General features: G+C 39.6%; 5 protein-coding genes and 1 pseudogene across 9 annotated transcripts; 2 read left to right on the top strand and 4 right to left on the bottom strand.

Moving 5' to 3' along the window:
* Positions 1–122,170: 122,170 nt before the first annotated feature.
* Positions 122,171–123,369, top strand: LOC309965988 (vacuolar protein sorting-associated protein 37A-like; annotated as a pseudogene). The gene has a single exon. The product of its transcript is annotated as a vacuolar protein sorting-associated protein 37A-like (transcript).
* A 69,048-nt stretch (positions 123,370–192,417) lies between these two features.
* Positions 192,418–198,911, bottom strand: LSMEM1 (leucine rich single-pass membrane protein 1; the record flags this gene model as incomplete). The annotated part of the gene is made up of 3 exons (XM_082846043.1): positions 192,418–192,548; positions 196,306–196,434; positions 198,785–198,911. 3 exons carry the CDS (start codon positions 198,909–198,911, stop codon positions 192,418–192,420), a joined length of 387 nt encoding a protein of 128 aa, XP_082702169.1.
* An 8,197-nt stretch (positions 198,912–207,108) lies between these two features.
* On the bottom strand, positions 207,109–232,468 carry IFRD1 (interferon related developmental regulator 1). The gene is made up of 12 exons (XM_082846157.1): positions 232,367–232,468; positions 227,692–227,796; positions 227,464–227,548; positions 226,579–226,703; positions 224,428–224,585; positions 221,281–221,331; positions 221,020–221,198; positions 220,822–220,930; positions 211,105–211,239; positions 210,477–210,605; positions 209,931–210,026; positions 207,109–207,868 (listed from the first exon to the last, which is right to left on the bottom strand). The coding sequence occupies exons 1-12, from the start codon at positions 232,455–232,457 to the stop codon at positions 207,779–207,781; spliced, it is 1,353 nt and encodes a 450-aa protein (XP_082702283.1). The 5' UTR covers positions 232,458–232,468; the 3' UTR covers positions 207,109–207,778.
* Positions 232,469–232,500: 32 nt separating this feature from the next.
* LOC309966190 (uncharacterized protein) lies at positions 232,501–232,684 on the bottom strand (the record flags this gene model as incomplete). Its single annotated transcript, XM_082846159.1, has 1 exon — positions 232,501–232,684. Exon 1 carries the CDS (start codon positions 232,654–232,656, stop codon positions 232,501–232,503), a length of 156 nt encoding a protein of 51 aa, XP_082702285.1. The 5' UTR covers positions 232,657–232,684.
* Positions 232,685–310,645: 77,961 nt separating this feature from the next.
* Positions 310,646–430,588, bottom strand: ZNF277 (zinc finger protein 277). 3 transcript variants are annotated; one of them, XR_014326436.1, is made up of 13 exons: positions 430,490–430,587; positions 369,429–369,630; positions 361,666–361,754; positions 361,321–361,403; positions 340,786–340,877; positions 336,404–336,514; positions 334,258–334,390; positions 321,487–321,554; positions 319,178–319,274; positions 317,538–317,580; positions 316,362–316,536; positions 314,059–315,591; positions 310,646–310,677 (listed from the first exon to the last, which is right to left on the bottom strand). XR_014326436.1 is itself a non-coding variant. In XM_082846156.1 (12 exons), exons 2-12 carry the CDS (start codon positions 369,485–369,487, stop codon positions 315,405–315,407), a joined length of 1,137 nt encoding a protein of 378 aa, XP_082702282.1. In that variant the 5' UTR covers positions 369,488–369,626; positions 430,490–430,588; the 3' UTR covers positions 313,453–315,404. The 3 variants fall into 3 exon arrangements, 2 of the variants coding, with proteins under 2 accessions (XP_082702282.1, XP_082702281.1); XM_082846156.1 differs by lacking the exon at positions 310,646–310,677 and having other exon boundaries at positions 313,453–315,591; positions 369,429–369,626; positions 430,490–430,588; XM_082846155.1 differs by lacking the exon at positions 310,646–310,677 and having other exon boundaries at positions 313,453–315,591.
* A 291-nt stretch (positions 430,589–430,879) lies between these two features.
* On the top strand, positions 430,880–912,875 carry DOCK4 (dedicator of cytokinesis 4). Of its 2 annotated transcripts, none has more exons than XM_082846152.1 (52): positions 430,880–431,211; positions 637,926–638,009; positions 640,568–640,608; positions 642,604–642,659; positions 646,602–646,698; positions 652,447–652,595; positions 660,815–660,899; positions 667,947–668,098; positions 690,424–690,505; positions 691,048–691,108; positions 695,080–695,212; positions 699,021–699,109; positions 732,169–732,294; positions 741,338–741,462; positions 742,260–742,422; positions 748,507–748,613; positions 770,745–770,901; positions 776,192–776,289; positions 776,398–776,481; positions 776,658–776,758; positions 778,841–778,922; positions 779,969–780,139; positions 790,478–790,670; positions 804,830–804,957; positions 807,234–807,368; positions 819,331–819,429; positions 830,686–830,780; positions 841,308–841,383; positions 843,293–843,393; positions 844,141–844,199; positions 851,956–852,104; positions 853,797–853,882; positions 858,932–859,027; positions 859,913–859,973; positions 864,098–864,191; positions 871,922–872,070; positions 874,343–874,429; positions 876,240–876,344; positions 881,555–881,696; positions 883,068–883,234; positions 885,952–886,038; positions 894,394–894,570; positions 895,302–895,385; positions 898,395–898,514; positions 898,877–898,998; positions 899,327–899,447; positions 900,436–900,517; positions 900,666–900,775; positions 902,682–902,754; positions 904,497–904,562; positions 907,335–907,396; positions 910,631–912,875. In XM_082846152.1, exons 1-52 carry the CDS (start codon positions 431,175–431,177, stop codon positions 911,063–911,065), a joined length of 5,841 nt encoding a protein of 1,946 aa, XP_082702278.1. In that variant the 5' UTR covers positions 430,880–431,174; the 3' UTR covers positions 911,066–912,875. The 2 variants fall into 2 exon arrangements, with proteins under 2 accessions (XP_082702278.1, XP_082702277.1); XM_082846151.1 differs by having other exon boundaries at positions 904,497–904,610.
* The last annotated feature ends 348 nt before the right edge of the window (positions 912,876–913,223 follow it).

The following is a 913,223-nucleotide window of genomic DNA, read 5'->3' as shown; positions in this document are numbered from 1 at the left end:
CAGCATCACTACTCTTGCACTTTGGGGACATTATTAAGTAAAATAAAGGTTACTTGAACACAAGCACTAAAATATCATGACAGGCCATCTGGTAACCAAGATGATGCTAAGTGACTAATGGGCAGGACATGCTGGACAAAGGGATGATTCATGTCCCGTGCAGGATGGCGCAGGTTGGTGAGAGAGAACGGTATGCAATTTAAAACTTATGAATTGTTTACTTCTGGAATTTTCCATTTAATATTTTTGGACTGTGGTTGACCGTGGGTAACTGAAATTGTAGAAAGCAAAACTGTGGCTAAGCGGGGTTGACTGTATTTTTAAAAATATGTTACATTGGGTACTAAGCGGGAATTCTGTACATAAATCAAATATTTCTAAGGCACTAGAAGAGCCACTATTCAAAAAACTTCTTTAAGCACATAATTGCTTTTTCAGGACTACCCCTAAGAAAGTAAATTTCCCTTCTGCCACCACATTCCCCTAGCAGCTGTGCCAGTTTGCCTGTGTCAGCCTATTTGAGAACTGGTTCCAGCCTGTGTTGGAAGGGAGTTTGTGGCAAGAGTTGACATGGCCAATAACCTTGGCTAATATATGTCTCAGTTGTGAAAATCATTGATTGACGTTTTCCATTATCAGTCATTCTTACCTTTCCTGAAATGGTCAAATGCCAGTTCTCTGTCTCCTGGCCCACCCTTCATTTTTCCCTAGGCCTACTCAAAGTTTGTCCTCATGACCCTCAGCCAGTGTTTGTCCTGGCTCCTCTCAACGCTTCCTGGAATATCAGAACAGGCTGGTCACTGGATTCTGTGTCTGGACCGTTCTGACCCCCTCTCAAATCTACAGTCTTTACTTAGGCCCTTTGACCGTTTTTCTGGTTCTGCCATCCTGTAGGCCTGTCTGTTGCTGGCTGCACCTTAGTATAAAAGATGATTGAGGAAATTGCTGTGGACCCACAGGTTTCTATATCTTTGAAGACAATTATGAGTCCTCCTGAATTCTTTTCTTGCCTTCTGCTCTGTATCCTCCTCCCCCTGCCTGAGCGTTTCGTAAGAAATGGAAGGAATGATGAGCATGCTAGTAGGTAGATGGGTATAAATCATTGTGGCCCATTTCAAAACTGTTTTCTCTCCTTCCCTCCTTCCCTACAATACAACCTGCAGCAAAAACGCTGGGTTAGCTTCCTTCTGGTCTCCCATGATGGAGCTGGGAGGGGCCCAAGCCTATACAGAGTTGATTGACCAAGGTTGTTTTTTTTTTTTGTTTTTTTTTTTTGCGGTACGCGGGCCTCTCACTGTTGTGGCCCCTCCCGTTGCGGAGCAACAGACTCCGGACGCGCAGGCTCAGGGGTCATAGCTCACGGGCACAGCCGCTCCGCGGCATGTGGGATCTTCCCGGACCGGGGCACGAACCCGTGTCCCCTGCATCGGCAGGCGGACTCTCAACCACTGCGCCACCAGGGAAGCCCCAAGGTTTTTCATCTTGGTTCTTCAGAAGAAATCAAGAAGAAAATCCAGCCTTTGTGGCAAGGTCCCCCAGCATGCCCACCAATGGAAACACCTAGGAGTACAGCACATGAACCCTGTTTCCTGCCTCACTGTAGACACAAACCAGGACAAGTTAGAGCCACAGACCTACTTCCAATAAGAGCTCTACTCAGTTCAAGGAGATGGTCCAAAGTTAAGGATTATTGGTGCTTGTGAATTCACACAGGCCTATGGCTGTTGAGCCAAGTCTCAAGAAGCAAGTGGAGGTCTTTCCTATTCTTCCATTGCCCCTTAGCTTCCAGCATTGCTAGAGCCCACTCAACTAGAGAGGACTTACCAGTAATTTTCTAAAGTGAGCCAACCATTGGAACAACATTCAGCAATAAATAGGAATGAATTCCTGACACACATAACATGGATGAACCTCAAAATAATCATGCCTAGTGGAAGCCAGACAAGACAAGAGCACAAACTTACTATGTGATTCCACTTACATAAAATTCCAGATAATGCAAACTAATCTATAGTGACAGGAAATAGATCAGTGGTATCAAGAGGATGGGGAGGGAGCCCACAAGAAGGAAAGGGAGAAAAGGATCACAACGTGGCAGGAGGAAACTTTTGGGGGTGATGGATATATTCATTATCCTGACTTTAGTGCTGGTTTCATGAGTATACACATGTGTCAAAACTTACAAAACTGCCCATTTAAAATATGTTCTATTTATTGTAGGTTAATTATATCTCAATAAAGAAGTGTAATTTAAGAAGTGTATATCCACCTCCAACTATTAATATGGTAAATTATATTACTGAATTTCCTAAAGTTAAACCAACCCTGCATTCATGGGAATATATCTCATGTGGTCATGATGTATTAGTTTCTTAATGTGGTATTGGATTCTGTTTGCCAATATGTTTTTGCATTCTCAATCTTTTTATTTTGTCTTTTATTTCTTTAGGTAGTTATTTATTGCCAATATTGGAAAATCCCATTATCTGAATTCCATATTATCTAAATCTATCATTTGTTGTGTTTGCAGACTTTCAAACAAGAGTTTGTTAATTTTTCACTGGGAATTTTTATTTGTTTTAATCTAATATGTTGGAATTCTCAAGGCCTCATGGAGGAGATGCTGTCTCTAGGATTTGTATTTGTATATGGCAGGTACTAGGAATACTTCCAGTCTGGAACTATTTTATTTTTCAGTTTGGGATTTTCCTGTTTGTCAGTAGTATAAATTCAATGAATAGTATAAATTTAAACCCCCAAATCACAAATGGATAAGGTTAAAAATTCTCAGAAGGGATGATATTGTTGTTTTGTTATTAGTGTTTTTTATCCAGTGCTGCAGCCCAGATAAATTTCCTATTACCTGCCCTTTGCTGGCTGTCAGATTTGTCTTCTTACACATTATTTCATTGGTGTCACAGCCCCTTCAAAAGGGTCCTGACTTTATATTCGCATCTCAGGCTCTGTTCCCCTGTTTCGCATGGAAACAAAGCTTACCCCTTCATTTCTTTAGCAATTTTAAGCCCCAAAGCTTTAGATTCCAGGTATTAGCATGTGTTCCATGATAGGGCAGGCTTTTATTTACTTATAACCTTGATTTCAGCTCACAGTTTTTTCTTTTGGTTCTTGGGAATTTACGTTCTCGCAAACTCAGTCATTTTTTAAAATATATTCGTTGTTCAGGATCTATCTGTACTTCAGCAGGATAGCTTTTCAGAATATCTGACCCATAATACTGCCCCAAATGGAGCCCCACTATGAGACCTCTCTTTTCATTAAATTGGACTTCTGTGTAACATATAATCTGGTCTGAAAGCAATCAGTAGGTGAGTACAAGTCTCATTCACATTTCCTAGGCTATGCCCTTGGGCTTTTTAACATCCTAAGAATCTTTAGGGTTTTATGAATCATCTTTCCCGGATTTTCTAAACTGTTGATTGTCGCCAGTGGGGACAGCAGACACAAATAACAAATGCTTATGGTGCTCTATAGCATGTTACCAAGAATGAGGGTTGTGAATTTCTCAGTTCGATGATTCTCTTCTCTTAGCTTAGACAGCCACTGGTCATTAGGCTTTGCATGCTTTACTAACTACTCACTCACTGCATCATGACCAGTGACCACAATCACTACGCCACTAAAACAATTAACTATCTCAGAAGACAACTGAAGTCCAGCTGGCTTTCTCACAGAGCAAATTAACTTTGCTTTAGCATGAGTTCAGTGAAACCTGAAATACTTCTACGAGGTTGAACCACGTAAACTAAGTCGTCCTGTAACAATGATTGCAGATCATGTGTGAGAAGCAGCCTAAAGGGTTCACACGTCAATCAAAGTTTGCATTTCCCACCTGGGATGGAAAACCCAAGCCAGAAAGAAGGCAAAGAAGAGCACTGGTGCTCGGGTTATTGGGCTATTACCAGGTACCAATATTAAGAGCCACACCTGTCCTGCTTTTTTTTTTTTTAGCCATTCTCAATTACATTTAATGGGAATTAAATGGAAATCCCCACACAATTACCATTTCTTGTGTTGTTTCCAGGCTAGATCTCACCAAAGGTGGAAGATTCCCACCTTGAAAAGAGGGGACTAAAACCTAGTAGAGTGGGCATGGGGCTCAGTCAGCCTTGCCTTCGTGCTCAATGACCTTGCCATTGCCTGGTCTCTCTGGTTGTTTCTGACCTGCTCTCTTGCTCCTTCCTGACCTCTTCATCTAGTGGTTCTCAAATTGTTGTCTGCATCAAGATCACAGAGGAACTTCCTAAAAATATTTTTTTTTTAAAAATTTCTGATTCCACTTTAAAACTAGTGAGTCCTGAGGATATATCCAGAGAAAACCATAATTCAAAGAGAGACATGCACCCCAATGTTCATTGCAGCTCTATTTATAATAGCCAAGACATGGAAGCAACCGAAATGTCCATCGACAGATGAATGGATAAAGAAGATGTGGCGTGTGTGTACACACACACACACACACACACACACTGGAATATTACTCAACCATAAAAAAGAATGAAATAATGACATTTGCAGCAACATGGATGGACCTGGAGATCATCATACTAAGTAAGCCAGACAAAGACAAATATCATATGACATCGCTTATATGTGGAACCTAGAAAAATAATACAAATGAACTTATTTACAGAACATAAAGCGACTCACAGACATAGCAAACTTATGTTTACTAAAGGGGAAAGGGGAGTGGGGGAGGGAAAAATTAGGAGGTTGGGATTAACATACACATTACTATATATAAACTAGACAACCAACAAAGACCTACTGTATAGCACAGGGAACTACACTCAATATTTTGTAACAACCTAAAAGGGAAAAGAATCTGAAAAGGAATATATATATATGTGTATATATATATATGTACATATACACACACACACATATATATATATATAACTGAATCACTGTGCTGTACTCCTGAAACTAACACCATATTGTAAATCAACTATACTTCAATAAAATACAAAATAAAATAAAATGAAAAAACAAAAATCTAGTGAGTGAGAAACTGTGAGTGGGGCTGGGAGTGCTTAGCAAGTTTGTCAGTTGACGACACAGATTGTCCCAGCACTACACATGGAGAAACGCTCTAAGGTCCCTGTTTCTGACTGACTGGGGAGTTACTCTGGCTCTTGGCCCTCTGATATTTGCTCACCTTGTTCACCTGACCTCCTGTGTATGTCTATCTGAACTGATCTATTTGGCCCTGCCCTCTGTTCCCCCTGCACTCTTCATCCAAGTGGGCTGTAGCTTCTTGCTTCAGCTGCTCTGTGACTGAGGCCTGCCTTTTGCATGCGGTGTGGTGTTACGACCCCAGCAGATCACATCTGGGGGAACTGAGGAGTCCAGCTGCTGACGAAAAACCATGTGTGACTTTTCAGGCCTGACTATAGGCAATTACAAAGGCTTTGCTTGGTAGGCCTTACGGGGGATTGGTGTTCTCCCTATGTCACACTTGGTGCACAGCCAAGGCATTACAGTCTCTGAAGGGCATTTCAGTCAAGAACTGGAGCCCATCTGGCCAAAGCACATTTCAGCCAAGGCATTCCTCAGGTGCCTCTATGGGGGAGGACTTTGAAGATACCTTTTTCAGACTCTGACTCAATACCCTGTACTTTTCCACTCCTATCCCTCATTTCCTCCCTGCCTCATGCATGACCAGCACAGTCCCCTATGGGAGAAAATGGAATGGGGGCAGTTGACACCTTTTCCGGGTTTAGACTCTTGCTTCTACCATAGCAGTAAGTGATTAAAGGGTCCACTGTTAATTCTTTTCGGGCCTGTGCTTTAACCAGCTACTCCAACACCTGTCAGCTCAGCTCTTTCTCAAGCTTAGCTAAGCTCCTGACACCAAGAGATCCTGAGCCAAAACCAGTTAGTTTCAGAAACTGTGTGAGATAATAAATATTTGCTATTTTAAGCTGCTAACTGGGGTCATTTGTTATACAGCATTCGATAGCCGATACTAATACTTTTCACTTATCTTATGTACATCTGGACTTTCAACCATTTCAAAGTGTTTTCACATCTATTACCTCACATCTTCCTAAATAGCTTACATTTACAGAAAACTTACTTTGTGCCAGGCACCGTATTAAGTACTTAGCAGGCAATATCTGAGCAAATTGCCACAACTACTCTGAGATGGGTCCTTTTATTGTCTCTGCTTTATAAGTAAGGAGATCAAGGCACTAGGTGTTCAATAATTTGCCCCAAATTACACAAATAGTAAGTGAAGTCATGATTCAAACCTTTGATGCTACCACTAAAATAAAATAAAGCCCAGAGAAGTGATGCTATTTGTGTAAGGCCATACAGCTGGCTTGTCCTGGAGGCAAAACCAGGAATCTCCTGATTCCCCATCCAGGAGTCTGGGATCACCAGGGGTTGTGAAGAGACTTAGAAAACAGTTTTAGCTGCTAGCTGGGCAGAGAGATTTGCTCAGAGGGCAGGTGGTAGGAAATGCACTCGGGTGGCAAAGTCTTATGCACCTGCATCTTCACCTATAGCTGGAACAATAATCTGACTGGATGTAGAATCCTTGCCTTCTGATGAAGTGGATCAAGGCTTCTCCTCACTTCCCAACAACACCAGACAAAAGTCCCTTCAGCATGACATGAAAGATAGTGAAGAATAAGGTACACAAAATAAAAATACAGATGGGATTATTCAAGGACATTATCTCCATGGAAATATGCACCCCAGGGGTGGATGGAGCAACTGCAGAGGAATAGGATTTTAGGGGGATGATTTTCTGGAATTAAGAGTTCACTAATTTAGGCTTACTAAATTGGAATTCATGATAATTCTGGGAAGCACTGAGCTAAAGCTACACACTGTGGTATAACAAGAAGCTGTATTTATCTGTGTATTTATTGGATACTATTGGAAAAGGAATGCTTAAACTATTTGCGATAACAAAATCTTCAAACTTTCGAACTCTTTGAAGCACTTGAAATGCTATGTGGAATAAACCTGACAGGGTTCTAAGGGGAGTTGTCATTAGTACCTGGGGAGTTTGGAGAAAATTCAGATTTCTAGGCTTTCTCTCAGATACTGATTCTGTAGGCTTTTCGTGGGCCTGGGAGTTAATGTCTTAAAGAAACACCAGGTGTTTCAGATGCAACTGATTCATGCATAGTTGTTGGGGGATCTCTGGTAATTACACAACCATGCATCTTATCCATTTATTTATTATTATCTTAGTTATTAACAGATACCTTAAGGACTTCTAGTCCTGTAATAATTGAAATCTAGGAATGCTTTCAAAAATGCCCTGTGAGATATTGGCTCGGTGCTTTGTGACAGCCTGGAGGGGTGGGATAGGGAGGGTGGGAGGGAGGGAGACGCAAGAGGGAAGACATATGGGAACATACGTATATGTATAACTGATTCACTTTGTTATAAAGCAGAAACTAACACACCATTGTAAAGCAATTATACCCCAATAAAGATGTTAAAAAAAAAATGCCCTGTGAAATTTGCAATTACTAGTTGTTCACACTGGAACTTTGTCAATTTATCACCACTGCAGTTATACCAAATTAGTAAAATTTCATTTGCAACTGGCATTCTCCCGCTCCCCACAGGACTTGTAACTATGACAATGTACCTGGTACCTGAAGACTAGGCCCCAGTCCAGGCTCTCACAACAGTCCTTAATCAGTAGAATTTAAGAAACAAATGACCACCACTGTACCTTAGGTCTGGATGTCCTGGAAATTGTCCTCGTACCAAGTTCCTGCCTGAGCCCCAATTCCAATAGCAGCATCCTTGTACCCACGTCCCAGCATAGGGGTCTTTCCAGATTCCTTTATCAATTTCATCAGCGACTTCTTTGCGTTCTGAACCCAAGGGCTGAAACTCCACCAATGAGCTGGCAATGGGTCTTTTAAGCTTTCTGGCTTGACCTCTGACCCTCACACGCTACGAGATTGCGCCGATGGTCCAGCTGCCTTCACTGATTACCTTCTATCATCCATTTAAGGAACTTCCTTAATCACCTCCCAGCTTCTGCTGGATGACAATTCACTACGGCCCTCCTCCAATCCAGTTCAAGTTCTGATATTGGTTGTGTTTCTTACAGCCTTGGAAAACACCCAAATAGAGTGTTTTTTTGAAATAATACCTACGGCATACTTAAGATATATTAAATCTCTTTGGTTGTAATCACTTAAAAAAAAAACCTCTGAATTAATTTAAGAAATAAAATAAACTACCAAAATAAAACCCTCACATTTTTGAATATAACCAAAAAAAAGCAGACTCACAGATATAGACAACAAACTAGTGGTTACCAGTGGGAAAAGGGAAGGGGGGAGGGGCAATAGAGGGGCTAGGGGGTTAAGAGGTGCAAACTACTATGTATAAAATAAGCTACAAGGATGTATTGTGCAACACAGGAAATATAGCCAATATTTTATAATAACTATACATGGACTATAGCCTTTAAAAATTGTGAATCACTGTATTGTATACTCGTAACATATAATATTGTACATCAACTATACTTCAATAAAAAAGAAAACCTCACATTTTTAACAGAATTTAAATTTTCTGGTTTTTCGGGTGATTTCTTTGTATTTTATTCAAGTTCATGAATAATGGATCACATTTCTTGTAAGATGTCTCATTACGTTTGCAGCATACAAATATACAGTTTCTGAAAATGGCCTCCTGTCAAATACATATGATTTCTATTTGTCTGCTGTTAATGTAATTGACTAAACACTAGATTCCACTGATTGTGCTTTCCCTTGTGAGCCACTTACTTTATAGGCATAAGCAGCTGTGTTTATGCTTCTGTCATTTGGGTTTCATTATGAAGTTTTCAGCACAGGATTCAAAAGCAATAGTCAGTCTAAGCACCCAGGCACCAACGGGCAGTTCTTTACCAATTAAAGCAGTATGCCATCAACACTTGTGTATGTCATGTAGAAGGATACACAGATGCACATAAAACCACTGCAAGCACAATGATTGTGAATTTGAACAGGAAGAAAAACACTGTTAACTCTTCAGGAAGGAACTGATCAACAAAGACCTGAATTTAACCAAGACCATAAATGCTTCCTCTCCTGCCCCTCCCTCAACTGAGAAGTATGAAGAATTTTGTTTTTTAACATAGGCGTGTGGTATAAGTATTCAGAAAGGTGGAGTTAAGAGAGGCAGGCAGACAGAGGGGAAAGGGAGAAAGCAGCCACCACGCAGATGAGGAGAAAATCCATGCAGAGAAATGGCAGGTAAAGGAGCCAAGGGAGGGACACTGAGGGGAACCGACAAAGGTACAGGAGAAACATTGTGGCAAAGAAGCTCCGTAGTCACCAAGGAGGTGTCTGTTAGCCAAACTTCTGTGACACGTGATTACTGTTATTTATTTCGACAACCTTTTGAAGAATAATAGAGGAAGGGCTGGTTTGAAACCTGGTCTGCCTTCCACCATTAGCGTAACCTACACCAGTTCCACAGCCTCTGCAGGATTCAGTTTCCCCATTTGTAAATAATGGGTAGCAGGTGGCCAGGTTTGGGTGAGGATTAAACGAGATAACAAAGTAGTATTGGTTAAGAAGCTAGGCCTTGTGATCAGCTGCATAGTTTAAATCCCAGCTTCTAGCTGGGGGACCTTGAGCAAGTAACTCACCTGTGGGGCTTAGTTCCTTATCTTTAAAACATGGATAATAAAAATAATGCCTACGTCCATGTGGCTGTTATGAGGATTGACTGGAAAATCACGTGTAAAACATGACGAACAGGTTAGAACAGTGCCTGGCATTTTGTTAGCACTCAATAAACACTGACGCTTAGGAATAAAAGCAGGTGTGAAGAGTATGGTATCGATGAGGATGTCTCCGTCTTGGGAGGGCAGACACCATTTTGCTTTTTTTTTTTTAAATACATCTTTATTGGAGGATAATTGCTTCACAATACTGTGTTAGTTTCTATTATACAACAAAGTGAATCAGCCATATGCATACATATATCCCCATATAACAAATGGTGTACGCTAACGCATATATATGCTTCTTTTTTTTTTTTTGCGGTACGCGGGCCTCTCACTGTTGTGGCCTCTCCCGCTGCGGCACAGGCTCCGGACGCGCAGGCTCAGCGGCCATGGCTCACGGGCCCAGCCGCTCCGCGGCATGTGGGATCCTCGCGGACCGGGGCACGAACCCGTGTCCCCCGCATCGGCAGGCGGACTCCCAACCATTGCGCCACCAGGGAAGCCCTACGCTTCTTTTTTTACTCCTAGTATCCTGCTGGCACATCGCGAGCGTTTACCGAGCATGTATTATGCTATCAGAAATGTTAGAAAGCTTTTCTTTTCACACTGATGTTTTGCACTCTTACGTTAACAACACTTACCTTTGCCTTGTGTATTGTTGATTAGATGATTATCCAGGTTTTCAACTGTTCTTTTCTTTGGAAAATGCTATTTAATTGCACAAGAAATCTTCTCTTGGTTTAAAAAAAGAATGATGCCTAAAACCCAGTTCTAAGTTCCAACTCTAATCCTGGTTCTTCCCCCCCAAACAACCATTTTATTGACTTTGGTGAATATCCTTTCACACGTTGTATTTTACATACACGTATGAACTTAATGTGTGTACCTTTCTTATTCAGGATCCCCCCAGAGGAACAGAACATTCTAATGTCCATGGGATCAATAGTAATGGCCCCTCTTTCATTTCTGATAGTAGTAATTTGGTCTTGTCTTTTTTCTTGGTTACCTGGCTAGAGGTTTATCAATTTTTTTTTTATCTTTTCAAAGAACCAGCTTTGATTTAGTTAATTTTCTCTATTAATTTATTTTCAATTTCATTGATTTATGCTCTAATTTTTGTCATCTATTTTTTTCTTCTTGCTTTAGGATTATGTTACTCTTCTTTGTCTAGTTTCTTAAGGTGGAAACTTAGATTACTGATTATAGATCTTTCTTGTCTAATATATGCATTCAATTCTATAAAATTCCCTCTAAGCACTACTTTTGCTGCATTTCACAATTTTGACAAGTTCTGTTTTCATTTTTATTCTCCTCAAAGAATTTTTAAATTTCTCTTGAGCCTTCTATAACCCAAATTTTATTTAGAAGTCTGTTGTTTAATCTCCAAATATTTGGGGATTTTCTGGCTCTCTTTCTGCAATTGATTCTTACTTTAATTGCATTGTGGTCTAAGAGCCTACTTGGCATGATTTCTATACTTTCAGCTTTGCTGAGGTGTGTTTTATTTTTATTAATTACCAGAATGTAGTCTATCTTGGTGAATGTTCCATGTGAGCTTGAGAAGAACGTGTATGCTGCTGTTGTTGGATGAAGCATTCGATAAATGTCAATTAGATCCAGTTGATTGACATTACTGTTCAGTTTAACGACATCCTTATTGATATTCTGCCTGTTGGAACTGTCAATTACTGATAGAGGGGTGTCGAAGTCTCCAACTATAACAGTAGATTTATCTATTTTTCCTTGCAGTTCTATCAACTTTTGCCTCATGTATTTTGACACTCTGTTGTTAGGCAAGTAGACATTAAGGATTTTTATGTTTTCTTGAAGAATTGATACCTTATCCTTATATAATGCCCTTCTTTATCCCTGATAATTTTCCTTGCTCTGAAGTCTGCTTTGTCCGAGATTAATATAGCTACTCCAGCTTTCTTTTGATTGCTGTTAACTGTGGTATATCTTATTTCATTCCTTTACTTTAAATTATCGGCATCTTTTTATTTAAAGTGGTTTCTTGTAGACATACAGTGGATCTTATTTTTGTATCCACTCTGATGGTTTCTGTATTTTAATTGGTTTATTTAGCCCATTCACATTTAAAGTGATTATTGATATTGTTGGATTAATATTGGCCATATTTGTATCTGTTTTCTATTCATTGCCGTAATTGTTGTTGCTGTTATTTGTTGCTGTTGTTCTTCCTCTTCCTCTTTCTCTGCCTCTTCTTTTTATTTACTCTTTTTCTGCCTTCTCTGATTTCTGCTTTTAATTGCATATCAATAGTCTTTCTTAAAATGTTTTTAGTTGTTGTCCTAGAGTTTACAAGATACATTTACAACCAATACAAGTCCACTTTCAAATAACACTGTACAGCTTCATGAGTAGTATGGGTACCTTCTAACAGAATATTCCTAATCCCTCCTGTCCCCTGTAACATCGCTGTCATTTACTTCACTTATCCATACGCTACAATCACCAAATACATTGTTGCTATTATTATTTTGAACAAATTTTTATCTGCAGGATTAGTGAAAAAAAAGAAAACAATTTTATTTTACCTACATTTATTCTTTCTCTGACACACATCCTTTTTTTATGAAGATCTAAATTGCTGACCCATATTATTTTTCTTCCTTCTCAAGAGTTTCTTTTAACATTTCTTGCAAGGCAAGTCTACTGGCAATAAATACCCTCAATTTTTGTTTGCCTGAGAAGGTGGTAATTTCTCCTTCACTTTTGAAAGATAATTTCACTACATACAGACTTTTAGGCTGGTGGTTTTCAGCCTTACTAGGGTAGCTCTAGAATAGACTTTCTCTAACAGCATAGGCCTTGGTCTTAAGGCCTGGCCTTTGTGATGCCTCATCTGGATGCCTGTCATTCGTCAACATTCTTTCTGGGCTGGAACTCCAATGTCTCCCAGATTCTTTGTTTCAATCTCTACCTCACAGCAAATGCTCTCGGGTGAGCCTGTGTCATCTTACCCAGAACTTCTGTGCCCTCCCTGACTCTGCTCCCTCTTCAATTCCTACCCTGCACATTCCGGTGACTATATCTACCCCAATTCTTATTCTTCTAACTGGGACTTCCATGCTCTGCTCAGACTTTAGCTCACTGAGCCACAATTAAGTGTCTCCAGGCAGAGAGCTGGAATGATTATGGGATATTACCTGATGAGTTTTCTTTTCAGGGATCACAATCTTGTGCTGTCCCTTGTCCAATACCTGAAAACAATGGCCTCATATATTTTACACAGTTATATGGTTTTTTATAACATAAACGCTAATCTAGTGCCAATTACTCTGTAATAGTCAGAAGCAGAAATGCTTCTTATTCGTTACTGTTTTCCCATTATCTGGCACAGTTCTTGGCATATAGAGGCAATCAGGAAGAAATCGACACATGAAATGATACGTAAATCAGTGAATTCAGGGAAGGGAGAAAATAGAGGAAAGGGAGAAAGAATGAATTTGAGAGAGTTTGGGAGGAGTGACGATATCAGTGTACTCAAGCAAATGAAACCTTTTAGTATGGAATCTGACTCAAACTCAGAACATTTAGGAGCTAGGCTTAATATCTCTGGGGGGAAAACTTACTCAGTAATGGCTCAGGTATTCTCAATTTGTCAATATAATACTTTCTGAAAAGCCTGAGCCAAGATTTCTGGTTTGAAATTCACCTTACATATCATATAATTAATAAACTAGTTCCAAGATAAATCAAGGCATATATGTATTTTATAATATTCTGATTTATAGTAATTGTTAGATTTCAATGTTCTACTCATGTGTATTTTTGAATGTTGACAACTGACAGGATAGTGCCAGATTTTGAAATCTTTTTTTTGTTTTTTGCGGTACGTGGGCCTCTCACTGTTGTGGCCTCTCCCCTTGCGGAGCACAGGCTCCGGACGCGCAGGCTCAGCGGCCATGGCTCACGGGCCCAGCCACTCCACGGCATGTGGGATCTTCCCGGACCGGGGCACGAACCCGTGTCCCCTGCATCGGCAGGCGGACTCTCCACCACTGCGCCACCAGGGAAGCCCTTGAAATCTTTTAAGTTTTGAGGAAATCGATCTGTTTTTAAGGATTTTTAAAACTTTGCTCCCTACTTCAGACATATTTTTCTGGGCATTATAATCAATCAATTAATTATGTCATTAAGATACATTATTATTACTATGTGATGAAGTAATCAATTTGCTTTTTAGAGATAAATTTTAGAAGAATAATTTAACCAGTCTTTTATTTTTGTTCATCCTTTTATTTTTTTAAAGCATATTTAGATGAGCTTATATAAAAATAAGACAATACTTTTTTTCTAAACCATTTTCTTCAAGCTATTTATTTCTATAACATCAGGTAGTTATATGTTTTCAAGGTAAAATCTCTAGACGCTGCAGTTAATTTAAATAAAAGCCATTTCATTCTTTTTGGGTCTAATTTTATTTCTCAATTAATAAGCTCTGATTTATCTCTTACATTGAAAATACTGTCTTGCTAATATTTTCTGAAAATGAAATGAATATATATCACAGAAAATTTTTAAATATGATATTATTATAGAAAAGGCAGAAGATCTTTTCTTAAATGTAAGCCTAATCCAGTGAACTATTTAAGGGTGATAAGAATATTTTATAATGAAGAAAATAAGATAAAGAAAACAAGAAAGAAAGAGATTTGCAGATAAGGAATTAGGATTGAAGGGTAAGCACCTGACCTGACTTTAAAAGTCTCCAGCTACTCGCCTATTATAAAACCTTGTGGCCCAGGTAGTGGGAGAATTTAAGTCAAAAAATTTTTTTGTCTTGAATAATATTTTATTTTCAAGTAAAGATTGAAGGAGACAGGGAAAGTTATCTTTGGGTAGTCTTGAAGGAAACAACAAAAATTATTCGTTTATAGAAACTGGACTTCAGGGAAAAATTATGTGAAGAAGAATAGCCTGAAGAAGAGACAGTTGAATAGGAAGGTCCAACATTCTTCAAAGGTATGTACCTGTGTTAGAAAAGATCCTAAGTGCAGAGATAGAGGAAACAGATGAGAAAGGCCTGACCTAGAGACCAGATGTTCCCTAAACCTCATAGCACAGGTAAACCTACTGATATTGACACTGTCTTGCTTGATAATATTTCAAAAGTACAATTAAAAAGATGTTCGCTTAAAGGAGCTGAAATAGTGGGTAGACTGAGACAAAACAAAGAAAAACTAAGATAGAAGCTCAGTTCATGTGTCAGACACATTTAAATCATTCCAGCTTAATTTTTGTAACCAAAAATACCAAATACCAGTATCATAAAATACAATATTGTTAATATCATGGTTGCTGTAATATAAATTGCCAAGTAGAAGTACCAGCTGAACTTGACTGTTTTCCAAGGAAGATATTGTTGCAGAAAAAGCACATGAATGGCTCTCTTTTGGCACACTACATACATGGTGGCCTTTAATTTCTCCTCTTCCTGCTTCTCATTCTTTTCTCCTTTGCTTAGTATCGCTCTTCTGAGTCTCCAAAAGGAAACAACTTGAAAGAGAAAGGCATTTATTTTTATTGCCTTATGGAAGTCTGTTGCAGCTTATAGTCTATTTTAAAACATAATTCAATCAAAATATTACATCTTTTTTATCTGCGTGGAGAACTTATAGTGATTTCTATTCTTTATTCTTCCTTGGGTTTTTCCAAGTTTTCTACAATGATCATACACTACCTCTACAATCATAAGCAAATAAATTTAAAGGAACTTACGGATTTATTTCTCTCATTCCAGTTAGGCACTTTATGATTCTATTGTCTCTTTGATACTCTGATCACACCTCTTTTAAAAATCTGGAATTAGTTAAAAAAATTATTTAGGGAATTCTAAATAAATTGTTTGGCTTAAAGACATTATAATTGAGCACATTTGGTAAATTGAGGATCAAACACAGCAATCTCTCCCAGGTTGAGGGGGAGGGGAGGACGATGAGGGGAAACTTTTATACTACAGAGTGATACTTGTAAAGATCTTCCCAAAATTTAAGAATTCTAAAAATAAAATGGATAGTGAAATAGAAAACCATTTAGAAAAATTCTGAGTAGAGCTGAAATGAACTAAGGCTAATCAGTAGTTTTGTAATTGCAAGACAGAATGCCTTATGCCCTGAGAAAACCATAATTCAAAAAGAGTCATGTACCATAATGTTCACTGCAGCTCTATTTACAATAGCCAGGACATGGAAGCAACCTAAGTGTCCATCGACAGATGAATGGATAAAGAAGATGTGGCACATATATACAATGGAATATTACCCAGCCATAAAAAGAAACGAAATTGAGTTATTTGTAGTGAGGTGGATAGACCTAGAGTCTGTCATACAGAGTGAAGTCAGTCAGAAATAGAAAAACAAATATTGTATGTTAATACATATATATAGAATCTAAAAAAAAAAAAAATGTCATGAAGAACCTAGGGGCAAGACGGGAATAAAGACGCAGACCTACTAGAGAATGGACTTGAGGACAGGGGGAGGGGAAGGGTAAGCTGGGACAAAGTAAGAGAGTGGTAGTGTATATATGGACATATATACACTACCAAATGTAAAATAGATAGCTAATAGGAAGCAGTTGCATAGTACAGGGAGATCAGCTCGGTGCTTTGTGACCAGCTAGAAGGGTGGGATAGGGAGGGTGGGAGGGAGCGAAACACAAGAGGGAAGAGATATGGCGATGTATGTATATGTATAACTGATTCACTTTGTTATAAAGCAGAAACTAACACACCATTATAAAGCAATTATACTCCAATAAAAATGTTAAAAATTAATTAAAAATTTTAAAAAAGACGGAATGTCTGATGAGATTGTAAGAGTTTACATAAGGTGTTAGCCTCCAAGAAATTAAGAAAATCAGTTATATTCTGATACATTAATACAAGGTGGAGGAAAAAGCTAAGTTGAAATGATTTTAAAGTTTTCAGGTTTTATTGTTACTCCTATAAAGAACAAAGCAATAAGATTATATCTGTATCGAGAGAGATCATAGTTCTTGGTATACATATCACATATAGTGAATTGTTTCCATGTTCATTCTGTTTTCAATCAGAATATTTTTTATTATTCTTTTACCTGAAAAAATAGTGGATAATTTTGTCATTGGTGAGTCATGAAAGCCTTATTATTAGATACAGAAGATGGTCCTGGAGTTCTTTGTGTTGTCTTTGAAAACTTGCATCATTATAAATTTTCTATATCATATCATTTTTATACTTCAGTATTTGTTAGCAGTGTTCAATTTCAAACTGTGAATTTTTTTCTTTAGTAATGATTATTCAGTATGTGTTTTGTTGAAATGCTAAACAACCATCTGACATAAATTTGTTTTCTAAGAAATAATAATTTCCATAATATTTTAACATACCACTATAAGCAGAATCTTTTAAAAATTGGGTAGCAAATGTAAATGCAAATAAACACTTATTGTTAATGATTTTACTGCTACACTTCAGATTAGCCCTGCTTATTAATTCAGTAAGATAGCGAGCTGCCCCTTTCAACAAAAGTACTTTACTTACATCACTGAACTATCACTAAATACAGAAATGCCTACGTTATAAAATAACTTATATTCAGACCAGTACTTTCTAACCAAGGAGATTTTTTACAGATCTCATTAACTATAAGGTGTACATGCACTAATTTACTAAAATTTGACCTAATAATGACATACACAGAGATAGAATTGCTGTTACTCTCTCACTAGACACTTGACTCACCAATGCCTAGAAAGCTGTGCAAATACAGACTTCTCCAACTCAGCTATCAGACCTAGAGAGATTTAAGAATGTTTAAAGGAAATGCAGGATTAATACACTGGAATTGTCAGTGGTTAAAAGCTCCTGTTTCACCTACATTTTGTATTAAATAGGCTTCGATTGGAAATTTGAATATGTTATCTAAATTCCAGACAAATAACATTTGGGATTAAGAAATATGGGAGTCTTTAGGGCTTTCACAAATATTCCTGTTTTCTCTACTTCTGGGTAAAAGGCAATAATGCACTTCCTTGTCCCCTTGAACCTCAGGTGTGGTCAAATGACTTGCTCTGGCCAATCAAATGAGAATGGAAGTGATCAAGGTCATTTGTTGATATTATGGTCTTCATCTATCTTATTACTTTCTCTTATTGGGCAGGAAAAGGAATGCCATTTATTGGGTCCTCTTAAACACTGCAGTAAGAACTGCTTAGTGTCTTAATTTTTCTCCATTTTCTTTAATAATGAAAAAATTTAAGGCTTTAAATTTTCCTCTGAGTTTTCACTGGGTCTCTAGTTATGAAGTGTAATGAAATGTTCTTCTTTTCAGTGCTTTCTAAAAGTTCATAAATTTTCTTTTGATTTCCTTTTTGATATAAATAAGGTTTATAAGAATAGATTACTTTAGGGCTTCGCTGGTGGTGCAGTGGTTAAGAATCCACCTGTCAATGTAGGGGACACGGGTTTGAGCCCTGGTCTGGGAAGATCCCACATGTCGCGGAGCAACAAAGCCCGTGAGCCACAACTACTGAAGCCTGCGCACCTAGAGCCTGTGCTCCACAGCAGGAGAAGCCACCACAATGAGAAGCCCACGCACCGCAACGAAGAGTAGCCCCCGCTCCCCGCAACTAGAGAAAAGCCCATGCACAGCAACAAAGATCCAAGGCAGCCAAAAATAAATAAATAAAATAAAATAGATTAAAAAAGAAAAAGATAGATTATTTCCAAGAATTATGATATTTTCAGTCACTCTTTTTAACATACTTTTAGTTTTATTGGATCATGACAAAAGAGTGTGACCTGTAAATATCTACTGCTTCAAATTTATTAAGGTTTCCTTTTTAGTTGATAACACAATCAATTTTTATAAATATTTCAGAAATACATGATAAAAAGCTTATTTTCTAGTAAAGGGCTAGAAAATATGTATACACACATACACACATTATCCATCACATTGTTTTTAAATTATGTGATTCAGTTCTCTAAGTTGTGCTCATTCTGTCCTATCATGTATTAAAGTTTTCCACTATAACTATTTTTTAAAAAGCTCTCTTTGTATATCTGCCAGTTTTTGCTTATATATTTATCTGTTATATTGTTTGATTCATACAGAATTATGACTGTGTATTTTCTGTAGACTGTATCTTTTTCATTATGAAATTACCTCCATGTCTTTAGTAATTTTACTCTAAATTCTACATTATCTCATATTAACATTGTCATGTCTACATTTTTTTAAATGTATCTAATATATCTTTTTCTAGTGCCATATTTTCAACATTTCTTTAGTATTTTAACTGTATTTCTTATAGAGAGTTCACAACTAGGTTTACTTTTTTACTCAACTGGATATACTCTGCCCTTCAATAGGAGTTAGTTCATTCATATTTAGTGTAATGACATTAATTTTACTCTTCCATCATGTATGTTACCTATTACTTTTTTTACATTGTTGTTTTATATTTCTTTTTTCTTATTTTTTATTGGACTCATCAAGTTGTACTTCATTCAATTTTTCCCTTTATTAATTTGAATATTAAAGTTTTTAAAAATTCTTTTAATATTATTTTCCCCTTCTCTGGTCTCATAAAATGCATATACTTCTCTACTACCATTTGAAAACAAGATGCCACAACAACTGTTTTTTTCCCTACTTCTCTTCTCTTCAATGAAGTGAGACTTTTAAATAATTTTATTTTCAATTACACCACTGATTTCTTCTACATTAGACTTTTAACTGAGAGGAATAAACATTGCAGCTGATCTCTAAGCTGAAATTTTCTGAGTCATGAATCCTTATCCTTCGTGACCTGGGAGGTAGGGCAAATGCTGAGAAGGGAGGCGGGGAGAGGCTTCCAGTTAAGTTATCATTTATGTCTGGAACACTGAGGCAGTTTTCATGTACTTATCAGGCACTTGTGGGAAGCACTGCCTCCTCTGAGAGACCAAGGGCTGAGGCTGTGCTGGAGAAAACAGTTACAGGAGAATGATGGAAGGCATCATACCTCTCAGAAATGAAGGGATGGAACACATTTTGGCAAGGGAAAAAAATGGCTTTCTTTAGCAAGTTCCTATAGAACTGAGTTTTAAAGTTAATTTTCTTTCCAATATCCATTTTTGCTTCTGCTTGAATTCAAAGAAATTCAATTGTAAAGTAAAATAATAATAACATATATGTTATCCCTTCTTTCCTCTTCCACTTTCCCTATGAATGAGTGCTTTTACTTTCCCATCCCTACCCTTCTGTACTCTTCACTAACTCTTGAGTTTTGCTAAGGTAGTTTAATACATTTAAGTTTAAAAACTTTTATTAGAATTTACATTATTTTACATTCCTTCTGTTTCTAGGGGTTTTGCTTAGCATTTACTTTACAATGCTCTTTCTTATCCATTTGGATTTCAATTGCATAAGCAATGTTGATTTAATGTATAAACCTTCATTTCTTATCACTGTCCTCTCATGTCTTTGATTCCCCATCTTAGGCTTCTGTTGTGTTCTGTGACATTTATTTTTTGTTTTCATTCGTCTTTTCTTGAGAATTATCCTCTCTGAACACTAGCATATCTTCAAATATCTTTAGTTTGTTCTGACAGGTGGATAATTTCTTGACTGTACATAGGAGTTTCACATTGAAATTCTTTTCTCTCAATAGTCCTCAGATACTGTTCCATTGATTTTTAGGTTCTGGTGTTGCAAATGAGAAGTTCAAACCCAGTATTACAGGCCTTTTTTTCCCCTTTATGGTTGGCTTGTTCTTTTTGACAGAAAGCTTTCAATATTTTCAACTTATCTTTAGAATTCAGAAACTTCCTAGGATATATCTAAGTATATGTCTCTCCTCATGAATATGACCAGGTACTTGGTGAACATTTCAATATAAAAGTTCAGATTTTTCTTTACTCAGGGACACTTTCTTCCTCTCTTGCTTTCCTTACAGCCTTATCCCTATGTATGGATTTCTCTCTCAGCTGGAACTGCTTTTGTTTCCATGTTTAGCTTCCTAGATATATATCGTCCAATTCTCTTATCTTTTCTCTAATGATTTGTATCTCATTATATTTCTTGCTTTGTGCTTTGAGATATGTTATGGGTTGAACTGTGTCCTCTAAAAAGAAACGTTGACATCTTAACCTCCAGTCCCTCTGAATGTGGCTTTATTTGGGAACGGGGTCTTTGCAGATGTAAATAAGTTATGATGAGGTGGACCCTAAATCTAATGACTGATATCCTTATTGAAAGAGAGAAATTTGGAGATATAGAGACACAAAGGTAAGAAAGCCATGTATTGATGGAGGCAGAGACTGGAGGGATGCAAGTCAAGGAATGCCAAAGACAGCTAGCAACCACCAGAAACTAGGAAGAGGCAAGGAAGGATTCTTCCCGAGGGCCTTCAGAGATAACATGATCCTGCCAACACCTTGATTTCAGACTTCTAGCCTCCAGAATAACAGAATAAATTTCTGTTGTTATAAGTCCCCAATTCATTGGTTATAGCAGCTCTAGGAAACTAATACAAGATAGTTCTTCCACTAAATGTTTCAGGTCACTAATTTTAGTCTACTTCATTTTATTTACTGAATCATTAAAAAAATATGTTTTGATTACTGTTTTTAAATTTTAAATGGACTCCACTAGAATCTCCCTAATTCACTTTGATATTTTATAATTCAAGTTGTTTTTCTTTAATTAATTAACAATTAATTAACTTATGGCTGCCTTGGGTTTTTGTTGCTGCACACGGGCTTTCTCTAGTTGCGGTGAGCAGGGGCTACTCTTTGTTGTGGTGCACGGGCTCTAGGCTTCAGTAGTTGTGGCACACAAGCTCCATAGTTGTGGCTCGTGGGCTCTAGAGCACAGGCTCAGTAGTTGTGTTGCATGGGCTTAGTTGCTCTGCAGCATGTGGGATCTTTCAGGACCAGGGCTCGAACCCATGTCCCCTGCATTGGCAGGCAGATTCTTAACCACTGCACCACCAGGGAAGTCCATAACTCAAGTTTTTAATCTGTCTTATCTAACAGCTGTCTTTCACTAAGCATTTGATTTTATAGTGTGACTAATTTTCATTTCTGGGTGGTAGGTTCCCTTCAGTGGTATTTTTCTTAATTGACTGACTGGAGCTCAGGTCTGATTCTGGGGTACCCTAAGTTGGCGGCAATCCTGTGGGTGGTGGCAGGCAAAGTGATCTCTACCCCTGTAGCGGCTGCTGTTGATGGAGTAAAGGAAGAAGCCAATTTCCTGCTAAGGTATTTGGTGAAAGTCTCTCGGCAACTTCGTCTTCCTGTATCCGACCCCCAGCATCAGGGGCAAGGCAGGTTTGGCTCACCCATTCAGCAACTTCTTGGACTTTGGGGAATCAGGACAGTAGGTCATGTTCATGCTGGACTAATGTTTATCTCTCCAGGGAGGTCCATAGCTTTCTGAGGCCAAGCTCTTCCCAGGGTCCTCTGCTTTTTGGTCCTTTACCTGGGAGTTTGTTCTGCTCTCCAGGTGTTTTCTCAATCAAGTGGAAGAAAACTCCACACTAGTTCTCCCTCCTGTACCCCAGCAGCATTACTGCTGTACCCACAGTATTTCAGCTGCATATATCTAAATTTTGAAGTATAATGAAAAGAGTCCAATGGATATATGTATGTTTAACAATAAATAACTTGCTACATCTGACATTCTAGAGCAGTTACCAGCTAAAACTTTCAACATGGAGCAAGTATAGGGAAACTGGTTGCAAAGTATTACAATATGGAACATCTAACTAGAGTAGATAGGAAAATGTAAGAGTATTTATGTAAGCACTTGTTTGGTAAACTTGATAAAATGCTAGTCCCTCTGTTTTATAAATAAACTTTGCCTCTGCTTTAACATGGAAGAATTTTAATTCTACATAAATTAGGTAGCCTCTTTAGAAAAATGCAATTTGAAAATAATCTCATGATTTTAGTAACTGTGGTCTTTATGACCTTGATATACGCTTTCCTAGAAAATAGTTTTCTAAAATATTTGTGTAAGTCATTTAAATATCTAGCACTCATGGGTGAGTTGATAGCCTAACACCCAGTGTAAATAGTTGGATTTTTTCCCATAAACTCTGATTTCCTTTCAAAAATAAATTTTCATCTTTAGTTGGATCAAGATGGCAAGTTTCCCTATGCCTTCCAACCTCCGGGAAAGAAAGAAAAAAATGTATTTCTGAACAGAATAAATTATTAACAGCACTAGATAATAATAAAGGGATCAAAAATTCTGAGAAATACTTGAAAAATAGAAAGTAGACAAGATCAGATTTCTGAGGTAAATATAGGAAATGATAGCCCAAAGCAAGACGCAGAGAAGACTGCTATGGCCATGGGGTTAGTTTCAGGGAAGCTGCAAGTTCAGAGTCAAAGGACCCAAGGAATGTAAGGAGCTCATTGGGCACATTTTAGGGTGGCCAAGTGGGCAGCTGCAGTTGGAACCCTGCCCCCTCGCTCGCTTGCACTTGCTGAGCAGAGTGTGTCTTCTGGCTGTGGGACTCTATTTTGGTTTTTTTGTTGTTTTTGTTTTTTGATGGAGGGTGGAGGGGAAACTAGCTGGTGAGTGATATCTTCCTACAGGCCAAAATGGGAACTATCCCCTCTGGTATCAGCAAGGCAAGGTAGTGCCCCGGTTTTACTGTTTTCGCACTAGCTTTATGGCTTACCATCCCTCCAGGAAATAGCTACCCAGGAGATAAATTATGGCACGCCCTCTTCAGCATTACGTCTTGTCCTTCTCCTACAATTACCAGAAGCAGGCTAATAGGTCACCAGATTGAAAGATGAGAGGAGGTTGCACTTATTCACATTTCTCGTGATTCTATATGAAATTGTTTTGGCTAAACTAATATGCTTGGCCTCCTCTATGCCAAATTACCCACACACTTTTTCCATGACTTAGTCTCTTGATGTCACATCTATCCAAGAATTAAGAATTCCTATTTGTTTCTTGTTAACAGTATCCCTACGAAGCTTTTAAAACAGAACAGAGAGATATCAATATCAGTGCAAACTGAATTCAGTGCAGCATAAAGATGTTAAGAATCATGCTGCGTTAAATAGTAGAGAGTTAACAATAGTTGGTTTTTGTCTCCTTTTAAACAAGCTTGCTTGGAGGACATACCGATCTAGATTTTCCCCAGTGTCTATAACTGCATCCAAAGGGGGATATCAGTTCTGTCTATCTATTACCCTCTCTCTATATATATGGAGGACAATGTTCTATTTCTACAAAGAGGGAAACTAATCCGAGTGAGGCATTTCAGGAGATTTAGGACTCACCAGTTAAGAAAATGCTTAAACATCTCTGGAGACACAGATCTTCACTAGAGTCTTGTCTGACGGAGAGGTTTTGCTCTCTTCTAGGGTAATTGGCAACCACCAAAGTGAATTAGTCATGCATGTCAAACAATTGATAGTATACTCAGTGGGGAGCCCTAAAGATCATACTGTAATCTTATCAATCTCAACTGGAATGAGTCCATTGACCAGAGGACAAATTTTATTTAAGACAAACTTTCTTTTCAGTTTAACTAATCCTAATTCTTGCCCTTGCCATTTGGTAAATTCCTTTTTCTGATTCAAGAGTTTTTAAGATAATCACAAAAATGATAAATGTACATAATCCCCCCCCAACCATATCAATGTGTTGGTCCACTGCAATTCTCTAGATGATTTCCCTATCTTGTTTCCATTCCTTATCAATGATCTTTTGAAAAATAAAAATGTAGTCTGAGGAGAGTAAGGAGACTAAATGGGGAAAAGTAGGAACCTTAAGAATTAGTAGTACGAAGGAGGAAACAAAAAGTACTATGACTAGATTTTGCATGTTAGAGAAAAGCGATGCCCTGCAGGCTTGATAATCATCTGGTAAATGTGAAAGAAATCTAATGGTAATTTGGTAAGTTAAAAAAACAACAACGCTGCATTAAATGGTCTTTTACTCGTTGGCTCTCCAAAATCCATTTTTACTTCTCACAATACATCAATTTCCTTTTAGTGTTTTTTCCACATTGAATCAGCCTTTATTAAATGTGCCCTGTTTGCTCTGATGACTTCTCCAGAGAGAGCTGCGCTGACTTCAGGGAGGGTACTTATTCAGCCTGCAGGGACAATTCTGTGCTCTCCAGTAGAGTGGTACCTGAGGCTATGATTATTTATGCTCCTGCAGTTGTGGCCCTTGCTGTAGGGAGCCATATTCCAATGTCTGCAGGATGCAAAGGACTTTCACAACAGGGTACTTGTGTTAGTTTGCCAAGGCTGCCATTAAAAAGTACCACAGACTGGGTGGCTTAAACAGTAGAAGTTTATTTATTTCTCACAGTTCTGGAGACTAGAAGTCCAAAGTCAGGGTTTCCGCAGGGTTGGTTTCCTCTGAAGCCCTCGCTCCTTGGCTTGTAAATGACTGTCTTCTCCACATGCCCTCACATGGTCTTCCCTCTGTGTTTCTGCATCCCCAACCTTCTCTTCTTAATAAGGACACCACTCATATTGGATTAGAACCTACACATATGATCTCATTTTACTTTAATTACCTCTTAAAGATTCTATCTCCAAACACAGTCACATTCTGAGGTACTGGGGTCACGAATTTCAGGGGATGGGAAAGACACAATTCAGCTCATAACAGTAGTCTTCTCCTCTCTAGTAGAGGGTGTTCAAATGGTGAGATCTGCTCCATGCTTCAAAATTTACCAGAGTGAGAGTCAAGCAGATCATTTATCAGAGGGTGAAAAGTTTTAGAAGAGCATAGAAATCTGCAGAAACTGAAATTTGCCTCAGCATGAGCACCAAAGCAAGATGGCTTGAATAAAGGGCTGTGAGGTAGTTTTTTTGTTTTTGTTTTTGTTTTTGTTTTTTTTTGCGGTACGCAGGCCTCTCACTGTTGCAGCCTCTCCTGTTGTGGAGCACAGGCTCCGGACACCCAGGCTCAGCGGCCATGGCTCACGGGCCCAGCCGCTCCGCGGCATGTGGCATCTTCCCGGACCATGGCAGGAACTCGTGTCCCCTGCATCGGCAGGCGGACTCTCAACACTGTGCCACCAGGGAAGCCCCCTGTGAGGCAGTTTTTTAAGTTCAACATTTGGACACATACTAACTCCTCACTTCTTTGTCCTTCAGGTTGGTATTAATTACAAGGTTAGGAGTAGAGAACAGGGTTAGCAGAAAAAAGGACTATTTACTGTTCTTCACGTCCCAACCTTACCCTCACTTTCCTCGTCTCTTGGGAGGTGAAGTCTACTCCATGTGGGCTCCCTCAGCTTCCCTTGCTCTCCACTCCAAGCTCTTTGTTCCTTCATCCATCCTGTGTCACTTCCCTCCTCACTCAGAGGGTACAGGCCCTTCTATCTTCCCAAGGCCAACTCCTCTACATGTGTCTTTGCTTCCGTGGTCAATCAGAACCTCCAAGACCTTTCTCCTTCAGTGACTTTTTCCTATCTCCACTGTCTCTCCCTTTCCAGGGAGAGGCCATAATTCTCTCCTTCTCCACAGGTTATTTCTCCTGAGTTCACCAGAGTTCCAGTATTCTAAAAGCAAAACAAAACACAATTCCCTCTAATTGTGTGCTATCTCTCCTCTTTACTGCCAAAGATCTCAGAATAACTGTACACTTGAATTCATTGGTCAGTCGTCTTCCTTAGTCCTGGTTCAGAGAGGGGCACAACTGACAACATCTCCTGAAGCACTTCCCTCCCTTGGTTTGTTCTGGCCCTGCCTGTCCTCGCTCTCCCCACAGCCCAGCTCTTGACCCAGTCCTCTTCTTGTCCTGTGTCCTCTCAGGAGGTGATCTCATCTGCTCCTATGGCTGCAATATAAACCTCAGTTCAAATATTTACCAGATCAATATGATTCGCCTTGACCTAAGCTCCTGACCCACACTGTCAACTGTTCCCAGAGGAGTTCCATCTGGATGGTCAACAGGCACTTCCAACACAACATGAGCAACACCAAATTGGTCATTTTACCCTAATACCCCCCTCATTTTTATTTTTAACAAGTAAACTGCAATTAAAAAAAAAAGCCAAGAGAGAAATGTAAGGGAAATCTATAGATTAAGAGACATATCAACTGTGTGGATCATATGTTGAACCTGATTCAAAAAAGCTGGAAAAAGATATGGTACAATCAGGGAAATTTGTAATATCATGAACTTACTGCTAAAGTTTATGTGTGATAATGGTATTGAAGTTATGTTTTAGAACAGTCCTTATCTTTTTGAGATGCACACTAAAATATTTATGGATGAAATTATGTGATGTGTGAGATTTTTCTTTGAAATCCTCTATCAGGAAAGGGACTGGGGGTTATAGATGAAATAAGATAAAACATGAGTTGAAGCTGGTGATGGTTACACAAGGGGTCATGCACATAATTATCTTTACTTTGGTGTTTGTTTAAAATTCTTCATCACAAAAAGGTTTTAAAAAATTAAAGATTAAAAATGAAATTAAGTTTTAAAAATCTACACCTCCTTCTCATGTCTCTAATTTTCCTGACAAACCCTTCTTCCTTCATCTTTGTCATTTTGCTATCCTTCACCTCCCCACGACCTCAAACATATAGGAAATGTACTGAGCCCTGCTTGTTTTTCCTCCAAAGCATACTTGGTTTTCTTCCTCCTCTCTCTTTTTTTTTAATCACCTGGGTGGACAGGTTCTCTTTTTTCTTTCATTTGTAATAACTTCCTGTCTCCCCAACCCTGATTTTCCTAAGAGCAGAGTTTACTCTACCAAGAATAAATATTATTTTAACCAGAATAAAATAATATTCTAATTCCACTTGTATTCCCAGACCATTCCCTAGAACAGACTTATTCTGAGAAAACAATAATCTCTGAGAGGGTTTCCTATCCAGAATGAAGCACAAAAGGATTTCTGACCTTGTAATTGGTGGGAGTGAGATTGGGAAGGAAGGTCAGGACTTGATTTTCCATTTGCATTCCAAACTTGAGTTACACTTTTCTAATAATTGTTCAATAGGCAGAGATAGCTGAGTGTACTAGTTAAGAACCAGACAGCCTCCCAGCTCCAGGGGTTTGGTTCCCTACTAAGTAAAGTAAGAAAATAATTGTGCTTATGCCATAGGATCATTATGAGGATTAAATGAGATAATATGTCTAAAATGCTTAAAATAGACCCCGGCACATAGTAAGTGCTATATAAAGTTGGTAAAATACAACTCCTCTGGTGAGTTAGCAAATCCTTCTGTTTTGTTTTTTAATTAATTTTTATTGGAGTATAATTGCTTTACAATGGTGTGTTAGTTTCTGCTGTATAGCAAAGTGAATCAGTCACATGTATACATATGTCCACTGTTTTTTTCGATTTTCTTCCCATTTAGGTCACCACACAGCATGGAGTAGCGTTCCCTGTGCTGTACAGTAGGTTCTCATTAGTTATCTAGTTTATACACAGTAGTGTATGTATGTCAGTCCCAATCTCCCAATCCATCCCACCCCTCCCCCGCAGCAAGTCCTTCTGTTAATAGAAACTGCCATACCTCATAGAGTTTCCAGATTATATTCTCTAATTTTAATGAAACTAACCTTCACAAAATGAATAAACATCTTTAAAAGATGTCTGCAAAGGAAATGAGGAATAAAGACAGACTTAATAATGTAAGTACAGGCAAACAGTAAGAAAATGGCAAACCTGATTCTTCTATTCCTAATGTAAGCCCTTCATAGACACATTGCAATGTAGAAACAACAATGATGAAATTAGATCTGACAGGAAGTCAGCCAAAGAAGAAGCAGAAGAAGAAGAAGAAAGAAGTAACCAAGAATACTATTTGAAATATGAGTATATATATCCACAATTGTTAGGAATGAGCCCCTAGTTTCTGAAACACACAGAGCTCCTGTTTTGTGAGTCAACAAATGAAAGATGCATCAGAAAAGATATAGTCTCCATAGTAACTTCTTAGGTTGAAAAAATGTTTTGTGGGAAAACTGTGTTAGTTGGAGCTGCAACTTTAACTGGAACAATTTTCAAAAGATTATTCAAGGTCAATATTACAGGAAAAGTATTAAAGTCAGGAGTGAACAAAACACATAGCAATGTAATTAATTATATAAAGACAGGACATTGAAATATAGTATATTCCTAATATTTTATAAAAAGATGAGCAGCTGATAGTGAATTTTAAATTTCAAGCAGATGTTGACTGGCTATCTGGATTTAAAGACGGTGGATATTTCTCTTTTCCAGAGACAAGTGTGATGACTGGTGGCAGTTTGATAGTATGCTATCCATCAAATGTTTTCAAACACATGAACACACCTAATCCATCCTTTAAAAGTTAAAAAGAGAGAGAATGCACCAGATTTTTGAAGGAAAGTCTTTCAAAATAAATTGTACTACAGAAACAGTACTATGAAAACACATATTTGAAAATGTTCCCATTGCTATGCAATGTTTGGGGCAAAACCAATGTAATTTATCACTCTGGTACATTTTTATGTCTGAACACTTTAAAAACTTGGAAACAATTTTATTATTTGTTTTAAAATCTTTCAAATGAAGAGTTTCATTGGGCTCGAACCTCTTTTCAAAAAAATATTAAACTGCAAAACCATCCAACTTAGTTTGCAAAAACAAGTGATAGGCATGATGGGAGATGGAAATTTACTAGTCATGTTTCAACAAGTCTTTGCTTCATTGCTGAATAGGATTAAGAGTGATTTAGTAAGTACATCCAGCCACGTACTTCATCCATTCAGATCTAGAGTTCTTTGTTAGGTATTTTCCCAGCTAAGGCACCATTAAAACCAAGCATCAAAATAAACTGTATCAGGGCTTCCCTGGTGGCGCAGTGGTTGAGAGTCCGCCTGCCGATGCAGGGGACACGGGTTCGTGCCCGGTCCGGGAGGATCCCACATGCCGCGGAGTGGCTGGCCCGTGAGCCGTGGCCGCTGGGCCTGCGCGTCCGGAGCCTGCGCTCCGCAACGGGAGAGGCCACAGCGGTGAGAGGCCCACGCACCTCAAAAAAAAATAAAATAAAATAAAATAAATAAACTGTATCAGAGCTAGGACTTTAAAAACAAAGAAGCATTTCAATCACATTACTCTCACTAAAAATATTAGTATAATTTAATCACTTATAATATAATAACCTATTTTTTAAAAGAGCAATATGATACTTTGTACCACAAATACAAAGTACCTTTTAGAAAGTTTATTTGAAATAATTTTATCATTCAAAAATTTATATAGTAAATTATAAATATTTATAATATAAATAATGTATTAGTAAAACATGTGTGTATGTATATACATGTACATATACACATGTGTGTAGGTGTGAGTGTGTGTGATTTCCAATTAATTAAAATCAAATTCTACTTCCAGCAAGATATTGTAAGGAGTTCCACAGACCCACTTCCATTTTACCAGTGAAATTAGTGAAAATTATTTTTAAAAAAACAACCCACCATTTAAAGTCATGGGAAATGATCTGAAGGATATACAGCAAATAAAGAGTTCAAAATCTACTAAAACTTAGTAACAACAGAGGCTGTGGTATTTGAACCAGCATTTACTTCCTTGCTACTCCCTCCCAGCTCAGTGAGACAAAACTCCTCTCCAGACTGGTTCAGACAATTACACAGGGCTCCATCTCCCCACAGGTCCCAGCTAGAGAGCTGTCATCCAAGAGATGCACAATGTCAACATTTCTCATCCTGCCCCCAGCTACCTGGTGCTGAGGTTAAGTTCTGGGTGAATGTAGCTGAGAATTGGGGGCTGTCTTCTATCCATCACCCGCTGGTGTGATGCAGGCTCTACCTTGGGTACGGAATACTAAGAATGCTGGGGCCTTTGCCATGACTCATTTGTAGTCTGTAAATCAGAGGTTCCAAGCCAGGAGAGGCAAGCTGAGAAGACCTGAAGCTACTGGTCACCCCCTCCACCAAGTGCTCAGCTCCTGGAATGAATGTATCACTCAGAGAGAAAAGCAAACTTGTCCCCACTCTGAGACTTTACTCAGAGTAAGAAGCAGGCCATAAAATAGACAGCTCCAAATCTTGTCCTAAACTAACTGACTCCATTTGTAACAGACTGTAGAGAAGCTAAAGTCTAAGCATCCTCTCAAAAGCAGTGAAGGTTTGGTGAAAGAAAACTGGGAAGAAATTGATAGATTCATTGGAGATAAAACTAAACTGTACATCAACTAGTTTGTCAGAGAGAGCAGACAGTTGGGAAGAGACATCTGGGAGGAGCCCTCCTGGGCCCAGTAAAAATCTCAAGCACCCACATCTGGAGCACCCCTTCAAAGAAGCCTGAATTTGATTGGATCAGAGGATGGTACAATCTATGCCCAGGGCATGTTGAAAACAATAGAGCAGTCAGCCAGCAACTAGTACTGAAAATTAACAGATAGGTGTAGTCAGGAAGAAGACAAACTAAGAAAACCCTGGCAAAACCCAGGGTGATTGTGGCCTACCCAAGCCTGCGCCCCTAACCCCCTACCTCCCATCCCCCCTGGAGCAACATCAGAGACTTCATATGGCAGGGAGGAAATAGATTTCACTAAAAAAATGCAGCCAGCGACTCAACAAAGAAACAGCAATAACAAACCCTGGTATGGGATAAGAGGGACCAGCACCCGGAGTTGCTACAATATATTTTCTAAAATGTCCAGTTTCTAACAACAGCAAAAAAATTATGAGACACAGAAAGGAATAGGAAAGTATGATCAATATCTTAAAAATGCATGCAACAGTAACTACCTGTGAAAATAACCAGATCACTGGAATTAACAAAGACTTCAAAGTAGTCATTATAAATATGTTCAAAAACTAAAGGAAATCATGATTAAAGAAGTAAATAAAGGTATGATAATGTTGCATCAAATATAAAATATCAATAGATTAAAAATTATTTTTTAAAATGAAGATTCTGGAGTTAAAAAATGAAATGAAAAATTCACTACATACAAGAAAAGAAAACTTCAGACCAATATCTCTATGAGTGTAGACAAAATTCTTCAACAAAATATTAGCAAATCCAAAAAGGTTTAAAAAGAATTATACTCCAGGACCAAGTGGGATTTATCCCAGGTATGCAAGGCTGATTCAACATTTGAAAATCAATTAATGTAATCCATCACATCAACAGACTAAAAAAAAAAATCACATGATCAAATCAATAGATGCAGAAAAAGCATTTGACAAAATCCAACACCCATTCATGATTTTTAAAAAAAGCAAAACAAAACAAACAAACAAAAAAACACCTCTAGGTAAACCAGGGATAGAGGGGAACTTTCTCAACTTGATAAAAACGTACAACTAAAATCACACTTAAGGGTGAGAAATTACAACATTTCACACTAAGATTGGGTACAAGGCAAAGATATCTCCTTTTATCACACCTTTTTATCATCACACTGATAGTCCTTGCTAATTCAATAAGGCAAAAAAGGAAATAAAGTGTATACAGATTTGGAAGGAAGACATAACTGTCTGTTCATAGATGACATGATTGTCTATGTAGAAAATCCTGAAGAATTGCCATAAAAAGCTCCTAGAATCAATAAGGAATTATTGCAACGTTACAGGATACAAGGTTATTACACAAAAGTCAATGCCTTTCATATACACCAATGAAGAAATTGAATTTGAAATTAAAAACACAGTATGATTTACATTAGCACCCCTAAAAATGAAATCCTTAGTATGAATCTAACAAGATATATTCAAGAGCTATATGAGAAAAACTGCAAAACTGTGATGAATGAAATCAAATAAAACTAAATAAATGGAGAGATAAATGTTCATGGATAGGGAGACTCAAAATTGTCAAGTTGTCACTTCTTCAGAACTTGATCTATATATTCCATGCAATCCCAGTCAAAATCACAGCAAGTTATTTTGTGAATATTGACAAACTCATTTTAAAATTTACGTGGAGGGGCAAAAGACCCAGAAGAACCAACACAGTATTGAAGGAGAAGAGCAAAGTTGGAGTACTAATGCTATCCAACTTCAAGACTGCTATGAAACTGCCTTGATTTTCATCCTCTTCAACTGAGTGAATTTTATATTCACTGTAATCTTGAAAACTAGACAGTGGGGGAAGAAAAGATCATCTAATCATTCCCAGGGGGCCCAGATTAGAAACTTTCTTCCCTTTCTCAAGTTCTTCCTTTTCTCTCTCTCTCTCTTTCTTTCTTTGATTTATTATCATTCGTAACCTTACACTTCCAATCACTGTGTTACTTTCTAATACGTAGGTTGTAGCTAAGGAACATAAAACTGGTTAAGAAAAAGTGAAAAAATCAACCTACCAAATTATAAATTTACTTGTTTATAAATTAGTTTCACTGGATTTTCAAAACTGAACTGACACTAAACATCATCACCCATATGCACAGCTGGGACCCAAACTTGTCTTTTTTTTTTTTCCTGCAGAGATTTCTGGTAGCTTTGCTTCTGGTTGGAAATACACATTCCCTTCTTCATTTAGTCATCATTGGTTTTAATAGCTTGAAAATCAACATTTATCTAATTAACATTTACCCCCAGCTTTAAGCATGCATACCTAGATCTGAATACATTCTGCTAGAAGATGTAGTATGTCTTTCTGATAATTTTACCACTGTGATAGTGTAAGGGATGTCCAGAGACCACCAGAATCTAGAAGAAAGACAATTTTAGTAAGCCAAACGTAACTGTTTTCCTTACTTGCCTCAATTTTCTTTACCGTTTTGGCTATTTTACATGTAATATGAACTCCATACATTTTTAACACAAAAAGATTAAATGCTACTCACAATAGGAAAAAAGAAAAACATTAAAACTGGAAGAAATTGTTATCTTCTCCAAACAGATAGGTGTAGTCAGGAAGAAGACAAACTAAGAAAACCCAAACTAAGAAAACTAAGAAAACCTTATAGCAATAAGAAGGCAAATCACATTGATATACATGGGAGTGGGGGGCCATTCAGGTTATGATTCATGTTATATTTGGTTCCAATACATTCACATTTATTTGGCACGAGCATACCTATGGCTCTTTTCTGTGGCTTTACTGAAGTGTATTCGCTTTTCTGGTATCATTATCCTTTTCTATCTTAAAAAAATTTTTTTTCTCTAGCCCTTTTGGACAAATTTAGAACAGAATGTGTTCTAACTATGGTGAGTCAGGAGTGTAATCAGTGTAAAATGGGTTATCAGAATAATTTTTTTTAATGTTACAATAATCTCTTCAGTGTATTGTGATATCTTTACGAAAATGTTTAATGAGACTTTATAGTTAAATGACCCATGGTGGGGAAAAATGCAACAACAACGACAAAAATTTGATAGTATATGAATTAGACTCAAGCTTTTCTGGGCTTCCAAAAAACTAATGGGAACTCCTGAATTATGAATTTCTTCCCTAGGCAAATCAAGCTCTAACTTTAGGAATTTCTGTAAGAAAATTACAACCTTGCATTATTTTCAGTCTGAAGTCAAAATATTCTTCTGAATTTTGGCTTAAAAACTTAAATAATTTTCCTAAAGTCACCAGACACCAGATACCAATCTCAGGGATGTTGCACAAATTTAATGTAGACACATTTTAAGTTCTCCAAGAGTGGCAAAGATGCAAATGGGCATACAGTTAATTGAAACAGAGTCTCCAACTGTTCTAGAGATTTGGGAAAAAAGAAAAAGAAAACAGTCTATGAGATGTGGCCATCAAATATACAAACGTTAGGTATTCAGGCCCTACATGTGTTCTCTCTCATCCCATGTGTTTGAATCATTTATAGTTGCTTGCTCTGACACGCAGTTCATAGTTCTAATAGTGACTCAAGGGAAATAAAACCATTTGATGATGGTCTAAAATCATTATTATGAGTTCTCATACTTTTTTTAAAGCAGGAAAACTTTATTTTCAAACAAAATTATACATGGAATTCCCAGGGTAGAGTGTTGATTTTTAAAAATAAGAGCTTAGAGTGTAGATTTTTTTAAAAAATAAGAGCTTACTTCATAAAACACAAGCAAGCAAGATAGATTCTCTAAATTAGGGGTTACCCACCAAGGCCTCAGGGCCAGATCTGGTTTATCACCTGTTTTTAATACAGCCCACAGGATAAGAATGGTTTTTACATTTTAAAGCTGTTGAAAAGTATCAAAAGAAGAAGAATATTGCATGACACATGAAAAGTATATGAGATTCAGATTTCAGTGTCCATAAATAAAGTTTTATTGAAACACAGCCATGGTTATTTGTTTACCTATTGTGTATGGCTGCTTTCACATTACAACACAGACTTGAGTACTTGTGACAAAGACATTATCATCCACAAGACAAAAATCTTTACCATCTGGCCCTTATAGAAAAAGTTTGCCAACCTCTGCTGTAAATGAGAACATTGTAGCTCACTTCCTAAAAACAGGTTTTGCAACAATTTACTTGCCTCTTACATGTGAGTATGTTACCTACTCTGCCCGTTGTAGATACCCCTGGGAACTGTTCATCACATCTACTTGAGGGCCAGTTTTGTCATTGGTAAATTGGGTAGGTGACTGCCCAGCTCTGTGCTTCACCCTGTGAAGAATCTCAAGGAAGTTAAGTTGTAACTTCTGCCCTCGAGGAGCTTAAAATCTAGCTCAGAAGAAAACAATATTCTGTTCTGCACTGAATCAAAGGAGAAACAGCTCATTTCTGTGATTTCTATGAGGAAACCCTCATACTAGGCCTGTGTGTAAAGAGCCAGTCAAAGTGAAGTTTGGGGAAAATGAGGAGGGAGTTTCCATCACCGCAAAGAAAAGAATTTCAAATTGAATATCAGACCTCCCTGTTCGTAAAACATTCCACCTGTTGCTTAAGCCGCCCCTTTGCTGTCCTCTGCTCTTTCCATTCTTAGTTCTGCCCATCTGTAATGCAGAGGCATCAGGTATTCCTTTTCTGCCTTAGCTGCTGCTGACCCATGCCCACAAGGTCCCATCTTTCACTCCAAGCAACTTATCAAAGTTTAGTTTTTATGTTTCCTAAACAAAGATGATTCTCTTCCTAAGAGAAACTCTGATACCACCTGTTAAGATAATACTACTTAAAAAAAAGGCATTTCAACTGAGCAGGGGAAGGAGGAAGGAAAGCATTTTTGGTGAGAGAAAATTTGGAGACAGGTACAGGGTGGTAGGAAACAAGCTAAACAAGAGTGGAGTTTGAATAATAGAGGTTAGATGGAAATAAGAGACAAGCAAGCAAGATATGGCCAAAGGGCTTGGCAAAGGTAAAACTTAGCAAACGAATGGAGAATCATTGTAAGTTTTTGAGCATATGTGTAGCATAATGAAATTCGCACTTACTGAATGTGGGTATTGAGGCTAGATTCAGGGGGACACACTTAAGGCCAAGTGGTCAGATAGCAGGATGTTGTAATAACCCAGGTGGAATATGGTAAGGGTCTGGACTTCAGTAGGAGCAATGGGGATGGAGGGGGGAAAATGGCTATAAGGATTTTCTAGAGAAAAAACTGATATGACATAGCTTTAGGGAATGAGGGAGGTGGGGGAGAGAGGAGTATAAGATTTGACCCTGGATGACCTGAAGACTCGTGAAGACATTATCAAATATATTATTACCTTAAAAATAAATGTATAATTTATATCTTTCCTACTTTGATAAAAAGAAACCAGTCTTCTTATAGAAAAGGCACGTACATAGGGAAATAAAATTAAGACAGACTCTAAATTAACAGAAAAAAAGGAAACAGGATGATGTAATCTTCTGCCTGAGTACTAAATTTAGCTCTGAACTTCCTTGCAGCTGAGGCAGGTGGCTTCACAGCTGTAACTATCTATACTATTTTCTCCAGAGACTATCACTTGCCTGGCAGTAAATTCTGGAAAAAAATCACAGTGATCTTTACTGAGTAACGTAATAGATACACCCTCAGTAGTGGTTCCTTAAAAAGATGCAAAAAAATGCTCTTCATGTGGCCAAAGCATTGATCACCACTTAAGAAAACCTGTGGGCATGGTGTTATCATAGTTCTATGAAGGCTTTTCTAAATGAAATGAGGCCGGTGTGGATCAAGTAGGATGATAAATGAGCCTGTTCAGGACTAGGGCGCGGAGCTGGACTAAGGTGGAGCTGCAAGCCGTAGCGTATCCCTCCTTGCACCAGAGATACCCAACCCACGTTCTAGAGAAAAAGGAGATGCTAAGACTTGACTCAAGAGTCAAGGAACAAGAGGACAAGGTGAAAGTGAAGCTAGCAGGTCACAATTCTTCAAGAACCTCTGGGCATTTCTCCATCTTCTCTGGAATCTTACTGACAGAGAACAACTAGTCCATTACTTTCACAGAATCCTCACAAAGTGAACCCAAACCACCTTTCATTTCAATGGGAAGTTATCACACATGGCCCCTTCCCAACCTGTTCCTTGGCATGGTGTGGGAGGTGAAGGAATGCTGAGGGAGTGAGCTTGGCGGCATTCATATGCTCCACCTGGAGATAGCGGGAAAGAAGCATGAGCCATGTGAAATCTTAAGAAGAGGGTATTTAATAGTTACAACTTTCCTCCCTTATAGTTGTTACCATTAAAAATTTTAAAACACTTCCCTTCAAAAATTTCAGAAAAACATATAGTAAATCCTAGGCTGAACACAAAATGCGTGCCCTCAAATCACCCTGTCCTACTTAACACACTGTAATTGCTTGTTCTCTTGTCTGTCTTTCCAGCTGAATGATAAGTTTCAGAGGTCAAGACCTTGTCATCTCATTCATCACTGCATCCCTGGCGCCTATCATTGTGTTCAATAAATACTTGTTGAATAACGTAGAATGAAAGTCTTGCCACATTTTTCTCCTTTAGCTATCTCTACTGTTCTTGATCCTGACCTAATTTCTTCCTAAGTAAAGGGACTGTCTCTCATTCTGACTCAAGAGTCCTGAAGCTGGGTATTTGGAGTCATAATTATTAACTGCATAGAATTTTGTCCTATTATTTTTGCATTAACAGTAAGGGTATATATCAAATATTCTTTTGTCTTCAATCCCCTCTATTTCCTTCTCTGTAGTTCCTCCCAAAGTCACCAAAAAATCCTGTGTTTCGTGGAAATCCCTGTTACCTCTTTGCTAACCTTGTAAAGAAAATTAATGGCATGGCATTTATTGGATGTTTACCATATGCCAGCCTTTGTTCTAAATCCTTCATTTACAAATAAGGAAAAAGAGGCACAGAATAATTTTTAAAGGCGCCCAAGATTCAGGGCTATACACGTGCAGATTGTGCATTGCACAACTCCAGGGCGTGCCATTAGACACCCTACACTGCTATATGCAGTTTCTCTGCCAAGGTGATAGAGCGAGTAGTCAGTGTAGCTATGATTCCACCCCAGGCGCTCTGGCTCCAGCCCCTACCCTTAACCATTATACTAATCTAGGACTTTTTCCTTTTACATAATTCCTGTCCCCATGGGCTTATTCCTAGGAATGTTGGCAATACCAACCCCTCCAAGCTCACTCTTGGTAAGTCCCTGATTCCATCAAGGTCAATTCTTTTATATTATTCAGGGACTATTCATTATCATGCATATTGATTTTATACTCTAGTTAAACAGACCTTCAAGTAACTAGAACGGTAACTGGTAGGTCACAGGTAGAAGTTGAGGAAAGCAGAGAGAATTATTCTTTAACCTAAACCAGAACTCTGTCAGGTAAATTAGTTCCTTTCCTCATACATTTATAAAATAATTTTTTTTATTATGCTAGCAGGATGCTTGAGGTCTCCTTTATGTTTTTAACAATAAATATACATTTATATTGCACTTGTACTTGGCAGGGAAATGTTTTTATTGATATTTAAAACAAACAAAAACAACAAACTGACTTCAGCTGCTTCTGCCTTCAGATAAAGGGAGAGGAGCTAGAAGGGGAAGATGGACCCTCCACATAGAAACTAGCAGCTGAGCTAAGGAAGCAAAGCCTCAAAGTTGAATCCTATTAAAACTTAAAATCACCACATAAATGTTCTTCTAAGGGTGGAGACACTGGTAGGTGGTCTTGCATTCAGCAAAGTAGTTTCGATCATTGGAATAAATCGAGGTTTGTAAACCATCGCACTACTGGCATTTGGGACTGGATAATTCCTTTTGAGGAGGTGTGCTGTCCTGCGCATTACAGGACGTTTAGCAGCATCCCTGGCCTCTACCATGAGATGCATTTCGCACTCTCCCCCCAGCTGTGACAATCAAAGATGTCTCCAGATGTCACCAAATGTACCTCGGGGGGCAAAATTGACCCAAGTTCAAAACCACTAGGATAGACAAAGGGAGGCTCAGACGTGGATACAGACCAGAGTTAGACTGTTCCAGGCCAGTAGTTCTAAATGCGTGGCCCTTCGACGTGCAGAACCAACATCACCTGGGAACTTGTTAGAAATGCAGAATCTCAGGCCCCACTCCAGACATATTAATCAGAATCTGTATTTTAAAACGATCTCCAGGGGATCCAGGTGCACATTAAAATTGAGGACTGCTTTAGTCTATGCGAGGAAAGGAAGGCACTTCTGGAGAGAGTGGCATGGACATATATACACTACCAAATGTAAAATAGATAGCTAGTGGGAAGCAGCCACGTAGCACAGAGAGATCAGCTCCGTGCTTTGTGACCACCGAGAGGGGTGGGATAGGGAGGGTGAGAGGAAGACGCAAGAGGGAGGAGACATGGGGATATATGTATATGTATAGCTGATTGACTTTGTTATACAGCAGAAACTAACACAACATTGTAAAGCAATTATACTCCAATAAAGATGTTAAAAAAAGAAAATGAAGGCTCTTTGGAAACGCTTTAGGTATTAAGGGATTCTAGACAGCTGAGAGAAGGGGAGACTGACAAGGGTCTGGAGAAAGGGGGAGGAGGAGAGCAATATGGTGTCGGGCAAAAATTTTCTAAGGCAGATGGTTAAAGACCTCCAGAAAAATAATGCTTCATTTTCAATTAAATTGTTTGCTGTGCTGTGAAACAATCCCTTGCCCCTCACATCCTATGTCCTCTATGTATCCAAACCTGCACTACTACTCTGCTATAGGCAAGAGCCCTGCATTTGTATTGAAGAAAAGCTGGCTGCTCTGTATTTGTGTTGGTCTGGGGCAGACAGAAGAAGCCAGTTGCAGGAGGCAAGACAGAGGAGAGCAAGACCTCAAAGGAAGCAGGAACTTAAAGCAAGAGAAACACAGGCCCCCAAATCTTCAGCAATGTGGGAAGGGGCGGGGTTGCTGGTTCCATGCATGGAATGGGGATGATAGTAATTTTCACGTTAAAGGAAGAAAACCCCATAAAGCAGGAGAGCGGGGCTGGGGACAGGCATCTGTAAATTTGCATTCAACTCTATGTTCTATGGCTTGTGTGTCAAACTTGGTTACTTACGGTTTCTAAGGAGATGTGTATTTCCAGAAATAAATCTTTTTCTGAGATTCCTCATTTCAATTAATTTGTATTTATAACTAAAATCTCCATATAATGCAAATCTTCATGTGGATATTTTAGTAACGATCTTTCTATTAACCTCAAAATAAACAAGGGAAGAAGCAGAGCAAGTGACTGACATGTGACAGCCCACGCAATTGAATGGGTGCTGCACATGGATAACGAGATTATATTTGGCATATTAGCTCTAAATAGATTGAAAAAAATCTATTGGAGCAAACTTTAGCATATCAATCAAAAATTCTAAAACATGTATCAACTCAATTAAGACTAATTGTATTAATTAATTTGAACAATACACACAAACACACCAGGAATCAATTGTTTCAAACAGTGGCAAGTTAAAATTTATGTTGAAGAAATGTTTGTTTTTTAAACAATCTGCTAGATTTCCATTTTTAGAAAACAGTTTGGCAGTCTCTTAAAAAGCTAAACATACATTTACCACATGATCCAGCTATCCCACTCCTAAGACAACTGAAAGAATATAGCTATACCAAGACTTGTACATAAATGTTCATTGCAGCTTTACTTGCAAGAACCCAAAGTTAAAAAATCAAATGTCCCTCAACAGGTGAATGATAACCAAATCATAAACTGTCTGTCTAATGGAATACAACTCAGCAATAAAAAGAAAATAACTATGTATACACATTAACAGCATGGACAAATCTTAAATTATTTACACTGGGCTTCCCTGGTGGCGCAGTGGTTAAGAATCCGCCTGCCAATGCAGGGGGCATGGGTTCGAGCCCTGGTCCGGGAAGATCCTACATGCCGTGAAGAAACTAAGCCTGTGCGACACAGCTGCTGAGCCTGTGCTCTGGAGCACGTGAGCCACTACTACTGAGCCCAGGCGCCTAGAGCCAACGCTTTGCAACCGGAGAAGCCCACGCCCCGCAACAAATAGTGGCCCCTGCTCACCACAACTAGAGAAAGCCCGTGCCCAGCAACGAAGACCCAATGCAGCCAAAAATAAATTAATTAATTAAAAAATTATGCTAAGTGAAAGAACCCAGACCAAAAGCGTACATATTGTATTATTCTATTTATATAAAACTCTAGAAAATGCAAACTATGTAATGACAGAAAGATCCATGGTTGCCTGGTGGGGGGGCGTGGGAAGTGAATTACAAAGGGGCACTGAGAAAAGTTTCAGGGTGATGGATATGTTCATTATCTTGGTTGTGCTGATGGTTTCACAAGAGCACACGTATGTCAAAACTCATCAAAGTGTACATGTAAATATAAGCTATTATATGTCAATTAACCCTCAATAAAGCTGTTAGGAAACATGAGGCCAAAAACTGTTTTTAAATGATGATCAGCCAAAAATTAATCACAAAAGGAATGAGTGCTAAGTACATTTAACATTTTTCAAGCAAAAATGAGCCACACTTTCCTACTACATAGGAATCGTTCCAATTAATCTTCAGCAGCCGTGGAGCTCGTTGTACTCTTCTTTAGCACAGTCCAATGCTCAGCATGTAGGCCACTGTAATTTTGCATGTTAAACTGCTCTCTTTGTGTCTCTCATATTAATTAAACCTGTTATTCATGTTGCGACTGATATTTGGTCCACATAAACTTTTTATTGAAATAGGCCTTGGGACAGAAGTCGATCTCTATGGTTGTGAGAAAAGGGTTACCTACCCTTATTGAAATATATCATTTTGTTTACGTAAAGAGCCGGTCGAAGGCATGCTGCACTCATTGCACGCTCATTTGTCCAATGAGATAAATCTGTGAGAATGCTTTGTAAATTATAAAATACTAGAGAGCTGGAAACGGTTACTGCTGCTGCTCCTGCTGCTAATTAACTGGGATGGTGACTGGTGCTTATTAATTCATTTAGTCAATATAATTAGCTAATTTAGAAGACTCGAATTCCAAAGTGAGCTGATGCATTAATAATAAAGTTCACATGAAGCTGACATACGAGTAAATGAGCTAGGTGCTCCACAGGCACACTCCCAAAATGGGTGTGATCAGCATTGCCTTTTCCTTCTCTAAAAGAATTATTATATTTATACACAGGTGTGTGGCGAGGGACAGGGGTGGACTGTGTACCTATGGCAGCCCCGGGGATTATTAAGATCGTAAAGACATGAGAAAGGTTAGGTACAGGCTAGGCATTTTTCATGTCAAATAAAACTCTGGTCAATGAGTGTCATAAACGATTAACATGAGGTCAAATAAACATCTCAAATAACAACCACTCTTTTACTTTTCTGCATGTTAGAGAGTATCATTTTGAAGCAAAGGTATCTCACAATCTCCTGTTTTACAGAAGCCTCTGCAGCTTCTTTTTCTACCGCCTACATTTGACCTTCCCTGTTTCGTTCCCAACCTCCTTTCTTTAATTCCCTCTGGTCTGCTGGGCTCTTGTAGGAAAAACTCACAAGTATAGTTTCTCTGCCTCGTTGTCTCTCTAGGCTTTTTCTTTCCTGCAGGGATAATCTGTGTCAATCAAATCCTTACCCAACTCCTTCTTTCACATAAATTTTTTCAGAGCAATGTCACAATGGTAAGTTTTGCTGAAATCTGTAGCTTTCCTTGCTCATTTTGAGCACATCATATACATAGAGATCTTTGCATGCTTATTTATTTGCACATTCCAAAGGGTTTGAAATGAAAACATAGTTTCCTACTTCTCAACTGAAGCCTTTAAAAACCTGGAATTATCTTTGACTCAGGCCTCTCTCTTATTTCTGAGCCTGCAAAGGGTCTGGGATTATCACTCTTGGGCCTGATTTCCCTTCTCAGTGCACCATATAATGGATTTTTAAAAACACAACCACAAGAGTACTGATTTAATTAGTAGAAGCCTATAGACTCAAATTTGTAAACAATGTAATATGATGATAGAAATATTGGTTTGCATTTCGAATCATGTGGATATTTGTGTGGAGCAAAGAGTAAATGACTGGATCATCTGGTAGTAACTGGTAAGAGCCACAGTACCCCATTAGCCTCATAAAAAGAAGATTCCTCTCCCATGAACTTGTTTGGATTAGCAAGGTCTCTCTGGCCAAGCATGGACACTGCCTTCTCTACTGGGACCTGATGACAGAAGGAACTATACCCAGGGTCCCAGGGGACCGGCAGGATGCTGAGGCCTGACTCTATTAGAGCAGACTGAATACCACTCAGCTGGAGAGATTGCACCTTTTACTGGAAACCCTCCCACCCGTAGGAGAAAGGATCAAAACTTATATTTTTAATGTAACATATATGATATGACTGCTCTTTGCTGCAAGGCACAGCCAAAGATAAAACATCCAAAGTGACAGTCCATGTCCACCATCAATACAATCCATAAGCCAATCCAAGTCTATCTGATTTTCCTTCAAAATCTTTATTTCATTAATTTGCATTACTGGTATCCAGCCCAGGCCTGGGTTTTTTCACGTGCAGACTGCATAGCTGACATATCTTGAAGGCCTGAGATGGGACAGATACTTTATATGCATTATTATTGTTATTATTAATTATTATTAATACTCACGTTTACATTATAACTCAATAGTAAAGCTTTTACAAATGAAGAATGGTAGAAAGCTATTGCTTTTGTCTGCCTGACACCCCTTTCTTCCCCTCACAGTTTTTTTGGGCATTATCTCCCACCTCCCCAGTGGTGCCAATGACAGTGCACTTATCCCTCCTCCCAGGCATGTTTAGGTCAACCATGGAACCATAATGATGGTCCAGGGATGAGCTAATGACAATTATACAACAGCAAAAATGATAGCTTTGTGCTGGCAACTATTCCAAATATTTTAAGGCATTTAATTCTCACAACAACCTTATGACTTAGGTCCCAGTACTTTTCCCATTTATCAGATAAGGAGACAGAAGCACAGAGAGAACTTGCCTAAGGTCGTAAGCTAGTCTTTTCTCAAAACTTAAGAACCATAGCTATGGAAAGAGTCCTTTTCTCTTGGTGAAGGAGCTAAGAAGAGCTACAGTTACCAGTAGCCACATCCCTTACTTCACAGTGAAATCTGCTCACACCCCTTCCCCAGAGAGGAAGAGAGAATCCGGGCAGTTTTAAATCTCTAGTTTCATTTCTTGAGTCCCCCCCAGTTGCCTTGGTTTGTGTTTCCCAAAGCTTTGTTGTTCAACTTTCCCTCAGATTTGGGAGTCAGTCCAGTTTACTGTCCAACACTTTTTTTTTTTTTTTTTCCAACACAGATTGAAGTGAGATTCAGTCACTTGCCAGCAAAAGATTACTGATTAACACAAGGAGAAGGAGGTTTAGAGAGGCTGGGTGGTAGAGCTGGGAGTACAGCCAGGCTTTTCTGATTTGAAAGCCCCTGTGCAGTCCACATGATCGATCCTCAGCTGGCCTGCCCTTCACAGAATCTCACCACTGTAGTTCCTTCCACGCACAACTGCACAGTTAGCATTTCTTAAACAATGCTTTCATCACTCTTCAATTTCTCTAACAGCTTTCCACATTTCCTGATGCATCAAATCCACAACCGTCTGCCTAGTTTTTGATGTTTTCCAAATCAGACGTCACTTAAATTTGGACTTTCCCCACCATCCACCACCCTTCAAGAACCCAGCCCAAACCAGGTGGTTCACACTTCTGTGATTTCTTTACTCAAGTTCTTTCAAATGACTAAAATTAAATTCACTCAAGACTGAGTTCAAGTCTTGCCCCTTTCTGGGAATCCTGACTATTTTAATCATTATTAGTTTATTTAACCAAGAGCGTTGGAACTATTTTGTCTGATAGAAAGTTAGCTTAGCAAGGCAGGTGGGACCAGTAAGTATATTTATCTTCATATCTATATATACTTTTATTCCATCTGTTAGATATTTCATGAAAGTATTACTAATTGGAAGTGTAAAATAGAAGTTGTAAAAAAAAAAAAAAGAAAAGAAAAAGAAACCAAATTGTAGAACTGATTCCATTTTAAGTAAAAGTGAAGTTGATTTCCCTTAATACTTTTATCTTTCAGGTAAATGGCTCATGTTTTATTTTCTGTTCAGTGATATATACACCAGAATTAAGATAAAAATCCAACTGAATGGAAAATAAACAAGGACTATGAGTTTTCTCCAAACACATATATCTGAGTTGAGATGTATTGCCTTTCCTGAAAGTTCAAAGCCCTTCCTCTGTATGAGGTATGCGGCTCCCCGTTGATGATCTTCAGTGAAGCTGGACTTGCATTCCTGACATGTCCAAGCAACTCACTCTTTAACACACTCAGGAATATTGTAATCCAATTAAGTGGAAAATCACAAAGCCCACAGCTGCCAGGATGAGCCACCTGGCAGGCCACCTGGCAGGATGCTCCTAAAAATGCTATTTATATCTTCCTTCTTCTGAACCTTGGAGTATATTATTTTTTAAGTAAAAACTGCTTGAGCCCTTGACTTAGAGCCATTTATATCGAACTTAAGATCCTCCACTTTTCGTAAATAATGTTCCTACAAGCCTTGTTTGGTTTGTTCTTTAATTCCCACAACGCCTGGAAGTGATTTTTAAAAGGTAAATCAATAAAATATTTAGACAATATAGGAAATATTCTCATGCCTTCGGGATGAGAGACTGACTTCTTTAACAAAATATAAAAAGTGCTAACAATAAAGGAAAAATTGATATGACTTTATTGAAATTAAAAATGTATGTTCATCAAAAGACACAGTTAAGACAGTAAAAGGCAAGCCACAGACTAGGAGGAGATATGTGTACACATATAACCACAAATCAATAAGAAAAAGACAAACAACCCATTTTTTAAAAATGAGCATGAGCCTTGAACCACTGCTGCACAAAAGAGGAAATCCAAGTAAAGAACAGACTTGTGAAAAGTGACACATTTCACTAGTAATAAAGGAAATGCAAATTAAAAACGCAATGAGATATAACTAATCACCTACCAAAACAGTTAAAAGACTCAAAATACGGTTTTTATAGAACCCTATAGCTCTGGTGGAGACATAAATTGTTACCACAATTTTAAGAAACTTTTTGGTATTGTCAACGACAGTTGAGAATATTCATGCTATGACACAGCAGTCTACTCCTAAATATATAACTCAATAGACTATGTGCACAAAAGTGTTCATGGAAGCATTATTCATAATAGCCAAAACCTGATCAAAGGCCAAATGTCCCACAGCAGTAAAATGGGTAAATTATATTCTATAAAGGAATACTCTATAGAAAGGTAAATAAATAGCTACACCTAATCACATAGGAGAATTTCAAAAATACAGTGTGGAGTAAAAGAAGCAGGGGTGGGGGGAAGCTGTATGGTTGTATTTACATAAATTTCAAAAATCAGACAAAACTAAACCATAAAGGTAAAGGTTAGTGGTTACCTTTAGAAGAGAGAATTCACTGAGTTATATAGTTATGATCTGTGCATTTTTCAATGTCTTATGTTAAACTTGTTTAAAATGTATTAAAAATTATTGGCACTGGCAATTAGAAAAATCACTGGATTTCTCAGAACATTTTCAATAGAGTAATTTGGCTAAAAGACAGATTTAAAATTTTTATATAAGATGAAAGTAAGAAAGAAATGGAGGCTGTTGATAGATAAATGTTGAAAAGATTGAAGCCACTCAGATAGGCTGGGACCCGGGGCCCTTTACTGGAGTGCTTGTACCTGGACAGATGTCTCCTAGAGCAACAGAACACAAGGAACTATAAGGGACTAAAAATAACCACATATTGTACATGTGCAGTTGGGGCAAACTACGAACAATAAGATACAAAAAGGCCCAAACCTACTGCCACCTCTGAGGTGCCGGCAGCAAAAGCAGGGTACTGCACAGGATCCCTGCACACAGCACCACCAATGAGGTGGGCAGACCAACTAAGCCACCCCTCCAGCCCAACCCACCTATCCGCCCCTACCCGTCCTCCATTTAAGGAACCAGCACACGTTCCTCAGGGAGCGAGCAAGGACACCTCTTACTTGTTTTCTCTCCCCTTTGCTGCAGCAGGAGTCTCAATAAGTGAGTTTTAATCAATGCACATAATGTTTATCTCAAGTCCCAGTAAAAATTTAACTTCAGTATTCTCATTCTATTTTTCACATCCTGAGTAGGATGACTCAGAAAAACCTATTGTAATTAAAAACTTAATATAAATATAGGAAATATACTCTACTTATAAAAGTTAATACAGAGGCAAATGGAACAAAATAAATTTTCATTAAAGAAAGCAATTAATAAGAACTTTGTTGTCTGTGTTCATAAGTCTGACTTCCTCATTACAATTAGCTATTCAGTCTTCCATTTTGGAATTTGCTTACTTTCTTTTTATATAACACAAAAGCCATTATCATTTAATTAAAACTATTCCATTAAATAGCTGACCTTTCACTTCAGAAGACTTGGTGCTAAATTTGATTCAAATTCCAAGTTAAAAGCACTCTCAGCTAAAGGCAGAGGTATGTTTGTGAGTCTCAGATTCAGGGAGCTGGCTTTAAACCAGCTCTCTGTGCATTAAGGTTCTTTGCCTGAGTCAACGATTCATATTTTGCACATCTTTGGGAATGGTACCCCTTGGGAGTGATTACTGCAACTCTGAGTCACAAATTTGAGAGTGTTAAATTCCATGGTCACTCTTGAGGGGAAAAAACGGAGCTGGAGGAATCAGATTCCCTGACTTCAGACTATAGTACAAAGCTACAGTAATCAAGACAATATGGTAATGGCACAAAAACAGAAATATAGATCAATGGAACAGGATAGAAATCCCTGAGATAAACCCACGCACCTAAGGTCAACTAATCTATGACAAAGGGAGAAAAGGCAAAGGAGAAAAGTGGTGCTGGGAAAACTGGACAGCTACATGTAAAAGAATGAAATTAGAACACTCCCTAACAACATACACAAAAATAAACTCAAACTGGATTAGAGAGCTAAATGTAGACTGGACACTATAAAACTCTTAGAGGAAAACATAGGAAGGACACTCTTTGACATAAATCACAGCAAGATCTTTTTTGATCCACCTCCTAGAGTAATGGAAATAAAAACAAAAATAAACAAAAAACAAAAAAAGTTCCATAGTCACAGAGCTATCCAAAAAATATTTTGAAATGTTGACTAAATGTTGAATTCCGCCAAATCATAATTTATGAAGGTATTCTCCAAATGAAAGTCAAGGTTAAATGCATTTTGAAAATTTACCAAAAATGTAAACTTAATAAATAACAAACTTTTTTGATGGCTACAGGTTAAGATTATGTCAAAGGGCATGATCATTTTCGTAGCTATTAATACACATTGCCAGGTTACCTTCCCAAAACAGGAGTAACAGGTTTTTTTCTGTGTGCTAGATTCTGTTTTACTTGGATTTTTTTTTCTGGGGGTGAGTCTTTTTTTTTTTCTTTTTTTTGCGGTATGCGGGCCTCTCTGTTGTGGCCTCTCCCGTTGCGGAGCGCAGGCTCCGGACACGCAGGCTCAGCGGCCATGGCTCACGGGCCCAGCTGCTCCGCGGCATGTGGGATCCTCCCGGACCGGGGCACGAACCCGCGTCCCCTGCATCGGCAGGCGGACTCTCAACCACTGCGCCACCAGGGAAGCCCTGCGGGTGAGTCTTTTAAATTACATTTTTAGTGCTAAGATGAGGCCACTGCCACAATACATTAATGTATTAATCTTTCAAATACATGAAGCAAAATGGTCTCTTTCTTTTTTTATTGGCCTGTTGCTTGCAATCAACAACCTCTAACTGATACACCTTCCCACATGTAGAACACTTCCAAATGGTTTACCTGCCATTCTACCTGGACCTGAAACCTCAAAGCAGTAAAGGTGAATTAAGGTAAGACCCAAGACAGAGAAGGGTGAGCAAGTAAATATTTGGTTGTGGGATTCTATTTTTCTTGTCCTACTTGCACATTTTTCCTGAGACCCAGATATGGGACTGAAAGAAATCTGTGTAGGGCAGGCTTCTGCAGGTTTGCATTTCTGCAAAGACCTACAGGACCTGATAAAGGTATAGGCAGCATTCTATGCAATTTCCTCTCCTCACAGGATTACAGGTAGACCCAGAATGTTTGCCCTAGTAACCTGCGGATGACCTCGGATTACACTACTCTTCCTCTCTCAAGGAAAACATTGAGGGCTGCCACACACAAATAGGACATGCTTTGAATCTCTCTCTAGTGTTACCAGAAGAAGACAGATAATGATAAAGTAATGGTTTTACAGGTTCCTGTTTTCTAATTCCATTAGATTCCAGATCAAATATCTAAAAACCTGGGTGCAGAGTATGGTTCCGAGCAGGCTACTGAGAACAAAAAAGACGACCAGTTTAAAGATGAACGAGTACTTTGTTTCTCAAAGAAAATGAAATTAGCAGTTTTTTGGAAAATGGAATGAAATAGAAATGGAATGGAAAAATGCTTATTTTAAAAACAACAATGCAGAATTTAAATTTTCTATTGCAAAAATCTTGACAAGACATTGGAAATACCAACTTGAAATGATAATGATTTAAGATAAACATAGTGTTTTCCTGGTATAGTAAATAAAATGTCATTGTTAACTTTCTTCCATGGAACAGCTGTATAGGTAAAACGCATTTTAACAATTTCAGACTATACCATTTATGCCTACACCTTACCAAGTATACCTAGCAATTTGCATACAGTATTCACTTTCAAAGAGCAAGGGGAAAATAAACTAGTAATTCAGCGGAAGACACAGCTGTTAAATTCAATGAATTGAATAGCTGGTGTGAATATTTGACTTTTAAGTGCATACAAAAGGGACATTAAAAGATTCCTAACCACACAACAATAGATACTCACGTTGCCAAATATTATTTTTCTCACTGAAGCCCAGAAATTCTATGCAAAACTTTCATTTGAATTTCAGCCAAAATTTCAAAAGCATTTTACTTTTAAAAAACAATCACAAATCTGTTCCTCCAATCTGTAAGTGAATAAAACATAAAGACTTCTCTGAACTTTCATCTCTATTATCAATAATCCCTGAATCCTGCAGAATGTATCTAATTTGAAATTTTTTCACCCAATCCATCAAAGCAGGTTGCAGATGTATATAATTTGTATTTACTTTTTTTTTCTCTCACTCAACCATAAACCCTCTGAGGGCAAAGATTATTTTAGTCATGATTGTACTCAAGGCCAGACACAGAGCGGGCAGGCAGGGCACATCTCTCTTTAGTCGATACACACACAATTGTTCACACTGAGAAAAAAAATATTACACAGTTGAGGAAGAGCCTTTGCTACACCTTATGCAGAGGAACTGTATATAAGTATTTACTATTTAGCATACAGTGTTCATCTGAATCAGGCCAAGTGCCTAAAATGGAATTCACCCCTTGCAATTCTCAGTGCTTGGCTGAGATTTGAGGGTGTCCAGAGGCAGCCTTTGGTGAGAAGGAGGATGGGCAGGAGAGACCATGGATTGGCAAGAGGGACTGTTCACCTGGATGAGGAGCTGTAGGTGGTAATGGAAACATCCACACCCTGATGCTTTTAGTCTAGTAGGTCCACGTCACTCACTGAATATAGTTCCCAGAGACTTGTAGGATAACTGATTCATCCTGTCACTTTCAATATATCCCCAAAGCTATTGTGTAAGACTCATTCATTATTCAAAATTAGTCTGGTACTGGACAGAGAGTGGAGTATAAAGCTCTCAGGGAGCTTGTATTTTGGTAACTGGTAGTTTGGTGCAGAATTGAAGAAGCCCATCCCCCAAACCAGATGAAAAACAGCAACAAAAATAACAAATAACAATCAGCATTGCCAACAGGAAAGAGTCCAAAACTCAAACTTCACATTTTGAGAAATACTAAAACCAGAGCAATTTGGAACTAAGTGAAAAAAGTACCAGAAATCAACACACCTCTTGGGAAAACAGTACAGTGCACTGAAGAAGGAAGACAAAATTCTGAAAAAAAAAAAAAAAAAAAAAGGGCTTCCCTGGTGGTGCAGTGGTTGAGAGTCCGCCTGCCGATGCAGGGGACACGGGTTCGTGCCCCAGTCCGGGAGGATCCCACATGCCGCGGAGTGGCTGGGCCCGTGAGCCATGGCCGCTGAGCCTGCGTGTCCGGAGCCTGTGCTCCGCAACGGGAGAGGCCACAACAGCGAGAGGCCCACGTACCGAACAAAACAAAACAAAACAACAAAAAATATATATATATAAACTCTACTTTGAGGGATGAGACTGGGGCATGTGGCTATCTGTGAAAAAACAAAGTACACCCCGAGAAGAATTCTTCCTTATGATCAGCAGACAGTGACTTGGTGTGGGCTGAAAGAATCACACAGATTCTGCTCTTTAAAACTTTCTAGCGGGGTTTCCCTGGTGGCGCAGTGGTTGAGAGTCCGCCTGCCGATGCAGGGGACACGGGTTCGTGCCCCGGTCTGGGAGGATCCCACGTGCCGCGGAGTGGCTGGGCCCGTGAGCCACGGTCGCTGAGCCTGTGTGTCCGGAGCCTGTGCTCCGCGGTGGGAGAGGCCACGGCAGTGAGAGGCCCACGTACCGCAAAAACAAAACAAAACAAAACAAAACAACTTTCTAGCAGGAGAAGACAAACAAAGAGGGTATAAGAAAAAGAATTTTCAGGATAATGTTCTTGACAGTATACATAAGCTTGACCAGATGGAGAGGAGAAAAATGAGAGTAAGGCAAAGCCTGAAGCCACTGGAGGCTTGTGCATCAGATCAGAATGAGAGCCCTTCTGGGGAAGACACAGACCTCAAGTCATGGGGTGGCCTTTGTGTGGGTTTGGAACATAATTTCAAGAGAAAAGAACATGGCAGATCTGATACAGCTGCTCAGGCAGGCCTGAGTCCCCTTCCCTCCCCAGGCTCTCAGGCCTTGGTGTTGACGCATGTTTATACTAACAGACTGAAAAAAAATTAAGCTGATTTCATTATAACAATGAATTTTTTAAAAGTAACTTAAATTCTTCTCATCTGTTACACTACTTACTTGTCATAGAAATCAGCCATTTTAGGACTGTTGAAGTCTGTAACATCTAAGACATGCTTATTAGTTGGGCATATTTTACAAACCTATTAAAGAAAAAAATGGCATCTCAACTGCATTAATGTGAATTGCTAATGCTTCATTAATGATGCTTAAATGCAGTGATCACTGAGTGAACAAAAGTGTGAGAAATTTTTAATCTCAAAAGTCATTACTGTTTTAAGTCATCTGTTTGTTTATGGCGACTAATTGTATACTTATTATTACACAAAGTCTATTTCTGTGGTGCAAAAAGCTGTTTTCCAATTACAAGGAATCTAATAAATGGATCTGAATAGTTTGATGGTAATGTAAGCATCTAGTGATTCATTTTTTTACACATCGCATTGCTTCACTGCAGTAAGAAACATCATTGTTCAGTAATACATGAAGAAACTTTTTAGACCCATGATTATTAACTTTTTCAGAAAACAGCAGGCTGAGTTTTTCTACTTATAACTCAATAAAACCAAAATAAGCTGCTGTATTTACTTAATTGGAGCAAGGATTCCAGCAGCCTGGGTTTATGATTGGATGGCTTAAATAACTCTCCATTCCATGGCATTGTCAGAGGGTATTTATTCATTTATCTATTACTTCTGAGCACATGAAACTTGCATAAGGAAGATTTTCTCTTGTTTTTCCACATTTTCTCTTCTGGAGATTGAGGAAAACATTGTGGCTGGTTTTCTATAACCCTCAGTTTTGGCAATTATTAAATCTTTAAGTTAAGGTCAGAGCTGATTCTCCAAGTATTCATTAATTGAAACTCATTAATTGAAATTGAAATTGCTTCATGTTTGGTAGCTTCTTATTCAGTATATCATTGGGGTGTGTGTACGTGTGTAAACAGAGCATTTTAAAAAGACTCATCTGAAAATTGGAGCATTGCTTAGACTTTGAAGTTTCAAATACTATGAAGTCATAGAAAAGAAGAGGTCAATGTATATGTATTAATATGGAAAGATGTACTGTTAAGAAAGCAAGTTGCAAAATAATATTGTGGTATCTTCCTATTTGGATTTGAGTATCTTTAAAGAATATGAATCCTCTAGGAAAAAACTACCTGCTTACACCTCCTGGAAGGATATACCTGAAACTGCTACTGACAAGAGAACTGGAAATCAGAAGAAGAAAGAAGATTCACCTCTCATTATACATTCCAGACTCCCAATCTCTCTGTTTCTTCCTACCTCTCTGTCTGCCCCTTGTCAGTTTCCTTTGCTTGTTCCTCCTACTGTACTCACATTCTGCATGTCGGCAAGCCTCAGAACCTATCCTAAGCTCCCCTCTCTTCTCCATTCTCCAATAATGACCTCATTTAGGATGATGGCTTTCAATATCCTCAAAAACTGACAACTCTCCAGTCAAAATTTCTATTCCTTACACCTTCCTGGAAATTTTGAATCATATAGCAAATTGGCCACTTAATATAACTGCATGGTTATCTCAAATTTAATTTGACAAAAACAAAACTCTTGTTTTTATCTCTGAATCCTTTTCAGCTAAATACATTAAACCATTATTCCTCCAGGTAATTAAGTCACAGTCCAGGAATTATCCTTCATCCCTCTTTTGTCCTTACACTGAATATTCAATTTATCAAGGAGTCTTCCAGTGTTATTTCTGAAACATCCCTTACCCATCCATTTTCCTGCATCTCTTTGACTACAGTCCACAATTAAACAACTATCATATCTCACACGAACTTCTTATAGGACTACTCCCTGCTTCTGCTCTTGTTTCCCCATAACCCATTTCTCCCATGGTAGCCAGAAGGATCCAAGTTTTTTTCCCCTCCTCCTTAATTTATGCCAATGGCTTCCCATTGTTCCTAGAACAAATCTGTACTTTTTGTGTGTGTGTGTGGCTTCTCCCGTTGCGGAGCACAGGCTCCAGACGCGCAGGCTCAGCGGCCATGGCTCACGGGCCCAGTCACTCCGCGGCATGTGGGATCTTCCCAGACCGGGGCACGAGCCCGTGTCCCCTGCATCGGCAGGCGGACTCTCAACCACTGCGCCACCAGGGAAGCCCCAAATCTGTACTTCTTACACTGGCTAGAAAGCCCAACTAGAGCTAGGCCCTGCCTACCTCTGTGACCTCATCTCAGATTGCTCCACCCCTTTTCCACTAAGTTCCATCCACATTGGGTTTTTTTTGGTTCCTCAACTAGACCAAGTATGCTCCCACTCTTGTACCTTTCTACTAGCTGTTCCTTCTGTTCAAGTCTTCTCCTTAACCCTCAAATGGCTTATTTTTTCCTGTAACAGAGACTGATACTCAGAAGTGGAGTGCTGCCATTATAAAAGCCTAAAATGTGGTACTGGCTTAGCAGTGTGATGGCAGGAATAAAGCACACAGACACTGCAAGCTAAAAATCTTGTGACTTGTTATGCTACAGCAAAACTTTTGGTAACAGTGTCTCCCATGATAATCTGGATGGCAAATCATATGCCTACATGCCTACTGCTTTAGGGGAAGCCGCTAAACAAAAAGCCAGAATGTCACCATGCACCTGCAGCTTCTTGCCACTTTTTGGCAAGTTATTACGAGAGAGAGAAAAAGAGAGAGTTATATGAGATCAGGCAAGAACTGGCCAGTTTGCAAGAGGTAAAGGGCTACAATATCTAGAAATCTGGGGCTTGACAAGGTTGGAAAAGTTTAACTATGTGTGCACTCCCAGACAGCAGGAGATAAGATTGTTTTTACTTAAAGCCTTTTCCAAAAACCTTACATGAATCCAAATAGGGGAATAAAGCAGTGATTTTCAACTGGGAGGAAGTTTTGCCCCCCACAGGGAACACTTAGCAATGTCTAGTGACACTTCTGGCTCTGACAACTGAGATAGAGGGTGATACTGGCATCTACTAAGTAGAGGCCAGGAATGCTGCTGAACACCTTTCAATGCACAGAAAAGCCCTACACAACAAAGACTTCACTGAAACCTCCATAAAACTCCTAGAAGGAAACACAGGAAAAAGTTCTTTGACATTGGTCTTGGCAATGATTTTATAAATATGACACCCAAAACACAAGCAACAAAGCAAAAGTAAACAAGTGGGACTCCATCAAACTAAAAAGCTTTTGCACACCAAAAGACACAATCACCAAAATGAGGTAACCTCAGGATGGGAGACAATATTTGCAAATGACATATCTGATATGGGGTTAATATCCAAAATATATAAGGAATTCATACAGCACAACTGCAGAGAAACAATAAATAAGACAAAAGCAAAAAAACAACTCAATTCAAATAGTGGGCAAAGGATATGAATAGACATTGTTCCAAAGAAGATATTCAAACAACAGGTCCATGAAAAGGTACTCAACATCACTAATCATTAGGGAAATGCAAATCAAAACCACAATGAGATGATTACTCACACCTGTTAGAATGGCTATTCTCAAAAAGATAAGAAATAACAAGTGTTGGTGAGGATGTGGAGGAAAGGGAACCCTTGTGCACTGTTGGTGGGAATGTAAATTGGTGCAGCCACTATGGAGAACAGTGTGGAGGGTCCTCAAAAAATTAAAAATAGAACTACCATATGATCCAGCAATCTTGTATCTGGGTATTTATCTGAAGGAAACAGAACACGAACTCAAAAGGATATCTGCACCCCCATGTTCACTGCAGCGTTATTTACAATAGGCAAGACATGGAAACAACCTAAGTGTCCATTGATGGATGAATGGATATGCATACACACATTATATACTGGAATATTATTCAGCCATAAAAGAAGGCTTTAAAAAAAAAATCAAAACAAGTAAAAAAGAAACAGGCAGGTTAGAGTATCATAGTTTAAAGAGCCCCAGCCCATGAGTTCAGAAATCTGGATTTCGTCCCATGAGTTCCATTAACTAATAGGGTTGTACTAATTGTGCAGCCATGCAGGTTGTGCACTGGAAACTCGGGAGCACCATTCACATGCTCCAAACTTAGATCATGTGAATCGTGCCCCTCAAGGTTGCTGTCATTCACAACCTGGTGGCCCTGGAGCCCACATAACTTTAACCAATCAGTTCCCTGGATTTACTTTCTTCATCTGCAAAGTGAGACAAGTGCAACAGATATCGTTCAGGCTTCTCAAGTTATAGACTTACAACCATCTTCTCCATGTATTTTCATTCACTACATTCCTTAGCTCTGCCTATGTTTTCAGAAAACTGCATATGCCATTTGGTGATAAATTGTTAATAATGTTAATGCAACATTTTATCAATCTATTTCACAGAAAGTGAAGTTTTTAGAGGCACATTCTATGAAAATGATGTATGGTAGTAAATCACTATAGTATAGTGTTACTGATTATAATAGTTTTTAACTTAAGTGTTCCTAAATTTCATTGGGATTTCATTGTGCATCCCAAGGTGCACAGTTTTCACTGACTTAAAAACTAGTCAAGGAGATACATAGTGGTACAGACATACATAAAAATAGGGAGAGGTAATTGCAGTATCTAACAACTAGCAAGCAGAGATTACAAAGGAAAGAATCATAGGAATAGTACACTATTATTAGTCATTTATTTACATTAAAATTTATCAAACCTACTGGGTTAAGAATGTCCAAAGAAATAGCTTTATTAGGGGCTTCCCTGGTGGCGCAGTGGTTGAGAGTCTGCCTGCCAATGCAGGGGACACGGGTTCGAGCCCTGGTCTGGGAAGATCCCACGTGCCACGGAGCAACTGGGCCCGTGAGCCACAAATACTGAGCTCTGTGCGTCTGGAGCCTGTGCTCTGCAGCAAGAGAGGCCGCGACAGTGAGAGGCCCGCGCAACGCGATGAAGAGTAGCGCCCGCTTGCCACAACTAGAGAAAGCCCTCGCACAGAAACGAAGACCCAACACAGCCAAAAATAAATAAATGAATAAATAAATTTATAAAAAAAAAAAAGAAATAGCTTTATTAGCATCCTTTATTGCTTCTCTCATCTGTCCTAAATCAATGTAGAGAAGGTGGAAAGTAAGTATATTTTTCCATAGTCTCTCTTTACATTTCATTGCCAAGGATAAACTGGATAATAAATGCATATAATATTCTGATATTCATTTATATGACATGTACATAGACAGTTTCAATTTACTGAAAAGTACTGCAGGACATACTGAAATTCTTACAGATTTATAAAGTGAGAAAAGGTTTTTTAAAATAAAAATGAACCACTGAAGTAATCTAAATACAGTTGATGGAAGTAAAGGGCCTATCACCTCAAATCAGACCAGCAGGGTTGGCTTTGGACATAGCTTGAATTGGAGATGAAGATAAGCAATGTAAAAGAGCTAGAGAAGAAAATAGAAGATTAATCTGAGAGGAAAACTGGTTTTAATAATTCTTTACTTCTTTGGATAGAAGCCTACTAAAATGCTTCAGAAAGATTTGACAAATTTTGATGAGATGAAATATAATTGTTTCCCCCTCAAACTTAATATTTTAACCATTTTTATAGACTGGGGATGAAAGTAGAGATTATCAGGGGCTTTTGCCTCCTATGCTAATGTATTAGTTATCTATTGCTGAGTAAAAAATTACTACAATACAAAGACCCAGGCCAGGGCTGAGCTCTGGTCTGGTGGTTCAACTGGGGAAGGATCCATTTCCCCACTCATGTGATTGCTGTAAGCATTTGCTTCCTTGCGGTTATAGGATTCATAGAGGCTGACTTGTTTAAAACTACAAGTGGAGAAAGAGAGAAAGTCAGCTAGCAAGACAGATTCTAGTATAACATAACAATCAGTAGAGTGGGATTCCATCACATTTGCTATATTCTACTGGTTAGAATCAAGCTAGTCACAGGTCTTGTAAGAGGAGGTAATTACACCAGGAAACAGGTCATAGGGGCCGCCTTAGAGTCTGCCATAGACCATGCTCTGGCATCAATAATTCACATCTCTTCCACATGCAAAATACATTTTTCTCTTCTTAAGATTCCCAAGAGTCTCACTGCATTATAGCATCAGCTCAAAGTCTAAACTCTCATCATCTAAATTAGGAATTAGGTCCAGGTGCAGATTAGGCTCTTAGGTATAATCTGTTAAGTACAACTCCTGAGAAACAATTACTCTCCATATTCAGACCTGTGAAACTAAAGTTACCTGTCCAAACAGAGCCAACATGCAATGGTGGGATAGGTGTAGGAAAACTGCTATAGACATCCTAATTCATAAAGGGGCAAAATCAAAGGTCAAAAACCATTACTAGTCTACAGGAGTTTAGAAATCAATCCAGCCAGACAAAAGTTAGGAGTTCCTTTATTAATTTTCAAAGGCTGGAAATAATCCTCCATGTCTCTCAGCCTAGTCTTCTGCAATCTTGGTTCTGCCCTTCAAATCATCTTTCCTTTTTCATAAATGGTAGCATAGGTTTACAGCCAGGTAGTTTTATCAGCCTACTTCCTGACAGAAGAATGTTGGGAGTCCAACAACCTCCTTTCATTTTGTTCTCTCTCTGCCCCTTTCCACCCAGGCTGGAAGTGTTTCTGCTGAAACAATTTTCTCAAAAATTTTGTGGGTCTCTCATGGATTTCAATGGGGGTTCATTCTATTAGACAAAAGCCATACTCACAGATCTTTTCAAGATAATCTTTTTTCTATCTTTGGCTCCTATTGAGATAGTTGAAGAACAACAAGCTGCTGGAAACAATTTGCTTACTTCCTGCTATTATACAACAAGAATTCCCCTTCCCCCATTTTCCAATAACAGGCTCACTTCCTTTTGAGTCTTCCAAGAGTCCTTAAAGTCCAGATATCTACTAACAACTTGTTTGAAGGAATTTACGCCTTTTCTATTATAATTCAAAATCTCTCTAGACTACCCAGTGCCTGGCTTCAAAGCCATTCCCACATTTTTAGGTGTTTGTTATAGCAGCATCCCATTTCCAAATACTAAAATCTGTATTTGTTTGCTATTGCGTGCCAAATCACTACAAATTTAGTAGCTTAAAACAACATACATTTATTATCTCACAGTTTCTGTGGGTCAGTAGTGTGGACATGACTTAGGTGGATCATCTGCTTAGAGTCTCACAGGTTGTTATCAAGGTGGTGACCACAACTGCATTCTTATCTCAAATATAGAGGGGTTTGCTTCCCTGCTCGTGCAGTTCTTGGCAGCATTCAGCTCCTTTTGGCTACAGAATTCATGGCACTTATTTCTTCAAAACCATCAAAGTAAAAGGGGGAGCGAGTCCACTAGCAAGATGGAGTAGTGTAGAATGTAATATTATCATAAGACATCTCATCACCTATGCCATACTCCACTGGTTAGAATCATATCACAAGTTCTGCTTACATTTAAGGGGAGAGGATTCCATGTGAACACCAGGAGGCAGGGATCAGAGGGGCCACCTTGGATCTTTCACTCTTTCCCCAAATTCTCTAATCCTCTTCTCCTTAACTGCTCTCTCACATTCTATTTTCCTATTGAATGAGAGTATTAGAAATTCCTCAAACATAATACACACCTTCACATTTCTGAACCTTTGTACATTCTGTTTCTTCTAACTGGAATGTCTTCAGTCCACTTCTAGCCAGCGATGCATGCATGTCTTGGTTAAGTTCCTTAACATTCAAGAGTAGAAGTCAACTCTGCCCTTAACTCAGCTGCCTGTCAAAATCTTTGGTTCTACTCTCCCTACACAGGTTCTGTCTACCTCAAGTTCTTAGCAGAAAAAAAATAACTTGGTCCCATCTGCTCCAAGAGAGTATCTATGGGAGGCTATAGGAAAGATAATACAGGATCTATGTTTCTCTAATTATATTCAATTTTATTCTTGACTCAGTCAGTATCTTTGATTCGTGGTTCTTGACCTCCAGTGCAGCCCCACCACATTCCTAGTCTGGTCCCCTCCTCCCTAGCTTTAGAACACTTGTCAGAGCTCTGCTTCCAGCTGTAATCTGGGCCACGTCTGTGGACACTCCCCACTCCCAGCTTTTCCCCTCCCAAAGTTTCCCACAATGAAAACCAGAGTCATCTCTTTGGAGCATCACATTAACTTTATCTGCACTCTACACTATAGGATTTATTAAATCATTCATTCACTCAACTAATGCAACCTCTGTTAGCTGCTTGATATCCAGTGATGGTCTCTGTGCTGAGTGACTGACAATCTAGTGAGGGGGACAGATGTAAGCAGATTATGGCCGTGTGTTTGTAATGTGCTATCAAAAATATGCAAGCAAAGGCATGCAATCATGCAAAGGCCTCCTGGTTTGAGGAAATTAAAACAACTTGCTGTGTCGGAATTAAATGTGAAATGCATAAGGGAGCGTTGGAAAAAACACAGCTAGAAGAGGTAAAGGTGGGTGACGAATTCCCAGGCTTTAATTTTCAAATTAAAAGAAATATGGACCTTTTTTGGCAGCCAGTAAAGAGCCATCAAAGATTTTTAATATAAAAGTAGAAATTTTGAAATAGTGTTTGAGGAAGACAACTCTGGTAGAAGCCTATCAAAAAGTTAATACAATAGTCCAGGTATAGAAATAAACAGGGAATCAACTCAAGAATCATTTTAGAGGTTTAGTTGACAGAAGTTGACAGTTTTTGGATGAAAGAGAGGGAAGCCTTGGAATATCTCTGAAGTGTTTCTCTTAGGTAAATTCCTGAAAGATGGAGCCATGAATCAAGATAGGGAACACAGGAAGAGATGCAGACTTGAGGAGAAGTCTCAGGAATGTGGAATCTTGTATGAAATTGGATACAGCATTATTGTTTGAGCTCAAGCTATTTGCACCCTTCTCTGCTCAATCCACAGAAGCAGACTTCTCTCCAAGTCAGGTTTTGGGAAATCTAGGAGGTGAAGGATAAAAACAAAGGGATCTTCATTCATCTTCCAAGGGATGAAAGGCTTGGATTTAAGTACATCTCTCCTGGCCTACAAAACATGGTTTTCCTAAGTGGTACCTCCCTCAAAAATAGTAGTTCTGTATTTGAACCTCTGTTTTTAAGTTCTGTATTTGAACCTCTGGGTTTATCCTGTGCATATGAAGATGCTGTCTCAATGCACTTTTAAGATGCAGTGCTTTAATCAAGCTGATTGTAACTTATCAATATATAAAAACATCTTAGTATAGGAAGCACTTGACATTTCAAAATAGTGGCTTTTTGTTAACTACTGCTTATATACAGTGAGTGTAAGGTCTCCAGTGGAAACTTAATTTCATAGAGGAAACAGGTTTGTTAGGTTGAAAATATATCAGCCCAATCCAGAGAGAAACAATGCATTTTACCACATACTGCATGAGAATATGCCATTCTTGAAAATACTGGTGTGTGGAAGAAAGTTTCATATTTACAGCCAACATTATAGCCATACTGGAAATAAATGAAGAATTTTATTAATAATCTTTGAATTAACATTTTATTATTAAAGCATTATAACAATAGTGAAGAATATTTGAAAAATCGATGGGGAAATATATAATCCCACTATCCTTAAATAAGTTACAAACAATTTTTTATGTTTCCTTTCCGTCTTCTCTACATAATTGTTTATAGCTATCATAATAGCCTGCATTCTACTTCCTATACTTATTTTTCACTTAAGATATTAAGGGTATCTCTACATTGCTATGTTACGTTCACGATCATTTCTTCTAATTGCACAGTCTTCTAACAAGTAGGTCCACCCTAATTTACCTAGTACGATATTATTGTGAGATATATTTCTTCTAATTTTTTTGCTGTTATCGATAACACTGCAATGAACATCTTCCTCAACAAGGTTTTTCCCTTATTTTAGTTTACTCTTACAGAATAAATTCAATAAATTGACTTGCTGGATAAAATACTACAAATCTTGGACTTCCCTGGTGGCGCAGTGGTTAAGAATCGGCCTGCCCATGCAGGGGACACAGGTTCGAGCCCTGGTCCAGGAAGATACCGCAGAGCAACTAAGCCCATGTGCCACAACTACTGAGCCTGTACTCTAGAGCCCGTGGGCCACAGCTACTGAGCCCATGCGACTAGAGCCCATGCTCTGCAACAAGAGAAGCCACTGCAATGAGAAGCCCGCGCACCACCACGAAGAGTAGTCCCCACTCGCTGCCTCTAGAGAAAAGACCACACGCAGCAACGAAGACACAATGCAGCCAAAAATAAATAAATAAATAAATAAATAAATAAATTTTAAAAATAAATAAAGGTCAGAGGCTTGAGAATGGGCTATCCTGTATATTAAAAATAATAATAATACTACAAATCTTTTCATGGCTCTTGGTTCCTGTTACCACATTGCTTTTCATGAGGGTTGTATCATTTGTCTTCCCACTTGCAAGGTATAAAAATACCATTTTCATTGTCTCTTCTCAACCATTTCCTTCAACTAATCTGAGTAGAAAAATAACTTGTTCTGCCTTTTAATATTATTCTATGATTAGTAGCAACCACAAACATTTTTACTGGTTCCTAAATAGTTCTACTTCTTTTTGGATAAAATTTTGTGTTTGCCAATTATATTGGGGTACAACTTTTTGCTTCCAACTGAACGTACTTTTCATGTCATCTTTAGCTCTGATTACATACACTAAAATACTTTTGTCATTTCTTTGGTGACACAGTTTTTCAGAGCAATTTAGTGGTCAGCTAGAATTACCAAATATAAAAATCCCTCGCAACAAATCTAACAATAATTTTATACTGTAATGGATCAGCACAATTGGTTCTTTGTTTTATTTAATTAATTAATTTATTTATTTTACATCCTTATTGGAGTATAACTGCTTTACAATTAGTGTGTTAGTTTCTGCTTTATAACAAAGTGAATCAGTTATACATATACATATGTTCCCATATCTCTTCCCTCTTGCGTCTCCCTCCCTCCCACCCTACCTATCCCACCCCTCTAGGTGGTCACAAAGCACCAAGCTGATCTCCCTGTGCTATGCGGCTGCTTCCCACTAGCTATCTACCTTACGTTTGGTAGTGTATATATGTCCATGCCTCTCTCTCAGTTTGTCACAGCTTACCCTTCTCCCTCCCCATATCCTCAAGTCCATTCTCTAGTAGGTCTGTGTCTTTATTCCTGTCTTACCCCTAGGTTCTTCATGACATTTTTTATTTTCTTAAATTCCATATATATGTGTTAGCATACGGTATTTGTCTTTTTCTTTCTGACTTACTTCACTCTGTATGACAGACTCTAGGTCTATCCACCTCGTTACAAATAGCTCAATTTTATTTCTTTTTATGGCTGAGTAATATTCCATTGTATATATGTGCCACATCTTCTTTATCCATTCATCTGATGATGGACACTTAGGTTGTTTCCATCTCCGGGCTATTGTAAATAGAGCTGCAATGAACATTGTGGTGCATGACTCTTTTTGAATTATGGTTTTCTCTGGGTATATGCCCAGTAGTGGGATTGCTAGGTCACATGGTAGCTCTATTTTTTAGTTTTTTAAGGAACCTCCATACTGTTCTTCATAGTGGCTGTACCAATTCACATTCCCAGCAGCAGTGCAAGAGTGTTCCCTTTTCTCCACAACCTCTCCAGCATTTATTGTTTCTAGATTTTTTTGATGATGGCCATTCTGACTGCTGAGAGATGATATCTCATTGTAGTTTTGATTTGCATTTCTCTAATGATGTTGAGCATTCTTTCATGTGTTTGTTGGCACTCTGTATATCTTCTTTGGAGAAATGTCTATTTAGGTCTTCTACCCATTTTTGGATTGGGTTGTTTGCTTTTTTGTTATTGAGCTGCATGAGCTGCTTATAAATTTTGGAGATTAATCCTTTGTCAGTTGTTCAATTGCAAATATTTTCTCCCATTCTGAGGGTTGTCTTTTGGTCTTGTTTATGGTTTCCTTTGCTGTGCAAAAGCTTTGAAGTTTCATTAGGTCCCATTTGTTTATTTTTATTTTTATTTCCATTTCTCTAGGAGGTGGGTCAAAAAGGATCTTGCTGTGATATATGTCATAGAGTGTTCTGCCTATGTTTTCCTCTAAGAGTTTGATAGTTTCTAGCCTTACATTTAGGTCTTTAATCCATTTTGAGCTTATTTTTGTGTATGGTGTTAGGGAGTGATCTAATCTCATACTCTTACATGTACCTGATTAGAAGAATCAACATTGTGAAAATGACTCTACTACCCAAAGCAATCTACAGATTCAGTGCAATCCCTATCAAACTACCACTGGCATTTTTCACAGAACTAGAACAAAAAATTTCACAATTTGTATGGAAACACAAAAGACCCCGAATAGCCAAAGCAATCTTGAGAACGAAAAACGGAGCTGGAGGAATCAGGCTCCCTGACTTCAGACTATACTACAAAGCTACAGTAATCAAGACAGTATGGTACTAGCACAAAAACAGAAAGATAGATCAGTGGAACAGGATAGAAAGCCCAGAGATAAACCCACGCACACATGGTAACCTTATCTTTGATAAAGGAGGCAGGAATGTACAGTGGAGAAAGGAGAGCCTCTTCAATAGGAGATCCCTACACAGTACAGCTCCAAACCCTCACTAGTCTAGGAGTTTAGTGGTTTGAAATGGCAGACACATTCTCTTGTAGTACAAAGTAGCTTACACTTCCCTCTTGAAAGTATGACAACACATTTCCTATAGGTTCCTGGATACTGTGAAAGTTTTTGTCCGTCAGTTTACATTCCTAACCATGTAAGAGCAAATCTCCTGGCTTGTGAGTAAACAGATACATTAACAGCCAGAAGGACAGGCAGCAGAGGTAGAAAAATAACAGGGCTGATTCCAGCAGCTGTCTTCTACCATGATGTGCTGAACTACACAAAATTACACAGAAATTCATTCTTAAAATCTCAACCACTGTTATTTTCAATATTTTCCAATGCTGTAAGTTATGTGCCACAATTTTAAAGTCTTTAAATATATATCCGTTTCCAGAAAAAGTATGTATTTCATTCTGACACTACTGATTCTAAATATGTTGTTATGTCTAAAAGAGGCACTGAGGCAGTCAAAGCATTGAACCAAACAAACCAGACACAGCTCAGTGTTCTGATTCAACAATAAAGTTTTTTTTTGTAATATCTTTCTTTGGTCTAGGGACTCCCTCTGTTATGTGACATTGATGCAAGTCGAGATACAGTCCACCCTCTGAAACTGCAGGTTCCACATCCACAGATCTACACTGTATTTACAGCTATTTACATAGTATTTACATTGTATTAGGTAATATAAGTAATCTAGAGAAGATTTGAAATATATGGAAAGATGTGAATAGGTTATATGCAAATACTATGCCATTTTATTTAAGGGGCGGATTTGAGCATCTAAGGATTTTGGTACTGGCTGCGGAACCAACCCCTGTAGAAACCAAGGAAGGACTGAATATGTAAGTCAGAAGAGAGCCTAAGGCTTTTAGCTGACGCTACTGATTGTTCCAAAGCCACATGGAGACACATCAGAAAGAGGAGGGACCTGGATCTGGCTCAGATCTCCAGGCTCATCTTAGGGAGCTTCTCAGATGGGAGTCACTCAACCACTCTGTACTTCAATTTCCCCACCAATAAGATGAAATGAACCAGGACACACTCCTGAGGGCCTTCTCAATGCTAATATTCTGTGGTTTTCCGACTTTGCTGGTGCCTAAGTTCTGGGCAAGATTTCTGGGGCTTGACCCAGAAACACTCGGAGAAGCAATAATTCACTCTTTCTGTTGCCAAAAACAAATAATAAAATACCAGAAATGAGACAAAATACAACTTAAAAATGAGTAAGACAAAATAAAGTGTAGTTATATCTAATGCTACTTATACTTAGTATTTATAAGTTCATGGAGGTCACCAAATCTGTTTTTTCTCATTCATCACTCTCCTCCATTTCTTTGAAAGACTTAACCCTTTTTTATTCCTTGCTCATCTTTTAAGAAAGTCTCTACTGGGTGGGGTCTTAGCCCTACTATCATTCTCTTCCCCCTTTATGACTGCTTCTCTCTGACTTTTCTTCCCCTTCTCCCATCTTAACCCTGTATTTACCATAAAGGTCAGCTCTTTCTCCTTTGCTCTTCTGTCTGTATATTTACTTGCTTGGAAAAATCATACTTTCTCATCTGTTAACCTAATGTCTGAGTGACAGCTTAGCTTTTTGAGGTATCATGAAAGGCAACCATGACCTCTGAAAAATGTCCCTTATCACTGTGAGGAATAGAAAGCCAGGTTGCAAGGAATTCTAAATCTGACTGGCAATTCAACAAACAGGGTTTTTTCAATAATGATCAGGCCCAAGATGGTTTTGGTAATATGGTCCAAAATACTTTTTATTTAAGCATAACAGTTGCCATTTTTATTGTTTTATAATATTTCCATCAGATATCATTGCCAATACATACTTGGAATAATATTTATGGAAACCAATTATTTACAAAGCATGTTGAATTGCACTGATTGAAACTACAGCTTCAGCACAGTTAAAAAAAAAAAACTTCGAAATACATGCTATCTAATAAATTTAGATGGGTTTGTTATTCTTTCCTAAAAAATGAGACCAACAAAATTTATGGTATTTAATAAAAGTGAGGAATTCAAAACCTCGAATAATTTTTAGTAATTAATGGGCTAGAAGATGATTTATTAAAAATGTCTAAACCCAATTTAATGGTGGTAGGACTGGAAGAGACTTATTGAGGAAAATGCCTTGGGGCTAATTTCTGCTTTGTTCCAATGAGCTTTTGACAACCAATCATGGCTCATAAGCACGAAAACCTCATCTCTTGCTACTGAGCTCAGAATAAGTGGCTGGCTTTCTGAGGAGGATGAGTACCACTAAGATTCTAAGAGAAGAGCTGGTTGGCAAAACGAAGGGTATCATCACAGAAGATACTCAGATACAGCCCTCGAAGTGCACATTCAACCACTTGGCATAGCTTTAATTCTACCTCTTCAGTATTTTTAAGAGGAAGAAAATAAGTAAACTGGAAGAGTTATTCCAGCCTGAATATATGAATAAATGAAAATCATCTGGAGCCCACCAGCCAAAAAAAACAGTGAGTGCTTGTAAAATCAACAACCTTAGTTGTTTCAGTCTCCACAGAAAAGACAACAGGATTGGATGAGACTTCTTTTCACACTCAGGTTTCAAGTCATGGTGATGAGCATGTTTCCAGAGACTGCCATGAAACAAGTTTTCATCACATGTTTCCTTCCCCCAATCTAAGGAATTGGGTTTTGAAGTATCACAATGAATTAAGAATCTTTTTACACAATGATTTCTTGCCTAAAATTCATACCATCTGGTTCCTAATTCTTCCCATTCTCAGTCAGAGAAACAGTATGCAAAGAACTCCACATTTGCCTCTGTGATCCCCACATTAAAATTTACATGTATTTTATTTTATTTTTTGTGTCTCTCACATATATATACATATTTTTATACAGCAGATTCTTATTAGTCATCTATTTCATACACATCAGTGTACGCATGTCAATGCCAATCTCCCAGTACATCACACCACCACCACCCCGCTGCTTTCCGCCCTTGGCGTCCATAGGTTTGTTCTCTACATCTGTGTCTCAATTTCTGCCCTGCAAAGCTGGTTCATCTGTACCACTTTTCTAGGTTCCACGTATATGCATTAATATACGATATTTGTTTTCCTCTTTCTGACTTACTTCACTCTATATGACAGTCTCTAGATCCATCCACATCTCAACAAATGACCCAAATTCGTTCCTTTTTACTGCTGAGTAATATTCCATTGTATATATGTATCACATGTTATTTGTCCATTCGTCTGTTGATGGGCATTTAGGTTGCTTCCATGACCTGGCTATTGTAAATAGTGCTGCAATGAACATTGTGGTGTGTATGTCTTTTTGATTTATGGTTTTCTCTGGGTATATGCCCAGTAGTGGGACTGCTGGATCATATGGCAATTCTAGTTTAAGTTTTTTAAGGAACCTCCATACTGTTCTCTATAGTGGCTATATCAATTTACATTCCCACAAACAGTGCCAGAGGGTTCCCTTTTCTCCACAGCCTCTCCAGCATTTGTTGTTTGTAGATTTTCTGACGATGCCCATTCTAACTGGTGTGAGGTGATACTTGATTGTGGTTTTGATTTGATTTCTCTAATAATTAGTGATGGTGAGTAGCTTTTCATGTGCTTCTTGGCCATCTGTATGTCTTCTTTGGAGAAATGTCTATTTAGGTCTTCTGCCCATTTTTTGATTGTGTTGTTTATTTCTTTAATATTGAGCTGCATGAGCTGTTTATATATTTTGGAGATTAATCCTTTGTCTGTTGCTTCATTTGCAAATATTTTCTCCCATTCTGAGGGTTGTCTTTTTGTCTTGTTTATAGTTTCCTTTGCCGTGCAAAAGCTTTGAAGTTTCATTAGGTCCCATTTGTTTACGTTTGTTTTTATTTCCATTACTCTAGGAGGTGGATCAAAAAAGATCTTGCTGTGATTTTTGTCAAAGAGTGTTCTTCCTATGTTTTCCTCTAAGAGTTTTATACTGTCTGGTCTTACAATTAGGTCTCTAATCCAGTTTGAGTTTATTTTTGTGTATGGTGTTAGAGAGTGTTCTAATTTCATTCTTCTACATGTAGCTGTCCTGTTTTCCCAACACCACTTGTTGAAGAGACTGTCTTTTCTCCATTGTATATCCTTGCCTCCTTTGTCATAGATAAGTTGCCCGTAGGTGCGTGCGTTTATATCTGGGTTTTCTATCTTGTTCCATTGATCTATATTTCTGTTTCTGTGCCAGTACCATATTGTCTTGATTACTATAGCTCTGTAATATAGTCTGAAGTTAGGGAGTCTGATTCCTCCAGCTCTGTTTTTTCCCTCAAGACTGCTTTGGCTATTCAGTGTCTTTTGTGTCTCCATACAAAACTGAAGATTTTTTGTTCTTGTTCTGTAAAAAATGCCATTGGTAATTTGATAGGGATTGCATTGAGTCTGTAGATTGCTTTGGGTAGTATAGTCATTTTCACAATATTGATTCTTCCAATCCAAGAACATGGCATATCTCTCCATCTGTTGGTATCATCTTTAATTTCTTTCATCAGTGTCTTATCGTTTTTTGCATAAAGGTCTTTTGTCTCCCTAGGTAGGTTTATTCCTAGGTATTTTATTCTTTTTGTTGCAATAGTAAATGTGTGTGTTTCCTTAATTTCTCTTTCAGATTCTTCATTATTAGTGTATAGGAATGCAAGAGATTTCTGTGCATTAATTTTGTATCCTGCAAGTTTGCCAAATTCATTGATTAGCTCCAGTAGTTTTCTGGTTGCATCATTAGGATCCTCTATGTATAGTATCATGTCATCTGCAAACAGTGACAGTTTTACTTCTTCTTTTCCAATCTGTATTCCTTTTATCTCTTTTTCTTCTCTGATTGCTGTGGTTAGGACTTCCAAAGCTATGCTGAATAATAGTGGTGAGAGTGGACATCCTTGTCTTGTCCTGATCTTAGAGGAAATGCTTTCAGTTTTTCACCATTGAGAATGATGTTTGCTGTGGGTTTGTCATATATGATCTTTATTATGTTGAAGTAGGTTCCCTCTATGCCCACTTTCTGGAGAGTTTTTGTCATAAATCGGTGTTAAATTGTGTCAAAAGCTTTTTCTGCATCTATTGAGATGATCATATGGTTTTGCTTCTTCAATTTGTTAATATGGTGTATTTGCAATATATTTGCATATATTGAAGAATCCTTGCATCTCTGGGATAAATCCCACTTGATCATGGTGTATGATCCTTTTAATGTGTAGTTGGATTCTGTTTGCTAGCATTTTGTTGAGGATTTTTACATCTATATTCATGAGTTATATTGGTCTGTAATTTTCTTTTTTTGTAGTATCTTTGCATGGTTTTGGTATCAGGGTGATTGTGGCCTCATGGAATGAGTTTGGGAGTTTTTCTTCCTCTGCAATTTTTTGGAAGAGTTTGAGAAGGATGGGTGTTAGCTCTTCTCTAAATGTGTGATAGAATTCACCTATGAAGCCATCTGGTCCTGGATTTTGTTTGTTGAAAGATTTTTAATCACAGCTTCAATTTCATTACTTGTGATTGGTCTGTTCATATTATCTATTTCTTCCTTGTTCAGTCTTGGAAGTTTATACTTTTCTAAGAATTTGTCCATTTCTTCGAGGTTGTCCATTTTATTGGCATAGAGTTGCTTGTAGTAGTCTCTTAGGATGCTTTGTATTTCTGTGGTGTCTGTTGTGACTTCTCCTTTTTCATTTCTAATTTTATTGATTTGAGTCCTCGTCCTCTTTTTTTTGATGAGTCTGGCTAATGGTTTATCAATTTTGTTTATCTTCTCAAAGAACCAGCTTTTAATTTTATTGATCTTTGTTACTGTTCTCTTTGTTTCTATTTCATTTATTTCTGCTCTGATCTTTATGATTTTTTTCCTTCTGCTGACTTTGGGTTTTGTTTGTTCTTCTTTCTCCAGTTCCTTTAGGTGTAAGGATAGATTGTTTATTTGAGATTTTTCTTGCTTCTTGAGGTAGGCTTGTATAGCTATAAACTTCCCTCTTAGAACTGCTTTTGCTGCATCCCATAGGTTTTGGATCGTCGTGTTTTCATTTTCATTTCTCTCCAGGTATTTTTTGATTTCCTCTTTGATTTCTTTGGTGATCTCCTGGTTATGTAGTAACGTATTGTTTAGCCTCCATGTGTTTGTGTTTTTTATGTTTTTTTCCCTGTAATTGATTTCTAATCTCATAGCATTGTGGTCAGAAAGATGCTTGATATGATTTCAATTTTCTTAAATTTACTGAGGTTTGATTTGTGACCCAAGATGTGATCTATCCTGGAGAATGTTCAGTGCTCACTTGAGAAGAAAGTGTAATCTGATGTTTTTGGATGGAATGTCTTATATCAATTAAATCTATCTGGTCTATTGTGTCATTTAAAGGTTCTGTTTCCTTATTGATTTTCTGTTTGGATGATCTGTCCATTGGTGTAAGTGAGGTGTTAAAGTCCCCCACTATCACTGTGTTACTGTCGATTTCCACTTTTATAGCTGTTAGCTGTTGCCTTATGTATTGAGGTGCTCCTATGTTGGATTCATATATATTTATAATTATTATATCTTCTTCTTGGATTGATCCCTTGATCATTATGTAGTGTCCTTCCTTGTCTCTTGTAACATTCTTTATTTTAAAGTCTATTTTATCTGATATGAGTATTGCTACTCCAGCTTTCTTTTGATTTCCATTTGCATGGAATATATTTTTCCATCCCCTCACTTTCAGCCTGTATGTGTCCCTAGGTCTGAAGTGGGTCTCTTGTAGACAGCATATATATGGATCTTGTTTTTGTATACATTCAGCGAGCCTGTGTCTTTTGGTTGGAGCATTTAATCCATTCACATTTAAGGTAATTATCGCTATGTATGTTCCTATGACCATTTTCTTAATTGTTTTGGGTTTGTTTTTGTAGGTCCTTTTCTTCTCTTGTGTTTCCCACTTAGAGAAGTTCCTTTAGCAGTTGTTGTAGAGCTGGTTTGGTGGTGCTGAATTCTCTTAGCTTTTGCTTGTCTGTAAAGCTTTTGATTTCTCCATCAAATCTGAATGAGATCCTTGCTGGGTAGAGTAATCTTGCTTGTAGGTTCTTTCCTTTCATCACTCTAAGTATATCATGCCACTCCCTTCTGGCCTGTAGAGTTTCTGCTGAGAAAGCAGCTGATAACGTTATGGGAGTTGCCTTGTATATTGTTTGTCATTTTTCCCTTGTTGCTTTCAATAATTTTTCTTTGTCTTTAATTTTTGCCAATTTGATCACTATGTTTCTCGGTGTGTTTCTTCTTGGGTTTATCCTGTATCGAACTCTCTGTGCTTCCTGGACTTGGGTGGCTATTTCCTTTCCCATGTTAGGGAAGTTTTCGACTATAATCTCTTCAAATATTTTCTCAGGTCCTTTCTCTCTCTCTTCTCCTTCTGGGACCCCTATAATGTGAATGTTATTGCATTTAATGTTGCCCCAGAGGCCTCTTAGGTTGTCTTCATTTCTTTTCATTCTTTTTTCTTTATTCCGCAGCAGTGAATTCCACCACTCTGTCTTCCAGGTCACTTATCCATTCTTCTGCCTCAGTTATTCTGCTATTGATTCCTTCTAGTGTAGTTTTCATTTCTGTTATTGTATTGTTCATCTCTGTTTGTTTGTTCTTTAATTCTTCTAGATTTTTGTTAAACATTTCTTGCATCTTCTCGATCTTTGCCTCTATTCTTTTTCCGAGGTCCTGGATCATCTTCACTATCATTATTCTGAATTCTTTTTCTGGACAATTGCCTATCTCCACTTCATTTAGTTATTTTTCCTGGGTTTATCTTGTTCCTTCATCTGGTACATAGCCCTCTGCCTTTTCATCTTGTCTATCTTTCTGTGAATGTGGTTTTTGTTCCACAGGCTTATAGTTCTTCTTGCTTCTGCTGTCTGAAATTTACATGTATTTTAAATTCAGGTTCATATTTAAAAGGCTTTTCTCAAGGTTTAAAAGAATGAAATTCATTAATAAGATGTTAGTTATTCTTCATTCTCCAGCTTCACTGACCATTGAAATTGCTTGGGGAGCTTTAAAAAATGTACAACCTAGGTCACACCCCCAGAGATTCTGATGTATAGCCAGGGCATCTGAACATTTACAAGCTCCCCAGGTGAGTCTAATGTTTAGCCCTTGTTGAGAAGCACTGCTCTGGAGGATTGGTGCTCTTAACAATACAAAGTTTATATGTTTATCAGCGTCATTAGGTTCACACTCTTTGAGCAGAGTGGATAGATTTGGTTTTTCTGTCTTCTACTTTGATTTCTATTTTGTTCTATTCTTTGCAAAGGTGAGTCCAACAGAATGATGCTGCATAAATATCCTTTAAGGATGCCGAATAATGGCACTGATCCAGTCTCACTAGTTTTTCTGAATCACAAAGAAACCCTACTTTGTATCCACGACTGGGTACTTCTTAGGATAATAATAATAAACAACACTTAATAATGAAAATCATAATACATAGTTTGCACTTTTCATTCTAGAAATTCAACTCTATTTTCAAGTATGATCTCATTACCGCCCAAAATAATACTCTTTGGCAAGAAAGTTAAAAATCATCAGTAAGGCTAAAGGAATGTCAGGGTTGTATATCTGGTATATTTCCACTTGGTTTAGAATGTCCAGTAGTTCAGTGTAATATTCAACAACCTAAAATTGGAAGGGAAAAAATTTAATAAATTGTCTAGCTTGGTCATATTAATTTCTAGAGTTTGATTGTCACCCTTATAATTACCATGACAGAGCCTTATTTTAAGAGCAATAAGAAGTTTTGGCTTCACCATTGAATCTTAATATGACTAGATCAGGGTTCCAAATGATATATTTCTGATATTAATATACATGATTATTTTTCTTAAAAGAGATTGCAGTCTCTTGTAATGCATTACATTTTGAGATATTATAGACTAAAAGTACTTTTTCTGTTTTAAAAGTGGTTCCTACTCTGTATAATACCTTCAGATCCTATTGCTGTCTCCAGCTTCCTACTGCTCCACTTAAAAGGTCAACACGTCTCCTTGTGTAGAAATGAAAGGACCCCCAACTTTTACTTACTCAAGCTAGTTGGCTTTGCCTCCTATGAACTTGTTCCAGCAGTTATGGAACAAGTATATAACTTGTATACCTTCAAGTTATACACTTGAAGCAACAGTTGCTTCCAGTTGCTTTCTTGGGAGAATGAGTTAAAGCTTCTGCTTGGATTGGAATCCTGGCAACACTCCTTACAACCTGCAGGTTCTATAACCTCTCAGGTGCCTCAGTTTCTTTATCAGTACACAAGTGATAAATACTAGCACTTCACACAGGTAATTGAGTAAGTACTGTAAGTGTTAATTATCATCATTGTGCCCGGTTGTCTTTTCCATTGCTTTTCAGTTTTACTGTTTGCTTGTTTGTTTGTTTGGGGGGGTGGGGGGGTGGAGGTGAGGAACGGTGCTATTTGCAACTCCATCTAGCTTACAACACAGCTATGGTAGGAGTAGCCATCCATCCTTTCTAATTTATTGGCCTCGCTGACTCAGGGACTGTGATTTCGGTGTGCCCTGGCTTGCCAAAGCAAAAGTAAGGTCCATGGGAATTTCTGGCACTCATTTCCCAGAGAATGTAGGTGACACTACGTGTACACTCAGTCTACACACCAGTAAACACATGAGTCTGTGCATATAAAATTCAGCCTCTTCCCCCTAAGAAATAGCTAAGTAATAGGATCCCTCTCCCTCTCCCCCTCTCCCCTGCAAACACACACACCCCTTTTTTGGTGGGATACTGAAGAATAAATCTGAGAGTAAGCCTGAGGCTGGGAGGCCAATTGGAAAACTAGTGCAGTCATCTCTGGGAATTCAGGGAGATAGGGGTGCGGCTGCAGAGTTAAGTAGAGAAACAAAAAATGATGCATTTATAGCAGCAAGAAGCTGAACAGTACATTTTACCTGTTTTTAATGCACTGGTGCTTCTAAAGTACACAGGACATTGGGAACAGGGCTATAATCTCCACGATCCACAGGGCAGAGAGGGCTTTATGGGAACTGCAACAGCCGAGCCCCGCCCAGCCTTAGCCCCTTGCAGCACCTGGGGGCCCTGCCTTCCCACCGCAGCCCCGCGGGTCCCGCACGGTTACCTTCGTCCAGGAGCGCTTGCGTTCCCTAACCAGGGCCCTGCGAAGCGCCACGGAGGCCGCGTGCTGCAGCTGGGACTGCCTCGCCCAACGCTCCGAGACCTACGACCTGCTAGACAGGGACATCTGACCCCGTAGGGCTGGGCCTGAGGGTCGGCGACAGGCGAGAAGACTGAAGATGGGCATGGAAGGGAGTTGTCGTTACATCCCCCTCCTGGGCACCTTCATCAGCATCACAAAGGGACCCTGGGGACCTGGCTCACCTAGGGAGGGGCAGACCCTGAGAAGGGACAGCGCCCCTCTAGGAGGCCACCTAGACCCCAAAGGCAGGGCCTGCGGGGGGCCACCCTGAATTCTTTAAACAAAAACTCTTTCCTCTAAGCACATCTGGACCAACATTTCCATTAATTAGCCTACTGCTGCCCCCTGTTCTATTAATAATGAGACAAATCATTGTTGTTACCTTGCTAATTTTTCCTTTGCTACTCCCTCATATTCCAGAGCTAGTGTCTGGGAACTCCTCCTCCCAGCCTCCCTGCGGGGCCTCCAGGTGCAGCGCGTCAGTGAAAGGCTTCTTCCTACATTGCTTCCCCCTCACCCGCCCCGCACCCCTTACCGCCCCGCGCTGGTTGAGGACCACAGCCTCGCCCAGACCTTTGGGAACTTCTTTGAATGTCTCCTTTGTTTCCAGCCTGAACCCCGACTGATACGCATATTTGCCTGAAATTCTTCACTGTCGTTATACAGTCTAAAATTCACCTACAAGCACTAAGCTTTCTATTTAAAATACAGACGGTCTTTTTTACCCAAATCGGATACGTTCAATCACGTTTTTTTCTAAAAGGCTAAGAGAGCGGTTTCAGAGGGAAGCTGGTGTAGCGCAATCAGTGAACTTTGGTGGATAAGGTACTGGGGGCAGATAGCCCTGTTCAGCACGCCAAGCAGGGGATTATATTTGCTATGGATAGCATGGACCTCATAGGCACCAGAGGCCATGGAAAGGAATCCCAGGCTAAAAGAATCACTTTCCTACTTTACCAGGTCCCGGTGGTGTTTGGGTATTTGGCATAAAAAGTCAGGAAAAGGAATCACAGGTTATGATACAAACACTAACATGATAATTACAATCAAAGATTTTGAGCCAAAATAATCATTAAAAAGTAACGTAAGACTTTACCAAAATCTGCAAACAGGGAGGGAAAACTTCATAATCTACAGTAAAATTTAGTAACGTCTGTTCCCACCTGCCCTTTCTGTATCTCATACACACACTATAGATGCCCCTTCAGATCCTCTCTCTAGAACCTCACACTCCCCCCAAACTTTTCACCCCCACTCAGAGAGACCAGGGATTCTTTTGTTTTCTTAATCTTTGAAAATATTTGATCTGTTGGAACTAAAGAAGAAATGTTGGCTCTCATTATAATTCCTTGACAAACTTTTATCTAAACTGTCAGTAAATATGTCACTTTAGACAAAAAGAGAAAGGATGAGTGACTTTTTTTTAATAAAACATGGGAGTTGATTGTCCTGTCTCCCTAATTTTCTATTTCTTCATGACTACTTGCTTTGCATGTTTTCTGAGATGCAAGACACATATTCCAACCTCCTTATTAGCATAAGAGCAGCTTTCTTTTCCATCTGAAGGATCACACAGTGTTTGATTTTTACACTCCAGAAAGCTAGAGATGACATGAGCATCTTCAGTTCCTAAAAATAAGGAGATATATAAACACATAAGCGAAAACAGGAGACTACATTTATTTGCAGATATTTCACAAAGCTCTAGCAGAGACTGAAAATATAAAGACTTGTGGAATTATCAGTGACAGTGGCCCATGGGAACAAATAGTTTTTAATCAAATTTTTAAAAATACATTCTAGAAAGAACTGACAGAGACTACAGGTCTCCTGACTTGGTGTAGAAGACTGATCACCCTCCCTTTGGACTGAATAAGCCCAGCATTACGGGACGATCCTAGGAGAAAGGTCATACTAGATATTCTAGAAGATCACACCTTGCTGGATGTCTTGCCATTCCAGGCAGGTGAGGACAACAGGGTCAGAAAGCATCGGTGCAGTGTCTCAGGAGTTACCACTCCATTCCTAATTGAAATCCACATCAAGGAGTTCCTCTCTCCTCCACGTTCAGCTGCCTCACCCAGGGATCATTTTGGAGCACAATATCATCACTGCTCCAAATTACTTTTTACTAAGCTAATTTTCCTCTGCTGGAATCTTCTTCCTAATTATTTAGCTTGAAAAAACTTACTGTATGCAATTTGTAAAATTCCTTATATGTACAGGACCAGGAAAAATAGAAAAATATATAGAGAAAGAGCAAGGTGAAGGGGAGAAGAGTAGGAAGGAGGGGGATAAAGAAAAAGAGAATGATGGTTTGCTGTGTTGCCTTTATCTTCCACTAGTACAAAGTGCTTGTCATCACCATGCCCAGAATACAACATGCATGAGAGAAAGAGAGAGGAGAGAGGGAGAATTACCCTTGAAGTAGTCATCTATTCACATAACCTCAACTATCATACTCTTAGGAAGGTCCCACAATGTTTATCTTCAGCGACAAGCTTTCTCCTAGTTCCATATCTCCACTTGTCTGTCTACTAGATTATTTCCACTTGGATGTCTTACTGTCACTTCAAAGTAACCATTTCTAAAATCATTTTAACTGGCTTCATCCCCAAACCAGCTCCCTTTCCCTGCATTTGCATTTCTATTAATGGCACCAAAACTTCCTCAAACACTCAGCCTAATCCCCAGTGCCAATGCTAACTCTCCCTCCCTCTTCTCACCTTTGTACCATCAAGGTTTTTTTGTTTTTTTGGCTTAAAGATTTTTTTTTTTGATGTGGACCATTTTTACATGGTCCATTGAATTTGTTACAGTATTGCTTCTGTTTTATGTTTTGGTTTTTTGGCCACGAGGCATGTGGGATCGAACCCACACCCCCTGCATTGAAAGGCGAAGTCTTAGCCACTGGACCGCCAGGGAAGTCCCCTGTACCATCAATGTTTTGATCCTCCTGATATTATCTCTCTCCTCCATCCCTTGCTTCCCATTCTCAACCCTATCAAGCCTTATCACTTCATGGGCACCTGAAGTTCTAAAGATAAACAATAACTTCACAGTTCTTTTTTGAGCTTATCCTGATTGAGGATATTCTGAACTGAAAGGAAAAATTACTAAAGGGGACAAATTAATGGAGAAGTAAAAATTGTAATAATGATAATAATAACAGTTAATATTTCTTGAACACTATTTGTCAAGTACTTCTTAAAGGTCCTTTACATAGATTAACACATTTAAGAGTCACAATTAAAAGTCTGTGAAATGGACACTATTTGTACCTTCCTTATAATAGGCAGAGAAACAAAGCAGTGACAGTGAAATTTGCATGGTGTACTGGAAGTCAGAGGACCTGGACTCAAGGTCTCAAAATCATTCTTTTTAAAATTTCCCCTTGGAAACAATCTTAAGATTCTACCTCATAGCTGAGATAAGAAATTTGGTATGAAAAAGAAAGGGAATCTTAGAATTCTCCAAATTCTATTCAATTCTCAAGGGGTTATCTGTAAAGAAACAACGATTCAGTCATTCAAAACATTCATTGAGCATCTATCAAGTACCACTGGAGATGGATGGTTGTTGCGTCATTTCATATAGACTTCTCGTTTATGTCAGCTCTTCCCTTATTACTGCTAAAGTCTTACCTGCAGCAGATAACAGACCAGAGGAAAGAAGAGCTAAGAAAAGGTAATGAATCTTCATAGTAAGGCAGCTCATAGACAACTAAGTGTCTCAAAAAACTAAACCAATAGAAATGGAGATGATTCTAGAATCAGTCTTCCCGTACTTAGAGACTTTCAAGCTTGAGCAGGACCTTACATGTCTTGGTCTCTCTCAGGTTTGCGGGGAAGCCAACTCCCCACCACCTCTGTGTACTTCCTATTTGTTTAGATCATATTATGACATGGGTAAGCCCTTATTACATCTTTAGAACACTTCTTGCTCATCTGCATCCCTCCACACTGCCTCGGTGACCCACCATCAGGGCTTAGCTGTGGGGCCTCTTATCACTTAGCCGATCTCTATTCTGATGGACCCCTTCAAGGTGGCACCACCTTTCTGGACACCTATTCCACTCCCTCCACACAGGAGCAGTGCTTTCCCTTAGTCTACACGTCTCCTTTCCTAGTCTGGATGTTATGTTCACAAAGGTCAATGTTGCCTTGAATAGTCCCAAGGCTGAATCTTCATAGACCTTAACTTCCTCTCCTCCTAAATCCAACAAACATTGTTGAAGATTGTCATGGGGTTATGCTAATGTTTCATTTTCACTTGCTTTCCACCAGGCCCTGGTAGTGGTTTTCCTCTTAAGCATGACACCCATGAGAAAAGGGATTGTATCTTCTGTGACCCCGTGCCTACACGGTATCCTACCACAGTAATGCTCATAGAAAATTTGTTGAACTGTTGAATTGACCTCCCCACTTTTTTTGTTACTCTTTTGAGTCCTCTCACCTCAATGAGACGTTCATATCAGAACTAAGACCAGTCCCTCCCTTTTTCACACAGATTACTTAAAATCTTTCCCTTACTTCTTTCTTTCCTGAAAATATTGAGCCGTCACTTGTGTATTTCTTCATCTCACCTTCTATCCATTAGAATATCTCTTTTTACCTACACCCTTTCTTTTGTTTCAGATAAGATATCACTGCCTCCTTCAAAATCTGTCATCTTCCAAGGTTCTCTGTCCCATCTTTTTCTACCATTTCCCTCAATCTTAAACTTCAAAATCCTTTACCCATTAGGTAGACTACAGATGCTTACAGATTGATATCATCTTGGGTCACAATTGCTTTAAACATTCCTGACAATAAATGAGGAATTTAAAGTTGGGCATAGTTAATGCAACCCTTAGCACAACATTAGAGTCTGTCTGACACAAGGAATTAATGATGAATCCTTCAAATAAGTTATGATTATATATATTTGTCTCATATATCCTTCAAAAAAAGAATTTAAGGCAGCTTATTGAATATACACATGAGGTGAAAAATGAGCAGATTATAAAATTGGGTTGTATATCACAGAAATTCCTCTGAGAATTTAATACATTGTAGGCTTTCCACCTTGAAGAAAAAAAAAAGAAATGCATCCATGCACATACCCATAAAAGTCCATATACAATGTAAGAAGTTTTCACAGGCTCCCCCTACCTCGACCCAATGCCTTAAGAGTACATGATCCCAGGTGGATTTCTGCTGTAGAAGAAATCAGATAAAGGACGAAATAAGAAATCTAAGAGATCAAAAATTTGGGTGATGCTGGGGAGTCAGAACCCAGGCCAATAAGCTGGACAGCTAGGGATCATGAAACAGAACACTCAAAAAGACTGAAGGTCAAGGCATGACCATCATTTTGCCCCCAGGATACACATTCACGCAACCCACTGTCACAGTGGAAAAATAACCCTAAAGGCCAAGGAATCACAAAGCTCTTCCACCTCCTCACCCCTGCCTTCTCCAAATAAACTGTACAATAGCCACAGGGCAACAATCTCAAACCCTCCTTAATAGTTAGAGATCCTTACTATCCTATTCAAAATCCCCTGGTACTTCCTAAGGCATCAGCCAATTCCAGGGCAGGACCATTCTGAGGCCTTGAAGGCAGGATAAATAGACTGGGGTGAAAAGTGTTTTGGAAGTTCAATAACAAAGACTAATGGTGGTTGGTGGGGAAGGTGGTAGTGCAGGGGTTAGAGCACAGATTCTAGAGCCATACTACTTGGATTTGAACCTTGAGTTCTCCATGTGACCTTGGGCAAGTCACTAACCTCTGCATGCTTCAGTTTCTTCGTCCCTAAAATGGGATTAATTAAGAGGGCATCCTGTGTTATTTGAATCTGTTTGGTTCCTGAATTAAGATAGAAAGGCAAACTCTAGCATCTATCTCATGGGGTTGTGATGTGCAGTAAACAGGTTAATACACACTTGATGTTATTTACACCTGGAACATATTAAGTGCTATGGAAGTGTTTGCTGTTATTCTTGGGCACTGTATTTTGCCCACTAGATGAGATATCAGCCCTCCAACATGTATCGGTCCTCCAGTGTCTGTCTGGTGCCAGGGTATGGGAAGAGCTCACACTGTGCACATTCCCAGCTGGCTGTCTTACTACTATTAACTGGGTTATGCTCATTGGGTCTGTCTCTGGAAGACCACTAAAGAAGACAGAGAACACATTTAGCCTTTAAGCAGAAGACAAATGACAGTTTCCAGATCTTTAATAGAGAAGCAAAGCAGTAAAAAGCCTCCAGTCTAGAAAGAAGAGCTTAAAAAAACCCAAAAAACTCCTGCTATACCCAAACAAATGAATGGCTCAGACAGGAAATCCCTTTGTTGGCAGGACCTATATCTATTCAATTCACCAGTGTATACCCAGAAGATAGCACAGGGGCTGCCTGACACAGAGGAAACACTCAACACATCAATGACTTAAGTCTCAGCAGTTTACTTCAATACTATGATTTAAGTCACAAAGAAGTGAGTAGGAACTTCAGGCTATCTTCCTGAGTTCTCCCAAGTCTAGCTCTGCTGCCAAGAGAAGGCAGTAAAGTGAAACCCACCTCTCTGCTCTCCTCACCCACTGGCATCTCCTCTGAGGAACACTTATGAATGGCAGAGATTCTCTTCAAATACTCTGATCCCTTCCCTTGGAGCCTAACTTTTTCTTTTAAGTTTTGTTTTCAAATTTAAAATATATTTTGATAATACATTTCAAAACGCTATAGCTCATTCTTTTTTTTTTTAATGGGTTAAACTTTGTATTTATTTTAAATAACTTGGAGTGGGGAAGAAGGGAAAAAGACAGGTGCCAAAATCTGTTCAGTGCGTTATAGCTCATTCTTATTCTCCGTGTGTCAACCATTTTTTCTTAGTCTTCCAACATTAGCAACATATAGTTAGTACTTTTTCTTTGGCTCTATAATAACATGCCTAAAGTTAAAAAACAGATAATCTATTCTTAATAATTTGTATATATTTCTTGATTCCTAAATGCCTAGGGACAGAAGTTGTTTTGAAATCTTAAAATAGATATATATAAATATGCATGTGTGTACATATATATAAATATATATATAATACATATATATATTTTTTGATGTATAGACATTGCAGAATTTTTTAATGAAAGGTTTGATGCCATGATACAGACAAACCATCCAGCTTAGGTCAACCCTATAGAACAAGGCTTCTGTGAAACAATATAAGCCACCAATTTCAGGTGTTTTATTTTAGTTTCAAATCCTTAAATCAGATGACCCACATACATACATTTTTAAATTGAGGTTTCTGACCTAAGTAAAAATCCATCAAAAAGCAATTTTTATACTAAAGAGGAAATAGAAATATTCTGTATTAAATTTAGAACAGGGAACATCAAGCCATTCTATATTTTACCTCTGTACTATATTCAGGTTAGAGTGTAACAGATGAGAGAGAGAGAGGGGGAAAAAAAGGAAAATCTAAGAAAGTAGGTAGATGAAAATTCAGTATTCATCACATCCTGAAAGGACAAAAGTTGAGTGGATTCACCAGTATTACTTGAAGTCATCCCTACCTAACCTCAGAAACTCCAACCATTTTGAAATTATTTTTGTTTTTCTAATTTTAAACTGGAAATAAACAGGCTTTACAAAATTTGTAACCATTGAGTGAAAAATAAACTTTAATACCATTGATTACATTATCTAAGTGGTTTCCATTTGGATTCCACAAAAAAATTTCTGAATCTTTTGACAAAGAAACAGCAAAAGAAATTCATCAATTTCCAAGCATGATGCCAACTGAAGTTCTGCCTGCACTCTTATAGCAATGTCTGAACTCTAATATCCTTTTCTACAGTCATTCTTCTGCTCCTTTTAGTATTATTCCAGATAAAACATTTTTCCCCTCAAACTCATCAACATGGTACTGTAAATAAATTGTGACTCATTCATCAAAGGAAGCTATAGAGTAGCCAAAATTTATAAACTGGAGCTACATTTATTTTGATAGATAAATCTTAAACAAAATGTGTTTAGCAAAAGCAATTTGCAAAAGGATACATACAGTATGATCCAATTATATAAAGCTTAAAAACTTTATATAAACTCTATGTTGCTTGTGGGCACGTATAAATGTAATAAATAGAAAAGCGTGATAGATACCTTAGGATAGTAGTTTTCTCTTGTGAAGGATATATAAGGGACTTGCTGACTGAAATATTTTATTCCTTAAAAAAACTATCTGAAACAAATTTGGCAAGATATTAAGATTTATCTAAGTTGTATGAGGAATATAGACATATCCTTCTCTAAACTTTTCTATTTGCTTGATATAATTTATAATTTTAAGGAAAAAATAAAGTAAATAAGTTAATTTCTCAGGTCAGATAGCTAGAAAAACAATAATAAAATATCTTCAGAGAAAGAAGAAAAAGGAATTCATAAAGTTAAATTAAAAAGAATGCAATAGAAAACATGAAGGAGTAAAATTGATCAATAAAATCAAACATAGCACTTTGAAAAGTCCCATAAAATAGATAACAGTTTTGAATCTTTTGTTTAGAATAAATGAGAAAAAATAAACACCATTCATAATGAGAAAAGAGATATGTCTACAAATACAGAGGAGATTGTTTATACTATAAAAGGATACTGATTTTCTAATACCAATTAATTTTAAAATATAGATGAAATTATTTTCTCCTAAAAATATAGATTATCAAACTAAACCAGAGAGAAGAAAAAAGTGTGACTATAGCAATAACTGTAAAAATAATTGCAAGAGTTGTCAAAGCTCTATCCTAAAAATAGGCTTCACTCCCAAGTGGTTTTATAAGTTTTACTAAATCTATAAAAGGCAGGTAATTACTATGTTATATAAACTCTTTCAGAGCATAGAAAGCATGAAAATCTTCCCATATCATTCTATAAGAACAGCTTACCTTTATATCAAAAATAAATAAGGATAAATAAATAAGGCTCAAAAATAGAAAGCTATAAATAATCTCATTTATCTCATTTTAAAACACTGATGTAACAATCCTAAATAAAATATTATCTAACAGAATCCAACAGTTTTTTTTTTAAGTAATATGTCAGAACTATCAGGGACATTAGTCATTCTTCTGGGTTACCTGGTATCTGACAACCTGTCCTTTGTTTAGGGAATTCCCAATCTCCTATCAAAGAGGCTTCCCATGCCACATATTTTCTTTCCCAGCTTCCCTCAAAGCTAAAGCAAGAAGTACATGACCTAAGCTTTGCTCATCAGATAGCACCACTCCAGACTTTGAGTTGAAAGCAACTGACATGAAGAAGCAGAGACTGCTCAGAATCCATCTGTTGGGCAGTAGAGGCTACATCCAAGCACAAGGATGGTGGGGACAAAGGAAGTATCTGCTGACCAGCTTAAGTGATAAAAATTGTGGTATCTGTGCTCTGCAGTTTCTGCAGTGTATCTTTGCTGGACCACTTCTATGAAATAATGTGAGGCTTTGTTCTGGACCATGTAGCCTGATTCTTTTGACTTCTCAGAGATTCCAGGAGCTCTCTGATTATTTTCTATAAATTGCTTTTCTGCTTAACTTAGCATGACTTGGTTTTGTTGCTTGCAAATAAAAACATGGACTAATTTTTTGACAAAGTAGAGTTTATATCAGTAATGCAAGGATAATTTAACATTAATATATCTATATGATTCACTACACAAACAGATTGAAAAAAGAAAAGCCATCAATTTTATAGCCCAAGACTGATGACGTTCAATATCTCTTACTGACTAAAAATAATACAAAATAAAATCTTATCAAGCTAGGAATAGTTGGAAATTTTCTTAATTCATAAAGGATATCTACCAGAAACAGAGAACAAATGTCATACCAAATTTTCTTAATTCATAAAGGATATCTACCAGAAACAGAGAACAAATATCATACCAAAGTGGAACACATTGGAAGTAATTCCACTTGAAGTCATGAACAGGACAAAGATGTCCACTCTTACCAGGACTATTCAGCCATGTACCTGAGATCCTGCCCAATGCAATTAGATAATTAGATAAATGAGATAAATAATAGAAAAGGATCAAATTTTCATTATTTACAAAGAAATACAGTTGCTTACCTAGAAAATCAAGAGAAACCAACTGAAAAATTGTTAGTTTTTAAGGAGGTTTAGTAACATAGGCAGATATAAGATAAGTGTATAAAAACATCTATAACATTGTGATATACTAATAATAATCCATTATTTTAATATAGTAAAAAAAACCCTACCATTTATAATAGCCAAAGAAATATAAAATATATAGGAAGACACCTATCAAAAATGCTCAAAAAGTACATGAAGTACACAAAACTCAACTGAAGGACATAAAATTATATTTTAATAAATTCAGAGGCCCACATTGTTCTTGAATGGTTTTCTCCAAGGGAATTATTATTAATTTAATTAATATAATTTTATTCAAAATCCCAACAGGATTTTTGTTGAGTATGTAACTTAACAAGCTGATTCTAAAGTTCACCTGCAAGAAAAAATACTCAACTGTATCAAAAAATGTTCGAAAATAAAAAGAATAAGAGAGGAGCTGCCCTAACATGCATTCAAATATGCTATGGAGCCCCAATAATAAAAACAGAGTGGAATTGGCATTGAGATATACAAACACAGATCAATAAACCAGACTAGAAAGTCCAGAAATTGCTCTTCAGATGCTCCATGGTATTCCATGGTATTCCATTTCCATAATGGAATACTTGATGAGGTTGATGTTTAATATCTGTGTGGAAATGATGAACTTTCCTAAATATAATAACTGGCTATACCTTAAAGTAGCAGAGAATTCAATCTCTTCTCCCTACCAAACATAAAATTAAATATCTAAGCACAAAAGAATTTGAAAACGAAGAAAGTTTCAAAATCTTGGTAAGGGAAAGGTCCCGCTAAGCAAGACACAAAACCCAGAAACGATAAAGAAAAAGTCTAATAAATTGGACAACACCAAAACATAAACTTTTATATGGTACAAGGTGCAAAGTTGGTTTTTTTTGTAGTACGCGGGCCTCTCACTCTTGTGGCCTCTCCTGTTGCAGAGCACAGGCTCCGGACGCGCAGGCTCAGCGGTCATGGCTCACGGGCCCAGCCGCTCCACAGCATGTGGGATCTTCCCGGACTGGGGCACAAACTCGTGTCCCCTGCATCGGCAGGCGGACTCTCAACCACTGCGCCACCAGGGAAGCCCAAGGTACAAAGTTTTTAAAAGGGGAGAGTGAGGACAGAGTATCATTATCTCACACTTGGCAGACAATTAGTGAAAAGATTGTTGATATGATGATTTTGTGTGTATTTATATTTTTACGTTAGGAGTTTAAATAAGCTCAATGCAGCTGTCTGCCAAACTAGAAACAGTATCCGTAAGTATAAGAGCTATGTCCTCTACTTCTCTTGTATGGTCCAGAGTTTACTAAGATATAAGAGTTTAAATGCCTGATGAATAAACACACCTTTATAACCACAGCCCTGCAGTTTCAAATGGATGCACAACATCATTAAATAACATCGTTATTAAACTTGTTTATGTTTAGAAGCAAAAGGCTGATGACACCACCTTCCTTGAGGAGAGATGAGGCTTATTCATCTTTTTCAGTGGCAGAATCCTTCTAACACATAGAATTTAGTAAGTTTTTTTATAGTCCAGAGAGTTTCTTCCATAATACACACCTCTCCCCATGTTGCTATACGCTTGGTGTTGCTCATCTTCCATTTCCTCAAGTGAAAAGGAGGAAAATGAGTTTCTTTATAAATATTTTGATAGTGATTTTAAAATACAGAAGACTGATGGGAAGAGCACCAAAATTGAATTAAATCATAAGATTTACCAAGACGAAAAACTTCCATTCAGATTTAAATGATTTTAGGGGTTCTGGAATCTGCTGTACGTAGGAAATCAGTTCAGTTATCAGACTAGAAAATAAATGTGAAAAAATTCTTATCAAAATCTTATTATATTTCCTTAAATGTACTTTTAAAAGTTATACCTGGGGCAAACTGCCATTTTGTATCTCCAATGTCTTTCAAAATCAATCTATCACAAAGGACAGACTGAAAAAATTTAGGAAAGAGGCATTGATAAAGGAAATGTTAAATAAGCCAAGTTAACCATTATATGGTATTTTAAAGTAAATATATAATGGAAAGAAAGAGGAGAACTAGATGGAAGGGAAAGTGAAAAAAAGAAAGAATTGCTGTTTCTGTATGGGGGAAAAAATTAGGTATAGGAATTCAAGTGGAGAAGGATGACCCAGGCAGGTCTGGGAGAACATTTTGCTAGCAAGACACCTTCCACAGAATGCGAATTCTATGAATGTTAAAGAGGAAGAAGCCAGGGAGAAGGAGATGGAAGATGAGAGAACTGTCACTGAGAGGAAAATATCCTACACTGAAGTATTTGTATCCACTGTTGTTAGCTGTAGTTAAAATACCAAGGTCAGAAAAACCAAAGCTTAGAATAAAAATGATTGAGATCTGTTAAAAGCTAGAGGGCAACTTACTTAAGTATACCTAGATGTTTATCTTTCTTTAAACCTTGATATTTCATGGAAGTTGTCAAGAGAAAGCAGAGTGCCACTGAACTAAGGACAAGGCAGATATGGGTTACAGGGTTGATTCTGTCTCTTATTAGTTCTGTCTCCTTGGATAAGCCATGAAAACTCTCTCATTTCCAAATGCTGCCATTGACAGTTTGTTTCTCATTGGATGGTTCAGAGTATATAAATCTAAAATCTAAAATTATATGATTCCAAGTTTATGGATTTGTTATTTTAATGGAGATAGATATATAATTCTGTGAGTACACATATACAGGAATGATATTTTAAATATTTCAACTAATGCAACATCAATTAACCATGACAGAAGCTGGTTGCACACAACCACTATGGTCATACCAATATATGCCTCCTGGATATCAGCTTTGTAAGGAAAATAAGATATAAATAGATAGGTAATAGATAGATGGATAAATAGATTGAGTGATTTTAGTGTAAAGACGGCTACCCATATTTTCAGTGAACCCAATCTATATTCACACCATAAAAATGCAATCCGTGTGCTACTGTTCACCTGATGTAACGTTTCTGCACTGTAGACTGGTGAGTAGGAGAAAATACAAAACTTCCAGGAAGGAAGAAAGGAATAAAAGGAGGAAGAAGAGAGGAAGGGAGGGAGAAGTAACTGCATTTTAGGATTGTGATTCCTACATGTAGCAGAGGTTCTGGTTAGACTATAGCCAGAACTTGGAATTGCTTGGCAAGTAAATACTTATTTTCATCCCCTGATTTACATAGGAGTGAAGGAGCCTCTTGGGGGAAAAAATTTCAAACCACAAGTCAAATTCAGCTGTACAGAGTTCAAAGACTCATCATTATCATTGTCAAGTCACTCATCTGATGAACCAGAGCCAGAAGCAGGGAAGTTAAGAGAATCCAGGTGAGTCCCTGAGAGAGAATTCACCCCTAGAGAAGGAAGAGTCTGGCATGGGGCACAGAAGAAAGGAGAGGTTCTGATGCAGTCAGCAGTTGGGTGCAGCTTTAAGGCATTTGTCTTGGAGGTAAGAACATGGCCCCTGGACCCTCCTGATAGCAGCTTCTGAACTGCCTGTGGCATCACCTCCTGTGTGACCTTGGCAACTCCTCAGCATCTCTAGACTTCAGTGTCTTTATCTGTGAAACAGGGAGGATGATGGTAGTAGTTCCTGTACCGTCCTTCATAGGGTCTCTGTGAGGATAGATGGAGGTATTGCACGTAAAGCCCTTAGAGAGAACTTAACACGTATTAACTGTTGTTACCCTGGAAGCTCAGGTGTGTTTGGAAGAGAAAACAGTTTTCTGAGTGCAACCTGAAAAACTAACAATGATAACAGCAATAACAGCAACAGCTATGACAACAGCCTCACTAGATTTTGTATCATTTAGGGAACCTGCTCGGGGTGCCCCACCTCCACTCCATCCAGTCCTGTCTGTCCTCATAGGAAAGCATTTTTCTTTTCCCATCCAAGAGAGTAGCTTGGGCTTGGGGTTGGAGAATTTGGAGCTTCCCTCACTGTGGATGAGAATATGAAGCCTTTGATTTGAAAGGTGAGACGCCCCCAGAGCTGGATTGTCTGAGGGAAAAGAGCTCCTAGCATTGAAGCAGGTAGAAACAACCTACCCAAGAGAGACAGAGAGCACTAAGGGAGCCGAAAGGGACACTTGTTCCCCATTCCCATCAACACGTCAACATTTCCAATTAAAAAGAACAAACTGTTAGGAGAGAAGAACATCTTTATAGTGATTTAAAGCTGCTACCTATCACCTTTTAGAACAGGTTGAAGAACTGGCTTGGGGTTGATGCCAGGGTTGAAGAAATAAGAACCACCTGCAGAACAATTGAGGCTGTCTGGCACTGTCCAGAGTCCAAGTCCAAGTCCAAGTCCAGGGTGGATTAAGTCTAGAAGTTAGAAGATGGAACTAGGGTCAAGGTCATGTAGAATCAGGTGCCAGATCATCATCCAGAAACCACACAGGAGGTAGCTGACCACCTAGGTGCACCTGGCCTGCTGGCTCCCCAAAGGGGAGCCAATAAAAGACCAGCCCTCTAAGAAGGGTCCATCTCATGACATAGGGCTTAGTTTGCCCTGGAGGATTGGGAAGAGGAAAGGAGCTTGCAGGAGGTCACTTTTAAAAGATTAGAGAAATAAATTGCTTAAATTATTAGTTCAGAGGTTGATTATTTTAAGGTTTTTTTCAATGTCATGCATTGATATAAAAAATAATGCTAATTATAGCCAAAGCCACTGCTTTAAATTATTAAAAATGTCATAAGCAAGTTCTCAAAATTAATTAGTCAACTAGAAACATGTGCATGCTTTTATCAAGTTATGTATGCAGTTTGGGGTGAGGATGTGGGACCATAAGATATATAATCATGAAAACATTTTTGTATGAAAGGATTCACTTTTGTTTTTGAAATGTAAAAATAGCATCTTTATTATTTCTAGTCCACTCTGCATCCTTATGTGATAATGAGTTTTCATATAAAAACAGTTACCATGGTGGCCCCTCCCTTCTCTGTAGATGAAACATGAGTATTAATGTTTCAGATCCATTGTTTTCAACTCTGTTCCTTCTATGTGTCTTCCCCATTAATATTACAACATTAAGGTGATCCACAACACACTTAAACTCTTTGCTCTGACTATCAAAATGACTGAGCCACCCTGTCCTATAAATAATAAGGTTCCAACATTTACAGATTACTCCTGTTAACTAAAAAGTGGTTAAAGTGAAAATTACCCAGTCCTGGCAGACGTTGATGTGACCTAAGGTCTGCGTTTTTTCTTGGGATTTATAACCTTGATAGTTAATTTTGTGGGCCCCTTTTAAAGCCTGTAATTTAGCGCAAATTGACATTTAAGCACCTTTTCAAAACTCTTGTATAAAAATGTTAAAACAGCCTGGGTTTTTTTTCCTATTAACATCGCCTATTATTTATTATTGTAGTCAGAGAATTGAATCATCAATTTTCCCCTTTCAACATTTTCTTAGGAATTGGAGGCAGTGGAGAAGATAGAACATCCTCAGTCAGTTTTATTTCCTTTTTCATAAAGAAAAAAATAAGCTACTTAGATTAACATTTAAAATTTGTGTACAGCAAGACACTACAAAATGAAGATAAACCACCAACTGAGAGTTATGATGCATTAACAATAAAGGGTTGCCTACCATAAAAAAGACAAGAGATAATAAGTGTTGGTGAGGATGTGGAGAAAAGGGAACACTTGTGCACTGTTTGTGGGAATGGAAATTGGTGCAGCCACTATGGAGAACAGTATGGAGGTTGCAAACAAAAGTTCTTAAAAAACTATCATATGATCCAGCAATCCCACTCTGGGTATTTATCTGAAGGAATCAAAACACTAATTCAAAAAGATATCTGCACCCCCATATTCATAACAGCATTATTTACAGTAGCCAAGACATGGAAACAACCTAAGTGTCCATTGATGGATGAATGGATAAAGAAAATATGATATATATGTGATATATACACATATACATATACAATAGAATACTATTCAGCCATAAAAAAGATTGTGACAACATGGATGGACCTTGAGGCCATTGAGCTAAGTGAGATAAGTCAGAGAAAGACAAATACTGTATGATCTCACTTATATATGGAATCTAAAAAAAAAGATCAGATTTGTGGTTACCAGAGGCAGGGGGAGGGGGATGAGGGAATTGGATGAAGGTGGTCAAGAGATACAAACTGCCAGTTATGAAATAAATAAGTACCGAATGTAACGTACAACATGATGACTACAGTTGACACTTCTATACGGTATATTTGAAAGTTGCCAAGAGAATAAATTCAATAGTTCTCAATGCAAGGAAAAAAAATATTTTTCTTTCTCCTTTTTTATATCTACATGAGGTGATGGATGTTAATTAAATTTACTGTGGCAACCATTTCACAATATATATGTCAAGTCATTATGCCATACATCTTAAACTCATACAGTGTTGTATGTCAATTATATCTCAATAAAACTGAAACAATAACAAAGGGTTAGTCCAGAATATATATATTTGTAGAACTACAAATATTTAGAAAAAAATAAACAATCCAACAGGAAAATAGGAAGGAATAGATGGTAGCAATTTTAAAAAGAGAGAGAAGGGTCATATAAAAAGATGCTCACCTACTAGTCATTAAAGAAAGTCAAATTAACACAATGAAATGCCATTTTATGGTCATTATGACTGGCAAAAACTTAAAAGTCTGAGAGAGGAAGGTGGTGGTTTGAACTGGTCTCTGTGCTCTCATATTCACTGGCCCTCACCTCAATCTAACTGCCATACCACTTTCCAGCCAAATGGCTCCTGGGCTTTGAGGGTGTGGGCAGGCTGCAGCTCTGGCCAGTCCTGAAAGAGAGAGATGAACCCAAGGAACAGCTGGGGACCAGTAGTGAAAAGGCTTAGGAGGAAGAGCAGACCAGGCTGAGTATTCTAGAGAAAGTTTGGCAAGTGGAGATCCTTGGCCCCCTGGGTGAAGGCTGCTGTTCCCTCTGTCCCCTGAGGAACTACAGAGGAGCCAGGTAATCTTCCCTGTCCTGAAAGATGGGAGAATGACACTCTTTGCTAGCATTTTGCTTCTTTTAGGAAGACTGTATTTTATTTTTCTTGAACTCCAAGAACACAGAGTTTAGTTAACTTGAAGGGATGCACGTTTATTACAAAAGGCCACACAGGAACACCACAGAAGGACTCAGTTTCAACAGCATAGAACTCAATCTCCTTAGAAAGAAAAGAATAAGGTCTGGTTGATGAAGAGTGGGGAAGTAGGAAGGAACTTGCTATGCATCATTCCCCCTCTCTGTCGTCATGTACAAAACATCATCAAGGCTGCAACATCAGTCTTTTCATTATAAGGTGAGGTCCTTACTTCCCCATCAGCATCATTATGATGATCTCTCTTCTTGAAATCTTGAAATTGCTTGGGTGAAAAATATATCCACAAATTTGGGATAAGGCCAGGCTATTACTTGTTTAATATATCAAGCTGAGAAAGATGAGTTAGTTCTTGAAGGAAACAGCTTTAAACTTGTATTGAAGCTGCTTCCATTTTAAAAACATGCTAGTTAAAAACAAGGGTATCAGAAAGGTTTTGGATGGTATCTGTCTCTGATAAAGGAACAGTTCAGTGGGCAGATGAACAATATCTGGGAGTTGCCGAGCTACAGAAACAATGAAATGCTGAACGACACTCACTACCTGTTTGTGATATTTAAAGAGCACAACTGAAATCATCTATTGAAAAACAGCTGGGAGGGTAAAACAAAGGCATTTTGAGATATTTAAAATTTAAAATCTTTTCTAAGTAATTTTTGCATCAAAGGAGAAATCACATCTAAAATTACTGATAAAATGAACATCAGTGAGTGTACAGCACTTCTCCTGTATGGCATGCAGCCAAAGCAATAATCAGCAGAAATGTACATTCTTAAGTACATTTACTAGAAAACAAGAAAGACAGAAAATAAATGCATTATACTTTTAACTCTCAAGGATAGAAAAAGAACCAAACCAAACAAAAAAATTAGGAAGGAATTTAAAAAGATAAAAACAGAAATAAATTAAATAGAAAATAACCCCCAAAGGCAGATTAGATTAATTAAAATAAAGTTAGTTCTTGAAAAGCCCAGTAAAATTCATAAGCCTCTGGTAATTCTGATGACAGAGAGGAAGAGAGAAATAAGAACAGAAATAAGAATTAAAACATAGCCAAAGATAAAGATAATAATTGCAAAATCAAAAGAGAATTTTATCTAATACACCAATAAATTTTAGAGGAAAGAATTGTTCAGGACATATAGACTACTAGAATAATATCAGAAAAGATGTAAAGGCATTGGTCCCAGACTGTTTTATGGGTGAGTTCTACAAAACCTTGAAATAATGGATTGTTTTTTCATGTTTTATTTAAATTGTTTCAGTGCATAGAATAAATATAAAATTCCTTTTTTTGTTCTATAAAGCTAGTTTAACACTAAATTGAGCAAAAATTGCCCAAAATAGCCTTCACATAAAATTATAAAAGTAAAGATCTTTTAAAAAATTATAAATCAAAACTATTAGCATATTACAAGAAGAATATATCATGACCAGGTAGGACTTTTTGTAAGAATAAAAGTGTGGTTAAATGGTTAAACAATGGGATATGTATTAATTCCTTGTATACATAGAAAAACAGAGAAATTCTATATGATCTTGCAATAGATGTTGAAAAAAGGAGTTAAAAAACCCCAATCCTACTCCTGAAATAAATTTAGTAATCTAGGAATAGGATGAGAATTGGATGCTCTGTAAGAAATTAATGTGAATTTTGTTCCCACTCCTTTAGACTGGTTAGCTAGGAATAAAAGAAATTGTTACCCCTTCCCAACAGGACAACCAAGCTATGGTCTATGTTCTCCCTAACCCTAGCATGGATGGAGCTTTTGTGTTTCCAGGCTAGTGAATGAGAAGTTAGCACTCAGTACTGGCTGCCCTAGATATAATCAATCAGTCTCTGGGATTAGAAGATCTGGTTTCCCACCAGCCACCCCCACACCGGGGTATTTAAACTAAACTATCCAAGAGAAGGGCTTTGACCTGGTGGAATTTGAAAGGAATAACAGCTCGGCTGAGAACTCAAGCGAGGAAAACACTTGCAGTTTTCAGAGAGGTAGTGACTTGAAGGGTGTGGAATGACCTGAGCCAACTGGTATGTCGCTCTGGTTCGGATTTGGCAGGTATCCTATTGCTGGAGGAATAAATGTAGACACTGAGCCAGCAGGGCTGAGACCCCAGATGCCTGTTGAGGTCCTTTGTGCTCTGCAGCATACCGTGCATGCTCATGTGTGCTTGTGTATGCATGTGTGTCCTTTGGGTATGCATGTGTGCATACACATTTATGTGTATGTACACAGCTGTGTGTGATATTCTGGATTTCGCTTATCAGTTATCACAGTGAATATATAATACTTGCAAAAATATTTTAAAACTATGAGAACAGGAGAATTTTGTCAGATGGCCAAATATAAGAGCAACATGTCAATGTGAATTGCTTTTCTGCATGCCAGCATTAACAAATCTGCAAAGTAATGGGGAAAATATTCACTCACACTGGCAACAAAACTTATAAAACATCTTGAAATAAACATCACAAGAAATGTGTTAAACCTATGAGTAAAAAATCATAAAACTTTATTGAAGGAAATGTATAAACACTTGATTAAGTGAAATGACATACTATGTTTCTGGATATACTGTTTTTCTAGTTGTGTAAGTAGGGTAAATTATTTAACCTTTCTGTGTCTTCTCTCCCTTGTTGGTAAGATGGAAATGAAAACAGTATCTAGTTCACTGGGTTGTTATGAGAATTAAATGAATTAATTTATGTAAACTATAATATAATCATTATCATTATTAATAAAAAATATGTCCATTCTCAAATTCTATAATTTCAATGCAGTTCTAAATAAAATCCCAAAAAGACTTTTATGAAGCTTGAAAAAGATAATTCTTATTCATCTACATATATATAAATGTTAAAATTATCTATGGACATTATGAAAACTTATGAATATGATGGGTAAGTTGCCATGCTGGATTTCAAAGTACACGTTGGAGAACTTCAGTAATTAAAACACTGTAGTATTTCTTAAAATAATAGACAAGTCTTTCAAGGAATAAATAATAGAATAAAATAAAGGACATAAATGGACTCCTATATCTGTATAGTGGGATATGACGTAAGATAAATGTAACATTTGAAATCCACGGGAAATAATCGATTATTCAAAGAATTTTGTTGGAACTAATAACTATCCATTATATCTTTACCCAACACCAAACACAAAAATAATTCCAGATGTAGTCCCAATTTAAATGAAAAACCACAACTACAAAAGTATTAGAAGAAAATATGAGAATGAGTGTCCAACTTTAAGGAGGCATTGCCAAGTATATTAATCAGGGTTCAGTTGAACATAACAGAAATTATTCTATCTGGCTTAAGTAGAAAAAAAATTAAATACAGAGAACCTAAAGCTTTGAAAATTATTAGAAGGGATTTGTGGAGCAAGAGCTAAGTAGAACTTTCAAAAAGATTTCTAGAACATCACTGCAGATCTGGCCCACCAAAATTGTCAATAACTAACTCTGCTGTGATCAGAAAACTCCATGATCAGAAAGTGGGTGAATCGGCTAACTTTAAGACAACTCCATGGATAAAGAAGATGTGGTACATATATACAATGGAATATTACTCAGCCGTTAAAAGAATGAAATAATGCCATTTGCAGCAACATGGATGGACCTAGAGATTATCATACTAGTAGTGAAGTAAGTCAGAGAAAGACAAATATCATATGATATCAGTTAAGTCTAAAAAAATGATTAAAATGAACTTATTTACAAAACAGAAACAAACTCACAGACTTAGAGAACAAACTTATGGTTACCAGGGGGGAAGGGTAGGTGGGAGGGATAGATTGGGAGGTTGGGATTGACATGTACACACTGCTATATTTAAAATAGACTGCCAAAAAAGATCTACTGTATAGCACAGGGAACTCTGCTCAATACTCTGTAATAACCTAAATGGGAAAAGAATTTGAAAAAAAATTGATACATGTATATGTATAACTGAATCACTTTGCTATGCACCTGAAATTAATACAACATTGTTAATCAACTATACTCCAATATAAAATAAAAATTTTTTAAAAAGGACCACTCCACCTCAGCCTTTCCCATACAAGCTAACTGAACCCATCACCCCATCCACCTTGTTTCTTGATATTCATGAAAGTAAAAACGAGGAATTGGGGTTTCTACTACTGTTGTCTCTGAAAACCAAGTGCCCCTTCCACCATGCCCACCTGTGGAACCAGCTAGAATAGCACAGGCGTGGATCCACCTCACTTCCAACTTCTAAATCTTGGGGAGAAGGTTCTTGTCTGCTAGGAATTACTAGCTCACATGTAGAATTCAAGCTTTGATGGATTTTATAAAATATAGTCTTTTACATTCTAGCCTTTCTACTTTCTAGCCTTTAGCATGAAAGGCATGCTACAAGGGGGCTGGAATTTCACCAAGGGGGTTTATTTACAATTCATTTCACAATAAGATAGATAGAAAACTCAGAAACCATAAGGGAAAAGATTGATAAATGAACTACATAAAATTTTAAATTTTGATATAGCAATAGAAGCCATACACAAAATACAATAAACAACAAAAACAAGCAAAACACAGAGGGAGAATATTTATAATATAGAGAGCAGATGAACATCAATGCTCATAATATATTATATAATGATCTCTGCATCACTAAGAAAAACAATACAGTAGAAAATGAACAAAGCATCAGAGCAAGCAATGAAGAAAAAAAGAAATATACATGAAAAATAAACAAAGAAAATATTCTTAACCCAACTAGTGAAGAGTAAAATTCATATTAGAGCAAGGTAATGTGATTTTTATCAATCATATTATAAAAAAAAATTTTTTAACTGGTAATATACACAGTTGATGGAAGTATAAATCAGTGTTGCCTTTTTGGAGGGCCATTTGATAACATCTGACAGAAATTTAAATGCACATGCCAGTTAACTGAACATTTTCACTTCTAAGAATCAGACTTACAGAAATCTGTTTATGAAGCATGATTTGTGATTGTGAAAAATATAGACAACTTAAATGCTTTCAAGAAGAAAAAGTGTTAAATAACTTAGGTATGGCCATTACACAAAATAACAAGTGATCAGTTTTTAATATCTACATGTAGTCATAGTATCCTAAAAATAGACAAAAATTTTCTGGGGCAGGGACAGATTACTACTTACAATAACCACAGTGTCTCCCCCTTGTCCCAATTCATCCCCTTTTTGGGATGATAGAATGAGACCCTGACAGATGTCATCCCACATATGTGGTGAGGAACCCCATAAACATGAATCTGGAACAGCTGCTCACCCTGCTTCTCTCCTGAGAAAGAAAGAAACCTTTGTTCCTTAAAATAAGCAAACTCTACTTGGGAACAAAAGGGAAGGGATGCTAGGCTCTTTCCCTTTGGAATATAAATAAATGTCTCCAGAGGGATGATAGGACAAATATCTCTAAGTTTACAACCTTGGAATGTTTCCACAGTTTGGAGGAGATAAGTTTATTACTCTTTGGATGAGAGCAGATGGCTGCAGGTCTAAAACCCTCGAATGTGAGGAGCAAATGGATCTGGGAAAATGGAGACATTCTGTAGCTTGTCAGTTTCCTTTGCGTAGGAATTCAAACTATGCAGAAACATGAGAATATTCTCATCCTGACAGTAAGCAGATGAATAAAATGTAAATTTATGATATTGGCACCCAGAGTAATGAAAATATAGAATATTAAGTGAAAAGTCAAGTGAGAGAACAATGTATAAATAGGATCTCATCCATGTGAAACTGGTAAACCAAATCATTAACATGATATATTCAGGGAGAAAGGAGACAAAAAAGGGACTTCTGTTTTAACTATATATATTTGTTATTGAATTTGAGTGTGGAACCAGCGGTGACTTTTAAAATATCATCCTTTCTGTATTTTTCAGATTTCCTACAATAAACATATATTAGTTTTATAATAAATGTCACCATTTTAATAGTCGAATCCAGTTCATTCATCACCAGTTCACTCATCTTTATACTTCAAAACAGCCACAAGATTAATCAGCTGTATCTGTTATTGAGTTTATTATTTAGTCCAAAAGGGAAATGGTATACTATTATTGATAGAATGTGGTTCTCCTTTTCTGCTGTTGATCAATGTTTGCCTCACAATAACTTTTAAAAATCCCATTCATTTAGCAACATTTATTTATCTATTACATACTTGGCATTATAATTGGCCCTGATGTTACAAAAAATTACAGTTGGTCCTTCCTTGAACAGTTCACAATCTACTGAAAGGTAAAAGACCTGTGGTAGAATATACTGTAGTTCCCTGTGAGGGACTTCCCTGGCGGTCCAGTGGTTAAGACTCCATGCTTCCCAGGTTCAGTCCCTGGTTGGGGAACTAAGATCTCACATGCTGTGTGGCATGGTCAAAACAAACAAACAAAAAAGCAAAGTCATTTAATATATTGTAGTTCCCTGTGATAAACAGCAGCGTGTGAACTAAGTGCGGTGTGTGGACCTTGCAAGGGAGGCTCCCTTTTGCCTGAGAGAAATGGGGAAGGGTTCATGAAAAGGTGACATTTGAAATAGCTCCTGAGGAAATTATATCACAAGCAGCTGAAGGGAATTGTGATACCAGGTAATTTGATCTTTATCAACCCACTAAAGAGTACTGACACACCTTAAGCTCAGTTTGCAATTTAATTTTTAAGCCAAATGATAACACAAATTTCCAACATGTCAGAGAAACTTAGTCCATGAGTAGACAGAGAAGTACATTTGATTGAGCTCTGTGGGGTCTCTAGAACTGGTATTATAACAAGTTGGGAGAGTTGTCTAGGTGAATACAATTCTTAACTCTTAAAAAGTAAGTCATGTGAAATAGATGTTCTTGACAAAATTAAGGTAGGGAATAATTTAGGGATTAAGTTTTGAGACTTAAGGTCCTTTGGTTCAAAGTGAAAAGCTCTGGTTCCTGCAACATCCACTCTTCATTATTGCAACAGAGACTCAAATGAGGGGAGTCAGATGAGAGTGAAGGTTAGGCCAGTAGACCCCAAAATGTGGTCCTCAGATTAGAAGCATCAGCATCACCTCAGAACTGACAAGAAATGCAAATTCTCAATGCCCACTCCAGACCTCCTAAATCAGAAACTCCAGAAATGGGGTCCAGCAATCTGTGTTTTAACAGGCTCTTTGGGTGATTCTGATGAACATTGTACACTCAAGTTTGAGACCCACCATGCTGAAGTAAGCTCTCAGTCATTGACGTACAGCCAGGTATTGGCTTTAATCTAACCAGCTATCTTTATTTATGTATGGAGGAGGTAAAATAAGGTAGGAGGTAATTTAGGCAAGGAGGAAGCATGGCAGAAAGAATTTAAGAAAGAAACATTTTACTTTTTTTCTAAAATACATGTATGTAAATAATGATTAATAGAGGGTGCTTCAGTAAAAATACTCTTTTTGTTTTACAGAAAGCCCTACAAGTGGTGGGGTGGAGATTTCAGTCTCTATTGTTCTTGGGCTTCAGAGCATCAATGGAAGATGCACCAGGACCAGTCTTAACAATGATAAAGCTGGCGATCTTTGATTCGTCATGTGACTAAAAGTCCACTATCAAAGACTCATTTTTTCCCCTTAAGCATTTCCCCCTAAGCACTTCCCTGAGTATATACTCTTAAAATTTTGAATCCTGTCTGGAGGAATAACATTTTAAATTGTGACCAGTCTGATTCAATCATGAATTCATTAATCATAACCTTTTCTTCTGAAATGAGAGGTCCAGGAAGTGTGCACAGTAAGGCCCTGGTCCATTGGGGAGGGGAATGATTCAGATAAGGGAGGTGGGGTCATTAGTCATTGGAAGTAAATTTCCACTTTTTTACCCACAATAGACTTAGATTCTTCAGAGTCTAATTCCAGCCTAACTTCAGATAAGCCCTCCACCCCTTCAATGCCTCAAATTCTCAGCTGTCAAGTCTCACAAGTTTAGGGTCTTAAAAATGCTTGGCGGTCTTTGAGTGTTAAATATTCCACATCGGTGTATGGGGGATGATCATTCTGACTGACTTCACTCATTACTCCTATTATTAGCACCAGTCTAAAGACCATCTAGAGTCTTTGACGACATCAGGGAAGTCATTTGGCCCCCAAATATCATCTCCTGGTGACAGCTTATTTTACCACAGTGAATGAATGGCTGAATAAATCATAACCAACTGTTAATGGATGCTCAGAGCCTTGACTTACTTTTGTGGAGACAACTGTGGCGAGGAGACAAGTATTATTTTTCAGTAACCTGCACACTCATATTGCTTATTTTATATATTTTGCTTTCTTCAATATTCCTACAAGATGAGGAGCAAGAATTCCTTATACTTTAGTATAGAACTGAGCTAAGTGGCTAATTAATAACTTTGACAGGGACTTTAAACCACTTCCCCTGCCACCTAATGAAGAATAAGATGTCTCAGGATTTTCTTTCTATTCCTGGCAGCAGAGTTGCTGAAGAGATAAACAATCAGAGCTGCTAACATAAATCACTCTCGAGGAGATACACGGCGTGACCTTTGGGGAAACCAGTTACACTTGTATAACACCGAAACCCGAGGAGCTCAAAACTCTTGGGGAAGGTTATTGTGCATACACACTTTTATGTATTTAACCTCGCCTCCTTAAGAAAGGAAATAGACAGAAAGCGTTAAGAATATACTTTCCTGGACCTACATAACGCAACAGGGAGAGATCAAAGAAAGCCTCAATCTTCTGACATCCTAGTTCTGCCCGTTCTTCAGCTTCTCCCTTTACAAGCAGAGTTTTCTTGGTGGCAAGGATGCTCTTGGGCAATAATTCTTTTTTTTCTTAATTTTTAAAATTGAAGTATATTTGATTTACAATATTATGCCAGTCTCTGCTGTACAGCAAAGTGACTTAGTTATACACATATATACATTCTTTTTTTATATTCTTTTCCATTATGGTTTATCACAGGATATTCAATTTAATTCCCTGTGCTATACATTAGGACCCTGTTGCTTATCCATTCTAAATATAATAGTTTGCATCTACCAAGCCCAAACTCCCATTCTATCCCTCTCCCTCCCCCGCCACCCCTTGGCAACCACAAGTCTGTTCTCTATGTCTATGAGTCTGTTTCTGTTTTGTAGATAAGTTCATTTGCGTCTTGGGCAATAATTCTTGATTCTCCATCCCCACCCCATACACACAAATCCTGCTCTTCCAATGATGACACAACTAGCCACCTGTTGCTCAAGCCTAAACCCTAGGAATCACCCTGGATTCATCTCTTCCCCTGTGCCCCCCTCGCAGTCAATCACATCAACCAAGTCCTACCTCTAGTTTGCACATGTCAAACCCAAGCACTTCTCACCACCTCCACTGACACTCTCTCTGTCCCACCAACAACATCCCTCACTTGAACCCACTTCCCTTGCCCCCCACAGTCCACTCATGACACAAGAGTCTAAATCATCTCAACTATAAATCAGATTTATGACTACCTTGCTTCAAACCCTCCCACAACTTCTGAGTATAATTAGAATAGATTTCGAATTCCTATCATGGTCCATAAGGCCCTGACTAGCTCTTCATCCTCCCCGTGTTCTCCTTGTCCCTTCAGTTAGGACACACCAACTTCACTGGTCCTCTGGGGTTTTTGTTCCCTCAAACACATCCAGCTGGCTGGTGGGAAGCAGCTGCATAGCACAGGGAGATCAGCTCGGTGTTTTGTGACCACCTAGAGAGGTGGGATAGGGAGGGTGGGAGGGAAACGCAAGAGGGAGGGGATAGGGGGATATGTGTATACCTATGGCTGATTCACTTTGTTATACAGCAGAAGCTAATGCACCATTGTAGAGCAGTTATACTCCAATAAAGATGTTGAAAAAAAAAAACCACACCCAGCTTATTAACTTCTAAGAGTCCTGTCCTGGAAATCTCATCATCCAGATCTTTGCACAACAGGCACCATCATATCATTCAGGTCTCAGCACACGTTACCACCTCAGCACACATGTCGTACACATGTTACCACCTCAGAAGGGAATTTTCTGAAATGCTTGCCCACTCCCTGGCCTGTCATTTTATTTCTTGACTCATTTAAATTTTCTTTGGATCACTTACCATTTATGACATTTTCTTACTTATTAAATATTTGTTTCTCTGTACTAGACAATAAGCTCCATGAGAGCAGGAACCTCTGTCTCACCATTGAACTCCTAGAGCCCAGAGCAATGCCAAGCACAGAATTAATGAATAAACTCTTCTGACTAAACCTACTCTATAAAAGTTTCAATCATATATGTAACACTAATAACAGTAAATTCAACATATGTTTTTATGTGTCTATCAAGTGTCAGGCACTATTCTAGGCATTTCAGTGAGGTTGGCTTGCACTCATCTACTAAAGTTGAATAGAACATGATTTTGATCATAATGATATGCAGTTAATTGCCACCTGAAGAAAAGCCCCATTCAAGGTGCACAGGCTGTGCCACTCACTCCTGACATGGGTATTGCTAATGGGGCTCCCAAGGCACCACTAAAAAGCACAATCTTATCATCACTTCCGGAAAAACAAATCACAGAGCACCTTCCCTGAGGATGGTGGCAGAGAAGTGCCTCTACAGGCATGCAAGAGTAAGGAGACAGGGTACAAGTCCCAGGTCTGTTATTTACAACATCTGTAATTTTGGCCAAGTTACTTTATCCCTCTGTGCCCCAGTTATACATCTGTTAGAGATAACAACATTAATAACGTCCCTTCCTACCTCAGAGAGTTATAACCATCAATGAAATATTGCAGCTAAGAACACTCTGCATCCTGAATACATATGAGGCTTAGGACTATAACCATGCACCTGCTCACCTACACAGAAAGGATGACAACCAAATATTAAATGATTTATGAATTATAATTGCCACTTATAATCAATTAGGTCATGTTCAATGCAACTGATTCCTCACTGGAAGAGTAGTTGAATCTTTCCAAACATGTTAGTAATAGATTTCCCCAGCACAGCCTCATTTCTGGAATCTCTTTCTTGATCTGTCCTTATACATGAGTCCCCTACCTAAGAAGGAGTCCCAAGCGTTCAGGATGTTCCTCATCAGTAGCAATGTCTCCTTCCTAAAGAGAAACTGAGCTCAGAACACAGACTAACCTTCAGTTATGACAGCTATGGCATGCTTAGTGAACCAAAATTCCCCAAATTGTTCCTTCCTGAAGCTAAATTTTAACCACTGATGGTGATACCAGTCAGAGAGAATAACTGACACACTGAATCCCTAGTGTGAGTGTAACATGTAGATGGCCCGGGAGAGTCCACCCTGGTGGAACAGTCTATGTGGATAATTCTCAGGCCTCTCTGGACGCAGTGTAGATACTCATAATCAATGAACTTCTCAACTGGCCTAGTTTTTCCAGCTACAGATTTGATAAAGGGGAGAGAAGACAGTGCCATCTTAAAACTCTAACTTTGTGACTTCTTGACAAATGTCCCTAGACAAAACCCAAACTATATTTTCTAATGCTTCCTCTTGACTATCTTCCCTTGGAGGCTAAATCTGCTGTTGTTCTGTCTTTCTAGTTCAAAGTCATTTGTATTTCATCCATTATTAGGTATCTATTTCATTTGACAATTTCTTGAGGCTCCTTTTTAATTATTTAAATAATTCAGGAATATAAACTAAATAAGCTTGTGTGAACATCCAGCTTAAAAAGACTTTTAACAGTTTTCTCAGATGGGCAAGTTTAAGAATTAGATCATAAAGGAGCCAGAAATGTGTGAGGAGGATAAGAATCTGTAAAGGAAAAAATGAAAGGTAGTTCCAGTTTAAGTATCCATTATATCTGCTTGAGAATATAATCTAGATGTTAGGACTCACCCTTCTTCCTATCTTACATGCATAAGTCCATCCTCTGTAATCTCACTCCTTCTAAACCTTGCAGGGGTCCAGCTGTAAGACTGACTTCTAAATGACCAGAGTGTGTAAGATTCTTGGTGAAAGAAGAGGGTAACTTCAGAATCAAGGATAGTGGTTCCTGGTGCTGATTGCTGCCCCATTATGGCTCTGCAGGTGGTTTCAGGGCTTGTCCCTGAATTCTGGGTCTGCATCTAATCCAGAGCCTGTGTTGGGTGACTGCTGACCTAAACATTTGTACAGAGTCCCAATTCCTATGGGATCCAGAATTAAATACAAAACTGTATGTGTGGTTTTGTATGTGTGTGTGTTTTTTTTTTTTTTAGAAAGGGAGATGATAGGTTTTATTAGAAGTGAAGATCCACTGATCTCCATTATCTGTGTTCTCCTGGTTTCTGCACTCTTTCCAGTTTCATTCATTGCCTTGCTTCAAGCTCAAGCTTCAGGATGTGCCCAGATATAGAAGCACAACCTCACTCTGGCCAGTTTGGACAGCTCATCTCATCCCAGCCCTTAGCTATGCTTAGCCATCCTCCCCTTGGCACTTTGCTGGTCTTATCCTTCTGCTGATTCTCCCCTCTTCTTTGCACACCTTGCTATAGTTTTGTTCTTGGTCCCAAGGTCAATATGCAAATCCATAGTTCAACCATACGTGCTAATCTTTGACCCAGTTCTTATGATTCTACTCATTGTAAAAACTATTTTCTCTCACAGACTTTAAGTACATATCGTAAACAGATCCCCTTTACTTGTCACTCAATGCTACTGAAGAAAAAAAAATGTATATGTTTAGTAACAACTTTGACACAATGTGCTAGCTGGCCTGTGGAAGTGGTCAGGAAAAGGACTTCTCACGAAATGTTACTTGTTTTAAACATAATATAATCCAATCAGAATGGGAATTTTGTATTAGCTATCTTGGTCCATAAATGAATTCTCGATACTGGGCAACAGACTTAGGAAAGAATGAGTCCTCATGCCTGGCAGGTAACTACTGGGAAATTTCTAGGAGATTTCAGCATTGAAGTGAGCATTTAGATGACCTGAAAGTCCTGCCTGTAGAGATGAAATATTTCGTTCAAAATTCAAGAGGAAGTATACCTTTAAATTTGGTAAAAGATCTTACATTCTTGTACCCTAATTTCTGGCTTACATATAATATACAAATGATATTATATACTGTCACAACTAGTATTTTTCCCAAAGACAGCAGCCTATTATCAGCCAATTAAAATCGAATAATATAGGTTGCATATAGATTATATATATTTATAAACTATAATAATTGTTTTATCATTTAAATGCCATCCCTGTTTGTTTTAGCCAGAATTCCAAGATGGATTTCCAAAATTCCTGTCCCCTAGTTATTCAACTGAACACTAATGTAGGTACTGCTGTAATGGAATTTTTAAGTTGTAAAGTCCCAAATCAATTGACTCTAAGATATAGAGGATATATAGGTAGGCTTGACCTGATCACATGAATCCTTTAAAAGCAGGATTTTTTCTAGCTGGTAGCAGAGGGTGAAGCCAGAGAGATTTGAAGCATGAAAGAAATTTTGATGCACCATTCCTGGCCTTGAAAATGGAGAGGGTGCCGTGCAAGGACTAGATAGTTGCCTCTAAGAGCTAAGAAGACCCCCAGCCAACAGCCAGCATAGTGATCCCACAGCTGCGGGGAACTGAATTCTGCCAACAACCTGAGTGAGAGTGGCAGTAGATTCCTCCCCAGAGCCTCCAGATAAAAATGCCCCTCTCCCACAAGGCCACTGCCTTGATTTCCGCCTTGTAGAGACCCTAAGTGGAGAACTCAGCCAAGCCCCTGCCAGACTTTTGATCTATGGGACTCTGAGCTAATAAATGAGTGGTAAGCCACTAACTTTGTGGAAATTTGTTACATAGAAGTAGGTAATAATCCACTATCCTTCCATAATCTTATATGTCAGGCTTCTTTTATATCTAACATTTTCGTGCAGCTTTGTACAACATTCAAAATCTGATTCACATGAAGAAACAGCAAAGCCCCCAGGTGAGCATCAGGAATGGTCTGTTGACTATTCTGAAGATCATCTGTTAAGTTACAATGAGCTATAATAAGAAAATGACTCACTTGGCTTCAGTAACAAGCCTAAATAGAAGAATCAGCAGAACCATCTAACTAAATGACTCTAACAATCATTTTCAAGACTGGGATGCATATTAGGAAGTTTTAGCAGAGGTCTCGGCTGAAGTTAAATGCTTAATTTTAGAATAACCAATTTTCCAATAAAAGCAAGTGATTGTGAAAACAAAGAGGCAGAACTATACTGGATGATTCCATGGAAACACACAAGTAGATTCCTACCTACAGACATGCAAAAGTAGGTTTTAACATTCTGCTACCCAGCATATCTCAACACTGCTCAGCTGTGCTTACCTTTCCCCAACTTTCTGCCTTCCTCTCCACAGAATAAATATAATCGGAGGATGAGGAAGTTGGTGATCCGCAGGGACCACAGAGACGGTGCATTAATGAGAACTGCACCGGGAAATCAGTACTGCGCTGTCTCCACTCAGAGTCCAGAAGTAGCTCAGCGTGATTCTTCGATTAAAAATTAATCAAGTGAATAAGGCCCTGCAATACAAAACAGCAAACGAAAGTTAAACATCTCCCCAGGGAAAAGCCGACAAGTCATAAAAAATTAAAACGTAAAACTGAATATTTACAAATATCATTTACAAACTTAAGATTGTTAATGACTCATGCCCATGGCAAGATCACAAGTCCTCAGGGAGCTTCAAGACTTTTCAGGGATCAAGCAAAGCTTCTCTTGCTAGAGTGTGCACCAGAACCACCACCTGGGGGTTCGCGGTGGCAGATGCTGAAACACAGACTCTCAGAACACACCCCCCGTGGTGCTGACTCAGAAGGTCTGAGAAGCAGAAGGCCTGGCTTCAGTAATTAAGATAAGTAACCTGAAGGGATTCTGATGGGCATCTAACCTGGACGGCACTGGCAGAGCCAGTTTCCTCACCATTGTCTCACAAGTCTGGAGTCCTCACAATGCAACAGGCTGGCTATTGTTCTGCTGCTTATTTGGGACCTACACTGTATTTGTAAATTATTCAGGCACTTTGCAATTTTCTTTCACCTTTACAAATGAGATCATCCTAAGCAGAACTAACTTGAGAATAAATATCAGTGAGTAAAGTTTTTCCCATTGCTATTTCCTTCATTCATTTATTAATTCAACAGATAATGAGAAGCTATTATATGCCAAACACTGGAAAAGGTCCTGGAGATTTAATGACAAATGAGTAAGAAATAGCCCCTATTCTCAGGGTGTTCACAGCATAATGTCATTAGTAAGCAAATACAATATAATATGGTGAGTGGCGGGAGGTGAAAAATAACAAGGAGCAGAAAGAGTGTTCCTGGCAGTAGGAACAGCATGTACAAAACAGAGTTAAGAGGGAGGCTTAGTATGGTGGGGTGGAGTGTGTCTGTCTGAGGGTGTGTGTCTGGTGTGTGCATGTGCACTATGGGTGTTAGAGGGAATAACAAAAGATGAGATTGAAGAGAAAGTAGGGGCCAAATTACTCCTCCTTCAAGGTAACCTCATCTTGGCAAAGCCATCTTGGTTAACTCAACAAGAGCCATTATCCAATGGACCCTATTCACATGAAGACAAAGCTACTATGGCTGCATAAGATGTGTTTTTAAGACTCAGAATCTTCTAACAGCTTAACACTTCCTGATACAGCAGTTCCTGTGTAAATTTAAGATGTATGACTTTTTTTCCTTTTTCCCATTTGCGTGACGGTTTCAGGAGAGGTTGGTACAGTGGATAGTGATCTGTAAAGACAAGTATTGTGTACTTTGGCATGCTACCAATATTGTCATGCGTCTAACTCACAGTATTCATAGACTTCATAAGTCATGGTTCAACTGTCTACCCAAGGCAATGATGTCTTCTAAGTTTTACATATTCTTTTGGGAGGGAAGCATCAGGTAGAACCTCAATTCCCTTTGAGTGGCTTGTCCCAAATTTAGGAAGCCAAGCTCATCCAGTTCAAGATACAACTTTTCTGAACTGGAATGAAGATCTGAGCTATAGTTCTAGAAATAAATGACTTGGGTGGAAAAAATGTAGGTGAGATAATCCAGTATGTACAATAGAAAGAAAAGAAAGTGTGAGAGTAGAAGAAACATTTGTCAAGAAGGAAGTAATTGGTGACATTCAAAGGAAGGAGTGATGCTATCTGGGCCAATAAAAGTTAATTGACTCCAAATGAATTGATATAGGCCATAGATATCAGCCTAGCCTGTGAGCTGGATGTATTTACTTGCTCTTCCAGAGCAAATTCACTCTTGATGCTTCTCTTCCCTACTTTGTGTTCCAGAGGCTGATGTACATGAAGTGCACCAATGCGCTGTGTTGTCTTCTGGCCTCCATTTGGGTCCAGCCAATGGGAGACACTAGTAGATCAAAGTGAGCGAGAGGAGAGTGAGACTAGGTATCTGTTCTCTTGACCATGGTTGGACTCTTTCCCTCTACTAAAGACCACAACACCGTCAAAAAGACTCCTACAGCTGCTTTCTCTCTCTGGGTTCGGGTAACTTCTCCCCTGTCTTGTTGCTTCAGGCCTAGGGAGGTGATATTTCCCTACTATTGCTAGTTCTGTTGTGCTGCATCATTCCCTGCTGGTTTACTTTGACCTTGCCTACTTTCCATGCATCTTTGTAAACAGTCCTTTCATTAAGCCCTCCTCTATTTCTTGGTTTAAGCAAGTCATTTATTTTTTGTCTGCATCCTGACTGATAGAAGCTGCCACGGACTGCATGCTTCTTCCACTGACTACAGAGAGTTAGCCTGTCTGTTAAAACAGTAACTGTTGTTGTTAACAGATACATAGAAATTACAGTTCACTAAGTGTGTTTACATGTGTTATCTCTTTTTTCACTCTTTATTCATGGCTAATAAAACTCAGACCTCACCGGCTCTACTGGAGTAATAATTATACATAATGAATTTAAATGTGGATATTTACTACCAAATCCAAGTCTAAACCATATTCTTAAGAATTCCAGAACCCAAATGTTGTATAGTCTTTTAAAGCTGAATAAATTGGAGCCTTATTATATAAATTGTCTCTATTTCCTTCATCTGGGTTCCAAGTTCTTCAAATTAGCTAATACTTATTTTTCAAGATTTCATTTCTATTGGAAAATTTATAAGAGCAAATTGTCAGAAAAGGCAGCATTATGAATCAGAAATTAATCGTCAGCTGGTAGATATCTAAGACCATATTTTACAATGATAACTGAATCAATTAAGAACAGAAGTCTGACAAACCAGTTGTTTACTGCCATAGAGATAGATAAATGACCATATTAACTGTTTCCCCTCTTTTCAACCACTTATTTTTTCTTTATATGGACACAACCCAAATCTCTTTACTATATCAGTAAGCAAAACCTACAGAATCATTTAAAAATGCAAAATTTTGTAATTCTAATGAGAGAAGGGCAAAGAGTAAGTATATCTATAGTAAATTTGATAACCTTCATGGGATATTCAATTCCCAAAATAAGTAACTCCACAATGAGTATACACAAAATGGAGAAAAGAAATATGCAAAATGTTACCTAATATTTGAGCAGATAATCTGTGCCTTTATAGTAAAGATATTGTTGTTGAAGTTCTTATGGTAAAATCCAGGGAGTTTGGTGGTCTTCCCTCTAAAGTAAGAGAAGGTGGATGGGACAAAGTTAGAACTCAACTTAGATTACTTTTAGCAAAGTTGGACTTTCCCCCTGGACCCCCAAACCCTATACCCAGAAAGCCAAAAAGCCTGAATCATTGGATATCAAAACATGAGATTTCTAATTTACAATAACCAAGACATAGAAACAACCTAAATGTCTATCAACAGATGAATGGATAAAGAAGATGTGGAATGTACATACAATGGAATACTACTCAGCCATGAGAAAAGAATGAAATAATGCCATCTGCAGCAACATGGATGGACCTGGAGATTATCATACTAAGTGAAGTAAGTCAGAAAGAGAAAGACAAATACCATATGATATCACTTAAATGTGGAATCTAAAATACGACACAAATGAACTTATCTATGTAACAGAAACAGACTCACAGACATAAAGAACAGACTTGTGGTTCTGAGGCAGAGGAATGGGGTGTGGGAGGGATGGAGTGGGAGTTTGGGTTTAGTAGATGCAAACTATCATGTACAGAATGGATAAACAACAAAGTCCTACTGTATAGCACAGGGAACTATATTCAATATCCTGTGATAAACCATAATGGAAAAGAATATGAAAAAGAATGTATATATATGTACAACTGAATCATTTTGCTGTACAGTAGAAATTAATACAACATTGTAAGTCAACTACACTTCAATAAAATTAATTTTTTTAAAAAGTGAGGTTTCTAAAATCCATGTTTACTTCTGATATATGTGTATCAAATATAAAATAATCCCCCCAGCTGAAAAATTGCACACAAGACCCTATCTCCTTTCAGGAGAGAAACCATCATCATTTGAAGGTATATTCCAGATGTAAAAGAATGAAATCTATGACCTGAATATATGACTTAGAATACTCAGAACCTCAACTTGAGTGGCTTGCCCCAAATTTAGCAAGCCAAACTTAGATTGTTCAAGATAAAGCATTTCTAACCAAGCTTATCCAGTTTGAGATAAAGCTATTCTAAACCAGAATGATTTGAGCTACAGTTCTAGAAGGAAATAATTTGAGGGTGGAGAGAAGAGCTGAAGGAAATCATACAATATATACACACAATGTGTACAATAGAAAGAAGAGAAGGTATGAAAGTAAAAGAAACATTTGATTTTTCAATAAGGAGGTAACTGGTGACATTCAAGGATGCAACTTAGAAGGGGGATAGTCATGTACCAAACTGTCACAATGAGAGGACAGAAAGGAAATGAAGGTAGTAATCACAGTCCACAAAAAGAAGAAATAAATGGTTGAAAAAGGGAAAACAATTGCTATAGTAGTTGATCTATCTACATAACACTATAAGCTGGTTTGGCAGATTTTTATTCTTAATTGATTTGTCATTATAAAATATGGTCTTAGATATATCTACCTGCTCATGATTAATTTCCAATCATTCAGAAAGTTTGCTTGTGAAAAGGAAAAACCTGTCCTAGTACTTCTCTGTACCCCTAGGACTTAGCAGCTAATGCCTGGTAAATGGATGCCCAGACCTTGTTCTCAAGTCAATCACTAATTCAACCAGTGATAGAAAGGGCTCAAGACCAAGGGAAGGTTTCTTCATGTTAGAAGAGAGCTGTGTATTTTTGAAGGTAAAGAAGATGAAGTCAATGGAGGGAAGAAACTGATCATGTTAAAAGAAAGAACTTGATTAAAGAGAGACATGGAAAAAATTCTCAGTGGTGAAGGTCAAAGATGGTACAAGAGCCTTCCTCAGTGTTTCTAGGAATTGTTTCCTTGCTTACTATCCTCACTTCCATCAATCTTCCTTTCCCCACAACTTCCTGGTCATTCCTTTTCATTTCTCCTTTTCATCTTCTCTTTGCTTCACCTTACTTCTCTCTCTCCCAACCAGCTGTAATATAGAAGTAAAATAAAAATGATAATGTTCACTTTTGTAAAATTATATTGTTTTATGACTGTTCTTAAGCTAAAAGTAGGTGAATTGAATGTTTTATATTTATCTCTTTTTTTTTTGTATGTAGCTCTAGAATAAATAGCTTTCCTTTAGATAAAAGACAATATAAGAAAAACCTCACCTTAGACTCTTGGAAAAAGAATTTGATTTTTGGTAGAAAGGGGGTAGTTTGTGACAGGAAGCATTATGATATAGTTTAAAACATGGTCTCCAGCGTTAAGCAGAGCAAAGTTGAAATCACAAATCCACCACTTACTGGCTGGGGGATTTGGGCAAATTTCCTCATCTATGAAGTGGTGCTGTTATCTTCCTCTATAAGAGTGGTTCTATAGTCGTAAATGCAGGAATGGTTTTAGCCTAGTACCCAGCACACAGTAAACACTCAGTAATGGTAGCCATTGCCATTATTAGCTGCTTTACATGTCCTAAACTCTCTGAAGAGATGAATTAAGCCAAGAAAATATTCTTCTAGACATTTAGATTTCTATGGCCCCAGTTTGTACTGGTAAATTTACCAATACCATAATTCTCATTATCCTTCTCTAAGGTCAAAAACAAGAAGAAAAGAGAAAAATGAACTCAAATCCCATCTCCTGCTAAAATGCACAGAATTAACTATGGATTGCAGCCAACTGCCTGAAGCTGTAGCAGTGCTGAAAAAGCAAAAGGTACTTGTGTTGATTTGACAGTTCAAGAGACAAATAAGCATATCAATTTTAATTTAGCTTCCCAAGTTCACAAGCTGTCAGTCAAGATCACTGTTAGGCCAATTATCTGGTATTAAATATTGTTATGATTTCTGATATCAAATTTATAGTAAAATACTGTCTTAAGAGTGACATTTCAGTGGAAAATTCCCAGTACTTTCCCTCTGCAATCTGGGCTGGTAAGGTTTAATTAAAACAGCCAAATTACAAACTGCCTCAGAAGGTTTTGTAACAAAATCGCTGGCTGGCCTTTAGTGATAATGGTGTTACAGATCACTGTTTTCTGTCACATGGGCTTGCTTAGATAGGAAAGGATTGGTCATCGATTAGAATAGAAGCCAAGACTTTTTATTGCTGTCATTTCTGCTGCTTTTACTGACAATGAAAGTAGGAGATTTAAAGTTTCAGTTGTTCTCATAAATATGCCCAATCATGGAAAAGCAAAGGGAAGGACTGATACTTTAAAGTTCAGGTATCTGAAAATCTATTGAAGCCTAAATAATATAAAATCTTAAGGACTTCGAATTCTGTTCCAAACACTAACAGAAAAACACAGTGTGGTCTGGGCTCAGGCAAGTCATTGTTGAGCCATCCTGCCCCTGTTTGCCTCTGCAGCTTACTCCCAAGTGCTTACAGAAGAGGAAGAGGCCAGCCGGTGCTTCAGGACTGTTGGGTGAGGACGTAAATAGGACATCAAGGGACTTCCCTGGCGGTCCAGTGGTTGGGACTGTGCACTTCCACTGCAAGGGGCTTGGGTTTGGTCCCTAGTCAGGGAACTGGGATCCTGCATGCTGTGCAGTGCAGACGAATAAACTAAATTAAATTAAATTAACTACTGGTTCTCAAACATTAAAAAAAAAAAAGAATGTATATTGAATTTAAAAAATATCAAGCTTCTTGCTTCAGCAACAGCTTGGTCCCCTGTGAATGCTCTGGAACTTTAGAGCCAGAAAAGCCTATCTAAGGATACTACGTATTATTCCTCTCATCCTAGTGAAGTTAGCTTGCAATCTTGCTAATTAATATCTATTCTTCAGCACCTTTCTTTACTGTTCTTCACACACCTCTGTGTAAGTCTTTCAAGGTTTCCGTCCACTTTTTCCAACTTTTTCATACAGTTCTCTTCTTTCCTAACCTGCCCAGACTAGCTGCCTAGACATCAACAACATAGTCCAACTCCACCCTTCGTCATTTCTCTAGCCATAATGCTAACATCTCACTATAGCTCTGAAATTATATATATTTATAAATTACATGAAGAAGCAATCTCCAATTCAGGTCAAAGTGTGAAAAATAAGCAAAACAAATCACATTTCTTTGTATTATAGTGAATAGATTTAATGTAACTCCTTTGGAAATATAATATCTAAAAGCTTCTACTCCCATTATTACCACTCAGGAATGTCTAACATGGCATTATATCCTTCTATTTACTCTTTATCAGGACCTCCACTCTTTCAAATCTTTAGAATTAAAATGTGAAAGAAAAATATATTGACAGAATATATTATCACTCTCCTTGTTTTAAAAAATATATAAACAAAGCAGTGAGAATTGTCATATTGGTCTATAAAGAGAAATTTTAGTCCAAGAATCTTAAGTACTAGTGTCAAAACTTTCACCCAGTGTCTAGTAAGAGTCACTCAATTATTCAAGCAATACATGTGAAAAGATTTTTGATTGACAGTGGACACTAAATTACTATAAAACTTTCACCCATTAGTAAAATAGTTGCCCTTTTGGAGTTTCATCACCAAACCTATACGTATTTTACTTTCTCCTGTAGTCATAAACAGGTCACAGAGACAGCTCTGGAACTATACTGCCTGGGTTTGAACTTGTCAGTTCCTATTAACTGTGTGACTATAGGCAAGTTTCTCAACTTCTCTGACCCTCAGATTCCTCATCAGTAAAATGACGATGGATAATAATAACACCAACAATATAGAGCATTTGTGGAGATTAAATGAGTTAATATGTGTAATGTAGTAGAACTCTGCCAGGCACTAACTAAGCACTCCATCAGGACTAGCCTGATACTCTAGGATGTGAGTGTCATAAGGGTAGGAACTTGGGCTCCACTGTGTCCGTATCTGCAGTCCTGGGACAGTGCCCAGCACAAAGTAAGTGCTCAATAAATATTTGCTAAATGAATAAACCAGAACATTCAACTGTAAAAATAGGTTACAAAATCATTTTCCTTCATCATTTTTCATTTGTTCACTTAATATTTATTAAACACCTATTGTGTACATTTCCCCAATACATTTCTGTTAATGAAATCCATACAAACAAGGAAAGAAAGTAATGGGAATATGGACTCTACCAACACCAGGTAATATGACTAATTATAAATTCTGCCAGCATCTATTAATTCTGTAAGAAAACTTGGTGTTTAAGCAATTTCTTATGGCTCCAAGTTGTAGACCTAATTAACTCAAATTTTTAAAAAATGTATTGAAGTTTTTCATTCCCAGTAACTACAACCTAAATGCATTTCCCCTCTATTCGTCCTTGAAGTACAATTGAAATAGTTAATTCTATCTTTCATAAGATTTTCCCCCAGTTTTGGTGAGAAATAATTGACGTACATCACTGTATAAACTTAAGGTATACAGCAGGATGGTTTGATTTACATATATTCTGAAATGATTACAATAGATTCAGTTAACATCTATCTTCTCATATACATAAAATAAAAAGAAAAGAAAGAAGGAAAGAAAAAAGGAAAAAATTTTCTCTTTGTGATGAGAATTAGGATTTACTCCCTTAATAACATTCCTATATATCATACAGCAGTGTTAGCCATAGTCATCATGTTGTATTGGATATATCACATCCTTAGTACTTATTTATCTTATAACCGGAAGTTTGTACCTTTTGACCACTTCCTTCCTCCAATTTTTCCTCCCCCAATTCTTTACCTCTGGTAACCACAAGTCTGACTCTTTTTCTATAAGTTTGGTTTTTATTTTGTTTTGCTTTGCTTTGTTTTCTTTTTAGATTCCACATATAATTGAGATAATACAGTATTTGGCTTTCTCTGTCTGACATATTTAGCATAACTCCTTCAAGGTCCATCCAAGTTGATGAGAATGTTAGGATTTCCTCATTTTTTATGGCTAAGTAATATTCCATTGTATATATATATATCATAATTTTTCATACATTCATCTGTTGTTGGGCACTGAGGTTGTTTTCATATCTTGGCTATTGTAACTAATGCTGCTATGAACACAAGGTTGCAAATATCTTTTTGAGTTAATGTTTTTGTTTCCTTTGGACATATTCCTAGAAATGAAATTGCTGGATCATATGATAGCTTTGTTTTTAATTTTTCGAAGAACCTCCATACTCTTTTTCCTAGTGGCTGCATTAATTTACATTCCCACCAACAGTTCACAAGGGTTCCCTTTTCTCCACATCCTTGTCAGCATTTGTTATCTCTTGTCTTTTTGATAATGGCCATTCTAACAGGTATAAGGTAATCTCTTATTGTGGTTTTAATTCGCATTTTCCCAATGACTAGTGATGTTGAGCATCTTTTCATGTACCTATTATATATCTTATTTGAAGAAACGTCTATTCATGTCCTTTGTCCATTTTTAAATTTGGTTATTTGTCTTTTTGCTGTTGAAACATATCACAAGATTTTTTAGATATAGAAAATCTGGTTGGTGCACCATGATTTACTTCACTATTTGGTATTTCTTCATCCATATGTAAATAAGTAAAAATTGTTATAGTATTTGCTGCTCATGTACAGTTGGCTTACAGAATGCACACCAGTCAGAAAGCCCTTAATCCTATATACCAAGTTAATTTAAATATGTATTTTTAACTATATACAGTTTGAGCCACAGAAAAAACTTAGAATACGTCTCTCCAAACTGACAATGTCTTCTAAACATCAAAAATGTGTGGAGGAAACTTGCATAAGCCTCTTAGATAGCCTCATCCACCAAAGGCCAGACAGCAGAAGCAAGAAGAGCTACAATCCCGCAGCCTGTGAAACAAAAACCACATTCACAGAAAGATAGACAAGATTAAAAGGCAGAGGGCTATGTACCAGATGAAGGAACAAGGTAAAACCACAGAAAAACAATTACATGAACTGGAGATAGGCAACCTTCCAGAAAAAGAATTCAGAATAATGATAGTGAAGATGATCAACGACCTTGGAAAAAGAATGGAGGCAAAGGTCAAGAGGATGAAAGAAATCTTTAACAAAGACCCAGAAGAATTAAAGAACAAACAAACAGAGATGAACAATACAATAACTGAAATGAAAACTACACTAGAAAGAATCAATAACAGAATAACTGAGGCAGAAAAACAGATAAGTGACCTGGAAGACAGAATGGAGGAATTCACCGCTGCAGAACAAAATAAAGAAAAAAGAATGGAAAGAAATGAAGACAGCCTAAGAGACCTCTGGGACAACATTAAACACAACAACATTCTCATTATAGGGGTCCCAGAAGGAGAAGAGAGAGAGAAAGGACCTGAGAAAATATGTGAAGACATTATAGTCAAAAACTTCCCTAACATAGGAAAGGAAATAGTCACCCAAGTCCAAGAAGCGCAGAGTCCCATACAGGACAAACACAAGGAGAAACACATCGAGACACATAGTAATCAAATTGGCAAAAATTAAAGACAAAGAAAAATTATTGAAAGCAGCAAGGGAAAAATAACAAATAACATACAAGGGAACTCCCATAAGGTTAACAGATGATTTCTCAGCAGAAACTCTACAAGCCAGAAGGGAGTTGCACGATATACTTAAAGTGATGAAAGGGAAGAACCTACAACCAAGATTACTCTACCCAGCAAGGATCTCATTCAGATTCAATGGAGAAACCAAAAGCTTTACAGACAAGCAAAAGCTAAGACAATTAAGCACCACGAAACCAGCTCCACACAAATGCTAAAGGAACTTCTCTAAGTGGGAAACACAAGAGAAGAAAAGGACCTACAAAAACAAACCCAAAACAATTAAGAAAATGGTCATAGGAACATACATATCAATAATTAGCTTAAACGTGAATGGATTAAATGCTCCAACCTAAAAACATAGGATAGCTGAATGGATACAAAAACAAGACCTATATATATGCTGTCTACAAGAGACACACTTCAGACCTAGGGACACATACAGACTGAAAGTGAGAGGATGGAAAAATATATTCCATGCAAATGGAAATCAAAAGAAAGCTGGAGTAGCAATACTCATATCAGATAAAATAGACTTTAAAATAAAGAATGTTTCAAGAGAAAAGGAAGGACAATACATAATGATCAGGGGATTAATCCAAGAAGAAGATATAGCAATTATAAATATATATGCACCCAACATAGGAGCACCTCAATACATAAGGCAACTGCTAACAGCTATAAAAGTGGAAGTCGACAGTAACACAATAATAGTGGGGGACGTTAACACCTCACTTACACCAATGGACAGATCATCCAAACAGAAAATTAATAAGGAAACAGAAGCTTTAAATGACACAATAGACTAGACAGATTTAATGGATATTTAGAGGACATTCCATCCCGAAACAGAAGATTACACTTTCTTCTCAAGTGCACATGGAACATTCTCCAGGATAGATCACATCTTGGGTCACAAATCAAACCTCAGTAAATTTAAGAAAATTGAAATCATATCAAGCATCTTTTCTGACCACAATGCTATGAGATTAGAAATCAATTACAGGGAAAAAAACATAAAAAACACAACCATGTGGAGGCTAAACAATACGTTACTAAATAACCAGGAGATCACCAAAGAAATCAAAGAGGAAATCAAAAAATACCTGGAGAGAAATGACAATGAAAACACGACGATCCAAAACCTATGGGATACAGCAAAAGCAGTTTTAAGAGGAAAGTTTATAGTTATACAAGCCTACCTCAAGAAGCAAGAAAAATCTCAAATAAACAATCTATCCTTACACCTAAAGGAACTGGAGAAAGAAGAACAAACAAAACCCAAAGTCAGCAGAAGGAAAAAAATCATAAAGATCAGAGCAGAAATAAATGAAATAGAAACAAAGAAAACAATAGCAAAGATCAGTAAAAGTAAACGCTGGTTCTTTGGCAAGATAAACAAAATTGATCAACCATTAGCCAGACTCATCAAGAAAAAGAGGGAGAAGACTCAAATCAATAAAATTAGAAATGAAAAAGGGGAAGTTACAACAGACACGGCAGAAATACAAAGCATTCTAAGATATTACTACAAGCACCTGTATGCCAATAAAATGGACAACCTGGAAGAAATGGACAAATTCTTAGAAAGGCATAACTTCCAAAGACTGAACCAGGAAGAAATAGATAATATGAATAGACCAATCACAAGCAATGAAATTGAAACTGATTTAAAATCTTCCAACAAACAAAAGTCCAGGACCAGATGGCTTCACAGATGAATTCTATCAAACATTTAAGAAGAGCTACCACCCATCCTTCTCAAACTCTTCCAAAAAACTGCAGAGGAAGGAACACTTCCAAACTCATTCTATGAGGTCACCATCACCCTGATACCAAAACCAGACAAGGATGTCACAAAGAAAGAAAATTACAGACCAATATCACTGATGAATACAGATACAAAAATCCTCAACAAAATACTAGCAAACAGAATCCAACAACACATTAAAAGGATCATACACCATGCCAAGTGGGATTTTTCCCAGAGATGCACGGATTCTTCAATATATACAAATCAATCACTGTGATACACTATATTTAAAAATTGAAGAATAAAAACCATATGATCGGGCTTCCCTGGTGGCGCAGTGGTTGGGAGTCCGCCTGCTGATGCAGGGGACGTGGGTTTGTGCCCCAGTCCGGGAGGATCCCACATGCCGCAGAGCAACTGGGCCCGTGAGCCATGGCCGCTGAGCCTGCGTGTCCGGAGCCTGTGATCCGCAATGGGAGAGGCCACAACAGTGAGAGGCCCGCATAACGCAAAAAAAAAAAAAAAAAAAAAAAAAATGATCATCTCAATAGATGCAGAAAAAGCTTTTGACAAAATTCAACACCCATTTATGATAAAAACTCTCCAGAAAGTGGGCATAGAGGGAACTTACCTCAACATAATAAAGGCAATATATGACAAACCCACAGCAAACATCATTCTCAATGGTGAAAAACTGAAAGTATTTCCTCTAAGATCAGGACAAGACAAGGATGTCCACTCTTGTCACTATTATTCAGCATGGTTTTGGAAGTCCTAGCCACAGCAATCAGAGAAGAAAAAGAAACAAAACAAATACAAATTGGAAAAGAAGAAGTAAAACTGTCACTGTTTGCAGATGACATGATACTATACATAGAGAAGCCTACAGATGCCACCAGAAAACTACTAGAGCTAATCAATGAATTTGGTAAACTTGCAGGATACAAAATTAATGCACAGAAATCTCTTGCATTCCTATACACTAATGAAGAAAAATCTGAAAGAGAAATTAAGGAAACACATGTACCACTGCAACCAAAAGAATATAATACCTAGGAATAAACCTACCTAGGGAGACAAAAGACCTGTATGCAGAAACCTATAAGACACTGGTGAAAGAAATTAAAGCTGATACCAACAGATGGAGAGATATACCATGTTCTTGGATAGGAAGAATCAATATTGTGAAAATGACTATACTTCCCAAAGCAATCTACAGATTCAATGCAATCCCTATCAAATTACCAATGGCATTTTTTATGGAACTAGGACAAAAAATCTTAAAATTTGTATGGAGACACAAAACACCCCAAATAACCAAAGCATTCTTGAGGGAAAAAAACGGAGCTGGAGGAATCAGACTCCCTAACTTCAGACTATACTATAAAGCTACAGTAATCAAGACAATATGATACTGGCACAAAAACAGAAACATAGATCAATGGAACAAGATAGGAAGCCCAGAGATAAACCCATACTCCTATGGTCAACTAATCTATGACAAAGGAGGCAAGGATATACAATGGAGAAAAGAGAGTCTCTTCAATAAGTGGTGCTGGTAAAAGTGGACAGCTACATGTAAAAGAATGAAATTAGAACACTCCCTAACACCATACACAAAAATAAACTCAAAATGGATTAGAGACTTAAATATAACACCGGACACTATAAAACTCTTAGAGGAAAACATAGGAAGAACACTCTTTGACATAAATCACAGCAAGATCTTTTTTGATCCGCCTCCTAGAGTAATGGAAATAAAAACAAAAATAAACAAATGGGACCTAACGAAACTTCAAAGCTTTTGCACGACAAAGGAAACCATAAACAAGACCAAAAGACAACCCTCAGAATGGGAGAAAATATTTGCAAATGAAGCAACGGACAAAGGATTAATCTCCAAAATTTACAAGCAGCTCATGCAGCTCAATATTAAGAAACAAACAACCCAATCAAGAAATGGGCAGAAGACCTAAACAGACATTTCTCCAAAGAAGACATACAGATGGCCAAGAAGTACATGAAAAGCTGCTCACCATCACTAATTATTAGAGAAATGCAAATCAAAACCACAATGAGGTATTACCTCATACCATTTAGAATGGGCATCATCAGAAAATCTACAAATAATAAATGCTGGAGAGGCTGTGGAGAAAAGGGAACCCTCTTGCACTGTTGGTGGGAATGTAAATTGATACAGCCACTATGGAGAATAGTATGGAGGTTCCTGAAAAAACTAAAAATAGAATTACTATATGATCCAACAATCCCACTACTGGGCATATACCCAGAGAAAAACATATTTAACAGGACACATACATCCCAATGTTCATTGCAGCACTGTTTGCAATAGCCAGGTCATGGAAGCAACCTAAATACCCAATGACAGATGAATGGATAAAGGTGTGAAACATATATACAATGGAATATTACTCAGCCATAAAAAGGAACTAAATTGGGTCATTTGTTGAGACATGGATGGATCTAGAGACTGTCATACGGAGTGAAGTAAGCCAGAAAGAGAAAAACAAATATTGTATATTAACGCATATATGTGGAACCTAGAAAAATAGTACAGATGAACTGGTTTGCAGAGCAGAAATTGAAACACAGATGTAGAGAACAAACGTATGGACACCAAGTGGGGAAAGTGGCGGGGGGATGGGGTGGTGGTGGGATGAATTGGGAGATTGGGATTGACATGTATACACTGATGTGTATAAAATTGATGACTAATAAGAACCTTCTGTATTAAAAAAAAAAGTGTGAATAATTTGTTATATTTTACTCACTCATTATAGAAAATATTCCTTGAGCACTCACAATGAACCAGGCCCTGTTACATATAGGGAATAAAAGACGATCTAGCTCATATTATAGACAGCGTTTTATATTTGTATTCCAAATTTTATTATTTTAGCTTCTAAGATTATACAATTTGATTTACCTTCATTGTCCTAAGAACAGTAAAATAAAACCTTATCTGAAAACTTCAGTTTATCGGCTGGTTGGGCCGTCAGGGCCGTGAAGGTAGGACTGCCAGTCCCAGGCGGCGAGTTCCCTGTCTCCAGCTGTCCCCAGTCAGAGCATGGCCCCCTGAGCTAGGACCCCCGGCTGGCTTGCTTAGAGAAGACGCGGCTCCCCAGCACTTGAGCTGGGGCCTCCCTGCCCTCTCCCCCCTGTCCCTGCCCGCTCCCCCTCTGTCAGTGGAGAACCGCCGCGCTGAGCAGCTGGGAGAAGCAGGCCAGAGCCTTCTAGGGCCTCGGGCCCGGGCACCCGTGGAGGATGAGCTGGCTGTTTCCCTGACCAACAGCACATCCTCCCCTGTGGCGGGACCCCGCGGTAGTCTCCCCAGCCTCCAACAGCAGAAGTGGCACCTGATCGAGTCCCTCTGGGACGCACACCCCAGTGTAGCTGAAATACAGAAAGATGTGGAATACAGGTTGCCATTCACTGTAAACACCCTGACAATTAGTATTAATATATTGCTTCCTCCACAATTTCCTCAGGAAAAACCAGTGATCAGTGTTTATCCACCAATACGACATCACTTAGTGGATAAACAAGGAGTGTATGTTACCTCTTCATTAGGAAACAATTTTAACAATGCGCTCAGACCTTGGGAAAATTATTCAGAGTCTATTGGATGAGTTTTGGAAGAATCCTCCAATTTCAGTTCCTGCTTCAACAGCATTCCCATACCTGCACAGTAATCCAGGTGGGATTCCTCCTTATGCTTCTCAGGGTTTTCCATTTCTTCCTCCATATTCCCCACAAGAAGCTACCAGGACCGTCAGTTCTTTATCTGTTGCTGACACTGTTTCCTCTTCAACGACAAGCTATACAACAGCCAAACCCGCTCTGCTGCTCCTTCATTTGGTGTCCTTTCAAATCTGCCATTGCCGATTCCCACAACAGACAATTCAGCACCGATAAGCCAAAATGCCTTTGGTTACAAGATGCCTGATATCCCTGATGCATTTCCAGAACTCTCAGAACTAAGTGTATCACAACTTACAGATATGAATGAACAAGAGGAGGTATTATTAAAACAGTTTCTGACTTTGCCTCAACTAAAACAAATTATTACTGACAAGGATGACTTAGTAAAAAGTACTGAGGAACTAGCAAGAAAAAATCTCCTTTTGGAGCCCAGCTTGCAAGCCAAAAGGCAAACTGTTTTAGATGAGTATGAATTACTTACACAAAAGAAATCAACTTTTGAAAAGAAGATGCAAAGGCAACACGAACTTAGCAAGAGCTGTAGTGAGAGTGCCCAATAGGCAAAATTGAAAGTAGCTGCACATGAAGGTGAGGAGGAATCTGATAATACTGCAGAAGATTTCTTGGAGGGAAAAACTGATATAGATGATTTTCTCAGTAGCTTCATGGAAAAGAAAACAATTTGCCACTGTAGAAGAGCCAAGGGAGAGAAACTTCAACAAGTGATAGCAATGCACAGCCAATTTCGTGCTCCACTGTAGATTTTCCTGAAAACATGAACTGCCAAGAGAGGAATGGGACACAAAACTAAGCACATTTATGTTTACGATTTGAAAATTGGCATTTCATCACAGCGGCTGAATTCATAGATAAACTATATAGATTGTATACAGAACTGAGACTAATTTTGTACAGATTAGAATGATTGCTATGATCTTTGCTTTGAGAAATTTTCCTGCACTATTTGCACTAAAAATGTTTATTTATTGTTGATAAATCCTATCATATTTAAGTTCCACTGCTGTTCATCTCTTACTATTGATTAAATACCTATGCATGTAATTTTAGCTGGTTTCAATATTTTATAAAATTACTTCATTTAAATTTGTAATTTTAATTTGAAATTGCCTCATTGCTTTATCAAGAATGGTTTATATTTTTTCCTCTCAACGTTTTTTGAAAAATTACCATTTCAACTGTAGAAAAACTCTTATTCTTCCTGTTTCTTTCTGGATGATAAAACTTTCAAAAATAATTTGTTTTTAAATATCCACAGTGTCAGGAAACAGCAAACCTGCCAATGTGCCATCTCAAGGAAGTAACTTTTAATACATACAATAAATCAAAAGAATAAACCAGCTGTTTTTACAAACAAAACAAAAAAACCAATTTATCCAACCATCTACAAATCGTTTCAAAGCATTTGAAATTATCACAAGCCAAAGGAAACTATTAGTTTCATTAACTCACAAGCCTGAATATCTGTGTCAAAATAGTCTTTTACAATAGAATTATTCTCTATTTTTATATTCATGGATTTGAGAGAAAAGAAAATATTGATTAACTTTAATAAATATACACTAACTGGAGGGCGCATGTGGGGCTTATAGCGTGAGGACCTATAGTCACATTGTTGACTGGCAGGGTAGTGAAGTAGGGCTGTGGTTCTTAGAAAATGTTTATGAGTTCTTTAGTAAATAAATAACCATTTGTCATTAACATATTCATCGGTACTATTCAAAAACTCTGTGGTTTTCCAAATGCTTTTGAAAATAGCTTATTGGATTAAAGGACTTCATTCAAATAAGCTGTTCATTTCCTTTGTTTATATGATTAATATTCATATCAAACACATTTTTCTTAATGCAAAGACATAAAAATTCTGACTACAGGTCAGAATTATCATCGATTACAATGAAATCTGTTAATGAGGTATTTGTTTTTGTGCAGAGTACTATTCAAACCATTAATGTATATCCCAAGTAGTTCATGGAGGCTTTTTTCTTATGCAATCAAGCATATTCATAGGGACAACATGCCGTTGTCTGTTAACCATGTCTCTTTATTAACTCATTGATTTATGAAGTGCAGTACATTGAAAAGGCTCTCTTAGGAATTATGGGAAATTACTAAGCTTCCTCTGCATAGTATTTCTCATTATACTCCAACAAGAGTTCACAGAGAACTCGATTATGTAAACTAAAGATTAACATTTGTGTCCAAGTGATGACAAAAAGCTTGGTAAATCCAGTCTGAATTTCAATTAATTCAGAGAAAAAGAAACTCATCCAATGTTTGATTGATCATGTAGACCAGAGGTTGGTAATCTTTTGGAGGTTCAAAGACTGCTTTGAGAATTTAGTGAAAGTTATGGATTCTCCCTCCCGAAAATCTGGACCAGGTGAAGAACTTATGGTGGAGAAGAAGAAACAGTTATTTTTCACTTATCAACCGGTGATATTGTATGTTATTAGACAGTCTCCTACTGCCAATGCCTTATCATTTTCTGAGCTCTAACGGTTTCTACCAGTATATTTATTAAACAAGTTCTACTGAACCACAAGTTCATAATTATAACTTGAAAATAAGTTCATGCCCCAGAGGTTTGCTTTACTCCTACTCTTACCTAAAAGCCTCCACAATTCAGCATAGAAAGTACAGAAAGGTAAGATTCCTAAGATATCTTACCACTGAGATAAGTATTGAGACCCTTTGGCCCTCTCGGGGTAGAGACTTCACATCTACGATTCTATCCCTGCCCTTTTAGAAGTCCACACTCTTCCACTGTCGTCAATTTCCCCCACTCTGCCCAATACATCCCTGAATCTGACCCAGCACACCACCCTACCTTCCCTTCCAAATGTTGCTCTTGAATTCTCTAAAATTCCTCATTGGTAAACGCTGTATCTTCAATGTCTTCGCTGAACATTCCCTTCTCTTTGCCTTAAATGAAACCAGGTTACCTCCTAATGGCATTGCTTTTTCTGTAATCTTCTCAAGTAGAGGTGATATTTTCCCCCTCTCACATTGCACATACAAAAGGGTTAGAAGGTAGATTATCCTCCATGCTTTCCATTGCAACATGAAATCATTTCCCCCTTCCTTCTGTGAATTTGAAGCTCATGCCAGCCCACTATACTAGCTGCTCTACCTCCCCAATGCTATCATATTCTTATCTCCTAGTTACCCCACTCCTTCTTTGACAGGATTAGATCCTAGATCCTAGACCAGAGTCTTCCTTATCACTCCGACTTCTGTCATCATTCTTAGTGATGATGACATCCATACAGATGACCCATCATACACCTCAGTGTCTCAATTTCTCAACCCACTCAATTCCAGAGACTTTTTCTTCCACAGCACCTCAGCCAGCCATTCCCATAATCTGTTTCAAACATCCCATTTCTAGCTCCCAGCTTCTATTTCTTTGAGCTCACTTATTCTATTAACAACCTCCTCCACTGCTACAATTTTCAATGACCCTTCTATCTATTGCTAACATACCCTTGTTCTGTCTTCAGCTATCTATTTTGGTAATCATCAAGACTATCACTCCCTTTATGCTTTCACCTTTGAGTGTACAATCCTAACAAAACCCTGGTTGAACCTGAATAGCCTCTTTTCCTGTATCTTGGTGATGCTAGAGCACCACTTAAATTCATGAATACATATCTCAAATGGGCATGCAACACATCCTGGAAAGTCTACAGTGTTTCCCTAGCAAGCTCACTTTCCCACTCTCTAAGACAATTATTTCATACCCCTTCCCTCTCAAAAAACCTCCTACACCCCCTTCCCTTTTCATTTTCAGTTGATGACCTTGACTCTTGACTTTTTGAGGAAACAGATATTATTAGATGGGAACACCCTCACATTCTCACCTCCATATGTGAAACCTACCTGTGTCAATACCTGTTTCTCCATCCTTCCTCCTGTTACCTCCTGTGGAAGCTGTGTCTCTCTGCCTTCAAAGACTCATCTTTCCTTTGGACTCCAGTTCCCGTCACATCACTCTTTCAAGTTAGACAGGCTGCCCTCTCACAGATCTCACAGACTGGTGAGGACAACTATAGGCTGGTGAATCCTAAATGCCAGAAGAAGCAATGCTCTGTCTAAACCACAATCCAAACCCTACTACCCTCCCCAAAGGATCTTGTCTGGCCCTAATTATGGAGCCACTCCAAGACACAATCCATGTGTATCAGCCATGTGGCAAATCTGGAACCCTTGCCATAATTACTTTGTTTTTCCCCATCCCTGGCTAGGTACCCATTCTGTATAGAAATGGACAAGGGAGCCCAGTGTCTCCTGTGACTTGGGGGCTAAGGCACCAATCTTTCCTCCTTGGAAGGCTACATAAATATTTTGACTAACCTTTACAATTTTTTATTCTCATTTTGTTGGGCGACGATCTGTCCATGTACTTTCTAAAGTCTTTCAATACTTGTTAGACTCAGGAACTTTAGAGTGAGCAAGGAGATTAGAGACTATTCAATTAATTCCCCTTTTAAAGCCTCAGCAAAGCAAAGTGACTTGGCTAAAGTCACACTTTTGATACTAGTGAACACAGTATTAGAATCATGTTCTTTAAGACAGAAGTTATTTCTACCGTGCTACTTGTGATTGTGAGCTCCTTGGAGTAATAATACCCTAGAAGTATTATTATGTAAGCATCTGACCAAAAGAATATGAAACAGATTTATGGATTCACGTAGTGGATTCCATACGGATACCCAAAAGAGATCCATAATTACAGACTGGAAACCACTCACCCGTGTGTAAAATTAACAATATTCCAGGAGTGGACCGGCTCATTAACTACATTGTATATTACTTCTCCTGAACAGTAAGCTCTTTCATGGCCTTATTGTGAAAGGAAACCCAATTCTAAAGAACTCTGGCCTTAGAAGCTGCCTCCATTAGACAGCTGACATATCTGGAGATAGTTACCTTCGGTCTCCTTTTTGTTTTTATGAAAACCCAGGAAAAAAAAAAAAAACCCAGGGAATTGTAAAACAATTAATCTTATTTTATAATTCATCATCAGCGACCAATTCAACAACCACATACTGAGTACCTGCTACTGTCAGAAAATGTGCCAGACACTGGGTTTACAGAGACAGCTGTGATGTAGCTCCAGCTCCTGGGAACCCATGATTCTGCACAGAGGCCCTCATAAAACATTGGTGTAGTGCAGCCACCCAAGAGGGCTAGCACAAGTGATTTGCTATTAATAACAAAGTACTGAAGTTGGTGAAATATTTACTTTAAAAGATTAGAATGGATTTGGTTATCCTTATAATAACTTTGTACTCATTTACTGGCATCATGGTACACATTCTTGAGTAGGAATAGAAGGGATAGAGTTACGATTCATCTGGATAAATCCATGGAGGTGTGCCAGCAAATGAAAATCACTATCATGTGTTAAAGTAGAAAAAATTGTTGACAAGCTCTAGCCTAGATCTAGTGGGAGAGGGAAACAGGCAGACAGACAATGATTACAGAATAGTCCATTAGATGCAGTCATAAGCACTTGGTGTAAACATAGGATGCTGTGGGCAGGCAGAGAAAGAGAGGGGTCACACAATTGCCAAAGCAATCCTGAGGAAAACAAAAAAGCAGGAGGCATAACCCTCCCAGATTTCAGACAATACTACAAAGCTACAGTAATCAAAAGTGTGTGGTATTGACACAAAAACAGACATCTGGATCAATGGAACAGAATAGAGAGCTCGGAAATAAACGTACACACCTATGGCCAATTAATCTTTGACAAAGGAGGCAAGAATATACAACAGGAAGAAGACAGTCTCTTCAGCAAGGGGTGTTGGGAAAGTTGGACAGCTGCATGTAAATCAATGAAGTTAGAACACACTCTTACACCATACACAAAACTAAACTCAAAATAACTTAGAGACTTAAATATAAGACATGACACCATAAAACTCCTGGAAAAGAACATAGGAAAAACATTCTCTGACATAAATTGTACCAATGTTTTCTTAGGTCATTCTCCCAAGGCAATAGAAATAAAAGCAAAAATAAACAAATGGGACCTAATTAAACTTACAAGCTTTTGCACAGCAAAGGAAACCATAAACAATATGAAAAGACAACCTATAGAATGGGAGAAAATATTTGTAAATGATGCAACTGACAAGGGCTTAATTTCCAAAATATACAAACAGCTCATACAACTCAACAGCAAAAAAACAAACAACCCAATCAAAAAATGAGAACTAAGAACTAAATAGACATTTCTCCAAAGAAGACATACAGATGGCCAACAGGCACATACAAAGATGCTCAACACTCCTAATTATTAGAGAAATGCAAATCAAAACTACAATGAAGTATTACCTCACACCAGTCAGAATGGCCATCATTAAAAAGTTTACAAATAATAAATGCTGGAGAGGGTGCAGAGAAAAAGGAACCTTCCTACACTGTTAATGGTAATGTACAGCCACTATGGAAAACTGTATGGAGGTTCGTCAAAAAACTAAAAATAGAATTGCCATATGATCCAGCAATCCCACTGCAGGGCACATATCCAGACAAAACTATAACTCAAAAAGATACATGTACCCCTATGTTCATAGCAGCACTATTCACAATAGCCAAGACATGGAAACAACCTACATGTCCACTGACAGATGAATGGATAAAGAAGATGCGGTACATATATACAATGGAATATTACTCAGCCATAAAAAAGAACGAAGTAATGCCATTTGCAGCAACGTGGATGGAACTAGAGATTTTCATACTAAGTGAAGTAAGTCAGAAAGAGACAAATACCGTATGATATCACTTACATGTGGAATCTAAAATATGACAGAAATGAACTTATCTATGAAACAGAAACAGATTTGCAGACATAGAGAACAGACTTGTGGTTCCCAAGGGGGAGGAGGAGGAGGGATGGAGTGGGAATTTGGGGTTAGCAAATGCACACTGTTATATATAGGATGGATAAACAGCAAGGTCCTAATGTATAGCACAGGGAAATATATTCAATATCCTGTGATAAACCATAATGGAAAAGAACATACAAAAAGAATGTATATATAAGTATCACTGAAACACTTTGCTGTATAGCAGAAATTAACACAACATTTTAAATCAACTATACTTCAATTTTTAAAAAGATTCTAAAAGGGTATTATTTTTTTTTAAAAGACAGAAAGGGTCAGAGAAAACTGTGCTGATAGGAGAGGGTGCGGTTAGGATTAGAGGAAACTGTGCCAAGCCACAGCTAACATGGGATAACCCTGACTAAGAACACAGAACCAGGACCTGGGTTGGGACAGCTTGGGAAGTGCTCAGGTTATGGACCTTGGTCCCATCAGTCTTAAATCAAAGCAGAGTTGATAGCTGAACTGGAGAGGCCTGGCAAAGTTCACAGTCCAGTACAAGTTCTGCAGTCAACTTCCAGAGGTATATGTTCAACAGACACAAGCCAGGGTGTACGGCATAGGCAAACGCTTGCTAGCATGGGTCAGAGTTCAGATTCAGATTCAGCATTTGGACAGATAATCTGGAAGGAGGCCCTCTGCAATCATCAGAACACATAGGACCACAGAGCAGCAGGGGCAGGGTGTGAGGTAAACCAAGATAGAACTGCCTGATCTTTCTTCTTAAGCTTCAATTTCAGTATGTGGCAGGGATGAGCCAGCAGATGTCAAACAGAGTCAAGCAGTGAAAAGATGCAGAAGAAAAACACAGTGGCAATATCTTTGCCAATGAAAAGCTCACAGTCTAAGTAGGGAGAAAGAAACACATGAGCAAACAAGCTCCAGAGATGCTGTGATAGAAGTTTGTAGAATGGACCACAAAAGCCAGAGTGGTCAATCAGCCTGGGAAAGTTGGGTAAACGTTTTAAAATGGAGGTGACCAGTGAATAAACCTGGAAGATAAGTAGGTGTTTCCCTGGCAGAACTCAGAAAGAAGGGGCAATTGGGAAAGACATTCTGAGCAAAGGAAACAGCATGAACGAGAGTTAACTGGACCCATGGAGCAGTCTGGAACATCCAGGGACAGTATGGGGATGAAACACTGAGTCAGGACTGATTGCATTATTGTGGAGCCCAGTGATGGTGTACTGGTAAGCATGCGGCCATGAAGCCAGCCCTGCACAGAATGCAGCATGGGCGAGATGAGATTGGGCTTTACTATGTAGATCACTAAAGGTTTTAAAATTTTCATTTATTCTAACAACTTTACTGAGATACAATTCACATATCATATGATTCACCCATTTAAATGTACAATTCATTGGTTTTTAGTATATTCACAAATGTGTGCAACTATCACCACAATTTTAGAATATTTTCATTACCTCAAAAAGAAACCCCACAACTTTTAGCTATCAATCCCCATACCCTATGCCCTCTGCTAGCCCTAAGAAACCACTAATCTACTTTTTGTCTCTATAGACTTACCTGTTCTAGACATTTCATAGGAATGGAATCATATAATATGTGGTCTTTTGTGACTGGCTTTTTTCACTTAGCATAATATTTTCAGAGTTCATCTGTATTGTAATATGTGGCAAGTATTTCATAACCTTCTATGCCTAAATAATATTCTATTGTATGGATTTACCATATTTTATTTATCCATTCATCCTTTGATGGACATTTGGGTTGTTTCTACCTTTTGGCTATTATGAATAATGCTGCCACAGGCATTTATGTACAAGTTTCTTTGTGGACATAAGTTTTCATTTCTGTTGAGTGTATACCCTGGAGTGAGATTGCTGGGTCATACGGTAACTCATATTTAATCACTCAAGTAACTGCCAGACTACTTTCCAAAGTGGATGCACCATTTAACAATCCTACGAGTGGTGTATGAGTTCCAACTTATCCACATCCTTGTCAACACTTGCTATTATTGGTCTTTTTTATTCTAGCCATCCTACTGGGTATCAAGGAGTACCGGTAAAGGTTTTTAAAAAGGGAAGAAATAAAAATTTTAGTTTTAGGAGGATGACACTGACATCAAGATGTGAAAAGAATTAAATAGAAGTGGGACTAGAGACAAAGTATTCTAACAAAGGATGAACCTCTCTCTGTCACTGGCTGCTTAGAAAAGGTAAGAAGTTAAAATGGCACTATTGCTCCAACTACTTTCTCTATATCAGAGTCTTTACTTCACATTGTTTCTTCTAAGAATTTTTCATCATAATTTTAACAACTGTTGCAGAAAAAATGGGGGACCACTTTTTGAGAATGTGCCCTAAGGGAGCCTCCGCTTCCCAGCTACCATCAATCCCAACTTTCCCGTCTGTCCTTCTAGTGTTCACCCACCCTCAGTGATGCTTCTGAACACAACTAGAGACAGTCCAGTTTAAAATGTATTAGCAAGAGTTGACAACTGATTGACTCTGGAAAGTCGAAAGAGAGAAGAATATTCCTCTTCTTCTAGTAACTTCCTGGTTTCTAGCAAGGGTGACTGGGTAAAGTAGTAGTTCTTGTCACTAAGATGCAAAAATTAGACCAGGAGAGGGAGTTAAGCAAAGAGGAAGCATTTGGATTGAAGCACACTGACACTGAGGTGTCTAGGGGATAGCAAGGGGAGTGGCTTTGCAGGTAGCTGGATAGAAGTCCTGGAGGTAGTAGTTCAGTTGTCTGTTTCAAATATTTAAACTACATAGACACACAGAAGCTCAGTATTTGCTATTTTAAATGCCTAGAATGAGGCTTCCAGCTTGTCCTTTGCTATAGGAAATGGATTTTGAAATTAGGAAATTTTGGGACTTGCCTGGTGGCTCAGTGGTTAAGACTCCACATTCCCAATGCAGGGGGCCTGGGTTTGATCTCTCGTCAGAAAACTAGATCTCACATGCATGCTGCAACTAAGAGTTTGCATGCTGCAACTAAGGAGTCGGTGAGCCGCAACTAAGGAGTCGGTGGGCCACAACTAAGGAGCCCTTGAGCCGCAACTAAGGAGCTGGCAAGCCACAACTAAGAAGCCAGTGAGCCACAACTAAGGAGCCTGCCTGCCGCAACTAAGACCCAGCGCAACCAAATAAATAAATATTTTTACAAGAAGATATTAGGAAATTTTCCCAGGTACTCAGTCAAAAGAAATTTTGGGGGGAGGGTTTAGTTAAAAAACAATAGCTATGCATTTTCCCAGTTGTCTTCTGTTCTTTGCTGGTGGTATATGTTTCAAAATCCATAACTAATCACAGACTTCCCCCAGTACCTGAATTCATTCATTCACTCAGTCAATCATTCACCAGAAGTTTACTGACTGTCAGGTTCTGTTCAGGTGCTCAAGATGCAATTTGTTGAACAAAACCTACACAGCTTCTTCCTCTCCATGGAATCATCTCCACGTTTTTTCTCACTCAAAAGCTATTCATTTTTCTGGGAAAGGCAATCATCTAGCATCTTGGAGTTGAACTAGAGAGGAATATTTTATTTCATGTACCAAATAATTTTTTAATAACTGCTTAAACCATCTTAGAAAAACATTTAAATTGTTGGCAGTTCTCTTAGGATATTAAACTTTATGAATAGCATTGAAAAATGATTACAAAATTGTTTAAATCTCCAAAGGATTTTTCTAAAGCAAAATAAGAATAAAAAATTGAAAATCTGGTTTAAAAATGGAAATTCAGAATAAATATTAACACAAGACTGCAAAGCACTGCAGCACTGCTTGACCCTGGCTCAAAAAACAAACAAACAATCAAAAAGGTGGGAGGCAACATTAAGCTTTGCAAGACTTTTATTTAATGGTGCAATTTCAGTGATAAAATTGACTAAAACCCTAGACTAGCCCATTAACACCTTTTCAATCAAAGAGTAATTTTTATTGAAGTGTAACTTACATACAACAAAACTCATTGATTCTGAGTGTACGATTTCATGAGTTTTGATAAATATATACAGCAGTGTACCATTCAACACAATGAAGATTGAAGATATAGAGCAGCGCTATCCAATAGAATTTTTGGTGCTGGTGAAAATGTTCTGTAACTGCCCAATATTGTAGCCATTGACCACATTGGCTATTAGGCACTTGAAATGTGTCTTGGGGACTGAGGAACTGAATTATTAACTTTAATTTTAATTCAGTTAAATCTTAATTTAAGCAGCTACATGTGATACGGGACTACCATATTAGTGCATAGCATTTCCATCACCCCAAAAAGTTCTTGTTGCTATCATCTTGCATCATTACTCCAGTGCCCTCTACTGAGCCTAGCATCACACTAACTGGCAAAGAAATGTTTACCAGCTGCAGCTCCATTATTACAAACCCTGGACTAGAAGAGTGGGTTTGGAGCTGAGAGAAAATAGATGACTCATCAAATACATGTATTTTTAAATGTAATGGATTTCAATTTATCGATTTTTTTCTTCATGCTTTTTCTGTTCTGCCTTAGAAGTCTTTGACTAATAAATGGTCATAAATATTTCCTTCTATGTTTTCTTTTAGACGTTTATAGTTTTAGCTCTTACCTTTAGGACTATCATCTAACCTGCATCGAAAATTTTATATGTTTTGAGGTTAGGGTGGACTTTACTATTTTCACATATGGATATTCAACAGCTTTAGCACTTGTTGAAAAAACATCTTTTCTTTCCATTATTGAATTACATTAGCACATTTGTCAAAAATCACTTGAATGCATGTATAGGTCTATTTCTGGGCTGTCTGATTTATTTGTCTATCCCTACACCAATTAGACTATCTTGATTACAGTAACTTTTATAGTTAATCTTGAAATCAGGTAGAATGAGTTCTCCAACTTTGTTCTTTTTTCTCACTCAAAAGCTATCCAATTTTGCTCACTCAAAATTGTTTGCTTATTCTAGGTAGTTTATACTTTCATATAAATTTTAGAATCAGTTGTCTATTTATATTTTTCAATGCCCACTGAGATATTTGATTGGGGTTTTATTAAATCTATAGGTCAGTTTTAGAATAATTAACATCTTAATTATGCTACATCTTCCAATCCATGAACATGGCCTTTCTTTCCATTTATTTAAATTTTATAGAAAAGGGAAATCTCCAACACTGTTGGTGGGAATGTAAGTTGGTGCAGCCACTATGGAAAACAGTATGGAGGTTCCTCAAAAAACTAAAAATAGAATTGCTATATGATCCAGCAATCCCACTCCTGGGTATATATCCAGACACAACTATAACTCAAAAAAATACATGTACTCCTATGATCATAGCAGCACTATTCACAATAACCAAGACATGGAAACAACCTAAATGTCTACTGACAGATGAATAAAGAAGATGTGGTATATATATACAATGGAATACTACTCAGCCATAAAGAAGAATGAAATAATGCCATTTGCAGCAACATGGATGCAACTAGAGATTATCATACTAAGTGAAGTCAGAAAGAGAAAGACAAATACCATATGACAGGGCTTCCCTGGTGGCGCAGTGGTGGGGAATCCACCTGCCAATTCAGGGGATACAGGTTCAAGCCCTGGTCTGGGAAGATCCCACATGCTTCGGAGCAACTAAGCCCATGCACCACAACTACTGTACTGAGCCTGAACTCTACAGCCCACAAGCCACAACTACTGAAGCCTGAGCATCTAGAGCCCATGCTCCACAACAAGAGAAGCCACTGCAATGAGAAGCACACACACCGCAACAAAGAGTAGCCCTCACTCACAACTAGAGAAAGCCCACGCACAACAACGAAGACCCAACTCAGCCAAAAATAAATAAATAAATTTTTTAAAATACCATATGATATCTCTTATATGTGGAATCTAAAATATGGCACAAATGAACCTATCTACAAAACAGAAACAGACTCAAAAGACATAAAGAACAGACTTGTGGTTGTCAAGCGGGAGGTGGAGAGGGAAAGGGATGGACTGGGAGTTGGTAGATGCAAGCTATTACATTTCGAATAGATAAACAAGGTCCTAATGTATAGCACAGGGAACTGTATTCAATAGCCTGTGAGAAAACATAATGGAAAAGAATATAAAAAAGAATTTATGTGTGTATAACTGAGTCTCTTTGCTGTACAGCAGAGATTGGCACAGCACTGTAAATCAGCTATACTTCAGAAATAAATAAATAAATGTATGTTATAAAATCTCTCTTAGCAGTGTTTTGTAGTTTTCCTCAGTTGCTATTCTGGGTTTTAGACAAACACACACTTCTTACCCCTTTAAACACTCCTCTGACTTTCATCTGCTTTGGATAATTTCCATAATCTTTAAATAATTTTTAACTATTTAACAAGATTTTATAATTATCTGTTCAGAATTTATGGGACCACTTCATGTCTCCATTATTACTAAAAACAAATTCCTGAAAGTTTTTAAGTAATAATTAACAAATCTAGAGCAAAAATTAGAGATCCTTTCTGCTCTAAGTTCTATCAACTTTTTCACGGTTCAAACTGTTGAATATTATCTATTCATGTGCTTGCACTAAGATAACATCTTAGTTTTAGTCAGCTACAATCTGAAATGGGAAGAACACTATAAACACAGCAAACAATTTCTACCAAGTTTCTTATATTTGTGAATTACACAGATCAGAACAGACTCACTGATCAGGAAGCCCAAATAATGCAGTCATCCTCTTGAACCACTAGATAATAAAACACAGAAATATTCTCGGGGAGGTAAGGTAGTGAGGAGAGAGGGGCAGTCTAGGTAAATATTTTGAAATACTATGCAATGTGTTTTATTTCTCACTTCCAGTATTTCCTCTTGCCCTACTGTAATTCCTCCCCCGTCACCTCTTCATTCAGAGAGCAGCAGCAAGAACAAAAAATGTCTTATATTCACTGCCTTCAAGTTTGTGCAGTTACAGCAGAAATGAAGCTGGAAAGAAATGAGTTAGTACTCAGCTTTTGAAGTAGAAATTAGACTTGACTGCTTGGGCAAGACAATATCCTTATTAACTATTTCATTTATATTAGAAAATATTTGACTAGGTAATACGTGTTCATAGTACAACATTCATAAAGCACAAGAGTCTACAGTGCGAAAAGCCTCCTTGACTCCTTATCCCCCAGGAAGTTCCCTCTCATGTTTGCTTCTATAACTTTGATAGTTTTATTTTTACATTAAAATCTTTGACTCATCTGAAAGGTATTCATTTCCAGATTTACTGAGATATTATTGACACATACTTGTAGATTTAAGGTTTACAATGTGATGACTGGATACAAGTACATATTGTTAGATGATTCCCACAATAATGTTAATTAAAACACCTGTCACCTCAAATAACCTGTGTGTGCGTGTGTGTAGTGATAATATTTAAGATCTACTGTCCTAACAACTTTCAAGTATGTAACACAGTATTGTTAATTATAGTCACCATGGTATACATGAGATCCCCAAAACTTACATTCTACAGCTGGAAATTTGTACCCTTTGACCAACGTCCCCTTTCTCCCACTCATCCAAACCCAACCCCTGGCAATGACCATTTTACTTTCTATTTTTATGAGTTTGGCTTTTTTAAATACCACATATAAGTGATATCATATAGTATTTGTCTTTCTCTGTCTGACTTATTTCACTCAGTATAATGCCCTCAAGATCCATCCACGTCATCACAAAAAAGGAGGGTTTCCTTCTTTCAATGGGCTGAATATTATTCCATTGTGTGTGTGTGTGTGTGTGTGTATTGCATTTTCTTTATCCATTCATTCATCATTAGATGCTTAGGTTGCTTTCATGTCTTGAATGTTGTAAACAATTCTGTAATAAACACGGGAGTAGAGATATCTATTCAAGATAGTAGTTTCATTTCCTTCGAATATATACCCAGAAGTGGGATTGATGGATCATATGGTAGTTTTATTTTTAATTTTTTGAGGAACCTCCATATTGTTTTCCATAGTGGCTGCACCAATTTACATTCCCACCAATAGTGTACAAGGGTCCCCTTTTTTCCACATCCTCACCAACACTTGTTATCTCTTGTCTTTTTATGATACCCATTCTAACAGGTGTGAAGTAATATTTCATTGTGGTTTTAACTTGCATTTCCCTGATAATTAGTGATGTTGAACATCTTTTTGTGTATTGTTTGACCATTTGTATGTCTTCTTTGGAAAAGCATCTATTTATTCTGCCCATTTTTAACTGGATTTTTTGGTGCTATTGAATTGTATGAGTCCTTTATATATTTTGGATATTAACTCCTTATCAGATAGATGGTTTGTAAATATTTTCCCTCATTCCACAGGTTGCCTTTTCATTTTGTTGATTGATTCTTTTGCTGTACAAAAGCTTTATAATTTGTAGTCCCACTTGTTTGTTTTTGCTTTTGTTGCTTGCGTTTTGGTGTCGTATCCAAAAAATCATTGCTAAGATCAATGTGAGGGAGAATTTTCCCTATGTTTTCTTGCAATAGTTTTATAGTTCTGGGGCTTAAATTTAGATCATTAATCCATTTTGAGCTCATTTTCGTGAGTGGTGTAGTTTCATTCTTTTGCATGTGAATATCCAGTTTTCCCAACACCACCTATTAAAGAGACTCCTTTCTCCACTGGGTATTCTAGGATCCCTTGTCAAATATTAGTTGACCACATATGTGGGAGTTTATTTCTGAGCTCTTGGTTCTGTTCCATTGATCTATGTGTCTGTTTTTATGTCAATACCAATCAGTTTTGATTAGTATAGCTTTGTAATAAAGTTTGAAATCAGGAATAGTAATACATCCAGCTTTGTTCTTTCTCAGGATAACTGGTTATTTGGGGTCTTTTTTAGTTCCAAAAAAACTTTAGGTTTTCTTTTTTTTTATTTCTGTGAAAAATGCCAGTGGAATTTTGATAGGGGTTGCACCAAATCTAAAGATGGCTTTGGATACAAACATTTTAACAATATTAATTCTTCCAATCTGTGAACACAGATTATCTTCCCATTTATTTGTGTCTTCTTCAATTTCTTTAATCAATGTCTTATAATTTTCAGTGTATAGATCTTTTACCTCCTTGGTTAAATTTATTCCTAAGTATTTTATTATCTTTGATGCTATTGTAAATGGGATTTTAAAAAATTTCCTTTTCTGATAATCCATTGTTTGTGTATAGAAACAGTTGGTTTTTGTTTGTTGACTTTGTATCCTGCAACTTTACTGAATTCATTTATTAGTTCTAACAGTTTTTTTGATAGAGTCTTTAGGATTTTCTATGTATAAGATTATATCATCTGCAATCAGATATAATTTTACTTTTTCCTTTCTAATTTGGATGAATTTATTACTTTTTCTTCCTAATTTCTCTGGCTAGGAATTCCAGTACTATGTTGAATGAGGGTGGGGAGAGTGGGCATCCTTGTCTTGTTGCTGATATTAGCAGGAAACCTCCAACTTTTCATTGCTTTTTCTTTGTTTTTTAAATTTTTATTAGAGTATAATTGATTTACAATGTTGTTAGTTTCCAGTATACCAAAGTGAATCAGTTATACATATACAGATATCCATCCTTTTTTAGGTTCTTTTCCCATGCTTTCATTGCTGAATATGATGTTAGGCTTTGGTTTGTAATAAAGCAATTCAGACTATGTATACGTCTTTTTCACTGTGTTATATCATTGCTTATTTTTGTGTAGTTTTTGCTTTTATGTGATGACAAAACTGAAATTTTAACTTGGAAAAAAATACTTGGGAGGAGAGATTTGAGAAGATGGCGGAAGAGTAAGATGCGGAGATCACCTTCCTCCCCACAGATACATCAGAAATACATCTACACGTGGAACTGCTCCTATAGAACACCCACTGAACGCTGGCAGAAGACCTCAGACCGCCCAAAAGGCAAGAAACTCCCCACGTACCTGGGTAGGACAAAAGAAAAAAAGAAAAAAGAGAGACAAAAGAATAGGGATGGGACCTGCACCAGTGGGAGGGAGCTGTGAAGGAGGAAAGGTTTCCACACACTAGGAAGCCCCTTAGCAGGGGGAGACTGTGGGTGGCAGAGGGGGGAAGCTTCGGAGCCATGGAGGAGAGCGCAGCAACAGGGTTGCGGAGGGCAAAGCGGGGAGATTCCTGCACAGAGGATCGGTGCCGACCAGCACTCACCAGCCCGAGAGGCTTGTCTGCTCACCCGCTGGGGCAGGCGGGGGCTGGGAGCTGAGGCTCGGGCTTCGGTCGGATCGCAGGGAGAGGACTGGGGTTGGCGGCGTGAATACAACCTGAAGGGGGCTAGTGCACCACGGCTAGCCAGGACAGAGTCCGGGAAAAAGTCTGCACCTGTCGAAGAGGCAAGAGACTTTTTCTTGCCTCATTGTTTCCTGGTGCGCGAGGAGAGAGGATTAAGAGCGCCGCTTAATGAAGCTCCAGAGACAGGCGCGAGCAGCGGCTAACAGCGCGGGCCCCAGAGACAGGCATGAGATGCTAAGGCTGCTGCTGCCGCCACCAAGAAGCCTGTGTGCGAGCACAGGTCACTCTCCACACCTCCCCTCACGGGAGCCTGTGCAGCCCACCACTGCCAGGGTCCCGGGATCCAGGGACAACTTCCCCGGGAGAACACACGGCGCGCCTCAGGCTGGTGCAACATCATGTTGGCCTCGGCCCACACTCTGTACCCCTCCCTCCCCCAGGCCTGAGTGAGCCAGAGCCCCTGAATCAGCGTCTCCTTTAACCCCGTCCTGTCCGAGTGAAGAACAGACACCCTCAGGTGACCTACATGCAGAGGCGGGTCCAAATCCAAAGCTGAACCCCGGGAGCTGTGAGAACAAAGGAGAAAGGGAAATTTCTCCCAGCAGCCTCAGAAACAGTGGATTAAAGCTGCACAATCAACTTGATGTACCCTGCATCTGTGGAATACCTGAATAGACAACGAATCATCCTAAACTGAGGAGGTGGACTTTGGGAGCAAGATATATTATTTTCCCCCTTTTTGTGAGTGTGTATGTATATGCTTCTGTGTAAGATTTTTGTCTGTATAGCTTTGCTTTCACCATTTATCCTAGGGTTCTGTCCATCCATTTTCTTTCTTTTTTTTACATTAAAAATTTTTTTCTTAATAATTATTTTTTATTTTAATTAATTTATTTTATTTTATCTTACTTTATTTTACTTTATCCTGTTTCTTTGTTTCTATTTTTTCTCCCTTTTATTCTGAGCCGTGTGGATGAAAGGCTCATGGTGCTCCAGCCAGGAGTCAGAGCTGTGCCTCTAAGGTGGGAGAGCCAACTTCAGGACACTGGTCCACAAGAGACCTCCCAGTTCCACCATAATATCAAATGGTGAAAATCTCCCAGAGATCTCCATCTCAACACCAAGACCCAGCTTCACTCAATGACCAGCAAGCTACAGTGCTGGACATCCTATGCCAAACAACTAGCAAGACAGGAACACAGCCCCATCCATTAGCAGAAGGGCTGCCTAAAATCATAATAAGGCCACAGACACCCCAAAACACACCAGCAGATGTGGACCTGCCCACCAGAAAAACAAGATCCAGCCTCATCCACTAGAACACAGGCACTAGTCCCCTCCACCAGGAAGCCTACACAACCCACTGAAACAAACTTAGCCTCTGGGGACAGACACCAAAAACAACAGGAACTAAGAACCTGCAGCCTGCGAAGAAGGAGACCCCAAACACATTAAGATAAGCAAAATGAGAAGATAGAAAAACACACAGCAGATGAAGGAGCAAGGTAAAAACCCACCACACCTAACAAATGAAGAGGAAATAGGCAGTCTACCTGAAAAAGAATTCAGAATAATGATAGTAAAGATGATCCAAAATCTTGGAAATAGAACAGAGAAAATGCAAGAAACATTTAAAAAGGACCTAGAAGAACTAAAGATGAAAAAAACAACTATGAACAACACAATAAATGAAATTTAAAATACTCTAGAAAGGATCAATAGCAGAATAACCAAGGCAGAAGAACGGATAAGTGACCTGGAAGATAAAAGAGTGGAAATAACTACTGCAGAGCAGAATAAAAAAAAAAAAGAATCAAAAGAACTGAGGACAGTCTCAGAGACCTGTGGGACAATATTAACCACACTAACATTCGAAGTATAGGGGTCCCTGAAGAAGAAGAGAAAAAGAAAGGGACTGAGAAAGTATTTGAAGAGATTATAGTTAAAAACTTCCCTAATATGGGAAAGGAAATAGTTAATCAAGTCCAGGAAGCACAGAGAGTCCCATACAGGATAAATCCAAAGAGAAACATGCCAAGACACCTATTAATCAAACGGTCAAAAATTAAATACAAAGAAAACATATTAAAAGCAGCAAGGGAAAAACAACAAATAACACACAAGGGAATCCCCATAAGGTTAACAGCTGATCTTTCAGCAGAAACTCTGCAAGCCAGAAGGGACTGGCAGGACATATTTAAAGTGATGAAGGAGAAAAACCTGCAACCAAGATTACTCTACCCAGCAAGGATCTCATTCAGATTTGATGGAGAAATTAAAACCTTTACAGACAAGCAAAAGCTGAGAGAGTTCAGCACCACCAAACCAGCTTTACAACAAATGCTAAAGGAACTTCTCCAGGCAAGAAACACAAGAGAAGGAAAAGACCTACAATAACAACCCCAAAATAATTAAGAAAATGGGAATAGGAACATACATATCAATAATTACCTTAAATGTAAATGGATTAAATGCTCCCACCAAAAGACACAGACTGGCTGAATGGATACAAAAACAAGACCTGTATATATGCTATCTACAAGAGACCCACTTCAGACCTAGGGACACATACAGACTGAAAGTGAGGGGATGGAAAAAGATATTCCACGCAAATGGAAATCAAAAGAAAGGTGCAGTAGCAATTCTCATATCAGACAAAATAGACTTTAATAAAGAATGTTACAAGAGACAAGGAAGGACACTACATAATGATCAAGGGATTGATCCAAGAAGAAGATATAACAATTGTAAATATTTATGCACCCAACATAGGAGCACCTCAATACATAAGGCAAATACTAACAGCCATAAAAGGGAAAATCGACAGTAACACAATCATAGTAGGGGACTTTAACACCCCACTTTCACCAATGGACAGATCATCCAAAATGAAAATAAATAAGGAAATACAACCTTTAAATGATATATTAAACACGATGGATTTAATTGACATTTATAGGACATTCCATCCAAAAGCAACAGAATACACATTTTTCTCAAGTGCTCATGGAACATTCTCCAGGATAGATAATATCTTGGGGCACAAATCAAGCCTTGGTAAATTTAAGAAAATTGAAATCGTATCAAGTATCTTTCCTGACCACAACGCTATGAAACTAGATATTAATTACAGGAAAAGATCTCTAAAAAATACAAACACGTGGAGGCTAAACAATACAGTACTTAATAACCAAATGATCACTGAAGAAATCAAAGAGGAAATCAAAAAATACCTAGAGACAAATGACAATGGAGACACAACAACCCAAAACCTATGGGATGCAGCAAAAGCAGTTCTAAGAGGGAAGTTTATAGCAATACAATCCTACCTTAAGAAACAGGAAACATCTCAAATAAAAACCTAATCTTGCACCTAAAGCAATTAAAGAAAGAAGAACAAAAAAAACCCAAAGTTAGCAGAAGGAAAGAAATCATAAAGATCAGATCAGAAATAAATGGAAAAGAAATGAAGGAAACAATAGCAAAGATCAATAAAACTAAAAGGTGGTTCTTTGAGAAGATAAACAAAATTGATAAACCATTAGCCAGACTCATCAAGAAAAAAAGGGAGAAGACTCAAATCAATAGAATTAGAAATGAAAAAGGAGAAGTAACAACTGACACTGCAGAAATACAAAGGATCATGAGAGATTACTACAAGCAACTCTGCCAATAAAATGGACAACCTGGAAGAAATGGACAAATTCTTAGAAATACACAACGTGCAGAGACTGAACCAGGAAGAAATAGAAAATATGAACAGACCAGTCACAAGCACTGAAATTGAAACTGTGATTAAAAATTTTCCTAACAAACAAAAGCCCAGAACCAGATGGCTTCACAGGCGAATTCTATCAAACATTTAGAGAAGAGCTAACACCTATGCTTCTCAAACTCTTCCAAAATATAGCAGAGGGAGGAACACTTCCAAACTCCTTCTATGAGGCCACCATCACCCTGATACCAAAACCAGACAAAAATGTCACAAAGAAAGAAAACTACAGGTCAATATCACTGATGAACATAGATGCAAAAATCCTCAGCAAAATACTACCAAACAGAACCCAACAACACATTAAAATGATCATGCACCATGATCAAGTGGAGTTTATTCCAGGAATGCAAGGATTCTTCAATATACGCAAATCAATCAATGTGATACACCATATTAACAACTTGAAGGAGAAAAACCATATGATCATCTCAATAGATGCAGAGAAAGCTTTCGACAAAATACAACACCCATTTATGATAAAAACCCTGCAGAAAGTAGGCATAGAGGGAACTTTCCTCAACATAATAAAGGCCATATATGAGAAACCCACAGCCAACATCGTCCTCAATGGTGAAAAACTGGAATCATTTCCACTAAGATCAGGAACAAAACAAGGTTGCCCAGTCTCACCACTATTATTTAACATAGTTTTGGAAGTTTTAGCCACAGCAATCAGAGAAGAAAAAGAAAAAAAAGGAATCCAAATCAGAAAAGAAGAAGTAAAGCTGTCACTCTTTGCAGATGACATGATACTATACATAGAGAATCCCAAAGATGCTACCAGAAAACTACTAGAGCTAATCAATGAATTTGGTAAAGTAGCAGGATAAAAAATTAATGCACAGAAATCTCTGGCATTCCTATACACTAATGATGAAAAATCTGAAAGTGAAATTAAGAATACACTCCCATTTACCATTGCAACAAAAAGAATAAAACATCTAGGAATAAACCTACCGAAGGAGACAAAAGACCTGCATGCAGAAAATTATAAGACACTGATGAAAGAAATTAAAGACGATACAAATAGATGGAAAGATATACCATGTTCCTGAATTGGAAGAATCAACATTGTGAAAATGACTCTACTACCCAAAGCAATCTACAGATTCAATGGAATCCCTATCATTTTTCACAGAACTAGAACAAAAAATTTCACTATTGGTTGGAAACACAAAAGACCCCGAATAGCCAAAGCAATCTTCAGAACGAAAAATGGAGCTGGAGGAATCAGGCTCCCTGGCTTCAGACTATACTACAAAGCTACAGTAATCAAAACAGTATGGTACTGGCACAAAAACAGAAATATAGATCAATGGAACAGGATAGAAAGCCCAGAGATAACCCCATTCACATATGGTCACCTTATCTTTGATAAAGGAGGCAAGAGTATACAGTGGAGAAAAGACAGCCTTTTCAATAAGTGGCACTGGGAAAACTGGACAGGTACATGTAAAAGTATGAAATTAGAACACTCCCTAACACCATGCACAAAAATAAACTCAAAATGGATTAAAGACCTAAATGTAAGGCCAGAAACTATCAAACTCTTAGAGGAAAACATAGACAGAACACTCTATGACATAAATCACAGCAAGATCCTTTTTGACCCATCTCCTAGAGAAATGGAAATAAAAACAAAAATAAACAAATGGGACCTAATGAAACTTAAAAGCTTTTGCACAGCAAAGGAAACCATATACAAGACCAAAAGACAACCCTCAGAATGGAGAAAAGATTTGCAAATGAAGCAACTGACAAAGGATTAATCTCCAAAATTTATAAGTAGCTCATGCAGCTCAATAACAAAAAAACAAACAACCCAATCCAAAAATGGGCCGAAGACCTAAATAGACATTTCTCCAAAGAAGATATATAGATTGCCAGCAAACACATGAAAGAATGCTCAACATCATTAACCATTAGAGAAATGCAAATCAATGCTACAATGAGATATCATCTCACACCAGTCAGAGTGGCCATCATCAAAAAATCTAGAAACAATAAATGCTGGAGATGGTGTGGAGAAAAGGGTACCCTCTTGCACTGTTGGTGGTTATGTAAATTGATACAGCCACTATGGAGAACAGTATGGAGGTTCCCTAAAACACTACAAATAGAACTACCATATGACCCAGCAATCCCACTACTGGGCATATACCCTGAGAAAACCATAATTCGAAAAGAGTCATGTACCAAAATGTCCACTGCAGCTCTATTTACAATAGCCAGGACATGGAAGCAAACTAAGTATCCATCAACAGATGAATGGATAAAGAAGATGTGGCACATGTATACAATGGAATATTACTCAACCATAAAATGAAACAAAATTGAGTTATTTGTAGTGAGGTGGATGGACCTAGAGTCTGTCATACAGAGTGAAGTCAGAAAGAGAAAAACAAACACCGTATGCTAACACATATATATGGAATCTAAGAAAAGAAAAAAAAAAGTCATGAAGAACCTAGGAGTAAGATGGGAATAAAGACACAGACCTACTAGAGAATGGACTTGAGGATATGGGGAGGGGGAAAGGTAAGCTCTGACAAAGTGAGAGAGTGGCATGGACATATATACACTTCCAAACATAAAATAGATAGCTAGTGGGAAGCAGCCACGTAGCACAGGGAGATTAGCTCAGTGGTTTGTTACCACCTGGGGGGGGGGGATAGGAAGGGTGGGAGGGAGGGAGACGCAAGAGGGAAGAGATATGAGAACATATGTGTATGTATAACTGATTCACTTTGTTATAAAACAGAAACTGACACACCATTGTAAAGCAATTATACTCCAATAAAGATGTTAAAAAAAAATACTTGGGAATTCCCTGGTGGTCCAGTGGTTAGGACTCGGATACTTTCACTGACATGGGCGTGCGTTCAAACCCTGGTCAGGGAACTAAGATCCCATAAGCCACTCACTGCAGCCAAAAAAAGCAACTTTCATAAAATTGGCTAAAACATCCCTTAGAATTAGTGTCCTTTAATCAGTATTTATAGAATGCCTACTAAAAAACAGGCAACACATTAGGTATTGGGGAAATGGAGAGGCTTATTTTGATAAAAACTTTAACTCAAAATTCATTCTATGACAGACTATATCTGGAAACACAGGAAATTGTTAACAGGTTTACCTCTGGGGAGGAGACTTAATTTTTATAGTATACCCTTTTTCACTTTTTGAATTTTGTATTCTATGTATTATTTACTCAAAAAGATTGGTTTCTAAAATCCTATGCATTCCATACATCCTCTAGAAAATAATTCGTAACATGTAATTTGTTTTTTATATCTCATTAAAAGTCATTCCACATTGTAGCAAGTTAACAAATTCTGACAAACTTTTCTGTTTGTTCATCTTAATTTTTTTCTAAAAAAAGAAATTTTACCTCTATTTTCCAACCACCATACAGTAGTTTATTGTTTGTTACTGAGGATATTATGACCCTGAACATATTCTTAATTAACCACGATAGCTCCATGGGGAGGATTCTAGTATGTAGCATTCATCTCTACTTGAAAATAAAACTATCTGTGCTTAGCACCAGCTCTTCTGAAGCTCTCCCATGGTTCTCCACCGACTCCTCCTTCCCATGGTAATGTATCATCTCAATCCCTGTGTCAATGGAGATTATGAGATGATTTTTCATCTATTCCCTTGCCCACAGCACTCATCTCCATCAATGAGACATGTAGCTGGGAGGAACTCAGCAAGGTGCTGAGAAAAGCTGAAATGAACCCTCTGTGAATACTAAATACAGTGAGACTAAACTCTGAAAGGACAGCTGATTAGCTACTGTTTCAGTTGCTTAAAATGCATTAAAATGTTTATCACGCTGGGGTTGTAGAAGAAAAGAGAAGATGGGTAAAGTATTACGTGAGACATTGCTTTGAGGGTGTATAAAGGAGTAGTCTAACACAGAGGGGTATAAGCCAAAGGCTTACTTGGTTTGTGGTCAGTCTCAGAAAGCGGTTCAGATCGTGCTGCAGTGTGGAAAGGGTTGAACAAGGACAAGATGGAGCAGAGAGACCATTTAGAGGACTGGATTAAGGCAGTAAGAGTTGGATAGAAAGGACAGGTCAAATATGTCACACATTAAGAAGAAAGGTCTAAAATATAATAGCCAGGTAGAGTCAGTAAGACCAGAGAACTGATTGGCAGTTAAAGTAGAGCGATTAAGAGCAGGACTCTAGATCCAGTGAATTATGGCTCTGTATTATTAATAATTCTGGCTTAGTAAGACTAACAGAAATAACAACTATTAGTATTATTAGGTATATTGCATAGAAACAGAGATAGGGATGACTTCCAGGTTTCTGGATTACGTGACTTTTAAGTAGACATGCCTTTCACTGGGCTGGAAATACAGAAGGAAAAACAGGCTTGGGTGAGAGGAAGGGAAGATAAAAAAGATGCTGAGTTAGAGGTACTTGGGAAAAACGCATATGTTGCATATGTGAAAACTAGTCAGGAGAGGGGTTGCGGTCTAGAAACATAGATTTGTGAGTGGCCACACATAATTGGTAGTTGATGCCATCAGTGTAAATGAGAATGAGAGAACCAAGAGAAACATACAGCGTGTAGAAAAGGGAGACAGGTGGTGGGAAGGAAGACGAGAGAGCTTGCAGGGAAACCAGGATGATATAGTGACACAGGAGAAAAAGGGAAGCATTTGAGAGAGAAAGGCCTGATCAGGTGTTCCTTCCTCATCAGATCTACCCAAGAGAAGTTTTGTCTAGAAATGAACAAAGTTTGAGTCTTCTCTAGGACCTCAGGCCCAAGTATCCAAGAGCAGCCCCTGGGGTGCAGGCTTCCTGGAAGCCTCCATGACAGCAATGGCCCAGGACAGAAAATTCTCCTCTTTCCTCATATCTCAGGTCAGCCAGAAGGCCCGTGGTTTCCTTGAAGCAGAAAGAAGAGTTTATCCCACTGTTCAGCAGCTGGCCAACGGCAGCTTCAGTTCAGTGGGAAAACTCTTAAAAAGCATGGAATCATGGAAGGTTGACAAAACCACCTGCCTATCAACAAATAAGTTAGAGATTACAGCTTTGTTGGAAATATAAAGTTGGCATCCTCAAATTCCTCTATGTTATAGTAGTAGAACAATGCCTTATTTGCATGAGTGAATTTTCTAGATAAAGTTTACTACTTTAGGAACTAAACCTTTAATTTTAGCCATCGTTTTGTCACTAAAATTTCCCTACCTTCCCAATACACAGTACACTAGACATAATATAATCTTGCTTGCAAACTCAGGATCATTGTTATGATCACTATTTATTATGGTAAAAGATATAAAGGATGAGAGGTAACATTTATTGTGCACTTACTATGTACCTAATGCATAACACTTAACTTCCTCAATGATCCTATACACTAGGCACCATCTCCATTCTACAGATAGAGACACTGAGGTTTGGAAAGATTAACTTGTTCAAAATCAAACATATCTTTAGTTAGAATTTATATGTAGTATCTGATTCCAAAGCCTTCCTAGTTCCCTTCCTGCGCTTTCCCCTCCAACTTTTGAAAATTGTTTTTTATAGCTATTTCTTGATGGGGGTTCCCTCAGGGACTGTTTACCCCATAACGAAACAGGCCAGGTTACTGAGCTTTTACAGGATGATTTAACCTCTGTCCTCCCCTGATACCAATGATCACTTTTCAATATATCAGCTTCAGCAGTAATCCTTCCCTTCTCCTAATATCTTTTTTCTGAAACCTAAGCAACTTGCCAGGGAAAACCAAATTACCAATTTTATTAAATGAGTAACATAATTTAACACAATATTTAAGAATGTCTTCACATCTCTCTTGTGAATATTATTTTCATGCCTTCTTAGAGACTCGTTCTTACTGTCAGGTTTATGACTATACTCAAGAAAGTTAAAGTTAACCAAAGTCTAAATGTTAGATAAATTACTCTCAGTTTGCCCAACAAGCCTTCCCCCCAGTCACCTGCCCATATTTGGGCCAAACTGATTGGTTCAGAGGAGGACAGCCACACAAGTCAAGCAATCAGAACCTTTCTTGGGGACTTCTCCGGCTGGAGCTATCAGGTAAGAGATGCTCTCATCACTGAAGCTATTACAAGACGAGTTCAGAGCTTTCCACTAGTCTTTGGAGATAGCCCACTGCTGTAGTAGAGAATGATTGCCACTCACAGAGAGGGCAGAGACAAGAGATGAAGAAAAAGAGGATCCAGACAGCCTTACCTCTGGATTCAATTACTCCTAGCTCTGCAACTTCCATGACCTTATAAACTTATAAATCTTTCTCCTCTTTATTTTTCTTCAGCTAGTTGTATTTCTGTCACCCATCACTAATAGACTTTTGGCCAATAAATGTAGGCATTAATCAAGAACAGTAGTTCTCAATTGTGGCTGCATATTAGAAGCATCAGGGGAGTTTTTAAGAGTCCCAAAGCCCAGGCTGCATCGCAAACCTATTAGACCAGAGTCTCTAGGGTTGGAACCAGGCATCGGTATTTTTATAAAGCTCCCAGAACAGCCCAATGTGCATCCAGGATAAGAATCACTGCTCTGGAACAACTTTAACTCTAAGTAGTCTATCAAAAACCAGCAGCAAAGGATACGTCTTTGGCAACATTCCCTCACTGAAGTAAAAACCAGAAAAATTGCCACTGTTCCCTGTACTATTCAAGGTATACTGAAAGTCATAATTGGTTCAAGAACACTAAAAAATGTTGTATGAAGTTTCAAAATAGGATGTGCAGAGATGAAGTTGTCATCTTGCAGAGAATATATGATTGCCCACATAGATATCCAACAGACCCTATAGACAAAATATTAGCATTAGGAAAGTGGTTGGATACAAATTCCACACATGTACAAAATGTTACTTCTCTCCAAAATGTATGTGCAATCAGTGCAAATCCAACAGGACTTCTCACAGAATGTGATCAGCTCACGCTAATACTCACCTAGAAAAATAAAGGATCAAGAAAAGATAAAATAGTTTTAGAAGATAACAAGTTGGAGACTTGCCTTACCAGATATAAATTCTCCCATCTTCTTCTAAATTTTTACTTAAACACACACACACAGATACACACACACACACACGTATACAGACTCACACTCCAGAGATGAAAGCCATTACAAATACAGTTAAAAAAAAAAAAAACAACAACAACAATAGGGAGGAACCAAGATAGCAGAGTAGAAGGATGTGCTCTCACTCCCTCCTGTGAGAACACCAGAATCACAACTAGCTGCTGGACAATCATCAACGGGAGACGCTGGAACTCACCAAAAAAGATACCCCACATCCAAAGACAAAGGAGAAACCACAATGAGATGGTAGGAGGGGCGCAATCACAGTAAAATCAAATCCCATAACTGCTGGGTGGGTGGCTCACAGACTGGAGAACACTTATACCACAGAAGTCCACCCACTGGAGTGAAGGTTCTGAGCCCCACATCAGGCTTCCCTACCTGCGGTTCTGGCAACAGGAGGAGGAATTCCTAGAGAATCAGACTTTGAAGCCTAGTGGGATTTGATTGTAGGACTTCAACAGGACTGGGGGAAACAGAGACTCCACTCTTGGAGGGCACACACAAAGGAGTGTGCACATCGGGACCCAGGGGAAGGAGCAGTGACCCCAGGGGAGACTGAACCACACCTATCTGCTAGTGATGGAGGGTCTCCTGCAGAGGCGGGGGTAGCTGTGGCTCACAGCGGGGACAAGGACACTGGCAGCAGAAGTTCTGGGAAGTACTCCTTGGCGTGAGCCCTCCCAGAGTCTGCCATTAACCCCATCAAAGAGCCCAGGTAGGCTCCAGTGTTGGGTTCCCTCAGGCCAAACAACCAACAGGGAGGGAACCCAGCCCCATCCATCAGCAGGCAAGTGGATTAAACTTTTACTGAGCTTTGCCCACCAGAGCAACAGTCAGCTCTACCCACCACCAGTCCCTCCTACCAGGAAACTTGCACAAGCCTCTTAGATAGCCTCATCCACCAGAGGGCAGACGACAGAAGCAAGAAGAACAACAATCCTGCAACCTGTGGAACAAAAACCACATTCACAGAAAGGTAGACAACGTGAAAAGGCAGAGGGCTATGTACCAGATGAAGGAACAAGATAAAAACCCAGAAAAACAACTAAATGAAGTGGAGATAGGCAACCTTCCAGAAAAAGAATTCAGAATAATGATAGTGAAGATGATCCAGGACCTCGGAAAAAGAAAGGAGGCAAAGATCGAGAAGATGTAAGGAATGTTTAACAAAGACCTAGAAGAATTAAAGAATAAAAAAACAGAGATGAACAATACAATAACTGAAATGAAAACTACACTAGAAGGAATCAATAGCAGAATAACTGAGGCAGAACAACGGATAAGTGACCAGAAAGACAGAATGGTGGAATTCACTGCTGCGGAACAGAATAAAGAAAAAAGAATGAAAAGAAATGAAGACAGCCTAAGAGACCTCTAGGACAACATTAAACGCTACAACATTTGCATTATAGGGGTCCCAGAAGGAGAAGAGAGAGAGAAAGGACAAGAGAAAATATATGAAGAGATTATAGCCGAAAACTTCCCTAATATGGGAAAGGAAACAGCCACCCAAGTCCAGGAAGCACAGCAAGTCCCATACAGGATAAACCCAAGGAGAAACACACCAAGACACATAGTAATCAAACTGGTAAAAATTAAAGACAAAGAAAAATTATTGAAAGCAGCAAGGGAAAAATAACAAATAACATACAAGGGAACACCCATAAGGTTAACAGATGATTTCTCAGCAGAAACTCTACAAGACAGAAGGGAATGGCATGATATACTTAAAGTGATGAAAGGGAAGAACCTACAACCAAGATTACTCTACCCGGCAAGGATCTCATTCAGATTCAATGGAGAAATCAAAAGCTTTACAGACAAGCTAAAGTTAAGAGAATTCAGCACCACCAAACCAGCTCTACAACAAATGCTAAAGGAACTTCTCTAAGTGGGAAACACAAGAGAAGAAAAGGACCTACAAAAACAAACCCAAAACAATTAAGAAAATGGTCATAGGACCACACATATCGATAATTACCTTAAACGTGAATTGATTAAATGCTCCAACCAAAAGATACAGGCTCGCTGAATGGATACAAAAACAAGACCTGTATATATGCTGTCTACAAGAGACCCACCTCAGACCTAGTGATACATACAGACTGAAAGTGAGGGGATGGAAAAAGATATTCCATGCAAATGGAAATCAAAAGAAAGCTGGAGTAGCAATACTCATATCAGATAAAATAGACTTTAAAATAAAGAATGTTACAAGAGAAAAGGAAGGACACTACATAATGATCAGGGGATCAATCCAAGAAGAAGATATAACAATTATAAATATATATGCACCCAACATAGGAGCACCTCAATACATAAGGCAACTGCTAACAGCTATAAAAGAGGAAATCGACAGTAACACAATAATAGTGGGGGACGTTAACACCTCACTTACACCAATGGACAGATCATCCAAACAGAAAATCAATAAGGAAACAGAACCTTTAAATGACACAATAGATCTGATAGATTTAATTGATATTTAGAGGACATTCCATCCAGAAACAGCAGGTTACACTTTCTTCTTAAGTGTGCATGGAACATTCTCCAGGATAGATCACATCCTGGGTCACAAATCAAGCCTCATTAAATTTAAGCAAATTGAAATCATATCAAGCATCTCTTCTGACCACAACGCTATGAGATTAGAAATGAATTACAGGGAAAAAAAACATAAAAAACACAAACACATGGAGGCTAAACAATACGTTACTAAATAACCAGGAGATCACTGAAGAAATCAAAGAGGAAATCAAAAAGTATCTAGAGGGCTTCCCTGGTGGCGCAGTGGTTGAGACTCCACCTGCCAATGCAGGGGACACGGGTTTGTGCCCCGGTCCAGGAAGATCCCACATGCCGCAGAGCGGCTCGGCCCGTGAGCCATGGCCGCTGAGCCTGCACGTCCAGAGCCTGTGCTCCGCAACGGGAGAGGCCACAACAGTGAGAGGCCTGCGTACCGCAAAAAAAAAAAAACCTAGACACAAATGAAAATGACATCACGACGATCAAAAACCTACGAGATGCAGCAAGAGCGTTCTAAGAGGGAAGTTTATAGCTATACAAGCCTACCTCAAGAAACAAGAAAAATCTCAAATAAACTATCTAACGTTACACCTAAAGGAACTAGATAAAGAAGAACAAACAAAACCCAGAGTTAGCAGAGGAAGGAAATCATAAAGATCAGAGCAGGAATAAATGAAATAGAAACAAAGAAAACAATAGCAAACATCAATAAAACTAAAAGCTGGTTCTTTGAGAAGATAAACAACTTGATAAACCATTAGCCAGACTCATCAAGAAAAAGAGGGAGAGGACTGAAATCAATAAAATGAGAAATGGAAAAGCAGAAGTGACAATAGACACTGCAGAAATACAAAGCATCCTAAGAGACTACTACAAGCAACTCTATGCCAATAAAATGGACAACCTGGAAGAAATGGACAAATTCTTAGAAAGGTATAACCTTCCAAGACAGAACAATGAAGAAATAGAAAATATGAACAGACCAACCACAAGTAATGAAATTGAAACTGTGATTAAAAATCTACCAACAAACAAAAGTCCAGGATTAGACGTCTTCACAGGTGAATTCTATCAAACATTTAGGGAAGAGCAAACACCAATCCTTCTCAAACTCTTCCAAAAAATTGCGGAGGAAGGTACACTCCCAAACTCATTGTATGAGGCCACCAACATGCTGATACCAAAACCAAAGATACTACAAAAAAAGAAAATTACAGACCAATATCACTGATGAATATATATGCAAAAATCCTCAGCAAAATACTAGTAAACAGAATCCAACAACACTTTAAAAGGATCATACACCATGATCAATTGGGATTTATCCCAGGGACACAAGGATTCTTCAATATACGTAAATCAATCAATGTGATGCACCATATTAACAAATTGAAGAATAAAAACCATATGATCATCTCAATAGATGCAGAAGACCCTTTTTACAAAATTCAACACCGATTTATGATAAAAACTCTCCAGAAAGTGGGCATAGAGGCCATATAGAGGGCATAGAGGCCATATACAACAAACCCACAGCAAATATCGTCCTCAATGGTGAAAACCTGAAAGCATTTCCTCTAAGATCAGGAACGAGACAAGGATATCCACTTTCACCACTATTATTCAACATAGTTTTGGAAGTCCTAGCTATGGCAATCAGAGAAGAAAAAGAAATTAAAGGAATACAAATTGGAAAAGAAAAAGTAAAACTGTTACTGCTTGCAGATGACATGATACTATACATAGAGAATCGTACAGATGCCACCAGAAAACTACTAGAGCTAATCAATGAATTTGGTAAACTTGCAGGGTACAAAATTAATGCACAGAAATCTCTTGCATTCCTATACGCTAATGATGAAAAATCTGAAAGAGAAATTAAGGAAACACTCACATTTACCACTGCAACAAAAAGAATAAAATACCTAGGAATAAACCTACCAAGGAAGAAAAGGCCTGTATGCAGAAAACTATAAGACACTGATGAAAGAAGTTAAAGATGATACCAACAGATGGAGAGATATACCATGTTCTTGGATTGGAAGAATCAATATTGTGAAAATGACTATACTACCCAAAGCAACCTACAGATTCAATGCAATCCCTATCAAATTACCAGTGGCATTTTTTACGGAACTAGGACAAAAAATCTTAAAATTTGTATGGAGGCACAGAAGACCCCAAATAGCCAAAGCAGTCTTGAGGGAAAAAAACGGAGCTGGAGGAATCAGACTCCCTAACTTCAGACTATACTATAAAGCTACAGTAATCAAGACAATATGGTACTGGCACAAAAACAGAAATATAGATCAATGGAACAGGATAGAAAGCCCAGAGATAAACCCACACACCTGTGGTCACCTAATCTATGACAAAGGAGGCAAGGATATACAATGGAGAAAAGAGAGTCTCTTCAATAAGTGGTGCTGGTAAAAGTGGACAGCTACATGTAAAAGAATGAAATTAGAACACTCCCTAACACCATACACAAAAATAAACTCAAAATGGATTAGAGACCTAAATCTAAGACCGGACACTATAAAACTCTTAGAGGAAAACATAGGAAGGACACTCTTTGACATAAATCACAGCAAGATCTTTTTTGATCCACCTCCTAGAGTAATGGAAATAAAAACAAAAATAAACAAATCGCACCTAATGAAACTTCAAAGGTTTTGCACAGAAAAGGAAACCATAAACAGGACAAAAAGACAACCCTCAGAATGGGAGAAAATATTTGCAAATGAATCAATGGACAAAGGATTAATCTCCAAAATATATAAACAGCTCATGCAGCTCAGTATTATAAAAACAAACAACCTAATCAAAAAATGGGCAGAAGACCTAAATAGACATTTCTCCAAAGAAGACATACAGATGGCCAAGAAACACATGAAAAGCTGCTCACCATCACTAATTATTAGAGAAATGCAAATCAAAACCACAATGAGGTATCAACTCACTCCAGTTAGAGTGGGCATCATCAGAAAATCTACAAACAACAAATGCCTGAGAGGCTGTGGAGAAAAGGGAACCCTCTTGCACTGTTGGTGGGAATGTAAATTGATACAGCCACTATGGAGAACAGTATAGAGGTTCCTTAAAAAACTAAAAATAGAATTACCATTTGCTCCAGCAATCCCACTACTGGGCATATACCCAGAGAAAACTGTAATTCAGAAAGACACATGCACCCCAATGTTCATTGCAGCACTGTTTACAATAGCCAGGTCATGGAAGCAACCTAAATGCCCATCGACATATGAATGGATAAAGAAGAGGTGGTACATATATACAATGGAATATTACTCAGCCATAAAAAGGAACGAAATTGGGTCATTTGTTGAGACATGGATAGACCTAGAGACTGTCATACAGAGTGAAGTAAGTCAGAAAGAGAAAAACAAATATTGTATATTAACACATATATGTGGAACCTAGAAAAATGGTACAGATGAACCAGTTTGCAGGGCAGAAATTGAGACACAGATGGAGAGAAGAAACGTATGGACACCAAGGGGGGAAAGCCACGGGGGGTGGGGGGATGGTGTGATGAATTGGGCGACTGGGATTGACATGTATACACTGATGTGTATACAATTGATTACTAATAAGAACCTGCTGTAGAAAAAATAAAATATAATTCAAAAATTAAGAAATAAATAAATAAGAAAAAATAAAATAAAACACTGTAATCATGAGTTCCTCTCTGGTCTTTCAAGAAGACTGTAAAAGAGTCATTTTTCTCTTTTTTACACATACCAGCCCACCATCAATTTAAGTGACTACCCTAAAACCACAAGGAGGGTGCTAGAGGGTTACCACTATAACCCAGTCCCATAAAGCTTGAAAATTGGTATAAGACAAAATTCAGTCTTGGATCTGGTACCATAGATTGTGATTCTCAAAAGAAATCACTCCACTATATGTTAATGAATCCATAATTCTTTGACACAACTCCCAAAGTCTGTATTACGGTAAGGCTTCAGAGTATTTGACAATTCATTAATTCTACAATGTTCAGTACTGTATTAAATAAAAATTTAGTTTCTCTTCAGACATGAAAGAGAGTGGACACTCTCTTGTGAAGATATCCATCCACATATGAGTTGCCAGGGTATTTTTGAAAGAGAGCAGAAAAGGAAAAAAATATAAAACAAAGGGTGCAGTAGTAAAAAAAAATTTTTTTGTTTCAATTGGGTTTGACATCCAGGCAAACATTTGAGGCTGAAATTTTGCTTAAGACCCCTCAAAAAGAGCCTGCTGCCACTTCTGCTTAATCTTAAAGCAAGAACCTCTTCAATGCCAAATCAACTAAACAGCCTGATTTTAAAATGAGCAGAAGATCCAAGTAGACATTTTAAAAGATATACAGGTGGCCAACAGGCACATGAAAAGATGCTCAACATCACTAATTATTAGGGAAATGCAAATCAAAACCACAGTGAGATATCACCTCACACCTTTTCGAGTGGCTATCATCAAAAAAGACAAGAAATAACAAATGTTGGAGAGGATGTGGAGAAAAACCTTGTGCACTGTTGGTGGGACTGTAAATTGGTGCAGCCACTATGGAAAACAGTATGGAGATTCCTCAAAAAGTTAAGAACAGAACTACCATATGACCCAGCTATTCCACTTCTTAGTATTTATCCAAAGAACACAAAAACACCAATTCACGAAGATATATGCACCCCTATGTTCACTGCAGCATTATTTACAATTGCTGATATAGGAAAGCAACCTAAGTGTCCATCAACAGATGAATGGATAAAGAAGATGTGGCATACACACACACACACGCATACACACACACACACACACACACACACACACACAAAATGGAATACTACCCAGCCATAAAAAGAACAAAATTTTGCCATCTGCAGTAACATGAATGGACTTGGAGGGCATTATGCTAAGTGAAATAAGTCAGACAGAGAAAGACAAAAATACTGTACGATATCACTTATATTTGGAATCTGAAAAATACAACAGACTAGTGAATATAACAAAAAAGAAGCAGATTCACAGATAGAGAGAACAAACTAGTAGTTACCAATGGGGAGGGGCAGGGGAGGGGCAATATAGGGCGGCTAGGGGATCAAGAGGTACAAACTATCAGGTATAAAATAAGTTACAAGGATATATTATACAACATGGGGAATACAACCAATATTTTATAATAACTATAAATGGAGTATAACCTTTAAAGTTGCAAATCACTATCTTGTACCCCTGTAATATATAATATAGTACAGCAACTGTACTTCAATTAAAAAAAAAGGACCTGGAATAGGGAGCAGGGAAGTCATCAGAACTCTCTATCCCTCCTTTCTGATTCTTTGTATCTGCTTTGTTGCTCCCTCTCAGGGCAGATGCATTCTCTCTATTTTCTAGCCCACATAGAGGGGTATGTGGGCCACCCCACAGATAAACTCAGGTTCACGTGGGTAATAGATTACATCATTCGCTTTGATTCTTCTCACCACCCACCACTCACCCCTTGGGCCTCATATCCATGCAATGTGCCTATGACTACAGTTCTACCAGAGGAAAGCGTATTTGTATCTACATCTTAATGTTGGGTTCAACACTTGACTTGTCAGGCAAACAGAATGAGGCAGATGTGAAAGCACGCCAGTTCCAAACCCAGGCTCGTAAGGCCTGCCTCACTTCCGCGTGTACATTTGTGCTCTGCCATTGCCCTGTGTCCTAGTCCTTTCAGGCTGCTGTAACAAAATACCATAAACTAGACGGCTTATAAACAAGACAAATTTATTTCTCACAGTTCTGGAGGCTGGGAAGTCACTCACAGAGACTAAGTCTCTGTGTCCGAGTCCCACCCTCACTTTCTGAGGAGAGAGACTACAGTAGACCCAGTGTGGGTCAAGGGTCGACCCTTATGGCTAGAGGAGATGGTCAAGACTCTTAGTATCAACCTGGCTCCTGGGGGCCACCCTACGGATCAGGAGACTGTTCCCAAATGAAAGCAGCGGTGGGGTGGTCATTGTGAGCTGAGCAGGTACCCCAGAGGAGTCTACTTCTACTTGATGTACAAAGTGCTTCCGGCAGAGAGAACTGCCTGAAGGTAAAAACCGTTTGCTGCGAGAAAAACTGTTTCCTACAAGAAAGCTCTGAATTTCAGAGACAACTTAACTTGGAAGAAAGAAAAGAAGAAAAAGAAAAACCACCACGATCTTTAAAAAGGGAGGATAGAGAGCAAGAAGAGATGTTTAAATGCTATTAACAGGATTTGGGTAGAATGTGATCAATGGTTCACTAGGAAATCAAGTGTGAAATAGAAGGGGCAGCAAGTAATTTCAGCACTCAGTTTTCTGTGAGTCCGGAAACATCGCCGCTCCTGGCCACTCATGCAATTGGCTATCAGGCACGGATCTGCACCTGACAGGGGATGAAGAGTTGTCTCCTAATAAAGAAAATGGTCCAAGGTAGGAAAAAGAAGTTGACATAATCAGAACCATTTCAAATTTAATGAGTACACAGGTGATGTTAGTTCTTTAGTTGAATGGTGAGTTTTAAATCAGAGTTATTACACTGTAAAAAAAGAAATTTATTCAAATTAGCTTCACGGTAACAGGAAAAACTGACAACGTTCTAAGTTGTTTTTGCCTTAAACAGAGGATTCTATTTCCTCTAATCACTCTTTGAAGAGATATGATGAGAATTTTTAGATTTTTGAACATTCAAATGAAGACAAATTTTCATAAAAATGCACATTTGCGGGATTCCCTGGTGGCACAGTGGTTGAGAGTCCGCCTGCCGATGCAGGGGACACGGGTTCGTGCCCCGGTCCGGGAAGATCCCACATGCTGCGGAGCGGCTAGGCCCGTGAGCCATGGCTGCTGGGCCTGCGCGTCCAGAGCTTGTGCTCCGCAGCGGGAGAGGCCACAGCAGTGAGACGCCTGCGTAGCACAAAAAAAAAAAAAAAAAAAAAAAAAATGCACATTTGCAACTAATATTTAAATAACTGATTTCCAAACCATTTCTCAAAATACTAACATGAGGATAGAGATTACATTTTTCCTTTATGTCACTTCTAGAGAAGAAAAGACTGATTATGTTTTTACCTACTTATATAAAGAGAAGCAAACAACCATATATACATATTTTTGAAATACCATGCTTATTACAGACTGCTGAAATTTAAACTGAATAACATCATAAAATAAATCATAGTCAAATGGACTCGAAATAGTTCTTAAAATAACTGATATAATTCTGAAAGCAATGCACAGTACTTGCCAAGAAGCAATACTTTCTGAAGGATTCTATTTGGAAACAATTCATTAATAATGGTCACTAATGATAATGAAGGTATTTGGTAGGTACATGGTGTCCCACCAATTATTTGCCAGACAAGCAAGAAAATTTTTTTTTTTTTTTTTGCGGTACGCGTGTGGTCAGGAATCAGCTCTTTGGTTTAATGCTCCCCACACCTTCCCCTCCCTCCCAGAGATTAAGAATCTCCCTTTTTTTTAGATATACAGTAGAAGGTGTTTCTATCGCCTTCTACAGTAGAAAACTATGTGTTTTTTTTAATTGTTGGAAAAAGTCTCAAGTGAAAATCAGATCTCTTCAATGACATGAATGATTTGGGATTAAACTGGCATAGGGTCACGACAAATGAATCTCTAAATTATTTATTGGGGACCGTGATAGGAAGAGGAACAACTGAGCACAGACATGGTTTCCCTTTAAATGTATGTTTTACATCTACTTAGGTGCTGTTTTAACTTTGAAAAAAATCCACAGCACATTTAATTCACAACTCCTTCATTCTTTGTTCATTGATCTTTTAAATGGTTTTATTTATTTATTTTTTTTTGCGGTACGCGGGCCTCTCACTGTTGTGGCCTCTCCCGTTGCGGAGCACAGGCACCGGACGTGCAGGCTCCGGGCGCAGACTCAGCGGCCATGGCTCACGGGCCCAGCCACTCCACGGCATGTGGGATCCTCCCGGACCGGAGCATGAACCCCCCGTCCCCTGCATCGGCAGGCGGACTCTCAACCACTGCGCCACCAGGGAAGCCCCCCTCATTGATCTTTTAAATTACAGAGCCCGAATTGCGCCAAGTTGCCTAGGTGGGATTATGCTACGTGACAAGCTGCTAATCAGTGAGAAACTGAAAAGAGCCTCCATCTGTCCACCCAGCTTCCTGCTGAGCAATCAAGGCAGCGAAGCTGTGCACAAAGCCCCGCTCCGCCTGCAGGACTCCTGGCAGCCTCTGCAGCCCGCGTGCGCCCCCGGCACTGCGGGAAGGGCGATTCCTCTAGAAGCAGCGCACCTGAGGCGTGGACAGGGCGAGGCGGGTGGAGATGCCCTTCCACGGCGCTCTCCTCGAAGCTCAGGTTGCAGTTTGGCTCTTTCCCTCGATGTAAATAAAGCCAGTAAAATCTGAAGAACCTGTGCTCAGAGGCCTAATGGGCTTTAGAGTTCCAACATGGCTGGAAGGACAAAATCTACTTCTCTGACTTTCATACACTGTTCTTGAAGGTAACCAAGAACAATTCAGGACAGTCCAAAAGGAAGGGGGCAAGAAGTTGAGCCTACTCCTGATTTTATTTATGGTGTGATGCAAATAAAATGGAGATAAGTAGGCATATAATTTATATATAACACACATGCACAGAGATGTGAACATTTATGTCCATGTTGGGGGGCAGGTAAGCAAGAGGTTGGGCTCACCCCAGGAAGAAAACAAGAAAGGCCAGTGTGGGACAGACCCCCATGGTTCTATATGTATGAGGAATCAGAACCCACTTTTTAAAAGTCTTCCTAAAGAAAGGAGAATAACGTCATACAAACTTGATCCAAGGACACCAGGTAGGGGTAGGAAGGGAGAGGAGATTTAGGGACAGCTGTTTGCCTGAGTCCCAGAAAAAGAGCCTGAATTGCAAGAAAGGAAAAACAGAAGGTCTATTCCACTAAATTTCCAGTTAGATGGAGAACATAAAAAACAATATGGAGGAGTTCAGTACCCTTTCATATCCCTTGTCAGAGGAATGTGGATGGAGCTTGTTAGAGCAGAGGGATAGAGCAGGCTGGTCACAAAGTGGGACTCATCTCTCCCTGGGACAGAGAAGTAGGAGAGAATAACATGCGTCTGGGCTCCTCTCTGGGTGACAGGCGAGATCGCCACAGCCAAGGCAGGAAGAGTGGGCACGTTGGCAGAGAGGACCGGCTCCTGAGCACACGCAAAGCATTTCAGCATCTCCCTGAACCAGCTGGAAAGGTCTGGGAACCATTTGAGTTTCCATAATTATAGATGGGAGCAGAGCTACAGAAATGCCTTTCTATCCTCTCTTGCATTATGACCCCATTATAACCTCCAGGATGGCATGGCCCAGGGAAATAGGAATCATCACATTTTTAAAAAAAGAATGTGATGGTGTAATCAAAGATCGCTCATATCTTGGACTAGCATATGGCATATGGATGAATAAAAGGAGATATACGTATGTTTATGAACCATAGTACACGTATGTATTATGGCTGTTTTCATGTATATCTAAGTGTATACACATACACACTTTTATACATGCCTTTTTTTTTTGGCAGAAATGACAGATCTTGCTGATGAATTTGATGATAGTCCAGGCGGTGGATGGTGATGCCATTTACTGAGAAGAGGAAATCAGGAGGAGTCAGATTGGGTCAGTAGGGAGCTGTAAACATGAGTTCAGCTCAGGATGTGTTCTGTCTGAGATGAAAATGCCGCGTAGGCTGTGGTACACTCTGTAGAGTTCAGAGGAGAGACTGGGTGGAGGTGTCAAATTGGGTGTCCATCCACAGTTAAAGCCACGGCCTTAGATGAGCCCTCCTGTGAGGAGAGGACAGATAGAAAAGAAAAGCCTCTCAGAACTGAGCCCCAGGGAACACCATTTCTGTGACTAGATAGAGGAAGTGGAAGAATGGAAAACTAAGCTTTATATTTAACTCAGCGGAATTTCATAGAATTGTGTTTTTCCAACTCTAGTCCGCGGGATACTCAGTGGGAAGTGGGTTTTAATGAACAAATCAGTGTGTGATGTGCCGCATACATAGTTCTCCCTGGGAGCTTCAGAGTAATATTTGTAGATGAAAGATTCAGAGATGTCCTACAATGAAAAACTTGGTTTAATTTTATTGAAAAGAGCATTTCCTAAGCCAGAGGTCCTTGAAGTGTGGCTCCAGCCCAGCAGCAGGAGCATCACCTGAGAACTTAGAAATGGCAATTGCTGTCCCACCCAAGACCCGTAGAATCCAAGGTTTGGGGATAGGACCCCGAAGTCTGTGTCATCACAAGCCCTCCAAGGTGACTCTGATGAGTGGTTTGAGATTCACTGTCCTAAACATTGCCCCTTTTTCTACTTTTGGCAAATAATAGCATTTTCCAAAGTGATTTATTTGGAAAATACTGTTATTCAAACTCTAGCTTTTAGATTCTTAGTTTAACAAACCTTCATGTGAGGACTCACTACTGAGGATTAAATCCAGTATCTCACCATTCACTTGTTTGTTGTTAAATCAACATGCCACGAAATATTTCTATCAATAAAGGCTTTACTTGCCAAGAAGCAACAATTGATTATAAGCTAGTCTGTGATACATTTAAAAATATTTTTTCACATTAAAAAAAAAAGTGATCCCTTGTGCCTCGCTAAACAGGTCAAATGATCTAGACCTACACTATCCAACAAGGTAGCCGATAGCCACCTGTAGCTATTTACATTTAAACTGATTAAATAAATTGGTTAACATAAATAAAAATTCAGTTCCTCAGTCACATTAGCCACCTTTCAAGTGCTATCCATGTGAGGCCAGATGGCCGGTGCAGATATAGAACATTTGTTGAACAGCACTAATTTGGACAAGGACTAATTCCTTCCTTTTCTTTGTTATCAATGAAGGCCTCACAGTCAACAGTTCAGAGAGGAGAGCAACTGTGATGTGTGACCACGAGCCTCACTTCTCCAGACAATATCCGTCTTGATATGGAAAGGACAGTGACGAGCACAGGTAAGAAAAGCAGGGGTCTAGAACTTTAAGCTCGAATGTCTCCCTCATTTTTTCCACATAGTCTTAGAAGTGGCCCACTCCAAGTCTATGAAAATTCTCCTTCTGCTGCCCAGGAAACCCTCTCCCTCTAGCCCTTCACGACCTTGTTCACCCGTCACCCCTTCACCTCTACCGCTGCCATGGTATAAATTCTGGCCATCATTGCCATTCTCGCCAAGACACTCTGGCCCCTCAGTACCTTTGAAACTCCTGTCTTTGCTGGGCATGCCCAGTAAATTAACCCACGCTTTCTCAAAGTAGATGCCTTCCCCTCGCCGGCCTCCTTTGCAGGCTCCAGAGAGGTATGTGACCTACACTCCACCAGTCAGGTGCATTGATGGAGATTTCAATGTGGGAGAAAGCCACACAATTAGAAGGCAACACCTGGGCACTGCATGACAACCTGCTGGCAAGGATGCAGGAGGGTGTCAAGAGAGACCATCAGCTTACAGAGGCAGCAGTGGGGATGGTCTGGAGGCAGTGCCCACACTCAGTGTCAGGACCAGAATGGTAGGAAGACCTCCACCGGAACAATGAACTGCCATGGCTTGCATCTTCCTCCTGGCTATAAAAAAATCCAAGTCCCGTTCTCCAGCTTCTTGGAAATCCTGTGAGCTACCTCATATCTTTTAATAAATTCCTTTTCAGCTCAAATTAGCAAGAGTGGATTCCGAGTAGCATCTGAAGCAGAAATTCCTACCAAGTAGGAAAGAATTCTCTCCATAGCATTTACCCACGCACGTTAATTATGTGGCTTATGTCAGACTCTGCCAGGGAATGGGGATGCAAACACTGACAGGACGTTCTCAAGGGCCTTAAAATTCAGGGAAAGAGACAAATCAGCAAACCAAGAAGAACTTTGAAAATATCGTAGATGGCCATGACAGAAATACAAATGCAGCATCATGGGGGCCCAGCAGATAGGCGGAAGGAGGGCAAGTTCAGAAAATCTTCAAGGAGATGGCTCTTGAGCTGCGCTGTAAAATATAAACAGATGGTCGACATGCAGGCGGGCAACAGGACAAAGGCAACAGCATTAGTGAGACAAGGAGGCGACCATGGTCTTCCTCGTTCTGGGAGGACAGTCGAAGCCTGGGGTTGGGGGTAGAAGGAGGAGTCTGGGCAGCAAGAGAAAAGTCGAGATATCAAATCAGCACGCTGTACACTTTCAACTTACACAGTGTCATGTGTCAATTACATCTCAGTAAAGCTGGGTGATTTTTTTTTTTTTTTTTTTTTCGGTACGCGGGCCTCTCACTGTTGTGGCCTCTCCCATTGTGGAGCACAGGCTCCGGACGCGCAGGCTCAGCGGCCATGGCTCATGGGTCCAGCCGCTCTGCGGCACGTGGGATCTTCCCGGAGCGGGGCACGAACCCGTGTCCCCTACATCGGCAGATGGACTCTCAACCACTGCGCCACCAGGAAAGCCCTGGGTGATATTTTTAAAAGGCTGGAGAAACCCTAACAATAATATCAACTGAGTGCTTATCATGTGCACTACATAGCTTACACTGCTTTAAATCATTCACTCCTCACACAACCTCAGGTGGTAGATGACTCCATTACCCTTATTTTGCAGACAAAAAAAAAAGCCCGAAGGAGGCAGGAATGTACAGTGGAGAAAGGACAGTCTCTTCAATAAGTGGTGCTGGGAAAACTGGACAGGTACATGTAAAAGTATGAGATTAGATCAATCCCTAACACCATACACAAAAATAAGCTCAAAATGGATTAAAGACCTAAATGTAAGGCCAGAAACTATCAAACTCTTAGAGGAAAACATAGGCAGAACACTCTATGACATATATCACAGCAAGATCCTTTCTGACCCACCTCCTAGAGAAATGGAAATAAAAACAAAAATAAACAAATGGGACCTAATGAAGTTTCAAAGCTTTTGCACAGCAAAGGAAACCATAAAAAAGACCAAAAGACAACCCTCAGAATGGAGAAAATATTTGCAAATGAAGCAACTGACAAAGGATTAATCTCCAAAATTTACAAGCAGCTCATGCAGCTCAATAACAAAACAACAAACAACCCAATCCAAAAATGGGCAGAAGACCTAAACAGACATTTCTCCAAAGAAGATATACAGACTGCCAACAAACACATGAAAGGATGCTCAACTTCATTAATCATTAGAGAAATGCAAATCAAATAGATAGCTAGTGGGAAGCAGCCCCATAGCACAGGGAGATCAGCTCGGTGCTTTGTGACCACCTAGACGGGTGGGATAGGGAGGGTGGGAGGGAGGGAGACGCAAGAGGGAAGAGATATGGGGACATATGTATATGTATAACTGATTCACTTTGTTATAAAGCAGAAAATAACACACCATTGTAAAGCAATTATACTCCAATAAATATGTAAAAATAAATAAATAATAATTTTTAAAATTATGAATCCCTCCAAAAAGTTTAAGTCATATCTAAAAATTTCAAAATAAGGACATAATTTTTGCATGTTATAATAAAGGATATCATTTCTGGTAAAAAAAACAAAAAACAAAAAACAACCTGAGGCAGAGAATCAGTTACATGCCCAAGGTCACACACACCTAGGGAGCAGCAGAGAGGGGGTTTTACCCCCTGACCCAGCTCGAGTCCACACTCTTAAGCACTGTTCCTATAGTCAGGCGAGCGCCAGTTCAGAGTGGACTTTACATCCCATCCTAAGGAGCTTGGACTGGACTCTCCAGCAGCACTGAAAGACTTCAAGCAGATGAGCAGAATGATCAGACTTATGTTTTAGCACAAACGTAAAGTGTTTCCAGAATGGAGGGCAGAACCAGTGTGGGTAACGCAGCGAGAAGACAACTCCACTCTCCACCACACACCCACACGCACCCTCCTCCTGGGGCCTGCCACAGAAGCCAGGATGACAAAAAAGGGCAGCTTTGGGGGATGTGATTCAAAACCAAGGCAGAAATACCAACTTTTAGCCGAATGGCTCAAAACAGACCTATGTTGGAACCATAGCTCTCAATGTAGCAGCTTTGTGACCCCAGACAAATTACTTAACCTCTTTGAGCTTCAGTTTTTCTATAGAAGCAGAGGATAGAATGAAAATCCCTCTTCCAAAACTCAGAGTGGAGTCAGATGTGTTTCCAGAATTCAGATTTTCTAGATTATAGGACAGAAACGCATTGCCCTTATCATATGTTACCTACGCAAACAGCGAGGTCTGACACAGTCCTGTATAATCAAATGCATCAATATTTCTGCAGCAAAACATATGAATATTCCCACTGAGTGGGGTAAGTCAAAACTATAAATAGCCTCACATAAGTTCAAGTCAGATTTTCCTGTCAAAAGATTTCAGGTCAGTTTTACATTCAAATGAGTTAAGAAAAACTCTCAAAGCTTTGGGGATTTCAGAATTACAGATGAGGGATTATGCCCCTCTTATAATAATATTATTTGTTTCGGAGTTGTTTTAAGACTTAAATGAGGTGCTGCATACAAAGCACTTGGAATCTGACAGTCCCCTGCCTGACAACAAACATGACCCAGTATCCCACTTACAGAGCCCAAGCTTCAACTCTGCTATCTCAAAGAGCTCCCGAAGCGGGGGACGTCCTCAATCACCCCTTTAATCGTGAAGTCTAATCTTTACAGTCTCTGAGCCCTACCACCAATCCTAATGCCCACCACCATTGTTCTTGGAAGCCCTAGCAAGTCTGTGCAAACAGTCTCCAAATTCCTAAGGTGGGTCTTGGTGAACAGCCCTGCCCTCACCCCCATGCATAGACCTGTCTGCAGGGCCATCGTGGGAGGTGTGAAGCTGGGGTGAATCACACCATGGGAGACCTTCTCCTGCATCCAGAGTGTTTTTAAAAGCAAAATGTTGTAAAAATCAGCAAAAGTGAGCATGAAGTGTAAAAGATGGGGCAAAAATACTAGGAAAACCACATAAAACCTCAGCGAGACAATGGTCAGCAAGGAAACATTTATTGACTGTATACCATGGACCAGGCATGGCGCACCTTGTCCACCTGCCCTACCCTAAGACAGCACAGTATCTTCCTCCTATCTTCTCCGGTCCTCCATTCTGCTCCGTTGCCTCAATCAGAGTTCTGCTAAATCATCATCACCATCACCATCATCATGCTTCCATGATACAGTGCTTTAAAATCTACTTAGGATTCTTACATACGTCACCTTGTTTCTGCCTCACAGCCACATGGGGTTGCTATCATTAAATCTATTTCACAGGCGAGGAAACTGAAGCTGTGGGAATTCTGGTGGTTGGTACCTATGTCTTATCCTTCTTTTCTACGGTCATGATCTCCTCACTCAGCCAGACTTCTCACAGCTGGTAATTTCCATAAAATGCTGGTGGTTTTGGTGGGCAGAAGCCATAGAGGAAAAAAAGTCAAGTGATGCAGACAAAGACCTCTCACACCCACAAATCAAGCCATTTTGTGTGTCTGCCTGGGGATCAAGGGACCTCCTGGACAGGAGATCAGGCCTCACCTGAAGAATGACAGCAGGCTACCTGTCAGCAAAGAACAGGAGAGATGCTAAGTATTGCCATTTCCATGGTTATTACAAAGAACAGTGGTTCCCGAACTTGGACTGAGCATCAGCCTAACCCTGGGAGATTTTTTAAATCCAGATTTCCAGGCCCCATCCCCAGAGACTGTGAGACCATGGATGTGAGGTGAAGGCCGGGAATCTGCACTTTGTTAAGCTCCCCGGATGACTCTCACATAGGCAGTTTTGGGAACCAATGACCTAGAAAATCAGGAAACACAGATTACAGAAAAAATCACTTTAAACCTACCAAATTCTAATTTCTGGCAACTATGAACTCTGTGGCCACACGGGAGACAGAAAGAAAATGACCTTGGAATATTAATACATGCAGCTGTAATAACTATTCACGTTGGATAACTTGTGGAGAAATGACACAGAGGCTTTGTGAGGGAAGGACAAAATTGTAAAATGCAAAGCCTAAAACTGGGCGGAATGACAAAGGAATATTGGGCATCTAGAAGATGCTCTCCATCAGCTTTGTGTGAGGACTTGTTGCCTGTTCCTCTCCTCTCCTCTCCCCTCTAGCTCCCCACTGCCGTCCCCCTGTTCTCCCCAGGTGGAAGCTGCCTTGGGTTGCAGGATGATGCTTCAGAAATCAAACAGAAACCTAAAAATTACTTCTCTGGTTAGCATCTGTGTGGCAATATGTTTACTGCCTCTATTCAGCCCTGAGCAATTGGCAGTAAAGCCAAAAAGAGGGCAAGAGCTCTATTCATCTAATTGCTTCAGCAGAAGAAAAATGTGTTAATTAACTGACCTTAATAATTCATATATATCCAAACCAAGGGATCATTACATTGCACACAAGGGCTGGCATCTGAAGAAAGGATCACTGAAATGATCTCAGGGACAGCCTCATTTTGGAGAGGTGATCTATTTTTGTTTTCTCAAGAACAAATCTACCACCTTCAAAATGATTGAAGAACCTCTCTGCAAATTACGGGTTGGCTATAATACCTTGATTCCCCCAATTTCCTCAGACCCTCTGAGGGAAGTGAAATATTTTTAGAATCACAACAGCCTAACACACTAATTGGATTTCATTATGCTGGCTGCTGATTGGAACATTCTACAGGAAAGGGGAATGTGACCGTGTGTCCTCTGCAGACTTCCAAATCAGAAAGACGAGGGATAACAAAAAGGCTGGCTTTTCTGGGGAGTAACAGAATCATTCAAATCATTCAAATCATTCAAATTTGATAGTTTCCTATCAAATACGCTGCTGCATAGAAACCAGCCAGGAAATTAGATCAACAGGCCTCCACTCTTAAAGTCAGTCCAAGAAAGAGAAAGGATGCTTATAATTTCATTCTCAAAGACAGTGGGACCCCCAAGCAGGTATGCTGTTTACATGTGCCTTCCTGGGGTCTTAGCAGGTGGAGGAGGAGACCCATTTTAAGGCCACAGAGAGAAAGAGGGAAATGGATCATGGGGCACTTGCAATTGGGATGAAGTCATTTTCCAAAAGCATTTATTAAACAATTACACAGGCATCACAGACACACAAGCACACAGATGGAGGCTGGGAGTCTATTTGCAGATGACAAACAGGAATGGTGAACAGAGAATAGCAGGAGGTCCTCCAGAAGGTCAGCAAGACATGATGGTGATGACAAAGATGCAGCTAGCAGTGATGGCAGGGGAAGAACATTTGTCCCTGGCAGAGACTCCAGTCTATCCAGCCAAGGCCATGGCCACAGCGTGCATGCCACAGCTGAGCCCCAGAGCCAGCAGCAGAGCCAGAGGGACACCTGCTTCTTCAGCAAAGGGGACCTTGCCAGGGGTCCAGTCAGAGGTGGGAATACGCCGAGAGGACTGCCTAGACGCTGGACCCCTGTCTGTGGGGTTGAATTGTCTCCCCAAAATTAGTATGTGGAAGTCCTAATCCCCAGTGCATCAGAACGTGACCTTATTTGGAAACACGAGTGTTGCAGATGTAATTAGTTAAGATGAAGTCATCCTGGAGGAGGGTGGGTCCCTAATCCCGTGTGATTGATGTCTATCAAAGAACACCATGTGACGAGACAAACACATGTATCAGAAGGATGCCTTATGAGGGTCTGAGTTATACTGCTCCAGCCAGGGAACGACCAGAACCTAGGCGAGAGGCCTGGAGCAGATCCTTCCCTAGCAGCTTCAGAGGGAGTATGGTCCTGCTGACACCTTGATTTCAGAGTTCTGGTCTCTAGAACTGTGAAAAACTAAATTTCTGTTGTTCTAAGTCACCCAGTTTGTGGCCCTTTGTGATGGCAGCCCTGGGAAATATACACTGGGCCAACGAAGATCTGAGTGGGTGGAGGAAGGCCCCATCCCCTGGCACTGGAATCCAGCCACCATGCTCCAAAACCCAGCCTGTGATCTTACACAATTGGCGAGCTCTTCAAGCCTGTTCCTCCATCCATAACATAGGGCTGCTTAGATAGTGCCTTTCCAGAGGGTTGCTATGAGGAGTAAATGAGATAATCCTGATCACATGGTTAGCCCCGTGCCTGGCACAAAGTAAACATTGGATAAATGTGAGTTAGCTCCTGTTAAGGGGCCACAGAATCAAATTACCAAATTACGGTGGCAGTGGACATCCGTCTGCAATCTCTTCCATCCTAGATTTTACTTTGTACACCCCATAAATTGTGGTGTGTGTTTTCTACCATGACAGCTAAAATTATTTATCTGAATGGCTGACCCACAAACGTCACAACTCTCCTCAAATCCTTTTCTCCATATGGCCGCTTCACTAAATCACTCCTGGCTGGCAACTCTGCCATCGGCCCCTCTTTCTGCACCTTCCCCTCTCTGTGCATCTCCATCCATCTCCACCCATCTCCATCCACAGCCTTCCCTCCCAGGAAGATGCCTTTTCCTCCTTGCCCTTTCTGTTGGCTTCACCCGCCTCCAGCTATAAATCTTCCTTGCTCTCTAGCTGCTCTGCCTGGAGCCCTCTCCCATCGTGGGTCCGCCCCTCCTTTCTTTAAGCCCCCTCTCATCCTACCTTCTCCTCAAAAACCCATCCACATCCAATTACAGTGAATGGAAATAGGAGGCAGGTTACCACTCAAACCTAAACCGTGTCAACTACCTTCTAACTCTGAATCACCCACAGCTGATAAAAATAATCCTTTAAAAAACAGAATGAATCGGATTAATCCAGTGTCTCCTCACTGCACCAGGAGGAGCTCTGTCTCCAAACCCTGCACAGAAACAGTGTGTGCAAGACAAGGGAGGTCTGTGTGGGTGACAGTTCATGAGACAAAGCTGCTGGGACGTGGCCTGGGCCCCTCACCTTCTCTGCCCTGCACCAGTGTCTACTAGACACTCCCAGGGGAAAGGCAGAGACAGCACCCAATAATTCATCTGCAAACCCACAGAAGGAAAGCCGAGTCACACAGGCGGTGCCTCCCGCCCTTCACTTCACTCTTATCTCCAGGAGTCAACCTTTGGGCATTTCCCCCACCTATTTTAGAAGCAACATCCAAGATATGGGTTGAATCTACTGCCACAGCGCACAGGTCTGTAGAGAGAGAAGCTGTTCAACTCTTTACCCAACATCTTGCTATCCATCAGCAACAGTAGCTGGTTCTTCCTTTTGCCCGCCGGCGACTCTATTTCTTTGGGGGAACAATTCCTCTTCTGTTGCGTATGAATCTCATGACAGTCAAGCAGTGGAGTCACTCCACTGACCCGTCAATGAAAGATCTGGTCCCATGTGATTCCATTCACTAAGAATACAGCTGTCAGTTTCTCTCAAACAAAAAAGACTCAAGGAAAGCAGCCCACGGGACACCTTGTTATACAAGGGGAGGCAGAAGGATGCATGAGGGGAAGGGTTGTCACCCCATATGCCAGATAGAGCTGCGTCTCTGTTCTAGGCCTTGTGACACAGATACACATTTACCAGTCTGGCCCCTGCCATGTTGAGACCTATTAATTAAATTTATGTACAGGTAATTCTGGGAGAAGGGTTGAGGGCATGTGGGGAGGCGGCACTTGGCAGGGCACAGCGAGGATGTTAACAGTGGCCAGGTACCTGGAGAGTGTGTGAGAGACACTGGCTTTGGGGGACCCCTCCTCAGTAGGTCCCTTCCTGCCAACTTCAGACTCTACCAAGCGTATGGGAAGTTCTGAGAAACAGCACATAGAGGGAGTCATCTCCTTTCCACACTCTGAGAGGCATGTAGCCAGCACATCCCTGCAAGGAGGGAAGACAGTCAACAGCAGGGAGATTCGCAGCCTTTCAGAATGAAAGATTCGGTGCATTGTTTCCTCCGCGCCCTGCAAGGAAAGGGGAGGAGAAGTTCCCCTGTCTCCTGCCTCAGCCCAGCCTGTTACCTCCCTAGGAACTTGGGTATGTTTGTTTTCCAAGCTCCAGGAACATCTGCTTGGGGCTTTGCAGAGTCCCGTTTAAATCCCTGGCTTTGGCTTTGACTTAATTTATGGTTTTGCTGCCACCATCAGGAAGGCTCTGGGCAAAAGCAATGGCAATTCAATGACTCTGTAGACGAGAGGGTCCAGGGGTCTTGGGAAATCTTGCTTGGTTGGGGGAAACAGAAAGCAGAAGCACACCCAGGGAAGGCATTTTAGCTCTGTTCATCCCCAAAGCATCTTTACAAAGAGAAATTAAAGGCAAATTTAAACTTGAGTTAAGTAAGGGCTATTGTAAACACGAAGCGTTATGGGTCTGCTAGGAAAACGAACATTTGGAAGTTACGGAGAGAAGCCAGATCTGTACACCCTGTGCTCTGCATAAAGACTGAATTATCTGGCAGATACCACTGATATTGAAGAAGCTGTAAATTGAAATGGGTGGGGGTGGGGGGGAATAGCTGAAGAGAAATAAACCTCAAAGCTGTTACTGATGTTATTGATTAGAAAACCATTCACATCAATATGGTAGATAAAACTTTCTTACAGCACATCAGAATGGCCCAAACAGAGTGACAGGTTTGTCACTGGAGGCATTTATCAAGAGTAATTCCCCCCACAGTGCCTGGTAGGAGGACTACTCAGAGGACATTTTCCTAATCTGAGACTTGTGGGTGGGGTAAGAGGTGGTTCCTGGTGCTCCAGAAGCTACTCCATTCACTGTCTCTCTTCAGGGCCTTGACACCAGCTGCCCTTCCCACCTGAGCCGCTGGCCTCCACCTCCCACGCTACTGAGACAGGGCTGCCACCTCCACCACCACTGCCATTCTGAAGTCAGTTAACATTCTTGGATACTGGACCGTGTCAAACGCAAAAGCTGAATTCAGGAATATACTCCTTTCCTCCTGTCCTCGTCTCATAACCAGGTCCATTTCTTAGCTCTGCTTCTGACAATAGCACGTGAGTTCTCTCAGTCACCAGACTGAAACCATCAAGTGACTTTTTACTTTCTCTCCACTAACCCTACCCATAAACCCATTGCGTGGTAAAGAACTAACCTCACCCTAACAGAGGTCTGGCCTTTGCCCTTGGCTCCTGGAAGGTGATCTCTAGGCCCTTGACATGTCCTTCCTGATGAGGGTGCCTTCATTTAGCTGGAGGCCTTGGGCTACATCAGATGAGGTGATGTGTGATTTATGAGGCACTGGATAGTAACTGAGTTGGGAAGGATTTTCCAAAGATGGACACAATGATATCTTTTACCCCACACGCTCTTTGGAACCCTGAGTGGACCACATAAGGGATCCAGCTATTCTAAGGCTGTCATGTTGTGGGGAAGCACACATGTGGGTGTTTCAGGTGATAGCCTCTGCCCAGGTGCCAGACATGTGAGTGAAAACACCAAGGATTCAGCCCTCAGCCATTGAGTTGCCCCCAGCCATTTGAGTCTTCCTGGCTGAGGTCCCACACATTGTGGAACAGAGAAGAACTGATCCCACTGAGCCCTTCCCAAATTTCTGACCAACAAATTCTGAGTGTAATAAAATGGTTGTATTATGCCACTAAGTTTTGGTCCAATTTGTTACCCAGCACTAGGAACTCATACACTTTCCTGGCCACCCAGGTATGAATTAGACTCCCATTCTCTGGACTCCCATGGCAACTTGTGCCTTTCCCATCCTAACTTTTCATACTGAATTATCACTGTCAACTCATTCATCTTTATCCCATGCTAGATATTATCTGTGAAGTCAGAGACCACATTACACATCTATGTCTCCTCAGCATTCTGCAGTGTCTGGCAAAAAAAAGGCAATCAATAATAATTTTCCAACAAATATCCCATAACAGAATGCCCCAAGAGCACCAGACGACCTCCCCAAAACATCACACAACAGGAAAAAAAGTCCAGAACATGCACTCAGTGAGTCAGATGTATCATTTTACTGTATGAAGGGAAGCACCTCAAGTCAGTGTGAGGGTTAACAAGAGCCTAAGCCCAATTCCACTACAGAAATAGCTTTCAATTTGTGAATTTTTCATGAAAGGAAAGCAAGCTCTGCCCTGGAAGAAAAACCCAGAGAGCAGAAAAGCCAAAACTTCGAGGCTATGGCTCTGGATGGCAAATTATACTGTGAGTTTAGACCAATGTCTAGCCAGCCTTTATCTAAGGCCCAAAATTATTAGTCATAGAGCCTGCCCCAAATATATTGAGGTGAGAGCTGAAACCTGTTTTCAACAGAGTCTTCTATGGTGCTCAAAAGATCCAGGGAAGAGGGCCAGGGTGTCACCAGGGGAACGATGAAAGGATAAGGAAAATTAAAGGAGTTTAGCTAAGGAGATAAGATTCTATTCAGAGAAATTAGGTGGAAATATAAACACTTCAATTCCTTGGCCAAGTAAAAAACTTTAAAAATAGGGAATATTATCTTATTTCTTCATTAGAAATAAGGAATAATGGATTAAAAACATGTTTTGTGGGATGTACAGTAATTACTGCTATCAACACAATAACATTTAAGTAAATCAGACAAAGGAGGTTGATTTAGAATGATTTCCTTAACAAGAAACTAGATGTTCAATAAAAACTATTTTGATAGTAAAGAATTTTATCTTTTGAGATTTTTCTCTCTCCAGTTGTCTGAGTTTTCATTCTCAGAAGTACTAATATTAAAAAGATGTTGTTAATAAAATAATCAATTCTGGCAAATGCTAGAGTGACATACTTGCTAAAAGACACTCAACAATCAGAGAGGACTGAAGTCTTGCAAAGATTCAAGATGGTTCTTTAAAAAGTTAAAAGAATCAAATTTTTTTGAATATGTAAAACACGCATGATATAAAATTCAACAGGTGTAATAAATCATAATGAAAAAGAATATGAAAAAGATTACATATAACTGAACCGCTTTGCTGTAGACCAGAAACTGACACAACATTGTAAATGAACTATACTTCAATTTAAAAAAAAATTCAATCAGTATTAAAGAGCATAAACTACAAACTAAGTCTCCCTCCAAGAGTATTCTTTAAAGTCACAGTTTTATTCTGAAATTTTAGAATCTTTGAATTGCATTATTTTGGGCCTACTTCAAGAAGAGCATTAGGAGTAATTTTCTGTGTTTGTATCAAGAAAATAAAAAAATCTATTCGATCAATGTGTAGTGTCATTATTACAGTCACTTTCCTTCTTGATTCAACTCTTTCTAATTTTAAGTTACTTTCCCTCCTCCCAACATTTTGAGACTTAGGACCATGGCCTACCACCTAGTAGAAAAACTCTCCATTCTTTACTCTAAATCCTTTTTAGAATTTAGAATGCATTAGCTGTTAGCCATTAGCTGCACATGCAAGTTTTAAAGGAATGCTAAAAACACCTTTAATCAAAGAAGGATTGTGTAAATTTTGGCCTCAGAGACTTCAGCAATGTTACCACCTCTTAGGTGGGCAGTAGTTACTGGGAACTGCAGAGATCTACTTCCATTGTTAGGACTTTTTTCCATTTTTGTGTTTTGTGTTGACAACACAAGTGGGTGACATCAGGCATGGTTTTAACCTCTTGCGCATGTTAAGCATAAATTCACATCCACATCTGTCTCTGGGAGTCAATCAAACTGAGAGAAAAGACAAAATCTTCTCCTTCAAGTCTGTGAAGCAGGGTCCCATTTTTTCAATAGATTTTGAGGTTACACGCTTACAATGAGTAAACAATTCTGTTTATTCATAGATATGAATTTTCCGATGCTTTGTTTAGCTTGGCTACTCCATCACAGGCAATAGTGTTGAAGGCACAAAACTTGCCACAGAAATTATGGACCAATGATCTGATTAAGGTAACAGAGAAGAGAAAGAGAGGAGAAGAGGAGGAAACTGATTAATTTTCCTGGGAGACCTCAGTCTATTTCAACACTAAATCAGCATGAGTTGACATTGAAAGAAACACAAGGTCGGGCTTCCCTGGTGCCGCAGTGGTTGGGAGTCCGCCTGCCAATGCAGGGAACAAGGGTTCATGCCCCGGCCCGGGAAGATCCCACATGCCGCAGAGCGGCTGGGCCCGTGAGCCATGGCCGCTGATCCTGCGCATCCGGAGCCTGTGCTCTGCAACTGGAGAGGCCACAGCAGTGAGAGGCCCGCGTACCGCAAAAAAAAAAAAGAAAGAAAGAAACACAAGGTCTTTGCACTTCTCCACATTTCCTTCCATCTTCCAGAATTTTAGGTTTAGTTCATGCCATCACTGGCCCCAGCCCAAGATGACTCCAGACAAGGTAGAAGAAAAAGACACCTGTCAATAGGGACATAGGAATAATACTTCTGGTATTCCAACATCCTGCCTGGTATGTGTTATGCCTTGTCTGCTTATCTGCTGGAATCTCCAGGTGCTTACACATCACCTGGCATTTGATTCATTCACCTTGGGATTCCTACACCATGAAATAGTGTCCTGTTTCCCCGTTCATCTTTTACTTTCACATTTTACACTCTAAAAGTCATCTACCTCCATTCCTTACACCATGTATGAATGCCCTGTTATCTTAAATGTGTCTTCCCTTTCTTCCTGCCTCCTCTGTTGAGGAAAATGCTGGCTGCCTCCTGTCAACAGATTCCCTCCCTGCCTTTTAAAATGGAGCTTTAGGGCTTCCCTGGTGGCGCAGTGGTTGAGAGTCCGCCTGCCGATGCAGGGGGCGCGGGTTCGTGCCCCGGTCCGGGAGGATCCCACATGCCGCGGAGCAGCTGGGCCCGTGGGCCGTGGCCGCTGAGCCTGCGCGTCCGGGGCCTGTGCTCCGCAATGGGAGAGGCCACAGCAGTGAGGCCCGCGTACCACAAAAAAAAAAAAAAAAAAAAAAATGGAGCTTTAATCTCTTCTGGATTATATTGTCTTAATGAGGAGATGAGATCACAAGTATCCTCTTCCACTCCCATCTTCTGAAGTCCATGTCACAGCACACCTGCAGTCACCAACAGCAATGTCTACCTACATTCAGCGTTTATGTGCTTGCTTCTGGCAAATCTGAGCCCAAACTAATGTTCTCTCTCCCTTCTCACTCTCTGCCATAAAATATGGTCACCAAGTATCCTTGATGTTCTCTCCTTGGCATTCCTATTTCTCAATAGATTTTTAGGATTGATTTAGATCGAGATATTTCTAGGACACTTTCAATGAAAGGATAGGATATAAGGCAATTAAAGGCTCAACCTTTAGGTGTATGTCCAGCTCATAATAAAACTCTTTCTCTGAGAACTACCCCCCCAAAGCCATGCTTGTATAGTATGACCCCACACCTCAATTCAGCCACAGGTGAATGGACCAGAAACAGTCAGTCACTTGGTAAAAGCTGAGCCACAGATTCTCCTAGAAATTTGGAATGGGGTCAAAGAGAGCCAGATGGTTTCTGAAGCTAAGGACATATAAACTCAGAAGCTGTTGAGAAGTTATTCCACAGTAAAGCCAAGACTGGTCTGCAGAGACAGAAGAATGAAGCAGAGACAGAAGAACCACATATTCCCACAGGAAACAGACTGATGAGAAGCTTGTGTTCCATCAGTCTTCCTTGTCTCTAGAACCTCTCAATTCTTTCTGGTAAGGATTTTCTTTAATGTCTTGTAGTGTGGATCTATTGGTGCTGAATACTTTCAGCTTTTGTATGTCTGAACGATGCTACTTCTTTTTTTTGTTTGTTTGTTTTTTTGTGGTACGTGGGTCTCTCACTGTTGTGGCCTCTCACGTTGCGGAGCACAGGCTCCGGACGCGCAGGCTCAGCGGCCATGGCTCACGGGCCCAGCTGCTCCGCGGCATGTGGGATCTTCCCGGACCGAGGCACGAACCCGCGTCCCCTGCATCGGCAGGCGGACTCTCAACCACTGCGCCACCAGGGAAGCCCTACTTCTTTGTTTTTAAAAGTCATTTTTTCTGGGTTCAGAGGTTTTGTGTTTTGTTTTAAATTTTGGTACTTTAAAGATGTTGTTTCACTCTCACTGTCTTTTTTTAAAAATTTTTTATTGGGGTATAGTTGATTTGCAATGTATTAGTTTCAGGTGTACAGCAAAGTGAATCTGTTATACATATATCCACTCTTTTTTACTTTTATTTTTTTAACATCTTTATTGGAGTATAATTGCTTTACAATGGTGTTAGTTTCTGCTTTATAACAAAGTGAATCAGCTATGCATATACATATATCCCCATATCTCCTCCCCCTTGCATCTCCCTCCCACCCTCCTTATCCCACCTCTCTAGGTGGACACAAAGTACCGAGTTGATCTCCCTGTGCTATGCGGCTCCATTCCTTTTTAGATTCTTTTCCCATATAGGTCATTACAGAGTATTGAGTAGAGTCCCCTATGCTATACAGTAGGTCCTTAGTAGTTATCTATTTTATATATAGTAGTGTGGATGTGTCAATCCCAATCTTCCAATTTATCCCTCCCTTCGCTTATATTTTTCCCAATGAGAAATCTACTGCCATCTTTATCTTTGTTCCTCTGCATTTAACTTGTCTTTTTTTCTCTGATTGCTTTCAAGATTTTCTCTTTATTACTGGCTGAGAAAATTTATTATAATATGCTTTCTTCATCTAGCTTGTGCTTGAGTTTTGTCAAGCTTCTTGGATCCGCGGAGTTTTACTTTCCATCAAATGTCTGGCCTTTATTCCTTCATATATTTCTTCTCTCCTCTCCTTTGAAGACTCCAGCTACACAAATATTAGACTGCTGTAGTTGTCCTGCAGCTCACTGATGGTTTATTTCCTTTTGTTAATTCTCTTTTCTCTGCATGTTTCATTTTAAATAGTTTCTATTGCTATGTCTTCAAATTCACTGATAATTTCTTCGGCAGTGTCTAATGTGTTGTTAATACCACATACTGTGTTTTCATCTCACACACATAGTTTTTATCTCTATATGCTTTAATTTAGGTCCTTTTAATACTTTTATTGTCTCTAGCTTTTTAAACATATGCAATACAGTTCAAGGCAGTACATTGGGACAATTGTAGCCTCACCTTGTTTGTTTCCAGTCTCTAGAAATAACAGTTGCTCAATGCCTGATGCCAATTGTCTTGAAATCATAGCTGCATATATTTTCAGGTGGCGGGGGAGGGGGGAATCCAGTCCTAGTTACTCAGTCTTGATCAGAAGCAGAAGTACCAGCTCCCATTTCCTAAGGCTTGTTGTCAATTTTTTCTTGGATTTCTTCATATTAACCAATGTCCTTCAAAGAAATTCCATTTTTTGCCTAAGCAAAATATCTGATACATTGAACAAGTAGAATTCATGTGCTTTTTAAATGAATTTTTAAAATAAAAATATGCAAAACTATCCTTTTTTCTCCTGTACCTTTAAATCTCTTCATGGGAAGGTAACTATTCTTCTCCTGATCTTGGGGGGAAAGATGCAGACCAGACAGTCTGCATGGGAATACTCAACATAAGCATCCTTCCATGTATACCTAACTTCCTAAAAAGGGGCAAAAGAGAGCTGATTGCAGGGGACATTTTATATCCCTGGTATAAGTCATAGTTTGGCAGGGGATGTCAGGAAGTCAAAAGTCAAAATAAAATAGAATATATAAACAAGTAACTACAAAGAAGAATACAAGTAATATCATAGACTACAGATCCATGATGTGTTTTTAATTTCTGATCACTCAGATGAGCTACGGAGAACCACTGGATTCACCCATAAAGTATCCTTGAGAGTCAGAGGCAGAATTCTAAGCTAAATATATCTCTGATCTAACCCTTTCTTAGAAAGGGTGGCCTTTCTTAAATTAGGACAACAATAAAGACCAAAAAATAAGTTGATACAGAGCCAAAGACCATAGAGAAATAGACACAAAAATCATTCAAATTTAACTAAAGGTGAGTGCTAACAAAAACAATTGGAAGTGAAACTTTATGTAGGAAACTGATACTGAATAGATATAGGAAAAGCTGAAAAGAGGAGATGCCAAGTATATTGTGAGAGAGGAGCCAATTATGAGAAAAGAGTGTGGATATAATTTGGGTCATAACAATGGTTAGGAATTGGTGAGCCATCAACTGATAAGCTGGGTCTCCTGAGATAAGGCAGCCTAGCACTGCCTACACATCCACTTTATTTGCTGAAGACCAAGTGAAAATAGGAAGGAATCCAAAGAAAACTAAAAGTGACCAGAGAAGGGTAGATATTTTAAAACAATCTAAATGAATTAAAGATGGAAAATCTGGTTTAAAGACAGCAAAGACAAAGAAGGAAAGATGCACAGATGAAATCTAATAATAAAAACAGTACACAAATTCTTAATAGAAAGGATGAGAGCAGAACAAGGGCATGAGGACAAAAGAATTAAACCTGCAAAACCCATAATACAAGGACTTTGAGGGTTTGGGGCAAGAAAACAAACAAAGAGTGTGAATCATAGGGAACACAGCCTAGCTTTATGAAGGAGAGAGGACTTGCTGGCTGGGTATTTCTTTTTCTAAACTTCATGGGTCAGGAATTGAGCTGAACACAGTAGAAAATGCCAGGAACACACCAACTTTCTTATCTGCCAACACTGTTACAGCCTCTAAACCTGGGCAGTTTCATGGGTGGTCACCTCATACATTTGCACAGGACCCTGGGCTCGGTTTAATGCTCTACTGTTGCCATCTTGAAATTCTTAGTAATCTACAAACAAGGGGCCTGCATTTCCAATTTGCACCAGACCCCATAAATTATATAGTTGATCCTTCAATACACTCAGATTGTAAATAACTTCACCACTATTAGCAAAAGGTCTTTTTTTCCCCACCTCTGAAATAACAGACAAATCTGGAGAGAGACTAAAGCAAGAACAAGGACAATCCATTCACCTCCATTCTCTGCAAGATCCCCTTCCTGTCTTCCCTGTTGACTGAGCTTCCCCCAGTCATCCTGCCCCAGGACAGCAGACACAGGTTTAAAGAGGATGTGCCTTAACAGCAAAAGCTGCCTGGTCAGAGTCCACTAAGCAATGAGTTCCTCCAGAGAGGTCACTACATGTTAACAAAGTCCTTCTTGGGTCAACTGACATCTCTAATCTTTCCATATTAAATCACCTTTCTTCTTGCAGAATGAATGTGATGAGTAAAGAGCTATACTATTAAATAGGAGAGTGGCCCTTCAAGGCCTAGGAGAATTATAGATTTCTTATCCCAAAACATTATGAATAAGCAGAAAATTGTAGGTCAGATACATGTACATAAAAACATTCCTAATAGCTACAATTTCTTTATTCTTTTATTTAAAAAGTCTCCTGTTGCCAGACACCGTCAGGCACTGAGGATTCAAGGGTGAATAAGATAGACACGGTTTCACATTAAGGCAGGAGTTGCTGGTGTCATAGTTCCAATACCTGGAAGGATCAATCTGCAGGAGAATAAAAAAAATTAAAAAGAATAAAACCGACACACGGAAGAAGAGGACCGAGAGGGGAGTGGGATGGTCCTGATGGCTTTTGAGTTCCTAGTCTCAATTGTCCCTGAGACCCAGGTTCTGTGAGCCAATAATGTCCCTTTTTTGCCTTAACTGGTTAAAGAAAAAAAAGACATGGTTTCTACTGCCATGGTGGCTAGAGTCCAGGGTAAAACTATGAGCCAAGACCTGTGCTAAGTACTTTAAGAACATGTCATCTCCCTTCAAACACACCATGGGGTTGATGATTCTCATTCTCACCTGTATAGAGGAGAGAACTAAGGTGGAGAGAGGTTAAGTTTCCTTCCCAAGGCCATGCAACTATCAGGAAGTAGACCTAAGATACTAATCCAGTATGCCCGACTCTTAAGTCTTTCTGGTGCCTGAAAATATTAGGGTAGGTCTCCTTGAGGTGATAAATCCAAAAATGTTTTAGAGACTATGTCTGAGAAGCCTCGATATCTGAAGAAGAGGTTTTGAGACAGAGGGATTAGAAAAGGTCCCCCAGACAGAAGGGACTCTATGAACGAAGGCATTGCAGTGGAAACGACATGCTGTAAGGACACACAAAGCAGGATTTGGGAACTATTAAAGATTTTTCACCAGGGAGAATATGGATTTATATTTTTAGAAAGATTATTCTAATGACTTTGCAGAGTGAAGACTTGAAAGAAATAAACATTGAGTCTGAGAGGCCAGTTAGGAGGATACTGTGATCATTCGGACAAAGGGCAATGATGACCTTAAGTTGGGCACAGGTCGGAGGGATAGGGAGGAAAGGATGGATTTGAGAAATGATTTAGAAAGTCAAATAAAAAATCCTTGATGACTAACCACAAATGGTAAGTAAGAAAAAGAGAGAAGTCAAAGGTGATCCCCCAGGTTTCTGGCTTGGGTAATTGGGCAGTTGGTGATGCCCCCAACTAAGCAAAGAGATACAAGAAGAGGAGAAATTTTCATGAGGAAAGGCAATCTGTTTTGTGTTGGACATGTTGAGTTTATCTAGGTCCAGATACTGAGCAGGCAATTTCTTCTATATCTGAAGCACAGTGGAAAGATCTGGATTGAAGAAATAGATGTAGAAGTCATCTATAAATAAAAATGGCATTTGAAACCATAAAATGAACTAACCCAGAAATAGTGTGTAGAGAGAGAAGAGCAGGAACAGCAACATTGAAGAGGCAGGTAGAGCAAGAGGGGCCCTAGGAGGAAATAGAATAGAAACCCTAGAAGCATCCAAGGAAAACCAGAAGAGTGCTGACCCAGAGGTCAAGGGTCTAAGGAATTTCATGAAGGCAATGATCAACAATGGCAAATGCAACATAAAGATCCATTAACAAGTTTGAAAAATGGTCATTGGATCTGGCAATGAGGTCATCAGTTATAACCTTAGCAAGGACAGTTTCAGTAGACAGGTGGGGGTGAATGTCACATCTCTGAGGAATGGATGGGAAGTTAAACAGTAAGAGACAATGAGTGCAGCCTACCATTTTTGAGAAGTCTAGACAAGGAAAGTAAGAAAAAAAGATAGTGGCCATTGGGGGTAATTGGAGAAGGATTTACAAGGATAGGAGAGACTTAAATGGGTATCTATAGGAAAAGGAGCTAGTGGAAAGGGACAGACTGACTAAATAGAACATGGTCCCTGATAAGGAAAAGAGATTGGGATCAAGGATAGGAGGCAGTTCACCTTGATCTGATTCTTGAGGAAAAGCCATGGCTGGGGTGAAGTTGTAGGTAAGTCTGCAGAGAGAGAAGGTAGCCATCCAGAGGAACCCTTCTGGCGGCATCAATATTCTCTCTGAAGGTAGAATAATCAACCATCCCAGCTTGCCAGGGAATGAAGACTTTCCCAGGATAGATGGCCAGCCTATTGTCAGCTCAGGAAGATGCCTTCCCTACCCTGAACTGTTCCAGATCTTATTCTCTGGATCACAAAATTGGGAACTTAACCATGCCTTATTTCTTGTTTTGCCTCTGTCTGGTGATCTTGTCTCCCCACTTAGGGGTAAGCTCCATGAGGGCAGCATGTCTGCATGGTGAAAAGACATTGGAAATTAATAAATTCCTATTGCTTATGGGAAGATACTTCCCAACAGGGGCCTGACAATAAGTTACCTTCTGTGGACCTTCCTAAAAGTAGGATCAGAGAGGCCCCTTCCAGGGAATTTTTCCAGATTCTAAAGAACTATCAGCCCTTCACTAGAGCCAGCAGAAAACCTCTCCCTCACCTCAAACCCTGCTCTCACCTTCTTTATGTGAACAAGGGAAGTAATAGCCACTCTCATTAATCAAGAGCTTACCAAGCACCAGGTGTTTTGCAGCAACACTGTGAGGCAGGTATTATTCCCATTTTACAGATGAGGTGACCAAGGCTCAGAAAAGGTAAGTAACTTAGCCAGGGTCACACAGCTTGTGAGCAACAGAGCCAGATTCAAAGGCAGGTCCTTCGACTCCAAAGCCCATGGTCTTCACCACCATCAAGGTGGCCTCCTAGCCTGGTGGCCATTTCTCCCACATGTAGCCCCCAGCCGTCCTATGTCTGATGCAACCATTCACTCTCCCTCCAGCATCACACACTATATTTTAACTCCTGCCTTCTTTCTTCCTTTCAAATTGACCTCCTTTCTCTGAAATAACCAACTGCCACCAGGTGTCTCTCCTCTTATTAGTGAGCAGCACTTGGCTCTATTGCAAGTCAGAGGCAATGTAGGCAGCATGGAAACCCGTCCTAGATTAATTACACAAATTCCCATTACTGAGCCATCACTATAGCCCGAGGATGCCCAGATGAGAACATCATGCAAAGGGTACAACACAGGTACACAATGACAAGGCAAAATCTGAGAGGTTCACATGAAGTTCTAGGCTCAAAGGATTGCATTGTGTCCATTGGGGAAAAAATTATGAATGATTCCTTTGTGACTTCTACAAGTAATATGGAAAGAACCTGGGTTTTCTCTCATCTGTACTAAATGAAGGTTAAACATAGGTCAGGGAATGTACCTCAAAGGCTACCTAATGTCTTTTCCATCATTGTGTTTTCTGAGCCTGTAAGAAACTGTTTGAGCCCCTGAATAGATTTATAGTAATTCAGAAGCTGACCCCAACTCATCAATATTAAAGAAATTTGCTAAATTTGGGGGAGGGAGAAGGACGTGGGTAGAATTCTAATTTAGTCTATTTGTGGCAATATTTAAAACCACTTTGGGACATGGAACATTAGACATTTTTAGCATTTGAGAGGCCATAATTAGATTATTAATTGGTTTTTCAATTGTTTGACCTGCCCCATTTGTTCATCAGGCAATAAATGCTCTGTGGCAGCAGTATTCCACATTCAGGAAGGATATTCCTCATGGAATAAGCTGTTACAATCTATTTCTTTGAGGATTCATGCATGAAGAATGAATCATGTTTCATAATTTGAAAGGGGATGTGAGAGTCAGAGGAGGCCAAGAAACAACGAGAAATTAGGATCATGACTTCCTTTCTACAGCCCATTCGTTCTTCACGTACATGACGCGGGACAGAGCTCATCTGCCTTTATCCGGGAAGACTTAAAACGCCACAGCTTGACAGGTGGGATCTGTACTTCACTCCAGGGCTGCTTTCTCTGCCCTTATTTACCCTCACATCCTACTTCTCACATTCCTGGTCTAAAAGCAAATGTCTACAGAAAAATCCCTACGTATTTTATTGGCAAGACCAGCCTTGAAGGCAAAAAAAGAGAGAAAGAAGAAATGAAACAAAATTAAGAGTTTCTTTGATTTCTTTTTGACCAATAACGTGCCTTCCTCTAGGGGCAGTCTGATTTCTCTTAGGTGGTGAGAAATTCAGGGGTAACACAAGTTGTATCCAAATGAACTCTTGCAAAGACAGAAAATGCACCTAAATTGAAGACAGGTTTCTAATCCTTGCAGTCTGAAGAGTTGCACCTGGCCTAGTCCCTGTTTCAACTGTTGATTTTGCTCCTCAGGTGCTGAGGATTGAACTAATTATTTGCCTCACTTCATGGCCCAAAACTGTCATTGGTTTCAGGTGATTATTGAATATTTGGGTATTGATTTTTTTTTATCCCAGCAACTCTGAGTCATTTATAACTGTTATATCAAAGAGGAGGGCGACCATTCCCAGACATGATTCTCAATGTCCAGGGAATGTCAAAATTCTGTCAAAGGACCTATAAAATGTCTTCAGATGAAAATATCCAAGACAGGAGGTTCGCATTCCAAATGACCAGGAGGCAGATCCTGACAACTGGGGCCAGGGCAGGGGGGACTCTCAGGTGCCACCAGGCCACTCACAGGTAGGACACTGAACAGCATTAATTTTCTTAAAAACAAAACAAAACGGAAATCTGAATCATTTGTGTCTTGAGATCAAGATTGATCACAATTTTTCCAACATGTGAAAAGACAAACTGCTGGGCAGGCTACCAGCCTGGCCAGGCCTGCGTGTCTCACATTCCCAGGAAGCCCCTAGGTCATGGCGCCACAAAGCTCCTATGGCAATAATTCTTCTCTGCTCTCCTGGGGCAGGAAGTGGAGCAGACCCCTCTGTCTGGCTTCTCCCTGGGTTCCTCGCCCTTCAGCATTCCCAGGTTCTCACTGACACCTTCTGCTCTCAGAACGGCCCTCAACCAGCTCTTCAGTCAAATTGAACAGCCCCCTAAACTGGATCCTCAACCAAGCACAGATGAGAAGGGGGAGGAAAGAAAACAGACAGGTGAGGGAGGAAGTGGAGGGTTCTTCTGAAGACTTTTATGGTTCCTTTGACAAGAGATTAATAGTGTTCCCTGAGGATTAAAAATAACATCCACAATTGGGCCCCCTCTTTAACATACAATTTATGAGCCACTTATAAACAGCACAGAGCCTGAAAGACTTTCTGTCAACTTCACTGTTCTCACCAGCAGCAACACCCTCCCACTATACAGACGAAACTCCCAAAAGTCAGGGAGGTTAAGAAACAGAGTCAAGGGACTTCCCTGGTGGCGCAGTGGTAGAGAATCCGCCCACCAATGCAGGGGACACGGGTTCGAGCCCTGGTCCGGGAAGATCCCACATGCCGCGGAGCAACTAAGCCTGTGCGACACAACTACTGAGCCTGCGCTCTAGAGCCCGCGAGCCACAACTACCAAGCCCGCGCGCCTAGAGCCCCTGCTCCGCAACAGAGAAGCCACCGCAAGGAGAAGCCCATGAGCCACAACTACTGAGCCCGCACACCATAACTACTGAAGCTCCGCAACAAGAGAAGCCACCACAATGAGAAGCCTGTGCACCTCAAGAAAGAGTAGTCCCGGCTCACGGCAACCAGAGAAAGCCAGCATGCAGCAATGAAGACCCATTGCAGCCAAAAACAAAGAAATTTTTTTAAAAAGAAAGAGGCGAGGGGTGAGGGCCTCACTGTAACTTGTGCGCAGAACCAGAATCCAAACACAAGTTTACTCCGAATACATCATTTGTCCAGCCACTCAACCAAACTGAGCATCAGACTCATCACAGCAGCTTTTTAAGATCATGAATTCTCAATCCCACCCGCCCTGCCTGCTAAGTCGGAATATCTGAGAATAGGATCCAAGAACCTGGGTCTTTCTAAGCCTCCCAGCTGACCCTTGGACAGCACATTGGGGAGCTGCTTTCTCCTGTTCACTATTACAGGTCATTACTGGCTTCTTACGTGTCTTATTTGCACGACCAACTAGCCTCCTCTTGAATCCTCTGTACCATCAGCCCACACAGGCAGGCACCACATATACGCTCAACACCTGCTTGTTACAGGGAATTAAGTTTGTTCTAAATTGCTTGTCATTGTTTTTTTTTAATCCTTTTCATCATCGTGAAAAGCAGAATTATATTTCAGTAAGGTTTTGCCTATAAAAAAATTTACTGAGAAGTTTTTATCTTTACCAAATGAGAATAAGTACACACATGGGTTCCAATAAGAATATGTTTAATTTCCTCTTTTTTAAAAAAAATACACTTCCTGATTCTGTGGAAAGATAGCTCATAGTCCTAATGCTTTTTCACAGCTTCTTCTGAGCAAACTCATTCACACAGGGGATAGATTACCAGTCTTTTCTTATGATGTTTCTTTTGGCCATCCTCTACTGAATTTAAATGGGGTCATTATTTTAAGCGGGAATAAAATTATTTTATACACCATGACTCAGAGAGACCTTGTTTCCATTAAAATTCTCTTTCTAAGCAATAAAAATGGATTATAACACAATGGTTTGTGCAATATTTCCCAAGACACCTCAGTCCAAATGTCACGCACACCAAAATTTTTCTCTTTTCCACCACAGACTGCTGTTAGAAAAAAAAAAGAAAGCAATTGTGTTTTTCTTTTTTTTCCGGCCCCCCGGCATGTGGGATCCTAGTTCCCTGACCAGGGATCAAACCCGCCCCCACTGCATTGGAAGTGCAGAGTCTTAACCACCGGCCAGCCAGGGAAGCCCCTCAACTGTGTTATTTTTAACCCTCCTGGTTTTCTTGTTCTTACCTAAGAGCCTTGCTTTGGAGATTGGTGTCCACTGGCAGAGTCCTGGCCAGATGACCCTGGTCTTTGCAGGAGAGAGAAGTACCCCGTATTCCCTAATCTGTGGCCGGCAGCCACACTGGGAAGCTGAAGCCTCCTCCTTCCGGGTTGTTCCACACCCCAATGGCCTCCAGGTGTCACAGCAGAGTGTGGTGGGCGGGCCTGGGGCCGGCTCACCTGCAGGTGGTTGCCAATCAAAACAATTTGAGGAGCTGTAGGAAGGCTCTCCCAGGGTCATCGTGGTGGACTGAAAAGTGCATGGCATTGTTCCTGGGGTCAGAAGACGCGGATAATCCTTCTATCACGGCAACACCAGGAAGGGCATGCAGACAGAGCCCATTGCCAGAAAAAAATCACCTCTCTCTGAGCCTCTTGTGAACATGTACAAAGTCCAAAGAAAGAAGCAAAACTTTCTTTTCTTTCCCTGTCAGGACATGTCTCAGTTCAGCAGTCCCTTCTTTCTTTTTCTACTCCTTTGCCTCACATTACTGTCCCGGCTCCCTCCTGCCACTGCGCGTTGTGCTTTGGTCCAGGACAGACCTCAGAGAAGCAAATGTGGATTGATATGTTCTTCAGACTAGATCGTTTGGAAAACCACAAACCCTCCTGCTTACATTGATCAGCTCTTGTAAATTAGCTTAACACGTTGTTTTGCCAAAAGCTCTTACCCCACCATCCCTGGTCGGATCAGATCAGGATGCTATGGTCTTAAGTGCAGCAGAAAAACATTTGGCCCTAAGTCCCCATCAGTAGATGTTAAATTTAGTGGGTTATTTCCCTTATACAACACCTACTACTTTTAACATTAATAATTACAATAACTAACCTTTATTGAGTACTTTGTTTCTGACACAGTGTAAGTCATTTATCAACTCTTTTAAGCCTTACAACAATACTAAAAAACATTTTATAATGATCTAATTTTACTGATAAAGGAGGAAAGAGGTTAATTTCCCCAAAGCCACAGTAAATGGTGGCACCAGGATTCGAACCAGACAGTTGGGTTCCCCAGCCCATGTCTCAATCACCATATTTGACTGCAGTGAGACTACATGTAACCAAAGGGTATGAAGGTTCAGCTATGCAAGATGAACAAATTCTCAAGACCTAATGTCCAGAATGGTGACGATAGTTTAACTATACTGTATTGTACACTTGAAATTTACTGAGTATAGATCTTAGATCTTTCCATACACACAACACACACACATTCATACAAATAGTAACTATGTAGAGGTGATGAATATGTTAATTAGCTTAATTATGGTGATCATTTAACAATGTATGCATAGATCAAAACATTGTTATACACCTTAAATATATACAGTTTTTATGTCAATTATATCTCAAAGCTGTTTTTTAAGAAAAAGGAAAGAAAAAAATGGATGATTTTATTAAACAAAAATTCTCCAAATGTTAACATTTACCATAGTGGCTTTATACACACATAAATTTTTTTTGAATTTTATTTTATTTTTTATACAGTAGGTTCTTATTAGTTATCTATTCACACACACACTTTTATTTTTCTGAACCATTTTGGAATTGAAGACATGATGTCCCTTTATCCTTAAATGCTTCCATGTGTGTTTCCTAAAACCAAGAACTGTCTCATGATAACCATGATACTATTAGTAAAATCAGGCAATTAACATTGATATAATACTATTATCTAGTCTACAGACCCTATTCAGATTATTCCAGTTGTTCCAATAATAGCTTTAATAACAAATTTAAATCCCTGTGTTAAAAAAAAAAGACTACATGTAGCCAGCCAATATTTTAAAACAGGATCAATAGAAGTTGCGAATCTGTGAACCCAAATACCAGGAGCTGTAATGCCTGGAGTTCCCCAGGCTGTGTATGTGACCATGGCTCCATCGATGCCATACAGGCAGGACAGTGCAGATCCAACAAGATGGATGCAAAAAGATGGATGAACTGATTTATCAGACACTACACTACTTCATGTTATAAAAATCATAAATTCCTTGGAATAAAGATCATTTATTACTGAGCACAAAATATCCACTGTGTAGGGGAGAGAAAAAAAAAGGCATAACAAGACCAAACGGGTTCAAAGAAAGAAATGGGTATTTTTAAAAAGAGTTGTTGCGTCAGCTCATCTGTAGTTTGTAAAACAAAGTTATAGCAAATCCTGATAAATTATTTTGCCACACCCCATCAACAGGTCAATAAGAATTTTCCAACAAATACAAATCAGATTTTTTAAATATTCTGCATGATATCAATTTTTAAAAATTAAGTATGCAGTACAAATGTTTTTGAGTGCAAAAATGGATAGGTGAAATGTCTTGTGTGTATTTCATTAACTATTTAGTGTTATAAAATGTGTGTTTATGTATGTGTCTAACTTTAGAATAAACCCAGATGTTTCTGATGCACCCAAAACGATAGAATTGCAATAGACTTCACACAACAGACTTACACAATATATTTATATTAAATACAAGATTTTCTAAGACTCATGCTTTTAAAGCTGATTCATATCACAATATATCCAATTTCATAAATTCTGTGCCTTACCTTTTGTGCTAAAACAAGGCAGGTTCCAAATATTCCAAATATATGGTTTCCCACTGTAGTTTAATAAAGGCTACAAACCTATCAGATTTCCTCACAATTAATCAGCAGCGTACTGAAGGATTTTTTTCTCATTAGAAACAAAGTCAAAAAGCTTATATATCTACACATAACTATACATCTCCTTTGTTCCTCACTTGAATGTAAGCTTCTCTGGAGTATGGTGGCTTGTACAAAGCAGCAGCTCAATAAACATTGGTTGAATAAATAGGGCTTTCTCTTTTGACCCCACCCTACCATAGGCACATAACTACTATTAGCAAGTACCAGTAGGCAACTAGCTTGGAGGCCGCCCACACCCCTGTCCCTGGAGAAATGAGTCAAAGTGTAATCACCTGAGCAGAATCTATTTTATTGCAAAGAGTCATCACCTGATTCCCTTCAACACTAATAATTCAGTGAATTCCTTAGGCTTTCGAGGGAGTTCATAAAGTTACACGAGGTGCCATGAAATTTACTGGCCACAGTGAACTTATTCTGGTGCCAAAGAAGCTGTACATACAGAGCCAAATTCCCATTCTTGTTTTCTGTTGGTTCTCTTCCACGCTAGCCACCTTCAACCCCATGAAAGCTGAAGGACCCTACCACAAAATCAGCCCCCTTCTGGCGGCTGTCCCCAGCCCCCCTTGCCTTGGAGCTGCTCCCATCCCTGTAGTGGAAAGTTGGCCTTTTGTTGCCTACAGATATGCCCTTGGTCGGTTCTTAACCCTGTACCCTCCCAGGACAGCGAGAAGCTCAGGTGTTAGCAGTTGCTCTTGGAAGATCATTCCTTTAGTTCTGTTCAGAGTCCAGTTGGTTGAGTCGCTTTACAATGATGCTGTTGATTTTCTTAAGATCATCTATGTCCCTTCCCTCAGCTGCTAGTCTTCTTGACACATCTTCCATCTTGTTGCCAGTTTGAACTTTAAAATGAAAAACAGACAGTGTTACACTGGTTTCCAGTGTGTTCCATCAGGACTCATCAGAGCCCCATTGGGGTGCTCGGCTGGAGAGCTGAGGGGCCCTCTTGGCAAATCCCCTGCTCCAGTATCCCACGCAGCCCAGAAGCCCAGAAGAGAAATTGATGAAGACTGAAGTTACCTATCAAGTGAATTATTTTTACGACTTCTTGGTGAAAGACTTGACTACCTTTTGCAGACTCCACACAGATTTTCGCTAAGAAAGACTTTGCTGTGAGCAAACAAAGGAAACCACCAGCGTCTGATTATCCCCACAGAAGTGACTGTTACGTTGTCTCATTTTGAGACCCGTTCTCAGAAAAGGTTTTTCACTCCACATGTGGGAGGTGGGATATTTTGGGTTCCAGACTACTTTGATATACACAGCTCTCCTGGCTCTAAATGACCAGCCCATAATGAATGTATAATAATTCCCCTCAGACCACCCTGAGAGCAGAGAGTCCATATTTCCAAAATAAATAGAACCCCTGGTTACTGAGTAGGTCAGGGAATGGAATACTCTGAGGTCTGCTTATGAGTTAAAATGTCCAAGAAAAGCAGCACAAAATCAGTATCTAACATGTGAGCACCTTATCATTTCCATTGCAGGCAAGTTTTTTCCGAGATATCTTTCAGGAACTAATGATGGTGGTAACTTGCTACTGGGTTTAGCCAAAAACTAACGTGGGAAAGTGTTAGAGCCTCACCTTCCAGGCTTGGGACAAACTGTTGCCCAGAAGCTGCCTTTCCCCCATATCTGAAAAATTATGTTGGATGAATCATGGTCCAAGACATGACAGAAAGGTTTTAATTGAGCTTTGATGCAGAGCCAGGCAGAGATACCACTTACTTCTGGAGAAAAGTGTGAAACAGATAAATCCATAGCATGGGACATACTTCCCCTCTTTGGAACCTTCTACGTTAGTCAAACACAGAAGGAAGTAGCAGCCATATTGGACTAAGGCTGTTCCACAATACAGTGGTTCCAAGTTAAATTCCAAAAGAGAAAAAGGTTTCTATATGCAAAAACATTAGAGAAAAATCATGCCTGCCCTGCCTTTTGGAAATTCACAAGAAGTAAAATAAAATACCTTAAGTATTACTAACCCAGCAATTCTCAAACTCATTTGACCAGAGAACCCTTTTTTAAATTAAGGCAATACTTAATCACATCCCACATATCTACATTGCTTGGCCACTGGAAACTGCTACAGAGGCAGGTAGGCACCCATGGTAACCTATCCTTGCTGTCCGTTATTCCTCTTTAGGACAGAGATTGTGACAAAAACACAAGGTCCAACAGTTTATTCAAGGTAATCAGTATAAAATAGCCTTATTTCTCTTGCATAAAAATGTCAGGGTTATAAAGAATATAAGTTCTTACACTTCAGTTAAAATGACACAAATTTGCACTGAACCCCACTGACAGCAAAAAGGTTTCCTTGTTAAAGATGAGCACAGGCCAAGTTCATTTATAGCTGCCTGTGCCAACTCTGGTCTTAGGTTGGGTTAAGGTTTATCTGAAAACCACAGGAAGCCTTTATTATTACTTCAACACAGGCAGTGGAGGGCCAGTGAGGTCTGCAGGCAGAGAGCTCAGGGTATGAATCCCAGTTCTGCTTCTGACTAGCTGGAAAAATGTGGAGAGTTAAACTCTCTGGGCCTTAGTCTTTCATCAGTAAAATAGAAATATTAGACACGACCTTGAAGGGTAGAGTAAGGACTTAAGATAATGAATTTAATGTGTCTGGCAAAGAGTAATTGTCCAATAAAAAGACACTCTTCTTTATTCACATTTTCTTTTTTTTTTCTAAGATTTTTTTGATGTGGACCATTTTTTTTTTAAAGTCTTTATTGAATTTGTTACAATATTGCTTCTGTTTATGTTTTGGTTTTTTGGTGGCAAGACATGTGGGATCTTAGCTCCCCGGGATCAAACCCACACGCCCTGCATTGGAAGGCAAAGTCTTAACCACTGGACCGCCAGGGAAGAAGTCCCTTCTTTCTGTTTCTTGATATGACTTTGCCCTCAATATAAAACACTAGAAGCAAACATAAAATAAATCTTATTCATACAACGGGGTGTAATATGGTGATAAAGTGAATAGTCTTTGATGTCAGGCAGGGGTGTCTCTGAGCCCTGATTAGGCACCATTGTCTGTTGGCCTTGGGCATATTAATTAATCTCTCTAAGCTTCAGTTTCAGCATTGATAAAACCAAAATAACAATAGGTCCTACACCATAGAGTTGTTATGAGGTGGTGAGCAAACAGACATAAATGCTTAGCACAGTGCCTGGGACAGAGTGGGCACCCAATACGTAACATTTTTAATTATCATTGCCCTAAATCTTACTACCTATTTTCCCACAAAAAAAGAGCAGTCCCTTTGGGGTGCTTCCAAGTCGGTAGGCATACCTAAAATTTCTCAATAGTTTAACTTAGTCATTTCCCGGGCAGGTGAGGCAGGATGATATTCGGAGCATCAAATTATGTGGTATAACATTTCAGAAGAGTAATCCGTGTGCTCTTTCCTGCAGGTTCAGGGCCAACGCTCCTCCAAAGAATAATCACATGCAAGGGCACCACTATTGTAAGGAGAGTTCACACTGTAGCTTCTAAGTGCAAAAGGGCATCAGCAGGGTGACAAAGAAGCAATTAAACATCACCGCTTCGCGCCAGCTCTGAAACCTATACCAGGAAAAGACCTTTAAGCTGGAAGGGAGACGAAGTTTTGGGGAGGAAAAGGGGTTAGAAGCTGTAAGTAAGAGTCATGCCCTCTGCCCACTTCCCATCACCACCACTGCTACCTCCACTGATCCTGAATGAATCTGAAATAGAGGCATTTCAGAGCCATGGGATCCACCGCTCATTTAGGAGTTCCGAAGGCTACAAGGCCTGCAGGGCAGAAGAAATGACAGTGTGGTGGATCCAGGCAAAAGCGTATAAAGCGTAACTCCTTCTCTCAGGCTCCGTCCACTCTTAAGAGGGGTGGGAGGGAACTGAAGTAACCCCAGATGGTGGTCTGCAGGGGACAGCTCAGGGAGGGTGCTGGTGGGCTTTCCTGAAAGGGCAACGTGCCTCAGGATGGACAGCACCCCTCCCCGACCTGAGGCAGAGAGGAGAGTGGCACCGAGACCTCGGGGATCTCTTGGCTAAGGGGCTGTGTGGGAAAGCCTGGGTCACCACTCAAGGGCGGACACGCAGGGCCCAGGCCAAGGGCAGGCAGGACGCCAGCCTGGGCGGTGTCAGACAGGAGCAGTCTCCTCCCATCCCAGCACTGCCTCTGGGCCCTGGCACAAGCCCAGTTAGTGCTTCTAATGGATTTCAGGGAAGCCAGGGAAACCTGGAAAAGGGGGTGAACCTGACTGTGACTGAAAATTATAGACCTGAGTTCATGGAGAACCCATGTGTTGGATGAAGAAAACCCCGAGTTAGCTAGAATAAGCTGCCTACCATTGGCAGCTAGGGCCTCCAGATGAGAAATTAAAGCATTATAGAAATATTTAATGTCCATGTTTGCGAACTCCTGGCACTGAGGGCTTATGTGTGCCCCAGCGACCCGGCCCAGAGCAGCAGGTACCCTAGGCATTCACGCCCCCTCAGCCTTCAGCGGCAGCACTGACTGCCAGGAAGCACTGCCTCGTTCCCGGAGCAAAGCTAAACAACCAGCTACAAAGTAAGTGCACAGCAGTGATGAAAAGTGTGTCGATGGTACTCACCTATCAGAAATATCACAAAGGAAACCAGTGCCAGGCTGACAATCAGCACGATGATCAGCCCCACCAAAAACAGACTGTGGTTTCCATTTCCTGAGTTAGTGTCGACGTCCGGGATTTTCTCCTCTAGAGCTAATGTGAAACAAACAACAAAGACAAAAACTCCTCAGCATTAAAAGAGAGAGAGAGAGAGAGAGAGATGCAAGGGATATGCCCATTTTCCCTCTGACCACTCTGGAAAGAGACTTATGTTTGAGGAATGTCTTTGGATCGGGTGCTCTTTGAGAGTTTTTCACCTTCTTCTGTATCAGTATCCAAAGAACAAGTCAGGTCAAGCTATCTCCTCAGCCCCTATTTGGAAAATTCTCTGAAGATCGTGTTAACACTGATGTAGCCAGACTTGGATTTTTCTTTTGCTTGGGGGAGGGTGGTGGTGGGTGGCGGGCAGGGAATAAAGAAGTTAAGGGTTCAGAGTGCTGGAGGCTCTATTGCCCTCTTCCCAAAGTGAGCCAAGGATAAAACACAGCTGGCTGTGGGTCACTTACTCTGGGTGAAAGGCTGAACACTCTGAGATATCTCCCAGAAAACTTTATTTCCTATAAAAATAACCAGTTATGGGCTTCCCTGGTGGCGCAGCGGTTGAGGGTCCGCCTGCCGATGCAGGGGATGCGGGTTCGTGCCCCGGTCCGGGAAGATCCCACATGCCGCAGAGCAGCTGGGCCCGTGAGCCGTGGCCGCTGAGCCTGCGCGTCCGGAGCCTGTGCTCCACAACGGGAGAGGCCACAACAGTGAGAGGCCCGCATACCACAAAAAAAAAATAAATAAATTTTAAAAAAATTAAAAAAATAACCAGTTATGCTTATATCCATTTAAACAACAACATCAAAATGACCCTGATGTGATTTGGTTTCTCAAAGCTGTTTCCAGGATGGACACGCTCTGGAAGCAAGGTTCTCTTAAATGTTTTACCGCTGAACTGAAATGCAACCATGCTTATAAAACAGCTTGGTTCGCCCAAACCATGAATTGTCTTCATTTGGTCACTGTTTTGTAAGGCCTATTTGCCTAATAACACCCAAATTAAATTGAAAAAGAAATACAGAAACTTGCGGTAATGGAGATCCTTGAATTGCCTTCTGTAATCCCCCCTACTTTGTATCAGTCCCACACCCTCTGCTACTTGATTATGGAGAGGTGGGGGCTTAGGTCCTGTGCTTTATAGGGACATCCTATGTCACACCCTCCAGAGCTTTTCCTTCCTAATCATAGCCACGGCATAAGCTGGCACCCAAACACCTGCATTTATTGAGACTGACTGCAGTAAAAACAGGTGAAAACCTGAACAAATTAAAATGAAGAGAAAAATAAGAATTCAAAAAGGATTTAGGGGGCTTCCCTGGTGGCGCAGTGGTTAAGAATCCGCCTGCCAATGCAGGGGACACGGGTTCGAGCCCTGGTCCGGGAAGATCCCACATGCCATGGAGCAACTAAGCCCATGCACCACAACTACTGAGCCTGCGCTCTAGAGCCCGTGAGCCACAACTACTGAGCCTGCATGCCACAACTACTGAAGCCCGCGCACCTAGAGCCCATGATCCCCAACAAGAGAAGCCACTGCAAGGAGAAGCCCATGCACTGCAATGAAGAGTCCCCACTCGCCGCAACTAGAGAAAGCCCACGTGCAGCAACGAAGACCCAATGCAGACAAAAAATAATAATAAATAAAAATAAATAAAATTAAAATAAAAAGGATTTAGAAGGGGAATAATGGACATAAAATTGGGACAGTAAGAGTTTCAAGTGCATGTGAAACAAACAGCAAGTGGGTATTTATCACCTGTGTTGGAATGTCAGCGTTTAAGCTAGAAAAGATGGGGCTCAGAATAACCTGACAGAACTCATTTATAATATTTAGGGGACAAGATACACATGTAGTATTTAGTATTCAGCAGCTTTTTATTTTGTGTTCCCCCTCCTCTTTCTAATGCTTTAATTGAGCCAATCTGTAATCTAAAAAAATGAAGCTGACTTTTTTGCCCAACAAAATCTTAATGATTTTTTTTAAAACTAGATAAACGTGTGGAACAATCCGCTACGAAGTAAGACCTCTCTAGGAAAGTGGGCACCCTCGGTGACCTGGCTGTGGTCACTAGAAGGCACAAAAGTGGCCAAGAGGGATGAGTAAGCCTCATCTCAGCAGCCTCCACCGCTTTCCAGGGAGAGAAACTCCACAGGGAACTTCTTAGAAGTTTTAAAGACAAGAGTTCAAATCTTGCTTAACAGCCAAGAAAGCCCACAAGCCTGGCAAGTATTCAGAGAACAAAAGCAAAAATTGCCTAATACTAAACAGCATCTCTAACGCGGAGGCTTCCTAATGCCCACCCTGCCCCCAGCCCACGACCACAGGTCCAGCTCAGCATTCGCTATTTTTAGGTGGCCAAGAAGCCCGGACGGGCGGCCAAGCCTGGGAAGGCACACATACGGAACAGATGCTGCGATCCGGCAGGACAGAGGTTTAGTTTGTTTAAGTCATTTATGGAATCCACAACATAAAGCTTTCTATCTTCAGGAATGCCGCCAGAGCCGGTGTCCTGGGAAGAAGGATTCATTGTCCCTGGAAGAAAACACTGCTGTTAAACACGAGAGGCGGGGCTGGGGAGCCGGCCTTCAGATGGATCACAGCCCACAGGAAGTTGGGCTGACATGTGAAGACCCACCCACACATACTACTGCCAAATGAAGGGCTAGAAAAGTTTAGCTGTTCCTTTTGGGGACAATATTGAAACTCTTCTTTTTGCTTTGCTTGCCTGGAAGCTCAGAGTCAAGTGTGTGTCCCAATTTTAACGCTTTAATACCCTGCTTATCTGCACTTGCTCTTTCTTCCTGCTCAGATTTCTCAATTCTGTCTATATTTACCCTGGGCCTCTTTTAATTTTTTGTGTTTTTTTTTTTTTTTTTTTTTTTTTTGCAGTATGTGGGTCTCTCACTGTTGTGGCCTCTCCCGTTGCGGAGCACAGGCTCCAGACGCGCAGGCCCAGCGGCCATGGCTCACGGGCCCAGCCTCTCCACGGCATGTGGGATCTTCCCGGACCCGGGCACGAACCCGCATCCCCTGCATCGGCAGGTGGGCTCTCAACCACTGCACCACCAGGGAAGCCCTGTAATTGATTTTTGAATGTTTCTCTTTATTACGCTGTTCGTATTCTGGCGAGACTTCTCAAATCCCTTGTGCAAGAAGACATGTATAAACACATAAAAAGATAAAATTAAGCTAGGCAGCCTGTGGCCATAAAAATTCTGAGAAGAAGAAAATGTTACTGTGAACCATTCTAATCGATGAGGCTTTAATACAAAACTATACTTTTTATATTCTCCCTCAATATGGTATAGGAGTCCCCACCTTAAAGGTATCCTTTCGTCATTACAGACTGGCTCTGAGACCTCAAGACAAAAATCTTAGCAAACTGAGTACGGAGATGAATACTGCAGCTGTTGGAGGCTAAACTTCAGGACCTCTCAGGTCTCTTCCTTCTGTGTTTCCTTAGAGTGCGGTCACTTACGTAATAAGTAATTCGAAAATTGTGGTTTACATTGAAGATAATATCCTCTAATGATAGCACAAGTTCAAGCTACACTGAAAAATCTGAATGGATTAAAAAGTTCTATTTTAAGATGTCTCTCTAGCACAGAGAACCTGTGACCTTTTAATTATGTGAAAAGAAGGTTCTAGGAAGACAAATTCTGATTGCTATCAAAGCTTTCTTCTTCACAGTTATCCCTTTTCATAAAATGAGTCTAATAATGGATGTGGGATTTTTTGATCGGGAAAGGACTTTAGACATGCTCTCATCTAGCCCCCATCCTTTCCACAAATGAGAAAATTGACGCTCAGAAGGTAAATGCCCAAGATCATACATTAGCTAGTTGCTGGGCTGGAAGCAGGCCTCACGCTTCAGAGTTCACTGCCCCTTCCCTTGTGTTACCTTTCTTCTCCAAACCCTTCCCGAATCCTTTGTCAAGACTCAGCTCAAACCTCACCTCCATTAAGAATCAACCCGTCTTTTCCTTGTGCCCTTGCTGGATACTGTACATTCTTCTATCAGAACATCTGTTCTATTTTATCGCATTTATTTGCCTACATCTTTGATTTCCCCAATTGACTGAACACTCCATAGGGTAATCTCCAATCCTATTCTTCAAATGCCCAGTGCCAAGTTTAGAAGCCAGTGATTCATGTTAAGTTGGAACACCTAAAATATTTTATTTAGGATTTAAATCTCACTATTTCCAAAAGAATTTGAGGCAGTTAATAATAAGTACACTAACATAAAACTGAGGTTAAGAATCCTCGTGTCATATCTATCTGGACTTTAGTAAAAGCAATGCAGAAAACTTCACGTCTGCCTATATGTGGCAACACACTATTGACTTCCTCTTAACATTTTAAAATTTTCCTTTAATGCCCAGCTACAGAATGAAGGCAAATATGATTAGAGTCAGGAAAAACCAAATTCAGGAAAAAAAAGATGAACACCTATAGAAGATCTGAAAAAAAAAAAGTATCAGCCATTTACTAAACAGATTAAACTGCACACTAAAATATTAAGACCGAACAATTTCCCAGTAATAACTAAAAACCTACTAGTACTTGTAAAAAAAAAAAAAAGTTCCCCCAGAACCCTAGCTAAGAAAAACAGTGAGCTCGAAAAGCCATGAACTAGTTAAATTTTTTTTCAAAGTAAAAATCTAGAAGGGTGTTTCAGTTATGCTGAAATTTTAATTAACAAGAACACCTAACTCCCTGAATATTTTAGGTAAGATACTACCGAAGCACTTTAGATATAGATATTACTGAATTCCAAATGTACTTCATGGATCATTCCTAAGGGAATGACTTTAAGTGACAAAAAAAAAAGTAACAGCATATAGAACCGAAGGGCCTTAGAGATCAATCAAATCTCATCCTTTTACAGATAAAACCAAAAGTGTTGACTGATGCATGGTCACAGATTCCTATTGTTTTAAAAATGTTTTATATTTCATCCTCTCTTTATATATTATCCCAAACACTAATATCTGATGAGGCATAAAGGTTGTGTCCCATCATAGGATCATCGTTCCAGACACAGCATCTATTTTAGGCTTGGTGGCTGACACATGGTTCATTTTTGGATCTCTGACTTGACATTCTTGAGCCTTAGCTTCCCCTCTAGGGATGTAATTACTATTGCTTAAATCTCATACTGAGGCTTGAATCAGTGTTTACAAAGTAGAGGACTAGCTAGAAAATCATAGCTACAAAAACTGACTTAAGAGCTGCACGACTAATAAAATCTCCAAACTACTGGCCTTGCTGCTAACTCAAAAGGTGGTTCAATGCGACATCAAACCCAGAAGCACTAACATAACAACTTAGAGTGAACTCTGAAGTGCTCTGAATGGAAATCTCTTCATTTGAGTAAAGTCACAATGTAAATAGATGCTATTTCAATGCATTTTTAATTAAATGCAACATGCAAATGAAAAATAAAGAGCCACTAGAAAAAACTGAGTTGAGTGTGGTTCACGGATGCCAAGAGCCTGCAAATGACCCTGTGAGTAAATGGATACAGGATCACATGGCCCTCAAGCCAGGACCCATAGGTGTTTGACACCCAGTTGTTGCTATCTTTGCATCTCCACATGAGAGCATCTGGGAACCACCAGCAGTGCTGGAGCAGCCAGAGTGTTACTAAATTCTGCATTGCACTAACTTGACCCTCCTTGACTGCGGTGTGCAAATTTGCTCATTAAGATTGACCAACCAAAGTAGCATCCTTTTCATGGAACCCTTTCTAATACCTTGAACTGAAACATGTAAGTAATTTTCTTTTCCTCCAGTTTAGATCAATGCTAACAGCTGATTCTTTTTGTCATTTAAGAATTCTTTGACTACCTACTAATAAATATTCTGACCAATATCATCGTCTATGAAAATTTGCTTTGCTCTTTACTTTTTACCATGGGTGCTTGGTATCAAACCAGAGAAATAACTCAAACCAGCACTGCTTGCCACAAAATAAAAATTGTTATAATAGGATTTAATTCAAAGTTAATAGGAAGCTTTATTGAGCAAGTCATGGTAATTTGTTCTATAATTCCAGTTCAGAGTCAGTGCCTCTTCACATCCAGGAAGTAATTTTTAAAATCAAGTCTAAATCATCTGTATCAAAAGTTAAAAAAGCACAGAGTAGGGCTTCCCTGCTGGTGCAGTGGTTAAGAATCCGCCTGCCAATGCAGGGGACACGGGTTCGAGCCCTGGTCCTGGAAGATCCTACATGCCACGGAGCAACTAAGCCTGTGGGCCACAACTACTGAGCTTGCGCTCTAGAGCCTGCAAGCCACAACTACTGAGCCTGCGTGCCGCAACTACTGAAGCCCGTGTGCCTAGAGCCCGTGCTCCACAACGAGAAGCCACCGCAATAAGGAGCCTGTACACTGCAATGAACAGTAGCCCCCACTCACCACAACCAGAGAAAAGCCCGCGCACAGCAACGAAGACCCAATGCAGCCAAAGATAAAATAAATTTAAAAATTAAAAAAAAAAAAAAGCACAGAGCACATGCAACAAAAAACATCCCAGCCTCATGAATCATAATTCAGTCTCAGTAGAGTAATAGCATGCAAATTACTTACAAAAATGTGAGCTTTGACTGCTAGGTTACCAGGAAAAACAAATTATTCAGAAGCAACTATAATGACTTTCTAGAAATTCTGTAGCTCTTTCTTTGCCTCCCTTCAGCACACAGTGCTCCTATAAGGCCCATAAACCCCAGCATGAAACTGCTGGTCTATATTTAGTGTTAACTTAGCCAAGCAGTGTAAGATTCCAAATAGTGACTTTTTTTCACAGTGCCTAAGGTTTTTAGTAAATATAGTACTGGGACTATGCTTTAAAAAGAAAAAAACCACCATGCCTTGATTTAAATGGTAACTGATGAGGTTCTGATTGGACTGAGATTTATGTCCTTATTTGGCAGATGTGTAAACTGACACAGTTCCTGCACTTCTGCCAGGAGGTGCTCTCACATATAAATATCGGGTAGCAGGCTGGAGCTGCCACTCTGACAACTAACTTGCACAGGACTCCAGTCAACAGGAAAAGAATAAGGCTGACCGTCTAACCAGGATGAGGGCAGATCAGAGGATGCCTAGGGCTTGCAGTAGCTACAGAAGCGGACTGTGCGTGGGAGATTGCATGGCTACAGACCCAGTGCCCCCACTGCCGGCAGTGGAGGCGCTTTATCTCATCAACTTTCTTTCCTTTTCAAAGGCTTTATTCTGTGAGTTTTTAATGCATCCTCCTTTCTCAGGAATGTCAGCCTCTGACGTGGTTCCCTCTCACACACGCCAAGGACCATCTGCCCTCTGGGGTACATAAAAGCAGCACAGCGAGGAGTAGACTATACCACAAGCCTACCCCCCTGACTATCTGAGCAGGATACTGAGGGTTAAGTGGTAAACGGATATATAACCCTTTATAATCCTACCCTCCATTGCCATTGCTAGACAGACAGTAATTCATCCTTGAGACATATTGCATGTCAATTAGAAAATGTTTGCTCCACAAAATTCCTTTTACGTCTGTATTCAGTATGGACCTCACTCTCCTTTTGGGGGAAAAGAGTGTCATCTTTCAAAGCTTCATCTATACCTGAGGACCAGTTCATGAAGAAAGACAATGTAACTAGTAACTTTTTCTTAGAAGCATATATTAAAATCTATACCAAATTTCTTGGAAAATGAGAATGTTAGCTATTATTTTAATTATCATATTCAGCTTTAATCTCCCAACTACCTCATCTGTTTTAAACCATCTATTCTTTGAAAAAATAATAGGATGGCCTCATTTTGAACATTGACTGTTTTTCTCTCTCCTGTAAACCTAACCCTTGAAGTATCAGTCACCTCCACTCCGCCTCAAAGGTGAGGAAAATGGAGACTAAGCAACTCCTCCTGCCAAAGTCTGAATTCAACCCTATTTTACACCAGTGAGGGGGATGAGATTTTTTATGGCTTATGAGCCGTTAGACTTCTGGAGAACCAGTGAAGAACAAAACAAGACAACCTACCTCATTTTATCTACTCTGTATCTGAAAGGCCACAACCAGAAGTTTTGAGTCACAAAAAGAAAATAGGTATTCTCACATGAACTGTTCAACCTGGGGATATTTTCAAGTATTTCTTGCTTTTTCTTTCAAATATTATATCTCATTCCCAGGAAATTAAAACATGCTACCAAAGACTTGAGTCAAAGATACCAGTTGGTTCAAAATTAATGACTGAACCTCGAAGAACTTACTAGGCAGGGACCATTTTAAATTCCTTTAAGCCAGAAAGATTAACCAAGAATCAAGGAATGAATTGGTCTCTCATGTACCATTTTACTGCCCTGAAGAAAACTCAAGCATTCTTTCACATTGAATCCCCAGTTATCCTGTCTAGCAACTACCCATCAATTTGACAAAAAAAGGCACCCGTCTATATAAATTTAATATACAAATTAACACTTGTTTATATCTTCTTCCTCCTAAAATCCCAGTAAAAAGGCAGAATAAAAATTATAAAACCACAAGTATAAAAATAGGAGGAAACAACATTGAGCAAGATTTCAACAAATGTATCAAACATGGGAAGGAGAGAGTGGTTGGTACCTGCCTTAGCAGACCTCCAGAGGACCATCACTGCTGAGTGAGGTGACAGACCCTGCAGAATTCAGGCAGGCTCAGGAACTGGAGGCAAAAGTGAAGTATGGAGCTAAACACAGGCAGGTAATTTCACGTTAGCTGAAAATATAATGCAATAAGAAGACTGGAAAACCATGTTACAGAAATCTCCCAAGAAAAAGAAATAAGGCCAGACACTCAACCCAGCAGCTCTAGCATCTCATGGGAGTTCCAGATCAAAGAAAAGTGTATGTGTGTGTGAAGGGGGAGGGGAGGTCAAGAACTTAGTATTTTCCAGACTGCCAGAGTCCACCAAAGCACAGTACCACCCGCTTTTAGAACGGTACAGATTCAAAGAACAAAAGAAAAAGAAACAAATCAGAAATTAAAATCCCATCAGATATCATAGCAACACTTTAATACTTTTTTTTTTTTTTTTTTTGGTACTTGGGCCTCTCCGGCTGCGGAGCACAGGCTCCGGACGCGCAGGCTCAGCGGCCATGGCTCACGGGCCCAGCCACTCCGCGGCATGTGGGATCTTCCCAGACCGGGGCACGAACCCGTGTCCCCTGCATCGGCAGGCGGACTCCCAACCACTGCGCCACCAGGGAAGCCCATAGCAACACTTTAATTAGAATAGAGCAATGCCTTCAAAATCCTGAATTTGGTTTTCTACCTAGAATTTTATATATCAAGCCAAAGTATCTGTCAGACATTTAAAGTCTCATTTCCAGAAGTTACTGAAGGAAGTGTTCCACTTTAACAGGAAAGTAACCTAATAACGAACACAGGGGGTCCAGGAGATGTGTAATCCAACTCGCGAGAGGAAAACAAATCCCAGGATGATGAAGTCTCAGGAAACAGCTGTATACTAAGATGAGAGAGAAGTTAGTCTAGACTGAAACAAGTACTCTGTTCGGCTTCGACCATGTGGAAGGTAGATTAAAGAAGAATTTTACAAATTTACTTGGGACTATTTTGGAAAAGTTAGCGATATGTGTGTAAAACCAAGACAAGATGTCCTATGAGAATGGAAATGTAAGCATAGTAAACCATCTAGTTCGGAAATGAATAGAAATATGGTCACTATAATGCAAACGATGCTAATTTAACCAAAAAAAAAACAAACAAAAAACCAAAACAAAATGGGAGAAGGGAAAAGTAAAAAGGCAGAAATATTCACCTATCGAAAAAAGAAATAGCTGTGTAAGCATACTACTTAGAAAAAAAAACTATAAAGGCTGAAATGAAATGCCTCCTGAGAAATGGGAAAGGATGGCACAGGGAGCTAACTTCCTTATAAGCCTTGAAATACTATTATACTATGTGTGTGTGTGTGTATATATATATATATATATATATATATATATATATATATATATATATCACTTTAATAAAAATAAAAATTCATTAATATTTTAAAATATACATATATGAAATTGAAATTTTAGAAAAAAAATATTATTTGCAATCTCTTCTCCATGGTTCTAACCTACTTGGAATATAAAGAGGTGACAACACACAATGCCAGGTTCGAGATTCCAAGTCTGTTTTCCATTGCACTGTTTCTGAGGGATGGAACTCATAGTCCCAGAAGCAATAGTGGTTGCACAGGCCAGCCAATGATTTTCAATGAAGAGGGCACATCAGACCTTCCAGAAGAGGTTGAACATGTGGCAGAGAGATGCTAGTTTAGAAAAAATACCTCTATGTTGGTCCTTATCTACATGCTTCCCCACCCCTCATCACTATTTTCTGCATTAATATAAAGAAATAAATCTATGAATTCTAAACTGCAGGTATTACTTGTGCAATGTAATTTTAATATAAAGTTTAATAATAACAAAACCCTAATACATTGTCAAAATGCTCACAACTTCCCATAAAGTAAAAAAATCACCCCATGGGCAACCAAGCAGCACTAGTCTTAATAGCTGGAAGGCCAATGATATATTGCTATAGTTTTTCATTTATTTTCATGTTTCCAAATATACAAAGCAAGTTCTGTTTCACTCTCTCCCTACCCCATTTCATCACTTTGAACTCTGAACTTCAAACCCATAAATGTTCCTCTATTAAAAAAGAAGCACTTTTAGTGTGAAAAGATCTTTATTTCAAAATAAAGGGCACAAGGTCTTACACAGCAGATAAAATTAGTGTTACTGCCCTCAGAGGTCAAGGCTAGCAAATTTTCTGGCATATACAAATTCATTATGAATAACAGATGGACTGAATGGCCTGTAAGTGCAGCTGTAAGGTCTCATGGTATAATTCCCTTTGTTGATCCCAGTAACAAAATTATTAGGTTCCATTTAAAATTGAAAATAATAGCAGCTTTTCCAGAAGATCTAGCTCCCAAAATTGTATCCAGAACTCATCTGTCTAAGATCTTAAGTTAAATACCTTGTATATCTATATCATTATAATCAATATTTCTGACAACCACAACGTAAGAAATTTAACCTCAGCTAATAGTTTTTCTCATCATGAAATCAAGTGAAATACTATATTTTTGCTCTCTTCATAAATAGAAAATGACCACACACTACAAACACTTTATTAATGTTTACTGATTATATATACAGAGAATATTCAATAACCAGAACTCACCAGTTGCAATACTACACATTAAATTATAATATAACCCCTACTACAAAAGCTATCTGTTGACCCAAGATAAAAAACTGTCTCTAGAGTTTAAATACATTAGAAATTTTTTTTTTTTTTTAAAAAAAAGGGAAATTAGAAAGTGGTCTTCAAATGCTAAAAGCCTAGAAGAATTCTCCAACATCTGCTCTCTTATCTCGACATTTGCTTCGGGCTTTTGTTCGAGCTTTGAAGGCGGCAGAATTATATAAATGCTGAAATGAAGAAAAGGAAAATACAGGTGAGCCACTAAGGCTTCAGATATTCTTATAAAGTTAAAAAAAAAAGATAAATAAAAAAATCACAAAGGAAAGAAATGAACTAATTTGACTCTAGAAATATTTTAAATGTTTATAAGACAGACACAAAGAATGAGGGGGAAAATTAACACATTATAGTTCATGGCTATTCTATATGAAAAAAAATAGCCAAACATGTAAAATACCAAGAAAATTCCAGCCAAAAAAATTTTTTAAAGTATATAAACATTTATTCTGATCAAGGAAAAGACAAATCATGAATTAATGTGAACAAAATACTCAACTTTGCTGTTAATTAAAATAATAAGGGAAACTATCATAAGGTTTCATTCAAACTAACAAATTTTTAAAATTATAAAACCCAATGCTGTCAAATATGTGTGTAATAGCTACATGCTTTCATTCACCACTGAAAATAATTAAAAATGATAGAATTATTTTGGAAGGTAATTTGGCAATGCATATCAAAAAATCATAATCAACGGGCTTCCCTGGTGGCGCCGTGGTTGAGAGTCCGCCTGCCGATGCAGGGGACACGGGTTCGTGCCCCGGTCCGGGAAGATCCCACATGCCGCGGAGCAGCTGGGCCCGTGAGCCATGGCCGCTGAGCCCGTGCGTCCGGAGCCTGTGCTCCGCAACAGGAGAGGCCACAGCAGTGAGAGGCCCGCGTACCGCAAAAAAAAAAAAAAAAAAAAAAATCATAATCAAGCCCTGTAGTCCCATGCAAGGATTTCTTCCAAGAAATAATTCAAAAGAGAAATTATGTAATTCAAAACAGTTTTAAAATACCCAACAATTATATGGCCATCAAAATGATCAAATGTAAAGATTCTTTACAATATACAATTAAACAATTCAGACCCACTAGGATGGCTATAATTTAAAACAAAAATAAAACCAAAAAAGTGTTGGTAGGGATGTCAAAATTTGAACCCTTATACTGCTAGTGGGAATGCAAAATGCACCACAGTCACTGTAGAAAACAGTTTGGTGGTTCCTTAAAAAGTTAAACACAGAATTACCACGTGACCAAGCAACTCCACTCCTAGGCATACAACTAAAAGAATCAAAAACAGGTGCTCTAACAAAAACTTGTACATATATGTTCATAGCAGCACGATTTAAAAGGGGCAAAAAGTGGAAACAAGCCAAATGTCCACCAACTGACGAACAGATAAACATGTGGCATATCCACACAATGAAGGATTATTTGGCCACAAAAAGGACTGAAGTAATGACACGCTACAACATGGATGAACCTTGGCAACATTATGCTAAATGAAAAAACCAGTCACAAAAGGTCACATTATATGATTCTATGTATATGAAATATCCAGAATAGGTAAATCCATAGATAGAATGCACATTAGTGACTGTCAGCAGCTGGGGGGAGAAGAGGGGAAGGGAATGGAGAATGAATACTTAATGGACATAACGTTCCTTCTGAGGTGGTGAAAATGTTTGGAAACTAGATAGTGGTGACAGTTGTGCAACACTGTAAGTGTACTAAATGCCACTAAATTGTACAGTGTAGAATAGTTTTTTATGTTATGTGAATTTTACCTTAGTAAAAAAAATTAAAATATAAGGGTTTTTGAAATGTTAAATAAAAATATTAACCACTATTTAATGTTACAAACTCTCTGAGCACATTTGTTTCCTCATTTGTAAAATGAATCTGGTACTTACTAAGTTTAGCCTCAGTTATCTGATACGAAAGAAGCACTGTGTAAATATTTATCCTTAACTATATAAACTTCATAAGCAAAAGGAAACAAAAGATAAAAATAGCTTCTATGTTAATAGGATTATGGATAAAAATTTTTCATCATAACCCTCCATACTCTAAATGCAGTGAAGTTTCTATACTTTTAGTCCAGCTACTCTGTGTCTGAAACATCATAAGAACTAAAATCTCACAGACATAGCTAAATACCTATCACCTGGCAGAATCAAAGCTTTGGCTCCACTTTTCTTCTGTGCATTTAGTTCTATTGAAAACAAAAACCAAACCTACCCTTTCAAAACGAGAAATCTTCATTGTTTTAAGTGTTGCAGCATCAAGCATCACTGGGGGTCCAAGTTCAAAAACATTGCGAAGGAATTCATTTGACTTAAATAAAAGAGAAATGCAGTAAGTCTCAGTATTAAATATCAGCTTTTTTTTAACTACATAAAGTGAAATCTGGTTAACAGAAGTTATGTAGAGCTTATAAATATGAATGTAAGTCACTTATTTTCTTTCTGTTTCTCGTAAGACCAAATGGTTTTCCAATGCCTTGCATTCAAGAAAGCTATGTCAAACTATCTGCTTCCCTACAAAGATATCAAGTGTTCCAACAGCTATATAGATGCTCCACTAGGCTTACACAATACAAAAACAAAAAGAAGAGTTTCATGTTTATTAAATTTAACTTTTAAAAATAAACTTGCTATTTTGCATATCATATGCTGAAAACATTCTGTATATTCAAACTAACTTCAAAAGCCAGTTAAGTAAGGTAGATTTAAAACTCCTCCCTAATTTAAAAGCAAACATACAGAAAGGATGTCACCCACTCACCTGCAAGTGGTACTGCATCCCTGATCCAAGAACCTCCTTAAAGGTGTCATATGTATGTTTTTTGACCCAGCAATCAATATACATGCGTTCAGGACCAAATTTAACAGTTTCTGTTGGAAAATCCCGTTCCTGGCCAATAGAAGAACAACAATTGTAAGAGGAACCAAAATGATCTAAAGAGATCCTACATAAACACAATTTCTAAATAGACATGTATATGCTGAAATGAATAATGTGGTTTAAACCGATACCTCCATCCCTGAAATATGAATAGACTAGCAAGTGGAAGTACTATCCCACATATAAGGGTGTAGAATTTGCCTAGTTGTGGTAGACTTAAAGACACAACTAAGTTTGGATAAATATTAATGGCAAAACCACCTTGTTGTGAATGTTTTTAAATTTCAAAAGCACTCAACAAACTTGGTGAAAAGTCAGGTATTTGTACTGGTCTAGGATTGGCAGGGGCGGAGGGAGGGGAGGTTACAGGACAAGTCAGAAAGACAAGATATCCTCACAAGCCAGTGGTGAAATTGGGGGAAGCAGAAGTCTAGGAAAGGTAGGGAAGATAAATGGGGTTTACAGACCAACCATCAAGGAGTATCTATTACAGCATTAAGTGGCCTACCTCTACCGCCCTAAGGATGTCTCTGAACACCGACCGCTGCTTTCTCTTGTCCACTTTGGCCCGGTGCTTAGTTCCATCGGTAGCCAAAGCCCTAAGCATCTGAGTCAAAGACTCCATGTCTTCGTAAAAAAAGTCCTGGTCAGAAAAAAAAATTTGGTTTTGTTTGTAGTTTGTTGTTTCTTTCCCCCCACCCTCTTCTAGAATTAACAAAAAACAGTCCACCTTGGAAATATCCAACAGGGTTACACAGAGCAACGCAAATCTTGGAGCTATTTAGAGATCTTCGCACAGATACACACATAAACACTTATTGTCATGCAAAAATTTAATCCAGAAATGTTGCCTACAAGATGATACACTACCACAAAACAATGAACATTCCTCTTCCAAGTATAACCAGATGCATTCAACCAATGCTTACTGTGTTCCTACTGTATTCAAGACATTACCGGGATTTCCAAGTTCAGTGATAGTCAGATACACATAAACCAATAGTTCAGTGATAGTCAGTGATAGTTCAGATACACAAGTTCAGTGATAGTCAGATACACATAAACCAATACAGCTTCTACTCCCTGGCTCCCTAGTCCCCAAAGCACATATTCCCAGAATTCCAAATATTCTTATTCCAAAAGGTAAAGCTATCAGTAATGCTTTTTAAAGCACCTAATTTCTAATTTATTGGCCATATTTCAAATAAGCAACCGAGTATTTACATCAGGTGCACAACTCAAGTGATTAAATTATTTAAGAAAGGAAGATATTTTAATCCCTTTTGGAGGGAAGCCACAAAATGTATTACTATTTGCTATGACCTTAAGTTGACTATGGGCTTCCTTTTTACAGTTTAAGTGGCTATACTTTGAAAGTCTCTTTATTTTGGGTGTTTTTACTCCCTGATTAAATTTTACAACCACATTAAACTAAAAGATTATTCCAAGTTCTTTAGCTGACCAAAACTAGAGCAGACACGCATGGAAGCCAGAAGGTGACCCATCTCCAGTTCTAGTTATTAATGCCTATTTAAGATTTTTTGCATTGGTGGTAACAATCACTTAACTTATTCTATTAAAACAAGCAGCTCAGACTTCCCTGGTGGCGCAGTGGGTAAGAATCCGCCTGCCAATGCAGGGGACACGGGTTCGATCCCTGGTCCAGGAAGATCCCTCATGCCATGGAGCAACTAAGCCCATGCGCCACAACTACTGAGCCTGCGCTCTAGAGCCCGAGAGCCATAACTACTGAGCGTGCACACCACAACTACTGAAGCCCACACACCCTAGAGCCCGTGTGCTCTAGGGCCCGCATGCCACAACTACTGAGCCCATATGCTGCACCTACTAAAGCCCGTGCACCTACAGTTCATGCTCCTCAACAAGAGAAGCCACCGCAATGAGAAGCCCACGCACCACAACGAAGAGGAGCCCCCGCTCGCCGAAACTAGAGAAAGCCCACATGCAGCAACAAAGACCCAGCGCAGCCAAAGATAAAAACATAAAATAAGCAGCTCTTATTCTAGGCATTCTTCACACTGTATACATAATTGTTCAATCTCAAAAAATATAAATATAATTTCTTTTAACGTCTAAAATGAAAAAAATTATTACATTCATGGAAAATAAGCTTGAAATTAACACATTCTTTTTTTTTTTAATTTATTTATTTATTTTTGGCTGCGTTGGGTCTTCGTTGCTGTGCGCAGGCTTTCTCTAGTTGTGGCGAGCAGGGGCTACTCTTTGTTGCAGTGCCCGGGCTTCTCGTTGCGGTGGCTTCTCTTGTTGTGGAGCACAGGCTCTAGGTGCACAGGCTCAGTAGTTGTGGCTCACGGGCTTAGTTGCTCCACGGCATGTGGGATCTTCCCGGACCATGGCTCGAACCCATGTCCCCTGCATTGGCAGGCAGATTCTTAACCATTATGACCAGGGAAGCCCCAGATATTCTTAATTTAAAGTATTTCCTCATTGTCAGTATTTTAGAGATTGTATATTCTTAACTGTTCTAACAAATGTTTTCTTCAAATGTTCTGATTCAACTTCCTATGTCTGAGTTAGCTGGAAATAACACCTGTCAAGAAGATTTTCATCTAGAAAAGCAGGTACCAAAGCTGATAATCTGTATATTTAAATTCCAATAAATTTGATTCCATCATAAAAAAACGGGAATCATTTTACTGCTAGAAACAAATACATTTCAAGGACTGGAAGTTCTCTACTCATTTCATTGACTACTTGTTCTTTTGTATTATTCTCAAAAATAAAATTTATGGAAGATTTTAAAAATATATATATGGGAGAATACACCAAAAATTAACAAGACTTTATGCATTACCTTAATTTGTTCTAAGAACTGGGAACTACTGCTAGTGGTCTCAACAATCTTACCTCCCAGCATACATCTGGCCATGTCTAAAGACATTTTTGGTTATCATCATCTGCCAGGAGGTGCTACTGGCCTCTAATGAGTAGAAGCTAGGGAAGCTGCTAAACATCCTGAAATGTACAAGACAGCGCCCCCTCCAACAACAAAAATTATCCAGCCCAAGGTATCAACAGTGCTGAAGTTGAGAAACTCCATGGTAAATAATCTTAGCAATCAATAAAACTCAATCTAGTTTACAGAGTCTGAACCATTGAGTTGAATATAGTACTTGTGAAAATAAATATTAAGTACTGTAGGGAAATGTCTCCATAAAGTGCCTGTGCTTTAAAAAGAAAGAAAACATAATATATAACAAAAATAGTCCATAAACAGCATCCAAAAGCCAATTTACTGAAGTTTGGGATAACTGCATAGTAAAACTTCACACTCAGGAACAAATGAAAAATGGGCTCCTAGAGGGACAAATACCTAACTCTTAACAATAATGAAAAGAAAATTGCATAGTCATTGCCACACAACGGGGTCAAAAGTCCTAGATCAGAACCTCAAGCCTACTACTCACTACACCAAGTTTTAAAAATTACAAATCTGTTTCATCACCTGTAAAATGAAAATATCCACCCTCCCATCACATGATAGTTTTAAGGATTAAATAAGACAGGAAATATAAATTTGCCCAATAAATTATGAAGCATGAACTATTACATCAGTATTCTAGATTTAGAGGAATTTACATAGAATTGGACTTTTAAAAAATCAGTGTAGTAATTACAGCTATATGAGGAAGTTTATTGTCATACAAAACAGGTTTTGCAGTCAGAACATCTATGTTTGAATCACAAACATCCATTACTTAGACATATATAACCTTGGGCATAATTACATTAGCAATCTGTGTCTCAGGTCCTCTGATATAAAAAGGGGATAGTTAATACAACCCACATCTCACAGGTTTATTTAAGGCCTAAGTAAAATATATTTATATATTCTAAAAATATATAAAACACAGTATATAAACATCCATTATGCTACAGCTCTTTTATGATATAGCCTGTTTCAGTATAACAATATAAATGCTTCAAACAGGTCAGCTAAAGATAATTATTTCATACTAAAATGACTATAAGTTAAATGGTTTCAAAGGCTGAGTGGCATTAGAATGAAATGAAACCACAGAAAACTTTTAGAAGAGTTTAAATACACAGGATGAGATGCTTAAGGTCACAAAAATCACCCCCCAAACTACTATTTCTATACAGAAGTTACTGGAGCACTGACTGTAAACAAAATGAAATAAGCTGGATCTTGCACAGCTGTCCTATGTGTTAAAAAATAATCCTAACAGGGAAGCCTAACATTAAAACAGAATTTGATGTCTCCCCACTTCACTGCAAAGTGATGACTACTATTTCTAGAATGGTTTTATCTGACTCTACACAACTACAAAGACTTTTATTCTTTTCATTCCCTGCTAATTGAGGCAGAATGTCTCCATCAGGGTATGGAGACATTTTTACATGAGTCAGTTATCCTATAAACAAAGGCAAGAAATGAGAAGCACGTGGGGTTGTCCTTTCTGGAAATATAAAATCTAAGTGATTTAAGGCCTGGGGAGTGTGTTGTGAGTCTTCAAATTTTCTTTTCTTTGTTTCTGCTCTGTCTCTGTGTCCTGAAGCACTTCCCCTGTCAGCTTAGGTGGGGGATAGAGCAGGGAAAATTAGGGAAGGTTTGACTATACTATATTTTGATATATTTCCCTGAATCAGCATATCACATGGACCTCAGACCTATAATTCCACTCACTAAATAGTCCTTGTCTTAGTTTAAGTTACCCTAGAGAGCTCCTAAAAGGCCACTACTAGAGTACTAGTAAGAGGGAGGTAATACATGATTCAGTTAATAGTGCAGGAACTGCTACCACTTACACTGTACTTGCCATGTGTTCCCAAGAACCATATTAGGTAGTGACTATTACTATCTCCATTGTAAAGATATGGATACTGAGGCACAGAGAAGTTGCCCAACATCATCAGGTAATAAGGGTGGAAGACAAAATTTGAACCCAGGCACCGCAGCTCCTAAGTATACTCTTTACCTGCTTGGTTACATGGCAGACACACAAAGTAAACTAAGGGAGCTCTCACAAACGAAGGATTACTAATTCTTCATATCAACTTTGAACAAATAGCTATTATTAATATTTCACCAACTCATTCTTTAAAACCCAACCTAAAAGCCAGCTCTTCAGAGAGATTTTTACTAAGTCCCCCAGGCTGATTTCATCACATAGTTAGATTTCCAGGTTAATAATAACACAAAATAATTAATGTTAGCAAAAGGCTCTGATTAATTTGATGCCACACTTGTGCTACAAAAACCTAATTTAAATCAACCTACGGTTTAACTAATTTTTTTGAACACCTTGTAACCACACTAACCCACCAGCAGATACTCCCCTCCTTTCAAAAAACTTAACAAAAATAGCAAAAACTGCTCATTTTGGCAGCACATACACTAAAATTGGAACAATACAGAGAAGATTAGCATGGCCCCTGCACAAGGATGACATGCAAATTCGTGAAGCATTCTATATTTTAAATCATAAAGATCAGATCAGAAACAAATGAAGGAAACGATAGCAAAGATAAATAAAACTAAAAGCTGGTTCTTTGAGAAGATAAACAAAATTGATAAACCATTAGCCAGACTCAACAAGAAAAAAAGGGAGAAGACTCAAATCAATAGAATTAGAAATGAAAAAGGAGAGGTAACAACTGACACTGCAGAAATACAAAGGATCATGAGAGATTACTACAAGCAACTACATGCCAATATAATGGACAACCTGGAAGAAATGGACAAATTCTTAGAAAATCACAACCTTCCAAGACTGAACCAGGAAGAAATAGAAAATATAAAACAGACCAATCACAAGCACTGAAGTTGAGACTGTGATGAAAAATCTTCCAACAAACGAAAGCTCAGAACCCGATGGCTTCAAAGGCGAAATCTATAAAACATTTAGAGAAGAGCTAACACCTATGCTTCTCAAACTCTTCCAAAATAAAGCAGAGGGAGGAACACTCCCAAACTCATTCTATGAGGCCACCATCACCCTGATACCAAAACCAGACAAGGATGTCACAAAGAAAGAAAACTACAGGCCAATATCACTGATGAACATGGATGCAAAAATCCTCAACAAAATACTAGCAAACAGAATCCAACAGCACATTAAAAGGATCATACACTATGATCAAGTGGGGTTTATCCCAGGAGTGCAAGGATTCTTCAATATACGCAAATCAATCAATGTGATACACCGTATTAACAACCTGAAGGAGAAAAACCATATGTTCATCTCAATAGATGCAGAGAAAGCTTTCAACAAAATTCAACACCCATTTATGATAAAAATCCTCCATAAAATAGGCACAGAGGGAACTTTCCTCAACATAATAAAGGCCATATATGACAAACCCACAGCCAGTATCATCCTCAATGGTGAAAAACCGAAACCATTTCCACTAAGATCAGGAACAAAACAAGGTTGCCCACTCTCACCACTATTATTCAACATAGTTTTGGAAGTTTTAGCCACAGCAATCAGAGAAGAAAAAGAAATAAAGGAAATAAAATCCAAATCGGAAAAGAAGAAATAAAGCTGTCACTGTTTGCAGATGACATGACACTATACACAGAGAATCCTAAAGATGCTACCAGAAAACTACTAGAGCTAATCAATGAATTTGCTAAAGTAGCAGGATATAAAATTAATGCACAAGAAATGCAAGAAATCTCTTGCATTCCTATACACTAATGATGAAAAATCTGAAAGTAAAATTAAGAAAACACTCCCATTTACCATTGCAACAAAAAGAATAAAATATCTAGGAATAAACCTACCTAAGGAGACAAAAGACCTGTATGCAGAAAATAATAAGACACTGTTCAAAGAAATTAAAGGTGATACAAATAGATGGAGAGATACACCATGTTCTTGGATTGGAAGAATCAACATTGTGAAAATGACTATACTTCCCAAAGAAATCTACAGATTCAGTGCAATCCCTATCAAACTACCAATGGCATTTTTCACAGAACTAGAACAAAAAATTTCACAATTTGTATAGAAACACAAAAGACCTTGAGAAAGAAAAACGGAGCTGGAGGAATCAGGCTCCCTGACTTCAGACTATACTACTAAGCTACAGTAAACAAGACAGTATGGTACTGGCACAAAACAGAAATATAGATCAATGGAACAGGATAGAAAGCCCAGAGATAAACCCACACACATATGGTCACCTTATCTTTGATAAAGAAGCCAAGACTATACAAAGGAGAAAAGACAGCCTCTTCAATAAGTGGTGCTGGGAAAACTGGACAGCTACATGTAAAAGAATGAATTTAGAACACTCCCTAACACCATACACAGAAATAAACTCAAAATGGATTAAAGACCTACATGTAAGTCCAGATACCATCAAACTCTTAGAGGAAAACATAGGCAGAACACTCTATGACATACATCACAGCAAGATCCTTTTTGACCTACCTCTTAGAGAAATGGAAATAGAAACAAAAATAAACAAATGGGACCTAATGAAACTTCAAAGCTTTTGCACAGCAAAGGAAACCATAAACAAGACCAAAAGACAACCCTCAGAATGGAGAAAATATTTGCAAATGAAGCAACTGACAAAGGATTAATCTCCAAAACATACAAGCAACTCATGCAGCTCAATGTCAAGAAAACAAACAACCCAATCCAAAAATGGGCAGAAGACCTAAATAGACATTTCTCCAAAGAAGATATACAGATTGCCAACAAACACATGAAAGAATGCTCAGCACCATTAATCATTAGAGAAATTCAAATCAAAGCTACAATGAGATATCGTCTCACACCGGTCTGAATGCCCATCATCAAAAAATCTACAAACAATAAATGCTGGAGAGGCTGTGAAGAAAAGGGAACCCTCTTGCACTGTTGGTGGGAATGTAAATTGATACAGCCGCTATGGAGAACAGTATGGAGGTTCCTTTAAAAACTAAAAATAGAACTACCATACGACCCTGTAATCCCACTACTAGGCATATACCCAGAGAAAACCATAATTCAAAAAGACACATGCACCCCAATGTTCACTGCAGCACTGTTTACAACAGCCAGGTCATGGAAGCAACCTAAGTGTCCATCAACAGATGAATGGATAAAGAAGATGTGGTACATATACACAATGGAATATTATTCAGCCATAAAAAGGAACGAAACGGAGTTATTTGTAGTGAGGTGGATGGACCTAGAGACTGTCATAGAGTGAAGTAAGTCAGAAAGAGGAAAACAAATACCATATGCTAACACATATATATGGAATCTAAAAAAAAAGAAGAAAAAAAAAAGAAAATGGTCCGAAGAACCTAGGGGCAAGACAGGAGTAAAGATGCAGACCTACTAGAGAATGGACTTGAGGGTACAGGGAGGGGGAAGGGTAAGCTGGGACAAAGTGACAGAGTGGCATGGACATATATACACTACCAAACATAAAATAGACAGCTAGTGGGAAGCAGCCGCATAGCACAGGGAGATCAGCTCGGTGCTTTGTGACCACCTAGAGGGGTGGAATAGGGAGGGTGGGAGGGAGGGAGACACAAGAGGGAAGAGATATGGGGACATATGTATATGTATAACTGATTCACTTCGTTATAAAGCAGAAACTGATACAACACTGTAAAGCAATTATACTCTAATAAAGATGTTAGAAAAAAAATCACAATGAGGAATCACCTCAAACCTATTAGGATAGCTATCATCATAAAGACAAGAAATAACAAATACTGGTGAGGATGTGGAGAAAAGGGAACACTTGTGCACTGTTAGTGGGAATGTAAACTGGTGCAGGTACTTTGGAAAATAGTATGGATGTTCCTCAAAAAATTCAAAATAAAATTCCTAGTGCAAAAAAAAAAAAAAAAAAAGCAAACAAAACACTAGGTTGTTTTATAACCCAGTTCATTTTTGTCTTTGACAAGGACTTCAGTCAAATTAAATACACCTGGATGAGTTCTCCTGGCTATCACATATTATTTATTAACTCAGATAACGTAAGATATGCAGGTAATAATATATTTACATTTATGCAAATTTAAACAAATCAACACATATACTTTAAACTGCATCATTAGTTCACTTTTAAGATGCATTTCAAAGGAAAAAGAAAAGAATTTACCATTTCTAGTCAGTAGAGGAATACAAGATTAAAAATGGGGACATCTGGCTTCGTGCCTTGAGGTTAAGGAGCCATTAAGTAGCTCAATAAAATTAAATGGATTGCTAAACTTCAGTCTTCTAATTTCTCACATAAGGAGACTCATTACCTACTGACAGCATTAATAACTTACTTTTACCTTCTACCTGCTCTCTTTCAAAGTAAGGAGGGATGTGGGGGGCAACGAAACACAGGCCTAGAATGGAATGTGAATAAGCAAGGCAACCCAGAACACGTATTAATCTTATTTAGAATTATCCACTGTTAAATAACTTCTTTAATTGCAGACAAAGTTTCATTCCAGAAATAGTCTTTCTCCTTAAATTAAGAAGCAGCTAGTAAGTAACCCAAGATTCACAATAGAGGTCACAAACCAGGGTGACCAAATGTCCCATACAGCCTAAGACAAAGGGTTTCCTAGAACACAGGACTTTTCAGTGCTAAACTTGGAATACCATCAGGATGGTGGATCACCTATTGGTCACCTATCACAAACTCAAATACCTTCAAAAGCCAAACTGTGGTTTAAAAAAAAAAAACAACTATGAGTCGACAGTGGTAGAGAACTGCAAAGCACATGTCCCAGACTAATGGGCTATGTTTATTTCCATCTTTGGCTTAAAAGTTAAACATAACAGTACTAAACTCATCTGACTTAATCCCAAACCTATGTTGACCTAATATTTCATCCATTTGTCCAACATTTATTATAAAGCATCCATGCATGAATTACCTTAATGTGTCTGATGTCTGAGAAATCCAAGCAGATCCAAAAGATTATACGGGACAACTCTCTCCATGAGTAATAAGAGTGTACCTAAACTTCAGTTCTGTAGGCAGCAACAATCAAATATAATGAACTACACTTAAATATTGCTCTACCAACCCCTATTGGTTTATGCTCTTAAAAGTATTACATCACCAGTGCCAAGAAGCAGAACGATCGATCACTAGGTTCTCAGTGGGCCATGCTCTAAAGTTATCATCCACTTCTTAATTGTGAGGATTATGATGGAATAATGGTCCTTGTGATGCAAGCTTTTTGTCTCACCTATCAGATACTTACACTCTCTATTCCTCTGGCCAATTCAAACAGAAGTGCCAGAGATTCACCAGCAGCTATTCTCATGTTTACATCATCAGAAGAGAGGAGGCTTGGAAGTTTATGGAAATGCCTAGAAAATAGTCAGTCATTATTATGTGAACACAACCGATTATGTCAATAAATGTTGATTTTATAAAGTAAGAAACTAAAAATACATACACCTCAAGCTTTTTCTTCACTTCATTGATTGGGCATATGGTCAGTAATAATGTCCACACGAGAAGCGAGCTGATATGAAGCGCTGTAGTAGGGGTGCTGCAGACAACATTAGTGTCGTTCTCTTTGAGATAGGACTTGGTGAAGATATTTTCCAAACACTGCAGAGTTGAATACAGCTCCTAATGCATAAGAACAGGAAATAAGATACCACCTTAAATGAGAAATGTGCAAACAACTGGATTCAAAAGGTTGTCTACTTACAGTAATGTCATCTGTGGCAATAAAACAGCAAACAGCAAAGCAAGTTGCACACTAAAAAAAGCAAAACAAAAACAGACATTAATGTTTGCCATTTTCTTATTAATTCTACATCTTCCTGCTTTTATAATTCAATGTGAAAAATTTCTCAACCACATGACTACATTAGGTCCCAAGTACAGTATTAAAAAGAAAGAAAGAATATAAGGTCAAAAGTTAAGGGAAGTGGATTTTGGCTAAAAGCCACTAAGGTCTGCTACTAAACTCAGAGTATGACTTTAGGAAAGTTACTCCATTTCTCTCAGATTTTCCTTCATTAATCTAGCAGATCATTTCAAACTCCAACTCAAAGACAGAGATGAAGTGTGGACATTTGAGATAAAGAAACCTACTCTATTAAAAACCTTTAAAACACAAATCTCAAAAAATTTAAATAGCTGTCCTCAAACTTCCGACTTAAAGAAGGATCTCATTAACTCAGATTTTACTTATTTTGGAATATGTTGAAAAGAGGTTGGGAATCCTATAATTGTTTATTTTGGGGGGGGATGCTAAACGAGTGAGTACACAGTCCAAGATTACCAAGGTAATCTTTTTTTTTTTTTCTTTTTACAAGGGCCTCTCACTGTTGTGGCCTCTCTCACTGCGGAGCATAGGCTCCGGACGCGCAGGCTCAGCGGCCATGGCTCATGGGCCCAGCGGCTCCGCAGCATGTGGGATCTTCCCGGACCGGGGCACGAACCTGTGTCCCCTGCATCGGCAAGTGGACTCTCAACAGCTGCACCACCAGGGAAGCTCCCAAGGTAATCTTACTTAATAAAACAGAATCAGAATATCTATATACAATCTACCTGCAACATAAATAGGAGCCATGAATTCTCAGAACACTGCTCTAACAAATTAATCATATAAAAACAGAATCTGAGGGCTTCCCTGGTGGCGCAGTGGTTGAGAGTACGTCTGCCAATGCAGGGGACACGGGTTCGTGCCCCGGTCCGGTAGGGTCCCACATGCCGCAGAGCGGCTGGGCCCATGAGCCATGGCCGCTGAGCCTGCGCGTCCAGAGCCTGTGCTCCGCAGCGGGAGGGGCCACAACAGTGAGAGGCCCGCATACCGCAAAAAAAAAAAAAAAAAAACAATTTGAAATTCGTAAGGCTTTATTATTCTTCATTTCCCTTTTCCCCGTATGTTATTACTAAAATTCCCTCATGTTGTTCCAAGTACCATTAAAGCTTAAAGCTTAAGTCTTTAAAGTCATCATTCATATGCCCAGGTTTCAGCTAGTTCTGTTCCAGTAATATGAGGACACTTGTAATATTAATCTGCTTGGTGTCACTGTTTTATTTTCATTAGTTTATCCTGGTAAAAATTGGACATTGTTAAAATTCAAAAGTAGCCTATGTATTATTCTTAGTAAAGAAAAATTTCAATCTATCATCCCTTCTCCTAAGTAAGCAGCAGAAGCAAGGCCACATCTCTCCTTCTGATTACTAAGAGAAATGGCAGATTAAAAATTAGGACTGCCTACATTTAATAAAGATTCCTTCTGCTAATATGCAGAAGAATGCTAGTTTATTTTTTATTTTAATTCACAGAAAGAGTGAGAAGGATTAATAAAGGGCCTTTAGATGACCACAACAAACTCACATGCAACCAAAATTAAGTGATCACCTCAAATATCTAATCAATAGTGTTTTCTGTCAAACATTTCAAATACCCCTATACTCCTGCACAATTTAAAAGTTGCATGAAACTACACAAAAAGGAAGAACAGAAAAGCAAAGAGCAAAAGCGTGATTAAATATTTTAGGATTGCTAACTATTGGGGGGCAGAGATTCCTATAATGTCACCAAACTCCTATTCCTTTGCCTCTGGGAGAAAGAGCTAGACTATTCCCAGCAGCCATACAGTTGGTAAACCAAGGAACTCTTGGCAGAAGCGATGTGTCTCTGTCCTCTAGCTTTCCCCATCTAGCTACCATACTTGCCATCTGAAAGGACCTAGAGGTAGGGCAGAGATGCAGGATGGATGCCTAGGGACCCTGCTGACTTGACTGGGCAGTGATATGAACAAGAAGTAAACTTTTATTAAGTCACTAAGACTTCAGGGTTTATCTGATACAAAGATTAATGTCATGTACCGTAAGTAATACTAAAGAGGAAGCTAATTTGAATAATCAGTATGAAAAAGCTTTAAACTTAAAATGGTTCTCTTGTTAGGAAAACAGCTTAAGATTCAAATCCACTAAAATTAAATTTTTAAGATCTATTAAGACTCTTAAGATTCTTAAGATCCATAACATTCAAATCTTAAAATTCATTAAGATTCAAATCCACTTTCTAAATCCACTACAACCACCTCATGTTTCTGTGAATAAAGCAAAACATGTTCATGTGATCATTTAAATCACTTACTAGCACACCAAAAACCAACAACCAAAAACAAAACCCCCAGTCTTAAGTGTTGCAAGTGGTATGTATCAATTAGAGAATGAAAGCTTTTCCAAACCCCAAAACCAGATGAATATTTCACAAGTCAGAGTTTCAGAGTTTCCTACATCTACCAAATCCACCTGTGTAACTACAGCATTCAGCTCTCTCATAAGGACTTTTAGGCCACAACAGCCAGAATTTTTTTAAGAAAACCACTCCATTACATTTCTTAGAATAAAAAATAACCACACAATAAACATTGTCAGGACCATTTCTTTAAGCTCCAATAAAAACTAGATCATCCTAAATAACTCAACACAGCACTGTATTTCATATCAGCAAATGATGTTCAATTTCAAAGATGTAGAAATCTTCTCTATACGGGATGCTCTATTGAGTCTCAGAAAATTTAAGAGGGCAATTGTCATATTGAGCCTGCTCACTAAAATTAAAGACAAATGGGGGTGGTGGTGGGATGACTTGGGAGATTGGGATTGACATATACACACAAATATGGATAAAATAGAGAACTTATGAGAACCTGCTGTATAAATAAATAAAATAAATAAAATTCAAAAAACAAAGGGACAAATGAGAATAAAATGTTAATAAAAAACCTGCTATATTTTTTAAAGATGCTATTTTCCTAGATCATTCATCACAAGGTCTGGCTGTCATGCCTAGATAGATCTATAAATTTAAAAATCCTATACTTACAGTTTGTCTAGCCTGGATACTAGCTGTTCCATCACAAATTATTTTCTTCAGGATTGGTCCAAGAGTCTTTAAAACCTCTTCACTTTCAATTCCAGGGCCCAACTGAATACAGAGAACAGATGCTAATGCTGCAGCTGCACGCTGCTCATCACCTTTACCTATAAAAGAAGCCACAATGCAACTATGACAAATCATTTTCAACAGACTTATTAAGGCAGCAATCTCCCAAATTTGTTCAATTTCAAAATAGCATCTACCAATTATGAAACTTGTAATATGCTCAAGGCTTTGACATGAGCGATAAATCTAGACCTCACTCAAATCCTAGATCTACCACGTATTAGCCAAATGATCTTCAACCAATTACTCTTATTCTCAAAACATTTCCTCATCTGTGAAATGGAGATTAACACCAATTTTAAGGGATTACTGTAACAGTTCAGCCAGATAATGCATTTCAAGCTGATCTGACCTTCCAAATCCTTCATGTACTTATAGAATAGTGCTCAAGTAGCCCTTGAATTAATCTGACAAGCATTTCAGATGTACACAGCCCATGAGGTAAACTAAACTGTCAGGGCTTCCTCCACCAGTGTTTTTTTAATTTTTTTTTTAATAAATAAGGGATTCAAAATAAGGGATTCTTGGAAATTTCCTAGTGGTCCAGTGGTTAGGACTCCGAGCTCTCATTGCCGAGGGCTCAGGTTCCATCCCTGGTCGGGGAACAAAAAATCCCACAAGCTGCATGGTACGGCCAAAAACTAAAAATATTTAAAAAATAAGGGATTCTTTAAAACTATAGAAAATACGTTAATATAAAGGTAAATGTAAGTTAACTCTTGAGAACTGTATACACCAAAGGATTTGGGCAAATTTTGAACTTAAGTTATTGTCTGATAAATTAAATATTTATGCAGGTTGTAAGAAATTTTTAAAGGTCACCTAGTCCAATTACCTTGTGGATACAGTTTCAATGTTAACACTTTTAACAAAGCCATTGTAATATCTCAAAAAAGTTGGCTCTGTTATCAACTATACCAGTAACAAGGTATATAACTTTAGACCAGTCTCCTGTTTCCTAGGTCTTTCTTTTTCCTATACAATGAGAGGTGGATTAGATCAAAGGTTTCCAAACACCATTCTTGACAAAGCTTCCACCTGAAGCAAAATGAGAATAAGAACATAAAGCTAAGCACATTCAATTTAAAGGAACATGTGTGCTTCCTACACTTTTGGTACTAGAAATATTTTGTTGATAAAGTGATAATGATAGTTGAAGCTAATTATTTTCATAATGTTCTTACTTGGCAAAATAATTAAGCTGGCAGCCCCAAATCTTTTTAAATCTGGCAGCTCCTAAAATTGAAAGTTTGATAATACTAGACTTAATCTTTAAGGTCTCTCTTCATTCTTAAAAGTTCTATGATCATAAAAGTTCTACAATCATAATATGAATTCCAGAATCTCCATTACAAAGTTCTAGAATTCAAATATTCCAAGGGATATCCTGAAATGATGTCATTGACAGGTATGATTGATGTTTTAAATAAGAAAATGAGGTAGATAATTGATACTTTTTTAATTTTAGAAAAATGAAGTAGGATGGCTTATAAATAATACTTTTTGTTGACATCTGACACATGGTTTCAAGCCTTTTTTATATACAAAAGAATGGCAGGACTTCCCTGGTGGCGCAGTGGTTGAGAGTCCGCCTGCCGATGCCGGGGACGCGGGTTCGTGCCCCGGTCTGGGAAGATCCCACATGCAGCGGAGCGGCTGGGCCCGTGAGCCATGGCCGCTGAGCCTGCGCGTCCGGAGCCTGTGCTCCGCAAGGGGAGAGGCCACAACAGTGAGAGGCCTGCGTACCGCAAAAAAAAAAAAAAAAAAAAAAAAAATGGCAAACACCTCTTCTGATACAACTAAAGTTGATAATCCACCCCAATCCTTCCTAGTTTCAAACTGTTTATTACATAAACAAAACAAAGCTAACAAGTTTGATTTTGAGTTCTAACAAGCCTGGCATATTCCCTGCCAATTACAAAGTTATAAGAGTGAGCCAGACTTCTAAGTGCTATTAACAAATATTACTGCACAGAAGGTAGCAAATTCCTTTTCAGTTCTGTGACTGTGACTCAAAAATATGGACATTACCTTTTTTCAGGCAGCGTTCAATGCTATCAGTTAAAGTCATTCTTCTTTCCAGAATAAATTCATAAAGCATCTTTGAAGCCAGTATATTTTTAATACCTTCAAGAGCTGCCTGCCTTGTCTTCGCACTATTTAAAACAAAATGTAAGAGAAAGAATATCCAATTGGAGTATACCATTGGTCAATGAGACTTTTAAAAACTTAGCTTACTTCCCTCTCAACTTTTTCTATTTATAGATTTAAAATCTAATTTTCATCAAGCTCTCACAGTTCTTCAACAATAATTTAATTTTCATCTACAACTCACCTTATTATACAAAAGATTTTAAGCTACTCTATATCATGTTTTCTGTTTATTAGTTCAATAACCACAATGTTAAATGACCACATAGAATTTTATACTTTCAATGTATAAGACATGTTCTCCTACATTACATATTCAAGTAAACTCAGACTTTTTTTAACACTACAGAAGTCTAGAGTTCTTGTTTGAATCTTCTGGGCTTTTTAATTCCATTTGTTTTAAGTTGGTTCTAGAGTTACTGTTAAGTAAGAAAACAATTTAGCTTTGATACTTTTCGAAGTTTAGTTATACTTTCTAGTTGAAGATTAACTTTTAATTCAACAAATCCACTTCAATTATCAAATACAGTTCAGTCCCCTATGCTGAACAACGACTAATCTTAGGCTATTAATCTAAATTCTAGTAGCATGTTCCTATCTACTGATACATTAAAAGTCCAAAGGAATAAGAAACACTAAAATATACAAAGTAAACAAATCGAGCTTTAGAAAAACATAATGTTAAATGAAAGGACTGCACATATTTTAAATAAAAAGTGGCTGACAGAAATCACCCAGAAGAAAAGAGTTTCCAGTAATTCCTACCTCTTATCTAGGGTCAGGTCAATGAATCCCTTCAACTTATACTCTAAGTCTTCTTGAGTTCCTTCCTCATCGAGGACTTCTGGTCCTAAGGAATAATAAAAACCAACCACTGTAATTTAAATAGAAAAAAGCAGATAGGGAGCGGTAATAGTATACTTAGCTACAAGAATTCCTCCACCTAAATCATCCTTTTATCTAACGTTGCAAATCTTAACTGAAAACTCATACCATCTTCAGCAAAACTGGAAGGATCACTGTAACCACTGCAATGGCTCATTGTTTCAATCGATGCATCCTCATCACTAAAAGGTTGAACATTTCGATGCTGGCCACCTAATAGGTAAAAGAGGGTGAAAGTAAATGATTTTGTTGTCATATATGCAAATACTTAACTTGGGATTTTAAAATTTACTTACAAAAAATCCAGTAATAAAAACCCAAACTTATTTATGAGATGATTTTTTACAAAAGAATACACTTAAATTCCTAACATAAGTCAATTCACCTAATGTGTATTTCAGAGCACCAACTGTTTACAATATACATCAACTTCAGAAATATATCAATCATCTAACATGCAGCACCCATTTTTGGTGATACAAAAAGTATTACAGATGAAAAAACTACTTCAAATCATGAAGACAATGAAAACTGACCATCATAAGAATAAGACGAATATATGTTCCAATGAGAATAACTGGGCTTAGCAAACATTAGCTGGTGAATGGGTTAGTTTTTAGGTTACACATGTCTTATGTGAAGGGGAATTTAAGAAGTTAAGGGATGGTAGTTTTAAAGACAACTTGAATTGAGAGCGTCAACAAAGGCTTAAAAATGAAGTTTTGGATGGGGATGTTGACAAGTGGATCCAAAATGGCATAGAAAGTAATGATAGGAATTGGATGAAGTAATTGATCACTAAAGAACTACAGTGCTGATGAGATGTGTATGAAATTATAAAGAGCTCTGATGGGCTATTTGGGTGATGCCCAGTGCAGTGAACTACAGGATTTTTGTTCCTGAGTCATGCAAGTCAGAAGAGCTGAGAAGACGTGTGAACTAGCGTGTGAATCACTTGAGAGGCAGGGCTTCTTAAGTGAGGACCCCTTAAATGGTCCTCAAGCACTGCACAGAGGTCCTCCTTTCTCTTGGCCAGTACTCTATGACGGACTTCACAGGGCCACATCCACTGGAGATAGAAAGCATCAATTTGAGAGTCTTTACAGAATTGCCTCATTTTTGCAAGTAAAGAACTATGGGCAAGCTGCAAGCTGATCAAGACTGTCGACACGGTGTGTTTAAAACTGGGACTTTGCTTCGAAGATTTTGAATTATTTAGGTGAGCAATGTTTAAGATTTGACTTTTTTCACATGCCGATTTCAAAAGTGACTACAGTATTTTAAAACCCCACTTTACTGTGGTGATTAGTGACTAATTTGGATGATGACTTTCCTACTACGATGGGTGCACACGTGAACATTTGTACCTAGTCACAAGTGCTGACACTCCTGTCGCTTCCTTGGGAAAATTGACAGTACCCTTTTAAAATCTGTGTGAGTATTTTCCAGCAATAAAGAGCCAAGATTTAAGAAAAAAAAAAAAAAAAGTTTTGGTATTTGATGTAGCATAAAAAGATAGATAAAAGCCCGACAGATAAATTACCTTTAAAAGAAAGGTTCTAACAAATCCAACAGTTTTAAAATATCAGCCCTATTACTAAAAAATTAAAATCTTTTTTTTTAAGCTAGAATCTTTCTCTCACCTTCATTAACTTAAGGAGTAAATGTACATTCCTGGTCACTGTCATTTCTAGTCATTTTTGTTTTGTGGGAATTTCATATTAATAAAAAGATTACCTAGTCATCAATTACATTGAGCACTGAGTTAAAATAAGTCCCAAATTCTGCCCCAAAAGTGACTTGAGTCATCTGATTTACCTCTGAGCTCGAATCAAAAATTGTACCTAAAATTGTATCCTTAGGTACAATGATACAATACAAACCTAAGATTGTATCACTTAGGTCTCTGTATTCAAGAAATCTGTAGCATTTACTATATCATAAGATAAGCTTTTCAAACATTCTCTAAATTTAATTAAGCCTGTTGCTGTTTATTTTTAAATGGGGGTTGTCTTTTTTTTTAAATCACAACAGAGGTGAGACTTTAGCAGATTTTTAAATCAACACAGGAAGCAAGTGGCCTTCAAACCTGCCGGCTATCTCAAAGAGATTAAAATGTGCCAATCAAAGTAGTGAAGCATAAAGAATAAGCAATGAAACCAAGATCCCAAAACTTCTTAATCATAGTGCTTAGGACAGGAAAGACCTATGCCATCATACTCTATTTCTGGATCTATCTTCATGTGTTTTCATGATTCGAAGTCGTGGCAACAGTTGAGTCATCTACTTAACTTTTACTAACATTTATTCACAAATCAATTTACGTTTTTTATTTTTCATATTCAGCCTATTTTTAAACTATCAAGAAGAGTTTCCTATCCAGGTCTTACACAGCTCCCTTCTCTAAGTTTCAATGATTTCCCAAGGCTCAAGGGAAAAAGAGATTAAAAAAAAAAAAACGAGGAAAAAAATCCTGTATGAATGTCTGATATCTAGGTCATACTCACCCACCTTGTGATCCCAAGTACCATTAATGAGGTGGCACTTAGACACATAAAGTCCTTATTTCTTAGAGGGCTTATGTATTAACAAAGTTTTGTTCTTTCCTAAAAATGCTCTCTTCAAATTAAGTGTCACGAAAAATAAGCACACTTGAACAAAAGGTCAATTTTATTAGTTTCCTAGACCTGTCCACTAACTTAAAAAGCAGAGAATTTAAATGGGAAACCCAAAGTGATAGAGAAGTTGGTTATCTTTCGGCTGTACATGGGAAGATCTCATTTGAATCCCATTTCTTCTAGATGTCACTTAAAAATACCAGTAAGATAAGATTTTTAAGTACAAGTTTGTGACAATTTTCCACCTCTTCTACTCAACTATTATTTATTCATTTATTGACTTAAGTAATATTCATAAAGAACCAAACGAAACTTTTCAAAAAGTAAAGCTCACCCCCCAGGCCCAATTAGAGGCAAGCACAGTTAAGAAGTTCTAGTGTAAACTTCCAAAGATAGTCAAAGCATGTATAGTTTTATAAACTAATCAAATAATTCTTTACCTGATGATGAAAGTTCGCAAATGAACCTCATGGTAAAATCTGAAAGGCAATCCCCCACTGCCTCCTGATATTATTCTCTAAGTACCAGGAAGGAAGGAGGCTGGACAGGAAGCTCCAGAAGGGAATAAAGGTTTGTTTGTGATTCAAGGAAGCCATTAGTAACATCATTACCATTTTCAAAATGACTTTAGCTTGCTGTATCTCCATAATTTGTTCCATCAACAAAAGGTAAACTTAAAGAAGAATAAAATTAATACGGACCTTCTAGAGAGAATTTAAATGTTTACTTCAGATGAGGAAAGCTGAAGCAGAAAGGTAGAGAGGTATGTATCCTCAATTCACACAGAGCAACTAGATGCCACAACAAACTATGTATTTTATATCTTGATCAAGAATGAATTTCATGAACACCGAGAGCATTCAATCAAAATAAAGAGCGATATAAAGAAAAGGGAAAAAACTACATTTATAATAATTCATTCTTGTCAATTATTAAACATTTAATACATGATCACAAAGTTTTCGTGCTGCTATAAATCCTATAGGAAAGCTTTTAAAATACCAGCTTCCAATCATCTTTAACAAGAAAACTGGCCTATTTACTTGCTAAAGAACAAAGGCATATTCTGAGGGTCAAAGTGGCAACTGTGCTGACAAGTATATATGGCTGGTAGTAGTTCCGATGTGATAACATCTGAGGATATTCCAACATTTAATTTGAAAGTTTCAACAAAGCAATTATTAAACGTGCTGATTTTACCCGGTTTAACACTAGCTTTCAGTATGCTGTGTCTCATAGGGCTTTCTGCTTTAAGTCCTTTTTTCTTAGCCGTATGGTTAGGAGTAAAGAATCATTAATTCAGTTAAGCACCTACCCATCCAGGAAAAGCTTTAACTTTGCAAAGAGGAGACAGAAAACCCTAAACTTTTGGCCAATTGCAGTCTGAGCTCCTCACCATTCCCGCCTATCCCGGGCTCCCATCAGAGAACCTATAGAATTCGGCACAAAAGAGAACGTGGTTTCTGCCCCGAGGAGCAGGAGGTCGCCTCGACTGGTCACAGGAGAGCTGGGGGCTCGGGATTTGTTCGGGTGCCAAATAGGGACAGGAGTAGACCCTACTCTGGGACAGTGGCCCCCAGCCTCCGACGCCTCCGCCAGGCCAGGTGGACACGCGGGATGCGAAAGAAGGCAGCAGAACGGGATACCACGTGGGCACCTCTGCGTCACCCCGGCCCCACCACGTAAGGCCCAGGCCGCGTGACGCAAGAGCCAGTCCAAACCCGCCGGACGTTTGGCATTCCCGAGAACTCCATGTTGAAGCCGGGTGGTCAAAGGTGACCAGTGACAGCATGGACGCAACTCCGAGCCCGGCCCCACTCTCCGTCAAGGAGAGCTCTAGAGAGCCAGCACCTGCCTCTGAGAACAGTTCCTCTCCTGCCAGCTCCCGGTCACCCCCGATGCCAACCCCTTCCCAGACCCAAGGACCCATTCGCCCCTCCCAGACTCCACGACCCGGGCCCGAGTTCGACTCGCATGCCAGATCCAAATCGCGCGAGGTACGGCCACCGGGGCACGCTGGGAAGTGTAGTTCGCCGGCCACAGCAGGTGCCCCGCCGACGCAAACGTCTAGAGGAAAAGAACTACACCTCCCACGGTACCCAAGGTTAAAAGACTTGCCAGCCTGGCCGGCAACTGGGACGCTGGCGGCGGGGATACTCTCGTACCTGCTGTCGCCGCCGTCGCTGCAGCTGCCGCTGAGCTGCCGCCACTACTGCCACCGCGATGGGGAGTGTTCCGCTTCTTATTCTTCGGCATCGTGGGACGCCCGGTGCCGCCTAAACTCGGAGCTTAGCGAAGATCAGCCGATGGAGCTGCACTTTTTACTCGTGCGTCTGTGCGGCGGGCGGCTGAGAGGTGAGTTTTCGACTAACAGAGGCGAGAAGCGGCGCGGGTAAGAGTGGGCGGTGGCGGCAGCAGAAATCCCCGTGAAGAGCTGTAATCGGAAACGATACATGTTTCTCTCTAGCGCTGGAGCTAAGGCGGGGCGGGCGAGGCCACGACGCCTTAAGTAGCAAGACCGCCGCCTGTCGTCACCATACGTGGGCGGGACTCGAACTCTCACTAGCCAATCCCTATAGACCTCCCCACCAGAGGCGGACTTAGGGCGGCCGAAGGATGCTGACTACCGATCCCATGCCACAAGTCTTCCAGCGGCGGCCCGGAGCCGGTCTTCGTTGCCGTCTTGAATTCTGGGAAATGTAGTCAGCCCTGGGGAGCCGGCTCCCAGCTCCTCCCAACGGGCTTTTCTACGCGCTTCCTTTGTTTCTCGAGACCCTTCCCCTGACGCCCCGTGGCCCCGCCTTGGAATTGACGGAGGTGGTAGCCAGTGAGGAGCATGCCGAATGACGACAGCCCGCTTCCAACTGGGATTGCTTCCAACTGGGAGCTACGCAATCCGCATTGCTGGTCTGTCTCCAGAAGCTCGTGTTCTTCTCCTTAACCTTTACCCTACTTGCCTGTGGGCTCTGCCCAGGCTCAGCCATACCCCTCCTTAGGTATGTTTCCATGGTTTTAGTTGTTGAATTAGTTTAGCGATCATCAATATTTATTATTGAATTGTGGTTCAAAACATAGGAGCACCTCAATACATAAGGCAAATGCTAACAGCCATAAAAGGGGAAATCGACAGTAACACAATAATAGTAGAGGACTTTAACACCCCACTTTCACCAATGGACAGATCATCCAAAATGAAAATAAATAAGGGAACACAAGCTTTAAATGACACATTAAACAAGATGGATTTAATTGACATTTATAGGACATTCCATCCAAAAACAACAGAATACACATTTTTCTCAAGTGCTCATGGAACATTCTCCAGGATAGGTCATATCTTGTGTCACAAATCAAGCCTTGGTAGATTTAAGAAATTTGAAATCATATCAAGTATCTTTTCCTACCACAATGCTATGAGACTAGATATCAATTACAGGGAAAAAAACTGTAAAAAATACAAACACATGGAGGCTAAACAATACACTACTAAATAACCAAGAGATGACTGAAGAAATCAAAGAGGAAATCAAAAAATACCTAGAAACAAATGACAATGAAAACACAACGACCCAAAACCTATGTGATGCAGCAAAAGCTATTCTAAGAGGGAAGTTTATAGCAATACAATCCTACCTCAAGAAACAAGAAAAATCTCAAATTAATTGTGGTTCAAGGCTATGTGCCGCCCCCCCTTGAAAAAGATGTGCTTTAATCTACTTAGTCATGTAGTTCCTGTATTTCTCCTGCTCTAGACTAGAAAGATCTGGCGATTCAGATTTCTATACAAGAATGTGTCCTTTGTCAATTCTTCCTGCCAGTTAGGAGGTCAATCTGAGATAAGGATTGGGTTTTGGGAATTTAACAGCTGGTAAAACAAACATGAGCTATGAATACCAATACTCTCAGTGTTTTTTATTTTCCAAGGTGCGCCTAAGATCTCTGTCTTCCTTGTTACATTTGTCATGTATTTAGGACCTGTTTTTAAGTTCATGTATTATGCTTATGACAGACAAATTCACTGACTCACCTCAATGTAGGTGACTCATCTCCCACTCCACCTCCCTCCTGAGTCCTCTTATTTTCTTTTCAATGGCAAGTAGCACATTTTCACCTGAATGTTCCATATGCACCTCAGTCCAGCATCTCTAATACTGTTTCCCTCTTCCTGTCTTCCCTTTGTGTGTTCACAGTACTACTGTCCTCCCATATGTCCAAATTCAAGAACTCAAAGTCATACCTGGTTTCCCTAAAAACAATCAGTTTTACCATAAAACACCTAAATTCATGTCCTCTTCTCCGATCACACATGACCTCAGTTGGTGCCTGAGCATTTTAAGGGATCTTGCCAGTCATTTCACCATATTTAATGCATAATAATATTGCCAGATTTATTCATATATCCCCTATTTTACTAATTCACATGGTTTAGTAGTTGCTCAAAAACATTCCTTGGTTCCCATTACCAATATATCCAATGCCAACCTTCTTCCCCTGGCCTGGACTCCCTCTTCAGCCCTTCTTTCACTGCTTCCTGGTACATGCCCTGTGCTTCAGCCACATTGCACTGCTCCTCGCTTCCAGTACACAGCTCTGCTGTCCTGCCTCCATTTTATCATTCACGTTGTCCAGTGCTCTGTAATGTCCTTCCTCCCAGGTTCACCTTGGAAAATTTTATCCATCTTTCAAGATCTAGCTCAAATTCAACCTCCTTCCTTCCTAAAGCCTCCAACCAAAATTGTTTCTTTTTCCTCACAACTCTTAAAACTCTTTGTAATGCTCTAATGGCACTTATTACACCCGCACAGGCCACACAGCCTATTCAAGGATGCTGTTCAAAGGGCATTATTTCAGCGTTGCTTTTACTTTGTTTAATCCTGAAGCTGCAAGTAAACCAGATAAGGATGCCGGTTGGTGGACACAGCTCCCACTGATGCCCTTATATTATCCCTTCAGATGACTGTACGTCTGAAGCCCAGTGGCCTTGGCCCACACTGAGTGAGATGACCCCAGACTGGAGGATCATAGAATTATACCTTTCATAACCCCAGGCTCTTGGTCATCCAGAAACAACTCATACTACAAGTAAGGCAATAATTTTGCTACCCTGTGAGCCACATCACCCAGGCTTAATGTCCAGGTTTCAGGCCTTGTAACTTGTGCTTTGCCTACATTTGGGGCATGCTCCTTTTATCTACATCCATTCACATCCACTTGGAGGTTTTTATTGGGAAGGCCTAGCTATGACCTACCACATCATGTACATACTTGCTTTACATTTGTTTGTAAACACATCTGTCATCTCATGAAACTGTCAACTCCCCCAAAACAAGAACCCTGTTTGCATCATCGCTTTCCCTCATGGCATGTAAAGAAGTGTTATCTTTGTAATTATAGGGGGTCAGTATATGTTAAATGAATGTTCCAGAAATACTTGTTGACTAGATTTTTCTGGGTCAAGAAAAGGCAGCAACATTACATACATGGAGTGTTACTTTTAGTATAATGAACTCTGAGAGATATTTTTGATAAAATCATCTTACTGTCTTTATGTCCATAGTTTAGTTCCAGATCAGTAAAAGTACCAGAAAGATTTAGCCATAGATGTCATAAAACAGTGGTCCTTAACTTAACATATTGGTTTTGCAATATATTTGAAGAAATTAGAAGACTCCAAACAACATCAAATAAGCACAGAATAACTACAATTAACCAGGAGGGAAGAGGAACAGGACAAAGTGATTTTCTCCTAGCCAGACTTTGCCTCTGCAGGGACTTCTGCTTATATCTCATTGGCTACACTTTTGTCAAATACGATTCCTAGTCACAAGGGAGTCTAGAAGAAAAGTATTTTTAATTAAGTTCATTGATAATCAAATCTGAGGTTCTGTCGAAGAGAATGAAGATCACGCCTATACAACAGGCAGCTAGCAGTGTCTCCCTCAGGTACTACGAGGCAAAGGTCTCCCTTGAAATGCTCTAATAAATATCACATATTTGTTACCAACTTGATGTTATGTGCTCCCTCATACCTCTTACTCATAGGAAGATGTATCCTCCTCCTATAAACACAACCTAATCCAGTTTAACATTCCACCTAACAGATATCAACATCATGGTAAGTATATTCAGATGTTGCAAAAATTACACTAATCTGAATTTGTGGACTTGAGAAGAGTTCTAATCTCTCATGGGGTATATATATTGAGGATTTTGGTTCAAGAACAAGTAACACAAGACTTGGTATTCAAACCTCCCTTGAAGACATGAACATGAAAGGATTTCTTTGACTTAGTCATGGCTTCCTTGGGATTCTTTGCATAGATTTAAGCAGAAATAAATGCCTCCCAGATTCTCCATTTTTTTTTTTTTTTTTTTTTCGGTACGCGGGCCTCTCACTGTTGCGGCCTCTCCCATTGCGGAGCACAGGCTCCGGACGCGCAGGCTCAGCGGCCATGGCTCACGGGCCCAGCCGCTCCGCTGCATGTGGGATCTTCCCAGACCGGGGCACGAACCCATGTCCCCTGCATCAGCAGGCGGACTCTCAACCACTGCGCCACCAGGGAAGCCCCAGATTCTCCATTTAAGACTTGTCATCATCCGGTTCCTACCTGTCTCTCTCGACTCACCTCTTATCGCCTAACAACAAGGCCCTTCCTTCCTGCGATACTGGATGTCTCGAAGGTCTGTGAGGTCACCATGCTCACACAGGTTTGGGACCTGCCCACCTCTCCTTCTCGTCTCAGGAGCCTCTTCTCACCCATGCCAATTCAAACACACCTCAAGCATCTTCTTTGCCAACTCAAAATACAGAGTTCATTCCCCCTTAAGACTTTTGTAACAGCTCCTCTCCCCACCTGATAAGATCATCAGCTGAGTTTTCTACAGTTGCCATTTAAATCTCAGCCTAAATGACAGCTCCCTAGCAATGCCTGTCCCACCCTCCACTCTCATATACCCCCTCACCCAACCTACCACCACCCTGCCTGCGTTATAATCCCAAAGCACATCTCACTACCTAATATTTTTCTAGTTCAATTATCATCGTCTCTCTGCCCTACCAGAATGTTAAGATTATGAGAAAGGAGGTTTTGTTTGTTTTATTTACTGCTCTTTCTTCAAGTTCAGTGTTGGAAGTTGGTAGCTATTCAATTTGTGTTTACTGAATGAAAAAATGGATAAATGATTGAATGTCACTGCTCTGCCTGAAACATTGTCCACAATCTCCCCCCTCATCCTTTAAGTCAGGGTTCCCCAACCCCCGGGCTGAGGACCGATATTGGTCTGCGCCTGTTAGGAACCAGGCCACACAGCAGGAGGCGAGCAGCGGCGAGTGAGCGCAGCTTCATCTGCTGCTTCCCATCGCTCGCATGACGGCCTGACCTATTCCCCCACCACCACCCGTCTGTGGAAAAACTGTCTTCCACGAAACCAGTCCCTGAAGCCAAAAAGGCTGGGGACCGCTGCTTTAAGTCACAGATTCTGATTATGCCATCCCTCACCCCATCTCATTTAAGTGTCTCTCTTCTGTGTGCCTATAGTATCTTCCCTAGAATAGCATTAATTATATGTATTATAACCCTTAATTACTTGTCTGTGTCCCATCAGTCACAAAGTGGGCAAAGTTCAAATTTATTATCCCTGAAACAGATGCCGGGGCTTTACAAGCACACGTAGCACGTTTCTGCAAATTAGAAAGAGAGCCAGGGCACCCAGCTTGACGAGTGCTAGTGGGCTGGAATGCACCCCCCTCACTTCAGCAGAGAGCAACCTGTGCACCTGTACATGGTGGCCCTGGTAGACACTAACTGTTCAATTCAATGAGGGAGTGAATCTCCTCTATATCTTAGTTTCTTAAAGGCAAAGAAACTAAGGTGAGGGAATGAATGAGACAACAATTATCAAAAGCCTGCTCTGTCGCTGGTACTATTCTAGGGTATTTTTTTAAATTTTTTATTTATTTACTTATTGGCTGTGTTGGGTCTTCGTTGCTGCGCGTGGGCTTTCTTTAGTTGTAGAGAGTGGGGGCTACTCTTTAATGCGGTGCGCAGGCTTCTCATTGTGGTGGCTTCGCTTGTTGTGGAGCACGGGCTTTAGAGTGCAGGCTCAGTAGTTGTGGCACACAGGCTTAGTTGCTCAGCGGCATGTGGGATCTTCCCAGACCAGGGCTTGAACCTGTGTCCCCTGCATTGGCAGGCGGATTCTTAACCACTGTGCCACCAGGGAAGCCCTAGGGTATTTTTTTCAAAACCACTTTATTGAGGTATGATTGAAATATAAAAAGCTGTACATGTTTAATGTATACAATTTGATGAATTTGGATATAAGTATATACCCATGAAACCATCAGCAAATCAATACCGTAAACATATCCATCATCCCCAAAAGTTTCCTCTCACCCTTGTGTGTGTGCGCGCACACGTGTGTACTTGTGTGTTAAGAACATTTCATTCTAGGTTCTTTTCACACATCTCATGTACTTCTTACAACACCCCATGAAGGAAGGATTAGTCATTCCATTTTGTGGATGAAGAAATGGGCTCAGAGAAGTTTTGCAACTTTCCCAAGGTCATACCATTGGTAAACAGTGAGCCTGTGATTAAAACCCAGGCCCTTCTGATTTCAAGGTTGTCCCTGGCTGGCCTTGGCTACACGGGAACCTGACTGCGTGTTCCCAGGAGTCACGGGTTATGTATGAAGTCCTGCTAGGACAGGCCCATCTGGGCAAAATCTTGCCTTGTTCCTTTTTTTCAGTGTCTCTCAGCCCCTAGTGTTGTTGACTGCCTGATGACTAGCAGATTTAGAATTTTCTGATATTTCTAAGGCTGTAGCAGAATTGTATTATCAAATAGCAATGTTAATCAAATAATTTTTTAAAAATGGATTATCACTTGTTATGTTTTTGGTTACATTGCTTTCTTAACATTTGCAAGTTTTGTTTTATTGTCAGGAATGGTGATAATGCAACATGCTAAATTTGAGGTCCCTGTTTCTTTTAAGAAAGGATACAGTGGCAAATTTAGTTAGAACTCTTAAGCCTTAAAATATATTTTGTTTGCCTTTTTTCTTATTTAGGAGATATTTCTTTGTGGTGTTCAGTTTTGAAATTGCATACACTTTATCTAATGAAATTTCTGACAAATAAAAGACAATAAGGGTAAGTTCAATTATCTTTTTCTAAAAAGAGAATGTTGCTTATCTCACAAAGCTATGGTATTATCCCCAATACAGTATACGGCTGTGTTAGAAAAGTAATGTGAGCCGTAACTACCATTATATGCACAACCAGGCAGTAATAGTTATGACTTCCTGTGTTGAAAGAGCTTTTCATGGCAACAGCACACGTATGAATTATCTTTTCTTTCAAGCTAAAGATACCGTTGGACTTTTTTCATTTGGATATCCTCTGACACTTCATACCAAACATAATCAAAATCAACTTGTTCTCTACCGATCCCTCTATCCTTATACAACCAGTTCTCCTTCCCTGCTTTCTCTGTTTGTGTTGGCACCAATCTCCTGGCCAAACAATCAGGGAATCTCAAAGTTGAAAATACTTGAGAGCTAATCTACCTCAATCTCCTGCCTCATCTAGAAACACTTGGACAACATGACTAGGATCCAGATCTGTAACTCAGTCTTCTAGGGTTCAAATCATGGCCACACAACTTGCAATGGATTCTTAAGCAAGTCACTTCGCCTCTCCGTGCCTCGGTTTCAATGAGGATAATAATAGAAACTGTTTTGGGGGATGGAGTGAGGAATACGTGAAATAATACATGTAGAGCACTTAACCCAGTGCCCAGCACATAGCAAGTGCTCAATAAATGTTAGCCTTTATTATGAGCAAGCAGATATTTATCCATCTTTTCTTAAACTCTGCCAGTGCTAGGAATCACCCAACTTTTCAAGGCAGTTCATTCCAATATTGAAAAGTTACCATTTTTAGGAAAGTCTCATATTCCTTCAACAAACATTCAGCAAGAGTCTGCTATGTACCAAATACTGTGCTAGAACCTGAGGACAAAGAGATGAGTGAGAACAAGGTATCTGGCCTCAAGAAGTCCCCAGTCTAGCAAGAAAGCTCAGCACCAGGTGGCTTGTGGCTGTCCTGCCCTGTCAGCCCACCTGGGTCCCCCAGGGACATGACCAAGAAGATCCTTCATCTACTCCTAAGCAACCAGTCCACCTCCCCAGGGAATTTAGTCCTCTGTACTAGAGCAAATCACCTTGCCCCTGTGAACCTCCATTTCCTTATCTGTAAATGGGAGTAAATAATTCCAGCCAACCACATCACTGGACTGTTGTAAAATAAAAGGAGATCATCATGTGGTCTTTGGAACCTGTCAGGTACTCTATAACGATGAGATACTCCTTGTGTTAAGAAAGAAATGACTCTTCTAATGATGGGAAGGGAAGATCTTTTGGCTGGGCGTTGATAGAGGCAGTGAGAAGAGGAACTGTACCAAGCTTCCAAATCAGGCTCACCTACAAATACAAGACTGGACTGAGTCAACAAGGTATCAAGCACTGCTCCTGAAAATCTCACTGGTGTTCACATATGTTGTTGGAAGGTCACCACATTTAAGATCCAAACAGACCAGAGTCAAAATGCCTTATCAGGACTTCCTTGGTGGTCCAGTGGTTAAGATTCTGCTTCCACTGCAGGGGGCGCAGTTTTGATCTCTGGTGGGGGAACTTGGCCAAAAAAAAGCCTTTCTAGTTGGGTCACCTTGAGACTTCCTTGAGTTGGGTGATGCTTCATTTAAGCCAGTTTCCTCATTTGTAAATCAGATTCTCTTGCCTGGGAATTCGGAATTAGAACTGAGGGACACTGAGGGTCTGAGAGACACTGAGAGACATGAGAAGTGATGTCAAGGAATAAAAAGTGGCTCTTATCTGCCCACCACAGACATGATAAAACAAGAAAGTATTTGCAGGAAGAAAAGAACAAAATAGGACTATAGTGAGAAGCAGAGACAAGAGACAGAACAGCCCGGCTTCCAGTGGTCCTCCACTTCCAGGCAGCAGAACTTCCAAACACTCAACTGAATTCCTGCCTTCGGGTTCCAGGAGACACCCCTGAACTGTTATTAAAACGAACTCTTTCTTTATGCTTAAGCTAGGTCCAGTTGATTTCTATTTCTTGCAAGCCAGAGTAACTGATAATTCTTCTTAGTGCTCCCCCTGTTTTATTGAGTCTAGTATCTCTGGAAAACCCAGGAAACTGTCCAAGTAGTTGCAAATGGGACTTGCAAAGCCTATCTTTTAGTCTCCAATGAAACGCAGTAGGAAGTAGGAACAGATTCTGCAACACTTTGGAGGCATGTTAGCATTTTTCCTAATTATGGAGAATGAGAGAACTGCCAAATTTCATCCATCATCAGTGATATTAATGTGAACCAACCCGGCCAAAAGAATTCTGAGAAGGTATTTTAGAAAACTTAAGCCAAACTACGACTTCTCTGGTGGTCTAGTGGCCAAGACACTGCGCTTCCCCTGAAGGGGGCTTGGGCTGGATCCCTGATCAGGGAACTAAGATCCAGCATGTCGTACGGTGTGGCCGGAAAAAAAAAAAAAAAAACTTAAGCCAAACTAAAGTGACCATACCAGGTTTATCACACTGAAACAGTTATATTAAATAGTTCTAAAATTATCATTTTTATTATTTTACTAAAAATAAGAGAAAACTGGCCATTGAACACATAGTTAAAGACTAAAAACTTTATTAGTAAGAAACATTTAATGAAAAATGTTTTTTCATTCCATTCAAGAAAGGCTTTTGGGCTTCCCTGGTGGCGCAGTGGTTGAGAGTCAGCCTGCCGATGCAGGGGACACAGGTTCGTGACCCGGTCCGGGAAGATCCCACATGCCGCGGAGCGGCTGGGCCCGTGAGCCATGGCCGCTGAGCCTGCACGTCCGGAGCCTATGCTCTGCAACGGGAGAGGCTACAACAGTGAGAGGCCCGGGTACCACAAATAAAAAAAAAAAAAAAGAAAGAAAGGCTTTTGTAGTTCATTTGTAACAGACACCATTGGTTGCCTACCCCAAAACTGTCCAGCCCTCCTTCTTCATTCACAAAACCCCAGTTTTGTCCGGATTTCCGACCTGCTATGAGTAGTCAGTCACTGGCTTTTACTTATATTTATTGCCCTACAGACTCCACAGATTCAACAAATTAAAAATGTACATATCTACTCTACCCCTACCCCACACCTACCTGTTTCTCCTTTGGTATTATGTTTATTTATTTATTTTATTTTTGGCTGTGTTGGGTCTTCATTTCTGTGCGAGGGCTTTCTCTAGTTGTGGCAAGCGGGGGGCCACTCTTCATCGCAGTGCGCGGGCCTCTCACTATCGCGGCTTCTCTTGTTGCGGAGCGCAGGCTCAGTAGTTGTGGCTCACGGGCCCAGCCGCTCCGTGGCATGTGGGAACTTCCCAGACCAGGGCTCGAACCCATGTCCCCTGCATTAGCAGGCAGATTCTCAACCACTGCGCCACCAGGGAAGCCCTCCTTTGGTATTATGAATCATGGTTAACGGCTCTACTATCCACCTTTATATCCAAGTCAGAAACCTAACCTCATCCAGCACAATAAACCATTTCACATCTAAAATATCTCTGGATTCTATCCTCTCCCCTCATTCCCACTGATACTACCAACTGTTACCTAGCCTCCTAACTCACATTCCCACTTCTGGTCTTGCCCAGCTCCAAGCTGACAGAGTGATCTTCCATAAGACAAATCCCATGACTATCTCCATGAAGACTTTCCAAACCCTACCTCTGTTTCTGCAGAATGGATAATGTGGCCCCTAGTGCTCTTAGAAATCAGACAGATTTCTGTCATGGGGAAACAACATAGTCCTTATTGGTAAAAGTATATTTTCTGGAGTCAGACCACTAGGATTTGAACCTGGCTCCACCACTTACCAGAGGCAAGGTATCAAATTTCTGTGCTTCAGTTTCCTCTTCTATAAAATGGCACTAATCAATAGTGTTTTTTAGGGTTATTGGGAGAATTAAATAAGACAATGCATTTTAGCACTCAGCACTATGCATGTATGTCTGGCACACAGTAAATACTCAATAAATATAATAATAATGATACTATTTCAGAAAATCTATGACTTCCATTGCACGAACTTGTTTATCGTTTTCTTTAGTAGGCTTTGAGTTTCTCATATCTAATTCATCCTTGTAGCTCAGCACCTAGCACTGGTCTGAAAATTGCTTTTTGATTGAATGACCATGTTACTGCCTGGCTCATAACACTTCATTGGCTCCTGATTGCCTGTAGTATAACATCCACACTCTTTAGCATGGTTTGCAAAACCTCTGAAATCTGGCTCCTCCCCATCTAATCTGCCTCCTCCCCATCTAATCTGCCTCATCTTCTACACTCCAGCTAAACAAGATCACTTGCAGTTCCCCAAACATACATTTCCTTCGATCGCATCGAATGTCTTTCCAGGCCCTTTCCCCAAACCTGGTGAACTTCTTTTGGTATTCAAGACCCAAATCAAGTATCTTCTCTTTAAAGTCTTTCCTGACCTTCTTACAGATAACCAGCAAGTCTAAAAACACAGGCAAATCCATAATAAATTGTTTATTGGTATTATATTACAATACAGGATGAAATAAGGTATCTTCATTTCCAGACTTCATGGCCACCCTGTAGCTAAAGCTGATCCCTCCCTTCTTCATGCTCCCACATCACTCTTTGCCTCTTTTGCGAAGCAAGGGTGACTCAAGACTCAGCACACAGAGGCTCTGCCTTATTCATCTTTGTATCCCAACCACCCATCTCCATGACTGACACAGATGAGGCACTCACCAGATATTTTTGAATGAATAAAATGTCAATACATATTTATGGATCCTCTATGTATAAGGCAAGGAAAACAGCCACCCACTGAATCATTGATAGTGAATATCCCCAGCACAAATCCCCCCCTGCAATCACTTTCATCCCTGCTGCTCTAGGTGGTGAAGCAAAATGCTTGGCAAGTGCCCTGGTGATCTCATACTGCATTTCTTGCATTCATGATGTCATTCATGAATGTCATTCATCATTAAAACATGTCTTCTTTGAACAAATATTCCCCTTTTTTTTTTTTTTCTGGTGCGCGGGCCTCTCACTGCCGTGGCCTCTCCCGTTGTGGAGCGCAGGCTCCGGACGCGCAGGCTCAGCGGCCATGGCTCACGGGCCCAGCCGCTCCACGGCATGTGGGATCTTCCCGGACCGGGGCACGAACCCGTGTGCCCTGCATCGGCAGGCGGACTCTCAACCACTGCGCCACCAGGGAAGCCCCTCCCCCTTTTTTTTTTACAAAGGAAAAATTTAAGGGAATAGTGTCTACTTTAATCAGTCACCATTATTTGATACCTTCAAAAAGAAAAACATTGATAGAGAGTAAAATAAATAAAACATTTCAATATTAATGACATATTCAAGTATGAATGTTCATATTAATAAGAGTCAGTTAAAACTTTATAAAGAGCTATTCTCTAAATTGACCAGATAAGTATATTGCTGTTAAGGTCAGCTTTAATTTATACTCACTGATGCAGCCCACGTATGTGGCTGCAGTCAGATCACGGAGCATTTTCAACTAGTAAACTAGTTAGTGGTCCCCCACCCCATCCACCTGCAGCAGATTTCATCTGGCTCATGATAAAAATCCCAAGCCAGTCTCTTCTCAGCAAACTCTCCAATGAAACATTTCTTAAAGATGACATGTGACAAGGAAAAGAAACACTTAACATGACAGTTTCATGACATAGCCTGTGATGTGGAAGACGGCCTCTGGCTAGTGACGATAACCACACTGCCAGAGGCGTGTTTTACAGTCGCACACTGGCTGGTCCAATAAGGGAGCCATGCTTTAATAATGACTCATTGTCCAGGAAAACTTCCCGTTCTATGAGAATGAGCCCTGGAGTAGCTCGTGATTTCGTGGTCACTGTGACAACTCTGAACCTTTCAGAGGCACTCTGAATCTGTGGATCTGACCTTGAGGGAGCGTTGTAGTGGGGGGTAATGGCACCATCACTCATTGAAATCTAAAGGAAAATTATTGTCATCTGATAAAGCATTATTCTGTTCACCATTAACCCAACCTATAAAAGGCACCCTGCAAAGTGAGCCACAATAAATAGGTATTCATGGCACACTAGCACCCAAAACCCGGAGTGCTGAGTTGCCATTTCAACCCTCCCAGAGGAAGCTGTTCAATGACACAGGGTGATTCAAAAAGAATTAAACACTTCCAAAATGGACTACTCAGTACCCAGTAAACAGACGTCATGTGGGTGACCTTTTAAGTGTCTAGCCATAGGGAAAGTATTAGGTTTTGACCACATGTTTATATTTGTTATAAACAAATACTACAAACACATAAATACATTATATTGTCAATTCTTTTTTGAATCATTCTGTACCATAATATAGGTATGCTAATCTGAGGTCCAAAATGGGATTTAGATGGTCTGTGAAATGCCTGAAATTATATGCAAAAATACTGTGTAGTTGAGACTTAAAGTTATAATATTTCATTCTATCCCACATTACAGTTTGGTTTTATGTAATAACATGGATTCAATAAAATTTTTCATTAACAGATTCTACAATGTTGTTAGTCATTACTTAATTACTGAGTTAATCTTAAATTTAATTTAGAATTTAATAAACTCCTACAGTATTTTAAAGTCTACAGTAGACATATAAAAAAACTGTCATATTTAACACCACACTTCAACCATGGCTGCTACAGCACCATTACTATTGCTCTTGCTGTGGGACCCAGGGTCACTGCAAACCCATAAACAATCTTTTCTAACTCCTACAAAATTTAAAAAGGCACCAAGATGTCCTTCCTTTTGGGAGGGAGGCAGTCTTGCAATGGGGAGCATTGTTTGGCATGGGAAATGCAGACTGGATTTCAGCCCCCTCTCACCCCCTCAGCTGGGTTCTTTTGTATAGTACACAAATTGTACAACTGTACACAGCAGTCCCGCTGGGACCCCAATGAAAGTGAAAATATATTATGACTCTTTTCTACTTTCTCTACTTAAAATACCTTGAACATAGACCAAGACATACTCTTACTAAAAACAAAACACAAAAAAACTGTATTTAATTGATTTTAAGATGCGTATTTTTTAGCAATTTAATATCTCTGAAATTGAAATGTTTCTTACAGTTTTATACCCAGTCAGCCACTCAATAAATTTTATATAATGAATATACTTACTAAACCAAAAAAAAAGGAAGTGAAATAATTCTAACTTCTATTTATTATGTTTTCACTCAGAATAACAGATTATTTCCTGCTTGAAAAATGATACCCTGAAGATTTATCACATAGAGCACTTCCCCTCTCCTCTGTTTTCAAGTACTCCTTAGACTAAAATAATCCCTCCTCAACCCCAAAGCACTTTGTTTATACTCTTCTTGGGGCCTTATTCCTTTCTGCTTTGTACTGTAATTGTCTTTTACCTTCTCTTGCCTGTTGTCCTGTAAGCTCCAGCAGGGCAGGGCCTGTGGACCATGGTCTTCTCTGCTACATGGGGCAGCAGCACAGTCAAGTGGAAGCAGAATGGGCTCTGGAGCCGGGCCACCCTGCATCCAGATCACGGCCCCGCTGTCTACCAGCTACAAGATCATGAGTAGGTTACTCAGCCTCTCCAAGTCCCATTTCCTCATTTGTAAAATGGAGATAATAACACCGAACATATGAGATTGGTCTGAAGGTTTGAAAACGAGTGAGGCTGTGCAGGACTGGCACTTAGGGTCCTTGTAACTAACTATCACTGTTTTGGAGGCAGCATGAGTTTTGTAATCAGATAGATTCGAATCTCAGCTTGGTCACTCAGTGTGTCCCCTAACTACAAGTCATTTCTCTAAGCCTCAGCTTCTAAGCCTTGTGAATGTTAGATTTTGTCTGTCTCATTGACTGATGTGTCCTTACCATCTAACAGCGAACCTAGCAGTTGATGAACGGACCAACGAATGAATGAAAAATGACGGTAATTCCTTACAGCACTATTGCAAGAATTACAAAGAATGTATATATAAAATGCCAGTCATGGTTACTGTGCCCGGTACATAGTAAGCCACACTGATTTTTGATTGTCAAAACAAATAGATGTGAAAAAATAGGATTAAAAATTCTATGAGCACCCACGCCCATGTATTTATCACATACTCTTACTAAAAAAGAGAAAATTTTATTGAATCCATGTTATTACATAAAACCAAACTGTAATTACAGGAAGAGGCGATAAGAGGACATGGCTACGTGGCTAGCCAGTGACTAGTGCCTTCTGCTATTAAATTGTGCTCACACCCCCAATGCAACACTGATACAGGCAGCAAGAATCATTCGTTTAGTAACTATTTATGGAGCACTAAGGATGTGGAGAACACCAAGGTGGATAAAATATTTAGGAATAAATACGTCTATATCAGGGACAGAACATGGACGTGCTTGCTTTCCAAGAATCTGAGATCACAGATGACTGGAATTTCCATGTAAAAAGAGATTCCAACAAGAGCATAATGAACAGACAGAATACCTGTCCTTTCTCTCTTTATTTCAAATACTACTTTCATAACTGTGACCTTTCTTCTCCCACCTATTTAGGCAAACGGAGGTAGCCCCTATGCCTTTTGTCACAAATACAGATAGCATAGAAACACAGATTATGGAGGTCAGGACAAGGGAGTTTCCTACTGCCCTGGATACTACCCTCCCATTAGTACAAGATGGGACTACGTAGATATGAGGACTGGGTGGAAGGTGGGTAAATCAAAGCTGGGAGTCTAAAGATAAATGATTACACTTCATCTGTAACCTGGCTCCTAGGTGATCTCACCTAAAACATTCCAAATTGATGCATGTCATTCTTGTCCTCCAAGATAGGAAAGCAGACTCCATAAACCATATTGGAGTACTACTGATCGAAGAGGAGGGAAAAGTCCAAGGCTGAGTTAACAATTTGAATTTTACATATCTCTATATTGAGATTCTTAATGCAAAACATATAATAGGACATAGAGTTAAAACAACGTTTTATGTCTTCATATAATCATTTCTAGGCAAAAAGATCTAAGCAGTAACCTTGAAGCCTAGACTTAAGCTTCCTCAGCTCCCTTTGTGCTCTCCAAGCCTTTAATGATGTGAGCAGATGTCTGGCCACTGCAGGGAACACAGGACACTAGGAACAGCAGCAACACTGCTTGAAAGATAATGAGCAGAAAACTTCCTAGGACCAACGATGCGAGAAGGAAAGAAGGGAGGGCAGAGAGAAGGTGGGAGGAAGAGGAGAAGAAAGATGAGAGAAGAGAGAGGGAGAAAGGAAAGAAATAATAAATAAACCTAACAAGTTCCATCCATCTCAAGGATTAATTATGTAAAACATTGAGCTGAAGGAGGTCTGAGAAATAGCCCTTCCACTCCCACTGGCCTTTGGGGGTTGTCTTATCAATTAGCTGAGAAACATGATGCTGACCTATATGAAACAGGATGCTGGGGGAATCCTTGATTTCAGACAGCAGGCTACATGAGTGCCCAAGGCCACTTCTGGGGGGTAGCAAGCTGCAAACAGGTGATGTGAGTCTTTGATATCCTCCTTGCTCCCTTTATGTAAAATACCTTCTAGTTTTCTCCTCCTGCTTGGGCAGCCCCCATTGGAAGAGACAGAAGTGGCATGAAAGGCAGCTAGGAGTGAGTGTGTGTGTGGATGGGAGGTGGGAAATAGCCCCAATCCTGGACATGGGCTCAGCAGTGTTTATCCTGGGCAGGCCAGATGTCAAAGACCTCTCTAGTCTTCCAAGGGCAACAAGGATTAGAGCTCATGTCATGTGTGACAAAAAGGAACTTTATCTTTCACCAGGTTCTCCTTCCAGGCTCCTCTGAGAATCCTTGAGGGCTGTTCACCCTCTCCCACCTCTGCACCAGCTGCTGTCTGTCCCCCGGGAGTGGCAGGGAGCGAGTCCCAGCTCTCAGCAGGTCACCTCTCCCATCTCATGACCACCTTCCCAGGCTGCTGCCAGGCTTCCTTTTTTGCTTTGCTTCAGCCACCCACGCATACCCGTCCCTGAACCCTTCAAAGCTGCAGAGATCAGAAGGCTCGGGCTAACAGAAGAGAATTACAACATAGAAAACAGTATTTTCCCCAAAGAGAATTGGGCTCCCAAATCCTCTTCCTTCCCCAGGTTGCATCTGTTCTATGTCACTTAGAATCATAAGTTTTACTTTCCTTGGTTCATAATTCCTTTTGCAGAATTACAGTGGGCAGACCCAAATCCCCTTGTCCCAGGGAAGGCCTTGGGCCTCTGCAGGTGCTGTCAGCCTCACCACACCTTTGATTTGTATCTGCTAACATATAAGAGGGAGATGGAGAGACTGAAGGAGTACAAAGACGCTGAGAAGGAGGAGGTGAGAAAGATCTGGTATGAAACATCAGCACTGTGTTCTAGGGCTCAGAACTATCTCCTAATAGTAACATTATAGCTTTATTTTACTTATAGAACAACATTTCTCCATAATAAGTTATCTCCTTATAAAAAAAACTGAAGGACTGTCAGTGGAAATTTTAACCAAGCTGCAATTTTTGTAACATGAGGCCATACAGTATGTTCTTTTTAGGTAGATGCTAGGCCCGCCTTATCCCTGAAGGAAAAAGAACACGGTGAGACTGCCTTGTTTACCGAGATTGCTAAGATAATAAATCGATATTATGAGTCCCATTTTGGTGTGTCTGAGTGAGAATCTATTGAAGCAGAAGGGACATTATGGGGAAAAAGCTTAGGAAGTGAATTAGATTTTTTGTACCCGGAGTAGGAGCTATTCAGATAGAAAAATCCTACTCATCAGGCAGCAATGCAACGAACACTGAAGACAACTCTTCTTTCAGATGAGAGGATGGTCCAGGACAGCTCTGTGACTGCAGATGACTGCATGTCATATTCCAGATATCAGAACTATTGAATAACTAATGTTCAAGGGTTTATAGCCCAGAGTGAACATTCTAGAGTACAAACTGCCTTTGACTCAACATTATCAAAAACCAGAATGTTAAAGTGTCATCACATGTTGGATGTCCACCAGGGCCACACTATATAGTGATGTTTGCTTATGCCAGAGGCTTTCTGTGGGTATGAGACATTCTCGACACCAGTCACCACTGAAAGGCCAAGTCAGAGATTAGACACATATTTCAGGTAGAAAAGCCACAACTGGTATAAAACTAAAGCAAGAAGACTGGTAGTAAACAAAGTTCAACAGAGTACAGTTGGCCCTTGAACAACGGCATTTAACTGCGTGGGTCCACTTATATGCAGATATTTTTCAATAGTAAATACCACACGGTTGGTGGTTGGTTGAATCTGCAGATGCTGAGGAACTGAGGATACGGAGAACTGACTATAAGTTATACACGGATTAACCTCCGTGTTGTTCAAAGATCAACTGTAATTGCAACTAAAGCAGCTCTACTAGTAGATAGGTCTTGAAGGGCCAAAGACCCTTTGGTAGACAGGGATGTCTGAAACTATAAACACTTGTTGGAGAGCATTTCAGTAAAAGGCAACCTCAAGGTAAAAGTGTCAGGTTGGCAAAAAGTCATTGACACTGTGACAATAGCTTTTGAGGAGAAGAATGACACGACATCAACGGTTTTCTTTGGAGGATTAATCTAGTGGTAATCAGCACTGAAGTTAATACCAGCTTAAAGAGGGTCTGGGCCCTCTTTAAGAAAACGAATACAGACTTAAGAATACAAAATTGCTAGGGCCAGTCCCAGAGACCTTGAACGGGCCCATGCCTGCAAGGAGGCCTGAAGGTTAAGCTCCCTTACCTTCACAATAAGCTACCTCAGGGGTGACAGCTAAAGCCACTAACGCTGTCACCCCCATCTATCCAGCACCCACACTAGAAACGTGGGAGTCATCTTTGATCCTTCCTGTTATTTTCTCTTCAGTCACCAAGCCATGGCCATTTTATTTCTTGAATGTTTCTCAGATTCATTTCCTTCTTAATTTTTCCTGCCAATACCTTGGATCTAGCCATCACCACCTCTTACTTACTCCACTGCAAATAGCCTGCTAACCAGTACCCTGTTTCCACTTTTGTTTACCTCCCAGAAATCTATCCTTCACCCAACCACCCAGAATACAACATCTATCTAAAAGGTAGATCTACAATTTCACAGTTCTGCTGAGTACCCTTCAGTAAGGCCTCCTCAGAAGAAAGCCCAAGCCTCCTTAGCATGACAAGCAAAGCCTCCATGACCTGCATCTCTCCACCTGCAGCAAAACTTCTCACAGTATCAGCACCTTGTGGCCTATAGTTCCTTGCAAACACCTTGAAAGTTTTCATTTCCAAGCTTTTGGTTCCTTGCTGACCTCTTAGCTTGGAATCATCTCCCTTTCTCCTCATCCCTCCTTCTTTCTTTACCTTTCTTTACCAGGCTCACCTTCTCCTGGAGGCCTTCATCAATACCCAGCCCTCCACACCAACAAGCCAGTCAGGTGCCCTCTGTAATCTCACATGAGAGCTCCATCAGGTACTCAGCACACTATGTTCAAAGGATTTGTTTATAATCTGCCTTTCCTTCTCCTCTCCAGCTGGTGATCTTCTTGGGGGGAGGAGACATGTCTAGTTAATTTTTAGCAGAATGTAGGTCCCTGGCACTTAGCAGAATGTAGGGCCTCAGTACATTTTTTGAAATGAATGAACTAATTAATGACTAAATCAATCACTATATGAGCTATTCTCTGTGACAGAGTACAGAGAGACAAGAGAGTAGAGAACTTAATGCTGGGCTGTGCCCAAGATTGTAGGTGGAAGAAAGAAAGGAAGGCAATTAGGCATAGGCTTGTGGGAATAATCAATCAGAAAAGGAGGAGGATCAATAGGAATTTTTGGGTCATCTTCTTTCTACTTATCATTCAGTTTCTACAGTGAATGCATATTACTTTTTTTTTTTTTTTTTTGCGGTATGCGGTCCTCTCACTGCTGTGGCCTCTCCCGTTGTGGAGCACAGGCTCCGGACGCACAGGCTCAGTGGCCATGGCTCACGGGCCCAGCCGCTCTGCGGCATGTGGGATCCTCCCGGACCAGGGCACGAACCTGTGTCCCCTGCATCGGCAGGTGGACTCTCAACCACTGCGCCACCAGGGAAGCCCTGCATATTACTTTTTAAATAAGAGAAAGGAGTTTATTAGAGTACAGGCTAAGCTGCTTAACAAAAAAAGACCCCCAAATAGAATGATTAAAATACAGTATACGTTTATTTCTCTCTCATGTAGAGATCCAGAGGTGATCTGTCACAGGCTGGTGGAGCAGTACTGCTGCCCTCAACATGCCAACCCCGCCAACTTGACCACCAACTTCCAAGGCTGCTTTTCCAAGGAAGAGTGAGAACAAAACAGGAAAGACAGCACAGTTAGCTCTCAGAGAAGCAGGAATTTGCTCCCAGCTGATGGCCAAATACTCACATCCAGCTGCAAAAAAAGACTGAGAATTGTAGTCTCTGGTTGGGCACCCATATGCCCAGCTAAAACTCGGGAGAGTTTTATTCATTAAAAGGAAGAACAGGAAAGGAATACCAGGGACAACTAGCGTTCTGATGTAATGTTCTGTTCTGTTTGTTTTCTGTAAAAGAGAGAGAAAAAGAGTATTTTAGTAAAGTATTGTAGTAGAAACAGAAGGAGAAGCCAGATTTCAAGGGATTAAGAGTTTTAGGTAGTGGAAAAATGAAGATAAAAAGTGCAGATCAGGGTTTCCCTGGTGGCGCAGTGGTTGAGAGTCCGCCTGCCGATGCAGGGGACACGGGTTCGTGCCCCGGTCTGGGAAGATCCCACGTGCCGCAGAGCGGCTGGGCCCGTGAGCCATGGCCGCTGAGCCTGCGCGTCCGGAGCCTGTGCTCCGCAACGGGAGAGGCCACAACAGTGAGAGACCCGCGTACCGCAAAGGAAAAAAAAAAAGTGCAGATCATTTATTCAAGTTTAACAGTAAATGGAAGAAGAGAAATAGAGTGATGACTTAGAAAGAATGAGAGTCAAACCAGGTTTTGTTTTTGTTTTGTTTTTCTTGAAGGAGGAATACCTGTGCTTGTTTGAAGATGTCAGTGGAAAGAAAGATCAAAAATGCTGGAGAATGCCTAAAACTTGTGATTTAAGCCTTGGTAAATCAGAAATCTGCTCCTGAAATTGAAGGAAGGATGACAGGACAGTACAGAGTACCTTGATATTGAAGTGGGGAGGAAGGTGGATTGGGAAGTTGACACTTCTCACCAGCTCTCCAGGGTCTCCTGCTCTAGAGCCCCAAGCTCCAAAGTTTCCCGTCCCTAATCCTACCCAAACACACCTCCCCCCACCGTATTACCTGTGACCCATTCCTCCTCATTTTCTACTTTGCAAAGTCAATGAATCAGCTAGACAAGAGTATCAACAAAGGCTTCAAGGGACACTCTGCCTCCTGTTTACTTCTTGAATTCATTTATTTATACATTCTTAATTTCATACATAAATATCACCTTCTACATCCCTAGGGATACGAGGCAACAAGACAAAATCCTTGCCTTCATGGAGTTTAAATTTGAGGACAACATGTACATTTCAACAATAACCTTCTGAAGACAATGCTCAGCCTCACCCAGTTACTTTAGGAGTGAAAGTTCAGGGAGGGTATGAGATGGGGCAACAGTATGACAGATGTCTCTCCAGTCACACTGAATACACACCAGTCCCTTGGGAGCCGGAAGAATACAGATCTAGGTAATAAATCCATGGAATGCATACATAGAAAACAGAGATAACAAAACCTGGCCATCTTGAAGACACGTTAACAAGGTAACCTAACCTCTAGGTAGGACCTTACGTGGCCATAAAGGGCCAATGGTTTTCCCACCTTGATTTTCTGCCACAGCATATGCTTCCCTCCCTCTCTTCTTCTCATCACATTCCTGCCCCACTGTTTGCTTTTCATTTTCTCCATGCTCTCCTGCCTATGATCACCTTCTGATTTGTGTTTCAGCTCGATAAACCATTTCTAATCTCTGCCAAGCAGTAGAGGGTACAGGTGAAGAACACAGACTCTTAAGTGAAAAGGCTTGAGTTAGATTCTCAGTCCTTCAGCAATTAACATCTCTCAGCCTCAGCTCACTCATCTGCAAATGGAGATAACAATACCTACCTCGTGGCCTGCTTCTGAGAGTTAAAGGGGATGTTCCTGTAAAGTCTTCACAAAACGTCAGCACCTGATGATCACAAATAAAGGTTACTTATTATTATGTGACAATGCGACCAGATAAAGCAGCAGATGTCAGCCCAAAGCCTGACCAGTTCAGCCTATTGGCTGAAGTTTTAAAAAAAAAGTAATAAAAGAGCATTAACTACCAGGATGAATTACACATCCCTTCCGGAATAGCCTTCTACTATGCAGACCTAGAATGAACCAGGGGCCAGAAGAACAGTCCGGTTTTAACAGCAGTCAGCCTTGCTAGGGCCTCTGGGGTTGGCCTTAATAATAGTAATAGGAAATGCTGAGTCATTCTGTCCCTGGAGTGGGGTGGGGACTGAAATCCTCTGTGGCAGGCCTCCCAGCAGAAACTTCCAGGGCCTGCTCGTCCACTCTGATCTCCTGACCCACTTGCAGCTGACCTCTTCTTTGTCTCAGCCCTATTTATGCTCTCATCTCTCACCCACTGATCCAACTGGTTATTTTCCTTCCGTAGGCACAAGCCTCCCAACCTCAGTCCTTGAGCCACAGCCAAACGGGCAGGTGCTCTTATCTGGGAATTTCCACCTGCTAATTAGGGGAGGCCCTGAGCAGAGAAGGGTGCTAACTTTCTTCCTGGGGACATTGCTCAGGTTCTTCCTTTAAAAGAGTTAAATGAGAGGAAGGAGGAAGCAAATTTAAAAACCTGCTCATGGTGGAAATGGATGAAAGCGAAGGAAAGGGGAAAAGTTCAATGTGTTTTGCAGAAGACAGATGAGTGCCACTACTTTATTAATTTCCTAATTCTATCTGTGCAGTCTGAGGGTGCTGACAGACTTATAAAGGTGGCTTGCCATCTCCTGTTAAAAATTCGCCCCATAGGGCTTCCCTGGGGGCGCAGTGGTTGAGAGTCCGCCTGCCGATGCAGGGGACACAGGTTCGTGCCCCGGTCCGGGAAGATCCCACATGCTGCGAAGCGGCTGGGCCCGTGAGCCATGGCCACTGGGCCTGCGCGTCCGGAGCCTGTGCTCCGCAACGGGAGAGGCCACAACAGTGAGAGGCCCGCGTACTGAGAAAAAAACAAAAATTCTCCCCATAATAAATATCAATTTTGGTAACTCACTGACCCTTGCTTTATGTGGTAGGCCTGTGAGATGAATGGTTGGTTTTGGTTTTCAGGCTGCAAAGCTCTGCGACAGACTGCAAATGCCCAGAGTTAGAGGGCTGGTCAGCACTCTATAAAAGAAGCCACACGGGAAATGAATTTCAGCATCTTCACTTACCGGAGAACTGTACTGGCAAAAATGCTTGCCCTTTGAGGTCCTGAGTGTACGGCTGCCAGCCCCATGTCCCCTTCTAGGCCCTCACTTCCTATTTCCTCGCTTGTGAAATGCGGGGTGGTCAGAAGTGTCACGCACGAGGTCTGTGCGGCCACCAATGCCTCCTTTCTCCCCAGTGCTCCTCTTGCAACCCTGACCACAGCCCCTGCAAGTGACAGCAGTGGGGAGTGGCTGGCAGGTCTGAAGAGCAGCAGCCACCAACTCTGCCACTTCCTTCCCTCTCGGGTTCCAATCTCTGATGACTGTCCACTGCCCCCCGCCCCCACCTGGCTGTGATATCTTTCTCCGTGCTGATCACCAAGGGTGGCTGCAGTGTGGCTGAGTGCTTCCCACCTGGCTGCTCCATGCATGACCCTCCGAAAGGGCCACCGAAGAGGACGCCTTCCCTGCAGAGAGAGGGTGCCGCTCTCGACAGGAGACGTGCACCCCACTCTGCTCTGTGCCTCACAGAGGCCACTCTGTCGGCCAACGCTTTAAAAGACTCGCCATCGGCTCACTAAGTCCTAAAAGTTCCAACTTCAACGTTTCTGCCAAAGATCAAGTCCTCAGTTTTCATTCTTATTCACATTTGTTTGCAGGCTGCTTTTTTTTCGGGCCCTGGGTCTGTGTGTTCATATTAATTCTTTTGGTGGTACATGAAATGAACCGACACGAATTCTCTTATTTAGTTTGATTTTTTTTTTTTTGGATTGCTTGTGGATGTTAGTTCTCTGACCAGGGATCGAACCCAGGCCCTCGGCAGTAAAAGCACAGAGGCCTAACCACTGGACTGCCAGGGAATTCCCTTATTTAGTTTGATTTTTGTTGTGAATTATTACTGAGAAATGGGACAGAATCACGGAATGAGAAATAATTTTTAACTGTTAAGGATTATACAAATTATCATTTTTACTCACATTTTCTGATTATAAAACTACTATATAATTATTTTACAAGATATGACAAGCCCAGGAAAGTTTAAATCACCAAGATAAAAGGCACAATAATCTCAACACGCCACAGTAATAACTGTCCACAGTTTGATATATTTCCTTCCAATCTCTTTTTCCTACAATTTTTAGTGGGAATAGGAGGCCTGTTTTTATTAAAAGTACTCTTCAGCCAGGAACGGGCGCTGTGCTAGGAGACTGACATATATATTTGCTTGCATTTCCAGCAACTTGGAAAGATAGGGGTTGCTGAAATTGTGGAAACTGAGCCCCAGGAAGATGAATTAGTTCAAAGCCACATGTCTTACTCCCAGAGCAAAATTTTCTAAAAAGTAGACTCCACACTGAAGCCTTTTAGTCGGTTTTATGGAGAGAATGAAATGATGAGAGAGGAATGTGGGAAGATTGATGCTATTCTTTTTTTCTTTTTTTAAAATTTTTTGGCTGCTCCACGTGGCATGTGGGATCTTAGCTCCCCGACCAGGGATAAAACCCACACCCCCCCGCATTGGAAGCACAGAGTCTTAACCACTGGACCACCAGGTTAATGCTATTCTTAGTGAGACTGCACAGTCAGATCTATCCAGTTTATTATGAAATCCAACCTACTGAAAGAAATTTCTTCAGCTGTATATAGTCATTTTAAAAAGATTTATTTCTTTTTGAATCCAAAACATCACTCTTGTCACTGTAAGCTGACTAGAAAGAAGTGGAGAGATACCTCTGAAATAGCAAAGCAGCTCAGCTGGAAGTTTGTACACTAAAGGAGAAAGGAGAGTAAATCTTCAGCAGTTTGGGCCACAGTCAACACAGCACGGGCCTGGGCAATGTCTTGGCTGCCAGGGACTGCCAGCTGCAGATAAAGTCACGGCAGTGGGGTCCCAGGCTATTGGCCAGACATGAATAATGACAGTGAGGACAGAAATGTAGTTGGAGTTCTGCTAAAAACATCTGGGCTCAGATAAAAATATATATTTAGTAATTCCTGTGCTAGCCCATTACCAGCTTTGGGGCATTAAATAAAGTACAAACAAGACATGGCTTCCTTCATATGCAGCAGCATGGATGGAGCTAGAGATTATCTTATTAAGTGAAGTGAGTCAGAGAAAGACAAATATAATATGGTACCACTTATATGTGGAACCTAAAAAAATGATTTAAATGAACTTACTTACAAAACAGAAATAGACTCACAGACATAGAAAACAAACTTATGGTTACCTGAGGGGATAGCTGGGTTGCGGGCAGGGGCTGGGATAAATTAGGAGTTTGGGATTGACACATATACACTACTATATATAAACTAGATGCACAATAAGAACCTACTCCATAGCGCAGGAGACTATATTCAATATCTTATAATATCCTATAATGGAAAAGAATCTGTAAAAGAATATCTACCTATCTATATAAAACTGAATCACTTTGCTGCACACATGAAACTAACACAGCATTGTAAATTAACTATACTTCAATTTTTTTAAAGTTTTTATTTTTTGGTTTTTTTAAAAATTGGAATATAGCTGATTTACAATGCTGTGTTAGTTTCAGGTGTACAGCAAAGTGAATCAGTTATATATATACATGTATCTACTCTTTTTTAGATTCTTTTCCCATTTAGGCCATTACAGAGTATTGAGTAGAGTTCCCTGTGCTATACAGTAAGTCCTTATTATACTTCAATTTTTTAAAAAAGGATTTAAAAAAAAAGAAGAAGAAATGGCTTCCTTGCCCACAGGAGTTTCATTCATTCAACAAATATTTATTGAGCACTTACTATATGCAAAACACAGTATATGCTGTTTGGATACATCAGTGAACAAAACAAATATAGATCCCTGCCCTGTGGAGCTGACTGTTCAGTAGGAAAAGATAGACAACAGACAGTAAACATAATTGAGGCAAGTTGTGCAAATTCACAGCTTTCCATGGTTTGGGGATGAAGAGCAAGACTTACTGGGGAAGCTCACAAGTGGAAGGTCAACAAAAAGACGCTCATGGTCCCTCAATCTGTCATTCACATGAAATTAATTTGTTTTCAATGTTAGGGTTTGCTTTTCCTCTTTCATTTTACTTTATTATTATTTTTAAGGTTAGGAAGACTTGCCATTGTTCAATATATTTAGAGAAGTGTCACCTCCACCTCTGTCTTCTCAGGCCCTTTTTCCTGCCCCTTCTAGGAAACCATTTTTACTAACTTTTGGCTCAACATTCCAAGACTTTAATGTGGGGCAAAAATAAGCAAACATTCTTATTTCTCCCCCTTTCTTACATAAAAGATAGTGTTCTCTACCTACCTTTTATCTATCTATCTAATCTGTGGTTCTGAGTCTTGCTTTTAGGGAGCATTTCTTCTCACTCCTTTTCTTTTTTAACAGCTGCTCTGTTTTTTATGTAACAAGGCCCCTACTGATGGATATTTGGATTGTTGATAATCTTTAGCTACTATAAATAATGTCAGAATGACTAACTCCTTGCACATAGTCATGAATTTATCGAGATTCCTAAAAGTAGAACTGCTAAGTCAACAGGCAAATGCATGTGTAGCTTTATTAGTTAATTCTAAATTACTCTCTCTAGAGGCTGGACCATTTTGCACTCCCAACAATTAGGACAGCACCTGTTTCTCCACAGCCTCACTCACAGTGGGTACTATCAAACTTTTTGAGTTTTTCCAATCAGATAGGTAAGCATTCATATTTTAAAATACTTATTAATTCAATTTTCTCTTAATATAAGCAAGACTGAGTAGCTCTTTACTATGTAAAGGCCATTTTCTTTTCTTTTTTTTTCTTCTTTGAAGAGCCTGTTCATATCTTTAGTCCACTGTGCCTCTTTTTCAGGGCTTTCCTGAGTATTCTTGCTTGGAATCAACTTTTCTGATTCCAGAAAAAAAAAAAAAAGGCCACTTTTAACACAATCACAATAAATGTATGTATTAGCTTGGGGAGAACTGGTGTCTTCCTGACGCTGTGCTGTCTAATCCAAGAACATGGCATGTCTCCCTATTTGTTCAACTCTTATTTTCGTGTTCACCAGAGTGCTCTGAAATTTTCCTCCTAGCTGTTTTGCACATTTCTTTGTACTCATCTGGCAAAACCACAACAGGATGCAGCTGAACGGAACGTGGCTGACTGGTCTTACTTTACATTTATTACCACAAACCTCAAGTGTTGCCTTCATGCTCCTAGGCAGTCATACTGTCCTCCAGTCTCCGGCTCTCCCAGACAGCTATTCATACCCTCTCCTCTCTCCTCCCCCATCCTCATTCAGCTGATTGACTTGTTTTCTACCTCACCGAGAAAACAACACAAAACAAAAACTCGGAAGAAATCAGAAGAGAACTTCTGTGGCTTTTCCATAGGATAATAATGCCAGCCTCCCCAATTCAAATCTATCCACCCACCCTCCCTCTGGGGAAAAAAAAAAGGTAAGATTAATAAAAAGAGAGAGAGAGAGAAGCTTGCACCTTCGGAATAACTAGGAGACAGAATAATGCGGATTGCAATTTAGATGTAAATGGGAAAGTAGAAATCCAGAGCAGCAATCACTCAGAGTTTCCCCAGAACATCAGACTTGTGAGAATTAACATGGAAGAGAGGAGAGAGCAGCATGTTCTCAGGGACAGCAGAACCTAAATAACATCAACATTCCCCACCAGCAGGAGAGTGGGGGGATCAGATCTAAGACTGTGAGCTGGTTCCCTCTCCTTCTCTGGGCTCATCAGGGAAGCGCTGACCTTATCCAAGTGTGTGCGCTCCATCTTGACTACTGCAAGTAGACTGGAGGATGCCTGGTCATGGCAGGGTCACAGCAAGAACGAGGGCTCCCTCATCACTCCATGAGAGTGTAGGGGATGTGTGAGGGCTTAGTTTCCATGGCCGAGGCCTCTTTTAAATTCAGCTGAGGGGGTTGAAGTCCTAGAGAATTGACAGTCACACTGGGAAAACAAGACAAACACCAAGCAATTAATAACCAAGACAAAATGATACAGCTTATATTTACACACTGATATATCTGTTAAATCATTCAGTAGAGACAATTCAGGAATAGTACAGTATATAATTAGGTGCTAATTATAGGATGCAGGGGTAAATACAAAAGATGCTTGAGAATGGACAGATGTCCTGAGCTGGTCATGGATATCTTGATGAGAAGTGGTGGCCTCAAGCTAGATTTTTATCTCTGGCATAAAGACTGTTAAGGAGGCTTTTGTCAAATGGACCTAAAAATGAACAAGATGGAGGGTGTACATTGGTGACCATAACGTAGCTGATGGACACGTTTCCAAAGAAGGTCTCAATTTAGCCAGCAGAGGGCAAGAGAACACAGAAACCATTCCAGGATTTATGATCTTAGAAATGTTTGGAATTGAAGGACTGTATAGGTGTCTTTGCAAAAGCAAACAACAAAAACAATCACAAATGCGGCTCTTTTGAAACAAATATATTTTAAAACTGCATGTCTAAAGCAGAGACTTATTACTGTTGATGCTGCAACAAATTCTCACTCTTTTATAAAAAGTCAGACTTTCTTTAAATGATGCATGCATTTCTTTATAAATCCTTAACTGCTTGACAAAAATATGAGACTATGTCTGAATATATGGCCTAATATTTTAAGAAACACTTTCTTTTGAAGATCCCATAAAAATGATACAGTCTCTAAAAACTTTAATAAGCCTATGTAGCAGTGATTACTTTGATAAGTCTCAGAAATAGATTTCTCTGAAGAACATGATGCTATTGTAAATATAGCATGTTTGTTAAAATGGGCTAACAAATGTCAAAACGTTAAATGGGTATTTATTAAAAACAAACATGTGTAATCTATCAGGTAAGTAATAGTGGAGGTGGGAGGAGTGAGAGGAAGAGCTCCCCTTTCCAGTGGATAGAGGGTAAGAGCAGGCTTAGACCTCAGGAAAATCCTGAGGCCACTGGCCACGTGTCTGCTCTCTCCAGGGTCCATCAGCTCTCCTCGTGTTGCAAAAACTGTACTTAGTATTCAAATGGAGCTTCAAGCCCACAGATTCCAGACCCAGTTAGAGAAATTGCAGCAAAGTTCCTCCAGGTGTTTAAAATGTGCCATCCACTTAATTTGGGGATAGTAGGAGAGTATAAAATCCCCTGGGTTGGATGTCTAGAAACCAGGGTTCTGGCTCTAAGGTGGAGATTATCTGGGTAAACCACTGAACCTCTCTGGTCCATAGTATTTTTCATCTACAAAAGAAAGGTGTGAGGCCAGGTGACCTCAAAGATCCCAACTAACTCACAGAGCCTAAGATTCTGTTCATTTTGTCCCCATCTTACACTTCCCCATCTCAGTTAACACTTGAGCTAATAAGAGTGTAAGATGCTAGTCTCTGCACAAGCAAATATGTAATTCAAGAAAGGACTCTTGAAGACCCTGAGAAAATTAATCTCTACCAACAGAATTTCAGACCTGAAAGTAGGATATAAGGAAATTCATTTTATTTTATTTTATATGCTGGGTGGAGGATTTTGGTGCCTTTCAAACCGTGTTTTTAGAGGCCAGCTTCAGCTTGGATATACAGGTTGCTTTTACACATCCCTGAATCTTACTGAACTGTAATCCTTAGGGCTCTTAGGTCTCTGAGCAATCAAAGTAGCAACTAAGAGAATGAATAGAAGGTAGGACAGCCAGTTCTAGTATTCCTGTAGGCTGCAGTGTGAGGACGCATTATCTCCTACCCAGACATTAGACCATCCGCAGTGGCTACAATGTATTCGGCTCTAATTAACAGAATAGTCAACCACAGAAGCTTAAACCATAAGGAACAAGAAATTCAGAGCTAGCTCTTCCAGGGTGGTCAGCAGCTCAGTGGTTTCATCCAGAGAATTAACACCTGATGTTCACCAGATGTCTGCCAGGTTCGAGGCAGCCCAGTCTCACATACCAGCTTTATAAACAGGGAGGGATGAGTGGGCAAATTAACTTTCTTCTCCTGCATGCATCTCTTGTTCTTATCAGGAAGGAAAATCTCTCCCTCCATCCCACCCCCTGACTTCCTCTTATATTTCATTGGCCAGAACGAGATCACAGTTATTTTTCACAGTTCTAGAGGCTGGGAAGTCCAAGATCAAGGTACCAAATGAATGCAAAATCCTCAACAAAATACTAGCAAACCAAATTCAACAGCATTATATAAGGATCATACACCATGATCAAGTGGGATTTATCACTAGGATGCAATGATGAGTCAACGATCACAAATCAATAAACGTGATATACCACATTAACAGAATAAAGGAGAAAAATCATGTGATCATCTCAATCAATGCAGAAAAAGCCTTTTTTTTTTTAGATTTTTATTTTGTATTGGAGTATAGTTGATTTACAGTGTTGTGTGAAAGCATCTGTTTTACAAAGGCACTAATCCCATTCATGAGGGCTGTGCCTTCATATCCTAATTATCTCCCAGTGACCCTCTTCCAAATACCATCACATTGGGGATTGGGGCTTCAACATATGAATCTGCAGGGAAACAAACATTCAGCGCCCACCAAAGGAGTTTTAACATATTTTGTTTTCCGCTCTATTGCTTAGCTTATTGGGTTTCTCTTGCACTTCGGCTGAAAGTAGTCTCTGTGTTGAATAAGCAGCCAGATTATTCCCAGGGAAGTGATTGGGAAAATTTCCTCGGGAAGACTTTCTTGGCAGACAAACAAAATGCATCCTGTATGTTTCTGCAGCGGCCCGACAGAGAGCAGCACTGCACTGCTCACTCCCTCCTGGGGACGGAACTGCACCAATTGTCAAATTAATTTCTTTCTTGAAACGCACAACACAGTTCATTCTGAGCTTCTATCTATTCAAGAGTTTAGAGCTAGCACCTTAGACAAAGGGACTTTAATTGCATGCTGATAAAATGTCAAAACTATTGTGCATAAGGTAACTGCATTTAAAAAAAAAAAAAAAGCCTTCAGGATTACAAGAGAGATTTGCCCCTGTGAGTGAAATCTCATTTATAACTCATCAAAAAGTCTTCAACCTAGGAGCAAATTCTCCACTGTAAGCCATTAGACTGTATCTTTCTATCTTTCAAATTGCACAGTAATACAGTACACTAAAATGAGTAGTCGGCAAATTTGGTTAACCTATTTTTAACTGTGAAGGCCTTAATGATGAATAAGGGTCATTGTTTGGGAAAGTTGCTTATTTCACAGAACACAGCTGGTGTGCCTCATGTTAAACCATGAGGAGTATACCAGAAGGTCACCTTCTCTAACCATCTTTCTTTAAAAAGAAACACCCAAAGACAAGGCCATGGCTTGACTTTCAAGGTTATCCAATGAGATAAAGAGGTGCTCTAGGTTAAGTCAGAGATACTCAACCAAAGCATGGTACCACCACTGGTACCCAGACAATTGCTAACACTTAAAATACAGAATCATCTCCCCAAAGGGAAGTTTTTGTTTCTATTGGGGTAAGACACTTTCTTTGAGGGAGATATTAATGAGAGGCAAGATATAAAAGGTCTAACGTGTTTGTCACTATCCTTGGTATTTAAGCGATAAGGCAAAAATGTGTATATATACATATACATACATACATAAAAGTAGATATTTCTATTTGAGGTGATAAAATGCCCTTCAGTCACCTAGCTTACTTTTCAGTCGAACTGACCCTTCTTAATTTCAACAAAAGAGTTCATATACATCTCAGTTCTAAAAAACCTATTCAACAAGTCTGAAGTTACAAAACAAACACAAATACCGCAGCATTCTCATTATCAAATCACAAGCCTTTTAGCTGCTGGAGTTCTTTCACTTGCAGTTTGTAGCTCTTGAAAACCTCTAATTCCTCTGTTACACTCTCCAGGGTACACAGACATTGCCTCATTAGTTTGGTTAATGGTGATTGCAAATGAACCCCTAGGTCACATAAGTATGCTCACCACTGCTTTAAAGAAACCCTGTGGCATGTCCTTGTATAGCTAATGACACTGCCTACTCACAAGTGTGTGCTCCTAAGCTTGTCAGGAGTTGTAGCTAAGCAACTAGAAGCTAAGTTGTAACTGCCAATGCAAGATAAATGTTCAAATAAACTTCTTTATTGAAGTTTAGCATACTTGCAGAAAATTACAAAAATATTGAGTACAGGTCAATGAAAAATTACTATTACAGGACTTCCCTGGAGGTCCAGTGGTTAAGACTCCGTGCTTCCCATGCAAGGGGCAAAGGTTCAACCCCTGGTCAGGGAACTAAGATCCCACATGCCGTATGGAATGGCCAGAAAAAAAAAAAATTACTATCGGGAGGAGGGATAAATTAGCAGTTTGGGATTAACATATACACACTACTATATCTAAAATAGATAACCAACAAGGACCTACTGTATAGCACAGGGAACTATACTCAATATTATGTAATAACCTATAAGGGAAAAGAATCTGAGAAAGAATATATATATATACACGAATCACTTTGCTATACACCTGAAATTAACACAGCATTGTAAATCAACTATACTTCAATAAAAAAATTTTTAAAAGAGTTCCCCAGCAACTAACAAAAAAAAGAATTACTCTCAAGGAAATTGATCAGAGAGAACTTTTGTGAAGGAGCTGGCAGCCTACAGTGAAATGCTTTACAGGAGGAGAGAGGGACTGCCATGAGACCGAAGTAAGACTGATTGACACTCGTCCCCCAGAGACTGAAGAATATGGCAACTGGTACTTGATTCTCACCTGCGGGGATGTAAGGTGAGGGACTGGCTAGAGCTGCTAGAGCAAGAAAAGAGACATGCAGTGGAAGCAACACTCCCACCAACGGTAGGCAAGGGTGCTTGTTTCCCACGGGCCAACTTGACATCACAGAGGGCCACCATGCTGTAATCATCTTCCTAAGACCCCAAAGGAACATCAGTTGGGATGAGGATGTCAACAAAAAATTAATCAATAGTCAATCTAAAAAAGAAATGGAAAATTTTATTCGAACTGACCTGAGGATTATAACCTAGAAGGTGGTCTCTCAGAGAGCTCGGAGAACTGCTCTGAAGAGGTAAGAGGGGAGGTTGGTATAAATGTGACTTTGGTGAAGGGGGTACATGCAACCAAGCATATATCTCGGTAGAAGGTCACTGCTACTCAGAAGGAACAAACATCTTAGTTGATGTCTTAGTGCTTTTCTAAGTACAGGAAGATGCAAGAATCCAGATTCATGAAAAATTTCTCCTGAAAATATCTCACTGCCTGAGGGCCAGTTCTGTCAGTTTTCCTAGAACACAAAGTGTTTGAATTCTTGGGCAGGATTTTGGGTGACATGGAGAAGACTTTTAATTCAAGAGAGTGGCTAATGGTAGGTGACATCAAGTTCTCCCTGGAACTTCAAAGCAGGAAGATGAAAATGACAGCTTGGATACCTTAACCATCCTAAGAGTAGACAAAAGTATTTATTGAGTATAGTCTAGTCTAGGATTTCTCCACAAGATTCCTGAGCAGAAATAATCTACCTCACTGGTTATCATTTATCTACCTGGCCCTGTCACAACACACCTGGAGTCAAGGATTTCATTCCAGGGGCCTCACCTTTAGAGGCAAGTGGGCTCAAAGTAATATAAGAATTGTAAACAGGAGAGGAAGAAGATTCCAAGCCCTGATGCATGAGCAAGTGGAAGAAACCTGGGATGTCGAGCCTGTAAGAGACTTAAGGGATGCATTTTGAGAGCTGTGGCCTGTCTCACAGTGGCAGTCATATGTGTGCTTCCAGATGGCACGCCAGCCACTATGAGTGTTAGAGAATGGAGAGTTTTGTCTTAAGAACCTTTGTGTCAAATTGACCCCAAGTTATCTTTTAGGAGAGATGGTTATCCTTAGACCTAACGCGCGAGGCCATTCCCTTCTGGTGAGCTCCTCTCCCTTGAAATGTCCAGTGTCAAGGAGGGAATAATTCTTCAGACATGGAACTAGAATTCAAAGGTGGGATGAGAAGCAGACAAGGATGGAATTACATATCTTAGGTTTTGTTCTCCTAGGTCTGCATCTCAAGAAAGAAAAGCATTCAGAATTGACTCCTGGGGAAGAATGGGAAGGATTCTGGCTTCTAATCCATAGTGAGGTTGGCCAGAATGGAAGAAAGAAATCTTAGCAAATCTAAGCAGGTCAAATAGATTTTGATTTACTGACTTCAAGTTACTTTCAAGGCCCCCGAATTCCCATATGCCCTGTTGATATTACCAATTCGGAATTCCAAAGGAATATAGGGGTTTCTGGTCCCATGGCTCCTTGGTCTTTGGGGGTGAACGGTGGATAGTAGCAGAGCAGAGGCCCTGGAGTGTCAGAGAGAACCGTATGTTCTTCTCATCTGCCACTCAACCAACTTCAAGATGTCGCTACTGAGACCTGTGGGAAACAATTCTGAATTATAAGAACGCAAGACCAAAACTCTTTGGCAAGTAATATCTTAAATCTCATCTAAGAACTCCTGCCTCCCACTTCTTGTCCTTGTTTTTCATAGCATCTGTAGCATATTACAAGAACAGGCATGAAAAATAAACTACTTTTATGCCCTTTAGAAGAATCATTTCAAAACCTGTGTGGCAGATTGATGGCAGTGGTTTTATTTATTTATTTATTTATTTACGGTACGCGGGCCTCTCACCGCTGCGGCCTCTCCCATTGCGGAGCACAGGCTCCGGACGCGCAGGCTCAGCGGCCATGGCTCACAGGCCCAGCCTCTCCGCGGCATGTGGGATCCTCCCGGACCGGGGCACGAACCCGCGTCCCCTGCATCGGCAGGTGGACTCTCAACCACTGCGCCACCAGGGAAGCCCCGATGGCAGTGATTTTAAACGGACGATCCACCCTCATCCACCTCGTCTTTTGCTGCAACGGTGACCCACTGCTATTATCACAGGATCCTTGAGCTGTTTTATTTTAGTAATTTGTAGTGGTAATGAGTTTAAACTGATCCACTCAACACTCTCCTAATGAACACATATTGCAAGGCAGCCAGCTAAGCTTAGAAGTATAATCAATCCACGGAGGGGAGCAAATACCCACGGATAAAGAAACAATCATTATAAAGAATATTTATTGAATGGCTGGTATGTGCCAGGTGCCGTTCTACTATTTTATTCACGTGTATAATCTCATTTCATCATCACAGTAGTCTAAGGAGATAAGAGCTATCATTATCCCTCCTTGCTAGGGATGAGGAACCCAAGGTACAGAGAGGTCAAGTGACTATTTCAAAGCCAAACAGCTTGTAAGGGCTGCCATCTGGACGCTGCCCAGCCAGGCCTGTTATTTTGTATTCATTTGCACAGTAATATAATAATTCAGTGCTCCCAGTAACAGCACTTTCTGGACACAACCAATCTGCTCCAATATATGCAATTCTAAAATTTCCCCAAATACCTACATCTTCTGCCAAGCATTCAGCCTTTTGAAAACAGAGGAACAGAGCCAGGCGAGTCTGACTTAATGAAAATCTTGAGAATGAATTCAAGGTTTCTCATTAATATTTCTGAGCATGCACTGATCTGTTTGACATCTTAAAATGACACTTGAAAGTATATGTTAAGAGCGAGTCCATTATGCTATTTTTCTCTTTAAGATAAATGAAAAGTCCAGATATGTCAGTTGTGTGCTGTCATTAAGTTCACTATTCAATTTCCTCTGAAGACATATGTTTTTCCTGCCTTATAACACCCACTCTTCATTGCTAGTTTCAATGTTGGCAACATTTACACCAAATACCACCAGTCTCATTGCTCTACCCACCCCTGAGATTTTATTCCTCCCAATTTGCCCCTCCCTCTGTCCATTTGACCCAGCTTGGGCCAGAAGAAGGGGTTTGGGCACATTTTAAATGAATTGGGACAAGTTATAGTTAAGAATCAGATTTCTGAAACAACAAAGTGGGCCTAAAAAAACAGGCCGATAGGGTCATATTGCTGCACTTAGGGCAGAGAGGTCTAGCTCTGAGAGAAATGGAAACTCGGCAGGCTTTAATGTCTGTAGGACCAAGGGCCCAAGTAAAACTAAAAATTATTCTTTATTGGGCTGGTCAAGATTTTCTCCAAGCTGTATTTCAGTCTGAGACTTTTCCTACCCAAACGTCCTTCCTTTCCTGTCTCCTTTCATCGGTGTTAGACCTACTTTGTGGTCTGAAGGCTTTTCCTGCCCACTCTTCTCTCTCTTCCCTGTATCTTTCACAGGCATCTCCCCAAACAACTCTCTTGCTCTTCTGACTCTGTCTTGGCATTTGCTTCCTGGAAAACTCAAACTGGCACAATATTATCCATTTAGTCAACAGTGCAAAGCACTGGTATTGCATTTTACTCATGTTACATCTAGGCCTACATACAAACAAATTTTAAAATAATACGAATTAATATTGCAAACTATTCCTCGGCCACCACATGCGATTGCTGTGAATGCTGCGCTCTGGAACCACAGATTGGAACATGAGGAGAAGCAAGAACATGAACACGCGGCATTACTGGAAAATGATGTTTCATTGTGCGAGAATCTATTGCATTCAAGTTATCTGAGAGGACGCATTCAACAGTTAATTTGTCTTCTCTTTACTACACATTTCTGCCACTCAAATCCTCATGCCAAAGCAGCATCCATCTCTAACGTCTGCTGTGGTAAAACACAGACCTTCAGGGCACTCAGCTACTAGCACCTGTTGTTTAAAAGCAATTTTGGCAAAAGTTGTGGATAAGTGTTTCCCTGGGTTCTGAACAGTATTAGTCCCGAGAGTAGATGTGTAATGCTGCACGTTGTACTACGCCAGAGCTGAGCTCTGGATCCCAGTGACAGGATAGGGTGTGTTTTTAACAAACGTATGTTTTCTGTACCTGTGAAATACAGATGTCGAAAGCACAGGGCTCAGGACAGAAAAACCATCTTGCCTGGATCTAAGGATGGTCCTGATCCTTAAAAATGGCATCCAAAGGACGAAAAGAGGGAAGCAGCCACAGCAGCTCCTGAGCACAAGGGGAGAGCCTGGTAGTCAAAAGTTTCCAGCTGCACCTGCTCCTTAGCTTGCTCCAGGCTGTGGGAAAGCCAGGATAACAGGTACTTGGCAAAAATGTTTGCTGAGGCAATACTTGTGGAATCAATGAGCCCAGCCAGTGCAACAGTCTCCTTGACATGGTATCTTCTTCCATGCTCTTCTTAACACTTTTCCACTCTGTCAAAAACCTCCTACACACCCTCTTCCTATGTGAACTCCTTGCTATTTAAGACATAGAAAAGCAACTACACCCTAATACTTAGCACTAGCTGTATATTTGAAAGGCAGACTAATCAGAGTTCAATTAGACCTAAAATGAAGATTATTCTATACTCTAAAAGTTCTTAAAAGTAAAATTCTATATTTATTTTGGTTTCATCATAAACATTCCACTACAAGCCAAGATGGAATAACGGGGACCATATTTATTCTCTCACCTTAAACAGCTAGAAAAATGGACAAAATATATGAAACAACTATTTTCACACATTGGAGAAAAGGCAGAGCAGATCTACCATCTCTGAAAGAAAGGAAATAAACAAGGTCAGCCCTATAATTGTACCAGTTTACTGCCTGGAGGTAGTTTCCAGGCTGCAGTACAAAAGCAGGGAACCCAAACAGACCACAGAAGTCTTGCTGAGTTGAAAGACAGATATTGGCTAAGGCAAGTAGAATTTTCAAGATGAATTACCAGAAAGGAGGGAGCTCCTGAGAAAGAGAGAGCTCTGGAGATCTGCAGAGAAACACCCTCAAGTATTTGGCTGAGCTCTACTGTTTGCTGTGTGAAAGAAAACTACCCAAGGCCAGGAAAAGACCCACTGAAAAAGCGAAGGCATAACAATTCCCAGAAATCACACAGGGCTGGGAATGGTTTGTGTTGCACAAGCCTGAGTGGAAAGGTTTTTAATACGTGGGGCATTATGAAGAATTATCAAAAGTGTGCCACCTTAGTGGGAGGGCTAAATTATTTCCTGACTGAAGGCAGCTCAGGACTTGCCCTGACAAAACTTAAAGGCAAAAGTTGAAAGGATCCAACTGACTCCAAGTAACTTAACTGTGTGCCGAAACAAAATCCAACACAATTTAAAGGAATACAACAAAACCAAACATTCAGAGATGTAAAATTCACAGTGTCCAACATCTAACCATAAATCACCATGCATGCAAAGAGGCAGGAAATATTATCTATAACCAAGAGAAATTTTGATTAAAAAAACATAGAACCAGAAATGAAAAACATGATGGAATTAGCAAGGATGTTGAAACAGTTATTATAAATATGGTCTATATTCAAGAAGGTAGAGGAAAACAGGACCATTATGAGGAGAGAAATGGGAGGTTTTTAAAAGACCTAAATGGTGCTTTTAGAGATGAACAATACAATGTCTGGATAGAAGATATACTAAATGAGATTAATAACAGGTATGATGCTGCAGAAGAAAAGATAACTGAACTTGAAGAAATAGCAGTAAAACTATCCATGGTAGGCAGAATTCTAAGATGTCCCCCCAAGATTTTGTGCCCTGGGTGTACACCCCCAACATAATCCACAAGACTATGAATATGATAGATTCCACCCTGGTGATTGTTATATCCGAGGACACTGATGATGTTAAGAAAGAGGGATTATCCAGGTAGGCCTGAGCTGAGCACCACAGCCCTTTGAAAGCACAGAGCTTCTCTGGGTGATCACAGAGAAGAAGTCAGGGATCAAAATCAGGAGAAGTATTCAAAGTACTGCTGCTGACTTGATAATGGAGAAACCCACGTGGAAAGGAAAGTGGGCAGCCTCCATTTGCAAAGACCAGCAACGTGCTGAGAAGCAGCAAGGAAATGGGGACCTCAATTCTATAACCCCAAGAAAATGAACCAGTCAACAACCAGTGAATCTGGAAGAGGATGCTGAGCCTCAGGTGAGAACCTCATCCCCAGTCAACCCCCTTTGATTTCAGCCTTGTGAGATTTTAAGGAGAGAATCCAAACATACTGTGCCAGACTTCTGACCTACAGAACTGTGAGTTAATGAATGGGTGTTATTTTAAGTCTCAAACTTTGTGGTAATTTGTTACACAGCAATAGAAAACTTACCCATGAAGCAGAAAGAAAAAAGACTAACATACATGTGTACACACACACAGCATCAGTGACTAAGCAATATCAAGGATTGTAATACCTGTGTAGTTGGAATCCCAGAAGAAAGGGGGAGGGGAGATAGTTGAAGATATAATGGCTGAAAATTTTCCAAATTTGATGAAAACTATAAATCCACAGATCCAAACATCTCAACAAACTCCAAGCAGAACATACATTAAAAAAAAAAAATAAAGCCAAATTATGAAACATATGTACAGAGAACAAAGATAAGAATGAGAGCAAACTTTTCATCAGAAACTATGCTGGCTAGAAGAGACTGGTACAATATCTTTAAAACATTGAAAGAAAAAATTGTTGTGCTAGAATGCTTTACTCAAAGAAAATATCAGATAAATAAAAACTGAGAAAATTCATGCCAGAGGACCTGCACTATAAGAAATATTAAATGAAGCTCTTCAGGCAAAGAAAATGATATTGGTTGGTTTTATCATAATGTATCTTCTGCTAATTGATAGAAGTGCCTAGAGATTAAAGTCATGAACACACAAACACACATCTGTCTTATGTTTAGGAAGAATATATGACATTTAGCCCAGTCATACCAAATATACAATAAGCCAAATTCTTACCAAGTAAAATGTACTTTCTGTTCATTAATTTTAAAAAAAATGAGAGGAGTAGAAATTAGTTCATTATTTAATTTACTGAAGGAGAATTTACTAGATGAACTGTAATGAACCTATAAAAAATACTATGTAGATTTTACAGGCTCAGTACCTCCATAAAACTTTAGCTGACATTAAGCACGTTCTAGGAAATTATCAGCAGATACCTAACTTCACAGAGCCTCATTTCAATAACAAATATTCAACATTAGCTACTATGTAAAAGCAAAATAATTTTTAAAAATGAAGGCCATCTGCCAAACTATTATTTCAAAATTATAAAACTCCAATGCCATTGCTGTAGGAAGCCTCTATGAAAATCCCTAACGATTCCCACTATCTAATATTCATGCCCTTGTGTACTCCCTCCAGTCCTGTGGACTGGACTTATTGGCTCATTTCTAATGAATGAAATATGGCAGAAGTGATAACATGTTACTTTGGGGATTAAATTATAAAAGACTAGCTTCTGGTTCTCTCTCTCACTGGCCCCATGAAAAGCCAGTTGCCATGTCATGAGGCAGCCCCATGGAAAGGCCCTAATGGCAAGTGATTGAGGCCTGTCAATGACCGTGTGAGTGAGCTTTAGGGTGGACCCCAGCACTGCCACCAGCTGAGCTGTTAGATGAGATCACAACCCCAGCTGATAGCTTGATTGCAAACTCCTGATAGACATGCAGCCAGAGGCACCCAACTATGCTGTGCTCGAATTCCTGACCCGCAGGAATACTTTTAAGTCTCTAAGGATTGGGGTGATTTGTTACACAGCAGAGGATAACTAATACAGCTATTATTCAGCAGTTTCAGTATCTTATTCATAAAGAAATCCTGAAGATACTTTCTACATAATATATGAGGCAATCATTCTACTTGCTACTTTGTGTATGATGGTATTTTCATGGATTGGTAAACAAGTCAGCATGTGGCAAGCTATCACATGGAGACTCAAAATCTGTAATAATTTGGCACCACGATCTATTCAACTATTGTCACCAATGAGCAATGTGGTAAGAGGACAGAATTTACCAGGAACCAAAGTAACTCTGGCATTATCCAACTCTTGTTACTGTTTTATAACCTTAGAGAATTATTAGGTTCTTTTAAAAGTGTTCCAGAGAGATATCTTTAATTGCTGATGCTAGGTTCAAATTAAACAACTTTCTACCCACACAAATGGGTAGAATTCATGATGACTCACTAATTCTCCCACTGAACAGAGCTGCACACAACCTTTTGGCCATCTGGCTAAGATAGATCTTTGGGAGTAATAACCTAGGACTCTCTAGGACCTAATATTACATCAGACTAATACATATAACTCCTGCTGGCTAAACAGTAACATCTGGGCTGGAGCCATGACACAAAGAAGATGATGATTAAAATAACACTGGTGGAGCAGTCTAAAGTTGCTAATATTATTTGTCATTCACAGTTTCATTTGTTTCTCACCAAAAATCTTACATACTAGATACCATTTTTATTATAAGCCCCTTTCACCATGCTACATTCTTTGTCATGTATCTAAGACAAGGTTTGATAACTCTAGAATTCAAAGACAATTTGCCACAAACAGAGTAGTTGTTGATCCCTTAGGCCATGAAATGCCTGCATAAGAAGTAAATAGATCCATCATAATGAGAAAAATCCTGATACCCTACCCACTTCCCAACCTACCTTTGGCTGGACTTTGAAATTGTTTCTATTCCACATCGACTTAAGTTTTTTTTTTTTTTTTCTTTTGGTTGCTTTACGCTGACTTAATGAGCCAAATTCTTTGAGCCAACGACTACCTTCCCTACCAGCCCCCAAAACAAAATTGACCGTATTTGCTATGGGAAAAGGCAGTCCAAAGACATGGTAATGAGTGCCTACTGTGGGATTTTCATCTCCTACAGAAATTTATGGCCCCATTCACCACAGCATCATATGCCTCCTAGAAAAAGAAGCAATGGGTAGTTTATTCCTGTCTAGAAATTGATGTGTAGCCAGGGGTAACATGTGCACATTCACATCTGCCTAAAGCAGGGTGTAAAATGTGCCCATGCATCAAAGATCCCCTAGAATTTTTTAATCATGGAAAGTCAGAACTAGCTGCAGGAGGCAGGCTTTTGCAGCCAGGCTGCACTTTGCTGAAATATGTGCCTTGACCTGTCACTCTTCCATCTCCCAGACTGGATGTTCTCTATAGGCCCTTTTGACTCTAATGTTGTAAGATCTGTGGAGTTGAGCTGAGTTGGTTTAAGAAATCTTCCTAAGCTGTGCTAGCCGTGTGTTGGATCCTTGACGTCATCTAATATTTTTCATGGGTGATTTGGATTAGAAGACACAGTACATCATGGAAGGATATTACAGCATAGCTATGACTGGTAAAGAGTCATCAAAAGTTGGAAAAATTTTTGAATGAAAAAGAAAACAAGTTACACAATAACATGTTTGGCAAAGACCACTAGTGGTGTCCCAATTTCCATTCTCCCCTATTTCCTTTATATTAGAACTCCTGGTTTTATGCTGGGCACACTGCCATCTGAAGCAAAGATATTCCTCAATAGCTCACCAGTAGATATGGTCATATATCTCAGTTCTGGCCAATGAGATATAAGTATCGATATAACTGTTATGTGCAACATCTGAAAAATGTCCTGCTGGCTGGAATGCAGACAAGATGACTGGAGCACAAGTAGCCATCCTGAACCATGAAGTGGAACTTGTATGCTGAGGATGGTGGAACCACAAGATAAAGGGACCTTAATCCTTAAACCATGAGTGCTATCTATACCAGCCCTGAACTATCTCCAAACTTCATTTACGTGATAGAGAAATAAACTGCTACCTTGTTTATGTTACTACCATTTTTGATTTTCTGTCACTTACAGCAGAAATAATCTTGCTGAAAAAGCAGAAATATGTGTATCCCATTTTAATAAACGCATGTAGGTGTGTATGCATGTATGTGTGGATGTATGTGTGGATGTGTGTGTGTGTGTGTTGTATCCAGCCACCCAGCATCCATTCTCCCATTTTAATATCATTCTGATTTCCCTTTAGTGAACTGTCCCTCTCTTGCTGTGTGATGCTATGGTGGATGGTCAAGACTAGATGCCTAGCCTCTCTTTAAATGACCCAAGGGGGTCCCAGAGGCTCTGTTCAGTGAGGCTTCTTCTCACTGCCCTGTTTCAGTGGGAGGCAAGGCAGAGATTCTTGAAGCTCTATCCTAAACACTCTCCACGCTGTTCCCCCACAAAGGAGTTTAATCTCCACATCTGCTTCTGCTACATCTACAAACAGGTGATTCACAAAATACATCTCCAGCCTGAACCTGTCCTTTGAATTCTGCATGGATGTATCAGTCAGGACTCTGGCAGAAATGAATAATACCCTCAGATTGGTGCAACTTGAATGGGTGGACAGACTATAGGGAAGTTGTCAGAGGTAGCACAGTATTCTGAAAGAAGCAAGGGCACAGCCAGACCCTGGAGAGAGAGGGCTTGGTGGAGAAGGCTGTCCGACAAGAGCTGTGATCTTTGGTTCAGGGTTGCAGCCAGCCCACAGCAACTCTGCAGGGAAGAAGCCAGGAAAATAAAGACCCACTTCACTCCTTTTCCTCCTCTGATCTCCTGCCATTGCTCTCCCTTGAACCGACCCAATCTGAAGCCAAAAGCAAAGGGAGTTGGCTGCTGCAGGTCAGCCTCCCAGGACAGCAGGCAGGGTAGAGAGGAGGCTGGAAATGCAGATAGAAAAGCTGCAGCACAACCTATGTATCCGGTTGCCTACTTCACATCTTTTCATGTATCAGGGCACCTCAAATTCAGCATGCACCAAACCAAACCATTCATCTAACCCCTCCCAAGATTTAGCCAGCCTGGTCCTCTTTCATGTTCCTAATCTTAGGAAATGGCACCATTAGCAATGTATTTATGGAAGCCGGAAGCGTGGAGATCATTCCTGGTCCCTTTTTTTCCCTCTCCACCCATAGTCAGTCTATCATCAAGTCCAATCAGTTTTTTTTCTCTTTTCTTTTTTTTTGCGCACTTTGCAGGGTCTTAGTTCCCCAACCAGGGATCGAACCCAGGCCCCCGCAGTGAAAGCACCAAGTCCTAACCACTGGACCACCAGGGAATTTCCCACAACTAGTTTTATACAACTTAAATTCAGCAAAAGAAAACAAAACAAAAACCACTCTCTCCTGGTACTTTGATTTTTGAGGGGAGATGGGCAAGCAAGGAAGGCAGGCCAGGCCAGGACCTCTAGATCTCTGTCCATTATAAGCCCTGTTCTTCAGCTTCTCTTCAATCTCAGGAGACACCTATATTCTTCTGGTAGAGTCTCTTTTTGCTTAATCTATCGAGAGGTGGTTTCTGCTACTTGAACAAGAGGCTTAAGGAATAAAGCAAAATGTTTAATTCGGAAACTAAGTGAAAAAGTACTTGCTCCTCAGACATGTCACCACTCTTCAGAACTCACAAGGTGTCTGAAACTATTCTCTATTTCTAAATATATCCGCCAAAGGGAAGCAATAAAAGAGAATTTTGTTAATTAAAATATGTAAAGTAGAGCTATGTATAATTCAATCATAGCACGGGTTCATATGTGAACAATAGGCATCTCTTGGAAGAGGGATTAGAGGTGATTTGTATTTTCCTCTCTGGATCTTTGATCCCCATGTTTTTTATTCTGAGTACCTATTATTTTTGTAATTGGGTTTTACAAAGCAAGTAAGTGTTACCTTAAAAATAAACTAAATAAATTATAGTGTATTGATGCTGGAAAAAAATAGTAAGAAAGCTTGATACTGCATACCAAGGCAAATAGCAAGAAACAGCTATTATAGAACTGTATTAAAAAACAAAACTAGGGGCTTCCCTGGTGGCGCAGTGGTTGAGAGTCCGCCTGCCGATGCACGGGACACGGGTTCGTGCCCCAGTCCGGGAAGATCCCACATGCCGCGGAGTGGCTGGGCCCGTGAGCCATGGCCGCTGAGCCTGTGCATCCGGAGCCTGTGCATACGGAGCCTGTGCTCCGCAACGGGAGAGGCCACAACAGTGAGAGGCCCGCGTACTGGAAAAAACAAAAACAAACAAACAAAACTAGGGGCTGGGTCTGAGGCAAAAGACAAGAGAAGGGTTCCTTTAATGACAGAGAGCTATCAGCAAAAGTGACTTTTTCACCAGGTTTCTAACTACTCAAGAAAATGGTTATATTTCTTCTACATATTTAAGAGTTGTTTCTGATATTATCAACAAGTAAGAAAAAAAGTGTTTTCTTTTTCCAAATTAGGCTGTGGAAATGCATTTTTTTTGTTTTTGTTCTTTTTTTTTTTTTTTTGTGATACACGGGCCTCTCACTGTTGTGGCCTCTCCCGTTACGGAGCACAGGCTCCGGACGCGCAGGCTCAGCGGCCATGGCTCACGGGCCCAGCCGCTCCGCGGCACGTGGGATCTTCCCGGACCGGGCACGAACCCGTGTCCCCTGCATCGGCAGGTGGACTCTAAACCACTGCGCCACCAGGGAAGCCCTGGAAATTCATTTTTAACCAGCCTAAAAGAGGTTAATCACACTTCGGATGCTTCCTTAGAGCATAAGATGGCAACATCCCCGGGTTGAGCCTCCAGAGGGAATTGATGGGTTACTCCTACAGCTGAGGAGACAAGCTATCAAATGCAGACAGTGATCCATGGCAAAATCTCAGTAGAAGACTTCTCTGCAGTGAGCTAATCGAGTAATAACAACTTTGTAGTAACAGTTACACAGCAACAGCCATGCAACTTTCTAGAAACTACCTATTAAACCTCAGGGTATTACATGTATTTCATGTTTCCTTACCCAAATGAGCAGTTTCACTAACGGGTTTTAATTGATAAGGTAGAACATTTGCCTCATACAAGGATGAAATCTGTGAAAAAAAATTAAATATGTGTGTGCATGCATGTGTGTGTGTGTGTGTGTACATACATATATTACTATAGAATTTGGCACTTTTATCATCCACACTGAAATGTCTAGGCAGAGAGCCAAAAACCTCAGAGTATGCTTTCTTGTGGCCCAAATAAATAATAATAATGTATAATTTAAAAGAGTTCATTATACTGGATTATAATTAGTAATATCTAAGCATGAGATTATGATGTTGCACATTTCATGCACTGTTCAATCAACTAATTATAGTTTTGGTTATGTTTTCTGCAACAATAAAAGAAAAATATCACATGTACTAGTGGATTATACCAACAGGCATAACAATGTTAAGAAGCAATGAATGCTTGAGTGTGAATCCATAAAGAAAATTTATATATGCTGTAGCCTAAGAAAATTTTAGAAAATATTGCATCAATACGTATTTGAATGGACTCATAATAACAGGCAAACAAATACTAGCAAAGAACCAAACATTCCCCTTACTTGATAAAACAAACGATACAATGCCAGTTAGCAAAAAACTTTGCAAGAGAGAGAGAGAGACAGAGAATCAGGAGAGAAAGAATAAGAGAGAACAGAGAGAGCCTGAAAGATAAAATTCCAGGTATCAGTTCCTGGAACAAAATGATCTTTAAAATGTTCTCTTTTCCAGATGTGCCATGGCACCCAGGTGGAGAAGAGCAGGGGAAGCGTGGGAGAGGAGAGAAAGGAGAAAAGAAGGGAAGGCAGGCAGCATGAAGACAGCAGGCGCACAGGTGGGAGAGGTGTGATGAGGAGCAGAGGAAGGAACACAGGGTCCACATTTGCTGACAGTGAGGCAATGTTAGCTGTCACGGAGATGGAGGGATATGAACACAGGTGTCGGAGAGCCAAACCTCTAGCCCACCTTATAACTCTGGAGGGTTCTATAGCCCAGGAAAATTATGATTTTGACTCATAAAGAAAAAGTTAAAATGTTACCCAAAGAAATGAGTTGTTTTCATTTTATTGTATCATGAGGTGACACTATCTTTGGGAACATTCTGCCAGACATGCCCCACCACTTGTAGCATTTGTGTTCCATGCAGGGTCTGCTTTTAGTTAAAATTTTAAGCTGTTTTACATATAAGCATACACCGGCTACTATTGGTAGGATACAAAATGTCCATTTTATAATCAGCCCTTGGAATATTCCAAGACAGATTAGTATATAAGGGAAGAAGGCAAAGAAATTCCAAGGTCCAGTGCTGGGCAAACCCAGCAGAGTGAAAGGGGATCTCAGACAAACTGACCAATCGGACACTGGCCCCTGTCCCTGGTAAAGAAGCAGAGGATGGAGGACAGAAAGAAAGCCCCTGGGAGAGGAAGGTGTGTGGGATGTAGAGATGGGTGTCTTCTGCGGGCCCCTATTATATCTTCTCTGTCTATTTCATTCCCAAAGTCATGTTCATTCATTGTAATTTTTTTCCTAAAAATTAAAGGAGGATATGAGTTTTAAAATCCTTCCTCTCTAATCTCTCTAACCACAAGTCATCACAGTTAACAATTTGATGTTTAACTTCTAGATATTTTTCTGTGCATATATGATACCTTACCTATGAATGTATATTTCATATATATTCACATTACAGACACACACACAAAATTATTTAGACAATGAAAAATGAGGGATGCTTTACTTACTGCTCTCCCCTTCCCTTTCCACTTACTTCTTCATGGTCTTCTCTCTGGATTAGGACGAGATCTGCCTCACTTTATGTTTTTTCCTGTTTTTTAAAAAATAGGATTTATAAAAAAAATTGTGGTAAAATATATATAACATACAATCAGCCGTTTTAACCATTTTTAGCTGTGCAGTTCAGTCGTGTTCAGTACATTCACATTGCTTTGTGCCTCATGCTTCTTAAGAGAGGACAGAGGAGGGGTCAAACATGTGGGCTTTGAAGTCAGACTGCCTGGGTTCCACTCCCAGCTCCCATGCCTATCAGCTACATGGCCTTGGGCAAGTCATTTAATCTCTGGATCCAACAGTTTCTATGTTTGTAGAATGTAACAACACCATCTATCTCATAAGAGTATCTTGAAGATCAAAGGCATATTAAGATTTAAAGTGCTCAGAACAGAATTTAACATACAAGAACGTTTAACTATAGGCCAAATGATATTTCGTTATAAGGATATATCATAATTTATCTAACCAATTCCCTACAAATGGTCCATTAGTACGTTTTGGTAGGTAGCTGCTCGGAGGCAGCTGCAAAGGTGAGAGGGCACACATCAGCTGACCTCTGAGACTAGAGGGTGTTGTTGGCATTTGGCAGAGGAAGAATAGCTACGGCGAACATGCTACAATAAGCAGGACAGCCCTGAACAATGACGAATTTGCACTCCCTTAAGGTCACTAGGAGAGAAACACTGCCATAACTCTTAACGCTGCATTCCCACTTCTTGTCATTTTTTTCCCACAGACTTACTTGCACACAAACAAAATGATAAATGTAGAAGTTTATTCAATGTAGTTTTCTTTATAATAGTAACAGATAGGAAATAAACCAAATGTCCTTCTTGACATGGGACTAAATAATAATTTGCAGTACTTTCAAATGATGGAATGCTATGCAGCTGTTTACCAAGATTCAGAAACTTCCCCGTATGCTAATATGGAAAGATTTGCAAAATGGTATATTACGTGGAAAAAGAGTGATGTACATAGTATGCTAATATTTGGGGGTAGAAAAGAAGCCATATTTACATATAGTTTTATTCATGTACAAAATATAAGAGATTAATAAATATGGTTATGTGGGAAAGGGTTTGCAGGCAGAGGTAGGAATGGGGTGGATGGGACAGGGTGGTAATTAGACTTTTCAATGTTTGCCTTTTTCTAATTAAAAAAAAATTAGAGTCATGTGAACATTGTGCTTTTTTTTTTAACTAAGGTATGAGGGGGTAGGCTTCCCTCAAGCTTTTGTGGAATCTGGGCCAAGAGCACAAATGAAGGCCCACGGACACTAAGTCTAAACATGTAGAAGTTACATGATGAGATAAGGCGTGTTCAGGGTGGTATGGCCATACACTATGTAGAAGCTATAAATCAAACTAACAAACTGTTAAATAAAACATGTTCTCTTCTCCTACCTTGAAAAATAAACTTTCTTAATGACAAAAACAGATAAATAAATGTAAAATTGAAAGATGGCAAAATACCAAACACAAAAGAATTAAATTATTGTGTATAATGGATGGTTTGGTGGTGTTTGGAAGAGTAATAAAATAACGATGTGCATAATTTGCAATGTGTTTTGTATTTATTTCACACTATTTTTTGGCCTTTATTTCAATAGAACCACTAATTATGTAGTTTTAATCAAGATTTTCATATATTTTCAGTTCTATTGATAGTATATTAGACAATCTTTCTTGAATAATTAAAGTTTTTTCCTTAATTAGTTTCAATTTGAGGAAACTGCCCTGCTGAGGCAGAAACAACTAGAATTGTCAATAACTTTTTAAAGCAATACTTAGATTGGAAACAAACCGTGGAATTTAAATATTATGTCCAAACATTATAATGCGGTCTTTATTGCAAAAATTATTTTAAAATATTTAAATTTTATCATATAAATCAATAGCACTTTATAGCACATATAAATATATGTAATATATGTGCTATATAAATATAGCACATATATATATATTTATATAGCACATGTGCTATATAAATATAGCACATATAAATCAATAGCCCTTTTCATCATCTCTCAAAGTGATATCTATTATCTATACAGTATTTCTTAAATTCTTCTCACTTCCAAATTTTCATTGCTGAGACATTACAACGAAAACTAGAAATAGCACACCTCCTTCAGTGCCCTGCTTCAAAGGACTCAAAAATCTCAGAACTTGCCCAGGTCTTCCTGAAGTATGAATACCATTGGTTTCTTTTAAACTGGGAGACTATATAAATCAAAATAAAATAAATTATGGAAAAGCATCTGTAATATTTAAAATCTCGAGATTGATACTGTGGTTAAAAAAGGAACTCTGAAGTAAATTGATACAGGTGAGGATGTGGTCAACATAATGCAGACAGCAATGAACTACTCTTCTTTCAAAGTATCTCAAATCATGACAGAGCTGAGAAAGTAATGGCAAACAATTTCACAGAACCACTAAAAGCACATAGGAAAACCCCAAACAGCCATCTAAGACAGATGGAGACAAATACATAGGGCTAGGCAATAAAACTTTCTCTGAAGAAAGTTACTAGGGGGAGAAAAATCCCAGGTCTCAGAAGAGAAGGCAATTAATACAATTATTTCAATAAACTTGAGATTCTTGCTAAAATATTTCTAGAACATCCATGTGACTGTGATCTTGACAGTATGGTCATCTATTTATAATATAGCAGCAAGGATCTGACACAAAATTATAATATCACAGGAATACTTTATTAATATATACAGTTAGAATTTGATATTCTGATTACTCACTAACAGAATATATCTTATAGTTAACTGAATAAGAGAAAATGGTTATTAAAGAGCAAGAGGAAGAGAATATTGAAGGAGTTCATCTATTCAGAAAGATGACTGGATGAGGTGAGTACTGAGTGGACTGATTTATCAAGGTGGACCTATGTTTATTCATAACTGTTCACCTCTTATAGCATGTGAACTGCATTGTGTTGCAACGACCTTTTTGTCTGATTTCTTTACCACTATAGTCTAATATTAAGGAGAAATATGGTGACTACTGTGTTCTTCATTGTGTCTCCAATAATCACACAGGGTCTAACACACGGTAAGTACTGGTATCTGGATGGATGAATGGGTGGATGGGTGGGTAGGGGAGTGGATTAGCTCATGCATCTCTGGTGTTAGGGAGCTGCACAATCCTTGGCTACAATAAATAGGAAAGTTTCCTCATACCCATGGGAAGCTCAACTGCCAATGCCACAGTCACAAATATCTCTCAGACATCGCTAACCTCTTGGCAACAGTTTGCTCAAATTTCTGGTGTTTAACTTTTAAAAATTCCAAGTATTGGAAGAGAAATCTTAGAAATTTAAACTTAAAAACTGATATAAAATACATCACATTCTCACAATTGGCAACACATTATCAATCTCGAGTTTTTAAGTATTACAGATGCTTTTCCATAATTTATTTTATTTTGATTTATATAGTCTCCCAATTTAAAAGAAACCAATGGTATTCATACTTCAGGAAGGGCTGGGCAGGTTCTGAGATTTTAAGGCCTTTCAGAGATAGCTCTGGTCAGGGTCAATACAAAGCCATCTTTTTTTAGTTGAAATATTTTCTTATTTTAAAGCTTTATTGAGAAATAATTCACATACCATGTGAATTACCCATTTAAAGTACACAGTTCAATGGTTTTTAGTATTTTCACAGAATTGTGCAACCACCACAATGAATTATAGAACATTTTCATCACCCCAAAAAGAAACCCTGCACTGATCAGCAGCCTCTTCTCATTTCCCCTTTCCCCAGCTTCTGGAAACCACTTATCTCCTTTCCGTTTCTATAGATTCCCTGTTCTGGACATTTCATAAAAATGCAATCAGAGAATACGTGGTCTTTTGTGACTGGCTTCTTTCACTTTGCATAATGTTTTCAAGGTTCATCTAGGTTGTAGTATGTATCCATACCTAATTCCTTTTAATTGCCAAATCCGTTCCATTGCATGAGCATATCACATTATGTTTATCCATTCATCAACTGATTGACAGCTGGGTTGTTTCCATTTTGGGGGGCATTATTAATAATGCTGCTGTCAATATTCATGTGCAAGTTTTTGTGGACATAAAGTTTCAGTTCTCTTGGGTATATAACGGAGTGGAATTTATGTGTCATTCGTTAACTCTATGCTTAACCTTTGAAGAACTGCCAGACTCTTTTCCAAAGCAACGTGTGAGGGTTCCAACTGCTCCTCATCCTCGTTCACCCCTGTTTTTATCTGTTTGGTTTTTTTTTTTGAACACAAGGCAGTCTTGTAAGGTAGGCAAATTCTGACTCCTGGACCCTCTTCTTCCCCTTTCTTCCCTCTCCTTCCTAACTAGGTCTTCTGCCAAGAACCCAGTGCCTCTCCCAGTGCCCTGTCTCTTTCCATTCCTATAAGCTGCTGTTCCCCAAACTCTAGAGCACTGATTCCTCCTCAGTTCCTCAGCCATTATGCTTTTTCCTTGAAGACTCTGAGGGGCATCACATTCAAGAAGCAAAGGTTAACAAGCCAAAACATCATTTTACAATAACTCAAGTTCTTTCCTTGACCGAGAAAGGGGCTGGGGTAGACACACAGAGGGGTGGCCCAGACCCCCTTTAAAGGACTTGCTTCCCAGCTGGGAGTTGGGGAAGGAACATGTGGTGCAGTCAGCTGCAGGGAGCTGCTTCTCCTGAGTTCTCTCCCTTTTCAAGGCAGCCCACACTCTGACTGAGCAAATTGGGGATTCAAAGGCACATTCATTCTGGTTCGGCACAGAACACTCTCTCCACAGCTCCTTGCCAACTGGCCAAGGCTATGTTGAGCCTGCACTGCAGTTCAATTTTGTCCTCTTCCAGTCCCGTTTTTGTCTTCTTCCCTTCACAGGTGTTGATTCCTAATAAACACCCTACACTCCAAACTCCATCTCGGCATCTACTTCCAGGGAAGCCAAGCTATGAGAGTTGGTACCAGGAGTGGTCCAAGAAAGTAGGCAATAAGACGGGGTTTTGGAGCAGTTTATCAATCAATCACCTTGGGCTGGCAGTGAGGACACCAATCACTGGTGATAGGAGGAACGCAGACAGCCCTGGGGCAAGGTGGCAGCCCAACTTAAAACTTTCACCTGTGGAAGCATGTACTGGTAGAAGGGAATGAACTAGCTAGAATGATTTATCAGGCGTTTGAGATGTATGGAGAAAAGAGCAGCTGCATGGATAAGAGTACTGGAGTGATTGCTAAGTGCCAATGATGCTCTACAGAAATATAATGAACATTGAAGGGCTGAGTAAGAGGCAATTGAAAGCCAGGCATGGAAGCCAGAGGGCTTCTTTAGGTGTATACAAAGAAGGTCTCATCTCCTCTAGGAGGGTGGAGAAAGCCAAGGGCCAAGTTCAGCAGGCTTCAATACCCAGTGAAGGCCCCTGAGATTTTGACTCTCAGACTTCTCTGAACTTGCTGAGCCTACAGACTTATAGAAGCTGCTCATCTACACTACTAAGAGCTATTACCCCTCCATCTCCCCACCCCAGGAGACAAAGCAGAAACCTCTCCCTCTTGAGGGCATCATGTGGCATTTGTCACATAATTGTGCAATGGAGAAAGGGGAATTCCTAGACATTTAAAGGACTGTTGGAACCAGATCTGAGTAGACATTGATACACAGAGACTTGAAACATTACCATAGGCCCTTGATTACAGTGAAGTGATATGGAGACTAGATAATAAATGAAATCCTAGCCAAGTCCTGGCTTAGTGGTCTACTGTGTCAGTGAACCCACCCTGTGCTCTGTTCCCCTCTCACCAAATGTACCATTGGATTGACATACTTGGCAGTTGCCGTAACTCCCAGTCCTTGGTCCGTGAGGTAACAGCTGTCATGGGAAAAACCATACGGAAGGCTCTGAACCCCTTCTCCCCTCAAGATAGTGATTCTGCATCCTGGGAGAAAAAGCAGAGATTAGCGTCACTCTTAAGGATAAAAAAGATGCAGGGGTGGTGGTCCCCAAAATACCTCCATCTAATTTGCTAATCCAGGCCCTGAAGAAACCAGATGGATCGTGGAAGATTACTGTAGATCAGGGGTCAATGAATTTTTTCCATAAAGGACCAGATAATAAATATTCAGATTTTGCTGGCCATATAGTTTCTGTTTCAACTACTCCATTCTGCTGTTGTAGCATGAAAGCAACTATAGACAATTTGTAAAGTGGCTCCCAATAAAAGACAGTAACATATTTTTAAAATAAAATAAATTTTATATACAAAAATAGGCAGAGGGCTGGATTTGACGCTGAGGCTCAAGTTTGCTGACTCCTGCTACAGACCACGACAAGCACGGCCACACAGGAGCCTAAATTACAGCCACCAGGCAAGATGTGGTATCTTTGCTAGAGAAAGTAACATGGCCTCGGGAATATGGCATGTGGTCTTGACATGGTGAATGCATTTTTTTCTATTACAGTCAAGAAAGGGGATCAGAGATAGTTCACATTCATAACAAATGGACCACAATATACATTTTAAGTTTTACCCCACAGCTATGTAAACTTCTGCCCTCTGTCATATATATTACATAGATATATTACAGGAGATATCTGGACTATCCTGGTATTCCTCAGAACATGATATTTACCTGTTACATCTATTGGCATTATGTTGATTAGGCCAGATGAACAAGAAGTGACCAGCAGCCTAGTGGACTTGGTAAGACCTTCACAGGTGCTCCAGAAGATGGGAGATAAACTGAATATATAGGAGCCTGCTTCATCCATTAAACTTTTATGGTCCAGTGGTCAGGGGCATGCTGAAATCCCCTCCTAGGGGAAAGACAAATTATTACATCCTTTACCACCTACCATGAAGAAGGACACACAATGCCTGGTACACCTCTTGGGTTCTAAAGACGTTGTGTTCTATAGCTAGTGAGCGTTTCATGGTCCATGTACTGAGTGAGGTGAGTGGCTATGGATTTGAGGGCTGCAAAGCAGGAAAGGGCTCTACAGCAGGCCCAGGCTGTGATACAAGCAGCCATTCAACCACAGTGGCCAAGATGGAGGTGACGCATGGGCCAGCAGTATGCACCCTCATTTTCCAAGACTGATATACCTACTGGTCATCCCTTTTCAGTGGAAGAAAAAAGGCCTACGGTTAAAAATTGCCACTGTTGAACAGAGTCCAGCACTGAGCCCCCAGTATGGTACCATTCCTTGAAGAGACCAAGTGGCTAACTTGGCAGCAAATTGACTATACTGGGCCCTTTCAATCTGGGAAAAGCCAGAAGTTCAGGAATATACACGTGTTCTGGATACAGATGTGTCTTTCCCACCTGCAGGCCTCAGCCAAGACCACTCTCTAAGGGCTTACAGAGTGTTTGATCCACTGGTATGAGATTCTATATAACATCACATCAGACCATGGGACAACTTCCCAGCAAAGGAGGAGCAAGGGTAGGCCCAGGATCATGGGATCCATGGGCTGCAGCACATTCCACATCTCTCAGAAGCTGCTTGCCTGAGAGAGCACTGTGCCTAAGGGCACAGCTGAAGCACCATCAGAGGCATTACTCTGATAGGGTGGGGTCCCAATCTCTAGGGTGCAGCATACTCATCAAATAAAAGAACTTACATGCTTTGTCTCCAAGAGAAAGAATAGATGAGATCAGGAACAAGAGTGGAAGCAGGAGTTGACCCACTCACTATCACTCTGAGTGACCCAGCTCCTTCAGTTCCGGGCTCTGCAGGGTTAGAAGACCTGGTACTCAAAGCAGGCACACTCCGGCCAGGGGACACAGCAAGAGTCTCTTGAATTATAAGCTATGGCTTCCGCTGGGGCAGTTTGGGCTCCTTGTGTCCAGGGACCAACAGGAAGAAGAGAACTTAAGCATCTTGGTGCAGGTAATTGCCTCTGTCATCAGAAGGAGGCTGGCCTGTTGTCACGCAGTGGGGACCGTGAGGAATATAGGTGCGCCCCCCTTGGGCACTCGCTGGCATTCCCTTGCCCAACCGTGATGGTAAAATGGGCATGTGTACCAGACCCCACCCGAGAAGAGAATGGTGACCAGAACCTGAGGCCTCTTGGAAATAAAGGTCTGGGTAGGTCGTGGCACCAGCTAGGCCACCGAGGCCAGCAGAGGGGGTGGCTGGGGACGAGGGGAGCTTAGAATGGACAGTGGAGGAAGACAACAATGGATAGTAGCTGCCACTGTGACCAGCCCACCGGTGGTGGCTGCCTTCTGTCCACTCACCTCCCTCTGCCAGGTTTCCCTCAGGAAGCGAGGCTCACGACGGAGCAATGGAGGAACCGCACGACGGAGCAATGGAGGAAGCGCACAACAAATGGGTGCGGAAATGGGGCTCCCAGCCCTGGGCTGGGAGGATGTGAGAGTCACAGAGCCGAGGAGTCTAGTCAGCAGCCAGCTCTTCCCAGACGGACGGAGGGACTGAGGGACGGAGGGACTGAGGGACGGATGGAGGCTGAGAGAGGCGGAGTGGGAGGGCCTGGGGGGGGGTGGTGGTGGCCTCGCCTGAGTTCCACAGTGATTGGCCGAGGCTTGGACGAGCTCCACACTGATTGGCTGAGGCTTGGAGGCCAGGCCAGTCCTTCCTTCAAGGGCACCCACGTCCCTTCCCAGGTGTACGGACTGATAAATATTCGCAACCCAGGCTCCATCATAGCCCTGGTTCTGGAGAACCCCAACTGAAACAAGGATTATGTCCATCACAGCAGTGATTCATCAGAGTCCCTTTTCCCCCTTCTCCCAACTTTCTTCCTAAACTTTAACCGCTTCAGGTTTTCTCTTTTTAGTGCTTCTCCAAAGCACTCTTTCTTCCTTCTCAGGCCTCACAGTGGAAGGTGGGCTCCAGACTTCAGGCCAGCCCCTCCCCCCATTCTCTCTTTCTCTCTCAAATCATATTTCACCTCATTCACCGCCAATCCCCAGGGGAGGGGAAGCTCTGGACAATCACATGTTATATTTTTGTCCCAATCACACATATCCTATCAGTGCAAATGAGTGCCAATAGTTTAATGAACTACACCCTAGAGTTATCTGTCTTTTGGAAAAAGTTTTTAACCCCAAGAATGCCTCTCTAATGGAGAATTTCAGGCAACAATGACATAATGACAGGGTTGAGCCTTCCCTGTATCCTTCAAAATGCACCATTCCTCTGCCTGCACTCAGCCCTTTGGCTCAGTCAAATACCAAAGAGCATTAAGACAACAAAAATAACAAATGACGGGGTCTTTATTATATGCTAGCCATTGGGCTGGGCCTTTTACATTCCTCTAGACCTCACACCAACTTCGGGTGAGATAAATAGCTGAGGCTTGGAAACCCAAATGTTCCCCCAGGGGAAAGCAGCTGGGAAGTGGCAGAGAGAAAATCTACTCAGCTATTTTGACTTCCAGTGCCCAGCCCACTGAAGCAGCCGGAAAGCCACTCCCGGCTGGCACACAAGCACGGCTGCCTTAGCAACAGCTCAGCAGCACGCCACAGAGATCGGCACACATTTTATTGTTGAATAATGTCCAGAAGGCATTGTTCATCATTTAGGGTCTGAAACAATATACCAGACTGTGAAGAAAATGTTTGGGTGGGACATTCTTGGATCGACAGAGAAATTTCCAAAGTTTTGTGTTAATTTCCTTACTTTAAAGCAAGAATGAAGCCATCTACCTATACGTGTGCTGTGAGTTAGGAAAAAGGCCCCCACTTCAGGGTGGGAGGTATCATAGGTGGTGCTGGAGAGCTGCTATTTAGCCACTTTCACTCAGAGGTCCGAGTCTAGATTTTAGTAGATTCCGTTGTTTTAGACATGTGCTCAGAACCAAGGAGAATGCCATGCCCTCAGTCCTCCAAGGACCACAGTGCTTGAGTCCCAGTGAGAGGTTTGGTTCAGTGAATGACAGCTGACATGGTAGAGGGAAAGTGCCTATGAGCTGCCTCCCCTTCTATGCAACATTGCCCTTCCTTGTGAATTTCATTCAGTTCATCCGGTGGTAGTATTTTTAGAAAAATGTAGAGAAGTGACACTGGGGTCCTTTACACAATCATCTCAGCAAGTACTTTCCCTTGTGAAAGTGGCAGAGATTTAGGGGCAGGGGAGGGTAGCTATGACCATGAGGACAGTCAGAATATTTCAACACTATGGACCTAATGAGGCCATGCAAAAGTGACCCTTGAGGGAAGGCAAGCAGGACACTACAGACTTGGGGTGTCCAGGTGGGCACTGGGCATATTTCCCTACAGGATGACAGTCCCTCTCCCAGGAAGGCTGGGCTCTGACATGCTCTGGCAGCAATGGTAGAAGGTGGGTGGAGGAGGCGGGAAATGCAAGACAACCCCAGGCAGCTGGAGACTTAGCCAGTTCCAGGGGTCCTCTGCTTTAGCGCCCACGAGGGCTTCCTGGGGCCAGGGTGTCTGGAGAGGTGGAAGGGCATGCAGGGAGCTCGGGTCAGTGCCTATTCACTAACGAGTAAGGAGCATTTAATATTTTCTTAATGCTCGTTGCTGTACTGGGAGCAGCCCTGGTTATGACACGTGGACACAGGATGGCTTCCTAAGGAACACTGGAAGATCTTTGCACAGTGCTGTGACCAGAAACCCCTGAGTGACTGATCATTCCTTCCAGGGGCCAGTCTTCTTCAGGAGTTTTGTAGACACCTGGGGACTCACTGCAAATACTCAGCAAAAGTTCAAAAGACTTCCCCATTGGCAGAAGAATCCCAGGACAGATATAATAATGCAGGGCTATGTCTTAATCTCCAAGTGGACCTGAACCTTGTAGAACCAGGAGATGGCCTGTCATTGTGTCAGTTTGTTCTTACTGACCAGAGATGGTAAATAGACATCATCTCAGAGGCCAACTCCAGTTGATTGTTGGTGGTTGTCTGATGCACTGTGTTGAGTAGGATTCTGAAGTTAAATCCAGTCTCTGAGAGAAGCTGTCCCATGATTAGTGCAGTGGTGACATCCTTCCTCTAGACTTGGGCTTGTTTTTAAAAGCTTTTTTGGCATGTCATGGGCCCATTGCCACCTGGTGAAGACTATGGACATTTTTTCAGAGTAATAGCTTTCAAAAATAAAATTAAATACAGAGGAAACAAAATATGTTAAATATAGTTATAAAAATATTAATAAAAGTTAAGATACTGTAATATATGTGCATCTTTATTAATGCATTCAACAACAAGATCCAGTGGTGGGTACAGTAACTGTTGAATTAGTAAGAGTGTAAATGATATTTTGAGATGTCTGAGACAACTGAGTGTAATATGAATATGTCTGTGGTTTCTATTACCAAAAGCACTGCTAGGGCTTCCCTGGTGGCACAGTGGTTGAGAATCTGCCTGCCAATGCAGGGGACACGGGTTCGAGCCCTGATCTGGGAAGATCCCACATGCTGTGGAGCAACTAGGCCCGTGAGCCACAACTACTGAGCCTGCGCCTCTGGAGCCTATGCTCCGCAACAAGAGAGGCCGTGATAGTGAGAGGCCCACGCACCGCGATGAAGAGTGGCCCCCGCTCGCCGCAACTAGAGAGAGCCCTTGCACAGAAACGAAGACCCAACACAGCCAAAAATAAATATAAATAAATAAATTTGAAAAAAAAAAGCATCCAAACCATGAAAGTTGCTCAGTTTAAAAAAAAAAAAAGCACTGCTAATTCTACTGATTTGTTGCCTACATTCACAGGGGAAGGAAGTGCCAAACTTGACTTTAAGGTTAATGACAATATAGAGGTCATTTTTTCCCATTCACATTCAGAGACCCCTTGGGGAGAGCCCAGGAACCCCAGGTTACTAACCTCCAGTTGAGACTGTAGCACAGACCCAGCCCCTGAGGTGTCAGCTTCTCTAAGACATCCAGAACTCAGGTCCACTGAAGTCCAGAGCTGTGCACACTAGCAGCTGGTACCTATTTATTTACCTAAATGCTTATCATCCCATGACTCCTTGGCAGGTGGTGAGGGGGCGCACCAGTATCATTCTGATTTTCATCATGGCCCAGTTCCTGGGAAAACAGAAAACTCTCTTTGTGTAAATTCCCTGGAAAGCTCAGGTTGCCTTAGGGTCTCCAGTATAGAGCTGCAGACACCAAGGATCTGGGTAATCAGTGAGGTGACAGCTCCCTGTTATAGTGTGTGAGTGTGGGAACAGTCACCAGCTGCCTCGGGTAGGGTTGAGCCATGAGAGAGGGGAAGCTTCAATAGAATCCACCTGTGATGGTATCGACAGCACGTCATGGCTGGCACCCCTTCCTTGGCTGTGTTTGTAAGAGTTATACCTGCTTGCAGGTTGATGAATTTATAATTATCTCCTGGTGAAAAACAGGACTGAAGACAGACCATCTCCCACACATAGACCTTTAAACAAAACTCAGCAGCAGTAGACTTTTACAATGGCATGAGTGAAGTAAAGTGGGACTAACAAATTTTGTAACATGAAGTGAAACTCAAATTTGGTCATTACAATTGACTATATTTAAATTGTAGCTATATTAGGGAAGAAAAAAGCAAACAGCTTCTACCTGGGACATCTAATAATGTTGCTCTCTGTGCTGTACACTTCAAACTTACATGATATTATAAATCAACTATACTTCAATAAAAATTAAAAAAAATAATAAAACTGCTCAGAGAGAATGTCAACCCGGAATTCTGGCAGTTGCCAATAAACCTCGGAAATTTTCTTGGCTCTTGTTAAGCCCCTCTGGAACTCCAGGAGTAGTTGTAGCTGAAGGCAGTGAAAAACACATGCACAGGCCTTGACATCTGAGTTGTCTGCCCAACATTTTATTCCTTGACCTCAAGAATGCTCTGAAATTATCGGCACAATAAAATTCTCCTTTACACTGTTTGACTGTTTCATTCCCTGTGCAGTCAGATATTGAGAATGTACCCAGGAGTGTGACATTTAAGAGCACAAACCCCATTTGGCCTCCCATATGCTGAAGACTCTATATAAAGTTGTGAACAGCACCCAGGGGTCATAATTGGCTTTGTGTGAGCTACGGCTTTGCCTATAGACTTGCTGACCACCACTGCTCATCCAGTAACTCCCAATGGTGGGACAAAGATAAGTTCCTTCATTTCTATTCAAAACCCTGGAAGGTAGAAAAGATTCTGTCAGGTTGAGTCCTTGGGGCCTAATAAGATTGGAACCTGTTCTTCCTCACTTAATCCTTGCCTGAATCACAGGTCTCCTTATACCTACTCAACACTTGCCAAACTCAAAGTCTATAAAAGAAGTGAAGTGAAGAAATGAACCTGAAATAAATGACTGGCATCAGTGTGCAGCATACTGAAAAGGAGGCTGGGAGAAAAATGGGTAATTATAATCAAGCTTAGTGACGGTGATGGTGGTACATTTATTAAATGCCTCATACATACAGGCTGGAAACTATGTTATTTCTGAGCTCCCTATTCTATTTTATTGATTTTGGTGTCTGTCGTTATGCTAACACCACCCTGCTTTTATTATTGTAGCTTTGTGATATGTTTTGAAATCAGAAAGTATGATATCTCCAATTTTGTTCTTCTTTTCCAAGATTGCTTTGGCTATTTGGGTCCCTTGAGAATCCATATGAATTTTAGGATAGAGTTTTCCCATTTGTGTAAAAATGCCATTGATATTTTGATAGGGACACACTTTAAAAATACAACCTCATTTATTTCTTATGACAACCTATGAGACACGTTCTATTATTATTTCCAAAATACACATAAGAAAGCAGAGGCACTGATCTAGTACCTTTTTACAAAAATGTTGGCACTGAGCTATGGAAATTCAGGCAAGTGCTTTAAATTTCTTTCCCACTAGTAATAATGAATATTATTATCATCATCATCCGTCTACATTCTTTTTACCTTGTTCCTATAATCATCTGTTTTTGTCTGTGGGGAGTCTTTTTAAAAAAATATTTATTTTTGGCTGTGCCGGGTCTTCATTGCTGCGCGGGCTTTCTCTAGTTGCATCTGGTGGGGGCTACTCTATGTTGTGGTGAGCAGGCTTCTCACTGCGGTGGCTTCTTTTGTTGAGGAGCACGGGCTCTAGGCGCGCAGGCTTCAGTAGTTGTGGCATGTGGGCTCTAGAACGCAGGCTCAGTAGTTCCTCCGCATCATGTGGGATCTTCCCAGACCAGGGCTTGAACCCGTGTCCCCTGCATTGGCAGGCGGATTCTTAACGACTGCGCCACCAGGGAAGCCCATGTGGGGAGTCTTGACAGGAGTTGGAGATTTGGTCCCAGGGCCCCAGACAGGTCCTTGTAAGCTGGATTATCCCAGCAGTGAGATCACAGTCTGCCTGGAAAAACTGACTCCCGTAGCTCTGACAAATTGGCATTGTATGTGCTGGGATGGTTGACATTCTTCACAGAGGGCCCCGCTAGGGACATGAATAAGCCTCACACCTTGTATGTATTGTTGTCATATCAGCTCTCCAGTGATTCACATGTGGTAGTAGTTCCAGAGATGGTGCCTGAAATTCATTGCCCAGGTGTAAATTTCACATGCTATTAGTCAGAGCCATCCTTAGGGAGGATGTTTGGAGCAGTTCAAGTGAATAATGTGTTTTAAAAACTTATTATTAAGGAAAAGTTCTAACATATTCATAAGTAGAGACAGTAGTATCACGAGTGCCCATGTCTGAATATGTTTATATAGATGAAATCAAGTTAAAAAGAACTTCAAGGGCAGCTTTGAAGAGGAAAATAATTTGAGAAAAAAGAGAAAAAGGAAGGTGGGATAAAAGCGACGGGTCGTACCCAAAGTCTCTTTGTAAGATGGATGACAAAGGCCACAAGGGTGATGGTTCACCTTGCCCTAGGAACATTTGTGATGCCTCCCACAGGACTTAAGAATAAATCCATCATAACGAAATGGTTACTATTTATTAAACCTTTGCTATGTGATAAGCACTGTTTTACAAACTTATGAGGTAGCCATTATTATTATTATGCTCATTTTACAAATGAGAAAATTGTGGCTTTGAGACGTTAAAGTTCACTTTCTCAAAGCCCTGTAGCTGATCAATGTCAGAGGCAAGATTTGAACCCAGTATCTTTTGACGGAAGAGCCTCTGCTAACAATATGCCTGTGTTTATTAAGTCTGGTCCATGGGCTTTTTGACTCAAAACCACTAGGGCATTTGTTAAAAAGGCAGATTTCTCACTCCCATCCTAGATTAGTGCATGAGAATACCATGGTGTGAGGCCTAGGAATATGCATCTGAAATAAGTTTTTTAGGTACATCCAAGTTTGAGAACTGTGGCCCCAGGACTTCTTCATCAGAAGTTCTCTGAACTTTCTTGATTCTACACTTTTATCTGTAAAATGTTTTAAAATGTCTTCCTGTGTGTTCCCATTCTCTCTCCAAATTATATCTATTCTTTATAAATTACTCTTTACCATTTAATATATAGATGTCATTGTTCTAATTATTATGTATGCCATATATATATACACAAATACAAAGGTTTTTAAACATCTTTATTGGAGTATAATTGCTTTACAATGGTGTGTTAGTTTCTGCTGTATAACAAAGTGAATCAGCTATACATATACATATATCCCCATATCTCCTCCCTCTTGTGTCTCCCTCCCACCCTCCCTATCCCACTCCTCTAGGTGGTCACAAAGCACCAAGCTGATCTCCCTGTGCTATGCGGCTGCTTCCCACTAGCTAGCTATTTTACATTTGGTAGTGTATATACGTCCATGCCACTCTCTCACTTTGTCCCAGCTTACCCTTCCTCCTCCCCGTGTCAAGTCCATTCTCTATGTCTGAGTCTTTATTCCTGTCCTGCCCCTAGGTTCTTCAGAACCATTTTTGTTTTCACAATACAAATTTAAAAGTATCTCCTGAGTGCATTCACTCCACTCGCCCTTTGAGAACACTGGTCTATAGTCAGTACAACATGACTTTGCTATTCTATTTTATCATGTCATTCGTATCAAGAGTCATAAACTGGAATTAGCCCTCAGGCAGGAATTAAAAGTCAGACAATTTCACATAAAAATCCAGATTTCTGACTTCTTTTGAAAAAATAGTAGATTTGGCCACCTGGGCCAGAGTTTCTGATCTAACGATCGGCAGGGGTTGCTCAGGGAAAGTGGGCATGAGTCCAGCAGTGAGCCCTGAGGGAAGGATGCCAGGCGCGCCTTGGGGCCGCTGCAGTCTGCCCAGCCCACCTCACTCACTCATATTAAGTATGGAGCTGTGGGAACTGAGGCTTTGACATCAGATCTACTGCCTAGACATGAGGATTTCTGATTCTATCCTAACATGAAGATAATCTCATCTTGGCATGTTGTGCGCTGCCGGATAATTTTTGCCCCCCTTAACTTTTTTAATTTTTAAAAAATTTAAAAAATATATGTATTTATTATTTTTGGCTGCGTTGGGTCTTTGTTGCTGCACGTGGGCTTTCTCTAGTTGTGGCGATTGGGGGGCCACTCTTCGTTGTGGTGCGTGGGCTTCTCACTGCAGTAGCTTCTCTTGTTGCAGAGCACGGGCTCTAGGTGTGTGGGCTTCGGTAGTTGCAGCACATGGGCTCAGTAGTTGTGGCTCACAGGCTCTAGGGCATAGGCTCAGTAGCTGTGGCGCATGGGCTTAGTTGCTCCACGGCATGTGGGATCTTCCTGGACCAGGGCTCGAGCCCATGTCCCCTGCATTGGCAAGTGGATTCTCAACCACTGCACCACCAGGGAAGCCCCCCAACCCCTTAACTTTGAAAACCAAGCCTTTCAGCTTGACTCACATGAATCTGCCATTTTTTTAGGTTCTAAATGCTAAGGGATTTTGTGGGGGTCAACCTACTTATAAGTCTGCTTATTATATACATCATGGTGAGAGCTTGCTTTAATAATTTAAACCAGGTTATTTCAATGCCTGGGATAGTAACATGCTACTGAAAGAATTTCACTAAGCAAGGCATTTAAAAAAACATGATTAATATTATCACTGGTTTCAAGGGAGATTTAAAATAACTATGTTGTCACTTTCTGAGGAAAAGAAGAATGTACAAAGATGAAAGCTATCCTATAAATTAATCAGCCAGATTCTCTTCAGAGCTTAAATCATTCATTGACTGTAAGGCAGAGGCATGGAGAGTCAAAAGAACTCTTTCATTAGTGCCTCAGAATTTCATTGATAACAGGATACGTTAAGTATCACCCTGAAGTTTCTGTTTATCCCTTTGTAACTGGACTACCACGAGGCTGTCCTGGTTCCACCTTCTGACTGACACATCCAAAAAGAACACAGATGAAGTCCAGAAGCCTTGACAACAGATTTTTATCACGGATTTTTTTCCCCTAGTCTTAATGAATTTTATTAGAAGGAATAATCTCAAAATAGAACTGATAATGGTTAAAATGTCACACTGTACAATTTGTTAGAGATTTTAAAAAAGATCAAACTGCCTTAATAAAATTTATTTATTTTAACATCTTTATTGGAGTATAATTGCTTTACAATGGTGTGTTAGTTTCTGCTTTATAACAAAGTGAATCAGCTATACATATACTTATAACCCCATATCTCCTCCCTCTTGTGTCTCTCTCCCATCCTCTCTATCCCACCCCTCTAGGTGGCCACAAAGCACGGAGCTGATCTCCCTGTGCTATACAACTGCTTCCCACTAGCTATCTATTTTACATTTGGTAGTGTATATATGTCCACACCACTCTCGCACTTCGTCCCAGCTTTCCCTTCCCCTCCCCGTGTCCTCAAGTCCATTCTATATGTCTGCGTCTTTATTCCTGTTCTGCCCCAAGGTTCGTCAGAACCATTTTTTAGATTCCATATATATGTGTTAGCATACGGTATTTGTTTTTCTCTTTCTGACTTACTTCGCTCTGTATGACAGTCTCTAGGTCCATCCACCTCACTACAGATAACTCAATTTCGTTTCTTTTTATGGCAATATTCCATTGTATATATGTGCCATATCTTCTTTATCCATTCATCTGTTGATGGACACTTAGGCTGCTTCCATGTCCTGGCTACTGTAAATAAAGCTGCAATGAACACTGTGGTACATGACTCTTTTTGAATTATGGTTTTCTCAGGGTACATGCCCAGTAGTGGGATTGCAGGGTCGTATGGTAGTTCTATTTTTAGTTTTTTAAGGAACCTCCATACTGTTCTCCATAGTGACTGTATCAATTTACATTCCCATCAACAGTGCAAGAGGGTTCCTTTTTCTCCACACCCTCTCCAGCATTTATTGTTTGTAGATTTTTTTGATGATGGCCATTCTGACAGGTGTGAGGTGATACCCCATTGTAGTTTTGATTTGCATTTCTCTAATGATTAGTGATGTTGAGCATCCTTTCATGTGCTTGTTGGCAATCTGTATATCTTCTTTGGAGAAATGTCTATTTAGGTCTTCTGCCCATTTTTGGACTGGGTTGTTTGTTTTTTTGATATTGAGCTGCATGAGCTGCATATAAATTTTGGAGATCAATCCTTTGTCCATTGCTTCATTTGCAAACATTTTCTCCCATTCTGAAGGTTATCTTTTCATCTTGTTTATGTTTTCCTTTGCTGTGTAAAAGCTTTTAAGTTTCATTAGGTCCCATTTGTTTATTTCTGTTTTTATTTCCATTTTTCTAGGAGGTAGGTCAAAAAGGATCTTGCTGTGATTTATGTCATAGAGTGTTCTGCCTATGTTTCCCTCTAAGAGTTTGATAGTGTCTGGCCTTACATTTAGGTCTTTAATCCATTTTGAGTTTATTTTTGTGTATGGTGTTAGGGAGTGTTCTAATTTCATTCTTTTACATATAGCTGTCCAGTTTTCCCAGCACCACTTATTGAAGAGGCTGTCTTTTCTCCGTTGTATAGTCTTGCCTTCTTTATCAAAGATAAGGTGACCATATGTGCGTGGGTTTATCTCTGGGCTTTTTATCCTGTTCCATTGATCTATATTTCTGTTTTTGTGCCAGTACCATACTATCTTGATTACTGTAACTTTGTAGTATAGTCTGAAGTCAGAGAGCCTGATTCTTCCAGCTCTGTTTTTCTTTCTCAACATTGCTTTGGCTATTCAGGGTCTTTTGTGTTTCCATACAAACTGTGAAATTTTTTGTTCTAGTTTTGTGAAAAATGCCATTGGTAGTTTGATAGGGATTGCACTAAATCTGTAGATTGCTTTGGGTAGTATAGTCATTTTCACAATGTTGCTTCTTCCCATCCAAGAACATGGTATATCTCTCCATCTGTTTGTATTGTCTTTAATTTCTTTCATCAGTGTCTTATAGTTTTCTGCATACAGGTCTTTTGTCTCCCTAGGTAGGTTTATTCCTAGGTATTTTATTCTTTTTGTTTCAGTGGTAAATGGGAGTGTTTCCTTAATTTCTATTTCAGATTTTTCATCATTAGTGTATGGGAATGCAAGAGATTTCTATGTATTAATTTTGTATCCTGCAACTTTACCAAATTCATTGATTAGCTCCAGTAGTTTTCTGGTAGCATGTTAGGATTCTCCATGTATAGTATCATGTCATCTGCAAATCATCTCCCATTTACTTCTTCTTTTCTGATTTGGATTCCTTTTATTTCTTTTTCTTCTCTGCTTGCTGTGGCTAAAACTTCCAAAACTATGTTGAATAATAGTGGTGAGAGTGGGCAACATTGTCTTGTCCCTGATCTTAGAGGAAATTGTTTCAGTTTTTCACCATTGAGAATGATGTTGGCTGTCGGTTTGTCATATGTGGTCTTTATTATGTTGAGGTAAGTTCCCTCTATGCCTACTTTCTGCAGGGTTTTTATCATAAATGGGTGTTGAATTTTGTTGAAAGCTTTTTCTGCATGTATTGAAACGATCATATGGTTTTTCTCCTTCAGTTTGTTAATATGGTTTATCACATTGATTGATTTGTGTATACTGAAGAATCCTTGCATTCCTGGGAGACTTAATAAAATTTAGATCTGCAAATATTTGTCTAGGGAAATTGGATTTGATAAAAACACAGGTCACAAAAGAAAATATACAATGGCAGAAGCTATAATGGATGCAATTTGATAGATGTATTAAATACTTCCTGTACAATTTATACAAAACAGAAATAAATCCTTTGAAAATAATTTTAGTAAAATAAAAATAAAAGTAAAAAGTATTAGATACAAGTTTACATGACAGAATAGGATTGATGCACAAATTAAACTGGCTTAATGGAATTCACTTCAGAAAATGTATTACGTATGCATTCATAAACATGGAGTCCAAGGGACTGCAGCCAAAACATTCAGCTGGTGCGAATGGTCAAGGCCACACTCTGGGGAGAGAATGCCCAGTTCCCACCAGAAGGCAGTTTCCTGAACCCAATGGAACTCAGGCACAAGTGTGGAAACAGCCTTGTTAATTCTGCTCAAACCCCACAGCCTACCAGTTAGGACAGCCATGCATGGGCATGATCCATCTCTCTAGCCATCCCTCCTGCCTTCCCCTGACCTCCTCCAGTTAAACTGGGTGATTCCCCAGCCTGGGTTTCCTAGCTCACACCATTTTCCCTGCCTCGCAGGTCTTTCCGTGCCCTACTTCCTACCCTTCCTTCCAGATGCAGGTCCAGCTCTTCCTCATTGCTTCCCTTGTGGCCTCCATCCCACTGCAATCCAGACCTTGTCCCTCCGCAGAGATACTTCTCCTGCCAAGGTCACCAAGGACCTCTACGTTGCCAAATCCAACGGAGTTTCTCAGATTGCCTTCTCTGCCCATCACTCCCTCCTTCTGGTAGAAATCATTTCTTCCCAAGTTTCCACAACCCCTTGTACAATGCAGCTTCATTTGGCCAACGGCCATGTCCAGAGAGGGCTGCAGCTGTGGGCTGTTATCAACCTGTATCCAGGCCAGCTGAGGGAATGAAGACCTCAGTCCTGATGGAGAGAGCTGGGCAATATCCACCACACACCTCAAACTCAGCAGGTCCCAAACCAAATGCTTTTGGTCCTGACCATTTTATTTCTAATTTTTCCCCTGACTGACTTTCACTGCTCTAGTTGAAGTTCTCATCACCTCCTGACTAGATTAATATGCCAGCCTCCTTCTTGGTAAGTTTGACCTACTCCAGTTCATCCTACACACAGTTAGCTAGTTTTAAAAAAAGTCTCTCCTTTTTTGGTATTTTTAAAAACTGTGGTAAAATATACATAACATACAATTGACAATTTTGACATTTTAAGTGGCATCAATTACATTCACATGTTGTGCCACCATCATCATTGTCTATTTCTAGAACTTTTTCATTACACCAAACAGAAACTCTGTAACCATCAAACAGTAACTCCCATGCACCCTCCCTCACCCCTGGTAACATCTAATCTGTTTTCTGTTTCCCATGGAATGTTTTTAAGGAGACAACTGTGCACCAGGCATCGTGCATCAAAATATCTTCTAAGTCCTCTTCAACTCCCTCCGGTGCTGAATGGTCTGCTCTCTCTGACCCCTGCAACCTCCCTCACCTTTCAGTGCCTTGCTGCTGTCTCTCCCTCCACCTTCTCCTCGTGTTCCACCTCTATCAGCTCTCAGCCGAGACCTTCTAGACCCACATAACTGGCATCAAAGTGCAGTTTGGCTTTTGTCTCATGGGGAGCAGCCTCTTGGAATTCTTGGCAATAAAATTCTCCATCTTAGCCCCAGAAAAATTTGATGTCCCCACAAATCTATTGTATAATTTCCTCCTAGAGGTGACAGTGGAAGGAGAACAAATGCAATTTTTGCTTGTGGCACCCAAGATTATTATTTACTCACAGCCTGACTGTCCCCCTCTGCTTGTCTTATGGGGTGCTGAATTTGAAACTGCACTGGCAGCAGAAGCGTTAGTGCAGGGATAGAAAGTGGACTGGGCCAGCAGGTGGGGAGAGTCAAAGTGAGGCCTGGATGACAAGGTGACATTAAAGAGCTGGGGCAAGAGTACAGAGAGAACAGAAGTGCTGAAAACACAGACGTGGGAAAAGCAAGGTCGGTTCGAGGAACGCAAGGAGGCCTGGTTGCCTGGAGAGTAGCGGGCACAGGAGAGTGACGTGAAACAAGGGTGGAGATGAAATTCCTGAGGGCCTTGCAGATCATGTAAGAAGTTTAGACTTGCCTCCATATTCAATGGGAAGCTCTCACTGTATGAGAAAGAAAACCCCATGTCAAGGGTTTAAACAATAAAGGGGATTTATTGACCTGAGTAACCGAAACGTTCAGAGGACCTTGAGGTGAGGGCTCTGGTTTCATTTCTCAGGAACTCTCTTCTTTGCTCTTCTGTGAGAGGCCTTGAGCTAGTTTCTCTCAAGGGTGGCAAGATGATTTTTGGCAGCAACCAGGGTACGGGTGTCTTTTTTTCAACAGGAAAGGGAGGGTCTAGCTTCTTTAAGCAGGTGAGGAATGTAACAGAATTCCTCACCTTCACTCTGATTGGTTCGGCCCGGACCAGTCACTGTGGGCGGGCCCTTGCTATGCACCTCTCTGCATAACCTCTCTGCGTAACTCTGCAGTGAAGTTCTTATTCCAATCAGGACCCCCATGAAGCTAGGGCTGGAGTCAATCCCAGTGGCATGGCTACTGAACCTATTGAGAATAGGTTCCCTCAAATAATTTGGAAACTATTAGCAAAGGAAGAAAGGGGAAGATGCTGGGTAGGTAATCAAGAAAGTTCATTATACCAGAGAAGGATTTTTAAAGCTGCTCTGAGGAGGACAGGTTGCAGGAGCCAGAAAGGAAGGAGGGCAACCAGTTAGGAGACTATTGCAGTAGTTCAGTCCTGAGATGATGGTGGTAGAAACTGAGATGCATTTTGGAGACAGAATTGACTGGACTTCGTGATGGATGGGGTGTTGGAGGAGGTAGTTTCGGCCCAACTCTGTGGGATCTCAAATACCAGGTTTTGGACTTCATCTTTGTAGTCAGCGATGGAAGTGTTAAAGTGGGCTACCTTTTGTGAGAGTAAGAGATTAATAATTTTTATTTTTTTGGTTTGCCTTTCACTTTCTCTTCCTCCTTAAATTTTTTTTTTTTACTTTTTACAATTTACCACAGCATATTCTTTTGTTCTTGTAATGTTTGCCAGATGATGAAAACACCAAAATCAGAATCTATGGTTTTATGAGTTTTATTTACTGCTCACTGTGTATCCAAGTGACTGAGAATATCCTCAAAAATCTGTTTTTTTGTAGTCTAATTTTACAAGGACCAAAGGACACATCTTCACTTGAATCTTAGAATACTCTGAGATTAATATTAACTTAGCTGAATGTTTCTAGTTTGAATTAGCATGCTCCAATGCCATTCAATCTTGCAAATTGCTATCCTCAGGAATTGAATTGCTTTAGCTTTTCAGAATATCAATTATAAGGCATGAGAGTTCAACGGCAGCTTCTGGTTTAACCCTTTAGCTATCCATCATCTAAAGCTTACAGAAATAGCTGAATTAAACTTCAAGGATATAGGGTCACTATTTTTGCAGCCTAAGCAAACAATAGATGCAACTTGATGCCCTTGATGGAAGTGGACTGGTATGTCAATTCTGCATATGAATTCAGCAAAGCACTTACATTAAAGAATTCACTCTTGTTCTCATTCAAGTTCGACTCCATCCTCTCAAAAAGAACCGCTATTTCTCCATTCACTGAAGAAGTCCGGGACTTGGCTTGGTCTCATTTTAAGTTTCCATATATTATTTTGTCATATATTACTTTGTTGTGCTTTGCCCCATCTCTCTGATCTTCAGTGTTCTCATCCTCTCTTTACCCCTGATTAGGATCCAAGTTCCTGACTAGATATGTCACAACGTTGTTTTCAAGGTCAAGTGAGATGATACAGGGAAAAGTTGTGAGGACTGCTAAGGTCTCCATAAAACTTTTACTTTTGTGATAATGCAGCACCTGCAGTTGTAGCAGTTACCGTCGGGGCCCTTTTGCATTACCGCTCCCTCAGTCTTTGTATGAGGGACTTCTCCAGCCTCCTGAGGACACTAGACCAATGTGCAAGGCAGGCTGAAGTGCCAGGGAATTTATGCCCCTGAGAGCAGTCCTCAACCCATGGCCAGTGGAGTTGGTGGATAAATATCCCAGCCTTTTGCCCCTTGGTGGTGCTGGTAGGTGTGGCACAACTCTAAGAAGTGTCCTATGCAGTCTCCCAGAGGTCCTCAGTAAGCTAAGCCGCATTCCCATAGTAGTAACTTCATTAATGCACAGTTTTGTGTTCCATTTTATGTTTTACTTCCTCACTTCCTGAACTGGTATTTCCTGGGTTTACCTCTCAAACGAATGACCTGCCCTCAAATTCTTATCTTAAAGTCTGTTTCTGGTGGAACTCAACCTAAGACCCTAGTTCTAATGGTCTTTCAAAAACTGTATGTGCAGCTAGCTCACCGATGACATGCTAGAATTCTCTGGCTTTATCGCCCAGCCTTAGCCCTGGATGGAACTAAGTCTATTTTGCGTCCTGATTGCTGGGACTTAGTGTATTTAGGGGTAACTCTCTGAGAGGTGGTCTCCAAGTAATTCTGGCCACACCCACCATACCCTGAGAGACCATATACCTTATAGAAGGGCCAGCTGAAACATGAGTCAAGCAGACGGAGATTAAATATCACCATTATTGCTAATAAAGATACTGGAGAACGTGGCTTGTAGCTGTGGGCAAGTGAGCTTTCTAACACTGAACCCCAAAGTCAGGCAGACTTACCCACACAGTCATAGAGAGTGTTGGACAACTGAAGGCCTCCAACTGCCCTGGCAGAGCCTGCCAGTCTAAAGTTTGCAGAAAGTAGGAGCAGAACAGGATGCGTTCTGTATGCAGAGACAGATCCCAAAGAGAAAAAGGAGGAAGGGGCTGAGTCACACATGCCAAGCTCCTGTTCTGCCATTCCTCCCTTTCAGGAATGAGAGGGGCCAGAAAGAAACCCAGAATGTTATTGTAATGGATTCCTTTCTCATGGAAACAAGAGGCTAGGGGAAAGGAGTTCCCCTTTTCCCATATTCTCCAGGTTTGTGTTCTCTTAGCTCCTTAGGCTTAACCATTAAACTACAGGCCAACTGAGAGTGTGCCTGTCTCCCCTGCAGGAGGAGATCAACAATCTAGGATGACAGTGCAGCCCTTACCATGAGCACACCCCCGACCCCTCCCGCCCAAATGCCAACTACTCTTCCTTTGTGTGTTCTCCTGAGCCTGGTGGTGAAGAGGGTAGCTATTGCCCTCGGAAGGCAATTTATCGACTGAAGTAATTACAGGCCACGCTGAACTCCAGCTGAAAGCTCCCCGTTCACTTTTCATTCTAAATTACATCTAACCATGTTGTTTAGAACAGTCTATCAGAGGTTCTGCAAAGAGATTATATGATACTGTAAAGATGCTTCAATAAAAAACATTCCAATAAAATACTGATGTCCCCAATTTAAAAATAACCCCTCTACCATTGTGAATTTCCCAGGGAAAAATTAAAGTTCTAAGATTAGATTCTCTTGTCTGCTTGAGTTAAAGTTAAAAGGCATTAAAGTCTAAAACTCATCCTTCCCAATTTCTGATTCTGCTCGTTCTGAACCAGAAGGGTTCTTCATACCTGAAGAGCACTGTGGTTCTTTCAGCAGCCTGGACAGGGTCTCACTAGAACCACTAGTGTGGTTTTTTTCAGAGTCTCAGAAGTTAAACACCAAATTTCTGTTACACCTCACTTTTTAAAGAGTATCATTAAAGTACTCGACACCAACAAAATTAAACAACAGAAAAAAAAACCAATACCAAGATTTTCAAGTAATTATCAAGACAAAGTGGTGCTCCCAGAACCTTGCACTTTCCATAAAACAGTGAAATCTTGATTTGGGCTTCACCAGGATGCTGTGTAAGTTATCTGAAATCCTTGATATGTAAACAAACTCAACCAGGAGGAAGCTCCCTCAAAAAGTTAACGTCGGCAACATGTTTTATCATTCCTATGGGAAGAATCAACACATATTTCTCTCAGGGTGACATATGCGACTGTAGGAGGTCAGAATACACCATCCCAATATAGGCCACTCTGGCATAAGGATTATTTTGAGCTGAAGCAACTGAGAAAAAGCAGGCACAGGATGAGCTCTCTGCTGTCCCCTATCTTCTGGAAAGTAAGATCACAAATTCCCCTTGTGAAGGTGTCTCCCCACTGCCACCCCACGCCACCACTGTCCGTGGGAAGGGAGTAACAACTTCCAGTGATACAGGAGACAGGATGGCCCCGCGAGAGTCTACACAAACTAACCTTACCAACTAGGCCTTATCTACCATTAATTTCCCATATATTTGCCTTCCTACAATTTGCTGCCCCTAGAAGCTCGAAGCCCTTTCCATTTGTCTTGACACTTCTTTTTAAATGTAACCCCTTATGTTCAAATGCTAAAGGCCTCCAAGTTTAGCTGTTTCTTTAAAAGTTTTCTCTTTCTAGGAAGACCCCCACATCATGTAAACCTTTTAACATCAAAGAAATTTGTATGTCTTTTCTCATATTAATATGTCTGTTGTCAGATTATTTTGCAGACCCAGCCAGAGAACCTAAGAGGGCAGATGAGAATTTTCTTCCCCGAAAGATTTTTACACTCTTGCAAAGTTTAGAAATAGCAGTGATGGCAAGCCCAGTCATTAGTCTGTTTTGAGATCTTTCTCTCCCATCTTGAACATTTAAAAAAAAATTTTATTTATTTATTTATGCTGGGTCTTAGTTATGGCTCCAGGGCTCCTTAGTTGCAGCATGTGAACTCTTAGTTGTGGGATCATAGTTTCTTGACCAGGGATTGAACCCAGACCCCTGCATAGGGAGCACGGAGTCTTAGCCACTGTGCCATCAGGGAAGTCCCTCTCCCAGCTTATTAAATGCCTCTTAACTTCCATTTCCTCTTTGAGCCCCGTCTCCAACATTCCCTGATCCATGGAACCTGGGCTCTAAATAATGACACAGTGGCTCCTGCTGTTGCCTTTTGTTGTGAAATTGCTAGGGCATGTTAAGCCTGCCATGCAAGGTGAGTTTCTCCTTCATTTCCTTATTTGTTTCAGCTGGAAAACATCCTCAGCAGATTCCTGAACTAAAGCTGTTGTTGACATTTCTGCAGCTTGAATCTCTAGGTGTGTTAGGATTAGTTTTGGATATGAATGACAGAAAACCCAAAATAACAGGGGGAAGGTTGAAGTTTATTCTGCTCACATAAAAGTCTAGGTCAGCATTCCAGTGCTTGTGTACCCTTCCATAGTGTCACGGATCCAGATTCCGTTGACAGTGTTGCCCCACCATGCGTGGCTTGGACCTCATTGTCTCATATGCAGAATATCTACATCCTAAGCGAAATAAGGTAGGAAAGGATGTAAGTAAAGCAAATGGTGCTTGTGTCGTTTCTTAAAGAAGACACACGAGTTCAGGCATACCTTGGAGATACTGCAGGCTTGGTTCCAGACTACTGCAACAAAGCAAGTATCTCAACAAAGCAAGTCACACAAACTTTTTGATTTCCCAGTGCATATAAAAGTGATGCTTACACTATACTGTAGTGTATTAAGTGTGCAATAGTGTTATATCTAAAAAAACAATGTACATACCTTAATTAAAAAACACTTTATTGCTAAAAAATGCTAACCATCATTTGAGCCTTCAGTGAACTGTAATCTTTCTGCTGGTGGAGGGTCTTGCCTTGATGTTGATGGTGCTGCCTGGTCAGGGTGGCTGCTGAAGGCTGGGGTGGCCATGGCAGTTTCTTAAAATAAGACAACAATGAAGTTTGACTCATTGATTGACTCTTCCTTTAATGAATGATTTCTCTGCAGCACGCATGCTGTTCGATAGCATTTTATCCACAGAACTTCTTTCAAAATTGGGGCTTCCCTGGTGGCGCAGTGGTTAAGAATCCGCCTGCCAAGGCAGGGGAGCTGGGTTCGAGACCTGGTCTGGGAAGATCCCACATGTCGCGGAGCAACTAAGCCCATGCACCACAACTACTGAGCCTGCGCTCTAGAGCCTGCAAGCCACAACTACTGAGCCCATGTGCCACAACTACTGAAGCCCACACGCCTAGAGCCCGTGCTCCGCACCAAGAGAAGCCACCGTAATGAGAAGCCCACGCACCACAACGAAGGGCAGTCTCTGCTCACAACTAGAGAAAGCCTGCGTGCAGCAACCAAGGCCCAACGCAGCCATAAATAAATAAATAAATTTATTCAAAAAAAGTTGGAGTCAATCCTCTCAAACCCTGCTGCTGCTTTATGAACTAAGTTTATGTAATATTCTAAATCCTTTACCAACCTTGCTGCTTTATCAACTAAGTTCATGTAATCTAAATCCTTTGTTGTCATTTCAACCATCTTCACAGCATCTTCACTGGGAGTAGACTCCATCTCAAGAAACCACTTTCATTGCTCATCCTTAAGAAGTAACTCTGTATCCATTCAAGTTTTATATGAGATTGTGGCAATTCAGTCACATCTTCAGGCTCCATTTCTAGTTCTAGTTGTCTTGCTATTTCCACCACATCTGCAGTTACTTCCTCCACTGAAGTCCCAAACTCCTCAAACTCATCCTTGAGGGCTGGAGTCAACTTCTTTCAGTCTCCTGTTAATGCTGATATTTTGACCTCTTCCCGTAAATCACAAATATTCTTAGTGGTGTCTAGAATGCTGAATCCTTTCCAGAAGGTTTTCAATTGGCTTTGCCCAGATACATTATTAGAACCACCATCTATGACTGCTATAGCCTTAGAAAGTGTATTTCTTAATAATAAGACTTAAAAGTTGAAATGACTCTTTGATCCATGGGCTGCAGAATGGATGTTGTATTAGCAGGCATGAAAACATTAATCTGATTGCACATTTCCATCAGAGATATTGGGTGAACAGGTGCACTGTCAACAAACAGTTATATATATATATATATATATATATATATATATACACACACACACACACATATATATATATATATGTATATTTGCGGTACACGGGCCTCTCACTGTTGTGGCCTCTCCCGTTGCGGAGCACAGGCTCCGGATGCACAGGCTCAGCGGCCATGGCTCACAGGCCTAGCCGCTCTGCAGCATGTGGGATCTTCCCGGACCAGGGCATGAACCCGTGTTCCCTGCATCAGCAGGCGGACTCTCAACCACTGTGCCACCAGGGAAGCCCAACAGTAATATTTTGAAAGGAATCTTTTTTTCTGAGCAGATCTAAACAGTGGGCTTAAAATACTCAGTAAACCATGTTGTAAACAGATGTGCTGTCATCCAGGCTTTGTTGTTCCATTTACAGAGCACAGGCAGAGTAGACTTAGCATAATTTTTTTTTTTAAATAAGTTTATTTATTTTTGGCTGCATTGGGTCTTTGTTGCTGCATGTGGGCTTTCGCTAGTTGCGGCAAGCAGGGGCTACTCTTCGTTGCAGTGTGGGGGCTTCTCATTGAGGTGGCTTCTCTTGTTGCAGAGCATAGGCCCTAGGTGCGTGGGCTTCAGTAGTTGTGGCACGTGGGCTCAGGAGTTATGGCTCACGGGCTCAGCCGCTCCGCGGCATGTGCGATCTTCCCGGACCAGGGCTCGAACCCATGTCCCCTGCATTGGCAGGCAGATTCTTAACCACTGAGCCAGCAGAGAAGCCCAGACTTAGCATAATTCTTAAGGGCCCTAAAATTTGGGGAATGGTAAATGAGCAATGGCTTCAACTTAAAGTCACCTGCTGCATTAAGCCCTAACAGGAGAGTCGGCCTGTCCTTTGGAGCTTTGAAGCCAGGCATTAACTTCTATGAAAGTCCTAGATGGCATCTTCCTCCAATAGAAGGCTGCTTTGTCTACATTGAAAATCTGTTGTTTGGTATAGCCACCTTCATAAATTATCTTAGCTAGATCTCCTGGATAACTTGCTGCAGCTTCTCTATTACCACTTGCTGCTTCACCTTGTACTTTTATGTTATGAAGATGGCTTCTTTCCTTAAACTTCATGAACCAACTTCTGCTAGCTTCAAACTTTTCTCCTGCAGCTTCCTGAAGGAAGAGAGTTAGGGCCTTGCTGTGGATCAGGCTTTGGCTTAAAGGAATGTTGTGGCTTATTTGATCTTCTATCCAGACCATTAAAACTTTCTCCACAACAGCAATAAGGCTGTTTTGCTTTATTATGCATGTGTTCACTGGAGTAGCACTTTTAATTTCCTTGAAGAACTATCCCTTTGCAGTCACAGCTTGAATGTTTGGTATAAGAGGTCTAGCTTTTGGTCTCTCTCACCTTCCAACATGCCTTCCTCATTAAGCTTAATCATTTCTAGCTTTTGATTTAAAGCGACAAATGTGTGACTCTTCCTTTCCCTTGAACACTCAGAGGCCATTGTAGGGCTCTTCACTGGCCTAAGTTCAATATTGTTGTGTTTTAGGAAATAGGGAGGGCTGAAGAGAGGGAGAGAGATGGGCTGGTTTGGGGTGCTCATGACACCCCAAAACAATGACAATAGTAACATCAAAGATCAATGATCACAGATCACCGTAACATATATAGTAATAATGAAAAAGTTTGAAATACTGTGAGAATTACCAAAACGTGAGGGACACGAAGTGAGCAAATGCTGGTGGAGAAACGGCGCGGATAAACTTGCTTGACGCTGGATTGCCATGAACCTTCAGTTTGTAAAAAACACAGCATCTGAAAAATGCAATAAAGTGCCAATAAAACAAGCCTATACCCTGAACTACCAGAGAGGCTGAGAAATGCAGTCTTCATTCTAGGCAGCCATATACCCGACTAAACTTATTATTATTAAAGACATATATAAATACTGGGGGCAACTGGACTACCAGACTAATTGCCCTGGTGAGGACACATACTTCTGGAGAGCCCTCCTCAGCACACCACCTTCTCCTGCTTTTGACTGGTCCAGCCTCCAGCAGTATTTCTCTTGGCTCTGCCTTTTCCAGCAATAGTGGATATGTCCTAGGGCTCGATTTCCCTCTGCACCTTTCTGGGAGGAACAGCTGAGTTTGTCACAGTATAATTTATTTCTTAAGTTATTCCCTTTCCTTCCCTAACACATATAGGCCTAACAGTATTGGTAGGATCTGATGCTTCCTTCCTTCTTTTTTTTTCTTAAACTTTCTCTCCTTTCTGGCCCAGATAATGCTACCTTTCTCATCTAGATTTTGTCTAATGGGGTCTTCTGTTCTGAGGGATAAGTCACTAGGTTCTGGTCTGTCAAAGGCAACTACTGTCCAAAAAAAATCTTGAGCACTCTCACTTTTCCGAGTGAGATAATGAGCACGTATTTTCTGACTGGGCTGACAGCCAATCCAGGGTTGGATTCCATTTATCACTGCCCTGCTCACTCTCTTCTATTATGCTTCATCTTTCTTGCTGCCCTCCTTTAGAGTCTTAATGCTCAGAATTTCTCAGGTGTGCCCACTCTGGGCACAGGCAGCACTTACGTCCTTACCTACAATCACAGCGACATCTGGACACTCATTCAATACCCCCCGAACAGTCTACTTGCGTTTGACTGCTATTCCCCTCTCAAATGGTCCAGACTTTCAGGTACACTTGGCACCACTGTCCCAGTCTTTAAGGTGCAATTCACCAGTGGTTCTTCCCAAGGAGTCTCTGCGTGGCTCTAAGAGAGCACTTTGCCAGTAGTGGCCTGTATCCGCACTCCCTCTGAGACAGTCAGTACAGTTTGCTGAGACTTTGCTTATACTCTTGTTCAATTTCTTTGGAACTAAGTTATTATTTCTGTCCTCATGTTCCAGATGATCCCCCCCAAATATCTACCAACCTAAGAAAAAAACCTCTTAAATGAATGAAACTCCAAGTACAGTATCCTGTCCCTTTTATCTTGTCTTTCAATTTCATTTTTCCTTTAATATCTGTTGGATCTGTTCTCTAAAATCTCAACTTTATCTCCAAAAACGCTTTCTCCTTCTCAAGCTTAATTACTCTTCATTTATTTTGTTCTCATCCTGTCATTGCTCCTGTTCTAAGACTGAAGCACATTCTAGAAACACCCCAGATATTCCTTGATTTTCTGAACAAATCTGATTCCTAGAGACACAAGTTTCTAGGCACAGGACTAACTTCCTTCTTGATCTTTGGTTTTAAAACAACTGTAGCTTTTTCATTAAATAAAGGCTCCCATTTATTGTTTGCTGGTTTTCAATGAAAAGCATTGTATGGGTGTCTGCACAGCTCGAGGCTTGGATTCTAAAGCGTTGGCCACAGCTCATATAATTTACAAAGCCAGTCAGTTGTGGATCACATGGTGGGAGATTACTCTTGAGATTCCGGACAGGCTGTACCACACGACTTCAAGATTAGTCTTGGTGCACTGCCTATACAGGCTTGCATTAACAGTTGAAAACTAGAACTTCAGACTCCAGTGCTCTCTAGTACACATGCTGTGTAAAGTACCCACTGGTAAAGAAATCATAGAATTAGAAGATCACCATTTTGCAAGCCCTAAAAAAAATTCTAGATAACATAAACCAGTGGATATTAAAATGGTTCGATGGGGAACTTTATAATGATGCACCAGACTGACAGCACCTGAACGCACTGATCAATTGTCACATCTCTATAAATGGCACATCAGATATCGTGTGCCTGATGTGATGTGAGAGAAAGCACACATCTCTTACGAATTATTTTTGTAAAAACTTTTTTGAACACAATTTTTTTTTTTTTTTTTGTGGTACACGGGCCTCTCACTGTTGTGCCCTCTCCCGTTGTGCAGCACAGACTCCGGACGCGCAGGCTCAGTGGCCATGGCTCACGGGCCCAGCCGCTCCGCGGCATGTGGGATCTTCCCAGACTGGGGCACGAACCCATGTCCTCTGCATCGGCAGGTGGACTCTCAACCACTGCGCCACCAGGGGAGCCCGAACACAAATTTTTAATGGAGCTTCTAGATATACCAGTTTGCAGGAAAAACTGGTGATAGAGGAACATGTTAAATGACACAAAGAGGATACGCTATCCAAATTCAGAAAGTGAGAAAGATGACCTAATCTCTTTAACAAGTGGCAGTTAAAATGAAAGGGAGCATAAACTGTTATACATAAGACCCTTAAGGACCACACCAACCAAATGCAAAGTATGTATCTCACTAGAATCCTGATTTAAGCAAACCAAGTAAAAAGACATCTTGAAAAGTTTTTTAAAATCTATTTTTACTTATAGAAAAGTTGCCATAGTACAAAGAATTCCCACATACCCTTCACTTAGATTTCCCCAAATGGTAACACCTTATTGCATCTACTTTATCATTCTCTCTCTATATACATACCCATATTAGGTGTGTGTGTGTGTGTGTGTGTGTGTGTGTGTGTGTGTGTGTGTGTGTGTGTGTGTGTGTGTGTGTGTGTGTGTGTGTGTGTGTGTGTGTGTGTGTGTGTGTGTGTGTGTGTGTGTGTGTGTGTGTGTGTCTTCTTTTTTTTTTTTGGGCTGCGCTGCATGGCATGCAGGATCTTAGTTCCCTGACCAGGGATCAAAGCCGGGCCCCTGGGTTTCCCTGGTGGCACAGTGGTTAAGAATCTGCCTGCCAATGCAGGCGACTTTGAGCCCTGCTCCGGGAAGATCTCCCATGCTGCGGAGCAACTAAGCCCATACACCACAACTACTGAGCCTGCACTCTAGAGCCTGTGAGCCACAACTACTGAGCCTACGTGCCACAACTACTGAAGCCTGCGTGCCTAGAGCCCGTGCTCTGCAACAAGAGTAGACAGCACAATGAGAAGCCTGCACATCACAACAAAGAGTAGCCCTCCGCTCGCCACAACTAGAGAAAGCCCATGCACAGCAACAAAGATCCACTGCAGCCAAAAAAAAAAAAGCCAGGGCCCTTGCAGTGGAAGCCCGGAATCCTAACCACTGGACGGCCAGGGAAGTCCCCATATTAGTTTTTTATTGCCAACAAAGTGCTCCTTTACCCTTAACAATTTCAGTGTGTATTTTCTAAAGACAAGAACATTCTTACACATACTACAGTACAATTGCTGAAATCTGGAAATTAATATGAATACCATAACATTTACTATAGACCTTACTCAAATTTTGCTAATTGTCCCACTAATGTCTTTTACAGCAGAAGAAAACCATATTTTCTTGGTCTGGGATCCAATCCAGGATTACACAATGTGATACCTCTCTAGTCTTCTTTAATTTGGTACAGTTACTTCAGTCTTTGTTTTTCATGACCTTGATTTTTTGAAGAGTAAAGGCCAATTATTTGTAGATTGTACCTCACTTGGGTTTAGTTGATGTTTCTTCAGTATATTCACATTATAAATTTTGGGGAAGAACCCTGAAAAGTGATGTTTTGTCTTCCTCATTGCATCTTATCAGGAGGCATACAATATTGTCCTGTAACTGGTAATGTTGTAAAAAGACATTTTTGAGACAACTAAGGAAAACTGAAAACATATGATATTAAGAAGTTATTGTTAATTTTGTTAGATGTCATAATGGTATTGTGGTTGTTTTTAAAAAAATGGTATACTCATCTGTTAGCCGTATATACACTGTAGGGGAAAGTGAAGTTATTTGTCTTGATGTCCATTTCTAGGGAGTTTAATAACTCCAGGTGGAAAGCAATAATAATAACATAGTCAGATTTTGATTTTTCCGAAATAATGTCCGATTTGTGCATCATCCAGGACTTTGACCACTGTTCCTCTCTTCTGTGGCTCCTCTTTTGGTAACTACATTCACAGCTGACCCAGTGTAGTACAGAAAGCACACGTCTGTCAAATTTTGTGACTTGCTGGATGACAAAAGCCTGTGGGGAAGAGACTGAAACTACTGGTTGAAATTAGGTTTATAAATAATTTGAACATGTCACTTCTTTGTGATTGGCACGTCTTCCTTATTATAGATAAATATGAGTCTAATGAAATGAGATCATTTACAATGATTAGATAACAAAACTTCAGAGCCCACATACAAAAAGTCTTCATTTTATTTAGTTTCTACTTTATTTTTGGGAAAAAAATTAGTTTTTTAAAAGTTTATTTTGGGCTTCCCTGGTGATGCAGTGGCTAAGAATCCGCCTGCCAAAGCAGGGGACACGGGTTCAATCCCTGGTCCGGGAAAATCCCACCTGCTGCAGAGCAACTAGGACCGTGTGCCACAACTACTGAGCCCACGCTCTAGAGCCCATGAGCCACAACTACTGAAGCCTGCGAGCCTAGAGCCTGTGCTCCGCAACAAGGGAAGCCACTGTAATGAGAAGCCCGCGCACCGCAACGAAGACCCAAGACAGCCAATTAAAAAAAAAAAAAAAAAATTTTACCAAAGACTAATCCTTTGCTGATGTTCAAATTTAAAGTATTCTTTTGCATCTGTCTCACTGGAGAAAACATGAAACATTGCTTATGTGGCAGTTTCTTCTAGTTTTTCAAGGACTCATGTAGTAGCAACTGGTTCAAAATACTGCTTTGTTTCAAAGCATGCAGTTTAGATGTATCTTCACTAACGATGGCGATATTTCCATTTTGTTCCTGAGCTGTCAGGTCACTTTCACTGTCAGACAGGGTACATAGCAGAGTGTCATTTTCATAGGTTGGAAAATAATACCTGAAAACAACCACAGATATACTGAATAACCAAAAGTATATATTATCCAGAAAATTTCTAGGCAGCTGAATGTACACATCACTATAATTTTGCTAGGTTTCCTTGCCAACAATTTCAACTGCATTTTGCAAAGGCTGTAAGGGAGAGAACTCCTGAATTACTTTTACTTTGACCTTTACTGGCTGACATCAGTCTTACTAGTATCCTTGCTAGTTGGCAATTCAGCCTTGGCTTGATATCTACCATAACAAGACACTCACTATCTTAAAAGGCAGCCTACTCCACTATCAGGCAACTCTAGCTATTAAATAATACCTCCTCGATAAAGCTAAAAATGACATCTCTCTCATTTCTACTCAAAGGGCCCGGTTCTTCCCTAAGGTTAACAAAGTTCAAATACAGTTACTCTTTCATACACTGCTCCTTTTATCAGTTGTATCTGATAAAAACAACTGCTTCTGCTTGTGAGGTTTTTTTTTTCCCACCCCCAACCTAATCATCACTATTTCCTTCATATAAATTATCAAACATTAAAATATCTAAAGAATTTTAAGTCTATTACTCTGGTTCCTTCTCTGGACACACTTTGTAGTTAGTTCTGAAATCTAAAGGTTTCGACCTGAACGAGAATTATAGGAACAGGGTCTCAGGTCAATCCAGGGCTGACCTTGCCTCTCATAAATCTGGGATTTTCTAAAGAGGAATTAAATAAAGGGATGAAATAATGGAGAAGGAGCAAAGAAATGTATGTCTCGTTGAGCAGTACTCACTGTGGTTGATCCCATGTCTGTCTTTCAGGAAGCAGTGAAGTATGTTTAGCTTCTTCCATGTGAGTCCTTAAGTCTGCTTTGGACTTGAACTTCTCATGGCAGCCATAACATCTACATTGGTGAATTTGCCTCCGAATGAAATTGACTAGTTTCACTTGCTCATAGAAGTTCAGTCCTGAAAATGACAGTACACAGAATCATCAGACAACTGGTCAGACCCATTTTTGCATTTTTATAATTTTTTAAAAGAACCGCTTCTCTTTATTAACCAACCTGAAGAGGCAGTGCAGTTTTAAAGCATATTAATAGATATCAAATAATAACAGCCAATATATAGGGCTTATGTGCTAGGCACTGTTCTAATCACTTTCCATGCATTAATGCATTTAATCCTCGCAATACCCTATCATATAGATGGTGTTACCGTATCCACGTTATACATTAGGAAACTGTCCAGAATTGCACAGCCAGTAGGTGTAGAGCCAGGATTTGACACCAGGCTGTTGGCTCCACAGCCCATGTTCTTGACTATTAATCTATTACATATATAACATATACACATGCCTATAAGAGCGGTAAAGTAACATGTCCAAGAGTCTAGGAAAGTAGTCGGTGAGTTGAGGTGTGGGAAGTGAGCTTTTTATGGTGTTGGATACATTAGCAAGTCAGTACTTTATGTCTTCATGACCCTAATCTTTCTATCATAGTGATCCAATTGGGTACATCTATAATAAATAATCTAGCTACACTACCAAGCAGCGCAGTAGGTGTTTTACATACTCTTATCCACTCTCTGTAACATTCTGCTGACCCGAGGCCCAATGTCACACAGCCAGTAAGTGCTAGAGCTGGAATATGAACTCTAGTGTGACTTCAAAATCCATGTTTTTTCCACTAGTCCCCACCACATTATGATATTAACCATTAACCTGTATTTTATTTGAAGCAATCATATATGTAGAAGAAAGACTATATGAAATCAAAACCATATGTGAATATTATAGTTCAAAATGGTTGTGAATCACGGTTTCAGGCAGTTCTGTTGAGACCATCTGTGGAGAGACACATTTTGGCTGTGCACTCTCCAATCACAACTGTGCAACGCAGGCATCGTTTACGGGATGGTGTATTAAAAAAATGCAGCATCATGGAAAACAACTTCCGAATCAAACTTACCAAGTTCTGACTTTATTTTGAGGAGATCAAATTCATGTGCATCCTAAAAAAAGGAATGAATATATCTGTGAGCATATAAATTATTTAATCTTTCAGGCTGAAGTTATAAACAGACAGCTTATTCACAGGAGTTTGAACACTGTAGAAACTCAGTCTCGGTTCATCATCTGTTTTTGAAGTCTTCGAAATCTAACTGCTTCCCCCCACATCCAACTGCTTTATAAAGCACAGTCCAAACAAGTCATGTCAATCAGTTAAAACATTTAATTGTTCACAGCTTGTATCTCCAGTCTTTACAAATTTACTCTGTATGCATTCTGCAGTCTGACAGAAGTGTCCTCAGTCGCTAGGTAAGATGTGGCCCTACTGTACTGTGTGTCTGGACTAGAATTATGAATATAGGTCCTTTGCTCCACAAGCAGATAGGTAATTTAAAAAATTCTGCTCTTCGTTTTATGCTGTCAAATACAGTGTTTAAATCTGCAAGTTTCTCTTCACTCATACCTTCCCACAAATTACATGTCTTGATTTTCACGATGCATAGACTTATTTTTATTCTGTTCCATCCCTGCAATCGCCCATCTGGGTAAATGCTTCAATTTATAAGCTCACAGAGAATAAAGACCGTCTAACTCCCCGTGAAGGTATTCAGTGTAGCATCACAGTCAGGATAATTAAGAATTCCATGATATGTTATCACTGAAAGTAACTGAGCAGAGGTTGAGGACACTAGTCAAGGATACTGCAAAGGGAATTCTTACACAGGACAGGGGGACCAAGGCTCCTTTCAATTCAAAGATACTAGGATATTATGAGTTACATTTAAACACTGGAAACTATACACACATACTAGTGGCAACCAGTTTCAGACAAAATGACTCTGTTTTCACTTGTGTAAATACCCATAGCCTTTTGAACACCTTTCAGGTCCTTGTTTTTATGAACGAGAATGGAATGAACATGGGTGAAAAAGGAGAGTCTGCTCCACTGTGACAGAGCTGAGTGGCGGGAGGGGAGGGAGGGCACATCAGAATAATACAGTAATATTTTTCTATTACACTCAACTCTCTACTCCCAATATAACATAAAGATGGCCTCCAGAAAGGAAAGCGCAAACTGGAAATGTCCTCAAATTTCTTCTCTCCAAATCCTTTTAACTGAAGGAGCTGCAAGACCACACCCTGTGCCCTCTCCACCTCCATGGCTCCCCCACCCCCATTTCCCCCAAGGGTTCTGTAAACGGCATCTTTTTCTGTTTCTGCTCTCCTTGTTCACCAGCATGGGAAGCACTGGAAAAAGACTCAGAACCTGTCCATATCCTGGGTATTGTTAATCGTGGTTGCAGATCCCACAGTCTAGGCCAGAACTATCTCATAAGCATCTCAGAGGTGGGATGGCATCAGTGGTCTGTGAAATCCCAAACTAACAGTTCACCCAGGTCCAGTCAGTTGTACTTAACTGCCCTGAGTTCTAGTTCTCCTCCATGGACCTGCCCTGTCTCTTCTGTTTTGCTTATAGTACTTTTAGGAAGGGGAAAATAATTGAGAAACTAAAGGTGTAAGATGATGAGGCTGCAGTTATCATCAGCTTCTCCCTCTTGGAACAACGAAACAAAATTCAAATGAATAAAAGTGTCTCACCTCCATGTGGACACATAATTTCTCAATTGTTTCTGCTTGCTTTTCACAAAATAGGCAGACAGCAGAGAGAGGGTGTTCTTCCCAATCAGACCAGTCACTGTGTTAGAAAGAAAACAGCAAACATGGAGATTCTCTTCATTAAGAGGGCGTCCTGCACAGTGACTTGGTATTACTTTCTGCTCCCTAGGAAACCCTGCCATTCTCTTTCAACTCTGACATTTCTGTAAAGACTGTCATATCATATTATGACTTTTTGATACAGTTTTTGAAATTCAAAGTAGCACCAACCATGAAATTAATATAAATAGCAAACAGGTGCTGCTCCATTTTCTTACATTTTCCTCTCCGAGCAGCTATTTCACTACGAGATCAGTGCAATGTCTTTCTGAGAAAAACAGCTTTAATATGCAGAGAAGATATATCAGGAATGTAAGCTCTCTCTCATTAACCATGACCACTAAGTGCGCATGCTGTGAGGTGCAGTGCTGGGAGTGTGTTTCTGCATGATAAATGGCGTATTTTAAAAAGGCAAACCCTTATCTATCATGTGGGAAATACTGATCATTTTAAATGGGGCAAAGTGTTAAATTTGATGGCAAATAGAGAAATCAAAAGGCATACAGGGCCCTTTTTACCATTTTCTCCCCTCATTGCATTTATTTTTTGAGATACTGTCAACTTTTTGTCATTCCTAAACCAGGAGAACCAAAATCCTGGGAGAGACAAAAGGCTGAACAGCTTTGAATGAAAAGAGAATGAATAACAGGGAATCCTTTTAGGTTGAAAAGAATACTTCTCAAGCTTATAATTTCAAACAAAGAAGCTGTGACTGTTTTATGTTAGTCATCAACGGGATGAACACAGAACAAGGTTAACCTCCATTGAGTTATATTCACTACTCCAATGGCAAGCAGCATGGAGAGAGTTCAAAGATCATATCACTTTAAGGTCTAGGGACCAATGGACTAATAAGCAAAGCACTTTGGAATATATTTTTCTCTGAATTATATACTACCTGTGTGTTCAATGAATAGCTTTAGGAGCAAAACACTATTTAGTTGGAATAACAGTTGCTTTAGTGATTCTTATGTCCAAGTTATTTTGGTATTATGATTATTATTTTTTACCGAAGTCTAGTTGATTTAAAATGTGTTAGTTTCAGGTATACAGCAAAGTGATTCAGTTTTTTACATACATATGTATAAAATCTTTTTATATACATACATATATACATATTCTTTTATATACATATATATTTATATACATATATATTCTTTATCAGATTCTTTTCCATTATAGGTTATTACAAGATACTGAATAGAATTCCCTGTGTTATACAGTACGACCTTGTTGTTTATCAATTTTATATACAGGACTGTGTATCTGTTAACGCTGAAGCCCTAATTTACCCCCCCTTCCCCCTTTGGTAAACATAAATTTGTTTTTTATGTCTGTGAGTCTATTTCTGTTTCCTAAGTAAGTTCATTTGTATCATTTAAAAAATTTTTTTTTATTTTTTTCATTTGTATCATTTTATTAGATTCCACATACAAGTGATATCATATGATATTTGTCTTTCTCTGTCTCACTTACTTTACTTAGTACGATAATCTCTAGGTCCATCTATATTGCTGCAAATGGTATTATATCATTCTTTTTTTTTGGCTGAGTAATATTCCATTGTTTGTATACCACAAACAGTTTTTCCATTCAACTGTCCATGGACATTTAGGTTGCTTCCATGTCTTGGCTACTGTAAACAGCGCTGCTATGAACATTGGGATGCATGTATCTTTTCTTTTTCTTTCTTTTTCTGTTTTGTTTTTGGCCACACCTCATGGCACGTGGAACTTCCCCGACCAGGAATCTTAACCACTGGACCACCAGGGAAGTCCCATTTATCTTTTCAAATTAGAGTTTTCGTCTTTTCCAGATATATGCCCAGGAGGGTGATCGTTGGATCATATGCTAACTCTATTTTTAGTTTTTTAAGGAACCTCTATACTGTTCTCCACAGTGGCTGCACCAAGTTACATGCCCATCAAAACTGTAGGAGGGTTCCCTTTTCTTCACACCTTCTCCAGCATTTATTATTTGCAGACATTTTGATGATGGCCATTCTGACTGGTATGAGAAGTTATTTTGAATTCAGGTTTTTACTATATTACATGAAATGATGCATGGCTTAGAGAGAGGGTTCTCTTTCTTTTTACTCTGTCTTTTCAGAATGGTAATTTTAAATCAAACTAAGGAACTGTTTTCCTTCTCTTAAACCACTGTAATTAAGTAGCATCAATAATAAGTCTTACTCTTCCTGATGATCTAGCAACTCCCGATCATCTTCTAGTTGAACTTCTTCCCAGGATTTTCCAAGTTCCTTTGTAGGAAGAACAGAGGGATTAGAGATAAACAGGAGGGGTGAAGGAGGAAGAGGCGAAAGAAGAAAGTAGACACAGAACTCAAAAACAAAACAAGACAGAACCCAAACGCAAATGGTTTTAAAATAATACAAGCAGAATATATTAAAGCTGTTATTTCATGGATAAGAAATGATAATCAAATTTTAGGATTTAGGATATATCCTAAATGGTTAGGATTTGGGATATATCCTAAATCAAACATTTTAAAAATATGCAAAAATGTTTAATAATATTTTCATATGTTTTTCTTTTTGAAGAAGCAGTAATAAGCTTTCAGTGAAATTCTTTTCTCTTAAATGTTAATCAGCGTTTCTCAACCCTGGATCCACATAAGAATCTCTTGGGGATCTTTTAAAAAAAAACACTAATGGGCTTCCCTGGTGGCGCAGTGGTTGAGAGTCCGCCTGCTGATGCAGGGGACACGGGTTCGTGCCCCAGTCCGGGAAGATCCCACATGCCGCGGAGCGGCTGGGCCCGTGAGCCATGGCTGCTAAGCCTGTGCGTCTGGAGCCTGTGCTCCGCAACGGGAGAGGCCACAACAGTGAGAGGCCTGTGTACCACAAAAAACAAACAAACAAACAAAACCCCACTAATATCTTTTGACAGAGACTCTGAAATCCTCCTAGCTGGACTCTGTTTCTATTTGAGGTCCCCTACAGTCTATTTCCCAGACAGCAGCCACAGTGAGCTTTCTAAAGGGTACCTCCCTGTTTGTATGACCCCTCCCAGGGCTTCTCACACACTCAGAACAAAATTCAGAGGCCTTACCATAGCTTATAAGGCCTCCATGTTCTGCCCTGGCTCCCTCTCCATCACTATGTCCCACCACTTTTTCTCTTGCTCAGCTGGCTCCAGCCAGACTGCTCTTTTGCTATTGCTTGAACACAGCAAGCTGACTTCCACCCAGCTACTTCTGTACTTGTCGCATCGTCTGCCTGAAACACTGCTCCCTCACATATCCTAACATGGCTCCGTCATCCTGGTCTCTGCTTAAACGCTACTACCTCTTTTTCTGACTACTCTAAAACACCCCTCCTTCAAGTTACTTTTTATTCCTCTAGGATGTTTTATTTTTCTTCGAAGCATTGATCACACCCTGAAATCATTTTGTGTATCTATTTGTTTTCTTATTTGCTCTCTGTCTTTTCCACTAGAATGTCTGTTTGGACATGGCCTTTGTTCATTGTTACATTTCCAGAGCCGGGCACACAGTGGGTACTAGAAGTATTTTTTTGAATTGAATTTTAACTGAAAACATCTAAAAAATATGATGGCAATTTAGATCCTACCTCAAAAGGTTTCATAATGTGGTTAAATAGTTAATGTATAAAAAGCACATGGTACATGGTACAAGGTAATAGTAGGTACTCAAATATCTACTCAAATCCCTTTTATCTCTTACAGTTCATGGAGGAGTTCCACACTTTTTAGGGCTATGTCTGGAAAATTTAGTCATAGTTTCAGCAAAACTTTATGTAGTGATGAGAAGGAATGATTTCTTTTGGCCCAACCATGTCTCTTTTATCCCTTGAGTCCTTTCTTTCTTTCTCTTGTCCTTTCTTTTCTCTCCACTCAATCTTCCCACCATGCCATGCAAAAGCAGACAGTGCATTAAAGAAGGATGTAGAAATACTAGTGGGCACTTTTTCAAGCAGTTAAACTATGGCAACTGTCAAGTCCAACCTCACCTGATATAATACAGATATCCTTCTTTTGGAAAAACATTACCAGAATTCACCTCATGAACATTTTTGTTTTTCTAAAAAGGTATTCATTTAACTAAAAACAAAGAACTACAAGAGCCATTATGATTTAGAGAAAAGCTATCATTCATCAACTTAATGAGAGGTTTTGAAGCTGTCATTACCTATCAGCTAAATGACGCATAAACTCAGACATGCAGAGGTTTACCATAACGTCATTAGAGATAGTTAATTTGGACTCTATAATGTACTTCCCAGAGTCGTCATGAAGTGTCTAAGCATCATTATGAACATCAAAAATGGCCCCACCATTGCCAACAGGATCCTTGTTAGATGGAATTTTTGGTGATGAATTAAATCTTTTATGTCTCTCTGGACTTGGACTAATACCCTGATGGGCCATTTGGGGTACTATCATTCTCAACAATACAGGCAAATGTTACTTATCAATAAATGTTTTGAGCCCCAAATGATGAAAAATATCTTTCACTGTCAAACGTCCAGTGTCAAAGCATTACTTTGCAGTTTTCTCAGTATTAAGTACAACACGGGGATTTATCTAGGCAATACAGCACTAACCATTTACCATTTGAGAGAAAAATGGAACTCTGTGTTCATTAGAATAGGAAACAAGTGATTTGCATGCGACAGCGGCTGAGACTTTCCTAGAGTGCTCTGCCTTGGTACAGTTAAATATATGACTTATTACAGGAATAAGACCCAAAGAGAAAAAAAATTTAGTCTCTAATTAAGACACTGTGCCTGCTAATGAATCATGTTAGGAAAGAAAAGAATATAAGAAAAACAAAGTTTGGAAGGCATGCCAGTAAAGATGTTCAGAACACTTCCTCAAACCTCTGCATCAGCTGGCTTATGATCAATGACAGGGTGCAAAAAAACATGGAAAAAACTTAACACGTGCTTACACAAGAAATCCACCAGAAACAGAGACAATGTTTTAAATGTAAATATTAATAACTGCAGTAGAGAGAACTATAACAAAACTGAAAAACAGGTTAAGAGCCTACTTTTGTTACAAATGGCTTTGTGTATTTAAAAAATAAAAAAAAATTAAGTCAAAATGATAATATCACTGTAAAAATAGTTTAGAAAAATTTAGGGCTTGAAACGTGAGCACTTTAGGAATATGTAGGTGAAGCCTCAGTGATGATGTTAAGCAGTCTGCTGCCCTCTGAGGCAGGGGTATTTGAATGTGAAACTGCCTGGGACCTCGTTCCCTTAGCTTGCTCCACTCTCCACTGAACCCTTCTGTTTGTGAGAAAATAAAGCAAGAACTCTAAGCAGATAATCTAGACCATGCAAAAGACCTTTAATATACTTATTTGCAAGTCTGTTAATATTAAAAAACTGATATGAATAATTAAACATGGAAATTATTTCACCCAAGAAAGAAAAAGGAATTTATCAATTTGCTGAGCTGAGAAGAGACCAAAAACAGCCTCATGTCCCGACTAGGGATCGGGACACCTTTTATGGCTCTCCCACCTTTTATGACTCTCACAGCATATCTTGCCAGGAATATCCTGGATGCTTCCATTACTGCTGGTCTGAAAATTCTCCTTGGAGGTGAGACACTGCATGCATGACTCAACTACTATATAGATCTGCTACAAGAGAGGTTGAAACATTAACTCTGTACACACCATTACAAAGTGCTGAAATTAATGTGTTTACATGTCTGGTTCTCATACCAACCTCTAAATTCCTTGAAAGTAGTGGCTTAAATCAACCACCTGTTCTGTCATATTTTTCTTTCTGTTCCACCAGTGTTTGGTACCTAGAAGTCACTCAAACATTTGTAGAATGTATGCAGCCAATGAAATTGCTTCTGAAGGGAAGAGGATGTGAGAAATGGATGTGCAGACACCAGTTACTAACACAACAATTCAATCTTTTGCCCACATCCACATACTTATGTCAGCCTTTTCCCTCAGAGGAATAAACAATGAATGTCTCTCATTTCTTTTCTTTTTCTTTTTTTTACCTTCTTAAAAAACAAAGTGGGAATTCCCTGGTAGTCCAGTGGTTAGGACTCTGAACTTCCACTGCCGGGGCCCTGGGTTCAATCCCTGGTCGGGGAACTAAGATCATGCAACCCGCGCAGCGTGGCCAAAAAAGAAAAAACAAATCTTATTGTTGGCCTCAATGGGAAAGCATATAGCTAAGATGGCTAAGGTTGTGGGTTAGAGCCCTTAAGGAGCTGATTAAAGTTAGTTTTACCTTGACCTTGGTTCACTTTCTAGTTTGGTGTAAAAGACAATAGGCAAAAGTGTGTGTGTGTGTGTGGAGATCATTATGAATTTATCACCATTAATTGACCAAAAAACCCAATCCAAAGTATAAGAGGTAGGTACTACTATTATTTCAATTGTAAAAACTGAGGAAAAATTGAAGGAAACTGATGCAGAAAGCTCCAGCTATGTGACCCTGGGAAAATTACTGAACTTCTCTGTGCTGTAGTTGCCTAATCTATAAATGAGGATAATGACAAAACCTGTGTCATAAGGCTGTGGTTAAGAGTAAAAGACTTAATTTAAATACCAAAGACAGTACCTGGCACATATCAGGTACTCAAATGCTCCTAGTTAAAATCAAACCAAAAACTTCTAACGATATTACCCTAAAATGATTTAATTTTCATTTTATATGTTACTGAAGCCTTTACATTCTCTTGAAGCACTTCTCTCAAGTCATGATTCATCCCACATGAAATCTGGGCACTCTGTGGGCAGTACAATCTAGCACACTCATCTAGAGACAGCTGGTCCCAACGGATAATTTCAGTTTTCACAGTCACACTACTTGATGCCCAGGGAATGAAGTATCAAACTTTTCTAAAAGTGACAGCAGAATTTCAGTGAGCAGTTTCTTTGAAGTCTCCTCTAAAAGATAAACACCTCCAGCTATACACAATGTTCTGCTAGCCCCAAGCTCTTGACTATTAGTTTAAAAGAGCCCCAGAAGGAAGTGCTATTAAATTGCTTCCACAGCTTTCTGCGGTAGCTCAATATTTCTTAGAGTTAACACTGAAGTCCACCCCCTGTAGGATTGGGCTGGGCCCTGAAGCAGCGTTTGCTCTAGGAATTAACGACTGAGTGATTTCAAGAGAAGACTGAAAGACTCAAAGGGGGCCTTTGCCTGTAGCTAGTTGTAAAACATGTGTAGCAAACCATGGCGACCTCTCAGAGCCAATCTTCAGACACCCTTATTCCACTTGTTTCTCAAAGGGAATTTTCTTTTAATATGCTAAGGATTAGTTAGAACAGGCAAAAATTCTATCCTAAAGCAGAGATTTCCAATATAATTCAGAATATGCTTGTTTCTGTCCAATACATAAAATGGCTCATTATTATCAATTATGCTTTTCGTGGCCAATGGGTTTGGATTAAAATTCAAATTTCAGAGCAAAAAACAATTTCCATTTGCTTTAGAAAAGTGTCAGAACCAGAATTCCCTATCTTTTTTTGAGCCTTAATTTTAAAAAAATATTTAAAATTTAATTTATTTTTTTACACTGCAGGTTCTTATTGGTTATCCATTTTATACACATCAGTGTATACATGTCAATCCCAATTGCCCAATTCATCACACCCCCACCCCCACCCCCCAGCCACTTTCCCCCCTTGGTGTCCATACGTTTGTTCTCTACATCTGTGTCTCTATTTCTGCCCTGCAAACTGGTTCATCTGTACCATTTTTCTAGGTTCCACATATATGCGTTAATATACAATATTTGTTTTTCTCTTTCTGACTTCCTTCCCTCTGTATGACACTCTCTAGGTCCATACACGTCTCAACAAATGACCCAATTTCGTTCTGTTTTATGGCTGAGTAATATTCCATTGTATGTATGTATCACATCTTCTTTATCCATTCGTCTGTCGATGGGCATTTAGGTTGCTTCCATGACCTGGCTATTGTAAATAGTGCTGCAATGAACATTGGGATGTAGGTGTCTTTTTGAATTATGGTTTTCTCTGGGTATATGCCCAGTAGTGGGATTGCTGGTTCATATGGTAACTCTATTTTTAGTTTTTTAAGGAACCTCCATACTGTTCTCCATAGTGGCTGTATCAATTTACATTCCCACCAACAGTGCAAGAGGGTTCCCTTTTCTCCACACCCTCTCCAGCATTTGTCGTTTGTAGATTTTATGATGATGCCCACTCTAACTGGTGTGAGTTGATACCTCATTGTGGTTTTGATTTGCATTTCTCTAATAATTAGTGATGGTGAGTAGCTTTTCATGTGCTTCTTGGCCATCTATATGTGTTCTTTGGAGAAATGTCTATTTAGGTCTTCTATCCATTTTTGGACTGGGGTGTTTGTTTTATTAATATTGAGCTGCATGAGCTGTTTATATATATTGGAGATTAATCCTTTGTCCGTTGATTCGTTTGCAAATATTTTCTCCCATTCTGAGGGTTGTCTTTACATCTTGTTTATGGTTTCCTTTGCTGTGCAAAAGCTCTGAAGTTTCATTAGGTCCCATTTGTTTATTTTTGTTTTTATTTCCATTACTCTAGGAGGTGGATCAAAAAAGATCTTGCTGTGATTTATGTCAAAGAGTGTTCTTCCTATGTTTTCCTCTAAGAGTTTTATAGTGTCCGGTCTTACATTTAGGTCCCTAATCCATTTCGAGTTTATTTTTGTGTATGCTGTTAGGGAGTGTCCTAATTTCATTCTTTTACATGTAGCTGTCCAGTTTTCCCAGCACCACTTATTGAAGAGACTGTCTTTTCTCCATTGTATATCCTTGCCTCCTTTGTCATAGATTAGTTGACCATAGGTGCGTGGGTTTATCTCTGGGCTTTCTATCCCGTTCCATTGATCTATGTTTCTGTTTTTGTGCCAGTACCATATTGTCTTGATTACTGTAGCTTTGTAGTATAGTCTGAAGTGAGAGAGTCTGATTCCTCCAGCTCTGTTTTTTTCCCTCAAGACTGCTTTGGCTATTCGGGGTCCTTTGTGTCTCCATACAAATTTTAAGATTTTTTGTTCTAGTTCCGTAAAAAATGCCATTTGTAATTAGATAGGGATTGCATTGAATCTGTAGATTGCTTTGGGTAGTATAGTCATTTTCAGAATATTGATTCTTCCAATCCAAGAACATGGTATATCTCTCCACCTGTTGGTATCATCTTTAATTTCTTTCACCAGTGTCTTATAGGTTTCTGCATACAGGTCTTTTGTCTCCCTAGGTAGGTTTATTCCTAGGTATTTTATTCTTTTTGTTGCAATGGTAAATGGGAGTGTTTCCTTAATTTCTCTTTCAGATTTTTCATCATTAGTGTATATGAATGCAAGAGATTTCTGTGCATTAATTTTGTATCCTGCAACTTTACCAAATTCATTGATTGGCTCTAGTAGTTTTCTGGTGGCATGTTTAGAAATCTCTATGTATAGTATCATGTCATCCGCAAACAGTGACAGTTTTACTTCTTCTTTTCCAATTTGTATTCCTTTTTTTCCTTTTTCTTCTCTGATTGCCATAGCTAGGACTTCCAAAACTATGTTGAATAATAGTGGCGAGAGTGGACATCCTTGTCTCATTCCTGATCTTAGAGGAAATGCTTTCACTTTTTCACCATTGAGAATGATGTTTGCTGTGGGTTTGTCATATATGGCCTTTATTATGTTGAGGTAGGTTCCCCTCTATGTCCACTTTCTGGAGAGTTTTTATCATAAATGGGTGTTGCATTTTGTCAAAAGCTTCTTCTGCATCTATTGAGATGATCATATGATTTTTTTTTGATCATATGATTTTTATTCTTCATTTTGTTAATATGGTGTATCACACTAATTGATTTGCGTATATTGAAGAATCCTTGCATCCCTGGGATAAATCCCACTTGATCATGGTGCATGATCCTTTCAATGTGTTGTTGGATTCTGTGTGCTAGTATTTTGTTGAGGATTTTTGCATCTATATTCATCAGTGATATTGATCTGTAATTTTCTTTTCTTGTAGTATCTTTGTCGGGTTTTGGTATCAGGGTGATGGTGGCCTCACAGAATGAGTTTGGGAGTGTTCCTTCCTCTGCAATTTTTTGGAAGAGTTTGAGAAGGATGGGTGTCAGCTCTTCTCTAAATGTTTGATAGAATTCGTCTGCGAAGCCATCTGGTCCTGGACTTTTGTTTGTTGGAAGATTTTTAGTCACAGTTTCAATTTCATTACTTGTGACTGGTCTGTTCATATTTTCTATTTCTTCCTGGTTCAGTCTTGGAAGGTTATACCTTTCTAGGAATTTGTCCATTTCTTCCAGGTTGTCCATTTTATTGGCATAGAGTTGCTGGTAGTAGTCTCTTAGGATGCTTTGTATTTCTGAGGTGTCTGTTGTAATTTCTTTTTCATTTCTAATTTTATCGATTTTAGTCCTCTCCCTCTTTTTCTTGATCAGTGTGGCTAATGGTTGATCAATTTTGTTTATCTTCTCAAAGATCCAGCTTTCAGTTTTATTGATCTTTGCTACTGTTTTCTTTGTTTCTATTTCATTTATTTCTGCTCTGATCTTTATGATTTCTTTCCTTCTGCTAACTTTGGTTTTTGTTCTTCTTCCTCAAGTTCCTTTAGGTGTAAGGTTAGACTGTTTATTTGAGATTTTTCTTGTTTCTTGAGGTAGGCTTGTATAGCTATAAACTTCTTTCTTAGAACTGCTTTTGCTGCATCCCGTAGGTTTTGGATCATCGTGTTTTCACTGTCATTTGTCTCTAGGTATTTTTTGATTTCCTCTTTGATTTCTTCAGTGATCTCTTGGTTATTTAGTAACATATTGTTTAGCCTCCATGTGTTTGTGTTTTTTTACGTTTTTTTCCCTGTTCTAATCTCATAGCATTGTGGTCCAAAAAGATGCTTGATAGGATTTAATTTTCTTAAATTTACTGAGGCTTGATTTGTAACCCAAGATGTGATCTATCCTGCAGAATGTTCCGTGCGCACTTGAGAAGAAAGTGTAATCTGCTGTTTTTGGATGGAATGTCCTATAAATATCAATTAAATCTATCTGGTCTGTTGTGTCATTTAAAGCTTCTGTTTCATTATTTATTTTAATTTTGGATGATCTGTCCATTGGTGTAAGTGAGGTGCTAAAGTTCCCCACTATTATTGTGTTACTGTCGATTTCCTCTTTTATAGCTGTTAGCAGTTGCCTTATGTATTGAGGTGCTCCTATGTTGGGTGCATATATATTTATAATTGTTATATCTTCTTGCTGGATTGATCCCTTGATCATTATGTAGTGTCCTTCCTTGTATCTAACATTAACACTCTTTACTTTAAAGTCTATTTTATCTGATATGAGTACTGCTACTCCAGCTTTCTTTTGATTTCCATTTGCACAGAATATCTTTTTCCATCCCCTCACTTTCAGCCTGTATGTGCCCTTAGGTCTGAAGTGGGTCTCCTGTAGACAGCATATAGATGGGTCTTGTTTTTGTATCCATTCAGCAAGCCTCTGTCTTTTGGTTGGAGCATTTAATCGATTTATGTTTTTTTTTGTTTTGCGGTATGTGGGCCTCTCACTGTTATGGCCTCTCCCGTTGAGGAGCACAGGCTCTGGACGCGCAGGCTCAGCGGCCGTGGCTCACGGGCCTAGCTGCTCCGCGGCATGTGGGATCTTCCCGGACCAGGGCACGAACCCATGTCCCCTGCATTGGCAGGCGGACTCTCAACCCCTGCGCCACCAGGGAAGCCCTAATCCATTCATGTGTAAGCTAATTATCGATATGTATGTTCCTATGACCATTTTCTTAATTGTTTTGGGTTCGTTTTTGTAGGTCCTTTTCTTCTCTTGTGTTTCCCACTCAGAGAAGTTCCTTTAGTATTTGTGGTAGAGCTGGTTTGGTGGGGCTGAATTCTCTTAGCTTTTGCTTGTCTGTAAAGCTGTTGATTTCTCCAACGAATCTGAATGAGATCCTTGCTGGGTAGAGTAATCTTGGTTGTAGGTTCTTCCCTTGCATCACTTTAAGTATATCATGCCACTCCCTTCTGGCCTGTAGAGTTTCTGCTGAGAAATCAGCTGTTAACCTTATGGGAGTTCCCTTGTATGTTATCTGTCATTTTTCCCTTGCTGCTTTCAATAATTTTTCTTTGTGTTTAATTTTTGCCAATTTGATTACTATGTGTCTCGGTGTGTTTCTCCTTGGGTTTATCCTGTATGGGACTTGCTGCACTTCCTGGACTTGGGTGGCTATTTCCTTTCCCATGTTAGGGAAGTTTTTGACTATAATCTCTTTATATATTTTCTCAGGTCCTTTCTCTCTCTCTTCTCCTTCTGGGACCCCTATAATGCAATGTTGTTGTGTTTAATGTTTTCCCAGAAGTCTCTTGGGCGGTCTTCATTTCTTTTCATTCTTTTTTCTATATTCTGTTCTGCAGCAGTGAATTCCACCATTCTGTCTTCCAGGTCAGTTATCCTTTCTTCTGCCTCCGTTATTCTGCTATTGATTCCTTCTAGTGTAGTTTTCATTTCAGTTATTGTATTGTTCATCTCTGTTTGTTTGTTCTTTAATTCTTCTAGGCCTTCGTTAAACATTTCTTGCATCTTCTCAATATTTGCCTCCATTCTTTTTCTGAGGTCCTGGATCATCTTCACTATCATTATTCTGAATTCTTTTTCTGGAAAGTTGCCTATCTCCACTTCATTTAGTTGTTTTTCTGGGGTTTTATCTTGTTCCTTCATCTGGTACAGAGCCCTCTGCCTTTTCATCTTGCCTATCTTTCTGTGAATGTGGTTTTTGTTCCACAGGCTGCAGGATTGTTGTTCTTCTTGCCTCTGTCGTGTGCCCTCTGGCGGATGAGGCTATCTAAGAGGCTTGTGCAAGTTTCCTGATGCGAGGGACTGGTGATGGGTAGAGCTGACTGTTGCTCTGGTCAGCAGAGCTGAGTAAAACTTTAATCCGCTTGACTGGTGATTGCTGGGGCCGGGTTCCCTCCCTGTTGGTTGTTTGGCTTGAGGCAACCCAACACTGGAGCCTACCTAGGCTCTTTGGTGGGGCTAATGGCAGACTCTGGGAGGGCTCACACTCAGAACTTCTGCTGCTAGTGTCCTTGTTCCCACAGTGAGCCACAGCCACCCCCCGCCTCTGCTGGAGACGCTCCAACCCTAGCAGGTTGGTCTGGTTCAGTCTCCTATGGGGTCACTGCTGCTTCCCCTGGGTCCCAATGTGCACACTACTTTGTGTGTGCCCTACAAGAGTGGAGTCTCTGTTTCCCCCAGTCCTGTCGAAGTCCTGCAATCAAATCCCACTAGACTTCAAAGTCTGATTCTTTAGGAATTCCTCCTTCCGTTGCCGGACCCCCAGTTGGGAAGCCTGACGTGGGGCTCAGAACCTTCACTCCAGTTGGTGGACTTCTGTGGTATAAGTGTTCTCCAGTCTGTGAGTCACCCACCTAGCAGTTATGGGATTTGATTTTATTGTGATTGTGCCCCTCGTACCGTCTCATTGTGGCTTCTCTTTTGTCTTTGGATGTAGGGTATCTTTTTTGGTGAGTTCCAGTGTCTTCCCATCAATGACTGTCCATCAGCTAGTTTTGATTCTGGTGTTCTCACGAGAGGGAGTGAGAGCATGTCCCTCTACTCTGCCATCTTGGTTCAGGGCCGATCTTTATTTCAATTCTACTGGAGAACTACTTAACTCCCTCTGTTTTCATGAGTAGTTTTGTTAGGGAACCACTGACTGAAACTCCCCACACTGGATAGGCACGATAACCACTTGCATGACTTATTGTACAATAGGAGATCCTGGTAAGGAACATGGAACTAACAAAGTACCACCAATTGGAAGAGTCTGAGAAAGGTCAAAAGGAGAGAGGAAATGCCAGTCCATATGTCCTACCAACCTCCCAGAATCATTCTTGCTGGAATCCATCTTGGCTGAGAGATGTGCACGCCACCAGGAAGAACCATGAGTCAGAAAGATTGGCTAGAGACAACCTGGAAACTAACCACATCACCATAAAACCTGAGACTGTGAGCCACGTGGCAGAGTACTCCTCCTGGGTTCCCTCTGCTGCTGTCCACCCAGGTGCCTCTTCCCACTAAAGTCTCTTGCTTTGTCAGCACGTGTGTCTCCTTGGACAATACATTTCTGAGTGTTAGATAAGAGCCCACTCTCGGCCCTGGAAGGGGTGTCCCTTCCTGCAACAGTTTCCGTCCTTTGTTATGTATACCTAAAAAAATCAGCAGACTGGGGGCACTCTCCAGTCATTGTGTCAATCAAAATTCCCTTCTCAAATTTCCAAATGCCCCTGTAGAGATGGACATTTGTCTCCAACTGAATACGTCTTCTTAAATAAAAGGGACTGTAATCTATAGAGGCCAGCAAATGGTACTGAGGTTTCTGGCCTAGGAGAGCTTTGAAAGTATTTAAAATCTTTGACATGGTATCCCCATTAGTCCATCCTATTAGTCCAAAAAATGAAAGTCCTCTTGCTGAGTGAAATCACTTGGTTTCTCTAAAATTTCCATTAGAAATAAGCTGGTACAAGAGAATGACAAAGACAAATTGTTATTATTTATTTATTTATTTGATGGGAAACGGGAAGATATTTTAATGAGGGAAAAAGGAACGAGTGAAGAGACTGTCTGTAAACATTTATCTAGCATAGCATCTAGTACATCCAGAAGTCAACAACGTTTTCTGAGTAGAGTACAGAAGTCCCTGTACTCATGGTAATGGACAATCAATGGGGGGCAATGCATGGCTATCCAGGTATGTATGGTTATTTATTAAATTAAGATCACTATGAGTTGTAGAGACATGACCTTTTTACTATATAAACATCTGGCAAATCAAAGACAAATCAAATCAACTTACGCTTTGTAAACTAACCATTTTAAAGATAATCATTGCTTGAAAGAATCCCTCAATTACATTTTGATGTTTGTAGATATGCAATCAAATTGTAAGTTATGAAGAGAAAAGAAAGCCTTACCAAATAATTGATGACATAAAATCGGTCATATTCTCTGTTCTTAGGATTGATCCTACGATGCTGTTTTTTCCTCATGTGATCTTTAAGTGTATTTTTGTCCCTGAAGGTCTTTTCACAGTACAAGCACTGCAAGCTACAAGAAAGACACAAATGCTGAGATTAAATAAGTCTCTCAAATAGTTGTTGCATAGCCCTTTATTATTATTATTATTGGGTCTTATAATTTATTCATTTTAGGACTCACAGAATCTTCAAATGGCATATGATACCCTTCTGGAATCCCTCTCATTTTATTCATTTGGCTTTAGAGGATGCATGCTGTGGTTTATTTTGTAGTCGGCTAACTTGGCCAACTTGGCTATTTAGTTAAAACTGTGATATAGATAGCAATTATCCAAAAATGATTTTGGTGCTTTACTAATCGAATTACCTATTCTAAAAATGAAAATGTAGGTATGTTCTTCAAATAAATATATGATAACTAGCTTTGGTTGCCTCCATTGAGTATAACAATTAGTCCATGGTTTGGTATATCCTGTGACCTAATTTGCAGGTCTGATTCCTAGCGCCAGCTGTGGGACGTGGTCAAGTTACTTGACCCCTCTGATACCGCTCATTTTCTGCTAACCTGATGATAAAACATACATTTTAGAGAATTTTTACGATAATGTATACATATATGTGCACATAAATTCATAATCATGATAACAATTCACACAAAATATAAATGTATGTATACATGTTTAATTTATTGATATATATACGAATAAAATACCTAGCACATTCATAGCATACAGTAAGTGCTATTTTTACTATCTTATCATTCGCATGTATCTTCTGCTAGAATATTTCCACTGACTGGGAATTCATTACCTAATGAGGCAGTAATGACCAGTTTTGAACAGATTACTAACAAAATGTCTTTCTCATACTAAGCTTGACAGTTGATACTGCCTGGATTACCCAACAGCCATTAGAGTTCTACTTTCTGGAGTAACACAGAATAAGTATACATGAAAACTTATTCAAAAACCAAAACTCTGATGTTCTGGTTTGTTTGGCCTCACTGTGTGTTGGGCACATGAACTTGGGTTCGACAACAAAATCACTGAAATCAGTTGTTTCTATTCTGAATTCTTTTTCATCTTTACTAAACACCCTTTCAATTATTTCTTATGCCACAGAAGTAACTATATTCTTTTATAGTAAACAATTTATGGGCAATAAGTTGATTAGGGATATCATTACTGCTAATCTTGCTAGAAAGCACACCTGGTATTATTTTATAAATGAATGGTCATTCAATAAAAGAGTAAAGAGACTTGTTTTAATGTACTGTTGATACCAGAATTTGAATTCAGAACTTTTTATAATGGGTATTTCTTTCTCAATGTTATTGCTCCAAATGTTGTGGTCTGAGATACCACATTCATTAGTATTATATTAAATGAATAAAACTAGGTTTTGAGAGTAAAATCTTGGGCCCTTTCCTAGAAAGAAAAGAGGATAGATTTTTGAAAGCCATTTTGGTGATGTAGAGAATTTCCTTCCCTATTTCTACAAGCTAAACTCTAGATACTCACGGTTGCCAGAATATGACCTTGAGAAAAGTGGAGTGTTATGATATATAAATGTGAATAAATACTAAAAGGTAAAAGAATGCAATTAGTATGTTATGTTTCACATAAAACTGAATAACATCTAGCAATGTGACAATATATTTACTTTACTAAATGTGTAAAAAAATTATAGAGAAAAGTAAAGAAATTATGAATCCGAAATGAAGAATAGTGGTTTCTGGGGGAGATACTAATGAGGAAGGGCACACAGCGAGATTCAAAGGAAATAATAACATTCTCTTTCTTAGGCTGGTTAAGTATATTTTTCATATCCTATATAATAACATACCTTATAATGGCATATACATTGTTTGGTATATATGACATTTATATTTTAAAACTACTAAAAGGCAATATGATCTACAAAAAATAAGGATTGTCATACAAAATGTGAACTCCTCCAACACGAGAAATGAGAAAATTCCATTTCTTGAGTTACTTCTGACTATTAAATTAATTTTTAAAAATTCAAAACAGAATCCAAGATTGAGACAGCTTCAGGTCGTGTTTCATAAAAAAGTACTTACTTGTCAAGCTTTTTCTGTAATGTACACAGAAATTCATTGCAGTTTACAATGTTGTCTGGCAACCCAATGTTGAAAGTGTGTTCTCTGGCCATATGGTTCAAAAGGACAGATCTAGGAAGAAATTTGAGCAATTTGCATTATTTACAACTTATCTAGGAACAAATCAGGTCATGAGTAGTGTTTGTATAATGATAACAACACTAATTAGAAGTACAAGCAAAGGTTAATAAACACTGAAACACACATTTGGGCTATGAAAGAGTGACATGTTATAAAAAAAGTATGCACATAAGCACTATCATATGAAAAGAAAGTCAACAGAAACTGTTGCTGAGGAAGCCCAAATATTGGACTTGTCAGACAAAGACTTTAAATCAGACAATAAGAATATGTGTAAAGAATTAAGGAAAACCATGTCTAAAGAATCAAAAAAAGGTATGAGAATAATATCTTATAAAAAAGAGGATACTAATAAAAAAACAGAAATTAAAAAAAACATACAAATCTGGAGATGAAATGTACAGTAACTGAAATGAAAAATTCACTAGAAGGTCTCAAAAGAAAAACTGAACTGGCAGAACAAAGAACCAATGAACTTGAGGATAAATTTAGATTTTCTAGTCTGTGGAACAGAAGAAAAAAGAATGAAGAAAAATAAATTGAGCCTCAGACACCATCCCATCTACCAACATCTGTATAATAGGATTCCCAAAAGGCAAAGAAAGATAGGGGAAGAAAGAATATTTGAAGAAATAATGGCCAAAAACTTCCCAAATTTGATGGAAAACATTAATCCAAACAGAAGAAGCCCAATAAACTTCAAGTATAATAAATCAGAGAGACCCATACCAAGAAAAAATATGAAGATGAAATCAAGACAGGTCCCAGATAACAAAACCTGAGAAAATTCACTGCTAACAGACCTGCCCAACAAGAAACTAAAAGAAGTCCTTTGGGCTAAAATGAAAGGATGCTAGATAGTAACTCAAACATACATAAAGAAGTAAAAAGCTCCAGTAAAAGTAATTACACAGTCAAATATAAAAGGCAGTATTAAATGAATTATTGTTTACAAATCTTTTCTTCCCATATCTGATGTAAAAATAACTGCATGAAGTAACGATTTTAAAGACATGTTAATGAGCTTATAATGTATAAAGATGTAGTTTGTATGAAAACAGTAGCACAAAGGAGTGGGGAAAGAGCTAGCTACGTTGGAGCAAAGTTTTTGTATACTGTTGAAATTACGTTGGTATTAATCTGAACTCAATTGTTTTAAGTTAAAATGTTAGGGGCTTCCCTGGTGGCACAGTGGTTGGGAGTCCGCCTGCCAATGCAGGGGACATGGGTTTGGGCCCTGGTCTGGGAGAATCCCACATGCCATGGAGCAGCTAGGTCCGTGAGCCACAACTGCTGAGCCTGCGTTCTAGAGCTTGCAAGCCACAACTACTGAGCCCTGTGCCACAGCTACTGAGGCTGCACGCCTAGAGCCCGTGCTCCACAACAAGAGGCCACCGCAATAAGAGGCCTGCATACCACAATGAAGAGTAGCCCCTGCTCGCTGCAACTAGAGAAAGCCCATGCACAGCAACGAAGGCCCAGTGCAGCCAAAAATAAATAAATTTATAAAAAAATAAATAAAATGTTAATTGTAATCTCCAGTGAATTGTAGTGGATAGTGAATGGGCCACTAAGAAAATAACTCAAAAAATATAGTAAAAGAAACAAAGGAATAAAAATGGTACACTAGAAAATATCTATTTAACAAAAAAGAAGGCAGTAATGGAGGGGAGAAATAAAAAAAAAGAAACTTAAAACATAAAACAAACAGCAAACTGGTCTAAGTAATCCCATCTCATCAGTAATTACATTAAACATAAATTAGACACTCCAACCAAAAAGCAGAGATTAGCAGAATGGATTAAAAAACATGATCCAACTATATGCTGTTTACAGGAGACACATTTTAGATTAAGATTGAAAGAAATAGCTTCATATATTCCAGAGTCAAAAGTGTATAGGAGAGGGGAGATAGATGTAGGATAGCAAGAAAGTACTTATTCTTCTATCTTTATCATTAACCCATGTCCTTTGTCTTTCTATTCTTTTTATGTCCCTAGGCTGGGAGGACACAAATATAATCCCTAAGTATTGCTAATAACGTACATAGCTGGAATCAGGTTATATCTTTAATCTTTTATTATAAACTGACCTTTTCATAAACAAGAACTGCAGAAGGGGACATTTTATAAAAATGAGATGCTGCTTATCTTTGTCATTGGTTAATTTCTTAAAAATTTCATTTATTAGAGAACAATGACATAGTCAATCAAAACTACTGAGGAGTTCACTTAATTCCCATGTCACCCCAGTCAACAGAGAATACAGATACAGGTAGAAAATAACAGGAAGATTATATTAGGAATTATAGGAGCACCAATATTCAGTAAGTTGAAATACCAATATTATCATAATTTCATATCATATGGACATATACTTCAAATCACATCAGTCCCTACATTTATCATAAAAACTTAAGCTTTATATAAATATAAAATATTTTTATAAAATAAACTTTATATAAATATAAAAATATTTATAGCTTTTTAATACTAGAGATTCCTAATAATAATCACACGTCTCCTCACTAGGTTAATAATAGTTTTAACATAAAATCAGAAACAATATGCTAAAAAGAAGTAGCAATGCTTGGTAAACTTTTTGATAGTGAGGTGGTCCTCACTGCCATCCTCATAAAGCCCTTTGAAACTGACAGGGTTAGAGCATAATTAGTGACCTTGGCACAGATTTTTCTCCATGCTAACTGATTCTATATGAGAATCAAATCTTCATCACTGGTGTTTTCAACATTGATGCTTCATCCAAACCCTTTTCTAAATTCAAACAAATAGCTACCCTCTCCTCTTCAATGTTTTTCAGACAACGATGTCAGTTTGTGCTAGGCTTTTCTTTTTTTTTTAGAAACTAAAGACTGCTTTCATTCAAGTGGGTGGGAGAATGATATTTTTCTGATTGTCCATTGTATGCTGTCACTGAAACTATTCCCATTTCCTAGAGGTTACAACTTCATGACTTATATTTAAGTGAATGTACATTTGTAAATATTACTGTTGCATAAAAAGAAATTTGTCTGATCTTTGTCCCTGGTTCCAGGCACTGAGCTTCAAAAATCCTTGGAATTTCTCTATGATCAGATTACCTTTGCTAATAAAGTGACTTGTGGTAGGCCTCTAGAAAGCTTCAGGATGGGGATTGGTTACCAGAAAGACTAACAATGTGATCAAAGGGTTGGGACTTAGAGCCACCCTGACCTCCAGAAAGGAGAGAGGGGTTGGAGATTAAGTTCAATAATTAAATCAATCATGCTTACATAATGAAGCATGTAAAAATTCTGGATACCAAAACTCAGTGAAGATTCTTGGTTGGTAAATACACTGATGTGCCAGGAAGATGATATATCCTGATTCTTTAAGGAGAAGGCATAGAAGCTCTGTGTTCAAGACCCATCCAGACCCTGCTCTGTGTCTCTTCATTTAACTGTTCCTCATCTGTATCCTTTATGATAAACACTTTCCTGAGTTTTGTGAGCCATTCTAGTGTATTAATGAACCTATGCAAATTATTGGTGGGTAGCCATGAATTCGTAGCCAGTTGGTCAAAAGTGCAGGTGTCCTGGGGAACCCCTAAACTTGTGGCTGGTGTCTTAAGTGTGGGCAGGCTTGTTGGGGATGATGCCCTTAAACCTGTAGAGTCTGATGCTAACTCTGGGTGGTTAGCATTAGAACTGAATTACAGTACACCAGTTGGTTTTGGGCCAGTTGGGGTTGGTGACAGAATTACCAATTCCCCATTTTTTTCCCCCTTAGATCTTTATCATTTTTAATGTTCAAAAGAGAAACACCAAAAACTGCTAAAGGACTTTTTTTGTTCACTTGGCTCAGCATTTGGGATCTTAGATCCCCAGCCAGGGATCAAACCTGTGGCCCCTGCAGTAGAAGCACAGAGCCTTAACCACTGGACTGCCAGGGAAGTCCCAGCCAAAGGTTTAGCGTTAACAGGTTAATACAGAAGGGCACGTCTGTTGTAGTTTGCTGCACGTGGTCTTGCCTGTCGGACAATTTAAAAAGCCCTACAACATTAAACACAATTCTATTTCTGGCATCTAAAAAATTTATCCCCCTGCTCTGCTTAGAGCAACTACATTCCATCTTTGATGTCTGGTGGATTAAAAAAAAATTACTGTAGATATATGAAAGGGTTCTGAGCCAATCCATAGAACTTAGTCTATATAGCCATTGTGGATGTTTTGGTAAGTCTTCAGATGAAAAACAGTAAAATTTAAAGACATACATAATTGCTACCTGTTTCCGAGGAATTCCTCATTGCAAAACATACAACTGCCTTGAAAATTATTATCATTTCGCTCTTGTTGCTGTTGTTCCAGAATTTCTTTCTGCAAAATAGAAACACAGATATATGATATTATCTTTAATAAATCCATAGTTAGCTAATGAAAAATGTCATAGTCTGGATGGGAGGAAATTGCGGTAGAAGCATAAAAGGAAGTATGTGAACACTGATGATATTTTGAATTTCTCCATTCCTGTCCTTGTACCTAAACTCCAAGTCTATACTGTTAAATGCCAGACAACATACCATTAGGATAGCTATGTAGGAAACTTTAAGTCAATAGGGTCTCACCATTCTTCACTACTCTGTCCTTCCTCCTGTCTTTATTAATCATCTCCCAACCTCACTCTCTTCCAAAAGCAAAAATGTGCTCCTTTCTGTAATTCTCAGTTTAGTTTGTAATCAAGTTCTGATCAATTTTTCACTTGGACTATCTTTCATATTACTTCTCTCCACCATTCACAATGCCATCACCCTGAATCCAGTCTTTAATCAGTCATTATGAGATTACTATAAGTAAGTCTCTTAGAGGGTCTGCCTTATTTCAATTCTTTTTTTCTATCATATCCATCCTCTCTTTTGTTGCTAGAAAAACTTCTTAAAATTATTTTCATGTACAATTATCCTGTTACTCTCCAACTCAAATAATTTAAAATATGCATTGGTAACACCCTATTCTACTCATGGTGGTTCTTCTACACATTGTTTTTCCATGAGGTAATTTTATTTCTCTTTGCTTTTTCACTCTTATAAATATTAACTGTTCTTTAAGGTCCAACTTGATTCCCATTTCTGCCATGTAGTCATTTCTGGACTACAATACAATAGTTAAGAGCTCAGACTCTGAAACATCAAATAGAACTAGATTTGAATCTGGCTCTCACCTGTACTCAATATTTTATTTAACATCTTTAATACTCAATTTTCTCAACTTTAAGATGAAAATGAAAATATTACCTCATAGCATTATTTATAGGATTAGATCAGAAATTTATGTACAGAATTCAAATTGTGCAAGTGTATGGTCAAGCCACTCAAGATGGCTGTTCTCTTGCTCTCTGTACATCCCCTGACCAACCAGTGCCTGCTTCACCTATACCCTACGCACATGACTGACCTTCCTGTGTACTTGCCCCAGGCCCCAGCTAGTGATTGTTCTCATCAAAGGGGCGCTGAGGGGTGTGCCTCTCTACTGGTTTCCCTGGTAACTAATGAGCTCACCTGATGTCAATTCCCCAATAACTGGTAACTTGCTTTACCATCATCTCTTTTGCTTGCTTTTATCTTCTAAATGGATATGAAAACTCTTTGAAATTAAAAGAAAGTCTTTATGCTGTTCTTATTTTACACCTGCATACGACTCTCCAGCTATTCTTACAACGTGAAGCTCAAAACACGAACTCCATAAAGTTTATTGCTGATTCTGTAAATATCTGTAGGGCAGCATAAAAAATGAGCTTGTATCTAGAAGCTTAACAAATTCCATGTGGCATTTCTGGAGATGTATCACCAAACATTTAGAAATATTAATCCACTGAAGAAAAAAATTAAGAAGCTGCCAGGATAAAAATCAATTCAATCAACTTCTGGTTTCAGCCATGATGAAATAATGGATATAACACTTCTCCTCCCCTTGTAAACTACTGTAAAACAAATTGCTTCATATATCTTACCTTTTTTCAGAAAATGTATAATAGGGACTTCGCTGGTGGCTCAGTGGTTAAGAATCCGCCTGTCAGTGCAGGGAACAAAGGTTCGAGCCCTGGTCCAGGAAGATCCCACATGCCGTGGAGCAGCTAAGCCTGTGCGCCACCACTACTGAGCCTGCACTCTAGAACCCGCGAGTGACAACTACTGAGCCTACGTGCCACAACTACTGAAGCCTGTGTGCCTAGAGTCTGTGCTCTGCAACAAGAGAAGCCACCACAGTGAGAAGCCACACACGACGAAGAGTAGACCCCACTCACCACAACTAGAGAAAGCCCACGCGTAGCAACGAAGACCCAACACAGCCCCCCCCTCCACCACACAAAAAGAAAATGGACAATAGCACATGGCTGTGATTGATGAGTAAAAAAAATAATACATTGCCAGTTTTCTGTTGGGTAGTGTTTTCCAAATTGCAACATAGGGAAGTTAAACCCAAATGAAGGTTATGTATCTACCTCACTTTGTGTAGAAGAAAAAAAAGACTGGCATTCAGGATACAAAAGCAAGGGGAATTTGTGGGACAAGGTACTAGAAAGAAGAGAGCTGCAGAGGAGGAGCTCAAGAAACCTGGACTGGGATTCTTTTTACCTTGGTCCAAATACTGAGCTGTACATGTATAGGGCAGAACTCTGTGAGACTTTACAAAGGAGTTGCCAGGGTCTGTGAAGATTCTGGAAATTACAGCACTGGAATATGTTGGAGCTTTGACATACAGAATGGAGACACCTTGCTCAACACTTCAGGCACACAGCAAATATAAAAGAACACTGTTTACTTCATGAAGTTTAGGGCTTTATGCTGGCAGCAAGTGGATAGATAAAAGCAAAAGAAATAAAGGGAGTAAGGTTGATGTATCAGACAATTTTAATTATTGCTTTTTTTTTTTGCAGTACACGGGCCTCTCACTGTTGTGGCCTCTCCCGTTGTGCAGCACAGGCTCCGGATGCGCAGGCTCAGCGGCCATGGCTCACGGGCCTAGCCGCTCCGCGGCATATGGGATCTTCCCAGACCGGGGCATGAACCCGTGTCCCCTGCATCGGCAGGTGGACTCTCAACCACTGCGCCACCAGGGAATTATTGCTTTTTAAGTTTAAGTGAATCTTACATAAAAACTGAAAGTGACAGTGAAAGTCAAATTAAAGGAAAAACGAACTTTTACAAACGTATAGTTCGACTAAAAAAGAGAAAACATGCTTCAGAGCCCTATATTTACAACTTTGGTAGCAGCAAAACCAAAAACCCAATAGATAAAGCTCTTGATAAAGATCACTATAAACATCCCACAGTAAGGCTGAGCAATACTTTCTCTGTCTGCTCCTGTTTTCAGCCTACAAGACCTGTTAATGCTTATTAAAAATCATCATCTCATATTTCTCAGGCTGGTGATGATATAACCCAAAGTTGGCTAAAGAAAAATCTTATTCAACTTAGTATTTCCTTGGTTTTGACTCAGCACAAATATAACAGATTTGTGAGTCTAAACCAGAGTGATACTGAGCCATCTACAGTTTTCTTTGGCCAATTTAAGTTTTATCAGTTGACCCTGAATTGCACAACCTGAGTGTAGACACCTGAAGTTGTGTATAAATTGATTCTTCTTAGGAGAGCCTAATTTACATTTTGGTGAATTAGAAGGAGCATGGAGTAGACAGGGCACTAAAGCAAGAAGCCACTTTTTTTAAAAAAAATTAATTTATCTTTGGCTGCGTGCGGGCTTTCTCTAGTTGCGGCGAGCAGGGGCTACTCTTCGTTGTGGTGCGTGGGCTTCTCATTGCGGTGGCTTCTCTTGTTACGGAGCACAGGCTCTAGGCGTGAAGCCTTCAGCAGTTGTGGCACGTGGGCTCACAGAGCGCAGGTTCAGTAGTTGTGGCTCATGGGCTTAGTTGCTCCGTGGCATGTGGGATCTTCCCGGACCAGGGCTCGAACCTGTGTCCCCTGCATTGGCAGGCAGATTTCTAACCACCGCGCCACCAGGGAAGTCCCCAAGAAGCCACTTTTTAATGGCAAGTAACTAAAACCACGCTGTTCTTTTGTTTGCATTCTGGAGCTTGTCTCACATGGTGATGAGGTGGCACTGTGAATTCTCTGCTAGTTTATCTGCACTACCTACAACCACAGTAAGAGAGACAAGGGCTCTAGAGTACCTGTGTCGTCCCTAATCTGGCAGGTTCCATACAACTCCTTTCATTTTTATCTAAGTTCATTCTTTCACGATCTGCCTTCTGTTCACTGCACAAACTCTTTTTAAACTCTTTCCCAGACCTTCTGCCAAGGGGAGCTACTTAAACCATTTGTTGTTTCACCTCTGCTTTCTGTTTATTTCATTTGCATAAGACTTTTCTCATTTTAATAACATCAATGTAAGAAAGAGTTCTATAATTGGGAAAAATGGACATGGCCACCAGGTAGTTCAGCTTTGGATTCTCCGCTGCAATTGTTCAGCTCCAACTTGTATTCTTGCCATATTTGACTCTTGTCGTTGCAATAACATGAATACTCTACCTATTCCTTCTTGGCTATTTTCCTGTCTCCCCATTAACATATTCTATTTCTACTAACCACATCTAACCTCTCCAGTAAGATTTCCTTCTGACCAATGCTGCTCAGTACTGGCATTTTAGAATTTGAGAACTGAAAGGGACCTCATGAAACTACGGACTAACTCCCTACAAAGAGATGTTAGGGTGACCTGTTTAAAGCTACAAAGCTACTTGGTGCCATATCCGGATACCACATTTGCTTTTTTTTTTTCTCAGAACGTATCCACTGTAGCATATCTAGACACATAGCATATAACAATAACCTTTCTATTTAGTGAACAAACAAGTTCAGAATCCAGGGGATAGATATCTGGAAAGGTAGGGCAACATAAAAATCTTTCTTACAAAATATCCACGCAAAAACTTCATTTAGATCAGTCTTAGATGGATTACTTCTCAGCATTTGAGGCTTTAGAACACGGTAAAATAACAGGAGAGATAATATATACAAATGTGATCATGCCTAATTTCTGACAATTATAAAAAGAGGTATACTGGCTAAGTCGATTTTCTTGATCGTAGAAATTTTAATTTGGTATTTAAAGGGTTAATAGTTTTACACAAAATGGTTTCCAAGACACCTCTCATGTTTTCCCTACTTTCAAAACTTGAGATATGATTTAACCTTTTCTGTATGATGTAAGGTCCTTGCTATGAACAATTACTACTATATTGTGCTATAACGTATCAATTTACTTTCAGGATCTCTTTGTCCCTACAAATGACTCTAAACTGTTGTGCTCTTCTGGTTGGCCTTCCTTCTCACTCTTTTATGGTCATCACTGTCAGTGAGTCTACTTCTGTACCCACCAACTGGCTCTGCCATCTACACCTCCTTTTCATTTGCTATCCTCTGCATAGACCTCCTGTTTTTCTCCTTAAACTAGAACAAGATTATAGGAATTCCTAAAATCCAGCTAAAGAAAAATAGATAATCAAATTCTATGGATAAAATTAAGTCAAATTTGTTTGGTATCTGAGAAAGAGTAGCTCCCAGTATTTGGATGGGCTTTGTGGAAGTTATTTTTACCTCATAGGGATGCTTTTTCTCTGATTTCTGTCCTCTGTGCTATTTGGATCTACTGAGGCTACCAGATACCAGATGGACAGATTTATAGGAAAGACTTTCCCTGTACACACACATTTAAAAAGTATGTTTATCCAAAGCATGTCCAGAGAGATGGAAGTCAAAATCTGATTGTAAATGGACCTTAAAAAAAAAACCCCTAGTATATAAATATGTAATGACTATATCTGAAAGTGAAACAATTAGAACTGGTACTTAAAGTAACATGAAATAGCTCCCTGTTTTCTACTGAATAAAATCCACAATCTTTAGAATGGCATTCACATTGCTTTGTACCTGATTCTATTCTAGGTTTTTAAAAGCCTTCTCTTGCATTGCTTCTCCATATAAACTCTGTTACAGGGAAAAACAAGAACATCTGCTATAATCTGTGTATTACTCTTCTCAATAGCAGTTCTCAATTACTTATTGTGATTCCTCAGGCCACTCAATGGTCTGGAGTAACTGTTCTCTCTTTTTTTCACCCATCTTTGCCAACTGGAGTTCTCTTCCCTAATCCTTCAGAGCTCAGTTCAAACACTACATCTCTGTGGTGAGTGGGAACAACAACTGATGGGGACTCAGGAGATGTGTATTCTTGTCCTGGTTTTGTGACTAACTAGCTCTAAATGTGGCCTTAAGCATGCCACTTCTCTAGGACTTAGGTTCTGGTGATCTCTAAATTGCTTCTGAAACATTCTACAAATCATAAAGTGGACTGACCCTGACCACTTCTGTGCTAGAAGTATCTTCTTTTGCCACCACAGTATGTAGTGTTCCATAGACATCCACATTGCTTGGTCTTCAAGAAAACTATGTCCCAACCATCTCTACTAAGAGAACATGGAGCTTCTTTATGTCACATGTACACAATTTATTAGAGTAGACTCTTAATAATACACGATAACTACATTTACACCCCCAGTGCAACAACATACACACTACAAATGTGAATGCTCTCCTGAAAATCAAAATGAAATTCTCAAAGGAGACGAGTTTATAAAACAATTGATTATCTCTTACTCATATAGGACTGGCACTTCATATAGACTATAAAATGGAGACCTTTCCACAGCAATAGTAAGTTGACATTTATTTAAACAAAGATAATAGACTACTGTATATGTAAACTATCCTAAAAAATGGAATTTATTATTGGTTATTAATTTAAAAGTTCTAAAGTAGCTGTTTTTTTTAAAAAACTCACAACTGATAATTTTTAGAAATATAAAGAGTTACATACAGAATTTTAGATTGCTATGGGACAGGAATTTGGAGAACAAGTTTTTACTTTTTTTCCACTTAAACGCTTTCATTTTAATACAGTATATATACTTTTAATAAGTATATATCTTAAAAGCATAATTATCAATTCATGTTTCTAAGATGACTTTTTGAGAGAAACAGGAGATGCAAGTCAAGATAAGGAAATGAACTAGAATGATAATTATTAAATCCAACAATTAAGGAAACTAAGTATATTGAAGTAGAATGTTATTGTTTTATTCTTTAAACATATTAAGAAATAAAATAATGGCAACACACCCTCCCTCTTATCTACTCTAATAAAGCCTACTCTATGAAATGTCTGTCTGTACATTATAAAATAGGAAATTATTATTTCTTAATATAGGAACACGAAATATATAGATATACTTTTAGTCAAATTTTACTTATACATAAAATAAATCATGTGAAGATGAAAAAGAAATTATTTTAATTCTGCAACTATTATATCCTATAGTAGCTTTCATCATCCTGTTGTAATCAATTCAGTAAATTAAGAAGATAGTTCTCATTTATTTGTTCAAATTGGCTTTGCTGACAGTTATGTCATGATATGCCAAACGAGTTAGTAAACCTGGAAGCTATTCAAGTCATGTAACTCTGTCAGTGTCTCTTATTTTCTTACCATTTTTTATTATGAAAAATTTCACAAACAGGAAAGTTGAAAGACTAGTACAATGAACATTCCTATACTCAATATATATATTCAATAATTGTTCACATTTCACCACAGCTTCCCTCTCTTTTCACACAAACACAGACACACACACACACACTATACACATATATATTTACCACTAAACATCTTCTGTTTTGTTGAATCATTTGAAAGTAAGAGAGTGAGCTGCAGACCTCATGACACTTCACTCAAATACTTCAGCATCCCTCTTCTAATAAGGACTTTCTCCTATATACAACCATGGTGCCACTATCATTATACCTAAGAAAATCAATAATAATTCCAAAATAGTATGTTACATCCAGGCAATATTTAAATTTCTTCAACTGTCCCAAGAATGTCTTTTAATGTTCTTCTCTTCCCCAACTCCCACCAAGACCATCATCGGTTCACACATTTCATTTGGTTGTTGGGTGCCCTGCTGCCAAATCTTTGTCCCCCTCCCCTTCCTCTTAAAAAAAATCTTTTTTCATCCATCCAATTCCCCCACTCTCTAAATCATAAGCCACAAAATAACTAACCAGCCTGGGACTTAGGCTCTGAAGTCTGGTAAAGGGAAACTTTTCCCAACTCAATAATGGTCTTCTAAAGTATATGGATGACTGCTAGGAAAACCTTGTTAATTTTACTACTTTTATGTAATGTGCCCCACCAGATAAAAAGCTTGCCAAGGGGCAGAACTGCTTGGTTCATCTTTGTAGTCCCTACTGTGCCTCACCGACAGGAGTAAGCAATAACTGTTGAATGGAAGTGCTCTGTTTCCTATGGTCTCTACTTCCTCAGACCCCTTGAACAGTCAGGAGGGATCTAGGTAAAAGAGAGCCACATCACCACTATGTCCCTCCACCCTTATTCCCACTGCTGGTAACTTGGTATGATGTGACAAAACAACACTGAGCTTTAATGATTCTGTACTTCCTTCTTCTGTGGCACACATGTTGATTGCTGCTGATCACGCGTTAGTGAGGAAGAAACTGGGTGGAAGACGCTTGGGCAGTCAAGAACAAATTTCTTTTCTTTCCTCCTGCCCTTCCTTCCTTTCTTCCTTTAAGCTTGGTATCTGATAGGATTAATCATAGCATATGTTTGAAGTCACTTATGAACAGAAAAATATAATATTAGGAGAACAATCCATAGAAAGCATCACAAAGATGTGCAAATCCTAGCCACCATTTTTGTGCTTTTATTTTTCTAAAAAATCCCATGCTAGGTAGATATACTAGATTTTATTCATGGATTTACAGAATAGAGGGATGAAGAGAACGTCACAGATGTTATACGTTGGAACTTCTCAAAGCAGCTGACGAAATCAGATAAAATTTTCATTACAAAATAGGCTTGGATAAAAACCATAGCTGTAAGAATACAGCTGAGGTATTAGGCAAAGAGTCATAATAACAAGCTGTATGTTTATGTAATTGGTTTAAAATGTCAAGAATGGTAGCAAAGGGGTCAGTGCATAGTCTTTTATCTTTATTCATAAGCTGAAGCAGAGGAAACATTAATGAAACAGCAGACATAGCAGATGGCATGCAACACCGTCACAGGGGACTGACATATAGGTAGAAAATGAAATTTGTGAGTTAGGTTGGAAATTATAAAAATCATCCAATTTGGGAAAAAGTAATTTAGAAAATGTCAATTTATAAGTATTTGTACACAGGAAAGAAAAAACTGATGCTTAAATGACAAATCCAATGGAAACAGCTTGCATTAACATAAGGAAGTAAAACTACGGCTGATGTTATTAATTACAGATATCAAAAACATTTTATTGCTACTGACATATTAGATTCACAATAGTTTCCTGGCTAAATGGCTGTATGAGTGACTATGAGAGAAAATCGCACACTCTGAAGGTTCCCTCCCAACCTAGCTCAAAGGCAGCAGCATGGCAGAACCTGCCAGGAATTCTCAGTCCAGGAGCCCAGTTGCCCTCCTCCAATAAAGAACACAACAGATCTCCCTAATAAAGGGAGAGCAGTGGACCAAAGGCTCCACAGAAGGGCAGTAGAACTCCTTATTCCTCCTGCTTTCTATTTCTAGAACCATGTATTATCTCTGAGGTATCTGGAATGATTTCATTGAAGTATTTCAGGTGGTTACAAAACAATGTAGCATAAAAATGAGTAAAGGAAGAAAGAAAAATTCGTGTGGGATGGGCACATAAATTAAAGATAAAAAATAAAAAGAAGTATACGTGTACACGTATATACACACCCAAACCCACACATTCACACTTATAGGTGGGCCTCAAATTTGGCTATCAGCTTTCTTAGATGAGGGAAACAGATGGACAGGAGTTTGTGTAACAAAGACTTTGGCTGGCTTTGTCCCCTGTTCCTAGGAGATAACCTCTAAAGCCTTGGAATTTCTTGAGTGGCTGGAGTGTCTCTGTTATTCCTGGTGGGCCCTTTGACTCCACCTGATAGTTTATGCTAATGAGATAACTCAGAATGGGGACTGCCATGCCACAAAGACCAACCATATGATTAGTGGGTTAGGGCTTTGAGCCACAGGATATCAGTCTGACTTCAGGAAGGGGAGGGGAACTTGAATTTGAGTTTAACCATGTAGTCAATTAGTCAATCAATCAAGGTTAATGAAGTTTTATTAAAAACTCTGGACACCAAAGCTCAGGTAAGCTTTCCTGGTTGCCAATACTGTGTGTATGACACACACGGATGTGCCAGAAGGGCAATACATCCCTGGGGACAATGGAAGCTTTGTGTTTGGGGCTCTCCCAGACCTCACCTTATGTATGTCTCTGGCTGGTTCTGATTTGGACCTATTTCTACAATAAAACTGTAATCATAAATGTACTGCTTTCCTGAGTTTTGTGAGTCATTACTGCAAATTAATGAAACTGAGGGTGTTAGTGGGAATCCCTTGAATTTGTGGCCAGCTGGTCAGAAGTGAAGGCGGCCTGGGGATCCCCCAACTTGTGGCTGATGTTTGAAGTGAGGATAGTCTTGTGAAGTCTGGCCTAACACTGGGAAGCTAGAAGTCATTGAAAATAAGTATACTATGTGATATAATGGGCAATATACCAAGAATAAATAGACCAAACAAGATGGACTGTTTCTCATATTGATTCTCCAAAGCTGTCTCTCGTGCCAAAGCATATCCCAAAACTTAGTGAAAGCAACACAGAGGGGTGGGATAAGAACTGTCATGATGCAATACAGATACCTGCTTCCTCTTGATTAGAGGTTGAGAGTTTAAGATTTCCTAGAAAAATTATGAACTTCCCTAAACAATTTTCCCTGAACATCGTTTTTATAAATATTGGTTGATAATATTCTTGACTTTGTCCTTCCAGTCAAGTAGCTGGAATGTTACTTTTCTAAGCTCTCACTTGGATGCAGAGCCACTGGACTTAGAAGGTAACCAGGAGACATCTGAGTTGACACTCTCTTACAAAAACTGCACAGTCCTAAACGTGGACTGGAGTTGACATGGAAAGTCATTTAATTCTTTGTCAAAAATGACTCAAGGGGATAGCCACACACCAGACAAAAGAGTCCCCTAGAAAAATCATTTTAAATCCCTACCTCACCCTCCCAACACCAATTACTAGCCTCCAAAGTTGTACTTCATTTATCATGGTCACAATTTTTAACATGGATTAAATTTTAAGGAAGGTGTCACCAGTTGCCTAGCCCTGACTGGGTGGGTGAGTGGGGGGTTGTCAGGAATGTACTCAAAGAACACCTGACAGTGACTGACATAATTTGCTGGCATATACTCCAAAGACAAACTTCTAGCAAAATGTATACCAAGGTAGCTAAATGTGGTAATTTACTGATACAATATTCACTGATACCTTGGTCAAAAGTCCAAGATTAGATACTAAACAATAACAGGTTTTGGAATTTATTTACGACAACTAGTTAGTAGAGCCAATTGTCTCTTTTAGTAGACAGATACATATGTATGTATATGTCTTTCTGAATTGTATGAAAAGAGGAAAAGCATCTACTTTAACCAAAAGTGGCACTTAATCACTAAGATATTAATTAAAATAAAGCAGAAGGAAGAAGAATTTCACTCTGCTTAGGATGAGGAAAGCCACAAGAGAATATCCTTACAATGAGAAAAAGGTGGATAATAAAAAACCCTAGAAAAACAAACAGAAAAACCCACACACAACTTTTTTTAAAATTTTTGGCTGCATTGGGTCTTTGTTGCTGCGTGCGGGCTTTCTCTAGTTGCGGCGAGCAGGGGTTACTGTCATTATACTCCAATATATGGATAAACTGTAACTTATTAAAGCATTGCCCTATTGTTGACCATTTGAGTTTCATGCAACTGTTTTTTTTTTTTTTTTTTGGCGGTACGCGGGCCTCTCACTGTTGTGGCCTCTCCCGTTGCGGAGCACAGGCTCCGGACGCGCAGGCTCAGCAGCCATGGCTCATGGGTCCAGCCACTCTGCGGCACGTGGGATCCTCCTGGACTGGGGCACGAACCCGTGTCCCCTGCATCGGCAGGCGGACTCTCAACCACTGCGCCACCAGGGAAGCCCTCATGCAACTTTTGATTGTTGTAGCTATAAGCTAAGCTGGGATAAATTTGTGCCAATCATGTTTGTCTTTTTTTTTTTACTAAATTTATTTTATTTTTATTTTTGGCTGCGTTGGGTCTTCATTGCTGTGTGCAGGCTTCCTCTAGTTGTGGTGAGCGGGGGCCACTCTTCGTTGTGGAACGTGGGCTTCTCATTGTGGTGGCTTCTCTTGTTGCAGAGCACGGGCTCAAGGTGTGTGGGCTTCAGTAGTTGTGGCACATGGGCTCAGTATTTGTGGCTCGTGGGCTCTATAACGCAGGCTCAGCAGTTGTGGTGCATGGGCTTAGTTGCTCTGCGGCATGTGGGATCTTCCCGGACCAGGGCTTGAACCCATGTCCCCTGCACTGGCAGGTGGATTCTTAACCACTGTGCCACCAGGGAAGCCCCACACAACTTATTTTGACTCCAAAAAGCTGAACTCAAAAGGTAACCAGACAAGGGACTTTCCTGCTGGTCCAATGGGTAAGACTCTGTGCTCCCAATGCAGGGGGCCCGGGTTCGATCCCTGGTCAGGGAACTAGAGTCCTGCATGCATGATGTAACTAAAAGATCCTGCATGCTGCAAAGAAGATCCTGCGTTTCACAACTAAGACCTGGTGCAGCCTAAATAAATAAATAAAAATAAATAAATCTTAAAAAAAAAAAAAGGCAAAAAGACAAATTGAATTCCAAAAGGTGACAAGCTCTCTGAACAGAGGCAGGGACTCAAGAACTATTTCACCTTTGGCAGAGCATGAGACAAAAAGGGCAAGTAGGAAGAAAATAGCTGAAATTTTAAAGAAGTTTTAAAGGCTAAGTCCCTGGGAGCCTTGGACACAAAAGGATCCAGCTCTTTTCCACAGGTTTCCTCCAAGTTCTCGGGAGAAAGACTGGGAGTAGGGCAAAGAAACATGAGGATGAGTTGCATGTAGAGGCAGGAATAACTGTATTAAAACAAGGATTATCAATGACACAATACAGTTTCTTAAAATACAATAAAACCCAGTGTTCTCAGCATTTTGAGATGAGGGAAACTTAAGTTTATGGCAATATCAAGACATCTTAAATGAGCAAGAAAACACATGTCAATGACTAAAGAAAAACAGTAAAACAAAAAAGCCAGAGAGAAATTTCTTAACTGGATGATGATATACTCCCCCAAATCCATGAGATTTGATCTAATATCTCACCTTTTTGAAAGATATCAGTACATCCTACCCTTTTTTTTTTTTTTTCGGTACGCAGGCCTCTCACTCTTGTGGCCTCTCCTGTTGCGGAGCACAGGCTCTGGACGCGCAGGCTCAGTGGCCATGGCTCACAGGCCCAGCCGCTCCACGTTATGTGGGATCTTCCCGGACTGGGGCACAAACCTGTGTCCCCTGCATCGGCAGGCGGACTCTCAACCACTGCGCCACCAGGGAAGCCCCATCCTACCTTTTTTGAAACTGCAATGATAAAGGCAATTACCATCTGCTTGCTACATAGGATACACAGTCAGTATATTTCTCCTACTTTGAATCTCCATGAGGTGGCTTTTGAAGAGTAAGGAAGAAACAGAATAGACCTAACATCTTTAACAAATTAACTAGTGGAGAAAAAAATTATATAGATTTCTCATTTACATGGAATAGGTCATCACAATAAAAAAAAGAGAAGTTGAAATACAGAAAAAAAAAGCAAGAGTTAAACACGTGAGAGCTAGAAAAGCCTTATTTCTATTTGTATTAAAGATAAAAGGGAATCCAGCCTAGGCAAGACGACGAGGACTTTTAAAAATGGAAAGGTGGCTATGGGAGACTGCAAAATAATTTACACTGAAGGAAAGAGAAGCTATCAGCATGGCATGGATCAGTATAGTATTATCTGTCCGAGGAAGTATTTTACTGGCTAAACTCAAGCTCAGGTATAGCCCTATGTTTCTCTAAAGATAGAGGCAACTCCAAAAACACACTATCTTCAAGTGTTAAAAGAAAATATAAGCAGCTTAGGCCCAAAGGAATAAGAAATTCCTATCTATGACTGACCTAAGATAATAAGTAGATGAAAAAAATTCTTAGCAATGGAAACAGAACACTATTATTTGTTTACATATGTATTTATGTCCTGTTCATCCATTTTTATTAATTCTAAAAACTGACTATTTTGAAAATGTCACATTTGCTTATAGAAGGAAGATCCAATTTGATAAAGAATCCCGATAGAGAAATGGTGCTTAGAGTTGGAAAACAGGAGTTTGAGATCCTCCCTTCCTATTTAATACATTATATAACTGTGGCCTTGAGCATATCTCCTAATATTTTCAAACTTGTTTTTCCATCTAAACAGAGATAATGATATTGCCTTAGTGATCTCACAGAGCCAATGTATATAAAAAATGCCATGCAAAATTTAAGTTCTTGTTGAAGAAGTTCAAAGTGGTAAACTTTAGGATTCAGTTTAGTATTGTTTCAGACTGGGTTTACATTTGTTTCCTAAATGAAAACATTAATTAATCTGAAGGTTAATATTACTCAGCGGACACTCTAGCTAACTTGATCTTTGTTGCACTGTTAATAATAATGTTACATTCAATGGGAAACATCATCTTATATTTGGGAAAGTTACTGTAGGTGCAATTAGAAAATTTGTGCTACAAAGCTAGGAATTATGCAGGAAAGGTATAACATTATACTTTATAAGTCACTGATATAATTTGATCCTTTATTAAAAATCTCTGAAATCTATAAAGAAAAGTGGCGCAAGGGAGAATAATCTTCTTAGTGGGAGATAGGTAATTTCATTTTGTTGTTTTATTGTCGGGGGAGGTGGGATATATGAAGTAGCAGTAAAAAAAAAAAACAAAAAAAACTGTTTCTCTCTAGAGGATCAAATTGTTATATAGGTTAAAATTTTCATAAAATATTTATAGCTGTCATGAATGATCTCTCAAGCTGACATTTATAATAGTGATTAAAAAAACCCACTTTGATGCAGCTAAATAGATGTTTCCTCTCATCCCAGTTTAATTAAAAGTTATATCTTGCTCTGGGAGCTTATGACTGCCATTTATCTTCTGCTGTAGGCAAATGTAAAAACTAGTATTTTTTTATGCTTATGTGAAAAGTGTAACCCATGATTAAAGATGTCTGCCTCGGTTATTTCACCTCTCTTCCTTAAATCAGGGAGATCTGACTATACGGTTCTATAGAAATGCCACACAAATACTTCAGGATCAAATTTAAGTTAATACTTTATGAACAAGGTTCAGAGAAGATACAAAAATGAACATGACAGTCCCAACCATTAAGAGGCATCTAATCCAGTAAGAAAGAAAGATTTTTAAACAACTAACTATAATTGAAAAGCCAAGTAAAATACTGTATTAATAGAGCTTAGAAGAGGTTATTAATTCTGACTGGTGGCATCAGGAAGCTTTTGTGGAAAGTATGGTATTTGAACAATGTCTTGAGGCGTATGTTATTTACACAGGTGGGGCTGGCATTCCTGATTGATGACGCAGATTCCTGAAACCACCTAACAAACGAGTAACTGTGAGACAAGTAGTGTTTTCAGGAGAGTACAATCTCTAGATGGGCAGGGGCTGTGGCTTATTTCATCCACTGCTATATCAACAGAATTTAGAACAGTGTCTGGGGAAAGATAAATATTTATTAAATAAATGAATAAACTGGACTCTGGGTAATTGAAAGAAAAAATGGGAAAAGATACTGGAAATGCAGTTTGAGCCCCAAAAGCTTAAGAATATGTAGATGAAAAAGACCACTGCAGGTTTTAGGAGAGTAAAATGATCTGCTATGTATTTTAATATTAAAATTCTGGAGGCAATGCCAATTGATTAGAGAAGTGATTCCACCTACAAGGTAAAAGGCACTAGGAGTGCAAAGAAAAGGATGTATATGGGACTCAAAGGTGGAACTGATAGGACTTGACAAATGATTTAGGTATGGGGATGAGTTAAAGATGATTCCAGAAATTTCCAAACTGAGTGACCAGGGGAATGGTGGTACTATTATATAAGAAAAGGGAAACAAGCAAACTACAAATTTTGGTAGAGAAAAAAATAAGTTCAGTTTTAGGCACATTAAAATTAAGGTGTTGATTGAAAATTCATATGGAAAAGTTCAACATAATGCAAGTTAGAACTGGAGTTTAGAGGTAAGCCAGGAAGAAAGCTGGAGATGAACCAATCAATGGATATTTACTCTGACTGCCTGCTGTGTGCCAGGACCAAAATTTAAGCCATCAGCATAGCAGTGGTATTGATGAGAGTGTATCCCCTGGATGGGGGACCTTGGAAAACTTACCCATTTAAAAGAAAAGAGGGAAAAGAACCACTGGAGGAGATTAAGGTAGAATGATGGGATCAAGGGAATATTTTTAAAGAAGGAAGCTAAAAGGGAGGAAGGTATACAAGCTATTCAAACCCTCAAGAATCTTTCCTAATTCTGTAGTTCCACCTTCAGAGTACAGATGAAAAATTTCAAAAAGTGTCAAGTAGGAATCAAGCTCTTCAAAAAGAAAACTGGGAACTCAGACACATCTCATAAATGTCACAAGGAACCAGTGAGGTCTAAAAAAGAATGGAAAAAGTGGATCATTTAGATTCTATATGCCTCCAGCCACTCACACAGAAACAGTTTTACCCCCCCAAAAAATGGGGCTTGGAAAAAACACGAATGTGAACTTAGCAATATAGTGAGTGCTAATGAAGGATATTTAAATATAAGACATAATTCCTACCTCAAAGAAATTACAAAGTCATTTTGAATTAACAGCAAATCATACACAGGTATTTATACTAAATCCTTTATTTAGAGTTCCAAATGACTTTCTATTTAAAATTTGTTTTTGGCCATGCCACGTGGCTTGCGGGATCTCAGTTCCTCGACCAGGGATCGAACCTGTGCCCCCTGCAGTGGAAGCACAGAGTCCTAACCACTGGACCGCCAGGGAATTCCCTAGAGTTCCAAATGAGAGAGTACATATGAACGATACCTATGCAAGTCATCACTAATGCAAATGAGGAGAGCAAATGCCACTCTAGTTTGAGGGTCCTCTCTCATGGACTTGAGATCCTACTGACACTGAGCTGAGTTCATTGAAAAACACAGACTGGATTATATACCCATTACCATGAAGCAATTTAAATGGTTTAAACTACATTTAAGTGCCTTTCAGGAATGGTATACCAACTCACACTCTTTTAAGTGGCTGAAAAAGTGCTTGTCCTTTAATATTCTTGCCACCATTTAGTGTTATTGTTCTCAAATCTTGTTAACTTGATAAAAGAAAAAAGGTGTGTTATTACTTTTGTTGAAGACTGGTTCATTTGATCATTTGGACTTCTTTCTGGAAATGTCTGTTACTGACTTGTAGAGCTCGTTGTACATAAAAGAGAGACATCCTGTCATTATTGCCAACTCCCAAAGAAAGATCACCCACGCCAACCTCCTGCTTCCACACTACAGAGCATAAAATTACAATGAAATGTCTGACTGCAAATTCAGCCTGTCTTCCTGTTACTTGGCAAATCTTTTCTTTTTGTTGATCTTCTAGCCACCATTCCCAGTGGTAGCCTATTGTAAGCCTCCTCTGCTTTCCTGAAAGTCCAATCCCAGCCTGAATCCCCTCCCTACACAGACCTATAAGATAATGAGCATCCAGGACAGAGCAACTATCAGAGCCTAGAATAAAAAAGAGTACAAGAGTTGTGGGAAGCAGAGTAAATAACTACTAGACTTGCACGGCGTGGCATGGCTTAAAAAGGCAGGTATTAGGCACACCACTTAGCTTAAAGCCTCAGCTTTGCTTCTCATTCACTAAGTGCCCCTGGACAAAATCATCTTTCTATGCCACAGTTTCCTCATCAGTAGAACAGCATTTAATAGCTATCTCACAGGGTTGCTATGAAGCAAGGATCTAATGCAAAGGCATGGCATATGGCTGGCACTCAGTAATTGTTAGTTTCTTTCCACATCTCCAAGTTGGTCGGTAGTCAGAACTTGCCAGCTTTAAATGGATTTTTATACAGCTACATTTATCATCTTTTCTTCATTTCACTCTCATGGGCAATGAAGAGACATCAATGGGTCTTTCTCATTAGAAAGTCAATCCTGGCACCAAAGGATTTCCATGATTTAGCTTCATCTTACCTCTTCAAACTTATCTCACACTCCTCCCAAAATCTTTCAGATCAGACTTAACTTTCCTGAATATACCTTGAACATACAGATCCATATGTATTTTCCTCCCTTTTCTACAACTCTCCAAATACCCAAATCCATCTCACTGTTAAGACACAATATATTGTTATTTGTATTACTGGCAACATTTATTGAGTGCTTTCTACATAGCAGATACTATCGTAAGTATATCACATGCATTATCTCACTTAGACTTCACAAGCCCTACATTCTATCATTATCTCCATTCCCAAGAACACGTTTGCGGTTTTTCTCTAGATTGTACTCTTTTCTGACATGAACCATGCCTTGTGCTTCTTTGTATGATCATCTAGTTAAGCAGGAATTCAATGAACATATATATACACTGACTGCAATTTCATCATATTTTGTTTCTTTTAAGCTGCCATAACACTCACTTTCATCAAATCTACTACTCTGACAAAGTATAAAGTTGGTAAAAAGATGGGATGTTGTGATTTGTCATAAGAAATGTATATCTGGCTTTAGCCCCCATTCCTGGCACTTAGCTCCTAAAATCCAGGGAATTACTAAGTGTTGAGTGCTATAAATGTGTTTCTTGTTATGCTAACGAGCTGACTTTCAGAGAGTACTAGGTAACCTAAGGATGAGAGCCAACTATGTCATTCTGAGGGTTGGAACTTTCATTCCCCTCAATGGTCAATGATTTAATCAATCATGCCTAAGTAATGAGGTTTCCTAAAAACCCAAAAGGACATGGTTCAGAGTTTCCAGGTTGATGCAGCTCTCTGAACTTCATCTACATGCTGCCTTGGTGGGCCTCAAATTCCACGGGGACAGAGCTTCTTTGTTCAGGATCTCACACTATGTATTTTTTCATCTGGCTGTTGATTCACATTCATTAATATCCTTTGTAATAAACCAGTAATCTATTGAGTAAACTAGTTTCCTGAGTTCTGTGAACCACTCTAGCAAATTAATCAAACCCAAGGAAGGAGGGTCATGAGAACCCCTTTATAGGGGTTCACAGCCAGTTGGTCAGAAGTACAGGTGACAACCTGGATTTGCGATTGGTATATGAAGTGGATAGCAGTCTTGTGGGACTGAGCCCTTAACCTGTGGGATCTGATGCTATCTTTAAGTAGACAGTGTCAGGACTGCGTTGAATTGTAGAACATGCAGCTGGTGTCAGAGAATTGCATGGTGGTGTGGGGAAAGAACCCACATGTTGGAGGTGGTTTCACAATCTTAAAAGGTTACCTAAGTTTTATAGATGTAGATATTTCTAGGGACTTGAGTCTGTCTACAGACATACAACAAAGATTCTGTGTATCGAGTAACAGTAATGGCTGCTGTGTTAGTTTGAGTTCTTATAAAGAAATACATAGGGGTACTAGGATTATGTCAGTTTGATCATTTTTGATTAAGACCACTGTGAGTAAGAGTGAAAAAACTCATGGAAATAAAAAATTATGAATAAGTACTACCAAACAAAATCCATAAAATTTTACAGTCAATTTATCCTTATTCTGCAGATTTCTTAGATACTACAATAGGGAAAGAAGAGAAACTCAGGAAGTCCTGTTTCTTCATTGGGTTTGTTGCTATAGGAAAAGCATACTTTTTCTTACATAAATCAGTATCCAACAACATCATCTCATGTTTACATAATATAATGTGCTTCAGGGGACTTTCTCAAATCTTACGACTTTGGTAGACAGGATTTATTTTCCTCCTAGATCTCTTGAGGATTTAGCAGAAACACTGAAATCATAGTTTTCTTTCACAACATATCTAGCCAAGTCCAAAGATACAGGGAACACTTATAAGTAACCATTAAAGGAAGAGCAAGTCATTTTCAAGTAATAGTTGAGATTTAGTGACAAATAATGGAAAACTGGATACTTTTAAATAAAATTACTAACTTCAAAAAATTAACCAATTTCTGTTCAACTTCTGAAAATGAAAATTTTCACACCTGTATATGCTGTTATCTTTTTAAAAGACTAAAGATGCTGAGATTTTCAAATCAGCTTCCTTATCGTTAAGGCTGAAAATGAGAAAGACTATTATGATCAAACTATTTGCTTAATTCATAAAGGGGAACAAAAGAAGTGCTAGTGCATAGCACATTCCAGGGGGAGAAAAAAGGTTAATCAATTCAACTCAATTTTAGCTGAGGGCATTCTTCCACGATTGCTGAACCCTAGCATGTGTCAGGCAGCTAAAATTGCACTAAAATGTGTAAGCTCTGTTGTTATTTTAGAGATAATCCAGGAAGCAAAACAAAGCCAAAAATTCTCTCTGCATTTTTAACATGAAATGCTTTAATCTTCAATCAAGTGTCTACCTTTCCTGTTTTAAGATCTTTATGTATTATCTCCTCTTTGTGTATGTTTGAAAGTTTCCAGAATAAAAACAAACAAAAAAGGGCAATAACAAAAATGATTTTGTATGTGTTTCCAACACACTGCTCATTCTTTAAAATAACTCTTACCAGTCTCTGCTTCTGAAGTTCTTCTCTAAGTATTCTATCTTCTGGTAAAACATCACACAGCAAAAAATAATTGTCTTGTTCTTCTGTTGAGAGATCAGGAAAATAAATAAGAAATGATATTTATCACTTTTTCAAAAAAAATTTATCTTTCTTAAGAGAAATATATCTATCTATGTCTATGACGATCTCTCTTCTGGTATATAGTTCTGTTTTAGCTTTACTGAAGTTATACAACATGAACAGAGCAATTTAATTTTAGCTACTATTTAAGAGAATTATAAGAAAGATTATTCCTTTGAATTTTTGGATTGCAGGGAAAAGATGGTAGTCAAGATGTACACTTACCAAATGGAGCTGTGGAATTGATTCTTATCACACTACAAAAATCTGTAATGGGCTGTTCAGTGAACCTTTTCCTCCAATATGAAATGTACCTTAGAACAATCAAAAACAAAGAATGGTGAGAAGACTCAATACCCTACTTACTTTAGAATATAGGATTTTACAAGAACATTTAATTACCCTAAAGCAATAAATCAAATGTTGACTGAAAACTTCTAGCTAGAAAATTTGTAAATAGAAAGGCAGCAGAGCATTGTAGAAATATGAAATAAATATTTAATGAAATGACATTACCCTGTAAAGGCATGAAAATGATTAAATTTTACCATCCCCAAATTCAATAAAGAGACGTATGGAAAAATTAAAATGAATTATTTTCATGTGATAATGAAGTTTTTTTGAAATCACATCTAAGTTTATATGAATTTAAAATGCAACAATGATTAAATAGGCTTTATCACACATTTTCCAATAAATTGAAAGTTAGGTGGTTATCTTATACATCAAAAGAACAGATCATGATAATGCAATGAGAAGTCAGTCTAAATTCAATATCTATATAACAAGATAGAACAATTCCATACGTCCACACTGTGTCTGAAATTTAGCTTTTAGAATAACAGCCAAGCTTGCAATTCCTGTATCTAATGAGTTGAGTTAGAAGAAGGACACTGGCTATATGTAAAAGCAAAGCATAACATCCAGACCTGCACTATTTGATGAAAGAGGGAGTAAGATGACAGGATTCAACAAGCTGTTCATCTTTCCATTTATCTAACAAGATTTATATTGACAATTACAATTTCATTTATCAAAGAAGAAGAAGAAGAGAATGTGATCTGCTTCAAGGGGGAAAAAGGAAATGGAAAGGTTGACTCTGCAGTTGACAATTTATCAGGCTACATGTTGATGGATAAAAAAGGAAACTTACAACAAAGGATCAAAACCTGCACAAGAGATGGAACTTAGTTAAACAGACAAAGCACACAGAAAGAGTATATTTAAATGGCTTGATATAGCACCTGTGTCCTGCACATAGTAGGTCCACACTAAATGTTTTAAAGAGGTAGAAGAGCATTTGAAGATTCCTGTAAGGTTCTCTAAGTAGTTCTCCAGCTCCCAATATTTTGACTCCTTTTTAATCTCTTTTTCTTATTTTCCCAACCCATGGTGCTCTATAGAAAGGGCATTCATTATACATTAGGAAGAAAAGAATGTACCGGGAGAGAGGTCTGAGAGAAAGAGAGAAACGTGACATGAGCTAATATAAAATATAAATGGATGACAACACTGAATATAGAATATATAAGTAAAAGAAGTAAAAGATGGGCTTCCCTGGTGGTGCAGTGGTAAAGAATCCGCCTGCCAATGCAGGGCACACGGGTTCGAGCCCTGGTCTGGGAAGATCCCACATGCTGTGGAGCAACTAAGCCCGCGCGCCATAACTACTGAGCCCGCATGCGACAACTACTGAAGCCCGCGCACCTAGAGCCCGTGCTCTGCAAAAAGAGAAGCCACCGCAATGAGAAGCCCGCACACCGCAGCCAAGAGTAGCCCCCACTCGCCGCAACTAGAGAAAGCCCGCGCACAGCAGCAAAGACCCAATGCAACCAAAAATAAATAAAAATAAGTAAATTTACAAAAAGAAAAAAGAAGTAAAAGAATAATGTATAACAATGGAACCACATGCTTTAGCTCTTCCTTCTCATGTATAACCATGCTGGCAACCTGGATGGGTAAGAAGGGGTAGAACTCTTTCCTTATAAAACAGTGCTAGACCTTATTTTAAGAGATCTGAAAATGATGTATCTGAGGCTCCAGCTCAGTCTCAAACCATAAATACTATAAATGATGAACCATGACCCTATGTCTAGCTCCCTGGCTCCCACATTAGAAGTATCAGAGCCGAAGGCATTTCAGGTCCATCAGAGTACACAAAAAGAGGAAAAGCACCTACAAAAGGCTGACACGTTATTCCCTTTGCCATCCTGGCCAGCTTCAGCACCCTCCACTCCCCAGTTATCTTACACAGTTACTCTTATTCTTCTCTTTTCCATTCCCCACTAGTTGCTTTTCCTTCCCCTCCAGGGGAAACTGAAAGAAAAGGGAGTCAAGTTTTATCTGGAGTTTCCTCATGGCTACCACTAGAATACACCAAGGAGAGGTTCATCACTCTTGATTACTACTCCACTGAAGGCTCTGTGGGTGCCACCCTCTGGAGAAAACAGAACAGTTGTTGTCAGCCCTTTATATTATTTCCGCTATGAGCCTACAGTTCGTTAAAAGGCAGTGATAATTACATGTAAAAAATTACATGAAGCAGATGACCAGGTAAGAGCAGATACTAGTGACCAGACTGTCCTTTGAATTGTCACTAATTCTTTAACAGAGTCAACACAATAAGAGTCTCTTATCTGCACAGATCTTGAGCTAGAAGTAGTTGTGCTTTTTAAATTAAGACGATGGTCCAACCCTTGTGGCTGATGTTTTATTAACTGACTCCACCAGCCCTGCAGGCAACAGGGAAGAGAGAAGCAGGGACTTTGCATTCAGAGATATGAACCTGAATTAAAAGATTTTTTAAACTTTCTGACACTCAGCTTACTCATTTGCAAAATGGATTGTTGATAATTAAACAGGATAACACATGTAAAGCAGTGTCCACCATGCTGGGTGTTTAATAAATGAAAGTTATTATTATAAGAAAAAGTAACATATTTAGATAAGATTAAAGTAGTAAAGAATTTGTTATTCCAGAGAAATATTGGTATCTAAAACAACAACAAAAACAACAATGATAACATTTCATCAAACATTTAATGAGCAAATTAAAATAGTTATATGAGTAGTGTCAGAGGGCACACACAAGTGGCTGAGGCGGGGAAGAGTAGAGTGATGATGATGATGGTGATCAGAAGGATATCAATTATTAGCAGCTACCATTACTGAGACCCTACCTGCCCAAGGTCACACAATTAGAATGTTAGAATTGGGATCTGTTGTCTCCAAATCCAAACTCAAGTCTCCTACAACACAATGCCTCTCATGTCACGTGAGGACCAATCTACACAAGAATTTCAGAAAAAGGCAGAAACAGGAGAAAGCCTCCAGAATTACAGTTGTAATGGATACTTGAAGAATTTTCTTCCTTAGAGACCAAGGAGAATGCTTTTTGACATGGCAAAACTGAAGTACAGACATGAAGTCTGAAGGGAGAGGGAAGGTCTTCCCTTTCTGAAAAGCATATTACCTAAAAGCAGCTCTTGGTCTGAACTGCTCCTAACTTCCTGCCTAAGTGTTGAAAGTTGACACCAGCTGTTTGGGGCTGTTGAATAGGAACTGCTTGACTAAGCAAAAGGTACAGTACCTACAGAGGCACTGATTCCTCTGATGTCCTGATTCCAAAAGTCAATGGCTCTTAGTCTCTAAGGACTTCCATGTTGAGTCCTTTTCTCCTTGATCTTTGAAGAGAAGGCTCACATCATGTACTTGTTTTGTATCACAGTTTACCTCAGTGTGGTAGGCACAAGGGAAGTGATTACTAACATTGGCTGACTTAAAATCATGGGGAGATTCTGTCTGACAGAACTTCAGTTACCCTCTTCAAATAGTTAAGGCGTCCAATGGGATGAAGAGAGAGAAGATACTGTTATATGCTCATGTCTGGTAGTCTTTACATTGGTTAAAAGCTATTTTATTGCTTCATGAACAAGTGGTCATGAATTCTGGAAAGGATGTTTTTCAGACACCATCTCTAAGAGCATCTCTGAGATGTTGTTAGGTAGCTTCTGGGGGAAGAAGGATAAAGCAGGTAGTAGGCCAGTCCAATAGGCACAAAGGTGTCATCTGAGTGGTCTCCTCCTGACCAAAGGCTGGGTGACAATAACATCAAAGGGAAAAAGAATCATGTTACAAAAGCAAAATATAACCATAAACTACCATATAACTTAAACATATACAATTATGTATCATATCTTATTGTGGTATACTATATAAATAGATCTGAATTGCAACAAACTTTTGACCTAAGTCTAAATTTAAGATGTATCCTAGTTATCACATAATAGTATTTTTAGTTTATAATTAAAATTAAGAGGTATCAATATGTCCATTTCCCTGTGGTTGGTAAAAGCAGTCAGATAAATTGTATTCAATTGAGAGATGTTTTAAAGATAGCAGATGTTCAATACCTGCACTGGTGGCATTTTTTCCCACCCACTAAAATTTATTGTTCTATGTTAAGGTATCACTTAGTACTTCTTCATTTTTTCCTACTTCTTTAGTTTGTTTAAAGCAACCACTCGACATATAAAGGAAGCCAAGAAATAATATGTGGTATGAACCCTTTATTTGGAGGATAGTTATCACAGCATTTCATATTTTATTAAAAAGCCATAAAAGTAATTATTCGGTCACCAGCAAATACTTTCTTTTAAAAGAACTTTAATCACATCTCACAAGAAATCCTTGTAGTAATATCATCTTGCCTGCCCAGCTCCCCATTGTAACTGGCGTGCTTATTGACAGAAGCATAAAGATTTGAGATACAGTCATTAATTAAGTAGCACTGAATGAGTGGACTCTAATATAGAAAGGGGCAAGAATTAAGGAGTTAACATTTTTCTTCTGGAAAAATTTTATCTACTGAATAAAGCTAGCAAGTAGCTCAGTATAAATAACTATGTTAATAAACGGCTCAAAGGAGAGACTTTTACTTTTGTTTTTGTTTTATTTGCTCTGAGAAAATTTTACTGTTACTTTGTTCCAATAAAGAAAATGTTAAATATATTTAAACGGAAACTTTAGAGCTTATTTCTTACAAAGGACAAGGTAAGTCCATCTCTTATCTATTATTTATCGTCTTTATTACTTATTGTACTCAGAAGCAACAACTCCTCTCTGAGAAGTTTTATATATATATAAGAATTATTCAACCTATAAAGAAGTTCTGAGTGAATTAACTGATGCCAATTGAACCTCTCACTATCCCTCCCTCCCCTCAATAACTGCTAAGAAAAAGTCACATAGGTTGTTACATAATATTGAGCAGAGTTCCCTGTGCTACATACAGTAGGTCCTTGTGGAACCTAAATGGGAAAAGAATTTGAAAAAGAATAGATACTTGTATATGTATAACTGAATCTCTCTGCTGTACACCTGAAACTAACACAACATTGTTAATCACAACACTGTTAATATATTAAATGGTATTTAAAAATAACAAAGTTTAGCCATATCCATTCCTGGTCAGTGTGAATTAATCACATTTTTACTTCCTGAGGGTGAAACTTTTATTTAATTAGGAGGAGAGTTGACAAGGAAAATCTAGGTTTCCAAATTTAAAGTACATGTTAACTATACACTTTATTTAGAAAGCACTTATATCAGACATGCATCTTTTTCTTTTTAATTAAAGCATCCATTTTATTACATAACTGCATTTATAGTGTGATTGATCTCAATATTTAATTATTAACTCCTAAGTCCTGAGACCTAGTAAATAATTTGATTTTCCTGCCCACATACAGATGAGATTGACAACAATGATAAAAGAGAGATTGATTATTACAAATATAGCCACTTAGCCATCATACATAAGTACAAAGGATAAAATACGAACTGATTCAGACATTTCTCACAGATTTTAGAAGAAGACAAAGAAAATCTTAACATTACTCAATAATCACTGGTTGATCATCATATTTTTCTGCAATTCCTTAGGGAGAATTTGCATTTATGTGGTAAAAAAGAGTAAAAAAAAAAAAAGTTTTACATCAAAGAAAGGCCAAGTGATAGGAAATTTATAAAAGAATAACTCTTTTGATAGTCCTGTCAATGGTTATTTGAATAAGAGAAGAATTCAAAGCTCTCTAGCCTAAGAAATGTCTAAAACAAAATCGACAGATCTGACCACCTATAACTAGGTATCATATAAGAGAAAACTCCCAGAATACTCCCAACACACACACATGTGTATATACATATATACACACATACAAATTTTAATTGAAAACAAAGAATAATGAATGAGAATGAGAAGCACAGAGTGTTTCCTCTGAAGGCATGTAAGAATTAGTTTATTCCAGTAGTTGGTGGCATATATTGTTCATATAACTCTCCTTCCCTATTCTGTCTCTGCCCCCTAACCATACAGCCCCAAAGTCTACTCACAAGTAGCAATGCTGAGTGGATGGATATAAGGGGCCATAACAGAGACAGCACACAGCAGACATTCATTATTGGTGCTATGCATCTGAGAAGGCCAAGAAGGGCTAGAGAATAGCTAATATTACCCCTTTGAGCACTGTGGCTATTTGTCCTTAAAAACAAACTGCCATTCTAGAAGTTTAGAGTACTTAGAAACTTAAATGAAAATTTCTCAAAACAAATTTTACAAATGATAATTAGGTCTTCAGACCAGCATAAATGCCTATTGAAATCTTAAGCTACCGTTGCAGGAAGCTAAGACTTCAAATATATCTTTTGTAATCAAAATATAATTAAAAATTTGGCTACCATTTATTGTGTATAAAAGATATCTCAGACACTGGTGCTATACATGCCCTGTTTTATATAATGCTCAATAATATTATGAGGGCTGGTGTTACCCCCATTCTATAGATGAGAAAACTGACGCTTAGAGTGGTAAGTAGCTTGCTGGAAGCCATGTGGTAAAGAAAGTCACCAAGTCTGCATTCAATCCTAGGCCTTCCAGGTTTCACAGTCCACTCTTAATAATACAGCTTGTTGCTTGCAAAACCCATTCTAAGAAACAAGTTGCTTGCTAAGAATAATGTGGTCTGGGAGATACAGAGTTTAGACGCAGGGATTTTATAATATCTGGGCTACTCTAACGTTTTGTAGGGAAATCAATGCAGAACATCTCAAAATGGGACCCTACCAGATATACCAAAATATGTGCTTTCAGTAACTATACAAAGCCAGTTAACTACACTGATATTGTTTATATGGAAAATTATTCCAAATTTCAACTAATAATGACCTGTACATAACTATTCCACTATATCTGCTTAAGAGAAGGCATTTCTCTTAGACAATCACTACCAAGAATTAGTCTAGAATTAGTGACTATAATTAGCTCACTTTGGGGGCCTGATTGTATAGGTCAGGTTCCTACATTTCACACATGCCCAATGTTGGCAGTTCCTCAACTACTCACATCTACTCTTCATCCTCTTCCTCTAAGTACCTCAGTCACTGACCTTAATTGCTGTCTACTCTTATAGCCCTCTGGCTTGTTGAAAGACTCAATATTTTCCTGGTTTTCAACCATATAACAGCATTTAAGCTGACAGGTGTTTGGATGATAAGCTTTTGGCTTAAAAGGCTCCAAGTATCTCTTTCCCCCAAAACTGCCCTTCGGGTGGCCTTTTACCAAGTCTATTCTCACCTTTCTGGAAGAACTCACTTAGTTGGAGAATGCATATGTCCTGAAACATGAAAAGAACATCAATCTGATAGAGATCAACAATGTCCAAAATTTCATGGAATGTGGTAAAGGGAATATTATTGACTCTTCGGAAAGCTGGTCTGCTTCCAGAATTTGTAGGACATGCAAAGGTATGTGACATTTTCAAACATAACTTACACACTCATGAAGGCAAATAAGTACAAAGTTTAAAAAAGACTAAGGTGAAACCTGATAATATGAATTTTCATATTTCTATAGGAATAATTTTATATATGCTATGCCTTTCCTTTAAGAAATAATAAACAATTCTTTTATGGATAAAAACAAAATTTACCTTTGGAAATCAGCAACCAACTTAACATCAGCTATGACAGTCTTATGTTCAATGATCATGTGCTTCAGAAGTTTGTCTTGTTCATCTATAAGAAAATGTTCTTCACAGAAAATACAAGGCACAGATGGAGAACCTTCTAAACTGGTGGTGCCACCTGGATTTTCTGGCAGGGAAAGCGGCTCCAGGATACAATCCTTACTGTCTGGGAGAGACAAAAAGAAAAAGAAAAAAAAAAAGGTGAAATCAACTCTCTTTAGAAGGATGATTTCTCACCTCCTGCATTAAAAGGATCCTAAAGATATTTACATAATTCCAAAAAAGAAAATACACAGTACCAGAGAGCAGGATACTTTATTACCATTTTAAATAGCTTCTGTAACCCAGAGGCAGGGAGTATAACAAAGCAGCTCAAACTCCCCATTTGCCAGCTTGAATTGGGAAAACCCACTTGTCAGGACAGCTGTTCAAGCCTTCTTCTTGGATACTGGCCAATGGCAGCAAATCTAGGGGTACCTGGAGGGCGAAGGCTGCAACACACTGGGTTAAGGTTCTAAGGCCCATTTGTGACCTATGGCTGAAAGTCATCACGCTGGGAGGCAAATGGTATATATTGAGGCTACAGGTGATGCCAGGACAATCTTTTAAGCTGCTTCCCGTTAACACCTGCAAACTCTTTCCTGTTTCTGATTATTTGTCATGTGCGAAGAAGACAGGTCTCATATTGGGTTAACACAGCATGTGCTGCGTGGCCCAGGTGGCAATTTTTGATGTTGATTTATATCTATCATTTGATTATATAATTATGTATCATAATTCAAGTTCTTGCAAACAAAGAGATGAATGCTCAGTTACTAGACATACATGCTAAACATTTTTCTTGTCTACACTATTCCTTTTCCTAACATCACCTATAGTATCCTTAAGAGTTGAAGTATGTAAGGTCTACAGCTCTGAATTCAGGGCCTCAAACTACAGCCAGTTGTGTCAGGAGTCCTCTTCAGTCTTCTAGGGTGGAAGGCTGGACCTGTCACCTTATGCAGGCTACTGAGTAGTCAGCAACAAGGTAACTAGCGTAAGGCATTTGGCATCTGAGGAAGGGCAGGAGATCTTCTTTGGAAAGAAAGACAGCTATTTCACAGATAGCAATCTTTGGAAATAGGTTACTATTAATTCTACTGTTAAATTTTATTCCTTATTTTTATTTTACTTTACCTATTTTTAAAGGCCTTCTTAATTGAATAATTAATTGAATCAGTTACTGGTACACTGCTGACCATGGCCTAAGAACTGGATAAATGATGTAAGAGGGCAGCATTCATTCACTCACTTAACAAAAATTAGCTGAGTATCTACTGAGTTTTTTCCTGCTTGACTTTGCATGACACTATTCTTACCATCAAGGCCTAAGTGCTTGAAATTTGTTTGAAGGTAAAGATAAGTTAAAAGGATAAAGAGAGAGCGAGAATGTATAGGATTTATGGGAGCATGGGGATACAGCAGTCACCTAAGTGAGCTGGAGAGGGAACGTGTCCCATAAGGGATGTCCTCTAATACATCACTCATAATAAAGTATGCTAAATCAAACTGTTTATCTTAGTTACCTAAAATTATTAAATACCTGGAAAGAAGAAAACAGGGTACACATGACAATAGGGAGAATATTAAAAATATTTAAGCACTTTAGAAGCACTATTAGTAAGACTGGTGTGTTACCCATTATTATATTCATTAAATTAGGTAATGAAATCAAGTTCTGGAATGCTATAGCTCTTTAGTTGCAGGATATATTTTTCAGTTATAGGTTAAGTTCTGCAGGAACTTAAACCTGCATGTGAAAAATAGGATGGGGAAAAAGGTAAGTGATATACTCATGAAACTCTGTAATAATATTTTACGTTCCCTAGAATAGGAAAACAAAAGGCAGCATATTCTAAATAAACGTTAGTAACATTACCTGTCATCTAGGAAATAACAAGTACTGTACTATATTCTTCTTCCCAAATTTGACTGAGGTATCTGTAAATTCATTTTTCTTAACTGAAGAAAGCAAACACTATATTAATAATCACCACCAACAGCAAGAACTAACCTTACTAGGTGTTTGCTATTTGTAAATTACCAGCAAAGTGTTTTAGGGCACCTTCTCAATTAACCCTAACTACCTTATTCGATTAGTACTATTACAACCTCCATCTTCCAGATGAGAATTGAGACTTAGAAAAGTTGAATAATTTCCCCAAGTCACAGTGTTAGTAAATGGCCTAAACTTACTAATTTGAGCCTAAATTCAAACACTACATTTTTCTGCCTCCAACCCCAAAAGGCAATTCCTCAACTGTGTTTCTTGTTTAAACTATGTTCAGTGCTGTTTTGAATTCATATGTACTTGTAAGTCATACTAAATTTATATGCATTCTGCTGTGTCCTGCAGCCTCCCCCATACCACCTCCACCAGCAACTCTTAAACCTCAGTAGCCCACATCCTTCAAAACCACTGGGTACTCTACCATTGTCTTCTTTCCTGAGACTTTACTGCAAACTCTCTACTATTCTTCTGTGGCTCATGTCTCTCCCCTTTTGTTTGTTCAATGCCAGTTTCTCTTTTTTCAAATTATTCCTCAGAGAAGGGACCTAAATGTTCACACATACTAGAACCAAATTGCTTACTGTCACTGTAAGGGTATACAGGAGCAAAATCATGAATCTACAGATTTCATGTATGAGGAACTTGTGGTTTGAGAGGTACTAAGTTGTATTTGGGAACCTGAGTTGCTATACATCCATAAAATTAAAAAAATTAATAGAAAAAAACATTTTTAGATCTCAAGGTTCTACAATTTTCTCCTGATTCCATAATCATTTAGCACTGTGTTCAAATTTATAACAGCATTGATCATAAGAAGTAATCTGTTTACCTTCAGACTGTTAGTCTCTGGAAGACAAGGTGAGTCCCGGTCATCTTTATTTACTTGGCACAAATACTGTGCATTATTATCCTACCATGAGTACCCACCATCACTGTGTTTACTTTGTGCCAGGCATTGTTAAGCACTTTACAGGTACAGTATTAATTCAATTAACCCTTACGGTAATCCTATGACAGAGAGTCAATTTCTACTCTTATTTTACAGTTGAGGAAACTTAGTCACTGAAAGGCTAAGTGACTTGCCCTTCAGATAGCTAGTAAGTGGTCGAGTCAGGATTTGAATCCAAGCAGTTCGGCTCAAGCATTTGCACTCTCAACCTATACCTAACTCTAAGGAGTTTAGACCTTTCCTTATAGGAGGGGTCTCTCCTGTTTTAAACTGATATGGGGAGAATGGATTGGAAAGAGGACAAGTCTAAAGATGGGGAGACCGACCAGTTAGGAAACTACTGCAGATGTCCAAGTTTGAGAGCTTGTCTGAAGCAGCAACGTTAGCAGTGCTTAGAAGAGAGGAATAGAGAAGAGGCTACAAAGATGAAACTGACAGTTCCTGATTAATGGCTGGCCACAGGGAGTAAAGGAGAAGGAGATGAGGAAGACTCCCAGGTTTCTGGCTGGAAAGACTGTATGAATGGGGGTACCAGTCACAAATCTAGAAATACATGTAGAGAAGCAGAATTTTTGTTTTCTGAGAGGGATGGATAATGAGTTAAGTTTTAGATAGCTCAGGTGATCTGCTCAGAATTTAGATATTCCTGACAGGGCTTGTGGACAAAGGCAGCAGTAACTGGTGTCTCATGTGATGCACCTGTGCTATTCTTTGTGTTTGCCAGCTGTCCCTCACTCTGTCCCCCCACCTTCGCCCCACGGCTGCTTGTGGGCTTGACCTACTCCATCTCTCCATGCTCAACAATACAAATATCTCTGTTGTAATTAATTGTTTTCATGTATATCTCTGCCACTAGGGTAGTCTAGTGAATTCCTCACGCTCAAGCACTAAGTCTTACTTATTTTCAGGTCTCTGGTATCGATTATACAGTGCCTGAAACATAGATTGTATTTCACAAGTGTTTGCTGAACAAAGAAATAAAAGAATGAATAATGGACCAGAGGTACTTACAACTAGAGTTACACCTTTAACTCAGTTTCTAGGTAAATTCTATTTTAGGGAACACCTCTGGCTGGCTGTCTTTAGGAGAACTTTCTCTGCCCAGGATTGAGAGTAGTCCAACTATAATTATAGCCAGATATTCAGTCCTGTGAGCCTTGGTGTTAACAGGCCCACTGCTAATTAATAAATAATGATGTAAAAATTACATTGAATTCTGAGATAACAATAAATACTATTGAGTGTAATAAAAGTATTTCATCTTTAATTAGGGATTTCAAAATTATTTTTAATTTTTCATGTAAAGATACTCTCTAGTAAACAAGGAACAAGCATCATTTGGAATGCTGAGTCAGTTATAACCACTCCATCTGAGGATGTTTCTGTGGGATAGACCCCAATCCTCTGTATATATTTTACTTTAGAGCAGTGACTTCCAAATTAAGTTTCATCACCTGGGAGGCTTTTTAAAAGTACTGATTTCAAGACCTTACTGTAGACAGAGGAACTGTAATTTTTACCAAGCAGTAGTCTCTACACTGAAGCCTGGGAATCAGTGGTTCAGAGGATGATCACATGGGGACTGTGGGTCTCCTGATCATATATATACCAGAGTGTGGATACCTTGGACTCATGGAAAAATCCATAAGTTAGGTGACAATGCCTTGTGGCAAAGCTAACTTTATAGTGTAGTCTGTCCTAGAGAGAGCCCCTCAAATGCTAAGCACTGTGTCAGCAGAGGAAACTCAGTAAGATCTAACAGTTTATTTCCAGCTGTCACCACAAGAATCATATCTACATCCTACCACATGGTAAAAAGACAACAGACGCAGAAATACGTAATTCTTTGCTACAAGAACTTTGAACTCTAAAAGGCCAAAGGAAGTAAATTATATCTAGCTCATTTCAGCAAAGAGGCAAAGTATCTTGGAAATTCTGCTTTGGCTCAAAATCCGCTTCACAAATTTGTTACAAATTAACAACAAATTATCTGCTCTAGTTCTCACTTTGAACAGCAACTCTGTTCAAATGAACTGTAAAAAATACCACTCCGAAAAGAGCTGAGTTTTTGGGGAGATCCTATGCTGATTATAAACAATTTTACTGACTCTGGGTAAGATCCTCAAAGTGTCAAATTATTATTCTAGGGTAGTGCTTTTCAAAGCTTAATATGTATATAATCACCTGGAGATTTTGTTGAAATGCACCTGATTCAGTAGGTGTGGCGGCCAGGGAACTGTGCCAATCAAATCTCTTGCTGTTGTGACCATAATGCAAAGAAGGCCTTGGGTGCTGTGCTCTGAAATCCCACTTGCACTGAAGCCAAGCTTTCCATACACTGCTTTCATTAAATGATTGGAGGCAGCAGAAATAGCAAGGCAGACTCATTCCTGTGAGAGATGGAACTTCACTGACATGGGACACTGGCTGGAGGACTCCCCACTGGCTTGCCAGAAACTTGCTTAGAACTGTGCTGTACTCCGAGCTCCTACACAACCCTCCTTTCCCTCTTTCCTTCACACAGGTCAGACCTACCTCTTCTTTTTCCCTCTGGCGTCTTCCCTAACAAATCTCTTAAACGTCAAATTCCATCTTAGTGTGTGCTTCTTGGAGTACATGAACTAACAAAGTTGGCCTAAGAGGTAGACAGGATTGAAATTCTGCATGTCTCAGTTCCCAGATGTTGTCAGCCCACTCATTCACAAACCACACTTTGAGTAGCAAAGTTCTATCTAGGGAACAAACCAGTCATGAATTCATAATATACCTATATGCTAAAATAGGCAGCTCTAGACTTTGCAATATATCATTACTGCCAAACAAATAGCTGGCTGCTGGTGCTTTGAAGAAAAAATAAGGAGACTGAGGTTTCTGTCTCTCTTAAGTTGAATGAGAGAAGAAAAGCCCAGATCAACAAATAATTGATAAGAACGTTTACAGCATTCCATCGTAAGGAATTGTAGAACACCTCACACATCATTTCCCCTTTAAAGAAGTCCCTGCAACCTGCTTTGCACATTATCATCACACCACTACTGAAACTGTGAAAACGAAGCAGTAATTTGGTGATATACTCAACCCAGATAAAATTGATTTAGTTGCTACTCTCATCACACTCTGATCATCTAATTGATATCTATCATAAAAACTGGAATATCGAGATAGGTGGAGTGTTTTTGTTTGTTTTTACTGTTTTAATTCCGAAAACACTGTAAACATACTCTAGTTTCCAAAGTAAACATTTCCTTTACATTTGTTCTTTATATATATTAGTGTAATTTATTTGATTATAGCTCACTTCCGTATTTCAACAAGTCTGGATAATATTTTCAGGCCTGTTCTCTAAGCTTTTGATCTGACAGATATCATAGGATTTCAACGCCTAATCAATCTCACTGATTATATGTTGATTTTATTCTAAAAATTAAACTCCAAGAAGGTAACTTTATTGCTAAATTCTTGAGAGTATTTTGCTCTTACACCAAAAAATGGCCTTCTACTTCCTAAACAAGTCAGTTCTTTGATTTCTAAGAGTGGCTCCCCAGCAGATGCATTTGGAAAATTGCGAAGACTAGGTCTAGTCTTTTTAACCATTATCAATCTCTTAAATTCAGAGTAAGAATATAACACCCTTATTTAATTACCCCTGGGCTAATAATTCATCTTGTAAATTAATGAGGCCCCAAATATAAAAGATTAATTTACTATACTCCTACTAAAAGTGGGAAGGTTGGGGGATGGACTTAGAACTCATCTATACAGCTGGAAAGTTTGCCACTTCCTCTGGTATGAAAACAGTTACAAACATAGTCAACCCTTAAACCTAATAAACGCATGCTTGAAAATTAAAGGAGCTAATTTAACAGGCAAAAAGCTATGAAAACTTTATTACAGCATCACCTATAAAGTAAAGTAATGGAAACAACCTAAATGTCACGCAAATGAAAACTGTTCTATAATATCTGGCATATCTGTGCTATATAACATTATGCATTTGCTAACTGGCAATTATAAACATACATGTACATACACTCAAATGCAAGTACAAGGTTTGAAAGAGAATATACAAAACAATGAGATTATGAATGCATTTATTTACCCCCAATTTTTTTAACACTGAAAAATTCTTAAATAAAAAGCATGCCAACTGATGAGTTCCTAAATGTGACTGTGACAGATAAGAGAAAGAAGTAGAGCAAGCACCGTTTTATTCAGTCACTTTCTAAGTCTTAAGATCTAAGATGAAAAATTTTGATTATATTTACCATTTAAAAATTGAATGCCTATTATGTATCACGTTAATTCTAGATACTAAAAGAAATACAAAGATTATTAATAAAAATACCTATCCTGAAGAAATTGTTAGTCTAGAAGAAAATATGAGACAACTGTACAAACAATTATAATACAGGTTAACGTATGTGAAGTTGACCATATAAATCAAGGGCTTAGAATAGGGAGGAAAAAAAACCCTTAAAACTGGAGAAATTAAGGGTAGTTAGTCATCACAGAGGATTCCTGAAATGGTAAAGAATTCCAGCAAGTACATATGGGTAGTTAAAAAATCAAAATAGTCCAAATAGTGCTAGAGTCTAAGTAAGAAAAAGCTGTAAAGGTAGATGGATCACATGTTGGTGAGCCTTAATGCCAGGCCAAAGATTTATATTTAATTTGAAAGTTGTGAGTAGATCCTGATGGTCTTTAATCAAGGAAGTAACACAACATATTAAGTCACAAAACAAGTCTCAACAAAAGGAAAACACAAGATACCAAAACCTGTGGGATGCAGGAAAACCAGGGAAGTTTATAGTGGTAAATGAGTATGTTAGAAGGAAAAAAGATCTCCCATAAACAAACTTTGTAACTCAAGGAACTAGTCAAAGAAGAGCAAACCAAGCTCCAATTTAGCAGAAGGAAACAAACAGGATTGGGACAGAAATAAATGAAATAGAGAATAGAAAAAATATAGAAAAAAAATCAAGAAAAATAAGAGTTGGTTTTTTTTTTTTTTTTTTTGTGGTACGCGGGCCTCTCACTGTTTTGGCCTCTCCCGCTGTGGAGCACAGGCTCCGGACGCGCAGGCTCAGCGGCCATGGCTCACGGGCCTAGCCGCTCCGCGGCATGTGGGATCTTCCCAAACCGGGGCACGAACCCGTGTCCCCTGCATCGGCAGGCAGACTCTCAACCACTGCGCCACCAGGGAAGCCCAGAGTGGGTGTTTTTTTAAAAGGTAAACTCAAAATCAGGAATGAAAGAGGGAGATATTATAACTGATAACACAGAAATACAAAGGATCATGAGGGGCTGCTATAAATAATTATACTCCAACAAACTGCATGATCTAGAAGAAATGGATACATTCTTAGAAACATACAATATTCCAAACCTGAATCACTGAAGAAATAGAAAATCTGTAACTATAAGGAGACTGAGTCAGTAATGAAAAACCTCCCAACAAAGAAAAGCCCAGGAACAAATGGCTTCACAGGAGAATTCTATCAAACACTTAAAGAATTAGTGCCAATTCTTCTCAAACTCCTCCAAAATACTGAAGAGGAAGGAACACTTCCAAACTCATTTTATGAGGCCAGCATGACCATGATAACAAAGCGAGACAGACACTACAAGAAAATTACAGACTAATATCCCTAATGTATAAAGATGTAAAAGTCTTCAACAAAATACCAGCAAACCAAATTCAACAGCACATTACAGGGATCATACACCATAATCAAGTGGAATTTATCCTTGGGATGCAAGAATGGTTAAGCATATGAAAATCAATCAATATGATACACCACATTAACAGAATGAAAGACATAAATCACAGGATCACCTCAATGGAAAAAAAGCATTTGACAGAATTCAACATGCTTTCATGATAAAAACACTCAACAAACTAGAAAAAGAAGGAAATTTCTCAACATAATGAAGGCAATATATATAAAAAGCTCATAATATTTACAACTGTTAAAAACTGAAAACTTTCCCTCTAAGATTAGGAACAAGGTAAGGATGCCTACTCTTGCCATTTATATTCAACATAATACTGGAAGTCCTAACTAGAGAAATTAGGCAAGAAACAAACAAACAAAAAAGGCATCCAAATCAGAAAAGAAGTAAAATTATGTTTGCAGATTACATGATCTTATATTACTATAGAGAGTATACACACACAGAAAAAAATGCTTAGAACTAATAAACAAATTCAGTAAAGTTGCAGGACAAATAACATACAAAAATCAGTTGTGCTTCTATACACCAACAATGAACTTTCTGAAAAGGAAATTAAAACAATTCTATTTACAATAGTATCAAAAAGAATAAAATATGTAGGAATAAACTTAACCAAAGAGGCAAAAAGACTTGTACACCGAAAACTACAAAACACTGATGAAAGATACAAATATAATTGGAAAGACAGCATATGTTCATGGACAGGAAGATGTAAAATGTTATATTGTCCAAACTACCCAAAGCAGTCTACAGATTCAATGCAATTTCTATCAAATTCCTTTGTTTTTTTTTTTTTTGCAGAAATAGAAAAAAAAACATTAAAATTCATATGGAAACACAAAGGACCGTGAATAGCCAAAACAACCTTGAGAAAGAAGAACAAAGCTAGAGGTCTCCCACTTCCTGACTTCAAAACATCCTACAAAGCTACAGTAGTCAAAACAGTATGTACTCGCTTAATGAGAGATGTATATAGATCAAAGAACAGAATAGAGAGCCCAGAAATAAACCCAAACACATAGTGTCAAAGGACCTTTGACAAAGATGCCAAGACTACAGTGCAATAAAGGATAGTTTTTTCAACAACCATTCATTAAAAAATACTATTATTGGGTAAACTGGATATTCACGTGTAAAAGATGAAATTGGACCCTTACCTTATTCCACACACAAAAAATCAACTCAAAATAAAATAAAGACTTAAATATAAAACCTGAACTTATAAAACTCCTAGAAGAAAATATAGGAAAAAAACTTCCTAATATTGGCTTTGGCAATGATTTTTAAAAAATTTTTATTTTATTTATTTATTTTAACATCTTTATTGGAGTATAATTGCTTTACAATGGTGTGTTAGTTTCTGCTTTACAACAAAGTGAATCAGCTATACATATACTTATAACCCCATATCTCCTCCCTCTTGTGTCTCCCTCCCATCCTCTCTATCCCACCCCTCTAGGTGGCCACAAAGCACCGAGCTGATCTCCCTGTGCTATGCAACTGCTTCCCACTAGCTATCCATTTTACATTTGGTAGTGTATATATGTCCATGTCACTCTCTCACTTTGTCCCAGCTTACCCTTCCCCCTCCCCGTGTCCTCAAGTCCATTCTCTATGTCTGCATCTTTTTTTTTTTAATATGTCTGCATTTTTATACCTGTCCTGCCCCTAAGTTCTTCAGAACCATTTATTTTTAGATTCTATATACATGTTAGCATATGGTATTTGTTTTTTTCTTTCTGACTTACTTCACTCTGTATGACAGTCTCTAGGTCCATCCACCTCACTGCAAATAACTCAATTTCATTTCTTTTTATGGCTGAGTAATATTCCATTGTATATATGTGCCACATCTTCTTTATCCATTCATCTGTCCATGGGCACTTAGGTTGCTTCCATGTCCTGGATATTGTAAATAGGGCTGCAATGAACATTGTGGTACATGACTCTTTTTGAATTATGGTTTTCTCAGGGTATATGACCAGTAGTGGGATTGCTGGGTCGTATGGTAGTTCTATTTTTAGTTTTTTAAGGAACCTCCATAACTGTTCTCCATAGTGGCTGTATCAATTTACATTTCTACCAACAGTGTAAGAGGGTTCCCTTTCCTCCACACCCTCTCCAGCATTTATCGTTTGTAGATTTTTTGATGATGGCCATTCTGGCTGGTGTGAGGTGATACCTCATTGTAGTTTTGATTTGCATTTCTCTAATGATTAGTGATGCTGAGCACCCTTTCATGTGTTTGTTGGCAATCTGTATATCTTCTTTGGAGAAGTGTCTATTTAGATCTTCTGCACATTTTTGGATTGGTTTTTGTTTTGTTTTGGCGGTACGCGGGCCTCTCACTGTTGTTGCCTCTCCCGTTGCGGCGCACAGGCTCCAGACGCGCAGGCTCAGCGGCCGTGGCTCACGGGCCTAGCCGCTCCGCAGCATGTGGGATCTTCCCGGATCGGGGCACGAACCTATGTCCCCTGCATTGGCAGGTGTACTCTCAACCACTGCGCCACCAGGGAAGCCCTGTTTGTTTTTTAGATATTGAACTGCATGAGCTGCTTGTATATTTTGGAGATTAATTCTTTGTCAGTTGCTTCATTTGCAAATATTTTCTCCCATTCTGAGGGTGGCAATGATTTCTTGAATATGACACCAATGTGTAGGCAACGAAAACAATAGATAAGTAGGACTACATGAAACTACAAAGTTTCTGCATAGCAAAGGAAAAAAAAGAGACAACAAAACGATCTACAGAATGGGAGACAATATTTGCAAACCGTATAACTGCAAAAGGGTTAATATCCAAAATACCCAAGGAACTCATAAAACTCAAAAGCAAAAACAAATAACCCAATTAAAAAATGGGCAAAGGACCTGAATAGACACTTCTCTAAAGAAGACGTACAAATAGCCCACAGGTATATGAAAAGGTGCTCAACATCACTAATCACCAGGGAAATGCAAATCAAAGTATAATGAGATACTACCTCACATCTGTTAGAATGACTATCATCAAAAATACAAGAGATAAGTGTTGACAAGGGTATGGAGAAATAGAAAATCTGTACACTGTTCTTGGAATGTAAACTGCTACAGCTATTGCAGAAAACAGGATGGAGGGTCCTCAAAAAATTAAAAACAAAACTACCATATAATCCAGCAGTATATATCAAGGAGAACTGAAAACAGGATCTTGAAGAGATTTGCACTTCCATGTTCAACAAAGCCTTATTCACAACAGCCAAGAGGTGCAAACAGCCTACGTGTCCATCGACATATGAACGGATAAAGAAGTTGTGGTACAGATATACAATGAAACATTATTCAGCCTTATAAAAGGACATTCTGTCATACAGTACAACATGGATGAACCTCAAAGACATGTAAGTGAACTAAGCCAATCACAAAAGGATGAATACTGCATGATTCCATTTATATGAGTTATTTAAAGTGGTGACACTCATAGAAGCATATGTAGAACGGTGGTTGTCAGGAGATGGAGGAGGGGAAAATGGGGAGTAGTTGTTCAATGAGTATAGAGTTTTGGTTATGCAAGATGAAAAGGTCCTAGAGATCCACTATACAACAATGTGCATATACTTAAAAATACTGTACACTTGGTCCCATTAACCAATCCTGGGTGAGTTACTTAACGTCAAGTCTGTTTCTACAACATAAAATGGATTAATTATAATAGTTACCTGATGGAGTTGTTATGAGGGTTAATTGAGGAAACTGATGTAAAGCACATGGGTGGTCGACACATTAGTGCAATAAAGGTTAGCTCCCATTATTACTACTGATAATAATGAGTATGGCTGTAAGTTCGAGGATGGAGAGAGACAGGCATCATATGCACTGAGGTGTACTGCAATTCCTGTACATTAATTCAAAATACACATTCCATGGTCCTAAAGTAGATCTAAAGCACCAAGTCATGTAAGAGTGGATCCCAGACTTCTAACAAAGAATAAGCTCACTTCGTAACTGTCTATTTACTCTTAAGTTCTGATTATATCGTTAAAATTCAAAGGCTTTTGCATTCTCTTGATCACCTTGCTATTTCTGTAGCACATTACAATAAAAGAAAACACGATGAGATTTTTATACAGAGATAAGGGAAGTTGAAGGAAGTTATACTGACAGCCTCAATTTTCTGAACATAGGAGGTAAGGTCTCCAACTACACTGAAGACAAGAACTTAAGGAAAAAATGGAAAAGATTTAGAACTACTACTAATGGAAAATGCAATTTAGAAAAAAATCATTGTAGAATAGTCCTGAAGGTCCAGCTGAGGTTAGCTAGCTGCCTTACTTTGAGTCCTATTTATATTTCGGGAACAGATCTGTATTGTGTCAAAAAGAGCTTGACTTTTCTTACAACATATATGTTCTGGGTTGTCAAATCATGCAGCTCTACACAAATACTTATACATAAATACACATAATGATAAGATTTTTAAATAGAGTATTTTAGAAACACCTAACCCAGTGCTGTCCAAAAGAACCTACTGAGAGAAAGGAAATGTTCTATATCTGCTTTGTCCTATTGGCTATTGTCCATGGTGGCCATTAGCTACATGTGGTTATTGAGCATTGAGAATGTGGACAGTGAGACTGAGGAACTTCAATTTTGTTTAATTTTAATTAAATAGCCACATGTGATTATTGGCTATCATATTTGACAGAGCAGATCTAATTAATGCAGAAGACCTTAATCTTAGGGTCCATGAACACCTACACGATTCAGACTCAATCTGTAGAGTTCAATGTGAAATTGTATTCAAAATTATGTGTGTATGAATTTTTCTAGGAAGGTCTTTTTTTTTTTTTTGCGGTATGCGGGCCTCTCACTGGTGTGGCCTCTCCCGTTGCGGAGCACAGGCTCCGGATGCGCAGGCTCAGCAGCCATGGCTCACGGGCCCAGCTTCTCTGCGGCATGTGGGATCTTCCCAGACCGGGGCACGAACCTGTGTTCCCTGCATTGGCAGGCGGACTCTCAACCACTGCGCCACCAGGGAAGCCCTAGGAAGGTCTTTTGATTTAATTCTTAGAGGGTTCTGGTGACTCCAAAAAGTTTTAAAACCATGCATCCTGTCACTTACACTATATTTTTTATCATTTAGTCTAACATTTTTATTTACAACGTGTATGTGAATAGTGTCCTTATTTTGGGATTTCAAGCAATTACATAACTAAATTAACCACCATTTTGCAACAGGATTTAGATGACCTCACTTTGCAGGCAGAGCAGGAGACACCCTGAAGACAGAACAGGCAATACTTATATAGGGTATAATATAGAAACTACAAACAAATCCCCTGGCAAAAGTAATTTTTTAAATTGGTTATCACAGTGCCTGAAATCTCCACCATTAACATTAACCCCTGGACTACTGTTTTTGAAAGTAAAATATACGGTATCCTTTATATAAATACAGGAATTTACTGAGAACAGATGTAATAGGAGGAATTCTTTACCTGTGGGGATATATATTCCAGAGAGTTTCTAATAGGACCAGATTACTGCATCCTGTCTACAGTGAAGATTTATTTGAGAAAAGGCAAAATGTTTTTCACATAGAATTAGGATTAACAATTAACTCTCTTGTTCCTCAAAGATTTTCCTTTTTACATTCCCATTCTATAAAGAAAAACTGTAAGTGTTGTAAGTGTTAAGTTCTATAGCATATGCTATCACCTGATTATTTCTAGTGAGGCAGGTTTGTTCAATTTGTATGCAAGCAAAATCAATAGCAAAGAGAAGTCAGGAAAAGACTGAGAACGTGTGGCAACCATCCTACTGTTACATTAAAGCTATTAACAGGTCCAATCTTTCTAGAAATACTCAGAAATTGCTTTCTCATACATCCTCAAATCACTGTCCATCCTACTAAATTCCCTGAGGGTGGGCTGGGAAGTTGGTTACTTGTAGATCTACTCTTTTAAAAAAATATATTAATTTTTTTTATTTGGCTGTGTCGGGTCTTAGTTGCGGCACGCAGGCTCTCTAGCTGTGGCATGTGGTCTTAGCTGCTCCGCACCATGTGGGATCTTAGTTCCCCGACCAGAGATCAAACCCACGTCCCCTGCATTGGAAGGTGGATTCTTAACCACTGGACCACCAGGGAAGTCCCCTGTAGATCTACTCTTTTTGTCTAGAAAACTCTCAATTAGTTTAGGAGTTACTAAAAAAAAATGAAACTCAGGAACAAATGATGTAGTAGACTAGAGGATGCAGAAATGACTTGATTTCCTGCTCAGATTATGACTGAGATGATATTAATTAAGCTCCTTTTCCTTACTGTAATATGAAAGCACTGCAGAATCTAAAATATTGGCTGGGGCCTCCCTTTCCATGCTACAATTCCTACTTTCAAAACTACTTAACAGTGAAATGTGATTAAGTTTCCTTTCTCAGGCAGCTTTTTTGGCTATCGATTACTTGTTTCTGGTTTACACATGATACCTTCTTATCTTAATCCATTCCACAAAGAGGAATTAGTAGTGTCTACTTTAATAATGCAGTAGTAACAATAATGTGAAAGCAATAGCTGTTTGAAACATAAGTTCATGACATTTCAGAGGGAAATAAATCCTAGGAAGAGAAAGTAAATGGATAAAAATAAATCCTTCCTTATTAATATGATAAATGATTATTTGTAAATTTAAATCAGATTAAGATTTCTACTGTTAAAAATGTACTTTAAGAAGACCTAGGGGCTTCCCTGGTGGCGCAGTGGTTGAGAATCTGCCTGCTAATGCAGGGGACATGGGTTCGAGCCCTGGTCTGGGAGGATCCCACATGCCGCGGAGCAACTAGGCCCGTGAGCCACAACTACTGAGCCTGCGCGTCTGGAGCCTGTGCTCCGCAACAAGAGAAGCCGCAATAGTGAGAGGCCCGCGCACCGCGATGAAGAGTGGCCCCCGCTTACCACAACTAGAGAAAGCCCTCGCACAGAAATGAAGACCCAACACAGCAAAAATAAATAAATAAATTAATAAACTCCTACTACCCCTAACATCTTCTTAAAAAAAAAAAAAAAGACCTAAAGAGACATTTCTCCAAGAAGACATACAGATGGCCAACAGGCACATGAAAAACTGCTCAACATTGCTAATTACTAGAGAAATGCAAATCAAAACTACAATGAGATATAACCTCACTCTGGTCAGAATGGCCATCATTACAAAGTCTACAAATAATAAATGCTGGAGAGGGTGTGGAGAAAAAGGAACACTCCTATACTGTTGGTGGGAACGTAACCTGGTGCAGTCACTATGGAGAACAGTATGGAGGTTCCTTAAAAAAATAAAGAGAGTTACCATATTAAAAAAAAAGCACTTTAAAACATACATGGTTAAGTATATTCATTTCTTCAGAAATATTTTCTCTAACTCTAAAGTTTATTGGCAATGAGAGATTTAGAATCCAAAAGGAGTTGGAATGAAAGATAAAAAAACATACTGTGTTATTACTTTATTCTCTCTCTCACATCACTGATATTTCACATCTTCTACTGCTCCTACTCTACACTATCAAAGATACTTCACAGTACTTAAATGTAAAACTACTACAAGTTTTTATTTGATAGGAATGCTGGGACTCCAACTGGAATTCAAGGCTGGGTATATATATATTTCATTCTAAGTAACAGAACAAATCGGAACTAAGTCCTCAACATTATCTCCCATCTACCAGTAGAAGGCAGTAGTAGGCAGGAGGCAGACATCAGGAATCTGGGAATATAAATCTGGAAATAAACTAAAAAGGTAATAAAATTTTCACCTCAGTTAATGGAAAATTTAATTAACCAGGATAACCTATTTGAAACATAGGATCATCTCCTGGTGATCCTGACAGGAGACCAATGTAACAAAAGATACTGACAAATAAGAGTTTTTGGCAGGAAGGGAGAAACAAAGCAAACTGATGAATACCCTTATTTACTGAAATCTATGGGGGAAAAGATGGAAAGGAAGAAAGGGTAAATTCTGACTCATAAACACCTGATTGGCTATTGGCCTACCTTATGCTTTCTAAGTAAGTAGTGCCCAGTGGAGATTTCACAGTGCATCCACAGAGGCTGGGTTTAACCTAATTTAATTGATTTGATTTGACAGGCAATTACTTTGGAATTAGTATTCTAGTCAATATTTTAATGAAATGGGCTGGCAACTAGAACATTTTAAATTACCTATCTGATATTTCCCTATTAAGTATAATTAGTGTTTTTGATAGAATCATAAATTTTGAGTTGTGGGACAAACATATCTCTATTTAAAAAATTAAATAGCTATGTCATCTTTTAATTTTAATGTTTGATATCTTAATTCATCAGTATGAATAATTTGTTAGTACAATAGTTTTGTTAAGAATAATTATTTTTAGGCACAGAAAAGCACATTAATAAATAGGAACTTTTCAAAAGTACCACATAATCACTGATTTAAATTCTTGTTTTAGAACAGTTTAATTCTTCACACTTATATACATATATATGTATATATATATCAGATATCAATTAGCTCCTTGAAAAAATTTAGTTTTTGTCTTTTACTGAATGAAAATGCTGTCTTGTTAACAACTCTACAATCGCATTTCTCTCTTTGGCTTATGTCCCAAACATAATAATTTAGAATAAAATCAAGCAGTAGTTTCAAATCAGTATCTATGCTGAACGGATTTTTCACGTGGAGAAAAGTCACTGAATACGTTCTCTGCTCTTCTGACAAGCAATTTTGCTATCTGAAGCACTAAATATCATGGCAAATTATAAAACTAAGAAAATTTGCTAATTCTTTGGGTGATATGTTAAAGTTAATAATTACTAATTTATTCTAACTTCTTTAGAAGAAAATCTATTATTAATACAGTGAACCTTGGCTATGACAGTATTTACTAGACTATCCAGCACTGGTTAAGTCAGCTGAGATTCCATCTGACGGATTTTAATTGTTAAAATAGTAAAAGACCTCTTTATAACAGCCTTCTCAGCAATAAAGCAGCTCTGTAATAGCAAGGCTCTAAAGGATTTGAGGATGAAAATAATAACAGATTACTTCTCAGCCCTGATATTGAAATAGAAACTTTCTGAAAGTTAGGCGAAGTCTTGGCTGATATTCATTGTATCACTCTGTTTTATAAAAATATTTCCCTAGAAAGTAATTTTTCCTTCCAGCCCACTTTCAAGCAAAAGAGCTGTGCTAGATACTGGAGAGCAAATAAAGAAGAATAAGAACGACCCTGCTCTCAAGGAATCCATATCTTTTCCACCAGGGGGGCTGGTCAAGTTCACAGATACATCTCACACGACCTAGAATGTAAGAAGCACCAGAGGAGAGAAAAGAACAAAGCACAGTGGTAAAGTAAGGTAGCCTATATCCAGCAAGCGAAATACTGAAGCACTGGATGCACTTCCTTAGTTCCAGTTACATGCCAGACTGCTTGGGTAGTTGTTTGGTCTTACTTTGAGGTATTTAACAAATCCTTTTTCTTCAAGTTATCTGGAGCTGCTGCTTTTATAAAGACAGTTGTGAGTAGTCTTTTAAAGCTTCTGTACAACACTTGTGGTCCAATCATTTTTCAGGACATTTAAAAAAATAATAATTCTCAATTTACTTGTCTACTGACAACCTCTCCCGTATGTTCAGTGAGTTTAGTATAAATCCCATCTCCATGATGTAAAATAACCTTCTCTAAATGTGACTACATCACAAAAATCACTTGCCTTCCAATACAAAGGAAGAGGAAATAAAAAGTTGCTGGACAATAAAACATACAACAGATTTTAATCCTAGAATTTCAGATGTAGTTACTAATTTCCCATGGTTTACCTCATAATTACAAAAATTAATCCAAAAAGTGATATATATCTTGTATCCTTAAAAGAATGAGTGGAAGTTAGTTAACATAAGATAGTACATGTTGCAAATTACTCATGCAACAGCAAACACAGAGTTTTGTCAGCAGTTCATCTGACTAGCACTGGCTTCACTGGATGTCCAAATGCAACTTTACTAAAAATGATACTTGATGAGTATCTTTTGTTATTTTTATTTTCAAGCAGTGATTCTCAAACCCGATAGTACATATAAATCAACTAGGGAGCTTTGGAAACATGATGTTTTCCACACAGTGATTCTAATGTAATCATTCTGTGGTGACGGGTACATGTTTTATGTGAATCCACAAACTACTGTTCTAAGGAAAACCTGTTAGAATCAATTCTATGACTTCATAATTTAATGTAAGAGTAAAAAAGATAGACATTTTATGGGGGAAGGTTAAAAAATGGTTTCTGGTTTTGGGAAAAACAACATCTTTGCCCTTTATTTATGAAAGGTAATCAAATTAAAGTCATTGATGCAGTATGTTTCTTTACTGTGAATCTGCTCATACACATTTGATAAACTGAAGAGTGACGTCAGCATAACACAGACGTTGTATTAGTTCATGTGTATTTTTTTCCAGCAAAATAGTGATTTGAAGCAATCACGGCATGCTTTCTCATTATTTAAAGAAAGCCTAAGCAATATACAACAATCTTTAACAAAACTCCTGAAAATCTAGTTAAGTTCTTCCTTACAGCAAGTAGGGACTTCAAGAACTGCTATTCTTTCCATTATGTTAAGCTATTCAAGGAAGCTGATGATACAGATGAACAAGGTGCAATGGCATTTCTTCCCGTTTTTAAATAACACCTGACTGACAGAGTGTCTTTTCAACAAATGGTTGGAACAAATGGACATTCACAGGCCCCTCCCCACAAAAAAAAAAAAAAAAAAATCAATCTAGGCACAGACCTTACGCTCTTCACAAAAATTAACTCAAAATGGATCACAGACCTAATCGTAAAACACAAAACTGTAAAACTCTTAGACAATAATGCCAATTAAAAAATGCCACTGGCCACCCAGCTCCACAAGGATTGAGGCATTAGCCACCGCAGTTGCTCATCTTCAACACGTCCTGAAAGGAGTTCAGGGTGGAGATCAGGAATGAGGCTCTTTGAGCTCTGGGAAAACTGGCAGAACAGGCCTTCAGATAGTGAGATATTTTCAGAAGAAACTTTTTTATGAACCTGGATTCTTGCATCTTCCCATACTTAGAAAAGCACTAAAACAATGAACTAAGATATCTGCTCCTCGTGACTACCAGCAACCTTCTACCAAGAGGTGTGCTTGGTTGCACAGACCACCTTTGCCAAAATCACAAATATACTGACCTCCCTGCTTACCTCTTTGGAACAGTTTCTCAGAGCTATCTGAGAGGCAGTCTCCAGGGCTACAGTCCTTAGTAAGAAAATGAATAAACCAGACTCACAGCTTTTATGTTGTGCATTTTTAAGTCAATCATAACATAGGAGAAAACCTTGATGACCTTGAGCATAATGATGCCTTTTTAGATACAACACCAAAGACAGGATCCCTGAAAGAAATAACTGATAAGGTGAACTTCATTAAAATTAAAAACTTCCACTCTGAAAAAGACAGTATCAAGAAAATGAGAAGCCAAGCCACAGACTGGGAGAAAAGATTTGCAAAAGACACAACTGATAGGGCTTCCCTGGTGGCGCAGTGGTTGAGAGTCCGCCTGCCGATGCAGGGGACACGGGTTCATGCCCCAGTCCGCGAGGATCCCACATGCCGCGGAGCGGCTGGGCCCGTGAGTCATGGCCGCTGAGCCTGCGTGTCTGGAGCCTGTGCTCCGCAACAGGAGAGGCCACACGGTGAGGGGCCCGCGTAACGCAAAAAAAAAAAAAAAAAAAAAAAAAGACACACCTGATAAAGGACTGTTATCCACAATATACCAAAAAACTCTTAAAACTCAACAATAAGATAACAAACAACCAGATTAAAAAATGGGCTGAAGATCTTTATTATTTTTTAATTGAAGTATAGTTGATTTACAATATTATATGGGGCTGAAGATATTAACATCATCAAAGAAGATATACAGAAGGCAAATAAGCATATGAAAAGATGCTCCACATCATATGGTATCAGGGAAATGCAAATTAAAACAAGATCCTACTATACAGCTACTAGAATGGCCAAAATCCAGAACACTGAACACACCAAATGCTGGTGAGGATGTGGAGCAACAGGAACTCTCATTCATTGCTGGTGGGAACACAAAATGGTATAGTCACTTTGGAAGACTGTGTGGCAGCTTCTTACAAAACTAAACATACTCTTACCATACAATCCAGCAATCGTACTCCTTGGTATTTACCCAAAGGAGCTGAAAACTGATGTCCACACAAAAACCTGCACACAGATGTTTACAGCAGCTTTAATCATAATTGTCAAAACTTGGAAGCAACCAAGATGTCCTGCAGTAGGCAAATGGATAAATTAATTTTGGTACATCCAGACAATGGAATATTATTCAGCACTAAAAAGAAATGAGCCATCAAGACATAAAAACACATGGAACAATCTTAAATGCATATTACTAAGTACAAGAAGCCAATCTAAAAAGGCTGCATACTGTATGATTCTAACTATATACCATTCTGGAAAAGGCAAACCTATGGAGACCATAAAAAGATCAGTGGTAGCTGGGATGGGGGTGATGATTATGTAGATTATGCAGATGATTATGCAGATGATTATGCAGAGCACAGAGGATTTTTAGAGCAGTGAAAATACTCTATAGGATATTATAAAAATGGATATATGCCATTATACATTTGTCCAAACCCTTAGAATGTACAACACCAAGGGGGAACCCTAAAGTAAACAATGGACTTTGGGTGATTATGATAGGTCAATGTACGCTCATCCTTGGTAAAAAATGTACCATTCTGGTGAATAACGTTGATAATCGGAAAGGCTATTCATGTATGGGGGTAAGGAGTATATGGGAAACCTCTGTACCTCTGCGATTTTGTGGTAAATCTAAAACTGCTCTAAAAAAATAAAGTCTTAAAAACAAAACAAAACACCTGATTGACAGAAGTCTACACAGTGAGTTGGGTATTTAATTTTGATAAAACTGGTCTTCATTAGGAGTAAATGTCTCCAAGGAACTATAGTTTGAAGGAGGCAGCATGAATTCCAGAGTTCAATGATGCAAAGAATTAACTGGACTGTAAATCCAGTGGAGACTTAACCATGCTGCTCTTTTTATTAGGATTGCTATGGTTTACAAAGTTCTATTGGTTTTGAGTGATCTATCCCCTAACCCAATCCCCCACCCCCTGCCACGCTTAAGACCTGTTATTTGTGTCGCGTACTTCTGTAGAATGCAGTTTTTCAGGAATGCATAAGGTTACTAGAGTAGAAGCACCTCTGTTATTTGTATATAACAAAGTATTTTTAGGGCTGAATACACCGGGACAGACGAGGGCATCTACTGACAACATAGCTCAGCTTTTAGACTTAAAAACCCTTAATAAAAGAACGTGGGACTAGGGAATCACAGTATTCCACATATTGAAAAAGTGCTTCTGGTATAGCATATCACAGCTTACAGCGAGTGAGGACCTAGAATCAAAACTCCACTTCAGGGATGAGAAAACTATAACCTAGAAGTTATTTTCTACTTCGCATCTTGCCTCCCTAGTAAAGTGTTACAACAAGCTTTCTTGTATAGGCCAATGTTCAGTATGCCAAATAACTGGCCATCTTAACAGTTTCTGCCTCACGTTACAGCCAAGTCAACAAGGAGGCTTTGTCCTTCCCCAATGCAGTTCCAGTTTTATTCTGCAAAACAATGAGAAAATAGCACTTGTTTTATCAAAACATGCTTTATAACCAATTTTACTGGAATGGATTTATCCCCCAAAATCCAGACATAAAATTGCCATTCTGAGAGAGAAAAATACTAAATAGAGGAAGATAATAAGTATCACTCAGGAGTTCCAGTCTGTAAGATTCAGTGTATTGACTCATGGAATAAAAAAACACTGATATCAAAGAGGTGCAGAGTCTTAACAGTGAAGAAACCGCTCAAGAAATCTAGATTAAAACAAAATGCTTAAATGACTGTGTATTTGAAGTTATTAAGTGGCAATCAATGAAACCTCACCAGATGTTTACATAAACCACCTAAAATAGATACACAAAATTATCTTCAAAAAATTGACAGCACTTCAAAATAAGCAAGCCAAGGAAAGAGTGTATGTACTGACAAAACAGCAGCAACCCATCCATAGTTTCGGTATGTTTTACTTTGATCTGAAGATAAATAATTCCACAAAATCCACTTTGGATTTTAATTTTGGACGTGCCAAAAAAAAAAAAAGTTCAGAAGCAATGATCTATAAATTATTTTTGTACTTCTTGTGTTATAAATTCATTCCAAATTTCGAGTGTTCACCAAATGATTCTATGTGGGATAAAGTTCTGTACAAAAAGAACAGAAAAGATAGAAAAGCAACACCTTGTAAATCCTTAAGGAACATATAGATAAATTCACCTCCAAGTCAAATTGTCATAAGGTACTTTTGACTTTCCAGAAATGACACTCAAAACCATTCAGAATCATTTGGATGGGTCTTACACTGGGCTAGTTAACAAAACTATAGCTTTCCCCATGAAAGGAGAGGGTGAGTTCCAGTTGCTTGAGAATTTCAATCATCTGAGGGAGCATCCAGGGAAATGTTGGGGAAGGTCTCTGATAGGGCAAGCTGCCACCACTGTTATTTTGAAAGTGCAGTGGGCTCAGATCCCCTTTGTGGAATCAGGAGATGTCAACAGTAGAGAACACCCTGCCTTCCTCTATGCTTCCTAGGTCTGATGACTCAAACCTCCTAGTCCTCTTCCAGTCAGCAGATACTCCCTAGCAATTAGAAGTGCACTAACAAAAAAGAATGGAAAAACAGGAAAGGGAAAAAAAAACGAAGGGGACTTTTGGAATCAGACAAGAGATTAAAAAAACAAAAACAAAAAACCCCCAAAACAGCCAACAAAGCTAGTCAAATGTTAGCAATTCTTAAAAGGGCTGTTCATCACCCTTGCTCTCTTCCGCCCATTCCCCAACCTCTTCTCATTCTCAGCTCTGACTCTATAAAGCTGTAAAGAACTTAAGAAATAAGATTTTTTGAACAGAATGCATTTAAAGTTAAAACACAATAGGGAAATATTTGACTGATAAAATCAATAAAGATAAGATCAGCATCAAAAGACATTAGGTTTCCCAAATCCTAGCACTCCACTCAACGTTGGTTATTGATCATGCATGATAGCTACTAAATAAAATATAAAACACAAAATAAGGGCTTCCCTGGTGGCGCAGTGGTTGAGGGTCCGCCTGCCGATGCAGGGGACACGGGTTGGTGCCCCGGTCCGGGAGGATGCCACATGCCGCGGAGCGGCTGGGCCCATGAGCCATGGCCGCTGAGCCTGCGCGTCTGGAGCCTGTGCTCCGCAACGGGAGAGGCCACAGAGTGAGAGGCCCGCGTACTGCAAAAAAAAAAAAAAACAAAAAAACCCCACAAAACAAGTTATTTGGGCTGTATAAAATAAGCTAATGGGGGAGTAATTCTATTCAACATACCCAATATACTTAAATATAAGAGGATATAGCAGTGCAAAGGAATCTATTACAGAGCAGAAAGGTGCTTCACTCTGAATCTCACTGCCAGCTGTCATTTCTGCTGTTCTCCAAACATGTAATTTACAGTGGGGGAAAGGGATATTGTTATAATAATTTGGGAAGCTTCATAAACCACTCATCCAGATGAAAGCCACTGGGTTGAACAAACTCTTACTTAAAAAAGAATAAAGAGTAGAAAGTTTATTAATATTAAAGAGATGAGTCCTACATTCATTAAAAGATAAATATACTTTTTTTGTTGCATTAAGGATTAAGAAACTTTAAGGATGAGCTCTTTAAATCTAACATATACGTATGACACCAAGAGCTCCATAAGAGAAGACCTCCAACTACAAATAGCCAAGGGATATTTTACAAAACAAATTATTGGCACTGCTAGTTTCTGGTAAGCAATTGTTTTAGAAGTACAGTAAAACTTTAGAGCTCTCAGTGAGGTTTTCAGTATTCAACAAACCTAAATTTTATAATTATTTTCAAAGGTTTGTTATGATACGCTGGTGAGGTCTTCAAATATCTTACTGGAAATTGCCGAAGTTATTACAACTCTTACCCAATGTCCAAAAAAAGTCTTCATTTATTGGTCTGTGATTTTATATCCAGTGATAACCCTGGACCATTGTTAGTGATCCACTGGCCAGACAGTAACTATACAGTCATCTTAAGGATTAAACTAGGGCTTCTCTGGTGGCGCAGTGGTTGAGAGTCCGCCTGCCATGCAGGGGATGCAGGTCGTGCCCTGGTCCGGGAAGATCCCACGTGCCGCGGAGCGGCTGGGCCCGTGAGCCATGGCCGCTGAGCCTGTGCTCCGCAACGGGAGAGGCCACAACAATGAGAGGCCCGCGTACCGCAAAAAAAAAAAAAAAAAGAATTAAACTAATAAGCGTAGAAATGTTGTTAACAGGCAGAGTTCTCTCTGTAGTTTGATGGCAATACTACACTTAGCTCTGTCTGCCTTTACCATTTAAAGGCTAATAGGGCAGTCTTCAACAGCTTCCTTCTGCACCCTTTCCTCTCCCAGCACTGACCTTTCTTAAATACAGAGAAACATCCAGTACTGTTCTGAGACTTTCACTTTTTCTTCATATTCAAAATGTAAGAAAGTGCTCTCAGGTATTTTCTGTACTTCTTGGTTGACTGGTGTAATACTTGATTAAAACTCTCACTAAAATAGTTTAAATCGTACAGATTTCTAAAGCAAAATTTTCAGACAACAAAAATGAGTACATTGTAGGACTTTTAAGCAAAACAAAGGGGAAATGCACCCATGATCCCACGATTCAGAAATAAGCACAATTAAGATTATGATGATTTTTCTTCATATATATCACCACACATTTTTAATTAAAAATCCCAAAAATACTTTCCTGATACATGTTTTTTTCCCTCCACTTAATATGCCATAAGGAACTTTCCACACCACCAAATATCCTTCTATAAAATTACTTAAAATAACCAGAGTATTCTAACAATGGAATATAACAATTTATTTAACCAATTGTACACACTTCTTGCTATTATAAACAAAATTGCAGTGAATATACCTTTAGCTAAATCTCTGCTCTTTTTAAAATAGTAATTTTCTTAGGATTAATTAGAAGTAGAATTTCTAGGTCAAAGGGTACCAATATTTTAATGTGGATCATTTATATCTTTAGTTATGGAAGTGGCCAAAGAAAGTCTGGTCACGGGACTTCCCTGGTGGCGCAGTGGGTAAGAATCCGCCTGCCAATGCAGGGGACAAGGGTTCGATCCCTGGTCCAGAAGGATCCCACAATACCACAGAGCAACTAAGCTCATGAGCCCCAACTACTGAGCCTGTGTGCCACAACTACTGAAGCCTGTGCGCCTGGAGCCCGCGCTCCGCAACAGGAGAGGCCACGGCAATGAGAAGCTCGCACACCACAACGAAGAGTAGCCCCCGCTCACCACAACTAGAGAAAGCCTGTGTGCAGCAACGAAGACCCAATGCAGCCAAAAATAAATAAATAAATAAAATTGATTCTTTAAAAAAAGAAAAGTCTGGTCATTAGCAATTCAGAGGTGAGATTAGCAGGGGTAACCAGATATCATAATTTTTGACTTTGAACATGAACTTGATTTCTTTCTTTTATTCTGATATGAAGAGAGTCAGAAAAGATGGTCAACAATCTCTCTAGCTATAGGAGCTCCTTATTTCCTTTCTAGGGAAGCAAAACCTAGGTAGGGCCATATTATAAGTGTGACCTATTCCCGGTTACGGACGCAGCCTTTGCTCAAAAGTTTCTCTCAACTAGAGTCAGGCTAGGGTCCAGAGGAAGCACTCTGCATTTTAAAGTCAGGGTTGCTGTGGTTCCTTTTTTTTTTTTAATCTTACTAAATAATTTACTTAAAAGTTTCTTTCTGCCCTTGTCCCATTCTCTCAAGCCTGAAGACATTTCTGCAATACTTTTATTGACTGTTAGGCACTAACCAAGAGCAATTATCCCTATCAACTGACCTAGAGTTATTACAAATAATTACTCAACACAAGTTAAATTATTGAGTTTGAGTAGCTGGTATAAACAATCTCATGTTTGTGACCAGTGGTAAGTGGGCCTAGAGGACCAATGATACATCAATGCCTTGAGCAGTAGTCCTTGAAGTGTGGCCCCTGGACCAGCAGCATCAGCATCACCTGAAAAGCTGTTAGAAATGCAAATCACTGGGCCCCAGACCAGGACCTACTAAATCAGAAACTCTGGGGGTGGGGCCCAGAAATTTGCTCTTTAACAAGCAACCTGTTTTAACAGGTGATGCAATTTAAGAAACAAAGGCCTAGTGACCTGACACCGCAAAATCTTCTAGTGAAACACTTCTGTTTCAGAGGATTCCTTACAGTGCAAGAGCGACAGATAATACAAAAAAAAATTGGACTGGAGAGGAAAGTGGGGAGAACTTGCTACATCATCATCATGAACTTGCTACAACTTCAGTTTTCCTTTAACAGTAGTTAGGACCAGAATCATCCAGCGCCAGATCTAATTAATCAAATTTGGGGCTTTGGGCCCAGAGCAGGATCCCAGGTGTGCTTCTGTATACTAATGTTCAAAAGCTACTGTCCAGCCTGCACTGTTGCCTAGAAAGGGCCACTGTGGCCTCCAGGAACTGGCACCTTTTTGTCTAATCCATTTCAACCTTCACCCTCAATCTCCAAGATACATTTTATGTTTTCTATCATAAAGGGCTATTTTTATTGGTATTACCCAGTGTCCTACAACTGAAACCTATGCTTCTAGATGTAAAGATTCTCACAGAAAACTATATCTTTTGGAACAGAGGTAGTTTTGAAGAGCAGGGCCTGAGCTTTCACGGAATCTGAGAATTTAAGAAATTGTATATAAAAATATGTATATGCACACAAACATCACTCAGGGGAAAAGTTCACAGCTTTTACCAGGTTCTCAAAGAGATCTGTGATTCTCACAAAAGCTTAAAAACCAAACCAAACCCACAAAAAGCCCACTGGTCTAGAAAGCAAGTGATATCTATTTAAAAGTGAAATAAACACTGCATAAAATGTTGACACTGTAGAGCCGTGTATTAAGCACACATAAAAGTGAAAATGGGGACTTCCCTGGTGGCGCAGTGGTTATGACCCCACGCTCCCAATACAGGGGGCCTGGGTTCGATCCCTGGTCAGGGTATGAAATCCCACATGCATGCCGTAACCAAAAGTTTGCATGCCACAACTAAGGAGCTCATGTGCTGCAACTAAGGAGTTGGCAAGCCACAACTAAGGAGCCCGCCTGCTGCAACTAAGACCCAGCACAACCAAATAAATAAAAATAAATATTTAAAAAAGAAAGTGAAAATGAACAGTATGTATTATATAACACTGGGGAATGAGGCCAATGTGAGGTGCTATAGTGACCCAATATGATGATCGAATGCTCTAAAGGCTTTACAGTCTACCCTCTTAAAGGCCAGACTGATGAAGATGATGGCTTGTTTTTTTTTAAATTTATTTATTTATTTTATTTATTTATTTTGGCTGTGTTGGGTCTTCGTTGCTACGCGCGGGCTTTCTCTAGTTGCAGCGAGCGGGGGCTACTCTTCATCGCAGTGAGCGGGCTTCTCATTGCGGTGGCTTCTCTTGCTGCAGAGCACGGGTTCTAGGTGCGCAGGCTTCAGTAGTTGCAGCATGCGGGCTCAATAGTTGTGGCTCACGGGCTCTAGAGCACAGGCTCAGTAGTTGTGGTGCACGGGCTCAGTTGCTCTGTGGCATGTGGGATCTTCCCGGACCAGGGATCGAACCCGTGTTCCCTGCACTGGCAGGTGGATTCTCAACCACTGCGCCACCAGGGAAGCCCCGATGATGGCTTGTTTTTGTTAGGCATTATGCTAGGATGTTTATACACAATCTCTGATTTAATTATCAAAAAAAGTTCTATGAGGAAGGCAGTTTTGTTATTGTTAGGTAGTAAGAGAATCACAGTTTTAAACTTATACCAGTGGGTTAGTGACAACTCAATCCATTAGGATACTTCTGAAAGTCAGTTAACTGGCAAAGGCTTCATTCAGCAACTATATTGCTATAGCTAAAGGTCTACCAATCCCCACACAATACTGCTTCTGAGAGTCCAACGGTCTCTGATCTCTATGATTCCCAAAACCCAAAACAAGATCAGCAGTCTGCTTTGTCAGAAAGACTATGCCTTTTAAGTACAGGTCTCCACTGTCCAGCAACAGTAAATCCAGCTTTTTGATTCAGAGATTGAGCAATGACCTCCTCGACCAAAGGGTTCCACAGAGGACTGGAATGCAGGCAGTCTGATTCCAGAGCCTAACCTTGGAGTCATTATACTCTCCCTGAGCAAATATCCTGGATTATGAGGGAGAGACCTTGATGCCCCCACCCTTTCATGACCATATATATGTTGTTATTTAAATACGGTGTATAGTAACTTATTATTGCTCCTTTCTAATTTTATTACTATTTAATGGACACCGTGAATGGCAGAGTCCCCATGAAGTTAGGCAGTATTATTCATCAACATTTACAACCAAAAGTATCCATATTTTTAATTGAAACAAATCTAAAGCAAAATAGCCTCTTAAATACTAAGCTTTGAAGAGTATCTAAATATGATTAACAGCATACTTTTGTACTAATAAGACAAAATGTATTTAAAAAAATATATAGTCCTCTATATCATTTATAAAACATTCTGAGAGATAATCCCATGGAACAAATGTTTTATGTCATTAAATTACCTTTATTAATATAATTCACTTATTAGGCTTTTAACATATTAATTGAGAAAATAAATCACATGCAGTAGTTTTTTTGTAAATAAAAAGTATTTAAGGCAAATAGACCAAAAAAAAAAAAACTCTTAAAAAAACTGAAACTAAAAATATTATTTACAAAGGGAACTTTAAGTCCAAAGTTTTCTTTGTAAGACAATACTCCCTGCATTGTTCTCCCCTTGGCTTTCTTTCTGAGCTTTAATAAAAGGCTGGAAATTCCTGGCCAGCAGCTTGACAATTTTAAGATACATAAATTTGGGCAAGCAGTCTATACACATGGCTCAATAATAATCTTTTTAAATTTAATTGCTTTTAAAAATGTCAGTAATTTGGAAGACAGAACATGAAGGGAGATGAAATCTATTGAGGCCACAAAACTAGAAGGGCAGATTGTAGGAAGGAGGAGAGCTATGCAGGCAGGCATAGCTGAGAGCAGTGTACAGAACTCACTGTAGAGAAATATAAAGTAATGAGTTAGGGAACACCAAATTCTACAGAAAATGAATACACCCTTGGTACTCACATGCTACAAGACACTGAACAGAAGAATAAATGTTTAGTAGAGGATAAAACTTTAAACTTTTAGCACTGCACTTAAAAAACTAAGTAGACTTTTAAAATGTTTATTGTCTTGGTATAAGTCAAAGGATGTTACTTAAAAATGAAGCAACTTTATTTGGAACAAAGGGTAGTTCAGGTCACCTTGCTTTAAAAAAGTCTTCTATTACAGAATATTCAAGTAAAAGCAAGCAGAATGATACAATAGCTTTGACTAGAGGCTTTGATATTCAAGAGGATTAAACAAATGAGCACTGGTGTCTTTTGATGGAGAGCAGATTATGAAGAAACTCCTAAAAACACAATTCTAAAGGGACCATAAAGGTTAAAGAATATAAGGATTTGGGGCAAAATGTTACATGTGGTAAAATTCAGACAAGAAGCACAAAAATAAATTAGGGGAGGGCTTCCCTGGTGGCGCAGCGGTTGAGAGTCCGCCTGCTGATTCAGGGAACATGGGTTCGTGCCCCGCTCCGGGAAGAGCCCACATGCCGCGGAGCACACTGAGCCTGCGCGTCCTGAGCCTGTGCTCCGCAACAGGAGAGGCCACAACAGTGAGAGGCCCGCGTATCGCAAAAAAAAAAAAAAATTAGGGGAGAGGTTAAAAATCTCTAAAAAATGAGATTTTGTTTCCACCTTCGATACAAGTTATTCTTTTCTGCCAGAAAAAGCAAGAAATAAGGACCCAAATGAAGTAGAGTTGACCCTTGAACAAGGCGGAAATTGGGGCGGCATCCTCGCAGCTGAAAATCAGCCTAGAACTTTACAGCAGGCCCTCCTTACCTGTGGTTCCACAGCAACCTCAGCAACTGCACATCATGTAGTACTGCAGTATTTACAGAAAAAAAAAATCCAGGTAAAGGTAGACTCTCACTGCTCAGACAGCTGTTGTTCAAGGGTTAACTACAATCACCTTTCTCAATCTGAAAAATCAAAAACACAGCCAGAAAGTAGACATAGCTAGGCATATAAAATGTCATTCATTAGCTCTTTATGGGATTTAGCAAATGTATTTTGCATCCTCTCATTTTTTTTTTATAGGCAGAAAACCTAATTGTTGGCTGTTAGGTAGAACTGACTTTACAAATTGTGAAATGAGACACAGTTGGTCTCCAGGTACATTATTACTAGTTTTGAAGGCAAATAAATGTCAAAGCTGAACCTTCATTCCAATCACCCAAGCACCTGGTTGAAGCTAACAACACCAGACAGCCTACAGTATTGAATATAGGGGAAGCCCAGAAGGGAATTCAAAGATGCTAGTGTAGCGCCCAGAAAGACACTCGAAATTCACGAAGCTACTTAATGCCTCAAGTTTTTATGGTGGTTGGAATCTTCTCCAAGCTGCCTGAGCAAACTTATAAGTAGGAGAACCACTGAGACAAGTTCTACTTAGAGACTATTAAATATTAGGGATTATGGTAGCCTGTCATTACAAGGTCTAATCTCTATGTCTCACACACATTTCTGTGGTTGTATATGAATGATATTAACAATCTTACCAAATCCTTGAAAGAACTGTTAAAACTAAAAGAAAAATATTGCAAAGTTGTAAGAAGTGAACCTCAGATGAAAAAAAAGCAATCACTCTATGCTGTAACTTCATTGCAGAAGTTGGGATGGTACATAAACCAGAGTAGGTACAACTTTCTGTTCCATCACCTTTGCTCTCTGCCTGGCCTACCTGCCTGATTTCATTCTCTTCTTGCCCTAGTTTTAGAAAACTGTTGCATTCCGTACACTCTGAAATGTAATGTGAAAACCAAAATTTAACTGGTACCTAAGGCTGATCACTTCCCAGAAATAACTACCCTATAAAAGCAAGATTGGGGGGTTTACTAAAGAATACCTATTGATGTTAATTTAATGATAGAAAAAAATAAAATGACCTAATATCCAACAATAAGAGAATGATTAAATGAATTATAGACATTAAACAAGTCATTAAAAATGTGTTTTGAGAGATTTAGTGGCATGGGGAAATACTCAGGAAAAAACTGTATAAATCCATATTTATACTATGATCCCTATTTTTTTTTTTTTTTTTTTTTTTTGCGGTACGCGGGCCTCTCACTGCTGTGGCCTCTCCGGTTGCGGAGCACAGAGGCTCCGGACGCGCAGGCTCAGCGGCCATGGCTCACGGGCCCAGCCGCTCCGCGGCACGTGGGATCCTCCCGGACCGGGGCGCGAACCCACGTCCCCTGCATCGGCAGGCGGACTCCTAACCACTGCGCCACCAGGGAAGCCCGATCCCTATTTTTAAAAAAATACATATTTTTAAACAAAAGGAACTACCAAAGAAAAAAACAAAAAAAGCTGACCTGGAAGGGTGAAAGGAATTCTATTGTCTTCTTCCTCCTCTTTAGCTACTCTGCAAGTCTTTATAACCCTACCTCAGAAGTGTGCCCAGGATGGATGAATTTACCCATTTGGTAATTTTTTTAAGACAGTTTTTTCCTAATGTATCTGTAATTTCCTTTGTATCTGAGTATTGCTTAATTCATGTCATCTACTGACTTGGTATCTGGGATACTGCATAGAATCCTTTCATTTCTTTTCTAGGAAGGGCATGCTAGAGGCTGAAGGTCCAAAGTGAGGACTGCTCAGTTTGTCTGAGCTGTTACTTTTGTGCATGCACTAACACATTTAAAAGCTTCCCTGCCAATATCTCTAATAAAAGCCCTGAACATTAAAATCTCTCCTAAAACTCTTTTTCTTTTTCTCTTTTTTAAAGTAAAAGTCCCTCTGAATACTGCAAGCAAAACCATGAAAAGCAAACAATTAAAAGAACTCACTAGATAGTGTCTCTGGAATTACAGTTCTTAAGTAACTTTTTTATTGGTTAATTAATTTAGAAGATGCATCCCCTATCAAAGTACTGACAGAAAAAAAAAACCCCAACACTTTGGGATGCATCTATGGCTTAGTTTCCTTTATATAGATTTGAGGGTCAGGATACTCTTTACTCCTAGACCCTACTCTTGTGCCAGTTAAGAGTTAGGTGAGTGCTTTTAGAAGGAAACTGATTTTCCTTCTGATACTTGGAATACAATGGTAACAAAACTGCATCAGTTAGCCTTTTATAATACATGATAGAGTAACAAATCTTGATTGTTTAATTTATGCAAAAATATAAAAATTCATTGTATTTTATTATATTTGGGGACAATTAAACAAAACCAGAACATCTGCTGGCATGTTAAATGTCTTTCTAATTAAATCTAGAGTTGAATGAATCGATTCATTAGCAACAAGCCTGGTTTATTAACTCATTAATATAGATGGTTAGTATCACGAAGGGAAGAATAGGAGAATCTCAAAAAGTACAAAAAAAATTGCACAGTGACATGGGCATCAGGGAGAATACTAGTTGAAGCAAAGTGCTCAGAACTTAGCTTTTCAAAGATTAAAATAAAAATCAATGTGCTAACGTGGAAAGGACATTTACAAAGATATGTTTTTTTTTTTTTAAAGGTCATAAAGGCAAGTTGGTAGCATGGGGATAAATACGTAGATAAAAATGTTCATTTGGACTATAGAAAGAATTATTATTTTGTGCCAAAATAATAATACACTGTAAAAACATTTTTAGAAGTTTATATATAAAGGCTAAATAAGAAGGCTTCCCCATAGATAGCCAGATTTAAAAAACAAAAAAAACCTTATTCCTATTTGAAGGTATGCCCAGCTTGGCATACAGCCATCACTTAATAAAAATTAAAATTTTAATTATTTACATTAATTATTAATAAATTGGGAACATAAGTAAATATTTCACCCATAGGCCACTTATTTGGCAAACTTAAATTCAAAACAGTAGACAGCACTAGGAACAGGATTGCCAGATAACATATAGGATGCCCAGTTAAATTTGAATTTCAGATATACAACGAATACTGTTTTAGTATAAGTATGTCCCAAATACTGTATGGTATTGCATAGTATAAGCACATCCTGTGCAATATTTGCGGTATATACTAAAAACGTTATTAGCTGCTTATCTGAAATGCAAATATAACTGGTCCTCAATCTTTATTTTCATTTGCTTAATCTGGTAATTCTAACAAGGAAGGAAGAAAACAAGGCTTCTGTGTATTCAAATTAGATGCTAAAACTCATGCAGTTTACTCACAGGGAGCTCAGACTCTGAGTCTATACACTGGCAACCCTCATGCCAAATCTACCCCTCTGATATATTTTATTTGATATGTACAGTATTTTAATTTCAATTAGCTACCATCATTAAAACTGAAAGAGTACACATTAAAAAAATTTCCAGACTCTGATAACACTGGGAGTCCATTTCCACATGTCAATAATCCAGATCTGGCAGGGTAGGTATGTTCCCATTTGCCATGATCCTCACCACCCCCTATTATTCCAAAATCAAGCTGAAAGTAGCAGCAATTCAAAGTGATCGTTTTCCACCCCACTTCCAGCACTTCTGTTACCTGGCAGTCCCTTGAATTTCACTGAGTTTGTGGCCTGGGTTCTGCTATATATATTCATTTTATACCCAGTTCTCTCCACCAAAGATCTGAAGCCACAAATTATGACATGGAGAGAAGATGAAATTCTGCTAAAGTCTATTTCTCCCACTAGTTTTTTTAAAAATAAATTTATTTATTTATTAATCTATTTAATTTTTGGCTGCATTGGGTCTTTGTTGCTGCACGCATGGGCTTTCTCTAGTTGCAGCAGGCGCGGGCTACTCTTCGTTGCGGTATGTGGGCTTCTCATTGCGGTGGCTTCTCTTGTTGCAGAGGATGGGCTCTAGGCCCGCAGGCTTCAGTAGCTGCAGCACGCGGGCTGAGTAGTTGTGGCTCACAGGCTCTAGAGTGCAGGCTCAGTAGTTGTGGCACATGGGCTTAGTTGCTCCGCAGCATGTGGGATCTTCCCGGACCAGGGCTCGAACCTGTGTCTCCTGCATTGGCAGGCGGATTCTTAACTACTGCGCCACCAAGGAAGCCCCTCTCCACTAGTTTAAAATTTGAAGAAGGAAGGAAGTTTGTCCGCTTTATACATTCTTCTGGTTCTAGCCCCCCAGCCCAGTGTGCAGCATACAGTAGATGCTAAGTGAATATTTGTTTGATTAATAAATGAATGATCATCAAAGAGGGAGAAGAATAACTATGGCAACAAAAACCAAAACAAGTAAAGCTATTTAGGAATATTTGAATGGAATCAGTAAGTAAAAATATGTTTATTCTGCTGATAGTCATCAAGACATGATGTTTGCAGTCAGTTATGTATAGCCCTTTGAAAAACTACTCAATGTAATAATCTTCAGAAACCTGGTAAGCTACTTAAACAAAACATATTGTTTTCTGAGATGCTGCCAGATAAATTAAAGGGCATTATAAACCATTACCCATGGAAAGAATCTAGAATTTCTTTTTATCTCTCAATTCCAACCATATTCCCCTAGTACTCTGAATTTTGGAATAGCATGGAAATGCAAAGAGAGGAAAGAACAGAAGAGGTTTTCTATAAGGTTTGAACAATTCGGTCCAAGAATTATATTAATTAAATACCTCTAACAAGCACAGAAACACGCTATTCCAACATCCCACCTTCAGATTTTACTAACAGACTTCCCTGGAGATTTTCTTAAATGGCTAACATACCCTTCCCCCAAGGGCAGAGATACACTTTTCCATCTTTCCAGATCCCTGGTATATAATAACTTCAAAGGATTTTTGTTATATCTGCATATAAGACACTTAGGAGATAAATTTTGGGGCAGTGAAACAGCTGAAGTTACAGTAGCTGAGAGAAAAGGAAAAAAAAATTTCAAATCAGACTTCAGAAAATCCATAATTTGTTTGCCATGCCTATAATACATAAATATCTCTTAAACATTCATTTAAAAAATATTTATTGAAAATCTACAGTGTGCTAGGCACCAAGAGAAGAGAAAGGATTAGAGATGAAGATATGGATCCAGCTACCAAAGCACAGGTAGAGACACAAACAATTACAATACATGGCATTTGTTATAATGGTAAGTACAAGGTATAAGGGAAATCCAGGGTATACAGAGGACCTAAGTCTGCCAGTCAAAGGTGAAGAAGTTCATTATTTGAACTAAGACCTTAAGGGCAAATAATGAGTAAATGAGAGGAGCTAACCTAGTTGGAGAGAGCAGGGTGCCCCCAGGCACTTCAAGGAGTAATATGGCAGAAAGGCAGAGACAGTATATTCAGGGAACTATGAATATTCAGGGATCTGACCACAATATGGAAGCAATAAAAACAGTCTTGGTGAGATACAGAGAGGATCTGAAATAGGGCAGTGGTGATCAAGAGGTAGGAGCAAATGTCAGGTGCTGATAAGAATCACTCTGCTTATATTGTTTGCTTGGACTCTCTGGATTCCTGACCAGGGGTATCTTACTTATATTGGTTTCTGAACCCCATCTGGTTCTTTTTTTGTAATGCCTGACAGCCTGGCTTTCAGATCGGACCTGACCACCAACAAGTACAACTTCCTTAGGTTCTGTTCCAACATCCTGGTATACAGATGGTTCAGCTTTGTGATAACCAGCAGTTTAAAATAACTTTCAGAGTGCCTCTCTCCAGCTCAAATTTCTGCCTTGATATCCATGTTTTGGGGCCTACCTGCCACTTAAAACTTTAGATAACAAAATAAACTTGTCCTTTTTTTGTAATTTTCTACTACATCTGATTCCTATTTTTTGTTCTCTAAATCATGGCATCAAAAAGATTCTTGCTTTTACTGCCTGTTGGTGTGTTTCTGCACGTAAAGAATGAATTACTTACTACAAGCAGAAGAGGCACTATTTAAAATACAGCTGACCCTGGAACAACATGGGTTTGACCTGTGCAGGTCCACTTACACTCGGATTTTTTTCAATAGTAAATACTATAGTACTACACGATCTGAGGTTGGCTGAATCTGCGGATGTGGAACTGTGAATATGGTTATACTTGAATTTCCAGCGTGTGGAGGGTCAGAGTCCCAACCATGGTGTTGTTCAAGGGTCAACTGTACTCCTTTCTAAAAGGCGAATACTTGTCAGCATCCATACGTTAAACATAAGAAACAGAAAAAAACACATGCTTTTATAGTCTGAGCCATTACCTATTACCATAGACTTACTGGCAATTAGTTGGCCTTTCTAATGCTTGTTAATAATGGATAAATAATTCAGTAGCTCAAATCAATTACACTCTCCACTGCCATATTTTATCTTAACACAAATTGACATTTAGCTAATGTTTCATAGTATAAATAAATCTAGGTGATATAAAAAACAAACAGTAAAATAATTTCTAATCGTGTTAGCAAAATCCATCAAACTGGATGTGATGTTGTTGCCTACTACAGTTCTATCGTCTACACCAGTGGTACTCAAACTTCAGTGTGCATCCAAATCACCTGGAGGACTTGTTAAAACAGAGCACTGGGCTCCATCCTGAGTAGCTGATTCAAAAGGGCTGGGGTGTGGCACATGAATCTGCATTTCTAACCAATGCCCAGATGCTGCTGCTGCTGCTGCTGCTGCGGAATCACATTTTGAGAACCACTTTCATACTGTACACCAATATGGGGAATGAATGAAGGGGAGGAAGTGGTATTCTAATCGTGGTTTATCATCTTCGAAAAATCTTCTCTAAATTAGAGGCTCCAATTCTAGCCAGAGAGTTTGGGAAGTTAAGCCTCCATCATGGGAAAGATCCCAAAATATCGATTTCTTTTAAGCAAAGAAAATAAAGCAACTGTGTTTCATGGCAGTTTTAGCAGAGATGCTCTGTGGGAGAGCTTAAGATGTTGCAGTTTCATTAGCATTATCCAGTGTTGCTATGGGGACCAACTGGAGAGGAATCATCAGTACACAAGAAAATGAAAAGAGGGAATTGATGAATTAAAAAAAAAAAGAACTTAACATTTCTGAGAAAATAAAAGTCAAGTCATATTGCTAATTTTCTGGCATTTATGTAACTTAAGGTATAAATTCTCCTTTAATAAGTAGATCTATAAAGATCCACATATAAATCTTTCCAAATTCAGAAGATGCATAATCCCTTTGCAATTCAGGGAGGGAAATAAAAACAAAATCTTTTTAAAAAAAAGGAAAAGGAAAGTGGCATCATGGGGTTTATTAGGCATCAGTTAGTCATGATGACCCTGAAGCCAGGGGCTATGTGAAAAGGATGCGCATTTTGCTCAACTGGGTTCAGCTTTGCACAGAATGAGAGATAGAAGGCTCAGGCAGGTACAACACACAGCTCTGGGGACTGAGAAAGCGGGAAGGATAGGTGGATGGCCTCCTCTCAGTGTCTCAGATAATGAAACTGAGAAAAGCCAGAGAGGAAGGAATAACTTGAGAATAAGAATAAATTCTCTTTCTAAACCATCTTGCACCTGCTACCAGTCTTCCTTCTTCAAGTCTGCTTTCACCACATCAGTTCCCAGTGTCTCTCTATTTTCTGTCTCAACAAATCTCAACTTTTCTGCCTGCTTTTCCGGCTTGAGCTAATGTCTACCTACCTTCTTTACCCAACTTTTTTCTCACTATCCCTATGACTTTTTTTATACTAACTCGAGGACGAATTCCTACTTGGGGTTTTCCTCTCTTGTTCAGACCCAGAGTGGATTTTCCCTTCTGTCAACTTACCCCATGTTTATGTGCTAAATTTAATGATTCTTAACTGTGATCCCAGATGCCTTAGATCCCAAGGAGTCTCATCAGGGATGAAGGGACAACTGGAGCAGACAGCTCCCTTGGCTTCCCCTCACCCTCTCGAACCAAAGAAGCCCAATTTTCATAGGTTTTATATAATGGGATTTTGTGTAAGATAATTTGGAAAACAGGTCCATTGCTCAAAGAAAAAGTTTGAGAAATACTGCTCTCTAATGCACCAAACCATTTGGCACTCAAGAAAATATTGTTACTGGCATTTTTGTTTTATGTGTATATGTTTTGTCTCATAAATTATACTGGAAGCTCCTTAAAATAAGCTGATCTTTCTTTTCCCCATTGTGCTCAGCTCAGCAATGAGCAAAATGCTGTTTTGTTGACCGACTCATTTAAAAATTCATCTTGTAAATGATCTGGTAAAATTCATACTGAGGTGACCTCTACTGAGGTGAGTGACACAATGTATTGCCTCCCTGCGATGAATATTTCACATATTTAAAAACAGTGCTTCACAGGGGGTGGTGTGTAACGCAAAGCAATGGATTGATAAAGATACGATTTTTTAATAGCAGCAAACAAGAAAGATTTTTGAGGAATGGAGGTTTTTCAATGTCTCTCAAATCAGGCCACCTAAATTACCAGTCTGTGGTACTGGGTCAGTTTCGGGACATATAGTTAACTTACCAACCCTATTCATGCCTTTTGGGTTTACATAACTTTTTGTACATTGATGCACAAATATATGAACTGCTACATTTTGCTAAACTACACGCATTGCCAAGACCCGTTATTTATGTTTTTCTTAGCTCATTAAGAAATATACAACTAATAAAACATTCACTTTGGTTATTTCCTTTGGATTACAACTACATTTGAGATGCAAGAGGTTAGCTTATTGCAATTAAGGAAAAGAAAGGCAAGGCTGCCAAGTGGAATACTGAACAGAGAATAAAGTGCCTTTGTCACCATAAGGCCCTGCTGTTCTTTAAGCATTTCCTTAAAAGGGTGAGTGAACAGAGCAGGACAGCATGGTAATATTGTTCCTGCATCCAGTACAGGAGTAGAGCTGTGGTTTTGAGTCACTGAGAGAAAACAAAACAAAACAAATAAAACAAAACCAAAACTCTTTTCTGGCAAAAGGGTACGTTATACATATATGCCCATACTGTCTCCAGGAGAAAACCAATTTTGCCTGATTCCTGAAGTCTGTCAAGGTAGAATAGCAAACCTAGAATCTGGGGACCTTCAATGTTCTCTGCCAGTGATAGCCTTGGACCTCAGACAAAACATTTGATCCTTCCCTGCTTCTGTTTCCTTACCTGAAAAGTAGTGACGAAGCACACTCCTCAAATGTGTTTAGGCCATTGTATTCAAGTGCAGTGACAATATGAATAAGATCCTGACCATGAGATCCAGTAAGACACTAAAGATATTCAGCATTTCAGGCTTTGTAAAGTTGGAGAGTGAGTGCACAGAGAAACAAATGAACTAAAGAGTATTTCCAAAGCACCTAGAGTGTCTCAGGAACTGGGCTAGTTACTGGGGATAGAACAATGAAAGAAACATTGATTTTGTCGTTGACAAAGTTCCAGAGCAGAAAGCAGGCCTGTAACCAGGCAAAGCCCAAGATGGTCTAATGAGTGGTGTCTTGTGAAGGGAGGTGACAGGCAGGTATCTTTGACAAGGAATACTCAGGGAGGAGGTGAATATGATTTTGAAGTCTTCACAGAGGAGAAGCCTCCAAGAGGAGGTTTATTTGAAGTCTACGTTGCTAGGCATTCAACATCAAATTTGAGGTACGATAAATCTTGGTTCTTTGTTGTATAAATATAATTAAGAATTTAGCGGTTTGATTTTCTTCTAAAATCAAAGAACTAAAATTTGAAACAGAAAATGTGGAGAAACTTCCATGGAGACTGGCATTTTTGTTTGCTAAAATTGGGTGAAGTCTAAAATTCTACTATAGACATCCCTCTAAATCATAGGTGAACTATGATGCATAAACAATCAAGGTCCACTAATTTTCTTTTCTTTTCTTTTCTTTCTTTTTTTTTTTTGCGTTATGCGGGCCTCTCACTGTTGTGGCCTCTCCCGTTGCGGAGCACAGGCTCCAGACGCGCAGGCTCAGCGGCCATGGCTCACGGGCCCAGCCGCTCCGCGGCATGTGGGATCTTCCCGGACCGGGGCATGAACCCGCGTCCCCTGCATCGGTAGGCGGACTCTCAACCACTGCGCCACCTGGGAAGCTCAGAGCCACTAATTTTCTAATGACACTTGCCCTCAATCTCCTTCCATGGTGGTAACTGCTTAGCAAAGAAAGAAGGTGAGTGTCTCAGTTTTGGATGCTATGGGCACTGACTATTATAAGATGTCCAAAGTTATGGGTTGAATCGTGTCCTCCCAAAAAGATACATTTAAGTCCTAATCCCTACTGTACCTCAGAATATGACCTTATTTGGTAACAGCATCTTTATAGAATTAAGTTAAAATGAGTTCATTTGAGGTCATAATCCAACATCACTGGTATCCTTATATAAAAGGGAAATCTGGATACAGAGAAAGCCACACACACACAGGGAGGATACAACCTGAGGTTGATGGCATAGATCAGGATGATGCACTTATAAGCCAAGAAATGCCAAAGACTGCCAGCAAACCACCAGAACCTAGGAGAGGTAGGAAACAGATTCTCCCTCATAACCTTCAGAAGGAACCAACTCTGCTGACACCTTGATTTCACACTATCAGCCTCCAGAACTTTTGAGACAATAAATTTCTCTTGTTTAAGCTACCCAGTCTGTGGTACTGTGTTATGGCAGCCATAGCAAACTAATAAACCCACAATCACAGACCTGAGCTTCTCCCTTGTAATGGCGTGCAAAGGACATCAGAACAGGATCTAAGAGGTTGCAACCACATAGAGCCCAAGTTCTTCGTCACTTCCTTCCCTCTGCCTGCTCTTCCTTCTTCCGCTTTCAACCTGTGTGAGAACCCCAGGAAGAGAGAAGGGTGGTTGGAGCTTCAGCTAGCATTCTCTCTCATCTTCACCCAGCTGTACTGGCCCTCAGAGCCCAGGGATCCCAAAGCAATGTATGGGTTAACTGCTGTCAGTGGCTTGGGGTGGAGGTGAAGGAACAACTGAAAACAGGAAATGAGGACTTGAAGAACCATGAGCCAAAATAACTGGGAGAAGAGTAGTTACTAAGTCATCAGAAAGCCAGGAAGAGGAGTAAGTTTCTGAACAGAAAGTTAGTTAAGAAGATCATGTATGAGAAAAAAAAAATTATTTTGGACATTATAAACAGAAATAATTGTTCAAAAGACATATAATTTGACCTCTTCCTTGCCAGTAACCAGGTATTCAAAGTGAAATAAAATAACAGGATTTGTGCTTCTTTTCCTAGGTTAGCAATGTGTACAACACATTACATTTTTGAAAATTGTTCATAATTGCCTTTTGAAATTTTTTTCTAATCACACAAATAACTGCATATTATTAGGCTTTAAACTACTAAATTATAAAAATTATGTTTAATGCATATATCAAGATTATAATAGAAAATGTAGATTAATGTTTTAAGAAGCTTATTAACTAATCACATGACCATAAATTCTAATCTAGATACATTAATACAATTAGGCAACTAAGTGACTTCATAAAGATAGATATCATCAAGTATCTTATCAGAAAGATATAATAAAGAAAACTATATATATATTTAAAAACCATCTGGTTAAAGAAAATGTATCTACTTTTTTTTAACTCTGTGTATCTTTTCTGTATATAAAAATTCACGCTAGTAATTTTTGTTTTAATTCTAAGGAAGTTGAAGTCACTGATACCCAGAATGTCAAAGGGTCCAACTTGATGAAGAGAAGTATATAATGATCTAAAATTACAACAGAAAACACTACTTCAAACCTCAATAGGTTACATAAATAGAGAACCTAGAAGAATGCCTGTTAGGAGAAATATGGGTGACAAAGAAATATAAATATCATACATAATCAGGTTTAATACTGCATTCATTGTCATAGGAACTATATCTTACTTGCACAGAGAGACCCCCTTTTACAGTGTAAATGTTTCTAAGTGTCATTTGGGTTCTAGTTTAAAATATTAGATTGTGCTTAATTACAAACATGGAAGGTGAACGACTGTTAGTGAAAGGATTTGTAGAATTTTTAGGGTCAACAAAACTTAAGCTATTTACCATAGCACTCATAACCATTTAAGCTTTTCATTCTAATACTGTGAATTGTACAACATGGGTGCTCCATTAATACTGACTCACCAGGAAATCCTCTTTCTTGCCTATACTTTACTTACCTGTTCACTAGAGAAGAAAGGAAATAGAAATTAGCTCCAGATTTTTAAAGGCTACCAGGGGCCTGGAAGGGTATCTGACTCAATGTCTAACCACCAGAAAAAAACTAAAGCCCAGAAAGGTTCAGATACCACCTGCCCCAGATTACTACCTGGGTCTAGTGTAATCAAAGAATAGTACCTGCAAATAGCCAATTAAGAAAAGATTTCAAGAGATAATTTTTATGGTAAAACAAAGGGTTACTGCTGGTATTTTTCTTTCGATGTTCTTGAATGCTAAAATATCAGGAGGTAAGTAAAAAAAAAAGAAGAACAAAGTTGAGGATCTCACACTTAATTGACTTCAAAACTTTCTAAAAAGCTACAGTAATTAAGACAGGGTGGTACTGGCATAAGAAAAGATCAATATAGATCAATGGAAGAGAACCGAGAGTTCAGAAATTTATCCTCACAATTTATGATCAATTGATTTTTGACAAGGATGCCAAGACAATTCAGTTGGGGAAACAATAGTCTTTTCAACAAATGGTGCTGGAACACCTAGATGTCCATATGCAAAAGGATAGCGCTGGACCATTTCCTTATACCATACACAAAAATTACCTAAAAATTCATTCAAAGCAGAGATGTTTAAAACGATAGCATGAGAGAATTTGTGGTTTGGTATAATGATAATGCACTAAGAGTAAATAGATATAGGGGTGCCAATGATAGCACTGCTTGCTAAAAACTAGTTGTGTAACTTGTGCTTTTTGCTCAGTAACTTGCTTATTTTCTAAATGTAGTTGAAGTGATAGAATGAGATCAAGCATGGAATCATGCTCCAGAAAACATGACTTGAAGGACTGTGACTTTCCATATGACTTGGAAAATATGGGGAGGATTGTGGAGGACAGTCAGTGTAGTATTGGCTCTGCAAGGACAGTAGCTTCGAATAGATGAAAGGCAGGAGAAAGAAGATGAATCCAGGGGTGCCTCAGCCCTGGATATACAGCAGACGTATGTCTAATCCCATCCAAGTGTCAAGTGTCAACTGAGGAGTAATGCTGGCATCACTGACTGAGCATCTGAACATAAAATACAGGAGCACCCTGGTGGCGCAGTGGTTGAGAATCTGCCTGCCAATGCAGGGGACACGGGTTCGAGCCCTGGTCTGGGAAGATCCCACATGCCGTGGAGCAACTAGGCCCGTGAGCCACAACTACTGAGCCTGCGCGTCTGGAGCCTATGCTCCGCAACAAGAGAGGCCGCGATAGTGAGAGGCCTGCACACCGCGATGAAGAGTGGCCCCCTCTTGCCGCAACTAGAGAAAGCCCTCGCACAGAAACGAAGACCCAACACAGCCAAAAAAAAAAATACAGGAGCAAAGTGTATTGAGGTCACAATCCCAAAATGGCAGCTGAAACGAGAAACTGATGATGGAAACAAAACATTAAGAAGAGAAAATGTGGGACTTCCCTGGTGGTCCAGGGGTAAAGAATCTGCCTTCCAATGCAGGGGATGTGGGTTTGATCCCTGGTCAGGGAACTAAGATCCCACATGCTGCAGGGCAACTAAGCCTGTGCTCCACAACTACTGAGCTCATGCACATCAACGAGTGAGTCCGAGGGCCACAAACTACAGAGCCTATGCGCCCTGAAGCCCATGCGCCACAACTAGAGAGAGAAAACCTGCATGCTACAACTAGAGAGAAGCCTGAGCACTGCAATGAAGAGACTGCGTGGTGCAATGAAAGATCCTGCATACCTCAACGAAGATCCTGTGCGCCGCAACTAAGACCTGACGTGGCCAAAAAAATAAATAAAATAAATAAATATTTTTTAAAAAACCAGAAAATGCTGGGTTAACTTTCAGGTGGAGACAAGGAGTCAACAAGAACATTTCACAGAAAAGGTGAAGGTGTCATCTAAACTGACTCTTGAGGAATGAGTAGGGGTTGTAAAGTAGAAAGGCAGGGAAAAGATACTCAAGCCAGGGAGAATACAAGTTAGGGTTAGACTGGTCAGAAGATGACAAAATTTCTCAAACTATGCAGAGATAATGGAAGTGGACTATTCAAGTAACTGCAGGCTTTTGGAACCACCAGCCATCACTCTCAAGATTATAAGGTACTCCAGTGACAGACAAAAGTGCAGTGTAGTGAGGTTGACAGGGTAAGAACTGCATCACTAGATTCTTGCTTTGGACACTGTATACAACAGTTGATTCAGAACCACTCTAACGACAAAACTGCTATTAAATTATTACTCAGATTCAGGACTTAAGGGGATCTTGAGGAGAGGACATCCCAGACAGCATGCAGTTTCAACTCTTGCCCATTGCTTGCAGCACTTACATTATCATCAACTAGTAGTTGTGCTATTGTTTGTTCACATACACATGTCTACACTTCTAGTAACTTCAGAGAAGTGGCCTCAATTCTCAGTATTTCATTTGTAATCTGGTTTTCAAATTAATTCAAAGAAGGCAAATCAACTCAAAACAGGTACTACAGAGGAACACTTGAAAATTCAGAGCATTATCCTACATGAATTTAAGTGTTAATCTACAAACTATTCCAGACTAGTTGTTCTAATTCTCCAAATGAACACATCTTGATTTCACAAGGTTTCTTCTATTGTCTCGTTGATACCGTGTTCCTTTTTCTTGCAATTCATGTTGTCTTCCCCCGAGACTTTAATTCCAATTATATTGACTCCCAATCTCAATTCCCCAGATCTCATTATTCACTTTTAAAATCATCTGTCCAGTCTTTAATATATGACACTTATGGGACAAAGGCTTTGAAATCACTGTAGTTAAGGGGGAAAAAAACCTTTTTTTCCGGCGGAAGGGGGTGGCAGTCCCTGGATACTGCTCCGTTTTTACCAAGGGAACTAGCTGGAGAAAACAGCAGACTATTTTAAATTGATACCAATCTTTCCTAATGAAGTGGAAACTACTATCTTGTCTGTGTTTCTGAAATAGTAGATTAGACTCCCCTCCCCCAAATTACTGTTTTACAGCAAATACACTTGATATTAGGAAGGAATATATAAGATAAGCTATATAATGATCAACTGAAAGATTCCTTTAATTAGTGAGTCCTATGGGTGACTTGATTCTAATACATGATATAAAACAGTACCATGCTGATGTTTGATTACTTTCAGAAATGAAAAGAGATGTCATTCATGTTAAAGAAAATTTAAAGAAAAACAGTAAAGAACACTTATTGGCGATGAAGTAATCTGTTACAACAATAAATTATCAAAATGGAAAAAATAGGGGAACATGGAGATGGAAGCACACAAAAAAAGCAATCTGAGAAGTTGCAATCCATCATTAGGACCAGATGGCATTCATCAGAGTCTTCAGAAGTAACTGGGCTACTCATAAAAATGCAGTTTATCATTAAAAAGAGGTACTACAGTGGAGGATTAAATGCCTCTGAAAGGATGACCTTGGATTTATCAGTTGTGCTAAATCAGAATTAAGGATTTGCAGTAGATATGTATGTAAAAAGTTTTCAATAAGAGAAAAATTACAGCAATAAAGCAGCGTTTCCCCTTTCTGGTTAATCAGACTAAACTTCACTCCAATTAACACATCAACATTTTAAAATGTTTACAACAAATCAACTTTTTTTTACATATACACATGTGCATGCACACAATTTTAAAGAAACACAATCACCCCCTCTCCCAAATGATGTAAGATCTTGTTTGAAAATTCTTAGAAGTTTGTATAAAATCTGGAGCTTAATTAGGAGTATCTGGTAAAACTTGTCATGGATCAAAACAAAATACAGAATTGCAGGGGTATATAGCCATTTTTAATTATGGAAAAAATACCAACTTTTCTTAGAGAACAAAAATTTCTTGGAAATAAGAAAAACATAACTTTAAAAATTCACTGTCATCTAGAAAATAAAATTTAAAAGTGCAGATTTCCACATGACAAAGTCAAGTGAGCACGCAATGAACAGGCTTTGCTCTCCCATCTGTGCCCCTTAGATTATTCTTCTACTGTGGGACTCACACCTGAGGTGTGGTTACAAACAAGGCAGTAAAAGAAAACTCACAGCCATCTCTGTGGTTGAGAAGCAGCAGATTAAATTAGTGGGGTCAGGCAATGAGGAGTCCTGAATAAAGATATCCTTTCATTTTGGGATTTTTCCTATAGGCACAGAGAAATTATATCTGGTTTCTGAGCTGGAAGGTTACATCATGGTTTACACACTTTAGAGAGACTTATTTAGCTTGGCACCCAGTTTGGACTACATAAGGAATGTGCTTTTCACACAAGAGCCTCTGAAGCCTGTATTCATCTTCACATTATAACTGCCACAAGGCTGTCCCTATCCAGCAAATCTGATTCATGTTTCTCACCCGCCTAAAACACTCCCCGTTATGTAGGCCATAACCCAAGTTCTTCTGCATGGCCCACAAGCTCCTTTTTAATACAGCCTGTGTGCCCTTTTTAGCCTTGTCTCCTACTCTACCACATCATTTCAGGTTTTGATAGTATGCAGGTGTAGAGGTTCTCCAAGCCCTTCCTCATGCAGCATCCTCTATCAAGAAGACCTACCCCACCTGGCAAAGACCACTGCTTAGGTCTCACCTCCCTCGTGAAGCCTATCTAACCTCTCAGACAGGTTGAAGACGGAGGTAGAGTTATGCTGCCACAAGTCAAGGAAGGCCTGGCGCCACCAGAAGCTGGAAGAGGCAAGGAAAGGGATTCTACTCTAGAGAAGAGGGAGTGTGGCCCTGCTGACACCTTGATTTCCGTCTTCTGGCCTTAAGAACTGTGAGAGAACAAACTTCTGCTGCTTTAAGCCACCCCGTTTGTGTAATTTGTTACAGGCAGCCCTTGAAAAGTAACATAGTATATATCAATGGAACTATTAGAATTAAAATTTTTCTCTCTACAAAGCAGGTAATGGGATTCTCCTAGATAATTATATAGTATAATATGATTAAGCTACAAAGAAGTGTGTAGCTAATTCACACTATGTTTCAAGAATAGCTTCACATAAAAAGTGACATTTAAGCTAAGATTTGAAATACGAATATGACTAACCCAGAAAGAGAAAGGGAGGAGGTTATATATTTATGAGGATTATAATATTTATGAAGTATAACTTATGAAGGATATAACATTAAAAAATGTTGCCCATAAGTATATGAAAATGTGTATGAGTTTCCACAAGTATGTGTGCACTTCACAGCAGGGTCCAACGGTCAGCTAATATTAATAACATAATTTATGATAACGATCTATAAGATGAATTCAGAATCTGATTCATTAATGTATTGTCACAAAGGATATCAGCAAACATAATTTTTAGAAAACGTGAGAAGATGAAGAGAGCAATCCAGTTATTTCACTTATACGCTGCTTGCCTAAATCAGTCTACTTTGAAACCACATTTAATGTAACAGTGAGAATCCTGAAGAAATGGAGACTTGCCAGTTGGCTCTGAATACTGCTAACTAGACGTGAATAACAATGGTCCCATGAATCATTTCTAAGCTGTTTAAAAAACCTTTCACTAAAAAATTCCTCTATATCACACTGGTTGTGGATTTTACATCAAAGAGATGCCTGGATTCATCATTTCATTAATAAACAGTAATTCAGAAACTGACATTTCTGACAATGATGCCAAACACAGGCAATTAGAAAAAAATTGCAACTAACCTACATTCTTGAAGTCAAAGAAAGCTGATAGAAGAATGTGAATTAAAATTTTATAACCTTAAATAATGCATTAAATAGCTATGGTTACCTGGCTTTAAAAAGAAGCACAGGCTTGAGCGCTCTGGAACAGCAGATCAGAAATTGGTTACTTGGGAACAATTTCCTTTTTTTATCGTTCAATATTCAAATCTTAATTCTAATGTACTAAGGAAGAGACACTAAAATAAACAAAAGACAATTTGAAGAGTCCTCATACTGTGCTAAAGTGGTAGGTTTTATTTATACAAATATTTATTTCAAGGCTATCCTGAACATTTTCAAAAAAATTCTAGCTTTTGAAAGGGGGAAAATGCTACTTAGAGGATGGATGTCACATCTCTCTGAGACAGAACAAATAGTTATGTTTGTTGTGTTTACCTTGGGCTTAATACTCCTACATTCTTTCCCCACTAAGGGTTGGAAGTAAAACAGGAAAGCTGTAAAATGAATGACAATGGTTATTATTATAGATACAGGGTGAATGATCTCTTCTTGAAGATGTTTACAGCTGGAACTGTTGGGTGTGTCTAAGTTCTTAATAAATATGATCTGTTTAAGGGAAGATGACCCTGATTAGCATTTGACAAATCAAATTCCACAGAACACTAGCATCCCATTAAATGTTAATAGGTGTTATTTGAGAAAAAGGTAGTGTAGTTAAATATTTGGGAAACTGCAATGTAATATTTATCTCTTGGATGGTCACAAAAATTTGCATACTAAAAAGTCCTGAAGTAAGAATGCTACATAGCTTTATTTACCTCAGTATTTTTTTTTTTACCTCAGTATTTGCACATGAAAATTTCTTTGTGTAAAACGGTATTAATACTTTTTCTGTCGCAGAATTCTATGGAGTCCTGAAATATTGTCCCTAAAAACATAAATAGATATTAAATTTACATTAGCCCTACCTACTTCCATCACATAGATGAACAAAAACAAGAACACAATTTTCTATGAATGTATCTCAAAAGTATGATATCAAAGAAATGGATTTCTTTTCAGTTCATTACTTAAAGGTTTTATTCATTTTAAATTCATTTAGACTCTAAGAACATGTAAATCTACATGGTTGGATGTACTCTGGGACTCATGTAATGAAAGGAAAACAGAATTGTGCTCTATTTATGGAAACAACTATAACAACTGATACTTAAACATACCTTACAAATGGGGGAAATAGTTAACATACTTTAATCTCTTTTGTCAATAAACTCTAAGATGTTTCAAAAGGAACAAGATCAAGAACAGGAATCTTTCTCTGTGGTATCAAATACCCATGTAGTCTAGGGGTCATGAAAAAGAAAGGGTGTTATCACCCTATACTTGAGAATTATATTACAACTGGCTGATTATTCAGGATTAATGAGCACAGGGTTAGGAGTTCAGTGGCCATATGGGCAACTGTAATGAGTTGCCTGCAGCTAGGCCCCTGCTAACACTGCCAATCAGCATCTGCAGGGATCTCTAAGCTCACCAGCAGTTTGGCTCTGCTCCAGCAGGGGACCACCTCAAGCCAGTGGCTCTATACCAACCCAGTCTTCTTGGCTTCATCTCCATCTGGGTCTGGGATGCTAGTCACGGGGCATGTGACTAATTTATTGGAACCAAGCCTCAACTTGTATACCTTTTCTAGTAAATGAGTCTTCAACCTGCTGCCCTGATACCATAAACCAGAATCCATGCCTCACCCAGAATCCATGTTCCTCTAAACTTGTTTCTCTAAGGCTTTTGAACTGACTTGAATCCTGCCTCTAAAGTCCAGTTTACTGTGGTTGTGTTCCTGCTAATGACAAAGGCGCTCTCCTTGACCAAACTTTAGTCGGGATCCTCTGAACCCTTTTCTGGATCAGGCCATGCTAGACCTGCATAGCCAGGTTTTAGCAAGAATCCTGCTAAATCAGTTTGGAGAGAATCCCCCACTCTCCATCTCTGATGGGGCTCTTCTGCCTCTACTATCCTCCAGGTGATATTACTTGGGCCGGCCTGCAGCAAGAACCTTGTTGAGTCTATTTAGACAGTGAAACCGTGTCCCCCTAAAATGGAGTTGCCCTGCTGAGCTTATAATTAACCTCTCTATCTGAAACTTTATTCCCTTTCTTGTCCCCCTCTGACCTCAATCCTGTGCTAACTGAACACTAATCAACCAGAATCAGATGACTAAAACTGCTGTCGCTGATATCATCATTAATGTACAAACTCAGGTTATTTCTCCAGGGCATGAGCTAATAGACCCCCAAGCCATGGACCACATGGCCAGAGAATTGTAAACCAGACATCCTAACTCCCAAAGTGACGATTAAGAAATGTCACAGAGGGCTTCCCTGGTGGCACAGTGGTTGAGAGTCTGCCTGCCAATGCAGGGGACACGGGTTCGTGCCCCGGTCCAGGAAGATCCCACATGCTGCGGAGCAGCTGGGCCCGTGAGCCATGGCCGCTGAGCCTGCGCGTCCGGAGCCTGTGCTCCCCAACGGGAGAGGCCACAACAGTGAGAGGCCCGCGTAACGCAAAAAAAAAAAAAAAAAAAAAAAAAAGAAATGTCACAAGATGATGATTACCCCCAGCTTCTTTGTTCTTTCCCTTTAAATAAAACCCCCTAACTCAAAGACCAAATTGGAGTGGATTGAGGCTTGTCTCCCACTCCCTTGCTTGGCGTCCTGCAATAAATCCTGACTTTGCTGCAAACTCCCACTGTCAGAGTTTGGCTTTCTGCACCACAGGCACATGAACCCTTTGCTCCGTTACACCAGAATCCCCCTGATGTTTCCTATTAGTAATTTTCCATCACCCAACCTCCCCAACCTGCTCCTTGTCTAAAAATCTCCACCTTTCCTTGAATCCGGAATTGAGCCCAATTCTATACAGAGGCCTCTTCCCTTCTATTGCAATTGTTGATGAATAAACTCTGTTCTTTACCACTTTAACTACTGTCCAGCTCTGGTTTTCTTTAAAACTACCTGCTCCCAGATCTCTCCACCTGTCTGCACCCTGCTGCCTGTTTTGTCATCTATATGGTGTTCTCTGCCTGTACTTCCTGGGCCTTCCTTATGACAGAGCCCAAGCAGACCCCAACCTATCAAAGAAAGAATCTTTATATACAACCTGTTCTGTCCTGGCATATTTCTCTAATCTCAGGAATTTCCTTACAGGACTGATTAATCACCTGACTTCATTAACAAGGGCATATTATTAAAGTCTAGTATGAGTCTTCATTATCTTTTTCTTTGGCAAATACCCCTGCCTCCTGACTCAACTTTCCCTCTTCAGGACATTGTTACCTGATTAAACATTGATCTTGTCATTCCCTTTCCTCAAGTCTGCAGAGTCAGGGTCTAACGTCTGAGGCTATATGATCTAGCTTCAAACTGTCCAAACTTTTCATTGCTTCCATTTACCTAACATTTTCTCCAGGCAAAAGGACTTTGACTTGTTACCTGCTGTAGATGCCCTTAGTTTTTCTATTGTTCCCTCCCTTTGCCTAGGTCTATAACGCTTTTCCTTATTTCAGCATGTCCAAATCCTATTCAACTTCAAGACCTAGTACCACCTGTTGCACACAATCTCTTTCTTGCTCAACTCCATCTTGATCACTCTGATGATCCTTACACTTTCTACTTTGTAATACTGTTATTTATGCACTTATCATCTTCCTATTAGGCCATAAGATCCTGGATGGCAAGACCTATCTTATTTTCATCTTTGTATTTTATAGCATCTAAAATATAGAAGCTTGCACACAGCAGATGCTTAATAAAATTTTCTGAATGAACTAATTCTCAGTTCTATCAAAGCTCTTTCAGATTTGCATCGTTTATTAAAACATGGAAAGGAGAGGAGATGGGGAAGATGGGATGCATCATAATGATCTATCCATAATCTTTTGGATTAAGAGACCCTAGAAGTTATCTATTGCCAGTGGTTCTCCACCAATTTTCTAACTTGATACGCCTGATTAGTGACATTCACATGTGCAACTAATGTGTAACTAATTCTTAAGGGAAAAATCCAGATATATATTCTTTCTTTCTACACAGACTCTAGGATATGTATAATTGGGCTCCCTAGCTGTAAGTCTACCTTCTCTCTCTTTTATTGATGTTTGGAATATCAGTTGAAAGGATGCTAATATAAAGAATTCTCTCATTTACAAACCAGGAAATTTTAAATACAAGTGCAAATAACTTCTCTAAAATCACACAGCCAGTCAGAAGCAGAAGTGGGATTAAAATCCAGGTCTTTTAACTCCTTGTCCAGTGGGTTTTCCACTAAACAATATAGTCTATGATCATTGATGTTGGAAAAATAACTCAAAGTCCCTGTAGATTATCAGCATTACTTTCCTTCATGTGGGTGCATATTTATAAAGCTTTCAAAAGCCATCCATCAACTAGTTTGTAAGCAAGTCCAATAAGCTTTCAGACTCCTTTTCACTGAACTTCCTCTCCCCTCCTCCATTTGTGGAAATTAGTTGTATGGTGCTTTAGCAAAGACAGCCTGATTGATGTTATGTTACTGTTCAGCAACAGTTCCTGCTATTAATTGCTTTAAAATGGTAATTACGATTTGTGGTACAAGATATTTTCCTTTCTAATTGGCTATTACTGGTGAATAGCAGCCTGTTACATAACAGAAAGATTGTGTTAAATCAATAACCACAATGACAATTCCGAAGTCTTTCTCTTAAGAAACAAATCTTAAGTTTTTGAATAAAAACACTAAAAAAAAATTGTTAAAGGCAGGGCCTCTGTAATTACTTGTAATTACTCTGTAATCATCTTTCAGTTTAGAAAAAACACAAAATAAGGACAGTGTTAGGGAAACCAGGAGATGAGCATGCATTTCCTTTCTTTTAAAAATAACCACATTTAAAAGCTTTACTCTGCTCAGCTCCTCAGTCAATGAATACAAATTGCAGATTCAAATGTATCCAGTTCTTCCCAGAGTGTAGTATGGAAACAGAAAGGACTCTCCAATTAGCTCTGGTAAAATATGAATGTGGAGCCCCACCAATTACACTGAAAAGTCCCCAAGGATAAGGCCAGGGGTTCTTCTTCATTTGTGCCCCATACAGCACCCAACACAGAGCCCATCCACAGTCACCACTCAACCAACACCAAATGCCAACACAGCATGGCACTGTCCCAGAAGATGAGGTGATCCAAAGCTATATGTGACAGTCCCTGTCCTCAAAGGGTATATTATAAAATCAGGGATATGTCTTGATTCAAACTCTAATGTTAATTAGTCTGCAGTCATTTTAAAGTCATATCTCCAGATTATTGTAGTAGTAGCAGCAGTTGTGATGATAATAATAGTGAGGTCACCTGACTTGCTCAAGGTTACACAGGTTTTAACCGACAGCTACTGTGGAATCCAGTTTGTCCAATTCCAAAGACTCACCACTGCCTCTTGTGACAGACCTTCATCAGCATCATTCATCCCTACATTTTCATAGTGTATCAAAGTTTACAGAGTGCTTTCATATACAGTGTCTCACTCAACCTCCCAGTAGTATCAGCAAGGTACTTACCTGCAGCATTTTTATGAGACTGAGGCTCAGCGGGGTTAAAGGATTTTCCCGAAATTCACACTGCCACAAAGCAGCAGCCTAGGAACCCAGATTTCTGACTCTTAATCCAGGTTTTCCTTCCATACATTTTTACTCAATGTATTGATGAATTTAAATATATTACACATAAAGAAAGCCCCAAAGTATCCCACATCAGCTTATGTCACTTAAAATATTCTACCACTTTTTGTTGAACACCCCTCCCAACCTCCCTCCACCCCCACAATCGAGCACAGGTTTAAGTCCTGTTTAATTCCAGAAACTACTTGAGGCCTAGAGCTAAAGACAACACCCAGTCCCAGTTGGCTACCTTACAAATAACGACACTGGTCACAAAGACCATTGGTTGAGATGTAAAGAAAGGCAGAAGACTGATCAGTCAAATCCATTACCACTCACTGTCCTGCTCACCTTTGGGTCAATGAAGTCAGTAGAACACACTTATTTCAGCAAGAGATGGCAGTTCTTCAAGGAACTGTCAGTGAAATGCCAATCCATTCAGTCTCATAAGTTTATTAAATAAATCACAGCAAAACGGAATCCTAACTCTATGGTAAAGTTTTCCATGAACAACTAATAGAAGTATTTAAAAATTCAATCACTGGAAGGGCAGTTTAGGTGTACTTCTTCTTTCTATATACTCATGGATTTACATTTAGAAGAAAGTATGATTTTTATTACATCAATCTGGTTAATATCATCTTCAGTTTTTCAAGATGGGACGTGTATGAGAACGTGCTGTGGAGGACAGTGCTATTCTTCTGCATGAACGCAAGATCTATGTCAATACAATTAGAAGTGTATGTAAACTCAGTGTCTGATACTACAAGTACCTACCAAATCCTGTAACAGAAACCTGGTCTTAAAATGGAAAAGACATGTTAAGATTGTAGCACTCAAAACCATCACCTGTATCACCTCTGGCACACATGCCAAAGATGTCCCTAAACCTATGACTGAAGTAAAAGTCACCATTTATTGAAGACTAGGTACTATAATTATGATCCCACTACTCAATTCAACATTCCAGCAAGACAGATATGATTATTACCCATTTCACAGATGAGAAACTAAGGTTCAGAGGTTGCTTAACTTGCCTGTGGCTGGTGAGTAACCAGGATGTGATCCTAAGTTGTCCTGACCTCTTTTTTCATACCATAGTGTCTTTCTATAGTAACATCAACTTTAGAACAAAGTTATGTTTAAGGAAAGTATGTTTCAGACCTCATCCAATGGAATTTAGTTACTATGTGACATCTTTATAGTCGTAATTGGGTTAAAAGTTCTCTTTCAGTTACTGTGTGGCCTTGTGCAAGTTGCTCTTTGCACCAGTTTTCTCATTTGTATTAAATAAAAAGGGGATAATATGAGTATCTATCTCAGGGATGTTAAGACAGAATGATCTCTAAAAGCATTTGAAACAGTACTTGGCACAGTTACTGCTCTACAAATGTTAGCTACCATCAGTATCATCATTGTTATAATACCTCTTTTATAATATCTTCTCTTAATATCCTGCAAGCTGGGTCCCATGTATGTTTTAAAGGAAAACAAAAGGGTGTTCTGAAGTAGGCCCCTTCAGAACCTTACACCAAACCTAGTATCTATAATTCTTTTTCTTCCTTGACACCCTCTGGCCTGTACCTTGCAAGGCCATCTGAGCATGTAAGATTATCTAAGCTTCTTGCTGACTCTGAATGTGGGTGTATGTGTGAAGAGCTGGGTATGAGAGGGCAGTTCTTGGCAGGGGTGAGAAAGGGTATAGAAGATAATATAAAAGGCCTTCAGAGCACATAGTTGCAATACCAGTACAGAGCACCAACAGACACCCTGACAACCCCTAGGAATGCAAGGGCAGCCTAAGCAGTTATCACCACCACATTCTTAAGCTTCCCCTTGGTTACACCGCAATTTAGATTGCTTCTAAGTTAATCAGAGCAGGCAGTTTTACAGTTCAATTAGGCGTATCTTTATATTGAATGCAACTGATATTTACTGAGTTCCAACTTTATAAAAGGAAATATGTTGGGCTTTCCTAAATGTATAACTCAATGCAATAATCATAGTAACTCTGCAAGGTAGATATTATAGCTATATTTTCATAAATGTAGCAGATATGTAATAAATCTACATTATACAGCTACTAAAAATCAGAATTGAAATTTAAATACAGTTTTTCCAAGATAGGGTCTAGTCCTCTTTCCACTGTCATGCCAAATATACAAGGCTGGACTTAAGCCTTAATGCTGGAAGTAAGATGACAACCTGTGGAAAACTATATAAGAGCCACACAGATGACTGCAGACAGATTTCAAGGTCTCTTTAGCAGTTTACTCAGTTATGGGTTCAAGGTTATAAAGGACAGATTTGAAGTATTCTCTTAAATATTTAATCATTATCTAAACACTAACACTTCACTTAAAAAAAGACTGAAAAACTATGCTTAAATGCTAACTATGATTATCTCTGACAAAGTCGATACTTCATGATGACATTCTGAATTTTCCAGTTGGTATGCATAACTTTCACAAGCACACAACATCTACTCAGTTTTTTATTCTACTTCAATTCCTCTGTTTAAAAATAGCAGTCATTCAAGTACTTTGGATAAATTTCAAAGATTCTAACCATTAAATTGTTATAGAGTGTTTACTACACACAGTTCTGATAGGCGCTGGATGTACAAAACTAAAATAAGACAACTCTCGCCCTCAAGAAGTTCAGTCTACTGGTGCAGACAAAACTGCCAACAAATAACTACAGTGTGATATGGTGTAAGTGTGATAATGGAGATTTGGGAGTAAAGCAGGGTGACTGAACATGAGGCTGGAAAAGTAGATTGGAACCTAAATGTAACACGTTAGAGTTACACCGAAGATTTGAAGTGAAGATCCATGAATACATTTGAGTTTAGGAAGGTGGATTAAGATAGGGAAAATCAAGAGTCAGTGAGATCAGGGTTTCCCTGTTGGCGCAGAGGTTAAGAGTTCGCCTGCCAATGCAGGGGACACGGGTTGGAGCCCTGGTCTGGGAGGATCCCACATGCGGCAGAGCAACTAAGCCCCTGCGCCACGGCTGCTGAGCCTGCGCTCTAGAGCCCCTGAGCCACAATTACTGAGGCCTGCGTGCCTAGAGACCCTGCTCCGCAGTGAGAAGCCACCGCAATGAGAGGCCCATGCACCACAACGAAGAGTGGCTCCCTGTTGCCGCAACTAGAGAAAAGCCCACGCGCAGCAAAGAAGACCCAGTGCAGCCAAAAAAAAAAAAAAAAAAAAAAGTCAGTGAGATCAATAGGAAGGTTTTGCAATCATCCAGGCTAGAATTCAGTTCTGGTCAAACATTTATTAAACACTGACGAGGTGCCAAGAACAGGGTCAAGCAGACAAGAACAAACGACACGGTTTTGGTCCCCAAGAGTACAGTCTGGAGCGTGGGGACACAGGTAATTTAGCAGCAACAGTGAGGGTTAGAAACAGAATAGTGGCTACTTGAAGAGATGGAGAGAAAGAACAGATTCAAAAGATTCTTTCAGGCACAGGAAAATAAGGCGTGGTAACTGATCAAATTCAGGACCTGAGGGCAATATAGGAATCAAGGGTGCTTCCTCGGTTTCTATAAAAGGCTTGACGCCATTTATTAAAATAGGAAATACAAGAATGAGGAGTTGACGCCACCTGCTATCCCCATTTCTTCTAGAGACATCACAAATGAATTAATAAGGTCTCCAGACGAAAAGCTTTATAAATCCAAAGAGGTATTACCATGATCATCATCTAGTGGACATGCATTTGTAGGGAAAAAAGTTGACTCTCAGAATACTACAATATGGAAGCACAGGTTAACACTGTCAGATGAAATCACTGCCATCAGAAAAATTTCCCCAGTAACATCCCCAAATGTGAGAAATGTTGAGTCTATTACATGTTCTTAATTTTAGGGGACAATATGAAATCCTAGTTACCGTTCAAATGTTTGGAAAGCAAGGGCTTCCCTGAGAGATGGAGCCTCAGGAAGTCTGGCACACAGACCTCAGGGAAGGTGTACCTGCCTGCATACTGCCCAGTGACTCATTCTAGCAGAAATCTTGTAGAATTGCACAGATTTCTATAAAAAGACTCCCTAGTCCCTTCTGTCCCAGAATATTGAACACACAGATTGACATTTTAATTAGAATTAGAGGGAAACCTCTTAAAAGAGGCAGTTTTCAAGAAATTAATGATTTTACAGGGAAAGACATACTCGATAGCTGAAGTGGCTGCTTAACAAAAAATATGAATATGCATACTTTTAACATCATTATTTCCACCCAAAATTTGTATCACACTTTGCAGGCTTTGAAAAGAATGTGGATAAAGTCACAGAATGATACATAGGTTATTAAGGGAATTTTTTTTTAATTTTAAAATTTAATTTATTTTTTTATATAGCAGGTTCCTATTAGTTATCCATTTTATACTTATTAGTGTATACATGTATTAAGGGAATTTTTAATGACAACTTTACCTTGTAAGAATGACATAAAAATCAGCCATTAAGCTCTCCCATTGATTGCTACCAATTACTGAGAATACTGATTCTCACTAATCACTGATGGGCAGTTCTGAACCAGAGTGAGGAAATTTTTGTTACAGATACAGCAAATTCACTGCTCAATACTTCTGTTGACAACAAACTGCAACCTAAAATTATGCTTTCTATCAGTTAATTCAATCTAATGGTCATCTAAACACTGCTCCTGAATTAATACTGGTCATCACAGTTTGGTAATGATATGGAGAGAAGGACACTCATATTATTACTGGTAGGAATGTCTACACACACTCGTTCAGAGGAAAATCTGACATCACAATTTTAAACATGTGTCACCTTTGACCAAATTCCTCAAGAAATACACACCCGGTGGACAAGGATATGTATATAAAGCTGTTCACTACATCACTGAAAAACTAAAGCTACCCTACATGTTCATTAACAGAGGAATGGTTAAAGTATGGGACGTCCATATTATGGAACACTATGGGCACAGTCCTTAAAAAGAATTAACAAATATACTGATAGGGAAGGCTGTCTATAGTAGAACACTGGGAGAAAGACGGTGGCAGATCTTTAAGCTTACATAGAATGATCACTTTTTATTAAAAAAAAATCAAAACCATACAGATGTGTGTCATATATAAAATTTATTAGAAAAAGCACACACCAAACCCCCAAGAGTTGTTACTTTGGGAGTGGGACTGAGTGTGGTGCAGGAACTTCCAGTTTTTTACCTTACACATCTCTGAATGGTTTGAACTGATTATGATGAAAAGTTTTATAATTTTAAAGTAACTAATGATATTTAAAAGTTATACAATGTTTTTGAAAGGCATACCCAATTTTCTTTTTTATGAGTTAATCTGTGAGATAAATTCACCAAAGATTTCACCTTCAAATGTTAAACTGGTAGCCCTCTGGTACTTTGAGAATATGGAAAACCTTTAGCATGTTACTACAAGATAAGAGTTGACTATATGGCCAACCCCAAAATGAACTGTTTAAGGTGTGAATATAACACAATATTTAAGTATGGAGCTTAGCCAAAGATTTCTTTGGTAGAGGTACTGAAATAATTTCAAAGCTAGGGGTTCTATTGATAAGAAGTGGGAAGAAATCTCTGTGCTAAGACAAAAACTTAAGACTAAATGTCAATTTAACCATGAAAACAAAAACGAAGAAAGAAATTTTTATAAAACCCAACAAGGACGGAGAACCAAATTTAAGCCCCAAACCATGTCCATTAGAAAAAGACAAGTAGCTGTGTTACATGAACAAATCAAAAAAGAAGAGAGTGGGATGCGGATAGACAGACTAAAGGTAAAAGAATGGGACTAGGAATTTTAAAGAAAATCCCCCTGCAGCTTTCAAAGTGTGATTTTTGCCCTCTATATTGGATCAGAAGACAACTTGAAAGTCAAGTGAAGCCGAAGTAGCTGTGATGATTTTCTCTGGAACCATGACTGCAAATTACCACTTCCCTTCCTCCCGTTCTAAGGACCCAGTCTGGAAGATCTCCCAGGCTCCACATTCAATCCTGGAGAACGCCAGGGGCAGTCAAAGAGCGAGGGGGTAAACTGTGAGAGCCACACACACTTTCCCTTCAGAGGCTACTCCAGCCAGCAGTTGAGAAAATCTGTAGAGTGGATAGCAGCGACCAACCAGCCTGCAACTGGAAATCCACCCGAATCAAAATAAAACCTATCTCCCGAGGCCAAACCAAGCAAACCAAGGCAGGGGTAGGGTACTGGCGAGAAAAGAGAGTGGCTAATCCCAGAGTTACAATAACCCACGCACGAACGTGACATGACCCACGCCCACTCAGCAGCGAGCGCAAAGGTGGGAGCTCCAAATGTGGGACAGACGCCCAGGGAACTTCCCCGGCTGCGGAGACTATGGCATCCCATTTTCTCTTCCCTCCCAGACAGCCCCCAACAACTAGCCTCCTCCGACCCCACGCCATCCCGCTGGGCCCTGCCCGAGGTTCCCTCGTGCTCAGGTGGCCTTAGAGCTAGGGTCCTCCCAGCAGTCAGCAGCACTCCAGGTCGGAGCGAAAGGAAGACACCTCAGAGGCACCGTACTCACCCTCATAACTGACACCCCCAGTTCCGCCACGGTTGCCATCACCGTCCTCCTCTCCTTGGGTAGCAGCCCCCTGTGTCTCGGGAGCAGCCATTACACGGCTGAGGAAAAAAAAGGGAGGGCTGCGGACAGGCGCGGAACCAATGGAAACGCGATTGGAAATGACCTCCCCATCGACGCGGCGTCTCCTCCACTCCCACGCCGCGCCGTCACTATCTGGGCCAATAGGACGTGGCGAGCGGAGCGTATCCCCGCCCCCAGCCGCTAATTCCCCTCCTCCTTCCGGGATGGAGTGGCCCAGAACTACATTTCCCAGGGTGCGGCGGAGGCGCTAGGCAGGGAGGGCTGGAAGAGGCGCTGGCGGGAGGGGGTGCGCCCGAGAGTGCCCCGGCGTGTTCGCTTAGTTCAGTGAATCAGAACAATGACTGCGCCTCCGGGTTCCCGGGAGCGCGTCGGAGGAGTGTGAATAGCTACCGCCGGGAGAGCGGCGGGTGGCGCAGCCTCGGCCGCGCGGTGTCAACGCCGGGCTCGGGAGCCTCCAGCGCAGACCTTGCCCAGCGCCTGCAGCCCGCGCGGAGCCGCCGGGCTCCAGCGCTGCAGCCGCTACTCGGGAGCTGTGCATTGTTGTGAGTCGGAAGAAGGGGCGCGGGGATTCCAAAGCGCGAAGACCCCGGACCCCTCTCTAGCCATGTGGATACCTACGGAGCACGAGAAATACGGCGTGGGTGAGTCTCAGCTGGGCGAACTTTTATTCCGCTCTGGCCGGAGCGTGTGCGTATTTCGCGTCCTTGCCCCCGCGCCCCTCTCTCTCCACCCGGCTGGAAATGCCTAATCCTAGCATCGCGCTGCGGGTTCGGGGCTTTGCCCAGCCAGCTCCGGGCAGAGGGGTGCGCGCCGGGGTCTCGCGCTTTAACGCCGGATGGGCGCTCCAGGCACCGGCTCCCGGAGGGAGCGCTCGGACGGCTGAGGGGAGCGCGCCGCCAGTCCGCCTGCTGCGGGCTCTGCCTGCGGAGTTCGGAGTGGCGACGGGGCGTGTGTATGTCAAGTTGGAAGAGGAGGGCGAACGGCATTCCGCTCCCTCCTTCTCCTTTTTCCCCAAAGACTGCAAGGGCTGTGACGATTTCCCAGGGTGGAAAGGGAGGCAACAACAGTCGCGTAGAGAGAACATCCCCAAAACAGAAGGGAGGCGCAAAACCTTCCCTCTGCCTCCCTTCAACATTCCCGGAGAGCGGAATGTGGCACCGTCAGAGTCCGGCCCGAGCCTCCCTCCTCCCTTCCATCCCGGGTTACCGAGTGTGTTGAGGGGCGGGGGGAAATTGGTAAATTTCAACATCTGCGCAGCTCTGCTCTTTGGTCTTTGGAGGGGAACGGGTATTTCAGCAATGTTTTTACTTCTGACCACCCTCTCTGCCCGGGGTGAGCCCGGTTGGGGGGTGGGGTGGTGGAGGACAGCTGTGGAGTGTTAATGGGGAGAGGGAATCGGAAAGCTTGGGTCTTCGAGGCAAGGAGACAGCTCTTAGGAAAGGACTACCCAGACACTGGTGTTCGGAGGAAAAGGAGCAGGGTAGCGCTCGCTCTTCTGTGCAAAGGTGAACAACAAAGGACATTAATGTTGACTGATGAATACAGGAGTCTCCCTTCCTTTCCCTCCTTCCATTTCAGGCCGATTACAGTTCCCGTTTTTGTTGTTTGATTTCAGCTGAGTCGCCCCTTGGCAGTTACTCCTTTTAGGTTGCGACTATTAAGCCAGGCTCTCTGACAAGCCTGCAGCAGCCAAATGCAATTATAACCTCTCAGAAGGTTTAACAGAGAGAAAGCATTATGGATTTTACTAACAATCTCTATTTCCTGTAATGCCCCGTCCTGCTGATTGGTGTACTTTTTTTTTTTTTAATTGGGTATAGGTCTAGTGATTTAGATGATGTGTAGGTATCTGCTTATGTTCTAAATTCATTTTCCTGTAATTATTTTTTTCATTTTCCTGTAATTTAAAAAATCTGGAAAGCCTTTCCAGGGAGTCATAGTTACAGGGAATTTTTTTTTTTTCCAACTTCGCCTGGGGATAGGACTTTGGAGTCCCCTGAAAGGTTTAAACAAAGTCATTCCTGTATATTACATTAGCTTTCATTCTGGATTTTGACTGGCTAGCAAGACAATAGTTTGTCCAGGACCCACCTTTGGGGAGGGGTTCCACCTTTCCCTTTCTTTGAAGTGTAAGGGGAGCCTTTGCCAGGCACTCTACTGGCAAGGAGTAGATGTTTCCTTCCCTTCACTCACCCCTTTTTTGGAGTAGATTACCCCTGGCTAGGAAAATACATTGCCTTTGCTGAGCTGGTGAGGACCTGGAGTGTTCCCTTGTCACCGGGTTATCACTCAGTGCAGGAAGCACAGACACGTCCAGCAACACAGTCCCGCTTGGAGTTGATCCCAGATGTTGCTTTCTTCCAAGTGTTAAATTATACAGATTATGGATGGGATTTACTTTCTTGATTTCTTTATGCGCCAGGTCACAGCTGGGGTGCTGGTATCGATTAGTTCTTCTCTCACCTTTCTTTTCAAGCTGTGGGCAGAGAATTAAAACATACTCTGGGATTTCCTGGAATGGCAAACTGGATGTTATCACTCAAGTGTTTTGGACTGCAGCAGACACCTCGCCTTTGGGTGGCTGTGATTTGGTTGCAGAGTAGGGGAGGCGGAAGGATGAGCACACATTTGGAAAAAGGTTGAGTGAGATGAGCGGCGAAAGCGGTGGGGCGGGGGTTGTCTGTTGTGCTCATTTATACAATATCACACATAACATGGAATGTTAACCATCTTTTATTATTAATTTTTGAGCATTTGGCTTATGAAATGCTTAGCTGTTTTTTAGAATCCATCTGTTAGGGGTGTGTGTGTGTGTGTGTGTGTGTGGTGAAAATTTTGCTAGGATTCTTATGTGTGTACTTTATTTCTCACCACGGAGAGCACTATTTGTAGCTGCCTATGCTGCAAGTTGTTATTGATTTATTTATTTTTATAAACTTGGTTAGTGTATGTGCTTTTCTTGTCTAGTTTCTTATAAATACTAAGGAAAAGATGTTTTAGCACAAATGTTTGGTTGATATCAGGTGTAGTAGTAATTCACTTTCCTCATTCTTTGAAATAAATTGGTCTTTGTGACTTTGAGTGCCTGAAGTTTCCATGCAAATTGTATATTTCTCATATACTTCTTATCTACCATCAATTATGTATGAGATAATTATGTGTCTTTATATATTAGTGTTTCAGTTTCAAGCAACACATTGTAAACATGGATAAAATGACTTAAATTTCATACCTGTAGTAAGGTGTACCAGAGATAGAAATTCCTTTTCAAACCTGATGTGTGGGCACTATCTCCTCCATTTAACTGATGAATAGTCTTAAAACAATGTGTACATAGTCATATACCTAAGTGTTCTAAGGAATTAGACAGGTATAGTGATAAAGCTAGAGTCCTGAGTGATAGGGAACCTTGTCTCTTTAAAAACATGTTAGTAGGCACAATGATAGGCATATTTTATCTTGGGAGATTCTGTTTAGCTTTTGGTCTTAGTCTAGACAATGCTGCCAGCTGTGTGACCTTAGGTAAGTCGCTTAACTTTTTAGGGTCTCAACATCATGGTCAAATGATATCCAAGATCCTTCCCAGTACTGATTCTGTAGAGCTCTTCCAAACAAGTGTGTCCTTTGGTAAGAAAGACATTTCCATTGTGTCAAGATTGTTATGAGAAAGACACTTTTGCTGTGACACATCCCACATGGTTTTCGACTAAGATCACAGGTAAGCAAACTACCTGGCAAGTTGCCAGAACCAAGGTGATGGTTGCTTGCTTTTTCAGTCTGTTTGATTGTCCAGCAGGAACTCCGTGGGCAATGACTAAAGCATTCTTGATCACCTCTTCACAACTTACCTCACGCCCACTGTCTGCCTTCTGCCTGTCCTCATCTGTCATACCCCCTGTCCCCTCCCTTAAAGTGGTGGGAATTAGTCACAGAGAAAGTTAGGACCATTGCAGATCTGTTTCTACATTCATTTGCTCAGCAGGCATTCATGCAGCATTCCCAGGTGAGCCAGTAGCCTTACTGAGCTGCAAACTGCTCTACATCCAGCCAGTTGTTTTACATGTGTGAATCCAGTTAAGCTTAGAGGGGGAATATGGGCTGGATTGATCACTGCAAAAAATCCATGAGGCTTACAAGAAACAAAACTCAGAACAAGCTGATCTGAAGGTCATGGATGTCATTTAAAAAATGAATTATTATAGTACCAGTATCACTGAGTACCCACAAACATTCCTGTCCTCCATTTATCCTGAAGTGCTTTTTGAACTCATCCAAGTAGGAATTCTGTTCCTTTTTAAAGCCCCTTCTATTTTTAGGGGGAAAGGTACCATCTCTTATTTACACAGGATCTTTAGAATGTCTTTTCCTTCAGAAGCGTGCTTTAATGGTAGCCTGTGTGGGAGAGTTATGAGGGAGTGTACCTTTCCTCTTAGCTGTTTTCAGTTTGTTAGCTAGCAGCCTTAAAATGTTTCCTATTTGTGGTACTGTGATGTGTGCAGATAACATGTGTAGCTAGATAAAGATGTGCTGCCTGGAATTGTTTGTGGCATTTAGAGCCTGGCACAGGATTCTAAACTTTCAGTGAGAGGCAAAGAGGAGTGATTTATACCTACAAGTAAAGTACCATTGAAGGGCTGTGCAGACGGTGGGATGGCAGCTGACGTTCTTGATCTGGCCTCCTGTGGGAATAGCCTATAAACGTTTCCCCCTTTTGGTCATTCTCCTAAGTGATGATTCTTTCATGAGGCCCCACAGTAACACAAAGATGCTGCCTTTCTTCTTTAGTCTTGTTTTTTCCCCAGAGGCTGTATGGTAAGTACTACAAAGGAGTTAATAAAAATTTCAAGAAACTTAAGGCTTTCCTGTCTCTAGCTCCATTTCTTAGGAGACTACATTTTCAGAATTTCTTACAGTATGTCCAAATTTCTAGCATAGTGACTTTATGCTGTTAGCATATATAACAGAGAAACGTTAAACTCTAAGGAAACCCAACCAAGATGCTATAACCTTACCATATTAATACAATGTTTTATAGGTAAAAAAATGTTGTGAAATTATTTCATTTGGGTCTGCTCTCTGAAGTAGAATGATAACTTCCATTTAAGACATGAGGAAACAACTTCACAGAAGTTAAGTGACTTACAGGCATACCTTGGAGATGTTGTGCGTTTGGTTCCAGACCATTACAATAAAGCGAATTATCACATAAAGCAAGTCACACAAATTTTTTGGTTTCCTAGTGCACATAAAAGTTATGTTTACACTATACTGTAGTCTATTGAGAATGCAATAGCGTTATGTTTAAAAAACAATGTACATACCTTAATTTAAAAATACCTTATTGCTAAAAAAAAAAATGCAAACCATCATTGCAGGGTGGCTACAAGCCTTCAATTTGTAAAATAAATAAATAAATAAATAAATTTTAAAAAATGCAGTAAGTGGGAAGCACAATAAAATGAGATATGCCTGTACTCTAGATCAGTGGCTTTTAATCTTGTTTAACTGTCATCCATAATAGGAAATACATTTTATTTCCTGACACCACCAACACCACCCCACACACATATAAGTGAAACAATATTTGCTCATACTTTCTTTGATGTTCTATTCTTTTTCATTTAAAAATATATATACAAATATCAAATCATTATGTTGTAATACCTGAAGCTAATATAATGTATGTCAATTATACCTCAATAAAATAAATTTATTTATAAACTTAAAAAAAAAGTTGTCATTAACGTAATGACTCATTAATGGGTCCTGACCCATAGTGTGAAAAGCACTGCTCTAGATACCACATTTGTGAAACAGGAAGAACTGGAACTTAGACCTTGTTGAGTTTCTAGTTAAGTTCATTCATGATGTTGTTGCTTTTTGACAAATATATATTTGTGTTTATTTTAGCTTAAACTTTAATCATACTTTTTTCTTTCAATATAAGTCAAAATCTGTCTTTTTATATAATATTTCTCATTTACAGTGGAACAAGTATACAAAGCCATCAGATACATTGTATAAATTGTCTCTTTAACATTACATGTGTCTTTCTACTAGGATCTTTTTGACAAGGGCTGGGATCAACTGCCTAAAGACCAATTTTGGATTTTTCTATATAATTTCCTTTGACAGTGATCTCTGGCCACTATAGCAGAAGAATAAATATAACAGATCTAATGAGTTTGCCAATTGTAGGGTTACCAGCACCATTCTTTTCTACCCTTTTACATATTGTTGACCACTAGTAGAAGAAACAAGGCAGCTCATGTAACTTGTTTTCTTAAAAATCTAAACTGGTAAGCTTATTTGGTCAGAGTATATATAATATTAAAGAATAAAGTAAAGTTCCTCAAGCCTATTTTTATTTAAGCAATTTAAATGTACTTAAGGAACAACTGTTTTACTTTCTGGCATTTAAAAAAAATGTGTGCTAAGATACACTGGATATCTACTAAGTAAATAAGAATCACCAAAAATAGTGTTAATGCCTTTTGGTGACAAAGTTGCAGTAAAACTGATATGCGTTACCCTGCTGGTTGTATTGAATATTAATGTGATACTTTTGGAAATGAATGTATGTATTTAATAGCCTTTGTGGAGCACTGTCTATTTGCCAAGCATAGTTCTGAGAGCTTGTCATGTGTTCTCTGTCTAATCCTCATGACAGCTCCATGAGGAAAGGTTCAGTTATCACTCATATTTTACAGGAAACTGAGTCATAGAGAGGTTAGGTAACTTGTCTGAGGTCACACAGAAATGGTGGAACTAGGATTGGAACCCAAAAAGTTTTAGACTGAGCCTGCTCCCTTAGCCACAATTCTGTATTGCCTAACATGACAGTCATTAGGAGGCGTTTGAGTCAGTAATCCCACCCCTTAAAGTTTACATGAAAAAAAAATCAATAGGGACACAACACTTCATGCACAGAGTTATTCCTTGCCATGTTGTCTGTGAAACAACATCAATTCCAATACAGGAATACTTTAATCACTTCTGATTATCAGCACAGCAGGGTATTTATAGTCAAGAAATGGCATAATTCCATAAATAATGCTATTTCTGAAATACATTCCAGGTATGTAGTGTCAAGTGACAAAATAAATCAAAGGAAATACAGACAGTGATTGAAACTACATAAAATGTGTAGCATTATAGAGAAGATGTAGTTAATGTGTAGCATACAGAGAAGATGTAATTAATGCACATATAAGAATTGTTAGACTATAATGATTACCAGCAAATTCTTTTTTTAAGAATTCCTTTTGGTTGGAGATATGAGCAATATTCACACATATTATTGCTTTTGGATGACAGGGGTGGCATAAAAATGGTCTAAGAGAGATTATTGCGGTAGATGAGGTGAGAGATAAGTACCTGAACCCGGTGAGCCATCCTGCATGGTGAAATGTGGATAATCTAAGATGTTTAGGAGATGGAAACAACAGTAACTGGATGTGAGGAGTTAGGGAAAGGAAGCAATTTAGTGTCTTCCTGGTTTCCAGCTTGAACAACTGGGTAAACATAAGTGCTGTTCAACGACAGAGACGTTTTTGTAGGTGGGGAAGGTTTATGGTGTAAGATTAAGAGTTTTTGATGGCCTAGAGTTGTCCATACTCATCAAACATTCAGGTGGCGATATCTGCATAGACAGGAATAGGATATCACTCTGGAGCAAAGGAGAGAAGTTCTAGACTAAAGAGCATGATTAGAGAGTCATTTGGTTTGTGTGTGATGACTGAAGTGATCCACTTTATTAATTGTATTGACTGATAATGTAGTCAGCTTGTCTAAGTTTTAAAGTGACAGGTCCTAAATTTTCAAAATTCAGTCATCTTGAAGCACTTTATTAATATGGGTATGGGGACTGTAAAATAAGAAATATTAGCTGTCCATGTGGAGTTGGTAGGAAACTAGATTTTATGGTCTTTTCTTGCTTCCTATTAGTGCATTGCCTGGTTAAGGCATAAGTTATTTCTATTTCCGTGACAGTTCTCTCCCAAGCAAATGTCTCATGCCAGATTATGCATGTTTGTGAGATTTCCTCAACAGAACGTTGAAAAACAGAAACCACAAATAATATTTCAATAAGCAAAATTTATACATCCCTCAAACAGCATATAGGTGTATACATCCACAAATGGGAAAATGCTCAGATATCCAGAGCAATATATTTGTGCATACAGACTGCGTGTGTGTGTGTGTGTGTGTGTGTGTGTGTGTGTGTGTGTGTGTAATAAATGTGTAATAACTCTTAGGAACCCCAAGGTCAAATTTAGAATTCTTAAAGTTATACCACTGTACTCCTGAAAACTATGTGATTTTAAGTAAGGGATTCCAGCTTAAGATAACATTAGGCTCCCTTCCCCTAATATAGCCTGCATTACTTCCCACGGAAAGATCAATAAACGTACGCAAAGAGGCAAACATTGATAATATTAGAAATGAAGTCTGACAGAAAACCTGTTGCGAAAATTCAGGAGGAATTTCTCCAAGGCAGGAGGAACTGCATTATGAAAACCACTTGGTGGCTTCCCTCTGCTTTCCCTCATTAATCAGAGCAGCCTCAGTGACCTCAGTGACCTGGGCAGGAAGACCCGTTGCCCCTCCCCACTGTCACCACCTTCGAGGCCAGGTCAATACATTCAACTTGGTATGTGTCCTTTACCTCCTGAGGCCTCTATGGTCCTTCTCGTTCCATCTCATCTTTGTATTTCCTTGAGAGATGACCAGTCGGAGAAACAACTGGGACAGGAAGGTGGGTGGTTGGTTGGGTGGAAAGGAGTCTACGGAGAATACCATCTTGTCTTCTTTTTTTTTTTTTTTGCGGTACGCGGGCCTCTCACTGTTGTGGCCTCTCCCGCTGCGAAGCATAGGCTCCGGACGCTCAGGCTCCAGACGCGCAGGCTCAGCGGCCATGGCTCACGGGCCCAGCCACTACGCGGCATGTGGGATCTTCCTGGACTGGGGCATGAGCCCGTGTCCCCTGCATCGGTAGGTGGACTCTCAACCACTGCGCCACCAGGGAAGCCCACCATCTTGTCTTTGGCAGGTGTACTGCGGTCTTCATAAAAAATCTGATTTTGTAGGCACCTTTGAAGTATGGCAGTAACAAAGCATGCTGGATTTTATAGTTTTGCTTGCAATCTATTGGTGACAGAGAAAGACATGGTAGGATAAGAGATAATCTTGTCTGAATTGACAAAAACCACGGTCCATGGCACCTGATGACTTATCACTGGGAACTTGGCTTAGAGCTGTTCACTTCAACCAGGAAGGAAGACTTGTAAGTGGGACCAAACCCACACCTTTATTTTTAGCCCCATCCTTGGTACTGCAGAGAGGTTCAAGACCCAGGTTGCATCAGTCAGTGATCACATTTGTATCCCTATCGAAGAAGGAAAGCCGCTAAATCCAGAAACAGGCGTCTGTCACTCTGTAATGAACTAAACATGGCTGCTTCTCAGCTGGGGAGGAAGAGGGAAAGCATGACATTCGCATGGGAGGCTTTGGGAAGCTGCCAGTTACACATGTGTATTTCTTTTCCACCCCCATTCGTGTCCCCTGTGTGTGTGCCAGAAAGAGAAGGTTGGTGGATGGAGGCTGGTGAGAACCCTTCTGGTTATGAAAGTCGCACGTCTTCCTGGTTGAATTTGATGACCATTACTCCCCCAAGTTGTGAACCGTTTTGGTTTTTTTTGACTGATCTGCACGGCATGTGGAATCTTAGTTCTCCGACCAGGGATCGAACGCACGCCCCTTGCATTAGAAGCTCGGAGTCTTAACCGCTGTACTGCCAGGGAAGTTCTAGTGAACTGTTTTCTTAACCAAACAATTTATTGTTTGATTTTCTGAGAGTGTTAATTGGGCATTAATCTAAACATAAAGATCTCCTTGAAATCTTTAAGCAGAAATGTAGAGGTTTGGTTCTTTTTTTTTTTTCATCCAAAATGAAAGAATCCTGTCTGCCTTGGTGACTGGAGGTGAACATGTTTGGGAACATGGGCATGCATGTTTGTGAGGCAACTAAAAATAGCCCTAACCCAGGCTCTGGAGAAAACAGTACTCACTATCCTGGGGAGAGGAAAGAACCTGTTGGCCTTTCTCCGAGGGTGTCCAGAGTTGGTTGAAGAGTCTGTAGGGCTTCCTTGTTAACAGGCTTAGGGTTTAGCCAGGTTCTCGAAGAAATAGGAAAATCCAAACATGCATAGGCAGTTCTGTAAAGACCCAAGAGAGGAGAAATATCTGAGATTTTTCTCCAGAAATCTGGTTGATAAACACTAACGACAAGATAGGAGGATTCCTATAAAACTCCACACACAGGTAAAAGTTGTTTTTTTCAGGAAAATTATGTTTGTATTAATTGCATCCTACATTTCATTTAATAGTCCCATCCATAGTTTATGTAAGTTGATTCAGAAAACCAACCATTTATGTTCTTGGTCCCAAGTTGGAAGAGGAAATATTATGTATAAATTATGTAAAAATTATGGTAATGAGTTTTAAAATGAGAAAATACTTATGAGAAGTGAAGAATTGGGATACAAAATTACATGTTGCAGTGTTGTTACAACCAGTTGTTACAGTTGAGAGGTGGCATTATTTTTTTATACTTTCTACTTTTTAATAATTTCCAAAAAGTAACATGAATTGCTTTTGTAATCAGGAATAATTATATAAACTCTTTTATAAACCGAGCTTTATTTCCTATATAGAGTTTTCCTCTCAGGATTAGAGGTTAGACTGGTGGAAGTTGAATCTGGAAGGCCTGAATTTCGTTTGTCATTTATTCCCAGGAAGTACTGTGTTCCAAAGTTTCAAAGTGGCTTTCCTTGCTATATGCCTGCTTGATTACTTGTGATGTTGCGGCTTTATTTCCCAGTAGTCACAAAGCTGTGTTTTCAGATGGCTGTGGGGTACAAATCTTTGGAAAAGAGCCCTAATCCCTCTTTGAGAAAGAGCTTCAAACAAATCATCTAAGATAAAAATACTGTTCTCTCCAAGAAGTGTTTGTTTAGAAGATGAATGTTGGTGTCACTGCTCACTTTCCATTGTCTGTAAACTCTGTCCAGTGAGACTGTGGGTCCTGGGATAATTTATGCAGGAGAAATTGATCAATGTAGAGAGTCAAGAACTTGAAGAGGTTTTATTTAGCAATTATGGGGAATAACTGCTTATTTATGGGTGTCACGGATGGAATGTTTGTGTCCCTCCAGAATTCTTATGTTGAAGCTCTGACCCCCAGACTGGCTGTATTTGAAGTAAGGAGGTAATTAAGGTTGAATGAGGTCATAAGGGTGGAGCCCTGTTCCAATTAGATTACTGTCCTTATAGGAAGAGACCCTAGAGAGCTTACTAGCTCTCTTCAGGAACTCAAGCATGCACGTACCTAAGAAAGGGCATGTGAGGACAGAGTGAGAAGGCAGCTGTCTATAAGCGAGGGAAAGAGCCCTCACCAGAAACTGACCCTACTGGACCTTAATCTGGGACTTCCAGCCTAAAAAACTGTGAGAAAATAAATTTCTGCTGTTAAGTCACCCAGGCTATGGTATTTTATTATGGCAGCCTGAGCTGACTAATACAATGGATTAGAGCAGTTTTAGGCACTGTAGGAAGAGGAACAAAGAAAATAGAAGCAGAATCTTGAGCCTCTGTTTAATAGATGTAATCACTGTAGCCCCTGTCTATGGTCTGAGATCTAACTAACTCCCTTGGTCCACCCTCGGAAGCACAGACTTAATTGAGTCCGAGTGTTTGATGTTGGTCATCTGCTGATAACTCCAGGAATATGTTTATTTGAATAATGGCATTTGTGCAAAGTTGCTCATATTGTCTTAAGTCATTAAATCAATTTGGGTGCCTTCAAAGCAACTAATAGAAGTAGGGTCTTGAAATGAGTCATTTCTCCCTGCTACAATTATTTATGAGAAACTAGGGGTAATAGTTTTGACCATGTGGGTTAGCATTTAGAATAGGTAGTTGAAGTTTTATTATATGGAAATTTGGTTGGAGACATCACTTTAGGTGTACTTCGTTTTTGAAAGGCCTGCCTGGGGAGTAAATGCCAAGTCCCTGAGGAGAATAAAGCAATATTGGGGGAATTTTTTGTCCATTCTCTGTCCTTAAATATGCATATCCTGATAGGTAGTACATCCCTCTAAGAGTTTACTTGCATATTGTTTTCCTTAGTGATAAGTATAAAGGCATATCTAATGACACATTGATGGAAAAACTTATATTGGGTGATTATTTATTGGGTATGCCTGCTGTCTATAATCATGCTAGCTTTTGGGGGGCACACGAAGAGGTTTAGAACTGAGTCCCTAGACAGGTGAAGAAGGTAGAAGTGTTTCATAGTTTTCTATTTAATTTACACAACATTGTTTTCAAAGTAGGTGTTATCCCTGTTTTTTTTTTTTTTTTTAAATTTCACTTAGTAATGCAGTATATAAACGTATCATAGAGAAATCAGTGTGAAGGTTAAGACATATTTTCCCTCAAGCTTTAAAAGGAAGATAAGGACTTGGAATGGTGATGCTATTCACTTGTGAGCCTGAGGAAATAGCCCCGAGGAGGGAGTGTCTCATATCCTGGAAAACTCAGAACTTGTCCAGAAGAATAGAGGTTTCATTTTTAAGATACTTCCCAAAGAGTGAGTCACCAGCTACTGAGATTGTCCAGTATAAACACCTGAGTAGAGTTGTACTTTAAATAGCTGGAAAACCTTCTTCCTCTTCCTACTGGGTAATTTCCGCCCCCATTCCCCCACCCCCACCCCCCACCAACCCTGGATTCATTCCTGTCACCTGACCAATGTTAAGTATCTTGGACAATGGATTGTCTTTTTTTGTGATTTCCTCCTAAGACTGGGCAGAGGAAGAAAGATGGATTCAATATTAACTAAGAGTGGCTAGGCAGAGGAAAAAACAGGCTTAAGATGAATGTTTACCAGGGGCTAGGCCTGTGTGATTGACCCCAGATATACGCACTGAAGCCTTAGCAAACCTAGAGAGAGTGAGTGATTTGTTCAAGGTGAGGTTTGGACACATTATCTAGGTCTGAAGCCTGTGGCCCTGTCATGGTACCACACTCTTCTGCACACACAGGCCTATGGCTGAAATCTGGAGGCCCAGCTTTGGGGCCTGTGGACAGTGGTGAAGAAATTGCTCACCATACTTTACTTTTTGAATAAGATGCTTGTATTAATTCCAGTATTATATGAAATAAGTATCTTCATTGTCTTTTATTTTTTATTTATTTTTTATTTTTTTGCGGTATGTGGGCCTCTCACTGCTGTGGCCTCACCCGTTGCGGAGCACAGGCTCCGGACGCGCAGGCTCAGCGGCCATGGCTCACGGGCCCAGCCGCTCCGCGGCATGTGGGAGCCTCCCGGACCGGGTCACGAACCCGCGTCCTCTGCATTGGCAGGCGGACTCTCAACCACTGCGCCACCAGGGAAGCCCCTTCATTGTCTTTTTACTTCAGCCTTAGCCTCTGGTGGTCATGGTCAGGCCCCTCATGTGCTGCCTGCATGTGGGTGAGGGATGTGGAGCACAGTGGTGCTGGAGGGGTCATGAGGTGGGTCAGGAGATGGATGGGTACCAGAAGGGGTGGGGGGAATGGGGGAATGAGAGCCAAGGACCGAACAGGGCTGCATGACAGGAAGGGAGTAAAAATGTGCATCTGTGAATGAGGATGGACCTTGGCCAAGTGTGACCGGGACCAAGGAGGAACCCTGGAGCAAAATACAAGTTCTCAGTGATGGAGGGACTAGAAGAAAGAGCTAGAAGGGAGCGCTGACCAGCATTGATTGGAGCAGCCATGGAAACCCTAAACTCTGAGGCTGGTGGTTCTGATGTTGGAAGTCCTTGCTCTGCATGGACCTGGGCCCCATCCATGCTCAGGGAAGCCTCGACCTGCAGGGCCAAGGATCCAATGCCATGGCAACCTGGGTGGGCTGGGTTGGTACTTCTTGTCTGATTACTGTGGTAGCCTCCTCATTTGTCTCCTACCTAGAGTTTCTTCTTTCTCTAGCACATGCCTTGCATTTTAACCACAAGTGATCTTTTTTATAGAGCAACTTTGTTGCTGTGCTTCATCTGAAAACACAAAAATACCTGTAATGTTTCCTTTGCAGTCAGGATAGAGTCCAAAGTCATTTCAAAGCACACCAGGCCCTTCCTAAATTGGCCCCTGACTGCAATCCAGTCCCGTATCAGACAGTTCTTCCTCCTGCACCCTGTGCTCTATCCTAGGGAACCAGGTAGAGCTTTTCAGAGGTGCCATGCTGCTTCTGAACTCTCGGTCTCTGCACTTGCCAGAACTCTGCCTGGCCGGTCCATCCTCCTTTGCCATCTTTACCTGGAAAACCTAACTGTGGTGTCTCTTCTCTAAGAGTTTCCATATCTGACTCCTCCTGGCAGAAATGAAAACTGCTCTTTATTCCACATCTGTGCCCGCAGCTGCCTCTCTCAGGGCTCTTGTTACTACCATTTGAAACTGTCTACCTCTGCTACAGGCTTGTGAAGCCCTAGATGCTGTGCTGTCCAGCTTTGACTTCCTGCGGGGGTAATACAGAGCTAGCTTTTAGTAGGCTCAGTAAATCAATGAATCAATGAATCAATGGTATTCTAGTCCATTCAGGCTGCTATAACAACATACCACAGACTGGGTAGCTTATAAACAGAAATTTATTTTTCACAGTTCTGAAGGCTGGGGATCCAGCCTGGCCAGCTTCTGGTGAAGGCCCTCTTCCAGGTTGCAGACTTCTTGCTGTATCCTGACATGGTGGAAGGGATTAGGGAACTCTCTGGGGTCTCTTTTGTAAGAGCATTAATCCCATTCATGAGGGCAGTGCCCTCATGACCTAAGCACCTCCCAAAGGCCTCACCTGCTAATACCATCGCATTGAGCATTAGGATTTCAATATATAAATGTAGGGGGAAGCGATCATTGAGACCGTAGTCAGTGGGTTCCTTGGATGAGGGAGAAAGCTCTAAGCTCAGTGTGTTGTAGTTTTTTGTTAAGTTTATCTACCAGGTTGTCCAGACTGTATAAACCAGGCTCTGAGGACATGAGGTCAACCGGACTAGCCAGGGCCTGCCCCCCACATCCTACAGGGCTGCTCTAGACGAAGACAGATATTTGTCACAGTGACAGAACTTGTCAAAAGTATATGGAATTACCTACAGAAATCCCAAAGCATATGGCATGGTTCTATTTGTTCTGTGACTGTATAAAGTTGGCATCCAAAAATCCAGATGGAGAATAAAACCCAGAAAGTTGTGAGTGCTATTTCATGAAGAAACCTACTGCTAACCACTAAACTCCATGAAGACAGGACTGGATTTTTTTTTTTTTCTTTTGTACTTTCTGTTCTTTGGGTAATATTTGCTACGTAAGAAATTGTAATTTATAATATAAAAATAAAATAAATTTATTTGAGTCAGCATGGGCAGGTCTAAATTTTTAAGAGTGTTTATAAGTGAAGTCTTCACAATAGCATATGGCTCTTGGACTCCACTTAAAACACCAGATGTTCAGGCACATCTGTTTTTCACATGCTCTGGTCACCATGTACTGGTCAATTGTAGAAAATCTTCTGGCGAACAATGTATCTTAGACATTTTTAGCAAACTTCCTGCAAGTTTGGGGTGCATTTCCAACTTTTTAGTGTTGCAACTTTGCAACAAAAGTTTCCTACCCCTGCTTTTTCAGAATAAGAGTATCCTGAGATAGCAAGGCAAGCTACTATCAAAAGACAGAAACAAAACTGCTACCAAAACACAATTAGCTGTTGGCGAGAAACAGCATTTTTCACTCTACTGTGCAACCAAAACAAAATATAGAGATGTATGGCCTGCTGAAGAGATAGACTACAGTTGTCATTTATAGCTTCCCATTTAAAATTTTTGTGTTCATGGGAACAGCCTTATTCATTAGAACTTTTTATTAGAAGCCGTCTGTCATACCCCATGTATGGTATTGCAGGATGTGCTCTGCACAAGGTGGCTGGATTTGGTCAAGTCTCTGCTGGGAAGGAGAGATGTCCTCTTTCTGATTTGCACAGTGGTGTGATATGGGCTCACAGGAACCCTGCTCAGTGTTCTCACTGACTGATTTGATGCTGAGCAGATAAAAATTTGAAAATATAAATCGATTAGGATAAAATGCTGATTTTATTGATGTTAGATGTTGAGGTTCTATCTAAGAGTTCATTAAAAGACAAAAAACAGGAAAACTTTACTGCGAAAACCAAAATTTGGAAACCATTGACATGGCAGAATGCCTTGAAATAAGACCGGAGGATCACAGGTAAATTTCTGTTACAGCGAGCTTTGAAATTCCTGTCGGAATTCTCCTGATCAGCTGATTTATATTGATGTAATAAAGCTATTCATATCTGAAAAAACCATTTGATACCATCATGCTATAAATTACTTATTTGAAAGGATTAACATAAGTTTATCTTATGAAAGTAAGAGGCTAGGGTTCTAATTTTGGTTCCTTCATAATAACTGTCTGAACTGTATGAAAGCATTTCTCTCTTAGGGCCTTCTTAGGGCCTCTGTAAAATGAGAGTTGGATGAGGTGATTTCCAAGTTTCCTTGAAATTCTAAAATTCACTGAAAGTTAGAGATTTCCTTGGGCACTCCTCTGACTAGATATCAGTGGAACTGTCTTATTCTGTATCTGAAATGTTTTGGTTTGTGTTTAGGTAACCGAAGGTGAAGTGTATGAGATATTTACCCTTTGTAGTGTTCTCTTCTGCCAGTTTGCAGCCCTGTGTGTTTCTTGATGCTCTTGGGCAATTCCCTATAGAATTTGGTTCTGTGAATTTTGGTAAGTGTTTATAAATATCATATAAAACCACTCTATTCCCCTAAGTCTTTCTATCCCTATTAAGGGATTGCCAAGGCTATTAACATATTCAAATGAATAAACTAAGCCCCATACTCCCTTTCTGAGTCACATTGTACCAATTCAAAGAAAGCCAATTTGTGAAAAGGGTCAGATTTGGAAATAATTTATTTCTGAAAAGCTTCTTTCCTTTTTCAGATGTGAAAAAAAGAACTCAAGGATGGAAATACAATATAACACTTAGCTGTCAAAGGAAAAGGCTCATCTTAGATCTTATTCCACACTGAAATTATAGCACTCACAGACCACACTGTACAAGATTGGTCAGATTCTATCGACTGGTTGCGATTACTTCCCTAATTGGAAAAAATTAGGACTATTAATCATTGTGACACAAGGCAAAATGTCATCATGGCATGACAATCTTATTTTCCACCTGAGAAATGGTGGCTTCTAAGGGCAAAACGAAACCCTCCTTTCTCCACTTTCTCTTCCCATTTTCTTTCTGGCTGTAGCTCTGTGGAGTAGATCAGACAAAGACTTAAAAAAGCAGAGGGCACAGAAACAGAAGAAAGCTTTCCTTCGTTTTGTATTCCACAGAAACATCTGTGAAAATGAAAATGGGGGAAGGGAAGGAAGATCTCACAAACCAAGGAAATGTGGCTATTGCATAGACATTTAAAATTATTGCAGGTAGCTAATTGACGGAGATAAAGTCTTCTTAGGCATGGGGACATCAAAATGACTGAACTCTGAATTTTCATTTTATTCCTCCTAGATCCACTCAGAAGGGAAATGTTTTAAGCAATTTGCCAGGATTTTCTTATGAGGATAATAATATCCTAACTATAGAAGTAATTATGGTTGTAACACATGAATTATTTTAGTGTTGAGTTTTGTAATTTCTTAGTGTTTTGGCATACTTAAAATTTACTTGGGCAATTGCACATTTTAAGCAGGATTTAAAAGAAAAAGGTAACTGACAAGTGCTAGTCTATCTTGTGGTTAGCTTTTAAAAAAATATATTTTTCTCTGGGCATCAATATTAACTTGTATTAGCTTTTTTAAAAAAGAGAAACAAATATAAGCATGTGTACAAAAATGTGTGATTAGAGACCACCTCTTCATCCCCTTACCATTTTTTTTTTATAGTAATGGCATTTTTGCTGGAAGATTTTTGTTTCTCTAATGTAATCAACTTCTTTTACGTGTCCCTGAAGTTCTGTCCCCCTTCACACAGAGCTCTTGCTGCACTTTAAAGAGGATACTGACCCCTTTGGAGTTTTTTTTTTTTTTTTGCGGTACACGGGCCTCTCACTGCTGTGGCCTCTCCCGTTGCGGAGCACAGGCTCCAGACGCGCAGGCTCAGCGGCCATGGCGCTCCACGGCACGCGGGATCCTCCTGGACCGGAGCATGAACCCGCGTCCCCTGCATCGGCAGGCGGACCCTCAACCACTGCGCCACCAGGGAAGCCCTCTTTGGAGTTTTTAATATCTCAAAGAAGGAAAACTATTATGACATATTTGTCATGATACTGCTGTTTTTGTTTTTCTTTTTTTTGAGTGTCTCATTAAGCACAATGGGAAGTTTCTTGCATTTATATTTTTACCTTAGTGCTAATGTTAATTTGATGTCAAATTGTTGATGCAACCATATTTTGTGATGATATAGTTGATTACAGGCAGTACCTTGCTTTTATAATAATAGTATTTACTGAGCTCTTAGTGTGTGTCAGGCATCATGCTAAGGTTGTGGACATGTTATTTCATTTCATGCTCATGACAACTGCATGATGTGGGTGCTGTTCTTATTATTGCCCGTAATTTTACAAATGAGAAACTGAGGCAAAGAAATGTTACAGCACCTGCCCGAGATCTCAAGGCTAATGAGGTGTGGAACTATGATTTGCTGTCATGCCTTCACCACTGTGTCACAGTGTCTCCCTGGTCAGGTCTTTGTTGCTGATTTGTTTTGGTTTTGCTGGTGGCAGTGTAGGACTGGAGCATGTAAATTACCCTCAAGGCAATCTGTCAACATAAGGCATAGTTATTACTGCAGCACTTAATTTTTTTTTTTTTTGGAAACAGGCAGGTCCACTGGGATAAAGAGATGTAAGGTGGCTCCTGACACAGAGCCAAGGCTAGTGGTTGGACAGCCTGTGACTTTGAAACCTTTGCATTGGGTTGGGCCCTTGACCATCTGTTCCCTTTGAGAACCCCCATAATGTCCCAGAGAGGTTCTCCAGCCCAGCCCAGCCCAGCCCATCACTGCTACAGGCCTCATCAGAAGTGTGGGCTGAGACTCAGCCCATCAGGGAGTGCTTGCATGGGCCTGGGGTTGGAGCATCCCTAAGTGTGCAGCTGAGATGGCCCCTCCATCGAAGTGACCCTTTCCCTCAGCTGCAGCCAGCAGTGGCAGGTGCCCTTGTGGGTAGTCATACTACCTTGTGGTAGTCGTCATGTGTCAGGTGCTGTATAAAAGATTAGGTGCCGCTTAGGAAAGGCAGTTTAGGACTATGTTGTCATGATGTGGGAAAGGCAGGTTAGGAAAACAGAATGCATGACAGTAGAGACCTGCTGGGCCTTTGGGTGGGGTCGGGGGCATCTGGGCAGTACCAGGGAAAACTAGCCATAAACCATCAAGCAAGGATTGTGGTCAGACTGAGTGTCTCTTTCATTTCAAGTGACTTTTGCCCCAGATAGCCCTCTGAGGGTGTGACCCACGTTCCAACTCTCTTCTGAAGTCACTGGGCCTGATAGAAAATGACTTGACTGCTGAAATCATAACTTTCCTGTGTGTAGAATAATAATACCCCGTTGCATTGATGTGGGACTTTTAACTATTTGTGGTGCTTTCTCACTTGTCCTTTTAGCTCCTTTCAGCCTCCTAGAACATGGCTAGGAGGGAGTTGTTCCTTTTTTAAGGATGAGATGGTGAAGGCACAGCAACTGAAGTGACTAGTGGAGTGTAAATCAAATGTCACCAGTCAAGACAGCCCAGCTCTGCCGTTCATTTGAAGAACTATCTCAGTTTGTTTCTCTGTATACTCATTTGCCATGTCTGCAGAACTTGTTTTGTGCACGTGTGTGTAGGTAGTTGATCCAATAAGATCCTGATGGGTAGTCACCATCTTTAGATGTAAACACCAGTGTGTAGCCCGTACTTTGCTGCTGCGTTCCCCAGACCAACCTCAGCATTACGCTGCCAGTGCTGTGTATACTGGCTGCTCTGAATTTCAGTATAACTGGTGTCCTATGGATTCTTTATCGTTTTTATAGCCCATGTCAGGTTTTTATTACTTTTTATGTTTTATTTTTGGCTGGGTTGGGTCTTAGCTGCAGCACGCGGGATCTTCGTTGTGGCATGCGGGACCTTTCATTGCAGTGCATGGGCTCTTTGTTGTGGTGCATGGGCTTCTCTCTAGTTGTGATATGCAGGCTTTCTCTCTAGTTGTGGCATGTGGGCTCCAGAGTGCGTGGGCTCTGTAGTTCGTAGCAGGCGGGCTCTCTAGTTGTGATGCGAGGGCTTAGTTTCCCCACAGCATATGGGATCTTAGTATCCTGACCAGGGATCAGCCGGCGTCACCTGCATTGCAAGGTGGATTCCTTACCACTGGACCACCAGGGAAGTCCCAGTTTTTTTTTTTTGTAAAGTGTGCCTGCCTTGCTTATTCACAGTGTAATTATCATGATCAGGTGAGACCATTCTTGTGAAGCCATGTAAATTATAAAGGACTTTACAAGCATAAGGAATTATTATGGATGACCTTGAGTTCAAGATGGAAGTCCACACTAGTCAGAATACTTGGTCATGATACCATCCATATCTCCTTCTCTCAAGACCTTCTCCAAGCCCCATGGGGAGGTATGGGGGTCACACAGGTGTTTGTGAAGGAGCAGAGAGACTTCTAAAGCCCCTTGGGAAAGAACTGGCTCACACTCTGGGAGCCAGTGTCCAAGGCATGTGACCGTAGGAACAGAGATTCACTGTTAGGAAGGAGTCACTAGCTGATTTCCAGGGATCGACTGCATGTTGTTAAGGGGGGTGAGTGCCATGCTGCCTGGAACGAGGCAAAACAAATACAGTAGCTTGTACCTTTTGCTCCAAAAGGAAAAAAGAAGAGAAATGAAAGACAAGTTGGAGCACATGCTTTATTAAACGTTGAATCAGTTGGAGTTAATCCAAATGCTAGTGTTTCCTATGTACTGCTCCTGTATGAAGCTGAGGTGGAGAGTACAGTGCAATGCGAAGAAATTGCCCAGAACAGTACCCACGGGAAGTGCCCACTGATCATTCAGGGGGAAGGGAGGGAGGGAGGGAGGGAAGGAAGGTTTGGAATAACCTGATCCTACCCAGATGTATTAGCAAGTGATGGTCACCCATGCAGCAACATCCCTGCGATAGTCACTGATTTATGAGTTCCTCTTTTGCCAGGCACTGTGCTGAGTTAACATCAGCCTGGGAAGGCGTTTTGGACCTCAGGAAGCTTAAAAATTCACTCCTTCATTAAATATGTGTTAGGTGCATGCATTAGGCATATGCAGTGTGCTGTGGGTACAGAGATGAATGGTGAATTCCAAGGACCTCAAACCTGCATGGAGAAGGCAGAGAAAGGATCACTGATTGTGGTCCTGGGAGTGACAGGCATACCCAGAGGAAGGGACCCTTCTGTCTGGGCAGGCAAGTGTCCTGGAGAAGGTGGCATCTGAATAGAGTTGAGTGGAATTGTCGGAGTTAACTAGGTGGAAGAAATCAGAGAGGACTTTCCTGGATACAGGAATAATATAAGTAAAAGCAAGTAAGCTAAAGGTGTGTGTGGAATGGCTGGGGAGCTGCACATAGGTGACTCTCATATAAACTGTCATCATCTTAATACTGCTACATGTAGCTGACACATTATCTTATTCCAGTTTAGATCAGTGTCTCAACTTGAATCACTCACCCTCTACCCCTACTCGCAGGGGTATTTGGAAATGTGTTGTTTTTGACGAATAATTGGGAAGTCCTGGTGGCCTTCATTGGGCAGGGCCAGGAATGCTATTTACATGCTTTCAGAAGGAAGAACCCTCCCATCTCAAATGCCTATGATGTACTCCTTGCAAAGCCCTGATAGACATAATATCATGTCATGAGGTAACAAGGCAGTGAGTTATGCCTACTGTTTTTTAAGACACAAAAGCCAAAGTCCACAGCTTGTAGGTCATCAGTAGGGTCTGGAATGCTTTTTGCATTACTATTCTTATGTTTGAAATTGCTTTTGCTCTTTCTAGTTTCCATGTTTCATTACTATTCTGCCTTATAAAATTCTGGGTAATACCTTATGTAGCTGGTATCTTTGTTAAGAGCAAACACTTAATTTTCCTCCTGTTCCCAAGTGGAGAACTCCGTTAATGAAACTGTCTGCCCTTTATCTGCCCCTTCTCTCCTTTCCTCCCTGCCTGGTTTGATTGGCAGTTGTCTGGCTAGTTTGAGACTGCGGACCAGGTTGGCCTGGCTCAGTCTTTCCTTTCCACTGGGAGCTGTCCTCTGCAGAGAGTCTGCCTTCTGATATGTGAGGTTAGTGATGGTGCGGGAGACCTGCATGTTCATGACCTAAATTCAATATCGAGGAGTGTTAGCTGGGTCCTCTGTACAGTGGTGTGGTTTGTGTACTGCACAAAGGGAGAAAGTGGCGTTTGGAAGCCAGCCAGAGCTCTGCTGGGCCTAGCCAGCTGCGCTGGGACCCAAGCAGTTCCTTTTGCTCATTTGAACGAAGACATCGTGTATTCCAGTGGCCACCCTGTTGCGTAACCCCAGAGGGCACCTTTGTGTTCTCATGTGTTCCGTGTCAAATGTTCTAGGTCTTGCATGCCCTGCCTTGGTAGTGAGCCAAAGGTCTACACACCCAGTTTTGTCCTTCCATCTGGTGTTGAATGTCAAAAGCTGACATTTTGATCCCCATTGGTTTGACCTGCTTCCTCTATTTCTTCAGTGGATGAAAGGGATGCTAATTTTTACTTTATATGATCTTTAGTTTCCTTAGTGAAATGAGGCGTTCGTGCTCTGTGAGCTCGAAATTTTGTCTCTCTCGCACACATGCAGTTTATACATGCTTGTGATTAAAAGTTTAACAGTATAGAAGAACGTAAATTATGACGCTGAAGTCTCCCTTTACCTCTTTCCCCCACTCTCTTTTTTAGAAATTATCATTGTATTGCTTTGGGGTGGAGCCTTAGATCCTTTCCTGTTCTGTTGGTGTGTATATTTTTAGAAATGTGATCACATTTTTTATGTTCTGCAACTTTAAAAAAATATGTGTCCATGTAAGTGCATTATAAATCTAGCTCTTTTAAAAACTTATTTTAAAATTTATTTGTTTGAAAAATTATTTATAATGATAATAATAACCATAATATAATACTTAAATTTGAGGCTTACTGTGTGCCTGCACTGTTTTAAGACCTTTACATGTATTAGAACAACCTTACAGGATATGTATTGTTAGTACTATTTTTCAGCTCAAGAAACTGAGGCACAAAGATCAGGTAATTTGTCTAAGATCATGCAGGACAACAGTATAAAATTGGTATTTGAAGCTGGTGGCATGGATCCAGAATGCATACTCTTAAATATACTTGACAACATAGGTATAAAATTCAAAAGGTGCAAAAAGTTAGTGATATAGGGACAATTGAGGTTCCCATCCATTTCAGTCATGTAATCCTACTTCCTGTTACCTTTTTTTTTTGGTCCTGGGAAACCACCATTCTATTCTGTACTCTATGTGTTTGAATATTTTAGATCCCACATATAAATGAAATCATGCACTATTTTTCTTTCTGTGTCTGGCTTCTTTCATTTACCATACCGTAATGTCTTCTAGGTCCATCCATATTGTTACAAATGGCAGGATTTCCTTCTTTTTTTTTTTTGGTTTCACACACACACTGTATTTTATTTTTACAAGCGATAAATAAACTTTTCTTTACCTTTAATTTTTGCCAGTTTGATTACTATGTGTCTTGGCGTGTGTCTCCTTGGGTTTATCCTGTATGGGACTCACTGCGCTTCCTGGACTTGGGTGGCTATTTCCTTTCCCATGTTAGGGAAGTTTTTGACTATAATCTCTTTATGTATTTTCTCAGGTCCTTTCTCTCTCTCTTCTCCTTCTGGGACCCCTATAATGCAATGTTATTGTGTTTAATGTTTTCCCAGAAGTCTCTTCGGCGGTCTTCATTTCTTTTCATTCTTTTTTCTTTAGTCTGTTCCACAGCAGTGAATTCCACCATTCTATCTTCCAGGTCACTTATCTGTTCTTCTGTCTCAGTTATTCTGCTATTGATTCCTCCTAGTATAGTTTTCATTTCAGTTATTGTATTGTTCATCTCTGTTTGTTTGTTCTTTAATTCTTCTAGGTCTTTGTTAAGCATTTCTTGCATCTTCTCGATCTTTGCCTCCATTCTTTTTCCGAGGTCCTGGATCATCTTCACTATCATTATTCTGAATTCTTTTTCTGGAAGGTTGCCTATCTCCACTTCATTTAGTTGTTTTTCTTGGGTTTTATCTTCTTCCTTCATCTGGTACAGAGCACTCTACCTTTTCATCTTGTCTATCTTTCTGTGAATGTTTTTGTTCCACAGGCTGTAGGATTGTAGTTCTTCTTGCTTCTGCTCTCTGCCCTCTGGTGGATGAGGCTATCTAAGAGGCTTGATAGGAGGGACTGGTGGTGGGTAGAGCTGACTGTTGCTCTGGTGGGCAGAGCTCAGTAAAAGTTTAATCCACTTGACTGTTGATGGGTGGGGCTGGGTTCCCACCCTATTGGTTGTTTGGCCTGAGGGAACCCAACACTGGAGCCTATCTGGGCCCTTTGGTGGGGCTAATAACAGACTCTGGGAGGGCCCATGCCAAGGAGTACTTCCCAGAACCTCTGCTGCCAGTGTCCCCGTCCCCACGGTGAGCCACAGCCCACCCGCCCCCCCGCCTCTGCAGGAGACCCCCCAACACTAGCAGGTTTGTCTGGTTCAGTCTCCCCTGGGGTCACTGCTCCTTCCCCTGGGTCCCGATGCGCACACTACTTTGTGTGTGCCCTCCAAGAGTGGAGTCTCTGTCTCCCCCAGTCCTGTCAAAATCCTGCAATCAATTCCCAATAGGCTTCAAAGTCTGATTCTCTAGGAATTCGTCCTCCCGTTGCCGGACCCCCAGGTTGGGAAGCCTGACGTGAGGCTCGGAACCTTCGCTCCCGTGGGTGGACTTCTGTGGTATAAATGTTTGCCAGTCTGTGAGTCACCCACCCACCACTTATGGGATTTGATTTTACTGTGATTGCGCCCCTCCTACCGTCTCATTGTGGCTTCTCCTTTGTCTTTGGATGTGGGATATCTTTTTTGGTGAGTTCTAGTGTCTTCCTGTTGATGATTGTCCAGCAGCTAGTTGTGATTCTGGTGTTCTCGCAAGAGGGAGTGAGAGCACGTCCTTCTACTCAGCCATCTTGGTTCCTCCTCGATGTAACTGCTAGTGTTGGAGGGTCTCCTGCAGAGGTTGGGGCTGGCTGCATGTCACCATGAGGACAAGGACACTGGCAGCAGAAGCCCTAGGAAGCACTCCTTGGTGTGAGCCGTCCCAGAGTCTGCCTCCTCCTTTTTTTAAGGAGGAAAAAAAGAAGTATATATATACTACATTTTCTTTATCCATTCATCTCTCAATGTATATTTAGGTTGTTTCCACATCTTGGTTATTGTGAATAATTATTCTTTTTAATAGTTGCATACTCTTCCACACTAGGAAGTGTCATAATTTATTTAAACACCTCTTTTTTGTGGTTTCCAATATCATCTTCTTCTAAACAATATTGCCTCAAAGATGTCCGCATTTATATTAATATGCAACTATATGCAATCATGTAATTACACATGTGTGAATATCTCTGTAGAAAATATTCTTGAAAGTACAATTGCTTGGTCAAAAGGGATGCACATTTAAACTTTTTATAGGTCTTGACAAATTATATTCCCCCAAGTCTCTACCATTTATATTCTGACTGATGTACTTGTTTCCTCTTCCTGTGCCAACATTGGATATTATCGCTAGTGTTTTATCAGTGTATAAAAGTGATGTCGATACCCCAAATGAGCAAAATCAGTAACATTTGGCATTGGTGATCTTTTAGCTTATCCAGTCATGCTAGGATTCACTTGGTCAAGAAGAGTTATGTGTAAGTTATGCAGAAACACTCTGTGTTACTAAGAATTATCTTCCATTCTTTTTCCTTTAAAGTGCAGCTATCATGTGTCATTTTCACCTACTTTAGGAAAACTGCCTTTGCTGCATCACAACCAGGGAATGCTTCCTAAACTAGGGCCAGGCAGTTATTATTGATTAGGGAGGGAGTCTATACTTATACAACCAGCCCACTTTGCCAACCCCTCCCTGGAAGGCAGAGAAGCAGTGTGTAACCACAAAGTCCCGGGCAGCACTGTGGGCTCCCCAGCTACTCAAAAGAAGGATGCCGTCATTGGGACAGTGCCTCACACAAACTGACAGGAAGCTCATGCTGTCATCATGGAATTGAGAAAGCTTCGTTAAGTGACTCTCCAGCTTGTGCTTTTATCACCGGCGCCTTTCTTCTCTGAGTGTTTTCTAAGGAAACGCCAGTGCCTTTAACTACATGCCCACAGATTCATTTCCGAACTCTTTGGCTCCAGAGGATCAACTCACAGTAACTTTCATGCCTGGAAGAGAAGAATTTCCATCTGATCTGCCTGGCAGATCCCAGATTGTGTTCTGTGGGGTACAAGGTTGTTTGCTGAAGGAAGAGGGGAATTTTGTGTATCAGGGTGTGCTGTGCCTCTGAGGTCTTCGGTCCTTTGATCGCTTGTTAGGTGATTTGGGAGCGAAGAGGTTTTGCAGCCACCAGGGAGTTCTGGGTTGGGGTGAGCTGGGTCCTTCCTTGCTGTGTTCTGCTGCTGCCCAACCTTGGGCTCAGTGGATGCCGTTTCTCTTGTCTGGTCAGTTTTCTGCCTAATGAACTCCAGGTATGTGGTACTGACAACTGCTCAGATCAAATTTTTTTATTATTATTATTTTAAATTTATTTATTTATTTTTGGCTGCATTGGGTCTTCGTTGCTGCGCGTGGGCTTTCTCTAGTTGTGGCAAGCGGGGGCTACTCTTCTTTGTGGTGTGCGGGCTTCTCACTGCGGTGGCTTCTTTTGTTGCGGAGCACGGGCTCTAGGTGCGTGGGCTTCAGTAGTTGTGGCTTACGGGCCCAGAGCGCAGGCTCAGTAATTGTGGTGCACGGGCTTATTTGCTCCGTGACATGTGGGATCTTCCCAGACCAGGGCTTGAACCCGTGTCCCCTACATGGGCAGGCGGATTCTTAACCACTGTGCCACCAGGGAATCCCGTTCAGGTTGACTTTGAAGTTCTCAAGTTTTAGTTTTTACTTTGGAATTTTGTTTGCTAGTCACGTTCTATTAAATTTAGACTTTTGGACTTGCTGCAGAACAAGGAACTGATGCTGTGCCCCTTCCCTCCACCTTTAAAACTGAACTGACAACTTGTCAGTTTCCTAACGACATGCCAGAAGTACATATAATAGGAAGAGTCTAAACTGAAAAGTGTTTATGCATATGCAAAAGTGATACGAGTGTAAGTTTAATATTCATCACACATTTCAGGTACCTGTTTCATTGGCACATTCCTGATTTTGAGGCTTTTCAATAAAGCTATCCTAATCTAAATCTTGACAGAACTGCCAGTTTTATTTCCATATTTCTAATTAAGCTAGGTTTTTGTAAGTTGTGGAAGGGTTTTGAGGTGCCCTTATGTGTCAGTTAAAAATCATGTAGTGATTCTAGAAAAACTTCCTTTAGAAGCAGTTGTTTTCTTGAAGGGTTTCTTTGAGTGCCAAGCATATTTAATTCAGGTTTTTGTATGTGTGTGTCTAGGTTTAAAAGAAAACTCTTTTGTGTTGGGTGTTTTGCTGAAACTCTCTAATGAATAATGATACATTAACACTGTATTCTCAATATCTGTAAGGGAGGGTTTCTAGAGAGTTCACATAGAAACTTTTCTCCTGTGGTCACCTCTGTGTCTATTTCTATTCCTAAATAAGGGTTCTAACTTTTTGGGTACTTATAACTTTTGAGGAGTTGGCTATAGGCAAACACAATTTTAAAAAAAATTTATTCTTTTTACCATCATAGGTTCATTTTATGTCTGAAGTTGCTGCATCTTTCAGGTAACCTTTATAATGAATACTGTCCTGATTTCTTGTGGATCGGTAAGTGTATTGAGATCTTACAAAAGCCTCTAGTTAAGCAGTCTGCTGCTCTTTGCACGTATATTCCACGTGTGAGCTCTTCTGTGGTTCTGAACTGAGAATGAAAGGGACGATTAAAGGGAAGTGTGATGCATGATGGATAGAAAATTTATTTTTATTTCTTGGATCACTTTTTTTCAAAGCATGCAAGTGAATCATTTCCACATGACCAGCTGCTAGCAGCAACAAAATGATGTCCTTGTCATTGTAGTTCAGGCAGCTCCTTTGTAAGGCTGGGACTCAGTGTATGATGTGTGTTTCTGGTACTTGCAGATTGATAGGAGGAGATGGTATATTCTCAGTTCAGCTCTTTCGCCAGTGTTTCTCTGCAGTTTCCTTCTGGTAGGTGTTTCTGTTCCTGGCTAAGTTGTAGAGGCTGGAAGCAGAGAAGTTGAAAAGTTTTACTAAGTGAGTCTTTTCAATAGGTATGGCTGGGAGACAGAGGTACTATAGCTGCTGATTTTCTCTCTCACATCTCCCTCACTCCCTTGCTAATGTCTTGTCTTCTCCCCTCCTTGAATCTCTTCTGGGAAAGCTCTTTATTCATTTATGTTATAGAATGACTTAGGACCATTCACAATTAAATAAGCAGAAAGGCATACCATAAGCTTCGCTTTGTAAGTACATAGGCAAGTGATATGACCAGGCTCCTCCTTACATCTTGAAGCAGAAACACGGCAACTTTTAATGCATCCATGACTATAATGCTGTGCTGCATTTCATCTATAAATGTGATGAAGGAAGATGAGACCAGAAGCAGTCTTCAGAAAGGTCTTAGGGAATGAGAGAACGCTTCTGGCATTAGTAAGCATTTTGGGATTCTCCTTAAAACAATTTGTTTATTGGATTGACCATGGTTCCACAGCTGTTTTACTATCACTGTGAAAGTCCCAGGGGATGAGTGTCTTAGGATATGTGTGTGCATGCCTGAATGTACAGGCATGCGTGCACACACACACACACACACAGCTTATGCTAAGCAGATGACGGCTGGTGGCAGGCAAGAGGCTGCCCATGGTGTCCCCAGAGCATGAAGAAGAACAGAATTTCCGTAAAGCAGGTATCCTTTCTTTTAAGCAAACCTAATGTCATGTTGATAAAGATCTGGATTTCCCCAAAAGGGTAACTTTTTTTTTTAACCTTGTGAAAGGGCTTATTTCAAATTTCTGTGGAAAAAAAATCAATATTCCCCTATTGTATTTGACATATCATTTATGAATTAATTTTAAGAAAAATTGGTTTGCAAATATGTAAGAATATTTTGCTTAACAACAATAGCTACTGCTAAATGAGTAATTCTATTTGTCAGTCAATGGGTTAAGTGCTTTTAAATGGATTATTACCTTGTCTACTTCTCACAGTAGGTGCTATTAATATCATCCCTGTATTTCAGGAGAGCTGTCTAAGGTTTGGAAAGGTTGCTTGACCAAGGTAAAGTCACAGGTAAAGTAAGGGATGATACCAATCTTTGCACCCGGGGTTGTCTGATTCCTGAGCATTAACTCGTAACAAATCCCTCAGCCTGTCCTGATTGTGGCCTGGTGTGTTTAACTGCAAGACAGGCGTCACTTCTTAGGGACAACACATATTCCCACTGTCTTTGCCTAACTACTTGGTCTGACTGTGATTATGTGCCCAGGAGCTTAATTGTCTGACAGTAAAGACTGGAATCGGAAGTTGGTTGGCAGGAGAACTCTCTTCCCTCCTACCCTCACCCCACCTCACTGTCTCTATAATCTAGGGCAACCTAGTTCCCCAAAGGATGACCGTACCCAAGGTCTTGATGCAAAATGGTATAGCAGGCTGCTTACACCTAGATGATCACCATCTGTGCAGCAATTTTGTTAAACAAACAACCAACAACAACCACTAAACTTACTTTTGTCTTAAGTGCAGTCTCAGTACTGAGTACAGTGCTCTCAGAGCAAATGAACTTGGTTAAAGAAGTAGGTACTCAGGAGACAGCTTACTGTAATGAGACAGTTCCAACATTGTTACTGAGCAGGACTTGGTGGTTAGAAGACTCCGGAGGGTAAAAAGTGCTGTAATTAAAAGATAGTAGGAGGTAACACCAGCATTTTGATCCAACAGCATTTTTGGTTGTGCACTTGAGTTCTTGTTTGGAAAGCTTACACCTCCCTTGACCTGAGTACACACTTGCAATGGAGAATATATCATACAGTAAATACTGAATATTCATTTTAAAAGATTCGTTTGAGTGGAAATGCTTTCTTCCATAGGCTGACAGGGTCTTGGTGCTCCATCCCTGTGTCAGGCCTGAGCCTCTGAGGTGGGAGAGCTGAGTTCAGGACATTGGACCACCAGAGACCTCTGGGCCCCATGTGATATCAATCTGCAAGAGCTCTCCCAGACATCTCTGTCTCAGTGCTATGACCAGCTCCACCCAATGGTCAGCAAGCTCCAGTGTTGGATGCCCCATGCCAAACAACTAGCAAGACAGGAACACAACCCCACCCATTAGCAGAGAGGCTGCCTAAAATCATACTAAGTTCACAGACACCCCAAAACACATCAAAGGATGCAGCCCTGCCACTAGAAAGACAAGATACAGCCCTACCCACCACAACACAGGCACCAGTGCTCTCGACCAGGAAGCCTACACAAGCCACTGAACCAACTTTACCAGCTGAGGGCAGACAACAAAAACAACGGGAACTATGAACCTACAGCCTGCGAAAAGGAGACATCAAACACAGTAAGCTAAGCAAAATGAGAAGACAGAGCAATATGCAACAGATGAAGGTGCAAGGTAAAAATCCACCAGACCCAACAAATGAAGAGGAAATAGGCAGTCTACCTGAAAAAGAATTCAGAGTAATGACAGTAAAGATGATCCAAGATCTTGGAAATAGAATGGAGAAAATACAAGAAATGTTTAACAAGGACCTAGAAGAACTCAAGAGCAAACAAACAATGATGAAAAACACAATAAATGAAATTAAAAATTCTCTACAAGGAATCAATAGCATAATAACTGAGGCAGAAGAACGGATAAGTGATCTGGAAGATAAAATAGTGTAAATAACTACTGCAGAGCAGAATAAAGAAAAAAGAATGAAAAGAATAGAGGACAGTCTCAGAGACCTTAGCGACAACATTAAACACACCAACATTCGAATTATAGGGGGTTCCAGAAGAAGAAGAGAAAAAGAAAGGGTCTGAGAAAATATTTGAAGAGATTATAGTAGAAAACTTACCTAACGTGGGAAAGGAAATAGTCAAGTCCAGGAAGGGCAGAGAGTCCCATACAGGATAAATCGAAGGAGAAATATGCCAAGACACTTATTAATCAAACTATCAAAAATTAAATGCAAAGAACAGATATTAAAAGCAGCAAGGGAAAATCAACAAATAACATATAAGGGAATCCCCATAAGGTTAACAGCTGATCTTTCAGCAGAAACTCTGCAAGCCAGAAGGGAGTGGCAGGACATATTTAAAGTGATGAAAGGCAAAAACCTACAACCACTATTACTCTACCCAGCAAGGATCTCATTCAGATTTGACACAGAAATTAAAACCTTTACAGACAAGTAAAAGTTAAGAGAATTCAGCACCACCAAACCAGCTTTACAACAAATGCTAAAGGAATGTCTCTAGCCAGGAAACACAAGAGAAGGAAAACACCTAAGAAAACAAACCCAAAACAATTAAGAAAACAGTAATAGGAACATACATATCGATAATTACCTTAAATGTAAATGGATTAACGGCTCCACCCAAAAGACACAGACTGGCTGAAAGGATACAAAAACAAGACCCATATATATGTAGTCTACAAGAGACCCACTTCTGACCTAGGGAAACATACAGACTGAAAGTGAGGGGATGGTAGAAGATATTACATGCAAATGGAAATCAAAAGAAAGCTGGAGTAGCAACACTCATATCAGACAAAATAGACTTTAAAATAAAGACTATTACAAGAGACAAAGAAGACATAATTATCAAGGGATCAATCAAAGAAGATATAACAATTGTAAATATTTGTGCACCCAACACAGGAGCACCTCAATACATAAGGTAAATACTAACAGCCATAAAAGGGGAAATCGACAGTAACACAATCATAGTAGGAGTCTTCAACACCCCACTTTCACCAATGGACAGATCATCCAAAATGAAAATAAATAAGGAAACACAAGCTTTAAATGACACATAAGACCAGAGGGACTTAATTGATATTTATAGGGCATTCCATCCAAAAATAACAGAATACACTTTCTTCTCAAGTGCTCATGGAACATTCTCCAGGATAGATCATATCTTGGTTCACAAATCAAGCCTTGGTAAATTTAAGAAAACTGAAATCATATCAAGTATTTTTTCGACCAAAGTACTGTCAGACTAGATATCAATTACAGGAAAAAAAACTGTAAAAATACAAACACATGGAGGCTAAACAATACGCTACTAAATAACCAAGAGATCACTGAAGAAATCAAAGAGGAAGCCAAAAAATACGTAGAAATAAAGGACAATGAAAACACGATGACGCAAAACCCATGGGATGCAGGGAAAGCAATTCTAAGAGAGAAGTTTATAGCAATACAATCCTACTTTAAGAAACAAGAAAATCTCAAATAAACAACCTAACCTTACACCTAAAGCAATTAGAGAAAGAAGAACAAAAATCCCCCAAAGTTAGCAGAAGGAAAGAAATCATAAAGATCAGATAAGAAATAAAAAGAAACAAAGGAAACAGTAGCAAAGATCAATAAAACTAAAAGGTGGTTCTTTGAGAAGATAAACAAAATTGATGGAGAACACTCAAATCAACAGAGTTAGAAATGAAAAAAGAGAAGTAACAACTGACACTGCAGAAATACAAAGCATCATGAGAGGTTACAACAAGCAACTACATGCCAATAAAATGGACAGCCTGAAAGAAGTGGACAAATTCTTAGGAAAGCACAACCTTCTGAGACTGAACCAGGAAGAAACAGAAAATATAAACAGACCAGTCACAAGCACTGAAATCGAAACTGTTATTAAAAATCTTCCAACAAACAAAAGCCCAGGACCAGATGGCTTCACAGGCGAATTCTATCAAACATTTAGGGAAGAGCTAACACCTATGCTCAAACTCTTCCAAAATATAGCAGAGGGAGGAACACTCCCTGACACTCCCTACAATGCCACCATCACCCTGATACCAAAACCAGAGAAAGATGTCACAAAAAATGAAAACTACAGACCAATATCACTGATGAACATAGATGCAAGAATGCTCAACAAAATAGTATCAAACAGAATCCAGCAGCACAGTAAAATGATCATATACCATGATCAAGTGGGGTTTATCCCAGGACTGCAAGCATTCTTCTGTATACGCAAGTCAATCAATGTGATACACCATATTAACAAACTGAAGGAGAAGAACCATATCTCAATAGATGCAGAAAAAGTTTTCGACAAAATTCAAATTTATGATAAAAACTCTCCAGAAAGTAGGCATAGAGGGAACTTACCTCAACATAATTAAGGCCATATGTGATATTCCCACAGCCAACATCATTTTCAAAAGTGAAAAACTGAAACTATTTCCTCTAAAATCAGGAACAGGACAAGGATGCCCACTCTCACCACTGTTATTCAACATAGTTTTGGAAGTTTTAGGCCCAGCAATCAGAGAAGAAAAAGGAATCCACATCGGAAAAGAAGAAATAAAGCTGTCAGTGTTTGAAGATGGCATGATACTATACATAGAGAATCCTAAAGATGCTACCAGAAAACTACTAGAGCTAATCAATGAATTTGGTAAAATAGCAGAATACAAAATTAATGCACAGAAATCTCTTGCATTCCTATACACTAATGATGAAAAATCTGAAAGAGAAATTAAGGAAATGCTCCCATTTACCATTGCAACAAAAAGAATAAAATACCTAGGAATAAACCTACCAAAGGAGACAAAAGACCTGTATGCAGAAAACTATAAGACACTGATGAAAGTAATTAAAGATGATACAAACAGATGGAGAGATATACCGTGTTCTTGGATTGGAAGAATCAACATTGTGAAAATGACTCTACTACCCAAAGCAATCTACAGATTCAATGCAATCTCTATCAAACTACCACTGGCATTTTTCACAGAACTAGAACAAAAAATTTCACAATTTGTATGGAAACACAAAAGACCCTGGATAGCCAAAGCAATCTTGAGAAAGAAAAACGGGCTGGAAGAATCAGACTCCCTGACTTCAGACTATACTACAAAGCTACATTAATCAAGACCGTATGGTAGTGGCTCAAAAACAGAAATATAGATCAATCGAAAAGGTTAGAAAGCCCAGAGATAAACCCACACACATATGGTCACCTTATCTGTGATAAAGGAGGCAAGAATACACAATGGAGAAAAGACAGTCTCTTCAATAAGTAGTGCTGGGGAAAGTGGACAGCTACATGGAAAAGAATGAAATTAGAACACTTTCTAACACTGTACACAAATATAAACTCGAATTGGATTAAAGTACTAAATGTCAGGCCAGACACTATAAAACTCTTAGAGGGAAATATAGGCAGAACACTCTATGACATAAATCACAATAAAATCCTTTTTGACCCATCTCCTAGAAAAATGGAAATAAAAACAAAAACAAATGGGACGTAATGAAATTTAAAAGCTTTTGCACAGCAAAGAAAACCATAAACAAGACGAAAAGACAACCCTCAGCATGGGAGAAAATATTTGCAAGCGAAGCAACTGACAAAAGATTAATCTCTAAAATATACAAGCAGCTCATGCAGCTCTATATCAAGAAAACAAACAACCCAATCCAAAAATGGGCAGAAGATCTAAATAGACATTTCTCCAAAGAAGATATACAGATTGCCAACAAACATATGAAAGGATGGTCAGCATCACTAATCATTAGAGGAATGCAAATCAAAACTACAATGAGGTATCAATTCACACTGGTCAGAATGGCCACCATCAAAATATCTACAAACAATAAATGCTGGAGAGGATATGGAGAAAAGGGAACCCTCTTGCACTGTTGATGGGAATGTAAATTGATACGGCCACTATGGAAAACAGTATGTAGGTTCCTTAAGAAAGTAAATATAGAACTACCATATGACCCAGAAATCCCACTACTGGGCATGTACCCTGAGAAAACCATAATTCAAAAAGAGTCATGTACCACATGTACCACAATGTTCATTGCAGCTCTATTTACAATAGCCAGGATGTGGAAGGAACCTAAGTGTCCATCGACAGATGAATGGATAAAGAAGATGTGGCACTTAAATACAATGGAATATTACTCAGCCATAAAAAGAAATGAAATTGAGTTATTTGTAGTGAGGTGGATGGACCTAGCGTCTGTGATACAGAATTAAGTAAGTCAGAAAGAGAAAAGTAAATACTGTATGCCTACACATATATATGTAATCTAAAAAAAAAAAAAAGAAATAGTTCTCATGAACGTAGGGACAGGACAGGAATAAACATGCACTCGTAGAGAATGAACTTGAGGACACAGGGAGGGGGAAGGGTAAGCTGGGTCGAAGTTAGAGAGTAGCATTGACATATATATGCCACCAAATGTAAAATAGATAGTGGGAAGCAGCTGCATTGCAGGGGAGATCAGCTGGTGTTTTGTGACCACCTAGAGGGGTGGGATAGGGAGGGAGGGAGACACAAAGAGGAGGGGATATGGGGATATATGTATACATATAGCTGATTCACTTTGTTATACAGCAGAAACTAACATACCATTGTAAAGCAATTATACTCCAATAAATATGTTAAGTCCCATTTGTTTATTTTTGTTTTTATTTCCATTTCTCTAGGAGTTGGGTCAAAAAGGATTTTGCTGCGATTTATGTCATAGGGTGTTCTGCCTATGTTTTCCTCTAAGAGTTTGACAGTTTCTGGCCTTACATTTAGATCTTTAATCCATTTTAACCTTATTGTTGTGTATGCTGTTAAGAAGTGTTCTAACCTCATACTTTTAAATGTAGCTGTCCAGTTTTCCTAGCACCACTTATTGAAGAGGTTGTCTTTTCTCCACTGTATATTCTTGCCTCCTTTATCAAAGGTAAGGTGACCATATGTGCGTGGGTTTATCTCTGGGCTTTCTATCCTGTTCCATTGATCTATATTTCTGTTTTTGTGCCAGTACCATACTGTCTTGATTACTGTAGCTTTGTAGTATAGTCTGAAGTCAGGGAGCCTGATTCCTCCAGCTTCGTTTGTCGTTCTCAAGATTGCTTTGGCTATTCGTGGTCTTTTGTGTTTCCATACAAATTGTGAAATTTTTTGTTCTAGTTCTGTGAAAAATGCCAGTGGTAGTTCGATAGGGATTGCATTGAATCTGTAGATTGCTTTTGGTAGTAGATTCATTTTCACAATGTTGATTCTTCCAATCCAAAGCTTTTGCACAGCAAAGGAAACCATAAACAAGACCAAAAGACAACCCTCAGAATGGGGGAAAATATTTGCAAATGAAGCAACTGACAAAGGATTAATCTCCAAAATTTACAAGCAGCTCATGCAGCTCAATAACAAAAAAATAAACAACCCAATCCAAAACTGGGCAGAAGACCTAAATAGACATTTCTCCAAAGAAGATATACAGATTGTCAACAAACACATGAAAGAATGCTCAACATCATTAATCATTAGAGAAATGCAAATCAAAACTACAATGAGATATCATCTCACACTGGTCAGAATGGCCATCATCAAAAAATCTAGAAACAATAAATGCTGGAGAGGGTGTGGAGAAAAGGGAACACTCTTGCACTGCTGGTCGGAATGTGAATTGATACAGCCACTATGGAGAACAGTATGGACGTCCTTAAAAAACTACAAATAGAACTACCATACAACCCAGCAATCCCACTACTGGGCATATACCCTGAAAAAACCATAATTCAAAAAGAGTCATGTACCAAAATATTCATTGCAGCTCTATTTACAATAGCCAGGAGATGGAAGCAACCTAAGTGTCCATCATCGGATGAATGGATAAAGATGATGTGGCACATATATACAATGGAATATTATTCAGCCATAAAAAGAAACGAAATTGAGTTATTTGTAATGAGGTGGACGGACCTATAGTCTGTCATACAGAGTGAAGTAAGTCAGAAAGAGAAAGACAAATACCGTATGCTAACACATATATATGGAATCTAGGAAAAAAATAAATCTCCTGAAGTATCTAGGGGTAAGAAGGGAATAAAGACACAGACCTACTAGAGAATGGACTTGAGGATATGGGGAGGGGGAAGGGTAAGCTGTGACAAAGTGAGAGAGTAGCATGGACATATATACAGTACCAAACGTAAAATAGATAGCTAGTGGGAAGCAGCCGCATAGCACAGGGAGAGCAGCTCCGTGCTTTGTTTGTTATCCCACCTAGAGTGCTGGGATAGGGAGGGTGGGAGGGATGGAGACGCAAGAGGGAAGAGATATGGGAACATATGTGTGTGTATAACTGATTCACTTTGTTATAAAGCAGAAACTAACACACCAATTGTAAAGCAATTATACTCCAATAAAGATGTAAAAAAATAAATTAAAAAAAATAATTTGGACAATAAAGATGTTAAAAAAACAAATACAGGGCTTCCCTGGTGGCGCAGTGGTTGAGAGTCCGCCTGCCGATGCAGGGGACACGGGTTCGTGCCCTGGTCTGGGAAGATCCCACATGCCGCGGAGCGGCTGAGCCCGTGAGCCATGGCCGCTGAGCCTGCGCGTTCGGAGCCTGTGCTCCGCAACGGGAGAGACCACAGCAGTGAGAGGCCTGCGTACCGCAAAAAAACAAAAAACAAAAAACAAAAAACACAAACAAATACAGTAATTGGCTGGTCTGTACAAAATACAGGGTTTTCTATTTTGATTCTGAAAAAGCCCAATAAGTGCATTGTTTATATGAGCTGTTTTTCCCTAATAAACTGAAAGCCATTAAAGGTTTTGTATTATTAATAATGGGAAGGTAAAACGAGAGGTGATGCAGACAGAATTGCCTTACTGTAGGACTGAAGAACAAAGCTCCCAGCCCTGTGTTGTTTTCAAAGTTATGACCAAATAGCACATTGTAGCGTCAAGGGGAGATCTTCAGACAGGGGTTCACGGACCCATAGGCTACTGATGAGTATGAGGTCGTGGCGAGGGGTATGAGTGGATTTCAGGGAATCTATTTCTAGATCTCAACTTTCATATGTGTTCTTTCTTTATTACCCGTAGTCTCCTTTCGCACTGTACTCCTTTCCCTGATAGATCTACCTCTGGACAAGAGAAAGGCCAATCTCCCACCCATCTCTAATCTTACTAGGGGAGCCTTCAGACCCCAGGGTAAAAAAAGTCCTGTGTTCCAAACAAAAGGATGATTGAAATAGTGTTGTTGGTGTTGATGAAAATTAATGGCTCTAATGACAGGATAACAAATACTTTTGCAATTCAGGTGGCGTCCAATCCTTTATTTTCTACAAATTGAGAGAGGACTTAATTGAGTTTTCAGTTGATCATTAAAAATAATTTTGATGACAGATCACCCTGAGATTGTTTTTGGCATATGTCCCAGAAGGAATTCAAACTATTGAGGAAAATTACTACAACAAATTTGAATTTCCAAGTAGTTAGTTGTGTGAAGAAGATTTCTCAGCTTTTAGATTAAAAAAGGGGGAGAGCCAGATAGGAATAAAACTAATGCTGAATTTTGTCTCATTTTAGCAATATGTATGTACAGATGCATAATTTAATTGGAAAAAGTGGCTCATTCATCTCATTAAGTGATGCATTTCTAACAACTAGTTTTTGTTTTAATAATCATTTATAAAATTATAATGTTTATGGTTTTATCAGTTGTATATAACTAATAACTAATGTACATCAATTCAGATAAAAAAATGAGACTTATGGTTACAGGAAACTTAGATATTCACATTTGTATTTTTATGTATGTAAATTTAAAAAGATCCTGTCACCACACAATATTTATATTTATATGTAAATTTTTAAAGTTTCTTGAGACCATAAGATATTTACGTATATATAAAATTTTCTGTAAATTATGCATATATATTGTTCATACTTAATTTGCAGAGATATATGATAGAATGACTGATAAAATTTTCAAACAAAAATATTTACATTAAGATAAATTTCTGTGGGAATGCTGGAATGGACATATAAATTCAAAGGGAATAAGGAACAATGAAAATTTGTGTTATACAAGAGCTTCTCAGTTTTTTTTTAATGAATAGTGGTAGATAGCAAATAGCTCTGGTGTTTTGATCCAGTTGGATACATTTTAGAGAATCATGTTACACTTTAAGTTTCAAATGTCATTATATGATTCCTTGGAAATTAGATTCTTTCAACTATTGAAATTTGAGATGAAAAACCTTAGGTGTCAACTTAAACATGTGCAAGGGGAAACATAGTTGTCATAGTTCTTTTAGCGGACATACAAGCGAAAACTTTTTGGAAAACGTTGAGATAAAGCATCATCTAGTGAGAACCAGGTGCCAGTCATCCTGGAATATAATAGGGAAGTGACAGAGCCTTAAAATCAGGAGATGTTACAAGTCTCTGGAGCCCTTTAGGGTCACATGAAGGAAGGTGCTGGGAGAAGCATCTTTTACTCTCCTAAGGAGGTGGTGAAAACTTCTAATTAAAATAGTAATAATAATAATTATTATTATTGCTGTTATTTAAGACCTGCCTTTATTCCCTAAAATCATGCTTTCTTTCATATATATGGATGTGTGTGTGTGTGTGTGTGTGTCATTGTTTGGTGTGATGGTACAGAGAAGGTTTTGGGGTCCTTTTAGCAAAAGTAAAAATCAGTGTGTTTGTGATTGTGTGTAACGCGGCACCCACATACCTCTCTGTGATGGAATGTCCACAGCTGACCCTTTAGCAGTGAGTTGGAAGAGCTTCTCAGTCATTAAGGTCTTTGGGGGAGAACAGATCAAGGTAGGAAAGGCGGAGTGCGATTCAAGGATCATGGCGGTCTTTTCCAGGTGATGCTTGCATCTGTGAACAGTTTCTGTTTTTAGATGATAGGGGCCATCTCAGATTGTGTACTAACGTCTGATGGGATCCCACAGTCTCTCCCAGCCAGCTGAAAGGTTGAAGGGCTTCAGCTGGTCAAGACTGGGAGTCTGCAGAGGGCATGGTCCTGGCCTTGGTCCAAACCATACCTGGCAGGCCAGAGGTGAAGAACCAGGAGGGAATTGGTGTGTGTGTGTGGGGGGGGAGCCTGCGTTAGGAGGGCCAGAGCTGTCCTCTCTGAGGTGTCCTGTGGGTCACCTGTTGGGTTTGCTCCTGGAGGCCCAGTCCCCCTGTTGTCAGGTTGTACAGATACCCTGCTTGCTCTCTTGACTAATTTTGGTCACCGTATTGTTGGATGTAACGCTGCTTAGGTAACTTTCTTGGGGGCCATTTTCCACTTGGAATTGCCAGTGGAAAGTGTCTTGCTGTGGGGTTGTGCTGGGCCAGCGCCTGCCCTTGGGTGTTTCCAAGCCTTCCCTCAGCCGGTGTAGCTATGACTCGGGTGTCTGGCAGGTCTTTGTAGTGTATTCAGAGTGTTCGGTAGCCTTTGGGAGCAGGTGATTTCTAAATATTGCCCAACTAATAACTATTTGGAAAGCCAGACTGGATCCCAGTGGAACCCTTTTGAACTAAGTGCTGCCTGCCTTTAAAAGAGCAGTGTAAGCTTCAAAGCCACTTCTGTTTGGCTCTGTTATTAATCTCTTTAGGAAGTGATTCCTTAGGGATCCGGGTTAAGAGGACCTGCTGCCTACAAGACAGCTGCCTCGCCACTAAGTCTTTAGAAAGAGACAATGGAAAATAATCTAGTACAACAAGGGCTATTGTCCAGAAGTGACATTTCCCTCCTTCCCTTGAGTTGAAACAGTTGTGTTGAAACATGGAAAAGTAATTATAAATTGGGGCATGGGGGGTGTCACCCCTTTTGCTGTTTCTTTCTTGCACAGTGCACAAGGGAGATCATGCTTTTTAGCGGTTTGTTTCCTCCCTGGTTTTTGAACAGAATCCCCGTAAAAATCTGACACTAAATTAATCAGGCAAATGTATAGAATGTCAGAGGGATTACATTGGATTCTGGGTAATCATTGGTTGGCCTTTGAGCTGTTGACATGCCAGATGTCTTTGTATCAGTGAAATGATAAATGTCCATGTGATCAGGCTGGTTGTCATGAAAGGCTCACAGGAGGTGATTAAGCTTCTTGCTAGTTCCCAGATTTTGTTTGGATATGAGACTGTGTCGTCTGGGCTAAGGTCTACCCATGAGGGTCCTTCAGCACAGGAGGCTGTCATTTTGCATCCATATAGCCGAAAATAAGATTTAACACTTCATGGATGAAAATGTGGAACTATCAAAAAGTGTAAAGAAGAGAGATCAAAATTTATCTGTGATCCCACCACCAGAAATAACCTACTGTTATTTTTTAAGGTCTATTCTTCTATTCTTCTTTGTGTTTTTTATTTCTATATTTGATGTATTCTCTCTAGTAACCGTATTGTATAATATTCACCATTTGGTATTATGGTTCTTCCACTTAACGATAGATTGTAAGCTAATGAGTTTATCTCTATTGCAGAAGATAAACACTTGAAAATGTGAATTACTGTAATTTTAGTTAATTAGCGTAGCCTGGCTTTGGAGGGAGCAATCTGCCCTGATTTTTACCTCTGTTTCTAACACTGACAGTGAGGAACTAAAAGTCACTTGTTTTCTTCATACACTGGAAATGGCATTACGTGGCCTTTATTTGAGATCACGTGCTTCCAATGGTTTGCTGTCTAACAGAGGTAGAGAGAGGATAGATCTCAGAGATTTGGTCAAAACCCTCTTCTTACAGGGACCTACTGTAGGACCCAAAGAGAGAGGCTGGCACATAAAGTAAGCCCACAAAGAAGAGATAGATTTTTCTTATTCTGGAAGTGCTTATATTGTTTATGTGGGCATCTCTTTTTTTTTTTTTTTCGGTACGTGGGCCTCTCACTGCTGCGGCCTCTCCCGTTGCGGGGCACAGGCTCCGGACGCGCAGGCTCAGCGGCCATGGCTCATGGGCCCAGCTGCTCCACGGCATGTGGGATCCTCCCAGACCGGGGCACGAACCCGTGTCCCCTGCATCGGCAGGCGGACTCCCAACCACTGCGCCACCAGGGAAGCCCCTTGTGGGCATTTCTTGTGGCCGAATGAATGTTAGCCTTCTAGGTGGGACATTTCCTTAACTTGCTTTGAAGAATACTGAGATGCACAGCACCAGTAACTTACTGGAATATTTGCTTTGAATTTCATTTGGGCAGTGGTATGGGATGAATTGTGTCCCCCCAAAATTTATATGCCGCAGCCCTCATTCCCAGTACCTCAGAATATGTATCAATAACTGTCTTTGGAGACAGAGCCTTGAAAGAGATGATTAAGTTAAATGAGGTCTTAGAGTGGGCCCTAATCTGATCTGACTGGTGTCCTTATAAGGAGAGGAAATTGGGATACATGCAGAGACTCCAGTGGTGTGGGTGCACAGAAGGACAGCCATGTGAAGACACAGTAAGAATGTGGCCGTCTGCAAGCCAAGGATAGAGACCTCAGAGGAAACCAACCCTACCAACTGCCTTGACCTTGGACTTCCAGCCTTCAAAACTGTGAGAAAATAAATTTCTGTTGTTTAAGCCGTAGAGTCTGTGGGTTTTTTTTTTTTTTTTTTTTTGTGGCAGCCCAAGCAAACTAATAAGGCAGGTAGAAGAATCGTTTGAAATATTTGGTAATATATTTTCCAAATATACTAATATGGGAACATTTCTATGTGGATGTGAACAAATCACCTTAGGAGCCAGGGGTCAGGGAGAGGTGCACCTGGATGGCGCAGGTTTTTGGTAAAGCTCTACCTCTTGGATCCTGTGGTCTGTTCATTGTGTTCCATGGCATTATCATGCTTTATAACTTACATCTTTTTAACATTATGTTATTTTCCATGATCAAACGTTATATTAAAGAGAAAGAAAAAAACCATTAAATATAAAAAAAGAAAAAAACATGTTTATATGGATTATATTTAGTGAAATAGAATATGACATGGTCAGACTACTTTCTCATTGCTGTCATTTACATAGTTTTTCTTTTCAATAGCTAGTCTGTTCTCTCAAGCGAGTCATAATGGTATTCATTAGTTATTTCTTTATGGGGAATAGATTAGTTACTTTTCCATTAAAGGAGAAAATTAATATCAGAAGTGAGCCATTCAGCCTTGCCAATGTGATATGAAAGTGCAGAAGCTTATGCCGTTGGCGCGTGATCCTGCAATATCTGCTGTGAAGGAGGGTCAGGACTGTTTGTGAAAGTTTTTCTAACATTTAGAATTGAAACTATTTCCCATAACCTGTAGAGTAAGGTGTCGGGGTGTGGGTATTTAGTGAAAGGGGGTCCAATCACGTTCATGTCAGTTTAGCCTTTTTTTGGTACTGTGACTCTAGAGATTTCGCACATTGATAAATCACATTTGAAATTCACGGCAGTGGTTTCAAGGTAGAATTGACTGGAGCATTGTGCTGGAAAAACACCCCTTTTGGCACATATGGTACTGCTTCTGAGTATTCTGTCCTCTGAGGCAGTAGCTGACAACATTTCTGCGTATCTCAATATCTATATAATTATTCATAGGGAGCTTTGGGCTTTAACATTTCTTAGATTACTAACATTTCTTAGATTAAAGCATTTTATCAGGCTTTGTGGATACCTAAGTTTCTCCCTTTAGCACCCTAATTTAAAAATATGTCTTAAGAAAATTTTTGTAAAACATGTTAATTATCCTTTCCCTCTTAGCTATTCTGAATGTAGCTTGACCTTTCGTGTCATTAATCAAGATCATCATTATTTATGAAAGCATCTCTTATTCTGCAATCTAGTGATGTCTTTGGAGGTACTGAGATCAGTAGAGTTTGCTCCTACAATAAATAACCCTAAATATATATGGTTTTTGAATGTTTTCCTTGCCCTTTTACTTTTTTCCTTTCCCATTTTGTTATCAGATTATCACTTGGAATTTTCTTTGCCACTTTTTGTAGCCGCTTCCCTCCTTGTAGTTTGCTGCTTCTGCTTCGCTTATGGGGATGGAGATTGTAATCATTGAACTTACAGTGGTTGTGTATAAATCAGTGACCTGAGAGGCCTAAGAAACTCTGCTTCAGGAAGAAGTGCTAATGGCCTCTGTGGTAGCTAGTTGAGTCGCTCACCTGTTCAGATTAATATAACTTCTACTGGGTGCCTATTATAGGGGATCCCCACCCAGTGCTGGTGCTGCTCAGCTCCCTGAGTTGGAGTTGGTGAAGCACAGAGGTGATCTGTCTCCCTGCTCTCTTATCAGTTATGACCATTGATGCAGTTGAAAAATAAAAGTTTCTGCTTCTCTCAGTCTTGATTTGTACTTTGGAGTAGAGGCCAAAAGTCTCGTCCAAGGCTATAAGGGAAGGGCCTGAAATGGTTCACAAATGCATAATTTAGACTTATCTGCCTAATTCCACATCCCTTAGCTATTGGCATATTTTTCAAAAATTTCTTCCTGGAATAAACCACAGAATAGTTTATAATCTTCCTCCATAGAAAGTGCTTCCTTTAAAAGATCAAATATTTGGGCTGTAAAATTCTCATTTTAATCCTTCTAAGACTTAAATGAGCTTGTTCTAAGAGGCATCTTAATTTTGGTTTATAAAATTTCATCCTTCAAACTGTGTTACTGACGTTTTACTTGGAAAACTATAGCTTTGGAGTGATAGTGATAACATAAATGTATGTGTGTGTACCTTCCTAAAAAGGACCACCCAGGGTACTGGGTTCTTTTCAGATCACCATGGTTAACTTGCAATTTTTCATGGACTTCTGACCCAAATGGGGGAAAACAGATGTACTTGATTTTCTTCTTCAGTGATTTACAAATATGGCTGTAAGTAGAATTAAAAATTATTCTTTTCATCAGCCATGGGCAGCACTTACCTTGCCTAATTCCTTGTATTGCTTAACCGTGTTTATAGAGGAACATCTTGTATACGTGCTGGCAGTTCGTCCAAAATTGACGAGTCTCTTTCTCTGGACACTTTGACTTATACAGCTCCAAACAGTATATCCAGACACCAGAATGGGTGTGATGGGCCTAAAATGTTGCATTTAAAACTTGATTAATACTTGGGTTTTTTTTTTTACTAGGAAGTACCAGATAGGTTTTATTCCAAACTGAGAGGTTATCTTCAAATACTCATGAAGAGTAGTATTTTTCTGCCTGAGAATGTAATGTGTGATGGATTCAATGATTCAAAACTGTGGTATGGGGCTTCCCTGGTGGTGCAGTGGTTGAGAGTCCGCCTGCCGATGCAGGGGACACGGGTTCGTGCCCCGGTCCGGGAAGATCCCACATGCCGCGGAGCGGCTGGGCCCGTGAGCCATGGCCGCTGAGCCTGCGCGTCCGGAGCCTGTGCTCCACAACGGGAGAGGCCACAGCAGTGAGAGGCCCACGTACCGCAAAAAAAAGAAAACCCCAAAACAAAAAAAAACCTGTGGTATGGTTTTCAAATTTTAATTTAAGTGAACCACGATCATGACTGTATTATGCATCCTAGTCAATAGGTTTTAAAGTGTAGGACAGTTGTTATGTAGAGTCATGGAGAGTGAGGAGGGGCTGGTGAGGAATTTGCTGGCATAGGAGAAAGTCAAGATGTTTTAATTTTATAATGATGAAATGGAAAGGCTCGAACAAGTCGTAGTGATTATTTAGTCTAGTACAGCTGACCCTTGAATAGTGCAGGAGTTAGGGGTGCCGACCCTCTGTGCAATCAAAAATCCAAGTATAATTTATAACTGGCCCTCCATATCCGCAATTCGGAATTTGCTGATTCATTCAATCAACTGCAGACCCTATGGTACTGCAGTATTTGAAAAAAATCTGCATATGTGTGGACAAGTGAAGTTCAAAGCCCTGTTCTTCAAAGGTCAATTGTACCTCATTTTTTTTTTTTTTTCCTGAAGAAACTATCAAGGCCCAGAGTGTGGTAATGGAATTTCTTAAGTTTGCTCAGGTATGTGTGAACCAGCGATCAAGGCCTAGAGTCACGTAAAACGAACTATGAACTGTATAAAGGATGATCAAAGAGTGAGGGATGGACAGAGGGACAGTTTTGATGATTGATATCTTAAAATAAATTCCTTGAATATAAATTACCCATCCCCACCAAGAATTTCTGTGCATCTTTGCTGTTCCTTCTTTTGCCATGAGCATTTTAAATCAATGGGCTGATCTTCTAATGGCCATTATGACACTAGCAGATTCTATGTTCAGGTGTGTGTTTTCTTAGCCATGCCTTTTCTTGTCTTTCACAGGCATTTTTCTAAAATCTATTTATGTATTTATTTATGTATTTATTTATTTATGGCTGAGTTGGGTCTTCGTTGCTGCGCGCGGGCTTTCTCTAGTTGCGGCGAGCGGGGGCTACTCTTTGTTGTGGTGCACGGGCTTCTCACTGCGGTGCACAAGCATTTTCTTGTAAAGGAAGGACTGGCCACTGTACAGCTGTGCATTGGGGAGTCACTGGTGACCTTGGCCAAGACTGAAGTCAGGCCATCCAGCTACTGGCTAGAACCGTTGCCAGTTTAGCTACTTGACCACCTGCTTCTGTTTTTTCGTTCCACTTGCAAATGGAGGTTGTTTGTTGTTCTTCGGGCATCAACATCAGTTTCCAAAAAATTCCTTGGAAGAACTTGGAAACGGGAGCCAAATTTTGATCGTTGTTCCTGGCTTTGTTCCCTGAAGAATAACAACTCTTAATTGAGACCCCAGGACATTGGTCCAGCTATAGGCCATTTGACTGAATGAAATTTTGTCCACTAAGGAATTCTTTTGTAGCTGTGAACTATTGGAGATGTGTCTGATGGAAACCTTGAAAATTATAAACCATTTCACCTGTTTTTCTTCAACACCTGCCTCAATAAATATGCAGTAGGTTTCATTAAAGTAATGAGAATTTAAACAGTTATAATTATCAGAATTTATTCTTCCAAGCAACTATTGTGACCTAAGAGAAGTTACTTTAAATATTTAATCTGTTTTTCATTGCTACTGCCATTATTGAAAACAGAAGAATTTTTAAAAATTGAAGTATAGTTGCTGTACAATATTATATAAGTTATAGGTGTACAATATAGTCATTCACAATTTTTAAAGGTTATACTCCATTTATAGTTATTGTAAAGTATTGGCTGTATTCCTGTATTGTACAATATATCGTTGTAGCTTATTTTATACTTAATAGTTTGTACTTCTTAATCTTGTACCCCTGTATTGCCCCTCCTCACTTCCCTCTCCTCACAGGTAACCACTGGTTTGTTCTCTATATCTGTGAATCTGCTTCCTTTTTGTTATATATATATATTCACTAGTTTGTTGTACTTTTAAGCTCCCACATATAAGTAATATCGTACAGTATTTGTCTTTCTCTGTCTGACTTATTTCACTGAGCATAATGCCCTCCAAGTTCATCCATGTTGCTGCAAATGGAAAAATTTCATTCTTTCTTATGGCTAAGTAGTATTCCATTGTATATATCTATACGTCTTCTTTATCCATTCATTCGTTGATGGACACTTGGGTTGCTTCCATATCTTGACAATTGTAAATAATGCTGCTATGAACATTGGGTGCATTATCTTTTCAAATTAGTGTTTTTGTTTTTTTCATCTATATACACAGGAGTGGAATTGCTGGGTCATATGGTAGTTCTATTTTTAGTTTTTTGAGGAACCTCCACACTGTTTTCCATAGTGGTTGCACCAATTTACATTCCCACCAACAGTGTAGGAGGGTTCCCTTTTCTCCATATCCTCTCCATTACATTACATTAATAATTACTCATTATTATGAGTAATCTCATACCAGAGTTTATCACCCAAAGAAAGCAATCCACTTTATAGACCATGTAGTGGACAATTGTTGTGTGTATTCTTAGACTGAAGCCCAAGGTTATACTCTGCTTAATATTAATTAATTAATAATCATATTAACTAATATGAAAATTAATTAGGCAGTTTATGCTGATGATAGTATTTAGAAAGATAAAGATTATTTTACGCCTTAGCAGATAGTTCTTTGTGCCATGAGGCTGTAATAACGTGTCTATCACAGTGGGTGATATTTTCCCAATGGTCTATAGTGGAGCTCAAGCAGATCCTGGTTTGTATTCTGGCTTTGCCGCTTACAAGGTGTTTGAGCCTTAGCTTCCTCATCTGTATAAAGGAATAATAGTACCCACCTCAGGATGGGCATGAATGTTAAATGAAGTAAGACATGCAACGCATTTAATACATTGTGGGGCACGCTATGGAAAGGTTTTTTAAATTAATTGTAAATAATGAGCATGAGATAGGCTCTCAGGACAGTTGCAAGATTGGGTAGATTAGATGTCCATCTATTGAACTTTAGATAGAGCACATAGGCTTGGAGTATATATGTATAAATTAAAGAATGCACACTTAGTATAGTTCCTGACAGAGTGAATAAGTAATCCAGATAGGTTAGAGCCAACAACTCTGATTGTTGTTATTTATTCAGTTTTTCGGAAGTCTGACAAATGCATACCATATTAATATGGCTATATACAGACTATAGAACAAGAATAAAAGTATGTATTTAAAGTACACTAAGTGTGCTACATCACCAATAAAGATGAGCAGCGTAATCTTAATATGATCAGATATAAACTCCTTCAAGGCAAGGTCTTTGTGTGTTTTGTTCACTGCTATCTCCTCAGAGACTAAAATGTGTCTGGCACATAATAGGTGCTCAGAAAGTTTGAATGAATGAATGAATGGGTGAATGAATGTATACTAAAGTCATTTCAGAATGTGTGCATGCCCAGCTTCATGCAGTCCTAACTGATCGTGAAATTTTCTGTGGCTTAGTGATTAACAGTATTAACTCTTCCCCCAAGACGGTCTCATCTCATATCCACTTATTAACTGTGAACCTCGGGGCAATTATTTACTTCTGTATGCCTCAGTTTTCTCATCTGTATAATGGGAAAATAATTGTACCTACCTCATTGGTTTATTATGAGTATTAAATTAATGAATATTTGAAGAGAACTTAGAAAAGCATTTGCCTTGGGCTTCCCTGGTGGCGCAGTGGTTGAGAGTCCGCCTGCTGATGCAGGGGACACGGGTTCGTGCCCTGGTCTGGGAAGATCCCACATGCCGCGGAGCGGCTGGGCCCGTGAGCCATGGCCACTGAGCCTGCGCGTCCGGAGCCTGTGCTCCGCAACGGGAGAGGCCACAACAGTGAGAGGCCCGCATACGGCAAAAAAAAAAAAAAAAAAGAAAAGTATTTGCCTTGCTTCTACTAAGTTCTGTGTAAATGTTTGTTAAATAAATTATTAAATAAATAATGAATAAGTAAATAAAAGGGACCTCTCTTTGGCTACCACTGATTATGTCTAGGTGGACACACAAGCCAGAGATAGCTGTCCATAAGCTGATTTTGGGTGATGTTGGCAGGATGTTGGTCTAGCTCAAAAAGAAGAGCTAAACCACATTCCTCTTCCAGGAAGTTACCCTTGGGAAGCTGAGAAATGAAGCCAATTAGCTGTGAGAAAGGTGATTCACTGCCCAGAAAAGGGTGGCTACTAGAGGCAACAAGGGCTGCCACCTGCCCGGGCAGTGGTGAGGGTGGTACGTGTTGTGCAGACAGAAGCAGATGGGGGACAGAAAGTGGGGGGCTGGGCTCTGTTACAGTGGCTGCCTTTGGGTAGCCTGTACTTCCTGCCCCCTCCCCATCTTTTTGTTTGTTTGTTTATCGTTTAACTTGAGTGAAGCTCTGTTTCTTGTGTAAACAAAGGGCGGGGTGTGATTAGTCATTCATAGCAACTAGCTTGGCATGTCTTAATTTATTCCCCTTTAGTAAATGGTTTCTGGTCAGTAAATGGTCTGTTGTCGTGGGATATGGCAATAGAGGCAGCTACAAGGGAGGACAAATTCACATCTGGCTCCCACACACTCAGGCAGCGTTATGTTGCTTACAATGTCATAAGCACAGGAATCTGTTACAAAGCAGTACTGACCTATGTAGTGAAGAGTCAGTTATCCCTGGATAATACAGTAGGGCTCGAGAATATCATATGTTATGATGTAAGTGACTAGATCAGTAAGAAAAGGTTAATTTACGTTGACTATGGCTTTTTTTTTTTAAAAAAAACTAAGGTAGAGAAGCATGCAGTTTGTTTGGGGAAGTGTTCCTGTAACATCAGGTAACTTTAAATCAGATGATGTCTAGACATTGAATCACAATTCTTTTAGTTGCAAGCGATAAAAACCCATCTTGAAAATGTTGATCGTGTAACTACTAGTTCAAACGCATGGCTGGCTTGGGGCAAAGCAGTACTCAGGAGGTTAAGTGGAATTTCTTAGGGTTCTGTTGTTTTTGCTCCAAATCTACAAGGTTGGGGCTTTTGGATAAAGAAGAAAACAAACTCTCTTCCTCTCAATGTCTGTACACAAAATTAAGTGAAAGGGCACAGACCTTGTTTGGGTCACATGCCTACTTCTAGATGTACCACGATATCCAGGGAGTGTTGGCTGTGATTGGTCCAGTTTGGGTCACATGCTACTTCTGAGGCCAGGTGACTGAGATGCCATGAGTGACAGCCAGCCTGGCCAGGCAGAGTGGAGGAGGGGAGGCACAGAAGGGAGGAGTGCTGGCAGGAGAGACACTTCCACTCCAGGCAAATGAATGGCAGAGTGTTTGTTATTCAGGAAACCACTCCTCCAGAGCTCTACTCTCTTGAGGCCAGATAAATAAGGTTTCACACTGTTTGGAGTTACTCCCTTTGGGAACATGCAAAATAAAAATTGTGATGCATTAAAAAAAATGACACTATCATTTTTAATCAAACTTTATTACATATAGTATAATGGAAAGTGAACCTTTTTTCACGAGCTTTTTAACCACTACATTGGAAATGATGTACCCTCTTTCCACCCTCCAAATCTTAAGAGAAAAGTTGAAACCAGTCTGGGTGGGTGTAGCAACTATGACTTCAGTATACTGTACCCTTTAGTTAGCATGCTCAGGATGAAGGCTTTTGTCATCCTTTTCTTACCGTCACAGAGGAAAAAATTACTTTGGCGTAAAGATCCTCCAGTTTTGTTATGCCACATTAACCAAGATGTGTAAGTGTCGTAAGTGAACTATTGATATTGCTTAAGTGGTCCAGAGCGGCTGTTCCAGGGTCTATGAATAAAGCATCCCTTACATCACGTAAATTAGCCCAATCTCTCTAGACAGTCAGCATGGACTGCATTTTGTTTTAGCCTAAAAGGCTTTGCTGTGTGAAATTGGAATGCAGAATTAATAAGCTGCTTTTGTGTTACACGGGTTGGTACTATGATAAAGACAGATCCCAGGATCAAAGCAAAATCCTCTGATTTCCCTTTCTCGTCTAATTAGAGTGTATAGGAAATGTAGCCTTCCATTAGATTTTCCATGCCAGGCATGAAAAATGTATTTAGCTTTCCTTCTTGTTACTGTGTGCCTAGCCAGATTGTTTCTTGCTATTAGCTACTAGGTTACATGGTAAAGTGAAGTAAACTGTCTTATTTGGATTCTGCAACAGGCGTATGTGCTATTCAGTTTTCTAAACAAGTATAGCAAGCTTACTAGTCCACAGAAGTGTTTTCTCAACCTTTTCTTTTATATTAAACTTATATAGGTAGTGATAAGCATGTTATACAAATATTCTAAAAATATTTGTGTATGGGGTATTTTTGGAGACTAGCTAGCTATCACCATGTAGACATAACAGGAAAGGAAACAATAGGAAATTTGCCACTGATTGGCCTTTTCTGTACATCTGCTTTCAAAGCTATTTCTTCGTAAGTAAAATCCTGTGACTCACCTTAGTTGTTAATTCTGTCTCCCTGCAAATATTAGTTCAATGTCTATATCGGAGGAAATGCAGGATCATGGTGGTGATCCTGGTGGTGGGCTTCGTTCGGGTCCTGCTTTACAGAACCCAGAGTCCATGTTGGCCCGTGAAAATATTTGCTAAGCCTGCACTCTCAGGAAAAAGTTGTGAAATGTAGGCTGATGAATGCAGTGATAGGTTCTTTAATAGAGGTCGTAGCCAAGTACAAGTAATTCATTTAGAAAGATAAGTGTATAGAAAGCTAAAGTTTAACAAATTTATTGTTGTTCCCCACTGAAGGAACATTCTGTTTCCTTTCCTGCAGTGGCCGCTGACCTCTGGATGGGGAAGTGGTGGTGTTTGTCTAAGGAGACCACCCAGTACTGTTCCAAAGATTTCTAAGTAACCGCTGACTGCCGTGTTCAGATTCTCGATGACTAACTAGGGGATTAAGATGTTTCAGAGAGGCTGGGCAGGCTTGGTAGGTTTCCTTTGTCCTAGCTGCTCTTCTTCTGTTTGTTAATAGAGATCCTATACCTCCCTCAGGGCTTACCTCAAATTCTTCTCTCCAGAGAAAACTTTCCCCAGGAATCCTGTGGAGCCAGGAGTGGTCCTTGCTGTCTTGGAATTCCTGTGCCTTCTGATACCATTAGAGCTTGAGGGCATGGGGTCTTGTTTGGGTCCTTGTTATTGTGTGAATGCACATTTGCCTCCCCAATTATGTTATCCTTCCAATTCAATTTGTAGAGTGTTTTCAAAAGAAATATTTTGTTATGTCATTTGAAGTTCACCAAAGCCCTTTGAGAGAGGTACCACAAGATCCTAGTTTGCAGAGGTACTGAGGCCCAGAGATGTGGTTCCTGGGGTTAGGTATTTATGGAGAATTACTCTCGATGCAAGTGCGCTGTGCTGAACAGATGGATGGGTGTTGTTAAGTGTGACACACAATCCTTGTGTAGAAGCTTACAGTCACGCCAAGAAGAGACGTGTGCACAGTTATCTGAAATATGTGACAATTTACTTCGCGGAAGGTGGGGAGGAGATTGTTTATTGGGATGAGGAAGTCTCTTGGGGGAGAAGGGGGTCATTCATGTGCTAGATCTTAATAGATGGGTAAGACTTTCACAGATGCAGGGCATCATTGTCAGGGAGGAAACAGAGCAAAAGAAATATGGAAGCAAAGGGCATGTTTTGATCAGAGGAAGTAGGACAGTTTGGCTGGAGTGAAGAGTCTGGAGAAGCAGGAAGGAACTAGGTCAGAAACTCAGGTTAGGATCAAATGATGACAGACCTTGGTTGCCAGATCAAGGCTCTTGGTTGGCCCAGGAACGTGTCTGAGGGAGAGAGTGATGTGATAAAGGCTGTGCAGTGGGAGTGCAGCAGGGAGCTTCTGGGAAGGAGGAGAAAGATAAGGGACAGCCGCAGAGGCCTGCCTGATAGGTACTGATGATGGGGATGATGGGAGCTGGGGGGGGGGGAGAAATGCAGATGTGAAGGAAAAAAAGACAGCCCCAGGCAAGTGTTGGGAGGGGGGGTTGTGTAATTTGTAGAGTGGTGTGGACTTGGAAAGGTCCTGGAACTTCATTCCAAGGGAAGATAATATAGTTCAGAGAAGGACGTGTTTGTGGAGATACACCTTTTGGTAGAATACCAAAGGGATCTGGTAACGCTGCTCACAGAGCTGAATTGTCTCTGATTTCTCTTTGGCTTCTGTAATCTCCATGGCAACCAGCACAGAGCAGGCCACCTTACAAATACATGTGGACTTCAGTAGTGGGATTCTTTTTTTTTTTTTGGCGGTACGCGGGCCTCTCACTGTTGTGGCCTCTCCCGTTGCGGAGCACAGGCTCTGGACGTGCAGGCCCAGTGGCCGTGGCTCACGAGCCCAGCCGCTCTGCATGTGGGATCTTCCCAGACCGGGGCATGAACCCGTGTCCCCTGCATCGGCAGGCGGACTCTCAACCACTGCGCCACCAGGGAAGCCCAGTAGTGGGATTCTTTTAGTTGGCTTGTAGTAACTTAGATGAAGCTGGGCTAAATCTTACCTAAATGTGAACTTTACACTGTGGTTATAGTAAATGAGAACGGACCAGAATACTTAAAATATTATGGAAACAAATGCTTTTTTTAAGTGCTGTCAGGAGATAGAGAAACAACCATTTATTACTAAACTATTGAGATGCTAATTGAAAATAGTTTTCAGCCATTTATTACAAAAGATTCTCTAAAAACTTTTTACTGGGCAATTCTTTGAACTGTGCTGAGTTTGTTAAAAGTGCTAGTTTCTTTGAAGTTTTCAGTGTTTGATACTGTAAGCATTAATAATAGAGAGATTCCCTATATATGAATAAAGAGGATTCAGCATTTTCACGGATTGGCCAAGAATTATTTTGAAATGTAAATGCGTACTCTTGAGTGTTTATCTTATTTATAGAGGAATATGACTGGCAACTTGAAGGCCATTTTTTGAATCTAACAAGGACTTGTAAATTAGATCAGAACAGTGTAATCCGCTGTCGTTAGGACTTCCAAGGATTACAGAGGAAGCATAACAAAAACCAAGTGAAGGTATAACTTAGCCAAACATTAAGCACTAAATTCACTATTGTATCTGTATTGCTGCTTCATTTGTTCACAAAGTATTTATTGAATTCATACAGTGTACCAAGCTATATGCTCTAGGGATACAGAGGTAAGCTAGCATATCAGCAGTACCAAGTCCACTTAGCTTTCTAGCCAGAAACCTGGGCATCGCCCTAGTACAATGGTTCCTAAGTGTGTTCCCCAGGCCAGCATCATCAGCATCATGGGAACTTGGAGGTGGGGGCCAGGAATCTGTTTTATTTCTTAATTGAGGTGTAGTTGATGTACAATGTTTTATAAGTTTCAGGTGTACAACCTAGTAATTCACAATTTTTAAAGGGTATATTCCATTTATAGGTATAAAATATTGGCTATATTCCCTGTGTTGTGCAATATACCCTTGTAGCTTATTTAACCAGCAGTCTGTTTTAACAAGCGCTCCTAGTGATTCTGAGATGGACTAAATGTTGAAAGCCATAGGCTCTTAGGGCTTCCATGGGGAGAACTGTATTTCAGTGTTATTAGTTTCTCTTAATTCTACGTGTTTTATTTTATGCACTTAAAAACATCTTGAGAAACATTCTTGGCCTCACTACTACAAAAGCGGTTCATGGCACAGAAGAGCTTGGTTAGGAATCCCGTGGGCATACATTCCTTCCATTCTCCCTCCTCCTTTTCTCTCTTATCTATCAGTTCATCACATCCTGTGGATTCTGCCATTGAGGTATCTCTCAAATCTGCCCTTTCTTCTTTATCCCCACTTGTTTGTTTAGCTTAAGACTCATTTCCTTCTTAAACTATTGCAGTCACAACCTAAGTACCCTGCCTCTCAGCAGGCTCTCTACTCCCCCAATTCATCCTCCCCACTGCAGCCAAAGGGATGGTTCTTAGCGGCCATTTAACTCCTTCAAATCAGTCACCGATCAGATGGGATCAAGTCCAAATTCATTAGAATGGCTTGCAAGAAGTTTTCATGGACTAGACGTTGTCTGCATTTCCAGGTTCCCTTAGGCTTTTCAGCTTTTCACCTTGTACCTTGGCTTCAGCCGAAGCTACTCCACAGTTCTTTGACTGTCCTGTGACATCTCGCCTTTGTACTGACTGTTTCTCTACCTGGAACATTCCTCCCTTTCTTCCTTGCCTGGTGAACTTATATTCACACAGAAGTTCTATAGCTAGGTATTCCTCAGCAGCCCAAGCTAGGTTAGAAGCTCCATTCTCTGAGCTCTTTCCTCCAAATAGTCATTCCCAAAATTATTAGACCATAGACTTCCTATTTTAAAAAACTTTGGGACTCAATGAAGACTTTTCACGCAGGTTACTTAGGTGTGTAGTTGCTATAGGAGGGTACTTCTTCACCCTTAATACGTTCCTGTCTCTGGGGAGCAAGCCAAGAGCTGGTGCAGAACCTGGTGTGCCAACATTCAGGGCAGGGAGGAGAAGGTGATGTTGCCAGTGGTGGCCACAGGGAGGGCATGGGCCGAGTGCTCTGTAATCGCTCTCATTGCCTGGTTGCCAGGCTGCAGGGGACCAAAACATATTTGAGGTATTGTGGTTGAGTGCTTGTCTTTCCGCAGTATGGTGAGCTGCTTTCAAATGATGGGAAACAAAGATGACTGGGGCTCCACCAAAATGAGTAACTTTAAAAGCATTTGTGCCCCACCACCCACTCTCAAAGTCATACGTACTCGTTACCGAAATCTAGGAAGATAGACATGTGAGGGAAAAATTATATGTTGCTCCATCTCTTAATGAAAATACGTTATTATTAATTTTTTCACCTTTTTTCTATGTATATTTTTAATTTAAAGAATTATGCTGTAGGGCTTCCCTGGTGCGGCAGTGGTTGAGAGTCCGCCTGCCGATGCAGGGGACACGGGTTCGTGCCCCAGTCTGGGAAGATCCCACATGACGCGGAGCGACTGGGCCCGTGAGCCATGGCCGCTGAGCCTGCATGTCCGGAGCCTGTGCTCCGCAACAGGAGAGGCCACAACAGTGAGAGGCCCGCGTACTGCAAAAAAAAAAAAAAAAATCCGCTGAATGAAGGTCTCTTTGCTTACTTACATAATTCCACTGTAGTGGAATGCTAAAGTTGTTGTTCACTTTATTCATTGTAAATAAAACTACACTGAATATCGTGAATAATGTATGTGTGTGTGAATAGTCTTTTAATAATCGCTAAGGCCAGGTGTACAATTAAGGATGTCGGTAATTACTCATGAACTCTATCTACTTTACAATCAATCAAACATTTATTGAGCTCTAGAGCAATGCTGGATAGTTCATCCCTTACACGGGAATGTAGAGAATTTTCAATCTGCTTCTTGGGAAGACTGTATCATATAAAGTAATGTTTAAACAACATTATGTGGTTTTTATAGTCTCTATTATAGAATGTTATGCTTTGTGAGATAAGAGAGGAGCATGCTTTAGCTTTCTGGCTCATTACTAAAGCGCAGTTGTAATTAACCAAATATTGAAAAACGAGTACAGTTTATAATGCTTTGATGCCATAAAACTTTTTGCCAAGTTAAGATGTAAGCCCAGATGTGATTTTCTTTTTTCTTTCTTAGCTTACTTCTAAGAAGCTCAGATGTTTTTATTGATTGTTCATGACATTATATCTCATAATTGCCTGGTAGCTTCCAAGTGTACAGTTCTTTTGGATTGAGAGGATGGGGGGAGGCGTGGTAGGGGAGAGAGACTAATGTTTTACAGTGTTTTGTGTGGTAGACATAGTGGGAGGGAAGCCCTTTCCTCCCAACCATCCTGAGAAATTGGTGTTGAGATCCCCACCATAGAGATGGAGAAGCTGAGGCTCAGTAAAGTACTTTCAAGGTGATACAACTTGTAAGAGACCCTAGTCTGCCAGCCTCCAAAGCCCAAGCTCGTTTCGTTACATGGGTCTCAGCCCTGTGATAACAAACTGGGCTGTGCTTCCTGTGTAGAGTGATGTCATTACTCTTGAGAGGGGCTGTTCATATGTGGGTCTTTACATTTACATTTAAGTTAATTTACATAAAATTGAAAATTTATTGGGTTAGCCAAAAAGTGCCTTCGGTTTTTAAGAAAAAATAAGAGACACATTTTTCTTTTTCACCAAGGACTTTATTGAACAGTGTATTCACTCTTTTGTTCCACTACCTTCTGCCATTTTTCAGGCAACTTCATAATTCCATCTTCCCCAAACATTTTATCTTTTTGAGCAAAGAACTGTTCCAGGTGCCTTTTACAGTCTTCCAGGGAATTGAAATTTTTTCGATTAAGAGAATTTTGTAAAGACCGAAATAAATGGAAGTCAAAGGTGCAGTGTCTGGTGAGTATGGCGGTTGAAGCAGAACTTCCCAGCCAAGCTGTAACAGGTTTTGCCTGGTCATCAAAAAACATGTGGTCTTGTATTATCCTGCTGGAAGATTATGTGTTTTCCATCGCCTTATTCTAGACGTTTTTCGTCAAATGCCGCTTTCAGTTGGTCTAATTGGGAGCAGTACTTGTTGGAATTAATCGTTTGGTTTTCTGGAAGGAGCTCATAATAGAGGACTCCCTTCCAATCCCACCATATACACAACATCACCTTCTTTGGATGAAGACCGGCCTTTGGTGTGGTTGGTGGTGGTTCATTTCACTTGCTCCACGATCTCTTCCATTCCACATTATTGTACAGTATCCACTTTTCATCACACGTCACAATTTGTTTTAAAAATGGAACGTTTTCATTGAGTTTAAATAGAGAATCACATCTGGAAATATGGTCAAGAAGGTTTTTTTCCCTTAACTTATATGGAACCCAAACATCAAAGTGGTTCACATAACCAAGCTGGTGCAAGTGATTTTCAACACTTGATTTGGATATTTTGAGTATGTCGGCTATCTCCTGCGTGGTATAACATTGATTGTTCTCAATCAATGTCTCGATTTGATCGCTATCAACTTCAACTGGTCTACCTGGCCGTGAAGGATCGTCCAGCGAGAAATCTCCAGCACGAAACTTTGCAAACCACTTTTGAAACGTTTGATCAGTCACAGCACCTTCTCTATACACTGCACAAATCTTTTTTTACAGTTGTGTTTTTACCTTTATTGAGATAATAAAGTGTAATAGGCTGAAAAAGTTCCTTTTTTTCTTCCATCTTCAATATTAAAATGGCTACACAAAAATCCACCAATTTTGATGTCCTATTTTAAAAATGCATGCTGATATGACAGCTGTCACAATACAGTCTAGCAAAATTGTTTCGAATGACGTTAAAGACAACTAAGCTCTACTAGACCCATCTTACGGAAAAAAATGAATGAACGTTTTGGCCAACCCAATAGTTTTCTGCCGCACTAACCATATTTCAAGCTCTCAGTAGTCACGTGTCACTAGGGAGTGCTACATTGGATACCGCAGGTGTGGAGCACTTCCCTTGTCACAGAAAGTTCTATTGGACAAGGCTGGCCTGGAGGCTGCCTCTGGAAAAGTCCTTATAGGCTACCATCCACTGTCTTCATTGGTAGAATTACTAATACACCTAGAAATACTATTTGGGACTCTGAGTTCTACTCACTCTTAGCTACTCATGCACTCTCATATCTCTTTGAACTCTGGAATCTACATTGTCCGTAGTCTGGAGCCTCCTGACTGAGGAAGGGAGAGGGCTTGCATAACCCACTGGTTGGGGATTGCAGCATAACTATACTACTAGTATATGTGGAATATTACCCAAAGAGCATTTTTATTTTGAGTAGGTCAGACCATGAGAAGAGTAATGATTTGTTTCTTTGCCCAATAAATGATAAACTGTGTATCTCCCAGGTACAAATTATTTTTTTATATTTGCTTAGTACTTTCTCAACATGGGGTCTTAATTCAGTTGGGGAAGGGTAAACCAAAATGGGGAAGAATTAGTGAGAACTGAAATTCAGAGTGTACTGTGGCGAACACTAAAATCCTTAGCATTCTCCTCAGGACATTTTTCTGATACAGGGAATAGACTTTTTATTTTTTATTTTTTAAAATTTATTTATTTATTTTTGGCTCTGTTGGGTTTTTGTTGCTGTGAGCGGGCTTTCTCTAGTTGTGGCGAGCGGGGGTTACTCTTCCTTGTGGTGCGCAGGCTTCTCATTGCGGTGGCTTCTTTTGTTGTGAAGCACGGGCTCTAGGCGCGCAGGCTTCAGTAGTTGTGGCACGCGGGTTCAGTAGTTGTGGCTCGCGGGCTCTAGAGCGCAGGCTCAGTAGTTGTGGCACACGGGCTTAGTTGTCCGTGGCATGTAGGATCTTCCCGGACCAGGGCTTGAACCCGTGTCCCCTGCATTGGCAGGCGGATTCTTAACCACTGCACCACCAGGGAAGCCCTGGGATAGAGTTTTTAAAGGACTTTTTTTGGGAGGGTGGTTACATAAAAGGAGTTTTAACCTAATGTCTATGTATTTTATTATTATGGCTTTCAAAAGTAGTTCAGTAAAACAGATCATTTTGACAAGTGAGACAGTGTCCTATAAAAGAAAAAATGCTTTACTATGGATCTCTAAGAAGTCGTTTAACTCCTCTAAGGTTTATCCATTTCCTTATCCATTTCTTCATCAATAACTTGGAACAATAATGTCTGCCTTGCTTGTCAGAGTCATTGGAGACGCAAATGAAGTGATGTTTGTGGTAGTGCTTGGGAAATTACTGGTGCTTTGCAAATGTCAATATGGCATCATGTCATGGATCCTTTATTTTCTGAATCCTTTTAAAATCTAAAGAACAGCAAGGTTTTGCATGAGGTCCCACTCTCCTTCAGGGCACTCTGTTGTTTCATGTCTCTGGCATGCACTTGCAGTGATAGATCTTGTTCTTGAGAGAGGGTCAGTAGTGATACGATTGACATGATGAAAAATGCTTTGGGGAGGAGGAGTCTTGATGCCGTGGACTACATGAGCTGTCTTCACTTTATTAACTCGTTCACCCTGAGCCAGTGTTCCTGGGAGATGAGAGTCTTTCTCTCATGGAGGAATAAATACCAGCCTCCATCTTAGCACATCTGTAGCAGAGAACAGTTTTCTTGATATAGAGTAGACAGTGTTCTATGTATTAGCTGCCATCTTTATTCATGAAAGGGGGGAGTTATCTAATACTTTCACTAGTTGGGCCTAGAAGGATGTGTGACAAATGTAGAACAACATTGTAGAATTTCCCAGTGATTTGTATTTCAGAAAGCAAGTGCAAAGAAAAAGGAGTCATTCAGACAAAATCTAAGCAGAATGGAGATGTGGCTCTTAGCTGGGAAGGCAGCAGAGTCTTTATTAGTGATAACTGTAACTCTCAAACCTGGGTTTTCTTCAGGTATGGTGTCATTTAAAGATTACTTATTCTTTTAACCTAGAAAAATATTAAAAATTTGCTACATTATTATTTTGACAGGAAGTTTGTTATCTCTATCTCAGTGGTTCGTTTTTAGTTCCAGCCTTTAAACTGAAGGCTGACTCTGCCGAAATATTATTGCTTTGGGTCCTCCAAGGTACCTCGTATGATGGCTTGCACACATCGCTTGCTGATTCAGTAACTGCGGTTGGTAGACATTGGAGGGTGATTTCTTTGTTTTGCTAGGACAGTGTGTCCTTCACACACACCCCGCATTCTATATTGGAACTGGCAATTAATTTTCCACTTGGAATAATATTGTAAATAATGGGTTCCCAGAATGGTCCACCAAGCTAAATTAACCCATAATATAGTTTAGCTGAAGGAGAAACATATTTGCTAGAATCTGGAGGTGCTCTCAAAAACTGACTCAGAGCTAAATTTTACACAGCTAATAACTTAATGTTGGTAAGTTGGGAATTGCCTGTTCATTTTTATAATATAACTTACAAATAACTATCGTATCTCTTACCTTTTAAGTTATTTCTGACTTCTCAGTGTATGAATGACCTTCCTTCATAGGAACTTTAACCTGCAATCTAAAACAACCCAAAATTTAGCAACTGGTGGATGCTGAGCTAAATTTAATGTTGCCTGTTTATTTGTCAAAGTTTTGCTAAAAACTAGCGCTGTGGTTTTTAAATTTTTTTCTGCCTTTTGATTAGATATAATTTTAAAATGGTCTCATTTCATTGATTTACACTGTTTTTCTGTTTTTCCTTTGTTGTAAAGAGAATTCCTTAAAAATTCAACAAGACAATGCATAGTAGTGATAGCAAAGACATAAATCTGAGAATTTATTGTGCTACATCCTGAAAAGGTAAATACAATTTATTGTAAGATAATGTTGATCTATAAAGACTACTTTATATAGATATTTCCCATCTGCCATTCCAAACTGTAGTCCTTACATTACTCTTGAAACTGACATCAGTATCCTGTGTGAATACTGATCCTATTTGTGACATGCTTTTGAAATGGCTCAACATGAAAATATGTTTAAATTCTTATTACATCATCGACTCTATACATTTACTCTCACAGGACCTTCGTTTGAATAAATGTTGATGGTTTCATTTTATACTACTTAAGATATATCCTTCAGCTTGATGGATATAAACTGCAAAAGTACTCTTAAGAGTCAATCTTTGGCATGTTTTGAGTAACAGATGAGTTTTTGTGGTTTAAAATCTGTGATGGGGACATTGGGACTGCATATACCCCCATTTGTTTATTTTTAGTTGAATTGAGGAGACAGAGCCTTTTCAATACTGCAAGCTAAGAATTGCTGTACACATGGTCTTCCTTTGGGGCTCTGTGGCTTGCCCCCCGTCACACCACTGAGCTTTGTCCTTGGGAGGCACGTGGGCCCAATTATCATCCTCGTGACTATTTCACTTGACGGAAAAATCTGTAGTAAATCAAGAATATTAAGTCTGTTTGTTGATATTGAAGCCTTCAGAAGCCAGCTGTGCTGAAACTGTTTATTGCTTATATTTATAGAAGAGTTTGTTAAATGCTAATATTCTCTGTCATGGAGTGGTCTAATTGTCCATTTTCTGAGATTGTTACTTTCATAGTAAATGGAAGAGTTTTTTTTTTTCTTGAGGCCTTCTCAACTTAAAGTTGAGCATGTGCCTTTATATAAATAGAGTATTTGGGAAATAGCATTCATTTTTCATTTGTACGTCTTTGAATGGATTTTAGTTTTCCCCTCTGTCTCAAGTACAACTAAGCATCAACTTATTGCATAATAGCGTCAATCAGTTGGAGTTTGTTTTCTAACAAATCAGCAGCAGTTTGGTGCTGTAGTTAAATATATTCTACATTCTGCTTACAGCCAGACATGGGTCCTTTTTTCATGATCAGATTTGTGTAGGTGGTTGGTTCTTAGAAACCTTTATGCTCAACCACATGCCTGCAGTTTGCTGAACTTTCCTAATTATTGAAAAAAGATATCCATTTGATAAAAACAAAAACAGCAGAGTCCTCTGAGAGAAAAGCATTTAGAGGCCCACAATAACAGAAGTTTATGTTTGCTGGATTTAACCTCAGCATGAAAGCGGGATTTGGGAAAAGATGCTCCACTACTGTGCATGACTCAGAGGTTTGTGTTGGTGGTGAGCTCCAGACACAGGGGTGTCCATCTGCATCTCGAATGTGCCTGCCTTCCCACTGAACTAAAAGTTAAACGAATCTTGCAGGTGTCTTTCTTACCCTGGCTGTGTGACCCTTGTGGGGCAGTGTATATGTATTGAGTTACTCCTTTTTTTTTTTTTTAACTACTGCTAGTAAGTAATACCTGCTATATTTTGAGTGTTAAGTACCTAACATACATTATTTTATTTGCCCTCTACAGTCCTATAAGGTAGGTATTATTATTATTGCCATTGTACACGTGAGGAAACTGAGGCTGCAAGAAACTAAGGTAGTTGCTGAGTATGGGCTACCTGCTCGGGTTCAGGTGCCGTAGCCTCAGGCTTCAGCCACTAAACTGACCTAGCTGTAAGTGCAGATCTTTGCCGTTGTAAAACTGCTTCAGAGATGGCTAGTGCATCATCCCTCCTAGGAACTGGCTCCAGGGTATAGTAAAAGTATCCAGAATTAAGTTGTTCCCCACGTAGTTGAATGCCACTTACTTTATATTGTGCTGTGCTTTAGATATAGAAGTGGTACTCCTACCCTCTACTTAATAACTCTGGAAGGCTAATCTTGAAGATATTCCTTCCTAAGGTTTTCAGTCTGGCTGGTGCCAAGCAGTGCCTTTTAAATAAGTCGTGAAGACGATGTTAGTCTTGTTAATGTTTTAGAAGAAAGTGGCTAGGAATTGGCATCTGAACAGATGGAAGCCCCGAAAAGGCACTGTGAGTCCCACATTGGGACTTTGAACGTTCTGGGGAGGTTAGGGATGGGGTTTGTTAAGTCATCCTGGAGCTTAGGGCTGTGAGGCATGCTGGAGCAGAGGACTTGGAGCCATTCGGAAACTAGGCTCAAGGGCTGAGCAATAGGGTAAGCTGACCAGATGCTGGGAAAGTGGGGAAGGTCTGTGAGTGGAAACCAGGACGCTGAGCAGTCCCACATCAAAAGGTTTACAAGCGAGAGCAAGATTGACTTGCTGTCGAAATGGTGGACTTTGTTTCTGTTTTTGAAGCAAACAGTTCAGTACAGGACTCTGTGAGGGGTAAAGCAAGACTAGACAAGGTGGGGCTTCCCTGATGGCGCAGTGGCTAGGAATCCATCTGCCAGTGCAGGGGACACAGGTTCAATCCCTGGTCCGGGAAGATCCCACATGCTGTGGAGCAGCTAAACCTGTGCGCCACAACTACTGAGGCTGTGCTGTAGAGCCTGCGAGCCACAACGACTGAGCCCACGAGCCACAACTACTGAGCCTTCATGCCACAACTACTGAAGTCCGCGTGCCTAGAGCTCGTGCTCCGCAACAAGAGAAGCCATTGCAATGAGAAGCCCACGCAGCTAGAGAAAGCCCGCGTGCAGCAAGGAAGACCCAACGCAGCCAAAAAAAAAAAAATAAATAAAGACTAGACAAGGTTATCTTTAAGGATGAGGGTGGAGGTTTTTTAAATTTTTATTTATTTTTTATTATTTATTTATTTATTTTGGTGTGCCGGGTCTTAGTTGCAGCATGTGGACTCTTTAGTTGCACTATGCGTGTGGGACCTAGTTCCCCAGCTAGGGATGGAACCGGGCCCCCTGCATTGGGAGTGGGGAGTCCCACCCACTGGAGCACGAGGGAAGTCCTTGGAACCAGTGTTGACAGGAAAAATTCTTCCTTCTTTCCTTTCTTCCTCCCTCCCTCCCTCCCTCCCTCCCTCCTTTCCTTCCTTCCTTCCTTCCTTCCCCTTCTTCCTATACTCCATTATAGGCTATTACTAGATAATCGATATAGTTCTCTGTGCTGTATATACAGTATATCCTTGCTGCTTATCTATTTTATACGTTATAGTTTGTATCTGTTAATCCCATACCCCTAATTTGTTCATCCCCACTTCCCTCTCCCCTTTGGTAACCACAAGTTGGTTTTCTGTAAAAGTCTTTGAGTCTGTTTCTGTTTTGCATATACATTCATTTATATATATATTTTTAGATTCCACATAGAAGGGATATCATACAGTATTTGTTTGACTTATTTCACTAAGCATAACATTCTCTAGGTCCATCCACGTTGCTGCAAATGACAGTATTTCATTCTTTTTTACGGCTAAGTAATATTCCATTGTATAGCTGTACCATATCTTCTTAATCTAATTGTGTGTTGGTGGGTACTTGGTTTGCTTTCATATTTTGGCTGTTGTAAATAGTGCTGGTATGAATATTGGGGTGCATATATCTCTTCAAATTAGGGTTTTTGTTTTTTCCAGACATATACGCAGGAGTGGAATTGCTGAGTCATATGGTAGTTCTATTTTCAGTTTTTCTGAGGAAACTATACTGTTTTACACAGTGGCATGAGGCTTCCCTTTTCTCCACATCCTCTCCAACATTTATTTGTACACTTTTTGATAATAGCCATTCTGACAGGTGTGAGGTGATATCTCATTGTTGTTTTGATTTGCATTTCTCAGAAAGACTCATTCTCGTTTTTTCCTTTTTTTTTTTTTTTTGCGGTATGTGGGCCTCACACTGTTGTGGCCTCTCCCGTTGCGGAGCACAGGCTCAGGACGCGCAGGCTCAGCGGCCGTGGCTCACGGGCCTAGCTTCTCCGTGGCATGTGGGATCTTCCTGGACCGGGGCACGAACCTGTGTCCCCTGCATCGGCAGGCGGACTCTCAACCACTGCGCCACCAGGGAAGCCCCAAGACTCATTCTTTTTTAAACAGTTTTTTAAAAAATTGAAGTATAGTTAACTTAAAATGTTGTGTTAGCTTCAGGTGTACAGGAAAATGATTCAGTTATATATATATATATATATATATATATATATATATATATATATATATATATATATTCTTTTTCAGATTCTTTTCCATTATAGTTTATTACAAGACATTGAGTATAGTTCCCTATATGGTAGGTCCTTGTTATTTATCTATTTTATACATAATAGTGTGTATATGTTAATCCCAGTCTCCTATTTTATCGCCTAACTCCCCGTCCCCCTACACACACACCACACTGTCCCCTCAGGTAACCATAAGTATGTTTTCTATGTCTGTGAAAAAAGACTCATTCTTGAAGTAAAGGTAATTGAGAATATTGAAACCATTTATCCATAAACTACCTAATTGTTGGGTAATTTGTACTCTGATATTTCTGCCAACTATAGTAAAACATTTGCATGTTTTTATGCATTTACCACTGCAGTTGCAATATGCATTTGTCATTTTGGGAGATGCTTGGTTAAAAAGGTAGTGTTAGGATCCTAGGAGGAGAAATTCCTCAGGCAGGGAAGTATTTCAAAGCTTTGGAGTCCCAGTTAGGTTCAAATCCAGACCTAGGCTCTTACTGGTATTGTTATTTTCAGAAAATTACTTAACTTCTCTTAAGTCAATGTTTTCTTTTCTAAAACGGTGGACAGTAGTGCTTTTGTGAGGATTAGATAGTGCATGTGAAGCACTTGGTACCTTGCCTGGCCCATAGTAAATGTTCATTGAACGTCAGCAGCTATTGCCTCTTCCCATCCTCCCCAAGGATGTGCCAAGCACATGCCGTTGAACCTGACCCAGACACCTCTGGGGGTTGCCCTTAGGGCATATTTCAGAAGCCTCTGCGTACTTGCCAAGCAGATCTGGTGGCTTGACCAGATTCTATTCTATTCTGTTCCTATTTTCTCTAGCAGTATTTTTCATCCTTCTTCCAGATGTACTGAATCCAGGGAATAGGTACCTTAGAAACGATGTCTTCTAATATGAGATTAATCATCTTTTCCCAGCTTATGTGAACTTCTGTTCCCCTGTTGGTGATAGAATGTCCTCTTCTTTGGTAGTCTTATTTTCTGCAAAATAAGGATACTCTATACTTTTTATAATGTTGTTTTCTTCTCCTTTTATTTTAATTTTCCTTTCCTAAGATGTTTCTTTCTTTTCTATAGAAACTTTAAGACCCAATATTTTCATACACAGAGAGACAGACCCATGTTGGCATGTGATAACAGAGAAGTTATTATGTGTGCTCTAAATCTGTACTCTGAAGGGCCCAACTACTGAAAACATGATTGTTTTGCATTTTCCCCCCGTAGTGCCTGGGTTATATCAGCCTACGGGGTCAATCCTTGAGCATAGAAATAGTGATATATTCAAGTGGGAAGCCAAGAATTCGTAATGACAAAGGACGGCAGTGACACTCTCTTGCAGAGCGTGGGACTGGTCCTGCAGCTGCACCATCTTTTACTCCGCAGATGTTAAATAATCATAAATCCTTGTTGACTGGCATGAAAAATTTCCATGGAGAGTCTCTATATCCACATGCCAGAAAGAGAAGTGTTAGCAAATAGCACCTCTTAAAATGTGAGAAAAAGAAATTTAAAAGTGTTGTTCAAATAACCAGGAACCGAGCAGGACAAAGCAATAGAGCATAATTGAGAATGTGGACCCTGTAGCCACACTGCCTGGGTTCGAATCAAGTTCTGCAACCTACTAGCTGCATGACCCTGAGCTAGTCATTCAACCTTTGTGTGCCTCATCATACAGATGAGGATGTTAGCTATTATCTCATAGTCTTATCTTGAAAATTAACAGGGTTAACATTTATAAAGTGTTTAGAATGATACCTGGCACTATGTAAGTATTTGTTAAATATTAAATACTGAAAATGATAATAATGGGTATTTGCTGAGCTGGTTGGTTGGCATGTTTCTGTGTAAGACTAAAACACAATTAAGCATTGGTTAAATAGATTCCATGATTCATAAAATCTATTGGCTAATATTTTGAAACTTCATACGTTTCACTTCTCAAATATCTTCAGCCTAAGCACAATATTTGACATACTCAGAATAACATAAAATCACTTATATTTTTTATTCAATTCTAAGTCTGAGGCATTCTGCTCCTTCCCACAATCTTTTTATTTTTTTATTATTTTTGGCTGCACTGGGTCTTAGATGTGGCATGTGGGATCTTTGTTGCGGCACGTGGGATCTTTTGTTGCGTGTGGGCTTCTCTCTAGTTGTGGCATGTGGGTTGGGTTTTCTCTCTCTAGTCGGGGCCTGTGGGCTCATTAGTTGTGGCACGGGCTTAGTTGCCCCGTGGCATGTGGGATCTTAGTTCCCCGACCAGGGATTGAACCTGCGTCTCCTTCATTTGAAGGCGGATTCTTTACCACTCGACCGCCAGGGAAGTCCCCCCACAATCTTTAATGTCTGAAAATTGTATGTATCTTAAAATCCATAGACGTACTTAATGTAGTGTTCCCCCTGCCCCCATAAAGCTCTTATTTAATTAATGTTGCAATTTTTTAAAAACATTGATCTTGTCTTTGAATAGGAAACATAGTGATTCATGAGTCCACACAAATATGCTTATGTATCTTCAGTTGGAAAGTACAAAATTAATGTCTAGGAATAAGGGAGTTGATACACCTACCTGTTGAAGGGAGGAGCAGCATACTCAGTGGCCAGAGCCTTCACCTTAGTTCCAGGGCATCAGACTTTAGAGCTCCAGAGGCTTCATTGTATTCACAAAACACTGGAGTTAATGTTACACCTTTTGGTCCAGCAGTTGTGAGACCCATAATCACTGAATTGGATGTGGCAATGGATTTGTATTGACACGAACCTAGAGGTCATTCCTTTAAGAACTTTAATCATTTTAGGATCTGGGAAGAATAACTGAGGCAGGAGTTCATAATCAGGGAGCCCATGGATAGAATTCTAGAGTCTCTGAACTTGGATGGGAAAAAAAAATTTCATTTTTCACTAATTCCTAAATAAAACTTAGAATTTACTTTAAGTATGAATGTAGGCAACAATCATAGTAGCATTTAGCCTTTGAAATTATAGTACTTATGAAATATGCTACTACATCCTGTTATTCACTGTGGCAATAAAGAAGCACAAATACAACTATATTAGAATGTGTTCTTTTTGTTGTCGTTGTTGATGCACGGGCCTCTCACTGTTGTGGTCTCTCCCGTTGCGGAGCACAGGCTCCGGACGCGCAGGCTCAGCGGCCATGGATCACGGGCCCAGCCACTCCGCGGCATGTGGGATCTTCCCGGACCGGGGCACGAACCCGTGTCCCCTGCATCGGCAGGCGGACTCTCAACCACTGTGCCACCAGGGAAGCCCTGTGTTCCTTTTTAATCCTGTGTTTTTTATGCTTGTAAAAACATTACTCTGAGAAGTGGGCCCTAGATTTCACCAGATTGCCAAAGGGCTCTGGGGTAAAAAAGTTAAGAACCCTGTTTTCTGGTAGTTTGCTTCTCTTATGGTCCTGATTCTTAGCCATGCTTATGTTTTCTTCTGCACCGTGTCTCTCTGCCTGCACTCGGGAGAGCTGAGATACGGACTTTGAAAAGTTCAGCATCAATCCCATCTCTAGAATCTGTTCTATATTCTTGACTCTGGCAACAAGGATTCTTTGTCTGGCTTTGCCTGTGGTTTACATGTCTTAAATAAGAGGAGACACTAGCTTTTCTGCCTCTCTAGGGCAGTACTGTCTTCAGAAACTTATAGTGAAAGGTGCTGATTCATGACAGTTTATTGGAAAGCTGGACGCTGTGAAAGCAAGACCCAGAAAGCAGAGAACATTTAGCCATGGGAGTGTGGAGGAGGGGAACGAGAATGTGTGCTTGTACAAAGGGATAATATGAGACCCGAGGGGAGAGCTGGTGGAGGCTGTGAAATGAGATGGGGAAATAGAAGTCGAGTGGAATAATAAGAAGATGGAGAGGTAATTAAATTGAGGCTTTCCAGCCTACTCCTGATGGAGACTTCTCCTTATCAAAATCTACATTTGTTCCTGGGAACTGTTCCTGTGTAGCTAAGGATGGACTCTTCACCTGTGTCTATAATCACTTCAGTATGGAGCTTTTGTGACTCAAGGCTTTCTGTGAAGGCTCTCTTACCTTCCAGATAACTCCCTTATTTTAGCTCACGTTGTTGCCAGAATCTTCTGATGTGGTATTACCAGATTTTATACCAAACCGGGCAAAATAGGCCAACTGTTGACTTGTAGGAAATATTGTCTACCTTTGAGGGTATTTCGAGGTATTAGGCATGGAAATGGGTAAAAAATAATTCCAGAAGAAAATATTTTTAGGCAGACTATCCAGTAACAATAAGAATGTTGAGTCTTTGTGAAGCCAAAAGAGAAAAGTTACAGGTCAATTGGGTGAGGCCAGAATGTGAAGTGACACGCATGTACTGATATATCTATAAATGGCTGTGCTTAAAAATTAATTCTAGGGATTAATCTAGGAATTAAAAAAAATGTTTATTCCAGTAATAGCAATGTTTAGTCTAGTAATAGATCTGAGCCTAGGTTCAGATCTCCTTGAAATTCCTGCCTTTTGTTTGGCATTCCTGAAGTTGGGGTGACCAGAAAGGAGGGGGATCAAGTTTTGCCAGTTTATTAAGGAAAACCTTGGTAAACGCCTTGCAGGATGACCAAGCTCTGGGGACTTCTGTAGCTTTGTGATGGAGATTTCAAAACTCCTCCCCATGCGAGCCTTAGAAAAGGCTGATTTTACAAAATCTTTCTGGCGAAGCATTTAACATCCAACTGCTTCCCAAAGCTGAGTCCCTCTGTAAAGTCACCTTGGATTCCTGCTGCAAAAACTGATGGATGTTGTAAGTGTGATAAATGCTGCCACACTGTGATTTTAGATGTCGGATCTTCGGATCTGTTACGTGGGCCACACACTGTAGGAGGCACATTTTATCCTGTTAGACTATCATGTCTTCCAGTCTATTTAATTTTCTGTTTTGGAAATAAACATTTGAACACATTCTAATGAAGTATGCAGTTTAAGAGAAGCTAGATGACATCAAATAATAGATTGTCATAAATATATTTTTGCGTACTTGCTCTCCTACCCTTCCCCCACTTTGTTTTAATTTTTTGACTTGGATGCTGTGACCTGGGCTTCCGACTTGAAAGGCAAAGTCAGATGAAAATAAGCATTTCCATGCAAATCATGTTTCTAAAATCATCCCTGGAGTGCCTGTATGTCTAGTGGAATGCAAAGTTTACTAGAGAAAAGGATGAAATTAGGTGAGCCTGAAGGAAGTATAAAAATCCAGTTTAATGACCCTGTTAGGTTTTTATACAAATTAACTGTTATCAAGTAAGGAATGGTAAGTCCGTCTGGAATTTCTCATCCTCTGAATAGCCAGTTTTGGCACTATAAACTGAGAGGACTTCTGTTATATCTCTGAATATATAACACGGCAGTATTGGAAACCCTGAGGCCCTTTTCCTGAACAACATATGCTTGCATGTAGCTCAGTTTTACGTGAGCTGGACCAATCTCAGGTCTAGGATGGGAGTTTATTAGTCTGTGTGTATGTGCCTGTGTATGTTGTTGAAGAGAGGTTTTAAGGCCTGGAGTAATGAGACGTGGCCAGTTAGAGCAAAACATTGCTTAGGGATGTGGTTTCATGATCACAGCCTGACCTTGAACACTTACGTTTATGGAATACCCTCATTACAGACCTTGAGTAGACGAGCTGTCTTCCATTCACACTTGCCTTGCCTTTCTGCACTGCTTTCTTGCTGTTCGTTCCCTTCCCCTTTGACACCTACTACCTTTATCGCTTCCCAAGGTGCCCAGTCCCCGCCTCAGCTCCTACAGTGTCCCTCCTTCTCACAACATAAATATTGTTTCCTCACAGAGGGAGCTGCCCTTACAGAGGCCCAAGAAGAGGTCTGAGTTTATAGCTTATAAAGTATAGCACTCTTTAAAATTTTAACAAGCAAAAGTGTTTCATAACCCAGTAGGAAATAAATCTCTGATGATGAAACCCAGGCTTTTGGAAAAGGAGGTCCTTTGGGGGTGGGATCCCTCTTTTCACACCTTGGTGCTTTGTCTGTCCTGATAGTCCCGATAGCTTCCTTGATGTTGGCAAGCATTCCAAGGAGAGTGAGCATACCGCAGAGTGCTTCATAGGCATGGCATTTCGGTATAGGGCGCGATTCCGGGATACCTCTGATGGAAAGACACTTGGTTCCAAAACCACCAGGGTATTTTCCCAGCTGCGCCAGAAATCTGGGTAAATGAGCATTAGATTATTAGTTTTGGCATCGTGGCACTGAACCACAAAGCTCTGTGGCCGCTGCTCTTGCTACTTGCTGACCTGGCATCCTGGAGAGCCCCTGGTCCGCCTGGATCTGACTCAAGCTGCAGCTGTGAGCTGGGTGCCTGCTACCATCCACATTGGCAAGTGTGGGAAATGCCAAGAGGCCTGGCAAGTTTTAGGTGGCCTTTGGAGCCTCACTGAGCCATATGGTGCTAAAATGTCAAACTGTTCCTGAGTGTGGGCCACGACTGAGGAGGCTAGATAGAGAAAACACACTTCACAGAAAGGACCGGCTGAGATGGTTTATTCCCCAGCCACGGGCTTTATCACTTGGTTACTTTAACCAACACTTATTAAGTAGTCTTTGCTTGATAGTGAGCTACTCATATTGTGAGAGGTATCAAAAAATAAAATCACCTGATGTTTCTTATTGGAAGGATTATATCTCCCAGGGTTCATGTATCTTGCATGTAATAAACTGTCAGCAGCAGAAGGTGAAATGAATGGATGATTTATAAATAGAATCGAATGGGAAACAATCGTATTAGAAACTGAAGAAAGATCTTGAAGAAAAACTATTGAAGAAACTACTGAAGAAAGATCTTGAAGAAAAACCATTGAAGAAATTAAGTCCCCACAAAGATGATAACATACTTAGGCTGTGGTTGCAGAGATCTTACTGGAAACCACGCCTTCTCCTCGTTTGCAGTTCGGCTTCTTTCTGCTGTATTCTGGCAATTGACCTTGCTGATGGATTGACATAATGCCTTGAGAAGTTTACAGTCTGTGTAGGAAGAGAAAACATAACAGGGACTTACAGATGATCCAAATCAAAACATCTACAAGTGCTAAGTGATTGAGGCCAAAGGCGATGTGCAAGTCCGAAGGGAGAGAGAAGGAGCTGAGTGATGTGGTTCAGATGAGGTTAGTCCTGGCAGGCTTCCTAGGGGAGGTGGCTGGGCTTGGATTTGGCCCATTAGCTCTTCCCAGTCCCTCTCTCTGGACCTTTACATAAACACAATTTTCTCATAGCACAAGGAATCTGCCTGGTTGGAAAGAAGAGGAAGTAAAAGATGTTTGAACTCAGAGGGTTTTTTTCCCCCCTCATACTTTAGGGGACCTCAAACTTTTAGATGTGCCCCTACATGCATAGAGTTAAATCTTAGATTCAGTTTAACCCTATGAAAAAGACAAGTCATTACATATATTGGACAGAGAAGTGCTATAACTTGAGAGGCTTTTTGACTCTAATGAACTTTTGCTGTCTTTTCAATTTAAATAACTTCTTCCTGTCTTGGTTCATAAATATTCAAAGAATTGCTTTGATTTTTTACTTAACATATGTAAGTTCATATGTAAGCTTGACCATATGTAAGCTCAACTATTTGAGGCGTTCTAAACAGCTGTGTTCACATGGCGGAGCTGTGACATTTCTGGGCTTGGGTGCTGAGGAGCTAGCCTCTAGTCTGTATCTGGTATTTAGCCCACAGCTTTGTAGTCGTATGGGGAGATTGCTTTGAGTGGCCCCAAAGAATGTATTCTTTTTCTTTTTTAAAAACCGTTTATTTTGGACTAATTTTAGAATTACAGAATTGCAAAATTATACATAATCCCCTTACATCTCTCACGTATTACCATAGTATAACTGTCACCTCCACTTGTCCACCCCCAGAGGAAGACTCATACTTGTCCACAAGAAGACACGTGTAGGAATGTGCTTTCTTGCATTGTGCATAATGTGAACTAAATATCTAATAGCAAACAAATGGATAAATACCCTGTGTTATTTTCATGCAATGGAATGTTATGCAATCCGGAAAGAAATAAGTGTCAAACGCATCACAGCGAGAAAATAAAAGCAAGTTGCAGAAGGGTGTATACACCTTACGATACCATTTACTTCAGGCTTAAAAGCATGCAAAGTGGTATTAGATGCTATACACTCATGTGAAGTAACAGTGTAAACCCTGCCACAGACATGTGAATGATACACACAAAATTCAGGATTCCGATTTCTTCTATAAGTGGTAAATACTTACGAGTATGGTGCACCTTCTGAGTTGAAAGGCAGAGGAGAGAGACGTCGGTTGAATTACTGGCTCATTTACATGCGTGAGCCCTTCAGTATGTCTTTAGTTTTCTGTGTCACATTTTCTCCACCTGTAAAGTTTCCATGGCTGCCTTTACGAGCCTATTCTAACATCCAGAAATGAAAAATCAGAGCATCAAATGCTTCAGGATGAGGACTGTAGACAAAAGGTAAGCAAAATTGTCTGTGGCCCTGTATTCTGCCAGAATTGATGTCCTGGCTGCCCCACTTACCAGTCATGTGACCTTACCTTCTATGCTGCAGTTTCCTGATCTGCAAAAAGGGCATAATAATAGTACCTGCCTATGGCGATGTTTTCAAGACTAAATGAATTACTGCATGTAGGATCCGTAGAGCCTGTTTTCCTCCTCTCTCCCATCTGGCTTACAGACTTGTTTTATTTGATCTCCATAGGACTGGATTACAGGATGCTTTAAATTTGACTGGGGGGAGGTTACCTTTAAAAAGTATGGATTTCTGGTTTCTCTTGAACAAATGGAACATCTACTGGCACTGGTTCCCCATTGCAGCCTGGCAACACTGCTGTCCCCTGTAGGTAGAAGTGTCCACTGTTCAGTGTAATTCCCAGCAACTCCCTCGTGTCTTCTGGGCACTGAGACAGCCTGTTCATTGCTATCTGATGTCTAACAGCCACTCTCCCCAGTGACATTACCTACTTGGCCCCCATTGGCATTTGTGTTTACAATCCTGATTTTAAAAGGTCTGTAGTGATGCAAATAGGGAACCCCATTATGTAATGGGGCTTTCCAAAGAAATAGAACTGGTGAGATTTATATATATATATATATATATATATATTTATTTATTTATTTATTTATTTATTTATTTATATTTATGTTATATCCCTTTATATATAAGGAAACCCTTGGACAAGAATTGATGCTGCAGTTTTGAGGCAGAATTTCTTCAGGACCGCAGTGTTTTCTTTTAAGGCCTTTCAAATGGTCAGATGAGGCCCCATCCACATTATCAAGAATAATTGTCTTACCAAAGTCAGCTCATTACAGGTATTACCATATCTACAAAATACCTTCAGAGCAGTTAGTTTTGATTAGATCAGTGTTTGATTGGATAACTGGGTACTATAGCCTAGCCAAGTTGACACATGAAGCTCACCATCACAGGTTACATTTTTTAGAGCAGTCTTATATATATGTGGTACCTATAGACTTTTTTCTGTCCTTTATAGTAGAGGATGCTGGTGGCATTTAGGATATTTTGAAGGAGTTGAGTGTAAAAAACTCTGAGAACCTCTGAGCTTTGCAAATAAAGCTGTTATGTCTGGGTTGGGATCTAAGAGGCTGCATGATGGTGATTGATGATGCAGAATGCTTCCTCCAGGTGGGGTGTGACAGGAGATCCTGGGTTTGGCAGCACTGCCTATGCCACTCAGGGTTGGAAATAATCATGCATAGACTCTCAGGGGAGTTTTGAAGGAAAACAGGGTGTTTAGGAAGAACTAGATTTCTATACCAGTTGTAGAGCCTCCTACAAACCAGGTGTACAGGTGTGTGCTGTTCCTGCTTCAGGTGAGGTATTAATGCAGGTTCTGAGTACCTGTACCCACTGTTAGCCTCATATGGCTTCGTGCATTGGAAGGCTGCCAACAAAGCTCAAAGGGAATTCTCCCAAAGCCTTCTTTGTTTCTCAGAGCTTTTTGCAAAACTGCTAAAGAGAAGCTGAAAGGCAAGGCAGAAACAATCTTCCATGTGTGTTTGTCTCTGCATTATTATTTTTTGTAATGCATCAGGTAAGATGATTTTGAGCTTAGCTTTTTATTTGCAGAGAGTAGGTGAATAGGAAGTTTGAATAAAGCCTCAAGACTCCATTTCTACATGTCTTGTGCTAATTCACAACAACTTAAAATCCTGAATATTTGTGTTTTATTTCTGTGAAAAAATAGACTGGCTAGGAGATCCAAAGTTAATCTTAAGGAATGACACAAAAACCCCAGCAGCTCAGCCTCAGAGTTTTAATCTCAAAAAGTATGTTCTGTGTAGGACATACCAAGCCACCGAGGAGCAAGCATGTAGGAGCCATGTTCGTGGGCTCTGGATGTAGTCTGGACATTGGCTGCTTGGCGTGAGGGACAGTGTCCTACAGATGGCGGGTAGAGGCACCAATGTTTCTACATTTCAGAGCTGCCTGTTCGAGGGGAGAGCATAGAGCCTTGTATTGTAACTGATCTTCTACTTGTATCCTTCATTAGAACCATGCAGGTTAGCCTTGATTTTTCTTGGGAGAATTCCCAGCTGCATTAATTTTTATTCTTGGACTAGGTCAGTAGGAAGGAAGGGCAGTGAATTTGGACTTGGGAGCTGGGTGTCCTATCTTGGCTTGAGTGGTACCTTAACTTCACAGCCTTAGGCAGGTCACTTGGGCCTTTCCTTCCTCCTCTTAACCATAAGGCGGTTGAATGGGATGGTAACTAAAATTCTGGAGGTACTATATTTTCCTTGCTCTATAAACTGCGCCTTGGCAAAACCTTGTAAATTGGTTGGAGTCTCTCACAGTCCCTGATTCCTCTACTTTTCCTTCAGCTAACATCCTCTCTTTATTTAGTGGTGACCTGTGCTCTAGCGCATCACCTGCTGTCTTGTCAGTATTTCCATTCTCTTGCTCTCTTCAAGCCCCAGACTCAGCTATCTCCGTTTCTCCTCCTCAAGGACTTTACTGTCCTTTCAGAATATCTTTGTTGGTTCCCTTAGTTGTATGGCTTTGACTCCCCGCCACCACCCCCTCCCCCCCCCGGAAGACTTTTAATTATCACTGTTAACCTGTAAAGTACTTACTGTTTTGTCACACCCAGCTACAGAATTACCAGCCTGCTGCTAAATTTGTTACTGTGATACTTTTCCCATTCCCTCTCATTTTAGATTAGATAAAATGAAATTGCATTCTCACGTATTCTAAGGTTAGACTTAGCTATTGCCCTTTTCCTAAGCTGTGTCTTGTCCACATGTTGTCCTTAATATTTCACAAATACTCAAAATACTTTTGAGGACACTACTGCATAAAGAAGCAATGGGAGTGCCTGCTATTGTGATTAATGGTTACTGGAACTAGAACTTCTTTTTTCTTGTGGCAGACTGCCTGGCTTTGGGGACTCATAATGGTTTTATTCAAAGGAATCACCCCTCTTGGGGGGTATTTTCGTGCTTCCTACTTTACACCCAGGAGGTAGCTTTTCTGTCAGTTTAGAGGTAGCTAGACTCCATGCCATTTGCAGTTTGTTTCCTGAATCCCTGAGAACCGGGTTTTTTTTGTTTTTGTTTTTTAGAAAGTGACATAGGTGCTTTTATTGTCCCCACTTTACAAAGGCGGTTACTGAGGCATGGAGGGGCTTCGTGGCATAGCGAGGGTCAGAGTCAGCAGAACCCTTCTCGGGGTTGTTAGGCAGGTGAAATGACATATGGGATGAAAACTGCTTATTGACCTGTTGTTCTGTCTGCTTCAGCCAGGGCTGAGCAAGCTTCGCATGTTCTGTTTTTTCTAGTCTAGATATACCATCTGGCCTGAGACCCGGGCACCTTTATGAAGTCCTGTTTGGACTTAGCTGATTATCTAGGGGGGTGTTGGAAGCCAGTCCGGCATGTAGGCCCTGGACTTACCATCCTCTTGCAACGGCCCAGGAGTCGCTGCTTGTCTGACTTCAGAGCTGCTACCAGCTGGAAGCCGAGGTTTTGAATGTGTATAAATTGGTTGCAGGAGTTGCTCCTGCTGGTGGTGCTGCCAGCTTCTTGCAGGGCAGGCAGTTGTGGTGGAGTTGGGTGTGGCCAGGGATGCTGCGAGCGGCTCCTCTCACAATCGGGTTGTGTAATGAGCTTTTCCAATCTATTTGGAGTCAGCAACCACTCATGGCCTCTTCCTGTAGGGTGTTCTGCCATTCTGGTATTCATCCTTGAGCTCCACGTGTGTTACCTGAATATATAAATTGTAACATTTCTTCTGCAGATTCTCTCTTGGTCTTTCTACATTAGCTCTACCAAAGAGAATAAAGCCCGTGCTCTCTATTCAGTGTCAAGAGTAAGGGCAATAATTGTCCTTCGGTATAATATTCCAGCCAAACCACTGAGGGTATATTGGTTCCTTTTTGGATAAAACATATCTTAGGAGGATGTTGACAGGTTGGAGTGACCCAGAAGTGGGCAGATGTTTTATTAGAAACCATGTCATGTGGAGGATGATGGTAGGGAGGGGATTATTTCGTCTAGAGGTAGATGATGATAATGGCTAACACTTTACTGAATGTTGATTGCGTGTCAAGCAGTGTGCAAAGGATTTTACATGTGTTATCCCATGTACTTATCATACAAAAAGCCTGTGAGGCAGGTATGGCTGTTAGCCCCATTATGCAGATGAGGGGACTGAAGTACTGAGTTCCATTTTTCTTTCTGGTAAAGTTCAGACTTTTTGGCTCAGCGCTGGGGATATTCTACACTTGCACTCACCTCATCTTGTTTGCCTTTTTGCTTCTTTCCCAGATCCTACAGCTGAATCCCGTTGTGCTTCCCCATTGGAAAGGAATTATGAGATATCATAAATAAAAGCTCATAGCCCAGTGTCAGCATACATACTAGACCTCTGGGAAATGTCAGTGGTCTCTTCTCATTTTTCAAATTATCCATCCATCTCTGCTTTTCAAAATCCTATTCATCCTTCAGGACCCAATTTAAATGTGATCTCCTCCAGAAAACCCTGCCTGATCTCATAAACCAGTGATAATCTGCCTCTTCTTGACTCCTGGAGTACTCTGTTTATTTCATCCTGATGGCATTTACAACATTTGACCTTGAACTCTCGTTTCCGGTCTTTTGTCCACCACCTGATTATAAACTCGGAGGGGCGGAGGCAAATCTTGTTCCTCACATCATCCTCCAGCAGAGACCTTGACACGTAGCAGGTGTCACAGAAGTATGTGGATAAGTGAATGAGTTATGGCATTTCATGACAGACTACTCTTTTCATAAATGTCTGGATTAAGCTAACAAAAATTATTTTGTGTTCCCTGAGCGCATTGTACTTGTCTGTGGGAGTGGGAATTGTGGCATGATTTTAGGCTGAGTGATTTACAAACCAGCCTGGGATTGCAGACATGAAATAAACCACAGAGAGAAAAATCCACAAGCAGATAATGGCTTTTTGTGTGTTGCTAGTCCTTCATAGTTTCTATTTTTAAAAAAAAAAAAAAAAGTGAAAACACTTCTATTAGACATAAAACAAGTTTCATTTATTTTGTTCTCAATTTCTTCAGAGCTTTGAAATTATGCAAGCTATTGATTTGGGTTATAAACTACAGTGAGCTAAAAACTTCTGAGAGTGTGTTTAATTTACAGTGACATCTTTGGAAATTGGCCCAAATAATTCTCCTTTAAACCTATGGCAGTGGTGTATGACACGAGAGAAAAATCTGATTAGTTCTTGAGTGTTGCCTAATGCTTGGTTTTCTCCTTTTGGCTGCAGATTTAGATGATTATTTTGGGGCAGGTGGCCTGTGATTAGGATGAATGTGGAAGAGAACTGATAGGGATGGTTGATGTTTTATATTATTTTCTATACCGATTGGCCTTTTCAGTTGGCCTTTCAGATATTCCTGGGCAAGCAACAGAATTGTTTTTCATCATTATATATTTGGGGTAATTTAGAGTGGTTTAATTTTTTGATGAGAGGAATGATTAGAATTTTATAACCCTTTGAAAAGAGAGTTAGAAAAAGCTTTTTTGTTTGCTTTTTAAACATTTCTGGTGGTTGAATTTCTATTCTATATGCTCTTTAATTCCTTGCATAATAGTCTGCATGCAGCTTAAGACAGCAGGCTGTCAACTGAGTGGATATAATAGTCAATTCTTGGATTGATGGCTTTCTGTTGATTAAGGGAAATAGGATGTAGAGCGAATAAGAACTTGCTTTAGGGAATAAAATTTAATAAATAAGTTAAGCTAATTGGATATTAGAATAAATTTAATGTGTCTTATGTAATCTTTCCATTCAGAAAGTAATTTTTTTTCTCAAATACCTACTATATATATGGTTGTATGTCAGGGATGTGTAAAGAAAGAGATAGATGATAGATAGATAGATAGATAGATAGATAGATAGATAGATAGGGATATTTTAATGCCCTAGCTTTGACAAAAGCATAAAGAAGGAGAGAAAGGAAAAGCTTAAATGGATAATAGTAAGCCATTTACTTCCATGGTTTTAGCTATCTTTAAATGACTTAAAGTTCAGTCCATCTGAATCAATGAGCTTTATCAATAAGCTTGATCATATTTACTTGAAAAATACACTGACTTTTAATTTAGCAATGTAAAAGAATCAATTTAAAGAGCCCCAATCAGAATAATTATGTTGTAGTTAAAGAGTTAAAGCAAATTATGTCCTAGTTAAGGCAAAATTGATTGACTAAGGATTTAGAAATAGTGAATTATACAGAAAGGACTTTATTCAATAAAGATTGTATTTTTATTTAAAGTTTATTTGTGTGTATATGTTCTAAGGGTGAAACAAGTTTTATAGCAATCAAGGATAAATGATTAAGAAAATTATGGAAGTAAATGTTTTCTTATCATGATACATTACTGCTACTCTGAGATATGCCTGATTGAATCATAGGTCAGGCATTTTTCTCACTAAAAAGATAACACACATGAGGATTTTTTTTTTTTTTTTTTTTTTCCGGTACGCGGGCCTCTCACTGCTGTGGCCTCTCCTGTTGCGGAGCACAGGCTCCGGATGCTCAGGCTTAGCGGCCGTGGCTCACGGGCCCAGCCGCTCCGTGGCATGTGGGATCTTCCCGGACCGGGGCACGAACCCGTGTCCCCTGCATCGGCAGGCGGACTCTCAACCACTGCGCCACCAGGGAAGCCCCACGTGAGGATTTTTGAAACATACCTTGATATACTTAACCATTTTAGTATCCACTTCTTTACTTTTCTGGTCTTAGATATTTTATCTATTTTAATTTTTTAAAGTCATTTGAAATATTAGTAAAAACCCTTCTACGGTTCATTGGGTCAGTCCCGCAGTTCATGGGGTCAGGACGCCATGTTCAAGTCTGATGTCTCTAGAACAGATCGCTTTCAGAGATATAGGATCTTGATGGTTTTGGATGGTGGATTTACCCCTTCTTCAATTTGTTGCTGTTATGCAGGCTTTCCACGCCTCAAGGGCGAGGAATTTGTTATTGTAAAGGCTCAGCCCATTTTATTAATTTTCTTTATCTTGAGACTAAAGTGTAAAGGGTTTGGGGCTTCATCTAATTACAGCTGAAATGATTCTGAAACATCGTAATGGAGTGAAGAATTCAAAGTAATGTGAATAGTATGAATAGTGCATTTATATTTTTCAAAATATCAAGTTGACATCATCCAAAGTAGTGGCTTTTTATTTTAAAAACCAAATCTTGTTCAGCACTATGGTAAAAGTTTCACCAAATAATAGTTTACCTGACAATATGTGATACATTCTAATATATTCCTTTCCATCCTATTCCATTCCATTGCACTTTATTCCGTTCAAAAAGTTGATTTCACGAACCATTTTAGGAACCATCAATGAGATACAACTCACAGTTTGAGAACCATCGATTCAGAGTAATAAACACCTGCCTGTATATGATGCTTTTCCGAAAAGCAATCTTTGTCCTTTATAAGTGTACATCCAAGCAGCCTTTTTATACCATATTCTTTTTTCATTCAGGCAAGGAGATGTAAGACCCAAATCCTCATTATAAGATTAAACAAGAAAGCATGGCTTATCTATTTGAGGAAGTTTGAGAAGACTCATGACAGAAACATTTATGGACTGGCAAGACGCATTCTGCCTCCGTCAGTCCTGGATTCTACTCTGGTTTCTTTCTAGACATGCTTCTGCATGTTGGAGACTTGGTGGCTCTCACAGGTAGCCACATCTTCCTCATCCTCTAACACTTGAGAGAAAGAGATATGACCTGTGTCCGTATTCTGGGAATTAGGTTGGAATGAAGAAATAGAAGTCTCAGGGGTACTTTAGTATTACAGATGTCAATAATTCTTCTGGAATTTAAGGGTATGTGGTGATTCTGGAATTTGGGTTTCTAAATTCTGGGGAACCTGAATACTAAACGTCTGGATTCATCCATTTCACTTCCATCCATTGTCAGTTGAAACTTGGGAGTAAAACTTGGAACTTCTGACGAAGAATAAGGGTGGGTTTGTGTGGGCCTCTCTGCTTAATGAATCCTGCAAGGAGACCGGGTCTGTCAGGCCGTGGGACCAAGTGCCCACGGAGCAGTATAAACCAGGAATAAATGTCCCTAAGGTCAGAGAGTATTCTGCTCATCCTTTAATAATCTTCCTCTGTCTGTCCCATGCTCCCTCCTACTTTGTAACCAAGCATATTGAATGTAGGTGAAATAGCAAAACCAAAGGCCTTTTTTTTTTTCTTTCTTTAAAGCATTTCTCCAAATGTCTTGCTGTGTGCATGCATGCCTGTGGTCTGTAGCTTCCTCCTTCAAGGTCCTTTCAGGGGAGGGATGCCATCAATCTTTGTGCTGTTTCTAGATACCATCTCCATGTGAATGTTTGTTGATTCTATTTTTAACATTGCATCCTTTGTGTGAGCTGCCACCAGTCTGGGATGACCAAATGTCCTGTTTTCCCCCCCAGGTTTTTCCTGGTTAAGTTCCATTCTTTTGTTCGTGATAGCTCGAAGTCCTTTTGGGATGGCAGTCTGTTTTTTGACTGTGTTGAACCGAATTTCAAGCAAAACTGTGCCTTTGAAATTGTGTGGCTGAAACCTCTTTAAGAATCCCTGTAGTTAAGACAAACTGACCACAGAGAAAATGACCTCTGGTTCTGAAGTAGGGGGCCGATTTACATGGGGTTACATGTCTCCTAAACCAGACACCACGACAGACCACTGTTTTCCTAGTGGTCTGTGGAGCTGCCGGCACCCCTCCCCACATCCCTTTTATCTTAGCCCTTATGCAGTATTAATAAATACTCCTGAAATGAGATTTTTAAAGCTTTCAGACCCACGGTGATGGTGAAGGCCCTTTGTGTGTGAGCTAGTCTTCTGCCCCTAGACCCTGCATGTTCTCCTCCCCACAGGACATCAGCCTCTTTCCAGGGACAGAATTAAAGCATCTCCTTTTGCCCCTGTAGCAGTATATCAGTTTGAAACCATGACATTTGTTCAAACCATAGTTAGTCCTTTTCCCTTTCTCCTCTCTTGGGTCCTGTCTTTCTCTGCTGTCACCTATCTGCTCTTTCCTATTGTCTCTTCCTCATTAGCTAGGATGGCACTTGGCCCATTACAAGCACCTGATAAATGTTTATAACAAAAATAAGTGAATTAATAATGTATGTACCACCTTTTAACTGTTTTTTTTGCATTGCACCATGCATGCATTCATTCTATCAGTCTCTCATTTAGTCCACACACATGTATTAAGCGGCATCATATTAGGGACTGAGACTATGAAGAGGGATAAGACTTATTCCTAATGAAGCCCATGGTTTATTAGATGTGAAGGTAGTTGGTTCCTTCCTTTCTTATAAAGCTGGGGGCCATTTAGTACCTCACGTAGGTGAATGACCTACTCTGTTGTTTGACCCTTAAGTTGGCATCCCTGTATCCTTTTGGAGTTGCTTGCCTCCTTCTGCCCTCCCCAGGTACACAGGGGATCACATGACTGCATGTACCTGATGCTCTCTAGTCATTGCAAAGTGATTGATCAGTCACGGGCCAAAGCACATTTGAAAACGATCTAGAGTGCTGAACATAGAGCTGATCTCATTCAGCACACAGCATATATTTCATACTCGGAGTTTTAGGCTAATTCAAAGAGCAGAAGACACCTCAAAAACTACAAGAAGCAGAATCACATTTGTTAGTTTTGAGACATATTTATGACATATGGCATGCCATTTCTTTGATATCATGGAGGTTCTCACTATTATAAGCCTGTGTATTTCAAAGCTAACTTGACATTGGGAGAAATGGCTCTATTTATTGTCTAAAATACTGGAAGTCAAATGGATTTATTTTTGGTAACTTTTACTGCTGTAGTGACTTGACATAAAATAAAGACTCTTCCAGAAATTGTGAATTACTGCCCATGTGAATTCAACTTTGCAATGCCATTAATATTTTACTGCCACAGGAAACAAAGCTGTTAAATTTAAATCAAGAATTATTGGTTCCTTTTGGTAGGATGTTCTCTGTATTTTTACTCACCCCCTGTACATTTTTTTTTCCAATTTACTAACTTAAATCATGGCTTATGTTTATTTTGCGAGTATAGACAAGCTTTGAGAAAGGGCAAGATTGAATAAAAATAAATATGCTTGGAATATGTTACATGAGATTCCTTTAGCTTCTGTGTATAATTTGGGGTAGTGATTTTGATATCATTCCTCCTTGGCTTAATTTTACTTCCCCAGAAGAATCTACTTGCTTTGCTTAGAAGACAAACTGACAAAGCATCACATTATCATAATTATTGGGAGAATTGTTAGAACCATGATATCTTGTTTATCTTAACTAGCAGAAGGGATGCATGTGAGGAAAAGAAATATCATGCGGGTATTGTAAACAAATATAAAGAGAAGAAGTGTTAAGAGACTTCCTGTCATCAGTGGAGTGTGGTCGGTGTGTGACCTTGAACTTTAAAACTTTCTGCCTGTAACACAGCACTATGGACGTTTAAGACCTGGTGCCTGCTTCTTTCCCACGGCTACGTTGCACTTTTGTCATACCCTCTTCCCGCTTCCTTGCAGCCCTCTAAACCTGGGGTGCTGTCCCAGGCCTGTTGCTTCCTGGAATGCTCATTCCTTCCAGTTCTGCCAGGTGACGTCCTACTTAACCTTCAAACTCGGCTCAAATTTCTCTTCTTGGAACAAGCCTCCCCTGACCTTTTCAGGCAGAGTCAATTGCTTCCAAGTCTAGATGTATTCAAGGGCTTGTTCATTTGGGGACGGATTCCCAAGGACTTGACACCAAGGGAATGGCATTACTGAAAGCCGGAGACTATGGCTATGTTAATACGTTTGTGTGTTCACTGTCTTCCATTATAAAAGGTGTGATGGCGAACTGGATGGTGAGTTAGGTGGCGTGGGTTCTAGTCTCCAGGCTGCTGCTAGTTTGAGGAGTTCTGGGGAAATTGCAACCTCATAAAAACAGGAATGCTGCTCAGGCTGTTTAGAGGTATCCACGTAAGGATGAGCTAAAAACCTGCTTGGGATTTTTTTTTTTTTTTTTTTTTTTTTACTTTTACTCTTGAAATAATTATAATTATAGACTCATAGAAGGTTACTCCTACATGAAGAGGCCCATGTTCCCTTCACCCAGTTCCCCCAATGATGACATCTTATGTAGCTGTAATACAGTATTGAAACCAGAACATCGACATTGGCATGTGCCTTGTTCAGTTTGTACATGTGCTAGTGTATATGTGTATAGTTCTGTGCAATCTAATCCCATGTGTAGATTCAGGTAACCACCACCATAATCAGGATATGGACCATTTCATCACCACAAAGGACCTCCCTTAAGCTTCGCCTTTATAGATCCACCCATCTCTCCACTGGCCCTGGCCTCTGGTAACTACTTGTCTGTTCTCCGTCTGTATAATTCTGTCATTTTGAAGATGGTATCTAATTGGAATCATACTGTATATAACCTTTTGAGATAGGCTTTTCTTTTTTTGAACTAAGCATAATGCCTTGAGCTCCATCCACGTTGTTGCACAGATCAGTAGTTCATCCCTATTTATTGCAGAGTACTGATCCATGGTATGGTTGTACCAGAATTTGTTTAAGCATTCATCCCTTGAGGGACATTTGGGTTGTTTCTAGTTTGGGGCTATAAGGAATAAAGCTGAAATGAGTGTTCATATACAAGTTCTTCTTCTTTTTTTTTTTTTTATTGATTGATTGGTTTTTTTTTTTTTTTTGGCTGCATTGGGTCTCCGTTGCTGTGAGCGGGCTTTCTCTAGTTGCGGCGAGCGGGGCTACACTTCGTTGTGGTGCGCGGCCTTCTTATTGCGGTGGCTTCTCTTGTTGCAGAGCACAGGCTCTAGGCACACGGGCTTCAGTAGTTGTGGCTCGTAGGCTCTAGAGCGCAGGCTCAGTAGTTGTGGCGCACGGGCTTAGTTGCTCCATGGCATGTGGGAACTTCTCGGACCAGGACTGGAACCTATGTCCCCTGCATTGGCAGGTGGATTCTTAACCACTGTACCACCAGCGAAGTCCCCATATACAAGTTCTTGTGTGCACGTAAGTTTTTATTTCTCTGGGGTAAGTGTTCAGAAGTACAGTTACTAGGTAATACTGTAAGTGCATGTTTAGTTGTATAAGAAACTACCAAGCTGCTTTCCAGAGTGACTCTACCATTTTAAATTTTCACCAGCAATGTATGAGAGGGCTCAGTTTTCAAGGTGGTAGTAATTTGTACACTAAGAAAGTCATCTGGGTACAGGATTCAGAATCGTCTAGGATTAGAGAAGGATAGTACTGGAATCTTCCCTTGCCAAGAGATATTAAGGAACCGTCTAAATTATGTGTTTATGGTGCTGTTTGTCTAATTGAATGTTGCTTTAAGTAAGTGAGCCATAGCTTAGACTTTCTTTACAAAGACACATGGGCACGTACTTGTTGGTTATATAATATTGATTTATTTTGTTCATATTATTCAGTGTTTTCATTGGCAAACATTTAGTCTAATATGCTAGTATCAGACACCAAGGGGGCAACCTGATTTCATGTGCGGATATAGATTTGGGAGTGAAAGAGTTGGTGTTTAACTCACAGCTCTTCCCCATTTTAGCTGTGGTTATTTATCTGAGTTTTAGCTTCATCTTTAATTTGGAGATGATAATACCTAATTCACTGGGCTCTTGGGAGGATTAAACAGGATAATAGCCTGTTTTCCTGGATTATGGTAGGTACTCAGAGATTCTCTGTCTTTGAGGATTTCAGTGTTATGCCTTTTTGATTAATTTTTATGGCGGTTAGAAATAGCTAATATTTTGATTAGCTCTAGTTTTCCGGAAGAGAGAAACATTCACTGATAATTCTTTACAATCAGAATAGTGATGATGATGGACTTCCCTGGTGGTGCAGTGGTTAGAAATCCACCTGCCAATGCAGGGGATACGAGTTCAAGCCCTGATCTGGGAAGATTCCACATGCTGCGGAGCAACTAAGCCCATGCGCTACAACTACTGAGCCTGCAGTCTAGAGCCCGCGCACCATTAACTACTGAAGCCCGCATGCCTAGAGCCCATGCTCCGCAACAAGAGAAGCCACTGCAATGAGAAGTGGTCGCCGCAACTAGAGAAAGCCTGCGCACAGCAATGAAGACCCAACGCAGCCAAAAATAAATTTTAAAAAAAGAAAAAATAAAAAGAATAGTGATGATGAGCCTTCCATTATTGGTAGCATATTGAGTGTGATGCCATGCTTGATGAGTGGGAATTACCTGTCTCATTTAAGCTTCACAGCAGATCCATGGCTAGGTATTCTTACAATACCCATTTTTCAGATGAGGGAAACTGAGGCATAGAGAGGTTAATTAACTTGACAAAGGTCACATATCTTGGGAAGCTGGAATTTGAACCTAGACAGTCTGAGTCTAGTTCTCTCATCATTAACCTGTACCTCTTCCTTAGCGTCAGTTGCTTTTTCAAATGCAGTTCTCTGCACAGTGTAGTGATAACTGAAGTGTCAGGTACACTCACTGCATTCATTAGGAGCCAACTCCACTAAGAAGTGCTTTTAAGCTTTGTCTACTGGTCGGTGGAAGCAACCACACATACAAAATCAGCTCACATTTCAGAAAGAAAAAACCAACTAACCTTAGTATTTTTTAAATAGCTGGTTTGGATTTTTGAGAGGCAAGATAATTGCTCTAAATGACGTGATAGAGAAGGCTTTGGGTCACCCTGTTGGGGGGGGCAGGGAGGCATTGTCTCTAAAACATATGATTTTCCCCACACACTGTAATTTAAATCATAAAGATATTATAGAAAGTACTAGATATTACAATTACCTGAGAGTCAACTCACCCATCTTTTTATCAGGCACAGAACTTTTAAAATGTATAATTCACTCTTGTTTATAATTTCAAACTTGGTGGAGCTGTGGGCTTTCAGGTTTATTCTTTTCACAGGGAGGCCTGGTTTAACTCAGTGTTTTAGGGCTGTGCTCACACAGGAAGCTTCCTTAAGAAAAGAGGTTTTGATACTTGGTAAGCCAAACTCATTTTTGGTATGAATGTCTCATCTAAGTCTGTTAATTTCTTATCATTTATCAGCACGCTAATAGATTCAAATACAGCCTATCTTTTTTTTTTAAGTGATTCAGTTATACATGTACATGTATCTATTCTTTTTCAAATTCTTTTCCCATTTAGATTGTTTCATAATACCGAGTAGAGTTTTCTGTGCTACACAGTAGGTCCTTGTTGGTTATCATCCATTTTAAATATAGCAGTGTGTACATGTCAATCCCAAACTCCCTAACTATCCCTTCCCCCCACCCCGTAACCCTAAGTTCGTTCTCTAAGTCCGTGAGTCTGTTTCTGTTTTGTAAATAAGTTCATTTGCAAACACAACCTATCTTTTAAAAGATTGAGCAGGTTGTAGTTAGGAAAGTGATGGGAAAAAAATGAATCTAAGTTATACATGAAATGTGTCAATGAAGGTATTACCTTAATGAATGTGGGTTTGTTCTTTATATTAAAAACAAGGAAATTGACCAAGTGTTGTTTATTTTTTAAGACAATATTTAAGGAATACCTGCTATGGGCCAGGCACCATACTAGGTAGTCAATAATACATTATTTTATTTTATCCTTAAAACGATCTTATGAAGTAGTTGGTAATATTATATCCTCATTTTATAAATCAGAAAATGAGGTTTCCCAAGTCACGTGGCCAGTGTGTGGCTAAACCTTTCTTCATTTATTGTTCTTCTGTTTCCAGGCCATGATCTTCCCTCTGTTACACTGGAGGAAGCAGAAATAGAGCTGGGATTTGGTCCTCGGCCAAAACAGGCTGGTGGAGTATCCTTTAAATGTGGTCACGAGGTCACAGGTGGAATACTCTGACCAATTCATTTCTTATCTAAATGATAGTGATGAAATGTGTCCACGTTACCACTTCTCACTTATCTGATGTGTTACACATAAAAATAAGTTGTAGAGAATGTTGGTTTATGATGTCACCTAAAATGTCTTCTCCATGATCAGAAAAATGGATACCCTATTCTCATGATAAACTCTTGATTATAATTAGTACCAGGACAGAGCAGTAGGGGTGCCACCTAACTGTGGATGTCCTTTCTGTTACTTCTGGACAAATTCCTTCTATCTAGACAGAATCCTTCTATTAGGATTTAGAATATATTCTTTAGTTTTTAAAGCAGATTTTCCTTCCCTGTTACAGCTGATTTAGGGGAGAATGAAAATTAGTTTGACTGCCTTGAATTCTAAGAGGAGGACATAGTAAGAAGATAGTTCAAGGGCATACTGGATCCAGAAAGTACAATTTACCATGAATATTCCATGGGTAAATGGTGGACATTTTATTGAGTAGGTAATTGATACAGTGGGTAGAGTCATTTAGAAAATTATTTCTTCTTCTATACAGGGGTTAAGAGGTTTCCTATCTTTATAGGTAAAACTCCAGATGCTATTTGCTTGAATTATAGAAATGATTGATGGAAACTAAATTTAGTTAACTAGACCTTTATTTTGATTTTGGGTCAAAAGTTTGTTCACGGTACTTTTTACAAAGACCATCCCTTCAGGTCACTCTTTTGTGATCCTAAATTTCTTATCCCGACTGTGAGACAGTTGCAAGTGAGCTTGCTCTTGACTTCATCATTAGAGGGTTTAGTGTCTATTTGAGAACTTAAAGATAGCCACCAGTAAAATAAAAACAAGATTTCAACTTCCAAAAGACTAAAGTCAATAAAAGCAGGCAAAAACCTAGTCTTTATAATGAAGTGGAAGATAAAGTCCATAGTGTATAAACACACAAAAAGGATTCAATACAATATCAAAAATAAATGCAAACATATCTGTCATCTTAATAAATGTATTTGGACTAAACACTAGAAGGTTCAGACTTAGATTGGGTTTTAAAAAATCCAACTAAATACTGTTTATAAGACACAGTCTTAAAACATAATGACTCAACTCTTAAGTAATCAAATTCATAGAACTAGAAAGTAGAATGGTGGTTTCCAGGGGTTTGGGGGAAGGAAGGAAGGAATGGGGAGTTGCTGTCTAATGAGTATAGAGTTTCAGATTTGCAGGATGAACAAGTCCTGGAGATCTGTTTCACAACAATATGCATATACTTTACACACTGCACTGACACTTAAAATTGGTACAGATGGAAAATTTTATGTTGTATTTTTTGCCACAAGTAGACAAATATAATGACATGTCAAAATTAAAAAGACCAGTTAAGCTTTATTAGCAGTGACCAGTGAGAATCAAATGTGACAATATTAATATCAGACAAAGCAGAATTTAATTAATATTGCTTGCAGTATTTTTTTTTTACTTAGGAATAAGTGTAGATCAAATACTAATAGAAGTAGATGGAGAAATTGATCAAAGTGTAGTAGTGCTGGAGAACTTTTATACTCTGTATTCAAATACAGGGTAACTTCATCTATGTTAAATAAGAGTTCAGTTTTCATTCTGCACCAGAACATCATCAGCAACTTTGGTGAGAGCAGTTTTGGTGGATGGTTGGGGTCAAAACCACATGCCTTATACCCTGAGAAAACCATAATTCAAGAAGAGTCATATACCACAGTGTTCACTGCAGCTCTATTTACAATAGCCAGGACATGGAAGCAACCTAAGTGTCCATTGACAGGTGAATGGATAAAGAAAATGTGGCACATATATACAATGGAATATTACGTAGCCATAAAAAGAAATGAAATTGAGTTATTTGTAGTGAGGTGGATGGACCTAGAGTCTGTCATACAGAGTGAAGTAAGTCAGAAAGAGAAAAACAAATAACCATATGCTAACACATATATATGGAATCTAAAAGAAAAAAAAATGGTTCTGAAGAACCTAGGGACAGGACAGGAATAAAGACACAGATGTAGAGAATGGACTTGAGGACACAGGGAAAGGGAAGGGGAAGGGGAAGCTGGGACGAAGTGAGAGAGTGGCATGGACATATATACACTACCAAATGTAAAATAGATAGCTAGTGGGAAGCAGCCGCATAGCACAGGGAGATCAGCTGGGTGCTTTGTGACCACCTAGAGGGGTGGGATAGGGAGGGTGGGAGGGAGACACAAGAGGGAGGGGATATGGGGATGTATGTATATGTATAACTGATTCACTTAGTTATACAGCAGAAACTAACACCATTGTAAAGCAATTATACTCCAATAAAGATGTTAAAAAAACCCACATGCCTCACGGAGAGGAATGAAGGGGAACCATAAAGAAGGGACCCACAGACTAAAATATGTACATATTGGTCTGTGAGTCTTCCTGCCTAGAAGTATTCTGTACTGATCTGTGCAAATGCAATCTAATTTGTGAACAGTAAAGGTCTTCAAACAGTGTGTTTCTGTTCTCTCTCATGTAGGAGTAGGTGAGGGTTCCTAGACAAGGAGGATGAAATAATAGAAGTGAGAAGCTTCTGAAAGTTCAAGGGAATCGAACCTAATGCCAACAGGTTTGTGACTGTGAGAGCATAAAGTGGACAAAAGGAGAAGAAGCGTTGCCCCCCGTAGATTTGTAGGAAACTGTGCGAAACATTTTGTCAGTGTTGACAAAATGTCTGAGAGTGCATGTGGACCTCCTTAATCAGTGCTTGGACCCTGTGCTCAGCAGAGCACAAAGGAAGACTCTTTGAATCTAATCGCAGGATAAAGTCCTGCTCCTGTCCCCAGAAGGAAGAAGACCGCTTGGAGCTTAGAGGCTCTTTCCTGAGAGATACAGAAGCTATCATATATAATGTAGAAATGCTCTTTGAGACAGGAAGGAGGCATGAGATTTGGAGTCAGGTTGACCAGGTTCAAATCCCAGCTTTGCCATTTTCTACATATGTGATGTCGGACAAGTTACTTAATCTTGCAGGTTGATTATGAGGATAGAACATATATAACACATCTAGCGTGGTGTCTGGTATACAGTAGGTGCTCAGTATGCGAGTGCTGCTGGTTCACTAATCCATCCTTTGTAAGTTGACTGCCTGAAGCCAAGGCCGCAGAGGGTGGAGCTAGAAACTGAATCCATGCTGTCTGACATCAGAGCCCACACTTCATCACCGCCCTGACTGCTTTTATATGAAAGGACTGCGTTTCCAAAACTCATTTAGGATGCAGTTGAATGGATTTGGCACACAGGTTGCCATAGACGCTGTGTTCTGATCAGTGTTAGGTTCTTGGGCCAGCCTTAACATTTCTGAGGCATCCAAGTGTCAACAGCACCACAGATCTCAAAGCCATTCTGATATCCTGAGACAGTGTTTGCTTTTTCACTTTGGAGGGCCAGGAGCTACTCTCTCTACAGTGCTGTCCTGTTCTCAGGCATTTCTACCTTCTCCTGCACTCCTCCACCTACTGCCTGGGCTGGTGGTGGTCTACTGCAGCGGAGCAGTGGGGACAGAGGCTAAGGGCTCTGGGCTTTGGTGGGAGTGGGATATAGGCTTCTAACAAAACCTCTGGGATTCTGCAGTTCAGTCAATGCCCTATCTTCCTCTGCCTTTTATTCTCCTCTGCGTTTTCTGCTGTGGTTTCCACTTCTTCTCTTGAGTGGAATTCCTATCTCCTGTCCCGGGGCCTTGATGAACTGACATAACTCCTTGTCTGTTGTCCAAGGATGTTTCTACTGCCAGCAATTGTTGGAAACAGGCAGCTAACAGGAGTGACTATCTCTGGCCCCATCCCATCTCTTTTTAGATGCACAAGGTCATTAGGAAAAGATGAAGACATACGAGAGCCATCTGTGGGCACTGAACATTTCAATTTCTGGGGCAAGACATGTCTTTTGTGGGGGAAATGAAGATTTTGTGCAATCTTCTGGGTAGTCGTTGAAGCAGTTGGGCTGCAACTCCATGTACACAGCAGATGTAAAGTTTGGGAAGCAGCAGGAGGGGTGGAGTAGAGGACTGACAATTACCAGAGCTTTCTCCCCTCCTTGCCGCTGCCTGTGTTTGACAGATAGGCCTGTTTGATTCATAGGTTGAAGACAGGCCCTGGTCTGGGGTTCTAGGAGTTAGAAAAGATGATAGTCTTAACCTCTTGGGCTGCAGAGAGCAGGAAGGCAGGAGGGGAATTCACAGTAAGCAGAGAAGTCCTAGTGGCCACCCGACTATGAGGTCTGGAGGAAGGCTTTTGGGGCAGTTATTACTGGGTATGGTGTAGAGCCATTGAGTATTTTTTACTCTACTTTTATGTGAAGTATGAATTTCATTTTACTGGAATATTTGGGTACAGTGCGAGGCTGAAATGTTCTTCCCAAATTAATCTGAAATTTCTAATTGTCACCTTGCCTCTCTCTGGATGATTTTCATTTGAAGTAGTCCAATTAAGTCTTGTTAAGTGTGGCAATAAATTACTCAATAAATTCTCTAAAATTTAAGAAGGAGAAAATGGAGTACGGCATAAGTAAGCCCCAGGGATTTTCAGAGAAACGATTTTTTAAATTTTGTGTCTGTGGTTCTGCTGTCATTCCTTTGTAAACAAGAGATCTGCAAGCAGATCACAGATTTTGTGGAAAACGGGGATGATTTGATAAGCGCGAAGAGTTTCTTCACACAACAGCACTGCATCTTGTGCAGGAGAAATCTTGCACGGATTTTTCTGACTGTGGAGGAGGGGGCCGTTCCTACTTATTGTGATGTGAAAATAAGTTTTAAAGTGAGTTGAATGCACTTTTAATAAGTGCAGTGACATCTTTCTTTGGATGTCCAGGACTGAGTCAAAGGAAGAAGCAGGTCATGAAAACTTGGTCTTGGATCCAAGCTTCTACTTTGAAGTAAAAGCCATCCAGTCAGTTCTGCTATAATGCAACTTCTGCCTTCCCCCGAATCACCATGCCGCCCAAAGTTGCACAATCCAAACCACAGCACTTATGGGAAAAATTGGGACCCAACATTCAAAAACGTCATCAATGACACATTTTTGAAAAAGACAGGAACCACATAAAAATGGGGCATGGTTTTACACATGTTAAGTGGTGAAGACACACATAAATACAAAAACTGTGGCACTGTCACTTGACAAAGACCTGAAGTTTGCTTGTGAATGTCAGCGTCAGAGGGCTACAGCGTGGGAGTTATTGTGGAAGGAGAGATATGAGAACTCCGAGGGAAGTCATCGATGTGTGTGGCTTATATATATCATATATCATATGGAGATATATAAAATACACAGTTGACCCCTGAATCGTGGGGGTCAGGGCACCTACCTTCCACATAGTTGAGAATCCACATATAATTTATAGTTGGCCCTCTGTAGCTGGGTGCCTCCGTATCTGAGGTTCCTCATCCTTGGATTCAACTGCCAGTGGATTGTGTAGTACTCTTGTATTTACCACTGAAAAAAATCTACATATGAGTGGACCCTTGCAGTTCAAAGTCATGTTGTTCAAGGGTCAACTGTATATAGATATACACATGTTGGCATATATACCATATCTCTGTATAATCCACAGAGATAACAAATTAGTGGTTGCCAGGGGATGGGGGAGGTAGGGGTTGGGGAATGACTGCTAATGGATATGGGGTGTCCATTTGGGGTAATGAGAATGTTCTGGAACTAGAGAGTTGTGATGGTTGCAACAGCATCGTGATTGTACTTTGTGCTACTGAATTGTATACTTTAAAATGGTTAAAATGGTAAACTTTATGTGATATGTACTTTACCACACACACAAAAAAAGGTAACAGCATATCTTTAATCTGTGTCCTGGGCAGGGCTCTGTCCTTGTCACTACAGGGAACACAGTGAGGAGTGTGGTGAGGTGCTGTCTCAAAGGATTGTTTGGCTTAGTTGGGAGATGAGATAAACGGAACAAGAGCTAGATTATAAGGCAGAAATGAAATATGCCACAGAGGGGGTGAGAATAGTCAGCTGCAGGTATGCAAAAAAAAAGTGCATCTGGGGCTTCCCTGGTGGCGCAGTGGTTGAGAGTCCACCTGCCAATGCAGGGGACATGGGTTCATGCCCCGGTCCGGGAAGATCCCACATGCCGCGGAGCGGCTGGGCCCGTGAGCCATGGCCGCTGAGCCTGCGCGTCCGGAGCCTGTGCTCCACAATGGGAGAGGCCACAACAGTGAGAGGCCTGCGTACCGCAAAAAAAAAAAAAGTGCAACTGTTTCTTCTGGAGGAATCTAAAAGTCTTTCCTTTAGACAGTAGCACATAAGATGGAATCACTGGCTCTCAACTGAGTATCACCTAGGAAGCTCTAAAAACTACCTATCCCTGAGCCTGGCCCCCATTCAAATAAAATCAAAATCTCTGGAAGGAGGGGCTTAGTAATAGACCCCTATGGGATTCTCATATGCAGCCAGAGTGAAGACCACAGGTTTAAGGAACAGTGGGATATTGACAGGTGCATTCCGGGCAGAGGAAATTAAAGAAGCAAATGCCCAGCTGGGAAGAACCTACGTTCTGTTTGACTAGAGAGAAGGATATGAATGCAAAAGATGGGGGAGCTAGGCAGGAAAAGCAGCTTAAGCAACCTCACTGGGCATCTTTCATGTCAGTGTGGGGATCTGCAGTTAATTTTGTTGTCAGTGGGAAGGACTCAAATGATTTTGATGGGGGAAGGAGGAATAGATATTTGTGCTTTAGATAGGTGAATCTGGCAGCATTTTGAGATAAAAATGATCTGCTGTATAGATCACTGGAGAAAGGAAGGCCCGTAAGGGATGAATTTTAAGGGTCTAGACCCGAGTTTCTCAAGGTAAAATCTGCAGGCTCCTAGGGGTCCCCCTAGACCCTTTTTGGGGAGGGTCTGCAAAGACAAAGCTATTTTCATAATACTAAGATGTTATTTGCCTTTTCCACTGGGTTTGGCATTTGTATTGATGGTGCCAAAGCAATGCTGGGAAAACTTCTGGTGCCTTAGTACCAATCAAGGCCGTGGCATGGGCCTGTAGTCCTTGTATTTTTCACTTCCATGCACCTACAGAAAAAAAATACTAGTTTCACTTAAGAATATCCTTGATGGACCAGTAAAAATCTCATATCTCAGGTTCACATCTTTTTAATATTCTGTGTGACAAAATGGGAAACACTTTTCTAAAGCACCTTTTTTTTTTGGTTGTGCCGCGTGTGGCATGCGGGATCTTAGTTCCCTGACCAGGGAGTGAACCAGTGCCCCCTGCATTGGAAACGTGGAGTCCTAACCATTGGACCACGAGGGAGTTCCCTCCTAAAGCCCTTCTGCTGCATGCTGAACAACATTGGTTGTCTTGAGGAAAAGCGCTTCTGCAAATGTCTGAGTTGCGAGCTGAACTAGGTGCTTTATTCCAAGGAACATCCTTTTTACATGGAAGACAAACCGACATATTATAGTCCCTCAGTCTTGGGGACTTGGCACACATTTTCTTGGAAATGAACATCACGAGCCTGTCACTTCAAGACATTTGACAGCAGTTATTGCCAATGATAAGATTTGCCCTCTTGAGAAAAATTAGAGTTAAAAAACTTCTGTATCTGCCTCTGTGATCCTATTGCGTACCAATACTTTAAAACTTTTCGGATGAGGTTTATGATATTTTGTTATTGTATAATGAGATGCATCAGCATTTGCAAGTGCTGTATTACTAAGTGAGCCAGTGTTTTCTAATATTAGTCATTGGGAGTGACCGTGTCATGAGGGCTTGACCGGGATGGCTTGTGTATTCATGCCTTAATTCAGGGAACACAATGAGGTAGGTCAAATTTGCAGGATTTGGCCCCTGCATGAGGGATGGTCAGTCAGAAAGCCCAAAACTACACAGATGTTTTGACCTCATGGACTTAGAAAGCAGTAGCCCTTTTAATGAAAAATGGAAGTCAACCAGGGGAGCTGGTGGGGGAGGAGGGAAGGTAAAGGAAAATTATGTTCTGCTTTTGGCTGGATCCTGATATGAAATTTTCTTAGTCCTTCATCACATCTTCTGAAAAGAAGCTAAACTTACTGAAGCTTTTCTGTTTGGGGATGACTTTATGGAGTTAGATATAGAGAAATCAATTTTCAAAGATTTTTTCCTTTTCTTACGTTAATAGTCATAATTTTCCTTTTCGTTGCCTTTTAAAATCTTTTATGGTGCCAAAAATCAACCCACTTTGGGCTACTGACCTCATTGTCTGAACCCCTGAATTTTGCATAGCTGCCTTCGCAGCCCTGCTGGTTCACCAGGGTCCCAGTTCTTCTATTGCTTCTGCTCACTTGGGACTTTTCTTCCTGGTCTCAGACACTGGTCATTGTATTTGAGAACTCCGGAGCAGATCTCCCTGGTTTTTAAATTGCTAGAACTGGCCTATGCCCCACTTTGCCTCAGGAATTCCCTAATAATGGAGTCTTTCACCATAGCCTCTGACCTAATTTGTTGCGTTTTTTTGTTTGTTTTTGTTGTTTTTAATTTGCAAGCTTGTTTTCATTGAATATGTGGTCGTGTAATTTTTTATTTTCCTACTGGTAACCCACCACTGCCTTCCAAGGATCCTAGTTGTGGAAAATCTGTGGTTTGCTGAGCATAGAATCAGCTCTCTCACAGTGATAGCCTGTCATGTCCTTGAAGACAGTGTTAAGTGCCAGGTGAAGGGTACGAGATAAGAGGTGGAAACTGGGATAGAACTAAGTTTTTCTGTATAAGAGAGTGGGGGAGATTGAGAGGTCCCTGAAAAGGTCCCCGAGGGGGGACAAAAGCCAAGGAGATTCAAAGACCTCTTATAAACACACTGGCACTCCTCTCACTTCTCTCTGTGAAATCTTTAGTAAAATTCACTTCTTCACAGTTTACTTGGAGGAATCTTCTTTTTTTTTTTTGAAAGTACCTCACGATTTTTTAATTAATTAATTATTTTTGGCTGCGTTGGGTCTTCATTGCTGTTCAAGGGCTTTCTCTAATTGCGGTGAGCGGGGGCGACTCTCCATTGCGGTGCGTGGGCTTCTCATTGCGGTGGCTTCTCTTGTTGCGGAGCATGGGCTCTAGGCACGCGGGCTTCAGTAGCTGCAGCACGTGGGCTCAGTTGTTGTGACTTGTGGGCTCTAGAGCGCAGGCTCAGTAGTTGTGGCGCACGGGCTTAGTTGCTCCGCGGCATGTGGGATCTTCCTGGACCAGGGCTCGAACCCGTGTTCCCTGCATTGGCAGGCGGATTCTCAACCACTGCGCCACCAGGGGAGTCCCAGGAATCTTCTTGATGAATGTGGAAAACTCTTCTTCCAGGTTGGGGCTGAGGAGCAACGTGTAGGCCCTTGGAGAGTATTCGGAGGATTGTGTAGACTACTCATTCCTCTTCTTTATGAATGAAGAAGTCTGTGCTTAACGAAAATAGCTAGTGATCTGAGGTTAGACAGGCAGGTCATGCTCTGTCCAGAAGAGGAACTTCAGCCCTGACCCTTACATGTAGAACCAGGGCCTCTCCAGGGTCCTATCACTGGAGTTCTGAGAGCAAAAGCCAAGGATGGTAACTGAAGTATCATGGAGTGATAGGTTTTCTGAATAAACACGTCATAAACATTAAAACTATTCAATGAAAAATTGCAAAAGATGTCTAACTATGTAAAATAGAAATTACTGGTTGGAATTAAATAAAGAGATAACAAATGACTAGCAAAAATGCCCCACGTAGGCAGAAGTTCTATGTATGGTAACTGATGTCAATGCGAACTAATGATTTCCACCAGTTTGTAAAATGGCAGTGTTTTTCTCAGCCTGATGGAAACTGCATTGAGACCAGGACTCCCACCTATGTCCTGAGGACAAGCAGGCAGAAATAACTGGAACTAAGGCAGTCCCTTATCCCCTCCCCACATAAGGGAGTGTCTTCATGTCTACTGCTCACACCTCAAGACATTCCTAGCCAGTCTGGGACCCTTGAGGTGGCTCCATTCTTCCCCAGGGAGCTCGCATCCCCTCCTTAGTGTCATCTGGTCTATGTGAATGCTGTCAAGAACCAGCTATGGGCTTCCCTGGTGGCGCAGTGGTTGAGAGTCTGCCTGCCGGTGCAGGGGACACGGGTTCGTGCCCCGGTCCGGGAAGATCCCGCATGCCGCGGAGCGGCTGGGCCCATGAGCCACGGCCGCTGAGCCTGCACGTCCGGAGCCTGTGCTCCACAACGGGAGAGGCCACAGCAGTGAGAGGCCCGCGTACTGCAAAAAAAAAAAAAAAAAAAAAAAGAACCAGCTATTGAGGCAGGACCAGGTGCCCCAGATGTGAAGAGCTGAAAGGGCCAACTCTTCCTGTGCCCAGGTGACATCACGTGTTGTGGGTGCTTTTCAGAAATGACTGCACCCTTTTCCTCATGTGGGTCACCTGCACATCCTGCACTCTGCTATGTGAAGACCCGAGGGTGGATGTCGGAAGGGTGAGGGGAGCTTGGAGGGGAGGGATAGATGGGACATAGGCGGGACTTCTTGCTGAGGTCCAGGCGTGTTCCGAATGGGGAAGATGCAGGCAGCCGCATGTGCATCTCACTGTGGGAGGTGAGTTGCATGGAGCCCACGGGACAGGCTCCTCCTGTAGCATGTGAACTGCACCCACGCTCCAGGTGAATACCTGTCTGATTTCCCTGAGCACGGACCCTGGGTCTATTGTGAGAGTGTCTAAAGGATGGGAGTGGGGAGTGTCTGATCTGAAAAGGCTGCAGTCAGCAAGTTACCCCAACCAGGAACAACATTGCCTCTGAAAACAGGACCACTGTCTTCTTGGCTCAGAGATTTAAGGATGACCCCCACTGTGCATGATGCTTGACAGATTCAGCCTTTAACCTGCCTCCTCTGCTGATGAAGGTGGCCTGGAGATCTGTCTGCCATGTGGCCCTTCCCTAGGCAGGCCCAGTGTCCAGGGCCTGATACCGGAGTAATAACGCATAAATGTTTCCTATTCTATTTAGTTTCGTTTCTTGACATATAATAATCTAGTCATGTCTTTGAAGCCTAAGGCTCTGAGATGGATGGGTGCATGGTAGACCTGCATCACCCCAGACTCAGTCCACAGAGTGAGGCATATGAGTGGAGAGATGAATGTCCCTGTACATATTTTTATGAAATATTCTTTGCCTTGGAATTTTATTCTAATCATAATGGAGTTCTGCAAGTGTTAACAGTGTTTTAAGACAAGATTTCCTAGTATTTCAATTTTTTTTAAACCTTTATTGGAAAGATATCTGTTAATTTATTACGTTTGAATGAAAAAACAAAACAAAACAAAACCCAGTATCAGGAGATTGGAGGCTCATATTCATGTTTGGCGGTCCTTTGGCTTTTCTGGGAGGCCATCCACAAATGACTTTCCTTCTGGATACAATACTGCATCCAAAGATGATTTTTAATGCAGCTTAACAGAAGAAGATTGCTATATATAGAAATGCACCCTGGTTGCTCACAAATATGTGGCTTTTGTTCAATAACCAGCCTGTCCAAACTTTCTTAAAACCTGAGGACCTTCCTTTTCTGCTGAGATGCAATATCCCTAAAAATCAATACATTCTTATTTTTAGTTCAGTAGTTTTACCTTGAGAGAGCAGGTGGCCCAGGAGTCTATCCTGAAAGCTGGTTGCATTTATGTGAGAGTTGGATTGCCTGACTTTATAGAGCATTTTCTTCAAGAGAACAGTCCTGCTTTTTATATTTTAGGCTTACCATATATATTTTTTTCCTTCTCTGTGTCTCATTTGGGGCTGCGGAGGAATTGAGTTGGCCAGTGGCTTAGCCCTCAGTGATGTCTCCTCCTTAATCCTAACTGGAGGGAAGAAGCCTGATCAGCAAAGATCTTTCATCTTGTCTGTTCGGCAATCGGGAAAGAGTTCCCCTGTTGTTCACCTTTGGGTGTGTGTTTGTTTTGCTTGGGGAAATGGCAGCGGAAGGCGGGAAGAGGGCTTTTGGGAGCCAGTGCTACAGTGCTTGTGGGCACCCTGCCTGCCCGTTTGCTCCACTTGGGGAAACCTCGGCCTCCTGGCCACGCCACTGGGATGTTGTTAAGTGGCCAGAGAGGTGGGTTTTTTCTCTTCAATGAAGGAAACTTCTCTTTCTGAGAGAAATCCTTCAAGAACGACAAAGCACTTTCTTCTCACATCAGTCATTTGAAATGGGGTTATGATTAGGGTTTTTTTCTCTCTCCTTTTCTCCTCCTCCAATAAATAAAACTAGACCAAGTACTGGAAGTGATTGGTCACCTTTACATCCCTGGTTCCTAGCAGCATGCAGAAATAAGGTGTCTGACTTTATTTACTGTACATTAAAATTCCCTGCATTCTACTAGATTATATCCCTAAGAAGCAGGGTTACAGCATCCATTTTCATGGATGCGATTTAGCAGTTGTTGGGTTTCTCCTCACATTGGAATGCAATAATATGGGTATTTTGATATTTGTCTTCAATAAATAGAAAGGATGTGATGAAAGGTTAGCTCCTGAAGTAGGTTTTTAGTCTGTTTTGATATCAGTGGAAACTTACTGTGTTTGGCCAATGTTCTTCTAGTGACCTAAGTTTTAAATACCCTTTTAATTAGCTAAGTTTCACTGGGGTCTGCAAATTAAGGGAGTATAAATAAATGACTTGTTGCCAGGACAGTGTTCTAACAGTATCCTCAATGCCCTCATAATAAATAGTGTAGTTAATGGTCTAAAATATTACACCTTCTCATTTATTGAGAAGGTGTAATAATTGAGGTGGAAATTTCAGCTCTGAAGGAGTGTGTCTCCTTGACTTGTACTGTCAAGCTTAGAAGCATAGCACGCTTCTAATGAGGGATTTGTTTAGTTCAGTCGTTTTCTATTCAGTTTCCTAGAAGGATATGTATCACTCCAGTGTAGTGTGTGACACCTAACGGATTATGTAACGATTATGCATTTAGAATTCGGGTTAGTATCCTTTTTTAGAGAGTGACATTTATTTTTGCAAGCTCTTCAGAATTCAGATGAGCTTGCAGTGAAATAGTATCACTGTCTATCTAAGGATGTAATCCGAGAAGCGTTTGTATTATGCTAATCTTAGACTCTTTATAATAAATGTATACTTAGAACTTTGGTGTGTGTGTTTTGAAAAAGAAAAACTGAGAAACTTTATTAACTTCATACAAGACTTTTCTCCATATTGAGAAATAATCATTCGTGTTGCACTCAAAGGCTGTATAATTGACAATTTATTTCTTTTATGTGCGGCCCTGCCTCTACGAAATTCGGGGTAAATTCCTCATGCTGACATTCAAAGACCTTTGCTGTATGACCTTAATAGGGTCTCACTTCCTTGCCCACAGGAAAACAGAGTGTCACCAAACTGGGCTACTGGCTGCTTTCCAAATGGCCTACTCTTTGCTACCCTGGAATTGTGGCTTATTCCTGGAATGATTTCTTTCCCCACTCTTCCCGCCCCTTTATGTTTCAGAATTCCACCCATCCATCCCATGAGCTTCTTCCATGAAATTTCTCCTGATTCCTTTAATTAAATAAAATATCACTCTCCTCTTATGGTATGTATCATTACTCCCCCTACAGAGTGGCTTTATTATTAGTCTTCCATGGTGACCATAACAAAATACCACAGACTGGGTGACTTAACCTACAGAAATTTATTTTCTCACAGTTCTGGAGGCTGGAAGATCCAAGATCAAGGTGTCAGCAGGGTTGGTTTCTCCTGAGGCCTCTCTCTTTGACTTTCAGAGTTCCCTTTGTGTCCTCACATGGTCTTTTTTTTCTGTGCATATATCTCCCTTGTATCCTGGGATCTCTTCCTCTTAGAAGGACATCAGTCAGATTGGGTAGGGCCCCCCCCCGTATGACCTCATTTACCTTTAATTACCTCTCTGAAGCCCTTGTCTCCAAATACAGCCATATTCTAAGGTCCTGGGGGTTAGAACTTCAACATATGCATTTTGGGGAAACACAGTTGACAAAACACTGTTTTGTCCAAAACAGTAGCTCTTTGTATACATTACATGTCTTCTCCTCTTTCATTTCTCTGATTAGATTGTGAGGTATTTGAAGGTAAGGCCTTGTACAAATGGGCTTATAGAATCTTAGTATAATGCCTTATACGTAATAAATAGTCAATAAATATCTGCTGGATTTAATGTTAATTAAATCAACTCTTCAAAAATTTAGTGTAGTTATTATGCTTTTAAGGAAATGATCTGTGGCCAAAACAGGGTACTTAAAATTTCTTTATGGATTTAGCCAAATGCTGCCAAGTAATTTATAAAACAAAACATTGCCAGAATACTGTGTTCCCCTTCTCTTGCTTTTTCCTTCAGACTTAAGTAATGCTCATTGTTCTTTTGCACACATATCCTGTCTCGGTCTTCTAAACTCAAGGTGAAAATAGAAGTCAAGACAGAACTTAATACATGTACCTTTTAAATCCATACAGGAATCTTCGCTGCCTTTGGCAGTCGTTCTCTGCTTTCGACTGGCAAATGTTAAATAACGCTTGAGTGTAACAAGCCAATACACTCAGCTCTCTGTAGCTAGTGACATCAAAGGCCTCATCAGCAAGCCATGTTACTCAGAATTAGATGTTCCTTGGGAATATTTTTAACGTTATCATGGGTTAGGTTAAGAAAGTCATTATTCCCATTTTAAAAACCCAACAAGGTTCCAAGCATTTCTGCCAACCTCCAATGTGTGGATTCCTGGATGCACTGTCAAATACATGTCTGTGTGTCAGAGGAGAATTTTTGCTGCTGCCCAAGAAGATGTATTGTTCAGCCCACAGTCTGCTCAGAGCCCCATGTCTGTGTGGATGCTTTGTTTGCAAGGGTCTGGTTCAATTTCTCAACTTGATTTGCAAGGTCCTGCTCTGCCGTCTGCTAGTCTGATCCTCTGTGTGTTTATAAAGTTGTCCTCATCAGAGGAATATCAGTTTCTGGGCGCAGATTAGAGTGTATCCTCAGCCTTTCTGACAACCAGCTTTTATCAGAAACCTGCCTTAGGAGAAAGGGGCATTTAGTGTACCTAAAGACTTGTATCTGTTCACACCTCAAAGTATCAGGTCCCTTTAGATTCCACGGCTGCCCCCCTGAGCTGATCCTGAAGATTTTGCCCTCTTCTCTTGCTAAAGGCTGCATACGTGTCTTAGTCTGATCAGACTGCTGTAACAAAATACCACAAACGGAGTGGCTTATAAACAACAGACATTTATTTCTCACAGTTCCGGAGGCTGGGAGGTCCAAGATCAAGGCACTGGCAGGTTTGGTGTCAGGTGAAGGCCCACTTTCTGGTTAATAGAAGACTGTCTTCTCACTGTATCCTCACTTGGTGGAAGGAGGTGTAGGGCGCTTTCTCAGTTGTCTTTTGTAAGGGCACTAATCCCAGTCATTAGGGCTTTGCGCTCATGACCTAGTCACATCCTAATACCATCATGTTGGGGGTTAGGATTCAGCACATGAATTTTGGGGGGACATAATTATTCAGACCATAGCAATTAGGAACTGCCCATTAGAATCTGCTGTAGAGTCCACTGCCCATTACATGCCTTCCCATCCTTCATAGAACCGTAAAGATTCTTAAATTTCTCGTAATGTTTGGAGGCTTTATGCCTTTGCTTCAAGGAAGCTTAGCACCAAATTTGAAACTTCATCATGGTTATTCAACTCATGTAGTTATAATGTTTGCATTTTAATTTTGTTCTCCTGATGATTTAAAAAGATTATTTTCAGATAATTATACACTAGTAAAAAGTTGTGAAAATAATACAGAGAAGTCCTGTGTACCCATTACTCAGCTTTTCTCATGCTTTGGGTCTACTTTTTTCATTTCTTTCTTTTTTTAAAAAAATTTATTTATTTATTTTTGGCTGTGTTGGGTCTTCGTTGCTGCGCACGGGCTTTCTCCAGTTGCAGCGAGTGGGGGCTACTCTTCCTTGTGGTGCGTGGGCTTCCCATTGCGGTGGCTTCTCTTGTTGCGGAACACGGGCTCTGGGCGCACGGGCTTCAGTAGCTGTGTGCGGGCTCAGTAGTTGCGGCTCGTGGGCTCTAGAGCGCAGGCTCAGTAGCTGTTGCGCACAGGCTTAGTTGCTCCGTGGCATGTGGGATCTTCCCGGCCCAGGGCTCGAACCCGTGTCCCCTGCATTGGCTGGCGGATCCACTGAGCCACCAGGGAAGCCCTGTGTCTACTTTAAAAAAAAAAAAAAAATTCATGTTTTATTTTAGGAGATTTTAGATTTTCACACTGAATTTTAAATTTGTTTACATAAACTTATTGCTCGGTTCTTGATTGTAATTTTCCATAATTTATTTAGAGAAAGGTTGAAAAAAGCTGATAAATAAGGAAAAATAATAGGATCTGTCATGTATGAGTTAATTTAAGCAGGTTTCAGATCACCTTCCAAGGTGAAAGGGATTAGGAGTTTTTCTCCTCAGATACAAGCATAGAATAATGTCCTCAATATGGTCTCTGACGTGTTTCTGTTAATGGCCAGTCTTTCCTGTTTTTTAATGAGCCAGTAGATTATTAAGCTAATAGTCTCAAGGTAATAATCGAAAATGATGCTTTAATCCCTTTTTCCAAAGTTACTTTCTAGTCTTTTCTCCCCCGTCCCCTACCCCAGATTATAAGCATTTTGAAACTTCTGCCTTAGACTTTTTATATTATTTCTATATTCCTTAGCACAGATTTTATTAATACTTCAAAAGATTTTATTAGTCTAGAGTAACCAGAATTCTTAAAGGGCCAATCCACCGTGTAAATGTTAATTTCCAACACGCAGCATGTTCATAATGCTTGAGTCATAATATTCTTGAAACTGTCATCCCCCAAACATTACTGATCTCACCCTTGTTGGAACCCATTTACTGTTTAGTATGGATAGATCACACCATTTGGCATTGGGGTAATTATATACTATCTTATATTTTTCCAAAGTTACTTTCTAGTCTTTTCTCCCCCGTCCCCTACCCCAGATTATAAGCATTTTGAACCTTCTGCCTTAGACTTTTTATATTATTTCTATATTCCTTAGCACAGATTTAAAATACAGGAGGTCATTTGGATATTTTTCTCCTAAAAAGTGGTGTTTTATACTTGTCCATTCTAAGTCATGCTGTACAATATGTGGGAGCGGGCGGAGCAGATTCCTTCTGATGATTGATTCTCTGGGGTTGTTAGCAGCCAAGGTTAATCGTGAGTTTTGGCGCTTCCCCTGCAGTCAGAGAGCCAAGTTTCATAAGCCGTGGCCTACAATTATGTGCAAAGAAGCTGTAAAGGTTGTGAGTTGGGAGTTTTACCCCGCTTCCTCTTAGAGGGCCCTCCCTACTCTATGATTAATTTGCTAATGGAGAGAGCAGGGCCGGTTAATGAGGCATTCTATTTCAGTGGTGTACTTAAAAGTAATTCAGTAATAATTGCTGCGTGTTATGATTCATATTCCAGAACACACAGTAGCAATAACACATCTGTTGTGAAAGTACCATTATAAGATCGAGAGGGCATTAACCTACCAACCCTGTCTTCTCTAATGACCACAATTTCAGGAAAAAATTCAGTACTGTCGTCTTTCTAAACAGCCTGCCCTGCAGGCACTGGCCTCAGCAGGGAGAAGTGTGTTGTGGACGGGGTGCAGGAGCTTGGGTTTACTCTCCTTGTCCTCAGGCTGGTAAGGTGGGTCCACCTCTGAGAAGTTGGCCCTGTGTCATGTCCCGAAGGGATAGGCAGGACTGGGCCCCTGGTTTCAGAAAAAGGGCGATTGTTTAGGGCTGTTCTTAGGGCAGGAGCACTCATGAGTTTATCTTTTTAAAAAAATCCTATAAATGGACCATCTTTCACCAATCTACCCTATCCCAAGACTGAGCCCTTGGTTTTAAGGGCCATGAACAAATATTCTGCAGCTCTGATTCCCCTGAGTAAATAGGTCTCCTGCCCAGGCTAAGAGGTGGCCCATTGGGCTTTCCCACTGGCTCTCAGGGGCCTGGGGCTGGGATTAGAAAGGGAGGAAGGAGATGATCTGAATTTGTGATTATGACTTCTCTGGACTCAAGTTCCCATTCATTTTTCAGTCCTTTTGCATCCGTAGTCATAGGAAAATTCCACCTTGTTCTTACTTTACATTGGCTCTCTGAACTTTGGGGGTTTTAACCTGAGAATTAGAAAACCTAATCATGTGCTATTGTCCTGTAGTATTGTGGGAAAAATGGGTATAATTGATAAGTTTAAAAAATGGCAGTGTTTCATGTAACTTGAGTTAATTTTGTAGCTATTTTAAGTGACTTCTTTGCTGTCATAGGTGAACTCATGCATGTGCGCAAGTCAGCATTACCAGAGGCAGAAGTCTAGGCATCTGTGGGTTTGCTTCCTTTCAATAAGAAAACCCTTTAAAAAAATTTGAACTTGTGATTTTATTAATACTTTAAAAGGTTTTATTAGTATAGAGTAACCAGAATTCTTAAAGGGCCAATCCACTGTGTAAATGTTAATTTCCAACACGCAGCATGTTCATAATGCTTAAAGATAACCTTCTAAGTGTTTAACGTGTATTAACTCAGTTATTCCTCATGACATGCACCAGCTAGATACCTTTTCTAAGGACTAGAAGGTGGCAGGGCTGGGATTTGAACCTTGGCAGTTTGTTGTGGAGTTTTTCTTCTTTATCACCGTGCTGTGCTTACTTCTAGAACTCACAATGTTTCTAGCTTTCTCTTTCTTCCTCACCCACTTCTCAGTGTCTCAGCCACTTGCTCGCTAATCTTACATTTACTGAGACCGCTATTAATTAGGTGGTGTGGTTGATTATATGTCCTGTTCTCAAAAACCTCAGACTAGCAGTGGGAGACAGATACATAAATAGTTGTAGAGCAAGGAGCATTTGAATTCAGGAGGTAGAGCAAGAACTGTTGGAGAGGTTGAGAGGAGAAAGACAGACCTACTCTGTTGGGGAAAGAGGGGGAGCATGTGAATCTCAGGAAAGACCTCAGAGCATCAGCATATAAAGGAAGGCGAAGGATAAGGGCTGGGCAAAAAAAGACCTTAGGAAATGTTAGTCAGTGGGCATAAAATGTAGAAAGTTCAGGAATGAACTACAGTTCTATTTGAAGGCAAAAGGAAAAGTGAGTGTATTTGCCAATAGGGGAAAGGCAAAAAAATTATGGTTGGGAAGTGAAATATTGGAGTTAAAAATACCAAGGGAGAGGGGTTCTGAGGGATTTCATTGTGTAGAGAATCATAACAACAATAAATATCAAATTCAACCGAGAATTGCTTCGGGAAGTTGGCACTGGGTCATGACTTTTCTAGGGCTGATTGGTAGCCTTTGTAATAAGCTGTTTTATTGGTGCCATTTGTCTTTTGACATAAAAGTACTTGGTGCTAAGCAACCGCATGTAAAAATCAAGCCTTCCTTCTTCATAGCACATACTTCAACTCCCTGGGGACCAGAGCTATGATGTAGGCAGGGTCACCATCATCTTGATTCAAAAGACATTTTGAGGTATGTATTATAGACGAATTTCTTAACTAGCATGTGAAATATATAGTAAGTCAGCATGACCTTATACTGGGATAATGGTGCTGAATTTATACCTGGGCCCTCTCTGCCTGTGATAAAATTGCTTGTTAATTCTTAGTAGGTGACTTTTTGTTTTTGTTTTTTGGTGGATTGCTGACTGTAATAATTCTTACCTTTAGAAGTGATGCCAAAAGTGAAATCTTCTCACTGTGTGTGTTCCATGACACACACACACATTCAGGTCCTGGGAGACCCTCACACTTTTAACAAGTGCTTTACATAGTTACCAATACCTGAATTGTAACTATATCAAAACATTCTATGAAATGCTTCATGCATAATACAATATTCCTTATTCAAAGTTGGAAGGAGGTATGATAGTTGGCATATGTAGGTTTGAAACACAGCTCATTTTCATTGCCAGAATTTATTTTTGTTATACTATTCCATGGAGTCTAAAAATAAAGATATGATTGTAAAATTATAATAACCTAGAGTTAAGAGGATAAAATACTATTTGTGAGTCCTTGTTTTGCAAATATTTAACAGTGTTTAATTTGTACAAAAAAATCCACAAAAACAAAACCTGTTCATTATTTTTTTGTTGATTTTTAATTTTTACATCTTTCCAACAGTTATGTCAGTAGTAATATATTAATGGGCTCAAATACCTCCAAATATATTTATAAATGTGAGAGAGGGGGTAGTTTTATCTGCTATTGTGTCCATCTAGCTACTTGTCTATTTAATTGCATCTTTTATTATTTTTTTTTAATTTATTATTTATTTTTGGCTGCGTTGGGTCTTCGTTGCTGTGCGCGGGCTTTCTCTAGTTGCGGTGAGTGGAGGCTACTCTTCGTTGCGGTGCGTGGGCTTCTCGTTGCGGTGGCTTCTTTTGTTGCAGAGCATGGGCTCTAGGCGCGTGGGCTTCAGTAGTTGTGGCTCGTGGGCTCTAGAGCGCAGGCTCAGTAGTTGTGGCACACAGGCTTAGTTGCTCCGTGGCATGGGGGATCTTCCCAGACCAGGCCTCGAACCTGTGTCCCCAGCATTGGCAGGCGGATTCTTAACCACTGCGCCACCAGGGAAGCCCTGTTACTTTTCTTATGTGTACATATTATGGGGTTTCTTCGTACTTTGTTGACTTAAAAGACAAGTTTTTCTGATTGACGTGTCTGTATGAGGTCTGTCAACCTAAAAGAAAATAGTGTTTTTTCATGGATTCAGTCAATCATTCTATCAATGTTAATGAATGCCCACCATGTGTTAGGATAGTTGCTTAGTGGTGAACAGAACTGTCACCTTCCCTTACCTCATGGAACTTACAATGAGGTCCTGGAGACAGGCATCGAATAAGTTAACAAACAAGTAAATACAAATTATCAATTGTGCTTAGGAATACAGTAAACTATTTTTTCCTGTTGAAGAGTAAAAGGGGCTATTATTAAAGAGAGGCATGTGTCTGGAGGATCATACTGTAGACGTGGTCATCAGGGCTAATGTCTGCTGCTATTTCTGTGGACTTTTATTTATTTGCCTTTCTAGACTGTAAATGGTGGTAGTCAGTTTTAGGAATTTAAATTTCTTCTGCACTTCTTCTTTTTAGGTGTTGTGAAAGTATTTCTTGGATTATTTAAAGTTCAGTGTATGTTAATTTGGGTCTAGTATTTATCTTATCTCAAATTGTGTGATGTGTATATTAAACTATTCACTGCTAAAGGAAGTGATATAATTTAATTATAAAATATATGTAATTTATAGAATAAAAAATAAAATTTCCTTTAGTGGTAAATAGCTTATTTTTTCGAGATTTTGAGTAGAGGAATATGGATTATCTTTGTTTTTTGTTCTTTTTTTTTTTAGCACTTAGGACTTCTAATTTTGGCATTTGCTCACATGTAAGCAGTTTCTAATAATTGTGCAGGATGGAGACATTTGAGACACAGGCGGAAGAGAAAGAAAGCATTTCCTAAAAGAGCATACTATTTTCATGGCATATTTAAAACCCTGGTTATATAACAAAATTTCCATGCTGAAATACACAGTGGAATCCTTTGAGTTCTACCAAAACTTTTCAGCTTCCTATGGGCAAACCTCTGGTGTCCTAAACTCTGTTAGAATTGGGAGTTAGTGTGGCATTCTGACATTCAGCATTCCCTCCTGCATCTTGGCCTAATGACAGGAAAATTATTAATAAGCTGTTCTCAGCTTAGGGGGTACCAATTGGCCTTAAATTTATAGACGCACAGCTTCTTAAGAGTTCTGTTCACATGTTCACCTCTGCAATCTCCAGAAGTATGCATGGCTAAGCATACCGCATTGCTATTAAAAAAGTATTCAAAACATAAGTTTAGTCTGCAGAAGGCTTATAGAACAACCTGAATCCTCATCCTTTTACCTACAGCTTTTAATTTATTTTTATTTTTAAAATTTTATTTATTTTTTAAAATTAATTTATTTTATTTTATTTTTGGCTGCATTGGGTCTTTTGTTGCTGTGCACGGGCTTTCTCTAGTTGTGGCGAGCGGGGGCTATTCTTCGTTGCGGTGCACGGGCTTCTCATTGCAGTGGCTTCTCTTGTTGCAGAGCACGGGCTCTAGGCACGCAGGCTTCAGTAGCTGTGGTTCGCGGGCTCTAGAGTGCAGGATCAGTAGTTGGGACGCACGGGCTTAGTTGCTCCACGGCATGTGGGATCTTCCTGGACCAGGGATCAAACCTGTGTCCTCTGTATTGGCAGGTGGATTCTTAACCACTGCCCCCTAGAGCTTTTTAAACATTTCAGCAGTTTGGACCTTCCCTCAGATCTGAAAGTAATCCTTTTCCTAGCCAAAGAAGTCTAAGAATCCTCATTTTTATGACTTAGGACCAGTGTTCTTCACCACTTGTTTTCTTCTGATTGGTTACTTGGGTTCTATTGAGTGGCCTTCTTTTTTTTTCCTTTCAGTGCGAGTTGGCTCTAGTTGTAGTTACCAGGTCCTGTGTTCATTCCTCTGCCCTGCCTTGGTATGTTCTATCTGATATGCATTCCATTTATTCTGTATTGGTACCCTCCTTTCTATAGACAGACCCCCTCAGTGACTGAATCTTGCCCCTAAGCCCCTGCCACTGTGCCTCTCTTACATGGACTGTTTACTTCTCTGTTGCAACACCAGTTGACTTTCTGTTCCTGAATTTCCCAATGCTGTGCCCTGTGATCCATTGCTGGAACGTCCTGTTGCCCATCTCCATGCTGGCTTGGCTTGTGTCTTTCTGATCTTCTCACCGGGATCTTTACCAATCAGCTACATCTTGGTCTTTGGGTTTGGCCAGCACCAAATCTCAGTCACTGTGGAGTACCTCATTGACAATTAATATTGCCTTGGCTCCTGGGTGGAATTCCAAGGTATTAGAATTCATTTTGGCTGAATAAACATTTATTGAACACCAGCTGGGTATAAGGCAATGCTTTGTATTGTGACAGAGAGTTGAGTGAGACCTGATCCCAGTTTCTAGAGCCACATAATCAGAGGACAAAATAAAATTGGTACATGATACATGATGAGTAAAGGAATGGCCTAAAAAAATGAAGCGCACACACATAATTTTACATAATTGTAGAACTTGCTTCAGAAAGACCTCATTATACCCATGCTTTATCAGTTCTGGATATACCTGAATTCATGAAACTTGCTCATTCAGTCTTCTTAAGGGAATTTGGTGAAATGTTTTATGATTTCTTAAAATTTCTTGCTTTTATTTTTGTCCCCCTTTACATCAGTGAGCTTTATAAAAGTATTTCAAATTAGCATGCATGTTTTAGAAAGAATGAAGCCATTTTTTGTTGGGTTTATCCCTGTAACAATAGGAGAAAGAAGACTTCTGTGAAATGTTTGCTGAATTCTCTATCCATAGGATTCATAGAGCTCAGTAACTTCAAGAAATGTCATGGGCCACTTAATTACATATTCTGTCTCTCAATAGATTAAAACTTTGGGGTTTAACTCTCTTTTGTGTCCTATTCACCATTCTCCTTTGATTTTTAAGTAAATCTAAACTAAATATTTCTTACAGCATTTGAAATCCCTTACTGTCTCCTATTTCTTCCTTTTTAAGCCTTTTATTTTCTTTTAGCAACTGAATGTCTTTATCCATTCCTCCATAATTCAGCATTATCCTCTCAACTCATTGTATTGCCTTTCTTTGACACCATCTTGTCCATGTTCTGTATAAAATAAAGAAGCTTTTGAAAGGCTGATCAATGAATGGTAAGTAAAATAGAGGGATTTTTTTTTTCAGGATTACAAATTATTCTATTGCTGTACAAAAGTTAACAATAAAGCCCCTATTATAATCATTGAAATATAGCCTTAAGAGTTGGTCAGTTTTCAAATTTTCTTTGTTGCTGATTCTGTCGTTTTCTATTAAATATATATATATATATATATATATATATATATATATTTTTTTTTTTTTTTTTTTTTTTTTTTTTTTTTTTGGCGGCACGCAGGCCTCTCACTGTTGTGGCCTGTCCCGTTGTGGAGCACAGGCTCTGGACGCGCAGGCTCAGCGGCCATGGCTCACGGGCCCAGCCGCTCCGTGGCATGTGGGATCTTCCCGGACCCGGGCACGAACCCGCGTCCCCTGCATTGGCAGGCAGACTCTCAACCACTGCGCCACCAGGGATGCCCTAGAATTTTTTTTTTAAAAGGCAAGGTTTATAAAGCTAACTTCATATTAGATGAGTATGGGACATTCTGTTTCTTATAAATGAGGAGCAAAATCACTGGATTTTTTTTGTACTAGTCTTTGAGATTAGCCTTTTATTTTCTTTTAGCAACTGAATGTTTTTATCCATTCCTCCATAATTCAGCATTATCCTCTCAACTCATTGTATTGCCTTTCTTTGAGGTAATACAATTGCCTTTCTTTCTCATTGTATTGCCATTATTATCTATAATAATCATTATATTACACTAATGAGAGTTTCCTTATGGAAAGGTAATTTTGCTTATACAGCATTTCTCATTGAAAAGAAACAACATCTTTGCTGACTGCCAGCTCTACTGTACTGCAGGAATGTTTTAACACAGAGAATACAGTCCTGCTTAGACTTCTTGGCCCACATGAATCAATCAGGGGCATAGTCATAACTAACTTCAAAGTGGTAGTATTAATATAATTGTTTTTTTCCCTTTTTGAAACATGTGATAACTTTTTATCTGTAGTATTAAGTGATAGGTTATTTTTGTGAAGAGGGTACTAATGATGGTTTGCAGACCAGCTTAAATGATACTTTTAACAAGTTAGTTGCCCAGAGAGAATTAATTACCGCGTTAATAAGAATAATGATTTGTGGAGGAGTAGCAGGTGGAAGGGGCATTGAGAAAGAGCACATATGACAGGAACCCCTTAATGTTTATTTGTGATCAGGTGACCATTAAGCGATTTCTGTATCCTTTGTATCCTTGTATCCTTTCAAGCAGCAGGGTAACTTGTATCCTTTCAAGCAGCAGGGTAACTATCTGCCTATTTAAGAATTCAGCAACACACCTTCACTGTGTTTGGGCTACTTTCTTTCCTGCCTTCTGATATAATTATCTCTACCTGTGTTCAAATCGTCCATAATGACACCAACATGGAAAAGATAGAAAACGTAAATCCTTTGTTGTTAAAGTGGGGTTTGATTCCTCAGGACACCTTGAGTTTCTAGGCTGGTAGGGATTTCAGTATTCTGTTTCTACTCCTCCCAAATTCCCACCTGAGAGCAACACCTCTTTGACATCCTGAGGTGTATGGGGATATAATTTACCAGTACCCAGAGCCTGCTGGCTGTGCTTTTTATTCCGTCTTCTTGGGGAAGGAGGACAGTGCAGTTTCAAAACTGGAATGGTGATTATGGCTTTCTGATCTACTGCTGCCTGCCCGGCATGTTAAACAAGAAAAGGAAGGGAAGTTTAATGCAAATCACCGTCTCTTTGAGGCCAGGTCATCTTTAGCTGTTTCACACTGCAGTACCCTTTGGAGAAACTGTTTTTCACTTGGGTGCTTTCAGATGTTGCTTTGAAGAAACTGGAAGCTTGGGGCTGAAAGTCCTCGTGTAGGCCCAAGGACAAGCCAGAGCCCAGATTCTTCCTGTTCAGGTGGAGAGAGGCTGTCGCTCCCTTGGCTAGAGTTCTCTGATCCTTGACACCAAAAGTATGCACAAGTCAGGTCTACAGGGACCTGTTTTGTGGACATATAATTGAATTTTAACATCTTCATCTGTGGTAAAGTGTAGGTAAGAATATCTCACAGGGTTGTTGAGAGGATTAAAAAATAAAATGTGATAACCCAAAATAGTTCTTCATACATGATAAGCACTCAATAAATATTCATTTATTTCCTTGCATGTGCCAGACCAGTGTAGCAAGCGTCTTCCATGGTGGATGAGCATGAGGCAGAATGAGAATATTTAGTGTGTTATTCAGGCAAGAAATAATTCATGGCAGTCTCTGACATCTTCACTGATTGAACAAAGTTACTGCACAAGCAGCCTTGGTAAGGACGTGGGTTGTTAGAGAGCAGAGCTGAAAGCAGGCCTGACTCTATTAAGGACACACACAAAAATCTCTAGCAGTTTGCTTGTGGAGTGCTCAGGTTTGGTTTTTCTGTGAGTCATTGAGAGCATCCCACCTAGGACAGAATGACTTGCTGATGTGATCAAATGGTGGGAGGGGGAGGCTGGTTAGGTTGCTCTGATGACACTCAGAAAGAGATAACAAGCTTATGAAATGGACTTCATAGGTTTGATGCTTTTCAGCTCTTGATGCCTTCAGAAGGTGCAGGAAAGATTCTGGGTGTCAGTTATGGACCGCCATTCATTTCAAATCTCAAGAGCATGTACATCGTTAACTGGGGGCTTAGATGGGTAAGAGCCTTCTTTAGGTGAAGAAAGACCTGGGAAAGATGATTGTGAATATCTTCTGTTCTTTTCAGGGCTGTGGAATGGGTGGGTGTGGTGGAGATTACCTTATTGATCGTATATACACAGGTATTCTTAAATTCAGGTAAACCTAACTTACAGCTCTGGGTAGGAGGAGAGATGATGGATCTCTAGTTTCAAAGATCAACCTTCTAGAGCAGCCCTGACCGATAGAAATAAAATGCAAGTCACACATATTATTTTAAATTTTTTAGTAGCCACACTAAAAAGTAATAGAAGTAGAAAAGGTGCAAATAATTCCGATACTATTTTATTTAACCCAGTATATTCAAAATATTATCATTTCTATATGTAACAACATAAAAAAAATTTAGATATTCTGTATTCTTTTGTTTTCTTAGAATCAAATCGTCAAAATCCAGTGTGCCTTTTACATTGACAACATATGATAACAAGTGCTGTTGAACACTTAGTACTTACCAGGCATCATTGTAAGCTCTTTAAATGCGTTAAGTTATTTAATCAGACCTTAAATGTCAGACCTTATGTACTAGTATTATTCCCATTTTATAGATGAGAAAACAGACTCAGAGAGGTTAAGGAAGTTTCCTCAGGTCATAGAGCAACTAGGTGGCAAAGCTAGGATACAGTCTCAGGCAATCCAACTCCAGAATGTGTGATGTTAATAGCAGGTCATCCTGCCTCAGTTAACACCATCCTTCAGGGTAGGATACTGAATGAGTGGAACTTTGCCATTGAAAAGAGAGATCAATGCTGGAGACTGACATCATCTAAACTGGCATCTGGGAATGTAAAACACGGAATCCCTTACCACAGCCCCACTGTAGTGAGCTGTTTTGTGTGCACCACAAAATGTAGAACCGATAGTCCTAAGAGTTTCCTCTTTGTTTTTCTGACTTTTCTTCCTTCTTGCGCTGGCTTTAGCATGCAGTGTTCCTCACTGAAATCCTGTCTTTTATGGATCTTTTTTTCCTCTGGGGGTGGGGTGGTAGTGGTGGTGGTGGTGGTGATGGTAGAATGTTCCAGTCCTCCTGAGTGCTTTTGCTTTCCTATCCCTGGTGTTCCTGACCATGTAAACTGTGACATTCTGATCTTTGACTATTATTTAATTCCCCTGTGTGGGCTTCATTCACATTAACATTTAATGAGCTGGGGCAGAATGGCCTGGGCTCAGCATGAACCCTGTCAGGATCAGTTTGATGTGACTTTGGAGTTAGGTTTTATTGCCATTTTACATGCCAAAGTTGATTTGGGAAATTGCACCTGTTACCACATCCTTATTCCTGACCCTAATGGGGAAGCTGATATTTGCCACATTTTTAGCAACCACGATTTTAACAAGAGGGACCTTTGTCTTTTCCACTGAGGTTTCCCCACAGCCCTGGACTGGTGAGGAGGAAGTAGGGACTCAGTGACTATTTATTAAATGAATGAATTTTGGTGCTCTCAGTTCTATTTTTTTTTTTAATTTCTGTTTCATTGACACTCTTGTTATAGAAAACACAACTTCTCCCAAATTTAGTTATTTTAATACAAAACTATAATTTTGAAAATAAAGAAAAAAACAAGAGAGACGAGCAGGTAAACACTAACTGAAATGTGACTTAACAGTCCCCAGACTTAAAGAGCATTAGCTGTCGTGGGTTAATTTTTTTGTTTTTTATTTCCCTTTCTGCCTTAATTTTATTGTGGCAATTTGAACACATGTGTATACAAAGGTAGTATAATATATCTTCACGTACTTTCTGAACTTCAAGAATTAGCTACAGTTTGCGAATCTTACTTATCTAACATCACATCACGTCCTTTTTTTTTCCTGTTTCTGGAGTATTTTAAGGCAAACCCTTGATAGTATGTCATTTTACCTCAGAAGTCTTCAGTATGCATTTCTAACTGAGAAGGACCATTTTTTAAAAATGAATTATTATTTCCTCATCACACCTAATATAATGAACGTTAATTTCAAGGGTTAATATAGCAGTCCATATTTCCGGTGATCTCAAGGATACGTTTTTATCGTTGTTTCCTGTCCCCGTCCCAATTCAGGATCTAAACAGAGTCTACATTTTGCAGTGCTTATTGGGTCTCTTAAGTCTTTTCTTTTATTATTTCCTTCTGTCCCCTGGTATTCTGGTTTCTTCACCTTATGCCTTTGACTTGTTGGCAGAAAAGCTCGTTGATAGGTTCAGATGTGCCATATTGTGGAGGTGGCTGATGGTTTTCTCATGGTGTGTTAACCTTTCACTGGTTCCTCTGTAACCTGTATTTTCTGTAAGTTGGATATTAGGTCTAGAGATGTGATTAGATTCAACCTTTTTGTTTACTTATTTACTTTGGGAAAAATATCTCATAGGTGGTGCTGTGTATGTTTACCTTCCTTCAACAAGGACAAGATGTTTGGCTGTCCCTCCTTCACTGGCAGTGCTCAAGGAGGTGCAGAAGCTGTCAGCCTGATTCCATTATAAAGTTCCCCATCATTCTCTCACCTGATGGACTTGGTATCCATTGATAATCACTGCCCATTCTTTCTCTTCACAATTAGAAAATGGTGATTTTTCTAATTCTGTCATTTCTTCAACATTTATTGACTGGAATTCTATAAAGAAGAATTCCCTCTCATCTACAGCTTGATTACCTTGACATATAGTTTGCACAGAAAAGGCAAGATAAATACTTGATTCTTTTACCATTTTTATAAATTTAGGGAATAATAAATTTGTGTCCTTGGAACCTCCAGTAAGGAGTAATTAACTTTTCCCCATAAGTATTATCATGAACTCATGAATTTTTAGACATTGAATATCTTTCAATCCATTGCAGTCATTATTCTTTTTGCTCAAGTTGCCCTGTCGTAGGCCACTTTGACCCCTGTGTCTTTTTGACACAATCTTATCAGTCTTTGATCAAGTATGGATTTTTAATCTCTAATCTCGTTTACTGATTTCTAAAGGGTGCTTGAAATAACTCTGTGGGCATCTTGACTATCTGATGGCAAGTAGGCATTTGGGGATTGAGAGGGAGCAGTGAAGTATTTCTCCAGATGTTACCATGTTAGATCGTCTTCATTTTGAGGAGAAAAGATTAGAAGGTAGCTTTGTGGTAAGATCTCCATGGCAGGTTCTGATGTTAAAATGAAGATGATGGAACTGTTTTCTCATAGAATAGGGTATGAGTAAGGGCACTGGTCTGGAGTAAGACATACTGGCTCCAAATCCCTGCCTGACCACTTCTAGCTCTACAGCTTTGGCAAGTTATTCATACTCTTCACATTTCCATTTTTTCATTCTCTAAAGTGCAGATGGTAATAATACGTACCTCTTAGAGTGGCTGCATGATTTACTTGAAGTAGTAAAACACCCAGCACAAAGCCTGCCACACAAGGGAAATGTTCAGTAAGTGGTAGCTGAAAAATGGCAGCAAGTCATAGCCATGGGATTTGGCAATAAGTCTGAATCTGTTACTTCACTTTGTGCAGACATGAAGGAGGATTTTCTGAGAAAACAAGGATTTTCTTTCATTTTCATTATGCAGGTCTTGAATTTTCCTGTGTTGGTTGATTTGTGGGAATAGAAGAAAACATTTTCTCAGTCCACAGCATCATGCGACTGTTGCTTATTTCTGACTAACAATGTGAAACCTCAGATGGAAGTATGTTAACTCAGGGTTCAGTACAACTGTTCAGCAAAGCTAAGCAGACTTTATTTAAAGAAAGTGCTTGTTCTCTTTTTCTGGACACACAACTCTTAAGAACTATGCATTACATTGTTAAGTAGTGGCTTGGGGATGCTTTTCATAGAAATGAATTTTCCAGTCAGTTAAAAGTTACACTCTTCAAATGATAAAATTTAAAAATATTTTGATAGCTTTTGATAAAAGTTTTACTAAAAATGTAAGCAAAGACAATTGAAACATCTCTTAACCTTTTCTTTATGACTGCATCAGACAGTTATTGCTACGTAACAAATCCCACAACTCAGTGGCTTAAGATAATTTTCATTCATTCTGTTTTCCCCAGATGCTGATTGGCTGGGGGTCATTCTAGGTTATGTTGCAGGCCTGTCTGAGCTTGTGTTCTCACTGTGGATTGGGCTTGGGTCTGGGGCCCAATCTGAAGGGGCAGCAAACCAAGGAAAGCTTTTCTTATGGCGATGGCAGAGATAAAAGAGGGCTAGCCCAACGGCTCAAGCATGTTTCAAGTCTCTCCTTGTATCACATCTGATTCCATTCCATTGGTCAAAGTAGGTCCCTTACTGAGCCTAACATCAGTGGCACAGGGAAGTATATCTCGTTCCTAAATGTGGGGAAGGAAAGAGTTTGCTAAACAGTAGATCATACTAACCAAGGTCATTGATATGATTATCTCACATGGTTTTACCTTATATGTACAATTATTTTATCCTACCTTTCACCTTGTTCATTCTGTACCACAGATAACTAAGTCTTTTAAGACTCATTTTTAGGTAAGGATAAATAAATTCTATGTGAGGATTTAAGGCCTTCTCCTGGGAAGTGAAGCATTTTCATGGCTATTTTGGATACTTGGTAAACTTTTCCTTTACTTTTCTGTATATAATTTGTTCTAAAAAGAATCCCTGATGTTGCCAGAAATTTGACTTCTGGGAGTAAGAGGTTAACTCAGTCTGTAAAGGTAAACCTCTAGGAAACAGAGGTTAATTCATTTTGTTACAGTAACTGGGTCATGCAATCTACCAGTAACTCTAGATTTTCAGATTCTAATCTTTTATCTTCAGCCAACTTACAGAACAACAGGGGCAAATTGCCTGGGGGGTGCTTGTAAATGTAACCAGTAGAGATGATCAGTATGAAAGCTTGAGGAGTTGTGGTAGCAATCAAATAAAATTATTTTCAACTATTTTAAAATCATATTAATATAAAATTCGAATTCCTAATTATTTTGCCTGAGATGCACTGAAATTTACTTTACCTTAGTGCAGTCAATGGAGAAAGGCATTATTTAAAAAAATTAGTGTTATGAACCTACTGAAAAAACGTACATTATAAAAATTAGAACATTTATTTGGGGGTATAATCATTGCCAATTATAATTAGCGCTAATTTCAAGTGTGCTTAATCTGTTCACAAAGCAGACCCAATGAACTTTAAATTCACAATCTCCACAATGAATTAAAAGTAATAGAGTGTTTTTTTATTTTAAATATGTTTCACAATAAATCATATTTTCTTCATTCAAAATTTAATTTTAACTAAATCACATGGGTAGGATTTTACCATGTTTACAAAATTATGTATTTTTCACACACAGGGAAAGCACTGCCAATCTCACATAGTTACTTTTGATATGAAATGGCTCAGCAAGTATATGGTTGGTGGCTAGTATTTTTCTCTCCCTTCGAGTTCTCGCTCTCTCTCTCTCTTTTTTTTTGTGTGTGTATATAAAGCCTTAAACGTAGCGAATGTGATGCAATCTAAGTGGGAGAGAGGAGGAAATGTCACCTCCATAAGTGCCTCCCTATCTCCATTAGCTAGGGGTTTAATTTAACAGTACATTCTCATACAAAGGTATGGACACCAAGGAGGGGAAAGTGGTGGGGGCGGGGTTGTTGGTGGTGGTGGTATGAATTGGGAGATTGAGACTGACATCTGTACACTAATGTATAAAATGGATAACTAATAAGAACTTGCTGTATAAAAAAATAAATAAGATAAAATTCAAAAAATCAATAAAAACAATAACAAAGAAAAAACACAATAAATTCTCCTTAGGTCTTTCAGTTTCTTACAGGAAGAGAAAAGAATTTTGTAATAAACCACTATGATGTTTGATTTGATGGGAAATCCCAGCCTGCTGAGGGATTTCCAATCTTGTCATCCCCCAGTAGAGATTTTAAAAAAGGAAGATTTTATACCACAGAAACCACTACCCCTATTTTTAGCCATTCTTCTGTCCATGACTTTCCTGTGGAATTACCAATCCCTACCTGGTGTGTTCTCAGTCTTCCAGACCCACAGATGAGGGCGTGGTGATGGCTGTTACCACTGCTGACATTATGATTTATGAGAGTTTCAGGGTAAAATATGTGTTCGAGATCCCACAAAGCATGGTTCAATTGGCATAGATTTTCTCTCATCCCAGTCATGACATAGGTGTTTTTAAAAGATGTTTTTTGTTTTTCAGTATTTTATTACTATTCGTCTTATCATTTACTGAGGGGTTATTCCATGCTGGGCACTGTGCTAAGGATTCCTAGACTGTGCATGTATAGAAATCTCATTAAATTCCCACAGCTCTCTTCGGTAAGTGTTCCTCCAACCCATTGGATGCACGAGGATTTGGAGGCACAGAGAGGATCAGCAGTTTGCCCAGTTTGTCACATGGCTGGTGAGAAGCAGAGTAGGGCCCCAATTTAAGTGTGTGTCTCTGTCGAGGCTGTACCTGTGAGCACTATGCCATGTGCCCCATTACTCTGTGATCCGCTTCCTTTGGTCTTCACATTTCGAATTATGGTACTTCAGGCAGTTTTCCCTCTTTTCATTCTTGAGTCCCAAGTTTAGTTACCATCTTTCTTTTTGGTCTGCTAAAGGGCACAACCATTAGTTAATCATTTAATTTAATAGACATGTATTAAACATCAGCTGCGTGAGGAGTACTATGTTAGGAACTGGAGCTACACAAATTTGGGGTTTTTTTGTTTTTCTATTACAGTCTATAAAACATTTGAGGTAGCTGATAAAATAAGAAAGATAAAAATAAATCTCAAAGACCATGAAGATGTGATGGCTTCCTTCAAGGGAACTATCTAGAAGAATCCCACCTGCAGGTCATTTTTTCATGTTCTTTGTCTATCTGGTTTGTTCTGCAGAACATAAAGAATACTTCTGTGGGCACTTTCCACCTCAGACTTTACTTAGCGGTCTCTACCCTCACCTTGAGCCCTGGGTTCAAACCCTCCTGATTCATGATCATGACGACCAGCATCTCCTGTAGATTTTGTAGTGTGCAGGGTATTTTCACATGGATTGTCTTGTTCGTTCCCTACAACTTTGAGAAGCAGCAGTCATACCGAAACTGAGTCATTTAAATACAGCTTGCCCACATTCTGCCAGGCTCCTCCAAACCTCGCTGCTTCCTTGAATTATCCACTGGACTTGCATTCTTCTGACTTGGGGTTCCTTCCTCCTGTTTCACTTCTTCTTTCATGGGCTTTTTGCAGCAGCCCCGCTCCCCTTCACATCTCAGCACATTTGTTTCTGGTTTCACCCTTGTCTCCTCAGGTGGCAGCTTCTCCTCCATGGCCTAGGGGCCACCTGGCAGACCCTCCCGAAATACCCCTTGATGGTCACTTGTATCTTTTTTTTTTTTTTCCGGTATGCGGGCCTCTCACTGTTGCGGCCTCTCCCGTTGTGGAGCACAGGCTCCGGACGCGCAGGCTCAGCGGCCATGGCTCATGGGCCCAGCCGCTCTGCGGCATGTGAGATCTTCCCAGACTGGGGCACGAACCCATGTCCCCTGCATTGTCAGGCGGACTCGGAACCACTGCGCCACCAGGGAAGCCCTGTATCTTTTTTTTTAAAAATTAATTAATTGTATTTATTTTTGGCTGCGTTGGGTCTTCGTTGCTGCTCGCGGGCTTTCTCTAGTTGTGGCGAGTAGGGGCTACTCTTCATTGTGGCGCACGGGCTTCTCACTGTGGTGGCTTCTCTTGTTGCAGAGCACGGGCTCTAGAGCGCAGGCTCAGTAGTTGTGGCGCATGGGCTTATTCGCTCCACGGCATGTGAGATCTTCCCAGACCAGGGATCGAACCCGTGGCCCCTGCATGGGCAGGCGGATTCTTAACCACTGCGCCACCAGGGAAGCCCTGGTCACTTGTATCTTTAAAATTTTTTTACGTTGTTGAACAATAGCTAGACGTTACCTAAGTCTACTTTTTCATTTCTCACTTTCCACAGTATAACTTTTTAATGGCATAAATATAAATGTTGTTGAAACATCAAACTATCTTACTGTCTCCATTTACTAGTTACTAGTTTATAGTGTTCAGGTAACGGTGGATCTATTTGTAGAGCCTGAGGAAAATGACAGAAGATGTGTTCTTTGACAATGGTCATTTCAAATATTTGGACACATTGGTCGTGTAAATATTCCTAGAGCAGAGGAACTGTGCTATCTGTGCCTAACAGAGGTGAAAACAGAAATCGACCACAAGGTCTGTCTTCCTTTAGCCGAGTGGGAAGTGATGTTCCTACAAGTTGCCACAAGTACCTGGCTGATGATAACCTCCTCTGGATCAGTTTCAGCTGGCACTGGAAATCTGAGATATGACTAAAGCATGTGTCAGGGAGGAAAAATTTCTTAAATGATGTTTAAACAAAAAGTGGTAGGTACATGACATTACCCTATCCATGTTCGAAAACATCCTACATATAAAAGGATCTTCCAAAAATTTGTTTAAAAAAAATGTTTTCAGTTACTTTGCGTTTTGTTAACATTTACCCTTTTAAACCCTTGCCAGATTTAGCAAATAAAAGTACAGGACACCCAGTTAAATTTTAATTTCAGGTAAATAATGAAAACGTTTTCCGTAAAAGTATGTCCTGTGCAATTTTGGGGACCCTCTTATACTAAAAACTTATTTGTAATTTTTTTTTGAAATTTATAATTATCTGGGCATCCTGTATTTTAATCTGGAAATCCTACTTTTAAAAAAGTTTAATGATCTATATTTACCTACTAGGTAAGTTAGAGTATTTATTCTTTTTTAAATGTAAATAATGTTTACAGAAGCAATTGCTCTAAATTTAGTTCTTGTGATAGAAATTTAACTTAGATAACCAAGGAAGCGTAGGCATTTAAAAGCTGACGTGACTGCAACTTGATTAGATTAAAATGAAGAGACTGGATGGAATCCCTGATATAGGAAAGTAGGATTTATAGTTAATATTCAATCAATATTGGTTTTCCTTTAACGTTTCCCCATTGCTCCTAATTCTGTCGTCTGGAGGCTATAGAAGAAAACAATGAAGATGATGTTATTAATGATAGCACTTGCTGAGATCGATTACATGCTAGGCACTGTTCTAGTGTTTGCTTTAATTAATTTACTTTCCAACAGCCTTATAAAATAGGTGCTTTTATGATTTCTGTCTTACAAATTAGGAAACTGAAGCATGAAGACATTATTTAGCTTAACCAAGGCCACATCTCTCTGTCAACTCTTGAAGTATTTTTTTTTTTGTAGTCTTCTAAGTTTTCAACTCCTTCTTTTATACCTTACAGGACGAGGTCTCTAGACCCCTTTCTGTCTTCACTCAACTCTGGGCTTGCTGTAGTTTGCCAGTGCCCTTGAATATGTTACGGTCAAAATTTAAAAGTTGGCTTCACATGTAGTATAATTTATAAGCAGGGAACAGCAGGATTTTTAATGGCCTTTGTACTGGATGCTGTGGTTCTAATAGTGGCCCAAGCCTTACATGAGATTTTGTTTGTTTGTTTTTGTGGCGAATATACTTCCATATAACACCATTGCCTCAGACTGAACTTTTAGTCAGATAAAACTTCTAGGGTGTCTATCTACACAAAATGCAAGTAAGTTAAGTCTCCCTCAGTTTGTACACATACAGTTTTGTTTTGTTTTGTTTATTTGTATAATTTTTAGGAAGTGTTTGTTATACCTCACTCTTCCTGCCTGATATCATCTTGTATAATGCTTTATAAGATATCGTAATGGTAGTAGTAATATGTGTTGAGAACAGAGACCCAGACTCCGAGGGAAAGCATGTGTATGATGTGTGAGCCCCTGGACCATCTATAGCCTCTGCCTGTCTTCGCAGTTGGTTTATGTAGACATCCTCTAGAGTGACATCAGTGTGTATGTACTCTTTGACCATATCGTCTTTGGGTAAGAAGGTTGGATCTATGTTATAGCATTTTTCTCTCTTATAATCTGACAAACTCTCAAATAACCTTCCTTTCATAATCCACAGCAATCTTGCCTATTCAGATACTCTATTCCTAAATCACCATGTCATTCTGTGCCCTGCTTGCAGCTGTAAAGTTTCTCCCAAAATAATAAAACAGTTGCTCATAATACTTTGCTCACAATAATCAAAGTGGGAGAGTTAATAATAGGAAAATGTATTTTCCTGGGCAAGTGTAGACTATTTCTATTTCATGTAAGGAAATATAACAGCTTTAGTGATACTAAATACAGCTGGGGGCAGAATATATTAAGAGAAATGGGGTAGAATGTGAGAGGAAGGGCACTTCTTGTTTGTTTTAAGAAAAGCTCCAATTTAGGTGTCAATTAATTGAGCATCTTTTAACATCTCTTATTTTAAAAAATGGAGGAGAGAGAAAATTATATTCATAAACTGATAAGGCTAAAATTCTAAGAAGAATTTGATAAAATCCATCTATCAGTATCCTATTTAGTAGAAAACAATTTTATATATTTGTCAGCATTATCAATAAATAGTATAGCATCTATGAAAATGTGTTCAATAAATATAGTAGTCAGAATTTCACTCACTTTGGCTTGTACTTTTAATTCATACCTACCACAGCGTAATTGATGTTTATTCTCTTTCTGGTACTGCTTTGATATTTCTTAGCTACATTTTATCCATTAAGTTTACTGATTATAGTTTTTACTTCCCAAAAGTATTAAAATGAATAATATTATATAAAAATTTGAGAGGATTATGAAGAAAATTATAAGTATTACTCAGTGCTTGCTAGTATCATTGAGCTTAAAATGTTGCCATGATATTGCAGACAAATAACTGGCATATTAAAAAATGCATACACATACACATATACAAATAAATGATAGGTACTCTTTGAAGATAATCTGTTAACAAACCATGGCTTAAAATAAGATTTTGTAATATGTGGTACCACAACTCATAACAGAATGCTTAGAAATTAGTGAAAGACTTTTTCTAAATACTTATTCCATCATTCTTTTTTTTTTTAAACAACTATACTGGAGTATAATTGCTTTACAATGTTGTGTTAGTTTCTGCTGTATAACAAAGTGAATCAGCATTATGTATACATATATCCCCACATCCCCTCCCTCTTGCGTCACCATACCACCCTCCCTATCGCACCCCTCTAGGTGGACACAAAACACCAGGCTGATCCCCCACGTGCGATTTACCTGCTTCCCACTGTCTGTTTTGCATTTGGTAGTGTATATATGTCAATGCTACTCTCTCAATTCGTCCCAGCTTACCCTTCCCCCACCCCGTGTCCTCAAGTCCATTCTCTAGGACGTCTGTGTCTTCATTCCTGTCCTGCCCTTAGGTTCTTCAAAACCTTTTTTTTTTTTTTATTCCATATATAGGTGTTAGCATATGGTATTTGCTTTTCTCTTTCTGAATTACTTAATTCTGTATGAAAGACTCTAGGTCCATCCACCTCACTACAAATAATTCAATTTCATTTCTTTTTATGGCTGAGTAATATTCCATTGTATATATGTGCCACATCTTCTTTGTCCATTCATCTGTCGATGGACACTTAGGTTGCTTCCATGTCCTGGCTATTGTAAATAGAGCTGCAATGAACATTTTGGTACATGACTCCTTTTGAATTATGGTTTTCTCAGGGTATATGCCCAGTAGTGGGATTGCTGGGTTGTATGGTAGTTCTATTTGTAGTTTTTTAAGGATGTCCATACTGTTCTCCATAGTGGCAGTATCAATTCACATTCCCACCAGCAGTGCACCTCACACCCTCTCCAGCATTTGTTGTTTGTAGATTTTCTGATGATGGCCATTCTGACTGGTGTGAGGTGATACCTCATTGTAGTTTGATTTGCATTTCTCTAATAATTAGTGATGTTGAGAAATGTCTATTTAGGTCTTCTGCCCATTTTTGGATTGGGTTGTTTGTTTTTTTGATATTGAGCTGCATGTCCTGCTTGTATATTTTGGAGATTAATCCTTTGTCAGTTGCTTCATTTGCAAATATGTTCGCCCATTCTGAAGTTTGTCTTTTCATCTTGTTTATGATTTCCTTTGCTGTGCAAAAGCTTTTAAGTTTCATTAGGTCCCATTTGTTTATTTTTGTTTTCATTTCCATTTCTCTTGGAGGTGGGTCAGAAAGGATCCTGCTGTAATTTATGTTACAGAGTCTTCTGCCTATGTTTTCCTCTAAACGTTTTATAGTGTCTGGCCTTACATTTAGGTCTTTAATCCATTTTGAGTTTATTTTTGTGTATGGTGTTAGGGAGTGTTCCAATTTCATTCCTTTACATGTAGCTGTCCAGTTTTCCCAGCACCGCTTACGGAAGAGGCTATTTCTCTCCATCGTATATTCTTGCCTCCTTTATCAAGCATAAGGTGACCATATGTGTGTGGGTTTTTCTCTGGGCTTTCTATCCTGTTCCATTGATCGACATTTCTGTTTTCATGCCAGTACCATACTGTCTTGATTAGTGTAGCTTTGTAGCATACTCTGAAGTCAGGGAGCCTGATTTCTTCAGCTCCGTTTTTCTTTCTCAAGAATGCTTTGGCTATTCGGGGTCTTTTGTTTCCATACAAATTGTGAAATTTTTTGTTCTAGTTGTGTGAAAAATGCCATTGGTAGTTTGATAGGGATTGCAATGAATCTGTAGATTTTTTCGGGTAGTATAGTCATTTTCACAGTGTTGATTCTTCCAATGCAAGAACATGGTATATCTCTCCATCTGTTTGTATCATCTTTAATTTCTTTCATCAGTGTCTTAAAGTTTCTGCATAGAGGTCTTTTGTCTCCTTAGGTAGGTTTATTCCTAGGTATTTTATTCCTTTTGTTGCAGTGGTAAATGGGAGTGTTTCCTTAATTTCTCTTTCGGATTTTTCATCATTAGTGTATAGGAGTGCAAGAGACTTCTGTGCATTAATTTTGTATCCTACTACTTTACCAAATGCATTGATTAACTCTAGTAGTTTTCTTGTAGTATCTTTAGGATTCTCTGTGTATAGTATCATGTCATCTGCAAACAGTGACAGTTTTACTTCTTCTTTTCCTATCTGGAGTCCTTTTATTTCTTTTTCTTCTCTGATTGCTATGGCTAAAACTTCCAAAACTATGTTGAATAATAGTGGTGAGAGTGGGCATCCTTTTCTTGTTCCTGATTTTAGAGGAAATGATTTCAGTTTTTTACCACTGAGAACGATGTTGGCTGTGGGTTTGTCATATATGGCCTGTATTATGTTGAGGTAAGTTTCCCCTATGCCTACTTTCTGGAGAGTTTTTATCATAAATTGGTGTTGAATTTTGTCAAAAGCTTTTTCTGCATCTATTGCGATGGTCATATGGTTTTTATTATGTTTTTTAATATGGTGTATCACATTGATTGATTTGCACATATTAAAGAATCCTTGCATTCCTGGGATAAACCCCACTTGATCATTGTGTATGATCCTTTTAATGTGCTGCTGAATTCTGTTTGCTAGTATTTTGTTGAGGATTTTTGCATCTGTGTTCATCAGAGATATTGGCCTGTAGTTTTCTTTTTTTGTGACATCTTTGTCTGGTTTTGATATCAGGGTGGTGGTGGCCTCATAGAATGAGTTTGGGAGTGTTCCTCCCTCCACTATATTTTGGAAGAGTTTGAGAAGGATACGTGTTAGCTCTTTGCTAAATTTTTGATAGAATTCGCCTGTGAAGCAATCCGGTCCTGGGCTCTTGTTTGTTGGAAGATTTTTAATCACAGTCTCAATTTCAGTGCTTGTGATTGGTCTGTTTATTTTTTCTATTTCTTCCTGGTTCAGTCTCAGAAGTTTGTGCTTTTCTAAGAATTTGTCCATTTCTTTCAGGCTGTCCATTTTATTGGCATATAGTTTCTTATAGTAATCCCTCATGATTCTTTGTATTTCTGCAGTGTCAGTTGTTACTTCTCCTTTTTCATTTTTAATTCTATTGATTTGAGTCTTCTCCCTTTCTTTCTTGATGAGTCTGGCTAATGGTTTATCAATTTTGTTTATCTTCTCCAAGAACCAGCTTTTAATTTTATTGATCTTTGCTATTGTTTCCTTCATTTCTTTTTCACTTATTTCTGATCAGATCATTATGATTTCTTTTTCTGCTAATTTTGGGGGGTGTTTGTTCTTCTTTTTCTAATTGCTTTAGGTATAAGGTAGGTTGTTTATTTGAGATTTTTCTTGTTTCTTGAGGTAGTATTGTATTGCTATAAACTTCCCTTTTAGAACTGCTTTTGCTCCATCCCATTGGTTTTGGGTCGTCATGTTTTCATTGGCATTTGTTTCTAGGTATTTTTTGATTTCCTCTTTGATTTCTTCAGTGATCTCTTGGTTATTTAGTAGCATATTGTTTAGCCTCCATGTGTTTGTATATTTTTCAGTTTTTTTTTCCTGTAATTGATATCTAGTCTCACAGCGTTGTGATTGGAAAAGATACTTGATATGATTTCAGATTTCTTAAATTTACCAAGGCTTGATTTGTGACCCAATATATGATCTATCCTGGAGAATGTTCCATGAGCACTTGAGAAGAAAGTGTATTCTGTGGTTTTTGGATGGAATGTCCTATAAATATCAATCAAGTCCATCATATTTAAAGCTTGTTTTTCCTTAATTATTTTCATTTTGGTTGATCTGTCCATTGGTGAAAGTGGGGGGTTAAAGTCCCCTACTATGATAGTGTTACTGTCAATTTCCCCATTTATGGCTGTTAGCATTTGCCTTATGTATTGAGGTGTTCCTATGTTGGGTGCATAAATATTTACAATTGTTGTATCCTCTTCTTGGATTAATCCCTTGATCTTTATGTCTTCTTTGTCTCTTCTAATAGTCTTTATTTTCAAGTCTATTTTGCCTGATATGAGTATTGCTATCCAGCTTTCTTTTGATTTCTATTTGCATGGAATATATTTTTCCATCCCCTCACTTTCAATCTGTTTGTTTCCCTAGGTCTGAAATGGGTCTCTTGTAGACAGCACATATATGGGTCTTATGTTTGTATCCATTCAGCCAGTCTGTGTCTTTTGTTTGGAGCATTTAATCCATTTACATTTAAAGTAATTTTTGATATGCATGTTCCTATTACCGTTTTCTTAATTGTTTGGGTTTGTTTGTAGGTCTTTTCTTTCTCTTGTGTTTCCTGCCTAGAGAAGTTCCTTTAGCATTTGTTGTAAAGCAGGTTTGGTGGTGCTGAATTCTCTTAACTTTTGTCTGTAAAGGTTTTAATTTCTCCATTGAATCTGAATGAGATCCTTGCTGGATAGAGTAATCTTAGTTGTAGGTTTTTCCCTTTCATCTCTTTAAATATGTCCTGCCACTCCCTTCTGGCTTGCAGAGTTTCTGCTGAAACATCAGCTGTTAACCTTATGGTGATTCCCTTGTATGTTATTTGTTGCTTTTCCCTTGCCGCTTTTAATATTTGTTCTTTGTATTTAATTTTTGATAGTTTGATTAATATGTGTCTTGGCGTGTTTCTCTTTGGATTTATCCTGTATGGGACACTCTGCGCTTCCTGCACTTGACTATTTCCTTTCTCATGTTAAGGAAGTTTTCAACTATAATCTCTTCAAATATTTTCTCAGACCCTTTCTTTTTCTCTTCTTCTTCTGGGACCCCCTATAATTCGGATGTTGGTGCGTTTAATGTTGTCCCAGAGTTCTCTGAGACTGTCCTCAATTCTTTTCATTCTTTTTTTCTTTATTCTGCTCTGTGGTAGTTATTTCCACTGTTTTATCTTCCAGGTCACTTATCCATTCTTCTGCCTCAGTTATTCTGCTCTTGATTCCTTCTAGAGAATTTTTAATTTCATTTATTGTGTTGTTCATCATTGTTTGTTTGTTCTTTAGTTCTTCTAGGTCCTTGTTAAATGTTTCTTGTATATTCTCCATTCTATTTCCGATATTTTGGTTCATCTTTACTGTCATTACTCTGAATCCTTTTTCAGGTAGACTGCCTATTTCCTTTTCATTTCTTTGGTCTGGTGGGTTTTTCCCTTGCTCCTTCATCTGCTGCATATTTCTCTGTCTTCTCATTTTGCTTAACTTACTGTGTTTGGGGTCTTCTTTTCGCAGGCTGCAGGTTTGTAATTCTCATTGTTTTTGGTGTCTGCTCCCAGTGGGTACGGTTGCTTCAGTGGCTTGTGTAGGCTCCAGGTGGAGGGTACTGGTGCCTGTGTTGTGGTGGATGGATATGGATCTTGTTTTTCTGGTGGGCAAGGCTGTGTCCGGTGGTGTTTTGGGGTCTGTGAACTTATGATTTTAGGCAGTCTTTCTGCTAATGGATGGGGTTGTGTTCCTGTGTTGCTAGTTGTTTGGCATGGGGCGTTCAGCAGTGGAGTTTGCTGGCCATTGGATGGAAGTGGATCTTAGCTTTGAGAGTGAGATCTCTGGGAAGGCTCTCGCTGATAGATATCACATGAGGCTGGGAGGTCTCTGGTGGTCCAGTGCCCTGAACTCGAGTCTTCCACCTCATAGGCTCAGGCCTGACACAAGGCCAGAGCCCCAAGACCCTGTCAGCCACATGGTTCAGAAGAAAAGGGAAAAAAAGAAAGGGAAAAAAATAATTAAAAAATACAATAAAATTATAAAAATAAAAAAATTTTCAAAGTTATTAAAATTTTTAAAAAGTTATTTAAAAAAACTCAACCATACCAATAAACAATTCCACCAATGATAACGATGACTAAAAACTATACTATGGTAAGCATGAAAAATCAGGAACAAGTCAGTTGCAGACAGCAAACCCCAAGTGTACCGTTGCTTCCAAAGTCCACTGCCTCAGTTTTGGGTTGATTATTTGTCTATTCGGGTGTTCTACAGACGCAGGGTACATCCAGTTGTTTGTGGGGGCAGGGTACATCCAGTTGTTTGTGGGGATTTAATCCGTTGCTCCTGAGGCTGCTGGGAGAGATTTCCCTTTCTCTTCTTTGTTCGCACAGCTCCTGGGGTTCCTCTTTGGTTTTGTCCCTGCCTCTGCATGTGGGTTGCCCTCAGGCATCTGTTCCCACCCAGTCAGGACAGGGTTAAAGCAAGGCTGACTGGGGGCTGTGGCTTACTCAGGCCCAGGGCAGGGAGTGGTAAGGAATGCCGGCGAGCCTGCAGTGGCAGAGGCCGGTGTGACATTGCAACAGCCTGAGGCGTGCCATATGTTCTCCCAGGGAAGTTGTCCCTGGATCCAGGGACCCTGGCAGTGGCTGGCTGCAGAGGCTCCTAGGAGGGGAATTGTGGACAGTGACCTGTGCTTGCACACAGGATTGTTGGTGGCTGCAGCAGCAGCGTTAGCATTTCATGCCTGTCTCTGGGGTCCCAGCTGATAGCCGTGGCTCCTGCCCGTCTCTGGAGCTTGTTTAGGGAGTGTTCTGCCTTCTCTGAGCAGACAGGGAAAGAATCCCCTCTCCTCGCACACCCCAAAACAATGGTCTCTTGCCTCTTAGGCAGGTCCAGACTTTTCCCCAGACTTCCTCCCGGCTAGCTGTGGCGCACTAGCCCCCTTCTGGCTGTGTTCACGCAGCCAACCCCAGTCCTCTCCCTGGGATCTGACCTCTCATGCCCAAGCCTCAGCTCCCAGCCCCCATCTGCCCCGGTGGGTGAGCAGAGAAGCCTCTTGGGCTGGTAAGTGCTGGTCGGCACCCATCCTCTGTGCGGGAATCTCTCCACTTTGCCCTCTGCACTGGTTGCTGAGCTCTCCTCTGTGGCTGCAAAACTCCTCCCCCCCGCCCCCCGCCGCCGCCACCAGCCCCCATCTCTGCCAGTGAAGGGGCTTCCTAGTGTGTGGAAACTTTTCCTCTTTCACAGCTCCCTCCCAGAGGTGCAGGTCCCGTCCCTATTCTTTTGTCTCTGTTTTTCCTTTTTTATTTTGCCCTACCCAGGTACGTGGGGATTTTCTTGTCTTTTGGGAAGTCTGAGGTCTTCTGCCAGCATTCAGTAGGTGTTCTGTAGGAGTTGTGCCACATGTAGTTGTATTTTTGTTGTATTTGTGGGGAGGAAGGTGATCTCCATTTCTTACTCCTCTGCCATCTGAAGGTCCCACCAAAATCCTATTCCATCATTCTTAAGTACATGGCACTACAAATTTATAATTTTCTGTTTTGTAAACAATATATTTTTTAAAAGACGTGCTAACTTCTACAAATATTTAAAAAAAAATTTTTTTCTTTTTTTTTGTTAGCTGCACTGCATGACTTGCGGGATCTTAGTTCCCTGACCAGGGATTGAACCCAGTTCCCTGGCGGTGGAAGCACAGAGTCCTAACCACTGGACCACCAGTGAATTCCTAAAATGTTTTTATACTATAAAGTAAAGAATGTTCTAATTTGGTTTCCTTTTATATGGTTTATTTTTCCCATTGTGTAGATGTGAATACCATTGCATTTTTGTTCTTAATGTTCCGAGAAGCCCAAATACGTTGCATTTTTTGGCTAGTAGGGTATTTGGCTAAGTCTTATAGCATCTTTCCTTTTTGGATAACTTAATTTATTCTGTAATCATCCATGTTGGGTTTGAGGGGAAGATTTATCCCAAAGGTTAATTTTGTCAGAAAACTGTACTGCTTTTGGATTTCGAACTTCTGGCTACTGACAGAGATTAACCTTACTTGTTGCATAGTGGTTGGCATTCAATGGCTCTTTCCCTGTCCTATCGACTTTTCTCTTCCTTTTTCTCATTTGGCATCACACTGAATAAAATCAAACGTGTAACTACTTTACTTACTATATACACCTTGACATTTACGTTGAACAGATCTCTTGGAGAAAAGAATCTCCAAACTATACTATTTTGCTGTATACTATATGGAAATAATACTTGTACTTGTCGACCCTTAAGAAGTAGTGTATTTAATTATCTCTTGATTAAATGTATTTTTTCCTGAAAAATGAAATTCTGTGTAATGTTTAGTTCTTCCCTACATCATACACAGGAAACTGAGACTTAGGAAAAATTAAGCAGATCTAAGCTTAATTTCAATTTTAAATTAAAAATGAATTTTAAAAAATCTCATTTTGTTTCATAAAACCCTGAACAAACTTTACCTAGAATTTAGGACTTAATTGTAACCATAAAGAAATACTAAACTTCCCAATAAGATGAGTGTTTGGGGAAATGTGAATTAAACCAGCCACCTGGGCGACGTCCAAATATTGCAAAACATATTTTGGAACTATCAAGTGGGCCTTAAGGGTGGAATTCCATAAATCATCAAAGAAGCCAGATGTCTTTGATCATCAAATAATCTGTGGAAGTGTGCCAGTGTGTCCTAAGCTTTCCTCATCTGTTTTTTTTTTAAATAAGCTATTTAATATGAAAATGAGTTCCAAAAGTTTTAACTATTTTTCTCAAGTCCAATTTGTCTTTATTAACTCTGGTTGTCCAGATCCTAAATTAATGAAGAATTTGATTTCAAAATATTTAAATGACCCTTGATTATCTTCCTCAGTCAACTCAAATCAGCAAATATTTTTTGCATTGCTGCTATGAGCAAGAGGTTATGCTTGTTTTCAGGGAATATAAAAGTAAATAAATCACCCTATTCAAATTACTGAGAACTCTTCTGACAAAGTAATTTCACAGTATTTGTTATAGAGTTCTTTAAGTGGATATCTGAAAATACTATATATTTTAGCATACAAATCAACAAATATTTTAGGAGTTTCTACTCACTGTGACAGATTCTAGGAGAATATAGCAAAAGTGTCATGTGTGATTCTTCCCCTTGACAGAGTAATTTTGTGATCTAGCTTAAAAGAGAAGATAAAATAACAGGTAATGCAAGGACATGAGTCAATGATAATTGTATTAAAATTAGAAGTGCTACAGGAGTCCAAAGAAAATCAAGTTAGGAAATCAGTAGTCACTGAATTTATTTGGGTACTTCTTTTGGACTGGAAGAGTTTATTCCTGTTATATTACATATTTATTTCTCTAGAGGATTTTTCTTTCTTTCTTTCTTTTTTAATAAATGCAGATTTTAGCCCTACTGACATTTGCATAATCGCAGGTTTCATCATGGTTATGTGTGTATGTGGGAGGGTGGTTGGATCTACGTGAAACTACTTTTTTTTTTTTTTTTTTTTTTTTTGCGGTACGCTGGCCTCTCACCACCGTGGCCTCTCCCGTTGCAGAGCACAGGCTCCGGACGTGCAGGCTCAGCGGCCATGGCTCACAGGCCCAGCCGCTCCGCGGCATGTGGGATCTTCCCAGACCGGGGCACGAACCTGCGTCCCCTGCATCGGCAGGCGGACTTTCAACCACTGCGCCACCAGGGAAGCCCTATGTGAAACTACTTTTTAATGAAAACTTTTAGTTTAGAAATTAAAGTTGTCATACCGCTTTTTGAAGTGGACTAAAATTCCATTGTTTGCTGCCAATGAGTGTGGCTCAACATTTGGGATCTATTTATATTTAATTATACAGTATTTAGTGAGTTGTGTCTGAATTTCCTGCTATTATATAAATTTTTAGAGGAGAGACTTTGTCTTAGCACATAACTTTCTACCTGATTTCCACGCTCTCCTCTATGCTATACTCCCCTGTTAGCTGTCCTCTACACTCCCCTCAGTGCTGTGCCACACAAAACAGGGAACTGCATGTGAACCTCCAACAACTCTCTCTTGTCTCCAGAAAACATTTCTTAGCACTAGCAAAAAGTCTCTCCTGCAGCCTTGCCTCTTTTCCCTCCCTCACAAAAACTCTTTCTGTGAGCAGGGCTTTGCCTTTACTGTGTGGTTGCTTCTTTTGTATGTTCTGTCAGAATTTCCCTTTCCCCTGTTTTCTTGTCTTGTAAGGTTCTAGTTCACCTATCGACATTAGCCCCTCAGAATCTTTCCCTGGTTGTGCTGTTGTAATATTTTCTTTCATAATCTGTGTTTCCAGGCTTATTATAACAAGTTGGGAATTGCATATCAGCAGGAGTCCAATCAGGAATAGTAACCACACTAGTTATCTGAACAGCGATACTTTAATATAAAGAATTGTTAACTAGGTATAAAGGTGTGACGTGGGAAACTGACAAGGCAAGAAGAGAATACTAACAGTGTCAGGGATGTAGCAACTGGAGGAAGAGGTTTGGTTACTAAAACTTAGAAACTTAGAGGGGGGCCTTACAGAACTGAAGCAGACCTGAGGAGAGGGTGCTGTCCTGGCTGAGTTCAGAAGAGAGTCCCAGTGGGCTGGGATCCAGCTCCTGCTGAGGTCTCTGGGTGTGGCGGGTTCTCCTGTTGTGGAGAAACCGGCCAACTGGATTCCAGTGCTCCTGGAGGGACCTGCCACTGCACAGGGGAGAAGCATTGCCTGGATGATACTCACAGGAACTGCCAACAGACAGGAGGCAGCATGGGAACATCCATCCACTGGAAGGAATTTGTCCCTTCTCCCTCTCTGGTCTTCCAGTCTCCCACGACATCGTTTGTTGGCAGACAGAAGAGCCAGCAGCTGGCAACGCAGAAATGGGGTTTGCTGAGCCAAGCATCCCAGAACAGAGTGTAGAAGGCTGAACTTGGGGCTGATTGGTACTGGCTTATTAACTGACTCAGAGGGATAAATAAATATCTTCCTCTTATCTGTGAGCTCCTTGGTATAGGAGTAGTATATTATTTGTCATCCCTAGATCCCTCTAAAATCTACATCTTTCCATAACTCATTTGACAGTAAAACCTAATCTAACTTGTTGATATGATATTCATACATGTTGGTGCAGAGATATTAACATTGACCCACATCTGCTTGGGAGAGTTAGTAAAACATGATATTTAATCCAACTTACTTGGCAAAACCTGGAAACGTACTGAATTACACAGTACATCTGATCCCGAGGTTTCTGATAAGTGATCCTGGATCGCAAGGGCCTAGCATCCCTATCATCTTGTGGAGGTGTTCAGTAAAGATTCAGTGAAATGCAAATAAATTGTTGACTGACTTGCTATTGTCATGTTATTTTGCAAGCTGATAATCTGGTCTTGGACAAGACTTGGATAATTTATGAGCATTTGTACTTCCTGAGTACACAGAACTATTAAGGTTTATTAGAGCTTTCCTACCGGAAGTGGAAGCTCTTTAGTTAGAGCCCTTGAGAAAAAACCTGAAGGTATTTTGGAATCCCAGTCTGTATGACGTTTGGCAGATTATGACTCAGGAATGAATTTTCCTAACGGTTTATAGTAAAGTGATTTCAGCAGGATGAAGGGGTATGTATTTCACTTGAACCTAAGAGAGTCAAGAAAATTCCACTAAAATTTTAAACATGTAGGAAGAGGAGTAATTTGGGGTTTCATCAGTCTAATCTTTTTAACTGAAAATATCAAGTAAGGCTCCCCTTACTTTGACAAGGGTCAGGTGGTAATTTCCTTCTAGCTTTATTTCTGATGGTATTGAATATTGCTCCTGGTACATTTCTCTAAAGCTAGTGTACTTTTAGTTTTCTATGTTAAGGGCAAGGACATTCAAGTAAGAAGGTACGTATTTAGCAGGGAATTGTGAATAAAAATCAATTCAAAAGTTAGAAAACATTTAAGATTATACTTGCATTCCTTTGAGAAGATAGAAGACTGCTCTGGGAATGTAACACTTTGACAGTTTGTATAGCCTTCCTATTGAAATAAGGATCATTCTTTTTTTTTTTTAACATCTTTATTGGAGTATAATTGCTTTGCAGTGGTGTGTTAGTTTCTGCTTTATATAAGGATCATTCTTTTTTTTTTTTTTTTTTTTTTTTTTGCGGTGCGGGCCTCTCACTGTTGTGGCCTCTGCCATTGCGGAGCACAGGCTCCGGACACGCAGGCCGAGTGGCCGTGGTTCACGGGCCCAGCCGCTCCACGGCATGTGGGATCTTCCCGGACCAGGGCACGAACCCGTGTCCCCTGCATCGGCAGGCGGACTCTCAACCACTGCGCCACCAGGGAAGCCCTAAGGATCATTCTTGAGTTCATTCCAATTAGAGAAGTAATAGAACTATAATTAAAAAAAACAGTTTTTGCCTTCAGGTGGTGGAACCATAAAGATTTATAACTTAAATCTGGTAGAGTCATGTAAATTTCAAACTATCCTTAATGATGCTAAAAATTCTTTTGTTTTTTCTTTAGACAACATTTATTGATGCTTCTCACATGTTTAGTACACCCTGCCAGGCAGGGGCTTTGGAAAATACTAAAGGTAGAAGAAGTTCCTGATCCGAAAATACTTAAAACTGCTAGTTGGGAGGAAGATAAAATGAAGGAGAACTAAATAATAATGGTTAAGAAGAGCAGAAAAAAGTGGTGTAAGATGCCAGTATCAGATATCAATAAAAATGCCAGCTATTTTAGAAGGAGAGCCCCATTGTGGGCTGTGGTAAAATCATTTTATAACCAATGCCGTTATTTTAAAAAACAGAATGGCTTTGTAGAACAAAATGTTTTTCCATCTGTCATGTCACCCAAAACACTGACTTGTTTGCGAGAAATTCTATAGAATGAAGCATCTTCTGCCCCAGTGCTTTACTCTAAACACCTGCCTGCCTGAGGTGAGCAGTGGCAGCTTCTCAAAGAAAAACCCAAGCAAGTGTGGACCCCCCCAGCTACATCCTCTTCCTACCTTCAAAGTAAAAAACGCCTGCGGGCAAATGCCATCTTTGGTTTGCCATCTTTCCTGTTCCCTCTTCTTTGCCTGTTTGACTATTTCGAGGTAAGTAGTTCCTTTTCCAGGAAGTCTTTGTTGTGAGTTCCCACTGAATTGGGTACCCTTGATCTGTGCTCTGACCCCAGCCCACGTCTGTCAGTGGCACATCTTCCTCTACCACCACCACGACTGCTAATGATAATCATGTCTTAGTTAGTTCGGGCTGCTCTAACAAATTAACAGAGACTGGATGGCCTAAACAACAAGCATGCATTTCTCACAGTTCTGGAGGCTAGCAGTCTGAGGTCAGGGTGCTGGCATGGTCGGGGTCTTTAGTGAGGGCCGTCTTCCTGGTTTACAGAGAGCTCTTCTTGCTGTGTCTTTACGAGACAGAAAGAGAGCTAGGTAGCTCTCTGATCTCTTCTTATGAGAGTGGTAGGTCTTATTTTCCCCATATTATATATAAGGAAACTGAGAATTGGAGAAGTTAAGCCATTTTCTCTAAGTCTTCCAACAAGAGGCAGAATTGAGATTTCAAGAAGTTATTCTTACTGTTGAGCCTTGCCTTTTAACAGTGACCCCATGCTGCTTCCCTCATTGGGCTGAGAGCCCCTTGAAAGCAAGAATTGTGTCTTTCATTAATAGCTGGTCAAATGACTGCTTGAATGAGACTAGCAAAGGTGTGAGTGTGTGAGTGTTATAAATGCATTTAGCCTACAGAGCCAAAGATAACTCATTCTTCTCAGGAGAAAAGCATTGAGCCTGCATCCACCTGGTGATTTGTTTTATTGGTTTATTCATTGTCTGGCAGTACTCATGTCAGGCAACAGGTCATCGTTTGGGTGCTCAGAATAGCCAGTCAGTGTTATTCAAGGCTCTCAGAGTGCATTTTAAATGGCAGGGACATTTACTGCTCTGAAGGAGACACGGTTTTGTATAGCACGGAGGAATTAGAGATGAAAGTTGGGAAATCATCCTAATGAGATCATTCATTAATATCGCTCTTTTTTGTTGTTTTTAACTGTTTCACGCGGGTACTTTCATTTTAACTCATTAAAGAAGTGATTTCCTGGTGAACCACTTGGGGGTAATCCAAGGAGACAGAGACCCTGCTTCCTATCAGAGGGTCTCTGAATCAACAAGAAGGATCTTAGGACCATTAATTGCACCAGAGTATGAACACCCACCAAGTGCAGAGCCCTGTAGGAGATGTTTGGGGATACAGGGATGAATAGGACACCACCTCTGTCTCTAGAAAGGTGAGTCTCCCTCCAGCCAGAGGGGGGATTCCTGAAAGTATCTATCTGGTATGGTGTGTTTTGCTTTAGGTTGCCTTATAGCTGATCCTTGCTTTAGACAGAAGTTATCATTAGTATAATAATTTGTATGTATTTGTAATGTGCCTGAAACTGTGCCGAGCGCTTTATGTGAATTATTTTTTTTAAGTTCACAATAAACCTATGGGATAGATATTATTATCTCTGTCTTACAGATGAGGAAACTGAGGCTTCGAGAGAGGTTAATAACTTGTCCACATTCACATACCTAGAAGGGATGGAGCTGGAATCACACTCAAAGCCAGTGCTCTAATCCCTGTATTAGTCTACCTCCTTATTTGGCCCAAAGCAATCTAGGAAAATAGAACTTTCAGGGTAATTACAGGATGCTTTAGCATCATTTGATCATTTCAATGATCATTTCAATGAGGGATACAAGACACTCTTTCCATTTTACGGTTGAAGAAACTGACCCAGAGGGATTGTCTGCAGTGAAGTTATACTTCTGTTACTAACTGGTGATACTGGGTTGTGAACATAGCAGTCCAGTCTTTAATACAACTCCCAGTAGCAATGAAACAAACAGGAACAACTTATTATGCAGGAACAAAGCAATCTAGAGTTTATTATATTTTCCTTCAGTTCATTTTTTCCTTCCCCTTATTGTGTGGGCCATGCATAATTTTCTTGGCTCTGTATATAATTACATACCTGCTTTGAGATGAACACTCTAAGTGCAGTGAGTAATGGACTGAGTCGGGATGTAGTCACCCTGCAGTCAAAGTCATTCAATATCTTTCACCAAAAATGCTAATAATGCAGCAGACATTAAACTGCTAGTGGCAGCAGACCGCCAGAGTTCATCTGATAGGTGTATGTTGTAGATTTCTATGGCAATCACAAGGCAAGGGTGTAAGAATTCCTGGGGATTTCAAATGGTGGCCTTTGAAGGCATGTTTTGTACACCTCTGCAGCTCTGGGGAGTTTTCCTTTTCCCCATAGGTGCTGGAGGCGAGTCAAAGCTATCAGCTCTAGAACGGCTGGCAGGAAACCCATCCCTGCCTGTTTCCTGCAAGAAATGAATGCCTCTCAGCTGCAGTCAGCAGTCCCAGTACTTTACCACTGTCATTTACACGTTTTTGGTTTTGTTTTTTAGCCTTCCTGTTATCACCCAATGAGCATGTAAAAGGCTTAATTTTTTTGCTCAGTACATTTTCCATTCCTTTACAACTTAGCTGAAGTTGAACCTCCTCTGGGAATGCCTCCCCGGCTGACTCATACCCATAGTCCCGTCTCTTGCCCATCTCTGAATGCCTCACATTGCTCTGGCCAACCATTCAGGGGGTCGGATGCCCTGCCTCCATGGCCTTTCTGGCTAGGCCCTTGACGTTCGGATGCCGGTGTGTTTTGTTTGCTTGGTGTCATGGTACTTTCCAGTTTGATTCTAGGAATAGGATTATTTTTAAGCAACGTGATTATTTTTCCTGATTATAAATGTAATAATGTTCACTGTGTAACATTTTTTAAAGAGATAAAAAGAAAGGATATGAAATCACCCATGAACTCACCATCTGGAGATAACCAGAGTTAACATTTTGGGCCATTTGCTTTCAGCGTCAGGTGTGAATGTCACTCTTTACGTGTGTTCTGTCTTTGGACAGAAGCTGAACACCTGAAGTTTTATCATGTGCGAATGCCATGGATTTCTTTTAATGTTTTTGATCCTTGGACGGAAGCCCCATTTTGCACGCTTGGTGTCATTACATGGTGATGACAGTGATTCTCCCTTCATGATTCTGCCAACAGTGTTTGTTTTATCTTAGAATAGCTTATATGATGACATGAGGGAGGAAGAGTACCCTGACATGAAAGTACCATGGAGACAAATAAGTTTTAAAGTGGATCTTGGAAGTTGTCTCATCCAGTGGCTCCAAACCCAGCTGTGCATGAGAACATCTGGGGAGCCTGTTGAATTGCTACCATCCTGGACCAGCTGATTCAGAATCTTAGTGATGGAGCCTGAGAAGAGTAAGGTGCCTAGGCAGTTTCTACCAGCAGCTCAGCTGAGCACCATTCAGTGGACTAGAGTTTGAGAGCCAGTTCACTGCTTTAGTCACCAAATATCTATTGACAGCTTAATGGGGAGCCAGGCACTCTGCTAGGCTTTAGGAATATAATGGCCAGGGTAGACATGGTGTCCTCCCTCTTGGAGTTTATGTCTTACCAGGGAAAACAGCAAAATACCAAATAAACAAAAATAATCATTAAAATCATGGTATGTAGTTTGAAGATAAAGCAGCAAGAGAGAGTGACTTTAGCTCCTGTGGTCAGGCACAGCCTCTCAGAAAAAGACACCAAGTCTCAGAACTTGAGGCTGAGAAAGACCCAACTGTACGAAGAGCGTGGGAAAGAGGCTTCAGCTGAGGAATGGCATACACAGATGCCCTGGTAAGAGCGAAAGCTTGGCATGTTTCAGGAACTGAGAGGGCAGTGTGTCTGAAGTGTAGTGAGAGAAGAGTGCACAGACGAGCTCAAAGTTGTTTTAACTAGTTACCCAGGAACCAGCATTGGTAACTGGCAGAATAAAGGCCAGAACCTGCTTTGTTGATTGCATGTCCAATCAATGCCCTTTATGTTGCTGTATTAGGCAGTTCCGGCTGCCATACTGAAAGACCACAGGCTGGGTGGCTTAAATAACATTTATTTTCTCACATTTCTGAAAGCTGGAAGTCCAAGATCAGGCTGTCATCAGCGTTGCTTTCTCCTGAGGCCTCTCTCCTTGGTTTGCAGATGGCCGCCTTCTCGCTGTGTCCTCACATGGTCTTTCCTCCTTGGTGTCTCTTTGTGTGTCCAGATTTCCTCTTCTTAGGAGGACACCAGTCAGATTGGATTAGGGCCCATCCTGCCCTCCTCATTTTAGTCACCTGCTTAAAAGTTCGATCTCCGAATATAATCACGTTCTGTAGTACTAGGGATTAGTGCTGCAACATATGAATTTTGAGGTGGGGGGAACACACAGTTCAGCCAGTAAGAGCTGCCTTCTTGTAGCTGACAATCCCCCATCATCACAGGAGCTTGTCTAACAAGACAAAGCACCTGTTTCTCTTCTGCTAGTAGCCCCAAGAGAGAAATCTGTATTACTTTTTTGGATTAAAAGAACCCTAAGCAAAAGACTGGCTTAGTGTCCTTACAGCCTCTAATGTAGATGTGAGGGGTGTGGAACTGGTTTATGAAATTTTTGCTCCACTGACTGGGATCTTTTGCAATTTCAAAACCTTTCATTACCAGAGAGTTCTGTATCTGCTAGAGTTCTTTGATGCAGATAATAGAATCCACCCTGGCTGGTTTAAATGGGATTTGTTAGGGGATATTAGCTGGCTTACAGACTCTGAAAGGACAAGAGAGCTGCCGTTGTTGCCAACCCCTGAGCCACATTGCCTCTGCCGTGACCCACGAAGCTGCTGCACGTCTGACTTCAGTACTCACACCTCTGCCATCACCTGTGCCAGCGCAAAGGGTGTCCAGGGCCTAGCTCTTTCCTCACACAGTTTACTTCCTAATCAAAACTCACATCTGAGTGACAGAAGGGAGGATTCACAGCATAGGGAGCTGTCGAAGATAGCCCCTTCCTCTTCAAAAGAGACAAGAAAGAAGATTTTGAATGCCGCAAATGTCCTGTAACAGGTGTCCTCCTCTCTTATCCCCCCTTCCAAAATTTGCTCACAGTGTAAGTCTCCTAACCGTACACTGGCAAAATTGTAGGGCACGAGCAGAGTCTATATTCATTATCTATTCATCTTTACGAGGGTGCAAATGAGATACAAAGAGCATCAGGTAGGAGATGAGACATGGAGAGATCGTAAGCGTCCCATCAGTAAATGTCTTTCATTTTTATGATTGTATTATGCAGGAGAGAAGGAGGGTAGAAGGCTGTGAGAGAAAGGCTGGCAGGTAGGAAGTGCAGACTCAGCATTCTGGAGCCCCCCGGGCTTCTGTCTTGAGGCTTCTCTAAACCTTAGCTTTATCTTCGAGATAGTCTTTTCCAGTTTGGTCGGACTGGAAGGTATTGTAGATGTCTTTGCCTTTTGTGGCTTATTTTAAACTGGGGAATTTTTCATGCTTTTTTTTTTTTTTTTTTTTTTTTTTTTTTTTTTTGCTGTATGCGAGCCTCTCACTGTTGTGGCCTCTCCCGTTGTGGAGCACAGGCTCCGGACACGCAGGCTCAGCGGCCATGGCTCACGGGCCCAGCTGCTCCGCGGCATGTGGGATCTTCCCGGACCGGGGAACAAACCCGTGTCCCCTGCATCAGCAGGCGGACTCTCAACCACTGCACCACCAGGGAAGCCCGCTTTGTGACTTTTAAGTGGACTCTGTTAATGAGTTTTCTGCTTATAACTTCTCTATCTTTTGGTGGGGAGGGGAGGAGGGGGGACCACCTGTGTGCAGATGCTCAGCCACACCTGAGTATACAGGTGAGGTCAAGGCAATGCGTGCTATTGTCCTATCAGGAAGGACACAGTAAAACTCACAGAATATATACTTCTACTTATGCACACGTTTGCAAATTCAGTTGTTTAATGTTGACCCTCAGCTATCACTCAAGGTATCACTGTTTTTGCTGCTGGAGATAGAGCAGCGATAAAGATATATTAGCACATCTTAATGATCCTTCCAATATATTCATCAAGAGGTGCTGTCTAAGGCATGAGCTAAATACACACGTATTGACAACTGCCTTTACTTTGGTATAAAATATAAGATTTAAGAAATTAGCCTTGCTTTTATTGGAGACAGAACTGACCCCTCAAAATGTCTTCTGAATGTTTAGTGCTTTTTCCCACTTCCGTGACTTCCCTTATGTTCTTTTCCTCTTTGAAACTTACTTGATACAAAGTGAATTTCACAGGCAGGAGGAATGGATATTCATTGGGGTTTTCTTTTAAGCTTTTTCATGTAAGTTTGACATTTTTAAAAATATGAAGTTGGTAGGAGGAAAGATGTTGGTCATAATTAGCAACATTATTATTAGAGAAAAATACATCTTAGGAGTGTCCTACACACAGTAAATATTTACCAGCTCACTGCATGCATGCATGCATGAATGAATGAATGAATAACAGTACTCTTCAGCCAGATCTGGGTTCAAGTTCCTGCTTTCCTCCTTAGTAGCTGCGTTATGATGATCTCTCTGAGTCTCAGTTTCCTCCTCTTTATACTGTACAATTTTGCTTACTAAATAGATCTGTTTTGAGGATTAAATAAGCGAATTCATGTAAAAAAAAATGAGATGATGTTGATCTGGTTTCTGTTGAACCACTCAGTAATCATTTCTGTCACCACCACCATCACCGCTTTATTCTTCCCTGGGAAATTCCCAGTGAAGATTAACATAACAAAGACACTGGGAAGTTCTCCAGCAAAAGAATCTCTTAACATCTTAAAAAATCTTATACAACCTGTTTGTGTGGGTGTGTATGGAACATTATTAACATCTTCCTAGAGTATTGTTCCACAAAATACAATTTGGGAAAGGCTACTATGAGTCAAAGTTACATTCATAATTCTTTTTAAAGGAAAACTTTGGTCTGTTTATTTTGAAGACGTTTTAAGCGGCCAGAGAGAGCTTAAAAAGACTTTGCTGTGTGTGCTGACCCTTGTTCGGTATCACATGGAAGGATGGGATAGTGGAAATCAGGTGACAGAAAGGCTGGTGTGTAGCAGGCCCAGGGCTCACCCCCCTTGAAGGAAGTCTTGTCTGCATCCAAACTCCTGGGCGTCTGTCTTGAGCTACCCCATAAACCAAAGCCTGTCACTTTGGGACAGTCTTTTCCAGTGTGGCCCTCTTTCTCTTTGTGACTGTGAATGTTTCTGTGGTTTAATTCTGCCACTGCCTGCTCGTCTGACCCACTTCTGCAGTCCTCTGGGCACTGGGCAGTCCAGCTGGGGCAGGATGCAGCTGTCCTCCAAAGGGTTGCACAGCAGCCCCTTCTATCCATGGGCTGCAGCCTCGAATCCATCCATAGTGGTGACTAATGGAAATGATGATGTACAACGTGTGTGACCATCACTTTGTAGGAAAGACATGCAGATGGGTCGGGGGAGATGAGTAGTTTTTAACTCCATCTGTTCCCTTTTATACTGGAAAGTGTCCATTTGTGTGCAATGAAGGAATGCAAAAAAAGAGAACAAGTGGTAAAGTAGGACATGAGGGATTATTAACGGTTATCTCAAATACCTCGTAACCTTATGAACCCAGGCCATTCTTTTCCTGTTAGATTGTACGTTTAACCTTTAAATGGCTTAAAATCAAAGAGGGAAGCTCATCCACTCTTTTTCTCTGTAAGTCTCCTTGAAGGAGTTAGAGATGAGATCGTCTTTCTGTTGGAGTTGGCAGTGCTTTGCAGATGTGTCTTCTCTCTGCTTACCTGTGAAATGTGCTACCCGGGCTTGAGGTCAAGCTTTTGAAGTTCCTGAATTGAATGTGGTGCTCCTTTTAGCCACCACTTGGAAATGATCTTTTTTTGTTTGTTTGTTTTTTGTTTTGTTTTTGCGGTACGCGGGCCTCTCGCTGCTGTGGCCTCTCCCGTTGCGGAGCACAGGCTCCGGACGCGCAGGCTCAGCAGCCACGGCTCACGGGCCCAGCCACTCCGCGGCATGTGGGATCCTCCCGGACCGGGGCACGAACCCGCGTCCGCTGCATCGGCAGGCGGGCTCTCAACCACTGCGCCACCAGGGAAGCCCACTTGGAAATGATCTTAATTCTTTCTGCTACAACTAAGAATTTTTCTAAAGTTTGCTCTTAGAAGTTAAAGAAATTCTTAATTTTAATTTTAAAGAAAAAATTTTATTGGCTCTTAAATGTATTCTCTTTCTTCTTCTTCTTGAGTTGGTGCAGACTTTGACAGTAGTGCCTGTGAGTGGTTATATCTGTTCAGTGCACTGTGAGGGAGTTTAGAAAATGCTAGCGTCCGAAAAGGAGGATTTCTCAAAGTTTTAGACACAGCCATGGGAAAGTGTTCATATCCTAATCTTTATAACTGTGTCCATGTCCCATGGCTTTTATCTTTTTTCTTTTTATGTGTCCATGTTTATCTTAAATTGTTTTATATTAATCAAAAAATATTCCTTTAGTCAACTATCCCTGTTAAATCCAATGGTGAGACTTCTTTGAGGAGACAGGGTTGGTTAGGGCTGCATATCTAGAATTCTCTTTGATCAGTTATATCATGACTTGGTGAAATAATTGTATATCACTTTTGCTGTTAAATGAAATTGAAGGTAAGTATAGGATGATTGTTATCATTACATCTTGACCTGATACATGATAGAGAATAGGTCCCTAAGTTTGGCTGTGATGGTTTTATATTCACTGAAGTGAAAAAATTCTGAAATGTAGTGTAACTTTATGAATGTGAAATTGTTACGTGTACTTAAGAACATTATTGTGATTTCATTTGCCTAAAAATATCAGGAGTGGTTCAAAAGAAGATTGAACTCCTGAATCCTCTGAAATTCAGGCCATGCTGGATGAGGAAACCCCTGATGTCCTCCGAGTGGAGCTTAATCTTTCACCCAAATCAGCGTTTCCTTCAGAGTTTTGACCTATGACTTAGAAAGAGCTTTTCTCTCCTCTCTGAAGCATAGCTTGCCAGCTTCACAGTGTGATCCTTGGAGATGTGGGAAGAGGAAGAGGAAGCAGTCTTTGACCTTTGTCAGTGTATTCCTGTAGAGCCCACTTCCAGAGTTGGCTGTTTTCTTTTCCTCCTCTCTCCCGTTCTTCTCTCCTGCTTACTTTATTGCCTTCTTACTCATTATCTGGCCATGTTTCCTCTGAGACTGCAAACAAGCCTGTAATCAAGGCACTTGCCTTACTAAAGCTCTGAGAATTGGTTACATGAGGCCTTTGCCCAAGGGACTCAATTTTTAATGCGTTCATGATTGGGTTAATGAAACGGAGCAGGTGACAAATTTAGTTTATGGAAGGCCCATTCAGGACAGGAAGCATTTGAAAGGGCTGAAAAGACATACCAGAGATCCTAATCAAGCAGTGTGGCTTAGATGAAAGGTCACAAATGAAATTTAATGTGAATTATGCTAGGGTAATTCGTATTACGAAAATAATTTAGGCACATGACATTATGTTATCACTGCATTTTGCTTTTGGAACCTTCCAGGAGTAGTGGAGGCTATGCGTGCTGTTCCTTATAACAGAGGTTTTAATGATTTATTAAAAAAAGAATTAGCTAGACCATATATTATAAAAAAACATTTGCCATGGTAGGGGTGAAGATAGAGGAATAAAAAGCGGGGGGAGGCGGGGAGGATGCAAAGATAAGGTGCTGTCACTGCTACTGGACTTCTTTCTCTCCAAGGACCTATCCAAACACTTTCCAAACATTTCTGTTTCTCATAATTCATACAGTATCTCCTGTATTAGTGAAATTCCATTGGTAGAACATTGGAGTCTGCACTCATAAAACATGTATTTTTATTTACAAGTTATGTGTATATACTATATACTCTTATTAAGCATAATATAAAGCACTTCCAAAAACAGATTTTATAAGAGAAGATAAAGGTAAAATAAACTTTATTATTTAATTTTTATTAATACTATAAAGCCCTTTTAATCATGTAACAAAATTATATGATTTTAGTGAGAGCAGTGTGATTAAATATGCTTCATTATTTTTAACCTAAGCTTGCTTCTTTGTGATACGGGCATTCGAAGGTTATATCTTTTGCCTCATTATTTTTCTTTTTATAATTTATGTACAGAAAACTGCACCTATTTTAAAGTATGTAGTTTGATGAGTTTTGGACCAAGTAGTTTATTTTGATATCTGGTTTTAATAGCTGATGTCTAAAACACAAGTGATAGTTAGGACACAATTCATAATTAATGCTAGTGGGTATATAATCCGTTTTTCAAGTAGTTTTCCTGATGATTCAGCCTCTGTTGCATGATTTGTTTTTGCCCTCTTATTTTCACGTCTGATTAGATCTTCAATTGTTACCTATAACATATGGCTGATTAAGGTAAATACATAGAAGGGTCCATTTTACCATTTTCTGTTTGTTTGCATGTGCTTATGTTATTAGTGCTATCCTTAATCCATGTTTCCTTCGTAGGAATCTTTTTAAGCCATTTGTACATTTGTAAAAGAGTTCAGTTAAACTGATGTAATTTTATTTGTACATCCTCTTAGCCAGGCCCAGGTGTGTTGCAGTCTTTCACCATATGCTGGGAGTGAAGAACTGCATAGATTCGTCCCTCCAGGCAGAATCCCCTTTTCTCTCTCCATGCCTCGCAGTTCCAGTATCATGTGATTTAGGGAATGCACCAGGGAAAATTCAAACAAGAGACTTTAGGAGAGCTTACTTTATTTTTAAGGTAAAAAAAAAAAAAAAAAAATATATATATATATATATATATATATATATATCATACCATACACACAGACACACGGAAATTCTAATCTGTTCTTCTATTCCTCAGTGGCTCATCTTGCGGACCCAACTCTATCAACGGTTGTCAATTTATTGTTTAAACTAAAGCCACCTAACCTTCCCCCCACCCCAATAACTTCTTACGCAGAGGCCAATTATGTAAGATTACCCAGAGCTGCTATTCTTGGGGCAGCAGCGTTGAAGGGCTGAGGTCTCATCTGATCTCACATGCCTCATCCCTTTCCCACCTGCCTCCCCCTCCCCCCTCCTCCCTCCTCCCTCCCCCATCCCAGGCAAAGGTAGCAGAGCACAGTTCGACCAAGATAGGAAGGAAAAAGTCTTCTCTGATGTTAGTATCAGATCTCACTGTGCTTCTCCTTTGCTGTCTCTTTGTTTTTCTCCCCCGGATCCTGAGATTCTTGTCAGTGATCACATTTTCCTCTTTGCCTCCCTTTAGGAAGAGGTTAGTGCCAGCTCCATCTTTGGTACCGAGCAGTACGGTGTTCAGTTCCATCTGTTGTATCTTTTGCGGTATATGGAGATGCCTAGGATACATTTTTGATACCAGGCCTGCTCCTGGCTTTATCTTGCTTTCATACCTTTATTTTCCTTTGCTTCATATTTAATTTACATTTTCTTTTTGTATTAAACAAGTTAAATTTATTTTAATTTCCCATAATATATATATATATATAGCTTAAATTACTTTAATCTCTTTTGGAATAAGTACAAGGGCTCTGAAAATAGCACCTGTTTTATTGTTATTCAAAAATCAACCTTATGACATTTGGAAGGAAAGTTCTAAATAAATGTAAAATAAGCGAATTCAAAATGTAGTGAATGACTTAGGCTTACTTTGAGAGCAAAGTCAGGTAAATTTGATGTTACATGAAAATTGTTTTTTCTCCCTGTAAGAAATGGAAACTACATCATTTTTATTTCTTTATTTTGTAGTTCTTTTTTTTTTTTTTTTTTAGGGTCAGAAATTCTCGAGTTCAGAGGCTAGTTTAGAAAAGAGGAACACCCAAGCTCTCTCATTCTACGTTAGCAGCTAATATAGTCATGACTTCTGTGTAGTTTTGGGTCAGGGGTTTAATGCTGGGATTACTTGGAGAACAGAGGCTGTGTTCTCTGAAAACTGGGATCAGTTCTGGTGGGTACAAACGGAGATTTACCAAAGTATATGTAATGATGGATCTCGTTATTTTGGAATAGGAAAGCAATATTAAATAACTTTTATCCGAGGAATTAAAGGTTTCGTAGTCCCAAACCTGATGCTGAGCGAGTCATTATTTTGTGACCCAGCTCAGAAGTGGAGGAACTTGTATTCTGAACTTCCCTTCTGAATACATTAATTTGTTCGTTGGTCCCATCAGAGGCGTGCTTCCTAAGAAGCCTTGAGACTTCACCCGCAGAGGGAGCTGGAGAAGCTCGGAGGCTGAGGTCCTGGACGTTTGTTGTTGGCCCCTCCAGCAACCATTGCCCCCTCTCCTGGGACCAGCTCCCCTCTTCGTTTGCGATTTGTCCTTCTTTACTCCTTACTTACCCAGGTGTTTGGGTCAGATTGCAGCCCAAGGGGTTGACTCATGGTGTGATGATGATGACATTGCTTGACTCTGCCTTTCCCTGGGACCTTTCTCCTACAGGTTCTGACACATAACTGGTTTTGCAAGACCTAGTAATTGCATGCATATCATTGAGTGGGAAAGCAAGCAAAATTCTAAATAAGCTATGGAAACAAATCCTCCTATTTTATAGCCTAAGTTGAGTATTGTCAATTGTGTAGAAAGAGCCTTTTTTGTTGTTGTTATTGTGATGTTTGTGACACTTTGTAATTAAGCTGGATAATGCCTTGTTGGGTTGTAGTAGTTAGTGGTGCTTTCTTTCATGAGAGAGGGCAGAGTTACTTCTTGAACTTTTGAGAAATAGGTATTAGAGAAGGGAGGAAATGAGCGGAATAATTTTTTTTTCCTTACAGAAAACCCTTTTAAAGCTATGCACGTGGATTAAGTCATAAAAATGAGATGAACAAGGGTGTTTTTACTTGCTTTGTGGTATGGTCTGCAGTGGTGAAGTCTGATTGTGCCACCTCGCTTGTTTCTTCCCTTGAACTTCAAACCCTTGAACTTGATCTGAGGAGTAGGATATAAATAGCACCTTAGGGTCTTGCATGTGGCCAAATATTATACTATAATTAGTAAGGTTCATAGCCTGCTGTTGCCTCTCCAGAATGATGGCCGGCCAGTAAGAATCAGTGCTTTTGTTAGCTCCAGGCTTTGAATGGTTAAGAGAATTGAGTCTCTTTATATATGAGTCCTTTGAAATAACAATAATTGAAATGAATAAACACTGGGTAGGAGAAACTGTAGTATTTAACTGGCTTTTCTGTTGGCTTTTTAACTCCTGTCAGTTCGGTGATATAGAAAGCAGAGCAAGAAACTGGCATCATATGGGTGTGTTCTGTCAATTGATTCTAAAACAGACTGACCTTATACATGGTGCGACTTAGGCAAACTTCATTGGGCTTTAGTTTGTAAAACAGTAACATGAGAGTGTTGAGAGGAAGAATGAAGAGCTTAATAATAATATTGGAGAGGAGTGTGAAATCAGTGTAGGGACATATCAAAGGGGAGTGGTGGAAGGGGGTGGGTGTACAAGTCCAGCTGCTGTTGTGAGGAAGCTGTAACCATTATTGCTAGTGGGTGAGTGGGAAGCAGCAAAGCTTTTTTTTTTAGCTGTGTTGGGTCTTTGTTGCTACGCCTAGGCTTTCTCTAGTTGCCACGAGCGGGGGCTACTCTTCGTTGTGGTGCACGGGCTTCTCATTGCGGTGGCTTCTCTTGTTGCAGAACACGGGCTGTAGAGCACATGCTCAGTACTTGTGGCGCACGGGCTTAGTTGCTCCGCGGCATGTGGGATCTTCCCAGACCAGGGCTCGAACCCGTGTCGCCTGCATTGGCAGGCGGATTCTTAACCACTGTGTCACCAGGGAAGCCCAGCTTTTTATACAATAACTTGGGGCTGGGTCTAGGGCATTATGACATAATGTGGAGATACAGATGGTAAACTGATATGTTTGGAAACAGGTCAGACCCAACATAGGTCTGGTGATCCAGCACAGAAATAACATAACCTTGTAATGGATTTCAAAGACATAAAGCTTGGAAATCTATAATACATCATATGCCCCAAAAAGGGGAAGAAAGGGGAAATAGGAAAGCCTGTTGAATGAAAGTTTAAAATTCTACTGAATGCAAAACATATTTATAGAGCTTTCTTTAAGAGTATTGGGATTTGGATGTTAAAAGATAGACTAAATATACATGTGCATGTGTGTTTTATATATATATATATATATATATATATATATATATATGTATAAAACTACCTGTCTTATATATATATGTATAACTGAATCACTTTGCTGTACAGCAGAAATTAACACAACATTGTAAATCAACTATACTTGAATAAAATTTAAAAAAGACCTGTCTCTCTATATTTACATAAATATAAATATTATGGGTATAGATCTGTAAATATAGATATCAATATATACAAATCTATCTAGATAGACCTTTTTTTAGGTTTTAATTAAAAGTAAGTCTTCTGAAAAATAAATTGGAAGAGCCTGGGGAAACTGTAAGAGTATTTTGGTTTTGCCTTTTTGAAAAATGCCAGAATAATTTTCATAGCAATATCAAATCATCTCATAATCATTTGAACAGCTCCCAAGGTTCTTTCCTTCATACCCTCAAGTTCTTATTGAAAAAATATTTGCAGCCAGGTGCAAATTAAACTTTTTTATTATTACAAAATGTCATTCTTTTCTCTGATCTTTTTCTGACCTATGAGTGGCTTCTCTGAAAATGATTGCAATCATTTTTAGATATTATTTCAGAACTTAACATCAAAATGTATTGAGCCCGCTTATTCTTCTCCTAACTCCTTCTTCACTCTTCCTGGCTCCTCTTCTCCTCAATAAAAGAGGTCCTTTAAAAAGAATCTGTAATTTAGTGTCATTGATATTTCCCCATCTAAAATGTATAACTAATGTGTATGAAGAAACTTCAAGGTGTTTTGTAATCTGATGCCACTGAATTTACTCTCCATCATATGACTAAATCCTGCTGCTGAAATGTCCTACCTCATCTTCTCTGAGAGTTTTTAACCTTCCTCCCGCAAAGCCTTGAGGAATTCCCAACATGTTCATGAAACTTTTCATTACGATGCCCATCCACCCTCATTTTGCTATTTCATTGCCCTACCTTTCTAAACCTTAACAATAACCTTATTTTTCGTTTTTCCACTAATTGATGCAGGTATGAGTATAGAACTGTATAGTACAGTAGTATTACATAGCACTAATATATACGTGTACCTAATAGTGTCTTTTTTTTTCTTTTTTTTAAACGTTGGGTAATGGCCATATTTTACACTTAGAATTAAATACCTGATAGGCCGTATGGCAAACCCACAAAGGATTTTTGCAAATCATTGATTCATCTGTATATTGCCATAATCAGAAATTATTAATTGTGAAATACTGAGCTAAACAAAAAACAGCCCATAGATATTCTAGCTTCAAAATTTGCATTTTAGTAATATTTGGCAATCTTAGTTTGTCTTGATCAGATGAAATCTTATGTAGACTTTTAAATCAGTGAAAAATCAGAATTGAGACCAGCAGTTTCCTTACTGTGATAGTTAATGGTGAAAGGAAATTTGCACTGGGAGTTAGAGCTCTCCGTTTTGTTTTTTGTTTTGTTTTGTTTTTTTAAATGACTCCCCAGTGAATTTCATTTGGCTTTTGTTTAGAAAAGTATTATCATGACTACTTTTATAAGTCATTCGTATCAATGGCTACCTTTAATTTTCTACATAAATAGTTGTTTGACAATGTGGAAGAACAATTTGAATTCAATACCCAAAAGTATTTCTTTCTGGATCAGTGTAATGTTCTATAACCTATGCAGATGAAGCAGAATACTAAAAGGATGTTTGAGCAAGTAAACATCAAGTTGAGGATTGTTCTGATTTGTGTACAGTTAAAGTCAGAGAATAAGCCCAGTGACTTTAGCATTAGATGGCAACAGAGCTACCAACCTAGTCCACTTTCCTTCTATCTCAGTTGGAGGCTGCCCATAAAATTTAAGGAAAAACGAAGCTGGTCCAAACATGACCAATACTTCAGAGACTTTTAGGAGAGGGAAGTCTCTTTGAGTTCTGGGGGGAAATGCCAGATTTTATTTCTGATGGTGAATCTCTTTATTTTAGAAGGAATGCTGCAACAGACATTCCAAAAGGAAGGGAGAATAACCAATTTTGAGTTCCTGCTCTGTATCAGACATGCTAAGTGTTGAGACAAATCCTCCTAAATCCGTAAAATAGGTACGTTTGAGGATGTCTGTAATATAGACAAAGAAATGATGCTCTGAGGGGTTTTATCATTTGCCCTGGGTCACAAAGGCAGTGGTAAGGCTAATATTCGTATTTAAGTCTCTAGGCCTCTAAGCACCATACTCTTTCCAGCTCGTATGGCTTGATAGAACTGTAATTAGATGTATTTTGAAGAACTGTTGTTAGGTATGTAAATGTTTAGGATTGTTATATCCTCTTAATGAATTGACTCTTTTATCATTATGAAATGACTTTCTTTATTCATGCTGATATTTTGTTCTCTGAAATCTACTTTGCCTGATAGCTACTCCGGCATTCTTTTCGTTACTGTTGCCATGTTAAAGTTAACTGGTGCCTTTATAGTGAAGTGATTTTCTTATAGACAGCATATAGTTGGGTCTTGATTTTTTTTTTTTTTAATCTGACAGTCCTGCCTTTTAATTGTGGTGTTCTGACCATCTGCATTTAATGTGATTGTTGATATGTTTAGATTTTAATCTATCATCTTGCTATGTTGTATTCTGTTTGTCCCATCCATTTTTTTGTCCCTTTCGCTCTTTTTCTGTCTTCTTTTTATGATTGTATTTTATCTCTTCTGTTGGCTTATCAACTATAGCTCTTTGTTTTGGTTACTTACTGGTTGCTCTAAGGTTTTAGCATATATCTTTAACTTATCAGAGTTTACCTTCAAGTGATGTACCACTTCATATATAGTATAAGAACCTTACAGTAATATACTTCTATGTCTCCTCTCCAGACCTTTGCACTATTGTCATATATTTTATTTAAACATATGTTTTAAACTCTAGAATACACTATAATTATTTTTGTTAAAAGTCAATTAACTTTTAAAGTGACTTAAATAATAGAAAAATTTAAAAATATATCTACCCATGTAATTTCCATTTCTGGTTCTCTTTATTCCTTTGAGTACATTCACATACTGATCTGCCCGAAGGACTTCCTTTAATATTTCTTGTAGTGCTGGTGATGAATTCTTTCAGCTTTTGTATGTCTGGAAAATCTTTAGCCTTTGTTTTTTGAGAAAAGTCTGCTGTCATTCGTATCCTTATTTCTCTGTACATGTCTTTTATCTTTCTGCTTTTAAGATGTTCTCTCTACCACTGGTTTTAAGCAATCCCATTATAATGTGGGTGGTGTAGTTCTCTTCATGTTTCTAATGCTTGGGTTTATTTAAGCTTAATGGATATGTGGGTTTGTGTTCTTATCAAAATTGGAAAAATTTTAGCTATTACTTATTCAATACATGTTTTTTTCTTGCCCCTCCTTTGGTGACGCCAGTTACACATGTAATAGGCCACTTGATGTTGTCACATAGATCACTGATACTGTGTTTATTAAAAAAAAAAGTTTCCTTTTTATTTCATTTTGGATCGTTGCTATTTTTATATCTTTAAATTCTTTAACCTTTGTTCTGCAGTGTTTACTGTTAATCCCATTATTGGCTCTTCTCCCTCTGTCCCCCCACCTTGCACATGGTAGTTTTCAACTCTAGAAATTTAAGTCTTTCTAATATCTTCTTTTTAATGTTTCTACTTAACTTTTGAACATATGGAGTGCAGTTATAATACTATTCCAATATCTTTGTTAATTCTAACATCTGTATTATTTCTGAGTCATTTTACATTGGTTAACTTTTCTTAACATGAAGGGCCGTATTTTCCTGCTTATTTGCATTCCTGATAATTTTTAAATTGCATATCAGTAGATTTTACCTTTTTGGGTGATGGACATTTTGATTTTGTATACATATTCTTAACCTTCATTATGGGATGCATTTGAGTTAATTTGATCCTTTTGGGTCTTGCTTTTAAGATTTGTTTATCAGAATAGAGAAGTGGTTAGTCTAGCTCTACTTTTGCTTCTGTACTGAGGGAAAACCCTTCTCTACCTAATACCCTATGGATTATGAGGATTTCCAGTCTGACTGTTGGCAACAGGTCTTGTGTGAGTTCCAGACACTATTCCTTCTAATCCTTCAGGGTGTTCTTTTTCCCCCAGATTTACCTAGTTTCCTCACATGCATGTACTGATTAGTATTCTGAATACTTGAGGTAAACCTTCTGCAGAGCTTTGCAGTTCTTTCTGTGTATCTCTGTCCTCTCTGCTCCTGTAAGCTTCCTTGATCTCCCCAGACTCCCAACTCTATTTCCTCAACTCAGAGAGTCTGCTGGGCTCCATTCAGGCTTCTCCTCAGGGTGCCATGGCCTGGACCATCTTTTAAGGCAGAAAACTGGAAAAATCATAAGGCTCACCCCACGTGTATCTCCTCTCTCAAGGATCACTGTCCTTTGATGTGTCATGTCCATTGTCTTGAAATCCTTACATATATTTTATTCAGTTTTTTGGTTGTTTCAGGTAGCAGGTTATATCTGTTTCCTATTACTCCATCTCAGTTGGAAACAGAAGTATCAGGTGTAAATTTTCACTGAAGGATTTTTTTTTTCTTTTCCACTTTGGCAGCTTCCTGGGAGACTATTTACCTTTAGCTTGGTTTTTACTTTTTTATTACTGGCCTTTACCTTTTATTACAAGAATACAATTTCCCTAAATCTATTTTTTCCACTGTCTGAATTTTCTTAAATATTTCAAGGTGGGATAAATGAGACAGACTTTTGGTTCTTGGCGCCAGCACCAGACTTGAACATAGGCCAGCGGGTACCCAGCGCTCCCCGGTGGATGCTCTTTTTGTTAATTCCAAGGTTGTATGGGTGATGATTGCTTGCATGGATGTGATTAATCAGATGTAGGTTTTCAGCTGACAAGTTTTTCTGTCTTTTTTACGTACAGTTGTTATTCAAGAGATAGCGTACTGAACAGTGATTTCCCTAAGCAGTAGTTCAATATACCATGAATATAAACGTATGAATGATAAATGATAGCTAAGAGGAAACTGCTTGCTTTTTGTTCCATGGAAAAAGTGCTGTTATTTTTCTTAACTTCATATCACGAGGCATACATTTTTTTTTTTTTTTTTTTTTTTTTGTGGTACGCAGGCCTCCCACTGTTGTGGCCTCTCCCATTGCGGAGCACGGGCTCCGGACGCGCAGACTCAGCGGCCATGGCTCACGGGCCCAGTCACTCCACGGCATGTGGGATTTTCCCGGACCGGGGCACGAACCTGTGTCCCCTGCATCGGCAGGCGGACTCTCAGCCACTGCGCCACCAGGGAAGCCCACGAGGCATACATTTTAATGTACTTTTTTTTTTTTTTTGCCAAATGGCAATTGACATTTATTCCCTCGTCTTTTAAATGGTATTTTCTATTGCAGTGCCTTTGATATCTGTTAGGGCTTTTTTTTGCAGGGGGTGGCGGGGCAGTAACAGTGCTCTCTTGAATAAAAAGGCAAACTTTCACCCCTATCAGATTTAGAGACATGACTTTTGAATCTACTAGTTCCTAACATGTCATAGAAAAGAGTTAGTATGTTTCAGGAGGAAAATGCCCTGACGTGTTTGATAACTATTATTGAGCAATTATTATCTTTCAGGTAAGTGCTACATTTTGGGCGCATATGGATGAAAAGACTTGATCCTTGTCCTCAGCCAAGGAGCGTTTAGTGTCAAATGATTGTTATAACACATCGTGATAATCATTTACTGGTTTATTTGTTTAAAAAGTATGTATTGAGAATCTGCTACGTGTCAGATACTATTACAGTCTGTGTGTTCATAGCAGGAAACAGTTCCCTAGTCTCATGGAGTAACATTTCAATGAGGGGATGATGGGAAGGAGAAATAGTAAATGCTGTAAAGTTAAATTAGGGTAAAGGGACAGACCTTCACAGTGCGAAGTTTCTGTATATTTTCTTCTAGTTAGGAAAGCCTTTCTTTGTAAGGTGGCATTTGAGCAGAAGCCTTAAAAAAAGTGAGAGGACAAATCACACAGCCATCTGGGGAAAGAGTGTTCTAGACAGAGGTAGGTATAAAAACTAGAAATGGAAGAGCGTGCTTGAGGCTGACTGTAGAATCACAAAGAGAGTGGAGTGGCCAGTGGAATGAGCAAGAGGAGACTGGCAGAAAGTGAGCGCCACAAAAAGAAGGGGTAGAGTGAGGAACCAGATCAGCTGGGCCTTATTACCCTGGTGGGAAGGATGTGCGCTTTCATTGTGAGTGAGATGGGAAGGCACTTGGAGGATCCTGCGTAGAGAAGAGATCTGAGGAACTTAGGTGTTAGAAGGAATCCTGCTGGTCGCTGTCCTGTGAAGCAAGGGAGGAAGCTTTGCAGGTGGTCAGGGGCAGTGAGAAGCTATGGAAATAGTCCAGGTTAGAGAATATGGAGAACTCTGTCTCGGGTAGGGCTAGTTGTATGGTGAAAGTGGTCAATTCAGGAATTCATGATATATTTTGAAGAACCCATTCTTGGGTTTGCTGAAGGACTGGATGTAGAGTGTGGAAAAGGAAAGAAATCAAGGATGGCTGTAATGTTTTTGGACCTCACAACTGGTAGAAGAGAATTCTTTTTAGTAGGGAGTTTAAGACTGGGGTGGGATCAGGGGATTTGGAGAGGGTGGGTAGGAAGAAAGACTGTGATTTTCGACCTGGTATGTTTGAGATATAGGTTAGACATAAATGGAGATATCAAGTAGATACTTGGATATATGAGTGTAAAGTGAGAGGAGAAGTTTGGGCTAGAGAGAAAAATGTGTTATGGCATATTGTCATGAAAGTGGAAGAAACAAATTCATGCACATTGATGAGCACTAGATAAAAACAATATTTGGCATTATCTAACACAGAACACACTTTTTGCAAATGAAGACTCTAAAGCCAGGAAAGTAGAGTGAGTTGCCCAAGGACACACAGGACGTTGGTGGAACGCATGTCACTCAACTCATCAGCTAGTACTATCTCCATCTTAGTGCACAGCCTACCATCCATGTTGCTATAGTAATAGAATAGGTGGAACCCCACTAATATAAAAGCCAAGGATAGTGGGCAGTGGTGAAGGGCGTAAATTCTGGAGCAGATTTCCTAGGGTTCTAATCCTGGTTCTCTCACTCACCCTATGTGTGACGTTGAATAAATAACCTAGGTTCTCTGTGCTTTAGTTTCCATATCTGTAAGTGGGATTGATAATAATACTTAACTCATAGAGTAAATGGGAATATTAATTGACAGGATAGATATAAAGCACTTCAAACAATACCTTAGTGCTAGCCAAGTGAAGCTGCAGCAACAATAATAATAACAATAACAACAATTATTATCATTAATTTTATTATTATTCTAATTAACTAGTTGGGGGATCTTCAGCAAGCCTGTTTTTTAACCTGAGTGTACATGGCTCGCTTGCAAAATAATGTATCCTGCTAAATGTTGTCTTTAAGATTCTTATTTCAGAGTAAGAAATACTCTGAAGCTAAGAGCTTTTATTACAACTTCTGGGAGACCCAGAATTGGCTAGTATCTGGGCATATTCAAATACTACATATAAACCATATTGAAGTCAGATATTCTCGTATCCCTGCTAACCAGGCTTTCCTGTTCTCTTCCTTACATTTGGATATACTGGTGCTCATAATTAGTTGGTAACAAACTCTGCTCTTTTGCATCATTTTGTTCTTTAAATTGATTGTGTTCTGTGAGAATGGCTTATCTGCCTCTTCATTAAACATTCATGATGCTGTGACACCTCATTCTTTCCACTGATGGCTTTTATGGATGCCTTTTTAACAGAGATCTTAATCTTGCCTTTAACATTTTAAACAATGTCTTGGTTATCTACACCATAACCTCTCACTAGTGCGGTTTTTGTTTTGTTTTGTTAGTTTCTGCTGTACCGTATAACAAAGTGAATCAGCTATACATTTACATATATCCCCATATCTCCTCCCTCTTGCGTCCTCTCCCTCCCACCCTCCCTATCCCACCCCTGTTTGTGGACACAAAGCAGGGAGCTGATCTCCTTGTGCTATTCGGCTGCTTCCTACTAGATGTTTTACATTTGCTAGTGTATATATGTCCATGCCACTCTCTTACTTCGTCCCAGCTTACCCTTCCCCCTCCCCGTGTCCTCAATTCCATTCTCTGTGTCTGTGTCTTTATTCCTGTCTTGTCCCTAGGTTCTTCAGAACCATTTTTTTTTCCTTTAGATTCCATATATATGTGTTAGCATACGGTATTTGTTTTTCTGTTTCTGAGTTACTTCACTCTGTATGACAGACTCTGGGTCCATCCACCTCACTACAAATAACTCAATTTCGTTTCTTTTTATGGCTGAGTAATATTCTGTTGTATATATGTGCCACATCTTCTTTATCCATTCATCTGTCGATGGACACTTAGGTTGCTTCCATATCCTGGCTATTGTAAATAGAGCTGCAATGAACATTGTAGTACATGACTCTTTTTGAATTATGGTTTTCTCAGGGTATATGCCCAGTAGTGGGATTGCTGGGTCGTATGGTAATTCTATTTTTAGTTTTTTAAGGAACCTCCATACTGTTCTCCATAGTGGCTGTATCAATTTACATTCCCACCAACAGTGCAAGAGGGTTCCCTTTTCTCCATACCCTCTCCAGCATTTATTGTTTGTAGATGTTTTGTTGATGGCCATTCTGACTGGTGTGAGGTGATACCTCATTGTAGTTTTTTGGTTTTTTTTTTTTTGCCGTACGCGGGCCTCTCACTGTTGTGGCCTCTCTCCTTGCGGAGCACAGGCTCCGGACGCGCAGGCTCAGCGGCCATGGCTCACAGGCCCAGCCGCTCCGCGGCATGTGGAATCTTCCCGGACCGGGGCACAAACCCGTGTCCTCTGCATCGGCGGCGGACTCTGAACCACTACGCCACCAGGGAAGTCCCTCATTGTAGTTTTGATTTGCATTTCTCTAATGATTAGTGATGTTGAGCATCCTTTCATGTGTTTGTTGGCAATCTGTATATCTTCTTTGGAGAAATGTCTATTTAGGTCTTCTGCCCATTTTTGGATTGGGATGTTTGTGTGTTTTTATGTTATCAATGCATCATCGTATTTGGATCAAAACAAGTAAGCTCCTGTTTTTAAGGCCCCACTTTTGTGGTTAAGAATTGATTTGTGGCAGTTTCTTGAGTGTAGAAGAATTGAATATGATTGTTAGTGAAACTGTTAAGTATTTCAGAGGGAATAATGAGATTATTGATTAGGTTCTTTTTGATTATAAAAGAGATTTAATGACGCTGTTTTGGTCAAGACAAGTGAACGTCTCTCTATTTCATTGGCTAGGTGATGATGTCTGTTTATTTTCCACTTTTGCCTGACATGCTAATTGACGAGTAAGGTGAGTGAATAGAGCCATTATTGTCCATGGATAATTGGTCATTCCTGTAGCAAGCAGTTGGACAGCAAAGATATAATTTTGTATAGTGTGTACATTATCAACTAAATACCTTCCCCTCGCCCCATTGTATTAGCTCTATTTTTTGTCATGTGGCATTCATGGAATTTTCACTCAGCACATACTGGCCTAGCTTTTTCCCATATAACTACAAGTTTTATTAATCTTTGCTGTCTTGGATGTGAGTTTTACCAGTGGTGTTTGGTAACTTCTTGATCCTTTCTTGTTGTCCGTGGTCCACTATCCTCTTCCATATTTTTGACCTGATCTTCCTGTCCCAAGGCAAAAAAGGCATGAAAATAATGTCTTCATCTCCCCATCATTGACCCCTCTGGACTACAGTGATGTCTGTTCCAGTGAGTAGAGTTGGGGAGTCACTAAAATGATAGGTTAACATCCTCAGGGGTTATTAGTCTTTATCACCTTGCAGCTGGTTGGTATTTTCATTCTGTCATGAACTGGAGAATATTTACTTTGGCAGCTGCTCCCCTATGAGCCCATATGCTGGCATTCTTAAACCAATGGGGGTACAGCTTGGCACTCCAGAAATAGGTGATGCAGTGCAGAAGGAGGCATTCTGGGGCCCAAGCAAATGTCTTCTGTTTGCCATCGAATCATAGAATTCTAGGACTGGGAGGGTCATGGATATCATGTAGGTTTGCTTCTTCATTTTACTGATGAGGAAAGGAAACTCATAAATGGGAAGTGTCTTTGGCAAAATGAGAGTTAATAGCAGTACAGGGACCATAACTAAAAAGTTTTTTAGTCCTGTGTTACCCTGCTGGTGAAATGGAGCAAGAGATAGAGTGATAGAGTAGGAATAGTATCAGGTTTACTGGGGGTTTTATGCCCAGGTCTGTTGTTACATAGTAGTTGTATGACTTGAAGTAATTAACTGAATCTTTTTTTTTTTTTTTTTTTTTTTGTGGTATGCGGGCCTCTCCCTGCTGTGGCCTCTCCCACTGCGGAGCACAGGCTCCGGACGCGCAGGCTCAGCGGCCATGGCTCACGGGCCCAGCCGCTCCGCGGCACGTGGTATCCTCCTGGACCGGGGCACGAACCCGTGTCCCCTGCATCGACAGGTGGACTCTCAACCACTGCGCCACCAGGGAAGTCCCAACTGAATCATTTTTGAAATTGTTTGTTATCCATTGAATGGTAGATCTGTCAATGACCCTGCCTTCCTCTAAAGTTTGTCTGTTGTCTGTTCATTGAATTGTATCATATTTTGATATTTAAAATTTGTTCAGGCTGTGACTGAATGAAAAATGTTGACTAATATGGAAATATACTTTGACCTCATTTTCTTCTCTTCCCCATTTCCTTGAGGTCAGAGGAAATACATTTTTTAACTCCTATAATTGTGTATTCTTATCTACTCTGACAGCGACACCTCAGGGTCTCACCTCTCCTGAAAAGAATTATAATAATTGGGCATTCTGTGACCTTCCTGTCACAATAGATGGGTACTTGAGACTCTGGAAGGATTTTTATCAGCAGTGTTCATCAATGTTTTCCTGTTAAACCCAAGGAAAATAGTTCATAAGATGTTTCACCTAATGGTTTCAACTTAGGGCTTCATCTCAGCCTGAGCTGGTATGTTATTTAGTTACTGTTAAAATGTTAAAAAAAAAAAGAAAAATAATAAGTACTTCTAAATCCACCACCCAGAGATAACTACTTTAGACATTGTATGTACTTTCTCTCTTTTTAAATGCATGTTTATAGAGTCTAATATATACAACTGTCCATTCTTAATGCATGTGTGTATAGTTTATACATTTTTTAAAAGGATTTACATTGAATATACTATTTTAGAATGTGATCCTTTCACCGAATGATACCAGTGTTTCATGTAGTTAAATTTCCTTCTATAACATCATTCTTAATGCTAGTATCCTTCTGTATGGAACGTGATGATTTATTTAATTAAACCTCTATTATTGGACATTTAAAAGAAAAGTGCAGAGTCTACCTGTGACATAACTTCCCATATTTGTGTCACTTAAATATGAGGGCCTTTCTATTTAGAATTCTGATCAATTAGAAGATAAGATTTGATAGCATAGAAACTAGAGATGAGAATCCTGTTGGAGGATTTCCATTTAATCACTTTTTTTTTTTTTGGCGGTACGCAGGCCTCTCACTGCTGTGGCCTCCCCCGCCGCGGAGCACAGGCTCCAGACTAGCAGGCCCAGCGGCCATGGCTCACGGGCCCAGCTGCTCCGCGGCACGTGGGATCCTCCTGGACGGGGGCACGAACCCATGCCCCCTGCATCAGCAGGTGGACTCCCAACCACTGCGCCACCAGAGAAACCCCCATTTAATCACTTATTGGTTTTCGTATTGATTTCATTAAATTTTCTCTGTAAAACATTTTGACCTCACTTTAAATTGGGTCAGCATACATATGTGGAGAGTCCACTTTTCCAGCTAGTGGGCTACATACAAGATGGCTTGAGGCCGTGTCTAAGTCACTCACATTTTATTAATGAACATGTATGCAGTATGAACAAGGTAGTTACCAGTAGAATACACCTGACGTGTGGTGAGGGGCTGGAAATTCAAACGCTTATTGGTGCCAGGCCTGAGTGCAAAGGGCCAGGGGTAAGCAACAGGGGTAGCTGGAGGGATCTTTTTCATCTGATGAGGTCAGCTGTTATTTAAATCAAAATAAGTTGTTAGCATGGGCAATAAGGACTCGATTAACTGGATTTTCTCATTTTTCAAGAAAAGCTGAAAATTAAATTTATTTATGAAAAACTCCTAATTCTCAAACGTTGGTAATAATTAAATTGTTTTAAAACACAGTGCAGGGGAAACAAGAGACATCTGTGGATCTAATCTACCCCCACAGGTCTATGTAGAGGTAGCCCCACTGGCAAGTCTTCAGCTCTTTGGAGATCAGGAAATCCTTCAGAAAGAGAAGGCTTTGCTTCCTACCTCCATCTTTCCAGAGTTGCTTTAAGGATAGGTATAATATTCAGATGATGAAACCTCCCCAGGTACCATCTTCCAGAAACTTACCAATTACCCTGAGATGTGACCTTTGCAGTGGGGAATGTTCTTGCGGCCAACAAGCATCAGACAAAAAGGGGCTGTGGAAACCAGTTGTCTTTAACATCCTGCCACCTGGGGCACCTTCACATCCAGGTTTCTGGTTCCCCTGGCCTGTGCAGTTTTCTGGAAAACATGAATGACATGTAACCAAAGTAAGATGTTTGTGAAAACTATTATTGGCAATGGTTAATGGAAAGAGCTCACGATTGAGAGTATGAAGACCGAGGTGTGAATCCCCATTTCACCCGGAGATGTGAAATCCAGCAAGTCCAAACATCTCTTTGTGATGCCATCTAGATTTTTATTTAATGTTGACAATCATACCTTAAAAAAAAAAGGATAGGTATATAATCTTCAGTTTTCTATCTAACACAGTAAATGCTTGATAATTCAGCCTTATCAGCAGAAATTGTGGCAGGGTTCCTTACACTGTGGGTAATCAGTAAATATCTTTCCATTGAAATAATAATGGAAGAGTTGGAGACAATTTTGACATCCTTATACTTGAGTGGAGTGCATTTTAAATGGAGTGGAGTGTGTTTAAATATGGCTGATGATTCTGGGAGATCTTGGAAATTCATTGAGCCTAAAACAATACAACATATCATGATGTATGAATGTTAACACTCAGCTTCTCTGTTCTGGCTCCCCTGCTTATATCCCTTTCCTGTTATTTACTCTGTGTTGTGAAGAGACTAAACCACTTCTCAGAAGCCAAGGACCTGACTAAAGTGGACATGAGGACCTCCATGTGAGTGAACTTGTGGATATGCACCATTTCGTAGGCCCAGAAGGTAGTGACATTGGTCCAATATGCTGCTTTTCTAAAAAGCTCCTACTGAGTGAAATAGACATGATCCTCTTTATAGTCACAAAACATCAGAGTTGGTAACTAAGAGCAAGGGTTGAAATGGGCTCTAGCTGGTGCCAAAAGTTATGTCCTTTCCATAGAACTAAATGGGGTTTGATTTACATCTCTGATTGAAGATTATTCACCTTCTACTTGGATTTTATATTTTTGTCACTTTGTCACCTGGAGGAGAAACATGTTCCTACTGGTGTTGGTGTTCAGGAGACACACTCAGTGACAGAGTAGGGTGTAGCCTGTCCTGAGTGTAGATGAAGCTCCCCAGCCAGCGGTGGCACTGGCGTGACAATTCTGCCACATCCAAGCTGTTTGTTCTTGACCTCACTTGGCATATTGATCTGTGTCCTCATCCATTTGTGTGGCAGAATGACATTAGTATTCATCACCACTAAACCTCTTCTGTTGCTCCTCCTACAAAGTCTTTGAAGAATCACGAGTCCCCAAAGTACAGATGACCTGTTGATATGTCTGTTAATTAATTTTTCAAAAGTACTTAGATTTCACCTCCATATTTTTCTCTCTGTGCCTTTATATGGTGTCCAATCCCCACTAAATAAAAAATAGCTTTACAATTTTTCTAAAATATGAGACATGCTCATTTTTCTAAAATTCAAAGAAGATAGAAAAATACAAAGACAGTTAAAATCACCTCCAAATCTTACCTGCCAGAAATTAAATGCTATCATTTGGGGAATATGAGCATATGAAAATTTATGGATAGAAGGATGAATGAATGGACATAGGTAGATGGGCACCAATAATTTTATAAGTGTGTATACATGTTATTTTAAAATTTAAAGCATTATATTTAATGAAATGAAACTGGAGGAATTTTTGAACTTGTGATTAAGTTTCTGTGTTGTAAAAACAATAATATCTAAAATAATGCCTCCAAGGTAAGGAAGAGTTAAGGAGCATTAGGAGGTTGGAGCCGTCACAGTATTACCACTGAATACTGTGCACCCGTTAGAATGGCTGAAATTAAAAATACTGAAAATACAAAGTTTACATGGGGATGTGGAACAGCTGGAATCCTTGTACACTCTTAGTGGGAATGTAAAATTATTCAGACCCTATGAGAAAGTGTTTCTTATAAAAGTAAATGTACTCCTATCTTAGGATCTAGTAATTCCACTGTTATTTCCTCCCCAAAATGAAAACCCATGTCCACAAAAAGATCTGTGTAAGCATGTTCATTTCAGATTCATTCATAAGCACTTAGAAACAATGTACGTAAATAAACTGTGGTACATTCATACAGTGGAATAGCATACATCATAAAATAGGAAGGGACTGTTAAGACATGCAACAACACGGATGACTCTCATAGACATTGTTGAGCAAAGAAGACAGACGCAAAAGAGTATATATTCCATAAATCCATTTATATTATGTTCTAGAACGTGCAGAACTTTTCTCTGGTGATAGAATTCAGAAGAGAGGTTGCCTATGAGGTGAATGGAGTATAGACTGGAAAGGAACTTTCTAGGATGATGTCAGTGTTCTATATCTTAATTGGGATATTGGTTAAATGAGTGTATATATATGTCAAAACCCATCAAACGTACACTTGAGATCTGTGTATTTTATTATATATAATTAAATCTCAAACATTTTAAAAACAAACTAAATTTAAACATCTTAGATATTATATGGATTGTCTCCTGTTAGGAAACGAGAGGAATTAACAAACTTGTGCTTCCTCCCACCTCCCCTTACGTTGCTTATATTAGTTTTTCTTTTTTCAGGCTTCACAACATTCATACTCTGATTTGCAATCATAATGCCCTAGTTGTTTAGTTTTAGTTCTATATTTAAATAGAACCATGGGTCCTTTGGCCACAGTTTTTCCATTTCTGAGTTCTTTATTTGGATTCATCTCTTGCTTATCCAGATTTCATGGTCAAGCAGTTTTTTGTTTTTGGTTTGTTTATTCTAAAGGAAGACTCATGGATATCCTATTTCCTGAGTTTTCAAATGTTTGCAAATGTCTGCCTTTTGCTTTTACACTTGAACTGTAGGTTAGCTGGATTTAATATTCTTCAGTCATATGTTTTGTCGTTTAAAGACATGGCCCCACTGACTTCTGACACTGAATACTATTGTGACAATGTCTGTAGTCAGCCTAGTTTTGTTGTCTTTCTCCCTCTAGTAGATGACTTGCTTTTTTATACTTGATGTCTGAAAAATTTTTTTTTTTTTTTTGCGGTACGCAGACCTCTCACTGTTGTGGCCTCTCCCACTGCGGAGCACAGGCTCCGGACGCGCAGGCTCAGCGGCCATGGCTCACGGGCCCAGCCGCTCCGCGGCACGTGGGATCCTCCCGGACCGGGGCACGAACCCGTGTCCCCTGCATCGGCAGGCGGACTCTCAACCACTGCGCCACCAGGGAAGGCCTGAAAAATTTTTAATTCTTATGTTCAATAACTTAAGCTATTGCTTCATTTTTTTTTTTTTATAACTGTGTATAAATTTCCCCTGGCATAAGAATGTCCTTTTGGGGCTTCCCTGGTGGCATAGTGGTCAGGAATCCACCTGCCAACGCAGGGGACACGGGTTCGAGCCCTGGTCCAGGAAGATCCCACATGCCACGGAGCAACTAAGCCTGTGCGCCACAACTACTGAGCCTGCGCTCTGGAGCCCACGAACCACAACTACTGAGCCTGCATGCCACAAGTACTGAAGCCCGTGCACCTAGAGCCTGTGCTCTGCAACAAGAGAAGCCACTGCAATGAGAAGACTGCAATGAAGAGCAGCCCCCACTTACTGCAACTAGAGAAAGCCCACGCGCAGCAATGAAGACCCAATGCAGCCAAAAATAAATAAATAAATTTATTTTTTAAAAAATGTCCTTTTGATCTGCAGTTTCAGTTCTTTATTTTAGAGAGCTTTGGAGGAGTGTGTTGTAAGTCTCCACTTTTTAAATATGAACCCTTCTTTTCTCTTTCCTGTGTGTGTATATGTGTGTGTTGCTTCAAGAACAACAATCATCCTTATATTTGCTTATCTTGATTCTCCATGTGTCACCTTCTCTCTAGTTCCCTTAATTCCTTTGTCTTTTCTTGCCACATTCAGTGTGATTATCTCTAACCTTTACTCTGGGCCAATAATTAGGTTTTCTTCTCTTCTGACCCTTGCTATTTCTAATTTGTTTACGTAGTATAATCTTCCTTTCATTTTGAACTTTTGTTCTTTCATCATCTAGTCTTTGAGTCCTTCTTTTATAGAATCCATAGTCTTACAAAGGTTTTAATAGAATGTGAAACACTCACTGAGAGTCTTCTGTTTCTAGGGTTATGTTCCTTACAGTCTTTTTTTAAATATATATAAATTTACTTATTTTGGGCTGTGTTGGGTCTTTGTTGCCGCACATGGGCTTTCTGTAGTTGCAGCGAGCGGAGGCTACTCTTTGTTGTGGTGTGTGGGTTTCTCATTGCGGTGGCTTCTCTTGTTGTGGAGCGTGGGCTCTAGGAGCGTGGGCTTCAGTAGTTGTGGCATGTGGGCTCGGTAGTTGTGGCTAGCGGGCTAGGAGCACAAGTTCAGTAGTGTGGCGCACAGGCTTAGTTGCTCCATGGCATGTGGGATCTTCCCGGACCAGGGCTCGAACCTGTGTCCCCCGCATTGGCAGGTGGATTCTTAACCACTGCGCCACCAGGGATGTCCCCCTTACAGTCTTAGTTCCACATCTGTCATTCACACGCTGGATCCTTTTCTTACATTTTTTTGTTTTAGCAGAGTTTTATAATTGTTCTTATTTCTTCTCACTCACGCATGACAGAGGCCACTCTCCACATCATCTATTTATTCTGATCAAGTAGAAGTGAATTCACTTGATCCTGTTTCTACTTTATCTGGGACTAAATTGTCTTCTAAATTGCTATCTACAATTTGAGGGCTGGCTGTCAGCTTCACTGCAGGACTCATAATCCAAGGGCGCAAGAGTGGTAAGATCTCAACTGGAGCTGAGTACTGTCTTTGCTGGAGGACCTGGACCTAGGGTGACGAATCATCCCAGTATGTCCAGGACTTGCCCAAATTTCACACCGGAAGTCCCACATCCCAGAAAACCCTCTCAGTGTCAGGCACACCAGGATGGTTAGTCAACCTATCTGAATTGACTTTAATTTCTACTAATTTTTAAATATTCTAGCCCCGTCCACTCCATCTAGCTGCAGCTGGTTCAGCTTGAGCCCAATTCTCCTTAGCATCCTGGAATATGGCAAGCCTGGGGCACTTGAGGAAGTACAGGACTCTTCTAGTCTCATGGAGTTTTTTTTTTTTTTCTTTAGGACTTCTAATTCCAAGTCAGCTTCTCTCCAGTTGCGATCATTTAAGTGAGAATGTTGAGAGTTTCATCAGCTCATCCTTTTCCTCATTACCACTTCTGAGGCAGAGTATATGAATAGGACTCAGAGCTGTGCTGGATGGAGCTCAGAGTCTCGCTCCATCCCTCCAGTTGCACTTTTCAAAAGATGGTACATGGTTAGTTTCCTTTCTTTGTTTAGTTACTTTAAAAGGATATTTTAAAATTTCCATTTAGCCATTTGAGGAAATAGATTCAGTAATCCTGTTTGATTCCTCTGCTGTTACCCAGTCCATTATAAAAGTTTGATAAAGTTGGTCAAATGATTCATCCTTGTATATTCTCTCTTTCATCTTCTTCTGTTCTCCCCCCTCCCAAAACACACATCTCTCTCATTTTCTCTTTCTCATACATGTATGCAAGTGAAAATATTAGGCCCCTTAAATAAAAATAGAGGTTTGAGAGTAGGCTTGTAACCAAAACCCAATCAAAAGCATAATAGATTAGCCCATGAATTGAAAATGAGCTCCTTTATTGCGAGATTTGTCAATTGAGATGCTATCATTTAAGACTTCTATTTCTAGGGATTTTTCCAGACTGAGCACTATATTTAACACTGAAACATTAATGCCAATGTGGGTTTTATGTTGAGCTTACTTACTAAGTTTTTTTTTTTTTTGTCTTTTTTTTTAAGTATAAAGGAGATTATGATCCCCCAATAATGAAGTAGTGGCTCAAATTTCCAAGGACTGTGCTACTCAGGGCAGTGAGTATGAACTTTGGAACCTAGTGCTGGCTCTCTGTCCATGTCCTTTGCACAACTGCTTGAAGAATTTTGTGTCCTCTAAAGTTGATCAAGCAGTCATAAGTGGTGAAGTCGAAAAAGAAGCCCAGTCTTAAATGTTACGGTCAGGAAAACAATTCTACAGTGATAACAGCCTGAAAGAGGGGAAGGTTTGAAGTATTGAATGAAGGTGAGAAAGCATTACAAGTAAATTTCAGGAAGAAGTTGAAGGCACACTTTGAAAAGTATTGCTGAATTTGTTAGTAGGACATAGCATGTTCCATCAGAGTAAAAGACATCTACCTCTACCCTCCTGAGGAGGGTTTTGTGTTTGGCTTTCTTTTGTTTTAAGGGAAGGGGCTGGGAGGATTGAAACTTCACTTATAAATTTGAAGTTTTATGCTTTTTCATCTTTCTCTTCAAGTTTCAAACAATAGCTAACAAGGGAAATAATCATTTTTATATTTGCTTTTGTTAGCCTGTTTTTTCTAGTCTAGAAAGGTAAGGGAGTTTGGCCTATTTTTAAATTCTGTTTTATCTGTCTTTGTATATTGTATTTCTTTTGGCATTATTTACTTTACATTGAGCTTTTCAGAAATACGTACAATTATTTTAATTAAAATAAAAAATTAAAATGTACCTTTATGTCTCATTGGATTGTTTGTTCAGATTTATTACAGCTAAAAAAACGAGATACATTTAGAATGTAATCAGAGGTGATTCCAGTGAGTTTTATTTTGTTTACATTTGTTAGCTAAATAAATAAAGGCCCTTGCCCTTCCCTTTGGGGGTATTGTAATAAAGATTTTTTTTTTCCTCAGAGGTTAGAATGTATTCTTCTTATAATATATTGGAGAAAATTATTCAATTAATACTTAAATGTTAATTTGAAGCTACGAGTAAAAGGCAATGTAGTAGGCCCTCTATATCCTCTATATCTGTGGATTCCGCATCTGTGGATTCAACCCACCGTGGATACAGAGGGCCAGCTATACGACTCCATTTTATAGAAGGGACTTGAGCATCCTCAGATTTTGGTATCTGCAGGAGGTCCTGGAACCAATCCTCAGCAGATACTGAGGGACAACTGGACATTTGTTTTCACCCCTTCCTTACCCATCCTCCCTTTTTAGGTGAGTGAGGGACATTGGGGTAAAATGAGAGAAAAGTAACTAAGGTCGGGTCATAGTGGAATGGAATAAAACCTAGTCTACCTCTCAGCCACTTCCTTACTTGCTGTTTTATATGGTGTTCATATAACACAGAGGAATCTACTGTAACACACTATCATGTAGGGAGGAATTCAGATTAAGACAGATCTTTCCTGAATGCTTTGGTGCCTTGCAAGGAATACCAAAACACCAAAAGGCCCTTATTAAGAACAAAGCAAGCAGCCCTAGATGTGGAAGCCAAGGACAGCATTTATGTGACATGTCACTCTAATAAGACATTAAAGATTTAGTTTTATTTAATCAGTTCATTTGTATAAATAACTTCTTAATTGTATTTGGTGTTTATAGTCATTCACTTAGGATTTCCAATTTTAGATAAGCAGCACCTTAAACCTAATTAGTTATCAGATGTTTTAGTTGAAGGTGGTATAATACGTCTTTTAGTTTCTCTGTTAGAGTAGATATTTTTGTACATGCTCTTCCTAAATATTTAATAATTTTAATGCAGCTGAGGTTTGGTCAGAATAACAAAATACTGAGTTTCCCTCCAAGATGATGTACACATTGTCACCCCTCACACTTTACTGCTGTCAGAATTTTTTAAGCTTGCTATGACCTACTTAAGGGTCTTATAACAAGATTAAAAATTCTGGTGAGTTGCATGCGGCAGACTGCAGTGGATTCAGCAATTGCACTTTGTGTTTTCCAGTCTTGTTCCTATGGAGATAATGGCCAGGCTTGTCATGCAAACCCACTGCCTTCTTTTTTTGGTAGACATGCTTTGTGTTGTGACTCTCAGGAAGCAATATCATTTGATTTGGTTGATTTGAGTTTCTAAGGTACCCTGCATGTATCTTTTGGTATTTTGACTGGAAACATTTTAATGATACGTTCACCTCACTTTAATTCTGGTTTGTCAGCACTTTTACTTATAAGGCTGTATTTTTCAAGGGTTAATCTAATAGTTCCAAAAATGTTCGTGGAGTAAAGCAAGAAATCACCCTGTAGCAATGAGATTAATTTGAAGAGGCTTGAAATGATGAACTACACATAATGAATTCTCTTTGAAAAGAAGCCAGTCCATGAGTTACAGCTCAAGAGAGGAAAAGGAGGAGGGTGAGGAGTGAGGGAAGAGGCTCCGACTTGATTAAAGGTTACAAAGCAGAGCACACTCTGAAAGTTTGTAAAAACCAGGACTGGTTTTCTTCTTGAGAAGTTTGTAAGAAGATTTAATCTCTTTTTCTTTTTTTTTTAATTTTAAAATTTTATTTCATTTATTTTTTTATACAGCAGGCCCTTATTTGTTATCAATTTTATACACATCAGTGTATACATGTCAATCCCAATCGCCCAATTCATCACACCACCACCACCACCACCACCCCGCCGCTTTCCCCCCTTGGTGTCCATACGTTTGTTCTCTACATCTGTGTCTCAATTTCTGTCCTGCAAACCGGTTCATCTGTACTATTTTTCTAGGTTCCACATATATGCGCTAACATACGATATTTGCTTTTCTCTTTCTGACTTACTTCACTCTGCATGACAGTCTCTAGATCCATCCACGTTTCTACAAATGACCCAATTTCATTCCTTTTTATGGCTGAGTAATATTCCATTGTATATATGTACCACCTCTTCTTTATCCATTTGTCCGTAGATGGGCATTTAGGTTGCTTCCATGACCTGGCTATTGTAAATAGTGCTGCAATGAACATTGGGGTGCATGTGTCTTTTTGAATTGCAGTTTCCTCTGGGTATGTGCCCAGTAGTGAGATTGCTGGATCATATGGTAATTCAATTTTTACTTTTTTAAGGAACCTCCATACTGTTCTCCATAGTGGCTGTATCAATTTACATTCCCACCAACAGTGCAAGAGTGTTCCCTTTTCTCCACACCCTCTCCAGCATTTGTTGTTTGTAGATTTTCTGATGATGCCCATTCTAACTGGTGTGAGGTGATACCTCATTGTAGCTTTGATTTGCATTTCTCTAATAATTAGTGATGTTGAGCAGCTTTTCATGTACTTCTTGGCCATCTGTATGTCTTCTTTGGAGAAATGTCTGTTTAGGTCTTCTGCCCATTTTTGGACTGGGTTGTTTGTTTTTTTAATATTGAGCTACATGAGCTGTTTATATATTTTGGAGATTAATCCTTTGTCCGTTGATTTGTTTGCAAATATTTTCTCCCGTTCTGAGGGTTGTCTTTTCATCTTATTTACGGTTTCCTTTGTTGTGCAAAAGCTTTGAAGTTTCATTAGGTCCCGTTTGTTTATTTTTGTTTTTATTTCCATTACTCTAGGAGGTAGATCAAAAAAGATCTTGCTGTGATTTATGTAAAAGACTGTTCTCCCTATGTTTTCCTCTAAGAGTTTTATAGTTTCCGGTCTTACATTTACGTCTCTAATCCATTTTGAGTTTATTTTTGTCTGTGGTGTTAGGGAGTGTTCTAATTTCATTCTTTTACATGTAGCTGTCCAGTTTTCCCAGCACCACTTATTGAAGAGACTGTCTTTTCTCCATTGTATATCCTTGCCTCCTTTGTCATAGATTAGTTGACCATAGGTGCGTGGGTTTATCTCTCGGCTTATCTCTGGGCTTTCTATCTTGTTCCATTGATCTATGTTTCTGTTTTTGTGCCATTACCATATTGTCTTCATTACTGTAGCTTTGCAGTATAGTCTGAAGTGATGGGAGTCTGATTCTTCCAGCTCCATTTTTTTCCCTTAGGACTACTTTGGCTATTCGGGGTCTTTTCTGTATACAAACAAATTTTAAGATTTTTTGTTCTAGTTCCGTAAAAAATGCCATTGGTAATTTGATAGGGATTGCATTGAATCTGTAGATTGCTTTGGGTAGTATAGTCTTTTTCACAATTTTGATTCTTCCAATCCAAGAACATGGTATATCTCTCCATTTGTTGGTATCATCTTTAATTTCTTTCATCAGTGTCTTATAGTTTTCTGCATACAGGTCTTTTGTCTCCCTAGGTAGGTTTAATCCTAGGTATTTTATTCTTTTTGTTGCAGTGGTAAATGGGAGTGTTTTCTTAATTTCTCTTTCAGATTTTTCATCATTAGTGTATAGGAATGTGAGAGATTTCTTTGCATTAATTTTGTGTCCTGCAACTTTACCAAATTCATTGATTCGCTCTAGTAGTTGTCTGGTGGCATCTTTAGGATTCTCCATGTATAGTATCATGTCATCTGCAAACAGTGACAGTTTTACTTCTTCTTTTCCAATTTGTATTCATTTTATTTCTTTTTCTTCTCTGATTGCCGTGGCTAGGACTTCCAAAACTCTGTTGAATAATAGTGGTGAGAGTGGACATCCTTGTCTTGTTCCTGATCTTAGGGGAAATGCTTTCAGTTTTTCACGATTGAGAATGATGTTTGCTGTGGGTTTGTCGAATATGGCCTTGTAATATGTTGAGGTAGGTTCCCTTTATGCCCACTTTCTGGAGAGTTTTTATCATAAATGGGTGTTGAATTTTGTCAAAAGCTTTTTCTGCAACCATTGAGATGATCATATGGTTTTTATTCTTCAATTTGTTAATATGGTTTATCACATTGATTGATTTACGTATACTGAAGAATCCTTGCATCCCTGGGATAAATCCCACTGGATCATGGTGTGTGATCCTTTTAATGTGTTGTTGGATTCTGTTTGCTAGTATTTTTTTTTTTTTTTTGGTAAATGGATGACCACAACAAAAGCAACAATGATTGCAGTTACCAAACATGAAACACACTCATACTATGTCATAATTGTTTGCTAGTATTTTGTTGAGGATTTCTGCAGCTGTATTCATCAGAGATATTGGGCTGTAATTTTCTTTTTTTTGTAGTATCTTTGTCTGGTTTTGGTATCAGGGTGATGGTGGCCTCATAGAATGAGTTTAGGAGTGTTCATTCCTCCGCAGTTTTTTGGAAGAGTTTGAGAAGGATGGGTATTAGCTCTTCTCTAAATGTTTGATAGAATTCACCTGTGAAGACTTCTGGTCCTGGACTTTTGTTTTTTGGAAGATTTTTAATCACAGTTTCAATTTCATTATTTGTGATTGGTCTGTTCATATTTTCTGTTTCTTCCTGTTTCAGGCTTGGAAGCTTATACCTTTCTAAGAATTTGTCCATTTCTTCCAGGTTGTCCATTTTATTGGCATAGAGTTGCTTGTAGTAGTCTCTTAGGATGCTTTGTATTTCTGCGGTGTCTGTTGAAACCTCTCCTTTTTCATTTCTAATTTTATTGATTTGAGTCCTCTTCCTCTTGATGAGTCTGGCTAGTGGCTTATCAATTTTGTTTATCTTCTCAAAGAACCAGCTTTTAGTTTTATTGATCCTTGCTATTGTTTTCTTTATTTCTATTTCATTTATTTCTGCTCTGATCTTTATGATTTCTTTCCTTCTGCTAACTTTGGGTTTTGTTTGTTCTTCTTTCTCTAGATCCTTTAGGTGTACGATTAGATTGTTTATTTGAGATTTTTCTTGTTTCTTGAGGTAGGCTTATATAGCTATAAACTTCCCTCTTAGAACTGCTTTTGCTGCATCCCAGATGTTTTGGATCATCGTGTTTTCATTGTCGTTTGTCTCTAGGTTTTTTTTCATTTCCTCTTTGATTTCTTCAGTGATCTCTTGGTTATTTAGTAACGTATTGTTTAGCCTCCATGTGTTTGTGTTTTTTACGTTTTTTTCCCTGTAATTCATTTCTAATCTCATAGCATTGTGGTCAGAAAAGATGCTTGATATGATTTCAATTTTCTTAAATATACTGAGGCTTGATTTGTGACCCAATATGTGATCTATCCTGGAGAATGTTCCATATGCACTTGAGAAGAAAGTGTAACCTGCTGTTTCTGGATGGAATGTCCTATAAACATCAATTAAATGTATCTGGTCTGTTGTGTCATTTAAAGTTTCTGTTTCCTTATTTATTTTCATTTTGCATGATCTGTCCATTGGTGTAAGTGAGGGTTAACGTCCCCCACTATTATTGTGTTACTGTCGATTTCCTCTTTTATACCTGTTAGCAGTTACCTTATGTATTGACGTGCTCCTATGTTGGGTGCATATATATTTATAATTGTTATATCTTCTTCTTGGATTGATCCGTTGATCATTATGTAGTGTCCTTCCTTGTCTCTTGCAACAGTCTTTATTTTAAAGTCTATTTTATCTGATATGAATATTGCTACTCCAGCTTTCTTTTGATTTCCATTTGCATGGAATATCTTTTTCTATCCCCTCCCTTTCAGTCTGTATGTGTCCCTAGGTCTGAAGTGGGTCTCTTGTAGACAGCGTATATATGGGTCTTGTTTTTGTATCCATTCAGCAAGCCTCTGTCTTTTGGTTGGAGCATTGAGTCCATTCACGTTTAAGGTAATTATCGATATATATGTTCCTATGACCATTTTCTTATTTGTTTTGGGGTTTTTTTTGTAGGTCCTTTTCTTCTCTTGTGTTTCCCACTTAGAGAAGTTCCTTTAAAATTTTTTGTAGACCTGGTTTGGTGGTGCTGAATTCTCTTAGCTTTTGCTTCTCTGTAAAGCTTTTGATTTCTTCATCGAATCTGAATGAGATCCTTGCCGGGTAGAGTAATGTTGATTGTAGGTTCTTCCCTTTCATGGGTTTTAAGTATATCATGCCACTCCCTTCTGGCTTGAAGAGTTTCTGCTTAGAAATCAGCTATTAGCCTTATGGGAGTTCACTTTTATGTTGTCATTTTTCCCTTGCTGCTTTCAATAATTTTTCTTTGTCTTTAATTTTTTCCAGTTTAATTACTATGTGTCTTGGTGTGTTTCTCCTTGAGTTTACCCTTTATGGGACTCTCTGTGCTTCCTGGACTTGGGTCGCTATTTCCTTTCCCTTCTTAGGGAAGTTTTCAACTACAGTCTCTTCACATATTTTCTCGGGCCCTTTCTCTCTCTCTTCTCCTTCTGGGATCCCTATAATGCAAATGTTGTTGCAGTTAATGTTGTCCCAGAGGCCTCTTAGGCTGTCTTCATTTCTTTTCATTCTTTTTTCTTTATTCTGTTCCACAGCAGTGAATTACACCATTCTGTCTTCCAGATTTCTTATCCGTTGTTCTGCCTCATTTATTCTATTGATTCCTTGTAGTGTAGTTTTCATTTCAGTTATTGTATTGTTCATCTCTGTTTGTTTGTTCATTAATTCTTCTAGGTCTTTGATAAACATTTCTTCATCTTCTCAATCTTTGCCTCCATTCTTTTCTGAGGTCCTGGATCATCTTCACTATCATTATTCTGAATTCTTTTTCTGGAGGGTTGCCTATCTCCACTTCATTTAGTTGTGTTTCTGGGGTTTTATCTTGTTCCTTCATCTGGTACATAGCCCTCTGCCTTTTCATCTTGTCCATCATTCTGTGAATGTGGTTTTTGTTCCACAGGCTACAGGATTGTAGTTCTTTTTGCTTCTGCTGTCTGCCCTCTGGTGGATGAGGCTATCTAAGAGGCTTGTGCATGTTCCCTGATGGGAGGAACTGGTGGTGGGTAGAGCTGACTTTTGCTCTGGTGGGCAGAGATCAAGAAAACTTTAATCTGCTAGACTGCTGATGGGTGGGGCTGGGTTCCCTCCCTGTTGGTTGTTTAGCCTGAGGCAACCCAACACTGGAGCCTACCTGGGCTCTTTGGTGGGGCTAATGGCGGACTCTGGGAGGGCTCATGCCAAGGAGTACTTCCCAGAACTTCTGCTGCCAGTGTCCTTGTCCCCACAGTGAGCCATAGCCACCACCCACCTCTGCAGGAGACCCTCCAACACTAGCAGGTAGGTCTGTTTCAGTCTCCCCCGGGGTCACTGCTCCTTCCCCTGGGTCCCGATGCACACACTACTTTGTGTGTGCCCTCCAAGAGTGGAGTCTCTGTTTCCCCCAGTTCTGTCGAAGTCCTGCAGTGAAATCCCACTAGGCTTCAAAGTCTGATTCTCTAGGAATTCCTCCTCCCATTGCCAGACCCCCAGGTCGGGAACCCGACGTGGGGCTCAGAACCTTCACTCCAGTGGGTGGACTTCTGTGGTATAAGTGTTCTCTAGTTTGTGCGTCACCCACCCAGCAGTTATGGGATTTGATTTTACTGTGATTGTGCCCCTCCTACCATCTCATTGTGGCTTCTCCTTTGTCTTTGGATGTGGGGTATCTTTTTTGGTGAGTTCTAGTGTCTTCCTGTTGATGATTGTCCAGCAGCTAGTTGTGATTCTGGTGTTCTAGAAGATTTAATCTTTAAGAAAATAAAGCTCATATGAAGGACAGTTTAGAGGGAAGGAAAGAAGGGAGGGAAGAAAGGGAGGAAGGAAGTAAGGAAGGAAGGAGAGTACTGTGAAGAATAAGAGAATGGAATTAAGTTTCTCTAAAGAAAAAACTCTCTGGCATCTAACCTTAATAGGTGGGAGAGTGATACTGCAGCTCTAGTGAAGATCAGCAGAGAAGAAACGGAATCCATTGACTGCATGGAAGATATCTTAGTTGAGTCAGCAGTGAATTGAGGTGAAGGCCAACCGTACTTGCTGGGTATCTTACTTGCTGAATGTTTGTGTTCCCTCCAAATTCATATGTTGAAATCTAACTCCAATGTGATATTATTTGGAGGTAGGGGCCTTTGGGAGGTAATTAGGTCATGAGGATGGAGCCATCATGAATGAGCTTAGTGTCCTTATATGAAGAGGCCACAGCGCTAACTCACTCTCTTTTCACCATGTAAGGATTCAATGAGATGTTGGCCATCTGCAAACGAGGAAGATGTTGCTGGCACTCTGATCTCAGACTTCCAGCATCCAGAACTGTGAGGAGTAAATTTCTCTTGTTTATAAGCCCCCAAGTCCTTTGGTATAGCAGCCTAAACTGACTAAGGCAGGATCTGAACCAGCTCCTCTTTCAGCATCCATGGATCCAGTGTCATTGCTACATGCTTTTTTATGTTTGCTGGTATGCCTGATTTTGTTGCCTAGTTGTTATCAGGTAATGACCATGGTTGTATAATGCCTCTGCTACTTACGTAATATTCCTGCTCTTTTCCCCTCTGCTCTATTCTGGCTTGGTGGCACTAAATGGAGGGCATCAACATGCATGTGTTCGGCATGAAGAACTCTAAGTCATAAGAGAATACCAGTCGTAAGAGGACACAATGTCTTCTGCCTCATAAAGCTCCACCCCTTGTCTTCCATTGCCTCCCTTTCTGCGTATTTGCCCTGGTATATGGCCAGTACTCTTAGTTACAAGTGTCAATACCCCCAAATTCACACGAGCTTAAAAAAATGTTCATTAAAACTGTGAAATTTGAAGTGCTAACTCTCATTACAGCAACTACTGGATCCAGGAGTTCAGTGTACCATCAGAGCTCTCTTCATCCCTCTAGGAAGACTTCTTTTTCTAGTAAGCTCTGTCTCTGTGGCTCTAACCTTTCACGTGTCTTAGACCTCCAAGTCCCAAAAGAATGAAAGATCTTCTTTCTCATCAGCTCTGGCTAAAGGGGAAGGATCTGTTAGACCTTGTTCATTGCTGGGCTGGAGGGGGTGTCAGATGTGTGGGGCATTCCCCCTTAAACTACATGGACCGTGTAGAGTGATTAGAAAAGATGAGAGGCACACTGTACAAGTGTGTTCACTCCAGCCATCTTGTTAGAGTTTCATGATTTTTGTAGTTTCATTGTGGTTTAGAAACACTTGGGAAACGTGAATCCATTATTTAGCTGCATTAGTTGAGGCAGTATTAACATAACCAAAGGTTCTCTGTGCTTGGCTTTGGACAGTGACTGTATTTGTACAGTGGGATGTGTGTGCCACAGATGTGAGCATTCACTGTTCAGACCCAGCCTGAGCTCCCAGGCCGGCCCTCTTCTCCGTCTTGATGTGTGTTCTCATTAGGAAGCAGATACCTGTAGAATTTGCTGTTCCATGCCCACATGCTAGTTTAGCCTTAAAAGTGCATCTTTATTGCTTTCTGCAAAACCAAGGTCCTGGTTCTTTGGGTTGGTCAGTATGACTCTGAAGCCAGCATTTAAATTAGAGACACGATACACCAGTATCACAGTTCTTGACATCAGTTTTTCCTGTACATGTAGTGGTTTGTGCACTTAACTGCTTTGCTTATATTAAGAAAGTGAATTCCTAAAGTCGTTTTGAACCAGAAAGTTACATTTGCAGTGATTTAGACATCTGGATCTTTTTTGAAATATTGCAGCTATTTAATTGTCATGAATGTTTAGAGAAACAATTATTCGTGATCCTGTTTAGGTTCGGCCATATTACAAATAATTTCTTTCTGTAATGCATCAGTAGTTTACCCTTGTACTTCCAAGGATTAAGTGGGATCAGAGTCATTCATAATAGTATCTCCTGTCGACACAAGCAAACCAACCACCCAGTGAGTACAGTTATCGTCTTTATTAACACTGCTGTCTGTTGGAACTAATGAATTTCCATGTAAGTTCAAGAGCAACTGTTGGCTGACATTTTAGATTATCCAAACTCAAGTGACAAGTTCTGTCCTTCACATTAGCATGGAGGTTCAGGGATTAATAAAGAGTTCTCATCCAATGTCAGTTTGACTTTGCAGAAGATGTTGCCAACACCAGCCGTTGGTCCTGTGCAGAAAATGGATGGTGACGTTTTATGAATTATATTTCCCCATTTATTTTCATCCCTTGAAGCTGCTTAGGATTTTCATTTTGATAAAGCAGATTTAGATCCAGGACGTACCTATGAAAGAAGGGGTTCTATGCTGCATAGTTTGAGAGGTCCAAAAGGCTCTTCCTCCTCCTTTGGGTGCCCAGGGTGTCAGATGCGCTGGAGTGGGAGCGTGGGTGTGTGTTCTTCACCCAGAAGGCTATCGTTGAGGTGACTGTGCTCCCTGAGAGTGGCTGGTTAGCCTTTCTGTACTTGCACATTCACAACGATTAAGTTATCAGATTTGCTTTGGATCCTGTGGATCCAGTGATGTGACACAGAACCAAGGAATGAGAAGGCATATTTCTGAGCTGGGGGCCACCAGCTCAGTGATAGATCCTTCGAGGGCAGCCAGAAGGAGCTGGGTGCTGAGAGAAAGGGGGGAAAACTCAGAATGTACCTTGCTTGCATCATAATATTGCAGGACCAGCCTGGCTGGGTATCTGACTTACGTTTTGGGTAGTCAGTTGGAAAATGCTAGCTCTAGCATTATTATTTTTAAATGATTAGAGTTGTGGTATGATTCACTGTGAAATGTGTGTTGTCCATGCTGAGCGAGAAATGGATGAAGGAAGCCCAGGGAGGCAATTAGACTCAGAGTACCGCTGTGACTTGCTGTGTAGAGGATGATTGGAGATGTTCATTCTTCTCGAAGTTTTCATTTCACTTGATCCAGGTCCTTTCAGAAAGCTCTCCTTCTGGGTTAAATTTTTTCCCGCTTGATTTCAGCCATGTGATGATTAAGAGAAGAGGTTAGCTACATCTTTTTAAGGCATTACTAGGCAATTGCAGTGTGGCCATTTACTTATGCTGAACTAATGCTAGTGAGATGAGATAGTCCTGTGTTAGGAACAGTGGGGTAGCAGTTTTCAAACATATACTGATTGGTCCTTTTGGTGCACGCTCTGGCCTCCACTCTGCCAACAAAATGCTTTTGCTCTTGGAAAAGTAGTATGTTTTCATAGCGTTCTAGGAAGATTGGGATCCATTTCTTACCTTTGCTGTCACCTGTTAGGTTGTCAGCCTAAGGGAATAAAGAGAGAGCTCTATGTGTGTACAGATGGGCAGGGAAGGCTGCCTGGGTGGAGGTGACACCCTCTTAGCTGAATTTACAATGATTTAGAATAAACCAAGCAGTGAATGGGCTGAAGGCTCTTCCCCGCAGAAGGACCCACATGAGCCAGTAGGAGTTAAGAGACAGCATCATGTGTGAGCAGAACTATCAATACAAGGAACTGATGTTGCTGATGGAAAATAAAGGATGGTGAGAGAGGAGGTCCCAAGTAAGGCAGGCAGTGGGGCCAGGCCACAGAGGATAAGAACGTTATGATAGCAGTTGTGGAGGGCCATTGAAGGGTTTTGTGCGGCAGAAACCTGATCAGCTCAGCTTGGGGTAGATTATGCTGGCACCTTAATGGAGATAGCATCAGAGGTACTGAGGCAGGAGAGAGCATCAGAGGTACTGAGGCAGGAGACAGCATCAGAGGTACTGAGGCAGGAGACAGCATCAGAGGTACTGAGCCAGGAGACAGCATCAGAGGTACTGAGCCAGGAGACAGCCTGAAGGTCGCTGAAAAAGGAGTTTATCATCCTGGTAAAGTAGGTTATCCTCTCTTTGGCTGATCTGATAACTAAGCACTTTGAACTGAGACAGAAAGGTCAAGAAATACCCAAAACAGCTCAAATGAACAATGTGTCGCTACCACCCACAATTTAGATCAGAAGCTGGGTCTGTTTTTAATCCTTGTCTTCATCCAGGGTGTCTCTGAGCTGGTGGTGGTTTCACACGCATAATATAGAGTTGAACTGGGAGTTCTGTGAGAGCTGAGGAAAACTCAGTGAGGATCAGGTAGAAGCAGCAGCTTTTTTTAATCCATCACTGGATTCCTAGCCCCCAGCATGGTGCTGCCATATCGGTGGTACTGCGTGAACGTTGAAGATTGGGCTTGTGTCAGCATTTGGAAGACATCTGTACTATCATCAGTGTCACTGAAGACTTTAGGTTGGTCTTCAACATTTCTGTTGATTAGTGCTTTCTCAGTGACCAGCTGTGTGTGTTATGCAAACCAAGTTTCTAAACTTGGAAATTTGGTTGTTTTGTAAATGTATTTAGTAGCATGAAATACGAAGGAAGAAGTTGTATCACTTTGCTAATTTTGTGAAAGATTTTGTATCACTTTGCTACTTTTACATGGCTAAGAACACAAGTCTTGATGGCAGCACTGCAAGAACAAAATGTATGAAAATAACCAATGTCAGTGGACAGTCAAGGAAGAGGTTGTGTTATTTTGAGCAGAGGCATGGCATGATCTGTCTTCAGTTTTAGAAGAATCACTCTGGCTGCTATGAGGAGAATTGACTGCTTGAAAGTCAAGGTTTGGGAAGCAGGGAGAGCTTTAGGAGGTGAATGCGATAATCCAGGTCAGAGATGATGGTGGTTGGATCAGGTAGGTATTGGTGGAGAGGGTAAGTAAGAAGTGATCAGACTTGAGATATGCTACAAGTAGAGGACAGGATTTGTTGATGGGTTGGTTAAAGGATGTAAGAGAAGAGGGGCAAGGATGACTCTTAGGTTTGGGTTTGAGCAGCTGGAAGGATGCAGTCCATTTCCTGAGATGGACGGCTGAGAGTAGAACAGGTTTTGGACTGTGGAGTCAGGTAGTGTGGGAAAGAGAGATTAAGAGTTCAGTTTAATGGAGAAATCAAGCAGAAAGTTGAATATACTAATCTGGGATTCAAGGGAGAGGTCCCAAGTAGGTAGATCAGTTTGGGAATCATTAGCATTTAGATGATATATAAAGCCAGGAGGCTGAGAAAGGTCTCTTGAAACATTTGGATAATATACTTATTAAGTTTTTAGGGCAAGTTGATTATTTTTATGAAGTCATTTTATTAGAAAATTGAAAGCGTTATATCCTTGATCATGTCTTTTAAAAGATGTGCACATAAGTAATCTTTCTTGAAGACAAACCAACATGTACATGATGAACATTTTCTTGCCTATGAAAGGCATAAACAAAGCAGTTTAGGAAGGAAAGCTATTGACCAGCATATGACTGACAAATCAAGGGAAAGAAATACTTTTATGTGCTGGTATCACTTGGTCTCCTGGCTAGCAGTTAGCAACAATAAATATCAAAGTTTTATTTTGTAATGACATGAAAAGAGCTAGAATGTGAATTAAAGAACAAGTCTGTCTTTGAGGAATTAACAAAAATAATTCTCGAAGACATATCATGAATTGCCATGTTGGGGATTTTCTCTGTGGATTTTCAAGTTGCAGAAATAATGCTGCACAAGTTACATACTACCATCATTCAGGGGATGGAGTACAAAATGCCCGTCTCTCTTTTAGTATTCTAGTGAAATTCTAGTTAGATTCCAATGACAAAGTTTAGGGGGGAAAAAGCCTTCACCATTACTGATTTTAAAAATAGTAAGCACAGGCTTCCCTGGTGGCACAGTGGTTGAGAGTCCGCCTGCCGATGCAGGGGCCATGGGTTCGTGCCCCGGTCCAGGAGGATCCCACATGCCGCGGAGCGGCTGGGCCCGTGAGCCATGGCTACTGAGCCTGCGCGTCCGGAGCCTGTGCTCCGCAACGGGAGAGGCCACAACAGTGAGAGGCCCGCATACAGCAAAAAAAAAAAAAATAGTAAGCACAATAACCTAAAATCTCTGTTCTCAGATTGAGAAGGCCTAATATTATCTAATAGTTTACTTTCTTACTGAGATTTCGACCCATGAGAAGCAGATGATGTGTCTTGATGAGTGAGAAGTGCAACTTTGCCCCGTATCTTAGATGGTTTTCTAAGATGCTGGTTTTCTTAGATGCTCTTTACAATTTGAATGGGCGTAAACACCAAATCTTTAGCAGGGAAACAGAGGCCTTTGCAATGTGCCCTGCAGGAACCCGGCACCATGTCATAGTACATGTCACAGCTTCCGGGCTTCTACTTCTACGTGCCTCCCTCGGCTTCTGGTAGGGACTCCGGAAGTTCTGTCAGGAAGGCTCCTTAGAAAACGCTTCTTTTTGATAGAAGTTGTACTTTATTTCTGGAGCGACTTGTGGACCTTTAGCTTTGAGTGCTTATTAGTAGAAAATTATAGCCAGTAAATCACAGAGGTTGGAAATTTAGGAAATGAGCATTTTGTCAGGGAAACATTCCTTGACATTAGTGACTTGCCCTGTGATTGTAGTAGTGGTGGTAGGAGAGATAGCATGGTGACAGCTCACAGATACTGACTGTGCAGGTGTGCCGGTCACTGTGCTGCATGCCTTCCCTGTTCTCCATGGACACATAACCCTGTGAGGCAGATAACTGTTATCACCTCACGCTTACAGTTTGAGGAAACTCAGGCACAACAAGATTAATAGCTTGCTTGAGGGCACTTGGTGAATACGTAACAGAAATGGGATTTGAGCTCACCTGTGCAAAAGTCCGAACAATGCTCTTCCCCACGGCTGTGGTACCTGTTCTCCTCTCAAGCAGCAGTAATCACAGCTGGAACATACATTAACCAACTGAGGTTTGAACCCTCCTGGGTACCACTTTCAAGCTTGGTGACCTTAAGCAAATGACTTCACTTGTCTAAGCCCAGCTTTTCTCCTCTGTGAGATACAGATAAAAGTGCCTACTGCAGAGTTGCTGAGAGGAGTCATTATAATACATTTGTGGATGCTCCTGGCTCAGTACCGAGAGCAGTGCCCAGTCTATGGTAGATCTCTTTTTTTGTTTTGTTTTGTGGTAGATCTTTAATAAACATTTACTGAGTGGGTGATTCTAATGGGCTAAGCACATACCGTAGCATCCTCTGTGGGGAAACTCAGGTGGGGACAGAGGAGATTGCATGTGAAGAGGGAAAGGTAAAACTTTCCATTCGAAGTGTCTCTCACACCATCATGATACAGACTAGCACTAAGTAACGCACGTCCCTGCAATTAGCTAGTGGTCTTTCTCTACTTACAATTTTGACATTAATTAGCATAAATAATCAAATACATATCTGATAAAAATAGCATTTTGTATGCCCTGAACATGTTGGGCTTTTTGGAGATTGTTCCAGCTGCCTGCCCGGTAGTCTGTGGGTGGTGGGGACCAACTGGCTTATTTAAACTGGGAAATTAGGGAGAAGGTGCTGGGCAGGACACTTGTAAGAAAGAGCCGTGGTCCATTTGTGTAGAGCCGTGTTTGACACGTAGGAATGGTTTGGGGATCGTCTAAGGAAATACTAGACCAGAACTCTCTGTGCAGTAGGTAAACGAAAAGACGTAGATTTTAAGGAAGCTGTTAAAAGATGCAGGAAAAGTAGCTTACTGAGCACATTTGGTGAATTTATGAAAATGATGATGAGACCCTTTGTGGATGATAAAAAATGCTTAAGTTAACACTCAGACTCATGGAGTTGGATTAGTCTAACTTGCCTGATGGAAGATGTTATACTTCCTCCTGAATTGCAAGTAACCTAGGAAGTTTTCATTCAGTTTATACTGGAGAACTACGTATGAACTTCATGTACTACTTCTTTCCTTTTCTAATAAGCTAGTCAAAAGATTGACAGGATTGATTTTTTACTTATTTTTCTTTTGTACCTGCCCTTTTCTTCACCTAGGTAGAGGCCTTTTGAGGACAGGTACCTAGTCTTATGTATCTGTAACATCCCATGTCTCTGAGACTCACCTTGCCTTTATACCACATGGGCAAGAACTAACATGTAATTTTCCGAACTAACAGGGTAGATTTGCTGAAGTCCATGCTCTAAAGCTCATGATACTCATTCTAGCAGTTTATTGATTCTCTGTCATGTCTAAATCTAAAGGGATAATTTCTGGACCAAAATAATTTAGAGGAGAAAAATTACAATGGCTTTGGGTATTAAATTACCCCTTGCCCTCTGTGTACCCTCTGTGTTTGTCTCCCAGCATGGGTGGGACATGGTGATGGGCCCTTTCCCATCCTCACTTGGCCTCCACCTTAGGTCTAGCAGGTGCTGTTGACCCTTCAAGACTCAGCTCGCAGACTCCATCCAGCGCAGGCTCTGGGCTGTTGACTCTGCAGACCTGGCAGAAATGTGATTTTTGTGTTCTCAGCTGCCTTCTACTGTCCCCTGGAGAGGGGAGGAAGGAAGGTTACCTGAGACCCAATTCATTTCTACTGTACTTTGGCTACTGTTCTTATTGAGGTCCTTTGCAAAGTACCACGGAACAGGAAGCTCAGACCACTTTGCTTTGGAATTTCCAAACTCCATTAGGGAATCTATTCAACCTTTCTCCCCATTCCTGGGTCTTGGCCCCAGTAGGATACCAGGCAGGTGCTATGCTTGTATACACCCCCCTGGGTCACTTCTTTCTTTTCCCCATCCCCTTCTCTCCTTTGCTAGATTGGTAGAGATTTTCTCCTTCCAATGTTAGGAAACCCTTCTGCATCTTTCATGCTCTGTGGTTTATACCAAAAGTCTGAGTTCTCCAGATTCTAATCTGGGTATTTAAAGGACAGCCTTCGGAATTTAGAAGACCCTTCTCCCAGTAAAGCCAGGCTCTTGTTAATGAAAGCCTTGGCAAATGGAAGCCTTGACCTTCCCTACTGTTGCCTGGGAAATGAGCCACATCTGTTTGGGAAGTGGAAGACTGAGCATCATCTCCTTTGTTTTGTTGTCCCCATGAAGCAATGCAGCTGCCTCAGTGGGAGGAGGGCTAAGGAGCACAGGAAATTACTGAGAATGAAAAACACAGATGATATTGGGCTGGCCAAAAAGTTCGTTCGGTTTCTCTGTCACTTTGGCCAGCCCAGTGATATGTGAACATATTGTCCAGCCTGAGAATCAGATGTGGATGGGTAAATCCAAGAACCATCCTCCCAAATTTCCTGATGTTAAAATTTACTGATGGCAGGTATCCTGTTGAGTAGGGGGAGTGGGGAGTGGGGAGAGCAGAAATACAAAGTGAGGGATGTTCTTTTTTGATTATATGAGTCGATTGAAGTTTTTTAAAACTACACTATTGTATAGACCCTGAAGTCTTCAGGACCTAATCTCTAGGCGTAATGTTCGCGTAGAGCCGGGCCGCTGTGAAGAGTGGCTGCCACACCCTCTCATTATTTCTAGCTCCCTCTCTTGCCCAGCTTTTTGCTCATCCATTAAATTACTTTAAAAAATTTTACGTGTAGGCTATGAGTGGGTCTTTAGCATAAAATACAAAATCAATTTCAGCCTATTTTCTTTGCCGCATGATCTTATAAGGCCCTCGGGTTTGGGATACTGAAGTTTTGATCATTTAAGCCTAAGACTAGTTTTCAAGAAATGATTGACGTCTATTCTAATTTTCCAAAAACAAATGTAAGTCAGACATTTGTTTTTCGTAAGGCCAGCAGGTGCAAGCCGCAGACTAAATGAAGGGCATCAGAGATTCAAACCGAGATATTTTTGTTTTGTTTTTTAACAAACAGAAGGACCTGCCACGGCTAAAGAATTGCATGAAGCTGAACTTTTTCACCTCGGGGCTTTGAGATTCATGCATATTAAGTAGTATGGCATATGTTACTTCACGCGGAACCCCACTAGTCTTTGGGAAGCTGACAGAATGATTTATTATTTTTACATATGTCTTAAGAACTAAAAAAGGTTCAGTCTTACGGCAAAGAAAGAAAAATATTAGCTTGATGGAGGGAAGAATAGGTACATCTTACCTATTTTGATGAGATTTTGGTTAATATGTCCTATTTGCTTAACTGTGTCAGAATTGGGGCAGGTGGTGGGGAGGAGATGATTGAGAAACAGTTAAGACATATATCTGTCGCACAGCTTCAAATACAGTGTAGGAAAGTTTTTCCCTATAATGTGTTTTTTCTTTTTTTTTTTTTTTTTTTTCGGTACGCGGGCCTCTCACTGCTGTGGCCTCTCCCGTTCCGGAGCACAGGCTCCGGACGCACAGGCTCAGCGGCCATGGCTCACGGGCCCAGCCGCTCCGCGGCATGTGGGATCTTCCCGGACCGGGGCACGAACCCGTGTCCCCTGCTTCGCAGGCGGACTCTCAACCACTGAGCCACCAGGGAAGCCCAATGTTTGGTATTTTTAACTGTGTAGTTCTAATTGTGAATTGGAATTTCCTGGCATGAAATAACTTAGTCCTATAAATATCTCCTATATAAACAAACAAATAGAAAGTTGACCTTGCTAGCTGTGAATGTTTTTAAGAAGAACTCATAGAAAAATGCAGCATTTTTTAAAACTGCGTTCTCTTTTAGCCAGATCTGCTACTCTGGATTCATTGAAAATGTTAAAAAAAAAAAAAAAAAAAAAGCACAAATATTTAGTACACAAAATGACCTTAAAACTCAATGATTGAAAACTCTTTGAAGAAGTATCTTAATCTTTTGCTAATACTTTACTCAAATGTCAGAGCTAGAGCTAGGAGAGATGGCAGGAACATTAGTTTACTTATTTGTTTAAATTTTTGTATTTGAAGTTTACAAGAAGTTCATAAATTCAGGATTTTTAAGCATATTATTATGGGATCTGGATAGCCTACGATCAGTTTTTTGATCCATTTATTTATATTTAGAAATACCTAATTTTTCATTTATATAGATGAATATATAGCTTCTTAACTTCAAGAATTCACTACACTTACCTACATTTATTATTATCATTAATAGTGAAACTTTTAGTAAATTGTCAATACTTTATAAAGCATAACTAACACATGGTTGTTATCAGAGGTTCTAAAATAAGATACTTTTAATTATAGACATGAATAAAAGAAGAAACAGCCATATTTTCTTATATGTACTTTTCATGTAGATGTAACTTCTTCTAGTGATGCTTAGGAATTTGACATACTCATTTTTCTTTCTGTTAAATGGAATTATCTTTAAATTCCCACACACCTGTGGAAGAATCCATTCCATTTTCAATTTCATTTTTTATATTGAGGTTGTTTTTTGGGAATTTGAGTTATCTTCCAAAAAATAAAAATTTCTCTGTTGTTTGAAATGTTTTTCTCTTTTTAATCTTATCATCTTCGGGCACTTGTTATTTCACTCTGTGTTGGCTGGAATATTAAAGTCACTCACTTTGTACATAACCCCCAAGGGCATTCACATTGTCAGATTTAGTTCATGAACAGACTGAGTCACCTCCAGTAATGCTCAGAAAAATAGAAACAAGTGCAAAATTATCCTTCAAACCAAAGAATTGCAATAGATGGATTCTTCCTTATTAACATATTATGAAACAAATGACGGGGTTTGGCCCTAACACCAGGCCTGTTGTCTGTTTTTGAAGATATTTTGGAAAACTTACCGAATTTGTTTGGCAAGTTTCATTGTAGAGGGGGTAAAGGACAAATATTTACAAAGATTTTTAACCCTAGCCAAGCACAGTGATTTTTAATCTCTATGAAAAAAAAGGAGTATATTTGGGGGGGAGGAATAGTTTTTAAAAGTTTCTTTTCAGTAGTGCATCAATTTGCTAACAAAGAATGCAGATTTCAATTACTGTAGACAACATCTGGGAGCAATAGTTAGCTGAAATTTAGTGAGAAGAAAGGCACGGGAAGCAACTGCTTCATTAGTTTATAAAATTGGAAGAGGCGAAGAACAGAGGGCATGATCCCCAGGGGAACTTGGTGCCCTCTAGAAACCCTGAGGAAGGATTTTAAAGTTCATTTATAATTGATAAGTGCTGAGTCAGTAATGTTCATTTTTATCCTGGTTCCCTGATTTGGCTATTACAGTTTCATGAGTTTTGCCTTAACTTGTCATTAAAATCTCAATGATAAACTAGCAGCATTCTTTTCTTACTATCTTTTAATTTTAAAAATAGTCATTGTGGAGAAGCAGAAAGGTTTCATGGAGAATTTATAAAGTGGAAATATCAGGCTTAGATGAATTGCCTGGATAATATGAGCCACAGGAATACCAGGTTTACAAATACCGCGTATATAATGATGTGATCATTCCTATAAAGTCCTTCCAGTCCTAATACTTTGTAAATCTAAAGAATGGCTGGGCTGGGCTTCCACCAGATTCCAGAGGACATGGATGTTCAGTCACTCCCATCCCACTGGTCAGATAGCTGCTGGGTTTGCCCTGTGGATAGGGGTGGGAGTGAAGTTGAGAGAGGTGTTCTGATAACAACTACGTTTCCTTGGGGAAGAGGAAACGATGAAAGAAGGCCAACATGTATTCATAATTATACAGTCTGTATTGGGGGCACTGACTGGTGTGGATGGATCACCAGGTCGTGGCAAAGTTGAGGTACAGTGGCCCTCTCTGGGCTTGGGGTTTTCTAGGAGACCAGGATGAGAAGCATGGTGTTGGGAAGGAGTTAGCTTATGCCTACTGTCTCTCCACATTTGCCAGTACCTCTCCACCTCTGCCGTAGTATACCTCCCCCACTATAAGTGCCTCCATCCCCTAGTTTTCATTGCATGTGAAATGACTGTTTCAGCTGCTTCATCAATCAAGTATACTATCATGTGGTAGCTTGAGAATCCATGTGTTCTAAGTAACCAACTTTATAAAATTTCCAAAATGCAAATCACTTGTAAGTTAAAGACTTACTCTAGTTTGTAGTCAACGTCTTATTTTAAGTAAGATTTTTATAACCAGTTCAAATACAGTATGCAACAGAATTAATAACTTAAGAACTGTTGGGAACATCAGTAAAACCCAAGACTTTAGTCAAAAATCAGTATTATCGTACAAAATTATTAGGAGGGTGTATTAGGGTTCTCCAGAGAGACAGAACTAACAGGATGGATATGGATATATATATATATATATATATATATATATATATATATATATACACACACACACATACATATATATGTTCATGTACATGCATACATATAAATATATGTATGTACATGAGTACGTATGTGTATTACATACACACATGTATATGTATACGTATGCATATGTATATATGTGTATGTATATGTATACGATTTACTATAAGGAATTGGCTCATATGATTATAGCAGCAGAGAAGTCCCACGATGGAGGCTGGAGACCCAGGAAAGCCAGTGACATAGTTGTGAGAACCAGAGGGCTGATGATTTAAGTCCTAGTCAGGGTAAGAGAAGATTGATGTCCCAGGTCAAACAGGCAGAGACATCAAATTCCTCCTCCCACCTTTTTGTTGTATTCAGGCCCTTCAGCAGATTGGATGATGCTTACCCATATTGGGAAGGGCAGTGTGCTTTACTCAGTCCACTGATTCAAATGCTCATTTCTTCCAGAAACACCCTCACAGGCACACCCAGAGATAATGTTTCATCTGGGGACTCTGTGTCTCAGTCGAGTTGACACATAAAATTAGCCATCACAGAAGGCTAGATTCCTTCCCTGAAATAAAAGAAATTGAAAATTTTACCACAGTTCCCTTATCAGTGACCCATAAGTACGGTAAAGACAGAAAGGCTTAATTCACATCTGTGGACGGTTATAGTTAATGACAAGATCCATTCAGTCTTTCTTGAAAATGTTGGCTGAAACAGTTCAAAAGTTATCTTTCACCAAACACACATATATCCGTTCTTTGGTTAAGAAAGTAGTATATAAGGAGACCATGTAGTGTACTGGAAATTAAGCAAAAATATTAATTCTGTTGATTTTCTGAAATGAATGAAATGTTGAGATTGAGGTTTTATTTGATATGATGAGTGGGTCGTCTCAAGAATACCTGTGGTAGTAGTGGTGTTAATTTTATGCTTAGTAAATCAAGGCTAAAGTCAGGATAACGTGCCACCTTCAAAAAGGACCCATTATAGGTTTTAACTGCAATTAAAATAAACCAGCTGTGTCTGGATAACCCTATGAAAAAATGTCAGAGTTAAATTTGCTAAGGTTGCAGGCAAGAGTCATTCATGGTTGCTATAAAGTATGATGAAAAAAATGGTATATTTGCATAGTCTCAAAGTATGTCCCCACGAGATACTTGTTAATTACAAAGGAAGTAGTAATTCTACAGTGGAGAAATCATCTTAACCAAGCGATCAAGGTTAACATCACCAGCAATGAGACACATTACCATCATATGTCTTCTGTTAAGGTACACTGAGCAGGTACACATCATCACTTCTGTGGTATTCTTGCCCAAATTGCACATCCTACACTTGATCATGAGGAAACATCAGACAAAACTAAATTTAGAGACATTCTGCAAAATAACTGGACAGTATTCTTGAAAGCACCAAGGTCATGAAAGACAAAGAACCTGTCAAATGAGAGGAGACTAAAGAAATATAATAACTGAATGTAATGTGGAATCCTGGGTTGGATCCTTAACCAGACAAAGGACATTGGTTGGACAGTTGGTGAAAATTGTATACGATCAGTAGGATAGTTAAGAATATTGTATCAATGTTAATTTCCTGGTTTTGGTAAGTGTGCTTTATTTATTTAATATCTAAACATTTGCTGAAGCTAACTTAAGGCTGAATCGATTTTTATACTATTATTGTGTTTTTTATAAATCTTCAACTATTTCAAAGTTAAAAGTTCAAAAAAAATGGACAATAATCTTAATTTTTTCGCCCACACAAGAATGATAGAATTATAAGTGTGTCAGTTTTGTGCATACATTTAAAAATCACTGGGGATACAAAATTCAGCATTGTATTTTGTAGGAACAAAAAGATATAGGAAACATTCTTTCTCGTGACTAATGAGCTAGATGAAACAGATGCAAGGTGTTACCTTCACTGTTGTCTTTCCAGTGCCTGCCACAGTGCTGGCACATAGAAGTGAATGAATGAGTAAACTACATTGTGCGTTCGTTCATTATTTATTGAGGAGCCACTAGGTGGTGTTGGGAGCATAGAGGGGCCTCAAACCTAGAGACCCTGGGTGTAGTCAGTGTTAGATGTAAATGGGAGGCGGGTACTGTGGAGTCAGGGAAGGTGGAGTTGATATGAAGAGCACCCTGTGGGGAAGGGCAAAAGGGAATCCTAACTGGAGCGTACAGCATTTGCAGCACTTGCTAAGGCCCAGATGAGAGGTTCAGTGTGACTGTTGAATGTGGTTTGTAAAGGCTGAGATTAGAAAAGTGTGCAGGAACCAGATTTTTAGAGAACTTTGAACTTTGTTCCTTTTCTCCATTGACCTGTTCACTGGTTCCCCTTTTTCTAGAGAAATTGCTTTTGACTGGTTTTCAGTGGTCAAAACCAGTCAAAACTAGTGTTTGTTCAAAACTGGAAACTGGCTTAGTCATTAGAGCAGAAGAGGGAGTGATGAATAGTAAGAATGTAGGATTTGATTCTCTTTAGGGGGAAGTTCCACGGTTTGTAGGTAGTATCCTAGCAGACTTCTTGAGAAGTGAGCTTTGGGAATGGAAGTCAAATTCAAGTTTGAAAAAGAAAAGCCTATGGAGGGAAAGTTAGACATACGAGTGCTTTATTGTGTGGGGCAGATGAATGACCAGATGAGACAGGGCTGAATATTAGCTTGGAGAGGGTGTTAGAAGAGGCTGTGAGAACAAGCTGACCTCTCCCCATTTGGGGGCAAACCGTGAGTCCCTCTGGTGCAGGGGGAAAGGGCTGGGTGCAGGTGTACCACTTCAGTTCTCCTGTGCTGTTTTTTGACTTTGAGTATTTAGCACTTGGAGAGATAAATCAGAACAAAGCACAGAAGGATGTAACCGTTTTTTTCTCTCTCTTCCCTTATAGCAAGACATTAAGGGGAAAAAAAGGGTCGGGAAACTTAATCCTGTGTTTCAAAAATTCTCTTAAATAATATAATTTTACCATTAGCCATCTCACACTGGAAAAAGGATAGGTATTTTATTTAAGTAGATTTATATATGTATATAAAATGTATATATAAATTTTGTAAACCAAATACTTGGTGGTAGATTTATTATGCTTGCTTGGAGAATGGTATTTCACTTCTTAGTGAAAAATTTTCCCTTGGAGTGTGGGGGAAGCAATTATTATTTTCTGTAACTTCATTCCACTTTGTGACATGAAGTCTGTGTTGTAATTTTTCCTCCCGATGCTGTCTAGTATCTCTTGGACAAATATTGCGCTGTTTGGCAGAGGGAGTATTAAAAGCTGAATCTCCTTCCCTTCCTATCTCTGCCTTAGCATTTTAGGAAAATCTCTCTTAACTCTGTTACTGTTTTTTTTTTATCTGTCTCATTTGCCAAAGATTTTTTTCCCGTTTTGTTAGAAAAAACAATAGTGTCAGCCTTTTACCCCTCTGGAGCGGTTGAACCTGAATCTTTCTAAGTTTAACTTGTTAATAATGATTTCCAAGAATCTGTAATAACAGAACAGAGCAAGGGTTTTTGATTTATGCAATTGTACACAGAAACCTTATTTTTACCCATGACAGATTCAGATCTAGTCTCCAAGCTTCCAGTTAGCAGTGATGATGGAAAAATAATATCCTATATTTACTTACATTTATAGGCTTACAAATCCAGTTCTCATACATTTATTTGATCCTCATGACATTTCTGTGAGGTAGGCCGGGCAGGTCATGTCATCCTGCCTGCAAACGGTAGAGGCCCAAAGACTATATGGTTCGTAAGTGGTGGAGCTAAGCCCCGGGCCTCCATCGCCCTGTTCAGTATTTGTCTCCCTAGAGGACCTCCCTGGCCGTCCAGTGGTTAAGACCTCCCTGGCGATCTGTGCTTCCAGTGAAGGGGGTGCACATGCAGCCCCTGGTTGGGAACTAAGATCCCACATGCTACACAGCCAAAAAAATTTTTGAAAAAAAAAGCGGGGATGGGCTGTGAGCTCTTAATATTATCTCCCTTTCCTAAGTGCTGGGATACTTCTGAGATAATTGTTTAAACTCTTGTCTTTTCCAAGATGCTCCTCCTGACTGGCAGTTGGCCAAAACCATAACCTTTTCGATCATATTAAGTTGTTTTTAAAAGTACTGATGGGTGGATGCAGTCATCAGTTCAGAGTTTTACTGTTTGACCTTTAGCCACTTAGGAACGTGTCTTTGCATTTGTAACATTAAAACCAAGGGGAAGAGTATGTTTATGACTCTTTGGGGAATAAAACGTGTTGATTTACTGCGGCAGTGACAATGTCTTCAAATAAATCTTAATGGGGAACAATTCCCTCTTGATGTTCATTCATTCCCTTGTTTGCCTCTTTCCTCTTCTTTTTCTCTATCTCTAAGGTGGGAATAGAAACACCTACATCATAGAAGATTAGAAATAATACATAAAGAACTTACTAAAACGACGAGATAGTACTGTAGTCATGCTACTCTCCTTCTCCCTTGAAAATGCATCTGGCAAGAAGTCGATTCTGAATGGGTGATGTTGTAAGCTTGGAGCAGGTTTGGCTCTCCAGAAAGCAGACTCTGAGATGGAGGTTAGCTTGCAGGATGTTTATCAGTGAATGTTCTTGGCTGTCACACCGATGGCAGGGAGGGAAGAGAAGCAGAACTGGAGAGAGGGAATAGATGACCTGCGATGCCGGCCCAGTGACGGCCGTCATCACTTCAGCTGGAGTGGCCCTTCAGAATTGTACCAAGTTGTGGCAGGAGGGCCTGGCCGTCCTAGTCACTGGGTGCAGGCCACCCTGGGAAGAGGACATGGCCTTGGGCAAAACAGCTCTCTTCAGCTGAGGCAACCCCAGAAGGCTGCCCCTTGGCCGCATGCCCTAATGCTCTCGGCAGCTGGGAAAATAAGTCATCCATTTCTGAAGAGGGGTCTTGCTGTGGCAGCACCCACCACTGTCCTTTACGTTTACCTCGAGTCCAAAGGGCAGTGGTTCAAGCAGAGTGAAGTTCTGCAGTTGGTAGAAATGTCCTCTTAACAGTCAAGGACAGCAGTGTATTTTCAAGGTGGTACTTGTAAAATGTCAGAAAATGAATACATTTTATTCAGTGTGCTTCTGATTTTTCAAAGTCACTTAGGGCCGGAGAGAGTCCTGTGACCTGTCTCAAGGCCTGACCGTACCTGTGGCATAAGAATGGGGTCCTATTTGTAAACGTGCATATGTCTGCCTCTCAGGCGGGCATGCAAGTTGTGTGAGACCTGCATAGACAGTTACCAGAATGGAGGCTGATCTCAAATGCATGGCAAGTCCAAGGGACAGAGAAGATGGAGCCTAGCAAGCGTTTCTTTGATTTTCCTACTGAGTTCATTTTCAGCATCAAAGCAGTGTTCAGGAGCTAGCACCCCATCTGCCCCTCACACGTTTCCTTTGAATTTCTTTTTTTCAGTCTTTCTGGACAGCCTGCTCCCATGGCCCTACTGTCATACTGATGACCAGCTGGGAGTCCCTTCAAGTTAGAAATGACACTTTGCTCTTAACTTCATCTCATGAGGGGCAAGATGGAGGGGGATACGGGAGAAAGACAGTTCCATCCTGTGCTAGTGATCGTACCAAGAGAAATCTCCAGATGACTTCTATTGCAGCCTCCCTCAAGCTCTATCCAGACAGCTAGAAAACGGATAGTGTCTTTGATAAGACTGTTAACTTGTTTTTCGCCACCATATTTCATCTTTCCCTACAAGAGAATTTTGTGCATGTGCAGAGGAGGTGACCCCTTGTCCTCTTTTTCCACAGTTCACTATTTTATGAAATAAAATCCCTGAAAAGAATTTAGTTCTCCTTAATCCACTTCCCCTTTTCACTGTTTCCTCCAGCTCTTATCCAGAAAAAAATCTTCTTATCCTTCAGAAATTCTACCTTTTTCTCCCCTTTTTTCCATTTGGGTCCCCCCCACTGCAATGATACTCATAAAGACTGATAAACCTAAATGCAGATACATCCATGACCAACCAAAGCCAAGAACAGTGTGAAATGCACGTGGACACAGGAAGGACCACTTTTAAATGTCCTCTGAGAGACGGTGTTCCTTCACAACGCGCTGCTTTCTCACTGCCTTCTCATTGTCGCTGCCATGTTTCAAGTACCAGCTTTCAGAATTTTACAACTACTCACATAGAAATGTTTATTTAAATTCTCATGCAGTCATAGCTCATTTCTGTTGTGAAAAACAGAAGTTTCATTTTTTGTATTAAATGGGATTGCATGGGATAATCTCAGAGCTTGAGAATAATAGCATCGTGTTCTGTGTTGTAAATAGCTCACAAGTGACCTTTCAGACCACAGCCTGTTCCTGAGTTGGAGATCCTTTTATCAGAAAGATGAACTCCGACTTTGAGGAATGAGTTTCCTTCCTTCGTGTCACAAGCGACAGAGTATTTCATTATTTTTTTTTTCCTGTATTATGTTCCATTCGTCTTAAATTGTCAACCCGTAAAGGGCAAGGGCAGCATTTGCCAGGCTAGACGTGAATCGTGGTGTGTAGCATCGTGGCAAATATTATTTTGACCATGATGATGAATATGTTATCATCTGTGATGTAGAGCTACATGATTGTCATCTAGTAGTTTTTTTATAATTTGTTTCTTTTTTTGCTTTTAAAGGTCATAGAACTCTGTGATTGAGTTTCTCTGTACTAAGTTTAAAAGTACGAATTTGTTCTTTGAATGAGCAAGCTGTGTCTCTGAAACTGAGAAATGAGTCCCTGTTTCACAGCACAATTTTGCTTTTTTTCCCACCGTCTTCATAGAAAACACTCGTGAGTTATATATGAGGATGTTTCTCACAGACATTTAATTTTTAATAAACTGTCACTAGGTACTAAACTGATATTATATAAACGAATAACACAATAAGTGGTAAGAGGCAGCTGTTCAGGATACGATTTTCAAGATGGTTACCCTATACATTTAACACTTTTCTTACACATATAATGTTAGCCAGTGTTTTTATTTTTGTTTTTGTTTTGGCCGTGCCACGTGGCTTGCAGGATCTTAGTTCCCTGACCAAGGATCTAACCCGTGCCCCATGCAGTAGAGGCGTGGAGTCCTAACCACTGGACCTCCAGGGAATTCCCCACATACAATTTTAAAGGATTTGAGTATAAGCTATGTTTACATGCATGTTTGTTAATCCAAATAAATTTTTGTTTTTTGTTTTTTGTTTTTTGTTTTTTGTTTTTGCTGTACGCGGGCCTCTCACTGGTGTGGCCTCTCCCGTTGCGGAGCACAGGCTCCGGACGCGCAGGCTCAGCGGCCATGGCTCACGGGCCCAGCCGCTCCGCGGCATGTGGGATCTTCCCGGACCGGGGCACGAACCCGTGTCCCCTGCATCGACAGGCGGACTCTCAACCACTGCGCCACCAGGGAAGCCCCCCAAATAAATTTTTATATAGTAGCAAAGGGGCAGAGATGAAAACAATACCATATAGTAGTTTTTATGTGCTGTTTAAAACTGTACTCCCACGATCCTTAGGACTGAAACAATAGTATTGAACCTTTATGTTTCCAGATCTATGAATGATTCATTCTCTATGATCTTTTCTGTAGCTACTAAAGTGGTTCAATTTATAAGAGAACAAACAACAAAAAAAAATCGAGGGATCAAGACAATGTGTGGTCATGTTCAGTAAACCCAAATATTATTGGTGGGGAAATGCCCCTGGAAAGTGTAGGATGAGAAGACCTTTGGATAAAGACAGAGCTACTTTACAACAACTGGGGACAAGATGAATTTTCAACTGTGGACTTGTTTCATGCAAAAATGCTTGGAGGATTTGGGAATTTAGTTGGAAAGTTGTATCCAAAATGGAATCTAAACATAACATATTCTTCAAGTGCACTTGATGGAAATGCAGATTGAGGTTTCATGAATGCCTGTGTTTTCTTTGAATCTTTGCTTTAATAAACCAGTTTTCGTTACTTCATGATACATTATGTACTACCACTAGTAAATTTGAGCCAGTCATGTATTCAGATCTTTTGCTCTTTTACCTAGAACTGCCTTCCCCTTTCAACATTCTTTTTCATAACCTGAAACATAAAGAGGATAGCATTCATCCATCCATTCATGACTTTCATACATTGCAAGGTAGAGTTACTTGTGTAATTCAAAGGTTGGAAATGACTTGCCATTTTAGAAGGTAAAGATCAAAGTCATGCCTTGAACTGTAGCCTAAAAAAGTGTTACTCTCCAATATGATCTGCAGTTCAATATTTATTTTAGATGTTTTAAGTTATGAGAGGTGCCCCTGACATAATCTGAATCCATTAAAACCTGACTACCATTTTTCAGTGGCTTCATTCATTCATTCCATATGTGTGTTCATTCTCCATTCATGCACTGACACATTTGTATGCTGGTTTATGGAAGATGAATTAAAAATAGTCCAAGTTCTCTTGGGAGTTTGGGACTAGCAGATGCAAACTATTATACATAGGATGGATAAACAACAAGGTCCTACTGTATAGCACAGGGAAGTATATTCAATATCCTATAATAAACCTTAATAGAAAAGAAAAAAAAATAACTATGGGTATGTATATATGGTGACATCATAACTAGACTTACTGTGGTGATCATTTTGAAATGCATAGAAATATGGAATCACTATGTTGTACACCAAGAACTAACATAGTGCTGTAGGTCAATTATACTTCAAAAACAAAAAAACAAACTTATAGAAAAAGAGATGAGATTTGTGGTTACCATAGGTGGAAGGGGGAACTGGATGAAGGCAGTGAAAGGTACAAACTTATTTATAAGATAAATATTAGAGATGTAATGTACAACATGATAAATATAATTAACATGGCTATATGTTATATATATATGTTAGGACTAAATCCTAAGAGTTCTCATCACAAGAAAAAAAATATTTTTTCTATTTCTTTAATTTTGTATCTATATGAGATGATGGATGTTCACTAAACTTACTGTGATACTCATTTCATGATGCATGTAAGTCAAATCATTACTGCTGTACACCTTAAACTTAGTACTATATGTCAATAAAAAAAGAAAGAAAAAGTAGTTCAAGTTCTCAAGTAGAAAGACACAGATAAATAAAGTGCTAAATAGTATGTGATACCTTGCCCTATTTAAGGTGTGGTCAGAGCGCCCTTGGAGCACAGATGAAAGAGTAAATGATTCCATTTGGGCCCAAGGATGGGGAAAAGGAAGTAGGAAATTGAAAGGGCTAACCTTGGAGCTAGACCTAGAACTAAGGCTACTTTGCAGTATCCAGTGTAGAAGGGCTGGGGAATGCAACTCCCGCAAAGGGGATAATATGTATAAAGGCACTGAGGCCTGCATGAAAGAACTTGATGAGAATTTAGGTATGACAGTGTGGAGGGCAGTGTGTGGAGAGGTAGCTGGGATGGGAGCCTGGAAAGGTAGCAGGAGAGCAGTGGTAAAGGACTTTGTAGGAGATACTGAGAACAGGCTTTCCCTCTGCTTCATCAGATGGCTGTTGCAGGTGGGGACAGATGTCCATTCTTTCAGAACTCAGGCAGTGACTAAAACCAAAGCAAGGCTGGTCTGGGGACAGAGTGCTTCAGTTATATATCATGCTCTGTTGTGCTGAGCTGAAGGGCCTCTTCCAGACTCTCAGAATTGCAGGCTGGCAGGGACCTTTCAGTTCACCTTGTCTAGCTCCTTTGTTTTATAGAGGAGCCATCTGAAGCCCAGTGAGACTGAAGAACTTAATAGCTTGCCTTTAATAGTTATCAAATATGATATAGCTGAAGAGTGAAGTCAGGATTCACCCACGTAGACTTCTTGGGTAAGAAATGAGGTGATACACTGTTATGACCCAGACAACCTGTCCTCCCAGTTTTAAACAGCTCCTATGAAAGAATGAGTTTTCACAGGTAGTATAGTTTGGTTCTTAGAATTTTGAGCGCCCTCTTAAAATAGAATTGCCCATAATAAAGGAACCTGACTGCCTAAGACCAGAACACGTAACGGTAATGACTCTGCCCTCATTCATCCCCTCAGCGATTATTTACCGAGTTCAGTTTGTGTGCCAGGCTCTAAACTGAATTAGGTAGACAATTGGGACCTAGAACTAACCTCGTCCTTATATCCATGGAACTTACAGTCTGTTGCAGGAGACATCATTCAAAAACTTGCACAAATAAGAGGGGATGGTTGAGTGGTATATGGTGCTATGAGAGTGTGCAATTGGGGTGAGGGGATGTGTGTCGAGGAAAGCTGCTTTGAGAAGTGACCAGTGAACCGACATCTGTAGGGTGAATACACCTTAACTTGGTGGGGAGGGAAAGGAAGAGAATTCCTTGCAAGGGGTCGATCATGGGCAAAGTCCTGTGTGGGAGGGAGTATAACAAGGAAGGTCTTTGTGACCAGAGTATAGAAAGTCAGGGTTGAGAAGTACAGGATGAAACGAGAAAAGGGCAGGACCTTACAGGCTGTAGTACTGATTTTTTCTATTATTCTCAGAGCTTTGATATATTTATGAGGATGATGACATCATCAAATGTGAATTTTGAAAAAACCTCTCTAACTGCTGTGTGAGAAATGGATTGAAGAGGAACCTGAGTAGATGGGCACAGCCCTATAAGGAGACTGCTAGAGAAGGCCAGGCAAGAGGTGATAACGAAGCTAGGGCAGTGGTGGGAGTGGAGAAGTTGAGAAGAAGATGGCTTTGGGAGATATCAAAGAGATAAGGCCATTGTGATGTGGGTCTTGGACTGGATATGTGGGTCGGGGGCATGTGAATGACTCCTGGGTTTCTGGCTTGTAGAGTCGTTGGACACAGTGCTACCATTCGACAGAATTGGGGGCAATAGACGAGGATCTGGCTTGGAGACATGTAAGGATTGTATCAGCTAAACGGTGGCATGAAATAAAAGGAAAACAACCCCATCAAACTGTTGTCTGATATGGCATGATATGTCTTATTACCTTTTCCTTTAAAGAAAAGAAATTGAACCTAATAAAATTTTCCTGATGCCACATATCCAAAAAGCATTTAAGTACAAGTGTGACAGAATCAAAGGGACCTCTGGTGGCCTCATAGATGCTGTGTTGAGGAAGGACAACCGTGGAGACAGGGAGCCTTCCGGGAAGGCTTTCCAGCGGCCCTTCGGAGTGATGCAGAGAAATCCACCTAGGAATAGCGAGAGAAGGCAGGACTTACAGCAGAAGACTAACATTTTAGAGTGGGTGATTGGGAGAGAGAAAATTGCTTAGATTTGGCTGGAGGCGGAGGGGAGATAATGAATTCAGTTGAAGCCATGCTAAGTTTTAGGTGCTTAGACCTCTAAATAGAGATATACAAGTTGGAAGTTTGTGTCAGCTGCTGAGGCCACAGATCAGGACTGGAGAGAGACTTGGCAAGTCATATAGCGACAGGTGATTCTGGAAGTCTTAGCACATTCTCCAAATAGGGAGAATGTATATGGATCGAAGGAAAAAAAGTATAGTTTTACGATTGAGATATTTTTAAATAGCTAGAGTATACCAGTGTGGTAAATTATTTCTGATAGGTGCCTTATTTAATCCTCCACTACCTTTAGCAGTTTCTTCATTGTTACCCGCATTTTCCTCATGAGGTAATGGAGATTCTGAGAGGTTGGTATATTGACCAAAGTCACACAGCTAATAAATGGTCAGATCTGGGTTCAAACCCACGTCTCATGATGCCAAGTTTGATGTTATTTTCCTACACCCAGCCTTTTTGACAGCAACATGTAAGAAGAGGGTTAGGGAAAGAAGGTCTACAGAAGAAGGCTGGAGGGTATGAGAGAAGCAGTAGAAGATTCAAAAGAAGATAGACTCCTGAAAGGCAATATGAATGTGGTCACAGTTAGGGAACAGAGCAGTTTCAGAACACAGTGAAGTGAAGGGCCGAGGCATGAAGGGATGGTGAAGAAATGGAATTCGTGAATGGTACTGCCATGTTCAAGAAGGCGATGAGGGGTAGGACAGAGCGACCAGCAGTAGGGGACGTAGTCATGGCAGCCTTGGGAGTTACAATAGCATTTGTGAGTGGTAAGAGCTGTACACAGAGCTGGGTTGGGTGCCCGTACACATAGACCTCTCATAGAAGCATCAGTAGTGCAGAGTTGAGACACTAGGGTTGTGAGAGATTAAGGTAACTTCATGAGTGTAGACAGGCAATTCTGGGTACAAGCTTGCTTTGGAGTCTTTTAAATTATACTCAATCTGCTCTCTATTCAGTTGTTGATCCCTTATAAGAAGAGGTCTCTGAATTATTATTTGAAGTAATCTGTCAAGATATACAGACCTTTGATTATTTTTCAAGCAGACATGTCTTCTAGGACATCAACATGAGGTCATAGGGTATTTATGGTTATAGTTAGAAAATGACATCATGAACTAGTGCTTATCTAAAACGTTCTAACTTGGTTACTATGTAGTTATTTTTATCTACCTCATGTACTTTAGGTTATGTTTTCTGTCCTGTGTTTTGACTGCTACTGCTAATTTTGTTTTGAGATCGTAAAACAGCTTTAGACTTCTCTGAAAGCCCATTACTTATTGGCATGTTTTCATTTATTGACAGGTTCATGTATTCCTTCAGGCTTTTAAAACACATTCATAGCAATAACAATAATTTATTTTGGGGATTGGAGTTGTATCTAAGTCTCACCATCTGAAAGAGAATTATAAAATTCACTTCCAAAATTCTGGGCTTTTAAAAATCATGCAGTCAAAGCATTTACTATCATTTTTTTGGATGTGAATTGCAAGGTGGTTTCAGCGTGTATAGTATTTAACAGGAGATGTCTCTTTCTCTTTTCGTGTGTTGAGGTACATTTTTAAAATTTTCTATCCTTGTCTCCTTTATGACTCAAGTGTTACTTTCCCGGGGAGAATCACTGTGCTTTTATTCTCCCTTAACCACTCAAATCACCAAGGGATGGTTAATCTGTGCACTCTTTCTCTCTGGTATCCTAGTCCTGCCCAGCCCTGTGAAATGTTTCAGAAACCAATCAATCTGTAACCATTAGGTTAAGGCTAAATGGTGACTCCCCTCAATTCCAAATGGTCTGAGAGCTGAGGCATGTGGGAACTGTCACGGTGGCCGTGTGTTTAGACCCAGGGGAGAGGTCCAGGCATCACCATTGCTTACTACAGAAGCAGAAGACTGCTGTAATGCCACATACTGGGCTAGGCCCTGGGGACATATTAATGAGCAAATAGGTGCAGTCCCTTCTCTTGAGGACTTTCTGGAAAAGAAATATCCTGCAAACAGCATAGCAGAAAGGTAAACCAAGCTTATTAATAAGTAAGAAATATATTCCTTACTTATTTTTTATTTATTTATGTTTTTGCGGTACGCAGGCCTCTCACTGTTGTGGCCTGTCCTGTTGTGGAGCACAGGCTCTGGATGTGCAGGCTCAGGGGCCATGGCTCACGGGCCCAGCCGCTCCGCGGCATGTGGGAACTTCCCGGACCAGGGCACGAACCTGTGTCCCCTGCATCGGCAGGCGGACTCTCAACCACTGCGCCACCAGGGAAGCCCAATTCCACATCTTTGAAATTTGTATTAATAACACTTATTCGACCAAGAAGTTGGCGAATTATGTAAACTTGAAGATTGACTTTCTTCAAGAATCTGTCAAATTAGGATATGACAGCCGGCTCTAGCTATCAATGTGTATTTCCTACTCACATTCATTTTTCCTAGTCAATAACATTTAATAGTAAGCAGTATAACTGGCTATAACTGATATGATGATCATCTCCATATAACCTATGTCATTTCTTACAGTTATTGCCAGTTTTCGAGGAACTGTCCCATATGGCCTGTCATTGGAAATTGGAGATACAGTTCAGATCCTGGAGAAGTGTGATGGTAAGTAGACTAGTGTTGATTGTTTGAGGTTGTATAAACCATCTCCTGCAACACTGGACAGTTCATAAAGTTTACAGATTGTTTCCATACTTCTATCAATCCCTGGAATTTCCCCAGTAGTCACAGTGAACCATTTTTAACAAAACTTTTTTTTTGCATATTGAATGTTTGGCTTATGGGAAAGCATTATTCGGTATTTTTAAGCTGATTGTATTTTTTCCTAATATTATTTACTTATATTCACTAGATGCCAACATAGAAAGCAATTGAGACTATTGAATTTGTGAGAGTTCATGACTTGGGGCCAAACAAGAAGGCCTTTCTTAGAATGTCAAGAGTCTGGTGGGTTCCCCAGGACAGAAAGAAAGAGGTCTAGAGCAGAAATGCCTTACCCCAGGTTGGGTAACCAGATGCCTCCAGGTGGGACTCCTGCCCAGGCCAACTCTGCTCTAGTCCTGCAGCCATCTCCTCACCTCCCTCAAATCTGGGCTGAAGTTATTCACTGCATTTGAAAAGTTAAATGAACTTGTATGATTAATTTATGTAACAGGTATCTCATTCAATCGACCTAATATGTACGTTCTCAAATGCTTCTATTCCTGGTCAACAAAACATCCTTAAACTCTAGTCCTTAAAAAGATCCCAGATGAAATGACTACTGTTTTTTTCTTATCAAAATGGCCACATTGTAAAGTCCTATCAGTATATCCAAAGATAACTGTTTTTCCTCTTAATATATTGTCCTTATTAGGAATTTATAATATGGTAAGATTCTATCATATCAAGGTTCATTATTGGCAAAATTGTGTTCTCCCAAATAGAACTATTACTTTTAGTTAGAGCCTGTTATTAAATTGTGGTGATACATGGACATTTATTTTGTCCAATGTAACTAATAAAAATTAAGTTTATCTCTGTCATTGCCAGATATATTTTGTTTCTGTTTTCTTTACAGATAAATATAAAGTCTGTTTTGAATTGGTGAAAATGGGCTTCACAACTATAGGAGCTGTATTTTTGGTTTTTTAATTAATTAATTTATATATATATTTATTTATTTTTGGCTGTGTTGGGTCTTCGTTTCTGTGCAAGGGCTCTCTCTAGTTGCGGCGAGCGGGGGCCACTCTTCATTGCGCTGCGCGGGCCTCTCACTATCGCGGCCTCTCTTGTTGCGGAGCACAGGCTCCAGACGCGCAGGCTCAGTAGTTGTGGCTCACGGGCCTAGTTGCTCCGCGGCATGTGGGACCTTCCCAGACCAGGGCTTGAACCCGTGTCCCCTGCATTGGCAGGCAGATTCTCAACCACTGCGCCACCAGGGAAGCCCCTGGGAGCTGTTTTATAACCTGAAAACCTTTCTGTATGCTGTAGTTGGACAGAGACCTCTCTATGACATATCTGCAATTCTCAAAAAGTTTTGGTTTCTGTTAAAATAGTTGTTTAAGAATGGCTATATTTCTTGGATGGATGTCTTTAAGGGATATAGTAAACCCTGACATTATAGAGATTCCATTTCTCAATTCATTCTGTTCTGTCCAGATTGATTTCAAAATGATGTTTTACAATATATTCTTTTGAGAAAACTTATGAGGAACAAAAATATTTAAATGCAAATCTCAGATACTTCTTTCTAAAAGTTCTATTAATCAAAAACAGATTCAATTCCATATAACATTTGTTACATGATAAAAATAATTTCTTACCACTAAGCAAAATGGTTTTTGTTCTTGAAGAAAAAATAAATTGAAAATAATACATTTATAGGGGGCTATATATTAACCATATAAATATCTATCTATCTATCTATCTATGTATATATATATATATACACACCCTGTAATTGTTTTAAACTATAAAAAGATATGTTCCCCATTAAGGATAGTGCCGTAAAATTGATTCAGAGTTCCTTGGAGATTAAGTAATAGGCATTCTACAGAATAAAAACTATGTGTGGATGAAAGAGTGCCATTAGTTCTCTTAGTAGATGAGACTTGGCTTCACTCTTCTTAGGCTATCAGACTGATCCTAACCCAAGACAGTAAGCTGAAGAAATGTGTGAATTCACTACAGAACTGCTGGCTGAGCACTATGCTTTGATGGTAGAGTCTGGGCTTTGTAGTCAGGCAAAGAGAATTTGGAACTATGTTAAATCTTGTGTAGATTTTTGAATTTCCCTGGGATGTAGTGTAGCGTTTTATAAAATGAAGTGAAACTAAGCTCAGAGAGGTCAATTAATTTGCCCAAGATTCAACAGCTAATAAGTAGCAAAGCCAGAATTTAAGTGCAATACTCTGATTCCAAAGCCTTTATTTCCGTTATGCATGCTTCTATTTTTCATGTGTATTTCCAATACAATTTGTAAATGATTTTATTAATAGAAGACTTAAACTAGTAGTCACTTGACTGTTAGTCGAGCCTAATCCCAACCCCCATTATGTTTATACCTAGAATATTTATATGTAAGGTAAAATTCCATCAGTAAAGGACAGATTGATTTCTAATCATTTCTTCAAAGTATTGTAATGATTTATTGAAATATGACCATGATTATTTCTCCACAGGCTGGTACAGAGGATTTGCCTTAAAAAACCCAAATATCAAGGTAAAAATTATTGCTTTTAACCATAATTATGGGATTTTTAAGAAAGACAGTTATTTTTCTTTATTTCATTATACAATTGAAATTACAGTTGGGACTCTTAGTTGAAATACTAAATGGCAATACAGATTTTCATAATTTTGGAAATTCTTTTGAACTTGGATTATAGTTAAGACATGCTATTCAAATGATAATCCTATGTAGCTCCTGAAATTTATACTGAGAAGACCTTAATAGGCTTACTATATATACAAAAAAATCTTTTTGAAGTGTTAGTTTCACAGAGAGTGAAAGTAAAATTCAGGCAGGGGAAATATATATATTCCAAAAGAAACACTGAATAGAGGTATTTAATCTTTAAGTTTTCTGTGGTATCATTTGTAAAAAGTTGGTGTGGAGAAACAGGTTTATTGTAGGGTATGTTAAGAGTCCCTTTGGATTTGAGGAGCTGAAATGTGGGAAAATCATATAAAGAGTCCATCTTTCTTACCATTACAGACAAAAACTAAGACTCATTATCCTTTATATATTTATATAAATCCTAAGGAATTATAGTAGGAAGTAATATGATTTTTCTTTTACCTTTCATTTATGAAGTTTATGATTTTGACACTAATCCTCGCTAATATCTATATTTTTTCTAATACTTTGTTCTAATCTACCCATGCTACCCACATTTCTCTAATCTTTTTTTACATGTCATGTTCATTTTTCGGTTTAATTCTGGTTTTACTAGGATTGTAGATAAGAAATTGTATCATTTCTCATTACCAAAGTCTAATATAAGCCATCTAAACTCTTTTGTCTGCCTTTCTGCTTAAATATACCTTTTTTCCGGATCATCCAACTGTGTTTATTTCTTTATTTCATTTATTTTAGGCCATTCTAAAGGAGAGCCTGATACTTTAACCCTCATTTAAAGTTATTTTTGGACATCTGCAGGCACATGCAAATGTAGCTTCAGTATTTAATTTTTCATTTAGTACATGCTTGAGAAAAAATGTGTTATGGTTTGTTACTTCTGTTACCCTTTGAACCTCAAGTTCTGACTTTTTCTTGTTAATTACTATAATTACTCTATTTGTTATTCCTACCATATTAAGGTAAATTTAAATTCCAAAGGAAAAAAAAAGTTATTTTTTTAACCTATATACCTATTTACTACTGTTGTATATTACAGAACTTGCTAGTTAAATTTTATATTATCCTTGGATCCACAGTGGTGATAATGTATTCAAATGACATTTGTTTTCCTAAATATTTAATTGAAGTTGTCATTTAATTGTACCTAAAAAATCATTGAGAGAATATTGTTGTTTAATGGATAATAAAATTGATGCTCTTCTTTTTAATGTTTTTTTCAATTTCTCATTTAGAACAAAGGAATAATTTCCTTGCCCTAGCTTTTCCCTACAATAAAAGGCTTTAAGCTAGCGTGGCTTCTTTTGTTTAATTTTTATTCCGTCAAAATGGCAGCCTGGTGATTAATTGATGCTATGTTTTCATCAAAGATCTTCCCTAACATGTAATACACAGATTGTTTCCAGATTCTTAGTGGTATTTTTTAGTATATATTTTTAAATAGACACATGAGTATTTTTGGAGAGAAGAAAAAGAACTACAATGAAAACAAACAAACAAAAACTCCCTTCTTTCAATACTGGAGTATTAAAAAAAAATTCTTATTCAACATGCTTTCTATATAGAATTCTTGAAAATATAAAAATTTTCTGTTTTATAAAGAATATACTTTTGAGTGGGATTTAATTTTTTGATTATATTTATTTTAAAGTATCTCTAAATTTGTAAACTGGTAAGTAGTAGAAAATAAAATGAATGGGTCTAAGCTACAATAGATTTAGCCTAAAGAATATGTTAGAGATTCCTTCTTCCTAGTGTTGTTATGGTTGTGTGGCTATATTTTATACATATGACTTACAAAACTAACTCTGCTGTAATAGACAGCTAGAACCATAACCTGCATGTTTTCTCTTCCAGGGTATATTTCCTTCCAGCTACGTTCACTTGAAAAATGCATGTGTAAAGAACAAAGGGTAAGAAATGAATTTTATTAATAGTTGAAGGATTTTTCATAGAACCATTACTTATTTTGGAATTTGAAGACTTAGTAATTGTCTTGAAAAATGAACTATAGAAAAGCATGCCATTGTCTGTGTTGTTTGATAAAGACAGATTACACTAAGGCAGTTGGCGGAGAAAATTCACGAACCACGTCTGTGTGTTGGACAACAGTAGGATCTAGGGCTCTGGAGGTCTCTCATTGTCCAGAAATCATGGAATCGGCCTAACCTTTTTTTTTTTTAACATCTTTATTGGAGTATAATTGCTTTACAATGGTGTGTTAGTTTCTGCTTTAAGCAAAAGGAGTTGGTTTTTCTTGGTTTCCTGCTGTGTAGGGAAGCATGGCAGTCACACCCATCAAATGCTGAGTCATGTCTCAACCCCAGGAATTTCCTAGATTCACTACTGAATTATAAGCAGCCAAGTCTGCCATTATTTTCCTGTTTGGGGTTAATACCATATCCTTGTGTGACCATTTCACAAAGCCGCTATTCTGCTTCAGAGAACATCATTTCTGTGCTGTTTGTTTGATTGAGCTCATTCATCACTTAGGATTTCTGATATATTTGAAGAGGTTTTCCCAGTCTGTGTCCAAAAGGACTTAAAGCAGCTGTTATGATAAAAGATTATTCAAATACAATATCACAGAATGAAAGAGTAGCACTTGCTTATTTAAGTGGTTAACATAAGCAGATTATTCATTTTAAGTGAATCCAAATATTTGCTGCCAATGTCACAAGGAATATGCATTGGATCACTGAATAATTTTCATTTTATGACAAAAGAAACAATGCAGGTTGTACCATAAAAATTTCATTATTCATCAAGTAGCAAAAAATAGGAATTTATTAAATTATTAAAGCACATTTTAAAGCATATTAAATTATATCTTCAAACTTTATTTTTACCGGAAAAGTTCCATGGAGGCTATTCAAATGGGTGATTCTTATATCCACTCTCTATAAAGGTAGAGTATTAAATCTTAGCTCAGTGAAATAATTTCTTCAGGTGGCTGAGAGTATATGGTGTAACTACTTTGAGTATGTGGATAAAACTTAAAGAGTCTAGGAGATCCTTATGTTATATGTCTTATATATGTCAGTTACTTTAAGCAGTATTATTATTATTATTTTGATAGTAGTAGTAATTATTTAAAACAGTAGGTTAAAAACATAATTCTAATACTAATAATTACCACTACTATTACTCTTTTAAAAAATGTGTGTCCATCAGAAATGTTGTGCAGTTATAATCCACCAGAAGTGAGTCAAGCAGAGTTATTAATCCTTTTGGAATTCTTCCACCAGGCTCTATCCAGCTCCCTTCAAGTAAACCAAGGGACACTCCAGAAAACACATGCTTACTCTTTGTTCTGACCTTTCTGCCCTAGTGATCTGGTCTAGGCAATGTTGAAACCCAGGGTTTCTACCCTGTCCCTTAAAGAGTCCACTTGAGCAGACCCCCTGCAGCCAGAGTTCTTTGCTGCCTTTGCCCCAAGCCCCACCCTGATCCCCTCAACTCTCCAGAGCAGAGGGCCACCCAGCCCCCATCTTATACTCTGACCGAGGAAGAGAAAAGAGAAGATGCTAGCAAAAACGTCAAGCATCACTTCACCCAGTGAAAGTCCTCTCTCTCAAACTGTATTGGGGTGGGACATAATTTTAATTGAAACAAGTATCTTCTTTTTTTATTTTTGTCCCAGCCAGTAAGTGGTGAGTATCTGGCTCCCTTGAGTCCGAGGAAGTTTAAATATGGGTAAAGGTGTCTCAGAATTTGGTCGTGTAAGTTTAAGACTTGGTTGTGGGTTCTCCACCTGAAAGAGGGCATGATAAGCATTATACAGCAAGAGAACTTAAGGGGAGAACCAAAATTTATTTTCTTAAAAAAAAAAAATGTTGGAATTCATTGAGACTTTAGGCTCTAGGACTATTAACTGGAAGAAAAACTTTAGCCTGAAAACATTCAAGAACACGTGTTGCCAGGTGATTGCTTTCCCAGAGAGGAACCTCTTTGGGATTTTGATGTTACCTGCCTTATTTTCAGGGGATTAGCACCCTGATTGCCCACCAGGATGAAATAGCTGCAAAGTTCATCTCAGAATAACTGAACAAAATATAATTTCAGGGGCAACTACTTATGACAGACTGTTTGAATGTTGATTTTGGTATAATTAAAAGGAAACAGCTGCCTCACCTAAAATGGCAATTCTGTGCTTCTTAAAAATTTACATTTTGGTTGAACAAACCCCAAATCAACTTCCCACAGGCTGAATTGCCTTTATGTTCTTTCCTGGGTCTTCAGAGCAATGCAGGACTGACAGGGGTCCTTAAATTACAGTTGGTGAGGTCACTTCTTTATTGTTTAATTCCTGCTGAGGTCATTTCAGTTTTTAGATGTTAAGTAGGTTGTTGAGTTTTCCTGGAAATTCACTGTTCCCTCCTGACCTTGCATTCTATCATTTTATAGTCTCTGTCTCCAGATATTCATCCTTTAAATTGCAACAGCTGCTTCAAAAGCAAAATAAATGCACTACCATTTAAAAATGTCATATTATATAGACTTGATAAAAGGTTCTATATATGTCACAGTTCATATATTACTGTTTACTTTTATTTCTAGTTTTACAGCCCAGCTTTATGTTTTCAGCAGTGTGTAAGCTCTAGAAAGGAATAAAACATTCACAGGGTCAGTACTTTAGCAGCAGTATGAACTGAGGAGAGGCTCTGTTGGTGAAGAAATCAAGGGAAGATTTTAATTCCCATACTTGCTGTCAAGAAAACTTTACCAAAAAAATTATATGCACTTTGGACATAACGTCAAAAAGGAATGCAGAGCAATTATTAGCCTCATGCTACGAAGTAATTTTCCCTTGATCATCCATGTAACCTGGTTCAGTGTCTACATATTAGATATTGTCCTTGGAAAAAAATACTCAAATGAAGAGATAATCCCCATCAGTACAGTCAGTTAGCATTCTTTTGAGAAGCTGTAGTATTAATAGACACTTACCCATTTTAAGCTGCGCAAAAACTGGAAGAATTTGAAAAAAGAAACTAGAGACGAGAAGAAAAGGTTATTGTATGTCAAAGATAGAATACAGAAGACCAATTCAATCTTCTGTTTTTTCCCTCCATCTCCTTCTATATCTCCTTAATATTAGGACCACCATACATACCCTGCTAGATGTTGGTATGAATATTTTCCAAGTATAGTTTCTGATGTTTAGAAAAGAAATAGGAGAAATATATTGCCCTAATCATGGAGCGGAGCGTTCTGCAATGGGTATTCAAATATCTGTGATGTCAAACCCTTAATAAGTTCTGTGATGCATGACAACATTACTGATAGTAGTAATCATTTTTCATGGTCTTGTTGGCAAGTCATGAAAATGAAGTGTTAATGAGAACAAGTGAGTGTTCAGTCAGTATATCAGTGTCTAGTTGTTTATAACGGTGAGTTAGTTTAGATGTTTGCAGCCATCAAAGCCTGATCGTTGAATGAGCCTGTCCCTCCCTTTGAGTCCTATAGTCATAGAGCTTGGAAGGCAAAAGCCATCTCACAGTTTATGTAGCCTGGTGACCTCATGTTACACACAAGGACTTTGGGACTTGGAGAAGTTAAACGAGTTGCTCTTTAGAGGTCAAACTGTGGCTGGAGCAGAACTCTTCTGCTATTGTTGCTTCACCACCACACTGCTCAGACTTGATCTGGATAAAGTGGCTGGTCGTTCTGTTATGGTACTGCCGTAACCCACTTTACATTCCTCACACAAGTTCATGATCGGATCCTGGTTACTGTCTGCAGAACCAAAAATAACTCTGCAGCTTCCTTTCCTGGTTGGCCTTTTAGAGTGTTTAAGATTATTGCCTATGTCATTTGCATATACACTTTGTTGTTGTTGTTCAATTTCACAGACAATTTGAAATGGTTATTCCCACTGAAGACTCTGTTATCACAGAAATGACATCAACATTAAGAGACTGGGGAACCATGTGGAAACAACTCTATGTGGTACGTAACTTTTTAATGGCATCATGTTTCCGATAAAGAATTGTTTTAAGAAATATCTGAACAGGAGTGTCAACTAGCATTTGAGCACATGCTGTAAGTCACTAGTACTCCTCCAGGAATTAGGGATAGAGAGCTTAATAAGACTCAGTGTTGCTTTAATCCCTGTGTCCATCTAGAATGGATTTTGCAAGTTCTTTTTCAAGCCGCACGAAGGCAAAAGATCACTTTCCTGGCATCTAATCAAATAGGATGGTTTACATGGAACCAGGGTCAGGCTTTCTGAATACATTTAATTTTCAGGGGGAACTAAACTTATTTTCAATACAATTTTCATATTGGTGGTATTTTTTATGTTCTAATTCTCTATAAATTATTCAAGTATAATAAAAATGATAGGCTGCTTAGCCAGAATCAATGAGAATGTTCTAAATGTACAAGAGAAAGGAATGTTTCTTGGGGAAAAAAGGGGTCAGTGTTTTGGGGTATATATATATATATATATATATATATATATATATATATATATACCTATTTACATGTTGTACTTACTGAGAGTCTTCTGTGGTGCAAACCCTGTGGGAAGTACTCTATATGTAGTATCTCATTTAATCCTTACTACCACTCAAGGAAATAAAAGACTATGATCATCCTGAGTTTACAAATGAGGAAAATGAGGCCGAGAGTGAAGAACTTGCTGGAGGCCAAGTAGTTGGAAAATGGCTGAGCTGGGATTCCGATGTAAATCTAGTACCCTCCCCTCACTCTGAACCACTGTATATGGGGAATTGGGGGTGACATTTTGGGGAAGATGAATTTATTTCTTCTCTGATTTTCAAAGGAATTTATAGAACAGCTTAATCATTTGAAGGGATGTGCTCAAAATACAAAGGTGTACTTATCCTGACAAAATGATTTGAAATAGCCTGTCAAAGAGAAAATCCAAATTAGTGAGGGACATGGGCACAAAATGACCGTTTTTATTTTCTGCTACATAGAAAATGCAATAGGGGCACTTTCCTGGTGGCGCAGTGGTTAAAATTCCACCTGCCAATGCAGGGGAACATGGGTTCGAGCCCTAGTCTGGGAAGATCCCATGTGCCGAGGAGCAACTAAACCTGTGTGCCACAACTACTGAGCCTGCACTCTAGAGTCTGTGAGCCACAAGTACTGAGCCCGCGAGCCACAACTACTGAGGCCCGCACGCCTAGAGTCCGTGCTCTGCAACAAGAGAAGCCACCACAATGAGAAGGCCACGCACCGCAACGCAGAGCAGCCCCTGCTCGCCACAGCTAGAGAAAACCTGTGTGCAGCAATGAAGACCCAGTGCAGCCAAAAATAAATAAATAAATAAATAAATAAATTTAAAAAAGAAAATGCAATAGGATAGTTCATTGAGGCAAGAAAATCTTTAAAAGTCACTAATAAAAACCCTTTTGATGTTGGATTTCTCTGACCATGCCCTCCTGGAGCTGGTGGCATTAGGGCTCACTACTAAAGTCCACAAGATGATCTTAGATGAAACACAGTGTCTAGGCTTTGCTGGGGTGAGGTAAATGCACTGTCAAGATAACTGAACTCAAGGGCTCTGTGCTGGGAGACTACAAAGGAAATGCAGATCTCCTTTTTAGATTTAAAAAAATTTGTGTTGGAAAGAATATAAAACCCAAGTATTATTTCATTTAATATTGTACCTGACACTAACATGGAAAATGAAACTATGTAAAATTTTCAAATCACTGCATCCTAAGTACCCACTATAAAAATAATGACAGTGTAAGTGTCAACCATTAGCTGAGCTAAGGCACCAGCACTTTTCCTTTTATGTAGCTGCTGGTGAGGAACAGAGTTGAATTTCCACTTGATTCTTCCTTATCTAGATATTTTTGCCTGCTTTTGAGGCTGCGAGCATCTATTTTGGGGACATACTTGATTGGCTTGAAAACCTATGTGTTGTAAGCTCTAGGAGTAACCTTCTCACCTCCTACCGTCCTAAGTGACGGAAACAGAGAGAGAATTTTTTCAAAGTTTCCTTGGATACTGGAATGGTAGTCAGTTCTATTAGGAAAAAATATAAAGTTTAACCTGGAAGTACCAGATTTTTGACCTTGAGAAGGAGGCTGACTTGACTCTGTTGGACCTTTTGTTTTCTCTTTTCCTGATGTAAACGTTTTTGCTAAATGTTTTAGTTCAAGTTCATCATGCTTGAGTGTATTGGGGTACTGTCTGTGGTCTTTCCTAACAGTTTTAAGGCTAGCTTCTCCACTGGAAGCTTCTCCACTGGAAGGTGCTTGATGAGCCACTAATATCTTGTCAATTGTAAGTAGTATATGAGATATACTTAATATACGTAGGACATTTAGCATAAAAAAGCACATGGCAGATGCTTGAGAAATGCTATTTGCTCTTTTTAATAACATTGGTAATGGCCTAATTAATGTCCTTTAAAATATCACTTAATAAAGTATCAGTAATCTAACCACAAAACGTTTAGGAGAAATACAGCAGCCATCTTTTACCAAGTACTTTTGTGCGGGCCTTTGGGTGGGTATTTCACATCTGTCTTCTGTGGGACTCTGCCAGGTAGTTTTTATTCTCGAAGCTCATCAAAGATAATCTATCCAGAGTCCCATGCTAAGTGGGAAAGCCTGGCTGTAAACTGAGGTCTGCTGCTCCAAAAATTATATTATTTTCATCTTGAGGCAAATCAAAACTTACCCATTCTCTACAACACTAAAATATTTACAGTTCACTTTTTGCAAAAAATATTGCAGAAATTTTCTGATATATTGTAAAAATGTTTGGGTATTTTTCTATTTTAAGTGTTTAATATTGTACCCTACCTTTTTCATTTGACATTATATCAAAAGCATCCTTCCCGTTTCCTGAACAGTCTTCATAACCATCCAATTTTTAAAATCCAGTTTTTAAAGAAGCATCATTTTCTGACTAGCTGTCAAAACAGATATGTACTGTTTTCATGCACTAGTAGGGAGGGTTTGCTGGTCAGGACTGCAGTATGTCACTGTTCCTGCCACCTCTTCCTGAAAGGGAAAGCGGACCAACTTGTTTTCCTTTTATAAAGGATCTGACTTCTTCTCAGCTCAATGTTCTCTTAGACTTAAGAACTAGAGGCGACATTATTAGGAAATCAAGCCCATTCTTCTGGACAACTGCAGAACGCCTTCCCCAAGAGCAGGACAAGTGACTTTCACACTGTGACAGTCATTTTAAGCAGAGCTGACTCTCTCCCCAGCTGCATGAGATTTGACTTATATTTTCCTTATGTAATTTCTTTGACTCAAGTGAACTTTTCTTTCTGACCACAGAGTTCCTCAAGTTTTTTTTTTTAATTTTAATTTTTTAAATTAATTTTTTAATTGAAGTATAGTTGATTTACAATGTTGTGTTAGTTTCAGGTGAACAGCATAGTTTCAGGTGAACAGCATATATGTGTGTGTATATATATATGTGTATATATATATATACACATATATATATATTCCTTTTTCAGATTCTTTTCCATTATAGGTTATTGCAAGATACTGAATATATAGTTCCCTGTGCTATACAGTAGGTCCTTGTTTATCTGTTTTATATATAGTAGTATGTGTCTGTTAACCCCAAACTTCTAATTTATCCCCCCCCACTTTCCCCCTTTGATAATTGTAAGTTTGTTCTCTGTGTCTGTGAGTCTCCTTCTGTTTCGTAAATAAGTTCATTTGCAACATTTTTTTTAGATTCCACACATAAGTGAAATCATATGATGCTTGTTTTTCTGTGTTTGGCTTACTTCACTTAGTATGATGATCTCTAGGTCCATCCTCCTCAAGTTTTTCTTGATCTTCCCTGCTTGTTCTTTTATATGATCTAAACAGAACCCACCTCTCAAGATCCACCAAAACTAACAACTCTAAATCAAGGTTTTCCTTCCTTCATTCTTCAGCTGCTGGGACTACGTAGTGCAGTCTCAGCCATTGTGGTTGGGAGCTTACACCAGGTGAAGAACACAGACACTGACCAGTGACTTAAAACATTATAGCACCTTTGGAATGACTTGTATGGGAGTGTATAACGTGAGTAAAGAGTGAGAGGTTATAGAAGAACAGGCTCAAGAGAGTGCTCTAGGAGTTGAGAGCAAGATTATTGATACCTCAGAGGACAGGGATGGTGTCGTGGAGAATCCTTCTTGGTCAGCTGGCACATTGCCTAACCTGCACGGTACATGAAAATGCTTTTCCAGTCACCAAGCACTGATAAAGCAGAAGATCCATCACTACTTTTTACCAAAAAAAGAAAAAGAATGTTATGACTGACCATCTTTACCCATCCATCACCCAGAACTTGGTATTTCTGGCAGCGTATCTCTGTAGAGGACTTTAGATGAACGATCATCTCAATACTTTCATACCACTATCCATATAGCCTACTAATAATTTTTGTAGAAAGTAAAAGCATGGCTTCTTCTTAAGAAAGATGAAGGGTTGATGGAAGATGCAATACTTATAAAAGGTTTACCCTAAATATCTCTGGGGAAGAGACATACATTTAGATTTTGATAAAGACACAATATTTATAAGAGGGTTTATTCTGAATCAGAACATTAATGATAACAGCATTAGTAGCAGCTGTTACTTACATGATATTTATTCTGGGCCAAGCATTGTTCTCAGAGTTTTAATATATGAAGTCATCAATCCCTATAGCAAGCCTATGAGATAGGTACTATGATAGCCATTCTACAGGTAAGAAAAGAAGCACAAAGAGGTTAATACACTGCCAAAGGTTTTTCAGTCAGTGAAGGGCAAAATTTCAATGCAGATTGAGGTAGTTTGTCTTTCAAGTCTGTGCTCTTAATCAGTGTACTCTTGGGGTCTCTTCACAAATGTTATCTCTAATCCATAAAATAACCTTACAGGAAGTTAGTACTGTGCCTGTTTCACAGATGGCAAAAGCCATACTCAAAGCCTATAAAACTAGTGAGTGGCAAAACCAAGATTTGAAGCCAGGAGTTTAACCTGTCTTTTTTCCAACTAAGCCTCCTCGCTTGATGAATTTCACAGGCGATTAGCCTGAATTTACATGAATGTTCAACAAGTAAGAAAGAAAACATTTCTTTTTAAGTCTAAATACTGACCAGATAAGAGCAGTGAAAATTCATCAATGAACGAGTGTGAGAGCCCTCTGTGTACCCAGCTTCTGATGGGAACACAGTAAAGCATTAAGACCAACATGTAAGAAATAATTGGAAAACCGTGTTTTCTGTTGAATTGGCTTTAATTACATGCAGGCATACTTCAGAGAAGGGGAAAAAAGAATGTGAGCAAGAGTTGTAAGGGGAAGATTTCCTGAGGGAGGTGGAAGTCGGGTGGAGCCTTGAAGGGTAGTAGAATTGGATGGAGCTAAAGAAAGAGGATTTGAGGTAGAAACGGAAGCAGAGTAAGTAAAGCCAGAGACCAAGCTTGGGTGTGGAGGCTTAGTGAGGACCCTGGGACACAATGTCTGTGTTGGGGAGTCTGAGAAGTGAAGTTGGATTCTTGTGCAGGAGAACAGCATTATGAAATGGGATGAAAGCATGTAGAGCAATGAGTGCATTTGAGGACCCAAGGGGAGAGTCTGTCTGTTAATGGAGAATCTGTCCACAGAGTGGCCAGCACATAGAGGGTAAGCAGGACTGCCCCCCATTTCCTCTGTGGTTACCCCATGTCTCAGTGACTGATCATTGAATTTCCGCATTTGTGTATTTCCCAGAGAAATGAAGGCGATCTCTTCCACCGGCTGTGGCACATCATGAATGAAATCCTGGATCTGCGGCGGCAGGTGCTTGTGGGGCATCTCACCCATGATCGGATGAAGGACGTGAAGCGCCACATCACCGCCCGCCTGGACTGGGGCAATGAGTGAGTACTGGCCGCTGAGGGGGTGGTGTCTGGTGGCTGAACACAACAGATGTGACTGCAACACAGGTGTGAGCCACTATGCAGTCCTATCTCTGGAAGACACCAGAGGAGGCTTTTCCATCTTTCCCCTTTGGGGGGCTTAGTGCAAACTCTCACTAGTAGAGTCAAGAACTGCATCCTCTAGGGCTGGTGGGGGTCCCAGGACATTGTCGGTTCTCTACTGCCCTGTGTGCTCTGACAGTGTGCAAATGCTCATGAAATACAAAGTATTCACTGGGGTCAATCAGATATGGCGTCTGCTAAAAATTCATCTTGTTTCAAGGCTTTAGGTTTGGCGTGTGAATTTCCTTCTAAATATATTCCTCTTCTTTATTGTGGCAGTAGGTTGTTGGTGTAATCTGGAGGGATACGCTAATGCTAATAGCTTCTGTTAAAAGTCTTAGGACAGGTACCCTGGGTGGGAGGGGGCGCGCTCTCCCTATTGCCCTGATTCTGCCTGTGTATACGTATTAGTCTCTTTGAGGAGCTACTTGGGAGAGCTCAGTAAAAAAGCTGCTCTTGACCAAGATTTACTTTTAAATAAAACTGTGAGTGACTAATCTACAATAACAGCCAAGTACTTTAAATAGTATCTCTAATCACTTAAAGCTCTGATGAAGGCTGATATTGTACTAAGTATGAATGTTAATATATGGGGGAGAAATTAGAATAAACCAGCTTTGACTATGATGTTAGGCTTGTATGGGCTTAAGTTTAAGGAAGGTAAATGGTCCCCCGGTATCCTACAAGGTCATAGCCTCCCTCCGTTTCCTCTCCCCAAATCCCCATTTGCTATTTGGACCTTCAAAGGATCTTAGGGCAACAGAATAAAAGAAAAGCCGACAGAAAAAGGAAAAGGCAGTAAAATGTGCACCACAGATAAATTTGCCTCTTGCTGAATCTGGAAAAACTGATCTGAAACGAGAGTGTGCTTCCTCTAACCATAGAAAGTCGCTTTATCAGAAGCCAGTTTTGTTTCCTGCCAAGATATCACATACTACAGGTATGAAGACGTGGACCCAACTAACACATTTTAAACCTCTGTCTCATCCAGAGTCCTTCTGGTATTTCGTTGAGTGAGCTGTGCCATTCATCCTTTTACCGACAGTCGGGAGAGCAGCCCTAATTCATTTATCTCAGGGAGATTTATTCCTTCTGGGGAGTCAAAAACAAGAGCAGGTTTGGAATGCAGCAAGACATTGTACTCGGAACTCTGCTTTTTTACGATGGCAGGCAAATTCCAGAGCCCTCCTTGACTTCAGTTTCCTCACTTGTCGAAGGAGTAAGTTGAGCTAGAAGAGATCCAAGGCCCCTTTCCGCTCCAGGGCAACATGATTCAAAGCACATAGCACTTCCTGAGAGAGATGATTTGCCAGCCACATGCATGGAGCCTCCGATCTCGCTGTGTGAGATGGGGTAGCACTTTGAGGGGTAGATCTGAAGACTTTTTTTTTTTTTTTGCGGTACGCTGGCCTCTCACTGTTGCGGCCTCTCCCGTTGCGGAGCACAGGCTCCAGATGCGCAGGCTCAGCGGCCATGGCTCACGGGCCCAGCTGCTCCGCGGCATGTGGGATCTTCCCGGACCGGGGCACGAACCCGTGTCCCGTGCATCGGCAGGCAGACTCTCAACCACTGCACCACCAGGGAAGCCCCTGAAGACTGTTTGACCATGACTTAGGCTGCCCATCTTTCATGTGTTTTTTGTTTGTTTGTTTTGAGAAAACTTTGAGCTTTCTCTGAATTATATTGGCTCTTAGTCATTGTGCTGATCCTCCTTTAAAAGACTAGTTTGTAAATAGGAAGAAAGTTGGATGAAGTTAGCTTATCAAAAATAGCTTAGAAATATAGAGCAGGCAAGAAGATGATACTTTTTCAGTTTTAGGAAGGAAGATGATGACAAAGAAGGGAAAGGAGGGAAAAACATTAATTATGACTGAATCATGGCTCAGTTTGGACTCATGTAAGTTCTAGCTTGTACTTTGGGCAGTTCTTTGGCTAATTTATGGTAAGTTGGTAAAACATTGGTGCATGAAAGTGAGCAATATAATTTATTTAGATCATCCTCAAATTCATGAATTTTCTGAGGTCTCATTCTGTTTCCTTTGAATTTCTTTGACAACTTATTTAAAATGACTTACAGTTTACAGATTGTGCATTTACTGTATTCCTTTAAATATAGTTTTCTTACTGAATGGAAAAGCAAAAGTGGAAAGCAAATTCAGATAATTCTCTTGCATATTAAACTAAGTCGTTCTGCAAAATTGTCTATCAGCATGTAGATCTCAGGATGAACATAAGTGAAAGATGTGTTCAATCTCAAGTTGTATGTCAGACTGTTGAAGAGTGGTGAAGAGAAGCCCTCTAGATGGAGGAAGCTTGGGGGGAGGGGGAGGGGAGGGGGAGGGGAGGGGGAGGGGGAGGGGAGGGGGAGGGGGAGGGGGAGGAGATAACCCATCTTGTTCCCTAAAGGGGCCATCAGAAGAAGTGTTCTCACCTGGAAGCCTCGAACAGACTTAAAATAATAGCACCTGTCTCAGTTCTCCGTAGAGTCCTGTGCTGTCCTTTGATTTTCCTGTGATAATGATACAGGAGGGAGTACCCATTCATTCTTCCTTCCTGATGTCCCAAAGCAGTTCAGTGACTGAGTTAATATAAAACTAACCCCCCACCCACCCATTTCCCTTGCTGGCTTCCCATGCCCTAGGTCCTCTCCTTCCATCCTGTTCCTTCCGTCTTTGCCTCATTTCTTCTTGTTTTTTAGAGCACTGTCCTGATCCTCTTCTGTGAGCTTAGAAGCCTCACACAGTGGGAGGGTTATCCTAAGGATATACCTAGGAATTAACAGAACAAAATAGAAACATATCAAAGTCTCTTCACACAGCTAGGACTCCAGGAAGCCAGCAGAAGTTGAATAATCCAAGCCTTATGAGAGGAAAAGACTTGCAGATCACCAGCTCCTGGGGCCCCAAAGCTGAGGAAGGTTCTGGATCCCACACCTACTCCAGAACCTCTGCTGCTGGAGTTGGTCTTAACTCAGTCATTCTGCAGTGATGTAGATCACTTGTCCTTCATGTTTCTCAGATGGTTGATGCTATGTGAATTTCTAGGTTCTCATTGACAGCCAGTATCCGTTATTCATGTTCAAACTGAGCATTTTATACCAGCTGCTCATGAGCTGCTGGCCAGTCCAGGGATTATTTGTCCTTTGGTCAGGTGCCTACCTGTGGGCCAGTCAGGTGTGGCTCGGGAAGGGGACATGGTCAGATGACTAAACTACTTCAGCTGCCCCCTGCCCCTCCCAGAAGAAAGTATGGTAGGGCAGCTCCTCATGGAACGTGACATGGGGAAGGAGGTGACTGCCATGATTCACATGTGGTTGTATGCAGGCACACTGCAGAGATAGGTTCGGTTCCAGACCACCGCAATAAAGCAGGTTCGGTTCCAGACCACCGCAATAAAGCACGTTCGGTTCCGGACCACCGCAATAAAGCACGTTCGGTTCCGGACCACCGCAATAAAGCACCTTCGGTTCCGGACCACCGCAATAAAGCACCTTCGGTTCCGGACCACCGCAATAAAGCACGTTCGGCTCCAGACCACCGCAATAAAGCGGGTTCGGCTCCGGACCACCGCAATAAAGCGGGTTCGGTTCCGGACCACCGCAATAAAGCACGTTCGGCTCCGGACCACCGCAATAAAGCAGGTTCGGCTCCGGACCACCGCAATAAAGCACGTTCGGCTCCGGACCACCGCAATAAAGCAGGTTCGGCTCCGGACCACCGCAATAAAGCAGGTTCGGTTCCGGACCACCGCAATAAAGCAGGTTCGGCTCCGGACCACCGCAATAAAGTGGATATTGCAATAAAGCAAGTCACAAAATTTTTTGATTCCCCAGTGCATGTAAAAGTCATGTTTACACTGTACTGTAGTCTATTAATGTGCAATGGCAATATGTATTAAAAATATACATATCTTAATTTAAAAATACTCTATTGCTAAAAAATGTCAAAACAATTAAGATAGTGACATCAAAGATCATTGATCAGAGATCCCCATAACAAATGTAATAATGAAAAAGTTTAAAATATTTTGAGAGTCACCAAAATGTGACACAGAGACATGAGGTGAACAAATGCTATTGGAAAAATGGCGCAAACAGGCGTGCTTGACACAGGGTTGCCACAAACCTTCAACTTGTAAAAAAACGTAATATCTGCAAAGTGCAGTAAAAACAAGGTATGCCTATATCCTCTTTCCTTTGCTAGATAATCTTTCCTCAGCAATACTCACCTGGTGTCTTCTGATATCTTACGTTGTAGTGCAGTGGTCCTCTCTTGGGATGGGATGGAGAATGGGGAACAGACCCTATCAGAATCCCCTGATGAGGTATAGCAAGGGGGATTTATTAGTCTGCTCAGGCTGCCATAACAAAATACCACAGACTGGTGGCTTAAACAGCAGACATTTATTTTCTCATAATTCTGGAGGCTACTAGTCCGTGAGCAAGGTACCAGCAAATTCAGTTTCTGGTGAGTACTCTGTTGCTGGCTTGCAGATGGCTGCCTTCTTACTGTGTCCACACAAGGACAATCTCTGGAGTCTCTTCTTCTTCTAAGGACACCAGTCCCGTTGGATTAGGGCCTCACTCAAATGACCTCACTTAACCTATATTATCTCCTTATAGTCCCTCTTTTCAAATATAGTCATATTGGGGTTAAGGTTTCAACATACACATTTTGGGAGGACACAGTTCAGAAACTAACAGGGAGACATGGGCATTTTGAAAATGAATTACCGAGTTTGTGCTTTGAAAGTTCAACAAAAATTAGAGAATGGGAGTGTGATTTTTAAGTTTGTTAAAGAGAAACATAAGTGAAGAAAAGTGAGAAACTGTTTTAGTATCTAAAAGCCAAGTCCTACCGTCAAGAGGGCCACAGTCTCGTAATCTTAAAACCAACAATCCCTCAGGGTGGCTGGGGAAGTACCTGGCTTGAAGTATGTGCTGAATTAATAAGAGGTTTTTACTTATGAAACCTCTAATGAGGTTTTGGGGAGGTCACAGAATTTTAGGATTTTTTTTTTTAACATCTTTATTGGGGTATAATTACTTTACAATGGTGTGTTAGTTTCTGCTTTATAACAGTGAATCAGTTATACATATACATATGTTCCCATATCTCTTCCATCTTGCGTCTCCCTCCCTCCCACCCTCCCTATCCCACCCCTCCAGGCAGTCACAAAGCACCGAGCCGATATCCCTGTGCCATGCGGCTGCTTCCCGCTAGCTATTTACCTTACGTTTGTTAGTGTGTATATGTCCATGACTCTCTCTCGCCCTGTCACAGCTCACCCTTCCCCCTCCCCATATCCTCAAGTCCGTTCTCCAGTAGGTCTGTGTCTTTATTCCTGTCTTACTCCTAGGTTCTTCATGACATTTTTTTTTCTTAAATTCCATACATATGTGTTAGCATACGGTATTTGTCTTTTTCTTTCTGACTTACTTCACTCTGTATGACAGACTCTGGGTCCGCCCACCTCATTACAAATAGCTCAATTTCGTTTCTTTTTATGGCTGAGTAGTATTCCATTGTATATATGTGCCACATCTTCTTTATCCATTCATCCGATGATGGGCAGTTAGGTTGTTTCCATCTCCTGACTATTGTAAAGAGAGCTGCAATGAACATTTTGGTACATGACTCTTTTTGAATTATCGTTTTCTCAGGGTATATGCCCAGTAGTGAGATTGCTGGGTCATATGGTAGTTCTATTTGTAGTTTTTTAAGGAACCTCCATACTGTTCTCCATAGTGGCTGAACCAATTCACATTCCCACCAGCAGTGCAAGAGTGTTCCCTTTTCTCCACACCCTCTCCAGCATTTATTGTTTCTAGATTTTTTGATGATGGCCATTCTGACCGGTGTGAGATGATATCTCATTGTAGTTTTGATTTGCATTTCTCTAATGATTAATGATGTTGAGCATTCTTTCATGTGTTTGTTGGCAGTCTGTATATCTTCTTTGGAGAAATGTCTATTTAGGTCTTCTGCCCATTTTTGGATTGGGTTGTTTGTTTTTTTGTTATTGAGCTGCATGAGCTGCTTGTAAATTTTGGAGATTAATCCTTGGTCAGTTGCTTCATTTGCAAATATTTTCTCCATTCTGAGGGTTGTCTTTTGGTCTTGTTTATGGTTTCCTTTGCTGTGCAAAAGCTTTGCAGTTTCATTAGGTCCCATTTGTTTATTTTTGTTTTTATTTCCATTACTCTAGGAGGTGGGTCAAAATGGATCTTGCTGTGATTTATGTCATAGAGTGTTCTGCCTATGTTTTCCTCTAAGAGTTTGATAGTTTCTGGCCTTACATTTAGGTCTTTAATCCATTTTGAGTTTATTTTTGTGTATGGTGTTAGGGAGTGTTCTAATCTCATACTTTTACATGTATCTGTCCAGTTTTCCCAGCACCACTTATTGAAGAGGCTGTCCTTTCTCCACTGTACATTCCTGCCACCTTTATCAAAGATAACGTGTCCATATGTGCGTGGGTTTATCTCTGGGCTTTCTATCCTGTTCCATTGATCTATCTTTCTGTTTTTATGCCAGTACCATACTGTCTTGATTACTGTAGCTTTGTAGTAGAGTCTGAAGTCAGGGAGCCTGATTCCTCCAGCTCCTTTTTTCGTCCTCAAGATTGCTTTGGCTATTCAGGGTCTTTTGTTTTTCCATACAAATTGCAAAATTTTTTGTTCTAGTTCTGTGAAAAATGCCAGTGGTAGTTTGATAGGGATTGCATTGAATCTATAGATTGCTTTGGGTAGTATAGTCATTTTCACAATGTTGATTCTTCCAATCCAAGAACATGGTATATCTCTCCATCTGTTTTAGGATGTTTTTAAAATACAAAAGTGAGAAGGCTTTGGTTGTATAATTGGAAATGCCATGCAGGAAGACTTCCGTATTAGAGAGAGTAATGATGTAGAAGGGATGTAGAGCAAAATATCCTCAGAGAATTAAGTGTGAGACCCGGAGTGGGATAATTGAGGGGAGTCTGGTAGAGAGACATCATGCAGCCTTTGGGATAGTTGTGATGGTTACGGAGATGAGTAGAATTATACAGCCTTGACATCAGTGTAGTAAGGTGGATGCCTGGAGAGGAGTATGTTATCAAGGTCACTAGAGGGAAACTGGCAAGATTATACTCATTTTCCTCTGTCCATGGTAAGACATCACAAATCTGATACCATACTGGTCCCACTGAGGCTGGATATAACATTAGAATATTTCTTAGCATAGTAATTCACATATCAGTCACAATGAAACCTGACGTAAGAGATTAAGCCATTTTTGCTACCGCAGGCGTAGACCTATGCTGTCCTAATTTCTCTCCCCTGCCTTTACTGAGTTTCTCCTAATGACTGACCCCAGAACTTGCTATGAATAAGGACCATGCACGTGTTGCCAGAGATTCCCATTATTAATGTGTTAGCTCTGGATATAACTAGGAATTTTGGTGCCAGGTCAAATCCTAAAGGCTACATTTCCCTCTCCTCAACTCTGTTTCTAGAACAAAATTATGTCTATCTCTAGTTTCCACCCCAGTACAAGGAGGAAGGGTTTCTGTGGTCATAGCTTGTAGGGTGCTAAAGGTTCCCCACCATAGAGTACCGAGGCCCCCAGTGGCAGGAGTGCTCCACCAAGAGTGCCAGCCCATTCCCACCTGACCCCATTTACTTGCCTTTGTCATCTTCTGTTTCTCAAGTTATGACCAGTGTTCAGCCTAGTCACTTACTCCAATCACAGTGAGAGGTTAATATAAGGTAAAAAATATGGGTGAGAGAAGCATGGTGGGTGATATATCGAATGTTAGGGTGATACAGTAAAGATAATTATTTTTTTAATTTATTTTATTTTATTTTTTTGGGGGGGTACGCGGGCCTCTCACTGTTGTGGCCTCTCCCATTGCGGAGCACAGGCTCTGGACACGCAGGCTCAGCGGCCATGGCTCACAGGCCCAGCCGCTCCGCGGCATGTGGGATCTTCCTGGACCGGGGCACGAACCCGTGTCCCCTGCATTGGCAGGCGGACTCTCAACCACTGCGCCACCAGGGAAGCCCAAAGATAATTATTTTTAATATATCCTATCAAGGTAACTCTTCCGCCAAATGTTTGCAATCTGTTTTCTAGACAACTGGGACTGGACCTGGTGCCTAGGAAAGAGTACGCGATGGTGGATCCAGAGGACATCAGCATTACTGAGCTCTACCGATTGGTAGGTATAGGAATCCTTGGCTCACAGCCTCACTGCTAATTTTGTGGTTTCCATGACACTCTTCATACTTGCTTGATTTTGTAAGAACAGGATGTTCCCGGTTTAATTTGGAGCAAGTAAAGAGAATTGAGAGCTGAGGTGACCATGCCTCAAGTACAAAACTGAGATAATTTACCCACCTCAGAATGCCCTGACGTTCCTAATGAGCTCTCAATGCCCAGGCACTAGGAAGTAAAGACAAAGAAGTTTTAAGTTTTATTTTGCAAATCTTTGTACTTTGCCTCGTCTAGTGAAATCTTTGTATTTTGCCTAGTCTAGTGGAATGGTTACAAGTCATACATATTTATCTGTTCTGTTTCAGGATATTGTTGTGACTAATGGTTTCCAGTTAGTGCTCACCAATATGTTAGCTCCCCTCCCTGCCCTGCTATCACTGTATGCACAGACTCCTGAAAGTATCCCTTCCTTGGTCTCCAAATGCTAGATTTATCCCCCACCTCTCCCAAACCCCAGGCCATCCCTAAGTGCTGAAACTTGTTAATAATCCTGAGATATTTGGTCATCTTGCCCATTGTGGCCTCATCCATGAGTTAAGTTTTTTGTCTAGTTACATGGTAGGTTGAAGTTCAGTTATTTACTTGGCATCTAGGTTCCCCAAATCTGGTCCCATCTGCCTTGTATTTTTTTTTTTTTTTTTTTTTTTTTTTGGCTGCGTTGGGTTTTCGTTGCTGTGCGCAGGCTTTCTCTAGTTTCGGTGAGTGGGGGCTACTCTTCGTTGCGGTGTGTGGGCTTCTTGTTGCGGTGCTCTTGTTGCAGAGCACGGGCTCTAGGCACATGGGCTTCAGTAGTTGCAACACGCGGGCTCAGTAGTTGTGACTCACGGGCTCTAGAATGCAGGCTCGGTAGTTGTGGCACACAGGCTTAGTAGCTCCGCAGCATGTGGGATCATCCCGAACCTCTAGAGTGCAGGCTCGGTAGTTGTGGCGCATGGGCTTAGTAGCTCCGCAGCATGTGGGATCTTCCCGAACCAGGGCTCGAACCTGTGTCCCCTGCACTGACAGGCGGATTCTTAACCACTGCCGCACCAGGGAAGTCCCTAGCCTCGTATTCTTTTTTTTTCTTTGCGGTACACGGGCCTCTCATTGTGGCCTCTCCGGTTGCGGAGCACAGGCTCCGGACGCGAAGGCTCAGCGGCCATGGCTCACGGACCCAGCCGCTCTGCGGCATGTGGGATCTTCCCGGACGGGAGCACAAACCCATGTCCCCTGCATCGGCAGGCGGACTCTTAACCACTGCGCCACCAGGGAAGCCCCCCTAGCCTCGTATTCTTAATATTTGTATAAAGTTTTACCTAATCTCTAGATACTCACTGAGCTATTTTAAAACCTCAAATCAAAGAAGCCAGTATCCCAGGCGTTTCTTTGCTTTGCTCCAGTTACCACTGCATCTTACCCCACGTTTCAAGGAGGAGTGACTGTGGAAAATAGCTGACTCCTTTTTGGAACATCCTACCTCTCTGGGGATAGCTTCCCAAGCTTAGAGTATTCTTCATAGAATTGCAGATTATTCTTCACCTGAAATTATCTGAAAAACGTGGGGGAAAAAATCATCAGTAAACCCATCAGACGTATGTCTGATTTGAGAAAGCAGTTCTTAATACCGCTTTCAGTTTTCCCCTTCATCATCAATCTGTTCAGATTATCTATAGCTCATTATTTCCGTTGGAATAAATTCCGCTTCTGTGGAGAATTTCCTTTGCTTTACGTTGAGCTTCTTGAGGGTGATGTTTCATGCCGCACCCCTCTGTGGCATCAGTGCTAAGCAGGGTATCAGGCCCAGAGCAAAAACACAGTTGAAGGTTGGTTGGAGGGAGGAGGGCAGAGATGGAGGAAGGGCACACAAGGAGAATATTCGCAGTAAAAGTCACCACTAACTCTTAGCTTATGTAACAAACAAAATCTCTAGAATTGATTTGTCAGCGACATCCTCTAATGGGACATTTTTATTATAGTTTATTTAACTGTTGGGCATCAGATTTTGTCTCTCACTTTTGTTTTAATCTCTCACTCAATTTGAAGTTTCTTCACAGTGGGCACCGTGTCCTATATTGATACTTCCTCTGTTATGTCCAACATAATCTCGTTCAGTGATTTGCACTTAATAAGCAATCACTTAATGATTTTGATGTTACTACGGTATTATGAGAAGACTATGGGCATAGATCCAAAAAACAAGGTTTAAATTTCATCTCTTCCTTCCACCAGCTCTCTGATCTTGGACTTACTGCTAAATCTTTCAGAGCTTCAGTTTCTTAGTCTATTAAATGGAAAAATAATTCTAACCATGTTTGTTAGGAAGGTTAAATAAGAAATGCACGTAAAATGCCTTTCCTTGACAGACAATGTTTGCAAAGCACCTAAGCATTCAGTCAGTTTTCATTCCTTTGTCATCTTTATTTCATCCTTATTAAGGAGGTAAGATGGCAAGAATAATGGCAGCCTTATGTGCTAGATAAGATTAGATTTGGCTGTGTTCAATGAAATAAGTAAATAAGAGAAGCTTAGACATGATGGAAATTATTTCTCCTTTACAGTATGCAAGCCCAGAGGCAGGAAGTCCTGGGCTTGTTTGTGGTTTCATGGTGTCAGAAGCAAAAAAGGCTCCATCATCAAGGATACTTCAAAGTACAACATAGCTGCAAGAACTCTAGCCATGACCTTGCTCTCCAGCTTTAAGAAGGAGAAAGATTTCTCTCAGTTGACTCAACTGTTTTAATGAGCCTTCCTGGAACTACCACACAATACTTGCACTCACATTTCATTGGCCAGAACACAGTCACATCCCCATATTTAGCTAGGGATGTCAAATATTTGAGAAGCAACTAACAGTGTCTGTCACAAATATGTTTTATTTTCCCAAGTTTGATTTTGTATGCGTGTGATTTTATCTCTCTTCTTTTTACTTAATGTCATATGTGGGATGGGAAATTTATTTCATCTCTTTGAACATTCCGATTTGTTAGTTGTGGCTGTTGGGAGTGTTATATTGATAAGATTCTGGGGTCTCTTCCAGGCTGTGATCGGTTAGCAATGACTGCCATTGGAGGGGGTTTTTCATATTTTATAGCTCAGAACCTAGTCCACAGTCTTCATTTGACAGATGAGGAAAATAAAACATTGTAATTTTACATGAAATTGTAATTTCTCCTCCGTAGCGATTGCATTTTACTGCTTCTAAAGCAAAGACAATAGCCCAAGAGAACCCCAAATGATTATAAGCTTCAGAAGGACATGTTTTTTCTTTAAGGCAGCTTCAAGTTCCTATTTATGTCCTGGCCCAGCGGTAATCAGGTTCTCTGTAGCACTGGCCCTTTTCTCTATGCAACCTAAACGTGACTGATTGTATTGACTTCGCCAGGGGGAGTTGGCAGGCACCACCACCAATCCCTTATGGTGAAGGTGGGAGTGGGGTGGTGATTTATTGTCACTCCTAGATCAAGGATCATGGCATGGAGGTAAAATGCCCCAACACAGGATGCTGGATTAATTGTTGCCACTTCTCTTTCTTTACTATGTCTTCTCCCCGTAATATTTGAAACACAGGTGTTTGCATCTTACGCACTCCCTACTGCATCATTAGGAAAAAAATGTCTTGTTTTGGGTTTTTGATAGTCCTGTTAGCAGATCTTTCTCACCTGATTTTGTTCATCTACGCAGTAAAATGCGCTAAACCTCACCGTGTTGACATATGTCCCGTTGGAACATACGGTTTACTGCCAACAACCAGAGCTCAATCCTTCTGTAGTAAAGAGGACTTTATTGGCTGGGTTCTCTGGTTGTTTGGGCATGAGGAGTATCTTTTTAGGAACCTTTCTTGGTTTTAATAAGATCAGGTTAGCTGCTTGCTTTGTGATACTTAGTGGGTAGGCCAGTGGTTCTCCAACAGAGAACAGGGTACATTTGGCAATGTCCGGAGACATTTTTGGTTGTCACAATTGGGGATGGTGGGGAGTGGGGAGAGGTACTACTGGTATCTGGAGAGTAGATGCCAGAAAAAGACGTTAAACATCCTACCAAGCCCAGGACAGCCCCACGACAGAGAAGTTACCAGCCCAAATTGTCAGTAGTGCTGAAGGTGCGAACCCTGGTGTGGACCATTCACCCAGTAATTAATGCATTAGTGAGGGTTAATAATTTGTATCACTTTAATAAATCTTCGGAATGCATCTGTTTCTTTTCCTAATCAAAAGTCTAGTTAAACTGTAAGCACATGTAGAGTCACTGCTAGATGGCTTTGTAACCATAAATTATTTCAGAGATGGATTTTTGTCTCTGTGTTATAACTACCAAATCATAGTTCTCGAAGTGTGGACACACCTTTTAAATTTTGCTACTGCAATAATATATTCACAGAGAGATTTTTAGCAGTTCCCCAAAGTAGTGAATTACCAAAAGATAAACAAGACATCCTAACCTATGTAAGTTCAAATCTGTCTCAGGCATGGAAGGATGGTGGGTGAGGAAGAGAGGAGATTTCAGTGCCATTTGTGAGGGCCCATGTCACACGTACAAAGGGTAGAATTAAGTGGGCTTATTACTAGCATGCGTGCAAAGACCAAGGCAGTAATTATACAAGAGATGCAACAATACGTTTTTCACTCTTCTAGGATTTGCATCTCCCTGCACATGATTTCAATCAGTGATTCTCAGCCCTCATTGCACATTAGAATCACCTGGGGAGCTTTTAAAACTACCACTGTCCAGACCCCCGTCCCCTAGAAATTCTAATTTAATTGTTCTGGGATGGGACCTGGGCATAAGTATTTTTTAAAAGCTCTCTTGGTGATTCTAAAGTGCAGCCAAGGTTGAGAACCACTGATCTAGATAGATTGGATTCTTTGCAGGAATAAGGGAGCTAATTTTTCTCCTCAGTTTTTAGTGAATGTCATGAATGACGCTGGGAACTTTGCACTGTTTGAAGTAAAGACCAGACATCTCTTTGAGGTCTGTTCTATTCATAATGTTTTTTCAGCTCTAGCCTTTAGTAGTTACTCATTTCTTCATAGCAGTTTGCGCATTGTTACCCTGAACTTTTAAGTAAATCGGTAAATAAGTTAGCAACTTCAGAAAATAAAAAGCTTGAGAAGTTAAAGAGATATAGTTTTATGAATGCATTATGTTTCCTTTGCCCTGTTATAAAGGATTTTTAAAGCCCAAAATAGAGCAACCCTCATAGAAAAAAAAGAATTATGCTTTTTTTCTAGTTAGAATATTTCTCTGCAGAAAGCCTTTTCTAGTAATTATGGCCAACACATACCACAATGCTGAGGTCAACTTTAAAAGAAAATGCACTTACTCTTCACTTTCACAGAGGCGTGTCCAGTGTACCTGCTGAGTATACAATAATTATAGATGCACTTGGTTAATTGCATTTTTTTAGCTGTCTACTTTTCAAGTGGTTCAATTTAAAAAATAAAAGCATGAAAAACTTCTGGTGATTTTATGCTGCTGCATCTATAATTGTACATGGCATTTCTTTGCATTCAAATCTTAGTTAGTCATTAGTTACTGAACTATACTTAGAAACACAAAAAGATGGCTGATGTAGACATAGAGTTCTGTACCTTAACCTCAACAAAGGATATGACTCCTTTGGAGTTAATCCCTGAGCTATTAATATATTTTTTTAATTGTCAAGTGATCCACAAGAAGTAGCCTCTTTAGTAGTCTGTGTTATGAAAGCAATACTCTTACACATTCTTAGCACCTGTTCTGTTAATTCACAGCCTTTCTGTATGTTTTCCCTGTGCTCTTACACCCTGAGTCAGTTCTGCTCACACTGTGGTCCAAGAACTAGCTGGACCGTGAACTGTTTGTAACTGGCCCAAGTACAAAAATGGCGAGTAAACGTTTAGAAACCTTTATAACATTTTGACATTGCCATGGCATTTTTATGATATTTTATGAAAATATCAATCTGCGGTAGGTTAGGCGGAAAAACCAACCTGGTCCTTCACTGCAGGTAGTTTGAGAAGTACTGTCCTAGATGGTTCATAATTCCCGCTCACTCTTTCGCTCTCAGCTGAAGTGTCATTTTCCCAAGAAACCTTCTCTGACTGCCCAGAAACAAGTCAAATTCTCCATTCATCAGAGTTGCAGTTTTCTATCCGTTTGTGGGAAAATTTTGTTGATGTCTGCTCCCCCTAGTAGAAAAGCTCTATGAAGGCGGGCTGTTTCTGTGTTTACGCATCATTGCATTCCCAGTGCTGGGCTCATAATAGATACGTAACAAGTATATGTTGACTAAATGATCATTCTCATGTTCTCCTCACCCCTGGAACCATGGGTGATTCCTTTCCTTCCTCAACTTGTGGGAACTCTTACTTCCGGTCCCGCCTCCCAAGTATAGCCTAGGCTAGCTGTATTAAGGACGGAAATAAGAGATGGACACAGACTCTGTTCCTGCCTTTAGACCCCTCACTGCCTTTCTTAGGTCTGCTTCCCTGTAGCTCTGCAGCAAGTTAGAAACATTTTCTTGCTCTAGTGATTGAATATCATTTGATACTGCCCGCCTCAGAAAACTACCACAAGTTTGAAATTTAGTATGCTTTAAAAGAATTTTTAATTATGAGAAATGTGAAGTCATAGCTACATTGTTCAGCGAAATGATCAGCTAGATACAATTTAGTCTGATTTTTAAAAGATGGTTAATAATTTGTTCTCACCCTGGGAGTTGACGAGGGACCGATAGCATCCTTTGAACTTCACGCTGCCTGAATCTACTCAGTGAGTTGATATCATTTTAACATTAATGATTAAGAAACAAATCTTAAAGCAGGATTCCTTGATGGTCTGCAAACTTCAGTTTTTTATTTTAGTGGTTGGGAGAAAATTTGGAATTTAACATCCAACTAGATACCAAATACACAACAACAACAACAACAAAAAGCACAGGACATCATAATCACACCATAGCTAACTAGCTTGTTGGGTTCCATTATTTAATTCGGTCCATGCTGATCATGTTTTTTGGGGGGGTGTCATTCAGATGGAGCATCGACATCGGAAGAAAGATACCCCAGTGCAGGCCAGCAGTCATCACCTCTTTGTGCAGATGAAAAGCCTCATGTGTTCCAACCTGGGAGAGGAGCTTGAGGTCATCTTTTCACTCTTTGACAGTAAAGAGAATCGACCAATCAGGTAACTGCATGTGGAGATATGACTTGAAATTCTTAATGTTGGAATTGTGGATGTTTGCAACTGGCAGGCTTCAGGATATATGACCTTGTACATTTTTCCTCTATCAGCCTGTTTTCTCATCTGTAGAACTCTGTGAATTTCTAAGCTGCCTAACTTCTGGGCGTTTCCCCAAAAATTAGATGAAATGATGCATGCAAACGTTTTTTAAAAAACTCAAAAGGACTGTGGAACCATAATTATTATTAAATGAAAGTATGTCATTGATATCAGGTCTGTTGTTGGAGTTATTTTGTATTGATAATTCAAGGAGGACATAATATCTCTAAAATCTGAAGTTTGTTTGCTTATCAAGTTCAATACATTGTATTTTTCAAATTTTCAGTAAACAATTATATTATTCTTACCCTGTCTGCATCAAATGATATTGAGAGACAACTAAATACTTGGAAACCTTCCCATGAGAGTTTCAGAGCTGGGAAATAATAAACAATTTTCACCTTCATTTTTCTTCTTTCTCTGTCTTACCTGTTGTAGTCTCTTATGGAAAGTTTTCAAAATTTAGGAGAAGCTTACAATGGACGTTTTGGTTGTTATCCAAAGGTCTCAACTTTTTTTTGAGACTTCTTTTATGTTTAAAATTTTTTAAGTCTTAAAGTTGAGCACAATCCACACCATCTTTTACATTAAAATTTTTAAATTTGAATTTGGAATTAAAATTGTACCACAACTTACACATAATGACCCAATTGTACCACACTTTAAAGAAATAATACTTACTAAAATAAACGTTGACAATTTTAAGCAACAATAAGCCACATATATTGTTTTGTAAATATAAAATAATCTTGGACTATTTTCAGGTAAAAAAAAATCTTTTTCTAGGAAATATGTGTGAAGTTTATTTTTAGTGCATTTATAGCCATAAAATCTTTGGTGAATTAACTTATATGTTATTCATTACCTACTAGAAAGTGTACTTTCTATTTCTTGACAGTGGACTATGTCCATAGAATTTTTTAATTTTTAAAATTTTATTTATTTTTGGCTGCATTGGGTCTTCGTTGCTGTGCGCGGGCTTTCTCTGGTTGCAGCGAGTGGGGGCTACTCTTCGTTGCAGTGCGCGGGCTTCTCTTGTTGCGGAGCACAAGCTCTAGGCGCTCAGGCTTCAGTAGTTGTGGCACGTGGGCTCAGTAGTTGTGGTTCGTGGGCTCTAGAGCGCAGGCTCAGTAGTTGTGGAGCACGGGCTTAGTTGCTCTGCGGCATGTGGGATCATCCCGGACCAGGGCTCGAACCCATGTCCCCTGCATTGGCCGGCGGATTCTTAACCACTGCGCCACCAGGGAAGTCCTGTGTTCATAGAATTTAAAGGTGGTGGTTTTGTGCAGCAAGGACAGGGTTTATGAGGTGTGGAAATAACAATGGTAATTCAGTTTCAAAATCGACTTTATATACTGTTGGAGAAAATGAATCAGTGAGTTAAAAAACCCTTCCCCCTTCCCAAATCAACACCACTAAAAAGGGAAGATAAAGGCCTGAGAAAAGGATTCAAGTTACAGCTTAGCACTGGCTTTAGACATATGAAAGATTATTTAGAGATAATGCCTGCTTACATATTGAAGTGTGTGTTAGAAAGCTTGGTTTCCAGGTAGTGTAGTTTAACCAAAGTCTTCATAACATTGTATAATGTATGGTCTCTAAAATATTTAACAAGCTATTGTTTGTTATGGATTGTAACAGGGAGAAATGAGGTCACTCTTTTGCTCATTCCTGTTCAGCTAAAGTTTTTGAGGAATATACATTCCCCTTTGCCACTCAAATTGCATTTATGTAGGATTAATATTAGCTGGTCTTTCAGTTTTGTCTTGTTACAAACATTTTCAGATTTTCTAAAATGTTCTTTTAGGTTTTGATCGACAGAATTCCCTTTCTTTTATTCCTACTTACTTGGTGAAAGTAGGAAAATAACCTGGCTACAGAAACCCTAAGATATTGTTTTTGTGGTCCCTAGGTTCAGGCCGGGAGCTGGGCCTTTTAACTGCTCTGGATGTGGTTGGGCTGCCTTACATGCCTGCCTCCCTCCTCTGCCCTCCCTCCTTCCCCCTCCTGGTTTTTTCCCCTCCACCCTCTCCCCCTCCCCTCTTGCTTCCCCTCTCCCTCCCATCTCCCTTTCCCTCTGTCGCACACACCTGATACAGAATGACCCTAGGAGAAATCAAGCCTGAATTTCTCTCCCCTGCTTCTACTCACTGAGCTTGGCCATGGGCTCTCACCTCCCAAACTCATAATCACTATAAAGGTGATTGACAAAAGAATGAGTAAGAGTGAAAACACCCGCTTACTAGGTGTTTGGAACCATCTCAGGTTTCTTTTCTTGACTCTCTGAGGCCTCAGATAGCACAGCGATTATTCTTTTAGGGAGTGTTCAAAACCTTGCTATGAGTAGCTCGGATTCACGCTGCACAGGGTGGTGTCACCATTACCTTTTGAAGAGGCCTTAGGATGCACAGATCTGAGGACTGGGCTTGATTCTTGTCTCTGCAGTTGACTGCTGCTGCCCTGATCCTTTCACCTACCTCTGTCTTTTCCTTCATCTTGAAACTGGTGACAAGTCTTGCTTCCCTCACTGCTTCTGGCGTAGCTGATGAGTGTAAAGTATTTGCATCTTCACAGAAAAAGGTATTATAAATGCGAGATACGATGTTTGAGGCATTGTTGTGTTTCTTCTTATGTGCAACAATGAATGCAGTGTGGGATGTGGGGGTATTTTAAAATCAACTCGTATTACTTTTTAAAACTTCTTATTTTAGAAAATTTCAGATGTATAAAAAAGTAAAATAGTATCGTGAAGCTTCGTGGACCTGCCACCAGTGATGAGAGTGATTGACTCAGGGCTGATCTTGTTTTAACCACATCCCTTTCTAGTCCTCCTCTTTGCCCCCAGCTTATGGGAGGCAAATCCCAGACATCAAATTTTCATATGTAAATATTACGGGGTGTACCTATCTGTTAAAAAAAAAAAAGAAGGGCTTCCCTGGTGGCGCAGTGGTTGAGAGTCCGCCTGCCAATGCAGGGGACACGGCTTCGTGCCCCTGTCCGGGAAGATCCCACATGCCGCGGAGCGGCTGGGCCCGTGAGCCATGGCCACTGAGCCTGCGCGTCCGGAGCCTGTGCTCCGCAATGGGAGAGGCCACGACAGTGAGAGGCCTAAGTACTGCAAAAAAAAAAAGGCACTCTAAAGAAATTGCCACCCACAAAATAAATATTCCCTTAACATCATCAGTTATCCATTTCCAGTCTATTCAGAGTTCTGCTGTTGACTGATGTATATTGTTTTACAGATTCCAAATTTGGAATTTGGAATTTACGTGATCCAAATAAAGTCCATCCGTTGCATGGCTGATAAGTTTGCCAGTCACTTTGCAGCTGTAGTTTCCCTTTCCCTCTCCCTCTTAAATTCCTTATAATTTATTTGTTGAAGAGAATGGATAATTTGATTTTTTATTTCTTTTTCAGCATTCGAAGTCCAATCCAAACCATAAAATTTACTAGGCAAAAGATGGTATAGTTCAGGGAATGCATTTGTTGTTAAATAGAATCACTAGTGCTGTAATTTACAGAAAATAAAATACAATCTAAGTGTAATCTTTATGGTGTTGCCCTGACCATTAATCACAGGAAATTACCTTGTCCAGGTACAGGTGGAGGGGCCAACATGTACAAACCCTGTAGAAGTTTGATTAGGAAAGATAGATGTTTATTCCTCTCACAAGGCAGACAACTGGCTAGGACTTTTTCGTTTAACTTACCTCCTCTAAGAAGCAAACAGCCAGGATTTTATTGAGCACTAATCACCTGCCAGACTTTGTTCTAAATGCTTTAAATATATTATCAGCACTGATTGTATAGGTGAGGAAGCAAGGCACAGAAAGGTTAGGGAACTTGCCTAAGTTTACAAACTGGCAAGAGGCAAAGCACAGAGTTGCAAGCCAGTGATCTGCCCCCAGAGTTTGCCCTGTGAACACCCCCTTCCTGCGTTGGCCTCAGCCACGTTCCTCCTCAAGGGCTTCAATATTTGTCTGAACGTTTCCATCACTGAGCAGGATTTTATTGCCCAGAGAGAGCTCTTCAGAGACTGATAGCCCTAATAATAAGTTGTTATAAATTATTGATAGTGATAACACTGAAACTAATATAGGGCCTCAGAAATATCCTATGCTATAGAAATTGGTTTTTCAAATTGAGTCCTTCTCAAGATACTTTAAGAATAGCAAAAAAGCATCAACTCTTACTGTGTGCCAGTGATCAGAATCTTAGATTCAGTACCTGGAGATGTCAAATGCAAAAGGAGTCAACACATGAAAATTACCGCCTCTAGTTTACTGTGTGGAGAAATGAAGCACATGGTATTTCCTCAGTACCAGGAAGGGTACGTTTTCTGACAGAGACTTGAAACAATTAGTCATTGATGTTGAGCTGTGTTTAGAAAGCCCATTAATATTATTCGAAACAGCTTCTGCCTGAAGGTGACCTAGAATATTAAGCCTCTGATGCATGTTTCAGACACCTGTTACTGTACCAGAAAGATGCAGGCATATTCTGACAGCATCTTGCTAACATACACCTACCCTGTACTTCTTCTCCTTTTTTCCTTCCTCATTTGTTCATGTAACAGCATCTGCCCAGACAGAGCCCCTGGCAGGTACAGCTACTTTAGACTCAATTATCATCACTAACTAAATACGTTAGTTTATTTGAGTGAGTTTTGCACAGTCTTTGACATGATTTCTCACCATAAAAGATAATTTCTTAGTTAAAAAAATGTTTGCCAAATTAAGTTTTATATGAGTGAAATATTTTTAGAGAGCATCTATCTGGTTGAAAGTTTATAATTTCTCCAAGCTGTAAGAGTATAGCTAGAAGAATCAGGGAATCATTTCCCTAGATAGCATGTGTAATTTCATTTTATTCAGTTCTATTCAGTTTATTTAACTAACACTTATATGCCATATAACACAACCATGTGCCAGACACTGTTCTAAGCTGTTTAATAAATATTAACTTATTTATCCCTTGTAACAACCTTACGAGGTAGGTAATATTAATACAGTCTTCGCTTGGTATCTGTGGGGAATTGGTTCAGGACCTCCCTCAGGTACCAAAATCCACAGATACTCAAGTTCCTTACATAAAATGGCATAGTATTTGCATATAACATGCACACATCCTCCCATATACTTTTAATCATCTCTAAATTACTTATAATACCTAATAAAATATAAATACTATTTAAATAGTTGCTTTTTGAAACTTTCTGGAATATTTTTTCCTGAATATTTTCTATCTGCAGTTGATTGACTCTGCGGATGCAGTACCTACAGATACGGAAGGCTGACTATATCCCCATTTTTTATAGATGGGGAAAGTGAGGCACAGAGCGATTAATAACTTGCCCAAGGCCACACAGCTGGTATATAGTGGAGTTGTATTTTAACATGCAGTCTGATCAGGCATCACTGTCCTTAATCACTTTTCTATACCCATTCTCATAAACTTCGATATTAATAGTAATCTGTTTTCTTCCGCAACCAATTTTTTACTCACCAGTGTATAGCAAGGGGTCTGTTGAGGGTTTTTCCTTTTGTTTTGTTTTTTTAAGAAACTGAAGTGGAAGAGGCTTGAGCTTATTAAGAATTGACAGGAAGGATCCAGTAACCTGGGAGAGGTTACCCTCATGGGAGAGGGGAGGTCATTGCTGGGTCAAGGTCCCTTAGAAGACATCAGGAAACAACCTTGAAATTGCAGGTGGGAAGATCAGGCAAGGACTGGAGAAAGGGCGAAAGGGCAGAGAGTGGATGTGCATAAACTGGGGTATAGGACTGGGAATATCAGGGGAGAGGGGATTTGTATAAAGAAATCAAACCACAGGTTTGGTTCCAGACAACTGAAATAAAGTGAGTATCACAATAAAGCAAGTCACAGGAATTTTTTGGTTTCCTGGTGCATACAAAAGTTATGTTTACACTATACTATAGTCTTTGTGTCTGAAAAAAAAAATGTGTATCTTAATCAAAAAATACTTTATTGTTGGGCTTCCCTGGTGGCACAGTGGTTGAGAGTCCGCCTGCCGATGCAGGGGACACGGGTTCGTGCCCCGGTCTGGGAAGATCCCACATGCCGTGGAGCGGCTGGATCCGTGAGCCATGGCCGTTGAGCCTGCGCGTCCAGAGCCTGTGCTCCGCAACAGGAGAGGCCACAGCAGTGAGAGGCCTGCGTACCGCAAAAAAACAAAACTTTATTGCTAAAAAATGCTAACCATCATCTGATCCCTCATCTTTTTTGCTGGTGGAGTGTCTTGCCACCAGCAAGACATATTGATGGTGCTGACTGATGAGGGTGGTCGTCACTGAAGGCTGGGGTGGCTGTGACAGTTTCTTCAACTAAGACATCAGTGAAATTTGCTGCACCAGTTGACTCTTTTTTTCCATGAACGATCTCTCTGTAGCATGCAATGCTGTTTGATAGCATTTTACCCACAGCAGAACTTCTTTCAAAAATGGGAGTCAGTCCTCTTAAACCCTGCCTTATCAACTAAGTTCATATAATATTATAGATCCTTTGTTGTCATTTCAACCATCTTCACAGCATCTTCACCAGGAGTAGATTTCATCTCAAGAAACCACTTTCATTGCTCATCCTTAAGAAGCCACTTCTCATCCTTTCGAGGTTAACTATGAGATTGCAGCCATTCAGTCACATCTTCAGTCTCCACTTCTAATTCCAGTTCTCTTGCTGTGTCTACCACATCTACAGTTACTTCCTCCACTGAAGTCTTGAGCTCCTCAAACTCATCCATGAGGGTTGGAATCAACTTCTTCCAAGCTCCTGTTAATGTTATTGAGACATCTTCCCATGAAGCACAAGTGTTTTCTTAATGGCATCTTGAACGATGAATCCTTTCAGAGGCTTTCAATTGAGTTTGCCCAGATCCACAAGAGGAATCACTATCTATGGCAGCTATAGCCTTACAAATTGTATTTCTTAAATAGTAAGACTTGAAAGTCGAAATGACTCCTTGATCCATGAGCTGCAGAATGGATGTTGTGTTAGCAGGCATGAAAACAGCATGAGTCTTGTTGTACCTCACCATCGGAGATCTTAGGTGACCAGGTACGTTGTCAATGAACAGTAATATTTTAAAAGGAATCTCTTTTTCCAGGATACTAGGTCTCAACAGTGGCCTTAAAATATTCAGTAAACCATATTGTAAACAGATATGATGTCATCCAGGCTTTGTTGTATCATTTATGGAGCATAGGCATAGTAGATTTAGCATCATTCTTAAAGGCTCTACAATTTTCAGAATGGTAGACAAGCATTGGCTTCAACTTAAAGTCACCAGCTGCATTAGCCTCAAATAGGAGAGTCAGCCTGTCCTTTGAAGTTTTGAAGCCAGGCACTGACTTCTCCTCTCCAGCTATGAAAGTCCTAGATGGCATCTTCTTATGATATAAGGCTGTTGTGTCTACCTTGAAAATCTGTTGTTTGGTGTGGCCACCTTCATGGATTATCTTAGCTAGATCTTCTGGATAACTTGTTGCGGCTTCTACATCAGCACTTGCTGCTTCACCTGGCACTTTGATGTTATGGAGACGGCTTCTTGCCTTAAACCCCATGAACCAACCTCCGCTAGCTTCAAACATTTCTTCTGCAACTTTCTCGCCTCTCTCAGCCTTCAGAGAATTGATGAGAGTTAGGGCCTTTCTCTGGATCTGACTTTGGCTGAAGGGAATGTTGTGGCTGGTTTGATCTCTCTCCAGACCACTAAAATTTTCTCCATATCATCAATAAAGCTGTTTTGCTCTACCTTTCATGTGTTCACTGGAGTAGCACTTTTCATTTCCTTCAAGAACTTTCCCTTTGTGCAGTCACAACTTGGCTAACTGGTGTGAGAGGCCTAGCTTTCAGCCTGTCTCAGCTTTCCACATACCTTCCTCATGAAGCTTAATCGTTTCTAGCTTTTGAGTTAAAGTGAGAAACATGCGGCTCTTCCTTTCATTTGAATGCGTGGAGGCCATTGTAGGGTTATTAATTGTCCTTATTTCAGTATTATTGTATCTCAGAGAACAGGGAGGCCTTAGGAGAGGGAGAGAGATGAGGAACATCTCATGATGGTGGAGCAGTCAGATCATACACCCAACTTGTATGGGCGCAGTTCGAGATGCCCCAAAAGAATTGCAGTGGTAACATCAGAGATCACCGATCATGGGTCACTATGACAAATATAATAATAATGAAAAAGCCTGAAATATTGCTAGAATTACGAAAACCTGACACAGAGACCTGAAATGAGCAAATGTTGGAAAACGGGCGCCGATAGACTTGCTCTTCACAGGTTTGTCACAGACCTTCAATTTGCAAAAAATGCAATATCTGTGAAGTGCAATAAAGCGAAGCACAATCAGCTTGCATTTAAAATTGGATGTTGTACTATTTGGTGATAGAAATAGTCGTAGCGTTTATGTTTTTCATGGTCTGTGCAGCTGTGGATGTGTGTATTCTTATCTTTCCTGTGTTGACATATTAATATGTCAGTTAATCTACAATAGAGTATAAGTTACATGGGCCAATGAAAATGACATAGTCCACTTGTTGACTATTTCCCTTATAACTTTCAGTACTTTGGTTAGTGCTATATTCTAAGTTTCAGGACTAATCTGTTACCGTATTTCATTCTCATCAGAGGATATGTTTAATAGGACCTAAGTTCCACCAGTGAGCCCTCAGCCTAGTATAGGGCTGCTTGTATACGTGTAAGCTGTTGGCATGGGCTTTTATTTGAGAAAACAGCACAGAGTAGTACTTCTTTAAAAAGTCTTATCCGGGTGATTAAATACAAAAAGGCTTTTCATAGTAATTAAGTTCAGATAAAGTTGACTTTCTTGCTGGTACCTTATTCACATACTTGACTGAAGTTATGTGCTTTTTCTATCATCACACAGTTAAACTCTCCATTTTCATTAAATGCTTCATTTCCATATAAATTTTATATTGCCTAAAATTACCTTCTTTTTTAGTATATTCCAGTTCTGTCATTTAAGAAAAAGTAATGATTATTATTGGTGAGGCACAGATATTTTTTTTTATATGAACTCTTTCTGGACTATGTCTGAATTTCTCTCCATCCTCAAGACTCAGATCTTGTATCTTGTGCAGATACCACTCTATAGTATATAAGTGGCCAGGTTCTAGAGTCAGAGGATCTGCCATTGCCATTCAGTAGCTACATCAGCCTGGGCAAATTAAGTCATGTCTCTTACGTCTGTAATTTATCTGCTAAAAGAGGATAATAACAGTACTTCTCTCATGGGATTATTTGAGGATTACATGAGATAATGCATATACTTTTTAGTCTAATGCTTGACACCGGGTCATTGGTCAGTAATTATAAGCTATGATGATGATGATTAAAAACGGGAACTGTACTTTAACATAACCAGAAATGATATGTGGTGTTTGGTCTTGAATTCTTAAAGAAATCATACAGTCTAAGGAATTATTCTTAATTTTTAAGGTATGTGTTATTATAGTTATATAAGATTTAGAGAGACTAGTAAACAGGTCGAATGGCATCAGGGATATGATTTGCTTTAAAATACTTTAGCAACAGGAAAAAAAAGAAACAAAGAAAGAGCAAAGGGATGGGCGGAGCGGTGTGACAGAATTGAATGGTTGTGAATTCCTTGTGACAGGTCTGTGGGTGCTCGCTTTACCTTTTAGCATATAGTATGTATGGTTAATGAATTACCTCCTTAAAATTATCAATGTTTTATGCATGTGGGAAGGAAAGCCATGAGGGCAGGCATTTTTTTCAATCTCTTCGAAAGAAGACGGGTTTATTAATCTGGTCTAGTCACTAGCCCCATACATGGTTTGGATTCCATTCTGCCTTGAATAATAATCCTGGGTTCCTTTGAACTGACCATGATATTTTTGGTAATGTTTTTGGCAGAACTTAACAGGAATGTTTTCTGAAGGTCTAGGGCATTCAGTATTATAATAACACATATATTACAATAGTATTATCTTTAAACCATAAGCTTTGACTCATATATAAAACAAAATAGGCAACTTTTAGAGGATTAATGTTCTGTGAGAGGGAATACCTTATATGCTTAAGCAAAATCCTGTGTCTATATAAGGACCAGCTTCCCCAAAACTCTGAATTAATAAAGGTTTGTCCTAAAAAACAAGATCCTACTGTATAACACAGGGAACTGTATTCAATATCCTGTGATAAACCATAATGAAAAAGAATGTATATATGTATAACTGAGTCACTTTGATGTACAGCAGAAATTAACACAACATTATAACTCAACTCAACTATACTTAAATAAATTTTTTAAAAGATAATTTAAAAAGCGTAGAGATTTGTTCTCCCAAAGGTGAGGAAACCACTCACCACTCCCTTGTTCATTCATTCACACATCACACAGTGCACAGGAGTAACAGTTGTGTGCGAGCAGCGTGAGGCCCTGCTGGAGACCCAAAGGTGACTCCTGGAGCAGATGGCAGAAGGGATCCAGGACACATGTGAAGGCAGCTATTTCCAGAAGGAGGAAGGTCCCTTCTTCTACTAATGTGGGAGGGAGGGAGGGAGGGCGCTGAAATGGGTGTAAGATATTGAAATGGAAAACAGGGACTGGGTCTGTGGCCTTGATCTTTTATAAGGAAAGTGGGGAAACAAGATGAGCTGCTGCTGGAGAGCAAAAGAGAGAATGAAAGGGAGTTCAGGGCTGAAAGTGAGTTGCAGGAACAAGGTCAGCAGCCTTTGAGCAAAAATGTGATAGGAAGTGAGTTAGTGATGAAAAATGGAACTGCTGAGTGCAGGACGGGACCTCCAAAGAGAGACATCTGAAATTGGTGGTGAATCCTGGCTCCCCAGTTAGACAGCTGTTGCCAGGTGTGCTCAGAAAAGAGGTATCAGGTGGTAGAGTTGGAGTCTGACACATCACAGTTGGAAAAAACTGAGACTGGGAATCTAGCAGGAGGAGGAGAATTAAAGACATTACAACAGTAGCTTCCATTTGATCTCTTCAGAGGCTGATGTGATCTAATTGCCTTTCATTTTTAAGAGGAAATTAAAGAATCAGGGCTTCTTTTGAAAAGACTTAGTTACTGGGAAATTTTTTAAAGACCTTACAGAAGGGAGCTGTTGGTGAGGGTAGTTGTTTAGCCCACTCTTGGAAAAAATGCTAATATTTTTGTGTCTATATTATAGTACATAACACAGTTAAGGGAGCACATATGATTCTTTAATTCTCTGAGCACTGTGCTTGAATTTCTCATTTCATACCTCATTTACAACTTATTATAGTGTGATCACACAAATTCAGTCTCTATATTTTTACATAAATTAGGAGCATTTGTTGTTTTGAACGTAGAAAGATAGTTGGCATAAATCTCTTTTTACAGTTTTATGTTATAAAATTAACTCAAAATTATAACCTCTCCAAAGTACAGCAATAATGGAGGGGAAAATGTCTGACTGGCCATGCATGCAGGGAGCACAACTCTATTTGAGAACAGAAATAGAAGAAGGCATTCAGAGGTCCTCCTTGGACTGTGGCAATATCAACAATTCCATGTGGCCCAGAGTGCTTCCTGCTGTGTGTAGACATGCTGGCACAGAGTTCCCTGTGGGTGTCTGTACATCACTGACCCGCAGTGACCTTCCCTCAGGCCTCCTCTTTAAAGGCATGAGTGCTTTCCACTCTCCCCCTTCTTTGCCATCATTTGATTCTTCTAGCAGGTGCATGAAAATTGGGATTGTTGTCACTTTGAAGTTAATCAGATTCTGTGGTTTGCTCCCCCTTTGGTCACACTTCTGTTGCATACAAAAAAAAAATTTGAGATGTAGTGATGTTAATAGGAGAGATTTTAAGAAATGAACCAGGAGGAGGATCTAAATTAAAACAAAAACAAGCAAACAAATAACTTTATTCATGCTGAGAACACCCAGCGTAGAAGTGATCCACAGTTTTTCTCTGTAGCATTTTGAGAGCCACACAATTCCAATTACTTTTGAAATTTTAAATTACTACTATTATTATAAGAATAAGTGGCTGGAACATTAAAGTGGCAGAAAACCAAAAACTCATAGAGTAAATGTATTCAGAACTGGCTTTCTCATCCCCTTTAGCTCTAAACACTTACTCAGCCAATTTGTCTCATTGTACTTAAACAGTGCAGAGTTTTAGAAATTGATCAGAAGGGCTTTCCACCCCTATTCCTGTGTTTTAAAAGATGAGCAGATGGGTGTTCTTTTCACCGGGATTCTGGTCGTCTCTGTCTGTTCTCCTCTGCCCTGTGTCTTCTGCCTATAGAGAATTCAGATTAATTTAGTTTTCCTAAATTCACTACCAATCAAATCACGCTCACACATAGCAACCCACCTTACAAGGACTTCTTTGCTCTTCATTGCCATTTGTGCTGTAAGGTGATTCACCATTGACAAAGGAATTACTCATGATGCGGTCCTCCTTAGTTCCTTTTCTGAAGATAAGACTTTACCCTCTCCTTATCTTTCTGTTCCCAGCACCTTGCAGAATGCCCTACACAGACTGGGCATCGATGCAGTTAAAGGAAGTTTACAAGTCTCTCACTGTTGTTGAGGCAAAGTATTAAAAGATTGTGTCATTATTGTCTTAATTTTTTCTGTCTTCCTTCCACTCCAGTGGGGATGTGCTTATTAATAAGAGAGAGAACTCAAGGTTGAGTGCATCAGCAATGGTAATGGATTTGTTTCAGGTTCTCCTGTGTTAATCAGAACTCTGCTGTCATCATTTGCATCATTTGCATCATTTGCAAAATCTGTCCTGCTAAAAAAAACAAAAAAAGTAAATAAAAATTAGCAGATAAATTTATGGACAGTCCCTGACTTACAGTGGTTCGACTTAGGATTTTTTGACTTCACAGTGGTGCGAAAGCAATACACATTTACTGGAAACTGTACTTTGAATTTTGATCTTTCCCTGGGCTAGCCATATTCGGTACAATGCTCTTGTAAAGCTGAATAGTTTTATCAGGACGTAACCCTGCAAGTTGAAGAGTATCTGTGTAGCGTCTTCTCCTAAGTATTTCCATCTAGAGATCTTTGACTACAAGTTAAATAGAGACTGCATCTTTTTATTTCCATTGGGCAACAGAGGTATTGCTGTTGAATCACTGATCTTCATTTATTCAGCAAACAAGTACTGCTGTCCTCGGGGAAAGGCACTGATCTGGGCATTGGGGACACATAAATGAATTAAAAAAAAAAATTCTTGCCCTCCCAGAACTTACATTCTATTGATGTTCAAAATACTATTAAGCTTTAAGTCAAGGAATATTTTTAAAGGCTAGAGTTTCTCTTTGTATGGTAACCAGTATTGCTGTTTTTGTTTCACCAAAAATACTTGTGGTGTCTAAAGCAATGCTTCCTAAACTTTTCAGTGCCTAAAGTTCATTTTCAAACTTACGAAAACTATGGAGCTCTACAGAAACTAATGTACCTATCCTCATACACATGAACATTTGCATATCAGTGTAGAGGCTTTGTAGCTCCCTGATTAAAAAGAAAAAGCATTTGACCTTTAGAAAGTCCAATCGCATGGGTCATCTTGTTAATAAATAGTATTTAATGATGATTTAGATACTTTTCTTTTTTTTAGATGGAAGTATAGTTGATTTATAATAATGTGTTAGTTTCAGGTGTACAGCAAAATGATTCAGTTATACATGTACATATTTTTTTTCAGATTCTTTTCCATTATAGGTTATTATAGTTCCCTGTGCTATACAGAAAATCCTTATTGTTTATCTATTTTTATATCTAGTGGTTTGTATCTGTTAATCCCATACTCCTAATTTATCCCTACCCTACTCCTTTCCCCTTTGGTAATCATAAGTTTTCATTTTTTTAAGTTATAATGAATATAAAGAATCTATCAGTAAGCTGTTGAAAGGGATATTTGATTTTGGCTTCTTTCATTTTAAAAATTAGAACTTTTTTTGAGATAATAAATGTATGAAGACATTATACTTACTGTTTTTTCAAGGCTTGAATTACTTAGATTTTTTTCAGTTAGTCTGTTTTCATTAAGGTTTCTTTGCCTTTGCAAAGAACTGCATGCTTCAACCCAGCGTAGTTATAAAGAGCTCAGGTTTGCTTTACTTTCAAGATTGCTTACTACAGATACTTTCTAACAAAAGAGGCATTGTTAAAAAGGTCAGAATAATTACTATATATAAATCAGAGTGATTCCTCCCTCATGAAATGTCAAAGGTATAGTGTTTACCCTAATCAAATTATGTAAATTCCAAGAACAATAAGCATAAGACATCCTGCCTGTAAACAGGTTTTATTTCACAGTCCTTGTTTCTGTTGACCAGATCCTATCATCACCTACTTTTAGTTACTTCTCTAAGAAACTTGTTTTCTAGTGAAATTCTTAATGAGTTCTCTAGAGGTAGACATAAGCAAGTTTTTTCCTGAGTAGCTCAGTTAAACAGTTTAGCTGTTTCTAAGGATTTTACTTGAATTCAACAATAAGATTTTTAGGGTCTCAAGTCTTTAGAACTTAGAGTCATTATTGTTTTTCTCAAATCAACAGTTGATCCAAATCTTTTCTTTAATTCATCCGTCAATCAGTAGGTGATCTGTACATCACTTATTTATAACTTTAGAAAGCATCGCACTCCTTTTTCTTTGAACTTTACCTTCCCAAAAGGAATTCTGATTCAGTTAGCTTTATTCTCTGAAAAGAAAAGTAACATGAAGTGGTTTTAAGTCATTCTAAGTAGTAAGAAAGAATCAGCTTGATGTTCAAACATTAGCAATAGAGTTGACTGTAGTTTAAAAAAATTATCTCCCCTTTCATCATTCAACTAAATCAAAATCCTTTATTGTCCTGACAAAGCCAACCCATTAGTTGGTTGCTTAGTCCTTCAACCTCAGATATTTGTGAAGCGAATCTGGACTTGGGTATTAATATTAAAAAAGAAAACTCAGAGTCTTTCTGTTCTTTAGGTAAACTACTGTGGCAACCCTGGTATCAAGGATCCTTCTTGTTTCATTTCCCTTTAATCAGAAGAGCTCATGATCCTTGTGTTGCTTTCGTTTTAAAATTAGAAAGCACATTAATAACTTTATCTAGGAAGACTTGCTTGAGGAGTTGCTTTCATTTATTGCCAAGGAAAAACTTCATTTGTATCAGTCATATGGTTGGGAGAAGAAAGGCGAGAAATCGCCTGGTGGCGAAATCCCTGGTGGCACAGTGGTTGAGAGTCCGCCTGCCGATGCAGGGGACACGGGTTCGAGCCCTGGTCTGGGAAGATCCTACATGCCGTGGAGCAACTAAGCCCGTGTGCCACAACTATTGAGCCTGTGCTCTAGAGCCCGTGAGCCACAACTACTGAGGCTGTGTGCTGCAACTACTGAGCCCATGTGCTGCAACTCCTGAGGCCCATGTGCCTAGAGCCTGTGCTCTGCAACAAGAGAAGCCACCACAATGAGAAGCCCGCACACTGCAACGAAGAGTAGCCCCACTTGCCGCAACTAGAGAAAGCCCACACACAGCAACGAAGACCCAGCGCAGCCAAAAATTAATTAATTAATTAAAAAAATAAAAATAAAAAAGTGTAAGCATAAAAGAACCAGACAGTTCTTTTTCCAATTAGTGTACCAGAATACGACCACTGAAGTGTTTGCTCTCTTTTGTTACTGTCACTTTGTGTGTGTGTGTGTGTTATGCGGGCCTCTCACTGTTGTGGCCTCTCCCATTGCGGAGCACAGGCTCCGGACGCGCAGGCTCAGTGGCCATGGCTCATGGGCCTAGCCGCTTCGCGGCATGTGGGATCTTCCCGGACCAGGGCACGAACCCGTGTCCCCTGCATCGGCAGGCGGACTCTCAACCACTGTGCCACCAGGGAAACCCTGTTTCTGTCAGTTTTGGAGAACATAAATTTATTTCAGTGACTTAACTGTTCAAAATGATTTTGGAAATATTCTTTGTAATTTTTTGTAGATTAATCAGACTTCAACCCAAGATATTATCCAATCACATATTTTTGGATAAAGTGTACACTGTGTAATTTCCACAAACATTAAACCACTAGGCAGTTTTGTTTCTTGTGAGAGGGGAGCTATACACTGATAAACATGAATCCATATAGAGAAATACAAAAATCTCCTTGGCGTTGGTCATTCCTAACTTTAGGTGCATTGCTCTTTGAAGGCAAATGATTGTCCTAGGAGTGCCATATGGGAGAGCCACTTTATGTGATTAGTCAGAAGGCTGGGAGGACCCTCCCACATCTGGCCTGGAGGCCTCCAAGACCCTAGGTAGGACCTTTCCTACAGGACAGCTGCTTCTGAGTGTTATGATGATAGGAGGAGGGGGTGGGAAGATAGGAGCATCCTATCCTGCTGCGAAGGGGACGGAGAAGCCATTAGGGTCTTCAGAACCCTACTGTGCCTCCCATATTATTTGCATCACTGGTAAAAAGTTTTCTACCAAGCTATGCTGTTGAAGTACACCCTTTATTATCAGAGGTTGTTTTGAGTGCATCAGAAGGTCAGTAGTGCAGCTGAGCAGGTTCACAGACATAAACTCCCTAAACACAGATATGTTCGTGGCTTTATTTTTTTTTTGTCTGGCTTCTTGCATTTTTAATTATTATTTTTGTATTTTATTGAAAATATTCATAATAAAATCCTTGGTTCACGTGACATGGGTAGGCTTGTTCTTTTTGTCTGTTTTGAGGTGTTCTGTTATTTTGAAAACAGCATAACATTGTGGTTAAGAGCTGAAACTTTGGAATCAGACCCTGGAAATTTATTTCCTGGTTCCAACCTTGACTGACCGTGCAACTTTGGCCAAATTACCCAATATCCCCAAGCTCCACCTTTCTCATTTGTAAAATGGGGATGCGAGGGGCTCCTACCTTATAGGGTGGTTGGGAGAATTAAATGAGAAAATCCATGTAAAGCATATATAAATACACCAGGACAGGGTATATTTTGACTTTCACTATTTTTCCCCAGAGGTATCTGGGGATACTCTTGCACACTCTTATTTCATTATCTTGGTCCTCTCAAATCCTTTGTAGAAGAAGGCAGGTTATAAATAATAAATAATTGTGATTTTTTGTTCTTTATTTCCAAAGAAAGAATTTGAGATTGTTGATTTATCATATGGTGAATTATAGTGGCTCACACAAGGAATTCAGGTGGACACTAAATTTCCCTGGCAGTGATATTTCCTCTGGGAGGACATGACACTATAACAGGAAGTCAAATGATGATTTTTCTCTGCTGGGAATAATGTCAACTCTCATTTCTTAATGTGTCTAGAAGTGTTCTGTGTGCTTATTCACTCTTTGCTGATGAAGAAGGCAGTATTCTCATTTGAAAACATATTATGTCACCATAGATATTTCCATTAGTATATGTTTACTGTAATAAAGACATAGGATATGCATGGCAGAGTTAAATGGCATGATCTAGAATCTGGAGGGGCCGTGAAGTTAATTTTGTGACTCTCACATCTGGTGGTAAGGTGCCATTGATTGAAATGTCTCTGGAGAATTTCATACATTTCACTACTGTGAAGTAAAAGATATTATAGGGAAGAGAGCAAAAGTTGCTTCCCAATAATTTATATTTTGCTGTACTTTTTCCTAAAAGGTTGTATTTGTTCAGTCTTTAAACACTAAGGAGGTACCAAATCGTTGGCTAGCAGCTGGGAATGTAAAGGTTAATTGTCATGGGCCTGTATTCTAGTTAGTCACAGTGTAATGGAAAGAAACACACATACCTCTTATGATTAGGGGGAAAAAAGTGTAAATGATGTAATGTAGGTATGCACATCTTATAATAGGACACTTCTTAAATTCACAAAAGCTAGTTCTGTTTTCTGATGAGGTCCCACTCTTTGACTTAGAGTAGAGAGTTGAAAATACCTTTGTGTGTGGCCACAAAAGTCTGTGAGAGAATTTTGGAAGATGTGCCGGAGTGAAATGTCATACACTCGTTTAGTCCCCCCGCCTCGAAGGCAACAGTTTGGCATTTTACAGACGTGTGTGAGCGTGTGGGTGGTATTTATTGTAATCTGAAGATTCTGAAATGTGTTGCTGTAGTTCTTTTTTTTTCTCTGAAACCATTTGCTGATTTAGTGGTTGCTGTATCACCAAAGCTGAAGGGAAATTGATTGAGTTTGTATACCAACAACTTTCACCAAATGAATAAAAAAGGTTTTATTTGATTGGCCATAAAAGGTTTTTTTTTTTCCTTTTAAAAGAAGTCTGGTTTTTAAAAAATTGCACATGACTTATTTCTCCATAGTACATATTCAGTCTATTTTTATCTCCCCTTTAAGGCATGCTTCAGCTGAGGGATATGGCTTAGTACATATTGGTATTCTTTCTGTAATAGGATATGATAATAATTCTTGCATAATCAGGATTCTGTCTAGACTAGTGAAATTAAAATAGTGACAGAGCAAAAGGAGTGTCTGAAATAGAATGCTTTAGGAAACATGATTTTACCAGAAGATTGATGAAATTTGTGAATATGGAATAGTATTTTAAATCAGTATTAAAGTTAAGGTCTCCATATGTAGAATGCCATGTTGACTTTTATATATTAATATTATTGTTATTTATCATTTTTGACTGACCTGTCAGAAGGTAAAGTGACATTTGTTTCAAATGTTTCCGTAGGGATAAAGAGAAGCGTCAAACATATAAAAAAGAGCACGCGGTCCCTCATCAGGAGGGGGAAAATAGTCACAGTGCTTGCGTTTGGGGCTAAAATACAATCACTAAACATTATATGTTAGTAGGTGACTGATGACGAAGAAGCAAAACCAAACACTGGTCTTAAACCTCCGGAGTTTTGACCAACTAAAGCCAAATACTTAAATCTTTCTGGAGGTTTGCATTTGTTTAGTAAAATAATTTATTTCTCAAGTCATTTTTCTAAGTATGTTTCATTGAAAAAACTACCAAGGAACAATGTCAAACCAGGGATGGCTTTGAAAACCTGCTAAATCAGGGTTTCTACTTCTTCCTTTCCTCTTACCCCAGGAAGGATGTGGGGTCCCTCTTGGGACCAAGTTTGACTGAGTCAGTGGAGTCGCGGAGGATGAATGACTTCTCCCTTATCTCAGTATTCTGTAAATATTTGCTCAATTATTCTATGAAGCAGAGAAAGAATTTATTCTATAGCATTCAAATGAAGGACGAACGTTTTGAATTATATGTGGCATAGAATTCCTACTCAGCCACACACCAGCTCTGCAATCTTTTTTTTATTATTATTTTTTATTTTTTTTATACAGCAGGTTCTTATTAGTCATAAGTTTCATACATATCAGTGTATACATGTCAATCCCAATCACTCAGTTCAGCACACCACACACACACACACACCCCGCCACTTCTCCCCCTTGGTGTCCATATGTTTGTTCTCTACATCTGTGTCTAAATTTCTGCCCTGCAAACCGGTTCATCTGTACCATTTTTCTAGGTTCCACATATGTGCGTTAATATACAATATTTGTTTTTCTCTTTCTGACTTACTTCACTCTGTATGACAGTCTCTAGATCCATCCACGTCTCAACAAATGACCCAATTTCGTTCCTTTTTATGGCTGAGTAATATTCCATTGTATACATGTACCACATCTTCTTTATCCATTCGTCTGTCGATGGGCATTTAGGTTGCTTCCATGACCTGGCTGTTGTAAACAGTGCTGCAATGAACATTGGGGCGCATGTGTCTTTTTGAATTATGGTTTTCTCTGGGTATATGCCCAGTAGTGGGATTGCTGGATCATATGGTAATTCAATTTTTAGTTTTTTAAGGAACCTCCATACTGTTCTCCATAGTGGCTGTATCAATTTACATTCCCACCAACAGTGCAAGAGGGTTCCCTTTTCTCCACACCCTCTCCAGCATTTGTTGTTTGTAGATTTTCTGATGATGGCCATTCTGACTGGTGTGAGGTGATACCCCATTGTAGTTTTGATTTGCATTTCTTAATAATTAGTGATGTTGAGAAATGTCTATTTAGGTCTTCTGCCCATTTTTGGATTGGGTTGTTTGTTTTTTTAATATTGAGCTTCATGAGCTGTTTATATATTTTGGAGATTAATCCTTTGTCCGTTGATTCATTTGCAAATATTTTCTCCCATTCTCAGGGTTGTCTTTTCGTCTGGTTTATGGTTTCCTTTACTGTGCAAAAGCTTTGAAGTTTCATTAGGTCCCACTTGTTTATTTTTATTTCCAGACCTCTAGGAGGTGGATCAAAAAAAGATCTTCCTGTGATTTATGTCAAAGAGTGTTCTTCCTAATGTTTTCCTCTAAGAGTTTTATAGTGTCCGGTCTTACATTTAGGTCTCTAATCCATTTTGAGTTTATTTTTGTATATGGTGTTAGGGAGTGTTCTAATTTCATTCTTTTACATGTAGCTGTCCAGTTTTCCCAACACCACTTATTGAAGAGACTGTCTTTTCTCCAACAGCTCTGTAATCTTGGGCAAAACTATTTACTATTTCTCAGTTTTCCCAACTATAAAATGGCATAATAATAGTACTGACTTCCTAAAGGCGTAGTGAGGATAAAAGGAATTAATCCATGTAAAGTCCTCAGCAGAGTGCCCATTCCCAAAAAAATACTGTTTTCTCAAAAAAACAGTATTACCTAATAATGACTATTTTAAAGTGTAATTCATTTATCCCAAGGTGAAGTTTTGCACATTTCCTTTTAGTACATATTAAATTTGAAATAATAGTAAATATTCTTCCATTCTGAATAGAGTTTGCAGTGCTTTGCCATGAATTATAGTAAATGACAATTGGATAAGATTGATTTAACTCTGCATCCGAGGTTGGATCTGTCGTTTCCAGCCTCCGCTTCAGAATTATTTCCTATGGGAACTTTATAGTCTTCATTTGAGAATCCTTGCAGCAATTTATATTCTCTTCATTCACATCTCATCAGCCACTGCTCTGTGGAACAAGACATAGTTAGTAAGTGTGGAAATGACCCCGTAGAAATGTGTATTGGTTGCCCTTTCTCATGTGAGAGATCAGGGATAGGCATAATATAAGAAAAGGACAGGGTGAGCCAGGTAGTTGAATCTGTTAAATATATCTATCTAGATTTAGATGGCAAAAGAGAATAAAAATGTTCCAAAACAACCATAAATTCAAATCCATATGCTTCCTTAGAGATCTGATTGTGGTCCTCATTTCTCCCCCTGTAGGGGAGAAGGGTGATTTTGGATGACAGAGCCATTATTTACGGCACGGACCAAGTGATAAATAAGCTTGGAGACTTGGAAGGGTCTGAACCTTACTAATGCCCTACCTTCCCTTTCCCTGCTTGATGCCTAGGCTGAAGCTACACTGACCAAGTCTATACCCTGTGCTAATTTCACATTTTGGGGATGTTGGCTGTGTGTTCTCTTTCTGAGGCAGCCAGCCATTTGATTCTATTGTGGGCATCAGGGTATTAAAATTCAGAAGCTTGTGGTAGCTGGTAGATTAATTTGGGGACGAGGGTGATATTCATTTTAGTTTTTTGAACATAGATAGTGTAACACATTATCTTGGGTATAAATGGTGTCCACAAGTATTTATTGACTTGAATTAGTGGCTGATCAACAGCATTATTTGTGTTTGCATTAAATCTAGGTGTCACTGTATTTTCAATGCAAGTTCTATAGACAGTGCGAGGTCTTCTGTTCCTTTGTGGACCAAAGAAAATTCAAGTTTCATTTCTTGGTCTCTCTTTTTGTGTTTTGGATTATAGGTTTATAAGAGCATAAAATATTAAGCCTTCTAATGAATGGTTACCACTCAGAATGGTGTCCTTGTATAATGTTTATTAAATACTATGACACAAAACATGAAAAATGAATCTTAGGTACAAATACACAAAACACATTGTCACATGTTTTCTTTTAGTGTACTTTTTTCTACTTTTTAAAATAATGATATCACTGATATAGAAGCTTATTCTTTTCAAAGTTAATTTTTTGCTTGCATATATATTTATGTTTTCTGCTTTTGCACTTGCCTCTTTGCCAGTTTTGTCCGAAGTGAAGCAAATGTTTATTGTCTTGGGTTCTCTCCTAAATTATATCAGCAGTTTTGATGTCAAATGAAAGACTTAATAGGTTTTGAGTTTAACTCTTAGGATGAAGAGCAGCTAGAAAAGTAATGAGTCCTTACATATTAAACAATTTTCAAAATATTAAACTTCTTTTCTCTTGTAGTGAGAGATTTTTCTTGAGGCTGAATAGAAATGGGCTTCCCAAAGCCCCAGATAAACCAGAACGACAGTGCTCTCTCTTTGTGGTAAGTGGATCTTGTTTTATCCAGGAGGCAGATTCTTCCTTAAGTACTTTATCTTATTTAAGAGAAATAAGTTACTGTGAGAGAACATAGTAGATTTGCTTAAACTTTGTAAATAACACATAAATTACAGTAGTGCCCCAAAATCTGAATACCAGCATTCACAGTCACACCTTTGTCCCTTAGTGTGCATTAGAGCCTGTCACACTATGGCCAAAGCCCAATGGTGATAGGGCTCAGTATGGCAGGTGGTATTTAGTATATTAATAAGTGTTTAAAGAATGAGTAAGTGAGAGACTGAAATAAGAATGGGCTTTCCTTTTAAGTCTTATTTGACATCATAGGCTTACAGTAAAGTTGATTGTAGTGATATTTTAGAACAGGATTTGAACTTTATGCTTCTGCTACAGAAATTCCATTAAGAATGTCTATGTTTATCTTTGTCTTTCTTCTGTTATTTGTGAAGATTATGTGCTACATATGCCTTTTAAATGCTTCTGCATAAATTATGAGTTCTAAAATGACCAGACTTTGTTTTTTGGTAGGATTTGGGTAGCAGTGAGCTAAGAAGGGACATCTACATCACCGTGCACATCATCCGAATTGGTAGGTATGATACTTGGTGTGACAGGAGCACGACAGGGAGAATTGCTGAGAGGTCTCTATGTAGTTGTGATTTATGTGATGTCTAGATCAGAAAGAAGTCAAGGCCACATTTGAATCCAGTAATTACAGAATTTGGGAATTGTTCCCTGGTCTCCCCAGACTTTCATATCACCATAAATAGATTTTGTTCTCTCTCCGTATAAGTCATTAGTTAGTTTGTTGTGTTTCATTTTGTTTTATTGGACTCTCTAAACATATTTGATTCAAGCACTTGGTATTTGTTTCTTTTTAATTCTAATTTCTGTTAACAGCATAAATTAAACTTCTAGGAGCTGGATTTCCTACAGGTTTATGAAACCAATTGGCATTTTCCAAAGTACAGAAGGCTGCAGAGCATTATTACAGAAAGTGCTATAAGAAAAGGGTTATGAAATACTGAAAACTTTGCATATATTTTTCACTTGTATAATTTCATCAGCTTATTAAAGGGTCTGAGAAGTCCTACAGGGAAATATAAAAATGCTTCTCTAATTTTGTTGACCCTAGCTTTCTCCAAATTTGATTTGACTGTGGAAACATTTATATGATGTAACATTTATTAACATCTTGCAGAACACACTTTGAGTGTTCTACAGTGAACTTGCACATCAGAGCCAAAATGTGGTCACTAGTTTTTACACATATAAGGCATCTAAAAGCAAGCATTTTATGGCAGAGGAACTATATGGTGTAGCCTACATCATTTTTCCATTACAGCTAACCAGCCGATACTGGAAATTGGTTCCCGCTTCCTCATTAACTGTGCTACATGACTTGCTGGGGATACTTCTGCAGGATCGTGATGTCTCACCATGCGGTCCTGCACAGTGATCTTTATTTTTATGGTTTTTTATTTTATGCACATGATAACCACATTGTGCATTGAGAGAGACTATAAAACATGTCGTTTCAACATAGATTTTCTAAGTATTTTTTCTCATAAAAATCTGTTCTGAAAACCCATTTCATTTTATCCTGTTTTTATATTTGAGGGACAATAGAAATAAATAAAAAAGTAAATGGTTTTTGGTTTTGTTTTAATTTCCTTTTTATAGATGGGTATGGGGTGGGGTGGAAATTGGAAAGAATCTTTCACAACGTTGGAAAAGTTGTAATGCGTGTTGCTGTGTATTTATGAGATAAAGCCTCTGTTCCCAGGATGGCAGGGGTGCAGTTTATGTAATTCTTTGTGTTTTTTAAAAATTTATTCAAATTTATAATAGCAATTGTTAATGTAAAATGTGGTTCTGGATATCTTCATGTAAACATTGCTAAAATTTGAATATAATCTTCTACAGCATTGAGAAAAAAAGTAAACCACTTTAACTTTCAGAACTTTTAAAAAGGTATCTGTAGGTTTTCGGTGGTAGAAATATACACACGGTAGAGTGACCACATGCCCTGCTTGCCCATGGCCTGGGCAACTCTGTCCTTCACTCCCAGGATAGAGCTGAGGAAACCACTTCACAGTATCACCCATCACAGGGCTGCCTTTCAAATACCTGGCATTTGATTTTGTATTTTTTACTGAGATTTTTATGATCATTAAGTCATCAGAATGAATGTTGAATTAGAAATTATCTACCCTCCTTCCCTGAGCTTTGGTCAAATTAATTCTTTATTGACATTACTACAAAGACTTGTCTGATGATTACTCCATAAGACTGAAGGTAAGAAACTCTAAGAAAGACTAAGACTTAGTCTGCTGCAGTGAAATTAAGGAGTGGGAGATTCTTGTCCATCAGGGACAGATACTTCTTAATTTTTCTAGAGTATTCCTTGTACTGTTTAATGGGAAAAGGGTATGCTGACCCTCACTGGCTGCAGAGAGCAGGAAGTAATAGCACCTGCCTCAGAATTTAAGCCCTGATCTTTGATTGGAAAGAAGGGGAGGAAACAAAGAGAAATAAATAGTTTCCCCACGCCAGATTCGTGAATAACTGTATGATTTCTACTCAGCAGTGATTAGTTCAACTTACATCAAACCAATGGCCATTCATAACTCTGAAGGACAGACTTGAACATTAATATTTACATCATTTACTTATCGGCTCAACAAACTTAGGAGGTCTTTCACCACCATTCATTTGTACCCACCACGCCTTTCAATAAATTTAGGAATGGCTATCCCTGTCTGAGCACGAATAGTCATTCCTGGCTTTCACCGTAAAAAAGCATCTCGGGGCTTCCCTGGTGGCGCAGTGGTTGAGAGTCCGCCTGCCGATGCAGGGGACACGGGTTCGTGCCCCGGTCCAGGAAGATCCCACATGCCACGGAGCGGCTGAGCCCGTGAGCCATGGCCGCTGAGCCTGCGCGTCGGAGCCTGTGCTCCACAACCGGACGAGCCACAACAGTGAGAGGCCCGCATACTGCGATTAAAAAAAAAAAAAAAAAGCATCTCTAACTTATTTTCTACCGCCAGGAACACCCATCCCTCTTTATCAGTATATGAGTAATTATTGGAGCTATCAGCATATTCATCCAACCAGTAGCCCTAGCTGTAGGCTAACAGCTAATATTACGGCCGGGCACCTACTAACTCATTTAATCGGAGGAGCAACGCTAGCCCTAATAATCGTTAGTTCTACTACAGTCTTCATTACATTTATTATTCTTATTTTGCTTACTATTCTTGAATTCACAGTAGTCAAGTTTACGTATTAACCCTATTAGTAAGCCTTTACCTACATGGTAATACCTAATGACCCACCAAAACCATGCATGTCACGTAGTAAACGCCAGCTCCTGACCCCAGAGGAGCCCTCTCGGCTCTTATAGTATCCGATCTAGCATATGAATCCATTTTAGCTCAACATTCATATTATCCTTAGGCCTGTTAACCAATATACTAATAATATATCAATGATGACAAGACATCATCCAAGAAAGTATGTTTCAAGGCTATCACACATCAATCGTCCAAAAGGGACTTCGATAGGGAAAAATCCATTATTTCAGAGGTCCTCTTTTTACTGGTATCTTCTGTGCTTTTTATCACCTTAAGTGGTATTCCAGCTTTTATTTTTAAGCATTTCTCTAAAGATGATATACTGCAGAGGCAATTCTCCTTTATTACTGAAGAATGAAAGCTAAATTGGATGTTGCCATTCCTTTTTTTTTTTTTTTTTTTTTTTCTATTTAACATTGGATTTGGGGAGTGCTAGAGTCATGCAGATGTGCTGTAGGAGAATTTCACTCAGATGGAAACAACTTACGGATCCGTTACCAAGCATCTGGAAACAGACTTACAGACTTTTTTCATTATTTTTCCTCACATTAACTTGCTATATTACAGCTCCAGTGTGCTTTTTGCTTTCAGTCTTCAAAATAACCCATTGGTAATTAAATGCAATGATAAATTAAAACAGTATCTCAAACACACATTTAAAAATGTCTAACAAGTTAAACAAGTTGAAACTGTGTCAGAGTAAAAAACATCCCTGGAGATTTCAGCCTGGGTACGGAGTCAGGAAAGAGCGTGCTGATTTGATCACCTATGCTTACTTGCTATACCTTCAGGGAATCTCAAACTGCTTCCTTTCAAAGGTGAAATATTTGAAAAGGTTTTTAAATATGGCAATTTTAAAAAGTAGAAAATGAGATAGGCACCACTACTGCCTTTTTTGATGTGAGCCTCCTGGGATGCCTTCATGAATGCTTGGGGGAAGGTACCCAGACATAGGCTCAGCTCCCATCTTCATGTTTTATAGATAACAGCTGATGGCCAGAGTTTACGCTGCGTGACCTTGGGCATGCTAGGTGGTTGGAGGGGAGAGTCCAGAGCTGAAGCAACATCTTCAGTTGTCCCAAAGCTGTGTCTTTTCCATCACCCAGTTACATTTTATATGGCCTACTTTATAGCTATATGTATCTCTATTTAAGGTGGATTAATCAACGGCTCCTTGGGCCATATGTGCTTTTTAATTGAACAGGTCGGATGGGGGCAGGAGAAAAAAAGAATGCCTGTAGTGTTCAGTACCGGCGACCTTTTGGCTGTGCGGTTCTTAGCATTGCTGACCTGCTGACAGGAGAGACAAAAGATGACCTCATCCTGAAAGTGTACATGTAAGAAGCTTGCACGGGCTGGGGGCTGGGGTGGGCGCAGAGGTACATGGGGACCCTACATGGCGAATCCTGCTTTTTGTGGGTAATGGAAGAGACAGGGATGGGTTGCGTTCATTCCTCAAAAACTCAATAATCTGTAGGTTCACTGCAAGTGAGCCCACACATCAACATTTGCCTGTCAGAGGAATTATGAAATCAAGAACCAGAAAATACAGACAGTTTATCAGTTGGGTGGACCATCTACTGCATAGAGTACTTCCCGTGAATTTAAAGCCTAACATGTCTTTACCCTCAGAGAGTTCATTTGTCCTTGGAAAATGGAAATGGTTTTTAATATAAATTAATTAGAATTAGGAAAAGGAAGTTCAGGTCAGGCGATTTCCCTCTTACTTCGTGTATTATTAGTTTGCTAGGGCTGCCCTAACAAAGCAGCGTAAACAGTGAGGCTTAAACCACAGGAATTCATTGTCTCACAGTAATGGAGGCCACAGATCCTGGATCAAGGTGTTGACTACATTGGTTCCTTCTGAGGGCTGTGAGGGGAGAATCTGTCCCCTGCCTCTCTCTCCTAGTTTCCGGTGACTTGTAGATGCGTCACCTGATCTCTGTCTTCATCATCTCATGGCTCTCTCCCTGCTTGTGCGTCTATTTCGGTGTCCAAGTTTCCCCTTTTTATAAGGACACAGTTATATGGGGTTAGGGCCCACCCTAACGACCTAATTTTAACTTTATTAACTGTGTGAAGACCCTATTTCCAAATAAGGTCCTCAGAATGTGGGTTAGGACTTACATCATCTTTTGAGGGTCAGTGGGAACAGACACAGTTCAGCTCAAACACTCACTTAATGTATTCCAAATCCTAAGTTTTTAAAAATGCACATGGTTTTGGATCACCCCACCCTGAGCACCTCCCCATAGGACTGAAAATTGAGAGCTGACACACAGTGACATCCTCAGAGCAGACCCATGGGGGACTGAAGGATGGGGGATCTGCTCTCCACATTCCCGATTTGAGGACCACACGGCTGACCTCCTCTGAGTGAGCTTGCTTTAGCTTTCTGTTCTGGCTGTTGAGTCGATGTATCCAATGTGTGCCAATAGTTTTTCCATATGTGGAGGGAACGCACGTGGCGCACTGCCTGTGGGACATATATTTCAAATTGCTTTTTGACCACAGCTGCAGGGTTTCATGGATTTATCCATCCTCTACCCAGTGCCCCTGGGACCCGTGCCACATATTTGCTAATTAGTTGACAAAGATTTGCTTACAGCCTGTGGTTTAGGACTGGAAACTCTCTTTATCTCTTTTAAGAGCAATAAAATCTGTGACCTTGATTTTAAACTTGAAAACTTCTAGTGAAACTAGTGGGTAGTAAAGCACGCTATTCTTTTTATCATATGGTCGGGCTTAAATCCATGATAATCCCCTTTCTAAACTCTACTGATGTTCATAAAACATAATTTAATTGCAATAATACTAATGATAATAGCCACCATTTACTTTGTGCTAACTACATGCAAGGAACTGTGTTAAGCACTTTGCATGTGTCATGTCACTTTATCCTCATGACAAACCCATGAAGCATTTGCTGTTGGCTCCGTTTCCACATAAGGGAAGAGAGAGGCTAAATAACACCCAAAGTCACCTGGCTAATCAGAACAGGAACCAGATGTGAAGTCAGGACTGTCTGACTCAGAACCTGAGCTCTCATGTTATGAGGTTGTATGTTTCCTGGTGTTATTTCACACCACTGTCTAGTGATGTGACAGTGATGCTGTTAGGTGGCATTGCTTTTCAAGAAAACTAAAATTCCTTACAAGCACAGTCTCAGTGTTTCTTAGAGTGATCTTTCCAGGTGTGGGTAGCAAGTGTTAGATTTATCTCGCTACTGGGAAAACTGAGGGACCCGAAGTTCCATGCATCCCCTTTGATTATGCAGCCAGCAAAGGAAGACACATAAATTCCAGTTCTGTGATAGACACTCACGCCCATAAAAATAGATTGTACTGCTCTTTGTGGTTGTTATTGTCTGTTTTTTCATAAGTATCAAATAAGGTTTGGGGTTGTTCTTGCTGCAAGAGAGATCCCTTAAAAATTCCAGTTCAGCAAATTACAAATCTGTTCCAGGAAGGATGCTAGGCAGTCAAAACAGTCATTGTAGATTAAGAAGAAACTATGAATATAGTGAAACATTTTAGGGAAGTGCCTGTTAGAAACAAATTGGAAGAAATTTCTATTTGTTAAGGTGACCGAATCCCTAGCCCATCTAGGACTCAAAACAGAGAACAGTAACAAATACCTCATTGGAGCCCGGAAGATATTTCAGTCACATACTTTAGGAGCTTTTATTTTATTAGGAGTTTTGTAGGTTAAAAGCATGACTTCTGAAGTTATAACTTATCTATCTAATAAGAAGCAAACCATCTTTCTCCCTTCCCAACTGAGTTGAACTAAGAAAACTGGGGACAGAATGTAGTACATGGCAATTTTGTATCTTACAACTGGACAGGTGGAATGGTTTCATTTCATCTTACTTTTCCAGCCTTCTAAGAGTCAGTGGTCTGTTTGGTATCCTACTGTTAACTGGTTCAAAAACAGCCTCCATCCTGTTCATCCTGGAAAAGCTGATAGTGATGAAATAAATAAATATGTAAACAAATTGTGAATTATTGGCTATAGACAAGGTTGTGAGGAAAAGGACTCTATACTCTGGAACATTTTGATTGATAGTGTATAGAACCTTTGGTATTCAGGACTCTTGGGAGGGAGCCTTTGTGGCTAATAAAAGATAGTAGTGAATTCACAAACACATCCAGATAAGAGAGGCTTTCCCTAGCCTAATTGGGGGAGGCCCAGCAGTAAGGAGATAGCAGACCCAGATATTTACGAACCATCAGGAGTTACCAGTCAGAGGGAGATCCATCCAGTCATTCATGCAGCTGGTATTTTTTAAGCACCCACAGTGTTCAAAGTACTCAGGGGAACACAGATATCTACCAGTCCTAGATTCAATCCTCAAGAACCTTCAGTGTCTCCTAGGTGAATGTACCATGGATACAAAGATAGCATGAGTCAGTGACTGACAAGAGCTGAAAGACCAAGATACAGATGGTTGTCAGAGTGAGAAGATGAAGAGATGCCTTTCGGCCTACAAGTGGAAAATCTGGAAGGGTTACCTTAATTACCCTTTGGTAAATCCTGCCAGCCTTTTGCCAGTGCCAGTTGTGTTAACCTCAATTGCATTTTGCTTGATTAGTTGCATTTTGATGCTAGCCAACTTGGTCATGATATAATAGGTGGAGACTCGCTAATGAGAATTAACATTTTTTGAGCATTTACTATATGCCAGGCATTATCCTAAGCCCAAGCTTGTTTAGTGTTCTAGTATTTTACCCCCATTTCACAGATGAACAAATCAAGGCACAGAGAGAGTAAAAAACTCCCCAAAGAACATAACTCAGTTAATAGTGAGGATTCGAATCCAGGAAGTCAGACTCTTAGTCAGTACTTCCTTCCAGTGTATGCATTGTTCTCTGAGACTGGGGGAATGGGGAGCTCTCATAATCTGAATTGTTCATCCCAGCCACTTCTGGCATGAAGTAGTTGGTCATGCATTACCGGAAATGGTCATTCCTGCTCATCTTGAGGCAACTATGCCAAAACTGACAGTCACTTGCAGTGGGTTGTTGAGGTCTACAAGGAGGTTTCAGGAAGTACATTATAGTGGTTATAACAAAAAGGGCAGGTGTGCTAGTAAGGTCATCTCATGCATCATCAAAACTTAACAGAGTGGTCATGTTTTCATAGGTGTAATACAGAGAGTGAGTGGTACCAAATCCATGAGAACATCATCAAGAAGTTGAATGCGCGTTATAATTTGACTGGCTCCAACGCAGGTGAGTAAATAGATCTGGCTGAGTCCCTACACTTTTCATTTCAGGTGCTTTCTTTTATTTGTCTGTGAAGAAGAAAACGATCAGCCCTTTGTTTTTTTCTCTACTCCCTAAAAATGCTCAGTCAGCATTCTGGTATGTCTCCTTTTTCTACGATAGGCTTGTAGCTGTAACTCTAAAAAATATATTCTGTTCTGGTTTGAATCAAGGTAGAGTATCTGCATTTGTTCTATAGTACCCTGTCTTGGGACCTCCAAGTTGTTACTGATTGCTAAAAACCAAAGGACAAATATGCCTGATTTCATGACTGCTGTGTGGAATGGGTTCGATAAACAGGAATTTTTGTCAGTAAGGTCCAGGGCAAACATGCTTCACTGCCTATAGCTGCAGTTTTATGTATAGAAAAATGTGTGCATGCCTGTCCAGCAGGAACTGAAATGTACTATAGCATTATAAGTTATATATAATACATTATGTGTCACATAGTCTTATACTAGTAATATACTATAGATTGTATTATATTATATAGCATATCTAGATTATATAGTATATAGAGTGATGTCTTAAAGTTTGATCAGTAGACAAAAATTTGGTGAATATCGTTTGCTCCCTATCCCACCTTCAAACCCATGTTGAAGCAAAATAAACTATGCAGTTGTGTGCTTTAATTACATAAAGAAACCTCAAATCAAATTAGCTGGTATTTGAACTGAATGCATTGCTTTTTGTGGCTGATTTTTAAAGTCCCCTGAATACAGATATTTGTGTGATAGTCCCACTTGCCTGGCAATTAGAAGAACCTGAATTTAAATTTAGACCACCTTTTTTTCAGACCTGTGCACATCTTGCCAGGCCAAAACAACCCACAAAGAAAAAGTAACTGCAGACAGAAACTTTGTGGTTCGGTCCCATGAGAGCCATAAGTATCCACAGCTCACACGTGGCAGCGCTTCAGGCCGCAGTGAATGGTGAGGTCAGTTTTTTCTTCCCTCTCCCAAGAGCTGGGGAGGTAACTTGGCTTTTCTTTGATTCACACGAAGTCCTACATCTACCACTAAATAAACAGAAGACTTGCACTTACTGTTGAAGGCAGAGGAGTCTCTGAAGGCCCAGGAGATTTTAGTAGTGACTATAACACGAAATAATACGAATACTTCAGAAACTGCTATGTACACTTGTCTTCACTTTTTCTGTGAAAGAATTAAAATAGTGCTTACTGTGTAGGGACCAAATGATTTATCTTAAATGTGCCTTCAATAAGACGGTAGGGCTGCTGCTTTTTAAAAACTTACCTTGTCAAATTCATTGGCAAACTTCTAGCCAAATCCGTTAGTTTTGTTCAGACCTTTTGGTGTTTCTTGATACCGTGAACTATATCATGAACTGTATTCTGTACCTGTGCTGTCCACTTTAATAGGCACCAGCCACCTGTGGCCATTGAGCGTTAGACAGGCTAGTACAGCACTGGGACTGAGGCGTGCAGTAATTGTAAATTACATACTCGATTTTGAAGACTCGATACATATAAAATGAATATAAAACATCCCTTTAATAATTTTTATGTTCGTTATATGTTCAGAGATAACATTGTGGATATATTGGTTTAAATAAAATATATTACGGAAGTTAATTTTGTTTCTTTCTACTTTTTAATATGGCTACTAGAAAATGTTTAATTTCATAGGTGGCTCATCTCATAGTTCAGTTATGCAGTGCTGCTCTAGACTTGATTTAAAGAATTTTCTTTTTGAGTTCTTTTGATGCCTCACAAACATTCATTATGCTTTGCTCCTTTCCTTCTGCCCACTAACTTTGGGTGGAGAAGTCTATAACCATTGTATATCTTTTTCTTTCTCCCCATGAGTCCCATTACTCTTAATTTGCTTGCATTTGCCTCCTATGTGAATAAATAAATATAAAACTAACCCTGACCTTCTGACTTTTCCCATATATTCCCTTCCCTCCTTACCATCATTGATTCAGTCTTGACTAAGCAGGGTGTGTTGGCCTCCTCCAATATACTTCTTTCCAAACTCCTTGTCAACTCCCAAGTCTTTCCTCTTTCCGATATGCCTTAAAATCCTTCTGTTATTGGGTCATTTGAATATATCATTGTCCAGACCGAGGTGATACCCAGTTGCCTCTTGAATCATGGTGAAGTACTCAATGACGGGCTTTGACTTATACGTCCATATAGATTCCTTTAACATAACTGACCCTGTATCCCATGAGATCAGGATACCAGTCAAGCCAAAGCATAAATTTCTCTCTACTTACATATGGGAGTCATCTCAGAGAATATAGCCCCAAGAGCTTTGCCTTTGGAAGTGGGATATCCTAAGTTTGAATCAAGTTTTACTGGGATAATAGTAGTGTCTTCCTCTAAGGGTTATTGGAAGGATTAAAAGAGAAAACATATGCAAAGCATGTAGCACAGCACTTGATACATAATAAGTGTCTATTCAATGTTAACTATTATTATTTTTTACTTACTTTGGAGTAATCATCTAGAATATTCTACCCCTTCCTCTTTAGTCAAGTCTCCTTGTTTCATTTTCTCAGATTGGATCCTGATTTGATCTTCTAAATGGAGACTTTGAGAATAATGCAGCTGGATTATTGACAGGTTGAATCATTGAATTGACCCTTTCTACTCTGTGTTTCTAACATCTCATCGGTGCCCAGTTGACTGCTAACATCTCTTCCCGGGTCTTCCTTCTGATTACATAGATTAACTCCAGGAAGGGAGGGCAGCACATTCTATTTCCTTGGGAAGTCCTCCAAGTGCTTAGACATGCTCCACATGTTCCATGTGCTTTGTCACTTTTATTGACCAGCTAACTGACCACTTATTCTTCCTGGAATCCTGTGTGAGGCTACCAGAAAGTGAGATCCAAGCCATGTTATTCCCTGGGTGTTACCTGTTGTGTTTGCAGCCATTGTGCTGAAATGAAAAACTACTTGTGCATCCTTGGAAAGCGTAAAAGAAACCGTTAGACTGTAGAGCCCTGTCTACCAGGTTTCCTCTCCTTTTGGCAGAATCAGTCCTCCATTTTGCTGCCTACGGTTTGATGCTTAGATTTCTCAGCAGCCGAATGTATACTTTTTATCCTTGGCTTTTACTGCAAAGCCCCGTCTGCTCTCCTGTCCTTAAGACCCACCCGTCTCCATCCTCCTCCTTTCAAGCCTGAGTTCCAGCCAGGGGCGTGCAGCCAGCATCTACCTGCATTGTATTCCTTTGGTCTCCTCCTGGTCTCTTCTAGCTCTCTCAAGGCAAGGCAAACCCAGCCCTAAGCTTCATCACTCCAAAATACTGCTCCAGAGAGAGAAAGCTCAGAAAGAAACTTTTAAAAATTAATGAATTAGCCCTTTACTCTTTCCATTTAAGTTTCCACTCTTCAGTCTTGGTGGGTCATTTTCTGTTGTCACCTGTCTTGAGGGAAGGCAGTTATAAAAACAGGAGGTAGAGTTTTAGGAGCTGCTCAGCCTTATTATTGAAAGGGAGGCATCTGATAGCTTACTTAAGGGGGAAGCAAGGGTATACAAAACTAAAGTTGGAAATGGGGGTGCCTGATGTTTAAACTGTCACAGTGGTGAGATACGTTGACATTTTCTCCTTGGACCATGGAGTAGTCGATTAAATGGAAACAGTGCAGTCAAAGAGAATTTTCAAGAGAATTGAGTTCACTCAACAAAGTATTGTTTTTTTCCTGCTTTCCTCCTGCTGTTATTTGGTCATTGTACTAAAAAAAGAAAAAAATAACAACTTTGAAATTAGTTTTAAAATCAAATTCTACCACCTACTTTCCAGGCCTTCTATGCTTCATTGATGTCCTCCTATCTCTTGGAGTTGTAATCTTGTCATTTTAATAGATAAAAGGATTTGTCTAGATAACTGAGTTTTTTCCCTCTAACCTAAGACTTACGTAGCGAAGGTACATTAACCACTATCTTTATTGAGATTAGAAACTGGGAGAAAATTTCAAGTGATTCGTTTAATTTTTAAATATAAAAATATAATTGAATTAACAAATCTGTATGGTTAGATTTAGTTACGTTCGGTAATTCGAAATTTCCAAAGTTGTACTCTGTGGGAATTTTAAAATCCAAAAATCATATTGTGAGAGTTTGACATTCTAAAAATAGTCATTAAAATGAGCCTGGTTTAGGTTTGTCCAGCAAATTGTTATTGTAAACATCACCTCTGATAGACGTTAGCAATCGAATTCTAGGAATGTGAAATAGGACTGAGCCGGTGTGATTTACTGAGACACATTCGGTTCTGCGACTTGAAATAAATTGTGTAAAAATCCTTGGCTCCTGTTCAGTATGTACTAAGAGAAAATTCAGAATCTTTTCATATTATCTGTGTGTTTATGAAATCCTATTTCCTGTAGTTTGCACATGTAACTTACAACTAGCAGAAATCATATTTGCTAATCAGGTCAATTTCTACAATCTGCTTTTCGCCTTAGCAACATGAGTGTTGTGGTTTCATTCCTGCCGAGACTGTACATTTTAACCCCCACAGAAGGTTAAAAGGAGTTACCTAGATAAGGAGCCCACACATAGAAGGAGGGCAGTTTGACTCTGTGGAGGAAGCGAACAGTGTTCTTTATTTAGCTGAGGTGAAAGGAGGCTTTTGAGAGAGTTAGATTGCATTTGGGGGATTGAGCATCACATAGTCAGGTGGTCGTTTAATTCAATAGTATTGAACTGGTGTAATTCTTAAAGATTGTGTCAATGCTCCTGATTTTTTTAAAATAAATTTATTTATTCATTTATTTATTTTTGGCTGTGTTGGGTCTTTGTTGCTGAGCACAGACTTTCTCTAGTTGCGGTGAGTGCGGGCTACTCTTGGTTGCGGTGCGCAGGCTTCTCATTGTGGTGGCTTCTCTTGTTGTGGAGTGCAGGCTCTAGGCTCACGGCCTTCAGTAGTTGTGGCGTATGGGCTCAGTAGTTGTGGTAGGTGGGCTCTAGAGCACTGGCTCAGTAGTTGCACACAGGCTTAGTTGCTCTGTGGCATGTGGGATCTTCCCAGACCAGGGCTCGAACCTGTGTCCCCTGCACTGGCAGGTGGATTCTTAACCACTGTGCAACCAGGGAAGTCCAATACTCCTGATTTTTGAACACCACCTTTAGAAACTTTGCTTTCTAATATTGTTTAAAGAAAACTGGTACTTATTGGCACCACCTATTGGCTAGACATATAGTGTGTGGTCTTTTTGCTCACTTTTGGAATTTTGTAGTTATTAAACCATGCTCTCTTTTTTATTTTTAGAGTTTTTAATTTTCAATTAATTTTACTTTCAGAAAAGTTGCAAGAATAGTACAAAGAATTCCTAATTTCTCAAAGGTTAACATTTTACTATAGTTGCTTATCCTTCTCTCTCTCTTTCTGTGCACGCACACACACACACACATGCTTTATATATATATGTATATATGTGTGTATAATTATATATCTGTGTATATTATATAGACTCTTTATATAGTAATTTAATATTACTTAATTGGTATAATTCTTAAGGGATGCATTAATGCCCCTGATGTTTATATATATATGTGTATACATACACATACAGACACATATACATATATATACTTGTACATACATATATATCACACTTATATACATTTTTCCCCACCTGAACTATTTGAGAACAAATTGCAGGAATTATTCCTCCTACCCCTGCTTACTCCGTGGCATGGCAATATAACCACAGTACAGTGATCAAAATCAGGAAGGTAACAGTGATATAATACTCTTATCTAATCTGTAGATCTCATTCAGGTTTTGGCAATTTTCTCAATGTCCTTTATAACAAAACAAACTCAAGCTGTGTTGCATGCAGTTGTCACACCTTTTTAGTTTCCTTTAAACCATTCTCTTTTAATGACAGTGAACAAAAAAGATATAGTTGAGACTATGATATTAAAATATGCTTTAAGATATTTGCAAAGCTGCATGCAGTACTTTAAAAGAAAACACGCAAATTCAAACCCAAATTATAAGCTAATGGAAGTATTGACTAGAGCCTAATTTTATTCTCTAAATTACTTATATTTTGCTAATTTAGATATAATCACTAGCAATACTGTTTGGAAGATTTGCTGCATAGAAAAAATTTGCAGTTTATAACAAGTATTTCAGTAAATTAAAAGAATCAGATATTACATTACATTCATATATGCTGTGCTCTCTATATATTTTTAAAAGTTATTTTTAGGCAGTGGTTTACTATATGCTTCATGTCTTGAAAAAATTGCAAGTAAGTAATAATAGCTACAGTAGAAAGCAAACAAACAAACAACCTTTTTAACCTTGACATAATCCTCAGTGTATGCCACTGAAACGTTGATATCCCAAATCCAAAATAAAGATGGAAACTTTAAGGTGAAAATTCTCCTTTGTTAAAAAAGAAATGGTAATTCTCTCTGAGTGGTCTCATCCAGCTTTCACTATGTGCCAATGGTCCCTCTTCATTTCTCATTTCTGGTCAATAAATTTCTTTTCTGGCTGAGACTCGATGAAAGTAAACAACTTCAGATGTCACTTATGTTCCTTAGTTTGACATTCCATGACTTACTATGTATTACTTCAGTCATATTTTCTCAATAACTGTTAGCCATAGGCTAACTACTTCTTTAAAGAAAACATAAAAGCCTTCCCAAAACTTTGAAATAGCAGATTGTGGACCAGCAGTTAAAATCACAAGATCATTTGCTCATACTTACCATACCTTTTACATGTTAGAAAGTAGGCATCCCAGTAGATAGGGTTACCTGTTGAAAGATCTCGAGGACATGATCTTCAGAAGGTTAAGCCTGTAGTTAGACCCTTTGATTAATCCTCCATGTTGTCAAAATTGCATCCTTTAAGAGTTAAGTATGTCAATGAAAAAATTATCAATCTAAAAAGGGAATGGAGAGGACCTTCAAGATGGCAGAGGAGTAAGACATGGAGATCACCTTCCTCTGCACAAATACATCAAAAATACATCTACATGTGGAACAGCTCCTACAGAACACCTACTGAATGCTGGCAGAAGACCTCAGACTTCCCAAAAGGCAAGAAACTCCCCACAAACGTGGCTGTGTGGCTGACACGGTCTTGGTGCTCCAGCTGAGTGTCAGGATTGGGCCTCTGAGGTGGGAGAGCCGAGTTCAGGACATAGGACACCAGAGACCTCCCAGCCCCACGTAATATCAATCGGTGAGAGCTCTCCCAGAAATCTCAGTCTCAACACAAAGACCCAGCTCCACTCAACAATCAGCAAGCTCCAGTGCTGGACACCCCAGGCTGAACAACTAGCAAGACAGGAACACAACCCCACCCATTAGCAGAAAGGCTGCCTAAAATCATACTAAGTTCATAGACACCCCAAAACACACCACTAGACGTGATCCTGCCCACCAGAAAGACAAGATCCAGCCTCATCCACCAGAACACAGGCACCAGTCCCCTCCACCAGGAAGCCTACACAACCCACTGAAGCAACCTTACCCACTGAGGGCAGACACCAAAAACAACAGGAACTACGAACCTGCAGCCTGCGAAAAGGAGACTCCAAACACAGTAAGATAAGCAAAATGAGAAGACAGAGAAATATGCAGCAGATGAAGGAGCAAGGGAAAAACCCACCAGACCAAACAAATGAAGAGGAAATAGGCAGTCTACCTGAAAAAGAATTCAGAGTAATGTTAGTAAAGATGATCCAGAATCTCAGAAACAGAATGGAGACAATACAAGAAACGTTAAACAAGGACCTAGAAGAACTGAAGAGCAAGCAAACAATGATGAACAACACAATAAATGTAGTTAAAAATTCTCTAGAAGGAATCAATAGCAGAATAACTGAGGCAGAAGAACAGATAAGTGACCTAGAAGATAAAATAGTGGAAATAATTACCACAGAGCAGAATACAGAAAAAAGAATGAAAAAAGTTGAGGACAGTCTCAGAGAACTCTGGGACAACATTAAACGCACCAACATTCAAGTTATAGGGGTCCCAGAAGAAGAAGAGAAAAAGGAAGGGACTGAGAAAATATTTGAAGAGATTATAGTTGAAAACTCCCCTAATAGGGGAAAGGAAATAGTCAATCAAGTCCAGGAAGTGCAGAGAGTCCCATACAGGATAAATCCAAGGAGAAACACTCCAAGACACATATTAATCAAACTATCAAAAATTAAATACAAAGAAAAAATACTAAAAGCAGCGAGGAAACAGCAACAAATAACATACAAGGGATTCCCCATAAGGTTAACAGCTGATCTTTCAGCAGAAACTCTGCAAGCCAGAAGGGAGTGGCAGGACATATTTAAAGTGATGAAAGGTAAAAACCTACAACCAAGATTACTCTACCCAGCAAAGATCTCATTCAGATTCGATGGAGAAATTAGAACCTTTAGAGACAGGCAAAAGCTAAGAGAATTCAGCACCACGAAACCAGCTTTACAATAAATGCTAAAGGAACTTCTCTATGCAGGAAACACAAGAAGAGGAAAATACCTACAATGACAAACCCAAAACAATTAAGAAAATGGTAATAGGAACATACATATCGATAATTACCTTAAATGTAAATTGATTAAATGCTCCAACCAAAAGACACAGACTGGCTGAATGGATACAAAAACAAGACCCACACATACTCTGTCTACAAGAGACCCACATCAGACCTAGGGACATATACAGACTGAAAGTGAGGGGATGGAAGAAGATATTCCATGCAAATGGAAATCAAAAGAAAGCTACAGTAGCAATTCTCATATCAGACAATATAGACTTTAAAAGACTATTACAAGAGACAAAGAAGGACACTACATAATGATCAAGAGATCAATCCAAGAAGATATAACAATTGTAAATATTTGTGCACCCAACATAGGTGCACCTCAGTACATGCAAATACTAACAGCCATAAAATGGGAATCGACAGTAACACAATCATAGTAGGGGACTTTAAGCCCCCACTTTAACCAATGGACAGATTAACCAAGATGAAAAATAAGGAGACACAAGCTTTAAATGATACATTAAACAAGATGGACTTAATTGATATTTATAGGACATTCCATCCAAAAACCACAGAATACAGTTTATTCTCACGTGCTCATGGAACATTCTCCAGGATAGATCATATACTGGGCCAAAAATCAAGCCTTGGTAATGGCCACAAATCAAGCCATGGTAAATTCAAGAAAATTGAAATTGTATCAAGTATCTTTTCCAACCACAATGCTATGAAACTAGATACCAATTACGGGAAAAGAGCTGTAAAAAATAGAAACACATGGACGCTAAACAATACGCTCCTACATAACCAAGAGGTCACTGAAAAAATCAAAGAGGAAATTAAAAAATACCTAGAAACAATGGACAATGAAAACACGATGGCCCAAAACCTATGGCATGCAACAAAAGCAGTTCAAAGAGAGAAGTTTATAGCAATACAGTCCTGCCTCAAGAAACGAGAAACATCTCAAAAAAAAAAAAAAACCTAAACTTACACCTAAAGCAATTAGAGAAATAAGAAGAACAACAACAAAAAAACCCAATGTTAGCAGAAGGAAAGAAATCATCAGGATCAGGTCAGAAATAAATGAAACCGAAATGAAGGAAATGACAGGCAAGATCAATGAAACTAAAAGCTAATTCTTTGAGAAGATAAACAAAATTGATAAACCATTAGCCAGACTCATCAAGAAAAAAAAGGGAGAAGACTCAAATCAATAGAATTAGAAAGGAAAAGGGAGAAGTAACGAAACTGCAGAAATACAAAGGATCATGAGAGATTACGACAAGTAACTCTATGCCAAGAAAATGGACAACCTCGAAGAAATGGACAAATTCTTAAAAAAGCACAGCATTCCGAGACTGAACCAGGAAGAAACAGAAAATATAAACAGACCAATCACAAGCACTGAAATTGAGACTGTGATTAAAAATCTTCCAACAAACAAAAGCCCAGGACCAGATGGCTTCACAGGCAAATTCTATCAAACATTTATAGAAGAGCTAACACCTATCCTTCTCAAACTCTTCCAAAATACAGCAGAGGGAGGAACACTCCCAAACTCATTCTCTGAGGCCACCATCACCCTGATACCAAAACCAGACAAAGATGCCACAAAAAGAATACTACAGACCAATATCACTGTTGAACATAAAATCAAAAATCCTCAACAAAATATTAGCAAACAGAATCCAACAGCACATTAAAAGGATCATACACCATGATCAAGTGGGGTTTATCCCAGGAATACAAGGATTCTTCAACATATGCAAATCAATCAATGTGATACACCATATTAACAAATTGAAGGAGAAAAACCATATGATCATCTCATTACATGCAGAAAAAGCTTTTGACAAAATACAACACTTATTTATAATAAAAACCCTCCAGAAAGTAGGCATAGAGGGAACTTTCCTCAACATAATAAAGACCATATATGACAAACCCACAGCCAACATCGTTCTTAATGGTGAAAAACTGAAACCATTTCCACTAACATCAGGAACAGGACAAGGTTGCCCACTCTTACCACTATTATTCAACATAGTTTTGGAAGTTTTAACCACAGCAATCAGAGAAGAACAAGAAATAAAAGAAATCCAAATCAGAAAGAAGAAGTAAAACTGTTACTGTTTGCAGATGACATGATACTGTACATAGAGAATCCTAATGATGCTACCAGAAAACTACTAGAGCTAATCAGTGAATTTGGTAAAGTAGCAGGATACAAAATTAATGCACAGAAATATCTTGCATTCCTATACACTAATGATGAAAAATCTGAAAGAGAAATTAAGGAAATACTCCCATTTACCATTGCAACAAAAAGAATAAAACACCTAGGAATAAACCTACCTAAGGAGACAAAAGACGTCTACGCAGAAAACTATAAGACACTGATGAAAGAAATTAAAGACGATACAAACAGATGGAGAGATATACCATGTTCTTGGATTGGAAGAATCAACATTGTGAAAATGACTCTACTACCCAAAGCAATCTGCAGATTCAATGCAATCCCTATCAAACTACCACTGGCATTTTTCACAGAACTAGAGCAAAAAATTTCACAATTTGTGTGGAAACAAAAGACCCCAAATAGCCAAAGCAATCTTGAGAAACAAAAACGGAGCTGGAAGAATCAAGCTCCCTGACTGCAGACTATACTGCAAAGTTACAGTAATCAAGACAATATGGTACTGGCAGAAAACAGAAATATCAATCAATGGAACAGGATAGAAAGCCCAGAGATAAACCCACGCATCTGTGGTCAACTAATCTATGACAAAGGAGACAAGGATATACAATGGAGAAAATACAGTCTCTTCAATAAGTGGTGCTGGGCAAACTGGACAGCTACATGTAAAAGAATGCAATTAGAACACTGCCTAACACCATACACAAAAATAAGATTAAGGACTTAAATGTAAGGCCAGTCTCTATAAAACTCTTAGAGGAAAACATAGGCAGAACACTGTTTGACATAAATCACAGCAGGATCCTTTTTGACCCACCTCCTAGAGTAATGGAAATAAAAACAAAAATTAACAAATGGGACCTAATGAAACTTCAAAGCTTTTGCACAGTGAAAGAAACCATAAACAAGATGAAAAGAGAGCCCTCAGAATGGGAGGAAATATTTTCAAATGAAGCAACTGACAAAGAATTAATCTCTAAAATATACCAGCAGCTCATGAAGCTCAATATCGAAAAAAACAAACAACCCAATCCAAAAATGGTTAGAAGACCTAAACAGACATTTCTCCAAAGAAGATATACAGATTGCCAACAAACACATGAGAAAGGGTGCTCAACGTCACTAATCATTAGAGAAATGCAAATCAAAACTACAATGAGGAATCACCTCACACCAGTCAGAATGGCCATCATCAAAAAATCTAGAAACAATAAATTCGGGAGAGGGTGTGGAGAAAAGGGAACCCTCTTGCACTGTTGGTGGGAATGTAAATTGATACAGCCACTATGGAGAACAGTATGGAGGTTCCTTAAAAAACTAAAAATAGAACTACCATATGATCCAGCAATCCCACTACTGGGCATATACCCTGAGAAAACCATAATTCAAAAAGAGACATGTACCACAATGTTCACTGCAGCACTTAAATGTCCATCTACCGATGAATGAATAAAAAAGATGTGGCACATATATACAATGGAACATTACTCAGCCATAAAATGAAACGAAATTGAATTATTTGTAGTGAGGTGGATGGACCTAGAATCTGTCATACAGAGTGAAGTAAGTCAGAAAGAGAAAAATACTGTATGCTAACGTGTATATATAGAATCAAAAAAGAAGAAAGTGTTTCTGAAGAACATAGGGGCAGGACAGGAATAAAGACACAGACGTAGAGAATGGACTTGAGGACATGGAGAGGGGGAAGGGTAAGCTGGGACGAAGTCAGAGGGTGGCATTGACATATATACATTACCAAATGTAAAACAGATAGCTGATGGGAAGCAGCCACATAGCACAGGGAGTTCAGCTCAGTTCTTTGTGGCCACCTAGAGGGGTGGGATAGGGAGGGTGGGAGGGGGACTCAAGAGGGAGGGGATATGTATGCGTATAGCTGATTCACTTTATTATACAGCCGCAACTAACACAACAATGTAAAGCAATTATACTCCAATAAAGATGTTAAAAAATACTAATCATAAAAAAAATAAAAAAGAAATGGAAAATTTTATTTGGGCCAACCTGAGGATTATAACCCAGGAGACAGTCTCTCAGAGAGTTCTCAGTACTGTTCTGAAGAGGTAAAGGGAGAGGCCATTATGTAAGTGATATATTACATATTTATCTATCTATATATATATACACACACATATATATATCAGTATATATATGCACTATACATATTGCATATACCCCTTGACAAATGGGTATATGCAATTAAGCATCTTGGTAGAAGGTTACTGCTGCTCTTGAGGTAATGATATCTTAGTCAATGGTACTTTTCTAAGTATGGGAAGATGCAAGAAATTGGGTTCATAAAATTTTCTCCTGAAAATATCTAACTCTGTGAAGGCCAGTTCTGCTAGTTTTCCCAGAGCACAGAGTACCTCATCTTTATCTTCACCCTGTGCTGTAGGTCAGCAACTGCAGTGGCTAATGACTTGATTATTGTAGAACAGGATGGTGGGCAACATTCTTTATTTTATAATTCTTTCCCTTTCAGTCTTAGTTTCAACCAAGGTTTGGGGAGCATTTTATGACCAGTTTGTCCCACAGTGCTAGGAATGCTCATTCCCAGGAAAGGCGAAGATTTTGTTGATGGGCCACTCAGTGTATTATTACTGGTCTAGGTCCTGTTAACAGTAGCAAAAATCCTCTTGACCGCCTGTCTTACTAGTCTGTTGTGGTCCAAGACATGGTTCCCTCTTGTTGCGTCTTCCCATGTCTATCGTTACACTATTTCATTCCTTGATCTTATGGGACTATATGTTTAGTCAATTGTTTCAGATCTCCTAATCATCATTAATTTTATCTGAGGCTCAATCATGCATTTGGTAATGCAAGAAACAATAATCTTGTGAAATAGACAAAATAGAAGTAGGATAGCTAGTAACATTAATAAGATCGTTAGTAAGTATTTAAGCTAAGAATTTCACTTAGGTTCAGCCCAGGTTGTCTGACCAGTTTGTTCTTCACCAATTGCTCTCTTTAAAAGCAATAATATATTGGCACTATACATAAAATTCACCAAAGATATCTACACACACAAGGTGAGTGTTGGGTACCTTACAGGATTGAGAAGGGAATGTTATCTTCTAAGGAGTTACATGGCTGGCACCAGAAGAAGAAAAATTGATCTTCATGGTTGAACTGGTATTTTGCCATTGGGGAGGTCTTGTTAACACATAATGCAGATGCAAAGTGCAAGATAGAGGGGAGGGCAGAAGCCCAAAAGGGCAGAGAAAAATTTTATATTTAAAGTTTTCTTGTCTTGCCTTAAAGTATGAATTTTTATTTCATCAAACAGTTAAAATGGTCAACAATAGGCGTATTCACAAATTGAATAATACTGGCTGAAAATCAGAAATCAAGGTGTGATTCTTTAGAAAGGAGAGTAATTTTTTTAACTTTAAATTGGCTTTTAAAGTGCATCAGTAAGAGGAGATCCATCTCCAAATCTGAGCAGTAGCAACATTAATTACATGAGTGTCTAGGTTTTCAATATGAAAATGTTAAAGGTCTTTTTAAAAGATTTTTCTTTTATTGGGGTATAGTTGTTTTACAATGTTGTGTTTCTACTGTACAACAAAGTGAAGTAGAGCTCCCTGTGCTAGACAGCAGGTTCTTATTAGTTATCTCTTTTATACATATTATTGTGTATATGTCAATCCCTATCTCCCAATTCATCCCACTCCCTGCCCCAGCTTTCCCCCTTTGGTGTCCATATGTCTGTTCTCTACATCTGTGTTTCTATTTCTGCCTTGCAGACCAGTTCATCTATACCATTTTTTTAGATTCCACATATATGTGTTAATATATGATATAGAATTATGCCATAGGTTTAGTGGAAAACAGTTTAATGGTAGTGGAGTTTAAAGAAGTTCGAATAAGATTAACTCCATTATTAAAATGATCATGGGGAAGGTGATGATGCTGGTAGTGTTTATAATTTTTGGCTTTGCTGCAGAGTTCATAGATCATAGAGATTTTGTACAAAAGGAGGAGGAAGCCAATGCTGGGAGGATGGCCTTAGTCACACCATGTAAGTCACCAAACATCTTTTTTAGGCTAAAACACTTCTGAGGCTATCTGCCAAACTGTATTTTTTTAAAAAAAGCAAATATGTTCCATGCATTTGAACGCTTATAATTGGAAAACCTCTGGCGATGGAAAACTTTGTTCTTTGTAAACTGATGCTGTATTTACATATATTGAGACATGGAACATATCCATAAAGTTGTGTAATTCTCTATAAAATGCATTCTTATATCCCAGTTCTTAGTTTGTTAGATCAGATCCTTAAGAATTATTTTAAATGCCTTTGTTTAACCAAAAAGAAAGAAAGAAAGAAAGAAATGTTAAAGAACACTTGTCCTTTGGGTAATCTGGTCCTGCTGGAGAGAGGCTTTGAGCAGCTTGGTGCCCTCCTTCATATAATGAACACACATTTCAGTAGGCCTAGAGTGCTGTCACAGCTCACACTTTATTTCTTCATCTAACCTGGCCCATTTCTACACTCTCATCTCTTCCTAATGCTTCTGGGTTTTCCTCAGTTGACTCATTTTCCAACTGTCTTGTCTCACTTGAACCACTCCTAACAGACATTTGGCTTCCTTTCTTCCCTCTGTTCCAGAGACCCTGTCTCTGACCTCCCTGTATAAACACCTCGCCTCATCCCTTCAGGATTTTACTGTTTGATGCAGCCAGGATGTACCCCTGAAAGTTATATATGCTTCTGGTGTTTTATTTTAGAAGTCAATTACCTTACCTTATAGACACAATATAGAATATTCTAGTACCCAAAGCAAAAATCAGATGACAGATTTTGTACATCAAGCACATAGAAGGCAATAGAAGTAAAAATTCTTGCTCTGATAATAATGAGGTCGTAGGATTTAAGAAAAGAACAAATTTTACTGAAGATGAATTTATGATAGACTCTAATAATATCATCTTTAGGATGTTTTGCTGACACCTCACGACGTTAGTAATTTTGTGGTTCAAGTTTAGAAGTCCTAGCAGTTACGTTTTACCCTTAGCCCCCTACCTTCCAAACACAAAGTATGCAAGTACTGTCAAGAAATAGTGTTTTTAGAGTTTTGCCCCAGAACAGCAGCACAAGGAGCTGCATGAAACCGCTCAAAATTAGAACAACTGTAACTGGTAAAGATCATTTTTTTTTTTTTTTGGTACGCGGGCCTCTCACCGTTGTGGCTTCTCCTGTTGCGGAAAACAGGCTCCGGACGCGCAGGCTCAGCGGCCATGGCTCACGGGCCCAGCCGCTCCGCGGCATGTGGGATCTTCCCGGACCGGGGCACGAACCTGTGTCCCCTGCATCGGCAGGCGGACTCTCAACCACTGCGCCACCAGAGAAGCCCAAAGATCATATTTTTAAAAAGCATTAAAGTCTGAAAAATTTTTTAAGCGCATACAGCAAATGAAGAAATACTTATTCAAGAATAATACTAAATCTTATGCTCGTTTTGGCAGCACATATACTAAAAATTGGAACGATACAGAGAAGATTAGCATGGCCCCTGCACAAGGATGACGTGCAAATTCGTGAAGCGTTCCATATTTTTGGGATATATGTACATGTATAACTGATTCACTGTGTTATAAAGCAGAAACTAACACACCACTGTAAAGCAATTTTACTCCAATAAAGATGTTAAAACAACAAAAAAGAATAATACCAAATCTTGATAAGAACAGAGAGAGTGGGTGACACTTGTGTCACAGCCCACTTCCTCCCTCCCACCCGCCCCTGCTCAGTGTGATGGAAGTTCTCCTCTAGCTACTTGTGGCCAAGAAGATGGGGCTGCTTCTCCCCTCAGCTCTCAGTCAAGGGCTACTGTATCTGACCAAAAGCTGAAGGCCTCCAGTGTTTCTCATCTCCATTAGGTCTGAGTTGCAGAGGCTGAGTTCCTGGCAAAAGTGGCTAAGAGGTTGGGGGCGCCCTTCTACCACCCCACCCCACTCATAGGGCAGGGGCTCCATCGTAGCCAAGAATATGGGGCATCAGCTGACCTTGCCCCAGCTCACATACCGGGTAGAGGTTCCACAGGAGGAGGCCAGAGGTTACTGGCACAGCCTAGCACTGGCTCATAAATCAGAGGTGCCACTCTAAAGAATGGACCCACCTCCAGCTCTGGAGCAGTGGGTCAGAGACTTGGCCCAGGGAAGAGGCCAAGAATAAAGAGAGAAAACTCACAAGCTCTGCTGAACGAAAATGATTTTATTTGAAACAGAGTCTGCAGAAATTTAAGCCTACAGGAACTCTTGAAAACAGTGGAGATTTTGGGGGGAAAAGTGTTTTTTCTCGGAAAAGAAAGAAAACAAAAATGAACAGAACCTCAGAAAAATCCCACCAGGCACACCAACATGTATAAAATTAGAGTACCAGAAGGACAGGAGAGAGGGAAAGGAGCAGGAAACATACTTTTTTAAATATTGACAAAAAACTTTCCAAATTTGATGAAAACGTTCATCTACACATCCAAGAAGCTCAATGACTCATCAGTTTCACTCTTCCTCTTTCCAATCCCATTCTCCAGGCAACCCTAAGAATACTTTCTTAAAACACAAATTGGATCATGTTTCCTTTACTTAAAATTCTCCAATGGCTTCTTGTTGCATTTAGAATAAGAGTAATTAATTATGGCTTCTGTGACTGCTGCTTATATTTCCTGCCTCCCCTCCAGCCTCATTTGACTCCTCTTGCTTCAGACACAGTGGCTTTCCTCCACTTTCTCCATCACCCCAAGCTCTTACCTGTTGTAGGACCTTTGCACGGGCTCTTTTCTCTTCCTGGTGCATCGTCTCCCCATGTTTTTTTTTTTATCCATTACTAAACTGTTTTCATTCATTTATTTATTTATTTATTTACTTTTTTTTTTTTTGCGGTATGCGGGCCTCTCACTGTTGTGGCCTCTTCCGCTGCGGAGCAGAGGCTGCTAACACGCAGGCTCAGCGGCCATGGCTCACGGGCCCAGCCGCTCCGTGGCATGTGGGATCTTCCCAGACCGGGGCATGAACCCGTGTCCCCTGCATCGGCAGGCGGACTCTCAACCACTGCGCCACCAGGGAAGCCCTATTTTTTACATCTTTATTGGAGTATAAATGCTTTACAATGGTGTGTTAGTTTCTGCTTTATAACAAAGTGAATCAGTTATACATATACATATGTCCCCATATCTCTTCCCTCTCTCCCACCCTCCCTATCCCACCCCTCTAGGTGGTCACAAAGCACCGAGCTGATCTCCCTGTGCTATGTGGCTGCTTCCCACTAGCTACCTATTTTACATTTGGTAGTGTATATATGTCCATGCCACTCTCTCACTTTATCACAGCTTACCCTTCCCACTCCCCATATCCTCAAGTCCGTTCTCTAGTAGGTCTGTGTCTTCACTCCTGTCTTACCCCTAGGTTCTTCATGACATTTTTTTTTTCTTAAATTCCATACATATGTGTTAGCATACGGTATTTGTCTTTTTCTTTCTGACTTACTTCACTCTGTATGACAGACTCTGGGTCCACCCACCTCATTACAAATAGCTCAATTTCGTTTCCTTTTATGGCTGAGTAATATTCCATTGTATATATGTGCCACATCTTCTTTATCCATTCATCCGATGATGGACACTTAGGTTGTTCCAATCTCCTGGCTATTGTAAATAGAGCTGCAATGAACATTTTGGTACATGACTCTTTTTGAATTATGGTTTTCTCAGGGTTTATGCCCAGTAGTGGGATTGCTGGGTCATATGGTAGTTCTATTTGTAGTTTTTTAAGGAACCTCCATACTGTTCTCCATAGTGGCTGTACCAATTCACATTCCCACCAGCAGTGCAAGAGTGTTCCCTTTTCTCCACACCCTCTCCAGCATTTATTGTTTCTAGATTTTTTGATGATGGCCATTCTGACCGGTGTGAGATGATATCTCATTGTAGTTTTGATTTACATTTCTCTAATGATTAATGATGTTGAGCATTCTTTCATGTGTTTGTTGGCAGTCTGTATATCTTCTTTGGAGAAATGTCTATTTAGGTCTTCTGCCCATTTTTGGATTGGGTTGTTTGTGTTTTTGTTATTGAGCTGCATGAGCTGCTTGTAAATTTTGGACATTAATCCTTTGTCAGTTGCTTCATTTGCAAATATTTTCTCCCATTCTGAGGGTTGCCTTTTGGTCTTGTTTATGGTTTCCTTTGCTGTGCCAAAGCTTTGCAGTTTCATTACGTCCCATTTGTTTATTTTTGTTTTTATTTCCATTTCTCTAGGAGGTGGGTCAAAAAGGATCTTGGTGTGATTTATGTCATACAGTGTTCTGCCTATGTTTTCCTATAAGAGTTTGATAGTTTCTGGCCTTACATTTAGGTCTTTAACCCATTTTGAGCTTATTTTTGTGTATGGTGTTAGGGAGTGATCTAATCTTATACTTTTACATGTATCTGTCCAGTTTTCCCAGCACCACTTATTGAAGAGGCTGTCCTTTCTCCACTGTACATTCCTGCTTTCTTTATCAAAGATAAGGTGACCATATGTATGTGGGTTTATCTCTGGGCTTTCTATCCTGTTCCATTGATCTATATTTCTGTTTTTATACCAGTACCATACTGTCTTGATTACTGTAGCTTTGTAGTATAGTCTGCAGTCAGGGAGCCTGATTCCCCCAGCTCCGTTTTTCGTTCTCAAGACTGCTTTGGCTATTCGAGGTCTTCTGTGTTTCCATACAAATTGTGAAATTTTTTGTTCTACTTCTGTGAAAAATGCCAGTGGTAGTTTGATACGGATTGCATTGAATCTGTAGATTGCTTTGGGTAGTAGAGTCATTTTCATAATGTTGATTGTTCCAATCCAAGAACATGGTATATCTCTCCATCTTTTTGTATCATTTTTAATTTCTTTCATCAGTGTCTTATAATTTTCTGCATACAGGTCATTTGTCTCCTTAGGTAGGTTTCTTCCTAGATATTTTATTCTTTTTGTTGCAATGGTAAATGGGAGTGATTTCTTGATTTCACTTTCAGATTTTTCATCATTAGTGTATAGGAATGCCAGAGATTTCTGTGCATTAATTTTGTATCCTGCTACTTTACCAAATTCATTGATTAGCTCTAGTAGTTTTCTGGTAGCATCTTTAGGATTCTCTATATATAGTATCATGTCATCTGCAAACGGTGACAGCTTTACTTCTTCTTTTCTGATTTGGATTCCTTTTATTTCCTTTTCTTCTCTGATTGCTGTGGCTAAACTTCCAAAACTATATTGAATAAGAGTGGTGAGAGTGGGCAACCTTGTTTTGTTCCTGATCTTAGTGGAAATGCTTTCAGTTTTTCACCATTGAGGACCATGTTGGCTGTGGGTTTCTCATATATGACCTTTATTATGTTAAGGAAAGTTTCCTCTGTGCCTACTTTCTGGAGGGTTTTTATCATAAATGGGTGTTGAATTTTGTCTAAAGCTCTCTCTGCATCTATTGAGATGACCATATGGTTTTTCTCCTTCAGTTTGTTAATTTGGTGTATCACATTGATTGATTTGCGTATATTGAAGAATCCTTGCATTCCTGGAATAAACCCCACTTGATCATGGTGTACGATCGTTTTAATGTGCTGTTGGATTCTGTTTGGTAGTATTTTGTTGAGGATTTTTGCATCTATGTTCATCAGTGATATTGGCCCGTAGTTTTCTTTCTTTGTGACATCCTTGTCTGGTTTTGGTATCAGGGTGATGGTGGCCTCATAGAATGAGTTTGGGAGTGTTCCTCCCTCTGCTATATTTTGGAAGAATTTGAGAAGGATAGGTGTTAGCTCGTCTCTAAATGTTTGATAGAATTCGCCTGTGAAGCCATCTGGTCCTGGGCTTTTGTTTGTTGGAAGATTTTTAATCACAGTTTCAATTTCAGTGCTTCTGATTGGTCTGTTCATATTTTCTATTTCTTCCTGTTTCAGTCTTGGCAGGTGGTGCATTTCTAAGAACTTGTCCATTTCTTCGAGGTTGTCCATTTTCTTGGCGTAGTGTTGCTTGTAGTAATCTCTCATGATCTTTTGTATTTCTGCTGTGTCAGTTGTTACTTCTCCTTTTTCGTTTCTAATTCTATTGATTTGGGTCTTCTCCCTTTTTTTCTTGATGAGTCTGGCTAGGGGTTTATCAATTTTGTTTATCTTCTCAAAGAACCAGCTTTTAGTTTTATTGATCTTTGCTATCGTTTCCTTCATTTCTTTTTCATTTATTTCTGATCTGATCTTTATGATTTCTTTCCTTCTGCTAACTTTGGGGTTTTTTTCTTCTTCTTTCTCTAATTGCTTTAGGTGCAAGATTAGGTTATTTATTCGAGCTGTTTCCTGTTACTTAAGGTAGGATTGTATTGATATGAACTTCCCTCTTAGAACTGCTTTTTCTGCATCCCATAGGTTTTGGGTCGTTGTGTCTCCATTGTCATTTGTTTCTAGGTATTTTTTGATTCCCTCTTTGATTTCTTCAGTGATCACTTCGTTATTAAGTAGTGTATTGTTTAGCCTCCATGTGTTTGTATTTTTTACAGATCTTTTCCTGTAATTGATATCTAGTCTCATAGCGTTGTTGTTGGAAAAGATACTTGATACAATTTCAGTTTTCTTAAATTTACCAAGGCTTGATTTGTGACCCAGGATATGATCTGTCCTGGGGAATGTTCTATGAGCACTTGAGAAAAATGTGTATTCTCTTGTTTTTGGATGGAATGTCCTATAAATATCAATTAAGTCCATCTTGTTTAATGTATCATTTAAAGCTCATGTTTCCTTATTTATTTTCATTTTGGATGATCTGTCCATTGGTGAAAGTGGGGTGTTAAAGTCCCCTACTATGAATGTGTTACTGTTGATTTCCCCTTTTATGGCTGTTAGTATTTGCCTTATGTATTGAGGTGCTCCTATGTTAGGTGCATAAATATTTACAATTGTTATATCTTCTTCTTGGATCAATCCCTTGATCATTATGTAGTGTCCTTCTTTGTCTCTTCTAATAGTCTTTATTTTAAAGTCTATTTTGTCTGATATGAGAATTGCTACTCCAGCTTTCTTTTGGTTTCCTTTTCCATGGAATATCTTTTTCCATCCCCTCACTTTCAGTCTGTATGTGTCTCTAGGTCTGAAGTGGGTCTTTTGTAGACAGCATATATATGGGTCTTGTTTTTGTATCCATTCAGCCAGTCTGTGTCTTTTTGTGGGGGCATTTAATCAATTTACATTTAAGGTTATTATTGATATGTATGTTCCTCTTCCCATTTTCTTAATTGTTTTGGGTTTGATATTATAGGCCCTTTCCTTCTCTTGTGTTTCTTGCCTAGGGAAGATCCTTTAGCATTTGTTGTAAAGCTGGTTTGGTAATGCTGAACTATCTCAGCTTTTGCTTGTCTGTGAAGGTTTTAATTTCTCCATCAAATCTGAATGATATCCTTTCTGGGTAGAGTAATCGTGGTGGTTAGTTTTTCTCCTTCATCATTTTAAATATGTCCTGCCAGTCCCTTCTGGCTTGCAGAGTTTCTGCTGAAAGATCAGCTGTTAACCTTATGGGGATTCCCTTGTGTGTTATTTGTTGTTTTTCCCTTGCTACTTTTAATATGTTTTCTTTGTATTTAATTTTTGACAGTTTGATTAATATGTGTCTTGCTGTGTTTCTCCTTGGATTTATCCTGTATGGGACTCTCTGTGCTTGCTGGACTTAATTAACTATTTCCTTTCCCATATTAGGGAAGTTTTCCACTATAATCTCTTCAAATATTTTCTCAGTCCCTTTCTTTTTCTCTTCTTCTTCTGGAACCCCTATAATTCGAATGTTGGTGCATTTAATGCTGTCCCAGAGGTCTCTGAGACTGTCCTCAGTTCTTTTCATTCTTTGTTCTTTATTCTGCTCTGCAGTAGTTATTTCCACTATTTTATCTTTCAGGTCACTTATCCGTTCTTCTGCCTCAGTTATTCTGCTGTTGATCCCTTCTAGAGTATTTTTAATTTCATTTATTGTGTTGTTCATCGTGCTTGTTTCATCTTTAGTTCTTCTAGGTCCTTGTTAAATGTTTCTAGCATTTTCTCTATTGTATTTCCAAGATTTGGGATCATATTTACTATCATTGTTCTGAATTCTTTTTCAGGTAGACTGCCTATTTCCTCTACATTTGTTAGGTCTGGTGGGTTTTTATCTTGCTCCTTCATCTGCTGTGTGTTTTTCTGTTTTCTCATTTTGCTTATCTTACTGTGTTTGGGGTCTCCTTTTTGCAGGCTGCAGGTTCGTTGTTCCCATTGTTTTTGGTGTCTGTCCCCAGTGGCTAAAGTTGGTTCAGTGGGTTGTGTAGGGTTCCTGGTGGAGGGGACTAGTGCCTGTGTTCTGGTGCTTGAGGCTGGATTTTGTCTTTCTGGTGGGCAGTTCCACGTCTGGTTGTGTGTTTTGGGGTGTCTGTGGACTTATTATGATTTTAGGCAGCCTCTCTGCTAATGGGTGGCATTGTGTTCCTGTCTTGCTAGTTGTTTGGCATAGGGTGTCCAGCACTGTAGCTTGCTGGTCATTGAGTAAAGCTGGGTGCTGGTGTTGAGATGGAAATCTCTGGGAGATTTTCGCCGTTTGATATTACGTGGAGCTGGGAGGTCTCTTGTGGACCAGTGTCCTGAAGTTGGCTCTCCCACCTCAGAGGCACAGCACTGACTCCTGGCTGCAGCACCAAGAGCCTTTCATCCACACGGCTCAGAATAAAAGGGAGAAAAAGTAGAAAGAAAGAAGGAAAGAAAGTAAGGAAGGAAGGAAGGAAGAAGGAAAGAAAGAAAGAGGATAAAAGAAAATAAAATAAGTAAGGTAAAATAAAGTTATTAAAAAATAATTATTAAGAAAAAAAATTTTTTTAAGTAAAAAAAACAACTACAACAACAAAAAAAAGCGGACTGATAGAACCCTACAACAAATGGTGAAAGCACAGCTATACAGACAAAATCTCACACAGAAGCATACACATACACACTCACAAAAAGAGGAAAAGGGGAAAAAATAATAAATCTTGCTCTCAGTGTCCACCTCCTCAATTTGGGATGATTCGTTGTCTATTCAGGTATTCCACAGATGCAGGGTACATCAAGTTGATTGTGGAGATTTAATCCTGAGGCTGCTGGGAGAGATTTCCCTTTCTCTTCTTTGTTCACACAGCTCCTGGGGTTCAGCTTTGGATTTGGCGCCGCCTCTGCGTGTAGGTCGTCGGAGGGAGTTTGTTCTTTGCTCAGACAGGACGTGGTTAAAGGAGCAGCCGCTTCAGGGACTGTGGCTCACTCAGGCCGCGGGGAGGGAGGGCCACGGAGTGTGGGGCGAGCCTGCGGCGGCAGAGGCCGGCGTGACATTGCACCAACCTGAGGCGCGCCGTGTGTTCTCCCGGAGGAGTTGTCCCTGGATCCCGGGACCCTGGCAGTGGCGGGCTGTACAGCCTCTCCTGAAGGGAGGTGTGGAGAGTGACCTGTGCTTGCACATAGGCTTCTTGGTGGTGGCAGCAGCAGCCTTAGCGTCTCATGCCCGTCTCTGGGGTTCGTGCTGTTAGCCTTGGCTCCCGCCCGTTTCTGGAGCTCCTTTAAGCAGCGCTCTTAATCCCCTCCTCTCGCACCAGGAAACAAAGAGGGAAGAAAAAGTCTCTTGCCTCCTCGGCAGGTCCAGACTTTTCCCCGGACTCCCTCCTGGCTAGCTGTGGTGCACTAACCCCCTGTAGGCTGTGTTCACGCCGCCAGTCCTCTCCCTGTGCTCTGACCGAAGCCGGAGCCTCAGCTCCCAGTCCCACCCACCCTGGCCAGTGAGCAGACAAGCCTCTCGGGCTGGTGAGTGCTGGTCAGCACCGATCCTCTGTGCGGGAATCTCTCCTCTTTGCCCTCCGCTCCCCTGTGACTGTGCTCTCCTCCGCGGCTCTTAAGCTTCCCCCCTCCACCACCCGCAGTCTCCGCCTGCGAAGGGGCTTCTAGTGTGTGGAAACCTTCCTCCACGGCTTCTTCCCACTGGTTCAGGTCCCGTCCCTATACTTTTGTCTCTGTTTTCCTTTTTTTGCCCTATCCTGGTACGTGGGGAGTTTCTCGCCTTTTGGGAGGTCTGAGGTCTTCTTCCAGCGTTCAGTAGGTGTTCTGTAGGCGTTGTTCCACGTGTAGATGTATTTCTGATGTATCTGTGGGGAGGAAGGTGATCGCCATGTCTAACTCTTCTGCTATCTTTCCCCTCTCCTGTCTCCCCATCTTTTGCATTGCCATTTTTTTCTGTTTCCAAGCTTGAATGTTACTCTCTCAGAAATGCCTTCTATAACCACTTTGCCTTTATTATTTTTATCTCAGTCTCTTGTTTATCTTCTTTATAACAGTTATCACAATTGAAAGAGGAAAACTGTGGTAGGATACTCAAGAAGTTGTAAACATTGATTAATTCTAGTAAACAGAACTCAGTAACTGAGGTAGGGAAGTACATTTTCCTCCATAATAGAACCTTTTGTATATATGCATGTACTACTTAAAAAAATTTTTTTACATTTAGTTAAATTTAAAATTGCCCAGTGTTTATCAGACACTCAGTATCTGTTTCACAAATGAATAAAAAACACAATTATCAGTTGTTTGCCTCAAGTTTGTTTCTTTGGTTTCCTAGTACCAAATAGGAAAAAAAAAATTAGAAAGTAAAACAATTTACTGTGTCCTAAGGAGGTTGCATTATTTTCCTAGCTTTGAGATTTAAGGCCCTAATTTATGTGTCCAACCCTCACTGTTGGACTCTTAAATGCTTTGGAGTTTTTCACATTTATAAGTAATAATGTGTGGAACGTCTGCTGTATTTTGGAATATGTCTTTAAAATAAAACCTTAGAGTGGGAGAGGGATAAATTGGGAGATTGGGATTGGCATATACACGCTACTGTATATAAAATAGGTAACTAATAAGAACCTACTATATAGCACAGGGAATTCTACTCAATACTCTTAATGGCCTATATGGGAAAAGAGTCTAAAAAGTGAGTGGATATATGTATATGTATAACTGATTCACTTTGCTGTACACCTGAAACTAACACAACATTGTAAATCAACTACAATAAAAATTTTTTTAAAAGCCTTAGAAATGGGATTATTAAGGGAGAATGTGAGCTTTTTAATGAATTTTGCCACATTAACAAAATAAAAAGCAGCTGAGATTGTCATTTTGGAATAAAACTTGGGACAGTTTATTGAGGACATCAAAGAAAGATATCAAAGATTTTTCGAAGGTTTGGAACCTGTAGATTCAGAACTTCAGTATTAATTAATAAAAGTGGGAAAAAGATGAAGAAATTGTTTGGGGATTGAGTGGAAGAGACTGGTTTTAGAATGTAGGTTTACTTTCACAGTCTCTGTGTGCTCACGATAATTGCTGAAGTTCTCATGCTCTATAATTACCTATGATATTAAGTTTAATCCCTCTCTAATTCTCACCTAGACTGTTAAATTTATCCATAATATGTATCCTGCCAAATCTTCCTCTGTTGTACTGCCAGAATCCTCTTTCCCAAATAAAAATCTGTTCTTCATCTCATGCCCCATTTCAAGTTTTATTGATTCATCAACTTGTGATGCCAGCTTGGCCCCTTCCTGTGGTGTTGCAAGGCAAGCTTCCAAAATCTGGCCCAGTCTCCCTTTCATTGCCTCTCCCTACATTCTGCCTTCAGCCCAACATAACCCTCTTTGGATTGTGGTATTAGTAGCCACACAGAGTTGTGATACTGTAAATGTTCATACCCCAGAAGTGAATGCCTTTATGACAGTTTTATTAGAAATCGAACTAGTGATACAGCCTTCAATAATTTTACTAGGAATCAGAAGATCTCAGTGATTTCAAAACAAAACAGGGCAAAGACATTTCTTTTACCCATTCTATATGTTTCTGTCTTTGCTCACAACTCCATGCTGTATTTTGTGTGTCCTCTCCCTACTCTGTTCTTTAAAAAAATGACCTTCTTTGATAAGTTATTCCCTGCCTTTTTTCATTTAGATTTTGCCATGTTATATATGATGATTTTTTTTCAAATCTTTTCAGTCTTGTTCAAATACTCCCATTTTCTAAAATGAGTTTTCTTAAACTTTAGAATATTCTGGCTGAGTTGAGATAAAGAGCCTAATTCAGCGTTCTCTATTTGACACTTTATTTTGAGAAAAAGTAAATGAAGCAATTTTTTTGGTCTTTTCTTAGCATGTGGATATTTTTAAATGCTGAAAATGGAAAGAAAAGACCATTTCAGTTTGATCATCAAACTTCATGAAAATTCTGATTGAGAAAATTAAATGAGTAAGGATTAATAGATATATGCCAACTGTATTCTTTGTTTCCTCCCCCATACGTCACTTCAGGGATTTGTTTGTTATTAGTTTGGGTTTATAATGTGACCTTTGGATATCCCACTTGTGAAAATATTTTTGCACTATTAGCACATCTATTCTTAGCTCAGATGTTTTTAACACATGTATTTTTAGAACATATACTTTAATATTCTACGATTTTTCTTCTATACTTGTATAGAAACTCAGGAGAATTAAAAAGAAAAATGTAATTGTGTAATGTTAAGTACTTTTTACATTTAAGTCAGTTATTTAATCAATATTGTGACTTTATTTTATACTTTAATTTGGCACATTTGCAAATTTTTTGAAGCAAAGGATAGTTTTTGAATTAAATATTGATGAGATTGATAGTTCTTAAATACTATATAAGTAAATTTTTGCTCAGTTAATTAATTTACCCATTTACAATTACAATTTAATTGTGCACTGAAGACACACTAGTGTATATTCTTCAAAGACTGCTTGTGTTATTGTAAAACAATAGGGATTTCAAGGATTTTAAAATAAATTGGCTTTTGAAACATGGTAGACTGACTCTTGTAATCTCCCCTTCAAACACATAAAAATGCTGGATAAATTACAACTAAGACGTGGTAAGAAATAGAAAATGAAGCTTCAAAGAAAGGAAGGGACATCTTGCTGACGTTAAGAGGGAGCTCCATACCAGAAGTGTAAACACTCAGATAGGCACTCCAACAGGAAAGGGGGGTGTGACTATAGGCCCTGATGACTGGGGGCTTAAGTTTTAAATGTCTCATGGAAGTCAAGACATGATTTGTTATATCTGCTCCCTCTCCCTCATTGCTGATTATTTCACGATTGATTGTTGTTTTTACTATCATTTTATTGTGACTCAACTTCAGTGGGTGTTGCTTTTTTTCATAGGAATCCTACGCACCGTGGGTGTGAAAGTGGCAGTATGGAGTGATTATACATTTACTGTTTTCAGGCTACTCAACTGGGACCAGTTACTTACCTTGGATTTCATAGCTATGGATTTTTCCAAACTACTGAGTTAATTTAGCTTAAGCTTGGAGTTTCTGTCTCACCAGAGAATCATGTACCCTCATCACCTTTTTAAAACAGAGAACAGTTCTTTCAAGCCCAGTATTAGAGGACTTACTTCTAAGCATTACTTGTATATTCTCTAAGCTATATCTCCTAGAAGTTCAGATAATAAACTATCAGGAAAAGACTAAATAAAAGGTAGAAAAATAGGTTCATAATGAAAAAGAAAACATGAAAAAATGAACAAGGAGAGTTTCAAATTCATGCATCAAAAAAATATTGAACATCTGTATGTCTGCATTATTCAAGGCACTAGTAATACAGCATTTAGGAAAGCAAATACAAATCTTTGTCCTCTTGGTGCTTAGCTTCTAGTGGTTAGAAAGAACGAAATAGAATTTCTAAAATTGTTTTAAAGAAGAAGTCATTTAAGGAAAATTAGTGCACTGCTTAAATACCAAATGAGCACAAACTGAAAAGGGAAAGAATAATGTGATATAACAGCAGTGGCAGTGGTAGTGTAGTAGCAGCTGCTAACATTTTTGAGCACTTCCTTTATACCAGGTATTGCCCAAAGTATTTTATGGAGTTGGTATCATTATCATCTTTATTTTAAAGATGTGGAAACCAAAGCACAGAGAAGTTAATGCTGAGACAGGGTCATGATGCTGTATGATAGACTTCTTAAACTGCACACTTAATCACAACATGTATTTATCAAATATATTTGTCACTATTTTCCATTTTTGTGTTGCTATACATTTGCAGTTAGGTGTTAGTTGGTTCATTGGTGGCAAAATGGCTGATCTAGTCTAAACTTAATTTTGCCTGCTACTTAATAAATCATGCTGTGCTTGCCTTTTTTTATGTAAAAGTGCAGAATTTCATGAATTTAAAAAGAATCATCTTATAGAGTGAGTTAGCTCCGATTCCTAAGAAATTAGAGTTACCAAAAAATCAACCACATTTGGTTTAACAGATACCAGGCCTTTCTTTCCTGTAGTTCTGCTCCATAAGCTGAGTTTAATCATGAAAAACTGTTTTGTGACTCTAGATTAATTAATGACTATGCCTCTGTTTAAAATTAGATATCAAATCTTTGTAATTGGGTCTTAAACATCTAGACTGATTTTTAAAAGTTTTGTTTCGTGATTGTTTCTTCTAATAAGAGGAACATTTCCCCTTAGCTATTTCATTTTTGGGATTTATATTAACAGCCAGAAAAAAATTGATTGTGGAACATTATTGATCTATTTTGTGAAATTAAAAATTTAACCTAATTTTTAGCTTATTGGTTGTCATAACTCCCAGTTTAAAAAAGAAATCTTCCCTGCACTTTCAAATTCCCTCAGTCATAATTTTTCCTTATTTTAATATTCCTATCATGCACTTAACCCTTGCTGCTTCATATTCTACTTACGTGTGTGTGTCTTACTTTCATTATTGGATGATCAGCTTCTTTGGATCAGAGACCCTATTGTGTACACCCTTATTTCTCACCCTCCACCTTCCACTCAAGCTGGAAGTTACTGCCTGGCCCAAAGTGGACAGTTTGAATTGCGGAAGGAGTAAGTTAAAGTGTGCAGATAAAATTTTAGAAGTTGCTCCAGCCCCAGATGTAACAGGTAAGGCGAGGACAGTGAAGTATGACAAGAAAGAGAATAGGAAGAAAAATACTGCACTGTGAACATACCTTGTATCATAAGCTACACTCCTGAAAGGATAGGACTAAACCTCAGGTAATTGGAATGGGCGAATATTTGATAAGTCTCCCCTTTGTAGTGAAGAATAGTTTCTTTGTCTTCATACATTATTTGTTATTGTCTAGTGAGTCATTTAGCCAACCTGTTCATTTTAGTCGAGATATTTAAGAACCACTATAAAAACAGGATCAGGAGTTTCCCTGATTGAAAAATAAATAGTATTGCAGTGGCTCTTGGTGGGCTGGTCCCTGTAGACTCACTACTATGTCATGTTTCTTTGTCTTCCTGAAAGTACACCCCCTCTTTGTTGTTTCTTTGTTAAGTGTTGTGGTTTTTTAATGGAAATTGAATTGATGATTTGGGAAGAGCCAAGTACATTGTGGTCAAACCCTTGGCCCACTTGACCTTTCCAGTTCTTGATTCTCGGTGAGTTCTTCATTCTGAAGAAATTGGGTCACCTCAACAATACCTTCCCCTCCAAATTGATATCAGTAGGCCAGACAAATGAAATCATTATGCCTGGGGCTTTCATCTATATCTTTCTAAACCTTCAGATTGAAAACTACCATATCTTCTAACTAAATTTTAGAATGCATTCAACTGTTGAATGCCTAATTTTCCTTTTTCCCCTCTACTATTTTGTCTGTTTTCCCCCTGTCACTTCCTCATTGCCTTCCCTTATCCATTAGCTGGCTCATTTCTGTCTGTTGTCTTCTACTTGGGTCCTCTCTATCCTCTTGCCTTCTCTCATCTCAGTGGCTCTGGCTATCTCGAGAACATTGATGCATTTCTTTGTTCATGCTTACATCTATCTGTCTTTCCACAAAACTTATTTTTTCTCTATTTCCTATCTTTAATTGTCTTTAGAATCCACATTGACTGAATGCCTTTCTTTTCTCATTGTCTTATCCTCTGCGTTCAACTTATGTAAAAAATAAAATAAAATAAATCACTGATGGTTAAATGAATTCTGGCTCCAATAGAGCAAAACAAGAATTCTGGTCAATTTCCTTCCTCTAGTCTCTACCCTGAATAACATGATCTCTTTGTTTTTTCATTACTGTTTAGTTCTTTTCTTACATTGTACATACCACATAAGGTTGCTAGTATCTCTGATCAGGTCCTTTGATGAGAAGTTCTAGTAAAATGATCTGTCCTTGCAAAGCATCACAGGACCTCAAGAATTTTGTTTAGTGATTCTCTATGTGAAAGCATTGCTTATAGTGTCCTGGGGTACTAGAACAGTGCTCTACCCAGCAGGAGGGATGGTTATTACATACTGTGTCTGGCACACTGCTATTCTACAGATATCAGCTTCTGCTGATGTTCATGATGATGACAGTGTGGGTGAGTGTTTTGAAGGCAAAAGGACAGAAGTAGGAGGAGAACAGAGACACCAGTAATGAGGTGGGGGTACCGGGAGAGCATGAGTCAGGAAGAAATAGCTGCTGGGACAGATGGATTATAACATGTGTTAGTTTATCTTCAGTCACCAGCCTCTGGGTTTTAAAAGGAACCAGTAGTACCACATCCAAGTTGTCCGCATCCAACCATCCAGATGACTCATTCTCCCCTGCTTCATTCCATGTGGCTATCAGAGGACTGACGATCCTCCACTCCATCACCCTCAGTCATCCATCTCGTGTGGGCTGGGGGCAGGGAGGGAGCTAAAGGATAGTTAGGTGAAAATAGGATGAAGATTTAATTAAAGTTCCTGAGTGCCTGCCAGATTTAATCTAATTCTCACAACTTTCTGACACCAGCATTCTATTAGATCCACACACCAGAGGACACAGTGATGCAGCCACATCCTGCCCTTCTTTTCTTATGTCATTGCCTTTTTGGGTATGCCTCATCTAGGTCAGATTTGAACCCCAGGAAAGGCTCCATCTTCTTTCCGAGCCTAGTACTTTTTTATAAAAACAAATTTTCCTGATGTTTTACCCACTCTATTGAAAAGCAAGCAAACAAACCAACAGAACACTACTTTTGTTGTTGTTTGTTTCTTCATTTTACTGAAGACAAGTGAAAGGAAGATTCCAATCTAGATGCATGGCAAATGTCTTGCATTTCTGTTGCATCCCAGCATGATTGTTGCCATGCTTATGGTGTATGTTTGCAGATAACATTGTAGTGCTGTGCATTAGGAATTGGGAGTGACTACTTCCACAATAGTATGTATGTAACTGAGTGAAAAGGGTGATAAGTAATGATGTAGATGGAGGATCTTTGGAGTACAGATTTATCATTCTCTTGATCCACCATCCAAATTCATTTTAAAATTGAATTCAGGTTAATGATGATTGAAAGTTTTTAAAAAAATAAGTCACCTTTGACTGGTTTCATTTTCTATCACTAACGTAAGTGAGGGACTTTTTTTTTTTTTTGTCTTTTTTGTTTTAAAATAATAGAAGAAAAAAGGAACAGGGAATTAAAAGACTGAAAGAGAAACAGCATGTTGGAAATAGGCAAACATAAGTATTCAAAAAGATAGGACATTAATTTTTTCCTATAGCTAGAGTTGGGAGAATAAGGTATGAAAAACGTATCATTCAATGTCCTCAGTATATCCCGCTGTGGTAATGTCAGTATAATTGGGGTAACAAAAAAATTTAATTTTACTATTTTACTGACTAAATTCCCTCTTGTTTATCAAAGTGGCCTGCATCCTGCTCAATTCTGCTCAGTAGAAAATAATGTGATTATGAGTTTCTACTGTATATAATATTAAGAATATAATGTTGGTTTTATTACAATCACCTTTTTTAAATTTTTTTTTAAAAATCTCTGAATATCCTTAAGATCCTTGAATTTTTATGTGTTTAGCTTTGGGTTCATGTTTATGACATTTGATTAGTAATTATTCACAGGCCTTATAGAGTTTTAAAGAAATTAGAACTCCCTTTTTAAGATCAATATCTTCCAGGGCTGGATAGCCCCTGCCATTTGCTAGGCTGAGGTTGGTGCAGGGGTGTTTCTGTCTGGCAGGGTGCTGGAGAAGCAGGTGATGGGACTGGAAGCCAGACTTCCTCTTCTTAGTGTTCTGTTCAGGTTTTTTCTAGCTTCTTGGAACCTTCTTTGTAAGTGGAAAAACTCAGGTAGTCAAGTTGGAAAAGTATTCTCTAGATATTTGTCTTATAGATTCCATTAATTTTGTCTGAATATTAATCTTCAGTTTAAAACAATGATACCATAGATTTGGGCTTGTTGAAACAATTTCAGTTTCTGTTCATGCTGTTTCTGTCCTTTTTTTAACTCTGGTCTCCTTTGTTTTAGGTTTAGCAGTTTCCCTACAACTCTTGCATGGAGACATTGAACAAATCAGAAGGGAATACTCATCAGTATTTTCTCATGGAGTATCCATCACCCGGAAGTTGGGTTTTTCTAATATTATTATGCCTGGTAAGTGACTTGGGATGCACTACATGATGAAATATGGCTACTTTGTCTGCTTTTGACGCTTGAGAAATTTTTCAAATTGTCAGCTTCAAAGAGTTCAAATGGGCCATGCTTAAGAATAAAATGAGATATTTAATTCCTTTTTAAAAAAGTCTTTACATTTTTATTATATTAGGGTGGATAACTTGTGGGGGTCATGGTTGCATTTCATTATGGCCATAATAGGAAAACTGAAGTTGAATACAGAAAATATTTTACCCTCTGGTGGGAAGTGTTATTGAAGTCACTTAGGGGAAATCCTTACAGGTTTTGGCAAGAACCATTAAGCAATGGTTAGCCTTTTTTGGAGGCTTTTTCCACCAGAGATATGTATGTATGTGTGTATATAAATAAGCAGCCATGTGCAAACGCCATATGTATTTCTATACATCTCCTCGTTCTATTTGTATATATAAATCAGATCTATATTAGCAACCAAAAGACACTCCAAAACAGTGTGTGTTTCTGAGTGGAAATGGTAGAAGTTAAGGAGATTCACACCAACAAAGTAAATGCCAAGTAAGTCTTTCTCAGGGCTCTACATCCTACTTTCCACAACCAAGAAAAAAAAAAATAGAAAGACCAAATAGTCTCAAATTGTCAACAGTATTTTTAGAAATGAGATCCTTTAAATCACTGTTTAAATCCCATGTGTAAAAAGCAAGCAATGGAAGTTGCATCTGACAGGCCTCTGGCGCAGTTATGAGACTGATGGTAGGACTGTTGTCCATAAAGACCTAACATGATGCAGAAACTGACTGGCATTGACTGTCGCGGCATTTTGTGATCTCCTGACGGAAATGCATTCATGCAGGAAAGCCTAAGAGAACATCCTGGAAAGTTTCCTGAGATGGCCTGACCTAGCTTAGGGACCCAGTCTGCCTGAGCATCTTCTGTTAACTATTGTCGAAAATGACTGTTTACAGCACTGTTTACTTGGTGGCATGTTATTCAGTGGCTCTTGCAACCATTCATTATTTCCTTCAGTTGCTATAAATAGCTGGTATTTCCTCTTTAACAAAAAAGAAAAAAATTTCATCCCACTGGGAAGCAAATTGATGGGTAAATCTAATATAAAAAGCATATTTTAGAACAGAATGCAGCCAGCTGCTAAAAGAATTCCTCAGCTTGGTCTCTGAGCCGCATCATTGAGAAATGGAAAAATATTAAGCAACATGACACTTCACTGGCTGAATAATTGTCTGGGGTGTGCTGTGCTCATACAGCTCTTGTCTGGCTTTAATGATGAAAATGAGCTTTCTATGGAATAAGTCTCACTTCTGTCCCTTTCCCACACCACGTTATGACGAGGTTCATGCTGACCAGGGAATCAATCCTCCTAGACACATGTCTGCAGTGCCCAAGACTGCAAGAGATTTTTTTTAAAGCACTTTCTTCTTTTTCTTCTCTCATTTTTTCTTCTTTGGCTTTTGAGTCTTTCAAATTAGATGGAGAAGGGAAGGATGTGTATATTAACTTAAGCAGCGGAAAGCAACTTTACAACTCAATGGAATGTTTTACATTGGCAAACATAACAGCCATTGTTTTGTTTTCCTTTGTTATTTTTTAGAATTTTGACTTGTCAGTTAATTCTCACTGGTGGCTCTGATGAAAACTTGAGCTGAGTTTTCAATAAGAAAATATATGTGCACAGCATTTCTGATCCCAGTGTTATATTGACAGTCTGCTAGGATGATGGGGTTTTTTGTTTGTTTTCCTTTTGTTTTTCTAGACTTGTCCTTCAGAGTTAGTATTGTGAATAGGGGTCAGGATGGGTGAAGCACGTGTTTATACCTACAGGACCTTCATTAACTTAGTTACTGCCTTTCTGCAGAATGAATTATCTGTGGTCCTGACACTAACAGGAACGTACACAAAACTCTTCTTGAGGATCACAGAATGTCATCAATGCCAAACTCTATTTGGGATGGGAAAACCGTGTAAACAGAGATTCTCCCCTTGGTCTGGCTTTTGCATGGGCTGGTCTCGGGAATGTCACCTGGTATAAGGAGACTACCTGCCCATGTGCTTTCGGCCTGTCATGAAGTCCTCTGAACCCTTCCTGTTGCTAAGGGTCAGTCATTCAGCACTTTATTTCTTAGAGTACCCAGTTTCCAAAGAAGAAAAGTTACCCTCTGTGAAGCTCCATCACTGCCACCTATGAACCAAATAACTCTACAGAAAGTTCCATGGTCTGGCCTCTGAGCCCATGAGAGGGAGGGCAGTGAAAATGTTTCAGTCAATGCTCTCCAGTTGAAATACAGTGCGAGCCACAAATGTAATTTTAACTTTTCTAGTAACCATTTAAAAAAAAGTAGGAAGAAAGAGATGAAATTAATTTTAACAATATATTTTATTTAACCCAATGCATCCAAAATATCGTTTTAAGAGGTAATCCATATAAAAAATTCATAATGAGTTATGTTACACTATTTCAACCTAAGTCTTTGGAGGCTGGCAACTACTATACATTACAGCACATCTCTTTCCAGCCAAGTCACATTTCAAGGACTCAGGTGCCACATGTGGCAGTCGTTATGGGATTGCACAGCCAAGCTTTAAATGTCTTAACAGACTGTACAAAGCAGAGCTCGAGCCGTTGCTGAATATCAGGAAGGACTAAGTTTCCATCCACCAGACGCTTTGGAACAAAGCTGGCTGATGTGTCAGGAATGTCATGGGAGGTGAGGCGGTGTCCTCCTCCCACCCTAAGGGTCCATTCTTATTCTGAGTTTACGCTTCTTTCTAGGCAATCATCATGGTCTCCCTACTTTATCTTCCCTACCTGTACCCTCTCTCCTGGAGACTTGTTGTCACATATCAACCGGTAAAACTATCCCTCTTTGTTAAGGAACACCTAATTAATACCTTCCATTGCATTCACTTTTAATACATCTTGGCAGTTCCTAATCCTAAAAAGAATTAAGGAAAGTGGTGGACTGATAGGGGAGGGAAGGGTTGAGATTTGGAGGCTAGAGGCTCACACTGAAAGCGATGAACAGAGCCTATGTTTCAAATGGTTGCCAGCAGTAGTAGCTGTGATGGTGATTTCCAGATTTGTTTAAGTTTATTTTACAAGTATTTTCCAGAGTAAGCCTCCTTTTCCTTTGGTCTTTAGGCAATAGTTCAAATAAGTCAAATTTCTATTTGGTTAAAGTTGACTAGATAGTGATTTATAAGACTGGGGTAAGAAGAATGTTGTAGAGATGTTTGCCTCCCATTTAAGAAGATATATAATTTTATTCTTTTAAATATATATATTATTATTATTATTTACCACTTACTGATAGAGACATGTACATCACCAGATGGAATTGCCTCAGATAATCCTTCTTTTGGAGAAAGCAAGTGGGACCCTGCTTTATTTGATATTCCCTAAAAATATATCGTAAATCTAACCAAAGCTCACCACGCCCCAGTCCAAGTCACTGGACCTCCATATCGTATAGGTGCAACTACTCTGCTTAGTTCTGAACCCCTGATCATGTCACCAAGGAGTGGTGGTCTTTCACCCAAGGAATGCCACAGTGACCAAAGAGAGGGGAAGGCGTGTCACCCTGAGGTTGGATCCCAGCCCCAGATCACATTGGGGAAGAGGCTGCTGCCCCCAAATTATGAAGCTTACATGCCCCACTTGCCCAAGGGTGTGGGGTTTCCCCAACAGACACTACCAGAAATGCATGCGTTGTCCTAGAGTATGAAGGGCAGCCCATCCCTGCTCCTGTCTTTGTGCAGCACTGTCTGGAAAGTCCTTCATGGCTGCTGTTGTATCATTTGCCATTGCTTGCTCGATAGTCATAAACAGAAATTAAAAAGCTACCCCCTCGAAAGTTTAACATCTCAGAGTATTCTTTTAAAATAAAGCAAAACAAAAACGAGAACAGATATGTTTTACTGAAGTGTACTCTATGTGAGAAATCCAAGGTTAATTTTTCATCCCATGCACAAGTTTTCCCTGTGTGTGGTCTGCCTTGATTTCCTGTTACTTGTGAATCTTGCCCCTGTCCCTCACCCTGCCCCTCCCCCCCCCCCGCTGCCCTGAAGGTATCCTGAAGTAGTAGAAGCCTAGGTGTGAATGGCATATTATATTAGTTTCCTATGGCTCCTGTAACAAATCTTCGCAAATGGGGTGGCTCAAAACAATGCAAAGGTACTGTTCTACCGTTCCGGAGATGAGGAGTTTGCATGAGCCTCACTGGGCTAATACCAGGGTGTCAGCAGGGCTGCATTTCTTCTGATGCATTCTCTAAAGGAGAATGCCTTTTCTTGTCTTTGCCAGCTTCTGGAGACTCCCTGTACTCTTTGGCTTATGGCCCAACATCATTCAACCTCTGCTTCTCTCATCATATCCCCTTCTCTGACCCTGACCTTCTGCCTCCCTCTTATAAGGACCTTTGTAATTATATTGAGTCCACCCTGATGATCAAAGAAAATCTCCCCATCTCAAGATTGTCAGCTTAATCACATCTGCGAAGTCCCTTTTGCCGTGTAAAGTAATCTATTCACAGGTTCCCAGGATTAGGACCTGGACGTCTTTGGGGAGGTAACGGGGTGCCTGCTACACACATGAAGGGCCATCCAGCTCAGCCATGTGTCCAATGCATGAATGTCCTCCTGAGGTCCCTGAGGATGGTTTTCCGGCTTGTACTTGAGTATTAATAATGGCCAAGATCACACCATCACATCTTACATCTTCTCTCAAAATGACCTCTTTCATGTTGAACTCGTCTCCCTCTACCTTCTATCCATTGGGTTGAGTTTCTCTGCTTGTAACCTCAACATTTTAAAATTCAGTTAACTCTCGTCTCCCTCATCTCTCCTCTGATGGGTCCCTTCTCCATATCATTTATGGTCTGGATGATACCGTTTCTGTCTGTCTCTGTCCTAGAAATGAAATCAGTGCTTCATAATTGGTCTGACCAATCAGGGTGGGACTGTTACCTTCCTTGCTCAAGGCACTAGTCTTTTGGAGACAAAGGCTGAATTGCACTAGCTTATTTGATGGATGTTCTCATCCTATTGAATTATATTTTCATGGGTAAAGCAGAGATACGGATAGTACATTGGGCATGATTCTTAATCTCTATAGTTTAGTTTCCTCATCTGTAAAATGGAAATAATAGGGCCTTTCTATAAGGTTAATATGAGGATTTAATGAGATATTCTACTTGTAGCACTTGGCTCTAAGTACCTGACTACTGTCTATCTGCTACTATCTACTGCTAAACATCATCATCATCATCATCTAAGTTCACAAAAACCCGGAGTCTTTTATGTATGTTCTTTTGTTTTTAAGAAGGACAGGAACTTTTCTTTTCCAGTTCCAAAAATAACAGCAAATATCTAGCACAGAAAAGGCACTGGACTAGCCCCTGTGGCTGGGGACAGTGGTTTACTTGACGTGATGAGCATGTCCTCTATGCCTTTATCCAGTTCATTCATAGGACAGAATCAAGGATCAGGTTTTCAGCTACTGATAAAAACCTCTTGCCTGTTGAGGTCAAGCCATAAATCAACCTCATTTGATTGTAGTCACTGAACTCTTTTTGAGTTTGTTCCTATTGCTGTGGCCTTATCTCTATCTCATCTACAGTGATGTTTTGAGAAGCCTTCACATGTGTAGAGGCTTCCCAGTCAGTGGGCCTGTGAAACAGAGAGAAGTGTCAAGCACATCAAATTTACAGAGCAATAAATTTAAGATGTGCAAGGTATTAATAAACATTGTCAGGCAAGTAGCTTTTCACAATTGGTGCTATGACTCCATTTCATACTTAGTTTATGATTTCTCTCCTAATTACCCAAGGTGCTTTCTTAACACCATTTGGGCTTATTAGTTTTCTTCAGAGCCAACCTCAAGTGTATTGACTTTAATTAGCACTTGTTTCAACTTTATCCTTCTGCATATTTTGGCAAAACGTGGCACCTTGCAGTATTAGAACATAGCAAGCTGTAGATTCCTGGGGGGACACAGGCAGAATGGCATTCAGGAGAAATGTTCTTGTCATGTATTCTCTTTTCAAAGAAATCTTATTTTAGTCTAAAAGTTTTGCAAAAGATAAAGAGGGTTACAGGGACAGGGACAGTTAAAGAACAGAAAACTAAAACATATGTATAAGGTGTTTTAATTTATGAGTGTGTTACAGTCCAGAACTTCTTTTGTAAGTCACAGAAACAGCAAGCATGACATAATAGTCTCGGCCCTCCTACTGCCTCTCCCATCCCTACCTCTCTGCCTTTACCCCTTCCCCACTTTCATAACACAGAAACTTGAGGCCCCAAGGTTTATCTTACCCTGTCTAGACTAATGTCACAGAGAATAGACGGTAGCAGAGAAAGACTTGAATCCAGATCTCCTTATTCCAGTCTTCCTGTGACCCTACCTTTTTTTAGGCTTATTTGAATTCAGAAGAGAGAGAAGAATCCAGCAAAGTTATAAGCTAAACCAGCTCTAGGGGTCCATTTGGGAAGCAAAGGCCATTTTTAACTTTGGTCCCTTTGGAACACACCATAGCTTCCACAGATGTCTCCTCCTCTTAGTGAGGGCCTCTCTCATGTGACACCCCCTCCCCTCCATTCAACACCCCGTCTCCTCTTACTTTTATCCATGGCACTTAGCATTATTTAGTGTGCTCTGTGTTTTACTTCTTTGTTCAAGACCTACTCCTACTAGAATCCCTCCACAGGGAAGCCATTTTTGCTTTGTTCACTGCTGAATCTACTGGGCCTAGAATAATATCTGGCACATAGTAGGTGTTCACGGTATATTTGCTGAATGAATACACGAAGAGAGAATTTCCTGGCACTGGCAGTATGTTACTGTCCCCCCACCCCTGTTCTTCTGTAGGGCCAGCCTGCACACAGAGTGGGGGAGACAGGTTGCCTTGCAAACCTCCCTCATCGCCCCCGCTCCCCACCCCCCGTCTTTGCTTAAGTCAGAGTTGCCGGTCCTTCCAACAGCTGAGAGTTGGAAGTCCCCCTCCCAAGAAACACTTCCTCTCCATTTTGTGTGACAGTTAATCCCCGTGTAGTTTGGACAAGCTAATCACTCATTATGAGAAATTTCTAAGGTAAAAACTCCTGTAGCTGTACTTCCCATTAATCAGTGTGTGTTTTATAGTCTGTGTGTAAGCACGGCCACTCACCATGTGTCACCTACTCCAAGAAGCAAAGGAATTTTACTACTGTTAACTAACATCTTTTGCTCTGAAGTACCTTGATTTTTGTGTTGTGTTTTTACCTGCCAAGTCTGTTCGCGGGAAAACTATTGTCAAGAATTTCCTCTCGGATTGTTGAAATAGTACGTGTGCAGACCGTTAGCATTGCAGACCTGTTTTGAGTTGAAATTGATGGCTTCAGAGGACAAAGTTTGTGAGCTTATTTATTCTATAATGTAATTGTTAAAATAAATAGCATTGAGAATGTGTGTTATGTATGTATGAATACATATATATAAAATGATAACTTTATAGTAATTAGATGAACTGGGTTATAAAAAAACTAGAAAACTTGTAAAATTTACTGGACCATTTTCTCTTAAAATTTTTTTTTAATGGATATGGTTAAAACAAAAAACCTTCAGAGCATACACGTATAATTTTACATGTGTTGAAATACGTTGCTTTTCTCCTGGAATTCCAAGTTCATTGCCTTTCCAGGTTGATTTGTATGAGTTGTGTGAGAGTACTGAGAAATTCATAAGACAGAGACCACTGTATTAGTTGTTTCCACTAATGTATTCCTTATATACTCTTTGTAAAGGGTGGGTGAGACGTCATCCCTTTTAGAACTTATTCTGTTTCTCTCTTTTATGGCCCATCTGTTTCCTGTTCCGCCAAAGTCATTTGCAAATGATGTCCTCATTAAAAGTTGGTCTTTATGAAGGAAGGTGACCAGGCACACCTGTATTCCTCCATGTTTTTGAAAGCTAGGGTACTTTCTTAGAAACACTTCGGTCAGGAAGTTTGAGAAATTTCCCAGGTGTGGGCATATTTGTATGGTTATTGTTCCTTCTGGTGATTTACTTTCTTAAGGAGAGATTTTTTATTAGCAAAAACATATATTGCGTTTGGGCCTTCAAATGTTTGAAAGCTATGTTAAGTAAATTCAACCTTGCCAACCTCACCAACATTTACCTTCAAAAACTTTCTAGTCACACTTGGTTTACTTACTTCTCATGTCCGTATCCACTCCCTGCTTACCCCTAATTTAATTCTTACAGGAGAGATCAAAGCATGCTGCCGAGCGTGTTCGCCTCACGCTGCTAGTTGGCGTTCTATTCTACTTTTTTCTTGCAGGAATAAGAAAGGGGGGCAAGATGAAAAAGCATTCAAGTTTATAAATAGCTAATGGAGAAACGAAAATAGATGATATATGTGTACATAGACTATGTCAGTTTGAATCCAGGGCCCTTCTCATTTGTTTTATAGCTTGATGGCAAGAAATATTAAGCCAAGTGTGTCTGTATGACTGACTTATTCTACATCTGTTCATAAACACTAATCTGGATTCTTCCAGTAGTGAGGTCATTTCATCCACGAATTTTGGAAAAGGTTTAAATTGTAACTGTACCCTTTGCAGTCCGATCATTTTCTTCCACTTAGGTAGGTATTTCTTCTTCTCTAAATGCTGTGACTATAAAGTATTAAGACTAGTTTCTTTGAGCCACCCCTGCTAGGCTGTCATTTTGTAATCGCACCTCGTAAATGAAATGAGGGAAATACTGAAAAATGGTGAAATTTGACAACACCTTCCTACCCAGGCCCAGTACTGTCCTCCTAAATGTGCATCTTCAGTATTGCTAACTCAGACTAGCAGAAGCTGGCCTTTGCTTTTCTCGGATGTTGGTAGTAAGGGTGGGGACCTTTTTATAAAAGTATAAATATTGTATATTTTACTTTTATATGTATGCTATAACACTATTTTTTATGAACTGAAGTTTTTCTTGATAGAGTACTTTATTACACTTTTTACTATATATAACATGGTTTCAATTTTCCTCTCCTACTAGGTGAAATGCGTAATGATTTATACATCACTATAGAAAGGGGAGAATTTGAGAAAGGAGGAAAGAGTGTGGCCAGAAATGTGGAAGTTACGATGTTCATTGTAGAGAGTAGCGGCCAGACCTTGAAGGTACGTTAATGCTGGATTCTTTTTGGTAAAACAATTCCACATCCTTGCTTTGGGTTCATCTTTAATGCGATCAGCTAATTTCTGATTTGCATTATTTCCAATCTTATTTTTCTTTTCCACCCCTGTGTAGTTTTTTCTTAAATTATGAAAATGCCTTTTAGAAAAGAAAGTAGGAAAAAAAAAAGGCTTTTACAGTTCGTTTGTGTCAGCAATGTCCTAACAGGTATTCCTAAATGCAGCATTTTTATGCCATTTAATTTTTCCCCCTTCATCTGTCATAGTTTTGAAGATGCATACTTTTGCTTTTGGCAATTGGTAAAACAAAACAAAAATCATAGGTCATCCTATGTATTTTCATTTTAAACAAAATAGGGCATGAGGATTAAGCTCTTAACTAATTGGGGTTGTAATATCAGGTTCCTTTATGGAAGAAGTGGTTCATGTGAGCCCGGGGCTTAGTGAGTTTTACAAGAAGGCACAGAACAGGCTTTTGGCTGTAGCAGGTTGAGAATTTTATCATGTAGTTGACTCCAAATTGGGCACACAGTTGCCCATCTCACTCATGTCACTGAGGTCCACCCTTAGCGGAGTAGACCCTGGGAGACCAGCCTCAGGATGAAACAGACACAGCCTGTCAGCAGAAGCAGGTGTAGAAACAGGCCCGTAAAGAACTGAGGAGATAATTTCACCTGAAATGCTATTTGGGGAGCAGGCAGATACAGCAGAGCAATTGCTCTGCTCCTCCCCACATCATCTTGAAATGAAGCTGTCTTTAACCTGCATATTTCCTTTATTAGGATTTTATCTCCTTTGGCTCTGGAGAGCCACCAGCTAGCGAGTACCACTCCTTTGTGCTTTATCATAACAACAGTCCCAGGTGGTCTGAGCTGCTGAAACTTCCTATCCCTGTGGATAAATTCAGGGGAGCGCACATCCGCTTCGAGTTCCGGCATTGTTCCAGTAAGTGTTTGGCAGGATTGTCTCCATGGCTTTGTTGTGCTGGGTAGTCTGCTAACTGAGCTGAAACAACAGTGTGGGCTAATCTGTAGAAAGTGTGTGACAAACCAGAGACCTCCACAAGAGAGAAACGAAGGTGAGTGAACTCCTGGGAGGTGAATGGGCTCACTTCTCGAAGAACCAATAACCTCTGTGGAAACATAGATGCAAGAGGGGAAGGAAACAGAATACCTATGGAAATCTACAGGGTTCTTCTTAAGTTGGTCACTTTCATAAAACCCAGTTCATCACTCTCACAGTCTGGAAAGACTAGATAGAACGAGAAGATGCAGCAGTAAAGACCTGACTGGCTCAGGTGGTTTTAGGCAGTCCTGACCCATCTGCTGTCTCTCCAGCCAAGAGCTGATCCAGCTCTCAGACAGCTCAGGGGAACCCTCGGGGACTTTCCTAGGCATGTGAAGTCACTAGAAAAGCCTCTGATTGGCTCCAATTCATATTGATTTGCATATATCTACATCACCGTGCATCCTCAAACAGTATTCAAATGAGGATCAAGTAATGTCAACTCAAACAGGTCTTAGAGATGATGTGAAGTAATTTCCCCATTTTATAGATCTAAAAAACCCAAAACGTACAGACGTTACAGGATTTATTCATGTGGACATTACTTATCCATAAAGTTATCATTTCCTGTTGTCTCTATTTTAATTCTTTTGCATTCATTACCACCCTCTGAAGCCCCCACTCCCTGCCTCCACCAGCCCCCAGTCTAGGGATATTCTGGTTTTCCCTGTGCCCCAGAAGTGTGCACTTCTGGTAGTGTACATTGTGACCAGAGAAGGTTCTGGTGAATCTTGCTTCAAGAGCAGTATAATAATCAAGAGAGGGAGTTCCCTGGTGGCATAGTGGTTAAGAATCCACCCGCCAATGCAGGGGACGTGGGTTCGAGCCCTGGTCCGGGAAGATCCCACATGCTGTGGAGCAACTAAGCCCATGCGCCACAACTACTGAAGCCCGCACGCCTAGAGCCCATGCTCCGCAACAAGAGAAGCCACTGCAATGAGAAACCCACGCACTGCAACAAAGAGTAGCCCCCTCTTGCTGCAACTAGAGAAAACCCATGTGCAGCAACAAAGACCCAACACAGCCATAAATAAATAAATAGATAGATAGATAGATAGATAGGTAAATAAATAAATAAAATCAAGAGATAGAGAAGAACCACATTATTGGGGAAGCAGCAGGCTCCTCTCCAGTCTGAAAGGAATGGAGGCATTGCCAGTAGATATGCGGTGACCTCGCCTGAGTGCTATGTAACTCGCCCAAGATTCAGGGAGAGGAGAAGGACTTTGTCTTGTTGTTGGGACTTTGGAATGTTTTGGAATTAGCTCAGAAGCTCCACAAGTTATGCTTTTGTGGATGTTTCAGAATATAGGGAGATGGCTAGCAGGGTCTTACCATTCTTCCAAATTCCTGGAAGAGTTTCATGGGTAGGATTTAAAGTGAGAAAAAATAAAGGACTTTCCATGGTGCCACACCATTCCTTCCACCAATCTTTGTTAAAAATTCTCACTTGGGCCTAAGATGAGCTTTGAGCTTTAAGGAAGAAAAAGAGGAAAATAAAAGTGAAATGGGAGAAAAAGGAGGAAGAACATTTGGAGAAAGTTACTATAACTCAGAACTTGGAAACTGGACTAAAGGTGATTTTCAGTAGAACCTGTTAGATCTCTGCCATCTTGTCCTTGTACTTCAAACCTTGACCAGAGGGTTTTGTTTTGTTTTGTTTTTAATGTTCATTGTTAAAATTCAGAAGAAACAGCAACATGTAAAGAAGAAAGAAAATCCCTACAAATAATCAGTGTAGTCATTTTATCACATGAACTTCCAAGTGTTCTTTGTGTGTACATGTATTTATTTAAAAATATTTGTTCATGAAACAAATATTTATTAAATACCTGCTGTATGTCAACCATTTTACTGGGCGTTGAAAATACATCAATGAACACAACAAAATACCTCCTCTCATAGATCTTTCACTCTAAAGAGGGAAGACAGACAACACTTGAGCAAATAAATCTATAATATGTCAAGTAGTGTTAAATACAGTGAAGAAGACTAAACTGGAGTTAGGTGCTAGAACGCAGTGGTGCTGTGTTGCTGTTTTACATAGGGCAGTCAGGATAGAGCTCTCTGATAAAGAGGTGTGTCAACAACAACATAAAAGAAGTGAAGGTGTGAGCCTTTGGGTATCTGGGGAAAAAATATTTCAGGCATATAGAACCGTCAGTATAAAACACTTGAGGTTGAAACATGGTTGGCATGAAACACGGTTGGCACTGTCAAGGAATAACAAGGAGGCCAGAATGAGCACGTGAGAGAGTTTGGAGGTGAGAACCAGAGAGGTAGCAGGGGAGCCAGATCCCCTGTTGTCTTTTAGGTCATGGGAAGGACTTTTGACTTTATTTGGAGTGAGAAGAGGCATTAGAGGCTTTAGTTTGGAGATAAGTCTGGCTGCTATATGGATGGTAGATTGTAGGTGGGCCAGATGGGAACAGGCCATTTAGGAGGCTTATGCAGTCCTCAAAGTAAGAGATTTAAATGGTTTGATTCTTGTCTACAGATTTATTGACAGATTGGATGTGAAAGAAGGAGAAAATTCAAGGTTGACCCCAAGATTTTGGCCTCATTATGAAGTGGTCATTTAATGAAGTGGGGAAGACAACAGGAAGAATCTGTTCGGAGAGCAAAAATCAAACATTCCATTTTAAATATGTTAAGGCTGAGAAGCCTATTGGACGTTCAACGCATCAAGTAGGCAGTTGAATGAGATCCAAGCTGAAGACTTACACTTGACAATGAGAACATATAGTTCAGTGGTGTGCTGTAAATATTTAACCAGCGCTCAGGGTGATGGAGAGGGGAGGGGAAGCCCTAAATGATAGCATTTGCTGATTCCATGGGGTAAATACTCCCACCATGGTCAGTTTCAAGCTGCCAACATGACGTCACTGATCTTGGAGTTGGGGAGAGATGTACACTGCCAGCTCTTGGGAGCCAGTACAGGCCAGCTGCAGCACATCACAGATGTCGAAGGTTTTCAAAGCCATGAGACTGGCGAGATGTCTAAGTAAGTTTAGATAGCGAGGGAAGTCCAAGGATGGATCCCTGGGGCGCTGCCACCTTTAGATTTGGGGAGAATGTAAAGTAGCCATTATGTGGATTAAGAAGGAATAACCAGTGAGGTTGAAGGAGAATCGAGGAAGAATAGAATCCAGGAGACTAAATGAAGAAAGTTTTTCAAGAGGGAATTGAGCAGATGTGTCAGGTGCCAGTGATAAATAAGATAAGGACAGAGAAATTATCACCTGATTTGGCATCATGGAGGTCACTGAACCTGACAAGTTGTTCTAGTGGATTTGTGGTGTTGAAAGCCTGGCTGGAGTGAGTCAAAGAATAAGCTGGAGAAAAGGAAGGGCAGGCAGTGAGTATAGACAAATCTTTTGAGAAACTTTGCTATAAAGAATACAGGTGAGCAGAGAAATGGGATAGTAGCTATAAAAAAAAGTGGGTCACCAGAAATTGGTGTTTTGGTGGTGTTCTTTTTAAGATGGAGCATTTAAAGCATGTTTGTTAGAGAGAAATCATTCAGTAGAGAGGAGAAACTGATGTAGAAGAGTGGGGACGGCTGTAGGAGCAGTGTCCTTGAGTTGGGGAAGGAGCAGGGGACCCGGTGCGCAAGGTTAAGAATTCGCCTTGGGTAAGAGCAGTTTAGACCTAGTACAGGAAGACAGATGCAGGTGGGTAATAGGTGGATGCTAGGGCATGTGGGAATTCTCTCTATGAGCTGAAAGTGAGGGAAGTGTCAAGGTATTGGAGGCTTGAGAGGAGAGGAGACTGGATGAAATTATTGTCTGGAAAAGTAGAAGAGTGAGTTTATTAGGTAAATGTAGGAAGTTTGCCTATCCCGGGGTGCTTCTGTGGTTAGTGCACATTAATTAAACTTAGATTAGTGTAGGCATGGAATGAGCCACAAATTGGATTTTACAAGGGTGCAGTGTTATTAGTGGAAGTGTGGAGGGGGGAGGGGTTGAGGGTATTTTCAAGGAAGTGATTAGAATGATGGACCACAGAAATGGGAAGTTGGAGTGGAGGGGATGGAGGGATGGGTCAATAAACTGGGGGTCCCAGGGGGCAGAATTGTTGGAGTTGAGGTACTAGAAAGAATGAATTGAAAAGTTAGGAGGTAGAATCCATGAACTCGGGGTTTTTATTAGTAAAAGGGGATCGTGTTATGCATATTATACATAACAGTCCATTCAGTTTATTAATCCTGATCTAATAGCTCAGGACAAAAGGCCATGCACTTCAAACTTTGTTTGGTATTTATTTTTATTTTATAGCAGAAGGCAAATTTGGGGAAACTGTTGCTTTGTTCCTTATCTTTGCTAATTTTATGCATCTTGGATTCTTTTTATCTTTCTGAATTGAATACCAAAAACCACACCAAAATGACAGTCAAATCAACTTAGAAAATTATTTGTAAATAAGTCTTCCCTAAATCATAAGTTCCATACCCAGCATGCTCATTGACATAGAAATCTCTTCCCAGAGATCTTTGCTGTGACTTTTGTTTAACTTTAAAGAGTACTGATATTTCCCCAGTTTACCTCGGGGGTTGAAATCAATGATTTAAAAAGAAGAACCGTTGCTATAATCACATTTTCAGGGATGTCCTCGTGCTAGGGGCCTAAGCTAGCCAGCCAGAATTACTACTCTCTGTGCAGGGTTCCATGTCCCTGTGGTTAAATGCCAGAAGCAGTGTGTTTGTTGCTAGAGCCTCTTGTTTAATCCTCAGGATCACCATATCTGACACCTCTAGTGAGGGTCTTACTGCATCCCAAAGCTGGACTTCTCTATCAAGTATAACCTCTACTTACGCACTTGTGTGGGAGAGAATAACCGTCCAGCCCATAATGGCTGCCAGCCCTGCAGCTCTTCCCTACACGTCTAAATACAAGGAGAGGGTCCAGTTGAACAAACCAGGTTCTTTCCATGCTTTCTCCATTTTTGGAGAAAAGGAAGGTGTGTGGAAAGAACTGCAGTGGTACTGAAGAGATCTAGAACAGGTTACCTGACATTGTAAGATCTCAATTTCCTTCTCTATAAACAATTGCCAATGATCCTTGACATTTCTAGCTGTTGTAATTCACAATTAGGCATCTGAAAACCTCATTGCCTCATTTCTGACTTCCAGAATACTACTGCAGTAAGCTCTTATCAAACTATAGAATGCTGTTTATGTCTTTCAGCATGCCTTATTCCAAGGAGGTGGCTTCCGTAGGGCTCTGTGTTTGCACATGTGGCTGTAGGGAGAGTTCTGTCATGGACCAAAGCAGAGCTGAGAGCCTCCCTTTCCAGGAGGAGTAAGCAAAATATTGCATTTCACATTCATTCATTCACTCGTTCATTTGTTTACTGTACATTTACTGAGAACCTACTATGTTCTTGGCATTCTTTGAGAGACCAAGCGTAGAATAACTTAATTAGACAAGAATCCTGCCCTCCATGGTGCTTATGTTCAGGAGTGGAGGGTAGGTTGTGAGGAGAAGAAACAGGAAATCCACAAATTTTAAAAAAACCAAAAAACAAAAAAAACACCATAATTTCAGATAGTGAATCCCATGAAGCAAATTAGTCAAGGAGTGTAACTTGCAGATTATAAGGCAGGAATATGGGGTTAGAGGGTGGCTACTGTACATAGAGGTCCCATCATAAAAGCTGCTCTTCATTGTGTAAAAGGAGCTGGCATGTGTGTGTGTGTCGGGGGGTATATTTCTTGATGATCACGCCTCGTCACAGTCTATGTATCTGAACACAGTTGTATAAGCATACACTTAAATAATTGACTGATTTTCACAGGGAATTATACTCAGTATCTTGTAATAACCTATAAGGGAAAAGAATCTGAAAATATATATATATATATATGACAATCACTTTGCCGTACACCTGAAACTAACACAACATTGTAAATCAACTATACTTCAATTAATTCAAAAAAATTGACTAATTTTTTTTCCCCTACAGCAAAGGAGAAAGGAGAGAAGAAGTTGTTTGGCTTCTCCTTTGTCCCCCTGATGCAGGAAGATGGTAGGACTCTTCCAGATGGCACTCACGAGCTCATTGTGCATAAGGTAACGTCAGTCAGATGCTGGGGGCAGCTGTGAAAAACAGGGCTGAATTATTAGCTCACTGTCTTATCCTCACTGTGGAAAAGAGAAAAAAATGACTGCAAAGATGCTCTTCTGGAAGATTGCTGACAGGGAGAGTGACTTTTGAGAATATTGTCTCTATATTCTGTCATATTCTAACACCTATTTTAAAGATGATTTATTTTTTCATCTTAATTGAAGTGTAGGTATTTGGGTAAGTCTATAGGGTGACGTTAAAGTCCTTTCCCTTGCTGTGATAGGATTAGATAAACCTTACAAATAAATTTTTAAATACTCCCAATACCTGCTTTCTCATCTGAAGATCTGTATACCCCCAGAAGCAAATTTAGCAAGGTCAGCTTTACATTTTTCTTGTCTGCTGCTCTCGCTAAGCAAGCAGAGAAATGGCTGTTCTTTGTCATGACAACTTTAGTGGTTGTTACTTTCTATTTTTTGCATCAAGAATTGTCATTAAAAACATTTGGAATAAAGGATAGTGTAGGAGGTAACAAAAGGAAAACTCACAAAACAAGAGATCCTTAGAAGTTATCGGAGAATACCAGTAATAATGAAGTATAGAATAAAAACACTAGCAACTATGAAAGAGAGAATTAAAGTACATGATCTTCTCCAAAATATTTCTCCTTTGCGTTTCTCTATTTCTGTAAGCACATGCTATTCCAAGCTCTTGTCAGCTCTCACCTGGGCTAACTAGTCCTGCCGACCTGCACCTTATCTCCCTCTAGTCCATTTTCCAGCCAGCCAGGGCGACCCATCTAAGGTGCAGATCTCACCAGGCCCCTTTCTGATATAAACCCACTGAAAAGCTCCCCATTGCCAAGAGGGAAAATTGCAGGCTTTTAGCATGTGTCAGGCTGCCTCTTCCCTATCGCTTCACCTCTCACCACTTGCGGTCGTCTACCTGATGCCATAGCCACATCAGCTCTTTCTGGTTCCTCACCTCCTGCCTGCTGGTTCCCCCTGCTCCACCTGGCACTCCTGGCACACCTGCCGCCCCCTGTCTCCCCGCAGCTGACACCTCCTCATCCACAGAGGCGCACCTTGGCCAGAACCTTTATTGAGGAGAATGGTCCCCACGCCGCAGCCCCCTGCTCCCTGGATTTCCAGCTGGCTAAGTGCGCTCCCATGAGTTCCCTGGATATCTGCACACACCTCTTACCATTGTCCTCATTACATTGTCCCATGATTGTCTGGTGATCCCTTGACTTAACTCTGGTAGATATATGAGCCCTTCAGGAGCAACAGCTGTGTCAGAGGGGTTCTGGCATGCGGCAGATGCACGGTGAAGATATACTGAATGAATGAAGGAGATTACAAACAAAAACTTTCTTTACCTTTGGATTATTGCTAGTAAAATCAGTGTCCCTGCACAACACACCTGGCAGTTTTTGTTTGTGTATATATATGTATGTGTATATTTCTTGAATCGTTTATTTTCTAATTGTTTGTTCAACACATTGACTACAAACCGCAGGGCAGGCCCTCTTCTAGTGACTGGGAATATAGTGGCAAACAGAACAGTTAAAGTCCCTCCATTTCTGACACGTACATGCTCTAGACTTCAAAAGTGGCTTAAAGGAGCTCACAGTGTTAAAATACAAAGCAAAAATATATTAAAACAGAGTAACCACTAAAGCAAACAGAGGAGCTCAATGCACTAGACACCTGAGAATCTATTTATATCACCTTTAGGTCTGAGGCCCCTTTATGTTATATGGGTAACATGACAGCCAATGTCTTCAGCTGCAGTTTTCCAAAAGACATTAATGGTACTTGATATGAATGTTTGTGATCTTGCCTCTGCATACGATTAAATCTTCACACAGAAAAGGCAAGAGCTAAGGTTATCATTAGCTTCCTAATAATATTTAGAAGAATAAATCACTTCTTTATGGCATTTCACCATGTGGGCTCTCTCACCTGTGGGTCAGAGGGTGTTTTTTGGGCAGGTGCTAAGTTTCCAGTCAAGTTCAGGTTGACTTTTACTCTAAACTAGTATGAATAACACCAAGATTCTTACTTGCTAATTAGAGATACCCATATACTTAAAATGCCAGGAGGACAAGGAGCAGAGCTTCCTTCTCCATGTGAGCATTTAGCAGTCCAACTGGTATTGATTCCCAGACAATCCTTCTACTCCGTTACCAGGGGCCTGTTGTGGTGCCTTTGGCAGAGCCATTTTTCTCAGAAGTAGAGCTTTGAATCATCTCAAGCCCTTCCACAAATTTTCACTGAATACCCAGAATTACAATCCATAAAGCATTATGAAAATTTATGTGAGCGTCAACAATTTAAACGGCAGGTGTTCCCAATGATCTTTCTCCATCACAAAGGAGGCTGAGGATGGTGTCTGTAGATCATCTAATTTGAGGCAGACCTACATTGTGTAGATCCATCAGGAAGCATTAGCTCCACAGAAAAACCCTAAGTAGCTGAGTTTTCTTATGATTAGGGTTATTGTTGCTTAAAGAGGTATGGAATACCTGCCAAGCATAACATCTTACGTTTTTCGTTTAGTTGATGCCATGGTTTTCTTTTTCATAGCACTGAGCCAAGAAGTTCAGTTTCAGCTTAAGGCCACTTGCAGGTTATGATTATAAAACCATATTATGAGCATAATGCTTATCCTTCCTCTGCCATGGCAGGAAGGAGCACAGCCTCCTGATGATTGCAGCCTGGAATTTATTAATTAAAGAAAAATTGAATGGAAAAAACAAAGTTAGGGAGATGAGTGGATTTCAAATTACTGGGTAAAAAAAATAGCCCATTTAATAAGTGGTGTTGAGATGACCACAGTGCGTGTTAGAGGGAAAAATAAAGAGCTGGATCACTACCTTGCTTCTTATACCAAAGCAATTTCCAGATTATATGTAAAAAATAAATCTGTAAGAGCCTACATACTATGAGTGAACATTTTTAGAAAGTTTAGGTAAAGAGGGCCTTTCTAATGATGCCTCTCAAATGTTACAAATCAGGTACAAAAAAATGTGTAACTTTGTCTAAATAAAGTTTAAAAACTTTTTATTGATAAAATCATCATAATCAAGGCTAAAAGACACATGATAAACTGAAACATGGTTGCAACATAGCTTACCAAGGGGGACTATTCCCAGTTTACCAGAAGTTATCACAAATAAGTAAAAACAAAAGAAAATATTTGCTAAATGTTACAAACAAGCTATTCAAAAATAATAAATGCAAGAATATAAGATAAATATATGAATAATCAAAGAAATGTAAGTTAAAGAATGGGAAATCTTTTGGCCTATTAGGTTGGTAAAGACTTTTAAAACTGAGAATTGGCAAAGAAGATTAAAGGGAAACGAACACTCTCTTGCATTCATAGAGGGAAATGTGAATAGTATTGTCTTTCTGTAGGACAGTTTGGCAATACAATATTTTAAATGTGTATATCCTTTGGCTCAGCCATTCCACATCTTGGTATTTATTGGGAGAAGATAATCAGATAAGGTAAGCAAACATGATTCAACGATGATCAATACAGATTCCTTAAAATGTGGAAAAACTTGAAAGTAAACTAAATTACCAATAACATAGGTCTGGTTAGATACATGAGTTAGTTATATCCATATAATGAATGAAATACTACATAGTTATTGAAATAATGTCTAGTGGAAATTTTTATGTGCATAGAAAAATGTTTATAATATATTGATAAACAGCATTTTATATATGCATACATTTAGTGTAAGACCATTTTTATAAAATTATTTAACTGCATGTCCACATGTATATGTGTGCATAGCAATGCTTGGAAGGATGTCCTAAAATATTAACAACGACTTTATTTTTACATTTCTTTCTTTTTTTTTCTTCCTTTTCAGTGGTTCACACGAAAGTTTTCTCTTTTTTTTTTTTTTTACATCTTTATTGGAGTATAGTTGCTTTACAATGGTGTTAGTTTCTGCTGTATAACAAAGTGAATCAGCTGTACATATACATACATCCCCATATCTCCTCCTCTTGCATCTCCCTCCCAGCCTCCCTATCCCACCCCTCTAGGTGGACACAAAGCACCGAGCTGATCTCCCTGTGCTATGCAGCTGCTTCCCACTAGCTATCTATTTTACATTTGGTAGTGTATATATGTCCATACCACTCTCTCACTTCATCCCAGCTTACCCTTCCTCCTCCACGTGTCCTCAAGTCCAATTCTATGTCTGCGTCTTTATTCCTGTCCTGCCCCTAGGTTCTTCAGAACGTTTTTTTTTGTTTGTTTGTTTTTTAGATTCCATATATATGTGTTACCATACAGTATTTGTTTTTCTCTTTCTGACTTACTTCACTCTGTATGGCAGTCTATAGGTCCATCCACCTCTTTACAAATAACTCAATTTCATTTCTTTTTATGGCAGAGTAATATTCTATTGTATATATGTGCCACATCTTCTTTATCCATTCATCTGTTGATGGACACTTATGTTGCTTCCATGTCCTGGCTATTGTAAATAGAGCTGCAATGAAGATTGTGGTACATGACTCTTTTTGAATTATGGTTTTCTCAGGGTATATGCCCAGTAGTGGGATTTCTGGGTCATATGGTAGCTCTGTTTTTAGTTTTTTAAGGAACCTCCATACTGTTCTCCATAGTGGCTGTATCAGTTTACATTCCCACCAACAGAGCAAGAGGGTTCCCTTTTCTCCACACCCTCTCCAGCATTTATTGTTTATAGATTTTTTGATGATGGCCATTCTGACTGGTGTGAGGTGATACCTCATTTTAGTTTTGATTTGCATTTCCCTAATGATTAGTGATGTTGAGCATACATTCATGTGTTTCTTGGCAATCTGTATATCTTCTTTGGAGAAATGTCTATTTAGGTTTTCTGCCCGTTTCTGGACTGGGTTGTTTGTTTTTTTTGATATTGAGCTGCATGAGCTGCTAGTATATTTTGGAGATTAATCCTTTGTCAGCTGCTTCATTTGCAAATATTTTCTTCCATTCTGAGGGTTGTCTTTTCATCTTATTTATGGTTTCCTTTGCTGTGCAAAAACTTTTAAATTTCATTAGATTCCATTTGTTTATTTTTATTTTTATTTCCATTTCTCTAGGAGGTGGATCAAAAAGGATCTTGCTGTGATTGATGGCATACAGTGTTCTGCCTGTGTTTTCCTCTAAGAGTTTGATAGTGTCTGGCCTTACATTTAGGTCTTTAATCCATTTTGAGTTTTTTTGTGTGTATGATGTTAGGGAGTGTTCTAATTTCATTCTTTTACATGTAGCTGTCCAGTTTTCCCAGCACCACTTATTGAAGAGGCTGTCTTTTCTCCATTGTATATTCTTGCCTCCTTTATCAAAGATAAGGTGACTATGTGTGTGTGAGTTTATCTCTGGGCTTTCTATCCTGTTCCACTGATCTATATTTCTGTTTCTGTGCTGGTACCATACTGTCTTGTTTACTGTAGCTTTATAGTATAGTCTGAAGTCAGGGAGTGTGATTCCTCCAGCTCCTTTTTTCTTTCTCAAGATTGCGTTGGCTATTCGGGGTCTTGTGTTTCCATACAAATTGTGCAATTTTTTTTGTTCTAGTTATGTGATAAATGCCAGTGGTAGTTTGATAGGGATTGCATTGAATCTGTAGATTGCTTTGGGTAGTATAGTCATTTTCACAGTGTTGATTCTTCCTATCCAAGAACATGGTATATCTCTCCATCTGTTTCTATCATCTTTAATTTCTTTCATCAGTGTCTTGTAGTTTTCTGCATAGAGGTCTTTTGTCTCTTTAGGAAGGTTTATTCCTAGGTATTTTACTCTTTTTGTTGCAATGGTAAATGAGAGTGTTTCCTTAATTTCTCTTTCAGATTTTTCATCATTAGTGTATAGGTGCAAGAGATTGCTGTGCATTTATTTTGTTTTCTGCTACTTTACCAAATTCATTGATTAGCTCTAGTAGTTTTCTGGTAGCATCTTTAGGATTCTCTATGTATAGTATCATGTCATCTGCAAACAGTGACAGTTTTACTTCCTTTCTGATTTGGATTCCTTTTATCTCTTTTTCTACTCTGACTGCTGTGGTTAAAACTTCCAAAACTATATTGAATAACAGTGGTGAGAGTGGGCAAGGGCAACCTTGTCTTGTTCCTGATCTTAGTGGAAATGCTTTCAGTTTTTCACCATTGAGAATGATATTGGCTGTGGGTTTGTCATATACGGCCTTTATTATGTTGAGGTAAGTTCCCTCTATGACTACTTTCTGGAGGGTTTTTATCAAAAATGGTATTGAATTTTGTCAAAAGCTTTTTCTGCATCTATTGAGATGATCATATGGTTTTTCACCTTCAATTTGTTAATATGTTATATCACATTGATTGATTTGCATATATTGAAGAATCCTTGCATTCCTGGGATAAACCCTAATTGATCATAGTGTATGATCCTTTTAATGTGCTGTTGGATTCTGTTTGCTAGTATTTTGTTGAGGATTTTTGCATCTATGCTCATCAGTGATATTGGCCGGTAGTTTTCTTTGTTTGTGACATCTTTGTCTGGTTTTTGGTATCAGGGTGATGATGGCCTCGTAGAATGAGTTTGGAAGTGTTCCTAACTCTGCTATATTTTGGAAGAGTTTGAGAAGGATAGGTGTTAGCTCTTCTCTAAATGTTTGATAGAATTCGCCTGTGAAGCTATCTGGTCCTGGGCTTTTGTTTGTTGGAAGATTTTTAATCACAGTTTCAATTTCAGTGCTTGTGATTGATCTGTTTATATTTTCTGTTTCTTCCTGGTTCAGTCTCGGAAGGTTGTGCTTTTCTAAGAATTTGTCCATTTCTTCCAGGTTGTTCCAGGCATATAGTTGCTTGTAGTAATCTCTCATGTCTTTTGTATTTCTGTGGTGTCAGTTGTTACTTCTCCTTTTTCCTTTCTAATTCTATTGATTTGAGTCTTGTCCCTTTTTTTCTTGATGAGTCTGGCTAGGGGTTTATCAATTTTGTTTATCTTCTCAAAGAACCAGCTTTTGGTTTTATTGATCTATGCTATTGTTTCCTTCATTTCTTTTTCATTTATTTCTGATGTGATCTTTATGATTTCTTTCCTTCTGCTAACTTTGGGGTTTTTTTGTTCTTTCTCCTATTGCTTTAGTTGTAAGCTTAGGTTGTTTATTTAAGATGTTTCTTGTTTCTTGAGGTAGGACTGTGTTGTTATAAACGGCCCTCTTTGAACTGCTTTTACTGTATCCCACAGGTTTTGGGTCATCGTGTTTTCATTGTCATTTGTTTCTAGGTATTTTTTGATTCCTCTTTGATTTCTTCAGTGATCTCTTGGTTATTTAGTAGTGTATTATTTAGCCGCCATGTGTTTGTATTTTTTACAGCTCTTTTCCTATAATTGATATCCAGTCTCACAGCATTGTGGCCAGAAAAGATACTTGATACGACTTCAATTTTCTTAAATTTACCAAGGCTTGATTTGTGACCCAAGCTAGATCATAGCTTGGGTCACAAATCAAGAATGTTCCATGAGTACTTGAGAAAAAAGTGCATTCTGTTGTTTTGGATGGAATGTCCTAAAACTATCAATTAAGTCCATGTTTTTTAATGTATCATTTAAAGCTGTAATTCCTTATTTATTTTCATTTTGGTTGATCTGTCCATTGGTGAAAGTGGGGTGTTAAAGTTCCCTACTATTATTGTGTTACTGTTGATTTCCCCTTTTATCATTGTTAGCATTTGCCTTGTGTATTGAGATGCTCCTGTATTGGGTGCATAAATATTTACAATTTTTATATCTTCTTCTTGGATTGATCCCTTGGTCATTATGTAGTGTTCTTCTTTGTCTCTTGTAATAGTCTTTATTTTAAAATCTATTTTTTCTCATATGAGACCTGCTACTCCAACTTTCTTTTGATTTGCATTTGCATGGAATATCTTTTTCCATCCCCTTACATTCAGTCTGTATGTGCCCCTAGGTCTGAAGTGGGTCTCTTGCAGACAGCATATGTACGGGTCTTGTTTTTGTATCCATTCAGCCAGTCTTTGTCTTTTGGTTGGAGCATTTAATCCATGTACATTTAGGGTAGTTATCGATATGTATGTTCCTATTACCATTTTCTTAATTATTTTGGGTTTGTTATTGTAAGTCTTTTCCTTCTCTTGTGTTTCCTGCCTAGAGAAGTTTCTTTAGCTTTTGTTGTAAAGCTTTTTGGTGGTGCTGAATTCTCTTAGCTTTTGCTTATCTCTAAAGGTTTTAAATTCTCCATCGAGTCTGAATGAGATCCTTACTGGGTAGAGTAGTCTTGGTTGTAGGTTTTTTCCTTTCATCACTTTAAATATGTCCTGCCACTCCCTTCAGGCTTGCAGACTTTCTCTGAAAGATCAGCTGTTAACCTTCTGGGGAATCCCTTGTATGTTAATTGTTGCTTTTCCCTTGCTGCTTTTAATATTTTTTCTTTGTATTTAATTTTTGATAGTTTGATTAATATGTGTCTTGGGGTGTTTCTCCTTGTATTTATCCTATATGGGACTCTCTGTGCTTCCTGGACTTGATTGAATATTCCCTTACCCATATTAGGGAAGTTTTCAACTATAATCTCTTCAAGTATTTTCTCAGTCCCTTTTTTTCCCTCTACTTCTTCTGGTACCCCTATAATTCAAATGTTGGTGCATTTAATGTTGTGCCAGAGGTCTCCGAGATTGTCCTCAATTCTTTTCATTGTCTTTTGTTTATTATGCTCTGCAGTAGTTATTTCCACTATTTTATCTTCCAGGTCACTTATCCGTTCTTCTGCCTCCATTATTCTGCTATTGATTCCTTCTAGAGAATTTTAATTTCATTTATTGTGTTCTTCATCATTGTTTGTTTGCCCTTTAGTTCTTCTTGGTCCATGTTAAACATTTCTAGTATTTTCTCCATTCTCTGTCCAAGAATTTGTATCATCTTTACTATCATTACTCTGAATTCTTTGTCAGGTAGACTGCCTATTTCCTCTTCATTTGTTTGGTCTGGTGGATTTTTACCTTACTTCTTCATCTGCTGTGTATTTCTCTGTCTTCTCATTTTGTTTAACGTACTGTGTTTGGGGTCTTCGTTTCACAGGCTGTAGGTTCAGAGTTCCCATTGTTTTTGGTGTCTGCTCCCAGTGGTTAAGGTTGGTTCAGTGAGTTGTGTAGGCTTCTTGGTGCAAGGGAGTGGTGCCTGTGTTCAGGTGGATAAGGCTGGGTCTTGTGTTTTTGGTGGGCAGGACCACACCCTGTGGTGTGTTTTGGGGTGTCTCTGAACTTATTATGATTTTAGGCAGCCTCTCTACTAATGGGTGGTTTTGTGTTCCTGTCTTGCTAGTTGTTTGGCATGGGTTGTGCAGCATTGTAGCTTGGTGGTCGTTGACTGGAACTGGATCTTAGTGTTGAGACAGAGATCTCTGGGAGAGCTCTCGCCGATTGATATAATGTGGGGCCAGGAGGTCTCTGGTGGTCCAATGTCCTCAGTTTGGCTCTTCCATCTCAGCGGCTGAGGCCTGACAGCCAGCCAGAGCACCAAGACCCTGTCAGCCACACAGCTCAGAAGGGAGGGAGGGAGGGAAATAAATAAATAAAATAAAGTTATTAAAATAGAAAAAAATTATTAAAAATAAAAAAGGTAATAAAAAAAGGAGAAAGAATGAAGAGAGCAGCGAAACCAAAAAACAAATCCTCCAATGATAACAAGTGCTAAAAACTATAATAAAAAAAAACAAAAAACAAAAAACAGACAGTCAGAACCCTAGGACAAATGGCAAAAGCAGTGCTATAGAGACAAATCACAGAAAGAAGCATACACATACACACTCACAAAAAGAGAAAAAGGAAAAAAAAATTATATATAAAATTAAAAAAGGACGAGAGCAGCCAAATCAGTAAACAAATCTACCAGTGATAATAAGCTCTAAATACTAAACTAAGATAAACATAAAACCAGGAGCAAATTAGATGCAGAAAGCAAACTCCAAGTCTACAGTTGCTCCCAAAGTCCACCTCCTCAATTTGGGATGATTCGTTTTCTATTCAGGTATTCCACAGATGCAGGCACATCAAGTTGGCTGTGGAGATTTAATCCACTGCTCCTGAGGCTGCTGGGAGAGATTTCCGTTTCTCTTCTTTGTTCACACAGCTCCTGGGGTTCAGCTTTGGATTTGGTGCCGCCTCTGAGTGTAGGTCTCCTGAGGGCATCTTTTGGGAGGTCTGAGGTCTTCTGCCAGCATTCAGTAGGTGTTCTGTAGGAGTTGTTCCACATGTAGATGTAGTTTTGATGTATTTGTGGGGAGGAAGGTGATTTCCATGTCTTACTCCTTCGCCATCTTGAAGGCGCCCCCAGCTTCAGTCTACTTGAAAGCAGTGGCCTCTAGAATCTCAGCAATGGCAGCAAGAGAGGAATCCTCTGCAGTCTCCTCTCTGAAAAGTGGGACACCGTGCCATGTGTCAGTGCGGCATATGGGGAAATCCATGGGTGACATCAAAGTGTCCTTTGTGACTCAGGGGTCTGTCTGTCAAGCCAAAGAGCCGTCATGCACAGTACCATCCTCTTCTGAAAATTCCTACATCCAGGCTTCAAATGCAGAGCTCCGTCAGAAGGATCCTGAGTGCCCCCAAAATCCTGCCTGGCTTCAGCCCCAGTGACCTCTCTGAACCTGTTCCCTGTCTTCAGAACAGAGTCAGGGTTAGCACTCAGTTTTGCTGGGAGAATAAGTACATGTAAAATGCCTGGCTCCGAGCCCTTACTGAAACCAAGCAGGACTCAGTGGGACTCCTGGACACAAAAGTATTTTTACATTTCTTAAAGGTTTTATTAGTGGGCACGTATCATTTAAAGACATTAAAATCTTCATTTTGAAAAAGTAAAAATGAGAAGAGACAGAAAGTTGTACTTAGCTTTGTTTTATACCATTTAATTATGGAGATTGATCTAACTAAAGGCCATTCTTCTGTCATAAAATCTTGACAGTATTGTTAATGGGAAGGTTTTGAAGAAACATTAATTGTCTCAGATCTTTATAAACCATATTCCGTGTCATTCATTGACAGATACTGTCTGAAATCTAAGGTTGATGAAAGATGGAAAAGAATGCTTTTAAATAAAGTGTCCTTAACCCCTTGTAGATATGACACAGAGAATAACTGTGGCTCATCGTAGGCTATTTAGATTTAAAATCTACCTGCTCCTTGTGTAAGGTATTAGTTTGAAAGACTCAATCCTGTGGTGAGCCAAGAAAAAAAGCTGCTGTGTTGAAGACTGTTTAATAGCTTAATTTGGGCCTAAAATTTGTGAAAGAGACAGTCTCCCTCTGTGACAATGGCTGGACTCCTCTTCTGAGTGTGTTTTAAGGAAATGGTTCTCACAGAGTTAACAGTCAGTAGTGTGGCAAGGACCTGGACTCATCCTTTCGGCAGGAGCTAAAGAATTCTAAGGGCAAAGCTCCCTTTCAAGGTCGTTTTCACCTTTACATGATTGATAATAAGTTTGGAGGAGTGTTCAATGGAGATAAACTCTGAAATCTACAAAAATCTGAATGTTACAGCTTTAGGAAGGTAAGTGAAAGAACTTGATGAGTCAGCATTAAAGATTTTGTGCTTCCAGAGTCCCGTTTCAGCTCTCAGAACATCAGTAATATATCCAAGTGTTTGATGGCTAAACCCAAAACCTGTCTTTGGAATTGCTAACTTGCTAGTAACAGTATCTAATCTTACTAAGTTCTGTTATTTTGCTGCATTCCGGTAGGATTGTTGTCTTCCTTAACTTTGTAGGGATATTTTTGGCTACCCCCCCCCCCCCGCCAGCTACCTGCTGGAAAGCACGTTAAGAAAAGTTAAAGTTAAGAAAAGCAAGTTAAGCTCATTGAAATAATGAGCTTAAGATAATTCATTTTCTGGAAGTCAAGTCTCTTAAGGAGAATAGTGTGAGAATCCAAAGAAGGAGGATAGAAAGTTAATAGCTGTGCACTCAAGTCTCCATTCTGACTTATTCCAGTGAAGGATTTTTAGTTCTTAGAAGTATGTTCTAAAATACCGTCAGGGGCTTCCCTGGTGGCGCAGTGGTTAAGCATCTGCCTACCAATGCAGGGGACACGGGTTTGAGCCCTGGTCCAGGAAGATCCCAGATGCCACGGAGCAACTAAGCCCGTGCACCACAACTACTGAGCCTGCGCTCTAGAGCCTGTGCTCCGCAGCAAGAGAAGCCACTGCAATGAGAAGCCCGTGCACTACAACCAAGAGTAGCCCCCACTTGGCGCAAGGAGAGAAAGCCCTTGCACAGCAACGAAGACCCAATGCGGCCAAAAATAAATAAATTCATTAATTAATTAAAAATAAAATAAAATACTGTCAGGTCTAGGATGTATGCATAAACAAGTAATGATAATAATACAATCTACCTTTAAAGAAATTGGAGTTTTGCAAATTCATTACTGTTGATTAACACCACTATGGCTCAAGTGACCCAACTCAGCCAGCCTGGGGTTTTGCTCGGTAGAGAATCTGATCCCTTAGCGTGGGATCTATTGCTTCTGAGCAAGAGAAGGGCCAGATAAGAAGTCAGCTAAATAGAGGATGATCATGTTTCCTGGTTGGAAAGGGATTAAGTTAATGTATGGCCTAGATTGCAAGAGTCTTTTACGTGTTTGTTTATTTCACTTTTGCTCCCTAAAAGTTTGTTCATAAACACTTTGTGGCTCATACTTTTTCCCTGCAACTGTTCATTTTCTTATGCTACATCCCAGTTCCTCACCTAGTCCATGGAAGTCCAGCACAGCCCCTCTGCACTTGTTACCGTCTTTGAGGTAGATTTCTCAGATTGAGTTGCTCTCCACTTACCCTTTCCTAGAGTATGTTTATATTTATAAGTAAAATGAAAAACATGAGAGGAATCTGAAAAATTCAGATAGACTGATAGGTTTGTCACCTATCTTGCTGTCCAGAGAACTCTGCATGCTGCTCCAACTATTCTGAAGGAGACGCCTCTGTAACCATGATCAGTAGATCTTAGACAAGCCTGAAACACATCTGTCCACCATGGGCTTGGGCATAGGAGAATCGGTCATATAACCCTTGTTTTATTACACACTGTGAGAGAAATTAAATAGTAAACACCTGCAAAATTAAGTTAAAAAGTAGATAACCTGGTAAGTTTAGCATGAAAGCATGCCAAACTGAACACAGAAGCTGAACAGGGGAAAAAAAAAAAAAAGGCTAAAAAAGGCTAAGATGGGGGAATTCCCTGGTGGTCCAGTGGTTAGGACTCTGCACTTCCACTGCAGGGGGCATAGGTTTGATCCCTGGCCGGGGAACTGAGATCCCACATGCCGCCCAGCAAAGCCAAAAAAAAAAAAAGTCTAAGATGATTTCATAAGTGGACTTGGTCTTAACACTGAAGGCTATTAATGTGACGTGCAGGAAGCCCTTTCATTCTGTCTCAACTGAACCCTTGGCTCTCCTGCCGAGAGAGCTTCCTGTGTGGCGTCTGGAGTAGAGAGGGCTCATCTTCTGAAGCCTTGTGTCTAGTGTCTGGACGTCTCTAAATGCCCCAGTGCCTTTAAAGATACTGGTTTTCCACCCTCTTGTAAAGAGCTTCCCTGCCCTCCATAAGGCTCATTCCATACAGTGCTGCAACTTTCTACCTGTCCTAGTTACTGCCTTCTACCTGTATAGATATTCCTGGCCAGCAAAGAAGAAGGGAGGATGGGGCAGTGGTGGCTGTTTCCTTTCCTACAGTCAGCCTAGCCCCTAGTTCAAAGTTGTCTCCTCCTTTTGGTTGACCTGTCCAGTGCCCTCTCCTCTTATTTCTTGGTCACTTCCACTCCAGCGACCTTCATTTGTGTTCTGCTTCACTGTGGTCTCTCTTGGCCATCCTTCATCCCCAGCCAGCAGGACCTCCCATGTGTGCTAAATAACTACTGGATGCGTGCATGCGTGGGTGCACGGACGGATGCACGCACGGATGAATAAGATCATCCAGAGCCACTTCTAATCAAAAGTCGTAAATTCTTGATTTCCTGACCACAACCTTTCAACCTTCCAATTTTCTATTAACACTCTACCTATTTTTCAGTCTTATTCTGTTCCAATAAACCCCCCCCCCCCGACTTCACTTTCTTCTTTTTATTATTCAGACTATCCCTTAATCTTTAGTTCTGCTGTACCTGCATGGGAAGTAAAAACAAGCCCTAGATCAGTCTGTCAACATTGCCCCCTCCTCTACTCCTCCTTAGGTGGTTACACATTAATTAGTGGAGGGAATTATACAGTTCCTATAGGTTAGGATCAGCCTGATGGGTATAGAAGCAGGACCATCCACACTGCAGGCCAACCAATCAGCTCCCCCTCTCAGTCCCCACAAGAGCTATCGACAAGATTGTGCCATTCTGCCTGCCTCACCACTTCCCGTGTCCTTAACAGAGAAAACAGAAGCCATCAGACAGGAACTTCCTTAACTTCCTGTGTTCTCTCCTCTGCCATCTGCAAACTAATCTGCATCCTTCCCTTCCTTCCTGCTTCCTGTCTCAGGGGATGGGGCAAGACTCCTTCCCTCCAAGCCTGATTCTTCCACCTGCTTCCCTCAGGATCTTCCTCCCTCCCGACTCCCCTGGGACCTTGCTCCTCTCAATGTCTGCTTTTGCTCCTGCAGCTATGTTTCCTCTCTTCTGGCAGTAGTCTCAGATTTTTTAACATGCTCAAGCCTCTTTCTTTAAAGACAAACAAAATTGTAATAGCTACCACACTGCCTTTTCCCTTCCCCTCTCAGCCACCTGCAGGAAAGGCCAGTCTTCACTCACTGTCTCTACTTCCCGCCACTCTCTTCCATTTGTTCCTCAGGCTATTTCTGTCCCCGCAGCTCAAATGAAGTTTCTCCCTTGAGGTCACTAACATTAACGCGGGGGCCAACACTACTGGACCCTTTCTAAATCTTTCCTTATTTGACTTCCCTGTAGCATGAAACACTATTGATTACCCTTCTTGAAAATCCCATATTCCAGTATTCACCTTAGTTTCATCCTTCTTCTCCTTTGAGTACTCTTCTCTCTTATCTGCATCTTTTTTTTTTAATTTTACTGAAGTATAATTGATTCACAATGTTGTATTAATTTCTGCTGTACAGTATAGTGACCCAGCTACACACGCAGTTATTCTTTTTCATGTTCTTTTCTATTATGGTTTATCACAGGATATTGAATATAGTTCCCTGTGTTATACAGTAGGACCTTGTTGTGTATCCATCCTATATATATATATTAGTTTATATCTTATCTGCATCTTAAATGTTGGTGCTATCGTGGATTTAATCCTTGGACACCATCTCATGCACTTCTGTGGATTAACCTGCCGCATCTCTGCTGCTGACAGCCAGCTATGGGCTTGTAGCCCAGAACTTTTACCAGCCTACTGAACATCTTCAGCTCGGTTCACCAGAGATGCCTCAAACTCAGCTTGTCCAAAACTAAGTTCTTTATGCCATCTCCATCATCTCCTGCGGTGAACAGAACCCTGCAGTTTTTCTTGACTTCTCACACTCATCCCCATATCTAAATGCTTGGTTTCACGACCAGTCAGTGCCACCTCCCCTCCTTGGTAGTACTTTTTTTTTTTTTTGCGGTACACGGGCCTCTCACTGTTGTGGCCTCTCCCGTTGCGGAGCACAGGCTCCGGATGCGCAGGCTCAGTGGCCATGGCTCCGAGGCATGTGGGATCTTCCCGGACCGGGGCACAAACCCATGTCCCCTGCATTGGCAGGCGGACTCTCTACCACTGCACCACCAGGGAAGCCCTCCTTGGTAGTACTTTAATCTAGGGAATTTAAACCAGGTGTCAGAATCACCTTGAGTTTTTATTTAAGATGTTTACGGTAGTCCCAAGGCTTTTTTGCTACTGAAAAGAATCACGGCCTTTAGCCACACTAAACTACATATAGCTGTCTGACTACACCTGTACTTTGTAAAACAGTTGTTTTTTAAGTTATTTTAGACTCACAGAAGAGTTGCAAAAATAGTACAGAAAATTCCCGTATACCCTTCACCCAGCTTCTCCTTATGTTAACATCTTACATAACCATAGCACATTTATTGAAACTAAATTAACCTTGGTATAATACTGTTAACACAAAACTTATTTAGATTTCACAAGTTTTTCCAGTAATGTTATTTTTCTAGTCTAGGATCTAATCCAGGATCCCACATTGCATTGAGTTGCCATATCTCCATAGTCTTATATATGTATGTTTTTCCTCCAATGTCTTTCTATGTATCGTTTCTTCCACATAACCTGCCTTTCTCTCCCTTACCTGCCCGGGCGAGCCTTACTCTTTGCGACTGAGGTCAGATAGCCTCTTTCCCATAAGGTTTCCTCTCCCTTCCCTGGCAGAGCTGGAATCCAGGGATCTTTATCACAGCTTTGTAATCAGTATTAACAGATGAATGCAGAGGTCAGGCATGTAATGCCCTCACAGACAGACACTGTGTTTATTTCCTTGTTACATTCCTTATACCGAATTAAAGGACTGTCAAATAGTAGGACTTTAATAAATGTTTAGTAGTGACATTAAGGATGACGAATCATATTGAAAGTATCCCCAGAAGAAGGTATTTTGCTGCCACAACTGGTTCGATTAACTGGCAATATATCGTTTCAACTGGATTGTCTAAATTACTATCATTTTTAATTTAATTCTCTACTTCCTGCAAATTACAGGCCCCTTAATTTGATTAATATACTATGAATCTCTGTACCAGTGTATTTCTGAAGAAATTTTTAATTTATTTCTCTCAATCACATAGCTTGCATTATTGCAGATACCACATTTCTGGAAGAGTGTCTATAACTGACCATTGCATCTCTTTCTTGTGCCTAGGACAGTGGTCAAAAAGTAGCCTGGGGTGTGATGCAACATTTAATGCTGTACCAACTGATTTTAATTCTGGACAAAGAAATAGACTGTGACCATGCTATATAATCTCACAGAAGACAGAGGCTACTCCTGCTGCCACATAGCCTGCATTTTAACTCTTCTGTAAGAATCTGAGGGAACACATCCCTCCTGTCAGATCTGATTCATGTCGAGTAAAGCAAAGGGCTGGCTTTATTCTCCCTCTTCTCTAATTTGTAATAAATTAACTTCATGCCATTTTAAAATGACTCGCACAGATCCCAGCCTATCAAAGCAAACACAGAGAATTGTCCTTTCCTACGACAATGACATTGTTTTGTTCCCACAATCCAGTAGCAGCCTCAAGAGGCTGTGGTCATGTCGCCTTGTCTCTCCTAGAAAGAATGGCTCAGTGAATCGTTCCCTCATCTCTCTGTCATCATACATCTGCCATAACGCCAGGAAGACTTTAGCTGTGTCTGTATCTGTCGCAAGAGGACAGGGAGGACAGTCCTTCTTATTCTCGTATCCATATTGCCTTGTTCCATGCCCGCACTGGATTTGATGAAAAAAATCGTCCCTATGCCAACACCAAATCAGTTGTGTTCCAAGTGTTCCCTGGAATGCAAGTGATCCACATTTAACCCTCCATGTAGTTTAGGGGTGTGACTGGATTCCACTGCGGTGACAAAACCATCTATCAACTACATGCAGTGTAATTTTGTGCAAAACTGCAGTTTCTTGGTGTCGAGCCTACATTGCTCAGATTCGCGGGCCTTCAGACACCCAGCCACAACTCCTTTGTACTGTTTTTCCAATTAAAACACAGGCAGCGCCATGCTGTCCTTTACCAGCTCCATTTCCTTGATTTCATGAACTCTTAGCCCTCCAGCTGGAAGGAGATCGCTCATTCCTGTTTGTTTTCTCCCGTCCATGCTGTGGTTCTCACAGTGCAGACCCTTCTCCCACCCGGCAGAAGAACCGAGGGATTCACTGCTGACTCTTGCTCATTCCCTGGCTTCTGCTGGTGAGCTGTGTATTTCCTCTTAAGAGTCTGGACAACCTTTTTGGCTTAAACCCTTGCTGACCACTGCCCCTGCCTCACAGGCCCATCTTCTGTAACCCATTTCTATTCTTCCCTGATCTTCAACCTCATTTCTCTTCCATAAATTCTCTCTCATCAAGTGACTGAACGAATGATCTCTATCTCACCTGTTGTGTTTCCAGTCTCCCATGTCATGCCTTCTCTGCTCTTACCTGCCCCTCTTCCCCACTGCATCCAGATCACGTGATCCCTTTTGCTCCCTGAGTGGTTTCAGAACGTCAACTAGCCATTTCACTGTAGGACTCATAGCCATTTCATGTATGAAACTATTTCAGATCCACAGACCACTCTAAGCTCTCTCCCAGGGTGTCTTCCACAAACATACATTTTTTTTGAAAAATGAACTTTTGGGGGGGGTCTTTCTTAGACATACCCACCATTCAGTATGTTATCTATAAATTGATACATTTTAAATTTGTTATAGCAAAACTCAAAACCTGGTTAAAACAAGAGTCACTGGAAGAGTCATTGTTGTCATAACTACTGTGTCGTATAGTAGTTGTAAGCACAAACTTTGGTTCAGATCCTGGCTCTGATAGTTACTGATACTGTGATATTGAGGAAATCACATAAGCTCCCCAGGTTACAATGTCCTGCCTCATAGGATTATTATCAGAATAAGAAAATGCACACAGAGTGCTTAGCCTAAATGGTGGTTGCTGGGATTGCCTTTAAAAGCTCCAGTGTTGTGTGATGTGTTATGGGTGCATGCTGAAAACCTCAGAGGACAAGAAAAGATAGGCCATGAGATTTTCTCTGCAGGCCACTTAAGTTCTTTGGAAATAGATTAAAACTCTAACCCCATACCTAGCGTATGGCCTTGACTCCTACGGGACCAAAAAACCAGCTCTGAACTCCTGGTAAATATTATAGTAAAGGGTTCACAGAGACCAAAGGGTAATTATGTACTTTTCTTTACTGAATTTAAGGGTAGAATTCCTACCCACCCACCCCCCACTTGCTCCCCACACCAACAGCAACACACACAGCACACACATATGCACACCAGTATTGTTGGTGCAAGGTCTTCAGATAACTTTTGTGTCCAGAGTAATGTTTGCATTAGTTACTGTGTTTTGCATTGAGTAAGGGTGATAGAGTTTAGCTGTAAGAAGCTCTCAAGGTGTCACATCTCGGAATCAGAGAGACTCCGATGCTGAGGTCTTGGTCCCCCAGGCTGGGAGAGAAGTGCAGTGAACTAGAAAAGGTGACACTGACCTGGCCACAGTGACTGGCCCCGGTGAAGGCAGCCAAGGCTTCTATTCACGGTGCCCGCTATGGACACGACACAGCAGTGACTGGTCCCTGACTGCCAGTTGAACTACATGAGCTCAGCAAGCAGGAATTCTAAAAGGCTTCCAGAAGTGCTCAAGAGCAGGCAGCTAGTTAGCTGGAGGGAAGGGAGCTAAGAGATCTATCTATAGGGGCAGGATTTCTGTGAACAAATGGAGCATACCAGGCCAGGGCATACTCCAGCTTCTGGGGAGGAGGTCTGGAAATAGCTAGACAGTGTCTAGACTGGGTTTGCATGAGACTTCAGTCCCAATAGGAGGTATGGTTCGACAAATGGAGCATAAGTCAGGCTGGGGATGGCAGACCAGAGCATGTTTCTGACCCCATAGACCAGATCCAGGCAGGAAATAGGTCCAGTATGGGTTGCTGTGACTCACGTTATAGCTTGCTGTGCTCCAAGCCCTGATACCAAGAACAGGATTGAGGAGAGGGGACGGTGACCCCAAGTTCCAGAACATTACTTTGCCTAAGCACTTTTTCTCAGGAAAGCATCTGAAGTGTTCACTTTATAATTATGCTTTAAACTATATGCATTCTTCTGTCTAAATGAAATATCTTGCAGTAATAAAAGAAAGCATTTGGAGTCATGACATGAGAAGAGAGTTATGGAGGCTGTTTATTGTGTTTGTTGGTCCTCCCGTTACTGGACAGGTGTGCTGGGAAGAACGTCTTGTAATATTCTGATTCTGTTTCTCTCAACTTGTTAGAGAGGTCTTTCTTAAAGATTTATTATTAAAATTTTTTTGTAACTCACACAGAGTAGTCTAGAAAACCAGAGGGATTCTGTGCTTAATTTCCTACCTGTTCCCAAGACACTAGCCTTGAAAATATTTAAAGAAATAAGGTTCCTATGTTTATACTCAAAATAAGCTAAGCTATACCATCTCTGTATCTGTTACAATATTTTTTCTCAGAATTTTAATATAAAATCACCTTCATTATAAAAGCAGTATATAGATAAATAAAATAAAAACACCAGACTGTCATTACCCAAACAATGTCAACTGTTCACCCCATAGTGTATATCTTTCTGAATGTTTTTCTGTATGGACTTCGTTTACCCAAATGATACATATTTTTAATAGACTTTTTTAAAGAGCAGTTTTAGTGTACAGTAAAGTTGAGAGTAAAGTACAGAGATTTCCCTTCCACCCATTGCCTCCACACATACGGAGCTTCCCCCATTAGCAACATCACTCACCAGAATGGTACATTTTTTACCAAGGGTGAACCTACACTGACACATCATCATCACCCAAAGTCCATAGTTTACCGTAGGGTTCACTCTTGGTTTTGTATATTCTGTGGGTTTGGACAAATGTATAGTGACATGTATCCATCATGATAATATCACACTGCCTTAGAAAAATCTGTGCTCTGCCTGCTCATCCTTTCTCCTACTCCCCAAACCCCTGGCAACCACTGATCTTTTTTACTGTCTCCATAGTTTTGCCCTTTCTAGAATGTCACATAGTTGGAATCATACAGTATGTAGCCTTTTCAGATTGGCTTCTTTCACTTAGTGATATGCATCAAGGTTCCTCCATGTCTTTTCATGGCTTCGTAGCTCACTTCTCTTTAGCACTGAATGGTATTCCATTTTCTGGTTGTACCACAGTTTATCTGTTCATGTACTGAAGGATATCTAGATTGCTTCATTATATATATATTTTTAATTTCCTTTTTTCAGTTAATGACTTTTCCAATCATTAATTTTTCTTTAATCTCATCTAGAACTTAGTTAATGTATACATTTCAAAAAAAAAAAAATCCTTTTCAGCAAGTTTGTCCAAATCCAGGACCATTACATTGTATCTGGCTATCTATCTCTTAAGTCTAGAACAATCCTTTTTTTCACAAAACTTGACTTGAAGGTACAAAGCCAAGCATCCTACAGAAAGTGCTGCCTCTGGCTTTGTCTGGTTGCTTCCCCCTAACATTCAGCATGTCGCTCTGTCCTTCGTATTTCCTGTGAAGTAGCAGTTGAACCTGTAGGTGTAACAGATTCAGGTTCCACAGCTTTGTAAGAACACATTGCAGACGATGATGTGTTTCTTTGCATTGCCCTGCGTTTGAGGGCTGACAACCCAGTCCCCCCACGGGCATCTGTCGTGACAGACATCTGTCGTGACAGACATCTGTCTGTCGTCTGGCCAGTAGGAGGTAACCTGTGTGGCATCATATGAATGTTCATTTCCTCATCAACAGTTTTCCTGCTGGTTTTAGCACTTAGCAACAATCATTGACTAAAATAAGAATTACACTAGGAATACGAAACTGTATTTTTTAAAACCTATAATTCCTTTTACATTTGTTGGCTGGCATTTTCTGTAGAGACTTCTCAACATAGTGGAGCTATTAGATTATCCTGAAATACAGAGTCCTTTAATTGCCAGTTTTCAAAGTAAGGAGTTGTTTAATATCCGCCTCAGAGGAGATGTGGGAAGAATGTAAGCACTTTTTTTAAATGCGATGGTCACTGCAGTATGATTTCTTGAGCACTTCCAATGTTGCAGGCTCTATGATAAAGGCCTTATGTAATCTAATTCTCATGACGGCACAATGAGGTTATAGAGAGAGAAAATGGAAATCACAAGAGGTTAAACAACTTGATACAGTTACTTGTGTGGGAAGTAACAGAGATAGGATTCAAACCCAAATGGGTCTGAGTCCAAAATCCGTGCGTAATTCCTCTTAGACATTTTTGTTGCATTTTACTTAAAAGCCAAATTCTATTTGTAATAATATGTGGAATATTTCCCAGTTCATAAACACTAGAGATGGATATCATGCTTAATAATTCTCATGAGGTCTCTTCTCTCCCCTATCCCATTTTTAAAAATATTTTTTGCAGTGTGAAGAAAACACAAATCTTCAGGATACTACCCGCTACCTCAAACTTCCTTTTTCCAAGGGCATTCTCCTTGGGAATAATAATCAAGCCATGAAGGCCACAAAGGAGTCTTTTTGGATAACATCTTTTCTCTGTTCCACAAAACTCACACAAAACGGTAATTATAATACTGTTTTATTTGAAAGCCCTTGTATTTAAGTAGTCATGTGAATTTTGATAGGATATTCAATAAACATCAATGTTATGTATAATAACTTTGCACTAGAAAAAATGTTGATCTTTCTGTTTGTGATTTCCAATAATGTGAAAACAATTGTGACCCAATGATCTCTTAAATGCATGTAGTTTAAGGACTATAGAATTATCCCAGTATTGGCACCCAAGTACACAACTCTTCAAAATAAACCGTCAAACCCAGCTACTTTAAAAAAAAAAAAAAAGACCAGGATTACCACCACCTTAATTTCTCTTGCTTTATAGCTCCATAGACAGTGCTAATTGCAGACTGTAGAGTGAAGGCTGTTTTTTGTTTAATTAGATGGATATTGCTTTTCTATTCTAGCATTACTTTTTATGTCAGTGATTGTTTAGCAAGTTATGATTAATAAAGCAAGCTCTTCTCCTTGGCAAACTGTCGTGAAAACATTGTCTATAATGAAGGAAGCAAATTAAACATTTTTGAGTTCTTCATGGTTGCCATGTAAGCCTTCTGGAAAGCATCCTGAATGCCATATTAATAAAATCAGATTCATTATGTTGAAGAGAATCACTTCATAATAAGGCACAGCTCTTCCTTGACTTAGGATTGGGTTACATCCCGATAAACCCATGGTAACTTGAATAAGGTAAGTAGAATATGCATTTATTACACCTAAGCTACAAAACATCATAGCTTAGCCTAGCCTACATTAAACATGCCCAGAACACTTCCATTAGCTTACAACTGGGCAAAATTATCTAACACAAAGCCTATTTTATAATAGTGTTGGATATCTCATGTAATTTATTGGATACTGTACTGAAAGTGAAAGACAGAATGGTTGTATAGGTACAGAATGGTTGTAACTGGTGTTGGTTGTTTACCTTCGAGATCACATGGCTGTCTGGGAGCTGGGGCTCAATGCCCAGTATCGCAAGAGGGTATTGGACCTGTGTTAGCATGTGGCTAACCCAGGAAAAGAGCAAAACTCAAAATTCGAAGTATGGTTTCTAAATGATTTCATATCACTTTCACACCCATGTAAAGTCAAAAAATCTTAAGTCAAACCATCCTAAGTCAGGGCCCTGTATTGTGTCAAAAAATGCTCCTGTGCTTAAACTTTTGTGTTATTAATTCTTTCTTCTGTGTCACATAGTAAGAAATATATTTCTTTTCTTAGAACATGGAATGAGAAAAGAAGCAAATTGTGGCATTGTTATAATGACCACTTTTAAGATACCCCTCAATTTGTCATGCATTGCTACTGTATTTATGTAGAAGTTGGCAAATTGCAAATGATTCTTTCACATTTATCTTGGGTTTTGTTTCTCCCCTTCCAAAAGTATTTTTGGGAAATATTTTTAAAAATCAACTACGTAATTCATTTTTAGTAAATCTGATTGAAAGTAGCTATTGCCAAGTCATGTCATTATACCAGACTTTATCAGTATTCAGTGGTTAATGATTTTACTTAAATAAAACCTTCATTGACAGATCTCTATAATGACTATAAAGCATTTACCTCAGGCATTTTTTGTGGGAACAGTGTAACCCCATGGAGGTTATGAAGATAATAAAATCAACATGTTAGTGACTCCCTTCAGTGGAATTTTTATTCATCCCATGTGGATTAGTTGTGTGTCTGTTATAGAGTCTAAGTTCACATTTAATTGATTGTCTCCATTAGACTATTTCAGCTTGTGTTAGTTATCTGTTGCTGCTGTAGTGACTACTGTAAACTTATTGGCTTAAAGCAACAATAATTTATTATCTTACGATTTTGGAGGTCAAAAGTCTGCAGTCAGTTTCATGGGGCCTAAATCAAGGTGTCGGCAGGGCCACATTCCCTCTCAAATCTCTTGGAGAGAATCCTTTTACTTACCTTTTCTAGTTTCTAGGAACCACCTGTATTCCTTGGCTCCTGGCCCCTTTCTCCATCTTCAAAGCCAGCAGCATAGCATCTTCAAATCTCTCTGACTCTAACCGTCTTCCATCTTTTAGGAACCCCTGTGATTAGAGTGGGCCCACCAAATCATCCAGGATAATACCCCTATTTAAAAGATCTTTGGGCTTCCCTGGTGGCGCAGTGGTTGAGAGTCCGCCTGCCAATGCAGGGGACACAGGTTTGTGCCCCGGTCCGGGAAGATCCCACATGCTGTGGAGCGACTAGGCCCATGAGCCATGGCCACTGAGCCTGCACGGCCGGAGCCTGTGCTCCGCAACGGGAGAGGCCGCAACAGTGAGAGGTCCACGTACCGGAAAAAAAAAAAAAAAGATCTTTAACTTAATCACACCTGTAAAATCTCTTTTGCCATGCCAAGATAAACATATTCACAGGTTCCAGGGATTAGAATACGGACACCTTTGGGGATCATTATTCTGCCAATGACACAAATCTAACAATAGATTATCTGCTGTCAAAATATTCAGCCCTGCATCCTTCACTTTTTCTAGTTCTAGGGTTTAGGATATTAGAATTGTGAACATAAGACAGAGGGAACAAAATCCTGATAATTAGAAGCTGCTACTTTGTAAAAGCAGAGAACATTTTCAGGTAAATAAACTATTCATGAAACCATTATATTAAACATCTCACTATATGGAAGGCAATGCTTGACTCATTGTTGAAGACTAATAAGTGCTTAATTATCATTTTGACATTGATTAACCTTGTCAGTGTAAGACAGCTCAAAATGAAGCAGGAAATGAATAGTGTGTTTCAGACATGGGAAGGAGGAAGGAAGTTAGTTGAGCTTTCTGAAATTTACATGCTAGACACATGTCTCTGTGTAGAAGTAATCCAGTTCCAAATTGGAGTTAAATTGCTTTGTATTCATTTTACTTGACTTGGAAAGTTTACAGATCCCATTACCATTACAATTGGGCATTTAGTAAGTGATGTGGTCTCTAGGAACAGTTTCCTAGAGCAGATTTGCATTTCAGGGTTTCTAAAGTGTGTCTGCACACTCTCTGTGTTCCAATGTCATTCTTAGATAGCATACCGAGGCCAGAGCACTCAGCTAGACGTCTGTGATTGCCAAATCAAGTAGATATTTTAAGCTTCTTAAAAGTGGGGATCAGAAAAGGAATTACTTTACTTGTTTGTCAGCTTCCTTGGACTGTTAAACACAACTGTTTAAAAAGTTATGAGAAAATAAAAACAGTGCTTAAATTAAGTCTAACATTTGTGCAGGTACTGACTGCCCTACATCCCTTTCCTACCCCCAGTGATGGGTGGTTTATTCAGTCTCTTCCTGAGATTGTGATTTAAAAAAAACAAAAGTAGGGATCATGCCATCTACCTATTTTATAGCTCTTGGTAGATTAGGCATACAGTCAGTATACACGTAAATGATAATTGAATGGAATTTATAAAATTCACGTTTTTCAGAAGTAGGTCCTAACTCCAAATTTGCAACTAATATATCTTCAAATGGCTAAAATAGAGGCCCAAGAGATGACAATTTTGACTTGATTCTGAGTTCTTGGCATACATGAATTTTTTTTTAAGTATTTAAATTTTTTATTTTAATTCTGTAACAATGACATTTTGCTAAGGAAAAAAAAAATGTTTCATCACACAACAGATCTTTGTTTTGTTTTGTTTTTGTTTTTTGCGGTATGCGGGCCTCTCACTGCTGTGGCCTCTCCCTTTACGGAGCACAGGCTCTGGACGCGCAGGCTCAGCGGCCATGGCTCACGGGCCTAGCCACTCCGCAGCATGTGGGATCTTCCCGGACCGGGGCACGAACCCGTGTCCCCTGCATCGGCAGGCGGACTCTCAACCACTGCGCCACCAGGGAAGCTCTGACCAATCATTTTTTAAAAGGTTTCAATCATACCTCCAGGGTGTCCGAGTTAGACATGAATATTTAACATTTTCAGGATTTTCTGTTATGAAAATAGTCATAAATCTCTTTTTCACTGTCAGTATTGAAAAAAAATTCCCTCATTTTTCTCGTTCTGAATCCGCCTCCTCCTCTTACCCCTATTTGTTATAGGCAAATATTCTCATTTAGTACCAAATTTCTTTCTTTTAAGTTGTTTGTAAAGTTTTTGTTTTGAATCTGACTTCGGTAGAAGTTGCTTCTATTTCCTCTTGAGATTCTTATGCTTCTTTCGCATCTTTATTCACTACATCATATTTTCTTTCTCATCGTAACTACTCTTCCTTGATCTCTTGGATTGTGTTTGTTTGGTTTGTTTCTTGTTTCCACATCGGTCTTTCTGTCTCTCAGCAAGTCCCATTTGGGTTTTTCTTGAAACAAGTGCTTTGAAGTAGAAAACCCCTCCTGGCTTCTCTCTTGGCCGTCCTAGTCTCTCAGCCCCACTGAGCACCAGGAGACCAGCCCTGCCAGGTTCCCCTGCCGGGGCACATCCTGCTCGCTCGTGCCTTGTCAGTTCTCACTGCTTTCATTGGCCTCCAGACACCACCGTCTCCCTGATCCCTTTGGAGACCAGTGAATCTGGACACCATGTTCAGGACCTTCTGCCCAGGGAGGATGAGGGAAGGATTTATTCCCTCACGAGGTGAAGAGGTTTCCTGAGGGCCCTGCTAGACTCAGGACCCACGTGTTATCAGTTCAGGGAAAGGAGGAAATTGAAGAGCTGGGCCAGAGTCTAGGATGGAAGATGATCATGGAGTCCAGGAACTGGCCCTCTCAGGTCCAAAGGCTCACTAGATGGTCTGACAATTGACTGGCGTTGTCATCACTGTGCAGGGACCTTCTAGTCATGCCAGGTTTGGGCCACATTGTCAAGAAGACCTTCATTGCCGAGTGGAATTTGTTGCTAGGCAGAGTGCTGTATGCTGGGGGCACAAATATGAATAAAGTGGGTTCCCAGCCCTCAAGAATCTCCCACTTCAATGGGAGGAGGCAGAAAATCATTCAGCCAGTATTTACCAAGTGCCTGCTATGTGCCTGCCCTGTTCCAGATGCTGGCACTATGTTAGGGCCAAACTCGCACACTCTCTTGTTCTGCTGGAATTTACAGTCTAGTGGGGGCAAAGACAGATAGCTAGCCTGAGAACTGAAGGATAAGTAGGAGTTTGTAAGTCAAGGGCATTGGGAAGGGAGAAATAATTAGAATACACTGTAATAAATGCCATTCAGAGGCCTAGCGGGAGGGCCTGGGAGCCTGCAACTTGAGTGACCAAGAGGCAAAGTGTGTAAGAATTCAGCGTTTACAGTAGAACACTTTCGTGTTCTCTATCAAGGCAACTAATTTTCCTTTTCTGTTTGGAAAGGTGATATGCTTGATCTTTTGAAATGGAGAACCCACCCAGACAAGATCACAGGCTGTCTCTCTAAATTAAAAGAAATTGATGGCTCAGAGATAGTAAAGGTATATGGTATTTTGTTATCCCTCTCTTGGAAATTCATGGGTTAAAGAATATTTAGAGGGGAAGGACAGAGGATATTTTATTTATGCTTTTACTTCTTTATCCAACAGTTTCTGCAAGATACACTGGATACCTTGTTTGGAATTTTAGATGAAAATTCCCAAAAATATGGGTCTAAAGTGTTTGATTCTTTGGTGAGTTTAAATTCACTTTAATTATATCTTAATTTTGACTTTCCTAAAGCTGTTTATAAATGTGCCCATAATAGCATGAGCTTACTTGAAAAGAAACCTTCCCCCTCCCCTCTACCAAAAAAAAAATCTTGGTTTGTGTTCAGTTTTATAAAGCTCCATTTTTTTTTTTTTTTTAGGTTCACATAATAAATTTGCTGCAAGATAGCAAATTTCATCATTTTAAACCTGTAATGGACACTTATATTGAGAGTCATTTTGCTGGGGCACTTGCATACAGGTAAGGCCCTTTATCTTGTAATTGGTGTAGAAGCAGTTTCTTTTGAGCTTTCTAAAGCAGAACCAACTATATAGGAAAATTTTAAAGGGAGTGTAGGAAGAAGTGAAGCACAACCACTGAAGTGTCTCTTGAGACAGTTTCCTCCTTTCTCACACACCTTCTTTTAATGGCTGGAACTTATTTTGAGTAAAAGGGGAAAAAAAAGAACTTCCTGAATTCTATTCCTGAAACCTAAAATATAAGGTATTTTCTTCTTGTCTCTGTTTCACTTGATATTCTTTAGTTTAAAATATCTGGTCATTTCACTTTGGCTGTCAAGAGCCCCATTTAATCACCACACTCCTTGATGATTCTAGATGTCTTTAAGAAAGAAATATGATGGGAAAAGAATCTTTGCCATCATACCATTTTAAAGTCATTTGTTCATTCATCTGTTAATATTTACTGAGTGCCTACTGCATACCAGGCACTATGCTTTGTGCTGATCATATGAAGACCTGGTCCCTGGCTGCAAGCAGTTCAGTCATTGGACTCTACCCTTTGTTACCAGCTGCCATTTTACCTGCTGGTGCGTTCCTGTCAGCTCAGATAAGGCAAGCAAGGCTAAAAGTGAATGAATAATGACATGCTTTAGCTGGTTCCTGCCTCCACGTAGCCCAGGTGATAGTTGCCAGAAGGTAACAATGTCCCTCTTTCTGTCCTATCATGACATCTTCCCGGTTTGGGGCCTTGCTTAAATACAGCCCTGAAATGTACCCCAAAGTTCTATCTCCCCATTACACTCTTGTCATTGCTATTCTGCCAAAGTTTTTACCTTATGCTTTAAGCACCTATGGGTATGTACATGCACAATCATCTATTCCCAGAGGTGTGTTTAAAGAACATGGAATCAGGGTTTTCCCCATCTATGTATTGTGTAAAAGATAGTAGGTAATCAATTAAGCGTTTGATCCCGTTCCTTTGGGTGTTCCCCACCATGGCCTGGTAAGATTTACGCCTCTGACGTTTAAATGAATGGAGTCATTTTTGCAAGACTTGACCCTCTGCCAACATGAGTTTTTCAGAGAGTGAAATGTAACAACAGGGATAGTTTTGAAATGTTGGCCTGACTTTGCCCCTTGGCCTAACAATTTGGGCTCTGGTGTGAGGTGGTCACTACCTCCAACTGAGACTATCATTGGAAGGTAGAGAAAGAGGGTGTAATTTCTAAATTTCAGGTTGGCCAGGAAGGCAGCTAATAAGTCCTAATAAGACAAATAAGGCCCATGGAATCGTCTTGAGCTATGGGTGGCCAGAAACTCACCGACAGATCATCTTCAGAATAGCACTGCCAGCAGCATCTACCTACTGGCACATCTGTGGATTCTCTCCCGACAGAAAAGAGGAGCACTTTTAAAAACTGCTCTGTTTCCTAGAAACCAAGAACTGACCAGTGTTAACGGTCACACAACTGCAATCTTGAGAATTTGGGAGGGTGGAGGTTAATTCAATTTTTGTTTCTTAAAACAATGAGACTTGGGTTTTCTGGAAATTACTAAGGCATACTTTGACAGTAAGCCTCATTCTTGCCACAGGTCAGAGAATTGGCTTGATAACTCCATGGGGGTGTGCTTTGAAATGGGGAGGTATTACCTTCATCCCTCCCCACACCCCCTTTTGCCTCCAGCCGAATATTTCATCCAACTGTTTACGTAGTCGCTGGGGAGGAAATCCCAATTAGCAGTTGTCCGAGATTGACCGTGACAGTCATATTCAGGCACTCCCTTGGCCAGAGTCCTTTTCTCAGATATTTGTGTTCACCCATTGGAAGCACTGCCAGAAACAGCAGGGCCGATGGAATATGTCCAGATTGAAAGGAATCTCGCTGGGAGGAAGTGTTGTTTCTCTCTTCAGCTTCAAAAAAGGGGTAGTGCTGTTGATAGGCAGGCTTTGTAAAATTATTATGTTATGGCAGTTTGACAGAAAAATGTGAGAACTGTTGGGAAATGAAGCCTCCTCATGATAAACATAAGCATTTGATTTGTTGGCATTTAATTGAGAATGAGAGCAATTCTACCTTCTGCACGTCTCCTTGTATTTTAGAGATCTCATCAAAGTGCTCAAGTGGTATGTGGACAGGATCACAGAAGCAGAGAGACAAGAGCACATCCAGGAGGTGTTGAAGGTAATGACACGCTGTCAAAAACAGATCACCGTCTAACAGTGCTGTTGCGTGGTGACGCCTAAACGAATTGGTTCCCTCTACACAGACAGTAACTGGTGATGATGTATTACTGACATTCCAATTCAAGGATCTTAATCAGTTTATGGCTACTCCAGAGCTGATGAAATTTGAAAGGGACTTTGCCAAGCTTGCCCACTGGAACCTGCCTGGCATTGAATCCTTACTCCTCTGGGCTCTGAACACTTGAAGTCTAGGACTGGCAGGAGGAAGGGTTGAAAAGAAGACTGCAGATGGGCAGTTAAGCTTAGAAGTTCCTGGCTCTTGCTTCCACCACCCTGACAGAGACCATCTGAGGGCCATTTGTCTTAAGAGAGGATAATAGGATGACTTAGCAGGGATCACAGTGAGGAAACCTGAGGTTTTACTGGCTATCATGGTTTAACACTGCCCATATCTCTGGGCCCTGTGTGCTCAGTATATATGGAGATGTTGATACCTTACCTGCAAACATGTTTGTAAAGAATATAGATTCTTAAAAGGATTGTCCATAACAGCTCTGGCAGTCTTTTGATTTCTGTAATTGAGTATACCCTATTTGATGTCAGTAGATAAAAGTAAACAGGTGTACATTTTAAAAAACAAGCACTTTACTCATTATAAATTTGTCATTTTGGACCAATTGAAGGTAAAATGCAAGTGACAAGAGTACCTACCAGCGAAGCAAAATAATTTTTGATAAACAGACAGCTGTCTCTTTGTTGATTAAATTTAAAAACATCATCTGAGGATCAGAAACATTTAATGTTCATACCTCTCAAGAATTACATAGAATTTAAAAATTATCTATACGTTTTCTCTCATTAGGCATCAGAGAAAAATGGCTCTTTCCCTACGAGTAAATACTGTTCAAAAATCTCATGGGGCCTTAGTATTTAAGTCAATATTTTAAAAGTCTAATGTTGTGCTATGGTTTTTGTGCTGTGTCATTGTCAAATAAATACCTTTGGCTTCCTTTGAAACTAATGTTTTAAAACTTTTATTTTAAGGCCCAAGAATATATTTTTAAGTATATCGTTCAGTCTCGAAGGCTGTTTTCCCTCGCCACCGGCGGACAGAATGAGGAAGAATTTCGCCGCTGCATTCAGGAGCTCCTCATGTCAGTCCGTTTTTTTCTTTCACAAGAAAGCAAAGGGTCTGGAGCATTATCTCAATCACAGGTAATTTTTTTTTTCATCTCTGCTGAATAGAGGAAAAATGAGTCCAATTTATTTATTTTTACACAACCGCATAAGTGAATATTTTCTCCATCAGCAACCTGTAGCTCCAGCTTATATTTGTAGCTTAACTGAGACTTTTAAAAAGTCCCTCAGCTTCCGAACGCCAGCAGAGCAGAAGTTAGGTTGTCTTTCCTCGGACTGTTCTCGCTCTGAATGGAGAGCCTGTTGGTTTGCACCAGCCTCCATTCCAGTTTCTAGAACACATACTGATAGAGACACCCTGTCACCATCAGCCAAGGAGAAGGAATTTCGCTCTAGCCAATCTGCTGCAGTTGTTTTCCCCAGGCCTTGTGCTGCTTCTTTTTTTAGTTCCCCGACCAGGGATGGAACCCGAGCCCCGGCAGTGAGAGCGCCAAGTCCTAACCACTGGACCACCAGAGAACTCCCTTGTGCTGCATTTTAATCTGTGGACTTGAGACTCATTATATTGGTCTCAGCTAAATTGCGCGTTGTTTTGTCTTATTTAACTTGACGCTAATCGTCCTGGGACTGATCTGCTATGACCAGTGCTGAGCGGTTGCTGCCAAATTCTATGACCAGGAGCAGCTGCCCATGTTTTAAGAACAGGATCTATACACTTTCCAAATAGCGTGGCCTTGAACATGTGCCGAGAGATAATTCTGAATATCTTTCTCTACACTTTCTTAATCCTTCTTGTACATGTTTAATTCTAATAACTTGGTTTAATAACTTGTCAGATGGAGAAGGAACCTCTTTACTACCATCCCCTGGAGACTTGAGACTTATAATCACTGAGAGTTGGGATATAAAATGGGAGATTAGGAGACAAAACTAGATCCCTAAGAGTATTGTTGTAATTTGGTGTCATTTGACATTTGGAAGGCGTTATATATAATGGCAAAACACTAGAAATGTACCACCCCCCCCAATAATAGAGCCATGTTTTTCTGACTGTTTGGGGGCTATTCTTGTTACTTTCTTCTTTGCAGAGGTGGACTCATCTTCCATCTGGTTAAGGATACAGGCTCTTTTAATGTCATTTTGTCTTCTCTTGTCAACAGTACAATCACTGCACGTTAGGAAACTTGCCAGAAGCCTCAGTGTCAAGTTGCCCACTAACCAGACCCTACTTATCAGCCATTGATATTTGAAAAGGATACTGTAGTAGGTTAACATATATTCCTTTAGATGAAAGTTCTCAGAAGTTCACTACTTTTACAAACGCTATTGAAAAGTTGAGTTTTCATTTTGAGATTTTTCTGAAACAAAACAAACCTTTATAAGTTACAGGGGTAAAACTTACTTAATCCATAACTGAAAAATATTCTCTTACTCTTAAGAGTAACTTTAAGTCATGGTTTCTTAATGAGCTGCCTTTGTAGGGACTCAAGAGATTTTTCTCTTCTTTAAAGTTGGAGAAATATTCTTTTACCTTAGTTGTGTTTCCACCGAACCCTAGCAGTCACCCTGAGATGATTTCGGCTGCTGAGGTACAACCACAATATAGAGCAGCCTCCTTTTCTTTGTTTAACATACTGAACTCCAACTGCTCTTGATTCTCTAAGTTCTACCCCTCCATCAAGATAGTAAAACAACTTTAGCACCTTCAAAGAATCATATTTGATTCTTCTTTTTTGGCCCTTAGCTTTTTATCAAGAGATGAGATATAAAATGTATAATAGTTTCTAAATATCTTCATAAACTCTACTGAAGTCGTTCTCTATTATTTTATGCAGTATCCTATACTTGAAAATTTTGAAATGATAATTTTATTTAGTTTAATGCTAAGAGAAAATTTATACAAAATAATGAAGCAGTTAGTTTTCTTCATTAAGCAATGAGGACTTTGTTCCTTTATGTTTTGGGAGAATGCTAAACACTTCTTCCCATTCCAAGTCCCCCTTTGACCCCACACTTTCTTAGCTCTCTCTTCCAAGAAGGAAGGTGTCACTAATCTGATTGATCCAACAGTTAGGTTTCTGTTGCTGCATAACAAATGACCACCGTGGCTTTAGATAACACCCATTTATTAGCTTAAGTTCTGTAGGTTGGAAGGCTTGGTCAGGTCTTGGTCCTACAGCCAAAATCAAGGTGTTGGCTTTGATGGCTTATCTGGAGGCTCTGGGGAGGAATTCACGTTCTAGATCTCTCAGGCTTTTGACAGACATCAGTTTCCTTGTGAGTGACATTCCCATTTCCATGCTGGCTGTCACCCAGGGGTGGGAGGAGGATCTGGGTGCTCTCAGCTCCTAGAGGCCACTTGCATTCCTTGGTGTGTGGCCCCTCCATCCTCGAAGCCAGGCACAGTTTGTCAAATCCTTCTCATGCTTCAAATCTCTGAGTTCCCCCACCACGAGCCAGAGAAAACTTCTGCATGGGAACAGCGTCAGGGGACAAAGTTCATGGAGATCATCTTAGAACTCTGCCTACCATGTCCAGAGCCAAGGTTACCCACTGGTCCTTAAAGATTCTTGCCTGAAAGACAAAAACCCAGTACCCTCGCTCCATTTTGCATTTTTTCCATGTGAGCTACAACTCAGAGCAAATTCCATCTCCTGGAGGTAGAATAGCCATCCCAGCAATCCTTCAGGTTGGATCAATGGATGGCTGCTCTATAGATCTGGCCATCCTGGTACTAGGACGTTCATTTAGTACTCCTGGCCTAAGCCCAGCCTGTTAATGACTCTGTCCTTAGGAGCCCTGCCCTGGGCAGGACTGAAGGCTTAGTCAGCTATATACAGTGGATCTTGGTTTCCCATTCCAAGGACAGGTCTCTACCTTGGAAACCCCAAGAAAAGAGGAATGGCGGAAGGAGTTGAGGCCCAAGACCCTGCCCCAAGTTCCTATTAATTATCTTTCTCTATTTGCCTTGGCTACCAAGAAGGTCAATACAAAATCATGTTTTTATTTTTATTTTCAGTAAAAATCTTTAGCTTAGATAGCTATTACAGCTGTCTTTCTGCCCTCATCACAATGTCCTTGTTCCTTTATCCTTTTTAATAATTGTATCTTACACTGCAAGCACATTCAAATACCTTTTTGAAATAAAGAGGTATAAATAAAGAATTGATGGATAAATTAAGGGATTCCTGAGGAAAGTCAACTTAGGTGACTTTAGTGACCAGAAAGCTGGGCTCATTTTATTTTAATTTTTTTTTACATTTCATCTGTATGACTCAGCTCTTTGCAGAGTGAAATGAAGGCTATATAAATATAGTCTTTACCAGGGAATATCAGGTTATGAATTTTAAGTACATTCAAGAAAATCTGTAATTTTTAAGAGTCAAGGGGAAAACATAGCTGTTGACCCCAGCACCTTAAGCATTCTGATGGTTCTGGCATCAAAAACAGGTCTTGGCTCTTCTACAATTTCTGCTGCTGCTCTACAGGTAAATACCAAACTCCATGAATTTTAATTTAGTTCTGTGTTAGAATCATCAGCACTTGTAGACTTGACCTACCTTCCCCTGGCGTCAGATCTCAATGGTAAACCCACCAGCCCTTGAATCTCATATTACAAAATGTGCCTCTTCCTTCACCAGGTGTTTGAGGCTGATCGACTTTTCCTTCCACTGCCCTCCTTTTGTGGAATTTTAAAAGGCTGAGTTTGTTTCGATGTACAATCCTAGCCCAGTTTTTTTTTTTTTAATTTTTGTTTATTTTTTTTTCAGAGACTTAATCATTGCTTTATTTGACTATTCTGAATTCCTGGTACATCACAAATGCAATGAATTTGTTTAAAAATTGATTATTCAATATTTTTAAAATATTTGTGATATAAAGTGGGGCTAAGTGTATTTTATTTTGTTTACTTTATTTATCTTTTTAATATCTTTACTGGAGTATAATTGCTTTACATTGTTGTGTGAGTTGCTGCTGTATAACAAAGTAAATCAGCTATATGTACACATATATATCCCCATATCCCCTCCCTCTTTCATCTCCCTCCCACCCTCCCTATCCCACCCCTCTAGGTGGTCACAAAGCACCAGGCTGATCTCCCTGTGCTATGCAGCTGCTTCCCATTAGCTATCTGTTTTACATTTGGTAGTGTATATATGTCCATGCCACTCTCTCACTTCATCCCAGCTTACCCTTCCCTCTCCCCGTGTCCACAAGTCCATTCTCTACGTCTGCATCTTTATTCCTGTCCTGCCCCTAGGTTCTTCAGAACCATTTTTTTTTCTTTTAGATTCCATATATATGTGTTAGCATACGGTATTTGTTTTTCTCTTCCTGACTTACTTCACTCTTTGACAGACTCTAGGTTCATCCACCTAACTACAAATAACTCAATTTCATTTCTTTTTATGGCTGAGTAATATTCCATTGTATATATGGGCCACATCTTCTTTATCCATTCATCTGTCGATGGACACTTAGGTTGCTTCCATGTCCTGGCTATTGTAAATAGTGCTGAAATGAACATTGGGGTACATGACTCTTTTTGAATTATGGTTTTCTCAGGGTTTATGCCCAGTAGTGGGATTGCTGGGTCATATGGTAGCTCTATTTTTAGTTTTTTAAGGAACCTCCATACTGTTCTCCATAGTGCTTGTATCAATTTACATTCCCACCAACAGAGCAAGAGGGTTCCCTTTTCTCCACACCCTCTCCAGCATTTATTGTTTGTAGCTTTTTGATGATGGCCATTCTGACTGGTATAAGGTGATACCTCATTTTAGTTTTGATTTGCATTTCTCTAACGATTAGTAATGTTGAGCATACTTTCACGTGTTTGTTGGCAATCTGTATATCTTCTTTGGAGAAATGTCTATTTAGATCTTCTGCCCATTTTTGGATTGGGTTGTTTGTTTTTTTGATATTGAGCTGCATGAGCTGCTTGTATATTTTGGAGATTAATCCTTTGTCAGCTGCTTCGTTTGCAAATATTTTCTCCCATTCTAAGGGTGGTCTTTTCGTCTTGTTTATGATTTCCATTGCTGTGCAAAAGCTTTGAAGTTTCAGTAGGTCCCATTTGTTTATTTTTGTTTTTATTTCCATTTCTCTAGGAGGTGGGCCAAAAAGGATCTTGCTGTGATTTATGTCATAGAGTGTTCTGCCTATATTTTCCTCTAAGAATTTTATATATAGTGTCTGACCTTACATGTAGGTCTTTAATCCATTTTGAGTTTATTATTGTGTATGGTGTTAGGGAGTGTTCTAATGTCATTGTTTTACATGTAGCTGTCCAGTTTTCCCAACACCACTTATTGAAGAAGCTGTCTTTTCTCCATTGTATATTCTTGCTTCCTTTATCAAAGATAAGGTGACTATATGTGCGTGGGTTTATCTCTGGTCTTTCTATCTTGTTCCATTGATTTATATTGCTGTTTTTGTGCAACTACTATATGTCTTGACTACTGTAGCTTTGGAGTATAGTCTGAAGTCAGGGATCCTGATTCCTCCAGCTCCGTTTTTCTTTCTCAAGGTCGCTTTGGCTATTTGGGGTCTTTTGTGTTTCCATACAAATTGTGAAGTTTTTTGTTCTAGTTCCGTGAAAAATGCCATTGGTAGTTTGACAGGCTTACATTGAATCTGTAGATTGCTTTGGGTAGTATAGTCATTTTCACAGTGTTGATTCTTCCTATCCAAGAATATGGTATATCTCTCCATCTGTTTGTATCATGTTTAATTTGTTTGATCAGTGTCTTATAGTTTTCTGCACACAGGTCTTTTGTCTCCTTAGGTAGGTTTAATCCTAGGTATTTTATTCATTTGTTGCAGTGGTAAATGGGAGTGTTTCCTTAATTTCTCTTTCAGATTTTTCATCATTAGTGTATAGGAGTGCAAGAGATTTCTGTGCATTAATTTTGTATTCTGCTACTTTACCAAATTCATTGATTAGCTCTAGTAGTTTTCTGGTAGCATGTTTAGGATTCTCTACGTATAGTATCACGTCATCTGCAAACAGTGACAATTTTACATCTTCTTTTCCCATTTGGATTCCTTTTATTTCTTTTCTTCTCTGATTGCTGTGGTTAAAACTTCCAAAAGTATGTTGAATAATAGTGGTGAGAGTCAGCAACCTTGTCTTGTTCCTGATAGTGGAAATGCTTTCAGTTTTTCACCATTGAGAATGATGTTGGCTGTGGGTTTCTCATATATGGCCTTTATTTTGTTGAGGTAAGTTCCTTCTATGCCTACCTTCTGGAGAGTTTTTATCATACATGGGTATTGAATTTTGTGAAAAGCTTTTTCTGCATCTATTGAGATGATCATATGGTTTTTATCCTTCATTTTAAGAGGGTGTATGACGTTGGTTGATTTGTGTATATTGAAGAATCCTTGCATTCCTGGGATAAATCCCGCTTGATCATGGTGTATGATCCTTTTAATGTGCTGTTGGATTCTGTTTACTAGTATTTTGTTGAGGATTTTTGCATCTCTGTTCATCAATGATATTGGCCTGTAGTTTTCTTTTTTTGTGACATCTTTGTCTCGTTTTGGTATCAGGGTGATGGTGGCCTCATGGAATGAGTTTGGGAGTATTCCTCCCTGTGCTATATTTTGGAAGAGTCTGAGAAGGATAGGTTTTATCTCTTCTCTAAATGTTTATTAGAATTCTCCTGTGAATCCATCAGGTCTGGGGCTTTTGTTTGTTGGAAGATTTTTAATCATAGTTTCAGTTTCAGTGCTTGTGATTGGTCTGTTTATATTTTCTACTTCTTCCTGGCTCAGTCTCCAAAGGTTGTACTTTTCTAAGAATTTGTCCATTTCTTCCAGGTTGTCCATTTTATTGGCATATAGTTGCTTGTAGTAACCTTTCATGATCCTTTGTATTTCTGCAGTGTCAGTTGTTACTTCTGCTTTTTCATTTCTAATTCTGTTGATTTGAGTCTTCTCCCTTTTTTCGTCATGGGTCTGACTAATGGTTTAGCAATTTCATTTATCTTCTCAAAGAACCAGCTTTAATTTTATTGATTTTTGCTCATGTTTCCTTCATTTCTTTTCCATTTATTTCTGATCTCATCTTTATGATGTCTTTCCTTCTGCTAACTTTGGGTTTTTTTGTTCTTCTTTTTCTAATTGCTTTAGGTGTAAGGTTAGGTTATTTATTTGAGATGTTTCTTGAGGTAGGATTGTATTACTATAAACTTCCCCCTTAGAACTGCTTTTGCTGCATCCCTTATGTTTTGGGCTGTCGTGTTTTCATTGTCATTTGTTTCTAGGTATTTTTAAATTTCTTCTTTTGTTTTTTCAGTGATCACTTGGTTATTTAGTAGTGTATTGTTTAGCCTCCATCTGTTTGTATCCTCTACAGTTTTTTTTCCTGTAATTGATATCTGGTCTCATAGCACTGTGATCAGAAAAGATACTTGATATGATTTCAATTTTCTTAAGTTTACCAAGGCTTGATTTGTGACCCAAGCTATGATCTATCCTGGAGAATGTTCCATGAACACTTGAGAAGAAAGTGTATTCTGTTGTTTTTGGATGGACTGTCCTATATATATCAATTAAATCCATCTTGTTTAATGTATCATTTAAAGCTTGTGTTTCCTTCTTTATTTTCATTTTGGTTGATCTGTCCATTGGTGGAAGTGGGGTGTTAAATTCCCATAGTATTATTTTGTTACTTTTGATTTCCTCTTTTATGACTGTTAGCATTTGCCTAATGTATTGAGGTGCTCCTATGTTGGGTACATAAATATTTACAATTGTTATATCTTCTTCTTGGATTGATTCTATTTTAAAGTCAATTTTGTCTGATATGAGAATTGCTACTCCAACTTTCTTTTGATTTCCATTTGCACGGAATATCTTTTTCCATCCCCTCATTTTCAGTCTGTATGTATCCCTAGGACTGAAGTGGGTATCTTATAGACAGCATATGTACAGGTCTTGTTTTTGTATCCATTCAGCCAGTAGATGTCTTTTTGTTGGAGCATTTAATCCATTTACATTTAATGTAATTATTGATATGTATGTTCCTATTACCATTTTCGTAATTGTTTTGGGTTTGTTATTATAGGTCTTTTCCTTCTCTTGTGTTTCCTGCCTAGAGAAGTTCCTTTCACATTTGTTGTAAAGCTGGTTTGGTGGTGCTGAATTCTCTTAGCTTTTGCTTGTCTGTAAAGATTTTAATTTCTCTGTCGAATCTGAATGAGATCCTTGCTGGGTAGAGTAATCTTTGTTGTAGGTTTTTCCCTTTCATCACTTTAAATATGCCTTGCCACTCCCTTCTGGCATGCAGAGTTTCTGCTGAAAGATCAGCTGTTAACATTATGGGGATTCCCTTGTGTGTTATTTGTTGTTTTTCCCTTGTTGCTTTCAATATTTTTTCTTTGTATTTAATTTTTGATAGTTTGATTAGTATGTGTCTTGGTGTGTTTCTCCTTGGATTTATCCTGTATGGGACTCTGTACTTCCTGGACTTGATTGACTATTTCCTTTCCCATATTAGGGAAGTTTTCAACTATAATCTCTTCAAATATTTTCTCAGTCCCTTTCTTTTTCTCTTCTTCTTCTGGAACCCCTGTAATTCGAATGTTGGTATGTTTAATGTTGTCCCAGAGGTCTCTGAGACGGTCCTCAATTCTTTTCATTCTTTTTTCTTTATTCTGCTCTGTGGTAGTTATTCCCAGTATATAATCTTCCAGGTCACTTATCCATTCTTCTTCCTCAGTTTTTCTGCTATTGATTCCTTCTAGAGAATTTTTAATTTCATTTCCTTTGTTGTTTGTCATTGTTTGTTTGCTGTTTAATTCTTCCAGGTCCTTGTTAAACATTTCTTGTATTTTCTCCATTCTATTTCCTAGATTCTGGATTATCTTTACTATCATTACTCTGAATTCTTTTTTAGGTAGACTGCCTATTTCCTCTTCATTTGTTTGGTCTGGTGGGTTTTTACCTTGCTCCTTTATCTGCTGTGGTTTTCTCTGTCTTCTCATTTTGCTTAACTTACTGTGTTTGGGGTCTCCTTTTCACAGGCTTCAGGTTCATAGTTCCCGTTGTTTTTGGTGTCTGCCCTCAGTGGATAAGGTTGGTTCAATGGGTTGTGTAGGCTTCCTGGTGGAAGGGACTGGTGCCTTTGTTCTGGCGGATGAGGCTGGGTCTTGTCTTTCTGGTGGGCAGGACCACATTCGGTGATGTGTTTTGGGGTGTCTGTGAACTTATGATTTTAGGCAGCCTCTCTGCTAATGGGTGGTGTTGCGTTCCTGTCTTGCTAGTTGTTTGGCATGGGCTGTCCAGCAGTGGAGCTTGCTGGTTGTTGAGTGGAGCTGGGTCTTAGCATTGAGACAGACATCTCTGGGAGTGCTTTTGCCGATTGATACTATGTGGGGCTGGGAGATCTCTGGTGGTCCAATGTCCTGAACTCGGCTCTTCCACCTCAGAGGCTCAGGCCTGACACCCAGCCGGAGCACCAAGACCCTGTCAGCCACACAGCCAGGTTCGTGGGGAGTTTCTTGCCTTTTGGGAAGCCTGAGGTCTTCTGCCAGCATTCAGTAGGTGTTCTTTAGTTGTTCCACATGTAAATGTATTTTTCATGTGTTTGTGGGGAGGAAAGTGATCTCCTTGTCTTACTCCTCTTCCATCTGGAAGGTCCTCTCCTAGCCCAGTTTTTAAAGTATGCCCCTCAGGGTTTTATGTTAGCATCTTTTTTTTTTTCCCCTTAAAATATAATTATCAGGTTTCTTATATAAAGAATACAGACAGTTCTGGGTTTTCAGTATATCTTGAAGAAACCTAAGGAGTTGTTCTAATGATCTTGTTGTTTTGCAGGTGATGAAACTGAAACCTATGGGGTTAAAAAGATTTGTCCAAGGTCACAGAGTTTATTAGAAGCCAAACTAGTCCTACATATAATATAGGTCTTCTGATGCCTTCTGATGTCCTATGTTTTTTTCTTTAATCATAAATTGAGTGCTTTAGAGAATTAATGTGTTTGGCTTCTTAAAAGTAAATGAGATTTAAATGAGCACTTCAGAAAGCTTCTCCAAAAAGAATGAAACATAAATAATTACAATCCAGGTCTTAGTTGAGCATTCTTTCCATTTGATCATGCTGCATTCTGCTGATTCTCTGGACATATTGTCCATCATCTTGCTAATGTCAGTAGTTTTACAGAATTTCCCAGTTTTTACTATGTTGTACCTTTGCGTATTTTGAAAAGTTGCTCTATTTTGGTACACTTTTTTTTTTCTAAATTTTGCCTTTTAACCTTTTTAGTCTTTTTAGTTTCAGTACCAGAAACATTTTACATTCATTTTTCTAGCATTCAAAAATATTTGTCACGATCTTAAACTCACTGACATTTTATAGCTGATTTCTCAGGTCGTATCTGGGAATTGATTTAAATTTCATCTCTTTAAGGCTGTGTTTCTGAGCTCCTTCCCAGCTGTGTACTCGGAGCTGTTGAAGCTCTTTGATGTCCGGGAAGTGGCCAACTTGGTACAGGACACCCTGGGCAGTCTGCCGACCATCGTGCACGTGGATGACGCCCTGCAAGCTGTTAAACTGCAGTGCATCGGCAAAACCGTGGAAAGCCAGCTGTATACAAACCCAGGTAAGGTGCTGGGTCTCTTGGATGAAACAGTGTCTCTAGAAAGCCATTATTTACATTTTGTCGTTATAGGTCAGCAGAAGCAGTTAAAAAAAGAAACTAAAACCTACTTTCTCAAAAGCATTGTTTATTTGGCTGGTAGAATAAGTTTATTAAATAGTCAGATACAAAAGTATGGCTCTTCAAACTTTATTTCTAGAAAGAATGAAAACTCTAATGATTAAATTATTAATTCTAATTATAACAAGTATAGGGCATGCTCTTTTTCCTTGCTCTAGATTTTTTTTTTAACATTCAACAAAATTTATCATTTTTCTTTCAGAGATGCTTACAGGGACCTGCTATGATCTTTGTTTATTTGTCTCTTTTGTCCTTAAAAGTTTTCCATCAATTTGTGTTCTGAAACTGGGTGAAAGTTTCAGTGTATTGTCATTTTTTATTTTATCCTAATAGCAAGTGACTAATTACTAAATTGATTTTGTCATAATATCTATTATTAAATCCCATTGCCTCTTGTTTCTTCTGGTTTTTTTCCTGAAAAAAATAATAAAATACCAGTCTCATTTTAAAGTTTAAGAAGTTTCTGTCATTATCACTGAATCAAAAACTTTTAGAAATTCTTCTGAGAATTATGTTTTCACATGAATGCAGATATGTGTGTATAGTGCAGTATTTTTGAAATGGTGTTTAAAATATATTTAATAAATCTTTTTTACATTATTTTATTGTAAAACATTTTAAATATACAAAGAAGAATAGAGCATAATATGAGTAAATCTCAGCAATATCAGATATTTGCTGTAGGTCTTTTAAGAGATTTGTCATTATAGAAATATTCAGGCCCTTTTGTATATATTCGCTTCCTTCATAGAAGTTTCCACTATCAGAGATTCCATTTCTATTTTCTATGCCTTTATTCTGTAGCTATAAAAACATATTTTTTTAACCTCTTGAAAATATTTTCATCTTTTAGTCTTTATATGATGACATTATGTTGAATGTCATTAAGTAGAGTGCTTCTTTTTGACTAATATTACACTTTTATATTTATCCATGCTATTAGATATAGCTGTAGTTCTTTTTTACTCTTGTATAGTATTCCACTGAGTGTGTGTGTGTGTGTGTGTGTGTGTGTGTGTGTGTGTGTGTGTGTGTGTATAATGGTTAATTTATTTTTTCTCCTGTTGATAGACTGTTAGTATGTTTCTGATTTTTTTCCTGAAATAAACAATGCTTGAATCAACATGAGAGAAAGTTCAACCTTCTGATTTTTCCACATAAAAATACATCTCATCCTGGAAAAGAGATGTTTCTCATGGTAGTTTTCAAACTCTGTCCCTGAGAGCCCTAGAGGTTCTGCTTCAGTGGTTAGGGCTTCCTCCAGGGTTAAGAAAAGGTGGTGTGAAGTGGAAGGGTTAAGGTCCAGACCAGGCATCCCAATTTGACTAGACTTTCAATTTTTTTTTACCAAACTGAGAAGAGTTCATTCCCCTCTCAGAAGAATAGATGATTTTTACCATATTTCTCCCTCACAGGCCAGATAATTCTTTGTTAGGTTAAAATCTGACACCAAAAGAGCAACATGAAAACATGTTGAAAACGGTTTTCAAATATACGGAAATTATTTGGGGGGATTGTGTTCATTAATTGCCCCTGGGAGATGTGTTCTGTCTGTGGGCTCAGTTTCTTATTGATTACTGATGCTCAGGAGGTGGTAGAGAAATCAGAACTTAGGAGAAACAAAAAGTAGCTGCTACAAGCCGGAAGAAAAGATACCAGCTCTCTGTGGGAGGTGATGAGATTATTTAGGGGGCCAGGATAGAGGGACTCAAGAGACCAAGGATGTGTGGACCCTGGAGGGTCTGTGCTTGTGATCTGGAGGAGAGACTCAGAGCCAGTGCTGGGCTTTAGTGATGGTGACACTGGTGTGGAGGAGGAGGAGGAGGTGGGGGAACCTACCTCTCATGATATGTGGGACAGTCACCATGGAGGATAATTATGGAGAAGCATAAACTTTTGGGAAGCAAAGCAGCTCCCGATCAATGGAACACTTAGAAGCATGTGCAGATGTTAGTAAGAGGGTCGACTTCTGTCAGTGCCCCAGGAAGATAGAATTAGCTTGCTGTTTAGTGACTCACTACTGAGGAAGATAGACTGTCGTCATGTATAAATGGCAGGGCGCATCTGGAAGGAGGCCATCTTCATGGAGAAAAACAGCAGGCATTTCTGAGAGCCTTCCAAGGCTCAAACTACCCTCTATTTAAATCACATGGGACCCAGCAATAGTGTTAGCAAACCTAGAAAGTACTTCTAGTGACTCTGAAATTCTAAGTCAGAAACTGTGGACTTGGGGGATAGATGGAGCACATCTGTGTAGTCCAGTTGAAAGATGAGATACTGGAGGCAAAGATGTGCAGTGCAAATCATTGGCTCCGTAGACCGTGTCAAAGAACCGGGTAGGAGGTCTTGGCTGGTGGTTAAGAGGAGAGTGTGAACCCTACAAGGGCCATGGCAAATCTCACAAAAATAAGCAGATTCTATCTAATTGGAAGAAGAAGAGGGACAATATAAAACTGTAACTAAGGGCATTGTGTGGGTGCAGAGAACCATAGTAAGAGAGGCTCTGGTAGAGAACAACAGGTAAAGGGATTAAGTCTAATACATTTGACCTCTACTTAAAAAAAAAAAAGTACACACACTTCTTAAAACAAGGAAAGGAGTTTCTATAAAGGGAGTTTGGAATTTGGTTGCCCCAGTTTTGTCTTATTTCCCCCAAAATACCTATAACCAAATGACAGAGAATGGGTAAATATTACCTAGGAAGCATAACCAAAAAAAAGAATAGCATCACCAAAATATGGTGAAATCAGACTCGTGTTTTGCATATAGTTTTGGCCTCTTAGTTTCCTATTGATGCTACAACAACTACCACAAACTTAGTGGATTAATTAACTCAAATTTATTATGTTACATGTCTGTAGGGCAGAAGTCCAAAATGCTTCTCACTGGGCTAAAATCAGGGTGTCAACAGAGTGACGTTCCTTTGTATAGTGTCTAGAGGACAATTCGTTTTCTTGCCTTTTACAGCTTCTAGAGGCCACCTGCATTCCTTGGTTTGTGGCCCCCTCCTTCATCTTTAAAGCCAGCAGTGTAGCGTCTTCACATCTCCCCCTGACTCTGTCTAGCTGCTTTCACTTTTAAGGACCCCTATGTTTACATGGTGCCCACCTGGATAATCTCCCTATCTCTGCATACTTAATTTAATCATTTCTGCAAAATCTCTTTCATCTAACGTATTCTTTTCACATAACATATTCACAGGTTCTGAGAATTAAGATGTAGATATCTTTGGGGGCAACCGTTTATTCTGCCTACTACATATGGGTAAAACAAACAGTTCAGAAGCAGTGTGATGGCATAGAAGGTCAAAAACACTCAGAAGTCTATGAATTTTATTTACTTATTAAAAGTAAAATAAATGGAACACGAAGTGCTGCATTCATGTAAGTACACACATCTTGGCCAGATGGAAGTTACAGATGACACTTTTCTGATTACAATTATAAATCTGATCAGGGCAAAATAAAGTAGGGATAAGTATGTTACAGGGTATCCACTGGCTATGTATTCAGCTGAAGACAAAGTACTTAATTCTTGACTGCCGTAATGACAGTTCCATTTCTCAGGACATGGTGTATGGCAAAGATAATTGCTACTCTGAGCTGAATTCTGATTAGCAAAGATGAACTGGTTAGTGCTAGAGAAGTGAGAAGAATCTGAGAAAGTGACCTCATTTTCTGGGGGTTCATATTAGCTAGAAAGGAATGTGGAGCACAGTTGGCCCACACTTTAAGAAAATAAATTTCAAAACATTTTGGAGAACAAAACTGTAGATGTTGCAAGCCCCTAGGAAAGAGAGAAAGTTCTGAAAGTTGGCTTAGTGCTAGGATCCTATATTAGGGTTCTGCAGAGAAGCACACCCCATAGTGTATGTCTGTGTGCGTGTGTGTATGTGTGTGTAAGGAGATTTATTATAAGGCATTGCCCCGTGTGCTTATGGAGGCTGAGAAGTGCCAAGGTCTGCAGTTGGCAAGCTGGAGACTCGAGAAAGCAGATGGTGTCGTTCCAGTCTGAGTCCCAAGGCCTGAAAACCAGGAGAGGTGATTGTATAAATTCCAGTCTAAATCTGAAAGCAGGAGAGGATGGACTTCTTAGCTGAGTGACAGGCAGAGAGAGTAAACCCTCCCTTACTCCACCTTTTCTTGTATGCAGGGCTTCAGCGGATTAGATGAGGCCCACCCACATTGGGGAGGACAATCTGCTTTACTTTGTCTACCAAATCACATGTTATTCTCATCCAGAAACACTCACACAGACACACCCAAGATAATGTTTAACCAAATATCTGGGCTCTCATGGCACAGTCAAATTGACATATAAAAGTAACCATTACAAATCCCAAGGAGAAAAAAAGTGGAGGAGACACACAGAGGAAGCAGCATGGTTGCAGAATACCTCTAGTTGAGCTTAGATTAGAAATTAATACATACAGAATACAAGGTCAGCACCACAAAAGGGAATGAAAAAAGCGATAGGAAGGTTCAAGCCATCTTGAGTTAAGGGCCAAGGGGCAGCCTCAGGGCTGGAGGCATTCCACAGCCAGGCAGGACTGAGTCAACCCCTTTGAGCTGCACCCTCAAGGTGAGAGTCTAGGGCATCTGGCCAGACCTGAAAGACTTAGCTCAGATTTGGAATTTAAGCAGGTTGTTATTTGATGTCTAAATCATGTGGGGTCCAGTCAGACGTACTTAAGGTATAAAAGTTGAACAACTGACTTTTCCCTTTTTCCCCACAATTCTATTCTTCCTGTTTTTTGAAGGCCAGGAAAAGGTCTCAATGATGTTAGAGAAGACAGCTTTAGCAATGGCAAAAAGAGTAGATTTGAAGTATAGAGGTTGGGGCAGGGAATTGTGGAGAGTGGGAGCAGAGGGATGGTTTGAGCAATGGGGGTGAGAGGGCAGGTGCTGAGTCTTCTCAGACAGCAAAGTCAGGCTCTGGGGGACCGTGGTTTTGCATCAGATTTGCACTGGGCTCCATTGCTTGTCACTTGAATTGTTCAGCAGAGGTCTGTAGTCATTGCTGAGCTATTTGCTTGCTAAGAAAAAGTCATATACATTTCTGCTTTGGGATAATTGAGCAGTTTATCAGGAAAACCTCAGCGCAGATAATAGAGGTGAGCATAAGTGCACTGACTGTAATGACGAGAAACATGACAGTGGTACTTTCTTTTCCTACAAAATAAAGAATCAGATTTCTTAGGGTAGGGATTTCTTAAGAAAGCATCCAAAAGTCATTTCTTTTCCTTTTCACCAGAAACTCCTCTGTCCCTGTTAGCTCTTTTGTGGGTTTGATACAAGGCTGCAATGAAAGTAAAGGCGAGAGGGAGGAAGGTGGACTATTAGACTATTTTTACAGTTTATGCTGGGAATGAATGCCTCCACCTCCCCATTCCACCTCCCATTTTAGGCCATAATATAAAGGAAGGATGTGTGATGGTTTATCTATTAATTTGACAACTTTAAGAGGGAAATATTACTACAGTTGACCGGTGCCTGGTAGCTTTTATTTCTTAGAACTATAGTTAAAGCATAATGGAGTATTGACTTCTCTGGCACTGCAAGTGATTAAATTTCTTTCACTTTGGAAAATGCCATTTGCTTAAAGCTTTTCTATTAGCCAGAGCTTGCACTGTAGTAGATGCGCCTTATAGAGATGAGCAGAGCTGCATGAATAAGGGCTGCACTTTTTCCCTAGAAGTAGAATGATAGTGCAGGACCACTGGAAGAAGTGTAAAGACCTTAGTTTTTTTAATGTAGATTTCATGTTGGTTAGCCAATATAAAAATAGGTTTTTTTTGTTTTTTTTTTAAAATCCCCTGAGACCTCAAGAAAGCCTTTGTTAAAATATCCTTAGTGTTTTGCCCCCTCTAGTCTCAATTCCTTCATCCACTCCCTGCTCACTGCCCTTATCTGTGTTTTCCCCCAGGTCCCCTTGCTCAAAGTGGAGAAACTTAGGAGCGAAGGCCTTTCTGGGTGGCCTCCACCATCAGGGAGCTCTGAAAGCACTTGCTGAGAGTTTCATAGTTTTCATAGTTGTTCAATCTCTATTCTTGGCTTTTATTAAAGATTAGCACACATAAAATTTTTAAGGTGTATATATTAGTTAAAACCATGTTAAAGTGCAGGTTCTTAAAGAAGTACTTAGAAAGGGGCTTGTTTGGAAAAGAATTTCCACATCTTTCCCTAGAAGAGAAAACGATAAAATTAGGAGTTTTAGGTAATGCGCCACTCTGAACATAGAACTTAAGGTGAAAAATATGCATCGCCAAAATCGTAGCCAACCCTAAGTTTTATCTGTGGCGTTTGAAAATAAAGGTAAATGTACATGTTTGGGGCTACTCATCATCCAATTTCAACTTTGTTCTCTGACCTTGTTTCTGATCTCTTCAATACTGATTGAATGAGCAAACTCGTTTCTGGAGAAAGGGGGAAGCCCTATCTTTTCATTTCTTATCTGTCACTCAATCACATATGCACAGATTTCCGGGGGGTGGGGGAGTAGAGCCGGGATGTGTGTCTTGTTTCCAATGCCACAAGCAGCTGCCGTGGTTTGCGTTGAAGTATGGTGTTAGGAATAGCTTTCTCCTGGGCGCCCAGGGCGAGTGCCAGCCCGTGGAGTTGCTGCAAACTGGACTGTGATAATGTGATGTGCAACCTACTTACTTCCCATTTAAGCTGGGTTAAAACACGAACACAGAAATGTCAGGTCCATTTCAGTTGCCTGTCAGATCCAGTAGAACTCATGGTGTAGCTCATTCATTCATTCAACAAATGTTTATTGTGAGCAGACCCCATTCCAGGTATTAGGTTACAAGTAATGTAGCAAATTACAATACAGTCTATGTGGCAACGCTCTCCACCTAGAGACCTCAGAGTCGTTCCTGAAGCCCTCTTCTCCCTTTGCCCTTCGTCTCCACCTACCACCACCACTGCTCTTGGGCCTCCACAGCGTCTCGCATGCCCAGCCATTTCTCCCCTCCCCAGCTCCCACCTCTCCATACAGACTGCCACCTGCTCTGACCTGCCTCAGTGGTTTCTATACTTTTTCCCCATATCTCCTTTCTCCTGTCCATCTGTGTAGCCATAGTTCCCTTTCAGAAACTCATACCAGATGATATCACTCCCACCCAGTTCCTTTATTCACATCCCAGTTGTTTTATCCTGTTTTGGGGGCACACTCCAGGCCTTGTGATCTGGCCCGACCCACCTGCCTGGTCCCATCTCCATATTTCTTCACTCTGCTTGGAACCCACTTTCTCCTCTTCCTTTCTGAACCTAGTTGACCCCCATGCACCCTTCAGGGCTCAGTTGAACTCTCATTTCTCCAGAAATCTTCTATCTGCCTCGCCCGCCCCATTATTACTCTCATTCTTTGGCTTTTTACTTCTTGGATAACCTAACACATCTGTAGTAGCTAAAGAATTGGTGATTTAGTTGTTTAATGTCCGTCTCCTACCCTCATCCCAGAAGGAAAGCCTCAGAGAGCAGGGGCTATATTTATCTTGATGACAGTTCTGTCTTAGCTTCTGTAACAGTGCCTGGTACATAATAGTTGCTTGATAAACGTTTCGTGAATACTAGGTACTGGGTCATGGCTAGGGATCAGGATGGAGCAGCAATAGCTATTGAATAAATGATGTGCATTAAAGAAGGAAAGTTTTATTACAAAAGCAACTTTTGAGCTAAGGTTGAGCATGAACATGACAACAGAACAGTGTTCAGTGCTGGAGTCCCAGACCAGGAGCAGAGCACAGTTGACAAAAGTAAAAAGTACACCTAAGGCCAGACCTCCTTGTGCTGGTAGCCCTGTGGCAGGCATTAAAAGAAATACGAGACTTCTAACCTCACTCCCAAAAGAGATCAAGAAATCACTAAGAGAAGACAGGCGAACACAGATAAAGGCACTTTCCCACTGATGGATACTTTGCATTCCTTAGGATTTTGCTTTAGGTGCGGGGTGTGGGAGGGGATTGAATCCACTGGGTAAGAATCACACAGAGAGATCATCCTTAGCCCTGTATTTTGTTTTCTTCTGTGATCCTGACTTTGTCTGCATGGCATGTAGCCCCTAAGTCATCTGTGATCCTTTCCATTCTGAATGTTGTCTGTCCTCTAATGTCCGAAGGGCTTGTTTGCAGGTTCTGTTGCTATCTGTAACATTGGCAGTTCAATTCCTGGTGGCTTTGATGACAAAGACCTAACCCAGCTCTGATTTCAGGGCTTCCTGTGCGGCTGGTGCTTCCCTGCAGCCAGCAGCTCTGTTGCATGCAAAGCTGTGCCCCAGCTGGACCTCTTGCCCACCTGGTTTACCATCTCCCCGTCCTGAGGCTGCCACAGAGCAGCTGCTTAGGTGTCCTTGCTGATGTCCAGCCCACGCTGGGACAGTTTGTGGAGAGTGGCCAGCAACCCTGCATGCCACCACAGGACTCACAGACCTCACTCCCGTGGGGACAGACAGCTACAGGGATTGTTGTCTAAAGCTTTGTTGATAGAGGAGGCAAAGATGATGACTTTCCTCGAAATCAACCACAAGGAGGAAATTCATCAGCATTTTTTTTAGGTGCTTCTCCTCCTTCCTAGCCCCACACCCACTGGAAATTGCTATCAGGAGCTGGCTTTATCCACTCAAGTGTGTACAGGCAAAACAGAAAGTGAGACACAATACAGTGAGCTTTATATGAGATACATAATATGAATGTTTTGACCCTTTCAAGGATAGGAGCTGTATAACGGATACTGTTGTTAAATGTTTAGGAAGTTAGTGTTTGTTCAACTATGGGTTTCCTTTTTTCTTTTTTTAATTAATTAATTAATTTTGGGGGGCTGCATTGGGTCTTCGTTGCTGCACTCGGGCTTTCTCTAGTTGCAGCGAGCCGGGGCTACTCTTCAATGTAGTGTGCTGGCTTCTCATTGCGGTGGCTTCTCTTGTTGTGGAGCACGGGCTCTAGGAACATGGGCTCAGTAGTTGTGGCTCGCGGGCTGTAGAGCACAGGCTCAGTAGTTGTGGCGCACGGGCTTAGGCACTCCATGGCATGTGGGATCTTCCCAGACCAGGGCTCAAGCCCGTATCCCCTGCCTTGGCAGGCGGATTCTTAACCACTGCTCCACCAGGGAATTCCCTTCTTTTTCCTTTGAGCCTTCTTGATGAATCCAGGTATTTTCTTTTAAAGGTAAGCGTTAGCATTTTAACCAGTCAGCTTGTTTGGCATTTACCCATCCATTCTATCCTGTGCATTGGCTGATACTGCCCTACTAATGGAGAAGCAGCAAATCTACACACCACACATGAATTATTTGTCTACCTTACTTACTTTTTTGGCAGTAGAGATTTTCTTAACAGTTGGCTGCAAATTGAATTTTTAGACATCAAATCCCACTGGCTGCACGAACATATCAGATAAGCTTTATCTTCCTTTCTAATTAAGCATCACTAGACAGTGACTTCTGTCATTTAAGCTTTCAGTTTCCTTTTCTTGGTTCTTTTCCTCAAGTAATTGATTTGTAAATAAGTATTTAAGTTCCCCGGTCATGCTTCCTGTTGAAAGGAAGCCTGCAATGAATTATTTTACAAGTTTGGGTTTAATACTCCGCGTTCGTTTTCTTAAAGTGAAGTGTGCCTGTGCCTTATGTGGTTTGTTTTGATGGTGAACCTAAGGCCATACCTCCTTGTGCTGGTAGCCTGGTGGCAGGTGTTAAAAGAAATATGAGACTTCTAACCTCACTCCTAAAAGAAATAAAGAAGACAGTAAGAGAAGTCAGGCAAACGCTGCTCAAGGCCCTTTCCGAATCGTGAACTCTTTGTTTGCATTTCTTACGATTTTCATTAGGATACAGGGTCATATACTTTTTCACCTATGGATATACCTTATTTTATTGTCTAGGAATCCAGTGCATGGTTAAACTGAGTGGGTGAAATTGGCCATCCTTGTCTTATTTTTGATCTTAAGGAGAAAGCATTCATCCAATCTTCTACTATTATTATGTTAGCTAATGGCAGGCATTTCATTAATGCCCTTTATCAATTTGAGAAAATTACCTTCTATTCTTATCTTCCTGACAGCTTTTATCATTAATGGATGCTGAATTTTGCATTTTTCCTACATCTACTGCTAATATGGTGAATTACATTGATTGATTGACTTTCAAATGTTAAATCAATTTGCATTCCCAGGATAAATCCTGTTTAATCATTGTGTGTGTGTGTGTGTGTGTGTGTGTGTGTGTGTGTGTGTGTGTGTTATGTTAAAATTTTATAAGGTTTTTTGCATCTGTGTTGATGAGAAATGTCAAATCTGTAGTTTTGTCTTGTAATGTCTTTGGCTTATTTCGGCATAGATAGTGCTGGCCTCATAAAATGAGTTAGTTGTATCCCCTGTTTATCCTATTTTCTGGGAGGATTTGTGCAGACTTGATACTCTTTCTTCCAATAAGTGCTTCGTAGAATTCATAGAAGCCACCTGAGTCTAGAATTCTCCTTGTAGGCTCTTAACAGCAAGTTCAGTTTCTTTAATAGGTATAGAGTTATTTAGATTATCCACTTTTCCTTGAATGAGTGAAGTGGAATTATAATTTATTGCAAACTCTTTATAAGACACATGGTTTTTTATAAACCAAAATTAATCCATTTGAATTGTTGCACAGATGACATCTTTTAGAAAATCAAGCAGAGCAGGACAGGGGCTGGGGCATTTGTAAGTACACATCTCGTAAATAATATGCCCATTATTGGCCCCCGGTAGGCACTAATTTTGTGCTCATGACATCATGTTGAAAAATAAACCTTCAGGACAATAAGCGTATTCACTGTTACTTTTTCAAAAGATTGAAATATATACTGCATAAGTCAATTTTTAGATTACTGTTACCTTACTATTTCAAATACTAATGCTAAGTTAGAGATCGAGATAAGACTTCCATTTAAGGGAGGATTGACACATGTGTTTATTATTCACAGACTGACTCACTGAAACTTATTTGTAGCCCCCGAATCAGTACTGTGACACTTTTATATTCATTCACGGGCATGCACAGAGTAGTGAGCACTTTGAGTTCCGGGAGGCACACATTCCCAGCTGAGGTCAAGCAAGGCGATGCTCTGCTTCTGTTTCCACTCACGTGGGGATGAGCAGAGGGCGGAGGCAGCAGAGAGCAGGAAGCTCCAGCTCTGGGGCCAGTTTAATTCCCAACTCTTATCCCTGTTAGTGGGGCTCCCTCAGGCAGGTCATTTCACACTTCTGAACCTCGTCTTCTTTTTTGTAAAATAAAGAAAATAGAATCTACCTTGATGAGTTGATTTTAGGATTTCAGATTGTAATCTCTGTGAGGTATACACAAGTACCTATATATTTCTCCTAGGAGAAATGATTCCCTTTTCGCCATTTCACTGTTCCCAGTGACTTTTTAGGAATGAACTACCATGCGTAAGAGGAGATCAACTCTATGTATCTTTCTTCCCTGATGAAAGTGAATATGAATATGAGCTTTAGATGTTAAACAAACCTTGCTTTTAAGATAAACCTCATCTGGTCCTGAAGTAATACTTATTTTATATATTGCTGGCATTGATTTGCTAAACTTTTGAATTGTGGTTTCGTATCTATGGTCAGTAAAGGAATTTTTAAAAAATATGGAATCTCACAAGTTCAGGAGAGTGGGAGAGGAGATGGCAACACATAAGAGATATCAACAGTTTTACAAAGTCTGACAGCAGACAAGAGAAGGCTGAAACACAGACAGGTTTATGGAGTTGGAGCAGAGCCAAGGAACAAACTAGTTTATAGCACAGAATTGCAGAAAACTCAGGATGGTATCAGAAAGGATCAGGAATTGAAAATATGAGGTATCTCTGAAGATTAAGGGTGCTAGAAATTTTTTAAATCTTTAGAAGGAATATTTAGTATCCCACTCCACCCTACCTCAATCCCTCCTCTATTTTAGCAAAAAATGGAAAGTTTACTCTCTAGAGTAAGTCAATGAGACATGCCTGGATTCAGAAGAATCAGACAATGCTAAATTTGGGGGGTGAGGCTCCACACTGTAAGCAGATTAAACAGAGGGACCCCTACCAGCCACTTCCCCACCAGCCACTTACCATCTTGATTCCACATTACCCAGAAAATGATGGGTTCATGCTCCCCAGAGAGGAGATTAGCAGATTTCTCTCTGGAGAAACTGACCAGCCCAAGAGCAGACATCTCAGATTCTGAAATTTGGGGGTCCCCTGATGAAACATCTGCAGGTCTCTCCTCCCTGTGGTGAAGCCTTATCAGTCCACAAGCTTACCTAGGCACACAGGTATTTTTTTTTTCCCAGTTAGCATTTCAGCACCTCCCTTGAAAAGATGAAGGGACAATAAAAGATCACCAAATACTGGAGAAAAACCTCTAATGTGAAAGGCAGAGGCCAAAAGGAAGAAACAAACAAACAAAAAGAACTTGAAAGACAAAGATAATTAAGGGAGAAAAAAAATCAAAAAGTTGTCTCTGATTTCCCCAGAGAGAGAAGATAGTGTATCCATGAAACAAGAATGGGAAGCTATAAAGAGATCATTCAGAGAAATAAAGACGAATGGCTGCATAATGAAAATGCAACACCTCTTGTTTGAAAGTTATTAAGAATTTCATGATGGCTGCAGCAGAACATTACACCAAGTGTCGACTGAAAAACAAACAAACAAACAAACAAACAAAAAAAAAGGCACAACCCCAGAGCTGTGAGTTAAGTTTTATTTGGAGCAAAATGAGGACCATAGCCCAGGAGACAGCCTCCCAGATAGCTCTGAGGAACTGCTCTGAAGGTGGCAGGGGAGGTCAGTATATATGTGATTTTGGCAGGCGAAGGGGGATATGTGCAGTCAAGCACACGTTTTGGTAGGAGGTGGCTGCTAAGCACATGTCTCTGTTAATGATTGTAGTGCTTTTCTGGATATGAGAAGATGTAAGAAATTGGGCTCATAAAATCTTGTGAAAAATATCTAACCATCTGAAGGCCTGTTCTGCCAGTTTTTCCCAGAGCACAGAGTGCTTCGTTCCTGATCTCCACCCTGAACTCCTTTCAGGGTGTGTTGAGGGTCAGCGACTGCAGTGGCTAGTGGCTTCATCCTTGTAGAGGCAGATGGCGAGAAACAATTTTTCGTCCACACAAGCGCGGGGCCTTTGTGGGCACAGGGATCTGTGGGACTGCACAGGTTGTATGGCCACAACACTGGACCTGGAAATGAGGACACTTGCAGATTAAATATATGATAGTGTAAATAAGAAAATTGAATAGAGGGGTTGGAAGGTAAAGTAAGGAAATTGCCCAGAATTTTAGACAAAAGATGAAAAAAATATTCAAGAAAAGTAGAAGACAGCTGAAGAGATTCATGACGTGAATGTAGTCAGAGTTCCAGACAGAGGACAGAAGAAATAGCGGGAAAGAAATAATCCTAGAAATAATTCAAGGCAAGTTCCCAGCACTGAAGGACATGGGTTTATAGAGTTAAAGAGTCAAGGCAAGTCATACAGTCATGAAAGTTTGAATTACCAAGAATAATTTCCTGAAAGCTTTCAGAGAGAGAAAAACAAAAATACAACAAAAATCTGATCTTGGACAAGGGGTTGGAAGTCAGGATAACAGCAAACGCAAAGTGTTCATTTAGCCAGAAATTGTATACAGCTCTTTTGAGAGGCTGGGGAGAAGAAAAGGGGGTGAAAAAACTAAATTCTCATCTACCATATTAGGAAGTCAGTAGATGATCCGTCTCAATGAAAAATCTGGAAATAGCAAGAGAAGTGTGCCATTTAGGTATTGGGAAGTAAAAAAAACCAAAAAACCCAAAAAAACACCTATTTCAATAAAAGAGTCAAAGGTCTCGCAAGTGCAGGAATCATGGGTTGGGGAAGAGACTACTGTTTTTCAATATCAACCTTGTAGAGCTAGTACCTTTCTAACTACATGTATTAATAATTTAGCAATTAAAATTAGATTAAAGAGTAGATAAGGATTTGCACGAGGTTTGCACGGGACTCTTCCATGTGACACTAATGCTTCTTCTCCTTCCAGATTCCCGGTATATTCTCTTACCTGTCGTGTTACATCACCTCCACATGCACTTGCAAGAACAGAAGGACCTGATCATGTGCGCTCGGATCCTTAGCAACGTATTTTGTCTCATCAAGAAAAATAGCTCAGTAAGTAAATACAGGTTATAAGATGTAGTTCCCATCAAATGGCTTCTGGAAATAAAATTTTAAAAGTCTTCAGATAAACCACACCAAAGAGTCATCCTTTGAGACTCTCACTTTTATTTCCAGCTGCATTGGACTTTTTACTTTTCTTCTAAAGGAATGTTTTTTTAACCTTGTGGCATCCCTGTAACCCCAAATAACCTGGGTTTCCTAAACTTGTATTTCAAGAAAGAACTGAATACCCAATGAGAAAAATTAGAAAGCTCAAAGCCTCCCACATGTGTCTTTAATCTTGATGAATGCTCTGTGGCGAGAATAGATTATTGCTTGCAAAGACAGCCTGTTTGGGCCCATTATGTGAAAGATTGCATGATGATGGTCCAAGCTTGGCGGTGAGCCTTGGGCCCAGCCCCGTGGAGATAGAGAAAGCAAAGGAGAGCCTCAGGAGCCTGGGGGTATCTTGCACCACAGCTGTTACTCACCCGACCGTAATCACTCAATTGTTATGACAGTAATCATTCAATTGTCACGGCTTTAGGAATTCCTGTCGTGTTCCTGACTCTGGAGGCAATACAATTGCACTAGACAATGCAATGTCAATAGAGAAGAACCACATGCTTGCTTATAAACAGGGACAACTCGGAGTATGCATGTTCATGGCTCAGGGGTCTGATGTGAAGTCAACATATGAAGTATGCCCTATTCAGTTCTGTCAATCTGCATCTGTTCACTAAGGAGCCTCATCTGTAACAAGCTTTACAAAGCAGGGTTTAGCAGTGAGTGCTAAGATTCATTTCTCTGTCTCCCTTTTACTGCTATGCTACAATTTCCCCATTTTTGTTCCTCTGACTTATGACCTTCTGAAGAGCTCAGCAGTCAGCTGACATGGACTTCCAGTGGAGGTGGTGGAGATAGGGCCCCAGTGCTGTGGGAACAGAGTTGGCCCTTGAGAGAAAAAGGCCAGAAGCTCTGTGTCTAAAAGTGTAGTACAATAGCACAGGGAACTCTACTTAATACACTGTGGTGAACTAAATCGGAAGGAAATCTAAAAAAGAGGGGATATATGTATATGTATAACTGATTCGTTTTGCTATACAGTAGAAACTAACACAACATTGTAAAGCAACTATACTCCAATAAAAATTAATTGAAAAAAATAAATAAAAGTATGGTATAAGACACCTGCATGGGAAGGACCATTGCTTTTTACACACCCAATTGAACAAAGCATAGCTACGCTGAGAGTTAAAAGTAAGTTCAAAAGTTCACTGCAGAAAACTGAAAACATCAGGTGATAGTAGAGGTGATTTTTTTTTTTTTCTCCCATTTCATTGTTAAAGTTGCAGTCAGTTTTTGTACTTATCTGGTAAGGAATTCAGAGCAGAAACTCTGCTCTAGGGGAAAATCCTTAGTAGTTTTCTTACAAGTGTAAGAAAGTTTATCATAAAATCCTAGCCAAAAAGCTCTTTTAAACTCATACTTTCTAAAAGTTTTCTTTGCAAAGGCAATCTCCTTGGTACAAAGTATTTATAATCATAGTGCTTCGTCTGGTGCAGGTATAATAACTCAAATCCACTACATACAGTCAGTGCAGAGCAATTTGCATTTCTCACTCAAGTCCTGGGGGCTTAGATAGTACTAATTTTGCTTTGGGGAAGCAGTCCCACCATGACCAATGACATTAAGTCCAGTCTGTAACTAACTATTCACCCAGACTGAATGCTGTTTTGCTAACCTTTACATGTAGGGATTTTAAAAAATCATTTTTATAGAAATAGTCATTTGCACTTAAAATAGAGTTTTGGGAAATGACCTGTGCAGCTCCAGTAATGAGAAGAGTAAATGTAAGCACAAACTGAAATCAAAAAATTATGGACTCTTAAAACCAAGAGGGACGTTTAGTGAAGAATCAGGCCCAGAAAGGCAAACTGACTTGCACAGGGACACACACCATGTTAGTGACATAGCTGGTGTTCTGAATTAGTCTGGGGTGCTTTCCAGAACATCACTCCATCATTTTACTTGTATCTCAGGTACCCACTGCACAGTGGAGTTGCATGCTCTTGGATAAGCTGTTAACATCTCCGTGCCCTTTGTTATCTATAAACAAAGGTCATTCACTTAGGTGAGTTAGGGGAGGTCCAGGTCTGTCAAGCTCTCGAGTTCTCTGACTCTTTGATTCTATATTTGAAAATGTGCTTTTTCCCCTTTTCCAGTAAAGAGAGGTTAATATATACTTTAAGTCACAATTTCCTGAACACATTATTTTTTTTCTTAAGGAAAAATCTGTGCTGGAGGAAATAGATGTGATAGTGGCCAGCCTGCTGGACATCCTGCTGAGGACCATATTGGAGATCACCAGTCGACCACAGCCATCCGGCTCCACCATGCGTCTCCAGTTCCAGGATGTCACGGTAAGGCCGTAAAGCAAATGGCACACCAAACAGCATAGTTGTGCTTGTTAAAGCCTCAGTTGCTTTGAGGCTGGGTTGCTGTTTATAAACAACATATAAGATATTTTTAATTACAGAAAGGCCAAATTGGCGCAGTTTATTTTCACTTTGCCCAATTTAAGTTAACCTGGTTCTAAATCCCCAGTCTTCTTGATAACTTTTCATTCTTTTTTTTCATCCATCAAATTGCTTGGGGAAGTGAGACTAGTGAAATAGAGCAATAGCAGCTGGGGGTCCTGAGTTCTGATTCTGAATTTTTCACTATGACTAGTAAGAATCTTAATTTGGGGTAGGGTGAGGGGGGCTCAGTTTCCTCAGCTATGAATTGAGAAAGTTTGACTTGGTAACTTCTAAGATGTCTTCAAGCTCCACTATTATGAATCTAATATAACATGATTTATAAGAAATATTAAGACATAATTTATGTGATAGTTCATTTGTGTATATATTTATACGTGTGTGTGGAGAGCGAGAGAGAGAGATACGTAGATGGATGGATTGGTACATAAATTGATTTCCATTTAAAACTCACATTCAATTGATCAAACTTTTTTTTTTAGGTCTGATTAAGAACATTCTTCCAAATACCATTGGCAAAAATGGCAGTAGATGCTATAGTTTTCACATATAGATTATTTACAAAAATGTCAGCATTTTGCCATTATTTTTACAAATTGTGCATTAGAGAACCCCTGTCTTAAGAATGTTTGCCTAGCCCCTGATGAAAATAATTTTTGTTTTTACTTAAAAAAATAAAAAGTCCACCCTGGCTTTCCTGCCAGAGTTGAATGCTTAAGGATGGCCATCTTGCATTGAATTTTATTTTCTCTGCTTTCAGAGCTAAGATTTACCTGATTCCTCCTGCCAAGCCCTGGGTCTGGGAAGTAAAGTTAAATTCTTTCTTTTAACAAACTAAGGTTAAAGAGAGTATGAAAAAACTTCCTAATACGTGTAATAGCTGTACTGCCTCATTAAAAGAAAAGAAGAGCAAGCAGTTAATTTCTCATGGTCTGATGGAATTTCGTGTGTAAAATGCTGCCTGCCTCATAGGGTTGGCTTTGTGTATTTAGCTATTATTTGGTTCATAATAAATGCTCAAAACGTCGTTTTTTCCTGAAAACCACTGGAGTTCATTATGGGTTTGAAAGTTTGGGGGGTTTTGTTTTGAATTTTTTTGTTCTGTCTTTTCATGTTTTTCTGAACTTTTTATTTTGCAATAATTGTAGAGTCACGTGCAGTTGCGAAAAATAACATAGATATTCCATGTGCCTTTTCTCCAGTCTCCCCAATGGTAACCTCTTATCGAACTATAGAACAGTATCACAACTAGGCTATTGACATTAATGTAATCAAGATGCAGAATATTTCCATCACCCCAGGAATCCCCCATCTTGCCCTTTTACAGCCAAACTCACTTCCCTCCCATCTTCACCTCCTTCTTAAGCCTGACAATCACAAAATCTATTCTCCATTTCTATAATTTTGTCATTTTAAGAATGTTGTATTTGAGTCACTTCACTGTACGGCAGAGATTGGCACAACAATGTAAATCAACTCTACTTCGATTAAAAAAATTAATTTAAAAAAATGTTGTACGTGGGCTTCCCTGGTGGCGCAGTGGTTGAGAATCTGCCTGCTAATGCAGGGGACACGGGTTCGAGCCCTGGTCTGGGAGGATCCCGCATGCCGCAGAGCGACTAGGCCCATGAGCCACAACTACTGAGCCTGCGCGTCTGGAGCCTGTGCTCCGCAACAAGAGAGGCCATGATAGTGAGAGGCCCGTGCACCACGATGAAGAGTGGCCCCCGTTTGCCACAACTAGAGAAAGCCCTCGCACAGAAACGAAGACCCAACACAGCAAAAATAAATTAATTAATAAAACTCCTACCCCCAACATCTTCTTTAAAAAAAAAAAAAAAAATGTTGTACAAATAGAATCATACAGTATATAACCTTTTGTGATTGGCTTTTTTTTTTTTTTTTAAGTCAGCATAATCCTTTAGAGATTCATCCAGGTCATTGTGTGTGTGTATCTATATATAATTTGTTCCTTTTCCTTAGTCAGTAGTTTTCATGGTATGGATGTACCACAGTGTGTTTAACTATCCCCATTGAAGGCCATCTTGGTTGTTTCCAGAATTTGGCTGTTACTAACAAAGCTACTATAAACATTTGTGTGCAAGTTTTTATCTAACCATAAATCTTCATTTCTCCAGGTTAAATACTCCCAAGAGTATGACTGCTGAATTGTACGGTTGTTGCATATTTAGTTTTGTAATAAATGGCCTAACTGTTTTCCCTAGTGGGTGTATCACTTTACATTCTCATATACACAGTGTATGATGAATGATCCAATTTCTCAACACCATAGTCAGCACTTGGTGTTTTCACTTTGAAGAGTGGAGAGGGGATGGGGGCGTTCTGATAGGTAGGTAGTGACATCTTATCATGATTTTGATTTGCATTTCCCTAATGGCTGATGATGCTGAACATCTTTCACATATTTGCCATCTATATATCCCCTTCAGTGGGATGTCTTTTTATGTCATTTTCCCATTTTCTAATTGGATTGCTTTTTACTCTTGAGTTTTGAGAGTTCTTTATATATTCTAGATCCTTGTCCTTCATTGAATATGTGGTTTACAAATATTTTCTCCCACTCTGTAGCTTGTTTTTTTCATCCTTTTAACAGGTCTTTTGTAGAGCAAAAATTTTTCATTTCAATGAAGCCCAATTTATCAATTTTTCCTTTTACAGGTCATGTGTTTGATGTCAAGCTGAAGAACTCTTTTTGTCTAGCCCTGTATCATGAAGGCTCTCTCCTAGTTCTTTTTTCCTAAAAAGTGTTAGAGTTTTCTATATTACGTTTTAAGTCCATGAACCATTTTAAGTTGATTTTTGTATTAGTTATGTCAGATAATTTTAACATCTCTATCACCTCAGTGTTGACATCTCTTGTCTTTTTTCATTCAATTTTATATCTTGATTTTGGGTATGATGAGTGATTTTCAATTGAAACCTGGACATTTTTGTATTATAAGACTCTGGATCTTATTTACACCTGTTTCAGGTGGCTTTATGTCACGTGACTTGGCAGGGTAAGGGGTTGGGTGCCAATTCATTATGGCCAGATGGAGGTAGAAGTCCAGGTTCCTCACATTGTCTTCACTGACACAGACCAGTTGTCATGAAAGTCCCTGCTCCCTATCTTGCTGTCCGCTCTGGAGAGAGATGTTGGGTGCCTCCTCACAGCCTTGTGAGGATGGAAGTCCTGGCTCCCCATTTGGCTTTTGCAGGTGTGAGAAAGGCCAAAGTGTTTTGCAGAATTCAGCTGCAGTAGAGCAATGACTGCTAAAAGTTTTTTCTTCTTAAACTGCCCATTTCCTGATCCTTTGGCCCAAGAGAATAGGCTTCTGGGGGGGATTTTCTTTGCAGTAGTTGGTGTTTCAAGACAGCCAGCTTCTTCGGCTCCAGGGGTGGGATATATGAGGCAAAAAGAAAACCCAGAGAACTCAGCACTATGTCCTTCCTTGGGTCCAGGGTCTCTAGCCAGTCTTTTCTTTCCACCTTCCAGAGTCATATTCTGTTTGTTTTATATATAATGGAGGGGTTTTAGTTGTACTTGGCAGGAGGAATTGGGAAAAACGTATATACTCCACCTTCCCAAAAGCAGAAGAAAGGCTCCTTCATTTTGGTTTTGATGGTAACATTTCAACTGCTTCCTGGCAATACAGCTCGAACACAATTCTAAAATTATAATGGCAGGGCAAACAAAATCATAGGAAATGCTCCATGTGGTCAAAGACTGCCCGAGGTCAAAAGCTAGAACACTTTTTCAAACTGCTTTGTATCCATAGGCAGGGTTGAAACTACCAAATTTCTCTGGGACATGCATGGCCTGTAGGGCTTCACAGTGTAATAATCAGTGCAAATTAAGAGACTTGAGAAGGCAATGTATGAAGCTCGTGGATGGATTTGGGCAGGCAGTTTGATCGTCCGGTGTGCTACAATTTTAGGAAAATCACATAAAGTGAAACCTTCCCCCACGTAGCTATGTTGTGCCCCTTGCTGTGTGAAAAACCAAGCTCACTCTAGGTATGTGGGATGAAGTTTGCGAGAAAACATGCACTTATGTTGTTTGGCACCTTAGTTTTATGCTTTAAGGCTCTGTTGTTTTTTTTTTTGAGTCCTCAGGCAGACCTGGTTTGAATCCTACTCTTCCCTTTGATTAACTACGCATGCTCTTGGGCCAGTTACCTAGTATCTTTAGCCTCTGTTTCTTTGCCTTTAAAGTAAAGAAAATAATTGTACTTATCTCAAAGTTAGTGTGAGGGTTTCATCAAATCTGTAAAAGTGTTTAAACAATATCAGTACATTTTAGCCGTTAGTAATTGTGGTAGCAACAGTGGTCCGTAATATTATTATTATTATTACAGAAGTAATACCTGTGGTGTTGTTGTTATTGTTACCGAATTAACCAAAATCAATTACATACTCACAAGTATAGAAAAGAAAGGTGGCTTTAATCAGAATGCCGGCAATCTGGGGAGATGGTGGACTCAGCATCCCTCAAAAACCACCTCTGAAGATTCTGCTCAGCCATGAAAGGGTTTAAAGGGAAACAGGGTAGTAATCTCAGTTCATCATTGAGATGCGGGTCAGAGTCATTGCCATCCCCAATGTGTGCAGGCTTGTCAACTCCCTTGTGATCTTCCTCTGGATGTTATCTTGTTCATACAGTTTGGTCACACATTCTGTTCGGGAGATTACTGAAGGGAAAGCTAGGGAAGAGATCTGGTCATCTGTTGATTACTTATTCTTCATTTCTACTTCTTTGATGTACGGAAAGAACTGACAAGTTAGGCAAGGTATTGTGTGATTAAAAGATTTGAAATGTGTGCTTGGGCTGGAGATGAGTAGAGCATGGAGGTCCCTGGTTTAAAAGTTGGTTACAATATAGCTTTGCTAAAGTGACAAGAAAAGGGGCTTCCTGCTCTTATAGCAAAGAGGGCAGTTTCCTGTAAAGAGCGCTTACATTATAATGAATTCTATGGTGAGAAATATGTTCTGGTCATTGACAAGGTCATTTCTCTGGGCACTGAAGACCTGTCTAATTTCTTCATCATTTTCTCTTATTTAGAGAACAGACTTTCTGAATAGGGAGTCTTTACATGGCAGTCCTACACTGAGCACCCTTCAGTCTTTACAGAAAAGGTGCCCACAATAAGCAGACATAATGTAGGTAAAAGTCGGTCCCACAGTGTGTCGTGGTGAAGTGTTTCAGCTCTCTGTGAGTACCACGGCTGTCACCCTGCCTCCCAGTAACACCAACAGGATGACCGGCTTCCGCTCTTGTCATAATTCCAGATAATAGTAGCCTTATTTTTACTATCTAAAAGGATTGTACTTTTTGTTCTTCTACCAACTGCTCTTTTAGGTTAAAATACTCTCTCTAGCTGGAAAAAAAAAAAAAAGCAGCACCATTGTAATCGGTTCCTTTCAAACATCTAATTGTATGTGGAAGCAGATTTTATAAAGGGGCATACATGGCTGTTTGTTCACACCCTCAAACTAATTGGACTCCACAGTTCCTTACAAGTGATAAATGCTTCTTTTCTTTGCACATAATTCTGTTCAGCACCATTTATAGTGCGGGTGACTCAGTTCAGCAGGAGCCACGTCTAAGATACACTCTGCATTTATTGAAGGTTTTTGCGCACCATGGGCTGTGGTTGGGGGAAGGAGAAGAAGGCAGGAGAATTCTGTGAGATGTTTCTGGGGAAAATTGTGGGTATGTATAATAGAAGGTTTCTTGAAGACTGTTGTAGCCGTCTAATAATCTTATTCACAGTTATTGGTGGAAATGCCCAGTATGCTCAATCTAGTTGTAAAATGGATGCAAGCCACTATAGCATAGAGTTCTTTCTGATAGTGATTTGTACCTAAAAAAGTTCCAGCACTAAAATGAAGTGAATCTTGGCCAACAGTGTTTTTTTATTTATTCTTTTTAATAAATTGTGAGTCTAGGGTTTTCATGTAGACACTTAAAAATCTCTTAGAAACAAAGTTACATTACGGGTAAAAAATATTGGACATCTAGGCCTCTTAACAGGGTTAAATGTGCTTGGAGTTCCTAAATTGATGAAGTGAATAAATAAAATGACATTGTACAGTAAATATTGGGATTGACAACATGTCTTAATTGTGCCAAGATTAGATATCAGGATGACAAGTTGTTTGCATTAGGCCTAAACCAGATGTGACAGATATAAATAGGATATGGATTCAAAGAGGTATTCTCCGAGGTATGGTGACTGTAAAGATTTAATGAAAGTCTATTCACTTTTGAATAATTTTTATTATTGCTAAAATTATTGAAAATAATGTCATTTAAGATATTTCACTATTCACAGAATGTATGTTGAAATAAATAAGAATATTGATCTAGTAGCTGCATTGGAGACAGTGTAGATAGGATGTAGAAAAACTAAGAGATGAAACATTGAATGCATTTCTACCAACTAGATTTACATTTTCATGTCAAGACATAAGACAGGCTAAAAGGTACAGACATTGGTTATCAACAGACAGATTCTTATATACCTATTTGTATTTGAAATATAACCCCCAAGCTCAGTTATATTTCCTCAATAAAATAAATCAGTCTGAGCAGCAGGAAGAAGAGCCAGAGATACCTAGGTTAACACCCCAGCTTCACCATTTTCTGACTGTGGAACGTGGGATAAATATGTTATTAACTTTAACAGATCTCACTGTAACGTTAAGTTAATAGTGTCCACCCAACAAGGCTCTAGTGAGGGATAAACTTGATAATATAATCAAAATACAGCAACTTACACATAGTTCCATAAATGATAATATTGTCATAATGTCTTATTTTTTAAAGTTTAGAGATATAAATTGACATGCAAAAAATTGCATGTGTTTAAAGTCTACAGTTTGATAAAATTTTGACATAATATATATACCTGTGAACCTTCATCACCATCCAGATAATGAACATGTCTATTACCCTTGCAAGTTTCTTTGTGTTTGTTTGTATTCCCTCCCTCTTGCCCCTCTTCATTACCTCATCCCCAGGCAACCACTGACCTACTTTCTGTTACCATAGATAAGTTTGCATTTTCTAGATTTTTATATAAATGGAATCATACAGTATGTGGTTATTGTTGTTGGTTTTTTGGGGGAATGGTGAAGGAGGAGGGCATTTTGACTTCTTCAATATAATTATTTGAGTTTCATCAATGTTGCTCTGTTTATCAGTAGTTCATTTCTTTTTAATGCTGAATAGTATTTTATTATATGGATATGCTATAATTTGTTTATTCATTCACCTGTTCGTGAGCATTTGGATTGTTTCTGGTTTGGGCTTTCTGTTCTATTTATCTGTTTTTCTGTTTGGACATCAGTAACACAGTATCCTGATTACCTTAGTGTTATAGTTTAGTCTCGAAGTCAGGTAGTCTAAGACCTTTAAGTTTGTTCTTTTTCATAGTTGTTTTCACTATGCCAGGTCCTTTGCACTTCCATATGAATTTTAAAATCAGCTTGTCACTTTCTGCCCCCCAAAATACCTGCTATGATATGGAGTGGGATTGCATTGAATTTATATATCAATTTGGAGTGAGTTAACATCTTAACAATATTGAATCGCAGTCTATGAACATAGTATATCTCTCTATTTATTTAGGTCATCTTTAATTGCTCTCATCAAGGTTTTGTAGCTTTCAGCAGATCTTACATATATTCTGTCATATATATCACTAAGTAGTTCATATTTTAATGGTATTATAAATTATATTATTTTAAATTTCAATTTCTAATTGTTCATTTTCATTATGCAGAAAATTGATTTTTGTACACTGAACTTGTATTCTTAAACATTGATTAACTCACTTAAGTAGTTCTAGTAGCTCATTGTAGATTCTGTAGCATTTTCTTTGTACACAAATATGTTGTCTGTGAATAAAGACAGCTTTTTTACAATTCCTTTCCAATCTGTATTTCTTTATTTCTTGTTTTTGCTTTATTGCACTTACTAGAACCTTCACTATAATGTTGAGTAGAAGTGGTGAACTGTTTAAGTTTTGGGATGTCTGAAAAGTCTTTATTTTGTCTTTGTTTTTGAAAGAATTTTACTGGGTAACAAATTCTTGGTTGATAGTTGTTTTCTTTCAGTACTCTCAAGGTGTTGCTCCACTGTTTTCTAGCTTGTATTGTTTCCAGTGAGAAATCTCTCATATCTATCTTTAGTTTGTATTGTTTCCAGTGAGAAATCTCTCATCCTTATCTTTCTTCCTCTGGATATAATGTGTCTTTTTTTCCTCTCACTGGTGTTAAGATTTTCTCTTTATCACTGGCTATCAGCAATTTTACTATGTTGTGCTTTGATGTAATTTTTTTCATGCTTTGTATGCTTAGGGTTTGTTGAAATTCTTTGATATATAGGTTTATGCTTTTCAAAGAATCTGAAATTTTTCCCCCTTATTTCTTCAACTACTTTTTCTGACCCCTTCTTTTTGAGGTCTGCAATTACGTATATATTTTGCTACTTGAAGTTGTCCTAGAGTTCACTGTGCTTTTTTCTTCTCTTTTAGTTTTTTTTTTTTTTTCCTCTGTTTCATTTTGGAGGATATCTATTATGCTGTCTTCTTCTATATTGTCTGTTGACTGAAAAAAAATGCACAACCTAAAAGTTGAGAATTATGTTTTATTTAGTGGACTTACTGAGGAGTATAGCCCCAGATGGCAGCCTCTCAGATAGTTCTGAGGGACTGTCCCAAAGAGGTAAGGGAGGAACCAGGATATATAGGAGTTTTTACTGAAAAAAAAAAAATGTAGTCGAACATCAAAAGATTATTGCTAATCACAAAAAACAGACATCTCAAGTAAATGATTTTAGTGCTTTTCTATGTATGAGAAGATTCAAGAGTCTGGGCTTATTGAAATTATTCCTTTGATGTCCATCTTAACTATCTAGGACCAGTATCCTGTTTTCTCCATCCTGAATTCCCCTCAGGGTGCACCATCAGGGGTGGCTGTAGTAGATGATGACTCAACAGCCTTTGTTTACTGAAACGGCAGGTGACGTTCTTTGTCCACAGTCTAATCTGACATTAGTCCCATTCGGTGAATTTTCATCTCATACGTGACAATCTTCATCTCTAGAAGTTTAATTTGGTTCCTTTTGAAATCTTGCATGCCTCTAATTAACATGTTCAGTCTTTCCTCAAGCTTCCTGAATATATAGAATACAGTAATAAAAACTATTTTAATGTCCTTGACTGCTAATTCTATTATGTGTGTCATTTCTGGTCTGTTTCTATTGATTCATTATTTTCTCTTCTCATTTGTTTCATCATTTTTTTTCCTATTTCTGTGTAAGCCTAGTAATTTTTTATTGAACGCCAGACATTGTAAATTTTACCTTGTTGGGAGGTGAATTTTTTTTTAATTCCAAAAACTATCTTTGGCCTTTGCTGTGGAATGAGAATGGCAGTTTCTTGGGGACGTTAGATTGTTCCAGGTCTTGCTTTTGAACTTTTTTAGGTAGGATCAGAGCAGCATTTATTCTAGGAGTAATTTTTCCCCACTACTGAGGAAAAGAGTACTTTTAGTACTCTAACTGATGCCCTGATGCCCTATTAATAGTGAGGAGTTTTCAGTCTGACTGGTGAGAATAAACACTATTCTCAGTCATATATGAGCACCAGTCATGTATGAGCTCCCAGTCCTTTCAAGTAGTTTCTTCCTAGCCTTGGGTTATTTCTTCATACACATACACTAAAATATTCATGATTGTGCCCTTAAATTTTCTATTTCTTGTGTTAAGTATCAAGGGTTCCTTTGTGCATTAACAAAGTAATATGTTGAGCTTAGAGGGTATTTCTGCTAGCCCATACTGGTTAGTTCTTAAATATTTGCCCTAAAAAGTATGTAGGGATAATTACTTGTCATATCTGTGTGTTGCAGATGATTATCCACATGCAAGGAGCCAGCTTGCATCTCTGGTTACCCTGACATGGCCATTAAGTAGCATCCTCAGGCCTCCCATGGCCTTGGTGGGGATACGTTTGACTGTCCTGACTTAGCTGCCTCTCTTGGTAAATCCGATTACTCAGAGCTTTTAGTCTCAGATTTTACATGTGAGCCTATAATCTTTTTCCATGTAAACTCAAAGAAACCAATTCCCAATTAAACTGAATTTCTCTAAATCCACAGTCAATTACCACTGATTACTTCTCCTGTTGTGCTTGTATTGTGTTAAATGTAACTAAAAGTAGATAAATTCTTTGCTGAGCAAAACAGTTTGCATTGAAAACATATATTTTAAGTTAGAAATGCATCAGGAAATACAAGTGATAGCAATTTTATAAGTCTTCAAATCTACGGGTGCTATATATATTTTTTTCTTTTTCATTATTAATTTTTAAGATTTGGACTTTGTAGGAGTCAATCACGTAGCACCCAAGCACAAAAGGATCACAGTTAACTTAAACTGTTCTTAGACTTGTGATTGCCAAGGGGGAGGGGAAACGGGGGAGGGGTGGGTTGGGAGTTTGGGGTTAGCAGATGCAAACTAGTTTATACAGGATGGATAAACAAGGTCCTACCGTACAGCACAGGGAACTATATTCAATATCCTATGATAAACCATAATGGAAAAGAATAAGAAAAAGTGTGTATATATATGTTCTGTATTACAGAATCATTTTACTGTACAGCAGAAATTAACACAACATTGTAAATCAACTAGACTTTAATAAAATAAATTTTAAAAAATAACTAAACTGTGCTTAAAAGGAGATTGAAACAAACATTATGCAATGTATGGCTTTTTTGACACCCAACAAGTCAGCAGATGAACACTGATGAGCTGGAGAAGGTCATGTGAATTCAAAAATGGAGCATGAAGGTACAGGAAGAGCTTTGGAGTAGAAAACCCCAGGAATAACTGCAGCTCTGCCAGTTTCTAGCTGTGTGACTTTGGGCAAGTCTTTTAGCCCACCAAACCTACATTTTACTTTCTTTAAATTAGCATTCCCTGTGTTGTACAGCAGAAATTAACACAATGTTGTAAATCAGCTATACTTCAATTAAAAAAAATTAATATTATACCCCCTACCTTATAACACTGATATGAGGCTCAAACAGTATAATGAACGAAGACATAGTAAATGCTTAATAAATGGTCAGGAGCCTCAGTACCTTATCTTCTTTAAGTGTGTGGAGTTACTTCCCTACTGAAAAGCTTCCACCCAAGTTAAAAAAAAATCCACTCTAAATTTTATTTTTTCATTATGTATTTATTTATTTATTTTTGGCTGCGTTGGGTCTTTGTTGCTGCGTGCGGACTTTCTCTAGTTGTGGTGAGCGGAGGCTACTCTTCATTGTGTTGCGCGGGCTTCTCATTGCAGTGGCTTCTCTTGTTGCAGAGCATGGGCTCTAGGCGCACGGGCTCAGTACTTTTGGCACGCGGGCTTCAGTAGTTGTGGCACATGGGCTCAGTAGTTGTGGCTTGCAGGCTCTAGAGTGCAGGCTCAGTTGCGGCACAGTAGTTGTGGCACACGGGCTTAGTTGCTCCACGGCATGTGGGCTCTTCCTGGACCAGGGATTGAACCCGTGTCCCCTGCATTGGCAGGCGGATTCTTAACCACTGTGCCACCAGGGAAGTCCCCACTCTAAACTTTAAAATGCATGTGTACCAAGTAAATGGTAATCATTACAGGGAGAAATTTTACTGTAATATTATGGTTAATTTAGATTAAGACAACATCATAGGGTAAATTTGGATCATAGTGGGTTTTCTTTTCAAGTGTTCTATTTGAGATCAGTTGAAGGTAAGTTACTGATGTTTTTTTATGTACTTACTAAAAAACATGCTTCCTTTTTTTTCTCTTAGGGGGAGTTTGTTGCTTGTCTCTTGTCCCTGTTACGGCAAATGACAGATAGACATTATCAACAGCTTCTTGATAGTTTCAATACGAAAGAAGAACTAAGGGTAAGTGGCATTCTTTAAAGTGTCTGATATACCTTTTTAGTTTCTCTTGTTCTTATTCATCATCGTTCAGATGGGTTTTTGACAGTTGCTTTACCTGATTCCATTAAATCCTGTTTTTTATCAGATTTATGCACAGATTTGCTCTTCTGTCTTGATTCTTTAAAATTTCTGTACTCAAGCCAAGCAATTAATTCTTATTTTGGACAAGCATATAGGATTTGAAATGCCTGCCATCAAAGTCCAGTAACCTAGAAACAGAATAACAGAACTAATGAGACAAAAGCAAATAGACTGAGTCTAGTTAAGTGGACTTAGAAATATTGCCTTAATAGCAGATAAGGGAGTATGTATTACAATATTAGCTGATTTCATCCCTCTAAAAACGCAGTGAGAAGTTCTGGCTACAACATTCTGACTAGGGAGGCAGAGCTGTATTTGCCATTCTCTGTGGGCTTTGGTCTAATCAATATGCGGTGCTACTCTGACAGTGACATTAAATGGAAGATATTGATGCTGGGTTTGTAAAAATCCAATCCTTGCTAAGATTTAGGTGACTTTAACACTTCCTTCATGGTGTTGACTAAAACCTTAGAAGCTGATTGTCCTCAGTCACAGGAATGACCTATCTTCTGTCCGTATTTACTTCTATTTCTCTTCCATCGCTTCAGTTTCTAGACAGCTTCATACATAAACCATCAAAATGGAAGGGTCACTTAAGTGCTGGTGAAACCATACTCTTTCTCGGATGGGACTTGAACCCAGCCAAAACTCAGACTGGGACTCGAACCCACGGTCTGGGACTTGAACCCAAGTCACCCGCAGATTGGGACTTAAACGCACCGTCTCTGACCTAGGAGGGGACTTGAACCCACTGTCTTTTTTTTTTTTTAACAACTTTATTGGAGTATAATTGCTTTACAATGGTGTGTTAGTTTCTGCTGTGTAACAAAGTGAATCACTTATACATATACATACATCCCCATATCTCCTCCTCTTCCATCTCCCTCCCACCCTCCCTATCCCACCCCTCTAGGTGGTCACAAAGCACCCAGCTGATCTCCCTGTGCTATGCGGCTGCTTCCCACTAGCTATCTATTTTACATTTGAACCCACTGTCTTTTAATTGAAACTACTCACCTGGTATCAGGACTTACTGAAGCTCAGGTTCTTTTGTCTCAGAAGAGAAAGAAGTCAGCATGAGGCAAAGCTATAGGCAAAGAGTGAGTTTATTAGCATAGGATGCTTGTGAGAGATAGAAGCTGGCCAGCAAGGGAGCATGGCCCCAAGAACAAAGAGGGCTACACTTTTATAATCACAGAAAAAGTGGGGAGGGGAGAAGATGACCTTCTTCCTCATTTTTGGGTAGATGTCAAGGCTTACATCATTAGTTCCTCCTTTGACCCTCTATGGTCTAACTGGGACTGTCATGATGCTTTTTAAATCATATGTGTATTAGCAAAAGGGTATTAACATATACTTAAATATGGTAGTTCATCTCAGATTTTGGTATAATGTCCCTCTTCACCTGGCTTCTTTCCCCTTTCACCTATATTCCTGTCTTGGCTACATGCAGAATGCTAGTCTTCAAGGACCATTAATTCCTTGACTTCGTGTAACATGATTCAGATCCCATACCTACTCTCTTGTGTTTTAACTATCAGGACTTGTGGCTTGAGTGTGCCTGGCCCTTGAATGCACCTGCTCTTCCTAAAAGGTAGTATAGATTGTTGCTAGGTTACTGGATTATTTTGTTGAGTGGTCATTAGCTTACAGCAGTCTCCCAGACTTCCTTAAAATTCCCTTCCCTAATGGGATTGCTAAACAAACTATTTAATTATCCTACTCTATCCCTATCACTTGGGGATGGAGAATTATAAGACAGTGGTTATAGGCACAGTGTAACGTTTGCATGATTACAAGCCTTCATAGTGCCTTAGAGGAAGATTTTTAGATTTTTTTTCAATATAGATAACGCATAGGGATCACTTATCTTTGACTTTTAACTGTTGTATCATCTCAGAAGAATCTTTCAGTTACCTTGGATCAGTTGACAAGCTGAGTCATATGAAACAAAGAATAGGTTTGGGCAGATGTAATCTATCTGACAGTTGATTAGCATGTGCCCAAGCCTGAAAATATCATGTTTTTCGTGCTTATATTTAATCTTGAGTTTAGAATTAAAAATGGATAAAGATCTTAGAACTTACCCACTTACATACAGAAACCCATATGGTTAAAAAGGAAAATAATCGTGCAGTTATTAATTTTCATCACAAGTTGAATATTTAACACAGCTGAGGAACCATTAGGTTTTACTCAAGAAGTCTATGACTTCGTATTTCAAAATTTCACATAGGAAAAATTACATATTTTCACAGGTCCTGGGAATGAGAAAAAAATAGTAGAAAAGCATAAGTTGAAAAACATGATTTGTTTAATCTAGGTATTGAGTTTTATGCTTTAATAGTCATATTAACAATAATAAAGCAAATGAAAGTAATGAATAAAGTTTTATGTGGCTTTCCCTCATTTCAGTCAGCCACACACCTTTTCAAGGGACACATGTTTCCCACTTCAAAGTAGCCAGGCCTAAAAAAAAATAAGAAAAAAACCTGGGCCTTCAGGCCAAGGAAATTTTTTTAACAAGATTAATTACTCTATCTGTCCTTCAGATTGAGCAATTCCGACGTACCAAGTGCTACCAGCATTATTATGTAACCAGAAACAAAAAGGCCAGTTCCTATAGGGGGAAGAGTCAAACTGGTAATGGGCGGTAACATAGGCAAATGAGAGTGGTGAAGACACAGAGTAAGCACACAGTGCTTTGGAGCATCTAGCAATTGCTGCCAGCCCCAACTCAAGGCTAGAGGAAAACTCCCCAAGGGAGGTCTCAGCTGAGAGCTGGGTGGGCGTGTGCTGTCCATCTTTGGCTGAGACATTCAGATCTCTCAACTAAAACATCACCTGAATATCCTAACTGACATACCACAGTTGCCATTCCACCTTTATAACGGTTATTAGAATCTGGAATATTTTTGTTTATTTGTTTATGTGTATCCCCAACTCCTAGCTACTAGGTTATAAACTTCTTGATGTCTGAAACGACGGCTGGTTCACTGCTGTATCCTCAGATCGCAGAACTTGCCTAGCATGCTGTAGGCATTCAGGCAACATTTGTAGATTGATAGACCGACTGTACAGTGTGAGGAAGAGAGATGTAAGACATAAGGCTCTGTGAATGTGCATAGACTTTATTTTGAGGACATTGGAAAACTATGGAGGGTTTTAAGAAGGGACAGACATGATCATATTTGTGTTAAGAAAGACCTATCTGGTTGCACTATTGAATTATCGAATGTTTGGTGAACTTGAGCATTTTCAATGCATTGGTGAGGGTAGAAGCCAAGATGTCATGGACTGAGGAATTTTTAAAAAAAAAAAGAAAAAGATATAGTGGATGTAGACAGTGTTTCAAGAAGAGGAGTATAAGGTATCTACTGAAGGAGAACTTGGGATGTCAGAGGAATATTTTTCATGGAGGAGACTTAAACATATTTAAATAAAAATGATCAGAGCTGGTGGAGAGGGAGACATTGAAGATAAAAGAGGTCCTAACTCACAGGGGGAGGTCTCTAAGAAAGCAGCAGGAGGGACTTAATTAGCCTTGACTGGGAGGAAGGACTGACTGGGAGGAAGGACACCTTCCCCAGTGTAAGAATGGAAGGGGGATAACTGGAGTGAAGGCAGACTAGAGGGCATTTATTTTACTCAAGGCTAATTAGTCAGCTGGTTTTCATCTGTATTTTAAAAGTTCAGATACCACCTTTTAACAAGTAAAGTTTTCCTGTTCTCAATTTTCTTCGAAGTCAAGTATCCATATTTATGCTACTGAAATCTATGTTACAAGATTTTCTGAAGATGATAGCACTGATCTCTAGTCCCTTGTCTGAAGTCCTTCTACCAAATGTATTGCAGAAATCAGAATTTTTGAGATTTCAGAAAGATAATATGGCACATATACTGTATAGTATCATATAGCACCTCCAGTAGAATTGGGGGTAGCAACTACAGCTGACCCTTGAACTATGTGTAGTTGAAAATCCACATATAGCCTAGCGTCAGCCGTCTGTACACGTGGTTCGTCTCTATCCATGTTTCCTCCACATCCATGGCTCTGCATCCACGGATTCAACCAACTGCAGATCGTGTAGTACTGTAGTATTTACTATTGAAAAAAATATTTGTATAAGTGAACCTGCACAGTCCAAACCCATGTTGTTCAAGGGTCAACTGTATAATCAAACATCTCAGTATTTCTGCAGCTAAATAAAATATTCGCTCTAGGTGGGCTAAATAGACTATGAGTAGTTTGGGTAAGGTTTTGCTGCCAAATGTATTATAAAAGCAAAAATCTTAGAGGACTGTGGGGTTTGGGTATTGTGGTAAAGGAACTGACGACCTCAAACAGCAAACATTTATATAGAACTTAGTACATTTCTAAGTACATTCTTAGTACATTTCTTAGTACTGTTCTAAGAGGCTGATTAATATTAACTCATTTAATCCTGAAAAGAACCCCATGAGGTAAGCACTATTATTATTATTTTATTGTGTCAGTTGCTTGACTCAGTAAACATTTGTTGAGCACCTTGGCTAGATGTTGGGAATATCAAGACTAATAAAACGATCTCTGTTAATGCCTTAATGTTATCAGAGCATCTAAATCATAAGTTGTAAATGAGTGTGATATGTATAAGCAACAAGAGTGATAATGGCTAACAGTTACGTAGTACCTCCCCAGCCCCACTCCCTCAGCCATGAAGCAGATGCAGCGCTAAACTCTTTTCTTGCAGCATCTCATTTCACTACCCCTTGCGATGAAGATTGATACTATCATCATTCCCAAGTAATTGCGAGGGCTAGGAATTCTATTAACGTCTCAGTTCTTTGCTCAGGCAGCTAAACTCAGCTTTTGCCTACACTTCAATAAACTTCCATAAACGAAAATCTTTGCTATCAAATTGTATAACATTTCCTTTGTCAGCTCTTTGAGGTAGTTCTAGTCATGAAGTGAGGACGTCTGAAAAGGCTAAATCGGCAGAGGGAGAGTTTGGGATTTGGGGGGGCAGATTTTTTTGTATCTACATTTAGGTTAGAAATTGAGTAAATAAGGGAATGATCAGTAAGGAAAGGTACAACTTAATAGAGTGATATTAATGAAAAATGATAACTGTTATTGGGATTAGACACTAAAAATCGCACATAACCCTATTGGTTTAAAGTAATAAAGTGTATGTCCTCTTTTCCTCCACACACATGATTCTGTTCCCCAGAGATAGTTGCTGTTAACACATAGGGGTGTATCCTCATAGATTATTTTCTATGCTGTATCCTCACGCGCATTTTTTAGTGGAATCATACTGTTCATACTGGTTGCACGTCTTTTCACACAGTAATATACCATGGACATTATATAGCCCAGTACATTATTCATTCTTCTGAATCTCATTATATGATGATCCGTAATTATTTCCCTTTTAGTGGGCATTCAGGATGTTTCTGATTTTTGCCATTAGAAAGGATCCTGTGGTGTACATCTTGATACATATATCTCTATGGATTTGTGCCCTTATTGCTGTAGCATGAATTTCTGGAAGTAGAACTGTTGGATCATGGGATATATACATTTTAATCTTAATTGATACTGACAAATTATATATTGAGATTTTCAAATTAATCTTTTTTTGGTTGTTCTTTATTCCTAGCATCACTGCTTTTTTTCTCTTCTTATCAATTCAAAGAGAGATTTGGCCTAGCCTTTCCCATGGGTCTCGAAATCAAAATGAAGGTTGAAAGTCTGTAATTCTCAAGTATCTGCTAAGCCTAGTGCATTCTTAAACTTCATTCTTGCTTGGAGAACCTGGGTGTCTCCAGGGTTACCGTTGGAGTGGCTTCCAGCATTGTGAACAGTAGGCCATTTCTTCTCCTTGGTCCTCAAGTACTTGTGAGTCACAGCGTCGCCTGAAGTGTGTAGGAGCGCGGACCTGCGCGCTGGTCCTCTGCATTGTTTCCTTCCTTCTCTAGAACATGCCATTATTTTAGAAATGAACAAAAGCAAAAACTAAGCAGTGATTAGGGGTTTTTTTTCCTTCTTCTGTAGTCAGTAATGTTTTATTATACACCTACCTTCTACTGGGGCCATATCCCTGGCATTTTATGTATATAGAGAGCAGTAAGACTCCTGTTTTTTGTTGATTGTGACTTTTCATATAGAACTGTGGTGATCTTGCTCTAAGCCTGACAGTGTACATGTTCTGGAAGTTATGTACAGCATTATTATTACCTTTCACTGTCTCCCTTATACTGGCCCACTAGCTTTCAACAATCATATCTGATCAAGTCTCAAGCCAACTTTAAAACTCTGAGGACTTTACATTAACTGCAGGACAAAGTCCAGTCTTTTCGTCAAGTCTTCCTTATCTTCAGTCTACCTTCCATCCTCGTTGTCCTCCATCCCTTTCCAAATACCTTTCATTCCAGTCACTTAAGATTACTACGATTACTTGTATATTCCTAACAAACCATATAGATAATTTTTAATTCCTCTGGGTCTTTTTTTTTTTTTTGTCTACCTGAAATGCCTATTCCACCACACCTCACTTCCATTGCCTAATTTGTACCCCGTTAATCCCTTCCCTGATTTCAGCTCCTGCAGTAAAATCCGGCCCAGGTATCACTTTTTTTAAATGAAGCCTTCATAGACTACAGTCCCCCTCTGTGACAGCATGTGCAACAATGCATGTTATTATTTGTTGTTTCCTTGTATTCTTGATGACTGTGGGCTTTCTGAGAGTAGGGGCTCTGTCTTTGTGCCCTAAGCACAGAGCCTGGAACATTAAATCTTTGTTGAATGAATCAACCGTCATAATAAATGTCTGCCTGCTTCAGAAGCCATCTTTTTCCATACAGTTATGTCAACTTATAGTCTTTATTTTATTACAGAAAAATAGTTCTGTAGTTCTTGAGGATTGAGGACCATTTGAGAGTTATTTTTGCATGATGTACTTAAATAGTCAATTTTAAGGATATTAGTTTCAATGTGATAACGATTATTAACACTCTTTAATTGAATTCAGACCTTGCATCAAGGGTGTTACACATTTGAAATTTGTGGCAAAATTTTAAAATAAGATTGACTATAGTCTAAATCATAAGTAAAGGAAATGTGTATCTAGAAGGCTCTGTCCCATTCATTGCTCTTGACATAAGGAAACAGTGTCCCAGGCTGTCTACGTACCTCATGATGCTTTTTTCCCAAATCTCTTAACTCAAGTTTCATGATCTCAAAAGGCCTCCTTCTGTGCCTCCCCAGTTCTGTTTCATACACCTGATTTCTGTCTGTGCTATTCTGATACTATAGTACATGTAAACACAAAACAATGTGTTATATATTGTAGTCAGAAAATCTTTGTAAAACCGGAATTTGATCCTCTTACATGTCTGCATAAAGCCCCTCAGTGTCTCCACATCGCCCTCAGGATAAATTTCCAAACTGCTTACCAGGGAAAAGGTATGAGATTTATTTACCTTGTATTTATTTATTTACCTTTGATTGGTCCCTATTTATCATTATCTTTCTATTTATCTATCCATCTTTTTTTAAATTTTTTTTTTTTAATTTTTGGCCATGCCGCAAGGCATGTGGGATCTTAGTTCACCACCCAGGTATCAAACCCCCTCCCCCTGCATTGGAATGCATGAGTCTTAACCACTGGACGGCCAGGGAAGTCCCTATCCCTCTTTTATTTATCCCTACTTACCTACCAACCCCATTTCTTGCCACTCCCCTTTGCAGCCTGGGCAACCTCTGTCTTGAGTCTGAGGCTTGGAGGTGCCCTTCCCTCTGTGTGGAATACCTGGCCCTCAGATGTATCCTAGTTTGTACCACGTGCATAAATAGATTAGCGTTCGTCTCTCCCACAAAACTCTGAGCTCCAGGAAGGCAAAGGTCACATTCAACTAACTTAACTCTGGTGTGGCATGTTGCAGGCGCTCCATAAATATTATTGCATGAATAAATGAAAGAGTATATTTTACCCCACTAGGTGTCCCCAGCATCTTACACAGCGCCCGGCACATATTAAAGGACCCGATATTTATAAATGAATAAGTGTTAATGATAATGTAACATCGTAACAACTGCTCCGGCTTTCTTTTCTATTTGAATGTGAGACTTTTTATTGTTTTTGAAGGTTTTCATATGAACGTTCTTACTTGAACCTTTTACACTGCAGAAAAAGTGTTTCTGTAAAGTAACACCTCCCTGTTTGTCTTTTTTTATTTTGAACCCTTATTTGAATAATTACCGGAATACAGTTAAGTAACCATGTTGTGCTATTTGAAGTAAACAAACAGAAAAGAAACTGCTCCCAGGCGGCCAATTTTGAAATGATGGCATATGAAACACTTATTTCTGTGTGCTGTCCAAACAGGAGTATTATTACAGCAATGTTCTTTTTCTAGATTATAAAAAAATCTGTTATTTAGTTATCGTTATGTGTGCAAAATAATTTCACATATCTATGCAGAAGTTCTTGTTTAGTGAAATAATCAGAGCTGAAAAGTACTCAGAACAGACAAGGAAATACCATTGTATTGGGGGAGGGAAGGGAGGGGATGCTGAATCTAACGTTCAGGTCTTAGTGCTTTAAAACATTGGAACTGAGTTTGAAATGTAACCTGTCGCATGGCAGCTGACAAGAAATACTTGCTGAACTAAATTACATGTAAGTACCACAGTGGAAGGTGTTTGTGTTACCATCTGCTAAAACATTAGCCTACAGTTGAGAAATAAGAAACATGTTTGCATACTGTATGAAAAGATACGTGATCATATTAATTATTTTTAATCTTCTCTAACTACAAGGGACCTTAAAGCCCCTGCATTATAAAGCCTCAGAGCTCAGTTCCAGAGAGGTTAAATAAAGTAACAAGGTCACTGAGCCAGTTAATGACCGAGGCAGGATTACAATCTAGATTTCCTGATTCTCAGTATAATGTTCTTTTATTTTCATTGTAAGGTTTCTACAAATGAATGTCCTTGGTTCTGTAAAGGTAGATAAAGCTTGGAAACCTACTTGAGACACTGAAAAGTTTTCTTCAGGGAAATAAAGGTTGATGTCAATACATAAGCATTGGCACAAGGTCCCATGCTGGCATGCCTTTTATTATATTTTGTGAGATAAGTGGGAATAAAAAAATGAGACGGTACAGAAACAGGTTGTCTGTCTCTGCTCCTATACCTGGAATAACGTCACCTTTGTCCCCTGCACTACGAAAGAATGATCCAAGTTGCTAGCCCAGAAGATAGATATCTTGCTTCCTGCCGCCAATTTTTCAGCCAATTTTTTTCTCAGTGCAATGGACATCACACTCTCCTATTTCCCCCCGCAAAGGGTGCTGCCTCCAATTTCCAATTCCGTTAAAAGATTGTAGGAGAATAGATGAAACATCAGTATTTTAGAATTTATTTAAACTATTCCTAAGTACTTGTAGACTGTGAAAAAACAAGCAACTCACCACCTTCATGATTTTTTCTTTAATATCTATCTAAGCAAATGCAACAAGACAGGAAACTAAAGTGAGCTGTAACACTTTGAAAGGTAAATGCAAACATCATTTTTCTCAGGGATTATATGTGTTCATGTCTGGGAAACTCAAAAGAATCAACCGGAAAACCATTTGGAATAAGTTTTAGAAATGCATTAAAAAGGGCTTCTCACAGTTTTAGTGAGCTAATGACCTCCTGTCCCAAGGGAGGGCTAGAATGGGAGGTGTTTCCCAAAATTATCTGACCCCGTAGTAGAATACATTTGGGAAACTGGTGATTCTGACAACACAGGGAGGATCTGTCTGGCCATTTAAAGAAAGATGACCTATTGGGCATGTTTCCACATGGCACGTACTACACATCAACGTATGTGTGCTGAAGCCAAAGAAGCTAAAATAAATTCTTGTCAAAATATTTATGGGTTTGATCAAAGCTGTTAGAATATGTAAACACACACACACAGCTCCCACCTGTTTCTTAGTTTTCTAGTTTCTTTCTGTCTTCTGATGGTATGAGTGACAATCGTAATCTTATGTTCAAGCAGCTTACGTGCTTAACATAATGTATTGTTGGGTTTGATAAATAAAACTCATGTGTTTGGGGTGTTTTTTCTAAGCAAAACCATACTGTTGCCTTCAATCAGATTGTTAAATATATTTTCCTAGCAGTACTTAAGTTACAAAAAAAAATTTTAAGTTTTCTAGTTAATAAATCTAAATGATAGCTAGATTGAGCCAATCTCTATTTGAGTAGGGCAAGCTCCATTTTATTCATTACCTGCAGTGTGTTATCTTCTTGATTCCTTGTTAAATATAATGTGCTCCAGCACTTTGAACCTATCTCTTGTAACGTTTTAAGAAATATTTCCATGCCTGACAATAGCTTCTTGTCAAGAGTGTTTCCAGGTGATCTGTTTAAAGATAACATCTCCGTAAATACCACTCCCCCTGGTATGGCATCTCTGTGAAGAATACCTTGACACTCTCTTAGCTTCTAAGGACTTGTCACTGGGCTCAGCTTAGCGCACATCCATTATTTCTATTTATTCTGCATAGGACCCTCAGATTCTATAAAACTGCATGCATCCCATTAATACTGCATCTTCAGAATGCCCTCTGAGAAATATGGGATTTTTGCTTAAGATGCTTTTTAATGAACATAAAATCATCTTAAGCAAAACATTTCTCAATTTTGACACCCACTTAAAGGAAAGCAAAATCGAACCAGGACCATTTACAGTTCTCTTGAGTTGAAAAGTTCTGAAGTTTAGGACACTGTAATAGAAGAAAGAAAATACATTTCCCTGCTAATCTTCTGTTAACTAGTTTTCCATTTTATTTCTAAAACCTACATTTTTGGAGCTTGTGAAGAAAAACCAAAAGTCATTTCCACTGTGCATGAGAAAGAGAAGGAAAAAGGAACATTTGGGAAGGGTAGCAAACCAGCTGGGTGCTAAGAATGGGAAGGGTAATGATTCCCTCTCCTGGGTAAACTATTGAAATAGGGCTCCCTTCTCTGTAATTGCTTTGGAAATGGTAACAACAGCACTGTGTGTGTGTGTGTGTGTGTGTGTGTGTGTGTGTGTGTGTGTGTGTGTTGACAGTTATAATAACTCAGTAAAATTGTCTCTTTCCTCCTTATCCAAGGATTTCCTGCTGCAGATATTTACTGTGTTCCGAATATTGATACGCCCAGAGATGTTCCCAAAGGACTGGACTGTCATGCGCTTGGTGGCTAACAAGTAAGACATTTACATTGATAATAATTGCAGCTCATTGCATGGGGGAGAGGAGACTGCAAAACAGTCTTTTCACTTTGATCTCAAGTTTGAAACCTCCAAATCCTGGAGTTCTTTTTCTTTGCCTCCGAATTAATTTCTCACTCATTTTTTGGTTTTTTGCTTGTTTATTTTTTGGTTTTTTTTTAATGATTACTATTTGTTTTAAATAGGTAATATATTAACATAGTTCAAAATCAAACAATATAACAGAGTATGCCTTGAGAAGTCCCCCTCCCATTACCTTATTTATCACTTACCCCCAGCCTGAAGTAACCACTTTTATTAGCTTCTTACATGTCCTTCCATTGTTCCTTTATGCAGGGCCTAGCAGTTAGCACAATAGATAAACTCCCTTGCACATCTCTCTTTCACTTAAATCCTGGCAGTCTTTCCAAATCAACACATAGAAAGCTCCTCATTCATTTATGGTTTCTTTTTCTTTTGTAGCTGTATAATATTCTATTAACTAGACGTACCATAGTTTATTTAACCAGCCCTGTTGCTGGACACTTGAGTCGTTTCTGATCTTTCTTAATTCATTTTAACTCAGCAGAATCCATTAAGCATCTCCCATGTACTGAGCACTGGGAATAAGATACGACCCTCGAGTGGGACACATGAAGATTGAAGGTCCTGTTATACACCTGAGAAATGTGACCAGCAGAAGGCTGAAATAGTGCTGTGAAGGAAGTTCAGAACTAGACACAGACATATGGGAAGTTATTGATGTAAAAGTGAATCTCTGAGAGTTGATTAGATTAGCTTGTATTAAGCATATCGGGGGGCCGGGGAGGTAGAATGATCTGAGGTCAATACTTGGATGAATAGGAGTCAGGAAAGGAGGGTAGGGGATGGTCAGAATGGCAGGAGCTGTTCCTGGAGGGCACAGTGTCATGGATTTATCTGCTGTCACCCTTCTTGCCTCTAGTATCTCAGGATACAAAATGAAGATGAAGTTTTTTTAGGAAAGTGGCCTGATCTCCACACTTGTAGTTTACCCTATTTCATAAGCATTCTTTCCTTCAAGCCCACATATGGCTGCCTCTCCTTCTTCCTTTTCTCCCATCCCCAGCACTCCCATGCTTAGGGTGAAGGTTAGATTCTCCAGGTATCTATTCATAGGCCAAGGACGCTGTATGTCCTCCCCAGATGCCCAGATATGATGGTGGTAACAGCATCAGGAAAATAGGGTTTGATTTTGATTAGATATGCCTAATATGGCTTCTGCTGCAGTATACATTTATAAACGGGGAGGTGTTAAAATGCTGTGTTAAAAACTTGGTGAAGTAACAAACAGTATAATATGGCATATTATATTTTACATAAGTACAGAAACAGCTTTTCCATTTTGAAGACTAATTGAGACTTCTGAAATAGCTCTCTTTAGAGTTTAGCATATTTAGTTTGATATCTGTGAGTAGAATCAAATATCTCTTCATCTGGATGTCCAGATGCTACAGATTTAAGTGGGAGCCGTTGGTCATGTATCTGCCCTTATTACCAAAGAGCAAATATTCCGGGTACCAGGCAAGAGCTATGGAGTGGTCCAGGAATCCGCATGGGAAGGGGTCCAGGCTGCTGACATCATCATCATACAGCATCATCATTTGGCCATTCTGCCTGCCCTGTGTGCAGAGGGATATTTTGAGTTGAATTAGAATTTTCAGTGGGGGACTTCCCTGGTGGTACAGTGGTTAAGAATCCACCTGCCAATGCAGGGGACAAGGGTTCGAGCCCTGTTCCGGGAAGATCCCACATGCCGTGGAGCAACTAAGCCTGTGCTCCACAACTACCGAGCCTGCGCTCTAGAGCCCGCAAGCCACAACTGCTGAGCCTGTGCTCTAGAGCCCGCGAGCCACAACTACTGAAGCCCACACACCTAGAGCCCGTGCTCCACAACAACAGAAGCCACCGCAATGAGAAGCCCGCGCACCGCAATGAAGAGTACCCCCCTCGCTGCAACTAGAGAAAGCCCACGCACAGCAACAAAGACCCAACATAGCCAATAAGTTAATTAATTAATTAAATTGAAAGAAAACCAGCAGCTGTTATTAAAAAAAAAAAGAATTGTCAGTGGCAGAAATTCAAACTGAAAGTAAATTTAACATTTTGTTCCTTTTGTACAAAGGCGGTGCTTGAGCTTCTGAAAACCATGGCAACCATGTGGCTTTTGATATGAGATGCCATCACGCTCTGCCCCACCTAAAAATCTCTACTCCATTTAGGAAGACTTTATTGTCACATGAGTGGGTAGAAGACTTGGAAGTCTAGATTCTGTTTTTAAGTAAACATATGATGTTCAAGAGTTTCGTCTATAATGTTAACCAAATAGGAACATGATTTTGTTAGAGATGAGCTCTGTGTAATGCATTTAAACAGAAGATTAGTCCCATAGCAAACCCAAGAAAAAAGGCCATAAGCGTTTGCTGAATGCAATAACATCATTCCATTGCCACCCAAGTCAGTGCCGATAGGAATCTGGCACTACTTTTCCACTGGCGATGACGGGCTGTGGCAGATCCAACCTGATTCACAGACAGGACCCCAGGGCCTGGTAAAGCACCTGCCAAGCTGGAACAGACCACCTGCTCTTTGCTGTTCAGTTTCCCTCTCCTCTCCTCATTTAACTGCCATTTCCCATTCAAATTATGAAAGCCTGTGGGATCTTTCTTGTGCTATAAATGCAATGTAGTTCAGAGATAAGCCTTTAGCTATTTGTGCCTTATCTGTAAAAAAATATTAACCTCAATAAATTGGTAGAAAAATAAATTTCTGAAAGATGTTAAAGATATTTTAAATATGTTAAAGAGCACACACCAGAAGGAAAAAGTTTTTACTTTGTTAAACTGTATAGAAGCAAGTTGCAGAAGCTAGAGCTAGGTCCCTGAAGTTGACCACCTTTTCTTCCATGATACTAACTTTCTTAGACAAATATTTGATAAGGGCCCCTCAAAGAGGCATTTCAACCTGAACTCCCACTTTTACTACCCACTTGTTTGCTTAATACGTGTCAAATTTATAGTAACTGGCCGAGAGGTCACCATTGCCCTACACTTGAACTCAACTGAATAGCTCATCCCGCAAAATATGTTATTTTATGTGCTGGTCCTTTCTTCCTGTGTTTTCAAGTCAGTTAAATGCCCTTAACTTTCTTCCGTCAACTGTGCTGTCCCAAATCCTGTAGCTTCTCTGCTTTATGTGAAGTCCTGCCGAAAGCTGTGACTACAGACACCTGGCGATTAGTATGGTCTATTGTTTATTTCTACCTGAATGTCTCACATTGTGTAACGTAGTAAGTGCCTCCAGGCTAAATTTCACAAGGATAAGAAACTTGACTTCTGCCTGCTTGCAAAGCTGTATTGTGCCTGTCCACTGTAATTTCTTGGTAGGATGAGGACAACTGCTCAATCTGAGAAAGAGAACATAAGGGAGATGAAAATTAAGTACCAAAAATACAGGACACTTTGAGACAAGCTTCTCTCCACCCCCTTCCATACACATTGCAAAATACAGTACAAAAATAAAATTACAGCTTTATACATATTTTCAAGGAGATAAATCTTGTAACAGACTTACTTACAGAGAAGAGTAAAAACTCCCTGGCCCTGCAGCTGAAATTTCAGGCCCTTATTTTGTTTATCTTGTGTGCATTTGGCTTCAAACATATACTTTTTTGTGTGTGTTTTTTTCCCACCAAACACTGAATTGTTTAGCTGATTACTGCCTTCACCAGTTCAGCATTCAAATGAGATCTGTGTAGCAAATAAGTGATTTATTGAATCAAAGATTCTTAGGGAAGGTCATCCATTCATTCACTGACCTATTCATTCAGTACATATTTTCCAGTGTCTAACGTGTAAAAATAAATGTCATAGAGATAAAAAGCACAGTTCTATGAGAGGGGTTATGAAAGGAACTTTGTTCTGGACTAGGATAGGAGGAGTTTTTTTGAAGGAGTGAAACTTGAGCTGAAATCTAAAGCAGGAGTTAACAGGCAGATAGCAAAGGAAGACTGTTCTTATCAGCAGGAATAGCGTATACAAAGGCCCTGTGGTCAGAGTGAAGATGGCACATTCAAGGAGCTGAAAGACTGTGTGGCAGAAATGTCAGGAGGGAAGGAACAAGTAAAAATGAGGTTGGAAGAAGACAGGGTCCAGATATTAGGGGGTAGAGAGACAAGAGAGAAACCAGGAAGGACCAGTTAGGAGCTTAATACAGCAGTCCAGGTAAGAGATGATGATGGCTTGAATAGGTGGATTGCAATGAAGGTAGTGAGAAGATCAGTTCTGAAGACAGAGATGATAAGACTTGCAGATGACTGGCTGTGGGCAAGAGAGAAAAAAATTTGAAGATAGCTCTTAGAATTTTGGCCTGAAGAGAAGGACAAATGATGGTGCCTTTCACTTAGATGGAAGATGCTGAGAGAGGAGTAGCGTTAGGGGTGGGAGAGGTGAGGAATCCTGTATTGAACAGAAGTTTGAGATGCTCCTAGATACCCAAGTGGAGGTGTAGGAGAAGAAGCTGGACATGCTTGTATGGAGCTCAGAGAAGAAGTCAAGGCTAGAGACATACATTTGAGGGTCATTAGCATTGGGTAGTATTTGAAGCCATCAAACTGAATGAGAGCACCCTAGAAGAAAGTATAGATTGAAAAGAGAAGACTACTTAAGCCTGGGCCCTGGAACATGCCAACCATTCAAAGGCCAGAATGTTGAGAAGCAACCAGCAACAGAGACTGAAAAGGAGTAGCCTGTGATGAAAGATGAGAACCAGAAGGGTATAATACCGTATGAGGAAAACATTTCATGAAGGAAGGAGTATCAAGAGCTGCTGGGAGGTTGGAGGATGAAGACTGACAATTATCCCTGGGATTTGGCAGTGCGGTGTAGATATTGGTGACCTTGACAAGTGCTGTTTCATGGAGTGTTGGAGATGAAAGTCTCAGTAGAGTGAATTTGCGAACAGATGGGAATTGAGAAAGTGAAAGCAATAATTATCAGCTCTTTAGAAGATTTTGCTGTACAAGGGAGCAGAGAAATGGGGCTATATCTGGAAGGAGATATGAGTACTAGGATTCATTTCTAAATATGGAATATTATGCATGTTGGTTCACTGATAGGAAGGGCACAGAAAAGAGAAATACTGATGGTGCTAAAGAAATCAGGCCCAAGTGAAGGAACGGTGTCCTTGGATAGGCAAATAGGGATGAGAGCAAGTATTTCTCATTGTGCCTGTCTGTCAGCTTTCCTAAGGGGTGGCACCTGTCCACCATCGACTTGCACTGGAAACTAAATCAACTGTGTAAGCATGCAGTTTAGTTCATCTGACGTTGTTTTTTGTGGTGAGACTTCTCAATGAAGGAAGCTCACCACACTCAGAGTAGCACTGATCTAGTGCACACAAGGAAGCTTGGCCTTAGCTAGGAGCATTGATACTTTTTCCATAGTAACAGGAAGGAAGGCAGAGTATGTGACACTGACCATGAAAAGTTTTACGTTAGAGTAGCTGATCTGTTGAACACCCATTGTACTATTGTTTTTTGTTGATGGTGGTGTTTTTCTATTAGGGTAATTATCTTTAAACGCTTTTACTGTCCAGGAGGAAAGATAGTGATTTTTATCAAAACTATATATTACTGAGATGAATGTACCAAAAACTTTGATAGTTATAGCAAATATTTACACAAGAATTGCCTGCACACTGCATCTCCAGGTGAGTTGTGAGGAGCTGGTAGAGAGAATGAATACATGAGGAAAGGCAAGAATACATTAAGGTTTAAGCCTAATAGGTCAGAAAAACTGAGGCTTTTGTGACATGAGTGATTTTTTGCCAATACTGCCCGGAGGAGGAGGTCAAGGAATTTTTAAAAATTCTTCCATTTCAATTCTTGTTCTTTCTTTTAACCTCACCCTCACTGCATGCTTCCTTCACTGAAAGCAAAATTACTGATCCTTTAACTTCTTCCCCATTTTGGCGGATTCTGTGCTCTCCACTTGGAGTGCCTTTCTCCATCAGCTTTACCTGTCTTAATTTCAGTCTCTTCTTCAAAATATCTATAGAAAAGTATAAAAAGTTCTACAAGCTTTACATTTTAGAATTATCTAGTACAGCAAGTAATTATCACAAAGCATACATTTAAATACAGGTTTGAGGCTATAGTCATTCAACAAACACTGGGCTAGGCCCTTGGTGATGCAGTGTTTAACAAGGACAAATTCCCCAAATGTCATTGCTCTCCAAGTTCCAACCCTTGTTTGTCTTCTCTTCCATCTGTAACACTAGACCTCAGAATGAACTGTCACATGCATCAGAATCACCTGGCTGGGCCCCGGTGCGATCTCACCAAGCCGTAGGCACTGGTGAGGCCCTAAAGTCTTATGTATCCTTCAGGTGTTGCTCATGTACTGACATTTGAGGACCACTAGCTCAGATCAGTTTCCCTGATGGCTGTCCAGGATTTTTATCTGCCCTAAATGTCTTTGTGGTGATTTCTTCTGCCCTCTTAACCTGCCAGGTTGTAGGGAAATTGTCGTACTCCAAATTTAGATCTCCATAGCTTTTCAGTGCACAAACATCAGCCTTGTTGATGCCCAGTTTATCCAAAAGGTGCTTCTCTCAATCCATTTATAATTTACGGAGATGGGCTTTTGCTTCAGCAGATTATCAGGTTGGAGTAGTTTTCAAAAGGACAGTTTATAGGAGATGAGGTTTCTATAGGAGGGATAACGTTGCTTAAAAAATACTTTCTAAATGCCAGGAATGAAGTGGCAACTGGAAAACTTGAAGAAAGCTTTGATTTCTTTGCACCAGTTTCTCTTTTATGTATACATTTATCATGCTGTGCCATAGATTAGGGCTGTCAAAAGTGGTCCTTATGCCTGCATTTCTGTAGCAGACATCAGTATTTTGACCGTTTGTAGTAAAAGATTGCAAGGGCTTTCTTAGCTGTTGAGTTGGAGCGCTGAGATTTAAAATGTTCCCATATTCAGAAACTGAGTCACGAGTAAAAGAATAAAACCAAAGGAGCCACACGGTTTTGGATAAGTTAGAACAAGTAAAGAAAAATCCTTAAACGCTACAGGTATCCACTACAGTGAAGGAGTAATAATGTATATATGCCTTTAGCTGGCTTGGGGACCTGTGTGCCAGGAAACTGTCTTAGTGCTGAGACATAAAAAGCTTTGGGAGCTGCCTCTGTGACTTGGGCTGAATGTTATGAGCATAAATTAAAAGCAATTGAAGTAGAGTCATTTTAAGATCTTTCTAGCCCTGAGGAGTCTTATTTTTGGAGGTCTTACCCTTCATCCTATCAAACATTAAATAGACCCACATGCCACATGCCAAAATGAAAAGCAATTTCTACAGTTTGCTTTTTAAATTATTGGCCTATGGAGTAAATCATTTAATTCCAATTACCTGTGATTTCTCAGCACTTCTGTTTACTTAGGAATTCTTGTTAAGTTATAAAAAGTAACCTCTAGTTTTTTCAATATAAAAGAAGTTGCATGAATATTAAATTAGACAATGAAAATGATAATGTTGCATTCTGTGGACATGTTATGAACCGTTTTTTAGTTTTTATTTTGCAGTTTTAGTTTTTGATTCCATAACACTTTTTCAGGGCTCAATATTTTCCAAAGGCCCTGTGCCCTGTACCTCTTGTGCCTGATGATAAAGCAGCCTTGATAAGATAAGAGGGTGAGGTGTTCAATCCAGAGCAAGGATGCAAGACCCATTAAAGAACCACAGTAGTCATCAGCCTAAAATTCTAGAAGGCAGGAGCATGTGAAGCAGTGTTGTTTGGAATGTGCTTCTGACTCAGACCTACCTCTCTAGAGCCTTGCTTTTCAAAGGGTGAATCAACAGCATTAACATCTCCTGGAGCTTGTTAGGAATGCAGAACCTCAGGCCCTATCCCAGGCCTTCTGAGTCATAATCTGCATCTTAACTAGATTACCAGGTACCCATGAAAGTTTGTCTAACTTTTAAAAGACTAGAGCAGTGTTTCTCAGTTTTGGGTGTACATAGACTCTTCGGGGAGCTTTACCAATCCTGACGTCCAGGTCGCACCCCAGCCCAGTTATTAAATCTCTGGGGGTGTGATCCTGACATCTGTGTTTTTAAAGCTCCCAAGTGATTCCAGTGAGCGGCCAGCTTGAGACTCACGGGCCCTTCATAAAGCCAGAGAGGCTCCATATTGTTTCCCAGCAAGCACAGTTCAAGAAGCCATGGATTTTTTTTTTTTTTGCGGTACGCGGGGCTCTCACAGCTGTGGCCCCTCCCGTTGCGGAGCACAGGCTCCGGACGCGCAGGCTCAGCGGCCATGGCTCACGGGCCCAGCTGCTCCGTGGCATGTGGGATCTTCCCGGACCGCGGCACAAACCCGCGTCCCCTGCATCGGCAGGCGGACTCTCAACCGCTGCGCCACCAGGGAAGCCCGAAGCCGTGGATTTTGTATATGTGTTTGGGACCCAGCACATAAATAACAAGTGAGTAATCTTTGCCATGGAATAATCTCTCTCACTTGGAAGATTGAGTTTGGTGGTTCCTTTCCGGAGCATTGGGCCCAATAACCCAAATCCCAGATATGTCATGTTTCACTAACATTAGAGGTTATTGTTTCTGAACAACAATCCAAGCTAGAGTTGTGGGCCAGAAGGTGGTTTTTGATGTAAAACTCAGGTGTAGTGGGACTGTGTGTGCTTCTCTATTGGATGTCAAAGCAGAACGTTTGTTAAGGATGCAAATTTTTCTTTTTTAAACTTAGAAGCTAACACAACATTTTTGCTCAACTAGGCTCCAATATAAAATAATTTTTTTTAATTTAAATAAATAAATAAACTTAGAAGCCCCACAATCTACTAGATGCTGGGCAAAGAGTCCCTTCCTTGCCTGATAGCATTTCATTTTCTGACAAGTAAGCTTTAGTTTCATATAGTAAGATTTGAATTAACTACTTGGGAAACTTAGCATTATTGATTTCACCAGTGTCTGGACAATTGCCACTTTACACACCTGTTACTTGCAGGTGATTTGTCTCTGATAGGAAATTCACTGTTGATATCTGCCATTTGAGAGGGGAGAAGAAACCACAGGACTTCTCAATCTCATAGGCTTTACTTATACTTAATTTTCATAGGATGATTCACTGAAAGATGTAAATGACATATAAAAGGCACATGTATGTAACACAGTGCTTGCTTATGGTAGAGCAAGTGCCCATGAAAATGGTGATTTTCTTTTCTTTCCTCTTCTTACCTTGAGTTTCCACATTCAACGATCCAACTCCTTAGCCTCGCTAATCCTCTCCTGCCCCACAAGGAAACTCTAATAGTGAGTTTTCCAGCAGATGACAATAATGAACATTTAAGTTCTTCAAAGACTATAAATATTCTTGTAATTAGTAAATCCTCTTCTAATCTATATTTTACCAGTAGGACAACCAAGGTGTGAGGTTGGTGGGGGTGTTTTGTTTTGTTTCATGTTGTTTTACCTATAGGGTCAGACAGCTATATCCTTAAGTTACAAATCCCATGATGAGAGCTGGGGTCTCATCACATCACAAGCACTTACTTATGCATGCGTCTTAAAAAAGGCCAAAGACATTTTAAATATCAATCATTTATACATTGGTGCTTGGTTTTGGGTGGTTTGGGGAGTGACCTATCTTGTTTCAATATAATGCTATATCTAACATTAAATGAACCAATTGGAAATACATTCAATTTTGAATATATACTCTTGTAGCGGGAAAAAGGAGCAGATTTTGAACAAAATGGATAACTCAAGAGTTAACCAAGAATACTCACCAAATCTTCCTTTTTTAATCTCCCTAACAAAATACATATGACTGTATATGCCCCCTCTGACAGGCTTTCCCTAATTTCTCCAGCTCAGAGATGCCCCATTCTCTAAATTGCTGTAACACTCACTGTCAGTTTCACATAGCTTAGTACTGGGTTATAGACAATTTCACAGTCTGTAATGGTTTCTTTAGTGGCAATCTTGTCACCATGAGAGAAGGAATCTGACTTCCATAGCTCTTACGTGCCCCCTAACACCTTAAACGGGAGAGAGCAGGAGAAGATACCTAATAAATACTCAATATGGTCTGTCGTTTTATCCTATCCATTTCATCTGTATTTTTTAAAAGTCTGACTTTCTTCCATGTTAATAAAATATAGAATATTATAGGTTTATTAAATCATTTTTGCTTTGGAAAATTACAAAACATGAAGATATTAATATAATTCTGAGTCATATGAATTCATAGATTTTTCTGCATATCATTTCAGTGATGGATTTCTTTTCCTTCTTTTTTTTCCTGGGCATCTGTTCTCTTTTTTTATTTCAAATATGAATTATCTAGTATAGTTCCACAGGCTTACTGAAGGTTTTTTTCTGTCTTAGTTACTTTATTCTTGCCTGATAAATGATTTTCACTAACGTGATGTTTCCAACTTAAAATGTATTCTCTTTTATCACTAGCGTTATTATTACAACAGTTCTGTACCTGTCAGATGCACTTCGTAAGAACTTCTTAAATGAAAACTTTGATTATAAGGTGAGTATCCATTTAGATGACTATCCTACTTGGGCTAAAAGGTTTCACATTGTCCCTCAGGAAATTACCTCAAATATTTTCTTTCTCTTAGTAGTAGAGAAATAAAGTTATTCTGTTTACCTCAAATTAATCTTGGGCCATATTAGTTTCAATTATGAATAATGTTAGCAGAGTTTTTCATTATATTTTTGAACAAGTTAGGTCTATAAATATGTTTATCAACCTGGTGGAAATCATAGTGCTTAAGAGGAGAGAAAGTTCTTTATTGTTACTGTAAATTTTAATTCTTATTCTTTTTGATCCCTATGCATGCATGACAAAAAGAACTTAGAGCATAATGTTTTTAAGACATCTTTTAAAATAGAGTTTATGTGAAGAATGTATTTACAAAGTAAACCCTTTAGTTCCTTTACTTCTCCTTCTTCCCATTTTTTAGAATGAATTAGTGAAAAGAAATAAAAAATGAAAGATTAGTAAGATTCTTTAAGACAGATCTCTATGTAAGTCTGCAGTGTAATGTGATATGCCTGGGTCTCTAAGAATTCTCGATACACCATTTTTAAAATGGAAAATGATAAATAAAAATGGGCAGTGCCTATCCTGGTTTCCCTTCTTAGTGGTGGTTTATGTTTTTTACATCTTTGTTTCTTATTCCTTTAAAAATAACCTCTTTTATATTAAACATTTAATAAAATGTCCTTATCAGGTAACTAGGAAATACAGAAAGTACAATAGAAACCAGTGAAATTTTAATGGTTCCATAATATGTCTTTATACTTTACAATAAAGTATCAAAATTTCATAATCACAGTGCTTTGTAATATTCAAGTTGTTTCTACTGTTCTTATAAATTACTCTTTTTATGTGTATTCTTACAAATAAAAGTTGGCATATATTCCTAGTTATTCCTTTGGATAAATATTTGTAAGTGAAAATATTGTTAAAGACTGTACCAATTATATTTGATTGCCTATATATACGCCAACACTAGAAGAGACAATTTAGGGGGGCAATTTGATAAAGGGAACAATTTTTTTGCTTTAATTTACATTTCTTACTAGTTATGTTATTAATTATTCATTAGTTATTAGTTATTAACTAGTTATTAGTATTGAATAATTATTGACTAAAATTCATATTTTGTAAAGAATATGTTCTTGTTCATTATTTTGCTTGGAGTGTTATATTCTTTTTTATTTGTGAGAGCTCTTTATGTATAAAAGATATTAACTCTTTATAATATTTCTCCTATTTATCTTTAATTTTACATGGTGTCAGTAGAAAAGTAGTTTCCTTCCATGATGTCCTCCATGTTTTTGGTTAGGTTTATTTTTGGGAATTTTATTCTGATCTCTTTCTGATGCTGTTTTTAGTATAAGAGAACGTAGAAGTTTTGTCTTGGTAGGGAATTTTTATATACTCTCTGAATTTAAAGCAATTATCCTATCCAAAAGAGTGTACGTATCTTTTTTTTTAGTTCTACATGAAAAGGGGTTCCAAAAATGAAATCACACAGGAGTAAAGTAATCCAACTTATACCTCAGCCTCCTTGGAGACACGCAGACGTGTTATAAGAGAAACAAAACATCTGCCATTTAGCATGTACCAGAGAGCTCATGAAACTTGGGATACAACATTGAAGCAATACAAAAATAGATAGTATTTATTTAGTTAGTTTACTTCTTTGTTATAGAAAATTTCACACATATATAAAAGTAAAGAGTATAGTATGATGAATCCCTCGTGTACCCATACCCAGCTTCAACTATTACCAACTCATGGCCAATCTTATTGCAACTATATCCCCCATTCACTTACCACTTTTGAAGCAAATCCAAGGTATCATGTCACTTCACCTGTAAATATTTTTGTAACCCCATAGTATTTAAATATCTCATTCTCGTTTTAGATCTGGGATTCCTACTTTTACCTTGCAGTCATTTTTATAAACCAGTTGTGTCTGCAGTTAGAGATGTTTACACCTTCCAAAAAGAAAAAGGTGTTAGAAAAGTAAGTACCAGTGTATAATCGGGTAAGAATATGAGGCAAATAAAATGTGGTGCCTTTTAAAGAGTATTTTAGTTCAAGTGATTCATAAATCGGATCTCCATAACTAGAAATCATAGTGGAGAGGCATTGACCAAGAGGACAACAAGCAGTCCTTTCTGGAAATTTCACTATTTTGAACTTATTTAAACATTTTTGTCCTCAATCTTTCAGGATTCAAAATTACCATAGAAGCGAAAAATTATGAGACAAATCTGTTTTACTAAAGGAGTTATATGAGGATTTGAATTAGAGGCATCAAGACATGTACATTGGACAAAGTTCTAGTTATAAAATGAATAAGTCATGGGCATAGTGGGTACAGCATGGTGGGTGCAGCATGGATACAGCATGGTGACTATAGGTAATAATACTGTATTGCATATTTGAAAGTAGCTAGGAGAGTGAATCTTGAAAGTTTTCATCAAAAGAAAAAAAATTTGTAACTAGTTATGGTGATGCATATTAACTGGACTTATTGTGGTGACCATTTTGCAATATATACAGATATTCAAATTGTTACATTATACACCTAAAACCAATATGATGTTGTATCAGTTATACCTCAATGAAAAGTCACCTGCATTAAACATCTTCAATTAAAAACATATTGCCTTTTAATTCAGAATGATAGATTGTGTCCTAAAGAGACACAGATAACTTCCTTGTTCTGGAATCTTTTTAACAGGTTTGATTTTTGTTCTGTTTCAGGTATGGTGACATGCGGGTAACGATGGGTTGTGAAATTTTCAGCATGTGGCAGAACCTAGGTGAGTGATGAAAAAAGAAGCACCTCGATTTTTAGCTTATCACTGTCCTTTTAAGTGAACAAATGAAGAAGGCCAATTTACCAATGACAGCATTTGAAACCAAATGTCTAAATCAATAGAGAAATCTATAGAGAGTAATTGACACTTTGGCATTGAATAAGGTTACAACTAATTCTGTAAATTGGTGTCTGTCTGAAAAATCACCTTTCTTTTGTGTGTTTCATCATTACTGAATGACAAATTTTATAATCTAACATTGTTCCAATAATACATGCTATTCTAGCAATGAGCTAACCTTTCAGAGTTTGGAATTGTAGCAGCTCAAAATTTCTAGAACTCTGAATTGAGGCTCTGAATGACAATAAATTTAGAATAAACTTTATGAAACATTGACTTGAACATCTGTACTCTTAGAAACTTAAAAACCAATGACCTATATCATGAAGAGTATAGCCAAAGGATTTTAAAGCATCTGCAGTTGCTAAGAAACAATTAGATCCAATTGTGTTAATCTGCCACAGCAGATAGGGCATATTATCTAGCAAATTGGTTGCGTAGAAAACAACAATATTTAGAAGATAAACTGTTTTAAAATCTCATTGACATAGGGTTTCTTTATTGAACGTCATAACGTATTTAATTTGGTATGTTAACTATGCAAGTTTATAGTATTCATTTGCTGTTACTGCATTGTAGTTCCTCCTTGTGATTTATTAAAGTGATGGACCTATTTGAATTGAATATATAATGACCTGAAAGTATTATATCTTTCCTCTTGGGCTCATCCAAGCACAACTTGGAGATGGCAGGATTTGTTTTCTGTAAGTGAAAATAGAACCATTATCATTTGACTTCAATTCATGTTACAGAGTGATTTTTGACCAGGATATCCCTCAAATGTACAATATATACAAGGCAATTTGAGGAAGCCTTGTTATATATAACTGAGCCCAGTGTTCAATGCTTGCTGATAATTTCAGGGAAAAAAAAGCAAGTTAGCATCTTTGAAAGTAACCTCCAACTGTCTAAAACCAGCCAGAAGAAGCCTAGGAGGTATCTTTAGATTCAGCTCAAAAATAACATCAGGGCTTCCCTCGTGGCGCAGTAGTTGGGAGTCCGCCTGCCGATGGAGGGGACGCGGGTTCGTGCCCCGGTCCGGGAGGATCCCACGTGCCGCGGAGCAGCTGGGCCCGTGAGCCATGGCCGCTGGGCCTGCGCGTCCGGAGCCTGTGCTCCTCAACGGGAGAGGTCACAGCGGTGACAGGCCCGCGTACCACAAAAAAAAAAAAAAAAAAAAAATCAGTTTGTCTTACTTGAAGAACACTCCTCTCAGTCTTCATATTTCATTGATTCTTTGTGTGTTTGTTTTTCAAAAACAGATCAAGACCCTTGGAATGTCCCTATAGCATTTGGCATTAATTTAGCAAAGTGTTTTCCAAAGAATGCTGCATTGAAATGCTGTTGTGGTTTAGGCTCTTGTTGGAGCTCAAATGATAAGACCAGGACAGGCTTCCCTGGTGGTGCAGTGGTTGAGAGTCCGCCTGCCAATGCAGGGGACACGGGTTCGTGCCCCGGTCCGGGAAGATCCCACCTGCCGCGGAGCGGCTGGGCTGGTGAGCCATGGCCACTGAGCCTGCACGTCCGGAGCCTGTGCTCCACAACGGGAGAGGCCGCAACAGTGAAAGGCCCGCGTACCGCAAAAAAAAACAAAAAACAGAATGATAAGACCAGGACAGATACGTTTAAGTTGACAGAATGTTAGAAAACATGGCAGGTTAACCTCTTCTAGATAAATCTCAGCATTGCCGTGTATGGTTATTTCCACATAAATCTTTCTTCAAGCTGTCATACCTGTTCCCTTAGGCCCATGACCCATGGCTTGCTGAATAAAGCTGGCACCTTTTGTCTCACTAAAGAAGTCATTGTGTACTTCATGAACTCTTCTCCTCTATTTTGTCTTTAAGAAAAATATTTCTACCCCTCTGGGTTTTATGTTATGTCTTAGTTTTCATCAGAAATCTATAGAATGTGAAAAATCTCTGTAGCATATGGTCCCCATAACACGTTATGAGGTCAGTGCTCTTAGAACAGTGATACTCAGTAGACAGCATCACCTGGAAGCTTGTAAGAAATGCAAACTCTCTAACTCCTCCCCAGACCCACTGGAATAGAATCTCTGAGAATCTCTGAGACGGGCAGAGCAGTCTGAGTTTTTACAAGTTCTCCAGATGATTCTTATGCACTTGGCTAAAGATTAAAAGATTAAAAGGCACTGCTTTAGACAACGCTCTCCCCTTCCTTTGTTTTTCCAGCCCTAAAGGCTAGCTCTAGCACTGTGTTAGAAAAGACTTATTATACTCAAGTACAGATTCCCAGCATGACATAGTTCAAGGATAGGGTGAGCGTACATCTTCACTTCATTCCTTTCTGCATTATTTCCCTAGAGTTGCGGTCTGAGACTTCCAAAACATCAGGTGAATTTTAAAGGTCATTGCTACTATACAACAACTGGAATTGGAGAATGTTTAGAAATGTTAAAACCTCTTTTCCAACATATATTTTTATAAATATGATATGATAATAAAAATTAAGTATTCAGGGTATTTTGACACCTTTGTAGAGCTTAAGTCAGCTTGTTACGTAAGAATATCAAAATACATTAGTTATAATTTGGTTTACCTATAAATATGTCATATTGAGTATTTTGAATGCTAAAGGAAAATTTATTCAGATAATTATAGATTTTCATTTTTAATGGAACAGGCCAATAGATTCAATCTAACATAATCCATAAAGCACTGGCCATGTGCAAGTTATTTTGAGGAATATAAGAAAAAATGGTCCATGCCTATTAAAAGCTTAGTTTTTAAATCTGACATTTTAAACTTTTTGTCCAGTTTGTGTGGAGCAGTAAAAAGCTTGATAAAGACATATTCACCATGTTTTCGTAAAGCAAGTAAACTGTTATGATTTCATAATTTAAAATCCTCAATAGTTTTTAGTAGATACAAAAAGCACTAAGTTTTTGAAAATAAATTGAGTAGAGGAAATGCCCGGAGTCACTAAATACACAATTACTTGAAACTTTCCAGTTGGTCTAATTTAGAAACACAAATTTTACTGGACAATATATGAAAATCAGATTTTGGTCATTGGTGTTTACCTCAGAAGTGTGGAAACTCTTCCATATGCTAGAAAGAAGTTAGTTTTTGCATTCTGCTGAGGACAAGGAAAAAAGGGGCATATATAATTTAGGGACTAGTCTACTTTTAAACATAAAGCTTTTTTTTGATACAACATGTATATCAAGAGTTCATATATCATTGATACATAATACAAATATTGCACTATACATACAAGTTTGCATACAGAAATGTATAGACAAAACATAAAGCTTTAGGATTTTCAAATCTCATCATTATAGCTCCTAGATTTACCTGTGAGCAGTGGTTCATATGGTAATTCTGTTTTTAAGTTTTGAGGAATCACCATACTGTTTTCCATAACAACTGTACCATTTTCCATTCCTACTAACAGGGCACAGTGTTCCAGTTTCTCCACGTCCTTGCCAGCACTTATGTCCTGTTTTTTTTTGTTGTTCTCGTCTTGTTGTTTTGTTTTGTTTTTTTACAGTAGCCTCCCTAATGGCTGTGAGGTGGTATCTCATTGTGGTTTTAATAAAACGATTTATTTTTGAAGAGTAAAACAAATAGTGATAAGTGAACACCTTTTCTTAGGTGTGTTATTCCTCAGTATTTTCAATTTATTAGTTGAAGGACTAAAAAATATTCTGTTGCAGTGGGAGGGGAGTAGAGGCTAAAATACCTAGGAATAAATTTAACCAGAGGTGAAAGATGTGTACACTGAAAACAGTAAGACATTATTGAAGGTGGCACAAAGAAATGGAAAATTATCCCATGCTCATGGAAGAATTAACATTGTTAAGATGTCCATATTACTTAAAGCAATCTACAAATTCAATGCAATCTCTATCAAAATCCCAATGACGTTTTTCACAGAAATAGAACAAACAATCCTAAAATTTGTATAGAACCACAAAAGACCCTGAATAGCCAAAATAATCCTAAGAAAAAGAACAAAGCTGGAGGTAGCACACTCCCTGATTTCAAATTAAACTAGAAAGCTGTAGTAATCAAAACAGCAAGGTATTGGCATAAAAACAGAAACACAGATCAATGGAACAGGACCGAGAACCCAGACATAAACCCACACATATATGGAGAATTAATTTACTATAAGAGAGCAAAGAACATAAATGGAGAAACTACAGTCTCTAATAAATGGTGCTGGGTAAACTGGACAGCAAAAGAATGAAACTAGACCACCATCTTATACCATACACAAAAATTAACTAAAAATGGATTAAAGACTTGAATGTAAGACCTGAAACAATAGAATTCTGAGAAAAAAACATAGACAGTACACTCTTTGACATCAGTCTTAGCAATATCTTCCTGGATATGTCTACTTAGGCAAGGGAAACAAAAGCAAAAATAAACAAATGGGACTACATAAAACTAAAAAGTATCTGCACAGCAAAAGAAACAACCAACAGAACAAAAAGACAGCCTACCAAATGGGAGAAGATATTTGCAAGTCATACATCCAATAATGGGTTAATATCCGAATATATAAATAACTCATACAACCCAACAACAACAACAAAAAACAATTTAAAAATGGGCAGAGGATCTGAATAGACATCTTTTTCAAGGAAGATACGTAGATGGCCGACAGGCACATGAAAAGATGTTCAGCATCACTAATTATTAGGGAAGTTCCTATCAAAACCACAATGAGCTATCACCTTATGCCCATTAGAATGGCTGTCATCAAAAAGACAAGAAATGGCAGTGCTGGACAGGATGCGAAGGAAAGGGAATGCTCTTATACTGTTGGTGGGAATGTAAATTGGTGCAGCCACTATGGAAAATAGTATGGAGATTGCTCAAAAAATTAAGATTAGATCTACCATATAACCTAGTAATGCTACTTCTGGGTATTTATCCAAAGAATACCAAAAAAAAAAAAAAAAACACTAATTTGAGAAGATATATGCACCCCTATGTTCATTACAGCATTATTTACAATAGCCAAGATATGGAAACAACCTAAGTGTCCATCAACAGATGAATAGATCAAGAAGATGCTGTGTGTACATACAATGGAATACTACTCAGTCATAAGAAATGTGAAATCTTGCCATTTGTGACAACCTTGAGGGTATTATGCTAAGTGAAATAAGTCAGACCATATGATTTCATTAATGCAGAATAGTAAAAGTAAATAAATGAACAAACAAAAACAAACACATAGATACAGAGAATGGATTAATGGTTACCAGAGGGGAAGAGAGGTGGGGGAGGGTGAAATGGGTAAAGGGAGTCAACTGTATGGTGATGAATGCAAACTAAACTTCTGGTGGTGAGCTTGCTGTAGCATATACAGAAGTCAAAATATAATGTTGTACGCCCAAAATTCATATACTGTTATAAACCACTGTTACCTCAATAAAAAACGAGAGGGGGGAAGGCATGAATTTTCTCCCCCAAATTTATATGTTTGTACCTATACTTGCAAGGATAGTCTACAAAGAAAGAGGTTATTCTTTACTGCTGTGTCCCACCTTTGCCATTCATCATGCTGCAAGGTTAAGTTTTTTCTTTCTATTTTTAGTTGAACTAACATTCTTACTAAATATAAAGTGGGCTTCTCTTCCACATTTGCAAACACAGTGTCTTGTAACTGCTGTAGAAAAATCAATACTTCCCTAACAGGCTGCTCTGTGTGAATAAATATACAACAGCCCAAGTAGCAGGTGCCCTAAATACTTCAAACAAGACCATGTGGCTGACAATTAGAGATGGGAAAAGTATACTAAATCTGTGATTTAAAAAGAAATAATCTAAATGAAGTTTATTTTACCATTGCTATACATAGCTCAAGATTTTGCTTTGCGGATTGGATAAGAGTAAAATTTTCTATGGTGGAAGGCTTGTACGGGTTGCACAGATTCTTTGTTCCCAAACTGTTTTCAGTAAAGAAGGCTAGCCTCATACATTCCTGTACAATGATTTAAATGTGGGTATGGCTTCTCTACTGTCCTAGAAAATCAGGCTACAAAATAGAGCATATGAATTTTGTTCGCATTATGATTGAAACAAGCCAACTGTAAATGACATGTTTTAAGACAATCAGGAAAATTTTAATATAGGCTGGTTTTAGATTAATTTGAGGAATTACTGTTAGCCTTTTTTGAAGGAGTGATAAAGGCACTGTGATTTTATATTTATAAAATGACCTACCTGTTAAAGATGCTTACTGATGTTTGTACAAGTAGAAAGTAATGATGTCTCTGACTTGGTTTAAAATTTCTCAGGGAAAAAAATAGTTGGGTTGATAGGTGAAACAAGATTAGCAAAAAAATTTTGATAGTTATTGAAGCTAGATGATGGTTATATGGGGATTTATTTTACTAATCTTTGTAATTTTGTGTACATTTGAGATTTTTCATAGTAAAAAATTTTTAGAAGAAGAAAATCACATTGTAAAATGTCTATAAATGGAAAACAGTTTTTAAAAGGAGATTCAACAATACTCAGTGAAATAGTGGTAAATAAAATAAGTGCATGCTAATGATGTTCTTTGTTAGAGAGGTCAAGGGATGCCAGACTCAGGAAAGATTAAAAACAAAGATCCGGGGCTTCCCTAGTGGCACAGTGGTTGAGAGTCCGCCTGCCAATGCAGGGGACACGGGTTCGTGCCCCGGCCCAGGAAGATCCCACATGCCGCGGAGCGGCTAAGCCCGTGAGCCATGGCCGCTGAGCCTGCGCGTCCGGAGCCTGTGCTCCGCAACAGGAGAGGCCACAACAGTGAGAGGCCCGTGTACCGCAAAAAAAAAAAAATAGAAACTCTGAGATTTAACATGGATGACTAGGATAATGGACTGAGCTCAACACTCATATGCTAGACAAAATCATCTACGTCCAGCCCACCCTCCACCTTCCTTTCCTCTGAATTATCGATACCATACCTTGGAGCACTTGCTAAACACCATTTTGAGCTCACTATTATCACATTGTAGTCTTTTCAGAAAATTGTTTATTTTTTGTTTGCACCAACATTTAAATGTTTATTTAGGCTATATGTTTATTATATTAAAAAGCAAGAAAATTATATAATACAGATAGGAACCAGCTTTTTTCATATATAAAAATCACCAGTAATATCATCACCCAGAGATAACCACTGTGGTTAGTATTAGGGGATATAATCTTCTAGACTCGTATATATATTTTCATTTTAAATGAAAGATGTACCTGTGCATACTGTATAGTACCTTGCTTTTTCAGTTAATTATATTGAAAAACTTAACTTGTGTTATTCTTCAACCTCATTTTTAATGATTGCATAAGAATTTTAATGTGTGAATGTACAATAGTATACATAACCAATTCCCAATGATTTATGTAATGTTTAATTGTATCTTATGGCTTTTTTTAAACTGTGAAAAGGGTAAATCCCTAGTTTTTTAATTAAAAATAATGAAGAAATATTAACATATGGAAATTTACTGTTTATATATCTGTTTAGGGGAATATTTTCTTGCTTGAGGAGACAACTGTAATTGAATGTATTCTTGTGACGACAGTTTTAAACAAACTGTATAATACTAATTTTCTGAAATCTTATTCAAACTAAATATACTGAAACATAAATATTGTATTCAATTTAGGAGAACACAAGCTTCATTTCATCCCTGCCCTGATTGGCCCCTTCCTGGAAGTGACCTTGATACCCCAGCCAGATCTCCGGAATGTCATGATTCCTATTTTTCACGATATGATGGACTGGGAGCAGAGGCGAAGTGGCAATTTTAAACAGGTAGGCGGATGTGCTCCTCGGAGCAGCTGGAAGAGTTTCAGTTCTCTTTGAGCATCTCTGAGCCGCTGCATTCAACTCTGAGTTGCGGGATGAGCACCGAACCAGATTTCAGCCTGGGCTGCCTACTCCCAAGCTGCGTAGCCTCGGACACCTCTCTGGTAGTGTGTTTCACTGGGTCTCCGAGAAGCCCTAAAAAAACATCTCGTTCCCTTTCAGCTAAAAAATCCTGTGATTTCCTAGGTCTGTGTTTAAGAACTGGCAGAGACTTTATTTGCTCCCAGCTGGACACAACACGGAGGAATCAGAAGGTTAATGATTCTTAAAATCATTGACCTCTCAGTTGTCTGCCCATTGTATTTGGTGAATGGCTTAGCTTTGAACATTTGATGCACAGTATGTTTTATTGCTCTTTGCTTGAAGCGTTGAGAATTAATTTAAAGGGAAAAGCAGTAGCAATTGTTGTAAAGGAAATTCTGAGGAGATGAGCTTAACATTTCTCTTTGACATAGAATCTAATAGCTCTGCTCCAGTTTTGGAAAGACAGACGTTCTTATTCCAAAACCAGTTCTCATAGCAGAAATCAACTGCTTTTGCCATGCCAAGTCACTCCTATTGGAGACAGCAGACCTACTATCTCTTCACACAGTCATTGCACTCACCTATGTGCACTCTCCTGCGTGAAGGATCTTTCTTGCTTCTCCAGATGCAGGCCTTCTCAAGTCTTAGAAATGATTGTCAACTGTACAAGCAAGCTGAATGCATACAGAGGACCCTCCTGTTGCCAAGAGCATGGCATTTCATCTGTATCAATCTCTACATTTATTTTCAAGAAAGCTAATACCTGAATGAAAGGCTATTGAAAAATTGTATTGGGGAAGACCCACTTTTCTTCCCTTTTCTCTTTATCCCCGTATTGAAATTTGATTCAAAGGGAATAATTGTGTTTAGTCCCTTGCCAAAGTCAAATATCCCTCCCTACCCCTAGTTGTTTAACTCTCTCTGGCCAGGCAGAGAGTCTTCATTTTCTGTCTCCTCTGTTGCCTCCGACAGATGAGGGATATTTATTTCTGCCTTCCTGATACTGAAGTCCTAAAGGATTTATGTTCTTGAAAATATAAATGTTTTGACTACAGTTTTCAGGAAATATGTCCTTTCTCTCTCATGCTGCCTATTGCTGACTTAGAATATGTCTATGGATCTACCATCTGTACATGGTTAGGACAAATTCTCAACTTTAGCAAAGATTTAGCGCGACCTCGAGCTGTTTTGAGAAAGAAAATAGATACAAAACACATCAAAGATTTAAATGAATGTTTGTGGATATGGTAGTTTGCTGATGTTCTTATATATATCATGATTAAAAAAAAAAAATGAGACTTGCCAGTTTTTACAGCTCCTAAATAAAGAATTCAAACATTTAAGCTGGGCTGCAGGCATTTGTGTTTGAATCAACAAATAGAAGTCTTTGGCGACAGCACATGCTACCCTACCGGGAGTTTGAAGTACGTGCCTGCATCTGAATTGGCCCCCTAGAATTCCAAGGGGGTGTCTCCTGTTAACCACAGCTGATAATGTCGCTTTCACAAAATTTACTATGGCTTTTTCCTGTGCAGAAATAAATATGTTTCAATATGCCTAGAAAATCCTACTTGTGAAAGGGAGGAAAGAGAGTAACATTTGGGTCTGTTTCAGGTGGAAGCCAAGCTCATTGACAAACTGGACAGCCTGATGTCAGAAGGCAAAGGTGATGAAACATACCGTGAGCTCTTCAACAGTATGTGAGTAACATGTTTATCTCAAGTGGATTCTGTTCCGGGGATTTGGTGTCAGTGCTAAGCAGCTGAGAGCTACAAAGACAGCTTGGGTCTCACAGGAGTGCTTTGTCTTTGTGGAGTGTGAAATAAAGGATAATTGCTTAACTGGCGAATGGATCTTGTTATGTTGATGATTAGACATATCTCCTTGTATTAATCTCTGATTAGGTCAGGTTGCAAGTGTTATATAACAAATTCCACTCTTTTCATGCCTAGTAATTTTTAAACTGGGGCTGCAAGATAATGATTTTAAATAGGGTCAAGAGTGAGAGAGGAAAAGACACAATAGTGGTGTGATTGTTGTATTTGTGCACAGTGCTTTCCGAAACGAGATATCCTTGGTTGATTTGCTGTTGGGAAAATTAACCTAGTTTGCATCTGTTCTTCAACAATTGATTTAATTCATCGATACTTATTGCTCATTCAGCATTATTAATTTCTTCCTAAATGTTTCTTATTAGAATATCACAGAAGCAAGTCGTTTTTAGTAAATTCTGTGATTAGGATTTGTATGGAGGATAGAGAAATAATATTGTAAGGAGACTTTGAGGTTATCTTACTAAGGAAAGAATGTGATCACTATCATAAGATGAAGTGCTTATACCAAGTATTCATCCACTGTGTGAAATGGCCAGAGAGGATACATAAGAAGGTTCTAGTGCTTTAGGATTTTAATTCTAGCACTTGTTTCCTCTACAGCTTTCTATGGATCTTAGTCATTTTCAAACCTTTTGTACTTTTGAAGTGTTTCTTTTTGAAGGAAGAACCAGTTCTTTGTGCTTGGGAAATGCTTGCAGTTCTTTCATAAGTGCAAAAACAATTTAGCAATACATTTTTCTATCACAAAATACGCTTTTACTTATATTTACATCCAAGTATCACCTAAAACTAAATATTAATGCTTTAGGACTGATAGCCAAATACAAAATTCTGTAATTCGTTTTACGATCATAAATTTAGGGCAGTGGATACATTAATATATAGGTTTGAAAAGTATTACTAGTGACTGATAGATTTCAACTTGCCCGATTCAAAATCATTCTTGAAGCTTTTAAGAAAATTATATTGAAAGGAAAAGCCAAGAAGGGGTACACAGATTTCTTGTGGTAGTGGTGGATGATAAAATACATTCTTTGTACTGAGTCCTGAACAACGCCATTTTCCTCTGATACTGTAATTAAACTGGAACTTTTAATAATTATTCACCAAGCCCTCGTTCATTCTAGTGTACAAAGCATCTGTCTTTCGTGACAGCTGGAGTTTAGCAAGAATTCTGATTAAAACCTCATCCAATATAATAAATTGCTTTTGAAAACCACTCTCAGTTCAGTTACTAGTCCTTGGTTTGAACAAAGAACTAAAATGAGAAAGCACTCAGTAAAATGAATCTCTTGAGATTTGTGATTAATTATTTATGATAAATTCACAAGATTAATAAACACTCACATAACTCCATAGTGCCTCTTATCAACTTTAATAAAGGCCTGATAGCATGCAGTTTGGATTGCTTGTGTGTAAATATGGCTTTGAAATAGAAGATGTACCTTGACGTTAAAATCAAACCAATAATTACAATATTAAGCCTCTATAATTAGGACTATTTTAAGGTGCCTGATTCATTCCATGGAGATTTTTATTCTTTTGTTGATTTTTAACATATTACTAGAAATACTACTATAAATACTTTTCTTTCATTACTACCTGGGCTCAGAAAAGAAAGTGAAAATCCAACTGTATTTCAGGAAACAATAAAGTGCTTTTCTGGCAATAGAAATCACAATGAATTAGTATAATCACAGTGAGTCACTGCACACATTATGAATTAGGAACACATGCCACTATGGTACAGATTCTCATTTGTTCTCTGTATTTCATGTCTAAAACTTCTTAAAATTTGTTCAGAAGCTGAAAGGAGCTCACTGCTTCCTGAAAATGTAGTATGTACTTGCCAAAGTAGCCTCCTTAGAACGAGACTGTAAATTTATATAGTAACTTCCTTCCTAAGAACTCATCTTTCGCTGACCCTCACGTTATCTGCATTTACCCACGCTACATCTTTTTGAAATAAATAGGGGTCAGGATTGATTGTTTTTGATAATGCTGAAATTGTGGATCATTGCCGTCCATGTGATGTTCAGAATAAGGTATCAGAATGAAATTCTGCTTCCCTGGATCCACTTCATTCACTCATTCAGCTTCATTTATTGAGCATCTCCCTGTGCTAGGTGCTCTTCTAAGGCTGAAGATGCAGCAGTGACTGTGCTGTAGGAGCACACAGTGGGGTACCAGTAGCCTTGGGGGTTCTAAAGGGGCTTTCTGGAAGAGGTAACCTCCACCTCAGTCCTTTACTGTGCTCTGTTGTGTGTTGCTCTAAATAATTCAGTAAGACTCCAAATCATTTCATAGATCTTTGTTTAAATGTGATCACACATTTAATTATAGTTTGCAGACAGAGGATTAGCTATGTAGCACATACTTAGGTATCTAACTCTTCTCTTTGGATTAAGAAGAGTGTGCACAGACACAGGTGTTTCATATAAGTGTTGGCCTCCACACCATCCTGTTAGGATACAGAGAGAGGTAGACTGAGGGTCAGATTCTACACCCTTCATATTCCTTCACAGAGTAAAAGCCTGTTGTGCAGCGTGTCATCCTGCAGGACCGTGGCTTATCCTGCTGTTCAATGTTATGGAGTCCCATTGCCTATCAATTAGCAATAAGAAATCACCTTGGAGTGGGGGGGGAGATAAATTAGGAGTTTATCCTAATTTATCCTAATAGACATACTTCTGTATATGAAATAGAAACAAGGACCTACTATATAGCACAGGGAACTATATTCAATGTCTTGTAATAACCTATAATGAAAAATAATCTGAGAATGAATATATATACATATATATGTATATATATATATATAACTGAATCACTTTGCTGTACACCTGAGACTAATACAACATTGTAAATCAGCTATACTTCAGTTGTTAAAAATGGTTTAAAAACATTAGAAAAGAATGATGCAGAGTTAATGCTCTTTTGACATGTATGTAAAGTCTAGTGCATTAGTTCATGTAGCAACCATTCATCATTTTAGTGCCTCAAAAAAAGAAAAGAAGAAATCACCTTTCACTGTGATTAGATGAGTTCCCTGTGTACTCACCATGGGCACATCAGCATGATTATAGACCAAATAGAAATATACCAAATTATAGATCAGTGTCACCCAAGTTATCTAGAGAGACTCTTCTCTTCTTGTCCGATAGCTTCTCCTTATCAATGTGTATCAGGTAAACTGGGAGGGCAAGCTTCCCCACAGAAAGAACTAGCCTGGCCGAGAAAGCAGATGAACTGGGTTCTAGGCTTGGTCCTGATATTTGGGTCTTGCGTTAGTCAAGGGAACAGGCTGTGCAGAGCTGTGCCTCTTTTTACAAGAGGATTCTGTAGCTCAGATTTCTTCCTGCAGCCAGAGACTGTGCAAATTAATGAAACTCATGCCTATAAAAGAAGTCTCTCTATATTTTTAGAATTATTACCTAACTTGAGTTCTTTGTTTTTCAGCCTCTAAAGTATATGAGGTGTGGGCTGTCACTTGGGAAGATTTCTCCATCATCCTGCATTGCTTTGGCAGGCAGATTTTCATTTGAGTACTTGGTTCAATACCGGTTTGGCATTTAAGCTTGAAACAGGTGCTTCTCAGAGGCTTTTTAAAAGAAAACACGTTTAGAACAAACTAGGGGGACCTTTCCCTGGGGGATTAGTCAGGGCGAGTTCCATCCCTTCATGTGCTATTTCTTCCCATCTTCCCCTCCTTAATCTAGGAAACAGTTCAGAATAAACCAGAAAAACAAATGATCAGGGATGCATAGACACCAGATGAGGAGATAAGACAGAGGGCTGGGCACTGGAATGGTAATAGCAAGAAGCAGTGGGGAGTGGGAAGGAAGATTGAGAGAGAACGTAGCCACAGAGCAAAAAAACAGCTTTGACAAAATAGCTTTTTTTCTACGAAGCACAGTATAGGATAGGCTGAGATGGTACTTGTACGAAATGGTTTCTCTCTATGTTATTCCTGAAACCAAGATGAAAGGGGAACAACATTTTAGAAATAATGATCATTAAATTTAGGAGGGCAAAGTATCCTCATATTGTCATGCCTATGTTCTTAACTTTTTTCTTTTGGGGAAAGTTCAGTCGTAAAGGTTTTTGCCAAGTATATGGTTAATTTGCCGAGAGGTGGGAGTCAAAGTAAAACAGAGCCTAATTATTATGATTGTTATTGTTTTGTGTTTACATAGCAGTGCCTCTGCTCCAAGGTGCTTAAGATTAGGGAAAATGTAGGAGGAGAGATGTGGTTCGGTACTTGTCATCAATCTGCTGTAACAACCGCATAGAAAATCCTCTGTGATTAATGACAAAATGAATGAAACTGTTGAGTGAGTGCACAGATAGTACAATATGTATTGAGTGGGCAAATGTTAAGTGAAAGGAAAAAACGCAAAACGTCATACCGTCTGTACAAGGATTTTCCTGTAGCAGTTGCATTGCAGTAAAATTGCTTGGATGAAGATGCATTCCACTGAGAGGTAGGAAGACATTTTTATGTGAATAAAGCAAGATCTTACTTAAAAGTAAACTTAGAGGCACTCCTGTTTTCGCTTTTCGCAGTGTGTTTTGGTGTGGTGAGGTGCAAGCCTCTGTTAGTGGAAGAGAGAAGCTAGGAAACAATGTCTTTGAGCTGTGAGGTGCTTGCATATTTTGAAAATATGATTTATATGCATGTGTTCGTATTTGATGACTTGGATAATGAAAATCAATTTGCTTTGTCAATGCTTCCTGGATTAGAATTCCACTATTTGGTCCCTATCCTAGGTAAGACATTGTTTGCAAATTGTGCTACTTGTGAGATGTTGCAGTGGTTGCTAAGGCATTTAAGGTATTGATGAAAGTAAAATGGTTGTCATGGTGACTGATAAAAATAAATGTTGAAAATGCCCTGGGTTCTTTCTTTTCCAGTCTACTAAAGAAAATTGAGCGGGAAACATGGAGGGAGAGTGGTGTTTCATTAATCGCCACTGTAACTCGTCTAATGGAGAGGTTGTTAGATTACAGGTAAGCCGAGCCCACCCACCCCCCCCCCCCCCCCGCCCTCCCGGTTTTCCAGATATGCCGCGCTCCCCTTAGAAAGTCTGAGAGTTAGAATACAGTCGACATTGCCCTTGGGTTAATCACTCAAAGAATTGATAATCAGACCGTGGAAGCTTGAGCAGTAAAATAACAGACCTCTAACTAGCTGGTTCAGTTTTTTCTTTGCTTTTCCTTTTTTATGTTTTGTTGTACGGGTTTTGACAGTGCTTTTAAAGTCTCAGTGAATTGAGACAGTCCTGTTATTAAAGAAATCTTTTTTCTTGGTGTTTAGACTCACCCATTAGAACCAGTAGATCCATTCATCTTAGGGTGACGACAGTGAAACCAACAATTGTACAACCATGCTGCTTTCTTAGAAAAGGAGAGGGGGGATGAAACTCACACCGTTAGCTTTCAGAGTCATTTTTTGATTTGGAAATGATCTAAACTGTTGAAGCAGTTCATCCCACTTAAACGCATGGTGTTTTAAGAATAAACGCTTCATTCTCACTGCTGATGGCCAGGCTTAGCAGATCCTTCTCACCCCAAGTAAGAGGTGTGTAATAACACACCTTCACTCCTCCCCTTCCTGGAGCCCCGTCTATTGAGAGGGAGCACAGTCCACCTGGCAGTGAAATTCTCAGCGACACTGGTGCTCAGCAGGGTCTGACCACCCCCCTCCCCAGCCTCTCCCAAGCTCACGCTTCCTGGGGCACTTTCTCTATTCTGCTGAGCCTCATCTGAACAGCAACTTGCAAATTGCCTCTAGTCTCTGACAGATCCTTTTTTATTTTTTCTTCCTAAAAGAACAAACTGTGTTCACCCCTAGGAAGGAAGTTCTGTGTTCTGACTCTTGCTTTTTGTTTTTAGGGACTGCATGAAAATGGGCGAGGTAGATGGCAAAAAGATTGGCTGCACCGTGAGCCTCCTGGTTCGTAAACAATTTCCCTTTTCCTCCTTATATCCTAACGTTTGCTTTTTCACAGAAATACTATGTTTTGTTTATCAGCCACCATGTGTCTTTATCTGGGTGTTTCTTAGAAGAGTTTAGATATGTTTTTGCTTCAGGTTGAATTAAATGCCAGAAAATTCTGAGCTTCGAACACTGCAGAATGTTCCCACTGTAAAATCCCAGAGTGACGCCAGGCTTCTCCTGTTGCATCGCTCCTCTGCCCTGGAGTCTTTTGTTGCTCTCCTAGGGAAAAGCATGATGTCCCTGGAGAAAAGTCTTTTCACTTTTGTGTAGACAGTTTCTTTCTGCCCTTCTTATATGTATTCTAGGTTTTAATAAATATTAATGTTCTTTTCTGAGCAAATGACAGTTTCCTGTTTAGCACATGAATTTTCACTCTCTAGCTTCTTTGCCAATTAAATCCATAATACCGCTGTTGTTAAGTTGTGGATTATAACTAGGATGACCACATAATTTCTCACCCAAAGAAGACGTTTTTGAGAGTAAAAATAAATATTGGGTAAGGATAATAGGCTACACCAGAACAGTTCTAGGAACACAAAATTTGTACTGAAATGTCTCATAACTAATTATCAAATAGAATGGTATTCTCACTACAGAGCAAAAGAAGGATTATACATTCACATTCCTTTTTCAAATTTTAATATAGTATAAATTGATGCTTTTGATAATTTACCTTAATCAGATTTAAAATACAGGAATGCGTTGTGACTGCTTTGGTTCTAAATTAGTGAATATCATGGTTTGTTTTTCTTGTTTTGCAGAATAGATGAAACCTCACCATCTATTCTAAGTACTTGCACAGACAGAATTCTAACTCTTACTCTGATGCACATGAGTCTGTCACATGCCTTTTTTTCTCTATTTGTCTGCACCTTAAAATTTGTTTTGTCCCCCATTCTGATTCTGTCCTGTCTTAGCTCATCGATTTCAGGTTTTTTGTTTTGTTTTGTTTATTCCCCTCACAGCCCCTCTTCAGAGCTCAGGATTTTTTGCTTTCTTATGACTGTCTTTTTAATCTGTTTCACTAATTTGTTTTCTCACTATACTACATCTCTGAGTATATGACTTTATCCTTTTTTACCACGCCTACCACTTCCTCTTCATTTTTGCATTTAATTGTTACACCTCCACCTCCAATATCAGTTGCTAAAAATAGTAAGACCTGATCATCCTCTATCAGGCTACCTCTTGTTATGCAGTTTCTTCTGTAATTTTTATCATCAGACCCAACAGTAACCTGCAGGCCATCAGGCCAAGCTCACTGGGTCAACCCATTATCTCTCCTCTTAGCACTTATTTCTAACCTTGAGCACAGTCATTTCCACTTTTAAATTTCCTTTCTGTGCTTTCCCAGCTTTTTGCGGGCCTTTCACCAGGGTCAAGGTCCTCAGCCTGATCTCCTTCCACGTCCCTGCTTGTACATCAGTATCTGGGGAGAAAAGCCAAGTGCTCTGTCAGCTTCAGGTTTTCTCAGTTTATCTCCTTAATCTTGGCTCTACCCCAACTCCAAACACAAAGTCTCATAAATAGCCTCAAAGGAAAGCCTTTACCTTTTTCCAAAGGAATCGTCTTCCACTGTCTCCATCTCCTTTCACAGCGTCCTCTGTTTAGAGGTACACGAATAAATGTAGACCCTAGGTTCATTTCCTCAACCGGTATAACAGGAGAGATCATTTCCTCGGATGAAAGAATGAATACTTCCACCTAAATGTGTTTATTCTAGTTTCCCAGTAGGAATAAGCCAAAGACTTAATAAATAAAATCAGTGGCCCCGTCAATATCCACCTGAGACAATGAATTTATCTTGCTAGTTTTGCACTGACCAAGAATAGTCCTTATCAGACTTCCCTGGTGGCGCAGTGGTTAAGAGTCCATCAGCCAATGCAGGGGACATGGGTTTGAGCCCTGGTCCTGGAAGAGCCCACATGCCATGGAGCATGCACCACAAGTCCGTGCACCACAACTACTGAGCCTGCGCTCTAGAGCCCGCGAGCCACAACTACTGAGCCCGTGTGCCACAACTACTGAAGCCCACGCGCCCTAGAGCCTGTGCTCCGCAACAAGAGAAGCCACCGCAATGAGAAGCCTGAGCACCGCAACAAAGAGTAGCCCCCGCTCGCCGCAACTGGAGAAAGCCCGCGCGCAGCAACAAAGAACCAACGCAGCCAAAAATAAATAAATTTATTTTTTAAAAAAAGGATATCCGTATAGAAGATGCTAACGCTTTGAAAGCTGTTCTAATTTCAACCAGCACCCGACTACTTATTATTAAAGGACAAAATATATAACTTTGAAGCTAATCTTTTTAGCTTCTACTCCATATGGAAAGTTTTTGATTTCTAGCTGCAATATGGTTCTTTTTAACCACTCCCTCCCTCCTAGAGATTTTTCTTAACTTTTTGGAAAGATCAATTCCAGATTGTCTTCAGGAGAGCTCTGGCTTTCTTTACAAGATCAGAGTTAAACTGTAGTATTAGGCTGGTAAAAATGGGTAATCTTTGACATGACTAATACAAGGAAATGTAATTATTGTTTTGTTCTTTGTGTCACTAGTTTTGCCAGACACGTGTGAAAGATTCTCATCTGCTGACTGGAGAGAGCTTTGCTTTTTTTTCAAGAACTGTTCATTTACAGAGTGATCACATATTTGGTTCCCAAAGAAATACGCTTCTTACCAGAGAGCTATTAGAACAAATTATCCTTTAATAACATAAAAGCCTGCTATGAGGTTGTTAAATGTATGTTTATGGTACAACAATTCTTGCTAATTAAAATGATTTTGGTTATAGTGGAGATATGAAGAGCATTGTTTACTTAGCTTTTTAAAGAATGCCAAGATCTACAAGGCACAAGACGAAAAGGGGAAGGATAATGGTATGAATTGGAAAAAATATTTTTTATGATGCGTTCAACTAAACGTCAGTGTCTCAAGGTTAGAAGAGTCCTCATACTGAAGAATGGATACCTGTTAGGTAGTGGCCAGAAAGTACATTGACAGAAGTTCCTCAGGCTTTGAGCCCAAGTACAATTTAAGCAGCCACATTGGCTAGTTTGGTCCATTACCAAAGCACCTCTCTAGCTAATCAAATTCAAAAACGTTTAGAATTCCTGGACTTTCCCCCCCCTAGAAAAGCCTGTCGCTGCTTCAAGTCAGCAGATTTATCCCCCCATCACTATTCATTTTCCCTTCCTCTACACACCAAGTAGCATCTGTCAAAATAACAACAGCAAAAAAATAATAAAATAAATAACAACAGCAGTAGTAATGATAGCAGTTCAGATGGCTTTAGCAGGGATTTCAAAATGTACAATGATCTGCTTTCTAAAATTGCCTTATGTAGAGTCTCACAGCATCATGCTTTTGCTGGACTCCAACTTCTTACACTTTTGCTCGTATGTTTACTAAGTTCAGTGAGGACTAATGTACTGTCTGATGTGGAAAAGGAGTGTATGTGGATGCCTATAAAGTGTACCTTTAAAATGGCAATGTAAGTCAGAGTTGAGTTTTTGGTGACAGATGTTAAAACATTTTAGAGAAGTTTAATAAGATCCAGATACCTTTTTTTAATAAACCAAATATTTTCAATAAGCATGGCCCTGTAACAGTAATTTGAAATAAAATCTCTTATTAATCCCTTTATGTTGTAGTCATAAACTGGAAACCTTTAAAATAAGTTTAAAATTAAAGAAATTATCCTTTGACTATCCATGATCAAATTTAATAAACAGGTTAATCTCTTACATATTTTTAATATTTTTAGTTGAATAGGCTGATTGTCCACTGGCAGTTAAACTAACAAAAAACAACAGAAAGTAACAAATGAAATGTGAATCAGTGGTAATAACATCCCCCCAGGAATTACCAGCCTATTCAATAAATGATAAATAATGTTTAATACAGACAGTGCTGAGTTAAAAATATGTCACTGGGTCTCCTTACTTAATTTTTTAAAGACATTTATACAGAAAAATTCATCTGTTCTCTTGGTTCAAGATATCAAACTTCAAGCAGAGTAAAAGGCAGATACTTGACAACCTAATTGTTGAGGAATTATCCATGCTTGTACTCTTTTTTATAGAACTTCTATAAGACTGAACTGAACAAGGAAGAGATGTATATACGCTATATCCACAAACTCTACGATCTGCACCTCAAAGCACAGAACTTCACAGGTAATTGTGTCTTTTGGCTCAGGTTGGGGGAAGTGGGCAGGTCACTGGTATATTAAAAATAATAACTCCTCTGTTCTTTGAATTAGAGCTGAGGAATTTATTTTTAATTAGATTTATGTTTCTAAGTACTCTATGTTTTTAATATATTGGCTTTTTTTTTTTTTTTTTTTTTTTACTATATCTCTTTGTGTAGTTTTTTAGAGGTTGCTTTTGGGATTATAAAAAGCAACTTTTCACGGTCTACTTAAAGTGAGTATTTCACCACTTCAAGTTAAATATAGGAACTTTACGACCTCCCCACTTTACATTGTAGTGTCATAGGTATTACATCTAGGTACATTGAAAACTCCATCGGATAATGTCATAATTTTTAAGTCATATCTATTTTAAAGAATTTAAGAGGTTAAAAATAATCTATTATATTTACTCAGATATTTACCATTTCTGTTGGTCTTTCTTCATTCCTGAAATTCTCAATTTTCCTCTGTTAACATTTTCATTCAACCTAAAGAACTTGTTTTAGCATTTCTTTTAGAGTAGATCTAATAGTGAAGAATTCTTAGTTTTCCTTCATCTTTATTTTACCTTCATCCCTGAAGGAAATGTTTGCTGGATAGTGTCTTTGTTTGGACAGTATCTTTGTTTCAGTACTTTAAAAATGTTATTTTACTTTCTTCTGGCCTCCATTGTTTCTGATGAGAGATCTGTAGTCATTTAAATTGTTCCCCTGTATGTAATGTGTAATTGTCTCTGGTTGCTTTCAAGATTTTATCTTCGGTTTTCAGCAGTTCAGTTATGATATATATGGGCATGGTTTTCTTTAAGTTTATCCTGGTTGGGTTTGCTGAGTTTCTTGGATCTATAAACATTTCCTTCACCAAATTTGGGAAGTTTTCCGGCACTATTTCTTCAAATATATTTTCTGCACTGATTCTCTCTTTTGGGACTCCAGTTTTATGGATGGCCAGTTTTATGACCTTTTGGTATCATTCTATAAGTTTCTCAGACCCTGGTTTGTTTTTTGAGGTTTTCTTTTTCAATTTTTCTTCTTTCTGTTTTTCAGATTGGATCATTTCGCTTCATCCATTTTCAAGTCCTTTGCTTCTCCTCTATCATTTCCATTCAACTATTGAGCCCTTCCAGTGAAATTTTAGTTTTTGTTATTTTTATTATATAATTCTGAAATTCTTATTTGGCTGTTTTTTTAATAGCTTCAATTTCTTTGCAAAGAACATGTATCTTTCTATTTATTTCACGAGTGTTCACTTTTACTTCAAGTAGCATGGTTGTAATAGCTATTTCTTAGTATTTGCCTATAATTTCAACAACTGAATCATCTTGGAATTGGCATCTGTTATTGCCTTTTCCCTTTGAGATTTGTTTCGTTTTCCTGGTTCTTTGAATGTCAAGTAATTTTGGATTATATCCTGGGCATTTTGAATATTATGAGAGTTCATCTTCTGGAGAATATTGACTATTTTTATTTTAGCAGAAAATCAGTCAGTTTCGGACCTCAAGTCCTGAGCCACCTTTTGAAGGTCAGTTTAGTTACCAAAGCCTTTGCAGCACTTTCCTGGTCTTTCCTGCATGTATGTCACCCAGGGAGAGTCTGGGACATGGACATTTATCTATACCATAATTCATTTATCAAAATCTTTGTTATGTTGATTCTAGTTCATTCTGCACATGTGCAGCTTGGGGGTGAGCCCAAGGAAGTCATACACAGAATTTAAAAATTCCTTCCTCCATCTCCTTCCTCTCTCTGATATTTCTCACTCTTCCCATCTCCCAGGGGCTCCTTTTCCTAGTACTCTCACTTGATCCAAGCCAAAGTACTCAGAGCCAAGGCTTGATCCTCCACACTATGATGTACTATGTACAGTTGGTCTCCCTGGGGACAAAGCAGTGAAAGAAAAGAGATAAATGGAAGCTGTTGCTGCTGCCACTGTGATTGCCCCTATTGTCACACTTCAGGTTTACAGCTTTGTCCCTGGGACTCAGAGTGGACCAGAAGAGTCAAAAGTACTCCATCTGGGCTTCCCTGGTGGCGCAGTGGTTGAAAGTCCACTGCTGATGCAGGGGACATGGGTTCGTGCCCCGGTCCGGGAAGATCCCACATGCCGCGGAGCGGTTGGGCCCGTGAGCCATGGCCACTGAGCCTGCGCGTCCGGAGCCTGTGCTCCGCAATGGGAGAGGCCACAACAGTGAGAGGCCCGCATACCGCAAAAAAAAAAAGTACTCCATCCCACAGAAGGTCCTCTTCCCAGTCCTCTGACTAGAGGAGCTTTTCTTGGAGCTTTTTCTGTCTGTTTCCATTTGCAGTTCCAGGAGGCAGGGAAGGCTAAGCCAGGAGATAGAAAAGGCAAAAAGTAAAAACAAGGAACTCAGCACTCTGTGGTCCTTCTTTTGAGTATTGATTTTACTGTTCTGTCTACCTTCTCATTTACTGTTCAGAATTCTCCAATAGTTGCTTTACATATTTTGTCTGGGGTTTTTAGTTGAATCAGTGGGAAAGATACACTAGAATGTGCTTACTACATCTTAACGAGAATGAGCACCCTTTAATTGGATTTAGGAACTACAAATCTTAGTCTTTTGCCACACTGTTCTTCCAAAGAACTCCTGAATCATGATTCCTCCCTCAGCTTTAAAAGAGTAAAGGAACCTTTCTGAAGTGGTGGTCTTGTTCCCAGAATTTAAATATGCCTCTAGCTACAGTTCCACTGTATCACTTAAGAGCATCACTGTTTACTTTTTTTTTTTTTTTTTGCGGTACGCTGGCCTCTCACTGTTGTGGCCTCTCCCATTGCGGGGCACAGGCTCCGGACGCTCAGGCTCAGTGGCCATGGCTCACGGGCCCAGCCGCTCCGCGGCATGTGGGATCTTCCCAGACCGGGGCACGAACCCGTGTCCCCTGCATAGGCAGGCGGACTCTCAACCACTGCGCCACCAGGGAAGCCCTACTGTTTCCTCTTAAACTGGAGACTTCATGATATCTTTGATGCCTCTTATTCATGAAGTGCTATTGGTTCTGCTTCCTAAACATCAAAACCATTTCCTTTTTATTATTTCCAGTTTCACTGCCTCAAATAGGCCTTCATCCTCTCTCACCTGGACTGCTTCCTAACTGTCCCCAGAGTTACCTCAGCAAACTTTAACCTGCAGGCCGGCCAGCCGATTTTGTAAAGAAAGTTTTATTATAACTGAGCCACACCCACTTAACTACATATTGTCCAAGGTTGCTGTTGTGCTCCACTGGCAGAGTTAAATAGTTGCCACAAAGTTGTAGTGTGGCCTGCAAGCCTAAATTATTTACTTTCTGGCCCTTTGAGAAAATTTTGCCAACCCCTTCTCTAGATATAACTCTATCAATTCATGTCTTCTACAAAATAAAGCTCGAACTCCTTATTCGGAACCCATCATAATTGAACCAACACCTGTCTGCTCAGCCTCATCTTACCTCTCGTACTACATTCCTAATTTTTATCCTTAAGAGCCAATTCCTATATCATCTTTTCCATGAAGTGTTTACCTTCCTTCACTTCCCTCATCAACTCTATGACCCAGCACTCCCTGCCATGGGCTGAGTTGATATTTCCATCTCTTTTCCCATTGCAATTTTTTCAGATTTCCATTAAAACATTTATCATGTTGTTTTTATTCATAGTTATATAAGGTGTATATGTGTGTGTGTGTGTTAATAGGTACATAGGTAGGGAGTAGAGAGATCTTTAGTTGAAGGATAAGTTCCTTGAGGACAGAAATGATGTTTTCTTCTTAGTCTTCCCAGTTCTTTGACTAGTGCCTAGCAGTGTGAGACTTCAATAAATGCATTACTAATGAATGCACTCAATGAGATCTTAATACCCTGAGAGCAGATTTCTCTCCTTCAATATTGGTAATTCCTTAATCACTGAGGAAGCCCCAGTATCTCTTCACACAGATGTGCTGATAGTTTTGATGAAATAAACTAAGATTTTTGAGCTGACTCTGTTGTCTGGGATGGGAGTTTAAGTGGTCATTTTAAAGTAGTTTGTAGCCAATTTTTGAGAGAAATGGTGAACCTAGTTTTTCTATCTTTGAAAACAACCTAGTAGACTTCTTTTATTTTAAAGTCCATAAAAAAAAAGAAATGAGAGAGGGAAGTGAGGGCAAGCTCTTGCAGATATGTAACAGATAACATTTTCGTTTTCTGAAAATCCAAATCTGTCTATTTTGGAAACGAATAAATTTTTTTCTTTAATTTGTTTACTCAGCTTGCAGTTTTTATGTTCCCCAAAGTCATAAGAAATAACTTCTTTTCCTATATAACATTTTTCTTATTTCTCTTCTGTCCTCATTTTTGTGTGTCCTTGGAGAAAGGGAAATTGATGGAAAAACTTCTCTATAGGATTCAGTTTAAATGGCTTAACCCTTTCCAGCCCTCTGTGACAGTGCCCTCCATTACTTGATTCATCTCCACTCTTCTCCTGTGTTATTTCTTTTTGCATATTGGTGTCCTCATTGTACACATCTCAAAACGATGGAATGAGATAGCCCATATTTAATTATGTGATGATGCCTTTTGTTCAGAATTATAAACACTTTTAAAAACATTGTCTATTGGAAATTCTGGATGTGATTCATCCTTCTCTTTTCAATATGTAGTATTGTCTTCTAAAGATGTAGAGGAATAAGTATACAACATGTAATAAAACATTTACAATTTGTTAATGTATTCAAACAACCTTAGTAGTCTGTTGTTAACACCTCAAAGGCATACATGTTTCCTTTAATGCTTCCTTTACACACACTGTTTACCTCAAGTATTCATCATGATTTTCCCGAATCAAATTCTGAAACAGGTGTAATTTGTTTTCACACCTTTCCCATGTCACCATTCCGTCATTTTTCAGCTTCCTCTGCTGGCCCACCAATGCTTACTTGTTTTTCCACACTTCCCAGGGGCAAGTCACCCACACGTGACCTTCCAGCCATCCCCTGGACCTTCCCAGGGCAAACATGATTTGGAAAGCAGTTTAGGGATTAGAAACTCTTCATTGCTCCCCCCTTTTTTCACTTTTTTATTGTGGTAAAATATACATAACATAAAATTTACCATCTTACCTATTTTTCAGTGTACAGTTCGGTGGCATTAAGTACATTCACATTGTTGTGCAACCGTCCCCACCATCTGTCTCCAGAACTTTTTCACCTGTCCAATCTGAAACCCTGTACCCATTAAACAATAACTTCTCATTTTCTCCTCCCCCAGTCCCTGGGAACCACCATTCTACTTTCTGTCTCTGTGAATTTGACCTTCATTGCCTTTTAGGTACCACCCTGTGGTCAGCTGCAGGCTTCAACTGTGGGGAGTGAGGACCCTCAGTCCTCACCCCTCCCCCTTTTCACTGTGACATGGTTAGTCTTAAGGGTATTTTTTGAGTGCTCAGGGAGACACACAAGAAATCTGAGAGGCAAAGATGATAATTCCTGAGCTGCATCACTAAGAGAAAATAGGAGTTATTTAGTAGTTAAAGCGGAAAGGCTTGAAGGAACAGGCTGTGAAGGACCATAGGTGTCAGTTGGTGTGATAAGTGAGGGGAACCTTAGTTTGTTCGGATAACACGAGCAAAGAGTGTGGATGGAAAAACAAAGACACACGTGGGGTTTTCTTAGGTGCTTGGCATGATAAGAATATGTGGGTAATTAAAGATTAGGAAATTATCTCAGGAGGCCTCAGAGAAAAGTAGAAGGCTATTCAAATACAGCACAGCTCTGATGATCTGGTTATTATCATCACCATTCTTGTCCTCTGTAAAGCAGTCTTCCATGGCAACCTACGTTGTGGCGATTCAGCTGTTTCTGCATCCACTTATTAACCAACACCCTTTAGCGGATATTCCCTCTCTCCATCTCACCACAAGAAGGGGTTTGTCCAGTGCCCAAGCAAGAGAAGCCACCTCTGTCCCTGGTGGGCAGCTGCCTCTGGGTCAGGATGCATCTTGTTTCATTCAGCAAAAGCCGATAATGGGGTCAAGGGGGCTGGAGGCTTCTTAGGAGAGACAGTGGTGGGCTCCTTCTTACCTGCAATAAATGGAGGAACAGTGGGAATATGTGAGCGGAGGGACCATATCATGGGCAGCCTTCTCTGTCACTTTAGGAAATACAAATTTGTTCTGTTAGTTACTTAGAGTCATTGGCTAGTTTTAATCAGGGGAGCAATGTGATCACTTGCAGTGAAGGAAAGTCATATTGGTAACAGTGCACAGACTGAATGCTGGGGGATAGGAGACCGCTGGTGGGTGATGAAGGCTTTTGCTACAGTCATTGAAGCTACAGGACTGAGCTCACCAAAGGTAATTAAAGAGGAAGAACCGCCAGAGCCTGTGCCTTACAGGACTTCTACACTTGAGAGAAAAGAGAAAAGTGATAGGAATCTAGCTCTTTATCGCAACTCTATGTTATACACTGAGACAGCCAAATCATAGTACTAGAACTTAACATGTTACTTAAGAGCTTTATGTGTAGTTACCCTTCAAGCAAATAAGTGAAAAAAAGAATTACCATTTATGGATATTGTGGTAAAAGCTCCTACTGTGTCTTTTGAGACGTGTGTGGAGGTGGTAGTTAAATAGATAAATAACATAAGGGTTTGTTCATTTTATTCAATGCAGTACATGAGTTGGCTGTTATAGTGTTAGATGATTATTATTATAGTCGTTCATCGGTGACAGTGAATTCTGGTTCCTATTCTTGATGTATTTGGCCATATTTAGGGTTCAGGAAAAGAAGAGACCTGCAGAATAGCAAGTATTCTGTTAACTACACTACCTGTCAACTATGCTTAAGCCTGTGGGTCACCATTTTCACACGTGTGTATAGAATGTCATCTCTTTTCATGTTTCCCCAAGAAATTCCAACCACACCAAGCATGTCATGACTTCAGTAGCCATTACTGAAGATTTGTTGGGACTAACCATGGGGGTCATAGCACACGGCCCCCGCAGTTTGTTTTCCCTCTCTGTCTCGCGCGCGCGCACACACACACACACACACACACACACACACACACACACACACACTGTTTATCCAATACTTTTACTCTTTCTTGTCCTTCCTCTGTTGCTAGATTTAAAAAATTTTTCTTCTCTGAGCTCGGCTCCTCTCTAGCTTTGCCCCTCCTAAACTCTGCCTGTACCCCGACCCCCCCCAACACACACACACACACACACACACACACACACACACACACACACACCACTCTCAGATTTTTCAGCCTTTTATTATCCAGGAGAATTTAGCTATCATTTTTTGCTTCCTAAGCATGCCCTTTGGAAGATGCCCATAGTCCCACTCCAAGGGATTTACCCGTGAACTTCCAAGCAAACAAAGGCATGTCTCCCCTGCCTACATCTTTGAACCAGCTACAGAGATACCCTTAAACATTTTTATTTTTATTATCATATGCTGGTAGCATATGAACGTTATGGGGGAAAAAAAAAGGAGGGAAGGAGAGAAAGAGAGAATAAAGAGAACCAAAAGATCAAACACAAATCTCTGATAATTCCATCTCCCAGGGGAACTCATCATTCATTAACCTTCTGTTGCATATATTCTGGACATTTTTTTCTTTAGTATCATGACATTCAGAAAATAGTATTTTCTCCAATTTGTCCCAAACCAGCCCCGTTTGAAGGGAGGTTCTTTGGGGTCCTGTCTCGATCATCACCTTCCCACTTGAATTTCAGAGGCCGCGTATACTCTCCTGTTATATGATGAGCTGCTGGAATGGTCTGATCGGCCTCTCCGGGAGTTCCTGACCTACCCCATGCAGACAGAATGGCAGCGCAAGGAGCACCTGCACCTTGCCATCATCCAGAACTTTGACAGAGGCAAGGTAGGTGGCCCCGCCCACCCGTGGCATCTTGCAAGGTGATTGTCACATTTCCTTTAGTTCATTGATGGCCACCTCTTCAAGCGGGGGCCCTCGAATTTCAATGTGCATTAAAGACTCCAAAGAGTTTATTGAAATTAAGATTCCCAGGCCCTACTCCTGGACATTCTGATTAAGTAAGTCTGGCTTGAGGCAAGGGATTCTGCAATTTTAACAAGGACTCCAGGAAATTCCAATGTGTATGAACATGGGACCCCACCTTGAGAAACACTGATCTAGAGGTTTTGACACCCAGGCATTTTACTTTCTGAAAAACCATTATCACACCTCACTCAGCTCCGCAGATTGGCATGTAGTAATCTGCCTCCTTCCACTTTCTTTTTAAGGTAAAATAAATGAAACTAAATTTGTTTACAGCATTTTATGGCATCCCGTCATATACTGAGAGTTGCCATGGGGTGCTGAAAACCTCCCTGAGCTAATAAGGCAATTCAGCACATCACCTCCCTGCCCCCTGCTCCCTCTTCAAGGGTTTGCAGTGCTCTTGAAGAAAAATCATTGTGAATCTGACCCCAGTTGATTTGAACACTTGGATGCTTTGGTGATATGTGTCTTAGATTTACGTATATCTTCCAAAGTGCCAAGGTTAAACAGGAAATTAAAATACAACCAGTGGCTGTCATTCTCTTATAAGACATAATTGGGTACCTAAAAATTTGATGAAAGGGAATTGCTTCTTTCCTATCCTCTTCTATTATTTATCAAACTACACTGACATATCGTTCGTTACGTTAATAGCAAAGAAATGCCTCTGTGCCCTCCTGCAATAAAGTTTCCACCCTTAAGATAAGCTGTTACAAAACCTCTGGCTACATCTCTTGGCCCATTCTCAGGAGCTTGTGCTGGATCAGGGCTTGGAGACTACGGCCCATGGGTCAAATGGTTCACTGACTGTTTCTGTTTGACCCACAATCTAAGAATCACTTTTACATTTTTAATTGGTTGAACAAAATCAAAAGAAGAATGATTTGACATGAGAAAATTACATGAAGTTCCCTTTTCATTGTCTGTAAAGTTTTATTGGAACCCAGACAAGCTCATGTGTGTCTATACGGATGTGTTTTCATGATTTAACAGCAGTTGAGTGGTTGTGACAAAGGCTGTATGGTCCACAAAACCTAAAGTATTTACTGTTTGGTGAATAAATTTGCCGATACCTGAGCTAGATCAAAGGATTTCTGCATTTCTCCTTAGAGTAACCAGCTGGGTTAAACCCTCACAATTTCCAAGTGAAATTGGGCCAAACAAGGAATCCACTGTGCCGGTTGTGGATAATTGGGCCTTAGGGGTCGGTGGCAGTTCCCCCCACCCCAGCATTGAGGGCCTGTTTATTCGTCTCCTTGACCATTGTGGAACAGCAGTTATTTCAAGATGATAATTTTGTTTCTTTGTTTTTTACCTATAAATTATGACTTTTTAAAAAAAATTTTATTGAAGTAGAGTTGATTTACAATGTTGTGTTAATTTCTTTGGTACAGCAAAGTGACTCAGTTGTACATATATTTTTTTTTCATATTCTTTTCCATTATGGTTTGTCACAGGCTATTGGATATAGTTCCCTGTGCTATGCAGTAGGACCTTGTTGTTTATCCATCCTATATATACTAGTTTGCATCTGCTAAACCCAAACTCCCACTCCATCCCTCTCCCACCCCCACACCCTTGGCAACCACGTCTGTTTTCTGTGTCTGTGAGTCTTTCTTTGTTTCATAGATATGTTGATTTGTGTTGTATTTTAGATCCCACATACAAGTGATATCATATGGTATTTGTCTTTCTCTGTCTGACTTACTTTGCTTTAGTGATAATCTCTAGGTTCATCTGTGTTGCTACAAATGACATTATTTCATTATTTTTGATGGCTGAGTAATATTCCATTATATGTATGTATGTGTATATATATATGTATATATATATATACACACCACATCTTCAACATGATAATTTTGAAATGATGCCAGGAAATGTTGTTTTTGTGCCATATGTTAATGACTTTTGGTGGGTTATCATTTCCCACTCTCTAAAGATTTTTAATAGTTAACACATTAATTACATGCTGTTTTCATGCATAAAATTGCAGTGGTATCTTAAGGGTAGGTTATAAAGGTTAGGAAGTAAGGCTTGATCATCTGAAAGCGGTCACCTCCTGACCTCTGGGTGGGAGTTAGTAAATATTGTGAGATCATGAACATTTATGTCATTCACTTGTCCACAGTGTTGGGAGAATGGCATCATCTTGTGCCGGAAGATTGCAGAGCAGTACGAAAGTTATTATGATTATAGAAACCTGAGCAAGATGAGGGTAAGGTACCTGGATGCATCCTAATCGGGTTACGGAATCCTTTTTTGCTTAGCTTTCCAATATGGTGCTATGAAATTAGCTTTGTGATAGTCTTGATATGTCTTGCAGAAAGCTTTTTAAAGATGCCTTTCCTCTGAAGCATACTCCTCTATTTATACAGAGAAATAGCATGTTGATCTGTGTGATTTTTCTGATTAATATACAAAAAGGGAGCCCTTGATCTATTCTAAACACATCTGACATATGAAATATAAAATTTAACCCAAGATAAATACTTTCAGTTTGTTGAGGAAACTCTCCACACTATTAGAAGAGCTTGCCACTTGCACACAAATCTCTGTAACAATGTACCATTCTTAGTCCCATAATCTGCACAGCAAAATAGTAAAAATGACTAGCTGACACGTTTTTAACTATTTGGGGGTTAACTTCTATAGGTGTCAAATCTTTTTCACTTCAGAAATATGTTTTTATTTGCTAAACTGAAACCAAGGTCTTAGTACCCAAGAGCCCAAGGAGTTTAATATTTTGTGTCCCTGAACAAATGTTTTATACCTTCTTTTATTTCAAATTCATGCAAGTCCCTCTGGTACTCCAAGTCCTATTCTTTAAAGTCATGAACATTTGGCGTCATCTTGTAACACTTAAGCTCTTCAGGGTTTCTAAAACAGGATCATCAACTTTTATATATACATTTTTAAAAAAGATGATGATGTTTCCTTTTAATTCTGAGGTAGCAATTTAAGAGATGATCTTGTAAACCTTTAACAGCTCAAAATCCCTTACACCACAAGTAACTTTTTCAGCTGGCAGGAGCTGGCCCTGTACTTTGAGCGTAGTATTTCATGTCAGCAGTTCATCGATATTTCTCCTAACATCAAAACCAAGGAGGAAAAACCTTGTTTTAACTTCAGTTCTTCATGCGGGCACTGGCAGGCACTGCAGTTTTATATAAAAATGTTGTTGTGCTTCTCTTGGCATCCTGTCCCTGGAATAGAATCGAGGTTACAGTGTTTACCCATTAGAGCCCTTGGGTGCCATAGTCACTAAGATTTTTATAAACGCAAAGCATTGCACTTCATGCCAACTGCTCTTTGGGGGGCTGTTACTGGGGGCGGGGGAAGGGGGAATGTTTTCAAGTGAAATATTAGTCTTTCTGTGGAAACCCTGGGGATGATAATACCATGAATGGGGAACCATAAGCTTTATGTACTTCGTAGTTCCAACCTTGTCAAAGACACATTTAAGAGCTTTCAGCCCAGACAGCACTTTGCACTATGGGCCCCCTTTGGTTTGGTTTATTGGTTTATCCCTGTCCAGCCTGTACAAGGTTGCACCTTCCAAATGTCCCAAATTACCATGACCCAGGAAAACCAAATCCACAGGTGAGTACGAGAATTCTCCAGAATTTGCCTCTAACAGTTCATGTTAATTTTTATCTTACTGTGAAGAAAATATTTCCTCGATAGACCAGGTGCATAGAAATCATTCTCTCTGGTAAGAACATATAATAACATACTCGATCCTTTAAAGCAGGGGTCGGGAAACTGCAGCCTGTGTGCCTCGCAGAATTGAGTAATTGTGACGGGGACCATGTGGCCTGCAAAGTCTAAAATATTTATTGCCTGGTCATTTACAGAGTAAGTTTGCTGATCCCTGCCTTAAAGCACAGAAAGGGAGTCAAACCTTCTTTTCTGCAAACTGAACTAAAATGATGTTCTCCTTTTTGTAGAAGAAATATCCTCTTCTATAAAGTGGTAGAGCTAAAAGATGAGATAAAATGATTAAAATTTCCCCTGTTCTTTGCTAGATGATGGAAGCCTCTTTGTATGACAAAATTATGGACCAGCAACGTCTTGAACCAGAGTTCTTCAGAGTTGGATTTTATGGGAAGAAATTTCCATTTTTCTTAAGAGTAAGTAATATACTATTTAATTTGCTTTTATACTTCCAATATAGATATCCCAATCAAGCAAACTAAGATCTGAATGACATTTTATCCTTTGAAGACAGGGTAAAATAACGTCATGAGATTTTCTTTTAACGTTGTAGTTTGCAAACACACTCATCTAGTAATTTCCCAAGATTCCAAACAATCGTTTGATTTTTCTTCTTAAGTTTCTAAGCTTACTATATCTCATGAGCAGTCTCTGGCAATTACAGTTGCTTCCCCTGTGTGATAGAGAGTCTCTCTTCAGAATGCAGTTTCCGTAGAGTTAACATTCAAGAGAAGTGGCTGGAGTTGCAGAAAACATAGCAGTTTCACATTATATGCAAACTCTTCCTCCAGAATCACGTGAAGAGCATTGTTTGGCCTAGTCGATTCTGTGAAAAGCTAAATGGCACCCAGCAAAGAGATGCAGTTTATTGCTAGTAGAAACTATTTCTACAAAGGAAAATTTTCCAGACTCTCTAAGGTACCTACTGGATAGTAAAATACTTGATTCCATTCTCACCGTTGTTCACACTGTACCGAGTAGTCTCTTATGTGCTTGAATACTTATATAACTTTTCGATAAGTAACATCGCACTTACACTTGCTTGCCTAAAAACATTGGTTGGGAGAGGGAATTCACCTCCCCAGGCAACTAAGGAGAAGTATCTAGGATAATTTTGTAACACTGAGTGAATTCATTACAAACTTTAAATCTCAATATACAAATATTTTGGTATTTGTGTTGCCCTAAATACCTTGCTTTAACTGTCAGTACCTATGGATAGATACAGGATGGGGGTACTTGAAGGCGAACAGAGAGAAGAAAGATTTGACTTCATTTTTTCTTTAATAATCATTAACTTACCTGCCTTTCAGAATAAAGGTTTGATATATATAAAACCTTTATTCATACATATATATAAAATACCCAAACACCATAGGCAAAGATTGATTTAGTATTACATAGAACAAATGCTCAAATAACAAATCAGTCATCTTTAGCTGATTGAAATGACCGTGTATTTGGGTGCCACGCAGACATAAGTAAAATCTCTTTGTTGGATTAAAGAGGAGCTACGTGACGTACCCGGTCACATTGTTGGCTCTGCAGATGGACCTGCCTGAAGACAAAGGAAACTTGATTCCAAATAAAAAATAGTGGCAAACTCAGAACACATGCTGAATTTGAAAGACTACATCTTGAAAATGGACATGCTGGTCCTAGGCTGTGATCAGCCACTCCCCACAGAGTACACAGGGCCTGGGTCCAAGTTCTGAGGGGAAGGAAGGACGTTCTAGAGCTGTGAGGAGCACAAAGGGCCGAGACCCCACAGGAGGGTCCAGACATGACTCTGCTGCTGCAGATCCCCTTCCTCTCTTGGTTCAAAATCATGCAAAGATGATGTTTTCTTATCGTACTCAGGGCTACCTAATCCATTATGCACAGTACATACAGTGTTTAGAGACCATATTATTCTTAGATGGCCCATAAAACTGTTTTAATTTCTTTTAAAAATCAGAAGAAAAAAGTAAACTTTTTTTTTGATTTTTTTTTTTGATGTGGACCATTTTTAAAGTCTTTATTGAATTTATTAAAATATTGCTTCTGGTTTTTTTTAATGCTTTGGTTTTTTGGCCATGAGGCATGTGGGATCTCAGCTCCCCGACCAGGGATGGAGCCCACACCCCCTGCATTGGAAGGTGAAGTCCTAACCACTGGACTGCCAGGAAAGTCCCAGAAAAAAGTGAACTTTTAGGTTAAAGAAAATGTTATAGTATATATTATAATGTATATTATACATTAGATTATTATTCATCTATTTGTCTTTATACCAAATGGGTCATACAATATGATTTTTAATATTTTTTATAGAGAAAGCAGCCCACAAAAGTGTTGTAGCCCTGATCAAATTCTGAATTCATCTAGCAAGTGTATTATGAAGTATCCTAGATGTCTATCTAGTATGTGCAATTAGTGTTAATTAAAAGTGTAAAGTTTTTAAAAATCAGAAGCAGTTTAGGAGCCATAATTTTAAAAGGAATTTAGCAAATTAGAGGACTGCATCGGCTAATAAAATGAATTTTGTTAAAAAGTCAATTGGAATAAATCAATCTCTGTATCACTGTTCTTTCGAAAACAGTTTTTCTAGAAATAAATGGCATTTCCTTCAAAATGAAAGAGAAGGGTCACCCTCTATTGGTTTCTAAAGAGCACTGTACCCTTTGGAATCATGAGGCTAGACCTTTTTTTAGGAAATCAGATTCTAGTCTGTTCTTTGATTTAAAAACAAACAAATGTCAACATTAAAAATTTCCTTTCATTGTTTGATCAATTTCCAGAAAATGTTTAAAGCTCAAATAAATTAATATATTTATATGATTGTATGATCAAAGTAGGTTTTTTTTACCCTCATGGAAAATGGGTTCTTTACTGACAATGTTTTATATGCATAGAATATGTTTGAATAATGATTTGTCTAAGGAGAATGACTGAGGTCAAGGATGGGAAAAAGATTTACTTTTTATTGTATGCCCTGTGCTATTTGGGAATTCTTTATACCACAGGTATGTATTTCCTTTAAAAAAAAAAAAAAGACGATTAAAAAAAAGTAAGTATTAATAAATACGACCCAGCAATTCCACTCCTAGGTATGTATAATCAAGAGAATTGTAAACATAGAGCCACACAAAGACATGTACACGAGTATTCATAGCAGCATTATTCATAATTGCCAAAACAAGGAAATTGTCCAAATGTCCATCCACTGATGAATGGATAAACAAAATACGGTACAGCTATACAATGGAATATTCAGCAATAAGAAAGGAATGAGGTAATGATATATGCTACAAAACGGTTGAACCTTGAGAATATTATAAGTGAAAGAAGCCAGTCACAAAAGGCTACGTGTTATGTAATTCCATTTATATGAAATGTCCAGAATAGGCAAATCTATGGAAACAGAAAATAGATTAGTGGTTGCCAAGGACTGAGGGGAGGGGAACTAGGGAGTGACTGCTAATGGGCATGAGTTCCTTTTTGAGGTAATGAAAATAATCTGAAATTAGATAATGCTGATTGTTGCACAACTCTGTGAATATACTAAAAGCAACTGAATTGCATACTTCAAAAGGGTGAATTTTATGGTATGTGCACTGCATCTCGGTAAAGCTGTGGTTTAAAAAAAAAAAAGCATTGATGGAGGAAATGCTTAATTCCTCTTTATTTCTCAGAAACTCAAATATCAGACGCAAAATTTATGTTTATTCCAAAATGATTTCTTAATACCACTGAATGACTTTACACTTAGAGGAACTCCCCTGATTTTACAAATTGTTGTGATGTATAAGCATTTTTTTAGAACTGTTTCAGTTTTTTGAGTATTCAGATATTTATTTGGGGACTTCTGTAAGATGCAGGAAGGTATGTATTATTTTATCAAGCAAATTTATTATCTTTTTTAAAAAGTTTATTTTATATTGGAGTATATTTGATTTACAATGTTGTATTAGTTTCAGGTGTACAGCAAAGTGATTCAGTTATACATATACATACATCTATTCTTTTTCAGATTCTTTTCCCATACAGGTTATTAAAGAGTATTGAGTAGAGTTCCCTGTGCTATACAGTAGGTCCTTGTTGATTATCTTTTGAGTAGAATAAAAGCAAATAATACAGCATCAGAAGGTATGACTTCTATCAAGAAAGTTTTAAATATAGGATTGTTTGGGGGGGGGTCTTAATTTCTAGGGAGTCTGTCTTAGCTTGTGTTTTTCAAAGGGTCGTGATTTAGTGAGAGGCTTGTGGGGAATTGTGGCAGGTTCTCAGCACCCAGTCCTGCTGTTGTTTCCTCTGCGTGCCTGCAGCTGCTTTTTCTCAGCTGCAACCCCGAGCCCTCTGCCCACGGGTGGTTTTTAACTTCCTCACTTTGGCCCAGACTTCTTCCTCGGGGCATTTGACACAATCACAGACGCAATCACAGAAACCTCACAGAGCTGAGAAACACTGAGACCCTTGGGCCTTAACTCCCCAGACCACAAATCACTGTATTTCTTAAAGATCTGCAAGGCACGTTATCCCACAATCTTTCTTGGTCTCAGTAGCTCCTAGGAGTTTTTCCTGGACGTACCAGGCCACGTTCAGAACAGAGAGAGCTCAGGCCTTGGACTCAGACCTGAGCTTAAATCTCATACAAAGTATGTAACCATTTTGATCCTCGGTTCTCAATTATAAAATGGGGGGCGGAGGTAACAACCTCTCAAGTTTATTTGAGTTAAATAAGGTATGTGCAGAGAGCCTAGCCAGTGATTTTGCTCAACAATTATAATTTCATTATCATTAAACTGTCAGAAAGAGTTCCTCCTTATCGATAACCGAATCATAAAGGCACTTGTTAGAAACGTGCCCATCTTTCCAGCTCTGTAGCCTCCATCAAGGATGACCTTCACCATCCTTTCCTCAGTGAGAGAGAGTCCTAACCACAGAATGTTTATACATATTGTAAGAACAAAACCAAAAACAGACAAAAATTTAGCAAGACCTTAAAAGTCCCAAATCTTAGCTTCAGCCAGTTAACAGGATTCCTGGCTACAGAAGGCTGAGCTGAGTTGGGGATGGCAGGGAAGTATCCGGTGCCAGCCCTGTTGAGAACTGGAATGCAGACAGGCCTAGTCTTCCTTTATACGGAAGGATCTAGGCATGAACGTGTTAAGGGCGATCTCAGTGACCTTTGTAGAAAGAGTGCAGTAAAATGTATTTTTAGAGATTGCACTCACTTTGCTTTCTTCCAGATTGAAAATTTATCCACTTAACTTGATATCCAGTTTATGAAAATAATCTATAACACATGTGTTCGCTAACGTTGGAGGGAACAGGATTGCTTTGTTTTGCGCTTCGGCGCTCTGAGAATCAGACGCCCCTTTGCACCTCATGCAGGTGAACCCAGAAGAGTGAGGCATGCTACTGGAACTTATTAAAAGCAATAGGGAGTTATGCTCATGACCTTTGCTCTGCATTTTTAATATTTGGGTAAATTCTTTAGACTGTTCCAGTGTGTATTTTGGTTATAGTCTATTGATGTTGGGCCTATGCTTAGTTACCGCCAGTGTCATTTATTTTGGCTTCTCTCTGTAATTAAAGCACCCAATTATATGGTCCTAATTTTTTTTTTTTCTGATTTAACCTCCAGAATAAAGAGTTTGTGTGTCGAGGGCATGACTACGAAAGGCTGGAGGCCTTCCAGCAGAGAATGCTGAACGAGTTCCCCCACGCCATCGCCATGCAGCATGCCAACCAGCCCGACGAGACCATCTTCCAGGCAGAAGCTCAGTGTATCCACACCTAGAAGGGCTGGATTCCAGTTAGATCACACGGGCCTTTAGCTGCAGAGCATTTTCGTGCAGGTGGTTCAACTACCGATCCCTTTTCAGTAGCTCTGTTCTTTCGCTCCCTCTTTCTCATCGTCTTAATTTTAGGTTAGCTCCTTCCAGACAGAATTATGATAGTTATTCTCATGATTTAGTTGAAAAGAAATCCCTTAAGGATTCTGTTAAAGAATTTTCCTCCTTTTAGTTACCACATTTCTGTATCTCAGCCCTGCTTTTAAAGCTCCTTTTTAGGGATTTCCCTTAGAATAATTTTCCTCTGGCATCCCCTGTAGAAACTACTTGAATTCAGTTCAAGGAAATGATAGCACTATGTTTATTGGGACATATCATTACCCCCTTTTCCCTTGCTGTTTTTATTCTGGATGGAAGGGGAGAGAGTTCCCCCCCCCCCCCGCCCCATATCTTCCAGGGACTCTTAGCCATGGCATCCTGGACAGCACTTCATCATTTAATAATTGCCGTATAATTGGCACTCCCATTGTCTAAACATGAACAACTCAACTGAAATTACACAGGCATTAGAGGCAAAGGGAATTCACCCCAGCACTCTTTTCTGAATTCCTCTGTCTTTTTCTGAAACTGATGATCTTAAAGAAGACCAGAAACTCCCCCTGAAAATTACAGATGCCATTTCAAAATAGAAACTTAAATGCACCAGAAGCAAGAAGTTATGTAAGGAAAACATTTTGCTATCCTTCTTTGAATGAGAAGAGAAGAAGGTAAACATACAAGTAAATATGATAGCCTTTAAAGTAGTTTTTAAAAGTATCAACTACAACTAAACACTCTGCTTGTCAATACAAGACTTGAGAGAGTGGATACCACAGATGTGGGAAGGCTGGAGACAGGAGCATATGCGTTACTATCAGTACTGGTTACTGTCTTTGGTTGCATGGGTATTTGTACATTGTTTTACAAACAAACAAATTCTATAAAGACCGTACATGCACTAAAGATCAGAGTGTCTCATGACCCAGGATTAAAATTAAAACAATCTTGAGTATGTGAGATCCAAGCCATTCCCACCCACCCCCAACCAAAGAGAAAAGTCAATGATAAATAAATTCACAGGACATAGAAATTTCAAACTGATACTCTGTCAGAATCACCTATGTAAAACTACTTTAAGGCTTGTAGTTTGAGAGGTGATTTGCTATGAACCGAGTGCTTGGCGCCTTCTTGGCAGTTTTGACTTGACTCCAAATAGAAACACCAGATTGTTCCCCAGCCTCTTCTCTCTGCCACAGCTCAGCTCGAGCCAGACTGCCACAGAGTTTGCCAAGTCAGGTTCCCTCCTTGACTCTTGAATCCTAGATTTGCAGATATATGCCGTGACTCCCATCCCGGACAGCCAGGAGGTCCTGCAGAGAGAGGGTGTCCCGGACAACATCAAAAGTTTCTATAAAGTGAATCACATCTGGAAATTCCGCTACGACAGACCATTTCACAAAGGCACTAAAGATAAAGAGAATGAATTCAAGGTACTAGGTCGTTCTTATGACACGCGGTTTCCTCAGATAGACTGTGAACTCCTGGGGGCAAAATGCTTGATAAATATTTACTCAGAATAGAGTCAAGTGATAAAGCTGGAAGGGACCAGAAATCATGTGGTCTAGTTGTTCTCAAACTCTACCATGTATCAGGGTGACACGGGGTGCTTTCTCATCAAGCAGATTTCTTAGCCCAGGAATTCTGACTCATTGGGTCATAGAGGAAGCCCTGACGTTTATGACAATTCTAATGGCAGTGGTCCTCGGTCCAGTTTTTGAGCTCTCATGATTCATCTCAGTCCTCTCATTCATTCACATTTAACCAACTGTGGGAACCTCAGGATATTTATTCTCAGTTACAAGAGACTGCCGTGAGTGAAGGATACTGAAGGAACAGGCCATTCTGAGACAGAACCACTGGGGAGCCTGCTGGTGCAGTGGGAGAGCTCTGTGCTATCTTTTGCTGCATTTTCTTATTAGAATGGTGTGTAACTAAAACTTCTGAGAGGACTCAGAATAAAAACAAACCATAGACTGTTTGCACGGGTTGAGTCCTCCATCCTCAGTAGTTCCGATATGCCTTGCTAATTCTCTCTCAATCGGAAAGGGCAAGGTTTCTCACAGCCACCCTGGGGATAAATTATAATCTGCTCTTTCCTTGTTAACAGGGACAAAGTGAAACCACACAGATCCTCAGTTGGTCAGTATTTCCCTCTAAACAGAGAATGTTAAATGAATGTAGGATTGTGGGTGACTTGGCTTAGCTTCTTTCATCACAGCGTCTCTACTTAAGCTGGGAGATGTTCTCCTATCAGCTATGATTGTCTGATGTGAACTTGCCTCGTCACCCCTGCCGAAGTGTCAGTCCCCAGTGCTCCCAGCAGCAACTGCAGGAGTTACTCACAGCCAAGTGATCAGAGGGAAAGCTGGATAGTTTTGCACTGTTATGATGGGACTGAGCAAAGCATAGTCCTTTGGGCAAGGAGGTTGATGGGTTAAATATCAAGGCCAGGAAACCACTGGAAAATAGCACTAGGATGTTATTGAAAAGATCCATGACCATTTTCTAATCCTTTTGGATACCTTAATTTTTCTTTTGCCCTTCCAAAACCAATTAAAGATCATTAATGTGTAATATAGTTTTCATTGCAAGTTTCCAGTAGGTAAAAAGTCCAAGATCCACCAGAGTTGGACAGATGACTTGCTCAGAGTGGCGTTCTAATTACCCCAGACCCTGCACTAGAACCCGCACCTTCTGATGCCATCTCCGTTGCTTTTTCCGCTGCACCACATTTCCTCTTGGCCATCACGTTAAATATTTATCAGTGTTGTAGCAACCCTCCTAAAATAAATAAATAAATCTGGCTCCTCACTCCTGTGCTCACAGCCCTCAGCATCTGGCTCCTAACTGCCCTTGCACTCACCCACCCTCCCTGTCAGCTCCTGCAGCCCCGAGCTTCTCCCTCCGTCTCCTGCCATGCCCTCTCACAAGCCGCCCTTTCACAAGCCGCTCGCATCTCTGCGCCTGCTGCTTCCTGCTGCCTGCACCGTCTCCCCCGCTCTCTGCCTGGCAAACTCCTACTCACTCTTCAAAATTCCGCTCACGTGTCACCTTCTCTGAGAAGCGCTGTCCTCCTCCCACAGGGTGCTGGGCACGCCTGCTTTCTCCTCTGTTTTCCCCCAGCACCTGGAGCATTCCTTTCTCCTCTCCCTGAATCCTTCTGGATCTGCTTACCCCCCTGTCACCAGCAGAGCACGCGGGGCCCCTGTCACCAGGTCTCTGCCCTATTCATTGCAGTAGGTCTTGGCTGGCACAAAGAAATACTTCCATTTGTTGTTGTTGTTGAATAAATGGCACTATTTCAGGAATTTTGTCAAGTTTATTATCCACGCAGGAATACGCTTTGTTTAAGTAAGAAACATGAGGCAGAGATGCAGAAGCCTCCAGAAGCCTGGTTGACAAAAGAGAGAGTCGTCATCAACAGCAGCTCTTACCAAAGGCAGCCATGGTTTCACGTGTCACGAGGGTGCTCATCCTGGCCAGGGGAGCCCTGGCTCTTACCTACAGATCCTCCTGGATCACAGCAGTGAATATCGGCACGAGAAAACGTGGCACAGTGCCTGTAGCAACGGAGAAGTCGGAAGTTCTAGTGCAGGGGTCCTAGGGGCAGCTCTACAGGTGATGGGAATGTAGCTTTGAGCAGGTCACATGCCTCTTGAAGACTTAGTGTTGTCATCTTTAAAACAGAAAGATCAGGCTGTGTGATTCCTAAAGCCCTTTCCTCCTTGAGGATTCTGTTATCTAATCCCGTGTCGAATAGCTGATACTACTACTTACCTCTTCCAAATAAAAATGGCTAGACCCCTTGCAGAGTAGAGAGAGTTTAAATTAGAAACTTAGAGGACATAGTAAAAAAAAATAATGTGATGACCTGTTTTTATATTTTTAAGCATGCTGTCTGGAGTAGATGATTTATTCTACACAGAAAAAAGTTTCAGATGATATACAATGAACTTTACATAAGCTTCAGTGTGTCTTACTGTGATAGCTTTCTGAGTGCAAAGGGGTTGATGAAGGACTGGAATGAATACTAAAGAAAAGCTGACAAAACCGAAAACTTGATAAAACTGAACGGCAAACATTAGTCATAGCTCAGTAACTAGAAAGAAAGGTAACTTGGGGACTTAATTTGTTTTGTATTTCGTAGAGTCTCTGGGTGGAGAGAACATCATTATACTTGGTGCAGAGTTTACCCGGAATTTCCCGCTGGTTTGAAGTGGAGAAGCGTGAAGTGGTAAGGATCAGAGCTTATTCTCAAGAACTTTCTCATCACCTAGTGTCAGTCTGTATATTTATTGCTTCTGCTTGGGACTCGAAGTCCCTGGAAACACTCATAGTAAGTTAGTGAATGTTTGTGATATTTATTGACCGCTATGACCAAAGCTGGAAGGGGAACATTACCATTGACCTAGCCCAGCCAGCCAGAGGGATTCCTCAAAAATAGCAATGACTGCAGCATGTCAACACCTCGGGCCCTTGAGTTAGAAGAACTGAAATTCCAGCTCTCCTAACTACTCTAGCTATGTGACCTTCACTGCTTACCTTCAGTGCCAGGCCACTGGAAGAAAGTTATCTACATTAACTTATTTAATCACCATACTAAATCTACAAGGTATGTATTCTTTTTTGTTTGTTTTGTTATACACATTTATTTTACTTTCGGATTCCACATATAAGTGGTAACAGTATTTGTCTTTCTCTGTCTGACTTATTTCACTAAGTATAATACCCTCTAGGTCCATCCACATTGTTGCAAATGGCAGAATTTCATTCTTTTCTATGGCTCAGTAATATTCCATTGTGTGTGTGTGTGTGTGTGTGTGTGTGTGTGTGTGTGTGTGTGTGTGTGTGTGTGTGTGTGTAGATATATATATATATCTCAAATCTTCTCTATCCATTCATCTGTGGCTGGACACTCAGATTGCTTGTATATCTTGGCTATTGTACCCAATGCTGCTATGAACATTGAGGTGCATTTACCTTTTTGAATTAGTATTTTCATTTTCTTTGGCTATATAGCTAGGAGTGGCATTGCTGGGTCATATGGTGGTTCTGCTTTTAGTTTTTTGAGGAACCTCCATACTATTTTCCAAGGTGACTGAAGCAATTTACATTCCCACCAGCAGTGGACTAGGGTTCTCATTTCTCCATATCTGAGGTATGTATTCTTATCCCCATTTTCACAAGTTTTGACAAGAGGTTAAAAGCCTTTGCCAGAGGTTCCATAGCAAGATATTGAAAAAAGATAAACTCGAACCCAGATTTTTCTGACTCCAAAGCCAGTTATGTTTATCACTTCTAGCCTTATAAGGCAACACGAAGCCAGTGTCAAGCCCCGGCACAGTATTTGACACACAGTACGTCCATGCTGTCACAGTTCACAGTAGAAGGGATGCTGCTGTGTTAGTCTCCCTGGGCACCAGTGGGGAAATCAGCGGGTGTCATTATAGAACCTGGAAACCACAGCACCCAAGAAGCCTTCGGGTTGTAAAGCATGCCTCCCAGCTCCAGTCCCCAGTTGTGGAAACAGAGAGAGCAGTTGCCGAAGGTAGCCACATCGGGACTGAGACCCCGCCCCGTGCTTGGGCTGCTCTTCAAGCTGCCAGCACCTTGCTGTCAGCCACAGCCCTGCAATCTCAAGCATCCCTTCTCCCACCCTTGGTATATCCATTATGTCTCGGGCCAGCCACTGTCCTCTGGCTGATAGAAAATGTGCCAATTGTGAAAATACCATTTAACCCCTTCCTTTTTTTAAGTAACAAGTCCACTCTGTCAATGAATAAGAAAGAGCAGTTCTTGCCCAAATTGTCTTCCAAGAATGGCTTATCCTACCTGAAATCTCTCTAAGCATTGAAACCACCCTCAGCTTATCCTATTCAATCACACTAAGCATTTAATGGCATCTTCATTTTGCTGGGTAGAAAAATTCATACAGCTCCCTTAACAAATTGAACTCAGTCCAGCAGATTACATCAGTGTGGTTGTGTTCTTGTCAGGTCTGAGTCAAGGGTCCACAAAGCTGGTTGCTTACATGGTGGACCCTGCAGCCTTCGCGGAAGAGGAGAGGCTGCTGACATCAGTGCTCAGAAAGTCTTATTGTTATGCTTCCTGCTGAATGGCATGGGCCCAACCCACAGAGATGTTCTTAGTCATCCATGCTGCATTAATGATTCAGAGAGCATTAAATTCTGTGACACTCACCAGTGTTCCTAACCTTGGAAATATTATATACACACACACATACACCCCGCTAATAAAAAGCAGCGTGCTGATAATGATTAAAGGAGCATCGCTAAACACAGCCTTTCAAACGTCAGCTGCCTACTTCATTCGAATATGCAATCTTATATTCTGTCAAACAGAACAAACCCAACTGGGCTATTCTGTTCCCTGAACACAGCCCACTTCTGACAACCTCATGTCTTTCGCTTATTCCCACTGCCTGGCATGTCCCCACCTTCTATTAAAGCTGGTTTACTGCTTTAATTCCTAGTGTGGAAGGTCCTGAAGATCTGGGCACAGAGTGGGTACTCAATACATATATGCCACACTGAATTGAAATTCCTTATGTGCCATGCCAGAATCTGAAGGATTCTGAATACCAAAAGATGTTTTCACATCTTGAGGATTACATAATATACTATATGCACCCTATGTTACCTTTCTAAAATCAGAAATATTCTGAGTTCTGAAAACATGTAGCAGCAAAGATTTCAGATGACACTGCGGGCCTTTATCCTCTAAATCGTAACCCCAGAACATATTATTGAACATACTCTCCCATTCTTTCAAAGATGATAATGCCTTTGAACAATTGTTTCCTCAGTAATTGTTTTTATTGTTTTCAAAACCAACAGGATCTTTATTTTTTTGATTAAAAAGTAAGCTTATTTAAAAATTTTTAAACAAGATGAAAAAGCTATAAAATAGAATATACAAATAATGATTTTTTAAACTCTAAAGATAATGACAATATCATCACACTTCACATCATATCCATCAGAAAATCGTGTGGCTCTAGGGTACTTTCAAAATTACCCAGGATCCGACCACCCCTCACCTCCCTACTGATAGTGCCATCTAGTGCCCGATTTCTGCAGTAGTATAAGAGGTCACCTTGTGCCCTTCTGCCCTCCCCCTGCTGCAATCACTTCTGTACACAGCCCCAGTGTCCTTTTTAACCTAAAGTTATATCAAATAAAAATAGGGAAAATATATAACGAACCTGGTTTACCCATCATTTTATTTCACCAGCTATCAAAAAGGCCAATTTTGTTCCATCTACACCTCCCTCCATTCCCTTTCACACTGGATTATTTTGAAGTAAATCTCAGACATCATTTCAGCTATGTAAGAATATTTTAGTCTGTATATTAACCAAAAACATAACCATAATACCATTATTCCATCTAAAAATTTTAACAATAATTCCTTGATCATAAAATATCCAGTTTATTCACAGTTCTCCAAGTCTTTATTTTATAGGTTTTTGTTTGTTTTTGTCATCTGTTGTTTGAATCTGGACCCAAATAAGGGCCACACATTGAAATTGGTTGAAATACCTCCTAGATCCTATTTGATCTGTAGGTTCCCCCGAATTAATTTATTTTCCTTGAAGTTTTTTGGTTGAAGAATCCAGGTTGTTTATCCTGAAGTGTTTCCTTAAGTATGGATTTTGCAGACTGTGAATCAGTGAGATCATTTAACATGTTTCTTCCTATTTTTTTTTTTTTTTTGTAAATTAGCAGTTAGATCTAGAAGCTTGATAAGATGTTATTTTGTTTTTATTTTTTATCTTTTCATTTTTTGCAAGACTACTTCATGGGTTGTGTTAGATGCTCTGGTTGGCAGCCAGTGACGCTCGTTGCCCCCATCCAGTCATCTCTTAAGGGTTACAAAATGGTGGTATTTTATCGTTCTGTCTTTGTTTGTTGATTGGAATACTTCTGTAAAGAGAAACATGCCCTCATCACCGATTTGATTACCCTAAGGTATAGGAAAGGAAGGATAATGCTCTATTCTTTCCTTTTATTTACCAGTTTTCATGGTTTCTTTTTTTTTTTCCACACCACGAAGCTTGTGGGATCTTAGTTCCCCGACCAGGGATTGAACCCTGGTTCCTCATACAGCGGGCACCCTCAGCAGTGAAAGTGGAGAATCCTAACCACTGGACCACCATGGAATTGCCCTGCCAGTTTTCAAAATAATAATTTGGTTCCCTAACACCCTATAAAAGTGACCAAAGAGGGTTTTGTTTGGTTAGTTTGGGTTTTAGTATCAGTGGTAACTCACGGATTTAAACGTGTTTGTTTTGTTTCAATCCATTGCAATTATGACTCATCATTTTTCAAATTGTTCCATTTTGCCCATTGGGAGCCTCTTCAAATTGGTTCCTCAGTCTTTTTGACAGTATCCAAGTTGTCTTTGTTACTGAGCTAACACACAGGACCGGTTTGTCAAATCAAGCATAGGAATCAGCATCAAGCTTTACTAATAACTTTTAGGCAATCAGGAGGCTCAGATGAAGCAGAGAGACATCTGAGACCTCAAGTCTTGTCCTCCACGTCCTTCTTCTCCACGTCTTCTCCTGATTAAGAGACAGAGTGTCCAAGTGAAGTTCACAGAGTTCCTCATACAAAGGGCACGTTTCAATTATGAAACTTAAATTGTGAAATATTCCATTTTATACTCCAGAGAGTTGTCAAGCTTCTCTGGGACATTCTTTAGGGACGTGTGCCTTATGGACTCTGGGTTTATTTACTGTAAGCAATCCTTTAGCTGGGGACTTCCCACTAAGGGCATTCCATAGATACCATCTCTTCCTCCTAGCAGTTAGTCTTTTTATTTGAAGGTTCAATTGACAAGGAGATAAGACCAGGTCACCTGCTTTCTTTTCTGTTCCCAAAGGACTTCCCTCCAGTAAAGAGAGTGAATGGACCACAGGCCAGCTGCTCTAATGCCTTCCTCCAGCTGCCTTCCTTGCTTACTGGTATGGCTGGGTAGTCCAGGCTCACTTGTACAATCCTGCCCCAGACCCAAAAGCAACCATTTCTCCAATGACTCCTGATTCTTTTTAGTGGTAAATGGGAATTAAGGATCACAAACTGGGAATAAAGGAAAATAATTCCTTGATGAACATTTTTACACATTATTCTTTGCACACTTCTTTAATCATCTCCTTAGAATAATTTCCCTAGAAGTGAATTGAGCTATCAAAGGGTCCACAGTATAACCTTTGATTCATTGATCAGCAATGGCATGTATCAATTTATGCCCTGTCTGGAGTATATAGCTGTTCTTGGGAATAACCATTTTCCCAGCATTCTCTTCAGCACTGGCTGTTGAATATTATTTTTATTTTATTTTATTTTATTTTTATTTTTATTTTTTGCGGTACGCGGGCCTCTCAGTGCTGTGGCCTCTCCCGCTGCGGAGCACAGGCTCCGGAAGCGCAGGCTCGGCGGCCATGGCTCACGGGCCCAGCTGCTCTGCGGCACATGGGATCTTCCCGGACCAGGGCACAAACCCATGTCCCCTGCATCAGCAGGCGGACTCTCAACCACTGTGCCACCAGGGAAGCCCTGTTGAATATTATTTTAAAAGTTCCAAATAATAGATCAAAAATGATCACAGTAGGGTTGATTTTTTTTGGCATTTGTTGAGTGCTAGTGGAGATGATATGTTTTCATATATTTATTGACTCTTTTTTTGCGAATTTACTGATTATATTCTTCGTGTAGTTTTCTTCAGTATTTGAGATATATTAATAATTCAGCTGAAATATATGTTGGAAATATTTTCAGAAGTTATTATTTGTTTTTTGTCTGTGTTTATTGTATCTTGTTTATTTTTTTAATTTCTTCATATTAATAGCATTTGAATCTATAATGTTGAGCATGAATTTTTTTAGCTATGGTCAAAAATACATAAAAGTCACCATCATAATCATTTTTAAATGTATAGTACAGTGGTATTAACTACAGCACGTTGTTGTGCACCATGCATTGAACAACAATTTCCCTTTCCCCCTCCCCCCAGTCCCTGGCAACCACTGTTCTACTTTCTGTTTCTAAGATGTTTTGTTCACTTTTTAACTTTCAGTTCATCAGAGCTCTCAGACTTCTTCTTTATGATTTAGCTTTTGTGATCATAAAACAAAAGTTTAATGTCCTAAATAATTGGAAAGTAAAATCCTGTTTACCACCACTCAGGTAAAGAAACAGAACATTGCCAGTAGCACCCTATAGGCCTCCCGTGTATCCTTTCCCAATTGCTACTCCCTCCCTTATCATAACTTTTATGGTATCCATTCTCTTGCTTCGTTTATTACCTATATATGCCTCTTTAAACAAGTCAGTTTAGTTTTGCCTGGTTTTGAACAGGCATACCTTGGAGGTGGTGTGGGTTCGGTTCTAGACCACCACAATAAAGCAAGTCACACAGATTTGTTGGTGTCCCAGTGCATATAAAAGTGATGTTTATACTACACTGCAGTGTTTTGTGTGTAATAGCATTATGTCTAAGAAAAAATGTACATACCTTAGTTTAAAAATACTTTATTGCTAAAAGAATGCCAAAGCAATTACAATAGCAACGTCAAAGACCACTGATCACAGATCACCATAACAAATATAATAATGAAAAAGTTTGAAATATTGTGAGAATTTTCAAAATGTGACACAGAGACATGAAGTGAGCAAATGCTGTTGAAAAAAACGAGGCCAGTAGCCTTACTCAACAGAGGGTTCCGTGAACCCTCAATTTGTAAAACAACACAGCATCTGTGAAGCACAATAAAGCAAAGTACAATAAAATGAGGTATGCCTGTATAACAGTGTCATACTATATATATTCTATTGTAACTTGCATCTGTCACTCAGTATTATTTGTAACATTAGTCCCTGTTATTATATGTGACTTGTTTGTTTTCATTGCTGTAAAGTATTCCATTGTATCCTACAATATGCTTATGCATTCTATTCTTGATGGACATACAGATTTTGGAGATGATTATGAACACTTTTGTACATGTTTCCTGGTACACATGTACACAGATACTTTTCCTCAGATATATGTCTAGGAGTAGAATTGCTGGATCATAAAATATATAGATATCTTCATCTTTAATACATAATCCCAAACTGTTTTCCAAAGTGATTGAAGCAATTTGAACTTCCAACAGCAGAAACTGAGAGATTCAGTTGCTCACATTCTCACTCTCATTTGCTAGTGTCATATTTATTTTTGCCATACTGGTGAGTGCTTAATAGTATGTCATTGTGGTATTATTTTTCACTTCTTTGATCACAGATGAGGTTCAACACTTTTCATATGTTTACTGGTCATTTGGGTTTCTTCCTTTGTAAAGTGGCTACTTCTTTGCCCATTTTTAATTCAGCTGTTTGCCTTTCTCTTAAATAGTTTATAAGGGTTCTTTTTATATTCTGGACATAGGCTCTTTGACGGTTTTACATGATACAGATATCTTCTACTTTCTGGTTTATCTTTCCTTCTCCTTTATTGTGTCTTTTGATGAATGTATATTCTTAATTTTGACATAGTCAAATTATTCTAGTACTTTTCAGTGTTGGTTTAAGATGATCTAAGTGACCTTTAAAAACTTTCCTTAACTGAAAGAACCAGTATTGAAATGTGCTTACAGTAAGCTTGAATTATTGTACAGCTGAGAGCTTAGCAGACCTTCTCTTCAAAGAGAACGTCAGTGACAATAACAGTCACAGTGCTATACATTTGAAGAGCACTTTCATCATTTTCACAATTAGGCCTCCCATAACTGAGAATTGTTAAGTCATTATGATTCTATTTGGCTCTCCTTCAACAAATAAATCCTGCGGCATATATGAATATCTTATTTTCTATAACTCCCAACTGTGTGGCATCCTGTGCCACCTTATGGTGCTGTTATATATGCATATGGGGTTCATATGGGCATATGTTCCATCTTCCCAACCAGGCTGAAATCTCCTTGACATCAGAGGATCTGTAAATGCATCTTTGTATCTCCTGTGGTACTTCGCATTTAGTATCTAGAAAGACGTTATAATATGCAGGGCCCTTGAACCCTTAGCCTTCAAAAGAAAAGAAAAACAAGTTTTAAAAGACATGCTTGAATTTTCTTCTAAGGTTTAAATTGATTGTTGCATTGCTAATATGTAGTTGATTAGTGCTGATTATCCAAACCACATTTCAACCAATGAATAGAATCACCTTCTCTTCCCAGACCTTACAAACAGCTAATTTGTCTTCCACATCCTTGTCTATTCTACTATGGCCCCTGGTAGAGATATTGATGGGAGCCAAGGGGGAGCACAGATAATTCAGAACACGGATAATCTACTTTGTCTTTCTTTTTTTTCTTTTCTTTCTTTCTTTCTTTTTTTTTTTTTTTTTTTTGGCCATACTTCACGGCATGCGGGATGCAGGATCTTAGTTCCCTGACAAGGGATCGAACCTGTGCCCCCTGCACTGGAAGCGTGAAGTCTTAACCACTGGACCTCCAGGGAAGTCCCTTGTCTTTCTTCCTGAATGTCGCAAAATCCAATATATATTTATGCTCATTTGTTCTCAGGTAGAAATGAGTCCTCTTGAAAATGCAACTGAAGTATTGGAAAATAAGAATCAGCAGCTGAAGACTCTGATTAGTCAGTGTCAGACAAGACAGATGCAGAATATTAATCCCCTGACCATGTGCCTGAATGGAGTTATAGATGCTGCGGTTAATGGTGGAGTTTCCAGGTATCAAGAGGTGAGGATTAGATATTGTCGTTTGAAAGTTTTCATATGTGATTTCTTAAGGTTTGAGAAATCTTTTTTCAAAATATGCACACATCACATCAGCCTGCTATCATAGGGCTACAATTAACACAACCAGATTTCTTTGTTAGATAGAGCAAACATACAGTAATTTGTGATGCACACTTACTCTGTTTCCCAAAATGTGATATTTTGAGGATAAAAGTGTGTGTGTGTGTGTGTTTTCTTGGATGAATAAAAGAAGTGAGGGTATCGGGATTGTTTAATGAATGTCTACCTAAACCCATTTCCCTGAGCAAAGAGTGGTTCTTGGACATAAAAAAATTTGATCTTGTTTAGAAGATATTTTAAGTGGATTTTTCATCTGCTGTCTTAGTTTTAAACAGAAAGGTACAGTAGCTTGGAAGGTGAGGCCACCATCTTGATCATTCTGAGTTTTAAGGCAATTTATTTTAGGATGTAATGTCATAAAGCTTATTGATTTGGATTTGCTATTTGTTTTACCAAAGGTACAAAGTTTATACAATCTCTGATCTCCTGTTAACAATCATTTCCTTATATTCCCATCTGATCAGCTGACCGTACTCAGAATCACTGTCTGTCCCCCAAAAGTGGTGTATAATGGTATCATTTCTTTAAAGATGACTTTAAAAAACAACAGCGGTGTCTTTCACTTCCTTTGTAACTCTCCTGAAATAAACTGACTATCCCTTCTCTTACTAGGCATTCTTTGTCAAAGAATATATCTTAAGTCACCCTGAAGATGGAGAGAAAATTGCACGGTTAAGAGAGCTGATGCTTGAGCAGGTAAGGGGAGCAGAAGCCCATCACCTTCCCCCTCTTCTGCGTAGATACGTACTTGCTTAACTGGAGACCCATCTACATGGTTTTCAACATCAGTGATCTAACTGAAGCTAGCAGTCAGGGGTTACAGATTCACTTGTAGTGTATCCTAACTTGCTAATTTCTAAGTTTTCTTCCCACTTTAATGCAAAACAAAAACAAAAACCAATGAGTAGACTATGGCAGCCCCTTACAACAAACAACCTCATGTCATCTCTTGGAACGTTCTTTGAATAGTCTCCCCAAAGACTTACGCCAACTTTTCACTCAAGATTTTGGGATCAAATAAGTTCAGGCTAACTCAAAATGAATAAATAAGTAAATGAATGAATGAGATTATTACTTAAATGTTAGAATAAGGAAGTGGGCAGTCAATACCCTTAGCTTTAGAAGTATCCCGTTGTGCAGACTAAGCCTATAGATTATATGATATGGACAAAACTAGATACAACCTCATCATTTTCAACGTTACAGAAGCATAGTTGGTTTTTATTTCTTTGGTTCCATCAAGTACAAAGAACCAGAGTGAAAAATCTGTTGCCTGCTGTGCCCCTTTTGATAGCTCTTGGCCTGAAAATGGTTTGAAAACCTCTGAGGTGGGAGACATTATGGTTGGGAGGCTGGGTTCAATAGGAAGTTTTATACCCATGAAAAATGGAATATGTACGATAAAATGTGACAAAAGCATCTCTTTCCACTTGATAATACCAAATTAAAAAACAAATAAAACATGCTGTTTGGGATTAGGAAATGATGAGGTTGTATCTGGTTTTAGTCCATATTTTATGCTCTGAAGGCTTAGTCCACAAAACTTAATACTGAAGGGAGAGAAGTGGCCATGGACAAGGGCCATGGCTGGAAGAGGGTCAGTTGTACAGATTCTGAAAAAGAGAGAGGAATTACTTACAGTTGACCTGCAAGGAAATATAGAATAAGTTAAATTCTCATTGTGGCCCTGGGGGTGACGTAGATTCTCGAAATGAAGTGAGCAGCTTAGGTTATCCAGTACTGAGGATTATGGAACAACTTTAGCCTTTTTTGACTTTTAAAAGTCTGTATTTTACCAGCACGGTCTCTTATGAGTGATTTGCCTCACCCCAGGACACTTTCCTGCTGTATTCAGTCTGACTGCATTCTTTCCCTCGAGTTAAAATCAAAAGGGTTAAGAAGTCTCTCAAGAAAAATAAAAATTGAGGGACCTTGGTTTCCTCCACATTCTGCCTGATTATGTTCGTGGGGCCTTGTGGAAAGAGCTATGGCCTAGGAAGCATTAGATCCTATCATAGGCCATGTAGTGCAAGTCTTTGTGGGACCATAGGAAAGGGGTTGGGCACCGTCCTCTGGACCTCTGTGAGGTAGTTCAGAGAACTGTCTAGTAGACATGGAGATGCACTGGCCCAGTGCCCCTTCCGGAAGGGAGTTGTGGCCCTACCTGCTAGAAGACACCTTAGGCTCTCAGGTCCTCCGGCGTTGCCTCTGCTGCAGAGAGCCACGTAGCCTAAGATCTCCACCTTCCTAGATGACCTGCGTCCAGTGACTGGGGAGGAGAGACAGAGCCTGGCCATTTGGGCCCAACATAGCACAACTGTGACAGACCGTTAAAGGTCCAGAGCTCCCCTGGGGTTGGCAGAAGGCTGCCAGGCTGCCATCCAGTTCAGTTTCTTTTTTGGTCAAGTCCCACTTCTGCCCCTCCCTCCCTCCCTCCCACAGGCAGTGATCTCAAGGATACACCCCAGTAAACAGCCTAATCTCCATGCTGGAGCCTACTTCTGGGAGAACCCAACCTGCGACGTTATCTGCACAAAAGGGAGGGCCCCTCCCAGCTAGTGTCTAAGATGCAAAGGACTGAGGCATCTACACTTAGGCTCAGCTCCTCCATCCCTCCTACCCTCCCCACAGAGACCGAGCTAGCCCTTTATGCCTCAGACATACGCTCCACTCAAGCTGTTCCTTTCAAGCTGTCCTTGATGTTTATTTCAAGCTATTTTTATCTTTATGCAAATGTGCTGGTGGTAGATGGGCATCCAGAGCAGAAGTTGCCGCAGTTCTGACCCCTTTGGAAGGTGCTGGATGCTCTCACCCCCCAGAGTCAGTACTGTCTGCCCTGGCTTTCAAACTTGAACCTTCACGGGCTGTAAAGATGAAGCGCCATTGTGGTGACGTGTGATTTGTTTTCCTCTCAGCCTCTGGAATGTGTTCTTTTGACCACTATAGCATGGGGAATTTTTGAAAATGTAAAAGACAGCTGCTACTCAAATCAAAGGAATTAAGCACTTTTGATACCTGTACAGAGAAAACTTGCATGTTTATATTCATCTTGGTTTAGGTTCTCACAGCAGGAAAACTTCTTTAAAGATAGGAGCTGTTCCTTTTTGCATTAGAATAAGTGAACAAGAATACTATTTTTTTAACAAAAACAAGAAGCATTGCAACTGTTACGGAATTTCCGTTCACTTGTCCCTTCCTCCCTGACAGATTTTGAAAATCTGAGAGAGGGAGGGAGAAGAACCTGATGGGAGAGAGAAGGGAAACGTGGCAGAGAGGGCGCCATCCAGAAAAGAGGTCCCTGGGGGAGACCCACCTGCCCCTCCTAACAGGGAACCCCCATTCCCTGCCCCATCCTGAGAAGTGCAGGAAGGGGCCAAAGAAACACTTAACTGTTTTAAAATGGTGGTTGCTATAGGTCGAAAATCATGGGAAAGAAACTTGAGGTAGTAGGAAAATCAAGTCTTTGGAATCAGAGACCTAAGTTCAAATCCTCATTTGTCCTGTAGTACATGCGGAATTTTAGTACATGCAGAATTTTCTGATCCTCGGTGTCCTCCCCGGTAAACTAAGGATTGTTGCTATCTTGTCAGATTGAGAGATTAGCAATATTGCATGCAAAATGCATGGTACCGTGCTTGAATCCCCTAGCAGGCACTGAGAGGAGGTACCCACTGATGTGGATTTTCTCCTCCTGTTACTATCAAGGCACAGATTTTGGAATTTGGCTTGGCCGTGCATGAGAAGTTTGTACCTCAAGATATGAGACCGCTTCACAAAAAGCTGGTCGACCAGTTCTTTGTGATGAAGTCCAGTTTAGGAATACAGGTAAGTACACAAAGTGTCCATGGGGGGGCAGTCTGACCTCTGCCATTTGCTTTTTGGTAGAGGGACGGTGAAATATCCAATAGTGACATCTTTTGGTTTTTCTACCAAACTGCATGCACCATTTTACCAGAGAGCCCTCAAATACTAAAATTGCATTAACTTCTGTTTGTCACTCTCAACCTTTATGAAAACAAAAAAGTAAATGAGAGAAAGCTTAATAATAATGAAACTTACCTTTATAAGTTCCCTATAGAAAGACTTCATGACAATTACAGTGCACATCTAGTGCAGCGAAATACCTCACGAGTGATTTTTGCCCTTGTAATTACTATTCTGAAACATTTTCTTTACTACCTCTTTAGGAATTCTCTGCTTGTATACAAGCCAGTCCAGTCCATTTTCCTAATGGAAGCCCTCGCGTGTGTAGAAACTCAGCACCTGCTTCTATGAGCCCAGATGGTACCAGGGTAATTCCTAGACGCAGGTAAGTCATATTCTGAATTATCTTGACACTTTGGCGTCCCCACAAGATGATCTGGAACGATTCTCTCGTTCTTTGCGGCACAATTTGTCAAATACGCAATTTCTTAATGAAATAATTAACCCTCGAGGCAGCTGCAGACATCTGCCACTGGTAACACAGCAACAGCGTGAGAAATAAACTCAGACATTTGATCATATTGAGGCAAACAGGAGACAACAAAATGGGATGTGCATATTTTTTTTCCCCTTTGGTTTTATACCATGCCAGCATGTGATAAAGTACAATTCAGAGACTGAGTTAACAACCATTTTTTTTCCCCCCAAAACAGCCCATTAAGTTACCCAGCTGTCAACCGATATTCTTCTTCCTCACTGTCCTCACAAGCTTCTGCTGAAGTAAGCAATATTACAGGGCAATCAGAAAGCTCTGATGAAGTCTTTAACATGCAGGTACTTGATTAGCTTTTTTGTCTGGTCCTGTTTATTCCCTTTCTGTCTCAATCATGAGTGTTTCCGTTCACTCTGCTGTGCTTAGGAACAGACCTCTGAGCGAGCACTTGACTTAAGGACAAACCTTTAAACACTCCTGTTGCCTTATTGGTCTCTGGAGTCTACAAAGATGATTCTCTCAAAGCTCCCCCATCCACTGTAAGAAGACCTGAGCGAGCCATGGGAAAGCCCGGGCAGGCCGTGCAGGGGGGCACTTTGAGCTCTGCCTCTGAGTCGGGTCTTCAGTTGGGACTCCTGGAGCTTGTCACCACTGACCTCTTAGCATTTCTAAGTGTTTTGTTGTTTTCCTTTTAAGAAGATATGGTTTAGGGGCCCATTGTAAGATCTCTCCACTTAGGTACATGTTGGAAATGTCCCATAATAAAACATTTTTTACAAAATAAAAAAACATAGATTTTAGGGATTTTAGCGTCAGTGTAACTCTTGCAACCAAAATTTGTATTTAGATTCGGCTGATAGGTGTTGATAGTAACTCGGTAAGATTCAGCGGAAATTTTCCTCACCACTGTCTTTGGAAAAGGGGCATAATACGTATTGCCAGATTCATGCTTTGAACACATTACATTGGAGAAAATGCAAAGGTGTGTTCTCTGCCTTTTAGAAGCGCTCACCTATTGACCTGCCCGAGGCTGGGAGTCTTTGTGCCTGTGCTTTAGTCAGGGAGCCGCTGCTAACTGCTCCTAAGTCATAGGATGTATGTAGCTGAAATGAACACGAGTGCGGTCCTTTGGCAGGAGTCCAAATCGCAGATTCTTGATGAATTCAGAGGCATCCTTAGCAGTCTGAGTTAGGGAGATTTTTCCATATTTCTTACTGGACTTTTTTTTTTTTTCTAATTTGAAAAAAGAACGGATGATTTTGTTTCAAATGTGTCAGCGCTGTCTGCAGCCTCTAAGCCGTGTTTGATAACAGCTCCCATGTTTTCCAGCCAAGTCCATCTACCTCAAGCTTGAGTTCTACTCACTCTGCCTCGCCTAATGTGACAAGTTCTGCTCCGTCGAGTGCCAGAGGTCAGCGCCAGGGTGTGGGGTGGACTAAGGGTGCCCAGAGAACCTTCCAGCCCCCAGGAGCTGTGGTGGCCCCCGCATGCTCAGGCTCTCTCCTCCAAACGGGCCCAGCCCACCACCCTGATGAGCCTTTCTTTCCTTCTCTTGCCAGCTTCTCCTTTGTTGTCTGACAAACACAAACATTCCAGAGAAAACTCTTGCCTGTCCCCGAGAGAGCGGCCATGCAGCGCCATCTACCCGACACCTGTGGAACCTTCTCAGGTAGTTCTTGTGGGATGGAAATTCTAGAAAACGAGGAAACGTCTGGTTGTTGCTTACGTCTCTCTGCAGAGCCTCACGGTAGCTGCCAGAGGCCACCAGATAGGCTGTGTTGACGGGTCCAGCTGGGTGAAGAGCACACCTCTGCCCTGCGCCTGCTGTTAGGAATTTCTGTGTGAGCCATGTGTCTGATGTGGATACGTGGGTAATTGCCTGAGCAGGAAAGCTGATAGGGAAATGGGAAATGATTTTACCCACCTTGATCAGACTAATCCCGTTGCTGCTACTTGAACATTAGGAGGGGTGATTGGGTGAATGAGTTGGGGGGTGTCTGTCTGCATGTGTCTGTAACAGAAATTTGGAGGAACTTCTTACATTAGCCAAAGACCCTTGAGGAGACGCATGGCTGCCCAGCCGCATTTCTTTTTGCCTCTACCTAACTCGAGAGAGCTGCCACGGATTCCTTGCTGAGGTACCCAAGAGTGAGGAACATGTCTTTTTACCTTTGCCATTCTTCTTTGATGCACTGAGGAGGAAGCTGAATCCTAGGGCCTCCCCTGCAGCCCTCAGGAATAAGGCACGTGGCCCTCACCACCCACCCCAGACTTGGTTTTGCAGTGATCTCTGTTAGTCCGAGTGAGAGCAGGGCCAAGGTTTTGACCCTCTGGGCCCTTCAAGCGCTTTGAAGGAGGGTTTCAAAGATAAGATTCATGTGGAGCCCTGAGTTTTACCGATATTTGGGGGAAACTTGGGAGCAGAGGATAATAGTTATTTATCCTCCAGCTCGTTTCTCTGTTTTTCTACGCCATCCTGGCAGAAGTCTGTAGCTACATCTGGAAAGGGATGAGAGTGAGTGGGGTTTGGCTTGATGGGCTTATCTTTGCTGATTGTGTGATCTTCCCCAAAGTTCCAGGATACCTCATCCACACGACACTGATGTCTCGCAGAAATTATATCTGCGTGCATTTGGCTGGACCAGCTAACTGGTTTAATTTCCCTTTGTCACTTGATGTTGCGTTTGTTCCATCTGCTCCTGGAGAGCATGTCACCAGCATGCTGGTTAGCATGAAAGACTTGCTGGTTAGCCTCTCGAGTTTTCTGCTTTGGGTCAAATTTGAAACAGTGTGCATGTTGCCAAAATTTCAGTAATACACATTGCTCTGGTGCGTCTACTTTTAAGGACTTTGCGCCTTTTTGTTTAATATGTTAGGTAGAACCATGTAAAACTGGCATTTTTGTGGGTTAAAAATTGTAACGTATTGACCATTTCATATGTTTTAACCTAATCTAGGATTTAAAAGGTAAAGTCCATTCACTAGAGATTTTTTGAGCTAATAGTCCTCCTTTAATTCTTACTTGCATTTCGTATTGCCAGTCTAGCATTTGTATTTACAAAGAGCACCATAACTTAACTGCTTACTGTTTATTTTTTCCTTGCATTTTATTACAAAACCTATTTGCCATTTATATTTGAAATCTAGTATAGACTTTTGTGTGTGTGTGTGTGGTACGCGGGCCTCTCACCGCTGTGGCCTCTCCCGTTGCGGAGCACAGGCTCCGGACGCGCAGGCTCAGCGGCCATGGCTCACGGGCCCAGCCGCTCCACGGCATGTGGGATCTTCCCAGACCGGGGCACAAACCCGTGTCCCCTGCATCGGCAGGCGGACCCTCAACCACTGCGCCACCCGGAAAGCCCTAGTATAGACTTTTAAAACACTGTTTGAACCCTAAGGGTCTCTGCCCTTTTTCCCTTAAATATAATTGAATTCTTTGTTCCTAGCCTCATCACAGCATATAAAAACATTTTTTTCAATGAAAAGGTTCAGTAATAAGATAATCATCTTATTTTCTAGAAGGTCTCACACGTTAGCATATTGCATCATAAAAATAGATTCTTGTGCCTTTCCAGAGGCTGCTGTTTAATCATATTGGAGAGGGGGCCTTGCCACGCAGTGACCCAAATCTTTCTGCGCCTGAGAAAGGTAGGTATAAAGCCAGCCCCTTCATCAGTCCTGGAATGTGTAATGGTTTGTTTTGTCCTCATTTCCTCCAGTCTCCCGTGTGTCTGTGCGGAAGGCAGATCTCCAGACCTTTAACGATCTGGACTAATTTGCTCTTTAGGAGATGAATGAAAGACAGTTATTTCTGATGCGTTCTTCAGAAACTGTGTTCTTGTAGGATTTAACAGCAGAATCTGAGCAAGGTAGGGACTCCTCTGTTTAATGACTTTTGGTGTCATTCAGTGAGTCACCGAGGCAAGGCCTGCGCTACCTGAAACAAAGTGGCCAATTAGGCTACTTGTTCAGCGCAATGAAAGAAAGCACCTTCTCAGATCGATTCCCTGGTCCCACTTTGTGTCTGCCTTACAGAGTTCATTCTGCCAGCTCATCTGTCGTTTGCGGGGACTCAGATGCTCTTTAAGAATTGCAATCCCGGGCATGATGGAGTGTGCCCTGCCTCAAGGTCACCTGAAAAAATGAGAAACAAACACATGCCTAGCAGTTCATAGCCAGTTAGCATCGGTCTGTGCAACACAGCAGAGGAAGAGCAGATTAAATGCGACTACCTCAGCCAGGGGGGCAGGGCTGGCAGCAAGGCACTCGCTCACCTCCCAGGGTCAGGCCTCAAAAAATCAGAGCAGTCCCGGGGCCAGTGAATTAAGAGTCACTAACGAAATATCCGTGTAAAGCGCATTGTAACTGTCTTTATTAAGAGCTCGACTGCATCGTCATTTGAGTACACCGATACATTAAAACTTTCCTTGCGAAATAGAAATCAGCGGAACTGTAGCCAGTTATTTTAAAACACACATTTTGCTTTAAAGTTACAAGTCAGATATTGATCTTTGTCGGGAGAATTTAGGAACGTGGTCTTTTTCTCACCTTTTATGCCAAAGAAAACCACAAAGCACATTTAAAAGGACCGGAGGAAAAGTATTTTACGAGTGGTAGTTCCATCCAATGAAAGTGGTAATATAAAGAATGGTAAAATGTTGAAATTCTAGATATGTCCATCAGGTGGCAGTGTCTGTTCAGGCAGCAAGCTACTGGAAATCTCTAAAGGCTTGATGTCGTAAACCTCATCACAGAGCGGCTACTTATAACCTTGTGTGTCTTGCCCTGGTTCCTAACGGGTTTGTTCCATATTTCTGCATCTTGCTGAAGCATGGAGCAGGCAGATTACAAAAAAGGAATGATACCGTCAGTACTCCAAATTATTTTTTTAGGACATTCTTCACTGTAGCCCATTGACTTTAGAAACAAGGGCCAACAGGATGGTGTGGCGTGGCTGTTTCTTGCCACTAATTCTGCCAGACAGTGGAGATATTAGCGTGCCACTGCCTTCCCCCTTTCAGGGTGCCACTAGTCCAGAAATTTCTACTAAAAATCAAGTTTTACAATAGTCTAGTGACTACACCTTCCATCTGTTATCCAGCATCTAAACAGATCTATAGTTCTCAACAAGTTTCCACACTCTCGTGTAGAGATGTATAGTTCTGTTTGACTGCTTGAGGGAAAGAAAGAGACCTGCTATCACCCAATTAAATATCAACTATAACTGTGAGGTAGGCAATTAAGTAAAAGTTCGGTATTTAGGAAGTTTGTTGGTTTTTTTTAATCCAGTTGATTTTTTCATTCTGGATAATTCTGACTTTCTTCTAAGATTTAGAGTGTTTACAGGGCCAAGTAGACCATGTGTTTTTAGCTGTGTTTTTCCCTTCCAGCTGTGAATCCCACCCCTAGCAGCTGGAGCCTGGACAGTGGGAAGGAAGCCAAGAACATGTCAGACGGTGGGAAACTTATCTCTCCCCCTGTCCCTCCAAGACCCACACAGACTGGTGGGTATTTGAAGCACTTAACAATCACTTTCATAAAATAACTTTTATTGACTACTCCAGCTTGTCCTGAATTCCTCAAAAAGGTAGGCATTTGGTGTCCTTAGTAGTAGTTATATAATTTGTTTGTAGTGTTCCCCCTCTTTCCTGAACTCCTGTTACACTAAGTCAAGCAGTGCACCATTCCTAATAAACCCCACAGACAGATTTTGTAGAATGTTCTTTTCCTACATGCCATCCTCAGAATTTAGGGGGTACCCTAACCTTGCTGAGACACTAGCATTTTTCCTGTGCTATCCTGAGTCACCTCATTCTTATCAATCTTTACTAAGTCTAGCCACTTTCTTCAGGACTGATGCCCCAGTTTCCGGTAGCCCCTAAATAGGATTGACTAACTGTGATTTGGACAGGCTTATGGAAAACAATGAACAGTGCATCCGTAGTTATCTGCTGCTTAGACAGGTCTGTATTCAAGGGTCATATTTCTCAAAGGGTTCATTCAAGGCACGGAATCCCCTAGGGTGTTGGTTTGAGAAGCAAAATTCTTGGGCTTAACCTCAGACCTACTGAATCAGAATTTTACTATTTCTGGGCCAAGACCTTAGAATTTGTATTTTACCACACCTTTCTAGACTTGAGAACCACTGAAAATTATGCTTAAGAAACTTCCTGCGTGAGTTTATAACAATAATAGTTCCCCTTTCCTCCTGAACAAGCCGTTGCTTGGTGACCTGCATATGGGGGCGGTTTTTAAGAGGGGCTGCCCTGCTTTACTTATCCTATCCTGGTGATGGGGAGAGGCTTTTCAACACAACGTATATTTAGAGTAGTTTTGAAGCTTTACAAATACAACAGCCTAAAGGCAAGAGAAAATATGACACTGTGTTTTTCATGGATTTTTCTGGCTTGATTGTCCATGTTTCATTTGCTGTATTTTAGCATCTCATCTTTCTAGTTTCTTTTTTCACTAAGAAAAATGACTCTCTCTCTTTTTAAAATAAACTATGTGCTACCCAGTTAGTTTTATACTCGCCAAAGCAAAAAGTCACCAATAGATTTGGAAAGACAGGTGAGGTCTCCAAACAGAAAAAGAAATAACTTTAGCCTTAATTGATACTCTGCATAAGTAGGTCAGTGTGACCATGAGAGTTTAAAACTCATCAACCAGTAACTGGTATTTTATTCATGATGTCCATATTTTCAGGCAACCTCCAATTTAAACCTGGCGTGTACCTAAAGTTGGGAACTCAAAAAGCATTTTCTAAGGAACAGTAATATTCATGGTATCTAGGTTCCTGCTCATTCAGACTTGTAGACAAGGACACTGATAGAACTACTTTAGGTCTTTCCAGAGAAACATCACTGTAAACATGCAGTACGCACAGGGGCTACTGCGCATCCCACAGTGACGGTACCGGGGAACGCCTAAGTTGAGAGAAAGAGGGTCCCAAGTAATAGTAAACCTTGACTTCTGCCAGACATACCATTCCCAATCAAGATCTGCTTCTCTATACGTGCATGTTTTTCTTCCATACTCAACACCCACAATCGATGACGTAGGAGAACTAACAGTGGTGATGGAACATGGCACACGCTGACAGCATGCCCTAGCGTGTAAGATAGAGGCCACACAACCCCACAGTGTGGGGACCGGCCACTCTTCCTGGTCCCTTAGGCGCAGAGTACATGGACGACCGTACCTCTTCCCGGTTAAGTTGGCAGGGCTGCCTTCCCTTCTGCACTGATGGCTGTCATGGTCTGTCCTCATGTCATCATGTGTGGTCACTGTTGGGGGGATCTGTAACTGTCTCTCGTCCCTTCAGCCTTTCTGTAGTTTTCTTATGAGTTACAGCCCTCACTGTGACATCTGGGAGAATGGCAGCTCATCACAGAGCAGCAAACTCTGAGCTCATTGAAACCTCTGTAGGCAGAATTGGGAAATCTGGCTTATACGCACCATGTTGACGGTGTCACGGCAGGCTTTTAGTATGTGTGGTTATGCTTTAGAGAGCTGGATTTGACCCACAAGCGCACACACAGAGCAGTACCATCAAACAAGCTGTTTCCCGGGTGTAGGGCTTGAAAATCTGGTGGGAGAAACAAAGAGAGGGTTCTTCTTGGCCTTGATGATAAAATCCATAGGCTACCACCTCCCAGAGATAAAGGGAAGACCCGAGGACAAACATTAGGGAGATAAATGGAAAACTTCTTACCTCTTGTATGATATGGCCAAGGCTTTCCTGTCCATTTCAGGAATATTGGGGGATGGAAGGGGAGGCTGATGTCAGTATATTCCTGGGACCTATTCTAAGCTGTCTGGATGACTTGGGTCTTCCCGTTCCTGCTCAGGGCCAAAGTCAGCAGTTACTTCCCGAAGTCTGCTCCCTGGCACCTCACACCTAAAAGCACCTTTTGAAATAGACCAAGCAGCAGAGAAGCGTCTGGACTTTGAGGAAGTGGGAAGGACTTTGGACCAGCTTGGGGTCCTGTCACTGTGGTTAAAGCATCATGTATACACTGGTGACTTTTCACTAATTACCCCATGTCTTGGAGCTGCCATCCTTTGTGAAGAATCTGTTTTGGGTGGGCACCATTTAGTCGCTCCCCACCCCCTTGCCTAGACCCTTGTGCACTAGATCATCTATATGGGTATGTACACACAGAGGGCTTTTGCAGGTAGTCAGCTGTCTGGTTTTCTGAACTGAAATGATCTCTCTGTCTTTACAGCTTCACCAGCAAGACACACGACGTCGGTATCCCCATCGCCTGCTGGGCGATCTCCATTGAAGGTACAGGCTCTTGTTTAGATTGAGGCTAGAGATTGGCCCCACGTTACTTTTTTCCCTGGTACATCAATGAGGTGCTTTCATCTGCACAGACCAGGCAAAGAACATATAAAGAAGGGGGAGAGGAAGATGGGTAAGAAAACAGCACTAGGCTTTCCCTTTGGGGAGCCTGCCATTTGTTTTCAGATTATTAGGCTTTTTCTCCAAATGGTGGCAAGAGAATGTACAAACTAGAGTGAGAATATACACTGAATTCAGAAAGAAATGGTCCCCATGTATCTCCTAGGGCATTTTCAGCCTGGTCTTTTGGTTTAAGGGACATCAAAAACAAACACGTATATTGAAAAACAATCATCAAGATCTACTAAATATTCTCCAGTGCCTTTTTCATCAGCCTCACCCATTTTGAAAACGCCAAAGCCAACTTTTCCTCTTATAATATTTTACACCAAGGTTTCCGTTTACATTAGAGATACATACTTGATCATGAAAAACAAGGCAGTAAAATGAATTTTAAAATTTCTGGGAAACAAACTGGAAAGCTTTAAAGGTCAGACATTTGATTTGATATGTAGACATAGGCTTCTTAACATCTCTAAACATACAGAATCCCTCACGAAGGTAAAGAATAATATTTAGGGATTTCCCTGGTGGCGCAGTGGTTAAGAATCCGCCTGCCAATGCAGGGGACACGGGTTTGATCCCTGGTCTGGGAAGATCCCACATGCCGCGGAGCAACTAAGCCCGTGTGCCACAACTGCTGAGCCTGTGCTCTGGAGACCGCGAGCCACAACTCCTGAGCCCTCGTGCCACAACTGCTGAAGCCCGTGCGCCTAGAGCCCATGCTCCACAACAAGAGAAGCCACTACAATGAGAAGCCCACATACCGCAACGAAGAGTAGCCCCCACTCGCCGCAACTAGAGAAAGCCCGCACGCAGCAACGAAGACCTAATGCAGCCGAAAATTTTAAAAATTAATTTTTAAAAAAAGAATATTTAGTCTCTATCCACGTTGAATCAGACTGGCTGCAAGGATTGTCAGTACATTCAGAGGTAGGTGTTCAGAGCTGCTATGCCAGAGGCTGCTATGAGGTTGAAGTGAGTGTTGAAAGAATGATTTTGTACCTGAATGACTTAGGATTTACACATTCCATGTCCTTTTTGTTGATGAGACATTTCTAACTAATGTAAAATAATAGGACAAATTAGCTTCTACAAACACATGGGATCACATTGTGATCCCATACATCTGTGGTGCTAAGGATTGTTCCTGGTAGAAATTGAGACTCGGGAAGGAAACCCCCCCCAAACGGAGAAAATTGCAAAGAAGTGTGATTTCGTTTGCATTGCCAACATTGCTGATGTCAAAATTTGCTGGTGGGTGCAAATTATTTGCTAGTTTGGTTGTCATTCTGTAGAGCAGCTATTAATTGTAAAGTACGTGGGACTGCATTCACCCTGAGCCATTGACTGTCATCTTGATGTGATGGGAACAAAAGCAACATGGTGTTTCCGCATCGTTACACTTCCCCTTGCTTGCAAAGAGCCCCTCGTGTTGCTATGGAATTCACACATGCATTTTTTAACTTGATTGTGTAGAGTAGTAATAAGACTAGGAATTGATTCTTAAAAAATAGAAAGAATCGAAGGGCTGAAAATGTTCACGTAGTCACCAAATAGTTAGCAAAGTGGTGTATACTGTCTCTCCACAGACCTGCCTATGTTCTTACCGGCCATAGGTAGCTTCGTAGCCGTATTTTTACAAAGCAGGTTTGAAGAGAAAATGGGTGGAACATTTGTGTTGTAACTCCGGGGTTACATTAGAGGGCGTAGTGCTACCAAGTTACAAGCTTTGCTGTGCTTAGAATGCAGAAAACTCCTTGACTGATAGTTTTATCAGCAAATAAATGATGGAATTAACCCTGTGAAGACTCAGCTTACCTGCCTCATTTTGAACTTAGTGTCTAATTTTTAACAAAAAATTGCAGTGAATTTGGATCTCTTAACTAGCCATGCTTAACTTTAGGCTCCTGCTAAATGAAAGGATTTGTGTCTACTAGCATTGTTTTTGTTTCAAAAGAGAGACCAAGGTAAAGTTAGTCTAGGGTAACATTTCTTGGTTTTATAGGCCGTTTATGTGATACGTGAAAAAAAATGGTCTATGGTCAAATAAGTTTAGGAAACACTGGGCTGAACAAAGTCATTTAGGTTGCTTTATTATAAGACCTTAAGAAGCTAATATGCTTTGAATGGACTCAAGGAGTACGTAGGGGGCAGTATTTCCCGGTGGAACCCTTAGGGAAGTAGCACATTCCAATGCCAGCGGGGCTAGACAGCGAACAAATGAGTGAAGGAGGCCAGGAGGCCTCAATGTGTTGGGGTGGGAATGGTGGGAAAGTGAAGAATTCATGCCCCATCCAAAGGGGACAGCCCTGCTCAGCTTCAAAATAATATCTCCAGTAAGAGAAAGTGAGCAGTTGTTGCTAGAACTTCCAGTGGTTCTGTTGAGCTAGAAAGGGAAGTGGTATTTCCAACGGGTTTGGTTTTGTTTTGGTTTTTGCCAGTTTCCTATCCTTCAAACCATGGGACTAATGATATGCCTCTGCATTTTCTCCCTGAGTACTTTTATCCTCTTTCTGTCCTGACCATGATAAAGAGTAAAGTGGGCAGTGAGGTGAACTGAATGGACTGGCGGCCCTGGCAGATAAATGCCTGATGTATATGTGCGGTTCTGAGGCACGCCAGCACTCAGATTTGAGTCTGGGTGTCTGCATGAGTCTTCCAGGGCCGGCAGAGCAAAACCCCGCGGACTGGGAGGGCTTCAACAACAGAAATGTATTTTCTCACGGTTCTGGAGCCCTACAGGTCCAAGATCAAGGTGCCACCATTCTCGGTTTCTCCTGCAGCCTCTCTCCTTGACTTGCAGACGGCCACCTTCTCCCTATGTCCTCAGGGTCTTTTCTCCGTGTGCATGCGTCTTTGGTGTCTCTTTGTGTCCAATTTTTTTTCCTAAAAGGATACCAGATTGGGTTGGGGTCCATCCTGAGGGCCTCAATTTCACTTACTCGTTCTTTAAAGGCTGTATCTCCAAATGTAGGCACATGGGGTGGGGGGTGGGGGGTCAGGGGCTAGGGCTTCAACCTAAGGATGGGTGGGGGACACAGTTGAGCTCATCACAGTGTCTGTCAGTGACTCTCTGCTGTGTCTCCCCCACCCCTCCCTTTCCACTCCGCACAGGGATCCATGCAGGCTTTCACCCCCTCTCCGGTGGAGTATCACTCCCCAGGACTCATCTCCAACTCCCCCGTCCTGTCCGGCAGCTACAGCAGTGGGATTTCGTCCCTCAGCCGGTGTAGCACGTCGGAAACCTCAGGCTTTGAAAATCAGGTGAACGAACAGTCGGTGGCGCCGGGGTCGGGGTCAGGCCACAGTGGGTCTGAAGAGCTGGTGCGCAAGGAGAGCAAGACGCCGCCGCCGTACAGCGTGTACGAGCGGACTCTGCGGCGCCCGGTCCCGCTACCTCACAGCCTGTCCATCCCCATCACGGCGGAACCGCCCGCCTTGCCCCCCAAGCCTCTGGCGGCGCGATCGGGACACCTGGAGAATGGGACCAGGAGGACGGACCCCGGCCCGCGGCCCAGACCCCTGCCCCGGAAAGTCTCCCAGTTATAAGAAGTCCCTTTTCTATTTCCCTGCCATGAATTCTCTGCCGTTTACAAGAAATAAGAGGTATGGTGAGAAGACATTTAGTGTAGGCACTTTAATAACTTACTCAGATTTGTCTTTAGATGAATGGAATTAAAACTCACTTGTTAATAGAATGTTGCACAATATTAAAAGTTACTGATCTCAAACGCCAGGTGTTCCAAGTATGGCTGAATTTTCATTACAGCGTTTCTCATTTGGAAGTGATAAATAGTAATAAAGCCTTCTTTTGTATCTTTTTATGTTCACTTTTTTACATAGTTTAATCTTAAAACCAATAGAATATTGTCGAACAATACGAAGCGTGATAATGTTGTATACTTTTTACTGAATACTTGATACTTCAAGAAAGCTTATTAAGTCGATGTACATCCTAACAAACACAATAGTCCTTATTTTAGAAGACTTCTGTAAATAAGGTGAGATTTCTGGCTCTTTCTAGGAACAGACTGATGAGTGCACATCTTCAGAATTAAAAGTTAAAGCAAGCTAGTGAGACAGTAAACTTAAGGGGTTGCAAGGATTGGGACTGGAAGCGGTTTTGTTCTTGAAGCAAAATACTTCTTTAAGGTTGCTTTTGACCTTGGCTGATGTCTACATTCTTAAAACGCTACTTTACCAATGGGTTGGTAAACCCTTTAGTACCCTGGCACCATGGTATCTACTGTATTTCTTTTCAAGGTACAATTTACTTCCAGAGTTCCAATCGGGTAGATGAAGCAAAAGACCCTAGGAGAAATGTTTACTTGAATTTTGTGCTTCCTCACTTGATAGTTTCCTCTACCAAATTTGTCACTAAAGAAGAACAGATGTTCATGTGTTAAGTAGGCACAAATTAATGTGTCCCATTAACAAGAATTCAGGAATCAATACAGGACAGCAGTAAATTAATAGAGTAAATGAAAAAACAGAGAGAAAACATATTAGCATGATTAAATGGCAAAAGGACTTTCAAAAGGCAATCCTGCACAAAATAAGGAATTCCTCACAACTCTCCATTATTACTGATGGAGCTTGTCTTCTTAGCTAATCCTGTTGTCCTTTTGTTGAAAGAGGATGGCCGTAGACCACTCTAGCTTGAATACTGCAACACAGCATCTTAGATCTAGATAGGGACGCTCATGCCACAGTCATAGGAGTGTGAAAAAAAGCACCTTGTATGTGGTAACGTATTTTGTATCTTTGTTTTCTCTACTGACTGTTTATAACACTCAACTGACAATAGATATGAACTGTATTTTAAATCATACTGTTGAATATTTTCCCTCTTTTGTTGGGAAGCTCAATTTAGTTTAACTGTGTATGTTTTTGTTGATAGCTTACCTGGAAGGCAGTGACAACTTTTTTATATTCCCTTAATGAAACCATTCAGCAGGTATACGCTGTTGAGGCTGGTTATAGAGGTTTTCTATAATAAATGTTCAAGTATTTTTGTACATAACTGGTTAATTTTAATAAGAGATACCATTATGTGTAAAAAAAAGTAAAAATAAAAGCAAACTGTTGTGGATGCAGTATGATTGTTATAATTATGCCAAATACTTTATGTACGGAAAAAAAATATTTGTACATATGTGCTTCTAACAATAATTCTGCCATATTGACTTTACAATTTTGAATGTCAGAAAATTAATATATGTTAAAATATTTATGTTTAGTGAAATTATTCATAATAGAGAAAAGGAACATGAATTTTAGCTTTGTATCTTGCAAGTTTTTCGGTTGAAAATTTCTTGAACTTGCTTTTGATGATAACACTTTGTGTTTGTAATCACATCCTTAATATATATATATATATATATATATATATATATATATATATATATATATATATATGAAGATCCGTATTTCTGTTGCTTTAAAGAAGACTTCCTTCCATTTAAATAAGGTGACATGCATAAGATAACAAAGCTTCTTTGATTTCCTTTTCCTCTGTAATTTAATAGATTCCTTGACTAGTGCTTGGGCACAGTATAAATCAGTGTTACCTGCTCTTGAAGCCATTTAAAAAAAATTTTTTTTTTTGGCAATGAACAGTTGATCATGTGTGTGTATTTCTGAAGCAGCTATATAGCAGAACATTTCAAGAGATTCTGTTAGCCCAGATGTTCATGTTGGTTGCTGC

The sequence above is a fragment of the Leucopleurus acutus genome, assembly GCF_964270905.1.
Source record: "Leucopleurus acutus genome assembly, chromosome: 9".
NCBI classification, from domain to species: Eukaryota; Metazoa; Chordata; class Mammalia; order Artiodactyla; family Delphinidae; genus Leucopleurus; species Leucopleurus acutus.
This window is presented reverse-complemented; position numbering and strand designations above follow the sequence as displayed.

Bases quoted from the DNA above. Each gene is read 5' to 3' on its own strand.
- IFRD1 (XM_082846157.1), bottom strand. From the start codon at position 232,457: ATGCCGAAGAATAAGAAGCGGAACACTCCCCATCGCGGTGGCAGTAGT. The intron at 227,797-232,366 runs GTACGAGAGTAT...TTTACCTATTAG, and splicing joins AGCGACGGCGGCGACAGCAG to GTGGCCAGCATCGAAATGTT. The intron at 220,931-221,019 runs GTATGTATTTTT...ACTATTTTCTAG, and splicing joins GTGAAGAAAAAGCTTGAGGT to GCATTTCCATAAACTTCCAA.
- ZNF277 (XM_082846155.1), bottom strand. From the start codon at position 430,580: ATGGCTGCTCCCGAGACACAGGGGGCTGCTACCCAAGGAGAGGAGGAC. The intron at 361,404-361,665 runs GTAAGTGTACAT...ATCTCTCAACAG, and splicing joins CAATTCCACAGCTCCATTTG to AAGAACAAGACAATTATTTT. The intron at 319,275-321,486 runs GTAAGACTTATT...TTTCTAACACAG, and splicing joins TTGCTAGATCATCAGGAAGA to TGACTGGTCTGATTGGGAAG.
- DOCK4 (XM_082846151.1), top strand. From the start codon at position 431,175: ATGTGGATACCTACGGAGCACGAGAAATACGGCGTGG. The intron at 638,010-640,567 runs GTAAGTAGACTA...ATTTCTCCACAG, and splicing joins GATCCTGGAGAAGTGTGATG to GCTGGTACAGAGGATTTGCC. The intron at 864,192-871,921 runs GTAATTGTGTCT...CTTGAATTTCAG, and splicing joins CAAAGCACAGAACTTCACAG to AGGCCGCGTATACTCTCCTG.